The sequence below is a fragment of the Acinonyx jubatus genome, chromosome B1, assembly GCF_027475565.1.
Source record: "Acinonyx jubatus isolate Ajub_Pintada_27869175 chromosome B1, VMU_Ajub_asm_v1.0, whole genome shotgun sequence".
In the NCBI taxonomy this organism is placed as follows: Eukaryota; Metazoa; Chordata; class Mammalia; order Carnivora; family Felidae; genus Acinonyx; species Acinonyx jubatus.
Genome location: NC_069382.1, coordinates 44,936,559 through 46,089,991, shown reverse-complemented (window position 1 = coordinate 46,089,991; position 1,153,433 = coordinate 44,936,559). Strand labels below are relative to the sequence as shown.

Below are 1,153,433 nucleotides of genomic sequence, written 5' to 3'. Positions count from 1 at the left end.
TTATTACTGAGAGACAGAGAAACACAGAGCATGAGCAGGGGAGGGGCCGAGAGATGGAGAGACACAGAATCTGAAGCAGGCTCCAGGCTCTGAGCTGTCAGCACAGAGCCAGACACGGGGTTCAAACTCAAAAACCGCGAGATCATGACCTGAGCTGAAGTCAGCTGCTTAACCAACTGAGCCACCCAGGCGCCCCGAGATTGTCTTTTTTTCATTGGATGTTCTTTCCTGTTTTGTCAAAGATTAGTTGGCCATACGTTTGGAGGTCCATTTCTGGGTTCTCTATTCTGTTCATTGATTTCTATGTCTGCTTTAGTGCCAGTCCCATACTGTCTTGATGGTTATAGCTTTGTAATACATCCTGAAGTCCCAAATTAGTTTGCCTCCAACTTTGCTTTTCTTTTTCAGGATTGCTTTGGCTATTCGGAGTCTTTTGTGGTTCCATACAAATTTTACAATTGTTTGTTCTAAATCTGTGGAAAATGCTGCTGTTATTTTGATAGGGATTGCATTGAATACGTAGATTACTTTGGGTAGTATTGACATTTTAACAATATGCGTTCTTCCAATCCATGAGCATGGAATTGTTTTGCCATGTTTTTGTGTGTCTTCTTCATTTTCTTTTATAAGCTTTCTATAGCTTTCACTGTATAGATTTTCACCTCTTTGATTAGGTTTATTCTTAGGTATTTTATGGGTTTTGGTGCATTTGTAAATGGGATTGATTCCTTGATTTCTCTTTCTGCTGCTTCATTATTGGTGTATAGAAATGCAACCGATTTTTGTACATTGATTTTATAGCTTGTGACTTTGCTGAATTCATGTATTAGTTCTAGCAGGTTTCTAGTGGAGTCTTTTGGGTTTTCCACATAGAGTATGATGTCATCTGTGAAGAGTGAAAGTTTGACTTCTTCCCTGCCACTTTGGATGCCTTTTATTTCTTTTTGTTGTCTGGTTGCAGAGGCTAGGACTTCCAACACTATGTTGAATAACAGTGATGAGAGTGGACATCCCTGTCAGGTTCCTGACCTTAGGGGAAAACCTCTAAGTTTTTCCCCATTGAGGATGATGTTAGCAGTGGGTCTTTCAGATATGGTCTTTATGATCTTTAGGTATGTTCCTTCTAACTGTACTTTCTTGAGGGTTTTTATCAAACATCATAGGATGCTGCATTTTGTCAAATGCTTTTTCTGCATCTATTGAGAGGATCACATGGTTCTTATCCTTTCTTTTATTAATGTGATGTATCACATTGATTGATTTGCAGATGTTGAATCAGCTCTGCATCCCAGGAATAAATCTCCTTGATCATGGTGAATAATTCTTTTAATGTATTGTAGGATCTGGTTTCCTAATATCTTATTGAAAATTTTACATCCATGTTTATCAGGAAAATTGGTCTGTAGTTCTCCTTTTTCGTGGGGTCTTTGTCTGGTTTTGGAATCAAGGTAATGCTGGCTTCATAGGATGAGTTTAGAAGTTTTCAAAAGAATAGGTATTAAGTCTTCTTTAACTGTTTGGTAGAATTCCCCTGGAAAGCCATCTAGCCCAGGACTCTTGTTCCTTGGGAAAATTTTGATTACTGATTCAACTTCTTTATTGGATATGGATCTGTTCAAATTTCTATTTCTTCCTGTTCCAGTTTTGGTAGTTTATGTTTCTAGGAATTTGTCCATTTCTTCCAGATTGCCCAACTTGTTGTCATATAATTGTTCATAATATTCCCTTATTATTGTTTGTATTTCTGCAGTGTTGCTTATGATCTCTCCTCTTTCATTCATGATTTTATTTATTTGGGTCCTTTCCTTTTTCTTTTTGATCAATCTGGCTAGGGGTATATTAATTTTGTTAATTCTTTCAAAGAAGAAGCTACTGGTTTCATTGATCTCTTCTGTTGGGTTTTTTGTTTTATTTTGTTTTGTTTGCATTTTGACATTATTGATTTCTGCCCTAATCTTTATTATTTCCATTCTGTGGTTTTGGGGCTTTATTTGCTGTGCTTTTTCTAGCTCTTTTAGCTGTAAGTTTAGGTTGTGTATTTGAGAGCTTTCTTCCTTCTTTAGGAAGGCCTGGATTGCTATATACTTCCCTCTTATGACTGCCTTTGCTGCATCCCAAAGGTTTTAGACTGTTGTGTTTTCATTTCCATTGGCGTCCATGTACTTTTTAATTTCCTCTTTAATTTCTTAGTTAACCATTCATTCTTTAGTGGAATGTTCTTTAATATCCAAGTATTAACGGTCATTCCAAATTTTTTCTTGTGGTTGATTTCTAGTTTCATAGCGTTGTGGTCTGAAAATATGCAAGGAATTATCTTGATTGTTTTGTACCTGTTTAGGGCTGATTTGTGTCCCAACATGTGATCCATTCCAGAGAATGTTCCATGTGTACTCAAGAAGAATGTGTACTCTGCTGCTTTGGGATGAAATGTTCTGAATATATCTGTTAAGTCCATCCAGTCCCAGTGTGCCATTCAAAGCCATTGTTTCCTTGTTGATTTTCTGTTTAGATAATCTGTCCATTGCTATAAGTGAGGTGTTGAAGTCCCCTACTATTATGGAATTATTATCAATGATTTTATATTTGTGATTAGTTGATGTATATATTTGGGTTCTCTCATTTTGGGGGCATAAATATTTAAAGTTGTAAGATCTTCTTGGTCTATACACCCCTTAGTTATGATATAATCCCCTTCTTCATCTCTTGTTATGCTCTTTATTTTAAAATCTAGTTTGTCTGATATAAGTATGGCTACTCCAGGTTTCTTTTGATGACCATTAGCATGATAGATAGTTCTCCATCACCTTACTTTCAGTCTGCAGTGTCTATAGGTCTAAAATGAGTCTCTTGTAAACAGCATATAAATGGGTCTTCTTATCCATTTTAATACCCTATGTCTTTTGATTGGAGCAGTTGGTCTGCTTACATTTAGAATGAGTACTGAAGATATGATTTTAGTGCCATTGTGTTGCCTGTCGAATTGGTGTTTCTAGTGATGTTCTCTGGTCCTTTCTAGTCTTTGTTGCTTTTAGTCTTTTGTGTGTGGGGGGGGGGGGCGGTGGTGGAGGTTTTTATTCCACTCAAAGAGTCCCCCTTAAAATTCCTTGCAGGGCTGGTTTAGTGGTCACAAACTCCTTTAGTTTTTGTTTGTCTGGGAAACTATCTCCCCTTCTATTTTGTTTTTGTTTGTTTGTTTCTTTTTCTTCTATTTTGAATGACACCCTTGCTGGATAAAGAATCCTTGACTGCATATTTTTCCAATTCAGCACATTGAATATGTCCTGACACTCATTTTTGGTCTACCAACTGTCTGTGGGTAGGTCTGCTGCGAACCTGTCTTCCCTTATAGGTTAAGGACTTTTTTTTCCCCCTTGTTGCTTTCATAATTCTTTCCTTGTCTGTGTATTTTCTGAATTTGACTATGATATGCTAGGGTGATGGTAGGCTTTTGTTGAATCTAATGGGAGAGCTCTGTGCTTCTTGAATTTTGATGTCTGTGTCTGTCCCCAGATTAGGAAAGTTTTCTGCTATAGTTTGTTTACATAAACCTCTGCCCCTTTTTATTTTTCTTCATCTTCTGGGACTCCTATGGTTCGGATGTTATTACTTTTTAAAGTCACTGAGTTCTCTTAGTCTCATATCATTATCTTTTGCCTTTGTTTCCCTCTTTTTTACCTGCTTCAATATTCTTCATAAGTTTATCTTCTGTATAGCTAATTCTACTCTGCTTTATCCATCCTTGCCGTCATGGCATCCATTTGAGATTGCATCTCAGTTATAGCATTTTAATATCAGCCTGACTAGATTTTATTTCTTTTATATCCATAGAAAAGGATGCTCTGGTGTCTTCTATGCGTTTTTCAACCCCAGCTATTATTCTTCTTATCGTGGCTCAAAATTCTAGTTCAGACATCTTACTTTTATCTCTGTTGATTAAGTCCATGGCTGTCATTTCTTCCTGTTTTTTCTTTTGGGATGAATTCGTTTGTTTTGTCATTTTGGAAGAAGAAAAATAATAATAAAATTAAAAACAAAATTAAAAATTAAATAAAGGAAGCAGGATACTAGGTGTGTTCCAGTCTGCTTGTTCAAAGAAGCTTGATAGTATAGAGAAAAAAAAGAGAAAGGAAAGAAAAAAAAAGTAATAAAAAGTTTACAAATTAAAAAACTAATAAAATATGGGTCGCCTGGGTGGCTTAGTCAGTTGGCGGCCAACTTTGGCTCAGGTCACGATCTTGCAGTCTGCGAGTTCAAGCCCTGCATTGGGCTCTGTGCTGACAGCTTGGAGCCTGGAGCCTGCTTCAAATTCTGTGTCTCCCTCTCTCTCTGCCCCTTCCCCATTCGCACTCTGTCTCTGTCTTTCAAAAATGAATAAATGTTAAAAAAATTTTTAAAAACTAATAAAATAGAATAAAATAAATAAAGAAATGGAATAGAATAAAACATTTTTTAAAATAAAAACTAAAGTAAAAAATAAAAATAAATATTTCTCTTTATGTATCCAAGAAAGAGAAAAGAAAGAAAAAAGAAAACAATTTAAGCAAAACAGAAGCAAAGAAAATGAATAAATGAACAGCAAACAATGAACCCTGAATGAAATTATATTCAGTTCCCCCTAGAACTGAAATTATGAAGCACTCTATAATCTGTACACTAAGCTAGTAGAGTGACTTTTGTTTGTCTTCTGGGGGATGTGCTTGGAAGGTGTGGTTGGGCAGGGCTTGGTATAACTGCTCTGTTCTCCACTATGTGGTGCTGCTTAGCTTACTGGGGTGGATCAGTGTGTGTGCGCACACACACACATGTGCATGCGCATAAGGAAATGACTTCATCCAGCCCCCTAGTCTCTGGAGTAGGAACTTCATACTCTCACCAACCCACGATCAAGCACTTCTCCTTTCCTCGGACTTCTATCCACTCCTGGCATCTGTCCTGTCTATCTCCAAGTTGTCTGCCTGTTAGGCACACCTCCCTTCATAATTTTATCTCAGATGGGGTTGTGTTTCAAAGTCCCACACTTCAGAGACCCCCGTGGCTTTGACCTGAGTTGACTCTCTGACAGGAGTCTCACTGAGCAATGGCTGGGTGCCAGCTTTCCCCAGAATACATTCGTGTGATTGCTCAGTTGAAGAGATTCAGAGATTATGGCAAATCACAATACTCAGCCAACACATTTCTTTGTCCCAATACCAGCAAACATGGCTGCTCTCTAGAGCCCACTGGGACCTTTGTCTGTGGGGAGGCCATATGTCCCCTACCAAATGCACTCCAAGCGGGGGAACCACTTCTTCCCATGTGGCACATGGACACCTCAGACCCCTCTGCCTGCTCCTGGAGATTCACCCTGCTTCCTCACCAGAGCAGCATCAGGCACTGAGCTCTGAAACTTCAGACTCTGTGTTTCACTGTTTATAGAATCCTGGTGGTTTTGAAACCCTTTCTTTTGTCCCCATCAATATTTTTGGGAAACAGATTTCTTGTTCAGTCTCCCATGAGTGTTTTCACTCTTTATTTCTCTTTCTCTCCAGCTATGTTCGGGAGGTGGGAGAGAGTACTTTTCTTGCACGATCTTGATATAGTGCCCTCTTTCCTTTTCTCTTTCTCTCTCTGTCCTTTCTCCATGAAACCGGCTCCCTACCCTCCATAGATTTTCTCTCCCCCAGTTTACCTCTCTGCACGGTGTACCTGCAGAGTTCTGTGGCTCAAGTTATGCAGATTTTTGCATTAATCCTTAAAACAACTTCCTAGATGTTCATACTGATTTGGTGCTGATCTAGCTGCAATTCAGGGATAAGACAAACTCAGGTTCTCCATGATGCCCCACCATCTTAACTCCTCTGAATAAATAAGTATTCCTCATATCAACAGGTAAAGTTCATAATATGTATTTTGACAGTGTGTCTGTTTTCTATGTTGGTGTCTGTGAGTGAGCTAGTGACAGCTCATCATCTTCAAGACAAAGTATTGGAGCTGGAGAGAATGTTAATATGCCCCAACTTTGTTTTCCTAGAAAACACAATAAGTTACTGGCTTATCAAAAGCCCAGATCATACAAGGAAGAATGGAAAATCATAAGAAAAATAAAGCATGTTGATATCATTAGATAACTTAAATCAGTGTTATTTGAAAGGACAATTTTATATCCATAAAGCAAATTTATGTGGAAAAAGAGATAAAATTAGTAGTCTAGATTTAATTTATCATAGACTTCTAAAGAACACCACATATAGACAAGTTTTGGTAAAACAGTATTGGAAGCATTGCCTAGATCTGTCTTGGAGCAGAAGCAAAAGACTATCAGATGAAGAAATGTGCCTTCTTCCAAATTATCCTCCAGCTGCACACTTGCCTCTTTAATGTTTTATAAAATAAGCATGCATGTCCATGCTTTAAGACAAGACTCTCACACTTCCCACTGACTTTGAGATGAACCATTTTATTCCATACAAATAAAAATACAATATCTATTCCATTACTAATTTCAGAAAGAGGCAGTATGTGGGAAAAGAACAATAGTTCTGGCTATGCTAAAAGCCAAACAAGTAAAAAGTCACCCTTGGAAACCTCCATTACTGGTAAATGGATTGTATTTATGTTTCATGCTTCATTTTTTCCCCTCCCGACTGAAACATTAAGAATTTCTCAAGGCAATCTGGCCCATTTGTCTAACAACACCCTAATGGTCATATATCATTCTTTTGGACCTTGACCTCAAAAAAACTTTTCCTTTTTCTTAGCCTTTTTTTTTTTATTTTTAACTTCAAAGGTGGATAATATCACTGGGAAAGTCTGTTTAAGCTCACCACTTGCATAGGCGTTAACAGGCTTTGGGAATCATATTACATGCAGTCCTGGACATGTACAAATTTTGGGTAAGTAAAGCCAGGTCTCAGAAGCCCAGGAATCTAGAAATTGCCCCCATTCACCAGGATACTAACCCCAAAGTATTCACTGGGACTACTGCAGTGACTGGTGCCACCATTAAGGGTTTCAAAGATTTAGGGAGTAAGTGATTTCTGCCTCATTGAACTAGCCTGTTTGCCAGATGCAAAACCCACATGCAGCCTGGAGAGAGAGACGATAGATTGTTATAAATTTAATTACATGGTGATGCCTATCATGGCTATAGTTTCAGAATTGGGATCTTCTAACACAAACTAACCAGCTCTTCATACTTGATATGCAGATTTTGACTGAATAAATGCTTTATTTTCCGTCCTCATCACCAAAGGTAACCAAAAGCAGCTTGCCTTTAGGAAGCAAACACTGTAATTCACCTTCACTGTCTACTCTTAGAGACAAGTGCACTCTCCAGCAATTGTCTGATGAACCTTCAAGATCTTGATATCCCATGGGAGACTACACTGGTCCATTACATTAAGGACGGACAATTTTCCTAATTTGTCCTAGTTATTTCATGTCATATCTTATTTGTTTCATTTCATTTCATATCTTATATGTTTAAGTAAGACACACTCATATCAAAAGATGAGACATAAACCCAATGAAAGTGCAGAGCCTGCCACATTGGTGAAGATTCTAATGGTCCACTGACAGGGGGCTTGTCAAAACAAACAAACAAACAAACAAAAGATAAACTTTTAAAGTAGGAGATAAGTGTCTTCCTCTGTGCCAACAAAAAGAGGCACAAAATTTCGGGGGTCTTTTTTGATTCTGGAAGACAACATAGGCTAATTTGAATGTGCTGTGCTAAGTTCCTAGGTAACATAAAATTCATCTTTTTTGAAGGGGGTCTGGAGGAAGAGGAGACTCTGCAGCAGGATCAGTGTAAGTCACCCTGATACTTAACTTATATGACCCAGTAGACCCAATGGTGTTAAAAGTTATCTGTGGAACATAGAGATGACTTATATCATCTGTAGCTAAGCTCCATAGAGTTTTCAAGTAAGACAGTATGTGTTCCTGTAGATATATCTTCTTTTGAAAAGCAATTGCTACATTACTACTTGGCTCTGGTAGAGATTGGATACCTAACAATGGGACAGGAAGAGCACCCAAAAATGCTGTTGAAGAACTGGGTGTCATCTCAGAATACAACAATTGTTGACAAGGATGTGGAGAAAAAGGAGCACTTGTTCGCGGTTGGTGGAAATGCAAACTGGTACAGCCACTGTGAAAAATATTTTCTCAAAGAAATTAATAGAACTACCCTAAGATCCAGTAATTTCACTACTGTGTATTTACCCAAAGAACTAAAAAACATGAATTCAAAGGGATACATAAATCCCTGTTTATGACAGCATTATTCACAATATCCAAGATATGGACGCAGCCCAAGTGTCCATCGATAATGGATAAAGAAGACGTGGTATGTGTGTGTGTGTATGTGTGTGTGTGTATGTGTGTGTGTGTATACACACACATATATATATCATATTGCAATGGCACGGATGGAGCTAGAGAGTATAATGCTAAGTAACGTAAGTCACTCAGAGAAAGACAAATACAATGTGATATCACTCATATGAGGAATTTAAGAAACAAAGGAGCAAAGGAAGAAAAAAGAGAGACAAATCAAGAAACCGACTCAATTATAGAGAATGAATTGATGAGTACCCAAGGGGAAGGGGGTAGAAGGAGGGGCTAGATAGGTGATGGGGATTAAGGAGGGCAGTTGTTGTGATGAGTGCATACAAATTCACAGAAAAAAAAGGAAATAATTGGGGTTATCTGATACACTGAATCATAAAATCAGATGGTGTAGCCATTTTCAAATAGGAAATAGAAATGCTAGGTATAAGAGCAAATCTAAGAAGGTTTGAAAGTTACAAACAAAGTGCATGATCAGATTCCTTTGGCACCTATTTCCCCTCTGTTGCCATCTCTCTCACAGCTCAAACATATGATTGGTTAATGGAAGAGTAAAAAATGTAGGCCTGATTTATGGGCAGGTATGAATAGTAGGCTGGCACCAGCTAGAAGTGGATCGTTGCTACATTACAGCCCTACTGAAGGCTGGTTCTGAAAATCAATGCTGAAAGGAAATCCTCCCAGTATGAAGAATGCTAAGCAGAAAAATCAAGTTGTTCATTTTTATTGAAGACAATATGACCTAAGGTACAGATAAATGTTGGTTGATGGACAGTGCCTAATAGTGTTAGTGGCCAAGGACTTAGAACGAGATAGGATGACTGATAATATGGAAGACTTGGGGAGAGGTGTGTACTTGGGTTGCTTAGAATGGTAAGAGAATACAGACATATTTATAAATGCTCATCAGAAGGCATCCATTGCAGAGAATGTGGATAAGGTGACATATTTGCTAAATGTCAGTCAGCCTCTTTTCCTAGCCACCCCAATTTTTGCTCAAGGCAATAGTTTTGAAAGTGGTCATGGTGGCAAAGATGGAAATTTATCTTGAGCTCAACAGCCTGAACTTTGCTTGACTAAGGTTGCTCACAGTGTGCCACAGAGTGCCATCAGCAGACGCCAACACTAAGCCCCAGTATAGCATTATTACCTAGAAAGAGCATTATTACCTGGTGACAGATTGATGACAATGGAACTCATTCCATCACAGAGTAAGCAGTAATTTATTCCTAATAGGATCTAGGGTTAGAATATTTCTCTACAAGATGCAGCATATACCTTTCACATGCGGGCAACATGTACAATATCTAGTCACAATCAAAGTGAATTGGTCCTGGCATCAAGGAATGTCAATGAAGAGGTCATTTCAATACCTAACACTTAAGGAATTCCTCTTTCCCTTCTCCATTAGCTTGAGGACAGTGAGTTTGGAGGTTTTAGTGGCTAAGAAAAAAAGTGCTTCTGTTGGGGAATATAATCATTTTTCTGTCAAATTTGAAAGCTGAGACTTTCAGCCATTTGAGGCTCTTCATGTTGCTTAACCAATAGGTAGAAAAAGTAATCACTTTACTGGCTGAGATGATTCATCCATCTCTCTTTACTGAGAACTGCATAAATCAGGAACTTTCACTTGAATCTAGAAGATTCACTCATGGGACCCCTGGATGTCTCAGTCAGTTAAGTGTCCAACTTCAGCTCAGGTCATGATCTCACAGTTTGTGAGTTTGAGCCTCGCATCAGGTTCTGTGCTGACAACTCAGCCTGGAGCCTGCTTCTGATTCTGTGTCTCCCTCTCTCTCTGCCCCTCCACTCGCTCATGCTCTCTCTCTCTCTCTCTAAAAAATAAATATTAAAAATTTTTTAGAAGATTCACTCAGCTGTCTTTTAAATAGTCATTAATCAATAGAAAGCTGAGGCAAACCAGTAAGATCATTACTGCCAAGGACCTAACTGCTGTGAAAATTATTGTTTGGTTCATCCCATCCAAAGGAAGTGCTGACAGAGAGCAAGGGGGTGATGGAATTAGTGGGGAAAAAAGGAACCTAGGGGTGCCTGGGTGGTTCAGTTGGTTAAGTGTCTAACTCTTAATTTTGGCTTGGGTCATGATCTCAGGGTTCATGATATTGAGCCCCACATCAGGCTCTGCGTTGACAGTGCAGGGCCTGCTTGAGATTCTGTCTCTCCCTCTCTTTCTGCCCCTCCTCTGCTCTCTCAGTCTCTCTCTCTCTCTCTCTCAAAACGAATACTTTTTTTAAGGAAACTCTGACTTTTAATTCAGGCTTTATGAGCAGCCATACAAGTGGAGACTGTTGCATCTGTATGTTATTTTAATTAATTGCTTTTTCAATAACTCCTCTTTTTCCTGTGTTTTTTTTTTAATAATACATAGCGTATTAGTGAGGGTGAATATTTTGGGCTTCACATGGCTTAGGATTCTGTGTCTCCCTCTCTCTCTCCCCTCCCCCCCTCTCAAAAATAAATAAAACATTTTTTAAAAAGGTCAGGAGTTGATAGAAGTTACATTCCTAACTGGGACTTAGATCTCCTTTCTGGCAGACCTCTCCTACAGTTATATCTCTCCCCCATGTTTGGTAACCATTCCCTCTCTGTTCCCCTTTTGATGGGTGGAATGACTTTATCAACTCCTAGTAGTTTTCATTAGCTCTATCAGCATTTTTGAAAACAGTTCCTCACTTAAATTACCTTTAATCAAAAATGTCCTTTTGAATATGGCATGTAGTTCCTGCTCTGATTCTGACTTAAGAAAATGTCATGCTCCTTCCCTCCTGGAATTTGTTTCTTTTCAGTTCTTGTTCTTTTTTATCTCCAGGGTTTACTTAGGCTTTTTCTCTTACTTGGAAGATTATCCTCCAATCGTACTATTAAATATACAATAATTGTATTTCCTTCCCTAAACTTTAAATTAAATACATAGGATGAGTACATCTATCATACCCATTCTCATAGCCCCAGAACCTCTCATAGAGATTGGCATATAATAGGCACTCAATCACTATCTGGAATAAATGATTCCATGATCTTAACTGCTCCCATACAGAAAAATGTTGCCTTTTTATTTAACAAAAGGGTTTTGCATAACAAAAGGTTGACAATTCATTTTCATTACCTGTCCAGTTTTCATTCATTATATCTCAACTAAAGTGAAATTACCCTATTTATTCCAGGGGTAAATGTTTCTCTGCTTCCATGACCAAGGAATGCAGGACAAATAGAATGCATGATGATACGTGGAATACAGACCAGGTTCTACAGTTTCTTGGCTTCCAAATTAGAGATAAAAAGTAATGTGTTGACTTCTGCTCTCAGCTCAAACATGTAAGAAGCTTGAAATCTGGAAAGAGAAGGAAGCCAATAGAGTCTGCTCATACCCAAAGCAAAGGTTTCTGGAGTCAGAACTCCTAGAAACACACAAAGGAAGATATTACTGAGAGCTGCAGTCTTAAAGGAATCCCCAGATTTTGTGGGGTTTACCTCCAATAATCTACTACTTTTCCAAAGTGAAGATCTAAGAAAGACTTTCTCATAGTGCCAAGAGGAAAATAGTCACTGTGAAACATACCTAAGAGTATTGTCCATAACAAAGACTTTCTCCAGGAAAAAAAGATCTAACCAAAGCCTTATTTGAAATAAGGGGAAAATATTGCTTCCACTCCAGGCCCTCTAGCTTTCCTGTCTCCTCTAAGGGAAGAACAGAGCTATAAAAATGGAGAAATCCTTGTAAAAGTTACAAACCGGAGACCCAGGCCCTTCAAAATGAGATTAAACTATAAGATGATTAAATGCTTTCTCTCCCCTCCTTACCACCACGCATAGTCATGATGGAAATTGTCAGCAAAGTAGTAATGGAACAGAATTTCCTCAACTTGATAAAGAACTTACAACCCTACAGCTACCATTACACTTAATAGTGAGGTACTGGATGCTTATCCCACTAAGGCCAGTAACAAGGTAATGATGTCTTCTCTCATTTTTATTCAACATAGTACTGGAAGGCCTAGTTACTGCAATCAGATAAGAAAAAGAAATAAAAGGTATTGGCATATTTACAAGGAAGAAGTAAAACTCATTATTCCTAGATGACAGGATTGTCTATGTAGAGAATCCCAAGGAATCAACAAATATGCTCCTGAAACTAATATCAAGTATAGCAAGGTTGCAGGATACAATGTTTATATTCTAAAATCAATTGCTTTACCATATGCCACCAATAAACCATTAAAATTTAAAATAAAAGAAAAATACTAAAACAACTCTTAAATATAAATCTAACAAAATATGTGAGGATTTATATGTGGAAAGCTATGAAACTCTGATAGAAAAAGAATCAAAAGTTTATCTGAATAATTGGAGACATATCTTGTGTTCATGGGTTGGAAGACTCAATATAATTAGGATGTTGATTTTTCCTAACTTGATACAAAGATTAAATTTAATCTCAGTCAAAATCCCTTTTAGGTATCTTGTAGATATTAACATAAACTGGTTTTAACGTTTATATGGAAAGTCAAAAGACCTAAAATATCTAGCACAATGTTGAAGAAAAAGGACATAGTTGGAAAATTCACAATACCTTGATTCCAAGACTTAGTACAAAGCCACAGTAATCAACACAGTATAATACTGGTGAAAGAATAGATACATGGATCAATAGAACAAAATAGAGACCCATCTAAATGTAGTCAACTAATGTTTAGCAAAGAAGCATGGAAAAGTCAATGGAGAAAGAATAGGCATTTTAACAAATGGTGCTGGAACAGTGGATGCCCAAATTAGCAAAAGGAAAGAGAAAGAGAGAGGGAGGGAGACTAGAGAAACATCTTACATCCTTCAAAAATTAAGTCAAAATGGATCAGAGGCCTAAATGCAAAATCCAATACTGTATAACCTGAAGAAAAAACATAGGAGAAAATTTAAGTGACTTTAGACTTGCCAATGAGTTTTTGCATTCAACACCAAAAGCAAGATTGAAGAAAAAAGTAAGTAGGACTTTATTAAAATAAAACAAACAAACAAGAAGAAAACAAAAAACTTAGGTTGTGTGAAAGATACTGTCAAGAGACTGGAAAGATAAGCCACAATCTGGGAGAAAATATTTGCAAAACACATATCTGACAAAGGACTTATATCCAAAATATACAAAGAACTCTTAAAACTCAACAGTAAGAAAACAAACAACCCAATTAAAAAATGGGCAAAAGTCCTGAGCAGACACATCACCAAAGAAGATATACAGATGGCAAATAAACATATGAAAAGATGTTCATCATCGTTTTTGTTAAGAAACTGCAAATTAAAACAACAAATGAGATACCACTAAAGCCTATCAAAATGGCTAAAGAAAACAAAGACAATACCAAATTCTGGCAAGGATGTGTAGTAACAGTAATTCATAGTAACTCTCTCATTTACTACTAGTGGAAATGCAAAATGTACAGTCACTTTGGAAAATAGTTTGGTAATTTCTTACAAAGATAAACACAGCTTTATCATATGATCCAGCAATCATGCTCCTAGATATTTACCTAACTGATATGAAAACTTATGTCCACACTAAAACCTGCACTTGAATGTTCATAGCAGCTTTATTTATAATTACTGAAATCTGGAAGCAAGCAAAATGTGCTTCCATATGTGAATAGATAAGCAAACTGTGGTATACCTGTACAATTGAATGTTATTCAGCAATAATAAGAAATGAGCTATCAAGCCACAGAAAGACATGAATAAATCTTAAGTACATATTGTTTAAGTGAAAGAAGCCAATATGAAAAAGCTACATACTCTATGATTCTAATTATAAAGACATTCTAGAAAAGCCAAACCAAAAAAAGAAGACAAAACAATAAAAAGATCAGTAGTTCCAGGGGTTTGGGGAACGGGGAGAGAAGGTTAAATAAGTGAAGCACAGGGGAATTTTTAGGGGAGTGAAACTATTCCATGTGATATTGTAATGGTGAATACACGACAATATGCAACTGTCAAAACTCATAGAACCGTACAGCACTTAATATATGCAAATTAAATAAACAACATGTAGGAGGTCAGGAGAATTCCAGGATAGAATGCAAAATGTGACAAAATGATCTAACTCTATTACAAATGTATGAAACAACCTCACTCTGGAGGATGGGGGAGATTGCTGATCTGAGTACCTTTAGAAATGAGTAGAATATGTCAAACTAAAGGCAAAACAGACTATACATAAGAATTGTATTCTAGTTGATAAAATTGTTCCATGAGGAGATATATTAAACATTGATACTTCTTCTTGTGTACTAGAATTGAACAGATAAGTAAATGAACAATGATAGTGAGAGCCAGGTTTCTTCACTGTTTGGCTAAGTTACAGACAGATAATGAAGGGGAAGAGACTAGAATGATCCGTGTGAAAATGGATTTAGTTGGAGGTATCAGTTTGTACTTTTGTTAAGGTTAGTATAGATACAGATTGTTACATACAGAAATATTCTTAGCTCTGTGTCTGTCAATACATGGATTAACACACACACATATACTAACTTGTCCTGTCAGCTAAGAGGACCTGGAAGCAAGGACATACCAGCAGCAACAAACACTCCTAGTCTCTACACCTTGGTTTCTAATACTTTTCTCCAATAAAAGGAATGAGGGCAACTTTGAGAAATGGCTGAATCTAGAGATAGGTTAGGTGAAGACAATATGAGCCTGGAGTAACTTGAAGTGCCCAAAGGTAAGGAATTACTAAACACACACACACACACACACACACACACACACCCCAAAACACATGAAGGGATATGTCAAAGAGATACCATAGCTATCTGAAAAAAAACTCACAATAGCTAAAGTTTGAACAATTTGAGCAACAAAATAAATGAAATTGTATTATAACCCAAAGTATAAAATAAATACCCATGAGTGCATACTGATATAAATAAATGACAGATTGAATAAATACATAAAGCAGAAGAATTTGAAATAATTTATGTGCGTATTCTCCCTTCAAGGAGATGGAGTATAATTAATTCCCTCTCCTTACATTGGGTTGCATATAGTGACTTTGTTTTCAAAGAGTAAAGTATGGGGGCGGGGCATGGATAATAACTTTGCAGGGGAGAAATCTGACAAACACTACAAGGTTGTGAACAAAGTTCACACCAACAGTAACATCATGTTCCTTGTATGTACCCTTGATATGATGTGATGGAAATAACATTTTATCAGCTGGACAAAGCAAAAATGTCCGTGGAGTATGAGAACCCTAGGCTTACCTCCTCCCGTGAATACAACTAGATAACTATTATATCATCCTAAATATTCCAGAAGTCAGTCTGAAGACTAGAAAAACAAACTCCACAACTAAAGGTAGAGCAAAGGCCACACTAAAGAAGGTAGGAAGTATGGAGACATGGCTTGGGAGAGAAACAGATTGTGGCCACTGTGGTGGGGAGGAAGCCACAATCATGGAGAAAGGCAAGAAACAGACTAACATACAGGGATAACAAATCTCCATAACAATTGGCTTGGAAAGCAAGAGGGCCTAAATTTTATGAGTTCTTGCAAACAGCAGGGCTTAAAGCCTGGAGTTTTGAAGGTCAGTGTGCTTGGCTCTAGGAGAGTTCCAAGGACATTGGGCTTCTCTGGGAGAAAAGGCAGGCAAACAGCCCATGGTCATACAGCATTGAAACCATAATCTGAAGAGCACCTGGGTCACATAGTGGGAAGGTTATTTTCTTGTCTTGGAGTATGTCCCAGAGATACAGTGTTCACAGAGAATCTCTACCGGGAACAAAGGAATTGGCAGATGCCATTTACCTTCCCTGTCCTTCAGTATAAGCACAGGACCAACTACAGGAATCAGTGCAGTGCTAACACTTCCTATCTAACTTGCTTACACCAAGCCCCACCCACCTATCATGTTCTGGTGGAACTGCCCGTGCCAGATATGCATAGAAGAGTCAGTAACAAATATAATGGAACTAATTAATAATAATACACTAGTAATAGAGGACTTTAACACCCAGTTACATCAATAGATGGATCATCTAAACAAAATCAGAAAGGAAACAATGGCTTTGAATGACACACTGGACTAGATGGACTTAATAGATATACTCAGAACATTCCATCCTAAAACAGTAGTATACACATTATTTTCAAGTTCACATGGAGCATTCTCCAGAATAGATCACCTATTGGCCCACAAAACTAGCCTCAACAAATTCAACAGTCATACCATGCATCTTTTCTGGCCACAATGCTGTGAAACTATAAGTCAATCACAACAAAAAATCTGGAAAGACCACAAATACATGGAAGTTAAATAACATGCTGCTAAACAATGAATGGATAAACCAGGAAATCAAAGAAGAAACAAAAAAATACATGGAAAAAAATGAAAATGAAAACAATGGTTCAAAACCTTTGAGATGCAGCAAAAGCAGTTCTAAGAGGGAAGGTTTTAGCAATGCAGGCCTACCTCAAGAAGCAAGAAACATCTCAAATAAACATCCTAACCTTACACCTAAAGGAGTTAGAAAAAGAACAACAAACAACCCAAAATCAGCCTAAGGAAGGAAATAATAATGATTAGAGCAGAAATAAATGATATAGAAAATTAAAAAACAAACAAACAAACAATGGAACAGATCAATGAAACCAGAGCTGGTTCTTTGAATAAAATCAATAAATTTGATAAAGAGAAACAAAGAAACAAAGAAAAAACCCCAAATAAGTAAAATCACAAATGAGAGAAGAGAAATAACCAACACCACAGAAATACAACCAATTATAAGAGATTATGAAAACTATATGCTAATAAATTGGACAACCAAGAAGAAATGGGTAAATTCCTAGAAACATATAACCTACCAAAACTGAAACGGGGAGAAAAATAGAAAATTTGAACAAACCAATTACCAGCAAAAAATATTGAATCAGTAATCAAAAAAATCCCCACAAACAAAATTCAGGACCAGATGGCTTCACAGGCAAATTCTACCAAACATTTAAAGAAGAATTAATATGTATTCTTGTCAAACTATTCCAAAAAATAAAAGAGAAAGGAAAACTTCCAAATCCATTCTATGAGATCAGCCCAAACCAGAAAAAGACAACACATAAAAAGAGAACTACAGGCCAATATCTCCAATCAACATACATACAAAAATTTTCAACTAAATACTAGCAAACTGAATCCAACAATACATTAAAAAAATCATAAACCAAGGTAAAGTGGGATTTATTCCTGGGTTGCAAAGATAGCTCAATATTCACAAGTCAATCAATGTGATAGATACATCACATTAAAATGAAAAAGGATAAGAACCATATGACCATTTCAATAGATGTAGAAAAAGGATTTGACAAAGAACAGCATCCATTCATGATAAATGCCCTCAACAAAGTAGGTTTGGATGCAGCACACCTCAACATAATAAAGGCTATATATGGGAAAAAAAAAACACATCTAAAATCATTCTCAATGGGGAAAAACTGAGCACTTTTCTTCAATGCTCAGAAACAAGACGGGGATGCCCACTCTCACCAATTTTATTCAACGTAGTACTGGAAGTCCTAGCCACAGAAATCAGACAACAAAAAGAAATAAAAGGTATCAAATCAGTAAAGAAGTAAAACGTTCATTATTTGCAGATGACATGGTACTATATATTGAATGCCCAAAAGATACCACCAAAAATTGCTAGAACTGATACATGAATTTAGTAAAGTCCTAGGATACAAATTCCACCTACAGAAATCTGTTTCATTTCTATACATAAATAATGAAGCAGCAGAGAGAAATTAAGAAAACAAGCCCATTTACAAGTGCACCAAAAATAATAATATACTTAGGAATAAACCTAACCAAAGAGGTGAAAGGCCTGTACTCTGAAAACTATAAAACGCTGGTGAAAGAAGTTGAAGATGACACAAAGAAATGGAAAGACATTCCATACTCATGGATTAGAAAAACAAATAGTGTTAAAATGTCTGTACTATCCAAAGCAATCTGCACATTTAATGCAATCCCTTTGAAAATAGGAACAGAATTTTTTACAGAACTAGAACAAACAACCCTAAAATTTTTATGGAGCCACAAAAGACTCTAAATAGCCAAAGCAATCTAGAAAAAGCAGAGCAAAGCTGGAGGCATCACAAATGTGGACTTCAAGTTCTATTACAAAACTATAGTAACCAAAGCAGTATGACACTGGCACAAAAATAGACACAGATCAATAGAACAGAATAGAAAACCCAGAGACAAACCCACAATTATATGGTTAATTAATCTTTGACAAAGCAGGTAAATATCCAATGGGAAATGGATATTTCCAACAGCAAAAGATATTTCCCCAAAAAATTGTCTAGGCAAACCAGACAGCAACATGCAAAAGAATAAAACTGGACCACTTTCTTTCACCATACACAAAAACAAATTCCAAATGGATTAAAGACCTAAATATGAGACCTACAACCATAAAAATCCTAGAAGAGAACATAGTAACTTCTTTGACGTTAGTGGTAGTAACTTACTAAATATGTCTCATGAGGCAAGGGAAACAAAAGCAAAAATAAATTGCTTGAACTACATCAAAATATAAAGCACCTGCACAGCAAAGGAAACAGTCAACAAAATTAAAAAACAATCTACAGAACGGGAGAAGATATTTGCAAATGACATATCTGATACAGGGTTAGCATCCAAAATCTATAAAGAACTTACAAAACTCAACATCCCCAAAATAAATAATCCAATTAAAAATGGACAGAAGATATGAACAGACATTTCTCCAAAGAAGATATACAAATGGCCAATAGATACATGGAAAGATGCTCATCATCATTGATCACTAGAGAAATGCAATTCAAAACTACAATGAGATATCACCTCACACCTGTCAGAATGGTGAAAATCAATAACACAGCAAACAACAGGTTTTGGTGAGGATATGGAGAAAGAGGAGCACTCATGCAATGTTGGTGGGAATGCAAACTGGTGTAGCCACTTTCAATTGTGGAAAACAGTATGAAGGCCCTTCAAAAAGTTAAAAATAGAACTATTCTATGATCCAAGAATTGCACCACTCGGTATTTCCCCAAAAAATACAAAACCACTAATTCAAAGGGATACATATACTCCTATGTTTATAGCGGCATTATTTACAATAGCCAAGATGTGGAAGTAGCCCAAGTGTCCATCAATTGATAAATGGATAAAGGAGAGGTGATAAATACACACACACACACACACACACACGCACACATATATATATATGTGTGTATATATATGTATATGTATAAATATATATTTATACTTATATATAAAACATAAAGTATATATATATTTATACATATAAAGTATAAAGTATTTATATATATTAATACTTATATATAAAGTATAAAGTGTACTTACATATAAATATATATTTATATTTATAATATTCCATTCTACATATGATGGAATATACTCAGCCATAAAAAAGAATGAAATCTTGCCATTTGCAAAAACATGGATGAAGCTAGAGTATTATAGTAAGCAAAATATAACAGAGAAAGACAAATACCATTTGATTTTACTCATATGTGGAATTTAAGAAAGAAAACCACAGAAAAAAGGGGGAAAAGGAGAGAGACACAGGAAGCAAGAAACAAAGTCTTAAGTATAGAGAATAAACTGATGGTTAGCAGAGAGGAGAGGGGGGTGGGAGGAAGGCCGAAATAGGCAATGGGGATTAGAGTTCACTTGTCTTTTTGAGCACTGGGTGAATAAAATAAAAAACTCTTTTTAGAAAAAGAAATAAAATGTCACTTTATCTCTGTGCCCTTCCTCTCAAAAAACCCACACCCCCGTCTAATCATGAGAAAAATACCAAATTCCAATTAAGGTACACTCTACAAAAGACCTGATCCATCCTCCTCAAAACTCCAGGTCATTGAAAAGAAGGAAAATCTGAGAAATTCTTACAGCCAGGAAGAGCTGAAGATCACATGATCTAAACAGAATGTGGTGTGTTGGATGGAATCCGGGAATGGAGAAAGAACATTCACAAAAAACAAAAACAAAAACAAAAAACAACTAAAGAAATCTGAACGTATGGATTCTAGTTAATTATTGCAAGATAAACAAATGATTAATCCTACCAACAAATGGTATAATAAGTTCCACTTCCAAGTGTTTATTCATCCTAATCTCCCGAAATGAAATACCTTTTCCTTCAGTGATTTGAAGTCCATTCTTTAAAATTATGTTGGAAACTACCTTTTTCACCAATCATCTGGCCCTGCTACTCTAAACCTCAATGACCTCCCACACTAAGCACGTAGTGTTAGGGTAGTTTTGAGGCACTTAACCCCTATATGTTATATATATACATATATATATATATACATATATATATATATATATATATACATATATATATATATATAACTTTCCTCCCTATTCTCTTTGTATCAACATATTGACTCCTTGAATAATTTCAAGTCAAGCGGCTATGTCTTTACAAACTTCCTTTATACAGCAATCATCTTTGAGTGCAATTCTAAGCTTAAGGTATGTGGCAATTAAAATTTGTTGATAATTCACAAAAATCATAAGTGATGTATCCCAAGATACTTTTTCAAACCCAAGAATGTGTCTATCACTAACTAAGTACCATTTTCCTCTGTGTATGACCTATCAGTTTTGAGATTTACAAGACTGGCAAAGACTAACTGATCTTTTCCTTCAAAGGATTCCATAGCCTTCCAATGCCTAAAATATGAAATCTCAACTCATCTCTTCACAAACTAAATTTTGCCAATAACTTTGGTCTTAATCCCTGATGTTCTCCACAATTTACATTGTGCTTCAAATAAATAATTCAGTTTATTGGTGGGGGTAAGGAGGATTTTCATGATCTTCTCCACCTCTAAATACTTAGAGTTGAACTTCACTGCTGAAACCATTTCCTCAATAAACTCACTACTAACCCTTCAGCTAGTAAGACTTAGGTACTTTTTCCCTTGCCTTTCTATATTATTTCAAAGTATTGTACCACATTATTTCAAAGTAACTATCACAATACTTATTACATTGATGTAATTATGTTTACCTATCCATCTATCCAACTATACTATGAGACTTTCAGTAATAAGGACTATATTTTCTTCATATTTATATCCCCTGTAACTCAGAGTGGTTGGCACTTAATACATCTTCAAATGAGAACTTATTTAGTAAATGAATAAATAAATATGAACATAGTGTGCAAGAAAATACTATATTCTAGCCAGTATTATTCTCAGTGCCTAAAAAATCCACAGAAAGTTGGCATTGTTGATGTATTTCCTATACATCAGAGAAATCAACCCTTCTAAGAAATACCTTGTGGAAACACCTGCGATCCTTTTCAGTGAAAGATGTGAAGCTTTAAAGCACATATTCCATGGATGATATGCTGTATATATGGCTTTTCTTTATTACTTTACATTGTATATCCTTCTAATTCACCTAACCTTTTTTTTAAGGACCTATCCTGTGCTGTACACAAATCTTGAACAAACCATCTATTAGAAGCACAGATTACTTCTTTCAAATCTCCCTTTGAAATTTCTCTGTAAGAATTTGAACTACCTGAAAATGTGACATACAAGTAACAGAACATTGCTTTCGAGATGCACTGATTGTCATAGTATGGTAAAGCTGAAAGAAGTCTCCCTTTCTTCAGTTAGCACACATTCGGAGGCAAACTTACTACATGCAGGTGTGATGCTAGTCTCTGGGACATTATAGCTCCAGACCAACAGTTTCATTTCATACGAGTAAAGGCAGAGGTCTAGACAGGTCAATTCTCCACAGTCACCACGCTAATTATCGACAGAGTAAAGACTAGAAATCAGGTCTCCAAGATTCTCCATTCACTGATACTTCCTAGACACTTTTCACTGGTGGAGTTCTCCAAAAGGAAACATCTACCCTTTCTAGAATGCCCTCAGCACTGAAATTCCACCATCCATTCCTTTGGGCCTCTTCTCTTTCAAACTCACCTTGAGAAGTAAGAAATTAATATTAAAATTAATATTTAAGTGTGGGGAAAAATGGAACAGCATGGAAATACTGGGCACCTGGCAGGGAAATAGATAATAAAAGAAACCAAGAATAAGGAGCAGGAAGGAGAGAATATCTGTGTGATGTACCAACAGATGCCAAGTACTCAAAACCACCTCAGGCCAACCTGGCCTGTTTCAGAATGGAGTAATTAGCTTGCTGAAGTCTCAGCCCTTGGTTCCTCTGTCAGAAGGTTTCCCTATGGTTTGTAAGCTTCATCCTTCTGTGTACTCGTAAGCAGACCTAGGGAAAAATCACCTCTGACACAGAGTTTGCTGCTGATTAACAGGATTACTTCAGGACTGCTCACTCTGGAGTCCAAAGAACAGAGTTTCAAGTGTTGATTACAATGCTCTCCCTTGTTGGGGGTCAGAAACATCAGCAGGAAGAAAGAATACTTAAGAAAGGTTTGTTGTTTTTTTTTTTAATTGTCAAGACCAGAAGAAATTCCAGTAAGAGCAGAAGCTTTCTGATAAGAGACAGCTAAAAAAAAATGGCTTAGCCTAGCTGCCTGAATTTTTACCCATAAATTGATTAGGAACAGTAGGTGGACTCTGGATGAAAGCAGAAAAGAACCACTCTGGACAACCCAAAGGTCAAGTTTAATAGGGCTGTGCTTGGGCAGGTGGCCAGATGGGTGAGTGCCTTCTATTTAGAAGAGAGTATCAAAGAGAAGGGAAGAGAAAGGCTGATAAATTGCACTTTAGAAAGCCATTTTTCTCCAAGTTTCATACAAAATCCAGCCACTAAAATCTAGGGCCTAAAATGGTAAAAATGAACCTATTCACTTAGCTTGTGGAGGGTCCCGTGAGCATCAGAGGGTGCAGCTGTTACTGCCAATGACCCTCTCGGTTGGAAGCATTTGGTATCAGACGTCGTGACTGCAAAAGCATCCTTCACGTGAGGACTTCGCCAAATCAATCTTATGTGGCCGGCACTGTCTTCTTTACTCAGAATCCATTTAAGCACCAAAAACTCATCCTCAGAAAAAGTCTAGATACATTTAGAAGCCCTATCTCAAAGAGGTCAACAAAATAGATTGGATACCCTTTGATGCCTTTTCATTTAGAAATGAGAACTTGTCTCTCAAGAGAGAAGCACTTGTCAAAGGGGAGAGAAGGTTTAGTCTTTGGTTTGGAATCTATTTGCTGTGGGTTTTCATTAGAAATGAAACACCAGACAACTCTAATTTACAAAAAAAGCTGCAAAGTGTTTGGCATTCTATTCTTTTATTTTCTTTTCTATTTTTTCTATTCTTTTCTATTCTATTCCTTTTTCCTGTCTGTCTGTTTATTTCTTTCTTTTGGCTTTTAATTGTGGGAGAATTAAAACATAAATGTGTAGAAAAGAGTGTACATGTGTGCATTCAAGTACCCATCACTGAGATGCAAAATAGCAATTGTTTGCCAACCTTTCCCCTCACCCTTTTCCCTACATCTGCTGGGTAATTTCAAAGCAAATCTCAGATATTATAACATTTTGTCATAAATAATTCAATGTAACTTACCTTTATAGAACATGTATTTCTGAAGATGTATTTACCTGGTACAGAATAAGGTAGCTGGTTCTTCTGGGGATCTGATGCTACATCCTTAAAGAGCACTCCCTCTTCTCTGTGCCCGGAAGCTTCCTCCACTGATGGTGATGTGCCAAAGAGCCTCTGATGTGGAAGCTCAGGAGGTACAGTTAGAGACAAAGGGAGACAGCCAGAGATGGCATGGTGACTGCTTCTGCCTGACCCCTTGGAGAGAGTTCAAGTCTCTGTGGTTCGAGTAAGGGCAGAAAGTGGATGGAATGATTTCCATGTGAGGCTGAGAGTCTGAGTCTGGGGCTAGCACCTGCAGAGGTTGTTGAGGGGAACATAAAGAGCACTCATCAAAACAAATACTCTTTGGGGGCCCATGGGTGAGATGGGGCTTGGCAGAAAGTCACTCTTCCAACTTTTGCATGGAACTCAGCTGCACTCTGAAATTCTGAGATTTATGAAGTATTCGGAAATAACTGCATTGACAGGGTTGTGGGCATTTACACAAGGGGTATGCTCAGCTCTGGCAAGGGCAACTTCCCACCATTTGTTCATTGTTTTTTTTTTCCTTTTGTTTATTCAAGAGTGTATGAAGCCCCTACTGGGTGCCAGATGCTGTTAATGTTACTGTGATCATAGCAGAGATCAAGATACAAAAATTTGCTCCCATTTTCGAGGGAAAGAGAAATGATATGCCCTAAATATATAATATAGTGTCAGGTAGATAAATGCCATAAAAAAGTAAAGCAAACCAAATTTTTAAAAAGACTAACTTCAGGCTGAGGGTGGTCTTTCACACAGGCAGGCATGGAAGATCTCTATGAAGAGATTTTTTTTAATTTATTTTTTAAAATTTAATCCAAATTAGTTAGCATACAGTGAAACAATGATTTCAAGAGTAGATTCTTTAATGCCCCTTACCCATTTAGCCCATCCCCCCTCCCACAACCTCCCCAGCAACCCTCAGTTTGTTCTCCATATTTATGAGTCTCTTCTGTTTTGTCCCCCTCCCTGTGTTTATATTATTTTTGTTTCCCTTCCCTTATGTTCATCTGTTTTGTCTCTTAAAGTCCTCATATGAGTAAAGTCATATGATTTTTGTCTTTCTCTGACTGACTAATTTCACTTAGCATAATACCCTCCAGTTCCATCCATGTAGTTGCAAATGGCAAGATTTAATTCTTTTTGATTACCAAGTAATACTCCATTGTATACATACACTACATTTTCTTTATCTACTCATCCATCGACAGACATTTGGGCTCTTTCCATACTTTGGCTATTGTTGATAGTGCTGCTATAAACATGGGGGTGCATGTGTCCCTTCCAAACAGCACACCTGTATCCCATGGATAAATGCCTAGTAGTGCAATTGCTGGGTCGTAGGGTAGTTCTATTTTTAGTTTTTGAGGAACCTCCATACTGTTTTCCAGAGTAGATGCACCAGTTTGCATTGCCAACAACAATGCAAAAGAGATCCTCTCTCTCTGCATCCTCACCAACATCTGTTGTTGCCTGAGTTGTTAATGTGAGCCATTCTGACAGGTGTGAGGTGGTATCTCATTGTGGTTTTGATTTGTATTTCCCTGATGATGAGTGATGTTGAACATTTTTTCATGTGTCGGTTGGCCATCTGGATGTCTTCCTTGGAGAAGTGTCTATTCATGTCTTTTGCCCATTTCTTCACTGGATTATTTGTTTTTTGGTGTTGAGTTTGATAAGTTCTTTATAGATTTTGGATACTAACCCTTTATCTGATATGTCATTTGCAAATATCTTCTCCATTCTGTTGGTTGCCTTTTAGTTTTGCTGATTGTTTCCTTCGTTGTGCAGAAGCTTTTTATTTTGATGAGGTACCAGTAGTTCATTTTTGCTTGTGTTTCCCTTGCCTCTGGAGACGTGTTGAGTAAGAAGTTGCTGCGGGCAAGATCAAAGAGGTTTTTGCCTACTTTCTCCTCAAGGATTTTGATGGCTTCCTGTCTTACATTAAGGTCTTTCATCCATTTTGATCTTATTTTTGTGTGTGGTGTAAGAGAGTGGTCCAGGTTCATTCTTTTGCATGTCACTGTCCAGTTTTCCCAGCACCACTTGCTGAAGAGACTGTCTTTATTCCAGTGTATATTCTTTCCTGCTTTGTCAAAGATTAGTTGGCCATACGTTTGTGGGTCCATTTCTGGGTTGCCTATTCTGTTCCACTGATCTGAGTGTCTGTTCTTGTGCAAGTACCATACTGTCTTGATGATTACAGCTTTGTAGTATAGCTTGAAGTCTGGGATTGTGATGCCTCCTGCTTTGGTTTTGTTTTTCAAGATTGCTTTGGCTATTCTGGGCCTTTTCTGGTTCCATATAAATTTTAGGATTATTTGTTCTAGCTCTGTGAAGAACACTGGTGCTACTTTGATAGGGATTGCATTGAATATGTAGATTGCTTTGGGTAGTATTGACATTTTAACAATATTTGTTCTTCCTATCCAGGAACATGGAATCTTTTTCCGTTTTTTTCTGACTTCTTCAATTTATTTCATAAGCTTTCTTTTGTTTTCAGTGTATAGATTTTTCACCTCTTTGGTTAGATTTATTCCTAGGTATTTTATGGTTTTTGGTGCAACTGTAAATGGGATCGATTCCTTGATTTCTCTTTCTGTCGCTTCACTGTTGGTGTATAGGAATGCAACCCATTTCTGTGCATTGATTTTATATCTGCAACCTTGATGAATTAATTAAGCTGTTCTAGCATTTTTTTTGTGAAGTCTTTTGGATTTTCCATACAGAGTGTCATGTCATGTGCGAAAAGTGAAAGTTTGACCTCCTCCTGAACAATTTGGATGCCTTTTATTTCTTTGTGTTGTCTGATTGCAGAGGCTAAGACTTCCAATACTATGTTGAATAACAGTGGTGAGAGTGGACATCCCTGTCTTGTTCCTGACCTTAGGGGGAAAGATGGCAGTTTTTCCCCATTGAGGATGATATTAGTGTTGGGTCGTTCATATATGGCTTTTATAATCTTAAGGTATGATCCTTCTATTCCTACTTTCTTGAGGGTTTTTATCAAGAAAGGGTGCTGTATTTTGTCCAATGCTTTCTCTGCATTTATCGAGAGGATCATATGGTTCTTGTCCTTTCTTTTATTGATGGAATCACATTGATTGTTTTGCGGATATTGAGCCAGCCCTGCATCCCAGGTATAAATCCCACTTGGTCGTGGTGAATATTTTTTTAAATGTATTGTTGGATCTGGTTGGCTAATATCTTGTTGAGGATTTTTGCATCCATGTTCATCAGGGAAATCGGTCTATAGTTCTCCTTTTTAGTGGGGTCTCTGTCTGTTTTTGGAATCAGGGTAATGCTGGCTTCATAGAAAGAGTTTGGAAGTTTTCCTTCCATTTCTATTTTTTGGAACAGTTTCAAGAGAATAGGTGTTAACTCTTCCTTAAATGTTTGGTAGACTTCCCCTGGAAAGCCATCTGGCTCTGGACTCTTGTTTTTTGGCAGATTTTTGATTACTAATTTGATTTCCTTACTGGTTATGGGTCTGTTCAAATTTTCTATTTCTTCCTGTTTCAGTTTTGGTAGTGTATATGTTTCTAGGAATTTGTCTATTTCTTCCAGATTACCCATTTTATTGACATATAATTGGTCATAATATTCTCTTATTATTGTTTTTATTTCTGTTGTGTTGGTTGTGATCTCTCCTCTTTCATTCTTGATTTTATTTATTTGGGTCCTTTCTTTCTTCTTTTTGATCAAACTGGCTAGTGGTTTATCTATTTTATTAATTCTTTCAAAGAACCAACTTCTGGTTTCATTGATCTGTTCTACTGGGTTTTTTTTTGGGGGGGGGTTCGATAGCATTAATTTCTGCTCTTATCTTTATTATTTCCTATCTTTGCTGGTTTGGGGTTTTATTTGTTCTTTTTCCAGCTCCTTAAGGAGTGTGTATCTGAGATAACCTTTTTTTTTTAAGTTTATTTATATTTATTTATTTATTTTAAAAGACAGAGCAGGGAATGGGCAGAGAAGGAGGGAGAGAGAGAATCCCAAGCTGACTCTGCACTGCCAGAGTGCAGAGCCCGATACAGGGCTCAAACCCATGAGTTCATGGGTGAGATCATGACCTGAACAAAAACCAAGAGTTGGACACCTAACTGACTGAGCCACCAAGGTGCCCCAGGCAATAACTTCTGAGAAGAGGCCTGAATAAAATATGAAGACAAGTTGCTCACAGGTGTGGGTGATGAACATCTGAGTCAAAGGCACAGAAAGTACAAGCTGAGATTTAAATAAGCTTGGTGTGACCACAAAAAGACCAGTGTGGCTATTGTGTTGTGATCTAGGTGGAGAGTGATAGGAGAGGAGCCCAAGAAGCCAGTCAGACTCCCCTTGGAGGGCTCTGGAGACCACAATTGTGTGTCTTTTTTGTGTGCACTCAGCAGGGACTCTACATTGCTTAATGACAGAACCACCTTTCCTAGCCCCACAGTTGGTCAGGACACAGTCTGCACGAGTTCGGGCCATGGGCCTGAGGCTAAGGTTTCAACTAAGGGAGTAGGTAGCAAGACCTTCTTAGAAATTTAAAAAGAAGGCCATGGCTTCTATGTAAGCAAGTGATTCAGAGCCGTACAAGAAAAGGTAAGACCTTATAAAAAGCCATTGGGATAATCTGGCAGAGATAACAGGCTAAACCTAACAAGGAGATAGTGAGATATGTGTGGATTTAAGCTGTATTACCAGATGGAGCTGATAGGACTTGCTGATGGATCAGAAGGGTGGGGTGTGGGAGAAAGACACATATCTTGTGTCCGGGCAGCACGATGTGCAGTGTGCACTTTGCTAAGATGGAAAAGAGTAGGTTTATCTCTATAAACACACCTCTAGTTGCTAGCAAACCACCTTTTCTCCTCACTCTCTTTCTTCTGCATCATCAATTTGTCCGTTTCTACTGATCATCCCGAGAAGTAAACAAATGTACAATAACAGTTCCCATCTCATATCTACTCCCTCGGCCTCCCCGGTTCTGCAGTGTCTGGCCCTAACATGCTGCATTCCCCATGCTCACAGGTTAGCTGGCCTCTGCTGGCTGCGGCCCGTGAGAGAAAACGGAGAGAAGATGGTAGGACGAGAGAAATGAGTATCAAGGTGCTCTCCAGACCCTCTCTCTGCCTCTGGTGGAATCACTGGTAGAATCAAGGACTGGTGCCTTTTGCACCTTGACTCTGTTTAGAGTTCAGAAAGGCCAAGAAGATCCAGTAAAATGGACGAAGATGGAGTAACCAATAGAAAATGAGGAACCCCATAAACCAAATGATAAAAGCTTTTCAAAAAGAGAAAGTAATCATCTTTGTCAAATACTGCCAAGAAGTCAAGGAAGATAATGACCAAGAGTTGTCTGTTATATTTCACAACTGATTCTATGAGAACAGTGGGGTTGGATTGGTGAGGGTGAAAGCCTGATGAGGAAAGATTTATTAAATACGTGGGAAGAGGAAGTAGAAACAAATATTACTAAATTTCAAGAAGAACAGAGGAATGTGACCCTAATTTAAGAGAAATTTAGTGTTCGGGAAGGAATTGTCTAAATATGGGAGGTCTATCGGTCAGAGTCCAACCAGTAAAACAGAAATCACTAGAAGCATTTAAAAGAAAAGTAATTTAACCAGATAATGCAAGAGCTGAGATGCCAGTCAAGGCAGATGAAGAAGCCCCAGATTGGTGCCTACAGGCCACTACTCCCTTCTGGCTTAAGAAGACAAAGGAAAGATGTTACTAGACCCAAAGTTTAGGGTCATCTACAGAAACTGGAATCACAGCCATTGTGTCCATTTGGAGTTAGAGCCAAGAAGACTTAGCTTCTATTAGGTACATACTAATCATTCAGGATTCTTCTTGCTGATGGCTCAATATTGAGAATCTTGGAGAATCTTACACTGGGCAGTGATTCTCAACAACATCTGTAAATACAAATCATCTAGGGAGTCTTTAAAAAATACCAGTGCCCAAGATGCATCCCAAGCTAATTAAATCAGAAAAATGGGGAGCAAAGATTTTAAAAAGATGTTTTAAAAGATAGCCAAATGATTCTACTGTATAGCCAGGGCTGAGAACCACTGCTCAAAATTCTGCATGATAAAACAGGATCGAATGCTTCCTTGCACAAAACTGCCACCAGTTCTTGAATCTAGTCCTAAGGTATCCATCATAGCAACAAATGGTAAAAGCCCAACTGGTAAAAGCTCCCTGTTATCATCGAATTAATTTTCTTAATGAAATAGGCTGCCTGAGAGTTTCTATCCTTTTAATGCTCTTTTGAGGTTAGAAGAGCAAAAGATGAAAAGCCCAGAAACAACATTCTCTGTGTTTCCTTTCGCCGTAACAGAATAATTAAGTGGTGTGGTTACCCACATGCCACTGAGAGACACATTTTTCAGGATGCGATAGGTCACAACTGATAGAAGCAGAGGGGCTTACGTTAGCCACATGGCATGAGGACTTAACACACCTCATCTGTTTTCAAACCACCAAAATGCCTTTCGGAGTGGCTCGTGTTTGTGCTTCTCTAATTTGGAATATACTATGTATCTCATAATTAGGACCTGTCTCTTCCTTGGAAGCTGAAACATTTGTCACTTTTTGTGGAATCGAAATCTTGAGTCTGTGGATCAGAAATAAGCTCCCAGTCTTTTATTGGGAACCCTGCATTTCGGGTTAGTAATTTCCCCAAGCAGCTGGGATTTAGTCAGTGTTCTTAGTTATAATTAAATGATAAATCTTCACATGGAAGGCATCCAACACCAAATATGTCAGTTCCATCAAAGTGGAATAGAGCACAAGATACATTTACCTAGGAAAATGATTCCACTTTGGAAAATTATATTCTCTTGTCAGAAGCCAGATGACAAGCAGTTGCCTGAGAACAGTCGATAACAAAAGGCTCTTTAGTGACTCGTGATGCATCTTTCGGCTCCTGCATCCATGCAGTTTTCTGGAAATAATGAGTGACTCCCTCCCTGTCTGACATTTCCTTATTGGCATCAACATCACCAGTGTCCAGATAGGCTTAGCGCTCAGCATTGATTTAGGAATGCTGTAATGCCCAGCTGGAATGTGAAATATATCACAGCCAGCTCTTCCTGTGGCACGCAGATCATTCTACATTCAGGACTGTTACTTATGTTCCTTCAAATCTCTTCACCAAACAAAGATTTGTTAAATACCTACCATGGACAGGGTTTGTACTAGGCAATGTGGGAGTACAACCCTGACTGTGACAGGTTTGATCCACTGGTCCAGTCAGACATCAAGAATTCATTAAAATGGGGGGAAGCAGAGAGCTTGGAGTTGATGATTCAAAATTGTCCTTTCCATGTTGACAATGATATGGCTCTGGGACACCTGGGTAGCTCAGTCAGTTAAGCTTCTGACTCTTGACTTTGGCTCAGGTCATGATCTTGTGGTTTGTGAGATCGTGCCACATGTTAGGCTCGGAGCCTGCTTGGGATTCTCTCTCTCCCCTTCTCTCTCTGTGCCCCCCCTGCTTATTCTCTCTCTCTCTCTCTCTCTCTCTCTAAATTAATAAACTTAAAAAAATAGAAAATTATATGGCTCTGTTTGCATATGCTTATGTATATGTGTGTGTATATTTATATTTCTCTATGTATACTTATATGTTTAAATATAGTAGTTTAACTCCCTTCTGTATCCTATGTGTCCTAGCACAAGGCACTATAACTACTAAGAATTCAATAAGCCTCTGTTGACAGTGCACTGCATGAATGAGATAATTAATTTTGATCATTAGAAATGCATAGCATAAAAATTTTAAATGGTAACTAACACATAGTTCGCTTACTGTGTGCAGAACAGTATTATAAATCATTTAATCCTCAAAATAACCATAGGAGGTAAGTATTATTATCATTTTCATTTGGGAGACACGTGGAAATCAAGAAACCCATCCAGGCACATATAACTGGTAAGGGGCAGACAGAGGGTACATACTCAGGCTTTCTGGTGTCATTGCTACACCAACAAAACTACAGTCTAGAGAGCTGTTGTAAGTTAGAGTTTGACCTATGCAACATTGTTTTTCAGAAGTAGAGAAACAGGGGGCCCTAGAAAGATCTTTGTCTTTAGGATCCAATACACTTAGCTCCACACTGAATAGCCATGTGACCTTGGGCAATTTCATGGATGTGTCTGAGCCTCAATTTCCTATTCAAAATTATAAGTGCACCTATTTTGTTAGTAAACAGACTCTGAAACCAGACCCTCTAACTGCATCACTAAGCAAGCTACTTAACCAATCTTGGGCTTCAGTTTCCTTGTTTGTAAAAGGAGCATGGAAATTCTAACTATCTCATATGGTTGTTATAAGGTCAACGTACCTATGTATGAAATGCTTTGAAAAATGCCTGACATCCAAGTGCACACCATCAATGTCAGTTATGATTATATAGCAATAGATATTACTATTATTATTTGGCTTTACTAGAGATTGACTATTTTTATTGCTACCTAAGGCCAACTCCCAATTTGTAGTAAATCAAACTCTCTCTCTCACCTACCCAAGGGTTCATTCCAGGAATGCCTCCGTCTTTGTTTTATATCATCCTTCCTACTGGATCATTCCAATCAATATTCAAACTTGGTACGAATTCTCCCATGTTAAAGAAATAACTCATTTTATCCTGTTTCCATCCAGCTATCACCTCGTTTTTGTTCCTTGTTAAAGCAATATTCCTTTTTTTGTATTTTCTTCACATTTTTATTTAAATTTTAGTTAGTATATAGTGTAATATTGTTTTCAGGAGTAGAATTTAGTGACTCATCAGTTACATACAATACCCAGTGCTCATCACAAGTGCCTTCCTTGGTACCCATCACCCATCTGGCCCATCTCCTACCCACCTCCCTCTGCCAACCCATAGTTTGTTCTCTATCATTAAGAGTCTCTCATGGTTTGGGGGCACCTGGGTGGTTCAGTTGATTAAGCATTCACCTCTTGATTTTAGCTCAGGTCATGATCTCATGGTTCATAAGATCAAGTCCCGCATTGGCTCTGCACTGGCAATGCATTGCCTGCTTGGGATTCTCTCTCTCCCTCTCTCTCTGCCCTTCCCCTGCTCATGATCCCTTTGTCTCTCTCAAAATAAATAAACTTTAAAAAAAATAAGAGTTTCTTATGGTTTATTTCCTTCTCTCTTTATTTTCCCCTTCCCATATGTTCCTGTGATTTGTTTCTTAATGCCACATATGAGTGAAATCATATGGTATTTGTATTTGACTGACTTATTTCACTTAGCATAATACACTCCTTGCTCCATCCACATCATTGCAAATGGCAAGATTTTATTCCTTTTGATGGCTAAGTATTATCCCATTGTATGTATGTATGTATATATGTATATATATACACACACACCACATCTTCTTTATTCATTCATCAGTCGATGGACATTTAGACTCTTTCCATAGTTTGGCTATTGTTGATAATGTTGCTATAAACATCAGGGTACATGCACCCCTTCAAATATGTATTTCTGTATCTTTTGGATAAATACCTAGTAGTATAATTGCTGGGTAGGCTAGTTCTATTTTTAACTTTTTGAGGAACCCTCATACTGTTTTCCACAGTGGCTGCACCAGTTTGCATTCTTACCAACAGTGCAAGAGGGCTCCCCTTTCTCTAATCCTCACCAACACGTTTTTTGTGTTGTTAATTTTAGCCACTCTGACAGATGTGAGCTGCTATCTCATCATGGTTCTGATTTGCATTTCCCTGATGATGAGTGATATTGAGCATCTTTTCATGTGTCTATCAGTCATCTGGATGTCTTGTTTGGAAAAGTGTCTATTCATGTCTTCTGCCCATTTCTTCACTGGATGATTTTTTGGGGTGTTGAGTTTGATAAGTTCTTTATAGATTTTGGATACTAAAATTGTCTATATTTGTTGCTGCCCATTTTCTCCTCCCATTCTCTCTTTTTAATTTTTGTGGTACGATATATAACAAAATTTATCATCTTAATCATTGTAAGTGTACAGTTCAGTAACATTAAGTATATTCATATTGTGCAACCATCATCACCATCCATCTGCAGAACTCTTTTCATATTTCTAAACTGAAACTCTGTGTCCTTTAAAGAATAACTCCCTATTTGCCATTCCCCCGATACCAGGAAGCCCCCATTCTAGTTGGTGTCTCTATGATTTTGGCTGCTCTAATTACCTCACATAAGCAGAAGTGTATATAATTCTTGCTCTTTTGTGGTTGGCTTATTTTACTTAGCATACAGTCATCAAGGTTGACCAATGTTGTAGCATATGTCAGCTTCATATATTTGATGTTCTGTTATTAGATGCGTGCACGTTTATAATTATTGTATATCTTCACTGTACTGAACCTTTTAATAGTATATAATATCCTTATTCACTTGAGAGATGCTTCAGTGGCTTAGTCGGTTGAGTGTCTAACTCTTGATCTCAGTTCAGGTCTTGATCTCAGGGTTGTGAGTTCAAGCCCTGTGTTAAACTCCATGCTGAGTATGGAGTCTACAAAAAATACACACACACATACACACACACATATGTATATATATAAATCCTTTTTCACTTAAAAGTTTGACTTTGAAAGCTTGATTATAATGTGTCATGGTGAGGGTATATTTGGGTTCATCCTTCCAGCCTCCACCTATGACACAGTTCAAAGCTGCTTCTACAGTTTCAGGTGTTTATTACAGCAGCATACTGCTCCTGAGACCCATTCCTTTCTTAGTACATTTAGGATGTTATAATAAAAATACCATAGATTGGTTGGCTTAAAAAAAGAGAAACATTTATTTCTCACAGTTATAGAGGTTGGGAAGCCCAAGATTAAGGTAAACTGGTGTCCACTTAGGTGTCCAGTGAGAATATGCTTCCTGATTCATAAATGGCCATCTTTTCTGTATCCTTACAAAGCAGAAGGGTGAGGGAACCCTCTGGGTTCCTTTTATAAAGGGACTAATTTCATATACAAGGGTTCCACTTTCATGACAATTACGTCTCAAAGTTCCTGCCTCCTAATGCCATTATAGGGGGTTAGGATTTCAACATAGGAATTGGAGAGGTGGAATACAGACATTAGGTCTACTGCCCTCCACCTTTCCTCTTAAAATGGCTAAGAAAAAAAAACAGGCAATATCAAGTGCTGGTGAAGAAGTAGAGAAACTAGGACTCATACATTGTTGTTGGGTAAGCACAATGGAAAAGAGATTGTAGAAAACTATATGGCAATTTCTTATAAATTTAATCAAATGTTTAGCATGATTAGCCCCAATCTTGCACATTATTATTAGATTCACCTCTTAACATTTAATATTTTTAATAGTATTGTGAAGGTACTTTTTAAATTCCCAGTTGTTACTGCAAACACTTAAAAATGCAAGTTTTTGTTTTTGTTTTTGTTTTTATATTAAGCTTGAATCCTGCAACTTTGCAAAACTTACTGACTAGTAGGTTTTGGTGCATTTTATGAGATTTTCTACATAGGCAATTTTATTGTCTGTGAATAGACATGGTTTTATTTATTTATTTTTATTTATAGTCTATATGGCTTTTATTTCCATTTCTTGCCAATACTGCCCTGGATATGACCTCCAATGTAATGTAGAATAGGATTGCTGAGGACATGCATCCTTGTCTTATACCCAGTGATAAGGAGAAAGCATTGAATCATACACTATTAAGAATTCACCTACAGGGGCACCCAGGTAACTCAGTCAGTGGATATGAGGCCCACATCAGCCTCTGTGCTGACAGATCAGAGCTGGGAGCCTGCTTCAGATTCTGTGTCTCCCTCTCTCTCTGCCCTATTGCTTCTCTCACTCTGTCTCTCTCTTTCAGAAATAAACATTAAAAAAATTTTTTTAAAGAATTCACCTACAGATTTTTCATGAGGAAGTTATATTTAATGTATAGTTTTCCTAGAGTTTTTATCTTGCATGAATTTTGTTTTGTTAAATGCTCCCTTGTTTTGGCAGCATCTGTTGAAATGATTATATTACTTTTCTTCTCTAGCCTATCAATAAAGTTAATTATATTCATTGATTTTCAAATATTGAATCATCTTTTCATTCCTAAGATGAACCCCAGTTAGTCATGATATATTAAACTTTCTATATATTGCCGGATTCAATGTGCTAATATTTTGTTGAGAATTTTGTGTTTATGTTATTGAAGGATATTGATTTATAGTTTTCTTTTAATGTTTTCATCTAATTTTGACATGAAGGTAATATGGAGGCCTCATAAAATGAGTTCTGAAGTGTTCCATTTTCTTCTATTATATGGAAGAAATTAAGTAGAATTGATATTTTTTAAATGTTTGTTAAATGTATAAATGAAACCATCAGGGTCTGAAATTTAAGTGTTTCAGTTATCCAAATAGATATATGACAATTCTAGTTATCTATTACTTCTTGTATGAGTTGGAAAGTTTCTACCTTTCCTGCATCTGTCCATTTCACCTAATTTGTTAAATTTATTGACATAAAATGAATTGAATTTTGCCTTTTTTAGCCTTTTAACATCTATAGGACCTCTAGTGATGCTCCTTCTTTTATCTCCAATGTTGTTAATTGATGTTCTTTCTTTCTCTCTCTCTCACTCTCAGAGGTTTCTAAATTTTATTCCTCTTTAAAATTTTTGATCATTGTGTATCATTGATTATAAACAATATGATTGCAAGTGTCTTCCTACTGGTTCCATCAATTCCTTTGTTTCTTTTCCTTCTTCTTTGATCTGCTTTTGAATTGAGTATTTTTATAATTTTATCTTCTCTCCAAAATTGGTATATTAGGTATACTTATTTTTAAAAATATTTTAGTTGGTTGCCCCTGAACTTATTATATGCAACTTTAGTTATTCACAGTTTGCCTTCAAATAATAGTATACCATTTTATATAGAGCGCAATAATTTTAAATCGCTATAATTATAACTCACCTGTCTTTTGTTTTTTTCACTGTTCTCATATATTTTGCTTTTACATTTGTTATAAACCCTTAAATATATCATTACCACTTTTGCTTTAGATAGTCGATTGTATTTCTAAGTGATTAAGGATAAGGAACAAAATGACTCTAAATTTACGTCTAGTTTTGTTATTTCCAAAGCTTTTTATTTCTTTTCTAGGTCTATGTTCTTGTCCAATATAATATTACTTCCACCTGAAGAAGTGCCTTTAATATTTCTTTTAATGTAGATCTGTTCAAAGATTGTCTCCTATTTTTTTCTGATACAGTTTTTTACTTTCACTTTACAAATACTTTATCCCTGAAATAGAAATCTATGCTGACATGTTTTTGCAGCACTTTGTCTTTTAAAAGTGTATTTATTTATTTTGAGAGAGAAAGAGAGAGAGTGCACATGTGAGTGGGGGCAGAGCAGAAGGAGAGGGAGAGAGAGAATCCCAAGCATGCTCCTTGCTCAGTATGGAGCCTGACTCAGGGCTCAATCTCATGACTGTGAAATCATGACCTGAGCAGAACCAAGAGTCAGATGCTTAACGGACTCAGCCATTCAGGCTCCCCTTTCAACCCTTTTAAATGTATCATTTCATTGTCTTCTGGCTTATAATGAATATTTATCTTTTTTTATTTGTATATTTATGAATTTCTCTATAGCTTTAGTTTTCAGAAATTGAGAAATGTGTATGTATAATTACATGTGTATGCATTTTGGTTTTATGTTGTTTTGTATTTCTTTTGTAGATCTCTGGTCTTGGCTCAGTGGTTTGATGTTTTTCGTTATCTTTGGGAAATTCCCATCCTTTATCTTTTTAAATACTTATTGCTCCTGTTCTCTCTTTCTTCTGAGATTCTAAGTACTTGTATGTTAGACAATTTGCTACTAGTTCAAATCCTTTGGATGCTCCATTATGTGTTTTCTTTTTCTGCAATTTGGGTGATCTCTATTGATCTATCATTAACTTCACTAATTCTTTCTCAACTATGTCAAGTCTACTAATCAGCACTTTGAAAGGATACTTTTGATGTTTTTAATTTCCACCGTCCCATTTGTCCATTTTCATAGTATATATCTCTGCCAAAATTCCTCATCTGTTTATGAATATTACCCATGTTTTCTGCTAGATAGATATTTAAGATATGAATCACAGTTATTTTTAAATTGTGGTTTTATAGTTCCAAAATCTGAGACAACTCTAAGTCTAGTTCTGGTGATTACTTTTTATCTTGACAATGGATCGTATTTTTCTTTTAATTTAAGTGTATGTCTCATAACTTTTTTTGAATCATAGGCATTTTATGTAGAACAGTAGATATTGGAGCAAATAACATTTATGCTATAAATAGGTATGTCTTTTCTTCTATTGGGCCATTGGAGAAAAGGCCCAATTGAATCAATCCAGCCAGGAGGTGAGCTGTGTATATACTTTGTTGTTGCCATGGTTATGTTCAGTGTAGAACTAGTTCTAATTTCTCTAATGGAAGACTGCCATTGACTTGTGCTGAGCATCTGGTCTAGTGCCCTGAAGAGTTTTTCTCAGTGTTCCTGCTTAGCCCTTTTTGCCTTTCCTACAGGCCTTGGTAACAGGGAGACTCTCTCCACTCCTCCCCTATCCCAGTGGAGTGGGTGCTTTTTGTCATTCACTGTTTCCTATGCTTGGGGCAGGGCAGGATAGGTGCTTTGTTGTACTAGCCCAGCCTCCATTGTTGGCAACCCCCCTATTGATCACCCTCAGATGTAGAGATTTCTCAGCATTCCTGCTTCTCCTCCCTGTGACAGCCAACTTTGCCTTGGATCTGTGGTAAATCTTGTGCAGAAGAGTTTCATGCCTCTCAGGAGACCTTGAATATAGGATCTTCAACCTAAAACTCTCCTATTCTTTCTGTAGGACTAAAGGTATTTTTCTTCTCTCCTTTCCCCAGAAAAAAAATTAAGATTCACTGTCCCTTCCCAAGAAGCTTAAAGCTTTTATTTTGTATGAGCAAAGGGGTTTAGGGAAATGTGTGATGTTTTATGCCTGCTCTACAGTGGCAGTCAACTCCTCCTATAGGCCTATAGCCCTGTGGGAGAGGCTCTGGTCTCTTACTCTGCCATTCATCTTTCTACCAAGCATCTGAGTGATGTCCATGAAAAATAGCATGTAAATGGGTATAAAATCCCATTGTGTCTGGGGTTTTTAGGGGATCTATACTGTATACTAGCCTACATTCAACTACTAACTGTTCATTATCATATTTATTGATTTTTTTTTCTTACCCATCAAATGACAACTGGTACTTCTCCCTCCCATTCTCTGTTACTTCTCTCTCCTTAGAAGGTCCTGTCCTTGACTTTTAGGCTACTTGGTTGCCCTATACATCAGCTTTGTGATAAGTTGCAGAAAATTAATGACTTTGTAATTTATTTTTTTACTGTCTTGGTGGAAATGACACACTCTCTAGCTTGGCACATTCTCATTAAAAGTAAAACTTACCCATTATTTTTTATACTACACCAATTAGGATTTTGCCTACACCTCTCCACTAACATAGTCAAAGTCATCAGGCATCTCCACACTGCTAAATCTACTAGATAATTCTTAGTACCAATCTTTCTTCATTAGTAACACTAGGCTGAGTTGATCCCTCTCTTATTCTGTGAACATTTTACTTGGTTTCCAATACACAATACACTCCTAGCTTTCCTCTTTCATTCCTGGAAGTTCCTTCTCCATATATTTTGCTGATTCTTCTTCTTCTTTTCAATGTCTTACAATTGGAGTACCCCTGGGCTCAATCATTGCACCTCTTTCCTTCTCTACCCACACCCATTAGTGATCTCATCCAGTCTTGTGAGTTTAAGTATTAGTCTAACATGAGTGATCTCCATATTTCTGTATTTAGCCCAAACTTTTTCTATTCCACACCCATATTAGTTTATTTTTTGACTTCTCTACTACAGTGTCCAATAGGCAGTTCAAACATCTTGTCAAAAAATTAATTCCTTATTTTCATATTTTAATCTATAGCAGACACAGTCTTCTCCATCTCTCCAGATCATAACCTATTAGTTCATACCCCAAGGACAAAACCAAAAACGTAGTACCCTTGCTTTCTTTCTTACATACACATCACACAACTAACTCTTTAGCAACTCATGTTGGCTCTACTTGGAAAAAAATAAAACAAAATAAATTTAAAAGTAAAATAAAAAATTCACTTTCTTCTAACCATTTTGATTATTGCACCCAAATAATCATCATTTATTGCCTGGCTTATTGTAAATATTTTCTATCCAGTCTCCTTCATTCCAATTTTGCTCCAGTATTCTTTCATCGTGGGATTAAGAGGGAATTTTGGGAGTATCGGTCAGATCTGTCACCATCCTGCTCCAAATCCTCTAACAACCCCTATTTAAGTCAAAATAAAGACCAAATATATCACAAAAGATCGTTCTCTGGACCTCTCTATCTGAATATCATCTCTTACTGCTCTTCCTCTTACTGCCTAGGATGAATAATAAATTTAGTCTACTAAAATAAAAAATAGGGGCGCCTGGGTGGCTCAGTCGGTTAAGCGACCAACTTTGGCTCAGGTCATGATCTCACAATTTGTGAGTTTGAGCCCCACATCAGGCTCTGTGCTGACAGCTCAGAGCCTGGAGCCTGCTTCAGATTCTGTGTCTCCCTCTCTCTCTCTCCCTCCCCTGCCCCTCAAAAGCATTAAAAAATAAGATAAATAAAATTAAAATAAAATAAAATAAAATAAAATAAAATATAATTTCCAACTATACTTGACACTTTACTGTTCTTCAAAGTACCAGACATATTCCCACCCAGAGCTTTTGCACTACATGTTTCCTCTGACTAGAACGCTTTTCTCCTGGATATCTACAGAGCTTACTCCTTCACCTTCAAATATTAACTCAAATGTTATGTTTTCAAAACATTAACTGACCCATTTCCAACAAGGGCTTTCTGTGCTTCTTACTTTGCTTAATTTTTCTTCATAGTACCTTTTCCCATAGTATACGATTATCACCTCTACCAAAGTATATAATGTACTTATTTACTATGCTTAGTGTTATGTTTCCTCACATTAAAATGGAAAACAATAATTTTGTCTCTCTTTTTCACCAACGTAACCCCACTGTTTAGAAGAGTCTCTAACAAAGAGTAGACAATCACTAAATATTTTGTTAATGTTTATTTATTTATTTTGAGAGAAAGAGAGCACGAGCAGGGGAGGGGAGAGAAAGAAAGAGACAGAATCCCAAGCAGGCTTTTCCTGGTCAGCATGGAACCTGATGCAGGGCTCAAATTCACAAAATATTAGATCATGACCTGAGCCAAAATCAAGAGTTGGTACTCAGCTGACTGAGCCACTCAAGTGTCCCAATTGCTAAATATTTCTTTAACGAATGATCAGGGTTGATTGTATGAATTAAATTAAGTCACATAGGTAGAACACCTGATATCCAAGAGGATCTCAGTAAATACTTTCCATGAATAGAACAAGCAAGGATGAGCACATAAATATTCTTTGATGAACTAGTGTGACTTTTCAGTTTTTAAGTTTTAAATCCCCTGTTCTGAGTGGAAACAAATGATGAATAAGTATATATTTAAAAATTACATTCTTGGGGCACCTGGGTGGTACCGTTGGTTAAGCATCCTACTCTTAATTTCTTCTTAGCTCCCCCTTTCATACAAAACTACTTTTGGCATGTAGTTTTGTGTTGTTGAAGCAAAACTCAGAGTTTCAAAAACGTCACACACAAAAAAGATAAAATGCACATGTTCTCTATTACCTTGACTTTCTCACTTATAAGAATATAACTTTTATTTATTTCTTTAATTTTTAATTTAATCATTTATTCGAGGGCGGGGAAGAGTGTTAAGGAATTGGCTGCCATAATTATGGAAGCTGTCAAGTCCAAATCTGCGATGTGGGCCAGCAGGTTAGAAACCCAAGAGAACTGATGGTGCAAATAAAATCCAAATGCCATCTGTTGGATAATTCCCTATTGCTTGAGGAAGCCAATACTTTGTTCTGTTCAAACCTTCGACTGACTAGATGAAGCCCACCCACATTATGGAGGGCAATCTGCTTACTCAAATTTTAAATGTGAATCTCATCCAAAAACATTCTCCAAGTTGACACAAAAATTAATTATCACAACAGGTATTTAGACACACTAAACATACATTAGAAATGTACACAAATGTTTACAGCAGTTTTATTCAGAATAGCTAAGTCTGTAAACCTCATTTGTCCATCAGCAAGAGAATAGATAAACAGTGGTATACTTATAAATTATACCATAAAAAGAACAAATTCCTTAACCACACACACCAACATAGATTAATCTCAAAAACATTAAGCTGAATGGAAAAAGGCTTACATAAAAGAACACATAAGGTATGATACCATTTATATAAAGTTCTAGAACTGGCAAGGCTAATCTACAGTGGAAAAAAGAATCATATTTGAATCTGAGGGCAGGTGGGTAGGTATTGATGAGCAAAAGGCATAAAGAAATTTCCAAGTGTAATAGAAATTTTCTGTTTCTTAAAGGAATTTTGGTTTTCACGGATGTATGCAGCAGATTCCAAATCTATCAAGTCATACACTAATTTTTTTCACATATAGTTATATATAACTTTTATCTTAAAAACAATAAACAAATGTTGAACCATAGTTAATGCTATGTATGCTTAAGCATTTAGAGGCACCTAAACACTTCAGCATGCATTTCATCAAACAGATTTTAATATTTATTTATAGTCTACAACCTACTTTAAAATGCATCAAAAAACTTAAATGGATTTGTGGGTAAGCAATGGGACAGATAGTTATGTAAGAAAGCATATATAGTAAAGTTAACTGAAGAACCTATTGGTAGTTATACTGGTATTCACTGTACCCTTCTATGTTTTTCTATGTTTGAAACTTTTTATAATAAAATATAAATAAAATAATTATTTGTAAAATTATCTCCCATGCATTCAATATAATTGATCCCTTTTTGGTAAAAATGAAAACCTGTTTTCCTAATTAATTTATATTTAAATAGAAAACATCTACAAGGAAAAACTAAAATAAAGTTTTCATGTAGCTCTTTAAATTATATTTTTTACTGTAGATCAGAGGCAAAGTATAATAAAAACTAAAGCATTGCTTGTCAGGAAATACACATAATTAGTCCCTTCAAGCAGGCATGAAAGGGAGAATTTTAAAGGAGGGTCTCATCTCCCTGTCTAAAGTGTCTTATTATTGCTTTTTCTTTCAGAACTGTAGACCTAAAAGTCATGGACATATTATTGGAGCATTGATACAAAGCATCCTTTGCATTACTGACATTCTCCAGTTGAAGGGTCCTGAGTACTTTCTATAGAAGGCAAACGATACCTATAAACCTTTTACTCTGATCCCTGATTTTAAAAATGAAGGTCTGACTCTTCACCACAAATTTCCTAATAATTCGTATAAACCAGTCAGTGCTTTTGCAAACTGAGGTTTGAGAAAAAAAACAGTAACACTTCTAAGTTTCCAATGGCAATATCAGAGGTAAAATAAAAACAGCCCCTGTGTCTGAATGACTTATATTAAATTAACAACTCTGCACTAATTATGATGAACTTGACCATCGATATTCCCCATTATCATCAAGCAAGGACTCAATGATCTCTTCTAAATGGGAAGCTTTCTGGATCCCCATCCCACTTTTGCCTCCTTCCATTATCCCACTTCCAGAGGGTCCTCACTCAAATGCACCTACACTAATGCACATAGACACAGCCTAATAATGTTGAAAAAGTATTTTCCAATATTTATACCTCAATGCCTTCCATTCACATAGTGCCTTACATTTCAATATGCCCTAGTAATAGTAGTCCACTAAGACTTAATAGGAAATGCTGCCTCCAGCTTTAGTTCTCAAATCATTGTTCAAATAGAGCAGCATGAAAATCACTGGTGGCTATTTTAAAACCAGGTTTATGAGACCTACCTTACAACTACTCAAAGAGAAAAAACAGAATTCTGTAAGATGGTGCCCAGAAGCTGTGTGTGTGTGTGTGTGTGTGTGTGTGTGTGTGTGTGTGTACCCTTTCCCTCAAAATTTAAGAATCACAGTGTTCTTACCAATTATGCCTATTCTTTGGCATGAGAATCTTGATTGAAATCATTACCTGGGTTCCAGCTAGTTAAGATAGCTATTTATAACAATACATGTAGAACTTCTTAGTTGAAAAAAAAAGGATTAACTGAAAATTCTTTAATGTCTGTGATGGATTGGCTTTACTAGAGCATGTGTGCATGGAAAAAGAAAAGGACAGAAGTGCAGGCTGTAGAAGAAATAGGCAATACTGAGAGTAATATTTAACATGGTTTTGGTTGTATTGCCTAATCCCTTCTTTGTAGAAATTAGTAATAATCCTAATCAAATGTCCTTCACAATAGATCTTTGTTTGGTCATAGTCTTTCTTTTCTTTCTTTGTTATCCTGGGTCATTCTTCCTTATCCCTGATTTCCGATAGAAAGTGGCTTCATTATGGTGGCCATGAAATTTCAGTTTTGGGAGACAATTATTCATAGTTTTCTTATTTCTGCATATCTTATAAGCAGAGACACTGACTGCTTTTTTTTGAGCTATATTTTCAAGAATGTTTGCATAGCAAGCAGCATTGGAGGATATAGTGTTTTCCTTGAGAGAAACAGGAAGGTTTGCTTGGTATCCAGTATAAAAGATGCATGTTTCCTAAATTCAAGGTTTCTTTCCTGTGATATAACCCAACACATATACAGGTGTCACCTGGCCCTCTTCACATCACCTTGTGGGAACTGAGGTGTAGGGCACCAGTGCAAGAAAACGCTGAGTCTCTGGCTACTATGGGTAATTAATTGTCCTTTGTCTCTAACCCAGAGGTTATTTGTCTTCTTTCTGCAGCAGGATAATTTACTAGCTTAAGGGTATGGTAAAATCCCAGGTGCTTCACAGTTTTGATAGTAAATTGTATAATATTTTCCATTTCTCTCTCCTTACAGAAAGTTCAGACTAAGCAATAAACCCTTAAAAACTTTATTTGTATAATTCTAGTTATCTCCATTGTAACTTCCAAAATTTCAAGAGACTCTTTCACTGTGTAGAAAGTGTAGAGAATACTTCTACAAGTAATTTGTAGACCCAGACATGACATCCTTGTTCTAACCAGGCCTATGCTGTCATATGTTGTGTCTCCTGAGAATTCTAATATACATTATGCTGAAGGGAAGGGCTGGCATTTTATCTCACTATGGTCTCCTATATGCAGCAACTTGCAGATCAAATCCAAACTAAAACATATTCCCCCCACTGATTTTATGATTGTTTTTCTCAACATGTCTAATAAATCTGACTGTAGCTTCCTGTGAATGGAGAGGAAGGAGTTCCTTACCAATTTTATCTCTGTAGTCATATATAGACTTCAAAGTACTTTTATTTTGTTTTCTGTTTTATGTAAGCACAGTTCATAGACTTAACTTTTAAAGTTGACGAAGATCTTAGAAGTCATCTCTGTGCAACCTCCAAAACAAAGCATATACACAAAATATAAGCAGACATGGCTTAATAATCTATAGTGATTGGAGCTTACAGAATTCACAGGAAAGGGCTTATCATGATTGAGCTTATTTAATATTTAGAAATGTCTTCTTATCCCAGTCATCTCTAACCATAGTCCTAGGATCATCTTCTAGAGCTTCCACTGCACTTAACTATCCTCTTGCAGATATCATAAGCAATTTCCTCCCAAACCAAACTTATCATATTATTTTTTAAATGCCATGACTTCAAAATCTTTGGGTATTCTGGCAAAATCCATACTAAAATGTACTTTATAGCCGCTTCTCCCACAACAGCCTAATAGCAAAACTTAACATTGTTTTGGTCTTTTTTTGTGCAGATGAATCATATTGTTGATTTATATTTTGTTCATAATTATTTAGAAATGTCAGGTCTTTTTCATATGAATTCCTGACAAACCAAGTTCATCACATGTTAAATTCATACAATTGATTTTTTTCTCTTATCTAAAATAATCAAAAAAGCACTGTGCTAACTTAGTTTGGTGGGCTTTAATCCATTTTCTATCCTCTTAGGATTCTTTTTAAATGTTATTTCTGTAATCAAAAGTATTGGTATCTTTTTCAAGATATGTCATTACAATATCTGAAACAAATGCCTTTAAACCCTTATCTAAGTTATTGATTAAAACATCAGACGGAACAGGACCAGTAACATAACATTTTGATCTCTAGCTTTCTCTCATAATTGACATGATTCTTAAGATCTACATTCTTTAAGTGTGGTTATTTAAAAGGTTTCAAATTTACCTTACTGTATTGTCAACTAGGATTATTTAGTTATCTCATTCCCAAAGTTACAATGACTTGAAAAAAATGTAACGTGCCTTGCTGAAACTTGGGAAAACTATTTGATTAATCCTTTATTATGAAATGTATAAATATTTCTTGTAGAAAATTGCAGAATCGCATGGGAAATAGAGAGTGCAGTTGACCATAGTGTAAAGATGGTTATCAGAATCAGAATAGGTCCACAAAGTCTGCAAAGTAGCAGAGACACAAATGAAGAAGTGCAGATAAAACCACCCTGAAGCTGGGAGAATACTATGAGCTTTAAATTATCTGTATATAGAGAAATCATTATTAAATGCCAACACAGCTACGATTAAACTTCTGACTATCACCTCAAGACATTGTGTCTGGAGAAAAGGGCTAAGTCTGAAGAAACTGCATAGAAAACAGGAAAAGAGAAAAGGGGGCATGGGCATGGACAAAGCAAACATAAAATTACCACAGAAAAATCCAACACTGAACACAGGTCTGAAACATGATGGGTGAAAATCCTAGATATAGTAAAAAATTTGAAAATACATAGGTCCTGAGGTGGCAGCCTTGGACAAAGAACATTTCGGGGGGAGAGGCAGGTAAGTAGAATGGAGAAGACATCCATTTAAACTGGTAGTGAAGCCAAAGAAGGAATTAAGAGAAACAAATAGAGCTCTTGAAATTAAAAAAAAAAAAAAAAAAGACATGAGTCCTTTCCTTCCACCACCACCAACATAAAATATATCCATTTTAAAAAGTAACTTTATCGTAGTAACAGCAATCAGACAAGAAAAAGAAATAAGGCATCCATATTGGTAAAGAAATTAAACTGTCACTTTGTACAGATGACAAGATACTACACTTAGAAAACCCTAAAGACTCCACCAAAAAACTATGAGAAGTAATAAATGAATTCAGTACATTTGCAGGATACAAAATTAATAGCCAGAAATTGATAGCATTTCTATGTACTAATGATGAAGTAGCAGAAAGAGAAATTAAGAAAACAGCTCCATTTACAATTACACAAAAATAATAAAATACCTCTGAATAAATTTAATGAAGGAGATAAAAGAGTTATACTCTGCAAAATATAAAACACTGATGAAAGAAAGATGGCACAAACAAATGTAAAGATATTCCATGCTTGTGGACTGGAAGAATTAATATTGTTAAAATGTCTACCCAGTGCTTGCTTCGGCAGCACATGTACTAAAATTGGAACGATACAGAGAAGATTAGCATGGCCCCTGTGCAAGGATGACACGCAAATTCGTGAAGCGTTCCATATTAAAAAAAAAAATGTCTACCCAAAGTAATATACACATTCAATGCAATCCTTATCAAAATACCAACAGAATTTTTCACAGAACTAAACAAATACTACTAAGATTTGTATGGATTTCTAACCACAGCAATTTTGAGAAAGAACAGCAAAGATGAAGTTATCACAATTCCAGATTTCAAGATACACTACCAAGCTGCAGTAGCCAAAACAGTATGGTACTGGCACAAAAATAGATACATAGATGAGTGGAAAAGAACACAAAGCCCAGAAATAAACCCGCATTTACACAGTCAATCTGTGACAAAGGAGACAAGAATATATAATAGCGACAAGACAATTTCTATAATAAATGATGCTGGGACAACTGAACAGCAAAAGAATGAAACTGAACCACTTACTAACCCCATAAGCCAAAATAAACTCAAAATGGGCTCAAGACCTAAATGAAAGACTTGAAACCATAAAAATTTTAGAAGAGAACACAGGCACTAATTTCTCTGACATAAGCCATAGAAACATGTTTCTAGATACGTCTACTCAGGAAAAGAACCAAAAACAAAAGTAAATTATTGGAACTACATCAAACTAAAAAGCTTCTGTACAGTTTAGGAAACCACCAACAAAACAAAAAGGCAACCTATAAAATGGGAGAAGATGTTTACAAATGGTATAACCAGTGATGGGTTAATATCCAAAATATATAAAAAACTTATATAATTCAACACCAAAACCACAAACAATACAGTTTAAAAATGGGCAGAGGACCTGAATAGACCTTTTTGCCAAAGAAAACATATAGCCAACAGACACATGAAAAGATGCTCAACATCAGTAATCATCAGGGAAATGCAAATTAGAACTACAATGAAATATCACCTCACACCAGCCAGAATGGCTAGTATCAAAAAGTCAAGAAATAACAAGTGTTGAAGAGGATAAGAAGGAAAGTGAACATCCATGCACTGTTGGTGGGAATGTAAATTGGTGCAACCACTGTGGAAAACAGTACAGAGATTCCTCAAAAAATTAAAAGTAACAATGTCTCATGATCCAGTAATTCCACTAGAGGGTATTTATAAAGAAAAATGAAAACACTAATTCCAAAAGATGTATGTATGTTTATTCCAGCAATGTTTACAATAGTCAAGATAAGGAAGCAATCTACATGTCCATTAATAGATGAATGAATAAGAACTATCTTGTGATATATATACACGATGGAATATTACACCACCATAAAGAACAAGAGGTCTTGCCATTTGTGACACCATGGATGGACCTAGAGCATTTTATGCTAACTGGAATAAGTCAGACTGAGAAAGACAAATGCCATATGATTTTCCTCATAAGTGGAATCTAAACAATGAATGAATAAACAAAAAGTAGAATCAGACCTATAAATAACAGAGAGCAAACTGATGGTTGCTGGAGGGAAGGGGTATAGGGGATGGATAAAATGGGTAAAGGGGAGTGGTAGCGATAGGCTTCCAGTTATGGAATGAATAAGTCATGGGACTAAAAGGCACAGCATAGAGAATATAGTCAAAAATATTATAATAGCATTGTATGTTGACAGATGGTAGTTACACTTGTGGTGAGCATAGCATTACATATAGAAAAGGTGGATCACTGTATTGCACACCTGAAACTAATATAACATTGTCAATCATGCTCAAATTAAAAATTTTTAAATTTAAAAATTAATATAAAAAGTAACTTTATTACACAGAAAAGTGTGCTTTAGAAATAGGAACACTGTTTATAAAATGGGTAAAATAAAATTACGATATTTCCATGTAAAGCTACTATAAGATAAAAACAGAAAATGACAACAGTATATCTAAGGAAAATTCCTCCAAAAGAACAAATCATGAAGCAGAAATTAGAGTTATAAGACAACACTCAAACTGAATAAAATACCCTAAAATAAGTGTTTGAAGATAATGCTTACACAACAAATTCACATTTTAGGAACAAAATAAACAAATCAGCAAGAAAAGAAATGAGTTGATTGAAATCAACAAGAAAATTAAAGAAAAATTCATAAATGAGGAACAAGGTAAAAACTAATGAGAATTTGTTTTGAAATGAAAATTTAATAAAGTGAAATCAGACAGATTAACAAATAAATGAAATAAAGAAAAAAAGAGAAAGAAAATTATTAAAATGGAATATAGGCAGAGAAGATCTAATATAAAAATAAATAGAATCCATAAAGAAGATTGTCAAACAATGTATTAGAACTTGTGTATAAAACTGTACTCCAGAGAGTTTTACTTTTGGCCCCAATGGGTGAACAAGACCTAGACTTACATTCCAGTCTTAACAACAAGAAAACTGGAGAGAATAAAGGCAATGTTTTCACGATTCATATACTGAAGGAGTGTAATCTGTGTGAGGAGTAAAGCAAATGAGGTGAACCTTATGATTAGCCCTGAATTGGGGTGTTTCTAGAAGAGTCCTATTGTCACAACTGAGTTGAGGAGGCTGACATTAAAATTTGCCTAATATCTTTGCTGACCACAAATTATGGAGACACACACACGAGATCGCCAGATGGAACTTATAAGAGAAAAACTAAGATATCAACTTTTTCACATGTGAGGGAGCCATTTTTTTTAATTTGAACCCAGGTAAGTTAACTGTTAAAATAAAAAGCCAACATTCCTCAGAAGAACCCGACAGAATTCATAGTCACTATAACATATCATCTACATTATCCACTTATCAAAGAAAAATTGAGACATGAAAAAAAATTAAGAAAAATGTGACTCATACCCAGAAAAAAAGGACAGTCAATTAAAACATAATCTGGGCAGAAGCAGCTCTTCAATATAGCAGACAAAGACTTCGAGGCATCAATTATAAGTATATTCAAAGAATTAAAAGAAAAATATACAAAGAACTAGAGGAAAGATGATGAAGGTGAGTGAACAGATAAGGAATATGAATAGAGAAATACAAAAAATTTATGAAAATACATATTACGTAACTGAAAAATACAGTAACAGAAAGTTAAAACTCACCCCTGAGAAGTAGCAGCTGATTGGTGGACTTCACTTGACTTTGAGACTTACACTAAAGCAAAGTAAAAAAGAGTAAGGTTTTACCCTAAAGGAAAAAAAGGATATTTACATCAATGGGACAAAAAAGAGGATTCAGAAGCAGGCCTACTCCTTTATGACCAATTGGTTTCTGACAAAGGCACAGAGGTAATTCCATGAGGGAAAAGATTAATTTTTCAGCCAATGGTGCTTGCATGAATGGATATCCATCCATTTAAAAAGCAGACATCAAGGTTTACTTCACATCATACACAAAACTAATTCAAAATAATGTCTCAATAATGCACAGACCTATTATAAAAATTAAAACTATACAAATTATAGAAGAAAGCATAGAAAACAACCTTATGATCTTGGACAAGGCAAGACTCGGGTTCCTTAGGACCTAGGAAACAGGGAGCATAAAATAAAATAAAATAAAAAAAGATAAAGTGGATTTCATCAAATTTTAAATGCCCAATCTTCTAAAGGTAATTAATAGGCTGCACAGACTGAGAGAAAAATATTTGTAACACATATATATGATACAGGAGTTGTATGCAGAAAATATTAAAAAAAATTACAACTCAATAACATGAAGACAAACAGCTCCCCAAAGCTGGCAAAAGATTTGAACAGAAACCTCACAAACAAGCTATACAAGTGGCCAATAATTGCATGAAAAGTTGTTGAACAGCATTAGTCATCAGGGAAATGCTAATTGAAACAATTAGATACCACTACAGACCCACTAGAATAGCTAAAGCAAAAAACAAATGAATAACAAAACACTGAAAAGACAAAGCACTGGCAAGGAAAAAGAGCACCCAGAATACTTATACACTGTTGGTAGTAATGAAAAATGGTTCAAGAACTTTGCAGAACAGTTTGGCAGTTTCTTATAAAATTAAATGTGCACTTACACTTGCAGGATCTGGCAATTCCACTCCTATTTCACACAAGAGAAAGAAAAGCCTATGTTCACACAAAGAATTGTGCACAAATGTTCATAGAAGGCTTAAAAAAATTTAAATTTTTTAAGGTTTATTTATTTTTGAAAGAGAGAGAGAGACAGAGTGCAAGCAGGGGAGGGCAGAGAAAGAGGGAGACACAGAATCCAAAGCAGGCTCCAGGTTCTGAGCTGTCAGCAAAGAGCCTGACGTGGGGCTCAAACTCAGGAACTGTGAGATCATGACCTGAGCTGAAGTCAGACACTTAATGGGCTGAGCCACCCAGGCGCCCCTCGGGCTTAGTCTTAATAGCTAAAAAGTGAAACAGCACAAATGTGTATCACTGCATAAATTCATAAACAAATTGTGATATATACATACAATGGAGTACTACTCATTAATAAAAAGAAACTACAAACACATGTAAAAATATGGATAAATCCTAAAACCACACTGAGGAAGAGAAACAAGATAAAACAGAAACAAGGTAAAAACAGAGGCCAGACACAATACAGTTCGTACTGTATGATTCCATTTACATGAAATTCTAGAAAAATAAAATTTAATCTCTAGTGACAGAAATCAAATCAGTGCATATTTACAGCCAAGGAATGGAGTATTAGGATGTTGCAGGTATGTTCTGGGGAAGGTACTGACTAAAGTCGGGGCACAAAATAACTTCCTTGAGTTGTGAGAAAGTCCTACATCTTGGTTGTGATGGCTGTTACATGGGTTATACAAGTGGGTACATTGTCAAAAATCATCAAACTCTACACTTAAAACGGTTGATTGCATTTGGGGGTGTTGGATTTTATGAATTCTTTATATATTTTGGATACTAACCCTTCATCAGAAATGTTACTTGCAATTATCTCCTCCCAACACCCAAAAAACCAAATATTCCAATTAAAAGTGGGCAGAAGACATAGATATTTGTCCACAGAAGACATACAGATGTCCAACAAATACATGAAAAAATGCTCAACATCACTCATCATCAGGGAAGTACAAATCTAAACTGCAATATTACCTCACACCTGTCAGAATGGCTAAATCAACAACACAAGAAACAACAGGTGTTGGTGAGGATGTGGAAAAAGGTGAACCCTCTTGCACTGTTTGTTAGACTGTAAACTGGTACAGTCACTGTGGAACACAGTATGGAAGTTCTTCAAAAAGTTAAGAATAGAACTACCCTATGATCCAGCAACTGTACTACTAGGTATGTACCCAAAGAATACAAAAATACTAATTCAAAGAGATACATGCACCCCAATGTTTATATCAACATTATCTACAATAGCCAAAATATGGAAACAGCCCAAGTATCCAATTGCTGAATAGATTATATATATAGTTTTATATATATATATATATATATATATATGTTATACATATAGTTATATATCAATTAATATATATGTTAAACTATATATAAACTATACATATATATAAACTATACATATATATAAACTATATGTATACATAAACTACATATAATAACCTAGAAAACCACCAGAAGACTAGCAGAACAGACTCTCCGGAGCCAAGCGTAAACAAGAGGCCCAGGGAAAAGGGTAGGAAGGGTGCAGAGGCGGTGCATGCTACGCGGACTGGTGGGAGGGAGCCAGGGCAGTGGAGGGGCAGCCCACCGGGCAAGGCAGAGCCCCTTGCAAAAACGGAGGGGCCAGACTGCGTGAGTTCTGACAGCCAGCGGGACTTAACATCTGGAATGTTAAAAGTCAACAGCTCTGCTCCTGGAAAGCCGGGAGGGCAAGAGGACACTGGGAGGGAGAGTTGCTGAGCCCCGGAAGACAGAGCTCAGCTCATAGGGGAACAAAGGTGCTGGCAAGCGCCATATCCCTCTCCTACCCCCAGCTGAAATTCCAAAGGGAACTAGTTCACATCACCAGACTTGTTTATACTGCTCAAACACCCAATGTTTGCTTCTGTGGATTCATCTCTCTGTTGGCTCTGCCTCCCTCCCAGTGCTGCAGGGCCCCTCCTGCAGGGGACCACCCACGGCAAAGTGAGCTAAGCCTGCCCCTCCTGCCCCTGTGCACCTTGCGGATCCACCCCAGCTAATATGCCAGATCCCATCGAAGCAGCACCACAAGTCTGGCAGTGTGCAAGTAGCCCAGACAGGGGCCACACGACTCCACAGTGAGTCCTGCCCCTGGGAGAGGGGAAGATAAGGTACACACCAGTCTGACTGTGGCCCCAGCAGTGGGCTGGGGGCAGACATCAGGTCTGACTGCAGCCTTGCCCACCAACACAAGTTACTCCAGACAGCACAGGGGAAGTGCCCTGCAGTTGGGAGCCGCCGCGGGGACTACCCAAAATGACGAAACGGAAAAATTCTCCTCAAAAGAAACTCCAGAAAGTAGCGACAGCTAACGAATTAATCAAAAACTATTTAAGCAATATAACAGAACAAGAATTTAGAATAATAGTCATAAAATTAATCGCTGGGCTTGAAAAAAGCATAGAGGACAGCAGAGAATCTATTGCTACAGAGATCAAGGGACTAAGAAATAGTCATGAGGAGCTAAAAAAATGCTATAAATAGGGTGCCAAATAAAATGGAGGCAGCCATAGCATGGATTGAAGAGGAAGAGGAGAGAATAGGTGAATTAGAAGATCAGATTATGGAAAAAGAGGAAGCTGAGAAAAAGAGAGATAAAAAAATCCAGGAGTATGAGGGGAGAAAACTTAAAGAACTAAGTGATGCAATCAAACGGAACAATATGCATATCATAGGAATTCCAGAAGAGGAAGAGAGAAAGGGGCTGAAGGTGTACTTAAACAAATCATAGCTGAGAACTTCCCTGATCTGGGGAAGGAAAAAGGCATTCAAATCCAAGAGAAGTCCCTTCAGACGTAACTTGAATCGATCTTCTGCATGACATATCATAGTGAAACTGGCAAAATACAAGGATAAAGAGAAAATTCTAAAAGCAGCTAGGAATAAACAGGCTTTAATTTACAAAGGGAGACCCATAAGACTAGTGGCATACCTATCAACTGAAACTTGGCAAGCCAGAAAGGAATGGCAGGAAATCTTTAATGTGATGAACAGAAAAAATATGCAGCCGAGAATCCTTTATCCAGCAAGTCTGTCATTCAGAATAGAAGGAGAGATAAAGGTCTTCCCAAACAAAAACCGAAGGAATTCATCACCACTAAACCAGCCCTACAAGCGATCCTAAGGGAGATTCTGTGAGTGAAATGTTGCAAGGACCACAAAGTACCAAAGTGTGTCTATATATATATAATATAATATATAATATATATATATAATAGTGTAATATTACTTAGCCATAAAAAAGAATGAAATCTTGCCATTTGCAATGACATGGATGGAGCTAAAGAGTATTATGCTAAGCAAATTAAGCCAGGCAGAGAAAGACAAATATCATATGATTCACTCATATGCAGAATTTAAGAAACAAAACAAATGAGCAATGGATAAAAAGTGAAAGAGGCAAACCAAGAAACAGACCCTTAACTATAGAGAATAAACTGATAGCTACCAGAAGGGAGGTGGCTGGGGAGATGGGTTAAGTAGATAATGGAGATTAAAGAGTACACTTGTTGTAATGAGCATTGGGTGATGTATGGAATTGTTGAATCGCTGTATTATACACCTGAAATTAATGTATGTTAACTAACTGGAATTTAAATTAAAACTTATTTTGGGTTGAATTTTAAATATGTAAAAATATGTAATTATACACCAGAATCAGGAAAAAAGCTGTAATCGAAGAAAACTTTCTTGAAATAAAAAAAAAAAAATGACCTGCATCTACATATTAGAAGGGTCCAGTGAGTTCCTGGAAAGATTGATTTTAAATAAATGGTACACCCTAGTAAAACTATTACAATTTAAAGACAAAAATTTTCAGGATTTACACGCTAACAGATCAAAGTAAGAAAATATTATTAAGATCAGACTTCTCAAAATCAACATACAAAACAAGGCTTCATAAAACAGCATTTTTAAGAAACTCAAGCAAAAGGGAGTATGAGCCAAGGGTGGTCTACCCAAGTAAGCTACTGTTCAACTGTCAAGGCCATTGACAATGATTTACACCTGAAATAACTCACACTGTTCTAAAGAGTCTTTCTGGAGGAAACTACCAGGTTGGTCTTCATCCAACCAGAAGATAATGTGAAATCTGGGGCAAAAGGATGGACAGTGAGCAATCAGTATATTTAATTAGAGATGTAAGACTAAATCAAAGATGTGGGAAAAGGTGAAAGAAGAGCATGTAAATATGATCTCATAAAGTACAAAGAATTCCACTTTTAAAATTAATTTTAAAAGGGGAGTGAAAATGGGAAAATAATGTAAACTCACTGATGGTTGTAGTAAAAGAAGATAATAATTTTACTGGAGGGTATTATGCTAAGTGAAATTAGTCAGAGAAGGACAAAAATCATATGACTTCACTCATATGAGGACTTTAAGAGACAAAACAGACGAACATAAGGGAAGGGAAACAAAAATAATATAAAAACAGGGAGGGGGACAAAACAGAAGAGACTCATAAATATGGAGAACAAACTGAGGGTTACTGGAGGGGTTGTGTGAGGGGGGATGGGCTAAATGGGTAAGGGGCACCAAGGAATCTACTCCTGAAATCGTTGTTGCACTATATGTTAACTAATTTGGATATAAATTTTAAAAAATTAAAAATTAAAAATTAAAAATTAAATTAAAATGAATGAATGAATGAATAAATAAACAAATAAATAAATAAAAGATAATCATTCTAAACTGACAAATGAAATAATAAAAGGAAGGTAAGAACAAAAGGGGAGTAAGGATACTATAAAAGGTAAAAATTTTTAAAGTAATTTAATAATTGGAATTCTGCCAACATACAAAAAGAAACTTTTTTGGGAAATATAATATTGTGATAAAAAAAAGACACTCCTATATAACTTTCCAGAAATAGTGAATGTTGACTAGAATTCTTTCCAACCTCTCCTTCCCCATTCCCTCTCTCCTTTTTCTCATTCAGTCTTGGCTCTCTCTGTGTGAATTATCGGTACACACTTCTGTTGTTGGATTGAATTTTCATTTAATATTTCATCATGAGTATTGTCCATACCAACAAATGTTCACACAAAAACCATGACTTTTAATAGATTCTTATATATTCCATGTAATGGATGAATTTGTATATTTGTTCTGAAATCTTGCTGGCTCATTCTGTATTTGTGATCAAGCATGCATCTATTATTCAATCATTTAACATGCATTTATAGGATATCTTTTGTATACAATACACCTGTGAGCAGGATAGACATATTCTCTGCATTCCTTGGAGGGGCTGTTAAATAGTTACATGTGTGATTAATGTTAATAATGCAGAAGCCGAGAGAGGTGTGGGAGTTCAGGCTTAGGGGATTTATCTCAATCTGAAGATAAAGTCTTGTCCCAAATTAGCCCCCCCCCCCCTTGGAAGGAAGTGAAGCTTAAAATGAACTATGAACAATGTGAAATGGGCCTGGGGACAGGAGATGGGGACCATTTGGTTAAACTTCCTTAATGTCTCCATTTGTCTATCATTTTTAAAAGTTACATTTTCTTTGACTTTTTTTCTCTCTCTAAACTAGACTATATTTACTTCTTATTTCTAGAAGCCTTGAATTTTTTTTTAATTCCAGTATAGTTAACATACAGTGTTACATTAGTTTGCGGCGTACAATATAGTGATTCAACAGTTCTGTAGATTACTCATGATATGCTCATCATGATATGTATATTCTTAATATCCTTCACCTATTTCACCCACAGAAGGCTTGAAGTTTTTATAAAGCATGTTGAACCTATTTTTCCCCTCTAATAATGGTGTCTTAACTCTTCCTTGTACTAAGATGAAAAAGTACCTAACTTTCCTTGTTTCCTTTTTGGTTGCTCCTCTATCCGTTTTGTTGTTAGGAGCTGAAATTTTAGATTTGGATTTTATGAATAATAATGTGTATTTTGTAATGTATCTTCTTTAAGAATTGTTTTAGATGTTTGCTATAATTTATAAACATTTTAGTGATGATTAACATTGTGTGTAATTGGTTGTTATTTTATGCCACAACCTGTCCATTTTGAGTTTCTTATGTTGGACTAATGTTTTAGTTTACTAGAGTATTTTAAAAGTTTCCCCCCAGGAAAGTAATACCCTTGTTGATATTTACATATATCTTAGGCAAGGGAAACAAAAGCAAAAATGAACTATTGAGATTTCAAAATAAAAAGCTTCTGCACAGCAAAAAAACAATCAGCAAAACTAAAAGACAACTGACAGAATGGGAGAGGATATTTGCAAGTGACATAGCAGATAAAGGGTTAGTGTCCAAGTCTATAAAGAACTTATCACACCCCCCCAAAAAAATAATCCAGTTAAGAAATGGGCAGAAGACATGAATAGACACTTTTCCAAAGACACCAGATGGCTAACAGATCCATGAAAAGATGTTCAACATCCCTCATCATCAGTAAAATACAAATCAAAACCATGATGAGATACCATCTCACACCTGTCAGAATGGCTAACATTAAGAACACAAAAACAAGTGTTGGCAAGGATGTGGAGAAAGGGGAACCCTCTTACAGTGTTGTTTGGAATGAACTGTTTGTTGGACCAGTTTTGGTGCAGCTACTGTGCAAGACAGTATGGAGTTTCCTCAAAAAGTTATAAATAGAACTACCATATGATCCAGCAATTGCACTACTAGCTATTTGCCCACAGGATACAAAAATACATATTTAAAGGGGTACATGCACTCCAATGTTTATGGCAGTATTATCAACAAGAGCCAACTGTGGAAAGAGCTCAAATGCTGATTGACTGATGAATCGATAAAGAAGATGTGGTATATATATACAATGGAATATTACTCAACCATCAAAGGAAATAAAATTTTGCCATATGCGATGATGTGGCCATGGAGCTAGAGTATAATAAGTGAGATAAGTCAGTCAGAGAAAGACAAATACCATATGATTTCACTCAGATGTGGAATTTAAGAAACAAAACAAATGAATGTATGGGTAGAGGGGGAAAAGAGAGAGGGAAACAAACCATAAGAAACTCTTAATGATAAAGAACAAACTGAGGGCTTATGGAGGGGAGATGGGTGGATGGATGGGGTAAATGGGTGATGGGTGTTAAGGGAGACACTTGTCATGATGAGCACTGGGTGTTATATGTAAATGATGAATCACCAAATTCTCCTAAAAACAATTTTTAAAAGAATTAGTTTAAATCCCATTTATATGAAATATCCAGAATAGGTAAATCTATAGAGACAGAATAGATTAGTGGTTGCCTGGGCTGAAGGGACTGTGGAGATGAGGTGTGGAGCTAAATGATATGGTGTGCGGTTTCTTTCTGGGATAATGTCAAACTCACTGTGGTGATGGATTCACAACTTTATAAATGCACCAAAGGTCACTGAATTGTACACTTTGAGTGGATTATGGGGTTTGTAAATTATATCTCAATAAAGCTGCACTAAATTAATCAGGATTGTCTTCAGTAGTCTATTATAATTTGCTGAAATGTATCTTCTTTTTTGAAGCCAGGGACATAATTTGCTAATCTCCAAGGTTTTTGGCATCTCTCCTCTTCATTGTGGTTTCAAAATCAAAAGTCTGACCTAGATGAAAAATCAAAGCATCCATAATAATTTCATTCTGACATAGCTGGATATAGTAATATGGATTTAAAAATAATTTTCAATATTTAATTTTCATTCTACTTTTTTTATCTGTGTCTCGGTTGTCTGATGTTCTGTCCTCACACGTTCACCCCTTAGACAAATAACCTATTATGAACGTATCTGATCAACTGTTTTGTGTGTTTGTATAAAGGCTTACACTGTGACCTGGGAAACATCACAATGGCAAAAGGCCTTAAGTCAAACAGCAAAAGTTCTAATGGTGAAGTTTAAGACAACAGTAGAAATTAGAGAAGCATTTGGGAATACAGAGATTTTCAAGTATGGTGAAATCAGGATACGTGCGTTTCTGTGGCCATGTGTCCCACTGAGGCTGACTCTTGAGTGCCCCTGGTTCACACTTCCACCTTGTGCACTAGAATTCTGAAAGCTATTAAGGCTGGTTTTTCTCCAAGGACTTCCTCTCGCCTAACCTGGGATAGGTTTAATGACACCTTTATCCTTAGTTTGGTTTTTTCTCCTCTCCCCCATGATCCTTTCCCTGCCAAGTGTAGATGGAAAACATTTAAGACCAATGCCATGAAGAAAGTAGTCAGTTCAAATCATTCTTTTTCATTTATGTTAGTTTATTGAAACCTTTTATAAACCTTGGCTTTTTTTTCTTGTCTCTCTCTAAACTAATGCTTCAAATACTTAAAATTTCAGATGAGACATTTATATGAAGCCTTAGAGATAAAAATAAAACTGGGGAAAACGTGCCTTTTAAAGATTACCTGTATTTTCTGGGAATTGTTCTTTTTTTTAACGTCAATTCTTGAGAGAGAGAAACAAAGAGAAGGAGGGGGCGAGGGTAGTGGAGAGGCAGACACAGAGGGAGACAGAAGATCCGAATTGGGCTCCATGCTATTAGCAGTGAGCCTGATGCAGGGCTTGAACTCCTGGAACCCTGAGATCATGACCTGAGCTGGTCCGAAGCTCAACTGACTGAGACACCCAGGCGCCCTCTTCTGGGAATTTTTCTCAGGAACTAGAGGAGGACAAAAAGCCATATAAAGCTATTTTTCAAATTAACTCAGCACCACTCATTGGCATGTGGAGGTCTGTGGAAGTGGAGTCAATAGGGGTGGCCCTTCCCAGTGAGCACCAGTGAGCACCAGCCTCCTTAGGAGCTGAAAAAATGAAGACAGAATCTAGGGCTTTGGAGGAGCTTTCTACAGTCTGACCATTCATTGCCCTCTGCCTCTATCCAGTAGTGAGAGCTGTGCCAACCCCCCCTGCCCCCCCAACAATCAGATCCTTTTTTGGGAGAAAAAAAATGGTACTTCAATCCCAGGTAGTCTGCTGCTATTTAATCAACACTAAAAATGAAATTTTTAGCTCTTTTTGGACTATCTTTACATTCCTCAGCTTCAGCATAGCCCATAGCTCTTCCCTCTCCCTTTCCTTGTGTACAGTGGAAATGAAAGTTTATCATCCTTTCTGGGTTTCAGTGCTGTTCATTGTGGATTTTCAAACAAAATCATCTATCTTTCTGTTATCTTTACCTTCTTTATCATTTTTTTCATGTAGGTCATTGGAAAGTTCTAGAATTCTATCTCTAACTCAAGTTGTGGAGTTGAACTGTGTGTCCTCTTCCAGGGTCAGATGCCCTGCTGGCATCATGTCCCAGCATTTCTGAGGTTACAGACCCTCCCTCACATCAGCCTTGCTGCCTAATGGACTCTGTGCATTGCTGACTCCCAGTAGGCTAATAGTCCGCCATGGCCCCTCAGTCTTTCTCCATCTCGTTTGCACACGACCTCCTCCTGCACCGACAAAGTTTGGTTTGACTTCTTAAGAAGAACCTTTTCTTTGTTTCCCTTGCCCTTTTGCAGCTTTTTCAGGGAGACACGAGTGTCAGCTGTTGAGGTGGTTTTTAATTACTGACTCATCAACCGTGGCCTTCCCCGGGGGAAAGGGAATATGCTTTTTCACATTTGTGCTATTGAGGTCAATGTCTAAGATATGATAAATAAATAACTGCGCATGATGAATATCTCATCCTCTGCAGGCCACAAGAGAACACTTCTGTCCAAGTAGCCATGCCTCTTTCTCCTTTTAACAAGGCATCATCGCTGAGGCAACCCCAGATGCTTCTGTGGAACAATAAACAAGTACTTAATTCTTCCATTTTTCCTGTGCTGGGACGAAGAGGGTGGCAGGCTTCATAAATCCTAAACTGTGGGGCTCGTCTGTTTTCATCCTTTCTTTGGGCCATTTTAACGGAAGAAGAATGGAAGTGAGGGCTCCTCTCAGGGGACCTACATGCATGTCCTTGCTCATCGTTGTGGGACTCTCAGCCACTCCCTGATCTTTGGGTTCCTTACCTACAAAATAGAAATAACTACTGTGCTCTGTCTACTCTGCATCACGGTTACAAAACCCCAATGGAATGATATGCATGGAAACTATACAAATATAAATGTTTATTAGCAGGGGGTATTTTTCTCTTTCACTCATTCTTGCATTGGATGTTTATTTTAAGATCTATGAAAGCTGGGCTCTATTTTGCTCACAGCTATTTCTCCAAGACCTAAAATAGTGGTTGACACATGGTAAGCACTCATTAAGTATTTGGCGAATAAATGGATGAAGGAATGAAGAAATGAGTTAGGCTTCTACTATGTAGTTACGGAGGCTGATACTGGCTAATATAAAGGGGACTAAGGTAGGTGTGACTTCTTCCCCAGTGAGATGTATAGATGCTATACAGATCATACATCATAGAAACTATATAGACTACTTAGAGCAAAGATACTGAGTTTCCCCTCAAATTAGACAGACTGGAAAAAAAAAAGAAACAAGGATAAGGGGGAAAAATGAAACCAAGTCTAGGTCTAAACTTAAGTGAACTTTGGAAGCCAGCAAAGTCCTCTTGAGGATCCAGCTTTTTTCTTGTATGCTCTCAGTGCTCCTCCTTAGCGACCTTCTACCTCGCTGTTCTCCCCTGTGAGATTACTCCCTTATGGTGAATTCTGTTTTCAACACTTCTTATGAAAAATACACCCGTGATTTTCATAATATTAATGCATTTCTCCAAGTAGTATGCTAGGAGATGTCAATATTTGCTTCTAGGAATGTGGATTTTGGTGTTGAATAGCTCTGGAAAATGGTTGGTTACATGATGTTAAATAGGATGTCGTTTACTCGATAGATGAATTTGGTAGGAAGTGACATGTTTGAATAAGTCTTCCCATCATTGATATATATATACTTCTCCATTTACATTAACCTAGTTTTTTAAGTCATTTTATTTTTTCACAATAAGTGTATTCTGTAATCTCCATACCCATTTTCACCCATCCCCTGCCCACCTCCCCTCTGATAACCATCAGTTTCATTCTCTATAGTTAAGAGTCTGTTTCCTCCTTCCTCTCTCTCTCTTTCTCTTTCCCTCTTTCCCCCTTTGCTCATTTGTTTTGTTTCTTACATTCTGCATATCATTGAAATCATAGATTGGTCTTTCTCTGACTGACTTATTTCACTTAGCATTAAACTCTCTAGCTCCATCCATGTTGTTGCAAGATTTTGTTCTGTTTTGTGCTGAGTAATATTCCAGTGTGTGTGTGTGTGTGTGTGTGTGTGTGTGTGTGTGTGTGCGCGCGCGCGTGTATACCACATCTTCTTTATCCACTTATCTATCAGTGGACACTTGGGCTGCTTCTTTATATGGGCTATTGTAAATAATGCTGCAGCAAACATCAGGGTGCATGTATCCCTTTGAATGAGTGTTTTTGTATTCTTTGGGTCAATACTCAGTAGTGCGATTGCTGGATCATAGGGTGGTTCTATTTTTAACTTGTTGAGGAACCTCCATACTCTTTTCCACAGTGGCTGCACCAGTTTTCAGTCCCAGCAACAAGGCACAAGGGTTCCTTTTTGTCCACATCCTCACCAACCTGTTGTTTCTTGTGTTGTTGATTTTCACCATTCTGAAAGGTGAGAGATGATGACTGATTGTAGTTTTGATTTGCATCTCCTTAATGACCTGTGAAGGTGGGTATCTTTTCATGTGTCTGTTGACTGTCTGGATGTCTTCTTTAGAGAAATGTCTGTTCATGTCTTCTGCCCATTTTTTTAATTGGATTGTTCATTTGTGGGAGTATTGAGTTTAAGTTCTTTATAGATTTTGGATACTATCCCTGTATCAGATATGTCATTGGCATATAGCTTTCTCATTCCATTGTTTGTCTTTTTGTTTTGTTAATTGTTTCCTTTGCTGTGCAGAAGCTTTTTATTTTGATGTAGTTAGAATAGTTTATTTTTGCTTTTGTTTCTCTAGCCTCAGGAGATCTATCTAGAAAAAAGTTGCTATGGCCAATTTCAGAGAGATTATTTCCTATGCTCTCTTCAAGGACTTTTATGGTTTCAGGTCTCACATTTAGGTTTTTAATCCATTTTGAGTTTATTTTTATATGTGGTGAAAGAAAGTGGAATAATTTAATTCTTTTGCATGTGGCTATCCAGTTTTCCCAACACCTTTTGTTGAAGAAACTATCTTTTTCCCATTGGATATTCTTTCCGGTTTTGTCAAAGATTAATTGACCATATATTTTGGGGTTTATTACTGAGTTTTCTATTCTTTTTTTTAATGTTTATTTATTCTTGAGAGAGAAAGAAAGACAGAGCATGAGTGGGGGAGAGGCAGAGAGAGAGGGAGACACAGAATCCAAAGCAGGCTCCAGGCTCTGAGCTGTCAGCACAGAGCCTGACACGGGGCTCAAACCCACAACCTGTGAGATCATGACCTGAGCCAAAGCCAGAAGCTTAACCGACTGAGCCACCTAGGTGCCCCCCAAGTTTTCTATTCTATTGCATTGATCTCTGTGTCTGTTTTTATGCCAGTAACATACTGTTTTAATTACTACCACTTTGTAATATGACTTGAAATCTAGAATTGTGATACCTCCAGTTTTGTTTTTCTTGTTCAAGGTTGCTTTGGCTATCGTAGGTCTTTTGTGGCTCCAAGCAAATTTTAGGACTGTTTGTTCTAGTTCTGCGAAAAATGCTGTCGATACATAAGTTTGTTTAATTCTATTCAGCAATATTTTGTAGCTTTCAGTGTAGGAGTCTTGCACCATTCTTTTGAAATGTATTCTTGAGTATCTTGGGTTTTTATGTTATTTTAAATATTATTTTTTAGTTAAATTCCAAAGTTTGTTACTAGCATATAGAAATACAATTGATTTTTGTATACTAACATTTAAAATTCTGACTTAAAAAAAATTACTTGCTTCTAGTAGTTTTTGTAGATTTGGGGGATTTTTTTTTTTTTTGGCAGATGATCATGTCATCTGAAAATAAAGAAAAAAATTTTTCTTTCTAATAAATGTCTTTTATTTTCCTATATTACCTTATTTCATTGACTCAGACAGCCAGTTCCATGCAGAATAAAATTAGCAGGAGTGGACATTATGGACATAATGTACTCAATGTTTTGTCTTTATCCTGGTGCTGCGCACTCTTTTCTAGATGCCCTCGGTCAGAATAAGGAAGATTTCTTCTATTCCCAATTTGCTAAAAGTTTTTACTGGAATAAGTGTTGGATTTTGCCAAATACCACTCTGCATCTAATGAGATGGCAGCATGATTTTCCCTCATTCTATTCTATTAATATATCAAGTTATATATTGATTGGTTTTTAAATGTTGAACCAATTTTGCTTTTCTGAAATAAGCCTTGCTTGCTCATAATATATGATCATTTTATATATTCCTGGATTTTATTTGCAAATATGTTTTTAAGGTTTGGTGTCTATGTTCATGATGAATATTTGCACATAACACTTTTATTTTTGGAATATCTTTGGCAGGCTTTGATATCAGTATTTGGCTGACCTAAGAAAAGAACTTGGTATTTCCTCCTCTACTCTCTCAAAATATTTGTGTAAGATTGCTAGCATTACATTCTTCAATGTTTGGTAAAATTCACCACTGAAATAAAGTGAACCTGGAATTTTCTTTGTGGAACAATTTTGATAAATATTTGAATTATTTTAATGGGTACATGAGTCTTCAGATTTTGTTTTATCTTGTACCAGTTTTTGGTAAGTTTTAAATTTCAAGGAATTTGATCATTTTGTCTGAATTGTCAGATTTAGTGGCATAAAATTGTTCATAACATTCCCTTAGTACTATTTAATATCTGTATATCTACTCTGTTATACTATATTTCATTATTTATGTTTCTCTCTCTCTCTCTCTTTCACACACACACACACACACACACACACACACACACACTCCAGTCTTTCTACAGATATATCAATTTCCTTAATACTTCTAAAAACAGCTCTTTATATTTATGTTATTTTCTATTTTTTCTTTCCTCTCTTCTGCATATCTTCTCGAATCCTTATTATTTTCTGGTTTCTAATTACATTGTATTTACCTTGTTCTTCTGCCTTGTTAAGGTGTACCTATGCATCATTGATATTAGGACTTTTCTGTTTTCAAATATAAGAATTTAATGCTATCAAGTTTACTCTAAATTTAATTCCATTCATTCTTATCTTTTATCTTCTCATTATCATTAGGTAAAGAGTAATTTCTAATATCCTTTGTGATTTATTTATTCTTTGGCCTTGAGGTTATATACCTATCTTTTTGTTACTTAGTTGTAATTTAATTCCATTATGAACAGAGAACATTGTCTATAAAATTTCAGTCTTTTAACCATATTGAAACATTCAAAACTTTTGCCATATCAAAACCTTATAGCCCAGGGGTGCCTGGGTGGTTCAGTTGGTTAAGCATCTGACTTTAGCTCAGGTCATGATCTCCCGTTTCATGAGTTGGAGCCCCGCGACAGGCTCTATGCTGACAGCTCAGAGCCTAGAGCCTGCTTCAGATTCTGTCTCCCTTTCTCTCTGCCCCTCCCCGCTCTGAAGAATAAATAAACATTTAAAAAAATATTCAAAAGTTTATAACCCAGAGTATGGTCTCTTTTGGTCAGTGTACAAAGAACATGAATAGAATATGTATTCTGGTATAGTGTTCTATAAGTTATAATTATTCAAGGATGTGTATAGGGTTCTTCAGAGCACTTATGGGCATACTTTTCTTTGTCCAGTTGTTGTATCACTTACTTAGAGAAAAGTGTTAAAATTTCCAATTGAATGTATAGATTTTAGTATTAACCCTTTCAGTTCAGTCAGTAGTTACATTATGTATTTCAAAACTCCTGTATTAGCCATATACATACTTACGATTGGTATGTCTTCCTAAAATAAATGACATATTCATCATTACAAAACTCCCTTTACCTAATACTCTTTACGTTGACATCTGCCTTATCTGACATCAATATAGCCACTCCAGCTGTCATATGCTTACTGCTAACCTTGTATATTTTCCATTCTTTCTTTTTAACCTCTCCTTTTATTTTTTTTTATGAAGACTTTATTTTCTTAGAGCAGCTGAAGAAAAATCAATGAGAAGGTACAGATTTACCCTCTGCCCCCACAGATGCATAGCCTCCCCCATTATCAACATCACTCACTAGAGTGATGCACTTGTCACCACCAGTGAACCTACACTGACACATCATCATCACCAAGAGTCCATACTTTGCATTACAATTTACTCTTGGTGTCTGTACATTCTATTGTTTCAACAAATTCATAATGTCAAATATTCACCATGATATGACACAAGAGGATGTTCACTGCTCTAGACATCCTCTGTGCTCATCCTCTTCATCCCTCCCACACTGCAACTCCTAGCAACCACTGATCTATTCACCAATGATTTTTTGTTTCAGTAGTTTTGCCTTTTATGTAATGTCATATAGTTAGAATTATATAACATATAACCTTTTCAGATTGGCTTCTCTCACTTGCAATATGCATTTAAAGTTCCTCCATGTTTTTTCATGGCTTGATAACTCATTTCTTTTTAGCACTGGATAATATTTCAGTGTCTGGATATACCACACTTTATATATCCATTGACCCATTGAAGGACATCTTGATTGCTTCCAAGTTTTGGTAATTATGAATAAAGCTGCTATAAACATTCATGTGCAGGTTTTTGTGTGGACCTATGTTTTCAACTTCTTTGGTTAAATACCAAGGAGTGCAATTGCTGGGTCTTATAGTAAGCATATGAGTAGTTTTGTAAGAAAATTCCAGACTGTCTTCCAAAGTGTTTGTACCATTTTGCAACCCACCAGCAATGTATGGCAGTTCCTGTTGCTCCCAATCTTCACCAAGATTCGATATTTTCAATGTTGCAGATTTTGACCATTCTAATAGGTATGTGGCAGTATCTTGTTTTAAATTTGCATTTCTTTATGACATATGATGTGGAACACTGCTTACATGCTTATTTACCACCTGTATATCTTCTCTGATGAGTCTCTGTTAAGAACTTTGGCCCGTATTTTCATCAAGTTTTTGCTTCCTTATTGTTGAGTTTTAAGAATTCTTCATGTATTTTGTATAACAATCCTTTATCAGAGGTGTGTTTTGCCTAGTCTGCACCTCACCTTCTTATTCTCTTAACACTTTCACAGATTAGAAGTTTTTAACTTTAATGAAGCCCAGCTTATCAATTATTGCTTTCATAGATTGTGCCTTTTGTGTTGTATCTAAAAAGCTATTACTATACCCAAGGTCATCTAGGTTTTCTTCTATGTTGTCTTTCATGAGTTTCATAGCTTTGCATTTCACATATAAGTCTATTATCCTTTGGAGTTAATTTTGTAACGAGTGTAATGTCTGGCCTTAGTCTTGTTTTTGTTTTTTGTGTGGATGTCCAGTTGTTCTAGAACCATTTTTTCAAAAGTCTACCTTTGCTCCATTGTATTGTCTTTGCTCCGTTTTCAAAGATCTTCCAAATTTTTTCTTCTCCTTCAGTCTTGTGTGAGCTATTCTGGGTCTTTTGCTATGTCATATAAACTTCAGAATAAGTTTGTCAATATCTACAAATAACTTGATGAGATGTTTATTAGGATTATATTGAATCTATAGATCAAGGTAAGAGTAAAAGACATCTTTACAATTAGGGTATTCCCATTCATAAACATGGAATATCTCTCCATTTATTAAGCTGTTCTTTGATTTCATTCATCATAGTGTTGTAGTTATCCTCATACAGATCTTGTAAATATTTTGTTAGATTTATTCATGAGAATTTGATATGTGGATGCTAATATAAATGGCATCATGTTTCAATTTCAACATCCACTTGTTAATTGGTGTTAATTGGTGGTATATAGGAAAGCAATTGACTTTTGAATATTAACTTTTTATTCTGTGACCTTACTGCAATTGTTTATTAGTTCCAGGAAGGTTTTTTTGGGTTTTGTTTGTAAATTCTTTCAGATTTTCTCCATAAATGATTGTCATTTGTAAATAAGGATTTTTTTTTTATTTCTTCCCTTCAGATTTGTATCCTTTTTTTTTTCCTTTTTATGCCTTATTACATTGGCAAGGACTTCTACTAACATGTTGAAAAGGAGTGGTGAGAAGGGATATTCTTACCTTATACCTGATGTTAGTAGAAAGCTTTGAGTTTCTCACCATTAAATACGATGTTAGCTGTAGGCTTTTTGTAGATATTCTTTATCAAGTTGAGAAAGTTCCTTTCTATTTTAGATTATAAGGATAATAAATAATATTATTTAAATAAATTAATTAAATAAATTTAAATAAAAATTTTAAAAAAATTAATTAAATAAATTTAAATAAATAAATATCCATTTATTATGAATGGATGTTGGATTTTGTCAAATGCTTTTCTTCATCTATTGATATAATCATGTGAGTTTTCTTCTACAGCCTGTTGATGTGGTGGATTACATTGTTTTTTGAATGTTGAGCCTTGAATACTTGAGATAAATCTGGTCATGTCATATAATTATTTTTAATATTTAATATTTCAATAATATTTTCTTATATCTATATTCATGAAAGCTATTAGTTTGTAGTTTTCTTCCTTTTTTTTTCTGGTTTGGGTATTAGAATAATGCTGGCCTCATAGAATGAGTTGGGAAGTATTCCCTCTGTTTCTCTTCCAAAAGAGATTGTAGAGTATTGGAATAATTGTGTCCTTAAATATTTAGTATAATTCACTAGTAAACCCATCGGAGCATAGTGTTTTGTCTTTGGGAAGGTTATTAATTATTGATTCAGTTTCTTTAATAGATATGGACTTAATTAAATTCTCTATATCTTCTAGTGTGAATTTTTGCAAATTCTTTCAATAAATTGGTTCATTTTATCTAGGTTATTAAATGTATGGGCATAAAGTTGTTCATAGTATTTCTTCATTAGTCTCGTAATTCCTATGGAATGTGTACTGATATTCCCTCTTTCATTTCTGATATTAGTAGCTTGTGTCCTCTCTCTATTGTGCACCTAGTTTTCTTAGTCTGGTTAGATGCTGAGGGATTTTATTGATCTTCTCAAAGGACTAGATTTTAGTTTTATTGATTTTTGCTATTGATTTTCTATTTTTAATTTCATTGCTTTCTGCATTAATTCTTATTATTTCTTTTCTTCTGCTTGCTCTGGATCTATTTTGATCTTCTTTTTCTAGTTTGCCAGTGTGGAAGCTTAGATGATTGATTTTAGATCTTCTTTCTCATATATGCACTCGATGCTATAAATTTTTATCTAAGCAATGCTTTCACTACATCTCACCAGTTTTGGTAAGTTGTGCTTTCATTCAAAATATTTTAGGGGTGCCTGGGTGGCTCAGTTAAGCATCTGACTTTGGCTCAGGTCATGATCTCGCAGTTTGTTAGTTTGAGCCCCACATTGGGCTCTGTACTGATAGCTCAGAGCCTGGAGCCTGCTTTGGATTCTGGGTCTTCCATTCTCTCTGCTCCTCCTCTGCTCATGCCCTGTCTCTCTCTCTAAAAATAAGTAAACATTAAAAAATTAAAATATTTTAAGCATTTCTCTTGATTCTTTGTGTTACTTAAAAGTGTGTTGTTTAATCTCCACATATTTGGGGGAATTTTCAGATATCTTTCTGTTACTGATTTCTAATTTAATTTTGTTGTGAACTGAGAGCAGGTATTGTGTGATTTCTATTCTCTCAGATTTGTTAAGGTGTGTTTCATGGCCTGTAATGTGGTCCACATTGGTGAATGTTCCATATGAACTGGAAAAGATGTGTATTGTTGGCGAAAGCAGTATATAAATGTCGTATCCAGTGGATTACTGGTGTGTTGAGTTCAACTATCTCTTAACTAATTATCTGGCTGCTGGATTTGTCTATTTCAAATAGAACAATATTGAAGTCTCCAATTAGAGTAAAGAATTTATCTATTTCTCTTTGCAGTTCTATTAGTTTTTCTACGTGTAGTTGGATGTTCTGCTGTTAGGTACATACGTGTTAAGAATCGTTGGAAAATTGGGAGCACCTGGGTGGCTCAGTCCTTTGGGCATTCTACTTCGGCTCAGGTCATGATTTCATGGTTCCTGAGTTAAAGCCCCACATCGGGCTCTGTGCTGACAGCTCGGAGGCTAAAGCCTGCTTCAGATTTTGTGTCTCCTGCTCTCTCTGCCCCTCCCCCGCTCTCTCACACTCTCTCTCTCTCTCAAAAAATAAACATTAAATTTTTTTTTAATTATTAAAAAAAAGAATTGTTGGAAAATTGGACCTGTTATATGACAATCCCTATCTTTTAAGTGGTGTATTTAGACCATTGATGTTCACAATCATTATTAATTTTGTTGGATTAATATCTACTATATTTGTTACTGTTTTCTATTTGTTGTCCATGTTCCCTGTTCCTGCCTTTCACTCTTTTTCTGCCTTCAATGGTTTTGATTGAATATTTTATGTTTCCATTTTCTCTCCTTTCAGTTAGCATATCAATTATGGTTCCTTTTTTTAACTTTTTTTAAATAGTTGCATTAGAGTTTACAATGCACATCACAAGCAATTCAAATCCAATTTCAAATAACACTATACCAGATGAATGGATAAGAAGAGGCGGTATATGTATGTGTATGTATGTGTATGTATGTACATTATTATTCAGCCATAAAAAGGAATGAAATCTTGCCATTCACACCAACATGGATGGAGCTAGAGAGGGTTATGCTAACTAAGCTTTCTCATTTCAGAGATAGACAAATGTCATATGATCTGATTCATATGTAGAATTTAAGAAACAAAACAAAAGAGCAAAGTGGAAAAAAAGAAGAGAGGGGATAAACCAAGAAACAGAGTCTTAACAATAGAGAAGAAACTGATGGTTACCAGAGGGGAGGGGGTGGGGAGGGGGTTCAGTGAAATAGCTGATGGGGATTAAGGAGTGCACTTTTCCTGATGAGCACCAGAAATATATGGAATTGTTGAATCACTATATTGTGCACCTAAAACTAATAAAACACTCTATGTTAACTATATTGGAATTTAATTTAATTTAATTTAATTTAATTTAATTTAACTTAATTTAATTTAATTTAATTTAATTTAATTTAATTTAATTTAATTAATAAAAACAGCTAGGGTTCCTGGGTGGCTCAGTTGTTGAACATCTGACTTCAGCTCAGGTCATGATCTCATGGTTCATGAGTTTGAGTCCCAAACTGGGTGAGCACAAACCCCACTTCAGGTAAACACAAGCCCCCCACTTCAGGTGAGCCCTACTTCTCTCTCTCTCTCTCTCTCTTTCTGTCTCTTTCTCCCCCCGTCTGCCCCTCGTGGGATTCTCTCTCTGTCTCTCTCTCTTGCCCCTTGCTTACTTGTACCCTCCCTCCCTCTCTCTCTCTCTCTCTCTCAAAAAAAAAAAAAAAAACACAAAAACAAAAACAAAACACTATACCACTTCACAGGTAGTGTAAGTGCCCTATAATACCAAAATAATCCAAATTCTTTTTTCCTACCCTGTTTATTGTCATTTATTTCACTTATATATACGAATATATAGATATGATGCATACATAAGTACACATGGAGTATGTTGCTACTCTTGTTATTTTGAACAAACTTATCTATTAGATCAATTAAGAATAAGAAAAATAAGGGGTTTTTTTTTGCCCTTAATCTTTTAATCCCTTAATCCTTCTTTCATGTTCTTCTTTTTTGTGTGTAGATCCAAGTTTTATATACTTTACATATCTTGTATACATAAAGTACTTTTAACATTTCTTACTAGGCAATTCTACTGACAACAAATTTCCTCATTTGTTGGTCTGAGAAAATCTTCTTTTCTTCTTCACTTTTAAAGGATAATTTTGTAGGATACAGAATTTTAGGTTGGTGCTTTTTTTCCTCTTACTATTTTTAATATTTTACCCCACTCACCTCTTGCTTGCATAGTTTCTGAGGAGAATTCAGATGTATTTATCTTTGTTTTTCTATAAGTAAGGTGTGTTTTCTTCCCTTTGGCATTTTTTATTCGTTGTTTTTGTTTTTTGGGTTTTTTTGGTAATTTGAAAATTATATTCTTAGTGTAGAATTTGGGGGGATCGTTATTGGCACTTGTGGTGGTGTTTTGTTTTGCTATATTTTGTTTTGTTTTGTTTTGTTGTGTTTTGCATTTAGCATTTATCCTACTCTCAGTGTCCTGTATCTCTGGTTCAATGTCTAACATTAATCTGGGGTATTTGTCAGTCATTAGTGATTGAAACATTTCTTCTGTTCCTGTCTCTCTTCCTTCTCCTTTTTATGTTCCCATGTGTGTATGTCCCACCTTTTGTAGTTGTCACACAGTCCTTGGATATACTGTATTGTCTGGTTTGGTTTTTAGTCCTTGTTCTCTTTGCTTTTCAGTTTTTGAAGTTCCAACTGAGATATCTTCAAGCTCAGAGAGTCTCTCTTCAGCTCTATCCATTTCTAAGCCTTTGAAAGGTATTTGTTATTTCTGTTACAGTATTTTTTTTTTCATCTTTAGCATTTCTTTTTGGTTCTTAGAATTTCTGTATCTCTGCACACATTGCCCATTGGTTCCTGCATCTGTCTACTTTATCCACCTGAGCCCGTAGCATATTGATCATGGTTGTTTCAAATTCCTCATCTAATAATTCAAACATCCATACCATGTCTAGTTCTCAGGATTGTTCTGTCTCTTCAAACTGTGTTTTTCTGCATTTGGATATGTCTTCAATTTTTTTTTTCTTTTTTTTGGTAGCCAGACATGCGGTACTGAATAAAAGAAACTGCAGTTCACTGGGCCTTTAGTCATGTGGTGGTGAGGTGTGAGGGGAGAAAAAGCTCTGTGTAGTCCAATGGTTAGATCTCAGCCTTTTTGTGAGGCTGGGAGTCTGGACTGTGAAATTCACAAGTGTTTCTCAGTTTATTTACTCTCCTCTTAGGTAGGAGAAGATGGCTAGAGTGGGCTGGAGTTGGGTATTTCCCTTCCCACAGGTCAATTAGGCCCTGATAAAACACCAGCAGATTAGGTTATGGTTAATTAGTTTCTCTTGAGGGTAGACCTTGTTAGGAAAGACAGAGTGCTCTCATTATTTCAAAATGGTTCCTTTTTCCTTCTCCCTGCCAGATGCTTGAAGGGTATTTTTCTTTATTATTTACCATGGGAATCTAGCTGAGTTCCTGGAGGTAAATTTCACAGTATTTGGGGGGCCTTCCTATGATTAGGTCCCTGCTAGAGTTTTTAACTCTCAGAATTATGCATACTATGCCTCCAGTAGTTCAATTACAGTTCAAGGTTTCTCTGCCCTGGCACTTGTTCCCTGCAGCAGTTTCCACGTGAGTCTCTGCTCCAGTAAATTGTTATTCTCTGTATTTGCCTTTCTCTCCAATATTGGGGGCAGTGGTTGTCCTGTGTCTTCCTCTTTTATGGGTCCTAGAAAAGTTGCTGATTTTTCGGTCTGTTCAGATTTTTACTTGTTACCAGGAAGGAGTGGCAACTGCCAAGCTTCTTACCTGCACCCAGAAACCATAATTCATAACTTCCTGTTTTAATGCATCTTTCCCACTCACAGCCACCCATGCTGCCATTCTCTTAACTCGGCATCCCTTTCAGAAATCATTTCTCTCTTCCCCTTTCCAAGAAAACTCGTTTAAAGAGACATTCTCACTGCAGTTAGGTTCCTCCCAGTGTCCCCGCCCCCCACCCAGGAGAGCTTTTTGCCTGTAATACTCTTCTGAAATTGCTCGTATCAGATTCATACAAGCCCTCCATGTTGGTGGGTCTGATGAATAATTTTTAGTTACCTTACTTGATGCAACACTAATACTTTGCATAAGCGATCACTCCTTCCTCTTGAAAACATTTCCTTTATTTGACTGGAAGGATATCATACTCTCTTTTGCCTTTTCCTTCTCTGGCCTCTGCTTCTCAGTCTCTTCATCTGGTTTTCCCTCATCTCCTTGCCTTCTAGGTAATCTAGGACTCACTCTTTGGACCTCTACCCTTTTGTATTTATTCTCCTCATTACATGATTTCATGCTACCTTTAAATAGCAACTGTATGCCGATGTCTCCCAAATTTGTATGCCAGCTTTGTCTCTCTGAATTCCAGACTTGTAATTCCAACTCCCAATGGTTGCACTCAGCACACCCATTGGTAAACAGGCATTTCAAATGTAACTCATCCCTAGCCGAGCATATGAGCTTCCCCTGTACACATACTCCACTCACAGTCTCCGTTTCCATTGGTGGCAAGTGTGCGCCTCAGGCACCTTAGGAAAATCTGTCAGAGTATTGGTTGGGAAAACCTCTTGTCTCCACCGCAATATAAGCCCCTTGCCAAAGCAGCCATTTGATCTTCCCTGAATTATTGACATACTTTTATAACTTGTCTCCATTTTTTCTCTTTGCCAAACCCCAATATGCAGTCAAGCCATCTACATCATGTTACTTCTCTGCTCCAAACCCTCTAATGGCTTTCCTCCCAACTTAAGGTAAAGGTCAGAAATCTTTCAAGAGCCTAGAAGGTCCTACACAATCAGCCTCATCCATTACTTCTCAAATCTTATCTCTTACCACCTCTGTTTATTCTGCTGGACTTTTTGATACAGTGTTCCTATTTCCTGGAATATCTTCCTCAGATAGTGGTGTGCCTTGTTTTCCTCATTCAGATTCTTACTTAAATGTATTATCAGTGAGGTCCGCCATGATCATCTTATTTATAACTGGAATCTTTCAACATCTCTAACTCCCTTCTTTATTTTTCATTATGGAACTTAACACCTCCCACTGGGCTACGTGTATCTATTTTTTGTTTCCCCCTCACTCAGTTCTATTTGTGGATAGATTTTTGCTTGTTCCATTCACACATTTAAAACAAATATGTATTTATGGCCAAGTATTAATTTTTCCAACCAATGGAAGATGGATCTCAAGTATGAGTAATGAGCAATTTTAAGTGTTGAATAATTAGAATAACCCTTGTGTATTGAGGATTTATAATGTGTCAGCCTCTAGATTAACAGCTATATACATAGTATCTCTTTTTATCTTCACAACAATCCTTTGAGGTAACATTGGTTTTCCCAGTTTTTCAGGCAAGGAAAGTAAAGCAAGAGATGATAATTATCAAACAACATATTGGTGATTTTAGTATTTAAACCCAGGTGTTCTGATTCTAGAACCCATACCCTTAGCCATCACACTAACATCTGACCCAGGGCTGCCTTTCTACCAGGAAGTCCTCCTGAGTTTTGCCTTTGACTTGCTTTGTATGGGATGTTAGGGGTATTTGTGAACAGATGTTGTTTATTTCTTCTATAGATTACAAACGCTTGGTCAGAGATCCTGTCTTAGTCAACTTTGTATATAGTGCCCAGAGTAGGGTCTTTCACACAGAAGGAGCTCATTAAATGTTGGCTTGAGACATATAAACTGATGTGTGACAGTTTGATGGTTGATTGAAATTAAAATGGTAATATTGCATTATGAAGCTTCTAGAAACACAGGGAAGCTGTCCCATTTCTATCCTTTTTCTTTCAATTAGTCCTTATGATCTATTGTATGCTAGGAGATAGAGGCAGTACTTTCTCTGAATGATGCCAAGTTTATCTTCTTTCATATGTTGTAGAACACAGTTTTCTATATAATTCATAAAAATAGAAGGGGGTGATGTCACTAAAACTATAATTACACAGGTTAAGGACTTCATAATTAATTAATGGCAAAGCACTCTTGAAGGCTTGTGATATGTAAAAAGATGATATAAGTAAATTTGTCTTTCAATTAACTTGAAAAAATCTAATTGCCAATAAGATAGTTATCTCATCCTAAACATAAATTTTCTTTAAATATTATTAATCAGGAAAATAAAAGCTTACTGTCGTACTTTGGTAGGTTCCCCATCATGAGTTATGCAATGGTTAAAGTTACATTTTTTCTGTCATGGGCAGCTTTGAATTTACAGCTCTTAAAAACTCCTAAAAGGACACAAATAAAATTTTAATGGGCATTTCAGCGAAGTCTTTCTGAATTTTGTATTAGATTTCCCTTTAGCCTTGGGTAAAGCCATAAAAAAAATTGCCTGCTTAAAAATGTAATCATCACACAGGAACCTTCCTAAAGTCAGCATCAAATAGAATAAAATATATTTTATTAATGATACAATTCACAAAATTACCAGCCCTGCCACTCTCTGCCCTCCAGGGACACCTCCTCCTCCTATTACATGTACACCAGTCACTGGTGTTTGTTCTGTGTAATTTAACCTTCTGATTGCCTTGAATGCTTAATGAACTAGATTAAGTGAAATGATGATTAGGAGTGTTGACTCCTGTTGGTAAAGTGGACCAGTGAAATCCCTTTCTTGAGATACAGCCCAAGCAAGCCCAGTCCTAATGAAAGTACTAGAATCAAGAAAGGCCATGAAAGCTTTGTTTGTTTTCACTTCCAAAGTGAAATTCAGTAAATAAATGGAGTCCATTTTCAAAGATTCAGTCAGACCTGGGAATCTGGGCCCCTTGGAAGGTGCAGTCACTCTGTTACACTTAAATGCTTTATTTCTTCCTCGACATGTATGTCTAGGACTCATACCAAATTATAACTTCTCTCTCTCTCTCTCTCTCTCTCTCTCTCTCTCTCTCTCTCTCTCGCCTCAATTTTGTTGGTTTGTTCTTGTCTCAGAATGAAATAAGTTTCTTCATCACATGTGTCTAAGGGGGGGGGGGGGGAGGAAGGTGTACCACTGTGGGAGACTAGTCCACAAACCTAAGATTTGATCCATATTGAAGCCAACACCTTACTTTTACAAAAGACTCACAGGAAGGTTCTGTGCCTTCTTAGAGAGATAGAGAGAAATGCTATTGGTTAATGTTTATCATTTTGTAAGCAAGATTGTAGTGTTTTAATCTGGGATTCATTAAACACTGAATATTATTTGTTAGATATTAAAATTTGATTAGGCTTTGTGGGTGAACCAAAAAAAAGATAATTTTCTTAAATAGTTCATAGCCTCAATAACACCTGGTAAATAATGACATAGTAATTTGGAAATAGCAAGTAAAAATTTAAAGTACTATTGACATGCTTGAACTTGAGAATGAAGATACAAAATATAAAACCAGGGACATTTACAATAACAATATCCTAATATCCAACATCAGCTTTACTCCTGGAATAGAAGAAATGGTAAAAATGGTATGCTGACTGTTCTGAGAGTAAATTTCTACTGGCTAACTCGAGTTAGAGAGAAAAATAATGTTATTTACTAAACTTATTTAATCCTCAGTGAAATTATATCTCTACTTCAGAGGACATAAGCCAAAGAGAAGGTAAGTTCTTATTTCTGAAGTACCTTAGAGTGGAAGAATAAGCTAGAAGCTTTGTGTGTATGTATGTGGGGACTGCTAAGAGCCAAATATGGCAGCAAAGCCATAGTTGTACACTAGAGCTTGTGGGAGTATCATTATTTCCACCCTGTTCAGATAGAGCCCTAAAGACTTGGCTATGCACATAATAAAACCATGTCAAATTCAGAAGAAGCTTTTAACAAGCATCACATTTGCTGTAAGATACATACTTCACAAGAACAGAATGTCTATATGATAATTCTACCCTTGATATATGGGTGGGAAATTAGGAAATAATTAGCACTGCTTTCAACTATCCCTCTATTCAAGTTCCCCAAATAAGGTGGATTGTCCTTACCTTTCACTGAAGGAAATATAAATGCATATTACTAAATGAAAGGAGCCAATCTGATAAGCCTACCTTCTGTATATAACCCAAAAATACAACCTTCTGGAAAAGACAAAACCGTGAAGACAGTAAAAAGTCAGTTGTTGCCAAAGGTTGGGGTGGAGGAAGGATGAATAGATACAACATAGATTTTTAGGAGAGAGAAAATACTCTAAAAAGTATTATAATAATGATACACATCATTATAATATTTGTCAAAATCCATAGAATATACAACACCAAGAGTAACACCAACTGTAGAGTTTGGGTGATTATATGTCAACATAGGTCAATCAGTTTAATGAATGCACCACTCTGGAGAATGATGTTGGTATGGGGAAGGGGCCAGGGAATCTATGGGAAATTTCTGTACCTTTATCTCAATTTTCGGGTGAATCTAAAACTTGTCTAAAATAATTAATTCTGTAAACAAGTAAAGAAAAGGGCACCTGGGTGGTTAAGTCAGTTAAGTGTCTGACTTTGGCTCACATCACGATAGCACAGTTTGTGGGTTTGAGCCCCGCATCGGGCTTTCTACTGGCGGCAGAGAGCCTGCTTTGGATCCTCTGTCTCCCTCTCTCTCTGCCCCTCCTCTCTCTCAGAAAATAAAAAAATAAACAAAAATAAATTTAAAAATTAAAGAAAAAATAAAATTATTAATGACTTTGGGTGAGGGTAAATTACCATAGTGATGTCCTTGGGGAGATGAGATAAATTCTAATCTTAGGAGTACCTAGTATGGTAAGTGAAGTGACAGGACATTGTGGAAATTTTATTCTGATTATTTAGATTTAACGCTCTGAGTAAATCAAGGATATAAAGGCATGATCCTTGTTGTTTTTTTGAGAACAAGAATCATGCCTTTATATCCTTGGCATCTCTTTCAGTGTCTGGCACACAGTGGACATTTATTCAATGCTTACCAAATCAGTGAATCTTTTAGGACCTTTCTAAATTTGTGTATATTGATTTTTTTACAGATATATTTTTGAGGGTGTGTGTCATGTTAGTCCTAAATACTTCCCAGCACTAATTATCCAGCTCTATCCAGTATATTCTTTCTTCTAAAATTGGTAAAGAACTATGCTGTCTTTTAAAAAATACTTTAATGGCCCACACTCTAAATATTCACATTAAGATCTTGTCACTGATCTGTATCCTAGGGCAGAAATTCCAACTGTATTTAGTGTACTATCATTATGAAGGATTCTGACATGGAGGAAAGAACATACTGTTTGAAATCAGAAAGATTGTAATTGGAAATTACAGTTCTATTTGGAAAGTTATTTTAGTAGTTTTGTGGCCTGTGTCTACAGATAGGGATCACATGTTAAATGAGATATGGTCCACTTCAAGGTCAGTATATAGTGGGCATTCAATAAATCATAGCTAAAGACTATAGTGTTTGCATATTATATTTCTATTTTCAAGACAAGTTGTCACTGAAAGTTGTCCAAATGGAGATCACATGTTACCTTTAACTGTACTTCGATCAAGGAAGAATAACTCAAGTAGAATCCTATCGTTATATAAATGTAAGAGTCGTAGTCACCTACTGACCCAGGAAAAGAGACTGTGATCAGATTTTTTTATGTAGGCTGAAGGCCAATTATAGTCATTGGATGAGCTTTGGACAAGAAGGCAAGCTAAAGAAAGTCAATGGGCAAATGGATTTTTCCTATTGAAAACCACTGAGGCTTCTACAAGTGTTTGGAACAGAAAGAACATCATCATACCAGTGAACAAGATAGCTTCAGATAGCTGTAGATTGGTTGGACCAATACTACACTGATTACTTAGAGTATAAGCCACATCAGTGAAGCAGCCCTCCCGCAGCCTTTTTCATCCTCCATTGTTTTACCATGATGCAGAGTAAGCATCCTTCGTTTCACAGACTATTCTGCCCTACTGTCAAATGGAGGTTCAAGTCAGTCGTAATCAGAAACATTTTTAAATGTGTAATCTTATTTGATATTAGCCAGCTAATTAGGTTGTGACAATTACATTATTGTTACTAATAGCATTCTAATCATGATTAGGTGACAGCTTCACAGAGAAACTCCAAGGGGAAAAGAGAGTGGTCACTGTTTCCCTCTTGTATGTGTCCCTTGAGTATCAAATGTTTCTCTGGAGCTTTTTTTTTTAATCTCAGTCATCCAAGCTTCTGAACCCAACTTCCTACCAACTTTCAGTGAACTCTTCTACCCCACTTCTTTTCCAGAATACTCCATAGACTGCAAAATATTTAAAAAAAATAAAAATAAAAAATAAACAGCCAGATATTTTTACTTCCTCTTTGGAGAAAATTTCCATCATGTCTTGCCTTCCTAGAAAAGCCATAAGCTCTTAGTAGATAGGTAGTATTTTATGCTTGATTTGTGGTTGATTCTACATAACATCCGGCACAATGAGTAGATGAATGATTGATGGATTGGTTAGTTGTGAAAACATATTTTCTAGTGGGCAGTGAACCCAGGAATTAAGAAAGCTCTCTGTCACAGCTGGAAGTTCCAATATCCTTGTGGTGCTAATCATGACTTTGCCATTGACTTACTTGTCTGATATATCTGTTTCTCATCAGCATTCACCTAGTGCTACCATTGATGTTTCACCGCTCTTCACATAGACTTTCTTTGCCACCATCCCGTCACCACCACCCCCTAAAAAAGAAAAACACACTGTAGAGATATTTTTGGTGGTATAGTACATATATACTGGTTGCTGTTTGATGTAAAATGGCAAGTCTATGAAAATTTAGTTTATACAAAGACCAAAAAGAAAGAAAGAGGGCAGTTGGCATAAAAACTTTACCTGATGAGTCCTTCCCCCCAACACTAACGTTACCTCTTTTGAGCCTTTCCTGTTGCTTTTGTTATTCTATTCTGTGACCACAGCTACATTTGGTACATTGGCCTATCTTAATTCTTAAAAGCAAAGAAAATGTTGTGTCAAAGGTTAAGCATCATTTAATTACACTTGTTAAAGAATGTTAAAGGCATCGAAAATATTTAACCACCAGGTGAATTTCAGTAAAGTAACAAGGTTAGATAGTACAGTATTTCAATTCAATGAGCAGCAAGCTGGATTTAAAGAATGTAACTGAATGGAAGAGAAAATGTGATTTAAATGTCAGTCCTGCCAATGGTCAATTATACTTTTCCCAAAAATATAGTAATAGAGTTCTTCTGGCAGTTTATTGTGCCTCTTATCGCCATCATCACCTTTCTTTTATGCACAAGTAAGGCCTCTAATATGATTTCCTAAATAGTTTCTTACTACTGAACCGACCCTAAGTCTTCAAAAATTATGTAATTATTATTTGAAAAGCAGGTGCTTGAATTTTCTCTCCTGGTTTATCTTTCTAATAGGAATTTCAGCCCTAAGACTTTCAGCCACCCAATTATCTGACTCAGACTCCTAATGGACTGAAAAAAAATTGGTGTGGGTGATTGGGTAAATGGAGTAGAAATGACTCATAAGTGTTGCAGCTGTAGTAGGGGAGGGTAAAAATTGGTATCCAGATGAAGTCCAAGGCACAATGAACGGGTACTCACTCACCACCATACCCTTACTCTGAAGAAGCTTCTCAGATATCAAACAGTAACACAAGTAACGCCCACCACCCTCATCCATTCTGTTCAAATTCACCAAGTTTATATTTTAAGTCTTTTTTTTTTATTATCTATTCACTTCAGTCATCCAAAAATACACATACTTAGCACCCCTCCACGCCAGTTATCATGTTAGGGAAAATGATTTAAAAACCAGAAGATATTATGCTATGTGAAAGAAGTCAGACAGAGAAAGACAAATACCATATGATTTCACTTGTATGTGGAATGTAAGAAAAAAAAATGAGCAAACAAGACTCTTCCAATACAGAGAACTAATGGTTGCCAAAGTTGGGGGGAGGTGTGGGTAAAATATATAAAGGGAACAAACTTCCAGTTATACCATAAATAAATCACAAGATGAAAAAAAGTATAGCATAGGGAATATAGTCAATAATATTGTAATTATGTTGTATGGCGATAGATTATGACTACACTTATGGTGAATGTTGAGTAATGTATAGAATTGTCAGGTCGATATGTTGTACAGCTGAAACTAATATAACACTGTATGTTAATTATACTTCAGTAAAAATAATTAGAATATACAATAGGGAAAAACAGTCTTTTCAACAAATGCTGCTGGGAAAACCAGACAGCAACAGGCAAAAGATGGAAACTGGGCCACTTTCTTACACCATACACAAAAATAAATTCAAAATGGATTAAAGACCCACATATGAGACCTAAAAACATAAAATTCCTAAAAGAAAACATAGACGGTAATCTCTTGGACATCGCCCTTAGCCATATATTTATGAATATGTCAGGCAAGGGCAACAAAAGCAAAAATAAACTATTGGAACTACACCAAAAAAAAAAAAAGTTTGTGCACAGCAAAGGAAACCATCAGCAAAACAAAGGCAGCCTCGTGACTGGGAGAAGATATTTGCAAATGATATATCCAATATGGGGTTAATATCTAAAATATGTAAAGAACTGATACAACTGAACACCAAGAAAAACAATCCAATTAAAATGGGCAGAGGATGTAAACAGACATTTTTCAAAATGTCAGTTGGCCAACAGACACATGAAAAGGTGCTCAACATCACTACTCATCAGGGAAATGCAGATCAAAACCACCGTGAGATATCACCTCACACCTGTCAGAATGGCTAGTATCAAAAAGACAAGAAATAACAAGGATTGATGTGAATGGGGAGAAAAGGCAACTCTCCTGAACTGCTGGGAATGTAAATTGGTGTAACCAGTGTGGAAAACAGTATGGAAGTTCCCCCAAAAAATTAAAAATAGGAATACCACATAATCCAGTAATTCCACTACTGGGTATTCATTCAAAGAAAACAAAAGCACTAATTCAAAAAGATATATCCACCCATGGGTCACCTGGGTGGTTCAGTCGGTTAAGTGCCAAATGCTTGATTTCAGCTCAGATCATATCTTAGAGTTTGTGAGATCAAGCCCCATATCAGGCTCTGCACTGACAGTGCAGGACCTGCTTAAGATTCTCTCTCTCCTTCTCTCTGTGCACCCCCCCACACACACACACAACTTGTGTGCACATGCATGCACTCTCTCAAAATAAATAAATAAATTTTTTAAAAAGGTACCCACCCCTGTGTTTATTGCAGCATTATTTACAATAGTCAAGATATGGAAGCAACTCATTGACCATGACCATGAATAGATGAATCAATAAAGATGTGGTAGATATACAGTCATAAAGAAAAATGAGATCCTGTCATTTTTGATAATATGGATGGACCTGGAAGGTATTATGTTAGGTGAAAAAAAAGGACAAATACCATATGATTTCACTTATATGTGGAATCCAAAAAACAAAACAAATGAACAAACAAAACCAGACTCTTAAATACAGAGACCAAATTGGTGGTTGCCAGAGGAAAGGTAGAGGGATGACGGGCAAAAGAGATATAGGAGATTAAAGGTACAAACTTCCAGTTATAAAATAAGTCACCAGGATGAAAAGTACATCACAGGGAATATATATTTAATAATACTGTAATAATATTGTGTGGTGACAGATGGTGACTACACTTATCAGGGTGAGCATTGATTAAAAAGAAAAAGAAGAAAGAAAGAAAAAAAAAAGAAAGAAGTAAGAAATAGCATATGGCCTTTTTCCCAAAAGGCTCACACAGTGTTCCTAGGCCAAATTCATGCAAACAAACCAAAGCCTGCACCTAGTGCAATGAAGCATAGAAGAAAGAATACCCAACTCTATGTGGGGTAACCAGCAAAAGCATCACAGATACACAAAGTTTGAGCTTTGACACAATAAATGAAGGATACAGAACACATGCCAGTAAAGAGAATAACAAGAACAAATGCATGATGGTGTGAAAGAAAATGGTACATCCAAGGAAATGCATTTGTTGTGATGGCAGTAGTGTGGGGTGCATAGAGGAAGGGCAGGAATCACAATAACTGAAACTGAAAAACAAAATGTAGGTTGGACACAGACCATAATAAAAGACTGTATCACTGATGGGAAGCTACTGAAGAAGAATTTTGTTAAGGAAATTATGTGATGGTTTAGACAAGACTCAAATCAAGGAAACTAATTAGACAGTCATCCCAATAGTTAAGAGAAGATAAAAGCCTTTTGTGAAGGCAATGGCAATGGTTATGGAGAAGAGAAGAAATATCTGAAGTTAAAATACACATAATTGAGTTATACAAAAAGATGGAAAGGAGACTAGAGGGTCTCCCTGGTTTCTGATGGGCTTCTGGGTAGCACATAGTGTCTTTAATAGAATTGAGAATATAGGAGGATGTGCAAGTTTGAGTGTAAAAGATATCATTCCTGTTTGACCATGTTTATTTCAAGTTATTTGTGGGATTTCCCAGGCATTGGCACCCAGTAGGCAATTAAATATACATGTCTGTAATTCAGGAAAGGGTCCTAGTCTGGAAACTTGAATGTAAGAGTCATCACGAGACAGGCACTAATAGAAGCTGTCTTTGTATGAAAAAGAATTCAAGGTTCTTGCCAACCACCTCAACCTATAATTCTAACATTATCTATGGTATTTTTCTAATCAATTCCTTTCCTACAGAGAGCATACTCTTTTTACTACCTCAACCCAAATTTTATGCATTTTTACCCCCATGTTCACGTTCATACTATTTCATTTTTCTAAAAAGTCCCCTTCTTCCTTCTTGACTCCCAACATGCTATTTTTCCTTTAAAATAAACCTAGGTCCCTCTTAGTCTGGGAACCCATTCCTGGATAATTCAATCAAAATTTTTATCACTCCTTTCTAATCCCTATAGGATAGACTGCCTATCTCAACTATTAGCTAATTATATCCTAGTTAGCTTGAATTTATAGTTAACATAATAATTTATATTAATGTTTAATATAACATACATATTCATAATATAAATGTAAATATTTCTGTTTTATAAACTGATTACTTTTGAAAGCAATGAAGTATACCCTTTATGGTTGTATGTAATATATCACATACATAATTGGCAATAGGATCTGCTCCTAGTGTTGTAATATACATGTTGTAACAAGTATACCACTAATAATGCTTACAAGACCCCCAAAAAACCATTGTGAGGCTCAGGTGAAATTTAGGAAAAGTACTTTGTAACTGTAAGGCATTTTATAAATTTGAGAAAGATTATTAGAACATTACTTAATTGGTAAGTAAAATTACATATATGATTATATCTTCAATGCACAATGAATAATTATAAGACGTTTTGGATCAGATAATGTAACATCCCAGGCAAGGCCTTGTGAAATACTGCTTCAGAGGCTTAGACCGTTGGCCTTTAATAGTAGGACCCCTGTTTTATGATGAGAGAAACATCTGTGTTCTGAGCTAACAAATCAGAAGAAGAGAACCATTCTAAGATCACAGTTGTTCTGGCGAATGTCAAGCTATTTCCCTCTTATACTTCCTTAGAATTATATTTTAAAAAAATGATGTCCATTTGTACACATTCTGTAGAAAGTACAAATGACCCCCCCAAAAAAAAAACTTTTCGAAAGAGAAGAAAGTTGGAAGTTTATACTTCTAGACTTACTGTCGAATTTTAGTAATGAAGACAGTATAGTATTGACATTAAGATAAGAACCTATAGAACAATGAGAGCCAATAGAATATCCAAAAATAAACTCCCACTCATATAGTCAATTGCTTTTTCATTATGATACCAAGAGAATGTATGAGAATAGATGTCAACAATGGTGCTGGAACAAATGGATACCCATATGCAGGAAATGAACCTTAATCCTAACCTCACAGCTTAAACAAAAATTAAGTTGAAATTGAATTTAAGCTTAAATGCAAGATGTTAAAACCTAAAACTTCTAAAAGAAAACAGAGGAGAAAAATCTTAGAGACCTTGGGTCTGGCAACAATTTTTTAAATAGGACACAAAAATGGTGAGCTGTAAGTATAACAATCAATAATTTGGACTTTATCAAAATGTTTTAAAATGTTGCTCTTCAAAAGAGACTATGACAAAAGTGAAATAATGAGCCAGAAACTGAGAAACTATTTGCAAACATGTATCTGAGAAAGGCTTTGAGCCTAGACTGAATAAAGAATACTGACAACTCCATGTTAAGTAGATGAGCAGCCCAAGTTTTTTAAATAGGCAAAAATAATAGAATAGACATTTTACAGGATATGAATGACAAATAAGTCCAAGAAAAGATGTTCAAATAATTAGTCATTAGGAAAATACAAATTCTTATCTCAACTAAATATTACTACATACCCACCAGAATGTCTAAAATGAAAAGGAATGATCTTATCGGTTCTTTATGAGAACATGGGGCAATTAGAACTCACATTCATTGCTGGTGGGGATGTAAAATGTTTCACCTACTCTGGGAAATGTTTAACACTTTCTTAAAAAGTTAATCCTAGGCATAACATACAAGGCAGATATTCAACTCGTAGATGTTTACCCAAAAGAAGTGAAAATATATATCTACACAATGATTTTTACATGTATGTCCATAGCATTTTTATTTGTAATGGGAAAAAAAACAATGGAAGCAAGTAACATATCCATCAATATGTGAACGAATAATTTACAGTATTTCCATACTATGGATATACTACTCAGCAGTAACAAGGAATAAATTATTGATATATACAACAATGTGAATTTATCTCAAAATAGTTATGCTGATTAAATAAACTAGACAGCAGAGGTCATACTGTGTGTTTCTATTTATATAAAATTGTAGAAAAAAACAAACAGAACTCTAGTGACAGAAATCAAATCAGTTGTCTAGAGGTGGGGTGGGGAAGCAGGGAAGGAAGAGAGAGAAAGGAGTTACAAAGAGGCGTAAAACCATTTTGGAGGGTGATAGATATATTCATTATCTTGATTGGAAGGTGTACAGATATGTCAAACTTATCAAATTGTACACTTTAAATATAGGAGTTTATCGGATGTCAGTTACACCTCAATAAAACTGTAAAAAATACATTACAGGCCAAATGCCTACCTCAAACAAAAAACATGCCTATTTGTATACATTCTTGAGAAAGTAGAAATCACCACCCAAACTTCAGCTATGTTAACCAAAACACCTGCTTTGCTTCGTATTTCTCTTGTTGAGCTTCTGACAAGTCCCATTTTAAATGCTGCATATTGTGTTGGGTGAGTGGAAGAAGAAAGTCCGTATTGTACTTAGGGATTAGGAAAGTCATGGATCTGTCTTTCCAGCCTCACACTGTCCATTAGTGCCCAGAATCGCACTGTGTTTGGGTGAGAATTTTGCTATCTCTATAAAGCAGGGAAGCTTTCTACTTACCAATATTGATTAATTTCACTGACCAACCCCTTTTGTTTGAGACCAGAACTTTACTGCTGAACACTTAGAAACCACTCAACACAACAGGACCTATACGAGACACTTTTATCATCCCCTTTACAAAGTGAATTCTGAACCTTTTCCTGCCATCTAGAATTCAATTTTATGATATCTGGGTGTTTCCACGTACATCCACAGATTGTAGAGATGTATCATATTGACCACAATAAGAGTTACAAACATAAAGTTACAATGACAATATGAATTGTCTCTGTAAGCAATCTGAGTTTAGTTCAGTTGAAGATGTTATGTGCTATATATCCAAGAATGAAAGAGCTTAGTCTTCCTTGGAGGAAAAAGAAACTTAACCAAAAGAGAGTCAGAATTGGCTACTTGCCTTCACTAGGCTTTTTTGGTCTCATTCACGGAGATGATCACTTGCAGACTGTTATGAGTCAACTCTGACCATGAATAGTAGTATATCAAGAGATACCTCCCCACCGGCCAAGAGCAGTGAGTCTAAAATTTCTTTCTACATTAAATTTGGTGTCAACTTTGAACACTTGTGTAATCACTATGTTGTAGCTTCCCATCACCCATCTATAAATGGTTTGCCTCGTCCTGAGGTTTGGTTTTCTGAATTGTCTGATTGCATTTCAATTCACTTCAGTGAAGAGTCACTAAGTTTTACTCTTAGTAAATTGAATTCTGTTAAATCAAGGGTCCGCAGGGATAAATATTGACTTAAAACATCAGTTCATGAAAACAGAAATCTAGGAAATACATGGACCTTGATCCCAATGAATTCACCTAAAATGGGAGCCTAACCATCAAGCTTCCTACTAATCCTGGTCACATACCTATTTATTGACTGGTTCCACACATCTTCCCCTGGGGCCACTTTCTTTTACTCAACCAGAATTCTTGCTACCATACCAAGGACCATCTTGGGCTCCTTGAGTCCTGATCCCCTATGTATGTTTTCCAAAAGTTTGGATAATGTGGTTTGAATAATTGGCGAACAATCTTGGGATGATCCCTTCAGTCAATTGTTACTATAGACCATTCCTGCCTTCTTTATTGTCCCTACCAGCTTTGCACCCAAGCCTGACATGCTAAGAAACTAGTCAATATTAGCTCCAAATATCATTTTGGCTCACTTTAGTATTCAAACCTTGTCCTTGACTTACCAGAAATTTAGGGAAGGCATCTAAAGTAAGTGCAAATATCAAGGATCACGAGTTTGAATGCCAGGCAGAGGTAAAAACAAAACAAAACAAAACAAAACAAAAACAAAACACACACACACACACACACACACACACACGCACACACAAACATAATTTTATCCAAATGCTACAATAGAATAATTTGGGCATTGTAGAGAATGAACAAGAAAACTCTTAATTTTTCTAGAATAGTGGAATCTGGCCTAGCTCTTTGACACAACAAAAGAAAGGAAGTCATAGACAGGGAGACACTCAAAGAGAGGGTTAATCTATGGAAATTGATGCTAAAGACAAAGAAGGGGTTATGATCAGGTGTACACAAGGAAATTTTGGCAAAGACGAGGGGGACAATTTTATGTGTAGGAAGAGAAGATGACAGGAAGGACACTGGTAGGTATTGAGATGTTGAAGAAAGTAAAATAAAACTCAAGTCAGAAGTTTTCAATTCTGCCAGTATCGTTAACTGTGTTTAGAACCTTCAGGTGACATGTGTAGGGGTGGCAACCTAAGAAAATTATAATGTGGAATAATGTGGAGCAGTGGCTGTGGGGGATGCTTTGTTGTATCCCCCACATATAAATACATAGATCAAGGATTACTGCACAGCACGGAAGGCCTGACTGTGTTTACTTAGCATGAAATTGCAGTGGACCCAATTATTTTAGTTTTGTGACTTTCTTTATCTACTGCTGGCAGCTCAGCAGAAAGAGTAGAGAATGCTTGATGGGGTTATCCTGGGTTAGGGATCTATAAAGTAGGCTAGACAGAAGGTTGGGAGTGGTGGTGGAGAATTCTAAGATGTTAATGAGATGTCACTGAATTGTCCGACCATAGGTTCCAGGTTTTGTAGCAAGGCAAGTGGACTCAGAGAAAATTGCTGGACTACATACAAGAACTGGGCAAGTTTCAGGGATTGACATTTATGAATAAGGTGAAAAGCATATCAGCAAAAATAAAGGAGTAGAATAAGGGTCTGATAAAAAGATGAGTTACCAACAACAACAACAACAAATCCCAGAGACCACAAACTTAATGATAATGAGCTCTATTAGACACCTTTATGTTATGTATGCATTATGAAATAGAATGTAAAGGTCAAGGCAACTGCAAAAAAAGAGAGGAAATGTTTAAGCGAGATACTATGTTCATTGTAAAAGATAGAGAAATATCATGGATGTTGATCTATGGTGAACGTTGTCAGTCACCTAAAGGATGCTAAACTTCCTTTAAACTTCAAAAGTAAACAAGTATTTGAGTGAAGCCATAGTCTGGAAGTAGCCATAGCCTGAGGGAAGTTAAAAAAAAAAAAAGTCTGACTCCATCAGCTTGCCTTAAGAATTGTCAAGGCAAGAGAACAAAGAATTTGATAAGGAACCCAGAAAAAGTAAGCCATTGGCAAAAGCCAACTTGCAATTCAAGCTAAGAAACAGAATGAGCACAAACAGAAAATTCTTAGATCATAGGGAAATTTCCTTGCTTAAAGTACTGCAAAGTTTCCATATAAGAAACTTCAGGAACCTGAACAAAAGTGAGAGTGCCGAAGACAGGAAGGAAAGGATTTGCTCCTGCAACAGAAAGTGTTGATTTTTGGCCTGAAGGAAGTATTCTTGAAGGATACTTAGCTCTACCCAACTCTTCTTTGCTAAATTCCTTACACTTCCACGTTACTACTTAAAGATAGTACTCTACTATTGAAAAATAAAAGAAATCATTAAAGGTTGATGGAGAAAAAAAGGTAAAAAGTAATGTGAATAATGTATGTAGAATTCAATCAGTTCTTACAGTAGAGAAAGTGAATTTAATGAAGTTAAACTTCTTCTAACCTGTCTAAACTTCTTCAGCTTAGAACTAGAATTCACATCTTTTAACCATCTGCCCCAAATTAACTGTCAGTCAAACAGACTCATATTTTTGCCCCATTTATGTTGTTAGCTAGCTTTCGTTGCTAATCACTGCCTGCTCTTTTTCTTTTATTATTATTTTTTTAACATAGACGTCACACAAAAGTGCAGAGTTGCTGGAATATCCTAGGATGTCTTGCTAGTAGGTTGAATTCAACCTGGGGCCATGTGCTAGCAATACTGCATGGGGCTTCATTCCTTTACTCAAGCAGAATGACAGGATGGACTTTTAAATTTGAGTTCCAGATTCTCACATTTCCACTGGCAACTTTTGCCAAAAATCTTATTTTATTAAAATTTCACACAGCTACAGGGGTCTCATTCTAGGTTGTTCTTTCCCTTTTATTTCTCATACTTTCCATGTGAAATAGTATATAAAACATTAACAGACATTGCCACGGACAAATGTTTGAACTATATCAAGTCAGTTCCTCTTTCTGCGTCTCTGAGTCAGTTTAATGTGAAATAAAGAAGTTGTACCACACTATTCCTCAAGTCATAAAAGCAGATATAAGAATTTGCCAAGATGGGGCGCCTGGGTAGCTCAGTCAGTTAAGTGCTGGACTTTGGCTCAGGTCATATCTCATGGTTCATGAGTTCGAGCCCTGCGTCAGGCTCTGTGCTTATAGCTCAGAGCCTGGAACCTGCTTCAGATTCTGTGTCTCCCTCTCTCTCTGCCCCTTGCCCACTCACGCTCTGTCTCTGTCTCTGTCTCAAAAATAAACATTAAAGAAGTAAAAGAATTTGCCAAGAAACTCTTCATCTTTCCTATTCTCTCTTCCCTTCCCCCACAAAGTTTCAGGATTCTTCCCAATCCCTATGGGTTCAGAAGTCTGTTTAGTTATGAAATGTGTAGCAGACAGAATCTACCCTAATGCAGTGCTGTGGTAACAAATAGCCCCCAAAGTGCAATTTATATCCAAAAGGGCACAAAGTTCCAGCTATGCAAGACCAGTAAGTTCTGGCTATCTAACATACAGGAGTATGACTATAGTTAACAGTTCTGCACCGTATACTTGAACTTTGGTAAGAGGTCGTATCTTAAGTAGCCTCACCACAAAAGAAAAAGGTAACTTTGTGAGGGGGTGACTATGTTCATTAGTTTGTGCCAATTACTTCACAATGTATATGACTATCAAAACATCAAGCTGTATGCCTTAACAGTACACAATTTTTATTTGTCAGTTATAACTCAGTAAAGGTGAGGGAGAAGTCGCTCATTCATACAGAATCCACTGTGAGTCTGAGTGAATCCCAGATTAACTTTTTTCCATATGAAAACTCAGCATTCCGGACACCTTGTATCTTGGGGTGCCTCCACCTCAGCATATGCTATCAAGATCTCTGGGTGACTAGCTAGTCCAGCATTGAAAACAAAATGCCTTACAAGAAGGTGACATTCAGTGCTTTTGCTCTCATTATATAGGCCAAAGGAGTCTTATGGCTTTGCAGAATTGCAGGGGGTGGGAATGTGCAACCTTCTGTGTCTCCTGATGAGAGAACCAGTTAATGAGGAATATTTGAAATACCAACTATGGAATGGAAAAATAGCATTCTGGTTCCTTTTTCCCCCACTTAAAGTGCTTATAATAGCTGAAAATCATTCAATATTCTAAGCATTCTTATATTAACATGCTACTAAAATGTTAATGTTATTACACAGGTGCTCATGTCTTAGTTTAAATGTTAGCTAAGGGAAATCGGTTGCTTTTTAAAGGGTTGTAAAGAATATTTGAGACTCATGAACTCTAAATCACAAATCCCATGGATTCAATTCTCTGTATTTTCAAATTCTGGCAGTTTTTGTTATTTGTGAAATTGGGTTTTTCGGTTTGGTTTTTGGTTGTTTTTCTTTTGGCCTGTAAAAACATGTAGAATCCCAAAGTCACTTACCCAATATAGATATCTGTTGTATTAAATAATATATTACAATAATATAAAAATAAAATTTTACTCAGCATGTAGTGTCAGTGCTACAGTAAAGAAAATGCTTCTAGAAGTACTGGTAAACAGGGAAATAGGAAAGAATAAATTCACATGGAAAAAGTTTGAATGTCTCAACATCTGTGTGACAAAATTACCCAAAATTTATGCAAAAATAGCAAGGCTAAGATAGGATGTCGGGATCTGTGCTTTGAGATTTTTCCTGAAGGTACATCTTACCACTGACCTCTTTATTTTCCTTGATGTGTACTTTATCTACGGAGAGATGGACGTATTTACCAAAAGCCTGCCAATGCGTACTGGGTATTTTCTCAGCATGCTTCACGCTACAGTTAGTAGTTAATAAACAATCAATGTATATAGCCTGGACAGGCTCTTTCTCATATCATAGATTCCCACAATAATTACTAAGTGGACAAGTGGGACTTGATTATGAAACTTTACCCACACTTGATTAGACCAGGGACAAAAGGCCATCTGACCCCCAAGAAAATAACAGAGCGTCTACCTTGAAAATTCTGAGGGCTTTCTGAGTCTGGCTGAGGAACACCCTGAAAAACAGCTATTCTTCCCTCTCTGGTTTCCGTAAGATAATCGCTTTAACTTTGAAAAAAAGAGTGTAATTTTTCATGTATTTGCTTTGCTTAGGGTAGCTTTCAAACTTTTATGTCCCTTTGTAACCAAATTATCCCTGATGGAGACAATAGGCATATGCTTAGGTAATAAGAATTACAATAGCAGGTAATAATTTTGAGAATTTACTATGTTTCATGCACTGAGTACTTTATACATATTAATTCTTCCAATCCTCACAACTGCCTAAGATAGTTATAAATATTATTCCCAGTTTCTGTAAAGAAGCCAAGGCACAGAAAGGTTAAATCACCTGACAAAATCACAGAGATAATCAGTGGCAGAGCCAGGATTCAAACGTATGAAGTCTGACTCTGGAGAGTGTGATTCAGCCACCGTGTTATAATGCCCTGGTAGGTGATAGTGCTGGGTGCCTCTCTGCTTAGGCTTACAGTCCTGCTGAAGGCATGAACCTTCAGAGGTGGTGAACCTCTAGAATAAGACATCTGGGAAAGCATTGGGAATGTGAGAGATGATCAGGTCTGGAGATGCCAGGGACTAATGTACAGTTATTAGAAAACTCCATTAAATGCCTGAGAAGTTTGCTGAAATCCTTGCTTAGAGCAACGGTGTGGAGTGGAGTATGAAAGGCATGCCTGGTGGCAGCAAAAGGAATGCTTTTGCTATTGCCTTTGAGCCCCTTAAGTAAGAGTTTATAAATTAAAGCATCAGCTAATATACATGAATCATTTGCTGAGTGACTGGGTTCAGTAAGTTTTTACTTTTCCTGGAAGATAATTGAATCAGATGTATTGACCTATATCCTTTCTATTGCTAATAAATTCAGTACCATAGTGACAGAAAAAAAAAAACTTAATTATTGTAAGTTTATAATCAGGTAGTGCCCACAATTGAATTAGTTCCTAGCACTTCATCGCCAAGGCTAACATAGGCTAAGCATCTGCCACCTGAACAGATTTCTGCAAAGATACTGCCCCATGCTTCTCATTTCCTCCCCCTTGACAAGAGACATCAAGTGTATTATGAAGTGTGGCTGATTTTTATCCACTGTGTTAAGTAAAGCCCCTTTTGTTACCTCGATCATACTCCGTTCCTTCATGGGAAGCACTCAACATGACTCATGGTACCTGATGGTGCTCATTACCTTGGGCTGGGGAAGAAGTGAAATAAAAATGATCGGACTTAAAGGGCCAGCAGTAATAAGGAAGCAGAAGGAGAATCATCTGGAATAAATGGTTTATATGAGGACCTGGCAGGTGCCCAGTAGCTAAGCCTTGGCAGTGCTTCCAGGTCCCCACATCACATAAAGGCAAAACCAAAATTCCTACATTCTAAGCAGTAGGAAACAAATCAGTGACCCTGCAGGAAGAAATGCTCATGATTGCCCTGCTGCTCACATCGAGAAGTGATAAGCAGATGCGTCAAAATCGTTGCAGGATATCGAGAATGCTTTACTCCTAACGGGGTGAACATAAAGTGTAGTATCCAGGCTGGGATAAACGAGATAGTGTTAACTACTAGAGCTATATAAAATGGTCACAGATGGAGGCTACTAGGAGATACGATTCACTTGTCTTTTTACCAGGGAAGTCAAAATGCTTTTGAAAAACTGGGAAGCTGAAATTACGACAAACTACTTGTGGAACAATGCGTCGCTCTCTATACCTTAGAGGTGCAGCTCCAGGAGTCTACATACCTTGCATTCAAATTTGGAAATTTCATAAGTCCAGTGGCCCTTGTTGGAAGACTTTAAATTACTGCAGTAATGGCCTCTTTTCATCTGCTTGGCCTTTTTTTTCCTGGCATTTCTAGAGGATTATCCATCACTTTCATGGGGAGGGGGAGCAGATGTATCCTATCAGGCAGTTGTACAATCTGCAATTTCCTTATCTGTTAGGCTCTTCTGTCACTGATCGAGGTTAGGGATTCCCAAACATTAGTGAATATAACAATCACTTGGACACATAAAACTTTTATACGAATTCCTGGAATTGTCCCCATAATTTTGGGTGGGGTCTGGAAATCTCAATTTTTTAACAGTGACTCAGCTGATTCCCATGTAGGTGCTCCAAGGACCACACTTTGGGAAACACTTCCCATGAATCACCAAGTCTGCAGAGCCCGTTCCTTGGGAATAACCCTGGCTAGGGCTCTGCTTAATACCTATTTGAAATTGGGTTCAGAGGAGAGCTGGAGAAGAGAAGATAGATCAACAGGAAAGTCTATTGCAAGCCCATGATGCATCTATCTCCCGTGCATGGGCTGATGTCCCTACAATGAGAAGCAAGTCTCATTCTTGATGACTAGAAAAGAACTCAAGAGCAATTTTCTCGGAAAATGGAGTTTCCTAATGTCTTAGATCTATCCATTCTAGTGGTCAGAATCTTACCTGTTTCCAGTAACCGAGATCATTCTGGGAGGTAAAATGATCAGTCTGCTCTCTGAGATCTGTAAACTCAAAAACGGTAGCCCTGCTCCTCTCTGTTTGTGGCCTGAAAATCCCAGAGAAGAGTGTCACTCACTGATGCTGTCTTTTGCTTAAGAAAGGCATACCAATACATTTTGACAGAGTTTCGGGGTCATGGCTATCAAATTCCCGAAAGTTCCACTTTTGACCAGCATGATGTCTAAATTCCAAGAGAAAATCTGTGATAGTTCAGTCAGTTGCTGAACAGCTGTATCTCATGTGGCTGAATTTGTTCCCTACCCCACCTACTTGTGTATATGAAAAAAAAAAAAAAACGCTACTGCAAAAAAATCAAATAACAATTGATATTTTATAAATGTTTCAGGGTAAAAATGGATGAGCAAAACTATTATGTACAGTATGTCAGTTTAAAAAAAATTCTTTTCCCAAACAATTTGATAAAGCACCAGTTTACACAATCCACTAAATAAAGTCCTCTGGTACTAGTATTTAGGAGAACTAAAAGACACTCAAAGGTAAATGAGGAAGTTCTCTTTTAAGAAGTGGACCTTGTAATTAGTTAAGCTTCAAACCCCTGCCTGCCTTTGTGAATTAACAGGAAGATGCTTAGATTCTTATTAACCACGAGCTCCTATATGTTCCATTCCTTTGGAATCTGAAATAAATGAAAATGGGAAATATTTTTGACTCCTGAATTGATTAACTGCTTAACCAACATTTACAGAAGGTATCCATTAGGATCTATGGGAGCAATTTCTTAAAATAAGTACTTATAAGTTGCTTTCTATTTGCCCAAAGTGATCCTTCCCCTTAAAGTATAGTGAGGTGACTGAATGTCAGAGCTATTTCTTTGATGGCTAATAATGAGCTTTGCTCTAAGGGCAGTGGCCTGGTCCATTTTAAATGACATTCCCTAGTAATACATCATGTCTGACACTTAACCCTTTTACAATTCAGTGGAAATACAGGCCCCTGCTGTTTTAATGCCTACAGGAGAATCAAATGTGCTCAGGGATGTAATTGCTCCTTCTTAAGGGAAGTCTTAGCCTTCAAGTAACCTGTTTTTAATGTTTTTCAAAAGCTCACAGCTGAGAATGGACAAACCTGCCAGTAAATTGCTCATATTAAAGTTTAATTGTATTATTTCTGCAGAACAGTGGGCTACTTCCTGTGAACCGTGGGCTATTTCCAGCGTTTGGCTTTCTCCTACACCAAATATGGGAACACGAGAAGCAGAAGTCACAGAGATAAGAACAGAATCTTGGAATAGTAAAGTGTAATAGGAATTTAGAGATGATGATGTCTCATCTCATTTTACAGATGAGGAAAGTGAGGTCCAGAGAGATCTGTCACTGCTATTCCAACGCGTCACATTTTCTAATGACTCTCTTTTCTCTCTCTTCTGGAAATCTCAGCTTTCTTTCTTCCATGTGACCGGCTTCTAGATACTCTAAGCAGCAACTCAATGCTGCAAGTCCATAACATTTTGTTGTTATGATAACCACTACTGAGGGCTAACACTATTTTTTTAAATAATTGGCTGCACCTTCATGTCTTTAGGGGCAGTACCTTAATTATCTTTTGCCTCTCAGTTCCAACTGTAATGCATTGTACGGAGAAGTTACTAAAAAAAAAAAAAATCACAGTAACTTGCTCAAGTTCACACAAGTAGCCATGAAAAGAGCTACTGATTTGTTTTTGTTTTTATTTTTTAACTCTCTCCATCTAGTACTATTTCTACTTTGCTGTGTTGACTCAGAGATTGTGGAAGAATCGCCTATGTCTGCTATGCTTCTCTTTTTATCAGGATACATCTGGAAAAGGTGTAAGGTGTTGAAAAGACTTAGCCAGACAATTTTTTTAAGATAACACTGATCTCATTTTTATGGCAAAGAGAAACAAAAATAGCAAGACCTTAGAATTTAAATAGCATAGGATTAAAATGGTGATTCTCCCGCTATTTGTGAAATTAATCAGCTAAACTAATATGAACCGTTTACCTGAGAAATGATTCAATTTATCTCAGTCTCCCTTCTTAAGATTATTATCAAAATTAAATGAGATTGTTTATAAACTATGACATTTTATAGAGATTACTTCTCTCCTGACTTTCTCTCTAATTTGACACTACATAATTTCCAGGGTTTTTGTTTTTAACATTATCTCAGCTGACTTATTATAGCTCTGTGAGGTGGGCAAGAGAGATATTAACCTTTAATTACAGGCAAAGAAAATGACATGTTTGAGATATGTTTCTGAGAATCATATAAATAAAAACCAGGTTTCTCTCTCTCTCTCTCTCTCTCTCTCTTTTTTTTTTTTTTGCATCTATCAACACAGTATCCATCCAGTACCAAGAATAAAAGCTACATCTTCCCATGTGCTAAAGTATAAGATAAATACAAGCTCTCCCTTCCATGGATACCTGACTTTTCTAGAAAATTCCAGAAGAATCCAAGATGAACTTTGGTGAGGTCTCAGAAATAACCACAATAAAACCTGACAAGGACGATTTTGAGTCAGGTTTACTACCAATGTGATAAAACTACAAAGAAAAGCAACTGAAAAGTATAAGTCAAACAGGAAGGTGATTGCCATTCATTTATAAATGAAATACGTAGACATATCTTTCTACATACCACTGAGATTATCCGGTGACAGATGATCAATATTTTCTCCGAGTGGGTAAATTTATCTACTATGTCCCCAATCTTAGTGATGGTTCCAAAAGCACTTGAGTAGCTGGTGGACCCGTGAAGCTCTAGTCATCCTGTATGTAATAGAGGAGACTGAAGTCAGATGGCTGAAGTGTAATGTTGCCCATGATTCATGTAAGCATGTGGTTATCCAATTTTCCCAGCACTATTTACTGAAAAGATTACCCTTTACCCATTGAATATCCTTGACTCCCTTTTCAAATATTAGTTGAGAATATATACAGGGGTTTATTTCTAAGCTCTCGATTCTGTTCTCTTGATCTATGTGTCCATTTTAATGCCAGTATCATACTGCTTTGTTTACTATGGCTTGATAGTATGGTTTGAAATCAGGATGTGTGATGCTTCCAGGATTGTTCTTCTTTCTCAATATTACTTTGGGTATTAAGGGTCTTTTGTGGTTCCAAACATTTAGGACTTTTTAAAATATCTCTGTAAAATAATTCCATTGAAATTTGAAGAGAACTGCAGTGAATCTATAGAGAGTTCTGAGTAATATGGACATTTAAACAATATTAATTCTTCTGATCCATGAACATGAGGTATCTTGCCATTTGTTTGGGTCTTCTTCAACTCCTTTTATTTTTTTTATGATCACTTAAGTATTGTTATTTACTAATCAGTTCTTTTTAAATTTTTACTGAAGTATAGTTGACCTATAATATTATATTAGCTTCAAGGTGATTCAGTCATTATTTACATTATGAAATGGTCACCACAGTAAGTGTAATTACCATCCATCACCACGCAAAGTTATTACATTATTGACTATATTACCAATGCTGTACTTTTCATCCTGTGGCTTATTTATTTTATAACTGAGAGTTTGTACCTCTTAATCACTTCACCTATTTCACCCATCCCCCTACCCCTCTCTTCTCTAGAAACCACAAGTCTGTTCATTCTATCCATGAGTCTATTCCTGCTTATTTGTTTGTTTGTTTATTTTTGCTTGACCATTCACTTTGTTTTTCAGATTCCACATATAAGTGAATTCTATGGCATCATCAAAGTCCTATAGTATTCAGTGTACAGATCTTTCATTTCCTTGGTTAAATATATTCCCAAGTATTTTATTGTTTTTATTGCTATTGTAAACAGGATTGTTTTCTTTATTTCTTTCTCAGGTGTTTTGTTGGTGGTATATAGAAACACGACTGATTTATATGTGATGATTTAGTATCTTGAAAGTTTACTATATCCGTTGATTAGCTTTAACAGTTTTTTGGTGTTAGTTTAAGCTTTTCTATATATAAGATAATATAATTTGCAAACAAAAACAGTTTAACTTCTTCCTTTCAATGTGTTTGCCTTTTATTACTTGTTGTTCCCTGGTTGTCCTGGATGTGGGCTTATCATATGGCCTATATTCTGTTGAAGTATGTTACTCCTATACTCAATTTGTTGAGAATTTTTATTACAAAAGGATGCTTTATTTTGTCAAATGCTTCTTCTGCATCTGTTAAGATGATCATATGATTTCTATCTTTCATTCTATTAATGCTTTTTTTGATTGATTTCTGTATCACATTTATTGATTTGCTTATGTTAAGCTGTCTTTGCATCCCATGAATAATTCCCATTTAACCCTGATATGTCCTAGATGAGGACACCAGAAGAAAAGTAAATTATAGAACAATGCCACTGGTGATTATTAATGTAAAAATTCTCAACAAAATATTAGTGAACTGAATTCAAGAGCACGTGAAAAAGATTATACACCGTGTGCATCTAGCATGTACAAAAATTATGCCAGGAGTAAGGAGATACAAATTGAATGAAGTACTGATATTTCTTTGAGGAACATGAATCAAGGAACCAAAATCTATAGGAGAGAAGGAATAGAAAACAAACAACCTACATGTAAGCAATATAGAGAAAGACATTCCCAAGCTTGAATCCCAGATCTACAAAGTAATAGCTGGTGACATTGAGCTAGTAAATCCATCTTAATCAGAGGTTAAGAATATTCTGAAAAAAATAAATCTTTTTTCATAAGGGTGTTTGGAAGATAAAATTCAAACAAATTTAAATTGACATGGGTGTAGGAAATTATTGTGGGTAAGAACTCGCCTCAGGAGCTCTACTGTCTTGGTTCATACTCTACCTCTCTCACCACTAGGTCTGTGACAAGTTAGATAATTTGTCAGATTGGATAATTTAGTTATTTTCTTAGTTCTTTCTTAATTTAATCACTTCTGAAATAGAAAATGGGAAGATCAGAAGACTGGACAGGCTTACAGTGTTACCAAGAGCTCTGATTTATCTACTCTAAGTTTGTTTTTCCTTTAAGAAGTGGTGGGGTTATTGCAGGGAGAATTGTGAGGCAGAGGAGAGGTATAAGTGTAAAGTTTTAGGATTCCATTAAAGTTAAGTTGGGGGTGCCTGGGTGGCTCAGTTGGTTAAGCATCTGACTTCGGCTCAGGTCATGATCTCACAGTTTGTGGGTTCGAGCTCCACATCAGGCTCTGTGCTGACAGCTCGGAGCCTAGAGCCTGCTTCAGATTCTGTGTCTCCCTCTCTCTCTCTCTGCCCCTCCCCTGCTTATACTCTGTCTCTCTCTTGCAGATAAATAAAACATTAAAAAAATAAGTTGTTATCATCTTATAATAAGGGTTTATAAATTGTGATATTTTACATAATCCTAATGGTAACCACAAGAAAAATCTCTGGCAATTACACAAAAGAACATGATAAAGAAGTCAACATATACAAAAAGGTATTAAAACAGGAAAAAAAAAAAAGATAGCAGGAAACAAGAAACAATGAATCTGCAAATCAACCAAAGAGCAATTGACAAAATGGTCATAGTCTTTACCTATCAAAATTACTTTAAATGTAAAGAGATTAAATTCTTTGATCAAAGATAAAGAATGGCATAAAAAAATACAATGATATGCTGCCTACAGAAGCTTACTTTAGCCTTAAAGATTCACATACACTAAAAGTAAATAGATGGAAAAATTCATTTCAAACAAATGGTAACAACCACAACAAATCAGAGTTAGATATACTTATATTACACAAAATTAACTTTAAATTAAAAATAAAAAAATAAAGAAAAAACAAGAAAAGTCATTACATTATGACAAAGGGATTAATCCATCAAAAAGACATAACAATGGTAAATATGCATGCTCCCAACATCAAACACCTAAATATATAACACAAAAACTAATAGAGCTAAAAGGATAAATAAAAAGTAATGCCTTAATAGCTGGGAACTTTAATATCCTACTCTCAATGATGGATAGATCGTCCGGACAGAGAATCAATAAGGAAATGGCAGACTTGAACAGCACAAAAGACCAAATTGACCAAAGAGACATATACAGAACATTCTCTCCAACAGCAACCGAATAAACATTCTTATCAAGAGTGCATGGATCGTTTTCTAGCCCAAACCACATGTTACTCCACACAACAAATCTTAGCAAATTCAAGAAGATTGAAATATCTTCTCTGACCACACAGTATGAAACTAGAAATTAATAACAAAAGGAAACTGGGAGATTGACAAACACATGGAAACTAAACACTCTCTTCAACAACAAATGGATCAAAGAATAAATAAAGAAGAAATAACAAAGTTTCTTAAGACAAAAGCAAATGGAATTACAATGTAACAGAACTTATGGGATGCAGCAAAAGCAATTCTAAGAGGAAAGTACATACTAGTTAATGCCTACAATAAGAAGCCAGAAAGAGTCCAAACAAACTAACTCTGCTTTAAGGAATTAGAAAAAGAAGAACGAACCAAGCAGAGTTGGCAGAACAAAAAGGAAATAATATAGATTAGAAAACAAATAAATAAAATAGAAAACAGAAAAATACAATAGAAAATATTAACCCAACTAAGAGTTGCTCTTCGAAATGATAAATAAAATTGAAAAACCTTTAACTAGACTAATCAAGGAAAAAGTGAGAGTACCCAAAGCATAAAAACATAAATGAAAAAGAAGATATTACAATTTCTATCAGAAGGATAAAGGATCATAAGAAGCTCCCATGAACAACTATTTACCAAAAAACTGGACAGCTTAGAGGATATGGAAAAGTTCTTAGAAGAATATAACTTTCCATAACTGAATCAGGAAGAAATAGAAAATCTAAACTGATCAATCGTTAGTAAGGAGATTAAATCAGTAATCAAAAAACTCTCTCAATGAAGACAACCCCAGGTCCAGAAGGCTTTACTGGTGAAATTTACCAAATATTTAAGGGAGAATTAATACCAATTCTTCTTAAACTTTTCCCAAAAAGATCAAAGAGGAAGGAACACTGCCAAACTACTTTTACAATGCCAGCATTATTCCAGTACTAAAGCCAGAAAAGGACACAACTAGAAAAGAAAACTACAGGCCAATTTCCCTGATGAATATAGTTGCAAAAATTTCTCAATAAATTGCTAGCAAACCAATTTCAGCAGCATATTAAAAGAATCATTCACCATTATCACGTGGGATTCAACATTGGTATGCAAAGATGATTCAACATTTGCAAATTAATCAACACTACATCATATTAATAAAATGAAAAAAAGAATCATATGATCTCTATAGATGCAGAAAAAGCACTGGACAAATTTCAACATCCATTCATGAGGTTAACATTAATACTCTGAACAAATTAGGCATGAAAGAAACATATCTTAATATAATACAGGCTATATATGACAACCCCAAATCTAACATAATACTCAATGGAGAAAGGTTGAAATTTTTTCCTCTAAATCAGTAACAACACAAAGATGCTCACTTCTATCACTCCTATTCAATATAATACTGGAAGTCCTAGCTAGAATGGTCAGGCAAGGAAAATAAAATAGTATTAGAATTAGAAAGAAAGAAGTAAAATTTTCTCCATTTGCAGATAACATGATTTTATATGTATAAATTCCTAAAGACTCAAGAAAAAATATAAGATCTAATCAATAAATTCAGTAAAGTTGCAGGATACAAAATTAACATACAAAAATCAGTAGTGTTTTATACACTAACAATTTTTTTTGAAAAAGAAAGCAACTTATTTCATTTACAATAGCATCAAAAACTATAATATACTTAGGAATAAATTTAATCAAGGAAATGAAAGATCTCTACTTTCATTTTACTTTCAATCTACTGAAAAAGTTTGAAGAAGATACAAATAAGTGGATATGTATTCCATGTTCATGGATCAGAAAACTTAATATTGTTAAAGTGTCAGTACTACCAAAAGTCATCTATAGATTCAGTGAAATATCTATTAAGTTTTCAATGGGATTTTTACAGAAATGAACACACACTTCTAAAATGTATACAGACTTGGAATAGCCAAATAGATCATGAGAAAGAAGAACAAAGCAGGAGGCATCACACTTTCTGATTTCAAGCTGTAGTAATCACAGAAGTATGGCAAAAAAACACAAATAAACCAGTAAAACATAATTAAGAACCCAGAAATAAAGCTAAGGACATATGGTCAAGAAAGAGTTGACCAGGGTGCCAAGTATACTCAGTAGAAAAATATAGTCTCCTTGATAAATATTGCTGAGATATTTGGATGTTCACATGCAGAAAAATATAGCTGGACCCCTATCTTCCACAGATCACAATTAACTGAATGGATTAAATGGATTAAAGATTTACTGTAGATTTGAAACCATAAAACTCCCGGAAGAACACATAGGAATAACATTTCTTGACATAAATCTTGGCAATGATTTTTTGGATATAATATGTAAAGCAGAAGCAACAAAATCAAAGCTAAACAAGTGGGACTATACCAAACTAAAAAACTATTTTATAGCAAAAATAATATCAAATTGAAAAGTTGACTTATGGCACAGAAATAAATATTTGTTAACTATATATCTGATAAGAGGTTAATATCCAAAATATATAAAGAACTCATACTATTCAATAGCAAAAAGAAACAAATAACCCAACTGAAAACTGAGCAAAGGACCTGAAAAAATGTTTGTTTTTTTCAAAGAAGGTATATGAAAGACCAACAGGTAAATGGAAAGATGTTCAAGACCACTAGTCATTAGGAAAATGCAAATTAAAACCACAATGAGATATCATTTTATGCCTGCTAGAATGGCCATCATCAAAAATCAAGATATAACAAAAGCTAGCATGGATTTGGAGAAAAGAAATTCTTGTGCATTGCTGCTAGGATTGTAAATTGGTATGCCACTATGGAAAACAGTATGGAGGATCCTCAGAAAATCAAAAATAGATCTACCATATGATGCAGCAACTCCACTTCTGGGAATATATCCAAAGTAAATAAAAACATGAACTTGAAAAGTTATCTGTACTCCCATGTTCATAGCAGTGTTATTCACTATGGACAAGACATGGAAACAACCTAAGTGTCCACTGATGGATGAATGGATAAAGAAGTTGACTATATATATGTGTGTGTGTATATATGTATATACACACATATTATATGTATGTGCACATATATATTTACATATATATATGTATGCATACATAACATATATATACACATATGTGTATATACACATACATACGTATGTGTATATACACATACGTACGTGTATATACACATACGTACGTATGTGTATATATATATGCAATGGAATATTACCCAGCTGCAAAAAATTAGAAAACCCTACCATTTGTAACAACATTAATGGAACTTGAAGAGCTTATCAAAATAAAATAAAATAAAATAAAATAAAATAAAATAAAATAAAATAAAATAAAATAAAAGTCATATGCTGTATAATCTCACTTATATGTAGAATCTATAAAAACATACGTACAAAGACACATACATACATACCAAGCTCATAGAAAAGGGATCAGACATATGGTTCCCAGAGACCGAAGGTTCAGGAAGGCAGAATTGTGGGAAGGTGGTCAAATGGCACTAATTTACAGTTATAAGACAAATAAGTACTAAGAATGTACAATTTGAGGACTATTGATAACACTGCTATATGATATACAGAAGATGATGAGTTCTCATCATAAGGAGAAAATATTTCTCTTCTTTCCTTTCTCTTTATTGTATCTGTATGAGAAGATAATGTTAGCTGAACCAAATCAAACCATCATGCTTTACACCTTAAATGTAGACAGTGCCATTATGTCAATTATTTCTCCTTAAAGCCAAAAAAGAGTCTCTTCTCCATCTCGACTGAAAAAAAATTTTTTTCTATTCAAATACAATTTGAATCCTACAGCTAACTTCAAAGACAAGGTCTCTATATCCACTAAAAGCCAAATGTAGAGATGAGAATCTATCCATTACAGAAAAAAATTTTTTTGCAACAGCATTAGCTCTTTATGAAGTAATTTATATACGAAGTAATTCAAAGCCCTAACAGAAAGTTAAAGTAGCAACAGATACCATTCCTTTAGGAAAATACTAATATCAATACTGATCTCCCCCCCAATTTTTTATTTAAAATGCTAAAAACTATTCAGATATTTTTGATTAGGGATTCTCTGTTCAAAATTTGAATGCCATTAGCATAGACTTCTAAAGAGGCGATCACTTCTCTTCAGGAATACATGGATTTTGCTTTCTTTTAACATTTAGTTACATAAATTACTAAAAGGCCTAGGTAGATGACATAGCAAAAGGAAACTGAACTTTGGAACTTCGTTCTAGGCTTTCATTTCTGAGAAATTTAGCATGTGTACAGATGGTGGGCTTAGCAGTGCTAGGACAGTTTTTTCCTTTTTTGTTTTGTAAACCTCCTTCTCTTTATCCTTCCTTGTTTTCTTTTACTCTTCCTTCTTCCTTTTCTGTATTTCTCCTGTCAAACTAAGTGAAGACCAAACAAATGAGAGAGGAGAAAGTTGAATCAGAGTTTGCAATAGCAAGAGAGTCAGCCACCACCACCTGGGTTCTGGCAAAGATGCAAAGGCAGGCAGCAGAAAGGGAAATCCTTAGAATGGAAAAAAGGGAAGTCTCAAGTGGGACCTTATTGGAGGTTGTTGGCATGGGAAGCTATAGAGAGGCAAACTAGAAGTGGATCCTACATGATTAGCTATGGGTGCATATTTAGCTTTCTCTGGTTGGTCAAAAGTTGGAAGCAGGGACAAAATTTAGAGAAGTTGTCAGTTATTAATCAAGTCCTGGCCATTTGGCACTAGTTGTTACAGAAGTTATTGTTTCCCTTCCTGGATTGTTATTAGAGATACCAAGACTGGAATACTGGCTGGCACTGGTCATGGACTTCTAACATAGGCAGCCACGAAGCCCAGACCAGAGGCGGCTTCCCTGTGGGGGTCTACACGCTTCCCAAGCCCGAGGGTGGACAGGTGGGTGCCCTGAGCCCACCTACAAATCTGATTTATAGAAGACTGGCTTCTGGAGCTATTCATTATAGATAAAGGGATTGGCTTCCTAAACAAATTGCTGTAGATTGTGGGTCAGATTTTTATTTTTCCATATGATCTGGCCATTGTTCATTTGCATATTCAGTCTCTCCTAACTTTTTCATCTCCTTTCTCCAAACCTTTTTTTCATGCTTCTTTATTCTTCTTAATATTTATGAATTTTCTCAGAACTCTGTAAAGATTCGGGAAAGGGCAGGTGAAATGTGGGCAAGGTCCAGTGTGTAAGGAAACAGTTTGTTCATTCACATCACATTCTGAATAGCTCTTGCCTTAAATAAAGGATGGACAATTTGGGTAATTTTGTGATCCAGAATGTGCAATAAACTTTGTTCTTATGAACAAATATTAAACACCATGCTATTATTTGGCTATTCTCAAACATAACAGTGAAATGCTTTTCTGTATAAGTTTCCCAGAAAATAGAAACTTAAAATCAGAAAACATGATTCAGTATCTTCTGGAATTGAGATTGAATTGAACACTCCTTATCTTGCCAACACATGGAACTATTTTGAGATGAGACAGCAGAAAAAAATAACATAGCCTTCAATATGTACCTCCAAAATATTTAATTTTTTCATTTAGGGACTATGGAATGAATCTTAAATGTGGCTATTTGGTGTACCATTTCTTCCTATTTGAAGTTGCATTCAATTTAAAAGAAAATAGCTTTAGAAAAAGTGGATGTTTGTTGTCTTTTTGGAATATTGCCAACTGGAGCAGTAAAGCATTAAGTGAGTCAGTGTGAATCAAGAAAGGGAAACTCATTTAAATTAACAGCCAGATCTGATATTTTTATAGGACACCTGCTCCTGTGTGCTGAAGATCTTTGATCAAAGTGCTAGGAATATAGAAATATTTTATATTCATTGCAGATTTGCTAAGTTTGTGGATCACACTTTATTTTATGGAATTTATTTTTAATGGAACTCCCTCTCTTCTGGATTTTTTAAGCCAATAAGGCATTGATACCTTTAGCTGTGAACATCTATAGCATCCTCTCTTCTCCACTCTTCACCTAGCATAATACTGGATCTTTCCAGGGGAAATGAATGTTGCTGTATGTCTCCAAACCCAAGAAGCAGGGAGATGGTTTAGGCCTCCAGATCATAACAGCCTCCTACTGTACAAATGTGCCCAAGAACAGCATTTTTGAAGGTAATACAGCTGTGCAAGCTGAATCATTGCTCACAGTAATTTTACTAATGCATTCCATCCTAAATTTAAAAAGCCTGATGAGTCACCCTGTATTGCCAACTGCTTACATTATTAAGCAGAACATAAAAGCATTTACATACATTGGCATAATCCATTGCTGGATCAAACACATTAACTCCTACTTTTATAGCCCTTCAAACTTCACACGGACAAAATAAATGGTTCTTTACCCAATAGAACATGCTGGCAAATATAGAATTAAAATGTCAGCTGTTCCATCTCGTATTTTATATCTATGTTGTTCTTCTGTGAAAGTAGTTAAAGAGTACACATGAATCTGAAGGACAACAAAGGACTAGGTTATGTTGTCTAATGTGCTAAAATGATACCCATGTGAGAATATAGGACATTTAGCTGGCATGGCTTACCAAGGGAGTATCCATACATTAATTTAAAAGAGGCAGAGAGTGGACTAAATTCTCTCTGCAGAGTCCATTGCGTCTAGGAAATTTTCAACTTCAGGAGAATCAGACCTAGATGAGATGTCTCAAAGTCCTTTACTCTAAAAAAAGCAATGTTACTGTTTTTTAAAAGAAGAAGCAACCTTTTCCAGGTAACAATAGTGTCTCTGTTCCTGTGGCCATTCTCTACCATTACAGTCATCACTCATCATTTATAGTACATGGCACTTTTGATCTTCAGAACATTTGCGGTATTTTATCAAATTTTCCACACATCACTAGGAGACACAGCTGCTTGTAACAGTAGATATCACAATGGATATCATACTGTACTTTTGAAAAGTATCTTGGGATTTTATTTATTGAGTCATTAATGATAGGAACAGAACATCTATATTTATCATCATCTCTAAAAGAGCAATCAGTCATTTGTTCAAGACTCTAAAGCATTTGCTTATAGTCTCTAAGGAAAAGATGTGATTGTTTCTCATGCTGTACTTCTTTTGTTCATGTAGTGCTTTCTCATTGTGCCTTTTATATGTTTGTTTCAGTATCCATATCATGTTATCATGCTGTGTCATCAAACACCTAGTATGGTCACTGAACATTTTACACTCAATGTTCTTGAGATAATGATCTCAAATAAACAATACAAGAGTAACAGTGCTAGATAGTATTTATATAGTTTAAAATCATCTTAAAGTTACAGGGATCTTGAAGAATCGCTAACCCGTTTTTACAGATGCTTGAATAGCTCCAACAATTGGTTAACTCACTACCTGAAGCAACTTGAGGAGATGTCAGTTTCCAAACCTAGTACAAGAACTAGATTATCAACATGCATGAAAGAGTAAGAGATAAGCCTTGGCCTTTTCAGGGTACAAAGGTGAAACTGAGATTTCCATACGAAATCATAACTTTTGTAGAATTACAGACTTAGCACTTAGGTATACTAGAAAAACATCTGGACACCAGTATAGGAAAAATCACAGAAGTTTGTTTTGGGGTCTTCTATTCTTTCTTTTATTATGGCTTAGATTCTGTGCTTGGAAAGAATCCCTCTCACTAAGAATTTGTATTATATGCATTTGAGATTTAATTTATTATATATGAAGGGTTAAAGAACACCTATCCCAAGCTAATAAAAAAATAGTCCTTGACCAGTGACAACTCTCAGGGAGCTTAACATAAAACACAAAACCTCTCACGTATCTTGAAGCAACCTAGAAATCCCTCCAAAAATCTCAACAATGAATCATTTCATGAACAAAAAGTATAAAACATATAAATAAATCATCTACTGTAAGTGAGAGAGAGGACTATTGGGATTAAAAAGCCCTAAGATCCTTGTATCTTTCTCAAGGAAGGAGGAGTATACTCTATATTAATTGTTGAATTAAAAAGTCAAGTATGCATGTTAAAAATTTAAGGACACTTATAAAAAATAGAAAGAATATATGTTAAATCAGTGGTGGCCCATGGTAAAAAGAATAAATGTTAGAAGACAGAATAAAAAAGGAATCAAAAAGTACCAAATAGCAAGTAAAACAGATAGCAACAAATAAGATAGAAGAAATAAATCCATGTATATTAAAAATAAGTGTGGGAAATTACATTTCTAAAAAAGAGTATTCCTATTTCCCTTTCCCTCCCACTAAGTACAACTAAAAACTTGGACATTATAAATGAAATAAACTTAAGAAGACTCTGAAAGATAGAGAGAAGATAGGTTGGCTGAGAATCTCAGAACATAAGGAACAGCACAACAATGATTTCCCTGAGTTTTCTTATTGTTTTATATAATACATACAGAGAGTCGTAATAGACAGCAGTACAGAACCACCGACACATACAAAGAAAAAGAGCCCCCAAAAACCTGCCTTCTTTTCTCCAAGGACCAGGAAAAACAGAAAACTTTTAGACAAAAACCACTCCATTCCAGTCAAACACCACAAGAAGAAAAAACAAACAAACAACAACAACAACAACAAATTGTGACCACATCCCCACCTACATTGGAAAAAGCCAAAAGGAGAGCCTAGACTTGCACTTTCATGACACTATAGGCAGGTATCTCAGTACCCCCACCAAAGTGGTATCAGAGATGACCAAATGGTAGCTTGACTTTGAATCCTTTTGACTAATAACAAGTCCCCACTCATGAAGTATCAGAGGACATTACAGAAGAAACCTGAATTTCAATACCCAGCCTCCACTTGAAGAGGTGCCTCAGTTGGTTTCTGCTAGGGTGTCATCAGAGGAGGCCCAGTCAAGAGTCAGGACTTCCACCATTGCCCACAAGGGGGTTCCTCCAGCCTCAGCTGTCAATGAATGGTGAGTAGGAACCATGGACTTCTAACTCCATCCAGTACTAAGCCACCCCCAAATCCCCCTGCCAAAGCGGCATCAGACAAAAACAGCTAAAATAGAAGGTTTAAATAAGAACCAGAGTCCTGTAATATAATATGAATATGTCCAAGTTTAAATGGAAAATCATTCATCATACCAAATATCACAAGGAACTCAATCAGAATGAAGAAAGGCAGCCAATATATATCAACACTGAGATAACAGAGATGTTATTACCTGACAAAATTTTAAAGCAGCTATTATAATAATGTCCCAATGAAAAATTACAAAAAATGCTAGAAACAAATGGGAAAAAAGTAAGAAAGTCTCAGCAAAGGAATAAAAGACATAAAGAAAATGCAAAAGGAAACTTTAGAACTGAAAAATAATCAAAATAAACCTGAATGGGCTCAACAGCAAAATGTAGTAGACAGAAAAAAGAGCCAGTATACTGGAAAGTAGAAGGAATAGAAATTGCCCAGTTTGAACTACAGTGAGAAAATGGACTAAATAAATAAATAAATGACCTGAAAAGCTAAAATACAGGTGAGACTATAACAAAATATTTAACATTCATGCCATTTGAGTCTTGGAAGGATATGAGAAAAAAAGCCAAGTTGAAAAAATTCAAAGAATTCTTTGCACAAAACTTTCCAAATTTGGTAAGAGACACAAACCTGCAAATAAAAGAAGTGAATGAGACCTAAGCAGGATAAAACCAAATAAAGCCATGTTAAAACACATAATAAGTAAGCTTTTCAAAACTAAAGAAAAAGAAAAATCTTGAAAGCAGCACCAAAAAATGACACCTTGGGTCACCAAGATGACTCAGTAGATTGAGTGTCAGACTCTTGATTTCAGCTCTGGTCATGATCCCAGGGTCATGAGATCAAGCCCCGCATCAGGTTCTGTACTGAGCATGGAACCTGTTTAAGATTCTCTCTCTCTCTCTCTCTCTCTCTCTCTCTCTCTCTCTCTCTCTCTGTCTCCCCCCCTCTGCCCCTCTCCCCTGTTCCTTCTCTCTCTATAAAAATAATTTAAAAAACAAAAAGTAAAAATGACACCTTATCTATAGAGGAAAAGCAATTAGAATGACAGTGAATACCTTGTCAGAAGTCTTGGAGGCTAGAAGCAAATGTCACAATATTTTCCAGGTTTTGAAAGAAAAGATCTGTCAACCCAGATTCCTCTACCTCGATAGTATCCTTCAGGAATGAAGGGATAATTAGGGTATTCTCAAGTGAGAAAAACAAAAAGAATTTGTCATCAGCAGACCTTCCCTAAAAGAATGAATAAACAGAAATACAATGACATGAGAAGGAAACTTGCAATAATAAGGAAGGAATAACACAGTAAACAAAAATATAGGTAAATACAAAAGGCTTTTCCTACTTCTGAGTATTCTAGGTAATATGTGACAATGAAAGCACAAATTATAGCACTGTCAGATGTAAATCTTTGTGGGCAGAGATAAAATATTTAAGATGGTCATATTATAAAATGAGAAAGGAATAGGGACATAAAGTAAGGGGTGCTTTCTGCACTTCACTCAAATTGGTAAAATGTTGACATGAATACACTGTGATAAGTTATGTGTATATAATGTAATACCCAGAACAACCACTAAAACAAGCTATCAAAAAGATACAGTCAAAAACACTATAGATAAAACAAATCAAAATTCTAAAAAACATATTCAAGTAACTTAGAGGAAGACAGAATAAAAAAAAGAGAAACAAAACAAATGGAAAACAAAAATTATAATGGCAGACTTAAGTGTTTATCCTAGAGAAATAGATTTGTGTTCACACAAAAAAACCTATATGGGGATATCTATAGCAGCTTTATTAGTAATAGCCAAAAAATGTAAACAACAAAGATGCTCTTTAATATGGGAATATTTAAAATATAGTACATACACAACATTGAATACTACTCTAGTGATTAAAAAGGAGCAGCCTATCAATACACACAAACTGGATGAATCTCTAGATAATTTTGTGAATGGAAAAAGCAAATTCCAAAAATTATACATGGTATGATTCCATTTATATAACATTCTTGGAATGACAAAACAATTCCATGACAAAATGACAAAAAGTCTTTGCATCATATATCTTTTTTTTAGTTTATTTATTTATTTTATTTTGATAAAGAGAGAGCATAAGTGGGGATAGGACAGAGAGAGAGGGCAGAGAGAGTGAATCCCAAGAAGGCTCTGCATTGTGAGCACAGAGCCCAGCTTGGGGCTTGATCACACAAACTGTGAGATCATGACCCGAGCCAAAATCGAGAGTTGGACATTTATCTGACTGAGCCACCCAGGTTCCCCTGCATCATATATCTTTCCTCATCCTCTTACTTTCAACATGTTTGTACCTGTGAATCAAAAATGTGTCTTATGTAGGCAGAATAGGCTATGTCTTTTAATTCACTCTGACAATCTCTGTCTTTTAATGGCTGTATTTATACCACTTCTATTTAATGGAACTATTAATGTGTTAGAGCTTAAGTCCACTATTTTATTTTCCATTTTGTGTTCTCTCTTTTTCTTTTAAAAATTTTTTAAACATTTATTCATTTTTGAGAGACATAGAAAGACAGAGTGCAAGTGGGGGTGGGGGAGTGGGGAGCTGAGACAGAGGGAGACACAGAATCTGAAGTAGCCTCCAAGCTTTGAGCTGTCAGTACAGAGCCCAACGTGGGACGCGAACCAACCAACCATGAGATCATGACCTGAGCCAAAGTCGGATGCTTAACCGTTGAGCCACCCAGGTACCCCTGTGTTCTGTTTATCATTTTTGTTTTCTTTTTCTGTGTTTCTGTGAGTTATTTGAATATTTTTTTAGTATTTCATTTTTATTTATCAATACAGTTTCTGAGTGTATGTTTTTCTATAGCTTTTTAGTAGTTGCTGTATTATATTATATATACATAAATTATCATAGTCTACCAATGTTGACATTTTACCAATTTGAATGAAATGTAGAAACCATGCCTTAACTTACCTTTCCCCTTATAATAGACGTGTCAAATATCTCCTCTATATCCATTTAAATGCACATCAGAGTGCTATAATTTTTGTTTCAATCATCAAACATAAATTTAATATACTCAACTAAGAATAACCTAATATTTTTATATATTGTCACTGACACCACCCTGGTGGTGAATGATTTTTTTTTTACTTTTTCCATTATTTATTCTTTCTTTCTTTCTTTTTAATTTTTTTTAACATTTATTTATTATTGAGAGACAGAGCATGAGCATGAGCAGAGAGAAAAGGAGACACAGAATCTGAAACAGGCTCCAGGCTCTGAGCTGTCAGCAGAGAGCTAGATGTAGGGCTCAAATTCACAAACCGCCAGATCATGACCTCAGCAGAAGTCAACGCTTAACCCACTGAGCCACCTAGGAGCCCCCATTGTTTCTTTTTGATGTTTCCTTCTTTTGTCATTTCCTTTCTGTTTAGGGGACTTCCTTCAGCCATTCTTTTAGAGTAAGTTCACTGGTAACATGTCCCTTAGTCTTCCTTCTGAGGATGTCTTGATTTACACTCCATTCCTAAAGAATATTTTCACTGAATATAGAGTTGGGGGTTGAAATTCCTTTTCTTTTCACACTTTAAAATGATGTGTTGCTGGTACAGCCACTCTGGAAAACAGTATGGAGGTTCCTCAAAAAACTAAAAATAGAACTACCCTATGACCCAGCAATTGCACTACCAGGCATTTATCCACAGGATACAGGTGTGCTGTTTCAAAGGGACACATGCACCCCAATGTTTATAGCAGCACTATCAACAATAGTCGAAGTATGGAAAGAGCCCAAATGTCCATTGATGGATGAATGGATAAAGAAGATGTGGTATATATATATACAATGGAGTATTACTCGGCAATCATAAAAAATGAAATTTTGCCATTTGCAACTATGTGGATGAAACTGGAGGGTATTATGCTACGTGAAATTAGTCAAAGAAAGACAAAAATCATATGACTTCACTCATATGAGGACTTTAAGAGACAAAACAGATGAACATAAGGGAAGGGAAACAAAAATAATATAAAAACAGGGAGGGGGACAAAACATAGGAGACTCATAAATATAGATAACAAACTGAGGGCTACTGGAGGGGGCGTGTGGGGGGGATGGGCTAAATGGTAAGGGGTGCTAACAATCTACTCCTGAAATCATTGTTTCACTATATACTAACTAATTTGGATGTAAATTAAAAAAATAAAATTAAAATAAATTAAAATAATATAAACTAAACTAAAATAGTTTAAAAAATTAAAAAAATAAAAAATAAATAAATAAAATCATGTGTTGCTTCTTCCTGGCATCCACGCTCTCTGATAAGTAATCTGCTGTCAGTTGAATTGCTTTTCCCTGTAAGTGGTAAGGTATTGTTCCTTTCTCACTGTTTTCAAGATTTTTTTCTTTGTTTTTAATTTCCAGAACTTTGACTGCACTCTGGTTGATGTGCATTTCTTTAAGGTCATAATGTTGGGGTTCTTTCAGCTCCTTGAATCTGCATGTTTATGTCTTTCACCATATTAGGAAGTTTTCAGCCATTATTTCTTTGATTACTTTTCCTGCCTCACTTTGTCCTCTTCTAGGACTCCAGTGATGCAGATATTTAGTTATAGTCCCATTGGTTGCTAAAGTTTTAAAGAAATTCCTACTGTTCTATCTTCAAATTTACTGATTCTTCTCAGTTCTGAACTAAGAATGAACACATTCTGCTGTTGTGTTCATTCACTGGTACTTTTCTTTTAGTTAATATATATTTCAGTTCTAAATTCTTTCATTTGATTCTTTTTACATCTTCTATTACTTTGCTGACACTTTATGCTTCTTTGTTCCATTTTTTTCATTTGTTTTAAGCATTTTTTTAACACTTGTTGACACATTTTTATGATGGCTGCTTTATCACTAGAGATAATTCTAACTCTGCATCTCATTGTTGGCATTAATTGATTGTCTCTGTCTTTTTTCATGCAAGTTGAGATTTTCTTGGTTATTTTTATGATGAACAGTTATCAGTTGAAACCTAGATTTTTTTAAATTTAGTTTTATTTGAGAGAGAGGGAGAGAGAGAGAGAGAGAGCATGTGAGGGGGGAGACAGGCAGAGGAAGAGAGACAGAATCTTTTTTTTTAATATATGAAATTTATTGTCAAATTGGTTTCCATACAACACCCAGTGCTCATCCCAAAAGATTCCCTCTTCAATGCCCATCACCTACCCTTCCCTCCCTTCCACCCCCCCCCCCATCAACCCTCAGTTTGTTCTCAGTTTTTAAGAGTCTTTTATGCTTTGGCTCTCTCCCACTCTAACCTCATTTTTTTTCTTCCCCTCCCCCATGGGTTTCTGTTAAGTTTCTCAGGATCCACATAAGAGTGAAAATATATGATATCTGAAGAGAAGCAGAATCTTAAGTAACCTCCTTGCTCAGCATGGAGCCTCACTTGGGGCTTGATCCCATGACCCTGGGATCATGACCTGAGCTAAAATCAAGAGTCAGATGCTCAAATGACTAAGCCATCCAGGCTTCCCAAAACCTAGATATTTTTATATTATGTTTTAAAACTCTGGACTTATTTAAAACTTCTTTTTTTTTTTAAATCTGGCTTTCAATGACACTTCCTTGAAAAGGAAAGGGGGTGTGGGAGTGTGATGTACTATTGTGGCCATATCAAATAGAAGTCTATGTCTATGATTCTTCGTTGGCATTCAATGACATCCAATTAGGGGTGGGCAGCTCCTCATTACTGCTGGGCAAAGGTGGGAATTCCAGCTCCCCAGTAGGCCCTTACTGATACCACCCTGGCTGGGACAGGAAAGAGCACTTCATTATTGCTCCCCATGCGGCTTCCACTAATTCACTAAGGGGATGGCTTTGTTACTACTGGATGGTGGGTGGTGAAAGTTCTGATTCCACTAGGCCTGTATTGACACCATTTCAGCAGGAAATGAGTAGGTTTTCTCATTATTGCTGGGCTGAGTAGGGGGAAATGTCCAGGCTTCCTGCATCTTTTCTGCTGCCACCATAAGAGAGGAGGGAGGGATCATTTTACCATCTAAAATGGATAAAACTCTTGGCTTCATACTCAACTTTCTCTGACACCACCACAGTGGTAAAGTGTTAAGGTGCCTCATTTCAGCCTGATGAGAATGGAAGCCTAGACTTCTGATTTGGACATTGTAGTTGGGTGGAGATGAAGTATGTTCTGTGCTGTTTGACTGAAAAAGAGTAATTATTGCCTTTAAAAAATTCATTCTGTTATGCTCCTTTCCCTGGGCCTTCATCTAAACAGAGCACTTTTTTTGTTCAGGCTGGGTTTTGTTTGTCTTTTGTCTTTTTGTTCTGTGCCCATTTTCAAGTTACTGCTCCCATCTGGGACATATGAGGCAAATTGAAAACCTAGGGGATTCACCATGTATTGTTTGTCAACTTGAGAAAGAGAGCCGTTCTACCTCCCCCTACCCCCGCAGTCTGTCTGAATCTCATGGCTGTTTTACACATAATGTTCAACACATTTAGTTGTACCTAATGAGAGGAATAGGAAAAAGTACATATGCTCCATTTTCCTAAATTCAAACTTCTTTAGATTCCTTTGTGAATCTTCTTGTTCCCTGGAATAAAATATATTATAGCCAAGAGAACATAATATTTGTACAGCAGCTTGTTATTCTCTCATACTCTGTTTGCTACACTTGTATTTCTGTTCTCCCATATTTGGCCCAGAGGTCAATATCCAAAATAGAGAAGGAAAAGAAAAAAAATTAAAGTTAGGTTGTACTTTCCGTATTATATATCAATATTACATATTGACAACTTCTCTCAACCTCTGGGCAGCAGGCATATTCCTTTTTTGGTCTTCTGGTTTCTAATGTAATTTTAACGTGTGCTTACTCTTCTTAGCAATTTTAGAGGCTTGCATATTTTCAACCCTACATGCTATAATTTTTAATTTTTAAAAATATTTTTTTTCATTTTACACTACCATGAAATAATTTTTTTCATTTCATGTCCATTATGTATTTTACCAAGTGACATGTGTTTTGGCAGGTGGCTGTACTATTGTTAATTTTTAAATGATGTGAATATAGGCTTTAGAGTTATTTATTCATAAAACATTTATTCATAAAACATACTGACTACACAGAAAAATAAACAGACGTGGTCTTAACCTTCATGGATTTTACAATCTAGTAAGAGAGGGAGAGAGAGATAATTAATAAGTAAGCAAACAAAAATACACAGTAACTGCACGTTGTGGTGAATTTCTAAATGACTTAAAAATACAGAGGTGGAGAATAATAGAGTCAAGCAACCTAGAAAGTTGAATCATCAAGGAAGGCTACACTGAGGAGGCCATATTTAAACTAAGCCTTGAAGGAACAAAAAGAAGTCAGCCCTACAGAGCATGAAATAGAGGATGTTCTAGGCAATGAAGGGCAAGAGAAAAAGTAGAATATATCATCAACGGACACAAGAGGTGTAGTGAATGGCCCCTTTACATTCCAGGGACCATTTTCAATTTGGCTTTCTTCAACTTTTCAAGATGTTGTTTCTGCCTACCATCTGCTCAAGCAGAAGGTGGTCAAGCCTCAGGGATGTTGGCAGCACCAGTTTCCCTAGAGCTCCAGAAGCCTCTGGTCACTAGCTGATTACCCATTCCATCTGAATTCAAATATCTCAAAACAATAACATTTTCTAATTTATCCAATCTCCAAAGCCCAAGCCACAAGGAAAGAAATTAAATGAAAAGGAGTGTTTGGATGGGACAATTATAGATGGGGAATAGAAGGCCAGAGTTCCAGGGCTCATTCTGCCATGCCTCACTTTTTTTACATGTACAGTCAATTGCCTTCACTTGACAAATTATTCCTTTCTCCCTGGGAGGATAAAAGTCTTATAGGTAGAAAAGACCTTAGAGATTCAGCAGTATAGCTCTCTTAGCAGCACAACCCGGTATAAACCAATGTTCAACCTTTACATCCGTTGATCTACTTACACCTCACAGCTGTTACACCTAAAACCTGCCTTGTCTGAGTTCCCAGGAATTTAAACTAGGATAAATGCTAAGTGATAAGTCTACCTGTGAATGTATGTATATAGTATTGATAAACATAATCTATGCATATTTTTTTAACCACAAGTATCAAATAGTTGCACAAATGCTTTGATTTCCTCAGAAGAACAGCTATACATATGCAAGGAAATGGTAATGTTAAAGAAGAAGCCAAGTACATACAGTTTTTCTACCTTGATATGTATTCTTACCTTTATTCTGCTAAAGACAAAGATAGTTAACTAGTAATTGCCTTGGGAAAATGAGACACAGAGAGCATTTTCTCTTTTCAGATAATGCTAAGCATCTTTCCAGAGAAGAATAAGTCTTACAAGAGGGAAAAGCATGGAAGAGACTTGTTTTTAAGGGATCCGAACACCAACTGTCAGCCTCAAAGGAAAATAATATGCAAGACAGAAATAAAAATGAATGATGACTTAATTATGACATTATTAGAAAGGGCACTGAGAATTTTAACTATTCCACTTATAAATTGTTCTGCTTTCCAGAATCAAGGCACAATCTATGGCCAAAGATGGATCTTGCAAGAATTTGGGTCAACTTTATGTTTCTGAGATTTTAAAATATTTTTCTAATTTAGCCATAAGTAATTTCCATAAATACATTTTGATATCAGTGACATCCTCTACCTTATCCATTGCCTGCTGAGCTTATCTGACCTGACAATACCCACCCTACCTCTTCCAGGACCAACATCTTCCAAAGAATCTTCTGTGGGTTCCATTAAAGTTTCAAGATGTATCTCAGAAAAAAGATTCTCAGAAAAAATGATTCCATGTGAAGTTAAAGTCAAGACGTATAGAGTGAAACAAAGCTACATGCACATCTTCTTTAGAGATTTTAGCAAAATGAGCTCCATTTCCCACGTCCATTTGAGCAAAGAACACCTCTGTGTATCAAGAGAGAGATTCTAGTGTTCCTTAAAACATAACCTGGGAACAAAACCCGAGGCGTTCTAATCAAGCTGCAATATCAAACCACAATTCATGCTGGCTTCAGCAACACAAGTATTAAAATTGGAATGACAAAGAAAAGATTAGCATGGCACCTGCACAAGGAAGACACACAACACACAACTCATGGAATCCCTGTGTGGAACCAAAAATTATTTCTCCTTTCGTATTGCAAAAATGTTCCATGGGATCTGAATTGTGGTACCACTTGCCACTTAAGGTGCACGGCTTTGTGCTCTTATAACTTTCAGAAGCAGAGAGTGCTTTTCCTTTTTCCCCTTCTAATCTGCCTCAACACCTACATCCTACAAAATGATTATCTAGTCTAGTTTTGTAGCCCAGAGTAAGCACCAGGGAATTTACCCTCAGTATTGTCACCCTTTTTATTTTTTTGTCTTTTATATTATGTATCTTTTACTAGTTATAAAAAACAAATTCATGTTCATTGTGGAAATTTAGCCAAAATATAAGAAAATTAAAATCATGTGATTTTATATTGTATAAAAGTATCTTAAAGTGGATGTTTAGTTATAAATACATAAGAATAACTAAGAACATCATAAAACAAAAAAGCAGGAGGAAAGTTAGTATAGGAATTTGCCTTACCAGATATCAAAATATACTAAAAATTCACTTTAATATGGTCAGTGTGATAATGCATAGGAACAGACAAAGAGATTATGAGAACCAAACAGAAAATCCAAAAATAGATCCAAGAAAATATAATAATTTAACACGTGACAAAGGGGTATTTGAATTCAGTGGTGAAAGGTGATATATTTTCTTTTACTTTTTAAAATGTTTATTTTTTGAGAGATAGAGTGCAAGCCAGGGATGGGCAGAGAGAGAGGGAGATAAGGAATCTGAAGCAGGCTCCAGGCTCTGAGCTGTCAGCACAGAGCCTGATATGGGGCTCAAACCCACGAATTATAAATTCATGACCTGAGCCGAAGTCAGACGTTTAACCTCCTGAGCCACCCACGCGCCCCAAGGTGATATATATTTTAAAAGGATACATGGACAATAGGTATACCTTAAAAAGAAAACAAAATTATATCCCTTTCTCACACCATGTACAAAAATAAATTACAAATGGATTAGACACTTAAATTAATTTTTAATGAAACAATAAAACCCTTTGTAGAAAACCTAGAATATTACATGTTAAAAATCTAAAGAAAAGAAGACATTATTTTTTATTTAATTTACTTTTTTCGAGAGAGAGCATGACCAGGGGAGGGGCAGAGAGAGAGAAAGAGAGAGAGAGAGAGAGAGAGAGAGAGAGAGAGAGAGAGAGAGAATCCCAAGCATGCTCCTTGCTGTAAGCTCAGAGCCTGACACGGAACTCGAACTCAACAACTGTGAGATCATGACCTGAGCTGAAACCAAGACTCAGACATTTAACCAACTTGAGCCACCCAGGTGCCCCTTAACAATTAATTTTTTAAAAAGAAGCATGGATCCCACTAGCAATGAGAAAAACCTGGATCAACTAAAAAATTCTAACTTTTCTTGACCCCGGTAGAGAAGTTTGTGTGACCAGAGATGGACAGGACCCTCCCAGGAGAGACAAAATGGACAGACTGATTTGCTTGTGACAGAGCACAGGGAGAGGAGCTGGCTATTCAAGCTTCTCCTGTGGGTTCATGTGGAGGCTCTTTTGAACCGAACCTCATTAGGTGTTCATAAGAAATACTGGTGACAGGATGGGGGAATAGAACGACCCTCCCACACACACCTGCTTTGTAGTGCACATATGCAGGAGGGGATTTGGAGTCTGTGGAAAAGGCCCAGAGCCTCACCAGGCCTAATCCCCTGCCACAGACATTTTTCTCATTTCAAACCAAAGCCTTAAACTTCTAAAAAGGCCTTTAAAATGCTGTTACCTGCAGGGTACACATCAAGACCCATAGTAGCTGGTGAAAGGATATAAGGAAAAACAAAACAATTCCGCTGTTCTTAGAAAAACAGAAGAAATTACATGGGGTCCTAGACTCATTACTAATGCCATTAAAGATTACTTACCACTGAAGAGTAAGTCAGAAAATCCCTTCTATGCAAGATTTTCCACAGATACAGAGAAGGCTTTGGTTGTCATGGGGAGGAGACACAAGAGGACCAAGAAAGCCCCACCCTAAGACACACTAGGCCAGCCTATGGGGCTGGAGCAGAACCACCATGATTAGCCTGGAAAAGCACTGAATTGCAAGAATCATAGTTTAGCAGTAGGGGATAGGGGAGAACTTAGAGACAGACCTTCCTCTGAGCAAGTGCAAACCTATGTAGGATAGAAGGTAAGAGTAGAAAACAAACACCTAGAAAAGTCCTCTGGCACCACAGCTACTGCCCCAAACACAAGGCAACAATAAATATACACTTGAGGATTTTTTTTTTTTGGTAACAGCTTTATTGACATATAACTCACACAACATACAATTAATCAATTTAAAGGGTACAGTTCAATCATTTTTTACTACATTTATAGTGTTGTGCAGCCATCACCACAATCAATTCTAGAATATTTTTATCTCTCCAAAAAGAAACTTGGTACCATTTAAATATTATCCCCAACTCTTCCATCTCAATGACACCCCCAACACCAGCTCTAACTTACTGTTGCTTCTATGCATTGGCCTATTCTGGATATTCCATACAAATGGAGCCATGTAATTTGTGGCACTTTGTGACTGACTTATTTCACTCAGTGTGTTTTCAAAGTTTGTCTATGTTGCAGCATGTATCAGTACTTCATTACTATTTATGGCTAGACCATATACCGCATTTTGTGTATCATTTCGTCAGTTGGGAACATAGTCATTGTTCTGACGCTATTATGAATAATGCTGCTATGAATATTCAGCTACAACTTTTTGTGTGGATATATGTTTTGTGGGAGGTATAGACTTAGGAATGGTATTGCTGAGTAATTCTATGTTTAATTTTTTGAGGAGCTGCTAAACTATTTTCTAAACGCTTGCATTATTTCCATTCCTGTGAGCAGTGTTTGGGGCTTCCGATTTATCTACAATCTTGTCGAGATGTATGATCAATCTTTTAGATTGCAGCCATTCTCGTTGATGAGAAATGGCATCTCATTGTGGTTTTGATTTGCATTTCCCTAGTGACTAACGATGCTGAACATCTTTACCTATATTTACTGTCCATTTATATATCTTCATTGGACACATGATTATATAAATCCTTTGCCCATTTTTAATTGGATTATTTGCCTTTTTATTATAGAGTTATAAGAATATTTTATATGTTTTATGTATAACTCCCTTGTCCGATATATAATTTGCAAACATGTTCAACTACTCTGTGGGTTACCTTCCACTCTTTTTCCAGCTTTATTCAAATACAATTTACATGTATATATTGTGAAATGTTTACCCCAATAAGGTTAGTTAACACATCCTTCACCATACATAATTACAATTTTATTGTTGTTGATACAATGGTTAGAACACTAAAGTTCTACTCACATAGCAACTTTCAAATATATATTGCAGTATTGTTAACTATGGGTACCTTAGATCCCCAGAACTTATTCATCTAATAACTGAAAGTTTGTGCCCTGTGACCAATGATCTCATTTCCTCCATTCCTCAGCCCCTGGAAATAACTATTCCATTCTCTGTGTCTGAGTTTGATGTATTTAGATTCCACATTTAAGTGAGATCTTATACTTTTCTTTCTCTGTGTGACTCATTTCATTTAGCATAATGCCCACAAGGTCCATCCAAGTTGTCACAAATGGTAGGATTTCCTTTTTTATGACTGCATAATATTCCATTATATAAATATAAATCACTTTTTTTTTTACCCATTCATCCCATCAGTGGACACTCATGTTTCCATGTCTTGGCTATTGTGAATAATGTTGCAGTGAACATGCAGATATGTCTTTAAGATAGTTATTTCTTTCCTTCCTTTTTTTCTTTTTTCTTTTTTGGATATATACATAAAAGTGGGATTGCTGGGTCATATGGTAGTTCTATTTTTAACCTTTAGAGGAAACTCCATACTGTTTTTCATAGTGGCTATACCAATTTACATCCCCAAGAACAGTGTACCAGTTTTCCCTTTTCTCAACTTCCTCACCAATGCTTGTTATTGCTTGCGTACATGATGACAGCTATTGTAACAAATTTGAGGTGCTATCTCATTTTTGTTATGGTTTGCATTACCTGAAGATTAGTGACATTGAGCATCTTTTGATAGACTTGTTGGCGTTTGTGTGTTTTCTTTGGAGAAATGTTTATTCAAACCTTCTGCCCATGTTTTAATGTTTATTTGTGGGTTTCTATGTTGTTGTTTCATTTTGGTTTCAGGGGGGTTGTATTCTCTCTGTTTTTGTTTTTGTTTGCTATTGACTTGCATGAGTTCCTTACGTATTTTGGATATTAAACCTTTATCTTATAAATAGTCTGAAAATATTTTCCTCCATTCTATGACTGCATTTTCATTTTGTTGATATTACCTTTGCTGTGCAGAATATTTCAGTTTCATGTAGTCTCATTTGTTGATTTTTGCTTTTGGTGCTTGTGCTTTGGGATCATATCCAAGAAAACCATTGCCAAGACCAATGTCAAAAAGCTGTTTCCATGAGTTTTCTCCTAGGAATTTTAGATACAGGACTTATGTTCAAGCCTTTAATCCATTTCAGATTAATTTTTGTAAGTGGTATAATACAGGGGACCAATTCCATTCTTTTGCATATGAATATCCAGTTTTCCCGGCATCATTTACTAAGAGACTATCCTTTACCTATTGAGCATTCTTGGCTCCTTTGTCAGATATTAGTTAACCATATATATGTGTCTTTACTTCTAAGCACTCAATTTTGTTCCATTGGATTACATGTCTGTTTTTTGGGCAATACCATATTGTCTTGATTACTATAAGTTTGTGATATAGTTTGAATCAGGAAGTGTGATGCCTCCAGTTTTGTTCTTTCTCAAGATTGCTTTAGCTCTACAGGGTCTTAGGTGGTTCCATGTGAATTTTAGGATTTTTTTTTTTTACATGTATGTGAAAACTTGGAATTTTGATAGGAATTGCATTGAATCTATAGATTCAATGTATGGACATTTTAACAATATTAACTCTTGAGATCTGTGAAGAAAGGATATCATTGAATTTGTGTCAGCTTCAATTTTTTTTTCATCAATGACATAGTTTTCAGTGTGATTGTTCACTTCCTTGGTTAAATTCATTCCGAGTATTTTATGTTTCTTATGTTATTGTAAATGGGATTGTTTTCTTTATTTCTTTTTCAGATAGTTCATTGTTAGTATATTAAAACACAACTGATTTTGTATGTTGATTTTGTATCCTAAAACTATTGAATTTGTTTATTAGTTCTGACAGGATCTTTGGCAGAGTCTTTAGGATTTTCTATATACAATATCATGTCATCATCAAACATACACAATTTTACTTCTTCCTTTTTTATTTGGATACCTTTTGTTGTTGTTGTTGTTGTTGTTGCCTAATTGCTTGGGATAGGGCTTCCAGTACTACATTGAATAGCAGTGGGAAGAGTGGGCGCACTTCTCTTGTTCCTAATCTCAGAGGGAAAGGTGTCAGCCTTTCACTATTGAGTGTGATGTTAGTGATGGGTTTGTCATATACAGCCTTTATTGTGTTGAGGTATGTTCCTTCTACACCCAGTTTACTGAGCGTTTACATAATGAATGGATGTTTTATCTTGTCAAATACTTTCTCTGCATCTATTGAGATGGTCATATGATTTTTGGTCCTTCATCTTATTAATGTGATGTATTACATTTATCGATTTGCATATGTTGAACCATCCTTGTGTTCTAGAGATAAGTCCTGCTTGGCCATGGTATATCATCCTTTTAATGTAGTATTAAATATGGTTTGCTAGTATTTCCTTCAGAATTTTTGCATCTGTATTCATCAGGAATATTGACCTGTAGTTTTCTTTTAATAGAGCATATTTATCTAGCTTTTGTATCAGGGAAATGCTGCTCTCATAAAATAAGTTTGTAAGTATGCCCTCCTCTTCAATTGTTTTGAAGAGTTTGAGAAGAATTGGTCATAATTATTTAAATGTTTGGTAGAATTCACCAATAAAGCCATACATACACTCCTGGGCTTTTTTGTTGTTGTTGTAAGACATTTGATCAATGATTCAATCTCTTTACTTTTATTGGTATACTCAGATTTTCTATTTCTTCATGATTCAGACTTGGAAGATTGTATGTTTTTAAAATCTATGCATTTCTTCTAGGTCGTCCAATTTTTTGGCTGATAATTATTTATAGTAATCTTCTATGGTCCTTTGTATTTCTGTGTAATCTGTCTCTTCTTTCATTTAAAACTTTATTTATTTGAGTCTTCTTTTCTTGGTAAGTCTAGCTAAAGGTTTGTCAATTTTGTTTATCTTTTCAAAAAAAGTTTGTTGAACTTTTTATAGTTTTTATGGTCTTTATTTATTTCCACTTTTATCTTTATTATTCCCATCTCTCTGCTAACTTTGGTTTAGTTTGTTCCTTTTTTTCTAGTTCCTTGAATTATAAAGTTAGAGTTTATCAGCACAAACTTCTCCCTTAGCCCGGTTTTTGCTGCATCTCATAAGTTTTTATCTATTGTGTTTTTATTTCCATTGGTTTTAAGATTTTTTTTAATTTTCCTTGTTATTACTTTTTGACACATTGGTTGCTCATAAGGGTGTTGTTTAATTTCCATATATATATATACACGTGTGTGTGTGTGTGTGTGTGTGTGTGTATGAACAAAGATGTCTATAAACAAAAATAGCTTTATTATTTCCCTGACAATCTATAATTTGTGCCATTTTCTTCTCCTACTGTCTTAATTAAGACTTCTAGTATAACATTAAAAGTGGTTCATGCTTGGGGCGCCTGGATGGCTCAGTCAGTTAAGCCTCCAATTCTTGATTTCAGCTCAAGTCATGATCTCACAATACATGGGAGAACCCCACATCAGGCTCTGTACTGACAGTGCTGAGCCTGCTTGGGATTCTCTCTCCCTGTCTCTCTGTCCCTCCCGTGCTCTGTGCAAACTCATTCTCTTCCTCCCTCTCTCTCTCAAAATAAATAAATAAACATTTAAAATAAAATTAAAAAAAATATTTTTCATCTGTGTTCATGAAAGATATTGGTCCATAGTTTTCCTTTTCTGTAATATCTTTGGCTGACTTTGGTATTAGAGTAATGCTACTCTTATAGGATGAGTTAGGAAGTATTCCCTCTGCTTCTCTTTTCTAAAAGGAATTATAGAGAATTGGTATAATTTTTTTCCTTAAATATTTGTTAAAATTCAACAGGGAATCCATCTGGGTCTGGTGCCCTCTTTTTGGAAGTTTATTAATCATTGGCTCATTTTTTTATTCTTACTATTCTTTATTGAGATAAAATTGACATACAATATCATATTACTTGCATATATATATATATATACATATATATGATTTAGATTTAGATATATATAGATATATATATATATATATGATATAGATTTCACATACAAGTGAAATATTAGGGTATTTGCCTTTGTCTGCCTTTTTTCACTTAGTATAATATCTTCATGGTCCAATCATGTTGCTGCAAACAGCAAGATTTCTTTATTATGGCTCAATAATATACCATTATATATGTATACCACATTTTCTCTAGCCATCTATCCTTTGATGGACACAGGTTGCTTCCTTATGTTGACTATTGTAAATAATGCTGTGATAAACATGGGAGTGCATATATCTGAGTTAGTGTTTTTGTTTTCTTTGACCAAATACTCAGTAGAATTGCTAGCCATATGGTAGTTCTCTTTTTAATTTTTTGAGAAACCTCCATAACTGTTTTCCACAGTGGCTACACTGATTTACATTCCTACCAACAATGCACAAGGATTCTCTTTTTCCATATCCTTGTCAATACCTGTCTTTTTGATAAAAATCATTCTAATGGGTGGGAGGTAATATCTTATGTGGTTTTGATTTGTATTTTCTTGATTATTAGTGACATTGAGCCTATTTTTACATACCTGTTGGCCATCTGCATATCTTCTTTGGAAAAATGTCTCTTCAGGTCCTCTGCTTATTTTTTACATCAGGTTGTTCTGTTGTTGTTTTTGGTTTTTTGTTTTATGCTATTGAATTGTGTGAGTTCTCTATGTATTTTGGGTATATATGATTTGCAAACATTTTCTCCCATTCAATAGGCTGTTGTTTAATTTTGTTAATGATTTTCTTTGTTGTGTAGGAGCTTTTTAGTTTTATGTGGTCCCATTTGTCTTTTGTGGTTCCATAGAAATTTAGGATTGTTTGTTCTATTTCTGTGAAAAGTGCCATTGTAATTTTGCTAGGGATTACATGGAATCTATAGATTGCTTTGGGTATCATGGTCATTTTAACAATATTACTTTTTCCAATCCATGAGCATGGGATAGTTTTCCACTTATTTATGTCTTCATCAATTTCTTTCAATGTTTTATAGTTTTCAGTGTTCTGGCCTCTAACCTCCTTGGTTACATTTATTCCTAGACATTTTATTCTTTTGGATGCATTTGTAAATAGGATTATTTTCTTAATATCTCTCTCTGATAGTTCATTAGTGTATAGAAATGCAACCAATTTTTGTATTTTGATTTTATATTCTGCAACTTTACTGCATTTGTTGATTAGTCTGTAGTGTTTTGGTAGAGTTTTTACAGTTTCCTATATATACCATTATGTCATCTGCAAATAGTGACAGTTTTACTTCTTCCTTTCCAATTCAGATGACTTTTTTTTCTTGCCTAATTGCTCTAACTAGGACTTTCAATACTATGTTTCATACAAGCAGCCAGAGTGAGCATCCTTGTCTTGGTCCTGATCTTGTTTCATCGTTTTGTCATTGGGTATGATGCTAACTGTGGGTTTGGTAGACTCAACTTCTCTACTAGATATAGGCCTATTCAGAATATCTGTTTCTTCTTGTGTAAGTTTTGGTATAATGTGTCATTTAGGAAATTAGTCCATTTCATTTTGATTATCAAATTTGTGGGCATAGAGTTGTTCATAGTATTCCTTTACTATGCTTTTAACATCCGTGGGGACTTTAGTGATGTCTCCTCTTCCTGATATTCATGGTATGTGTTCTCTTTTTTCTTATTTAGCCTTGCTAGAGATTTATTGATTTTATTGATTTTTCAAAGAACTAGTTTTTTTTGTTTCATTGATTTTCTCTATTGGTTTCCTGTTTTAAATTTTGCAGATTTCTCCTCTCACTTTTATTAACTTTTTTTCTTCTTCCTACTTTGATTCCAATTTGCTCTTCTTTTTCTATTTTCCTAAAGTGGAAGCTTAAATGTTTGATTTTAGATCTTTCTTCTTTTATGCACTTAATGCTATGAATTTGCCTCTAAGCACTGCTTTTGATATACTCCACAAATTTTAGTAAGTTGTACTTTTACCCTCATTTAGTTCAAAATATTTTTAAATTTTATCTGAAATTTCTTCTTTAGTCTGTGTGATATTAAGAGGTCTGTTGTTTAATCTTCACATATATTTTATTTGTTGCCCATTCTTTGTCCCTATTTTTGTCTTTAAGACTTTTTCTGCCTTTTATCATTTTAATGGAGCATTTTACATTTCACTTTTCCTGACTTTCTTAGCATATTATTCATGCTTCTTTTTTTTAAGTTTATTTATTCATTTTTAGGGGAGGGGAAGGAGCAGAGAGAGAGAGAGGGAGATAGAGAATCCAAAGCAGGCTCCATACTGTCAGCATAGAGCCCAATACAGGGCTTGAACCCACGAACCACAAGATCATGACCTGAGCCAAAACCAAGGGTCAGATGCTCAATATGACTGAGACACACAGGCACCCCTCTTTTTTTAAAACTCTTTTTAGTGGTTGCCCTAGATTTTGCAATATATATTTACAACTAATCCAACTCCAGTTTCAAATAACACTATACTTCAAAGGTTGTACTAATATTTTATAATAACAGAACAATCCTAATTCCTTCCTGTCTCTTGTGTCATTACTGTTATTCATTTCACTTATACATAGGTGTGTGTATATATGTGTGTGTGTGTGTGTATTACACCTTTTGAAGCTATCTCATAGTTTTATTATAGTCTGCTCTTGTTTTGTAGTATATTTTCTTTGCTTTTAAGTCTTGGCAATTTCTACTGAGACATCCTCAAGCTCAGAGATTCCTTTTGCAACCATGACCTATCTACTATTAAACCCATAAAAAGCATTCTTCACTTCTATTACAATGTTTTTGGTATCTAGTATTTCTTTTTCTCTTTTTTTCTCACAATTTCACTCTCTCTGCTCAGATTTCCCATCTGTTCTTGCATCCTGTCTACTTTATCCACAAGAGTCCTTTGTATATTAATCATAATTGTTTTTGGGGCGCCTGGGTGGCTCAGTCGGTTAAGCGTCTAACTTTGGCTCAGGTCATGATCTCACGGTCCGTGAGTTCGAGCCCCGCATCGGGCTCTGTGCTGACAGCTCAGAGCCTAGAGCCTGCTTCAGATTCTGTGTCTCCCTCTCTCTTTTACCCTCCCCCATTCATGCTCTGTCTCTCTCTGTCTCAAAAATAAATAAACATTTTTAAAAAATTTAAAAAAATCATAATAGTTTTAATTCCAGGTCCATGAATTCCAACATGCCTGGCATATCTGAGTCTGATATTGATGCTTTTCCTGTCTCTTAAAATTATGTTTTTTGCCTTTCAGTATGTCTTATAGTTTCTTCTTGATAGGCAGGCATGATATACTAAGTAGAAGAAACTGTTGTAAATATGTTTTTACTAATGTTGGTAAGGTGTTAGGGCAGGGGAAGTATTCTATAGTCCTATGATTAGGTCCAATTCCTTTAATGAATGTTTGCTTCTGGACTGTGAATCTCACTAATTCTTTTTGGTTTATCCTTTCCTTAGATGGAACAGGATGGCTAGAGTAAGCTGGATTTGCAAGTCACTTTTTTTTTGTTAGTGGAAAAGGATTTGGATAAATATTTCACAAATATGATATACAGATTGAAAATAAACACATGAAAATATGGTCAACACCATCAGCCATTAGGAAAATATAAGTTGAAACTATGAGTTACTACTATATACATTACGTGTTACTCCATTTATAAGACATTCCCAAATAGGCAAAATCAGTAGGACAGAAAACATATCAAGGGTTGGTATGGACTGAAGGGTGGGGAGAGGATTGGCTAGGCTTGATAAAACATTTGTGGTGGTAGAAATGTTCTTGTTTGTAGTGGTGACTATACAACTATGCACTTGTCAAAATTCCTAGAATTAAAGACCAAAAAAGACAAATTTTAGAATATATCAGATACATAAACTTGACCCTTAAAAAGTAAACATTAATAATTGAAGCCATGTATAATGGAATTTTTGAATAAATTATGTACATACATATGATAGAATAATATTAGTTGATGTGAGATAATTTCCACAAGGCAGTGAATGAGAAAGGCATCATGCAGTAATCAAACATAAGTGGAAATGAGTTTCTTCAAAAGGAACACTAAAATACTGACCAATTTTTTTAAATACTTAAAATAATAATTTAAAAAATAATCCTAGAAATCAAAGAATATTGGAATATACAGAATAATGGACAAACTATGTCCCAGGAAAATAGTCACAAAATGACCACTTTTGAAACCCATCTCAGTAAGTTTAATAAAATTTCCTAAAATAGCCAGTCAAAAGTCTGTTCACTAACTAGGGGGGAAATAGTAGCTGGCATGAATTTTTTCCAAAGAAATACTCAAAGATAGAAGACAGTAAAGCAAGGCAAAATAGATAGAAATATTGGTAGAAAAAGACATTCTATCTATGACTTATCAACTAGAAAGAAAAAAAATGTTACCTTTGGGAGAAGCTAGATGAAGAATACACAGGGCTGCACTATTTTTACAAATTTTTGAGGATCTGTAATTATGTCAGAGAGGGCAGGGAGACAAGACATTACCTAACCTGAAAAAAGAGAAAAAGTAATGAACTAAAATACACAAAATAAGAAATGATACAGCAGAGATCACCAAATAACTGTAGATACAGGAAAAACTCAAATTCCGAGTGTGGGTTTTTCCATCTTAGGGAAGAGAAATTTGGATGAGATTGAAAACTGGGGCTAGGGGTATAATTTATTGATGCCCATCTCAAACCTATGTGTTTTTTTCTCCACCAGAAGCTGCTACATTCACGTATGGCACCACCATTTCTTACCTGCACGCTGAGATAGCCTGCCAGTTCGGCTCTCTGATTCCACCCTATACTTCTCAATCACTCTCCACACAATAGCCAAAGTAACCTTTTCAAAATGTCAGCCCTATGGGTCACTTGGGTGGCTCAGTCGTTTAAGCATATGACTCCTGGTTTCGGCTCAGGTCATGATCTTGCAGTCTGTGACTTTCAGCCCCACATGGGGCTCTGTGCTGACAGTGCAGAGCCTGTTTGGGGTTCTCTCTCCCTCCTTCTTTCTCTGCCCCTCCCCTGCTCATGCTCTCTCTCTCTCTCTCCCTCTCTCAATAAATAAATGAACTTAAAAAAAAATAAATGTCAACCCTATCAGATCACAGAAAAAGTCCCTTCCCTATCTGTATTAAATACAAAAAATAATTCTCCTGAGTTATCTTCTGTTTTTTATGGTTTATTTTTTTCCTTATTTCTTTTTCATTATATTTTAAAAATTTTCATCTTTATGTAAGTTATGGAATCTGGTTTTTTCCCAAACAATTAACTATTTAAACATTTAAACAGCTAGCTAGACTCAGCTATTAAATAAAACTTTCTCAACATATTTATTTGTGATGCCAGTTTTATCAAACAGTCAATCCAGTATGCTCTTGTGTATCCTGAGCTATTTACTCTATTCAGTTGATCTTTCAGTTAATTTGTGGGCCATTATCATATTATTTTATTATCTTGTTTTTATTTTAATTATAGCATATTAGAATACCTGGTAATAGAAATCTCCCTTATCACTTTTAATATTCAAAATCTTTAACATTAATTTTTGAATACTGAATCAAACATTTTGCAGAGCTAGCAATCATTGTATTTTCACAGAATTCTTTATTCATGCTTTCAAATTCCAAAGAAAAGAACTTTTAAGATTTTTCAATGCATTTGCATTGAAATATATAAAATTAAGTCAGCAACATCCTTCAAATAATCAGTCGTCTTGTCCAAGAATGGAATGAGCCTCCTAGATTAATTCCTGATTATTTCAATATTTTGTATTGATGATACTTCCAATACAGAAGCTTTCAGTTACTTGCCCTTTTCTCCTCCAATGGTCTTCCCTTCCTACCTCATTTACTCACTCCTATAAACTTATCCTAGGCCTTTTATGCCAATTACATCTCTTCTATATCCTCAATTCCAAGCACCACCTCCTGTCTTTCCAGTTCACTGCCTTTAGAACCCCAACTGCAAAGGCCCTTAAGTCATTAGGTCTTATAATCTTTTCATTTTTCTCCATACTTTTTACACTTTTACTTGTTTCCTTACACAGTTTAGATGCTAGGTTCTTATTATAATGACGATTATTCTCTTGCATAGACCTAGTCAATTCATTTGCCCTTCTCTCCATTGACCCTATTTGATTGGAAATTTAACTCTGATTAAATTCAATTCTCTTTCTATTCATACCAGTGCCCATGTAGCAGAATGTGGTTGGAGAAAAGCATACACCCTGCTGACTATCCTCATTCTAAATTCATGACCACCATTCACAAAGAGCTCTCAATTCCACCTGAAAATCCTATTTCATTTCCTCATTCCATTCCATTTCAAAATAGCTTAGTAGCTACTTCATACCTTGGTCACAGCCTCCAATCGTCTTCCCCATTCTCCTCATTTTCAACTGATGATGTTGCTTTACATTTATTAAGAAAATAGGGTTTCCTGGGTGGCTTAGTCAAGTGTCCAACTCTTGATTTTGGCTCAGGTCATGATCCCAGGTCGTGGAATTGAGCCCCACATCAGGCTCCACCCCGAGTGTGGAGCCTGCTTAAGATTCTCTCTCTCTCTCTCTCTCTCTCTCTCTCTTCTCTCTCTCTCTCCCTCTCTGCCTCTGCTCCTTTGCCCCTTTCCCCTTCTTGCATGATCTCTTCTGTCCCTAAAATAAAAAAAAAAACAATAAGAAAATAAAAAACAATTAGAAAAGGTGTTTCACAAGCTCCTGTCAGTACAACTTCCAGCTCACCTACATTTGTGCCCATATAGCCTGCCTTCCATTCTATTTCTAGAGTTCAACTCTTTGTGTGGCTTTCTAAGACTACACAGTGGTAATAGAAATCTACCTGTAAACTGAATTCCATTTCTTCTTGCCTACCCAAAGACATTTCTCTAGTATTTGTTCCCTACTTCTCCCATATCACAAAATTTCCTGTCTCTGTGTATTTATTCCAATCAGTATACAAACTTTTTCCCATATCAATAAAAAAAGTGTTAGCTCCTAACATGATGCTATATGAACTAAATATTAGAAAACTTCACAAAATTTGACTTTCCATATATTGATTGAGCTGAACTTTCTGCCATACAAAATCATTGTAGTTCTATTTCTCCAGGTCATATCACCCATATACTCGTATCTTAAATTATGGACAAGCTTCATCTTCTCCCTGGCATCTATCACTGTTTGTTCATGTGTCCCCGCTTTTCTTCTTTGGACTCCAAAATGTTCAAAATCTTTGCCACAGACTGTGTTGACATCCAAATTTAAACAGAAATATCACTATATTTACAGTCTTTAAAACCTCTATGACGATTCACGATATAAAGTTTCTTTAATAACCACAGGTTTCCTAAATCCAGTTTTACAAGAGATGAAATTTCTTTAACTGATTTTTCCCCTCTCCTTAAACTTTTTAGCTGACACACTAAATTGATGCAAGTCATGTGATGTACTGGAATATGAATCTGCCATCTATCTTGATACATCCCAATTCAATGTGTCAGCTGAATTCATTTTCAAAAGCCCTGCAGCTTCACAGAAATGTGGCTTTTTAAAGTCACATAAAAATAATAAAAGATTGAAGGTTGGATGTTAACTTTCTAAAACACCACAAGCAATAAAAGGGACTCCTCAACGTGATCTGCTCCATGCCGATCCCTCACAATGGTGCACACCACTCCACAATGATATCCAGGATAAGGCTCATCCATCTTAGACTTCATGCTCTGTTTCGACTGTAATCCAAAAATCTTTATAATAAAGTGATCTCACATGTAGTGTGCAGTCCCACACACAGACATCAAAGCTGGCATAGAATATAACATTTGAGTGTAAGCAAGTATCTTGCTCTCCACTCCTTTGAGTATCAGTATTCTCTCTAGCCATTCCAAATGAGAGATACGTAACTGACAAATGTACCTGTCTATATATAATAGAAATAAATTGTGAAATAAGATGTTATACCTTTTATTTAAAGTTTATTTATTTTGAGAGAGAGCACAAGTGGGGGAAGGGCAGAGAGAGAATCCCAAGCAGACTCTGCACTGTCAGCACAGAGCCCAACACAGGGCTCAACCTCACGAACCATGAGATCATGACCTGAGCAGAAATCGAGAGTTGCACACTTAACCTATTGAGCAACCTTCAGATGTTACATCTTAAATGTTCATTTACTGGCTCTGAATTTGGGTACAAGAGGTCAGTGTCTCTCTGCCAAAAACAAATGCTCACAAGAAATGTTCTCATTGTGCGATGGTTAATTTTGTGTGTCTAAACATTATTTTTTTTCTTTTAATTAAAATGGGGTACCTGGGTGGCTCACTCGGTTAAGCATCCAATTTAGGCTCAGGTCATGATCAAGCCCCACATCGGGGCTGCTAATAGCTCAGAGTCTGGAGCCCACTTTGGATTCTGTGTCTCTCTCTCTCTCTGCCCTTCTCCCACTCATTCTCTCTCTCTTTCTCTCTCTCTCTCTCTCTCTTTCTCAAAAATAAACAAAAATTTTTTTTTAATTTGTGTGTGTCATCTTGGCTAGGCCATGGTATCCAGATATTCAGTCAAACACTTGTGTAGATATTACAGTCAAAGTATTTTTAAAATGAAATTAACATGTAAATCAGTAAACTTTGAATAAAGCAGATTACCCTCCATAATGTAGGAGGGCCTCTCCCAATTAGGTAAAGGCCTTGAGAGAAAAGATTCATGTCCTCAAGGAAGGGATTTTTTTGCCTGCAGTCTGCCTTTAGACCTAAGAAATATAAGTTTGGGCTCTAGCCTGCTGGCCTATACTAAAAAATTTGGATTTGCCAGCCTCTACAATCACATGAGCCAAGTCCTTAAAATAAATTTCTCTCATGCTCCTCTCTCTCTCATAAACATATAGTACATATATGATACAATATATATGATATCATACATGCATTATGTATATATGTATGTATACATGCTATAGGTTCTGTTTTTCTGGAGAACTCTGACAAATTATACATGGCATTTAATACTACTAAGAAAACAATGTTCCAAAATAATATGAAAGAAAGTTAAAACCTGGTTTTGTTTGTTGATCCCCTCTTTCTCAAACTAAATTTGGTATCAGTGAAACAAGGAGCTTATTCCTTTGGTTATTTTTAAGAATCAGTGCTTCTAAGAAGGAAAATATTCCCTAACTTTGAACTAGCAAAAGATTATATGACACTTGCCACAATGGTACCTTTCATAGATTTATTTTGTCTTTTATTTTGTTTTAATGTTTATTTTTTTTTTTTGGAAGAGAGAGAGAGATAGAAAGAGAAAGAGAGAGGGAGAGAACGAGCAGGGAAGGAGCAGAGAGAGAAGGAGACCCAGAATCTGAAGCAGGCTCCAGGCTCTGAGCTGTCAACACAGACCCTGACATGGGGCTCAAATTCACGAACCACAAGATCATGACCTGAGCCAAAGGTGGACACCTAACCAACTGAGCCACCCAGTTGCCCTTATTTCATAGACATAAATGTTTCTCCTTGCTAATATAGGCTCTTAAGTATCTTTAACAAAATGGTTTTAGAGAGCGCTCCCCTTGGATGACATTTGGAAAATTGTTTGTTTTTTTTTTAATCAAAGTGTTTGAAACACTGGGCTTAAAATTTATTCTCAACAGTTTTTGGTTTTTTAGTTTTTTGTTTTTTTGGTTTTTCCAAAATAACATAAGTAGGAAAAATAAGCTTATGTCAGAACATGTTTAATATGCTTGAGCCTTAGGGGTGGGGAGAAGTAAATTGTTTATCTGAGTGAAGCACACTGTTTCTTATCATCAGGAATCAAATCTGGCTACTCCTGCTTTGCATTCAACAAAACTCTATGACCAAAACAATGTAGTAAATTTTTAAATTTCTTTTTGAGTCACGGTTTAATAAAAACTGTAAGACATCAATATAGTGTGGTGGTTACAACTGTGTCTGAGTTTGAACCCTAATTTTACCACTTAACAGCCATGAAATATGGGGTGAGTTTTAAGCTCTCTGGGCTTCTCTTTCTCATCTGCAAAGAGGGAAAATAATTATATCTTCCCTCCTGTTTTTGTGCTGCTTAAATGAGTTGAACACATGTAAAACCCTTAGAATGTAAGAAACACTCAAACCATGTGGTCTTCATGTATAATTGGAGAGGCTCTAGTTTCTATTTCTGATTGTGTCTACATATAGTAGTAGTTGAAATGAAGAGACACATCTGAGTTCAGTATAACAAACAGTATAACAAAGAGTTAACTAATAATTGATCCTGCAAGTTTTGTTAGCTACAGATTGGGTGGGACCTAAGTGCATCCAATTGCCAATGTTATACTTCATCTGTGGATGCAATCCATTGATGGGAGGCCAGACTTTTCATCATGATGGCAAATAATCAGCTCTCTAGGTAGAAGGTATCCTTCTGAGAAATTTTCTGAAAGCCATTCTTTTCTGCTATCTTAGGAACAACCTGTAGGCAAATAATTCATCTTCAAATTCATTTCAAAATTTTTTTCCACGAAATACTCAATTTTTTTCCTTTGTTCATCCACCTTCAGTCTCCTTCCCTTGCCATATTCCTGATGAGTTGCATTCTTTCTTCGCATTTAGATTTGACATCATAATTTTTGTTTGTTTCTTTTTGATCTGTCATCATAATTTCCTACTGTAAAGGAATGGGATTAAATGCTTACTTTTCATTTTACTTTGGTTTCTTGTTATTGTGTTCACTTTTTCATCTTTTGTGTTGTTGCTCCTTCTGTTTAATGACAGAAAGTAAAACTAAACATCACATTCATATACCACAATATGAATATCTGAAACACAAAATAATCCATTAAACAATTTCCTCCCAAACAAAATAATTGGACCTCAGTTGGCTGTTCAACTCATATATTTTCTATTGTCTCTTTAATCCATAAAATCAGACTAAATGTTTATCCTCCCCTCAATTACAAGGGGAAAAAAATCTCTATGTTTTCCCCCACTGTATCATTTTTATGTAAGGTAGTTGCCATATAGACATGTTAAAAATCACATCTAAAATTGTATGTATGCAGATGTTCCACAAATACTGGTTTTGGAGAAATATATTTTTTTTCTGAAAATCTGGAACATCAGACATGTTCCATCTTTATTTAATGGAACAGTCTAAACCTTGCTAAAATTATAACTTTCATAATTGATTACATCATTGATCAAACCAAAGCTATTCTGGCATTAACATCTGTTAATCAACCAGATGTTTTCAATGGTCTCAGTGACTAAAGCAGATTCTTTCCCTGCTGGCTATGGACTAGTGGGGAAGTGCTTTTAGCAAGGGACATTTCTCAATGCTGAAGAGGAACAATATAAACTCTAAAAAAGAGAGAATGTGTGATGAGTCTCTTTAGATTTGTACTCTGGCACACTGGAGTTGAATATATACAATCTGTGTTCTTCTTTGGATTAATGAGTCACTTTCTGACATCAAATCCAGTCTTATTTTAAGGGAGTGTATTTTGACCCCCTTTCAGTGAAACATCTGCAATACACACACACACACACACACACACACACACACACACACACACACACAAATAAGCTAGTTGTAAACCAAAGATCTTTACCTATTTTATAACTCAATCTCTTACCAATCCTTCGCTTTTCCAAGTGAAATGTCAATACAGAAATTTACCTAGTAGCAGTAATGCTAAGCTCTCAGTGACTGATTCATGATCAGAATCTCCTTAGTGACTGGGGCTCCTGTTTGGCTCAGTAGGTTACACGTCCAACTCTTGATTTCAGCTCAGGTCATGACCTCATGGTTTGTGGGTTTGTGGGTTCAGGCCCCATGTCGGGCTCTGCACTAGCAGTGCAGAGCCTCCTTGGGGTTCTCTCTCACTTTCTGTCCCCCCCACTCATGCTGTTTCTCTCTCAAAATCAATAAATCAAAGCTTAAAAAACTAAGAATCTCTTTAGCAACATCCTTGCAGCTTAAAAGAAAATGTCCCAGTGAACTTAACTGTAGATTTTATATTTAAAAAAAAAAGAAAGGAAGAAAGAAAGAAAGAAGGGAAAGAAAAGAAAGATCATGGTTTTTAATTTATCTTATCCCTAAGGATGTCTTAAATTGACATAGGGCCCAAAGTTACCCCTAACAAGTATGAGGTCAGAAGGAAATTTTAATTTTTTTTGATCTTCCCTTCTACTTCATTCCATCCCTAATGTCTACATAAGATCTGCTTTAAATAAACCCAAAAGAGCATCAAAAGTTATGGTAAGTTGCAAAGCACTTGAGCTTTAGAGGTCTAAGAGTACAGGTAATTCCCAAAACTTAGGATTGGCTTTCATGTTAAAGGAAAGCTCGGAAAATATTTGCAGGATTAAGCCCTGGCTTGCTTTAGCAGTAGTTCACAGATCAGCCTTGGTTCCCTCACCTCCACCTCTCTCCTTGGCCACCCCATGCATGTAATCCCTGTCTGGGTAAGTGGGCCCATGGCAAGGGAAGAAGCAGGACTCAACACACCTACCCAAAGACAATGCAATTAATACCTCACTAGACCTGTATGATGCCCTACCTGTCACTGTCACAGTTTTTCCTGTACATCCTCTCGTTTTTGTCCTGACAACAAACCTGTAAGGTAAGCATGGTAGCTCTGATTTGATAACTAAGGGAACTAAGGCTCAGAAAAGTCAAGTGGCCACCCCAGGGTCTTACACATACTGAGGGGCAGCTGGAATTCTAACCAGCTCTTCAAATCTCATGTTAGAGAAGTTCTTCCTCTATTCTCCAGAGTAAAGAAGTTGGCTCACTGAAATGACAGAGAAAGGTCAGAAAGGATCAGTGCTGAACAAGTTGCCACCTCTCCTTCCTCTGTATCACTAATTCTCTCAGAATAACAACGTACACGGACCCACAGACACACACTCAGTTGCCTGGATCCCTAATCGGGGGGAGCACATTTCCAGAGGCAGTAGCCCAGCCATGTGTCACCCGTCTGTCTCTGTATCCATGGAGAATGAAGGAACACTGATGAATTTATGCTCACTAAAAAAACAAGAGCCAAAACAATTCATCTTTGTGAGTGATTCTTGCTGGGTGGGACAATTACTGACCTCTTCCGAAGTCACGCACCCTGTGGAGCTTACATGCATCTGTGTTTCACCTTAGAAAAATCACAGTGAGAATTAATAGCAGCTCTCTTGATGGTAAGAGGGGTGAAGAGACTTTGATTTTACAGCGGGAAGTTGGCAGGACATTACCATTTTGAGCTTCTCATACAATATTCCAGAGTTAGGAAAAGCTGACTTTTTCAGGAGACAAATCTCTTCCTTTCCCAGCTAAGTAAGTTTCCAGCTGCAGCCAAAATTCACATGGAACCTCTCCATTTCTCCATTTTTGCAAACTGACCACAGATTCCGGTGGTATGAAAGAGAAAGAACTAACTCCGTGAGGCCAAATGATCTACCTACAGCTGAGAAGTAATAAAAATTGCTTCTAGTTCATAATATGGCCCCTATTCACCTTCCTATCTTCTGTCCAGCATGGGAGAGAATTCTTCAGCTAAGTTGCTGCATTTAAAAAAAAAATTTTTTTTTCTAACTCTCTTAAAACTTTAGAAAAAGCAATTCTGCATAGATCCTATGAAGTTCCCAAAGACAAGCTCAGCTAATTGTTGACACAAGATTCAGCCCACCCTTAGTCCCAGTCTCTCCGAAATTAATCCTTTTTTGGGTTGTTTTGTTTTGTTTTTTGGATTTTTTGTCTTTTGGTTTTTGGTATTTTTGTTTGTTTGGTTTGGTTTGGTTTGGTTTTCTTATGTGGTGACTGATAAGCTATGTAGCTTTGTGATTATACAATATGCTGACTTGGGATATAAGAGTTTGTGTTCAAATAGCAGCTCTTACCAATTCTTAGCCTTGCTGTGTTCATCTCTGTAGTGGGGATTATGATAACTATCAGGGTGAGTATTAAGAGTATGAGAGTAACATATACAAAGCACTTAGCACATTGCCTAGCACATAGCAAGTGCTTAATAAAGAGTAACTCCACAGGTAGCATAGGAATATATGGATACCACAAAGAAATTTAAGGAATACATCTCACACACTGAAGAAAGCTAAAGGGGAAAAAAAAACCACTAAGTAAATATTTAAGGCACAATGGAATTTTAATTCTTTTTAGGTCTTTCTGAAGAACTTCAATAGCTTTAAAAATACTGATTGCAGCTATAATACTATATTCCTAGTCTTCCTTATACTTCCTCAATCAGTTCAGTCTCAATCCCCAGCTCCAGCATTAGCCCTTCTAATTGAACTTGTTAATGCTATTGGCTTGAAGGAACAAGGTAATAGCCAATCAGGACATGGAAGGAAAGACTCTCTTACATTGTCCTTTATAATTTAAAGGACTTGAATGCCTTGTATACTCAATGGGCAATTCAGAGCAATGTCAGGTTGATTTCCCAAAGGGTGGAATTCAATGTTATAATCATCACACATACAGAATCCAGCTTCACACACTTGAGAAAGAGCAAAGCTAGAATGTATTCCTTGTTTGAAGTTAATTAAAGTAGTAGTGAAACCACCCATAAAACACTGTCTGCAGCCAACTAATTCTATAGCGAGGATGTTGATTTCTCTTGCTTCTGGTACATATATTTTTTTCAGTTCTGTTCCTCAAATAAACAAGAGTGCCTTTTTTGTGTGTGTGAAAAATTACCAGAGGCATTTAAAAGTGGATATTTCAAGTGCTTACTGCTGGTCTTTTTCAGACTGCCTACTTCAGGCTACACAAAAAAGAAACAAAACTCTTTTCTGGTGTTATTTCCCCTCTGTATTTTAGTAAGCCTTTGAACACTCATACAATCATTTAGAGAACAAGATTGTTCTCCATTGTTTTAAGACCATGTAGGGTAGAAACCAAAGGCAAGTTAGACATTTACACTGTATAAATATGGAAACTAGACTTTTCACTCCTTATCTACTTCTCTTTTCTTCCCTGCACCAAGAACAGCCTGAATAGGTTATAAGTCTTCATGAATGTCTGATGCAAATGCATGTATAAATTTCCAGTCTTGTTTTTTAACCTTGTTAGGCCCACACATGTTCTCTTTGTATAATCAGTAAGAATCAGACAATTCCTAGATGCTACAAGCTGTTCTTTTTCCAAAATTTCATGCCAAGAACTCCTCTGAATTCACTCTCTCTCACGTCCATCCCAATGGCCTAACTATTCTCCTAGTCTTGCTAGCCCACACATTTAGAATTATTTACTAGATATTTGGCATTGTGCTATGCGTATTGTAATCAGTAACTTTTTTTTAAGTTTATTTATTTTTGAGGGAGAAAGAGAATACGGAGGAAAGGCAGAGAGAGAGAGAGAGAGAGAGAGAGAAAGAGAGAGAATCCCAAGCAGATTCCACACTGTCAGCACAAAGCCCAATGTGGGCTCAATCCCACAATCCATGAGATCATGACCTGAGCCAAAATCAAGAGTCAGTCACATAATTGACTGAGCCACCCAGCTGCCTCTAATCAGTAACTTTAAAAATTTTTTTTTAATTTTTACTTATTTTTGAGAGAGTGTGTATGCACATGTACTAGCCAGGGAGGGGCAGAGAGAACAAGGGAGACACAGAATCCAAAGCAGGCTCTGCACTATCAGTGCAAAGCCTGACATGGGGCTCAAACTCATGAACCGTGAGATCATGACCTGAGCTGAAGTCAGATGCTCAACCGACTGAGCCACTCAGGCGCCCCTGATCAGTAACTTTTTTAAACCTTAAAACACTCCTAAGAGGTAGATGCTATTGTTATCATTTCGTAGAGGAGGAAATGAAGGTTAGAGAATTTTAATGATTTGATCAAAGCTGCATCACAGGAATGATACTAAGGCAGAGCTCATTTGTTCATGATTATACTGCATTGCCTTAACTAATAATTCAACTCAAATATGTAAAGAGAGAAGGGTCTTAGAAAACATAGAGTCCAATTGCATCATTTCACATGTGGGGAAACTAATTGAGATTAAATGTTTAACCCAAGGAGTCAGGGATCAGCAGATCTAAATTAGAAGCCGAATCCAAATTCAAGTCGATGCTCTTTTCACATTTCTGGAATCCACCATCTACTGTATAATTCAACAAAAAACACGTTTTGGCAGTATTTGTGTGCATTGCTAATTAGTGCCATCCTTCTTCTAGTCTCCTGCCCCTTTATCTTCCCTGTACTTGCCAGCAAGTGTGTTAATCTTCACCAATTCCCATTTCTTTGTCTTTCCTCTCCTCGGCCTCTCTCCTGCAGTATGTGATGGCCTGCACTCCTCTCCCTTTTTGCTCTAGCCTCCTTTGGCTCCCTTGACTGTCTTCTCCATTCTTTGTTTCCTCACATTTGACTGCCGTTTTTCAACCTCCTTTGCTTGTCTTATTTTATGTGGCCCCTACCGGTTCATCCATGGTTTTCCCTTTTATTCAATAACAACTTTGTTTATACTACCACCTCTGTACTAATAATTCCCACATCAGAAACTCCACCCTGATATTCAAACTCAAATTTAGCACAACCTGCAGAATATTTTCAGCAGCACAGAGCAACGCTAAACATGCATGCAACGCTCAACATGTTCAACCGTGAACTCTTCTTTGCTTCCCATCAAACTTGCTTTTTAAAATTTTTGGTTCATGCCATTGCTATGTACTGATCATTGTAGCAGAAACGAGCCAATTGTTCACCAGTATCCACGTTCTATCCCTTCATGTCACACATTTCCTGACTCCCTTGAGGTTAAATGGATTATGTGACTTAGATGGAACTAATGGAATTTGAACCCTTGAGTCTGATCTTAAAGCCTTATGAAATATTCCATTCTGTCTTCCTCTCTTACCTCATCTGTTGGCCAAATGCAGAGGCTTCAGTATAGTAATTCAAGATCCTGGGTGTTTGTGGAGCTCCAAATGGAAGGAGCCTGGGCCCCTGAATTATTTCATGGAGCAGAACTGATCACTCCCTTTGTCAATTCTTCTTAGAATGTAGGTAAAAAAAAAAATGCATTTTTATTGTGTTCAGTCACACTTTGGGGTTTATCACAGAAACTAGCTTACCCTGACCAATGGCATCTCATAAAGGAGTAACTTTAGTCATTAATCACCCTGTAGTTTTAGTTCTTTAATATACCCAATCATTCCCAATTCCCATTACTTGTTCGTATGTAGCATTCTTTTAATCTCTCCATTTTTACTACCATAGTCCCAGTGTAATTGTTCCCATTTATTCCATGCTTCATATCTTCTACTACAACTAATGCACTTTATTCTCAATTGTTCTTTGCTACAAATATCTGGTCAAATTCATTTGTAAACACCAGTCAATATCAAAAATATCAAGACTCAAAATCATTCCAATTCATTGCAAAAAGGGTGAAGTCCAAATTCTCTGTCTTCACGAAAGATTGTTGACAATTTTCTTCTCTATTCTTTTTGATGCTCCAAATTATTTAGCATCTTACTCGAGCTATTCACACACTTATTCCATCGATTTACTTATTCTATGTATAAGTATGTAATTATAAAGAATTGTAATTCTTCGGGGTTTTTTTTTCTCTGCTGTCAAAATTCATCAAGGACCAAAGTCATATCCTCTAGGGTATTTTCTCTAATCCCAAAGTCAGAAATGATTCCTATACCCTTTGTTTGTAACTATTCTATCACATTGTTTACCTTAGTTCTGAATATCCTTGTCTCTTCCCTACTTTGAGAGTAATATAGTATAGCCAAATATCAGTGTCTTTTCACAGTGTTTATTTTCAAGTTCATTACACCAAGTTTATCCCTAAAGTAAGTTCTCTTTCCCCCAACAATAATAATAATAAATAAAGTAAGTACCCAATAAAGATTTGGCAATTTGGTGGGGGCAGGGATAAATATAGGTATAAATGCAATATCAAACATACTGCACCTGGGAACCACATTGCTAGGCATTGGTATTTATTAAAATGACTTTCAAAACAAAGTCTAATGGTACCAACAAAGATTTGTTATTGTTGCTTCTTATAGTTGTTCATTTAACTCCACTCTTTGAAGAGGTTGGAGTTCAAAGACGCCTTTTAACTTTTTTTTCATTTTTATGACATATTTTAGGCTTTTCGTGAATCAAGATCAAGATGCATAAAACCACCTACCTTAGAAAATGCATGAGATCAAAGTAAGATATCTCTGGAAAGTACACTTAAGAACTAGGAAAAGGCAGTGATATTACCATATAATCATTTAAATTTATCTATTCTTCAAAGCTAAAAGAATCCTCCTTCACTTTTCTAGACCATCAGTGACCACTTCTTCCTATAAACACATAGGACATGATGTACCATTCATTTGTTAATGAATTACTGTCTTTTTAACATTCTATGTTGTTGCCTACTACTACTATTGTTTTTATGCTATTTAATTTTACTAAGCATACACCTTATTTCTTTGCTAGATTTTAGACTTTTTAAGCATAAAATCTCCCTTGGAATTCAATGGTCTCCATATATTATTCAAATAATAACTCAAATTTTGTTTGGTTTTGTTTTAATCCATAGAACAGGCAGTGAAATATTCATGCTTTTTGAGTTTTATTTGGAGAAGGGGGTACATTTCTTTTGCTTAGTTTGGTTAATTTAACTCCATTTTACATGTGTGGACTTTGCTATCCCTTACTTTTGTGATGGTATTCAAGTCACTTAATCCCAATAAAGTCCACTTGGTGTATTTTGATTGAACAGGAGCTATTTGGTGGAATGATATGAAAGGAAATCATTTGTGATTCCTATTCTTTTGCTTAGGGCATGAGTGTTTAAGTATACATGGATCCATGGAAGCAACCAATCCTAGGATTGGTTCTGAGAAATGACGAGAGAGAGAGGGCAAATTCACTCTGTGTCACTAATAGTGGAACTGAAATGCCAAGTCTGATGTTCACTCATAGTTTCCACTCCTCTGTGCCCTGGTGTAGTCAGCTATCACTTCACCCATTTCATTGTTTTTGTTTACTACATACACTGTCAGGAAAGAATGTGCTTCCTTAATGGTTATGTACTTGTCTCAGATTCTCAGATTCATATCTTATTTAAGTGAGGGAGAATTAAAAGCAAATGGGGGCCTGCAACTAGGTCCTTGACGCTATTTAGTTAAGAAATAAATTATTATGGGAGGCCCTTGGGTGGCTCAGTCGGTTAAGTGTCAGACTTTGGCTCAGGTCATGATCTCACAGTTTATGAGTTCAAGCCCCATGTTGGGCTTTCTTCTGTCAGCGTGGAGCCTGCTTCAGATCCTCTATCCCCCTTTCGCTGTCCCTCCCCCTTCAAAATTACATAAAAACATTTTTAAAAAATGATCATGGGAATCATGTTTATGTGGTGGCGATAAACCTGTTCCAACTTAGGGTATGAGAGCACACCAAAAAGAAGGAGAATAGTGTCTCTGCTCCTTACCATCAGCCTTGACTGGATCCTGCTTAGAACACCAAAGTGGCCCATCTGTCTTCCTTTCCTTTGCATTTTGAACCAGGGAAAAAGAAAGAGGAAATAGTCAGAAGGAGGGGGAGAAGTAAAGTTTATTAAAAGAAAATTAGACTGAGGCGCCCGAGTGACTCAGTAGCTTCCGACTTTGGCTCAGATCATGATCTCACGGTCTGTGAGTTCTAGCCCCACATCAGGTTCTGTGCTGACAGCTCAGAGCCTGGAGCCTGCTTCAGATTCAGTGTCTCCCTCTCTCTCTCCCCCTCCCTTGCTCCTGCTCTGTCAGTCTCTCAAAAATGAATAAACATTAAAAAAAATTTTTTTAAAGAAAAGAAAATGAGAGCACCAGTGTTGCTAAGCATCCCTTTCTTTTCCTCCCCATAACAACAACAAGAAATTGCAAGTGACTCCAGTTACATTTGGAATGAGAAGGTAAAGATGTATTGGTAGTCTGTGTTTTTCTGTCAAGAGGCTCCATTCCAACAGCAACACTGCTATAATGCCTTGCCGAGCACCCACTAAAGTAACCATCTTTCCAACTACCATCACCCTCCCTGGGATGTGGAAGGTGGACAGTTTTATATGTTGGAATGTCACTAGACAACCTGCTTTCCGAGGTCTGTTTGCAGAAAGGAAATCCATTTCATCAAATGTTCAAAGCTCATTACCTCTAAGGGGGTCTGAACTTTATTGCCCCACGACCACCTGACAAATGGAAGAAAAAAAAAAAGAGGGAGAGAGAAATTTACTGCCAGTGTCTGACGGATGAAAATCCTTAATATTTGTTAGTAACATGAAGCCTGAAATCCTCAGACAGTATTTCTCTTCATTTAGTCTGCACATCCCCTCACCGTCCTTTTATGTGTAACAGAGTTAATTCCCAGAGCCAGCCCTTAAAATAACACACAATGACAGCTTCTCTTTCAGCCCAGTTTGGCGAACATGTAGTGTCAGGTTCAAAATGGCGGTCCCACGTCCTGCTGCCCTCTGTTCCTTAGCCTTGAGGAGCACGACAGCCAAAGTTCATGAAATCTGCCTTGAAGTCAGTTTGCATTGGTCTGTCCCCTGCCCTTTGTTACCAATAGGTGGAGCTGCTGCAAAGCAGATCAATATATATACAGTGCCTAAGGGATTGTGTTAGACCGACAGCTGCAGAGATGTGTATGCGCTGGAGCATATGCGCTCCAGTGCTCCTTAACAGCAAAGGGACCAGCCTTAATTCGATCACCAAAAATGATAGTTATTCGTTAAGCGGGTGATCATCTACAAATTAAAAGAGCATATCTGCACAGGACCCAAACTTTGACCTATATTTAAATAAATCTAGGCTCTCCTTTAATCACTTCTGAATTCTTTTCTTTACATGAGCTTAACAATGGTTTACCTCATTAAAATATTTTAAATATTCATTGCATTACAATTCCCTGAGCAAGTCCTACTGTTAGAGTATTGTTGTCTGTTTTAAACATGAGTAACATGTTTTCATTTTTCTCCCTTTTTCCCCTTACCCAGCACTGTCATTCTTGGCCTGGAGAGAAATAGCATCTGATAATGTCATGGGCCATGGACAAGGAAAGTAAAACCAACACTCAATCAAAGAAGATACACGGACACACACACATACATACCCATATTTACACATACATATATATGTGCATATGTGTATGTGTGTGTTTATCTTCCCTACAAAATTCATCCACGTTTTATTCATCAATGCTTTTTCATATCCTGTCAGAGAAAATATAGTCATTTTATTAAAATGATGGGCATAAAGTGAGGTTAAAGTAACAGCAACATGTAGAAAATCACTCCTAGGCATCTGAAATGAGTGGCTAATCACCTAAAGAGAAGCTTCCAGGAAGTAAATGCTAAATAAGGACAAGAGTCCTAGTCGCACTATGCTTGACCATCTTTCTTTCACTATTGTGGGGATCGTTAGCTGGTGAGTGATATTGGAGCTCCGCTTCTAGAGAATTATGATCCCACAGAGAATGTCATGTGGACCCATACAAACTCTTCCGAACTCACGAGACATCTCTGAATATTTTTGCTCATAATTCTGAGAAAGCATTCATTTCCAATGACACCCAGTATAACTTCCCCTCAAATCATTCCCTTCCCCGAGAGGCTCCTAAACTAAATGGTCTCCAAAAGCCAGCTACATACTTTCTACATCATTAAGTAAGAACAGGCAAATGTTAATTTCATAAGCTGGGAAGAACCGGGAGGGCAATAGTATTCAGAATGCAGAGCAGATATTGAGAGCGATGGTCCCCATTTAAGTTACTGAAACTCACTGTTCTCTACTTGCAACACCAGTGAAGCTTATTTGTCCCTGCCAAGCTCAGCCATTCTAACAAGGGTCATCTCCCCAGAAACAGGTTTAGCACATTCAGCTCAGTGTCCAGTGCATCTGAAGCCTAAGCTGAGCACCATTATGAGTTTCTGGGCATTCTTAGGATATTCTATTAGCTAAAGTTCCATGATTAATGTTTTAAAATATCTGGTTTTGGGAAGTCTGTTGCTTCCTATATTGGATAACAATGCATATCTACATAAGAGAAACATGATGGTATCAGGGGAATATCCCTGACACCCTGACCTCCATCCACATAGAAAATTACTGAACCATAAATCCAGTATTATGAAAATCAATTGCTAAACCTCCTACAGCTAAACATTAAGTTGTTCCTACTTCCACGCATGATACTATATGTCTCTCCAGATGATTTCATAAATTAATTCATAATTTTCTTTATAAAGATATATTGTGGGAGCACCTGGGTGGCTCAGTCGGTTAAGCATCCAACTTGCGCTCAGGTCATGATCTCACAGTTCGGGGGTTCAAGCCCTGCGTCAGGCTCTGTGTTGACAGCTCAGAGCCTGGAACCTGCTTTGGATTCTGTGTTTCCCACTCTCTTTGCCCCTCACTCTCTCTCTCTCTCTCTCTCAAAAATAAATAAACATTAAAAAAAAATTTAAGATATATTGTGTCTTACAGTTCTAAAGACACAGCACTTGTAACCCAATTGAATTATTTCTCCTTGATAGTAAAGACATTTTTTAAGTCAACTTTAAAAGCAGGGTCTATCTTAGAAGACTGAAGAGAAATTCCCTCTGTTTCAGATCTCTCTTCCCCTCTACTCCTCTACTTTTTATTCTCCAAATTACATTTTTAAAAAACAAACAAACAAAAAATGCTTGAGCCTGTTCCAAGAGATCCTTTTCCACTTGCTATCCAAGCAAGAGATAGTAGGATCAGAAATTCAGCAGAAGATTATAGTTTATTAAATTCCCTTAACAACACATTTCCAAAGCATCATTTCAGAACACCCATTACACGTTCATTGGTGTCTGTGAATTTTTATTAGGTTCTTAGTCAGTGGGGCAAATGAAATTTTAAGGCTCTAATTCCTTGAAGTGATTCATCTCAATCATTGAACAATATTGTTAATGGTACTCATCACTCTTTAAAATTATCTTATTTATTTATATGCACATGTATTTTCTCTCTTACAACCAAATTAAATCTTTATTAAAAAACATTTGAAAACTGTTTGATACACAAGGACTCAATAATTATGAATAAATAAACAATGCCTGTGTTATAGGTGAAAATGATATAAAAAGTTAATTCACCTTCATCCGTTGTTGGTGGGAATGCCAAGTGGTATAGGCAGTTTTGAAACCAGTTTTCCAGTTTCTTATGAAGTTAAACATATACTTGCCATATGACCCAGCATGTGTGGGACCCAGCAACCCCATTTCTAGGTGTTTACTCAAGTAAATTGAAAACTTGAATTCACAAAAAATCTGTACACCAACGTTTGTAGCAACTTTATTCATAATAGAACTGAAACTTGAAACAACCAAAATGTCCTTCAATAGATACATGGCTAAGTGAACTTTGGTGCGTCCATACAATGGAGTATTACTCAGCAATAAAAAAGGAATAAGCTACTAATGACATTTAAATTCATTTTTGAATTTAAGTGAAAGAATCCATACCCCAAAGGCTACATATGGTATGGTCCATTTATGTGATGACATTCTCGAGAAGCCAAAACTGTAAGGGTGGACAACAGGTAAGTATTTGAGGGATTTTAAGAGGGGGGTGGTGAGTGATGGATTCACAGGGGATCGCAGGGGGATTTCATGTGATAGATCAGTTCTGCACAGCACTGTGGAAGTGTATAAACGACTTCGTGCATTTGTCAAAACCCATGGAACCATACACCACAAGTGAACTTTATTCCATGCAAATTAAACAAATAAACAAAAAATGTCGGGAACCCTCGATGGAATGCAACCGCTGGCAAATGACTATAGCTATATTACAGATGAGCAAGAAAATCACTCTGAAGGGACTGGAGTATAAAATAAGCCGACCCAAGTAAATTTGACACGCACAGGTTTAACTGTAAAATGGAATTCTGAAGACAAAAAAGAACTATACCTAAGCATTGTACTGTGGTTGGTAAGTTTGTTTTTCAGGAATACAGTTTAACAGTTCTGGAACTACTTTATATGTGTACTCTAGTGAGTTTAACACTCAGGAAATGACTTGTAAATAATGGAAGCCAAGTCTCTCACTGCCAAATAAAGAAGTGGATTAGAGTAAGAGATGTGTGTGTATGTGTATGTTGTGCACGTGTGTGCATGCATGCAGACGTACACGGAGAGAGAGAGAGAGAGAGAGAGAAGTGGGAAGAGGGACGGAAGGTGCTGAGATATGGATATGAGGATATACACAGAATAGTATCCGTACAGATATATTTTCTAATTCTGCACAAAGGATCGAAAAACAATGATAGGCCGGTAGCAATAACACACACAGCTAGTGCCCAGATCTTGGTTTCTAAAAACCATTCTCTGATAATAAGAACCAGGGCTTCTTGGAAAAATAGTCAATTCTAGGGTTCAGGAAATACAAGATGATGCCGGAGCATCTTGAGCTTCCAGAAATTAAAGAAGTGGTCAAAAAATAAGTAAATAAAATGGAGGCTTGACAAAAATACACGAGCTTCCAAAGGCCAACACTGGAATGAAATAAAGAGAATATTGGATTATAACACAAATAATATAAGCATCTATGATATACTAGTACAAATAAATGATTGAGTAAATGAATAAATGAGGAAATGGACAAATATTCCATATGGAAGAATCCCAAATAATTAATATAGAAGAAATGAGAGAAAAGGAAAGCACCTTTAGACCACCATAGTAATAACTACTTTTTGCAAGATTCACTGATAATGCTAAAGTTAATGAGCAAATGTTAAAAAGAAACAGGATAAATGAAGAACCTCAATGTGTCTTTCCCATAACACTTACCGTCATCATCATCTTTAATATATTCCCAGAAATTCTTTGGTACTCCTTCCTCCAGGAAGTGGACTTTAATTTCCCACCCCTGAAATGTGGGCAAGACTTAGTGACTCACTTCTAATAAATAAAATATGTAAAGGAAAAAAATTGTAACTTAGTAGAGAAACCCAGCAGACAAAACTTAATAAAATGCTTGAGACTATCTTTACCAGTAATAAGTCACAATGGCACCATGTGCCCTCAGGTATAATGTAAAGTTAAAGACACCTCATCTCTTTGGTATTCTTCTTCAACATCCATAACCTCCATCTTGTCATGAGAAAACCCAAGAAAAATACAAATAGAGGCGTCCTTCAAAAGTGTCAATGTCACACATCAGAAAAAAAAAAGTGTGAGAAACTGTCATATATTGGTGGAGGCAGAATGGCATAATGATGACATAATGATTAAACGCAACGTGGAATCCTGGATTGGATCCTAGAATGGGAAAAGATCGTATTAGAAAAAATAGGGAAATCCAAATCAACTCTACTGTTTAGTTAATAGTATTGTACCAAGTGAATGTCTTAGTTTGGATAAATATGCCATGATTGCACAAGATGTTAACATTACAGGAAACTGGATGGTGGCCATACAGGACTCTGTATTAGCTTGACCACACTTTCCGCAGATCTAAAATCATTTCAAAATGAAAACTTTAAAAAAGAAAAAGCCAATTAATAATACATGCCAAATGAGTAGCAAAGACCAAAACTGAGAAGGGTCATCATCGTGAGCATGAATGTTATTAACATTCATTAATACGATGAGAAGTTGGGTGTTGCAGGGTGGTTAGGATTTGGACGTGGAGAAACTAAGAGGAAGGCACATCATGAGCACAGTTAGAGCAGGGAAACGCACAGCTGGCTTAGGGTGGCCGTGAATGAGCCAGTGCAACTAAATCTCAGGCTGGCTGAGTTAGCAGGGCTCTCCTGTTGTACAAATCATGACTTTGCGGTGTAGACATTTGATTTAATTGCTTGCAACATTCATTTATCTCATTGAAAATATCTTTACTCTTATTCCTAGATAAAAGGGTGAATTCCTAAATATAATCCAGACATTATCTCATCAACTTGTGACTAGTAAAGACATAGCATTTGTTGTGATTTGATTTAGGACATTTTTTCAGCTGTCAGTGAATTCCTTATTGGTCCAAATGGCTGATAAAATATCTGTTTAAAAGTTATTTTTGAAGTTTACTTATTTGTTTTTTAGAGAGAGAGAGAGAATGTGAGAAGGGGAGGGGGCAGAGAGAGAGAGAGGGAGACAGAATCCCAAGCAGGCTCCATGCCATCAGCACAGAGCCCGATGTGGGGCTTCAACCCACGAACCCTGAGATCATGACCTGAGCCAAAACCAAGAGTCATATGCTTAACCAACTAAGCCATCCAGGCACCCTGATAAAACGTCTGTTTAAATCAGTGTCTCAAAAGGAGGTTAGGTGGAAAAATTAAGATCTTTGAGTCTGATTGAACTCTTTACGAATGGGCTACAGCACTTGAAATGATGTGAGCTTCCCTGAATCACTATGTTTTTTATGCAGCTGTCCGTCAAAGACATTCCCAGGGCTCCAGAGTCACTGCCCTCATATATTGGCTCTTTGTCCTCACAAGGAGGTTCCTACCTAAAAGTCTTCCCATCTTTACCAGAAACGCAATAGTGTTTCTATACAATTTTACATTTATTATAAGGAGTCTGCCTGGAATGACTATGGCATTGTGTATTTTCACATCCCCTCTGATCCCCATCTAGAAAGCTTCCTATGGCATTCAAGAGCCCTCTGTGGTCTTCTTTAGCATGCAACATCTTTCCACTTCGACATTTTATGGGAGAAATACAAAGCTAGTCCTCTAGGGGACTAGCATGCTGCTTAGCTGAAGTTCAACTAATGATAGGAACTGTAAATAAGGCATGGAAGCTAATTCCGGTCACTGTCTTTGTTTCATTGACAATCATTCAGTGCTACTGGCAAGATGCTTCCAAGTATCAATCCCGCCATCCAATGCAAACACACATTGACCCTCCTCATTGCTATCAGCCCTTATACACACATGGGCACACCACAGACCGGCCCACACACTTTGCTTTCAGCACAGAGAATCAAGCCTGGAAACAATTGTATGCTTCTGAAGAGGAAAATTCTTCCTTCCCTGCTAATAACAGGAAGTAGAAAAATGTGTCCATGAAAATTCTGTCTCCTAGTAATTCACTGCTGCTTGAGCCAAGATCTCACTGGTCACAAATTACGGAGGGGCATTGCGGGGGGAGGGACTTTGGATGTCTAAGGTGTCTTCATCAAATCCCAGGCTAAAGTCTGAATAACTGGTGCCAAAAGAACCCTAGAAAGTGACTATGTATTTTGCACCCCTCCCAAACATGATCAAATATAGATAACTTTTAATAATTCTACTTTTGTTCTTAAAATTAATTATGGGCTAGTCCAGAGAGCACTGAAGATTAGCTCTGCCTGACAAGAGCCTTATTGTAGGGGTTGGCAGGAAAACATTTTCTAGGATATGGACTTAGTTAAACTGAAAATACAGAATGTTAACATTAAATCCTTAGTCTCACAGTGTGGTTTGATCCAGCAAGGAAAAAAAAAATTGCCTTTTAATCCATGCAAAAAATAATGGTGCATAAAAATGTGGATTTGGTGCCAATGAGGGGTTCCAGCCAGAGTTCCGGAGGCCAAAAGAAAACCCAGGTAGTTGTAATCAGGAGCCCTCGCCATATCCTGGATGTACCATCCTCTTTACAGAACAGCACGATGCTATGTTCAGACTTTGGCATCACTGTGGAGATTCAAACAAACACTTCTTTTTAGAAGTGGTTTTCAGCCTGTGGACACCCCATGGTCTGCAGGGACGGGGCCAGTCCTTCAGTGCTGGTTTTTCCTCACTCTGCTGCACTGATGAATTTACATGATTCTTTTAGCTCTCCCCATGCTCTCAAATCCTTTGTCCGTGGCACATACACACACACACCTCAAATTCATTAAAACTGAGTCCCCAAGAGAACTGAGACACAGGCCTCCTTTTTTATGCACGAAGCCAAACAGGAGCAAACACTGTCTGCTCCTACTCATAAATTCTGTTTCATTTCAACAAGAAAGCATGCTCTTTCTCTGTCACCGTCTCACACACACACTTGCACACATCGACTCACAGAAGTGTTCTTCCTTTCAGCTCATGATCAGTGGGAGGATACACTGCTCAGGAAAGTTGTGGATTGGGCTTCCTGCAACTAGAAAGCAAGGGAAAGTCTGGCCAAGCTTTTCCTGGAAGAACCCTCTGAGGGATCAGCATGAAGCCTGATTTCAGTCACCAAAAGAGAAATTGAGTGAGCATTGACCAGGGTGACTGGGTATGCTCCCAGTCACTTCACCAGCTAAACTTGTTACTGGGTTTCCTGAAGTGATAGCTTGACATTAGACAAATAGATAGGCAGGATGAGAAGTCACTGAGGAAAATATTCGCACCTGGCAGAGAGGGATGGTGTGACATTTCTGAATCCCCAACCGCCTCTTCTAAGAAATCATTCTCCAGCATCAGAAAGTCTCAGAGTTAAAGTCAGGGAAGGTTAAGGGATTTCATTCTCTCTAAAGAAAACAACAACAACAGTCAAAAAATTTTAATAGGAAAACAATGGCATGGTTTCTTTCTCACCTCAGATGAGAAATTCAAAAATCAATTTACAAAGGAAGTCTTGCTTTTCTTGTGAATTAGGGACTCTGCAGATGAAAAATTCCCCTCTTTGACTTCAATTTCTGCTGCAAACCTGAGAGGCAGCCAGCGGATATTCTTGAAAGTTCCCCCTGTTGAGGACATACAATATCCAAATTTTTGGATAAAATGACCTTTTCCTGACTTATGCATACACCTTCCCTTTTCTCTGCCTTGGTGGGTCAGAAAATACAAGCCAGACTCTGCATTCAAGAGGACTTTGGGGGTATCTGGGTGGCTCCGTCCGTCAAGCATCCAATTCCTGAATTCTGCTCAAGTCATGATCTCACGGTTCGTGAGTTTAAACCCTGTGTTGGACTCTGTGCTGACCATATGGAGCCTGATTGGGATTCTGTCTCCCTCTCTCTCTGCCCCTCCCCTGCTTGCTCTCTATCTCTCTCTCAAAATAAATAAAAATAAACTAAAAAAAAAAAAAAGAGGGCTCTGTCTTCAAGTTCTCTTTAGACATCATGCTGGAGTCAAACATGAAAAATTTCAAATACTGCCTAATGAAATGATTTTCTTTGCTCAAAAAAAAGGGGAGTTTCAAGCTTTGAAATGTGATAATTTTGTTAGCTCATAACAGTCACCCTCTAAACAATCGGTAATTACCCTCTTTTAACCTTTAGTTTTATCTTGGGCTATAGCTAAAGGTTTCACAAAACTCAGAGGAAAGGGTGTTCTCGCTCTCCAGGTAGCAATTTGTTCTCCAATGTGTCTTCCAGAGTGCACTGTCTCATCTGCTGGCACCTTGCCTTCCTTACTTGGGTGGCTTTCGCTTCACTAACATGCTCATTTGTAAAGAATGGTGTTTGTTTTAAAATGAAAAAGTGACTTCCAGAATCAGGAAAACACTACGTCAAGAGGAAGAAAAGAGATATGGAGCACACTCCTACTCTATCATATGTCATTTTGCTTTCTCCTTGTAATAAGCATATGCCAGGCATCACTGATCTCAAGTAGCAAATATGGAGCCTGGGCGTGAGACACACACAGCTCAGCTGAAAGCTGGGACCCCAAGCCAAGCTTCTGTTACTGCTGAGCCTACCTTCCTTCTGCAGCACTGCACTGTGCCCCTCCCCCAGGTCATTTAATGGGCATGCAAGGGGCCCCTCGGTGTCTCAGTCTGTTAAGCGTCTGATTTCGACTCCGGTCATGATCTCAGAGTTCGTGGGTTCTAGCCCCACCTTGGGCTCTGTGCTGACAGCTCAGAGCCTGGAGCCTGCTTGGAATTCTGTCTCCCAGTCTCTCTGTCCCTCCCCCTGCTCACACTCTTGTCTCTCTCACTCTCAAAAATAAACATTAAAAAAAATTAAATGAGCATGTGAGAATAAACAGAAAAGGCCCAGGACGTTTGAAACTGGGCACTTTTTATTGCCTTGGCTTTCCAATGAAATATTAAGTCCTTAACAACTGTATTTCTATTGTTTAATCTTTAGTTTAATACTAACACCGTACATTCTTTTTTCTAATGAGCACTAGCAGAAATCAGCTAATGTAAAATAATCTTTAGAAACTAATAAAAGTGTAGGTTTTGTTCCAAGAAAAAATAGGGAAAGTTTCACCTCTCTTTAAGCATCTTCTGGATCTTTTTAAAAAATGCAAGAAAAGGAAAATGGCAGTGCTGAAAGCCAGAAACTGAATAGAAAGAATCTGGCCCTTTAATTATGTAAGCCGTATGGCATATACAAGCACACCAGGAATGGTGAAAAATCTTCTTCCTGTTGGAGAAAGAAATCTATCTTATGTTAGTAAGAACAGCAAGAAAGAGTTTTCAACTCTTTGTGTAAAGCATCTACGATTATACTTAGATCAACAAGCAAAGAATCATTTACCAACTGCAAATATAACGTATACAACTCCATTTATTGACAGTGTGAAGTAAAATGTTGTCTATGCTACAGGAAGAAACTTGAGGAATCATAAACATCAAAAGCTATATACCAATGACTACATATGAATTTTGTAATTATAATACTTTTCATAGAAAGTAATTATCAGAGTACTATTACAAAGACCAGCTGAATATCATACCAGTATTAGAAATAAATTATATAGGGGCAACTGGGTTACTCAGTCAGTTAAACATTCAACTCTTGATCTCAGCTCAAGTCTTGATCTCAAGGTTGTGAATTCAAGCCCCACATTAGGCTCTGCACTGGGTGTGAAGCCTACTTGAAAGAAGAAAGAAAGAAAGAAAGAAAGAAAGAAAGAAAGAAAGAAAGAAAGAAAGAAAGAAAGAAAGAAAGAAAGAAAGAAAGAAAGAAGAGAGAAAGAAAGAGAAAGAAAGAAAAAAAAGAAAGAAAAGAAAAGGAAAAGAGAAGAAAAGAAAAAGAAGGAAAGAAAGCAATATATAGAAAGTAGAAAGGAAATAGTTACATATTGCATATATCTGGTTTTAAACATATAATGTATATGTGTGCTTGTGTGTGTGTGTGTGTGTGTGTGTGTGTGTGTGTACTGCTTCTGCATCAGGGGTTGGCAAACTACACTCAAGGGCCAAATCCTGCCCCACTGCCTATTTTTGTAAATAAAGTTTTATTGGAACACAGTCACATTTGTTTGTTAACATATTACCTATTGCTGCTTTCATGCACAAACAATGGCAGAATTGATTAGTTGTAAACAGAGGCAGTCTGGCCTGCAAAGCCTAAAATATCTACTGTCTGGCCCTTTACAGAAGAAGTTTGCCAATCCCTACTCTATGTATGACACATAACTACTTATCAGTTTTTGTGGGATTGAGTTTCATTAAGGATCAAATTGTTTAAGTTGATGAACAGATGAATATATATGTTTGAATAAACTCTGTGATTATTTCTGTTAACATGATAAAGGTGAAAAATTATTATACCTATAAATTATTATAGATATAAGCATATATTATGATAGAAATATATATAATATAAATTATTATGTATAAATATAGATGCTGTTTATAATAAATTTATTATATATAATGTATAAGATTTATTTATATATATAGTATTATGTAAGTAAATATGTACATCTACAGGTAAAAGTTCATATGAACTTTCAAGGAAGATTAAAAGTTGCTCCTTATCAGGTCTGAGACCTTGACCTTTCTAGGCCTCAGTTTCCCCATTGGTAAAATGATGACAATAACAGGCATATTATTACATGTTAACATAATATTACTGTAAAGATGAAAGGAAACAAGTGCTTGCCCAGCACAGAGTAAGTACTTAATAAATGTGAGTCACTAACATTTTGTTACTGTTATAGCTATTATTAGGAAACTTGGCCCACAAGAAGGCACCTCTATCTCTGAGAGAAGTGTGTAATCTTTCATATAGGGAAGACTTCGAATCATTATCAAGGAACTTTAGACCTGCCACTTAGACAGCAAGTATGTAAAGCAGATGGATATGCCTTAATGTGCCAACAGTCTGGATTCCAGATTCTCGACAGAGTTTAATCTAGAGAAGCTCTTATTGAATTTCTGTAAAAAGAAAATTCAGAAATATTGGGATATGCTAAGGGTAGTATAAAGAAAATGCTGATCAACCATTCTTACAGGCTTTCTTGAGTTTATTTTGTATAAAGTTTGCGGGTAATTACAACACATACTCTAGGCTATACTCCTTCACCAGGCATCAGTTTACCAGGTGCCAGGGAATGCCTTTGGGGCATCACAAACACTAGCCTAGCCTTTTATAAAAATTACTCTAGATTGGTGGTTTTGTACATCCAATGACATTTGGGGTCTACTTCTTTCTTGTACCCTATCTTTCATCAACTCAACATGATGTTTGAGTTGCTGATGCCAGGTAATAGTTTCTTGGATCCAGCTCTGGTTTCTATCTTACATGGCTTTTATCACCTTCTATATATTCCATCATCTTTTTACTTTTTACTTAACTACGGAGAATTAATAAAAGTAATTTGCTGCTTCTTCAGCAAAATTTCACGTCTGTTGCTATCACACAAGATATAGTAAGATACTTACACTGAATTAAAATCTAACATTACAGCCTTGCTTTTATGTGGGATTATGATAAGATATGTGTTCATGGGGGAGTCTGGTTGGCAGGGGGGTTGGCCTGGTTGGTAGAGCATGCAACTCTTGATCTCAGGGTTGTGAGTTTGAGCCCCAGGTGGGGTGTAGAGGTTACTAAAAATAAGTAATTTTTCTTAAAGAAAGAAAAAAGAAGTGTGCTCATGAAGTTTTTGCATCTTCTAGCAATTCTCTTTTGAAGGATTTTTCTGTTATTAATCAGGAACTCAAATGGGAGAATTTGTATTAAGTTGTTCTGCACAGAATTTAGTGTCATATATTGTCTCTTCTAAATAACTGAAATGCATGTTTTTTCAGGTTACGAAGGCAGTGCAACCTTTCTGATCTATCTACCTATCTATTTATGGACTATCTGGAATCTCTGACTAAATCTGACATGTAAGTGTAATTACTGACTAATCCAAGTTTCTATGAGAATTTTTATTCCATTTTCTGTAAACCCACAGATCTCTTTTGGGGACTTAAGAGCAACATGAAAACAACCCCCCAAATACATATTTTTTACTGTGAGATTTTTCTTTTTGTTCTTATGATTTATAGATGAGTTGGATATAGTATTAATATAGCATATGTTCTCAGTAAGTAATCACTACTTTAAAATATGTTATGATTATGCTTGTATACATGTTTGAAAAAAAGAGTATCCCTTTGTGAAAATGCATGGAGAGAAAATCAGATGGTTTAAAATCTGTGTGTTGTTACAGAGATCCATTGATATAGTACATTGGTATTTGAATTTAATAAAGATGTAGAAATACCCGTATACCTATACATAGTGATTGTTGCAAAAGGTAGGATGCTAGGTCTTGGGAAATACAAACCATGAAATAAAGTAACACTTGCTTAAAGGAAACCCTTTTCTGTGGCTTCAAAGAAAAATTCAGTCTGATCCCTCCTGGTTGTGGGAGTTGACCCGGTCCACATGGAGGTTTCACTTAGCGGGCTTTCCCTCGGCTGCAGTTAGATGGTCATGAGGCTGGAGTCATCTGGAGGCTTTTTTGCTCATGTGTGGTGCCTGAGTGGGATGTCAGGATATCTGCTTGGGCATGTCTTTCCCACTCTCATGCTTTCTCTCCATGCAGCCTTTCCACATGGGTTCCTTCATGCCATGGCAGCCTCGGAGTCACTGAGCTTCTCACCATGGCAACTGGCTTCCCCTAAGCAAGTGTCCCAAGAGCTTAAAAATCATTTTAAGAGATAAAACAATAGCAATATTAAAAAAAAAAAATTAAGGGGCGCCTGGGAACCTCAGTCGGTTAAGCGTCCGACTTCGGCTCAGGTCATGATCTCACGATCCATGAGTTCGAGCCCCGCGTCAGGCTCTGTGCTGACAGCTCAGAGCCTAGAGCCCGTTTCAGATCCTGTGTCTCCCTCTCTCTCTGCCCCTCCCCTGTTCATTCTCTGTCTCTCTCTGTCTCAAAAATAAATAAACGTTAAAAAAAATTTTTAAAAATTAGTGTTTATTTTTGAGAAAGAGGGGGGAGGGGGTTACAGAGAAAGAGGGAGGCACAGAATCTGAAGCAGGCTCCAGGCTCTGAGCTGTCAGCACAGAGCCTGACATGGGGCTCAAACTCACGGACTGCGAGATCATGACCTGAGTGGAAGTTGGAAGCTTAACCGACTGAGCCACCCAGGTGCCCCTCAATAGCAGTATTTTAATAAGTTTTTATGCCAGCTACTGTGAATATATTTTATTTTACTTTCGTAATAACCTTCGAAGTGAGTACCATGATTTCTCTTTTAAACATGAGGAAACCGGGGTGCCTGGGTGGCTCAGTCGGTTAAGCGTCCGACTTCAGCTCAGGTCACGGTCTCACAGACCGTGAGTTCGAGCCCCGTGTCAGGCTCTGGGCTGATGGCTCAGAGCCTGGAGCCTGCTTCCGGTTCTGTGTCTCCCTCTCTCTCTGCCCCTCCCCCATTCATGCTCTGTCTCTCTCTGTCCCCAAAATAAATAAACGTTAAAAAAAATTTTTTTAAAGGTGAGGAAACCGAGGTTCAGAACTGTTACCTAATTGCATCAGTCCACGGTAGCTGTAAAGTAGGCAAACACGGTTGTCCTATCCAGTTGTTTGGTCCAATTTAAATCCAGGCTCTTCCCTCACTACAACCCACATCCTTTTTCCTAGGCTCATAAAACCATGGAAAGTTAAATGGCACAACAAGAGAGAAACAGCAGTTCAGTACGCAGGACACATGAATCCGGTATGATTAATTGCCAAATTAAAATACAGAAAACAAGTACTCTAGGAGTAGAGCAGAGGGAGAATTTCCTATGAACTAGTATTTCAGAGGGACTGTCTTAGATTAAGTGATTGAAGTACCACAAAGTTTTGTTCACAAACTGAAGATAATTTAACAAGGCATGCATGCTGTTTTTTGTTTATCAGATATTTTTGCTTACCTCAAAATTCTGTAGACATATTTTTCCCTTACATAGATATTAAAATTCCAGATCTGTAAAAGGCAGAGCAGATACCATTTACTTTAAGTGGCTTGGATAATAACTCTTGGTCATCTAGATAGTTTTGCTGATTTCCTTTTTACTGTATTAGATTATATGACCATTATTATTTAAGCCTAAAAGAGAGTACAATCCGCTGATTAAAGCAGGAAGAAAGAACTATTTCATTAGAAGAGGCAGTTGTACTTTCCTTTATAGGGAAAATGATGATCGCGATGCTATACTGGAGGAGTAGTTTCTCTGCTGGTTGCAGAGAGAGAGAGCAGGCGGGAGGGCAGAGAGAGACAGAGAGTCAGAGAGACAGAGACAGGGAGGCCTTGTACAACCCCAAAATGCTCTTCAAATGCTGCTTCATGCCTGCTGGATGTGTTAGTAACAAGTTTAGTGCTCCAGCTTGTGTTGACTCTGGTTTCCTACCACACCCCTTCTCCCCAGTGAGAGCTCCAATGAGGGTTTGTTCCAACAAATACAGATTCCAAAAAAGAAGGGAGAGAAATGACGCATGCTCATACGAGACCTGCAGCCGATTCATCTTCATGCTGATTAAATTGCCCAAATCAAATAAAGTGGGCCCATGACAAATTAGGCAGTGGAGCCTCTTGATGGGTTTGCAAGCTGGAGTTCACGGAATTCAGTGTTGCCAGAGGTAGAGATCAGGGGAATAACATTGCCCCAGGAAAGTCTACATACACATACACATACACATACACATACACATACATGTCCAGATCATGGTTTTCTCATGATGCTTTTGATTCCTGGACTTACATATTTTTTTAAGACTTCTGGGGCACCATGCAGACCAGAGTCTTTTGGTTTGGTAAAAAGAATAGTCCCGTGATGCAGTCAGGCACCGAGAGTCTAAGTTGCTGGAGGCAAGCGTGTAGGCATAACCATCGGATCCTTCCAGGCATCTAAGGTGGCTCTTGCCCACATTATATTTGCTTGCAAGTCAACATCCCTTGAACGTCTGCCTGCTTGCACACTTTATACTCAAGTGATATCAAACTCAAGTGATACCTTGTTTATGTCCTTTGCTGTTCTTCCCTTGCCTTCTTCCCACTTAGCTTCACGTTTCAGCTCAGATATCTTCCCCATCCAGAAACTTTCCAAAGCCCCATTCCCCTCCATGCACACTTCTAATCACGTCCCTGAAATAGTCTGTTGGAGGCTTCTGTGTATTATATCTGGCTCCATATGTTCACTGAGAACGAAGGTCATTTCTTATTCACCTGTACCTCTGTGCCCAGCTTCCTGCCTGTCTTGTAGCTCAAGCTCAGTGGAATCTGCTGCACTAGAGAACGGGGATGAAACAGGAACTCAGTGAGCCAACCAAGGGAGGTGGGCATCTCAGGGGCCGCCAGCGTCTTCCACATCCCTTGGAAAGGGTTTCTTGTGCAGGGGTTTTGTTGAGATGAACTCCATGCTGCCTCACGGAAACACAACTCCCTTATTTTTAACGTTTTAAAACTCCAAACTGCTATTGAAAGCAGAATTGGGAGGTTCTTGCAATTAATTGACTCTGTCCCCCCTCCCTTAGGAGGGATGGGAAGACCCATGAGGAGGAAAGAGGTGGAGTCTGATACAACCAGAGGTGCTCTGTAGGTCTCAGGGCTGGAGCGCGAGATGCTGATTATCACCGGAGAAGCACTGAATCCAGAAAAGCAGACAGAATGGAGTGATCCTGAACTAAAGGGGTGTGCCATCCTGGAGGCTCAGGAGAAGGGACAACAAGCCAAAGAGGTTAAACATAAATGGAAAGGAATTGAAGTTAATTTCCTAGAAGAACTGACACCATTTGAGACTTGCTTGGACCTGCCAGATTTGAAACAGCCACAGGCTGAATGGCTGGTGATGTTGGCTGCCATGCAGTGCTTTCCAGAGATCAGCTGCCTACGCCGGCCTGCTGCTGCTACATCAGATCAGACGGGAGAAAGCGCGGGATGTTGGCCATGCCGTGAAGACTCCCAGTGCCCATCAGATCACAAATCTATTTAAGGCAAGAGGATACAGAGCAGGTGTCAGGGCCCCCTAAGGCTTCCTGATCAGCTCTCGGGAGGCCAGGCAACCACAGTCCTCCAAAATCAGTGAGCCGTCACTCGCATCTCCTTGGGGAACAGGGGATGGTGCCAACCTGAGAGGGCAGGAGGGCATTTCCATCACTGTCCTGCTGTGAAGGTGCTGGGAGCTTAGTCCCAGCATCACTTGCTCCAATGCTATTTGAATGAGCTCTTCTGAAAAAAAAAATACTGCTTTTGCAAAAGATGGTGCTAATGTTTCTTGTGGAGCTTAAAGAAAAGGCGTTAAAGAATTGCTTCATCTTCCTTAGCCTCATCACCAGCAAATGGGATTCATGACCCCGGACGGAGTGAGGTGTGGGTTTCTTCAGGTCAAGTACTGTCCATGAGAGCAAGGCTTGTGGGTTGCCCTGAGCTATTGAGGATGATCCTGAACAGAAGAGAACAATGAATTGCGGTTCCCAACTGCATACTGAATGTTTCCTATTAGCTCACTATCCTTTGCAGTAAATCAACTTAGTCTCTGTTACAATAGATGGCAATAGTGCACTGGTTGTCAGCAACATGCCCCAATAATAAGGCTCTTTCAGGCTGTCTCTCAAATACCGATTGTGATGTCTGTGCAGAAATAGAACTGCTTTTAGAAAGAATATGAGCAATAGCTCTGTAAGAAGGCCAGATCCAGTATTTCAACAGGAGGGTTTCTGAATCTTCTTACATCATGACAAGAAATGTCTTGCAAAGGGCATGATAAAAATTCATTATTTATTTGAAAACTATTTACGAAATTAAGATCCTATTAATTCAGCATCAAAAATATAGCCTCCAAAATGTTCAAAGCCTACAGAGACTACAGGTTATCTGGTGGACTCTGGAACCAGCCAGAAGGATTGGAGTCAAAGCTTGCCTCTACAGCTTACCACCCGTGTGACGGTAGGTGGGCTACTTAGACCTCCCCCTAACCTTCTATGTCTAATGGAGGTCATAATAAGACATCTACACAGGACTGTGTGTTGAAAGGGATAACATCTGCCATGTGCTGTAAGAATGCCTGGAACACACATGTCTGATCATTGTGATTCTCTATTATCTTATGCCCAATATTTTAAGTTTCTAACACTGTTAAGACCAGATGCACCATTTAATTCAGGACACCCGATGCCTGCTCCTCATTTCTTGCCCTTCCCTTCATGCCACTATAGATTTGAATTCTCAGAAAATATTCCAGGAGGATTGAATTCTGAGCTTCCCAAAGGAAGAAATAAGAGCCCAAAGTCAGCTTGTCCCCACTGGGTTGGCATCTGACAAAGATTTGAAGTGGCTCTGAGGCATCACGGAGAATGGCTGAAAATCACAACGTCAGCCTGAAATGCCTCAAAGCTATTTGCTGGCTCGAGCCACCCCCGGGGAGAATCTCCATTCAGCCTAGTCCGTGCAGGATCACGTTTAGCCCTGGCGGGATGGGAGCTAACCTACCATCCCCTATGGCACCTGGTCTGTAGCAAGCACTTGATGAGAAAGAAGTAATGATAGTAATAACCCCTCTTCACCCACCAACAATACTCAGGGACATCCGTCACCAAGAATGGCACAAATCCTGATATTACTTTGTGCTGCGGAAAACCTGATGAAGCTCTTCACTTTGTCGCTAATAAGGAGGGTATCTTGCCTACGCCGTGAGCACTAAGGAGGTCCACCTGTGGCATCAAGCACACCCGCTCTCGGGGGTGTGCTGTTAGCACACACACAGAACTGACACATCTACTTCAAGTGACTTTTCTTGTGCCTCAGTCCACTTCATTAGCCAAAATCTTCCTTGCACCTTAGTACAATACAGATTCAGCACCACCCTCGTATTTCCTGTTGGCTGGGTGATGAACGTGCCCCCTCCTACCAGAAACTTTGAGAGAAAGTTACAGCTAGTCCCTGACTAGTCTCTCCTTGCTGCTGTTACACTTGTCATGTGAGGCTTGAATAATTCAGCTTCTTAGCAACCAGGGGTAAGTGTTCCTGGGACAGCGGTTTAGAAGAAATCTGAAATCGCTTTTAGTTTCTTCATAGATTTTTTTTTATTTTTTTAAACGTTTATTCACTTTTTGAGAGACAGAGACAGAGTGCAAGCAGGGCAGGGGCAGAGAGAGAGGGAGACACAGAATCCGAAGCAGCCTCCAGACTCCGAGCTGTCAGCACAGAGCCCGACGCGGGGCTTGAACTCACAAACCATGAGATCATGACCTCAGCCGAAGTCAGATGCCTAACCGACTCAGCCACCCAGGCACTCCAGTTTCTTCGTAGATTTAAGGTTGTGCTACATTGTGGGCTACCTGTACACAGAATGAAGTGGGTTAATGACAGGAGGCAGTATTCCAAATTCTTCAGAATTTGACAAACGTCAGCCCAAAATAGAGCCCCTTTTTTTTTCTCGTAATTTTTTAGTAGGTCTCAATATTCTGGTTAGCTAGGAGGAAATAAAATTTCCATGCCTGATTACTTCAAAGCAATAAGCAAGTCAAGGCCTAGGGAAATGTCTTCAATCAAGGCAAACATGATCCACAACATAAGCGATGAGTGTTAAACCCCTTCCTCCTGTTGCTTTGGCACTGATGTCTTCTGGTAGAGCCTGGTTAGCATCTCTCTTTTTGGTACATGCTTTTCCTCATGTACTCATCATTTTGCATAAAAGATTGGGCTAATGGTAAAATATTCTGAATCCCCAAATCAGCTATTTTGAATTTAGTTCTTCTGTTTGTCACTTAAAATTGTTAGCATGCGTGTGCCCAATTCCATAAAAAAAAAATTGATACATCGATAATATATTATTTATTATGTCTATTCCAAAGGGGTCCAAAGGCAAATGTTCTAAAGGCCTGAAAATAAACACTGAGGCTTAGATGAGTGGAGTTATTGTTGACTAGTGAGAGATTGGGTTTCATGCCCTCTTTTCTGTTCCCTGTGTTCAGGTGAACCCTTCCACCCACCCCTCAATTTACCTGTCTTCTGTAAGCCTCCTTTGTCTTCTCTAAAATGAGGGAAATAATCTTCCTGTCTCATACAGTTGTCATCACGATTAAATGAGCTAATCCACAGATGACATTTAACCTGTGCCTACCACATTAAGCCCTTAGCGAGTGTTACCCATGATGACAATGTGATGATTCTATTTCACTTGGCATTTTACTAAACATTTCCATGTATATGAGCTTATGGGATTTTCTTCCCCATTTCACTTCTTTTGTTCTTCATTACTAAAAGGAGAAGAGTATATGAAAGATGGCCATTATCAGCAGGAACAGCTTTTCAATGCCTTGGAAAATGCTCCACTCTAAAGGAGGTGAGTATCCAGGACAAGAGATGAGAAGTTGCAGAGATTTGTTTTTAAGCAAGGATCCTATGAACAGCAGTAGAAAAGGAAGGGGGTGGTCTCAACTGGGCAGGGGGTACGCAGAACTGCCTTTCTGGGAGCCCATAGGCCAATGAACTTGTTAGTGATTAGATGGAGACACAAGAGAAAGAAGATGATATTTACACCATTGCCTCAGCACACAGTCTGTTCCCAATTGGCTGCTAGAAAGAGCACAGCTCTTAGGGAATGGAACCATGTAAACACTTCTCAGATATTTAGGACACAAAGGCAAGGTTACATAAGTTTTACATCAGTGTTTTGAATGATCACCAGCTTCATTCTCTGAGGGAAGTAGCATTATAATCCACGTTAATAGTGTAGAAGTTCCTTCCTTAACCTCTTTGGGGATCACACTCAGTTTTTAACTGTGATAGAAAGTATAACAAGCAGCCTATCCTCTTAACAAATTATGAAGTGTACAGAAGGGTACTTAACTATAAACAAAATGCTATACAGCAGATCTCTAGAACTTTTTCATCTTGCATAACTGAAACATTATGCACAAAGAACGGCAGCTCCCCATTTCTCCCTCCCTCAACCCCTTAGCAACCATCATTCTATCGTCTGTTTCTAGGAGTTTGACTACTTTAGATACCTCACGTAACGGGACTCAAGGCAGTATTTATACCTCCCTGGTCTACTTCACTTTGCATAACGTCCTCAAGGTTCATCTGTATTATTGCATGTGGCAGGATTCCTTTCTTTTTTAAGGCTGAATAATATTCTACTGTATGCATATACCACATTTTCTTTTTCTATTTTGAGACTCTAATAAAAACTCAGGTATCTTCTTTTTTTTTTAATGTTTGTTTATTTTTGAAAGAGAGAGACAGCATGAGTGGGGGAGGGGCAGAGAGAGCGAAGGAGACACAGAATCTGCAGCAGGCTCCAGGCTCCAAGCTATCAGCACAGAACCCAATGCCGGGCTCAAACTCACAAACCGCAAGATCATGATGACCTGAGCTGAAGTCAGACGCTTAACTGATTGAGCCACCCAGGCGCCCTTTCAGTATCTTCTTTAGAAAAGTTCTCATGTGTGTAAAATGTTGCATACAAATTTTAATAGTCCAGATGTCACCTAAAGCCCATTCATAAAACTCCTCTAGGAATAATGGAAAGAACGAACATTTCTCCCTGACAATGGATGAGCTGCTTGAGCATATGAACTGTGTCTTTTTTATCCATCTCTCCATCATAGCTGCCAGAATGGATATGTGAGAGGTGGTTTTCAATGGAAAAATAAATGAATGAATGTCTATCCAGGCCAAGTGTTTTACAAGCATTAGCTCATCTAATCTGCATAGCATCCTATAAAGAAGAGATTATGATCTCTACTTTATAGATGAAGAAACAGGGAAGGATTATATACTTTTTCAAGATCACACACAGATCTTATACATCAGAAATTCAAAATCTGAATGCAGGCCTGACTTAATGCCCATGTGTTTATCTTGTACTGTATTAGCCAGCTCAAGCTGTCATAACAAAATACCACAGGCTGCACAGCTTAAACAATAAAAATTAATTTGCCACAGTTCTGGAGTCTGGGAAGCCCAAGATCAAGTGCTGGCTGATTTGGTTCCTCATGAGATCTCTCTTCCTGGTTTGCAGAAGGCTCCCTTCTCCCTGTGTCCACACGTGACAGAGGGAGAGAACTCTGGTGTCTCTTCCTCTACTTAGAAACCTTATTTGGTTAGGGTCCCTCCCTTACTATCTCATTTAACCTTTATTACATCCTTATAAGCCTTATCCCCAAATATGGCCACACAGAGGTTGGGGCTTCAACATGTGAATTTTAGGGGAAATAAACATTCTGTCCATAGCATGCACCATTCCGCATGTAGAAGTAAGTAGTAAGAAACATTTGGGTTTCTTGTTGTACCAGCATATCAAAGGCTGTACATTTTTTATGCTGCTCAATTTCTGAGAGATATTCTTGGGTAATTTTTGCAAGCTTAAATAGTTGATTTCTTATCAAAAAGAAAAAAAGGTGGGGGAGGGGAAGAAAAGCCATGCTAGGTTAGTGGTATTCTCTGGATCTGCCAGAGTGGTTTTCTTACGTTCAGTCAGCATGTGGTTTCCTTGGGACAGAACTCTTCACATGCTGCTAATCATATGTCAACATTGATATACCATAGGAGTTTCAATATCTGGGACTGATGGGGTGAGTGAAGTCTTCCATTTCTATTCCCACTGGATTGACCGGCTTTCACAGGCTGGTGGTTGAGAGTTTATGCTCATGGGACTTTAATGTAACTTTTGATCATAATAAGAACAAGAAGATTCAGAAGCCGTGGGTAGAAGCAGCTGGACCCAAGTCTTTCATTCAACTACGTTTCCACCTTCACCCACCTAACTAGTCTTCAGGTGAGAAAGGAAGTTCACTTACCAGTCTCAGCAGTCAGTAACACTTCCGGAGATCCTCTTTGTTGTTTTGTTTTGTTTTGTTTTTTAAGTTTATTTATTTTTGAGAGAAAGAGAGAGAGAGAGAGAAAGACAGAGCATGAGCAGGGGAGAGGCAGAGAGAGAGAAGGAGAGAGACACACAGAATCTGAAGCAGGTTCCAGGCTCTGAGCTGTCAGCATAGAGCCCAAGACAGGGCTCAAACTCACAGACCACAAGATCATGCATGACCAGAGCTGAAGTTGGACTCTTAACTGACTGAGCCATCCAGGCAGCCCCAGGAGATCCTTTTTGTAAGTACAATGAGCCACTTCCAAATCCCCAGAAATGGTCATAAGCCACCTCCTCTTCCCAGGGTTGTTTTATGGTGTATGTGTGCGTGGGGGGACGGGGGGCAGCGGGGGGTGGAAGGGGAAAGGCACAATTGCCTCTGATTTCTTAAACTTTTTATTTTTATGGTTTTTTATTAAAAAATGTTTTTTACATTTATTTATTTTTGAGAGAGAGACAGCGCGAGCAGGGGAGGGGCCGAGAGAGGGAGACACAGAATCTGAAGCAAGTTCCAGGCTCTGAGCTGTCAGCACAGAGCCCGATGCAGGGCTCAAACCCACGAACCATGAGATCATGACCTGAGCTGACGCTGGACACTCAACCGACTGAGCCACCCAGGTGCCCCAAACGTTTTTTTTTTTCTAAATATAGAACATATAAATGCTCTTAGTAATTTTTTATTATTTATTTTGCTAAATTAATATTTCTTGTCTGAGGTACAAATTGAAAGATATTCCAGGGCTTAACTGATCTTGAAATAACAGGATTTGAGATGATCCCCTCCATGCCAGACTGCTTATAGCACCATAATGTGTTTTTTGTTTGTCTTCCAGTTTTATTGACATATAATGGACACATGACATTGTATAAGTTTAAGGTTACATGTGTATATTATGAAATGAGCACCACAATTAGTTTGGTTAACATACGTCACCTCACATAGTTATAATTTTTTTCTTGTGATGAGAGCTTTCTACTATCTTTGCAAATTTCAAATATACAATACAGTATTGTTAACTATAAACTCACACATATATAGTAAACAGATATTTGACAAGGAAGCTAAGAATACTCAATGGAGAAATTCTCAATGGAGAAAAGACAGTCTCTTCAATAAACAATGCTGGAAAAATTTGGTATTTGTATGCAAAAGAATGAAACTAGATTCCTATCTTGTACCATTCACAAAAATTAACTTGAAACAGACTAAGCACTTAAACGTAAGACCTGAAACCACAAAACTCCTAGAAAAAAATAGACAATGGTCTTAGCAATGATTTTTTTGTATGTGACACCTAAACCACAGGCAATACAAGCAGAAAAAACAAGCGAGATTACATAATGTTTTATTAATAACATAATGATGAACTAACATTTATTTGTCCTTACTATATGTCGGTAATATGCTAAGTACTTAATATGGCTTGTAACATTCAATCTCATAACAGCTCCGTAAGTCGATGCTGAGGAAGTATCATTATTATGTAGATGCAAAAATTAAATTAAGAGAGTTTAATGGCTTTCCAAGTGACAGACAACAAGAGATAGTAAACCTAGATGGGTCCAAACTCCCATTGTTACTTGTAACCACTAGCGTTCAGATGGTACTCCGATCTAACATCCTTCTTGTCACACCTTTCTTCTTCCTTTACTTTATTTCCTTCCCCTACATCTCAGCAGTGCTAGCAATTGGGATTAATTGTGGCATAAGGCATTCATTTATTGAACAGATATTTATGATGTCCCATCAGTGTGCAAAAGCGATTGCAACTGGTAGAAAGGAAATAAAGTGGATACACGAAAAATTATTTTCTGAACTCCCAGATTATTTCTTTGTCCACATGCTCTGTGTTAAGTCTAATCTCTCCATTCTGTTCTCTCCTCTAGAGGCTCTGTAGTTTTTTATACTTAACAACCCCTATTTTAAACTATGCAATACTGTGCAAAACAATGTATAAGATGTTTTAAAGACCACCTTGGGTAACTTCCCTGCAATGTTTGAATATGAAATATTTTCCCCTAAACCCACAATTTTCCATACAGTCAAGCTGCTAAATTGCCTCTCTGAGATGCAGAAATTACCCTGTTGGTGTGATTTCTTTTGTTTTCTTAAGCAAGTATAAGATATTACTGATTTCTTTTTAATCCTGCCACTATTGCCATGTCTCCCTCCTCACTTTTAAAACTCTAGACAATTCACAATAAGAACTTGTAGAAATACTAACTTTTAAGGGATGAGGAAAAGGTATGTGCTCTAATGTGTTAATCAGCATCCTTAACCCTCTTTAAGAACTTTCCAACCTGGGGGTGCCTGGGTGGCTCAGTCGGTTGAGCGTCCGACTTCAGCTCAGGTCACGATCTCACGGTCCGTGAGTTCGAGCCTCGCGTCGGGCTCTGGGCTGATGGCTCAGAGCCTGGAGCCTGCTTCTGATTCTGTGTCTCCTTCTCTCTCTGCCCCTCCCCCATTCATGCTCTGTCTCTCTCTGTCTCAAAAATAAATAAAAATGTTAAAAAAAAAAATTAAAAAAAGAACTTTCCAGCCTGGTGCAAGTCCTTGGGTGGGTGGTTCAGTCAGTCCGACTATTGGTTTTGATCAGGTCATGATCTCAGCGTTCATGACTCCAAGCCCCACATCGGGCTCTGTGCTGGCGGTGTGGAGTCTGCTTGGGATTCTCTCTCCTTCTCTCTCTCTCTTTCCACCTCTCTCTGCACCCCCTGCTTGTGCACACGCTCTCTCTCTTGCTCTCTCTCTTAAAAATAAATAAATAAACATGAAAAAAACTAACTTTCTAGCCTGATTTTATTTTTTTTTTTAACGTTTATTTATTTTTGAGACAGAGAGAGACAGAGCATGAACAGGGGAGGGTCAGAGAGAGAGAGGGAGACACAGAATCTGAAACAGGCTCCAGGTTCTGAGCTGTCAGCACAGAGCCCGACGCGGGGCTTGAATTCACCAACCGCGAGATCATGACCTGAGCCGAAGTCGGACGCTTAACCCACTGAGCCACTCAGGCACCCCTCTATCCTGATTTTAAAACAAAACAGCAACAACAAACAAGCAATCATGGCAGCCAGGAGTCAGCATACGTCTTCTTGTTTCTATGCTTCTATGTCTACTGCTTGTCAAGCTGCTATTGTAAGGCTGCCTTAAAGGTTCCCCTTAAGAACCAGAGGCAGATGTTTTCTGAAAACTTTTCTATGAGCTAATTAGGCAATATGAGAAGATACAGACCTTTGTGTTAAGAAAATTTGTCATAAAGGTGACACTCCTTCTGGTGAAGAAGGAGTCGGACTCTTGTTCTACGTATATCAGAGTTATTTAAAATTAGAAGCAAGCAAGTAGTTAATGACTAGCTTCTTCCGCTGAACCTGGATCATGACACAATTAAGTCAAGAGAATATCAAGTAGGGATAATTTCTCTCAGTTACAGAACAAGTGAAGTATTATAAGGATTTATGCCACTTCTTTAAATAACCGAATCCGATGATTCGAGAGCTTGAATTTGATTATGTACTTGTGACCAGAATCCCATTTTTGTACCTACTCTACTGAAAATACAACACCTCCTTATGTTTCTGCTTTGCCATGAAGTGTCTCCATAGAACTTAGTCAAATTCTGAATGTCTGTTCCCTTTCATTTTAGAATATTTTGCTTATTCACTCTCAGAGTTGGTTTATGAGTGATGCGTAAATTGGCTTTATTCTGTGCCGTCTGATTTGGGATATTTCAGGACTTCAAAGGTAAGGATTTCATCACAGTTTACATGAGATACATACCAGGGAATGAAAGCTTGTGTGCTTCCGTGAATAAGCACAGACTACTTAGAATTTTCTGATTTAAACACACACGCATGTACACACACACAACACAACCTAAATTCGATGCATACCAAAAATTCACTCTCCCAAGAAAATTTTGGCTTTATTCAAGGTAAAATAGAAAGGGCTATAATATGCTGTTGCAATAAAGTGATTATTTTGATGCAGCATGTTTTAACTGGTTTTTATATACCTGAAATGATTTTCATATTGAGATAAATCAGAGCACTTAACTAAGTAATAGAATGAATGTTATTGTTCATGCAGAATTTTAGACTTTAGATAATATTTATATGGATGCTCATAAGTATGAAAAATAGGCAGAGAAGTTAATTTGCCTTTATCTGCTACCAAACCTTCTTGCATATCATGGTGCAAGTCTGGCTGAACGGAGCTGTGGTGACCTGTTGTATGAAGGAGAGAGCCTCTGGTAGAAGTTGGGGTACTTACCAAGCACAGACCTTGTGGTTACCGCATCAGCACAGCCTTCTGGAGCGGTGTAGAATCTCCCATCGCCCCACGACGGTCTGCCATTCCTGTACCAATTCCCAACTCTGAGCCTTCCATCCTGTGTTCTCCTGATCTTTTAAGTCTCAGCTGCTGAACGTGAGGAGAAAAGTCATGGAAACGTATTCTCTGTCATCTCCTAATTCCTTGTCCCAGCACAGTTAGACTGCCTGGACCACCCAGAAGAAACTTTTATTTATCATTTCTTAACTCCTTTAATAGCCCACAGCAGGTGACTCTACATCCTTTTCATAGCCTTTGGATACCCAGGATCATCTCCATATCCCCAACTCTCAAGAGCTGACCTTTTTTCCTCTTTACCTCGTTGAGAAATTCTAGCTCATCCAGCTTTAATTCCTAATCACATTTCTGCTTCACCTGACCATTGCTTCCCATCACTTCAAGGTTCCCCTGAATGTTGCCCTACACTGTCTTCCCTCCTGTCATGGAGAGCAGAACATCTGTGTGTGTGTTACCGACACTATAGTCTTTTGCGCCTCTTGAGAATTTCTATTTCTTTTTCGTAACAGTTTTACTTTCTGGCTTTCTGTTGGCTTTTTTCCTTTTTTTTTTTTTTCCTCCACTGTGCTCAAGTCTCCTCATGTATAAAAATAACTAGAAGCTAACAAATAAAAAGTGCCCTGGCATGTAATGGCAAGAATTTAAATCAGAATCCACCCCCCCCCCCAACCTTTTTCCTCTAGGAAGTCATAGAAAGAAATAATGGAAAAAATAAGTGCACACAAAAAGATATGCTCACTCCACTTACAGTGCAATAAGAAGACAGAAGGCTGCTGAGGCAGGGGCAGAGTTGTCAGGGAGCTGGCAAAGTACTTGGAGTCAAGGGCAGCGGTATACCATCAACGAAAGAAAAGGATCTCAATGCAGGAGTCCCCAGAAAGCACTGGCAAAAATAAGTTCCAAAGATAAAGGTCATATCTGAAGGTCCAAACGCTGCATAGGAATGCTGAGAACAGAGCCGGGGTTATCCAGAAGCCTCGGTGAACAGAGATGGAAACAAAACTGACAACAGAGGCTGGAACAAGCAGGGGCTGATGTGAGAAAGCATTTAGTGAAATATCCCTGTAATAGATCCCATGAACACAGCCACTTGGGAACCCAGAGCAGACAGAAGACACTATCCTGTATGAAATTAATTTCAGAAAAGGGTGGATGTCTCTTCAGAAGTCATATAGAGAAGCACACAGAAGTGTCATATTGGAGTAAAAGACAGCCCCTTGAGTTGTAAGGCCTTTTACTTGCCCCGCGCTCCCCTAGCCCCACCTACCATGGAAACTTCCTACAAATGGCTGCTCTGGAAAACTCTAACCCAGTTCACCTTGAATCATAAAAGAACAGTGGCACAGAATCCATTCAAAAATACCATTAAAAATGTGTAAAGGAGCAGTAAAACTTTCCAACAGGAGAATGGTCACAAGAAAAATATTATCAAGTTGTAGCTGAAGATTTAGCCAAAGATCCCACCATTAAAATGAGTTATGAAGCAACCACAGCAAGAAGGAAGACCACAAAGCAGGAAAATGAGAGCATGCGGGAAATGGCCACACAATAGAGACCAGTGAAACAAGAGCCTATGACACTCAGGGAAAGAAGAGAAGGAAGACAAAAGGATTACACAAATGAGGATTATTGGAAAGAGCACAAGGAGAACAGTTACTGTGGCCATCAGCAGCCCCGAGGGGACAGTAGAAATGATAAAAGAAAAGAAATAAAATGGATGCACTCTTTTAACTCTAAGGAGTGTGGAGGAGAAAGGCAAAGGGCAGGCAACATATTCATATTTGGAATCCTTAACATCCAACAACAGAAACAATGGAACAAAACAAATGTTTTAAAATGTAGCCCAATAAACTTTTCTGAAAATAGAGAAACACAGCCTACATTTTGTTCCAGAAAAAAAACGGACGAGAATAGTCAACTCTATGATGACTACTAGTAAAGTTACTGAATGTCAAAAACAATGAAAGAATCCTCCAGAGAGGAGATCCCCCCCAAAAAGTCCTAAGAATAAAAACCTCTGTAGACTCAAGCTAACATCAGACTTCTCTCTCTGCCGAAATATCCAACTCCAGAAGACAGAAGGTGGTGAAGTCACATCTAAAAAAATACTAAAGGCAGATAGATTATGAGTCAATTTTATATCTAGCCAAGCTATCTTTTAAGGATATAAGATATAAAGAGCTGTATATAACAACTACAGACAGTTTAAAATGGAAGAATTCCGAGAATACTTTTTCCATAAGCTCTACTTGAAGAAACAGTTTAGGACTTTTACTCAGCAGAGAAATGGCTGCGGAAAGTTTAGCAACAGACTGGTAGTGCACTATGAATGCTTTGCTACAACTACAATTGAAACAAGTGTGGGGATAAGGGTAAGAGTATCATATGGAAATACAAGATGGCTTGGTAACATAGAGAGGAAACAGCTTGTGAAAAGAAGAATAGAAGAGTACAGACCTAGGAAAGAGGAAGCACTGAAACAGAAGAGAGGCATGTATGTGGGGTTTTAGAGCACAGATTCAAGTAGAATCCCAAAGTATGTTCCCTTGACATAAAAGCCTTTATTAGCAAATGGTAGAAGAATCAGGAAATGTACACAAGTTTTTTCCCCAAAACTTATGATTGGAAGATAAAATTACATTTTATAATTTATTGGTTTTCTGAGTACGTTATGACAGTCACTAGGAAAATATGCTTTGGAGAATCCAATTTTTATCAAGAATGCAGGTGTTAATAGTCTGTGTTCAGTCTATGCCTTTACCCAGCTCAGTAGTTCAGTGTAGTGTCTGTTTCAGATGGCAGAATAAAGTTTTAGTCCCTCAAAATAGAGTCTCCAATGGTCATAGAGCTTCAGAGGCTCACAAATCAGAGGGTACAGGTGAAATGAACTTGCTGATGCCTGCTTGTGAGTAGTTGAGGGGCAAGAGGTAGCATTGAAAGCTGGCAAACCGAATAACAGAAATATAAGCACAGGGGTGCCCGGGGGACTCAGTTAAGTGTCCCACTCTTGATTTTGGCTCAAAATCATTTTGGTCATGATCTCACAGTTTGTGGGTTCAAGCCTCACATCAGTTTCCATGCTGATAGGGCAGAGCCTGCTTAGGATTCTCTCTCTCTCCCTCTCTGTGTCTGCTCCTCTGTCCCCCCGCCCTCCACCCCAGCTCTCTCAAAATAAATAAATAAACTTTGGAAGTGCCTGGGTGGCTCAGTCTATTAAACATCCAACTTCAGCTCAGGTCATGATCTTATGGTTCATGGGTTCAAGCCCTGCCATGGGGCTCTCTGCTGTCAGCATAGAGCCTGCTTGGGATTCTCTGTCTCCCTTTCTCTCTTTCTTTGCCCCTCTACTGCTTGTGCATGCTCACACACTCTCTCTCTCTCTTAAAAATAAACATTAAATATATATATATATATGTATGTATATATATATATATATGTATGTATATATATATATGTATGTATATATATATATATAATAATGTGTATTATACATACACATGTATATACATATGTATACATGTGTATATACATACACATATGTATGTATATATATATATATATATATAATAAGTAAATATTTTTTTCAAAAAAGAAATGTAAGGAAAATTACAAATACAATGGTAAACATGAAGGGAAATCACTATTAGGTAACTTTGAGGGAGGAGAAGGTAAAAAAGGGAGAGGAAGGTGGATGAAGAATGCATGAAAATATCAGTTGATTTTCCAATGCTCATAAAAAGGAAAATAATAAATAGTAGGTATGATGATAGTGATAATCTCCTGAAAAATGCAAACTTTTTAAATATCAGAAGGTGTACAATTTTTTTAAAGTAAATATTAAACATAGTAGAGCATACCCTCAGGAAAAAAGAGTTAACCAAAGACTAACCAAACTTGGGGAAGGGAAATACCCAACTTGAGGCAACTCCAGCCACCCTCCACTACTCCAGGGGCGAGAAAAAAAAAGCTGAGAAACACTTCTGAGGGCCACAGTCCAAGGCACAGGACTCCCTGAAAGACTGAGCTTTGACCACAACATTATTGAACGTTCCCCCTTCTCCCACACCTCACTACTAGGTCACTAAAAGCCCACTGACAGCAGTGAACACAATGGATGACAGATATTCATATTTCCTTATATTTGCATGAAGACAAATCAGGACAGAGATTCAAGAAAATGATACACACTGTTGCCTGTTAGAGGCCAACAGGCAAAAACCAGAGTAAATGGGGAATCATCTTAACATTACACTCTTCTCTTGGTTTGGTTTTTCCTTTTACCAGAATGAATATATTACCTGTAAAAATATATATTTATTATTCAAAATAAAAATATAAAACTTAAAAATTGAATATTTCAAAATAAGATAAATTACCTTCCAAAGGCAAACATTTCATCAAAAAACTGTCCTTTGCTTTTGTTGTACCTTCACACTATCATCCTACTTCCTTTTCATGTACACTCCAACTTCTTAGAAGTAATAATAAATATTATTGTAATAAAAGCATAAGTAAATTATATCAGCTTTCGCCACTTCCTCACCATCTTCTACTTACCACATAAACATTTGCCGTTGACTTCCCAAGGTCACCAATGATCTCACGTGGACAAAGCTATAAAAATTATCATCATTGATATACCTACTTTTACTTAACAGTTTCGTACAATGCTGTCGCTAAGTCAAATGTTGGTGAAGTCAGAATATTAGGGAAGCTTGCTATTTAAAGAGAAATGACTCTTTTTTTTAGTAAATAATTTTTTTTAATTTTATTTGAGAGAGAGAGAGAGAGCATGAGCTGGCGGGGAGGGGCAGGAGGAGAGAGAATCCCAAGCAGGCTCCATGCTCAGTGCAGAGCCCAATGCGGGGATTGATCCCATAACCCTGAGATCGTGACCTGAGCCGAAATCAAGAGTCAGGACCTCCACGGACTGAGCCACCTAGGTGCCCCTTGGTAACTGGTTTTAATCTCCTAATGTATTTGTTTCTTACGTTGCAATTTTCGATAGTTTCAATTTTATTCAAATATTAGGTGGGAAGATTTTGATTTTTGAAATGAGATTTTACTAAGAATATTACTTTTTGACTCTGTTATTTACAAAAGGTTCGTGTGTGTGATTAGGTGTGCATTTACACAAGGCTTCACAAAATGTCCACGCTCCCATTCAAGGGCACCGAGTCATGCACTGCAATCCAGCCATCAAGTTCCACACCACAGAGTGTCCACTCACATAAGCTCCTTAAACACCCACCCCCAGGCCTCTTCTTAGATCTTCCCCACCCACACGCCCACCAGTTCTGAAAATGTTTGTTATCGAAGCAACAAGTTCATTGATAGGGACTCGCTTCCCCTCTGGTTAATGCCAGCACCATCTTCCAGACTTGGTGTGAAGAAAAAAGAATCTGAAATTTATTTTGTCTGAAGTAATAAGGGATGACTAATGTTCCTGACTCAATTGAAAGAAAATGCATTTTAAAAACAAAGAAAAAGAACGTATAACCTGGAAAATGGCCTTTATTTTCCTCTCGGTGCCAGAGTTTACTTCATTATGCTAATTCCAGAGGGCCAGCAAAGGAAAACAGACTTCAATTGAAGAGTAATCCATAGCGAAATTGACTAGTCCAGTTTCGCTTATTACTGGCTCTGTTAAATGCAAAAGTAGTACATTAAATTGAAAATCACAAAAGAGCAAACAGTGTTTCTAAATTGCTAATACATTGGAAAGCCAACATCTTCCTGCACCACGGATGCATGCGGCCTAAGGGACATGTGTACAAACGGGAATTCTGTGACCCGTTTTTATAAAAACCTGCATGAAACTCTATCAGAATTCAAAAGAGTAATCTTCGACTCAGACAAGTCGGAGCATTTTTTATCTGGCAAAACCAGGCACAAATAAAGAAGATCACGTAAATGGCAATTAAGAATTTCATTAGGAAAAGCCATAAAACAATAGAAATATTCACTATACTGTGTAAAGAACTTCAGCTTTAACAAATACCCACATCCACACATTCCCCGCTCTCATCACACAGCAGCTTCTGGCATGACAGGCTGTCTTCTTAAGTACTATCTCAATTCCAATTAAAACAGCATTCTCAGAAACATAGGAAACTGTGTACAGCTTGCCATCATTCATCTAAGGGGGGAAGAGAATGCAAATGTGTGCATACACATATATATATGTGTGTGTACATACACACATAATTTGTATGTTTGCTTATATTGTTAAGGGCACCTATAGTGCGTGGGTGAGAATAAGGTAAAGGGAACAATGATTCAAGCTGAACTTCTTTGAATGCACCTTGTTTTATAAATTAGAATTTGAAGTCATGTATATGCACTATATAATTATAAAACAAAATTAAACTTTAAAAATTTTCCAAGAAACAAAAAATAAAATGAAATAAATAATAGCTGTGTAATTCAATTTTTGGCATAGGCAGTCAGACAGGAAATATTTCAAAGGACTCTAAAACACCATAATTTGGCTGCATGTCCATAGTGGGATCAATCCCAAGGGGGGAAACATTGTAAAATGAAATATGTAGCTGCTGTCAGTAATCATATCGTTGGTGGTAATGTTGGATTATTGTTATGAGACCACTGTATGTATAATGTGAAATAAAGCAAATGAGTAATTACATTGGTGTTATTGAAAACTGAGATTTGGGGCATGGGAAAGTGAAATACTGATACGAGATCATTGATAATAAGTAAAATCTCTAGTCTTGATTTTTAAAAACATTTTTAATGTTTATTTTTGAGAGAGAGAGAGAGAAGGAGAGAGAGCATGAGAGTGGGAGGGGCAGAGAGAGAGGACAGAGGATCTGAAGCAGGCTCTGAGCTAACAGCAGGGAGCATATGTGGGGCTTGAACCCATGAACCGTGAGATCATGATCTGAACTGAAGTCGTACAATTAACTGACTGAGCCACCCAGGTGCCCACCTATAGTCTTGATTTTTAGTTGGAAATGTCAGTATAAATTCACAATGCATTTTGGTTCTTTTAAAGGTATATTTTCCAATTCTGTCCTTAGAAAAGCCTAAAAACAATGAATAATACCCCTAGTGCCCAGTTGTGGTCTTGACATGCCATCACCAACTGAAAAGAACCAGGAGTCTTTGAAGACATAGCTGTTACCAGGAAGAAAAATATGCCTTGGATACTTTTCAGAATAATCAAGGAAGGGAGCCTGGGTGACTCAGTTGGTTAAGTGTCCTGCTCTTAATTTCAGCTCAGGTTATGATCTCACAGTCATGAAATCAAGCTCCTCACTGAGTGTGAAGCCTGCTTGAGATTCTCTCTTTTCCTCTTTCTCTGCCCCTCCCCAACTTGCACTGAGCTCTCTTTCCTCTAGGAAAGAAAAAAATAATCAAGGAGAGGGTACCTGGGAAAGTGGTAGGAGTATGTAAGAAACAAGGGGAGCATTTCTACACCAGAAAGCAAGGAATCTGACACAACTAAACTGTGTTAAAAGAACTTGGGAGCCAGCTTAAACAGTCTCTTGCTGGTCAGAGATGAGACAATTTGAACATCAATAAAGGTAATGACCATAGTAGCTTGAAAAATACTAAACTGTTTAAATCTATGAGTTCATAACGGTACCTAAAAAGTCAGTCATCACCTTTGGAAAATATTAAGACTCACTATTTTGAAAACTCATAAATGGAAGAAAATAACCAAGCATTTAACCTTTAAGAACTATACCTTAGGGCAACCAAAGAGTTGATGAAGTTAGATTTCTGTATATAGAAGTATTCACAGTAATGATTGAAGAAGGAATGGTGGAATATTACCCTTCCATAACCTCAAATGAATTAATTCAACTAATTAGTGATTTTCAATTGCTACTACTATCATAACAACAGAGAAAACTAGAAATTAGGTACCTCCTATGGGAAGAACACACCACCACCTGGGAAGCACTCTAGAAAAAAAATATATATCTTGAGTATGATGATTACCAATGTAAATGAAATACAGAAAACAGAGCATGTTAGCATTATGAATATAAACTCCGCAACACAGTCCATAACAAATTCTACAGGAAAAAGGACTGGATTCTAGTTTAACAAGAACAAAAAAAAAAATGTAAGAAAAAAAGCGAGATGGAGAAGACACTTAAGGAACATGTTAATCACAATGCATGGACCTTGTCTGGATCCCAGTTCATAAACAAAGAGTGGAATTTGTGACAAGTGAGTGATGTATCTGATGCTGACTGCACTTCAGGAGCATTCCCTCAGACTATTCCAGAAGCAATAGTTCTCAGGCCTGCCAGACTCTTGCTGCATCTCTCTGAGGACATTTTTCTGGCCCTGGAAACATTTTCAGTCCCAGGACATAACTCTCAACCAGTGATATGAGACAGAGGATAAATGCCCAGTCTTCTTGACCTTCTGTGGGACAATTCTGACAGGCGCTCCACACAATGTCTCAAGGATCTCCAACAGGATTGGATCCACCCAATAGCACCTCTCCCATAGCACACTCTTTATTCACTTTCATTCCCTCGACTTGGCCACTTCCTTCCACTTGGAAGGTGCTTCCTGGTATCACCTCCCAAAGTAGTTCATAGTGGCATCCAAATGTTTCTCTTGGTGTTTGCTGATTTGGGGAAACTTAGGCTAAGGTGCTGGGAATTTTATAGAAATAATTTGTTATTTTTCAGGAGTGTGATTATAGGGTTGACACATTTTAAAAAGAGGTCCTGTCAGGGGCGCCTGGGTGGCTCAGTCGGTTGAGCGTCCAACTCCAGCTCAGGTCATGAGCTCACGGTTCATCAGTTCAAGCCCCACGTTGGGCTCTGTGCTGATGGCTTGGAGCCAGGAGCCTGCTTCAGATTCTGTGTCTCCCTCTCTCTCTGCCCCTCCCCCACTTGCACTCTGTCTCTCTCTGTCTCAAAAATAAAATAAACATTAAAAAAAAATTTTAAAGAGGTCCTTCCAGAGATGCTTTCTAAAACATTTATAGATAAAATTATATGATGTCTGGATTTGTTTCAAATTAATTTATACGTTGCTGGCAAAGTAGGTGGAGTTTTAGACATACAAGATTCCCTGTGATTTGTTACTTTATGATAAAGTTATACGGTGGGTGTATGGAGGTTTATTATACTGTTATAACTACTTTTAAAGATGTTTAATATTTTCTGTAATAAAAAGTATTATCAGATTCAGTCCACGCTAATGGCATCCCTGGAAGGATTCAAAGAAAATAGGAAAATCAGTTGCCTCTAGTACAGGTCACCAGGAGGTGGGCAAATACAGTGGAAGGGAGATTTTTTCACTGTATAATTTTTTTTAATATTTTAAAATTGACTATGAGACAGTATTACATTTTCAAAAAAAAAGTTCTATAATATTAAAACTACAGAGTTGAGAAGAGAACATGAAAAGCAGTGAGACTGAACACATCAGTTCCTGCTTTAAACACTTCATATGTAGCCCATTGGTATAAGTGTAAAGACTAAAATCTTTAACATGCCCTAAAAGTCCCTGCAGGATGTACACCTCTCAAGTTTTAGCTCCTTATAACTTGGCTCAGTATGCTCCAAACAGGGGTGCCTGGCTGGCTCAGTCAGTGCAGCATACAACTCCTGATCTCAGGGTTGTGAGTTCGAGCCCCATTGTTGGGTGTGGATATTACTTAAAAATAAGACCTTTTAAAAATGTATATATATATATATATATATATATATATATATATATATGTGTGTGTGTGTGTGTGTGTGTGTGTGTGTGTATACATACATACACAAACACACATACATGAACATGGTTTGCTGTTGTTTGTTTTGGTCAATCCTCTTCCTTCCTCAAACACTTTGCCCGAGCAATTTCCTCTTGTAATTGCCTCTTTCTCTTCCTGGGCATTTTCTAATCCCAGACTACATCCTCCTTTCATACATATTCATAGTATCCTAGGCCCCTGATAATCATAATTGTAATTTCATTATTTTTATATTATATATAGAAGCCAGCTCTGTAAGAAGAGACATGTCTTTATTTAGGACCTCTTTCTCCCCTGTTAGGACTTCATCTTGATGAGAACAGGTACATTACCATGATCCCTTTGAAAACTCCAGCATGTGGTAGACACTCACTCAATATTTATTGTATGGAGTATGATGGATGGATGCATGGATGCATGGATGAATTGAAGAACAAATTAGTAAATGAATGGATGCATCCATGAGCAGAATCTTTTGAATTTTGACCATCCTCATTGTTTCCCAAAGATTTGAAGTAACATGTGACTGATCTTTGTATTTCAGAGTTTATAAAACCAAATGAAAGCCTTGGTGGTACACTGTGAATAAGGGGCAAGGGAAGATTCTTGGTTGAAAAGGGTACCTCTAAGTTGAGGCCACCCCACCCCCACGGGTCAGAGTATCACTCTCTTTCAAGATTTTAATACTACAGGCAGTGCAAAGGGGGTTCTGTCTCCTCCACTACAACATCGGAATGCGAAAACCTCTTTGCAACATTATTATGAGTGCCAGTGTGTAATGACATACGTCAAAGAGTTTTGTAAATATCAAGGATTTGAAAACCTAAGTTCGTCTGTACTTTAAATGATGTTAAAGTTTGAAAAAAAAAAAACAGGAAAGCCATTCTTGGGCAGGAGAATTTTTACAAGAGGCAAAAATGCAGCCACGGAACATATCTGGAAGGGAAGGAGACCATGTTGACTATGGTTTTTACAAGGGACTTCAGTTGGCAAATTAGTTCTTGTTCATTACATCTCATCTCTTCAGATCAGCCTGTCCATTGAAAATGTAGCCTTCTCTGAATTCAAGATGAGATCCTCACTGAAGCACCCTTCTGCTTCGTGTTTGTAATGCATTTATTCTGTAACCCAGCCAACATCATTTCATATTGTTGGGAATTTGGACCACCCTGACAGCTTGTTTTCATTACTCCAGCTTTCAGAAGGAATTGACGTGACTACAAGGGAGAGACTGTGCTTGTAACCTGGAGGGAGGCAATTTAGGAACAAAAAGTAGGCACCTACAGACTTCAGACCTGAGTATTTTGTGTTCATACACATCCACATTGCTGATTTGCATCATTTCTTTTTCAAATTGTCATGCAAGATCGGGCCCCTGTCACCAGGCAGGGGTATTTAAGGGAAGAGAAGTCACAGGCCCTCACCCACACTATTCCACAATAAAGCATTCAGGGCATATAGACACTCTATGTGGGTTGGCATTCCTGAGGACAGTCTCCCTGGTCGATTGCCTCCGTCTTTACAGGGCAAGCTTGCAAGCAAGCAACATAGTTAGTGAGGGGTACCTACACAGCCTAGACTCCAGACAGCACAGATATGATTGCCTGCAGTTTACAGGGATTGCCTGGAAATGCTCACTGCCCAAAACCTGGGACTCTTTGTTGTGCCATCTTTGCTGTAGGAAAGATTCCATGAATCCCAAGGGAAGCTGACCTGGGATGCAGCCCCTCTAGCTTGGGGAACAACTCCCCACCCCAACCTGTCCCGCTAGCTCCTTGTCCACACCACCTGGAGGAAGCCCAGATTCATTTTTATTTATTTTTTAATATGTTTATTTATTTTTGAGAGAGAGACAGAGCGTGAGTGGAAGAGCGGCAGAGAGAAGGAGACACAGAATCTGAAACAGGCTCCAGGCTCCGAGCTGTCAGCACAGAGCCCTACGTGGGCCTCGAACCCAAACCGTGAGGTCATGACCTCAGCAGAAGTCAGACACTTAACCGACTGAGTCACCCAGGTGCCCTGCCCCCTCCCCAGTTTCATTTTTAAATGCTCTTGCTTCTTGCGTTCACCCAAAGCCACACTAACATCTGTTCACATTCGCTGTGAGTTAGCAGGGACATCAAGCACATGAAGCCAAAAGTGGGGCTACCTGTACTGGCAATCAACCAAAAAATATAAACTGACTGAAAAATATATTTAAATAAGCAGACATTTTCCAGGCTTTCCTACCTATGGATTCAGTTAAAGGGCTCACATAAAAATTCCCTAGTTTTTCTCATGCTTATATAACCCAAGGCCATCTCTTCTTAATTAAAAAATGTGTGTATTCATATGGCCATGAAATATTCTCTCATTTCTCCCATATAGAAAAAAGGAACGGTGTGCTCAGAAATGATGAAAGATCTTGAACTAAAGATCCAATTTGCTCCACAAATCGGAGCAATAAAGAGCAACCATATATTCGCTGCCAACAGAAGGTATGCCCTGTCTTCAGATGGTTAGCAGAAGTTTTCTATGTTCCAGACCCGTCAGATGAAAGGGAGAACAGGAAAGGAGCCTGCAACGTGTGAACAGAGGTAAATGTTTCATTACCAATTTCATGCCCATGGTGAATTGCAGTGTACCCCCAGTAAGGTAAGGGGGCGCTGTGCACTAGGAGGTGGCCACTCTTTGTTCTGCTGGGGTTGCGAAAGGAACAGCTGTTGGCCAGGTAGGAGTTTCAGGCAAAAATGTAATCCCTTTAGGGAAACAAAATTATCACAAAAATCACAGAAACAGCATGACCGTTTTGAACATTGCCTCTGGTACTGTGTATACTGTCAAAACCAACTGAAAAAAGACTTAATTTCTAGGCAAAATCTTTGTGGCAATTTCTTTTAAAAAATGTTTCTTCATTTATTTTGAGAGAGAGAGAGAGAGAGAAAGAGTTCGTGTGCATGAGCAGGGGAGGGGCAGAGGGAGAGGGATAGAGAGAAAATCCCAAGCAGGCTCCATGCTGTCAGCGTGGAGCCCAAAGCAGGGCTCAGTCTCATGAACTGTGAGATCATGACCTGAGCTGAAACCAAGAATCAGACACTTAACTGACTGAGCCACCCAGGTACCTCTTTCTGTCAAGTTCTTTTTTCTTTTTTTTTAATTTTTTTAATGTTTTATTCATTTTCTGAGAGAGAGAGAGAGAACAGGGGAGGGCCAGAGAGACAGAGGGAGACACAGAATCCGAAGCAGGCTCCACAGCCTGGAGCCTGACGTCGGGCTCGAACTCACGAACCATGAGATCATGACCTGAGCTGCAGTCAGCCTGCTTAACTGACTGAGCCACCCAGGCGCTCCATGTGGCCAGCTTTGGATGGCATAAGATATAATATATGCTCATAGAAAGTATTTTCTTTTAATAGACCCTTAATTTTATTTTTTTAACGAACATAGCAAGTGCAAATTTATCCTCATATACTAAACTATATTTTAAGTTAATTTAAAAAACTTTCTGAAGAGATTGAATATGTTGATTCCCCTTTCAGCTAGAAGTCATGACTCACAGAATCATTCTTTCTCCTTTCCTGTGGCACTAACCCATACACCTGACTCAGCTACAAAATCGGTTGAGTAATCAAGCTGATCTATAATGGCTGCTAGTTCTCATTCATCTTATGATGTTTCTTTGGAGTACCTAACGCCAGACTCTGTGCTTATGGTGTCACTAATGTTTTGTCTCTCCTTCATCTATTTTTACTTATTTATTCAAATGAGGATCTTGACCTTACACCTCAAACAGCTTCTGAAAATTAAATAAGCTTCAAATGACCAAATCCTCAATTCCTTGAGAGTCTGCTAAGATTCTTGACTGTTAGGGTATCCAATTATGTGTGACTTGACTCCTCCCCTTTTACTTGATGGTTCAGGAAGCACAAATAGTGTGAAGTTGGTGTTTAAAAATTAAGTGTTGGGGCACCTGGGTGGCTTAGTCGGTCAAGCATCTGACTTCAGTTCAGGTCATGGTCTCATGGTTTGTGAGTTCGAGCCCTGCGTCAGGCTCTATGTTGGCAGCACAGAGTCTGCTTTGGATCCTCAGTCTCCCTCTCTCTGCTCCTCCCTCACTTGCACTCTTTCTCTCTCTCTCTCAAAAATAAATGAACTAAAAAAAAAAGCTAAAACTTTAAATAAATAGTAGGTACGTAAATTTTTAAAAATACAGATTAAGTGTTGTCCAGTGTCCGTTGTCATTGAACTCCATCTACTTCCATTACACAGTCAGATAAGCATGGTGACTGCTATTGTATCTGTGGTTTTGCAGGATGACACGATCCACACATATGAGAGAGATTTTTCTGTGGAATAACCTACACCCAAAGTCTTAACAAGAAGATGAACTGAATTCAAACAAGGCCCAGTCACTCCCACATCACTAAAGCACAAGCTGGAGAAACCCCCCACAGAAGCAAAGGTAGATCTTTTAGTAAATATACTACCTACCATTCAACTCAGTTCACTCTCCATTGTGCATGGATTAATTTATCATTTGGACAAGTTTTACACCAGCAACTGTGACTATTCACTAGAGAGTCATGCACACTCATGAATTCTTTCGGCAGAGCTTTGTTCTCCGGTCTTATCTGGATCGTGACAATAGTACTGTGAGGGGAAATACACCCAAGATATCAGTTGGTACCAAGGCAGAAAGACATTGCTAAGTGATGGTTTGGTTCAGTGTGGACATTTTTATACCTCTTATTACTCTGGGTCCTAACTCCAATGAGGCAAAGCTCGTCCCTTCCTCTGCATCTAAACTGTGAGGGGAGAAGAAAGAGTCTAGATATAATTTTCTCTCTCTTGTATACATAAGAATATATATATGTATATATATATATATATATATATATATATATATGAATAGATGAATCTATATGATTTTTGTATCTCATATACATATATACATTCATTATGTATACGTATATACATATGTACCTATATATTTATTGTACATATGTGTTAATATGTGCATTTATCTAACATATATATATTATGGCTTTCTGATAGCCAATCAATAGACTTGCATTGTTATTGGGTTACTCGATTCTGTAACTGAGCACCTTGGAATACTTTGCATCATTTAATTACATGCTGGTAATTAAATAACTACATTCCGGGAGAAAAAAAAACACCACCAAGCAGATGTCGTATACTCAAGGAATGTCATAGTTGCTCTACAGATAAAAATGACTGTATTAATTTAAAGTAGATAGATGTTTAGTGTGGTCTTTCCCATGCTGTGTTTGTGCTTTTTCTCCAACTATATGTACTCTATGCTGGAAGTATTTTTCTATTTCAATTCTAAAAGCCTCTTCCAAGGTGTCAGTAAAGAATCATCCATTTTCCCTTGTCTGTGGCATGATAAGCAAAGATCTGAATGAGCAGGTCATTTTCACAACCAACACAAACCATTCTTCTGTTTCTTGTTCTGTGATTTGCAGTTCACACTTCTTGAGAAACAGAATCCTCTTACACAAATACTTATGCATCATACGATTCATTTAATTTATTTTTACCAGGTGGCTTTGCTCCGACTTGTTTCTCAGTGCTTGAAATGCTGCCTTGTTTATATTTATCTTTCTGGTACATTTTGTTTGTGTCATGGTTATCATAAGAACCCCTAGACGATAAGGACATTGCCTGCCTTGTGTTAAAGAAAAATAAAAACCAATTGGTTAAATTGTCAAGCTTGCTTTCCTGGAATGCAGCAATAGCAGCCTTGACTGTGGCCAAGTTAATGTTGTGATGCACAATGTGTTCATTCTTTGACAGAATACTTGAGCAATATACAATACAACTGCTTTAAGTTATAAGGTAATAAGCATGTTGACCTGACACAAACAACAAGAACACACAAGTGTTCGTTTCTGAAATGACATTGAGCGTAATGTAATGGTACTAGATACTGCTTTGGTACAAAGCTAACTGTATTTTGTTTTACTGGAATTAATTGCTGTAGGTATATTTTTATAGAGAGTGAAAAGTGCCCTTAAGACTGTATAAAAGGAATCCCCATCCCCATTCAGGAATTCAGTTATAAAGCTGGAAAAGGTTCTACTCTAACATTTTTTTACAAAAGACTCAACATATATATTTTAGGTTAGCCATTCAAAGAATCTTCCTAAAGAAAGTAGTCTAACTGTGGGTGATGACATTTGGGTTTATTTCCCCAAATCATTTTGTATGGGGACTCCTAGGAGGCTCAGTTGTTTGAGTATCTGACTCTCGATTTCAGCTAAGGTCATGATCCAGGGTCTTGGGATCAAGCTTTGCATCTGGCTCCGTGCTGAGTGTGGAGACTGATTATGATTCTCTCTCTCTCTCTCTCTCTCTCTCTCTCTCTCTCTCTCTCTCCCTCTGCCCCTCCCCTGCTTGTGCTCTCTCTTTTTGTCTCTAAAAATAAAAGAGGGGCGCCTGGGTGGCGCAGTCGGTTAAGCGTCCGACTTCAGCCAGGTCACGATCTCGCGGTCCGTGAGTTCGAGCCCCGCGTCAGGCTCTGGGCTGATGGCTCCGAGCCTGGAGCCTGTTTCCGATTCTGTGTCTCCCTCTCTCTCTGCCCCTCCCCCGTTCATGCTCTGTCTCTCTCTGTCCCAGAAATAAAAAAAAAATTTAAAAAAATAAATAAAAATAAAAGAAAAATAATGACATCATTTTGTATGTACATTATTTCATAGTGTCATAGTACCAGAATATTTTTAATATATTTTTTAAAGTTTTTCTTCTTTATTTTGAGAGAGAGAGAGAGAGAGAGAGAGAGCGAGCACATGCTGGGGGAGGGGGAGAGAGAGAGAGAGAGAGAGTGAGAATCACAAGCTAGCAAACTTCACACTGACAGCACAGAGCCAGACTCAGGGCTTAAACCCACAAACCATGAGATTGTGACCTGAGCCAAAAACAAGAGTTGGACGCTCAACCAACTGAGCCACCCCAGCACCCTATACCAGAATATTTTCTTGACTCAAACAACAGAAAAACAAAAGAAGCCTGTGAATTACGGGATTTGCCAATGAGGTTTTTTTGTATTTTCCAACATAGCCATTGTGGAGGAGGATTCTATTGACCAGACTTCCTTATGTAGCTGAAAGACCCTAGAATGAAGAATGGTAATTTATGATGTTATGCTAATGTATTAGAAGTACCTCTCAGGGTCCTCCCTCACTTCAGTACTATGCCTGTCTACAGAATGGAGTTCACTAATCAGAACTCCAACGTACACATGGAACACTGCAATCTCACAGGAACAGGTAGCATTATTTATTTAGAAATTCCTAGTATTCCTTTGTAATAAACAAGCATTCTCATCTATTGGTTTAATATAGACTTGAAATTACAAAGCAGCCAAATCATTTCAGGTCAAACCACCAAGAATAAGTTCTTGAACCCACCAAGGTGAGACAAGACTTTGATTTGCATTGGCAGAAATAAAGTGCAGATGATCCTTACAACCATGCTTTAAACTGAATGCCAACTTCTTTCCATCAATGTAGCCAATTGTTTTTGTCACATCCTAGTTAATAAGCAGTTAAGGGAAATACTTATAAATAATGTTGTTTTTACAAAGCTAAGAATTTAGTTTCTATATCCTTAATTCATTCCTTCTAAATTTAAGCGTCAATATTCAGAATTTCTCTAATACCCTATATTTCTTTATGATATCAAAATTATCATCATCACATTTGTATAGACAGTAGAGCCATCTCATGATTCCATAGGCAAAGAGAAAACACACTTGCAAAGAAGTAACTCCCTTTGAGGCACCTGGATGGCTCAGTTGGTTGAGCGTCAGACTTTGGCTTAACTCATGATCTCGTAGTTCCTGAGTTTGCATCCTGGGTTGGGCTCTATTGAGCTGACAGCTCAGAGCCTGAAGCCTGTTCAGATTCTGTGTCTCCCTCTTTTTCTGCCCCTCCCCCACTCATGCTCTGTCTCTCTCTTTCTCTCTCTCTCAAAAAAATGACTAAACATTAAAAAATACTTTTAAAAAAAGTATTTTCCCTTAAAAAATTCCCTTAAATTTTTTTTAATGTTTATTATTTTTGAGAGAGAGACAGAGAGCAAGCAGGGGAGGAGCAGAAAGAGAGGGAGACACAGAATCTGAAGCAGGCTCCAGGCTCTGAGCTGCCAGCACAGAGCCTGACACGGGGCTCAAACTCACAGACTGTGAGGTCATGACCTGAGGTGAAGTTGGCTGCTCAACTGACTGAGCCACTCAGGTGCCCCAAAGTAATTCCCTTTACCGCAATGGAATCAAGGCATTGTTTTCTCTCTGATGGAATGACCACAAGTCCAAGGGTTGGGGTAATTTACCTATGACACAGCCTCAAACTTTATATTTTTGGCAATTGAATAATGTTATTTACATAAAAAAATAAAATTCAATTTTTCAAATGACTTTTAATCAAAATAGAAATTATGTATCAGACATATTCATTCTTATTTTGCTTAAGGGGGTTGACCTCCATAGTTCAAGAGTTTTGGGGGGACACCTGGGTAGCTCAGTCGGTTAAGTGTCCGGACTCTTGATTTCAGCTCAGGTCATGATCTCATGGTCATGAACTTGAGCCCAGCATTGGGCTCTGTGCTGGGTGTGAAGACTACTTAAGATTTTCTCTCTGCCCTTCCCCTGCTTGCGCTCCCTCTCTCTCTCTCTCCTTCTCTCTCTCTCAAAAAAAAAAAAAAATTTTTGTAATGTGGAATTCATCTGTGAACTTTTGTCACATGATGTGTTCTGTGAATATTCATACTTTTAAATTACCTAAGACCACCTAGTTGGCTGAGTCAGTTAAGCATTAGACTCTGATTTTAGCTCAGGTCATGATCTCATGGTTCTTGAGTTCAAGTCCCATGTCTGGCTCTGCACTGACAGTGTGGACCCTGCTTGGGATTCTCGCTCTCCCTCTCCCTCTGTCCCTCCCCTGCTCACACTATCTGTCTCTCTCTCTCTCTCTCAAAATAAATAAACTTTAAAAAAATAATAAAATAAAAATTAAAAAATAATAATAAAATAAAATAAAATAAAATAAAATACTTAGATAATTGGCTGTATCAAAGCATGAAGCACCTCTTTGCCCTGTCAGGAAAGATACAATTGCTTCTTAGGGCTTGAAAGAAATATGTCAGTTGTTGTATTAAAGATTTAAACAATAAAAAAAAAAAGGTTTCATCTCCAAATAGTAATCCATGGGAAAGAACTTACAAAAGGTGACCATTTAAGAGAAAAGGAGAATATGAATATGTCTACCTTTCAAATTTATGAATTTACAGGTATGGGGAGCTAGAGTTTCATAAATGTTTTCTATGTTATTTGACATAATATTCTGTTATTAATCTTTGAGAACCTGGAGCACTGCAGAAATTATTAAAATACCAACTTGAATTATTTTCATTGGATAAGAAGCAAGAAACCCTGGTATATTCTGAGACCAGAAAGTAAGACTGTAAATGAAACTTACAAACATTTACATGCCAAGTAGTTTGTAGGATAGGGGAGAGCAGAGGGAGACTGTAGGCAAAATCATGCTAAAAAAGACATGAGAGCTCTCCCATGAGAGTTGTATTTTTTGTGACAGTGATAATAAAGGAGACACCAATAATTATTTGTGCATCTTTTATTGAAAATTCAAAAAGGAGTCTTTATTCAGGCATAAAATATGAAAAATTCAGAAACATAAAATTAAAATACATTCTGAATATAGGTAGGATATAAGATAATGGTTAAGGATATGAGCTGCAAAGTCAAGGAAGCCACTTGCTATTGTTTAAGCAATTTGTTGAGTTTTAAATTTTCTTTACTGGGGCACCTGGGTGGATCAGTCCGTTAAGCGTCCACTTGATTTCGCTCAGGTCATGATCCCAGGGTCATGAGATCAAGCCCTGCATCAGGTTCTACACTCATTGTGGAGCCTGCTTAAGATACTCTCTGTCTCTCTGCCCCTCTCCCCCACTCATGCTCTCTCTCTCTCTCTCTTTCTCAAATAAAAAAATAATTAAAAATTTTAAAAAAATAAGTTAAAAAAACTTATTAATAAATATAAATTTCTAGAAATTTCATTCAGTCATTTTTAATTTATAATTTATGTAAGACAATCTCCACTTATTTTAGGTGTACAATTCAAGATTTTGAGAAAACGTGGAGTGGTGTAATCATCGTGATGATTCAGTTTTAGAACAATCCCATGACCTCAAAATGTTACCTCATACAAGCTTACAGACTATCTATGCTGTCACCACCCTCTGCAGCCCTAAGACAAAGCTACCTGAGAGTAAAATTGCTAGATTGGATGGTTAAGTGAAGGCTAAATGTTTTAGAAAACTGCCAGACTGTTTTCCAAAGTTAGCTGTACCCACCAGCGATGTATGAGGGTTCTAGCTGCTCCTGTTCTCACCAAAAGTTGATATTGTCAACCTCTTTCACGTTGGCCATTCTAATGGTTACATAGTGTTATCTTACGTAGTTTTAACTTGCATTTTCCTAACGACAAATAATGTTTAACACATTTCCATATGTTTATTGGTCAGTCACGTGTTTTCTTCAGTAAAGGTCTGAACTAAAAATGGACAATGGCCTGACCACATAGGACAGTGCATTGACTGACAACTTCTGCTGCAACAAGTCCAAGAAGCCAAATAACAACACTGCACCAATGGGCCCAGAAAGGTCAGGAATTGGTCAATAATTGCCAGCTTTCCTTATTTATGCCTCCGCTTTCAACTCAGAACCAAACAGAAGGCCAAATATTCTCCCAAACCAATTACAGTGGCTGCCTGACTTCCAGTTAGCCCCCCTCCAGCTGTTCCATGCCAATAATCTCTCATCCAAACATGTCTGAAACCTTTGCCCTTTTTCACTATAAAAATTTCCCATTCTTTTGCCTGCCTTTAGTCTCTGCCCAAGTCAAATGATGGTGGCTAACACCCTTTGCAGTAGCAAACTCTCCCTATTAGGTGTCTTCTGGGTTGTCTTCATTTATTTTTGAACTGGTGAAGTGACTATTCAAACTTTTGTGCATTCTTAGGGGGAGTTTTGTCCTCTTATTATTAAGTGATAAGTTTTCTTTAATTATTCTGGATATGTCTATAATCAAATACATGATTTGCAACTATTTATCCCACTTTGTAATTTATTTTATTTTCAGATGGTATCTTTTGAAAATCAAGTGTTAAATTTTGATGAAGTCCCAATGTGGTGATTTTTATTTATGAATGATGCTTTTGATGTTATAGTATGGAAATCTTAATTAATGTATAGTCATAAATTGTTTCTCTATATTTTTAAAGAAATTTTAGTGTTTTTGTTCTTACATTTATTTCTACAGTCCATTTTGAGTTAATTTTATGTAAAGTATGAGGAGACAGACCAAGTTTTGTTTGTTTGGATATTCAATTAACATAGCACCATTTATTTAAATTATTATCTTTTCCCTATGTAATCTTCTTGGCACCTTGGTCAAAAATGACTTGATCATAAATGTGTGGACATATTTCTGGGCTCTCTATTCTGTTCTGTTTATATGCCAACCTGTATGCCAATACCATTGCCTTGATTATTGCAACTTTACCTAAACTTTGAAAACTGGAAGTTTAAATTCTCCCAACTTGTTCTTTTAAAAATAGCTTGATTTTTGTAGGTTCTTTTCTTTTCCTATATATTTTAGGATTAGCTTGTTAATTTCTACAAATAAACCTACTGGAATTTTCATAGGGATTGTATTGAATATGTAGATCAATTTGAGGAGAATTCTATTTTTATGTTGTTAATTGATAGCATATAAAAATACAACTTTTTGTGTGTATTAGCCTTGTATCCTGCAACCGTCCTGTACTCACTTATAGTTCTAGCAGATTTTTTTTTGGTAGAATCCATAGATTTTTGTATACAAATTTGTGCATCTGAATGATCCATCCATTCCAATCAGTATGCTTTCTGTCTTCTTTTTCTTTTCTTTTTTTATGTTTTATTTATTTATTTTTGAGAGAGAGAGAAAGAAAGCAAACAGGGGAGGGGCAGAGAGAGAGGGAGACAGAATCCCAAGCAGGCTCCATGCTGTTAGCACAGAGCCTGATGCAGGACTTGAATTCATGAACCATGAGATCATGACGTGGGCCAAAACCGAGAGTCGGGCACTTAATCAACTGAGCCACCCAGGAACCTCTCTGTCTTCTTTTTCTGTTTTTCTTTTTATTTCACTGTCTATAACCATAACCACAATGGTGAGTACAAATGGTAGAAGTAAATATGCTTATACTACTCCTTATCTTAAGGGGAAAGAGTTGAGTTCTTCACTGTTAGCTATGATGGTAGCTGTTAGGTTTTTTTTAGCTGTCCTCTAACCGATTGAAGAAGTTCTCTTCCATTCCTAGAGTGCTGAAATGTCCTCTCATGAATGGCTATTAAAATGTTTAAATGTTTTTGTGGTAAAATATACAAAATATAAAATTTACCTTTTAGCCATTTTTACATGTACAAGTAAGCACCACTAAATATATTCATATCGTTACACAACAATTACTACCATCCATCTCCAGAACTTTTAATTTTCCCAAGCTGAAAGTCCAGACCAATTAAACAATAACTCCCCAAACCCTCTTTCCCTCAGCCCCTGACAACCATTATTCTATTTTCCGTTCTGGGTACCTCATATATGTGAAATTATACAATATTTGTCCTTTGGGTCTGGCCAATTTCACTTAGTGAAATGTCTTCAAGGTTCATCCACGTTATAGCATCTGTCAGAATTTCATTCCTTTTTAAAGTCAAAAAATAATTCCATTTTATCACATGTTTTATCCATTCATCTGTCAACGTACATTTGAGTTGCTTCCACCTTTTCGCTATTGTGAATAATGTTAACATGAACATAGTAAGCAAATACTCTTTTGAGTCTCTGCTTTCAATTCTTTTGGATATATACCCAGAAGTAGAATTGCTGGAGCATATGGTAAGTTTATTTTTAATTTATTGAGGGGCCACTATACTGTTTTCCCTAGAGATTGTACAATTTTACATTCCCACTAGCAATGTATGAGGATTCCAGTCTCTCCACATCTTCACCAACACTTGTTATTTTCTGTTTAGTTTTGTTTTTTGTAATAGCCATCCTAATGAGTGTAAAATAGCTCATTGTGGTTTTGACTTTCTGTATCTATTAAGATGATCATACTATTTTTATCTTTAATTCAATGCATTAATATAATGAAAGATTAAAATAATACATCAAACTGAAAATCTTTTGCATAGCAAAAGAAACAACAAAATGAAAAGACCACGTATGGAATGGGAGAATTCCATTATCCTAATGACTTGCATTACCCTAATGACTAGTGATATTGAACATCTTTTCATGTTCTTATGAGCTATCTGTGTATTTTCTTTGGAGAATGTCCATTTCTTTTTCAGAATCATTGAGATGATCATGTGTCATTTTTTCCCCCTCCATTCTCTTAATGTGGTATATATCTCTGGTTTTTCTGTTGAATAATTCTTGCATCCCACTTGGTCATGGTATATACTCCTTTATTATGTTGTTGAATTTAGTTTTCTACTATTGTGTTGAGCATTTTTTTCATCAATATTGATAACATCTTAGGTTGTTTCCATGTTTTAGCTATTGTAAATATTATTTCAATGAATGTGGAGTGCAGATACCTCTTTGAGATAGTGATTTCTTTACCTTCAAATACATACCCAGGAGTGGAATTGCCTGATCATATTCATTACTTAATTTTTAATTTTTTGAGGAACTTCCATTGTTTTTCCACAGTTGCTATACCGATTTACATTCACACAAACAGTGCACAGTGTTTCCTTTTCTCTATCTCCTGGCCAGCACTTGTTATCTCTTGTCTTTTTGATAATAGGCCAGTCTAACAGATGTGAGGTGGTTATCTCACTGTGGTTTTGATCTGCATTTCCCTAGTGATTAGAATATTCAGCACATTTTCATGTACTTGTTAGCCATATGAATATCTTTTTCAGGAAAATCTCTGGACAGGTCCTTTGACTATTCTTAGTTGTATTATTTGTTTTTTGACTATTGTATAAATTCTTTATATTTTTTAATATTAAACACTTATCAGACATGTAGTTTGTAAAATATTCTCCCATTCCATACGTGGTCTTTTCATTTTGTTGTTTCTTTTGCTGTGCAAAAGATTTTCAGTTTGATGTATTATTTTAATCTTTCATTATATTAATGCATTGAATTAAAGATAAAAATAGTATGATCATCTTGATAGATACAGAAAAAAACCACACTTGACAAAATTCAAAATCCATTTATGATAAAAACTCTGAACAAACTGAGTATAGAAGGAATGTACCTCAACATAATAAAGGCCATATATGACAAGTTCATGGGCAACATCATACTCAATGGTAGAAGGTTGAAAGCTTTTCCTCTAAGATCAGGAACAAGTCAAGTTTGCTCACTCTCACCATTCCTATTCAACATAGTGCTTGAAGTCTCCAGAGCAACTGGGCAATAAAAAGAAATAAAAGGTATCCAACTAGTAAAAGAAGAGGAGAAGTTATCCTCATTTGCAGATGACACAATTTTATATAGAGAAGCTCCTGAAATTCTACAAAAATCTATTCAATATAATCAACAACTTCAGTACATTTCAGAAAACAAAATCACATAAAAATCAGTAGTGTTTATATACACAACAATAAATTGTATGTAAAATAAATAAGTAAAACAATCCCATTTATGATAGTATCAAATAATAACATACCTAAAAATAAATTAAACCAAGGGAGTATAAGGTCTGTACACAGAATACTACAAAGTGCTCATAAAATAAATTTAAAAAGACACAAATAAATGGAAAGATATCTTGTGTTCATGGGTTGGAAGAATTGATCATATTAAAATGCTCATACTACCCAAAGCTACCTATAGATTCAATGCAACTCTTAATCAAGATTCCATTAGGTTCTTTTACAGATAGAAAAAACAATCCTAAAATTTGCTTGGAACCACACACACACACACACACACACACACAAACAATAAACAAAGCAATCTTGAGAAAAAGGAACTGGGGTATCTGGGTGGCTCAGTCAGTGAAGCGTCCGACTTCATCTCAGGTCATGATCTCTCAGTTCTTGGGTTCAAGCCCAGCATCGGGCTTTGTGCTGACAGCTCAGAGCCTGGAGCCAGCTTTGGATTCTGTGTCTCCCTCTCTCTTTGTCCCTCCCCCACTCGCACTCTGTGTTTCTCTCTTTCAAAAATAAACATTAAAAAATTTGTTTAAAAAGAATTAATGCTGAAAGTATCACACTTCCAATTTCAAAGTATACTACTGATCCATAGTAATCAAAACAGTAAAGTATTGGTATGAAAACAGACATATAGACCAGATCAAATGTCCCAAAATAATCTCAAGTATATACAGTCAACTAATATTTGACAAGGGAGCCAAGATTACTCAACAGAGAAAAGACAGTCTCTTCAATAAATGGTGCTGAAAAAACTTGGATATCCATGCACAAAGGAATGAAAGTAGACCCTCCTCCGATGCCACTCACACAAATTAAATTGAAATAGAATAAAGACAAATGTAAGACCTAAAACTATAAAACTTCTAGAAGAAAACAGAGGGTAAAATCTCCCTGACTCTGGTGTTTGCAACGAGCTTTTGGATAGGGCACCAAAAACACAAGTAACAAAAGCAAAAATTAGTGAGACTACGTCAAACTAAAACATATACCTTTCTTAAATCATTTTTGTTTGGCTTCAGTAATAGAGTAATGCTTTCATAGAATGAGTAAGGAAGCATTCCCTCATCCTCAATTGTTTTGGAGGTATTAGAGAAGGTTCAATGTTAAGTTTTCTTTAAATATTTGATAGGATTTACCAATAAAGCCAGACAGTACTAGGCTTTTCTTTGTTGAGATGCTTTAAATTACTAATTGAATTTCCCTACTAAAAGGAGATCTATTAAGATTTTCTATTTCTTCATGATTCAGTCTTGATAGATTGTGTTTTTCTAAGACTATGTTTATTTCATGTAAGTTATATAATTTTTTGGTGAATAATAGTTCAGGGCACCCTCTTATAATCCTTTTTTATTTCTGTATAATTGGTTAAAATGTCCTCACTTTCTTTTCTGATTCTAGTTATTTGACTTTTCTCTCTTTTTCTCTTAGTCAGTTTAGCTAAAAGTTTGTCAATTTTGTTGACCTTTTTGAAGAACCACATCTTGGTTTCACTGATTTTTCTCTAATGTTTGTTCTCTATTTTGTACCTCCCTGCTGTAGTCTATGTTAACATTACAACTATAAATTTCCCTCATAGAATTGCTTTGGCTGCATCCTGTAAGTTTTGGTATATTGTGTTTTTATTTTCCTTTGTCTCAAGATATTTTCTAACTTTATTTATGATTTTTTCTTTGACCCATTATTGGTTTGCATGAGCTCTTAAATTTCCACATACTTGCACTTTTGCAGTTTTCCTTCTTCTATTGATTTGTAGTTTTATTCCACTGTAATCAGAAATTACTTTGTATGATATTAATCTTTTTAAATTATGAAAATTGTTTGTGGCCTAATATATGGTCTATCCTGGTGACTGTTCTATATGCCCAAGAGAAAAATATATATTTTACTGTTTTAGGGAGGAGTACTCTGTATATGTTTGTTAGGTTCAGTGTTCATGTCTTCTATTTATTTATTTATCTTCTACCTAGTTGCTCTATCTATTATTGTAAATGGGGTTTTGAAGTTTCCTACTATTATTGTAGAGCTATTTCTCACTTAAAGTCTGTCAGTGTTTGCTTCATATATGTTGGAGCTTTGATGTTTGGCACATATATGTTTATAATTTCTCTTTCTTCTTAGTGAATTGACACTTTAATCAATTTACAATGTTCCTTCTTTGTATTTTATCTTGTAACAGTTTTTGACAGTCTATTTTCTCTGATTTTAGTATAGCTACCTTTACTCTCTTTTGGTTACTATTTATGTGAAATGTCTTTCTCATCCTCATACTTTCAACTTAGCTCCATTCTTAGACATAAAATGAGTCTCTTGTAGACAACACATAGTTGGATTCTGTGTATACCCATTCTACCAATCTAGGTGTTTTGATTGGGAAGTTTAATCCATTTGCAAATTTTAAAGGAATTACTGATGGGAACTTATTTTTGACATTTTGTTATTTTCTGTATGTCTTGTAGAGGCCACTTTTAGGCAACAGGCTTGAGCAATGGAAAAGTGAGTAAGGTAAAAGGTCCCACAGTGACCACAGGGCTGAATGCAAATAGGCCCATTAGTGACCCATAGCCCTAGTTGACCAATGAGCTACTTACAATCAGGCACAGATACCAAAAAAAGAAAATTCCATGTCTCTTCAACTTCCCTCCTTTACTACAGCCTCCAACCACTGCCTCCTGTGCAGGTAGTCTCTCCTTTGCTCTTGCTCATTGCTTTCTTGCAGTGTATTCAACTAACTTCTATCTCCTTTGTTCTGCTTTGGGTGAATTCTTTAACCACCCATGCCTCCTGACTGTACCTAAGAGTCATGTTTCTATTTCTCCTTTGGCATTCAGTTGCCTCTTTACTGAGTCAATTTATTGTATTTTAATTTCAGAGCCCTGAAATGGTTCATTTTATCCAGTTTGAACGTTTTTTTTTCTTTTTTTTTCTTTTTTGCAGACAGGATTCACAGAATGTCTCTTCTTTGAATACATTTATATGTATTCATATAACTGCTAAAAACTCTGCTAAATCCAACCTCTTGGGCCAGTAAATTTCAATGACTGTCCTTTTTTCTGAGTAAAGGTCACACTTTCCTGTTTCTTTGGGTGCCTCATAACTTTTGTTAAAAAATTGGACTTTTAAAATAATATATTGTAGCAACATCCTGGGTTCTGTTCTGTTTTGTTTTTTCCTTTGTTTTGTTTTGAATATCTTGCCCAGAATGAAACCATGGAATCTGTCTCCCACTCAGTGCAAGTGATGTTTCTTCTCAGTTTTTGATTTTTCTATTTTATGTTCTAGTCTGGTTCCCTAGGGTTTGCCCTTGTGTCTGCATAGCTTAGTGGTTAGGGAGTGATTTGGAACAAGCTTGTAGCCAAATGCCCAAAGCCCATAAGGCTGCCATCCTATGCATTTAGATCTCTTTGTGGTTTAGGGAGCACATTCAAATTTACAGCCAGTTTTTGCATCTCCTTTGCCTGTCACTTTTTGCTGGATTCTCTCAGGTCTCCTTTGCTCCTACGTGGTCTCCCAGTCACCCAGCTGTGTAGAGAGAACTTATCAGCACTTCTATGGCTTTCACCTTTGCAGAATCTCCCATTAATTTCTGCATGATTGCTTGCCACAACTTGGGACCTCAATCTTGGGATGGCACAGGTACAGCTGTTTCCCATTCATTTCCTATTGAGCTTTTCCATTTAAAGCTGATAAAGCCAGAAGATGTCACCCCTGCCTCAAATCGAGTCTCCCACTCTGGTGGCAAAGCTGCTAGGATGGTTGTCACTCTTATTCTGGCAAAGCTACAGCTCTTACCAGTCAAGTTAGAAGGAGGGATAGGAGTGTCCGTGACCAGAAGGCCACAGACTCCCACTGTTCTTACCCTCAAACTCTTCTCATTTTGTCTTCTTGGTTTGTCTCACTTCCCCCCACTTTTAGAGCCTTGAAATGGCTTATTCTTAATCCAAAATCTTTTTTTTTTCAGATAGGATTTACAGATACTCAGTGCATACATAGGCATAGGTTTGTCTTCTTTATCAATTTTGAATACTCTAAAATAGTTGTATTCTGCAGTCCACCAAGGTAAATTAGATAAAACAATACCTCTATGGATTGTATTCTATTTTGCTTCTTAATTCTATTTTCATAAATTCTGTCTTGCAAACTTCTGTCTTCAGGTATTTGGGGACAGCTATATCAACCAAACTCTTTTTGAACATCCCTATGTACTAATTGTGTGCTGGGTTAAAAACATATGGAGAAGAATGACACATCCTCTGTAATCTTCCTGAGGGAAATCATCTATTTAGTCTTTTTGTAGGACATCTTGTTTCTTGCCCATGTTTTCAATTATGTTATTTCATGAAATCTTATAAAAAGTCTTATTTAAATTGTATAAATGAAATTGCAGTATCTGAATTTTTCTGTAATATGATTCTTCCGTTTGCTGATTTTGTTGATGGACTCTCATTGAAGGTATTTGTCACACGTAGAGTAAGTTTATATTTGTCTGGATTTTATAGGAAAAAATCCTGGTGTTCAAAGGTTCTCTTTCCAGAGAGGACATTCTTTTTCTTCTTCCACATACCCTGGGATACTACCCATCTAGCACAAGTTAGTTTCATGGTTTCAATTTTCTATAACCATCTAGATAATATAATTTTGACCCTCGAACCTACATTACCAAAGGCCTCATTTAAAATTCTTAGAAACTTTTTTCTTAACCTAGGCCAAGATAGATGAGTCTTTTTGTGGCTTCTCTTTGTTGATAAGTCGATATTTCTGGTCCACATTTTCAGTTTTGCTGAAGTACTAAATGGGTCTCTGGTTTGTATGCAGGTCTCAAATCAGATTCCTTCCTTTTGGAAGACCCAAGAGTTAGCCTCTGGTCCTCAGAATTAGCATTAAAATGCAAGTCCATTGGGGCCCTTAGGTGGCTCAGTCAGTTGAGCTTCTGACTTTGGCTCAGGTCAGGATCTCATGGTTTGTGGGTTCCAGCCCCAGGTCAGGCTCTGTGCTGACAGCTCAGAGCCGGCAGCCTGCTTCAGATTCTCTGTCTCCCTCTCTGCCCCTCCCCCACTCGCACCCTGTCTCTGTCTTTCTCTCAAAAATAAATAAACATTAAAAAAATTTAAAAAAATGCAAGTCCATAGGCTGTAGACTTTCTTAAAGTCTACAAGACAACCACAGCCTCAAAGCTTATCATTCTGATTCCCAGGTCTTTATTTTTGGCCTCTGCATTTCCCCCTTAATTAGAAGGGACTTGACCACGCACAATAGAAAAGTTTGTGATATTTAATCCAGTATTTCTAGTTTTGTTTTCTTTTTTCCAGGTGCCTGAAGCAGAAATTGCCATAGTGGTTTTAGTAACTTTTAAAGTTTAGTTTCTACTTAGAAAATCATACGTGTATAAATAATGTTTGTTCACTAGTCTCCATTCAAGTAAGTATAATTTAAAAAACACAGTTAACCTTTGAACAATACAGGCTTGAACTGTTTGGATCCATTTATATGTGGATATATTTTCAATAAATATATTTTTAAAACTTTTGGAGGCTTGCAGCATTCGAAAAAAACTCGCAGAGAAACCGCATTGCCTAAAAATGTTGAAACACGAGTAAAAAGTTATGGCATGAATCCATAAAATGTATGTAGATAGTGGTGCCACCATCAAATATACACAAATCTATTATAAAAAGTTAAAATTTACCAAAACTTACCCACACACTTACAGGCCATCTGTGGCACCATTCATAGCTGAGATAAATGTAAACAAATGTAAGGATTCAGTATTAAATCATAACCATATGTAGTACACAACTGTACTATATACTGTACTATTGTAATTGTGTGGCCACCTCCTGTCACTATTACAGGGAGCTCAAGTGTTGTGAGTATCTGCTTAGAATGCCATGTGGTCCTAATCATCTCCACATGAACAGTTCATCTCTCCAGTAAATGTGTATCACGTAAAAAAGTGATCGCTTGCATTTGTTGTATATTTTTCCTTGTGTTTAGCAAGATACTGTAAATTTTGAATAACACCATGGGACCCACACAAAGTGCCACCAGCAATTCTGGAGGTACTCAAGGAAGCAAAGGAAATTTGCAACATGACAAGAAGAAGTTGAATTGCTTGATATGTACCATAGATTGAGGTCTACATCTGTGACTGCCCATCATTTCAAGATAATAAATCACCAGTATAAGGATCGCTGTAAAAATAAATAAATAAATAAATAAATAAATAAATAAATAAATGGAACTTTGTGGAGCCATCACTGTAGTTAAGCCAACTGGCATGAACATGTGGGACTTTTCGTGTCTTTTTATCTCTTACTGAAAATGCATCATTTAAGTGGGTGTGCGATTGCTATGAGGAAGGCATACCTGTAGACTCTAATGTGATGCAAGAGAAAGCAAAGTCATTATATGACAATTGAAAACAAAAAGAAGGTGAGGGATCTAAAGCTGGAGAATTTACTGGCAGCAAAAGATGGTTTGATAATTTTAGAAAGAAGTTTTGTGGCTAGGTTGACTGGGGTAACACCAGGTCCTGAAGCCTATACCCAGCCTGTCCCCTGGACGTTGCCAGAGGCTCTTGGTCACATAGCAAGAAAGAATTCAAGAGCAGACCAGATACAATATTAAGCAGCGTAAGTAGGAAAGGTGATTAATGGGAGAGTACATCCATTATCAAGATGTGAGAGTGGGCGGGCTAGAGAGATGTGCCCACGGTTTGGGTCTCTATTTCTTATTGACAGTTGTTAACTAGGACATGGGGTATTTACTGTTTGGGGAGGAGATTTTTTTTGAGATCAGGGTTCACACCTTTTTTTCCCTTACTTGGTCAGGGTTCCTTCCTTTCTTTGTCTTGGGCCTGTCTGGTTTGATCCAGCTTCTTGTGGCTCTGATTTTGAAGAACTGCTAAGACAGGTCCCTAACTTTCCCTATAGTAGGCCATGACTCCTCCTTTGCTGGCCCCCCAGACCTCCTGTTAAAACCTAACTTACTGCCTACTCTAACAGTTTGGCTTAAAACTGCAAGATAACAGGGGTGCCTGGATGGCTCCGTTGCTTAGGCCTTGATTTCCGCTCAGGTCATGATCCCGATGTCATGGGGTCAAGCCCTGCTTTGGGCTCTGTGCTGAGCAGGGAGCCTACTTAAGATTCTCTCTGTCTCTGCCCCTCCCTCCTACTCATGCTCTAAAATAAAAAAATAGGGGCGCCTGGGTGGCGCAGTCGGTTAAGCGTCCGACTTCAGCCAGGTCACGATCTCGCGGTCCGTGAGTTCGAGCCCCGCGTCAGGCTCTGGGCTGATGGCTCGGAGCCTGGAGCCTGTTTCCGATTCTGTGTCTCCCTCTCTCTCTGCCCCTCCCCCGTTCATGCTCTGTCTCTCTCTGTCCCAAAAATAAATAAAAAATGTTGAAAAAGAAATTTAAAAAATAAAATAAAAAAATAAAATAAATTGCAAGGTAACAGTAGCAGTAGCTTCTGCCAACCAAGTGGCAGCCAACAAGTTCCTGGGTGCCATTAAGAGAATCATTGAGGACAAAGGATATCCTCCTGAACAGGTTCTTAATGCAGACTATTCTGGGGGAAAAAATGTCACAAAGGACATTTATTAATAAGAGAGAGAAATGAGCACAAGCATTTAAGGCAGGAAGGAATAGGCTAAGTCCAATATTTTGAGCAAATGCTGTTGGGTTGATGATCAAGACAACCCTTATCTACACTATATAAAGCTGCTGACCCTCCGGCCTTGAGGAGAAAAGATAAACACCAGCTGCCTGTCTTTTGGTTTTACAATAAAGAGGCCTGGACAATGAGAACCTTTTCCTGGATTGGTTATGGTGATGCTTTGTCCCTGAAGCCAGGAAGTACCTTGCCAGTAAGGGACTACCTTTTGAAGTTCTTTTGATATTAGAGGATGCTCCTGTCACCATGAATTCAACACCAAAGGTATCAAAGTGATCTATTTGCTCTAAAACACAATGTCTGAAATTCAGCTTCTAGATCTGGGGGTCATAAGGACCTTTAAGGCATATTATACACAGTAAGTACTGTAAGAAAAGGACGGATTATCAACCCTATGGAAGAGAACCTTGATGGAGAGAACATCATGAGTCTGAAAGGATGACACCATTAAAAATGCCATGAATGTTATTTAAAAAGCCATGAAAGCCATCAAGCCAAAAACAATAGATTCTCACTGGAGAAAACTACATCCAGGTGTTGAATATGACTTCACAGGATTTGCAAAACAAACAATCAAGGAAATCATGAAATGGATTGTGGATATGGCAAAAAAGGTGGGAGTTGAAGGGTTTCAAGACTTGGATCTTAGAGGAATTTAATAGCTAAGAGACACTACACTGGAGGAATTAACTAAAGACAACTTGATGGAGATGAGGGCTTCTGGACTAGTGCCAGGTAATGAGGAAGACAAACGCAATGCCAAAAGAACAAACCGACATTAGACAACTTGGCAGAAAGGTTCTGATTGTTCAAGATTCTTTGTGTGTTCTTTTAGAGCATGGACCCTTCTATGATATGGGCACTGAAACTAAGGCAAATAGCAGAAAGATAGGTACCATAAAGAAATATTTTTAGGGGTGCCTGGGTGGCTCAGTGGGTTGGGCGTCTGACTTCAGCTCAGGTCATGATCTTGTGGTTCATGAGTTTGAGCTTCACATCAGGTTCTGTGCTGAGAGCTTGGAGCCTGGAACCTGCTTTGGATTCTGTGTCTCCTTCTCTCTCTGCCCCTCCCCTGCTCATGTTCTGTCTTTCTCTCTCTCAAAAATGAACATGAAAACATTTTTTAAAAGGAAACATTTTTAGAGACATGAAAAAGCAGAAAACCCAGGCAGAAATTATGACGTATTTCTGTAAAGTTAACACCGAGAGTGCCTGCCCCTCTCACCTCCCCTTCCGCCTTTGCCACCTCTAAGACAGAAGACCAACCCCTCCTCCCCTTCCTCCTCTTAAACCTGTTCAATGTGAGGACAATGAGGAGGAAGACCTTCACGATAATCCAACTTCCATTTAGAGAATAGTAAATAATAATCATGCCATACAGTTAAAAAAAATATATGTTGCATATGTGTGAGTGTCTTTGTGTGAAAAATCTACTAACTGTACAGCAGGAACCATATGAGACATTTTGTGCCATCATCATCATCTAAGTATTCATTGTGGAAAACATGATGTATATGACTCACGTGGAAGCAGATAGCCTGTCTTTACATAGGCATAGGTGAGTGATATTATATAATTAATAATGTGTTCATTTTTTATTGTTTTATAACTTTGCTTTTAAAGAATTATATTACTGGACTGTAGGTCTCTCTCTCCTAATCAGAGAAATTATGTATCGTCCTAGCATCATAGGTAAGTGGTTTTAAAAAATAACTATTTTTCTAAAACTGTATTATGAATGTGACTGTATTACTGTATTTCCTAAAATTTTATAATGATTAGTTCATTAGTGTATAGGCTAGGCTACCATGAAGCAATCATATCGATTGCATAAGGCTGCCATACAATAAACATACTGCTGTTGCTTTATTGGTGCATGAATCGTTATTATACCTGTAAATAAATATGAATTTCTTTTTCACATTATCTTTTCAATTTTATGTCTAGTGTTAGTAATATGTATGACATCTACACTGTTTTGTATCATATAAGACAATATTGATGTAGGTACTGACAGACAATTCATCTTGTAAACAGATGAGGTAAACTTGCGGTATTGATAAATATACTACAGGACTGTGAGTGTATTTTATCTTACTTATGATTTTCTTAACAACATTTTCTTTTCTCTAGCTTCATTTGTTGTAAGAATACAATATATAATACATATAACATATAAAATATGTTTTAATCAACTGTTTATATTATCAGTAAGGCTTCTGGTCAACAGTAGGCTCATGGTAGGTAAGTTTGGGGGTAGTTAAAAGTTATACATGGACTTTTGACTGTGTGGGCATTCTATACTTCTTTAAAAATTTTTTTAATGTTTATCTATTTTTGAGAGAGAGAGAGACATAGAGTGTGAGTGGGAGAGGGTCAGAGAGAGAGGAAGACACAGAATCTGAAGCGGGCTCCAGGCTCTGAACTATCAGCACAGAGCCTGCATGAACGGCGAGATCTGATCTGAGCCAAAGTTGGATGCTTAACCAACTGTGCCACCCAGGACCCCCTGGCATTCAATACTTCTAACCCCAGCATTGTTCCAAGGTCAACTTTAATGCATTACAGTGGCTGAATCATCCTGAACCTTGTTAAAAAATTAGAATGATAGCATTGTAGTTCATTCATAGTTTTAATGAGAATGGGTATATTTTGCTTTATAAATTTGGCTCTGAGTTTGGAATAATCAATGATAAGAGTGTCTTCTTTTTAATTACTTTTAGTCAGAATATATATGCAAAGTGTAGCAAACATCTTTTTAGCATCTGTAGAGATGACCACAAAATTTCAAGTACTCAAGTACTAGAATATTTTTGTCCAGCAAGTGACAGGTGTTATCACCTTCAGGCAAGGAATCTCACTCCACCAGTACCTAGTTCCAGGATGTCAACTCACTCCATGGTTTGATGTGGCAGGAAACACATGAGTCACACAAACATTAGATCAAACGCAGTTTACTCCCAAACACAAGACACAGAGCACATCAACTTAGGCCCCCACACCCAGTAGGTCTCCTCCCAAAGTGACACAGAGTGATGGTCTGCGTGCACCCCTCTCCTGGAAGCAAAGGACCTTGGCCCCTCCCCCATGGAGTCTGAAATTCAGAAAGCTGGGGGGAGCATGACTTAGGGTCACATGATGCACACCCTTAATCAGAACAAAGAAGCACAAGTCTAGCCATGAACAGGGAAGAATATTCTCAAACAGGGAGATATGCCCAGTACAGAATGTGGGGGTTCCTTATTGTCCATAAGGAAATGCTTCAGGCCCAAGGCCACTCTTAAACAGCCATGCAGGGTAGAAAGATTGCATGCATGAAAGGAAACAAACTGCGTTTCCCAACAATTTTCTTGTATTGAACCTCTTTGCATTCCTGAAAAATCCCTACTTAGTCATATTTTACATATATATGTGGGTGTATATGTAAGTGTATATATTTTAAATACATATTTTATTTATTATATTTACACACACATATACATGTATAATACATTTGCTTTAATTTAGAGCTTTGTAGGTATATTCATATAGAATTTATTTGATATGTAATTTTCTGTTTCTGGTACATACTGTACATTTCAGTGAATTATGCTAGTTTCATAACTAGAAAGGAAGTTTTTCTTAAACTTCTTTGTCAAATTTTGAATTTCAAAAGAAATACATGCTCAGGGTGCCTGGGTGGCTCTGTCGGTTGAACTTCCCACATCAGCTGAGGTCATGATCTCACAGTTCGCGAGTTTGAGCCCCGCGTCAGGCTCTGTGCTGACAGCTCAGAGCCTGGAGTTTGCTTTGGGTTTTGTGTCTCCCTCTCTTTTCCCCTCCCCAGCTCGTGCTTTGTCTCTCCTTCAAAAATAAATAAAAACATTTAAAGAAATAAAAAAATAAAGAAATACATACATGAGCATTTTATCTAGTGGAATAATGCAAAGATGCATAAAATAAAGTTAGCAATCTCTTCCCACTCTCAAAGCTTTCCTCACTTTATTTGTACATTTTTCAGTTTATAAAAATACATAAATACTTTACATATTTAAATTTTCTTGTTTTTTTTTTTGTTTTGGTGCTTTATTGTTCTTATTAAAATGGAATCCATACTATTCATGACTTACTTTCCTCACCTGATGACATTGGATATATTGGGTATTCTTCATATACACATGTATAGACGGAGCACACGTTTTTTAATGGTTACACAATATTTCACAATATGGATGAACTGCAATTTATTCACATTTTCCTCCAGTTGATGAATACCCAGATAGGATTTACAAAGAATTTGTTATTGTTTTGTTTTTATTTGCCTCTATAAAAAATAAACATCTTTGTATATATAAGTTATATACAAGGATTTTCAAGTTTATAAGATAAATTTATCGAAGTGCCACTATAGTTCAATATATATTCTCAGAAAAGTTTCCCAAAAGGTTTAGTAACTCACACTCATCAGTAAAATATGAGTGAGCATTTCTTCTTCATATCATTGTTTTGTATAGTATGTTATAGGTGAACAGTAGAGTAACATTGTATATTAAATTGTTTTTTACATTTATTCATTTTTGAGAGACAGAGAGAGAGAGAGAGACAGAGTGTGAGCGAGGGAGGGGCAGAAAGAGAGGGAGACACAGAATCAGAAGCAGGTACCAGGCTCCAAGCTGTCAGCACAGAGCCCAACGTGGGGCTCGAACCCATGAACCCCGGGATCATGACCTGAGCCGAAGTCGGACGCTTAACCAACTAGGGTTAAGCCACCCAGGCGCCCCTTTATACTTAATTGGCTTTTCCCAGACTACTAATGAGATTGATCACTTCATGTATGTATTTTCCATTGGATTTTCTCCTTTAGATAATTGCCTTTCTTGGGCTATAATATTATCAAATTCCTTTCAGCTATCAATATACAGAAGCATGTTATTATTAGAAATAGTAACTTTTTTGTCATTTAAGTTTCCCATTTTACTGTTTGTTTTTTGATGTTATGAAGTTACAGTGTTTGGACATAATTTTTTAAATGATTTTATGTATAACTTACATAGAGAAAAAGGCACAAATCACAATTGTATAAATAATTCATCACAAAATGAACACAGCCATGAAGCCATCACCCAGATTAAGAAGTAAGACAACATCAGCAGCCAAAATTCTCCCTTGTGTCTCCTTTATTCATCATGATCTTCCTCATGCCTCACTTTTAACAACATGATTTAGTTTTGCCCATTATCAAAATGTATATATGTAAACATATTTTTTAAGTTTATTTATTTATTTTGAGAGAGAGAGAGAGAGAGAGAGACAGAATCTCAAGCAGGCTCCACACTGTCAGCACAGAGTTCTATGTAGGGCTCAAACCCACAAACCGTGAGATCATGACCTGAGCCAAAACCAAGACTGGGACACTTAAACATATGTACACATATTTTGAACACATTATAATTTCATTGTTTGGTACAATTTTCATGTTACTAACATTTTCATCTTTTTATTGCTTTTCTTCTCTGTTTTCATATTTGTCCTTTCATATGGTTTCTTTTTCCTTCTTCCTGAAGAACTCCCCCTGTTAGCACTTCTATTAAATTGTATGTGCTGATGATAAATTGTCTCAATTTTTATTTGTTTAAAAAAAAGTGTACTCACGTTACTTTCATTTTGAAGGGCTTTTTCACTGAATATAGAATTTAAGTTGGCCTATTTTTCATTTTTTTGATGATACTTCTCCACTGTCTCATAACTTCTTCCATTGTGTTGAGATAGGAGCAATGATTATTATCATTACCCTGCCATTCTTTTGTTTTTACTGCTTCCTTCTAAAAAAATTTTTAGGCATTCTTTTTTTCCCTTCTTCTTTGAACAGTTTTCTTTGCTATGGCGTGGTTTTATTTTGTATTTTTCTTCAGCTTTTTGACAGTTTTGAATCTTTTTCTTAATGAGTTTCATTGATTTTATCAAATTTCCATGCATTATCTTTTCAATATTGCACCTGTCCTTTCTTTGTTCTTGTCTTCTCCTACAGAAATTCCAAATCAGAGCTTTCTAGAATTTAACATGTGTCTTATGCTCTTTTCTTCATTTATTTTTGTTTGTTTCTCAGTGCTTAATTCTGGGTATTTTCTTCTGATCTCTCTTTCACATCACTAATTATCTCTTTCTCTGTGTCTATTATAATGTTACCCACTCAATAAATTCGTTATTTCAATTACTATACTCTTTAGATCTAGAATTTCTATTGGATTATTTTAACTTTTCTAGTTCACTGATTAAATTTTCCATATTTTCATGTAATTTGCTAAAAATATCAATCATATCAACATATTGATCTGTGTCTCTTAATCTTTTATGCGTAAAAAATCACTTAAAATATTCTATACTATAAATTAAATTAATTACATTACATAGATACTTATTTCAGACTGATATTCTGATGATATCATTCCATGGATTTCGGCATCCACAATGGCTGATGTTAAATCTGTTTCTTTCCATGTAATATGTATTTTTTTTAAGTTTTTTTTTAATCCCAGAAAAATTTCATTTTCTGTATCCCAGAAAGATATTTCTCCACCATTTCCTTTGTGATAATTTTCTGTAACTTTGTTTTTTTTTTTAATTTAGAGAGAGAGGGAGAGAGAGAGAGCATGTATGAGCAAGGGAGATAGAGAAATTATCTTAAGCAAGCTCCACACTCAGTACGGAGCGCGAAGCAGGGCTCTATCCCATGACTCTGGGATCATGACCTGAACCCAAATCAAGAGTCTGATGATCACCCAACTCAAGCCACCCAGGTGCCCCAATTTCCTGTAACTCTTATATTTGTTAGAGTATCTCAATCTAGCCTCAAAGTCTCTTAAGTTTGCTTAAATTTTGAAATTAGACTTGCATTTTCTTCTATATTTGATGTCTCTTCAGTATTATTTTCAAATTAACTAATTGTGTCTTCATCTTTGCCAGTCTTGAGCCTTGAGTTTATTATTTTTTCATTACTTGACCATAACATCCAATTCCTTAGATTTATATTTTTTCTTAGCTACCAATACTTGTTTCATTTTGTTTGCTTCAACTCACTTATTATTCATTTTTTTTTCTATTTTTGTAATAATTACAATGTAGATCTTTCTTTTTTACTTGGAGCATCCCAGAAAAATACATTTTAAGTTCTATGATGCTTTTTTTCTATAAAGTGTGAACTGATGTTCAAATATTGTTTTAATTTTTCTGTATTTTTTAACCTTATGTTATCTGCAAGTGTGTTAGGACACTGGTTAGTATGCTCATTTTAAGGGAATGAATTATTTTTCTCTCCCCTCCCCACTATCATCTCTCTCCTTCTGGGATTACCACTCTTTGAATTGCAGATTTGTGGCTACCTCCACCTAAACCCAAGGAAATCTAGGTCTTATAAAAGTCATTCAGGACATCTGAGTTATAGTATTATTGAGAAATATGGTCAGCCCTTGAGTCAGAGTGCCGTTAGGTTCGGTTCCTAGTGAAGAAGCTGTGTCTTTGTTGCTTCCCTAAATAGCAGTCTTAGACTGGCTATTTTTTTCAGGCAATCCCCTCAAGTTGGGGGATTCCCTGCCAATCTCTTCTTTAAGGTGTGCAACTGGCTCTGAGGTCTCATTTGTCATGGAGCCATTTATTCCCTATGACAGTGCATTATTTAGACTTCCATATACCACTGCCTGCTTCTAGAGCCAGGATTTGGAAAGTACATGGATTTAACCCCACTCAGCATTTAGCAATTTTGTTCTATTGATGATCCACACAGATATTTATCCGGATTTTGAGCCAGGTTATGTGTCTTCCGTTTTCTTTTTGATATGCAGCCTCATTCTTTTGTGTCTAGAGCAGAGAAGCGTTAAGTAAAATTATGAGGGGCACCTGGGTGGCTCAGTTGTTAAAATGTCTGACATTGACTCAGGTCATAATCTCACAGTTCATGAGTTTGAGCCCCACGTGGGGCTCTCTGCCGTCATGGAGGAGCCCACTTTGGATTCTCTGTCCCGCCCCTCTCTGCCCTGCCCTGCTTATGCTCTCTTTTTTTCTTTCTCTCTCCAAACTAAATAAACATTAAAAAAAATTATGAGGTTGTCCTAGTAAGAAGTCATCTCCTTTTCTGAAAAAGTCTTAAAAAATACTTTGAAATATATCAGTCCTGTTTTCACACACACACACACACACTCACACACACACACATACCCCATGCTCTAGGTAGATATGCCAGTTCATTCATATACACACATACACATGTATGTATATATGTGTGTTCACATATGTGACATATATCCATGTGTGTAGAGATAGAATTCATTCATCTATATACACACAGTTCATTCATGTATACATATATATAAACATTTATTCATATATATATATATATATAAATGAAATAGCACATCTACTCATAGTATGTGTGTGTGTGTGTGTGTGTGTAATTTGCTTTCTCTTCTCAGTAGAGAAGTATGTTAGTAGGTTGAGTGCAGGAAAATCAAAGGAGTTGTCTGATTTTTTTGTTTGGATTAGTTTCTCACCAAAGCAGTAATAATGACCATGGTCTTCTAGTGATCCCCCCAAATCTACTCTAGAACTAGATCATCTGTCTCTAGAGAAATTGGTACTTGAATTGGGATGAAATCATCCTTATACCTGACAAGATGAGTGGAACATGTGGTTGAATTAAATTGCAAATGGTACTCTCTTAAATTTTATTTTCAGTAAAATACTACTTAACATGTAAAGCAGATCCTTTCTCCTTCCAAATGCATGACAGCCATTTACTAATGAATGCTTTTAAATCTACTGCCTGAGCCTTAAGATATAACAAATTATAAATTCATAGGGTTTTGTGGGGGGTGGGCTTTAAAGATGGAGACGGGAAGCAGGTATGGTAGAAGTTGGGCCATGAAAGTCAAAGCTATTTGAAAATTGGAAACAATTCTGTTTGTTAAGGTATCATTTTCTCTTTGCACACCTTCGGTTGGAATCATGTAACAGTTACTTAAGTCCTGTTTTAAAGAATCCACTAGAGTTGTCATCCTCCTAGTGACAGGGATTAATTTATAATATCTTATTCCAGATGAGTAGTCAAGGAAAGTGAAGGAAAAGGGAGAAGGCAAGCAGAAAATAAAAACTAAAATGGAAGAAAATTTGTTGCTCTTCTTCTCCTTCTTCCTCTTCCTCTTCTCCCTCTTCCTCCTCCTCCTCCTTCTCTTCTCCTTCTTCTTCTACCTTTCAGAGAGCCATTCCTTTCTTTTCTTAGTGATTTCTAGTTAGCACTTGTCCAAATGGCTTATTATGGTTCCAACTTTTAGATCAATTCCTTTGATAGTACAAGCTACACCTAAATGTGCACACTAACATTGTTTGTCAATTTTGTTCCAGAGGTCAGAGACCTCTTTTGGTTCCAGTACTCTGAACAGGTGCATATTCCCTTCTACTCTCCAATTCTGACATACAGATATTCTCCTGTTTCCATCTGTTCCTTACCCCTTTTCTGGGAGAAAAATGGGTACCTTTAGTTGAAAAAGATATCTGCTGACCCTAGTCATATCTGGATACCGGAACCTGCGTCTAACCCTACTTTCCCACAACAATTTGCTCTGGGTGTTATGCCAGAACCAGGAAAATCAAACACCCCTAGATCTCATAATGTTCATGAGGGGATGGGAAGGTTGGAACATGAGTTTGTTCAACTTGTTACATTTTTGACTCTTGACTCTATTCTTTTTTTTTTTAATTTTTTTAATGTTTATTCATTTTTGAGAGATGGAGAGAGACAGAGCATGAGTGGGGGAGGGGCAGAGAGAGGGAGACACAGAATCCGAAGTAGGCTCCAGGCTCTGAGCTGTCAGCACAGAGCCCGATGTGGGGCTTGAACCCACGGACTGTGTGATCATGACCTGAGCTGAAGTTGGACACTTAACTGACTGAGTCACCCAGGCGCCCCACTTGACTCTATCCTTGACCAGAACAGGGCAAGCATCGCCTCTAGCCTCAAGCCTTTTGATTGGAGATAGCTGTGTGGTTGACCTGTGTGTTCTGGTCAAGACTACATGGCAGCTATGACTTTCAACTATAAACCTACCTTATCTTTGGATGTCTCTTCTTTTGCCTCCTCCAGCAGGCACATGGCCTACTATACTCTAGATAAAGAGGAACAAATGAATGAATAGTTAATTGATGTCCCAAGGCAGGGCATGAAAGGAACAGAGATGAAACTGAGCAGGAAAAAATCTGTCCCAAATACACACCCCACAAAGGTTTGGCAGCACCTTCCACTTGACAGGAAGAGCCATGGCATTTTCTGCCAATGTGGGAAGATATAAGGCTGTCCCTCCGCTACCGCTAAGTGGTGGGATGTGTAAATTGTCACATTTCTGATGCTAACTGCCAAGGTCAGGTAACTCAGGGGCCGCGTGTTGTGCTGTCGTCCGAGGCTACATCTTTTATGAGTTAACACATCTCATCTTTCCTCCCCAGTTTATTATTTTTTTAAGCGCTAACACATTAATTTTACTGCCAAAGAATTGTGTTTCTTGTTATTATTTTTAAGTTCTTTCATTCGTCTGTGTCAGCAGCTGAAGCTGAAACTCTGGGATGCACGATTCCAGGAAGAATTCCTTGGGTACCAAACGGAGAAGGCACACTTACAATGTCAGGAAAAAACTTGTTTGGTTAGACTCTTATCTCGGTGCCCTGCTGCCCTTTTTAAACAAATGTATTGGATTTTTGCACTTTATTGCTGCTTCATAGCCCAATATCTAAAATGGACTTCTCTCATTTTGTGTGAGAGGGTTTACTTAACAAACGATCCCATATTGCTTTTAACAGGGCAGACCGTTAACCTGGATTATTGTGCACCGATAGAACATGATGCGTGAAGAACTCCCAGCTCCCGGCTTTGAACATCCTTTTCTCCCCATGCTTCCAGCAGGTTCGTGAATCCTGAGCTGGTCCATGAGCACGCGGTGCTGAATAAAATTTAACATGTTCTCTGAAAGTCGCATGCATTTCTAAAATGTGCTGCTCCGATTGAACAAGACCTTCCTGGGGAAATGACTGGCACAGAATATTCCCAATGGAAATATCACTCGTAGAATATCTCATTTACTTGTCTCGCCAAGTTCACCCGTTGAAGCTGGCAGCTGTTGCCCTTTAGTCCAGTTGATTTTTGGTCTTCCCTATTTATGATCATAATTGTATGATTCATAGAAATAGTGGCTTTTATCAGAAACGTCCGGCATTGGCAGAGCTAGAAATAAGTTGGGTCTTCAGAAACAGTAGTCAGGTTCTGGGAGGACGGAAGAAGCTAACATGTTAACATCCCAAATGTGGGAAGACCGTCCTCTCTCTGTAACCCATGCCTATGAAAGGAGGGGAAGACTGCTCTCTCTCTTTCTATCATCATGCTTAGTAGAAAAGGATCCGCATGCAGCATAGAAAGGCCCGAAAAACACTAAGAGAAATTCTCAGAGCAGTTATAACTAAAATTTGCCTATTTAGTTCAGAAAGTTAGATAAAAGCACGGTGCAGAAATATATTGTGGAATTTCTTTCCAGCTCTTCTTTCCCTTAGTCGTTGGGGAACGTTCCTAAGCCCATTTCCTCTCCGTTTCAGCTGCAGCTGTGTTCTGTTCCCAAGGGTCTGGATCTCACTGACTTCTGACACCTTGCTTTTGTTCAGATTTTAAATGAGGCACTTCCTGCTCCTAAAAGAATCCAGGTCTGTGGTTTAGGACAGCCCAAAAATATCTCCATACTTTTCAAAAGCTTCCATGTCTAGGGTCCTTTTTCTCTCTCCCGAGTGTCTGTTAGGTCTGCAGTAATCTAGATGCAAACTATAGTCTCTTTGCCATTTTTTCATAAAGCCACTTGTCTCCATATCCTTAGTGATGATTTGGAGCTCCCAGGAGAAAGGCCACATCTCAGCAGGCATGGCTTTCCACCAACTCCTGGGCTCCCCTCTTCCTTCCCCAAACCCTAGAACAACACATTCTTCCTTACTCATGTAGAATATTTCTACTTTCTTTAACTTCCCTTCAAGGTTTACTATTACACCAACCAAGTAGGTTGGTTAAAAATCCTTAAATACTTTTTTCCAGACAAAGACAGAACTTTTCCTAAGGAATTGTAAGCCATTAAAAAAAAATTTCATTACATTTGGAAGGATGTATGCCCAGTCTCTATTTCTCCTTCTCCAAGTTTGACTTGACTCAGACATTTTCTATTTTTAGACTGGTTGGGCTAACGATGACCAAAAGGCAATGGAAGTAGAAATGTTCTACCTCTTTATCTTTGTGTATAAAGTGAGAGGCATGGTGCATTCAAACAACAAAGAATGGAGAAAAAAACTTTACCAAGTCTGTTCATGGAGTTAATATTTCCTGGTTACATCTAATACCTTTAGGGTGGCTGGAGTCCCAAGTAACCTGGTCTGGAACATATTTTGCATTTGTTATATAATTGCCCCAATTCCAGAATAGGTGGCTTACTTTCTGATTTGTTTGTACTGAGTATTCAAAATCATAATGTGGTATAGTTGAAAATGATGGCTCTTAAAAAGGATTGATCTTAAAGTCATCTAGTCAAATACTCTCATCTTTCAGATGAGGAAACTGACACCAGGCGATGTTGACTTGCCCCAGGCTATACAGCCAGTCCCTGGCAGTGTCATTGGCCTGGTCCTTTGGTGTCCTGAGTCTCAGGCTAGTTCTTCTACTATTCTTTGCTCCTGGTCCTTGGCTGGAGACATTGATTTTGGGTAGTGACTATTCAGTTTATTTCTCCAAATGGAATGGAATACAATTCACGCCTGTTTTAAAATAGCCAGAATTAGATTAATACAGGGTGTACTAATATATAGAACTTAATTAATACATGGTGTATAATTCATACCTGGTATATAATATGTGGAGGGAATGCTGAAGATCCACCTTCTCCCAACCCAGTATTTAAATCGTACTGAGCAGAATGAGGTAGAATGTCTATTCCTGGACACCTGATTGAAAGGACAGTACCTCAGCCTTCATCTTGGGTTTACAGTCAAACAAACCGGTGTCTCATTTTTGATGTTTAGCCACTTCCCTATGTGATCTTGGGAAAATCACTTTTATGCTCAGCCTGACTTTCTTTGTCTGCCAAACAGGGATAATAATACCTACATTCTTGGGTTTGGTTCGGCTATGAAAACAAAGTATGTAGGTGAAAGACCCAATCCTTAAACAGGGTATGCACTTAGAGCTTCTTGGTTTCTCTCCTTCTGTCTCATTTGTCATTGCAATGTGACTTGAATTATTAAGTAATATTAGCTCATCTATTTCCCACATACTTAAAAAAATAAAATTGTTTTTACTATTGCTCTCCTCTGGGGACAGTAGTAATACTTCAATACTATCTTGGAAACATAGTAATTCTTTTCTCTTTTTTTTTTTTTCTCTTTTCCTTTTTTTTTTAGAAAATACTCATTTGTGACAGAGCTGCCACATAGTCTTGAAGAATAAGGAAAGTCAGAGGATGAATATTTTCCAGAAGACAGGTAAAGCATATTTGGTAGATTAATTCTCAATTCACCTTCTCAGAGGAAAAGGACAAAACACTCATTTACCAAGATTCTAAAGAGATTTTCTGGCAAGTCCCTAGCCGGCCCCACATTAGTCTTTGCTTTGAAGCATTCATTCCCCAGAGCTTGGGCTTCTTGACCAGGACCCACACCTTTTATCGAGCTACAAGAAGACTGGAGGAGACAACTGGCTCCTTGCCCCGGACATTCACACGCCTGGTGGCACTCGGGAGAGGGACTGCACACGTGCCTATTGGGGAATCAATCGTTCTGCCTACCATCTTCTTTTTCTTCAGAAGAAAGCGAGTGAACGCAATTACCTCATCCAGAACAATTACCACACTAAACTGTTTATTCTCCAGAGAAAGGTGTTTGGGAGCAGGGAGCACTTTGTCAAGACAGAGATGGATTTTTTAGAAGTACTACTTGTATCAATATCGAGTGTGGTCAGTGAGGGAACTGTTGGGAAGCTTTTCTTGCAAGCCAAGACTTCAGTTGCTGTTGGGGTCAGCCAGGCCAAAGGGGACCCATATTCTAAATAGTTGAGTTGTGGCACCATTTGGGGGCCCCAATATTGTGAGACATGATGCGTGCTCTGCCTGTGGAGTTTTGGACTCAGGGCCAATTCCTCAGGTGCGTTCTTTGCTCTGAAACTGTGTGGCCTAAGGCAATCTCTCTTAAGTTACTACAGCCGAGGGAAGAATACGAGGCAACCATGAGATACTTTTAAAAGCAGTTAAATAAAGCTTTGACAGTTTATTCAAAATAAACCACACTTTTAAGAAAAAGTCTTCTTTCCTTCTTGTTACAAAGGCCAGCACGACTCTCCTTTCCCTGATACTTAGAAGAAAGGCGATTCCCAGGTCCCAGATGAAAACAAAACCATGAGGCATCAGAAATACGGACGCTTTCAGAAAAGTTAAAAAAAAAAAAAGTAGAAAAAAAATCTATCACATACCCCTCAACGCACCCCCGACTGTAATTTCCTCCACCTCTTTATTTATATGCATACATATTTCGCCTAGTTACAGTAATGGATTTATTCTACTGTTATTTCCCCCCACTTGGCATCTAAGTCTTTTTCCTTTTGCTTTGACTATTTTAGGCGTGCTGTCTGATCGGATGTTAAAAAATGGAAGAAGGAGAGGCAGGACTGAGAAAGGGCTCAAAGTTGAACGAAACAGAGGTTTCCGGGAAGCAGCCGACCCCGAGTCGCCCGCATCTTTCCGCGCCCGGTTCGCCTCGGAGAGGCCCGCAGGCGCTGCTCGCTCGCGCCCGTAGGCGTGCGCTCGCGTCCCCGAACGGGCCCCAGGCCCCGCCGCCCCGATCCGCGAGCGGGGGCTATTTGCCGAGAGCGAATACCCGGGAACGCGTGCGGCGGCCGCGGCGGGGCTCACCTGCGCCCCCCTGACTCCCGCCCCACGCGGCCCGCCGCCGCCCCGCCCCGGCCCGGCTCATTGGCTGCAGCTCGGAGGGGAGGAGAAGGGGCGGCCGCGGGCATCTCATTAGCGATGCGGAGTCGCTCCTCCGCCCTGTAGTCCCGAACCCGGCAGCGGCGGGAGCGCGGCGAGCGGTGCCGCGGAACGACGCGCGACTCCGGTGGCGGCCGCGGCGGCAGCGGTCGCTCCGCCGCGGGAAGCTATGGGGGCGCGTGCAGGCTCCCGGTGCCCGGCCAGCGGCGGCTCGGAGCGCGCTGCCCCGAGGCTGTAGGGAGCCGCCGTGGATCAGTCACTCGCTGAAGACCTCCGGGACCCGCTCGTCTCGGCCCCCGGCTCGCCGTGCCTCTCCCGGGCGCCCGGGGCGTGGAAGAGGAGCCGGACTCCGAGCGGGGCGAGGAGCATGGGGAGAGCGGCAGCCGCAGGAGGAGGCGCTGGAGGGGCGCGCCGGTGGCTCCCGTGGCTCCCGTGGCTCCCGTGGCTGGGGCTCTGCTTCTGGGCGGCGGGGGCTGCGGCTGCCCGAGGTAAGCGCGGGGCAGAGCGGGCGGCGGGGCCGGGGGCGAGGCGAGGGGGCGCCGGAGAGACTGAGCGGGACCCGCGCCCGCGGCGTTGGCTTCGCAAGTTGCGCCCCGCGCCTTTCCGCGCGCGGACCCGACAGGGTGGGAATCCGGCGGAGGACCTCCGAGGGGACCCTGCCTCCCACCCCAAGTTTGCGATCAGCCGCAATCCTACAGGTTGCTGTGACCGGGGCCCCTACCCTTGACGCGCATCGCCTGCTCCATTTTTCCGATCCCTCCGCAATTGCTGCAGACCCGAGTACCCACCTCTTCGCTCCAGTCTCTTTCCCCTGCCCTCTCCACTTGTCTCCAAGGCGAGAGAGATCATGGGTGGGCGCGCAGAGCTGTGTCCAAGAGTTCCTGCGAGAGGGGCGGGGTGATAGAGGTCTCCCTCCGTAGGGTGGGCTTGAATGGAGAGGGCGCCTTTTCCTTTTGGGGAGCAACACCCAAGCTAAAGTCCGCTGAGCGTGACACTCCTGGGGCGACACTCGCTAGAGGACTTAGCACTGGGTTTTCTTTCGAGGAGGCCGCGTGCGTGCGGGAGCCCGGGAGAGCCTTGTGCACCACCCGCGTTAGCTGAGCCTGCGGTGCGGAGCCGGGATAAGCATTTGGCCCGAGGCCGGCTGACCCGGCGCCTCCTCTTGCTACCAGGTGCCCACTCCAGCTAGGGAGCTAGCGAGTGCGGGGCTCCACCGAGCCGCGGGGAAACGCCGCTCCTTGCTGACTTTGAAACGTAAACCCCATTTTCCTGGATCCTCCGGACTCTAGTAGAGTGAAAATTTGCAACTGATTTCACCTGCACCGTGAGCGAGAACCGGGAGCATCAAGTTAAAGATAAATCCCGCCGACTTGTTTTGAAGATGATCAGAGACAGTTTCAGACGTAGCTTGAGTATTGTGGCTTTACCTTGGAAATAATCCCGAAGCTTCTCCTTCCCGCCCATCTTTAGCTTTCTCCTTCCCCGTGTGCCATCCATTAGGTTTAGAATATGTAATTGCGTTGAATGATTTACTTAACGCTCCTCCAGCTGGAAGCGGGGACTGAACTGACCACCTCACGTTCTGCTCTCTGGCTATCCTGAACCTAATGCGTAGCCGGGAGTGTGGAAGGGGTTCAGGACGATCACACAAGAACCTCTGTAATCTAATTTTTATGAAAGCTAACGGTGTGTTAAAAACAGTCTGGGTGCCTAGAATGAAGAATTAAAAAGGAAAAGAGGTGGATAGAGGCTTTCTGCTTTATGATCCTGTTCAGTGACTATTTGCTTTTCATTTCCTGAAAACTTTTTTTTTTTTTTTTGCTTTTTTTTTTCTTCCTTTGGTGAAGCAGGCCCTTTAAAAAGCAGCAAAGGTTTAAAAATGAGCCTCGGTGATTGCACACACCGGGTTATGGTGAAGTACAGTTCTTTCCCTTGCTGGAAGAAGCACAGGCTTCAGCCATCTAATTTACTATGGAGAATGCCTCCTTGCAAAGTCAGCTCAGTTGTTTTTAATATACTGTTATGGAGAAAAGCCGGCTTGTTCTCAGTTATCTAAATGTCTGAATTCCCACCTGCTATTTGGTGTGGAATACCCAAGAGTGACTGGCTCCCTGTCCTGACCCCTTGGAATTTGGTTGGTGGAGTTGTCTTGAAGCCAGCTCCAAACAAGAGGTGGGGATATGCCAGAAGCCTCTTGGATGGAGTTTTGCTGGCTGTAAAACTAAGGCTAGCACCTCTTGTCTGCAAGCTGTTCCTTAAAGGTCTCCTAGAAAACATACTGTACACTCTGCAGGCTTATTTACAACAAAATGTCTTGCACGGATCATAGTAATGTTCAAGACACATGGCGCGGAGCAGTAAATCTGACTAATATTTCCCTTGTAGTATGTTACGTTTTGGGGTGTGAAGCCCATTACCCTTAGCATCTGTCAGAGATTCTGTAAGAAATGAGTAGTAAGCCGGGCTCTGGAATGTGTGAAGCTACATGCACCTGGCTTTGGACAGGTGGGCTCAATTGTAGTTTTCAGAACAAAGGGTGGGATTCAATGTTACCTAAGTTCTGCCTGCTGGGGCAGGTGCCCCTTCATTAAAAGCAAGAAGAGGTGCGCTCTCGTGGCATGTTTGCTGAGTAGTCTGACCAGCCTCCATACGGTTGGCCCTAGGTGGTGGTTCTTTATCCAAAGAAATAGTTTTTTTTTTTTTTTCCCTGCAAGCCTTTCCATGTTGATTTGAACCAAGGTGTTCTCCCTTCCCTAAACAACAGGCTATATAGAATTATGCTTTTCCTTTGATGATTTAGGAATATTTAACAATTCAGTAGCATTTTCTTTACAGTTATTTATCCTTTGTTTCTAAGATGATTGCGCCAACTTTTTTTTTTTCCCCTTTTCCTCTCCATACCTAATGTAAAACCCACTAAAAATCAGAGGGGAGGTGGTTTCAGGTGATTGGCTTTAAGTGAATGTACTCAAAGAGGAAGATACTTGGGGCAGGACACTGCCTGTAGAAACTAGTAGTGAGTGGCCCAAGGAGCAGTGTTCTGGTTCCTTCCTTTGCAAACAGGACTGACTTCTTTAGATTTATGTTCCTGACTTCTGGCATACTGTGAGGAAGGCACTTTGGTGCCATGATTACTGTATATTTTAACACTTTCCAACTTAAAAGTTATTCATGACCTGCCAAGTGCAAATTGAATCCACATCATGTTGTCATGTTGATTTGTTTTGTTCTTTGAAAAACTGGAGTGGCGCTCCAGATCTGGTTGTGATTCCTGTATTAGATACTGTACCTAAGATACCCTCATCTAAAGGCAGGGAGGAGATGATCTTAGATAGGCTAAACTTACAGTTCCTTGCTTTAAAAAATTTCCTGGACAATGAAATCTTCCTAATAATAGCTATAGAAATGCATTAAGGGCCTGAGTGGTACATGTTTATTATCTAGGCATAATAGGGTCAGATGGTTTACACATACTTAAAATCCATTTGTCTATCTGGTTCATACATCTGAAAATCTATTGTCATTTCCTCCCTAGTGACCATTATATGCACCCCCCCCCACCTTTTTCATTCTGTTCCTTTTCCTCAAAAAATTGCCCCTCCATAGTGCTATCAGGAAAGAGTGTTTTCTCCCAGTTTCCTGCCAGCTTTGTCTTATTCTAACTCTTGGGTTGTGCTCGCAGCTTGAGCAGTCCAATGGCACCTTCTTTTCCTACCGGACAAAGTGTGTTCAAGGAGTGTCTTAAGTATCTCAGCCCTTAACAAGAGGTTAGTTGTTCTGATCTGGCCCTTAAGAAAAGTGCTTGTTGTCCTTTTTCATTGTCTTACTATGAAAAATCCTTCCTCACTCTTTGAGTGACCTGTGTGCGCTTTTGTAAGTGGAGCCCCTTAGGGTGGGAGAAATTAGGGGGCCAGGAATCCTCCGTGAGGTCTCTGAACTGTAGGACTACATTCCAGACCTTGCTGTCTTACTAGGTAGGGAAGCCCTTTTCTGTCTGTATCGCCTCAATGACTTCATTGTCTTCCTTCTACCATATATAGAACCTAATTTAAAATACCGCCAACTCTAAAGATTTCTCAAGGAATTTGTTGTAGAGGAGATAGTATTTGATACCACTCCCTTGTGCCTTTTGTTCTTTTTTTTAATATGAAGGCTAGAGGCTCAGACCATATGCATTAAAATCGAATCCCAAAGACAGGTGTCCATCCAAAGAAAGATTTTTCTGTAACATCCCCTTAAGGAAGGTCATAGTGGGAGTAGAGGCATCCTCTTAATGGACAGGCACACACGTTTGCAGAAGGCCCTGATGGGGATGCTTCTTGATTGCACTTTGGCCCTTAATCTTGATTGTCTCATACTCAGGGAAGTGCCACTTGACCAGCCATGGCATTGTCTTCTCATTCTGAACTACTGACTTGCCTGAATACCTAGCGGGAACTTTCCTGTAGTGACAGCCGCAAATTCTAGGTGAAGACACTGACCAGCTCACGCCCTCATTTGCTAAGTGGCCGCTGTTGGCATGAAAACTACCATTGTGTTGCTACCGCCCCTTACATCATACCTGTTCCTTAAGAGAAGGCATTTTTGTAGCCTTGAGTGAGAAATAATAATAGTGATTATTGTATTTAGCATGTGCCATTGATTATTCTAAATGCTTCATGTATGTTAACTCATTTAGTCCTTAAAATAACACCGTGAGGTAAGTAATCTCATTTTTAACATAGGGAAACAAGGTCAAACAAGGGTTAAATAACTTGTTCAAGGCCATAGAGGTAGTATATGGAGGGGCCTGGATTCACACCTGCATGTCCTCCTCCAGAGCCTTAAACAAGGACTGTTTTCTAAACTATGCCAAAAATAAAGTGACCCTTACATTTTGGTGACAAAAGCGCTAAAATGATTTCTCTGTAACTGTGAGAGTTGTAGAGGCATTTAGAGTAGCTTCAATAAATCTATAAATATATTCAGATAAATCTCAGAGATTTATGTTGTATGAAAACAACCACCCTCTCACCATTCAGCTTAATATACTTTGGGATTGGATTCACACTTAAAATTCTGAACGCCCGTTTCTAATATGATAGCTTGCTTTTTTTTTTTCAATTTTGAATTTCAACAGAAAATATTACTCTGATTGAATACGCCATCCATGGAATGGCAGATCCCAAGAGACTATTTGTTGCATGTCTTGTATTTTTAGCCTTGTTTGCTGGGGAAATGTGGAGTAGGAGATTGGAGAGTAGATTGTTAACACCAGAGGCTGCTGTTTCTGCTGTTTTGGGTACTCCTGCTGCTGCTCTTTCAAGGCAGATGGCTAGATTCATTTATAGAAAATAGATATTCGTTCTATTTTGCATTTCCACTTTGAAAAGAACTTCTAATTGTTTGGGCCACATTGCCTCGTATGGTCTCATTGTGCGCATACACATGCTGTGCCTAGATAATTTTCAGAATTAGGTGGATGTTAATGGATCCACTTTGGACTGTATTAGAAATCCACTGTGAACTCCGTTGTGCTTCTGGAGTATTTCTCCCGAAAGTGGATGTGTGTGCAGTACAGGGTATATCACGGATTTTGTGCTCAGCACCTGCCCCTCCCCACCGACTTCGCTGACCCAGAAATTAGGGGCAGAAGTACTGGGCTGCGTTTCTGGGGCTAGAGGAGAAACAACACTCCCATATTATGCTTCTCAGCTACATCAGACTACTGCGGGACTGAAAAACACTTCCTGATACTGTTTCCGAAAGACCAGAGTAAGGTGAGGCCTGAATTCTTCCCCTGTGAGCAGTTCCTTCCTTCATAAATAAGGAAATCGGAAAGCCAAAAGCTGCCTTTCGAGTGAGGTCAATGACAGCTTCAGTTAATGCAGATGTTGACTGTCCCCAAATTTCTGGTTCATAAAGTGCAAAAGAGCCTTCCTTTCCAGAAAGAGAGACCTTTGCAGGTGTATTCCACCGACCCAACCTGGTCTTCTTGTAAGGTTAAGAGGAATCATGGGGGAAAACGTCACTGCAGCCATGTGGAGAATGAACTTGGCAGGTGTTTTGTTGTCATCTAAAATCAAATGTTTGTAATTTCTCCATCAGGTAAGTCCAAGGGAAAATGATGTTGCAGAAATTCCAGAAGGTAGGTGATTGGTGGGCAGGCATAGGAAGAAATCATCCCGAATTCTTCAGAGGCTCAACTAACACTGGCACAGCTATGTTTTGTGTAATATCATTCACAGATTTTGATAACTTACTATAAAAGCAAATTTATTTTCTAAATATTGGATGAGAGATCTGCCTGTGAATATATTTGTGCGCGTGTTGCTGGGAGTGGTGTGAAAGTGATTGGTGGCTTCTGCTAGCAACAGCACTTATTCAGGAGTTACCATCTTTATTTGAATTTAATTTAATAAAATCCAGGAGAGGAGGGGAAACTGAAACGCTCATAGGTTATGGGAGCTATGCTGGTAATGTCTTTGAAACTCACAAGTCAGTGCTCTTCAGATGTTAGTGCACATTTCAGTCACTGCAGATCTTGTTAAACTGCACCTTCTGATCTAGTAAACCTGGGGTGGGGCCTGGGATTCTGCATTTCTGACGGGCTTCTGGATGACCTTATCCATGGGCCACACTTTGAGTAGCAGGGCCATAGATGAGTGTAATTCGGGTTTTTTATTTGCAGTATTGTTTTTCACTTGCAAGTCTGTATGAAGCGGAATTCAGTGCGAGGCTATTTTTAAAATGCCAATAGAAGAATAGGTAAACACAAATGTCAGTTTAAACTCAGGCAAACATACAGCCAGTCGTAAAACTAACACATTCAGGAGCACTGCTCTGAGATGAGATAATGTCTTGTTTCTAGCATCTGTGAACAGTGTTTGAAAAGTCTTTCTATTGTGAAGTGATTGAGGACTTATGTTTGCATCTAATTAATTGCAGGTAATAAAGACGAAACTGAGTCCCTAGGAAGTTGAACAGTTTGCCCAAAGTCAGATTTTTAACTAGGAAGCTTTTCTACTCATCTTGATCACTTCTTCCTTTTATTGTATGTGTCGACTGCACCTGCACTTCAAATGGTGCGGAGTTCAGGATAATGAGAGGACGGGGCTATCGTTAAGTAAGAGGTAGAGAAAATCAGTTGGTTCAGAAAAACAGTGCTGTTCATACAGGGTACTGAGGCTCCCCAAGCTGATGGATTGTGGTTGTCACAACATGGTGTATGAGCTGGTGCTGGGGTCTGTTGTATCTGCTGCAAGATAGTTCTCTGCACCTGACAGGATCCATTGTGCTTACTATTAACTCTTACCCAGCACCTGATAGTTCTTGTCCAATAGCATATGCCAACTAGTATTTTTTTTTTTTTGAGTTTGTTTATTTTGAGAGAGCGCACAAACACAAGTGGGGAAGGGTCAGAGAGAAGGAGGGGGAGAGAATCTCAAGCAGTCTCCATGCTATCAGCACAGAGGCTGATGAGGGGCTCGAACTCATGAACTGTGAGATCATGACCTGAGCCAAAACCAAGAGTTGGATGCTTAACTGACTGAGCCACCCAGGCTCCCGCCAACTAGTATTTTTTACTCCAGCCTTATTATGCAAGGTATAAATACTACTGAGACTAAACTTTCTGAAACTTATTTGATCCTGTGATAAAATACTCAGGGAAATTTAATTTCCAGAGGAAGAATTAAATAATTATAAGATAGTTATGTATGTATTTTTTTAAGTTTATTTTTTTTAAATTTTGAGAGTGTGAGCAAGCAGGGGAGGGGCAGAGAGAAGGGGAGAGAGAATCCCAAGCAGGCTCTGTGCTCTCAGCTTGCAGCCCAGTGTGGGGCTCGAATCTACCAGCCCTGAGATCATGACCTGAGCTGAAATCAAGAGTCAGACGTTTAACCAACTGAGCAACCCAGGCACCCCTATATTTTTTTCCTTAATAGATTGTACAGCCTACATTCCTTTTTTTTTTTTTTTGATGTTTTAATGTTTTATTTATTTTTGAGAGTGAGGGAGAGAATGTCCTAGGGGAGGGACAGAGAGGGAGACACAGTCCGAAGCAGGCCCCAGTCTCTGAGCTGTCAGCACAGAGCCTGATGCAGGGCTCAGACTCACACAGTGTGAGGTCATGACTTGAGCCAAAGTTGGACACTTAACCGATGGACCCACCCAGGCACCCCAAAGCCTATATTACTAGATAGCCTATTCTAGAAAGATGGTTAAGTAGAAGAAGGACACTATCATGGATGGCTGTTATGAGTAATAATTCATTTGCATGGAACTTGATACTTTTAAGGTATGTTCACAAGTATGATTGCTTTGTATTTTCACCTCCACCCTGATATCGAACAGATGATAACATTAGATGTAGAGATTTTTCAACCAAGGCGACACAGGCAGCAATAAGTAGTACCAGGGCTCAAAGCTAAGTCTCCAAATGGCTTCTGGGTTTTGGACTTATTTACCATGTACTTCTGTTTTCTGGCCCGATAGAGTCATTAGACCTGAGCTGAATGATAAAGCATTTTGCTCACATTATATTTGAGACCAGGCTCTGGATGCGTGAGCATGTGTGATGGAGGAGAGTAACTGAATAAAAATTTTGGGCGATACCTGTGTTGCCTTCTTGGTCTGTTGGTATTATGTTCTCATGGTTATAAGCAGAGATGCCCCTACATGGGAAATGTGTCAGAAGTGATTGGAGGGAAGTAAAACTGTGACTAGATCTCTCATGGCAGACTGCGGTATGGAATAAGCTGTATGTCAAACATTTGGAGGAACTTGCTAAGCAATAATATTTTCTTAATCAAAGAAATTAAAGTGTTCATTAAAGTAACTAAAATCACAAATTAGTTCTCCGGTTTTATTTTTAAAGATGCCATTACAAACCAGACAGTTTTTAGAAATAGAATACTAGCTCCTCAGTCTGCGTGGCTTTCTAAATACCTTGTCTTTATTATTTTTTTTTAAGTTTATTTTTTTATTTTGAGAGAGAGAGAGGGAGAGAATCAGAAGCAGGCTCCGTGCTGTCAGTGCACAGCCCAGCATGGGGCTCAATTTCACCAACTGCGAGATCAAGAGTCAGTCGCTTAACTGACTGAGCCACCCAGGCACCCCTCTGCCTTGTCTTCATTATTAATTTTGAGTGCCTGTGCTTTACTTTTTCTTTATGTGTACACTTGTAAAACAAGATTAAAGTCTTTAAATTTGTGTTTGGAAGTATTGCCATGGCTCAGTGCAAACGGACTTCCAATAACAGTTTTCATTATGTCTTTGAGAATTATCCAACCTATCTGGGGTGCCTGGGTGGCTGAGTCAGAGTCTGACTTCAGCTCAGGTCATGATCTCGGGGTTCGTGAGATCGAGCCCTGCGTTGGGCTTTGTGTTGATGGCACAGAGCCTGCTTCAGGTTCTGTGTCTCCCTGCCCCTGCCCCACTTGCACTCACCCTCGCTCTCTCTTTCTAAAATAAACATTAAAACAAAATTATCCAACCTATCTTAGAAAGAGATTGGGAAAAAATACAGACCATCAAATAAGATTCTTTGCCAGGCAAATTGTAAGTGTGTGATAAGCCTTTTGAAAGGGGCTGGGAGGAGTTGACTGCATCTAAATCCACAGCCCTTGTATCCCCTTCAGTCTTGGGGCCAGAAGCTACACTGATTGCCAGTAGCCTGAATCAGATTTCCAAAGTTGTTTTCCTTAAGACAAAACCAAAAACAATCAGGAGATTCACAGGTTTTGTCCAGGTGAGGTATGTGGGTGGGATGTAAGTGTTTCTGGGGTTTGCTTTAAGGATGTAAAGCTGAAAAAAATTTGTCATTAAATTTTTTTTTTACATTGGGGCAAAAAGAAAGCAAGAAAACTCACACAACCCATTTGATATTTTCTCAAATTTAGCAGCAGAAAAGACCATCACCTGTAGAGCCCATTATTAACAGTTGTCAAGGTGATAAGTGCTTTAATGCATGGGTATCTGTGTATGTATTATATATTAGTAGAATGTCATATCATCATTATAGCAAACTTAGATCATTAGAGTTCTACACTATTAATTTAAAAGGCATTAATAACACACTTGAGATGTGGATACAATTTTGACTTAAAAGTCAGCTTCTTAATTCACATATTCCCATTTCTCTCTTTCTCCATGGTATCTCTCATTTAACCCCCAAATCTTTGTTTCTTCCTCAAAGTCACTCCCTTCTCAGAAATTCCCTTCTCATTTAAGCAGTGTGGTGAGCCTGGGGAGTTTGAGACCACGTGTCCTTCAACCTATCACTTTGTTCTCTGGTACTTTTTATCTGTCTTATCTATTATTTTGTCTTTTTTTTTTGTTTTTTTGAGAAAGAGAAGATATGGGGGGGGGGGGAGAGAGAGAGAGAGAGAGAATGAATATGTATACCTATAATGTGGAGCCTGACTCAGGGGGTTGGGGGCTACATCTCACCAACAGATCATAACCTGAGCCTTTTCAAGAGTCTCATGCTTAACCGACTGAGCCATCCAGGTGCTCCTGGTTCTTTTTATTCATAAAGTGAGAAGAAAGGACTAAATTCCTTTTTTCTTTTCTTTTTTGAGAGAGAAAGAGGGCACAAGTCAGAGAGGGAGAGAGAAATCCCAAGCAGCTCTGTGCTGTCAGTGCAGAGCCCTGTGGGGGACTCGAACTCAAACCATGAGATCATGACCTGAGCCAAGATCAAGAGTAGGACAGACACTTAACTGAGCCACCCCGGTGCCCCTGGTTGTTTTTATTCCTAATGTGAGAAGAAATGCCTAAATTGTCTTTAAAGCTCCTGCATGCTCTCACATTCTGTGATGCTCTGATTTGTTTTCAGTACCTTTCATTCTCAGTATGAATAGGACGCCCCTTCTCCACCATAGCTCATGTTTGCTCACTTGGGTGTGGGGGCCCATGGATGCTTACTTTCCCTTTCTAATAGAAACCAGACTTACGAAATTTTCTGTCTCTATATTCGGAGTCTCTGAACACTGTGTTAATAACACACTTGTGATAAAACTCACTGTATAGAACACTCCACTTTCAAATTTGCCTCCGTGACTTTGGTGCGTTTTGTAAAGAGATTTAACAGATCTGGGAGCTGGTCAATCCTCGTTTTCGATACTTGTCTTTGTGCTGTGCTTCTAAAGCTTCTAGCTTTGTGGAGGGGCATTGTCTAAAAGCAGAAGATAGCATCTATGTGGCCTTCCGTTTAACATTTGATAAACACTGATTTGATCACTGAGTTTCTATGTATTTGTTTCCCATTTGTAGAGGAAAATTGTACAATTATGTTGCTGAAGAGAATCCTAATATTTTTAGGGTAAGACCCACATCTTAACATGAACAACCAAAGCCTAGAGAAGCAACGTAGCTTTCTTGGCTTCTGTAGGTCATTTCTGTCGGTGCCTGCCCGTGAATCCAGATCTTCTGTCTCTCAATGTCACTCTTCCCTCTTTTCCTTTCCAGGCCTCTAATAACAAACGTAATCAATAGAGGCACAAAGGAATTCAAAAGAAATGATACCAGAAGACTAAAGACTATTGATCATTGTTTTTCTCTGTTAAAGGATGTTTTCATTTGATTTAAAATGTTTACATTTTTCCAAATACCTTTGAAATAATAGAGATTTCTTGGCTCAGTTCTTAATCATTGAATGTTGGGGTTTTGATTTGAGGCACTCAAGCTAGTTCAGTGTAGCAGAGCTAATTAATTTTGTAAAAGGGGTCTACATTATAGATTTGTGTTGGGATGAAATCTGGAGTGTTTTTTAAAATTTTTTTTTCTTTTAACATTTATTTATTTTTGAGAGAGACAGAGCATGAGCAGGGGAGGGGGAGAGAGAGGAGACACAGAATCTGAAGCAGGCTTCAGGCTCCAAGCTGTCAGCACTGATGTGGAGCTAGAACTCACAAACCGCGAGATCATGACCTGAGCCGAAGTTGGATGCTTAACCGACTGAGCCACCCAGGTGCCCCTCTGGAGTGAGTCTTAAGCTTTTGTCCCAATTACTTCTGCATCCTTGTACTAAATGTGTGCAGTATGAACACATACTAAACTAGCATTAAGACTCTACTACAAACACCAGTACATCCTAAATACTTTTTAAGTGTAATTATTTTAAAAGTCTGTACATAGGAAAGAGTATATTAACTTTATTTCCACTAACACTATGTGATGTTAGTGCCGTGCATTATACTTTACCCAAAGGATATAGTTTTAGAATGGTATTTGCCACATAACCTACTTACCTGGGCAAGTAAATTACTTCCAACTTGCATTTTTCCCTGTTTAAATCTGTGTATTCAGGTGTGGTGAGAAGGGAACCCTTTCCAATTTGAATGGTCAGCTAGGCCTGTTAGAAGGTGGTGTTATTCAATTGCTCATGATGATGGACACACTGAGGACACGAGCTGGAGCAGATTTCAAATGTGCATAAGCGTTTAACTGGTGCTGCTTCTTACAAGGCTTTCGGTGCTGGCAACAGTATGCTGGTGATACCCTCAAAAGGCTATAAATCTACATTCAGAGGCAGTGACTGGATGTAATTTTAAAAGCTTCAGTTGCTTCTTCTCATGCAGCCCCTATTGTTCCTTATTTTAAAGTGAATTCTGCCCCCCTGAAGGCCACGAGAACTTGCAAAAAGCAAACCCTGTGGTTAAGCTGGAGCTTGGAAACTCCGGTGACTGGATCTTGATGATGATTCATGGCAAAGCCAGCTCGCTGGAAAAGTGTTAAACACGTAGGGTGTTGAAGACTTCTGATTCTTGGAGATTAGGTGTCAGAGCATTTGGGGTTTGATTATTTTTAGTATTAATCAGTGAAGGATCTTGCTCCTGGAAATGGTGGTCGGGTTTTGGATGTGCAAATGGCTGATCATCACCTGGCGCCATTCCCCACCCCCCCAAACTCGGCAGAAAGTCAGACATCTCTAGCATTGTCAGCCAGGATGGGGGAGACCATCATATGCAGGTACTTAGAATGTGTGTGGCCATTAACTTTTTTTTGAGCTGAAAAATGATGTTTAACAGTTTGAACTATGTTTAAGTGGTTTTATTGAAACACAATAGATTGAAAGAGCACCAAATGTGTAGCGTGACCTGGGTGTGTAGGAATCCACGTGTGTGATTTAAATGACGAGGATCAACAGTGTAATTCTGATGTTCTCCGCTGTTGGCAGGGCCTCTACTCAGAGCAATCACGTCGGAATCCCCTGGGGGATGACCCACTGGTATTTCTTTAAGTTCCCCAGGAGATTCTCAGCTTGAGAACATAAGATTGAGAGCCGTTGACTTAATGGGTGCACCGATTGTGTATAAATGTAGATTCTGATCGTGTTTTGGAATTTAGCGAGGTAATTTGAAAATCACTGTCCTCGCGAAAGTAAAGGATCGAAGATGACTGATCCTAATTTGCCTCCGCTTCCATGTTAGGCCTCCTCCTTCCACATGGTGTCCCAGGTGACTTGGATGAATGAAATTGGATGATGGCACAAAACATTTCAGCCTTTGGGGGCTAGACGTCTCCTGCTTGGGAACAGCTGAGGTATTACTAAAAGGAATGAGAATCGTTGAGAGTGGTTATGTATAAGGGGAGGAGACTTCTAAGAACTCAGGTTTGGAGGTTGTACCATGTTTCCCTTCTGGACACAAGCCCAGGACCCACAGATGTAGATTCCTATCCTCTTAACACATCATCCAGCTTCTAGGCCCAGGATGTAAATGATAAGTATTCATCTTTCCGAGTGGATTAATGTCGTCATCTTGGTCTTCATGTCTGAAGGATAGAGGCAGTGTAGAGCCTCCTATAGTGTCAGGGAGGGTCCCGGGCACCAGCAGTATTGCTGACCAAGAGGGGTAGGTGGGGACATCATTACCGCAGCCATGGCAAGAGTTTTTCTTTCTATCTTTCTCTCTCTCTCTTTCTCTCTTTCCTTTCTCCCTTCCTTATTTAATTTTCTTCAGTGTTCACCTACATTTGAGGAAAGAGACTGTGTGAGCCGGGACGGGCCAGAGAGGGAGGGAGACACGGAATCCTAAGCAGGCTCCTGGCTCTGAGCTGTCAGCACAGAGGCCGACGCGGCACTCAAACCCATGAACCTTGAGATCATGACCTGAGCTGAAGTCAGAGGCTTAACCTACTGAGCCACCCAGGCACCCCAGGAGTTTCTTTTTTTTAAATGTTTATTTTTGAGAGAGAGAGAGCGAGAGGGGCAGAGAGAGGAGGGACAGATGATCCATCTGAAGTGGGCTCAGCGCTGACTGCAGCAAGACCGATGCAAGGCTCGAACTCAGGAACCCTGAGATCATGACCTGAGCCAAAGTCAGATACTTGACCCACTGAGCCACCCAGGTGCCCCACAAGGGTTTCTAACACTACTGCCCTGTTTGCAACTGCCAGCGGTTTCCTATTTGTGAAATCAAATCCAAACTGTAAGACATTTTGTGATGTTATTGTTGCGGATGAATAAGTGGTTTTTTAAACATGAAACTAAAATGGGTATTTCTGTGCTCGTCATTTCCTTGTTTTTAACAAACAGTTTAAACAAAGATGTATGCACTTCTACACAGTTTACTTTTACTTCCTTTGGAGATGTATTTAAATTAGAGTCTACGTATTTCTCAGCAGTTGTTGCTTGTCACGACCAAGATTGTGCTTTATCTCTGCTATTACATGTGCCGTTGTTGATTCACTTCCCTCAGATACAATATTCAGTGGTGTGACTCAACCATAATTACGTTGCTGTCAGTGAAATTTGGGTTCGTTCAGGTTTTTTTCTGTTCCAAAAAGTGCTAACTAGGAGCGTTGTTACGCGTGTCTAATGGTACCCATTTTCAAGTGTTCCTTACATACCTAAGACAGTTCTGAGACCTCGAACACCAGCATGTTGAATATTCCAGATGGCGCCAAATCATTTTCAGCAATTTATAAGCTCTCGTCATTTCACGTTGGCCGACATTTGGTATTTCTGGGCCTGGAGGTTTCTGCTGCTTTTGCGTGGTTTGAACATGATGATCTCTGCATGGACTTAATTTCCATATTTCTGATTACTAATGAAGTTAAAACATTTTTTTCATATACCTCGTTGCCAATTGTATTTCTTCTGTGAAACACTCAAGTATTTTGTTCATTTTTTATTATCTTATTGAATTATGGTAGCTTTAAGTATATATGTGTCAAAAATATTTTATAGAAGCCTTAATGTGTTAGGTGTGCTTGATATTTCTCCTAGTGTTTTATTTTTATTTATTGTTTTACTTTACGGTATTTCTTGATGACTTGGATATTTTACCTTATTTTCTCATGAACTTAAGTTTCAATTTTAGTGTTATCATTTTATGCTTAGCTCTTTGGTGTTGTGCTTAGGAAATCCTTCCTAAATGCAATTGAATACATTCTCCTATATTCTAAATTGTATAGTTTGATCTTTCCTATTTTGGCCTTTAATCCACCTAGAATACATTTCATATTTTTCTGCATAGAGTTTGAGTTAGAAGTTTCACTTCTTCCTTTCATGTGAATAACCAGTTGTCCCAGAACCATTTACTGAGAAGTCCCTCTTCTTTCTCTAATGATCTGTGATGTCACCTTTGTAATGTATGAACATTTCCATTTTTTTTAATGTCTATTTATTTTTGAAAGAGCGAGTGTGAGCAGAGGAGGGGCAGAGAGAGAGGGGGACAGAGGATGCAGAGTGGAATCAGGGCTTACAACGGTGAGCCCAATGTGGGGCTTGAACCCATGAACCTTGAGATCATGACCTGAGCTCAAGTCAGTCAACTGACTCAGCCTCCCAGGTGCCCCTGTATGAACATTTCATACCTACATGGACATTTTTTAGTGTGGCATAAAATGTTCTTCAGAACACTTCCAGCAAACCTTTGTAGGGTTTTTTGTTTGCTTGTTTTTAATTCCTACTGTTTCTTCGTGTACCTTCTACTTAAGTAGACTCCTTTCTGTGCCTCAAAACTACCCCACAACTTCCTTTGTCTTGTGCATTTTGTGCTTACACTTCTCCAATGCTGCCTTGAGTATTGTTTTAGGTATATTTATTTCTCTCTTGCTCCCTGTTATGTGGAAACTTCTGAAAACAGGCATGGTGTTGTAATCATCTTTCATACCTTTGGACGGAATATGTTCTTTCACTGAACAGATATTTGATAAACCATTGAATGAAACTGGGGTTTGTAGATGAAGGGCTGTAGGATATCATCCAGTTAATCTCATTGTATCATCCTCCCCATGATGACTAAGATTTGTGGACCACACAAATCTTAGACGGTCAGGTGGTCCCTGACCCTCTTTTTTTCTTGAGCTTATTCCAGAACACCTTTCATTATCCATTCCACAGGCAAAGAACTAACCTATTAGACATTGTCCAGAAGTATGAACTAATGTGAAGATACCGCGATTAAGGTAAAGAGATGTATATGGCAGGTTCGAGATTGTTAGACTGGTTGAGTCCATTGCCAACAATGACATTCACTTCACATCCAGACACTGGGTATTTCCCTAGCATGCTGTGTGGACTCACATCTCTGTGCCATTGTTCCTGCCCCTTGTTGAACAAATCTGCCTTTACGGACCACTGTCCTCGAATCTTCCCCCCTCCTAGAGATTAAATTCTTCTTGTTGAATGCTGTATTTCCATACCTTGACATCACTTCTGGTGCTGCACCAATCATACCATGTTCTAGTTCTTTTTTTATAAGTGTTTCTCGCTCCTGATTTTTCCCACCCAAGGTCAGAGATAATTTTTTGTTTTAGTGTGCCTTCTCAACACCTGGCACAGGGCCGTGTTTGGTATAAGTTGGGTTTTAAGGTGTTTTAACTGCAAAACCACTATTTAGGTGTATAATGTGTTTTGGTGAAATCATTGTGCTACCCCATCTAATAAAATAAAAAACCTATGGGAATGATAACACACTTTCACAATATTTGCTGTTACCTTGGTAGCCTAAATTAGCCAAAGAACTTGGAACAAGTGTTTAGTGGTCCCATGTTAGGGAAGTTTTGCTAGGTTAAAAGCATGCTGGTTTTCTGATTGAATGAGTCTGGATAGTTGGGAATTTGTTTTATCAGAAGAGAACTTAAGGATCCTGGGTATTTGAGTTGAGGGTTCAAAAACGGGAAATGATAGGAAAAGGACTGGAGATAAGAGGGTACCAGCTATACATAATAACCCTTTGGCCCAGGGCCCTGTGATGGTTACAGTTCTGGAGGAAGCATCCCGACTTGCTCTTTGATGCAAGTCATTGAGGTGAACTCTCAGTGCCCCCTTCACTCAACTGTTTACTGCTGGGAGCTTCCAGACGGGAGAACATCGGGAAGCCCAGTCAGTGAGCCAGCAGGCCTGGCAGTGGGAGTTTTAGGAGCTGGCATTCTTGTTTCCGTCCCGAAAGTCATGAATAGGCTAAATGGTTAAGTTCATGTGACTAAGTGCAGGGAAGTTTAATTGTATTTCCTCTAAGTAGTTCTTTTAGATGAAAGTACTTTTTTTCCCTTCATTTGGAAAATACTATGTGTTTATTCTAAGAAATTTGAAAAGACAGGAAAGTATGAGAGAATAGAAAATAGAGAATAGAAAATCCCAGGAGATACCCAACCACTCAGAGGAGTTCTCCAGGTAGAAGCCATATTCCTCACGGTGCCTCTGTTAGCCTGTACATCCCCATTGGTTCCTCTTTGTCTCTACCATTTTGAGAGAGGAACAACAAATTATCTGGGTATGAACCAAAAACTTGAGTTCTTCTATCTTTTCAGAGTGTTACCTTCTTGGTAGCAGATTCTGAGTATATCCCCGTGATATCTCTTCAGTGCTTTGGACAAGTGTGAAAATAGCACATATTTGTTATTTTTCAACAACTGCACGGGGCTAGTGGTCACACCCGTTGTGGCTGTAGTGCCCATGACCGCTGGCAGTGAGCTCTTCAGAGAACTTCTATAGTAGCTCTTTGAGTTCATTGAGCTGACTAGATAAAAGACACCCAGTCTTTTTTTTTTTTTTAAATCTCTCAGTAGGAGGATGGTGTGTGATTTGGTTACCATTTTGAAATTCAGAATGCTAGTTTTGGTTCTTTTTTTTTTTTTTGAATACTCCCGAGACAACTTTGAAAGAAGGCACTTCTTTCTTTAATTTATTTTTATTTTTATTTTTGAGAGACTGAGTGGGAGAGGGGCAGAGAGAGGGGGAGACAGAGAATCCCAAGCAGGCTCTGCACTGTCAGTACAGAGCCCAACGCGGGGCTTGAACCCAGGAATGTGGCAAGATTATGACCTGAGCCAAAACCAAGAGTTGGACGCTTAACCGACTGAGCCACCCAGGCGCCCCTGAAGAGGGGTTTTTCTATACCTGGTATGTTACCATGTACGGATTTCATCTCAGCATCAGAATGAATCAGACCTTGGCTAGAATGAGCTATTCTAACTATTGTAGGCTTAGATAAGTAGGGATACACTTACTTAGAATATTTACTTTTCATATGTGGGTGCAGGCCGTCTCAGCTGTGGTGAAGTCTGTCTCTAGTTAGCCAAGAGCAATCATCATTACATACACTCCTATTCTCTATTTTTTTTTCTTTTCTTGGATGGAAGCAAACAATTACAGGGAATTTTTATAGGCAAAATTAATTAAGATTAGAGCAGTTAGTCTTTGCCAAGTCTCCTTCCCACCTTCTTCTTAAACTGATTTATTAATGAAATGCATCTGACGTAATTAAGATGCAGAAAATAAAAATCTGAAGACCATATTTGTTAGCAATCTGTGACTTAACATGTTCTCAATTCATCCATTCCTTCACCACCACCAGCACCTCTCTTAGCTAAAGTCCTCACCTCCAGAATGAAAGCTTCTACAATTCCTAATCTACAAAAGTGTTTACCCCATGTGTGCATCTCTGTAATGGCATCAGTTTCATAGCTGGAAGTCATCTGTGTAGTGAGTTGAATGCCTGTTTATGTTTCTTTATAAAACACATTGATGACAGGCGTGTTGTTTCCTGAATCATTGCATACTTGTTGTTGGGCACATTTTAGTATTTCAAGGAATTAACGAGTAGATGAATGGATGGATAGTTATCAGCTACAATGAATATTTGTGTGCTGAGCTATGGCTTGCTAATTGTATGTGACCATGTGAAAGTCTGCTATGTGCCATTCGTCATGGTAGATGCTTGACATACATATGCTTTACTTCCTACACTAACTGTATAAGATAGGCATTATTATCTGTCTTATACATAAGGAAATTAAAACTTGGATATTCTGTCCCAAGGCCATAGCTGTAGTAGTGGAAGGGGAGGATTTGAAGCACAGGTCAGTTTACCTCCATTTCATATATTCTTTGTCATACCAAGGTGCCTTCCAACTTTATAATGGAGATTCACATGAGTGTCCAGGATTCTTTGGGTAGAATACTCCCTTTAGACCCAGCTATAGTAAGTGCCCCAAAGTGGCTTTCCCGGCCACCTCTTAGTTACCAAGTTTGCTCGAGGTTCCCTAAGCCAATGTGGGAACCAAAGGAGAATCTATCCTTTGGTTCTGTCCTTGGCTGTTGTCTCTGGTATCAGCAGTTGATCGATTACAATGTTTCCTAATGTGTAAATGCCCTTGAACACCAGCTCTGTTTTCCCCTGTGGTAAAACAGTGGAGGAAGCAAGCTCAGAAATGATGAAGTCTGGCTCTCTGGGGCTCTGGTGAGCCGGTGAGTCCCCCTCACTGGTCTTGCGCTGGCTGGTGACCAGGCCCTAACTTGTATGGTCTTTGCTGTTTCGGGGACTAACTTATGCTTCCTGTACATCAGGGAAATATTGCAACAGTAAGCCTTCTGCCATGGAGTCGGTGTTATGTATGACTGACCTTGCTTTGGGCAAAGATTATGCATGAGTTGATGTAGGAACTGATAATAGTTGGTAATATTAATTATGGGCCAAATAATCACCTCAGGTAAAAATAAGTTACCTGCATTTCTAACTGGGCTTTTGTTGCCTGAGACTCACCAAGAGAATTAGTCCCATTAATGGGTATTTAGGTAGGAGAATTAGCAGAATTTAACACATCCATGCATGGGGCTAGCCAGATTATAGGGCCTTTTTTTAACTTAGCCTCAAAAGGAAGAAATAGAGATTGCAGAGAAGGAAATAAAATTGGAAGATGTATGATCCGAAACAAGTTACTTTAACATCTTGTAAGTGATCTGAATTTTTTTCTCCCAAAAAACATTTGAGTATATTGATTGTGTATATATTTTTGAAAGGCAGTGGAGAACAGTTCCTATAACCTCAGACTATTTGAGTTAGAATTCAGTTTTTAGCACTAATTATGTGGCCATAGGAAAATTGCTTAACATCTCTGTGTTTGTCTCCTTACCTGTAAAATGGGGATAAGTAATAGTACCTACTGCAAGGAGATATTTTGAGGATTAATCAATACATGCAAACTACTTAAAATCATTCTGATACGAAGTTATATTTCATTCTACTGTGTTTGAGTCACCGTGTTAGAAACTAGGTTCTAGACATACAAGCTGCAACTACCATCAGGGATCTTACAGTCTACTGAGGGACATGCCAGAATAAACCTTACAAGGCATTGTGGGAAATGCAGGGAAGGAGATACCACAGGGTGCTCTGGCCCCACAGAGAGCAACCTCCTCTCCCCTCGCTCAGCCGTCCAAATCTTGGAAGTGGGAGTTTACCCAGAGGAAATGATCCCCAAACTTAGTGATAAATTTTGGATAGGAATGTTTGGGGGATAGGACAGTCAACGCTGCACAAATAAGAGCAAAACTCCTTTACCCTAAGAAATACTTTTCCCCCTTGCTGGCTAGGCCTGAGATTGTGCATTTAACAGAAGACAAAACCTTTATTTCACAGAGAAAGGAAAAACACAAATGTCCTTGGGAGAGGTAACTGTTGGTTTGTTCTGAGGTGTTGAGTTCTGAAGTCCAGCTCTGTAAGTATTTTTTTAATATTAAAAATTTTTTTATGTTTATTTTTGAGAGAGAGACAGATGGTGAGCGGGGGGAGGGGCAGAGAGAGAGGGAGACACAGAATCGGAAGCCAGCTCCAGGTTCTGAGCTGTCAGCACAGAGCCTGACGTGGGGTTTGAACTCATGAACAAGATTATGGACACTTAACGGACTGAACCACCTGGGTGCCCCCTTTTCTTAAAAAATATTTTTAAGTTTACTTATTTTGAGAGAGAGGGAGAGAGAGCAAGCAAGCACAGGAGTACATGCGTGGGAGGGGCAGAGAGGGAGAGAGAATCCCAAGCAACCTCTACACTGTCATTGTGGAGCCCAGTGTGGAGCTTGAACTCATGAACTGTAACATCATGACTTGACCTGAAATCAAGTCAGATGCTTAACTGACTGAGCCACCTGGGCTCCCCAGGAATTTCTTTCTTTCTTTTTTTTAATTTTAGAGAGAGAGGAAGAGAGAGCAGGGGAGGGGCAGGGAGAGAGGGAGAGAGATTATCCCAAGCAGGCTCTGCAATGTCAGCGTGGAACCCGATGCAGGGGTCCATCCCGTGAACCGTGAGATCATGACCTGAGCCGAAATCAAGAGTCGGGTGCTGAACTGACTGAGCCACTCAGGTGCCCCTAGAGTCATGTCTAATAGTGGGATGGGGAAGGTGGAGAGAAGAAGCCATGTATTAAGGAAAGACTGGACTTCAGAAAGACAACCCGCACACCAGGGACGAGCCTTCCGAGTAAGGAGAGCAGGTGGTTGACAGCAGCTGGCTGGGGGTAAGGGTAAGAGGGTGTAGGGACTGCGCACAGGTTTTACCCACATTGAAGCATCATCCAGGGTGGGAGTTAATACTGGCCAGGTGTTCATCATCGCGATGGTAGTTAGGGAAGCGTTGCTTCCTTTAGAAACGGACACCACAAAGGCGTGAGCCCAGGCAATGGCTGGTGCTTTGTTTTCCAGCTCTGGACTCCTGAGTGCTGTTTCTATATAACTCCAGGCTCCATAGCTACTTCTCATCACATCGGTGGTTCGTTTTGGCCTTTTCCAAGTGAACACTTTAGGCAGACTGATTTACTTTTTTCCTCGTCTCTGAAATCGAGAAGTGCTCTTTAGCACTTTTACCCTTTGAAAATATAAAATCACTCAAGGGCTTTCATATTTTCAAAGGGCAGAAGCAACTTTAGCGCAAGAGAAGGGTGCAAAAAGCTGACTGATCTTTTTTTTTTTTTTAAGTGCTATAATGAAAACATGTATAAGACATATCCTCCGGGCCCGGGTGTGTGGATGCTGGTGAAAAGGTAGAGGAGGTAAGGAAGAGGGAGGAGAGAGGAATGCATATTGGAAGAGTTAACAACCGCTTTCTCTGTGGCTGGGGTTTTCTTTTCTTTTTTCCTTTTAAACTTATTGGAGAAGAAACAGCCCTTATCCCTGTCCGTGCCAGACCCTTGCTAAGATAAAATAAATGGTTGTCCCTCAAGATTTTAATTAAAAAAAAACAAAACAACAACAACAAAAAAAAACCACTGCTTCCCTCCTCAGCATCGATTTGCCAAACGCCTGACCCCTGAGAATGAAATCCTAACCATCAGGAATTTGGCAGTGGTATTCCTGAGTGCCCTTTGCCTTCGGAGTGACAGGTGTAGTTACGTCTCCTTGAAAATGCAGACAGAACAGTTCACCTGTCAGGTGAGAAACAAATAACTAAGCTACCAGCCAGGCCCATTATCTTCGCCCTGCACCACACCTGTGCTCGGGAGACACCTCTGGTGCGTCCATCATTCCAAAGGGCCATATTTTACCCAATGAGGTGCTTCCTACGTGCAGCTATAGAAATGATCTACTAACTTGGCTTCGTTGGCAGTGCTGAATGTTGGCATTCTGTGCTCGATGGGCTGTTTGCCTTCTCCCCAAAGCACGTACAACCAAGTATTATTTGCAGGCAGGATTTTACTTATTTATGTTCATTATTAAATATAAACGCAAACAGTGGCATATGAAGTTTGTGGCCGTTGAGATTCTTACGTGCTATTTGCTAGGAATGGTGTCTTCCTTGGGGTACCCAGGGGTCCACAGCATCAGTCAGTGTCATAGGCTCTGGGTCTGGAGTTCTCTCTAGTCCAGCAAGAGAGTGGGACCCAGGATTAAAATGTGAGAGAGGGCAATGTCTGGTAGGAGACAGGAGCCCCTGAGTGCCGGTCCTTGCTCTGTTTTTATTAGTATCAGAAGGCTTATAAGGGTGATGGGCGTGCAACAAGAGACAGTGAAACCGTTAACATCAAACTCATGGGGCATGGGAAAAGGGGGTTTTGTAGATAGGCGGTGTTAGGGGTTTGGGTCAAGACAAAACACAATTCTGGTGCTTGGGGGGAAGATTGTTTACAGCAAGTGGGGCGCCACCTCTGTTTACCTGAACTGGTCTAAGGGACGAGAAAGAGCATGCTTCCTGAGGGTCAACAAAGCACCTTTATTTTGCTAATTAGCTCCACTCTAGGCAACTTCTCCCTGCTGTGGTCTAAAGTCCTGTTTTCCTGTTTACCTAATTTGGTCCTTCCTTCCTGTGAAAGCAGCTTTCTGCTATTGTACTAAGTTGGGGGCATTTCTGCCCTGAATACCTAACCTTGTTTACCTCCTCTTGGATGTTTTCATCTTGAGATTTCCTAATCCTATACCTTTGTCCTATACTGGGGGCCTTTGCCCTGTTTACCTAATCTGTTTTACCTAATCTTGTTTACCCAAACTTGGCTGTGTTCATCCTATGGCTTTCTAATTCTTTATGCCTTGTTAACCCACTGCTGCAAGCTCAGGGAGTTCCTAAGCTTATTCCCTACAAGTCAGCAGGCTAAGGGACTGCCCCAGATCCTCATTCTAAGAATACACCCAGGACATCCCTGGCTATTTCCAGAATGAGTTGGGTTGGGGTTTGCTAACATCTAAAGCTGATGAGGAACATACTTTGCTATTTCAGTGACTCACTAGTATCATAATGTCTCTGTCTCTGTCTCTCTCTCTCTCTCTCTCTCTCTTTCAGCGTAGTCAGAGGACAGGGAGAATGTTCTGAGTAGTAGAATTATACTCTTCCTTGAGTTTACTACAGAGAAGCAATTAATTGTGAAACCCTGTAAGAGTTTATGATCCTGCTTCAGATGGACTTGCCCATCAAAGGGCCGCTTAAAATTCATGGAGAGTAGCAACTGTGAAGGAATACCTAAGACTCATAAATAAAGCAAACCTATCTTAATTTATTGCCAGTACCTTCTATACCCATTGAGCTATTCAGAACCCTGCACAATTGATGTTTCTTTCCTCCAGTTATTTCAGTAAAAAATGAACTCTATTTTATGCCACACAAGCATACTAATAAACCAGTGTTTTGCTGCTTATAAAGGCAAACTGTCACCTGTTAAAATATGTAACTGTCATGGAAAGATAAAAAAGGATCATTTAATAATGATGAACAATGTGCATGTGGCATAAATAGAATCCAAAAGGTAAACAGCAGTTTATTATGCTATAGCCAGTCAGAGCTATTCCTCAGTGGAGGGCTCTCTCTGCTCATCTCTGTACCCTTCCTTTTAAGGGAAATAGAACCTGGCTTAACAGTGACTCGCGTGTGCGCCCCCTTGTGTGTGTGTGTGTGTGTGTGTGTGTGTGTGTGTGTGTGTGTGTTTAGCGTAGGCTCATTACTGGTGCAAAATATGGATTGTTGCTCTTATTACAGGTGGAAAATGTTTTTCAGACATATTTTCTTAACTCTGATGGGAACAATCCTAAGTGCTCTGTGTTATTGTTTTCTAGTGCTATATAATAGGGAGTGTTAAGAAATTTGATTTTGCTGGTAGGTATGGGAAGGAGGATGTTTTTAATTAAGCTCTTCAGCTACTTCCCCGCCCCCCCCCAGTGTGGGAAGCCAAATATATCTCTATAAGAATATATCTGATGCTACTAAATAAAACCAGTGCTAGCAAAAATAAAAATGGGCTCATTATAGCTACCTGGGTTTCTTGATCTCTTTTTATTGACCTATGCAAATAATATCTCCAAGGTACAATGTTGAAAACACTCCAGATTTCCTTCGTGATGTAAGGGGATCATTGTTGGCAGTGGCACCATGTTAAACTGATGCACCTGCACAGTAAATTTTAACAGTCCTGGTTGGGGGGAGGAGGGTCTGGGTTGGTGCAACTATGAAGAGGTTATAATGGAACTTTTTAAATTAAAAAATACTTAAGTTGTAATATATTGAACTCCAGGGAAATAAAACCAGAAGAGTTACCAGGATAAGAGCTGTTTCTCTTCTGGAGTCCATTTCTAGCCCCCTATTTCCAGTTAGCATGTATTTACATCGACTGATGTCTTAGAAACGACAATTAAGGCTGGGTGAATAAATATTGAATGTTTTAAAGATTGTGTAAATATTTGCCCAGTAGACAGCCCTGGCTTCTTAAATATTTGGCCTTTTATATTAGGTCCAATTTGAAATGATTTAAAAGCTTACTTAACTATTGAACACAGGGATACCAGCATAAAAAGGGAAAAAAAAAGTGCCCTTTCAAGAGCATAGTTAAATTTAAAGCATTGTCTTGGGTAGGAAATAGAATTTTACCCAAATCAGAGGAGCCAAGATTGTATTGAAAGAATTAAGAAGGGCTTCATTGGAAAGCCACAATCAGCTACTTCCTGGGATTGGGAATCACCGTGGCTTGCTTCCCAGCTCCACACTACGGTGCTCCCCTCACAGTATAAGGTTTCTTGATCTGGAAATTTCATTTCTCAGCAAAATGCTTAAAATAACTGTGTTGTTTGCCAACGTGATTTATAGACCTAGGAAAAACAATCGCTTCATAAATTCAAGGTAGAATCTCGTAATACTAGGTACGAGAGCAAGATTGGGCTACCTTCCTGCATCCCATAGTCCAGTTAATCTTTCTACCAGAAATCTCTTTCTCAAATTTTTGAAAGTATTTTTAAGTTTATTTTGTGTGTGTGAGAGAGAGAGACAGCTTGAGTAGGGGAGGGACAGAGAGAGAGGGAGAGAGAGAACCCCAAGCAGGCTCCGCACTGTCAGCGCAGAGCCTGACGTGGGGCTCGAACGCATGAACTGTGACATCATGACCTGAACTGAAATCAAGAGTTGGACACTTAACTGAGTCACCTGGGTGCCCCAGAAATCTATTTCTAAAAGCCTCATTTTTATTATTCTCCCCAAGTTGACTTCAGTTCTCTGTTGCCTTTAAGCTGAAGTACACATTCCTTGATAATGTAATTTGGCCTAGTGTCCTCTTCCAGTTTCATCCGGCAGCACGATCCACTGTGTTCTTTACACTTCAATCACAAAAACATGCCATGAACTTTTCACAGCTCTGCAGTTGTGCATATTCCAGGACACAGATTTGCCTGCCCTTTCTATCAGGCTGCTGAACTCCTACTTTGTCTTCTAAGCCCATTTCAAAGGTGGGACCCACTGGAGATTCTTCTAGTGATTCCATTGAGCAGAATAAATCTCTCCTCTCTGAAGCCAGTATTTAAATAGGCATTTGCTGTATTAAGTTGCAATTAATAGAGTGCCTATTTCTGTAAATTTGTATGCAACTTTAAGGGATTGTTTTTTTAAAAATTTATTTGTATAGCACATCATAGATAGTTAATAAATTATTATTTTTCTTTTTAACTGATTTCATTCAACCTGGTGGTGTCAAAACTCCAAAATCTATGGCTTTGTATCTATACACTGTGACTTTAGGCTTTAAAAGAGCATTTGAATATTAAGCCTCTCTAATAGTAGAGTAGATGTAAGAATGCAAACCAAAGAAGTGAACTGACCTTAGGTGTGAGAAGTACGTGACTGATGTTTTTAGTTCTTCCCATCCTCCTGGACGATCCATATTTAACCACTGATTTGCCTTATGACGGTCAACAAATTTCCTAGCCTGTAACATTATCATTTGAAAATTGAGAGTAAACAATATTATTCTTTCCTACTGGAAACAACTCCAGTGGTATAAAATTGCCACAAATTTATCTGAAAATAATGTGACTTTTTTTTGTGTGCTATAATTAATACCAGTATTCAATTTAATACACTTCCCAGAAGAAAACGAAACCATTTTGTATTGTTTGAGATAAAGCTTACCTGGGTCATCTTTTATTTGGTTCAGGGAAAAACGTAATCAAACTAGGTCATGTGATTTATAAGGTGTAGTGAAATTTTGAGGAGTGAAACATGGGCCCATTTATATCCAGCCACAGAATATACAGACTAAATTTACAGCACAAGCTGTAGCTTATCAATTCATTGATCTATTTGCTTGGGCACTGCAGATGTTTTAAGTGTAAATGAATAGACTGATAAAATTCCTGCACAGACCTTCAAAGTGGGGTTTGCAATATGGATCTCTTGGGGGTGCAGAGCAAAATATTTTTCTGTGAAATGTTTCAAGTATACAAAAAGACACAGAAAATACTAGTGATTATCCATGGTGCCTGCACTCAGCATCATCAAATATCTAAATTTGTATCTAGAAAATAATAAAAGACATAAAGCCTTTAAAATATGTAAAATGCAAATTGACACATGTGCATGTTCAGGCTACAGGCAGAACCATCCCGTGGTGCATGAGAGGCTGGGAAAAGTAGGGTCGACACAACGCAAAGGGCTTGCAGGGGGCTGTTGAGTGATGTTCTGGTTTTAACTGGTCTAGGTAAGATGGGTCCTAGCTGTTCTGCAAACAAATTGTACATTGAAAATAGCCCTTGGGGCGCCTGGGTGGCTCAGTTGATTGAGCATCAGACTTCGGCTCAGGTCATGATCTCACTGCTCGTGAGTTCGAGCCCCACGTCGGGCTCTGTGCCGACAGCTCAGAGCCTGGAGCCTGCTCCAGATTCTGTGTCTCCCTCTTTCTGCCCCTCCCCTGCTTGCATGCTCTCTGCCTCTCTCTCTCTCTCTCAAATATCAAATAAAACATAAAAAAAAAAAGCCTTCATGAGGCAAGCACAGATGAAACCAGAAGACAACGGCAGAGATGCACTTCTTCAGGTCTCCCTGCATGCTCCCCGTTTTCTATATTGTGAGGAAAAACAGTAACAATCAAATCCGGTTTGACAGATCCTTTTAAAGTGCCCTGATTTGACTGCAGTTAATTATAAATTCTACCTTTTAGTTTGTACTAAAACTCTTACCCAATCATAGTGTGAAGCTATTACCGTGATCATATTACCATATTACCAATGTAAGTATGGAACTATTATAACGAGCAAGGCAGTTTATGTTACTATTTAAAAAAAATTCTTTATCTTTTAGAGCAGGGGTTGGCAAGCTTTTCCTGAATAAGAGCCAGATAGTAAAATTTGGCTTCACCATACTTAGGCTGGGGCCATAGATTCTCTCCCAACTACTCAACTCTGTCGGCGAAAGCATCCATAGACCATGACTGAATGGTTGAGTGTGGCTGTGTTCCAATAAAAGTTATTTATAATAGCAGGCAGCTGGCTGGATTTGACCTGCAACCTGTAGTTTGCTGACCCCTGTGTTAGAGATGCATATAGAAATGCTTATGGAAATGATATGATGTCTGGGGTTAGCATCAGAATACCCTGGAAGTGTGGAGAGATCTCGATTAAGACAGATAGGCCTTGTGATGATAATTGTTGAAGTTGAGTGATGGATGTATGAAGGTTAATTACATATTTTTGACAGTATGTGTTCCAACTTTTCATAAGAAAACAAGCCTGCAGCACTATAAAACAGACCTCCAATTTTTTCCCCCTCAGAACGTTTAAAATCGGCATTCAGTCCAGTACTTCATAAAACTTCACTATTTTTGATGATGAATGCTTAGAAGCTTATTTGAGGCTTCTGTAAGCCAAAGGTATTTGGCTGTATACCACTGGAAGAAAAGTTTATTTCCCTTTCTCTGGTAAAAATGGCCACATAATATGCTCCAAACATTATGACATTCAATTGAAATGCATTCCTTTGCGGGCAAATACTGTTGGAAAGCAGATAGTAAAAAATACTGAAGCTTTCAAGGGACAAGTGTTTGAAGAAACTGTACCTCATGGGCAGTTTGTCTCATAGGTAAAAGTACAGAAGTTTCAACATCTCAGAACTTATGTTGTTTGTTAGATTATATTCTTTTTTTTTTTTTTTTAACATTTGCTTATTTTTGAGAGACAGCATGAGTAGGGGAGGGGCAGAGAGATGGGGACAGAAGATCCCAAGCAGGCTCTGCATTGACAGCACAGAGCCCAATGTAGAGCTCAAACTTATGAACCAGGAGATCATGACCCAAGCTGAAGTCAGGCACTTAACCGACTGAGCCTCCCAGGCATCCCTAGATTATGTTCTGATAGTGAAATCTATAAAGATCTGTTCCAGTGACCACTGTATAATAAACGATCCCCAATTTAGTGGCATAATTCAACCACCATTTTATTCTCTTGGATTCTTGGAATTGAGCAAGGTGCAGTGGGGGTGGCTTGTCTCTTCTTCATGATGTCTGGGGCTTCAGCAGGGACAACTGTGAATACTTATGACAAGAATGGTTGCGGCTGGAATCATCTGGATATTTCTACACTCATGTGACTGGTATGTTGGAAGCACCTCCACAAGGCCTCTTTGGGTGGCTTAGCTTGTCACAATAAGGCAGCTAGGTTCTGAGAGGAAGCATTCCAAGATGGATTCCTTGGAGAGCGAGTGTTCCAAGAGAATCAGACAAAGGAACCCCACCAAAGACAGAATTTTATGACCTAACCTCAGAAGTCACTTTTGTCATACTGTATAGATTGAAGCCATCATCAGCCCACCTGGCTTGAAAGGAAGGGGACCTAGACCTCACTTTTAGATGAGAAGAGTGTCACAGTATAGGGGAACATGGGCAAATCTGCCACAAGGACTGAATTTTTCTTTCGATGAGCCCTTAATGGAGAATCAGAGTAGATAGATTTATGGCTTATAGTTGAGAATTTATGTGAGTGTAATCACTGAGGAGCAGCCGTTTTGATGGGGATACAAATAATTTTTCAGGGTAAGTTTAATGAGAAACCACCAGTAGGAAGTTTATTTCTCTAGCCTTCAAGACTGAGCTCTTTAAAAGTTGAGAACCTTATACCAGAGAGAGACATTGACCAGCATGTTGCATTGATATACCTTATTTTGTGAAAGAATAGATACTTGTTAAATTATTGTAGAATCTTGACAGTATTTTGTGGTGCATTTGGAAATGACAGTGAATGTTTTCTGAGCCATGTGGAGATTCTTTGGTTATCTTGAGCAAAGTAACCTGAAGACTTGTCAGACTTAAAGATGAATATCCTATCTTTCTTTTCTAAGAACAAGATGGTTCCAAGTTCGCTGACCTTTTCTGTAGTGACAAGAGAGTAACCACTAGATTCCCAGCAGTTATTTTGAAAAAATATTAGATGTTTCTCATCATTCTAAAAAGGAGTGAAAACAGAAGTGATTTTAAAAATAAACTTCTACAACGTACAGAACATTTGGAAATGAGGCTGTGGAAATGAATTTATGAATTGATAGTTTTGTCACCAAATACTATTTATGTTTCCTAGAAATTCTATATTCATTTAGAAAACAGAGAAACAGAATTTTACAAACCTACTTTTAAAGTCTTTCAAATGATAACACTTTCAGTGGCTTTCCACCTTTTGTTAAAAATAGAAAATTTTGGTGGGGCACTTTGGGTGGCTCAGTTGGTTGAGTGTTCATGGTTGATCTCCCAGTTCATGGATTTGAGCCCCTCTGATGAGTTGGGAAATGTGCTGACAGTTCAGAGCCTAGAGCCTATTTGGGATTCTTTGTCTCCCTCTCTCTCTCTGACCCTCCCCCACTGTGTGCTCTCTCTCTTTCAAAAATAAACAAGCATTTTAAAAATATATATATAATTTTAGTATCTTCTGATCCATTTTAAGAACTGAATGACACCAGCAAAAATGAAAATTCCCTGGATGAAACTGACAAAAAATTACTGAAAGACAGGTAGATAAAACTGAATGGTGATTCAACTACTTGGTGAGGGCATGTGGAAATGTAACTCTGCTTTTTGGTCTGCTTGTTTTCCTCGGGGATCTGTCATGACTCTAATGGCTATTGTCCAGTTAGTGATAAACAGAATTTAGAACCAGAGCCATGAAGTCCTTCATTACTAAGTTTGGGGACATATTTTACCATCACAATAGCTAACTTGTATTTAGAACTTAACTAGATTCTGGGCACTGTTCTAAAAATGTTGATTATGTGAACTCATTTAATCCTCATAATACCCCAATGAAAAAAGATGCTGTCATTATCTCTACTTTGGAAATTGAAGCACGGAGAAATATCTGTTGCAAGGTCCCACAGCTAAACTATGTAGATAATAGTGAAATATCACTCTATACATCTTATTTTATTTACTTAACATTTTCAAAAAATTTATTCATTTTTGAGAGAGAGCATGAGCAGGGGAGGGGCAGAGAGAGAGGGAGACACAGAATCCGAAGCAGGTTCCAGGTTCTGAGCTGTCAGCAAAAAGCCTGACGCGGGGCTCTCTCACGAACTGCGAGATCTTGACCTGAGCTGAAGTCAGACGCTTAACCGACTGAGTCACCCAGGGACCCCTCAAATGCCCCCTTCTCCATACTGTCCACTCCCCCCTGCCAACGACCACCTTTGCAAAATTCATGATTCCCATGTGCACTGTTTCCACTTTATGTATTGTAAACGTATTCCTGTATTTATTTATCCATTTGCTTACCTTTCTCATTTATCTTTCCCAACAGAATATAGTTCCACAGACGAAGAACCATGGCAGTTTGATTTTTTAGTCCTCACTGGTTGGTACGATGCCAGTCACACATCCTGTCATGGTCTCTACCACTGCGGGACTGGTACTCCTCTTCCAGATGCTGATTTATTTATCGAGCTCTGTGTGTTCAGCACTTGAATAGATTATTTCACTGAATTTGAATAATAACCCAATATGGTAGGGCTTATGGGAGCCTGAGTCACCCAGGTAGTTGAGGAGATTGAAACTCAGGCCAGTGAGAGTGAAGTACTGGCTGTCACTGACCATGCTGGATAAAATCCTGTGTTCAGTACAATGTCGAGGACACCTTCCAACCACCAAAGTTTGAGAAGTCTTTACTGGCACAGAGTAGGATTGTAAAGCTTGGGGTAGGATGGGAGGAGAGATTCTCTTCAGCCTTTTTATTCTGAATGTTTTCTCTTCTGGATGGAGTAAGAAAATTGAGGATAGGGGTTAAGAACTGAAACGGAGGCAGACTGAGAGGTGGACTTGCCTTTCCAACAGCCTTGGGATCTAGCCTAGTTTCCCTCATAAAAACATCTCCTCATTTTCTTCCTGTTGTTTTTCTGTCTGATTCGATGCTAGAGGATGACCAGGTAAACTCATTATGGGGTCAAGCAGTGCATTTCTCAAGCTCTAGATACAACACTGCATGCAGTTGTAGCTCTTTGTACAATTAGGCGCTAGATGCTGCTGCACCTGCTACCCTCAAACCATTGATTTAATTCAACGAGTGGCCATCCTTTAAAGAGAAGCAGTTTCTGTTCCTTTTCTCAGTAGACCAGCTTTATGACCAGCAATTTTCTCATTCTGGTTCTGGTTATATTGAATTAGTTTTAAGCCTTATTCACCCAGCTTTTGCCTTTTTCTTCTGAGTAACTTTAATAATAATCATAACAATACAACAGGCTGTCTTACTTAGTTGCTATGACAAAGTGATAGACTGTAATTATCTTTATAGTAGTGGTTGGTGCCATTTATATGTTCTTCAAATTAAAAGTAAAACCATGTGTCCTGTCAGATCTTAAATTATAAGATCTAAGACAGAGCTCCACTGTTCATTTATATTTTTATGAACCTCTTAGCTTTGTACAAGTCTGTAGCAGACACCTGCTTCGTGGCCATTTAAAACAGTGCTCATAACATACAGTAAATTTATAGGCAGTCATTGCTTGCATTTGCCAACTTCTGGTACTGTACTTGTGACAGCAATAAAAAAAAATCACTATTTATTTCTTTAACTTTTAACATTGAAATGTGCCTCTAAGGTACATGATGGATATGTTACTCTATTACTGGGGATGGCCTCCTGCCATTCTCCAAGAGCAGAGCACATCTGTTTGGGTGAGCTTTGTTTTTAAAATACACACATGTCACAATAATCACAACTGATCTTATAAAAGAGATGAATGAATTCTGTCCTGTACTTAGATTTCAGAAAAGTAACCATCCTCAAAGACAGTGTGAAAACTGGATTTCAGAGATTCTTGTATTCAACAATAGATAGAGCTATCGAATTCCTATAATTTGCTACACATCGCTGTAGGCACTAGGGTAAGACGGACAAGTTTCTTTCTCATGGGGCTTCCCTTTGCGTGGGTATGTTTAAAATAAATTGTATCTCTAAGGGTAGCTTTTAGAAGTCCTTTGTGTCATTGCTATAGATAAAATTATCATGGAAAACACAAGATCGAGGCTCTTTTTAGCTACATGTGCAGTGTCACGTCAGTGAGGTGTAACATATGGACAGTCTGCCCACCACTGAAATAAAATTCCAAAGGATCCCAGCAGCTGTGGAATGGAGTTAATGCAGTGCTGGTTTTCATATTGTTGGAATTTGAGGGAAAAAAGGGAGGTTAAATTGCTGGGTGTTTATGCAGCCCCAAACAAAACTCAGAAATGATATAGAAAAATAAATACTACTTAAAGTAAGATTTCAGTTGTCTAGCTGGAGAGGGTAGCATTCTCCTGCATTTGTGAATGTTTCATCTTAAGTGACTGTCACAGGTTCGGTTTCCTGACATGTGCACGGAGTGGTGCAGACCAGCATGCAGGAGATTCGTTGTGGAACATTCTGGTAGTCAGCTCAGGGCAGAGAGGAGGGACAGGACTGGCAGGGGGAGAAGCTGAAAGGCAGTGTGGTTGCTACCGAGGCCTCAGATGCTTCCTGGGAGCTCGGAAACTGGAATAACCCCTTAAAATTGTCCCAAACTGATGCAGGTGCCTATGACTTTAAATATACTCCTTTGTCCTATTTCTGCCCCAAACAGTCACCAGCTCTGGCCTGCCCATGGAGAAGGGGGTGCTCCTTTGAGTGCATTAGACCCTATGAGTGACAAATCACCCCAAGGGCTGGTTTTCAAACTGCCCCTAAGTGCCCACGGCTCTCTACTGGATTCACAGGGACTCTGCAGGAACTATGAGCTTGAGAGCATTCTCAGTTCCCACGCTGGATTGCAGCTGTCCTTTCAAAGCTGGTTTCAGCAGTCAGTATGGAAAAAAAGCCAGTACCATGTGAGAAACGATGCCAAACAGCAAACGAAGGTAGTAGTGTCCAGTTGTTGAAAGTTCGAGAATTGTAGTGCCCAGCGGGCGCTAAGTCATGAAGACATGAATGTGTGTTAAGTTGTTTGACCTACTTCTAAATGGCAGGGTAGGCATCTCTCTTAATTTGAGGGGTGCCATGAAAGGCACATTTGAGGGACTCTGGATCAGTGCTGGGAGAGGAGGGCTCAGCTGCAAGCCATCAGCCACCAGTGATCCCAGTAGCTGGGGAACACATGCTTCTGTCCTAAAGATGGAATCTGGTCACAACACATGGCATTCATTATAAGGACAAAGAATCTCATGTCTCCTAACCTTCCTGCCAGACACGTGTCTTGCAAGTCTACAGACACAAAGTCAAACAAGACATTGCTGCTTCTATTAATCAGCTAGAGCCAACTGGAACACTTAGGAAGGTGTGGTGACACACTGTGTATCTTCTGATCTCGTGGATGCTCTCCATCATGTGAACGTATGCAGACACGGAGTGGTGAGGAAACACGTAGATGTTTCGGGATGGAATCAGAAGGTATGATACGAGTACTGAAGTTCCTTACCCCAACTTCGTGCTTTGGATCTCCATGTTGGATCTTGTTAGGATGGGAAGCTGAGGGCCAGGGCTCTTTTGGACTGACTGTAACCCCCCCTTCCCTCAGCGGGGGTGTCTCTGAGTTCTGGGAAATGGGGTAAAGAGTCTCTGGTATGTTTGGAAAGCTCCCCAGAAGGTTGACTTCAGAATTATTTTTCTCCAGGGAATTTAGACAAAAAGAATAGCTAAAAGTCAGCAAAAACATACTCAACTTGATTTTGATAATTTTACTTTCATATCCTGACCATTTCAGGTTGGTAGATATTTAAAAACTTGCCATGTGACTGATGGTGTTAATTGGTTTCCCAAATCCAGTTGCTTTTCCATTGTAAGAGTGAGTCAGAAAAGTGTCCACGGAGCCTGGAAAGGTTTGTTAAATATAAATCTCAGATTCTTCCCGTTAATTTTATTTGTAACTCTGGGAGAAATATAGCGCTTAACCACCCAAAGCATTTCATTTTTTCCCTAGGTTTCCTAGTGTCATTTTTAAGCCTATTATGAACTTTTAATTCATTGTGGAGTTAAAAAAAAAATTTCTCAGGAAGGAGGACTCATTTGTCTACTTTAACTGACTGCACATAATTAGGGTTTGAATGGAGCCCATTGTAACCTTTGAGAATCTCAAATCTTGTCTCTGTAAAGTTCAAAAGAGCTTGCTGGTTACCAGCTGGCATTTAAAGAGTAAAATCTTTTCTTAGTCATCATAATATTATGTAGGTTTTCCCGGATGGTGATGTGAATGCGAGGCTTTAAATATACCACGACGCAAAAGGGCTAGCTGGGTGAAAAGCCAAGAGTGAAATGCTTTCTTCAGATGATTTAGCAAATCTCCAGGAAGGATTTGTCTTAAGAACCAACCCATTGCGTCAGTCCTGCACAGCAGCGATCACGTTCTCAGAAACTAAACTGCCTCAAAAGGGAGAGAAAATGATTCTCCAGCTGACTTGACTCTGTAATCTGTTTACCCAGCAAATATTGGATGAGGTCCAGCACCTCTGGGGGTTTGGTGTGTGTGTGTGTGTGCGCGTGTGTGTACAGGTGTGCGCGTGTCTGGCTCAAATGGTTATGACAGGTGGTTTCATGACAAGCAGTTTAATCAGCTTGGAAGAGAACCTTCAAACCTCACTGCTTTATGATACACCCCATGGTGTCCTTTGGTGGCAGAGTTTAACAACATTAATTCATTATTTATTCTCTAACACAGGTGGGCTAAGCAACAGTTTTATCATTTCAAAGTTTGTGTCTTTGTGTCTGAAATATTGAATATGTATTTTAATCATAGGTCACCACAGCCAGAGGAAATTTTAGTAGGTAAAATGACTTAATATATTGTGAAAGCGGTTTAGATTGATCAATTCTAAGGATCTTCTTTTGATTAGAACATAACAAAATAAGAAAATAAATCTGTACTTCTGTTTCCCTGCTCTCCCTCATCTGCCTTCTGTATTTTGACCAAATTTCTCTTCATACTGTTCCTCTGATACCTTTTTTTCTTACCACCCCTCCTCCCAAAGACCTCGGGCAAAAGAAATCTAACATTTTTAGATTAAAAGTTGATAACGTATGTCGCATCTGTTATCAGTAAATTTGTGCTAATTTCAGGCAAAGTGCATTGAAAAAAAATAGTTTTACAAATACAAATCGATATTGTGACAAATCGATGTGGCAAAACATGTCTTTTCTATGGAGGAACCTGACTTTTCTTTTGTCTGGGACAATATAATTGAAAATTAGTATTCGTTTTCTTAGGTATGTTTTTTTTTTCCCTCTGTTGATGTTCAGCTCCTTGAAATGATGCTTATTTGTCTTCATTATTTTTGAAATCCAGCTGATATTTTGACAACCAGTGTGAAGTTCAGAATCTGGCATGTGTAGAATCTAATCTCTACCGTTTACTGTGTGACCTGGAGGCAATCAGTGTCCAACGGTCTCCTCATCTGTAAAATTGGCATTATGATAACTTCCCTCCTAGAGCTTGAGATCGTACATAAAGTACTATTGATTTGCCTCTAACTGCAGTTTTGTTCGTATGCCCTTTTATATATCTGATCTCTGTATGATATCTGGTTTTCATTTGTAGTTCTGAGTTTTTTCTCACAGCACCATGCCCTTTTGTGAAGAAAATAATTGTAAATCTTTGAGGGATTAGGGGCATGTGGCCAGAGAAATGGGCTGTGTGCAATTTCTGATTTTATTTTTTGGAAGATGGGTGGATAGAGAGATAAAATTCCCTTTGTGGTTTAATAGGTGATCAGTTTTTTGTTAGTGATTCATGCAAATTGAAAATAAAATGCCTGTTTTTTTTTTAATAGGCAGGTCATAAAGCTTTCAATGCATAGCCATCTAATAACCCTTCACAAGTTTTTTTTCAAATTCTTAGGTTGCCGGTATGGGGGTTTATACTGATTTGCCTCATAACAACAGAGTTAAAATGGCAGTAAGTTTGTCCTCTGTTAAATTGAAAACTGACACGTAACAGATCAAAGGTCAAATATTTGGGTGGCTATCTACCTACTTACTTGTCTATCATCTGTCTATCATCTGTCATCTGTCTATCATCATTCATCTATCATCTATCTATATCTATATCATCTATCTATATCTATATCATCTATCTGTATTTATATCATCTATATATCATCTATATCTGTATCATCTATCTATATCTATATCATCTATCTATATCTATATCATCTATCTATATCTATATCATCTATCTGTATCTGTATCATCTATCTATATATCATCTATATCTATCATCTATCTATATCTATCATCTATATATCATCTGTCTATTGCCTATCTATCTACCGCCTATCTATCTACCGCCTATCTATCTACCGCCTATCTATCTACCGCCTATCTATCGCCTATCTATCACCTATCTATCATCTATCTATCTGAGTTGCTTCTGGGACAGAAAGATTTGGTTTTGACTGATTGATTGAATTAACATAATAACCCATTTAAGTGTCCATCAGACTCCAGGGCATGAACATGTGACATTAAGGAGCCCCTCGTGACCAGTGTCAGTACAAGCATTCCAAGTTAGAGTAAGCTTTTCCTGGTGGATTTGAGTGTTTTTGAGCCATTAGTATGGTGCTATATAGATATTAGATAGCTGTATTCAATTACCTTAAGAGGATACTATTAAAGTTTTGATTTATCCATTTCCACTTGTTTTGGTCCCACACTACTGACCGAGCAGTGTTTTAAGTTATGCTACAGTTCCCTATATAGGTCTGTGTACATGGAGAATCCAGGTAAATTTTGCATGATACAGTGCTTGGGACAGTTATCACTGTTAGTTAATAAATCAATATTGGAAATATTGGTTCATTAGTTGGCAGGAATATATTCTTAGGGCAAAATATTTTAAAGACTGGTAAGTGGTTTGCCTCCCTCCCTCTCTAGGGCTGAGAACAGACTGAGGGTTGATGGGGTAGGGGAGAGGGGAAAGTGGGTGATGGGCATGGAGGAGTGCACTTGTTGGGATGAGCACTGGGTGTTATATGGAAACCAATTTGACAATAAATTATATGTAAAAAATAAAAAAAAATTTGGGAATTAAAACACAGATTTTCTGCTCTAATTTCTGGATTATTCATTAAAATTTTCAAATGAAAACTGAAAAAAATAAAGACTGGTAAATGGATAGTGTATCTTCAGAACTTTTTGTCAGGAAAGACAGGTTTTCAATTACTTCTTTGATAAATCTATTCTGATGTTGGCTCTGTTCTCTGGCCAGTGTTTCTATAATGTCTGCTAGCCAAGCCTGTGCCTGCCTTCATTGTCCTTTAGCTTTTATTTTTAAATTTTCATCTCTGGGTGGCTCAGTCAGTTAAGCGTCCAACTTTAGCTCAGGTCATGATCTTGTGGTTCATGAGTTCAAGCTCCACATTGGGCTCTTTGCTGACAGCTCAGAGCCTGGAGCCTTCTTCAGATTCTGTGTGTCCTTCTCTCTGCCCCTTCCCTGCTTACGCTCTGTCTCTGTCACTCTCTCTCAAAAATAAAAATTAAAAAAAAAATAGAATAGCAGGGAGCTCTGATGTCCTGCTCAGAGTGCCTTCCAGCCACTTGTGCCCCCAAGATGCACTAGGAAAGTTACGTGTGCCTCTTGCCACACCCACACTCCTCTTCAGCCCTGCCATCGCTATCTATTGGGCATTAGCAACATTAATTTTTGGGGATCATTTCTGCAACCATCCCAGGTATCTACTTCCTTCACATGTAAGTTTCTTTAATTTTGAATACATCTGCATTATATCTAGAGGAAACTCCTTGAAGTGTCTGGTGTGAAAAATATTAGCAGATTATTCCTTATTTTAAAATACCCAGTTGTGGGTCATTTAAGTGGGTATCTGAATTAGGGAATGGATCTTTGTGTGTTCGAGGCTGTATATAACCTAGAGAATGAAATACCTTTTAAAGACAATCCACTAAATGGTCAATTCTGTGCAGCATGGTAGATACCAGTTCCTGTCACCAGTAGTGAGTGAGCATCTTCTATGAGAAAGATGCAGGGTTTAAATAAACCGAGCCCAATCCTGGGCTCCCTGCTGTGAGCCCTAGACCAGAAGAATCTGTAGAGCCCCAGTAGAACCTCCCTCACTCTACAGGAAGGGTGAGGAAGAGGAGGAGTGTCTCCTGAGTGGTCATGATGCTGTGTGGACCCCACGTCTATGTGCACATTCATTTTGTACAGAGTGACTGATGCTTACAGAGTTGAGGTGTTATTCCCTGTTTCCCAAAAAGGAAGAAAAATCCATGCAAAAGGAATACGTGGAACTTCACTCAATTGTCCACCTGTACCTTGGTGCGTTTGTATTCATTTCAGGGGGCAGATGATGTTGGGAATAACAGCCTGATCTCTATGAGCTATAGTGATGAACTTGTAAACTATTTGGAGAACATGAACATAATATAAATTTTATGTGGGTGGCAAATTGCTCCCAAGCTGGCTGACCCTTTGCAGTGAAGAAGAAACTTGTCAGCATTGTATTTTTGTCGTGGGTCACGCTGGTGATTAATGAATGCAGATCCCAAATGTAAACTGTGGAGGAATTAGTCCTCCATGGCCAGTTGATAACCAAGTCTACCACCATAGTAAACCTCAAGGGATGACCGTGGTTTCCCTCTTACCTTCACCTCAGCGCCCTCCATGCACGTATCTACGTGCTCTTATTAGAAACCCTTCTGAAATGATCTGGCTTTGTTTCAGAGAGACATTGGGGCAGAGATGGGCTCAGGCTGTAGTTGCTGTTGGCTCTCCCATAGGCGAAAGATCCCCAGTTTCCAATTAGCTAGAGCAGGTCGAGCCGAAACAGAAGATAGAATTTACGTGGCCTTGTAAAATCAAAAAACATTCAGAATTCTAAGTGCTGTCGTAGAGGAAACGGAACATAATCTTTTCAGTTGTGTGGTTAAAGACTCGAACAACCTACTAGTCTGTACGAGGGGATGCTGCCTTTTCTTTGTAGGGGATCATCTGTAACTCCCCCACTCTGCAAAAATACCTGGGCTGGAGGATATTTTTGAGAAGATAGTAGTGAGGTCTTGGTATTTCATCATTTAGTACTGGATGAGAGAGTCCAACTGTGTGCAGTGTTCTATATTAGGTCAGAGTTGACCTTCCCAATAATATCTTTATTCCCACATCTGCATGAACCTGTGAAATTGTGTGTGAAATGTGTGTTGGGGGCGGGGAGACTGTTAATATGAGGATGCTCCACAGAGTAACAGGAATACTCCCTCCATTTGGCAACTCCTCCTCCCTGCTCTCAGCCAAAATGGAGTTCATTGGCTTGACGATACTTGCGATATGCCCTGATGCTTCGCAGAACAAATTAGGAGACTGTGTATTCTGACTCAGAGCTGTGCCACCGTTTCGTTCTCATTGCCGCTTAGCTCTGTCTTGCCCAGAAGAGGGTGTACGAGTGGGCGTCCATGCTTGGCGCCATCTTGCACTGGTTCATTCTGTACTGGGTTGCCAGGTTCCTCTTCCTACTGTTGCACCCTATGGCTGTCTCTCCCTTCTCAGGTTCCCTCTCTGTTTCCCCATTGCCTAGTGAATAAAGTTCCAGCGTGATACTTCACTAAAGCATATGTGTGCCTGTCTCCCAACTCATTATATCTCACAGCTTGATTCCTTTTACCTGTCACGGCAGGCACAAAGCCTCCTCTCTGCTCCCCCAGCCAGAGCTCACTCGGCTCCTCACCAGCTCACCCGGCCTGTGCTGTGCCTCAGATCTCTACTCTGTGATCACATCTCTGTGTATCTTCTCCCTGTGGGCAAACTCCTCTTTGTACTGAAGCCCTTTTTTCAGATACTCTTTCGAGACCTGGCCCTCATGAAAATTTACCTCTTTCCCAACAGTGCTGCGTTCCCCTGTTTTCTCTTTGCCCTCCTTGCCCTGATTCAGCGAAGGAGAGATGTTTCCAATGCTTGCTCCCTGGCTATGTGGGGTCCAGGACAGTCACCACTTACTAAAGAATGGATCTTTCATCCCTGGTCTCTGTGTGTGAATGTTTCTTGTACTAAATGAGTACTTATGAGTAATTACAGCTCTTTCTTTCCAGTACTTTCTGTCACACTCTACTTTTTGAAATTCTAACATAGCCATACCTCCTTTCCAGGAAACACTCTTATGGGCCGTGTAAAGGATTCTTGTAGGATGTTCTCCTGTGAACATGCCTTAGGGCTGATGTCTAGGGCAGCCTCGTTTGGCTGTCCACATGGGCTGCATCTTCATTAGTATGGGAAATAAATCCTCTCATGCCTCTGATGCTTCTTAGTAGACGTTGCTGTCTCCACTTCTAGCCTACATCCTTGTTTTCATTTGGTGAATGGTGTCACAATAATATCCTGAATCTAGGTAACCTTCTCAGCTTCTGTATTCTCTGTTTTGTGAATTACTTTTTTTAAATGTTTATTTTTGGGGGAGAGAGAGCATGGGGGAGGGCCAGAGAGAGGGGGAGACACAGAATCCAAAGCACCCTGCAGGCTCTGAGCTATCAACACAGAGTCCAATGCGGGGCTTGAACCCACAAACTGTGAGATCACGACCTGAGCCAAAGTCCGACGCTTAACCGACTGAGCCACCCAGGCATCTCAGTTTTGTGAATTACTTTTATATCACTTCTTGAATATCCATGTTTAGTGACTTGCTCCTTTACATGTACTTCGGTATTCTTTTAGCTACTAAAATATTGGGTATTTTGTATCACTTAATAGCCTTCTACACAGGATTCAGTTGGAAAGAACAGTTCTCAATCTCCAAAGGCTCAGAGGAATTTGCAGAGGCAGATATTTGGTCTAATTTTTTTTTTCTTTTCTTAAAATAAGAAGGAAAAAAAAAACTAGTGCTCAATGGCCTCTTTTTATAAACACCTCATGAAACAGTGGTCACTCTCTGAATACCGCTGTCGATGTTACCACAGCATCCAAGACCACAGAACAGCATGCTCTTGGCTTGTTGGCTACCAGCCCTTAGAACAACCTAGCATAGTTTCCCTTCCTTTTTACCTGTTTCCTGCTAAAATTTAGTTGCAAATTGTGTAAATGTAGTCCAGTAACTCCCTCTCTTCTTATAAGAAACAGGAAACCAAATATAGCTCCCAGACCCCCCCACCCCCACTTATACCAGTTTTAATTACTTCTGTAAATGCATTATCAGAAGTTTTGTCACACGTGAGGTCTCTTTAACAAGGAGGAGAGGTTATCAGGGAGAGGATAGGATTTCTGTAGTTTTGTCCCATGTATATAACTTTGCATAGACCCTTCTAAATTACTGAAGTTGATATATGAGAGTTTATAAAACTTGACTCGGCACCATAATTTCCGAGGTAAAAATACTTCCCGTGTTTTTTAAGATGTCGTTTCTGTGCTGAACTTTATTTTGCTACTCTGACAGGTCAGAAAACAAATGACATATTTCCATCTCAATGTTCCTTCTTAGAGCAGTAGTATTCATCACCTAACATGAAGTCAGCTACTTCAAATAATACTAATGCCACCTTCCAAATATATTGATTATGGATTTTTAGTTTTCAAATCTAGAGTGAAGCATTTTATAAAGGATTACCCCCTTTTTAAGCAAATCTTGCCTTATATGAGAACATCAGTTTATCTGAACAGACTTTCAGTCTTGGCAGACACTTCTGATGTTTGAAGAACTCTCAGGTTGGCCAAGACTAATACTTTCCCTGTACACGTGGTTTACACCAACATCATCACTTGGTGATTTAATGCTCTTTAGAGGTTATTTAGAGAAGGTTTCACTCTTGAGATTGTCTGTTGTAGAGAATCTAATATGTTTGTCACAAGAAAATGGAGTAGTCTGCGGTTAAGATTGAGTAAGGTACAGTGGAGAAAGCTCTGTGAGTCTTTCAAATGTTTCTTTCTTTTTTTTAATGTTTATTCTGAGAGAGAGAGAGAACACGAACTACTAGGGGAGAGGGGCAGAGAGAGAGAGAGGGAGAGAGAATCCCAAGTGGGCTCCACGCTGTCAGTGCAGAGCCCGATGTGAGGTTCATTCCCGCAATATTGAGATCATGACCTGAGCCGAAATCAAGAGTTAGATGCTTAACCAGCTGAGCCACTGAGGAGCCCCTCAAAGGGAAAACTGCTTTATAAACAAAAAAATTCTAAATGGAAGTTCAAAGTACTTTTAGTGACATGTTTATGGAGATGTTTTAACACATTAAAGTAAAAATACCTCATCATGTACAAGGGAGGATAACTTAATTGGAGAAGATTTGCTTAGGTAATGATTTTCTTTTTTTTTTCCCTTTTTTTTTTTTTTAATTATTTGATGTTTATTTTTGAGAGACAGAGTGCAAGCTGGGGAGGGGCAGAGAGAGAGGGAGACACACAATCGGAAGTAGGCTCCAGACTCTCAGCTGTCGACACAGAGCCCAACATGGGGGCCCAAGCTCACAGGACTGCAAGATCATGACCTGAGCTGAAGTCAGATGCTCAGCTGACTGAGCCACCTAGGCAACCCTTTCCTTTTCCTTTTTTAAATAGAGTATTATCTATTGGGGTCTTTCTGATTCCCTTTGTCCCCTAAATATAAATAAAAGACTTGATTTCTAAGTATTCCTAGTAGAGTCAGTGACCAGCATCAGCCCTTAGCAGCGTGCTTTCTCTGTGAAGATGCCTGGAGATGGTGAGATGTGCCATGTTAAGTCAGCACTTAGCCTGTGGAAGAAGTTCCCAGATGTGGGCTGAAATCACTTGGGGAGGTTTAAATATACGGATGCCCAGGTTCCAACATCAGAGTTCTTATATAGTTTATCATAGTATGGGGCCCAGGGATAAGTATTTCTTAAGAGTTTTCCAAATAATGCTAGCAGATCCAAGGTTGAGAACTACTTATATCAAGAATCGTTCAAGTACCTAGATTCTTCAAAAAGATCGTGAAACCTTTTCATGTGAGTAATTTCTATAGGTATAGAAAGGGACTCTTATTGGGAAGGAATTCATTTTAGATTGAGGAATGATTTAGTGAGAATACCAACAAAAAATCTTGGTCAGATCTGGAAACAAATAGAAAAAGATAAGGAATACATGAAGCTATATCAAAGTATATTATGCTTATGCATACTTTTTGTTGAGATAATTACACTGAGTTTAGAAATTATATATATGAACCAGTTAGACTCAGAGGGCATATGTGGCAATTATTAAACTAATAGCAAATACTTACTTTTTAAAACCTACAGGTTGTAAAACCGTTTTTTAAACTTAATTTTAAAAATTGCTGCTTTTGTGGACACCTGGGTGGCTCAGTCGGGTAAGCCTCCAGCTGCAGCTCAGGTCATGATCTCGCAATTCATGAGTTTGAGCCCCGTGTCAGGTTCTGTGCTGACAGATCGGAGCCTGGAACCTGCTTCAGATTCTGTGTGTCCCTCTCTCTCTCTCTGCTCCTCCTCTGCTTGTGTGTGTGTGCTCTCTGTCTCTCTGTCTCTCAAAAATAGATAAACATTTTTAAAAAATTGCTGCTTTTGGAGCACCTGGGTGGCTCAGTCGCGTGTACTACTCTTGATTATGGCTCAGGTTGTGATCTTGTGGTTCCTCGGATCGAGCCCCGAGGTGGGCTCTGTGCTGACAGTGTGGAACCTGCTTGGGATTTTCTCTCTCTCTGTTCCTCCCTCACTCATGTGCATACTCTCTCTCACAAAATAAAGTTAAAAAATTGCTACTCTTGCTGACAGAGATTTACTTTGCATACGAATGTCAAAAATATTGCCTTCCAGGGCACCTGGGTGGCTCAGTTGGTTGGGCGTCCAATTTCGGCTCAGGTCATGATCTCACAGTTTGTGGGTTCAAGCCCCACGTCGGGTTCTGTGCTGACAGCTCAGAGCCTGGAACCTGCTTCGGATTCTGTGTCTCCCTTTCTCTCTTCCCCTCCCCTGTTCAGGTTCTGTCTTTCTCTCTCAAAAATAAATAAACATTAAAAAATATATAAAAATATCACCTTCCGTTGCCACCTCCAACACTATTCCATCTAAACTCCCAATTAATGCAGTGAGTTGGAGGTATATTACCTCCTGAAAATTTCAGTGATCTGTAGTATTTATCTCTGGTAAAGAAACCACATCTATTTTTGATTTAGCATTAAAGAAAAATCTGGGAAAAATTATTTAACAATTTAATGTGTATTTTCTATAAGTAAATCCTTTCTTGATCTGAGTTATATACTCTATAGTATAGTTGTTTTAATCATTTTGCCTTCATTGACCTAGAGTGCATTTTTCCTTTTTGTTGCCCTTTTGACTTGTGATTTTAAAACAGACTCCTTCTGGTTGGCTTTGAGATACTTGTTAGCACCTAAATGATAGTCTCACTATATGGCAACACTCATTTCTGGTGTTTTTTTAAGCTTATGCAGTCATACAGTATTGTATAATTGTAAGACTTTAGCTTCCATGGCCTACAAACCCAAACTGTAGCGGGACAGGTGTGCAGATGTGTGACAGTAATGAGAGGCTCATTGTTAGGTTCATGGATGAGGAAAAGGCATGTGGGTTTCCCCAGCCCATTCTGTGAAGGCCAAACACCTTTCCCTAGGTCTTCCTAGGAGAATGATAACATTTGTTATAGGACACTCTGTAGCACAGGGAAGATAGCCATATAATATGTAGTATATATATTACATATATACCATATAACTATAATATTGCTTAGAAGTAGTAACTGGTTTTAGATGAAACTTCAAGTGAATTTGATTTCTAGGGTCCTATGAATCTGTAAATAAAATTAAATTTATTCTTAGGGATAATCAATCTGAGTGAACCTTCTGGGGAGCATTTACTTTGCTATTATATGAGATGAAAGGGAAGAAAAGATCAAGTTGATTGATCAATTACAGTTACTTAGTGATTTGGGGTAAACCGTTTGATCCAGAGCACAGAATGGTAAAAAAACTGTTTCACGTCATGTTAAACTTCTTATTGAAAAAAAACTTCCTTGGTAAGACGCAGCAAAAGTGTTTCACCTGGAGAAAAGTTACCCCACAGAGGACTTGGGGGAATCCATAGATCTATTTGCTCACCCATGTACCTGACAGTGAGGCAGTCAACATTGTCTGGTTTCACATCTGTTTACCTGTAGTTTGGAGTTTGCAAGCCATAGACGTGAAAATCTGGTGATGATGTACTTAATAAGTTTTATATGACACTACAAATTAAAAATAACATTAGAAATGGAAACATTAGAAATAAACCATGATGAGCACTAGGTGATATACAGAATTGTTGAATCATTATATTGTAAACCTGTAACTAATATAACGCTGTATGATAACTATACTGGCACTAAAATAAAATTTAAAATAGAAAGGGGCACCTGGGTGGCTCAGTTGGTTAATTGTTTGACTTCAGCTCAGGTCATGATCTCGCAACTCAAGAGTTAGAGTCCTGTGTCAGGCTCTGTGCTGACAGCTCGAAGCCTGGAGCCTGTTTGTCTCTCTCTCTCTCTGTCTCTCTCTGTCTCTCTCTCTCTCTCTTTCTCTGCCCCTCCCTTGCTCTCTCTCAAAAATGAATAAACTTTAAAAAAAAAAAGATTTGGAAACAAATTAAAAAATAAAATTTAGACCAGCACTCAAAAAAAAAAAAATGAACAATTTAGCGAGCATATCATTTCTAAGGAAGCAATTCAAAATAATAACTATTCATGGGGCCCCAAGTTTTATATAAAGATTAAAAAGCTGGGAGTTATGAATTACTGTAGCCTTCTTTTAAATCTGTCTTGACAACTGTTAAAAGGCATTATCATCAAAAATAGGGCTGTGTTTCACTCTGTCAAATATAACCAACATATGGGACTTTAAGAAAGTGTGACTAGAAGGTGTTTCAAAGCAATTGGAAGAAATAACCAAAGATCAGCTCTTCTCACTACTGTTGGGGAGAGGCTTTAGAATAAAACCCCTAAACCAATGCCCAGTACCCTAAGTGAAAATTCAGTTGTTCAGAATTATCATTAGTAAGCTAAGAGAAAATAGAATGTAGGAATTTGAAATCACTTCTGTATTGTTGTATGAGTCAGCCAACCAACTAGTCTAGAAGTAAGTACCATCAAGATAACATCTGTACAAGTTCACAGGGCAGTTATGACCCACCATGTACAGGGGCCTTTGGAACTGCTTGTGGCTGAACAGGCCACTTCTGAAGTGGGAAAGCATTGAGCTGGAAAACTCAAGACTTGATTCTGGACCCAACTTGCTCTGTCTCTACAGTTGGCTCTTAGATAATTGGGGTACTTCTGGGCTCTGCTTCTTTATGCTTAAATGGAGTGTATTCTGTGACCTTTAAGGCCATTCCACGTCTGAGATGCCTTAATACTAAATTCGGTTTCTTCCATTTCTACCTCTTGCATTGTTGAACTTCAGCTACTATGTAAATAGTAGCTTGTAAATATCAGCTGATATAAATACTAAATATTGTATATTAAATATTCAGTTTAATCTTTATCCTATGAATATTATGTATTAAATATTAGCTTGTTAAATATTAAATACATTAGAAGTATATAATCTTAAATAATATAAACATAATTATATATTAAATAGTAATATAATATATACTTATAATATTATAAATAGTTACATTTTTATATATATAAAATTTTAAAAATCAGTGCCTGGTCAAACTTGAAACTGAATTTCATCTTTAGAGGAAATGATGTCTCTCTGAGCTACATCCGTATTTGGTTAGTTGAGGTTCAGTAATGCAAAAGGTATATGTTTAATGTATTAAATATAAATATGTATTTATATAGCAATGTATAACTAGTATTTATACTATATCTTACACTATATTATTATACTGTATATTATAAATAGTATAATATATACAGTGTATATATAGTATATATTTTATATACTCTACATTATACTGTTATACTATATCATGGAATATAAAAATATATACTATAATGTATAATAAATATATTATAGTTATATAATACATTAAAGTATATCATTAAAGGTATAAATCAAATAATATATATTGTATATAGTAATGCTCCATATAATGAACCAAATGGATTCTTCATATACTTACCTGAAATGTTTGCTGTTAGTTATGAGAAGATAGGTGTAACCGTGTCAAAAAGGATACGTTTTTCCCTTAGGCATTCACCCACTGTTTTTTTCTAGTTCTTGAGACCACCAGTTGTCTTTCCCCATTTTGATAACCTAACTAAAGTTAGGCTGTTTCCTAAGTGGAGAGATTCATAGGTGGAAGCTGGCCATTTTCTTGGGAAATTTTGGAAAGTCAGAATAGCTGGAAGGAGTTTTAACAATTTGCAAACTCCAAATCCCTTTGTGATTGATACGGTTCAGTTTTTTCTTATTCTTTTCTTGATTTGTTATATTTCCTCTCTTCACTAGTTTCCCATTTTTGAGGGGGATCTAAAGTGTCCGAATTCCATGCAGTGCATTTAAAAAGAATTTGTTCTGCATCTCTAATTACCTTTATTATGTTAGGATTTTACTCATTTTGCCAAATTGCCTTGCTACAAAGCCCATTAGAGATTTTAAAGACCAGGATTAGTGCATGCTGCATATTCAGAACTTAAGTTATTAATTCATTTCTAGTGGAAATTTTTTGTTCTAATTATTATAGCATTGCAATATAGGACATGGTCAGAGTTTCCAGAGATGGTTAAAGCAACTTGAATTTATTTGAAAACAAACTAATTGGTTATATTCAAGGGTCAAAAATATCATACCAGTCCCTCATACCACACAGTGTCTATTGTGTGATACGTTTAAAAAAATTGTTTAATGTTTATTTTTGAGAGAGAAAAAGAGAGTGTAAGCCCAGGAGGGGCAGAGAGAGGGAGACAGAGGATCCAAGTAGGCTCTGCGCTGTCAGCACAGAGCCTGATGTGGGGCTCAAACCCACGAACCATGAAATCATGACCTGAGCCGAAGTCGGACACTTACCTGACTGAGCCACCCAGGCGCCCCAGTAATACTCATATTTTTAAGTTGAAGGGCATTCAGCAAATACCGTCATGCCAGTCTGTGATTTTCACAGTCAGCCATGTAATAGCATTGGTATTGGTGGATTCCTTAGAGTTGAAACTCCTACATATGAAATTAGTTGAGTTAAAGACACTTTTAAAAGCAATTTTATAAGTTGTGGGAGAAACCGATGTTTAAGCAGTGAACATCGGTGGGAAGCTTATGTTTGTCTCCGTTCATTTGAATCAACACAGTTGACCCCAGGCAAAATAGTACTCTGTGTGACCATTTTTTGATGCCTCTCAAAGAGTAAATGTTTTGCATCTCTCACTTTCCTTCTCTACTTAGAAAAATTTCTCATAACTAGTCCTACAGATACTCCTTGACTGATTTAAGAAAACAATTTATTCTAAATTGTGGCTTAATCAGCTTTCTCATTTTTCAATAAATAAGCATCTAGATATCAGTAAAATAGTTTGATAAGAGGGTGGAGGTGTTTCTGAAATGTTGTGTCCATTTTCTTGGACCTTCATTTCTAGAGATAAGAGTGGCAGAGGGTGGAAGGATTTATATAATGGAGTCACATCCCTTTAGGAGATTGTTCTCCTAAATAACTTGGCTGAGGGCACACTGGGCAGTTGAAGAGCCAGAGGGAGCTAGAGTTTACTCCAGCAGTTCCCACTAGGGCATAGGCCCAGCCTGTCCTCCAGTGGACCTTATCTTAACTTCCTTCATCACTACTTTGGAGGATTATTGATGAAACTGCATAGAAAAGTTTCAGGCCTTTCCATATTAGCATTTATTAGGTGATAGCTGTGACAGGTGTGAACTGTGTTTTCTAAACTCTTCTCTATGATCTTTTTTTTTTTTTTAATTTTAGTAAGTTGAACAAGGTGCAGTATCTACACTCAGCAAGGTAGTAAGAATACTAAGACCCCAGACTTGTTTAAATTTGGCAGAATCCCTTGACTTCCATTGGGTGGGTTAAGAACTGGGGATGTCTTTGGTGGTGACAGCTGAGGGTAGGAGCCTGGTCTTTGGCCAGTGGCATTCTCCCTTAGCTTTACAGTCAGCACTGGCGTTCTTTGTGGTCAGTCTCAGAGATGCTAATCCTGAGCTGCTCTCCTTGGGGTGAGACCATAGGCTTAGCCACAGGGGCCTCTTTTGCTGCTCTGGAAGGTCACCTCTAGGCAACAATATCTGCTAACTCTCTAGAGCCTTTTCCCACTGATTTGAGCTCTGCATACAAGCAGGATCCAGGACTGTTACAGAAACACCTTCCCTGGATCCTTCCTAGTCCTAGAAAAGCCAGTCTTTTCTCCCCAGTTGAGCCATTCTTGCCTTCTTCCACTCTTGGACATTACCATCCCATCTCACCCCTAAACTTTGGCTCCATGGCCTCCTTGAATGTGTTTTTTTTAATCTTTTTTTTCTTTTTTAATGTTTGTTTATTTTTGAGAGAGAGGGAGAGAGAGAATCCAAGCAGGCTTCACCCAGCCAGAGCAAAGCCTGATATGGGGCTCAAACCCATAAACCTGTGAGATCATGACCTGAGCTGAAATCAAGATTTGGACGCCCACATGACTGAGCCACCCAGGCGCCCCTGAGTGTGTATTTAAAATTTTTTTTTCAACGTTTATTTATTTTTGGGACAGAGAGAGACAGAGCATGAACGGGGGAGGGGCAGAGAGAGTGGGAGACACAGAATCGGAAACAGGCTCCAGGCTCGGAGCCATCAGCCCAGAGCCTGACGCGGGGCTCGAACTCATGGACCGCAAGATCATGACCTGGCTGAAGTCGGACGCTTAACCGACTGCGCCACCCAGGCGCCCCAATTAAAAAACCACTGTTTTAATTCTCACTTGGGAAAAGAGAAGTCCACTTCTCAGTTCCAAGGGCTTAGGTGGTCTTTTGAGAATGTGTGTTGGAGGTGGGGTTGGAGATGGGAATGGAGTACTCCTATGGCACCAGAACAAAACACAAATTAAAATCTTAGTCAATTATAGTCTTCCCTAATTCTTTGTTAGAATGAAGAATAATTACTTAGACTTTTATATTTTTGATTGCCCTACTTTCTTTGGATATTACCAGGTGGAGGAAAGGAGGGAAGCTGATGAGCAAATGTGTGTCGAGTAGGTTTCAGACGCGTGCATTCAGTGGCCCCAAGGGTTGCTTTAAGAAAATAAAGCAAAGAATGGGGTGCCTGGGTGGCTTAGTCGGTTGAGCGTCTGACTTTGGCTCAGGTCATGATCTTGCAGTTTGCGAGTTTGAGCCCCGCATTGGGCTCTGTGCTGACAGCTCAGAGCCTGGAGCCTGCTTCAGATTCTGTGTCTCCCTCTCTCTCTGCCTTTCCTTTGCTCACACTCTGTCTGTCTGTCTCTCTCTCTCAAGAATAAATAAACATTAAAAAAAAATAAAGTGAAGAAAATAGTGCAAATATCCAAATACTGTCAGGAGGAAAATTCTTGGAAGGACATGTATTGGGCAGTTCTGGATATAAGCATTGGTGTTGGCTCCTTCAGAGAGTGATTATCAAGAGAAGGGACACTTGAACATTAATAAAACCCTTAGACTAGAAGACATGTGAGAAAGTTATGTATGCTTTTGAGTAAGAAGCTGTGTTCTTTTCATGTCTTATTCATGTTTATCCATTTGAAAATTTGTGTGCAGTATTGAGCTTCAGAGTTGAGTAAGATAACATCCCCAACAGTTGAAGACTGAACCCTTGTACAAAGAAGTCAGATTTGCTGGGAGCCAACCACAACACAGTGGATTCAGTACAGTCAAGATGGTGTGAATGAAGCATTTCTGGAACGCTGAGGAATAGGTACAATGCAAACCTGTTCTGGGGAAGCAGGACTGACCTTTGATCTTGTAGGGTGAATGGGTGTGAAGTATATCAGATAAATAGTAATAGATGGAGATGTGGAACTCCAATAAAAGGAAGAGTGTGAGCAAAGCGAATAAAATTATGAACTGATTATGGAATGTTTGAGGAATGGCAGGTCCCTGGTAGAGTGAGTGTCAGGAAAAAGTTGCTGAAGATAAGGCTAGCCTCAGATATAGAGTCTTGTAGGAACTTTTAAAAGCATGAATGCTTAATTTCACAGACACTAGCAAGTTATCAGTTATTTTTTATTATTATTATTATTTATGTTTATTTATTTTTGACAGAGACAGAACATGAGCGGGGAGGGGCAGAGAGAGAGGGAGACACAGAATCTGAAACAGGCTCCAGGCTCTGAGCTGTCAGCACAGAGCCCGACGCGGGACTCAAACTCACCGTGAGATCATGACCTGAGCTGAAGTTGGATGCTCAATTGACTGAGCCACCCAGGCGCCCCAATCAGTTATTTTTAAGCTGGAGAGTGATATGTTCAGATTTCTGTGTCAGTACTTTCTTCTTTCTTTTCTTCCTCCCTTTTTTCTTTCTAGGTGATTCAGGTCCCTTGCAGAGAATGTAGGAGAACAAAAATTAAAAACAAAAAACATACATGGAGCCTGGCACTGTCATACATTGCTGGTAGGAATGCAAACTAGTACAGCTCTACTGAGGGAAAAGTTAGCAATATATAACAAAACTACATATGCACTTAGGATCCCACTTCTAGGAATTTATGCTAAAGATCCACCTCCAATCTGAATAAGATTATTTACTGCAGTATTGTTTGTAAGTGCCAAATGCTAGAAACAACCTAAATTTATACACATGGGAGAATGATTGAATAAGGTATATCTACACAATGAAGTACTACACAGCTATAAAAAGTGAGAGGGATTTCTGTGAACTGATTGCTATTGAGTTGTTTCCAGAGTATGTATACTGTTAGGTGAAGTACAAATAAATTTCTATATGTTACGTTTTATGTAAGAAAAACAGTGTTTGAAAATATGCACGTAACTGCTAATTTGTACTAAAGAAATTGAGGAAGCATAAATCAAACTAATGAGATCAGTATTAGGAGGGGGATGAGGAAAGACTAGAAGGAAGAAGGGAGCAGGAATAAGGTGGTAGAGTTGAGGAGGGAGCAATACTTCTCTGATTACATACTTGAGTGTTGTACTGCCTTTTAGAACCAGAATAATGTTTTATATGTTTAAAAAGATAATTAGTTAAAATTTACTGGATGTGAGTGGAAGCCAAAGGGAATACAAGCAATATAAAAGCTCCTAACTGTATCATAAATGAGTTAAATAACCGTCTGAAGGAAGAAGAACTAACCTAAGTAACTTTGGAGAATAGCATTTTGACTATTTACTGTAAGACCAAAGGGAAAAAGTCTTCTCAAATGCCATATTTTACTTAGTAAATTTGTTTCCCACAGAGGTATAGGTTAGCAATTGTATAACTGCATTCGGTATTTCAGGATTGAACAAATGGGTAAATATTTTTTAGATAATCTCTGGATTTTTCACTATTGGAAAATAATTTACGAATAAGGAAAGGATGAGGTATAGAATAATTGGTCTTTAATATACAGACAGATATCTACAGAAGTATAGGGGTGTGTGTGTTTGTGTGTACATGTACCCACCTTACTCCCTAACTTCGTCTAAGGGGGACCAGAGGCAGCGACAACCCAGTAGCAATGAGCACACCTGACAGCCAGATCCTGGTTTCTAAATACCATTCTCTAATAAAAAAGAAAGTACACTTCCTTGGAAAACTGATTCCAGAACTGTAGCAGAGACAATATGAGTCAGAGTTATTTTGTAGTGCCAGGAAGTGTTTAAAAAAACAAACATGGGAATATTTTGAAAGGACACAGAAGCCAACCTGAAAGAACTCTCAAGGGCCAAAGCTGGAACAAGTTGGGCAAATAAATGAATAATTAAGACAGTTTACATTATAACCCATAGGATAAATGTCCATAATTCCATACTGATACAAATATTTGGAAAAGCAAATAAATGGGGGAGGAGGGACTATATTCTTTACAGAATTCCATTTGATGAATGTAGAAAGAATGAGGGAAATAGAAAATCACCACTGGACATACAGCCCTATAACAAGTATTACAGGCCAGATCCAATGATGGAGGCTAAGATTTATGAGTGAAAATTTGAATAGAAACAGGATATTTGCAAAGTCATAAGGTATCTCCTCCAAAGTATTCACTAAATTACAGAGGAAAGCATAGAAAACTTACAGTGGAGAAATCCTGAAGGTATCACTTTCATGAAGTGATCAAAGTTAGTATCAGCAATAGTAAGACATTAGCATTGTGTCCTTAATGTGATGCACTGAGAGGGACCAACCATCATTTTTGTGGTTTTCTTGCTAAAAAATACATAGCCTCAAATCTAATTTTGAGAAAACATCAGGGAAACATTGAGGGACATTCACAAAGTCACTGACCAATTTTTTTTTTCTCCAAAAGTGACAAGTTTGTGAACTATAAAGGAAGCCTGAGAACGGCTATAAACTGAAGGAGAATAAGGAGCCATGACAGCTCAGTACAATGTGGGATCCTGGATTGGATCCTGTAACAGAAAAAAGACACTCATGGGAAACTGGTGGAATTTCAGTAAGATCTGTAGTTTCAGTAAATTGCATTGTACCAACATTAATTCCCTTGGTTTCATAATTATATAATGATGTTATAAGCTATTAACATTAGAGGAAGATGAGCATAGTGTGTAAAGGAATTCTTGGTACGACGTGAGCCTAAAATTCTCAGAGACCTAGTGGGAGGGAGACAGATAAGGAGGCTGGGACATGATCTGAAAATTTCGGCAACAGTTGAAGAGCGATGGGTTTGAGAAACATAAAATTTGGTGCCTGATGAAATGGAGTGAGAGATAGTGGAGGCTGAGAGGAGGGAGAAAGGGTAGAATTTGACTCTTGTTAATCCAGTTTGGATAAATTCCGCAGCTAACCCTTCTCCTTGAAATATTTATTTAGCATTGAGCGGCTCAGTGGTGCCATTGGGTTTTGAGGAATGAGAGAAACTCCAAATCTCCAAATGGAGATGGGCCAGGAGCCAAATCTAGAAAATCCCTCCATGGGAGAAATTCAATCTCTCCACTCTTCCCTTAGGGTTCTGGATGTTTTCTGCATAATAAAAAAGGAAAGCTACACCAAATGCAACTCAAGTGCCCTGCAACAAAATGACCGTATTACCAAATGGAAGAATTGCATGTCTCTTTACATATTTTTTTTTCCTCTGATGCTGTGCAATATCAGGACTTTCAGGATTTTCAGAAGCTTCTTTAAAGAACCTTCTTTCCAGGACCAGGGTGTGTGTGTGTGTGCGTGCGTGCACGCATGCATGTACGCACAAGGTAGAACAAAGAGCAAGAATTTTGAAGGGATACTATCTGAAGGCAGGATAAAAGATGAGATTTTAAAAAATTCTTTGGAGAACACATATTTAGCATTAATGAAGATCTTGTATTTGTAAAGTATTAAAAAATACTAATTAAGGAAATTTAGATATTTAGGATTTTAAGGTATTAAATGTTCACGATAAATAGGCCATCCTCTGTATTGGGTAGTAAAATTAATAGAAATTACCATTTATTGAGTGGCATGCCAGACACCAGGGAATATTTTTAAATATGTGCATTTTAATTTTTGTAAAACCCTACAGTATAGTCATTTGACAGGTGAACAATCTAATATTTGGAGCAGCTTTGCCCAAAAGAAACATAATGCAAGTCATAAATGGAAGCCATATATGTAATTTTTAAATTTTTTTTCAAGATTTTACTTTTAAGTAATTGCTACACAGAATGTGGGCTCCGAAGTCAAGAGTTTCCACCAACTGGTGCCCCTGTGTTTTAACTTTTAGTAGCCACATTTAAAAACCTAAAAAGAAAGCAAGTGAAATTAATTTTCGTAATATGTATGATTTAACTCAGTTCATCCAAAATACTTCAATATGTAATCATACAAACATTACTAATGAGATATTTTACATTTTTGTAGTATATTTTTAAATTGGAACCTATTTATACATAGAAGACATCTCAGTTCAGATGCACAATTTTCATTGGAAATACTTGATCTATATTTAGATTTTATAAGATATTTAGATTTTATAAAATGTACAGTTGAAACATTTACATACCCAAGTTGTTCGAACATGCTTAAAGTTGTTGCAATAATTGAATAAAGTTGTCTGGTTTTAAATTTAGATTTTAATCAATGAAAATGAAATAAAACTTAAAATTCAGCTCCATTGTCACACTTGCCACGTTTGACGTGCACAGTAGCAACGTGTGGCTAATGGCTATCACGTGGGACAGGACAAGTTTAGAGAATGACAGTTAATTCCCCAAGACTTCCGAGTTCATCAGTGCTGGAAGTGACATTTAGTCTGAATTAACATAACTCAAAATTTCATGGTCTTTACTCTAACTTCTTGCATGAAAATATGGTTGCTTAGCAGAAGTTGGGTAGTCATGAGAGCTCACTTAGTCAAATGCATGCTCCCCTCTGCTTTTTGATAATTGTACTTCGGCTGATGGGCTGGATGCCTACAATCGATTGTCCACTGTGGGGCAGCTTGTTTATAAGCATGAACAGGCAGGCTTTCAGAGAGAAGCAAGCAAACACACTTCACAGGCAGAAATGCTAATGTATTTCTTAGTTAATCTCCGTCATTGCCACAGTGAAAGGAGAACAAAAATGCAAAGGGTTAGCTGAAACCATTTCACTGGGGAGGCTGGTTCTCTTTTACCATGGTTTTCTAGTTGTACTTCATTAAGAGTCTGAGTTGATTGTCCTTGTCATACTGCTTTTAATTTTGTATATTTGGGGGCTTTTTCATGTTACAAAACAAAGGCTATTAGATTCCTCTTCCTGAGGGACTCACATTGATCTCCCCAGTGAGGAGTTGTGGCTTCTAAAACAAGGGAAATCTAGACAGAATCCTTTAATTGGCAGAGAAAATTGCCATGGACTTGATTTTTTCCCTCCACTCAGCATCATTAGAGAATCATTTTGAGGTTTCCTATGTTTCACTATTAATAATATTTTTTAAAACCCTGCAAATGCACTGGTTTCATTTCTGGATGCTGGTCTATTACAGACATGGGTCCTAGGATAGACACTTGCTTGTTAGTGATTTGCATTTTGACAACAGGTTTTCCTTAGGGGGAAAAATGTGCTGGGCAGTGAAAGCATGAAACCCTGTTTCTTGACTGTGGCCATTCTTCAGATGGTGGATAATTGTTTTTGTACAAAGAGAAGGAGAAGCGTAAAAGAAGAGAAATTGAATGACATGCAGGCGACTTTAATTTCATAATAACTTAATCTACGTCAGACAAAATAAAATGAATCACAACCTAAAAGGAAATGACTTTCTAATGAAAATTATTCAGGCATGTCATTTACACTGTGTGTGTGTGTGTGTGTGTGTGTGTGTGTGTATGTATTCCTATTTCAAACAGAAAAGCCATTAAACAGGACCAAAAAAAAAGTGAATATTAGAGCCTGTAGTAATTTTGTAAGCCAGGGTTTTGTTTTTCTCTTTAGTTTTCTATATGAAATGTTGGATGCAAATTATATGGGATAAAATAATTGTTCTCTCCCTGAACTATAGTCACAGGGTGACCTATTGGGTTTGCTCTATTTACTGCGTTTGCAGCATAATTATGAAGACTTAGCTATTCTCCCAAATAGTTACAGATGTGGGAGAAAAATAAATTACTTTTGCATGCTAGCCCTGGAAGTCGTGCTGTTGTAATCTAATGTAATCGGCCATGAACAAAAGGAAGTTATTATATTCATTTATATTAGTTTGAAAGCCAAAGAAATGTATTATATTATTTTAGGCTGAAGAATTGAAGCAGTGCCATTGATGATTTTCCCCTCCTGATCATCCAGCTTGACTCTCAAGGTCATCTTCACGACCTGTGGTAATTTCAGCCTTTCATGTTACTTAAGATAGAAGCAAATCATGATAGCTGTCATGACATATTTGAAGACTTCTGAGAGGGGTTATATTTGTTCTGTATGACTTCAGGTGGGAGAAACTGGATCAATGGCTAAAAGTGACAACAGGACAGAGTTTAATTAATTGAGTGTAAGGAAGACCTGATCATGGTCAGAACTATCTAAAGGTAGAATTGAATTCCTTGAGAGCTGCGAGTTCCCAGTTTCTTAATGTCCTTGAAGGTCTTTTCCTTTAAGGCTAGAGATTCTCCAGAAGTAGATAATCAGACAGGTGGATTTAGAAACAGCAACAAAAAAAGCATCTAAAGTCCTTTTACTTCCAACCCCAAAACCCATGAAATCAGACCTCTAGAGGGAGCCTGGGTTTGTAGCAAAAGATCATAGGATTGTGAATGAGCCACTTGGATATCATGACTTTGGGAAGATTGCTCCTACCTCTGCTTTCCTATATGTATATGAATCAGATATTTAGAAGATGCAGGTAGGAGGAATTTTAATATATAAATACATACATTTTAATATATATTTAAAAATGTAAACATATTTAAGAAGAGGTAATGATACTTTTTTCCTTTACATGAAGAGATACGATTAGTGTGGCTTTCTGTGATATATATAGATCTATTTGCTAAATTTTAAATAAACAGCCCTTTAACAAAGATAGTGAAGTGTTTCACACTTCACCTGAAATGGCAAAAGAGTAACAGGAAGTTCGTTTAAACTGCACAGGGGAGCATGTAAATGATGCAAGGTAGGCAAAAAATAGTTATGAACTTTGAAAGAGGTGGCAGATTTTTTCCATTTTTAAAAAAAATTTTTATTTAAAAGATGTATTCAGTATGTTCTCACCTAATGATCACCCTTTGACTTACTGGCTTAAAAATATCCAGTTTTTCTCCGTTTTCTCAAGGTTACCAGTTATGTTTTCAGGTTTGAAATACACTTATAAACCTAATCTTAGTCATTTTTTTTAAATCACTCCTTTTTAAAGGGGCAGATGCTGTAAGTGGTGTCATTTTGTCTGAATACTATGGAAAATATTTATTGAGACATATACACAGAGAGCGAGAGGCAGAGACAGAAATACCTGTCCCTTCTGAGGGGTTATTTTGAGTGAGCTTTCTTCATTATTTAGGTCTTATTTATTTTTTATTTATCTTTTATTTTTTAGAGAGTGTGAGTGGGGGGGAGAGGAGCAAAGGGAGAGAGAATCTTTTTTTTTATTTTTTTAAAGTTTATTTACTTATTTTGAGAGAGAGAGAGAGCGCAAGCGAGGGAGGGGCAGACAGGGAGAGTCCCAAGCAGGCTCTGCACTGTAAGCATGGAGCCCTATGAGGAACTCAATCTCATGAACTGAACCATGAGATCATGACCTAAGCCAAAAAATCCAGAGTCATGTTAAACGACTGAACCACCCAGGCGTTGAGACATCTTTAAATTCTTAGCAAAATGTTGGTAATTCTTGGTTACTAATCAGCTTGGTAACACTTAGGAACTACCTCTGGAAGGGGATTACTTTAGATTTATTTAGTAGCATTAGAGGAAGAAGACCTTCTATCATAAATCATCACCATAATGAATCATCTCTGAAATGTGACATCTCAGTTTTTTTTTTCTTACATAATTTACTGAAGTTGGGATTCACTTCGGGGGTGAAGAGACATTTTTTTTCTAAGTCTGAAGTTCTATTTATGTTTGAAATAGTGTAAAAACGGGAAAGTTGAAACATTGATCACATTCTATTGTGCGGTTTGTTGTTGTTTGTCATTTGAGATTTCCAGTTGAAAGACAATTTGGCAGATGTCAGATTTTGTTAGGAAAAGGTATTCACAGTTGGGGAAACAGAAAACAGTACCATAGCTTAAAATTCAAGGGCAGGACTTAATGTTGAGTAATGATACACTTTGCATTGTCTCATTACTACTTACTGGTTCTAGGTCATCTTCAGATTTGTTATCTACCTGGTGTTGTCATTCTGCTCTTTCCCAAGGGATTCAGGTGAGGGGGGTATCATTAAGCAGCTGTATTCAATATCTCCTGAGATGGTTGCCACCCAGCCATTTGCCTGGTTGTAGTTACTAATGGGACAGTGAGAAGACTTACAAGTTATTCTTTGGTTAAGTGAGCAGAGATTCAAGAGAGTGAGAATGGATGAGTAGGGGAAAGGGAAGTCCCCTTGGTACAAAATCATTTCAGTTGTCTTAGATTGCAACGAGTTGGGAATAGAAGGAAAAGGCAATGCATCCTCATTTGCAGTGTTCCTGGTTTAATTAACCTTGCATTTCCACTTGTGTAGACTTTTGGGTAGGTGAGGAGAGAATGCTCTGGGATAAAATTGACCTTGCTCTCCTACACATGCATATGGAAATGCCATGCAGGGACTTTACAATTAATATTGATTCAGTGTCAGAAGCACAACATTGATTGCAATGGAAAAGACTGTTTCCTTTGCAGTCTTCTGAACCTCCTGAACCTCCTGAAATTTTCATTTGGAATGTATGAAAGTGTAAGCCCCAATTATTGACTTATGTAGAGATATTGAGGGTACATGCTGAGGCCTGTGATAATCCACTTCTCCTTTGCTACAGAGGCAGCTTTTTCATACCACTTTATGTCTTATGTATTTCTTACTAAAAAGAAGGAAATGTTTGCAATAGAAGCAATAGAGTTACTTTAGCTTTTTCCATATAATGACATACATGTGTCTGTAAGTAGAAGCTTAGAGGGCAGATTTTACTCTAGCAGTGATTTTTGTGTATCATGGGTCTCTGTCAAAAAGATGTCCTGTTAGTAAGTAATTAACAAAGCCTTACATGGAGTAGACACCGCCAAATTTTTACCAGTTAACACAATGCCATTCTCACCTGGGACACCATTCTGTGACATGAATCCAAGGACATTCTTACAGTGAGACTGTAGACATGTGAACACGTTTTATGACCAAACAGACCTGGGTTAACAACTACCAAGGGGAAGTCCAATTAACAAATTTATTCATTTGGGCCCTATTTACACTTCTGCTGTCAACTCTAATTACTTATTTTTGAAATAAAAACTTTGGCCTTCACTGTGGTCTCCGGTGCCTGTCAGTGAATGATAATCTGTTTGAATCTTCTCAACCATATTAGAATTTCACAGGTCTGCCATCTGGTTGTAGGAACTAAAGCTCAATCAATATGTATACATAGAAAATGACAGCTCCTGAGAAGGGGTAGTTTCAACTTCAGTGAACACATGGTTAATGTTTACACTAGAATTACATACATAGTTGTGATTTGTGAATCAGTAATTATGATTCCATGTCATGGATGTTTTAGTCTTCCTTTCTCTCTCTCTTTCCCTCCCTCCCTCCCTCCCTCCCTCCCTCCCTCCATCTTCCTTCCTTCCTTCCTTCCTTCCTTCCTTCCTTCCTTCCTTCCTTGGTCGCAATTGAGCAAGGGGCAGAGAGAAAAAGAGAAAGAAGCAGGGCTCACCTGAAGCACGGATTGGGTTTTACCTGAAGCAGGGCTGGAGCTTACCGGATGCAGGGCTTGAAGTCATGAATCATGATCATGACCTGAGCTGAAGTCACATGCTTAATGACTGAACCACCCAGGCGCCCTGGTTTAGTCTTTAATAGGAAAGGGCCATTATGCTATTAAACTTAGAGGACCTGAAGCCTGTGCTTTGACTACTTGAAGGCAGGAGAAGGGAAGAGAGAGAGAGCCCAGTTGGATAGATGATTTGCCTACAGCAACCCTGGGGGTCCTGATGGCAAGATTGCCATGCTACTTATCATTTGCTTTATACTTGGTGCCTTCCCTACAAACTGCTGTCCACAAGAACACTGACTGAGAGCCCATCCCAGCTCAACTGGGCTGTTTCTCATTCCTCAACAGTGAACAATTCTGGAACCTTCAAATGCTTGGGAGCTTCTCTCACAATTTTGGTAACAACAGACGATGATGTTTGCTGATGAGTAGAGCTCTGTTTCAGCCTGTGAGTTTAGAAATGGAAACATGGCTTGGATGAATGACCTTGCCACCCAAAGTCTCAGAATCCCAGAGTAGCAGGAACTGGCAGTGATTGCTAGCCCTGCACGCTCCTGTTGATACGCGACACTGAGGTGCGTAGGAGTTCAGCTGATGTGAGATGGCATGGTCACAGCCTCATGGCTCAGGGACAATGCCCAGAGTTGCCTCCTGTCCAGTCTTTCAGCCTGGTTGCTTTTTCAGGTTCCTAGTTCTCGTGGATCTTTGTGTTAAAGGAGAATTATGTGTCTGGAAACAGAACTTTTCTTTGTCAATGTACATATTGTTTAAGGGTGAGTCCACTTGGAAACAAATTAACACTAAGGCATAAACATTAGTTCCACAAGGTTAATTGTGGGTAGTTATTTTTTAGTGGCTTTCATAGCTTATTCTATGCTAAAATATAGAATTCCCCTGAATCATCTTACATTTTTGTCAATAAAGCTACTGTTTCCCCCTAATAATCTAGAATGTTCTCAAACTTTAAAAGGCAGAAGCTTTCCCTGGGAAGTTTATGTAAGTTGCAGATTCTGAGGTTACAGCCCCCAGAGATTGCTATTGGGTGGTTCCGGAATGGGGCTGGAGACACTGCTTGTTTAACTGGCGTTCCAGGTAGTTTTGTTACAGAAAGTCAAAGAGACATTTTGGAAATCGTCAACCAAGTGTGCTGGTTTTGAATTCTGATGATTTTTAAATTTTAGTTGTTGTTTTTTGAGAAATTATGAATTACAGTATTGCCTTGAAATGAAATACATCTAAGTGTTTCATAACTTGGTGCTATTCAAGATTCTTCATGTGTTACCTTCTATTCTGGTAATTTGATTTGTAGGCTTAGACACTTTACTCAAATACTCCTTGAAGTTCTGTGTCTCTCTTTTTTTTTTTTTTTTAGAAAGACCACAGTGCCATAACAGTTAACATGTTACCTTTTTAATTTTGTGTGTGTTTTAGTGTATAATCCAATGTGAATGTGAAATCCTATTTGTTTTTATGGCTTTCTAAAAGAAATATCCCAATAAATAAAATAGAATAAATGAAAGATGTGGAACAAAGTGGGGGCTATCCTTAAAATTTTCTGAAATTATTAGGCCTTTAGGAATTTACAGCTGATTTACAGAGTTCTCTAGGGGAAAAGGCATTATATATGCAGCAGTTAGAATGGTGTTCTTCACAGAACTTTATATATTTTTTTAAGTTTATTTATTTATTTTGAGAGAGAGAGCGCGCGTGCAGGGGAGGGGCAGAGAGAGGGAGAAAGAGAATCCCCAAGCAGGTTCCTCACTGTCAGTGCAGGGCCTAATGTGGGGCTTGAACTCACTAGGCCGAAATCAAGAGTTGGATGTTTAACCGACTGAGCCACCCAGTCACCCCATCACAGAGTTTTAAGAATAATTTAGAAAAAGAGGGAACAAAGGATGAAAGAAGAAAGTAAAAGGGAAAAGAAGGAAAAGTATTGAATACTTATACTGTAAATGTATTTGCATACTGGCGTGGCTCTTGCTGTATATGGAGTATGTCATGAATTCTTTTCTAATTTATCTCACCAAGCGTAGAGTGTCTTCTTTGTGTATGGGACAAACCATCCTAGATGCATTCGTTTGCTAGGGCTGCCGTAACAAAGTGCCAGAGACTGAAATGAATTTTTGTGAAGTTTTGGAAACTGGAAAATACCTTCAGGGTTGGTTTCTCCTGAAGCCGCTCTCCTTAGCTTGCAGGCTGTTCTCTGCTCCCTATATTCTCACACATGGGCCCACACCCCCTGGTGTCCCTCTCTGAGTTCTAATTATCGCTTCTTAGTAAGATGCAGCAGTTGGGTTACATTAGGGTCCCACCTTTATGATCTCCCTTAACCTTAGTTACCTCCTGACAGGCACTATGAATCAGTCATATTGGGGATTAGAAATTAAACAGTAAATTTGGTGAGTGTGCATAGTTCAGCCTAACAATGGATGAAAATCTTAGAGGACGACAGAGTAACAGGTCTTAAGATACAAAATTTAGTGGGCAGATTGAGCTACTGTAATGTGAATGGTAAGGTGGTGATTTTAAATAGAGCCTATGAAAGCCTAGAGAAGAACAAAGCTGTCATAGGGCCCGGTCAGGAGAACTTAGTGGAGGGGGTTATATTTGAAAAAGGTCTGTGGAGCCAGATACAGTTTTGTAAAAGGAAGGGGGGGGGGCGTGCAGAGTATTGAGGCAGGGTACATGGCAGGGAGGTTGCTTATTTGGGCATCTACAAGTAGAAGCAGTGAACGTGAGAAAGTGTACAGGGAAATGATGGGTCACAAAGCTGTTTCAGAGAACATTAGAAAAGGTCTTGACACTGTGCGGGTGATTTGGACCATGGATGACAGGTGTTCGTTTTGCGCAGAGGAGTCATGTGATCACAGGGTTGTAGCTCCTGTAGGAAGAGTCAGAAGTTCAGACTTGGAAGCAGGGTTTTGCATGATCTTGACTGGGTAAATTAACCTCAGAAAACCGTAGATTCCTCATCCGTAAAGTAGAGATAACACCTCCCCACCTTCATGAGGCTGTCGTGAGGACTGAATGAGAGAATGTACATAATGTGCTTGCCTACGGCAAACACTCAAAGCTAGAGAGGAGATCTTTGGTTTTATTCAGCAAATACCTATATGCCAGGCATGGTGCTCCAGCTGGGGTTTAATAATATGAAAATGATTAACATCGTATAGGATTTAAGATACAATGTTAGACCCTCAGCACCTACATTCAAAGCAAGTAGTTTGAGGACTTGATGGAGGAAGGAGTTGGGAGAGGTGCTGGAGGCAAAGGAAACAGATCAGAGCTATTTTTGAAAAGTACAAGGAAGAGAAATCCGATCCTCAAGAATTAGTGGGATGTGTTTTGGGGCACCTGGGTGAGCCTCGGTTGAGCTTCTGACTTTGGCTCAGGTCATGATCTCATGGTTTGTGAGTTTGAGCCCCACATCAGGCTCTCTGGTGTCAGCACACAAAGCCTGCTGCAGGTCCTCTGTCCCCTGTCTCTGCCCCACCCCCACTTGTGCTTTGCTGTCTGTCTGTCTCTCTCAAAAATATTTAAAAAAAAAAAAGATGCTTCATTCCTGTTTAAATCTAAAGAATTCTAATTTACCAGTAAATAAGTGACAACATTTGTACAACAATTCGTTGTTGTGAGTTCAAGCCCCTATCAGGCTCTGTGCTGATGGCTCAGGGCCTACCTCAAATTCTGTCTCCCTTTCTGTCTCTACTCTTTCCTCAATTGTGCGCATGTTCCCTCTCTTCTTCTGTCTCCTTCTCTCTGTCTCCCTTTCTGAAAAATAAACATTAAAAAAAAAATTAGTGGGATGTGTTGTAACCTGTCTGACCTGCAATCCTTGTATCCACACTCCTGATTCCACACTGGCGTGATACATTTCCATCTGTTTCCTAGAGAAAGGGCGGGGGGGGGGGGGGGGGATCTTTTTGTTTTTTTAATTTCCCCATTCTTTTTAAATTCTGGGCTTTTATGCTCACGCTGTACTCCATTCAATCAGTATTTCATTCTCGGAGGTAAAGTCATGTTTCCCAAACTAACATTATTTTTCAATTAATTAAAATCAGTTAAGAACAATTTAATTGAATGCTGTCACAAGCACCATAAATCACTGTGATGCTTGCTGTCATCACCCGCTTCTGGAAGCACCTCTCGTGGCAACATCCGACACAGCTTATAGTAATATCCAAAATGTTTAACCAGGATGACATAATTGTCAAATATGTAATTGTGCTTTTACTGCCTGTAGCATTCACTACCATTTGAAAATGTCAGAAATTACTACTGCAGGCAAGTTGAACATTTAAATATATGTCCAGAATACATCCTCTGCCAAGATAAAGCATCCCTTCTCCTTGGTAACTTTAAAGTTTAATGTCCTGTGTATCAATAAGCGTCTTCCCGTGTGTTCACATGACATTTCAAGTTTGGGAAGAATGGAGCATCGTCCAGCCCCGACTGTGTGACCAAGAATTATTAGATGTGGAAATGGGATAAAAGGATCTTTTGAAGGCAATAAAGATGGGTTTGTCATACTGGGTAATATTTTAAAATGAATTTTGACATGTTCAATAGACTTCCTAACAAATGATTAGCATCTCCGAATACTTACAGACTATAGTGACATCAACTGTCTCAGGATGGTTGTCAGATCATAGCACAGAGTCACTGGTATCAGAGGAAGTGTTGAAATTGTGTGGAATCTCCCCCTCTGTATTAGCAGTTCCTGTTTCAGCTTAGGACCGTATTCCCGAAAATAAACTCTCACTAAGCTGTCACTGTGGTCTAACATTTATTTACTCTTTGGCCTCATAACAAAAATCGTCAAATTAGTGCCCTCTTGCCAGCCTCCTCCTGGACCAGCAGAGTAGCTAACTGTATCAATGCGCACTTAATTGACAATTAAAAAAAAAATTTTTTTAACGTTTATTTACTTTTGAGACAGAGACAGAGCATGAATGGGGGGAGGGTCAGAGAGAGAGGGAGACACAGAATCGGAAGCAGGCTCTAGGCTCTGAGCTGTCAGCACAGAGCCCAACGTGGGGCTCGAACTCGTGAACCACGAGATCATGACCTGAGCCGAAGTCGGACACTTAACTGACTGAGCCACCCAGGCGTCCCTTACTTGACAATTTTGTATCAGATGGCAAAACAGTTCTAACAGCTGAATAAGCACATGAAAATAATTCAACAGGTCCTTTGAAAGGAACAATCAGTTCACATTCTTTGGAAACGTCCATCTACTTAAAGGGAGTATAACAGTTACAACCAGAATAGATACCAGTCCACGTTTATTTTATCAGAGTTCACCCATGATATGTCATTAGTATGGACAGTACTTTTTGTTTTTTTACAGTACAAGAAGTGCAAGCCCATGTAAATTGGAAATATGCATCCATTTAGATACTTATCTAGAGGGATACAGTTCCTGGAAATCTTTTCTTTGTCATTGAGTACAATAATGCTCTTTAATATCATGGTGCTTTGTTTCTGTGATGCTGCATTTGACTGTGCTGAACTGTGGCACAGAAAACATTTGAGCATATTGTAGACTGCTTATCAAATTTTCTCTTCCATGAAATGAAATAGAGCCATGTCCCAAGTGATAGAAAATTACTATAATTATTCCATTCTACATGGAAGTTTTGTCATTATTGCAGAAAGAAAATCCAAGGATCCTTCAAGCCAGCAATGGGCAGACTCTTTTGAACATGGCTTTTTGAACTCTTTTGACATGGCTTCCAAGTGAGGTAAGGCAGGTGGGAGGCTTGAGGGATCACATCAGTCATCAGAGACTTGAGTTGTCTTTTTGTTGTCTCCATTGTAATTAAGAGGATGGACACAGCATGGGGCCACCGGGGTCCAAATACTGACTCTGCCCCTTGGGAGCTATGTGATTTTGGCAGTTTACAACCTTTTTATAATGCAGTTTCTTCATCCTTTACAGAGACACAATAGTTGTACAACCCTGTAGGATTGTTTTGAAGATTGAATGAGTTTATGTATCTTTATATCTTGAAGAAATGTCTGACACATAGTAAGAACTCAGTAAATTTAGCCATTATTATTATAACTTTTGTTAATATGAATTGATGTGTTGAAGTTAAGTACTATTCAATTTTTTGATGCTTCGTTGAGCACGAGAAAGGTGTCAGGAGAATGGAAATGTTCTAATTTTCTAAATTGATGGAACATTTGGATTCTGAAAATAATAGATTGTTACAGTTCCTCCTTTGAAAAATTCTAGTCAAAATTACTAAACAGATGGCTCGTGAGTGCTCAGAAGAAAACTGTGGTGGTCACTAACCATCATAGTGTGTTAATTAAAAGCAAGTCATTTCAAACTAGCCTAATCTCATTTTTTGGAAAGAGTTACTGGGTTGTCAGAATAAGAGATGCCTTACTGGGATTTCTGCAAGGTATATGGATTCTTTCATTACATATTTTGATCAAAATGAAAAAAAAAACCCATAAGAGTGATGAAGTAGAATTACTATTTTTGTAGGTAGAATACTGTAAGAATGACTTTTATTCTCAAGGGAGGTGTCTTGGCTTAAAAACTATAGTTATTTTGCCCATTTTCATTCAGTATTTTTATCTCTGGCTTCTGTGAAGACTTGGAAAACATGTGCATCATGCAAGTGACATACATTTTGGAAAGGTAGCTAATGTCGATGACAAATGTAAATTTCAAAAAAAAAGTGATAACTGGTTGATACAAATGAGGTAATGTTTAATGGAAACATGTAAAATTATTATTTTATGTTTATTTGTTTATAAGTTTTGCCAGCTGGCACTCAGTGATCCTACTGGACATTAATTTTTAAATGTTTATTTTTTTTTGAGAGAAGGAGAGAGTGTGTGCAAGCAGGGGAGGGGCAGAGAGAGAGAGAGAGAGAGAGATAGAGAGAGAGAGAGAAGGAGACAGAATCAAAGCAGACTTCAGGCTCCGAGCTGTCAGTGTAGAGCCCAATGTGGAGCTCAAACTCAGCAACTGAACTGTGAAATCATGACCTGTGCTGAAGTCAGATGCTCAACCGACTGAGCCACCCAAGCACCCCATTAATTTATTTAAAAAACACAATACTAAAGTGGTCTAGGCTTAATAGAAATTTATTTGAAAACACTTCGAACCTTTAAAAATTTTTTTTTTCAACGTTTATTTATTTTTGGGACAGAGAGAGACAGAGCATGAACGGGGGAGGGGCAGAGAGAGAGGGAGACACAGAATCAGAAACAGGCTCCAGGCTCTGAGCCATCAGCCCAGAGCCTGACGCGGGGCTCGAACTCCCAGACCGCGAGATCGTGACCTGGCTGAAGTTGGACGTTTAACCGACTGCGCCACCCAGGCGCCCCAGAAAAACACTCCAAACCTTTAAATGCAAATAATTTTCTTTTGCAGAGTCAACTCTCATTGGTTGACTTAAGTAAAACAGTAGCTAATATCCAGTAGTGACAGAGTCCCTACTTTCCAGGAGCTTATAAAAAAGTATGGGTGACAAGACTACAAGTAGTAACAGTACAGGATAGAAATACCACAGAGGGGTAAGCATAGCATTTGAGAATTCACAAAAAGGACATTTAACACCACATGAAGGTGTCTGCAAATGATCCTCAAAAGAGGATATAATTAAACTCAGAGGGTTAGGAGTTTGTGAATTTAGGGTAGGGGCGTTGGTATTCTAGGTTGATAAACTATAGAAAGGGCCAAAGATGTGAGCACATGTGTATTCCAGGATTGTAAGTACCAGTGGTCCAAGTAACCATAGAATGGGAGGTAGAGACCACTGAGTTTTAATAGCTTATATTCATGTATGCTTGGTACTTGTAAAAGTGTTTTACTGTATTAATTCATGAGTATAATATAGTAACGAGCATTGTGTCCACTAGCTTTTGCTGCATAATAGATAAACCCACAGGTTAGAGACTTAAAACAATCACTGTGATTCATGGGTTTCAGATTCAGCAGGGTAATTGTGCCGGTATGGGTCAGGCTTGGATCGCCTTGGCTGGGTTTGCCAGAGATTCATCTCTGCTCAGCTGGTTGTTCATCTAGTAGATAGTCTAGAATGTTCTCTTATGTCTAGCAATCACTTTGGTTTTGGCTGGGGTAGTGGAAGAGACCTGACCCCATGTCTCTGGTCATTGAGCGGCAAGCCAGACTTCTTCACGTGACAATCAAAAGGTTCCAGGGTCAGCAAGGAGACCTATCTCAACGCTCAAGGCACCTTAAAGCCCCTGCTCATGTCCAGAGCAAGTTACAGGGTCAACCGAGATCAAAGGGAGTGAGAAATGGGACTCTGCATCTTGAGAAGAGTGAAAACATGTAGGAACAGTTTTGTAATCTGCTACAATTTAACTCACCTTGAGGTAGGCGATTTTACTGTCAACTCCAATGACCTTTGAGGTACAGGGAATATTTAACTTGGTCAAGGTCACATAAGTATCAAGGGGCAGGTCCGGGATTTGGCAACAGGGCAGTCTGTGTCTTGATTCTTACCCACTGTAGTCTGCTGGCTCATGAGGGAAGAAGTAGGATAGGTCCAAGACTATGAAGAACAATGTATGCTGTTATGAGAAGTTGGGTTTTTATCCCGAGGGAAGAATGATCAGAAAGAAGTCTGACACGGTACCCTTGACAGCTTGGAAAGATCAATTGAGCTGCGTGATGGCGAATGCATTGTATGAAGGAAGTATTGAAAATTGACCAGCTGACTCCTCAGTACATTAGTCTACCACGATGCTGATGAAGACTGACCTAAGGTAGTAGTAGTTGGATAGCTATATAGTTTTAGCTAAATTAAGGAAATGCCATGTTAAAAATAATCGTGTGTGTGTGTGACACATACACACGTGTGTGTGTGTGTGTGTGTGTGTGTGTGTGTGTGTATATAATATATATGACACTATTGACTGGATGTTAGCAGCTTGGGAAACTGGAATCATGGATTTATAACACATTTAGAGAAGTACAATTATTTTGTCATTTGTTAGTCAATAATGAGTAATCAAGGCAAAAGATTTTAGTTGATATAAGTGATTGGAGTTGACAGTAGAGGTGTGAAAAGGATGTCTGTGAATACATTTGCTAATTTGCTTTGTAAAGTTGCAAGTCCCCAGTCTGTCTATAAGTGAAACATATAGGTGGTACTTATTCAGTGAACACAAAACTCCTTTGTGATTGTCCATCTGCCAAATGGACTCACAAGGTGTGAACATATATTTGTACAGAAGACTGACTTACTGTCTTAGAAAAATCATACATTGACCTACCTACTTGAGAATGAAAGAGGGATTTTGTCATCCGATTTCATTTAGTGATTCCGAGTCTCTTGATTTCTGGGATGGCTCGTGAGCCTGAATGAAAATGATTACAGATTTAATCGAGAGTATAATTATTTAGGTTAAATTTGTATCGAGCCTGCATTTTGGTATGATGAATAAATAAGGTCAGAGATAATGCAGAGACTATGGAGATTAGTTTTCTTCATTGCCTATATTATGTTGCACTTTCAGGAAATATACTGTCAGATGGGTTGGCAATATTAGGGGCCACCAGAGGACATTCATTTAATCACTGAGAGCAGCCGTAACAGCCAAAGAGCCAATATTTGAAAGAAAATGAAGTCATTTCAGCATAAAATAAATGCTCTGACTTGTAGAGGATCAGCTAACATTTCATCTTAAAACTTCGAGCTTTGGAAGGGACCTTGGACAGCACATTTTCAATATCTCCATTTACAGACAAAGCTTTTGAGGCTCAGAACACTTAAATAACATTTCCAGGGTTCTGTAGCTAATTAGCAGCCTGGTTAGGAAAATAATCCAACTTTCTAGTTCTCGTCCAATGCATCTTCCATTATCATTTGCTATTTCAGTGGCCCATAATAGTTGGGATTAATTTATCCCCGAATATCATGTTCGAAGGAGTGTGTGCCCATTACCACTAAAATAGAGAACTTGTGGCCATTTGCTGATAGAGAACGTCTCTTCTTGAATAGTTACAGGAGTTGTGACGATATTTAAAAGAAGGCACTTTGGGTTGTTTTGGTTAGCTGACCTCACTGGCTACAAAGACTTTGTAACAGTATCTAAGTTTGTCATGGTTAAAGGTGTAATATTTTACTTATCTGTCAAAAAATTAAATGACAGTGTATCAGGATGTGCTCTGACTAAAGGATGCTAAATCCCATTAACAATACTTCAAAGACACGGATGGAAAGCAGAGTGTCCATCTCATTACGTTACAATGAGAGATGTAACCATCAGTCAAAGTAGACATTCTTTTGGACCTACTGTGTGCACTCTCCTGCTAACAGTGACCTGGGAAAACAGATTACTTGGCAAACTCAGAATCAGGCTGAGAGTAGGTGCTGATAATGGTCAAATACTTCACAGGTCCAAGCTAATACTGCCTCTTAACATCTGTGCTCACTGCCTTCTGCCAGGACAGGAGAGCTTGGTTTGGTGACATGGATAACACACCTTCCTGTCTGTATGAGGATCAGCATGGCCAAAGCTTATTCTAGTGACCACGTTCCCATTTGCTCAAATTCTAAACTGTCATCCTTTCTGGTTGATACTCCTGCCTCACCCCAACCACCACATATATTAATACTTAAAAATTTTTTTATATGTTTTTGTTTATTTTTGAGAGAGAGAAAGAAGGAGCAAGGCAGGGGCAGAGAGAGAAGGAGACACAGAATTTGAAGCAGGCTCCAGGCTCTGAGCTGTCAGCACAGAGTCTGACACGGGGCTCGAACTCACAAGCTGTGAGATCATGACCTGGAATGAAGTTGGATGCTTAACTGACTGAGCCACCCAGGCACCCTATATTAATACTTTTTCAAGTCTAGTTGGGCATCAGAGATCTCTCTGAAAGGGGACTTTACATATCTCTGATCTCATTTTATTATTTAACTTTCAGAAGGCAACCTGATTCCTTTTACTTCCCAATTCTTGGGCAATACCACATCACCTCATTGTCATTTCTGTGTTCTGCCTCTAGCCCCACCTAGGTTGGAGTCCAGATTCTACATAAATGTTGAAATACTTTGCCAGGTTTAGCTGGGCTAATATGTAAAGATCGGTTACCTTCCCGGTGCTCAGCAAAGCTCTGTAAGTAAATTCTCACTTACCTATGAATAGTAATGAAGCTGACAGATTGTTTGTTGTAAGCAGTATAAAAAGTAAGCGCATGATAAATACATGAATCCCTAAGGAAGGTACAGAAAGGATAGACTAGGAAAGCATACACTGGGTTTAAAGCAGGCCTCACTGCTAACAACTCTGACCTGAGCAGGTATCTTTACATCTGATTCTGTTTTATCATACATAACATCTTAATGATACCTGCCTTTTAGGGTTGTTTTAAGATTTAAAGCAGTGTGTACATTAAAGGTTTTATTAATATGGCTACCACATAGGTGTTTAGTAATTGTAGATTTTTCCATCTACTGTAGAACTGTAGATTATTGATATTTAAAGATGGAAAAAGTAACTTCACACTGGTTATTATCCTTAGCGCAGTCAGAACAGCCTGAACACCCATCAGGCAGTGAGTTAGTGTATCACGTTCTCGGTGATGTTAACATTAAAAATAAAACTGATATTTTACCAGTAAAATGGTTTCATCGTAAAACAGCGGAGAATTGCAATTCGCGGCATGCAAGCTGTGGTAAAACCATAGGCAAGTCCAGCAAAGGAGAAGAGCATTATTTTATGGAGAAGGAGGAAGAAGTTGGGAGGAGTTGTTTTGAATGACAGTCCGTTGGAGAAAAGCAAATGTTCAGGATACAGATGGTTTCTCATTGGCTGAGTTGCAGGGGTAGTCCGTTCCTTATAGGGGAGGCAATGTGCATCTTTTCCTGTTGGGTCCTGTAATTGATGATTTTTTTTTCCTATTGAGGATTCTTATGTTGGGGTCTGTAATTGACAACTTCCTGGAATTGACGTCTGGTTCCTCTCCCCCTTGTGACCTCCTGGCTCCATTTTAGTGAGGTTTCCTTCATTAATTTTTACCTTTCCCCCTTTTGGTGAAGATCTTTCTCTGAAAGCACCACTGATCAAGAATTAGGTTTTCTTAACTCTGTGGTCTTTTGGCCCTTAGTGCCAGGAAGGACCTTTCTGGGGTGTCCTATTTCATGTTGGAAGAAAATTGTATAGATTGCAAACCAACTGAGGTCGCATTTGAGTAACAAGGAGGAGTAGCAGGGAGGATTGTCAGGCACTTCCCAGTATACTCTGTATTTATCAAGTTAGTAAGCACTGGAGATCATTTTATGATTGGCGTACGTTGTTGTTTTTCTTTTTTTTTTTTTTTTTAAAGGTTTGACAGGCAGCAAGTACAGAATGAAAAGTGGCATGATCCAAACTATATGATGGTTCTAAACCAAGGCCCTCGATCTGAATGTAGCCAACCAGAGATAAGTTTTTGGCCTTATTGTGACTTATGGGAGCAAAAGTTCTCTTAACTGAGGCCAACTCAGAGTCACGTGTGCCCTTAGGAAATCATCGCTTAGTGTGCATGGAAGCAGAGTAGTGAAGGCTGCAAGAATACACTGAAAGAACAGACCAAGTGTGTTTGGGAAGATACGGTGCAGGTAGAAACATGAAGCAGTAGTTGATGAACATTTCACCTAACAACAAAACCTCAAAGATGTTTTGAAACAGTTTTATGGGTGTGCCCGGGGGGCTCAGTTGGTTAAGTGTTTGGCTCTTGATTTCGGCTCTGGTCATGATCTCACAGTTGGGAGTTCGAGCCCCATGTCGGTTTCGTGCTGACAGTGCAGAGCCTGCTTAGGATTCTCTGTCTCCTCCTCTCTCTCTCTCTGCCTCTCCCCTGTTTGTGTGTGTGCTCGCTTGCTCTTGCTTAAAAAAAAAAAAAGGCATTAAAAAACATAAAAATAAATAAAAAATAAAAAAATGAATTGCAGAAGAGCTGTTTGGAACCGAACGTGTATCAATAATACAGTCTGTAAAATTATAAATTTAGAAACCATGAATTTGGATAAAAATCCAAAGTCAGTTAATAGTTTAGATGAAAAGGAGACTTTTGTGAATCCAGAATTACAGAACCTTGTAACCCTTCAGAAAAAGCAAGGGAAGAGATTAATTTGTCACGAGATCATGATGAGGCTGTTTCTGAAACGCCATAATCAAAAGAAGAGGTTTCCCCCTTTCACAAGGGTTTGGGAAACATGAACAAAGACATTGCCTTTCCACAAAAGAGAGAAAAGAAGCAACAGTAAGAAAAGGGAACATAGGCTGGGCCGGACATCCTGGGAAGGTTATCTTACCACACACCATCTGCTTCAATTCCAGGTAATTGTTACTTTCATGTCCTTGGATGGTGAGGTACAGTCAGGGTTTGGTGCTTTCTTTAGATGTGCCACAGGAATTCAAGAGTTTACTTCCTGGAGTTTGGCAGCACAAGGGCCGGTTAGCGGTACCTCATAAGAATCCAGCGAGGTTGAAGAGTCTTTCTGGGAGTATCTTTTCCAATAGATGAAATCTTCAGGTTGCCAGGTGTGATTCTTAAGGTCTTCATCTCTGGGAGTGCACTGTGAAAAGATTGTTCTACCAAAGCATGGTAATTTTTTAATAGAAGCTGTTGTACATTTGCAGTATCGATGTGTATCCCTTCTTATCCACTGTGGGCCAGAGGAGAAAGGGACCGAGTATATTGGACATCTTGCAACTGTCTTAACAGGGTAAGAGTTTATAAATTACAGAAGAGGTGGATCTGAGATTTAGGACTGCCAGCAATGCTTCCAGCCAGGGTAGTTGAAGGGTCTCTATGTATTTTGCCAAGTGCGTCTTGATAGTGCCCACATCGCATTCCTAACCCTGAGGATGGAAGATAGCATGCAGTCTGGAAGTGTTGTAAGGATTTGTTGAAACACCTGCTGAGTAAAATGGGTTCCTCAATCACTGTGAAATTTGAGAGTGGTTCCCCAGGTAGGGATGATCTTTTCTAACAGAATTATAACCATAAAAGAAGCAGTGTGGCCTGTCTACAAGAGAAAACTTCACTCCAGTGAATCAACACAAGCCATGACTAAAACATGTTTATATCCATGAGATACAGGGGAAGCTGTATGAAATCCATTTGTATGCACACATTTCCCTGGTATGTGCTTTGGACAGGTGGGACAAGTAAGGTAGGCACTTTTGGTGGCCTTATTATCATTTCCCTGCCACTTTTGGTTTATGAACGCTATGGTTTTGTCAGTAGACCAGTGGTTTAATGCACGTACAGGGGTAAGTAGTGGGAATTTTAGAATTTTGGGGAGGGCTGGATTGTTTGGTCCAAACCAGAGTTCTCTCTTTCTGTGGAACAAGCAATTCTTGGGTTTTCTGTATCACCTTTCTTTTCCTAGGGCCAATTGTTGGGCATCTCTGGTCAGTTTTTCCAAATTATCATTTGGGAGAGCATCTTTTTGGATCATGACAGAAGTTTGGCTGTTGGTTTCCTTGAGAGCAGCATTTTTGGCAGAAATATCAGTGAGGTAGATTACTTTGGTCTCCAGGGAGTTGAGTCTGGAATGTCCAAGAACCTTAATAATTGCCAGAGCAGCTGGCAAAAGTATGGCATTTAATATATTTTGGACATGGAAACCTTTTCTAATGTTATCCCCATTGGAGGTAAGGAAAGTCCAGTTTCCATAATATTTTAAAGTCATGACCTACCTCAAAGGCATAATGACTGTTGGTATAAATATTTGTGTTCTTATTTTTGGCTAAGGTACATGGCTGGGTACAGGGGATCCCATGATTATTTCTCCAGTGGCCTTAACCAAAAGGGCAGTGGCAGGCATAGCTCTGAGGCAACAGGAATATTCCTGTGCCACAGGGTCTAGTTGTTGGCTATGTTACCCAATGGGGCCATGATGGTCCCCATGTTTTTGGTAAGTACTCCCAGGGCATTTGCTTCCCTCTCACATACAAAGAGAAAAGAGGGAGCCCCTGGATGGCTCAGTCAGGTAAGTGTCTGACCATTTATTTTGGCTCAGGTCACAATTTCACGGTTTGCGAGTGTGAGCCCACATCAGGCTCTGTGCTGAGAGCACAGAGTCTGCTTGGGATTCTCTCCCCGCCCCACCCCCCCCCCCCCCACCACCTCTCAAATAGAATAAAACTTTAAAAAATAATAATGAGGGAAGTTAATAATTAGGATGTCCAAGATCAGGGGCCTTTATTAGGGTTTTCTTTAAGGTCCCCAAAGCTGTGTCTTCTTGATCTTTCCAAATACTAGGGTCAGGTTTGTTGTTGTTTTTTTTTAATAAAGCATATTGCGATTGAGCCATAAGAGAGAAGTTTGGAATCTAATTTCAACAGTAGCCAACCAGTCCAGGAGAACTTTGTAATTGGTGCTTAGTTTTAGGTTTTGGGAAGTTAAGGGTGCCATGAAGTCTGTCTGAATTCAGATGTGATCCTTGTTCTGAGATCACATGTCCTAAGTATCAAACCTCAGATGGAATGAACTACAATTTTTGTTTGGAGACTTTATATCCTTTTTTCTTTTTTCAAGGCTTATTTATTTATTTTGAGAGAGAGAGGGAGGGAGAGAGAATCCCAAGCAAGCTCTACTCTATCAGTGCATAGCCCAACTCCGGGCGTGATCTCATGCACTGTGAGATGACCTGAGCTGAAAACAAGTCAGCTGGACTGACTGAGCTACCAAGGTGCCCTGAGTTCATGTCCTTTTAAGGCCAGAAGTTTTAACAGGTAGATGCTGGCTTCCTGTGAAGAGGTTAGAAAAGGTTTTGCTTTGCAGAGAAGCAAATCATCTACCACTGTAACAAAATAGAGCTTGCATAAAACTTTCTATCACCCAACTAAGTCTTTAAGTTTTGTGAAAAGTGAGAAGGACTCTCTGTATAACCCTGGGACATTACTGTGCAGGTGTATTGTTGTTCTTCCCAAGTGAAAGCAAAAAGATATTGGCTGTCTTCACCAACTGAAATATTTTTTAAAAATGCAATGCATACATCAGTTATAGTAAAAAAAAAAAATGCTTTCATTGAGAATGGATGTCATGGAAATTAGGGACAAGAGGATGCCAAGGGATAATAATGTTATTTACTGCTCAGAGGTCCTGGGAAAACCTTTGTCGTCTGCCATCAGGTTTTCTTACAGGTAAAATAGGGTTTTTACAGCGACTAGTTGGGGGATAATGAGACCCTGAGCCTTGGAATATTCTATTGTAGGCTTGATGCTTTGAAGGACTTCTTTATTTACAGGATATTGATTAATTTGGTGGAGAGCTTTTGAGAGATCTGTTTGAATCTTGATCCGAGGTACACTGTGAGTTCTCCCAATATCAGTTGAAGATTTCACCCGTAAAGGGGATGGTAGCTAATCCCATTGGGACCAATGATTAGTGTCCCCAGACTCAGCCATAGTGCCATGAGTCAGAGGAAATAAAAGATGCTCAGGAGTCATTTAATTGCTCTGGTTGGTTATTTTGAGTACTACTCTCAAATTCTAGAGTTATTTTCACCTTTTGGGAGAAAGCTAATTCTGGCATATTTTTCTAAGAAATTTTAGCTCAATAAGTGAATAAGAACAGAGAAACTAAAGAAAAAAGAGTGGGTGTCTCTCAAAGGGCCCAACCCAAAGGGAATAGGTTCTGAGACAGGAATCTGTTGCGATAGTTTATCAGAGATCCCCAGTATTTGAGATATTTTGGTACCTCGAGGCAGAGGCTGCTTTATGGCAATGGGGTTGAGCATCCAGAGGGTAGTTCTGGTGTCAACAAGGACAGAGTGAAAGCTCCCCAATGTGGAGAGTGGTTTTTCTGAGCTGATTAGGAGGGAGGATTGGGAAGAGCCCTTGTAGTTCTTGGAGCCTCCTCATTGGGAATTAGCAAGACATTGGAAAGACTGAGTAGGGGGCTGAAGGCACTCAGCGAGGTGCTTAATGTTGTAACCATCTCTAAATGTCCTGGCCCTTTGCAATAATAACAGGTACTAGGAGGTTTTTGGTTTCATTTGTCAAAGTTGAAAATTAAGAATTTTAGAGGTCTTTCTTGGACTCATCTAAGGTGTGAACAACCTGGTTTGCCAAATGAATTAAGTCTAAAGTGGACATAGTTTCTCATTCTATCCTGGTCCCTTTAACTAAGGAGAAAGATCCTGGTTCAGCCCATTAATAACCGTAGAGGGGTAAAGAAGACCAGAATTTTCTTTAAACACAATTTAGAAGTGATTGTAATAGTAATGAACAGATTCACTGGGCTTTGGTGTGCAAGCCTGAATTTTGTTCCAATCAGTAGGCTTAGGAAGAGCTCCTGTAGTTGCTCAGTGGAGATTTCCAGTGAGTGTTCTAGCATATTGCCAAAAGATAGGCATCATTTCTCTAAACCCCTTTTAGGATGTTCCCACTGGGCTGGTTTCATCCAGTGTTTGGCCTGACCCTCACCAAGGAGCATGTGGACTAAAAGATCTAAATCTGAGAAACCAAGCTGGTAAGGCTGCTGAGTTTGAATATGCTAAATTTTTCTGAAGACCTGTGTGGGCCCTCAGTCACATTGGGAAACTCTAACTATGGTCCACAATTCAGCTTTATTCTTGGGAACAAAAGAAATTTGGGGTTTCCTTGGATCTTAAGGAGACGTCATTTTTATTTTGTTTTTTAATTTGTAATTAACACGCAGCATCTTTTCATGTGTCGTTTGCCATCTGTATATAGAAGACTTGAGTTCATGGAGGGAATTAGAACGGGGAAACTGAGGGCGTAGAGGAGGTGGAGACATGCAGAAATAGCAAAGGTGGAGCCTGAACAGCAGGTAGCCAAGAAAATGGGGGAGGGAAGAGAGGAGTCTTTTTGACTTTTTCTTTGATTGTTTATTTGCCTCAGTCCAGTAATTGTATTTCTCAGAGAGCCGATTTTAGATTCGTAATAACATTTGGAACCTTCAAAATACCAATCAAAATGGGCATCTCATTCAGTTTTTTCAAAGAAATATTCATTCATTCATTCATTTTTGAGCTGTGACTTTCTAATTTAATTTTTAGGAAAACAAAATTGGAGATTTCAATCAGAGAGATTGAAAGGTCCCTATATGGCCATTGAAGTTCTAAATGATGTTTGGTTGAATCGGCCCATTTAATTAGAAATGTGCATGAGGAGGGACCACAGTTTTTAAACATAAAAACTGGCCAGGGTCCCAGGTGGGGTGTGTACCCTCAAAACATGTTGATGACAAGGGTCTCATTTCTTAGAGATTTTTCCTCTAGAGCAAAGAGAAAAATTCCTAAACTGCTCAGTTGCACACAGGAAGGGCCTGCTTCCAAAGTAATTGGATGAAAGGCCGGCACAGTTTTGTAGGAATAGTCTGGTTCTAGAAATGAGTTGGACCAAAGTCCCAATGAGTGCTCTTGGAAAGGACAAAGCCTTAAAATGTAGCCCAAGTAAAGCTTGGAGGGCTCAAAACTCAAGGAGGGTGGAGCTTGGACTCTGGGAGAAACTTCCCTGGAAACTCCAGGGTCAGCAAGAAAGCAAAGCACTCATTGGGCCTTAGGGATACTGGCACCTGTTTGCTTACCAGCCTTGGAATTGTTGGCCGTCTTCTCTGGATTCTGCTGCTCTGACACCAAGTCATGCTGATCTTAAAAATAGTTATTTTTACCAGCAAAATAGGTTTCTTCAGGAATAGCAGATTTACAATTCAGAATAAGCAAGGAATAGCAAAACCATAGGCAAATCCAGCACCCAAAGGAGGGAAGTGTTAACTTGATGGAGAAGAAGGAGGAAGTTGGGAGGGGGTGTTTGGAATGAAAGTCGATTGGAGAAAAGCAAGAGTCGAGGGTGATAATAGTTTCTCATTGGCTGAGTTGCATGGGCAGTCGATTCCATGTGGGACATACAATGTGCATCTTTTCCAGGTGGGTCCTGTAGCTGAGGATTTTTTTTTCCCGTTGAGGATTCTTCTGTTGGGGTCTGTAATCGACAGTTCTTCGTATAATTGATGTTGAGGGGCACTGCTCCCACCTCTGTCCTCCCAACTCCATGTTCCTGAGGTTTCCCTTTCCTAATTTCTGCAGTAAGAATATAAATTTTGACTGCAGGCCTTTGGACACCTAAACTGCAAATATGGGAGTTTCTGGAATAGCTGCAACTTATCCATTCTGGGTGTACCTGAGTGTATCCTTATAACACACAAAAATTAATACTCACTTAGGAGTTTCCTATAACAGCTAATCTGCCTAAGTACATAACATCTTAGAGAAAGACCTCATCAACATTTCCCTGAACAAGAGTCCTCTGTTCTTTCAAGTCTTTAGGAAAAGAAAGCATTCTATGATCCCCCATGGTAGCATTCATAACCATATGTTGTCTGTGTTTAGTACTTAGCTGACAAGGCATCTTTGAGCTCAGCTGCACAAGTGTGGTGATAAAGTTTGTATTTTTTCTCCCTTGTATGAAGTGTACAACCACATTATAACTTCCTATTAAAACATACCCTTCAGGCCGACTTAACATCTCATTTATGGAAACATGAAACATATCTCCCTCTGCCCCTCCCCCCACTGGCCTCAACAGTTTTGACTTGCTACAGTGTTTAGAATACATTTTTAATTTGCTCTTCTATTTGTCAGTTTGTTTTTGTTGTTGCATAAGCAGCAGCCTGAGAATCTTTAAGGGCTGCATGCAAGGCTGTCTGAATCCTTGATACAGTGTGCACTTGGATAAAGGTCAGATTCATCTTATATTCCTTAATAAGATTGTCTATTTCCCTATGATATAGAATAGGTTTTATCTCTCGGAAATGTGTATTTCAGTTACTACCACTTTGCTGTCAACTTACTTTCCATGAGCTCCTGCCTTTTTCTCCTTGAAAGTGGTGGTTAGCTAAGGGAGCCACCAGTCTGAGATACATTGATTTCAACTTACATAGTGAAGAAGCCAGAAAAAGAAAGAACAAGACTGTATTTTGGCCATAACGTTGTGGTATGATTGAAACGTTGTAAAGCAACCAAAGGTATGCCTTCATAAATCTCATGTTCTTCTAGGATATGTCTGTAGCATCTGGAGACCAAAGAGAAGTGGGGACTGTCTGTTCCTTGCACCATGACTTGCTTTTGGGCAGTGGGCTACAGTGATTGTAGGTCTTAAACCAGATTCTGTTCAACACACAAACTTCTGTTATGAGGCAGCCCAAAGCTATCACACAGTCTTTCTGTAAGCTCACGTAGGACCTTCTGTCCTCATGACTGCAGCAGGCATTGGGCTTGGAAGGTTAACTCTGTAGCAGGTTCAATAACATGCAGATGATAGGACCAGGCAACCACATTAGCAGATCAGAGACCAGAGTCTCCCTTGAAGTTGGGGTCCCGGGGTAACCAGTGTTTAATATTGTAGGTGCCGTCTCTAAGCTGCTAGGAGGCTGCTGGCTTTCTGTGCTGTGATCACCTCTCCTTTCACCATCCCTTAAACTGATTAACAAATGCTGTGATAGAAATTTCAAGGAAGCCTTTTGAACTGCTAAGTGGATGTTTGTATCTGTCTTGCAGGCAGGAAACAAAAACCCACAGTACTTGCATCACAGGGTTTCTTAGGAATGCATTAGGAATGTATATGTGAAATGCTGAGGGTGGTGGTGCCTTCAACATAGTAGATGTTTGCTTTCATATCATCCACGTGGTCGATCATTGGTCGTAGGAGGAAAAATATTTTTAACAACTGCTATGAACCTAGGACATAATATTGTCATATGAGCAGATTCTAGTGTTAAGAGTTAGTCAGAGTGAAGGGTTGTTTGTTTACTTGGTTAAGGATTTTTTTCTTCCTCCCTCCCATCCTTCTTTAAATGGCACATACTAATATTTATTACCTGCTCATTTCTCAGGCTAAATTTCTTTAAAACTTTTTAAAAAATTTTTTTTTTAATGTTTCTTTATTTTTGAGACAGAGAGAGACAGAGCATGAATGGGGGAGGGACAGAGAGAGAGGGAGACACAGAATCGGAAGCAGGCTCCAGGCTCTGAGCCATCAGCCCAGAGCCAGATGCGGGGCTCGAACTCACGGACTGCGAGATCGTGACCTGAGCTGAAGTCGGACGCTTAACCGACTGAGCCACCCAGGCGCCCCTCTCAGACTAAATTTCAATACTTAATGCTTCTTAGTCTTTACATAAAGAATTGAAAAGTGTCCCTTCCCTCCCTCCCTTCCTTCCTTTCTCCCCCCCACCCCCATCTCAGTTCCTTTAAATTAGAAAACAGTGTGTTTTTTTGCTAGAGTACCTCATAAATTGACTAAGACAAAACATGTGTAAATCTTCATTTTACATACTCACCTTCTTAGTTTCTTGGGATTAGCATCTGTTTTGGATACATTCCGTTCCTTGTGGTCACATATTCCCCGTATCAATCTGTTGCATTCACACAGTGATACAGTTTTGGATTCCCCCAGGGGACTAAATGGAACATTGTGCTTTAATCCCCTCCCTGACCCTGCCTCCTCAAGAGGACTTAATCATGATGTGAATAGGGAATAACTGTATGTGAATGTCCCTCATTTGCAATGCATGTTGTGTCTGCCTCTTTAAATAAAGTAAAGGTTAATATGTTGATTTCCTATTTATAGGTAACTTAATGCTTCTAATTTTTCCTAATCATGGCGCAAGGTTTTGGCTCATACTACGATTTCTTAAATGATCTTTCTAAATCATTATAATGATTTGATGAGTTTACTACTCTCCGAAGAGGTCGGATTGACAGGTTTAAAGAGACAAATCATACAGTACTTTTTTTTGCCACATAATATCTAGTTACACCAGCAGATCCTTCTATTAAGCAAACCGTATTTCTGGTTGATGTGTCTTTCGGCTTTTTCCTTTGAGCCCAGACTTTTCTTCTTTGGCAATCCAGTTTAACAGTAGTGCTCATAATGACCTTCACATATATCAGAAGAGAATCGCACAATATTTAATCTGAAAGCTGAACTAATACTATCCATCAGAGAAAGTAGATATTAATTCATTACATCATTTCCATTTCTGACATTAGAAAAAAAGCAACTTGACATTTTACTGCTTTTTCTTCCTTCTTTCCTTTTGCACATGAATTAAACTTTAGAAAAAAGGCTGTCTTCAGACAGTATGAGACCTGGAACCATCTTGAGGAGCTAACCAGTTACTAATCTTTGCCTCAACAGACTAGGAACAGGCTACCTAATTGGTATCTTTTTGGTTTTGTTCTGTTTATTTGACATAGCCTTTCCTCTGGGTCAGTTGGCCTGTAAGGCAATGCAGCCAGTGCACCATCTTTTAATGAGCTGCAAAATTACTCATCTGCCCACCTTCTAGTCCTTTATTAATTTTGAGTCATTCTAGACAATGTAAACTATGAAAAGAAACAGTTTTTCCAGGTAGAATCAATTGTCTGGAGGATCATTCACTTACTCAACAAATGTAACTTTAGCAGCTCTTTGTGACAAAGATATATTGGGCACTGGAAATAGTGCTGCCACTAACTCCAGACACGTATGGGATGTCTATAGTGTGTGAAGCCGAGTTCCATGCATTTTTACATATATTAATTCTAGTTTTCCTGGAACATCCATATGGGGCAGGTACTATTATCATTTCCATATTAGCAGTGAATAAATGGAAGCACAGAAAGCTTGTTACTTCTCCAGGGTGGAGCCGAATCTATACCTAAGCAGTTGGTCTCTGGAATCTACCCTTTTAAACTTGTCAAAAAGTAAAATTTAACCGGTAAACTCGAAGATCTAATTGGCTTTATTCAGCAAGGCTTGAATTCGGCAGCATCCAGTCTAGCAAGTAGAAAGGAGCTCCTAGGAGCTGTCCAAGGTGGAAGGTTTTAAAGGATGTTCTTAGCAAAAGAGAAGAAGGGATTGTTTCTGGCAAGGTAACTTTTCCTCAGGGGGGAAGAGCAGAGGTTTTATCATGCAGATTAACTCAACATCCTTTGGGGGCTAGAGAACTGCATCATTGTGACAGATTACTTCCTTGGTACTGACCCGAAAATTCCTGACTGACTGGTTAAAACTCCGTTTTGGGGGTAGGTTGAAACTGCAGTTAGGTTAGGTATGAAGCCTGCTTTTCTGACACTTAGCAGAAGTGACTGCCTTTTGAGCCTGTGGTTTTCTTTTTGACAAATTCATTGGACAGTTAACCACTTGCACATGGGTGAATGATGGCAAAGTCACTGCCTTCATCCGGCTCATGGGTTGGGCTGGCAAGGTGTCCAGTTTTGTTAGGTAAAGTCCCCTGTTCACTGCTCCCGAGAACATGCCGTGTGTATACAGGTTCTGTGCACACATAAGAATAATGGTTGAGTCATTCCATTCTCTCTTCGTTAAATGGATGTTTATTGAGTACTTACTATGTACTAAGTACAGTATAAGAACCTGGGAGCCATAAAGAGGAATAATAAAAATCTTTTCCCCAATTTCATACGTAGCTTTGGTTGTTCATTACATCATTTTCATCTTTCATTTTCCTGCTGCTTTAAAGTACTTAAAAAGGATAATGTAGATAATGTAGATATTAAAGAGCATTCCATAAATTCCAAACCGCTGTGCAAATATTAGGTTTTATTTTTATCATTGCTTGTTTTATTGAACAACATTTCATGTGCCCTTCTCATAGGTGACTTTAGCCATTTGTTAATTCCATTTATATTCTTTCCTAATGATTAAACTTGGTGTTTGTGGTTACTGGGTAAAAGACACATAGTCAATTAAAATTTCAAAACTAATATTCAATATGAGATGGCCGTGTCGCTAAATGAAAATGCATTTTATATGATGAAGGGAAGCTGCAAATTTACTTGGATTTTTCTATCAAATTAGCAGCTTGCTTGTTACCGAAGATGAATGCTAATTAGTTCTCTGTTCTGCCAAAGGCATCCCATCCCTGCCCCGGGACGGTGTTTGTAAAGCAGTCTCCATTCTGCAAGGATTATTCTTGCCCTCTTTTTTGCTGGCTCTGACATGAAGAAAGGGCAGGAGAGAATCATTGTCGTGTGCCAAGAGCTGTGTTTAATGATAACCACTCATCACCACATTTATTGGCATGACTGAACCTGAGATAGTCATGTCTTCCAAAGTAGAAGCCAGCCTTGGAAAGCCCGGGGGTTCCAAATGAAATGGGCTGTTCCCTGCCAGGGAAACCCTGAAACCGATAAAGGCCAACAGATGAGGGAACTCTTGGATTCAGGGCTAAGACAGGCAAGTGGAATCCAGTAGGGAAATGATAAAGCAGCCTTTATCATTCAGTAAAGTATTTTGGGCTTTGGGGGTCAGTGGCAAAGCAGCTAACTTTTATTTATTTATTTATTTATTTATTCATTCATTCATTCAATATATGAAATTTATTGTCAAATTGGTTTCCATACAACACCCAGTGCTCATCCCGAAAGGTGCCCTCCTCAATACCCATCATCCACCCTCCCCTCCCTCCCACTCCCTATCAACCCTCAGTTCTCAGTTTTTAAGAGTCTCTTATGCTTTGGCTCTCTCCCACTCTAACCTCTTTTTTTTTTTTCCTTCCCCTCCCCCATGGGTTTCTGTTAAGTTTCTCAGGATCCCCATAAGAGTGAAAACACATGGTATCTGTCTTTCCCTGTATGGCTTATTTCACTTAGCATCACATTCTCCAGTTCCATCCATGTTGCTACAAAGGGCCATATTTCATTCTTTCTCATTGCCACGTAGTACTCCATTTCTTTATGAATTCATCAGTTGATGGACATTTAGGCTCTTTCCATAATTTGGCTATTGTTGAGAGTGAAAGCAGCTAACTTTCAAAACAGATCCTTAAAGCACAGTTAAGAGGCTGGGGGTTCATCTGGGTGGAGCAGTCACTTAAGTGTCTGACTTTGGCTCAGGTCATGATCTCACGGTTCATGAATTCTAGCCCAACATTGGACTCTGCGCTGACACTGTGGAACCTGCTTGGGATATTCTCTCTCTCTCTCTGTCTCTCTCTGCCCTTCCCCTGCATGTGCTCTCTCTTTCTTAGGAAAAAAAAATTATAAAAAATAAAAACCCAGATTGACCTGTTGCAGAATTCTCACACAGAGAGTCATGACAACAGGCTTTTCTTTCCAGGAAGCAACTTATTTTGTGCCAGCACAGCTCAGTTGGGTTCCTGCCAGAAGAACTGAGCCCCTAATGCCATGTGGAGTAGTTTTTTATACAATTTCTTTTTCTTTGTCTCCCATACTGGTAACACACAAACATGCAGTCTGATTGAGTGGTCTCCTGTTGCAAGGTCGTGAGCAATGTCACCGACGCTGTATAGCCAGGTTGCCTTGAGGTTTTTGTCTTTTTTTTTTTTTTATTCCTTAAGGGACCCTACCACAGGGTGTCCAAGTGTGGTAGCACATCGGAAATGATGGAGGGAAACTGAAGGCGGGGAGACAAAAGAGAGGTCAAGGCAGACAGTGAGAAACCAGAAGACACTTTTATTTTTATTTTTTATTTTTTAAATTTTAAAAACATTTTTCGATGTTTATTTTTGAGAGAGAGAGAGACACACACACACCCAGAATGCAAGTGGAGGAGGTGCAGAGAGAGAGGGACACACAGAATCCAAAGCAGGCTCCAGGCTCTGAGCTGTCAGCACCCAGCCCGATGCGGGGCTCAAACCTGCAAACCGCGCGATTGTGACCTGAGCCAAAGTTGGATGCTTAACTGACTGAGCTACCCAGGCACCCCAAGAAGACACTTATAAAAGGCGAGGCAGGGAGGGCCCAGATAATGGTTAAAGAGCACAAGATCCACAGGAACCCCAAGAGCAGGGTTTCACATGGAGGAGAAATAAGAAACAGGCCATCAGTGGGCCCCTGTGCGCTGGGAGGTGCAATTCTGCAGAGTCAGCAATCCCCAGCGACACATGCCACATGAGCCTGTGTGTAGTACGGGGTCCTGGATGGTCCTAACTATATAAATGTGTTGGACATCCAGGGGTGGCATCATTTTGTTTTCAGGTGCAACTGCAATGGACTCAAAGTGGACGTTGCCCCCAACCAGATTGACTTGTGGAGGGAGGGGGATGTCTATGTGGATTGGTGGGGGTGCACAGATGCATAGTTGTATGAGGGGAGCATTACCCAAGGTGCGTTACCCAAGTGTCTCGGCAGAGAGATGAACAGGAAGAGAATTGCCTGTTAAAATCAGACGCCCGCGGAGTTCTGAAACCCGTAGCTCTAATGGTACTTTCTAAACCGTGTTTCCCAAAGGATATTTCAGTCATGAGCACACAGCTCACTCACTTGAAACTACGTAAATCTTATCAGTTAATTTTTACATGGACTAAATGGCCTTTTCAGTTGATTGTAGCAGTGCTCTTTGCTCTGGAATGCATTTTCTGCACGTATGCGTCCCATGCAGCGTGTTTGCTGACCCATCTGCTGTCAGTGACCCGTGCACACCTGGTTCATCCCAACATCCCACAGTCTAAGAATTCCCAACTTACAGCAAATGCCATGTGGTGTGTATTTGGCAGGAAGACCATTTTCCTCCTTCCAGAGTTCTGTGACTCTAGGGGAGGATTGACAGGGCTTCTTTGCCAGAACCCTTGTCTTCTGCGTTGACCGTACAAATGTCTCCTTTGAACAAGGCACTTATCTTTTATAGGGGGAATGTGGAAAGTTGGTTCCTAAACTGCTTAATTGACTACAACTGCTCTTTGTGAGCTTAGCCCGGTCTGTGGTTGTTGAACTATGACTGCCTGGCGATCCGCAGTGACGGATTGAAGGTGACAGTCTGAGTTAAAGTTCTGAGCTCCCAGCTGGTCAGTTGATTTCACAAGTACAGTGTTGGAAGAGTCATTTATCTGAAGCGTGAACCCAGAGATTTGAATGTTTGAGGTGACAGCTGTTAGACACACTGCTTAGAGAAATAACTCACAGAAGATTAGGATAAGACAGTTTTTGATAGAAGACAGTTGGGTACATTTGTTCATTTTTGGTCTCTGTGACTGGGAAATTGTGGTAAGGAAAGATCTCCGTGGATATTTCTGCTATTTCAATGCCAGAGTGGTGGGTGAGCCAAATTTCAGTTGCCGTAACCCTTATGTAATGTGTGTGTATGAATTTGTAGAAAAATGTTAAACCCTAAGGAAGAGATAACACGGAAATCATTTTTAAAGAACGACTTATTTTTTTGTGTGTGTGCCTAATGCTCTATTAGTGGTGAGTTGATAATTTGTTTGAATTTAAATTTTTTAAAAAGTTCATGTGTTTTGAGAGAGAGACAGTGCAGGGAAGGGGCAGAGAGAGACGAGGGGAATCTGAAGCAGGCTCCCCGACAAAGCCAGACTTGGGGCTCGAACTTATTAACCATGAGATCATGACCTGAGCCGAAATCAAGAGCCAGACACTTAAATGACTGAGCCACCCAGGCAACCTGATAATCCCTTTGAAAAGACATATAACATTGGTTCAAATCCTTTTTAATCAGAGGTGATGACAGCTGTGCTCTTCAGATTGTAAGCCCTTTCCTCCTCCCAGGGAAGTAAAATTAAATCATCATTTGCCATGCTGGGTTTTTTGTTTGTTTGTTTTCATTGTCAAGTCTAAACATTGGCTTCTAGCAAGACTTTTGACATTAATTTCCTGGCAGGGACCTAGGATCATTTTATTTTTGTGAGATAGTAGCTCCAGTCACAGCAGAAGCTCAAACTCTTTCTTCCCTCCATAATAATGATGCAAATTACACTTCAAAATTGTGTCTATGGATCACCCTTCTTGTAAACTTCAGTTGGTATCAGGCCTCCTGATATAACATATTAGGCCTTCCGATGCCAGTCTCCAAGGCAGCTAGGACTTGAATTTGAGAGAAAATTTTAATATATCAGCTGAGACATCACATATAAATTTAATAAAGTCAGATTGGCCCAACGTGTAAACGCTTCTTCCAAGGTAGTCAGTCTGCATCAGGAGCTGCATTTACTCTTTGAGGCCACAGGGGTATCATTGGGCTTATTGCCCATATGAACTGGTTCTTTCATGATACATTTTGGAAGTATTCTATTGTTGTTTCTTCCCGAAACACATGCTCATTACACTATTTGTCTTTCTCTGTTTTTTTTTTAAATTTTTTAATTTTTTTAATTTTTTTTTTGCATCTCTTTGCCCCATATCCCTGTTTTAAAACACATTCCTGCATGAGTTTATTATCTCAATCTTATGCTCTGAGATTCTAATGAGTGATTGAGTTCCAGAGTTCTTTTAGTTATAAAGTCATCTTTTTCTCCAGGTTTTTTTTTTTTTTTAATTTAATTTTGTGGAGTATAACCTTTTGGTTTTTTTCTGTTTTTGGTCTGCTTAATCTCCGATGTGTATTATACCTGCTGCTCATCACTGGCACCTATAAAATAGATATGATTTCTCTCTTGTCCAGGAAATTGCACTCAGGTTGAATTACTTTCTGGAAGTGAGAGCCAAAGTTTGATTTTGGAATTGTTCACTTCTAAAATCCATTCCCCACCCCCACCGCCATGCAGTAGTCCCCAGTGCTGATACCCTTTTTCTGTAGATAAGAAGATTACGTTACTGCTGATCAAAAAAGAAAAAGATAAGCATCTTTCAGCATATGAAAGTAGTTTAAGTAGAGAATATTCCCCATTTCCTGGTTTTTATTCAGGTGACATATCTGGAAAATGAAAGAGAAATTAGATGTCAGTCCCAAAAGCAATAAATTAGATTGGAGTTCCAATGAGACTAGAGAATAGATAAGCACCAGAAACCTGGTTATTAACTTTTGTTAGGAATAGCTAAAGTCTCATTCATTTTTTCAGTTGTGTTTTGGTATTTCCTCTTTCGTGACTCCTTTCCATACATTAGGCTAGGGTCAGATTTGCTAGAAAGTTGAACCAGTAAAAACAAAGCCCCCAAATAAAGAAGTCTGTAACTGGGGCCTAGCCCAGTGTACCTGAGGATGCCTCACCCTAACCAGGGTCAATGACACCTGTGCCCTTGGCCTTTGCCTCCAGGATTGTTCTGAACTCAACTCCAGTATGTTATTTACCACTTCTCTGCTGGTCTCTAGACTTGTACTTATGGCCCTTAAAGCAGGTATGGGCACTGCTTTATTCAACTTGTAATAATAATAGCTAACATTTAATGCCCCCTTAATAAATTCCAGGCACTGTGCTGAACACTTCAGCTGCATTATCTCATTTAATTGTTCGCACTTACGAAGGAGAGAATAACTATGGAATAACCTTTGGAAATTTAGTAACTTGTCTGGCATTTCGCAGCTGCTAAGTTATTTGCCAAAAGTCACAGAGATAGTAAGTAGGCGAGTCAGATTCCAACTCTTAATTCTTCTGACTCCACAGCCTTGGTCCTTGGCGGTAGTTGGTACTAGGTTACCGTTAACTAACACAGTTTTTGTCACATATTGGTTGCTCACAAGGGCTTCTTGAATTGACAAGAGCGAGACTGTGTTCTACTGAAACAAATTGAGGCTTCTCATTAGAAGATTAAGGTTTGAATTGCATTTATGCCACCGTTTGCTTTGAGACCCCAGTAATTCACATCATCTCTCTGGACTCTATTTTCTGAATCAGCCATAAAATGTGGTGGAAGGGGTTAAATGAGCGCTAAGATCTCTTCTAAACTCTGATGAATAAAATCAGAAGTGGTGACTAGAAAAATCATCCAAAACCGCCAGCTGGTGCACCAGTTATTGGGCAAATAGCTATTGCTTTATTCCAGTTGGTCCTCACTTCGGCTGTAGTGGTATAATTCCATTTAGATCCAATCTAGATACATTTTTGCAGGGCCTCTATCATTTTTCAGAATGTTTGAAAAACAAAATACATTTGGGCTTCTAACCTTAGTTTGGAAATCTGAAATATACATAAGATGATATGAACGAGGCTGACTTTGATTACCGTATAGTGACATAGCTGGGGGCTGCAATAAAAAAAAAGAAACTTACAAAATTGAACTTGATACGAACCATGACAGGCCTCCTTAATGCACGGATGCTTTGGCTTTCAAGTGTATTCTTTCACTGCATTATACGAAATGTGGATAAAGTGATAAGTGAGTTTAGAAATGATTGTATAAGTGAAGTGCACTGTCACACTGTAAACCATTTTGCCCTAGGGAGACCAAAAAATGTAAGGCAACCTCATTTCCTTTCTTTTAAGTATTTTCTGGGTTGCTTAGGGTTGCCAGTGATGGGTTGGTTGGTTTGTTGTTTGCTAAATTAAGATAATCTTAGTCTTGAAAAAAAAATTTTTTTAAGGAATTGTTATCCAAAGGGGATTTTTTGAGAGGCAGAAAACATAAATGCAGCAAGACTGAGAAAGATAAGGGCTGAAAAAAAGAGAAAAGAGCCAGAGAGAGAAATAGATATTAATTCATAAGCCTATATATAGATAATTGAAACCGTATAAAGGCACAGGGTTTATACCTTGGGGAGGCCACTGGGTTTAAGTCCAATGATTCAAAAAAGTGAAAACAACCAAGGTTGATGATTACGGTCGTTCCCTTCTCTAGCAGTTTATCAGTCCCTGAGGTTGGCATTGCCTCTCCCCAGCCTGAGTGCCATGAATGGGCCACACAAACTCCTTTGCTCCTCTTGTATGGTAGCCGGTTCCATCTGTCGTGGTAGCAGTGACCACAGGGGTTCAAGAGGACCTGCAGGCTGGCGGAGCGGGTGTGAGCTGTGTCTACCTGTCTTGTCCTCAGGTCCTCTGTCATTTGCACTTCTTGTCTGATTGCTCAGTACTTATTGACCAGAGAGAAAGCAACTCGAGTTTTTATTACCAGTCTTTGGACATGGAACAACCTTTGAGGTCAGGCCTAACTTACGTACAGTTTTGTATAATGTTTTCTTTCCATTGCAAACGGGTGCTTCTCACCAGGAGGGATAAGGGACAGGACGTGAACATGGTTGAACTGCCTGAAACAAAATAAGGATGAGGTTTGGATTCTGCCTTACATCCATCCTCTGTTACTACTAACTGTAGGGTATTTGCCAAGGGCTTCTACCTGTATGTCTCATCTGAAAAGGGGATTACAGTGTGTCCTTGGCCCAGATCTTAGGAGAGTGCACTTAGGGTGCACTTACCTATAAGGCAAAATTCCTTGCATGTAGGTCATGTTCAATATTTGGTAGTCATTATTATTTTGATTGTACTTATTTTCTCTCTTGCCTGAAGGGAGTAGACTCTTGTTTTAATATAGGGAGGCCTTGCAGTTGAACCATCTAGTGTATGTTCTGACTTCAGAATAACTCGGTGAGGACCCTCTGTTGAGGGATAAGATCATAAGCTTGCTGATTCAGGCCAAAAGAAGCTAAAATCAGGGTAGGCCTGAAGCTAGGAGTGTGCTCGCCTGGCAGTGTTTAAATGTAATAATATCAGAAACAGGGTTAGCTTTCAGTCTGGACCCATTTTGGAGTCTTTTACTATCGCACTGTAATATTGCAGAACAGGTATATTAAAAGCTCAGTCTCGACGTTCCTGGCATTCTCGAATGCAAATCTTCCAAGTACTAGTGAAGATGGTGGCAGCACCACCCCCACCGCCAAGCCGGTGTCTTTCTTTAATTGTCTCATAATAACCTTACGTATTTTTCAAAATGCAAAGACTTCATCGGAACTCTTGTTAAATTTAGACAGCTCTTTTTTGTTAGTGGTTGCAGTTACATACTTTGAGTACTGACGTCGTATCATTGTTGCCAACAATATTACACCGTTTTAAAACATAAAATAGTGGTAATTAAACACTGTAGTTATACACAATCAGCTTGCAGTTCTGTAGGGGCAGACCCGTCCTGATTAAGACCAAGCAAGTTCTAGACCTTTCACTTCTGGGCTAAGAAATCTCCTAATGGGCCGCTGCTGGTGAGCGTTGAATGCCCTCCTCTGTCCAGCCTGGCCTGGTAACTGCAGTGGGATCAGAGCGTGGGTTTAGTTTGAGGTCTGGACAGCTGCAGCATTGGGACCAGCTGGTCCTCATTCTGGCACTGACTGAAGTCGGGTAGGCTCCCCTCAGAGCTCCAACTCCTTAACAACTCTGAGTGTGGTTAACACACGGCTCTGTCAAGTGCTTGCTGCCAGTATTCCCGCCCAGTTGGGGTGAGGAACTTGTCGCAGTTGTCCTTCCAAATAAGCTGCTCCGGGGCACCTGGGTAGCTCAGTTGGTAGAGGTCTGACCCTTGATTTCAGCTTCAGTCATCCCGGGGTTGGGGGACTGAGCCCCGCATCCAGCCTCTGCACTGAGAGTGGAGCCTGCTTAGGATTCTCTCTCTCTGTCCCTCTGCCCCTGCCCCATGTGCATTCTCTCTCTATCTCTCTCTCTCTTAAAATAATAAGAATAAAAAATATAATTTAAAAAAGCCACTCTGAGGTCAAAGATGGATTTCCCATGCAGCTAAAGATATTTAAGCATTATACCTCTTACTTGTATGGGGCTGGTTCCATGAATCCTGACAGAATTTTGTATTTTTTATTTTGTAATCCTAATGCGGCCCCCTCAAATGGTGTAACTTTTAGGTCTCTCTGAATGTGGGGAATGAGTATTTATTTTAATCGTTATTTGGAGGTAAACCTCATACTACAAAGTTAAGTTAGAACATAGAGTGCTTTACTACAGCATTTTAAAGTGGTAAAATAATACTGTAACTTGTGTCAGTTACCACTTACCTAAATGTTCAGATCTGGGAAACTTTGGGAGGGCCTCAAGTTCAGATCTAAGTATGCTAAGTGAATCAGCCATCAGCATCAATAAAACTCCTTGAACAGAGCATTTTACTATGTAGATAAGGTGTGGCGGACAGTCTCCTTCAGCACAGATCCAATTTGATGGTTTTTTCACTTAATTTTATATGCAGTGTGTGCTTCTCATTTTTACATAACTTCACAACCCCGGGGATTGGAATAGTGGGCACCGAGGAAAATAGATGAAAAGAGAAAGTTAAAAAAAAAAAACAAAAACAAAAACAAAAAACAACCCACGTAGACCAGCAGAACTGCAGAGATCACAGACAGCTGGGAAAGATAGGCAGCATTAGTGAGAAATGGAGTTGATCAAAACTGAGGTTGTCCCTGGGGATTTCACTTGCAGGGAGGTAACAGAATCGCACATTAGAACAACAGGCATTAGTTATCCCTTTATATCTTATAGAGGAAAATAAGTGGTGTTGCACCAAGTAAAACTGAATTAAAGTCAGTATACTTCTTCGAAGTAGAAATTTTATCACACGTGAGGCTGCAGGCTGTGTTGGCTGAGGCACAAACATTGGAGTTGGAATGCCAGATTTTTTTTATTGAGATAGAATTACTGTACAGTAAACTCTACATACTTAAAGTGCACAGTGTGATGAATTTTGACCTATATAGTCCTGTGTGAAACTGTCACCCTAATGAAAATAATAAACGTAACCATCACCCTGAAACATTTCCTCGTACCCTTATGAGTCCCTCCCTGCCTCTTCTGTACTCCTTCCAGGCATTCACTGATAGGCTTTGTGTTGCTACAGATTAGTGTGCATTTTCTAGAAGTTTGTATAAATGGAATTATATGTGTTCTGTTGTGTGTGTGTGTGTGTGTGTGTGTGAAAATTCTGACTCAGATCAATTGTTTTGAGATTCACGCATGCTGTTGTAGTTGCTTTTTATTGCTGAGTATTTGGTTGCGTGTACATGTGACAGTGTTTATCCATTTACCTGTTGATGGACATTTAGATTGTCTTTACTATTTGGCTGTTTCAGATGAACCTGCTGTGAGCCTTCGTGTGCTGGTCTTTGGCCACGCATTCCATCTCTTGGTTAAATACCTAGGAGGGAAGTGACTGGGTCATATGCTAGATGCACATTGACTACTTGGATTTAAATCTCTGTTGTACCACCCAGAGCTTATGACATGGAGTTAGTCATTTAATCTGTTGGTATGTAAGGGACAGGTCTGTTAGAAGGATTAAATAATATAGTTCATGTGAAGCATTTAGCAATGTGCCTACCGTGTAGTAAGCATCTACCATCTTGCATGTAATTTTTTTTAACTTTAAATATTTTAAAGCTTTAGAAAGTTTCAGTGTTGAAATTTCTTAGCTTTGCTTCTCGGGAAAATTCATTCAAGAGGAAAGAGATTATTCCATCAAGCTGCATCATGGTGGGGGACTGATAAATACTCTATTTAAAAGATAGGTTTACTTGTAACAGGAGGTATGTGCATGGTTATTAGCTAATGAAATACAAAGAATGCTTACCAGGCTGGCAACCTTTGAGATGAGAGATTGAAATGAGAGATTTCAGTCTCTGGAAAGCTATCCATATATTAAAATTCACAGAATGTGTAACCAGTTTAATGAGAGTTAATAATAAATATCCATTATATGTGAAGACTCAGTGATAAAAGAGCTAAGATAAAATGCAATTCTGAAGCTTCTCTTTTAGTTCGTGTGTAGTAATTGAGGAGTGATCTCTAGGTTGAATGTGAATCCACTTTCCTTATTAGCTGTGTTGCTTTGGGGACATCATTTAACCTCTCTGCCACTTAGAAGAATTAGCCTCCAGCTCCAAAGTCTATGATTCTGTGACACATTATGTGACATGATACTTCTTTAACCATTCTGGCACTTCCTAAAATCTAAACATTGAGTTGGAATAATTTTTTAATTATGCCCATGGAGAGTTCTATGATTGCTTAAGGAGAGGTGTAGATATTAATGCATTTATGCAGGAGTCCTCACTAGGTGTCCTGATTCAGTGCTGTTATCTTTCTGGTCTGCATGCCAAAAACAAGCCACGGATCACAAGAGGCATAGCCGAGCTCCCCAGTTTTATCACCACTGACCGAGGGGTCAGAGCCTGGCAGCGCCCTCTCTCCAAGTTTGTCTGAAAGTCGCCTAGACCTGAGCATTACACAGAAATTTTTCTTTGCTCGCAACTGTGGAGCAGCACGTGAAGAAAGGACCCTCTTCTGAGGATGTGGTTTTTGAAACACCAAGCCCAGATAGACCCAAGGAAATGGTGATTCTTCTGTTCGATTTTGAATTTTCCTGTTGTTTGGATACTCTTTTCTTTTCAGCACTGCCTTCTATGAAATTAACCATAACGCCGCACTTAAATCGACACCTGCTCTCTGTCTTCTCAACTAGCAGCTGGATGAACAGATGCCAGTGAGGAATTGCTGTCCAATAACCATCCTGCCCTGTTTTGTCAGGACTGTTATTTGCATTTTCACGTTTATTTATTTATATGTATAGCTGCTTCTTCCTGAGTAATATTCAAAACGCTGACCCCATTGTGGGAGAGTAATGATTTAGAAATACTGCAGTGGTTATAAATTCTGATACAATATATCATAGACCTGAACTGCAGAATGATCTTCATGCTGTCTTTTTCAGATGTGCACTTGAGGAGACATCAGCGTCTCTCATAAATTTCAGCCTCCCTGCCCCCCACATCTCAATATGACCCCCAGAGCATATGCAGGAGACGATATTTGATAGGAGTTTCCAAGGTTGCTGCTAATATCGCTTCAATTAAAAATTGGTTACTTTTGAGGTATCCTCAAAGGCAGGAGAAACTTATGTGGCCATAACTTATTTAGATCTTGCTTTTGAGCAGAGTGATTTCTTTCCATTCTGACATAAGGAAATAATGTTTTGGGTCACTACTGACATTTTATTCATGCAGGTAGCTTATTCAGTGGGTCTGCTGGGACTGAGCGCATGCATGGACTTCAGCTTGCAGTCATCAAGAAAGCAGTCGGCTTTTGCTACTGAGTTCAGAGACTATGCCCCAATTTGTGGGCAGTTTCTCTTAGCATTCCAGTGTGGTACACAGCATACGTTGAATTTTGCTTCCTTCAGTAACTCGCTAGAATATTTTCTCTCAAACAAACTCAACTTCTGATCATGTTTGTTGGAAAAACTATGTAAGAGCCTCATTCTATGCAAATATGGAAAAACTGTATTTCCTTTCCCTATTCTGGGGCTAAAAACAAAAAGCAAAATCAGATAGTCAAGAAAGTCAACTGTTGGTTTAATTTCAATATTTCCACAGTGGTAATCATATTTTTAGTTATTACTGTCAAAGTTATAAATTATTAAAGGTCTGTGTTTGTGATATTTTTTCACTGCTTGCATTATCCAAATTGATTGGCATGAGGTAAAAATTTAATTTGCCTTTTGCTTTCTCATTGCTTTAAAATGTTTTCAGAATGCAAATGATCATATTAAAATTGTTGTACACTATTCATAATCAGTGTGCTAGTTCAGTGTTTTAAAAGGATCCTCAAAATGAAACCTTTCAACATTCATCCATTGATCTTCTTGAATGTCTGTATTTTTTCAACCTAATTTCTGGGGAATTAAATGATCATTTAACACAAAGGTAATATATTCTCCTTTAGAATGTAGCAACTTCACTAGAATACATTTGCATAGGATAGCTTGCCCAATGCCAGTCTCCCTAAGAGGAGATTTGTCTAAATTTTCAAATTTGCTATTCTTAAGGGTTTTTTTAAAGGTTGAGCAACTAATAACTGTGGCATAAGGGATTTGTGTCTAAAATTCAGTGATACCTTTAGCAATATTCATTCAATCAAGTTTGGCTGTGTGTGTGTGTGTGTGTGTGTGTGTGTGTGTGTGTGTGTGTGTAAAAAAGAACCATGAGATGATTTGCCAAAAAGCAATGTTTGATTCCCTAGGATAGACTTAAGAGCTAGCTCATTTGAGCCAAAGTGCAGTGGGTACATAACTCCTATTCAGAGTTTCCAGTGACCATGGAGATTTTCTGTTAGAGACCATTGTAGGATTGGCTTTGGGCCACTGTGGAAGGTCTGTTCCCATCTCTGACTTCAATATACTTTTTTCCCTGCCTCAATTTTTTTGACATGCCAGTTTCTCCTCTGCCTTCCTACCTGCTTACTTTCCTTCTGGTCTGTGACCCTTTCCAGGGTGCATTTAATAAGGCAGGAAGACAGGACTAGTGGAAGATTTTCAAAGGCACCCTTGCATACCCTGTGCTCACAAAAGTACGCAAAATCATTTTATCCCTATAGTATGGAATACTTCTCTGTCCCATAGCAGGAATATATGTTCCTAAATACAGATAGATATTCTTGGGAATGCCTCTGTTTGGGATCATGGAGGAATATTGTAAACTACTGAATGACCCATGCATCACCATAGCCCATGGTTGTGTGTGGACCAGAGCTGTTCTTAGTCTGTGGTGTTTAGTTTAGTGACTGACTGCTTTATTTGCAATATAGCTACCAGTTTGGTGTGTTTGAGGGTTTATGTGGGCATTAAAAACTGTAGATAAAAAAATAAGGCAGCCAATCAGGTTGGAGAAAGTGAATATCTCTTCATGGTCAGTGGGATGATTTGGCGTCTTCTATTTACAATTTACAGAAAATTTATCTCCTCTGTCTCTGGCACCCAGGTTCAGAATTCTCTGCTCCCCATGTCACAGTGTATTTGAGTATATGGGATGTCACACTGGGAGAAAAACCAGAACATGTATATACCAGCGTGCAAATCTTGGATAACACATTGGACTCTGACTTGGTGGCCCTGGTGTTGAGATTTACATAGGGGACAAAAACATTTGTTGATTTATTCCAGCCTCGAAGCTCAGAAGTCACGTGTTTCTAGTGATAGGTTAGGTGGTTAGAAAGTATTTTGGTCACAAATCTATTCCTTTGATACCCGCCTTCCTGAGAGTGGAAGATATTTACAGGAGAACAGAATGGTTTTCTCAATCGAATCTTCCATAGTTTAAAAATTACTGGTTTGAGAACCTGGGATCATGCCCTGACCTATGACTATTATTTGTGATTATTCGCTTATAATTTGTGATTATTCTGTGTTAACACAACTAAACCACAACGATACCAATTTTTGAGAGCTGTAACTAACACTCAGAGCAAAATCCCTAGAATTTTCTGCCATATAAGTTATATTGCAGTGATTCAGCATCTTTCCATTATAACCTAGAAATGATTTTTGTAAATACTCAAAACTAAATGTGTGAAAGATAAGATGTCACCCATATTTGATATATAAAGTGAAAAAATAACAAAAGGCAGATGATTCTCTTTGAGTAAAGTTCCATGTCACATGGGTTTTAATTCTGACTTATTCATTGCACAGCTACTCTTCCAGGTAGAAAGGTAGTAAGAAAGACAAGCGAAAACCAAAATTGCGACAGGAGTATGAGGGAGAAGCTTTTGTTTTTAGAGGGGACAGATTTGCAGTTGATTGAACTGATCCTTGGATATGCTAACAGCCACTGAATTTACTGCTTCCTCCTTTGGAAACATCTTGGCTTGTCATCTTGTTATAACCTTTGCACAAGTACTCAGAAGAAAGTCAAGATCCTTAATAATCATGTAAATTAGGCAGAACAGACACATCTTTGATGGGAGAAGGAACTAATACCGAAACATGTTATTAACAAATGGTCAGTGATGTGACAAATATTTTGTACACATGGAATTAATAGTGAAACATGCAGCCGCCAGCTAATAGTTTTAAAATGAGAAAATCATAGTTAATTCAACTTTATGAGACAAACATATTGAAAAAGATGTTGTATAAATGGCTTCAGTAACATGTGTTATTTACCCCCCGTTATTTATATTTAGGAGAATAGGGTAAAATGTTGGACACTTATTTTCCAGTGGCCTAAATGCCATGCTTCATGGTATCAATATTATAGAATACAGGTTTTGCCCTGCCCCCACCCCCATCATCAAGACTTTCTTGGTTCTCAGTCTTGTAACATTCTGAAAAATTTAACTTACCATTGATGTAATAATTGAAGTAATTTCTTCCCAGTGTGATTTGTGGTCTAAAAAAAAAAAAAGCCCTCCGTGGAATTTTTAGGGCTCGGTGGAGCTCACGGATAGGGGTCTTGTGAATAAAATAAAACTCAGTGAGGCATGTCTGTGAATTCTGATTATTCCCTGTGACCTGAGAATCCCAAGTAGGTCAGATTTCGTCTGGTGGATAGGCAGAAAGAAGGAAGGTTGCTCTTGTACCCTGATATTCATTGTGTGGGACTGACTTGATCTTCTATCAAGTGACCATGTGATGAGTTTATAAAGTTGCTTGCCATGTGTCCTGATTCAAAACACATTGACTGTGATCCTCTGTGATACGTACAGGAAAATAGGAACCATCAGGAGAATTATTGGTAACTCACTGTGTGCAGCTAATGGGACTGTGGGCAAGAGAAACACACCCATAAAACCATCCGCAGGTTTGGACCGTTAAATATAAGTTGCTTGTATCTTCAGGGGTAGATGACTGCTCTGCCAAATCCACTGTTTACCAAGAAATAGGAAAGGTGTCTGGAGCAATGTTTTTCAACTGTGTTTTTTAGAGTCATATAAGCCATCATCCTAAGGAAAACACAGGATACTTGGTAAAAACCTGATTCCTGAGTACAGATCTATTGTAACACGGTCTCCGGGAAGACTGCATGTCATATACTCTCCATTGGTGATTCCACGGTTGTTAGAATTTGCCAGATTTCCTTTCTATCTCTTCTTATATCTAATGCTGTTGTTCATCTATCTAATGTTGTTGTCCTATTTCAAAGTAAGCTACAGACAGTGTGATACTTCATCTCTAATGGCTGTGGGTGCCATGACATTTCATCTCTAACTGCTGGGGCTGGGGGTGACCTAACATTTTACGTAAGTTTCTGCAGCAACATGTTCTACAAGCTACAATTTGAAACCAGTCTTCTGAGTAGTGGTTCCCCAGCTTGAGCATGCATTGGAATCTCCTGGAGGTCTTGTTAGAGAGTTTCTGGCAAGTTTAGTGGGTCTGGGCTGAGGGCTAGAAATGTGTGGTTCCAACAAACTACTAGGTGAGACTGACACAGCCGGTCTGTGAACACTTGGAGAGGAGAATCTCTGTTGTAGTGTGTTGAGACACAAATTGTTTTTAATGAGGAGTCAAAAACCACTGTTTCTCATCCAGACTGTCAAGTTCCTCTTTTTAAAAAAAAAAAAAAAATTTTTATTGTTTGTTTATCTTTGAGACGGAGACAGAGTGCGAGTGGGGGAGGGGCAGAGAGAGAGAGAGAGGAGACAGAATCTGAAACAGGCTCCGGGATCTGAGCTGTCAGCACAGAGCTCAATGCGGGGCTGGAACTCACAGACCATGAGATCATGACCTGAGCCGAAGTCGGACACTTAACTGACTGAGCCACCCAGGCGCCCCTGTCAAGTTCCTCTTTTTGTTTCCTGCCTCAAATGTCTATAATCTGCTGAAAATGGAATCACACTTTAAATTACACCATATTTTTATATTCTCATTGAATGTCTTTTTTTGTTTGTTCACTAAGTTCATTGCTAAGAACTCAATATCCTGGGTGAGAAGAGGTAAAGATGAAGTACAGTGGACAGTGTTCTCATGGTGGGTTGCTCTCCATGGGCTTGCATTCTAAGGACATTAGATCTAGGTAGGACTCAGATGTATTGGGTAAGATTGGTGTTACCTTATAACATTTCTTATCCAGTCTGTGTGCTACCATGGGGAGGGTGTAGGAGAGGAGGGAACTTTAAAAATAATGTATAACATTGTCAGTATGTAGCTGACACTCCATTATCTACCCAGAAAGATTGGGGCTGCTCTTGGGCACTCTGGTGGGTTTTCTCTGGCTGACCGTGCTGGACCTGAGTGTGGGTATGTTAGAAATGGAAATGCCAGAGGAATTAGTCCAAGAGAACTGGTGGATAAATAGCTCTGAAGGTATGTGACAGCATCTCTCCGAGGTCCCCAGGAGGGTTGGGCCCCATGGTACAGAGTAACCTGCTCAGATCTATACCCTGTATTGCCCTCCTTCCCTTCCCTCTCCCTTTGGATCACTCTACCTACAGGCTTTGCTATTATCCAATCACGTGCCAGCGCTTCCTAGCAATACATCCCAAAGAAACCAACTTTCACTTACATCCCTGTCTTGTAGGTGATTTGGGTGTGGGGAGGAAAAACTTACTGCCAGGAAACTAGAAAGAGCGCCCAAGAAACATTTGTATAGCAACTCAGGTTTTGAATAACTCTTTGTGAATTATACCTATTTTATTAGCAATGGACATTCATTATCGAAGAACCAGAAATTTCATGTCCCGAAGCTTGAATGTTTAAGTCACATAGTAGCAGGAAGTGAACGTGGGTGTCACATCACGCACCGTCTCGTACCCCTCACCAGGACCCCCAGGGTCTAGTCTCAGTGCAGTGTTCTGTTCAAAAGGACATATCCATCAATGGCGATGAAATTTAAGTAGCAGAAATCCTTTAATTGTATTTCTTGGCGTATTTAAAGGTTAAGTATGTGAAACATAGTAATTCACCTCTCACATACCCTTTTGTTCTATCCACACCTGTCAAATGCTACTGTAGCTCCTGCACTTTTTTTTTTTTAAGTACAACTTTGATTAAAACTCTCAAAAAAAAAAAAAAACCAACAAAAAAAAACGCTACCCAGAATCAGATTGGTGTCACATAGCCGCCACTCCCTTCGGTCTTCTTCCTAAATTTACGTGATATTAGAAATCTGAAAGAAAGTGCGTGTCTGGGTCCCTCCTTAGAAGGTTGGGAGAGAAGTAGCTGCAGAAGCAGATTCCTAGTCTCCCTTAGCAGGTTGGGCGGGGCTGGGACCACCTGATGACATTAATTAATTAATAATATGTGTTCTATTACACAGCTATTTATAGTGTGCCTTACTTTTCTGTGACAAGTTTTTTTTTTTTGCACTTATGATGCATTATGTACTTTCTTTTTGATAATTATGTGTGCACAGTCATTTCTACTGGGCTTCATAGGTTCAATGAAAGACTATAATTTATCTGCCTAGTTGCATACTAGGCATGGTTGGTATTTCCATTTTTTTCTCCTGTAATAAGTTGTGCTGCACACATATTTATGAACTGACTTGCTAATTTCCTTGGGATCATTTGTATCAATGGAATTACTAGGTTGGAGATTGCAGTTTTCAAATATTCTTGATATATGTTGCCGAGCAATCTTCCAGCAGTACATGTATGGCTGTGGTGTTTTTGCCAGGACCTCAGAAACCTAAGAAGTCATCATTCTGTCTTAATCTTTGTCACTCTGATAGGTAAATAAATCAGTAAACAGTGTCTTGTAAAACTTTTTTTTTTTTTTGATCACAATATTGACACTTCTTTTGGTGTGTTAGAAAAATCTCTTTTCACTGGGCAAATTGCTTTTCTATCTGCGGCTCACTTTTTCAGTGAGATATTGTTAGTCTTGATGTTTTGTGTTGGAGTGCTTAATAGATAAAAGAAGTTACCTCTTTTTCTGGGCAATATTTCCCAGTTTGGCATTTTTTTCTTTGCACGTTAAGCTTTTACACTGGCTACTTGAAGACATACTTTTAAAAAAAAATAATTTATTTTGAGGGGGTGGGGGGGGAGAAGGGGCAGAAACAGGGAGGAGAGAGAGAATCTCAAGCAGGCTCTATGCTGTCAGCACAGAGCCTGACACGGGGCTCGAACCCACAAACTGTGAGATTGTGACCTGAGCCAAAGTTGGACGCTTAAGCAGCTGAACCACCCAGGCGCCCCCCCCCCCCGGATTTCCACGTTTAATAAACAAATGAACAGCCTTCTTTTCTGATTGATTCCCTTTTACCCTGTGATTGCTACAGGCTTCAGTTTTAGTCACAGCAGCAGGAGTACCTTGTCTATGGTGGCCATTGTTTTCTTCAGAGCCTCAGAAACAGGAAGGCACTTATAATGCTCTAGTGTTGCTATTACACATGTAAATGAATGTGTTTGCAAATTCCAATTAAAGACAACTTTTAACATTCTCCTGGCTTAAAGTTACTCATGTACGTAGGAATGTCATGAGGGGCTCGTCAGAGGGTACAGCAGATTGCGTATCAAGATTGGTGTTACTGACAAATGTGAGAGGGTTTGAGAGAAGGGGGTGACCATTGTCAGTGGGGGCTGTAGCTGCTCGTCCAAGCAGTGACTTGAAATGGCTCTGTTGGGGTTTCAGTAGGTAGAGTAGTATAAAAGGCAATTTTGAGTCTGGTTCTATTTTTCCTTCAGCAAGTGTGAAAATAAAGGAAACCACATTTAAAATGGAGTTGGCGGGGGGGCGGGGGGGGTGCCTGGGTGGCTCAGTTGGTTAAGCATCTGACTTCTGCTCCGGTCATGATCTCATGGTTCAAGAGTTAGAGTCCCGTGTAGGGCACTGCGCTGACAGCTCGGAGCCTGGAGCTTTGCATTCTGTGTCTCCCTCTCTCTCTTCCTCTCCCCCACTCACACTCTGTCTCTCTCAAAAATAAATTAACATTAAAAATTTTTTTTTAAGTGGAGTCGGGGATCCCCGAAGGGGGCGCTTTCATGCACATGCCATTCATTGCAGCCTGCATAACCAGCAGAAGGAAGGAAGATAAGAATTATCTTGACAAGGGAGGACATTTTTCACATAGGAATATCATCCCTGCTTTTAAGAAGAAAGAAGGAAGAAGATCCTTCCCTGCCTCAGCAACAATGCACTCACCATTACACTTGTACCCAGTGAGATACCACCACCACCCCAAACTCCTGGTCTTCTACACTGAATTTTATTTAAGACAACCTTCCTTGGCTTCCTCCTAAAACCAAATAAAAACTGACCTCTCCTTTGCCTCTTTGGACTTGCCTGTGGTTCACAATAGCTTGCATGTCCCTAATTGTAATTCCTCTGCTATTCCTGAATAAACTCATTTTGCTCATGAAATAACCATTTGGTTTATTTTTAAGGTTGACACAAGAAAGGCCTCTTCCAGTACAAAGCAAATAAATAAAAATAAATGGGAATGCCAGTCCAGGGGCCAGCTGTTCATCCACAATTGAGTTGCCCAGTAGCAAGATCCTGCTGCCTACATAAGGTCAGATGACCTTCTGGGCTACTCTCCACATAAAAGCACATGATGGCCTTGAGTATTGGGTCAACGTTGGCAGTAAAAGTACATGATTTTCACGATTCTGCTTGGAGAGGATTGTGCCCTCTTCTCTGTCTTTATTTTGGGTTCACATGCATTGGCTCAGATAATCATACTGTGTAACCATAGAACACTGAATGATATTCCTGATATGCTGAATAGCTGTGCAGGAATATAAATGATATTTATGAGCAAGTTGGGAGTGCTTTAAATATTGTGAAAATGCTGACTTTGACACATTGGGGATAATGATGCAGAAACAGTAGGCTCTTTGTAAACTGTTTAATGGCAACAATTTTCTAAATCAAAGCAATCTACCCTTCTCCATTTACAATTTCATCTCCAACTACTACAGTCTCATAAAGAGGTTTAGTGCACAGAATCTTTTGCTTTTCTGAATGGTTATCCAGTACTCTGATGTTTCGAACCACTTAGATTTCGTCTTTCAACAACTTAGAAATGTTACTTGGGGGCTGGAGGGGTTTGTCATTGTGGCCAGAACATGGTGTTGTTAATAGATACAAAATTTACTTAAGAAGTACAAGTTTCAAAATGTGAGATGATGTCCTCATGTTAGTGTTTAACATCCTAGGTAAATATCAATACTTACATAAGTAGGTTTGTGTGCTTGTATAGAAATAACAAAATGGTAATGTACGTATGTCTCTAGCCTATTTAGAAAGCGTTTGCAGTAGTCAATGCCAGAAGGGTTTCACAGTGCAACTCAGTTACATTTAATGTTTCCAATATGGCAAAGTTTAATCTGTATATTAGCTTTTAAATTTGCTAGGTCATATTTACCTTAAAATGCATATTTTTCTCCATGTGGGAGCTGAAAAGAATTCTTGTAATCTAATTATATTTGTATCCAGTGCTGTTTACATTTCATAATGCCTACATTTATTCCTGACCTATTGTATCTTTATTTAATGAGTTTTCATTGAGAATTTTCCGTGACCCCTTTGCTTACATCAGAAGAGAAAATAAGTTGATGTAAAATAGCAGAAGTAGCAGAGAAGAATACCGGCTAGAAAACACTTAAAACTTTTCCAAGGGAACCCGGAGAGAACTTTCCTACTGTGTGGTTCTTGTCATGTGGAGCCTTTCTAGAGACAAAAACTCTGCTGTACTCTGCCTTAGGTACACGGGGATAACACATCTCAATCTTAGTAAGTTTCCTCTGGTTCCACTTTCATTTTCATTTAAAGAGAGAGATTTCTTTTATTTAGGGAAGGAATTTTCATCATCTTTGACAGCGTAAGGCATGGGAAGAAAAGTAAACGTAGCTGTGTGCTCAGAAACACAATATGCCAACTTTATATCTCTGGGACTTTGCTATAAACTTTTATTTTAAATGTTCTTCTGTGTGCTCACAAAAATTTAGAGGATATGAAACATATATTAGATTTTTTTTTACCTCAAACACTGAATAAAAACTCATGCATGAAAGTGCCTAATAAAATGGATAATGTCCAAAGGAAGGAACAAAGATTTTATGAATTTAATACAGACCTGGCAGAAAAAAATTAAGTTAAAAAGCAGAGTCCTCTCTCTGTGAGGTGTATCACCAACGAGTGGAAAGATAAAGAAGATTTGCACATTTAATTTCTGGTGGTCTTTAGTGTCTCTCTGTAGTCTATTCGGACTTTTGGGGTCATGGTACATATTTTCCATGGAGGGGTTCCAAGTCATTCTTATCCTGTTGGAATTCTTAAAAGAGAAAAAAATATTCTGTAGGTCCAAAAAAAAAAAAAAAAAAAAAAAAAGCTTTGCTTACCTGATGCTCCTCTATTTTGTATATTCTCCTGGGGGGCGGGGGGGGGGGAGGGAAATGAGCTGTAGCTTGATGTAAAGTAGACGGAAACCATCAGTAGCAGCCATGATATCACCATTATTTAGACTAGTAGGAACTGTCAGAGGAGCCTTGTGGAAACAGTCATTGGCTTTGTGTGGAAGTGCAAAATCAGATTAGAGGCTTCCGGTGATAATGATTAATTAAATATATATTTATGTAGAAAGTCATGAAAACTGATGAGGACTGCAAAGGTTTGAAGAATCAGAAAATACTGGGGATATATGGAATTTCAAGATGTATTTCCATCTTCAGTCATATGTGCTGTTTGCTGCTTTTTTTCAACATACAGTTGCACAGTGTGTGCATTCTAGTCAGAGCAGGCTTAATGGTCAAAAGAAATTGGAGAGCGAATATAGCAGAGAAGAATTTCCAATGAACATCTTAACTTCAGGAAAAATACAAAACCATAAAATATATATATATAAATATATACATATATATAGTACAGATATTAGGTTATATTTGTATATACGTGTAAATATTGTATTATGTCTTCATAGAAACAAGAATTTTTTTTAATGTTTATTTTTGAGAGAGAGCATGAGCAGGGAAGGGGCAGAGAAAGAAAGGGAGACACAGAATCCAAAGCAGGCTCTAGGCGCTGAGCCGTCAGCACAGAGCCCAACGTGGCACTCGATCCCACGAACCACAAGATCATGACCTGAGCTGAAGTCAGACGCTTAACCAACGAATCCACCCAGGTGCCCAGAACCAAGAATTTTTAAGCTTATATATTAAGTATTTGATACAATAAAGAATCAGATAATTTTTTTTTTGTTTTGAATACACAATGGAATCAATTGCTCATTTAGACAGATACTGGAGTGTCACTGTTCTAAATATTAATCTAGTAGAATTACAACGAGTGTGCATATTCTCAGAAGTTAGCCTTCACTACTCCTTCACATGCACATCTTTTTAATTTTTCTTCCCTCCTAATGGTTCTGTGTGTCGAATGTTGGCATCCACAGCAATGATTTTTCTCTTTTTGTTTTGTGTTTCTGTAAAACCACATTGGGTCTCTTCAGAGTAACACAATACATCAATGTAGACAAGACAACGTATACATTAGAGCACAATAGACACTATTCTTTAGGTTAATGGAAGCTTGGCAGAAGTTGAACTGAAATTAAGCAAATATAAGAGAGGAATGATTGCCATCATTAAAAGGATAGTGAAGAACAACTTAATGTTTTGGAAAACGGTCTTGGAGGCTTGTAATATGAGTGTGGTCAACAGATCACAGCAATTGACAAGTAAGAAAAGTTGACTCATTTGGACTAGAAATAGGTTCTGTGTCACAAAAACCTAAATGGAGGCTGATTCCATGAGCAGCAGCTGTGTTGGCTCATGAGCTACAAATCTACCCATGTAGTAGGTTTTGTAGGGTGTATTTAGTCATGGTCCTCAGAGGCTTTGTAACCCATGCTTCCTTTTAACTTTTTAGGAGATTGCTTACATTGTGTGATGGAACTAAGGCAGTGACCATCTTTAGTCTATTATGTGGTCTCTTGAGTTGTAGCTGATGTGCATTTTCTGGGATAAAGTGAGAATTCTCTGAAGAATACTGATGCCAGAGGCACCTTTGTGACTCAGTCGGTTAAGCATCCGACTCCTGAACTTGGCTCAGGTCATCATCTCACAGTTTGTGGGAACGAGCCCCGTGCCAGTCTCTGTGCTGACGGCATGGAGCCTGCTTGGGATTCTTTTCTCTCTCCCTCTGCCCTTCTCCGCTCATGTGCGCGCGTGCGTGTGCACACACACACACGCTTTATCTCTCTCGAAAATAAGTAAACTTAATACTGATGCAAAATTTTTGCAAAGATCGTCATAACTGGCATCACACCCTGTGCACCCCCCTCCCCCCCGGGGAATACTTAGAACTCATTCTTTTAAACCTGTGACTCAATTCTTTTAGGGTTTGGTTGGAGGATATTTGAGTGCCATCACATCCTTCCTTGCTAAGTCCCCTCCTGTGAGCACGGTGTGGTCACAGGTAAGAAAGAGAGAACGTGACCTGGCCTCAAGATCAGTGCTGCTTGCACTTTATGCTTTTCCTCCTGATTGTTGTATGATTTTAATTGTAGAATGCTTTAGAATTCAATTTACATTTATACTGTATATCCAGGGGAGCCTGGGTGACTCAGTCAGTTAGGCATCCAACTTCGGCTCAGGTCATGATCTCATGGTTCCCGAGTCCCACATTGGGCTCTGTGCTGACAGCTCAGAACCTGGATCCTGCTTAGGATTCTTTGTCTCCCTCTCTCTCTGCCCTTGCCCTACTCGTGCTTTGTCTCTGTCTCTCTCAAAAATAAACATAAAAAAATAAAAAAAAATAATTACTTTCATTAATATTACTACTGATGCCACCTGAAAAGTCTTTGGATATTAGGAAAGTGTAAGGTTCACTATGAAAAGTAAAAGTCTTCAAAAATTCTAATTTTCTTATTTTTTTTTTAATAGTTATTTATTTTGAGGGAGAGAGAGAGTGGGGAGAGAGAATCCCACACAGGCTCCACCCTGTCAGTGCAGAGCCAGATGCAGGACTTGATCCCAGGGACTTCAGATCATGATCTGAGTCAAAATCAAGAGTCAGACGCTTAACTGGCTGAACCAGTTTGGTTCCCCATTTTGGCACCCCCAAAATTCTAATTTTCAAAGGAGAACACACATTTAGTTACAAGCAATGAGTCCTGTCAGTTTTTCTTTTGAAATGACAATCTTTTTATGTTTATGAAAATGTCTGCTAAATACCCAGTTTGAATAATAATTTTTTAATCTTTCTTTCAAGTCGAATGTGAGGTTCCATGAGAAAAAACAAAAAACTTATAACTGAGTTACACAAGAGCTTTTCCTGTAGATGGGCCTCCTGGCCTGTTATGCACCAGAAGGGATTTATGTGTAATTGTTGTTATTAAAACAAACATGCACTCAAGGGTGAAGACCTAATAAAATTAATGAATTTTTAAAAGTTTATCCATTTTTGAGAGAGAGCACCCGTGTGTGCTCACACACAGTGGGGGAGAGGCAGAGAGAGAAGGAGAGAAAGTGAATCCCAAGCAAGCTCCACACAGTCAGCACAGAGCCCAATGCAGGGCTCGAACTCATGAACCGTGAGATCATGATCTGCATCGAAACCAAGAGTCAGACACCTAACCGACTGAGCCACCCGGGTGCCCCTGAATTTTGGCGCCCCTGGGTGGCTCAGTCGGTTAAGTGTTTGACTTCCGCACAGGTCATGATCTCATGGCTCATGAGTTCGAGCCCCGTGTCAGGCTCTGTGCTGACAGCTCGGAGCCTGGAGCCTGCTTCGGATTCTGTCTCCCTCTCTCTCTGCCCCTTCCTAGCTCACACTTGAACTCTGTCTCTCTGTCTGTCAAAAATAAATAAACTTAACAAAAAAGTTAATGAATTTTTACTACTTCCTTAAGAACTTGAGGCTGGCACTTACTTTGGCTGCAGGTGTGTAGCAATGAAAAGTAGAGCGGCTGTGGGGCACCTGGTTGGCTCAGTCTCTTGAGTGTCCGACTTCTGCTCAGGTCATGATCTTGCTGTTGATGAGTTCGGGCCCAGTGTCGGGCTCTGTGCTGACAGGTCAGAGCCTGGAGCCTGCTTCGGATTCTGTGTCTCCCCCTCTCTCTCTCTGCCCCTCCCCTGCACATGCTCTGTTTCTCTGTCTCAAAAATAAATAAATATTAAAAAAAAAAAAAAGAGCAGCCATACTAGACTGGTAGCTTTGGTGCTGCTGTTTTAATTCTGCTAAGGTGCTTGAAGTTTAAACCACCATTGATTTTATACCATAAGGGCAATGTCCGTGCAGTGAAAGAAGAAAATCATATTTTAGTAGTATTAGTGGAATCGTTTTCTCTTCCTGGATCCCCTCAAAGAGTGTTGGAACCCGTGGCATTGTGTGGACCACATTTTGAGAATAACGGCTTTGGAAACCCTGGCACGTATCTACCAATGTATTAGTACAAGTGCGTTTACAGTTCCATTGTGTGTAATAGAGAAATAGAAATAACCCCATTGCCCATTAGCTGGGGGATGGATAAATAAACTGTAGTATAGTCATAGCACGGGGTTCTATCTGTAGAGCACGTTAGGTGAAAAAGATTCCAGCAGGTGATGTGGTCTCCGTGAAGGCGGGTATCTCTGTCTGTTTCATTCATGCTTGCATCTTAAATGAGTTCAAGTGCCCAGTACATACTAGGCACTCAGTAAGTAGTTTTTAACAAGTCAATAGTTCCCGTTAATAAAATTCAAGAGTGTGCAAAAGTAAGCAATAGAAAACACTGAGGAAATAATAAACTCCCTCGCCCCTCCCCACTTCGGATTCCATAAGTCACTTCTGGCTTTAAAATGGACTCTGACAGTGAGTTCGTATTTTCCAAAAGATTGTTTTTGGCATAATTATTAGAAACAGTCAAATTCCCTATCTTCCATTTTCCAAGTCTTCATGGAAGTGACATTTATAGTTCATTCAGTAAACCAGGGGTGGGGGAGTTATGTTGAGAAAAACGTGTAAGAACATCCTGTTTGCTGTGTTTGAGTTTGTTTTGATTTACAATCTGTACACCCTCTTCTTTCGTGACCACGAAGTGCTTGCGGACTGTTGAGTTTGCTGTTGCTTTTGTTGTTTTGAGTACAGTTCCATATATTCATTACATGAAAAGTGTTGAGATTTTATTTAGTGGGGAAATGGTGGATTCTGAAAATTAAAATCTTCTTTTAAATAGGAGCTTCTGTCCTGAGGCTCCATGTTATTCTGGTGAGGAGATTTCTTTCTATGTGTGTGTATGTGCGTGCGTGTGTGTGTGTGTGTGTGTGTGTGGTTAAGCTTTATAAAAAGCCAACTTGAACACACTAGCATAAACCTGCTTCATCTTTCGACGGCTGAAAATGAGCTGCAGGAGTCCACATGTGTGCAAGTACCTTGTAACAGAGGCCCCATTTCCAAAGGCATGAAAACCTTTTTTTCTCCTAATAGATCATTACAAATTCTTATCTTTTTTCTTTCTTTTACTGAGCTAGTCCCCACGTGGCTCATGAAACTTTTAAACCGATACAGCTTTTAAAAGTTAGAGGTGATCTTCTAGAGAGATTTCTAAAATATTCCTCGTAGTGGCATTTAAAGCAGCTGCACTCAGAATATTAAATAAATCTATACATTTTGCAGAGCTGGACAGGTTGACACATGCCAGTGCAAATATTTTTCATGTCTCCTATATTATGGCAGTGGCACCATCAGGGTGGCATCTTCCCTGCTGAATTATAGTCGGGGCCATTCTACCTATGGTAATCTCGAAGATCGCTGAACCAAACAGCTGCTGTTCTGCACGTGAAGACAAGGAATTATCCCCGAGGAAAGAAAACATTGATGCCATGAAATAACTACCACCCACAGAAGTGAAGCTTACTAATTTCATTGTCCCTACCTGGCATTCATTTGGCTATTGCCTAATACAAGAAATGGTTTGTGTGCGTGGACTTAGAAATGATAAAGCTTTAATTTTATCTTTAAAATTATTGATAATTTGGGGTACCTGGGTGGCTCAGTCGGTTGGGTGTCTGACTTCGGCTCAGGTCATGATCTCGCAATTTGTGAGTTCAAGCCCCGCGTCGGGCTCTGTGCTGACAGCTTGGATCCTGGAGCCTGCTTCGGATTCTGTATCTCCCTCTCTCTCTGCCCCTTTCCTGTTTATGCTCACTTGCGTGCGCGCGCTAGCTCTCTCTCTCTCTCTCTCTCTCTCTCAAAAACAAACATTTAAAAAAATAAAAAAAAAATAAAATTATTGATAATTAAAAAAAATGCAAGTTAAAATAGGAAGGTACCATTGTTTCCCCTCTTAAGATTAACAAAGGATTAAAAGTTTGATGATAACCGGTGCTGTTATTGACCTGGACATGTTCTTGGCACATGCATGCACTGGGAAATTGGTACCGGACGATGGTCGTGATGGTAATTTCTCATTATCCAAATTCCGTAAAAGTGATTCATGTATTCCCTTTTCTGAAATTTTTGTAATAAACAGAAGATAATAATAGTGTAAATATACAAAGATGTTTTTACATAAGAACACATCCAAATATTTCTAGTATTTGTAAAAATTAAAAAATAAGCTAACTCCAACATTAGGGGGTTGGAAAAATATATAAATTGAGAGGGTATTGCATCACCATTAAAATAAGTATATAATTCTAGAGTTACTGATATATAAGGATGTTTTTACAATGTTAAACGAAGCAGTCAGTTTCAATTCTTATTAAAAATTATATGTACACGTGCAGGAAAGATTTACACGAGTGATAACCGTCTTTCTGATTGGAGTGATGTCCAACAATTTTGGATTGATTTGCTTGGTCCATACTCTCTTTTCAGGCTTTCCCTGTTAATCATTTGTTGTGTATATAATTTTTTCCCAACATACTGACACATATGTATACACATATTTTAGAATGATTACCAACATGGAGATAATTAACACATTTATCACCTCACATAGTTAGCCTTTTATTTTTTTGTGCTAAGAACACTTTAGATTTACTCTTCAGCAACTTTCGAGTATATAATACGATATTTTAAATTATAGTCACTGTGCTGTATCCTCAAAACTTAATCTTCTTACAACTGAAAGTTTTGTACTTTCACCTGTATCTCATTTCCCTTTCACCCCAGCCCTTGGCAACCACCAGTTTATTCTCTGTTTCTGTAGAATCAGATATTTTTTAAAACAGTTAACGTTTATTTTTGAGGGGGAGAGTAAAAGAGCAGAAGCGGGGTAGAGAGAGGGAGACACAGAATGTGAAACAGACCCCAGGCTCCGAGCTGTCAGTATAGTGCCTGATGCAGGGTTTGAACTCGCGAACCGCGAGATCACGACCAGAGCTGAAGTCAGATGCTTAATCTGCTAAACCACCCAGGCGCCCCAAAATCAAATTTTTAAAAATTATTTTTGAAGATTGTACCTATAAGTAATAATAGACATTATTTGTGCTTGTTTATTTCACTTTGTGTAACATCCACCAGTTTCCTCTAAAGTCTCAAATGTTGGGATTTCTATCTTCTCTTTATGGCTGTGTGTCACATTCCACGGGGGGTGTGTTTGTATGTGTCTATGTGTGTGTACGTATATCACATTTTCTTCACCTATTCATCTGTCAAAGGGAATTTAGGTTGTTTCTGTATTTTGATTATTGTGAAGAATGCCACGGTGACACGGGAGTGCAGGTAGCTCTTTGAGTTGTTGATTTCATTTCCTTCAGATATATACCCAGTAGTGGAATTACTGGGTCTTATGATGTTTTATAGTTTTAGTTTTTTGAGAAACCTCCATACTGTTTCCCACAGTTGCTGCACAAGTTTGCATTCCCACCACTAGTCCTCAAGGTATCCCTTTTCCGCATATCCTCACCAGCACTTGTTACTTCACGTTTGTTTTTTTGTTTTTTCATAGGAGCCATTGTGTAACAGGTGTGAGGTGATAATTTTTACTGTGGTTTTGTCAGTCTCTTTACATTTATTAATTTTTTTTATTTTGTTTATTTATTTTGAGAGAGAGCATGAGCAGGGGAGGGGCAGACACAGAATCCGAAGCAGGCTCCAGGCTCTGAGCTGTCAGCCCAGAGTCCAACCTGGGGCTTGAACCCACGAACCGTGAGATCATGATCTGAGCTGAAGTTGGATGCTTAACCAATTGAACCACCCAGGTGCCCCTAAATTTATTTAGTATATGATGGTATACTAGTACATAATATAGATAATATATGATCTGTCCTGAAAAATGTTGTGTGTGTGCTTGAGAAGAACATACATACTTCTGTGAGATGGAATGTTTTGCATGTGTCAATTAGGTACATCTGGTCTAAAGTGTGGTTCAAGTCCATTATTTCCTTATTGACTTTCTGGATGATCTATTCATTGTTGAAACTGGGGGTATTAAAGTCCCCTACTGTTATTGCACTACTGTCTATTTCTACCTTCAGATTTGTTAATAATGTACTGTATTTAGGTGTTATGATATTGAGTGTATATATATTTACAGTTACGTTCTCTAAGTAAGTTAACCCCTTTATCATTATACGATGACCTTCTTTGTTTCTTATTACGATTTAATGCTGATAAATTTGATGTTAGCCTTATCAAGTTTCCATTGTACATGATCAGTCTTTTTTCTCTTGCTGCCTTCAAAACTCTCATTTGTCTTTAATTTTTGATGTCTGGGTGAAGATTTCCTTAGGTTGATTTTATTTGGAGATCTTTGAGCTTCATGTGCCTGGATGGCCATACATCTCCCCAGGGTTGGGAAGTTTTCAGCCATGATTTTTTGGAATAAATTTTTGATCCCATTCTTTTTCTGGGACTCCCGTATTGCTCATATTGTTTCTTTGGTGGTATCCCTTAATTCATGCAAGGTTTTTCTCTCTTTCATTCTTCTTCTTCTTCTTTTTTTTTTTTTTAATTTTCTTTTTTTTTGAACGTTTATTTTATTTTTGGGACAGAGAGAGACAGAACATGAACGGGGGAGGGGCAGAGAGAGAGGGAGACACAGAATCGGAAACAGCCTCCAGGCTCTGAGCCATCAGCCCAGAGCCTGACGCGGGGCTCGAACTCACGGACCGCGAGATCATGACCTGGCTGAAGTCGGACGCTTAACCGACTGCGCCACCTAAGCGCCCCTTCTTTTTTTTTTTTTTTTTTTAACATTTTTATTTATTTTTGAGAGAGACAGAGCACAAGCAGAGGAAGGGCAGAGAGAGAGAGCGGGAGACACAGAATCCCAAGCAGGCTCCAGGCTCTGAGCTGTTAGCATAGAGCCTGATGTAGGGCTTGAACCCGTCAACGGTGAGATCATGACCTGAGCTGAAGTTGGACGCTTAACCAGTGGAGCCACCCAGGCGCCTCATTCTTTCTTTTCTCCTGATTAACACTGAGATTTCTGTTTCATGTTTTCTCTTCTGATTGATTGAATCTGCTGTGGTAGTTCTCTATTACATTTATCATTTTATTCATTATATTGTTCAGTTCTATAATTTCTGTTTGGTGTGTCTTGGGGTGCAGAACAGCAGCAGTGTTCCTCAGTAATGACTGGTCAAAGCCACAACTTACAACCCTTGGGGCAGGGCACAGACCTGCAGTGATGCACCCCAAGGATGGCAGGTCAAAGCCAAGATTGAGGACCCACCGTGAGCAGTTGCAAAAGAGCAGTGGCATGGCCCTGGTGACGGCCCATTAATACCTCCTGTCGGGCCCCTCAGGTTGGAGTGCGGAGCGGCAACAGGGTACCAGTGATCACAAGTCAGAGCAGTGACATAAGATCTAGGGTCCCCGTGCAAAGCAGCATGACTACAGCTCTGGTTTTGGTGGGTCAGAACTTGTATTTGGGACCCAGAGTGTAAGGATACAGTGGAAAGAGTGGGAGATCAGTCAGGTTATGGTGGATCAGAGTCCCAACTTGGACCTTGATGGTGGGGTGCAGGGACGTAGTATTTCCCGTCCTGGGGAAGAGACCTACTGTCTGGAGTCTGGGCAGCTCCATCATCCATGTTTGGTGTTGGCTAAGACTCTGGGTCTTTGGTAGCAGAGAATGCAAACATTTATGGCGGTGAGGCTTGCTGAGTGTCTTCTCTTCTTTTCCTGGTGGGGTAAAATCCTCCTGAGGGGATCCTACCTGGTGCCACGTTGCTCTGGATTCTGGAATGGGGTGATTCAGGAAAAATACTCTCTAGGTTTTTCTATGTGGGCATCCTTGGTTTTGGGGCTCTCCAGGGTTTCCGCAGGTTTGTTACAGTCCTGAACTTTCCCAAAACCATTTTCATAAGTTTGTGGTTGTGTACTTGCTGTTTTTGTTGTTTTGGCAGGAGAAGTGAGCTTTGGGACCCTCTAGCCCCCCATCTTGCTAGTATCACCTCCTCAATAATTTTAAAAGTAAAACACTGTCAACACCAAAAATTACAGAAAATTCTGTTGTCTAGTGAAAACCAAGAAGATGTCTCCATTGTTTTTTTTTAATTGCTCCATAATTGCATTGATTCAAATGTTGCTAGAAAGAAATGATTCATTAACAAGGAGATTAGAAGACTTTTGTTATATAAAGATGTTCTCAATGATGGCATTTCCTAATGACCCTTGACTAATATCTGTTTGCTTTTTATAGAGCAGGATAGTGGATGCATTAAAGCCAATTAAGTGAAAAAAGTAATCTTTGCAACTATGACCTTAGATGGACACGCTCCTAGGAAAAAGTTTGATAAATACAACTACATTTTAAAAATTCTCACAGCAAAACCCTCATAAGCAAATTTGAAAGACAATTTGGGAAAATAAGTTTTGGAACTTCTATCACAACTAAATGGCTAATTCCTATAAAATAAAGAATTCCTAGAAATCAATGGGAAGATGACCAGTAGCTCAGTAGGAAAACAGCAAGAGAATATGAACCAAGGGCTCACAGAATAGAAAGCACAAAGGGATTTCATACATAAACAATCAACAGAATTGTAAAACAGAACTCCAAAATACCAAATTTTTATCTGTCAAATTGGCAAAAATCTAACCACTTAATAAGACTGTTGTCATGTCTGTGGATACAGATAACCATTGCCTTTGGGATTGTAACTTTATACAGTCTCTGTGCAGGCAAAATTGTCTGTAGTTTTCTAAGTTATAAATACAGAGAGAGTTTACCCTTTAACAATGCCATCTGCCCACCTGTGCAGTTGAAGATCTTTGTATAACTTTATACCCCCAAAAAACTACTACTTCTCGCCTACTGTTGACCAGAAGCCTTACCAGTAACATAAACAGTTGATGAATACATTGTGTGTATGTTTTATATGCTGTATTCTTACAACAAAGTAGGCTGTAGAAAAGAAAATGTTATGAAAGTTATAAGGAAGAGAAAATACATTTCCAGTACTATACTGTATTTATCGGGAAAAAAAAAAAACACATGTTAAGTGGATTTACACAGTTCAAACCTGTGTACAAGGGTCAACTGTATGTACCTTTTCACCCAGAAGCTTCACATCTTAGAAATGCTAGAGATTTTGCATGTTAGCAAATGATGTACATAAGAGGTCATTCATCATAGCATTGCTGGCAAGGTGCACAGATTGCTGGCATCTAATGTTCATCAAGGGCTCTGATTAAATATAGAGCAGTGTGTTATGTATTATTACACCAGAAATGAACAAGAAACCTCTCTCTATATATTAATATCAGAAAATCTCCCAAAAATGTATTGGAAAAGGGAAGGTCTAGGACATTGTATGATGAATGTATAGAAAAGGGGGAACGCTAAAAGGGGGAACATAAAATTTTTATATAATATGTATATGTGTATATACCCCCCACAAATGTATATGAACGTGTGTGATATCACTATATAAAAGCAAATGTGCTTTCATTGAATAATGTATTTCTAGAAATATGCACAGGAAACGGAATATATTTGTTGTCTCCAGAGAATGGCACTGTGTGACTGGAGATAGGGTAGAGAGAGTGACTTTTCTCTCTATTCCCTTTACAGACTTTAAAGTTTGAATAATATACATATATTACTTGGCCTGAAAGTAAAGGAAACATATATATTTAAATATAAATCAGATATTAATATGCTTGCCTGCAGTTTGTTTCAGGTTTGTTCGGTAATTACTCGCAAGGTTGTATTGAATACAGGAAAATTTATTGGAATCCCTGAGTGCTATTATCTCTTTTTCCTGTCTCAAAAGTCTTAATTATGCAAGCAGGATAAAAAAATAAGTGGGTCACTTCTTTCTGGGCCATGGGTTTATTCTTTTTTCTTACCCCTGTTCTTGTCTTTTCTTTCTTCTGATATAGTAGGCAAAGCAGGGACAGTGCTCAAGTACATGAATGACAGCCTGTCATTGGAAGAGTTCATTGTGGGAATTTTTATGAGTTTATGACATTTTTGTTAATAAGCACTTAAAATTATCATCTTACAGGATGTTAACAGAGGGGTGTTGTGAACTTCAATGCAACTTGAGCTATTTTATATGCACGTGTTTTCAAGGTGACAGGGTTTTTTTTGTTGTTGTTATGCATAATTTTTCTATTTTGCTTTAGTCTATGTAGTAACTACCATCATTGGCCTGGTCACTTTTTATGTTGCTAGTATACTTTCACTGAGAAGAGGGAGAGGCTCTTTAATACCAAAGAAACAATTTTTAAACTTAGGATCCTAAAAAGGTGGCCTTGTTTTCTTAGTTCACTTATAATTTTGTCCCACTTATCCTGAGATAATTGCTGCATAAGAAACTACCTCAAAACTTACAGGCCTACCATTTTATATAGCTCACAGTTTTCCTTTGGGTAAGGATGTTAGGAAGGGCCTGACTCTGTGGATTCGTTTTCATCTGTGCCTGGGGCTGGAGGATCCATTTCTAAGATGGTGTCTTGGCTCAAATGTGAGGCATCTCAATTTTCTGTGACTTCTCTGTCCACACAGCATGTTGTCCTACACGGGCCTTTTGTGTGGCTTGAGATTCTCACAGTAGGGTGGTATCAAGGTAGTCCCTTTTCTTCCATGCGAGCTGGCTTCCTAGAGCGAGTTTTCTAAGAGACAGGCAATGAGAGCTTCCAGGGTCTTTAGGATGGACCTGGAAACTGGGCCGAATCACTTCTGCTATAATTCTTCTAGTCAGTGCAGTCTGAAAGTCTACTCTGGTTCAAGAGAAGGAGACCTAGACAGCCTGCTGGTGGGTGGCATGTCAGAGGATTTGTGACCAATTTTAATCCATCCCCACTTTTTCTCTTTCTCTTTCTCTCTTTCTCTCTTTCTTCCTTCCTTCCTTCCTTCCTTCCTTCCTTCCTTCCTTCCTTCCTTCCTTCCTTCCTTCCTTCCTTCCTTCCCTCCCTCCCTCCCTCCCTCCCTCCCTCCCTCCCTCCCGAATAACTTGGACAAGATCCTAAGGACTTTATTGGAAAGTTTTAAAATGCCCTCATTGAGCTCAAACCCCAAAGTTCACCTTCCTTCCATGTTAGCAATTAGCCTGTGCTTCTGTGCCAAGTCAAAGGAACTTAATGTTCTTTACCTCATTAGGAAATACCTGCCTAGATGGGAATTGTGAATAGTGAGCTCAGCTTCTGTTCTTTGTCTTAATCCTAGCAGTCTGTAACCTGACCCTTAGCCCCAAAGCTGTGCTGCTTCTTCCTTCTTCCTTGGTCTGCCATCTTGGTACGTCTGACAGACTGAAGTGGCTGCTGAGAACTTGTTATACAGTCCCATCATTAACAAGACACTGGGGCTTATTTCCGGTTCTTCAGCTGTCATTTAACCACTGCTGTGGACCCCGGGAGTATGTAAGAGTAGGCTAAGCATCTTGTTTGTGTGTGTTTCCCCAGCCCTAAGAGGCTCTTGGAGTATGGCCAGTGCTCAATATAGCTACATAAATGAATGGTGAATTTCCTGAACCTACTCCCCACCCTTTTCATCCCTCCTCTTCACGGTTACCTCTCTTTTGGCTAGTCTTCTATATCTCATTCATCTGAAGTCTACCAGTTCATTTCCCTGATACCAGTCTTGTCCCTTTTCTGTTTTATTTTTTTCACATTGCAGCTGAAGTGATCTTCCTAATGTGAAAATCTAATGATGTGATATCCCTGCTTAAATTTCTTTAATGGCTCTGTTGCCACTAGAGTGAAATAATCTCGATGCCTCTCAGTGATTGGCTCTTGGTTTCCTCAGGCCTCACTGTGACCCAGATTCCCCTTCTTTCTTGATGTTCTATCTGTTTGAACTACTCTTGCTCCTCTCCCATGCCTTGCTTATTCTTAACTTTAGGTCATGTGCTTGGTGTCTCTGCCTGTGTCCTCTCCCCCTTCCCTTTTCTTTCCCTCACCCTTCCACTTCTTAGGTCTCAGGCTGGAGATAGTTCCTTCAAGGGATCTTCCTTGACCTACCAAAACCGGGTCTCCACTGCTGTCAAATGCTTCTAATTCACCCTCTTATTTTCTCCATGGTACATATCATTGCATGTGGCTGTGTTGGCTTTGCTCATTTGCTAGTCTCCTATCTTCTCATAGACTAGAAGCTTGCAGGGCTGGAGACTGGACATTTTTGTCTGTTTTGGTGTTTTGTTTTGTTTTTAAATTTGAGAATAGTTGACACACAACACTACATTAGTTTCAGGGGCAAGAGACTGGAGTTTTTTGAGTGCTATATTGCCACTGCTTTGAACAGTACCTGGTATATCCTAGGCCCCACATAAAGATCCCCTCCCCTCCACTCCTCTTCCTCCTTCCCTTCCTCCTTCCCTTCCTCCTTCCCTTCCTCCTTTCCTTCCTTCCTTTTTGTTGTGTTTTAATCTAGATAGTTGACATTTCCATATGACCAATTTCCAGATGAGTGGGAAGTTACTATAATTTATAACAGCATCTTTCCATATTTATGTCAAGTTTGGAGCACTGGGAAATTCTTCTTTGGCCTCCAGATCTTTGCTTTCTCTCCAGATATTTTAGATCCAAGTGCTCTGTTCTAGTATCTGCTATATCATGTTTGCAATCACAGTTCAATATTCGTCTCTTCTTTTTTTAAATGTTTATTTTTGAGAGACAGAGACTGAGTGCAAATGGGGGAGGGGCACAGAGAGGGAGACACAGAACCCAAAGCAGGCTCCAGGCTCTGAGCTGTCAGCACAGAGCCTGATGCAGGACTCAAACCCACGAACAGTGAGATCATGACCTGAGCTGAAGTCGGACGCTTAACCGGCTAAGCCACCCACGCGTCCCCAATATTCATCTCTTCTTCATGAGATCTCTTTTAACTCTTGAGTGATTCCATTCCAACTACCTCCATCCTTAGGAAGCATCCTTAGATTTGTGATACACACAGTTTTGTCCAGTGACAGTTATTCATGATTTCCTATTTAGAAAATTTTAGGAACTAGTGGAGCTGATACCATATAAGCCTTTGTTAGGTTAACTGAAAACTGGATTTTTATATGGGTAAGTTAAGAATTAACCTATTTAAAATCATGATTGCTTGTGAAGATGTAAGATACAGGTGGAAAATGGACCTAGAGATTATAAGCCTTTTAAAGAAGACATTGTATTTTGTTTTTGAAAGGACATATTTTTGTTTGGTTTTACATTGTTGCTTTTTTTACACTTAGCAAAAGTCCTGAACACTTCTGTGACCTGTAGTCTGTCTTTCTTTTCTTTTCTTCTTTTCTTTTCTTTTCTTTTCTTTTCTTTTCTTTTCTTTTCTTTTCTTTTCTTTTCTTTTCTTTTCTTTTCTTTTCTTTTCTTTCTTTCACACATGAACTATCGACACTCTCAAAACAGAAATTCTTTACACAGCTACCAGCCTCCATATGGTTGCTAAATCATGGGACAAGAAGGCATCATTCCTTTAGAATATACATCCCTTTGTATATATCTTTATGTGTGGACATTTACAGTATTATCAAAATCTCCTATGTGTGAGAGGATTGTGGTTCATGTGGCAATCCATGTGAACCCTGTATTCCTTGGCCTGTGGTATTCTGGTTAATTGAATATCTGATTAATGAAGGTACCATTTATACCCTACATGGATCGCCTAGTGTTGAAAAATATGTTGTAATATCTCTAGTCTCCTATTCCTTTTGATACCTGCATTATGACTCTTGCATTTTCTGGTCTCTCAGCATTGAGTATAGGAGCTTCTTCAAAGGATACTCTGTTGGGGCACCTGGGTGGCTCCGTAGGTTAAGCACCGACTTTGGCTCAGGTCATGATCTTGTGATTAGTGTGTTCGAGCCCTGCGTTGGGCTCTGTGCTGACAGCTCAGAGCCTGGAGCCTGCTTCGGATTCTGTATCTCCCTCTCACTCTGCTCCTTCCCCACTCATTCTTCCCCCCTCCTCTCTCTCTCTCTCTCTCTCAAAAATAAACATTAAAACAACTTTTTTTTTAAAAAAGGATAGTTTGTGTTGTGTTCATTAAGGAGATATTTCTGACCATTTTCTATGATGATTCAGAAAGTGGTATAGGATCTAAAATTATGAAAACCAATTATCATTCTACCATAAAAGCTTGGAAGTGAGGGTTAATGGAGAGTTTCTGTGCATTAGCTGACACTGTGATCACTTTCCATTTTGCTCTGAATTAGTTGAAATTATCGTACTTAGTGTACAAACTCAAGAATGAACTAGAAATTTGGTTTTTGTTAGGGTTCCCCCCCCCATGTCCCTGGGCCATTCCCAGTTTCTTTCCCTGTGCTTGAAGGCTCTTCCTGCAACACATTAATCAAGTGTGGGTCACATGTTGTGCTCATCTCCTGCCTCTACATCAGCCTCCTGTCTTCTGTCACGTGTGAATGTGAATAGCTCTTCCGAATGGTTGTGATGGGTTGAATTCCTGTAATTCACACATCTCTTCTATAGGGAGCGCTTCCATTAGAGAATCTCTATACTCTTAATTTTGTCAAATGCTTCTTCCTTTAAAGCAGCTTTTGTGAACTTCATTAAGTCAGAGTTACAGAAGATGCGGTCTCTGATCTCGGGCTTTGCCGAGCTGCTGACTGGCCTGATGTGCTACTCAGCATATTCTCTGGAATGCTGAGTGTGTTCCAGGATTCTGTGCTCTGTTTTGTTTAATGCACTGCCTATAGGTTACCAGTCATTACTTGGAAAGAAAATTGTCTTCTCTGTTCCATGCATCTGAATTTTAACTGCAGCTGTGCTCTAAGTCAAATGTGTGCATTCTGAATTCAATCTATTAATTCCTGCTCTCTGACAATGTATTCAGGAGTATGGGGTTGGTGGTAGGTTTAAAGTATGGCTGTATTCATAGGGACATATATATTCCAAGGGGCAATATGAAATTGGCAATATGTTTTTTAAAAATAGACACCACAGCTACTGACAATAGTTGAAAAGTCCTCCTGTGTTTTTTTTAGTTGGTCTCCCCAGGTGGGAGAGTTGTGATTGGAATCCCATTACAAAATCGCTGTTGCTTTAGATAGCTTTATTTTTATACAACTTGCTTTTAAAAAGATTTAAAAAAAAAAGTACATACCCTCAAACTTTAAAACCACATCTTGATTCATTTTTTAAAAAGAAAATAGGTTTAAAGAATGCGAAAATATCTGAAAACAAGCATGCTTTGCCAGGACTGTGATGATGGTATGTGGGTAGTGGATGCAAATATTAAGTGAGGTTCAATCTTCTGTATGATGAAATGGAATGCCTGCCGGACCAGGAGTGAGAACACTGGGTTCTGGTCCAGGCTCTGCACCGGTCTCCTGTACTGCCTTTCTTTATGCAAATATTCTCACCTCTCTGCTTCAGTTTCCTCCTTTATAGAATGAAGGAGTGAGACTAGACGGTATCTAAGACCCAATTGTGAAATCTCCTGGCTGCCCTTGACTTTAACATGGATAACAAACAAATAAGGGCATGTATAGGGCAATTTGACAGTAAATTGTCAGACTGTACAGCCTCTCCAGAACAACAAATATTCAGGACTAAAGTCACAAAAAATTAGCCACTTGTTGCAGTGTCTTCAAGAGGCCAACTCTGAATGTGTAGAAATATGGATCCTGGACTGGTGTCTTTCAGGTGGAATATTGACTGTCACGGATACTGGTAGCAGAGCACTCATAGAAATGCAGGGATGTGTGAGGAGGTCATTAGTTTGCAGCCAGCAGAGGCTGCGCGGGAGGTAATTTGGGCTCCCAGAATCGCTTGCGCAGCTTCTTTCGTGCGTCAGAGCTGAAATTTTCCAGTGTTGACCAGCATTCCCATTAGTGTGAATCTTAGCAACGGCTTTAACTGGCCATCTGCTTCAGTTGTTATTTTCTTTGCTAAGGCAGACCTGGAGTACCATTCTGCATAGAGCAGTCCAGATTGGTAAAGGTAAAAGGTACCTCCCAGAATGCATACTGATCACGTATCGAGTATATGTTGTAGATTGTAATTCATTCAAAGGTACACATTTTACTAGTTTTGAATTTGGAAGTACTTAAAATTGATGGCATCTTCCACGTAAACTTGGCAAAACCTTTTTTTCTTCATGGTCTGTAAAATACTGGTGCATCTTACAATCAATGATACTTTGGATTGGGTGGATTATGAGATTCACCTGTCTCACCAACAAGGCTATGAGTCTCTTTATTCAAACAATATTCACTGTAGAGACAGAAAACCTCCAGGATATGTTTGGGATGTTGAGATGAAGGAATTGTGCTAAAGATAACCTTTTCATGAGGTGCCCTTGATGGCCCTCATGCCACTCTTCTGTAGCTTTTGCTTGCTTACTTTAGTGTCTAGTAAAAAGTGTTTTTATGGAATTAGAAATCTCTAAGTAAATGGATTTTCCTTTTTGCAAATGCACTTCCTTACAAGAAGATAGGTGTTAAGCACTTAGCCCAGAGCCTGACACAGAATAAATGGCAACCATAAAGTGCCTTCTGGGTAAGAGCACTTTCTGGCTGGGTGCATGGATGTTGCATTTCCATATTTAGCATCCTGTAAAAGTAGCCATCTCTTACCAGAGGCGACCAAGGGCCGAAGTGTAGTGTAATAAGCCAAGGAAGAATCCATCTGACATGTGAACCACTCTGACAATGGAAATAACTAGACCCCAAGGTATAGATTATTTTTGGATTTTTCATTTTGAAATATTTTCGGACAGATTTCAAAACAGTTGTGAAAACAGATTCCTGTAAACCCTTCTCTCAGATTCCTCACACTGACCTTTTCAAGAACTACAGTGAAGTGACCAAAATCATGAAGTTAACATTATTTTCTTCTTTTAAAAGTTTATTCATTTATCTTGAGCATGGGGAGAAAGGGCAGAGAGAGACACACAGACAGACATACAATCCTAAGCAGGGGCTTGAACGCACCAACTGTGAGATCATGACTTGAGCGGAAATCAAGAGTTTGACACTTGACCAACTGAACCACCCAGGTGTCCCAATTCAGTAGTACCATTTTCTAATCCAGAGATGAGCACACTTTTTCTGTAAAGGGCCAAAGAATAAGTATTTTTGGCCTTAGTGGCCATGAGGTCTTGGTAGCCACTGCTCCTCTCTGTTGTAGTTTAAGAACATCTGTGGATGATACTGAGATGAACAGTAATGGCTGTGTTTCAGAAACTTCAATCATAAACAATAGGTGACCAGTTGGCCTTAGTTTTCCAACCTGTGAAACCTAAGACCTTTTTTGAAATGTATCCATTTCCTTCCTCGTATCCTTTCTTGGGCCCAGAGTCCAATCCCAGGTGCCGCGTTACATGACCTCATGTCTCCTCTCGTTTTGGGGGGGAACAGTTTCTCGGTCTCCTTTTACATGTTGTGACTTTAAAACTTCTGAAGCATATTGGTCACGTCTGTTTTAGGTTATATGTCAGTTTGGGCTTTTCTGATATTTCTGCCTGGTTGTATTTAGATTGTACGTTTTTGTTAATAACACAGAGATGACACTGACCTTCCCTGTACACTCGCTCAGGAAGCACACTGTTTATTTGCCCCCTTATTGGTGATGCTAATATGGGTGATTTGAATGGTGTGGTATCTGCCAGGTGTTTCCACTGTAAAGTTACTCTCCTTCCATTTTCAATTTAAATGTTATGGGCCGTCTGGCTGGCTCAGTTAGTAAAGCATGACACTCTTGACATCGGGTTGTAGGTTCGAGCCCTGTGTTGGGTGTGGGGGTTACTTAAAAATCTTGAAAAAAAAGTTAGTTTTTCCCTTTGCAATGATCATACTTTGTGACTATGTGTATGAGACTACGTATTCCTAGTTTTGTCCCTTAATTTTATTTTTTAGTCTTCCCTTAAACAGATAATACCATATTGTTTGTCAGAAGGTGCCCTTGTAGTTTCCATATTCCTTTTTCATTTATTGGTTAGAATTTCACCGTAAGGATCCGCTTTCCCTTATTCCTTGTTTGTTTTTATTAGTAGGAGTTCACAGATTGTTATTTTGTACATTGGGCTAAGTCATTTTGTTTCTTGAAACATCACAGATTTGGCTGCTGGGAGGCCCCTCCAGTTGGCTCTGTATTCTTTTGAATGTCCCCATCACTTTGTAAGTGCTTCCTTATGTTCTGGAGCCACAAGATGTTCCAGGTTCATCTTGTGCTTTGCTTACTCCGGCCCTGGAATCAGGGCATATTACTAAGAATTGCCAGCGTGTAATATTAAGTAATCGTATTTAGAAACAAGAAAGAGAGGAGTTAAGTATTCTGTTGTTACTCGAGTACCATAGGCTTTATGCCCTTTAAGTGAATAGAGCCATAAAATATATACATAAATGTACACACACACACACACACCACCCATTTGTCTGTGTCTATATTTGTCAGTGTATATATTAAAATTCACACCAATACCTCTTTTTAAAAAATGTGTATTCATTTTTGAGAGAGAGTGTGCATGCCAGTAGGAGAGGGACAGGGGCAGGTGGTGGGTGGGTTACAGAGGATCCAAAGAGGGCTCTGCACTGACAGCAGAGAGCCCGATGTAGGGCTTGAACTCAGGAACTGTGAGATTGTGTCCTGAGCAGAGGTCGGATGCTTAACCAACTGAGCCACCCAGGCGCCTCCCAGTACCTTTAATTTCAGTCCAACATATGGGAGTCCAGCCTTTCCCTATTCCTTATTTATAATTGCCTTCCATTCCAGTAAGAAAGCTGGCTCCCATTATGCAAGATATACTTATTTCTACAATCATGGAATAAAACAAGGTACTTTTGAAATTGCTACCCTATTCTTTCATGAAACACACTATGAAAAACACTTTCTTTTATGAAAGACACTTTTATGAAACTACCCTATTCTTTTATGAAATACTGTTTGTGTGTGTGTGTGTGTGTGTGTGTGTGTTTTCTTTCTTTCTTTCTTTTTTTTTTTTTTTTTTGCCTTAGCCTTAGATGATGTAGTCAGTATATTATTTTCCAGGGTTACCTAGGGTACTCTCCTTCAGTGTAGCTATGCTGTCCATTTGTAGTGAAGTTAATTTCATTTCTTAGTGTTTGTGTACCATCTTCCCATATTTATTTATTTTAATTACTTATTATATAATGTACAAAATCTTACCATAGTTCTAAAGTGAGAAATACATGAAAAGTTATAGTCAGAGAAATGTCACTCTTTCTGTCATTTCTATCCCTGTCCCATTTATACATTTTTTTTCATTTTGCCCCCACTTATCCCTTGGGTATAACTAATCTCCATAGTGCCTAGTATATGCTATGATACACTGTATACAAGTGAGCCAGATACAGGCATGCTTTTATACATTCTGTATCCAGCCACAGGAATGCATACGTGTAAAGTATTTTTATTGTAGCGTTGTTTGCAATGGCAAAATATTGTAACCAATCTAAATGTCCACGTATAGAAGAAAGGTTGAATTAACTGTTTTACATTATACATCCATAGGATGGAGTGCTGTGTAGCCATAAGAAGATCTCTTTGAACTTATTTGGAGATGATTCCAGGGTATATTATAAAATTAAAACAACAAAAAAAAGTAAGGAATAGCTTTAAGAGAAGGTCCCAACTGGAAATCCTTATACCATGTACCTTCCTGAAGTTGTTTCCCTGCTGCTCTTTGTCTAAAACTCTCTTCAATGGAGGATTTTTTCTCTTTAGCTGTAGTTTTTATTAAAAAAAAGGGGGGGGTGGGGTGGTGTAGGGGTGGGGGTTGAGGAGGAATAATGAAGTAACTCAGAGTTACCAGTCATCTCTTACAGCAGGGGAGATGAAGCATTTGAGAACTTCCTTGGTCAAAGACGGCAGGAATAATCTAGAGATGGCAGGCACTGGGAGAAGTGGGGAAGGGCATCACTGAATGGGCTGTAATTGAGTTAGTGGAGGTAACAACTCACTGCAGATCTCTTGACTTAAATGGTCCTAGTAATTATGTTATTGCAGAACCTGTCTTTGAGCCTGTCATGTCTACACTACTCTCCCCTGTGAACCTCGCAGAGAATACAGTGTATGGCATTTCCCCAGTGACTGTGGAACACTCTTTCTTCTTTTTCTTTCTCCCCACAACTAAGCATCTTGTAGAACTAGCGATTCATATTTTTCACCCTTTGTCTCTCTCTCCCTCGTTCTCCCTCCCCCATCCCCCCCCACCTGCCTATTGAGAGAATGATTACATCTTTTTAAGTCTTCACTGTCCTCGTGCTTTCTTGACCTTCCACAATTCCTGTTTGCCTTTAAACTTGTTTTGTTTTTCTAATTTTCTACTCCCTGTATTAAAAAAAATAAAAGATTTCAGACATATTAGACTTTCTCACTTTGGCAGGAACCCTGCCCTCCACAGATGATAATCTGATCGTAAATGAATCATGTTGGGGACCCATGTGTTGGGGGTGGATGGGAGAATGTGTCCTTACACCTTCGCAGAGGGAGAAACATCCCTTAAGTACTAGAAACAAGATAGAACTATCAAATGTGCTTATCTCAATTCTGTACAGTCTGAAAATACTTGAACTCTGAATCTGTGATAGTATAAAACAGCAGATATAAAAATAGTGACATCAGCAATTAAAACAAAACACATGGGATTAGCTACAGACCTCTGTAAAAGAAAATAGGCAAGAAGAGAAAATTGATAATGAACCATCTATCATTCTTTGGGCTGTGGGAGCCATGAAGTTGGTTTTTACAGGCTTGTTTGAACAGATGAGCCAAACAGTTAAACCTTCTGGGTGGTGTGGGACCTAACAAGAAGGTTGTTGGTACATAATTCATGTACAGTTCCCCTTGCTCCTTCCTTTCTCCCTGCCTTTCTTGTTTCTCTATGCTTGCTTCTCTCTCTCTCCTCTATACTTTTGTATACTTCGCTATACCTCTATTTTAAGTTTATTCGCAAGATTTCCTTTAAGGTGTGCTCTTGCACACAGGTGTAATCTGCTTTGGGTTTTCATTGGAAGTTGTGGTTTCATAATGTGGCAGAAGGTTATCATGGGGGAACAGAACAGATCAAGTGAGGTCCATTATTTTTTTTTAAGTTTAAAAAAAAATTTTTTTTTAATGTTTATTTATTTTTGAGACAGAGACAGAGCATGAACAGGGGAGGGGCATAGAGAGAGGGAGACACAGAATCCGAAACAGGCTCCGGGCTCTGAGCTGTCAGCACAGAGCCCAATGTGGGGCTCGAACTCACGGACCACGAGATGATGACCCGAGCTGAAGTCGGATGCTCAACCGACCAAGCCACCCAGGCGCCCCGTAAGTTTTTAAATGTTTACTTATTTTTGAGAGAAAGAGAGAGAGCACACAAGTGTGGGAGGGGCAGAGAGAGAGAGAGGGAGACACAGAATCTGAAGCAGGGTCCAGGCCCTGAGCTGTCAGCATGGAGTCCAGCACGGGGCTCAAACTCACAAACCGGGGGATCATGATCAGAGCCACTGAGGCACCCCAGATGATAAATCGTAATCCTACTTTAATTACATTATATCTAGCAATGTAAGGGATTACTTTGCAGAAGAACAGTGTTGGTGACTAGCATATGGTGATGACAAGACGGGCCTCTTCAGTTGTCTCTGTCCTTAGGAGTGAGCTTCTAAAGGTGAAGAATCAGGTGGAATTGGGGATTCACATACTATTCATCTTCGTATTTTCAGCATCGAGATAATGTGGAGTGGAATGCAGAAAACATGGCAAGTAGAGCTATCCCGTGAATTCATTTTATTTAAATTAACGAGTACAATGATCTTCCTTTCAACAGTCAGGTTTTAGAGCCTCAAAGGTTTAGTGATGGTGCTTTTATAGTCGGGTGGAAAACACTAATGCAGATACTTATTTTCGACAGCTTCCCTCCTTTGCCTTGCTCCAGTAGTACTGAGTTGATTTAATTGGCTGTGTTCCTCCATAGATGTGTCCTGTAGACCTCCTTTTTTGTGGCAAGTGGCTCCCCGCGGAATAGGCGTGTTGGTTGTTCTGGGATGGTATGGAGACAATTCTAGGTTTTCTCTCCATTTTTTGTTTTCTTCATTTTCTCTCCAAATAGATGATCATGAGCAGACCTACATCTCAGGAGCTTTTGTTCCGTAAGGATTTTGAGATCTTTCTCTCCCATACTTTCCCTGTGTATCCAATAATCATATTGTCAGTGGCATAAGGAATGGAAAGGTAAACCTGCTCACTTGTTTTCTGGGCTGCAGTTTTCTGTCTTTTTGCTTTTGGCATCTCTTTCCTTCCTGCTTTCTCGTTTCCCACTCTTAGGAATAGTCTGTCTTTTCCTTTCTTCTTTTAGAAAAAAAAAAATTAATGTTTGCTTATGACTGAGAGAGAGTGAGAGGGAGGGAAGGGGGAGGGGCAGAGAGAGGGAGACACAGAATCTGAAGTAGGTTCCAGTCTCTAAGCTGTCAGCGCAGAGCCTGATGCGGGGTTCGAACTTGCAAGCCCTGAGATCAGACCTGAGACAGATGCTCAACCGACTGAGCCACCCAGGTGCACCTCCTTTCTTCTTTTCTTTACTTCTCTTACTCCTTGAGAGAATTTAGTGATGAACATTTTATCCACAGTGTCTAAGAAGCTAACATACCTTTGGTGGGGGGGATGGGATTTTTCTAATTAAATTCTATCTGTGGTCTTTCTCACTTAACCTAGTGAAATATGACTCTGTGATAATCTATAGTGCAGAGTAAATGCCATATACTAACCATGGCTATTCATTTCTAAGGAAGGTTTTCAAATGGAAAATTAAAAAGAAAAAAACTTGGGTGCTCTGCTATGGCATATGGCAAGGCTAAGATAAAGAAAGAATATAGTTTGTAGTAACAGATGGATTTGAACCACACTTGGATCTGTTGAATACTTTTTAATATTTAATTTACAATGAATCTTTAATATAACATTTAACTAAGTGTTCTGTCATATTCTTTTTAAATGTATGAAGCCTTTTCTGTGTAATTGTGTCTAGAAGATTTCATAAGAATATTGAATGTTTAAAACTGTCGTTGGAGGAAAAAAACAGTAATTTTCCCAAGATTTTTACGGTTCACTTTTATTTGTGCTGTTTAGAATGTTGTATATTTTTTAAATAGTCTGTCAACTTCTTTATTTCCTGTTAGCTGCAAAAAAAAAAAAACTGGGACAAAATAATAAAAGTAACTTTCGTCATGAAAATGAAACATACATGAAAGCCATGCTGAGGCCATTGAATCCATTGTATTTGTTGGTATGGAGCCAAGTACCACAGTAGTTTTCTAACAATATAAGAAATTATGGTTGTAGCATAATGAGGATTGTTACCCTTTGTGGAGATGAGCTGAAAAGTAAAGTCACCAGGGAAGTGGTAAAACAGCCTTGTCAATCACATCTAATGAAACCTAAGGAAAGTTTCTGTTGAATTATGTGTACCTGTTAAAACATTTCATACAAAATTGATTTTTTAAATTTTTTCTTTCTTTTTTTTTTAACATTTATTTATTTTTGAGACAGAGACAGAACATGAACGGGGGAGGGTCAGAGAGAGAGAGAGAGGGAGACACAGAATCTGAAACAGGCTCCAGGCTCTGAGCCATCAGCACACAGCCCGATGCGGGGCTTGAACTCATGAACCGCAAGATCATGACCTGAGTCGAAGTCGGACGCTTAACCGACTGAGCGACCCAGGCGCCCCTTGAATTTTTTCTAAAAGCATATTAGGCAGTGGGGATGGGGAAGTGTAGTTGTAAGATGTGTTCTGATTTATGTCTCATGCTGCTTTGTTGGATGGCTGTGTCTTTGTCGTGCTCTTAACGCCCGGGTCCCACTAATGTGGACGAGAGAAAAGTAGACTAGTGTTGCTATTTCCAGGCCAGTAGGTATTAAATACCCCCCTCCCTTGTGTTCAATGATGTTTTCTGTTTTTGGTACAGGTGAAGTTAGGAGATGTTAAAGGAACGAAAAAGCTCATCGAAGATCATGGCTGGGTGTCGAGCTTTTGTCCAGTAAATAGCTGGTATGAGAAAGGAATACCACTGACTGAACGTCTGCCTTTCCTGGCTTGGTAAAAGGAACTGGAACCCTTTTACCATTTCTTAACTGTTGACAGCTGTCAGCACTTCCCAGGACTCCTAGTGGAAAGAAAAGTCGATCCGGGTCAGAATTCTGGAAGTCTTTATCTCTGGACACTCATTGTACAACCTTTTACAATTCCGAATTCTAGAGGTTTCTTATTTGGTTCTAGTTTTACTTGCCTCACTGTATATTAGGGTAACTGTGTCTACATAGTGTCCCACCAGGAAGTTTTTAGACATTTAGATGTTTAGTTTAGGATGTTTAGAATTAGGGTGTTCTACAGTCTTCTTGGTTAGGACCTACGCGCTTTGGTCCTTTTGAACAGATCGAGTATGGAGACGAATAGTTGTCTAATTGGGTGGGTTATGGAGATGTCCTGGTGATGTGTAGCATCTAGTCTTTGGGTCCTTGATCTTAGCCTCTGATCGGAGTCTTGCTCTTGCTTTCACTTCCCCTGCTCACACACTCACCTTTGCCAATGACCTGAGAAGATGCATTACTTGACGTGGCTCATCACTAGTTTTTGGTCTGCATTGATCTTGTATATTTTTAGGAGTCAGTGTACTTTTGCAGAAGAACCAGACTGGCTTATCTACCAAAGCCATTGCCTGATAGGTGAAGCTGGAGCTTCAGAATGAAGAGGAGTAATTTCATAATGGGTCAGACAGTCTGAATACTTTAATTCACCCATTTCATTCACATTCCCTTTGACCGAATCATCCTTTTGTCCACCCCAGTGAGTGCCAGAATACTATTCAATTCAGGGCCAGTGGTTTGCCTTATTTTGTATGCCAGATAAACAGCCTCTCCGTTCTCCGCCCGGTCCTCTCCCATCTCACGCATTGGCTAATTTAGATATCCTTTCCAGAAGGATAGCCTTTCCTCTTATGTTTCTTCAGTGGCTTCCTACGTGGAAAAGAATAGCTTCATGAATGCTCAGCCTTTCCTGACTCTGAAGGACCTCAAATGGCAGCGTTCTCAAAATAGTTTTACTTTCTAAACAAATAAGAGTACAAAGTGAAATGAATTGTGAGTTATTCGTGCCCCGCTGTTCAGTGACATTACCGCACCATATGGTGCTACACTGAATGATTTCAAACATACTGGGAAATGCTACCTACTCCACGGTACAATAGGCATTTCTTTAAAAAAATACATGTAGCAATAAAACATGGCCATATTTACCTTTCTCTTGTGTCGGGCCCATTTTTTTTTTTAACACAGCTTTATTTTTTAGTTAGTAAGCATCACATAATAAGAAGCTGCATGCTTGTTCTACTCTGCACTGGGACATATGAGTGAGCCTGGTGAAGGTTTAATTACTATCTCTGGTGCAATAAAGCCACAGTTCGTGCAGCCAAGGGACCCCCTGATAAGGCAGATGATGTTGTTATTTCGGATTTACCCTGTCTTGAGAACTTATCAGCAATGCATTTAGGATTGCTTACCCTGGAAGGTGGATAGGGAATTGGGAGGAGAGGCGAGAATCAACCATCTGTAGTTGTACACTGTGTGAACATTTACACCCCAGAGTTAGCTCAGAATTCATGAGTCTAAAGTCATCTTCACTTTTTGATACCATTATATAAAAAAAAATGTGGATGAATACATCAGTGTAGATACTTCCTTATCTCATTTGAGCACCAGGATTCTAGAGATCAAACTGGTCTGTCTTTCTTTGGTGTGCTTTGTTTTCCAGGATGGGTTGGGAACTGTTTTGTCTTAAGGGAAGAGATGAGCAAGTGAGTGAATGATGTGCATTTGAAAGGCTATGTTTTTAATGCAGTGGATTAGCTTCAGAGAATACCACAACTTTGCAGAGGAACCATGGTTTTTGTTGTTGTTTGTTTTCTTTTGTTTGTTTTTTGTTTTGTTTTTGGTGACATCCTAGTAGTTTTATGTACATCTTAAATGTGTATTGATGATATTGCATTTTGGTTGGAGAAATTACCGCTGTGTTTCACTTTGCTTTCACCATAAATGGTTCCTTTGCTGTTTAGTACAAGAAGTAATTCACTTAAATGATGACAGAACATATATGTTTCAAATAGAGTTCGTCTGCTGTTCCCAGCCAGGTGTCCAAAGAGGATGATGTCATGGTAAGGGTTTAAAGTTGCACTGATCCAAAAGCAGTTGGAGGAAAGAAATCCTAAGGAGAATGGCTTTTCAAGGAGTATTCACCCATTTCTGGGTAGGATGAGAAGCTGCCATGAGAACAGTCTTCTGTGGGGTTACAAGAAAGGTAACACAGCTTGGAGAAGGCACAAAGCATCTGTGTGTGAAGAACGGACTAGGTCTGGTAGAGCTAGGTTGGGTCCATCACGAGACCAAACCCAAAGTAGCCTATTAGGAATTAGCAGCTCCCTTGCTCCCTCCCCACTCCCTCTATCCACATTCACCTCTATGTTGAACATGAAGCAGGCTCCCAAATGCTTCTGTTACTGTCTCAAAAAAAAAATACTCAATATTCCTTTCAATTATACATAATCTTCCTCTGCTTCCTAACAGAGGTCCCAAACGTACATCCAGGGTCTCCATTGATTCAGACCCTTTGTGACACGAGTGGATTTGGTGGCCATTTTGGATTGCAGAATCTAAAAACTGAAGCACATTTTATTGCTGGTTAATACATTGAGCATTAAATGCTCACAGTTTTGCCTGAGATTCTTTGAAGGTCTGCTTTAATAAGGAGGTAAGGTGAATTGTAATTAGCTTTCACAGGTCAAATTTTCATATATAAATGAACTGTCAGACAATGAGAAAATCCGTCCTGTTATAAGGCGCTAAATGTTCTTTTTACAACCTTTTCCTTATTATTTATTGGCCTAGTTTTTAAAATCATGTACAGTATAAAGGTGGAATTCAGCAAGAATTATATTCAAATTACTGGAGACTATAATAAATGGTTGACAGTAGTGAGATTGTTTCATAGGGGACAATATGTGAAATTTAATGTAGAATGGGGAAAAAAATTACATGTGAGTTTCTGTCATCTCTCTCATGTTGGAAGGTGAGGGGAAGAAAAAGCTCTGTACGTTGGCCTCCTATGAAAGACTGTCCACAGAACGACAAAGTATTTGAAGCAGAAAGTGTCTGTTGCCAACGCTTTGTTACAGGGCCAAGGAATTTAGTATGAATTACTGAACTATGCCTTCCTAAATAGTTCCTAAACTGATAATTGCCGTACTGGCTGGTGCTGGGGAAGGAGAGAGGAGAAAGAAAGTGGGCAAGACCACTTCTACCTATAGGGATTAGAGTTGGTTAAGAAACCCTCCACCTGCTGTCGAGCTCTTATCTAATAAAAAAGACAACATGCACACCAAACATAAATGTGAGTTACAGTTCAGACCACGCGCAATGATGGCAAACCAATCCTCATACAATAACAATAGCAACAAATAAGATTAATGGTGGTGGCTTTACAATCTATATTTAATTTTAACAGTGGGAATCCCATTTGTTAGAAATCGCTAACATCTTAGAGCAGTAGAATAAATAAAGGTCATTGAGAATTTTCTTCTCTAATCCAAACTATTGATTTCAGCAGAGTTTCATGGAGTCTGAAGTTCCTAATGCTATAGAGGATTTGCCGGGCAACTGAATTTGTCCCATTAGTTCAATTGCTTTTTTGAAAAGAGGAATTACATTTTTAATCCCTTTAGGATAGGAACCCAGGTGGTATTTGGAATCCCAAATGCTGATCATTTTTAGATTCTTTCAATATGAAAATTCAAGGTAAAGATACCTCTCTGTACTTTTTGTACCTCTGAATCTCAGAAGAAATGTGAGACAAACCCAGAAATTGGTTTTTGCAGACTGCAGTCCATATCTCATTGCGCTAAAGAAGTTCTTATATTGTGCATTTAAAAATTTTTTTTTCTTAGAGAATGCAAGTGGGGGAGGGGCAGAAAGAGGGAGACACAGAATCTGAAGCAGGATCCAGGCTCTGAGCTGTCAGCACAGTGCCTGATGTGGGGCTCAAACCTACAAATAGTGAGATCATGAGCTGAGCCAAAGTTGGATGCTTAAACAACTGAGCCACCCAGGCGCCCCTGTGCATTTTTTTCAGTCACAGAGAATCTTACCAGTTTCTATCTTTAGTAAAATTGATATTTCAAAAATGGATTACAATGCACTCCCGTGGAGCTGAAGTATGAGTAAAGCACACTGAGTATTGTCTTCTTGGGGGAACCCCTTTGATTTGTGCTTCTTCATCAACACTTGTATTGTGTGTCTTTGATTCTGGCCATCCTGATGGGTGTGAAGGGGCAGCTCACTGTCGTTTTGATTTGCATTTCCGTGGTGAATAATGCAAAGACCAATCCAGGGCAGGTTAGGATAGAGAAACGGATTGGTGGCATACAACTGACGGTCTAGAAGTCGACACTCATACTTAACGGTCAGGTCAATTGATTATCAACAAGGGTACTTTGTATCATGCACTTTCTTTTGCACTAGCAAGCACGTAAGCACCAGCAACAGAAGCAACGGACAGGCACATAGGCATTTTAAGCCTCTCCCAAAAGACCTTTGCTTAACAGGTTTTTCTTATCATAACTTTGAACAATAGTCCAGAGAGAATTTCTGCACAGAAAAGTATTTGGTAAGGAAAACAATAGTGGCTTACGGGGTGTCCTTGGTGAGGCAGAACAAATATAAGGTGTGGTTGGTCAGTGAGTAAAACCCACGGAATGGTGGCTGCTTAGCTGGGTTGCGAAGAGCTCTGGGCTAAAAATCCTCAAGTTCTATGTGTGTGGGTGACCGTGGGTATTTAGAGGGAGGAAAAAGCAGATGCTTTTTTGCTCCTGGTATCTGCCCTTGATAAAGAGTTGATAAGAATATGTGGGAAGACTTGTCCTCCAATCCTGTGACTCCTTTCATTCTTCTTGGAAGTCAGTCTCCCACTCCAAAATGTTTAGTGGCTCCTCATGCCTGATAATGGAGTCTCTTCAGAGGCTTCTCCAATGTGGTCCTACCCTCCCCCTTCAATATCCAAGTGCTCTCTGATGTGACGTCTGTGCTGTGTAATTGGCCATGGTCTTCCTTCTTCCCTCTGCTCATGGGATTCCATTAGCCAGGAGCCATTGCCCTAGCCCACCATGGCACACATGCCTACCATTGTCATGGGCAGCAAAAATCATAACTTTCTCATAAAAATGTCCTTGACTGCCTCATCTCATGATGCTTGTTCTCTTTTCGACTTGCCTTTGGTAAACTGGGGTTGCCCTCCGTGAGTCCTTACGTCTCCTTAGATATTTGTGGATATGTCATCTTCTTCAGTTGGATATGAGGCTTTTCCACAAAACTCCATGAGGTGTTTCATTTTGTCTCCTTCTCAGACCAGACACCGTGGAGTGCCTTGTTGCTTAGCACATATTTTTTTTTGTCTGGCCATATGGATCATTGCAGACCTTCGGGACAAATCTGCCTTTGGATGTCCGACCTGATCTGGGGCACAGTAGCCCTCTTGCCTTTGTAACAGGGTGACACTTTCTGGTGGAACCCTATCCTGGCTCAGGTGCGGAATGACTGCTGTCCTGTCATGTGGAGCATAGGTCTCTTATCTGCATTTTAAATCTTTCAGGAGCCCCTGGCTCCCACGGTGCACAGCCTTCTGCAGGGCACAGCGGGAACACAAGGGCAGAGAGGGTTGAGTGCTGTGTGTCTCTGCACGTCCTGGGTTTGGGGTTATTAAAGCAGAGTGTTTCTGTAAGTGTGGCACAGTGGGAAAGCTCCCCACATCACCTTCTTGTCTGCTGACCCCTGCTTCCTGCTGTGCAGCCTGGGAATATATTAGTAAGCCTCTATAGGACTGTGGGGACAGCTTGAATTCCTTTGATTCATCTGCCCTTTTTCCTCTAGTTTATCTGTGTTTACATAGAAAGGTGGTGGTATATATTAGAAGAGTCTCCAGGTGAGCCACGAGGAAGACATTCGTATATGTGGATACTGCTGGGTCACTGGGACATCGCGGGTCACTTTTCTGAAGGGTTTAGCAAAAGGGTCACATCTGCACTTTTTTGTTTGGCTTGTTTTGTTTTATGTGCTCTTCTTCTGAGTCTGTCCATTTGCTCTGAGTGTCCAGTTAGTTTTCCTCCTGAGACAAGTTGTCCTTTTTTTTTTTATTATATATACTTTATTTCTGTTTTCCTTTTTATGAGGTTCAATCGTTATCCTCCTACCTTATTATGTACATTCCATCGTCATCCAGGGCCTTTGCTGCCTTTGTGTGATCCTCCCTGGAACTGATTGTGTGACACTTGGTGTCCCGTGATTACGTGATTACAAATCACTTGTAGCTACCACGTCTCATGATTCACCTCCTGTCCATCTTGACCTCCATCCAAATTTTTTGTGTATGTCTGTATGCAAGCCTATATGTACGTATTTATTTAATTTGAGAGAGAGGACACGTGCACGAGTGGAGGAGGGGGGCAGAGGGAGAGAAGGAGAGTGAGAAAGAGCATCTCAAGCAGGCTCCATGCTCACTATGGAGCCCAGTATGGGGCTTGATCCCACGACCCTGGGATCATGACCTGAGCCAAAATCAAGAGTCAGATACTCAACAACTGAGCCACCCAGGCACTCCTAAATTTTTAGTGTTTTTTTAAAATTCTGTGAGGATAAACATTCTGGCTTCTTAACTCCTATGCCCTGTCTCCTTGCTTCCAGTGTCTTGTGACAGTCCTTCCTATAGAATCATAAACATAGGGTCCTTAAGTACATCTCTTGTCAGAGAGAGAGACCTGATGAGTGCCATTTTCTGCTCACAGAGGAAATTTTAGCTTGGGATTCCCTTTGCTCTTGGCCTCAACCCTCCAGAACTCTTGTAGTGTTTCCCTGGAGCTTCCAGTCTCCTGCATGGGTTCCAGGCAGAGCAAAAGGGTTTGAAGAAATGGGCCCAGTTCTGAAGAGTCTGGCCAGCCTTCCGTTCCATGTCCCACTGAAAAGGATGCATCACATGACATTTGAAGCAGAGGCTCCTGTCCTCCAGAATCAGTAGCCAGGCCCTGGGTGTCCTCTTTGTCCTCTTTGCCTGACAATTCCTGTGACCCAGATTGTGGCCTGACCTTCCTCTTTGACACTGACCCCTGCTCATGCCCCAAAACTACAGGCCTAGATGGTGTCGGGGGGGTCTGCCTCCTCCTGTTTGGCCAAATTCAAGACTGTGCCCTACCCTGTGAGTTGATATGTTCAGGTGTCTCCTGCTAGCAATGTGAAGCATCCTCCATCAACGACAGTATACGCCTTCCTGCCATTGATAAGAATACGTGGGAAGACTCATCCTCCAGTCCTGTGACTCCTCTGTTCTTCTTGGAAGTCAGTCTCTGACTCTGAAACCTTCAGTAGCTCCTCCCCTGAAGGGATAATGGAGTCCCTTTAACACCTTCTCCAATGTAGTCCTACCCTCCCTCTGCAATATCCAAGTGCTCCCTGATGGGCTGTGTAATTGGCCAAGGTCTTCCTGCCATATGTTTTTGGCTGCACCTGCCTGATCTTGGCCTGGTTTCTGGTTCTCACCCTTCCTGGAAGTAAGCCATATGTCCACCCAGGACGTGGTGCTTCAGCATCAGTCTTTTAGCCTAACCCCTGGGTTGTGAAAGCTCCGTGGGGTGACAGGGCACCATGGAAAGAAGAAAGAGGAATAGAAGAGGTGGACCCTGCAGTTGTGGTGGGCTAGAAATTCCTCCAGTGACCCCAGTCCGATTACCTTCTCATTATGCTCCTTTTGTGCCAGTAAAAAGCAGAAGGCCAAGTCCATGGTCATGTCAGGTCCCAAGTGTGTGGAGGTGTCCCGGCAGGTGTCCTTGATTATTCTGAAAGCCCCGGAAAGAAGAAGGTTAGCAGAAAATTCTCTGATTTTTTTTTTATAGCTACTGCCCATGTCAAGGAGAATAGATGTTTCTTTTGATTTCCTATATTGCTGATTGGGGAAATAGGAGCGATAACACTAGAGTTGTAGTCTCCTGAGATGAGGAAAGAATAAAAGTCCTCTAATTTAGTCTGCTCATTTGACAGGAGATAACTGAAGCCTAGGGTGATTTACGTGTCCTGCCAAGGTCACAGCTGCTCGGCGAGGGTACCTGAGTCCCTCAGCAGTGTTCTGCCCATTTTCTGTGACACCGTCCACGTCGTTTACTTAAATTTCAGCTCATTTCCCACCAACAGTTTATCTTCTTCTTTTCCTTCTTTGTGCAAATGGCATCACACCAGCTCCTCAGTCTTCCAAGCTGGAGCTCTTAACATCCTCTTTATCCTTTCTCTTGACCTCTGTCTGTCACTAGCACTGGTGGATTCTACCGTCTCCAGATCTGTTCTTGTCCTCTTCCTTCCATTATCTTTGTCTTCTTTGGACTTGGCACTTGTGTCCACGTGACTCTTTTCCAGAACAAATCCACTAGGGACTGCAGTGGGTTTTCCTGACTTTCTGGGGTATCCTGCCCACTCCCAGATCTACCTACCAAATGCATGGCTCCCTTTTTCTCTCTTTTGCATCGCCTATCATCCAAGTCTCCCTGGACTCTCAATTGCCTTAGAGCATCTGGGACCCTGAGTTAGGAAACCCAGTGACTTAATGTGGAGAAAGCAAACCACAGCTCACATGTATGCAAAGGCTTATGTGAAGAGACAAAGACGGCATACCTGTGCTTCTTAAGGTTAGCTTGCCCTTGTCTTGTAGCCTAAACAGTGTGCACTTTGCCATGTTAGGCTGCCATTTTTATATACATTTGTCAGGTAGACTTGTATGCATTTATGTACACACATGCTCAAACACAAGTATGTATGAATACGTTTGAATGTATGCAAGTAAGGGCACATGGACTCTCTATTATGCTGGAGAGAATGATGTTGCCTCTAAAGCATGACCTTTTATTTAGGGGAAGCTTAAATCTCTTCATGAGGAATACAAGGTAAGAATTTCGGGGATATGGTTTTTACTCATGTTGATTATACTTTTTAATTATAATTTCATGCTGTTAAGAGTGGTTTCTGGATCAGAAAGTTGAACGTAAGGCTCTTTTGATCTTGATCTCACAAAGCAGAGGAAGCAAACAGTTTATTGTACACTTACAAATTAGATGAAGAAAATGTGGGATCTTACACAGGAACGATGTACACTGATAATTATGGGAGTATGTCAATCTGTGTATATTGTGTGGAAACTGATAGTATGTATACGTTCGAGTCATAGTTCTTAAACCTGTAGCAGCGTTCATATCTGCTCTCTAGAGAAATAGAACATTCCTGAAGATGAAGTGCTTTGTCTAACAGTGTGTTCTCCAGGGCTCTGCTTCCCATCTTCTTGCTCTAAGTGTTAACCTTCTAATCAACCAAAAAACGTTCACCAAATAACCAGTAGAATGGGAACGTATTATGGCAGACCCCGTGGATAGATACTAGGATATGTGAGCATGCATGCACATGTGTGTGTATGAATGAGAAAATTCTACCAGGAAGAATTACCGATTTGGTGAGATACATAAGGTAGTCAAATTAATATGATAATCAGCATTAAAAATCAGCTTCCTAAATGTTCCAGATGAGTGGAAGAGGGAACTCCTAGGAATTGGAATGAGATCTGTGTGGGTTGACTGGGGTGATCATGAAAGCTTTTATGGAGCAAATGACACTTAAATTTTGCCTTTAGAGTCCAAATAATTTATCTTGTTCTTTTTACCTCTGCCTTTTCCAGGGCCCTGAATCCTGGGTGATTTGTAACTGTAGATGTTCACACTGGAGAGGAGCTGGGCCAGCTGTGGCTCGGTTAACAGATCCCTTCCAGCTGTTGAATTACACAAGCCCCCCCCACTCAGGGATTCAGCTTTAGTGAGATCCTAGCCTCCTCACCAGCTCTGTGGTGGGATCTCGCACAGCCCTTGGCTGTGGGCCATCATTATGTTTCCTAACTGTTATTATTTAGACTGAGTAATTTAATTCAAGCAAAGATGATCTATATTCATTTAAGTTTCATTAAGTGGTCATTAGAATGCTTAATCTCATGCATCTTTTTTTTTTCCAGTCTGAAGCACTGCCATTAGTTTAGATAGCACTTATTAAATTTTTAGCCCCACCAAGCCACTACGGTAACGTGAAATATTGAAGTTTTGCTCCTTTGATTCGAGTAGAAAGCCTTATCACAAAGCGTATAGTCCCCCTGCGCAGCGCACATTTGCCTGGGTTTGATTTAACAGAGCCCCCCGCTTCCTTTCCTCTTCATGCTTTCTTGTCACAGATTTCGGCTGCTTTTGTTTTGTGCCAGAGTTTTCATTTCATTTGAAATCTTCATTAACTTAAAAGGTGGGTGGATGTGAGTACGCAGCACTGCCAGGATCACCTGTTTGAAGGTTGGATGTGATCTCAAAAGTGAGTGTTGCAGCATTTTGAAAGAATTCTTTGGCCTTTTGGGATTTTAAAGTAACTTTGTAATTATGGATTATTTCAGTGCAAATGCATTTTTAAGTAACAAGCGCCTGAAAATCTTGACCCCGTAGACCCAGCATAAAGCAATCTCGAATAACCTTGATGAGCTCTTGGCAGTTCTGCCCAGAAGGAGATAAAATCTGTCAAGGTGAGTTGAAAGGCATCTAGAAGCCTGGAGTTTGAGGTTCTGTATTTTCCCCTACAGCAGTTGATGACATTTTTTGATATGTAACTTGGGCCAGACAACTGTATTTCTTACCCTCCTTTACGTGCCTGTGATGTCCTTAAACAGAAGAGAAAAGAAACAAAACAAAAAAAACAAAACAAAACCCAAAAAACACTGGAGAGCCTTTCAGAATTGTCTCAAGTCACTTTTTCTAAGAGAAAACTGAACATGAGTCCTCAGCATACAAAACTGTGAACAGAGATGCCCCTTTTTATTTTATTTTTTTGACTTAAAAAAAATGCGATGCTCCCTTTTGCTGATTTGGGATTTTACGGATATTTTATTTATTTAAAAAATACAGTTTTTTATTCACCTTAGTGTTTACTGGCTAAAGTACTTTATCTTTTGTATTGTCTTGAGGCTAAGCTTTAATATTTCATTGGTGATAAATTCCAAAAGATGAATAAGAATTGCAAAGGAGATTTTTGCTTTGTAGATTTACAGTGGCTGTGTTTGCGCCTCGTTCCTGCTATTACATCTTGAGGAGGACATTCACGCCCGCCAGTGTAACATTGCTTGTTTATGGAGCTCGGCATGCTGGTGAGGGTGTTCGTGCCCCCGGACTGTGACCTTGGCTTTGATGTTTCTGTGAGAGTTTGTGTCTCACGTTCATATCCTTGATCAGAACCACTTCACCCATTTATAGATGCTGCTGACATTTTGTTAATACTTTCATCATCTACTTTTGGTGGAAAGTCCCGGAAGTTCTGTGCTATAAGACTGCACGGGCTCAGTAACCTTTAAGTGTTAGATGGAACCTTGCTTAAAACATTCCCTTGTGAGAAGTATGAGGGAAGAACCTGTGTTTCATGGTAACTTGACAGCCCATTGCGGTGTAAGGAACACGTTCATATCGGTGATCAGATTTAAGCAATTCAATGGGAGGGCGATTTAACTTCCTGATTTTGCAGAGAAGGAAACTTCCTCACGATGGCAATTGAGCAGGGTGTCCAGTAGCTCACCCACTGGTAAAACCAGAGTATATTTCCGGGCCATACTTGCTTCACTGATCTGTGTCATTTCCTGTAGCACCTGTCACAAACAAGTGTTCCAGTTAAACATCCTAGTTGAATGTTAGGAATATCTGTATACGTATTACATTAAATAGACCATGCGCTTGAGGAGTCCGTAGTCACATGGAAATGGTGAACATTGCAAAGCAAGTTGAGAATTGCTATTAATATTAGATAATTATAATAGAGGTTCCTGGGTGGCTCAGTTGGCTGAGTGTCCGACTCTTGATTTTGGCCCAGATCATGAGCCCAGGGTCTAGGGATTGAGCCCCAGGTTGGCCTCTCCACTGAGCTTGCAGACTTGGTTAAGATTTTCTCTCTCTCTCTCTCTGTCTCTCTCTCTCTCTCTCTCCCTCCCTCCCTCCCTCCCTCCCTCTGCACCTCTCCCCTGCTTGCACATGTGTGCTCTCTCTAATAAAAAATAAATAAATAAAATAAAATAAAAATAAAGTAAAATAAAATAAAAAAGATAATTATATACCCATTCCTTTGAGTTCTCAGGGGGAAAAACTGACTGATTTTATCTGAGAGATTTCCAGGAGTAAAGATTGTTCTCTAGGGGCTTGAAGGATAAATAAGTAGGTGAGGTGCATCTCAGGTTAGGGGGCATGGTGTAGGCAAAAGCATGGTGGTGTGAATGAGTGTGGTTTATGGTAGAGCATAGGAAGAAATAGTAGCCACTGAGACTGAACAGGTTTTTTTTTTTTAATTTTTTTTAAGCTTTATTTATTTTGAGAGAGAGAGAGAGAGAGAGAGCATGAGCAGGGGAGGGGCACAGAGAAGGAGAGAGAAAGAATCCCAAGCAGGCTTCATATTACCATCATGGAGCCCAGTGTAGGGCTCATACCCATGAGCTTGTGAGATCATGACCTGAGCCGAAACCAAGAGTCAGATGCCTAACCTACTGAACCACTGAGGCACTCCTGAACAGGTGGGGTTTAAAATAAAGTTTAGACTTAAGCTGAGCTTCCATTTTGACCTTGTTTTGTAGTTGAAATGTCCTTAGTTATTTTTTTTTAATGTTTATTTTTGAGAGAGAGAGAGACCGAGTGTGAGCAGGGGAGGGGCAGAGAGAGAGAGAGACACACATGCAGAATCTGAAGCAGGCTCCAGGCTCTGAGCTGTCAGCACATAGCCCGACATGGGGCTCAAACTCACGAACTATGAGATCATGACCTGAGCTGAGGAGGCTTAACCAACTGAGCCACCCAGGCGCCCCAAAATGTCCTTATTTTTAAAATAAAGCTAAGTTCATTGCACATAAATGAATGAGTGTGACAGCAGTGAAAGAAAAATAACAACAACAACAATTAAGATAATAAAGTCTTAGAAAATTTTTGGTGTATTTATGAACTCTGTCTCTCACAGGATTTAGAATAGGCTGTGTACATAGAATAGGGTCCCAGTGGAGACTTGATTTGCCACATGAATGCACTTAAAATGTGGGTGCATCGGTATATGTGCATTCTGACACGCCTGGTCTTTGGTTCCAGTGTCCCTCTCCTTCCCCAGTTAAGTTGGAAGTACTTTGTATCTTTCAAGTCCATGCTGATGGAGTCAGCCCTCTAAAAGCACCTTCTGTTGTTAATGCCTATTTATTCGGTGGAACTTTACTTCCAAAAGAGTCTGTTTGTTCCCCTAAACACTTTTGGCCGCTTAGTAAAATGCCAGACTCTTAATCAAAGTTACAGATGGTAGCACTTGCACAAACCCAAACTGGGACACAGAAAAGAAAGAGGTGAGCCGTTGACCCACATCTACAGATTGTGCTAATTAATTAGCAGGTGAAAGGTACACTTTACTTCATTATCATTTTTAATGTGACAGGCTGAGTGGAGATTTTGCCCCCCCGCGCCCCCGAAGGCAGGTTTATCTGTGGGCCATGAATGTAGCCCTAGGATTCTATAGGACTAAAGGTTTACATATTTTTAGGTCTGGGCAGCAGCCAGGGGGCGTCCAGGCACCCTGGAAGGCGTGGGGACGTAACTTTGGAATCTGCGCGAAAGGATAGTAAATTACATGGGAGATCTTTGGGAACAGGCACTACAGTTGAGGTGGTAAACAAAGTCTAAACCCTTCATGTCATGTGTTGTAAATGTACCCCACGTGGTATTCTGAGAATGGCAGTGTAAAGTCACAGGAGTTTGGCAAGAAGCCACTGCTGGAAGCACACTGCTTCCTTAGTGAAATTCCCTTGGCTTGGCTAGTGCTGTGACATCATAGAAATTAAGACGGGAATGGTCTTTGATGTCATCAACCCCTTCCCTCTCTGCCAGCCTGGGGATCGTCCCTTACAGTTGAGTCTCTAGTTCTTTGTCTAGTCCACTTTGAACTGACGCAAGTGATAAGGTATTGATCTTTCCCGGTGGTGAATTTCTTTCGATTTGTCCAAGCTGTCATTCTGCACACAAACTCTTGTAGCTCCTCGTTAAGATTCCTGCACCACCTGAAACCTACATGCCACCAGGCTTTCAATGGGATGGTTACTCTATTAGACAGGGTCACGCTAGTGACTTTGTTCTCACCTCCTTCTGCTGCTTCTTCTCAACAAAGACAGCAGGAGAGGCACCCTCTTCAGATATACACAAAAAAGGGGGTTGCCTTTTTAGCCAGAAATTTCTCTCACGTTTCACAATAATTTCTGACATCTCTAACCATATGCAGGCAGTGATTCTGCGTTTGGTGGTAGTCGATTGCCTGCAGTTTCCCTTCTGACCCTGATCCAATGTTGTCCGTAATTGTCAATTCAGTTCTCAGGCATGTCTTGTGGCGTGGAACAATTATATATACTCAGAATTATAAAGGAGGTTATTCTCTATTTGATTTTTGTAAAAAGACACTCAGTGCGATGCAAGGGAAATCGCCGGAAAGCCTGAGGAGGGAAAAATGTGTAGGTTATAATTTTAGAAGAGCTATCTCTGTATTGGTAACCAAGCTCCGGCTGCATCAGGTGCACCGAATCTCTGACCTATGAAAAATTGTTTGGATTCCCCCCATTTATCTTGTTTGAGCAGTAAAGAAAATATAATTGAAGAAATGGCATTGAAGAGTGTCCGGGGTTATTTGTTATCAAAAGTGGCATGCAGGAGGCTTTCCACATTAAATTTAAACTCAAGAAGTGGCTAAATCTGTGACTATAGGAAGGAACAATTTGAGTTTACCTTTTTTTTGAAAGCTCTGGAAGAAAATGATATACACAGGGCTTCCTTTTTTTTAATTTTTTTTTTCTTATTTACAACTGAGACTTTTCTGAAGGTGATAATGAGATGGACTCGAAGAATGAAAATGAGAAGTGACTTATGAAATGTGATTATTGTAATTTGCAAATGATGGATGGTGAGAATGACTCTCCCTGCCCCCTCCCCATAGTGGCAGCCTACACATCATCTGGGTACTTAGTAGAAATGCAAATTCCCAGGCCCTCCAGGTCCATCCGACACACTGAAGTATGAGACCTTCGGGTCTAAGCAGTTTTCATAGATGAGCCCTTCTCTAGTCTCCAAATGACTTGCTTTACCTGCTCAAAATACTTCTCTCTGTTGGCTACTGTGGAATTCTTTAACATTGATTGAATAAATGAAAGGTCCTCAGGAGACCAACAGGATTGAGATCCTGTGTCAACCATGAACCACTTTGCGTGTCTTCATGGGTAGGATCGGGATGACACGGGAATCATTATTACATTATCCATCTTCACAGATTTTGTGAGTATCTGTATGTTTAGAGACAGTGCCTGGGACCTAGTAAGTATGTGGTACAAATTACTGATTAGTTTAACTATGACTAACAATAAAAATACGGGGTGATCTGTGTATTTAGTATTATGAACATGTGTCAGTGAATGCTGTCTGGCTCTTTTCTGAAAGCAGGTTTTGATGGGATAATTAAGTGGGGAAAAAAATATCAAATTTCCAAAAGAACAGTATGTGAGGAAAGGATCAAGAATGGGTAAAGAGTAATACTGTGAAGAGGTATTTCCTTAAGTCTTGTTCAGGGATCAGCCTTTGGTTAAGAAGGAAGATTTGAAAATGGAAGCTATTCCAGAGGCCATAACACTGCCTTCTTTTCCCTATATTACTGAGCACTGAATGTTCATTTCACCACACTTCGAGCACATGTGCATATTCTTAAAAAGGTGGTATGTTTTCTTGTTTTCTCAGCTTCACAGATTTAAATCAGGATATTCTACAGTTTTGTAGCCAAAATAACATAGAAGGGTTGTAAAGTCAGATTGCTGGCCAAGTGTGTGGGGCAAGTATAGATTTTCAGTGAGGGCTAGTACTAATACCAATCAATAGACATGTTTTCAGTCAATTCAGTTAACTGCAGGCATTCCGTGAAATCCCCATGCTCAACGCTATAGATATAAACGTGTACAAAAGATAGTCCATGCTATCAAGAGTCCAACGCGGTGTTTTCCTAAATGCAAATGGCTCTTCTCTTTTGTTTTTCTGATTTTTGAATTGAGAGCCACGGATAAGTTCCAGAATGTATTTGAATTAATTATCTTTTAAGGTAAAATGTGAGCATTGATAAGGAAGTCAACATTTAGAGATGAAAAAATTGCAGTTCATGTACACTATGATTTCCCAGCTTAGTAAAATGAGTAAGATTTTTTTTCCCCCAAGAGACTCCAGCATCTCTTGGAGTGAATGGAGTGGTTCCTTTTACTGAATTCATTCAGAGTTCATTGTATGGCTTTTTATGCATCTTTCTTGCACTTCAGAGTTGACAAATAGACTGAGGAATGTTTGGGAGGGTGTGTGTGTGTGTATGTATGTGTATGTGTAGTTATTTCTTAACTGGATGGAAACAAGATTCTTTATACCTTTGCCTGTGGTTTTCAACCCTAACTACATCAGAACCACCTGTGTGCAATTTTCTTTAAAAATACAGACTCTTAGGGAGCACCTGGGTGGCTTGGTCGGTTGAGCATCCGATTTCTGCTCTGGTCCTGATCTTGAGATTTGTGAGTTTGAGCTCCACGTCAGGCTTGCATCTGTCAGTGTGTGGCCCACTTCAGATCCTCTGTCCCCTCTCTCTGCCCCTCCCTGACTCATTCTCTCTCTCTCTCTCTCTCTGCCCCCCCCAATAAATAATATTTAAAAAAAATACAGAAGCTTGGAGTCCATTTCTAGAAATTGTGACTCTGAAGGTCATTCTGCCCTGGTGTCTAATGGGCAGCTAGTGTCAGGGGCCTTGCATTTATGCTGGACTCCTGGCACAGGTGTTCTCAAGTTAGAAGAGAAAAAATAAATCTAGGTCATTGCTCTCATATTTTAATGTGCATGCAAATCACCTGGGTATTTTGTTCAACTGGGGGTAGGGCCTGGGGCTCTGCATTTCTGAGAAGTTGGGGGTGATGCAGACACCGTAGGTTTTTGGCCCATGCCTTAAGTCATAAAGAACTAGATCACGATCTACACTTCAAACAAATAATGGCATACTGTGACTCTAATTATGACAGTCCTGACTCCCATGTTCTCCCCCTGCCTGTTTTATAACAGTAGAAAAGAATATTATGACTTGCTAAATAACTTGCCCTTTCTTTCTTTACATGATTAAATGTATATTACCAAGCCTGAAAATGACTTTGTAGTATAGAAAGGATTTTGTAAGCACGGTTCACCTCCTTAATGGAATTCTAGAAGTTAATGTTCTGACTGATAAAAAAGCCAGTCTTTGGGGGCAGTATATAGAAGTAATGAGAAGTTTAAAGGAAATGAGAGAGAATATGTACATGGATACCCAGATGCAGTTATAACTACATAATTATAATCATCATTGCCTATTAAGAGAAGATACTTACTTGTTATACCTACCTGTTAAGAGCATTAGCTTAAAATATTTTTGGTTTGAAAAGCTCAGCGTATGTAGTAAATTCTCAGTAAGTATCAGTTATTGTCATCATTCTTGTTGTTAACATCATCATTGCTGGTGGCAATGCTCATTTTTCATAAGGCCCTTTAAGAGAACTCTCACAGTGTTGGTTACAATATAAGAAGAAAAGAATAATTCTGAAGGGAAACATTCTGAGAATCAAAATTGTTATGGGATAGGATAAAACTGAAATATCAAAACTTAGGGAAAAAAGAGCAAAATTGCTTTTTTTGTGAAGTAAACATCCTAAAGAAAGATTTTCTCCTGTTCATTGGTAATATTCTGGCATGTCATTAATCCTAGCAAAGTCTCTCTCAATTTACTGATGCGTGGATTCCATTTTCAAATATCGCATTAGTTCCTCTTTATGGAATACACATTCATGTTCACTAGCAAACACCCAGTTCAAGGCACAGGTGTAATTTGCATGTAGTGGAGGATAGCTCTTCCTCCTTGTCCTTTGAACTGGTTAAACCATCGTGCCAGTCTGCTTTCCTTATTGTTCTCAGTTTAAAAAAAAAAAAAAAATCAAAACCAGGATGGGATACCACCTCATACCTGTCAGAGTGGCTAAAGTTAACAACATAAGAAACAACAGGTGTTGGTGAGGATGAGAGGAAGGGGGAACCCTCTTGCACTGTTTGTTGCTGGGAATGCAAACTGGTGCAGCCATACTGGAGAACAGTATGGAGGTCCACAGAAAAGTAAAAGTAGAAGTAGCCTATGAACCAGCATTGCACTATTGGGTATTTAAACAAAGGATAGAAAAATGCAGGAGTGAAGGGTATACATGCACTCTGATATTTATAGCAGTATTATCAACAATAGTCACACACACGCATGCATGCACATCATGCAATGTTATTCAACCATCAAAAAATGAGATCTTGCTACTTGCAGCAACGTGGATGGAGCTAGAATGTATTATGCTAAGCGAAGTAAGTCAGAGAAAGACAAGTACCATATGATTTCACTCATATGTGGAATTTAAGAAACAAAACAGATGAACATATGGGGGGGGAAGAGAAGAGACTCTTAATGATAGAGAAGAAACTGAGGGTTGATGGAGGGAGGTGGGTGGAAGATGGGCTAGATGGGTGGTGGGTATTAAGGAGGGCTCTTGTTGTGATGAGCCCTCCATGTGGCATGTAAGTGATGAATCACTGAATTCTCCTGAAACCATTGCACTGTATATTAACTAAAACTTAAAAAGATTTAAAAAGTAAGAATAAGAGCCAAAGCCAAATTAAATGTGCCCCAAGGCATTTGCTTTTAGTGTTGATGTGGGAACGCTTCATGGTGTTCTGTGAGCCTTTGTGTGAGGTTGGAACTTGTGGGAGCTAAGTTCCTGACCTGCCATCTGTGACTGACCACCAGGCATGTGCTGGGATGGGGTTGGGGGGATAAAAGCCCAATGTCCTGTGTGTTAGGCATAGGTGGAAGAGTCTTGATGAAGAAAGTTGTGGCTGGGATGATTCTGTTGAGGTGGCACATTTGATATGTCTTTGTGTTGTGAAATAACATGGTTATAAAGTGGGGGAAAAGCTGTCTCTTTTGTTTTCCCTGGGTAGATTCACAGACCTCTTCTTCCCCATCGTCAGTCCTCAGCTCCATATTGAATTGTTCAGTTCAGTCTGAGCCAAGCAAATTACCTGTTGGGATGGACTTACCTATCTCCATGTAAAATTGGGGTGTATCATTTAAAAAAATAAAAATGAAACCACGTAGTCTTCAATGCACGTTTTCATTTCTATAATCCCATTGTTACGTTTCAGTCAAAAGTATACTTTGGCTCTGTATACCTTCACCTTTTATAGTTAGGCAAAGAAATTTTCGGTTATGCCAGTGGAAGAAATGTCCATGTTCTGTGTGACCTCCCCTCGAACAGGAAATGCTGTTGATTAAGAAAAGTAAGTTCAGTAGACTTATTGCAATAAGGAAGAATACCAATTTGAGGAGTCATAGTAGTCTTGCAACAGGAGGAAAATGAGGGAGGAGGTTTATGAGATAAAAAGCCTGGGTGGGCGAGTTTGAGGCACGTCTTGGCAAATGAGGAGCCAGTTAGGACTGTGGAGTTCTTTGCATAAAAAAAACGGGTCTGGAGGGTACAGTGAGATCAGGGTCTGGATGTTAGTATTGGTGAGCTAGGCTTTAGTCTGCCAATAAGTTACCTATTTTACTTGGTTTACAGTCCTAGCTTCCAGAGACAAAACAAACAAAACCCACAAAATATTTCCTTTTGCCTGGTTCCAGTATTCCTTACCACAGGAACTGGAGTGTGTGGTAGTTTCAATTCTCAAACTTCATTATGGAGAAAGGGTATGTATTAATGTCGCATTGCTACCAAAAATTACCAGAATCATAGTGGCTTAAAACATCACATGTATATTTACTGTTCTGTCAGTGAGAATTCCCACATGCGGCACACTGGGCTCACATCATGGTGTCAGTAGGGCTATGTTCCTCTTTGGTGTTTTCCAGGGAGACTCTGTTTCCCTGAACTTCTCAGCTTCTAGAGGTTGCCCACATACCTTGACTAGTGGCCCCTTCCTCTACCTTTAAAGCCAGCAAACTTGCATCCCTCTGACCCTTTTTTTTTTAATGTTTATTCATTTTTGAGAGAGAATGGGGGAGGGGTAGAGAGAGAAGGGGTCAGAGGAACCAAAGTAGGCTATGAGCAGACAGCAATGTCTCTCTGACCCTTTTTTAAAAAAAAATTTTGTTTATTTATTTTTGAGAGACAGAGACCACAAGCAGGAGAAGGGCAGAGAGAGAGAAGGAGACACAGAATCCGAAGCAGGCACCAGGCTCTAGGTTGTCAGCATAGAGCTCAATGAAGGGCCGGAACTCACAAACAGTGAGATCATGACCTGAGCTGAAGTCGGACACTTAACTGACTGAGCCACCCGGCGGCCCTCTGACCTTTCCTGAAGTTACGTGCATGCCTTACACTTTGAAGGACACTTATGATTGCATCGGGTCCACTTGGATGACCCAAGATATCCCTCCCAGTGCAAGGTCACATCCCCAAAGTCCCTGTTGCAATGTAAGATAACATATTTACACATTCTGGAGATGAGGATGAGGATATCTGGAGGAGTGGGGATGTTGCAGTATTTGGCCTACCACATGTGTGATAGGTTGTCCAGAAATTGGGAAAAGCTTATCTATCCTCTGGCAGCCTTTGGCTACCAGAATGACCTCAGGGTACAGAGAATTCTTTGGTAAGTCTTGGAGTGTTTGTTTATGTTCATAAAAAGCAAGGATTGTAGGACTTCTTCCTGTAATGAGATGGATGTCAACGAGATCTGTTGGATAACATTCATGTTTTCTGCTCTTTTAAAAAAAAATTATGTGGTGTTTTTTAGAGGAAACTACCGTTCTGTTCTCTGTGTGCTAGTTAGCCCCAGGAGAACATAGGATACCTACTTGAGATGATTATGCAAATAGAGCTAAATATCTGAATACCGATTCCTACATTTTATCCTCTGTAATCTAGTGACTCCCTTGGTACAATACGATTTCACATTATCTTCAGTAAGAAATGGCTTGCATTTAGGTTTTTGTATCGTACGTCCTATAGATCCTCTCAGTATTGTTTTGCATACATTAGGAATCCTCCTTTCTTTGAGACACACTGCAGATAGGATTCCCCAACTTAAAGGCATCAACAGCACAGACTTGGCCTCATTTGAAAAGCATCAATGACACACATACATTTGAGTGTCCTACTTCAGAAGCTGATCAGGAAAAGCACCTGTGATTCAGGAAAAGACTCCTTTTCCCCATGAGTTGGTGTAAGGTCTCTTAGCCATGGAAAGTATCCCTACTAAGCCTCAAGCCACTTCATGACTACCCTGTGACTCCTATGTGAGGTCTGTTTGAAGGCAAGGGGAAAGAACTAGCTTTGTTAAGCTGTCAAAATTGCCCTTTTTCTAATGTTCATTTGGAATTAGATTGGGATAACCCAATCTGTCATGCACCCAACAAGGTTTGTGATATGAGAGAGGCTACTTTCATGCATAGAAGAGAATTCTATGCATTAGAATATTTATTATGTGATTCTCCACATGATGAAGAATTGGAAATTACCTAAATGCCTACCAGATAGAGTTAAGTTACATAATCTGTGAAAGCAATGCATGTTAGTGAATATTGGCAGACATGGAAAGTTGAAGACGGTAGCATACCGTTTGTGGTATATTTACAATATTTCTTTGTCTGGGGACCCAATACAGAGGTATGAAAATACAGAGTGTGTGCAGGAATGATATGTGCACTTTGGTGTATATACAATTTATTTTAATAATATTAAAAGCTATGTATATTTATGCTGAGATAGAAGCATGCGAAAGGATATATTAAAAACTTAACAGGATTCAGAGTGCCTGGGTGGCTCAGTTGGTTGAGAGTCCGACTCTTGATTTCCCATTCGGTCATGATCTCACAGTTCATGAGCTCGAGCCCTGCGTCCGGCTCTGCCCTCGTGATGCGGACCCTGCTGCGGATTCTCTCTCTCCCCTCTCTCTCTGCTCCTACCCCATTGCACTTTTCTCTCAAAAATAAGTAAATAAACTTAAATAAAAAAAAACAAAACAAAGACTTAACAAGATTAGTGTTGGCGCTTTCACTTCCTGCTTCATACACATCTGGATAGTTTGAAATTAATGATCAGCATTTATTTTTACTGCCTAGAGAAAGAAATAAAAATTAAGGAGACTAGTGAATTTGCGGTATGTAACACCGCTTAGTAAAACTGTTTAAAGCAAATGGAAGATCAAAAACTATAAGATGCCACGACTATGAAACGAAATTGTGCAAACTAATGCTAGCTTCCATGTCCTCCGGATAGCAAGAAAATTAAGAAAATGGGATGAGAATTTCTATGTGTATATGAAGAGGTATTATTTTTCTTATTGCCAGAAATCTTGTTATTACAATTGTCAGGTCCCATTAGCAGTGAGAGCTGCACAAGGGCCAAGCTTTAGATCCAGGGTAGTAATGTACATTGGGTTTCATACTCTTTTTTAAATCTCTAGAATCTGGCAGAGAACCTGGTACTTGTTGCCAAATACATTTGTTGATGAGTAGATGGACAGAGTAGTGGGAACACCTCTGCCTACGTCACCTTTCTATGGCAAACGGTGATTGGTTTTCCCTTTGTAGTGCCTTGAGTAGTTACATTTAAAAAGTAAAAACAAAGACAAAAAAACCCCCCAAACCATAGGGCTCTTCTCTTTTCTTAATGGAACTGGGGGGAAATTACATGGATAGTGTATCTTCAGTGCTTTGGGAACCTCAGGTCAACAACTTTTATTCCAAGCAGTAGTGGTGGTACAATGTTAGAATCTTAAAGAGCAGGGTCTGTTGCAATTTTTATTACTTTTCTGCCAGGATCCAGCACTGTACTTGAGTATTTGGATGGTCGATACTGCTGTTTAATTATAAAAATGAAGAAGAGGTAAATATTGTTTTTCCATAAATATGTGACCATCAAAATAGAGGGCCTAACCGAATCAGGTGTTGGCACATCTTATAGAGTAAAAGGCAACACTCACTTGAGCAGACTTTTCACCATCATTTAAAAGAAGAGAAAAAGTTGGGGTGCCTGGGGAGCTCATTTGGTTGAGCATCTAACTCTTGAATTCAGCTCGGGTTATGATCTCAGGGTCCTGGGATCGAGCCCCACATCAGGCTCTGCACTGAGTGTGGAGCCTTAAGATTCTCTCTCCCTCTCTCTCCCTCTCTCTCTCTCCCTCTCTTCCTCCCGCCCTCCCCCTCCCTCTGCCACTCTCTCCTGCTTGCTCTGTCTTTAAAATAAATAAATGATAAGAAGAAGAAAAAACGGAAAGCTAGCCAGAAGAGACTGTGGGGTAGAGTTAATGTTATAATTATCCTAAAGTTTATTTGGATTCTCTTTTGCCTATATTGCTAGAATTGTTATTTTGTATTTAAAGAAGTTTTTCTCCGAAGAACTTATTTTTAGATGTAATACTAGAGAGTAAATCATTTCAGATGCATGGAGAAGTCATGAATAATTAACATAGCAGCACCAAACCTGCTCAAAATTCCCATCTCTATGTTTAGTCCCTGTTCTTTTCCATCCAGATAGGCAGGCGATGGCTAACTCTATATTTCACAAGATAACAAAGCCTCTCTTATTCAGGAAAAAAAAATCCACAGGCACTTCCTCAGCCTCTGATACTATTTTCCTCAGACATCAGCAAGCCCCTCCTTCCCTCTGTCACAGCCCCAAGTGTCCTGTGTGGCCCACAGCTGCAGAATTTAAACTTGATTCTTCAACACAGTGGAGAACCTGGGTACTGGGATACTGGCAAATTTAACCTGAATGTCAAGAGAATACTGTTATCGGTAATTTCTTTTCTGGGTATGGTGACTTTATCTCCCTGGGGAGAGGAAGGAAACTCCCCAGAGCGTGAGCCGTGTAAACATCAGTTTGGAGCGCATTTAGCATTTGGTATTTATTAGACTCAGTAGTTCCTGAAGTCCTCCTGTCTCTGATATATTTATTCTGTATTGTTCACGCTCCCTTCTTTATCTTCTATTGCCTGTTAATGTCGAAATCTCCATTTTGGCATTTGATCATTGCGCCAGAGGTCTGCAGGGTCACCCTTGGGTTTGGTGGTTCATCATTAGGGGGACTCAGGACCATGGTGTATTAAAGGTACAGAGCAAAGTCCACAAAGGGAAAAGGCTCACAGGCGAAATCCAAGGAAGATAAGACACAAACATCCAAGGGTTCTTTCTCAATGGAGTCACACAGGAGGCACTTAATCCCTCCCCCCCAAAATTGTCATCATACATGTGAGATGCTGCCAGTCAGGCAAGCTCATAAGACACTCTGCCCAAGGTTTTTGTTAGGGGCTGGTAAGTTAGGCCCCCTCTGCCTGGCATGAGCCCAGATTCCATACACCCGTAAGGAAAGTAGATGTTCAACACAAACCATGTTAATGTAGACGGGTCAGTCACAATGCACCATTCTTACCAGTTCTCGTAAGAATGTAAATAGGGGTCTGAAAACCCTCTTGAAATCGAAATTTGCGGAGTCCAGTTAAGAACCGACCTTGTAAACAGGCCCTTGAACGATAATCATGTGGCCTGCTGTGCTAACCCTTTTCTGCATGATCTGTGTATTAATCTCTAATCTTGTCAACTTCTTTGTCAGAGATTCTGAAGCTTTATGTGGAGTAGGCACTGGTTGAAAACTCTGATTATATCCCACCATTTTGCTGAACTCTTAGTAGGTGCTTTACTTCCTCTCTTCCCTGTCCCAGCACACAATCCTCTAAGTTCTGTGTCCTCTACATCTGGTAAAATATATCCAGAGTCCACCCAGTTTCTTTCTTTTGTCCTGTCCTAGTTCAAGCCAGTCATCTCTTGATAAGACTATTGCAGTGGCCTTCAGACAGCTGCTCTCTTTTCAACATTTGACTTCATTAATCCACATGGCACAGAGCAGCCCAAGACTGTTTCTTAAAACTGGGTAACATTACACCTTTACTTAAAGTTTTTCCAGGATCTCACATTACTCTTAAGATGAATTACAAAGACTGTAATGGGACCTCAACTAGCCCTGACCCATCCAGCCCCATCTAGGACCATTCTGTCTCTTATTTTGCAGTGACACCAGCCTTCCCGGATTTCTCCAAATGCCCCAAGCTCACTCTGTCAGGCTTCCCATAAGCTCATCCATATACCTGGAACACTAGTTTTCTTTCTTATTCTTAGACTAATACCTGCCTATTGTTTACAGCTTACTTTAAGGGTAGGGCGACCACATAATTTATCATCATATTTTTTGGATGATAAATCCTCTTTAGAGGATAAGGGAATGTTTGTAATTCTTCCAGGTCAACAGGTGTAACCTTGGCAATGCTGTCATCCTAGTAATCGGTCTCTTCCTTGAAGAGCTCTTTCTTGAACCATCCTTTTAAACTGCATGACTGTCTTCCCCTCTGTGATAACCTATCATTTTCCTTTATACTACTCATGTCGTAATCTTTATATACCACTATATGTGATGATTTGTTTAACATTTTTTATCTCGACTATGCTCTGAAGTGTCACAGGTTTGTGGGCATTGTAGCCAGCAACCAGCAGCTGCCCCAGTGGACATGTTATAAATAGTCCCTAAATTCATAATTACATAATGGCAGTGCTTCCAATGAGGTATTTTTTGATCTGCCTTTTCTTCATTCCCCTGCTTTATTTTTTCTCCCAGATTGTATTTGGGAGCTCTTCATAAAATTCTTGGATTTTTCTTCCAGTTTTTGTCTTAATGAGCATGGAAAAGAATCCATTTGGTTATGTGTTGACATTTCACCTCTGCAAAAACTCTCAGGCATATTGGTTTGCTCGTGATTTGTGTGCATTTGAAATGGGCATGCTCCAAATCTCATTCCATTCATTTTGTCTAAACAGGAAGACTATTCAATGAAAAATGGTCCTCTTCATATCAATTAATTCATCTCACCTTTGTAGGTATGAATTTGCTCTGATCTCCTGGAACCGGTCAAGCACAAAATTGGTTTCTCTGAACAAAGCGATGTACTCCAAATGCTAGGAAAACTCTCTAACATTTCCCAAACTCTTAGGTGGTGATCCAGGCCAGGCTGCCTTGCTTTTCTTCAAAGGTCTAAACAAGTCAAATAGGCCTACAGTTGTGGGTAGAATTAAAAATTTGGCCCAGCTGCTGCCATCCTGCTCTTCTGATACCTTCTTCTCTAGAGAGTGAGAGCTTTTATTTTGTTTCGGATTCAACCCAGAGTGAAGGGTTTGTGTATCAATTTTCAACCCACGTACTTTGCACTATCTTTGGAAATGTGTTTATATACGGATTTCTGCATCTGGGCATCACAAATTCCCATGCATATATATGTCAAAAGTTAGCATATTTAACATCTGTGTCTTTTTAAGGGATAAGAAAAAATTGAGAATTGGAATTGAGACTGCTTTAATTACAGAATAAAAGCTTTTCATTGATCTTAATTCGATACAACAGTTTAAATTTTGATTGTGAAAGCTGGCTGTGGACACAGTTGATTGCCTACCCACTAGGGTTCCTCTTTGCCAGCAAGCTGCCTTCAACTCTAGGGCTAAAAAATACAATACTCACTTCTTCTGAAGCCCCAGCAGCCAGGAAATAGGCAAATGTCACAGTGAGACCAGAGCGGAAGTCTGACAGTGTGTCCAAATGTAGTCAGCTTGGAAACTCCTGGAAATGCTCCCCTCATAATGAAGACAGCTATGTGTGGAGAAACTGCCTTTTTTTTTTTTTCTTTTTTGCCTTTGGATAAGGTCAATAAGCATGTGATGCCTGGAGCAGTGGCAGCCATCTTTTGACCATGAAAAGCCAAGCTTGATGATGCCCAGGTTGAAAAAAGAAAAGAGATGCACCTGTAATGACTTTATTGGGCAGTTGCATCAACCTTGGAAGCATCAAGTGTCCTCCAACACTTAAGCATGTGAAATAATACATGTCCTTGTAGTTTAAGCCACTTTTAGTGGAGATTGTTTCTTAAAGAAAAAAGGAAACAAAACATTTCTAGATACACTGGGAAAATTAGTTTAAAAGTTCAAATGCATTATAATAAACTTATCCTTAAGATGCCCATTTGGCGTGTGTGTGTGTGTGTGTGTGTGTGTGTGTCTGTGTGTTTGGGTGAAATACTTTAGTCAGTACCTGAGTTTGGGCAATAGATGTTTTACCACTGGGCTTAACAATCAAGCTGTTCGTTATCCTGGATTATATTAACAACAATTCAGGCAAAATTTTGTTAGCAAGGGACACTCTCTCCTTTACTGGCCTCCTCTTCTCTTCCTTATAGGCCTGATCACAGGCATAGATTTCCTTTTTTTCATTCATAAAACAAAACCCTACATTCGTCTCTCCTAGCTGTGTTCTCCTTCAGGTTGTTAGAGCACAGAAATATCAACATGGTGCCTTGGTTTTTATCAGCACAGGCATTGTTTGACTAGTTGATGAAAGTGATACATTTCTAGACCAGATTATGGAAAGTGCTACATTTTGACAAAGGTTTGTAGATATTCCACCATGGTCCTCCTCTCCCCCCACACTCATAATGCAGTTACAGTGGATTACACTCCTCCCTGCTCAGTTCACCTGTTAGGGAGAATTAGGAGAAGAGGGGTTAGAAAGTCTGTAACTGCCACTGTTGGTCTTAACTTCAGCTGTTTCTCTTACCGAGTCATGTGTGTGCGTATCCACAGTGGACAGGGTTATATGTGTAAATGATCCATAATGCCTGTTCATTAATGCTAGAAGAATCCCCTGGAAGCAGTCCATCTTACTGTAATCTTGGCTCCAGTAACACAGTTTACATTTGTAATGTTTTCTAGAATTATCAGGAATAAACAGAATTGCATGATCTCAAGAAATCCGCCCAGATGAGCTATACCCCTTTTGTAAAGGAAGATAAAATACTCATAATACGGAGTGAGCAGAGTCCACTTAATGACAAAGATACTGCTAAAAAAGAAAATGAGGGCAAGAAGCTGGGAAAAAAAATATTAGGTTAATAATTAGCTTAATACTGATCTTAATTTGGCCTCGTGACTTACAGATTTAACCTGGAAAGCTTTTGTTCACTTGCGTGCCAATGTACTCTCTGATCAGTCTTTGTATGAATCCTTTTCTGTTCCATTATTCACGGGTCCAGTTAGGTCATTGAAATGTCCTGAATTTCTGAATGTTCAATCTAATCTACAAGGTGTTTGGATGGTTTAAGTTCTGTTGAGTGGCTTACGGAAAACTGAATATTGATCTAATGTGTCTGTCATTATCTCTTTTCCTCCTAAGTAGGAATTTGAAATTTATGCAAACTCTGTGTTCTCACGAGACATGAGGACATTGGTTTCTTTAGACCGTTGACCAACTTGATGACCAATTAAGCTGTCTGACATTGACTTCTCACCTTGACCCTCCAATGGAGGAGGCATTAGGATTCTCCGTTAGGAGCTTGATAACCTTTCTCTTCTGAACATCTTTATTATCCTTATGCCCTCTTCCTTATTGGCCCCAAAATAATAGTGAGAGGTTGAGAACTGTGACCCTGAAGGGGATTGGGAACTGTGTGATGTCCCTCAGATCATCCTATACTTGGTTCATTTATGGGTTCATATATGTAGTCCCTTTGTGTTCTAATGGTCCAGGGTTCACTTCTAGTGCTACCCCAATCTTTGAAAGCCAGACCCGCATCAACATTCATTTCTCCTCAAAGACCTCTTCTTTCCTTCTCGTGTCACAGTCAGATCCTGCTAGATCATTGCAAAACAGGCGTTTTCATGTCCTGAAAGTCAGGGAGTATGTGAGTTAATATTTGCTACCTTGGTAGCTGTTTCTACCCCCTGCCACCTGATATGTATTAATCAAGCTCAGCCATCACATTACATGGTGTAAATCATGGAAGTGAAAGCATAAGCTCTTTGTGATGATCTCATCTTCTGATGAAGGTTGCTGGCCAGCAGTCTCCAGGCCCTGTGTCACATTTATAAAAGCCACATTCAGGTCACCTCCTCAGCAAAGATGCTGTGGGTTAACACCTTCATGTTGCTGCCTATTCTGGATGCTCAGGACACGTGGGAGAGGATGTTTCTATATCCAGCCTGAGCCCTGCTCCTTAGACCTGAAATCCTCTTTATCATCCCAAGCGCCGTCCTGTGGCATCTACTGCATGGAAGATGCCAAACTAGGCACTGGGGACATAAACAGTCTGGAGAGGTCCCTGGAGTAGAAGAAAGTGTCTAATACCTCAGTGCCTAGAGTTGACTTACAGTAAGAAAATTCTGCTGTGGAGGCGGAGAATTATCTCAGAAAGAGATAATTGTCATCTTCTTCAGCTGTCCTCTGACTGACTAGACCAAACTAAATCCAGTTAGTCACTCCCTGCAGGGTGCAGTGCCCTGTCCTTGGATTGTGCCTCCCTGACCATCTTGCCCTCTGTTCCTTCCTCTGACTTTTTTCTGTTCCTCTCGCCAAATCCTTTCTGATGCCAGCTCTCCAGTTGCCTGTGTGGAGATCACAGCGTGGGTGTGGACATGTGCTGTCTGCACTTGTTCTGCTAGCCCGAGGTCCTGCAGATGGTGTTCCCTTCTCCAGTCTCACCTCCCTGGGGGCCTGAGACAGCCCTGTTAGAGGACATGAAGTGCCTGTAGTCTTTCTAGGGTTGAAAACAAAAAGTCATTCTGATAAATGGTAACTTCTGCTGGGTCTGTTAGAAAACACAAGAATGTGTGGTAATGGGATGGAAGAGAGGATTTGCCTAGCACCGTTAGGTATTTCTGGAAGAATAGGCCTCTTAATGGTTTGGGAAGAGGCCAGCAGAATCGTTCAAGATGGAGTGCCCATTGTGAGATACACGGTGCCGTCCTGATGCCCAGCAGTGAATTTGAGAAGGAAGAAAATAAAATAGATATTATTTATGAAGCAGTGAGGCTCTGGGGTGCTAGGACTCTGAAAAAACTGGGGCTCAAATAGAGACAATTTTACTTCTTCCTTTTCAATTCTGATGCCTTTTATCTCTTTTCTTGCCTCATTGCTCTAGCTAGGACTTCTAGTACTGTGTTGAATAAGAGTGGCGACAGTGGGCACCCTTGTCTTGTTTCCCAGGTGATTCTTAGGCACATTCAAGCTTGATAAGCATTGGTCTAAGCTGCTAATAGTAGGCTTTTGGTGTTTTAGTGTCCTTATCTACAAAATGAGGATTTTCAGTACCTATCTCACTTTTGTAAATATTTTATAAATAATTACATATTAGCACTTAGAAAAGCATAAGCAGTTTTTAGGATAACATGTAAACAGAGCTGTCAAGAGTTCAGAGACTTTGCACAAAGAAGCTCATTTCCAGCAACAGCAGTTGCAACCCACATGATTGTAGCTGTTCTCACCTAGATGTTGGAGAAAGTGGGAGGAGCTGGAAGTGAAGGTTGGGGTTGTTGGTGTTGCATACTGGCTCCCAGTGAAAATGAATCCTATACCCCAATTAATATGTTACGGTATTCTGAAATTCTAGAAATCTGGTAGACAAAATATCAGAGATACTTGTGAGTTCAAGCCAAGCCTGTGGTTCACATAGTGCCTTGTGTCTGATTTGACCAATTACACAGAAAGCTTGCCTGGTGATGATGTTACATATATTGGCTGATAATTGAAAAAATTTAGTCAATGTTAAATGTGGAAGGAGAAGTTAAAAATAATCAATCCCCCCACATTCTTTATTTTCAGAAAACTTCATGTTCATTTGGTAATGAAGTTTCCTCTAATGTTAAACTGTTTTCAGGAGTTAACATTCTCTAGTCACAACTTTTTTTTTTATAGGTTCTGAAATCACATTATCACAGTTGATTCATTTTCTAATTTTCAACTTCATTTCTAGTTACGACTCTGACCAGCTTTTAGCACTTCTTTCCTGTAGGAAAATATTATTACATGTGACTATAAATTTGATGTGCTGAACTGGAGTATGTAAAAATAATATCTATATGAATATAATTTACTGAATTTAGAATCCTGACATATGTAACTCAAAGACTTAGCTGCAATCTGTTTGTAGATTTAAATGGGTTAAAAGAAAAAGAAATGCAAACATACATGTTTCTGAGGACTCTATATTTATTAATATAACATTCAGATTAATTATCAAGTACAAATAATGCAATGTGTTTTGTGAGATCTCACCTCTCCTTCCATTTTATCCCATTTTGGGCTTGATGGTGAAATAGTGCCTCAAATAAGATGGACTAGAGATAACCAAAGGTTCTCCAGATTATAATTACCTTTTATTATTTTTTAAAAAGCAATAACTGAATCCTCTCCCATGATGTATGTTGAAGGCCATATCAAAAGATAACAGTAATTGGTAAACCTTGTTTATTTTTACCTTACATATTGAGGTGTGGACAAGTTACACATATTTTTAAGAATTATGAGTAATATTGCTTTTCAAGGACACCTTTACCTTGATAAAACTTGGCTAGTTTAATTTTCCAAGGCTGTGCTTTATCACAGTCATAATGGGCTGGTCCTAAAAGATCATCGTAGACAGTTGTTTGCTCTAAAAAAAGTTTTAATAGTGAAAGAGACTGGTAGCCTCAGCCTCTGAGAGTATATTTCCCTGAGAGAATTTGATACTGAGGGATATGGAGGACAGACCAGGCAGGGGAAAGAAACAAGAGGCAATTAAGTTCCCTTGAAGGGCTTCCTTAGGACTCTGATAAAATTTTAGAACTTGAAGTGACCTTCTAGATTTAGGAAATTAAAGGTGAAGGAAAACAAATACCTTTTCCAAGGTCCCATGCTTAGGATTATAGTCTCCTCATGTATTGTCTTATATTCTAGGAGTATTTTCTTTCTTTTTTTTTTTTTTTTTTAAAGTTTATTTTGAGAGCATGAGTGGGGGAGGGGCAGACACACACACACACACACACACACACACACACACACACACACACACACAGAATCTGAAGCAGGATCCGGGCTCCTAGCTGTCAGCACAGCCCAACGCCAGGCTTGAACTCATGAACCATGGGATCATGACCTGAGCTAAAGTCAGACACGTAACCTACTAAGCCACCCAGGTGCCCCTCCATCAGTATTTTCATTGCACAATGAACTCAAACATCCAGAATTACATATACATGTAATATATGGTATATGTATATATATGTATGTATATGTATATGTGTTTGTATGTATATGTATAAATGAAAAGTATATACATGCGTATATATGTATAAGCAAACACTGGATAATAATATTTTTGAGCATACACTATTTTTTGATTGTCCAGTAATATACTTTCAGATAGGCACACACACTATTACCCTGAATTTGATTGTCTCTCTCTCTCTCTCTGTTTTCTTTTTTTTTTTAATTTGATTACTTTCTGAAAAAATCCCGAAGGCCATATTATAGAAATGTCAGTTTTAAAATGGAAGAGTAAACTATAGTTATTTTTGTACTTTTAGTTCATTTGGGATCACCTCTCTGTTCAGGAAAATTTGTCATCAACTCATAAAATTTCAGGTAGATACTTTTTATAAAAAATGTTTTGTAAAATTAGTCATTTATTAATAATCATTTGATTTCATCATATTGTTTTAAGTTGACACAGCATTTCAAAATTAAATACCTCTTTGGTTCACTTTCCTTCTTTATAATTGCTTGTATCCCTAAAAATTCTTTCCGTTTTATTTTTTAATTATGACATATCAATGACAATCATGGAATAAGCATCCTTATTTTAATACTAATAGGGTCTTGGGGTGCTTGGGTGGCTCAGTAGGTTGAGCTTCAGACTCTCGATTTTGGCTTAGGTCATGATATAGCAGTTTCTTGAGTTCAAGCCCTACCTTGGGTTCCGAGCTGTGAAGAGTCTACCTTAGGATTCTCACTCTTTTGGGCGTGCGCTCGCTAGCTCACTCGCGCGCCCTCTCTCTCTCTCTCTCCCTCCCCCTCCCCTGCCTTGCTCACAGTGTCTCTCTCTGAAAATAAATGAAATTTTAAAATAAACTAAAAAAAACCACCCAATAGCGTCTTAACTCATAATTAGGCAAAATAAAAGGACAGAATATAAAGGTCGTTAGGGTAACCACTGGCGTGCGTGTGTGTGTGTGTCTGAGATTTTGTCACATGTTGAACTAGGATTACAGGGGGAGCAAAATCCGGACAGTTAGCTCCAATGATATTCCTTTCCCCTAATATTTGACTGTTCATTTACATGGCTGTCAGAGCATGGCTAAAATGTATTATTTAACAGGGGGAAAAAACCAAAAGGAATGTTTCCTGTATTAGATCCAAAGTGTGCTCATAAATATTACACGCTTCAATGCCAGCACAATTTAAAACTCATATTCACCTGTAAAAGTTCAGGAAAAAAAATTCCACAGTGTAACTACACGTTGAGATTCGTAGGTAGTTAGAGATAAAAATAGAGGTAGAAAAATCTGTATTTATGGCTGTCACATATTCCCATGTATTTAAGTTGGTTCCAGTATATTTTTAATTACAAATGGTAAAGTGCCTACATATTTCCATGAGTCTTGACAAAGGTGTAGTCTTGTAATCACCATGATGTTCAAGATTAGAGCACTTCTGTTATCCCCCAAACATCTCCCTCTGGCCATCATTTTGTAGTTGAACACACTCTCCACCCTTAGCTGCTAACAACCGCCGATCCCCCTACAGTTTTGCATTTTTTCAAAATATCCAGTAAATAGAGTATGTAGCTTTGAAGTCCGGTTTATTGCCCTTTGCTTAATGCCTTACTATTTCATCCATATTGTTGCATGTACCCATGGTTGGTTCCTTTCATTTCTGAGTGGCATCCCACTGTAGGAATGTATTACTGTTTGCTTATCCAGTCACCAGTTGAGAGCCATTTAAATTGTGTACAGTTTTGGACAGTTGTGATTAAAGATGCTTTAAAAATTCTCGCACAGGTTTTTGTGTGGACCTAAGTTCATTTCTCATGGCTAGGTATCTAGAAGTGGGAATGCTAAGTCATATGGTAAGTACATATTAAATTTATTTAAAACAAAAACCAAAACCCGAAAACCTTCCAGACTCTTTTCAGAGTGGTGTAGCTACTTAGCATTTTGTGTTCCTATCCATAGCTTCTGAGCACCGTAGTGCCTCATTGTTTGTTTTAGACTTAGCCTTCTAACAGGTAGAAACTGGTATCTCATTATGGTTTTAGTTTTTCTAAATGCTTTTTTTGATACATATAGATCTTTTTTTGGTAATGTGTCTATTCAGATCTTTTGCCCAGTTTTAAAGTGGAATTTTTGTTTTCTTGTTGAGCTTTGAGAGTTCTAAAATATGTGCGTGTGTGTGTATGTACAAGTTTCTTTAATTGAATATGTGATATGCAAACATTTTCTCCCAGTCTGTGTCGTGTCTTTATTTTCTCTGTGTTTAGCAAAGCAAAGATTCTGCGTCTTGATAAAGCCTGATTTGTCAAGTCTTTCTTTTGTAATAATGCTTTTGATGTCCTATCTAACATCAAAACCAGCATCACCAAACCTGAGGCCATATGGATTTTCTCCTGTTTTCTTCTAGAAATGTTATAGCTTTACATTTTACATGTAGGTCTATAATCCATTTTGAATCAATTTTTGTATGAAGCAGGATTTATGTTTTTAGGTTCTTTTTTTATTTACATAGAATAGCCAGCTGTTAAAGCACCATTTGTTGAAAAAGTATCTTTTCTCCATTCACTTGCATTTGTACTTTGTCAAAAATCAGTGGACTGTATTTGTTGTGGTTCTATTTCTTGGTTCCCTTTCATGTTCCATTAGTCTGTATCTCTGTGCTTTCACCAGTAGTGCTTTCTCTTCTCCATTTCTCTTTAAATTTGAGTATAGTTGACATACAATGCTATGTTAGTTTCAGGTGTACAATATAGTGATTCGACAAGTTTATACATTATACTGTGTTCACCACAAGTGACTTACCATCTGTCCCAATATATCCCTATTACGATATCATTGACTAAATTCCTTATGGTATGCTTTCTATCCCCATAACTTCTTCATTCCATTACTGGAAACCTGATATACTGCCTTCTCTTGATCACTGCCATTTATTATAAGTCTTGAAATTGGGCTGTGTGTCCTCCGGCTCTCTTCTTCAGAATTGTTGACTATTTAGTGCCTTTGCCTTTCCATATAAATTTTAGATTCACCTGGTCAGTGTCTCCAAAAAAGTTGCTGGGATTAGGATTTTGTCAAATCTATGAATAAAGTTGGTTGGGAAGAATTGACATTTTAACAATTCTGTGAGCACAAGTAACTCCATTTGTTTAGGTGCGGGGTTTATATTTAACTGAGGATTGTGCTCTAACTTGAGAACATCTAGTTAACTCCCAAGAGTAACTAGTGTCTAGTAAGTATGCAGTAAGCGTTCAATAAATATTTATTAGATAAAGCAGCAGCTTAGCAAAGATGCTATTGATTTTGTTTTTGCTCCTCATTCACTTTATTCAAGGGAAACCTTTAGGGGTAAAGGAGACTACACAATTTTTTTGGAAAAAAAAAAAGACAAAAGAAGCCTTGGGCTCATTCATTGCAATGGTTACTGTGCTCAGTTGCCAAATGAAATCTTGGTGGTATCATGGTAGTACCTTCTTGTATCCTTGAAAAGTAGAAGGTGGCATGTAGCTTTGTAAGGCCAGATAAGGATTTGGTTCTCAAAAAGGTTCCCCTTCCTCTGCCCAGCTATGACCTCAAGTCTGAGAGGTCTTAGAAATCCTGGTACTGTAGAGTAGAAAGAGGCTTCCGAGGTTATCTCTTCCAGTGATTATCACATTGTTTTTCTTTTCTTTTCTTTTCTTTTTTTTTTTTTTTTTCATTAGGGCACATGCATTTCAAATGAAATCTTACTCAGAAATATAGTCAAAACAGATAAAAGCAGAACTGCTCCGGTTGAACTGGACTCTGAGGAGGTATTTGAAAGCCTCATATTATTAATGCAGCAAGGAGAGGAATGAGCCTCAAAGAGATTATGTAACTCGCCCAAGGTTGCACAGCACACTGTTGCAAAAGCATAAATAGAGTTCCCATCTCCTGATTCTTAGGACAAAGCTCCAAATGACTGCCTTTTCAGATTTTCCTGAAGCTGGATTGTATGTTTCTATGGAAACTCTGTTTTTTGTTTTCTTTGTATGCTATAGTCAGAAATGTGACTGGACTTTATCTTAGCTTGAATGTTTGATTTGAGAGAAGGATGTCTTGGGGCCCCTCCCCTGTAGTAAGGAGCCCTAGTCGGTAGCTAAGTCTCCACGATCAAGATTTCATTACTTTGTTATTCCTGTAATCCAGGTGGAAAACACTCACAGACAACAGACTTGAGAGAGAGATCACCAAAAACTAGGTGTCAGGTTAGTTTAATGAGGCTTCCTGGCACAGGATGGTTACTTTTCCAGCCATGACCCATGGCCCATGGGTTACTTAGGGCACATGAATCATTCATGTGCTTTAGGACCCCAAAAGTTTGCTTTCACCTTGGAGTTAAATGTCTCTTGTTGTCTCAGAATACATGAAAGTCCATCCTGAGATTTTACAGGTAAGCTCATTAAACCTGTTGTATTTATGATTTCTTAAATATGTGGGTTTGATTTGCTGCATAGAGAAGAAACAAGAAATCTAGAACATAAATCGCATGAGTCATATATAAAACTACAAATGCTGTGCCTAATTTCAGAACGGCATTATCATATCTTTCCTTTCCTACCTCTAAATATTTCTTACGGAGCAGATTCCTAATGTCTGCCAAACATCCAGAATAGTGCTGGGCATGTAGTAGACACTGACCCAATTTTTTATGAATTGAAAGACCGAGTAAATGAAATATTTCTCATTTAGACCTCAAGTTGAATGTCACCTACTTGGAGAAGTCCACCTTGGCCACCTTATCTACATACATAGCCCCTGTCACTCTTGATTCCGTTAGCCAACTTTATTTTCTTTTAATCTCTTATAATAAATAACACTCACATTATATTACATATATACTTACTTTCTCTCTTCCTCCTCTTGTATGTAGTTTCCAGGATGGCAGAGGTTGTGTTTGCTTTGTTTACCAGTATATCTTTAGTATGGCCCTTTGCATATTATATTAAAAAGTGTTCCATACGTGTTCCTTGACTAAATGAATAAAATGATTCTTACCTGCTTTTAATAGTTCTATTAAAAATTAAAGAATAGATCATATATCACCTTATGTCCTGTCCTGCCCCTGTGGCACTAGGGAAGTATTAAAGAGAGGAGGGACTTTCACAATGAACAGAACATCTTTTATTGAAAAAGATTTCCTATCTGCAGTGGTTTACGTCCTTGTGTTTCCTGATAGGTTTTATCCCTTTGTTATTTATTGGTGTCCAAACTGCCTCTGGTAAATGTCTGGTGTTCTCCTTTACACCCCCTTTGGTGTGAATGCTTCAGATGTATCTTGAATGTGGTATTTTTTTAAAATATAATTTATTGTCAAATTGGCTTCCATACAGCACCCAGTGCTCATCCCAACAGGTGCCCTCCTCCGTGCCCAGCACCCACTTCCCCCTCTTGAATGCAGTATTGACTGTTAGGTTCTTTGGGCTCCTGGCTCTTGTCCTATTTTTAGAACCACCCTCCAATGGGCACCAGTTAGGAATATCCTTAAATTGTCCACACTGACAGTAATAGGGATAAAGTGTTCTGCACAGATGGATGGTATTGGCTCTACTGATCCGATCTTATCCTAAAAATATACCCACTATCAGGTTAAGTAAAAACAAATGATTTGGCAGATACCTCAGAGATGTTCCCTTGGGCTAAGGATGCTCACCATTTGCATTGCTTAACTCCTTTGCTTTTTGTATGTAATGACGGGAGGCATGGGGAACATGAACCACAAATCAGAAAGATACGACTTTTTTTTAAACTTTTTTTTAATGTTTGTTTATTTTTGACATAGAGACAGAGCACAAATGGGGGAGGGGCAGAGAGAGAGAGAGAGGGAGGCACAGAATCTGAAGCAGGCTCCAAGCTGTCAGCACAGAGCCTGATGTGGGGCTCGAATCAAGGGCCATGAGATCATGACCCGGGCCGAAGTAGGACGCTTAACTGACTGAGCCATCCAGGCACCCCAGAAAGATATGACTATGACTTCTAATTTCAAATACTGTAGAGTCTTTTTATGACCTCAGGCAGAGTAGGTAACCTCTCCCTGCCATGAATTTATCATCTTTAACGTGACAAAACGGTGTCTTCCTTTTTAGAAATGGGAGTCTTAAAAAAAATGAATCAATACATGTAAATAAAGCACTCAGCCTTTTTGGAAAGGAAATTCTCACAGTAAGAGAAGACAGTGTTGGATTTGCCATTCAGCTCATTGTTGTGATGAGCCTTTCCTACTGAGTATGAGTAGACCGCTGACTAGACTTGTTATTAGTACCCTGGTGCACTCCTGTCTATCATGCACAGCTAGTTAGGTGTTTATTCCAATTCCCAGGACTAGTAATCTAGAAACAGAACCACAGTTCCATGGAGAGCTGCAGAAAATTCTTTTGAGAGAGAGGCGGATGTGCAGTCTACGTAGAAGGAGCTTCGTAACACACGTGTGGGTCTCCCTGGCTTCTTTTTCAGCATATAAAGTGACCTGGTTCTATTGAATTTCACTAGTCAGGTAGTTTCTTGTTTACATTGAATGGCCATGAGTGCACCATGTAGTGGATTAATGCTAGGTGCTGCATACAGAGTTTGCCAGCATTGGGCTGTTTATTTTGAAGAACAGCCATGAATTACACTGTGCAGTCAGTGCAAAACAAATCTATATTAGCTGTGTTCCATCTCCCTGAATTTTAGATTTCTAAAGATACCCCTCTCAGGTTTTCCAATTAGGGGGTTTGATTTATTCCCCCCACTTCTTTGCAGTCCTAGGCAAATTGGGGATGGACATCTGGACTCTGCGACAAAACAAAACATTCAGCTGTTTGTTCTCTCCCCTCTTAAACTCATTAAGAATATAGCCAGAAGCCTGATGCTACCAAGAGCCTTTTACTGCTGCATTCTAAATGTGAAAATAGCAGCTATCGGCACACTGCTGGCAGGCTCTAAATGGAATGGTGACGGGGAGGAGGATGCTGGTGATGGTGATGATCGTGATTGCCCTTTGACTTTCTGCCATCATCTAAGTCACATGACAGAATGTAGAATGAGACAATTTGATCTTGATGAAAGGGTCTCTCTACCACCCAGGGAACGTGTAATAATGTGCAAAGCCCAAGATACTTATTTCAAATTCCTCAAATCATCCATTCAACTCAAAGAATGGCTAAGATCTTTTCAAATGCCCTATGAAAGTAGTGAGACTGTCCTAGGAAATCATAAAAAGTGAAGGAAAGAGGAGCTACTCTAATCCGTCTCTTAAATTGGTAGCGAAAAGGTTTTTTCCCCTTAATAGAATAGGCCTACAGATTTTCTTTCATATAGAATTTCAGGAGTATAGACTCACCATCAATGGGTCTTAATTCTGGCTGCACATTAAAATCATCTTGAGAGCTTTTAAAAATTACCTGTATCCTGGAGCTGTCCTCCAATTCTTGATTGGAATGGGACCCAACTCTCAATGGGTTACGTGTTTGTAAAGTTCCCTAAGTTGTTTCAAAGTGCTGTTAACATTGTGAATCTCCTGTTGTAGCATTAATTGATCCTACTAGCTCAGTTTCCCCCTAGCTCTATTATATTAATCTTACCATAAGGCATGCAGTCTTGATTCCCACGGAAATCCAAAAGAGATCTAAAAACCCCTGTTGAAATTGTGAATATAAGTTAATCAAGGGCAGGAACTGTGTGTTTTCTTCACATTCTCTTGAATATTTATGTTGTGCATCTTAATGTAGGATTTTTAGTTGCCATTCATGTTTAAGTTATGTGGATTACCTTGTTTTCATGTAGTTCTAACACATGGTATCTTATCCATTCTCCAATTGTAGCCTTCTTTTTCTACCTTTAATATAGTCTTCTTACAATATTCCTTTGTCTTATTTAACAAATCTTCTAGCCCAGTTGTTAGTCCTTATTTATCGGTCTAAAACTCCACAATGGGAGCGCCTGGGTAGCTCAGTTGGTTGACTGTCAAATTCTTGATTTCAGCTCAGGTCATGATCTCCTGGGATCTCATGCAATCGAGTCCCACTCTGGCTCCTTGCTGGGTGTGGAGCCTGCTTAGGATTCTCTCTCTCCCTCTGCTCCTCCCTCACTTGCATGCTCGCTCTCTCTCTCTCTCTCTCTCTCTCTCTGTCTCAAATAAATAAATAAATCTCTACAGTGAAAACAAAAACTATGATTTACATCAGGATAATTTCACTTTTGAAAAGAGAGATTTAAGAACCAAAATATTAAAAAGGACACAGTTTTTGTAACATTTTACCACCGACTAATGCAAATTCTGTTGTCTTTGGAGGTTTTGGAATTTACTTTTGAAGATATTCTCTTGTCTATCTCAGTGGTTGCTCCATTCATTCATAGTTTTCCTTCGACTCTTTTTGGGTCAGTTTTCCAAATCATAATAAACTTGATCTCTTTTTCCCATCTCAGTAGTGAGCATGGAAATAATGCATTGGGGCTTGAATAGGAAGACTTATTATTTTGCTTCATCTTTTATCATTCATTAGAAAATATTCTTGGGGTGCCTGGGTGGCTCTATCAGTTGAGTGTCTGACTCTTAATTTGGCCCCAGGTCATGATCCCAGGGTTGTAGGATCGAGCCCCACATTGGGCTCTGCACTGAGGGTGGAGTGTCTTTAAGATACTCTCTCTCTGTCCCTCTCTCTCCCCTCTCTCCTCCTATACCCTCTCTCTCACTCATGCTCTCTAAAATAAAAAAAACAGAAAAGAAAAAAAATCTGTAATAACTACCACTGTGTTTAAGAGAACACTGCCTAGTTAGCAGTGTGAATCCACATCATCTACAGAATTACCTTAAGGCATATGGCTAGACCTCATCTCAGACCCACTAAATCAGAATTTTGTTTGGAGGAGGGGAGGTCTGGGACCTAGGTGACTGAACTAAAACAAAATTGCTAGGTGATTCTACTTAAAAAATTTTGCATCTCCCACCCAATATTAGTACAAAAAATTATTGTAGATTTTCTGCTAGTTGTTTTATAGTTTGTTTTAATTTCTAAATACGTAACTGATCTTGACATAATTGTGTATGGTTAGGGTCTGACAAACCGCAGGATCTTGGTTTATTTTTTTCTAAGTGAATAGCTAAGTGACTCAATGTGACTCAATAATACTGATGTGAAGTCAGGGTTGAAAAGCAGATTTCCAGACCCTCTATGACAATGCATTCCATCTGGCTTCTTTTCTTTTTTCTTTTCTTTATTTATGTATTAAAGGACCTATAGATGTGCATGTTGAATTGTTTAAAATCTATTCAGGGTTAGAGACCCCTCTTCTTTCCTTGGCCACTTAATCTTCCCCTACGTCCCAGAGCAATCACTCTTCAGTTTCCTGAATATTCCCCTTCTGACTTTTTTCTACTGGGTACCTATACACTCCTTTTACATGTTGACCATGGAGGGTGCATACAGTGCCCCCCACTTGCTTATGGGTAATTATCTAGGTTGTTCTTTTTAATTTCCAGTCACCAGTTGTTTCTGCTACTTTCCTGATGTGTGTGTCCACTGTTAGTTATATCCTTTTGAGTACTGAGTATTTCCAAAATTACACCAGCAGTTATGAAACCCATGATAGCCCCCCCCTTCTAGACTCCCTACTTTCCTATTGTCAACTGTGTAAACTACTTAAAATGTGGAGTTGTTTTTTTTTAATGTTTATTTATTTTTGAGAGAGCATAAGCAGGGGAAGGGCAGGGAGAGAGAGTGGGGAGAGAGGATATGGAGTGGGCTCTGCACTGCCAGCAACAAGCCCGATATGGGACTTGAACTCACGAACCGCAAGATCATGACCTGAGTCAAAGTTGGACGCTCAACTGACTGAGCCACCCAGGTATCCCAAAATTTGTAGTTTTTTTATGCTTCTGAAAAGTGGACCATGCTAGATTGGGAAGGTGACTGAGTTTCTATTAAAACATTTGGATTTCAAAAAAAAAAAAAGAAAAATAATAAAGGTCTGTCTGGATTTGATTTCCTCTGGGAATGCACCTTGCAAACGGTAAAGTACTGAACAGAGTAAAATTTTGCTATTGCTAATCACTGTTGCTATCTCCCTTATATGATGAAAGATTCCAAGGTACCAAGAAGGGTCAGGCATTACCATAGGAAGATTGACTTCCTCTAGGGATTGTATCTGCTGGCTACTTTGTTAAATTAATCACTGAATTAGAAAAGGGGAACAAGATTTCAGGCACAGAAAGGAGATGAAGGGATAAGATGAAAAAAAGAAGTAGATAGCTCAACCAAAAAAAAAATCCCAAAAAAACAAAAAAACAAAACAAAACCAAAAAAAAAGAAAAAAACCAGAAAAATTGAAACTAACTTTGTATTGCACTGATTTTTTTGTTTGTTTTCACTTAAAAATGACTGAGAGCATATTCAAATCTGGCATTTATTTTAACTGGTATTTCATAAATCAGTTGATTTATAAAACCTTGGACAATGTAAATTAAAAAAACAAAAAACAAAACCCTTAGCCAGTCCTAAGAGGGAAAATTGAAGATAACCCTAAAAATATCTAATTGGATAAATGTGTGAAGAAGATACAGGTGGCCTCACTGTCTCTCACTTTTGTTGTGTTGTAGCAAGTATTTGAGGTTATAGCATTTCCTTTCTCATTGTAAGAATCAAGTCAGCAGTAACTGTTGTGATTTTTCCATCAAGGAGAGAGGAAAGCGGGAGTGATCTTGATTTACTAAGGATAATGTGCCACATACAGTTTTGCCTCAGTTGCAGACTAACTTCACCTGAAAGGCAGCGGATAAATATCCGGCAATAATTGTGCAGCGTTTAGTGTCCGTGGTCTAACTGCAAGCTCAGTTATGGAGATGGAACTTGGCAATCAGAGAGTTCTTTACAAGGAGCCATTTGAATGTGGGGTGTGCTATTAAGAGTTAACATCTAGAAGTTGGTCAAGAAAAGGATGTGTGGAGTGATTTTTATATCAGATTCGGTGATGCAGGATGAGCTTGGGTACTTGCATTACGTTTGGATATACATTTTAAGTAGGATTGATGTGGCTAAGGAGTGGATTGTACAAATGATTTATTTTCTCCAACAGAGCCATTTGAAAAAAGTTAGTGTGCAGAAAAGCAATATAACATGGAATGAATCAGCCAGTACAGCACTCTATTCTTATTTTGCTTGAAGTAACAGGTCAAACCTATAGATTTTTTTTTAAATGACACAAGTCTACGTGTTACGCAAATAATTTTTTTCCCTTTAAACATGCTAATGCCTTTTCATTTGCTTATTTATTATGACATGTACTCACCTTTTGGTTATTGAATTTCTCTGTTGAAATGGAAATTGTCTTTCATTTTAAAAGTGATTGCCAAAGAGACCCCTGGGCATGTTTTATTTCTGCTTCCATATTTCTGAGCAGACCAACAAAAGAGTCATTATCCCAGACTCACAGATGTGAGAACATCCAAGGCAGAGTATTTGTGTCACACATAAATCAGTGGAGTGAAGACAATGGGACTTTTGATTCTGATTTCCCGATTTTAACCATGCTCATTTTCAACTCCACTGAACAGTGCTGAGGTGAGGTAGTTTAAATCCGGTGAGTGCATTCATTTCTCATAGAAAGTCCTGAGATATCCTCCTTCCATGCCCTGAGTTTGCTGCAGAGTGAGTGCCTGGTTTTGAAAATAGAGATGGGGATAGAATCACCTTGGAGCTAATTGGTTTTAAATATAACTTTTACTTAATTAAAAAAAAAAAGTCTGGGGACGCCTGGGTGGCTCAGTCGGTTGAGCATCTGACTTGGTTTCTGCTCAGGTCATGATCTCACGGTTCGTGGGTTCCCTCCCCCTATCTGTCTCTGCACTTACAGCACGGAGCCTGCTTGGGATTCTCTCTCTCTCTCTCTCTCTCTCTCTCTGCCCCTCCCCAACTCATGCATGCTCGCTCACGCACGTGCATGTGCGCGCGCGCGCGCGCTCTCTCTCTCTCTCTCTCTCTCTCTCTCTCTCTCGCTCTCTCAAATAAATGTTAAAAAAAAAAGTTTTCCCTGCTCCGCTTTGAGTCTTACTGCCCAGGTCCTCTGTCAGTGGTGTTCAGAAATAATCTCAGCGCTTGGTTATGGTATCCTCTCCCCACCTTGGTTTGCAAGGAGCCAGCTCACAGCCTTGTAGGGGAGCGGTTGTTACCAGATACTCATCCTGTTCCCTCACAGGGCTGTGGAGCTGTTGCCAGCATTTCATTGCATTGTCTTTCCATCTGCAGGTGCCAGAAGCTTACTTCATAGTTGACATGTAAAGGCATTTAGGACATATTGTTGTTCATTTCAGTGTACGTTAATGATGATTTTAAAGTCCTTGTTGCCTTCCCACTTTCCCACCTGCTTTAGAGTGCTGTTCTAAGTTGATTAAACACAGAAGTACCTCTGTTGAATTGGACAAATGCTAAGACATTTGCTTTCCTATCTTCAAAATATGTCAGGATGCCATTCAAAGTCTGGCCAGAGTTCCTGATTGGGATGCAGGAAACACACACACACACACAAAAAAAGAAAAGTTGGAAATTAATTGGAAGGACCATGTAAAGGAAAGCCTTACCACATTACTACTGCATATCTCATTAATAGTATCATGTTCTGCAGAAAACAATATGGTGGAATAGGCTTATTTTCACCTCAGACTCTGGCACATTCCCTTTGACCCTACTGTATCTTAAAAGAAATGTCCTGGGGCGCCTGGGTGGCTCAGTTGGGTGGCTCAGTCAGCACAGAGCCTGCTTCAGATCCTCTGTTCCCCTCTCTCTCTGCCCCTCCCCAGCTCATGTGCTCTCTTGCTCGCTCACTCTCTCAAAAATAAATAAATAAAAATTAAAAATACACAAATAAAAGATATGTCCAAAACTGTTCAGCACAGACTCCAAGAATCTTCACTGTTGAGTCAGGGACGTATTTTGAGGGTTGCAAGGATGGAGTGGTATAAGTTTTGTATGGAAACAGCCTGAGAACTCACAGCATGGTCCCTGACTTCAGCTGGTCATTGGGACTTTGGAAGTGGGACCAAACTATTAGGGTGGCTGAAGCAGCCAGAAATCTTCAAGAATTGCTTATTAGTGGAAAAAATTCACCATTCTCCATGGTTCCCCAAAATACCGCCATGGGTATCATTAGCACCTACTTTTAAACCGCTGCATTCCTTCAGTGGCATCACTGCCTTGCAGTAAGTAGGATACAAATTGCATGTGGATTTCGGTGCAGCAAGAATGCTGTAGTATCACAAGTCATGCTAATTAAACAGCTGACTGGCCTGGACTTCCCTCAGGGAGACATCCTTGCATCTTTGTGGGCAGCTAATGAAGAATCATTGGAGGAAGTATTTTTCCTTTTCCTCTTTTTTATAAGAAAAGAATATAAAATTAAAGAGCTGCCTCGTAGAAGCTGTAAAGCTTTTATTAATATATTTATAATCAAATAAACAAACCTGCTGAATAGCTCATAAGCATCCTCTTGATTAGAGATTTGAGAACGAGATCTGACCTTCTAGGAAACTTCTCATTAGAATCAACTAACATAGGGGCGCCTGGGTGGCTCAGTCGGTCGAGCATCTAACCTCGGCTCAGGCCATGATCGCACAGTTTTTGGGTTCGAGCCCCACATTGGGCTTTGTGCTGACAGCTTAGAGCCTGCTTGGGATCCTCTCTCCCTCTCTGTCTGCCCCTCCCTAGCTCACATGCATACACTCTCTCTCAAAACTAAATAAACATTAAATTTTTTTGGAAAAAAAAAAGAACTAACACAGCATTTTCTCTTTTTACCAATTTCCCCTGCACTGATGCCTTTCTCACTGTTTGTAAAGGTAATTGTTAATGTGATACTGTATGAGCTGCCCTGTGATTATCTTGAAGGAAGATGTGAGAACAGAGCTCACGATAAAGTGCCTGCTGCCTCCATTAATTGGACTCCGATTAGTCTGGAGTCTGTGGAAGCCACAACTCAAGAGTAGTCTAGCAGATGCATTTGTGAAGACACCGGTTCCCCCGCAGGGAGCCAGATGTGCTTCCTGTCCTCTTCCTCCCTTGAGCCTATAGTTAAGGGGTTTAGTGAGTGCAAAAGTCATACTGATGCCGTATTAATAAAATACATGGATACCATGGCTTTTTCTGGAGAGACTGCTATTTCAGTATGTTGGAAGGGAATGTGTCTGTTTCCCTCATAGCTTCGTGTAGAAAGGGTAGACCCCAGAGAGCTATAAAAATCACCATTATATTAAGTGTCTGACAAGTCAAGTAGGATACAGGTCAGAAATGATGTGTGACTCCTCTGTTCTGGCATTACTAGAGACTTTGACTTCAGTTATAGCTTGGTCGCTACTATCTTCCTCTGCAAGGCTGGGCCTAGGCTACTTTGCGAAGGTATAAAGGGCCCCCTTTTCTTGCCCTGTGGCGTGTCTTTTTCCCTTTGCATCTTCTCCCCCCGTTTAGGGACTCTGTGTCTCAAAACACTACTTCTTCCACCTCTCCCCCAACCCCCAGTTAAAGTTTGATTTCCAGAAGTGTTCTGGCATTAGTCGTCATCTGATCACGTGTCACTTCTCTCAGATGCACAGTCTCAGTAGGTGAGAGAGCTGTGGCATTTGGGGGCCAAGCGTGGCGTCCCTGCACAGCTGAGATGGCACAGGCAGAAATGCAGTCTCGTAGACCCCTGTACTTGGAGAGGAGACAGGCCCTCTCTTTACCAGCCTGGCCTGATGAGCTAGCCATGGCCTTGGCCTCAAGACCTCACCTAATAACTGTATGGGGGAGAGGAGAAGAACATTATGAGTACTGTGGAATAAACATAATTTAGGGAGGAAGGATTTCTATTGTTGACAAATATGTATCAGATCCCTATTGAAGAGATTCGGTGCATAAGTACAGCTCCTGTTTTTGGAGACTTTTAAATTATGCGTTAATAATGGGAATTGTTTGTAATGCATCTGCTTGTTATTTGGCAGCAACGTTGTATGTAAATTAGTGTTATAATTTATACACTTCAGTATTGATTGCATTAGTTCTTTTTTATGAGCTTGTATTTTTATAGCCATAAAATATTTATATATCAAATATATGTGTGTATATGTGTGTGTGTATATCCAAATAACCCCACCCTTCAGGTGTAGGTTTCTTTTGACCAATCTAAACCTTTCTTTATATCATTGTTTACCTTTTTAAAAATAGTGAAAAGGAAAAGTTAAACTGGACACTACATATCCCATATATTCTGCAGTGGGCCTTTCTGAATAAATAAATTTTCATTGGTGTCCCCCTAACACAAGATAAAAACTGAATTTTGAGTAGGGCAATATACATTCTGCCTTCTTCTTGTCCATTAATGGAACACTTTTTCAACAATGACGTTTGGGCTGTTTTAGCTCTGAAGTGATTATTTGTGTGTGGTTAGCTGATTGTATATGCACCAGGGTCGCTGGAGCCGTGTCAAGTATGCAGAAAACCCTTATGTTCTCCAAGTTGCAGCCAGTTGTAGCAGACCTCAATATGGCTCCTTTCCTGTGAGCTGATGGCACGCGATAATGGCAACAGTTGATGGCTGTTCATGGGACTCTACGGGGATGGCAAAACAGATGACTGTGCTCATAAAAATGTGTGTGCCTAGAAAAGTTGGAGAAGACTGAGTTTCATTGGGGGACCATTCTCTCAGTTACTCTTTGTTTTGCTGAGCAGAAGATGTTTGAATCAGTCCTGGTGTGCGAGAGGGTTTGATTGTCCTGTGAAGAAACAATCTTCTTTCATTGTCAGTGAAGGTCTAGAAATAGTCACCATGCCTAGCAGGAGACCAGTCCTTGGATCCAAGCATTAATGAGCAGAAGAATTGCCTCCACAATATAACATGACAAAAGGTGACACATTTTCCCGTGAATACTGCAGTCTATTTCCCCATAAATTTCAATATTTATGCACAAAGAGAATTATTATTTTTTTGTATTTGACTAAAATGAGTGCTGGTTTTGGGTGCATAAAAATTTGAATATGGCTTGACAGCACTTGAAATAATAATGGGGAGAATGGCCCTATCATGTATTGAACTCCTACTACGTGCCAGGTGCTTTCCATAAATGATCCCATTTAATTTTTGTAACAACTGTGAGATACGTGGCAATTTCTCTCTTTTAAAATTTGAAAGCTGGGATTGAGAGATACTAATGGTCAGTCTTCAAAATCCACGCTTCTTCTGGTCCACCACGTTGCGATCATAGTAAATTAAAAGTGGGAAAGGGTGCCGATGTCTCACTTGAGGTTCTCAAACAAGCATCTCACTGAAGAGGATACAAAGCCCCCATATTCTATTGACTTGCCTCAGGTAATACAGTTACTACTTGCAGAGCTGGTGGCGGAATACCGATCCCTCTCAAGTGGAAATTACCTTTTTGCTTTTGAGAGACAGATGCAGTGCAACTTAGCCAGTGGTTTGATGGCCAATATGGCATGACATTATTCCATTTGCATGGGGAACAGTGTTTATAACAAAGTTGGTGAGGCAAGAAGATGTAAGATTATTGTTTTGAATAGGGCACCTCTTCAGAACTTAACCCCTCACATACACACATCATGAGCCTCTGTCACCGCTTGTGTCTTTAAGCACCTTTTTAGGAGCCATGCTGGCCATGTGTGCCCCACAGATGCCATCCTTATGGCTGTCTTCAGACCTTTCTAATGACATTTTTCCTCTCTGACATGTCCTTCTCTTTCTGCCAAGTCAGCTGTTCATACTCCAGGTGTGGGTTATAGACACACATGAGTGGTGGTAGTCTTTTTCCCTAATGAGACTAACTTTCTTTGGGTTAAAAACCATGTACCTTATTTCATTTTTATCCCTCACGTGATTAGTAGACACATGGGCATAGAAATTGACTCAGTTTTGCAATGCTTGGGCTCAGTAGGAAAATGGCAGACACTTGAGCCATCACCATTTTTGGCAAGTAACCATTGATCGCCAAATATGTAATTATGACTATGGTTTTGGACGGGTGCCATGTTTTGAGGATAAAGTCATTGGAAACATATCTCCCAAAGGATGGCAAACTAAGGATAACATCATTTCTACAGAAGTATGAAGGGTGACTACCACTGACATGAATCGAAACCAAAGAGTTGAAAAGAAGCTGCAGTGAATTAAGACCTGAAATAGCGGTGATGGGTTTGTAAACTGAAAGGCGTTCATAAAGAGTATAGTTCTGAATGAGCTCATGTGATTTCCTTCTGCTGAGCTTTTGTATGAGACTATGAGGAAGAGTATGCTTTGAAGCTATGACAATCTATGGAAATGTGAGAGGTAATTAATACAGTTCCTATAGGTCACATACGTAAGTTTTAACATTCTGTTTATCACATTAAAACAATAAAGGGGAACAGGAGGAAGGTACTTTTAATGATGCAGCTTATTTAACATGATACATCCAAAGTAATACCATTTAAAATGCAGTCATTGGGAATCAGGTGTGTTGTCTACATGTACAGCACATCTCCCCTTGGATGAGGCATGTTTCAAGTGCTCAGTGACTCATGTGCCTCCCGTACTAGACAAGGCAGATCTAGGGTAGTGGATAGGAATGGTGCACAAACCCTGTTCTTGTGTGAGTTGCAAAATTCTCTAGAAATCTTTTTTAAAAAAAGGTGTTCTATACCCTCTTCATAGCGGTTTTGCCTTGGTGAGTCTGGGGTGAGGTCTCTGCATCCGTTTCTGGAGCTCTTTAGGTGATTTTGAGGAGCCTCTGAGCTTCAGTTCCTCACACCAACCTCCCAAGGCTGGACTCAGGCTTCAGGCCTCTGTTCGGTTCTAATGGCTCTGCTTTTCAAAAGGTAACTCCTCACATAACAACTTTGTCTTTATGTAAGCAAGGGGTTGACTCACTGGAAGCTAACACTCAAATACCAATCTTACAGGAATGCTAACCTCTTCTTCTCTTTGTTTAACCCTTGGTTGTGGGATAGTCATGGGGGCTATTTGTTTTTGTTTTTAGTTTTAATGTTTATTCATTTTTTAGAGAGACACAGCACAAGGGGGGAGGGGCAGAAAGAGAGGGAGACACAGAATCCCAAGCAGGCTCCAGGCTCTGAGCTGTCAGCACAGAGCCCGACGTGGGGCTAGAACTCCCGAACTGTGAGATCATGACCTGAGCTGAAGTCGGACTCTTAACCGGCTGAGCCGCCCCGGTGCCACAAGGGCTGTTTGTTAATGTGGATGGGCAAGTGGAGAGTTGAAAGTGTCTCTCTTCCAGCAAAGGTGAGTGCCAGGGAAGTTGTCTTCACTCTGTTTGCAGCCTGGCTCAGATGCCCAGTACTTGTTAATGCTCTGTGTAGAAACAGAGTCAGTAAAAAGGCAGAAATGTGGGAAGGTTCTGTTTCAGCCTGTGGCTAAATGCATTATTCTTTTAGCTACCCTTTTAGTTTCTTGATGCTTCTGTTTATCCAGCCACAAAATGTGGTAAATGCTGATGTATAAGCCCTCAGAGACCCCCAGGTGAAAACACTGCTGTGCTCAGTATACCGTGTCACCTTAGGATTATGGTAAGCTACACAGCATGCCCGTAAGTTAAGTGAGTGTTTATAGAAATTTGAACAAAGCTGTACTTTAGAAGGTCAGATTGACTTGCTCAAGGACAATACATTTCTCAAGGGCTCTGATTCTTCTCCCTCAGAGCCAATTGACTTTCTCCTATTTAGTGCTCAAGTCTTCTGGCTTCTCAGCCTGCCCTTCAGAGGGGGTAGATTGGCAGGCTTTGGGTTGGTGAAGGTTTGCTTTTTGGTGACATAATAGTGACCTGTTTTCTAACCCTCTCAGGGTTGGAGCAAACCTAAAAACTATCTAGTTTAACCCCTTATATGATATTTTGAGCATCCTTTTTAATATCCTGACATTTCCCCCTCTAGTTTATTTTTTAACCACACCAGTGATAGGAATTTCACCACCTTCTAAGATAGTCCATGTCACGTATTTTCTCTTTTAATTTAGCTGAAATACTATTCCTGTAACTTCCCTCCTTTGAAGCTGTGTAGGACGCCTAAACATGACAACCCTTCAAGTATTTGAAAATAAGGATCTTGGCTGTGATTCCTCGCCCCTCCATCAATATATGCCACCTGCCTTTTCTTCTTTGGGCTGTGTGATCCTGAGTTCTTTCAAGCGTTCCTCCTAAAACATGGTTCTAAGTTTCCTATTCTCCTCTGAATGGACTTCAAGGACTATGGAGTGAAGATGGTACTTTACATATAATCTGACAAAGGCAGATTCATAAAAAGATGGAAAAAATAAGGAAAATAAAGGAGCAGCAGAAACCTATGTGAGGGTTCTCTTTTTTGAATAATCATAGAATTCACAATTTAGAAAATACTCATGCATTCCACTGCTTGCATTACTTTTGTGAAACCAAGTAGGAAGACAGTAGTCATCTTTCCTTTGCTAACTCTCCTTTCTAGTATTACACTAGGAGAGTTGTTTTGAGGTTAACTTAATATGGTTAGTAAAATATCTTGTGATGATGTTGTACAGGCATCTATCTACTCCTGTTTCTTAACTTGAAAGCATAGATCTCTTGTATCCTTGGCAAACTTTAAACTATTAAAAGGGTGGTATTTTTAACTTCAGAGTTGCCCCCATATGCCCCTTTTGAGTGTTTGAAATTAAACAGCAGGGAGATTTAGGCGGAATGTTCCAGGACCATTATAGTTAGCTAGACCTCTGAGATGCATTCAGCTTTGCAGAACTAACAGAGTACTTAATCCACGTCATTGCCAGGACTCTAGGGTGCGCGCCCAATGGAAGGCATTTATTTACCAAATTAAAAGCACAGCAAGTAAAAGCCAAGGTATTATTTAAGCACATTTATCGACTCCTATTCTGCTACTATTTACTAAATTTCTCACTGATGGAAGATGATGAACGAGTTGATTTGTGCAATCACTTGGCTCCACTAAAGGTGAAATACATCTTCCTTGATTTATTCCTCTTGCATTGACAAAACAGCTTTTGGGAGAATTGGAGGATCTACGGTATATAGTTCTAGCTGGATACAGTATGTAGAGTTCAGGGTTTCTTTTTTCCTCTTTGGAATCAATTCCCCCATTGAATTTTTTTGCTGGGTAAAATCACCCATAAGAAGATGTAGACATGCCTGGGACTGAGGAACAGTTTTCACCTCTGTCTACCTAAGCCCCTACTTTCGCTTCTTCCAGCGAATGTTCACCCACACATAGGTGAGTGTACACACACACACACACACAAGTGTGCATACGTGCACAGGTAAATGCAGATCTTCATAAATTCACCTGTGGCTACGTCAGGCATCATCTACCCAGACACAAAAACGGAATGAGAACTCCAGAAATTTTTCATACTATTACTGTACGAAATTCTCTTTGCTGAACTGCTTCTGGGATCAAAGAATTCCTCGTGCTTTAGCAGGATGGATGCCAAACAGAGCTTGATATCTTTGACCACTATCAGCCTTGGGAGACAGGCTGCTTTTTAAATAATGGTTAGCCATATATAGTAGATACAGGGGTAACAAAGTGTGGGTGAAGTAGGGATAAATTGTTGATTGTAGGTTATTTCATTAGGGTATTTCCTTTTCAATGATCCTTAGATCATAGAGGAGGATCCTATGATCCTTTGTCCCTTTTTGTACACTGACCAGACTAGACTAGCTTTTATTTTTGGTTCTCTTGGACAGTTTTGCCCTCCCTGATCATCTCCAGCATGAAGTCAACCTGATCAGACTAAGGTTTGCTCTGAAAGGCTCATTTATATGTCACAAGCTTCTGGGGAATATTTTCCTTTTTCTGCTAATAAAATGGCAGGGTGCTCTATGTCAAGGCAGCTGAGAGCCTATGCATCTAAAACTCATTGATGCAGTGGGTCTGGCGAGTGTTAATAGAGTTGTAGTTTACAAACACTTCCATCAGCAAAAGTTTTTTTTCAAACTAGATCTTGTCTGGAAGCCCAATATTCGAAACAAATAAATGGCATAGTTCTCAGGTTGAAGCGAGGATGGCGAGTCCGGAAACCTAGGGCACTGATAGGCTGAAAACCTTGCTCATGTGACCTACCCTCCTTCACTGACATGAGTCTGGGGAACTCAACAGTATGTCACCCCACATTTTTAATCCTACTTCTTGTAAAATATGGATGGTGTTTCTTGGCTCTCTTCTGCCCCACTTAGGATGCATTTTGCATTGTGCAACATAAGGACACTATGCTTGTTTTCAGAAACTATGACGTACACAAACACATAGAATGCACACACACACGCACTATAATTCTTTTTGGATATCCGTGCATCTTAATGAATACTTGAGATTAATTAACGAGTCAGTGTTGAACCCTTGACCAGCAAAGGACTCCTCTCTCAGAGTTTTCTATCACAGCTTAGCTTGGGGAAAAACAATTCTGCAGTAGTAAGGAAGAGACAGCTCACTAATGAAAAACAGCAAACCATTCCTCACTGAGGGGGATAGTGGTTGCTCTCCTGAGCGTTTTTGCTTTTTATTAAAGGTGTTCCAGTCTTCAAATAAATAGTAAATAATCACTGGAATAGTAGACAATTTACAAAGAAATTTAATATGGTAATTGATCAGTCATTGAGAGGATGGGAGTTGTTGCTAGGCTGGAGCAAAACCATCTCTTTGCCCCAGTTTGCTAGTTAAATGGAAAATATGGTAGCGATGAAAGTGAAATCTGTTGGTTATTTTCTGCTTCATTTACATTGTATACAGCACACATCATAGTTGATTGTCAGCATGAATATGGACTGTGCTTTTCAAAAACTACATTTGTCCCCTTTTATCTCTTTTTTGATAAGGCAGAACGGGGTGCAGTGGGGGTTAGTATCTTTAAAAGGTCAAGAAGTGTTGGCCAGAGATTTTGAACGTATAGGTTTTTCATAGAGATACCAATGAACTGAGGTTGTAAATTAAGCCCTGGATTAGATGTTTTACCATGTGACCTGTTTTCCCATATGAATATTTCAGTGGATAGAGTATCACTAACTTAGTGTTTTATCTCTGTGGTGGAAACCAAAGCAAGTTTGTTCAACCACATCTGTTATTTACAATGTCAGCCTCAAAACTCTAGATATATGTGCCACAACATCTTTAATGCCTTGAATCCAAATTCTTTTTGATTATATTATTGTTGTTATTGTTTTTGTTTTTTGTTTTTATTTTTGTATTATATTTTATTATTGTTTTTGCTATTATTGTTATTGTTATTATATTATTGTTATCCCTTAACCTTTCAGGTTTGAAAATATCCCTTGGGCAAATGAGTTTCATAAGCGTATTCTGCATGGTATAAAATAACACGTATTTCCCAATTTTATCAGTGTTATCACAGTGCAACTTGTGTATAATAAACTATCTATCTAAAGGGTACTCTTTGGTGAGTTTTGACACCATCCTAATTAAGATACAGAACATTTCCATTACTTCCAGAAATTTCTTGATATCCCATTGTGGTCTTTCCTTGCCCCAGCCCCACCCTATGACAACTATTGATCTTACATTCTGTGTTTATGTAGAGTCTAATATTTTGTTACAATTTTCCCTGGAACTACCTTTTAAAATTTCAAGACCTAATTTTTTGCTTTTGGCAAACAATGGTAGAATGAAAAATAGAGTAAAGATTATACTCAGTTTTGCTTTTCATTTTTGGGGTATAAAGACTCTGTTATGTCATCATTTACATTAATAAAACACAAACATTATATGTTTATGCCAAAAGGGTTTTTTATGAATAAAATCTAAAAAAAAAAACCCTCAGAATATATCTGTCAAGATATTTGTCATGGAATCCTGATTTTGTAGTGTACCCTCTGTGTAACCTTGGGAAAGTTATTTAACCTCAGTGTGATTATAAAACAGGAAAGTAATGCCAACTACATCATAGTGAGGGTTAAACTGGTTTAGCCACAAATAATATTTAAAACAGTATCAGGCAGATTGAATGACCTCTTGTTATTATTATTATTATTATTATTATGACCATCCCTCCCCAAAATAGTTTGTTAATTCTCCCATGTTCTTAAAAGATAATATATTTTTATGACAGTTAAATAAATCAGAAAAACTTGGGAAACACTCAGCTGAAAGATATCTAATTTTCGTTGACTTGTTTCATGAAATAGTTTCTCCCTTTCTGGCCCTGTGGTACTGTCCAAAGTTCTGAAAAGACCCATACACTTTTACTGTTACTGTTACCCTTTATACTGAATATTTTAATTCTGACTAGAATCACTTGGGTTAGAACATCAAGGTTAGGCATAATTCTATGAAATTAATGTTGTCTGCTCAGTGGCAGAAAAGCACGAGAAAAGTGTTTGATGATGGAAATACTTGGGAAAGTGGGTTGCTTGTCAGTTAAATAACAAACCATCCCTTATCTCTCTTGCACCGAAATAGCATTTTGTGTATTTTTCATATTTGCATAAGAGTAAAGGTTTCCAATTTCTCAATTCAGTTCGCCAAATAGTTGGCTGTCCTGCCTGAGTACCTTTGGTCTGCAGTCACTTTGAAGGCCAAGGCAACTTTGTTTAGTGCCAGGAACAATTAACTTACCGAAACTCTAATAAAGAGTGTTTTATTTAGTTATGCAGGTAAATAGTGAATTTGTAGTTAAACAGAAAGGATATTCATAAATTTGTGAGATTTCTGGAGGTCAAGGTCTGTGTCATATACAACATTATGTCCTTGACAGTTAATAGTGTTGACACATAGTAGGCGTATAAATTGTTATGTAATTGAATACTTAACAGATTTCCAAGGCTGAGTCTGAAAGCCAAAATTTCTCTTCATTGACCATCATATTTTTGAAGACTTGGATGATAAGTTTCCATTGGTATGCCAAATTTCTCTAAAAATAGCAAGAATCAAATTATAGGATGGATAATCTAATGTAGTGGTTAGGGCCCAAGATGAGATAGGTCCACCTGGTCTGTGATACGCACAGGTACCTTGAAATCTCCCTTTGCATCTCAAAATCTTTATGTCCTTGGTCCATTTATGAAGAGTAGAATATTGAGTCTGAAATTAAATAGAATATCCTCTATCTGGATTTTCTAAAATTACTTTCTTTGATACTGGAAATAGAAGAAAAACTCACGAGTAACTCATAAAAAAAGGCAATTGTAGTTTATACGAGTTTAAATGAACTAATTTCTATCAATGCCCCCCAACAAAATGTAATCATAAAACTTTAATCAATTCTGTTTTGAAAGAGTACTGTTAAAAATAATTGTATATTTTACTAGCATAGAATACAAACAAAAATGAATAGAATAGTCTTGGACAGTATATTTATATTTAATTTTTATATCTTTTTAATAAACCATCAATACTCAGAAGCCATAATAATAAAGTACTATTGTAAATATTATAACGTAAAATAATTCTTAGCTTCATGTTAATGGAAAGGACAACTTTTAGTGATAATCACCCTGCGTTCTAATTTATATCAGTTAAATGATGATGCTATCAAGTTACCTTTTTCTGCTTCCTAGTCTCTTTTGTGATATATGATTGTAGTATATTTTATTATTCTTACCTTGTTTAGAATAACTTTTAAAGTTGCATTTTTTTTTAAATGAAGGAGTCAAAATATGTAACATCATACTAAGTCTTGGGATGAAACACTAAAATCTATTATTTGAAAAGTAAGGGAAGTAAGAATTTTAGCCTTTATTGAAAAGTCTGGTGGATTTTATGAAATCTTATGCTAGACTTGACATTAAATTAAGTCTAATCAATTTCATATGGATTTTTATATATTAGCTCATTTATAATACTGAAATATAGAAATAAATTTGGTAACATCTTAGTGAAAAGGTAGCAAGTTCTAGTAAGTGGTTTAGGGGCGTCTGGGCAGCTCAGTCGGTTAAGCATCCAACTTCAGCTGAGGTCATGAGCTCATGGTTCGTGAGTTCAAGCCCCATGTTGGGCTCTGTGCTGACAGCTCAGAGCCTGGAGCTGTTTTAGATTCTGTGTCTCCCTCTCTCTTCTGCCTCTTACCTGCTCACGCTCTGTTTCTATCTCTCTCTCTCTCTCAAAAATAAACATTAAAAAATTTTTAAAAAGAATAAGTGGTTTAATTTTAGATTTCAAAAGATATAAATTGTTGCATTAGAATTTGTATGAAATTATTTTTTTTATTGGGTGTTGGAAAGTTTTTTACTTAAAAATTTTTTCTAAGGTTTAGTTATTTTTGAGAGAGAGAGAGAGAGCGAGCATGAGTGAGGGAGAGGCAGAGGGAGAGGGAGACACAGAATTCAAAGCAGGTTCCAGGCTCTGAGCTGTCAGCACAGAGCCCAACATGGGGCTCGAACTCACGAACCGCAGGATCATGACCTGAGCCGAAGTCAGATGCTTAACCGACTGAGCCACCCAGGCTCCCCAGAAGGAGCAGTTTTTAAATTATTTTAAGTAATAGCTATGTAACAACAGAAACAATATCTTTTTAACTTCTGACATGGAAATGTGGAACATTTGTTTTAACTTTTTATACAGTATTAACTTATTTTGATAAGACACTTTCCCACAAATAAAATTAGCATTTTTCTTGCTACTCTTCATTTTCCCTCCTCTCCCACCTTGCATATTTGTTATTCACTTGCTATAAATTTTGTGTGATTACTACAGTGGTACATTTAATTAGAAATGGCTCATATACCATTCCTTAGGAAGATTGTATTTCTAAAGATACACCAAAATTTAAGTGAGTTAGGTGCCTGAAAACTGTCGTGAGAGTTCTTTACTAGATCAAGTTTCATATTTGAAAAAACCTATAATTTATGTTGTAAGAATTAAAATATATTCTTTGGCAAACGATAGACCCAGAGCAATGATGCTGTCAATTATTAATTTAAGGATAGGAATCAGTCCTTGGTCTTTTATTATTCAAGTTGTGTGTGTGTAAGAGCGAGACACACAGAGAAAGAGAGGTTTTTGTTTTGTTTTACATTAGTGCTAATTTTTATTTTTAATTGTTAGCATTGTTATGACTGGAGTGAGTGTGGAGTATGATTTTCTGAAAGGGGTTAAGTGATTATAAGGGGTCAAAAACAATGATCTTTTATTTGGTTATATGAGAGTTTCACCAAGTCTTTTCATCTTTATTTCATACGTGACTATCTGGAATTCTGTTTTGTGATGTCTTAACACGAAAAACAGATTAATTCAGGAATACTTATGAAGAATTAAATGTGATCCACATACTAATACATTAAGGATTGCATTTCACTTCAGGAATAAGAGGAAAGGCTACCATGTAACTTTATAATAGCATGAAAACATTCTCTGTCTTCATTCTTAAATTCTCATCATTTCTGCCATTAATTTCTAGGGAAAACTGAAAAAATAAATTGCTATCAGTGTGACTGACTTGATGATACAGAAATGCTCTACTCTCTGAGAACTGCAGTTTATAGGTAGAATGGCCATGAAAGTGGTAACCATATAGTACAACAGAACGACCTGTTAGCCATAATCCAATTGCATGTATTATTACAATGTTTCTAAGCATATGAACTAAGGGGAAAAAACCTTTTTTGGAGATGAAGTGAAAATTTTCTTAACGGCAAAGAAATGTAAGATCTAATCAACTGAGATATCTTAGTGGGGGGTGGAGAGATATACTATAAAACTTGAGTTTCAGGTGTTAGAACCTGGGTCTTTTGGGGTATTGACACATAGCCTATAAAGAGTATTCAGACTTCCCTCTAAGGATAACTCAAAAATGCAGTCAACCTCTGAGCTTGAATTTCTGGTCATTTTGGGAATTGTGGAACACTGGGAAATTAATTCCAAAATTACTTTGGAAGGTTACACTGTGGTGGTCGAAACGCTTATTTCCTTGGGAGTAAGCATTTGTTAAAGTCTTAAAAACTTATATGAGGTAAAGTAGAATTGGATCTCACTGTTTTAATATTTATATAAAAAAGGTTTAAAAAACTTGTGGTTATAATATTTAAAAATATTTGAACTGCTAGAAAAAGTAGATAGCCTGTAACTACAGTTTTAACTTATTCAAATTTATAATTTGAATAATTAAGTTATAACCATGATTTTAAATTGAGTCTTAGTAAGCTTGTAAACATTATTGGAACACTTAACTTATAAATTTTGCATTTCTTCACATTATATTTTAAATATATTGATTTTAATAGTAATTTAATTACTCACTAAGGCCTATATGACAAAATTCTAAATGTATAAATGCAGTTTCAAATGTTTGAAGATGTTTAAATTTATAATGAAAGAAAACATTATTCAAAGCACCCTTAAAATAAGTTTATTAGATTTGGAAATAGCAAATTGATTTAGTTTAAAAATTTAAGGAAGAGTTTGAGCTTATATATTTTTAAAAAATTGAATTTTATAACAAACTAAAGTAAAGCTCTGAATAAACTTTCTGTTCTCAAAAATTATTATTCAGGGCACCCAAAACCATATACTTAGCTGAGAAAGTTTCTGGTATTTTCAGCAATTGGCATTCAGTTTTGTTAACTGATGAAGTCATCTTGAAGTCTTTGGAACTAACATTAGATTTTACCATATAAATGCTAAAAAAAAACTCCATTCAGGGGTCACCATAGAAGAGAATCAGAATGTGATCATTGGATCATGAGGCAGAGGTTCCTGGTAGCTCCTGAACTATTTAGGGACTATAACTTGTTAGATTCCCTACTGTGGGTCCAGTATGGGGCGGGGGATGGGGGGAAGCCTGGAGCCTTTTTAAAAATGAAACATTTAGTGCTAATTAGCATATGATTCTACATTGGGGAAAAAAGGAAAATATCTACAAACTATTTTAAATGCATCTTTAATAGCAATACTGAGATGTTCAATTTACTACTATAATGAAACTTCATTAAAACCTCTCATTTTCATGTTTGGTTATTCTAAGGGACAAAGTATGCTTTCATGTTCTTAGCTCAGATATTGCATTTCTCATTTTCATTATAAAAATCTAAACATATGGCGTGACTAGTGTTTCCTTGAAAATCCTCGTATTTTGCCCATATCATTGACTTCTTGATTTACCAATGTATGACATTTTTTTTTCTTTAGCAAGGAATGAGTAGATGATACATATGTAAAATAAAGCTACAATGAAAAAGATATATAATCCCTCTGATCTGTGTAGAATGGTCAGCAAATTTCTCTTCTGGCAATACAGACTTTCCCCCCTGTATGTCACAGTGTTAAGCTGAATGTAACAACATCTGTAGGTGATTGCCTGATGAATGCCCATTAAATAAGTGCTAATATCTATTCCAGAATTAAGGCCAACTAACATTCACACCCTGAATTGTGTTTTATTAGCTTCTTGTAACATCAGTGTGTCTTCTCCATCCTGACTCCCTCTCTCCTGAATTATGCTTTGCAGTGGTGCCATTAACCACTATCAAAGGACACTATAGAAAAGTGACCTTTAGAATTTTTTTTAAGTTTAATTTGAGAGAGGGGAGAGAGAGTGGGGGAGGGACAGAGAGACAGGACAGGGAGAGAGAGAATCCAAAGCAGGCTCTACACTGTCAGTGCAGAGCCGAACATGGGGCTCAAACCATGAGCCAAAGTCGTTTGCTTAACTGACTGAGCCACCCAGGAGCCCCTAGAATATTTTTCGGTTTACTGTACAGATATTGTTACAATTTTTGTTCATTGGGTACAATGTCCCTTTTATGAGTGCTCTTTTTTTAAAGTGTGTGTGTGTGTGTGTGTATGTATACTTACATGTATATATATACACACATTTTTATGTATTTTTTTTTGAGAGAGAGTGAGCGTGAGCATATGCACAAGCCCTAGAGGTGCAGAGGAAGAGAGAGAGAGAATTCTAAGCTCAGTGTAGAGCCTAAGCAGGGGGCTGGATCCCACCTCCCTGGCATCATGATCTGAGCCACAATTAAGAGTCAGATGCTCAACCAAATGAGCCACCCAGGAACCCCTTACAGGTGCTCATAAGGTGAATTGGTTTGCAGCTTTCTGGACTTACTACCAGCAACAGGTTTCTTCTCATCAGTTGATTTTTTTTTTCTCTTCTTGTTGATCTTTTGTAAACTGAATAGCTTTTTTCTCATGTGAAGCCAGAATACTGAGTCATGTGTTGAATGATTATTTTAGTTCTGTCTCCATTTTCAGTCTCTGTTTTCTAGCATTTTAATTCCCGTTTCTTCAGATTTATATTTTCTTGGTATATTTTATATCTAATTGTAAACCACTTTACATCTACGTTCAAAAAGGCCAAAAAGAAAAAAAAATGCACTGGACAGGCAGACAGACAAACCGGTGTTCCAGAGGTTCTTAAGAAAGCCCTGTTTGAAAATGGTATGATACAGGAAGAAGGCCGCCTGGAGTCTTGCTTCAGAACAACCTGGGTTTGAATTTTCCCTCCGTTTAGTAGTCGTGTGTCTTTGAATCAGCTATTTTAAGCTAATTTTCATTTAACTCATCTATCTAATGGGAATAAAGTTAGCTATATGTTCAAGCTTATGTGAAAATTAAAATTACATTTGTTTGTAGAGTGCCTTCACAGTGTCTCAGTAGTGCACATGATTAGGATAACCTTAAAGTTTATCATTCAAACAGACTGCTTTAAGGGTTAAAAGGGGATACTATTACTAATTATTCAGGACAGTCAGCATGAAATCAGGCTTGGTCTAGGCAGAGACGTATGGTCACCTTGTATACAGGAAACTATAAATGCCTTTACATTCACACATGCTATCAAGGATCACTATTTATGGTAATATATACATATATACGTGTACATATATGTACATATGTATGTATTTCAAAGACCATTTAACATAAGACAAACATATCACCTTTAGTGGAAGGTTTGTGTTCATCTTGGCTTTCACACAATTTGTTTGCTTTGGCAAAATCTGCCTCAGATTGCAAGAACTAAAATACAAGTTTGAAGTTCAGGCTAAAGCTTCCGTTATGGGTGCCTGGGTGGCTCAGTTGGTTAAGCATCTGACTTCAGCTCAGGTCATGATCTTAAGGTTCCTGAGTTCGAGCTCCGTGTCAGGCTCTGTGCTGACGGCTCAGAGCCTGGAGCCTGCTTCAGATTCTGTGTCTCCCTGACCCTCTTTGCCCCTCTCCCACTCATGCTATCTTTCTCTCTCTCTCTCTCTCTCTCTCTCACAAAAATAAATAAACATTAGAAAAACACCAAAAACCTTCCATTAATGGAAAGATCAAGAGCATGTAACGTAGAGAATCAGCGCTAGAGAGTTTAGAATATCAGCTTAGCCAGGAGCAGGGAACACTTATCAGAAGCCCATTTACTATAATTAGGGTATGAGGTTATAATGAAATGTCAGGTAATTCAGAGGTCAGATCTGGCTTCAAGGACAACAGGGGTAAACCTGTATATGGGAATAAAAGGACTTGTGTGTGAGGGATAGAACGATACCGAGGCTGGAAATCTGTCTAATAAATTAGACAAGTATGGTTCAAATATTCATTTTGCCAAGCTGTGTATAAGCAAGCTTTTAAAACTCTCTGAGCCCTCTTTCTAGATCTTCTAAGTGCGTAAGAATACCCACCTCACAGATCGCTTTGAAGATCTGAAAAGTACTTAAAATAGTGCCTGCTGTCCGTTAGGCTGTCAGTAAATGGTAATTATCATTGTTCCCCAGTGCAGTGGCTGCCTTCCGCGGGCAGACCCAGTGTGTGCCACTGTTAATAAAATAGCATGAAGGTAGCCTCGTTCTTCATTTGCGGGAAACCTGAATATGGTTGCGATATTCTCAATTGACGGTTTCTCTGAGATCGATGTCTTTGCCCTTTGGTGTTTACTGCTCCTTGCCTGCCGGTGTGCAGCAACAGATGACAAAACGAATGAGCAGTATCAATATTTCATGCTGTTCTTCCCAAATCAACAAATTCTAAGTGTTTCACTACTTGGGCAACTTTAAGAACCACTGCTTCAGAACACCGTGTGTCCGACATAATGAATGCTTGTTTTAGAAATCTCTGGAGGCCATGGAACAGCAACTTCCTCATTTCTCAGGCTTCAGCTTTCCTTCCTCCAAAGGGATGGTTGGACAAAACTAGATCCGAGTTTCCTGTCCCTCCCAGAAAGTGTCATTTTCTAGCTATGGAAGTATCTTTTCCTAGAACAGTTTGCAGAAGAGAGAAATAATCCACACCCTTTACTGACTTCCTGCTTGAATTGAAGTGTCAAAAAAATCTCTCAGACTGACATAATTCATGTTTTAAAGGTAAATGAGATAGGAAAATGATTTTCAGTTACAAGATGATATATTCAGTTGTACTATGTAGGGATCTAACACAAAGCAGGTACTTGGAGATTTGGTATCCCCCCCCCCCCCCCCCGCCAACTTGCTTACTAATTCTGTTTTCTTCCCACAATTGTCCTAAAGTTCAACTCTGTCACTCTAGTGACCTGTATCCCTGAGCAGTAGCAATAGGTCCCTGGCGGTTCTAACTAACTCCATCCTTTTGTTTCGGAGAAATGTTTCTTCGTAGGTAAGAAACTAAGCATCGCCATCTGGGCTTATCTAAGATCCTAAAAGTCCTCCGAATGTGTGTTGATGGTCTCATTTTAGAGTCCCCAGTGCATCATTGGAGCACATCACAGGAACACAAATCACTTTTAGAGAGTGCATTCTTCCAAACTCAGTTTGTATCTCTCAGAAAATACATCCACTTCCGGCAGCTTTTCCTGAAGCACGACTTGGGAGGGGAAAAAATTAAAGCATGAATTTTAAGATTTTAATTTTTCTGTTTTGTGTGTGTGTGCGTGCGTGTGCAGGCCTGCGTGTTTGTGTTTTTTAATTTGATCCAGTATCTGCATAGACACATAGTATAGTGACTACTTCTTTTGGGCCTTTCTCCTGCATTCTGGCCCGTTGTTAAACTTGAACCACACTGAAGTTGAAAACCCTTCAAATCTCACTTTCTCCACACAGCCTACCTTGACTGCTCTTGTCTTCATTAAAGGCAAAGAATATTAATGCACGTGGAAGTGCTGTGCAAATATTAGTTACTGTCGCCAATTTTTATCTTCCCTAAACAACTCTGCCACATAAAACATTTGTCACAAATTAATTTGTATATATTCTTTGATTAATGAGTGTTATTTTTGTCTTCCTAGTACTGTCCCTGATTCATGTGTTTTCAAATATATTGTTCGATGATTCATACATGGTGATCTTATCTCCATGACTAGACTATTAATGTTCTAAGATGAAGGCAAGGACCAGATATTATCTGTTCTGTTCCCTTAAGTGTGCTTAATAAAGGTCTGCTGTTTAGATATTTATTAAAATGCTGGCTGGTGAAAGATTTGCAGGTGTTTGGGGCATGCAGTTTCCTGTTGGTGTACCTAACTCCCCATTCTCTGCCATAACATTTGGTCTTCTTTTACTGTAAGATCTTTATTTTTTCAAACACCTTGTTGAGGTGTGATGGGCATGTAAATAGCTGTGTATGTTTAATGTGTAAACCTGATGAGTTTGGAGTATCATCACTGATGGCGAAACCAACACTGAGAGCAAAGCCACAGACATATTCAGCACTACTGTTTGCTTGCCTTCCTTTCCTTTATTATTATTGATATATTGTATATGTGAGTTTGAGTGTGGATCTTAACATACGATTTACCCATGTCACAAAGTTTCCATATACAGTATTGTTAGACATAGGCACTATGCTGTAGAGTGGATACCTGTTGTTTATCTTGCCTAACTGAATCTTTGTACCCTTTGCCCACCCTTTCCCCATTTTCTCTTCCCCTCAGCAACTGGTAAAACTCTGCTCCTCCTCTGCACTTTTTAGGGGTGCCTGGGTGGCTCAGTAGGTTGAGTGTCCGACTTCAGCTCAGGTCATGATCTCATGGTCTGTGAGTTCGAGCCCTGTGTCGGGCTCTGTGCTGACAGCTCAGAGCCTGGAGCCTGCTTTGGATTCTGTGTCTCCCTCTCTGCCCCTCCCTCCCTCGTGCTCTGTCTCTCTCTCAAAAATAAACATTAAAAAAAATTAAAAAACTGATTTTTTAATAATAGCTGTCCTAATTGGTGTGAGGTGCTATCTCATTACGGTTTTGGTTTGCATTTTCCTGATGATTAATGGTTTGAACACCCTTTTATATACCTGTTGGCCTTTTGTATGTCTTCTTTGGAGAAATGTCTGTTCAGAACCTCTTCTTACTTAATTGGGTTGTTTTTCTTGCTGTTGAGTTGTAGTAGTTCCTTAAATATTTTGGATATTAATCCCCTATCAGATATATGGCTTGCAAATATGTCCTCCCATTCCCTTGGTTGACTTTTTATTTTGTTGATTATTTGCTTTGTCGTGAAGAAGCTTTTTAGCTTGGTGTTGTGCCACTTGTTAACTTCTGTTTTTGTTGTCTGTGCTTTTAGTGTTATAGCCAAAAAAAATCATTGTCAAGACCAATGTTTAGGAGCTTTTTCCTTGTGTTTTCTTCTAGGAGTTTTACAGTTTCAAGTCTTACATTAATTCATGAATCCACTTTGAGTTGGTTTTTGTAATATGGTGTGAGATAGGAGTCCAATTTCATTCTTTTGCAGGTGGATATTTAGTTTTCTCAATACCATTTATTGAAGAGACATTCCTTTTTCCACTGTATATTTTTGGCACCTTTAATAAAACTAATTTACCATGAAAATGTGAGTATATTTCTGGGCTCTCTATTGTGTTCCCCTGGTGGATATGTCTATTTTTATTCCAGTACCCTACGGTTTGCAAGCCTCATTTTACTCTACTTTGTAATATTGTGCTTCACAGATACAGCACTTTTACAAACTGAAGGTTTGTGGCAACCTTGCATTGAGTAAGTCTTACCAGCACCGTTTTCCCAATAGCACTTGCTCTGTGTTTCTGGGTGCTATTTTGGTAATTCTCACAAAATTACAAACTTCTAAATTCTTATATCTATTATGATCTGTGATTAGTGATTATGACTTAGTGGAAGCTCATATGATGGTTAACACTTCTTAGCAATAAAATATTTTTAATTAAGGTACATAGATTTTTTAAATAAATAATGTTATTGCATACTTAATAGACTACAATATAGTGTAAACATAAATTTTGTATGCACTGGGAGACCAAAAAATTCATTTGAGTCACTTTATTCATTTTATTTTATTGCAGTAGTCTAGAACTGAGTTTGCAGTATCTCGGAAGCATGTCTGAATAGCTTTGGGATATAATTTGAAATCAGAATATGTGATGCCTCCAACCTTGTTTCTTCTTCCTCAAGATTGCCTTGGATATTTGTGTTCTTATGGGATTTTTTTTTCTCTTACTATGAAAAACGCCACTGATGTTTTTGTTAGGGATTGCCTTAAATCTGTAGAATGCTTTGGATACTATCGACATTTATTCCATATTGTTATGCAATGTTAATTCTTCCAACTTACGAACATGGGATACCATTCCATTTATTTGTGTCTTCAGTTTCTTTCAATGATTTCTTTCAGTGTTTTGTAGTTTTTAGTGTATAGATCTTTAACCTTCTTGGTAAAGTTATTAAGTATTCTATTTTTTCAGTTGTATTATAAACAGGATTGTTTCTTAATTTCTTTTTCAAATGGGTCATTGTTAGTGGATAAAAACATAAGTGATTTTTATATGTTTATTTTGTATCCTGCATCTTTACTGAATTCATTTATTAGCTCTAAACTTTTTTTGATGGGGTCTTCAGGGTTTTCTATGTAAAGAATCATGTCATCTATAAAGAAAGACTTTCTGATTTGAGTGTTTTCTATTTTTTATTTTTGCCTAATTGCCCTGGCTAGGATTTCCACTACCACGCTCAATAGAAGTGGTGAGAGTGTGCATTCTTGTTCTTGATTTTATAAGAAAACCTTTCAGCTTTTTACCTTTGAGTATGATATTATCTTGTCATTATGACCTCTATTATGTTTAAGCATATTCCTTTTGTGTCTAATTTGTTGAGTTTTTATCATGAAAAATGTTTTATTTTGTCAAATGCTTTTTCTGCACCTATTGATGTAAATCATATGCTTTTATCTTTCATTCTACTAATATGGTATATCACATGTGTTGATTTGTGTGTTGAACCATCCTTGCATCCCAGGGATAAATGCCACTTGATAATTTTGTGTGATTTCTTTAATGAGCTTTTGAACTTGGTGCCCTAGCGTTTTGTTGAGGGTGTTGGCATCTATGTTAGTTCATTGGGAAATTGACCCATAATATTCTTTTCTTACAGTGTCTTTGTATGATTTTGGTATCAGAGTAATGCTTCCCTCATAGAGTTTTACTGTGTCATTCCTCTTTAATTTTTGGAAAAGATTGAGCAAGATTGGCAGTAAATCTTCTTCAGACGTTTGGTAGAATTCACTTATGAAGCCATCTGCTTCTTTTTGTTTGTTTTTGTGGGAAGATTTTTTTTAATTAAAAATTTTTTTAACGTTTGTTTAGTCTGAGAGAGAGAGAGAGAGAGAGAGAGAGAGAGAGCGAGCACGCCAGCACGCACACACGAGCAGGGAAGGGGCAGAGACAGGGAGAGAGAGAATTGTGGGAAGATTTTTGATTCCTGAGTCAGTCTTCTTCCTCATTATTGATCCATTTAGATTTTCTGTCACTTCATGATTCAGTCTTGGTAAGTTTTATTTTTCTAGGGATATATGCATTTCTATGTTATTTAACGATATTTATTGTATCAGTTATAATGCCTCCTCTTTCATTTATAATTTCTTTTATTTTCATTTTTCTTAGTAAAGAGTTTGACGATGTTTATCCTTTAAGAAAGCAACTCTTAGGTTTGCTAATATTTTCTGTAGCTTTTCTTATCTCGATTTTATTTATTTCTGTCTTGATCTCTATTTCCTTCCTGCTAAATTTGGGTTTATCTTTTCATTTCTAGTTCTTTGAGGTGTAAAATTAGGGTGTTTGAGATCATTCTTTAATATTAATGCATATTAGTTGTTTATCACGATACACTTCGTTCAGCCTTGCTGTTGCTGCATCCTGAGTGCTTTGGTATGTTGTCTTTCCATTTTTGTTTGTAACAAGATATTTTTTGATTTCTCCTTTGATTTCTTATTAGATCTATTGGTTGTTCAGGAGTGTGTCATTTTTATACCTATTTATGAATTTCCCAATTTTTCCTCCTCTTGATTTCCACTTTCATATCATTGTGGTTGGAAAAAGATATTTGTTATGATTTTGTCCTTATGAAGTTTAAAGGCTTTTTTTGTATCCTCATCTATGATATATCCTGGAGAATATCCATGTGCAGTTTAGGCAAAAATTGTATTTTACTACCATTAGAAGGAATGTCCTGTATATGTCTGTTAGGTACATTTGCTCAATAGTATTAAGTCCACTCTTAATTAAAACTTTCTGTCTGGATGATCTATCCATTGTTGAAAGTGGGGTATTGAAGTCTCCTTTGGGTGTACAACCTAGTGGTTTGACTTTTACATACGTTATGAAATGATCACAACAGTAAGACTAGTTACCATCTCTCACCATACAAAATTATTGCACTGTTATTGTCTGTATTCCCAGTACTATATTTTGCATCCCACAATTTATTTGTTTATAACTGAAAGTTGGTATCTCTTAATCCCCTTTACCTATTTCACCCATTTTCTACCCTCATTCCCTTTGGCAACCCCCAGTTCTCTGTATTTATGAGTTTGTTTCCATGTTTTTATTTATTTTAATTTTTAGATTCCACATACAAGGGTATTTGCCTTTCTTAGTCTGACTTGTTTCATTTTGTTTAATACTTTCTCTAGATGGATCCATGTTGCTGTAAAATGAACTATTCTTTTTTGTGGCTGAGTAATATTCAAATGTGTAATTATATCACGTTTTTATTTATTAATCTATTGATGGAAACTTAGGTTGTTCTTGACTATTGTAAATAACACTGCAGTGAACATAAGGGTGCATATATCTTCTCAAGTCAGTGTTTTTGTTTTCTTTTAATAAATACTCAGAAGTGGAATTGCTGGATAGTGTAATAGTTGTATTTTTAATTTTTTTGAGGAACCTCCATACTATTTTCCATAGTGACTATACCAATTTACATTTCCACTACTAGTGAACAAGGGAACAAGGGTTTCCTTTTTCCACATCCTCACCAACTGTTTATTATTTCTTATCTTTTTTTTTTTAACGTTTATTTATTTTTGAGACAGAGAGAGACAGAGCATGAACGGGGGAGGGGCAGAGAGAGAGGGAGACACAGAATCGGAAGCAGGCTCCAGGATCTGAGCCATCAGCCCAGAGCCCGACGCGGGGCTCGAACTCACGGACCACGAGATCGTGACCTGAGCTGAAGTCGGACGCTTAACCGACTGAGCCACCCAGGCGCCCCTATTTCTTATCTTTTTGATACTAGCTAGTCTGACTGGTATTAGGGCATATCTCATTATGGTTTTGATTTGCATTTCCTTGATGATTATCATGTTGAGCATTTTTCTCTGTGTCTGTTGGCCATCTGTATGTCTTTGGGAAAATGTCTATTCTGGTCTGTGCATTTTTTAATCAGATTGTTTTAGTTTTTTGGTGTTAACTTGTAGGAGTAATTTTTATATTTGAGTATTAACTTCTTACTGAATGGGTCATTTGCAAATCTCTCCTTCCATTCAGTAGGTTGCATTGTTTAATTGATGGTTTCCTTCATTTTCAAAAGCTGTTTAGCTTGATGTAGTCCTAATCGTTTATTTTTGCTGTTGTTGCCCTTGCTTGTAGAGATAGATTAAAAAACATATTGCTAAAACCTTTGTCCAAGTGTTTCCTGTCAATGTTTCCTGTCAATGTAAGGTTTCAGGCCTTACATTTAGGTCTTTACTCCACTTTGAGTTTATTTTTGTATATGGTGTTAGAAAATGGTCCAGTCTCATGCTTTTTCTTGTAGTTGTCCAGTTTTTCTAATGTCATTTATTGTAGAGACTGTCTTTTCTTTATTGTACATTGTTGCCTCCTCAGTCATAGATTAATTAACCATGTAAGCCTGAGTTTATTTCTTAGTTCTCTTTTCTTTTGATCTATGTGTCTCTTTTTGTGCCAATACCATATTGTTTCACTTGTTTTAGTTTTGTGGTATAGTTTGAAATCTGGGAACATAATACTTCCAGCCTGTTCTTCCTCAGTTGCTTTGGACATCTGGGGTCTTTTGTGATTCTTCATATATTTTAAGATTATTTGTTCTAGTTTTGTGAAAAAATCCCCCCTCCCCAAAATACCAGTGGGTATTTTGATAGGTATTCAATTGGATCTATAAATTGTCTTGGGTAATAGTGACATTTTGACAATACTAATTTCTCTAATCCATGGTCATGATTTATTTTTCCATTTATTTGTGTCATCTTCCATTTATTTCATCTGTGTCTTAAACAGTTTTCAGAGTATAGAAATTTTACCTCCTTTGTTAAATTTTATTCCTAAAATTTGTTGATGCACTCATAAATGGGGTTGTTTTCTTAATTTCTCTTTCTGATAATTCATCTTAGTGTATAGAAACCAAACAGATTTCTCTATATTAATTTTACAGTCTATAATTTTACTAAATTCATTCTTTAGAATGAGAGAGAATGAGAGAGAGAGTATGTGTGTGTATGTGTGTGTGCTTTATGGTAGAGTCGTCAGGGTTTTCTGCGTATAGTATCATGTCATCTACATATAGTGACAGTTTTACTTCTTTCTTACCAATTTGGGTGCCTTTTATTTCTTTGTCCTTTTGATTGTTTGCAACCAGTACTTCCAATACTGTGTTGAATAAAGGTTTGTTAATATTTTTGTGGTGATGTATTCTGAGTATTTTCTCTTTCTGTTTTGGGTGTCTACTACAGAAAAGGTTTTTTCTTGTAATTATCATGAGATTTACACAAAATATAATATAGTTGTATTAGGAAAAACACTCCATAATTTTACTTCACTCCTCCATATGTTTTATGTTATTGATGTCACAATTTGTATCATTTTTTTATATTGATGCCACAATTTACATATTTTCACATTTCAGCATATTATATACTGAGATATTAAGTAGGGCAGATATTTGGGTCAGTGTGGGGCAACATAATAGGTTAATGAGTGATGCTGATTGAAAAGTCTATACTAGGTGTTACCTGTGAGAAGCAAGGGAGAATCGTTTCCATATGCAACAGAATCCAGTTTTTGATCATGTATCATTATCATTCGTCTAAGATCAAGAAGGGAGCAACCAACAAGAAGGAGATATTCTTCAAATAGGGATCCAGTAATTTGCCAATAAAATCCTGATTCTAGGACCTATTTGGTTTACACAATAACATACTAACTTATTAGTGTTGTCTTTGTACATCACCTGTTGTCCTTACTAAAGCCTATGCATCCTGTTGATCTTGTGTATCCCAGTAAAATACAGTTATTATTTTTACTTATTTTCCCTATATTTTGTAAATTAACTGAACCAAATTTGGTTATTCATAATCATTAAGTGGTTTTGGTGCTGATTTATTATTGCTTTTCTTTGCTTTTTAATGAGCATTCATTGGAGGTAGGGACAGTTTCATGTATCTTCCTTCATACACTTATTGCCATATGCCAAAGTATATTTTGGACCAAACCGTCGTACAAAAACCAATATTTATTGGAATAAAAATGTGAAATTAGTCATAATTGTGTTAACTCAATAGCGATATGCAGTGGTCTGTTCTTTTAAGAGTTCCACCTACAGCTTGTATTAAAAAGTTGACTACAGCAAACACAACAGCTATTCTAGAGGCAAGAATTATTGAATATTATAATTGGTCTTCATAATCAGAATCTTCTGTAATTGTGGTGAGGTTCAAGGCTGTTTAAAAACAAATCTCAGGTGCCATTTCAATGATACAGAATTTGTGTAACTAGTTCAGTCAAGAAGATATATAATATTTCTAGCCTATCCACACAATTTGAAATTGCACCACAAAATTTGCCAATGAAAACCCACTTCAAAAATCTTTTATGCTATTTAATAAAAATATCTTTTTCTACTCAGAGATAAAGATAACTGGAATGTTTTAGTAGCTACTATATCCTTTAGATTATCTGAGAGCCAACCCAGTTAAGAGAAGTAACTACCCTTGGTTGTAAATTAAAGCTCTGCTTATCATATATTCACACACAAATGCATGCGTGCACACACACACACACACACACACACCTGACTATCCTTAAGTATTTTAGCATATATTACAGATATTACAACATCATTTTATAATGAGGACCATTAAGCTCAGAGAGGTTAATCAACTTGACTCTGAATTTACAACTAGTAACTGGGAAAAGAGAGTGTTGACCCCTCTCTTATGGCCTTAGACTACATATTCATGCATGTTCTTTATACCCCATTATTTCTCGTGAGCTTATTCTATCTCTGGGTGCTAAAATTCAAATAGCCCTATTTATTTCACTAAGCATGATGTACTCCTTGGTAGCAAGAAGGAAATGCTAAGGACTGCTGTAAAATATTTATCTGTTGCAACTTATTTCTTGGGGCACATAGCGACTTCTGTGTTAGTCAGTTTGCTGTGGATGACAATGAGGTACCGTATCTGGGGAAGAGCATGGAGATGATTCAGTAGGAGTTAGTATCAACAGGTCAGTAAATTACTGCTGGCAGGGGGAAGCAAGCCACAGAAGCTGGCATGCCCAGATTGAACTAAATGGGAAAAAGTAAGAGAGATGGGAGTGGAAAAGCTCCCAGCTAGATACTGCATAGAAAAGGTGTGTTCTGACTCCATGTGGATGCAACTTGGGTAAATGATGTTGGTTTAGTTCTTTGGTGATTTCCAAAAGATAGACTATGGATTCCAATGAGAATGTGATAAATATCTAGTTCTAATCAAGAAGGACAGCACTGTATTATTTCTGCTCCATATCTTTTCCTGCTGATGGTAATAGCTTCACACTACAAAGAATTCTCTTTTCTAACAAACCGTGGTTAAAAGTGTTAAGATTTCTTTTTAATGAAGTGGTGCTTTCTGAAGTCATTCCCTTGAGGTCTGATTGCTGCCATAAAGTTAGCACCTGAGATACAATATAGAATTTGATTTACATACAGAATTCTATATGTTAATGTGTCTGAAGGTGATATATTAGGCCAAAGTAGCTGATCATCTTTCATCATGGGAACAGAAACAGGAATTGTATGTTCTATGTTGATCCTCTTAGATACATAAGAAAGGGCCACTTTCTTCCCTGCTTCTAATATGGAAATTGATGATATTTATGTGCTTTCCGTGGCTTATTTTTAAACATATATTTTGGTTGAAAAAATGAAATTCTGTGATACAGCCTAATAAGATAATTTGGTATTATTTCTTATCCAATTTTCAAAGGCATTTGTGAGGGGACTTTTGTTTATTTTTTGCTATGTATAAATTTGGTTTTACTTTTAATTAAGGTTTAGTTGACATAATATTATATTAGATTCAGTTGTATAGCCTAGTGACTCAACAATCACATGCCTTAAAAAATTCTCACCATGACACATGTTAACTACACTTCTTGAGGGGACGTTTTCTTAACTTCTTTCTGAATCTTCATTCTCCTGACAGCAGGTGACCGAGTTTGCAGTCTTTAGTGGAACAAACATCAAGGTCCCTATCTCCTTTCTGTCCTGTTGAACTGTATATGTGTTACAGTGCTTGGTTTTATGCTTTACTTCATACCTTTTGTACATTCTGCTGGTTCTTTCTACTAAATCAAGTGATAAGCTGTTTTGGGGACTTGGCTAGATTCAGTTTGGAAGCATATTCAATCCAAGATTACTGGAAATGTTTAGAAAATGTTTACCTCCTAGAAAGTAATCAGTCAGAGTTTTCACTGGTCTTTGTGGAATGACCTGATTGGTTTTCTTTTCCCTTTTAATGTAACACATAGAATGAGAGAGAGAGAGAGAGAGAGAGAGAGAGAGAGAGAGAGAGAGAGAGAGAATGTTTGTAATGCGTGTGTATGTGATGATGAATACATATACACACACACTTTTCCCAAATTCATTCATCTGCTAAAATCATACCAGGGAAGGAAAAACTCTTGTTTGTAAATAATGCTCACCTTAGGAAAGTCAACAGCAACAGAAATTATAGGTTACACTTTTCTGGCCTGGACCATCTTGAATCCAGGTCTCTTTGACTCCAAGGTCTATTCTTTCAATGATATCATGCTTCCTTCTAGAACTGTATCTGAATCCCAACAGCCCGAGGTAATACAAATCTGGTAAGAATTATCATTGTTGACTGTAAGAAAAGTATAATTTTGATGAGTAATTGTGATATTAAAGGAAGGGGAAACTATGGCTAGAAGTCTTATTTATAATTTCTGGTCCATTGTAATAATTCATATTACCTCCCTTTCTTCACTTTTAAAGTGTCCCAATTTGGATGAGAAATTACAAAGTCACTTTAGCTGTGGGTGACATTTTTATCCTGGGATCCAATTCATTGTTTGTTTGTTTGTTTCTTCCTTCCTCCCTTCCTCTGTCTCTCTGTCTCTCTCTCTCTCTGTCTCTCTCTCTGTCTCTCTCTCTTTGAGGGAGAGGGAGAGAGAGCTGAGGAGGGGCAGCGAGAGAAAGAGAGAATCACAACTAATCTCCTCACTGTCAGAGCGGAGCCCAATTCAGGGCTCTAACTCACAAACCCTGAGATCATGACCTGAGCTGAAATCAAGAGTCAGATGCCTAACCAACGGACTTTTGGTCAGTTGAGCCACCCAGGTGCCTCATTTTCACTCTTTTTAATTCTTTTAAAGTTCCTAGTAAAATAGTATTTTTCTAGGACATATTGTGAGTCTTAAAGGACATTTAAATTACTTAAAAATGTGTCTGCTGATTGGGCTGTAGTGCCCAATAAGTGGTCAGTTGCATTAAAACAGAAGGTAATTTGGGTGAGCTAAGTCGGGCACACCACATCGTAAGAGGAAACATAACCTGGGGGGATTTATTGTTCATGCCCTTCTCTCCATCTAGTGTAGAGAATTTCAGAAAACTTAACTCCACGTTATTCTGCATCTTCTCCTTTGGAGTCTGTTGCTATAATTGCAGTGTTAAAACAGTCACAGGAGAACTTCAGAAGGTCTGGAAATTCCACCACATTCTATCAGGAAATAATACTCCCCTGTCTTGAAAGTTTCCGAAATTTTCCTTCAAAAAATCCTGTTGTTTTTGAGGCTCTTTTCCAGTATTTTCCAAAATTCCCCCTCCCACCACTTCCTTTCTTGCTCCTTGTAGAATTTTTAGCTGCAGCAGCAACACATTTTCTCATTCATTTGAACTTAATCTCTTTTAATAAACTGACTGGCCTAGAGTAAAGAAAGAAGGAAGGCAACAAGGAAGGAAAGGAAAGGAAAAGAAAAACCATTACTATGGAAATTCCATTGCTTTCTGCCTCCATCAGATTAGGCTGATTGTTGTTCCATATGCTTTTTGACTCCTGGAGTTTTATTAGTTATTGTATTTAGGCCATTAGAGAATGTTTTAAAGACCTGCATTGAGGAAAGGACTTAAGTGAAGGATTAATTCATTTACCTTAAATTTGGTGGTGGTGATCATGAGTTGTTTGGAAAGCTGAAACATAATGCCTTATTTTTCCTTAATAAATGTTTTCTCCCCAGCCCTAATTACTTTCCTAGATAGACTCACCTGACCCCGATTCCTTGCTCTCCAAGTTCATAACCCTGTAGAGCAGTGCTGCTTAAAACGTGGAGGGAGGACAGGCAGCGTCAGCAGCATCTTTCAAATTTCAGAACTGTAATAAATTCAGTAAAGTTGCAAGAAGCAAAATCGACATGCAAAAAACAGTTTCATTTCTAGACATGAACAGTGAAATGTCTGAAAAAGAAATAAACTATCTTATTTACAGTAGCATCTCAAACAATACAATATTTAGAAATATGTTTAAGGAAGGTGAAAGATCTGTACACTGAAAACTGACTTTGCTGAAAAAAAGACGAAGAGGAAAGACATTTTATGTTCTTGCATCAGAAGAATTAGGGTCGGTAAAACGTCTATACCAGTTAAAGCCATCCACAGATTGGGTGCAATCCCTATCAAAATTCCAATCTCATTTTTCACAGAAACAGAACAAATGATCCTAAAATTCAAATGGAACCATAAAAGATCCTGAGTAGCCAAAGCAATCTTGAGGAAGAAAACATAGTTGAAAGCGTCCCATTTTCTGGTTTCAAATTACACTACAAATCAATAGTTACAAAATCAGTGTAGGACCAGCATAAATATGGACACATCAACCAATGGAACAGAATCGGAAGCCCAAAAATAAAGCCATGCGTATACAGTCAACTAATATTTGACAAGGGGGCCAAGAATACTCAATGGGGAAAGGATAGTCTTTTGAATAAGTAGTGGTGAGAAAACAGATTATTCACGTGCAAAAGAATAAAATTAGATCCCTCTTTTATACCCTTCACGAAAATTAACTCAAAATGCATTAAAGATTTAAGTGTAAGACCTGAAACAGTAAAACTCCAAGAAGAAAATAGAGGCAATAAGCTCTTGGATGTTGGCCTTGGCAATGAGTTTTTGGATAGGACTGGTACAGGGAGGGTACCTTTCCCATGGGGGATTTATTTAAGGGCAACAAGGGTCAGAGGGTCCTTCTTGCACGGCTATGTGTGCAATCCCTTTAATTCAAGATAATTAACATGCCAAAGTGGCATATTATGGGGTGACGTAGTCTGTCCCCCTTCAACTCCTAGTGACTAGCGTTTGTTAGTATGGAGACTTCAAAACTTTCTAATTCCAAGTTGTTGCTAACTGTGTTGAACTGCTCGTCATTACTGGACCAAAGTCCAGATTTTCCTCTGTCCCCCACCCTCAGGTTTTTCCCTCATTGGGCCCTTCCACTGGCACATTACATCTCCACTCTGCTCTGTCACCGAAATCTGCCCATTTTCCAGGACGCTGTATGCGTGGTAGCTCATTCATGAAGCATTTCCTGACTCTCAAACTCCCCCTCTAGAATACTGGTCTGTGCCCCCACTTTCGTCTCAAATATCTTGTATCTCCTTCATATTTCTTCATTAAACAAATATTTACTGAGTGTCTGCTTTGCCAACAAAGTAAGAAAACAGATTTAGTTCCTGCCCTTATGGAGCTTATATTTTCTGTGCTTGGGAACTAGAATTTTTCTCATGTAATTTAACTCATTTCACATCATGTTGTATTTTTCCTTCTGTTATGTGTTTAACTGTATTGAAAGCTCCATGAGATCATCCTGCCTCTCTTTAGCTTGCTGTTGTTTATACATAGTAGTTCAGTATATTTTAGTTCCGTTGAGGACCTCTCTATATTATAACTAAAGGGACTCTATCTAACATGTGTTGTGATTGCCAGTTTTTGACCTTTTGCCTGCAGCGTTGATCTGTTTAGCCTGACCTTTGTAACTGTTCTATGCATTTCTGCCTTTCAGGAATCTATTCCCATTTGTGATGTTGTGATTTATGATAGGTAACATATATTTAGTCTTTGACCCCTTTTCTGGCACTGAACTCCTAAAACGCTTGGAATTTCCAGAAATGAGAGTAATAAAGGTGTTTTTGTCATGTTAAAGAGGCTTTCCAAAAGCACCTAAGGTTGGGGGCTGGTTGCCTGGAGAATGGATCCCAGGATTGGAGGATTGGAACTTTCAGGCACCCCTCCCCCACAAGAGGGGCTGAGGGTTGAGGACAATTGCTAATGAGCAAATATTTCAATCAATTATGCCTAAGTAATGAAGCCTCCATAAAAACCAAAGAGGATGAGCTTCAGGGAGCTTCTAGGTTAGTGCCTACGATGCTTCCATGTGCCACCATGCTGGGCTGTAGACTCCCATGAGGACAGAAGCTCCTTTGTTCACTACCTCACCATATGTAACTCAGCATCTGGCTGTTGATTCTTATCCTTTTATGTCCTTTGTAACAAGTTGGTAATCTAGGGAGTAAGCTAGTTTGCTGAGTTCTGTGAGCCTCTCTAGAAAATTAATTGAATGCAAGAAGAGGTACCCCTGATTTATAGCTCATTGGTCAGAAGCAGAAGGTAAGAACCTGGACTTCCGATTGGCATATGAAGAAGGGACAGTCTTGTGGGCCTGAGTCCTCGGGGTAGATAGAGTCAGAATTGAAGTGAATTGTAAGACACCCAGCTCCTGGGGGAGAATTGCCTAGTGGTACACGGGGAAAACTTGCAGGCATCTGAATTGGTCCTAGAACCTTACTATTTATCTTCCTGCTCCACAAAGCCTTTTTAGACCATGTGGACCCATAATGTTTCCTTATAAAATCCTCTACTCTGGATATTACTCTGGATTTTTCTGGAACTGTTTAGTGACACATTTTTGTTAAGTTTATGTTACATTAGACGTGATACCTCAGTTAAATGTTAAACTCCTCGAAGGCCAAAAATACAAATGTAACCTGTTTAGCACTTAATAATATGTCTTGTCCAGGAGTGCTGAATAAATCTAGATTGAGGGCACGTATGCTAATCCACGCCCACATGGCTCAGTAAAATTTCATCCTTGTCACTTCTGGTGTCCATTAGCTTGCATGCCCTGTGCCTTGCCCACAGCAGGGGTATTACTGTCCTCTACCAATAAAGAAAATATCCTCCACGAGATAGCCAGCCATACGCTTATCTGCGTTTTCTATTCTGGCCTACTCTCAGTTATTAATTACCCTGAGATCTATAATAATCTGCAGATTGGTTCTTTACATTGAGACTTAGGAAGGCAAAAGGGCTTTTGAGTTTGTATAATGATAAAGTAATAATCCAATGTGACACCCTGTGACACAGGTTCTGTCATCTACATTATATGGGGAGAGCTATGTACTGTTTATAAAATCTACTCACAAACAAATGAAAATTAACTACAGTAGTTTCTGAAAGCCATTTTCATCCCCTTCAGTAAGAAATTAGTAATATTTTTTTATAATCTAGGTGGCTAATTGAGTTGTTCATTTATTAGCCAATCCTTGGCACTAGGTGCCAAGCATGTTAAGTTTTGTATATGTATTCCTTTAACTTTTAAAAAGTTGTTAGAGAAAGAGAGCATGGGAGTGGGCGAGAGGGGCAGAGAGAGAGAGAGAGAGAATCTTAAGGAGGGTCCATGCTGATGTGGGGCTCATTCCCACTGCCCTGGGATCATGATGTGAGCCGAAATCAAGAGTTGCCAGCTCAGGCACCCTGTGGTTGGAACTATTATTATCTCAGTTTTACAAATGAAGAAACAGGTGTGGAGAGGTAAGATGTGCTCACCCAAAGGTGTTGAGCTAAGGTTTCAACTCTGGAAGAAATGGTCTGGAGTTTTATAATCTTGTCACACTCTTAAACCGTATGCTCTGTTGAAACTTTGGCTCTAACATATTCTTATCTGTGTATCTATGTGGGCCCTGCTGGGACACTTCTTTCCTCTGTCACCGAATGGAAGTCAGTTTCAGTTTGCACTTGTTCCTAAAAGTCCGTTAGCTCTGTCGCTAAGCCTTCACTGCCTTTGGTCTTTCTCATAGTTCTTTCTTCAAGTTGATGTTGTTTTGCGTACTGTGATTGTGAGGAGAAATTTGAGGTTCCTTTGATAAGGGAAAGCCACTTCCTGTTGGGAAACAAACCTAAACTAGAACTTTCTTTTGTGAGGCCCCCGTACTTCCTATGAATCGCCTTTCTTCACTCCCCACGCTCATGCAATGAGCAGGCATTTGACATATTTGTTTAATGAAAGAGTTACATAGATTCTTCTCCATATAAGGTGTTTGGACTAGCAGTACCTGTCCAATTCGAAGTGCGGTACTTGAGGCGTCTGGGTGGCTCACTGGGTTAAGCGTCCAACTCTTGATTTTGACTCAGGTCACCATCTCCCAGTGTGTGGGATTGAGCCCCATGGCGGACTCTGTGCTGACAGCTCGGATTCTCTGTCTCCTCTCTCTTTGCCCCTCACCCACCTGTCCCCTCTCCCTCTCTAAATAAATAAACATAAAAAAGAACATAATTTTAAAAATCCCACAAACCAGTAGCAACCACTTAACAAATTCTTAGTGTGTGAATGGATGTTGAGTCACAAGTGCACTATGCAAATCTGTTAACTTAATTGAGCTTCAGTGTGTGTGTGTGTGTGTGTGTGTGTATGTAGAAAAGAGGAGTCCAATTTCCTTCATTAACAAACATTATCAAGCCCCAAGTCCACATGATGCTATCTTAGTTGCCACCCAAAGTTAGCTTAAAGGAGACACAGTAGAGGCCTTTTTTGAATTCTTTAGGATTTAAAGCACAAAAACAGTGTTGCTGATGAATTTGCACGAGGCATGCAGACAAAGAAGGGCATTACATAGAAAAATAAATGGATATTACTGACTACCATTCCATGAGCCGCAGGTATGTATTGTCCAAATGGACTTATGTGAAAGGTTTCTAATGGAAAGATAACAGACGTAAGGCATCTTCAGATGGAGACATTAGTATTCTGATCCAAGAGCATCAGAGGCATTAGTTTACTTTGAATATTTTCATATCTTTTTACCACTGGGGCCTTTAGTATTGGAACAAATTGATGTCTAGAGTCCAAAAAAGCTGTTTAGTATGTGATAGTAGAAAATTAAATAATGCATTTGTCCTGCAGGCTTCTGTCTCTCACACTTATGCAAAATCGGTAGAATACCCACAGCCTCTTTTTTGAATGTCAGATGTCTTCATTGGAATGGGAGGCAGTCTATTTAATTACTGACCTCAAATGAATGGCAGGAGGATGAGGTTGCATTTCTACATCTGAATTTCTGTGCCTGTCTCCAATAGCATTTGCTGACACTGAGGAAATGAATTATCATCCTCACATTCCGGAAGTTTTTTCCTAGTCATCACCAGTGGTGCCCATTCTGTACACCATCTCCATCGATGTGGAGATTTAAGATTTAGGAAGTGAATGCATTGTATTTTGTCAGCCTTGAAAAATGGATGCATTAGGAAGGATATCCAAGGCAAAGTTAACTTGGAAGTGGGTGGCATTAACCATCCAAGTTCAAATTTCTGGCAACTCTTGGTCACACTAATCTAAATGATTGTAACTTGAGGGATGGCCAGAATCTGCCTTGACAACAGAGTTCTAAGAGCAGTTAGGAGTAAAGCAAATCAAATAAGAGAATCATTCTGTTTTTTTTTTTAATGTTTATTTTTGAGGGGAGGGGCAGAGAGAGGGAGACACAGAATCAAAGCAGGCTCCAGTCTCTGAGCTGTCAGCACATAGCCTGACACGGGGCTCGAGCTCAAGAGCTGGGAGATCATGATCTGAGCCGAAGTCAGATGCTCAAGGAACTGAGCCACCCAGGCGCTCCTTGTTCTGTTTCTGTAACAGTTGGTTTTAAATTTGTTTCCGTGGGAATGGAAAAGAGGGTATAAAGTCCTCTGGCATTTTCTGGGTTAATGTCTCCTCCTAATTGCTATTTGGCCTAGTTCTTTTTTTGTCTGTGTTCCCTCCTTGCAGGGCTCCTGGCTGCTTTGCATCTCAAGGGGGTAGCATATTCAGGACTCCACTTTCCAATGTGGGTTTCCAAAAGGCAGAGTGAGACATCTGCCACCCACCCACTCTCCTGCCTACCAGGACATTCCTCATTCTCCTTTAGCTGGAGTGTAAAATTAACCTCCTGCCCACACTCAGTGGAAGGGGCTGGCTTTGGTTTTTGTAAGCCATCGTTTTCTTTCCTCTCCTCCCCCCACCTCCCCACACAGCATATCTCCTAATGGCAGAAAAATACAGATGCAGAGAAATAGATGAAAGCATTAAGAAAAAAAGATAGGGGCGCCTGGGTGGCTCAGTCGGTTGAGCATCTGACTTTGGCTCAGGTCATGATCTTGCGGTCTGTGAGTTTGAGCCCCGCGTCGGACTCTGTGCTGACAGCTCAGAGCCTGGAGCCTGCTTTGGATTCTGTGTCTTGCTCTCTCTCTGCTCCTCCCCTGCTCACACCCTGTCTCAAAAATAAATAAAACGTTTAAAAAATTTTTAAAGCAAAAAAGATATAAATACTTGACTGTTTCCATTGCATAGCATATTAAATTGCACAATACACTGGGTCTTGGGGTCTTGGGTTTATGACCCACCATTATGATCTACCAACATCTCTCTTGCCCAGTTTCTTTATATTATATAGAAGTGAATGGAGGGTTGCCTGGGTGGTTCGTTCGTTGGACCACAGTGTGGGACTCTTGATTTCAGCTCAGGTCATGATCTCTCGGTTCGTGAGATCGAGCCCCGTGTTGGGCTCTGTGCTGACAGCACGGAGCCTGCTTGGGATTTTTTCTCTCTCCTTCTCTCTTTGCCCCTCCCCTGTTCTCTCTCTCTTCCTCTCTCTCTCAATAAATAAATAAACTTAAAAAAAAAAAAACACGAAAGAAACGCATGGAAGGGGGAAAATAACCTGTGGCCATGACTGTTGTAGTAGTGGTTCTTAAACCTCTTGGCCCAGATAGGTAGAGATCCAGAGCTTACAGGAGGTCACAACACACCAGAAGAGACATGTGAGAAAATGCAAGCAGACATTTTTTTGTTTTTGTTTTTGTTTTCACTGATTCAGAGATTCAGGAGTTACTGGTGAAGGGGATCAGAATATGCCACCTTAAAACATGCCACTCTGTCACAGGGGTTATTTTGAGCCAAAAGCACTTGAGGAAAAGCAAACCCAAGAAGAACCCTCTGCTTTCTCCTTCTTTGCCTAAAAGCAGGGCATCAATTTTTTTTTTCCAGTGGTGAATGCACCCTCCTCCCTTTTCCTGTGTTAGTAGAAAGAAAACAACCCCCAAAGCACGACAGGTAGAAAGTTTGCCCTGAGAGACGTCTGTGCAAACTGATGTTACTAAAATAACCCTTATCTTTCATTAGTTTCCAAGCATGGTCACTTTCTCAGTTTTCTGCTTGTGAGAGCTCAAGCCCCTTTGCCTTTGTCCAGTCCCTTCTCCACAACTTATCACCCTTTATTAAGATGATAGGTGAGTTCTCAAGCCTAATGATTTAATTGGGTTTTTGCTTGTTTACTGTGAACCTACCCATACTCATAAAAATGAAAAACACTGAAATATATTTACCTTTTTTCCTGTTAACCTGGAGTGTTTTCTGTTCCATTCACCAACCCCAGTGACACGCCTAAGAGTGTAGGGGGCAAGTTTATCCTCTCCTACACTGGTGAAGAACTGTTTCTTATTTATCCTCTTTCTAGACTCGGAAAAAAAAAAAAAAAAAAACTTCTCTAGAGCTCATTTATAACTCTGAGCTTCAAATGAAAAATATCCCATGCCATGAATTTCCTCCTTTTTTTTTTCTTGAATATTTTTTAGTGTTTATTTACTTTTGCGAGAGAGAAGGAAAGGGAGAGAGAGAGGGAGAGGCGTGAGTAGGGGAGGGACAGAGAGAGAGAGAGAATCCAAAGCAGTCTCCATACTCTGTGCTGTCAGCACAGAGCCCGATACAGGGCTTGAACCCACGGACCGCAAGATCATGACCTGAGCCAAAGTCGGATGCTTAAGGAACTGAGCCACCCAGGTGCCCCATGAATTTTCTCCTTTTATCCAACAAGCATTGAACCCCTTCATTAGTAAGGCTTACTTCTTGCTTTCATGTGGCTGACAGTCTAGCAGAGATGATTTTTTAGGGTCCATAGAGAGTTTAGATTTGTTCCGGTAAAAATTACCATATAGATGGAAGGTACCATGCTATCTAGACCCATCATGCATCTATCTATCTGTTAGTCATTCATCCATCTTTCCGTCCATTTATTTACATTGTTGTGCTTTCAGATATGGGCTATATAAAGTAGTAACCATAGTAAAATAATGTTTTAAACTTTTAAATACTTAAAATTAAAAAAAATTAAATTAGAAATGGGTGTTCTAATGTCATGTAAAAACTACAGATGACAGCTGTGAAACAAAATACAAAATGGCCAGGAATTTAGAGACTGTACTTTCTATTTAAGGTAAACCTAATGGCCTGAATAACTCAGATATTTAAGTATTATTTTAAGAAGAGAATCCATTTATCCAGAGAGGCAAGCATATTGCGGATTCCATATGCTGTGAGGAATCTCATTGGAATGTTACCTAGCATCATAATTAGCTGGCACTTCTGATTTTTTCCCTCATGGTGGAACGTGGGTCACTAGGCTGCTATTGTCTTTAGGCCAGTCATTGTAAACTGGTATCAGAGTCACCTGGAGGGCTTGCTGGATGTGAAAACACAGATCGGCTGGGTACCGTCCCCAGGCTCCACTTAGTTTTTTCAAGCCTTGGATTGGAGGCCCTCCTGTGTTAAAGATTGGTGAACTTCAAAATTTGACTCTGTGGGGGTGGATGATTCCAGGGACAGGGCCTGGAATCTGCATTTGCAGGTCCGGCTCATGTTGCTGGTCATGGAAATGCACCTTGAGATCCAGCCCTCAGGGACACAGCAGGTCACCAAAATTAGAAAAGCTTGGGTGAGATTAACCCCTCTTTGTGGATGTTTAGTGGACAGTTGGGGATCATCACGTGCACCTATTGTGTCCTTACTGCCCTGTGAGCCTAGGGTGATAATCACAGCGTCAGTTTGCTTAAAGTAGAAATGTGTTTGGTGAGGCAGGACCTGCCTGACCACAATGGGCCACGGGAGAAAGAGTTATTGATGTAATTGACCTTATCTGTCAGATTATTTGTTAAAAGTCAAGAGTTATTAGATCCAATAGTGCTTCCCATCATTACATAGGCATCTGGGTCTTAATGCTGCATTTCTTAGTAATGTTATCTGGCTTGTTAGGAAAGGACAATGGGAAACACAATTTGTGGGCTGGGTATTGGGCCATTTTCTTAGGTGTTGCAAGATGGCACTCACTAAACATGTATCTCACTCTTAAGTTTCTTAGCAGCTGTGGTCTCTGAGATACATAGATGATACTATGCTGTTACCTATTTGACTTGGAGTGCATTTAGACAAGATTTTGTCTTGGCTCAGAAATTTATTAATGTATGCCCTGGAGCAGATTTTCTTATTGTTTCCAACTGGGCCACATTTCCTCCTCTGCTGAGGGGATACTGGTACCTAGCCTTAATTAGGGTTGCTTCAAAGATGAAATCTTATAGCCTGTGAAATGAGCGACATGTAATAAATACTTAATTCTTTCCCTTTCTTTGTATGTCATTTGCTTAATATTAAAATTTTTAAAAATTAATTGAAATTCCCGATTTCAGACATAATTGGAAAGATTTTTTGGTCTCAGGACGTTTCTGTGTTTTTTAAGACTCAGACTGGAGGCCTCCCAGTCAAAGACTGAGCAACTTCAGATTCTGGCCACCTGCTCCCCTTCCTGTCTTTCCTCCTCTGTCTGAACAGGGTGGCAGTGGCCAGGGTCTAACTGTGTCCAGCTAGTCCATTCTTGCCATACTATTTATCATCCCTAAGGTGGCAAGTTTGAATATGTCTTTACACTTCTGATAGCTACTGATAACTTACCAGTTTCCGTCATAATAGAGCCAAGTATGTCCCTTTCAAAGGAGTCTGTCAAGCTGTTTGAAATAGGTCTATCCTTTTGGGTTGGGAGCTCCCTGCAGGCAGGGATATAGAACCTGATTCTAAGTGGGCAAGAAAGCTTGGAATGGCATCTAATACCCCAAATCCGTGAGGCAGGGATATGTCTAAGGGCAGTGCTCTGCTGCTTTACTAATTTTCCAGGGCCCTCGTTCCCTGAGTCCCTTAGGAAACTAATGGGCAGAATCTCTTTGAGGACATGGTCTTATTTACTCTTTTTCCTTGTGCTTGGTGCGGTGTCCACACAGTATGGGCTCCATCACGATTTTTGAATAAAAGGAAGTAATAAAAGAATTTCTGTGTGATCCCAAGTCATCCAAGAATCTCATGAAAGATTGGCAAGCACCTTTTTAAAAGACCCATTCAAATTGGCAGTGAAGCAGGAAGCATCCTGTTAAGGCCTTGTGAAACTGTATTAGTTTTCAGCTTTTTGGTGGACTGCTTTGCACCTTAATAATGTAGCTGCAGGACCGTCCCCGCTCCTACAGAACAGAATGTTGGAGCCGTTTCTTAGAGATTGCCCAGGGCAGTCCCCTCATTGTACAGAGGAGGAAGCTCACCGCCCTTCTGGGGAGACTGTGTTTTCTGGCACAGAAATGCCTACCGATACCTTTTCCTACCTTGTAGTGAACCCAGAAATGAGTTGTGTAATTTAATACGAATGACCATCAGGATATGTTCCACAGAGAAGCCCTGCTAATGGTGGTTATTGACCCTGTCAGTTGCTTGCTGCTGAGGGCTCACCTTGATTGGTAGTTGAAGAGTGCTACCATTTTCCGAGGCCACCAGCACTGACCTGTTGGCCATGGGATTCAGTCCCTCTTCACTCCAACAAAGAATCTTTAATTAATAGCATCTAAAGGAAAACAAATAAGAGAACAGGGCTGCCATGGAAAGCCCTCACTTAGGCCACCAAGGAAAACCAAGAGGCTGATCTTAAGTAACGAGACACTTCCAGATGGATGAAAACAGGTGCACCAAGAGCAGAGCCCAGGGATAGTGGAAATTGTTGGGACATGTCCAGGGTCAGAGACATGATCCAAAAGGAAAGCAATGAAATAAAACATTCTAAGCAGCCTTTTTAAGGACAGGGGGACTTCATGCAAGCTTCAGATTTTATTGGGTTTTCCTGTTATTTCTTATTTTTATCCAAACAAGTAGCATTTTCATTAGGTAAACAAATCACTTCACTGTCCTCTGTTTTGTGTTCTCCTCCCTTTTTTCCTTTTTTGGTCTCTGCTACCATGCATGTGTGGTTAAAACATCTCAGTAGGCCTGTGAGCCAGTAGATATCTCAATGGAAATCGTTGATTGATATATTAATAGTTAATTTTTCCTCGTTCTTTTTCAGGGTGTGGTATGGCCAGAAGGAGGGTAATATTAAAGAGGCTGATTGATTTGATTTCATAAATAGTTCTGGCTCCCTATTGATGACAACCTTTTGTACCCTGGTGCAAGCAAGAGACTGCTGCCTTCATTCATTTGGGGTGTCTCAGTTGGGTGATGCTAGAGAATTTCCAGCCACAATGCAAAGTCTTTAACTAGAAATGATAGTATTGCCAATAACAAGGAGAAGCAGGCTAATATTTCAATTTTTACATTCTTGGCCCCGTTTTTCTTTCACGCTGAAATGTTATTGAAGTATAACTGCTTGTTGAACACACATTAATTCTGGAATTTGTGGTGAATCCAATCACACATAGCTGAATTCACCAGCTCACTGCATAAGCCTTTTGACATTTGAGGCCAAATGTTCAAATCACAAAGCTGAAGGTCGTGGTGTGTATTAGACAAGGAAGAATTAAGAAGATACATAGCCCCCACGATCTCTTGCATAGTCTTTACAAACCTGTCACCATCACCAATGCATTACTTATTAGATTAGGTGAAGGAAATGCTTTTATTTATTTGTTTGTTTGTTTATACAGGGCTTAGTTGTGGTGGTGGGTGGAGTCCACTGGTACTAATAGTCAAATGGGAAAGCCTCTTATTTCAACTGTAGACGCTTCCTGTTAAACTAATGAGCCTTCTGCTTTGATTTCTTCCGTGCTATTGTATATATTTTTAGGGTTGATTTTATGCCATTGGACACTCCTTCTATAACTGGCAAACATTTGCATGAACACGGCTCATTAAGTATTTTTAGATCTGCCCTGGCCTTTGCAGAATGTGACTGAACTGGAGAGTTCTGTCACACAGGATTCAGCTCCCTAAACACGGGAAGCGGTGACAGCCGCTTGTGAGGGGGTCAGCCAGCTCCTTTGAGCAAGAGAGCCAGTCCCTAACTGATCTGGAAGTTTGGCGTGAAGGGAAAGGGAAAATAAGCTCACTTTTGCATAAAGTTAGAAAACTTGGATTTTCAAATTTTATTTCCTCCTGGAACATTAAAAAGACTCTGCACTAGGCAGTGAGATGGCAGTTGCTAGCGTGGCTGCTTTCCGAGCAACAGAGCGGGAAGCGTTCCCTTTGCAAAACGTTGCTGAGGCTTGCTTTCCCTAAAAGAGGTTATAATCTCCCCAGGGGGACTGCCTTCGACAGTTTGAGAGATGCTAGTTTGGAGCAACTCAAGACACCTCGTGGAAATGCAGGTTAAAACCAAGTCCACATCAGGAAACGGACCAGGGGCTGTAACATGAAATGCAAAGGTTGAACTTGAGCCTTGCAGTTACACCAGGACCACAAAACCTCCGAAACACATGTGGCGTTGTCAACAGACTCAGAATCCCCTGGGTGGATAGGGTTTGAACCAAGGAAATGTGGTGGCCACAGTGCTAAACCACAATGCCAATTAATTTTTATCCATTGATTTTTTGACAGTATGTTTTATTTATCATGCCTGCATCTTTCTCCCTCTTTGTTTAGAGTGATGCAGGAGCCTTTAAAGTTTGCAAGCTGCCCAAAGCCTTTGCTCGCGTGTTGGGGACAATTTTCCTGATCGGTCTGTTTTTCTAGGTGCTTTTCTCTGTTTCTCGCTCTGTTCTGTGCATATGCCCTTCAAGCTAATTTGGATTGCCCTGTCCTTTAATCCAGCACAGTTAGAAGGCTCACTTGCCCTCGCCATCAGTGGCAGTGATTCATTCTATTTATATTTTCGGACTTTGTCCATCCAGTGGTCTGTTTATTTGGAAAGCAAAACAGGAAATGTGGTTAGGATGATTCTCATTATTGGCTCCTGAGCGGATCCTTACCCAGTTATGATTCCACTTCTGCATATAGGCAAGTGAGGCAGACTAGATTCTGGTGCTTGGGGTTGCTGGATGTGACAGGGTTTTGAGTGCGAGATGGGGGGATTGACATGATGATGTCATTCCCTGAGTCGTTAGAATAAAGTTACAGTGCATTATACCCTTTGACAGGAGAGGTGATGGGGGAGCTGGTAGAGAATGGACATTTACTGAAGGGTGATTGTTGAGAGATTCCATGTTCCGTAGGTGGGCTAGGGTCTTTCAGTTCCAGGGCTCCCTGTTTCTGGGTTTGTATCTCAGGCTTCAACATTGCTTGCATTTCGAAGCTCCTACTTCTGTGCTATGTTCCGAGGGAAAGAGGAGTGTTGAGGCTTGTGTCTGGAAAGATTCCATAAGCAGAAGCAAAGCGGAGCTGTGTCAGGTGGTGGAGAGCCCATCCATGACCTGAAGGAGGTGAGAAAATCCAATATACACGACCATTAATGGATCGTAGCATGTAATGAGAGCAATTCCATTGCAGTTTGGAGGAGAGATGCATCTATCCCGCTCTTTGAATGTTGTTAGAACTGGAGGAGCAAATGAGGGAACAGGAAGTGGTTATAAGCATGTGTTGGCGAGATGCAGCCTCTACATGAATGAAGAAACACTACTTCCTTGGTCCTCATGGCACCCCAGTGAGCAGAGCCTGGGAAGTCTGCTTCTTGGGCAGGTGAGGGTGGGAAACGCTTTGCTTAAGGTCATAACTATGTTTCTGGAATAAAACCGAAATTGGATCCAATCGCCCTTTGGAGAAGGCTGTAAGTGGGATCAACAATGAATAACAAACCGCCCACTGGGCCGGATACAAGACCTTCGGCTCTCTCTATGGAGCTGGCGGATGTTAGAGGTTCTTGAACCCAGGCCTTTCGTAATCAGTGAGGAGACAGATACCCTGGGTAGTCACATGATACCTGTGTGAGCTTTCTGGTGTTCTTAAATGTGATTTTAATCCTTAGAAAAACTATTTAAGAGGTACTTTCATTTTGAGTAAGAACATTTGCTTTATTAAAATTAGATTCAAAAATTGAATTCTTTCTTAAGCTTTGGGTTCAATTTACAAATCTAATTATTTTACTAAATCTGGCAACTTTAGCAATCACTTTCAAAGGTTTTTTTTTTTTTCACAACCTAGTTAATTGAATCACTTAAATATTTTAAACTGCACTTATAAATTTAAGATACTCGATTTTCTTTTTAAGCACTTAAATTGTCTAACAAATAAACTTTCTCATGTGCTTAAATAACACTTGTAAATCCCATAAATTAAAGTTGTAGATATGGTGGGTCTTAATTCTTCTGCACATTACAAGATTATTTAAAACTTTAGGAAAATTTTCTTATAGCTACCAACTTAAAGTTTTAAAAGTTAGGGGTACCTGGCTGGCTCAGTCGTTAGAGCATGTGACTTGTTTATCTCGGGGTCATGAGTTTAAGCCCCACACTGGGTGTGGTACCTACTTAAAAAGACAAAAGTTATTCAGTTATGCCTTATTTAAAACTTGAATAATACACATGATTTCTTAGGTATTCTATGTTGAATTCTCTTAATACAATAGTGTATTTAAAATGTCAGCTGCATGGGGTGTCTGGGTGGCTCAGTCGATTAAGCATTTGACTTCAGCTCAAGTCACGATCTCATGTTTTGTGAGTTTAAGCCCCATGTGAAGCCTGCTTCACATTCTCTCTCTCTGTCCCTCCCCTACTTGGTTCTCTCTCTCAGAAATAAATGAATAAGCATAAAAATAAAAAAATCAATTGCACACAGAATATAATAGGCTAAGACTGATTGAATTTATAATTTTTGTACTTTTTTTTTTAGTGTTTATTTTTATTCTTGAGAGAGAGAGGGAGAGACACGTGTGCGTGCACATGCAAGCAGGGGAGGAACAGGGAGAGGGGGAGGTAGAGAATCCAAAGCTGGCTCTACGCTCAGCTTGGAGCCTGATGTGGGGCTCGATCTCACAACCATGAGATCATGATCTGAGCCAAAATCAAGAGTCACACACTTAACTGACTGATCCACCCAGGAGTCCCTGTACTTTTTTTTTTTTTCCTAAATTTCCCTAGGATTAAATGACACCTACACCGAATAAGAAGAAGAAAATGTCATACCAAGGGGAATGGGGTTCTTGTCCTAGCATAGGTGAGCTATAGACCCAAAATAACAGGATGGAGCAAACAACTTGGTTTTTGCCAAAGACATTGCCCTAATGTTGGGTGCAATAAAGTAGAACTTTAAAAGGGGTTTGATCTCATAGCTCTGCATCTCCAGTTTAAGCAATTTCGGAATCTCCTCACAAAGTTGTAACCGCCTCTAGGCATGTAGCTCACAAGGCAGAGTTTTCATTGTTGCTACTTTTTTCTTTAAGCCTGAGAGAGAGAACACCCACCAGCGGGGGAGGGGGAGAGAGAGGGAGGATCCAAAACAGCAGAGCCTGACGTGGGGCTCGATCCCAGGAACTGTGAGTGAGATCAGGACCTGAGCCAAAATTAGGAGTTGGATGCTTAACTAACTGAGTCACCCAGCCCCCCCCCCCCCCCATTGTTTGTACTTTCTTAAGTCTTCCCCTCTGGAGCATCACATCCTTATGTAATGTTTCTGATACCTCTTCGGAGTGGATGAATGTTGACTCTGTATTCTCAACAAATGTTTTCTTCCTGGCACAACCACAACTTGTTTGGGTAGATGCTAAAAGCATTTCCAATCGGATTTGCATGTGTCACAGCCTTGCCTGAATGTGTTCCCACAGACTGAAGCGATGTCCCGTTTCTCCCACATAGCATCCGCCCCACTATACTGCTGCGTGCTGAATCCCAGGATGTGTTTCCTTTATTGATCTAGCCCTCGGAATTTTAACAGTACTTACAAAAGACAGAGCAAGAAGGCAAATGGGAGTATGTATGCAAACCTGGAAAGTCACCCATGCTAATGTGAAATACAACTATTTTTAAAAGTATGTTAGGCATAGCTTCTTTACATGGGGCGCTAATGATCTCAAGGGAGGCAATACCTGTAGCACTTACTCTGAAGCCAGACCACCTGGCTTTGCCTCCAGCTCTGTCTCTCATGGCTGTGTCTGTAATACCTGCTTCTCTGGTGGCTCATCTAGAAAACGGTAGTAGCAAGTCCTGTCCCAGAACCCTGGAACGGAAGCTTCGAGAACACCAACAGTTGCATCTGTTTGATGATTGGTGTCTCTTCCGCACCTGCAGTAGCACCTGGATATGATATTTGTTCATTTAGCTAAACGTGAAGTGCTTAAAACGGTGACCGGCATGTAGAAAGTTTCCAAATGCAAGTGGGTGATGATCATGTTTTGGGGACCACATGCCTACAGCCTAATCTCACACTGCTCTACAGGGAAACAGTTGACGATGATTCCCATCCCAGTAGTTTCATGCCTGTATTGATTTGTGGTATGTGCTGTTAATTTCACCTGGAGAAAACCCTTGGTAAGCTGAATTACTCCGGCGCTGGGGTGCCCGGGTTAGTTTTAACTTCTGGGGCCCTTGGGTCTTCGGCTCAGCATGTGTGCAGTGTTCGTTTTTCCCTGTTCTGTTTTTTTCTTTAATCTGTCTGGTCCGTCAGTCTTCTTTCACTCAGCCTTTTTCCGGTTTTCTTCTTTCGTGCGCCCTTCACTTAGAGGCAGTCGCTGAAGGCCGTTTCTCGGCAATTTAGTTTCATATTTTATCTAGTCTTCCTGGCCCATCTTACAGTCCCCTATCCCTGACCATTTCCTAAATCATGCCCCTCCCCCCTCGCATAATGTCTACCGTGTTCCCAAGCTCTGATAGCAGAATAGTATTTTTCTCACACTTGAGACTTTAGTGGTGTTAGAGTCCTCCATTCTCTCCCCCAGAACCTCGATGGCAGTCAGTGTCCTGTCTGTCCTCCCTCATACAGTGGTCTCCACATCTGCTAGTCACACGATCACCGTATCTGTTCAGACCCTTATCGTTACCATCGGCGCTCTTCTCACTGGCCTCCCTACCTCCGTCAGACACTTCCTCACCCACTTGCATGGTGCTGCTAGAGTTGTGTTCTTCATAACAAAATCATATAATATTTCTCCATGCTCAGAAGCCTCTGGAGAGTCTCTGTTCTCTCATTCCCAGCTTGACTTCCCCTTACATCCTTCCCATATACCTTTGTTTCTTTACGTGACACCCAGTCTACCCACCATCTCTTACGTGGTCTTGTCCCACTGTGACAGGCACAATAATACCCTCCACCCCTGTTCTAATTTCTAGAACCTGAGAAGATGTTAGGATGCCTGGGAAAAGGGAGTTAAGATGCAGCTGGATTGAGGGTAATAATCAGTCAATCTTAAAATAGGGAAAGCATCCTGGATTACTCAGGTGGGCCCAGTGTAATCACAGGTGTTCTTAAAAGTGGAGGAAAAGGGCAGGGGAGAGAGTCTGGGGAGGGTGTGACTTCAGAAGAAGATATGTGTGAGATGAACTCCCATCTGCCGTTGCTGGCTTCGAAGGCAGAGGAAGGTACCCCAAGCCAAGGCATGTGAGTAGCTTCCGGAAGTTGGAAAGGGCCGAGACGAAGAACCTCCCTTAGGGCCTCCAGAAAGAAACATCACACCGTGAGTTAGCCTAGTGAGATGATGTCAGACTTCTACAGAACTGTAAGGTAATGAATTTGTGTTTTTGGCCACTATGCGTTCAGGAAGTAATTTGTTACAGCAGCGATAGGAAACTACCATACCCACCTTCATGCTTCTACTCAAGCTGATCATATTGTTGAAGGCAAGCTTCCCCTTCCACTGACTTCTTGAAATCAGACAGACTGCGGGGTCTAGTGTAAATCTTACCTGCTCCCAGACTTCCTAGATACTTGTAGTCAAAACCCATGTCTGTAACCCTACCATGCTTACTTAAACCTTGTGTCCTCCCTCTGTCAGCATTTTCTCTCTTTTATTAGATACGTGTGTGCACCTCTCTAACCTTGGATTGTGAGTGTCTGGAAGGTAGGATTCATACATTATTTATTTTTGTATCCCTTCACCAAAGCTTTACATTCAAGCCAGTGCCTTTTTTTTTTTTTTTTGCATCAAATTGTAAAAACGCAACACACTGTATATGGTGCTAAACGTGAGTCCTGAGTGCCCACAAGATGGAGATATTTCCTTTAAAAAATAATTTCCTTATCCCGTGAGACCATTTCTCTTTGACCCATTTTGGAAATGGAAACTCATTTCTTTTTGGTTGAAAATGAAAACATTGGCATTTCAGCAGTCTTGTATTTGTAATTGTAGCTTACAACTAAAAAATAAATAAAATGAAAATTTCATTGACTATTTTAAAATAAAGGGTGGTCTGCACATATATTGGAATTAAATATATTTGCTTAAGAGGACTTCTGTAAACAGCAGGGGAACATGTTCACCAGTGCAGTATGGCTGATGGTGGACCTTCTCATTGAGCATTGTTGTGTTACATAGTACATTTTCTGTGTTCTAGTTAGGAAGAGGTCAGGAGAAAATGAGGAAACTGTCTTGCTACAATTTAATTTCAGGTTTTCCATTGGAATACAAATTAAAGTCAAGGATGCTCTCTCCCAGGGACTCTTTGATAAGGGGCAAAATTCCAGGTTGTGTGAACATACACAGCTGTAAAAAGATGAGAATGAGCACACGCGGGATGTCTTCTGAATCTTCTCCTGATAGGCAGGTTTTGGATATTTGAATTGAGAAATTCATACGCCCTCATCAGTTTTTAAGATACCTGTTAAGTAATGGATGGCTAGTTTCTAATGTTCAATGCCCTTTTCTGAGAACTCAGCTGAAGCTACCTTTTCTCTTTCCAATGCCAAATTCATCTCAGAACTGTGTTCTGGAAACATGAGAAGGAATGTGGGAGGGTGTGTGGACGTGCCGAATTAGTTGGTTTCAGAGTGGGTGGACTGACAGTTTGAAAGCACAAGATAAGCCATGAAGGCAGGATGGGAATAATTTAAATTCAGTTGAAATAACATGAGATTGTTGGATCCATCCCCTTAGATATGCAGCATTAATGTTCAGAGTAATCCAGGGCCATTATTTTATATCTGAACACATCCTAGCCATAATGACACTAAGACTGGCAAAAAAAGAAACTTCAGGCCTGTTTGAGTAGCCTGTCAGTAATGGTCTCCAAATATTTAAAGAACTTGCAGATGGAGAAGGAAGAAAATTATCTCATTTAGTGTGGCATGTAGGGCAAAACTATAGAACCAATGGGCAGATGTTGGGGGGAGGTAGAGTTTGTTCACTCTTACAAAGCATTGTCTTACAACAAGAGCTGTGTCATCATGGAGCACACTTACAGTAACCAAAAGCTTTCCCCAAAAGTCTAGATGGTCATGTTTTAGGGAAAGGTTGGGTGGCAAGTGATCTTGGATGACCTTCTTGATTTTTTTCCTACCAAGCCTAAAATTCTATGGTGTTCTCAAAAAGATACACACACACACACACACACACACACACACACACACACACACACACACACTTTATGAGTTTTGTAAGTTTCTGTAAAAGAAATAATAACCGAAATTAAAATGACTACTAGAACAGACTTTACTAGCTGTTGACTTTTGTCAGATAAATGAAGATGGCAAACCCAATGCAGTGGTTGTTGGAACCAACTTAAGCTGGAAGCATCTTTCTGGTATTGGGTTTGCCAATGCTAGAGGTTATGAATGAACCCTGGGAACAATGTGAGATGAAGCCTCAGGTAAGTAGGGATAGGAAAGTGCTGGTGAAAGAGCTCACCAGCCCTTTTTAGCAGCTAATACCTCTCTGTTTTGCCTGCACTCTTTGAAATACTAAAATTCTCCTTCATGTTGGGTAGAATAACTGATTGCAGTGAGAGTTGTGCTTCAGTGCTCTTTTTTTTCCCCCCTGTGAAGGAGGAATGAGTTGTCAACCATGGGTACCAAATCCCAAGCTTTCCTTTGCACAGCTCTGGCCCCCATGTTGGTAGGGGCTTCTGTCTAAGGCCTCTGTCTCCTTGAGGGATTGTATTATGGGGGTCAAGATTCTCTTCTTCCAAGTTCTGTCACAGCCTGGATGGTTTCCAGCACTAACTGGATTATCACCTGGCCAGTGGCAGCAAATTGCTCGGGGACTTTGAATCTTGCAGAATGCCTGGAGTCCCATTCTGCTGTCACTAAATACCTCCTGGCAATGAAGGTGTGATTTCCTTGGGGCAGTGCTGAGGACTTTTTAATTAGGATTCTTCTTTTTAGCGTGCTACCTTAATAGGTGGGTTAGAAAAATAAATGAGGCTGTGGGAGAGCTTGGGAAATGGGAGAGTCTTGTTAATTGGTGTTAGAAATGGGAGAGAAGTGGCCACAGAAGGCTCTGCAGTGTGGAAGGTGGGAGGTGATGAAGGTGGTAGCTGATAATAGGAAATAATCTATGATTACACCTTTTTTCAGCAAGTTAAAAATGTTCTAGTGATGTGACAGGAGCTATTAGCCTGTTCTGATCAAACAAAAAGCAAGTTTTATGGATGACGTTTGTTATCAGACCAGCATAGGTAAAAGCTTCTAATTATCAAGAGGACATATACTTAGTTAAAACTTGGAGCCAACTAGATTCGACTTAAACTTAGACCGTTCATTTAGGCTCCATGAGGCTCATTTTCTTCATCTTTAAAGCTTGCACAATAATGCTTGCCTAATCCCATTATCTTGCAAGTTAAAGGAAATGAAATAATGCAGTGAAGGTGTTTGGGCTGGTATCCACCCAGAGGTAGTATTCAAGAATTAGAATTAAATGGCATTTTCAGGACCCAAGCTAAGGAACATATAAGTTCCCCAAAATACTGCCCCCCTTTCCTGGAACAGCCCATATTGAGTGCATATATTTGCAGGGGTGGGGGTGGGTGGGTAAGAAACTGCAGCCTTTAGTTAATAACTCATAGTGCTTCAGGAGACCTATTTAATCACACGTCTGTGCTTTAATTTCTCGACCATTCCATGAGTTTCATAACACTAACTGCTCCTTTCTCACAGAGAAGCCACAAAGGTAGATATTACGAATCTATGCAATATTTTCATTGTACCAAAGAAGGGCATTTGAAGGAAACTGTAATGTGTTTCCTCAAGACCTGAGTGATCAATATGAGGTTTTCAGCTCAAAATCAGATCTCCTGACCGCGTTATTACATTTATGCCTGACATACATCAGTTTTTATACCTTAAGAGAAGAAGAAATCTCAAAATATGATAGAGATTTAGGGATATGGCAAAGGCTTTTTTTGTTTTGTTTTGTTTTGAGTACAGGAAATTCTTTGAGTGAAGGAAAGAATTGTTGGAACCCTTTGTCCTTCCTGAATGCCTGATGGACACCACATAGTGGCTAAGCTGCTTCTTCCTTGTCGACTGAGTACCAGGGGTGAAGGACATTGTAAACATGGTATTGGGCAAAACACTGGTCCTGGTAACTGCTTTTCAGATTTGATTTCTGAATGATTTTCCAGTAGAAAGTTAAGTAGAATCATGAACAAGTATTCAGCCAGGAGCTAAGGATTAAAAAGTAGATACGACTAGTAATTGAGGAGACAATCACGCGTAAATACTTCCAATTAACTAAGACCTGTATTGATGTAGCTCTGCTCAAAATTGGTTTGGAAACACCCCAGGATGGTGTGGGGTATTGTACGGAAAGACTCTCCTCTTTGAGAAAGCTCTTGTGGCCGTAGCATAACATGATACAATTCTATGTAATTTATTCATTAACACAACAAACGTGTTGAGCATCTTCTGGTCCTGGAGATTTGTTGGTTTGTGGAAAATCAATTGTGCATTCTGTCATTAAGGAGGTGATGGTCTGAGAAAGGAGAACCTACACATAAACACTCAGTGTGAGAATTAGCATAGGATTGCTTTGCCTTGACTGGTAGAGCACAGCTTAGCATCAGTGGGTGACAACCTACCACCCACCCCCCATCACCACCAAAGCTTTGAATTTTTATTACCTATATTAAAACACATACTGGTAGGCACATCTTTTGCCTGATGGCTATTGTAGAATGTGGTGTTTGGTGAGTATTTAAAGATCCATTGAGTTATTAAAAGAGGAAGCTGCCATTACCACGAGATATATTGATGCTTTATTGTGGATTACTGCCAACCAGTTAATGGCTACATAAATTAAAACAAAACAAAGCAAACAAATACTTCACTGTTTGCTTTGTGATTCAGTACTGGACAAAGTAAAGCTGTTGAATTTTCTTAGTCCCTGTCTAAGGAATTAAGACAACAAGAATAAAATGAATAAGCAAACAAACAGCAGAATCAGACCTATAAATACAGAGAAAAAGCTGGTGGTTGTCAGAGGAAAGGGGGATGGGGGAATGGGCAAAGTGGGTGATGGGAAGTGGAAGATACTTGCTTCTAGTTATGCAACAGATAAGTCATGGGAAATTAAGGGGGCAGCATAGGGAATATAGTCAATGGTATCGTAATAGTGCTGTATGGAGACAGATGGTAGCCATACTCATGGTGAGCCTAGCATAACAGCATTGTGGAATCGCTATGTTGTATGCCTGAAACCAATGTCCACTATACCCCCCCCCCCCAAAAAAAAGACAGGCCTCAAATACATAGTGTTTAAATGAAGTTTTCCATGAGGCAGAAACTAGGGATTGAATCCATTATAAAATAGCAAAAGGAAACTTGAGATTTGTATAGTTAGATAAGATCTCCTCAAAAGAACACCTACCTCGCCCATAGGTCAGAGCAAACTTCCTGGTGAAGGAGCATGTATGTGTAGGGGTTTGGGGTATAGACAGGGGAATGCTGCCCATGCAGGAGTGAGCAGTAGTAGTTTCAAAGCTACATGGAAGAGAGGTAGAGAAGCTTTGGTGAGCGCTGGACTAGGAGAGCTGCCCATAAAGCAGGTGATGGTGAATGATTTCTAGAGCCATGAGTGGGTTGTTAGGATGAGCAGGAGGTTGATACGTGGTCTCAAGCTGAGATGGATGGTTGAGTGGGTAGAAGTTAAAAAAAAAACAACAAAAAAACAAGGACTATTTGGGAAAACTTTGAGAAAAGTGTGAGGCTTTTGATCTGAATGTGAAATGCCCTGGTAAGCAAGCAGATGAACTGTAACCTTGTGTTTTTAATGGAAATTAAGATACGGTCTGACAAGAATGATGGCATACTTATGGGAAAGGATGTGGGAAATAGAGACCATTCCAGGAAAATAAAAATTACAATAGGCCATATAGTCACTATCACCATAAAGCCCCTTGGTAAATAAAAGAGGGGAGAAATGATCTTTGCTCAGATACTCTGACCCAAGAATCTTCTTGAAGTACAAAAGAGGAAAAGTGACTTGCTTAAAAGTCCAAGAAGTATTTGGTTGGCCAGATTAGTATGGGACCCATATGTCCTCTTGGACTGGATCTTTCCAAGATATGTGGCTTGTCCTGACTTGAGGAATAATGAGAAAGTGTGAGAGATACAAAACAAAGATTTGGGAGGTGGAAAGCCTCACATAATGGTGGGATGTTGGAAGCCGACTTTTTCATGGGGGTTTAATGGCTCAGGTGTGGGAATACCAAAAGCACGTCAGAGAGGCAAACCAGAATTGTTGTCCTATAGGCTGACTGAGCAGTGAACCAGGCAAAATAGAATGTGAAAATAATATTCGAGTTGTCAATTGTAGAGTGTAAGGTTTCTTTCAACACGATGGCCCTGACAGTAGGTGACAAAACTTCCAAGAAACGAGTGAGCGGATGACCTCTATTACAAAGAAGGTGTCAACCTCAGTTGACAACATGGGAGAACTGAGAGATGATGTAGTATCTGGAAATAGACCAATCAAGTTCATCTTGGGGGGTGGGGAATAAAAGGAAGACTGAAGAAAACAACCAACTAGAAAAAAAAATACATTGTAAACTGGGAAATGCAGTTATTCTAGAAGGTGAGTTCCATGAAGGCACATATTTTTTTGTAAGCTCTGTTCACTGCTGTGTCCTCAAACTTCAGATTAGTGCCAGACACATGGGAGGAATCCAGTGTTTGTTGAATGTTTGGATGATAAGCACATCCCTCTGATACTTTTCTCCCCCAACCTTTGCATATGAATTGGTGCTCACACTGAATTAGAAGATCCCTGTTAAAAATACTTTTTATTTAAGTTGAAAGAATTCCCTTTACAAACTCAAGAGCCCCCTGCAGCTCTAAGAATGATGTGAAGGACATCTCTTCCTCTTAAATCAGTGTGGTCAACCAGGGGCATTGAATGGTAATGGGTAGAGACCACTATGATGATACTTAGATTCCATTTGCTTGGGGACGTGAATCATGAACTTGCCATATGTCCACACAACTGACAATGCAAAGGTGTTATTTTGCGGTGTGTGTATGTACATGTATGTGTACCACAGGATGTTTACATTCAGAGGCAAATCAAGGAGGTAAAACCACTTGTGGTTTATTTTTGCCCTTTATTTTATTCACCCTCTCCTGATGATTTCCCACAGTTCATTCCTCTCCTTGTCTACTTTTTGATCCTTACTATGCCAAAACAAAACAAGAATTTTTGTTTGACAATGTTTTGTTTTGTTTGTTTTTAATCATTTTCAGTCTACTTGGCTACCTTGTTAGAACTCCAGAAGAAAATGTTTCCCAGCATTCAAACCCAGGAAAAAACAACTTTTGAGAGGTGGATACTATGGGAATATAGGGGAAAAGATCCTTCTAGATATGACATATATGCTAATATTGTATGTGAATAATAATTATTGCTGTCATAGCAAAGATTGTATTCACTAAATAGTTCATGAGCTTCCTTTTTTTTTGCTGGTCTCCTGAAACTAGAGTGAAGCCATGGGACTAGTTCTGGCCACTGAACAGAAATGCAATGCGTTACTCTGGGGCAGAGGTCGTTAAAAGCCAGCGTGATGCTTTGTCTTTCCTTTTTGCTGCTTCAGCAACCCTGAAGGCCACATGTTGAGACATGAAGGTGGCATCACAAGATGGCAGGGTTAAGGGTCCCTGAGTCTTGGATGGGGGTGGTCCCCCATTGACCTGCTTCAGATTTTATGTGAGCAAGGAATAACCCTTTATTGTATTAGGCCACTGGGATTTCATTGCTTGTTGTACTAGCTAAGCTAAATTATCCTGCCTAATAAAGTTTTATATAAGGTTTTAGTGAACTGAACCACTTTGTAGTGGTGGAAAGGAGGCCCACCAGAGGAGTGAATCATAAAGATCTCCTTAGGTGGGTGGGGCTGATAATCGGAGCCTCAGTAGGTGAGATCTTTCATTATGTAAATCACTTAAATACAGGGGATTGAATTGTGAGAAGGAAACAGCAGCTGAGGTCACTGTCCTTCCCAGAGGATTCTGGGAGGATTAACCTGGACTTTTAACATTTGGGGGAATAGGAAAGAATATTCTGGGAGTAAGGGGAATGTTCTTTGCTTGTTTGGTTTTGCTTTTGCATTGCTTGTATTTTTCTTAAACTTTAACAAAAATGTTAAACAAGAAGGAGTTTAATTCAGAAATCCTTAATGCTATCAGTGACCATCAAAATGAGAGCACCCCAGTGTGATGGTGAGGCAAAGAGAGCTGAGTCTGGGATCGCTGCCAGTCTGTTTTTCTCCACTCTGCCTTTGTTTGCTAGATATGCCTACACAGCAGTCACATTCAGACTCCAGAGGTGACTTAAAAGCAGCTACAACCACTTAGAAACTGGCTACCTTCTTCCCTGTGCTGGCTTTGTCCCAGAACATGAACTTTGGGCAAGCTGTTCTTTTGCACGTGATCTGTAGGACCTTTAGCCTTCTGAAGTAGTGCAAGCTTATCTTGTGCCTCCAGCTCTGAGCAGCCCTTCCTAGTGAGCCCCCAAGGGACCCAACCAACCGTAGCGTAGGTCTGACCCCTGTGAACAGGTATGTGGGAGGAGAAGGGGGAAGGGAGGCAAATTTGGCACCTTCTAGAGAATTATTTGTCCCCAGAACCTTCTGTTTTGTATTTTGTTTCAACAAGAAGGTGGGGGCAAATTAGTCTGTATTCTAATTCTTGGTCTGAAGTTTTTAGTACATGCACTTGACACACCATGACCATTAATGCCCTTTTGCGCATTAATGCTTTTTGTGTTCTGGGTATATGTGAGGAGCCGGCCATCTACACCATTTTGGAGAGGTGTCATTTCTTCATACTCTTGAGCATCTGTTGATCAGCAACTGGCAGTTTCTAGCATCCTCCCTGTCAACTTGATCTACAAAGCACCCATTGGGTGCTTGCCCTGAAATAAGCAGTTCAGTGACTATATCCATGAACACTCTTTGAGGGCAGTGTTTTGTCATCATTGATTTCCATCATGGAGCAGTACCTTGCATACAGAGAGACCTCAATGAATGTCTCTTGCACTGGATTTCAGGTAGTGCTGCTGTGTGAGAGTTGGAATAATTATTTGTAGCTTGGCCCTGTGTATTGTCAACTCTCGATATTGGGTTAGGACCAGTGTCCCGGGATCACTTTTTAATAAGTCTCCTAAAGACACTGCTGCAGACACCTGTTTTAGGAGGTGTTCAAGGGTCCATAACCCTTGAAAGTATGCTGGAATAGCAGAACATCAGCCTTGAGGAACAGATGCCTGGGGTCTAGGCCTGGCTCCGCTGTGACATTTCACCTCTCTGGGTATTGCTTTATTCATGTAGCTCTAAAGGTGTGCTACTAAATGCCTGCAAAGTTGCCTCCCAGCTCTACAATTTGAATTCTTTTATTCATATCTGCATTTTCCCAGGAGTGCAGTTTGGGTGTTGTGTATGAAGACTGATAAGGAGAAAGGGACATCTTCTGTGACAGACAACATGAACGCTCCCTGGCCTTGACTTGGCCCTCACGATACAGGCTGAGAGCAGTAAATGCCTGTCCTCAATACCACCACTGACAAATAGCTTCCTGAAGTTTATTTCCAAGCCAGGTTTCCCTTCTCTGTTGTTTCCTGCCCTGATTTCTACAAGGCCATTTGTCCTAGATTATCCTCAAGTGCAGTACAGACCTCTGCGGAAAATAAGATGGCCTCTCTCTACAGCCTTCCTGTTTGTTTTTCTCCTGCAAACTCAGGCTGGAAAAAGAAACCAAGGATTATGCATATGTATCTTAGTATTTCTTTCAAGCTTCATGGCCCAGGGTCTGGAGGTTGAGTTGCGATGCTTTGATCACCCATTCTGGCATTGATACTTATTTCCATTCTGTTCTCTCTCTCCCTCTTTTCCCCCCCACCTCTTCCCTTGCTCCTGGAATTAGGCCCTTCTCTTCAATGTCTGCATCTCATTCCTTTGGTTATCATTATAGCAGGGCACGCATTTGAATGTTGAGCAACAGCCATTTCATTTATCAGGCAGCTAGCCCCCTTGTGGGTCCTTCTGGTTTATCTGATGTGTTGCACTTGAAAAGACCCTCCATCTAATCTTCTAAGGTAATTTCCTTTGTACTGTAAAAGACATTTGCCTGCTTTTGAGATTCATTTCACTTAATTTTGAAGTTATTCCAGGGTTTAGTTTTAATGCATTCAAAACTTAGAACACAGTCCTTTTCTTTCTCTCTCTTTGATTAGTTTAAGAATTCATTTTCATTTTTTTATAATAATTATTCCTACTGTACATATTGCTTCCACAAGCCCGAGACTCATGATTGTATTTTACCTTTCCTTGTTTTGTTTTGGTTTTTTGTTTCTTTCTCATCCTTTGCATATCATTTGGGTATTTACCTGCATGAGTCTATATCACATCATTGAAAATCAGCTTCTTTTCTCTTCACAGAGGATTTTTATGATGCTCATTGTTAAAAGACGCCACTGCTAATGATGGTTTTTTGTACCAGAAAAAAATTTCTTGAATTTGTGCATATGGAGAAAATTTGAACCAAGCACAGACTATTCTGACACCCAACCCAAGACAATCATGTGTGGCTATTAAGCAACACTGAAAGAAGAACAATAGTAAAAACTAAAAACTAGCTACATCCAGAGTCTCCTGTACAAGAAACTTAATGCTGCGTTATTATTCTGCACGTTCTAGTTACTATTCTGCGCATTCTACCATATACTCATTAATCAACACTCAGTGGTTGCATCTGGATACACAGTACAACTTACAAAAAATTACAAAAATCCTGCCATGTCTTGAATGCTTGCAAGTAATCACACAGACAAAAGTAATGAACCACTTCAATTGAGTTTCTATTTCTATTTTCATTATCAAAACCAGTGACTTAAGTTGGAAGATACTCTTTGAACATGATCATCGGTACATGCAAGTAAATATTCATAAAGAATTTTTAATTCCATGCTAGGGAACTGTCATCACGAATGAAGATGGATAAAAGGCCTTCTATTAATCAATAGATTATTTCATTTTAAGAAACTGCAGGCAGATATAATCTTGCTCTTACCAGTGGTCTTCCTTTCCATTGCCTTTAGATATTGACACATCTTAGGTATTCAGAAGCTATCGTGAAAGAAGATAAGAATCCAGACTAATCAAATACAGATGGGTTGGCTACTTCAAAAAAGTTTTTTGACTTTTTATTTTGCTTATTTCATTATGTGACAAACCTATGTGAGCCCCCTTGAGATAGTCAACACAGTGACCTTAGCTTAAATGTTACCATACTGACTTTGGTTCTTTCAAACTGGTGACCAAAATGACTTGGAAGTGGACTTCAACAGTCCATAGGTTAGAAGCACGCCATACAACAGCTCTTTTTCCTTCAGTAGCTCTTATGGAAGTAAGCGACTTATTATCATAAGGCTGTAACCTTATACTCTAATATTATGATAAAGACATGTAAGCGGACTTGGCTTTTGCGATTTCTTCTAAGATTCATATTTCAAAACCCTGTGTTCCACCAACCCACATGCTTGGTACAAAAGTTACTTGTTCATAAAGGAACCAAATTTCAAGCAGAAGACCATGTTTTACCTACAGGCATATATCCATCTCTGGAAGGAGAAATCAACACTGAGTTCCGATCCTTAATTTTGGTTTCATTTTAAATGTTTTTGAATCTCAGATCTGAAGCTGATGGTATTGAAATGTGTTAATAACATTAAACATTCTATGCTTTTTGATCAAGTGTGAGGTATCCGAGGAAGCAAAAAGTCAAGTACAACATTCTTTAACCTGCTTTTAATTAGATCATTAGGGATTTAAGGCTCGATTGGTTGAATTACACTGCAGTTCCTCACTCTTAGCTATTGAATTTATTTAAATTACATTTCAAACTAGTCATTATAGAAGAAGGTTTTAGAAAATTTTCTGGGCGAAATAAAGGACAGCTCTTTGGAGAGCATGATGTCTTTTTAGACTAAAGAGACTTAAAGAAATGTCATTTGTCTTTGGAGCTCAGAAATAGGAAGGTAGTTTATAGAAACATCTTCAGTCCTGGTTTTGCTTCATTTTTGTGTCTCATCATACTGTTTGCTTTGAGGGGCTTTGAAGAACATTTATTCCTGCCTTTTGATGGTGTGGACACACGCAGAAGTACTAAGTCTACTGTGCTTCACATGGGGCAGAAAGTCACCTGGAATTTTGAATAAATTATTTGTTAACCTTTGAGAGGCCTTTGATTCTTTATGAAGGTAAAGAATTACCTTTATCAGAAAGGAAGTTCAAAGAAATTAAAATCAGTAATTGCTGGGGTGCCTGGGTGGCTCAGTCGGTTAAGCGTCCGACTTCAGCTCAGGTCACAATCTCGCGGTCCGTGAGTTCGAGCCCCACGTCAGGCTCTGGGCTGATGGCTCAGAGCCTGGAGCCTGCTTCTGATTCTGTGTCTCCCTCTCTCTCTGCCCCTCTCCCATTCATGCTCTGTCTCTCTCTGTCTCAAAAATAAATAAACGTTTAAAAAAATTTTAAAAATCAGTAATTGCTGTTCTCTAAGTATCTGATTCCAGGGGAAAAGTGTCAATCCTAGGACTGCGGAGCCATCCATTAACAATATATGCATTAAAATTTGGGGAATCCATCACTCTGTCCTTTGGGTGACACTACTGACCTATCTCTACCATGATAGGATAGGTGATGATCCCCTGATAACTACTATCTTTTTGAGTTAGCAATGAAATGCTAGAAATCGATTCAAGATCATTTTAGTTTCCATTTATTGTGTTGTGTTTCAGTAAGAAATTAGTGATTTAGATGTAGTATATTAAACACACAGTCTTTACTGATGGCGGATTTTCCTATATTTGTTCTTAAATGTATGTGATTGCACTATTATAACATGATTCTTCCAAGGAATAGGGAAACAAAAGTCGTAAGTAGCAATACACACTAAAATTAAAAAACAAAACAAAACACTAAGCTAAAAAAAAATGAAACTGAACAAAACAGCCCTGAGGCATTTTAGAATATCTAGAAGAAAGGCTTTGTTTTATCAGAAGAGTTGTCAATGAGATTAAGAAGTCACTATATTTTGAGAATTATTTTGTTTAGGAATTACAGGGATCTGATCTTTTTTTTTTCTTTGGAGTTCCTGAAGTATCTTAAAGAGATTCATTAGTAGAGAAAGATGAAGACAAAGTATTTGTCATTGTTCAATTCTGGTTGGTATGATAAAACAAAAATAAATATTATTGAGGGCCTACTGTATGTAAGGGTCTGTTCTAGCTTGTTGGGATACATGAGTAATTAGAAGATACAGATCTCTGTTCCAGGGCTTACATTCTGGCAGGGGTGGAACAAGAAATATATAATAAGCCTTATAACTAAGTGAATTCTATAGAAGACTAGTAGGTGGTAGGAGCTGTGAGAGAAAAACAGAATAAGATAAAGGAAGTTGGGAAAGGTTGCCACTTATCAGGAGTAGTTAGCATGGTCCTTATTGAAAAGATAGCCTTTGAAATTAAAAAAAAAGGGAAGTTGCAGACATCATTGGGGTGCCTGGCTGACTCAGCTGAGCATCCGACTTCGGCTCAGGTCATGATCTCGCAGTCTATGGGTTCAAGCCCTGTGTAGGGCTCTGTGCTGACAGTTCATGGCCTGGAGCCTGCTTCAGATTCTTCTGTTTCCCTCTCTCTCTGCCTCTTCCCCACTTGCGTGCGCGTTCTCTCTCTCTCTCTCTCTCTCTCTCTCTCTCTCTCTCTCTGTCTCAATAAAAAATGTAGATGTTGTTAGGAAAATTTTACTTTATCCTTCAAGTTTCTTCTAGCTGGTCTAAGAATGATATTGACTTGAAACAAATTAATGGGGGAGGGGGGAACCAAACACTTCACACATACGGAGGCCCAGTAATAGAGTTGGAACCCAAAGAAATGGCCAAGGCATGCACCTTTAACACATCTTAAAGAAACATAAATCTGTAAGGAATTGATGGAACAAAGAAATCTTATGTTTAGGAGCTTCAAATAGTAAGGAAAAATAGCAATATTTATATTGGCTTCTTTGGACCTGAATTCCCTATTTCTGACCATAAGGGTGTCTCTATTTCCTGGTTTAGGGAGGGTACTTTTGACATGGGAGTTTTATTTCCAACTTTCTGGAGACAGAGGAGTCTCAGAGTGTTCTTCTCCCACTGGTTGTTTCTTAAGTAACTTTAATTAAAAAAAAATCAATATGCTTACCTCGGGCCCCTACAATATCAAATAAGAACATTGTAGGCAGAGGGAAAAGCCCAAGCACACCCTCTACAGTGGAAGAAGCCACTGGGATTGTACAAGAATGCATGTATATTTGACAAGGAAAATATATGGGAATGAGGAGTCATGTGAGGGTTCTGATCAAAGCATGAAATGATGTGACTTACACTTTCCAAGCCATCACTCTGGTTTCCATCACGAGCCCAAGGAGAAAATAGTTGTGAGGCTAGTAAATTATTTGTACCCGCAAGATATTGTGTTTGCTTTGATCATTCTAGTAGCAGTGGCTGTATTAACAAACAGGTCTAATTTGAATATATCCTGGAAGGAGAGCCACTAGGATTTGTGGATAAGTTGAATTTGGGTTTTGAGAAAGGTCTGTCAACAATGACTCCAGTCTTCTTGATCTTGCTTCCTATAACGATAAAGTTGCCCTTAACTAAGGTTGAAGAGAATTTGGTTAGAATGAGTAAAGGGTAGGGATTGTGTGTAGTTGAAGATGACAGTTAAGACTCTAAGTGGAGAGATGCCAAGTCGAGATGTGGAGTTGAGTTGCATCTGAACATCTGTCATTGGTGAACTAAGTGAGAAACTGAGAAGGTAATAGGTCTTTTTGCAAAGGGTCTCTGTGCTACACACTCTTTGTTAATTCTGTGGATGAAATAATCATTGGTCAAACCAACTGACTTTATTTGCTTTTTAGCATGTAAAGCTGTGCACATACTTTATCCAGCAAACATTTCCTACCAGAGGAAATACTTGACCTTTAACATTGAATAAAGTGCTCACATCCCACCCAATGGGCAGAGGATTAGAGCACAGAAGGCAGAAAGGTGATATCATTCCTGTTCTTATCAGTGCTGAGGCAGTGTGTATTTGCTCTTAGTAGTGCAATTAGTGAGTGGATAACAACCACACACACACAAAAAAATAAGTAAAACCAAACCTCATCATATACAATGGATTTGTCTTGGCTCTCTAACCCCCATAGACCTATCATTTGATGACATATTTCTCTAGCATAAATACCCAACGAATAAATACTCTTCATTGAGAGTACTTTCTTGTCCACCACTGGGTTCAGGTGTAAGGGTTATTCTTATACAAAGTTTAATACTGAAAAAGGGTTAAAACAACAGATATGTAAATCTCAAACTGCTCACAATCTCATGATCTCCTCAAGTCAGTGGTTTCATTAAAAAAATGTTACTTTCTAATTATGGTCTATAGGCATATGTGATGTTTGGATGTTATGCGAATATGGGTAGAACTTGATATTTAAAATTTTTCACTTAGCTTTATAAGATGCTGGATGCTTTATGTTCATTTGGGTTTTGGTTTTTGTCTTTTTTTGTTTGGTTTGGTTTTAAATATCCCATTCCAACACCCATGAATTTTCTAGGTAACCAATGTGAACAACCTGATGGTTAGTCCACTGCACCTTTGTGTGTGGTGTTTGTTATATATTAAAGAGCACATCAAAAGAATTTTCTGAAAAATTAGATTTGAAATGTGATAGAAATACCCCCAGAGTATACATAATGTGTGTCCTTTTAGGATCTTAACACATTTCTCTGTAGCTAGACTGAATAGTGAGTATCTCTCCAGGCCTACAGATATAGGTGTGATCGTTCTTTTTAAGATCTACACAATATTCTTTGTTATTAATTTATCATGACTTTTAGTTTTTCCTCTACTGATGGACAATCAAGACGGTTTTACCTTTTTGTAACGTCATTTTATACTGATGTTTTTGTACTGCTCACTAAGCACCTTATGCGGCGTGTGGCATAGACTAACCACACAGTAAATGCTAGTTATTATTGACAGATTTGGCATGGTAAGTGCCAAAATTGGAGACCATTTCTCTCTATCTCCTAAGCCTGTACTCCAACATGGTTGCTAGAACTCCCCCCATCCCCCCACAACTTCCCCCTTCTCTTTCTCCTCCTCACTCTCCATTCCTCCTTCAGTAACAGCTAGAATGCTTCTGAGTCTTAAGCTCCTCTTTGAATTTGAGACCAATGTCTGACCTTATGATGGATATTTCCATATATATATTTCACTCTAAAATTTTGATTTGAAACACAAATTTGAGTTGTTCCTCCAAATTTGAGTTGTTCCTCCAGTGCTAGTTCTCCCCTAAATTAAAAGATAATTGTATCAATATTACCAATATTCCTTTACTCATTTGTGCCTACAACTCACCATCCTGTACCCTTTTAATGCCTTCACTTCCACATCCAGTTAATCACAATAATATGTGGATTGGATTCCTCCTTTGTCCCTCAGATACCTTTTTTTCCCCATTTATCCTCATTTTTTCCTAATTAAAATACTTATGACCTCAAACCTAATGACATGCTTCTGTCTGTATCCTGTCAAATATATCCTACTGTATACCAAATTAAGATGTTAGAACATGCTTTATGCATATCATTTTCTATCTAAAGCCAAAATTCACCTTTTAATCTACAGATTGGAAGTCACCAAATCATGGCATTTTTTGAGGAAGAGACATTACACTAGAACAAGGCATCTCTTCTGTGGAATTCAACATGGCCGTGGTCTTTAAGTGGTGGTTTGGGTACATCTGACAGTGTGATCTTCACTTCTTCCCAAGGGAGATGTTTAAGTCTTAGATCACTTAGATTTTGAGTATGTTCTTCCCAAACTTGTGTTAAACATTCTATCCACAGATTTTTCTTAATTTTTTCTTTTGAAATACCAGAATAAGTCTCATTTCTCTGAAATATAATTTTCAAGTCCATGCAGAATACTACTGTATCATGGATCCCATTCTTGGATGCAACTTCTGACTTTTATGTTGCTAATATAACAAACTTTCTAGTTCCTTGCCATTCTTGGTCAGCCCATTATGAATGTAGTAAAAATCCTCTTAAAATATAGACTTGAGCATTGAAAACAGTTGTCTAATTGAGAAAGAATTCATTAATTCACCAGTATCTGTTTGAATACTGTTAAAAAATTTGAGTAAATTTTAAAGATCTTATTGGCTTTATTCAAAGATTTATGAATCAGGCAGCATCCAATCTAGCAGATAGAAAGGAGCTCTAAGAAGCTGTACAAAATGAAAGATGTGAGTTAGTAGGCAGAAGGGAGTATGAACAAAGAAATTACACTAGACAAAAAAGCTGGTTGGCTATTTCAAGGTCACATTCCCTTAGGGGATAATAGGGATCTATCAGAGAGATTACCTAACTCATGCTGATTAGGTGATATTTATTCATTTTATTTATTTATTTATTTATTTATTTATTTATTTATTTAGGAGGCTCCATGCCCAGCACAGGGCCCATGGGGGCTTGAACTGAAGACCCTTGAGGTCAAGAGTCATATGCTTAACGAACTGAGCCACCCAGGCATCCCTGAATAGGTGGTTCTTGATTGACTGGTTTAAAATGCCATTTCTGGGAGAACCAAAACTAAGTCTCAGTTTCATGGTGTGGTGCTTAGCGTAGTGACTCTGTTTTGAGCCTGGTGTCTTGTATTTAATGGTACTTACCTTGTACAGATTCGGTATGTCAAATGAATAAAGAAACACAAGTACTAACGTTCTGAAACTTAGGAGAGACCACAAATATAGATGTTAAATCTAAAAATGGATATAGTTTGCAAAGTAACTACAATTGTCATTAAAGAGATCCTTCCAGGGGCGCCTGGGTGGCTAAGTCGGTTGAGCGTCCGACTTCACCTCAGGTCATGATCTCGCAATTTGTGAGTTCGAGCCCCATGTCGGGCTCTGTGCTGACAGCTCGAAACCTGGAGCCTGCTTCGGATTCTATGTCTGCTTCTCTCTCTGCCCCTCCTCCACTTATGCTCTGTCTCTCTCCATCAAAAATAAGTAAAATATTTTTTAAAAATTAAAAAAAAAGAGATCCTTCCAGTTTTAGTTTCGTGAAGAGATTCTTTAGTTTCATGTGTGCTGTTCAGTCCCACATGAAATAGGAGCGAGACTTCTCAGCAGGAGTTTTAGATCTTGGTGGACAGGCCTCCACATTTTAGATCCAACTGTTGGCAGCACAAGGTGATACATATTTCTCTAATCATTAGCTATGTAAGTTAGAGAAGATTCCTTCTTGCTAATTCAGAATGACTTCTCACCACCAACTATTAGAGTTGTCTACTGATGGTGGTGAATGGGAACAGAATTTGTCACCCAAAAATATGCCTCTTTGGCATAAGGTTCTTTTAGGCTGATCATTTTTTTTAACAAACAGCTCAGAAAATGGAAAAGTTACCTTTTTGTAAGAGACATTTATGCTTAAAAGGGAAATCTCCATTTGTGAGGGTGTTTCCTTCTCTGTACCAGGAAGGGAAGGATGACTTAAATCTCTATAAACTCTGATCTATAGAAGACAATAACATAAATCTGTATAACAACCTTACTCCTGTTTAGTGTGTTTTTCCTGGTAACCTCCCATAACTGTGTCGCCCCCCCCCCCCACTTCAAATATCTTTTTGTCTTTAGCTAAAGATGTTGTTTATGGGCGTAGCTTGGGCCATTTTGGAGAGTTGCTCAGTTTTCCTGAGTCTCTCCCATATGTATAGGAGCTCTACACGTTGTTAAACTTGTGTTTGTTTTTTTTTTTTCTCCTGTTAATCTTTTTATTACAAGGTGTCTTAGTCAAGAACTTGAAACAGTAGAGCAAGTTATTCTTCTTCCCCCACAGTGGCCAGGTTGGATGAATTTATGTATCTGCTAAGTTTACTGGCCATAGATGATTCAAGATACGTAATTGGTATTCATCATCAGTTACCAATGGGGCGTGTGTGAGAGGTAGGTTGGTCACATTCGGTACTGCCACCAGACTAGTCTCCCTGAAGCACAGATTGAGCTGGGTCACTCATAAGGGTGGTTTACATGGAGCAGAATTTGGCTGGAAAGGTGGAAACTTATTGAAGAACTGGAGCATTTTAATTTGTTTCATGTCTTTGTAGCAATATGATTCTTCCTCCAGTGTTGAACTCCCTCTCAGAGTGATCCAAGAATTTATTTTTCTCCATTATTATAAGAGACAGTTGTTAAGACACAAAACTAAGGGTTTTTCTTTACCCACCCCCCCAACCTAGAAGATCCTAGAAGATACTGATTCAAAAACACCACTCATAGGAGACATGGTTGAATTAATCAATTAGTGTAGGATGAGACATAGGAACAGAAAGAAACATTTTAATTATTTTCTTCTTTAGGCAGTCAGACTGTTTTTCTGACATCTGAGGCTCAAAGTGTAGTGAACACAGGGTTGCTGCGAGTAGAGATTCAGACTGGTTATTTGTGCTGCATCCAAATGTGGGGAGAGTGGGAGGGTTTTGTGAACACTGGCCAATCGATCGGCTGCCTCTAGAGACCTGGCTTCAGTTCACAATATAATCATATCTAGATAATGACCCTTAAGGGGAAAGCTGAGTTCCTTTATCTTTGCCTGTAATAAATTACGCATATTTATATTTAATCACCAAGACATCAATGTCAAGTTCCTTGTCAAAAACCTGCTAAGGCGGGGGGGGGGGGGGAGGAAAGAAAAAAAAAAAAAAAGGATATCCCTGGCAACCCCCACAGAACCTTTCTACTCCAATTTTGTGTGAACCTTCCCAAAGAGCCAAAGTTTGGTGTGGCTTCTGCTCATTGTCTAGGCTTCCCCTGGGCCATCCAGCATACTCTTTAAGCCAGAATCTCTGGTCAGTCCTCTTTTCCTAACTCTCCCTCAGTCTGTCATCAGAAAGGTGTGGTTTTTTGTTTTGTTTTATCAGAAAGTTTTATCACTTATGCATCAACATCTATTTCTATTCCCATCACTTTCTCCATCCTCACTACCAGTTTCTTGTGTTGGGCACCATTTCATGGCTCGTGTCACTGAAACAGCCTCTGGACTGGTCTCCTAGCACTCACTCTGGCACATTGAAGGGCATTCTTCACCTGGAAGAGTGATCTTCTTAGAAGTAACTTGGGAGGCACCGCTCCCCTGCTTAGACTTTCTGGTGGCTTCCTGCTGACTTTGCAGTGAAATTAATACCACATTCTTCAGGGGCCTCCAAGGGCTCCCCTCATGCTCTGTGGCTCTTCTTAGGTCGTTCTTCTTCCTTCTCACTTTGGTTGTCCAGTGCCTGGAATACACTGATCTCTGTCCTGCCTCAGGACCAGAGCGGTCTTTTCTCTGCTTTGAATATCCTTCCCTAACTGTGCATAACAGTTTCCCTCTGCAGTATTTTGCAGGTCTCAGATAGAGGCCACCATTTCAGAGAGGTGGTTCTGATCAGCCTATTTAAAATAGGTCCTTCCAATACTTTTGACCCTGTTCGCCTCTATCTTGTTTGTTTCCTTCAGGTAATACATCACAAACTAATTAATTTTTTATCTACTTTTGTTTTGGTCTTTCTCCCGTGATAGAATATATATTTCATGAGATAAGGGACCATGCCAGTCTTGTTCCTTGTTGTTTTCCCAAGCAGCCAGCTTGGTGTCTGAGCACTGTTCGTGCCCAATAAATAAATATTTCTTGGTAATCATTACCACTGAAGTAGTCTTTCTATGCCCTTACCTGTAGGTTGGAGCCAGAGATGAGACTGAATTTAATGGTATGCCCCTATGAGAAAGCAGGGCTCTGTGGTGCAATCCTAGTACAGTTTCTTTCTTTCTTTTTTTTTTTTTTAATATTTTTAAAAGTTTATTGATGTTTGAGAGAGAGGGAGACAGAGCATGAGCAGGGGAGGGACAGAGAGAGAGGTTACACAGAATCCAAAGGAGACTTCAGGCTTGGAGCTTTCAGCACAGAACGTGACACAGGGCTTAAATTCTCGAACTGCGAGATCATGACTGGAGCTGAAGTCGGATGCTTAACCGATGGAGCCACCCAGGTGCCCCCTAGTACAGTTTCTTATGCAGATGTCACATGCTGCATGTTCAGCCACAGTCTGCTTGGCGGATAGGTGGTGCCAGTATGGCATGATTTGTGCAAGGATCATCCCAGTACTCGTCATGGTTTTCCTTGACTTAATTGATACGGGTTCTAGCATTCCAAAAACAAAAATGTATCGAGATACTATGTGTGTTTCACCATGCCAAATTCTTTGCCTCTTTTATAACCACCCTTTGGGAATGGTATTATTATCACTATCTTCGTGGAGAAGGTGAGGCTGACAGAGGTTGGATGGTTTGCCCAGTGTTGATGTAGCCAGCAGATCCTGGATTATAATCGGCCATTCTGATGCCAGTTCTTGCTATCTTAATGCTAATACATACATTTGGTATAAATAAAGGGCCTCCCCTTTTGTTGTATTTTATTACTATTTTTTAATTTTTTTAAGTTTATTTATGAGACAGAGAGCCAGCATGAATGGGGGAGGGGCAAGGGGAGAGAAAGACACACACAGAATCCAAAGCAGGCTCCAGGCTCTGAGCTGTCATTACAGAGCCCAGCTCGGGGCTCAAACTCACTAAACCATGAGATCATGACCTGAGCTGAAGTTGGACATTTAACTGACTGAGTCACCCAGGTGCCCTAAGAACCTACCCTTTTAAATTGTTTTATTTTCACTGAGGCAGGGGTGTTGTGGTAGTAACATTCTCAGTCACCACACAATATTTCAATAATTTCATTGGTTCACTCTCCTCTGTGACAGAGAAATACATTGAGAAGAGACAAACCCTGGGGCCCCTGGGTGGCTCAGTTGGTTAAGCGTCCAACTTCAGCTCCGGTTATTATCTCACGGTTCATGAGTTCAAGCCCCATGTCAGTCTCTCATGCAGAGCCTGCTTTGGATCCTCAGTCTCCCTTTGTCTCTGCCCTTCCCCTGCTTGCTTGCATGCTCTCTTTCTCCCTCAAAAATAAACATTTAATATTAAAAAAAAAACAAAAACAAAAAACCTGAGAAGGTGAATGCAGAGAAAGCAGGCTAGGTGGGAAGGTAGGTAATGCCGTGGTGGGTAAAATCTCCTACGATCTATTTTACTGTCAGCCTTAATGTTCATTTTGGTGGTTATGAACTTAACAGTAATAATTGCCCCTGTATCCCTAGGAAAGAACCAATATTTGTTTCCGGAATACCTTCAAAATGAGTTTACTGAGAGATGGACAAGATAGCTGGTATATGTTTTCCTTGAATTTAGTACTATTTTCGGAATTGAGTGAAATAAGCCTTCTGGTGTATCATATGTAGGTATGTGCTACACACGGTGACTTTATACGGAGAGCTTCTCATTTAATCTCCATAACATAAGGTAGGTAACTGTTACTCCATTATAGAGTGATGCAGTCAGATTCACATAAAAATTTAGGCAATTGGATATTACAGAGCATATGTTAATATCCAGCAAGGTAACCTGCTTGCCCTGCTGCTTTGTGGTGCTCCCCATGAAAATACCGCTGATCTCCTCAGTAGCACTGCGGTGGGGCCAGTGAAAAACGACAAAGGTGTTGAAGACCCACACTTTGCTTGCCTGTCCTTGTTCGCCCTTTTACTAGCAGTGAGACCCTGACACAGTTGTACTTCTGCGGTGGCTGAGGCTTCTGATGATAAAGTGGAGATCATCAGAATCTAAGAGCGGTTCCAAGAACCAAATGAAATAGCATGTGTAAAACCACGGTACGGCCAGGGGAGGTGATCAGACGGTGTTTCCTCACCATGGTCTCCACCATTGATATCTCAGGTAGGAGTTGCTCATGCCCTCCCCCGGCTCTGGTCCTTCCTGCTGCTGCTGTCCCTCATGCCTTTCTGCAGCTTGGGGATCGCACGGGGGACCAGCTGACTATTTCTCAATGCTTCAAATGTCATTCTGCTGCTTTTTCTAGGCAGTAATTTACCTTTGACAGTGATGGATTATTATTCAGCTTTGATTCATAGCAGGGTTGCCTTATAAGGACGGAGTGGCATATCAATGAGGAGTGCTGCTGTTTTAAATATGGGAAATATTTTCAGTAATTTCCTAATTAGCATGAGTAGATAGAAAAACCATTTGCTGAGCTCGGTGAGGAGCACGTTCTAAGTCCTGTATGCATACATGTGGTTCAAATTCCTCTGCGGTGGTGATTCATCCAGCAGACACTGTCTAATGGGATCCATCCCCTAAATACATAACCTAGTGCCCGGGTTGAGGACAGTGAGCTACAGGTTCCATCCAGGTACAGGTGCTGACTGTGAGTGTGGCCCAAAGAGACTTTTGAAATCTTTGTCTGAGTGTCTCTTTTTGATAAATGTGAAAATGGTCTTTGACCTTTCCTACTCCATGGGAAACTTACAAGGATTTGACTCTGAAAAAAATCTGAACTTAGAGTCAAAGTATAACATTATTCACTTGGTTTTAGTTTAATCATTGTTAACTGGCTTTGGTCTCATGCAGCAAACCAGTCATAGAATGTGTGTGATGTGTCGTGAGGGAATCGGGTAAGGAAATCTAATTAAATAATATGTCTATCTTTAAAGCTAGAAAACAAATGCAAAAACTAGGGGAAACAAAAAGAAACCCAACCCCGTACTTCAGTGAATTCAGTGTCATTATTCATATGCAGGTATCACACATTGCCAATTTGTCCAGGAAGAGGGTGCCCAGAGTGTTGTCCTTCTATCGAAGGAAGAATCCTTATCTTCTAATGTATCCTGTGACTGCACAGTTTAGGGAACCAAGGCCAAGAGATGTGGAGTGACTTTCCCTGGATCATACAACTGACTGTTCATAAGGTTGGATCCTGAGTCTTAAGACTCCCAGCACAGGTCTCCTGCTTACAACTGGACAGTGACAGAATCCTAGTCATACTGTCCAACCTCAGGTCATAATGTCATAACTGAGATTTAGGAGATGATTTTTATTATGCTTAATGCCTTAAGCGATTTTGGTCCAATTACTCCTCTTATCAGAAGGTAAACATTTTCAGAGTCTGTGGAACCTCGCCATTGCTGCCCCTCTTGTAGCGGACCGCTGCACGACATCCGATGCGTATACCTTTTGAAACTAAAATGGTACTTGGCATGATGAGTAATTTTATGTGTCAATGTGGCTGGGCACTGGTACCCAGATATTTGGTCAAACATTATTCTTGATATTTCAGTGAAGGTGTTTGTTTTTTGGAATGTGATTAACATTTATTTATTTGTTTTTAATTTTTGAAGTTTATTTACTTATTTTGAGAGAGTGAGCAAGAGTGAGCACGCATGAGCTGGTGAGAGGCAGAGAGGAGACAGAATTCCAAGCAGGCTCCATGCCATCAGCACAGAGCTCGAACTCACAAATTGTGAGATCATGACCTGAACCAAAATCAAGAGGCAGACCTCAACCTGATTGTGTCACCCAGGGGCTCCTGGGATTAACATTTAAACTGATGGACTTGGAGTAAAGCAGATTAACCACTGTAATGTGGGTGGACCTCATCAAATCAGTTGAAGGCATTCAGTAAACTAAGCCTGTTCCCCAAGCAAGAAAGAATTCTGCCATTAGATGGCCTTTAAACTCAAACTCTTCCCTGAGTCTCCAGTCTGCTGGCCATCCCTGCACATTTTGGATTTACCACACCTCCACAAACATGGGAACCAATGATAAATCTCTCAATCCTACTTCTCTTTTTGCATATAGTGTCATACCTCATGAAACTTAGCAGAGACCACATTATTTTTTTTTATGTGTGGCCACAGGGACATTTTTTTAAATTTATTTTTTATTTTTTAAAATTTACATCCAAATTAGTTAGCATATAGTGCAACAGTGATTTCGGGAGTAGATTCCTTAATGCCCCTTACCCATTTAGCCCATCCCCCCTCCCACACCCCCTCCAGTAACCCTCTGTTTGTTCTCCATATTTATGAGTCTCTTCTGTTTTGTCCCCCTCCCTGTTTTTATATTCTTTTTGCTTCCCTTCCCTTATGTTCATCTGTTTTGTCTCTTAAAGTCCTCATACGAGTGAAGTCATATGATTTTTGTCTTTCTCTAATTTTACTTAGCATAATACCCTCCAGTTCCATCCACGTAGTTGCAAATGGCAAGATTTCATTCTTTTTGATTGCCAAGTAATACTCCATTGTATCTATACACCACATCTTTATCCATTCATCCATCGATGGACATTTGGGTTCTTTCCATACTTTGGCTATTGTTGATAGTGCTGCTATAAACATGGGGGTGCATGTGTTCCTTTGAAATAGCACACCTGTATCCCGTGGATAAATGCCTAGTAGTGCAATTGCTGGGTCGTAGGGTAGTTCTATTTTTAGTTTTTTGAGGAACCTCCATACTGTTTTCCAGAGTGGCTGCACCAGCTTGCATTCCCACCAACAGTGCAAAAGAGATCCTTTTTCTTTGCATCCTCGCCAACATCTGTTGTTGCCTGAGTTGTTAATGTTAGCCATTCTGACAGGTGTGAGGTGGTATCTCAGTGTGGTTTTGATTTGTATTTCCCTGATGCTGAGTGATGTTGAGCATTTTTTTATGTGTTGGTTGGCCATCTGGATATCTTCTTTGGAGAAGTGTCTATTCATGTCATTTTCCCATTTCTTCACTGGATTATTTGTTTTGTGGGTGTAGAGTTTGATAAGTTCTTTATAGATTTTGGATATTAACCCTTTATCTGATATGTCATTTGCAAATATCTTTTCCCATTCTGTCGGTTGCCTTTTAGTTTTGCTGATTGTTTCCTTCGCTGTGCAGAAGCTTTTTATTTTGATGAGATCCCAGTAGTTCATTTTTGGTTTTGTTTCCCTTGCCTCCGGAGACGTGTTGAGTAAGAAGTTGATGCGGCCAAGATCAAAGAGGTTTTTGCCTGCTTTCTTCTCGAGGATTTTGATGGCTTCTTGTTATACATTTAAGTCTTTCATCTATTTTGAGATTATTTTTTTGTATGGTGTAAGCAAGTGGCAGAGACCACATTATTCTTTCTCCAATTGATCCCTGATTAATATAGATGTTGGTATTGGGAAGTCGTTGTTGCTATAACAAATACCTAAAAATGTGGACATGGCTTTGGAACCAGGTAATGGGCAGAGGCTGGAAGATTCTTGAGGTACTTGTTAGAAAAGGCCTAGATTGCCTTGGAGACCTGGTTGGTAGAAATTCAGATGTTAAAGGTTTTGTGGTAGATAGAATTTTTAAGTAATGAAGTTGGATGTTTCATTGAGTGAATTTCTAAGCAAAATGTTGAAGGTGTAGCTGGGTTTTTGCTTTTTGCTTAGAGTAAAATGCCAATGGAGAGAGATAAATTAAAGGAGTTGTTAAAAAGAAACCAGAACTGGAACATTTATAAAATTCTCAGCCTATCCACATTGTAAAAAAAATGAGAAAGCTTTTCTGGAGAGAACTGCAAAGGTGGGTAATCATTTAATAAAGAGATTTAGGGTGTGACTCATGGATCCAGTCAGCCGTGTCAGCAGAAGACAGGAATAGAGATGGGGTTATACCAGCAGAAACACTGCCAGTTTGGAATAAAGGGAAAGAAATAGGATGAAATGAAAGCAGACTGTCAGATATCTGGGCTTCTATGGGATGGAACAGTAGAGTTGTCTGGCAGTGCCCATGCCTTGTCCTTCAAGGAAAGGGAAGAATGACCCAGAAGGAAATTGAGAGATTGACAAAGCTGCCATTGCCACCCGGGGCTCAGAGGGCACAGGTTTGGGAGTCAAGATTGTCTCTGCCTTGGTTTCAGAAGGCAGGTCACCTCCTAGGTCTCAGTGGGACAGCTTGCTACTCAGGACCACAGGGACTGCACTGCCAACCCATGGGAAGGCAAGGGCCATCACCCTCAAGGGTGCAGAGGACAAAGCATCAAACCAAAGTGGATTATTCTTGAGCCTCAGAGTCAAATGGACTTTGCCCTGCTAGGTTTCAGACTCGCTTGAGACCCATGATTCTTTTCTCCTTTCCTGTTTTTCCCTTTTGAGAGGAGACTGTCTACCTGATGCCTGTCCCACCCACCACTGTGTTTTGGAAGCATATACTGTGTCCAATTTCACAGTTCACAGCTGGAGGGGAATCTTGCCTCAAAATAAATCATACCTCAAGTCACACCTGTGCGTGATTTACATAAGATCTGGGACTTTCTGTTGATGCTGGTTTAAACTTTGGGAATTATTGGGAAGGAGGGTGAGTGTGTTTTGTGTGTGACAAGGACATGGATTTTGGGGGGCCAGAAGATGGAGTATTATGAGCTGAACCGTGTCCCCCCACATTTCATATGTTGAAGCCCAAGAGCCCAGTACCTCAGAATGTGACTGTGTTTAGGGATAGGACTTTTAGAGAGGTGATTAAGTTAAAATGATGCCATTAGATTGGGCCCTAATCCAACCTGAGTAGTGTCATCATAAGAGGAAGTTTGGCACACAAAGACATTGGGGATGATAACACACAGAGAGAAAGGCCATGTGAGGACACAGTGAGAAGGTGGCCATCTGCGAGCCAAGGAGTGTCTCAGGATAAGACAAAGTTGTCCATACCTTGATCTTAGATGTAGAGTCTTCACACCTGCAAGGAATTAAATTTCTGTTCTTTAAGCCACGTACTCTGCGATACTTTGTTATGGCAGCCTTTTTTTTTTAATTTTTTAAGTTTATTTATTTATTTAGAGAGAGAGTGTGTGTGCCAGTGGAATAGGGGTGGAGGGAAAGAGGATATAGAGAGAATCCCAAGCAGACTCCACACTGCCAGCACAGAGCCTGATGCAGGGCTCCATCTCATGAACTGTGAGATGATGACCTGAGCCAAAATCAACAGTCTAATGCTTAACGGACTGAGCCACCCAGGGGCCCCTGTTATGGCAGTCTTAGAAAACAAATACACTTGGCAAACTTTTCTTGAGTATATCATTCTCAACTGTTCACTTGTTAAGGTCAGCTGTATCTGAGATTTCCTTCCATATACATGATGCTTTGGGTTAGTTATTGTAAAAGTTAAACATTGTAGCCCAGGGTATTCTACCTATTTTGCAATCCTGAGACACTGTCTGGTCTAGGTCCAACAAAAATTTATACTGAATCACAATTACATTCAGCTTTAATTGTATGCATATGTTGTTTGTTCATGTCGAAGATCATTTTTCAGTTTCCACAGTTAATAAAATACCGCCCATTTAAAAGCGAGAGCTAATCACTATTCATACACAAACTTTGACTTCACTTACATAAAGCCCCAGTGGGAAGGATACATTGTAAAGATAGCATACTTATTATAATATATTTTCTTCTTAAAATTGTGTTAGTTGTTATTTATAACCAGATCTTCCCTGATTTAGCAGTTCCATTTTCTCTCTTTTGGCAGCCATTAGAAACAGCAGTACAGAATTGCCTTACTTATTTGGCTTTATTGAGGATTTCAGAGGCTTGTGGAAGGGAAATGTCTAGATAACCAAAGTTGTCTTTTGTGTACCCAAACTGAAACAAACACCCTAATAATCTTGGATGGAGATGTCTTGAAGCACATTATATAATGCCTTCGCTTGGTACATCAGATAGAGTGGACCTGCGTTAAGTATTTTTGATTTAGGATTTTTGTTATGAACATTATTATTCTTCTGACCTCTGGGAGACAGGGGAGCTGAGGAGATACTAACGACTTTGGTGCTGGTTGTCATTTCACCAAACGGCTTCCGTTTCCTCTGTGCTTTGAGCTCTTGGGGATAGTTTTAGGATTTTTACTTTTTTTATCAAAATCTTTCATAACTGTAGCTGGTAGTTTCATTTTCTTCCTCTTCACATTTGTCTATGGCATTCCTTCTCCCCATTCCTTATTTTCTTTTTTAAAAACCACTGCGTGCTTATATAATTGAACTGCCTACCGTTGTTTGCAAAAGTAAGCACAGACAGGCTGTGAATATAGGCCTAATTTATAGCACTTGAACTTCACAGTATTAATATTCATCTTTAAGAGATTACCAGTGCTTTCCATTTGCTTGTCTATGTTCAGGTAGTTGAGGCTGCTGAGCTGAGCTTTAGGGAAAGAAAGTATTTTTATAGCAGATAACATCAAGCAAGGACCTCTTCCAGAAAGTATCTCTTCCTGCTGTTTTAAGTTTTTGTGCAAGTGAAATGTAAATGCTTTGTTTTAGAGAACATATCATTCATTTACCATGCAGTAACTTTTCACAACAAACATTAATGGAGTTCTGAAGATCTTGGCTTTTAAATGTGACTGTTAATGTGACAGACCTAAGTCTTTAAACAATAGGCCTACGTTTGATAAATTAGACTCCACTTGACTTACATCAGAGATGTCCTTATTTAAGGGTATCATAATACGAGAGCCTTACATTACGATGTACTTTAACTGATTTTTACAGACTAGATGTTTTAGATGCTTCGTTTCTGTAAATGAGGAACCCAAGCATTATTATCCGTGGTAGCTAGCAACATACTAAAAAACAGATCTCAAGAAGAGGGCAGCACTTGAGGAATTGTTTCCCTGTGGGAGGAGATCCACAACTCAAAATATTTTTTTTTTCTTTCAGCTTCTAGGAACTGTCTTTAGGGATTGAGAAAATGGTACTCTGTGACACATGTATCCTTTTGGTTTGATTTACTTTTCCCATCCCCTGCCATATGCTTCTGATATTGAAACTGCATTTTCTTATTTATTCTCCGCTCGGACCTCGATCTGCCAGAAACTATCAACTACGGGTATTACTGTCATTTGTTTCTGTAGGAATACTTAACCAGATCATGTGCTTTTGTGGTCTGCGTGTTTTTTGTCTTGGGGTGGAGGGGGTGTTTTCTGTTTTTTTGTTTTGTTTTGTTTTATTTTACTCCGTTCTTCTCTGTCTTAAGAGGACCAGTGCACCTTTGAACTTGGGTAGACCATGTTGCATGAGACATGCGTCTGATAAACAGTAATTACCTCATCTCAAATATTTAACTAGCTAATTGTCTTTCTTTTCTATTGCTTCCCGAATGCTGCACTTTTCTTCTTTGCGCTCTTTCCGAGAGTCTAAATGTGAGTCTGCATTTCTGGCCTTCATTTCCTTAAGCAAAGAATGAGCTTCAACTTGTGGTCAAATGAAACAGATAGCTGCATTATTCCTCAGTTTGCAGGGCTTACAGATTGATTTTTCCTCTCTTTCACCTGTTTTCTTTTTATCTTAACTATGACACGATGTGACTTAGACGAGATAACTCTGTCAGTGGGGAATGCGGCTACATCAGTGTGCAAAAGGCAGAGAACTGGAAGGTGTTTACCAGCATATTCATCCTGAATCGAGGAAATGATGGAGTTAGCCATCAGCGGTTGAGAACTTGGGTCTCAGAAGCCATCACATGCATTATGACACTAAACATCCCCTTGTATCTGTACTTTAATGTTATTAACAATTGAGATTTGCTTCAGTGAAGCCTGTGACAAAAACCAGTTGACTTCTAGTTAAGCATCTGTCTCTAGTCTTGAAAATAGGCAGCCTGTTATCCATGTGGCTGAGAGGGAGTGTCAAGGTTGTATGTGTTTTTAAATGTTGTGTCACAGAGAGTCTGGAAGCCAATTGCCTTAAAACTCCATTGTGTTTCCTTATGTTGTTGGTCCTATGTTTATAAATACTAAATTTACTTTTCCAGTCGGCACATAATATAAAGGGAGCTTTAGGTTGTTTAGATCATGGAATTAAAAAAAAAAAAAAAAAGTGAACCATCAAAAAAAATTCAAACCCAGAAATGGGATTAAAACAAAACACAAACAGTTGCTGTTATAAATATGAAAGAAAACAAATCTAATATTGAGTATTTGAAATTGTTTGAATTAAAGAGAATATTGAGGTTTCGATGTAAAGTTTGGTTTGTAGCATGCTTTATAATGGGTTTTAATGGATACTTTATTTTCTTTAATTGAAAAACTGCCACAATATTTCTATGAGCAGGAGACTTTGCATTTCTAGGCTTTACTAAAATATGTCCAGGAGAAAGTTACTGAAATTGATAGGTGGATTTTTCTCTTAAGCAAATAGAATGTCTTTGAAAATATTTTTAAATTAATTTTATTTTTCATAACTTTGAGGTGACTAACATTTGAGCACAAGGAGAGAGGGCTTAAACCGTCTTTTACTAGTAGATGGATCCCTTTGATAAAATGGATGCCAACTGAAGAGTCAAATTCTCAACATGATCTTTCTCATTGTCCTGTCATGCTTGTCTCCATTTTTTAAAAATTTTTATTTATTTTTGAGAGAGAGAGAGAGAGAGAGCAAGCAAGCACAAGCTGAGTAGGGGCAGAGAGAGGGAGACACAGAATCCAAAGCAGGCTCCAGGCTCTGAGCTGTCAGCGCAGAGCCCAATGTGGGGCTTGAACCCATGATTCATGAGATCCTGACCTGAGCCAAAGTCGGACGCTTAACTGACTGAGCCACCCAGGCGCCCCTTTGCTTGACTCCTCTAAATATTTACCCATCATGCTTGTCCCTTCTAAATGTTTACCCATCATGCTTGTCTCTTCTGAATGTTTACACTTTCCTTTTAGTTGGCTCTCCTTGTCCCAAACACTATGCAAATACACAAACTACCTTCTCTGTGGGGATTATTGGCACTTAGTGCTTTAGTTAAACTGCATCATTTTATGTTTAACTTGCAGTAATGGAGTGTCTGATTAAATCTTTACCATCTCTGCAGAACAGTTCCTAAGTGCATAGTGCAAAATGTTTCTGAAGAAAATGAAATAATGTATTAAACAGTGTTTTGCATTATAATGAACTTTTGGGGACATCTTAGGATAATTAACCTTAACAGAAGTATGATAATATAATAACATCTTTCCTAACCCTAGAACCTTTACTTTTACTGCAGTATTTTTGTTACTGTTTAGGAAAATCCTGTGTGTGAAAGCCAAGTATTATTATACTCATGTTACAGATAGAAAATCTATAACCTCTAGAAAGAATTGATTTCCTAAGAATTACAGATAGATGGTGACCATTTATGAAAAGCCCTACTCTCCATTCAACTGTTTGCTATTCAAACTATTTGTACACACTGGTAGAATTCTAATTTTTAAAGTGTGTGCCTTGCATAAGTTGAGTCAAATGTTTGGAATATTTATTCAGATGCAATTGTCCAGAATAATTGTGACAGATGAGAAATTTGTCCCCATCTACATCAAAAATTGTCAGTTATCATTTTTGTGATTTAGTTCAAGTGCATTTTAATTCTGTTTTACATATATATTTTTAAGATGTTATTATTTTTTTCAAGTAATCTCTACACCCAACATGGGGCTTGAACTCACAACCCCAAGATCAAGGGTCACATGGCTCTACCTACTGAGCCAGCCAGGTGCCCCGATTCTGTTTTACAAAAAGGGACTTTCCTTTGCCCTGCTTTAGAAATCTCATTTTAACACCTTTTTTACCCACAGTTTCAGATTTCTTTCCCCTAGCCATGGTCTTTAGGGTTCTGGGTTTGGATTAAGGAATGATACGCAGGAGAGGGGCTCTAGTGAGTTTTGGGGCTTACAAAGGAGTGATGGGGTGGGACCAGACACCTGACAGCTAACCTTATTGCCAAGTGATGGTTGGGAGCTTATTTTCAATCACAGGAAAAAGCCAGAGAGGCTGAAGAATCTGGACTTGCCGTAGGTGCTGTCATAGCTCAGAGCAGAGGTGCAGGGAGAAGTCAGTGTACGCAGAGATAAGGAGAGGATGTCAAAACATTTTTTTTTTCCCCAGCAAAATTTTGGAGTAGTGTGAACATTTCTATTTGGCTGGCAGAGGCTCCTTCTATAGGAGAAAAGCCATGATTCTGAAACAAGCTTTGTAATAATTTCTGCCTGATCTTTAAGGAGGTAGAACTTTGCCATATTTGCATTCTGGCTGCTCCCCTGGGAGCTCAGAGACCAGCCAGCTTGTTCATTTCAGTCCTCAGTTTACCTGGGTACAGTGGAGAAAAGGATGCTAGGTTATTTCCCAGGTATATTAAAAACTGTGTGTGTATGTCCGTGTGAAAATTTAATACTAAATAACAGCAACAATCTCCTATCCTTTGGCCCATCAAGAAAGGAATTTAATATTCCTTCATAAAAGGCATTGCTATTAACTCTTCCCAGCAGAGAAGTTATTCTTTGAACAATGTTTATTTATTTATTTGTTATTATTTTAAGTTCATTTATTTACTTTTTTAATGTTTTGTTTATTTTGAGACAGAGAGCATGAGTGAGGGAGGGGCAGAGAGAGAGGGAGACACAGAATCCGAAGCAGGCTCCAGGCTCTGAACTATTAGCACAGAGCCCGATGTGGGGCTCGAACTCACAAACTGTGAGATCTGAGCCGAAGTTGGATGCTTAACCAACTGAGCCACCCAGGTGCCCCTATTTATTTATTCTTGACAGAGAGAGAGAGACAGACAGAGGGAGTGAGCGAGCAGGGGAGGGGCAGAGAGAGAGGAGAGGAGAGAGAATACCAAACAGGTTCTGCACTGTCAGTGAAGAGCCTTAAGTGGGACTCTGTCTCACGAACGGTGAGATCATGACGTGAGCCAAAATCAAGAGTGAGTCGCTTAAACAAGTGAGCCACCCAGGAGCCTCTGGAGAATTATTTACAGTCAGATACCAGTCCAGGTGCTGAAGATGGGCAAAAGGGCAGAAGCACATGCATTCTCTGCTTGTGCAACTTACATGGGTGGAAGGAAGGGCGGTTATTAACCCGAGTCATCCTGGTGGTGAAGGTTTAGTTACAAACTGTGTTTTCTGAAGGCAAGAATTTTTGTTCTATGAGACCAATATCCAATGGGGCAGATTTAGGCTGAGGGGTCAGGGTCATTCCCCTCATGCTGATTCTTGGGCTCCCACCCAAGGGGGAGTAGAAATGGAGCAGGTGAAGATGGGGTGGAAGAGGGTTGTAGGCGAGAATGTCACTGACCCAGGAGAGGTGTGGGGAGGGAGGGATGGGTGAAGGGGTCAGCAGGGCAGTCATGCTGGGTATTTTATGTTAATTTAGGAATGTGGAGTTGGTGTAAAGACATTTGGAAGCCAATAAAGGGTTTTTAAGCAGAAAAGATCTTTCTGGCTGAAGTATGGAGAAGAGTATGTCGTGGGTACCAGAGCTGATGGGCACAATGGTGAAAGCTGTTGCTTTCCAGAAAGATGATGCTATTTTATCTATTTATTTTTTAATGTTTGTTTATTTTTGAGAGAGAGAGAGAGAGAAAGAGAGAGAGAGGAGGGTAGGGGAGGGGCAGAGAGAGAGGGAGACTGAGGATCTGAACCAGGCTCCATGCAGTCAGCATACAGCCTGATGTGGGGCGCAAACTCATGAAAAGCAAGATCATGACCAGAGCCAAAGTTGGACGCTTAACCAACTGAGCTACCCAGGTGCCTAACATGGCTACTTTAAAGCAGAGCAAAAAGTTGGGTGAATTGAAATATTTTGGTAGTCTTATTGGCAGAATTTAGGAATAGGTTGAAAATAGAGATGAGAGAGAGAAGGGAGGGAATCAGCATGATTCCTATCCATGTGATTTTTGAAAACTATTTCATTGTGAATCAATTGACACACCACAAAATTCACCCATTTTTAAATGTACAACTCTGTAGATTTTAGCATAGTTGTAGAGTTCCATTGCCAACATCACAGTATAGTTTTAAAAAATTGAGTATCATTGATACACAATGTCACATTAGTTTCAGGTATACAACAGTGATTCAGTTTCTCTGTACGTTAAGCTAGGCTAATCGCAGTGTAACTATCTCCCACCCCATACAGCACTATGACAATACCACCGACTATATTTTCTATGCTGTGCCTTTTATTCTCGTGACTTACTCATTCCATAACTGGAAGCCTGTATCTCTCTTTCCCCTTCACCTATTTTGCCCAACCCCCTATTCCCCGCTCTTCTCTGGCAACCGTCATTTTATTCAGTCTAATTTTAAAATGCTTTCATCACCCTAAAAAAGGAACTCAAGCCCATTTTTAGTCCCATTTTATCCCATTCCCATCTCTAGCCCGAGGCAACAGCTAGTCTTTTTTTTTTTTTTTTTGAAGATTATTTATTTTAAGAGAGAGAGAGAAAGAGAGAATGAGCAGGAGAGGGGCAGAGAAAGAGATAGAGAGTCCCAAGTAGGCTCCCCACTGTCAGCACGGAGGCTGATGTGGGTCTCGAACTCAAAAACCTTGAGATCATGACCTGAGCTGAAACCAAGAGTCAGATGCTTAACTGACTGAGCCATCCAGGTGCCCCAAGGCAACAGCTAATCTACTTTTGTCCTCTATAGACTTGCCTTTTCTGGACATTTCATATCAATGGAACCACACAGTGTGTTTTCTGTCTGGCTTTTTTTACTCAACAGTATATTTGAGGTGCATCTATGTTGTAGTTTACCCGTGCAGTTTGAAACCTAGTGGGTCCTTTCTTTTATAGAGGTAGCACCAGAATAGAGACAGGATCGACAGTGAAGAAGGGAGAGGTGATGAGTTAGGTTTTAGATATGTCATGAGTAAGGTGCCTCTTAGATATCCAATGGGATTATCTAATTTATAGATGGTAATCAAAACTTTGAGCATGGATTAAAAAGCAAAAGAAAAAAGAAAAAAAAAGTGGCCTAGGACTGGACCTTGGGGAGTCCAACATGTTAATAGTTGAGTATAGGATGAATTTGAAAGAAACCAAGAGGAAATATTCTTTGAGATAAGAGGACAACAGCAAAGTGATGAGAACATTTCTAGGACAAGGGAGTCGTTAAATGTGTCAAATGATACAGGTATGTCACTTAAGTTGGGTGCTGAAAATTTCCATTCGTTGATTGTCATGAAAGCCATTGGTGATGTTGGTGAGAGTTATGTGGATTGGATGATTTTGGTTTGAGTAGGTTAAAGGTTGGGTTACAAGGAAAAATGAGTGTAGGGCCACCTTTTGTGAAGGAGAAGAAAGATACTGGAAGATAGATCTGAATACTGTTTTTTGGTAACATGACAGAGATTTTAGTGCAACTAAGTATTGACCAGGAGAATCAGTGCAGGAAAACTGAAAAGCTGTGTGTAAGAAAGAAAGGCAACATGGTAGGTGAGTGTCCTAGGAAAGTGGAAGAATAGGATCAAAGGCATACTTGCAGGAACGGGAAGATGGATGGCCCTCCAATACACCAGGATGAAAATGTAGGACTGGGGGTAGAGCTGTGAGTAGATTTATGGTTGGGTTTAGGACTTCCGTTGCTGCCCTGTTGATACCTTTGCGTTGATATGGGTGGCCTGTTTCCTTAGGGGCGGTTGGCTGGATTTAGTCATGAGGCATGATCACATAGCCATGTGTATAGAGGAGCCATAAACTTGGCTTCATTAGGTCGAAACTCATCATCACTATATGGAACATTCGAACGCTATATAGCTGACAAGAGCAGATTTTTTCAGAACTTACCCTATATATTTCCATGACTTTCAGTCGCTACGCCCTTCTTTCTTTCGCTGGGTAGATCCTGCTCCCTAACATTGGCTTTCAAGCATTCAGCAATTTTTTGAAATTTCTTTGCTTGGAAACAGGAACTCTACCAGCTTAGTCCAAAGCAGAATGTGAATAACACTGCGGTAAGCACCTCTAACGTTTGAATCAGCAGTTGGCTCCTTGGAATCTCTGTACTTTAATCACAACAATTGATCTGCAAATCAAGTTGAGGGAAGAGCTTGGGGATTGGTTCAGACCAATAGCTTCAGTAAATGAAATGTTTCTCCAGCTAAGAATACACAGCACACCACAGGTGCAATTATGACGGGGAGCAAGATTCAGTTTCATTTATTCCTGTCCTCCTGCCAGTTTGTAAGTCCATGCGTTAGCAAACAGTTCAGACCAGAGGCCTTATAAGCATCTACCTTAGGTCAGTAATTGCACTTGGGAGGAATCTTGGTTTATTTAGTCCCCTCCTCTGTGTAAGATGGAGTGGTAGCCCTGCTCTGGGTTAGTTCTCCCTCATGGACATCTGTCTCTTTGATTCATTATAACTTAATTGACCAAAATGGCAGAAATCTTCCCACCAGGAAGACCACACGTGATTCAGTGACTGCATCAGGTTCTCTTGTTGGGAAAACTTTGTTCTCTGGGGCCAAGACTTTTAAACAAATGTTGTAAATAAATTTTAATTATGCCTGGTCCAGCTTCATTGAGCCACAAGAAGCAATTTTTGAGGAACTTATTGAATCGCCCTTGAAAGTTCGGGTTTTAATGTTGGAAGGCTTTTGAGTAGGGCAGCTTGGAGGGAGAGAGGGGGGTAGGGGAGATGTTACAGGCTTTTGGTAAGGCACATAAAAAAGGCCCATCTTTGGGGCACCTGGGTGGCTCAGGTGGTTAAGCATCCGGCTTCAGCTCAGGTCATGATCTCACAGCTTGTGAGTTTGGGCCCCACGTTGGGCTCTGTGCTAACAGCTCAGAGCCTGGAGCCTGCTTTGGATTCTGTGTCTCCATCTTTCTCTGCCTCTCCCCTGTGCTCTCTCTGTCTCTCTCTCAAAAATAAACATTAAAAAAAAATTAAAAAAGAGGCCCATCTTTATTTCCAAGCAGGGCATCATTAATCTGTAATGGGTAATGCCCTTTCTTGCTTCTTGGTTATTGCTCATTAGTTGGAACATTGCATGATACAGAAAAACCTCCATGAATCATGCACATTCAGATATCTCACCACCCCCCCTCAATGTTAATGTTCATGCTAGAAATGGAAAACATTGGATATTCTCATCAGATTTTGTGCAAATGAAAATATCACAATGGGAATGGGTAAATGTTACCTTATCCCCACTCAAACCCTAGACAGCATCCAGCAGCAACAAAAACAAATTGGTACCATCACCTTTCATTTTAGATAATTCATATTTGAATGGCATCAAGCCATATATTCTATTACTTTTACTTAGTTTTCAAGGAGATTTGTTTTTACCTCTTTTACTGACTCTGCTAGGCTTATAAGATGTTAAACGCTTCTGTTAACTTCCTATGTGACTAGTCAAGCTGTGTGTACAATGACTTAAGTATTTCCTCCTCTGGAAAGTCCATTTGACATCTCTTTTCTGAGCTTGCTGTTATAGTACACATCAAATCATGCGCCCTGGGAGCGTTTCCACTTTGCCTACTAGACTGTGAACATCTTGAGGGCTAGTTCTTCTGAGGCTTTGCAAACCATGGATGATCAGTAAGGAGTGGGGTTAATTGCATGCATATGAATGAATATTAGGGCAATAGATTAGGCCAGATCATTGGGAAACTCAAAAGATGTTGTCCACTCTGAGGGGTAGGTGTGGGTAAATGTGACATTTAAGAAATTGGTTAAGGGGCACCTGGGTGGCTCAGTTGGTTAAGCTCAGGTCGTGATCTCACGGCTCGTGATTTCAAGCCCCGCTCAGCTTAGAGCCTGTTTGGGATGTCCCCCTCCCTCTTTTTATGCCCCTCCCTGGTTTGCTAGCTCTCACTCTCTCGCTCTCTTTCAAAAAATATAAACATAATTTTTTAATTGGTTAAAAGTATAACCAAAACTATCCTGTAATAGGGGCTCATAAAACTGTTATAATTATTAAGTAAAATTATAAGGCAATAAGTGAAGAAAAAGTAGCAAGGAAGGTTTCTTTAGGCATTTAGAATACCACAGTTCTTAGCGGTTCCTCTCTGGGTGCACTGTGAGCCTGGTGACATCAGGGAATGTGTCCGAGTTGTGCACCACTGCCTGACACATTCCCTGATGTATAGTAGGTGCTAAGTAAAAATCTGATGTCTGATGATCAAAAACCGATGGACAGTCAGCCATGAGAGTGCTCTGTGGAAAGGTTCACACAGGTCACAAAACGTGATCACCAGGGCAGTCGATAGAAGCCTCTCTGTATAGAGAGGCTTAGTGTCAGAAATAAATTCTCATAAGAATTCCATCACTTCCAGGTGCTTCCTGACCAAGGTTAAAAGCAAAAGCAGACTAAAGTGGCCAGCCTAGAGCTTCCTAGTCCCCTAGGTCTGGCTTTTGTGCTGGTGGCTGCTTTCTGTTAGGTTTCTGTACAAAGCATCCTAAGAAAGCAGGAAGAGAGCTCTCATGTGCAGATCACCCAGGACCCAGTCAGTGCTGGGAGGGAGAGAAAAGGCTTCTGGGAAATGTTCTCAAGTTACCCAGAGCCAAAGCCTAACTTTGGCATCTGTCTTTCTGGGGTTGTTGATGTCTCTGTGCAAGGGCAGGTGGACAGATTCTGTAAACCAAGCATGCCAGGAAACCTCTCTAGTTCTGAGTAGTTAGCATCTTAGGAAAAAAAAAAGACAAGGGGCGCCTGGGTGGCTCGGTCAGTTAAGCGTCTGATTTCGGCTCAGGTCATGATCTCACAGCCCGTGAGCTCGAGCCCCGCGTCGGGCTCTGTGCTGACGGCTCAGAGCCTGGAGCCTGTTTCAGATTCTGTGTCTCCCTCTCTCTCTGCCCCTCCCCTGTTCATGCTCTGTCTCTCTCTGTCTCAAAAATAAATAAACGTTAAAAAATTAAAAAAAAATAGAAGTAATTATAAAAAAAAAAGACAAGAAGGAAGGAAGAAACAAAAGTTTAAAATCACTGCTCTTCTCATTCAGAATTGAAATAATTATTTAGATTACATTACCCCACACTTAGTAATTACCCCCATTGAATTACCTGTCTTGCCATCATGAGATCATATTTAATGAATACAGATTTCCTTGAGCCTTATATACTTCCCGCTCTTTCATTTTACCTGTGAGCAAATAACTATCTTCTGCTTTATTTGATGTATTAACAAATAAAGCTTTGTGTGTGTTTGAGGGACTAATTCATGTTTATTCAATATGGTTTCCTTTTTTTTTTTAAGTTTATTTGAGAGAGATTGAGACAGTGTGAGTGGGGAAGCGACAGAGAGAGAGGGAGAGAGAGAATCCCAAGTAGGCTCTACCCCGCCAGCACAGAGCCCCATATGGGGCTTGAACCCACAAAACCATGAGATCATGACCCGAGCCGAAACCAAGAGTTGGATGCCCAACTAGCTGAGCCACCCAGGCACCCCACATGTGGTTTCCTTTCTTAATCTCTGCATTAAATAAGTGTGGTAGGTGTGTTATAACTTGCATTCTACTTAATATTTAAAATCTGTGTGGTGTGTATGTATTTTATATGTAAAAATGAGAATTTAAAATGCAGAAGAAACTGCATTGTGATGATGCTACTTTTCAGCTACCACTAAGGTTTTATGAGCATATTAGTCCTCTTTGGTAGATATGAATGTGTTTGTCTCCTGGAGCCAATTATCAACATGGTTTGCGGAAAGTTACCCCCCCTCTTAATTTCTGCACAGTCTCCCTAAGGGTAAGCACCTCCTAGAAGAGCTTACCTCAAGCACACACAGAACAGGGTGGGGTGAACTTAGAGATGAGGGCTGCCCAAAAAGTTATCCTTCCTACTAGCCAGAGTCCTCTCTAATGTAAGAACAGGTACTATGCAGAAGCAAGCAGGGTTGTTTTGGCTGTCTGTGAGCAGGCTCAGATTTCAGGGCTGTCCTTACTACCCTGGATGAAAGCTCGCTGAACTTCAGTCCTGATATTTAATAACTAGCTTTTATTAACATATAGTATCTCAAAGGGCCCCCTAGTGCTTTCTAAGACTGTGTACTAAGTACTTTATATGGATTTTCTCATTTAATCCTCAAGAAGACTCTGTGATGTAAACACTGCTATTTTTTTTTTTTTAGATACTGCTATTTTCAATTTATATTTTAAGAGACAAGGAAACTGTGCTTCTCAAAGCGTGGTCCATAAGCCACGAGCTTCAGTATCACTTCAGAATTTGTTAGAAATACAATATGCCGTACCTTTCCCCCAAATGACTTAATCAGAGCCGACATTTTAACAGCATTCCCAGGTGGGATGCCTGGGTGGTTCAGTAGGTTAAGCATCCAACTCTTGATTCTGGCTCAGGTCACAATCTCAGGGTTCATGAGATCGAGCCCCTTCTTGGGCTCTGTGCTGACAGTGGAGCCTGCTTGGGATTCTCTTCCTTCCTCTCTCTCTCTCTCAAAATAAATAAACTTTAAAAGAACAACAACATTCTCCTGTGATTTGCATTTGCAGCATTCCCCAAATTCACACAGCTAATACTGTGGCAAGTCCAGGACTCAGAGGCATAGTTGGTACCAGCCTTCACATCCAGGTAAAATGACTTGCCCGAGATCACAAGCTGGCAAGTGTCAGATAGGATTTGACCCCACCCAAGACTCTGCATAGTTCACTCTCTGTGCTACAGTTGTATTCACTTATGGAGAAATTAAGAGTAAGGAGAGCGTGAGTTTTTGTTAATTAAAATGCTTAAAAGCTGTGCGGGAAGTTTTCTTAATAGGAAGGGAGTTAGAATTTTTATTCCCACTCTCACCCCTGGTGTTCCTCTCTCCCTCTGAATCATCACCCTGGAAGAGTGTATATTAAAAGTGCCTCCTTGTGTCTCGTGCTATCTTAAGATCTAAAGAAAGCGAGTGGGACAGTGAGAAGAACATTAAATATAGCTACCTGCTATGCATGCTAGCTGTGTGCTGGCCCAGTGTTTATTACCATTTACATATCATTTCAATTTCAAGAAACCTATAAAGTAGGGAATATTATCTCCTATGATTTGAACCCATGAAATGGTTGCCATGTTTGGCTGACCTTAATTTACAATGGGTCTTAAAGGATGAGTGAGAGGCAGGAAGATAAGCAAGGTATGGGGGTATCCCAGTTGGGGGAAAGTAGGAGATTGAGTTTAGAGAGAGGGAGTGTCACATTCTTGGAACTTTATGGCTGGAGTGAGGCAATAATTACTGATAACTTGTCACTTCGTTCTGGCATTGAAGTACTGTTGTTAAAGGGCACTGACTCTGGAACCACAGGGCCAGGATCGAATCTTGGATCAGGCATGATCAACTGTGCGACCTTAGGCACGTTATGTAACCTTTCTGGTTTTATCTTTGCAATGTGGAAGGAAGAGCACTGTGGAGAGTTCATACACACAAGCGCTTAGGCATTGCCTACCATGAGTGCTTTCTCAGTGTCAGCTCTTCGTATTCAAGCCACTTTGGGAATACAAAGAAGTATTAAACAGAGTCCCTGTAAATACAGCTAGGGAACTAACAATCTACTTGTGAAAGAGTGCAGAAATGTCTAAGTGGGATGTAGTTCGTTGATTGCGTGAGAACAAAAGAAGGAAGACACGTTTGCCCCAGGCTTAAATAAGTATCTTACTATCTTAGAGTGTTTACACACCATTCAAACCCTCTACTTTGTTGGCTCCTTTGTTCTTTCTGGCCATTATGATAGAGTCCCAGATTTTAACGTGCATCGCAATGTTCTGGGGAATGGTTTAAAATGCATATCCTTGAGCCTTGTCTCTAAAAGCCTTGTGTAAAGTCTGGTGTAGGACTCAGACATCTGAGTTCTCAAAAGTCCCTCATTTGGTAATGGTGGTTCTATGATGGCGTTTTCCCTTATAGGAAAACAGAATCCATCTTTGGTTTTCACTGCCCAACAACCTGTCTCAACCCTCAGGTTCCCTCTGTAAATGGAAGAATGACTAGGACAGACATCCCCACATGCCAGAAAGATAAAGGAACCATGGTTCTGGACTGGGTACACTTTGATGGTATGAGCTTGCTGAGGGTGATTTGGATCAAATTGGGAACAATGGGTAAGGATGTCAGCAAGTTACAGGAATACTTCGAAGATTGGGGGGAAAAAAGGGATCCCAGTACAACTGAATGTCAGAAGCTACTCTGGTAGGCTGGCTTGAAGAAGTAGAATCGGGTGTTGAAGAAATAACATGGGGGTCTGAGGAGGGGCACGCGGTATTAGAAGCTTGTGATGGAAGGGAAGTTAGCCTTGAGAATCAGGTGTTAAGTTGGGCTAATTTGAGACCTGCTGTAGGATAGGGATGTAGGCCATCCTTATACCATTGGGCAGTTCATGGTGAGGGTCAGTGTGAATAATAAACTCAAAAATACAGATCCTAAGGGGACAAGAATATGCAATTCCAGTGGGGGAGTAGCTAGCTGCCTGATAGTATAGGACGCAAATGGAACATATCGTTGTTATTACAAAATTAGCCACATATTTGAAATCCTTCAGCTTTACATTAAGAATGGTCTAGGCAGATTTATTTTTAACACTAAGTCTGTTACCCCTTATGACATAGTGTATAAAAGTTGGGGAAGAGGTTTTCACAGTGTTGGCTCTGAACCCAGACCTGTCTGTGCTCAAATGCCTGATTTTCTGCTCCCCCATTGGGTGAATGGAACAGGTTATGTAACCTGCCTGTGCTGTTTCCTCAGATCCAGAGGATCGTTGAGATAAGTAAGTTAATATAGTGAAGTGTTTCAAATAATACTTGACACTGAGAAATGTCTTGTTGTTAGATAGTGTCATTATGTTTTTTTAATCAGCTTCAAGTGGTAGAAAAAAGGCCTAACTTAGATTATTTAAATTATATGGATGTTTATTATTTGATGCAACATAAGGTATTACTTTAGCAGTTCAGTAAGGATATCAGACAACCAAGTTCTTTTGAACTTTATACTCTGTAATCCCCAGTGAAATGAGGGCAGCCTCAGGCTGGCTCCACCACTGGTAACTAGATCACTATAGTAGTTCTAGCCATCACATCCAGACACAACATTGGCTAGTAGAAGAAAAAAGGTCCTTTCTTCTTGGGTGTATCTTTTTAAGTCCCAGAGTCCCCCAGCATACTGTGATTCATATCTCAATGGTCAAAATTGCTTCCTGTGCCTATTACTGGCAAAGCAAATGGTTTGGAATTTTCCTGATTGATGTAAGAAATTGCAGGGCATCATTAAGGAGAGGACTAGACAGGCTTTTTCTTCAAAAGGAGGAAGACATTAGTAAACAGTAGTATCCATTAGAGATACAGGTAGAGTCATTCAACATCGTAAACAAAGAATCTGAGCTTCAAAAATTTAAATAGTTTGCTGAAGATCACACAGTTAGAACATGATGAACCAGTTTTTGAACTAGAGTGTTTGACTCTAAAGCTCATGATTTAAAAACTCTTCCTTACAATGTGATTCATAGATCTATTTGCTTTGAGTCGCACATACATCTTTTTGGAGTCTGAGAGCACCGATGAAGTCATTCCAGGGGATATTATGAAATGGAGTGTTCAGAACAGGGCAGCTATGTGTCCAGCATGGGCCCATGACTCTGCAGGCATCTAAGGATTGTGAGTTGGAAGTGACCTGTGAATCCAGAATGGGGCACACCTGACTTTGTGGGTCAGGGATCTTGGAAAAGAGCTGTCAGCCATCCAGGACTAAATGAGATGGACCATATTGCCTTAACTGATTTATTTAATGTCATGCTGGCTTTTCAGTGTCATGTTTGACATATTAATTCGTACCCTTTGAAGGTGTTTTGGAGGGGTGAGTCTTTGGGGGCACATCTCTATCATGGCTTCCCTTCTTATCAGTCCCTGTTGACAGACCCACAGTGTGGGTGAAACACTGTGGTTATTGATTCCATTAAAAGAAGCGTACCCTTCGCTCTGTGTAATTAAGAATGGCTTCATGGCAAAGGTGCTGGAGGACAATGATGATAGAATATGGTAGATGGAGTAATTGTCAGGGGTCCCTGGTTACTGATCAGAGAGGATTCCAGAAAAATCATAGAAACCTTGCTCTTAGAACTGATTAGGTTGAAAAAGCTCCAGTTTAATGGAACAATGCTGGACACAGAGTCAGAAGCCCTCGCTCTGTCGCTCCCTGGTCCTGGTTCAACTCCAGAGTTCTTCTAAGAAATGAAAGGGTTGAATGCATGTAGGAACAGTTTAAAAGTTAGACACTGCCACCTAGGAACCTCCTGTCATCCGGACACTCTGTCACCTCACTGTTGAGACATCAGTGCATTCTCAGTGCAGTGACTTTGGAGGTTCTTTTGTCTGTTCTATTTAAATTTTCAGATGCAGCTGGGGAGAAAAGTGAAAACTCTGACCTCGGTCTAGATCATTTCAATTTTTTAAATAATCCTCATTTACTGAGGGCCTGACATTTTGACTTTGTCAGAGCACTGGGAATTTTCTAAGGAAAAAGATTGCATTTCTCTCTGGAGACCAGTGGGAAACAAAGACAGGGGTGGTTTGCACCAGGCTGATACATTGGGGTCTCCTCTTTTCATGACAAAATAGGCAAGTCCAGAGTGAGGCCTCCAAAAGGACGAACCTCACCCTCTTTGAAGTACTGCGGGGAAGTAGAGACTGGCTTCACATCTTTCCCAACTTTCTCCTCAGAAAGAGGATTCTAGAGAAGGCACTGACACAATGGCAGAAAACCAATTTTGACAGAAGGCCAGGTGGCAGGAGGGTAGGGGCTGTGTCTCTCAGAACGCTGTTGAAGCACTAAGCCTCTTAATTACACAGGCTGGTGATAAGCTTACGCGGAGCCAAGAGGGGGAGCACTGGAAAATAAAGATGTAGGGGTTTGTTTGCAGTCTAGGAATGAGCTGGAGGTATTTAGCAGAATCCTGTCGCCTTCAGAAAATGGAAGTGAGCAGGGTGCATACCTCAGGTGTGATTTCGTGAGCCTGTTTTCAAAACTTAAAATAATCGTTTGAATTTATTATTAATAGCTAATGTCTAATGAAAATGTAAAACTCGTTTATCTTCTTGGAGCACGGCTGCCACTCCTCAAGGCAGATTGTATAAATCGCATCTTAATAGATAAGCCCCTCAGGAGTCGACATGTCTCCTGAGAAGCTGATACTTGGCACATTCAGGTGTGGCTGGTTGCCGGCACATGCTGTCTTCCCATGGTTTCTGCTGTGTCCTAGGATAAAGGTCTGTACTCTGAAATTGGGTAGACACCAGAAGCAGTACGTGGTGGATGGAGTTTGGGGCAGGGGGGAGTAGCAGCATCACAGGAGGAGCACCTTGTTTTCTTTCCTGTGGCTCCATCAGGGACCGCGCATGTATTGTCACATCAAGGTAGTAGCAATAAGGGCGAGAGGCCTGGACTCAGCCCTTCCTGGGAGGTGCATCAGCACAGAGAAGGGAGAAGGGAGGTCCAGGAATGGGGACTGATTACTAGGGTCCCTGCAGTCAGGATGGGAATCCAAGGCCCACATAGATCCCATTTAAAGATCTTCAGCTTAGGGGGCATCTGAGTGGCTCAGTCAGTTAAGCGTCCCACTTCCTCTCAGGTCGTGATCTTATGGTTCATGAGTTCAAGCCCCGCGTCAGGCTCTGTGCTGACAGCTCAGAGCCTAGAGTCTGCTTCAGATTCGGTGTCTCCCTCTCTCTCTTCCCCTCCCCCAATTGTTGTCTGTCTCTCTCTCTCTCTCTCTCTCTCTCTCTCTTTCTCTCAAAAAAAAAATTAAAAAAAATTAAATGTTTAAGAAGAATAAAGATCTTTGGCTTGTTGGGGGTAACTTTTATTGATTGATTGACTGATTGATTGTGGCTTACATAGGTGTCATGAAAGTTCTCCTGATCACCTTCCCTGCTCTGTGCTCTTGTCACCGTGAAGGACTTAACAGGAAAATTGATGTGTGCTAAAGATACTAAAGATGACATGAATAAATCAATGTCTGATATTTATATAATGTCATACTTAAATTATTAATTCATTCTTGACAGTAACAAATGTACAGTAAAATTTACTAATTTAGACTAATTGAGGGAAAGGCCAATTATGGAGCAAAGCCTCCATTACCTGGAATCCAACTAACAAGACCAAATCAATCAATTCCGGGTCTTCCGGCATTTGTAAGAGAATTCACAACTCTTAGGAAAATCAAGCTTTCAGGGCCTTTCCCCCTCAAAAGTAATTTCTAGATTGTGTCTTAGGGTCAATGCAAGAGCACTGACTCTTTCACTGAAATCCGGTCTTTCCCTCTACTTAGCTACGTGAAATGCTGCAAAATCCCAAGAAATGCCAAGAAAATACCCAAATGAAGTCTTGGGTAATTCTGATTAACATGATCTCTAGCTCGCCCTCAGCAGCTCAGGACCAGTGTGCAGAACCAAGTTCATGACAATAATAACAACAATGCAGATTTCAATATAGTTAACTTGATAACCAGCATTTTCTGTGGTTTAAGTCTTAATTTTTACAACTACCCTTGGAAGAAACTTCTGTGTTTACCCCTCTTTTACCTATAAGAAAATGGAGGTTCAGAGGGGTTGAGTTAATTACTAAAGGTCATACTTGTATGTGGTAGTAGGGATCTGAATCCATGCTATCTGACCTCAGAGCTGGTTCACTTAGCCACCGCTAGAACCTTCTGAGCATCAGGCTATTGGAAAGAGAGATGGTCTTCAGAGGCAGTGATTGACTGCATCATCAGATGTGCTCCAACAGGAGATGAACAATACGCTGACGAGAGTTCAAACATTTAAAGTATATTGAGATGAGGGGCGCCTGAGTGGCTCAGTCAGTTGAGCATCCGACTTCTGCTCAGGTCATGATCTCACGTTTGTGGGTTCGAGCCCAATCAGTCTGTGTGTGCTGACAGCTTGGAGCCTGGAGACTGCTTGGGATTCTGTGTCTCCTTCTCTGCTCAATCGCTCGTGCTCTGTCTCAAAAATAATTAAAAAATAATATTATTTAATAATATTTAATAATATTATTAAAAAATAATAAAGTATATTGAGATGAGATTATATTTAAATCTTATTCCAACTCTGAGCTACTATAATTCTAACCAGGAAATATACCTGGCCAAACACCTTATCCCCATAGGTGATAATGGGGATATCAACTAGGGTTGATATCGACTAATGGATATCAATTAGGGTATGACACATTACATATATAAAGTATAAATTAAATTGGTAAATTTCCCGTTCATTTAGCCATGCAGTTAATGAGCTCTCCAACTAGATTACTGAGTGGACATACTTGGACTCCATGTGGAATGGAGTCTTCTGGAGTCCTTGAAAAACACAAATCTTGTCACTAGTTTCAAATTTTTTCCTTCCCTGGTCTTATTTACATTTTTAATTGACTTGGTGAACTCTCCTTTTATAGAGAACTTAGAGGTGTATCAGGATAAAATATCATCCCAATGTTTTTTTTTTTTTTATGTTTATTTATTTTTGAGAGAGAGAGTGAGCACAAGCAGGGGAAGGGTAGAGAGAGAGGGAGACAGAGGGTCCAAAGCAGGATCCGCACGATGTGTCAGCACAGAGCCCCACCGCGGGGCTCATACCCGTGAACCACAACATGACCTGAGCCAGAAGTCAGATGCTTAACCTACTGAGCCACCCAGGCACCCCAAAAGATGATCGCTTAAAATTAGGGTATAAATTAAGAATACTTTACTATAAACTGTTTATAGCCATTAAGTTACTGAACTTGAGGCCAGGTTTTGATGTCTTTGTTATACTGTACTGCGATTTAGCGTGCATTCTGAGGTCTATTACCCAAAGACACATACATAGGGAAAAAAAATGAATACGGGAAGGAGGTCTGTCTTCACATATTAAGACACTAAAAGAGCAATCTGGCCTGCAGTTGCCTTCATTAGTTACCTGACTTCATTCTCGTTGGCTCTTAGAAAGTTTTACCATTATCTATAACAAAACTAATTAGGTTTGCTAAGAAGAATTTAAATTACATTTCTTCCCTTGCCAATTATTACATAGAATTCTAATAATCTGACAAAGAGCAATTTCTTGAACTTGGGAGGGTATAACAATCTTGAAGAGAAACACTGGCAAATATTTTAGTTACCTTCTCCCAGAGACTTACTCCAGGTAAGGACTCTCTCTCTCCTTCTGCCCTTTCTCTTCTTCTACCTCATAAAGAAGGGTGGTAAATAACTATTCTTTTTAGTACCCACTTGCTCACAATTTTCCCTTTAGTATTCAAGATACAGAAGTTTTTTAAGAGCTGTTCTGAAATCCCTCTTAGCATTTGAAAGACCTACTTGCATCACCCAGAACAACTGACAAGATTCACCGCCTTACTGAGCACCCACTGAGTGCCAGGGACTTGTGGAGCTGCTCGGGATTCATCTGTGGGCCAACTGGATACAAGTCCCTGCCTTGGTATATCAGATATTTCTAGTAGAGGAGACCGGAGTAAACCACATACGTTATAAATCAGAAAAAGATCTAAGAAGTTAGAAGGGGTAAAGCATGATGGGATAAGAAGTGAGTATTTTAGAGTATGAAGAATTGAGATTGAAGACCGGCACAGGTTGTTATTAAATAGGGTTGTCTCTGAGGTAGGCCTCAGAGAAAAGGTAATATCTGAACTGATGAGAAGGAAGTGGGATCATGACCTCTCTTGTCAAGAAACTCCAAAGGTTTATCACCTCACTCAGACTCAGATTCCCATGTCCTGAAAGGCCCCATGTGTGTGCTGGGCCTTCTCCCCTTTATTTTCATCTCCTCCTCATCCCATGCACACCTGGCTCCACATTGCTTCCTTTGGTTCTTCTGGTATTGCAGCCATGCTCCCACCTGAGGACCTTTGCACTTGCTGTTTTGAGTACTTGAAATATACTTGGCTAAATATCTGTATGTTACCTCACCTCCTCTGCTTTCCTAAACCCTCCTTAACTGTGCTATCTTAAGTTGCAATTCCCTCTGACCCAAGAGCTTCAAGCCCTCTTACCTGCTCTCTTTTTCTCTTTAGCACATTATCATCATCAAACATGCTATACACTTAAAATCAGTAAAAATGTATATATTGTCTTTCTCCTCCCAAGAATGTCAACCTGAAGGGGAAGGATTTTGACCTCGTAGATCACTGAGTATTCCACTCATAGCACAGTGTCTGGCACTGAGAAGGCATCACATATACTGTTTTGGGATGACTGAATCACGTGTACGTGGCAGTTGTTGGCTTGTTAAATAGGTTCTTTCAAAATCTGGGAGAAGAGTTTGCTTTTTAAAACCAAATAATGCATTAAACTGGTCATTTTGTTCACATCCTTTAACATTTTTAAGCTGTTACAAAAATACACTTCCTGAGTGGATTGCATAAAAGTCCCGACTGAGTAAATTGGAATCCATTGGTTATTGTTACAGACCCAAGCCACATAAAAAAGCCGTTGATACAAAGTCGAGGGAGGGGAATGTCTTCCAAATAAAAGAAAATAGATTACATTAAATTGTTCAGTACAGTGTTTTAATAGTAGAATCCTTATTGCCCTCCTCTTATCCAACTGGACCCATTTTATCTCTTAGCAGCCACGTGAACTGACATGCATGAGCCCTACCCAGGGAAGCCTGGTTGAACAGTTCATGCACAAGACTAAAGACACACAGTACTTGTTTGCAATCCTTTCTCTGTCATTAACTGGCTGCAAACCCGTTTAGCCCCCCATGCCATCACATACCCGTCTGCCAGGCTCTTCTCTAGTTAGGGAGTGAGCAAATGAGGGCTTTTGAGGGAAATCTTTAAAAGAAACATTATCAGGATGCGTGTGATCCATCTCTGCCTCCCAGAGCAGAAGGAAGTCACTCTAACCAACCAGAAAGAGTCAAAGCCCAACATATATTGGCAGGCTGGCTTGTGTACAGTGTTCTAATCTGAGGCGATAATCTCACAGTTTCTAGGAATGAGGTGATGGCAGAAAATGGTCTTTTTGTCCTTTGCATCCAGAGCTCAGAGATGCCACAAACCCCTTACAGCTTTTAACGTGGCTTTACTTTGTTCGAATTGAGCGTTTCCTTGGCTCTTTATGTCTGGAAATATTCTCTCTTTCCTTAGTGGCAATTCAAACACAAAGAGAAATCAACATTTTAAAAATTCAGATAAGCAGGAGTTAGTTTACGGTTAGAGATTGTGAGCACACTGCTTTTGTGTGATAATATTTGAAATTTATTTCCACAAGTTATTGCACATTCATTTCTGGAGTTTTCATTGCAGAAAATTGCCAGAAGGAATGGATTTTGTCTTCTTCTTCAGCTGGCAGAACAATTTTCCACCTGTCGCCCAAATATTTGATGAGAAGGATTATGTTGCCGGCTCTGAAAGTTTATACTGTGTATCCTTTGGAAGTGAGAGGTCCCTAATGAAACTACTAACCTGATATCAGGGTCCAGCTTGCTAAGGCATCTATGGAGCTGTGGAGGGATTTCTGGTGGTTGGGGCAGTTTCCAAAAGACTAGTTTCAGGGACAGAAACGTACGCGTGTTTGTGCGCACTTTCTCAACTGGCTGCGTGGCAGTTGATGTTTTTCTTCTTTTGCGTTGTATTCTTGTATTCAGCAAAACTCCCGTGGCCTTGCCAAAGATCTGAATTAATTGCCTGAAATTATTGTTATTCATCTTCCTGGTAAATGGAACCAAAGAGAAGCAGTGGTGCATGGGTACAAATGAAATTGTCATTTGATTTCGGGTTCATGTAATTGACTGTGTCCATTGAATTGTATATTCCTGTGTAGTTTGTTAGGTATATAGCCAGCATAGTCTGTGCAATCAACAAAAACAGATTTCAAAAATCCATGCATAATGGCAGCAACCTTTTAAACTGTCAGAATAAATATGAAACTGTTTTTCCCTTGTTTCTTCAAACACTTTATGGACATTGTAAGTAATAATAATATCGCTGCTGTCAGAAGAATTTTTCTGAAGCATGGATTTTACCGTGCTGTATCAGGATTGTTCGGAGTTAACTCAGAGGAAGGGCTCACATTCGTCGGCCTACTGTCCCTGGATAATGAGACCCTGATTTGGATTTTCTATCTTATTTTCCCCTATCCTCTGTATCTTACAAGCCAGTCAAACCCAACAGTTGTCTCCTGCATATTCCTTGCCAGTGACCCAAATTGCCATACTTTAGTTGTTGTTTCTCATCCTATTTATCAAATTTAAGTTTTAACTACCCATTATGACTTAAGACAAATTCTGCTCTTTCCAAAAATACTTCTATGAAGCATGCAGCTGGAAAAAATGCCTTACTTTGTGAACTCAGATCCTTTCATAGACCTTGTTTATGGAATCTTTCGGCTTCTATTTTTTTATTTCCATCGATTACGTACAAATCTACAATAAGACAGATTTTATTATTAAGAGCATTTCATTAGGTTGTTTACATGGACATGATAATGTCACTTCAAACTGAGTTGTGTGTATTTTCTTCTGAAAACCTGCTCCCGGTTTGTACAGGATGTTTATGCTTTGCATAGCTCATTAGTGTCACCTGGCTTGTCATTTGGTGTTGGTCCACCCCTGGCAGAGCCACCCCAGTGTGCTGAGGGCTTCACCAAACTGCTAGAAGCTGGTGCTGATCATAATCTGTCCTTGTGTCATGTTGTCAACTGATGGAAGCACAACAACATTCACACTAGGTGTACCCAAGACATGGAATGGAAGAGCTGACCATACATCCTTAGCTTTCCTTCTCTCTGTGTTCCCTCCCAGATGTACCTTCCCAGACCTTTCCCTCCAGGCTCACCTCTGAGCTCCTCCTTCTTAGGGCACAAATCCAGCAAATATCTTTACTTCCCTACGTTGTGCTTCTCAAGGAGAGCTTTATCATGCTGGGTCCAGACAGTGTGCAAATGTACAAGGAATCCACATGCAACATCCTTTTGGAGTGTTAATTTTACTTGCATATATGGGGTCATTTTTTTTGTTTTGTTTTCATTAACTAGATATATCATAAAATTCAAAATTTACCTGGATGTTAAGATGAAATAGTTGATAGCAAAAAAATGCCTTGTTTGTGGTCACATGGTTCTCTAATAAGAGATCTGTGATGCTCATAAGAGATCTATGTTCTTCTCTGCCTTTAGGATTATTTCAATACAATAATTTAAAAATATTAGGATTAGAATGTTTGTAGCTGATAGATTTTGTTCTCTCTCATTATCTTCTTTTTCAAGACTTTGCCTTCTCTTCTCCCCAAAAACCAACTGTTTCTGCCCTATCTTCGGGAATGTGCCTCTCTTTGATTTCTGTGACCAGGACAGCTGGAAGGTTGATTGAACAACTAGACTGTCGTGCAATCTTGGTCAAAGAATTTGGGAACCAGATGTATGGGTAGAGAAGAATGGAAAAGTAGGAACTGGTTCCTGCCAGTGGCATGGTGGTTCTTCAACAAAGCAAATCTGAACATGGAGGGTTAATTTAAAATAAGTGGTGTTTTTGTTGTTTCATTTTATTTTTATTTTATTTTTTTAATGTTTATGTATTTATTTTGGAAGAGAGCAGGGGAGGGGCAGAGAGAGAGGGAGAGACTGAATCCCAAGTAGGCTCCATGCTGTCAGTGCTGAGCCTGATGGGCTCAAACTCATGAACCATGAGATCATGACCTGAGCCGAAATCAAGAGGTGGAGGCTTAACCCACTGAGCCATCCCAGTACCCTGTTTGCTTCCATTTGTAAAGGGAGGGAAATGAGATTGGGAAGGTCTGTCTACTCATTTGTATGTATACCTGTGCTGTTCTAGAACTATAAGATATTTCAGCGAGTTGTTGCCACCTCCTTGACTTAAACCTGGGATGCCACAGGGTTACAGAGAAGTTGGGGAAAGCCCACTATTTCCAGCATTTCACAAAGCCTAATGAAAAAATGTGCATTTATTCATAACACATTTTTCTGATTTGGGCTGGAACTTTTGAAATTTAGTTGGGTTATGTTGGAAATAATGGATTAATCAGAGATTCTGATTATTTGTTGTCTGACAATTTAAAAAAGTACAGTAAAAAAACCACATATACCTATCTTTAACCCTGGTTATTTTTAATTATTATTTATTATGAAGTGATACTATTTTTCTGTATCTACTTGGTATTTTTTTTTTTAAGAGAGAATACCTGAGTCGGGGAGGGGGCAGAGAGAGAGAGAGAGAGAGAGAGAGAGAGAGAGAGAGAGAGAATGAATTTTAAGCAGACTTCACGCTCAGTGTGGAGCCAGATGGGGGGCTTGATCCTGCAACCCTGGTATCGTGACCTAAGCTGAAATCAAGACTCAGATGCTCAGCCAACTGAGCCATCCAGGCACCCCTTCTTGGTATATTTTTAACACAAGAGATGAACAGTATAGATAAAATCAAAGTACTTTTTCTTTCATACCGCTTTCCATAATCTTTCTCTATTTTCCCAGCCATAGCTCCTCTTGATAATTTAATATCCTTATATTTTATTTTTATATCTTAGCATACATTTATGTACTTGTGAGTAATATTTATTACATTGCTTTATGACTATGCTTTATAAAATTTTATGAACATGGAATCCTACAGATACATTCTGTAATGTGTTCTTTTTCTTATAAGTTGAGATTTATCCATGTTGGTAGATTGATCGATGGTTCCTTCTTATTGCAGTATAGTATTCTATTCCACAAATATGTTTTACTTGATTTATTCTGTTCATAGTATAGAGGGATATTGATTTTACTTTTTGTCTATAAAACATCTAGAACATATTTATGCATGCTTATTTTGGCTCATGTCCTGGTGGAAATTTCTGTATGTCTCTAATTAAAAAGCAGTGGGTGAAATTATCATTTAAAAAATACTGGTTGGTACGCAGAATCTTTTAAATGTGATATACTCCAAAGGAAGGAGTGCTCAAAGGCATCAGAAGTCATTGATATAATGTACCCCTCTCTCTATGAATAGGGTTGAATTTAAGTCCTCTCAGAAATTATCTTTTTACCCTTTGAAAAAATACTGGACTAATGATGCTGGATGGGCTAAAGCCCCATGAAGGGAGGCCTCATGCCCCTCACCAAGAGGGTTCTTGGCTTTGCATGAGAAAGAATTTAAAAGGAGGCCATTTGAGAAAAGGTAAAAGATTTAAGTTGAGAAGTAAGAAAGGAGCTAGTTCATAGACAAAGTAGCAGTGTCTCTTCTCAGATGGGGAAGAGGACCCCTCCCTCTTTGCCTCTAATGAAGGATTTTATAAGTTTTTTTGTTTGTTTTTGTGGTTGTCTTTTTGTTTGTTTTGGTTGTGTTTTGTTTTGTTTAGCTAACTGTATAGGAATGCCCAGTCTATATGGCCTTTACTGCCTGAGGAAGTAAAGTCTTGTTGTTTTCTTTGAGTCAGATCTTGTAACTCCTTTTATGAATTGCTGACCTTGAGGTTAAGGGTCATCCTAAAACCAAAATGACTTTACTTTGGTCAAATTGTCTCTCTTGTGTCTCTTCCCTCCTACATCAGTAGCAGTCCACAAATCCCTTGGTTACATATTTTAGTATCTCAGAACACTAGAGTTAGGAAATTTTTCGTAACATTTGACCTAAAATCTTACTTATCTAATTAAAGTCCCATTTTCTCTTACTTTTCTTTGGAAGTAATGAAGACCAGCTTTACCTCTGTCCATAAAATAACCATGTGTTCTCATATGCTGACTGACTGGAAGTGTTTGTTTTTGTTTTTTCCTTCTGCCTGCATAAGTCCAGTGTCTTAAGTTGTTCTCCTAGGATTTCTTGCCTTAGGTCATGTGTGTAGTACTAATCAAGGCTTTTTCAGATTGATTCATATCTTACTTAGTTTACAGGGCTCAAAACTTAAAAAAAAAAAAGCAAGAAGAAGCAAACAAACCAAAAAAAATCTTATGATTGCCTTGAACATGGGTGACTCTATTCCCTCTTAGGTTTTGTTTATGACTTTCAGTATTTATACTTATGTGTAAATATGTATATATCTGTCCCTTTGTTCAGGAAATATATATATATATATCATGTTCCTTCTCCTTAGCAAGCTTTTAAAATTTATAACGAATATATATACTCGGCACACATCACACACTGACAGTACTAGGTGGCTGGATTATATTTAGCATGTAGCCTATTAGGTTGACCAGTTATTCCTTTTGATATGTTACACAGAGGCAGTTTTCACTATTAGACATTTATTTAGTTGATAAAAGGTGGAGGATATGATTTTTTATTTACTAGAAGCTATGTAAGGAAAGTAACTAGGAGGATTGTTTTCAATAGCAGAGCAAAACAACACAAAGTAAAATAGCCGCTGATAAGAGAATGGGTAAGTAAATCATGATATATTCACACAATAGAATACTGCAGTGAAATGCACAAACTCTAACCATGTGACAAGGATGGATTTTAAAAACAATGTTGCTAAGAGACTCTTAAAAACTGAGAACAAACTGAGGGTTGATGGTGGGTGGGAAGGGGAGGGGAGGGTGGGTGATGGGTATTGAAGAGGGCATCTTTTGGGATGAGCACTGGCTGTTGTATGGAAACCAATTTGGCAATAAATTTCATATATTAAACAAAACAAAACAAAACAAAACAAAACAAAACAAAACAAAACAATGTTGAGTGCAAATAGCAATCAGATGACCCGAAATGGCCAATAAACATATGAAAAGGTGCTCAACATCAGTAGCCATTAGGGAAATACAAATCAAAGTCATACTGAGATACTACTTCACACTCACAGTAGGATGGCTGTAACCAAAAAGAAAGATCCTAAGTTTTGAAGAGGATGTGGAGAAATTTGAACCTTTGAATGTGGTTGGTGGGAATGTGAAATGGTATAGGTAGTATGCAAGAGTTGGCTATTTCTCAAAGAGTTAAGCATAGCTACCATATGACCCATCAGTTTTATTCCTAGGAGTATATACCCAAAAGGAATTGTATATCCACACAAAAAACAGTGCTTGTGAATATCCATAGCAATGTTATTCATAATAGTGAAAGTTTCCCCAATGCCCATGAACTGGTAAATGGATAAACAAACCATGGTATGTTATTGGATAATATTACTTGATAATAAAAAGGAAGGAAGCCCTGAGATATGCTACAATATGAACCTTGAAAACATTCTGCTCAGAGAAGCCAATTACAATCCGTGTTATATGATTTAATTTATATGGAACGTCCAGAATAGGCCAATCTGTAGAGACAGAGTGTATTAATGGTTGCTAGGGCAGGGTTGGGGGGGAAGGAAGACTAACTACTAATGGATACAAAATTTCTTTTTGGGGTGATGAAAATGTTCTAAAGTTAGTTTGTGGGGGTGCCTGGCTGGCTCAGTCAGTAGAGTATGCGACTCTTAATCTCAGGGTCATGAGTTTGATCCCCAATGTTGGGCCTGAAGCCTGGTTAAAAAAATAAAGCTTATATTGTAGTGATGATTACATAACTGTGAATATGCTAGAACCATTGAATTAGACACTTGAAGTGGGGAAATTTTATGGTATAGAATTGTATCTCAAAGATATATATTTTTAAAAGCAATCAGAAGAATCCATGTAGTCTATTGCAATTTTGATGAAGCTCAGAAACAATCAACTAAAGAATATGTTGTCTATAGTTATATACCCATAGGGTGAAACCCTAAACATAAAGAAGGAAGTGATCTTAACAAAAGAAAAGAAGAAGTAAAAATATAGCATAGGGTGGTGGTGGTTAACAGTGGGTTCCAGACAGGACATCCTATCAGGGCAAACTATGGAGCCATGGTGTTGGGAATGTTCTGTTTCCTTAGGATGAGTGGAGAGTTCCTTGGGTTACCATGCTTCATTCCTTATGTATTTACATTATGTATATCGTTTTAACCATTGCTTACTACAAAAATGTTTATATGCGTCAAGGACTTTATAATAAAAATTGGAATGCAGCCTTCTCTACCTTTTGAAGGAGATAGTGCCCCTGATATTACTAGAGCTGTAGATGTTTATACCATTTCTAGACCATCAGACAAAGCATGAGACAAAGGGTGACGTCCAGTAGGGGTGGCCCGTTGCATAGCCAGCATGTTAATGAGTTTCCAGTTGTATAAATCTGAATTGTTTTGAATTAGAAAATGGAGGGAATACATTTTTTTTTCCCTAAAGGAAGGTTTTGTTTGTTTGTTTGTTTGTTTGTTTGTTTGTTTTACTCTTAGAGAGTAGCACAGGAGGAATAGGTAAGGGTGAGAGGTAAGGTAGTAGAAAAAGGTTGAAACTACACAGGGAAGTGGAAAAATTCCTTTTATGAAAATGACTATTGGAAACCAATTGTGATTGTTTTCCTGTCACAGAAGAGGAATTGCATCAGTGACATAAAGAGACAGTAGATAAACTGAACTAGCATAGAAAGGGAGAAAAATATAGGAGCTAAGAAATGCTTCGTCTGCCAGACTTCTCCAATTGACTCCTTGCCGAGATTAGGAAGAGTTGATCCTCATGCTGAGATTTCCAACCCCACAAATGGTTTGGTTGGTGAGAATTTAATTTGAAATCCCATTTGAATCTTAAAATAGAAACAAACATATATATGTTTATCCTTGGGTTGTAAGATTATTCTACCCTCTGGACCATCCCTATTGACTTTTTTTTTCTTTTTTAACATTTATTTATTATTGAGAGACAGAGACAGAGCATGAACATGGGAGGGGCAGAGAGAGGGAGACACAGAATCTGAAGCCGGCTCCAGGCTCCAAGCTGTCAGCACAGAGCCCGATGTGGGGTTCGAATTCATTGACTGTGAGATCATGACCTGAGCTGAAATCAGACGCTTAACTGACTAAGCCACCCAGGCGCCCATTGACTTTTTAAAATGTCTTTCTCCTTGTGTCTATGTCCATTTTTCAAAATTGTAAAAGTAATCTGGTATTTTTTAAGCAGCTGCTCTGTGGTTGTTACACACTTATTTAAATTGGGTTTCATCAGCACCTTAATGAACAAACTCTCTCTAACCCAGCCTTAATCAAAATGTTTTTTAAAATTAAAGCAATGAGCAGCTCTATGTGCCTCCCTTAGATATTAAAACTTGAGATGCCTTGAAGAACCATCCACGTGATTGTTCGAATATCCAAAGTCTGAGGTTTTACGAGCTCATAATACCCAGCCCCACCAACATTGCACACGGCACCCTTTACTAATCCTAATATCCTCGAGTAATATCTGTTAATTCTAAAAGTGAACATTTAAATATGTTTATTTTGCTCTCAGACTATTTTTGTAATGAATTCTGTGACAAGTGGTGTCACACTTGGATGTCTAAAACCAGATTTTAGAAATCATTTTTCTAATCAGTTGTGCACCCACTTGGCAGTAATCTGATCTAAACTCAATTCTCTTAGTCTTTGATGAGCTCTCATGTGGAGCCAAATCTAAATTCCGTCAAAGAGCAATGTTTCACTTGCCCTTTTTCTGATCAGTGGAGCCCTCCCAGAACTCCACAAGCTTGCTAAGATGACTACAATGAGCTCTGCGATTTCAACCAATTCCTGAAATGCCTTGGCATATTTTTACCCTGCAAGATGTTTATGCAAAGAGAAGAAGTTTCATCTAGTAGGAAAGAAAACCTTCAAGGTAACTTTGGGTTTAAATGTCAGATTTTTTCACTTGAATCTTGGTTTCATGTGGCAGAAAGAACTCTATTAAGAGATGTGTTTCTAGTTCCCTAGTCTGGACTCCATCACTAGCTAGTTAAGTAAACTTGGCCAAGTCACTTAGGTTCTACGATTGGCGCTTTTCTTGTCTGTGAAATGAGTTAAATCATTTAGTAGTAACTGCTGTCATTAGCACACAAGTTTCCAAAGGTGGCTTTGGACAACCTGCCCCTTTCTGCCTTTTGCATAACAAAGACACCCCAAATGTCCATATAAAGTATTTTTTCTTAAGCACATGTCTCCAAAATACAGCATAATGTTGACTTTTGCCCTTGCTCTGAATACTTGCCTCAGAAACCTGATTAACAGTGTTTACCAATTACTGATTATCTTTGCTATCTACTAACTTTGCTTAAAACAGATCTATAGGAAACAAATTGCATTAAACAGATCTAGAATTGCTTCCTCCTTTAAGTCCTTTGGTGATTTAAGACCTATTTTTACTCCCACTTGCAATGGCGTTGTTGTGTAGGCTGATCTAAAATATTACTTTGCGATCAAAAAAGCAACTATGAAGAGACAATGCTATATGAGTAGATAATTTTTGAGAAACTACAGATCTGATTATTCACTTGGACAGTCACATGGATAAAATTAGAGTTTCAGAGCAACTTAAAATTCCTTTTAGAACCTCTGAAATTAAGAATGCACTCTTTTGACTCTTTAACTTTTTTTTTTGTTTTGTTTTAATTGGGCAGAAAAGCAATGTATTACTTCAAAGATATTCAGTCATAGTAAAAATCCAGTGCAGCTATTAAAAAGAAAATCTTCTTTTCTCTCCCTGCCCTAGAGTGTTCATAAAGAGTCTACAGATATGGTCTGTTATTTTGTGTGTGTCCCAAATATAACTGGCATAATTATCTTCATATTTGGCTCATTAAGCATTACATTCTTCTGTGGATCACTGCAGTGTGACAATGGCCCAGGAGTGAAATGGTTTCCTGTGAGACAAAGGGGAAAAAAAGCACGATTCTGTTCTCGTAGTTTTACCTTTAAGTCTACTGTTGTCAATTGAGAACATTGCTTTGATGTATAATTAATCTAACTGAAGTCTAGTGTTCTGCACTTACTAATAGAAAACCAGTAATCTGCATTTGCGGCAAGCCCAGACCTTCAACCAAACCGGGAGCCCACATTTATCTTGCAGGTTTGTGTTGTTCCCTGCAGTCATAGGGAGAGAAGCACATTCTTCAGAAAGCAACTCCTTGAGTCCTTGGACACCAGAGTTATAATAAGAGGGGAAGCTTGCCTCATCAATCTCGGCTGGGTCTGTAACACACACGCGGCCTCAGAAGCATGGAGTTTCTTGGAAGCCAAGTGGATTCCCATATCTCCTCCATTTTTGTGGTTTTCCTGGTGGTTTCTTCTGGGATTCGTGTGAGGTGGGGACTACAGATGTAGGCTAAAATGGAAGACAAGTGAATTGTTTTGTTCTTTGCAGTGTCAGCATTTTGATCTCTACGGATTGTGTCCAAGAACTTTAAATGTTGAGAGATGAAGGTTTATTTATTTTATTTTTTCCCATATGAAGGAAATCGTGTTTCTGCCATCCAAGAAAAGGGAAGTATCCAAGAGGAATAAATGTTTTTGTCACCTGTACTGGTTTCCTCTGAGTATTCAATGGCCCCCAATTTCCAATAATTTCTAACGACCTGTGAATGCCCGTTTTGCTCTATTAAGTGCCTATTGGCATATCTGATCTTTCAGTACCCTCCATAATGACGTTTGTTCAGGCCCCAGAGCCAGGCACACTGCCCATGTATGAGCAAATGATTACTGGTATTTATTATGGGTCAAAACTTGTGTGCCCTCACTTCTGTTTTTATCACATTTTATTGTGGGCAGGTAAAGAAAAGTCACTTGGACAAAAAAAATTAAATGAAAACACTTTGTGAGTTGCACTCAGACATTAACGAGTAAACAATTATAGGATCCTTTGTTGCTTTTTTTTTCCTCTTTGTTCTGAATTGAGACTTTCAGGATCTTCCCTTATTCTTTTGCCCAAAGGACCCTTGTCTTGCTAGTGGCATTACCTATAGCAGGTAAACAAGAGGTGGTGTTTTGATTGGAATCCTTTGTATGTGGTGGTTAATCATTGTGCTCTAGAGGCCCCTTCCCGAAAGATGGGCAATGTCCAGTCAGATTTACTGTGACTTCTAAAATCAACTGGTCATTTTTATAGACAATGTAATATATTACCATCCAGTGGGAAAATGCATTTTTAAGGTCTCAGTTTACTTTTATAGTTTGCATCCTAGGGATTATATAATAGGGATGAAAGGGTAATATAGCGCATCTAGGGGGTTTTTTAGTGAGCAGATTCTAATGCCATTCTAGTTAGCTCTCTCCAGGACTTTGTGCTGCCATATTAAACCTCATACTGTCAACTTCAGGTACCGTTGTACGCTGATTTTTAATGCCTTGACTTTGTTTTCTTCTGATAAAAGTACTTAGTGTGTTTTCTGTCCACTTTGCAGTGGTGTTAAATTTTAATTCTAATCAACTATAACCTCCGGTGTTGACCTCCTGTTTGAGGGCCCTTAGGTTGATGATTCTAGAGTTATCTAAAGATCAATTCCAAACAAGTGTTAAGTTAAACCATTTAGATGAAATTGTACCTGAAGAGGATACAGTTCTGTTTTGAAAGTAAGGATACCAGAAAATATTTCCTTCCCCAGATTTTCCAGTGCCATTGCTTCTGTAAATTAATATTGGAAATGATCACAGAAACCGTTATTTGACTAGGTGAGTATTGTAGTCCAGCTTGCTTTAATGTGTATTTTAGCTTCCAAACAGACTCTGAGACAGGAGAAGTAGAAGATTAATAATGTAGTGATATCAGCCTCCATTCTTTCTTTTCCCCTCTTAACCTAATAAGAAAATTTTGATCGTTTCCTGGACTCCCCACGTCTTTGCCCTGGAATTTACCTCTAAATGTTAGGAAGTGTTTCATTCCTTCTAGGACACATAGATCCTTTTGATTGATGGTTTAATATCTCCCCCCAAAGTACCAACTAGTATTGGTTGTTTCTTTAAATTTCAAAACCTGTTCAGTAGTAACACAGGTCATTACTGATCTCCTGACCCAGACCCTAGGTGCCAAAAAATGAAATGCTTGCTCTAAGCCGTGGATTGCTCCAAGGTTTCAACCTAGTGATGACAGATAGCAACTGGAATGGTGATATGGATGTGTTGTCTGATTCATATTCATTTATATATAGAGGTGGAGTGCTGAGATAGCTAAATAATTAAATCACATCATGTAATTAAACTTACTCTGTTAGAGTGCTCTCTTTCCTTCCATTGTTCTTGCTGACAGCATGCATACCAGGTTTCACCCCAGTGCAATTAAGCTGATTAGGTAATACTAAGCCGCTCAAGTATGTAGTAGGCTTTTCTATTGTTGCTTTTTTTTTCCCCCTTTCCCCTTAAGCTCCATAAGTCAAATGCCAGATTCTCGATGTACAACTTCGGGTTTTCAGATGATGTACATAAAGCTCTTTACTAAACACATTAAAACAAAGGCTGGTGGCCTTAATCCTCAGAGAATATTCATGTTCCCAGAATTGGTCACTGGGTTGTGATCTTAGACATTGTTTTCTTTTTTTTTCTTTTTTTTTTTTAATTTATTTTGAGAGAGAGACAGCAGGGAAAGGGCAGGGAGAGAGAGAGGGAGGGAGGGGGGGGGAGAGAGAGAGAGAGAGAGAGAGAGAGAGAGAGAGAGAGAGAATCCCAAGCAGGCTCCATGCTGTCAGCACAGAGCCTGATGCGGGGCTCGAACTCACGAACCGTGAGATCATGACCTGAGCCGAAATCAAGAGTCAGATGTGTAACTGAATGAGCCACCCAAGTGACCCAATACTGTTTTCTTAGGGAAGAAAAACTTTTACTTCTCCCTTCTAGGTTCTTTGGCTGGTATAATAATTAAACTGACACAAGGCAGGGTTACAGGAGGAAAAAAACAAACAAAAACATAGAAATTTAATTGTATACATATGGGAACCCCAAAGATCTGGGTTACCAGGCAGGTAGAATATTGAGGTTTATATATGATTCTGAGCTAAGAAGAAGAAGGGGTTGGGTCTGGAACTTCAAGGCAGGGGGAGATAATTCATAAGATGGGAGGAACAAGTGTTTGGTTAAAAAAATCGTATCTAACTTTATGATAGATATAGATATCTATATATAGATACGAAATTTTAACATATTTTTTCCACAGGAATAAGTATTTCTGATATAAAAAGTTATCTATGGTATTAGTTCTCTTTATGGTATAGGCTCTCTATCCAAATTCTTTTAGGCAGTTCAGAGAGAGGTGTAAAAAAACTAAAACAAAAACCTCTCACTGAGTATTTTAGGTCTTGATTGCCTTGAGCTCACAATAATCCACATGTCAAAGGGTCATATTTTGGGGTCATGTATTCTCCTCCCTATGAATCCCACCTTTGAAACTTCCCCAAGAAATTTCACAGTCCAGAATTTGAGTTGGTAGATTGCTGTCTTTGAACCAGTCTCTTTGTCCTGATACTAGGTCAGTCCAATTAAAATCCTTTCAAGCAAGCAGTCAAGTATTTATTAAGAGGCAGATCTATAGAAACAGAAGAAAAACAGGAATTGATGATTGGAGCAGACTCTAGTACTGGTTTCTGAGATTTGAGGAGAGCCAGTCAAGAAGATTTCTAACTGTCACCCTCAAGCCATCTTCAGATAGAAGGAAGGTGGGCACTGGCAGTCGTACACATTTTCCTGGTTTGCAGTTTGAATGTCTCGGGTGATCTGAGTGGCCTACACAGCTGTAGGCGCAAAGATTGTCTATACATACATAACCTGTTGTGATTTCTTTGAAGTATATATCACGTCCAACTTTAGCTTGCATTGCTTCAGTAAAAGGGCAGTGTCATTTCTCAAGGATTTCAAATCAGAAGGTTGGAGAATAATTGGAGGGGTTAATTTGCAGAGTTATAGCCAAAAATTGGAGAAAACTACAATAATCTAGGGTATAACCCTGCTTACAGGTGGAAATAAAACCTCAAAGACAATTAAAAGAATGAGAATCTGATTTCCATAAGTATGTATTCTACTGAAACGTAATTTTTCTCTCCACGATCCACCCCCATTTCTATCGAAGATAACCATAGTAAGACTGATTTGTTTACCAGTTAAGTCTAGTTTCAGTGAAGTTGGCTTGATTACTTACATAAGGGAAGGAAGAATAGTGATTGACCATAGAGAATCTTTTAATCTGTTTCGCTGGAACTTTTTATAAGGAATCTCAGATTAGACTTAAAAGCTTTTCAAGGCTTTCAGATACCCTGAGCATCTTGTACCCATTGCCTGTCAGGACATGACCTTCCTTACCCTGTAAGGCTGCTGGGAACCCTATAAACAAAGTGGCAGGCCAAGGCTCCAAGGGACCTTATTGGCTCCATAAAGTCAACCGAAGTTCCTTCAAGTTGTCTGGCTTGTATCCGACTCTGTGCATGACTCTCCCAAACATTGCATTCTAACCAAAGCGTTGGTACTATAACTAATGTTTTCACTTGTGTCCTGTTACAAGGAAAATAGATTCTTAAGGAACGTATGCAAATAATTACATTACCATGAAAAATAAGAATACAAAGAGTTTCTGAATTCTGGAGGTGAATTCTGAAGGGATCAGGTCCAGGAGAAAAAGGCATTTCAGTCCTGCTTATATTACAAAGCTATATTTTACCAAACTGCTGTCATTGTTCACTTAAGAGGAAAGGTTTCCTTATATCTGGAAAACAAAATACTAACCAGCAGTGTTTCAAACAAAAAGTCGTAATAATAATTATCCTCATCACCTTTTTCAGTCCCTTGTAATTCTTGTTGATCATGATATTTGGTTAGCAATTGTATGAAGCCATCAGTGTTTTTTTTTTCCCATTAAAGTTCTGTAATTTCGTATCCAGTTCAGTGATAGAACCTGAAAGTCATTAGAAAGCTCTGTCATAGAGTACTTGTCACAATCCTTTCCATGAATGTCTCCAAAAATGAAAGCGAATCAGGCAGGAGCAGTGTTGCAGAAGCATCTGGGTAAAACAGCTAACTTCCTGTGAATGACAAACTTAAAAATCATAGTCACTGAAGATCAGGGAATCGTTCATCATTGCTAAGAAAATTTGGTTATTTCTGTGGTGCACAGCATAATGTTATACTGTGACATACCAGATTTGTAGAAATTTCATGCAATTTGTAGGACATTCGTATTAATAATATTTACCTATATAATCTAAGAAGCTTTTTTTTAAGTTTTAATTTATTTAAGTAATTTCTTCCCCCAATGTGGGACTTGAACTCATGACCCTAAGATCAAGAGTCAGATGCTCTTCAGACGAAGCCAGCCAGACACCCCAAATATGACCTAAGAAGATTTATTACCATTTGTTTGACAATATTTCCCATGGAATTAATAGACCAAATAAGCCTAATTAGTGTAACTTACCTCTTTCTCTTTTTCCCTCCCCCACTTTTTAATATGCAGGGAGAACAAATCTTTTGAGACATTACACAGGTTCCTAAAAGTTAGTTTGAGGCCAAAAAGACTTCATTTAGAAACTGAATTTTGGGAATTTTGTCTGAAATACCAAAAAGCTTTAGACATTTTACTAGGATTACAGATAACTATGAAAAATACTGAATTCTCCATTTAACCAAACTGACAAAAAGATTTCAGAGACAAGTATAGAAGGGTACTTAGTCTAAGCCAGACTCCACTCTTTTAATATCAGAATATTTGGGTTTACTTAAGTAATCAAAGAACCTGATGATAAAGATAATATGAAGCACAGGTAATTAATTTGATAAAACATTAAATATTTGTTTCTAAGTGAATTACTTAAAAGGTAAAAACCTTTCACAAATCTTATCAAGAGCCGACTGATAGTCCAAGAAACTTTGTCCTTCCAGCAGATTTAGATTTATATGAGCACACTATTGGTATTAAAGCTTAATTTTAAAACTCATAATAATTCAATTTGTAGCCAACTCTATCATTCAAGATTACTTTTTTTTTTTCCTAACTTCCTGGTCAACTTTCTTTGCCCATAGTTGGTGCTTCATTTTCCTCCTTCCCATTCTGAAATAACCATTTAGGCAAAATCACCTTCCTCCCCTCCCCTCCCTTTCATGTTTGTTTATTTTTGAGAGAGAGAGAGAGAAACAGGCAGAACACTAGCAGGGGAGGCACAGAGAGAGGGAAACAGAATCTGAAGCAGCTGAACTGTCAGCACAGAGCCCGATGCAGGGCTTGAACCCATGAACCGCAAGATCATGGCCTGAGCCAAAGTTGAAAGCTTAACTGACTGAGCCACTCAAGTGCCCCTCACTTTCATTTTCTTCCACTAAAATGCATCTCTTTACCTTGTACCTTTTCTAACAAAGACAATTTTACTTACATGTAGAATTTTCCTTACATATACAATTTTTTGCCCCATTATTTTTAGTAGCTTTAATTGTACATTAGAATTCTTAACCCTTAGAAACTTCAATTTCTAGTTAAAACCAAGCGGTTGCGAACTGTCATACCAACATTCTTTAAATTGGCAAATTTGTGGGGTGCCTGGCTAGCTCAGTTGGTTAAGCATCTATCTGACTTGGGCTCAGGTCATGATTTTGCATTTGGTGGGTTCGAGCCTTGTGTCAGGGTCTGTGCTGACAGCTCAGAGCCTGGAGCCTGCTGGGGATTCTGTGTCTCTCCCTCTCCCCTTCCCTCAGTGTGTCTGTCTGTCTGTCTGTCTGTCTGTCTCTCTCTCTCTCTCTCAAAAATAAATATTAAAATAAATTGGCCAATTTGTGAATTTATTTCAAAATTTCTTTGAAGCATACACTTTCTCATAGTACAGTTTATTTTGTATGTGGCACCAGACATTTTTAGTGATAGATTCTATATATCTTTAGTTTGTCTGTAATAAGAAGCCCAAAGTGGAAAAACTTGCATTCAGTAACCATTGTTCCTGTGTTTTATTTGCAAATGATCTAGATAGTCCACGAAATGCCATTTTTTAAACCTAGCACAACTTTTACCAGTGGAAGTCAAAGAAGTTTAGCTATTTTTAAGTAAACATGACATAAAACAATCATTGTTGAAAAGTTTCCCTAAAAATTCTCATCCTACTTATATCTATTTAACACACCTTTTTAACAACAATTTTTAGATTCCTTTTGAAGATCACATGAGACACTAAAGCAGTTAGCCATCATCTTATCTTTCTTAAGCTATCTTAAGTTACCTTGACAAGTTTTGTAACAGAGATAGCTTGAGTTTGACTTTTAGTAAACACAGAATATAAATAATTGTACTTAATGCTGATAACTCTAAAAGATATGTCTGTATTTAATAAACCAAGATAATCAGGGGGTACCTGGGTGGCTCAGTCCGTTGAGAATCAGACTTCAGCTCAGGTCATGATCTAGTGGTTCATGATTTCAAGCCCCACGTCGGGCTCTGTGATGACAGCTCAGAACTTGGAGCTTGCTTCGGATTCTGTGTCTCCCTCTCTCTCTGCCCCTTCCCCACTCATGTTCTGTCTCTCTCTGTCTCTCAAAAATAAATAAATAAAATAAAAATAAATAAATAAAACATTTTAAAAATAAACCAAAAAATTAAACTAGCTTTTATTTACCAGAAAACTCATATGAGATCTTGTGAACTTAACATTTGAGTTAATTTCCATTATATTTGTGAGATTTAGAATTATTGAATATGATAAGCATTTATTTGTCTTTCAGCCAATTAAATAGAGCTCTTCACAAATTAATTTTGGCAATAACATCTGGAGGTAGAAAATGTCATGTATATATAATATACGTCCACCAACAAATATAAAAAGGCAGACACAGAGACTCCATAACTTCCATTATAAAATTCTAGCTATAAATCAGGTGCAATACAAAACTCACTGGTTTATGAATCCTGGTATCTCTGGCAGGTGGAACAAGATAAAGTTACCCACTTAAGTGGTTCAAGGTTTTTACTAATATTCGTGGAGAAGTCTTTTCTTTTTTTAATGTTTGCTTATTTTTGAGAGAGAGAGAAAGTGTTGGGGAGGGGGGTGGGCAGAGAGAGGATCCAAAGTGGACGCTGTGCTGATAGCAGGGAGCCCCAAGCGCAGCTCCAACTCAAGAGCCATGAGATCATGACCTGAGCCAAAGTCCGATGTTTAACCAACTGAGCCATCCAGGCATCCCTGTGGAGAAGTCTTTTAAGATTTGTATTTGCCCTTGACAGGTGATCTTATGAAGGCTGTGGGCCAGATTTGGGCAAAGGAGCTTTTGTAGCAATCTCTCCTCCTTTTTTTTTTTTTTTTTTTTTAGTCTTAGGGTATAGTTTTAATTCCTCCTGGGGTGTTTACACTTCAGAGACATGGTTAGGTTTACATCTTTGAGGGACAGATAAGAAAGAATGTATGTTTTCTCCTAGGATGTTTGGAGTGTGTTTGCCTCTGAAATCTAGGGTAATTTTTCCTTTTTTCTTAAGTGCATGACTATTGTGCTTCCAGTGTCCTGATTTTTACAGTATCTTCACATGTATGAAGGCAAACAGGAAACGGTGGGTGGACTTGGAGTTGCTCTTTGAATTAGCATTTTGTGTCTCTCAAGATTCGAGTTGTAACTCAGAAATTGTTGATTCTAACTCTTGTTTACTTGTTTCTTTTGGTTTGCTTTCGTTTGGCTTACATTCCTGCAAGCTATGTTGAAAGAATTGAGTGGCCTTTTCCGTTGTAAAAATCCATTATTTATAGAGTTTGCTAGCCCACCCAAGCACACGATTTTGAATTTGCCCTTTTATATCAGGGAGAGTAGTGTCTATTAATACATAAATTCCAAGGTTTTTGTGTTCTGAAGCTGCTGGGTTTAGAGCAGTGTGCCTTTGAAAGATCTGTGTAAGGCGTCCAGCAAAGGCCTTTGGATGTTCTCCTGCTTTTTGAGTGCCAAATTTAACCTTAGATCAATTCACCTTAGGGGATAAAGCCTCTCCTTATGTTTGGTTTAGCCCTTGAATATCAGCCTCTAGCTGGACCATTTCCTGGTCACGTGCAGGAGGGCCCAGGGGATTTCTGGCCATCTGTTGCCTCTTTGAGGGAGGTTTTATATGAGGGGGTTGGGGTGCTGGCTTGTGTGGTAACTACAGTATTATCGTGGTTGGAAAGAGCAACCATTAGTAGCCAAACAAGTTCGCTGTGAGTGGGGTTGTGAATGACCATTAAGCTTTTTTTTTTTTTTTAATATTTTGGGCAATCTTTTTTTAAATTTTTTTTTGAATTTATTTATTTTCAGAGAGAGAGAGTGCTTGCACAAGCAGGGAAGGGACAGAAAGGAGAGACAGAATCCCAAGCAGGCTCTGCACCATCGGCACAGAGCCTGATGCAGGGCTCAAAGTCACAAACCGTGGGATCATGACCTGAGCTAAGACCAAGAGTCGGATGCCCAACCAACTGAGCCAGCCGGGCACCCCTGACCATTAATCTTTTTAATTCCCCTTTAAAACTGGTAGATTCTTCTAAAAGTAGGGATAAAGGGCTCTGTTAATGACATCTGCTGCTGTTCAGGGAACTTGAGTTCTTTGAGTGGAAGACCATGATATGTGTATAAAAGCCATTGCTTAGGAAGCACTGAAGCTGGTAGAGGCTGATTATAGAGCCCAGCAAAAAGATAAACTTCTGGGATAAATTTACCCCGGATATACTTCTGATAAATATGCTCCCTGGCCTTCTGCATTTACGTGAGCAACGTCTACATTTTGGGCCTAGAGATAAGGCTGGAGTGCTCTGTAAATCTTGGAGGAAAAGGGAAGCTAAAACAGGCAGCTGAGCGTTTAACCCATTTTCTGGGGAAGGTGGAGGTGTTTGGGAGGTAAGGGAATTTGGGGGAGGCAGTAGTGCCAGGTCTCAAAGGGAAATATATGTTGGCTGTGGACTTTAGTTTTTTTCTAAGTCTAATTTCTGTTCTTTCATCTTATTAAGGGAGTCACTAAGGCTAGCCATTACATTTCTTTGTATCTCCTTTTTTAATTTGGTCTTTCACTAGGAACCAGTAAGACAATTTCTTTAGGATGAAAGCTCTCTAATTTTTTTTTTTTTTTTACCAAATATAGTTTTCTTAATTCAAAGAATCTCGCTATTGACGAGTAAGATCTCTTATTCTTCATAGCTACTGAAACCAATAAACATTTTTATGGCTTAACCAAAGATGCAAGAGGCATGCTAAAAAAGCCCTTATCCAGGGAGTTCACTACAGAGTTAGCCTAAGAAAACAGAGACCTTAGGGTCATGGGTGGTAAGAATGGTGTAGTGGAAATGGTGTCTGTGGTCTCTCACAGGATCATGGGAAACCTCTAGTCACAGACCCACCAATTTGTGACACCAGGAAGGCACTACTGGAATGAGACTTTTCCAGCACTAACAAGGCAATGGAGATTGAGATGACAAAGGCCCTTATTAGACTGGGACCCATATGAAAAAATTTCTCTGGGGGCTGGCATTGCTGGACAACAAGAGTGCTCTTGTGAACCTTAGTCTTAGAATGTCGGTCTACTCAATGGGCCACACAACACACACCTGCACTTGCCCCATTCTGCTGGCAGAAACCTGAGAGAGTATTCTCACTGGTCACAAAACCAGGCTCTCAGGACATAAAACAAGATGAAAGGAAAACCTATCTGGTTTTTACATAGCAGACCCACAGCAAAGTTTAAACAGACATGCATCCAGGAACTCACCAGTCTGTGAGGCCATCTGGAAATGTCACCTAATAGAACCTATGCCTTTGTTCTACCCTGTGGTTTTCTCTCTAGGACAATGACATAAAAGACTAAAACAGTGGCCATCGCTTGGAGGAAAGGGATCTATAGTAAACAAGGGTACTCTTAAGAGATTTTTACCAGCATCGCTATACCAAAGGAACTAGTTTACACAAATATTTTCTCCTGCTAATCTGAATTTGGAAAAAAATAAAAGGACTTTCACCACTTTCACTTCCACCAGATCCTATAGGCAGAGATCCTGGTGACTGTCGTGGGAAAAATTCTTATCTTCTCCTGGCCCCTGTCAGAGGTCCCAGGATGTCTCAGCTGTAGCAGTTCTGGGGTGAGTAGTGCCTAGTGAGTGGAGGGTTCCATGTTGGTGCATGAGATCTGCAGGGGAGGAACACTTTTCCCTCCTCCATTCTAGGTTCTTTGGCTGGACTCATAATTAAATTGGTATAAGACAGGTTAACAGGAGAAAAAATGGTTAATTTCCTGCAACCCCAAAGAGTTGAGGCTCCCAGATAGGCAGTTGGGGCTTATATGCCATCCTGAGCTGAGGAGAAGAGGTGGGGCTATGAGACTTCAAAGGGGAGGGCAATAATTCATAGGAAGGTGGGAGAAGCAAATGCTCCATCAACAAATGTTTGCCTTGTCATGTGAATCAGCCTTTGTGGTGTAAAAAGTTATCTCTGGTATTAGCTCTGCTCCTGGTCCACACTCTCTAAATTCTTATAGACAGTTAAGGGAGAAGTAAAAAGCTCTTCTTGAGGCTGTTGGCCTGATTGTCTTCATCTTAAAATAATCCACATGTCAGCGTGGTATATTTTTGGGTCACGTATTCTTCTCCCTCTCACTTTGTAAGGAAAAAATACACAAAATTCTTAGGCATTTTTTGTAGTGCTGAGTACTCAGGGTTCTTGCTGTGGCAATTTTTTTTTCCTCACAAACAAAATAATCTATTGGATGGAAGTCGACATTAGTCTTTTTCCTATCCTTCCATCTCTGAATTTTCATTTAATAATTAATAATGTGCTAATTATTCTACTATATATTGAGTGCTTATTATATGCCATATAATAACTTGGTAAACTTAAACTTCTTGAATATATACAATGTTTGCAGTACTATAGTATTCTTTTTCTACGTGGAAGGATTTGGAGGATAAAGTAGGTTAGATATCTTGCCTAAGATCTTATAACTAATTGTAAGAGAGACTTAATTTGACTCAAGCTCTAACTCCAAACCCACTTCTGTTCCCACTTCTGTCTCAAGCTGCCTCTTGATAAAAAAAAAAATACCAGAAGGAACAGTATTTGGGGTTTCTAAGACAACTTGGTATAAATCTGTTTCTGACAGTGTCTGACATCCTCTCTAAGGAGAATAAGGAAACTAAGCCCCCTCTCTTGTACATATTCCACCTCCCAATCAGATGACTGTCACATCAAATCAGGACACACTCTGTTGCTGGTCACTAGTGGCGCATTGTCAGTCCTTACCAAATACCACATCTCGGCAGGCTCAGCTAAATCTGTGTATTAGGAAAAATAACAAAGGAATTAAAGGATTTCATCTGAGCATCAAAACTTCATCCTCATATCAACATCTTCTGTGATTTCCAGAAGAAAGACTTTGGTGTGCAAAGAAGTTCATCTCATTAAGAAATGGAAGACAAATCTTGTGCCTTTTACTTTTCTTTATGAATCCTCCTCATAAAATATTGATTTTCTTAAAGATGTAAGTTCTTCCCTGCATAAGACCCTTTTTGTCTAGAGCTAACCATTTTAGTCAAAATTCTGTTGCTTGTGGAATAGCATACCTGATCTTTTGATATCTGTAACTCAAAATTGGTGATAAATGAAGGAGTTAATGGATTGGAAGAAATAACGTGTAAGTAAGGTGTAATTAGCATGATTAGGCACTTGATACTGAAACAATGGAATCTATGCATTTAAATTACCTTGTACTTATTTTTAGAGATCTGTAGCTACATTTTTCTTGAAACTGTAAAACAGTTAAAATGGTACAAATGTGAATATGCAGTTTATAAAAGGGTAAATGAAAACAGTTGATAAACATGCTTTAATATTTAGCTTGGCTGGCAACCAAGAAGTGTATGTTAATTAATATTCATTTTACCCATCAATGAACAAATACCACAGAATGTTTAGTGCTGGTCAGCATGAGGAAAATTGGTAAAGTTCTACAATGTTGGTGGTGATGTCGATTTGCAAAGTCTTTTTGAAAATAAATGTAGCCGCACATCATGTGCATTTAATACATATTTGGTACAAAGAGAATGGTGACAGAGTTTCATCAGGGCTTGGTTTATCTGTTTATTTAGATTTTCTTGTTCTTTACCTTCATGGAACCGACAGTCTAAAGGAAGGTACATTGGTAGGCATGAATGATGATAGAGTAGTACAAAGTATCATGGAAGGTTGCAGAAGAGGAATGTATCCCAGAATTTTTGTTATTCCAGTAGGACTTCACATATGACGTATTAACTGAACAGAGCCTGAGGGATGAGAACAGGCTCTAAGAAAACAGGGAGAAATTAATAATGTAGGCAGAAGGAAAGTCATGGTGCAGATAGATCCCATGTGAAGAGCATTGAATCCCTGGAAGAATTGACCATCCCTGTAGCCTCCTGGTGGTGAAATGATTAGGTGTGAAGGGAAACAAGCAGATGAAGTCTGGATCAATGGTAGTAATTCAGATAACAGTGGTAATGATTAGATGCAGGGCATTAGGAATAGGGATGAGAAGCAGTTAGTGAATTAGGAAGATATTTAGGAGACAGAACTAGAAGGGCTTAGTGATAAATTGGATGTGGGTGCTGAGGAGAAAAGTAGGTGATGTGCAGCCCTGAGAAACTTGGGGAACCCAGTGACTGCTAAGGTCACTCTTTCATAGAAAGAACTTAGACCAAAGAACAAATCTGAGGGGCCAAGTATTAAGCTGTGTTTTAGGCATAAGAACTTTGAGGGGTTTGTGGGGACATTTATGTGAATATATCCTTAGGTGTTTTCTTGTACATATTTGAATATCCAGAGAGAGAAATGGACTGAAGTTACACATTTGAGTCTAATTGGAATATAGATGAGTGGAGCATTATAATATCAATGTAAAATTAAAGTTTGGAAATAACGCTTATATAGTAAGGAAATGGCAAGGTCAAAACTGATGTATTTACTCTCAATCATTAAAATTCTGGTTAAAAAATCAGGTTAATGAAAAGTGATACTATGACAAAATGAAATAACATCTCACGGATATGCATAGAAAGCCCAAATATTCAATAGATGTCTGATAAAGAAAGCTACGGGAATGAAATATACCAAACTATGAATCCTGATAGTCTTTGGGAATTGGGTGACAATGGATAACAATGTTTTGGGGAATATATATACTTAGTGTTTTTTTTTTTCTGTAATTTTATGTCTCATAATAAGACATACTTTGTAATAGAAAACATACCATAAAATGTTAAAAGACTACGCTTTTTGTGTTTGATTTTACTAGAACATTGTCAAGTTACAGGGTCATCATGAAAGAGATTTTACAAGATTATATTCTGGGTAAAATTTCTCAGTAGATGATAACACAAGACTTAGTTGTAAATGTTGTCTTTTGTATCCTGTCCAAATGAAAGCAGCATAGCTTAATGGGGAGAATATTATTGTAGATGTCAACAGAGAGATTTCAACTTAAGTTTGCTCCTTGTAGCTCTTTGACAAGTTGTTTCACCTCTGTGGGCCTGAGATAAGAGTTGGCCCAGATTTTATCTAAGATGAACTACCACTCTGTTTTGCCTGAGTCCAGTTTACATACCAAAAAAAAAAAAAAAAAAAAAAAGTATCAAACCATGTTGCAGTCAAATTGGCCCATATTAAAATTTTGAGATCTGTGATTTATGAATCACCATCTGAGTTTTTCAAATGTGACCTGACATGTAATGGAAGTGTGTTTATTTCAAAGGGAATTTAGTGTTTGTTCCTTATGCTTTTGTTTCCCACCTTTTGTTTCTTCTTTTTGTCATAAAAAGATTGAAAGTCTCTGCCGTATTCGTGTGCAGAACATAAAACACGAAGCTCTTCCTGAAAGGTAATTTTCCAAGAATGAAAAATATGAGAATAGTGTTTGATTGTTTGGTTTTCTGTCATTCAACGTTGCATTAAAACAACCATTTTTCCATAACTATGAATGGCCTCACTCTTGAAAACTGTCAGTTACAAATGAAAAGCGATAACACTTTGAAAAGCAAAACCTTTCCCAAATCCCGCTAGGTTTTCGGAAGAATTTGAAAACTAGTCAGTGATACACATTCATACACAAATGTATCCATTGTTGGGGGGAAAAATTAAACAATTTCTAAGCTTCATCTTATCTACTATTCTCAGCGAAATATTACTACATTTTAGAATGAATAAGTTTTAGAAATCTTATAATCTAACCCTTTACATTTTTTCCTAGGGACAGATTTGTTAGTTTTTCCCTGATTTATGAATTTCAATACAAGTTAGACACTATGAAGTAAAATCTGGAAGTTGCCATAGTTTACGGAGCCTTTTATATTCCTTCACAGGAACAAAGAATTGTTTATGTATATATTCACACACCTACAACATATGTGTTTACATATTTATATAGGTATATAATTCTATTTGTGTATATATATATATATATAATTTTCTTTTTTTAATGTTTATTTTAGAGCTCGTTTAAAAAGTGTAGTGAAAGCAAACAAAAATTTAAATCTCACTAATCTCATCACACATATAGAACCATTGGACCACATTTGGCCTCTTATTTCAGAGTCCCTTTGGAAAAACTCTTATCATGGGAACAAGTGTCTCATGCCGAATCTGATTGTACACTGAGTGTTTCTATTAAGGAATAAGGCCTGCCATCAGGCATACTACAAAACCTCTTGACTTAGACGCAATGTCAGAAGTCTGTTTTTCGTATAGGTCAAGTGAGAACCCGAGTGGTGGTCACGTTAAAAACAGAAACAAAACCTTTCCCCATGGCCTTGGGAGATAGACTACTTTTGTTGGTGTGGCTGAAAGAATAACTCCATCCCATGGATCAGAGCAAATGTGGTTTCTCCCTCATTCATAGTGTACACAAAGAATTAGTTTAACCTGGCTTCGGGGCCCATGTTGTTAAACCAAGAATGTTCTCTTTCTGTAATTTGGAGGCTACTCTGTGTCTACCTCTCAGAAAGCTCTTAGTCAAAGACACATAGAAACAGAGATGTTAGAGCCGATTAGGGCCACTGATTTAGCACAGGTATCAAAGCAAACTCTTCAAAATGTGAGTTCTTTTCTTTTTTAGTTTTTTTAATCTTTATTTTTATTTTTTAAAGGTTTATTTTATTTATTTTGAGAGAGAGAGAAGGGGAAGGGCAAAGAGAGAGGGAGAGAATCCCAAGCAGTCTCCATACTGTCAGCACAGAGCCCAACATGGGGCTCAAACTCACTAGCTGTGAGGTGAGCTGAAGCTGAGCTGAAGTCAGACACTTAACCGACTGAGCCATCCAGGTGCCCCCAAAATGTGAGTTCTAATGAAGATATATTTAATTGTCCCTAAGTTTCTAACTTGCATTCCATGGTACATGCCATGACCTCTGTTGGAATGCCTTCTCCCATTTGTTTCCCTGTTTAATTCCTATGTCCCATCTGTGCTGAAATGTTTTCTTCCTCGTGATGTTTGCCACAAACCCTCCCAAGGCAAGTTGGGCTGCCTTTCCACAGTGCTCCTCTCACATTGTGTGTATACTTGCAATATACTGTTTGCATGTTTGTTGTTGCTCTCTAATTTTTTGTGTCTAATTTAGTGTGTGAGCTCCTTGAGTATATTAACTGTGTCCTATTCATCTTTGGATCTCCAGAGAACATTGGCTGACCTTAGTAGGCATGAACACATATGTCAACTTAAAAGAAATTAATATATTAAGGTAAACTATGAAAATTTAGGGAGCAGTGAATGTGCTTTTCTAAGCTCTCCGGAAATCTAAAGTTTCTCGTTCGAGGGACCAAGAACAGAGAAACTCTCCATGTTTCTTTGTGTTGTAAAGATCGTGTACGATCTTCTACTCTGCAAAATTTAAGATCTGCTCAATGCAATAATATCTTAGACTGACAGTATAGAAGAGTGACACAGGTAAAGTGAACCATGCAAATGCAGGGAAATATAAAACATTGCAATTTTATTAGATGTTGGGAAGAAGGTGGAATAGTTTGAGTTTGAAAAAGAAATCTCTTATTGAGGCCTAGGGAAAGAGTCTGTGTTTCATAAATCGCATTAAATATTTGGTATGTAAAATTCTGGCTTTGCTCTTTCACTCTGTGGGTGCCATGCATCCCCAATCTAATTAAATAACCATATGGAGACAAGCCACGTTTCTGTAAATGAAAGCAAAGAACCCCGGCTCCATTTTGTTGTCTTAGATTATGTAACTTGGTTTCCCTCATCTGGCTTTCTGCTCCGACTCGCACATTGTGGACCAGTATGTTCACAGACATTGAGTGGAATTTAAAGAGCGATTTCGAAGGTGCCTTCATTTACATATTGCAGTGACAGGGGCTCTGGAATGCTATGACATCTCCTGTGGTTAAGTGCCTGCCTATTAAAAGGAAATGGTTTGGGGATCTGGCCAGCAGAAGATCCATTGTGTTGTCACACTACTTTGCATGGCAACCAAGTGCCTGGTGTATGGTATACACATTTGCTACATGTTTATTGAATAAATGCTTTGCAGCATGTTTTCATGGGTTTTGACCTAACAGAGTTATGCTAACATACATATGGGTAACAAATAGTAAAAACAGGTTACAACCAGCAGTTCCTATCATGAGGGCTCCAGATGAAAATAATAGTCGTCATCACGAAGCTGAAATATGAATATTAGTACAAATATTAGGATACTAAGCTTGGGAATGGAAATCATAGAGATCGTAATTATAAATATGTTTCTTTTTTGTAAAAGTTTATTTATTACAGAGAGAGAGAGGGAGAGAGAGCACTTGGGGGGAGAGGGAGAGAGAGAATCCCAAGCAGGCTCTGGCTGTCAGTGCAGAGCCAGACGCAGCGCTTGATCTCATGAACTGTGAGATCGTGACCTGAGCCGAAACCAAGAGTTGGATGCTTAACCAACTGAGCCAGCCAGGTACCCCATAAATGTCTTCCTTTTGTTTTCTGTTCTTTATCGAGACAATGATGTTAATGGTGGTGGTAGTGGTGGCATATTTTATTTATATAACATGCCATTTACTGTGTACTTTTTATCTATGTTATCTCACTTTTAACATCACAAAACACTAATAAACTTTTTTCACTAATGAATTTTAATCACTCATTGTTTGTTTGTTTTTGAGAGAGAGAGGGAGGGTATAGGGGAGGGTCAGAGAGAATCTTAAGCAGCCTCCACACTCGGTGTGAAGCCTGATTCTGGGCTGGATCCCACTACCTTGAGATCATGACCTGAGCCAAAGTCAAGAGTCAGATGCTTAATTCACTGAGCCGACCAGGTGCCTCTAATCACTCATTTTTAAATTTTTTTTAAATGTTTGTTTATTTTGGGGAGAGAGAAAGAGACAGTGCGCACAGGGGAGGAGCAGGGAGAGGGAGACACAGAATCTGAAGCAGGCTCCAGGCTCTGAGCTGTCAGCACAGAGCCTGACATAGGGCTCGAACCCATGGACCACAAGATCATGACCTGAGCTGAAGTCAGACGCTTAACTGACTGAGCCATCCAGGTGCCCCATCACTCATTTTTATGAATGAGACAAATAGAACCTCATAATTAAGTTCTTCAAGGTCACAGAGGTACCTCAAAGTCAGATTATTTGATTCTAAACTTCCTCGCTTTTGCCAGATGTAGTCTTTGTTTTATGGTAGGTTTATTGGGTGGACATTGAAACAAATATGAATGTTTTGTACCAGGGAGAATATAGGCATACTTTGAAGCTAGAAGAGGGAAAAAAAGATGAAGTGCATTGCAAATTACTCTTGGAAAAAAAATGAAAATAATTTAGAATTTCTCAAGGCCCATTAAAGCTCAGCTTCATTTATACTCTAACTCCGTGCAATGCCGTGCTGATAGTCCAGGGTCTTATGAATCCCACTTTGGAATGACTCTGGCCTCCAGTATGCCCAGTCCTGTTACAGATTGAAAGATCAACCAGTGGACTGTTTGCCGTTTTGTAGGGTTAAACATGATAGAATGGCAATCCCCTGACCCCAGTCTCTTTTTCTTTCTGAGGTTCACTGTCTCCTTTTATACTCCCTGTTATTTTGAGTTTTAGTGATTAAATATTCCTGCTTAGAGATGAAACTTTTTCCAGATGACACATTGAAAAAGCTTTCTCATTACTTTATTCTCTAGCACTTACTCTTTGCCTTCTTTGTTTTCTGAGCTTAGTGAGGATGGCTAGTCATTTGATTTTAAGTAGTTAAGCGCTCACTGTGCTGTTTTCTCAAAAATATTTTTCTTGGGGCACCTGGGTGGCTCAGTTGGTTAAGTGTCCAGCTTCGGCTCAGGTCATGATCTCATGGTTCATGAGTTCAAGCCCCACATCAGGCTCTGTGCTGGTCATGTATAGCCCGCTTATCATTCTCTTTCTCTGTTCCTACCCTGCTCATGCTCTCTGTCTCTCTCTGTCTCTCTCTCTCTCTCTCAAAAATATATAAAAATTAAATAAAAATATTTCTTTTCTCAAGACCCCCTCTAGACTGTGTCCATAATATACCCTTTCTGACCTGGAATCACAGTCCTGCTAACAGGATAACTGTGAGTGATCTTTAAGATGTATATTATACTTAATGCAAGCTGTGAGTTAACACACAGATAATATTTTATATCTACTCTTGTTTTTACCAACTGCATGCTACTGCCATAAGGCACTCACTCAATGTATCAGACTAGAATGAAGTTGTGAGGTGATTGGAGTCCAAGACCTGAGTTCAAATGTGGAGCCCCATTTACCAGCTGTATGACCTTAGATGAGGCATATAATTGAAGCATTTTTGCAAATGCAAAACCGGATACTTACCATCCCACCACAGAGTTTGTATGAAGCTTAAGTGACCTAATCCATGAAGAAGGCATATCACAATTATCTCCAGTCATTCAGTAAATGGCAGCTCTTACTTTTGCTCTCTGCTATCCTAGTTCCCATGTTTTTTAGCTCTCCAAAATTCTTTTTAAGTTTATGTATTTAGAGAGAGAGCACAAGCAGGGAAGGGGCAGAGAGAGAGCAAAAGAGAGAATCCTAAGCAGGCTCCAAGCTGTCTGTGCAGAGCCTGATGAGGGGCTCAATCTCACAAACCCAGAGATTGTGACATGAGCCTAAATCAGGGGTTGGAACTTAACCCATTGAGCCATGCAGACGCCCCTGTCCCAAATTCTTTAACACTGAGAGTGTTGGATTTCAATAAAGTGAAGCTTGGAGCTCTGGCCTTGTTTAAAAAGGAAGATCTTGGGGCACCTGGGTGGCTCAGTTGGTTAAGCAATCGACTTCGGCTCAGGTCATGATCTCATAGTTTGTGAGTTCGAGCCCCACGTTGGGTTCTGTGCTGACAGCTCAGAGCCTGGGGCCTACTTCAGATTCTATGCCTCCCCCTCTTTTTCCCCCTCCTTCTCCCCCTCCCCTGCTCATGCTCTGTGTCTCTCTGTCTCTGAATAATAATTGTTAAAAAAAATAATTAAAAAATAATTAAAAATAAATAAATTTTAAAAAGGAAGATCTCATTGTAGCAATGAAGATTATTTTCTGAAAAAAAAAATAGAAAATTTTACTATTAGTAGCTTAAATAAGTAAATATTTTAAAAAAATTTTCTGGAGGTGGATGCCTCGTGGTGTTATTTCCGCCTGTACGTTGTCGGAGCTGGTAGCTCTGTGCTCCTCTGGGATTTTTTTTCCTCTTGATCTTCCCTAGTTAAGGCAGGGACAAAAGGGAGAAGGGACAGTACCCACCATACCTATTTCTTTTATTAGGAAAATAAAAGCTTTCTCAGATATTTTTCTGTTTATGACTCATTTGCTAGATGGTTGTTACATGACCATTCCTACCTGCAAAGAAGGAAACTGAGTTTATGATTTCTCCAACCTCTACTGTAAAAGCAGTATGGGAAAAGGCAGTTAACTGGGTTATATGGTCAGCAGCATTTGTCACACCAGGTTTGAAACATTTCTCTGAATTAGAAAGCAGTGGCAGATGTATTGAGATTATAAGAACATTTACCCTGGAGCCCAAAAGTAGTCATGCAGTCTTCTATAAAACCATTTATTAAAATAAGTTGCTGCCTCCCACCCCCTTCAAAGAACAGGTGCTGTCAGCAACTTCCAAGCGCCTGAAAAGTGTCCACTTCACCTCCTTTTTTCCCCATCACATCCCTTTGGCTTGATGAATCCCGAGAATTTCATGAGCAATTTAGTTCTAAGCCACTAGGTGGGGTTGAGCATGGCAGGTCTCTCCAGTGCAAGAAGGAGGTAGATGACCCTCAGCCTTGTGGGGTAAGGAAATGGTATCTTCCTGGAGGTAAGCCTGCTGGGAAAATCCAGCCTTCTACCATCACAGAAGCCATCTGAAGAGCAGGAATTTGATCCTGAGCCCAGTGAGGAACTTGGAGGAGGGAAGTGGAGCTTGGGAACAGTGTTAGGTAAACACCACTCCCAACACTTCACTATAGAAAACTAAATCAATCAATCAATCACACTTATTTCATTTCTTTGTTGGAAGGATACAAATAAATGGTGATACATATGCAAATATACCTGTGATCTCACCTTCCCACTGCCACCCCTTTTCTCTTTGTTTCTTGTTTTCATGGATCCTGGTCCTTTTCCTATGCATACATGACTTTGACATGGCTTCAATAATAATTAAGATGTAATGTTATAGTCTGCCTTTTTTGTTTTTTTCCCCTTGTCTGAACATTAAGATTGATCGATTCTTAATGGAGATAGCCAGGACACTTACCTACCTACTTTTCTATTCCACTCTCCTGCTTTGTTTCACATAAAAGCCGAACTTGTTACTTTATTTAAAGGGTATTTATTAAAATAGTGGGAGGGTAACCTAATTGCACTCAGATCTCTGTTTTGTGAATTGGATGGTGTGAGCTTGATGTATTTTGTGATCTAGTGCCTTTGTCATTTTATTTATTCTGAATAAAGGTGGCCTTTCTATTTATTTAGAGACAGTTATTTATGATGCTCCCTGTCCCCGTTTTAGGAGTTACTTTGGAAACTCGTGCATTGTTACTAGTTAAGTTAAAACGCATCATTCAAAATGTATGCCGGTGGCTATTCATTCAGGCTCCCACCACAAGGTTTGGGTATTCCTTATCAGGTGACCCTTTTCTGCAGCAATGAATTACTTTGGACAGAACGCAAGGCCCTGATGGGAGTGGAACCTGTTTGATGTCCATATAAAATCTCTTAATACCTTTGTCATTTCCTCTAATGCATGGATTTACAAAAGCCTGAGGGGACTTAGTATTTATTGAAGATGGAAATTGGCATGAGCAGTCAGTAACGAAATGAATTAATATATGATCTATTTTATGAAGCCTATTGAATATATAATTTAAAACTTTAAGAAGAAAAAAAATATACCTCTCAGATTCTGTCCTGACCCTTCTTATTCCATATGGCCTAGACACATTTTATTTTCTGAGTGAGTTCATTGCACTTTTAAGACATAAACTGTTCTCTTGCTATTTAGGGTACATGCTTTATGATGAATTTTTGAGACTTCCATTTACTTACACATGAGCTGGCTTTTCTATTGCAAATACATTTGGAAGGTCATAGTATCCAAAACTCTTTGGTGTGTGAGGTTTTTTGCCCTTAAGTTGATGTATTTTGTGGGAAAAAATAATTTGGAGAATCAAACTCTTGTTTTCATTCATCATGGTGGCACACATGGTGTTTGTTCCCCCTGGCAAGACATATTTTTCACAACTTGGTGTCCTTTGTTTTCTTCTTCACACAGAAATATAATTATAGGCAGTAACACCTCTTATGTCCTAGCCCCTTTAGGGGGGTTAGTTTTAGAGGGCGCTCTAAAACTTAAAGTCTTACCCCCCTAATATTGTGGCTTCTGTTTACCTTTGACAGTCCTTACTGATGTAGGTTGTTGACTTGAGTGCAAATAGTAAGAGGGCTGTTTGTTGTCCTGAATTACACTGAAGGTGCACAGAGAGCCAGGTTAGGTCCCTGGACGCACCCTACCTCCTAGGCTCCCTCCTGATGAACTGGATTATTCTCCCAGTGCTTTTTCTAGGTCCCTTTTTCCAGCTTCATCCTGGAGACTGGTTTGATCTGAATGTGAATAACCCTTTCCAGGGCACAGTTGATCTGGGTACTGAAATTTTTGCTTTCTTCATTCTTTCCCTGGAATGGCCATTGAAGGCACACTTGTTCCCCCTGGTCATTTCCACAGTGCTCACTGTTCAGTTCTTGCTTTCGTTGACTTTGTGCTAATTTCCTGGGACTTAAGTCCTTGAGAAGTGTAGTGAAGAGGGAGTGAATCAAAATCTTGGCTTCTGTTTTTTTTTTCCTTTTTATTTTGCTTCTCTCATCAGTTCCCTAAATTTAGGGGAGAGTCATGTCCATTTTTTATCTTTGAAAAAATGTAATTATGGGTCCAAAAGTAAAAGCTTATGGCTGTTTTAGTGGTTTGTTTACTTCATAGCCTTGAAAGTGAGATTCACAGTATATGGAGGGGGGTGTTGAGGGCAGAGAATTTTTTAGCCATGGGCAAGCAGGACAAAAGTACATTCCTTTTAGAATGTTCAGTAAATTGGTGAGGTTTTGGAGAAAACCCTAAGATAGAATGCCAGCCAATCTCCAGTTTTATACGTAGAGAAAGCATTTGGTTTTTGTTTGTTTTTAACATGTCTTATGACTGAGTACCCTCCGACAACATCGTCATTATCCACAGTCATTTATAGGAGAACAAAAGCTATTTCCACCATCATTTCGAAGTTTTGAGGCAGCTTGGGGCCGGCGTTGAGGTAACCACTCACCAGACTGGATGTTCAGAATCAGTCTCTCACCCCACAGATACTTGACTCTGTTCTTTCAGCAAAGACCTGCAGACTCACAACTGTGGTTTGAGGGAGTCTCCTATTCCTTATTTTCATTTGTCCCGTGACCCTGAGGGTGTGTCTGGATAATGGTACCATGTTATATAGTTCAGCCTCTAGATGAGAAGTCATCTGCACGGGCCTTACGTGCATACTGTATTCATATGATGCAGTGTTTTTCAGGACAGATTCTTAGAGCCGGTGTGGGCTGTGCTTTGCATTCTGATGTTTGTGCTGTCAGTATGGGCAGCATTCTAACGGCCTCTTCAATTTCGCAGGAGCTGACAACGGCGAAGCCCTCCCCGAGTCCATCCCCTCAGCTCCTGGGACACTGCCTCATTTCATAGAGGAGCCAGATGATGCTTATATCATCAAGAGCAACCCCATCGCACTGAGGTGCAAAGCGAGACCAGCCATGCAAATATTCTTCAAATGCAATGGCGAGTGGGTCCATCAAAATGAGCACGTCTCTGAGGAGAGTCTGGATGAGAGTTCAGGTAAGAATGGGAAGCAATGGGAGCAGATCCTCACGTTGCTACATTGCTGGGGATAAGTGTGAAAGGCACCCACCAGTTCTTTATTTGAATGAGGTCATATTAACATCATCCAGGAATATAAGATAAAGTGCAATCGTGTGTTTAAATGACTCCACAGCTCCTTGGCTAGTCTACTCCTCTATGGTACATGGGCATCTTTTTATCCTGCTCTATATAACTTTAACACCCAGTTTGGGATGGAAGTGAATATTCTCACTGGAAATAAAGCCAACCAGTCACTGCTTTCATTGTCTTAATTCTAAATATTTTTGGAGGCAGATCTACTGAACACGTTTTTAAACAGCATAATTTTAGTTGCTCTGATCTTCCCCCCTAGATATTATTCTTGGGTACTTCATTCTCCATGGTTGGTGGTTTCTGGGCCTTCTTTAGGTTCCTTTGGTAACTGGTAGAGCCCACATTTGATTACCAGATTTGAATGGGATCTCCAGTATGAGAGAATTTAGGGACCTTTTCTATTAATTTGGCTAATATGGCTGATGAGTGGTGATAAGAATAATGATTACCAGCTGGTGTTTACTGAGCACTTACTGTGTACCAGGTCTCACGTAAACATTTGACACACATTATCTCACTATCATCACAACAGCCCTCGGGTAAATCACACCATCATTACCATCTTATAGATAAGGAAACTGAGACTCAAAGACATTAGGTAAACTACTGTAGGCTTGTGCTAGAACTGAAAGCAAAATCATTGGACTTACAAGTTCCAAAATTTGTAAGTTGTTAAATTTTAGTGTATAACAGAAACTGCATATGCTTTTGAATTCTGGCTGCTCGGACTACCTGAAAATGTAGCCTCACCCTAAATCCAAACTGCTCTCACCCTAAATTACTGACTTTGTTAGTCCTGAGTCACTCTCTAGATGACAGATTTTGAATAAGTCAAGCAGCCTGAGTATAATTAGGAAGTTGCAAGTCAGCTTCATTTATTAACTATATACCACTGCTCTTCTATATGCTAATGGCCTTTCAGAGTGTTCAAAGAAGGCTAAGATACAAACAGTAATCTCTGAGGCTTGATTCCTGCTGATAAGTGGAAGTCCATTATGCCCATAAGTGCACTTATCCTATGGAGGATTAAAAAAAAAGATTATGCCTAATTAGGATTATCAGGAAAGGTGTGGAAGCATTCACATTTGAAAGGGACATTGATGACTAGGTAACTTAATTAGGTGTAATAGATGCTACACTAAATGGGATAGAGAGGGGTCTCAGTAGCCTGGATGTCAACATTAGTAAATGAAAGAAAGCTTAGTATCTCTTCAGCTGGAAGTTTGATCTGGTTGAGGTAGAATATTGGTGTGGAATAGCAGCTGATGGCTGGCAAACTTCATTCATTAGAGGGCTCAAAAGACCTCACATATGAAGTGAAGAGTACCTTACTTTTATGAGTATCTTGGTGATGGTGGGGATTGATTATATTGACGTTTGAGAACGCGATGGCTGGAGCTCTGCTTTGTGAAATGAGTCTGCACAGGTGTTTGGAATGGTAAAGAAGCAAGAATGGATGAGTCAGGAGACTTGGATATTTCAGTTGGGGGAAAGAAAGGTCTGCTTCGAGTGGTGGCCACTGAACTAAGAACTGGACTTCTGATGTGAGAAGCACTTTAACAAATCAGACTTAATAGCTGACTGATGGGGGTGTCTGGGTAGCTGGCTCAGTTTGTTAAGTGTCGGATTCTGGGTTCCAGCTCAGGTCATGATCTCTTGGTTTGTGGGTTCGAGCCCCTGAGAACATGGAGTCTGCTTGGGATTTGCTCTTCTCTATCTCTCTCTGTTTCTCTCTCTCTCTCTGTTTCTCTCTGTTTCTCTTTGTTTCTCTCTGTCTCTCTCTCTTCTCTCTCCCCCTGCCGCCCCACGTCTCTCTCTCAAAACAAATAAATAAACTTCAAAAAATAGCTAACTGATGGAATCAATGAAGAAGATGGAATATTAATCTCAAAAGAAGCAGAAGGGGGTGGGTGCTATTGCTGTGAGTGATTACATTAGCAAGGAGAAAAGGCTGAGATCATTGGACAAGCTGAATTTGAAATACTTAGGAGAGATCATTAACAGCTGTAGATCTGGAGCTTGTAGAGTTCAGAGCTAGAACAGTAGACGTGGTGGTCATCCAGAAATAACGAAGCCATGGAAATGAGTTGTCCACAGACAGTAAGGAATATGAAAAGGAAATGGATTCAGAGAGTGACTTCCTTAGGAGTCAGGAAAAGGAGTATCAACAGGTAGCAAACAAGCAACCAGATTACACTCTGCTCCAAAGCAAGAAGTGAAACTTAGTTCCAAAAGATCTTCAGGTAATACTCTGTTGCTGCCTGGGGATCAATAAAGAAGACAGAGAACTAAACGTTATATGTGTGTGTGTGTGTGTGTGTGTGTGTGTGTGTGTATACACACATGCACATATATATACACACACATGTATATATACACACATATATATATACACACATATATATACATATATACACACACACATACGTATATATATATATGTTAAACCTTTTAGAATTCTGAACTCATTTGGGACTGCAGTATAAATGCATAACTTCAAAAGGTAGAGAAACACCTAAAACTTTATCACAATTTCCTCTTGCAGTTTGGAACCAATATGAGGAAGGAAAAAAAAAAATGGGTCTGCTTTAGAGATGTTGTTCTTCTGACCAAAAGCATGCTTGGAATTCTGGAATCTAGATCTGAGAGCTGGAAGGGACCTTAGTAATAACCTAGCAGCCCTGTTTTACAAAATACAAATCTTCAGTTCCAAGAGCTACAACTAGTTTATGGCATAGCTGTTTCTAGAACCCAGATCTCCTGGTTTCTACTTCAGATATATTTCCTCCACACTATAAGCCATCTTTACATACGGATTCCTGTGCTTTTCTTCCTAATAAGAATTTTCACAAATTCCCTTACTGACATAAGGATGGCTTTTAGCCCATGGCTCATCATTTTCCATCATGAAGCTTTTTCATATTTCCATTTCCCAAGTTTATAATCCCATAGTTATTCCTTTGGGATTTCTTTATCCTTCATCATTTCTGCCATCTCTGTGAGAGCCAATCCTTTTTCCTATGTCATGTTTCTGGTAGACAAGAGTTTATAGCAACTGAAGATACAGAGAAATTTCTAGGATTGCAAATATATAGTATCTTTCTTCAAATGATTTAACATAATTCAGGCAAAAGAGGAAGACAGAGCCAACCTCAGTGTCAGCAAAATGTCTGCATTTGTGCCCCCAGGATTGGGATCTTAGATACTCCATGCATTGGGAGAGACTGAGTCATGAGCAGAGCAGCCCCATTTATCTTGGTGTGTACACTTGAAAGGAAGATTCTGAAATCTGGGAGAGGGCAACAAAGGGAAGAGCATTTGCCATGTGAGCAAAAGCCTGTAAAACAATGGGAGAATGTGAAAGGCTTATATATCTTATATTCAATTAGTCCAACTGGAAAGGACTCAAATACCAGTGGCTCAATGAGGCTGTGTTTTATTGTCCGATGTTTCTGGCCTGGATTCTGTCCAGTAATGAACTCACAATAGCAGAATCCCATTGGGTAAACTGCTCCAAATGAAAGATGGAAAGAACATTGAAAATGGCCAGGTATTTTTTTATACCAGTCCTAGAAAATCCTATATCCATTCTCATTGGAAGACCTCTTGGTCAGTATTGCAAGCCAATTTAACACTGCACCCTCTTGTAATTTCACAACATTCTGTTTTGTTATTGCTTCCCCCTTTTAATTCCCCTAGCATTGCTAGGCAACTCCATGTCTTGCAAATAGCAGCGTTGATTACATTCTCTGTTTCCAGTGTAAAAGTCTCTTCTCTCCACTTAAAGAAAAAAAGAAAAAAAAAGACCAATAAAAAGTCACGAATTTCAAAGGAACTGGGAAGAACAAAAAAAAAATCATAAATGACAAAACCTGAAGAGATTATATACCAATTTTTTGTTGAGAAAGAATTTAAATTTTAACAGCTACCTTTTTGGAAAGAATTTAATAAGTACAACCTTTTCTTCCAAGTCATTTTGATTGAATCAATAGGAAAAAAAAAATGTCTCTCCCTAAACAGTTTTCTTCTGTGTGGTTAATGAAAATCGCTGTCTACTGCACACTGCAATTATGTTTCCTAAGCTCTGTATTAATAGAAGAATAGTGGAAATCGGAGCAAGATGAGTGCAGATGGTGTATGTCGAGCCAATACATAAGTGCAATTAAGGTTGGAAGCAAAATGGCCTCAGGTATTGAAAAATAGATGCATTACTTCCCTTGGGTTCTTCAGTGTGGAGCTCCAGCACAGGGCTTGACTACCTTTACAGACTTAATGGCTTTTGATTGGGTCTGTAAGACAATTCCTGCTGGTCCAGGAGGAGGGAAGGACGCCAAGAGGACAAGGAAGTAGGACCACATTTGAGCAGAGGTAGAGAATTGTTCATGTTCTTTTAAGAAGTCAGAAGTAACCGCTTATCTATCGTTGGCCAACATAGTCTCCATCTGAATGCTCCCAGAGAACCTTGATATTCTCTTTACTTAACATTTTCTTTCTTCAAAGTCCTACTGGGAAATGCATAAGACTGGGAGTGTTTGGAGTAGACACAGAATCTTTTGTATTTTCCAAATTGGAAGCAATAAGTCCTTTCAGTTGTTAAAGGCTGCAAACTGCCTTTGGTCTTTCTGGTAATTTGGCCCCGTCATCTAAGAGTTCAAATAAGAAGAAAAAGGATTGTGTGTTTTCACACAATTTAGCTCAGAAAATCCAGAGCTAGAGTTCTTTCCTGCAAAAGGCACAATTTATTTGACATGAGTTACTGTGTTTGCACAGACATGGCCATACCTCTTAGTAATGTACACTTTCAGTTCTCTGCACAAGCCAAGGGGTCCTCTTTTGTTTTGCCTCATTTCATTTGGAAATATGAGAACTCTTCTTCCTTGTGATTTTCCTCTGTTAACATCTGGAGTTGAGAGGTAATCCCTACCTAGGAATCACGCCCCTGAGAAACGGCCAGAGTGCTCAGTAACAGAGAAGTTAAGAGATTTAATGTAGTAAACAGGCAGACACACACACACACACACACACACACCCACGCACGCACAGAAAAGAAACAAGAACCAGCAAAACCCATCCTTGGCAATGAAGGTAATGTAGCCTGTGGGAAGCTTGAGTTATCAATAAGCTAAACCACTTCTTTATTGTTCAATAAAAACAGAAGTTCTCTTAACAATGCTCCGTGGCTCTTATCTTATTCTACCTTGGAGATATTGAACTCTAATGAGTGAAATAATGTGTATTCCAATGTGTTATGGGAAAAGTCTCAACTCCAGTAAACTAATATTTTTCTTCTTAAAGAATATCATTTCAGGGCTTTCATTGTGTGTGATTTCCTTTTTAAACAACTGGAGTCCCTCTCTGGGGATAAAGGTTAATGGATTGTGTTGAGAAAAGGGAGAAGAGTAGAAATAAAAATGTATTAAATCTTTAAAGTTTGTATCTAAGAACTTTGCTGTGCTGGTGATGGGGATTTGAATATAGTTTCTTCCAGAAAACCATTAATTTGAAGTTGCCTTCAATGATTCACAAATCACCAAGGTACATTTGGGAAGCATATATTTTAGTCCACATAACACAGAAATAATCAATCTCTCAAGTGTTCCATTGACAGTTTGTGGGTTTAAAACTCGCTTTTATAGAAATGTTCTCCCATCCCACCCTGGATTTCATCTTGCTCATCCCTGTGCTTTTCAGAGAGGACTGACATATTCTTAAAAGGTTTTCACGAAAATACTATGCATTCTTTCCATAACCTTGTGACAGAGTATAGAAGACCTTGTCTCTCGTGTCCAGTTGAACCTTACCTACAAAAAAATTGGCGGCCACTTACATACACTCACTCCATCCTTAGCAGAGAGAGACAGCAGCTCACCATTTATGTAATTTAATAACAATTCCTGACAGGGACCAGAGATTTGTTGTACATACTAAATTCTTTACTGGTGCCTTTGGACATTTTCAGTTTTTTCTGTTCATATGACACTCAGAACTATATTTATTTGAAGTAGAAATTACAAGAATCTAAAAGAAACCCTGAAGACCATGTAGTGGTTAAGAGCATGGGTATCAGTGTTAGACGATACCAGGTTTGTTTGGAATCTCACCCTCACTTTACAAGCTTTGAGGTACATATGTTACCTAGCTTCCTTCAAGCTCAGTTTCCCCAGATGTAAAATAGCTGTAATTATATCTATCACATAGAACTGCTGTGAGGAGTGCAGACTCCCAGGGCCCAGTGTATATACAGCAAGTGCTCAATTAAGGGTAGCCTTGAAAGGGATAAATCTGCAATTGCTCTTTATTATTATTATTATTATTATTATTATTATTATTATTTCATGGGGCAAGCAGCTGTTGATGACTCTTCCAAAAACAAACAGAAAGTTGTGAACTTTTATAATTTCAAATAGACAAAAGGGCCAGTATTATTCACATGCAAGTAACTGTCTTGCATAGAATAACCTCTCACTGGCTCGTGATTCATTCCTTCAGTTTACATTCACGCTGTATGTAATTCTCCCAGCCATTGGTAGCGCTGTGAGAGGTAGAAGCTGTATGATATATGCCTTGCCCTCAGGGCATGATCTACTCCCCGGAGGTAATTTGAGTGACCTCAGGAAACAGAAGTCACTTATTGAGGCAGCTGGGTTGGAAGTCACAATTGTTGCCCACCAAGCTGTGAGTGTGATGCCCCAGTGAGTCATCTGCAGGGTGCTGTCCTCTAAATAACCCTACTTTGTCTACTCCTGGCTCTAGAATTTCCCTCTCTGCTATCAGACAACACTATCCAGTTAATTTGCTTTCCTCTGCCAGACACCTCTGTGCTGATTAATTCTAATCTCTGGTGTGGAAGAAACTGGAGAGCTTGAGTGTATTCTTGGTTTCTGTACTTAACTCTGAACTTGTGCTTCTGAGGAATACGTGTCGTGGTTATTATCTAGGGGAAACTAAAGAGTATTCATTAGGCATCGCACACATTCCAAGGATGACTATTTTTTTTTATCAAAATACATTTTAATCTTGTTGCTAGGATGGAGTGGCAAAAGACATTTAGCCCTAATTAAGCATCTGCCAGGAAAATGAAATACAGTTCTACCTTTTAATTATCTACATTTAACTTACAATTTTCAATAGCATGTTGGCCTGAAGATATGTAAGGTCCCCAAAGTAATGGAGGCACGCTTCCGTGAAAATGCTTCCCTAATATGTCAGACTTCTGAAACTTTAAATATGGGTCCATCTGTGTGTCCTTCCCAGAGCCTTGCTTTAGACGTCAAGCTGACTGGGTAAGGAGACAGCCTTCATGTCCCCGGTAGAATGGCACCCACCCCCAGAAGCTCTTGCTGCATGGAGGGGTGAGCGGCCCCTCTTGTGTGGTACCATAGCTCTTCTCCTGTCATGGCGGTTCCCATGCCGCCTTGTCGGGGTAGGTTGAAATGTCTCCCCCCTTTAACCTGTAAGCTCCTTGAGGGCAAGAGTCTTGATCATCTGCTTTGTCGCAGTATCCTCAGCACCTGGTGTAGTGGCAGGCACAGTGTGATGACTCACTTATTTTGTTCAAATAATGTACATTACAAACTGTATAACAGCTTTGATGTATTGCCTATGATAGGGGACCTGCAACAAGGTATGCATAGAGACAATAATAACATGATGTTAAGATGAAATCAGATACTACATGTGGTTACCTTAATAATAAAAGTAAAGGGCTATAAAAGGGTACAACAATCAGCAATGATAGTGCTATTCAAAATATGGGGAAGCTTCCATTTTTCAAACATCTTTTTTTAAATGTTTATTTATTTTGAGAGAGAGACAGAAAGCACAAGTGAGGGAAGGGCAAAGAGGGAAAGAGAGAATCCCAAGCAGGCTTCATGCTCAGCACAGAGCCTGATGCAGGGTTCAATCCCAGGACCATGAGATCATGACCTGAGCCAAAATCAAGAGTCAGACTCTCGAGCGACTGAGCCACCCGGGTGCCCTGAAGCATGTTTTCTAGGCTCTAGCCCTGGACTAGTAAGAGGCACATGAAAAATATTCCCTTGTGGAAGTGGTGGGCTTTCTGCCTCCTGATGTGTGAGTTGTTTTCTGTTTTCTCCAGGGACCATGGGTAAGGAAGGACGATCTCACAGCCGAATGCAGGCATCAGAGGGGAGAAACCTAAGTAGGCAATGGTTCATTGGAGAAGGCTCTTGAATATGAGACTGTTGCTTTTCAAGAGGAGTTTCATTTTTCCTTTTTCTTTCCCAAAGAATTGAGGGAGGAGGGCCCTGTGCTACTCATGAAGTTGTATTGGAAATAGTTGTTTGGAGCTTTGTCTCTGGAGAGCAGTTTACTCATTCTCTCGGTTAATCCCCAATTGTGAGCCATTACAATGTGGAAAATAAAGCACAGAGTTGGTGAAACGCAGAGCTAAGCTGGCCCAAGGAGAGGGTACAGAGCATCAGTTGAGAAAACAATTCGCCAAAACCTAGTTTGCTGGTTTTTTACTTCTTCTGTGTGGTTTTGGGATATGAAAGATACGCCAAGGAGGAAGAGGGATCCTTGACTTCCCTTCTTGAAACTTAGTTATTCAGTTTAGTAAAGCTAAGCATCCTGCTATAGAGAACTTCCAAAAGATTGAGGGACATGAAGCTAGGAGGGGTGGGAAGCATCAGGGAATGATGTCAAATTCCTCCCCAGGTGCCCATCACCAGGTGTATCTGAGAGCAGGCTGGCAACAATAACCATGGCAGGATGCTACCTTTGGGATTTGTGGAAGTGCGATAATGAGCAGTAGATAAAAGGTGTGGGACAGCTATTAGGCCCTGGGCTGCAGTGGGTGTGGTGCAGAATGCGAAATACTATTCCAGAATTCTTTCTTTGCTAGGGAACAAGTCAAGACTAAGACTTAAAGCCCTTTTCATAAACGGTAGCCAGGAATAAATGATTTGCCTTCTTTTTCTCTCACCGTTGCCTTCCTGCTGTCTTCTGTATTTCTCTTCTTGGAACACTAACACGTATACCTTCAATTAGTTTGAAAATTCTGTAACTTTCAGTCTCCCACCAGGATTAGACCTGCTAAGAGTAACTAGTGTTTTCTATCTGATAAATAAGGGGATTACAGCAATAACTGCTGTCAGCATTTTTCTCATTTAAACAAATAAAGCTGACAAATGATGAAGGTCTGTGCTGTTCTGTTATGTTTAGAACATGCAGAGCAATTATTCATCTGCTGCCAACATTAGTCTCCGTACAACCGAACCATCCAACAGCGTCGAAAGCTTATTAGCATATCAGTCCCATAGTCATATTTTTATATATTCTGTAAGACGCCAGTCCATTACAAAGGCTGATGGTTATAATTTACACAGTAATTTAAAGGGTTGGACTTTTCTGTGCTTATTAGAGTTACACAAGTCATCAGGTGCAGTGCTCCTCTTATTTATGAGATGTCACCTTCTGTGTGCCTGGGATTTTTGCTCCTCTGTAGTATTTCCCGTGAACAAGTTAGCTGCCGTCTCTCGAGGTGGGGAAGTAGATGGCCATCCCTGCAATGCTGTTGGATGAACTTCAGTGGAGGGGTATGGGCAGTGGTTTCCTTAAATAGAGCTGCTTTCCCTGGATGTTTGGTCACGCTCACACGTGTGTGTGTGTGTGTGTGTGTGTGTGTGTGTGTGTATCACTAGACAGAGCTATAATGGAGATTTGAGAGAGAATATACTATTTAAAATTTTTTTTTATTCAATAGAATTATTTCTTGTTATGGTAGAGATAAGCATAATAGATCCACAATGGTCATGATTTTCCAAGAGGTCTCCTAGAGGGAATGATGTGATAAGACTGAAGACTTCATGTTAGAAGAAAGGTCTAATCCAGATAGTGTATTTGGCCAGACGGGGGTGGAGGTCATGTCACTTGTGGCCTTTTATTTTTATTTTTTTTAATCTATTTAGCTATTTTGAGAGAGAGAGAGAGAGAAACAGCATGCACGTGTAGGTGCAAGTGGAGGAGGGACAGAGAGAGAGAGAGGTAGAGAGAGAATCCCAAGCAGGCTCCACGCTATCAGTGCTGAGCCTGATGTGGCGCTTGATCTCACGGACCTTAAGATCATGACCTGAACCGACATCAAAAGTCAGATGCTTAACCTACTGAGCCTCCCAGGCGCCCCACTTGTGGCCTTTGCAAGGAGCCTGCCACCCTGATGCAGCCTGCAGGAAAAATACACTGTGTTTGCAAATAGTTGGTTTATATTCGTTTGGCTGCTTCAATCTGATGGGAAAGCCCCTGTGAAGAACTTGTAACTGAGCTGTCCCAGTGTTGCAGTTGTGACTTTAGCATTGTGCTTTCACCTGCAGTTAGTCTGAAGGAAGGGTTGCAGACTTCTGGACACGGGGTAAGGTAAGGTAAGGTCGGACCTTCATGGTGATGGTCCGCGGTCTATGGTTTATGCTTCCCCAAAACAAATATGCAGCTGTCTGTTCATGTGTCCACGTTTAGTTTCTGTATGGGATGCACTGACCTGTTGGGGTCTTACTCACCCTGGAGGGATGTCCTGCCAGAGGGGCCTGCCTGATTCCTGGAGAGAGCAGATAACTTGCCTGTAAGAGTGCCTTTTATATGCAAACAAACTATCCAGAGCCCAGACCCTGAGCTACTACTTTTATTAAGCTCTTACACTTCAGGGCAATATTCACTTATGCTCATTTCAGGACCAGCTACCTGACAACTGGGGACAGCCATTATGTTCCTGAGCCCACTGAAATGATTCAAACTAGACAATTTTACACCTGTTTACCAGGTCCCGTGTCTTCCCATGGAAACCACAATAAAGGCTCTTGCCCCCATTTTCCTGTGCCCCTTCTGCCTCCTAGCTTCCCCAGGTGGCCCTGCATGGTGTAATTTGCCTCTTGTTTCTGGGGATTTGTGAGAGTAAATTGTTCCCCATCAGCTTGAACCCATTTCTGACCTCTCAAGCCTATAGAATGCTTCTCTGATGAGACCCCTGATTCCTAAATGGTAGGCATATTCTGTGTCCGCATGTCTCTGCACTGTGACAGAGTGTCTCTGACCTCTGGGTGCATTGATTTGATGTTCTGTCTCATCCCTTTCACTATTCAAAGTAGGGTCATCCACCGTCTGCCTCAAATAAAAGAGAAAAATATAATACAAGCCCTCATCCCTGCAGTCTCGTTCCTTAGTTTTGTTTATTTCACATTATTTTCGAATCCCCAGCATGGGCGGCCACACTCCACTCTGCTTTCTGTCCTAACCATCCTGTTTTGTTCTCTGCTTCGTTTTTATTCTCCTTTTCTCTTCACCTCCCAACTCTGCCTCCTCCTCGCCCTCATCCTTCCACTCACACTTTTTGTTTCTTTAAGTGTGAAGACAAAAACACTACCATCAATAAAAACACCTGTAGGGCTTTTTTTCCTATTCCCTGTGGAACTCAGCTTTTGAGACCCTTGCATCTCTGCGGGGGGGGGGGGGGGGGGGGGCGGAGAGTGTACTTTTGCACTTGGCACAAACAGGGAAACATAGATTATCAACTGTCATCAAGATGATTTTCTATGTGTGATACCTTCTAAAATGTGAGGAAGTATAACTCCAATTGTATGTGGTGATTTATGTGGTCATAAAACTCTCTCCATCACACGCCGTCAATAACATGTTATTGATTGGGTAGAAAGGAATGTCTCCCAAGCCTTGACTGATGGCACACCTCCGTTCTTGTTCTTTAAATCCTACCACCACCCAAGATAAAATCACATTCCACCTCCTCCATCAAGAGCCCCTGGTTCATTGGATTGTACTGATGATTCTGTCCCATGAATTCCTTTTGAATTTAAAGGAAAAAGCATAATTATGCACTTCTTGTTTCTTTAAATGTTCCCTGTGTTAGTCTTATTTCCATAATTAAGTATAACTACCTAAAGTACAGGGACAGAATTTTAATTTTTGAGAAGGTTGTGCACGTGGTGCTGGTTTTGCTGTAAGACAGATCTAGGTTCAGACCCCAGATCTTCCATTAAGAGACTGTGTAACTGCGGACAAATGACTTCGTCTCTCTTAAGACGGTTCTTTTGTCTGCATAGTGGGGATGCCATAGTTCCTACCGCGTCAGTCTGTTGTGAAAATGTAGTGAGTGAGTAGGTTGAAGGCTTATATGATGCTAGTACATAAGTGCAATTCAATAGGCATGGTCTCTTTTTCTCCCACACTGCCTGTCCCAGAGAAAGGCACAGCCTCAGCATGTCCGGTGAACGGAGAGAGCTTGCTGACTGTCAGGGCTGCTGTCCTGCCCGTGATGATTGAACTGATATGGCTAGTGATGCGTGTCCCCTTTCATCCTTGGCACTCTATGCAAGGTGACTGTTCTTCCCAAAGAAACAAAGGCCGATTGTCCTTGGCCAGAGGTTTGGAAGAAACTCACGCTCCCCAGTAAGAAGTACCAAGCACATTTTCTAACCCTTGGGAGGATGCAAAGCAATTAACAATGATAATAAATATTGAGAGGTGGCTGTCTTAGTTTTATCTTATTTTGCAGGTGTAGCCTTAGCTCCTCTTTCAATAAGAGCCTCTCCTTCCTTTACCTCCTCACACCATTGCTTCAGTGGCCTTGCTGGGCTCTCTCCTCAGGGCTTTGAGACCCACGTAGTTCAAATTGCCTGCATTGTATTTGTTGTCTGAAGCCTTTGAAGCCGAGGCAGGGCCCTTCCCTGGTTTCCCGGCCTGCTCACACACATTCACCGTTCCCTCTTTCTCCTGAGCCACACTGCTAGATCCTTGCCCATTGCCATACCCAGGGAGAGAGCCATTTAGAACCACCTGGAACTACATCTCTGTGGTCTGTGTGCTGAGGCCTCATTAGCCTCTAGAATCCCAGCAGTTAATTGTGGTACTGCATTCCTCACCGTAGGCTTTACACCAAGCAAGACAAAGAAAAAGCATCAAGTCGAGTTACTGTGAAAATTATTGTATGGTATTGGAGCCACATTGGCTGGTAATACTTTGTACTCATTCTTTCTAGCTTACTCAGCTGTTGGAATTTAATTAGCAGCAATATATTATTGTCAGAGTAATTAAAACCTCGCCTTGATTAAAAACAGAATTGTTTAATTAACAAGAGAAGGTTTGGCTATCCTTAACTTTTGGTTTGAAAAATACAGCAGCCTCAGTTGATTTGCTCTGTCTCCCCATCAGGCTTGAAGGTCCGGGAGGTGTTTATCAACGTCACCAGGCAGCAGGTAGAGGACTTTCACGGGCCAGAGGACTACTGGTGCCAGTGCGTGGCATGGAGCCACCTGGGGACCTCCAAAAGCAGGAAGGCCTCCGTGCGCATAGCTTGTGAGTACATTCTGGGTGATGTTCTTGTCTGGTGCGAACACGGGCCAGAGTTCATCGGAGCTGAAGAGGGGGCTTTGGAGGGGCCAGGTGCTTCTGCGGAATATCGATCAGAGGACATCCAGGGGGCATCACAACTGTCTCTGTCTCTACCAAATTTACTCTTTAAAGTTGTGTTTTAAATGTTGAAAATTGCCTCTGGAGTACAATCCGCAAATCAGGTTGGCTCCGAGATTCTGCCGAGATTGTCAGATCGCAGGTGTCTTGACAATGCCGGGGGTGGGGAGGGGAACGGTTCCTGAGAGAAAGAAACCCACATAAATGGGTTCTACTATTCGTTATCAATGACAAAGTTCAAGGGGGCATTGATGGGAAAAGGTGAGCCGTGACTATTTACTGCACTTTCCAGCAGATCTGCAAAAATAAGACATTAGAGATTAAGGGATTTGTAATAGCCTGCTGTTCAGCCTCTTGCTTCTGTATCTTAAAACATGGAAATGGGCTTTAAAACTGCATTTGTTTGACCCACGTAGAACTCCAAAAAAGAAAAAGGGGGGTGGGGGAAGAAGAAGAAAATTGCTTTTCAGGTGAGTCCAAGAGGTTTTTATCATATTTCAGCATCAATGTTTTCATCATCTCAAACAGACTTAGAAGGACAGAAACTTCCTTCCTCCTCCCTTAAAATGTCTTCATTCCCCTTACCACCATTATCCCACCGTGATGGGTCCCCATAAAATCTCTTTTGTGAGCCCAGGAGTGTAAAAGCTCCTCCAGAAAGAAATTGAGAGAAGGAGGACAGACTTGGTTATTGTTGTTTTATTCAAATGCTGCCTTTTGAGAGTGCCATAAAGAATACGGGACAAGGGGGATTTATTTGAGGACTCAAGGAATTCATAGCAGATGTCGATGGTTTTAGGGATTGAGAATAGGAATGAATTGCTATTTGCAGAGACATTTATGTTTCTTGGGAAATGAAATCTTCTTCTCAAAATACGCATTTCACCTTCACTCTCCTGGCAATTTGAGAGGCCCTCTCCTGCATGTTGACTGGGCCCTAGTAGGCCAAGGAGAAGAGGTCATTTTGTAAGCTGTGCTCTTTGATGTAAGAGCCATGGGAAACCGTTGTCCTGTGGTTATTTAGTTAATTTTAGCCAACAAATACTTTTTGACTCTAAAGTAGCAGGTCAGCTGACAGAGGGGATATGTTTGGTTTTACCTTAACACAACCAGCTCTGTGATCCCTGCACGGCTTCGGCTAGGCTAGTCGGCGCATTTGACCCTTGTCAGGGTCAAATTTCCCAGTCTCTCTCTGGGAAAAAAAGAGAGAACAAGCAGCACAGGGATTTCAACATGGCCTTCCTCAATTTGTGGCTTTTCCACATCACTTGTCCTGTTCCTCCTCTTCCTCTACGTCTCTGAGCTCCAGGTGACCTATTCTGTGATTTATTATAAATAACATCACACTAATCTGTCACCTCCAGTCTCTCTCACCTCCATACTTGCTCATTTAATTTCTGATTGTCACCTGCTTGCTAGAAAGCTCCGGGTTTTCCCCTGGCTTACAAAGTTTAGCAAAGAATGGCTCCCAACTCACCTTTGTTCATTTCCCATAACCTTCGATCATGTGCGCTATATCCTTCCAAGCCGTTGGCTGTTCTGCAAATCACCGTCGCTTCTCTGACATGTGCCTTTGCTCCTGCAGTTTCCGCTTTGACCATGTGGACCATGGTGGTTAAGACCCCAGGAGACACGGCAGCCTTGCTGGTCGCTGGTTCCAGCTCTACTCCTTAGTTTTGTGATGGCGGACAGTTTACGCATCTCTCTGTGTCTTCATGTCTCCAGTGATGAAAGGGTGCCTACTTCATAGAATTATCACAAGACTTACAGGGACTGATAACTAGAAAGTATTTCAGATTGTACCTGGCACAGAGTTAGGCTTATCAGTCATGAGCTATTTGAGCCTCCATAGAACCAGCATCACTCTTTCGGAGGCGTGTTAATACTTACTAAAACTAATTGCACTGAATTAAAATTGTAGCGCCTCAGTCAGTTTTATGCAGATCATGGCTAATACAGTCTCTTAAAAATCCATGCTAGGGCAGCCCTAGGATCTAACTCTTCCAAGCATGATAGGATCAAAGGATGTTACAAATGGAGAAACCTTTTCCATCATTTCTTAACTTTTTTAGAGGCATCTGATACTTTTGTGGTAACAATTACCAATCTCTTCAGGGTTCAAAACATCGTTTTGACATTCTTGCATATGATATGCACATATGAATGTGATGAAGATGTGATTTTTAAGTAAAAAAATTACCATTAAACCCTATATTATGCAATTAATGGTATCTCCTATATTTGTAACATATTTTTAGTTTCCTCCTATGTCGCAAGTGACAGATTTTTTAATTGATTTAAAATTATTTATGCAAGTCAAGACATGGTTTGTCATTAAATATTGCATTTGACTTGGGGACCAGTGTACATTAAAATGTAAATTGAAATTTAACTATGTTTAATGCCATTAAGCATCAAAAGTGGAGGGAAAAAAACTGCCTTTAGGACCTTGCTTGAAATTCTTTTCATTTGCTTGTAGGAAAAGAAAAAAAAAAAGCACTTTTTTTTTTAATAACTTTCATGTTTTGTTGAAATAAGATTTCTGGCTGCTATTTGCAAGTACTTCCCAGCAAATAACACATTGCACATGAGGATAGTCTTTATTCCCAATAAATGAAAAGCCAAATTGGATATAATTGTCACTATGTTTCTCCTTTTTGAGATTGGTTTTTGAAGTACTAAAGACATCTTAATGTGCTAAATAAGGATTTTGATAGATGAATGTAGCTTATGAATCTGATGACAATTGTCTTGAGGGGACTTTGCAAAATTAGTATCATTTTTATATTATTCATTAAATTATTGTAGTTCAACATCAGAGCTCCTTATGCTTCCTACATTTAGCCAGTGATGCATTAAGAATTTAACAATTTTGAAACCACAGCCAGCAGACCTTCCCTGGCAGCTGGCGCCTCCCACCAAGGGGTGTATGTATCGACTGCGGTGACTTGACATGATCGCACTAGGTAATCACTGGCATCATATCACCTCGACATCGTTCAACTTTAAAGGGAAATGGGATAGATCAAGTACTTTATTTATTTAACTCGTATTTTTCTTGACACGGCCCCACCCGCATTTTCGGTTAGATATGCAGATGCCTGGCTTCCACCCCAGGCCTGTTGGGTCAGATTCTGACCCATGAGTCAGTAAGTCCGGTGCAAGGTCTGAGGTTCTATTATTTTCAAGAGCTCCTAGATGACGCTGATGTTGCCAGCCGGTCTGTGGGCCATCCATGGAGTAGCAAGACCATAAAAACAAACAAAGGAACAGAACCTTTATGACACGCGATTTGGGAAATACTGATTTAACCCGTTCATCCAGCGTCATCATTTGATAGCTGAATAAATGATGTTCAGAAGGGTTAGGTGGCTTGACCACAGGTCACCCAGCAGATGGTGCTTTGCTACTAAACCTTGTTGACTCCTTGCTATCAACTGGAATTTGAGAACCGTCCTAGCAAGAAAGGTTCACGTGCACGTAAGTTGTTTCCTTGAGGGAAGCAGTGATTGCTTTTCCATTCCGTTGCTGAGGAAATTCCTCCTCATGGTGAAGTTCCTGCATATGTTGAATATATTTCAGTGCGTATAAGTTACACGCGTTGTACGTGTATGTACATGAAGTCAAACGCATCGCTGCCTTCGTGTCCAAAAACCAGTATGGGCTTTGTTTTAGTAACCAAAGTGCCTGTCATCTTAAACTATTGTCTTCTCCTTAATAATTCCACAGTGTGTCAGACAGATGTTGGCCGCCTTCCAAATGCCCGGGGCTGGAAATAGCCGAGGCCCCGTCTCAAAAACGATTTTCTAAAGGTAAAAATAAATAAATAAAGCCAACCCACACGTACCGCCACCAGGTTGGCAGAAGCCCGTCTCCAGGGAGGGACTCCCACAGGCCTTCTCTTGTTTGTCTGATTCTATCCAGCTGGAGGTGGTCGGGCCGCTGTAGCATCTGTTGGTTCTGCTGCTGGACGGTTGTCAAAACCAGGAATATTCAATTATTCGGGGTTGTTTATTTTCATGTGTGAACATTTGGCTGCTTAGCTATTGCTTTTCTTTCCCGCTTTTCTCCCTCTTCTTCATCTGCTTACACAATGTTTTGCCTGTATCATTAACCCTTGGTCGATCACTCGCTTCTTGAGACTTGGGCCTTTTTTCCCAGTAGAAGATCTGGGGCTGGAGAGATGGGAGCCTGTGCTTGTTAGAGTCACATAGCAAGTTGGCCGCTTAGAATGAAACACAGCAGGAAACCACTGTTTGCTCGATTTATTTTACTTCAGTTTTTCATTTTTTTTTATGTTTATTTATTTTTGAGGGAGAGCAAGAGAGAGCATGAGAGACAGATAGAGGGAGACACAGAGGAGGCTCCAGGCTCTGAGCTGTCAGCACAGAGCCTGACATAGGGCTCGAACTCCTGGACCATGAGATCATGCGTGACCTGAGCTGAAGTCGGACGCTCAACCCACTGAGCCACCCAGGCGCCCCTTTGTTGATTTTTTGTTTAAAGAAAAGATCTATAAAGTATACAGCCTGAATATCATTTAAATAGGCTGCTTTTTTGAGGCACGCCTAAAATACCTTTGCAGTTGTGCCAAGAATGAGTGAAGAGTTTAAAGGAGAACCTCATTTAAAAGCTATGAAATTCTCTACCTCATTTTCCAGGCACACATTAAAACAGTATTATTTTTATTTGTTTCTTTTTGGAGGGTAGTGGTATCTTTTTGAAAACTATAGAAGAGAGACATCCAATTAAGCCTCCATTATGGATCTCAGCTTCATGTCTCTGATAAATAACTTCACCTGCTAAAAACTGCCAATGACCCCCTCCTGACAGCAAATTAAATAATAAGAATCAATGTAGGCACATCTGCCTGATATTCAAATGCAGCCTTAACCTACTTTTGTAGCTTTGTCTCCCACTACATCCCTGCAAGCGTGCTGAGATCCGACTACGGTAGCACAGCTTAGACTCTGGGACATGAGACTCACTTTTCCCCTCTGTGATGTGCTCATATTCTTTCTCTTCCCTGGAGCATATTCTCAGCCCCACTGTGCACCATCCTGCAGCTTCCCACCTAATTCCTACATCCGAGGCCCGTCTCGTATGCTGTCTCCTTTATGAAACCTAGTTGAACAAATCCCTTAACACTAATTGACCTCAGCAGCTGACACACCAACTGAGCCATCGACAAGATACCTCCCCTGTGGTATCTCCAGCTTCAAAACTGAAAAATCTAAATACCCACCTCTCTGAGTTCTCATAGCATTTATTTAGCACTTATCCCATGGTATTTATTATAATTTGCATAGAGTCACAGGTACTGTGAACTTGCTTGTGGATTTGTTCCCTTTCTTAGAATGTAATCTGATGTGAGATTCGACTGTATTACCCTCATTGTCTTGACCCCTGAGCCTACTTCAGAGACTTCTATATGACCCTTGTATTAGGAATGTTTGGTTTGAAAAGGCAACCTTATCAATGCCAGGTATGATTCTCTGAAAGGGCATCTGTTAGTTATCTTGATTGGGCCACTGTGCCGACATGGTGTCTGGCTTCTTAGCAAATCTGTGGCTTACCGGGACGTTATTATAAGGATCATATTTGTCCTCCCTGCCTTGTGCACTACTCCTAATAATCTTCACTGCCATAAAGAGAGGGTCAAAAGGGATTTGGGAGCAGGTGAATCATTACAACCATACAACTCTGTGATACGCAGTATACGCTCTGAAGGAGACCTTGGCCGCCAGCTCCACCTGCTCTGTTCCCTTCCTCCCTTTCCAGAACATGGAATTTACTCACAGGTTATGGGGAAAACTTGTCAAGACCTCTCTGTACTTGGTGGCGATTGCACAAAACCCTGAAACCCTCCTTTCTTCCCCTCTTCGTGGAAGAATGTGGCCAAAGTGAAGAAAAGATATGATTTTACTCTGTCAACGGTCAGTCCTTTCCTTTAGACGGAAGTTAATTTGCAGTTGACCCTTGAACAACATGGGAGTTAGGAGCGCTGACCTCCTCCCATGCAGTCAGAAATCCACCTTTGTAACGTTTGACTCCCAGTGACTTAACTGCTAATACCCTATTGTTGACTGGAAGCCTTACCTATAACACTACCGATTAACAAATATTTTGTATGCTATGTATATTATATACTGCATTCTCAAATAAAGCAAGCTAGAGAAAAGGAAATGCTATTAAGAAAATCCTAAGGAAGATGGGGCGCCTGGGTGGCTCAGTGGATTAAATGTCTTTACTCTTGGTTTCCGCTCAGGTCATGATCTTACAGTTTGTGAGTTCAAGTCCCGCATCTGGCTCTGCACTGACAACGTGGAGCCTGCTTGGGGTTTTCTCTCTCCCCCTCCCATGCTCTCTCTCTTTCTCAAAATAAATTAATTTAAAAATCCAAAATCGTAAGGAAGAGAAAATACATGTTCATTACTGTCCAGTACGTGTAGAAAAAAATCCACACAGACGTGTACCTACACAGTTCAAACCTGTGTTGTCCAAGTATCAACTGTATGTGAAAATTACTGAAGGATATGAGAGCCTGGGCCTCTAGATGAAGCTGTGCACTGTGTAAGGGCATCTAGCCGTGGAAGGGAATGGGGAGGCTGAGAAGCATCCCACACGCCAGCAGCCAGGATGTGTACCTGGCACATGGTTGCAACCGCCTGAGGGAAGGGTCTGGTTTTCCTACGCACAGAGGTGGTATTTTCAAGCCTTGTGTTTGCATGTGTCTGATTTACACGAAGGTGTCACATTGGCTTGTAGCCACAGGACTAGGTACATAATTTGTGGTACTGAGTGCAAAATAACAACGTGGGGTCCCTTGTTCAAAAATTAAGAATTTGAGGCCATCGAGCAGTCAAGCATGGGGCCCTGGGGAAGCCCACTGGTCCCATGCCCGTGAAGCTGGATGTCAGTGGCAGTGATGCGATGGTTCAGGAAATCACCTCCTACGAGGTAACATCGTAGGGTCTGAGTTTTAAAATGCATGTTTGGGGTCAAGCTGGTAACTAGATATACCCATTGGCACATTATTCTTTTGGCCACGTTCTCCTGTAAACTGTGCTTAGCTAGGCAAGCAAGGGGTGCATGCCTGTTGGCGATTCTCTAGAAGGAATAACTGCATGTCATGAGCAGGTGAAATACACACTAATAGAGGTTTTAATTTTTTTTTAATTTTGACATAATTTCAGACTTCAGAAAAGTTGCAGTGTGTAGTACAAAGAATTCCCCTAAGTCTTCTACTGAGAATCATCAAATGTTGCTTTGGAGTTCTCTTTCTGTGTTGATAATATGCTTTCGTATATAAACTATTGTGGTTTGTTTTCTGACACGTTTTAAGATTAAATTGCAGACAGGATGCCCCCTTTCCCTTAAATACTTAATCGTGTATGCTTTTTAAAGAACAAGGATATTTTTTGCCATAACTAGTAGTATAATTATGAAGAAATTAACACTGATACAATACTATTATCTAGTCCTGAGACCTTATTCATATTTCACCCATGGTTCAGTAATCTCCTTTGTTACAATAACAACAAAAATTCTAGATCATGGGTTACATTCAGCTGAGAGGTCACTTTAGTTTTCTTTAATCCGGGTAACTTCTCAGTCCTCTTTTGTCATTCATGACATTGAGTTTTTGAAGTGTAAATGTCACTTATTTTGTACAATGTCCTTTAATTTGAACATGTAAAAGGAAACAGCAGCCACCGAAAAAGGACTCCCATTGGTCACATCTGGGACAATTTGAGTATCAAAATGATTGAGAGTGATGGATTATAACTCAGTAAATAAGAACCCAGAAATCCATACTGGTATTTTGAAAAACATGACTGAATGAACATATAAATAATGGAGGGCAAAGGGGGAGCCCTCCCTCATGGTAGAGTAAATGGATCAGTGTGAAAGGAATGATGGAAATGGAAAATCATAGTAGCACCATTAGGATATTAGAATATTAATTGATTCAGACAAGTATCACGGATGCTTAAACTAGAGGGTAAAAGTTTCAGGAGTAACAGGATGTTTGTATATCCTCAAAGTATCGCTCCACAAGATACTTCTTAATAATTACCAACGGGAAATGAGTAGCTTTTCAGTGGAAAAACCAGCCCTATACCATCTTAATCAAGTGATCAGTGTTGACGACAGCAATGGGACCTGTCGGCAGTGTATGTCTCCAAATGTGATGGACAGAGCGGACTGAATCACTTAGTGATGTTTCTTCCAAAAATGTCTGATCTATATTTAACCGGAGGGAAACGTTGGACAAACCTAAATTGAGGAACGTTTTACATAATAGGTCATTTTTAACTTCACATGTCTCTCAAAATGCCAGCCCTGTGTGTAAAACCGCAGGGATGTTCTGGGGATACAAGAAACTTCAAGATAGACATGCTACATCTTTCTGTAGCATCAGTTATCATTCCCCTTTTAGGTCAGTCAAGTATAAACATGGATACAAGGGGTAGAAGGCAATATGTCCTTAAACTGTGAAAATGCAACTTCATTCTTCAAAGCCACTTTGTGTGGGACGCCTGAGTGGCTTAGTTGGTTAAATGTCTGACTGTTGATTTCGGCTCAGGTCGATCTCATGGGTTTGTGCGTACGAGCTCCTCATCGGGCTCTGCACTGACAGAGAGGAGCCTGCTTGGCTGGGATTCTCCCTCTCTCTCTCTGCCCCTCCCCACCTCTTCTCTTTCAAAAACAAAACAAAACAAAACAAATTTGTGCATGTCAGGTCTTCTTAGGCTCCACCCATAAATGCAGTGGAGATAGGAATTTGTTCTCTTCTGCCAGCAGGGGGCACTTCAGTAGAAAGTGTGAGAAATACTGTACAATAAGAGATTGTGATTCTATGAACAGAGTAGAATGATTTGTATGGAATTGATATAAATTGTGCTACTTTTGCTTCACGTGTGCACAATTGAAAATACCCACCTTAAAAATGGGTATTCCCAGTTAGCAGCACTTTGCTTTACAACATACCGCACTGTGGATGATGGGGCAGGGGGAACCCTCCCCAAATAATATTCCTTCATGCTGCTTATTGCCAACCATTATTTGACCAAGAAGAATTTGCAAAAAAAAAAAAAAAAAGAAACCACAGCCTCCACCTTTTTGGGAAATAAAGGCTCGATTCAGTCTGCTGCTCTTGTGGTAGTTAATAAACCTTAAACTTCCAAGAAAATGGCCGTGTCTATAAACACTTCAGTAAAAGTTTATCAGGGAAGAGGAAACTTTGTTAAATCTTTGAGGACTCTGAACTTAGTGATAGTATTCTTAAATTAGTTTTGCATCTGTCTACCAGAATAAGAACATTCCAGAAATTTGATAAGTAGCAAAGGAATGCTAACTTAGATGAGGCAGTGTTAGCTATCTATGCGTAATTAAGTATCTACCATGTTCTAGATAGCACAACCATAAATAAAATTCTATCCCTTCCCTTGAAGAGTTTACAGTCTAGTGATGGGCCATACTTAAAAACAAGTATTTTCAGTGGTTCCTGGCCCATGGTAAACTCCACATGTTTTAGGAGCCCATAGGAGGGACAATTTGCTGCTTGTCAAGATCTATGATATACTTCCTCAGTTAATATCTGAGCTAATTCCCAAGGAAGAAGGAGCATTAATAATTTAAAAAAAAAAAAACAGATCTTCAGGCTAAAGACAGAGCTTGGGTAAAAGCACGGAAGGTGGAACAGTAGGAACTACCACATGGGAAACAAGGAGGTGCAGCTACCAGCTAGAAGTAGAGAGATCACATTATGGAGGGTGTTTGAATTCTCTGCTGGGTTTACATTCATCCAGGATGTGGTCTCGTGCCATCGAAGTGTCATAAGAAGGACAATTATGTGGCTTTATTTTCTAAATCCCCTGCCATCCCATTCACTAGAGACAGAGTTAAGGGGGACAAGATCAGAGCAGCAGACCAGGAGTGAAATTATGTAAATGGTTAAGGGATGAGCAGAGGAAGAGCCATGAAGAAGACTGAAGATGGGAAAGAAAAGTTGAAGAGGCCCAGGAATGTGCAAGAGGGGGTGCAGACTTGTATGAAGGAATAAATGGTCCTCAGTGTCCATGCCATCCAAAGATCAAGTGAGCGGGCTCAGTGAGATTTGAGAACATAAAGGTTTCTGTGGATCTGGGCAAAGCAGTGTAATGAGAGGAGGGGTTAGAAGATCATAGTGGATCTAAGAATCCATAGGAGCTGAGAAAGCAGAGGCAGTATGAACATCCCATTCCAAAAATTTGACCAAAGAGAAAAGCTAGAGAAAGAGCTAGAGTTAACCATTTGAAGACTAGACTGCAATTTAACACAAGCATGAATACTAACAATTGTTATTTCTTTACCGTGATAATCGCCTCCCTCCTTCTAGTCTTAACATCTTAAAACCCATTCTCCACACTGAAGCCAGAATGGTTATTAAAAAAAAAAAAAATACAAGGGTGCCTGGATGGCTCAGTGGTTTAAAGCGTCTGACTCTTGGTTTCAGCTCAGGTCGCGATCTCACTGCTCATGAGTTCAAGCCCCAAGTCAGGCTCTGTACTGGCAGTACTGAGCCTGCTTAGGATTTGCTCTTTCTGTCTCTCTGTCCCTCTCCTGCTTGCACTGTCTCTGTCTCTCTCAAAATAATTAAATAAACTTAAAAAAAAAAAAAAGTACAACCCAGATCATGTCGTTCCCTTGGCCATACTTCTCCCACTGGCTCCATGGGAATTAACCGGCTCCTCTTACTTACCCTTATACCACAATGCTTTCTTTCACTGTCCCAAACACTGTGACTATGTTTCTTCTTCAAATATCCATGATTGTCCCTATTTCATAGCCTTTTGCCATTCGCTTTCCCTGGAAAACTCCCCCAGACCTCCAGGGGGCCAGCTCTTTCATGTCAACTTTAGTCCCTCCACATTTTTTGTTAGGTCTCTTCATAAAACTTAGTCTAAAACATGGATTTTGCTACCAAAAAAGTGAACAATTTGTGCTGACGTGGTGTCTTAGATCCTTCCTGTTCTGGCAAGATTGATTTAAGGGAAAGCAAAATACAGTGTTCCTTTCTTCCACTCAGTTGCTATATGGGGCCAAGCAGAAGACAGGGATACTAGATGTTTGTGGTATATTCCAGTGTTTATGTGCTTCAGACACTGGCCACATCCTGTCCTGATCGACCTTCCCAGCCTCGGGGAGACCTGGAGTGGGAGAAGAATCGAAAAAGCTAACATTGCAGGTTAAAAAAATGTATTCTTCTCACTGTTAAGTTGGCTTTTTCTTTTTGACTCTCTTCCCCCTCCTTTTATTCCCCACCCCCATCTCAGCAGTACTAGTACTGAATTGTAATGAGATGGTGAGTATTGAAAGCTTAAGGTTACTTTTGGGTCATTTCTTTTTAACCTCATTGCTCATTCACATCCTTCTAATCTGTGGAGGGCTGCAGGGCACTGAGAAAGTCAGGAATGATTCTTCATGTCTTTGTTGTTCTTAAAACTCTGATCAACCATGGAGTTCATTTTGCATTAGCTATAAGTGAACACTGGTGCAGCTTTGTGGGGCGGAGCGGTGTGGGGGTGTGGGGGTGTGTGGCTAAGTGACATCGTGGACAGGGAATCCGGACAGTAGAAAGATGAGCAGTGGGACCTTTCGTTACACTTCTTCAGAGCTGGGCATCCTAGTCTTGTCAATGATTCCTGGGACTGCACTATTTTTTTTTGCTCCATCAAAAGGACTTTGATTCAGTGTCTCTTTCTGTGTTCATCTAAGACTCAGTGTCCCCATTCGCACAGCAAGTAGAGCAGTCATACTCTCAAACCCATAAGATATGGAGCTTTATAGGTATGTTGTCCCTAGAGCATTCAGGGGAACATGATATAAAGATATAATGTGTGATTTATTAGCTTTATTTTAATTTAGTATTTTAAAAACAAAGGAGCACAGAGTGTCTATATTTTCACCTAATAACTTTTCCCTATTGAAGATTGTTAAGATCTGCTATTTAGGTCAAACTTCAGCCATCCTTTACATACTGATACAGCCAAATCAATATAATTGATACACAGAAGGTGCCTTTACGGGAACTTGGAGTCAAAGCCAACCTCAGAAAGCCTTCTATAGGCATGGTCCCTTGTATGGAGTCCTACCCATAGTCCTTTGCTGTGGGAAGCAGTGTTGGTCAGCCTGGGTGGCCATGCTGTGTACCTGTCACGTCCGTGGGACCAAGAATGTACACCTGAGTTTGCTGCATAGGCGTAAATCCAGTCTGAGAGACCCTCTCAAGAAGGATTAAAGTGATTATGTACTTCTAGATTCTTGCTTTTCTGTGTATGACTTGATCCTGAAGAAGAATCGGTTGTTGGCAGAGGCAACAGAAGAGGGCAAAGAAGCATGTTGTGGTGGCCCTGAGACATGAGAAGGCATGAGTGGGTGCAAGCAACAGAGAAGTAGGGGCCATTAAGACAATAAACAGGAGGCAATTGATTAGGAGGGGCAGAAGTGACAGGCTGTCTGTGTGCTAGGAGGACTATGCAGTCACCCAGTTAGTAGAATAACACTGGATCTCCACGTCCTCTCGCTGGGCTTTGTTAGGGTCTCTTTAAGACCTACTTGTCTGTGATGCTTACTCTTTCTCTCAAGCCTAGTCTGTGGTCTTTCTTGGTTTCCATTCAGCCCTGGACTCAAAATTAACATTCTTGTCCTTCTAATTTTCAGTAAATACTCAATTTTTGATGGAATCTGAATGAATTTTGCTTCCTTGTAAACAAAAGAGGCCAAATGCAATGGAATGTATTGCATTGGGAATAGCTCAATAGAGAGCAAGTTAAATTACTGCTCAAAGCATTTTGTAAAATCACAGCTGCTTCACTCCACCATGTGTCTCTGTTGCCGAACGCTGCCTTCGCAACACCACTGTTCGCCTGACAGACTGTGCCACTTGGTGTGCAAGGGGTCGTGACACACAGTACTACTTATAAAGTGATTTATGGATAAAAGCAATTGGACATCAGAGGGATTGCAGAGCACAGGGGATCTAGCAAAGCCCCAGAGTTCTTCCGTGGCCCTGAAAAACAGCCTTGAGGAGTCTCTGCATGACAGGATCCCTGGCATCAGGCAAATGCCTTACTGTCCCAATCAAGAGAACCTGCTCATTGCTTGGCACTGGGATGGGATCAGGGACAATGCAGAGAGGCCCATGGGACTCAACTATGGCCAGAGGGGTCACCCCTTTGCTATTGCTGCAAGCTTTCACTCGGCAGGAGGTAAGCCTACAGTATTCAACAATTTTAGGAAAGAGAAATGCACATGTGGAATTGGGCTTTGGTGCCAGTTGTCCCGCAAGGAGACACGGCGAAATCAGAACTAAAAGATCCAGAGCAAAGACATGAAGTGAAAGATAGGAACAGCCTGGCATCAGTATGGATCAGTGGTCAAGAAATGTGCAGAGTTCATTGATCTCAGCAAGGCAGAGGGCTTAAGACAGGCTGGCAAGGAAAGCCCATACAGAGGAAGGAATTGACCTGACAGGAAGCCTTTTATATACTTCCTCTGGGAACTAGAGTTGGTAGCTGACTTCTCAGGCCATAAGCATCTAGGGCTGGAGGACTGAGGCAGAACCAAATGGGGGCACCGGGCCTTGACTTTCATCTTGCTGGCATCCATCTGTTCTGCACTTGGACCAGCTTTTTTATTCCAACAAATGATCTGTATTTGGCTAAGTTACAAATTCCTTTTATGTGTGACAAACAGGATTTGCTGTTCCTTCAGAAAAGTATGGGTGGGAAAGATTGAGAGCTGATTTGCATACTGGTGTTGCTGGACACTAATGGGACATCGTACTGTCCTCCTGAAATCTTAACAAATGACTAGGACTATGACTATTAAAAAAATGGCTATGATTTTTCACTGCCTGATTTGGTTTGAATGAGTAAATTATTTTTATTTCATTGCATTAACTGCCAGAACATTGAATGAGCCGATAACTCCCTGGTGTTGCTGAGCCGCAAAGAACTATTATTCGGAATTGAATTTTTATTGATTTTCTTGTGCTACAATGACTTTTCTAACATAGTAGCATGAAAGGAAAATGAGAAAAAGGCCAAGTAGGGCATAGGGTGAGGAAGGGGAGGCTGCCGCTTCCCATGGCCTCACCCCGATGGACTACTTATTGGCAGGCACCGCTGACTCGGGGTGATCTTGTTGCTGATGAGATGATTTACAGGTTAGCCAAGCACCTGGCGTCATCACCTTGCCCTCCTCTTCCCTTCTGCTGTCTTTGTTTCCAGTCGCTTTGGGCCTTGTTGGCATTCTGCTGTAGACACGAACAGGGCGGTGGGGTGAAGGAGGAGCAGAAGTAGAGAGGGTAATGTTCCACACCGGTCAGTGCTGATGTTTGTTAGCGCCTTAACGCGTGCACACATGGGCACACACATGGGCAGCATGAGTCAGTGTTACTTTAGCATCATTATAGTACCTTCATCTCTTCGTGGTTTTGCTTTTTCTAGTTATCTTGACTCCTGGAGACCTATTTGTATATTAAGTTTATAATAGTCATTCACGTGAGTTGAAATGGAAATGCGTTCACTCATTCAACAAATATTTATTGATGGCTCCTGTGTAGTCCAGACGCTAGAGGCAAGGCGGTGAGCAAAACAAATGAAAAATGTTGTCCTTGTGCACAGATTCCTATGAGTAAAATTAATATTTTAGAATTCACAAAAGATTGAAAAATAACAGTCCTTTTGGCCTCCTTTAAAAAAAAAAGCTTATTTTGAGAGAGAAAGAGTGCAAGTGGGGGAGGGGCACAGAGAGAGAGGGAGAGGGAGAATCCTGAGCTGATTCTGCACTGCCAGAGCAGAGTCTGATGCGGGGCTCGAACCCACGAAGCCCTGAGATCATGACCTGAGTTGAAACCAAGAGTCGGTTGCTTAACCGACTAAGCCACCCAGGTGCCCCACTTCCTTCTTTAACAGACATGATAGGAGTGAAACTTGCTACAATAAATGGAAAGAAAATGGACTTCTTCCCTGGTTTCTGATCTAGTTTAGAGAATCTTGACAACTCCTAGGAAAGAGTGGCTTTTTTTGGACATTATTTTTTCTGGCTATAAAAATAATCCATGCTCATTATGGAAAGTTTAGAAAATGCAGAAACAAATGAAGTAGAGAATTAGTATACCCATATTCACCCAGTAGCAAGTCTTTGAAATGTTGAGTTTCTCCTCTGTAGGGCTTTTCCTATAGCATATATAGTAATCCCACACCAGTTGCTATTTTAGAATTTTAAAACCTTCAGTCTTGATGTGTATGTATGCAGTTTGGTTCAGTTCCCTTATACAAAGTAATGTGAAAATTATTTCTCTTCTTCCCAGAGACCCATGTAAGCATGATTGTAAGTGAGATCAGAAGGTGGAAATCTATTTATATTCCACCCTCTCAATATATATGAATAGAAGACCAAGTCTAATAAAAGAGTGTCCTTATGTGATGTGATAACTTCTGGAAAGAGAGGTAGCTAGGCAGGCATTTTGCAAGAGATTTGCAAGAAAGAAACAAGAGCATATATATGCAAGAAGAATGCTCTAAGCCAGCAAAGCCCGATTGGAATAGTAAAAGTGGTACAGTGTGTATTATGTAGGCTGTGTGAGGCTCTACCTCTGTTTAGACCTATAACTTTTCTGAGGAACTTTCCTAGAATCACTCGATTAAGTTGGGTCCCACTGTGATAGATTTTTACTGAACTTACTACTTCTCTATCTCGTCACTCATGAATACACATTTTTAATGTTTGTTTATTCATTTGGAGAGAGAGCGCACAAGCACGGGAGGGGCAGAGAGAGAGGGAGAGAGAAAGATTCGAAGGAGGCTCCACGCTGCTGGCAGAGAGCCTGGCGTGGAGCTCAAACTCAGGAATGGTGAGGTCGTGACCTGAGCCAAAATCAAGAGTTGGATGCTCAACCGATTTAGCCATCCAGGCGCCCCCATTAATCTTAATCTCTTGTTTAATGTCTGTTCTTCCTGTTAGCATGTATGCTGTGGGAGTATTGGGATGGTCTGTGTGAGGTTGACTAATGCACTCCACTGCCCATGGTCAACAGCATGAGTGAATGAAGGAAGCTGTTGCAAATAAACTGAAAACCTGAAGGCAAAGTAGGAGAAGGCCTGCCGACCAAAGCAGGTTTTTAATGCAGATGTACCTACTTTTATTTGGAAGTAGATGGTTTCTATAAAAAATGTATTACATTTTGAGGAGGCCAGTTCTCACATATTAGAAAATATATATAAACGATAGACACCATTCGCTCCATGCTCTTTTATGTAGCAATTTATTCAAACATTTACTTGCAATGTAAATATTCTTTGAGCTTTGTAACGTCTGTGTAGTATTCCATTATAGGAACACACCAAAAGATATTAGCCATTCTTGTGTTATTGGATATTTAGATTGTTAGCAACTGTTCAGCATTATAAGTGGAGAATTGAGCAATGTCACCCTTCCACATTTTTCTAGGTAGCTGTGTAATCGTTTTTTTAGAAAATTTTAGAAATAGGTTGCTTGAATTATATAAATGAATCCTTTTAAATAATAACTTTATTGAGATATAATCCATAATACCCTGCAGCCAATGCATGTAAAGTATACAATTTAATAGGTCTTTTAAAATTTTATTTATTCATTCATTCATTCATTCATTCATTCATAGAGATAGGGAGCATAAACAGGGGGAGAGGGGCAGAGTGAGTGAGAGAGAGAATCTTAAGCAGGTTCCATGCTCAGCGTGGAGCCCAACGCAGGGCTTGATTCCACCACCGTGGGATCGTGACTTGAGCCGAAATCAATATTCAGATGCTCAACCGAGTCACACAGGCGCCCCTACAATTTGCTAGTTTTTGGTACATTCTCAGAGTTGTGCAACCATGTTCAGAGTCTATTTTAGAACACTTCCGTCACGCTGAAAAGTAAAACCGTTCCCATTAGCCGTAACATTCCCCTCGCCCCTTGCCCTGACACCTGCAGTGCTTGGCCATCATGAATCTTTCTGGCTGTATGGATTTGCCTCTTCAGGACATTTCATATACGTGGGATCATACAATATGTAGTCTTTTGTGTCTGGCCTCTTTTACTGAGGATATTCCTTTCAAAATTCATCTGTGTTGCAGAAAGTACTCCAGTATTTTATTTCTTTGTATTGTCAAATAATATCCCACGGTATGGGATTATTGTCAGATAATATCCCACATGTTGTGCATTTATTCATTAGAAAGTGAACATATAAATGAACTGTTAAAGTAATTTTGACACATCCTCTAGCTTGCCCTTCATGTTGACCCGTTTTCACACTACCTAGCAGTGTTTAAGACTATCTAGTTTTCCATCCTCTTTCCAACACTGGGAATTAGTACTTAAAGAAACTAATAAAACCAAGCCTCTTTGGAAAAGTAAAGAGACATATTAATGCTTTTTAAATGGGCATTTCTTTCATGATTAGGGATATTGGCCTTATGATTATCTCTATTAGTTGTTCCTCTCTTATGAATGTTGCCTGAATGCCCCTTTACCATTTTGTTTTAGCGTATTTATCTTTTTTGTTTGTTGTAATAGTGCCATTTGTGTATTAAGGCTGTCCAGCCTCTGCCTATAATGTTGCTTGTAATGTTTGAGATTGAGGTCATTTTTTTTCCTTCCAGGATTTTATTTAAATTCAAGTTTGTTAGCATATAGTGTAGTATTGGTTTTAGGAGTAGAATTTGGTGATTCATCATTTCCATATAACACCCCGTGTTCATCACAACAAGTGCCCTCTTTAATGCCCATCACTCATTTAGCCCCATTCCCTGCCCCCCCTCCCCTCCAGCAACCCTCAGTTTGTTCTCTGTGGTTAATAGTCTCTTATGGTTTGCCTCCCTCTCTGTTTTTATCTTATTTGATTTTCCTTTCCTTCTCCTATGTTCATCTGTTTTGTTTCTTAAATTCCATATGAGTGAAATCGTGTGATATTTGTGTGTCTCTTCACGTAGCATGATACCATCTATCCATCCACATCTTTGCAGATGGAAAGATTTCATTCTTTTTGATGGCTGAGTAATATTCAATTGTGTGTGTCTGTGTGTGTGTGCATATGTATGTATACATACCACACCTTCTTTGTCCATTCGTCAGTCGATGGACATTTGGGTTCTTTCCATTGTTTGGCTATGTTGATAGGGCTGCTATAAACTTTGGGGTGCACGTGCCCCTTCAAGATTGAAACAGTTTTTAGTTTGACATGTCTACCAAACATTATCTACCATCATTTCCTTAAGGATTCTTCTTTTAATTTTCTTTAGAAGGGCTTTCCCTATCCTAAGATCCAAATAAGTATCTTGTGACTGCTATGGTTTTATCATATATTAATTTATACTTTTCATTTGAGAGTCTTTGAAAAATTTTCCAGTTTATAATTAATATGTATATCTGATTTATGAAAAAGCCTCCTCCTTTTAATCATTGCAGCCTTATAATAGGATTTAGTAATTGTGACCTTTATTAAGCTGTGTTATGTACCCAGTGCTCTTAAGACGATTTTACATGTATTAGCATTTAATGCCCACAAAAACTATATGTGATGAAAATTATTATCCGCATTTGGCAGATGAGGAACCTGAGGCAAAGAGAGATAAAAATACTTACCAAATCAAGGTTCTAGTAGGTGGCAGACCCAGAATTCAAATGGATGCTCAGTCTCCAGCCCCACCTTCTTCAAAAGTGTGCAGTCTTACTAGTCGAGTTCTAGAACAAATGACCTAGGAGTTTAAATCCTTATCATTACTTAACATGCATGCTTATGAGGTGTTATGCATTTCTTTTTCCAGAGTTTTTGGATAATTACACGAATATTCCTTGCTATATCATAAAAAAATTAGATTTGAACATTTTCAAGTGTGTTTTATTGCCCACTGCCAAATGTTTTGAAACCACAACTTCCAAATACTTACTAATTCATTACTTTGAGCATCATTTTTAAAAAAGGTAATTGTTTTTTCAGGAAGGGGCGCAGCTGATTAAAATCTCTCTTGACTCTGCCGTGTCTGAGACTATTGTTGTTAGTTTGCTCATGTATAATAACTTGTTTGGGAAGAAAAATTTGGTACCTGTGCTCTCTTGTTTTTTCTTTTCCTCAAAAATAAAAACATAGGGGTGCCTGGGTGGCTCAGTTGGTTAAGCATCTGACCTCGGCTCAGGTCATGATCTCATGGTTTGTGGGTTTGAGCCCCACATCAGGCTCTGTGGTGACAGCTCAGAGCCTGGATCCTGCTTCAGATTCTGTGTCTCCCTCTTTCTCTGCCCCTCTCCGACTCATGCTCTCTCTCTCTCTCTCAAAAATAAATAATAAACATTAAAAAAAAAATAGGTATGATTAATTATACCCTGGTATATGCTAATATAGGAAAAAGTTCTAATCCTAGCCTGATTTTTGTTTCATTGTCAATCACTTCTTTTTTAAAAAAAATATTTATGTAGCTTTATTGAGATATACCTAACCAATAACCTTGTGTAACTTACAATTTGCCATGATTTGGTATCCGTTTTTGTTGTGGAATGATTATCACAGTAAGGTTAGTCAACACATCCATCACCTCACATAGCTACATTTTTTCTTTTTTTTTTTAAATTTACTCTCTCAGTAACTTTTAGGTAAACAGCACAATATTGTCAACTATATTCACCATGCTGTATGTTAGGTCCACGGAACTTACTCATGTTTTCACTGGAAGTTGTACCCTTTGACCTCCATCCTTTCCCTCACTTGCCAGCTCCTGGCCACCACTAGTCTTCTCCTCGTTTGTGAGTTCAGCTTTTTTGTATTCTATATATAAGTGAGATCATACAGTATTCGTCTGACTTACTTCATTTAGCGTAATGCCCTCAAAGTCCCATCTGTGTTGTCTCAAATGGCAGGATTTGGTTCTTTATTTTTATTTTATTTTTTAAATGTTTCTTTATTTTGAGAGAGAGAGGAAGAAAAAGAGCATGAGCAGGGGAGGGGCAGAGAGAGGGAGAGAGAGAGAGACAATCCCCAGCAGGCTCCATGCTGTGAGCACAGAGCCCAATGCAGGGCTTGATCTCATGGTTGATGAGAACTTGAGCTGAACCAAAATCAAGAGTCAGATGCTTAACTGACTGAGCTACCTGGGTGCCCCTGTTTTTTTGTTTTTGTTTTTTAAGCCGAATAACACTCCATTTTGTGTGTGTGTATGTGTGTGCACATACACGTCTATATAAACACACATGCACACACACACACACCCCACTCCATCCATTCATGCGTTGATGTACACTTAGGTTGTTTTCATGTTTTTCTGAATAATGTTGCAGTGAGCATAAGATATAGACATCTTTTCGAGATGGTGATTTTATTTCTTTTGGAATGGGTTTGCTGCATCTTATGGTCGTTCTGTATTTAATCTGGGGTGGGGGGAGGAGTCTTCATATTGTTTTTCATAGTGGCTCCTCCAATTTACTGCCCCTCCACCAGTGCACAATGCTTCCCTTTTCTCCACATTGTCATCCACATTTATCTCTTGTCTTTTTGATGATAGCAATTCTAACACGAGCAAGGTGGTATCTCACTTTGGGTTGGATTTGCATTTATCTGATGATTAATGATGTTGAGCACCTTTTCAAGTACATGGTGGACATTTGTGTGTTGTCTTTGGAATAACGTTTATCTGGGTCCTTTCCCCATTTTTTTTTAATGGATTGTTTGTTCTTTTGCTGTTGAGTTGAATGAATTCTTTGGATATTTTGAAGATTAGCCCCTTATTAGAAATATGGTTTGCAAATATTTCCTCCCATTCCATAAGTTGCCTTTCACTTTGTTGATCATTTCTTCTGCTGCACAAGAACTTTTTGACATAGTCCTAATTGTTTATTTTTGCTTTTGTTACTTGTGTTTTTTGTTGTCATGTCCAAAAAGTTGTTGTCAAGGCCACTGTCAATAAGCTTTTTCCCTAGAGTTTCTTTTAGTCGTTTTATGGTTTCAGGTCATACAATTAGGTCTTTAATACATTTTGAGTTAATTTTTGTGTTACAAGTTAGGGGTCCAATTTAATTATTTTGCATATGGTTATCCAGTTTTCCCACCACCATTTATTGAAGAGATACCCTTTCCTCATTTAGAATAATCGTATCCCTGTCAAATATTAGATATCTGTATATGTGAGGTTTTATTTCTGGGGTCTCCATTCTGCCCCACTGATCCATGTGTCTGTTTCTATGCTGATACTGTATTGTTTTGGTTACTGTAGCTGTGTAGTGTAGTTTGAAATCAGGAAGTATGATGCCTCTAGCTTTGTTCTTTTTTTTTTTATTATTATTTCAAGATTGCTTTGGGCCTTCAATGTCTTTTGTGGTTCCCTGTGAATTATAGGATTGTGTTTTCTATTTCATTAAATAATGCCACTGGAATTTGTATAGAGATTGCATTGAATCCATTGATGACTTTGGATAGTATAGAAATTTTAACAATATTAATTATTCTAGTCCATGAAATTGTTAGTTACATCAGTTTGTTTACTCCTGAGATACTTATAAAATTATTATGTTTCTAATTTTCTTAATTTTGTTAAAATTCAAAAATTTTAACTATGACATATTTAGGATCTTTTTTTTTCTTTCTAATACTATTTTGCCTTGTATCCAGTGAGCTCTTTTGCAAACTCAAGTCCTTTTTCACCTCAGAGAAGAATTATTATCATTCTTAAATAGGTTGTCATTTATTTTCTTTCAGCTTGTTTCTTTCTAAAATTCCTATTCTATTTAATACTACATTTCTCTATCTCAACATTATCTTTTGTTATTTATTTTGTTCTTTTGCTGGAAAATTTATTATCATTTTATAATTTTCTTCTTAGCACATGCATGCAACATATATTTGTTAAGGACATGCTCTGTATCGGGTGTTCAGTAGCCCTGAGAGTATGAGGGCAACCATCTCAGATATAAAGCCCCCCATTTATAGAAATGAGGAAAACAGTGAGGAGTAAGAAATTTTAAGAGCCCTACTAGAGGCAGCCTCATAAACTGGGTTTTGTTGGTTACATAGCTGTTGTCTCTTGCCTCTAAGACCACTGGCATATAGTTTGTAAAGCTGGAGCAGGTACCTCTTTGCCAGATCCTGGCTCCCTGTAAGGCTCCACCAGTAGGGGGCGGGGGAGGAGACTAAACAGTAGAAGAGGGAGGAAGTCTACTTGTTAATTTTCTGTCCCTGTCAGCATCACCCTAGTAGAGTTTCTTCATCCTGGAAGTGGCAGTTGCTTCTTGTTTCCAGCTTATTATTTTGTTTCAAGTACTAACAGAACCAGCTTTGTTAGGACCCACAGAGGCTCCAGCACCAGATTGATGGACAGTCTTTCTTCAGACGTCTTGGTCTTGATTTCTTAAATCCCTCTTCCACGTTCCTGAGGTGCCAGCACCCATGCCCAGTGCTTCACAGCTCTGTAACCCCAACCTCTTCTTTTGGCCTCCTCCAACCCCTCTGCTTTTTTCCTTTTCCTGCCTGGATCCTGACTGGATCCTCACTAGTTTAGTTTTCTGCAATATTCAGGATGCTGTTTACGGTCTCCATGGTACGTATGTTTCTAATTCAGCACTTATGTTGTTTTTTTCTTCCCCCTGCATAGTGGCAGTTTTCTTGATCTCAGATGTTATCCTATTTATAACTCCCTACTCTAGATTCTCAGTTGCTATTTCGTTTTGACTTTAAAAAGCTCAAATTAGAAGTTCTATAAAAATGTCTCTTGTTTCTTGTCTTAGAGGAAGCCATTGAATCTCATTTCTATGGTTTGCCTCCTTTATTTGTAGAATTCTTTTTATATGGCTGGGGATATTTTCTCTACTACTGGAAGTTGCATGGGTTCCTATCTAAATCTTTCAAGCCTCAGAACTAACATAGGTGATCAAAGTATGTAACTTTGCCAATTAAGAAACTAATCAGGTTAGATGACCTGTGGTGGGAATCAGAGGTAGAGCTGGAAGCATGTACCTCTGTGTCTAAGGGTTTATGTCCATGATTTTTAGTATATTTCATAGCCAGCTGGAATTTGGTCTGTTTTCTCTCCTTAGGAGTCAGAAATACCAAAGTTCTACCATTAGCCTCAGGTATGGGGCAGGACTCGGTGATGCTTGTGTTTCTTACTTGGTGTGGTATCTGGTGTGTGGCTGGATGCTCGTTATGAGCTGGATCCTGATACATGACATCATACCTTTCCGCTGACCCCCTACTCCATCGCTGATTTGCCTTTCATCTTTGTCTCTCCTTACTGAGGGGTATTAATATGCTTCTGGCCGGAACCCTGCCAGTGATTCCCAATGTCACTTGGGGAGAAGCAAGAGGTTGGGTAGGTCCCTCCTGTAGTTTGATCCTGGCTGGATGAGACCCACTAGGTGTCTCTTCTTTATAGACATTACCCTTTCCTACATCCCAGTGGGAATGCAGGGCTTCCTTTTTTAGCTGCACGTTTTCCTATTTTATGGAGCTGTTGGGAATGGGGAAGTATATTGGATGTTTTCATCCCAACTTTCCTTTCACCTGCCAGCGTATTAGAGCAGTGGAGTGAGGAGCTAACCATAAACTATGCATTTGGTTACCATTTCCATTTCTCCTGAGCAAAGAAAGGAAATAGAGCTGGAAGACAAAACAGAAATTCCCACTCTGTTTTCTGTGCTTCATCTGGTCGAATACAGATTATGTGGTGTTGTCAAAGCAGCAACCATTATTCAGCAGCACCAAGGGAGGCTTCATTTGGAAAACAAAGCAATCAAGAAAAACAAAATGGCAAACAAACCAAACAAAAATAGCCACGAAAACTCAACCCTTTCCTTTAGCAAACTGAGTGTTCACAAAACTCCTGTTGAAGTCATGCTCACACTCTGTGCTACACCGGTTTCAGTCCAGCCCTGATGAGTGAATGAATCAGAAGGAGGAAGGATTTTTGACTCACAGCTCCCCTGGGGGAAAGCAAAGGAAACTTTGTAGTCAAATGGTGCAGGAAACTGGAGATTTTTCACTCTAGGGTTTATTCACAGTTCTTCCCTCATGGTTTTATCAGCAGTCAGGTGACCCTCATCACACTTGCAGTCAGAAATTCTGAATCAGACTCTTAAATACAGTAAACAAATTGAGGGTGAATTAAAAAAAAAAAAGAAAGAAAAATAATTTAAAAAAAAGAAATTCTGAATCATAAGTGCTATGGCAGTTTATGGATCTGGAATAGAAGGAATCTGGCTTCATGATTTGGGGAGCAGGAGAGAAATGAGAAGAAGGATGTGCCCCCTGCCTGCAATGCAAGTCCTTTTAAGATCTGTTGCCTCGTATATACTCATGAAGATCCCTGAATATATAGCACTACTGACAAAAGGCGTCAGTTGCCTCTGGGAGGGAAAACATTAAGACTAGAATTGGGAAGAAAGTGAATACATGGATGGTTCTGCTTGTTATTCATCCAGTGTTTCTGACTTGCTAAAAGCAAGTTTAATGTATTTATACAATTTGTAAAGATGTAACTGATTCTGGAGCTCTGCTCTTTACAGGGAACATATTTCATGTTAGTGTAAGCACTAAAGAAAATTAAATCAATAAATCCACAGCCTGTAATTTGAGATACTCAATTGAAGAAAAATACATTGTCTGGGAGGGAGGGGGAACCGTTCACATCGAGAAAGACTTGTAAAAGCCGCCTTTGTTTTACTAGTGCAGGATTTCAGGTGATGGCAAGAGTTAAGCCTGTGCTGTAAAATCATCAGTGCTTTGTGACACGTCGCAACAAGCGGAGGCCGCTCACACTTTGGTTCTTGAAGCAAGCGCTCAACTGGAAAGCCACTCAAGCCATGCTTTCTCTCTGAACTCTCTGGGTCCTTCTCCCTAAGAAAGTTTTTGCTGGCTATAGCAGGCAGAGACCGGATGTCAGGAAGCTCTGTGCAGTTTTTCCCCCTCGCTGGCATCGATGTTCTCCATGACCACTGGCAAGCCAATTAACCTCCCCGGGCATCACCCTTCCATGTGTAAAAGGTTAATAGTGCAGCTTGTTTGCAAAGTGCCTCGAGCCTTCCATGAAGGGCACTACGCAGATACGCAGCATTGCTGTTTGACTGGAGGGCGTTGTATTTTTTAATTATATGTTTGGTTGGATGGGTTATAGATTTCGTGGTGGTTGAATGTTGCCCCATTCTCCCTGGTTACACATAAAGACTAATAGGTAATCTCACTCTATTACCATCTTCTAGAGCCCCCTAGAGGGTTAAGGAAAAGGCAGAGGTTACAGATTAATAATGCATTCTTTAGTTAATAAAAAAAAAAATCATGTGCATCTCAACTGCACAATTATGGCTGTGGATGGCAACTTATTAGGTCAAGTGTGTCATCAGATGCTAAGCAGATTATGTTGGCAAAGACTCAGGAAATTAGTTGTTTTTTGTTTGTTTTCTCTCTGCGCCCCCAGTAAACCTTTCCTCCTTCACGGCAGCATGGAGCATAGGAAGTTCTGTTATGGTTTATTTCAAATATTTGGGAAAACGATTTTCTTATGTCTGGAACTCCTAAAAACAGTGACTCTTCTGTGTCGACCCAGTTTGCGACATTAAGCTCACTATTTTATTGTATTTGGACCACATGTGAAGAATATTGGCCCTAGAGTAAATTGTCCTATACCTCACACTTTTGTTGTTGTTGTTGTTTGTTTGTTTGTTTTGCAGATTTAAGGAAAAACTTCGAACAAGATCCACAAGGAAGGGAGGTGCCCATTGAAGGCATGATAGTGCTGCATTGCCGGCCACCCGAGGGAGTCCCTGCTGCTGAGGTAAGATACCCGCCCTGGTCCCAGGAGGGAGAGCAGAGTCCTATGTGGTCATAAGTGAAGTGAAAGAGTCTGTGTCTGGCATTCTTGCTCTCTGGACCCAGTTGCTAAAGGTGAAGATACTGCGAAGGAAGTAAGTTGGAAGAGGAGGTTGTCTCTCGCCTACTTTGTTGTTGACACAAAGCTCTTGTGAGGTAGCCTGAGTAGGATTTTGGTCTGTGTTCTTGATTTCGGTGACCTCGGATCTCACAGGTGGCATCCTCTGTGTCCTCAGTCAGTCGCCTGGGACACTCTGACATGCACCTTGGGTCATGGCTCAACCTGTCACATGAAAAAGTGCCCAGGGAAGGACATGACCCTAGTGCCACAAGTTTCACTAATGTTTGTACTCAGTCTCTGTTTACTTACGGAACAAACATCCACTGAGCGTTTATTATGCTGTAGGCACTGTGCTGGGCATGGGGAATATAAAAAGTGATGAAGCCACAGGTCTCCTTCACGGTAGGAGTCTAGAATCCAGAGTCACTCTTGGTTTTTGTCCTTGCATGTTTTCTAGGACTTCTCCTATAGTATTAGAATCTAATTGTCAATGATGACACATTGTGGTCATGGCAAAGGCTTCCTAAACCTTTCAGGCCCTCTTAAAAGATGTTCTCATAGATGAGTAATACAGTCATGAAGGTAATACTGAGGGTGAAGGGGGGAAGTACAAGGAAGGCTTAATAGAATGATACGTTTATAAATGAAGGCCCGAGTTGAGCAGTAGATAGTTCAGTCGTGGATCTTCTGTGGGAAGCTAGGAAAATGTCTTTAGAACTGTGGTTTGTTTATTCACTGAGAGGTAGAGATTAAACAAAAAAGAAGAAGCCTTTACCTCACATTTTCGCTAAAATTGCTGTGGGATTTTGTAATTGGAAGGACAAAGGAATCGAGAAAATAAAAGGGAGCGGAAAAACACACACACTTGCATGTTTAGACAGAAAGCATGCTGGGTGGGCACTATTGAAAGCTCAAGTGGTTCACAGAAATGAAGCAAACGGACTTGAAAATTAAAGTGAACATTCCATGCATGATAGGAAATGATTAGAAAGGAAAATGCTTATTTTTAGATTGTTATTTAATGTGAAACAGGAAGGTTTTTGGTTCTTCTCTTGCTGCCTTTCCATGTCTTGCAGAGTGTGCTGTAGTTTCCAGAGCAGGGTGAGAGGCCGCAGGGCATTCAGTGCACAGGGGAATGCATCACTCTCATTCAGGACACCCTACTGCTCCCAGGAGTCTAGCGTGGGCGTCAGCAGTTTGCTATAAGCACCACCTACCTCTCAAAATCCTGATTTACAAATGTCCATGTGGGGGGCGCCTGGGTGGCTCAGTCAGTTAAGTCAGTCAACTCGGGTCATGATCTCAAGGTTTGCGAGTTTGAGCCCCATGTCAGTCTCTGTGCTAACAGCTGGGAGCCTGGAGCCTGCTTGGATTCTCTCTGCACCTCCGCTGTTCTTACCCTCCCCTTCCTCTCAAAAATAAATAAACCTTAAAAACAAACAAACAAACAAACAGCCAACCAGCCAAACAAAAAAACCCAAATGTCTGTGTGGACAGGAAATCTTGGCGGGGGGGGGGAGGTGATCCCTGTTCAACTCCGTACACCTTCCTATTCTCCCTTTGACAACAAATGACACTTTATTTTAATCATGTTTATGTTATTAGGAATAAATCTCAGAGCCAGGCTGGCTGATATTAAATGAGGGCCATCCCAAGGAGTAGCCAGGGCTACAGGATGGTTGAAAACAGACATTCTGAGCTGAGAATGAGGGAGAGCTGTGTTTTCTACATTTTGTGTTATAGGATGGATCTGGAGAGTGTTTCAGCTACATTGTGAGTTAATGGGCTGTTATGGAGCCCTGACAAGCATTTATAGCATCATCTTAATGCAAGAAAGCATCTCAAATCCAAACACCAGGGTTTCCTTGGAATTTATGTGTTGGTTACTACCTATATCTGCACACCAGTATTTACAGCTCTCTTAGTGTGTGCAATAGCTTACATGGCTGGTATTACCATCGACATCTGTGTTTTTGCTGATGGGCGGGCAGAATGACAGAAGAAATCAAAAAGGGTAGAGAAGGAAAGGGAAAATGTACATACCCTTCCCCGGTCAGGGTCTCCCATGATGAAGATGTCTGCAGTGCCCGTCATGCGGTCTCCAGGTCTGCAAGAGTGCACCACTGTGCTTTCTGACTTCACAGTCAAGTGAGGATCCTGTAGTTAGCTAACGACTCTCCAGGGTGGCAGTGATAGGAACTGTGTTTGGAAATGATCAGTGATGTAATTGTCACTGTGAGGCACTTTCCATTATCTTCTTTGCATTGGAATGTTCCTCCCTCTCCACCACGTGGTTCCCTTGCTGCCCACCTCCTGTGGGGCCATGGGGTCATCACTGGAAGGGGTTGTGGCTAGCAGGGCCACTGGTATCTCAGCAGATTTTGCCCTGCAGTGGCCTAGGAGGTCTCCTCCTTGACACATCGAGAGGCGTCTTGGGGGCAGGTCCAAGTCGTGTTTTCCTAAGACATGTACAATTGTCTTCTCTCTGTAAGGTAGAACTTCCCTGGCAACTAATTCATCTGTTGACCACAGAAGGTGGTTTGTGTAAGCTCAGGAAGAGCTACCCTTTATAGAATGTCCCCATGTGCCAGGTACTGTGTTAAGTGCCTTCACTGTTGTTTCTCTTGTTTTTATGTTTATTTATTTATTTTTGAGAGAGAAAGAGAGGCAGAGAGAGACGGAGACCGAGAATCCAAGCAGGCTCCACACTGTCAGCGAGGAGCCCGACATGGAGCTCGAACTCCTGAACTGTGAGGTCATGACCTGAGCCGAAATCAAGAGTTGGACGCTTAATAGACTGAGCCACCCAGGACTCCCTTCTCTATGTCATTTCACTTGATTTGCAAGTGAGATGGTAGAAAGTTAGAGGTATTTTCATGTCCATCTTATAGGAACTTGTCCAAGCTCTTGGATCACTAGAAAGTTATTCTAACGTTAAAGCTCAGATCATTTTTTCTTCTCTAATATTTTTTTTGTTTTTAATGAGACTCTGGGTTCATTTAGTTTTCCCCAAGCTTTTTGAAGCTTGAGAGCCCAGAGGCCAGTGGTAACATATCTGTTTGCTATGCTCCGGACCTTCCACATTAGAAATAGAGATTAAAATTTCTTCTAGCTAACATGCCAATCCTAAACCTTCTGTAAATTCTTTGTTCTTTTGTTTCAAATAAGTAATCTGCTGGCAAAACGACGAATAGAGCAGTGATAAAAATAGAGGTGTTGGGAGCTCAGGAGGACGAGGAGCCTGGAGTGGGTCATGTCTAGAACCTCTGTGCTCCCAAGGGCCAGGAGCCTGGGTTTGATGCTGTCCTAGGTGATAGGAAGGTACGGGATTTCCAGAGTTACAAGAAGGAGGCCATGGAGAAGAAAAGGAGACATATGAAAGGGGAGACAAGAGACCCCAGGGTGATCTCTTTACAATTTTTCCTACATCTGGCTGTAGCCGTGACAGAGCTCATTGTCATGAAGGGTCAAACACTGACTAGCACTTCCCAATGCTGTGACTGATAACAATTTACTAGCCACCCTGAACCTCCGATTCCTCATCTGGAAATAGGAACGATATTTTCCTTGTAGGATTGCTGGGAGACAAAGAAGGGTTGGTGGGGAAACAAGAACATTCAAAACAGTCTTTAGTATCAAATAGTAGAGATTATTGTGGTTTATCTTCTTCCTTTTTAGCCTAGTCTTTCATAAAGCTTCACAAACCTTTAATTCTCAGCAAAGATGGAGGGCAGCCTGGTGGTTGGAGAACCAGATTAAAACAGAGACTCTTGTGATATCTGATGCATTTTCAACCCTATGAAAAAACAGTGTGCTTCTCAGACCATCCCTCCTCACCCCAGACTTTACGTGAGCTCTGCCCTCCAGCCTGGGCCCCCTGTTCTTCCTTCACAAGCTCATCCAAGGACAAAGACCCTTATCAAAAGCTCTCTGCTTCCCTCTCTTTTAATCTATCACAGGGAAGAAATAAATGGTTATTGACAGAAGCTGGTGAGTATCTGTGTTTCTGTACCTTGCTTACCCCATTGAAGAGTCTTATGAATGGTAGTCGCAGGAGTAGTAAATACACTTTCTCAAAAGTAGCATATGAATTTGAAGATTCTTACCAGACTCGTTTGCATGCTGGTTTGGATGAAATAACAGGTCACACGCTCTTTCCAAAATACCTACGGTTTGAACAGATGATAATTGAACCTTTCCTAAACTCCACGAGCTCCTATTGCTGGATGTGTTAGAGCATTTTGTCACTGCAGTTACTGTTAACCTTAGCCTTGGGACAGTTCTAACTAAAGATAGCAACTTTAGTGTTTGACACTTGTTGTTTAGCTAAAACCAATTGGCTCTTTTCAAAACAATTCGTTATCCCACACTGCACTTTTTTATACTCCCCAATTAAATGGAAAATCTATCTTTCATAAAAGTTAGAAATTATGTCCAATGAAAATCCGACATTTTAATGGTTTTCCACAGATTAAAATTGTAGAGTTCTCAATAAACCCTGATTTACTGATGTTGGCCATAAAATGGTTATTGCTGTTAATAAAGCCTGTAAATCTTAACAGGTTATATTTGCCTTGGACAATAAAACTTGCCATAAAGGCTTAGTGTCTAAGGCTAATTCTGCTCACATCAAGGTAAACAGCCTACTCAAAATAATTCAATGTCTTTGAGAATTAAGGCCCCAAAGCTAAGCGACTGACAGATTCCAGCCTTGAGCCATTGCCTGCCAGGCACTGTTCTTGTTTTAATCTCACCGAGGAGTCATGACCTGCTGGAATTAGAAAACTTAAGAAGGTCAGAGGCCTTAGTCAATGCACTGTGGGTAAGGAGAAGGTTCCCTTCTTTCTGCGGGACACCAAATCAGTTCTGTCATTGACTGATCACTTGGTTGGAATGCTTGTATAGCAAGGGGAGGTTCCAAGAGTGGAGTGAAGGGATGTATTTTCTGTTTCATAAAGTGTGTCATACAAGTATTAGAAGCCATATTATTGTTAGGGTTGTTGTGAGGGGGGCAGGGAATAAGGACAGGAGTTTGGGGGAAAGGGATCCTTTCCAGATGCCCAGGTGGAAATCAAGTTTTTTGAGAAGCTTTAATTTTGGTGCACTTAGTGGACCATTTGACATGCTTTCTAATGTTTGTGGAATTGTGTGTGTGTGTGTGTGTGTGTGTGTGTGTGTGTGTCCCTTTTCTAAGGTAAAAGCCAAAAAAAAAAAAAAAAAAAAAGATTGTTTAGTCTTTGTGATTAAGCCCTATTAGCCTGGTGTTCTTACATAGATTGGGTGGAGAAGTGAGCAGTGTCATGATTTTTGAACTGACAGGGTATTGACAAGTGACTGTCCCTTTCCCTATGGTGTGGTTGAACATTGTCCCTGGCTGCTTGCCAGCCTGGCCTGGCTCTTTGATCTTCCTGGAGGTTTTGGGTACTACTAATATTTTTTAATCAAGTCCTTTCCTGCATGAACAAGCCAGAGCAGGGTTTATTATTTGCATTCAAGAATCCCCACATGCATCCACCATGTCTTACTACTTTAAGAATGCTTTTGAACAATACCTCAAAGTGGCCTTTGGAACAAAGCAAGTCACTATGAACTGACATTATGGAATGTTGATATGTTTTTTCTTTGCCTGTAGAATAAGGAGGAGCACTAGAAAACCCTAAGGCCCCTTTCATATCTCTAATTATCGCTGATGTATAAACAGTAGAATCCGCCTGCTATCTATGGCTTGTTTTAATAATTCTGCCCAGACTGGTGCCAGACAGCTTTTTAAGTCAGAAGCCCTTTGCCCCTTATCCCCAGTGTGGGGATTCTTAATGAAAGGTTCATTTGTTTCGAATGTGTTCATTGGCATAAAACCCAGGAGAGAATCTTATGACATTGAACTGTTTAATACAAGAATCACTAGACTATTGTGTTTAACCTCAATCAAACAGACTATGAAATGAGAACTTTATTTTAAAAATAAGACTCTTAATAATTCACAAGAGAAATGTTAAGTGAGGTGCCCAAGTTCTGAAGCAGTGGACCTCAGGTATAAATAATTGATCTAATTTGGTGCAGCCAAAGCGGAGAGAATGTCTAATAGTCCAGATAAACTTTGCTTTGAGGAGACTGACAATGAGGACCTTTGCAGAAAGCCACATTTGATTAGAATGTATAATATTGTAATAGAAACCTAATGGACTCTTAAGAAAAGAGAATGTTGAATTGGTTAAATACTAGTAATTAAGTGCCAGTAAATTACTTCCCTAAAAACATTTCTACCAAAAAAAAAAAAAAAAAAAAAAAAAGAATCTCTATCGTAGGAGAGATGGGAAAATGAAGTTAATGTAAGTTATTTAAAAGTGAGTTTCAGCCCAAATACCCTCATCATTAATAACTGGTCCTTAAGTAAGTCTTCTCAATGTACTGACTTTCACCTTATCCTTATCTGGGAAGCTCTCTTTCCTTACTGAGGATGAAAATGATAGAAGATATCTGAAGCTTCTGATTTATATTTATTTTCTTTTCTCTTCTTGTTTTCTATTCCTTGGTGGGTAGAACGTGGAAGTTAGAATTACATTGCTCAAAGCCAAGGACAGGGACCCAAGATGAGATTACAAAAGTTGCTTAGCTGCTTTTTTTTTCCTCCCTCTTCATCTCCCATGTTATCTCTACACATTCAGTGCTTTTCATTCCAAGCACTAGTCTCTGTTATTTCCAGTCCTATCTCTGTGTCTCCCCGATTTCCCTTTGCCTGGAATGCTCTTGACCTCCAACATCTACCTGTGGCATGCACCGTCTGGGAGGATCCGTTTTCACCCAGCCCGTTTCCCCACTTCTCCCTTGGCCACCCCAGCTGACCCTGGTCTCTCTTTCTTAGAGACCCCTAATCTAATTGGTGTGGACTGCTCAGGAAAGGATGGCATTTTCTCCCTCCCCTGAAGACTTTCATAGCACATTGCTTGGAATGTTTTGTTTTGTTCTTCTCCCATCTTCTTCTTGTGTTTAACTTTTCATGATTGTATGTCCTATTTCCTCAAGGTAATTCCCCTCATGATAGCAAATGCAAATTACACTTTTCAGTGTCCTTTCCCACCCCCCTTAGCAGATAACACAAATGTACTTGGGGATGTAGTAGGTACCTGGCAAGCATTTCTGACTTAATGGATGAATATTCACACAACTGCTGTGTGGTACACATAGTAATAAACTCTTAAATTTATCACTTTGAATTTTACATAGATTTTCATGTATATTGACTCATTGGATTCTTAAAGCTACAATTTGTAGGTAGGCAAATAAAGCAATATCTCTGTTGTTTATTTATTATTGAACTGTAGTTGGCCTACAATATTCTGTTGGTTTCAGGTATGCAACATAGTGATTCAACATTTATATACATTAGGAAGTGATTGCTACCGTAAATGTAGCTGCCATCTGTCACCATACAAAGGTGTTATGTATTATTGACTATATTCCCTATGCTGCACATTGTGTCTCTGTGCCTTATTTATTTTATAACTGGAAGTTTGTATCTTTTAATCCCCTTCCTTTATTATGCCTTTCCCCCCCGCCAACCCATCCCACCTGGGAGACACCAGACTATTCCCTATATCTGTGAGTCTGTTTCTGTTTTGTTTGTTCATTTGGTTTTTTGTTTGTTCGTTTTAGATTCCACACCTAAGTGAAATCATAACAGCAATAGTCCTTCTCTATCTGACTTATCTGGCTTAGCATAATACCTTCTGGGTCCATCTATGTTATCACAGATAGCAAGGTTTCATTTAATGGCTGAGTAATATTCCATTGGATATATATACCACATCTTCTCTATCCATTTATCTACTGGTGGACCTTAGGTTGCCACCTTATCTTGGCTACTGTGAATGCTGCCGTGAACACAGAAATGCATATATCTTTTCAAATAAGGGTGGTTTTTCTTTTTTTTCATTTTCTTTGGATAAATACCCACAAGTAGAATTACTGGATGATATGGTAGTTCTGTTTTTCTGAGAATTTTCCGAGAAGCCTCCATACTGTTTTTCCTAGCCATTGTGCCATTTCTCTTTCCTACCAACAGTAGTGAATGTTGTCTTTTCTCTACACTGTTGCCAATACTTGTTATTTCTTGTCTTTCTAAATAATACCCTTTCTAAGAGGGATGAGGTGATACCTCATTGTGGTTTTGATTTGCATTGATTAGTGGTGTGAAGCATCTTTTCATGGGCCTGTTGGCCATCTTTGTCTCCTTTGGAGAAAGGTCTTACGCAGGTCCTCTTGTCAATATTTTTAATTGGATTGCTTTTTTGGTTTTATTTTTCTTTGTTTGATGTTGAATTGTGTGAGTTCTTTATATATTTTGGATATTAACCCCTTATCAGCTACATTGTTTGCAAACATGTTCTCTCATTCAATGGGTTGTCTTTTCATTTCGCTCACAGTTTGCTTTGTGGTGCAAAAGCTTTTTGGTTTGATGTAGTTCCATTTGTTTATTTTTGTTTTTTATTGCCATTGCTTGAGGAGACAGATCCAAAAAAATATTGCTTCTACTGATGTCCAACAGCTTGCTGCCTAGGTTTTATTCTAGGAGTTTTATGGCTTTTGGTCTTTAATCCATTTTGAGTTGATATTTGTGTATGATATAGGACAGTAGTCCAGTTCCATTCTTTTGCATGTAGTTGTCTAGTTTTTTCAACATCATTTATTGAAGAGACTGTCTTTTTCCTATTGTGTATCTTTCCTCTTTTGATGAATATTGACAATGTAAGTTTGGGTTCATTTTTGGACTCTATTCCATTGATCTGTGTGTTGTTTTTGTGCTAGTTTTGATTGCTATAGTTTTGCAGTATAGTTTGAAATCTGGAAGTGTGATGCCTCCAGCTTCATTTTTCTTTCTCAAGATTGCTTTGGCTGTTTGAGGTCTTTTGGGGTTCCACACAAGTTGTAGGATTATATATTCTAGCCCTGTGAAAAATGCCATTGGTATTTTGAGAGGGATTGCAGTGAATCTGTAGATTGCTTTGAGTAGTATGGACATCTTAACATTATTAATTCTTCCAATCCATGATCATCATATATTTTCCATTTATTTGTGTCATCTTCGGTTTCTTATATCAGTGTCATAGTTATCAGAGTACGGGTCTTTCCCCTCCTTGGTTAAGTTTACTTCTAGCCATTATACTTTTTTTTTTAATTCAATGGAAAATGGGACTATTTTCTTAATTTGTCTTTCTGAGAGTTCATAGTGCAATAACTCTATTTGTAGAGCCCTTTATTCCATACGTAAATGAATGCAGAAACTACAAGATAGCTAACACTCATTGCATATGCACTCTGTGCCAGGCACTGTTCAGTGAATCCTCCAGACAGATCTCTGAGGTAGATGGTAATCACCTGTCAGTTTTGTAAATAAGGTGACTGAGGCACAGCCAGGTGAAGCACATGTGTACTTGAGGGCACATTTACTGAATGATTGAGCCAATGATTGAACCCAGATAACCTGGCCTCGGAGCCTATTCTCTTAAAATTCACCTGATGAAGCTTCTTTATGTGTCAGACATTGCATGCTGAGTACCAACGGAGTGACATACATGCCTGTCGTTAACTAGTCCACCATCTTGTTTCATGCATATACAGCTGTAAGTATTAAAGTAAGATAATGACATTTATAAATATACAGGACTGTGTGTGCACACATGCAAACCTACTGTATGTCCTCCATTTTATCGCTCATGTCTCTGAGTACAGGTCTGACCTTATTGCTCCCCATTTGCAGTTAAACCCCATCACTTGATGGCATTGGCATCTGCATTGTGTTCAAGTTCAGAGATGGTTTTGCAGAGCAGCTCAGTGCCAGTGACAACTTGGGAGGGGACTTTTATGGGATACAGAAAGACTGCTGACAGAATATCTCTTTAACCTGCTCTCCATTTTTTTTTCCCTGATAGGAAATGACATCCTTTATCCTTTCAAAAAAATAAAATAAAATCTGCATATTGTGTTTAAGGTTTCTCAAATTGAGAGAGGAAGCAAATGGATCACGAGGGAAAGCAGTTTGGAGAAAAAAAACAGAAGGCTAGCAGTCAATCAATCAGTAGTAAAAAATTTAAAGAAAAACACATAAGGCAAGGAAATGTATGATTTCTAAATTAACCTAATGAAGGCATAGAGCTATTTCTCTGTCCTGTGCCTTTTTTTCACAGTTTAGCAGCAATAAACAGTCTTTATATCTTGAATTATGCAGAAGCAAAAGCAGTCTGGGAGGCCTCCACATAAAGAGCTGCAGTTCTGTAATTCAGCAGTAATGCTCCATGGGCATGAATCAAGAACTCCATCCCGATCCTGCTGAGACAGCATGGATTTTAATGTTTCTGTGAAGCACACCACACACCCTCCTGATTCACTTAGTAAATGCTTTTGTTTTGTAAGCAGACCTTATTAAAACAGAAACGACCGACCACTACCGTAACAGCTTGTACTTGTCATCTTTTGCAGTGATACCCAAATCCTGACTGCTGTCCGTACAATCTGTTGGGGAGGAAAATGCCACCTTCTGGAATGCCTTTTGTTTGTAGTTAACTGTGGGTGACTAGAAGGTGCATCAGCACCATGGGCAGTTCTTCGCGTAACTGCTAGTGAAATAGAGCATGCCCATTTCGGCTTCGTGGGGTAAAGACCTGCAGACTAAGCACCTGCCTGCAGGTACTATTGAGATCCACCAGCTGATATTATTGCAGTTTAGCTTCAGTTCCAGACTCTGTGCCTGCTGAAAGAATCCTAGGTAGGCCTCTTTCATTGCACCACACAGCTCTCAAACTTCTCCACTTTGTAACATCGAAAGGAGCTGTGATCTCTCCCCTGGAGCCACCTTAGATTCAGTGCAGTAACTGCTAGTGAAAGTGTGACTTATTGAAACTCCCAGAACTTCGGTCTGTGTGAATCGCAGTGGCTTACACACCACAGATTACAGGCTCACCACCCTGGCTTAGCAGCTGCACGGCTCAAATCCACACAGAACTCAGATTCCCTTGGCCATATCAGTTAAGCTTCCAGAAAGGAAGGAAGAAAGAGAGAGAGAGAGAGAAAAGGAAGGAAGGAAGGAAGGAAGGAAGGAAGGAAGGAAGGAAGGAAGGAAGATGGAGGGAGGGAGGGAGGGAGGGAGGAAGGAAGGAAGGAAGGAAGGAAGGAAGGAAGGAAGGAAACTCCTCTGCCATGAATTCTGGTTTAAGTATAATGGAGTCTTTCTTGACTCTGCTTTAGTTACATTGGAACTGTTCTTTTAATTGTTGATTCAGTATTGACCTAGAGATCTGGCTGTCAGTCCTTGCAACAGAATCTCTATAGGTGTGTTTACTAATTGTGTGCAATATTCCTCACTCCTGCATGCACTGGCTCCTCCTAGTTACAAGTGATGGTTTAAACCTTGATTTCTGTGTGCAGGGAAGAGTCAGACTGATGATTCATGTGTTGGTTCCACAGTATCATTTGGAGATCACCTTCAGGAAGCAGCTCTGGCATGCCACTTCAGGGAAACGAAAGAACAGATCTGTGTAATCACCCCCCATATTTGATAGGCATCACTCTGGTGCATCAATTGTGTGTGAGGCTGGGTGGTTCGTTTAATCTTTCCTTTTGACATAGTCATCAATGCACTGCCTGAAATACTGCCTGAAAATCTGGTATGTTTAGAAGGAGTAAAGTATTATGTGATAATGGACATTGTATATTTCCCTGGAAAAATGTTGTCTCTTGATGGCCAGGGGACTCACATTCTCATTTTTATTTACTTTTATTTATCTGTTTATTTATTTTTTATGTTTATTTTGAGAGAGAGAGAGAGAGAGAGAGAGAGAGAGAGAGACAGCATACATGAGCGTGGGAGGGATAGAGAGAGAAGGAGAGAGAATACCAAGCAGGCTTCGCACTATCACCACGGAGCCTGACTCGAGGCTCTATCTCAGGAACCAAGAGATTATGACCTGAGCCAAAATCAAGAATCAGATGCTTAACTGACTGAGCCACCCAGGCTCTCCAACATTCTCGTTCTTAATTAAATCATTCAAATAATAGGCAGCATGAATTGGTGCTCTGGAGAGATAACAGGAAAAAAGGATAACAAAGCTAACAGGAGAAGAAACCTCAAAGTAGAGATGGGAGTTGAGCCTCAAAGTAGAGATGGGATTGTGTTTATATGCCATTTTGCTCCATCTTGTGATTTTCCAAGATAATAGACTCCCCATTAATGGGAGTAGTTGTTGGTTATCGTATATTGAGGACTACAAGCCAGGCTGTAGGCACTTACCGTATGTCATCGATTTCAGTCTCTCAGATGAATTATCATTTCCCTTTTACAGGTGTGGAAACTGAGGCTTCGGTGAAATAAATTCCCCAAAGTCCCTAAGGAAGTGAGAGGACTAGTTCTCTTTGGTTTCAAAGCCCAAATCTTAAGATAAACCAACAGAGTCTCTTGTTATTTACCATATACCATGCACTTGGGAAGCAAGGAAATCGAGATTCCAGCAGAGATATATCTGATTGCGATGTCGAGTCCTTTCTGTACCATCACAGTACCCACCCACTGGTGCTGGGGCAGCTTCGTTGTATCGGATATCAGAGCATGACTTAAAGATGATTCATGGATGGTCTCTAGGGTGGTCTAATACAGCTTTAATCAGTTGTTACTTTAATAGATGGCATACAACAATAAATGAGAGATGATCTTTATTCCTGACTAGCTCAAGCATCCAATAAATGGAATAAATATGTAAATAACTATCTAAGACAGTGTGCTACCTATAACACTAACAACAATAAAATAGGAGGTGTATAATTATTTCTGTTGGCCAGAGTGGTCAACCAGGACTTTGCAAACTACAATCCCCACACGGGTCTTTGAAGGACGAGTAAGAGAGCATTGCAGTGTAAAGTCCTACAGAAGTCTCAAGGTGCAAGATCAGCGTGGTCAAAAGCACACAGCTATGAAACAGCATGGTTGGCCAGGAAGTAGTTACTGTTGTTTTCGAGAGAGCCTAAGGAACAAGTAGAAGAATCACTGGTGTGGAGACTGTACATGGTAGGCAGGGGTCAGATCCGAGGAAGCCTCGTCTGCCACCCTGAAAAACGGATTTTTTGCTCGTAAGTGGTAGGGAGCCACTGAAGGATTTGAATCGGAGAAGGGAGATAGCAGATTGATTTGTCTGTTTCTTCAGTGTCCGTATTGTTTTGTAGTTCAAGGACCCAGTAATGAGACTGTAACAGGAAAGCCTAGAGGAGGTTTTAAATACATATATGTCTGTGTCATTGTTGGCACTTTTTAAAAGCCACTTACTTAGAAATAATTGTGAACTTGCAGAATAGTCTCGAGAATGAGAATAGGAAATCGACAGCAGAAGCCTGCTTTCCACGGCATACGCTGCCACGCGCCCTGACCGCTGTCACTGCCTCCATCTCCCCGGCAAGTGGCCGACCTGGCTTTCCAAACCCTCTTGTCGTTTCTGCTGATGGGAGGAGGTGTCGGTGATGCAGACACTTGTGTGCCCCGGCCTTGGTGCCGTGGCCTCCAAGCACGATAGCCTCGACTCACTTCATTCTCGCAACACAGCTTTCCTAAAGGGTGCCCTCCCCTTCCCTGACTGAGAACAAAAGTAGCTGTGGAAGAGAGGGGTCAAAGATCTTGATACCAGTAGATGCCCCGGCACTAGCCCTTCACCTCTGTGTTCAGCCTGGGCTTCCCGAGCTATGTGACAGAGCCTTTGAGGTGGCCTTTCCCTCCTCTGTGCTTCCTCCACATTTTCCTTCAAACGTGAGATCCTTCCATTTGCCAGTGACTTTGAGCCCATCAGAGGCATGTGCGAAAGTTGGGTTTTTCAAGCTGTACCACGTTGTTAGGGCATTTCACTAAAGCCTGGGTCCCTGGGTCCAGGGCAGACAAAGGACAGTGGAGTGTTGTCATTATTGTTTCCAGGAGGCAGGATCTTTTCATCCAGATAATGTGGATATCCTCTCAAAGGTTCTTTGGAACCACAGTCATGGAAAGAGCTTTTGTTTTCTCTCAGATTACCTCTGCAGCTCATCATGTGGAGTTTCTCCTCACATCCTACCCTTTCCCCATTGTCTCAATTACCCTTTGCATTTGATTTCACCCTGTACTCATTTGTTCAGTTGGGCGTATTCAGTCAAGTCTCCTCGTGCTATTATGGTTTGCCTTACCTCCTGCATTGAGAGTACAGGGACCATTATTCCTTTGATTTGCCTGCTTTAAAGTCTAAAACCTGCCTCGCATTCACTTCTATACCTGTGCCCAATCATGCTCTTATTACTGGGTTTTCATCACTGAGTTTTCTGGTTTCTATTGACTTTCTGGCTCCCAGAAGCCGCGATAGATCCCCGAAGCAATTGAGGACAGCTTCTATCAGAGATCATTCCTTTCTCTTTTCTGATGCTGGTCACTCAGTACTTAACTCTGACTTGGACCCAGAGGAGCATAGAACAGAGCAGCATTCTGAGCCTAATCACTCTTCACACTTGGGGCCTCATACTCCTTTGCTGAGGGGACCGCCTTGCTCTGTGCAGGATGTTTAGGGGCATTCTTGGCCTCTACCCATTAGAATATAGCAGCACCTCCACCCTCACACCCCATTTTGTGACAACCAGAAGTGTCTCCAGACATTGCCAAATGTCACTCTTTGTCGAGAATCCCTGAGACACAGCCTCCTTGGTGTAGTTTACAATCTCCCCAAGATGCTATGTGCAGTGCCTAATACACTGGCTGTCATAGAGCAGCTACTCAATAATTTTTTGTTGGATTGAGCCCCACATCAACCGATAGCTGTTAACATATGCCTGCTGGCCTGTGATGACATTTAGGCAGTGGAAACCATGCCATATTCATCTCTTTATAGCCAGCCCCTCGCACAGAACCTGGCATGTAATAGGCACTCAGAAAATATATGTCAAGGGAATGCTTAAATGAGAGGAGTAGGCAGGAAGCTCTAGTGAAAATGATTGTTAGATTTTGCTGATTAATCAAGGAGTTACATGTATTGGGTGGGCATGAGCTGGACTGTGAAGGATGAAATGAATATGTGCAAGAGACGGACGAACAGAAAATTGGTATGAGCAACACAGTGGTCAGGCAGGTATAAGTTCTGTTCCCTACAGAGTGGTCTCCGTCTTTACTCTGCCTCTACTCCTCCACATGAAAAAAAAATTAAAAAGGCCACATCACATAACTGTAGACTGCATCCAGGGTCTTAAACTGGTGGGTCAGCAATACACCATGGATGAATCCCATTGGGCCACCACCATGCAGAGGAAGTCAGCTCAAAGCAGGGAGCCTGCTGACAACCCCAAAAGGTGGACAGCGGGGAGAACAACATACTCCTGGAGTGTGTGCCTCAGTTTCCGCTGGGGGGGGTGGGTTCCCTTCAAAACCCAGGATGTCCACACTCCCCCATAGCTCCACTTGCCGTGACTGCAGAGGAGATGTGACATGTTGAAGGCAGGAGACCTGGGTCCCTCCCAGATCCCCCTTCTCAACCTCATAACTAGGAAAGTTAAAGTCCTTTGGAGTTTCTTTAAATGGAGCTGTTAACCTTTCCTACTTGAAAGGCAAGGTTTTGGATAAAACAGTCTTTTGAAGGTCTCTTAATATCCGAGGGAGGCATCATTTACTATCAACATGTTACTAAAAATGTGTATCTTGGAATCTTAAGTAAGGCTGGTGTGGTTCAATCCAAGCCCCTCCTTTTAGTAGCTGCACGATCTTGGGCTAATTCTGTAACCTTTCTGAGTTTCAGGGCCCTCATATGCAAAATGGGATGATAATGCCTCATGAGGTTACTGTGAATATTGACTTAACCTAGTTAATACCTTTTTTTTAATGTTTATTTATTTTGAGAGAGAGAGGGAGGGAGGGAGAGGGAGCCTGAGAGCAGAAGGAGCAGAGAGAGGGAGAGAGAGAGAATCCCAAGCAGGCAACGCACTGTCAGCACAGAGCCCTATGCGGTGCTCAGTCTCACAAACCATGAGATCATGACGTGAGCTGAAACCAAGAGTCACAGGCTTAACCAACTGAGCCACCTAGGAGCCCACACTTAGATAATCTCTTATAGCATTTACTTTGATTCTTAGCACATAGCACAGTAAATGGCTGTTGTTATTAGTTATTGGCTATCATTGGATTAGACAATGGAATCTATTAATGCTTTAATTTTCCTCTCTGTCCATAGCATCCCACTAGCAAGTTTGAGCAACTATCTATGGCTCCGTGTTACTCTCCCACTGTGTGTAACATGTTGTGGACATGAGGTCATGTTGAGGTTTGCCTCCATTTTTCCCTCTTCCTAAAACCGTGTGTTTCAACTTCATCCCCACAACTGTAATAGCTCATCATTTCCCGTCAGGGCTAATTCATTCTTTCCAAGCAATCAAGATCTCTCTCGATTTTAGGGACATAGCAACCGTTGGGACCATGTTTTCTCAGTGACAAATCCATTTACTTTCAAAGAAAAACAGTGAAGAATGTGAACAACTTGATTTTGTCATTGGAGATGCTCTGTACCAGTCAAGGTGGAAGATCCAGAATCAATATGACTAATGGATCCAAGCTCTAAGTGATAGAGTCAGCAAAAAGGATAAATTATCGCTTCCCCCATGCCTCCTGGATGGTAATTTCTTCTCGCTGCCTGTTCTATGATAGCCAGCGCCGTGTTCTCCACGGTGGCTGTCAGACCAATCACAAGCCAAGGCTGGGAAGCCCTTGGTCAATACATCCAGCGTGTCAAGCTTTGAGTCATTTTTATGTTTGTTTGTTCCTGTTATTACTTTCTTTGGCTGAGTAAAATCTCTATTACTTTGGGCTCAGGAACGGAGAATGTGCTGTGAACACCCAAGGCGTGCATTTTATTTTATTTTTATTATTTTTTTGTGATGACTTCATTATTCCCTCATGCCTGAGTTTTTCCAAAATTGTTTTTCTCCCTTCCTCTCTCTTTCAGCATCCTCTTCTTTGCTTTCACTGTGTATTCATTTGAGCTGCACAGTAGTGAGTCATGCCATGCCTTGGCCTTTCTCCTTCAGATCAGTGAATGGTTCCCAGACTTCTAAATTCACAGACTTGGTAAAATTACTCCCTTCACCCTTCCCTAAGAAGAGGGACTGACTGCTGCCCACTTTTAACTGGTTTTTTTTTGGCGGGGGGGGGGCGGTCAGGGAAGGACGTGAAGATATAATAACAGCCATTTTCCGTAACCATGATTCCATCGGGAAAAGGACATTTAAAAACAACACACAATCTAAGAATTGCACATTTTAAATAAACATTGTTTTATAACAAATTCATCGTATTATTCTCATTTTGCAAAACTGAAAAAAAAAAGTCATTACGGGCAATGCATTTCGTGAATGAATGATGTTGGTCGCCATCCTCAAGAAACGCTGGTGGAGAACAGTGGCAGAGACCATCTAGAGCTGACTCAGAAGTTGAAGATTCCTTTAGTTCTTTGACCAGTTCCTATGCATTACTCTCATTTTCAGGAATACCTCTCTCAACATTTTGTTGACGCGCTTGCAATGAAATCATCACTGCCCAGGAGAGAAATAATTTTATATTTGCCTTAAAAGCTGCACATCAGAGTTTGTGTAGATATCCATAAGAATGTCACATGGAGCAGAGCCCACGAACATGTGAAGCCCTTTGGTAAACACACGTGTTACATGAGTGAACTGTGAATTGCCTTTAAGATTGACAGCGTGTCTCATTCACGACATGCATGACCCGTAATGTTTGTTTTGCTTTTGCATTTGACATAGGAGGTCTGAGTTTTGGGAATCAACAGACAAGAATTCAAACCCTCCTTCTGACAGTCACTGGCTGTGTGATCTTGGACAAATTCCTTTCCCTAAGCTGATTTATTCACCGGCAGGAATGAAAGTAGTGATGATGCCCCCATCTGGATTGTTCTAGGATTTGAATGAAAGGAAGTATGTAAAAATGACTGGTACGCTGCTTGGCACATAGCTTTATGGGATATCCACGCATTCCCTTATTCACTGCAAGCACGTTTCTTTAAGGGAAAACCTGGGCGTCTTAAAACCATTCACAGTATCTCCAAATTAACTAATTGCTGTGGTTCTTCCCTCTCCACAGTCAGCCAGCTGTTTTGAGTCACATCCCATATATGTATTTGCCTTAAACCTCCTTGTTTATTCTTTAAAATAGGGCCTTTTCAATTACGGGAATGTTAATTATTATTTATCACTCCTTAATTATTGTAATCGTACTACACGCTTATTTTGAGTACGCGTGTGTGTTTCAAGCCAACCGTCTGTGAACTTCAGTCTCTGATAGTCGTCTGTTTTCTACCGTCACCATTTCCTTTCCAGCCCTGATGTGTGCTGTGCAGCTGCTTTACTGACAAACATAAACTTCTCTTGATTTTTGAGTGTTCTGCAGAGGTCGGTACAGTATTATAAAATATCTTTAAAACTCTATCACTTGAAAAAAATGTTAGGAATGTGCCTTTCAGATACTCTTTTATCAAATGTTTAACACAGGGTTTGGCACTTTAATGGGCTCTCCTCGGTGTTCTAGTGGATATCTACATAAACTCTGATGGTTTATTTACTACTGTAGCTTTTAATGGAAATGTAAAATAATTTCTCTTCTGGGCAGTACCGATTTCATTGCAAACACATCAACAAAATGTGAAATCCACATAAAAAAGCAAAGTTGGAAGGAAGTATCACTAAAGCGGAGAGAGTCATTGCTACATATTTCAGATGGGCTGGTGTATTTATGGTTCTCCTACACATACTGTAAAATGTAATGTGGCAAGATTGCTATATTGTAATAAAACAATGTGGTGCTTGCTGGAGGAAAAAAAAAGGGGGGTGGTGGTGAATTATAGTAGTCATTGTACCTTGTTTCCCGTTATTGAAAATGGAGTATGATTATTGAATGCGTGCAGTGTGCATTTTGCACACTTAGTTATAGATCTTGGTTTTTATGTGTGCCTGGAATATCAATATTTGCTTTACTTTTAAGGAACATTAGTTACAAATACAATAAGTGTGTTTCATTTTTCATTGAAGACATACCAGCTTCACTTTTCAAGTCAGAGTGTGCAATATATGTCTCAATGATTATTGATCTAAAAGCCCCGTTGAAAGTAAGCAAGGCTCGTTTTGTAATAAGCAAACACGCGTGTTGCTGCTATTCTCTGAAACCCATGAAGCTGGAGTGAGTGGCAATAAATAAGAGTTTAATTAAATTGCTCCTTGGCAGATAGCAGGGCTGTCTTTCAGCTGTGGTTTAGAACCTGTGGGGTCTCTTTTTCCTCTTGATGTATGTGTGGCATTCTCATTAATACTAATGGGAACCGTATGCAGTAAGGGGGCAGCTGACCCCATGTTCCATTGTGTCTGCAAAATACCACGTGGAATTTCCTCCCTCGGGCTACTCAGAAAAAAAAAAAAAAAGGAAAGAAGGAAATCTCCATGTTTAAGAAAGTCTCAAGGCATAAACTCTAGGCATTACTTTCCGTAGCGTCCAGGTGCCAAAATAATCATAATATCTTAGAAATCCTCAAAAAATGTCCATTTGTGTTTCGCATAGGATTTAGTTTCAAATTGTAATTATAACCGAAAGATTAAAATAGAGCCTCCCGTTGGAATTTGACTCTGATTAGCTATATGCATATATGTGATTATGGTGCTTGGTAAACCATGGAAACCATGCTCCTAGGCTAGAAATGAATGAAAATGATTAATTAGATTCTGTAAGGTGTTGCGTTTATAGCAGGGCACATGTAGCCTTCAGCTCATTTGGGTTCAAAGCCATCTGAAAGATAGGAGTGCTTGAAAATGATTAAAGCAGAGCTAGCAAGGTACAATTTCCACTTGCTGTGCTGCTATTTCTTTCCCTAGAGCACCGACTACGAATATGTATCATCCAGACATCCTCAGTGTGCTAGCAAGAGATATTTCATTATTGCTTTGTACGAGTTCAAACACTTTCAGGATAATACTATCAGGCAAACCTACGTATACATGTAGAGCCCAGATCTGTATATGACATTGCCTGGCTGGTTTGTAATTTCTGGTGTGTTTGCCCAGACATCTGACCTGTTGGTACTAGAGATATAACTCACTTAGTAAGATTCTACAGACTGGTGCTTAGCATGTTGGCGAACGCTCAGTGCTCATAACCTAGTGTGTGCTAACTCTAAGTTTCCATGGAAACTGATGCCCCACTCTCACCCTCCGACACCCATCCACTAGGAAATGGTTAGAAAGACAATAACTATGTTCATATTTCTAAATTAAGTGCTGCTGTGAACAAATTTTTTCGGGTATTTTTAAACCCAAAATAAAAAGAAGTGAAAAAAAAGCTCTCTATAAGTTCTATCATGTTAGCCTCTTCCTTCCTAATTCATCTTACCAGCTTTATACACACCCTCTAGAGTAAAACCCAATGACCTTTAAGGTAGAGTTACGGGTACCGAACAATAACGTTCAGACATAATCGCCTGTCTTAATTAATCTAGTAATTTCTGCCCTAATTTGTTTGATTCATCACCTTGCAGTGACAGAGGAGCAAAGGGTTTGCAGATTCGTAACATACCTGGGGCATCTTTATTGTATTAATTCGTCAGCATGCCCCTCCTAGCATTCATGCAGTCTCTTGCCCTGGTGAATAATTTATAGTACGTGGGTCGTCTTCTGCCTGAGAAGGCAGCCATCTTTACTTAGCAAAATCCAGCCCTTTTGTTTCTGTGGAAAATAACCCAAGATTTTAAAGTCGTCATCATTGAAGGAAGTTGCAAATGCCATTCTCCAGTTGATAATACTTTATAAAAATAATATACTCTCCTTTTGTATTTACTGTCACTCTCCCTCTTTTTTTTTTTTTTTTTTTGGAAGAAAGGTGTGCATTTGGTCTTTATGTGACAGGTAATACCATATTTCATAGACATTAAGGTGACATCAGCTGTTACAAGAACCATTACTTTATATACCACTGAAAAAAGGGCACTTTTTAATTTTAAGATGTTATCAACTATAAAACCTGTCCTGATTTCAAGGTGTCAAAATGAAAAGTGTACATGTACATTGTAGAATCAGAGAAATGTGTACTGTGTCTGCTCTCTGACTTTTCTCTCTTTCCCTTTTCTTAGTACAGAAACTTAGAAACTTTGCGGCTCCACAAACAGTTGTCTTGAAAACCAGAAAACAAAACTCTGTCCATAGTGTTCTTGGAAACGGATTAGATATTAAAATACTAGGTACTACATAACCCTAGAGCCGTAGGTTTTATAGGTTCAAAAATAAGTTAGGTTTATGAAGGGAATAAAGAACAAGATTGTTATCATAAGCACCATGAGAGCTGGCTTAACGTTCTATCACAATATGAGCCTTATTCTTGGTAATAGAATAATTAGAAATTTCCAACAGGGTTGCCCCTTCCAGAGATTATCTGTATATCTCCTAGCACTGGGGATTGTCAAATCTGGATAGAATTATAATAATTATTCAGAGTTGTCCAACCTCCACTCTACAGATGAGGAAATCACTCTCAGATGCAAACACAGTCAGGTTCCTGTCTGGTGCTCTGTCCTCCATGTGGGGATTCTTAGGGGTCTCTTTGGTACAGAGATAGGGAGCAGACCTGTGGTAGAGTTTCCATCCAGAGCTTCTAACCTGTGCCTTTTGTGTTTGCCATTTTTCTCCCAAACTCCCAGCACCCTTTCAATAGTGAACCATTTTTTTTTCTACTAAATAATGGCAGCAGTGTTTTCTGTTGTTTTAAATCAAAGAGTAGAAAAGCTACTTGAACACGAGCACTTTCCTACATTTTGAGTTGTTCATTCTTCCCATAATTAGAAAAGGGAATGCTTTAGTTTCATAAAAGTGAATACAAATTCTAGCACACAGCTTTGACCTCTGTGCCCTAGTGGATTGTCCATTTATCACAGTCTTCAGCTAGTTCCCCTCTGAGTTGTAAAAGTGTTGAGATCATTATAAAAGGTAATCATACGATGCCTGGACTGAGTTGTGTTGTCTTTTGGGGTAATCATAAGCTTTTTTGTTTGTTTTCCTTTTCATTTCCTTTTTAAAATTGAATGATTTATTTAGAATTTTTTCTTACCGGGTAACCTTGGTGGGGCACCTGGATGATTCAGTCAGTTAAGCGTCCGACTTCATCTCAGGTCATGATCTCACAGTTCATGAGTTCGAGGCCCACATTGGGCTCTGTGCCGACAGCTCGGAGCCTCGAACCTGCTTCAGATTCTGTGTCTCCCTCTCTCTCTGTCCCTCCCTTGCTTGCACTATGTCTCTCCTGTCTCTCAAAAATGAATAAATGTAAAAAAAATTAAAAAATAAATAAAAAACATGTAATGGATATTTATATGTGGAAAGGCTTTAATTTGGTCTTTTATTTTCTGGGCTAAAATTGATTAATCCAATGAAATAAGTTTAATAAACTGCTTCCCTGACAATAGATGAACTCTGAACTTTTTATACTGGACTTGCCCTACTTCACACAGGAAATGCTTTTTTATGAAAATGGATTTGGTGGTAAAGATTTTATTTCAGCAACTTGGACTGTATATAGACACTTATGTTTTTTGATTTGCAGATTTTATTTTTCCCTTACTTGCAGTTGCTTTGTTAATTTTTTTTTTAATGTTTGATTATTTTTGAGAGAGAGACAGAGTGTGAGCAAGGAAGGGGAAGAGAGAGGAAGACACAGAATTCGAAGCAGGCTCTAGGCTCCAAGTTGTCAGCACAGAGCCCGATGCTGCTCGAACCCACAAACCATGAGCTCATGGCCTGAGCCAAAGTCGGATGCTTAACCGACTGAGCCACCCAGGTACCCCATACTTTCAGTTGCTTTGTATATCAGTGTATGATCGGGGATAAGTAGTCACTCATACACATTCTGAGTGGCCCTAATCTAAGAAAATAAGACTTACTGCATAGATAGTGTTCCTTTGACACTGACTTGAGTTGTCCAAACTGGTTATACCTGGAGCAGAGGATAAGGCAAAGCTAAGTCATGTTAGCACACAAGAAACAGTGATGTCTTTTTTCTGTTTCTGTATTGTCCAGCCGGGAATATTATGGCAGTTAAGGGTGTTTGACAGTGGTCTGGCTCTCTCTCTCTCGAGGGGCCACATTGCAAATTCTTGTCTTACGTAATTTCCTGGGATTCTCGCTAGAATTTTAGGACTGCACCATCTAATCCAATTTCTCGCTCTCCCCTGCTAGTTCCTAAAGAATAAAAAAAGGTGGTTAGTTAAATCTCCCCCATCTAATTCAGTTAACTGGTTTAAAGTACTACCAGAGCTATTAGGATTAATTCAGAGCCAGAATGGGTGGCGGTGGGGGTGGGGCGGGGGATGGAAATCTGCCAGAAGTTTGCAAACTTCCTCCCTAATATAAGGTAGGCTCCACCCAAGGGCGTAATTGTGGGTCTCAGGGATTTAAGACAGTGTGCTGGTGTCTGTGTGCATAGCGATCATTTGTGAAGGAAAGCAGTTCGTCTGGATGAGAGTCTGTGACCTCTGCTTTGTGGAAACCTGGAATGATTTGAGCTGGAAGGAGTCTTCGAGATCATTTCACCATACCGCCTCATCTTATGGAAGGTGAAATGAGGTCCAGAGAGGCCTGACGATTTACGCAAAGTCAGCTCTGCTGGGTGGCTGCACCTGTCCACTCTTGGTGTTGACCCAGTTCCCTCTGATTAGCAAGTGGCAAGCCTCTTGTGTCTTGGTCCCTCCAACACATGCATGGACTAGGGGAATTACAGTTTCTTGAAGCACAAAAGTGCCCAAGGTGTTCACTTCCACAGCAGGTTAGTCTGAACAAAGTAGGTGAAGAAAGAACTTCCTCTCATTCTGCTTAGAGCCCTCAGGCAATGTATTTTGCCTTCCAGTGCCTTGGTTCCATGCTTGAAATATGAGGATATTGACCATGGTGACCCTTAGGGTCAACCTTCTGTGATTATGTATATGGATTATTTACAGTGGTCCTAGAGTTTTGGGATCCGTGTTCCATCAGCCTTGCCCTTTCTCTAGGATGTGTTTTAACATGACATTTCATATTTATTATGATCTTATATTAGCCAAACAATAATTCCTATGCATCATTTATCCAATACTTTAAGGAAAAGAGGAATTCTAACCGAGGTCTGTACAGGCACGTGCACTCTGCATGTACCTATGTGACTGGCCTCACTCACACCCTGTCAGGCTCAGCCCTGCCGCACTTTCCAGATGTAGGCACAGAAATCGGCTTGTTCCCACAGAGCAGCCAGGGCCTTCTCGCACATAAGACCAAGAAGCAGCCAGAACCAAAGTGTTCACTCTGATATGTGCATGTGTGAGATGGGGCCAGTGGCAAATCTGTAACCCTGCTGCCCCTGGATCTGCCCCTGGAGAATGGAGTTTTCCATTTCTCCTGTCTGGGGTGAAATTCAGTCCTTTGTCCACTCATGCTTCCTTGTCAAGATGTGAGTGAGGAAATCCTGCATTATTTGGAGAATGGATCTCTTTCCCGTGGCGTTGATTCCCTCCGTGGCCTGGAACTGAAAACCGAGCTCCTTTTACTGGGCCTGTTATACAGGATGACACAGACATGTCTTCCTTGTGAACACAGTGACCACCACGATTAGAAAGTTGAGGAAGGGGGCCTGGGATCCCTGAAGGCTGAGGGTCATTTGACCTCAAATCCATGTAATTGTCCTCTGGTACGGGTCCCCTCTAATCCAAGGGGATGAGAGAACTTTCTACCGGCTGGGGCCTCGTCCCTGTGCTGCTGTGGCTGCTGCATTCACAGGTAAGAGGGGAAACGGAGTTCTCTGAAGATCCCATTCCTGAGGTCAGGGCTGGCCCCTCTTTTCACTGTCTTGTCCACTGCAGGACAGGGCACGTGGTCCATGCAACGTCACACCTCACAGGGCCGGTCTGCTCCTCCCAGTGGTTAGGTTCATTCCCTCCCTCGCCACCAGGGGGGGTGTGGTCCAGCCAGTCCCAATAGTCCTCTGTCTCTCAGCTGCTGACATGGTGTCTTTAGGGCCCCTTTCCTAGTCCCAAACTACCCCTTGACAGCCCACATCACCACAGACTGCCTGCCGATAGGTTTCCACCTCCTCTGTTTGGACTCTGCTTTTAATAATCCACTCCATCCTTCCAGAAGGGAAGTTGGTTCTCCAGTACGACTTGCAGATCCGCAAGTCTAGGTCTCAGGTAATTCTCACCGAGTCAGTGGGCCTGGGGTCTGTTCTGAAAGGCTCTCTGCCCTCCTCGGACAGCAGAGCCTGCAGCCACGCTGCCCCAGATAGTTCCTGCTCTTGAGGTCCTGTGCCCCCCTGGGATAAGATTTAGCATGTGACATGTTGGGATCACAGCTCCACCGTGTTTAGGTAAATCGGCTGTCTCTGACCTTCTTGTTAACTTGCCACCAGATTCAAAACCTGACTGCTTCCTTGCAGGTGGGCCTCTGTGTCCCACCTGTTCCTGATTTATAAACACTTTTTCTAAACCACAGTGGATAATTTTAGGGGTATGTATACCTTCTAGTCCCATATTGAGCAATTTCTTTTAACCTCTCTTTGTTCTGTGGAATAAAGAAATAATCATTCTCTGTTTGGATCCCAGGTGCAGCCTCTAAAATATCTGGTCAGAATGACTAGAGCTGCAGTTTCTTTTTCTTCTTTTTTAAATTTTTTTTTATTTTTTTTTTTAATGTTTCTTCTTGAGAGAGAGAGAGAGAGAGAGCGTGCACGAATGGGGGAGGGACAGAGAGCGAGGGAGACACAGAATCCAGAGCAGGCTCCAGGCTCTGAGTTGTCAGCACAGAGCCCGATGTGCGGCTTCAACCCACGAACCGCGAGATTATGACCCGAGCCAAAGTCGGACACTTAACCGACTGAGCCCAGATATGCAATTTCTGTAGTCCAGCACAAACATCCAGTCACGCAGAGACCCACATCAGTGGGATTCAGGCACAGTGTGGCATCACAGAGCCTGGGTTAGGCATGAGGCAGAAAGTCACTTACCTGCAGGCCAGAGTCCATGGAGCCACGAATGGTCTTGCGGAAGGTAGAAGAATCTTGGCAAGAAACCAGATCAGAGCCCAGAAATGGTCCAAACCAGTCACCCGTGAGAGTTTACAAAGAAGAACACAGTTGGGTTTTTTTGTTTTGTTTTAGTAAAACCAAAGAAACAACTGACCTTTGAATTTTAACTGGACTACTCATTAACCTATACTATCTTAAGGTTTCTGAATCTCGGTCCAGATAATAATACCTATATCCCTTGGTTGTTGGTAAAGCATAAAGGCAGAATTGTTTGAAAAGTGGTTTTTAAACTCATTGCGCCTTTCCCCAGAATCATGTAGAATTTCCATTCAGTCAAGGCAAGCTATCATGGTGCTCTCCCCTAAGAACCAAGAAACTAGCACATTTTTGCTTCTGTGTTAAACCGTAAACGAAACAAGGCAGCGCGCAGAGGAGTAACAAAGGTTACAGAAATGAAATGCTGGAGCAAACACATCCCCACTAATGGGAGCGCTCAAATGAGACAGATTTGCATCACCATGTCCTCTGGCCCTGACTAGATAGCTCCTGTTAGAGCTGTGTGAATTCATTTCCTGGGCCCAGGGTGACCTAAATGGATCTGTTTGATAGAATTAAGAGCATTAGAAGAAGTATACTGAGTTCCAGGGTACAGAGAGACAAGTTATTTAGTTCTGAAAGGTTACAAACACTGATGCAGGGGAAGAAAAATAGATGATGTGATGGTGCATATTGATTTTAAAGGGCTGGCTGGGCATTTGTAACGCAAATAAAAGGAACAGTTCTTATCGTGGGTTTGGTTTTGTTTTTTGTTTTTTTTTTTTTTTCCTCTCTGATTTTTCTACAGAGTTACCCAGGACAGATACAGAGTTCTTAGAAGGGTCTTTTAGGGTTTTATTCCTCTCCTTACCCCGACCCCCCACCCCGTCCCCGCTACCCTTTAGCACCATCATCCCCATCCTGTTGTGAGGAGAATGTACCCTGCATTTTCCCTCCTGACTCCCATCCCTGCCCCAGCTCAGAGGTCTCATATTAAGTATTTGCATCCACGCGTTTCCTTTGGGTTACGGTGGTAAACCTGTCGAGTGATTCCTTGGATTGCTGTCACACAGCACGTCTGTACACAACAAAATCTTGACTTTGAAAGGCACGTACAGTTGATCTTAACCCCTTAAGTGTCTGTCTTCTCCTTTTCCTGTCATTCATCCAAGGTCTACTCACCTACCCGGGAAACTGGTTCTGGCTCTGAGGCAGTTCAGCTCTTAATAAGAGGTTGAACAGAAGTTATAATAACTCATTGCCTTGCCTGCTTGGAAAACATGATAATGCTCCTTAGTTGTAAGAAATCATTTTAACAACACTGACTGGTGGCAGTTCATTGATGAAGGCTATGTGAAACCTGCTATAAATAGCACACGATGCATGTAGTAAAGGGTTCTTCTGTGTGGCATTTATTTATTTGTAATTTATGCCCTGCCTACTTTCACAAAAGGATTTGAGCTGGCTGACAATAAAAGACACATATACAATAAGATTGTTATGTATGTAGAAATGGAAGATCAAAAATCATATGGAATGGAGAAAGGAAAAGAGTTATGTTTGTAGTGTTTTCCTCCTCATCAAGGCAGTAGAAGATTATGGTCTCCGCCTGGCCTCTAGCAGACTCACTGAGGTGCACTGAAGAGGAGACGTGTAATTCACACCCTCACAGAAATAAAACAAGTAAAATTACTATGGTGGATGTAGGGGAGGAAGCTATATTTAGAAACAAAGTAGAAATCTTGGAAGATCTTATTTTGGGCTGAGAGGAGGTATAGTGGTGAAGGCAAAACTACGTAGTGATTATATTTTTCCTAATCATTTAGAGTTCTGATTACCTCCTGCCCAGTTCTATATTGCACTTGCCCGGCATTATGCAGGAGCTATTGATTTGTTCTGTACTCATTTGTGTAGATCAATTTCATGGAGGGGGGGATAAAGCAAACAGAGTCTAACAATAGGTTTGATACCTACAAGGAATCATTTTTAGTAACTGAGCATCCGTCACAAAGGAGATGGTGAATGACTTACAATTAAATAAGTAAAGGATACATTCTTTGGATTTAGATCAGGCAGTGTTGACATTTGGGGCCCTTATCACAGAAGCTGGCCTGTGAATTGTAGGAAGTTTACTGGCATTCCTGGGCTTCACCCATTTGATGCCCATAGAATCCCTAACCTGCCTCACTTGTGTCAATCAGAAATGGCTCCAGACATTGCCCAATGCCCCGGCTGAGTGGTGGGCAAAATTGCCCCCAGTGTAACCATTGGTTTAGGTAAAGACCTGTGCACAGACTGCTTCATGGGACAGGTGACACTAAAGAATCTTCTCCTGGATCTCTCATCCCCAATGAGGGAGTTCATCTGCCAAGGAAATGCCTACTGGTGTGGAAATTCCCACTGGGTCCTCTAGAAGCATAGCCTTCCCTCCTGTCCTCATGAGGTCTTTGTGTATCTTGCCTATGCGAAAATTTTGGAAACTGCATTCCTGCATGCTTAGCAGATACATGTAACTCCGGTACCATGCAAAATAACCATTGCTATGTTTACTGACAGTCAGTAAATCACAAGTCAGTGTCACAGGTACGTTCCCACGTGGGAACAGTTCGTCATTTCTGCCTGAGGTCTGTCCTTGCACTCATTCTGACTTCCGATGGAGAAAATGCTAATAAATCCTCCTCTAATTCAACTGAGAAGAAATGTTGGAAACCTAGAAAGTTGAATTGCAGTATGATCATATGCCCAAGCACATAGTGCAATTAATTGCTGTTAGTTTTCCAAGTGGAGAGCCAATCGCCAATTTCCTAAAGTGGTTCCCAGTTTAGGAGTACACATTGTTTATATGTTAAGTCCATAGACAGATTTGTGCTCCGAAGAGCTTTACCTCTTTTGTCTTTTTTTTTTTTTTTAATCACCCCACCTTTTCTTGGTGACTGAGTCACAAGTATACTTTAGCTCAACTCGGGTTCAATGGTTACACCAATAGAAAATACTGTCTTATTTGGATGTCATGTGGAGGCCACGCTTCCCAGGTGCATAGAATAAAGTAATCTCTGTCTGGTTCTCTTCTCCTTTCCATCTAAAGTCTTCAAGGCACCGTGGAGTATCTTGACAATTACCTTTACAATCCCTCTATAAAATGGAGACGGAGCTGGGGGTGATGAACCCGTTTCAGGGACGGATGGGATAAGAATTCACATTTTCATAGGCCTCTCTAAATGGTCTGGGTTAGTCTGGGGCTGGACAGTATCCGTATATGACACCCTGATGGTGCAATAAACACGTGGTGGTAATATCTGAACACAGTTCAGCCTACTCGGTTGGCATGGGTGTCTCTTGGAGCTGATTGGGATTGTTCACGGATTAAAATCAAAGGGGTAAAAACATGGTGTGCTCTGTTTCCTAAGAGAGGGTTTCTTCATCCCCGCCTGGTAATGAGGATGCTTGCAAGAGACGCTCGCCCTCTGATATTATTCAAGAGCCGCGTTTTGAACTGTGGGTCTTGCTGACCCTGCTCTTTAGTCCCCATGCACCAGCCAACGAGTGTGCAACATGATAGATGATGTCCCTTTATTATGTTTCTAATTTGGGCCCGGCTGTCACTACCGGCCCTCACTGTCCAGTGTCTTGTCTCCAAGACAAGGTTTCTGGGTCTTTAGAAGGATGGAAAGGAAAAAAATGAAAATGTCTATGGCACATCCTCGCATGGCACCTTTTCTTCACGCTTTTATCCTGAGAACTGTGTGTATACCAATTAAAGATATTTCACACTTTCTCATCTGTAAGGAAAGGCAGTTATTCACTGTTTAACCCAAAACAGTGAAAAAAGGTATTTCATCTGTATTTCCTGCACATATTTTTGTTATGAGAATAAACACTTGTGTCGTATTGATTAAACCATAAGGCATAGGAGCTTAGATGCTTTGCTTTGAGAAGGGTGATAACGAAAGCCAACAAAAATAGGTACAGTGTATGTGTGTGAAGACTGGGTTAGGCTCAGAATTTCCCTGAATAAGAATTTAGTGCTTGAAAATAGTGTCTGGCACATAATAGATTTAGTTTGAATCGGTGAATGATTTTTTTTTTTTTCTAATTAACATTTGTTAAGTCTCCTATAGGTCAGATTCAGGAAAGGTGCTTTAGATATCACGATAAGTATACCTTTTTCTCTTTGAATTACTGAGGCAGGTAACCATAATTGAAACTGAGGTATATGGAGATTGAGGAATCACGTCTCCAAGAAGAGAGCAAAACTATAGGTTACCTAATTTATCTCTATCATTTATCTGTATATATCGAGAGTTTTACAGGTTTTTGGAGATTTAGATGAAAAATTGCCTCCATCAAAGATTAATGAAATTATGAACTCCAGGAGGTAAAAAGAAAAGCAATCAGAGTAAACTAAGTCATTGAAATGCGGACAATGCTAAATAGTCACAACCCTATAAACCTTGAGTATTAATGTAATCGAAAGCATAAAATATTTATTGGTGGGATGATTAGGGAAAATCCTGCTGAAGGGTAGTGTAATATTAAATCCTCATCCTCAATAGTGATTAGTAAATGGATAAATTTGGAACCTAAAATCTTATTGATAACCAGAGGAGCATATTATTTAAAAAGTATTGATATAAATACTAAAAGATAAAACTCAAAGGCAGGAAGGAGTAGGGGAGGGAAACTGCTCTTTTTCTTTTAAGTCGTGTAAAATCTGGCTTTTCAAGGTCTGTGCGTTTATCTCATTTTATCCTTTTGAAAAATACCTAAGGTATCTCCTATGGGCCCTCATAAAATGTAAAAAGAAAAATCTAAAGAAAGTGAAAACGGTGTTTTCTACCAATTATAAAAGCTTACACTTTTATTCCTACTTTATGTGTCATGAGGTGAAACCCAAACTAGGTCAAATACATTCTAGCTCTCAAAGTTCCTTGCTTATTCAAAATGGAGGGTTCATTCACTCCCTGGCCTTAAACTTTCATATCCTGATCAAAATGTATCTCTGCACTGAGGATTATGGAATGAAGCACACAGCCCTTCAAGAGTTCACATGAACCCAGAAGAATGCAACTCACAATAAGCATGTGCTCAACACTAATTTTTTCTTTCTTGATGTGATGCTCGATGGACTGAGTGGCTTTAATTCAGGCTCTGGAGTCTGAGCGTTAGACGATGACATGAAGGTCCCATGAGTGACTCAACACAAGCAAGAAGCCCTGTGTTAGGAATCTCTGGCATCTTCCATTATCACAGACCTGCCTGCACAAGATAACCTAAAAGAATACTACAGTCAAAGGTGGTTAAACAACACGTTCTGCCCTGATTCTAAATAACCGTATCTTCTAAAATCTAAACTCCCTGGAAGCTCAGAGATGTTTTCACATTTGTCAACTGTCAGGTTTTTTGAATTCTTATCTATCGAGCAGTTCTTATTTAACAGATGACAGATTTTAAAATATGCCAGAGTCCCTCTATGTGAGCAAGGGAATACTTCCGGTGGAATCGATTTTGTAGAATTTTTGTCCTGTTTTTCTTTCAATCTGGCTCTCTGACCCCGCCCCTCATCTCTGTCTCCTTTACTCTGTTCTCTCTAATAATTCTCTGGGTGCAACTTTTAACACCCAAGAGAAGGTCCCCTCTTTGGTTTCTTTTCACGTGTAGGATAGCCTTTGGGCCCAATCAAAGCCTAGAACTATAAGTTGTTTCACATAGATGTTCACCAAGTATGGGTTAGGATTGGGAAGGTGTCTCAAAGAGACAAACATTTGACATTTCTCTGACCTATATAGACTAATGTGCGATTTTTTTTTTTTTTTGTTCCTATGTTCCTATTCATCTTGTTTGATACAAAAGCAAAGTCTACTAAGTGATATTTTACAGCTGCTGAAAGTTCCTAAAGCATTCACTGTCTTCTCAGTTTTAGGCCAGCAGAGTATGGCTGTATAACATATCTTACTGCCAACCAGGAAGAAAAAGGAGTCTACAACATTTGGGGAGGCAGAGGTCACTGGATGGTGGGCCTGATGAGATCTTTGCCAGCTGCTGACTTAAAGTCGATGGCCTGCAGGGCCCTAATGACCTTTCCCTCAGTGAGAACACATCTAACCTTCATTTCAAAAGTAATACTAGTCTTCATTAGAGATTGAGTCATATTTTCCAATTTGTAATATTTTATGACAGTGGGACATATTCCGTAGCATTTCACCGGCAGAAAAAAAGGAAAGCAGAAACCGGGACTCAGATTCATGGGCTCCACTCACAGAGCCTGTGCAAAATACTGCTGTTTCAAGGTCACTTGAGGAAATAGTACTGCAGGACCTCTAAGTAGATGGACCTCGAGAACAGTATCATTTATGTGAAACCCTGCGCTCATGGCTCTCAATTCCAAATGCTATCTGAGACTTTTGTAATCTAAATAAATGTAAAGGGCTGGCACAATATCACAGGGACCTTATTTCCCCAGGTCACAACTTAAAACCCTGAAAATCACAGACATTCCGAGACATCAGTTAAGAGCAAGGAGATGAAATGTCTCCATGAAGCCTCTTGCTGTCCGTTTACATTTTCAGTCTGAGACTCTGAATTGTCCCCTGGCTCACTGGCCTCAGGAGTAACCTCTCCTCTGGGTAGGATTCCCCCAGTACTCTTGTTACACTTGATTTTACTCTTGCAGGTGTACCGATAGGGCAGATCTGAGCGCAATAATCTCACATTGATGCAAGAATTGACTGTAGTGCTGGTGTCCTCACCTCCTCTCGTTGCTGCAGATTAAGCATATGATTTCTGGGTCCTGAGTGTTGACGAAAGCAGTATTAGATCCTGGGTCCTGGGATGGAGAGATTTTTCTCTTACTGCATCTTTCCTTTGTCCTTATTTTATTATTTTATTTTACTTACTTACTTATTTATTTATTTATTTGAGTGGGGTGGGGGGTGCAAGTGAGCCAGGGCACAGACAGAGAGAGAATCCCAGGAGGGGCAGAGGGAGGTAGAGAGAGAGAGAGGAAAGAGAGGGAAGCAGGGCTTGTGCTCACCAATGTGGGACTCAAACTCACAAACCGTGAGATCATGACCTGAGCCAAAGTCAGATGCTTAACGACTAAGCCACCCAGGCACCCCATATTTTATTAATTGTATATAGTATATCCTATTTCTGAATTTTTGCAGGTCTCTTCTCACAAAAGGGATGGGAACAACAGGAGAAAGTATGTTTTCTTTTGGAGGTTTTCCATTCTTTTCTTACCCCATGTCTTTCCCTGGGCAAGCTATCGTTGTACATCTAGGTTTACACTCAGGCTTTAACCAGAGGGTGTGTATGTTCCCTGATAAGCCACATGTCACTGGCTAACGGCGCTCCTCTGAACCCTACCAAGTGCAAGACAGTGCAGACTACTTATCAAAACAGGCGAGAGAGGAAGTATATCAACAGATTGCTCTCCTAGCTGGCTTCTTGGCTAATCTCAGAGCATTTGCTAAATTTAATTAGTACATACTCCAAAGATTACTGGAAAGTACTGGTTTTTTTGGCAGGTACAGATTTAATTTTAATGAGGCATTAAGCACCTATAAGACATTTTAATGATGCACTAAGCTCACAGAAGGTACATTTTTGCATAATTACAAATTACTTTTTTTTTCCCCTCTATCTTTAGTTCCAAGAATTGTTTTCCTCTTCTCCCTGTCCCACTCTAAATCTGGCTAAACATGTGTCCTTTGTTGAATAGTTAACACCCACTGAGTGGTTTATTATCTCTGGCTTAGAAACATGCCAGGAAGTCATCCCTAGTGGAAGGGACACAATATCTTCTGGTCATCCTGCTAATTCTGTCTCCAGGAAAGTCAGAGTTATTCATCTCCCTAAATCAGGGACATTTGGGACCAGATAACCCTTTGTTGTGAGGGTCTATCCTGTGCACAGTAGGGTGTATAATAGCATCCCTGGCTTCTACCCTCTAGAAGCCACTAGGACCTCCGTCCAGTTGTGACCACTAAAAATGTCTTCAGACATTACCAAATATTCCTGGCATGGGGTGAGGTTGTGGGGGCAGGTATCACCCCTCAGTTGATAGCACTGCTCTGATTCTGTCTTCAACTCCTGAGTCTCCTTCACGTGATCCATCTCTGTTTTAAAAGCTCTACAATTGAGGTTTACAAAACAGATCAGTCCTTACATGACTTTGACATCATTTAGTGGTTTCTAAATGTCTAAAAGTGTTGCAGAATGCTAATGGGTCAAGAAAGAGAATGGAGAAGGGAATGAAATCTGGAGAGGTGGCTTTACCATTCTAATTAAGCTGTATCAGCAAAACTGAAATAGGATAAAGAATAAAGCCCCAGTCTTCATCAGGCTGATAGCCCAAGACTCTCCACATTTCCCAGCCTCACATGCAGCCCATCATTTCTCTCCTATCCACAGGTCACAAGGGGAGAACAGTAAAGCTGTTGTAGGTGTCGGGCATCAGCTATATAGCTCACAAGTTTCAAGATTCATTTCTGCCCATGGTTTCCCTGGGCACTTTCCACATTTGTCCCTCCACAAAATTAGAAATTATAGTGTATCATGGGCATTTGTAATTGTTAGCATGTAGTCAAAAATCCAGGGTCTTCTGCGTTGAAACTGAGGCTTCTATGGAGTCCAGGTTTGGTTTTGTTTTTGTTTTTGTTTGTAATTAATTATTTTTTTTAAGTTGGAAGGCTAAGACTTTGTTTTTTTAATATAATTTATTGTCAGATTGACTTGCATACAACACCCAGTGCTCATCCCAACAAGTGCCCTCATCAGTGCCCATCACCCACTTTCCCCTCCCCCCCACCCCCCATCAACCCTCAGTTTGTTCTCTGTATTTAAGAGTCTCCTATGGTTTATCTCCCTCTCTGTCTGTTTGTAAGTATTTTTTCCCCTTCCCTCCCCTCCATGGTCTTTTGTTAAGTTTATCAAGATTCACATGTGAGTGAAAATATATGATATCTGTCCTTCTCTGACTGACTTATTTCACTTAGCATAATACCTTCCAGTTCCATCCATGTTGCTGAAAATGGCGTGATTTCATTCTTTCTCATTGCCAAGTAGTATCCCATTGTATATCTAAACCATGTATATATCTTTATCCATTCATCAGTTGATGGACATTTAGGCTCTCTTCATAATTTGGCTATTGTTGAAAGCGCTGCTGTAAACATTGGGGTACAAGTGCCCCTATGCATCAGCACTCCTATATCCCTTGGGTAAATTCCTAGTAGTGCTATTGCTGGGTTATAGGGTAGTTCTATTTTTAACTTTTTAAGGAACCTCCACACTGTTTTCCAGAGTGGCTGCACCAGTTTGCATTCCACCAACAGTGCAAGAGGGTTCCTGTTTCTCCACATCCTCGCCAGCATCTATAGTCTACTGATTTGTTGTTCATTTTAGCCACTCTGACTGGTGTGGGGTGGTATCTCATTGTGGTTTTGATTTGTATTTCCCTGATGATGAGTGACATTGAGCATCTTTTCATGTGTCTGTTAGCCATCTGGATGTCTTCTCTGGAAAATTGTCTATTCATGTCTTTTTCCCATTTCTTCAAGGTTTTTGATCTGATCCTTTTTAGTAAGAATAGATTGGAAAGAAAGGTTTGGGGGTATTAGCGGTTAATAGAGAAAGAGAGAGTGGGATTTCCCTTGCACCTTTTGCAGTCATGTCCTTGGCCATGCTTTGAGTATTTAAAGGAAACCCTGATTTCTCATTAGCACCACTGATGCCAGTAATCCATCAACAGGGGACCAAGAGGCCCGCTTTCAATCCTGTGGCTGTGTTCACTTCACTGTGGCTATGTTGATTTGTGCAGATTCCACATCTTCCCTCTCCCTCCATCACCCCAGATACTTGTAAGATCTTGAGCATTAAAGTTGACTGTGGGTCTCAGAACAGAAAGTTTCTCATCACACTCAGTTCTTGGGTCTACAACCTAGCATGCTTTTGAGCATCTTCAAAGCTTTCTGGACTATTGTATCAGACTGAAAATAAATCAGTGAGCCCTAAGCTTGCTCCTGCTGTAACCTTCACCCAGGTTCTCCTCGCATTGCTGCTCATTTCTGCCCTCATTAATAAAGAGCATCTAAGATTCTATTTCAAGAATTCATACCATTTTCTCCCTTCATGGGAAAATTCTCTGATCATCTTGAAGGATTATGGTTAATCACATTTGTGCCTAACTGGGAGAAATACATGCAGACCCTAAGATTCCTTGAACCCACAGGCAACCTTTCCCTATCCCCTCAAAAAAACTTATTTTTAAGTGAACTCTGACTTGTTTCTGGTATTTCCACTCTTCTTTTCATCATACATAATCCAAATGAGGTGAAATCACTAAGAGATGTTTTAGAACCAGAATTTCTTTTTTTTAATGTTTATTTATTTTTGAGAGAGAGAATGTGAGCAGGGGAGAGGGGACAGGCAGAGAGAGGGCAGGGGACAGAGGATTCAAAGCAGGCTCTGTGCTGACAGCAGACATCCCTGTGCAGGGCTGGAACTCATGAACCACAAGATCATGACCTGAGCCAAAATCAGACAGAGATCATGACCTGAGCCAAAGTTGGGCACTTATCCGACTGAGCCACCCAAGCATCCCTAGAACTGGAATTTCAGTTGACATAGATGCACATTGAACAGTAAGATTTGGAGCAGTGACAAGTGGGATTCTGGGATTGATTCTTTTCAGAATAGCTGATATAAATGTAATAATATCTAGGATTCTAAAGGTCTTTGTCTCTCCATCCCACAGATCTGTTTTCTCTTGGACAAAGGGGAGCTGCAATATTCCATGTTTATCGGCTCCCATTTCTGGCACTTTGAGAGTGCACACACGTGCACACACGTACTCTGCAACCTACCCATGACCCACGTCTTCTTTCTGCACAAATCTGATTTTGTTGTCTTAATATAAATATCTCTTTGATGTACCCTGGAAATCTTGCACGAGCTTCCCTGAGCTAGCTACATAAGAGGAATTTCCTCTGGATGGGTGGCAGAACCCTTATTTGGCTTAATATGCTGCTTTTGAGGAAGCTGAAGCAGCAGCCTGGTCTCCTAATTAATCAATTATTGAGTCCATTGGGCATGCATTGTGTTCTGTTCAGAAGATGCACTCAGGCTGCCTGGTTTGCAGTTTTAGCCTCTAGGTGACCCTTTCCCAGAACAATGCAAGAAACTGGAGGAAAAAGTTGCATGCAAACCATAAGATCCTTTTACCCACTTGCAACATTTCTCCATCATATGTGTGTGTGTGTGTGTGTATACACATACACTTTTTTTTTTTTTTGAGCGAGTTATCACTTGTGTCGAGTACTGCCACTCTCTTTTTCAGCAAATGTAATCTAAGTGAGGTGTTTTCCTGGGCAGAAAATCTGGAGCCTCGCTTTCTTGCAGTAGCATAGAGGAACTAGGACAGTTTTAAGTAGATGTGGGTGTGTTTCAGAAATTACATTATAATGCTGAGAGTTTTGTTCTCTTTTCTGCCCTCTTAGACTCTTGGGGGTCCAGGTCAAGACAAATGAGACATTTAAGACAGAGAATGATGACTGAGACCCAACTTTCTTTTGTCTTTTGTCTTTCTTGTCTTTCTTTCTTAGCCTATTTATTGGTCCTTGATGAGAGTGAGGTCTGTGTTCTTTTAGGGCTTAAATTCTCTAAAAACATTTTATTTTTAGGTTTTGTTTTTAAAAGATATGTAAATACATCTCCTATACTCAAGAGATTGTGCTAAGGTGTTCCAAAATGAAACCAATACCAGAAATAACAGCAAATTCCCAAATAAAACGAGTAATAACTTGTTTTTTAACATTTTTAAAAATTTTATTTTAGAGAGCGAGAGAGTGCGAGTGGAGGAAAGGGGCAGAGGGAGAGAGAGAATCTTAAGTAGACTGTGGAGCCTCATTACGGAGCCTGATGTGGGCTTGATCCCACAACCTTGGGATCATAACCTGAGCCAAAATCAAGAGTCAGACCACTGAACCTACTAAGCCACTTAAATGCCCCCAAAGCAATAACAACTTCTGTCTGTTGAGTTCAGCAGAGACTATTGACCCATGGAGTAATATGTGACATGAGAACATCTGAAAAAAAAGAAGAGTGATATTAAATAAAGTTTTTATTTAATACAGGGAACTGGCGCATACAGTTGAGCACATTTAACATATTCTGAGTACTTAAAATGTGTCAGGTGTTAGGCTGGTTCTGGAACAGGCAGATGAAATACAATCTCTGCTTTATTTTTATTTTTTTTTTAATTTTTTTTTAACGTTTATTTATTTTTGAGACAGAGAGAGGCAGAGCATGAACGGGGGAGGGTCAGAGAGAGAGGAGACACAGAATCGGAAGCAGGCTCCAGGCTCTGGGCCATCATCAGCCCAGAGCCCGACGCGGGGCTCGAACTCACCGACCGTGAGATCGTGACCTGAGCTGAAGTCGGACGCTTAACCAACTGAGCCACCCAGGCGCCCCTACAATCTCTGCTTTAAATGTGTAGATAATTAAGGAGCAAGTGAAGTTGAGAAGCAAGGGTTACCTATTTAGATGTGGAAAAATCAAATAGAAACACACTTCACTTTAAAGAGATAAAACTTGTTGTTGTTGTTTTTTAAAAAAGTCATGACATGTCACAAGCCATCGGAGTCGAAGACTTCAGAATGGAGCAGAGAGAGCCCTGGGAAGAACACTGGGAAGTGCTCATGAGCCCATGAAAATCCGCTTACCATTATCTGTCTCTGTTCCTTATGTTGTCTTTAGTTTGGACATTATTACCACTAACTACAGTGCTTCAACATGGTCATTGAAACACTTAGGATTGTAAATTATGGACATTGGTAGCATGATTGATATTTGTCAGTAGTGTGTTGGGGGAGGTGGAAATTAAATGACAGTATGGTAGTACTTAAAGATTCGTGCCTCTGTATGTCCATATACCTTTCCCTCTGCTCCAAATAGGAGTATGTGTATACATATAAATCAGATGTGCATCTACAATATAAGACAAATAGCAAAGACACCAAAATTATAGCAGTGTTTATAAACAGTGTTTATCACTGAATGATGGAATCATTGATGAGTATTCTTTGTTTTCTACGGTTTTTATAATAAATGTGTTATCCATGAAAAAGAACAGTGTTAATTTTAAAATGGTAACTCTGACTTGATAAATATATTTAACATAATATAAATGTGTATTTGCTTAGGTGAAAATGGAATGTTGCCATCGATGTACTTTTTTTTTCTTTAATATAACAGACCCTGTGCTTGCTCGTAGTTAGTATTCATCCAGCCCTACCACCTAAATGTAACACATTTGTTAACCAATAATTATATTTCTTCAAACATAGATGCAGCATTGAGTTCAAACGCTTATTCCCAGTGCAAATAGGAGGATGATTCATTAGCAGATCTTAATGATGTTTCTATCTGTCTGCCTTCACCTGCATCTTATAAACAAACAAAAAATGTACTCTTTGAAAGTAACTGTTTATCAAGAGAAAATGTCTTATATCTGCAGCCTTCCGGGTTAACTATAACTCTAAACATAATCACATGTAGACTCTATTGCTTTTTATACACAGTGCAGAAATATTCAAGTTGCTGTTGTAATCAAAAACAAGGACCACACAAGCCAGCAGTGGAACATAATTTATTTTTTCTGACCATGGTACATTTATCAAGATGCTTCATTAACATTAAAGATCCTAGTTTTGAGCTCCTATGGTGTGTGTGTGTGTGTATCTGAGAAAGAGAGAGAGAAAGAGAGAACCTGTCCATTTATGTGCATCGATTATGTTTCTTTTGGAACCTCCAACATTATACAAGTATTACATTTTTTTTAGTAAATTTTGCTCAGTCTTTTTAATATTTAATCTTCATGTTAAGGGACAGGAGATATGCAATAACTTTATTGATTTACTGCATTAGTTTTCTATATTTTCCAGATCCTGATCTTTGTAATGAATGCTATATAGACAAATGCTCTCTTAGTAGATTATGCAAAAATACAGTTGCTGCATTTTATCTCTAGTTGTCCTTTTTCACAGTTTATCTATTGGCAGTGTGCAGGCACTTCCTGGTTAATTATAAATGAAGACAAACTAGAAATAAGTTTAGACAATGGCTTTGGACTTCTTTTATCTGTTGATCTAGATTTGAGAAATCTGCTTACATAAGCATTGTAGAAAGCAAGGCTTTGTGTTTCTCTTCATCTTTACTCCCCAGGTTAGCAAGATAAAGTACTATTCAAAAGACAACTCACATAATTTGCTGTTCTCATTCCCATGAACAATAGTCAAGGGATCCAGAGTTTCAGCAATAGTCAGGTCATTTATTTCTTACTAGAGAGTAAGGGAAGTCAACTGATCCCTCTGTTGTGTATCACTTGAAAGTGTACCCCAGACATGTACTGAACTATCTGAACTATCTGTAGTCCCTTGTGTCAACAGTGAATCGTCGTACAGCATCTGCAGTAAGGAAGGACTGAGTGAGTGTTCCAATTAAAACGGAGGGGTGGGGGGGGAGGGAACCAAGTAGCTCTTCCTTTATAGAATGTGGTCTCCCATTAGCCATTTGATCACATCTTTAAAGTACACAGTCATGATGTAATTGTATGGCCTAGATCTAGGGCCTGAACCACATACTCTGCAATAATGTTCATCATGTGACTGTTAACATCATTAACAAATGGAACGTGGGCATCCACTCTCACAATATCCTCACAGGCCTGAATCGTTAAAGAAGTTAAAGATCCCCAGCTCCTTCTAAAGTCAATAGTGAGAGAAGCTGCAAAGAACAAGTGTTAAAGTGAGAACTGTGGGTGATATTTAAGTTAAGAACTAATAATGTAAAGCTATGTCATTGACAGATGGAGTTCATTATACTTTGGCAGGGTGTGTCCCAGAAGTCTACTGGACAGGGCCAATACCACCTTGTCAAGTGACGATCATGTAAAATACCTCACAATGATTTCACTGTGCAAGCTACTGGATAGGCTCTAGTGAGGCAATGCAATGTCAAGAACAAGAATTATCCGCAGGAGATGATATTGCATTTTTGTCACATACGAAGACTTAGCTTGTCACTGAAATTACATTCTTAGAGAAAGAACAAAGGAAAGGAATCTTGTCACATTTCCATAATCACATTTATAAATCAGATTTTTAGAATCATTGGATGAGAATATTTCTAGAATGGGGAAAACTTCTCAAAGTAATATAGGAACACTGTTATATTGAACAGACCAGGGAAGTTGCAAACCCTCAGCTCAGACCATGAAGACGGGGATTAAGAAAAGCAACGGCAGTGATCCATATCTGGCAAATAATTCCACAGCACCAGGAATTGAGAACAGAGAGTAGTTGATGATTAAGGCTCTGGCTTCTGCTCTGTAAGTGACTTGGTGTGAATCTTGTGGTCATTTATCCCCTGGCTCTCCCTGCTTCCTCTCTGAGGTCATACTAACTTCCTGTGGGTTGTCAGGAGTCTGCATTAGTCTTGATGAAGTCATTTCTGATATGATTGATTGTTGAGAGCAGGAATATTTTTCACTCTTCTTAATGGTCAGTACCCTGGATTACAAAGTGGAGGCACTGTGGGAATGGTTGCTATTTTTTGATGTAGGACTGGGCCCACAGTTGCAGGAAAAGAGCCAGGGCGCTAGAATTTGCAACTGCTAATGAGCATCTATGCAAGTCCTGATGATTTTCAACGAGAAAGAGATACTTTATCAAGAATTAAGCTTTTTAAAATAATTTGTTCCTTAATAATCCCTTCAAGGTCTTATATTCTCAGTAGCTTGCCAGGGGGTTGGCTCTGTGGGCATGTGCTAGGCTCTGCACATAGAACTTTCCGCATCTATCAGAGATCGTGCTATGTTCATGTTGTGTGGCCCCTGTTGTATTGCTTGATACAACAGAGTTAGTGTGGTTTAAATGACGACCTTGAGTGGGGAGTAAAGACACACAACCTTCATTTTTTCTGAAATCTATACATAAATTGGGTCAGTCCAGCTAGGATTTTTTTTTTTTTTTTTTTTTTTTCCGGAAACTGTGTATGTGAATAGGAGTTTGCAGGGGCCAGGCCGGAACAGGAAGGTTGTATGTAAATATAGGGAGCCAAAGAAAAAGAAGAAAAGCCTACCTGGAGAGACCCAAGGTTAGAAGCTAAGAGTCACCATAGAAGATATATAAATGAAGAGAACACAGAGCAGGAAGTGAAGAGAAGTCAGTTGAGAGCCAAGTTTGCAGATCAGACATTTTGAGAAATCAAAATCTGGGTACGTGGCATGAATCAAGTTATGCTTTACTTTTTTTTTTTAATGGGAAATATAAAGCCTATATGTAACTTACAGTTTCAGCTTAAATAAGAATAAGAAAATTCACTGAAACAGTTTAAAAAATAAAACTTCTGGGGACACCTAGGTGGCTCAGTCAGTTAAGCATCCGACTTCCACTCAAGTCATGATCTCACGGTTTGTGAGTTTGAGCCCCGCATCGGGCTCTGTACGGTCAGCTCAGAGCCTGGAGTCTGCTTCAGATTCTGTGTCTCCTTCTCTCCCTGCCCTTCCCCCACTTGTGCTCTGTCTCTCAAAAATAAATAAATGTAAAAAAAAAATTTAAAAATAAATAAATAAAACTTCTGGGTGACCGACCCCTCCAGTCCCATCCCTGCCTTGCAGCTTATTTCTCTTCCTACTAAAGATCACTTACATTTTGAAATTTGGGCTATTCACTCCTTTATTTTCTGGAGTTTTTTGTTCTGCTTTACATATAGGATACATCCCTAAATAATATGCTATTTTGTCTAATTTTGAATTTTATGTAGATGAAGTTGCACTCTTTGGGGTCTTCATTCATAAAATCGCGTATGATTGAGATCCATCTAAGTTGATATAAATTAGTCTGGTTCATTCATATTCACTGCTTATGCCACAGTTTATGTAGTCATTCTCCTACTTAAGAACCTTTGAAAAGCAATGCTGGAAGCATCGTAATTCTGGACTTCAAGTTATATAATAAAGCTGTAGTAATCAAAGCGGTGTGGCACTGACACAAACAGACAAATAGATCAATAGAACAGGATAGAAACCCCAGAAATGAACCCATAACTATATGCCCAATTGATCTTTGACAAAGGAGGAAAGAATATGCAATGGAAAAAAGACAGTGTCTTCAACAGATGATGTTGAGAAAACTGGCGTAAGAATGAAACTGGACTACTTTCTTATACCATACACAAAAAGAAATTCAAAGTGGATGAAAGACTTCAATGTGAAACCTGAAACCATTAAATCCTAGAGGAAAACACAGGCGGTGAGCTCTTAGACATTGGCCATAGCAACTTCTTTTTATATATGTCTCCAGAGCAAGGGAAACAAAAGCAAAAATAAACTCTTGGAACTACATCAAATTAAAAGCTGCTGCACAGCGACGGAAATGACCAACAAAACTGAAAGGCAGCCTATAGAATGGGAAAAGATCTTTACAAATGACATATCTGATTAAAGGTTAGTATACAATATATGTAAAGAACTTATACAACTCAGCAGCCCCCAAAATGAATAATCCAATTTAAAATGGGCAGAAAACCTGAGTAGATATTTTTCCAAGAAGACATCCAGTTGGCCAATAGACACATGAAAAGATGCTCATCATCACTGATCATCCAGGAGATCTAAAACTACAATGAACTATCATTTCACAAACCTGTCAGAATGGCTACAATCAACACAAGAAGGAACAGGTGTTGGGCGAGGAGGTCTGTATACATACATATGTATGTATACATACATACATATAGATACACACACATACATATAGATATCTATATCTATATAGATATAGATATACATATAGATATAATGGAATATTACTCGACATGAAATCTTGCCATTTGCAACAACATGTATGGAGCTAGAGGGTACTAGGCTAAGCGAAATAAGTCAGAGAAAGACAAATACCATGAGATTTCACTCATATGTGGAACTGAAGAAAACAAATGAACAAAGGGGAGAGAAACCAAGAAACAGACTCTTTTTTTTTTTAATTTTCTTAAAGATTTATTTATTTTTGAGACAGAGACAGAGCATGTGCAGGGGAGGGTCAGAGAGGGAGGGAGACACAGAATCTGAAGCAGGCTCCAGGCTCTGAGCTGTCAGCACAGAGCCCGACGCGGGGCCGGAACTTGTCAACCACGAGGTCATGACCTGAGCAGAAGTCAGACGCTCAACCGATTGAGCCAGCCACCCAGGTGCCCTGAGACAGACTCTTAATTATACAGAACAAACTCATGGTTACCAGACGGAGGGGGGTGGGGGGATGGGTTAAACTGTTGATGGGGATTAAGGAGTGCACTTGTGAGGAGCACCAGGTGTTGTATGGAACTGTTGAATCACTGTGAAGTGATTGACACACCTGAAACTAATGATACTATTCTGTATGTTGACTACCTGGAATTTAAGTAAACACTTAAAACAAAAAATCCTTTGGATCATATCCAGGCTTTATATGCAAGCAGTGCTATTATTTCCACTCTTGACATGTTTCCTGCACAGATATGCCTAGAGTTTCTCTAGGGAACATACCTAAGAATAAGCTGGTTCCTATTTCTCCATATTCTCGCCAGCACCTATGGTCTCTTGATTTGTTCATTTTAGCCACTCTGACCGGCATGAGGTGATATCTCATTGTAGTTTTGATTTGTATGTTTTCGCTCATAGGTGGATCTTGAGAAACTTAACAGGAGACTGTGGGGGAGGGGAAGGGGGGAAAAGTTACAGAGAGGGATGGAGGCAAACCATAAGAGACTCTTAAGGACTGAGAACAAACTAAGGGTAGATGGGGGTTGGGGGGAGAGGAAAGTGGGTGATGGGCAGGGAAGAGGGCACTTGTTGGGATGAGCACTGGGTGTTGTATGGAAACCAATTTGACAATAAATTATATTAAACAAAAAAAAGAATAAGCTGGCTAACCGAGTTTGTGCCTATCCAACTTTGCCATGCCATGCCATGCCAAATTCTTTTTCAAAGTGGTTCTACAAAAGTAAACTCTTAACCAGCCATGACTGATCCTTATGGCCTCACTCAGCAACACTTTGTTTTCAGACTTCCAACTTTTTGCTAGTAAACAGGAAGTAAATATGGCATGTTATGAAAGTTAAGTTTGTATTTAAAGAATCAACTGGTTGAAGAAAGCTTGCTAAAAAAGTAAAACCTATTCATTGCTCTACAGAATCAACTACTTACCATTTAAGTTTTTTTGTTTGTTTGTTTTGTTTTGTTTTGTTTTGTTTTGTTTTTGGCATTTCTATCCCTGTTTCAACTACTGTGTCTTGATTTCTCAAATTGAGTTACCACTCACTGTATCGCTCATAGAAAATGAGGATTTACCTTCCTTTTCCCTGTTGGCCCTCATTACGTCATACACGCACACTTTCCAGTGCCTGTCTTCCCAATATGGTTGTACTATGTTAGGTCATTATATGATCATTTATATCAGGAGTATATAAAAGCTGTTCACAGATAAGCAAGTATAGCAGGATTACTTTTATTGCACAATATATTGTTTTCCTAACCTTACTTTTTTTCATTTTCTTACCTTTCTATGTGATACCAAACATTCAACCCCTATGATTTTTAGCAGGTATGAAAATTTTCTTTTTATATATTCCAGCATGTTAGGTATTGAGCGTTCAGTGAATGTTACCATCTTAAAGAAATCTTTCCTCTAGGCCTCTCATGTTCTTTTATCTGGACTGATCTGTCTCTAGGCCAGACTGTCTTCTTATGATTTCCTGTGACTCTACATTGAATTTCTTCACTGACCGTTTTTAAGATCTTGTTGTTGTCTTTTTTTATTTTTATTTTTACTCTAAGTGTGGATTTCTTTTTATTTATCCTGTTCAGGATGAATTGAACTTCTTGAGTCAACACAACTTCTTGAGGGTTGGTGTCATTCACTAATTTAATACATTTTTGACCATATAGGTCCATATTGTGTCTTGAGAATATGCTGATGCCAGTGTTGTTAGTCTGGGGACCACATTTGGACCAAACTGTGTTAGACCTTATTCTCTTTCCCTACTCCTCTTAACCACTTGATTATATATGCCTTATTTCCTGTCTCTTTTGCTGCTTCTTTGCATGTAATTTCTTGATCTGTGTGTGTCAGTTTACAGAATTTCTCTTCTCCTGCCAAATTTTTTATTTTCAATTTTATTCATGAGTCTTAAATTTGAATACTTCTCATTTCTGTAAGCTGTTTCTATTTCAGAATTTCCTGATCAATTTTAATAGGCTTGTTTTCATGTATTATACTTTCATATATTCTTTTATTTAAATATATTGAGACTATAGGAATTCTTTATGGCCTGTGCTTAGAATGTGTTTCTATAGATAATATTTGTAAACTGTTTCTTTGAGGTACTTAGGGATGCTTCTCATTTGACGCTTCCTGAGATTTTTCTTATCCTACGAATCCTGGCTTCACTCTTTGGAAAATGGACTTTGGGTAAGAAGTTTCTCAGGAGAGACCTGTTGTTTTTGTTTCACTTCGTGTCAGCTCCAACTGTGTTTTTTTCTGGTGAACCTTCAATGAGGTGTTGCCCTTTGTCAGCACCTGCTTTATGCCAGGGTCTCTGATGGCCTCCTACTCTACCTGGATGTCAGGCTTCGTCCCATCCTGGATGCGTGTCTCACTACCCCAGGGACTAGAAGGCACATCAATGGAAAATGCCTGTTCCTAGCCTCACTTACCCAGAAAACACTTTGCGATACCTGGTTTCTAATTGTTTATCTTACTTTATCTCCAGGTTAGTTATGCTTTCAAATGCTTTTTCATATTTTATCTAGCTTTTTAGTTACTCTGTACTAATAAGGGGCTCCCTGTATGTCCACTTTGTCATAGAACCAGAATTCCCAGCTTTTTTCTTTTTCTTTTTCTTTTTTGGCAGAGCTTGGTATGTCTTTCCATGATGTGAGTGGCTAACTTTGATTAATATGCTAGGCCAGCAATTACAGATTAGTCATGTGACTTCGAGTAACTTGTGTCGCTCCTTTGCTCCTAGGTTTCTCAGATCAAAAGCAAGGGGACTAAGCTAGATAAAGTCTACCCTGGCTAGATGGCTCTACCATCTCTGAAATCCTATGACTCAAGCTGGTGAAAATGGAGCGCAAGATGTCCTTTGTGACATAGAAGGTCGATTAAATGGATTGACTGTGCCAGGGTGTTCAACAGAAATAAGTGACTAGGTATATAGCATGCTTTCTTATAAAATTCAACTATTCAGTTTTTCTTTTCTTTTTTTTTTTTGATAACAAAAATAGTAGTAATATTACAGAAGTTTCTTCATAGCGTAATTTTTTTAGGGTTCATGAGATTGCCAGTTATTCCACGTGGATCCTAAAACTGCTTAAACTGTCTCTCTCTATTATTAAGTTTTTCTTGTTCATCTGGTGTTAGCCAATTATCACTTGGATATTAGCCAAAAAGAGTGTCATCTTCTCTTATTGAGATCTAAGTCGTCTGGTTCTGTAATGAGTATTCATATACATTGTCTTCTCAATTGGTGGTATTGGGCGAATGCCCATTTCTTTAGGTATTTAATTGGTATCTAAGGAGCTGTGCATGGAAATAATGGACTGTATAACCATCTCTGTAACTCCTTTTTAGTTCAGCTGCGCTGTTAGAAGGATGGTAATCAGTTTGCATTTATTCACAAAATGAAGCAATGGGGTCATCATTTTAATAATAACTGTAGCATAATAAACAATAGTTAGATATTGGAATCCCCAGAGATACACTTCATTCCTTTGCAGAACTTCCAGTTTAGTTGAGGAGACAGAATTTATGAAAAAGTAATTAATAATATAAGATAAAAGATAACAAGTCCCAGTTGAAGGTGTGGAGAATAAGTGCTCTAGGAATTTTGCGGAGGAAGGGACAAATCATTACGAGGAGAATAACTCAATTAGATAGCATGGTATACACAACCAAAGCAAAAAAAAAAAAAAAAAAAAATTTGAATAGGGCCAGTTAAAAATTATTTTCCTCATCATTCAAGGTAAGTGGATCAAGAGTTAGTCACTTCACAGGGCTTCCCTTCTTAAACATAGCCTAATTCCTATCTTTCCTTGCTTCCCTCCCTATCATTAAGTCAGACCATAGACTTCTTTTGAACTTCCATAATGTAAACCTTAACCATTTTTGGGGAGCTTGACCCCAAAGCTCCATCACTGTTAGGTTTGGTCTCAGTCCCAGAATCCATCTCTCTTTCCCCTTACTTTTGCAATCCCAGGAACATAAGTGCCAGTCACAGTACATTTCTCAAAGTCTGAGTTATTAAGTTTAGACTGCACACAGAGAAGATTTAGCAACAGTCTAGAGTAGAATTTACTATCGTTTGTTAACCTATAGAAGGAAAAGTGCACACATGCCTTCTCATTCTTCCCATCTTCCAGCAGCTTTAAAAAAAATACAATAGGCAGACACACATACATGCATGCACATACACTCCTCCCAAAACAAGTATATATTCTATATAATATTAGAGAGAGAGAGAGAGAGAGAATAGAATAGAACCAGTTGTTCTTTAATGCCCATTCTCTGTCTACACATAGATCTTGTTGAAAGTTTGAAATAGCTTGGAATTTTTTGTTGTTTTTTTGCACCTTTGGTCAGACCAGGTACAGTATATATTTATATTAATGTCCATATGCAAAAGGGGGCAGTATAATGATTTATAGTTTTTATCCAAATAACCTGAAGGGCTATGTTCCAGTTATAAATTAGAATTCTTGATTATTTCTGGCATTTTGCCTGAGATTGTGTTATTTTATAGTCTTTAAAATTTAGCAGATCTTCTATACATTTGAAATCAAGAGAAGAGGAATTTTTCATCTTCAAAATACCAATGGACCAACCAGACACACTATTAAAACTTCATAAGTAAAATGAAAATTTATTATTTTTTATTTTTTTTAACGTTTATTTACTTTTGACACAGAGAGAGACAGAGCATGAACGGGGGAGGGTCAGAGAGAGAGAGGGAGACACAGAATCTGAAACAGGCTCTAGGCTCTGAGCTGTCGGCACAGAGCCCGACGCGGGGCTCGAACTCACGAGCCATGAGATCATGGCCTGAGCCGAAGTCGGACGCTTAACCGACTTAGCCACCCAGGCGCCCCAGTAAATTTTTTTCATCCTTAGTAAATTCACATCTGCTATGGTCGATATTGTTCCTCTTTGGACATAAGACATGTGTTCTTGATAGACTAATTTTTTTTTAGGGGTCACAATATTATAAAATGGAGAAATAGGGGTGCCTGGGTGGCTCAGTTGGTTAAGTGTCTAACTCTTGGTTTTGGCTCAGGTCATGATCTCACAGTTTGTGAGTTTGATCCCCACATCGGGCTCTACACTGACAGTGGGATTCTCTCTGTCTGCCTCCCCCTCTGCCCATTCCCCACTCATACTCTTAAAAATAATTAAACATTTTTAAAAATGGAGAAACAACTTCATTTTATCTATACAAGAAATTATTTTTTAAGTTTATTTCTTTTGAGAGAGACAGAGACAGCGGGAGTGGGGGCGGGGCAGAGAGAGAGGGTGAGAGAGAATCTCATGCAGGCTCCACACTGCCACTGCAGAGCCCATTTGGGGGCTCCAACCCACAAAGCCGGGAGATCATGACCTGAGCCAAAACCAAGAGTCGGCCGCATAACCAACGGAGCCACCCAGGCACCCCAGGAAATTATTTGTTTTCAAACTCTTTAAAAAATTTTTAGGCAGAAGTCTCTTGCGCCACATAATTTATTTTCTAAGTGATGTCTGTTCATTGTAGGTATGTCAGCCTGTACATACCAGTGTTTCAAACCCCTCTTTACTTGGGATTAAAATTATGGTACTTTTTTTCCCCCCAAAATGTATTACATCACCTTTGAAGCCAGGGAATACATCTTCTACTTCTCCATCCCATTTAACAGCAGGCGAAATGCAAGACATGTCATAGATGCTCTGTAAATAGATACGTTCGTGGTCTGAGAGTGCCTAGATGTTGCATGACGTTATATATATATGTATTAAAAAAAAAAAAAAAAGGTGAATAGCTGATGTGATCAGATGGTGGGGGGAGTTAGGAAGTGACCTTTTGGGAAGATTAATGAGTGAAATATTGTCTGATTTCATAGAAAAGTGGAAGCCCATGTGATAGTGCACGTGGCCGTACGACAAGGATGAATCAACAATGAAAGTAAGAAGTGGAGCAGCAAGGGAGTATTATCTGAACGGCTCAAGTTATGTTATGCTTTGCATTTTTATCACACTTTGTTGCTCCCCGCCCCCTTTTCTTGGACCTTAGGAATAGAAGTAGAAGCTGATTTATGAGTGAGAGTCAGTGCAGAGTGTCAGGTTTCTATAATGAGATTATATATTAAATCTAATGAAGGGAAAATATGCTTACCCAAACCAAATGACAGTGCCACGATTAAACAGCTCAAGATCCCTCTGTGGATTTGTTTAGACAATATCACAGGTAAAGTGACCTCCTCTTCCCCTAGGTTTGTGATCAATTCTGTGAAATGAAGATTTATGTCTTTTATTATTCTGATGACATAACAATATGATCACAGAAACAAACACGCACAAAGTGGAACTAGGAAACGAGAGGATGCATTATGGGTATTGTGGAGGTCTGCTGAGATTAATCACCTGTGTTGCATTTTATGGAGACTGCGGACTTCCTTGTGGCAATGCAGTTATGAGCCTGTATTTACCCTTTAATTTAAATCTTCAAGGTACAGTTTTGTAAACACACACAGGCGTGCATGTTCTCATACCCCCATACACACACGCACAAAATTATGACCTTATGGGGGAAGAAAACTTTGTCCTTCTTCCCTTCTAGGTTCCTTTGGCTGAAATAATAATGGAATTGATAGAACAGAGATTAACAAGAGAAAAACAAGTTTAATGTTTTCTAAGTTGACTTGTTTAGCATGAGCAAGCAAGGAAGGGGCAGAGAGAGAGGGAGAAAGAATTCCAAGCAGGCTCTGCACTATCAGCATAGAGCCCGATGCGGGGCTCAAACTCATGAGCTGTGAGATCATGACCTGAGCCGAAACCAAGAGTCTGAGCTTTCTTAACTGACTGAGCCACCGAGGTGCCCCAAGAAAAACAAATTTAATTATGTACATACGAGGGCCCCACAAAGAAATGAGCGGCCCCCCAACAGTCAAGCAATTCAGCTTTGCATACCATCTTGAGCCAAGGAGAAACCAAGTAATGGTCTGGGAGTTCAAAAGGGGAGGAAGGCATTTATAGGAGGATGGGAGGATCAAATGCCTGGTAAACAAATGTTTGCCATGGCATGCAGGTAAGTCTGACATAAAATGCTATCTCAGAGATGAGCCATCTTTCTGGTGCAGGCTCCCTATCTAAATTATTTTAGGCAGTTAAAGGAGAGGTAAAAAGCTTTTCTTGAGTCTGTTGGCTTTGATTTTCTTCAGCTTGAAATAATCTGCCTACTAGGATGGAACATTCTGGGCTCCGGCTTTGAACCCCATCATTTACCTCCTCTGAAACTTTTTCCCTAGAAATTACACATACTGAAAGCTGAGCTGTTAGTTTGCTCCGGTATTTCATTGAGTTAATCTTTTAGTCATGAAAATTAATCCTTTAGTCAGTTCAGTTAAACAGTTGTGTCTCGTTTTAGGAAGTGATACACAGCTGGGCTCCCAAAGTTAGGCCTATATTGTGTGAGCAATCAGGTGTTTAATAAGGAAATTTTATGGAAACAAAAACAATGATCCGTGATTGGAGCAAATTATAAACCAGTTTTTGAGTTCTGAGGAGAGCCAGTCAAGAAGATTTCTCGCTGTCAAACTCAAACCCTCTTCAGACAGAGTGAGGGTTGGCAGTAGCAGTCTGACAGATTTTCCTGGTTTACAGTTTGAACATCTCCGGTGACCTTTTCTGAGTGGCCCACACAGCAACAGGCATGAAGATTATCTATACATGACCTGTTGTGATTTCTCTGAAGTTTATATCAAGTGGACCAACTTTAGTTGGCATGATTTTGAAACAAACAAACAAAAAAAAAAAACAGTTTTAGTTCTCAGTTAATGCCAAGTCATAAGGGTGGGATAAAAATTGAAAGTGTTAGTTTGGAGAGTTGTAGCCAAATATTGGAGGAAACAGTAAGAATTTAGGATTCGGTTCAGTGTACAGGTAAAAAACAAAACCTCAAGGACAATTAACAGAACTAGAATCTAATATCCACAAGTATGTATTGTTACAGAGTCTACTGAAACATAATTTTTCTCGCTACAATCTCCCCCATTTCTATCAAAGATAACCAGGAAGACTGATTGGTTTGCCAATTGCATCATTTCAAAAACGTCGACTAGATTACTTACATAAGGACAGCAAGAATAACAATTGGCCATACAGAATCTTTTAATCCACTTTGCTGGAACTTTTTGTAAGGAATCTCCACTTGAACTTTCAAATGCTTCTTGAGGATAGGAAGCCATACCAAGAACTTGCCATCAAATTACACCTGCAGTTCATATATATATTTGGGTTAATTTGTCTCTTCTCAAGGTCCCCAAAATATCCTGAGGTTCTTGCACCTGCCAGAAAGTGACCTTCGTCACTCACCTGATAAGACTGGTGAGTACCCTGTAAGCAAGGCACCAGGCCAGTTTTTCCAGGGGATCTTCTTGACTCCATAAAGTCAACCTGAGTTCCTTAAAAGTTGTCTGGGTACATCTGAATCTTTGTACATTTCTTTCATTCTAAATATGACATTCTAGCCAAAGCTTCGGTGATATAATCAATGTTTCCAATTGTGTTCTATTAGAAGGAGGACATGTTCTTAGTGGACATCTGTCACCATGCAGTGCTTTTACAATACCATTGACTTTATTCCCTATGCTGAACTCTGTATTCCCATGACTTACTCATTCCATGACTGGAAGCCTGTATCTCCCACACCCCTTCACCCATTCTTCCCATCCCTCACCCCCTCTCTTCTGGGAACCATCAGTTCTCTGTATTTATGAGACCCAGGCTTCTTAAATAATCAAAGACTTGATATGAAACACAGGAAATGATTTTGTCAAGACACAAAATCTTTGTTTTAGGCACATTACTTAAAATGCAAAGGAAAACATTACCGAATATCAAGAGCAGATCATTTGTCCAAGAAAACTTTGTCCTTTTAGCAGATGAAGTAAAATTAAGTTTCAGTTTTGCATAAAGACACTATTGTGATTAAAACTTAATTATAAAAACTTATAATAACAATTCAGTTTTTAGCCAACGTGACCACACAATTTCATCTTTTGCTTTCTCATCAACCTTCTGTATCCATAGTTTATTCTTTATTTTCCTCCCTTCTATTCAAAATTAACCAGCTTCATTTTAGGGCAAAGTATTTTTTTATTTCTCTCAACAAAAATGCATATCCATACTTCTGACCTTTTCTAACCAAAAAAACCCCAAAAACCAAGAAACAAAAACCCACATAATTTTGTTTTTGTTTCCCTTGCTTCAGGAAACATATCTAGGAAGATGGTGCTAGGGCCAGTGTCAGAGAAATTACTGCCTATCCTCTCTTCTAGGATTTTTATGGTGTAAGGTCTCATATTTAGGTACTTAATCAATTTTAAGTTCATTTTCATGGACATATACGAAAGTGGTCCAGTTTCATTCTTTTGCATGTAACTGTCCAGTTTTCCCAGCACGGTTTGCTGAAGAAACTGTCTTTTTCCCATTGGATACTGTTTCCTCCTTTGTTGAAGGTTAGTTGACTCTATAATCGTGGGTTGATTTCTTGCCTTTCTATTCTATTCCACTGATCTTTGTGTCTATTTTTGTGTCAGTGCCATACTGTTTAGATTATTACATGTTTGTAATATATCTTGACATCTGGAATTGTGATACCTCCAGTTTTGTTTTCCATTTTCATGATTGCTTCAGCTATTGGGTTATTTTGTTATTCCATGTAGATTTTAGGATTATTTGTTCTAGTTCCATGAAAAATGTTGGTATTTAGATAGAGAATGCATTGAACCTGTAGGTGGCTTGAGGCAGAATGGACATTTTAACAATATTGGTTCTTTCAATTGATGAGCATGGAGTATCTTTCTATTTGTGTCATCTTCAATTTCTTTCATTAGTGTTTTACAGTTTTTGGAGTACAAATATTTTACCTTTTTGGTTAAGTTTGCTCCTAGGTATTTTATTCTTTTTGGTGCAATCGTAAATAAGACTGTTTTCGTAATTTCTCTTTGTGCTGCTTCTTTATTGGCGTATAGAAATGCAACAGATTTCTATATATTAATTTTGTGACTTTACTGATTTCATTTATAAGCTACTTTATAATATAATTATGATATAATTATAATATAATTACATAATACCATAAATTCATTTATAAGTCTACTGGCAGAGCCTTTAGGGTTTTCTATATATAGTACCATGTCATCTGTAAATAATGAAAGTTTTACTTCTTCCTTACTGATTTAGATGCCTTTTCTTTTTGTTGTCTGATTGCTATGACTAGGACTTCTGGTACTGCGTTAAATAAAAGTGGTGAGAGTGGAAATCCTTGTCTTATTCCTGACCTTAGGGTAAAAGCTCTAGATTTTCCCCACTGAGTATGTCAGCTGAGGGTTTTTTTGTTTTTTGTTTTTAACATCAGGCCGTTATTATGTGGAGGTGTATTCCCTCTAAACCTACTTTGTTGAGAACTTTTATTATAAACGGATGTTGTATTTTGTCAAAGGCTTTTTCTGCATCTATGATCATGTTCTTACCCTTCCTCTTATAGATACGACGTATCGCATTGATCGATTTGTGAACACTGAACCATGTTTACTACCCAGAAGTAAATCCCACTTGATCATGATAAATCATTTTCTCCTAATGCATGGTTGGATTTCATTTGCCAATATTTTGTTGAGAATTTTTACCTCTGTGTTCATCAGAGATATCTGTCTGCAATTCTCTTCTTTGTAGTTTCTTTATCTGGTTTTGGTATCAGAGTAATGCTGGCCTCATAGAATGAATTTGGAAGTTGTACTGCCTCTTCTGCATTTTGGAAAGACTTTAGAATAACAGGTATTAATTCTCCTTTAAATGTTTGATATAAGTCATCTGTGAAGCCCCCTGTCCTGGACTTTTGTTTGTTGGGAGTTTTTTGACTACTGATCCAATTGCATCACTAGTAATTGGTCTGTTCGGTCGCATTGCTAGTAATTGGTCTGTTCAAATTTTCTATTTGTTCCTGCTTCAGATTCGGTAGTTTATATGTTTCAAGGAATTTATCCATTTCTTCTAGAATGTCCAATTTGTTGCCATGTAGCTTTTCATAATGTTACCTTACAGTCCTTTGTACTTTTTGTTGCCATTTGTTACTTCTTCTCCTTCATTTGTGATTTTGTTTGAGTCCTTTCTCTCTCTCTCTCTGTCTCTCTTTTTCTTTCTGATGAATCTGGCTAGAGGTTTATCAGTATTGTTTGTCTTTTCAAAGAACCATATCCTGGTTTCGTTGATCCAGTCCATTGTTGTTTTTGTTTGTTTGTTTGTTTTTAATTTCTATATCCTTATAGAAATTATGCTCTAATCATTATTGTTTCCTTCCTTCTGTTGGTTTGGGATTTTATTTGTTCTTCTTTTTCTAGCTCCTTTAGGAGGTAGGTTAGGTGTTTATTTGAGATTTTGGGGGGTTTTTTTGTTTTGTTTTTTTTTTTTGCTTTTTTACAGCTCTTTTACAGGTAGTACTGAATTACTATAAACTTGCCTTTTAGAACTGCTTTTGCTGCATCCCAAACATTTTGTACATTGTATTTTGATTTTCTTTCCTTTTTTTAAAAATCTTTATTCATATTTGAGAGAGAGAAAAACAGAACACAAGTGGGGGAGGGGCAGAGTAAAAGGTAGACACAGAAACTGAAGCATGCTCTGGGCTCTATCAGCACGGAGCCCAATGTAGGACTTGAACGCATGAACCGTGATATCATGAGCTGAGCCAAAGTCAGATGCTTAACCAACTGAGCCACCCAGGTGCCCCTGTATTTTGATTTTCATTTCTCTCTGGGTAATTTTTTATTCTTTGATTTCTTGGTTGACCCATTCATTGTTTAGTAGCATGTTACTTAGCCTCCATGTATTTACAGTCTGTCCAGATTTTTTCTTATGGTTGATTTCTAGTTTAAGTGTTATGGTCAGAAAAGGTACATGGCAGGGGAGATGCCTGGGTGGTGCATTTGGTTGAGTGTCTGGCTTCAGCTCAGGGCATGACCTCAGTTTGTGAGTTCGAGTCCCAAGTTGGGCTCTACACTGACAGCTCAGAGCCTGGGGCCTGCTTCAGATTCTGTGTCTCCCTCTCTCTGCCCCTCCCCTGCTGCCGCTCCCTGGCTTGCGCTCTGTCTCTTTCTCTCAAAAACAAACAAACATTACAAAAAGAAAAAAGAAAAGGTACATGGTATGACTTCAGACTTTGTGAATTTATTGAGGCTTGTTTTGTGGTCTAATATATGATCTATTCTGGAGGCTGTTTCATGTACAATCAAAAAGAATGTGTGTTCTGCTTTAGGATGCAAAGTTCTGAATATATCAGTTAAATCCTTGCGGTCTAGTGTGTCATTTAAAGTCACTCTTTCTTTGTTGATTTTCTGTAGGGATAATCTGTCCACTGATGTAAGTGGGGTGTTAAAGATCTCTACTATTGCTGTATTCCTATCAATTAGTTTTTGTTGTTGTTATTGTTGTTGTCGTCATCATTAAATGTTTTCTATATTTGGGTGCTTTCATGTTGAGTACATAAATATTTACACTTGTTACATCTTCTTGGTGGATTGTCCCCTTTATTATAGTTTCCTTCTTTGTCTCTTGGTATAGTCTTTGTCTTGTCTGGTGTTAAGTATCACTAGCCTAGATTTCTTTTGACATCTATTTGCATGATACATGTTTCTCCATCACCTCACTTTCAATCTGAATATCTTTAGGTCTAAAATGAGTCTCTTCAGATAGCATACAAAAGGATCTTGCTTTTTTTATCGATTTAATTACCTGTGTCTTTTGATGGGAGCATTTAGTCCATTTACATTCAATTTAATCACTGATAGGTATGTGCCTATTGCCATTTTGTTACTTGTTTTCAGTTGTTTTTGCCTTGCTCCTTCTCTTGTTGTTTGCTGGCTTTCATTAGCGATACACTTGGATTCCTTTGACTTTATTTTTTGTATACCTGTTCCTGTTTTTTGATTTGTGGTTACCATTAAGTTTGTATATAACCTTTTCTATATAGTAGTATATATTAAGTTGATGGTTGCTTATTTGGACACATTCTTTACTTTTCTCCACCCTTCATATTATAGGCATATGGTGTTATACTTTATGTCCTTTTATTTTGTGAGTCCCTTGAGTGAGTCTTACAGATATGATACTTTTACTGCTTTTATGCTTCCTACTTGTCTTAATGTTACTTCCATTAACATTTGCTGTAGAGCTCATTTAGTGGTCATGAACTCCTTCAGCTTTTGTTTGTCTGGGAAACTCTTTATCTCTCCTTCTATTCTGAACGATAGCCTTGCTTGATAATAGAGTATTCTTGGCTGCAGGCTTTTTGGTTTTGGTTTTGGTTTCTTTTTAGCATTTTGAGTATATCATGTCTTCTGGCCTTCAAAGTTTCTACTGAAAAATCGGCTGATAGCTTTATAGGGATTCCCTGGTATGAAACAGCCTTCTTTTCTTTTCCTGTTTTTAAAATCCTTCCTTAATTGCTATTTTTTGCCATTTTAATTACTATGTGTCATGGTTTAGACCTCCTTGGTTTAATTTTGTTGGGAGGTCTCTGTTTCTCCTGGATCTGGATATCTGTTTTCTTCCCCAGAATAGGGAACTTGTTAGCTTTATTTTTTCAAATAAATTCTCTGCCCCCTCCTCTCTCTCTTCTTCTTCTGGTATCCCAATAATGTGAATGTTATCACAGTTGATGGAATCACTGAGCTACCTAAGTCTGTTCTCATTTTGCCTATTTTTTTTTTTTTCTCTCACCTGGTCAGCTTGATTAGTTGTGTTACTCTGTCCTCCAGGTTGTTAATTCATTCCTGTGCTTCCTGTAGCCTGCTACTTATTTCATCTAGTATATTTTAAATTTCATTTATTGTGTTCTTCATCTCTGATTTTTGTTTGTTTTCTGTCTTTGTTACAGGCTTTATGGATGTCTGCCATTCTTTTCTCAAGTCCATTGAGAATCTTTATGATCATTACATTAAATTCTCCATAAGGCATATTATTTATATCTGTTTCACTTAGGTCTCTTGCTTTGGTTTTGTCCTGTTCTTTTATTGGGAACATAGTCCTTTGCTTCCTCATTTTGCCTAACTCTTTGGGTCTCTTTCTGTGTGTTAGGAAAGTCAGCTACATCTTCTGCCTTGGAAAGTAGTAGCCTTGTGAAGAAGAACAGGCAGTGTCCCCTGTTCACCAGAACCTGGCACTTCAGGGGCGCTTCCTTTGTGTGCTGTGTGCACTCTGCTATTGTGTCTTGTCCACTTTGTCCTTCAGTCCTTCAGTCCTGTTGTCTTCAGTGGCTCTTGTTATATCTTGTGGGCAGTGTTTGGTCCCTGTGGTGTTAGGGGACCAGTTTGGAGCTGCCTTAGGCTTGAGTTGAGTCGATCAGGAGTTTGCTAGAAACGTAGTAGCTCCAAAACCCCAGGGCACTTTCCCTGTGTTGTCCCTTGATAAGTTTTCATTGGTGGGTGGGGCCTGCAATCAGACCAACTGTCTGCCTCCAAGCCATTGCCGGGCCTGCATCGGACTGCATCGACTGGTGTGTGTGGTTCTCTCCCCCTCACCCAGGGAAGGAGTCACTCTGGAGTGGTGCTGTCTTCTGTAGGAGCTGCTTGCGCACGCAGTGCTCGTGGCACCACTTTGGATGGGCTGCATCTGAGGGTGTATAGGAGAGGATGTGTGCTACCCCAGGAGTGGGCTGGTATGGGGTACACGGTTGATGGAGTAGATGCTGGTCTGCTTGCCAAGTGAGATCTGCTGCTGGGCTGTTGGGGCCAGGTTGGCCTGGGTGGTGCACACTCCACATGGGCAGCAGGCACAATGTTAACAAGGTACATACTGGTCTTCTGCAGCCTGGCCGTCACTGCAGCTAAGAATGAGGCCACGCAAAGCATGCAGGTGGGGAGATGTGTTGGCAAGGTTTGTGCTGGTCTTTTTGGGGAGGGGACCCACAGCTCAGGGACTGAGGCCCACATTGTTGGGAAGGGTGGATCCAATGGCGTGAATGCAGTCATATGGCTGGTTCCCACAGGTGGCCTTGTGTTGATGCTGGGTGTGGAGGAAGCAGATGGCACCTGCCAGCTCCTCTGTTCCCAGGGGGTCTTCCTATGATCCCTGTCTCTCCAGGATCTACATAGACTTAGATAAACACGCAGATGAACAGAGATCTTGTAAGCTTCCATTTTAAAATTTTAACCATGAACAGGTATAACAATATAAAACTCACTAATGTATAAATAATAGTTGGAGTAAGTTATCTGCTCAGATGAGTAAAGCTTTTTACTACTTGTGTAGAAAACTTTCAGGATTTGTGTTTGTCCTTGACAGGGTAATCTTAATGAGGCTGTGGTGTAGAGTTTGGGCAAAAGAGACTTTTTGGCAGTTTGTATTAATGCACGTATGTATGTTGTTGTTTACTTGAAAATGGTCTCTTTATTCTTTTTTTGTCATAGCAGTGCTGTGACTTTGGGCAAGCTAATTAACCTCTCAGTCCTTACTTGTGAATTGAAGATAATTATATACCCCTTACAATATTGTTGAGTGTGAAAACATATATGTAAGTACTCATATTGAGTGCACATAGTGACCATCAGTAAGCTTTGCTATTGTTTATCATTTTAACGGGTCTCTTTTCTAATTCGTTTTCTCCTCCCCCTCCTCCTCCCCCTCCCCCTCCTCCTTCTCAACCACCACCACCTCCACTACCCCCTTTTAGTTTCAAGCAAGTGTTAGCTACCTCCTGGGGTGTTTACATGTCAAAGACGTGGTAAGATTTACATGTTCAAGGGACAGAAAAACACTGTCTACCCTGGGCCTAGAGATGAGGCTGGAGTGCTCTGTAAATCGTGTAGGGAAAGGGAAGCCGAAACAGGCAACTGATTGTTTAAGGAATTTCCTGGGGAAGGTAGAGAAGTTTGGGAATGGAAGAGATGTGATTGGATTTTAAGAAGGGGAATTTATGTTGAATATAGACTTGAATTATGTTCTAAGTTTAATTTTTGTTTTTTCCTCTTATTATGGGAGTGCCCAAGGGTAGCCATTATGCTCCTTTATATCTACCTTTTAATTGAGTATCATAGGTACCAATAGGAGAGTTGTTTAAAATACTCTAAATTTTTTTTTTTTTAATACTGAAGTTTTTCTATTTCAAAAGAAACCTCTGGCTATTGATGCACAGGATCTATTAATCTCTATAGCAACTCAAACCAGTAAGCCTTATTTTTTTTAAGTTTATTCATTTCTGAGAGAGAAAGGGAGAGAATGGAGGAGGGGCAGAGAGAGGGGGGAGAGAGAATCCCAAGCAGGCTCCACACTGTCAGCACAGACTGATGTGGGGCTTGAACTCACAAATCGTGAGATCATGACCTGAGCTGAAAGCAAGAGTCAGAGGCTCAACTAACTGAGCCACCCTGGCACCCCTACCAGTAAGCCTTTTTTTATCATGTAACTAAAGATGCAAGAAGCATCCTAAAGAGGAGTGCAAATAATGCAGCCCTTATCCAGAGAGTTCACTCCAGAGTTAGCCTAAGAAAGCAGAGACCTTCAGGTCATGGTTAGTAAAAATGGTATAGTAGAAACAGTGTCTGTGATCCCTCACGGGGTCATGAGACACCTCTGGTCATAGACCCACCAATCTGTGGCAACCAGGTAGGCACTACTGGAATGAGACTTTTCTAGCACTAACAAGGCAATGGAGATTGAGATGACAAAGGCCCTTAATAGACTGGGACCCTTATGACAAAGTTTCCCTGGGGGTTGGTATGGCTGGACAATGAGAGTGCTCTTGTGAACCTCAGTCTTAAAATGTCAGTCTACTCAATGGGCCACACAACTTGTGCATTTCTGCTGGCAAAAACCTGAGAGAATATTCTCACTGGTCACAAAACCAGGCTCTCAGGACATAAAACAAGATGAAAGGAAAACCTATCTGACTTTTACGTAGCAGACCCACAGCAAAGTTTAAACAGACACCGGTCCAGTAAGAACAGTGAACTGGCCAGTCTGTGAGGCCAGCTGGAAATGTCGGTTAATCGGACCTATGCCTGTGTTCTACCCTGTGGTTTTCTCTCTTAGGACAATGACACAAAAGACCTAGATAGACTGTGGCCGTCCCTTGGAGGAAAGGGATCTATAGGAAACAAGGGTAGTCTTAAGAGATTTTTACCAGAATTGCTCTACTGAAGGAACTAGTTCACACAAGTATTTTCTCCTGCTAATGTGAATTTGGAAAAAAAGAAAAAGACTTTCACCACTTTCACTTCCACCAGATCTGCTGGCAGAGATCCAGGTGACTGTAAGAATTCTTATCTTCTCCTGGCCCCTGTCAGAGGTCCCAGGATCTCTCAGCTGTAGCACCTCTGGGGTGAGCAGGGTCCAGTGAGTGTGGAATTCCATGTTGGTGCATGAAATCTGCAGGGGAGAAGCACTTTTCCCTTCTCCATTCTAGGTTCTTTGGTTGGACTCATAATCAAATTGATAGAAAACAGTGTAACAAGAGGAAAACAAATTTAATTATGTATATTCAGGAGTCCCACAGAGGCATGAGGAGCCCCCTGACAGTCAGGCAATTGAGGCTTATATGCCGCTGTGCCCTAAGGAGAAAGGGGAAAGAGGTTGTGACTTCAAAGAGGAAGAAGACAATTCACACAAAGATGGGAGGGGCAAATGTTTGGTAATCGATTGCTTGATTGAATAAAACACTAAGAGTTCTTTGGTAACAACTTACTTCCTGATACAGATCATCTATCTGGATTATTTTAGGCAGTTAAGAGAGAAGTAAAAAGCTCCTCTTGAATTTGATTGTCTTCAGCTTGAAATAATCTGCATACCAAAGCGGCACATTCTGGAGTGGCTTTCCCTGTGAACCCTATCAACCTCATCTTCAATCTTGTAGGTCACAGCAGTTTAAATGGGTATTGTCCTCACTGCAAGTGCTTGCTCAACCAGAATGATTTCTGTGATGCCTCAGCTTTGCTGGAGCAAAGGCATGAGTGGTAACTGGACCTTCACAGGGTCAAAATTTGAAAAGCCTGATAAATCCAAGCTCTAAGCACCCTACCACCATCACCCCACCCATTCTTAGAAGGGAAAACAATACAGAGAGAGTAGCAGTCAGCCCTGTAGAAAAGAATTTGTATGAATGAAGAAAACCATTTATAGGCTATAATTTAAAGAAGATGTAATTTACCAAAATGTCCATCCATTTCCAGCTAGCCTTCGTTTTCTCATTCTTGCTGAGAGTTCACCATTAGAGAGTCATTTGTTAGATTAAACCTTTTGTCCCAATTTAAATGCAGATGTCAGAGACTGTGTCATTTTTGTAACCTCCAAATAGTTATTTTTAGATTCTATCTTTGTGGACAGAACATGATAGAAATGGAATGATTAAGGAGCATGGAAAGAAGAGAGAACAGGTGAAGCAATGTATCAAAAAAGGAAAAGTTTTATGTCAATTGTGGTTTTGCCGAGAGGGGTCCATACAACAGGAAGTAAGCCTGATGAATGTGGTTTTCTCTTAGTCACTTCCTCCACTCACTTTTAGCTGTTCCACTGCTGTTTTCTTCTTTAATATTCATGTATTTGAGTTCTGTGATCTGTAACCGAGACTTCATGGTACTTAGCATTGCCACATGCAGATACTTTTAAGAGTGACTCCATTAAAGATCATTTTCTCCTGGAGCATTTTGTACTCTCCAGTGGTATTTATCACCCAGCATTTAGTTTTGATCCTTGTAATGTATGCAGAACCAAAGACACCCCTTCATCACTCTCATTCTGCTGGGAGTTAGTTTATGTTATAAAACAGGGGAAACGGGAAAAAAGGAAGCCAGAGGGAAGCAGAGTTGTGTGTGTATGTATGTGTGTGTGTGTGTATATATATATATGTATATATATATGCATTGAGATAAAGTCATGGCGCTAGACAATTAGGGAGTAGGGTTGGGAATAAATGGATTCCCTCCCTTCAGGGCTGCCTATTTACAGCAAATTCCGGCAGACAACAGCCAACCCCCTACTGCCTGATTCTGCCTGGGTTCTGATTTCTCTTCTTCCAAGAACAGAGCTTAGAACAAGCTACCTTCTCACTCTCTTCCATACACCTGCAGGCCTAAGGTGTGTGTTTAGGGGTTCTGATTACTTGGTGAGGGTCCGAGGCCAGTAAGGATGGCAGAAAGATGGCATGTAAGTTTCTGTGGCTCTCCTTTCAGAGGAAATACTGCAAGACGCAGCACTTTTGCATAGGGTGCCTCAGGCAAGAATGCTTATGAAATTCATTGCTGTGGAAAGGAGCTTGTTTGCAAGGTACTATTGTATACGTTGCTTGTTTCAAATGGTTAACATCCTAAGGCATCTTCGGCTGAGGATAGAGAAGATTCAGGATCTGGAACCCAAGATTTGGATTAGGCATGCCCATGTTAGTGCCTTCCTTGTTTCTGTTTAAAAATCAATTTCATTTTTTAAAAAATTCCAAATATATTTTTTAAGATATTGTTCCCTGGTGTAATTTCTAACTTCGTTTCTGGTTTAATCTTGGTTCTGGTTTAAAATCCCCATGGGAGAATTTTGGGAAGGAAGGCCTTGGGAATGAGCCCTGTATTGGCAGAGTTTGTTGGAAAGAAGCCATACAAAGAGAACATATACTAATTACCACTTACATCCATTATTAGCTTTCCTTCTGCCCTTACACTGCTTTAGACTTCATGCTCAGGACCCTTAGCCCCACCTCTAGGTTGATCTTTGATGTCAGATTCTAGAACCCATCCTCTGCGAGATTCAGGAAATCTGAGGAGCCCTGGGCCAATTTATTAGACACATCAGGACACATCAGCCTTTTGATGAGCCAGAAGTAAAGCTTCTATCCGTTATCCACCCTGTCTTACCATATTTTATCACTTCCGGGTAATCACATCAGTCACAGGTGAAGTAGATTTCATTGACTAAACAAACCCATAACTGTATCTGTTTAGTTAGTGTGTGATTTTCTCTTCAGGTTTCTTGTCTGCGACTCCTGAGTGGACCCCAGCTCTGATCTCGAGGCACTTCTGTTCTAAGAGGGTGCATTCACCTCACTTCCAGCTCCAGATTCTGTGGCCGAGGACCTAGCATCATGTTGCCAATACTATCTTCTCATAGGAAATAGGACAATGGGTTGCAAAGCACATTTGCTGCTGCCAGGACTGATTACTCCCATAAACAGGCATCAGTTCCAGCACCATCTCTGTATGAACTGGATAGGACGCGTGCTTCTTTGAGTCTCTTGCTTTTAGCAGGATCGAAAAAGAAACAAAAGCTTAGAAAAAATAAAACTGTACACAGTGTAGACTGATGTTCGTGAAACCTGGTTCTGTAATAAGATGTGGTCTGGCAGCCCCATCTATAGTCAGAGTTACAGACTAGACTGGTAGAGTCAAGGCAGGCCCTGTGCTCTAGTGTAGCAGTTCGTAAAGCAGACAATGCCCTCTGGTGATATTGCGTTACCGCCAAGGTTGATAGGGATTGCAGACGCGTGGATGAGAAAGTGAACAACCACACTCACTCTGTGATTTGTGTAAAAAATATGAACTTGTGGGAGATGCGTCTTGGTTCAAAGCAAAGGAAATGCTTGTAAGGAAAGGGAAAGGCTCGTAGCGCTCCAGGGTCCTGAGGGGAAGGGAAAATGCTGAACCCAGGTACCTCCCCCCTATAACCTGACCACACCTCTGCTGATGTTTTCACACAAGCAAATCCAGGCTAAAGATGAACAGCCCTGAAAAAGGAAACACAGTCCTAAACGGTTGTAAGTTTGCTGTTACCATACATCTCTTTCAGGGCCTCACTGAGGAGATTTACTTATTACTCACCATTGTGTATGTATACACCTGGGTATTCTTGGCACTGATATGTGCCAGATACAGTGCTCAGGGAGGAGGCAAACAGCCAGCCCATTCCATGGCTTCAGGCAGCCCAGAGCCTCATAGAAAATGGTTGATCTTTTTAGCACCTCCCGGCCAACCAGCCTCCCTGCCCTTATTCCGATTCATTGTACTCTAAAGACAAATCCAATCAGCTCACATTTTTGCCCTTCTTAAGCACTAGTCAGATTGACACTATTGATTGCAGTGGCAGCTGTAGTGCATTTTTGATGATTTGAGCCTTTTGGCCTAAAGGTGACGTAAGTATTCATGATAAGCTAAGAATCCACAGGAAAATAAGGAAGGGACTCATTTTCGGTAATCATGTCTGTCTAGATCACTCGGGGTGATGAGGGGTAGTGAGGAGGGGGGTGGGTAGCGGTTAGGGTAAATATGTCTAGATGTGTGGGAGAGAAAGACACAGAGGGAGAGAGAATGTTTTCAAAATGGGAGAAAGAGTTTGATCCTAATTATTCCCAAACATAATGCCCTCATTTGTATCCCAGGTACTGTGGCACTTTGTGAAATGAGTACAAAAAATATTCAGTAGTTGTTTATTTTGATGTATCCCACTTACACTAGAAAATGCCGATGAGAAGTGGCTGGTTTAAAAATAAAGGGTAAGGGCACCTGGGTGGCTCGGTCGGTTAAGCGTCCGATTTCAGATCAGGTCATGATCTCAGAGTTCATGAATTCGAGCCCCACGTCAGGCTCTGTGCTGACAGCTCAGCCTGGAGCCCACTTCAGATTCTGTGTCTCCTTCTCTGTCTGTCCTTCCCCTGCTTGTGTTCTCTCCCTCTCTCTCTGAAAAATAAATAAACATTTAAAAATAAAATAACAAGAATGCAGGCTTATAAACCAAAAAGAACAGTCAATGAGAAAATGAGTCGTGACCACCAGCCAGATGTTGACCTTTTTTTATTTTGTACTGGCTACAGTTTTATCTTGCATCCAGAAAATGATTGATTGCTGTCTTCAAGGAGTGCTGACATTCTGGATGCGATATCTCTGATGTTTGTATACTCCACTTATTGACTACAGTCGAAAAGTCAGACGTATTTAAAGGGCAGAGTAGCCTCCTCGTAACTCAAGAATTATAAAGTTATTTTATGGTTTGACCTATAACATGATCACCACCAACTCCAAGCCCACAAAGAATCATTGCTTTTATTGATGATGATTCCACAGCACTTGGTGTAAGCATCCTTTATTTTTCAGCCAGAAACCCTGATTGTTGCATGTTGCTGGGATGTCTGTTTAGCTGGATGAGTCCCGTTGCTTGTTGATGATCAGTTCTTGAAAGTGTCCAGCAGTGTAAGAAACATGTACAAAGCAGGTACTTGACCTTGAAAATCTGGGACCCCTTGTCTTGCTTATGGATACAAGTTGCCCAAGCTAGGGACTTGTGAATTATGCACATTTCCTCAGGTCCTTCATTCACCCCTTCTCTGATTTTCAATTACCACAACTTCTCAGTTGTATTTATTCTCCATTGCATCTTCCCTGTCTTTACTGATCGCCTCATTTGGGGATCTTCATCGTGTCTCTCCCTTGGTGAAGTAGTAACTCCCTATCTGGCATCTCTAATCCAGCGTCACTTGGCCCTTTCTGCATTGATACCAGAATGATGTTTTTCTTAACCAAAGCTCTTTTGGTTAAAACCCATCAGTGGCTGCTTAGTGCCTTCAGGGTCGAGTTCAGATTCCTTGAGTGGCATGCAGGGCACGTATTCAACCTGCTGTTGTCTGGTCTCATCCTTTTGAACCATTGACTTTGTATCATGAGTGAAGCCACCTGACCATCTGTTCTGGAATCTGCTACCACGTTACATTAATTTATTGCTTTACACTTGTACAAAAATCCCTTCGTCCATACTTTATTTTCAACCTCCCAAGGGCCCTGTGAGTAGGGGAAAGAAAGGGTTTTTTGTTTGTTTGTTTGTTTGTTTTTCATTTAACAGAGGAGTAATGGGGCATTAACTCCACACTGATTTAACAGGTAAATACTACACAGAATCAACTCTGGATAATCTTTATGTAGATTGTAGAATTTGTGAGTTATCAGCAGAGAAAGTGCAATGTATATTTTTATGGTCTAGCATACTAGACTACTGGTCTTCTGAGCCTTATATTCAGCTAAGTATTTAAGAACAATGTACTCACTTAAGATACACATATGTACATTTACTTTTCCCAAAATGATCAAATATTTAATTCCAAAGTAGATTATACTTTTCTTTTTTCAACAGTTTTGATCATTTGATCATCGATTAATTTTGATAAGTAATATGGAAAGGTAGAATTTTTAAGGCAGATAAACTGCTAAATATGTTATATACAGATATAAAATTAATACAATACATGTCACAGAACAATGAAAGAGACGAGAGGAGAGAATTATAGATTAACCTGTACACTGCATAGGAAAAAAGTCTCTCCCCTAGTGATATTAATGGAGTATTGTAAGCTCATTTTAGTACCAAAATTTAAATTAAAAAGGAAGGAGGAGGCTATGGAATAGAGGTTGTTGAAAAATCTCATTTTCAGCAAATTTGAAAAAAAAAAAAATCACGGAGGCAATTTAGTTTATTTTCTAAACATTCCCTGTAGTGTCGTGATGACCAAACAGCAGCTTTGAGCTAGTTCATAAAAACCAGAATGCAAAGAAAAGAGGGATAAACTGGGAAGAAACAAATAGGAAACCGTCCGATTTAATTGACCAGGCTGATTAGAATGGAAAATGTAAATGCCCTCCCCAAATGAGAAAATGGTGGATGTGCAAAGTCACTTCTTTGTGTATGTTTGGAATGTTTGTAACCCATGAAACTACCTGTGTTTTTAAGAAAGTCAATAAATAAAAACAGAATTGGAAAAAACCCAAGTTTGTTAACGAAATTGTATAGTTAACTGAAGTAACCATGACATGTAAAAGTAATATAATTTCATGTAAGTTCTCCTCCATGGATTTAGAGGTTAGAGTTTTAATGCAGTGACTCACTACCCATGATTTGCACCGTGTAAGAATTGTGCAGAAATCAAGGAGTCACCTCAAATAACCAGGTAAGGACACCTATGAAGATAAAATGCGATGTGGGACACCCTCCCTTGGCCTGCTAGCCATCTAGAAATGGATTGCTTTTTTAGTTAATGTATTAGTTTGTGGCAGGGGAAAAGATATGCAATTTAATATAATTTGTTTACCTCTTACAGACCAGGAGTGTTACAAACATTTTGAGGAACATAACTTGCTTTAATGAAAATAGCTTTTTCCTTCTGTTTAAAAACATAACATGGATTGCAGAAAATAAGGTAAACTAGATTATGATAAAGTAACAACCAACCTAGAAATCTCAATAGCCTTAAAACAACAAAGATTGATTTCTCTCTTGTGTTACATGGCCGTCACATGTCATCTAGGAGCTGAGCTTCATGATGCTCTTTCTGCAGCTCCAAGGTTAATGGAATAGCCATTCTCAGAAACACTGTGAGCTGTTGTGGCAGAGGGAGAAAGAGAAGTCAAAAGAGTCTCAACACAGGAAATTACACACTCAGGCCTGAAACTGACAAGTGACTTCTGCAAACTCATTGACCAGAACTAGTCACATGACCTCACCAAACGAAAAAAGGACCAGGAGCTAAGACCATACTTTGAAAAGAGAGAGCCAGAAATTTTGTTGACTAGCTCATACTGAAAATTTCAGCAGTGTAGGTATTTATAAAGAAGGAAATGGGGCACCCGGCTGGCTCAGCCAGTTAATCGTCCAACTCTGGATTTCAGCTCAGGTTGTGATCTCAGGATTGTGGGATCAAGCTCCATGTTGGGCTCCCCACTGACAGCTCAGAGCCTGCTTCGGGTTCTCTGTCTCCACCCCTCCCCTGTTCACTCTCTGGCTCTTTCTCCCTCTCTCTCTCAAAATAAATAAATAAACCCTAAAAAACAAAAAAAAAAAAAAAAAGAAGTTTTGATCACTGAAAATTCTGTCACCCAAATAACATTTGGTGAACTACCTTCCATTTATTCATGATTTTATTTATGAGTATTTTAAGAATTGCATCATTCTTTTTGATATTTCCGTAGTATTCCAGTGAATAAATGCTCATAATTGATTTAACCTGTTAGTGACCAATTAAGTTTCCAGTTTCTTCATTATTGTAAACAAGGCTATAATATATCTCTGGATCTTAACTGATGATTTCCCCACTGAAACCAGTGGAAATTTACATCAAACAATGTCAGTATGTTCGGTTTTGATAAAAATGATAGATGGTCCCACAAAAGGGATGTACTCATTTAGACCATTGCCTAACTAAATGAAAACATGTATTTCTCTACAATTTTGATAACCCTGCATATTTTCAGGATTTGCCATGGTATTAAGCTAACAGTAATATTTTCATTTGCATTATTAGAGACTTTTTATATGTGAGTTTCCATGTATATTTTTCTCCTCTAAATAATCTATTCAAATTCTTATCTCATTTTCTGTAGGAATTTGTGTTTCCTACTGATTTTATTTTTTTAATGTTTGTTTATTTATTTTGAGAGAGAGTGAGTGAGAGAGAATCCCAAGCAGACTCTGTGCTGTCAGCACAGAGCCCAGTGCAGGGCTCGATCTCGCAAACTGAGCTCATGACCTGAGCCGAAATCAAGAGTCAGATGCTTAACCAAATGAGCCACCCAGACACCACAGTGTATTTCCTATTGATTTTAGGATGATCCATGTATATTACAAAGCAGGCTGATATTTATTCAGTACATACTGGTAGAACATACTATCCAGCATCCATTTTTATTGGAGGCACCATGCTTTCCAAATTTCAAAACAAATTTAATATCTCCGTTGATTTTAGTATTATAACACTGTGTCATATGTTTGAAACATCTTTTTATGTTTATCTTTAAGGCATTTTTTAGATATGTTGAACTTCTAAATTTGAATAGTCTTTGTGGCTTTTGCTTTTATACCATGCAGGAAATCCTTTTCTAGTCTAAAATCACCAGAATATTCACCCATGCTTTCCTGTGGTACTTTTGTGGCTTCTCTTACTATATTTTTAATATTTTATATACCTGGGGTTGGTTTTACTGTAAGGAGTGAGATAGAGATACCATTTGATTTTTCAAGTAGCCAGTTAACTTTGGAGAAATTTGAGGGAATAATGAGGAAAGTGAACAGAGGAGGAAAACATTATTCTTATCATAATTATTGTTATTTACATTAACAAAGGTAGAGTAATGTTCTTTAGTTAACATGCTAAAGGAGGAGCTTCGTGTTGAAATGGAGCCTGGGATTTTTCTATCCTTACCTTTTACTTCAGTGGTAATTTTTAAGTGCTACTTAAAATGTTTTCTTTCTTGGTTTCCATGATGCGTATATTTCTGATTTCTGTCTTACCTTAATATCAACGATATTTTTGCAGTCTCTTCTTCCCTTTTGTGATCTTAAAATGCTGCTTTTCTTCATGGTTGTATCTTAACTCCCCTCCCCTTGCCCCCGCCCCCCACATCTTACACTTTCTGCTTGATTTTATATATGCCTATAGGCTTGGATACAATTTATCCTGAAGCCTGTGAAGTAAATATGCACCAGTTGACTATGTTGGTCTGAAGCTGAAGAGAGATCTGGGTTTATGTTTATTTCAGGGGCGCCTGGGTGCCTCAGCCGATTAAGTGTCCGACTTTGACTCAGGTCATGATCTGGCAGTTCATCAGTTCGAGCCCCACATAGGGCTCTGTGCTAACAGCTCAGAGCCTGGAGCCTGCTTTGGATTCTGTGTCTCCGTCTTTCTGCCTGCCCCCTCTCTCTCTCTCTCTCTCTCTTTTAAAAGTAAATATTTTAAAAAAATTTAATGTTTATTTCAATGCCTTATTTGCATCATAAACTTAACTGTGTCACTGCATTAATTATTTAAGTACTCAGCTTATTTTTCTGTTACCATGTTTGTTTGTCTGTTTCTTTCTGATTTGAGAGTACTCTTTGTATATTAGGACCAAGGTGATATTCAGTCAATGCCTATCAGTACAGCATCTAAAGATGCCCTTTTCATCTGATGTTCCCTGTATCACTTGTCCAAGTCAGAAATACAGGTGCCATATTTTGACTGCCACCTCTTTAAGTCTTACATCAAATCAGTCACAAATTTCTATTCATTCTGTTTTGCTCCTTCACTTCTTATCAGGGCTCCTAGTGCATACCCATCATAGTCTTTGAAGGGTTTCTCTGCCCTAGCTTTGCCTGGCCCTCCTTGTGTCATATATTCTATACATTATATCAAGTGTGCTTTTTAATGTGAAATCATTATGTCACCAACCCTCCCAATTTTTTCAGTGAATCTTGTATTTTCAGATGGTAAGGTTCAAATATTGTAATGTCAAACACGTAAAGAAATCTTCTGCCTTTTTCTTACTTCTGCAAGAAAAAAATTTCAAATCCAGTTCCACAGGTTGAACTTAAAGTATCTTCGAAGCACACACAAATAGATGCTGAATCGGCATTTGAATAGAAGAGGCTATAGCTCAAGGTCAGTGAACTGAAGGTACGATTTGGAAATGTCCAGTGTATATCCATGAAAGACACATGAGTCTGGTGATATGATATGCAAAGACGCTGCACAGTGAGGTGTGGAGAGGACCCTAATCCTGAGGGCTATAAAAAAAAAATAAATAAATGCAACATGTTTGGATAGAGGAGAAGCCAACAAAAGAGACAGGACAGGATTGGCCAGAAGGGTAGGAAGAGAGAACATGTGGCATTATTAAAAAAAAAAAAAAAACAAACAAAAAAGGAAGAGAAATTGCGAGAATGTTCGCATCCCTGAAAGTTAAGTAAGGATGCAAAACAGTGTGCATTCAGTGAATGTAGCAACTTGGAGATCACTGGTGGTCTTAGCAGAAGCAACTCCAGTGAGTTGGTGGGGGTGGAAGGAACCTCGTAATGACTTAGAAATGAGTATTTGCCAAAGAATTCAAGAAAGGAAGGAAATTTTGTTTTCTTGCTGATGAAGATGCTAGAATTTTGAGCATGTTTGAATATTTCAGTTCTTGACTGCTTATTTTTTAACTGTAAAAACATACTTAAAGATGTCCCACTCACCAACTGGTGTAAGATGTAGAAGATCCTAGAATGGTCTAATACATAGCAGACTATCAGTACGAGTAAAATGTCATTAGTCTCCCTTCCCTTTCCTTCCTTCCTCTTTTCCCTCCTCCAGCTCCCCTGGGCTCACCATCCTTTGTAACAGTACAACCCACTGTATGTAGTCACAGTGGAAATACCTTTCTGTCTCTCTCTGTAATCTGCCGTCTCTTGAGTTAACTCTTTAATGTCTGTTCCCCTAAGTGCTGGGCACATTCTAATAGATACGTATAATCTCAGCTAATTAGATTGACTTGTCTTTTCAGCTCTAAAATTTGGAGACTAAATCTGTTGCCCTCTTTATAAAATAGGTTTGACTCTCCTGTAGTCTTTGTAGGTTGGGAGTGGTTAACAAGGCCATTTAGGATTTCCATCATTTATGCAGAGTGAAAACAGTATGAACAGCAGTGGAGTGACCCAAGTAAAACAGCACCACGTTTCTGCACAAAGAACTTTTGTTTGGAGCAGATGATGACAGGTTCAGTCACAGTTCTATTCCTAATCAATATTTTGGGGAGAACACAAAGGAGGTGATGGGAATTACAGTCTAAAGCTGAAAAAGCACTGGCTGAAACCACTGATCTAGAAAAATTATCCATACAAGGCTTTAGACTTTACAGTGGTGTTATTATATTAGGCATGATTTATTTTTTCTTACAGCATGTATTTTTTTTTTCTTCTTTCATAGTGGCTTTGTGTCTGTCAGCTAGAAAGGAACTTGTATGGAGTGTATAGTAATCAAAGAGATGAAAGATGAATGAGTGTAGAGCTTTTTTTTTTTTTTGTTAAGCACTATTAACTCAGTGGCGTCTACCTGGAATGTAGATGCACTTTGGTGATTTCATTTTGATAATGCTGTAGCTGGTCTCTGATAATTGCCTTCTGTAATTGGAACAAATTTATGATTATGCTAATTCCTTCTCAGCCACCCAGTATACGGAAGCTGAGCTAATCCATACCTGTCCATGCATTTCCTTTGTAGATCATTACATGATTAGCCTTTCACTGTGGCTGATAGAGACATTTTTATTCTGAGCAGACTTGATTTCTCAAATGGTGTGTATATATGTGTAAGTGATACGTGTTGGTGTATCTTTATCCAATTGTATGTAACTAGATATCAGCTTTTAAAACCAGTTTATGATATGAACATTTGGAGCCTTTAATGCTTTAATCCTTAAAAAGCTGGCTATTTTCTCAGCACTTGAGTATACATTACATGGTAGCAAAGAACAGAAAAAGGGAACTGTTAATTACTGTCTCGCAGCCACCACCTTTATTTTTCTTCAATATATGAAGTTTATTGTCAAATTGGTTTCCATACAACACCCAGTGCTCATCCCAAAAGGTGCCCTCCTCAATACCCATCACCCACCCTCCCCTCCCTCCCACCCCCCATCAACCCTCAGTTTGTTCTCAGTTTTTAAGAGTCTCTTATGCTTTGGCTCTCTCCCACTCTAACCTGTTTTTTTTTTTTTTCCTTCCCGTCCCCCATGGGTTTCTGTTAAGTTTCTCAGGATCCACATAAGAGTGAAACCATATGGCATCTGTCTTTCTCTCTATGGCTTATTTCACTTAGCATCACACTCTCCAGTTCCATCCATGTTGCTACAAAGGGCCATATTTCATTCTTTCTCATTGCCACGTAGTACTCCATTGTGTATATAAACCACAATTTCTTTATCCATTCATCAGTTGATGGACATTTAGGCTCTTCCCATAATTTGGCTATTGTTGAGAGTGTCGCAGCCACCACCTTTAAACCTTATTTACCTACCAGAAATTATGGGAGGAAATGTGAAGACGGAAACAGTTTTGAGTCTCTCTGAATGCCAGCTCTTTGTAATCTTGTTAGAGTTCTTGCCATCCTAAAATAGTCTTTTAAAATGAGATGGCACGTTACACTATGTTTCTGATCACTCCTTGGGATATCACGCTTTGGAAGCATCTTCTAGATGTTGCATCATCAATGGCTCAAACCCAGAATTCCTTTTTCCCTAGCAGATGGGAATGAGCAAAGGTAGAATTAGCAAAAGTAGGATGGACTGCACTATCGAAAACACAGCTGAAAAGCAAATGGTAGCATATGCCTTCACTTACAAATCACCTGCCCATTGTGTCTCCCTCCCTGTTCTTCTATTGATGCCAAGTGTGTTCAATGTTGTCTTCTGTCTCTGATCATCATTCTTGTAAATGTTTTACATTAATGTATACAAGGCTCATTCTTCCCTCGTGACGGTGTTACAGTGTCAGTAAACAGTGGATCAGGGTGTTCACTTTCTCAGAGACCATTTACCTGTCAAAATGAATTAAAAAAAATAACATGAGACTGTGGCTGACTTTCATAACTAAGGGGAAGTTGAAGGACGATACTGATCTGACAGGAGACCTACAATGTCAGAACATGAAACTCCATCATCAGAATTCAGGTTTCTACACAGGTACACACATCTGTCGTTTCATTCAGCATCAGTGAGTGCCATTCAATCTGTGATCATTAGGTTTCTATCATTTGCCTGGTTCTGCTGCTGTATTTTCACAATTAAGCTGAATTCCTGCTTCCTTTTGTGATGCATAATCAGATAAGTGGAGTTAAATTGAAGACACTGCAGCGTAGGTGGCTTTAGAATCAATCTATACAGCCTGGCAAGTAAAGGAAGACAAAGGGGGAAACCTAATAGTACTGTTATAAATAACTTGAAGGAAGTCTTATCAAGGAGAGAGGGGAAGACAGGTGACATCTAATCTGAAAGTAGCAAAGCAAGTAATGGCCTAACCTAACCTTAGAAGACCATACGCTCCATTATGAGCTGAGGAATGTCACTCTACACAATAGGAGAGTCCCAGTTAAGACTTATTCAAGAATGCGAAGTCAAATTGTGGGAAATGTTAAAGAGCGGTACTTTTATGTGGTCAATAAAAGATATAAGGAAGTGGCCAATGTTTTGTGGCAGAGTAAGTATTTGAAGGCTATGGTTCTGGTTCTATTTTCCTAGGATGTTCTGTTAGGCAAATTCTGTAACCTGTGGAATGGGACGAAAAGGTTTTCTTTGCCTACCTTAGAGTTCTGAGGATCAAATGAGATAATGTATTAGATCTCAGTGTGTTCACTTGTGAATACAAAGACCATGACCAAGACTTCTGTGAGTTCCTGCCTTTTCTTCATGGTCACAAGATGGCTGTCATGTCTCTAGAATCCCATTCATGCCCAAACAGGGAAAAGGCCAGAAGTACCTAGCCCTTTTCTCAGGAAAGCGAATGCTTTTCTACGCGTCACCCAACAGACTTAGATACAGCTGGCCTTCTTAAATATTTTAAGACTGCAGGCTGTATCGTCACAGCCTGATTTCATGGACTATGTGCTCCACTCACTTCTGCTTATGGCCATAAAAGCAAATAAAACACCAGATCGCTTTGAGAGGGCTAACCATAACTTTTCTTGAGTTATATACGTGGACAAATATTGAGTAATTTTTGATGTCAGAATAATTCCGGCCACATTCTGACCTGTTAGTGAGTATAATATAACCAGAATGTACACAGTCAAATGAGAGCTGTCCTTTAAATCAGCCCTCTAGGAGACAATACACTCTAACAATGTGGCTTTTATCAAGAAAATATTTGCAGCTCTTCCTTAGGAATGATCATGAAATCCTGACATATATTTTCAAAATTATCTTCCATGGTGGCAATCCTCTATGTTTTGATGTAATTTTGCAAATAGCATATGGTCATTCTACCGAAATCTTGAAAGTGATATGGATGACTGAGCACAGTGGTTGCAGGCAATTCTGGGATTCCAATTCTGGCCTTGCCATTGACTACCCTGTATCACCCTGGGCAAGGTACTTAACATCTCTGTTTCTATATCTGTAAAATGGAGGTGATAAAAATGTTGGTCATATCATGGAGACCTTCTGAGGATTATATCAACACATGTATAGTGTTAGTGATTGCAGAAGAAATGCCTGGGAAATACTCACTGATGAATGTGACTTAAAGTAAATGAGAAATTTACTGGCTAGACCAATTTCCTAAAAGGTGGAAGTCCAGAGCCTTCCCTTTAGTTCCTATGGAACCCTGTCTTTACCTCTGTCTGCTCTACTCTCTTCCACCTCTCTATCCTTAGATGCCATCTCAATTTAGCCCCTTACCAGCTAGAATGAATTCCTTTGCTCTCTGTTCATTTTCTCACAGAAGTCATCACGCTTGTCATTTTGTAAGATGGTAACTTCACAGAAAGTTTGAGAGGTTACGAAGGGAATGGACGCGTTGGAAGTTGCTCCAGCCATCCAGTATTTCCTTGGCTCTGTGTCTCCTACTCCCTAAGGTAGTCTGTTTCTCCACCCTGTCTTATTGGACCTTGGGAAGGTTGCCTTCCCAAGCCATCTTTAGATGTAGTAGGGAGGAAAGAAACATTGATTCCTCTGATGTAATCCATACTTCAGAGCAAATACCTGAAATTCGACGTTAAGACCATATGTAGCAGTTATCAAGTGGCTCCCAGAATATATTTAAGAACAACTACACCAAAAATGTCTCTCTACATCATGTCTGTGTTCAACCCTGGGATCTAAAACAAGGCTATTCTTCTCTTTTGACCCTACTCCACGATGTAGTTTGAAGTTTTATGTGTGTAGGCGAATCACACCACTCTCTAAATTTGTAGGCACATCAGTTTGAGCTAGAAAATGTGTTCAATAGGTGCCATTGAACATCCTCAGGAGAAAGTTCTATGCAAGACATAAGAATATTTAAAACATTGTTCATGTTCTTAGAGTGCCACTGGGTAGTATTGTTAAGAAAATGATCACAGGCAATGAATAGCTGAATGGAGTACCTTTAAAGGTCATAAATCTGAGGTTACATCTATAGTATATATGAGCAACTCGATTTTGTAACCAGTCTAGCAAATCCTGAGAGAGATGGCTGGAATTGGAGGATAGGAATACTTGGTAGATGCTATCAACAAATGGGTCCTCATTGGCATTTTCTCTGGGATATGAAGGAAAAGTGTCAGGTTGATGTTATCTAGAATTCAAAGGAGGAGAGGTTTGGGATCCTGTCTGGGAAGAGAGCTTGCCTATTAAAATGGATTTTTTTCTTTCTGGTCTGGTTTTCTTTTTTTTTTTTTTTTCCTTTTTTTACATTTCTTAAAGGTTAATAAAACTGCCTTCTCATTCTCTTTTGGAATATTAAGAAGAAGAACACGAGCATTAGAATTCTAACATACTGTCTGATGGAAATAAACATTTAAGTATAAGGTTTATGTGTGTATATACATAAATGTCTTTGACAAAGGTCAGAAGAGGTGAAATGTTAGGTCTCATGCAGCCATTTTCACCTATAACCCAGGTCTCGAATAAGATTAACTTCCCACAAAGCCTCAATCCATTAGTCTTCCAAAAGAGGTCCCTTCCCCATCTAATTACTCCTTGCTGCCTATCGTTGAGAACATCTGTAGGCTTGTGGATTCCATACCTTGGGTCCCTGGCTAACCGGAATGACTGATCAGGAACCTGCTATCTGGCATGAAATCTAATTGTCTTTGATGGTCTGCTTTTCCAGATTTGTTTATATAAACTGGAAAAATCTGCAAATTGCAGGCCATCTGTACATAACACTATGCTAATAGATGCGGGCATCCTGCAAATCCATAAGCTCATTACGTCTAAGTAACTAGTTTCTTCACACACTCCTAACTGGGATTATCCATCTATACCAAATAAGGAGAAGCATGTGAAGAATTGTTTCTCTGAGGGGTGAATGCCTCCAGTAACCTTCTGCACTGGTAAGCCTCTCTGTCAAAGAGATGACCTCTTAGCACGAGGTCATTTGACTTTAGTGATACAAATGTCCCTTAGCCTCAAGGTAGTCAATGTATTGATCCTATAATGCTAATTTGAAAATTTGTGTGGCTTTCGTTAAGCGCATAATTAAGGCCCTCCAGCGCTGGCAAGCTCTTGCAAAATAATCTGACTCAATATTCATGCCCTTATGATACTTGTCAGACATTTCTCTGAGAAAGCCTTGAGAGTGGCCTCTGATATATCTGAACCATAACATGTTAGAATGATGAGGGAGGCAGAGTTAATGAAATAGAATGAACTTGAGTGACGGCGATTGAACTCCTCTTTGTGGTAATGTGCACGAGGGGCCAGAAAGCTGGTGTGTATCTATGGAGAAGAGGGAGTGAGTCCAGTTCATGAATATATTTTGTTTGGCCCTCACAATATATTTTGAGGCATCATGTTAGAATCAAGAAATAATACATGAGTGAGGCACCTGGGTGGCTCAGTCAGTCGTGTGTCTGACTGCCGCTCAGGTCATGATCTCATGGTTCATGGGTTCGAGCCCCACGTCCCTGTCTGGGATTCTCTCTCTGCATCTCTCTCTACCCCTCTGCCCCTCTTTCAAAATGAATAAACTTTTTAAAAAATCTTTAAAAAAAAAAGAAAGAAGTAATACATTAGAATATACATCCCCATTTTCCCCTGAAAATTTGAAGCCCTGGTTACACTGGTTGCAACAGTCTGAACGTGACTGGTGGCTGCACCTTTGCTTGGGTCATGTAATCTGCATTTTGTCATAAATGGCCACCACTTCCCCATACATCCTGACACTGAGACGGAATACTCCAGAAATTTGACTTCTACCGTGATACGTGAAAAGCGAGATTTTTTTTTTTAATTTTTCTCTTTAAAAAAATTTTTTTTTTAATGTTTATTTATTTCTGAGACAGAGAGAGACACAGCATGAGTGGGGGAGGGGCAGAGAGAGAGGGAGACACAGAATCAGAAGCAGGCTCCAGTCTCTGAGCTGTCAGCCCAGAGCCCGACGCGGGGCTCGAACTCACAAACCGTGAGATCATGACCTGAACCAAAGTCGGTCGCTCAACCAACTGAGCCACCCAGGCACCCCTTAATTTTTTAATGTTTATTTGTGTGTGTGTGTGTGTGTGTGTGTGTGTGTGAGAGAGAGAGAGAGAGAGAGAGAGAGAGAGAGAGAGGGTGGGAGGGAGGGGCAGACAGAGAGGGAGACACAGAATGCGAAGCAGGCTCCAGGCTCTGAGATTTCAGCATAGAGCCCAACGCGGGGCTCGAACCCATGAGCTCTGAGATCATGACCTGAGCCAAAGTTGGACGCTTAATTGACCGAACCACTCAGACACCCCAAAAGCAAGAGATTTTTAAGCAAAAATGAGGTCATTGCCATTTTTACTGCACTCGTTTTATTGTTTTTTTAATACCCATGTCTCTCCCTAAAGTGGGAAAACAAAAGGAGACAGAAAGAAATAACATTTTTTAAGACAAATGAGCATGAGCTCATCCCTTCGTGGAAATGAAGAACAGCCCCTTGTCTTTAATATGCAAGCAATGCACATGGATGTCTTGCACCCAGGGCCACTTTAGTAATTTATGTTCCCTCCTTGGCCCCTAGGAACATTTGAGTTTGCAACTTCTGGTGTAGGGAGTGCTTTTTCTATCTTATTTATTAAACTATTCTCCATTTAGGAGCACTTAGCTCATCAAAAATGTTTTAAAATTTCCTTAAGTGACAAAAGCATAAATCCAAAAGCAATTTGTCATTTTTATAAGCCCAGAAAACACAAACTGATTTCCTCATAAAGATCCTGCTGTCCGTTTAATGGATAAACTATTAGTTTACAGATAAAAAACGGGCCCACAGTTAGAAGTCTACTAATGCACTGCTTATTTATAAACATAATTGGATTAAGGGACCTCAGTCATGACACCATAAACACTAAGTACACCACAACGTGTATATGTAACTACGATCCCTAATTCATCCTTTGTCAGTGTTTTTCAAGCTATGACATGGGGAGTCCCAGCAGCAGACCATTGTATACGTCCATAGTACATGTGGGTGGGTGAGTGGGTAGGGGGTCGATTGTATGGGGGGTTCAACTTATATGGTGGTACACTGAACATCTCTACAGGGCATGATTGTCGTAGTGAAGGACATGAATGATCTCTCCTGGAGTTCTGCAAACAGTGGTCTGGGAATGGCCATGGTAAAACAGCTAAGGGTCCCTCACATCTGTGGCTCTTCATCAGTTATAAGAAATTTCCTTATCTATTTTTCATCTTGTGCTTTCATAGGAGCATTGAACTGAGGAAACATTCCAGGGTTAAATATAAATTTGAAAACCACTGTGCCACATGGTAATTAAATGAGACTTTTTTTAAGCTAACGTGATTTTTCTTCAGATCACTAAATAGTTTTTTGTTGAATGTGCCACAATTAACCACCAGGAAGAAAAGAACGGTTACCTGTAGTGTTCTCCTAAAGCACCTGTAAACACACTACATTTTCTTCCAGTCATTTTTTAAAAGTATATGTATGTTTGTTTTATAACTTTGTGGTAACACTAAACATCTAATTTTGACTCTTCATATATGAGGAGCTTTTTCTGTTTTCACTAGTTAAAATCATGACTTTTCATGTCTATGTAACATGAAATCATGTTTTTGAATCATAATTAATTTAAACAAAGTTCTATTTGATGTGTGGCTTTGGCACACGTTTTTCTTTTTTCCTCTTCCTTCCCTCTCCCCCTCCCTCCCTTTCTCCACCAAAAACAATTTATGGTGTTTAAATCCTTGTTTGTACAGAGAGGGAGGGAGGCAGACCATAAGAGACTCTAAAATACAGAGAACAGACTGAGGGTAGATGGGAGGGGGGAAGAGCAGAGAATGGGTGATGGGTATTGAGGAGGGCACTTATTGGGATGAGCACTGGGTGTTGTATGTAAGCGATGAACCACAGGAATCTACCCCCAAAACCAAGAGCACACCTTACACACTGTATGTTACCAATTTGATGATTATATTAAAAAGAAAGAAAGAAAGAAAGAAAATTTACAATAATGAGAAAAAATAAATAACTAAATCCTCATTTGTAGCCCCAATACTTTCCTAGTAAATTCCTGGGATCATAATAATGAGAACATATAAAGCATTACTATCTTTAAGATTATCAGATGGAGGGACGCCTGGGTGGCTCAGTTGGTTAAGCATCCAACTCTTGCTTTCAGCTCAGGTCATGATCTCGCGGCTTCGTGAGTTTGAGCCCTGTGTTGGGCTCATTGCTGACAGTAGGGAGCCTGCTTGAGGTTCTCTCTCTCCCTCTCTCTCTGCCCCTCCCCCACTCATACTATCTCTGACTCTCCCCAAATAAATAAACTTAAAAAAAAAAAGACTATCAGATGGAGATAAATATTAGGAAGAAGATTGAAGTGGACAGGGCGAGCAGTAGAGAGGAGAGGGGGGTTGCTATAATAAAAAGGACTGTTGGGCAAGACCTGAGGAGGTAACTTTGCTCTGAGACCTGAATGGAAAGTGAGATTGAGCCATGGGGTGCCTGTGGGAAAGCCCTTCCAGGCAGAGGAATCCGCACATGTTAAGGCCCTGAGTTGGGAACTTGCTTTGAGCATTCTAGGACATGAAGGATTTCAGTAGGGCTGGAGTCGAGTGAGCAGGGGCTACTTGGGGATTCTGAGGTAGAGAACTGATTGGTGGGCCAGACTGAGAAGGACTTTGTTAGCCTTGGTGTAAGGATTTGCGATTTTGTTCTAAGTGGGATTCAAGACCATTGAAAGATTTAGACCCAGAAAGTGACATGATCTGATCCCTTTGTGGACAATCAACTGTGGAGGCAAGTATGGAAGCAGCAGACAGCCCAGGTAGAGGCTGCTACTGAAAGGGGTTGCTAAGAAAGGGGATAATGGTAGAGAAGCAATAGCAGAAATGCCCCATTCTCTGCAAGGTGAGCAAAGATCAAACCACAAAAATAAAAACTATATGTATGTGTGTGTCTATGTATGTGTGTATAATTTTACTCTTTGGCATTTTGGTAGGAAAACTTCATTACATTGTCTAACTTTTATATTAGTTGTGTAGGATAATTACTCAATTTCTAATTGCCATGTATCTCTTTTTTCCTTTATCTTTATGCTGTATTACCAAGGATGGAAATACAGGAAAAAAAGGAAAAATACAGAAAAAAAAAAAAAAGGAAAAAAATCCTTTTTACCAAAGAAAAAAAATTTTATCAATTTATAAGAGCTCGAGCTATTGAGATTAAGGTTCCTTGGATCATATTTTTTCCTTTCTTCCAGACTTTTAGCAAATATTTTCCTAGTCTGTTGGCTATTTACTTTTGTGTATGGTTTATTTTTATATAAGTTTTCAATTTGAAGCCAAACCTCTACTTGGTTATGGTGGTTTTAATTTCCTCTGAGCTGAAATTCCTTCAGGAAGGCTTTCTTTGATGGGGTACCTGGGTGGCTCAGTCTGTTGTGCATCCAACTTCAGTTTAGGGCATAATCTTGAGATTCGTGAGTTCAAGCCCTGCATTGGGCTCTGTGCTGACAGCTCGGAGCCTAGAGCCTGCTTCGGATTCTGTGTCCCCCTCTCTCTCTGCCCATCCCCTTGTGCTCTGTCTCTCCCTCTCAAAAATAAATAAATGTTATTATTAAAAAAAAAAAAAAAGGGCTTTCTTTTATTTTCAAGTGCTAGGACTCTTTTGGTTTTGGTCTCCAGAGCCCTTTCTGGCTGTTAACTCTCTGGAAGTAATTTGCTTATGGGTCAGATTTGCCCAACATACTGACCAGCTATTTGTGGGGATCTCTGGTAAATGAAGACGTGGGTGGGGACATGAGGGAGCAGCTTTCTAGGTACCACAAATAGCAAGAGTAAGGCAATTAGCAATCAGAAAACCAGGCAGTTTACACTCAGAGTTTCTCAACTAGGAGAGTAGAGTGGAACAGAAGCTCCCAGACCTAATTTAAGCAGACCAGTTCCATGATGGCGATTTTAAAAGTCCATTCCTCTTGGCCTTACAGTAAGCATTTCATCCCAGATATTGGTGACAGTGTTACTCCCAGCTCTTATTTTCTGGTGGCGATGTAGATTGACTTCTTTATTTCCATCTTACCCATTAACCATAAGATCCATGTAAGAAGAGGCAGTGAGGGTTTTGTTGATCTCATTTTACCCAATTCTCAAGACCACCTCTGACATTCAGTGCGTGTTTGAATATTCATCAGATAAATAAATGAATGACTGCAAAATATGAGTGTCAGTGGGTAATGGAGGGCATTTTGCCACAGACTGGTGGCCAGGTGTGTTTTAAAATCCATTCCACTGTCCTGCTTTGTCACACTGAGCAGTGCTTTTGGGCTTGGGGTCATTATTAGCACCTTCCCATCCAGGCTGGAACATGGCTGAGCCCTCCAGGAACTCCTGAGGGTGGTGATCAGGCTTTCTTCTTTACTTCATGGTTGGCCCTGCACCACATTCCTTTTTCATCCCTTCTTGATAGTAAAAGCTGTTCTGAGACTTCTTTTGGCTGTTGTGTGCCATTTTATTTTCTAAAATTGACCTCTTCGAGGGTAGCTTTTGGATGGTGATGATTTTAGGTATTCTAAACTCTCATTAATGGAGTGGTACTTGGGGTAAATTTCATTATAAAGATCATAATGGGTTTTCTTCTTTCTTTTTAATGTTTATTTATTTTTCAGAGAGAGACAGAGACAGAGTATGAATGGGGGGAGGGGCAGAGAGAGAGGGAGACACAGAATCCAAAGCAGGCTCCAGGCTCCACGCTGTCAGCATAGAGCCCAGTGTGGGGCTCCAACTCATGAACCGCTAGATCATGACCTGAGCCAAAGTCAGAAGCTTAACCGACTGAGCCACCCAGGCTCCCCATAATAGGTTTTCTCATGACAGGTAAATCCCTTTTTATTAGAGACTGACAACAAATTGTTCTACAACTGTTGCCCCTTGTTTATTGGTAAATTAGAATTCTTTGGATTTAAACAGGAATGAGGTATCTTTTTATTTTTTTTAATATTCATTTTTGAGAGCAAGGGAACGTGAGCGGGGGTGGAGCAGAGAGAGAGGGGACAGAGGATCTCAAGCAGGCTCTGTGCCGACACCAGAGTGCCTGATGCGGGGCTCAAACCCACAAACAGTGAGTGCGATCATGACCTGAGCCAAAGTCGGACGCTCAACTGACTGAGCCTCCCAGACACCCAGGAATGAGGCATCTTACACTAAAACCAACTTTCAGTTATCTTCACCAGTGGTGGGCAGGGTATGATGCAAAGTCCCCCAGTGCATATGCTTCCTTCTGTGTGATGTCTCTTTGGTGTAGCCACCGCTCTTGCTTTCTGGGTTAAATTATGGTTATAATGCGTCTGTTCAATGTCTGTGTATATACCACATGCTGGTAGCTGGAGCTAAATGTTTATTGTCAAATGAGATACATGTAGTGCTACCAAGATGACTCTAGGAAGCGGAGATGTTTGGATGTGGAAGCAGAGGACAGAATGAGGAAGGAAGGCAGTTTGTTCTGGGTGAAACTGGCTTGCCTGATAAAATAGGGGCACTAAGTGTGGAACACCCCAGCTGGGTGAGGATGAGGGGCTAGAGGAGCAGTAGGTTCCATCTGTGTCTTCTCTAGGTGCTGAAGGAAAGTGAAGGAGTAGTATGACTGCCTCAATTAAACGTCGATGCAGAAAAAGCAAGTCCTTATGAGTGCGGATTTGACCCGATAGGATCAGCCCACCTGCCTTTCTCCATCCAATTTTTCCTAGTCGCCATTGCATTCTCATCATTTGACCTGGAAATAGCTCTCCTCCTGCCTCTACCCTGAGCCTCACGGACAAATAACCTGTCAACCATGCTTACCATGGCAGTTCTATTAATTTCACTGTTAGCCATAAGTCTAGCCTCTGAATGAACACAGAAAGGACTAGAATGGACTGAATATGACAATTAAAGTCAAGTGATTTTGACTCATTAGATTATGGTTAATACTATAATTATCAAATATCTATAGTGTATATCTTCCTGGCCTTCATCATATCCGTTATAGGACTGCTAATATACCATCCCCACCTAATATCATCCCTTCTGTGCCTAGAAGGGAAGATAATATCATCTAGGCATAGAAGGGATGATATTATCTCTATCATAATAACTGTAGTAATGTTAAATAATCACTTTATACTAGTTAGTATAACGCCAAGGGTAGGATAAAAGTGGAACTAGAAAGAGGAAAACAGGTTATCCAGGAGTGATCTAGAGAAAATAAATCAAGATGGAAGTAGCTTGTGCCCAGAGGGTATTAAACGTCCTCTCCTCCAGAAGAGAGGCTGGTCATTAAATGTGCCGGGCATCTAACCCACTGTTGCATCACTGAAAGAGTAACGCAATTGATCACCAAAGATATGTATCTCCAAAACTAGAGAACACTGAGATTTGAATTTAATTGCCTGTGATTGCCCAAATGTGTATTACATTGGCCTTTTATACATTATCACACCTTTCTTAAAATTTGTTCAAATGCAAACATGGACATGAAACCTTGTCTGACAGCATAATATCCTCTCAGCACAAAGTACAAGTTCTGCATGGATGTGTTGATTTTGTGAGCTGCATTTTGGGCTTGTTATAGACACGTAGTCATTACCATCAGAGTTTGCACTAAGATGAAATATAATGAAATGACCTAATTGTAGTCACCTCTTTTCTCTCTTCCACCGCGTTTCTTAAAAATGGGTCAAAGTCAGTAGGTATTTATGTTCCTTTCCTGCCTCCAGTTTATTAACTTGAGTGTTCATTTCCTGAATATACCAAATTTGCTAAATAAAAGGGATGGGAAATGGAATAAAGAGAAATAAAAAATCACTGCTGTGGCTCTAGAGGTTAGGAACGTCTGTCTCCCTCCCATACGCCGGAACTACCCACCTTCCAATTCCAGAAAAGAGGTTTGTTGGGTTTTTTGCTTGTTTTGTTTTGTTTTGTTTACAAATGACTGGGAAAGTGAACATTCCTTTCTTCTTATAGGTGGAATGGTTGAAAAATGAGGAGCCCATTGACTCCGAGCAAGATGAAAACATTGATACCAGGGCTGACCACAACCTCATCATCCGGCAGGCGCGCCTCTCCGACTCCGGCAATTACACCTGCATGGCAGCCAACATCGTGGCCAAGAGGAGGAGCCTGTCAGCCACGGTGGTGGTTTATGGTAAGACCAGCCCAAACGCCAGGAATGGATAGGGAGGACGGAAAGCAAAGTAGAGGGATTTCAGTGTGTAGAGCTGAAAGGACTTCAGGGCTCATCCACTACTGTGCTGTCTCCTGCCTCTCCCATTTGGTAGGTGAGAACACGTCCCTATTGCTAGTACTGTGTTTGCTCTCACCTCCAGTATGGGACGTCCACGAGATAGTGACATTCCCGATCCCTCCGACAGTGACATTTCCGATCCCTGTCTTTTAAAACTAATCTTAAAAGTCTCTTTTCTCCCACTGTGTTCATATTTGAAAAGAACTGAGGTGGGCAACTTCTGCTTCCCAGCCCTCCCAAACCCAGCATCCACCCCCAGCCTCCCCAGACCTGCTGTGGGCAGTTTTCTCTCCTGGCATAGGAAATGCCTCAAAAGCACACATCACTATTTGCTGAATGTCTCAGGTATTACATTAAAAAACAAAACAAAACAAAACAAAACTTCCCGGCTATTTAAGTAAAGTCATTCCCCTCCACAGCCGAAGAGTCCTGGGATTGGGTTTTGAAGCATTTTAAGTAATAGAAATTCAAATGCTGATATTTTCTGCCTGTACGCTAGATTTTCAAGTGCTTTAGAGATAGGTTGATGAATTCATCCTATTTTTCCTAATTCCCCACAAAGAAAATCCTGTGTCCCTCTTGTGTCAGATGAGTAGACTGAGGGACAGAGATGAGGTAAGCCCCACTGTTGCCCCATGATCGAGTGGCCAGTGTGGGTCTGCAGGGTCTCTTGGTCCCTGGATGGCAAACTCACAACAGCTTGGCACAGTGGCTAGCACATAGTAGGCAATCAGTAAAAACCTCTCTCCTTTTTTTCTCCCCTCCCCATTTTTCTCTCTCAGTGAATGGAGGCTGGTCTTCCTGGACAGAGTGGTCAGCCTGCAATGTTCGCTGTGGTAGAGGATGGCAGAAACGTTCCCGGACCTGCACCAACCCAGCTCCTCTCAATGGTGGGGCCTTTTGTGAGGGAATGTCAGTGCAGAAAATAACGTGCACTTCTCTTTGTCCTGGTGAGATATGTGTAGATTCCCTTTTCCCTTCTCATCCACCAACACGATTAAGCTGGTGTGAAGCACTGAATATAATCTTCCTTCCCAAAGTTATCCTCTCCCACGTTCTCAGAATGCAGCCTTTGTCCAAAGTGCTAACGTGGAACTCACTATAGTAGCAAGAACGTGGGTGAAATACCTCCACTGGGGGACATATATATAGATGATCCTGGACACTCACCATCAGTAAGCCATCATGCTCTGAAGTGTCTCTTTACTAGCCGTGTTTGGTGGGGCTGAGCCATCTGCTTCTCTCCTTGGGTTCTCCCATCTGATGGCACAATAACTAGCAGGGATTGAGTTGTCTGTGAGCACAAAACAGGTAGCAGACATCTGACCCTTTATCATCAATTACCAATCAACTCACCTTATCAGCTTTGTATTTCTTGACAGTAAAACCGGCAGAGATTGTACAGTATCACAGAGTTGCTATTTTGCATTTGGCCTATGTTTGCCTTCCTTTCTGAATAGGCACTTCCTTTACCAAATATGGCTTTTATAAGCTCTTTTGTTCATCTCTTCCTGGCTCTAGCCCAATTTATACAATGAGGAGTAGATGAGATGGAGATGACTTTCTTTATGGAAAGCATGTCCTCCCACTGAGAAACAAATTGATCCTAGGCCTCCCGTGCATTATAAAACAGTAACTCCAAGGATGCTAGGCTAGAGCCTTGGGTCTTTAAAATTTCAGATCTACTTCCACTGAAAGCTAAGCTAAGGCTCTCACCAACAGCTTATTTCTGGAGTTTCCTTCCAAACTCCTATTCAGTCAACATTTATTGAGTGCTTACTATGTGCCAGGTACTGTGCAAGCTACTTTTATAAATGCGATGTCATTTAACTCTGTGTTGTGAGTTTTCTTACCCCCCAGTTGACAGAAATAGTAAAGTAAGTCAAAGGGATTGCTGAGGAGCCAATAAGTGAACACACTCAAGACAAGTTCTTGGACATTTTGCTTTCAAGTTCAGTATTTTTTTTTTTTTGTTACCCTATTCTTGACTAATTGCTCTCGATTAAAAATTGCACGATCTTAACCCACATAAGCATGGTTGGACTATTCCTAGGAGGTAAAGGGACAATTGCCTCAAACAGCTGCCATTATCTCTAGGGTCAATTTTTAGTGGAATTAAAATTAGTTTGTTCGTTTCTACATACAGCAGCAATCCATGACCCATGAAATTCTATTTATGTTAAGTCCTGGTGTCTTGGGGCTTTGACTGACCTGTTTTACTTTAATACTGTCAAAATACATATAGGTTTAACTTTTTATTGTTTAGGGCTTTTAGGGCTTAAAGATAGTTCCTACTACTGTCTAGTTCTAAACTGTCAACCCACAAGGAAGCGGCAATTACTAGTGGTTACTGCACATACTTTACCCGTCCATCTAAGACACAGCTGGGCATGAAAGACTGAGAATGGAATGGGTAATGACATTATTAGCCAATCCAAGAGCACTGATAATGCGAATGCTTGCCTAAATTCAGTAACTGGTCTCCTGAAATAGCAAGAGAATTACACCACCGCTTTTGTTAGCCTCCGTCTTTAGGAAGGAAATCACGGAGAGAAGATAAGCAGAATTATTTTGTTTTTTATGGTGGTGGTGATTTCTTTAAAATCCAGCTTTAAGGACAACAGCAGTCCTGGGGTGAGTCTCCTGACAGCTGCCCGATTCATTCTAACAAGGCTTCCATTTGTTTCCCTTAAAGTGGATGGGAGCTGGGAAGTATGGAGTGAATGGTCAGTCTGCAGCCCAGAGTGCGAGCATTTGCGGATCCGGGAGTGCACGGCACCACCCCCAAGAAACGGGGGCAAATTCTGTGAAGGGCTCAGCCAGGAATCTGAAAACTGCACAGATGGTCTCTGCATTCTAGGTAACACCTTCTGCTTCACATCTTCAATGTTTGTCCACAATATGAAAGGAAACATGGTGACCATTCATTTGCTTAAATATGTTAGCAGAAAGCAAAGTCATTTGCCAAGAGCAAAAAGGAAATGAGTGAAAAGAGTAGAAACGTAGGCACATACATTTGTAGTAGAGATGGGGTCATTTTAAATATTTTCTCACTGGAACTTCCATAAGCGAGTGTACTTATTAATTGAACGAGTAACATTTTTAGAGAACTCATTTAAGAAAATGTTTAAAATTACCTTTTAGATTAGCAATTCTTTTAGTACCCACCATTTTTAAGTTTGATGAAATTCTGTTACTGATCACCATATGCTTTTATTTCTTCCAAGAGTTTCACCGCACCATAAAGCATTTATAATATACATATGCATATATGTAAAGGGGGTGTGTATGTTTGTGTGTGTATATGTATAATTTTAATAATCTCCAGAGACCATGGTTCTGTGGCCCAGGACATGTGTTGTGACTGTTACCTTACAAATGGAGGGAAAAAAAAACGACACTTGCAAAGATGGGTGACTTTGCATCAAAATAGAATGTTGGGTTCAAAACTCCCAAGCTTTGCTTGGTTCCTGAGGTTATACTATTACCGTCTGCGAGTGACAGTCTGCCTGAGTAAGACAGTATGGGAAGATCGAGTCATCATATAGACAGGTTTTAATTTGGTGCTGTCCCTTACTAGCTTTGTGACTTGAACAAATCACCTAACTGCTTAACTCCTTTATGTGAGTACTGAAAACTTGATTACTGTCAAGGCTCAACGAGAAAAGAATATACATGAATATTTCATGGCACAGAGTAGGTGCTCAGTAAATATTAATCCCTTTTTCACTTGCCTACTCAGATGAGCTACTTGGTTTCGCTGAGGCCCTTAAAAAACAAGAGATTCAGGACACGTGTTCTCTGGAACTAAATAGCTGTCTTGGAAAATAGCTGGCAAAAAATAATATAGCTCAGTAGTTTGTCATCTTTTCAGGAATATGTGTTGCTTTTTATTTGGAAACATGACAGTATGAAGGGATTATCTAAGTTGGATTTATTTTTCTGCATCAATATGACTGGATAGCCTTGAAAGCCAGCATATTCAAACATGCTAACTGTTGTATTTTCACAATAAATCTAGATGGCTAAAACATTAGTTAAAAGGATAATACACTGAGTGACCACTTACTGATAGCCCATAGCGCCTTCATTTTCTCAGTGCAAGTGCTGAGGACCCTAAATGTGTCAAATATACCGCAGAGACTGTGACAGAAGACAACCTCACCACCAGTTTCTGTGATGGCAGGGCCATGCTCTCTAATATTCCAACCATCTGCTTTCCTCAGAAGGCCATCTCTCTTCCAAAATGTAAGGAAACTTAACACAAACAATAGCATGAAGTTTAAGGAAATGTGTTTTTGACCACCCTTGACTACCACATTTTTTCTGAAACACTTTTGAGGTGTGACTTTTTTTCTTAACACGGAGCCATATATTTTGATACAATGAGGCCTGCAAATCTTGGCTGTGTTCTAAGAAACCATCAACAATATAACTATTTGGCTACTGGCTGAATTTTAGATGATCATGATAATAATCTTCTTTATTCATCATCGTTTGGATTAACACCTGGGGAAAATCTGAGGCTATCAGGCTTCAACCATAGTTGACTGAAACTGAAGTCTTAGAGGTACTAATGGAAGAAGACAGACGATGGTTAGCCCTTAAGGTAAGAAAGAATGATCAAATATGTGAATGCTACTTATTCCCACTTGTACTGTGGTACACAGGCATTTGTCACTGGAGTAAGAGTTCTGTTCAGGGCCAAAAGGAGTTCCCAGCACTGAAAGTGTACTAGGTCAGCCTAGATCTCAAGTCTAAAATTGGAGAGCTGTGTTAAGGTTTATATATATATAAGGTGTGTGTATATGTGTGTGTATATATATATGATATATATATATCGTGTATATATACATATACTTATACAGAAGTATACTTATATCTATCTATCTATATATGATATATATTAATTATTTATAAGGAAATGACTCATGTGATTATGAAAGCTGGCAAGTCCAAAATCTTTAGGGCCCAAGTGTCTATTCAAAGACTGTTTGGCAGGAGAATTCTCTTACTCAGGGGACGGTTATGCCTGAAACGGCTTGGACGAGGCCCATCCACATCATGGGGGACGCTCTGCTTTTCTCCGTCTGCCAGTATAAACGTTGGTTTCATCTGATAACACTCTCACAGAATGATTTTCAACCAAATAGTTGGGTACCTGATGACCTAGTCGCGTTGACACGTAGGCATATGTGCTTGTGAAGTTCCAAAGCTTAGCTCTTTCCTTAGAGCCAGCCATGGCCATAGTTCCGGCAGTTGTTCTAGGCAGTTTGTTAGTAAACTGAACGAACCTCTCTGTGGATCTTGGCCATGTATGGTTTTAGTCACACGTGTGTAATTCAGTGGCTGTTCGGTATCCATTTTTCTTTAGTGGAAATAAAATAGAGGACAAGGAGGTTTGGACTATGTGTGGCACTGGAGCCAAGATCTCTGTTAAATCCCTCCATGAATTTAAAATGCTGTGCGAGCCTTTCCTCTCTCTCTCCATTCCTCTATTTCCTTTCCTCCTGAAGCATGGTTTTTCTAGCATCCTTTGCTTCCCTAGTACGCATATTGAGATGTCTGTCAGCTATGATCAGAGACCCTTGATGGCAACAGTGACTCAGCTTTTTGAGGGAAAAAGAGTGAAGCCTATGAAACCATGGAGGTGTATGAAGTCTGTTTTTACATCAGTGGGAAAGGGATGTGTTTGTAAGAGCCCAACAGCAGAACATGTTCTGCCCTTTTAGACAGAGAACAGCTACCAATACCAACAAAAATGAATTACATTTTACCATCTCTGCAGGAAGCGACGAACCGCAGTCTGGTTAAATAGTGCCAACATCACTGCACTTGTCACTGGTACTCCGCCAAAGTGCTCTTGCTAAAACTAGCTGCATCAGGATAGTGCTCCAATGAAGGCTGGGTTTGATAAAAATAGCAGTGGGTGACAGCTTTATGGGAGCAAGAGCTTTGTGAAGGATCTAGGTCATGTTATAATTTGGGAATTTCCATCCTAATTTTTTTCCTTTTGTGCCAAACATGACCCGGAAGCAGTTCCTCAATTCCTAACTTCTTTTGGTGGTTTAACAATGACATTGCTTGACTCTCGGATGACCTACAATTCTTAGATTTTATTTAGCTTTGAACAGAATAGCTGGATTTCCTTGGTTGTCCCCGAGGGTTGCATTTCTCCTAGAAATGCAGCCGCCAGCTCTGAATGATCGCTTTAATATTTGGGTGTGATTGTTGCTTGGTCAGTTGTGACTAGAGCACAGAACCTCAGTGTTCTGCTATCACAGATGGCCACACCTAAATGCTCTCCCCAAGAAAATAAATGCCCCAAGACTAGTGAGAATAAGATTCGGCAGTCTTTGCCAATAACAGTCCAAGGATCGAAATTACAAGCTAAACTAAACATCCAACGCTTTTATGCCAGAACATTTATCTTCCAGAAAGATAATTATGTGGTATGATTGTCAAGAAACTTTTCTAAGCTTAAAAACCAGAGTCAGGTAGTTTTCTGACCACTGCCCTTTCTACTTGCTGTGAACCTAGTGGCTTCTATCCTCTGAGGATCACAGCCAGGGGTCAATAGCAGGTGCATGCCTCATTGACAAGAACCTGAAGGGTGAAATTGGTGGGGTGTTCAGCCTGAAGCTGAGGAATAAGAGAAGGCCGCTCCCTCTCCCTTTATTCTAGCAGATATAAAACTAAGGGCTGCAGTTTGAGAAGATTAAATCAGTCTGCTTCAGAGGGGATTAGTTACCTAGATGTGTCATGAGACTGAAGCCAGAGAAATGCCACAGGGGTCTGAAGGAGAGAGGAAATCTTTGAGGCTGAGCTACCTGATAGCTAATCCATCCTTCGTGTCAAGATGTAATATAGGTCAGTTCAACATCCACAGTTCAACAACCAAAATATCAGTTGAATGCTGGTTTGTTCTCATTTCTGATGGGTACATTGGTAAGAGAAGGCTGAATAGGCAGTTGGGAAACTAAATCAAGGGTAAAGACATCTATACAATAGCAGGTTCCAATCAACATCCCCAGGCTACATCTAATAATCTAACCACATTGTCTATTGAATGATCTACTTAAATGACCTAAAGGAAACACCTGAAAAGGAGAGCCTGTAATCACATCAAAGTAAAGGTTGCCTTGGTAAGCATTTTCTCTTGGACACTCTAAGCTTCATTGTTATCCATTACAGTGATTACCTGGGTCCCTTCCCTGTCTTTCCTGGGGCACCGAAGAAGACAATTTTCATTCTGGTTTAGCTCAGTGCATCTATTGCAACCCTTTCTGCTGGTGGTTCACAGGATGCCTACTTCTTGTACGTAGGGTTATAAAGGGCAAGTTTCTGTTTACCAAAGCCAAATCCGTCCTTTCCTTTCTCTGGGTAAAGGAGTCAGGAATACCTGCTTGACTCATTCTTAAATGTTTTGTTGGGTAAGTTCATATTTCAGAGCCAGCTGTACAGCACAATTGCTTAATTATAGCATAAACTCTGCATAGCAAAATGAAAATGGCAACAGCAGGATAGCATGCTAGTGCAAAGCATTCTTAAGTTGTCATGCAGTTTACTACTGCTTGCTAATCCTCCCAAGTAGTTTTAATACTAAAAACCCATTTCCATTCCATTAATAGTACATAGTAGGTGCTCCTTTTTCCACAAAGATTTTTCCTAGAAATACCCAACAGCCGCTTTTCTGAGTAACAGTTGATCAATTCCGAGTCGCCATCATGGACACTGCATGGCAGAAATGGATATAATATTGCAGACCCACGGGAGTAATAAGAATGTAGATTTGGACACATATGGTATCATTAGCAGCTCAGCAACAATCTCTCCCCCATGCCCCAATAAACACTTTCCCATTATGGGACCCAATCACAAAGCCTGTGAGTCACAAGCTTTAATGAGACAGAGTGGAGTGGCTCATGACTAAAGTTTCCATTGTGCTTAATTAAAAAAGAAAATAAAGCAGAGACATCGCAATACTCATGTGTTTAAATGAAAGCATTTTTTTTTTTTTAGTTGTACAAGGCTAAAAATGTCATTTTTTTTGTGCCATGCCCTGAGTGGAATGGAGCATAAAGAGGATAAAGAATAAACCATATTCAACAAATTACCACAAAATCTCTCCCCTTTGTCATCCACCCACTGTAGACTTCTCTACTTGTAGCCTTGTTAATAAAAAAGATAAAGACATCGGATCGTTTTTTGAACATAATCCTCCTTCGAAGTAAGGACTGGCTTTCATCCACTGGTCTGTGACAGATGTGTATTTCATAAGTTATTGAAAATCTATGGCCCTCCTTATCAACCAGCTCTGAAACACTTAAGATGCCTTTTCCTATCCGGGAAATTCCGTCACCACTTTCTCTTTACTTCCTCATAGACCCGGGTGCTCTACCTACACTGTCATGACAGACGAATCTAGGGAAGAATTTCTCTCTCAGCTCATTGAAATCAAGGCAATTATTGTGCCCATCTCTCTCTTCCATCCACTGTTTCCTATTCCTATCCACTCCCTGCCCACATATTTCAATATGTCCTTTTATACTAGGCTTACATTCTTTTGGTGGAATTGGACAGAATGTGCTAAGTCGTGCTTCAGAAACATGATCTCTGGAAGACTGTTTATCTCAGGCACATCTTGTTAACTTTGTTCATTTTATGAGCAGAAATTGAAATAAAACACCTCCACTGTAAATAGGAAGGACTTTAAAATTAAATTTGGGCAGCTGGAGAGCAGGATACATTACCTCCTGATCATATTACTTAGATTGGAAAAAACAAAAACCCAAGAAAAGTAAACAGACAAATAAGAACAGATCCCCATGACAATGTGAACTCAAGACAGCCCATTAGAAAGCTTAAAAGCATTTCTTAAGGAAGTGAAATGTCAGCTGTAGAACCAGAGCGTTGATGGGAACACATGTCTATTACAAAGAAGAGAGAAATATTTTGTAGATGCTGTACCCAGGAAGCACAGGGAAGGCATCAGTAGGAAGGTACAGAAGTTGAGCCCTGCTCAAGGGCAGGGTTGGCTGGCCCAGGATGAGGCTTACTAGATCTAGCATTCAGAGCAAAGACTGACTAGCTTTCAAAGGTCTTCTGTGATTCTGAGTTGACACTGGTTATTCTCTCTCTCTTTTTTAAAGATTATTTAATTTCAAGAGAGAGAGAGCAAGGAAGGGATAGAGACCGAAGGAGAGAGAGAACCCCAGGCAGACTCTGCACAGAGCCTGACGCAGGGCTCAAACTCACGAACAGTGAGATCATGGCCTGAGCCAAAACCAAAAGTCGGACGCTTAACCAACTGAGCTACCCAGACGCCCTGATTATTCTCTTTTTGAAAGGTTAGAAACGGACCTGGACCTAGAAATGAATGAGCTGAGCCTTGAGGATTCGAACATTCATCCCATAGGTGAAGAATCAAAGCTCTGGGGTCAGATTGCTTGAGTTTGAATTGTTTTTGCAATCCTATGACCAAGTTTCTTAACTTCTCTAAGCCTAAATTTATTCATCTATAAGATAAAAGTTCTAATAGTGCCTATTAGAAAGGGTTCTTTTTGAGGAGGAAATTATTCAAGCAAGGCATTTAGCATCCATAGTAAGCACTCCATTTGAGTAAATAATTATTCTGTGTGTATGTGTGTGTGTGAGTGTGTGTATGTTCTAGTAAAGGGATTCCTGTGGCAGAAAAAGTATGTTTTCCATATTCTGCAAAGTATTGACACCGTGATGCTTTAGATATTTTCTTAAAACATTTCCTAATGCATCTGATGAATATAGTGTATCTAACGAAATAAAAGGTACTTGTCAGGAAAATTTTTAAGAGACACAAATTGTGTTCTTTATACCAGCCAGTTCTGATTCATAGTTGTTGGAAAACAGAGTTTAGAAATCAGGCTGATTCGTAAGACTTTGTGTCGAACCGAAGTTTCAGTATCCTTTCTCAGAACTTCTGAGTGGCTGAACAAATAGCTCTTGATCTGCCAATCGTCCTTTGCAGGTGGGATTTGGTCCCACAGGAGACAGGTGATTTATGAGGTCCCAGCTAGTATTAAAAATTGTATGATTCTCACCACTAATTAAAAGTCACTCAAGGGGAAGGCCCCAGAGAGGGACCTGGGTGATCCTCAAGGGAGACCACCAGTCCTCACAATACCGACTCGGGGATTATATAGGTTTCCTTCATGCTATAAAATACACATGTCCTGACCACCTCATCAGAATATCCATTTTTTAAATTTTTTTTAATGTTTATTATTTGAGAAAGAGAGCAAGCAGGGGAGGGGCAGAGAGAGAGGGAGACACAGAATCCAAAGCAGGCTCCAGGCTCTGAGCTGCCAGCACAGAGCCTGACACGGGGCTCAAACCCACAGACCCCTGCGAGATCATGACCTGAGCCGAAGTCGGCCGCCTAACTGACTGAGCCACCCATGCACCCCCAGAAAATCCACTTTTATAAAGCAAGTCCTCATGTCTCCAACACAAATTCAAAACTTCTTTTTCTCTGGAAAAAAATTCAACATACACATTATTATACTGTATAGCAACCTACAGTTTCCAGTATTACCCATCTGTTGCCAGTCATTCTAGATTAATGGTATTTGTTACCCGTCTGGTACCTCCCCGATTGTACATTCCCACATCTGAAAATTAGCAATTTTGCCATATTTTCCCATACTTAAAAAAATGCTTATTAGATTTGGTTGTCAGTAACTATGGATATCCAAGTTCCTTTTTGGAAGTTCTCCCAATTTAGGCTTTCTGCATATAAAACAAACTATGTCCATTTCATTAGTTCTGAGAATCCAGATTCTGCATTTGCAGTATATCTAATCAGGATTCAACAGTACACAACCCTGGGTAAGAAATATTAGTCTAGACTAGAGAAAGATTTAATGCCTGAGATCATAGAGTGGTCCAGCTATAAAAGAAATGGCAAGAACCCAATCAAGGAAGTGATTTAAAACTGAGTAAAGGATTCAGCGGCCTCTGGGGTGTACTGAGCAAAGTGAATTAATAGAGAGGAAACCTCTTTGTGTTGATCCTACCATTTCTCCTTAAATTACAAATGCATGTGTCTCTTCAAGATCATGGAGAAAGGCGGTACCTAAAATGAAGATATTAACATCATCAATAGATATCAACATCACCCTGGCCTTCCCCTCTCTCCAGAGAAGTGTCAGTATTACAGTAAGAAAAAAACCTGGCTTTGCTCACATGTGTTTGGCAGAGGACAGTGTTAGTGCTCAGTGGAATGGAAAATTGCCATGATCATTTAGAAAGAGACCATGGGGTAGCGAAAAGGGCTCTGCACCAGGAATCAGGAGTCCTGGGTCTTAGTTCAGTTGTTTCGTTAACTAACGCTTGACCTTGAGCAAATCTCTCCAGATCCTGTGCCTTATATGTTCATATCTATTAAAAAGAGCAGGTTGGGCAAGATGATTTCTAGGTTTCATCCCACTAAACAAACAAACAAACATGAAATTATTATATCTTAAAAGTAGCTTGCATATATATGTGTATGCATATATATTTCATAGGTTATTTTGAATAACATCGTTAATACATGTGTACATGTAAAATATGAAAATAACACCACTGATATGTCAGTGCTTTCAGACATTTGCTTTTTAGCCAATTTTGAGGAGTAATTTTAATTCGTTCCCACCCAAAATTAACCATTTGTACAATTATTATGCAGCGTGAGGAAGGACAACTTTTAGATTAAAAAAAAAAACAAACATAAAACCATGCTAGTCTTACCTAGGAAATGAATCATCACATTAGGCCTTTAGCATTCCATTTCAATCCCTTCATTGAGAAACTACACTATCCTAGGAATTTGTACAGACTGTAGGAAATTTATGGACCCTGATTTTGTATTCAACAAAAACTTGGATAAGTATTCAACAAATACTATATTCCATTTACTGTTCTAGGGACTTAGAATAGGTGGAAAACACATAAATAGACCTTACATGCAAGTAGCTCAATCTATAATGTAGGTAAGGTAGCTTCGGGACTGATGAAGCTTAAAAAAAATGTACAAGTCAAAGGGTTCACCATAATTTCTCTTTAAGCAATTTTTTTAAAAAACTTTTTTTTTTAATGTTTATTTATTTTTGAGACAGAGACAAAGCATGAGCGGGGAAGGGTCAGAGAGAGAGGGAGACAAAGAATCCGAAGCAGGCTCTAGGCTCTGAGCTGTCAGCACAGAGCCCGTCACGGGGCTCGAACCCACAGACTGTGAGTTCATGACCCGAGCTGAAGTCGGAGGCTCAACTAACTGAGCCACCCAGGTGCCCCTAAAAAACTTTTAAGTGCTATTAACTTAAGTAATCTCTACACCCAACATGGGGCTCAAACTCACAACCCCAAAATCAAGAGTTGCACGCTCTTCCAACTGAGCCAGCCAGGCACCCCTCTTTAAGCAATTTTTTTTGAGCCAAGACTGATATCCTTTGTATTTCAGTGGCTAAGTATTTTCTTAGCAATTGTAAATAGTCATTATAATAACCACCCTTCTGAATCTCACCATCCCCATCTATTCCCTACCCAGACTTTCCTATGATCCAGCAACAAAAGGGACAAGTCTAGACACATCGGAAGCCACCATGACCCTATGTCAAGTCTGGATTTTCTTTTTTTTTTTTTTTTTAAGTTTATTTATTTTGAGAGAGAGAGAGAGTGTGTGTGTGTGTGCGTGCATGCACGTGTGCGTAAATTGGGGAGGGGCAGAAAGGGAGACAGAGGATCTGAAGCGGGTTCTGTGCTGACCACAGAGAGCCCAATGCAGAGCTCAAACTCACAAACTGTGAGATCATGACCTGAGCCCAAAGTCCAGATGCTTAACTAGCTGAGCCACCCAGATGCCCTAAAAGCTGTTACATTTTTAAAGAATTTGGGTATCACTTGTACCATAAGGTTAAAAAAGTAATCCTCTGGACGTTAACCAATAAATGATTTCCTTAATTCCTTAAATTATATAATCTAATAATTGTTTAGTTTTGAACGTGTATGTATTTCTATTGTGGTTGGAAGGGAGGGAATCAAAGCAAATTAATTTATTGGATAGAAAAAGGATTTTAATAGACAATTTTCCTTGGAGCAGAGTTAGAAACATTGCATTTTTATCACTTTGAGACCAATTTCTGATGAAGTCTTTGTGGACCCGTTCTTAAAAGTGTTTGCAGTGACCCAAGAGCATAGTTTACTCTGTTAATCTATCAGAGAAAGAAACCAACACATAAAGAACCAGTGAGAGTGGATAGAACTTTGTAATAGAGATGGTATGAATTCTAGAAATTCAAATGATTTAGCTCAAAAATGAAATATGCAAATGTTCCTTGTGAACGTTGAGACACTGACTTGTCTCAGTTTAGGATATGCAAAGGACATTCCTATAGAGAGACCTTGGATTTGAAAGGGGGGGATCTTCTATCTCCTGATGCACACTAATTGTGTTGTGACTGAGGGGCAATTCTGGAAAGTCATTGTCATCAGAAGTGACACCCATAAGTTCCCTGTTGTAGTAACTTTCCCTAATTAACATGATGGGACAAGGGTGGGAGGGATTCATGAGGAACTAAGAATTGAAGTAATGTGCATCGTAAATCCGCCCTCTGAAGAGTAATTTCTGAGCAGGAGCTTTGAAACGTGAACAAAAAGAAAAATACAATAAGGAAATTAAAAACTAAAGAGAGTAAAAACTGGAGGTGTGATATGTTTTATGCTCTTTGGGTTTTTCTGTGGGTTTGATCATTGGAAGCGTTTGAGAAACACAAGAGCTGGTGGTGATGTGTCTGTGGGTTCTACTGCCTAAAGGAACTTTCAGCACCGAGAGGAGAAGAGAATAGAATTCCCACTTGTCGTCTTCAGGGTCTGCCTGACATATTCAATCACAGTGGTGTTGCCAATGTAAAGCAGGCCTTGTGTTTATCTAATTATCTGCCAGAGCTGATACAAGGCAGATTGGCCAGGCCCTGGGATTTCCTGCAGCCTTGGATAGCATTCAGAGAGCATAACACTGGTCCTTAATTATTTCTAGTTATGAGGGAGAGGGAAAGCAGGAATTAATGAAACACATTGGTAATCAATAATGGCAATTTCTTTTCTACCAATCAGTAAATAATCAAGCAAATAACTTTTAATTTCATTTTTCCTGTTTTTTTCTTGCTGTGATTCTCTGGTTGCTGTGCCACTTATTCATGAGCTAATCATTTAAATATGATTTATATGTTAGGGACCCATAACTGACACTGATTAAAAAGTATGAAATAAATCAAATGAACAGTTCTGAAGTAATACATTTGAAAACAAAATCCACATTGTATATAGTTTTAAGGAACCCCTAGCACAGTGAGCTCTATGAATTCATGACCCTGAGATCAAGTCTCATGCTCTACCAACTAAGCCAGCCAGGCACCTCCTCCCCAACATCGTATTGTAGTGACTATAAGTAAGATAAACTATCCAGAGAGGTGAGACATTCCTGTGAACCAAGTCAGGACCAAAAAGTTCATGAAGGAATCAGAAACTTGTATATGCCTTGGAAACAGGATATCTTTATATAGGAGGGAGAAGGGCATCCCATGGAAGGCAATACGGTGGGCAACAGCACTGAGGTGAGCCTGAAGAATTCAGGGATCAATCAGACTAGAGCTTGGATTTGTGTTGAGGTGCTACAGAAACTAAGTCGTTTTTGAGATGATGGGACCAGTTCCTAGAAGACTGGAAAGGCAGGCAGAGCAGTTGGCTATGACTTGCAGGCCATGTGGAATCATCGTAGACCCTCCTGTGTGCCGATGCTAGAGAATGATTTCAATGAATAAAAGAATAGAGAATGGGCAAGAAAGAAGACTGACTATTCTACTGACTTCAGAATCCGCTCTTAAATACTTTAAGATTACAAAGAATATGGAGAGTCAAAACAATCAACACATATCTTTTTTCTTGGGCAGGGGAGGATGATGAAAAGGATTTCAAAGCATAGGACCTATGAAGGAAATAATGATAAAAATGGTCTTTGGAGATGAAAACATGGGACATGACTGGTTTAGTGAAATTAAAGACTGGTAATAATCACTAACTATAGTGACATATGTAAATTACTGCCTTGGAGGAGAGTTGCTGTCTGGGCTCACTGTCCTGGTGGGTATTTAGTCATACTGAGTGGGCTCTCTGCCTGAATTAAAAAAAAAAAAAAATAGGGACATAGACTCTGGTATCAAACATACCTGTGTAGTCTTTAAAAGGCATAGGAGCGGATTTCAGATAATCACCCACAGGTTTTGAGGAACAGTCTCTTGCCCAGTCTGTGAGTTGGAGTTGAAACCATCTGTCCTCATGTCCAGTGTCTCCTCAGGCCTGCTCTCTTTACAACCCTAGGGTATGGGCTAGGCTATAGGTAGCTGGCCACACTTGTTTCCTAGCAGAGAAAGGATAAGGGTGGGTGTGGGTGGGAAGGGAGGGGTACAGCTATAAATAGCTTCTAAGAACAATGGATACCATGGAAATGCTTCGGGAGTATCTCCTATAACAAAGGAAGCAAGAGAAGTAGAGATGAGAAAGAAATGAATCATTTCCAAAAATGAAAATATAGATTGTCCTTTTTCACTTTTTCTTGTATATAAATATGTATACTTCTATAAACACACACACATGGCACAAAGGCAGATTGCAAAACAATATATAAAAGACTACTCCATGTCTTTATAGTAAAAGTGATCAATTAGTATTGATCTTCCATAGTTTCCTGCAAATATATATGTATATACATATGCATGCATAAATCTTAAGGGGGAAAAAGCCTGCACTTTGTATATATAACTTAATGATAGTTATCTCTTGGTGTGGAATTATGGGTAGGGTTTGTGTGTGTGTGTGTGTGTATACACATTTATTATTTATTTGGATACACTGTATAGCGACTGTGTAAATATTAAAAAAGGATTTTTAAAGAAAACATGACAATTTAAGATATACTTCTGCATTTTTCACTTGCAAATACACACAATCATTATAAGACTGAATTATAATGACATCAATTTCCATTTACCCAGAAGGTACCTCTCGGTGCATAAGTTAGACCCTAGGCAAATTAGTGATTCTCCCAAACTACAACTCAGCTGCCACTCGCTCAAAATTATATTTCTCTGCCTGCAAGATACAGAAGGGATGCTTCTGGGTCCATGTGTATACTACAGCTACCCCCAGAGCTTCTCAGGGAGGCAATGACTAACTGAAGTTGGGTACATACAGCCCCAGATTTGTGGCCAGGAAGTGGTGTGCACTCGGTAATCACAAAAACACAGATCCCAGTTAGTCATAAGGTCTTGGACTGGGGCCCAGGTATGGGTATTTGTTTAAAAAGCTCCCCAGGTGATTCTAATGTGCAGCCAACATCAAGAACCATGGCCCTAATGGATTAATTTCCTAAGGGGTTATTTGAATATGGCCTTCGAGAGAGGTAAAACAAAAGCAGAGAGGATGTGGTTGACCAGGGCCAAGGGGATGCATGGCCCTAGGCCTTGTGAAAATATGATTTTGCAGACAGAATAAAAGAACATGGAGTGTGGGGTGGGCAGTTCTTTCAAAAGGTAGTGAATGGTGAATGGGTAGCCCTCTCCCTCAAGTTCACGGTAGAATAATCTCTGATCAGATATTTCAAACTGGGGAAAATGTTTAATGGTAGCAACTTGTTGTCAGGATACTGGTATCTCACAAAATCCGGCGGAACCCAATTTTGATGCTGATGCCAGGGTACTGAAGTTCTCTTGGCACCAGAGGCTTCCAGACTTTTCCATTAGAGAATACACACTGACCCACTAGACCTCAGCATAACAAATCCCACAGTAGAGCAGTGGCCCTTTGAATCATTTTACTCTGCTTTGGGAACTCATTCCACATGGATTTCTGTGGAACTTCTTCGGTTGTTTTCTGTAGATTTATAGTGGGCCAAAGCTAGGGACCCCGCAGGGATCAATCTTCTGGTCATTGCCTTTCTTTTTTCCTACCAGGAAACTGATAGGTTTCATAAAGCAGAGACTAAGGAGTTGGACACAAGTTTCTTAACTCCCTTCAAGTACTCCTGAAATTCACTACTATTTCTGATTTGGAGATATGACTTGCCTCCCTGTACTGGCATAAAGGGTCATGTTTTTACTCTGAACCAGTGATAATGTTGATTTTATTCATAGTGTGTTGAAATTATACTATTTATTGATATGGATCATGTGCTAACCCTAAGCTATTGGCTGTGTATTTATCATGTTTAATCTCAGTAGCAATGTTCAAGGATGGTATTATTCCCATCGTACTGTGGCGGACACTGTGGTCACACAGAGGGAATGAAGACCATTCAGGATTGAAATCCTGTTCTAATGCTGAGTGTCTACACTAATTCCACTATGCCATTGCCAATAATGACACCAGACCTGAGTCACAGGGGGAAATGCCCCACCTCTCCTGCCTTATGAGCCCTTGTGGCCTGAGTGTTTCTCATTACCCTAGTTAGCCCTGGCTTTTCTCTTTTCTTTGATACTTTTAGATAGAGCAAGCTGGGGAAGAGCAGAGAGAGAGAGGGAGAGAGAGAGAATCCCAAGCAGGCGCCACACTGTGAGCACAAAGCCCCATGCAGGGCTCAAACTCATGAACTATGAGATCATGACCTGAGCTGAAACCAGGAGTTGGAGGCTTAACTGACTGAGCCACCCAGGAGCCCAGCCCTGGCTTTTTAGCCCCATTCACTCTTTGTGCCTTTAGAGCTGTACCTGGAAGAACTCTCACTCCAGTTTTTTTAATAGCCTGGCTGTTATTTAATTTATTTTCTGAGAAGTGGTTCTGTATCTCACCTGTTTTTAATGGAGTTTCATTTTGCTACCCAGCATAATCTTTGTTCCTGTGGTTTAGAAGGAAGAAAATGCTGTTAAACTCAGCCAGAGTCCTAAACAGATGTTCTGCATGTCCCTGTGTGTTGTGTTAGCAATGCATCACTTCCAGACGCCTCGGCCTGGCCTGCCAGCGTCCTGCGCCCATGCCAAATGCTTTCAGATAGCCTGCAATAAGCAAAACCCAAAGTCAGGTTAAAACCACCAAAGTCACTGGATGCTACTCCTTGAGTGCATTAGCATCTGGACTTGGGGAGGTGCCAACCTGCTCTCAGAAAAAGTAGCAGCACTGAATCTGTGCAGAGAAGGGGGTGCAGGCGTTGTCTGTTTTAAGACACCTGACTGTAAAAATCTGAATGCGATCATGCCCACTTGAGCAAATAATTATCTTTTATGAAGATTTTTCATTTAAAGAGAGATTTGCCAGAAATCATCCTTTGCCAGTTAACTTTCTCCTTATAATGAGAAAAAAACAAAAATGGCGGTCCATTTGCAAGAGTGTGACCTACAACTTTGAAAAGCTACTTCCATAACAAATCAGACGGCAGGACACAAAAGGGCTGGGTTCAGAAAAGCACACCACAAAGGTTTTCTGTCAAAATTGGTATTAAGTGCAGGAGTGGGTTAGGGGGACACATATCTAGTAGAGGATTCAGAATATAGCTGGGTCTGTCTGCTTGGGAGGGGCTATGGTTCAGTCAGAGAGTATTTATGAAGTTCTCCAGTATATACCAGGCTGTATTTGATTCCGTGAAAAACATAATCCAAATTGACAGTGTCCCCCCCCCCCACCCCCACTTGGCTCGCCTTCAGGCCGGTGGAGGTAAGGGACCCTGCAAGGTGACCTCTCAGGGTCCCCTACCGTAGTGTGATTCTGTGAATGATGAGCAGCAGCCTCGAAGCTTGTCATCTGATCATGTTCCATCTAAGTCAGAAGTGGGGGACTGATTAAAGGGAGGTCACCCCATGCAAATCTTCTAGAATCTTGCATTGGTGACCAAAGCACAGTCTTCTCAGGTTTCTGTGTCATGGTGGCATTGTGTTAGCCTGGGACAGCCAGGAAATGGGGACTGGAAAGAAGAAAGACTATAGTCGAAGGCGAAGTTAGCCACAGGCACCAAGCCCCAGAGTGATTTACAAGGTTATTCAGTGATGGCAGACAGGACAGGAGAGAGTGGCTGGAGGGCAGTGGGGAGAAAGGATAAAAAGATCTCACCTGAGGGGCACCTGGGTGGCTCAGTCAGTTGAGGGTCTGGCTTCGGCTCAGGTCATGATCTCACGGTTTGTGAGTTCGAGCCCCGCATCAGGTTCTGTGCTGAGCCTGGAACCTGTTTCAGAATCTGTGTCTCCCTTTCTCTCTGCTCCTCCCCTGCTCGTGCTCTGTTTCTTTCTCTCTCTCTCAAAAATAAATAAACATTAAAAAAAATAAAAAAAAAAAATCTCACCTGAGCCTGAAATGTTTTTTTCTCTGTCCACTTCCTGTGCTTGCTGCTGTGATTACAGAATGACACTGTAATGAAGAGAGATCGTACAAATAGTAACATAACAAAGCAAGGAAGGAAAACGATTTATTAAAAGCCTCCAACAAGCTCATAATATTGCACCCATACTCCACAAGAATGGACAAATGGCGCGGTTCGGACCTTTTTATCCAGGCTATGATAACTGCTAAGCCAACGTAGGATCCCTTTAAATGTGTATTCACCAGCTCACTTTTCAATCATCACATACAGTGAAATAGCATCCCTTCCTTACCTGAGCAGTCTTCTGGCTGTAGAGAAACAAGGGGACATGTTGCCAGATAAGAATCTAGCAAATGCAACAGAGAGAAACTCTAGTAAGCCTGAGGGGAAATTAAAAAAAAAAAAAAAAAGAGAGAGAGAATGAAGCAATCACCCTAGAAAAATATTGCAAAGGAGAAAAATAAGAAATTAGAAAGGAAAGGAAAAATATGGACAACATAATCCATATTGTCTGCAAAAAACAGAGAAAATGTTTCTTGTATAGAGGTGGACATAAAGTGATATAGGAAATCTATCTGCTCCATGTAAATTTATTAAATGAAACTCTCTTTTTCTCTTTCTTTTAGATAAAAAACCTCTTCATGAAATAAAACCCCAAAGTAAGTTATTTTTCCTCTTGTGAATATAATTTATTCTCATATTTGCTGCCTTACTGTTGTATTTGTTTAGGAGCCAAAGAGAATGGGAGGTTGTAGGAAAAGACCCAGGGTTTTCAGGGCACCTCCTCCTTGGGTTTGGGTCACAGATCAGAGGTTGAAATTGAAAGGACATATACACACCCCTCCCTCAGAGTAGGAGTAAATCTCCCCTGTGATGCTGCCTGCCTCAAAGTCCATTTCTCTGCAAATGCCGTCTAGGATTCTTATTGCTGAGCAGATTGGTAGCATTAAAGTTAATAAATATTTGCCAGTACAGGCTTTCATGAGAGCAGCCTTGGGCAAGAGCCGAGACTGACTCCAAGCCTCTGCACCTAGGAGGAGACGGGGGCACCTAACACGCAACCGAGAAATCCATGGCAACTTGGTAGGTTAGAAACCAGGATTCTACAGTGAAATCAGCAGAAACTGAAAATGTTGGTGGCCGTGCCAGTTTGAGCTCCCCACACGCAGGCTTGGTTCCTGGGAAGGCCCGCCTTTGCATTATCTCTATCTTACACATCCAGTAGATTTGGGCATAACAGCACAGTGAGAATGGTTAGCATCTCGGCATTTGACCCTAAGGTTTTCAGTCATGGCTGAACTTTAGAGCCACCCGGAGGCCTTTTAAAAACCCCAGTTCTCAGGCTGTACCCCCAGACCAATGGAATCAGAATTGGGGTGGGTTAGAATCCCTATATTTTTGTTTAGGATTTTAAAACTTTAATGCATAGTTCAATATGTAGGATTTTTTTTCTTTTTCTTTTTCCTTGAAGAATATATGATTATGTTCATTTGGGGGTATACAACATAGTAATTCAACTTTTATGTACATTAGGAAATGATCACCATGATTAAATCTAGTTACCGTCTATCACCATACATAGTTATGACAATATTATTGATGATATTCTTTATGCTGTACTTTATATCCTGTGACTTATTTATTTTATAACTGGAAGTTTGTGCCTCTTAATCCACTTCACCTATTTTGCCCATTCCCCACCCCTCTGGCAACCACCAGCTTGTTCTCTGTATTTATAAGTCTGTTTCCGTTTTATCTGTTCATTTGTTTTGTTTTTTTAGATTCCATGTATAAGGGTAGGAATGCTTATTTTTAAAAGATCCTCAGACTCCAATGTGCAGCTTGGGTTGAGAGTAACTATCTTAGAAAAATATTTCTCAAAAAGCAGATCAGCAACCGTGTGCATCGGAATCTTGGGGTTTGGTGGGAGCTTGTTAAATACACCCCATCTCAGAATAGGACAAATGAATTCGAATCCTCGGCATACGGGGTGGGATGGGGGCGGTGGCAGGGCAGGGATGTGCCTGAGAATCTACATTTTCATATGTTCCCCAAATGATTCTGAAGCTCTCAGAAGTATGTACAGCATCCTAGGGAAACCTCCAGATAGAAGGGCCTCAGCAACACAGCTCTTAGCAATAGAAGAGTTACTGAGCTGCCCAGTTGGTTTATAAATAAGCTTGTAGAAGGTGTCCTGGCCGGTTATCTCCCATTTTCGTATAAAATGAATGACTTTTGATCTTTTAAATCCTAGGGTATTATAATTCAGATAGCTTGGGAGAGCTAATAGCTTTTATTAGCTAACTTCTTGGAAGGAAGTAAGGATTCCTTCTTGTGAGGTTAGATGGAAATAGGAGCTTTGGGACCGGGGTCAGGAGACATGAAGAAAGATCCAGGAAAGCCATTGTTCATACTTTGTTACGTTGCTTCAGGCAGGCTTGAGATACAACAATGCCGTTACCTGCAGAGTCTGAGAACTTTGCAGAACACCCAAAACAAATATCCTTTTTTTTCTCCCTGAGGTCCACTGCCCATAAAGTCACTATTGGTACTTAGCTAGTGGTCCGCTGACCTCCTGCATGCCTGATTTTGAATTCAGAGAGGTTGGAGGTGGGGAAACCTGGTTGTAGATGTATGTGTACGTGTGTACGTTGAGGGAGGGAGGAAGCAATCGGGTTGGTGAATATTTGGTGTGTGCCTCTGTCCAGATCTCAGGGTGAGAGCTGGAGTAAATAGACCCCCAGCTGCCTCCCAGTGACATAGCCAAGCCACCCACTGATCCTCACGTATGGCACCAGCAAGATCATGAGTATCCATGTCGTGGCCACCGTGAGAGTTACTTAGAAATGTGTTTTTTAAAAATTAATTTCATGCTTAGTTTGTGAGTCCTGTGCCATTCTAATTTGGTTACATCTGTACTTCCAGCCATAAACCCCACACTAGCTATTTCTAGCCCTCAGGGACTCCTGAATTAGTTTTTGCTTGGGGTTCTCGCTCATGAACACCATGCTTAATTGCTGGATACTGCCACGGAATCGCTTAAACTGTTTTAATTTGTGATTTCCTAAAAATAAAACCTGAACAGAATCAATGTGATTGCAAAAGGCTCCCAGAGGAGTCCAGCCGGGGTTCTGTAAAATGCATGGTTAGGAGTGCGTTATACAAATTCAGGCTGCGGTTGTTCAGTGAAAGAGGGGCTTAGTTTAAGACTACATGAATCATCACTGATGCAAAATCAAAGTCAATTATGAAGATAATTGAGAAACAACCTGTTCCTGTATATAGCAGTGCACATGATTCTCCACAAGGCCTGGTGGATAGAAAACATCACCCAGAGCCTCGCACGCAGTCCTCCGTGAACGGGTGGGCCAAGGAGCGAGCTTTGAGTTGCAGGAAGGTGTTAGGAGAAAGTGAAGTCTTAGGATAACTGCTGGCAAGTCATAATGACAAACTGGGGGAAATATGTGCGCCGCATAGCTCATGAAAGCACTTATTGTAAATGAGATAATTTAATCAATTATGTTTCCTAATGTACTAAACCGAATGTTTCATTTTCTGCTTCTGCACATCTTAAATTATCTTCAGGTGCTTTATGAGATTTAATCATAGTTAATAGAAACTTCATTACCATCAAATGTGCTTTCAATAAATGTTGTGTAACAATGTCAGGAGGTGCAGTAAAATATAGTAGGTTCTGAATGGCAAACACGCACCCCCAGAGTCAGACTGAAAAACGGTTGCGTTCAGACAATGGGGCTCCTTGGAGGCTTGGGGCCGCGGCTTTCCGAGAGGCAGTGGCTTCCTGAGGAGTGACTCATCCAGCACGTTCACCTTAGGGATGAAAAGGATTTCTCTGTCCCCAAAAGAAGTAACCCAGGACCACACACACAGCCTTCTCTTCATCTCCTTCCCGTATAGTTGTTTTGCACCGGGTGCCGATGCACGCACGCTAAGCACAAACCCAGCGAACACTTGCAGAGTCAGCCATTTCCAGGACGGCTCCAGATGAGTGTCTCCCAATTACTTGAATCTTAACTGTTTCAGAATTGAATCTCTCCTTCTCCGCCCCTGTCCTTAATCCTGTCCTGCTTCCCATCTTCTCTAGTTCGCTCAGTACCTCACCATCTCTTCACTTTGTCCACGTGCGAAACTTGGGTGCCCTCCGAGAGCCCTCTTTTTCCTTTCTCCTACTCGTTACTCATTACGTCCTTACAGTCTGTTATTCCATCCAAACGGAGTTCATGTTCATCACCAACTCTCCGTTTTCACACTGCCCCTCTCTGTCCCTCCATTCACTCAACAGCTGTTGACTGAGCGCTTACCATGCTGTAGGAAGCGGTTGTAGAGAAGCGGCCCTGAGAGGGACAGGTACAGATTCTGCTTCCACAGAGCATACAGTTTGAGTAGAGATGGATGGATGTAGGCAAACCAGAAAACATATAGTGCTAATGGTCAGTGTTGTGAAGAGAAATAAAGCAGGGTGAGACATTCCAGCGGGGCTGAAGGGAACGTTGCTTTTTTGGTAGAAGGTGTTCAGAGCAGATCTCTGTATTAAAATTGCATTTAAGAAGAGACCTCGGGGGTACCTGGGTGGCTGGGTCGGTTGAGCATCTGACTCTTGGTTTCAGCTCAGGCCATGATCTCACCATTTGTGAGATCAAACCCCATGTCTGGCTTCTCCCTGACAGCCAGAGCCTTCTTGGGATTCTCACTCTCCCTCTCTCTCTCTGCTCCTCCCCTGCTCGTGCTCGCTCTCTCTTAAAATAAATAAATAAACTTTAAAAAAAAAAAAAGAGACCTAGAAAAAAACCCAAAAAACAGAAAAGACAAACAAACATTCTGGATGTCTGGGGAGAGAGCGTTCCAGACAAAGGGAACACCAGATGAAAAGGCTGTGAGATGTGAACGTGCTTGGAATGTCTGAGGAACAGCAGGCAGGACACCTGGAGCAGAGTGGCAGAGGGAAAGGTCCTAATAGTTAAGACCAGAGAAGTGGGATGAGAGAGGAAACTGCCACACGGATTATAGGCCGTTGTCATGACTCTGACCTTTACTGTGAACCCCTCTGAGGATTTTTTGTCATAGTGACATGACTTAGTATTTTCAAGGATAAACTCTACCTGCTGTGTTGAGTATAAATATATAGGGGATCAGAGCGGAAGCAAGACCTGTTACAGTGATGCATTGTAACAGTAATCAGTAAGAGTAATCTAGGCTATTACAATACATAGGCTCTTCCAGTAGCAAAGTCCAAGATGATTGTGGCTTGGGGTAGACACAGGGCCTTAGATATTGTAAAAATGGGTCATCTTGGCATATCTATTGAAGGCAGAAAAGATTTGTTGATGGGTTGGATATTGAGCATGAGAGAAAGAAAGGTATCAGGCATGATTTCCAAAGTTTGGCTTTGCAGCTAGAAAGATGGTGTTGCCATTGCTGATCCAGAGAGAATGTGGTATAGCAAATCTACACGGGGGATCAGGAGTTCAGCGTTCCTGACACTAACTTTGAGATACCTATTAAACATCTAAATGGAGAGGTAGAGCAGGCAGTGGAATTATAGGAGTCTGGAGGTCAGAGTCCTGGCCGGTGACATAAATCTGGGGCTTGTCAGTGTCCAGATGATATTTAAAGCCATTAGGTTGAAATAGATCCCCGGATAATGAGTATGCATGGAGAAGGGATGATAGCGGACGACTGAGCCCTGAAGGGCATCAACATTTGGATGCAGAGGAGGTCAGAAGTCACTGCAGAGAAGACAGAAAAGTTACAGCCAGCATAGTAAGAGAAAAACTAAAAGAAAATGGTGTCCCAGAAGAAAATTTAAAAAGTTGAGGCCGTCTGCATTCCTAATTAGGATTTCTGCAGTTGCCTCCCTGTTTCTAGTCTTGCCCTGCACCAATTTATCTGATCTTTCTAAACACGGATTCTAGTCATACCACCTGCAATATTTAAAGCTCTTCAATTACTTGGGGGCGCCTGGGTGGCTCAATCGGTTAAGCATCCAGCTCTTGACTTCAGCTTAGGTCATGATCTCACGGTTTGTGAGTTCCAGCCCTCGTAAGGCTCTCCACTGACGGTGCAGAGCCTGCTTGGGATTTTGTCTCCCTCACTCTCTGTCCCTCTTCTGCTTGCTCTCTCTCAAACTAAATTAAAAAAAATAAACTTAAAAAAAAAAAAAAAAAACCTCTTCATTTGCTCACCAGTATTTATAAAATAAAGTCCGAGGTACTGAATATGTATATGATCTGGTCTCAACTTTCTTTTCTTAATCCTATCAGCTTCTCTCAGTCAGTTTAATCATTAGGTAAATTCCTGCCTGCCTGCTCTCCAGTTCCTGTCTTCTGCAGTCAAATAAAGCTTCTGAGCCTTCAGAATATCCTCTGCCCATTTTGGCATATAGTGCCTATTACTTATATATTCTGTTACTTCTCCCTGAAAACTCTTTTTCTCCACCGAATCCTTGTTAGACGCATTCTTCCTTCCAATTTCAGCTTGCGTTTTACTTCCTCTGCAAGGCCTTCCCCCCACCAAGGCTGCATTGGTGACTCCTGAAATGTACCCAGGATCAAAGTATTTCCCTAATTCTGTGCTATATTTTCATTGCCCTTGTACTGGTCTGGATTCCCTTTCTTATAGACATCATCTCTGCCTGTAGGCAGACAGTATAGAGTCTTACTTACTCTTCCACCTGTAGCATTAACCACTGGCCTAGTATTAGATGTTCAAAAACCACTTGAGTTAATGCCTTACATCCTCCTGAAAACTCCTCACCAGGCCTTTTACTGTTCAGGTGAAAATAAAGTCTTTGCTTCTAAATATTTATTTTTACTCATTCATATGCTAGCTGTTTATTATGCAGTTCTATATAAATTGTCTTGTCCCAGTGAAATGTGAGGGGAAAAAATTAATGTTTCTTCTCCACGACTCCAATACAAGTTAGAAGATGATAAATGACTTGAGAAAAGGGGAAGAAAGGAAACAATCTTTAATAAGCCTTTGTTCTGTACCAGATAGGAAGTTAAAGCCTAAAAGGTGTTACCTCCCAGAATCCTGTCCATCATAGAATGGCCCAAATGTGTCCTTAAAGTCTAAAAACTAATAAGTATGTGCTTCTCACCAACACCCATCCCATTCTGCGTCTTTTCCAAAAATACAGTGGTTTCATCCACAGTGGAATCGTGGAATCTACATCCTTTGTGATCTTCACAAAGGTTAGGGAATACCTCAGAAGACGTGTGGCCCACACTGCATTTGGACATTCTTCTTTCAGGCTGTGAGGACTTGAATAGTGCCTTGATCCCATCGGACTGTTTGCGACTTTGGGACATACCTTTACATGCCCAACAGACTTCTAGGCTCTTCTAAACTAACGTTAGGCTACTGGCATCAATGCTCATCTTCTAGCAATGCTTTAAACATTTTTTTTTCCTAATCATTTTGCTTCATCTCCTGATTATTTTCTATTGCATAAATAGAACACTTTTTGCAAACTGCATGACTTACTTTGTCCTTCAGGTCACCCCCTACTGTGATCAATCCAACCCATCTTTATAGGCAACATTTGTCATTTTCTTAGCATCTCCAATATCCTTATTATCCAATTTTCATCCTATCATAAGTGTGTTCCTTTTCTTACTACCGTGTTCAATGACATTGTTGACTCTGCCCTTAATGCAACAGGATTTTGTTCATCATGTACCTCAGAACTGTGCAGAGACAGGAAAGTAGCTGGTTGACCAATGTGTTCTTCAGCATCAGAATAACCCGGGTCCCTTGTTAAAATGTGAATTCACAGGCTCCGTCTCTCCACCTGTGTGTATTTTCCAAGTTGATAGAGTTTTTGGCTTCAGTTTTTAGGATAGGAAATTAAATAAGGTGAAGTCATTTTCTCAAAAGCTGGAGTTCAAATCCTATTTTTTTCTTTACTCTAACCCCTACCTTAACCCGGTCTTCCTATCTGATGGGAAAAAGCACAGATATTTTGTAGCCAAATGTAGAGTTACCAGACAAAACAGAGGACCCCTAGTTAAATTTGATTTCAGATAAATAAATTTTTAGCATAAGCATATCTAGATATTGCATGGGAGATACAGTAAAATTATTCATTGATCTGAAATTCAAGTTTAACTGCGTCATACCTTTATTTGCTAAATCTGGCAGCTTTGCTTAAAAGGAGAAATGTGCATATCAAGAAACGTTTTATAAAATAGGCTCCCTAATTGTCAATCTTGGAAGAATGGTTAAAATTGAAAGAGATATTGGAGGGGAGAGCCTTTCAGTAGGAGCAAAACCTCTGAACCAAAAAGAAAAAGAAAAACTTGCCTGAAGTAAAAGATCGACTTGAAAAAATGCGTAATCGGACTTGGCCAGAGAGTAGGGTCCATGTGGATGAGAAATGGGCAAAAGTTGTTGAAAACTGGGGTGAGCAGTTTTCACCTGTAGAGCACAAAGTGTCTTGAGCCATAAGATAAATCCCTTTTGGAGTGGAATCACTTCATACTAGAGAGTTGTCTAAAGATGTTAGAGTGGCAGTACCAGAACTGTGGTACTCTTCTTAAGAAGAGTAATCCAGTGGAAAATGGCTCTGAGTGACCAAAGACTGTGTACTAGGTAAGATGAGACTGTACAATGTGAGCGTCAAGTAGGGTGTCTCCTATGGAAGTGGAGATGCGAGAGGCACTGGAGATGTAATGAGTACGTCATGTGAGTGGTTTGGGGAAGAATCAATGGGGACAGAATGAAAGACGACTCTCCATTCTCACTCATTGTGTCACATTACCTGAAAAAGGGAATTCAAGAGGAGAAGATATTTGAAGAGATAAGAATGACAACTCTGTAAGTCAGATGACCAATTTGAGATGTTAGCACAACATGCAGGTGGTTTCGTCCACTGAGCAGGAAGGAGATATGGGATTAGGTCTGCGCACAGGAGTCGAGGCAAGACATCCCCAATGGAGAGTGTTAGGCATCAAGGAAATAGCACTGTGAACAATTATCCCATTATTCTGGCAAGGGGACAGGAAGAGGGCTAAGAACAGAGCTTTGAAGTCTGTTTATAGAACGTTGAGAGTGAAGGGTAGTTACTAAACAATAAGAAAGACGGGAGGTGAATCCAGGTTAAGGGACTTTTTTTTTTCCTCTCTGGAAAGAGGGTTGGCTTGGCTTGCCTACTGCTAGAGAGTAGTGGAAAGGAATAAGACAAAGAACATCACTATTGATGCAGTAGTTATAAACAACCGTCAAGAAGGAACAGTGATTTGGGGGAAAGGCAGACTTTAAAGGGTAAGAGAACAATCAAAGGACATAGAAATACTGGACTAATTAAATTATCTGCAGCCTGACAACAGGCCAGGCAAATGTAAAAAGAAATGAAGTCAGTCTATAGATTCTGATAGGAAGGACCTACAAAATATTGTATGTAGAAAACAAAGTACAGTAAAGGAAATATAATATGGAGCCTTTAGGGTTAAATAAATAAAGAAAGAAAGAAAGAAATAAAGGATATTTACTCTTCTTTTTTTTCCCAAAAGGTCGCAAAGATATTGTCAAGAGTGATTACTTCTGAAGAAAGGGTAGTTGGAGAATGTGTTTTCTCCTTGAATACTGTCCCTTTTTATACTTACTAAACATTTCCTCATTTTAAATATGTATTTCATTCTTTTTTTCTAAATGTTTGTTTATTTTTGAGAGAGAGAGAGTGCGAGCCGGGGAGGGGCAGATAGAGAGGGGGACACAGAATCCAAAGCATGCTCCAGGCTCTAAGCTGCCAACACAGGGCCTGACATGGGGCTCGAACTCATGAACCGCAAGCTCATGACCTGAGCTGAAATAGGATGCTTAACCCACTGAGCCACCCAGGCGCCTTTCATTTATTCTTTTAACAGGGACAGCAGCCAACCAGTTAGGGCAATTATGTATTAAGAAAGCATGCATTAAGAAATGTTGAATGTTAAAAACCAATGCTTTGAGTTCTTTTAAAGAAAGAGCTAAGGGGGTGCCTGGGTGGCTTGGTCGGTTAAGCGTCCGACTTTGGCTCAGGTCATGATCTCACCGTCCGTGAGTTTGAGCCCTGCGTCGGGCTCTGTGCTGGCAGCTCAGAGCCTGGAGCCTGTTTCAGATTCTGTGTCTCCCTTTCTCTCTGCTCCTCCCCTGTTCATGCTCTGTCTCTCTCTGTCTCGAAAATAAATAAACGTTAAAAAAAAAAAATTAAAAAAAAAAAAAGAAAGAGCTAAGAACATGGGTGTAGAGAAGACCACATCTTTGAGAAGTTTATCTGAGAGGAAGTTGGGGGAAAGATTTGGGGAGATGTGATGAAGAAGACCAGACTGTGTTTGGAGGCAGAGGGCAAGGCTCAGGTGCAGAGGAAAAGTTTGAAGATGTAAGACCAAAAGGGAATAATGAATGAGGCCAAGTCTCTGTGGAGGCAGGAGGGGACGGGATCATAGCTGACTTGATACAGGAGAGCAGCTCTTCCGGGAACAGAGAAAAAGGAGGAAACACTTGTGAAGGAGCAGAGAAATCCTGAGTGGTAGGAAAGTGAGCTCACATAGGACAGCCTCCCTTTTTTCAGCTAGAAAGAAGGGCAGGTGAGAAGGAGGCCTGCCGTTGAACTAGAACAGCGCCTGGCACGAAGTAAGCACTATTCAAAAATTTGCTACTTTTGTCCTTCATTACAACAGTAAATCAACAATCACAGTAACAATAATGAGGTTTTTGATAGGAGATTAGAAAAGCTGAGGTGTTGATGGGTTACGGGGTTGTAAGACCCCAAGCACTGCAAATATAGTTGGAATTGTTCACCATGGTTGGCCACGGCTGACCATCCAAAAGCTATTTTTTGATGTGGTATTAAAAAAAAAGTTGCTTCTCAATGACCGCAAGTATAAACAGTATCTTCTATTATATTGTATTTCAACATCTAATTAAATATTTTGGCACGTGAGTCTGTATCCACAACACCGCCTGTGCAAGGGGCCAGGGGCAGGTCCTGAGATGGCCGGGTACTGGCTGTCTATGGGAGTTCAGCACAGCAACAGCTTCTTTAGCCTTCCATTTGTTTTGTCTCTCCTAGGCCTCTGTGTGAATTTTGATTGTATGGATTCCTTAGCAATTCACTCTCTCTAGTATATGTCCATTCAAGTTATTGGTTTTTCTCCTGAAGGGGTAGCAATGGCCGTTCTGCAGTATTTAATAGGAGATAGAATATTCTGTGTTAGAAAGGCATTTGCTATGCTCCTTTGTTAATTTTCTGTAGCTATCTGATCCTATAAGATAGATTTCAATGTGATAATATAGTTAATCTCATAACATGAGACTTGAGTTATATTCCCATAATTAGTGGCAAGAATCGGTCTTTCTGAGGGGAATCGTGTGAAGAGAGAAAGGCAAACCATGTAAACAGCCCTTGTATTTAGTCCTTTGGGGACATCAGTTCCTCGCAACAACTAGGTGTGATGACAATTCATAAAGACATCGAACTTATTGATCCCTGTCCCTTGCACTACGAAATTCAAAGGGGCTGTGAAAGGCTATTTAGACCATCTCACCAGCTTTGACCAAAAATAAATAAAATGACTGCAGACTATTGTAAAGTTATGCTGCTGCTTCTCTTTTTTTTTTTTTTTTTTAAGAGGGAGACTTTCTGAAAGGAAGTGTCACAATCTCCCTCAGAACTACAAGCTTTTTTTTTTTTTTAACAACCCTCATTGTAGAAAAGGTCATTTTAATATCTAACCAGAGTCCCAATGGCTGTCATAAAAGGCCACATCCTCCTTTTCAGTCCTTGTTAGAGATGGCAAAGAGTTGGTTACTAGCGTCATCGTAAAGGAAGAGTCATTGAGTTCCTACCATAGACCTGCTCTCCTCTTGTGACAACCCTCTCCGCATTAAAGATCACCTCCAATCACTTTACAGCTCTGCCTTCTCTGGGCCAAGGGAACCCATAAACATTTCCTCTCCGGGGTCCTAATTTCCACAGAGCTCTATTAATCTGTGCAGACTGTCTCTGCAGATATCCTACACTCCTTTCCAGCAAAGAACGTATTCCTCAGTAGTTCGTTAGTAATTTGGAATATAAGAAATTTCTCCGTCAGCTCTAGCTGGAGATTTTATGCAACAGTTTTTTGTTTGTTTGTTTTGTACCTCACCTTGCGTTCTTCCATGCTTACCTAGAGCTTTTGTGACTCTCGGTTCAAGGAAAATAGGGATGAAAACACAGGAAAGACATCAATAACACATTGATCTGTAAAGCTTCGTCTGTGAAACAAAGATCTGTGCCCACAGAAAGCAGAATAGCATTATCAGTCATGGGGTTATCAGTGCTTTTGTTCAAATTAACTTGGAGCAAACAAACCAGCAACACATGTGTGTATGGGAGCCAGCGGACAGGTATAAACATATATGTGTGTTAACATAAAGCGAGTCCTTGCAGCAAGAACTCTGTAATCAACCTCAGACTGTGATTTCTTTAATACTTGTCTCCCCACAGTTGGAGACCAGGCGAGCGATCATAAATAGGTGCAATGGTGTGCGGATTTCTGTGGGAAACTATGGAGATATTACTGCTTTTGAAGTGTTTAAAGCAGTTAGGGAGAATGCATTGGCGCTCAGATAATTAAACAATAAAAAGTGATCCAAAATGAGTTCTAGGAACCCTAAGTGATCTGGGAGTTTAGAAGATCGTGGTTGGGAAGGTTGGCTGGATTGGCAAGGACAGGGGTTTGGTTTTGTTTACTTTTTTTTTTTAAGTTTGTTTATTTTGAGAGAGAGAGAGCACAAGTGGAGGAGGAACAGAGAAAGAGGGAGAGAGAATCCCAAGCAGGCTCTGCACTGTCATCCAGAGCCTGATGCGGGGCTCGAACTCATGAACCGTGAGATCATGACCTGAGCTGAAATCAAGAGTCAGATGCTTAACCGACTAAGCCACCTGGGCACCCCTGGACAGGGTTACCTTCTTGAAGGTGGGGGACCTTGAGCTGGCACGTGACCAAGGGTTTATTTTACAATGACCTGTCATACAGGGCTATTCACTAACAGGCATCCATCTGGCAGGTAAATTACAGTTGAATTTGGGGTGTGAGGCAGTGCTGCAGAGTGGAGCATGAGCATTGAAATGGACACGGAGAAAGCCATCAGGGCCTGGGTAGTGCCTGCACCACGCGGTCATGTCCTTAGAACGACTCCCCTGGGAAGGACCAGTGGTGGCTTCTAACGTTTGGACAAGTGATCACTGTGCGCACGCGTGTATGCAGTGACTCTGCAGCGGCTCCCCCTAGGTGCCTGCGTGCTCACGGACAGGCTTACACCCAGCGTCCTCCCTTCTCCCATGAAATTGTGGTGGCAAATATGGAACGAAATCTCAGATTCTTCTGGACCCAGTCCTGAACACACAAGAAAAGTGAATTGATTATGTTTATAAGCACTCAGGTATCCTTACAGGGAAAACCACTCTACTGTCCTGGAGGATGGATTAGAAAAGAGTGAGGCAGAGTGAGAAAAAGAAAGGAAGGAGGTGAAGTAAAAACAGTAGATAGAAGAGCAAAAAAAAAAAAGAAGAAGAAGAAAGAAGCACTGTGGCCCAACTTTGGAAGGGTTTGAGCTGTTGGTAAGGATGTCTCTTGAGATGTATACATGTGGCTTCGAGTATTTGTGTCTCCCTGTCAGGATCTCACCACTTGTCTTTTACCACCGTTAGAACCGTTTGACAAGAAACAACTAAGAATATGTTAATTCCTCCGTGCACCCTCATTTCCATTGCATGGTTGGCCCTCCACAAATGTTTGTGGAATAAATGAAATTATTAGATTCTGAAGGTTTTAATTCCCAGGACAGATTGTTCTTGTAAAGTAAACACCATTTTGCTTATCTTCCTGTAGGGAGTCGATTGACTTTTGTCTTTTAGATTAGACTGTCCCACCAAATGCCAGGGTGAGCCTTATAAGGACGCCGTGCTCTCCATACAGGTCTCTCCCCTTTCCCTCTCACCCCCTAGCTCCACAGTCCCCATACTCATTTTTTTTTAATTCTATAATTCAGTATTTCATTCTCTTAAGTCAAATAGATTCTGCAAATATTCCTGGGAAACGCACTGAACCATATCAAACACTTAAATCTCAGTCTGAAGGCCTATGTAGGGTCCTTTCCTAAAGACAGGGTTTGTGTCTGAGAGAAGGGAGATTCTGCGTGTGTGGGTAGCAGGAGGGTGGAAACCCAGAAAACAAGACAGAAATACAGAGGAACTCACCCAACTGGTTCCCGCTACTGTTTGGGCTCAGGATGTTCCTGTCTGGGGATGTCCATTTCCAGAAGTATTTTGCCCTGATCATCCCCCTGGCCTCGGCTCCTGCCTATTTTTAGTACCGGGAAGCGAAAGGGGTCTTTGGCTCTACTTTGCCAACTCAGCAGCTGCACTCAGTATGCCGCCAGGCTGTTTCTCTGTGTGTGCTCGGTTGCTGGGCAGGTGTGTTCTCCCCAGATACACCTTTTAAAATGATAGTGTCATCAGTCAGTAGTGCCCGAGGAACTGGTGGGAAGCAGGGGGGTGGGGAGGGGGAAGGCTAATTGGTTTCAATCCAAAGTTCTCTCCCTACTCCCGGTACCCTGGCTTGCTACCTCTGCGGTGTTGCGTTCTCTCTGCTCTGAGCACAGCGACTCCCTTCACGGAACTGAATTGGGTAGAGGGAGGGAGGGAACATCAGTGAGAGCCCAGCTGCCCCTCCCTTTCCCTGTGGGACACAGGCAGACACTGGAACTTTGGGGCCCGTGCTAGTCACCACGCACATGGTTCTGGGTGGCCAGAGCCGACCACACAGATGCCTCCATCCCTGTCCCTCTCCCGTGGGGACCATCATGACATTGGAACTAAAACCTAAGTCACAGCCTGTTTCTCAACATCTCCTAGGCCGCTGTGGTTATTGAAAATGTCTTACAATCCTCTCACCTTTCAAATACCGTTCTTTTGGATGGTTTCGCTCCCTTGCGAATTATTTGTGTGTGTTTACTGCCCTATTGCTGAACCGGTTCTGCTTGGTTTCCTTGTTCACTCTTTAATTTGGTGGCGCCTTATTTTACAGTCCACTAACTTTGTTGGTTAGTAGTACTCGTGTTATAACATAAGTACTGTATTAGGCTGCAGTGAATGCATAGTAAGCACCATGCAATTACCAGGTGAATATATGATAGCTCTGTTTTAGCCTCTAAACCTAATACAGGGTGACAGAGCAAGTACCTCTGGACCTATTATGTGTACTCACCCCATAATCTGTAAGGGGATGGATAACATAGCTGGCACTTGCCACCTTCTCTTTCCACATACTTTGCAAGATTATGCCTCTTGTAGGGTCGCGTGGCCTTGGATCAATCTCATGCTGAACTGCAGTAGCCATGATGAAGGTCTTCAGGAACGAACCACATGCAAAGTACAACTAGCAGACGAGTTGGGAAACAGCTACAACCTATCTTGGGGGTTGGGAAGACACCCACATTCTCAATTCAAACTAACGCTTTTATTTTTGCTTTGCCTATGCATTCAATAGGATGGAGTAGGAGAGGTATGGGAGAAACAGCATGTGCCCTTTTAGAGACCAGTCCTCTTTCTCAAAAATGTATTAAGTCTAGCATTTAATGGTGCTGGAAAACGTTGACCGTGGACATCGGAGCACCTAGGACCAAAATCTCCATATCTCACAACAGAAATTCTTTCATGATGATTGTAAATACGCTAACCTGATGTTGTCGATGTTCTCTTAAACTGAATGATTTGTGCCAAAGCTAAAATGCCTATTTGTGAGCTCTGGTCTTCTCTCTCTTGACTCCTAGACTGTGTCTGACCTTCTCACCCTAGCCCACTCTGTGTGAATGCATGTGCCCCACGTCATATATAAGCAGAACAGTTCACCCATATTTTGTCATTGTATGTGGATCTCATGTCCTCCCTCAAATAAAAATAAGATGCAAAAAAAAAAAAATACTTTGCAGGTAAATATGACTTTCTAAACCAAGTAAATTAAGGAGTTGTCTGCTTTTACTTGAAAAATATTACATTCTTTGCAAAATTGATTGTCTTTAAGATTTTATTATGTGGTAAGCTGCCCTAATGCAGTCAAGATATTTGACTAGCGTCCCTCTGATTTATACAGGGTATTTTAGAAACATGATTATGTGTGAAAGAGAGTATAACTTATGGCTAGCTGCATATGTCATTTTCTCTGAAAAGTAGCTCCAAAAATCCAATAGCATTTCATTTTGTATCCCAGGGTGGTTCTTCGGCTCTGTGCCCATGCTGGCCATTTAGGATTTCTCTTGTGTCTTTCAGGCATTGAGAATGCCAGCGACATTGCTTTGTACTCGGGCTTGGGCGCTGCCGTGGTGGCCGTTGCAGTCCTGGTCATTGGTGTCACCCTTTATAGACGGAGCCAGAGTGACTATGGCGTGGACGTCATCGACTCTTCTGCATTGACAGGTGGCTTCCAGACCTTCAACTTCAAAACAGTCCGTCAAGGTCAGCGGCGTAGGGCCCCCCAACACCTCGTCCTCAGGACCACAGAGACTACGCTCACACAGGACCCCCAGTGTTCTTCGGCCCTGTGTGAAGGTAGCTCTTGGCACTGGGAGCCGCTAACCTAGTTGTCTTCACACATTAGGAAGCCAGGCTCGGTCACGTAGTCTGCCCAAGTCCTTGACTACTATGAGAATGAATGGATCTCAGTTTCCCATCCATTCAGAACATTTTTAATGAGGCACTTCCATCTTTGATATGTAGTAAACTTAGCACGTTATTTTATCTCAGATTAGCCAACGTTCTGTTTTAACAAGCCTGCTCTGAGGATATTTAGTTAACTAAAATGCTGATTATTCAAGTCTGAAAAACAACCACTTTACTATAACCTCCCATGCATAGGTATTATATACTATGTACTAGGTGGAGTTATTTGGGTTACTTCTGTCTTATATAAGTTAAAAGGACTTTAGATAATATACGATAGGTCAGTTAGCCAGCAGGGGAGGGGAGGGATGAAGTTCCCAGCCTTAACGACTCTCACCTGCTGCCCACTGGAGGCACTCTTTTGTTGGAGGGAGAAGGAAATCTGTCATGTCAAACTATGGCAGTACTCCTTTTCCAAACAGAGCCGTTTAATTCTCTTATGTGAACCAAATCCGTTTCTGATTGCAAGATGGAGATGAGCCATACGTGGTTTCTGGTTTCAGGCCTAGAGAAAAAATGAAGCTGTCTCCCTTCAGAAAGGGTGAAGTGTTCCACCTTGACCCTTACTGTCGATATTGTCACCTTTATTTCTATTTATTGCACGTAACTAGCGCCAGTAGCCCTGGACAAGAAGTCTCGCTGCATGGCCGTGATGGAGTAGCAGTCGGGTTCTGAAGTGGAACCCAAGCATGCGAGAAACGGGGAAATGTCTGGCAGAGACAAAATGCTTTCCTGCTTGCCACTCACTTCTGGGCACCAAAGTTTCAGGGCTGAGTCTGCTTGGCCTCAGAAAGGGACACATCCCCTTGACTTGTTTCATTAGAAATAAATCTAATGAAGAACGGATTTGTTTTTAATTTTCTTTTTAACCTTTATATTTTGAGGGACAGAGAGAGTGCATGATCAGGGGAGGGGGAGAGAGAGAGGGAGACACAGAATCCAAAGCAGGCTCTGAGCTGTGGGGCTCGAACTCACGAACCGCGAGGTCATGACCTGAGCCGAAGTCGGACGCTTAACCCGCTGAGTCACCCAGGTGCCCCAAGAACTTATTTTTATACTACATGAGAAACTAGAAATCTTTCCATCAAATAAGATACCAGTGTCTTAGACAATAACATTGTAAAACAGAAGAACGACAGTAGTATGTGAGACAGAGGCTTTGAAGTCAGAGAGAGTGAATCCAAAATTGCTATATGACCTAGTTAATTATTCTGTCTCAGTTTTTACAGCTTTAAAATGGGGATACTAATATCCACCTCAAAGGGTTCTTGTGAGGATTAAACTACTTGGGATGACAAGGATTAAAAGCCCTTGGTTTATGGAAGGTGCTCAACGAATGTAGCGAGTATCAGTCCAGAAGCTAGTGGTTTCCTCTTACTTTGGCACAGGATGCCAGTGTGTTCCATAGAGCAGCAGGTGAGGGGGTGGTTCTCTCGCCGAAGCCTTTGGAGAATGCTGACTTGGGTAAGCTCAAACACATCTCCATCTTGCGGGTCTCCTTAGAGCTTGCGTGTATTGTGACTCTCGAAAAGAATATATAGCCTTTCCAAACTTCCTTTACCATTTTGTTTTTATTTTTAACCAAGAATATCCCAAAGCTAGTGATAAAAGCAAAAATCCTTTATTCAAATTCTACTCTATCCTACGTTCACTGTGATGATGCACCTCACCTTGATGCTCCGATGATTTGCACCCCGCGTTGTTGTAGAGACCTCCCTTTCTGGGCACATAGAGCTGGAACCCCAGGAAGGCGAACAGACTTTTAAACAGAAGGCCATGGGGTTGACCAGGAAGTTTCAAAAGGATTTCCAAAATGAACTGTGGGGTGATCAGGTCGTTGTCCCTGATACGCCGACTCTCTTCAACCATGGACTTTTCTCATATGTACATACTTTTATAATCAGGCATTTTCTCCTTAAGTTAGACTTCAGTGTAACTCTAGGCAATATTTTTGCTGCTTGGCTTCCCATAAACTTGGAGGGTCTTTTCCATAAGCTGGGAGGGTCTTTTAAGAGTGGCCAAAAGCTAAACTTCAGAAGGTGAAGGTTTGAGAGAAAATAGCCATGAGCCTCAGGGATGCGATTTTTCAGGTCTCAGCGGAAAGGCCTGAGACCTGAATGCTTTTCAGTTGTGACACGGTTCTTACGTCCCCTGCCTTGCCTGGGAAAACCAAAACAAGAACAAGGCTGATGCCTGTAGAATTCAGTCCAGTTCCATTAAAAAGCTCAGCTCCTTGATTGTGCCTGTGTCTTGACATGAGAACCTCCAGCATGGGGGGAAAAAAAAATGCCTCATCAAGGAGCCTTTAGATCTACAAAGTCCTCTCTGACTTTGGATTCTTCGAGCATCAGAACAAGAGGTTGGGAAAGTCAGGGTTATAGATTTCCTACTGGCATTGCTACAAATTATGAAGATGGAAAAACAATACAATATGGCCTGGAATTGCAACATTTTCAAAAATAGACTTTAAACATTTTGTCAGGCCCCCAAAGGACAATTGTTTAATATGGTTTGGGTTTCAATTTGAGAAGTCACATTGACGGACTGATATGGGTGGGAGGTTTGGGACTGAGGGTTATTTCGTTATTCACTAATAAATGGGATTATTTCATCACAAGAAAATATCACAGCATTTCTTTTTAATATTAGGCTGAGAAAAAGATCGGTGAGCCCCAGCCGATGAAAGTCCAATTTCTCATGGTTTTGTAAAGATTTTTTTTTTCATTTGTTTCGAGACACAAAGGAAGCCCTTCTAAGCTGCTCCCCACATAGAATCGGAGCCTCGCTGTCCCCATGTGGTGCCTCCTTTCCCTCTCAGAGTGACATATACTCAGACATGGAGTGATATGATCCGCATGGTCCCCTGACCCTTTTGCTCTGAGGACACATCATTTCCTCTCCCGGCTCCACAAACTGCCCAGAATTCCACGTGAGACGGGCTGTCACCAACGCCTCTCTGGTTATAAACAGCACTACCTAGTCACCGTGCTGTGTCACCTTTTACCATTTAAAATGAACAGATGTTATTTTTGCTCCAAACTGGATTGCAAAACATTTCTTCCTTTTTTTTTTCTTGAAGCTTCTCTCTGCCAGTTAAAATAATCACATAAACAATAATACCGTAGTCAGTTGCCTGACACAGTGCCAGAAATACTTGTTTTGAAAAGATGGCATGCCAGGAACTCTGGAGAATGAGTGATTGTGGTCAGCGGCATTCAGAGAACCCGCTGTGAGAGCCGGAGCTCCCCATTCCAAGGCTCTGGTCACTGTTGACTGGCCTGTGAGAGCTGCCGTAGACACTCAGCATGGGCCTGAAGGGCGGCTGGCAAGCTCACAGGCGGTTGTGCAGTCAGTAGAGGCAGAGGCGAGGGGGTAACCGTGACGCCTTTTCGTTTCCGAGTGACAGATCGATTTTCTTTCACCAGGTAACCCCCTGCTTCTGAATTCCTCCATGCAACCAGACCTCACGGTCAGCCGAACATACAGCGGGCCCATCTGCCTACAGGACCCGCTGGACAAAGAACTCATGACAGAGTCTTCGCTCTTTAACCCTTTGTCCGACATCAAAGTCAAAGTTCAGAGCTCATTCATGGTTTCCCTGGGAGTGTCTGAAAGAGCTGAGTACCATGGCAAGAATCATTCCGGGACTTTTCCCCATGGAAACAACCGTAGCTTTAGTACGATGCACCCCAGAACTAAAACACCCTACATCCAGAATCTGTCATCACTTCCCACAAGGACAGAACTGAGGACCACTGGTGTCTTTGGCCACTTGGGAGGACGCTTAGTCATGCCAAATACAGGTGGGTGGTAAGTGTGCGTTTGTGTCTTTCCGATCTGTTTCAGCATTTTAAATTTGCACAACTATGTCCCATAAGTTCAATTTTTTCAGATGTTTACCATCCTTGTGTCGCAGCTACAAACACTGTGATTCCAGAAGTCTACTCGATTTACACACTAACTGACCCAATACATAGTATCAGTGTCCATAGACCTTGCTGTGATGTTACTTTATGACAAGCAATGATAAAGGTTCATTATGGAGTTGCCCTTTTGAACGCAAACTTCGGTGCCAGGGCTATACCATGCGTACAATTAGTTCTCAAGAATTTTCTTCTTCCTTTAGGTTAGAGGGGAGAGTTTCTTAATGTTTTGACAAGGCTACTTAAGGTGTACAGGCCAGTGCACTTTAACATGACATCCTATCAATGGATTAGTTTCCATCTGAGACCTAACTGGCTGGCAGAAGAGGGTAATGTCTCCTCCGATTTCTAAGCAACAAGAGTTAGGTAGTGCAATGAATCATCGCCGTTGGCCACTGACAGGAAAGAGGATTCTGCATCTGTGTTCTAGAACCACCAGACCGCACTGAATCAGGACCATCGGGGGCCTCGACAGACTTCTCCCTGAGGTCCAGCTGACCACCCTCTCCAAATCAATCATTTTGTCCTCTAAAATGAAATCTGTACGAGGACTAGCCCGAAGCCACCATTCCAACTAACTGGCCTGACGGTAGCTTAGTGACTGGACACCATGTTTTACGTTGATAAGTGTTGTCTTGTTCTCCTACGTCAGTTGCTTCCTTGAAAATAGCCCTCAAATGCAGCCCTACTCATGATTTTCTTTTCTAGACTTGGAATTCTCAAAATCTTCTTTGGTCAGTGGTTTAAGACATAGTAAGAATCTCCATTTAAATATGGAGAATGATTACGTCATTGTGTGATGTAATCCTCCCTGGTCATAATTGGCAGTCAGGAGCCTCAATGCAGAAGGAGTTGGTCAGCCCTACTTACCAAGCACTCTTCTTGGAGGAATCTATAAACTGGAAGCATGGGTTCTGAAGAAAGAAAATGATGCAAACCCCTCCCTAAGGATAGGAAATAGTCATCAGAATCATAGAAAATTGCATTTTGTCTTATCTTCACTTCCTAACCTAGTAGGTGGCACTTGGGAGGCCCCAGGTAGTTATTGGTTCAATCAGTTGGCCCACACCCCTCCTCTCTCTTCCCATCATTGTGTTTGTTTACACATATGTGGAGGGTGGGCCAAGATCAACCCATTCATTGGCTTTAATGTTCATCAAAGAAAGTGAGATAAAATCATAAAACAGATTTTTCTTTTTCTTCCCCTTTGACTCAAGAAGCACTTGTGTTGAAAACTGAAAGTTCTTTTCTTTAAAAAAAAAAAAAAAGAAAATGTTGACTTGTTTTGAGAGTGAGAGAGAGAAAGAGCAGGAAAGGGGCAGAGAGGGAGAGGGAGAATCCCAGTTAGGCTCCATGCTGTCAGCACAGAGCCCGATGTGGGACTCAAACCCATGAACTGCAAGATCATGACCCGAACCAAAACCAAGAGTCCGATGCTTGACCAACTGAGCCCCGCAGGTACCCTGAAAACTAAAAGTTCTGATAGCACTGTCTGACTCCCAAACATTTCCTCTGTGAAGAGGCATTTTCAGAGTTTCACAAGGAAGCCCTGGACAAGATTGAAGCTGTTCACTGGGAATGAGTTTGAGGAAAAATAAGTGTGGGGAATTGAAACATATGCTCTGTTATTTGCAGAACATAAATGCAAAATATGCCCTAGGGGACTAAAGTGTAAAGAAGCAAGACATAGCAATTAAATTGTTCTAATGCCATCTATCCCGAATTATCGTATGGTGCCTGGCAATGATTTTTCAAAAAGGTTGGGATGGTCCCCTTGCTGTAGAAATCATTTATTATGCAAAATATGAAACGAGAAACTCAGACAGGTGGTTCTGTTGTCATATCAAATAAAACGCTGTTGGGGTAGCAGGCGGAGTTTGGGGGAGAGTATATTTTTGTAATCAGAGATAACTGGTGAGTGACATACTGAAAATAGGCACTCCTTGGGGCAGTTGGGTGGCCCCATCAGGCTTCCAACTCTTGACCTCAGCTCATGTCATAATCTCACGAGTTGTGAGTTCAAGCCCTTCCTTGGGCTCTGCATTGACAGCACAGAGCCTGCTTAGGATTTTCTCTCTCCCTTTCTCTCTGTTCCTCCCCTGTTCATGCTCTTTCTCTCTCTGTAAAAAAGAAACTTAAAAAAAGAAAGAAAGAAAATGGACGCAGACATAAAGATTCCCCACCATGCCTCTCCTTCTTAAGATAAAACTTACCACCAACCACAACCCTGCCTCTGTGTATGACTGTCTTCTATCTCCATTGACAGTTTGCATGTTTAAGTAGGAGAAGCATGTTTGAAAGATAATCATACAATTTCTGATTGAAGGATAGATGACATAGTTTAAAGTGCTAAGGATCCTGTAGAGTCAGGTCGTATTTAGGAGTGTCATGAATAATGTTTCAATCTGAACGCTTGAATGAGATACGATCTGTTTATCCCTTTCTCAAAAGTCCACATACATATTTTTTCTGATTTGATCTGGGAGTTGACCATCAGGCACTGATGAGCTCAAGAAAAGATTATGTCTCAGAATCTGGCTTAAAAAAAAAAAAAAAAAACTTTATTTATTTATTTTTTTTTTGAGACAGAGAGAGAGAGAGAGAGCATGAGCAGAAGAGGGACAGTGAGGGAGGGGCACAGAGAGAGGGAGAGAATCCCAAGCAGGTTCCGTGTCATCAGTAAAGAGCCCCACACAGGGTTCAATCTCACGAACCGAGAATGAGCTGAGCCCATATCAAGAGCTGGATGCCCAACCGACTGAGCCACCCAAGTGCCTCCTGGCTTTTTTTAAAAAACAGTTCTGGATCCTAATCCTTCATATATTCAGGATTTGTGTTTCAAATGCCTACTCTGTGCCAGGCAGTATGCAATGTTATTGATGTAATAAGCCATCATTGCTTTTTTATTTTAAACACACTATAGGATTTACTTCAAAGTTTAGAAAAGGCGAATTAATCAACGTGTCAGAAAAAACAAAGTGATTATTTGGGGTGGCAGTCGAAGAATTGACTATACAGGGGGCACAAGGCAACCCTGGCCAGAGGCAGCGTTCTGTATCTTGATTATGGTGGTGATTACATGACAGTATTCATGTCAGAAACTCATCAGTTTGTACTCTCACAATGGGTACGATTTATTGCATGGCAACTGTACTTCACTAAAGGAGAAAACAGGACAAGAAAAATGAGACCACAATGAAGTTCATCTTTGTGGTCAGTTGCCGAAGGTGGCATCATTGCTTGAGGATAGTCACCCTTGCCTCTGTATCTAAAGAATAAGGGCTGAATGTCTCTGTTGCCATAAGGGCCTAGATAAGCCAAAAGGGAGGCACCTGAGAACAAGCGCTGTGTCAGACTGAGGGAGAATACAGAATGTCTAGGGTGTATATTTAGACTGACAGCCACACACACTGAGTAGCCTGTGCATTACAACTTCTGCTCAGCAGAAGAGAAAGATGTCCTGGAGTCCACTTCATTTAGCAACTGCATTTGAAAAAAGGATGGGAAATAAAAGAGGAACCTGATCAGAGGCTTCTAAGTATGGCAATTACAGTTCCATGGACATCAAAGCCCAGCATATAAATGGATACTCTTGCTGAAAAGCTGTAAGCAAGATTTAAACGTGCCTCATTCTTAGTGCTGGCAAAAGATACTGATGATAACTAGCATGTTACTGAATAATGCTCATAAATGTTCATCACAGATAACTTGTTTTGCAACGAGTCCTTGCATTCCTTGATTCTGCCTCGGCGAACAGGCACACAGAAGGCTATCAGGAAAGACTGCCATCTCTGGATGTAAATTACCATCGGCAACCTGAAAGCTTTCTGTGCAATTACATTAGCTCTAATGAAGGGCGGGAAAGTGAGAACTGTATTATTCAAAGAATAGGAGGATGCCCTGAGATTTTATTTTGTGATCTTACTGTGCCCCGATTTCATTTCTTTTTATAAACAAGAAGCTACGTTAAAGAGATTCTCTGCCCTCTTGGGACTCCCCTCTCTCGGCCAGTGTGAAATAGTGACTTCGCAGGAGGCAAGTGGAGAGAAGGGGCCCTTTCAAGCGCAGTGTGATGTGCCTTCCTGGGCCTGGGTGATGGGATTTTACTGAAGTTAGGCTACTGAGGCTTTTCCGATTTGACACCAATGTGAATATGGTTACGTCGCCTTTTACCTGTCATCTGTTTTAGCTTCTGTTTGCAAACATAGGATCAAATACTGGCTATACAACAACCTACAGGGTCCCTAAGTTTTTCCATGCTTTTTTTCCTTTTTCCTGCCGTTTTCTTGACAAAAGGCAGTACTCCGTTGATCGCCTCTTTAAACTTACTTTAAGGTGCATAATTCTAAGACAGTTTCATACCAGGCCTTCGCAAAGCATTAGATGGCTCGCCCATCATCTCAGACACCTTTTTAGGAAGTGACTGGATAGAGACAAGACACAGCAATACCTTTGTAAATTTAGCAACAGATTAACTGATACACTGATCAACTCTTACATTCTCAGATACTTTTGCTCGTGCCTGGTCTCTGGACACCCAGTCTTTTAAGAGAATTTTTAAAAACGCTTGGAAGGCCCTAACGAAAAAACTAACTTGACTACACAGACGAATAACATGGTCCTCTTTTATGTCACTGTTGGGAAACCACAATTTCTCCATTTAAACTTCCCAAGGACGATCAGGATTTCATAAATTGTTGTGATATTTGTGTGCTGTGTGTCTGTATGAGCACCTCACAGTGCTCAGCTGAGTGCTTCAGGATAATCCGAAACTCTACAGATAACCTCTTGACTTTTTCTGTTTTAGGGGTGAGTTTGCTCATACCACATGGCGCCATCCCAGAAGAGAATTCTTGGGAGATTTATATGTCCATCAACCAAGGTGAACCCAGGTGAGAGACAGAAAAGGGCAGCATATTCATGACATCTTAAATGTGGGCCGGCGGGGTTGCTGAAAATCTGAAGTTTGTTAAGATAATCTGACAGGGAGAGCTATAGCTGAGATTTGCATTACTTGACCATATGGAGGGAAAAACCAGTTGCACAACTATTGGCCAAAATGAAAACACCCATAGCCAGTTCCACAATTTTGGGTAGCTAATCTAGCTCATCGACATCTAGACCACAGACGCCAAATATAAAACAGTGAATCGGTGGGCAGGTCATTAGCAGGGCGTCTCCATAAACACTGACCACCTCGCATACTCCTCCTCTCAAAACAAAAAACATTCCAGGAGGTGCTCTTCGGTGGCAGACCTTGTGCACATTCTGAAAATGACGGACCTGTCACCTCTTCAGGTCAGCAGAAGCCCTGCTCCAGGCTGAGAGAGGATGTCTCAGCTAATTTTCCTCCATGTAAAAATATCGTCTGCGTTGCACAGCTTTCAGATCTGACAGATTTCAGCAGCATTAAATTCAGTTACATGAACGAATACAAATCTTGTCGCAGTCTTTTAATGAAAGTAGTGGGTTGTTTTCTTGGCGCAAGTATAATATTTGTGGAAATGTTGCTTGCCTCCACACAAGATAAACCTCACTCCTCTTGAGAAAGCAATTTCTCTCCTAAACTGGATATATATACCTCTGGCATTTTCAGTCTTAACATCTTGATTATTTTAGACTAGATTTTTGTTGTTGTTGTTGTTGTGAGCAAAGAACACAAGAAGGAAAAACACTGGAAGGAAAAACAGCCAGAGAAGCAGATGGTTTGAACAGATTCCGATAGCTGTCTCCATAAAAGGATTTGTTGGTGCCCAGTGGTTTTAACTTTCTGCTCGAGAGAGCTTGGGCGGAATGGAAGAAAAGGGTTCTGCTAGCTGGCTATTGGCAAGGCTCTCAAGAGGGTTCACGAATAGGCCTTGCTATTTCCTCAGTCCTGTGGAACTAGATCCCTTACCTGCACACCTGAAGGCATGCTGTGGTCTAAACATCTCCACGTGCAAACAGGGGCAACCGAGGCGCAGAAGGGAGGGGGAGAGTGTATTTAGAATCTCAGTTAAGCAAACCTAGAAATGGGAGTTTCCTGGATAAGAATCACCTCTTTTGTATCCCTTTGGTTGGTTTATAGAAGAAATCATACTTGTTTAAAAGTTTAGGTCAGGGTCCCTTATACATATGTCAAGGATGAGGCAGGATCCAGTCAGCCTGCCTGAAACACGGCCTTATGCAAACCTTCACCTCCTGCTCCCTTCTCCTTACAGTCCATGCACTGAGTCTGCGTTCACATCTGTCCTCTCAAACCCAGTGTACTTCTACCTCATGACATGAGAAGCAACCTAGGGCTAGTGCACATTTTCAAAGGCACCCAATTTACAATTACCTCAATCCCCGTCTCTTACTAGAAGCTGCCGCTTAGGAGGTCAGAGCTAGAATGTGCCAACAGGCATTAAACAGACAAGGACTTATGTGGGAAATACCACTTGAGGCATCTTGCAATTGAAAAATAGGAAGGAGAAATACATTAAGAACATGCCAGACCCCACAGACCTCAAAAGACAGGTTTGGCCTGAGGTGGTCATTCCCTGGACCACACCACTAGCTTTGTGAAGGTAACCAGTTTGGTTTCTCCATCTGGAACTAAGGTGTGTGTTTATTACTGCTGTCCAGGAAGATAGAAGCAGGAACAGCTAGTTCATCCAAGACTTCCGATCTAGGAGGTGTGCCTTTTCCTAGTAAACTGAGGATAAAATGCAATTGTAAGCGGCACATGTTCCTTTTCATGTTGCTAAAACCTTCCCAGATGTTCCTGCCTCTTAAGAAAATGGCCAGTCTCCAGGCTACTGCTCATTTGTCCTCACTCCCTTTTGAGAAGCTCCAAACAACTTACAAAAAACAAAACAAAACAAAACAAACAACTCCACTAAAAATAGCAAATTCCTTTCTACAACTTTTCTTAAACTTGGTGAATTTTTTCCATCCCTGCCAGGGCGCTGCTTGGCTCTAAGTTCTTCAGCTTTTAATCCTGTGATTCATCAGAAGGCCACTTACATAGCTATCTAGTGTCATCTTTCCTTTGTAATGTCACTTAAAAACTCATCTTCATCTTACGCTGCCTTTCTGTCATTCTGAACCTGTGCTCAGAGTGGCTTGGTTTTCTCAAAGTCCACAGACCTGGAACAGCACTGCTCTGTCTCCTTAACCTCTGACTTTCCATCACTTGCACACACAGAATTGCAGTCAAATCTTCCAAACTTTGTGCCATATTTAAAGTCTATTCCGTTTTCCTATTGAGGAGATATATCTGTTGCTTTTTTCTGAGTTACATCCCTGGCATAACAGGTTGATGATTTAGCGGAACTGTCACTGATCCCATTGATCCAAATTCAGTACCAGATTCCCAGAGACGGGGCTATGTGGAATGAATCACAGGCTTAAAATAACTCCCTGTATTCAAATAGGCTCCGATGCTTATCTTTTGAAATTTGGGTAGGTTTTAAGTAAGGTGGTTCACTGTATGAACTGAATGTACCCAGTCTCTCTTGGGAGGTCCTACTTCTATTGCTGGGAAGCCTCCAAGATCACTTTGTACTTTCCACTAAATGGAATGATGTCACTCTTCCTCAATGTCCCTGCTCTGTCTATACTTTCAGACTTGAACAATCATTCTACTGAATCGTTTCCAACCTCCAGCAGCAATCTGGACCTTTGGTTGTTCATAATGCTTAGGAAATTAACTCTGTTGACTTTTTCTACATATATACGTATTAAATGGTGTGCTGGCCAAAGACTTTGCATTCCTGGAAAAGTAATAATTACCTCTGTTTCATTGTAACTTGCAAAGTGCTCTCCCATGCATTGACTCATTTGGTTTTTAATGTTCAAAAGAAGAGGATTTTGTACCAATTTTAGAGATGAGGGGAAAAATAAAATCTAAAAAAATGAAGGTTCCAAGAAGCAGAGCAGATTTCCAAGGGCGTGTTACCTTACCGGCTGAGCTGGGATTTGACTTCCAGATATCGGACCACAATTCCAGTGCTCACAAACTAAAGGATGCCGTCTTTTCCTGATGTGTGAGACTTTACGGAAACCACTTTCTGACTTTGCACTCCACTTCTTGGCCCCTGTAAAGAGGCATCCTCTGGAATTGGTCTGTATGAGTGTGGAAAATTAGGAGAGGCAGAAAGGCAGGATCAAGTTGAATTTTCCTGAGAAGTACATCGGGTAAATTGCTTTGTTGCATTATAGAATTGAGAGAACAAAGACTGGAAACAGGTTCCACTAAATTGCTGAATCTGTTTCCTGAGCTCAGTGGCTAGGCGTGTGAGCTCAGGCATCAGAAGCCCTGGGTTCAGATCTAAGTTTCACTATTATCCACATGACCTTAGGTAAGTTCATAAGATTCTTTGTAACTCAGATGTGTCCTCGTCTGAAAAACAGTTGGTCTCTGCCATATAGGGATGTTGTGGGATTGCACGATACACAGAGATACAAACATCTAAAAGATGACAAAATACGTATTCTTTTCCTAATTGCTACACGTAATATTTGACAAAGCATTCTACCTACAGTATGTGCTCTAATCGTCACCCCAGTCCTTTATGGCAAACAATTATAGAAGTATCCGAACTTTAATAGATTTGAAAATGAACACCAAGAAAAGTCAGTAAGCTTGACTTAGGGTGTAGATTATCTGGCTTATCATGTGTTTTGATATGACATCACAATCCCTACCTTAAGGCACAATTAGGTGTATTATCCATGAATCTAATAAGGCATGTTTGGAGAGAGATGAGGCTTATGCCTAATAATGGGAATACACCATGAAACGGACAGGGAGGGGCCCAAATTTGGGAAGACAGTGATGACTTTGCAACTCAGTGTGGGATCTCATAGAAAACAATGGGAAAAAAAAAAAAAAAGAAAATGACCCCTAATCTAGTCTAAGGATTTACAAATGGGGTGTGAAGGGAGTGGATTCCAGGAGATGTCACTTCACCTGATTCTAAAACATCAGTAGAAATTAGCCAGGCAAGGAAAGGTGTAAGGGCAGTAGTACCTCAATGATTTCCAGGCCCAGGATACATTTTCCATTATTATTATAGTATAAGAGGGGTAGGGGAGAAGTCTGTAAGAGTGACTAAATCAGATATTTTTCCCTGCTTTGAAGTCATTATCTTAAGCAGCTTCCTTCCAGCTGTACCCCAGACCTGGAATAGATAGTACAAACAGTTAGGTTTCACACACTGCCCTGTTCACAGATTAGAGGATGCTTAGTGACGTCACAGGAACAGGAATTAGACTAGCCTCGCAGAAAGGCAATGGCATGAAGTTGGGGCTGCCGGAACTATTTTCTGGTAGAACCCCTTGGGCTCCTCCTCCAGGATCAAGGGTATTTAAGCAGCTGGCTCAATGCTAGACTTAACCTCCTTTACTGTTGACCCCCTTCGGAGGGCAGGAAACCAGCACTGATCATTCTCAGAAAGCATGTCTCTTTTCCCAAACTTCAATTTGAAAGAAATTTGGGGTTGTCGTTGTTACATTTCTACAGGAGCTTTCTGGGGGACATTTTTTTCATCCTCACTGATCAGGTTTTGATAATTTTTTATGAAGTCTAGGTGTTCTAGGGGTACTTGGGAGGCTCGTTCGGTTGAGCATCTGACTCTTGATTTTGGTGCAGGTCATGATCTCATGGTTCGAGGTATTGAGCCGCACATAGGGCTCTGTGCTGACAGCACGGAGCCTGCTTGGGATTCTCTCCCTCTCTCTCTCCCTCTGCCCCTTTCCCACTCGTGAGCACCCTCACTCTGTCTCAAAATTAATAAACTTTAAAAAAATGAAGGTGTTTCAGCAAGGGAATCAAAATGTCATTTCAGAGACCCCCCCCCGCTACATATATTGCAATAAGAAAATGATGTGGATGTGGCACAGCCTTCCCTCTGCCCCTCCCCCAGCGCCTGCACCCCTCCCCACCCCTTAGTCGGAGAGTAGAGAACTGGACCAGAAAATTATTATATGGAGCTTTCTTCCAAGAAGCAATAAAATGAAACCAAAGGCAAACACTCATCTCTTTTTCCAATTACACTGTCATGTGAATATCCCTGACCAAATGCTTAAACTGGAATTGGAAATATAAGTAATCTTACCCAAGAATTTACAAAAGGACACATATTTTGGCATGTGAGCTCACCCCAGATAGAGTATTTCAACGATTTTTTTCTTCTGTTTTTTGTTTGTTTGCTTTGTTTGAATGGTATGGTGCCGTGGGTGCTTTTTGGGGTGGAGATCAGAAAGTGGACATGGTGGTGTAATGACACGTTACCTGTTTTTAGGGTGCCTCGACGGTTCAGTGGTTTTAGTAGCAAAAGCGTGAGGTAAGACCAAATGCGAGACTAGGAGGACACAAAAAGTCACCCTGGGAAATGAAGAGAATTTCTTTCCCCTAGTAATGGCTCACAGTTAAACACGGCGGTGGAGGCCACTCCCGAGGAACGACTTCCTGTAGCTTTGCCTCCCTGATAGCAAGGACAGCGCACACACACACACACACACACACACACACACACACACGCCCTCGCGCATCGTGCCTGACAGGAGATATAAGCACTCAGAAACACCTGTAGGCTGTTCGACCTCATTTCTAGAAGAGTAAAAAGAAAACCTGGATATGTATGGCCATACTTGCAATATTGAAATTTTAAAGAAATGAATCTGTAGTAGGTCAGTGTTTGTGTTAAAGCAGGCATTTGAGGCCATTCTAAAACCTCTCACCCCAGTAAAAGGGGAAGCCCCATTCACTTTTCCTGGGGCTCCCCGGTGCTCTGATTTCTCACAAGGTAAGGAACACCAGGCTCCTGCAATTAGTGCGGCGGTCCCCGGAACAAGAGCTTTGGCTCTACCCTGACTGACACCAGGTGACTGGTCAGGCCCCTGCCCCAGGGGAGAAAACCCGGCTCAAAGCTTCTGGGTGGATTTGCACCTCTATTCGCCTTCTCCAGCTTGGGGGACTTCCTCACTGGGTTCTGTGGCAAGCCGTCGGCAGCTCAAGCAAAAAAACACGGCACCTTCTCACTGCAAAAAAGTTGGGGACTTCTGGAAGTTTTCACAGTGATTATTAGAGCTTAGTGTAGTCGATGACTATTAAGCCCCCAGTGTCTCCGGTACAGCGGAGCAGGATAAAATACAATCCCTTCTCTAAGGAGTTTATTTCTGCTGGAGGTGGATGGTTGTGGAGGACAGAGGTTGTATATATGTAGCAGAATGATGTTTGGGAGTACAGTGGACTTTTTCTGGATTTCTAAAATTGGCAAGAGTCAGAGCTGATTTATAAAAAGAGAGAGAGAAGTGCCCCCAACATTCTAATTTCAGAGCTTTTCCAGCTATAATGCCAAGAGCTAATTTTCCCACCTCCTTGTGGAACCTTCCAAGAAGCAGCATTTCATGAGCATGGATACCACCGCTCCCCTACCCACTCACGCACCGTGTCCTCTCTCTTCCTATTGATAGAAGAATGGGAATGTCACATTTTGTAGGACTACAGGTATCAAATAATAAGAAAATAGGAAGTCACATTTTGCAGGAGTACAGGTATCAGAAATGGCTGGGTCCGCTCCCACCAAAGTCAAAGAGAGTAGCCCCAAGAGAATCACTCCTAACATTTGGATCATCTGCAGGATCACTGGGCACACTAACACTTGATTTCCTCATCGTTTATAAGTTTGCTGACTTGTTCCATGCTGCTAACGCCAAGGAGAAAGGGGCGTCATTCCCAGGTTGCATATTCCCAAGGGACGGAGAGGATTAACCCTAGCCAGGGAGGGTACGTGGATTGAAAACAGGTTTGCCAGGGGCCACTTCAGTGTGAGGCAAAGAAGTCAGAGAGCAGGGTCAAGATGCTGCCAGATGGGGGGCAGGTGGCAGAAGTAACTGGAACCCACAAGGAACTGCAGATCCGTAACAGTAACTGTTTGCAATCCCATCACCCACACCCTCTGTCGGGGAGGTCTTTTGGAGTATAGTCACCACCCCTACCTGTACCGAAGCCATTAAGGATCATCTTAAGTCATCCAAGAAAATACCACCACCTTGCCACACAGAGTTATGTAAGGAGACGGTGTGTGTTTTCCCCTCCCTCCTTTCTACCATAATGCATTATGGATAAGCTCATGGAGGAGGGAACACGGGAGGGAGCAGACAGCCTGCTCCTAGTTCCAGACCAAGTTCTAGAGCCCTGTGTATGTGCGTGTGCATGAGTGTGTGGACACGTGTGTCTGTGCGCATGGGTACTGGAGGGTGCGGGTGGAATTTTGATTCCGATATAAGATTAACTTTTTAAAATGGTTTTCGGGTTTCATCGGTTTAGTAAATAAAACATTTAATAGTCACAGAATCAAAATGAGAGGTCTTCAAGGGACCCTGCTACCACGAGCGGTTCCACTAAGCGTACTTGTTAGCAATTATAGCTGACCCCTTGACATGGGTTTGAACTGTGCGGGTCCACTTACATGCTGATTCTTTTTCTATAAGTACAGTACTGTAAATGTATTTTCTCTTATGATTTTCTTAACATATTTTCTCCAGCTTACTTTATTGGAAGAGTACAGTATATAATACGTGTAACATACAAAATACAGATGAATCAGCTGTCTATGTTATTGGTAAGGCTTCCAGTCAATAGTTTGGCTATTAAGTTTTGGGGGAGTCAGACTTCTACAGAGGTTTTCAACTGTGTGAGGGTCAGCACCCCCCAACCTCTGCATTGCCCAAGCGTCAACTTGTACTAGGAAAACTAGGGCCCCCTAATATCATAATAGATGAAGCTCCCAAAGCAAATCCACGTAATCAAGTCACTGATGATACTGCAGTGTGATACCTGGGGTAACAAAGATAAACAAATGGTAACCAGGAGTAAAGGGATAGACTCTGTTTAAAGGCTCAGGGAAGGTTTCCAAGAGGAAGTAACAATTGACCTAAAAACCGAAAGTGAGTAAAAGACATTCCAGTCAAAGGGAATAGAATAGTGCCTTTGCACAGCATTGTTTATTTTGGAACGAAGCAAATCTCAACAAAATTTGAAAGGAAGAGTAATAAAGACTAGACCACGTAGAGGGTTACTTGCTGCTGAGGGGAAACTGACATTTACCTGGCACATAGGTATTGAGGGGGTTTAAACTTCAGGAGACCTGCTCATATTTACATTTCCCGTATATTATCTTCAGCTTTATTTCCACCACCACTCCCCAAGTTCAAGTCTTCCTTCTATGAGTACCCTCCTTGCAAGCACAGTGAAAATATGCCTCGTTTTGCCTGCACAGTTATTAATAACGCCCTTCTTCATCCTCAAAAGTATCTGAGTTTGGACAATAAATCGTAGTCACTCTACTTTTGAGTGTCCTTGTCTTTGTTGTGCACAAGAGATTGTGGAGGGGGGTGGTGGTGTTAATGTGAAAAAGATAAAGGTGTTGAAGATAATTCTCAGAATTCTGCCTCGGGAACTGATGATTAACTAGTCGAGAGAGATTTGCCAGCTGAAGGTCACCTGAGAGTTTGCGATAATAGTTGCACCAGGAGCCACTTTGGATTTCTTTCCAGGGAGTAAACACAGCCCTTTGACGTACAGGAACGGGGGTAGAAAGGAAATTAAAGAATAAATCAATGAAAGGCAAAAATACTATTTATAACCAAGAAAAGAGACAATTGCTGAACAGAAAAGTCCCATGTGGAGCTTTGGGCCAGACCATGTGGCAGCAAAATGTGACAATAGTGGGCATAGACTATGCCTGCCTGGTGCGTGCAGAGCACAGTCTTCTGCTTGCCTTTGTTTTCTTTGCCTCCCTGGCTGGGTAAGAATCCGCCAATCCTGGAGTCCACTGAGGTGAACTGATAACATGCATAACTTGTCAGGACACTTGTGCAGACTCACTCATTGGCATCACCTGAGAGATAAAGACTGTTTCGAAAGGCGATGATGGAGGAGAGTGAGAACACAGGGGTTCCCAAGGCCGAAGTTCCCACCCCGCCATGCCATCTACAGCCTGCATGGCTGTGAGCAAGTCATTTTCTTTCTCTGGGCCTCAATTTATCATCCAGAGGTCTTGCATATTATTAGCAGCATTCCAGGATTTTGGTGAGGACAATAAAGTGACATCATATATGAGAAGTCCCATGTGAAATATAAAGTGCCATACAGATGCTACATTTTGATATTTTCTTTCATATAGCCTTATTTTTTTTAACGTTTATTTATTTATTTTGAGAGAGAGAGAGAGAGAGAGGGAGAGAGTGAATTCCCAGCAGGCTCCACAATGCCGGTGCAGAGTCTGACATGGGGCTCGATCCCCCCAAATGCAAGATCATGACCTGAGCTGAAATCAAGAGTCAGACACCTAACTGAGCCACCCAGGCGCCCCTAACATTATTATTTTTTTTAATTACATAGATACCAAGTTCTCTAGAGTTCATGGCATAGAAGATGCTGGGCTCTTCTCTTTTGACTGCTACCACATTTCTAGACTCAGAAGAAAGATTAATTCGGTGAGACAAACATATTAACTGCTCACTTTAAAACCAGAGCCTTATGAAGATACAAAGGACTCTCTGCATCAATTCCTTTGAGTCTACCTCTCTCATTGTGACCTATGACTTCTACCTCAGAGGCATATGATATGGGTCCAACATTGGAATCCAGGGGGCTGGTGTTCATATTAGGAGATCAGTGACCAGTCAAGCTGGACAGGTGGCTGATGCCACATTGAATGAGCTTTGTCAGGCTTTTCTTGCTAGATAGTGATGGATAGAAGCAAACAAATTGTTTCTGTCACCATTTGTGTTCAATGCCCAGGCATAGACTGGAATCCTGCCTGTTGCTTCAAGTGAGTTTTAGAAATTTTTATTAGAAGAGTCAGAATGGCAAACATCTATCCCTTGAAGGGGATTTGGCAATAATGAACCCTCTATCAGGCAGAGGGAGCTGCTGAGGAGGGAAGGCTTTTTAAGTAACAAGAAAAGGTACTCTTGACCACTAGTGCAAGGGGGAGCAAATTGCAGCCATTTGGGAAACACATTAATTCTTTCAGGTTACCAGTGCCATGCAGTGTGATCAAAGGGTCAATTAATCAAATGGTGTCTTGAAGGGTTAATGCACCTTTAGCCAAAGACTGTGCTCTTGACTGCACTGAAATCACAGTGGCTTCCTCACAGAGTCATTTAGGTTAGAATATCATGCCATTGCACCCAGAATGAGAGGATGGGAAGAGAAGAATTGAGACAGAGGGAAAAGGGAGGAGAATTCTCACATTGTCATTTTATGATCTGCTTTTTTTTTTTTGGAGAGAATTTCCCCCTACGATGCTCATTACCGTTCCTTCCACGTCACGCCCCCTTGGTCCACAAACAAATACGCATAAATAAAAATTGCCATCACTTTAATCAAAGTATATTTGAAGCCCCTGTGAGCTCACAATGTGAAGTGATTAGAACGGTCTAGAGGAGTCTTTAATTAAAGATGCCATTGACAAGATAACAATGGTTTGTGAATGTTTTAATAGATCTGAATGGAAGGTGGACCCTAATTCAATAAGAGGAAAGTCATCGGTTCATGAGTTTGATTGCGCATTGTAAAGGAACACCACATACTGTAATTATTTTTATTTGTATGTGTCATCATCTCTTTTATTGCCCATGCTGGAAGTAGAAATAACCTGTCCTATTAAGATATTTAATATATATCATCCTTTCCACTTCACTTAGTTATAGCCTCATAAAAATGCTGGGAGAACACACCAGCCCACACTGAGGCTGCCCTCTGTGCTTTCTGAGACAATCCACACACCCTTTAAAAAATCTGAATGATGAACCTCCTAAGTCCCTCAGTTCTAATCTCTGAGACAAACCAGTAGTAACTTCCTAGGACTCCATATAGCTGTAGGCAGACATGGAGTCTCATTCTGGAAATAAGGACGGGCATGCTGGTGGCTGACACAGTGGAGATAACCCAAAGGTCAACTGATACCTTGGTCCAGTGGTGTGGTGTCTTGGAGACGACAGGAGACCAGGAAGCAGAAGCAGAGAGATCCCTAGGTTCTGACTTTAAAGTGAACAAGCCACGAAAAGCCAGGTGGTAGACTGAAGAATGCTCCCCTCACCCACCCAAAGATGTCCACGTTCTAATCCCTGGAGCCTGTGAATGTTATCCCACATGGTAAAAAGGGACTTTATGGGTGTGATTAAGGTTAAGGACCTTGAAAAGGAGAAATTACCGTGCAGGTGGGCTCATGGAAGGGTCCTTATAAGAGGAAGGCGGGAGGGGCGCCTGGGTGGCTCAGTCAGTTGAGCTTCCGACTTCAGCCCAGGTCATGGTCTCACGGTCTGTGAGTTCGAGCCCCGCATTGGGCTCTGTGCTGACAGCTCAGAACCTGGAGCCTGCTTCGGATTCTGTGTCCCCCCTCTCTCTGCCCCTCCCCTGCTCATGCTCTGTCTCAAAAATAAATAAAAACATTAAAAAAAAATTAAGAGGAAAGCAGGAGTATCAGAGACAGGTAAGAAACACGTAGTGGCAGGTGGAACAGGGGTCTCCAGCTAAAAAATGTGAGTGGCCTCTAGAAGCTGGAAGAGGCAAGGAAATGGATTCCTCTCTAGAACCTCAAAAAGGAACACAACCTCTCTGACACCTTCACTTGAGCTCAGTGAGCTTCCGACCTGCAGAACTGTATGATAAAACATCTGTGTTGTTTTAAGCAAGTCTGTGGTACAGCAACAATGGAAACTACCACAAGCTTCTGTTGCAACCAGTGTACCTCAGTGCCCTGCTTTCCTAAGGCTCAGTCCCTACAAATATCCCCTCCTAACTCTCATGCCAATGTTTTACCTTAGAAATGCCAGGTTTGGGGGAATGTGTCCCGAGGAACATCTGTTCCTTCGACTGCCTGCCTCTGCACATAACCCTCAACCACCACCACTAACAGGAAGGGAGATTCTAGTCTCCCGCTCTATCTCAAGTGAGGTATGACTTTGGCCATGTCACTCCACCCCATGTTATGCCCTGTGTTTCCTCATCTGCACAATGATGGTATGGGGGCTGACAACTTGTAGGTCCTTTCCCAGCCTCAAATAAAATGATCCTAGAAATAGGACTCAGGGTTTGGTCCAGAGGAGTCTGGTTCCCCCATTCAAAATGTAAATGAACTGGGGGCACCCGGGTGGCTCAGTTGGTTAAGCGTCTGACTTTGCCTCAGGTCATGATCTCGTGGTTTGTGAGTTCGAGCCCCGCGTCGGGCTCTGTGCTGACAGCTCAGAGCCTGGAGCCTGCTTTGGATTCTGTGCCTCCTTCTCTCTCTGCCCCTCCCCCACTCATGCTCTGTCTCTCTCAATAAACATTAAAAATGTTTTTTTAATAATAAGTGTAAATGAACAGAAAAGTAGGTATAAAACTATCCTAGCCGTGTGCTGCATAGACCCACACACCCCTGTTGCCTGTCACTGTAAAGTGTCTCAGTGAGCTGTCATTCCACTTCTCCTGGTAAACAAGCTGAACACAAGCCCGACACTGCATGAAAGATGAGGCTTAAATTGTATCTAGGAACTGGTGGTTTACAGGTGATTTGTGATTCCTTTAGTATATTAATTGGTAAACACCTATGCACGTGTGGGTAAACTAGAGCCGTTTAACATATGCAAACACTTTAATCTCTCAGTGTGGTTTTGCTCACATCGCAGCAAACTCAGATACGCACTCTGGTGCCAATTGTAATTCCCCTCCTACCCCATGCCCCCTCATGCCATCTCCCCTCCTGTGATCCTATTTCAGATAATGCCGTGTGGGTGACCCAGATCTTTAAACCCTTACCTGGTTGAGCCTTATGCTTCTATCCTCAGCGAATTGTGCTTGTCGCTTGTTGTAATCCACTGTCCTGACTGCTCCTTTCCCCACCCCAACTAATGGAATATAATGACTTGATGAGCTATAGCGTTATTTTCATTTATTTATTTATTTTAATGTTTATTTTTGAGAGAGACAGAGACAGAATTCGAGTGGGTTAGGGTCAGAGAGAAAGACACACAGAAGCAGAAGCATGCTCTGAGCTGTCAGCACAGAGCCCAACGTAGGGCTTGAACCCATGAGCTGTGAGATCATCACCTGAGCCGAAGTCGGACGCTCAACCGCCTGAGCCACCCAGGCACCCCGATAGCATTATTTTCAGTCACTGCTAATCAACCCTCCCAACCCGACATCCTTGCTTATCAATCCACAGGCTGTTTAGAGACAGGAGAGGTAGGACAGTCCCCGTGTGGTTGTCTTTTCCAACACCATAGCATCATCCAAGGCCTTAAGATTATTTAACCTTGACCAGCCTCCAACTTGCATTTCAGAAACCTTCCCTCTCTATATTTGACAGCTGCCAAGCCCCCACTGTGTGAGGTGTAGCTCTGGCTATTTTCTCAAGATCTACACAACTTTTCTCAAACGTTCATGCCAGGGCTACCTTGCATGTGAGGAAGAAAGGAAAAAGCGTTGGTTCCTGGGCCCTGTCCCAGAAATATGGAATTGAACTCTTAATTGCTGGTGTCCACAAGTATAATTTTAAATAGCTTCCCAAATATTTATGGACCACTTTATAGTTTCAGGACCATTTAAACATCTTCAAGGAATCTACTGTGATAAAGAGAATATTTTGCTTAACTTCTCTCTTTTTCCCCTGTTCTGCTCCTCGCCCCCTATTCTCCCTTTCCAAAAGTCTTTTCTTAAATGGCAGTTATGGAAAAAAAATCCTCAGGTGACCTGGCTGGGGTTGAGTGATGAGCCACGCTGGCTTTCAGAGGCCCATTTCTGTAGGAGATTCTATGATGTTATTTTCCTGGGGCTCATCTGAAAGGTCTGGTCAGAGCTGGAGAATAAGACAGGTGTCTAATTCAAAACAACAGAAATAAGAAACCCAAACCCTGTGATTTTCATCCACAGCAATGTTAACATTCAGGTCAATATAGGAGGATTTTAATGAAAAGAGAGAGAATAATAGTTAACAGTGTGTACCTTCTTGGGTAGGAAACTTAGGAAGCGGGAGCTACGTTGTTTTCTGAGCTCTAATTTTAAGACTAAGTACAGCTTCCATCTATCTGCCCTTTATGTCTATTCCATTAAAATATGATTTAATTATGTATCGACCCAGGGTCTGGCATAGTAAAACTATCATTACTCTCCTGCCTGCATTCCTGAGTGATACTCTGGGTAAAGGTGATCAAACCTACATTAATCTATAATATAGACCATAAGGAGGAAAGGTGGGAACCGTAATTACCAAGCACAGCATGGCAGACAACAATGAAAATCTCATCTCGAAATCTGGAGCTGGTTGTTTCCCTTGAAGAGAGTGACGCATTCCCAGCCCAGAATCGGGTCAAGTCATGTTGAGAGCAAAAGCAAAATGTGCACAGATCCACCTCCAGACCTGCAGTGGTTAGCAGCTGCCACCTCGGAGCCGCCCTTGTTCAGCGCGACCTTCGTGGCCAGTGGTGTGCAGGTGGGCGCTGCCGAATGACAGTCACTACGTGGCTGGCTGGTGTGGCCAGCGTGGCCAAGCTTGGACCAGCTTTGCACTGCCAGCAGCAGCCACCCCTCACCTTCCAGCACACGTTTATGAAGTCAGTGACCCCGCTGATTTCATTATAAGAAGTCTAGAAAAATTTTCCCTGGGCCCCTATCTCCATTCATTCATTCATTCATTCTAAAAAAAAACCTACTTTTGACACAACTTCAAACTTAAAGAAAGGTTGCAAGAATAATACCACTTCCAACCATCCCATACCCATATTCACCAGTGTTGACATCTTACCAGTTGGCTGTATTCTGCTCTCTTCTCTCCATATGTGTACTTGTGTGCATATATGCACAGAATACATATCTACAAACACACAAGTATATGTATGTATTCTTGTAACCGTTATGAACAAGATGTCCTTTGATCCCTGGGTACTTAATTGTATATATCCGAAAAAGGAATTATCTCGCATAACCGCAGCACAATTTTCAAAATCAGGAAGTTAACAGTGAGACAATTCTATGATCTAGCCCACCAACCTTACTCAGATTTCGCCTGTTATCTGAATAACGTCCTTTATATCTACCGTCATGTGCCTTTTAGTCTCCTGTAATGTGGAGCAGTTCCTAAGTCTGTCTCTATTTTATGACATGGACAGTTTTAATTTAAGAGTGCAGAGCAGTTCTTTTGCACAATGTCCCTCAATTGGGGCTTGTCTGATTCATAGTTTCCTGTGGCTAGACTCTGATTATGTGTTATTGGCAGGAATGTTACAGACGGATGCTAAGTTCTTTTCACTGTGTCATATCGGGAGTGATATTCTCTGTCCGTCCATCCCTTCGCTGCCAATGTTGACTTTGATAACTTTGGGTAGGTGCTGTCCATCAAGGTTTTGCGCTGTAAAGTAGTATTTTACCCTTTGTGATTAGTAAGTACGAATAAGTACTCAGTACTAAGTACGTACTTACTAGGTAAGTACTAAGTGGGAAGATACTTTCAAACCCTATGAAGAGTTCTTTATTACTTTCCAAGTGTTCACCAAGTAGGTTAACATCCATTCATAATTCTTGACTGAATCAAGTATTAATGTGGTTGGTTACCAAATGACTTCCAACATTTATTAGCTGGCTTTCTGTTGCATAGGACAGTTTTCCCTCATTCATTCATATCCATCGATCTCATGAGTTACATTATTCAGTGGGTTACAATCCTATACTACCATTATTTACTTTAATACTCAAAATGTTCCAATTTGGGGCCAGTAGGAACCACTTCAAGCTGGCTCCTCCATTCTTCTCAAGAAATATTTCTGAGTGCTTACAAGTGGCATTATAGACAATGATGAAAGGGGAAAAAAAAAAAAATCCCTGGCCTCATAGAGCTTACATTCTTGTTTGCGGGAGACAAAAATAAATACATATGCAAACGGTATATTGCACTAGAGGACAGTAAGTGTTGTGGAGACAAGTGAAGACCAGCTTTGGTGTTGGGAAAGGTCAGGGAATGCCTCGCTAGAAGGCGTCATTTGAGCAAAGACCTGAAGGGCATGAGGGAGCTGGTCATGTGGCTGGAGAAAATTTCCAGACAACACCCAGCACTCCAGAACAGCAGAACAGCTGTGATTCCTGGAGGTGGGAACACGGTGGCATTTTCAGTGGGATCCTGCTGGTTGCCGAGTTGAGGACTGACTGTGGGAGGTAAGGGTGGATCCATTGCCAATGTGCCTTAAATTCCCTTAAATAGCGCACATCTCTAAGGCCGCGAAATTTTTGTTAAAGCGTATCTCGTTATAATGACAACTTATCGACTTACTTAGCCATCTTCAAAAGCACAGTGCCTGTGAAAATACGACTCTTAAGGAGGAAGGAAAGGTGGGCATTCAGGGTTGGAGAAGCAGAAAATCTCCACCCGCTGAGCACATATTAGGTGATTTTTAGTTTTATTATTATTATTTTTTTTAACTCTCAACAATCTTAGGGTCCGTGTTATTTTGCACGTAAGGGAAGTGAGGCTCAGAAAGACCTGGCTTTCTCTTCTGCCACGGGGGATGTGGTCTCCAGCACAATGCTGTGAAGAGCACAGGGAGGACACAAGTGGGACCTTAGCATGTTCTTTTATTCACTTTTCTAATGTTCTCTGCAACAACTCTTCTCATGGTTTCCCTTTCTGGAACTGAAAAACAGTCGCAATGTAAGTCTGTCTTACCAGATTACTGGGCAAAATGCTCTTGTGGCCATTGGAAGCACCCTTTCCCGCCATGAGTATTTGTGGTTGGGGGCATCATCTCTGCAAAGCTGGCAGAGTTTTCCCCAGAACCCTCAGCTGCACTGTGTAAGCAGAAATTTGAATTCAACAGCCTTGTTTCCATACACTTGCCCAACAAGTCACCTGGCTACACAGTACTAGCTCTTAAATTATTGATCTTTTTATATCTGTAAGTGTTCATAAATATGCATGGCATATGGTAGGCTGGATGGATGGATGCGTGGGTAGGCGGGTGGATGGATGGATGCATGGGTGGGTGGATGTGTGGGTGGATATGTGCGTGGGTGGGTGGGTGGATGGATGGATGGATGGGTGGGTCAAACACAAGGAAAAAGACAAGTAGCAAAAGTCGAACAGAACCAGACTTTCCCATGTACACTAGAGCGTGTGATGCACCACGGTGATTCATATGATGGCTTTGAAGTCACTGCTGTTATCATTAGCTCACAGCAATTTTAGAAACCTGTGTTGCTTTTTTTTTTTTTTTTTTTTTTGCTTAGCAAGAGCATGGACACTTCCTTGTCATAGGTACTATGGGAAAACTGCAATGCCATCCATACTGTCCTTATGAATCTTTATTTTGCTCAGACCCAGTTAAAGGCTTCTCTCCCCCAGACTTCTGTCCTCAAATGTCCTAAGTCTGTATCCATGACTACACTTGGACTCCATCCCCCCCCCCCCACCATCTTTACTTGGGATGTCACAAGAGCCAGCAATTGGACCAGAAATCTGCTAGCGGTTACAGGGAAGGGAAGTGCATCTGGTCACAGAGGGCAGGAGCCCATGTGGAGTCAGAAATTTCTGGTGTATTTTGCAGCTCCACCACTTTGAAGACTTCTCTGTGACTTTATGCTGTGAACACCTGCCTCCACAGGTGTGTGAAGAGCTTTAATTAATATTGGTTAAATCTCCCTGATTGCCATAGGTAGAAGATGGCAGAAAGGGATAAATGATTATTAATCTTGGGGAAGAAAAACGGTGAGATTTAAGTTTTGCTCCTTCCCCAGAGACCTACACCCACAGACACTGTTTTCATGGTAGGAGGATTAGATATAAATCTTGATTTACTTCCTTTGCACTTGTGGAAATGCCCAGTGCCTGTTTAATGCAAAGCTCCTGTTCCCTGCTCTGCCGAAGACTCGCCGTGCTCTGCCTCTGATTCCTAATGCTGTTTAAGTTGTTACGGAGAGGAGCCTTGCTATTCACGAGTGTGAGAGTTCATCTAATTAGCTGATTTCAGTTCATTTGGCATTAAATAATTCCCCAAATTCCCATATGTTTGAACAATATGTTCAACAAGGGGGATGATTCTCTGAAAGCAATTAAATCGTTCTTTTAGGAGAGCTTGTCATCGGTCACTCATAAGCATCCCTGCCTTTCCTGCCTGTGATGAATGCAAACAGCAATTACACGGAAAGCGCTTAACCTTCTCTAATGGCCGCTGGCAGGCATCCACATGCAGGCTGCTGCTTCTGGCGGCTTGTAGCTCGCGCTGGAATTTTACATTCCTCCCCCCCCCCCCCCCGGAACCTCAAGTATATCGTTCTAGGCTGTTCAGAGAGCGTTTGTTCTTGCTAATACACTACTTTCCAACCCCGCCCGCCTTGCTTGCCTGCTCTGCTTAAAGGTGAATGCAGACATATTTTCAGTGCACCTGTACCCCTGGTTGTACGGGAGGAACTGTCCACTTTGGACTACGGTTGCCTACGTGGAAGACTGAATGTTTTAAGTCTGTCTTCAGGGCTTCCTGGAGAAGGAAGGGGATAGTGTATTCACATTCAGGTCTGTTTTAGATAGAAGATGCTCCCACCCACTTATTCACCTGGACTTCTTTTGCAGAGCACATTAGGAATCGTAAGCTATAGGATGGCCGTTCCTATCTTGAGAGAGAACAAGCCGTGTCAACTAAAGCAATTCAGAAATTAATAACATGTTAGATATACTCCTAGAAAAACTGTGTGTTTATACAAGATCGTGGAAAAGGGGGTATCTTTTAGTGCTAAATTCCATCTTCTATCTTGCTCAAGGGGTTGCTTTTTTGATGAGGGATGACATATTTAAATGCCCTTCCTAAGTCGGGTAAGAGAAAACTTCAGTAATAAATAACACCAATCCTAGCTCTCATGTAGCATTGTCCATCTGAGAGTCTTAAATTGCTTTGTTGTCTATATTCTGTAACACTGTATTCTTACAAGTGAAAAATACAGCCCTCTCCCCAGGAAAAAAAAAAAAGTCAGCTTGTTCAAAAACACATAAGCAGTTGGGGGAAGAATGAGCAGACTTTGGGGTTCTTCGCATCATTTGGGGGCAGAGATTAAAACCAAAAGACAGGAAAATGAAAGAAACATTCAATGAGGTGATATCATTTCCCTTTAGTTAAATTTCCCTTTCTTTTACTTGTTTCATGACTATTCCCACTGTCAATAATTCACAGTCCAGAAAAATCTGAACACTAGGTTTAGATGGAATGACTTTGACTTTAGAACTAAAATAGGAAAGAATTGAAAGATATACATTTATGTATTTGGTGGCGCACATTTGTAACTGTCTCCTGCGCGATCACTCTATAACCTGTGTGTTTATGCATTGGCAGAAAACAAAGGTTTTCGAAAGCAGAAGTGACACACTCAATCTGGGCATATTTGACGCATTGCTTTGTTCCCTAATAAGTTGTTTTATCACTTACTAGCATTAAAAATATTTGTAGATTGTGTTGTTGGGAGAAAGGGATCAGTCGTTCCTATAAAGCTCTCGGCTTCGGTCGTTGACAACGTCATCAACAAGAATAAGAATTCAGCAGCCGGCATGTGGCATACCAACCAGGTGTTCGCTGTATTCTATTCTGCCTGTATTTCTGAAGAAGCACTTCTCATTTCGTCACAACCTAGATTTGAAACCTAAGCTAAACTCGGTCCATGTGCTTGAGTGGTTCAGAATAAATGGCTGTTGCCCAGACCAGCCATGTGCATGTAAGGTGCCATCCAGGAGAGAATCCTGGGAAACAGTTTTGCTCAACCTGAAGAAAACCCCAGTCTGTAACTAACTTCTCATTGAAACGTACCCCCTTCTTTACATGCTTCTTGTATCCTTTCCCAACCATCAAGCCTCCAGTCGGATGGATCTGAGGTGCTCCTGAGTCCTGAAGTCACCTGTGGCCCCCCAGACATGACCGTCACCACACCCTTTGCATTGACCATACCACACTGTGCCGACGTCAGTTCTGAGCACTGGAATATCCATTTAAAGAAGAGGACGCAGCAGGGCAAGTGGGAGGTGAGACCCTATTCTTCCTTTATAAAAAATGGGATTTGGTTTTCACCTATGGAATAGATTTAACCTTATGTTCTCTTAACACGAGTCTGCTGTGAAATCTGTAAGCATTTTCTTGTTTTTTCAAAGGGTTGATGGTGTGTGTTTTACAACATCCTCAAGGTACTGGCTAGTGTTTTTCCATGATAATGGAAAAGAGGAGGAAGGGAGGATCTGGGGCTTTTCTGTTTGGTTTTAGAATACATCACTCGTATGTATTTACTCACACAGGCATGTTACCTTTATGTGCCCATCCTTGGTCCATAAAACCGTTACTCCTGTCCTTCCTCCCAGACCATGTCCCTGTCTGAATTGACTTTCCCTGTCATCACTGTGGAGACAGAGAGGAGGCTCAGGGCACACAGGTGGTGTTCATAAAAGAAACTTCTGTCTGACTTTACCATCATAGGGATTATAACATGTTGAAATGTTCAGCAACACAGTAGTTGGCTAACTGTATTTTGATGCATTAATGAATGCACCGAAAATTATTGAGTGTCTGTCTCCCTGTGGATATGAGTACATTTGAAAGAGATACAGCACAAGGAGAGAACAGAAGAGAGGGGCAAGAAAACGAGAAAGCATGTGAGGAAGGTAACAACAAGAGACGGACACAACAGAGATTGCAGTGGAATTGCTATTTTTATGTGAAACCTCTGATTTATTTGATAGGGATTCCTTTTCTGTCTGTCTGAAGTCAGTTTGCATGAAAGCAGGTGAATTATCTTGCTGGAACACAGTGACCTGCTCCCGCTAGCCTTGGGATCTTACCTCCCAGGAGGTGCTCCCAGCAAAAGGAGTAAAAGGAAAATCTTGTTTCTTTAGGAGAAGAAAATTCCCAGTTGCTGCAAATGGATTACATTTACCCTGCCCAGCTATCTCTGAACTGGCCTGTACTCTTTGCTGAAAATGCATTCTGCTATTTATTCGGTCCTGGTACAACCAGGGGCACATTTCCCGGGCATGATAGCCCATGGGCTATTTATTCCATGGGCTTCATAAAGGGGCCAGATTTTGCTCTTTTTTCCATTATGTTTGGCTTTGCCTTGATTTTTACCATTTCAGTTTTTCTGTTGAGCACTTCCTCACAAGCTTTTCATCCAGATGGTGTTATATTTATGCTCTCCCCAACCAGTCACACACACCAAAGTTCTTATCAAGGACGGGGAAGTATTCTAGCCCATCTTATTGAAACCGTTTATTTAATGGTCCCTCACAAATGAATCCGGTAGAAAGAGGATAAAATATTTGAGAGAAAGGGAGTATTACCTTCACGATATTGGAAGAGATCTTCAGAAATAGACCTTTTTCAAAACAAAGTTTGCTTTCAACTGTTACAGATTTTCATAAATTGGGCACTGAACAAATCACTGAAAAAAGGAGAACTTTGGAAATGAAGTTTGTTGTAACCTATAGAATTTCAATTAACTTAATATAACTCACGTAAGTTCCCTACATCAGCAGTTACAGTGTATTTTGATAGAAAAAGAGCATTCAACATCAAGAAAAACAGGACAGTAAAAATATTCTTAAAAAAAATCATGTATGTCCATGCAAAGTCATTGTTAAATCACATATTCTTTCCAGGCTGAGAGAATTTAAAACACCTTTTCCCAACAGGAAGTGATGTCAGTGGAGGATGAATCCACATCCTGTTATTGCCTTTTGGACCCCTTTGCATGTCACGTGCTCCTGGACAGCTTTGGGACCTACGCCCTCACTGGAGAACCAATCACAGACTGTGCCGTGAAGCAACTCAAGGTGGCGGTTTTTGGCTGCATGTCCTGTAACTCTTTGGATTACAACTTGAGAGTCTACTGTGTGGACAATACCCCTTGGGCATTTCAGGTCAGCCTTTTCTCTAGAATTCTTTTTTTCTTTTAATTTTTTTTTAATGTCTATTCATTTTTGAGAGACAGAGAGAAAGAGACAGAGCATGAGCAGGGAAGGAGCAGAGAGAGAGAGAGAGACAGAATCTGAAGCAGGCTCCAGGCTCAGAGCTGTCAGCACAGAGCCCGACGTGGGGCTCGAACTCAGGAAATGAGAGATCATGACTCAAGCAGAAGTCAGATGCTCAACCGACTGAGTCACCCAGGCACCCCTACAATTCTTCTTTTGGTGTCATGAAAGCCTGAGGTCTCCCAAAGATCGGTATCAATAGAGAATTCTGTTGCTGAGGGTCTGCAAAATGAAGCCACCTCACTGGCTTGGTGGGGATACCCATCTTGAAGCAAGAGTTGCGTTACTATACGTCTAACAATGCTGAGTTCCAAGGACATGAGGTAGCTGGCACTCAAGAAGAGACAAGGGTTAAATAAACACATATAGAGAACCTCATGTGCTGAATGATAAACTGACTACAGGAGTAATCAGAATTCAGAAAACAGAGATTCCAGGGTATGTGGGTGGCTCAGTCAGTTAAGCGTCTGACTTGGGCTCAGGTCATGATCTCATGGTGTGTGAATGTGTGCCCTGCATTGGGTTCTCTGTTGACAGCTCAGGGCCTGGAGTCTGCTTCTGATCCTGTGTCTCCTTCTCCCTCTGCCCCTCCCCGACTCGTTCTCCCACTATCTCTCCATCTCAAAAATAAATAAATATGTTTAAAAAAGAACAGAAAAGAAAACAGAGACCCCATTGCAATAGAGATATTGGAGAACATCTCTGAGAGCCCTTAGTCAACCTTCATGAATGGGTGTGACTTAGTAGCAAAACAGAAAGGGCCACCATGTCAAGAAAGTAGAATGGCATGAGCCCCAGGAACAGTAAGAGTTACTTGATGTGCAGAAGGCTGAGAAAATCGCTTAAACCACCTAAAAGTTGTAGTTAGGGAACAACAATTATAAATCATACCTATCAGCAGGCAGTCATATTATATCCTGAATACACAATCTATTAATAATTAGGGCTACTAGGGCAGAGATAGTTCAAGGTTCCTTTCCATTTTGGGTACTTTCAATCACATAAAATTCATTTTAAATTAGCTACTCGCGAAGAGTGCGAGGTTATTAATAGCAAGGATAATGCAGGAGTGCCTATGTAAGCTTTGCCCATATATAAATAGCCTAGCTCTCCTGACACACCTCATCCCAGATCCCTGCTATTCCATTCCTGGATCGTTAAGTCCATTATGCAGAGCATTTCCTCAGTAACTAGCTTTTAAGACACTGAACTGGAAAACTCATGTTTACCAATAGAAGAGCTACAACGACCTGAATCCTGAGCATAAGCCAGTAAAGGTGACACAGTGCCACCTGTGTTCCTGAACCTTCCCTGACTATCTCTTAAGTAGCACAGGGCATTTTTGAAAGGCACACTTAGGGGCTCCTGGGTGGCTTAGTCAGTTAGCACCTGACTTCAGCCCAGGTCGTGATCTTGCATTTTGTGAGTTCAAGCCCTACATCAGGCTCTGTGCTGACAGCTCAGAGCCTGGAGCCTGCTTCTGATTCTGTGTCTCCCTTTCTCTCTGCCCCTCCCCTGCTTGTGTGCTCTCGCTTGTTCGCTCGCTCTCTCCAAAATAAACATTAAAAAAATTTGTTTTAAAAAGGCACACTTAATATATGGCTGCATAAAAGGGCCTTTTGTCAGAGGGGTGCCATTTTGTAGAGGAAAGAACTTCAGTGTAAGTAGTTAAATCTCATCGTATGATAGCTATTTGATAATCTTCATCTTCTCTTGCCACCCCTAATAAGAACATTTTTCGAAAATAAAATACTTAACAGATGTTTGGCAATCAAAAACAAAGAGTGAGGGGCTCCTGGGTGGCTCCGTCGGTTAAGTATCCGACACTTGGTTTCAGCTCAGGTCATGATCTCCCAGTTCATCAGTTCGAGCTTCGCACTGGGGTCTGTGCTGATAGCTTGGAACCTGCTCAGGATTCTCTCTTTCCTTCTCTCTCTGCTCCTCCCTTTCTCTTTCTCTCTCTCTCTCTCTCTCTCGCTCGCTCAAAATAAATAAATACATAAAGAAACATTAACAATTAAAAAGAAAAAAAAGAATGTGGGGCACCTGGATGGCTCAGTCAGTTAAGCATCCTACTCTTGATTTCGCCTCAGTTCATGATCTCATGGTTGAGCCCCATGTCAGGCTCAGAGCTGGGAGTGGAACCTGCTTGAGATTCTCCCTCTTTCTGCCCCTCCCCTGCTCACACCCTCTCCATCAAAACACAAAACAAAACAAAGAATGAACTGAGACCCTTGCTACCACTGAATAGTTGTAAAATGCATCATGACCCAAGTTTGATGTTTAGTAATTCAGCTGGATTTTGAAGGCTGAGTAAACTAAAGGGAACATGGGGTGCCTTGGAGCGTTTCCAGCCCCCAGGCTCATAGGGGTAACCTACTGCCAACCAGTGTGCCCGTGAGGACCCATGCATCACATCGGCCTTGGACGTCAGCCCTCATAACCAGTTTGGTCTTGCTTTGAATAATGCTCATGTATATTATATACCAGTGAGTTAGACATTTGCCTAAAGAAAAAAACTAAGTGACTTTCAGATCGTCTATTTTCATTCCTGGTGACTGCTACCAGATTCTACAACAGCTCAACTGTTCACAGATGACTGTGAACTTCAGTGGAAGTCACGAAAATGAGGCCCTAAACACAGCTTTTCAAACCACTATCCTTTCCTATGGGTAATATACAACTTCTTCATCAATGGTGGGGAAAATGGCGTTCTGCATCTAAATTGAATCCAAATATCTTTATGTCATCACTTAGGGATACTTTTTAAAGCACGTTAATTTTGCTTTAGAGAGATGTTTTCCAGTAGAAATTCTTTTGACCCCACTTGTCATCATCTATTTACCTCCAGTGATTCTCTTTCCTATTATGTCAAATAAAGCTGATTTTAAAGTTGGCTTTGGTTGTACTTGTTATTGACAGGATGTATGTGACAGCTGTCATGAGCAGCAAAGGCCATGCTTCCCCCTGGGGTTGTGAGAGAGTGTCAGCCTTGGTTGAATAACTCTTCTGGCCCACAGAAAGATTAAAACGTAACTTGTAGCTTTTGGAACACAGTCATTTACTCTGCAGCCTTAGTGTCTGGGTTTTCTGTTTCTGAAAGCATCTGGCTTTCTGGATTCTTCCCTTACCAGGTAAACATGTTCGAGACCTTCTACACAGGTTCATTTAAAGCACCTTAATATCCCAGATCATCTGTGTCACATTTTTCATGGCATCATCTGTGGCATTTAATTGGAGGAGAAAATTCTATAGTTACTAAGCCATTAAAACCATTCCATTTTAGGAAAGCCTTAGCAACAGTTTACTTTTTGAACCTCTAGCAGACTTCACACGTTGATATTAGTTCCCCCAACTTACGTGGTGTGAGCTGAATATACTAGATACAGTGATGATTCATGGTCTGTAACTCTGATGGAACCCTGACTTCTTAATCAAAAGTAATGTCATTTTTCCAGAAGTAATTCTGCCGCAATTGCCTATTCTGGAATTAGCCTCCGTTATCACTGTGATAAAAATGTTTTGTTGTGATTTGGAAATAGATACAAGGTTGGTCGCGATCGTTGCTATATTTATTTCAGTGCATCTTTCGTATCTCAAAGAAAGAACACCTGTGGGCCCAACTAGGACTGTCCTCCTCACCAAGAAAGAAGCCTGGTTGAAGATCACAGGGACATCTTTCATTCATAGCTCACTGGGAAGTTACGTCCAACAAAATACTGAAAATTTCCCCCCTCACTGGAACCCTTGGAAGGAAGACAGTTTCCAGACCCAAGTCTTCTGTCCTCTTAGAACCAAGCAAGGGTCTGGCAGCGTTATGGTCCCACCAAACAGTATTCCTTCAGAAGATTTTAGTACTCAGACATGTTGTCCCTTTCCAAGACACGCCCTTGTCCCCTAACCCTCCTGCAGGCCTGCTATGCTGGCTTCTCCTTTGCTCCCGGGCTATATCATCTGAACAATAGTACCAGTTTCTCTGAATGTGAAAAACAAAATACCTCATACAACTCAGTAAGGCATAATTTAGTTTCAGGTTTTGGAAGATCTGTTTTGATAAATACATTTACAGCTATCTCTAGGAAATTAAATCGGTTCAGATATGTTTCTGTTGTGTTGTGTTTTGTTTTGTTTTAATAAAAATCTGCCCTAAGGTGAGAGGAGAGTAAGAGAACAAGCAATGACTTCTGTCCTTCCTGCCCCAATGTTTCTGCGATGATTAGAGCTGCCATTTTATATGTGTGTGTTTGACATCGCCCCCTTTCAAACCAAGGGTTGAGGAATGATGGCATATTTACGAAGCAGCGACATTTTACGACCTAGGTTTTTGTTATCGTGTTTTATCTCTTTCCCTCTCCCTCACCACACACGTATGCACACACAGCTCAAACAAACCTTGACACAGGGAAAGCAAGGAATTAAGCACTTGCCCCATCTTAGACAGAAAAAAGGAAAAACGACTCGTTTTCTTCTCCACTGCTCCCAGCTCTCCTATTCAGTACCTCTCGGTACTCATTACTTACTTGGCATTAATGTGGATTTAGAATCTAATTTCAAAGGATTTCCTCCAGATGTAGTTCTTATGTTTATCAATAATGCAACCTTGGGAAATATTGTTCATGTAAAGCATTTAAAGGAAAACACCACAGCGACACAATTTCTGTGTGTGTGTGTGTGTGTGTGCACATGCTTAAGTTCAAACAGTTTTGTCTCATAAATATGTAAATTCAGCCTGCCTGTTTTAGTATCCCTGAAGCACACCTGAATATTGCTGCCTGTCTCATTAAATCAACATAAAGAGCTCACTGAGGCACACAGCCCAGGTTTCTCCTGGCCACAACTCCGGGAACTGGATAACTAACAGCCCCCAGTGTGAAATGAGGAGGCAGACAGACTAGAACCAGCACCAACCCTCGCCTTTGGGTACACTTTATAGACAAGAAACTGGCCAGAACCTATTTTCGAGTTTAATTAATGCAGATATCAATTTAACAATAGAACCAGAGATTTACCATAAGGTCCTTGCCATATAGGAAGCAGAGAGAAAAAAATCAAATGAGGATCACGCCTCACACTCAGGGTAATATATCCACTGAATGAATGACTCACAACCCGCTCAGCAGAACTGTTTGTATCACTGATTCTCAAACTTATCTGGGCATCAGAATCATCTTTAAAAATACAGAGGTCAAGGCCCGGCCCCGAGGGGACTGCAATAGGCTGTGGGCGAAACTGAGAACTCTGTGCTAAGTATAATTTATTATATTTGGGGAGTGTTTTAAAACGTTTACTCAGGAGTTTATTTCTTTAACTCTGAAGCCAGTTGTGCCTTGAAAAATAGATAAATATGATGATTAGTTCATTATTGGGCTTCTTCGTCTTAATAACTGCTTGTTTTGTTACAGAAGAACTATAATTGCTTATTATTCTCTGCAAAATCGTGAGACCCCATCAGTTGTAGGTAGTTGGTTCAATGGGTGGAGAGGAAAGCAAGCTAAAAACAGCAAAAATAAATCATGGTTGTATTTAAATTAGGGGCCCTAAAGCAGAAATTTTTAAAAGGTACCATTTTCCTCTGTGATAATTATAAGTAGACATCTATTAAATTTCTAATGTTCTCCATTCTGCATTTCAAGGAATGCTTAGACAGTATATGTAACAGTAGTGCAAATACAGACAAACTTATGTTATCTTTATATATATCTTGCACCATTGAAAAATTATCTATGGGGGCCCCTGGGTGGCTCAGTCGGTTAAGCGGCTGACTTCAGCTCAGGTCATGATCTCACCGTTGGTGAGTTCGAGCCCCATGTTAGGCTGTGTGTTGACAGCTCAGAGCCTGGAGCCTGCTTCCGATTCTGTGTCTCCCTCTCTCTCTGTCCCTTCCCTGCTCATGCTCTCTGTCTCCCCCTCAAAAATAAACTCTCTCAAAAATAAATAAACAGTAGAAAAATTATTTATGGGATAGAGTTCATAATAGTCTGACCTTCACATGACTCTAAAAAAAAAAAAAAATTGAGCATAGCATAGAAAAAGGCAGGGAAATGTAGAAGAAATACTGGACCGTAGTCAGGTTGCCCTGTTTTAGTCTTAGCTCTGTCACTAACCCTATAGCTTTAGGAAGATGGCTGTCTTTGGGACTGGGAGTGGGCTCCATATTTTCATCTGTACATAAGGTACATGGTGATTTAAAACCAAAGTCCTCTTCTACTGTGATGAGGCCGTGTAGTTTCCAAATGTGAAAACAGCCTAGCTCTCCACTAAGGAATGTATGACCTTGCACAAGGCCCTTCATCTTCTAACCTCAGTTTACTTCTCTGTACATGCAGGCAAGTTAGATTTTTAAAGGAAAGGGGTATGTTTCCTTTAAACTAGGATCTCTAATAGAGATCCTAGTCAAATATGCTTTGGGGAGTCCACACTGTTGTTACTCTGTGGCTTTAATGTGGTTTTAATAAGCACACTTCTTATTCATGATTGTTTCTAACCTCACGCTAGAATTTGCAGAAAAGAGGTTAACATACGGTCACATGCTAACTATTTTGCTTGGCCATGAATAAGCCCAGCTAAGGAGTAGAAGCCTAAAGAAAATAAGTAACTTGCCCAAGATCACATGGAGAATTGATTGGAATCGTGTGCCTCCACGTTCAGTTTATAAGACTCATACTCCTCACAGTGTATGTAGTCTCAGAAGATTCTTATGCTCCTTAAAATCTGAATATCAATGATCTACAATAAACTACAAAGCCCTTAGCACAGCAAGCGAGAATTCATGATTTGGTCACTGCCCTACATTTGCATCATCTCCAGCCACTTGCTGTCTACCCTAATCTATCCCATCTCTGTCTCATCTCCGTCCTTTTGGGCCTATCCTGCTCACTGCCCGGAGTGCACACCCCCTTCCTTTTTCTATAGCTTGCTCTGTATTTACTTCCAGGCTCAGCTTGAATATCACTTCTTCTGTTGATTTCCCAGTTCCTTTCCTGGCCTGTCCTCCCATTTGACAAGGCTATACCCTCTGCCTTCCCTTAACCTCCAAGGCATCCCTGTATTTGTAAGAGTCAGATACTATATCATAATCCGACGGCTGCTATTCTGTCACTAGACTGTGAGCTGCCTGGTGGCAGACACAGTTTTATTTCCATAAACTTAGAGCCCCCATCAAGCATAGCTCTCCAGTGGACACTCATTAAATCTCAACAAGGAACCGGTGACCAGCATCTGTAAAAGGCCTCAAGTCAGCATTGGGAATGGATTCCCTCTCCTCCCCACCCTACCATGTTCCATCCACTTTTTATGACCCCCAACAGATGTCAGCCACCATGTTGTCCCGCCCAACTCCTAGACCCACAATGTTAGGAATTACCCAGCACTGCGCTGTTCAGCACAGTAACAACTAACCACATGTGGAACTTAAATTTAACTTGATGTAAAGGACAAATTCAGGTCTCTACTCACGGTAGCCGTATTTCAAGTGCTTAATAGCCACGTGGCCAGTGGCCACCACATTGAGCAGCACACACACGGAACACTGCCAACATCACGGACAGTTCAGCGCTGGCTTAAGAGCCCCCAAGAAACACCCCTCTCACTAAAATGAAGAACTGGAGACAATGACCTTGCAATTGAATCGTTTAGTCCTGAGAAAAAGATACTAGCAACCAATTAAAAGTTGCAGATATGTGATGGATAAAAGCTGGACAGCTGCATCTTAGTAAGAAAGGTTTTTATTACTGTTATTCTGTACATAGGCAAGAGTCGGACAAGATAACCTCTGTAGCTGCTTTTACTCACTAATAATTGAAATGTAAGTTTTATTGTATTTATAAGCCTATTTGCCTGACTTCTCACAATCTCTTTTTAGAATCTGGGAAGATTATAGGACAGAATTAAAGGATCTCAGTTTTCTTATTTATGGTAACGCTGCAAGGGAATTATAAGTCAATTAATGGTGATTTTAAGAAATAGATTTAGGGAGATCTCTCTTATCTCCAGGAACACTAACAGCCTCACCCCAGTTGGGAGTTTAACCTTTTACAGAATTGATGTCTGTTATTTTATTTGGCTTGTCATCTCTCTAGTATGATTCTAAGCACCACAGATTCAGGATGAATTAAATGGTTTGCTCAATGGAATGGAGGTGAATTGCGTTTGTGTTAAATGTAATTATAAAGATTTCTCAGCAAAAGATAATAGGAGTGTTTTTCTTCAGGAACCAGGTTTCTTTTTTCTGACCTAAACCAAACTTGGTCAACAACTTACTTTCTCTTGACCTTTTGGCCCAACTTTTATTAACATTATTATAAATACAAATGACACACACACCCTGTAACATTTGTTCTGAACTGAAGAATAAGCGTTACATGATGCCTGTGTTCGTGACCAACACATGACAGGGCGGAGGGGGCACTGCTCCTACTGTCGGTGTGAAATGTGAACCCATCCCTTGATTAGGGTCCTGGCAAATGAAATTCACACAGCCCTAGAAACCCCACAGTATGACTGTTTGCTGGCGGTAGGGGAGGTCTTTGAGTTTTAAAGAAAGGCATGGCATGTTTAGAAGCCTAAGCAATGCAAAAAATGGAAAGCAACCATTTCTTCCTGCCCAGATCCTTCTTAGCAGCTTTTCATCCTTAGTCCTGACCTTGCAAGGCTAGAGGGGTATACAAGAAGTGTGTGTCTTTCATGCTGTCTATTTCTGGGAGACACCTGGGAGTGAGCATGCCTACCTATGGAAAGAAACGTGGCAGAAATTGGATACTTCACTGTTGTGCCTCTTTTCTCTTCCCTGCCCTATAGGAAGTGGTTTCAGATGAAAGGCATCAAGGTGGACAGCTTCTGGAAGAACCAAAGTTGCTGCATTTCAAAGGGAATACCTTTAGTCTGCAGATCTCTGTCCTTGACATCCCCCCGTTCCTCTGGAGGATTAAACCCTTCACTGCATGCCAGGTACTGGCCAGATGGGCTGCTAACAGAAATGGCTCTGCTTTAACCCACAAGCATGTCACAAACCCTGGCGAGGGTACTCCTAACTAACCTCCTCCTTTAAAAGTATGGGTTTAACCTCAAAACTGCCACAGAAATGCAGCAGTTTGGACTACACACAGGGAATTAATCATATTGTCATAAGTTCACAGGTTTCTAATGGGGGGGGGGGTACGTGATGCCACGTAATGGAAATTTTCTCCCACTTAAGGGAGGTTGGTTTATGAAAAACAGTTCATTACGAGACATTGTTTTCATCCTGGTCAGCAGTAAACGATCTGGAGGTCGATGCTTTTAAGGGTGACAGTTTTGAGATGTAGGGAGCCCGGGCTGGCCAGGTAGGAACAAGAGATTTTGTCCTGAATATATGAAGTGCTTGCGGTCATGTATGTTGGGCAAGGTGGGAAGAAGAAATTATGAACTGAGAGGCTAAGGAAGAATGCCTCTTAGAATCCCTTTACAAACATATAAAGATATTTCTATATTATTGTTCACATATCTCCGTATCAGAGAATTTTTAAATGTTGCAAAATGGCTTAGAGTCTTCTCAGATGACTTTTAGGGAATTTGATCAATTGCTTAGCATAGAAAGATCTCTTATCCCTGTGGGACCCTGCCACCGATTTCTCTAGAAATTCCTAGTGATGGGTACCATCAGCAGCAACAGCTGGCTGGTCCACAAGAGTTTCTTAAGCCAAAGTCATCTGTGCTTCAGGTGACAGGACATGTCCTTAACTTTGGAAAAGCTTCTGGTGGGCTCATATTGATCTGGAATCACAGGAGGCTTTCACACATCTTTGTTGTGTCCGTCAACATAGCCTGCAGAGCCCTGGAGGGTTTTAACCTTTCCATCCATGCAGCATTCATGAAAGAAAGAAAGACAGAAAGAAAGAAAGACAGAAAGAAAGAAAGACAGAAAGAAAGAAAGACAGAAAGAAAGAAAGAAAGAAAGACAGAAAGACAGAAAGAAAGAAAGACAGAAAGAAAGAAAGACAGACAGACAGACAGACAGACAGACAGAAAGACAGAAAGAAAGAAAGAAAGAAAGAAAGAAAGAAAGAAAGAAAGAAAGAAAGAAAGGAGAAGCTTGCACCAGGTAAACCAGCTTGTCAGAATGGGAACGAGGCCAATCACGGAGAGAAAAACCTTGGCTGAGCCACGAGCGTTAGAAAAGAGTTGAACCACCAATGCTCTCGCCTTCGAAAATTCACCGTTTTGAAATTGGACAAGGTTGTATTTTCCTGTTTACTTTACAGGCTTCTCATTACCTGGGGGATTGCCCCTCTGTGTACTCTTTCAGGACATTCAGGGCAATTAGAGCATCTCTCGTGGCTCCAAACAACTTTTTTTGGGCACGTTCCCTATGGCAATAGGTTTTCTGTGAATAAATGTATTGTTTATGATGTTCTGAGACCTACGTGTTTCTGTACCTGGGAAAGCAGTATTCAAAGTTTCCAGTCCAGATTGAACTTTAGGGCACTGTTACAAATCCTGATAGTCCTGTAAACTCCTCTGTACTAATCTTTGTAGGCTTAAAGGCAGCATTCCACTGGATCTAATGCAAGTGGCTCAGTCCAAAGTAACTATCAGGTTTAATGTTTAGAGATAAAAAATCAGATGAAAGAACCATCATCTTGCACGAGCACTTAAACAATAATTCCAACCCCAAGGATGCCACAGGGAGCCCAGGGCAGGAAAGGCATGGGGGTGCTAAGAGCCTGTGGACCTCAGAGGATACAACAGGGCCAGCCAAAGCCAAAGGGCATTGTCACAAGGAAACGCAACACGCTTTACTGCCAGGATGGGTTGGATTGCCCGGACGTTGGGAACTCAGATAAATATTTGCCTTCTGTAATTGACCAAAATTTGCAAGAGTCTTGGAAGGCTGAGAAATAATTTAATTTTCTCTGCACCAAGAGGTTTGCCACTGAGTTTTCATTTCCACTCCATTTTACTTACCCACAAATGGCTTTCTGCTCCATTCCTTTTTTTTCTCCCCCCTCACCACCTCAGCCTCCAGTTTTCTTGCCCCTGCCATCATCACTGAAATCCCCTTGCTCATGTGAATACATATTGTGCTGGTCTTAACGGCCATGCTGTGTTTGCTCCAGGCATCAGATGTCAGCACTTTGGGGAGGGTGTGTGTTCATCCTGCTTGAACCTCGTGTAGAACATGATGTGTACCGACAAACTTGGCGTGGATGATAGAGAATGGCTTTTCATTAGGGCTTAGTGGATGGGAACTAACCAAGAGCTATTACAGAGGCAGAAAATCTCACTCTTCCTGACATCACTTATAGGTCTCTCCTTCACCTGGTAAATCTCCCTGTCATCTTCTGCCATCTTCCAACTCAGCACGCAGAAGACCACTGGGCTTCCTCTCCCCCTTTCTCTAACTTCAAGCCAGGAATCTGAGAAGCGACATATTCCAATTGGTACCCAACGCCTACTCTCATAAGAAACCTTACTTTCTTCTTCTCAGAAAGGTAGAGTTTACCAAGAATTTTCAGGCCTGGGAGATACGCACTGCCTAGAATATTTGCCCTGTCGGACATCAATCAACTGCATGAGAAATGTTTTAGAACAGTGTGAATTGAGGTTGGATCCAGAGCTGTGTGAGGAGACCCTGTGTATAGGCAGACCAACTAGCTTTGAAATCTTGTTGGGTTAGATTCCGGAGGATTACATTTAATGAAATACTGTACTACAACCCTTATTGCCCATGAGGCCAGCTGTGATGGCTCCAGGAAGGCTACATGAGTTCTTAGGAGAGCTGGTTACAGCAGCACCCATTGACTTTGATCCAAAGGAAAGATTCTAGTCTTCCCCCTGCAGAAATACCAGTATCCCTTCTCTTCTTCTCAGGTTTTTAAGACTTGACCCCAGTGAGAGATATGCTATCGTCCCCTCCACAGATTTAGCAGACCTCGTCTAGGAGGTCAATAACTCTGCTCTCAATCGGTTAGCAGGACCTAGGTGCTACTTAATCACACATTCCACTATTTCTTGCTGACTGTAGGGTACAGAAGCTGCAATAAACAGTATACAATATTATTTTTTTTAATCCTACAAAACACAAAGTCAGGCTTTCACCTCCCTAGGATAAAAGCAGCTGTCTCTTCAGCATGCTTTGTGTCTTGGGCAACCCAGTGTCTGTCTCCTGCTAGGATGTGATTTACATTCTCTCCATCTGCTAGGAACCTAATTATAATGGGAATCAAAATGAAAACATTTCCGGAATTCTTTAAACACCCATAACTTTGCTACACTTGGTCCTCCCATATTACTTGCGACAGCATTCCTCTTAGCTCAGTGAGCATCTTGATAGTTTTTTTTTAATAAATAAATAAAAGCAAAGATGATTGCCCTGAAAACACACTAATTTCAGTACTTCTAATTCCATTACTTTGAAATGTTCTGTCGAGCACTACCGGCAGTGGCTACTCGAGCCAACAATTAAATATATATATATTATTTTTGATACAGTCTTACAATCAGGTTTTTAAAATGTTTTCACTGAGTGCAGTGGAACGTAAAGAGAAAAGAGAGGATTTTGTGTGTGTGCTGAGTCTCATGTCTCTCTGCGAGGAAAGATGATCTCTACAAGTGGGCATTTTTCTATTACCTTTCTTGCAATGTTTACTGGAGAAAATATAAGAAATGTAGCAAATGATACCAGAGAGGACACTTTTCAGTAATAAATGGTCAGTGCCGTTGTTGTTGTTTAGGAAGGTAAGCATTATCAAGTGTTCAGATCCACTGCAGAAAATGCAGGGGTGGGGGGGAGGCAGTTTAAGAGCAGGACCTTGAATTCAGCTCTGTCTGGCCCTGAAGCCCAACAACTTTTACTATGCTGTAACTACTCAAATTTCAGTTTAAAAAACCAAAAACCTTCTTAGTGTTCTTAATTAGGCAAAAGCACCTATTAACCACAGAGCCCCGTGTTATAGTTACTTTCATGAAAGGGGACGGTGCAAAGTAACTCTATAAAAAGTGTACTGGTTTGAAGCAGAGTCCATTTGAGGGCTATTGAAATGAAATGGGACCGTAGATAATGGACGCCCTTGAGACTGTTTAATATGGCGGCATCAGGGGCCATACAGGGCCCCACAGGGCCCCCATGCAAAGGATTCTTGTAATGAAAGCAGAGTTCCCAGGCGATCTGGTAACGCTAGTGTCCCCCACTCGTGATTAGAGGTAAAAAAGATACTGCAATGCTATTTCCTGAAGAACGCCAATCCGCTGCTTCCTGTTTCCCTCTACGGTCAAGCCCTAACCCCCTCATTAGCTCAGTATGGTAGAGACTGAAGGCAGGAGACTGGGGAGTGGGTCACTACAGTTAGCTCTAATGAGGAGAGATGAGGATCCTTAATGGGGATAGGAAAATTGGAGAAGGACAACGACAGTGAACGGTGATAGTCAGTTTTGAAGATAGCAAAGGCCAAATAAAATGATTTGTAGTGACGAAGAGTATAAGGTCGGTGATGGATAATAATGAGATAAATTCCAGACACGTAGCTCTTGCGAGTTCTCCACAGAGAGGTGGCAGTGGGCATCTGTGAGCACACAGGACCTTGAAGAGTTCAGGAAGCAGACACAGAAGTGTGGGAGGCTGAGATACGAAGTAAGGGTTGCCCACAGTTTACAAAATGGAAGAAGCCTTAGGAGGAGAAGCACGAAAAGAGTTGGGTTGAACAAGAAGAAATGGTAGAACTTATAAACACGTATCATTATTTCTTTTATCTGGTGTGGGATTTGGTGCAGGTGAAAAGTCACTTTCGCATGTTGTTGGGAAAATGACTTCCTCCAAAGATTGCCGGGGGGCCTCCCCAACTGGACCTTCTCTCAGTCCTTGTCTCTGCTTCTTGAGACAAAACCCCACTGCCTCTCCCTTGGCTCAGGATGAAGAACAAAGGAAACAAAGCCACAAAGCCCTTATGCTTCTTGCCGGGATGTGTGGTAGGGGTTAGTGCGCGACTTTCTTTTCTCAGACTGCCCCAAGCGAGCGCTCTGCTCTTCGAGTGGGCAAAAATCAAAGCCCACCCCTCCTTGCTGGTTTCCCAGGAAGCATCCCAAATCCAGATCCATGAGACTTCCAGCAGAGAAAATTAGGAACCAGTGTGCACATCAGAGCTCACAAAAAACGAGGTGACTCCCAGTTCCTCAAAGTGAGCAAATTGAATTTTAATCATGGCCCCTGGTCTTATAATCCGTGATGGCTTCATCACCAGTCACACTAAAGAGTATCAAACGTCCAAACTTGAGACATTTTTTGCCACCCGTCAGTGTCAATATTGGAAGAAATTATATTAATAGCAGCAGGTAAAAAGCACATTCATGAGATGAGAAAAGGAAAAAGATGGAGATGAATGTTATCAGAGGCTGGGCCTCTGTGCTCATTGCCAAGAATCTCAGCTTGATTTGAGTAGGAAGGAGAGACCTTTTAGATGAAAGAATATCAACGACTGACCTCTGCTTCGCATTATTGTAAAGCCACGTGCCTGAGCAGCACTGGCTAGCACTGGCAAGTAAGGGGTTGGGGTGAAAGGGTGGTGTATGTAGATTTATTATGTTCCCCCTCATTTAGTAAAAATTGCTTTTGCCACACTCAATTATCTGTAGGTCCCATGACAGTAGAGAATGAACCTCGTTTTTTACTGTTTATCTTCTACAGCGTCTGGTCATTAGCGGGCACTATACACATAATTGTTGGCAGTTGAATTGTGTGAATGAGGAGTTGGCAAACAAGACTGCTGTGGGCAGCCCAGTGTGTTTGTGTCTCTCTCTGGGATGTGTGTCTGTGTGTATGTGATTGGCATTGGATGAAATTCTTTTGCTGGTTACATTAGCAGTATTGTGGCCTGTTTATACAGTTGTATGAGTTTGTGGTGTTGGGGTGAGTTCTGATAGGTCTGTTCTTTAGTATAATTTTCATTAAAGTGAAAAGCTATCATCCTACTCCAGGCTTAGGGAGAAGGACAGACCACTGGAGTCTTCTAAAGAATGTTTTTTTTTCTTTTTTTTTTAGTGGAAAAACATGAGGATTAATTTTTGATAGTATTCTCATTGTGTGTGTCACCAAATGAAATCTGAGTGCTTGCGCTGTGGTTTTGGAATTCAAATGTTATCAATTGGAATTGACATTAATTACTTTTTGTGCTGCTTGGCATATGCTGGAACATTATTTCTACAACAATTCCACCAAAGTCGCTTAGGCAATTATCTCTGCTGCAATCACTGTCATCATCCTCATAATTATCGCTCTTAAGTCTCTCCTATTCGCCAGCCATCTCGGCCGGGCTCTGCACGCCACACGCCTCTTCTTCCCCCCCTTTCCCCGCAGGAGGTACCGTTCTCCCGCGTGTGGTGCAGTAACCAACAGCCCCTGCACTGTGCCTTCTCCCTGGAGCGCTACACACCCACCACCACCCAGCTGTCCTGCAAAATCTGCATCCGGCAGCTCAAAGGCCATGAACAGATCCTCCAAGTGCAAACATCAATCCTAGAGGTGAGTCCTCCGTCTGCACGACCACTTGACTCCATTTCTAAAGGACAGTAAGAGTAATGCGCCTGTTTCAATCGTGCTACATAGGTTGTAAAAGAGCTTCCAAATGCACTCGCTCTTAATCCTCATTACCGACCAGGGCAAATAAACTTTTTCTCAGGCTCAGGAGTGAGCTGAGCTCCCCGATGGGCGAAACAACTCAACGCGTCAGAGCTTCGGCTCTGTGGAGACACTTTTGGGGAAAGAACTGGTACAGGGCTTTTTATACACCAAACCACAAACAATCTAATCGTCCACTGCGGGCTTGGACCAGAGAGTCATCATTGGCTGATGGTACGTTATGGCAGATACATACCATGAAGAAGCACAAGGTCACCACTGGGTGGTTTTTCTGCTGGTTCTCACTAGTCTTCCAGAAGTCATCTTCAGGGGATTGGTTCCCTACTGCCTTACAGTTTCTCACATCCTCCAGGTTCAGGGTTCTGCAGAGCCCCATTTCCATTAAATCTAGATTCATCGATGCTATAACATAGGACAGAGTCGATAGAAGTTTCTTTCTACAAAGTAAGGCAATGGAACTGCAGAGAGGGAAAGGGTATTGTCCAAGGTCGTGTCACTATTGAAGGGCAGAGTTAGAATGGGAGTCAGGGGGGCATTCACTTGGGAGTTTTTGCACAAAGACACCTGATGTCTGCCATGGCTCTGATTTACCTAAATCACTGAATGGCTTCGTGGCTGTAGACTTGGGCTTCTAGAGTAGACACCGGCATTCCCTCCTGAATGGTTGTTTGAGGGGAGAGGGAGAGAGTAGCTGAGAGGCAGAATGAAGGGAGACATGGAATGCTTTTCTGAGCAACTCTTAAGATAATCCCTAGCTAGTGGAGACGAGCACATTCTATTGTTCAGCAGTAGAATATGTACATATGTGTGTGTGTGTACAGACACAGATATGTATAAATATATACATAATATATATTTATTCATTCAGGCTTGGCAAAAGGCGTAATAAGTTTTATATACGTACAACTCAATTTCGTAGCCTTACAAAATCATCACTTCTCTCCATTCTCATTTTAATTCATTGTTTACGCAAGATGAGTCTTGCTAATTCCCCAAATAGGTTTTCTGAAGAGTGGATGGCTTTCCAAAGGATTGCACCTCAAAATTGATAGCTGTCTTAACTGACATGTTTGTACAGCATTTGCATTCATTATTGCCAATTAGCATTATGTGCTAAAGCAGTTTTGATGGGAAAGGTAGATCCAGAAAGGTAGGGTAGGATATTTTTAGAGTCTCTTTCTTGAACAGTCATGGCATCTTGAACATAATACATTTCAAAGTAAAATGAAAAATTTTAGCAAAGTTTTAACATAAACACAAAAGGAAAGCCCAAGCAGATTTTCCTTCTCGTATTCAGAAGCAAGTGTGAAAAGACAGGACATGAAGATGCCTCTGATGCAAATTGCCCTAAACGTCTATTCACAGGTCAATGAAACAATTCCACGTTTAAGGGGCTTTTATTCTTTAAGGCGCTCACAATATTGCAGACCAACTTCTGCTATTACAGGAAATCTTTATGTAAAAGGAATGTGATAGGCTCCATACATCATGGTACCTCTGCTCCTTGCTTAAACAAATTTTTGGAGTGCAAAGTGCATGGAAGGAAAGTGAGCTAATAAACACAATCATGCCCTTTACTCTCCATCTCCTTGTCTAATGCTTCGCAAGCTTACAATCACTTTGCAATGCCTTGAAAAAGATGACATCGCAGTATCTCTTGATAATAAGAGGCCAGCCTCAGAAAAATACTTAGTCACCATTGGGCTACTACCATCCGTTCTGTATATGCCTTTTAGAAGCTTTATTACCCTTTTGGTCCTGGAAGGATCACATTACTAATCACTTCAAGTGTTACTGCTTGCATTTGGCCCAGCACATCCCCATCTCTTTGTAATAAACCATAGTTCTTAGGCAAATCTGTTATTTTCTGTGTCAGAAGAAAATTAAGAACTTTTGAGGGGCGCCTGGGTGGCTCAGTCGGTTAAGCGTCTGACTTCAGCTCAGGTCACGATCTCACGGTCCGTGAGTTCGAGCCCCGCGTCAGGCTCTGGGCTGATGGCTCAGAGCCTGGAGCCTGCTTCCGATTCTGTGTCTCCCTCTCTCTCTGCCCCTCCCCAGTTCATGCTCTGTCTCTGTCCCAAAAATAAATAAACGTTAAAAAAAAGTTAAAAAAAAAAAAAAGAAAATTAAGAACTTTTGAAAGCTGCTGTATGTCAGGTACCATTTCATGTGCTTTCACATATAACCACCCTAACTCTGTGTGGATTAAATACCATACTATCACAATTTGACACGATGTAACATTCTCAGAGAGGTCAACCTTCTTGTCCAAGATGATAAAATGAGTAACGGGGAGCCAGAGTTCCCAACGGAGATACCGGCCTTCAAGGTCAAAGTGTGGATTTCCATACTAGACTACTTCAGGATCTCAGTCAAGGAAGTCTAATTTAGCAGTCCTGAATGTGGGCCTTGTCCATAACGTAAGCCTTTGTTTTAGTGGCCTTAGGTACTAGTGACAAAAATGACACCGTTAAAATTTTATCTTTAAGTATGCAAGTAGGTGAAAATTGGGAAGTTCTTTCCTCAAGACTGTAGAAGGATGGCATGGGCTGGAATAAGTGATCATTTGATAAGTCTTCAAGAACAGAATAGATTTCTCACATGGCAGTCCTCCTGCAAAGAAGGGTCTCGAGCAAACGATCACTCATGATCCTTCCAACCCTAGAATTGTTTCACTCTTGGCAGAAGCATACGTCTGGTAAAAGATCCAGTTGAATACAAAGCATCCCCTTCTCCTTAAAAATGTGTTGGATTTCTGGGGCGCCTGGGTGGCTCAGTCGGTTGGGCGGCCGACTTCGGCTCAGGTCACGATCTCGCGGTCCGTGAGTTCGAGCCCCGCGTCAGGCTCTGTGCTGACCGCTCAGAGCCTGGAGCCTGTTTCGGATTCTGTGTCTCCCTCTCTCTGACCCTCCCCCGTTCATGCTCTCTCTTTGTCTCAAAAATAAATAAAAACGTTAAAAAAAAATTAAAAAAAAAATGTCTTGGATTTTTGTGACAGATGGTCCCAGAAAAAAAGAAGATACATAAAGCGCGACAAAACCGGGATTACCTATGGTGGAGACAAGATACATTCTAGACATGACCCTCTGTCAGTCGGGGAGGTGGGAATAATCAGGTGTTAAAGTGCATATTTTATAACCTCTAGGCCAAAGGTGCTTTTAATAAGCTAGTGATTAGGTGCTTTTAAGAAACTAGTAACTAGGGTTTTGTTGATTAAAAATAGCAATATTAACAATAATAAGGAAGTAAATATTTTGAAGCTTTCAATAGATACCTGAATTTTTTTTTTTAATCATCTGCCCTTCATCCCCCAAAACAAATCCCTGCATATTTAAGCACAGGGCCCTCAGCTCCTTCCTAACTTTAATGGATGTCCTAGTGTCTGTTTCATGGGTTTAACAATGGAGGTAATTTAACAGGAGAGGTAAAAGAGATACATATATACGTGTATCATTATCTGTAAAATATTTATTTTAAATATCTAAATCAGCGCAATGATTATCCTGTTTGAAGGCCTGTGGTTCTTAGTGTTCAGCCTCACATCCATCATATTCTTCCATGCCTCTCATGTAAATGGCTTTCCACATGAATATAATCATTCATGCCATTCTCAGACTTAAAAATTATTTCAGTGATCAAGATAATGTATTTTTTTTCTGTTCTTTAGAGTGCCCATTATTGGGTCAATCTGTAGAAGCAGGTTGATTTTCTTTAAATGTAACCTCACTGAATTACCTAACAATGATCACCAACTGATTAGTCTGTAAAAGCAACAGTATCACCGATCTAAAAATTGGGGACTGGAGCAAAATAATTTTACTAAACGTGAAGAGAAGGAAGGAATCGCTAAGTAATTTACTACATCCTTCCTTATTGATGTAATAATATTGAAGAATACCATTTTGGGGAGAGAAAGAACTTATATGGGAACTTACAATTTTCCCTTCAAGCAATTCTCTTATCTTTCTTCCAAAAGTGGTGGAAGGTTGGGGGATGATTTTTCTGTTACAAAATAGACATAATACTTGGAATTTCTCGTTGATTTACAACTCCCCAGCTAGCCAAGTAGCAGCCGCTTATCTCAGATGTGCAGAGCATGGAAATCTGCTGTTCCTTTGCATATTTAATTTAAACAATCAGAAAATGTGATGTATCTACAGGATTCTTATTACGTGGCCCAGATGTCTTTTAGAACGCACCGTAAATGTTACATAAAGTGTCATCCTTGTGCATGGCAAATATTGAAATTTGGAAACTTTACGAGAGAAAGGGGGGGCCCACTTATTAAAGTGTAGGAAAGAGAAAAAATCCTGAAGAGTCAGTCTTCTGTAACATTTTTTCGCTTTGCAGTCATAACCACCTCTGTCCTGAAGACTATGTATCAGGGTGGCCTTTCCCCTGCCAACAGTAACGTCAGAGCTTGGTCAGCTTGATCAACTCAATGAGGCCATAAAAGCTCCCCAAAGCCCATTCTATTGCAGTCCCTTGTCATGGACACATACAGTGTTTTCAGTTTTCATTGGCAAGCCACATTTTCACATGCTAACACTGTTTGGTGCCCTTTCCCAGTGACAGCTACCATGTTATCTTGCATAGAGTCCCTTTTTTTTTCCTCTTTAGTTTCTACCATCTTTTTTAAGGACATCGGCCTGCCTTCAGTCAGGAAATTTAAGGAAACTATTTTTACTTGATTTACATTTTTAAAGGCTAAAAGAAATTTTACAAACCATGATTCAAAATGATGTTCCTCATAACCTCTTTTGTTCAGTAAGAAGCCTGGGTTGGTTCATTTTATAACCGTCCAACATATCAGAAAAGAATCACTCATTTTGCCTAAAATAACTAGTTACCCACTCAATTTCTTTTCAATCAATGACTACTCATCCTTCAAGGCCAACCCAAATGTCTCCTCCAGGAAGCTGTCAGGAATGAGGTACACACTTTCTTGCCGGCTATTGGACTGGGGTCACTGTCAGCTTCTAGGGGGTGCCCTCAGGTCCTCGCCCCATGTCCCACTCTATAGGCATTTCACAGCCTGACTATTTGCTTTCCTCCAGGCCAGCAGGAGAGATGCCTCCAGATAAGAGCTGCTTCTTCTCTCTTCTAAGGGCCACCTGATTAGGTCAGGCCCACCCAGAAAAAAATACCTCTTCTCAGGACGTAGTCAACTGATTAGAGACCTTAATTACATCTGTAGAATCCCTTGTGTCTTGTAACACATCATAATCACAGGCGTGATTCAGTTAGATACTTTTCAGGTTTTAAAATTCTGTTGGTTCATATAAATTTATCAGCAGCTATTGCAATCTGCTGGATGTCTCCATGGTCTCATGTTAGGTACGATTGCTGGTATGTATGGAAATAACCAATCCTCATCAGAGAGCTCTAAATCAGAAGCGGGTTGGGCAGACAGCAGGCAGAAGCTTTCCAGCCGGCACCAGTCCTCAGGCTAGTCTAGACCTCATCACTGACCAAAGCAATGTCATTCTGAAACAAGACCAAAATATTTACTATGGAATCACACACTTCTCGACTCAGACGGGGCAACACAAACTTTGAGATGATCAATATACAATCAGTTCCCCTTTGTAGCTTTCGTGACAGGTACCTGCCCAGCTAGCTCCTTTGGTTAGCCCGTTCATCTTAGGTCAGCTCTGTCAAAGAGTCATTCCTTACACTGAACTAAAATCTGTCACTTGGGGGCTTCTTCCTACTGATTCTAGATATATCTCTGAGAGACAAAGGAAAAAAAGAAAAGAAAAAAGGTTTAATTCTGCTGTCACCTGACATCTCTTTGGATGTAGAACGCTGATGATTATGACTCCCCTGATTGGAAGCCACATTGTAAATCTCCAGTACGTGATTCACCAGGCTACTAGAGAAGTTATTTACAGTTTTAGAAGAAAGGGGAACGTGTCAGTGTATTTTATAGAGCCCATCACTATAGGCAAGCGTTTTGTGCATGGTGTTAATAGATTTTCATAAAAAAATAACGGTGTCGATCAGTCATGCTTCCATTCAGACCTGACCATGCTTTCTTTGTTTGTAGAGCGAAAGAGAAACCATCACTTTCTTTGCACAAGAGGACAGCACTTTCCCTGCACAGACTGGCCCCAAAGCCTTCAAAATTCCCTACTCCATCAGACAGCGGATTTGTGCTACATTCGATACCCCTAATGCCAAAGGCAAGGACTGGCAGATGTTAGCACAGAAAAACAGCATCAACAGGTAATCGGGGGCAACTTCTGAAAGAGGATGTCACTGAGAGTTTTGAAAAACAAAGTGGGTTGGGTGTATCCATGCGGTTTCCAGGCCCTGATATCTTTGTAGATTCCTCTGGTCGTATTTCATGTGAGGCCTGCCTTCGTATGTGGGGAAAGAACAAGAACAGGACACTGTGTGGCATTTTCCTTCCACCCACTCTGCCTTGAGGGATACAATAGAAAAGTCTTAACTTTGGTCCTCGTCCCGTCTTTAGGTTGGCTAACTGGGCCACCCACATGGGGTACAGACTCTGTCTTCTTGGTGCTTGTGGGAGATCCCAGCACAGTCTTGAACCAGTGGTCTAGAAACAAAGAAAGCTTCTCACACCTCCCATCATCAGGTCACCTTAAGCGTTACGTACGTAACCCTTAACGGGGACATGCCAGCCTGAAAAGCGGGTGCCTCAGTATTAAACGTTTGAGGATGATAGCTCCCAGATTGGAAGGCAGAGGACTTAAAAGAAGCAGGTTGCCCAGGCATGTGAATGTGGCCTGCTGCTTCACCAGACCCTCGACTCTGTGCTAACCTTGTGGGTGACAGAGCAGAGCAGTAGAGAGCAGGGCTTTATTAGTTGCGAAGAGAAAGAGCAAGAGTGATGCCATTCCTACGAGCACTGATGGGCGGGCAGCTTTGGCTCAGCTTGAAAGATAACCAACAGGGAGAGGGCAATACCTCTCTCTCTCTCCCCAATCACTCCTCTCTCCCCCCACCGCCCCTCCGGCCCCAGAATGAATAGAAAACAGACCAAGTTTTGCCAGAACCATCTTCTTTCTCTTTTTCTCTGGTACTTTTTTTTTTTTTCTTTTGAGACAAAGCCTTCCTTTCTTACTGTTTGGCTTGCTCTGTCATTTCCATGGTTTGTTCTTTATTTTCACAGCCATGCTACCTGACTTTCTTCTCTGAAAGGGAGGTAGGTGTCTGCCAAGAAATGATAGAGTGCCACTCCCCAGTTTAAAAGGGATCCAGAATCCAAGAAGGGAGGACCCAACTAGAAAGCAGTCAGGCTGAGAGAGGAAAATCAAGAGAGGAGGCATTGCTGCTAAAAGAAAACGGAATTTGCAGAGACAGGCAAGCCCGGAAAGAATAGATACATTCTTGAAAGGCGTATATTGAAAATGAAAGAATACAGAAACGTATGAGTGTACAGGGAAGAAAAAAATTAGGTTGAATATTTCCCAGCAATTTTGACAAAGGAGGAGATGTCGCACTTATAACCCATGCACACCATGACTATGTCAAGCTCACTTTCTGATCAACACAGGGACAAGAATGAAAAACCAGCCCAGAGAACAGAATTTGGTTCACAAAGAAAAAAAGGGGGGGACATGGGCCTTGGACCTGCAGGGTATCCCTGGTTCTATAACCTGTACCAATCTGCCAAAGCACACCGCTTAGCAGCCCTGTTCCTTTTTCTGCAAATGCAGATCATACAGTTGGAACTATATCAATTCCCTAACCCATTCTGAACATAAGAGTTGATGATTTTTACTTTCTTAATTTTGATATATATAATTTTAAAGTTTGTATTTTTTATATGGAGAAAAGGAGAGCGAGCACGAAGAGGGGAGAGGCAGAGAGAGAGGGAGACAGAGAATCCCAAGCAGGCTCCGCGCTGTCAGCACAGAGCCCGATGCAGGGCTCGAACTCATGAACCATGAGATCACTAGCTGAGCTGAAATCAAGAGTCGGATGCTTAGCCGACTGATCCACCCAGGCACCCCGAGAATTGATGACTTTTAATTCACCAGTTACATGAAAATAACTGCCACAAAATATCTATGATGCTGTCATTCGTTTGCTGAATATGCACATGTTCCATTTCATGTTATTCTCCATTTATAGGATACCTACGAGAGGTACAGGGAGTGCCCCAAAGTCATCAGTCTGGGCCCTTCCACAGTAGGGAAAATGCATTTCAAAATGGGAGACTGAGGTAAACAACCTTTTGTGTCTGGGCTCTAATGAGCAGGAAGTGGCCGCACAGGGGCACTGCCCCTCCGGTGTCCAGGATCATCCAGTGTGAACACCGGGTGTGCCTGTTTCCTTGCTTTGGGTATGCCCTAAGAGCCCTTCTCCAGGAAAGCCTAAATTTCCTTGACATAGGGGTACCTGGGTGGCTCAGTCAGTTGGGCGTCCAACTTCAGCTCAGGTCATGATCTCGCGGTCCGTGAGTTCGAGTCCCGCGTCGGGCTCTGTGCTGACCGCTTGGAGCCTGGAGCCTGCTCCGGATTCTGTGTCTGCCTCTCCCTGACCCTCCCCCGCTCACACTCTGTCTTGCTCTCTCTCTCAAAAATAAATAAACATTAAAAAATAATAAATTTCCTTGACATAAGGAATACAAATAGCCTACTTTATGGAAAGTTTCTAACACGGTGACCAGAAAAGGTTGGTTTTCAATCAGTGTCACTTTTTGCAGTTTTCACTAATAGCAAATTAGGATGGCATGGGTCGATATAATTTACTATCTTTACATCTTCTTTGGTGAATATATTCAACTTCAGTGAATGGCATGTCCTGCCTACCTCTTTACTCTCAAGCTTAACCTTCCAAAAATTGGTCTAACTATGGAATGAGAATGGTTTAAATTGAGAATCAGCAAAATTTTATTCTGTTAAAGAACCAGAGAGCAAATAGTTTAGGCCATATAGGGTCTGTTGTAATTACTCAGCACCGTTTGGCTCTGCTTCTGCAGTGAGAATCAGCCAGAGAAAATACGTGCAACACAGCTATGCCGATTTGTCTAACAAACTTCATTTATAAAAACAGGCAACCTAACGGAGTTTGCTCACCTCTTATTTAAGTAAATCTGCTCTCATTTAGTAAAACTTCTATAGGATCCTGTCGCTTCAGTCAGAGCGACACCTGGAGATGAGGCTTCTCAGCTCAGTCAGCTCAGCAACCAAGTTTGAGGGGAGCGAGAGGGGGCAGACACAGCATAGAATCTTTTTCTGCAGACTGGTTGGTTCCAGCAGAAAGGCCACCAACATATTCACAGAAGCAGAATAAAGAAAAGACTACTGAAAATCACCTTGTACCATGTTATTAGCTCATTCTCACTTTGCAGAAATTGTCAAGTTCCTTTTAGGTTTTCATTATTATACCAAAAAATATAGCTTCTCCTACATGGGAAGAAATCTACGTGACAGAGAGGAACGGGATTTTCAGATGTCATTTGTCACAACTTCCTGCTGCATAATCCCAAGTCACTGGCCTCTCTTAGGGTTGCAAACAATATAGCATGGAACTGATCATTAATGTGTGTTAAAACACAAAAATCTGACATTGTCAATATGTGCCAGTATTACTGAGAGCTGTCCCATAGTGCACAGACTTTCTGTTAGAGAATTCACCATCCTTGATCTTGTGACAGCACTCTTTACCTGACTCTCCCCCTCCTTTCAGCTTCCAGAAGTATCGAAAAGCTAGCAAAGCAGTCGCCCTCAAATCATGAAAGAAAAGTTTTCAAAGGGAGGGGAGGGAGACATTCGCTTTTATTTTATTGCCAGTGAAAATGCTCTTGTACCCTCCTTTTGCTAAAATGCAAATGTCACTGATGATAATCTGCCTTTTTGCCAAACAAGTTTCTACTTTGATCTGAATGGGGGGTGGGGGGGAAGACTGGGAATATAAAGTGAAAGGCTTAGCAGTCGCCGAGAATGGGAGAAATGTCAGTAGTGTGTGCTATGAGGCAGCAACACAGGTGGCCTTGCGACTTGCCTGGCATACGGATCACGCTAAATAAGCCACACCGCCGAGCAAAGAATGTCAGAGATAAAAGTTGCAATTACAGATTCTGTGAGCAAACTTTGACGATTACTCAGGGTCCATACTCGCTGCATTTCAAAGCTGAGGTGGCACATTTGTTCTCTACGTTCAGCTGCAGTAACCCTGTGCTTCAGGGCTCTTGGCCCCCTGGGATGGCTAGGTGGGTAGCACGGCAAAATGGAGAATTGGTCACAGGAAAGGAAGTAGACGGTGGGCAGAATCGCTGAACAGATGCCGAACAGATTAGTATCGGAAACTAGCTGCTTCAGCCAGAAGTATCCTCCTGTGTCTAAACTTCGGTAGCACTTTGTATTGTCACAATGCTTTTTAAAAATTTTTTAAAAATATTAGACAGTGAGCAAGAGCATGCACGAGTGGGGGAGGGGCAGAGAGAGAGGGAGAGGGAGACAGAGAATCCGAAGCAGGCTCCGCGTGGGGCTCAAACCCACGAACCATGACATCATGACCTGAACCGAAATCAGATGCTCCACCGACTGAGCCACCCAGATACCCCTGTAACGACACTTTTTTTTTTTTTTTATAAGTTACAGTTAAACCCACCAAGACCATACTGTCTACTTAGGGGAAACTCAGTAATCCTTCCTTGAATGAAGGACATGAACTTCTTCATCGGATACTAACTATACTTGACCTCAAAAACTTCCTTCCTAATGAACAGACTTGACAGGAATAAGAATGGGTCTCAAAGGAAGACAGTTTGCACGGCTGATGTGAGGGAGGATTCCTGTCTTTTCCCTCAGCTCTGCCGCAGTAGCTGAAATTCTACCATTAGATCATTTGTCTTTAAGGCCTCATGATTTTCATATTCCAGAAACTCTTGTGAAAACATAGCCAGCTTGACCATGTTGCTATGGGAACAGATGCTGGATAAAGTGCAGGAGACACGAGAGTGTGAGCGGAGGGGAGGCAGGCGAGATGGAAGAAAGGGTGCCAAGATGGAGAGAAGCACATAATTACACCTTATTAACGGTTTTTCATAGTAGTACACAGCTGAATCTTGAACAACACAGTTGAACCCTTGAACTGTGCAGGCCTGCTTATATAGGATTTTTTTCAGTAAATACAGTCTAGTGCTATGAATGTATTTTCTCTTCCTTAGGATTTTCTTAATAACGTTTTCTTTTCTCTAGCTGACTTCATTATAAGAATAGTCTAATGAACGTTAACATTCGAAGTATGTGTTAACTCACTGTTTATATGTTATCAGTAAGGCTTCTCGTCTACAGTAGGCTATTGGTAGTTGAGTTTTAGGGGAGTCAAAAGTTATACTGGATTTTCGACTGTGGGGGGGGCGACTAACTCCCCACATTTTTCAAGGGTCAACTAAAACATATTTCTCATGCAGAGGTTAGAATAGTTCATCTGGAATGTTAACATTCATGGGTGACGGTGTAGCAATTGTGAGCAAATGAAATTCCTCAAACCTCATGGCTGATAAGCAGTGTTATATAACTAGTTTTTCCACCAGGACATCTAATGAGAAACAGAATCTTCTCATATTGAGGTCATCTCCTTTTATTCCTCTGTCCACCCATTTAATTGGATGCACAGGAACAGTGAAGTGGCCAGAGGGCAGTGAAAAAGGACAGACGAAGGTCGCAAAGCAGCTTCCTAATCTATCTTGGAATAACTGTTGAGAATTCACTACAAGTGGAACAGTCACAGTGCCAGCTGTCACTTGGGGTGAGGGGAGAAGAGAATAAAATCCATACGGGATGCCTGCTTCACAGGCAGGCCACTGAGGATGGCCACGCAGTGACCACTGAGACTAGATGTTCTCATTCCTGTGGTTTGGGATTTACCTTGATGAAACCAAACTCAGCTTTCTTAGTTCTGCAGGCTAGAGGCTAGCAAACACATCTTGACCTTTGAGTAATAAAAATGGATGTGAGGGGCGCCTGGGTGGCTCGGTCGGTTAAGTACCCACCTCTTGAGACCCACTCAGGTTATGGTCTCATGGTCATGAGATCGAGCCCAGCATCGGGTTCTGCGCTGAGCATGGAGCCTGAGATTCTCTGTGTCCCTCTGCCCCTCCCTTGTACACATGCTCGCTCTCTCAAAAAAATTTAAAAATAATGAAAATAAATGGATGTGAGGCTGTCATTTCCAAAAAATCACCTGTAGGACTCTTCCAAGGAAAGTGAATATATAGGGGGATAGCATTACACAGGTCCTTGGAGGCAAGAGATGGTGAGCCAAATCAGATTTTTCTGATTCTGGCCCAGGAGACTTCTGCAGGGTCTGAAATGTGAAGAGCCCTTACAGTGAAGCCAGAAGGACCGAACACAAGCAAAGTGGTGGATGTTTGGGCTTCATTCCACGGAGGTCAATGACTCATGAAGATGCCCACTAATATGAAGCTGAAGCAGACAACCTGGGACCAGTGTAGCCATGAACAAGCTGTATATGGTTTATAAGTGGCAGGTGTTCATCCTAAAGGCAATATGGAAAAGAAACTTCTCAGGTCCCTCCCAGAGAACCAAAGCCATGCTCCCTGTAGCCCCAGGGGTTGGTGATAAGGGCACTGCATTCCTTCTTAGGCAAGTGGCGAGTTTGTGCTGGTGCCCTGAAGGAATAGGCTCTCCTCCTTTCTGCTAATAGAGTTTTCAGAAAAGATGACCATGCCAAGGCCCCTTTATAGCCTCAATAATCCAGTTCATAAGAGCGGTCTCAAACAGCACTGAAAAAGCTTGGCAGCATCAGTATGCCTGAAGATGATGTTTTCATCATTTGAGAAAATTAAATTCTACAAAGAATTTTAACCCAATTCATTAGAGTATCCTTTAGGGATTAACTGTTTCTTTTCAATGATTTGTGAGGCGTCATTGAAACACATATTGAGTATTACCATAAAGAGAGAAGTGTAAATATTTCACTCTTCCCTCATCCGGCATTAGCGCAGTGGTCTTTCCTCTCGAAACAAATGGTGGTCATTCTCCTTCACCCTCAGGATGCTTAAAATGGCTCAGGGTTATCGAGTGCGGAAAATCAGTTTAAATGAGACCCATTTTTCCTTGATATATCCCAATGTAAAGAAAACTAGAAATTTGATTTGGTCGTTTTCATGGCCTTTCACTGCCAAACATGACACACTGTCATAGACAATTTCATCCTGTCAGGAATGAAACTGGAGAATCAAAACCAGGGTCTGCAACTGGCCTGAATCTCGTTGGGCAGCTCACTGGTGGCCCCGAGAGCTCCAGGTCTTTAAATGTTTGGCAAAGAAGGAAAGAAAGATCCTTGCCGTTCCGCCTTCAAGAACCAGGTAACAGAACTGGCAGAAGGAAACGCCAAGAGGAATTTCAGAATTTCATCGTCAGATTAATGGCCCTAAAAGAATTGATGCACCAGTCTGAGGGCAAGACAGAGTGGAACTCAGCATATTGGTTTGTCAGTTTTAATTGCCTGTATCCTGTCCTCGTGGGTTTCCCATGACAATTTCCCTTTTTTTTTTGAAGGCACAGGGGGCAATAGACAGAGGTTACATCATGGCGTCCATCTTTTACTTATTCTTGGAAAAGGAAACACCCACTTGCTTTATCCTGAAAGCTGCTTTGCTGTTTGTTGAGTACCCACTGAGGCTGAAGTTTGGGGATGAGAGCTCGATAGATGAGACAAATGCTTGTGTGGTGCCCAATTACTGCCGTTCAGTGTGAATGGCTTTGCTATTTGCATTGAAAGAACCATATGGAGGGTTGGTTTTGGTCACATAAGAGGCTTTCATTAAATGAGACAATTAGGATGATAGCATGGTTATTAATATTTTTTCATTAGGACTGTGTTTCAATTCCCTCCTTGGCACTAGCAGTAGGATTCTACGCTGTTCCTGTAATGATGGCTCCCAATTTATTATAGGCAGCTTAACTTAGTTTTCACTTTTTGTACTACAAGCCCACTTGGAAAAAAGATAGATTTATTTTTAAAGGTTTTTTTTTTTTTTTAAGTTTATTTATTTCTTTTGAGAGAGAGTGAGCAAGTGAGTGCGGGGCAGGGGGGAGTTGCAGGGGTGGAGAGAAAGGGAGAGAGAGAGAATCCCAAGCAGGCTCCGTACCATCAGCAGAGAACCCAACGTGGGGCCCGAACCCATGAACCATGAGATCATGACCTGAGCCGAAACCAAGAGTTGGGCATTTAACCGACTGAGCCATCCAGGCACCCCAATACTTTTAAAATAGGCTTTTTAAAAGCTAAAAACCTTCAGTTGACTTAGATGTAAATGGCAAGTTTGTAGAATATAAACCTATTTGGTGCCCTCTTGTTACAGGTGCATTTGCCCCCTTCTGCTTAAAAAGGTGTTGGGTGAAATCCTAAATTCTGAATGCATTCACGGCATGCACCTGGTATGAGATGTCTTCTGTGCTAAAGACATTAAGCGGCAGCAGCTCTGTTGTGGTCCCCAACTATATTTCAGTAGGAAATCCATTCACAAGAAGAGCTTACAGCTTGCAGATAGGTAGATCGGCCCCATGGTAGCAGGATTCTGAGAAACTGAAAGTTTGTCATCTGCAGTTCAGAATGAAAGGGCCACACACAGATAGAAGGACACCGAACCAGGCCAACTCCAGCATCAGTACAGTTTGCCCTTCAGTGCGTTTCCCCAGGGCTAAGATTGAGCCTCAGACCCTCACCTCCCTCTATTACTGTTATCTTTTTGCTAACTGATTGAAGATTTAGAGGTTACTATTCCCAAAGACATTTACATTTGAATGCTGCTTTCAAGTACTAAAGAAAAGGTGGTATCTCTAAATTCATACCAAATGGATGCCTAGCCACTTTTCCTTTTCAAAAAACAAGCCCAAGGTATAATACTGTATAAAGACATTGGAGGGCAGAATTTTAGCAGGGGCCCTTAATTCTTCCCCAAAAGAAGAAAACAGAAGGCACGAGTCACTATTTCCAGAAATCCTCAAATTTAACCTAATTTCCATTATTAGTTTAACATGGTCATGAGTTTGAAGATGTGTTTTGAAAACTGGGATTCTGTGTAAAAATTCAGTTTTTGACTGTATACATCAATCACTATGGGTCGGCCTGTGTCTAGCTAATGAAATTGCTAAGATAGATTCATGCTCCCAATTCTCTCCTGGCTTCCACATAAAGCATGGGATTCTAATTGGGGATAAGGGATGGGAACAGCAAAGTCTTAGAAAGATGAAATTAATCATGGTAATAAACTAATTGCCCCCCCCCCCAGTCGGGAACTCAGGTAAATAGTAGGCATATAGGCTCAACAAAACAAAATTGAATTTCATAAGCCATTACTACTCAATGAACTTACATGGATAAACTTATCCGGCTGTCTCAGCATGAGTTTTTTATAGTTTCTCTCTGCTCTTTTCGGTGGGAGTTACGACAGAAAAGATAAAGTCATTGAATCTACAAGGCTTAGGACAAATGAACTGACCTGAAGACATAGAAAGATTCTAAAGTAAATTCCTAAAATTTAGAGAATAATCTCACCTGCATAGTAGGCAGCATCTTTAGGACACCACAAAAAAAATTTTTTTTAATTTTTTTTCAAAATTACCTCAGTCTATCAAAATTCAAAAAGGCTACCACAAAAGGTCACCCAAAGTTCAGAGCATAAAAAAGTAACAACTGGAAACATCTGAGACCAGCATAATAAACGTTCACTTCTGTAAACAGTTTTCAAAGAGAAAGTAAAAACATTGTTTTATTTTGAGGCATCCACCTAAATTCAGGGCTACCACTTTACTACTTTTGCTAAATATTCTGGTTTCAAAGACACTCACAAAATTACTTAATGCCAACTGTTACTATGAACTCTGTTCTCTGGTATTAATATTATTCCCTGAATTGTGTGTGAATTTACCTACTGGTGTCCAAATGTACCACCATTATGAAGACAAATGGGTCACACAGACTGGGATCCGAATAATTGCAAAAGGGCAGTATGGAAAAAACCCAATAGATGCATGGTATACCAACTTTCAAAACAAAACAAACAAACAAACAAAAAACCAGTGCGTTTGCACATATGTAAATAGTTAAAATAACCCGCCTATCTTTGAGTAACAGCCTACTGCATTGGGACTTTAGGGTCTTTTATATACTAACTGTTCCTGGTGTAGACCGGGAAATGCAACTTAATAGGAGGTCTGTTTATCACAAAGCTAACTGAATCATTTTTAATAAGACTGGTACCATCCTGCATGTACCTACTAAAATTTAGTGGAATTTGAGATTTGTGTGTGTTAGGATGAATGTGCTTGCATAGAGAATAAATCTGAGCCACGCTTTGGAGAGCACATTTCACTTGTTATAATATGTTCAGAGACCTGTGCCAAGTGAAAGTTGTATTTCTGCCACTTTTGACCACTCGGCTTCCTGTAGCCCCGGGTGCCTACCCTACAAATCAGGACATGTGAGAACCAAATGGCCGGCAGGAGTCCTTCTCCAGCTCTGCCCCTTGTCCTCTAGGCAGGGAGAACACCTTCCCACTCCCACCCCCACCACAGATTCATGGACATTTTTAATATTGTGTTAGGACAAAGATTTATCCCAACCTCCAAAACACATTCTGCATGCCTCTCCCAAAATTTCACTATTGCATTTTTATAGCCGGGTCTTCCTGTCAGGTCTTAAAATGTCAAAGGTCCCTGAACATTTACTGAGCACAAAGCTCTCAAAGTGCTTGAGGCAGGATGTGTGACTTGTGGTTTCAATGACTTTGGCACTCTGGATGCTTATTTTCAAATGCAGCACAAAACAAAAACTTCAGTCCAATCTTCTCTCAAAGAGCTACTGGAAATCTAGCTTATGGTGTAAAACATAGGACAGGGATCAGCACTATGGCCTAACGGCCAAATTTGGCCCACCACCTGCTTGCCTATAGCCCAGGAGCTACAATGGTTTCAGGATTTTGAAATGGTCAGGAAAAAAAATTTTTTTAAATCAAAAGAAGAGGAATATTGTGTGATATGTGAAAACTGCAGGACATTCACACTTTAGGGTCTCTCGAAAAAGTTTTATTGCAACACAGCCATGCTCATTCATATGTATCTTCTGTGGCTGCTTTCACACCACCATAGCAAAGTCGGGTAGCTGCTTTAGGGACCATGTGTGGCCCCTAAAGTCAAAAAGATTTACCATCTGGTCTTTACAGAAACATTGGTCAACCCCTGGTATCGAATAAGGCTTAATTTGGGGGTGATAGGATCACAAGATTCTAGTCTGTCCCACAGGACACTGGTCCATTGTTTTTCAAGGGAAACTACAAACTATAAATAAGCCCTCAATAGAATGATAAAAAATCTGTCCTTTTGTTGTTGTTCTTGCTGTTCTTTCTCTTTTTTTTGAAACAACATTGGAGAGAAATTTACCCGTTCCAGAAACAAATGTATGTTCATGGTCATCAGTCTCAAAAAGGACATGGGAAGAGTTTGTCACACAAGCCCGCCCAAGAGTTCACTCACACCTAGTCTCTCAGTTTGCCTTCTTCTCCGCTAGTCCTCCAGTTCGTGTTCTGCCTGAATGTTGGGAGGGGTGTACCAATTTACTTACAGACCTGGAGATATAGCAGCTTTCTCTGCAAACAGTGGCCCATGACCAGGTAGAAGGGACAGTATTCAAAACAGAGTTCTTAAACAAGAGGAACTGGGATCCCTTCAACTACCCACGCAGGGTTTGGTTTGCCATTTCTATTAGTGCAGAAATAACTATATTTAAGAAGAAACCAGAGAGAATAGTTTTAAGCTGGCCTTCTCCCTTTCTCAATTAAGGATTCAGATGTAGTAGAAAGTATATATAGCACCCCAATAAAATAATGCCACATGGCAACCAACTAGCTTTAAGCAGTCCCTTAAGATCTTTGAGTAGCCCTTTATTCACTCGGAATTACTGGATGTGTGTGTGGTGCTTGTAAATGGTAATGTGCCCTTAAAAGCTGGTCTTCTCTTCCAAGTGCTCTTAGCTACAAGTCCACTTTGTGATTATATGCTGAATGTGGTGATAGAAAATTGTGCCATCCTCAAAACGGGCAATTCGTGGTTGACTCTTGAAAATCTGTTCAACTTATCAAAATTTCTCCAGAGGTGACATTTCTATCTGTGCTGTAAAAGTGCCTATGAAAAACTGTGACCTTTAATCTTTTGTGTTGTCTTAGTCTTCACCATAGCAAAGTCATTGTCCAAAAGGTTACCATTTGTTTTCACTGGAGATCTCATGTCACTTGGAAAAAGCTCATAGCAATCAATTACTCAGACAATGGATATTGAGTAAACACCTGTCATCGTATTAGGATAAGGACTGTTACAGAATCAAAAGATTATCATCTATGATCCTCTCTCTTCAGGTGTCCGTAATCATGCTGGGTAGTCAAAACTCACATGAAATATATCAGCACTTTGTTCATATGAAAATTTAAGCACAGTGACAGAATTCAGAGAAGAAATAAAGCATTTTGAGCAGAGTAGAGAAGTGAACCAGGCATTGCAGGGGTGTAAGATTTTGATAAACAGAGAGTAAAGACACGAAGTGGGTATTCCAAATGGAGAGAATCGATTGAATAAAAGCAAGAAGCAAAGTATTACCTAAGTCAGCATTAATGGCTCAGAGGGCAAAGGAAGATTGAATAAAAATAGATATTGCCATACCTAGGTGGGGCCAGACAGAGGAAGGCATCGAAAACAAGGAGAGTAATACCTGATCATTGAAAAAATAGAATGCAGGATATATTAGAAACTTTACAGGCATAAAGATCTACAAGGATTTTGCTGTGATTCAGGCAAAAAATGATAGAGCATCAATTACATATACATAGAATGAATGTAGAGGAAATGTGAGCTGATGTGTATGTCAAAAAGAAAACAATATAAAGGGAAGAGTCAAAAATAAATGTCCCGGTGTGAGAGATTAGAAGGACATTTGTAATTACTAGGATACCTGTTATAGTTTAAAAGGGGCCCAATTCGGAGGCATGGAGAGGATACCAATTTCTGATGCATTGAGTTTGAGGAGGTGGAGAGATAGCTAATCCAGGCACTCTCAAGGTCATTTGGAGATCTGTAACTAGCTGACACTAACCTGTAAGATTGGAGGTGCCAATTTAAACACTATCTGCTTGGAGTCGATAACTACTCCACTTAGTATATGAGCTCACCTCAGAAGGAAAGAAGAAATCAAAGATAAAACCTTGACAGTCCTCTGTTTACCAAGGGAGAGATAAAGGGGTCAGATATTTTGGAAAATAGGAATGAGTTATGTCATTGTGTAAGTTAATGAAAGAACTTTTTCAATAGGTGGTCAAGAGGGAAACACACACACACACGCACACACGCACGGATGCACACACACACACACCCACACCCTCCAGGGAGGTGAGGACCTGGGAGATAAGAAGGTCATTGGCAACATTCCACAGTTGAGCTTTCAGGTTCAGTGCCTCCAGACCTGCCATAGTGGAGCCTCCTATTCCTATTGTAGTAATATCCATTGCAATTCATTTTTAATTCCCTTATAGTGATTTTTATTTGTTCCTTTATTTCTATTTTCATTTTTTGTTATTCTTTTTGTTTCTTCAAATCTGTCTAGGAATTTATCTTATTTTGCTACACAAAGTAGTCCATCCGCTGTCATTTTGAACCTGTGGGAAGCTCGTCATCAGCACGATGGTGATCTTGACTCCCTGGCCTGTGCCCTTGAAGAGATTGGGCGGACACACACGAAACTCTCAAACATTACAGAATCCCAACTCGATGAAGCCGACTTCAACTACAGCAGGCAAAATGGACTCTAGTCCACTATCGTTCATGAGACAGTGACGGCCAGCTTCGGGACATTTGCTTTAAATGGGAAAGAGGCAGCTTTCGGCCCAGTGGCACTTGGGGAATTCAGCCTTCATTTACACTCAGTGAGAATCCCTGGTTGAAGAAACTGCATTTTATATAGGTGTAATATGTTAATAGGGAGAAGTACAAGCTCTCTTAAATATAAGAGGGCTCTACTGTCTCGTCTGAATCCACACTCGGGTTAACACTTTATGAACTTTCTCAGATTTGGAATGGTGAGAATAAAAGTGAGGGCACAGCTAGATAAAAAGAACTGTGGGAAAAGATGAGCTACAATAAAGCTGGGAAGGTAGAGATTGAATAGTGCATGTTCTGAAGCAGGTTTTTAATGACGTGCCCCAAAGGGCCAGCTGATTCTGGTACCAGATTGTCAGGGTTCTCTACCAACTGGCATCTGTGATGTCAGCAATCATTGTAACGTTGGCTTTTAGAAGTGAAACGGGGTTGCCAACCCATTTATTTGTAGGACTTCAATAACGTCGAGGAGGGCATTTAGAATTTAGAATCTGAGTACATCACACCAGCACCAGTTCCCCATTTATCCTAGCCACTTAGTGGAAACAAGACCAGAAGGTAAGATAGACCACAAACTAGTTCTTGCCATGACCACCTTCATTTTCTCCCAGAGACAAATCTACCCACATTTCCCCCCCCCCCTTCCTTACCCATTACATAGGAGCGGTTTCAAGGAGCATAACTAAACTGCTCAATATGGAAACTTATGTCTTCTAAGTCAACGAAGCAGAGCTGTCTCTCTTCCCAGCTAAGCCGCTCAAATTGCAGAGTGCTGTTAGAACACGGCATATTACATGGATTTGGAGGGGAGGTCAAATCGAGCCCAAGGAAATACATGAACTACAGATGCCACACGCCTTTGAGAAGCTGTCACTCTGGGATGGAGGATGAAGGTGTTGACTCAGTTGCCCAACATTGATATAAGGGGCTGAGGGGTTCTGCTACACTTTTCAATCCAGGTTCTTGAAACTTTCTAGTCTGTTATCACAATATCTCCCCATAGGGCTATAGGGCCTCCTCCTTTGCCTCTCCGAAAATCAGCAGATAGTCTTTGGTCTAAATGATAGGGGTCAGTAGACCTGAGGAATATGTCGACCACAATGTCCCAGAAACCACATGCATTGTTCAGGAAGTTTCAACATCTGGTTGCTCAGCCTTATCAAGCAGGCTTTTTCTACAAGACCATTAACACAGGACTATTGCTTTCGGATTCTTTTTTGAAAAAAAGAAGTAATGGTATTGTGGAAAACTGAAGTCCACAGATAATTCGTGACCCCCCACCCCATCTTAACATGACTCCATCTTTTATACTATTAAATCATTTTGATAAGGTGTCCTGGTAGACTAAAGATGAACAGATCTGTTTCTGCTCCGGTTGATGTTTTAATTAGCTGTCCACAATCAGGACAAGCAAGGTCAAGGACCTAGATCAACCACGGGGCTGATCAGCTACTTAGAAGTTGGCTTCATTAGAATAAAAATAGGGAAATTAGGGACTACTTGGCAGTGGGATATGGTCATTTAAAAAAAAAAAAAAAACGTTTTTATAAGTCCCATGTAGGAAGAAAAAATGTAAATCCCCACCGAAGTAAAAAAGAACTAGAGATAGGTGGAATTTATGATACCATGGGTAAGGCATTAAGAACTCTTAAATGTGTTAGCCATGTTCTCTAACTAACGTGGTATATACAGTCCCCTGTATTGGATGAAAGGCTTTGCTACATGAAATCCAAAAGCATCTTTCTTTTCTCAGGAACCAAAGGCATCTTATACAGAACGAGCAAATCCTCTTAGAACTGCTGAGCATATTTTCAAAATACCATGTCTAGATAAGGAAAACGCCCTTTTACTAATGTCCTCTACTTGTTTATTCCTTCGGGGGAGCAACAGAGAGAAGGGCATGAGAGTGTAAATCATCTGACACCCTTGCTATCATTTCTGAAGGAGCAAGAAGTTGAAGTAGATGGTCAGTCACCCAAAATGAACTAGAGAGTTGATTGGCATGGTGGTATACAGAAAGAATCTGCATTGACTGTTGGATAATAACTTGCAGAAAACACATTAGAGAGAACTTTTGTTAGTTTCCATCTTGGAGATGTTAATAGGGATTTAAAAATCATCCTGCCTCCCCCTCCGCCCCCCCCCCCGCCTTTCCTTCTAATTGGCCTTATAATTGCTTTCTATATTCCATGCATTCAAACAGATTCTTTTTAGACCTGATATTTTTATATATTAAATGAAAAATTTTAATGTTTTCCCTAGAATCTAAATTATTTTAAGAAAAGAGATTATCATCAATTCCTCAATGTCTAGAATTTCCTCCTATGGACTTTTTTTTTTTTTTCTTTTCTTGGCCTGGGTTTTTATAAATGCTCATGATCATCATACCATATTGAGTAACTAAGGATGCGAATGAGCATGATTCACCTCTGACTTCTTCCTAAGGTTCAAATCCATCTGTCAGTCCATTCTGCTCCCTCTTTTCCTTTCTCTTATTTCTGTTAGAATTCTGCATAGGATTTCTACAGAAATGTATGAAATTCTGTGGCTGTCACATGGCAGGATTGTATGGTATTTTACAATAGAATTCCAAAGAGAACCCACGTTCATGAGATTCACAGACACAGCTGGGGGTGTGTCAGGGAGGAGTGGAAAATGCAGACCAGATAGACTTAACTGACACTGGAACTTGTGGTTACTCACTGTGACCTAAACCCTTGTTCTATTTTAACATTTTCCTGTCACAACACAAACGCCGCCCCTCTAGAAACAGAGTCCCTGATCAGTGCAAGTGCTTACCGCAGAAGTGTTATTGTCCCAGTGCAAAACGAGCCAAGAAATTAAAAGTGGGCTGTGATACCTGGTAGGTTACTTAGAATTTTCACAAGATATCCCACTTAAGGACACATCTGTCAGTCCTCAAAAGCATTTAAGTCTAACGGTCATGCTTTAAACAGGACTTCAAATTATGCCACCGAAAGGGTGTACTTCCCAGCTGCACCAGACTGCCGCATCATAAAGTTAATTTACAGTTTTTACAACATTGCTCGTGCAGTCTTACTGGTTTACATTAAAATCCTTTAAGCCAAAGGGAAGCTCACTCTATGGATTTCAATGCAAACTTCATTTACCGGTGCAGAAAGTCTCATAAAACTCAGATGTACGCCCACAAAAATTTTATTGGCCTTTTTGTAAGAGATGAATAGGAATTGACACAGTTCTGTTTAAAGAGGAGAAATTTTTCTCCCTTTTTATTATTTTTATCTCCAGCTGCAGGTGTTATCCTTTGCCATGGTCCCTACATTTTTCTTTCAGTTGACTTTGAGAGGGGTTATTAAGTCAGATGACTAAAACCGGGTTCTCTTTGGATTAAAAAGTTCTGGATTTATCGCAACTATTTTCCTTGACAAAAATTCTCCACATCGCAACTGATAAGCGAAGGTGGAATATTCAAATGGGGTACAGATCTTCCTTGACTTATGAGAGGGTTATGTCCCCATAAACCCATCGTAAGTTGAAAATATTATAACTCGAAAAAAACACTTAATACGCCTAACCTGTCGAACACCATAGCTTAGCCTAGGGTAACTTCAATGTGCTCAGACTACTTCCGTTAGCCTTAGCCTACATTTGGGCAAAATCATCCAACACAGAGTCTAGTTTACAATGGAAGTGTTGAAAGTCTCATGTGATTGAATACCGTACTGAAAGTGAACAACAGAATGGTTACTGGTGTATTGGTTGTTCACCCCTGCGATGGTGTGGCAGAGGGGGGCTGCAGCTGCCCATGCCCAAACGTCATCAGAGAGTCCTCCCACATATGGCTAGCCCCAGAGAAGATCCAAATTCAGAGTTTCTAGTACAGTTCTACTGAATGCCTATCACCTTCATACCATCGTAAAGTCAGAAGACAGTGGAACTGCCGTGAGTTGGGGACCATCTATAATTGGTTTTAGATAGTACTCTACACTTGCCAAACTTCTGGCAAATCTGTGAATTTCAAATGTTATAAAAATCTTTTAATGTGCTTGTTTTTCCTTTTCGCCATTTTTGCTGTGATTTCTTAGTCCTTCCCCCCAAAGGTGTGGAATAGTAACTATCAGATGTGTTGAAGGTGAAGTTCCTCAGAGGTCTTTGCTCCAGATCTGTGAAAGTCACAGGAACCTGAAGTTGCTGAGAAATGTGCTTCTGTGGCCCATGGCATGGCCCATTTCCATTACTTTTTCTCATGAAACATTGCAGAGTTCTGAATCCTGGTACCTCCCATTGACCGGACTAGGGGTCACATCCATAGCAAATGGGAGAGTAAAATGTTGTCCTACAGATAGTGACAAAATTTTATGAGCCCTTCGGTGTTAGTTACCATAGCGGTGTATTTGAAAAATTGATGTTTTCGCCAAAAGCTGAACGGCCACCCTTCCCGCAGCTTCCACTGTTTTGTCTGCATAGAATTTTCCTGAACTACAAAGCAAAAATGTATTTTGTCAAATGTCACAAAGTGAAAATGTTGCTAATCTTAGATGTGTTACATATTTTGTGTTTTTACTTTCCACACTCTTTCAAAAGCTGCAGTTATAAAGCTGTTTGGCTGTATTGACAGCATGTGGTGTTTTTTGCAAAAGCAGTTCTAGGAGAGCCAGCGTCTACCACGGACTCCTCACATCCCCCTCCAGGGTCGTCAGCAAAAATCGAAATGGCAATTCGTGTGCTGTGTTTTTTCAAATGACAAAAGGGGATGGAAATCAGACCTGGCCGTTAGTCACTAGTGTGTAGTACTGTGATCTGAAGTAGGAAATTTAACTCACATAGAATAATTGTGGTTTTTGAAGCAGCTACTTTGCTTTTTCCTTTTGCTGTGAAGATCACGGATTTGGAATGTCCTCATGAGGTGGGCCTAAGACGGTGACAGTGAACTGTGCGTCTTAGCGCCCACCCTCTATCTGAACCCAAAGATTAAAAAGGCAGTAAGCTTCATGTTTAGGCCTGAGCTTAACAATGTCCTCCTCCACCTTTAAGATTAAGTTGGGCAGAGGATACATCCTCTTTTCCAAAAAGGTATAGCCCTGAATTACAAAATCGATCACTAAATTTCGTAAGGTAACTCTTTGCGTGAGTGGCAATGTGCCTCAACTACTTTTACAAAAGGCATAATTACAACAAAAATGTCCTTTTGCCTCAAATCTTTCTTAACCCCCAAGAGTATTTCACTATTGCAAGCATTACTTCCGTACAAATTCCAAAGTTGGATAAATGCTACAAGTCCCTTAAAATTAAACATATATGGAAGATAGACATTTAACTATGGTTCTTTTGCATCATGAGAATATCATGAGGGAGTTTGTAAGCAGAATATCTTGCCTTATCACCTCCATTATTGAAACAGACATTACAATCAGAAAGAGATCTAATAATTCCAATATCCCTCATTAGCAAGCTCTGATGATGCCTGAAATAAGAGCACCCCTTATCAAGAGGCTTTTATCTAAGCCTTATCAGAATTACCTAAAAAATTTCAATCAGAAACACTCTCTACAGTCCAGCCTAGATTATGAAGGCCCTTCCCATTCAACACGTCTCAAGAAGATGAAAAAAAATTCAGTGTGGGAATTTTCTGGTGAGGAAAACAATATTCTCCTTTCCCAAGTTGGAATCAAGACAGATCTTAAGATTTCCCGTTCTTCACAATTGTTTCTAATTGGTACACACAATGCGGTATGTGTTGACCTAGAAATATTGCAAATACAAGCAGTTAGAGGATTAACTGGTTGCTCCTTCTAACCCAGACTCAAAAAATATGAGTAATTGTTTACCACCATTTCTGTATGGAAGAATTTTAAAGCAGATTTCATTTTGTCCTGTTTATTTTGGGAAGGTGCGTGGGGGGGTGGTTTTTTTCAAGTGATTCATATTTCAAACCCATACCACTCTCAACTTTCATTTGATGTGTTCAAAGCCAAAAAAACAAAAAAACAAAAAACAAAAAAAACAAAAAGCAGAACTGAACACTTAGTTTGACATGAAGCTGAAGGACTGAGCAAAGCCAGAGGAGAGTTTGAATAAAGCATGGCCTTGGCTTCATACCATACTTTCTGTGCCTTGTATTATCAATGTAAATTCTGAATGTTGTACAGTAAATACTTGGATGGACTTCTTAGAAAAGACTGCACTGGCTTCTTTTTCAGCACATGTACATATCTATATATATATATACATATATATTTGGTAATGCCAAACAGCTGTGTTATATTGTACTGAACAAAATGGACCGTTTGGATGTTTTATGTAGAGTTTGCAAAAAAAAAAACAAAAAAAACAAAAACAAAACAAAAACAAAAACAAAAAAAAACTGGATGGTTACAGACTTTTCGAGCTCAATGTACAGACGTAAATGACCGCATATCAGTTATTTATGAATAAAGAGTCTTTTATTGACATTTTAGGATACTCCATGAGTGGAAATTTGAAATGCCAATAAGGACCCCGTCTATACACCCTCCTGCCACATCCTAGCAGGAACAGAATCCCCTCCACATCAAGGACAATTTCCAGATACCTGTTAATATATTGAACCTAATTTCTCCTTCTGGCCTCAAGAATGAGACACCCAGAGGCTACTGGAAACAAAGATGAGACTATCTTCTACCTTTCTCAACCCACCCACCACGCACATACACATAAGTACCCTTCGGTTATAATTTTACCAACTGTGAGAGAATCCAGCCCTACACCGTAATTGGGGTATCATTCATTCACTTCAGTCCTCAAAATGCTTGGGTTATTTTTTTACAGACAATATAGAAATTCTCTGCCTCTCCATGGGAGAAAAAATGTTACCAAAATAAGTGTGGCGTTGCACGTTTCAAATGCAGCTTCCCTGAATCTGTTCAAATGGTTTTAAAAATGCTGAGGGCTCCCAGGAATTTCATCATAACTACTTAGAGCCGATCAGAGTCAGACCCAGTTTAAACAGTATGATCTACTCAAAGATGATTTCTCGGCTATTTAAGTTAGATCGTTACAAATTAAAAGAGGTCAAAATTCCAAAATTTCCAAAATTCATATTTAAATGTTTATTCCTTTTTAAAAGAGAGAGCGAGCGTGCACGCGAGCAGGGCAAGGGCAGAGAGGGGGCAGGAGGGCAGAGGATCCCAAGCAGGCCCTATACTGACAGCAGAGAGCCCAACGTGGGGCCTGAACCCAGGAACCATGAGATCAGGATCTGAGCCGAAGTTGGATGCTTAACTTGACTGAGCCACCCAGGCACCGGTGAAAATCGTCTTTAAACAAAATATAATCTGCATAGTAAGATAACAGCTTTTGGACCCCCCTACCCCTCAAATTAAGTTTGGAAAACTATGGCATTAAATGACACCACATTCTCTAGATTTCTGAAAACCATTAGGTGTATGATGGAGCTAACGTAAAGGGTGGATCTCTAAAAGAGGAGTATACGCAACATTTTCTAAACATTTTGGACCACGTCATTCTTTTCATGGATCATCTTACAGGACTAGTAGGGATGGGTAGGGATATCCACAAAGTGGCTGTGAATCATTCCCGTGCTTTAAAGCTAATTAAAATATATTTAAGTTACTGGTGGAAGGAGAATTAATTTCGTTAACTAGGTAAATCAGTAGGATTAGGCCGAACCAAGCCAAAAATTTCAGAACTATTTGCTGGCATGCTTGTTTATTTTTGTTTTAGAGGGAGAGAAAGAATGCACAAGCAGGGAAGAGGGGCAGAGTGAGAGAGAGAATCTTCAGCAGGTTCCTTATTCAGCACAGATCCTGAAGTGGGGCTCGATCCCAGGAACTGTGAGATTATGACTTGAGCTGAAATCAAGAGTCAGACACTCAACTGAGCCACCCAGCTGCCCCTAGAACTTTTTTTTTTAACGTTTATTCATTTTTGAGAGACCTAGAGAGACAGAGAGTGAGCAGAGAGAGGGAGACATAGAATCCGAAGCAGGCTCCAGGCTCTGAGCTGTCAGCACAGAGCCCAATATGGGGCTTGAACCCCAAAACTCTGAGATCATGACCTGAGCTGAAGTCGGACGTTTAACCAACTGAGCCACCCAGGTGCCCTACAACTATTTTAATAGAGCAAACAAGTCCAATCTGAGTTGGTCAGGTGGAAGAATGCTGTGGCCAGCAGAGAGATTCAGATAAAACTACCTCATTTTCACAAAAATGGAACCTATCAGCTTGAGTCTGTAATTAGCTGTTCAAAATCTTTTTTTGTTTGTTTTTTTTTTTTTTTTAGGTTTTATCTAAAAAATATTTTGTCTACCTAGGAGCTGATTCTGAGTGGATTAACCTACTTTGGGCTAATGTTTATTCTCTGTAGCCAACATGTGTTAGAATCTGATCAAACTTATTCTGATAGGATTGACTTATTCATTCAAAAATATATATTTAGATTGACTACATGATAACAAAGCCTGGGTTCAAATCCTGCCTTTGTCATTTAGCATTTAATATCAGACAAAATACTTACTGTTTCTACTTGATAATACTTCATAATAGAATTTTAGATTGTCTCCAAAGTGTGAAGATTAAGTGAAAGAAAAAAAAAAAAAACACACAGATACATGTAAAGTCCTTAGCACACTATATGGTCCTTAGTGAGCAACTAATGAGTGCTTTTACCTTACTTTAGAAAGGCAGTATGTATGCATGGTAGCTAACAAAATGTGTTTGAGATCAACATAGCAATGCTGAGTCAGCCATTCTCTGGACCCATGACTTGGCCAAGAAACTATCTTTGAAAGGAGATAATCCTATCAAGTTCACTGGGTACAAAGTCAATGTTCAACAAATAGTATAATGACTATACACATCTCTAGCTCTCTGGCCGGTCCTGCTTCTGAGCAGAGGTATCTTAGAGTGTTCGTTCTATAAACATTGTAAAGTAACAGGGCCACAGATGTACTTGATTTTCATCTTTCTGATAGCTAGCTCAGTTACTTAAGGCAAAAAAAAAAAAAAAAAAAAGTCTTAAACCCTGAAATAAGTGAAATATAAAGGTTAATCCTTAATACATTAAGCTTAAAAAATACTCTAATAAGGTCCACTATATCCACCTACATAAAATGATTTTAGGAAAGAAAGAATTGGAGTCAAATGATGAAGCAAATACATATTTAAAATATATCTATGGGAGTTCCTGGGTGGCTTAGCTGTTAAGCATTTGACTTCGGCTCAGGTCATTATCTCACAGTTGGTGAGCTCGAGCCCCACTTCAGGTGAGCCCCACTTCTGTCTCTGTCTGTCTCTCCCCTCCTTCTCTCTGCCCCTCATGGGATTCTCTCTCTTCTCTCTCTCTCTCTCTGCCCCTCACACACTTGCTCCCTCTCTTTCTCTCAAAAATAAATAAAATTAAATAAAATTAAATAAAATTAATAAAATAAACCTGTCACTAAGACCAGTAACATTTTGTTTAAAATACTGATCTTGCATAGAGTAGATGCTCCATTAATGAGATGACCCATTTTCTGGTTTTCAGACAACACAAAGTCCTTAAAATCATAAGAGTATACACAAATTAAAGAGTAGCTTGGGCGTAGTCTCTATATGCCAGACCCTCTACTCTAAGGTGGGCATTCATAAATAAAAAAACATCGACTCAACCTTCACGAAGCTTACTGTCTATCAAGACGTTATCATACCATCAAACAAGTGCTACGAAAGAGGTGAGCACAGACTGTGAAGGGAGAATAGACAGGTAAAACCAGGTGGTGTTGTAGGAGGGAAAGAACATAGACACGTGGTCATTGGGCTAAGATTTCAAGATGGTATATTAACACAGAGCTATTTCTATAATAACACTCTGCAATAAGCCCCATAATTTGTGACTTAAAGTAACCATTTATCATTCCTACAAATGTATGGGTCAGCAGGGAGGTCCTCTTGATCTGAGCCCTGCTTGCCTATCTCAGCTGAATTCATTCCTGTATGTGTTGTTATTCTGGGGGTTAGCTGGGCTGGCTCTTCCAGACTAGGCTCCTTACATGTCAAAGGGCTAGACCAGTAGGACAAAGCTCTGCTCCATAGGTCTTAGGATACAATAGGTTAGGCTGGGTATGTTCTCCTGGTAAAGGCAGAGGAAGAAAGCACGTAGAGTGTTTTGAAGAATAGTCTTGGAACACCATCATTTCTGTGATATTCTACTGGCCAACATAACCCTGAGATCAGCTCATTCAAGACATAGAGAAATAGAATCCAACTCTTGATGGAAATTGCTGCAAAAATCACAGTGCTTTAAAGGGTGTGGATGCAGGAAGGATGGAGAATTTGGGTCATGGTTTCAGTTTCTCCATCAAAGAAGAGTAAGAATTTGTCAGACGAAAATAAGGGAGGAAAAGCATTCAAACAGGAATATTAATATTGATAACTAGATTCCTAAGTATTTTATTCAGGAGAGCCTACCATATTGCTTTTCATGCTTCTAGTCTTTGATCCACTGGATCTTCCACAATAGCATTTTCCAAACTTCTATGCTAGGTTATTAGGTAATGATCCTTATGTTTAGCCATATTTGGGAAACGCTTACTCACATTCTTCTTTATTGTAGGAATTCTCAAAGTGTTTGCAATACTTTTTGAATACTTTCAATCTGCTAGGTACCTTGCATGGATTCACCCACATAATCCCCTGGCAACCATATGAAGCCAGTGCTATTATTACTAACATTTTGTAAATAGGACAGCTAAAAAAAGAATTATGCTAATAAGAATTTTTAATCATTTAGCCAAGGCTACAATGTCTACAACATTTTCCAAATATTTATCACTTCCTCCTACTTAATGAGCATGTAGTAACATCTCACAGTTAACATTTTGGGATTCGCTTTTGTAAAGATGTAGAAGACATAGGGCGGGTCCTCCATTCTAAATTAATTCAGTCTAGGTTTTCTTCAACTTTTTTTTTTTCCTCATCTACCAACCCATTTCTTTGCAGTTTGCAAAATTTCTCATCTGTGAGCATGTGCTAAGCCCGTGGCAACCTTTCTAACATTTTAGTTCTTGGCCGTGAACGTTTGATTGACCCACATTCCTCGATGGTTAAGTTAAAAATACACACTTAAAACTGACAAGAATGAGTTGCAAATATTTTTCCCCACCTTATAAAGACTACTTTAAAGCCTGGACGCCTCTTTACAATTAAATGACTTGTATCGAATAAACTTGCTTTTTGTATGCTCAGAGGAAACGCCAACACATCCTTCCTTTTAAAGGGGTGAGTGTTAGGTGTCCAGTCACCTGGCAGCTGAAGAAAATGCTGCCCAGTTAAATAAAAAGAGCCCAGAGTAGGTTAAGAAGGCATTAACTAACGAAGGCTCTAATCTTAGCTGTCATGCCTACCAATGGAGTCTCAGACAATTCATTTTACTTTTTGCGTCTCAATTGCTTCAACTCTAAAATCAGCATCATTCATGCCCTCTCCTACTTCCTATATCTGTCTACAGCCAAAAGAAGATATTACAGATCAAAATATTAGACCAAATTGCTAGACATGCAGGTAAGAGAGTTTAAGTGACACAGACATGTTCATCTCCTCGGATCCCTCGCTTGAAAAATTTGGGTAGAGTACCCAGAACAATAGAGATGGTCTTCTTCTAGCACCTGAGCTCTAAACATCCACATACTTTGAGAAAGATCATCATTAGGAGGGTATGCTTGACAATATCAAAAGCAAAAGATTACATAAATGCTTAGGTCAGCTACAGATTTATCATCACCAAAAGAGCTGAGGAGTTAATACTTCTGGCTTTTAGGGGCCCAAACTATCAATCCTTTTTGTCATCCTTTACACTCTTAGCAAAAACAGAAACAATTTAGCATTTAAGTGTGCCTTCTCTTGACTCACCCCTTTACCCAGGTGTTCAGTTTATTAAAAAAATAATAATAATAGTTATTGTCTTCTTTGGGGGAAGCAGCCTATGAACAAAAGGAACAAAAACTATCCCACTCACAGAGATTTCATTCTTCCAAAGGAAGACTGAGAATAAGGACTAAATAAGGAAGATCTAGAGTGAATTAGACAAAGGATAGAAGAATGGAGTTTCTGGAGGTGTGATTGGGGTTGTATTTTTTAAATATGGCTGTCAGGCAAAATCTTACCAAGATTGGCACTAGTGACATTTAGGGCCAGATAATTCTTTTTAGCGAAGGGCTTTCTGTGCCTTATACAATAGTCAGCAGCATCCCTGATCCGTACCTACAAAATGCCAATAGTTTCTACCAACTACGACAGCCCCAAAACATCTCCAGACATTTCCGAAGATCTTCTACGGAGCAACCAAAGCTGAGAACCACTGGTCTAGAAGATGCTACTAGGTCACAGTAAGCAGCTGAGCTAGGATCAAAGATCAAGTCATTGGAGAATCAAAATTCGAGGAATTAGAGCAGGGAAGTAGAAGAATCATCTATATGTATATTCAAAAATCCAAAAATTTAAATGGGAATGTGTTGCAGACGATGACAGTAAGTTAGAAGCTAATACTTCCGTGAATAACAGGAATGGATTTGGGCATCTGTAGATTATTACAACCAGCAGAGATCGTGGTTGATATTATCTCAAAATAGGAGTATCAGACCATGGAAAATATTAGGGAGAAGAGAGAGAGGTGGTCTGGAAATGGCCATGAGAAGGAAAGAGAACTCTCCCCCATTTGTGGTGGTACAGAAGGTATAGGCGAGAAAACAGCGATCACAGAAAAGATCACAGTAGTTTAAGAGCCAGGCTTCACTAAGAGCAAGAAAAAGAAGGAAATGTTCAGAGACATGATATGCGAAGGAGGAAGAATTCTCCTCTACTCTCATTGGGTCCCTGGCTGGGCCTAGCAAACTGACACAGGGGCACCCGGGTGTCTCAGTAGATTAAGCATCCGACTTCCACTCAGGTCACCACGGTTCATGAGTTGGAACCGCACTTCCGGCTCTGTGCAGACAGCTCAGAGCCTGGAGCCTGCTTCGGATTCTGTGTCTCCCTCCCTGTCTGCCCCTCCCCTACTTGCACTCTGTCTCTCTTTCAAAAATAAAGAAACATTAAAAAAATTTTTTTTAACTGATACAAAACATGTGAACAGGAGGAAAGCATGCACATTCTATTGAATTTTCACATGTGCAAGGGAGCCTTCCCAAGCCACTGAAGTGACCAGAACGGGAAACTTTTATACCCTTTGGACAAGGAAACAATAAATTGGTGACGAATTCAAAAGATGAAGGGATTTGGGTGCAGGGTAGTAAATGGTGAAGAAGTAACAGGGCCTGTTTATACAGCCTTCTGGGCCCTACATTCCCTGTCTCTGGTGATAAGGATGTCTTCTTTCCTCCCCGTACAGGGAGGATCCCTTCCACAGGGGACACGTAGCTCCTGCCTTCAGGGAAGAAGGGGGAGAGGAGAGGTCAGGGTGGTTTCCTGTTTCCGCCATTTTCTCAAGCTCAGTCAGCTTAAGGTATTCAACATGCCAAGGTGTCCTGAACCTTAAAATATGGCACCTTGGTATATTAAATAATGTAAGGCATTTTGGTGAGGACGGAAAGCACCAGGGAAAGGTTTCACAAGTTGCGAAAGTGGGAAATAGGTCAGACATACAACCCCTCACAAGACTCATGGTCCAACGGACAGCCTCTGGTGGCTCACCTCAGCAGGGATGAAGGACGTGGTAAGAGTAGTCATTAAAACTGAATAAATTAATTAAGCAATTGATTGATTAAAAGTTCGCTAGGTTTACCCATTTAGACATTATCTGTTTTGTGTCTAGAAACTTTCTTCAAAGTCCTGTGAGGTAGATAATTATACGCTTATTCAAACAAAACAGAAATAGAAGGGAAATACAGCGCTTGGCAAAAAAATTACAAAGCTAGTCGGTGGCAGAGTTTAAACCAGGTCTTCTGGAGTGCTATTTCTCCAAAACAAATAAAGTTTTTGTTTTTAGCCACACTATGTGTAGAACAGAAAGTCTTAATTCAAGGGCAGACTGCAGTGTTTCTAACAGAATGAATCACCCAGGCACACAGTTAAAGAATTCTACTAGCTGAAGCTTCTGGGGTCCGTAAGGGTGCCCTCCTGCATGGGCTTCCCATCAGGTGCTGCTCACAAGAGGCTTTTGGGAGCCCAGTGCTTCTGTTTTAAGGAGAGATCAGCAGCCCTGACAGATTGGAAATCATCAGAAGACACAAGAGTTGGTCAAGACATGTTAGCACCGTCCTGAGGCTTCCTTTCTTCCTGGTGCAATCAGAAGAAATGAATACATTAAAAAAAAAAAAGTGTTCTGGAAAGGAATGCATTCATATATCTGAAAGATTATCTTTGTAGTGAATATATTTATGTAATTCTTTGTATTGTGAAAAGAAAATGTTTCTCACAAAGTTAAAAACACGCAAACACAACATGAACATATGTCAAAGATATACTTGATTAATGAAGAAACTGGTTAATATTAGTTCAAAGGAGAGCCTGAAGAACGCATATACACATATGTACACACATACATGTACATGCGCATGGGAATTCTGAAAGGAAAAGGCTAATAGATGTAAAACCAGTTAATGTCTCATGCCCTATAGGATATTGGCCAATTTTGTGGCCAATATATATTAATATCCTGTAGTACAAAAAATATATACTGTTTATGGTTATCTTCTCTGCGAAGTATAACTCAGTTGTATCTGGACAAAATTCATTTGCATTACTCTCAGCTTGCTATAGTTTAACTTCTCCCCCTACAGACCTATAATGTAAGCAAGTCAACAGGGGTCTAAAGCTACACACCCCTGCAGAAGCAAACGGTCCCCAGCTGGCCAGCTGAACACCACCCAGCACTTCACTGAAGAGACACTCAGTACATCCTTTTGTCCGTGTTCAAGTCTTTGACAAGTCGTTCTTGACAAGACTCAGTGTGTCTTGAAAAATCTCCTGGGAGACTTTTATTTGTGCAACATCTCTCAACAACTTTCCAAGTCACTACTGTGCTTTGTTTTGTGTGTGTGTGTTTTTTCCTTCCATTGCCCCAAGAATTGGCAGGTCTGTTTCTCCTCTTTGCCACCAACATCAGTAACTCAACATCTGAAGCCCTTGGGGGAAGACAGAAGGCACATGGCCTCTCCTACTATCATGTCCATCTTTGTGGAAATCGAAACAATTGCCAATCCTGAACTCGTTTGAGGACGGTTTTTCTTAGTTACTAGAGAGCAGTGAGCCTGTGGGGGAGGAGGGGGAAGGGGTGGACAGACTCTGTTTTGATGTGTGAGGCTTCATCCATCACTGCCATGTACCAGTGCCCCTCTTTTTCTTTCTTTCCTGTTTCCCCCCATTTTCAATATAATTAGACTCTGGGGGACTTGATATTGTCTTCAAATATTTGAAAATCTGTCATATGGAAGACAGATTACACTAGTCCTGCCTGGTCCCAAGTGGAAGAACTCGAGCCAATTCTGCAGAAATTACAAGATTTTTTTTCTTTTTTTTTTTCTTTTTTTTTCCCCCCCCACTTATAGGAGGCACAATTTTCACAGAGCTGTTCAAATCTGGGATGAGCTTTTAAGGAATCTGAAAAGCTTCTGGTCATTTTGATCTACAGCTTTCACCGAAGCATGCAAATAGTGCCTAGACTCTCTTTATTGACATTTTTTTCAGTTTTGAGTAAGTCCTTCCATCCCAAGACATTACTAAAGACTCTCTTCTCTTTCCCTTCAAATTGAGATTCTTTGTTCCTCCTCCTAACCAGATCTACATTCACCAGTTTAGGGATGAGAAACTGTTTTGATAAGGGCAGAGTGTAAACATTAGGGGCTACAAGGTCTCCACTGAAATTATTCAACTCTGCCACTGTCATAAGACAGCAGTCATAGACCATATATAAACTAGTGAGAGGGGCTGGGTTGCAATAAAACTTTATTTATAGACACTGAAATTTGCTTTCCATACAATTTTTATGTGTCACATAACATCACTTGATTTTTTTTTTCAAGAATTTAAAAAATTTTAAACTATTCTTATCTTAAATAAGCAGATAGCAGCCTGGGGTTGGCCCGGGGGCCATAGTTTGCCAACCTCTGCCCTAGCCTCTCATTACCTTCAGGACAGACAACTTGTCCAAAGAACAAAATTAAACTCATTGACATCTCAAAAATGACTCTGCAGGTTGAGAATCTGCTGAGGTTTAGGGAAAAGAAGTCTTCATGTATTGATGCTTTTTATCTAAGTGGGCAGTTTTAGAAAGTGGTTTCAGTTGAAGATATAATGATAGGGGTGTGTGTGTGTTGAACACAATACCTGGTGTAAAAATCAGAAACTCCATTAGGGAAGTAGGAGGCACAACTGTGTTAACACAACTTTTTCTGTGGCCAATCCCAGCTCAAGTTGTTGGTTCTACGCTTGTCAGAGAGCTTCTTTGGGATAAACTACTCCGTAGTCTGGCTCACAATAAAGTTTGACTGCTCAGACACCACGTTATTGCCTTGTAAAACCAGAGCATTCCTTTCTATTATTATCCATTTCAGGCTTAAATATAATAGATTACAATAAAGACTGTCTTCATAAGATAATTTTTAAACCTATCTCCCAATCCATTTGGTAGCACTTATGTTAATACCATCAAGCAGATCCCCAAAAGGTAGGAACAAAAAATTTCCATAGCACTTATAAGATTTTTTTCAAAGGGAGGTTCTGCTGGAGGAACCAGGAGATGGGCAAGTTTTAAGGTATTTCATTCTGTTTTTTACCTGTTTGTCTCGATAGATCAGGTTTCATCCATCACTGCTGTGTACGAATTCCCCTCCTTTTCTTTTCTTTTTTTTCATTTTCAATATAATTAGACTCAGGGGGCCTTGATATTTGTCTTCAAATATTTGGAAGTCTGTCATATGGAAAAGGGATTAGACTTGCTTTCCCCATTCCCAAGTGGTAGAACCACAACCAGTTCTGAAGAAACTACCAGGGAGAACTTTTTTTTTTTTTTACTTCCAGTTCAAAGATCCTGAGTCAGTGAATTGTTGCCATTATGTAATAATAGCAACAGCATTATTGGATGGTTTACTATTGTCATGTACTCTCCGGAAAGCTACATACTTAATACGACAATAGGACAATACAGTGTGTACTACTGGTATTTAAATTTTACAAATGATATCAAGGCCTGAGAGGTTAAGCAACTTGCCCTAAATTACAGAGCTAGCAAATTAGAGATTCTAGATTTGAATCCAGGTTTTTAAAATTTATGCTGTTTGGGGCACCTGGGTGGCTCAGTCAGTTGAGGTCCAACTCCTGGTTTCGGCTCAGGTCATGATCTCACGGTTTCCGAGTTCAAGCTCCACGTCGGGCTCTGTGCTCATGGCATGGAACCGGCTTGGGATTCTCTCTCTTGCCCTCTCTCTCTGCCCCTCCCCCACTCTTGCTTCGCTCTCACCAAATAAATACACTTAAAAACATTAAAATAAAACTACGCTGCTTCTTTGTAGTGGTAGTGTGCAATGAACTTTATGGACGCAATTTGTGTCCCATGACACATTTTAATCTAAAATAGAAGTAAAAGATGTAGAATATATGCTTGGAATGCCTGACAGCTGTTAAGTGAATGCATCCACATGTATACATCATGAATATGTATAATGTATAATATGACACTATGTACATAGAATTTCAAACACGTAAAATAAAACTATAAGTTACTTAGGGCTACATACATGGACGTTAAGATATCCACATGGAGGGAATAAAATATATCAAATGAAGTAGCTACCTCTGAGGAGTGAAGGGAAAGAAACAAATTGCAGAAAGTTAAGAGAAGCTTTACTCATACATCTCTGAAATATTTTGGTTCTTTAAAAATGGGAGAAGATAGAGTGAGCACACGAGTGATAGAGCATGACAGGAGCAGGGATAGAGACTAAGACAAAGATGAATCTGAAGCAAAGAGGACTAAAATGAAAAGCCTTTTTTGAAGCAGGTGTGGATACATATGTTATTTTGTTTTTTATACTTCCTATGCTTTCTCGATGCATGAAAATTTTCATTTAAAATATATGTAATTACAACAAAATTCGAGCAGAAAATCTTTCATGGAGCTCTGTGACATATTAAGTCTTCATCTCTTCCATCTCTGCTGCTCACAAAAATGGCACAAAGGGATGAAAATGGCTAAAAAAAAAAATACACAGTCCATAAACCCACAAAGACAGGATGAATGGAAAAGAATCAAATAGCAGTGGGGAGAAATTAATCTGGGTACAGGAGTGTAATTGAAGTAGCTTATGTGAGTAGGCTGAACCCCAGACCTGCAGGGTAGGAGTCTACAGTAAAGCATTCACGATGCTTAGCAATCAGTCAAATTATAAATCATTCATTAGTTCCACAAATATTTATTGAGGGCCTCATATGTGCCCAATGCTGTTCTAAGTGGGGATAAGTAGCAACCAAATGGTGAAGGGGGTGGGGGGATGCAGAGTCACTCAGCAAGCAGGATTCATTTTCAATAATCCTGTGAAATAGGCTTTAACAATTGCAGAGAGACTCCCAGATCCTTCCCCCATCACACCAGGTGGCTGCCCTGTGTGGACTGTGGAGTTGTTTAGTTTGTAGAAGCTGAAAGAAACAAGCTGTAGAGAAAAGAGTTCAGGTACAGCTCCAGAAAGGAATGTGTGCCATCCTTAGGACCATGAGAGTGACAAGGGATACATTGAACAGTGAGACCATGGTACACCCTTCCCACACCTCTTGTCTCAGACAATGCTTGTACCACTCATGCAGGAAACTGGTGGATTCTTCTGTGAGGAAATAAGCACCCCTGAGAGAGAACATTGGATGCTGCTGTTTGGAGGTCCTCAAACAAGACAGGCAGGGTCAACCTAATTACGCAACCATGAAACTTATCAGTTGACAAGCCCTGCCCAGCCACAGAGCTTTTGAATAGGGGTCTGCTTATGTTCTTCATTTTAAAATATGAATAGAAGGCCAATGACGACCAGACATTTGAGGAGAGCCTCAAGAAGCCAAAAGGTTATCAAAATGGAAAGAGAACAAAATAACTGAGGAAAATAAAGACAATAGAAGATGAAAATAAAAATCAAATACAAAACAACAAAAAATTCTTAAAAATATCTGTGGTTACTATTCTTAGAGGGATAAGATATACAAGTATAGAACATGAAAATAACGTATTTATAAAAGTATCAGAAAACTAAAAAGAGCTTGGAGAACCAAAAATAGGACAACAAAATTGTAAAATAATTCCATAAAGGGGTGCCTGGATAGCTCAGTTGGCTAAGCATCTGACTCTGGATTTCAGCTCAGGTCATGATCCCACGGTTCATGGAATCAAGCCCACATCAGGCTCCATGCTGACAGTGCAGAGCCTGCTTGGGATTCTCTCTCTCCCCCTGCCTTTCTCTGCCCCTCCCCTGCTCAAGCATCCTGTCTTTTTCAAAATAAATAAATAAAATAATTCCTTAGAAATATTTGTGGTTTCAACCTAATGGTTGAGGAAAACTCCTAAACTTAGAACAAAAGACATGAAAATTAGACAAGAAAACATAAGTAAATTAAGTAATTAAATTTGGAAACTAGTATTCATATAATGGCAATTCAAGAAACATTGAACATTTAAAAAGAATGTTAAATACCTCTAACATTTAAAAGACATTGTCCCCCAAAAAACAAAACAGACAAAACTCAAATGACAGGGCATGACATACATTGAGAATGCTTGTGAAATACAGAATGAAAGAAAATAAAAGATCCACAATAAGACATGTTATTTTAAAATTTCACAACACCCCTAACAGAAGTTCTTAAATGTTACTAGAGTAAAAAACACAAAAGAACATCAAGAAGGTTATCTCTATTCAAAGGGAAATGATTTGCAATCTGGAATTCTATACCTAACCAAGCTATCACTAATTTAGGGGGACACACAAAAAAAGGCCTTTTCAGACAGGAAAGGTCTCAACATTTTCTTTTCTTAGGGAACTCCGGGAAGATCCACACATGAAAACGAGGGAGAAAACTCGGAAGAGAAAAATCTGGAACCCAGAAAATGGAGATGCAAAACAAAAGAGAAGCAAAAGGGATTCCCAGGATGATGGGTTCTGAGATGGCTGCTGTGCTTCATGCTTAGAGGGTAACCAATCAAAATTGGAGCAGGAAGTATCTGGGTTCTGTGAGCAAGATCTCCAGCAAGAAAATAAAACAGAACACCTGATATGTTTTGAATATATTCAGGTGATATCTTCAAAACTGTTAGAGGCTCTGGAGATAGATTTGTGAGTTATACAGAGATCACTAAGCAAAATTAAAACGTGGTCATGGGGTTCCTGGGTGGCTCAGTGGGTTAAGCATCTGACTTTGTCTCAGGTCATGATCTTGCGGTTGGTGAATTTGAGCCCCCCATCTGCCTTCTGCTGTCAGCATGGAACCTGCTTCAGATCATCTATCCCCCTCTTTCTCTGTCCTTCCCCGACTCATTCTCTCATTAATAAACAAATGAATAAATAAATAAATAAAATATCATGAGGGCCACCAGGAAGGACCTAACATTTTACCAGAAAATGTGATTGTAATGTACTGCATGGATCAGCTGTGAATGACTATTTCCTAGTCTTGACAATATAAACACATAATAGTAATTTAACAAGAAATGAGCTATAACTTCATCGGAAGAAGAGAATAACTAGATTGAGAGATATTTATGAGTGAATGTAGTTGTGTTGTGTGACTTTGTGTATGTATGTATGTGAGTGGGTATGCTAAGTACTTAAGAAAACTAGGTTCCCATCCTCGCTAATTGGTATTTTATGGAGAATATATAAAGCTTAAAGAAAATTCAAGAAAGTAGTACAGGAATAGTATTTACAAATACAGAAGTAAGTATGAAAGAGTAGCCAAAAATTGAAAGAGGTTTCCTCAGGGGAGCAAGAATTAGGAGTGAATGGCATAGAGGAGAAAACTGCTAATTTTCAGGGTAAGCTTAGAGGTACCATTTAACAGTTTAAAATTTTTATGTGTATTTTACTGTAATAAAGGCAGAAACAAACTACTATGCAACTAGACAATGGGGGTATTTTCATAAAAACAAAAGGATTTCCATGGCAAAGGCAATTCATGGTCGAAGGAAAGATTAAGTGCCTACATGAAGTGGAATGCCCCCAACATGCATTTGTTCACTTTAAACTGCAGGACGGATTAAAAAAAGAAACTTTATCAATCATGTCAATGCACTTAAAAAACCGCAACTGAGTGGAGCAGAAACCAGCAGGAGGCCACTGGTTAACCCTGTGATTGTTGTTTCTGTGAAGTTTTACAGTTCCCTCACCACCTTCAGTACCAAGCACACTTTTACAGATGCAATTAAAATTATAATCCTCAGGCCACATGGTGTTCTTAGGGGTTGTTATGTGTATTAAACCTGATTAAAAATATACCACGAGTAGATGTCTTTTCTGACACATAGAAGATTCAATCCAAGTCAGATCAATGATGTAACATCACTTCAGGCTGTGGGAGCTGAGACAGGTCAGTGCTACAGTGGCAGCAAGAAAGATAAATTGCCTACCAGAAACACAAACAACCAAATATCTCATCAGACATCAAACATCTCTCTGTGCCGAATTAAAAAGAAAAAAAAGTATTTCAAGCCCTAGAAAGTGACTGCTCAGCATAGTTTGATCAGGAAACATGAGCTATACAAGGAATTAGATCATTCAACAAAAATCGACTATATCCTTCCCATTGGGCTAGGTTCTTTGTGAAATACAAAGGAAGTGTAAGATATGGTTCTCGCTCTCAGGAGGTAGGCCGTTTGTTGGGGACTCATGACTGGCATCCGTGAAATGTAAAGACAAGATTTGGAAACTCTTAGGATGAATAATAAGTAACCAAAACTAAAGGCAAAGGTGGAGAATACAGGACTCAGAACAAGGGAATTAGGGGTAAGAGGGTTCATGGGGAAAATGGCCTTCAGTGAAACTTTGGGAAATGGGTAGGGGTTTGGGCTGGTGACTGGACAAGGTTTGAATTATTTATACTTTAGAAACTTAAGTTGGAAGCAATCACACTGTGTTTAGGGTTGGGGGGCGGGTGGAGGGGAGCAAGAGGAAAGTGGTCAGAGTGTATCACGTTTGCTTTTTATGAATTTGCTCTAAATTCTGGCTTTAGTTCCCTTCCAGTCCTTTAACTTTTTCTTTGGGAGACTATGCCAGCATCAGTTACCTAATACCCACATGGTAAAAAACATTTTTCAGTGTTGTCTTACTTTTAAATTTCCTTTGTTGCAACAGTGGTTTTTTATATTAAAGTCATTTTCCTAGTAAAATTATTGCTGACTGCGAATACTGTCTTGAACACACCATTGAACGTTTCGTCTAGCATAAAGTTGGGGATCAGGAAGTGAAAAATGCATTTGAAAGTGATTGGCCATTCATTTTAAACAAAATGGGGGAAACTAACAACAAGTTGGGAGTTTAGCTTTTCTGCAGCCAAGGTATTTCCATCAGCAACCTGTGCCACTGCTCCCCCGAGGGCCTTTTGGGAAATACTCTGCAGAAACTAGATCTTTAAGACTGACAGATGCCAGTGGACCATTAGGACATCCCTTAAATTCCCACTGTTCACTTTGCAGATAGCTAGAAGAAATCATGGAGACCTACAGACCTAAAATCGTGGGCCATTCTAAATTACATCAATCAGAAAAACTGAGTAAAGAGGAGAAAGATGGATCTTTCTCTTAACTATTTCAGTCCAGTTGTTCTCGGATTCTGTATGTTGGTTGGTTAAGCCATCTATATACTTAATTAAGAAAGGATTGCTGCTAAATAGGAAAAAAAGTAATTTCTACTAATCTGATACTAGACTATCCATAATAGAGATTCAGAGTCTGCTTTCTGTCACATCCAATTTTATGATATTTGCAAAAATATTTTACAAGATATTGGCAAGAACTAGTCAAGTGATAAAAATGGCTTCATATAACTTCCCTAATGGCTGGAAAGAAATGTCTCCGGAAAGAGGCATCCTTTCTCTTCTTACTTCTGGGTGAATAGATCTTGGCTGTATGGACACTTGCCTGGACTTTATTGTTGTTCTAGTTTTATATTGACCTCTCTCAACTCCACTGTTCCTCACACAGCCTCTCAGGGTAAGGACCTTCATCCCTGTCTTTGCCCAGGTAAGGTTAATAATCTAATTTAGCCATGACCCTTCTGAGCCTATTTAAGTTTTCTGATCTGCTTTAAGATCAGAGGCATTAAATGTTAATAAGATTCAGACTAGAACTCCTACCTTAAAGGGAAAGTTGTATACATGGAGTTTCTTTAAATGTGAGCCTCTCATCCCTGGAAATTCTTATGACAGGATGACGATTATTGCTTAAATTATTAAATGTAAAAGGCCAAAGGAAGCTGGGCGGGGGTGTGGGAAGCAGGGAAAGAAAGTATTTTTAAAGTATTTAATACTGTCTGCAGTGTCGTAGGCAAAATTCAGTAATACAAATCACCCAAGCAAGAGTGACAGAGAAGGAGCCCAACACTAAGCCAGCAATATAAATAATACTCAAAATATGCAAGATACAAAATACACAAAATGCCCAGCAAGGAGAGATATTCAATTCTGACACTAAGTTCAATGTATAATTCTTCACCCCCACCCCCCACACCACCAAGCAACCCTCCAATGCTGCTAGGTATCATTCAATATAACTCAGTTATGACATTATCAAGAGATACCATCAGACCCAAAAAGTTGAGGGCTCAGTCCCAAAGGGCTGTGGCCCCCCCTCTATAGATATCAACTACAAACTGAAATTGTCACCTGTGCTTCTGACCCACTGACTATAGATAGGAGGATCCCACAACCCCTCCTTGGGTTTAGTTACTTGCTAGAACAGCTCTCAGAACTCAGAGAAACATTTTACTTACTAGCTTGCTGCTTTCTTCAGAAATAGCCAGATGGGGTATCAGTTAGGATGGACGTTGCTTTTGAAGTTGGTGTTGAGGAGACTTCAGTGCTCTGATGAAATCTCAGAGATGAGGCCTTCTGGCTAAGCGTCTGCGATTTCATATTGTTGGAGCATTTGCTGTGTCCCTTGGGGTTGCAGCTTTCTTGAAGTTTGCTGTGGCCAAACCAGGAAAGAAGGCATATGCAGATTTCTACAGAAATTATGATTCCGTGAAAGATTTTGAGAAGATGAAGAAGGCTGGTATCTTTCAGAGTGCAAAGTGATTTTGGAATATAAGGAATTTCTTTGGTTTCAGTTCCATGGAAGTTTGTTACTGACCTGTGTTCCTGAACAATGAAACATGAATCCTGGGTTATGGAGTAGTTTCTCTCGATAAATAAACTAACAAGTATTGTGGACAGTAAAAAAACAAAACAAAACAAAAAAAACCCACAAAAAACAAAAAAGAAAGAAAGAAAGAAAAAGAAACAGCCAGATGGAAAAATGCATAGGGTAAGCTACCATGATTCAGGCAGCCACTCTTCTCCAGCAGCCATATCTTCATCAACACAAAAGCTCTCCGACCCCCGTCCTTTTGGGTTTATGGAAGCTTCCATTACAGGGTCTTGGCAGGTCAAATCATTGGTGATTGAACTCCACCTCAAGCCCCTCTCCCCTCCCCTGAGGTCAGAGGTGGGACTGAAAGTTCCAACCCTTTAATCACCTGTTTGGCTTTACTGGCAGCCCCACCCTCAGGTGCTTTCCAATAGTTTCCTCATTAATGTAACAAAAGACACCTTTACCACTCTCATCACTGGAAATTCCAAAGGTTTTAGGAGCCCTATGCCAGAAATGGGAACAAAGGTCAAATATATACTTATTATAAAGTATAATATCACAAGGAGTAAAGTCAGCAGGTTCCCATTTTATCTCAGTAATCACTTAACAGGAGTAGATCAGTCCAGAGTAAAGAATGTAAATGAAGGAGTACTGAAACTCTAGAGAGTGAGTTTGGAGGTAGCTGGTCTCCTGAAAACATCTTAACTGTGTTTTCTTTGGGTTTTGTAGAGCCAAGCCCATGAAGATTAGATGATTGCCTCAACCAAGCAGAGAATCAAGACTAAGCTCAGGACGTTTAACAGAGAATTTTAGACTAAATAGCATCTTTAGTGGAGAGGCTGTTCATGGAAATAGGTAGGGAGAACTAGAAATTAGTGTTCAAAGAGCCTGAGGTTTGGAATTGGAAAAACCTGGATCTGAGTTCCCATTTCATCCCATTTACTAGTTGTCTGACCTTGGGTGAGTTACTTGACCTTTCTAAAAGTCATATGTCTCTTCTGTAATTTGGGGAAAATAATAGTATATACTTCAGTGAGGTTTTGTTTTATTTGAAGACTGAATAAGAGAATGTATAAGAAAGTCACTAGCACAGTGACTTGGCATGTAGCAAATGTTCCATAACTGTTAGTGGTTGTTATTATTAGGTCCAGGAATTAGATTGTGTTTATCTTTCCCTGCTTGCTGGCTCCCTAAGTACAATGGAAAGATCATATTCCATCTATGATGTAAAGGCAGAGCTTTCTAACAGAATTCTGTCCTTAATAATATAGAATTGAACAGCATTTGGGGGTCAACTTAGGGCTATGACTATAAAGAATTTGTTCTAGATCTTCCATTGTATGCAGAGACCACACTTGTTCCAAGCAGGATCCTGTAGCTAGAGGCCAAAGAACCTGGATTCCTGTCACAGCCAGGTAGGTACCCCAACACCCACATAATCTTGTAAAACCTAAAGTTTCTAGTGCCTCAACTTCTCCATCAGCATACATGGACTGCCAAGAATCCTACCTTGCCTGTGGACTGCTTTAAGGACTTATTATTAACAATATACGCAAAGGTGACCTGAGAATACATGAGCTGCTGAACACAGCTGGAAGTACTATGATGGTGTATAAAAAACAATTAAACTTTATGAAATGCCTGCGACATATCAGAAGCTATTAAAACATTTAGATACATCATTGGTATCACCATTATCATTGCATAACAGACAACTAGGAGGGAAAGAACATTCAAGAGAGGATCAAAGACATTAACACAGCCATGTAATATACACAGAAGATCATTTCTGTTTGTTAAAAGGGATGCAGTATATCTGATAATGAAAGGAGCATTCCTATAGACCTCATAGAACAGAATCATTTACAGAGTATATTGTGCTTAGATTCCTCTCTACTAAACAAAATATCATTCTTCTGTTACAGATGGTTGATGATGCCTGAAATCTGACTTCCTGATAAGTAGGGCATTGCCCACATTGTTTTTGCTATTAATACTGATACTGAATGAGGTAGAGTACAATGAGGTGAAATTCTTGGCTGTCCTCCATTTAAAGTTTTATATTGGGACAATTCATTCCATCAGGTTCTCGCTCTCTTTAAACTATGTTGTCACAGACTGGAATGACTTGAAAAATATTCGTGATGTTAAGGAAAAAACAAAAACAGTTTACCAATTATTATTCCAGTTTTACCCTATACCCGAGGGTTAAATGACCAGAAAGGAAATTCCTCGATATGTTAATACCATTAATGGGGTCACCTCTGGGTAGTGGGATTTTTAGTGCTTTTAATATACTTCCTGATACTTTTCAATATTCTCTATTTTTTTCAATAAATGTGCATTATTGCTTTTTTCCCAGCATTATTGAGATAATATTAACACATAACTTAGATAAGTTTAACATGTACAACTTGATGATTTGACACACATATATTGTGAAATGATTATCACAATACGGTTAGTTAACACCTTGATACTCTCACATAATTATGTTTGTGCCTGTGTTCGTGTGTGTATGGTGATAATATTTAAGATTTCTCTTGACAACTTTCAGGTATATAATACAGTACTGTTAATTATGTTCAGCATGCTGTAAATTAGATTCCCAGAACTTATCCATTTTTTACTAGAATTTGTATCCTTTGCCCAGTACCTTACCATCTCTCCACCCCCAGCCCCTGGCAACCACCATTATACTATTTCTATCAGTTTAGGTTTTCTAGAGTCTACATGAAAGTGAGAACTTACAGTCTTTGTCTATGTCAAACTTATTTCTCTTGGCATATGCTATCGAGGTCCATCCACATTGTCACAAAAGGCAGGATTTCCTTCTTATAGTTGCCTAATATATATAATCACATTTTTTATTCATCCATCTGATGATGAACACATATATATGATGCTGCAATGAACATAGGAATGCAGATATATTCCAAGGTAGTGATTTCATTTCCTTAGGATACAACCAGGAATAGGAGGCTGAATCTGATGGTAATTCTATTTTTAATTTTTAAAAAGATTTTGTTTTTAAGTAATCTCTACACCCAGCATGGGGCTTGGACTTACAACCCTGAGATCAAGAATGGCAGTTTCCACCGACTGAGCCAGCCAGGCACCCCTAATTTCCTGAGTGATCTCCACACTATTTTCCACAGTGGTTGCACTAATTATATTCCTACCAACAGTAGGAATAAAGGTTCCCTTTCCTCCATAGCATCAGAGTTCCCTTTCCTCCACATCCTTGACAATACTTGTTACCTCTTGTAATTTTGATGATGGCCATTATAACACATGTGAGGTGATATCTCATGTGATTTGATTTGTATTTCCATGATGATAAATGATGGTGAGTATTTTTCTCATGTGTCTGTTGGCCATGTGTATGTCTTCTCTGGAAAAATGTCTGTACAAGTCTTCTGTCCATGTTTTAAACATATTATCGACATCATCATCATCATCATCATCATTGCTATTGAGTTGTATGAGTTCCTTAAATATTTTGAATATTAATTCCTTATCAGATAGACGGTTTATAAATATGTTTTCCCATTATATATACTAGAGAATATAGTCAATGGTATTGCAATAGTGTTGTATGGTGACACATAGTGGCTGCACTTATGGTGACCATCACGCAATGCATAGAGTTGTCCAATCACAATGTTGTACAGCTGAAATTAATGTAACATGGTGTGTCAAGTATACTTCAATAGAAAAGTAGCAGAGAAATAAAATTTACCCTGTAGAAATACCAAAGCTTAATTTTTAGAACACTGACCTTTGTTTTGAAGTATTAAATCTTGAATAGCAGTTACAATTTTTCCTGAAATTTAGATAATGGATCTGACTTTGTTGCTACTGAGTATTATTCTTGTTAGCAAATGGAAAAAGGATAACTTTGGGGGGGAAAATGAACTTTGAAGTGTTACCTTCTCTTCGATCTTTTGGAAGAGTTGAAAAGTTTTATCAATTCTGCAAAAATTTGGTAGACTTTGCCAGTAAACCATTTGATCCAGGCCTTTTCTTTGTTGGAAAGTTCTGGATTACAGTTTAAATCTCCCTACTCATTATTGGTCTATTGAAATTTTCTATTTCCTTATGATTCAGTTTTGGTAGGTTGTATGATTCTAGGAGCCTATGTGTATTCTTAAACCTAAGTGAATCAATTGTAGGTAGCATATAGTTGGGTCTTGTTTTTTTAGCCATCCAGCCACTATAATGTTTTCTGACTGGAAAATTCAATCCACTTACATTTACAGTAATTACTGATAGGTAAGGACTTAGTATTGCCTTCTTATTGTGTTCTGGCCGTTGTCTAGTTCTCTTGTTCCTTTTTTACTCATTTACACTGCTAACCATTTAACCTTGATTGCATATAAAACACCAACTTTATAATCCACTCCTCCATATTTTACATTTTTGATGACATAACCCAACTCTTTTTATATTGTGTATCCATTAACAAATTATTATAGCTATAGTTATTAGTACTTTTAAAAAAATGTTTATTTTTGAGAGAGAGAGAGAGAGAGAGCATGCATGCTAGTGGGGGAGGGGCAGAAAGAGAGGGAGACAGAGCATCTGAAGACAGGGCTCTGCACTGACAGCAGTGAGCTAGATTCAGGGCTGGCACTCAAAAGCCAAGAGGTCATGGCCTGAGCTGAAGTCAGACACTTAACTTACTGAGCCACCCAGGTGCCCCTATTATTAATACTTGTGCTTTTTATTTTTGTTTTTATTTTTTAAAGTTTATTTATTTGGAGAGAGAGAGAGAGTGTATGTGCACATGAATGTGGCAGAGGGGCAAAGAGAGTGGGAGAGAGAGAGAATCCCAAGCAGGCTCCACACTCTCAGTGCAGAGCCTGATGCGGGGTTCAAACCCCCAAACTATGAGATCATGACCTGAGCTGAAATCAAGAGTTGGATGCTTAATGACTGAGCCACCCAGGTGTTCCAATACTTTTGATTTTAGATCTTTATACTAGAGTTAAGTGATTAACACGTTAGTATTAGATTAACACTACAGTGTTAGAATATTCTGAATCTGACTATATATTTAGTTTTATCAGTGTATTGTATATTTTTATACATGCTACTAATTAGCATCCTTTCATTTTAGCTTGAAGAACTCCTTACAGTATTTCTTATAAGGCAGGTGTAGTGGTGATGAAATCCCTCAGCTTTTTTTCTTTCAGAAAGTCTCAATCTCTCCTTTATTCCTGAGAGATAACTTTGCCAGATAAAGTTTTCTTGGTTGATGGATTTTGGTTTTTCTCTTTCAGCATTTTGAATGTATCATCCCACTTTCTCCTGGACTGCAATGTTTCTGCTGAGAAATCTACTGATAGTTCAATAGGGATTTCCTTAAGATATGAGAAAACATTTTTCCTCTTGTTACTTTAAAAATTCTCTTTTTTTCTTTGATTTTAGACTGTTATAATGTATCTTGGGGAAAATTGTTTTGGATTGAATTGTGAGGTGATCTGTTAAAATCATGAATTGGATGTCCAAACCTCTTCTCAGATTTGGGGAGTTCTTAGCTATTGTTTCTTTAAATAAGTTTTTTCTCACCTCTCTCCCTCTCCTTTCTTTCTGGGACCACAATAATTCATACATTGTTTCTTTTACTGATATCTTATAATTCACATTGTCTTTCTTCAACCTTTTTCATTTTTGCTTCTTTTTGCTCCTCTGGATGATATCAAGTGACCTATAAATCCTATAGGTCTATAAACTATATATAAACTATTCTTCAGTTCAGTCATTGTGTTCTTCAAATCTAGGATTTCTGGATTTAATTTTTAAGAGTTTCTACTCCTTTGTTGAATTTCTCATTTTGTTTATGCAATCTTTCGTAATTTCCTTTCGTTGTTCATTTGTATTTTCTTGTACTTCATTGAATTTCTTTAACAGGATTATCCTGAATTCTTCCTTAGACATAGTTCTTCATTCTTTTAGTTTCAGTCATGGGAGTTTTATTAGTTTCCTTTGGTGGTGTCGTGTTTCCTTGATTATTCATGATCCTTGTGGTCTTAGTTGGTGTCTGCACATTTGAAGAAATAGGCAGCCTTTCCAGTCTTTACACACTAGCTTCAGCAGAGAAAGCCCTTCACCAGTCAGCCCAGCCGGAGATTCTGTTTGGGCCATCTGGAGGTGTCTGTGGGAAGCTTTAGCAAGTAGATCTGTTGCCTGGGTCAAAAGCTGGGAAGTCCTGGTATATGGGTACGTGGAACTAGCCTGGTGCCTGGGTCTGTTGGGGCAGCCTTGAGCCCTGTATTCAATGAGGCAGACCTGGTGCTTGAGTCTGTGGTGATGGGCCTGGGATCTGGGTCTGTCTGGGGTGATCTGGATGCTGGGTTCTACAGGGCCAGCCAGAAACTGGGGACTACTGGGGTGAACCTGGTATCTGGGTCTGCAGAAACTGGTTCAGTAGGGGGATGGGCAAGGAGTCTGGCTTCACAGAAGTCAACCTGGAAGCTGGGGCCTTTGGGGACCTGCCTAGCTAGCCTATAACTTGAGGTTTGGGGGCCAGATTGATGTTGGATCTAAGAGAGCCATTCTGATGTTGGGGTGGCCAGATGCTGGGGTGGGTCAAAATCATGGGTCCATGATAACCATCCTCATGCTGAACCTGGCCGGGGTCCTGGGTTTTTTAGGTGACCATTTGGACCTTAGATTTGTAGGAGTTTATTAGGATCCTGGGGCCACAGGATCAGCCCAGGGCCATGGAAACCCACAAGTGCTGGGATGTGCTGGGAGCCTAGGCACACATGACCCTGCCAGGAGCCTGTCATGCTATCTCTTCAGTTGTCACTAGAGTAGCAGCCTCAGGAGCAAATTCTATCATGTACCTTTCTCTCCATTCTAAGAAGAAATTATTTCAAATGAACATCATGAAAAAAATAAATAAAATGATCATGTTATATATTATATCCTCAGAATTTTATGTATATTACAATTGAAAGTTTGTAACTTTTGACCACCTTCCCCCAATTTTCCCATCCTCCACCCATGCCCCCTGCCTCTGGTAACCACAAATCTAAGATGTTTCTGGGTTTGGAATTTTTAGATTTCCCATATAAGTGAAGTGAAACAATATCTGTCTTTCTCCATCTGACTTGTTTCACTTACCGTAATGCCTTTCATGGTCTATCCATATTGTCACAAATGGTAGGATTCCTTCTTTTAATGGCTGAATAGTACAGTATTCCTGTGTGTGTGTGTGTGTGTGTGTGTGTGAACATACACCACATTTTCTTAAGTTCTCATCACAAGAAAAAAATTGTAACTATGTGACATGTGGATCTTAACTAAACTTATTATAGTAATCATTTTGCTATATGTATATATAGATGTATATATGTATAAATATATATGTATATATTTGCTATTATGTGTGTGTGTATATATATAAAATCTTTCTATTGTACACCTTAAACTTATATAGTGATATATGTCCATTATATCTTAATAAAACTGGAAAAATCTCAGAGCCTTCTTGAAAAAGTTAATAGCAATATGTAGCCCAAACACTCTATGCATAAAGAGTAGGGGCAGATCACTCATTTGACCTCGGAGAAGAAGGATCAGGAATTATTATTAATAATAATAATATCTAGCAGGCATTGGACATTCCCATGGGGGGACACTGGGTTGCCCAACTCCAGGCTGAGTCATTCACCATCATAACAGTTGTTAATGTAGCCCCCCTGGTTAGTTCAGCAGTGGTACTGCTGCTCTTTCCCTGCAGTTTCTTGAACGCTGTGTGTGCTTTATTTCACCTAATCTTGAAAGCAACACTGAAGTAAGACTCATATAATACATGGTAAGCATTTATTTGATAATCATTGTGTGGTAAAAATTATGATACATTAATTATATAATTCAATCGTCACAATAGTTCTGTACATTTGGGGCTATTGTCATTTCTTTTCTCATTTTAAAAATGAAAAAACTGGAGATTAAAGTATCTAATTTACTCAATAAATAGCTATTAATTTACAGAGTCAAGGTATAGGGATATGTCTTGATCTTCCAAGATTGGAGCTGCCCAAACTTGAGCCTGTTACCAAAAATCTACCTTGTATCAGGTAACTGTTAAGCATACCTTCAAGTTAATACTAACTGGTTATATTTAAGTATCTCACATGAGATACTGAGCACACCTGCATGAGTTATAGACTGCATTGACTAAGCTTATAAGATGTCCATAAGCCATGCAATGCATTACACAACTATATTGGACAGGCCTAGTCCTTTAGGAAATATGATTTAGAGCAAAGCACTATCTGGAAGTGTGTGGTTTGTTAGAGTCAAGCCCCCCTCTTGGTACATATCACAGATGTATAGTTTAAAGTTCTTTACATACTTCAAGCTGTTGGTGAACTAAGATTACTTGTGGTCAGACTCCTGTGACTGTTTAACTCAATACTAAGAACCAATCCATAACGAGGAATAAAAGCAGATCCTTTCATAAAAAACTAGATAAAAGTCAGTAACACATAGTTACAGATGTAGGTGCATCAGTATTATGTATGTGACACTTTTACTTCATCATGAACATAAACCTAAATCCCATAAACATCAAGTCCTGATTTGCTCACATTTGTAAGATCCCAAATATGTCTTACTCCTATAGCCTTTTATTATTCCTCCACTGATTGAAAACAAAAACAAAAGGCAAAGCAATAGAGGATGGGTCTTACAAAAATTGTTTTGTGTGACAACAGACACTTTTGGTTGACCACCCAACCAACCCTGTTCTGATCTTCCTTACTGGTAGAGCATCTGTTGTGTTTGGGTGTTCTTCCTCCACTCATCATATGACTCAGGGTTAATTTCTGATCTGTCCAAGTTACTCACAGTATCTCATTTCTTTGTCAGCAGTTGGTTTAAGGATGGGTATCTAACCAGCTCCAGATACTGTGATATGAGGTGAGATCTTGCTGGTAGATTTTGGGGCAGAAGTTTCCTCATTCTTAAAGAGGGACAGACAAGGAAAATATAGTCCCTTTCTTCTATTGGTCTGGATTCCTGGAACTACAACATATCTTGTAAAATGGGAACTCTTGATTTCCCTGTCTTGGGGCTTTTAAAAAACATTTTTGTTTTTTATTTTTATCAAAATACATGTACTTACTTGAAAAAGATCAAATGATCTACAATATTTATTCTAATGATAATTAGCAGCCCCCTCTACCCATTCCCAATCATTCATTCAACAGAGGTAGATGCTATTAACTCTTTAATTTTCTTCTATCTACTTCCATGTTTTTAAATAACATTGCTATTTCTTAGATTTTTAGATTTAGACATTTAATTTTTTCTTTTTTTCTATTTTTTATCATTTATTTTTCAGAGAGAGAGAGAGAGAGAGAAACAGAGTGTGAGCAGGGGAGGGGCAGAGAGAGAGGAAGACATAAAATCAGAGCAGGCTCCAGGGTCTAAGCTGTCAGCACAGAGCCTAACGCAGGGCTTGAACTCATGAACCATGAGATCATGACCTAAGCAGAAGTTGGACGCTTAACCGACTGAGCCACCCAGGCACCCCTCCACATAACTTTTATTGCTCTATCCTCCCAACATACTTATTAAATAACTATTCAGTATTTACAGTTGAGCCAGGTGGGGTAATATATTGTCTTCATGTACCATTTGTTTTCCTTGGAGTTAACATTTGCCTCAATTTTTTTCTTTTGTATAGTTTTAGGATATATGCTGTGGCTTCTCTCTAAGCTTCCTACCCAAACTGGAAAACTTCTCTCAGTAAAGCTAAACTCACAGTCTATGACTTCCGTTTTTTTACATGTAGCTTATCAATGTTGGGAGAGGAATAGATAGCCTACATAGTAGAATTTGGAGGAATGGCAGCATATCTCTCTCTACTCCCCTTTAAACATCTACCCCACTGTCTTTATTGATATTTTGGATTTTACTTTCAACAATTTATTTCCTTCTTTTTAGTTATTAGGTTATCCTGATACCCTTCTGTGAAAATGCATATGCTTACTAGAGGGAGGTTGATTACCAGAGTAACCAATATGGTAGTGTGACCAGATCGTGCATATATTTTTTCCAATGGCAGAGAGAAACAGAGGGTGGCATTGAAAGGCTAATAAAGGGAAGACAGCAATAGTAGTAAAGAAGTTTTTCTTGTTTTACAGATTTACCCTGCCCACCTCTGCCATAGGATTCTTTATGTTTGTTGAAGCACCAAAGGAGAGAGCATTAGCTGGGTTTGAGATAGTAACATACATACCCTATCATCCCTTGGAATGTATAATAAATGGGCCTTGCCTTTAAAGGCCATAACTATTAGTCTAATCTCTCTTTGAAGATTTTTCTTCAAAGGTGAATGGAAATGATGATTAGCATACCCACACACTCTCACACACATGTGCGCATGCACACACACACACACACACACACACACACACATCTACATGCAGAAAGCCACCTAAAGAAGAATGAAATCGACTATGGGGCTTGATTTTGGCCTGCTGAGTAAGAACTCCTGCTGTATTCTGTCTTTTTCCTTCTACAGCAGTGTTGTTTCCAATAGTGAGTGAGTAGAATAACAAAATCAAAAGAGTCTAACATGAAAACAGTTTTGCTTTGCTGGCATCCACAAAGATACCTTCAGACAGATTAAACAGTTTGAACTGCAGGTGATGTATAGAATAGAAAACCAGTATTTTCCTTATTCACATTTTTTGGTTACATTTGACAAGTTTGAGAATGCAATTTCTCCATGGGCAATATTGACACGATCATTAGGTTGAGGTTTAACAGCATGCAGCTAACATTCGTTTCCCCTTGTGTAGCTTGGATCTTAATGTATCATTTAGTGAATGTCCAGCTACATCAGTTAATGTCAGGGCTAGCTAGATCCAGACTTACTCAGTTTCTTTCATTTGCTTTTCTTCTCATCCTTCTCCCATCTGGTAGTAGTTTCAGCTAAACGTAGCTCAATCTAGCATATGCAGGAATGTGAGGTTAAGAAATCATTTTATTAATCCCCACCCCTAAGAATAACCACATTCGATGATTTGCCTTGAATTGAGGCAACCGATGGGTAAGAACGTAAACCCTGACCACTACAGGGATTCAGAGTAGTACAGATATTTGTGAGGAACTGAATAGAGCCTGATAGAAACCGGACTGCAGGGAGGAACTATCAGGCTTTGAGAAAAAATATCAGCATAAAGAGGGAAGGAGTCCAGCCCAATAATATGGCATAAAGTGGAGGGAAGGGTATTTCTGTGTACATTGAAGCTATGTTTGAATGCATCTCAATTCAGTACCCTACGGGGAACACAGCTCCCTTGGGAGGAGAGGTCTGGGTGCTAAACTTGTATTGAATGCATTTTTTGCAGGTGGTGGCAAAAGCCTGTGTTGGGACATGCCTTACGGCTATAACCATCCCACCACCTCCTCAGTAAATTTTATGATTCTAAAAGTAAAGGGGGAAAGAATTTCCCTACAAGCAAGAGAGAGAGAGACAGAGACAGCAAGAGACCTGCGCATCAGGCATCTGGAGGTAAGGTGGGAATTCCAAACAGTGAGGAGGTGAGTTCAGAAGCCCAGAGGCCAGTGAATAGGGGGTATATGTGCAGCAGGGGTTGAGGGACAGAAAGTAATATTAGCACAATCCATTTTGAGCAGGGGTAGGTGATATCAACTAGGGCAAGCACTAGAAGATACTGGGGTGGCAAGAAGAGCAGAGTCTGGGGCCCAACTATATGTAAAACAAACTTCCATGTCCTTTTCATAACTCTCTTTGAATGCCTGGAGAAATACAATGAACTCCTGCTATTCAGCAGAAGATTATCAATATTATGGATGTAGGGTCTAATGATTACAGGGATCTGACTTAGGACCCATAAGGTGGTGAGCTTGGTGGGCATTAAGAAATTTCCTAAGGTTGGGGCACCTGGGTGGCTCAGTCGGTTGGGCGTCCAACTTCGGCTCAGGTCATGATCTCACAATCCGTGAGTTCGAGCCCCGTGTCGGGCTCTGTGCTGATGGGTCGGAGCCTGGAACCTGCTTCGGATTCTGTGTCTCCCCCTCTCTCTGCCCCTCCCCTGCTCATGCTCTGTCTCTCTCTGTCTCAAAAATAAATAAAAACACTGAAAAAAAAATTTTATATGGTTAACATATACATATAGACACATAAATGAATATATATGTATATTATCTGCATATTGTCTATAATAAAAATGGCACAGCTTTATATATGAGCCTCATCTGTAACAAAGGCTAGGGGCACCTGGGTGGCTCAGTGGGTTGAGCACGTGACTTCAGCTCAGGTCATGATCTCATAGTACATGTGTTTGAGCCCATACTGGTCTCTCTGCAGTCAGTACAGAGCCCACTTCAGCCTCTGTCTCCCTCTCCGCCCCTCCCCGCTAGTGTTTTCTCTCTCTCTCTCTCTCTCTCTCTCTCTCTCTCTCTCTCTCAAAATAAATAAATAAATAAATGATAAAATAAAATAATAAACATTATGAAAAAAATAAAACAAAGACTAATGTTTGCTTTACAACTAAAAAACTCAACTCTGAGAAGTGATAAGACGTGTGCATAACTATCAAGTGTATTATGTTTCTCTTAAGAATAAACCACATCCAAGAGGCAACCAAATGCATGTATTTCTTGAGTGGAAAATGGTAGTGATACCTTTCTTCTGGAAGCTTTCAGGTGCTATGTTTTCATAGTTAATACCAAACTGAAATATTGCGATGGAGAATCTTGGTTTGGCTCTTCCCAGCCCCTCTGGCCCCTCAGCGATATGGCTTTAGGCCACCGCTCTGTCAAATAGTTCCCACCATATGGTGCTAACAAAACACTGCTACTTCCATTCTCAATGAAGTGGCTACAAAGAACTGACAAACTGCTAAAAGCCTAAATAGCTAACAGTTCATTAACTCTGTGTCGTATTTGGGTCATGCACACGAACTCCTGGGTTCTCTTCACGGTCCCAGTCAGGAGATCTGAGGGCCACTAATTGTTCCCACGGGGCGGCTTTCGGGCTACAATGTCACCATGCACCAGCGAGCGCCGGGCATCTGTCGTCTGCGGCGTCGCCCCTTTGTAATTGGGTCCATCTTGAGGAAAGCTGCGAAGCTCTGGCTACAGATCCCCCCTTCCCTTTTGGTGAGATAACCAGCTCATTAAATCTCAATGTGAAGGGCATTTTATTACGAAGAGTCAAATCCAAAGATTTACTTGCCCATTTGTCACCTGCTTCCCCCTCCTGCTTATTCCTTTGTATTCGTTAATGGCCTTTCTCGAAGTTATATAATCCTGTCACGGGTATAAAAATATCACTCCAAGGCGGCTCATTTGGCCTAAATCATTCAGCCGTTAGCGATGACAGGGCGGGTGTATGAACCACACTGGAGGCATGAGGACAGCTGTCCCCAACTCTACTCGTTGTCATCAGGCTAAGAAACGCGGAGGTTTTAATAAGATCATAAAGTAGAGTGACATGGACTGGGATGATGGGTAGTTTTCATTTGCATGCCGAATGCCCGGGATAATAAATTAGAGCAATTGAGCAGAAATGGGCAATTTGATTATTCAACATTTTTCACCACCGGCCCAAGCAGCTGGCCCAGGAGCGGTTGTGTTGACTTTTCTCCCCAGCGCAGCAGGCTGGCGGGGCCCAGGTGAGGGCAGAGCTGTCACTGTCTCCAACCCAGGCTCTGGGAGCCAGACCCGGGCTTGGCGGGTGTGAACTGATGACCCAGAGGAGGAAGGCTTCATGTGTCTTTGCAGCCGAGGTGGCCGAGAGGGGGGCTGGCCGACTTTCTTTTACTGCAACAGGCCCACGCTGATGGAGAGAACACCGGTGCAAAGCACCCTGAATGCAGCAATTTACATTCCTGCCAGAGGGGCTCTCAGTCAGCAGGGTTTTCCTGCAGAAACTCGAATATAGTGTGAGACTGGTCTTTAATTGATTCACTCCGGCCAGGGAGCTCCAGGCCAACTCTTCCACAGTGTTACCAAACTATATATATCATATAATATATTATATATAAATATATATTATTTGATGTATATGTTAATTCTATATATTCTATAAATTATATATTAAATAAATATATAAAATATATCATATTTATAGACTTGTTTAATATTATATTATAATATTTAATAATTTATATAATATATAAAATTATAAATATATTTATAACATATGAAATATATAATATGTATTATATATATAAATTATAAACCTTGTGTATAAATTGATTAGATAGGGCAGAAACATAAGTAATTATGAAATTTTATGTTTACTATGACACAGGATCATCTGAGCCGCTATAAAATTCTTACTGTTCATTTGGGCTTCATGCTCTTTTTTTTTTTAATTGATATTTCATTAAAAATAACTTTCAATGGAAGCTTTTTGTTAAGAAGAAGGTGGATGATGAAGTTTATCAGCATTGATGAATGCAGAATGACTTCCTTACAGATTCTCATAGGCGCCTTTAAAGCAGTTTAAAGTTATGTTCAGAGCTACCCCATGGCTTTATGCGTACCTGATTGATAGCCTTCTGTTTAGACATCTTGTTTTCTTCATACCGCAGTATCTTACAGTAAAACTAGGTGTTAGACATCATGTGGCTCGACTGCTCTTGAAAAAAAGCCTTTTGGTTTTCTTGATTTGTCCCTTCATTAATGTTAGATACTTGGCCTCGCACCCTGGTGTCATGGAGGGGTCTCATACTTTTAACTTAAATAGTACAAGAACTCCAAATTGTTCAGCACTAAAATTGATTTTGATGTCACAACATAAAAAACTTACCAGTTCAACCACTGAGACTCTATTGATGTATAACAGAGGATTATTACCATTCTTCAGTGCCTTTTAGGGTGGGGTATTAGTGTGTATATATATAGACATTTGTGTGCATGTTTATGTATGCACACATTTGTACATAAACACATACACACACATTTGCATTTACATGAAAGTTCATTTTGCTTTTGAATTAGCTTAGTGAAGAAACTACTCACCCATCCAGTGACCATGCAAACACATTTGGAACTACTCTTCACAGATATTTTCATAGTTATATTAGAAAAATTAGTATTATTACTTTAAGTTAGATAGCATCCTATATTAACCAAATATCTGCTTCCTGTTTTTCTCCTCTCCTTCTTTCTTTTTGTTAGCTCTGCTTCCTTTTGCCGTCTCAGTTCCTCTGTCAGCAGCCTAGAGAGAATCACAAAAAGGATATACCGGAGTGATACAAAACCCAAGAGTTTTGGGTTTCAGGCTGAGGGTCCTACCTGAGGCTGTGACACACAAAAGCTTACAGGGCAACAGCATAGTCAGGCTCACATTGGAATAGCAAAGGCATGGGCTCTGAAGTTCAGAGTCGAGTTCAAATCCTCATACAGGTACTTATAACAGTGTGACATTTGACTGGGTTGTCCTCTGGGCATTGCTTTTCTTATCTATAAATCAGGGCTACTCACTGAGTTACATCATGAGATTAGTTGTGAGGATTAATTATGTGTGACGCGCTTAAAATGGCCCAGCGTTCAGTATTTAGACCTCTTCTCCTCTGTCTACACTCACTCCCTTGGCGGTCTCATGGAGTCTCAGAGGACTTCAAATGTCTGTAATGTTGATGACTCCCCACTCTATTTCTCCAATACTGACCTCCCTCCTGAACTGCAGACTCATGTATCAAACTGTCTACCTGATGCCTCCTCTGGGATGTCTAACAGGCATCGAAACACATCTCCAACTGCACTCTGCACCCCCTGTCTCTTCATCAGCTCTTTTCTTCTCAGACCCCCCCTTCCCATTCCTTAGGCTGACGTCCTTGGAGGCACCCGGGACTCCTCACTTTCTCTCAAACTCCAGATCTAACTCATTTGTAGTCCTTTGGGGTCTAACTTCAAAATAATTCCCGAATGCAGTCATTCCTCACTATCTCCTCTGCTAACAATCAGCCTGACATAGCTGACATTTATAGACTACCCCGCCAAACAATAGGAAAGTGCACGTGCCCTTCAGTTGCTCCTGAAACATTTACCAAGATAGACCACATCCGGGACATAAAGCACATCTCAGCCATCATTACCTCATTCCCAAGGCGCTAGAGAGCTTCCATTCGCCCCCTCCGATCCACCATCTACCACGCTTTCTCTCTCGTCCTCTGGAGGCAAACTGGTGTGGGCAATTAGGCATCAACAAACCTTTTCTGCAAAGTAGATATTCAGGGCTTTGCAGTCCAGACGGTCTCCGTTGCAGATACTCAGTGCTGCTATGGTGTAGAAACAGCTGTAGATAATAAGAAAATGAAGGAGCACGATTCTGTTCCAATAAAACTTTCTTAACAAAAAACAGGCAATGGGCTGGATTCGGCCTGGGGGCCAACACCTGGACTCCATCAGGGTCTCGCTTGCCCTGTGGATCCTACAGGGTTTGGTCAGTGGGGGAACACTAGCCAGGAATGAGAGGGAGAGAGAATGTTGGCACACATATTCCACAGGCACCTGCAAGGTCACGGCAGCCTGGCTATGTCCCTCAACCAGCAGCTCGGCTTCCATTAAGCAGCCCACTCCATCGGGTACTCACTCTCTCTGGGTTTTTACGACAATTTTCCCCTCACCTTTTCAGCCTTTGGGGTGGTAACAGTAAATGCTCCATTCCTTACGGGTTCCCGGCATCCTGCCCGTTGTTTGGTAATAGTCCCTTTGCTAAACTGTTCCTCAAATTACCCACTTTAGTGTGCCAGTGTTTCAGCTGGGACCCTGACTGATACACTCAGATTATAGCAATAGCCTTGTGCCCACCCTCCCCCCACTCCCCAGTCTATTTTTAACACAGCAGCTAGAATGATCCTGCTAGGACTGGTAGTGCTGGGTCATGTCACTCATCTGCTCAAACTCGTGGCTGTGTATTTTCTCAGAGTAAATGCTAAAGTTCTTAACTCTGGTCTATAGGCTCTGCACATTTGCCTTCTACCACCCAATATGTCCCATTTCATTTATTTCTATTGCCCTGTCATGCCACTCCTGACTCATTAGCTTCCTCGCTGATGCTGGAACACATCAGGCTCACTCGTACCTCAGGGCCCTTGCACTGGCTACTCCCCCACTGCCAGAAATGTTCTCCCGAATACCTGCAGGACTTCCTCCCCACCACTTGGCTGACTCCCTGGAGTTTGCTCAAAAAACAGCGAGGACCTCATTTCACATTTTATATGGCCTCTCCTCCTCCACTCCTGGCTGCTTTTCCAGGTCTATTTTATTTTCTGGAACACTTACCAGTTTCTAACATACTCTACAACTTACTGATTGCTCGTTAATCTCTCTCCCCGCTCTAAGTAAGCTCCATGAGGGCAGGGATTTCTATGGCTTGCCGTCCATAGTGACATAGGCATTCAGTACAGACTTAATAAGTGACTTACTAAAATTAGGAAGTTTTAATAAATAAATAATTTGATAAATTAAAGTGATTTGTGGAAAGTACTCTGGATTTCTAGTTGGGAAGCCTGGTCTGGAATCCAAGTTCTGCTTAATTTGTCCGTCATTCCTTTCCTCCCTCTCTTTGTCGTTCCCTTCTTCTGAGAGCTGTTGAAATAAGTGTTTGTCTTTATAATTGTGCAGATACTAACAGAAACCTTTACTTAAAAAAAATCACACAGTATTCTTACCTCCTAAGCCTTTCAATGTTGATTTCAATAGCCAATGTTCCTTTCCAACCATTGTTCATGCATAGATATAATCTTAAAATGATAAGCATAACATAGGTACTGTTTCTGAATTTTATGTTTTCACTTAATTTTTCCATAATGAAAATGGCTCTCCCCCCACCCCTCCCAACTCCAGTTATTCTCCTTGAGAAAGAAATGAACAGCACATAAAATATGAAAAGAAAAATAAGAGATACTAAAATCTCACCACCTAAGATACCACTATCAGTATTATGTTAAATCATCCTTACGGGCATCTCTTCAGGCATTTGTATATGTGTGTATACACACACACACACACATACACCTATATATATATACACATATACATATACACATACATATACACACATACATACACACATATACACATATACCTACATGCATACTTATATACACATACATATATATACACATATACATACATACAGATACACACATATACATACATACATATATATACACATATACATACATATATACACACAAACGCATATATGTAAACATATACACACATGCATACATATATACACACATACCTACATACATATATACACACATATACATACATATATATACACACACATATACATACATATATATATATACACACATATATGCATACATATATATATTTAACAAAAAAAGGACAGCACTAATGCTATTTTTAGTCACTGAATCTATTAAAAAATAAATAACAATGCAGCATCTCTAACCAGGATATTAGAGGGATGTATAATATTTTATCCATAACTTTCCCCAGTTTGTTTCACTTTCAAGTTGTAATTTCAACGTTTGTTTGTTTTCCGAAGTTAAGCAGTGCGATCTCTCTCAAACTTGAGTATTTTGGATCATTTTAAAGTCAAAATAAGGTTATTGTAAACCCTGAGTACTGACTTTGGTTATTTTGTGAAAACGTTACTTAATATATACTAACATATAACCCAGTGCTTCCTATGTTTATAGTTCTCAAGTAAAACCAAAGCAAGTTTATAAATTAAATATAAAAACAACACTATAAAATCAATAAAATCCAAATTAATAACGTTAATATGATGCATGGTACTATTTTGATGACATTAAATTACTAATGTTTGGTTTAACGATTGAATGATACAGCCTCAAATTTGAGCCTATATTTAATTTCTCTCAGTATTTTTACTTCAATAATACAGAAAATGTTAATTTGTAATTGTGTTTTACAAATGAGTGTTAATACCTTTAAGGCATTGCTGGCTAGTTCAAGTTAATCATACCACCTACTTAATCAAAATTGCCGCCCATCAATTCATGATAGCAAATTTTAATGAAGTTTCATTCTGTAAAGTTGTTTTGTTCAATTAAAGATACTGGTAATCTTAGCATTGCTGCATTATTGAAGTCTGCTTTCAAATGGCCAATTTTCAGTAGGATTAGGAATGGCAATAGTAATCACTTAATTTTCACTGCAGCTTCCTATTACTGTGCTGATCCACCCAGAGACGGGCACCTTTGCAGGATGGTGACCAGCAATCTGCCTGTGGCCCTGACAGCTTTGGTCCCACTTTAGTTGTCTGAGGTTGCATGGCTTGGGGTGGCTCCATTTTCTTACTCCATTTCTCTAGTTAAATCACAGAAGGGGTGCCTGGGTGGCTCAGTTAAGCTTCTGACTTTGGCTCAAGTCAAGATCTCATGGTTTGTGAGTTCGAGCCCCACATTGGGCTCTCTGCTGTCAGTGCAGAGCTCACTTTGGATCCTCTGTCACCCCCCTCTGTCCCTCCCCCTACTCTCATGCACACACTCTCTGTCTCTCAAAAAAAAAAAAAAATTAAATCATGGTAAAATACTGATTTGTAAGGTGTTCCCCTGACATTATTTGGTTATCATTTGGATGAAATATACCCACAAACACAAACTCAGACTTTTAAATGATGTGGTTACTACATGGTTACATTTGGTTAAAAGATGGTCAAAGAGGGGCACCTGGGTGGCTCAGTAGGTTAAGCGTCCCGCTCGGCTCAGGTCATGATCTGAGACAGAGCCCTGCGTCAGGTTCTGTGCTGACAGCTCAGAGCCTGCAGCCTGCTTCAGATTCTGTGTCTCCCTCTCTCTCTGTCCCTCCCCTGCTTGCAGTCTGTCTCTATCTGAAAAAGAAATAGACATCAAAAATAAATAAATAAATAAATAAATAAATAAATAAATAAATAAGATGGTCAAAGTGATGGTAAAGGTGCTTATGTTTTTCGTATCGGGGACCACTATGACTAAGTACAATATGAGCACATTTTCTTAAAAGATCTCACTGGCCCGAGGGCATAGGAGTCTGCACTATAGATTGAGAAACATAGACATATGGGTTTCTACATGGTTCTGAGCTCAAATGATAGCTTCACAATGTATAAACTATGCAAACTTGGGCAGTTTACTTAACTTGTCTGCACCCCACTTTTTTTTAAGTTTGTTTATTTTGAGAGAGAGAGAGAGAGAGAGAGAGAGAGAGAGAGAGAGAGAGAGAGAGAATCCCAAGCAGGCTCCACAATCAGCGTGGAGGCCCCCCACCTGGGGTTTGATCTCACTAACTGTGGAATCATGACCTGAGCTGAAATCAAGAGTCGGACGCTTAACTGACTGAGCCGCCCAGATGCGCCATCATTTTCCCTATTTGTAAGATGATGATCATTGTCACCGGTCACATGAGAAGAATCAACGTTGGGGAGCTGTAGTGAGAGGATTTAATGAATTGTGACAGACCCCGTGTGCGGCCAGAGCACAGTGTTTGGGAACTCTTTGTTGCCCTTACAAACAGTACAGCTGATGGAGCCTCTAGCCCTGGGGAAAAAGCTTTAGCAGTTCATTTGAGGAGTTCCTAAATCATTGCACTGAGTGGGTGATTATAGACTTCATCACCAGCCAGATATTAAGACCCAGTTTTACAGCCACAACATTACATAATTTTTCAACAAGCAAGGGGATAATCATTTTACATGTGACCAGTCCCTGATCTAAAAGAAGCATTTTTCTTTTCTAAGGTTAAAACCCAAACTCAGTCCGGAGATGGCAGGCCAGTTAAATATGCATCTGAATTATGGGTTGCAATACTTTTAAGGAGCAGCGTTCAGGGAAGAGGAACTATAAGGCAATTAAAAAAACTTTTGTGGATGATTAAGTGTTTGAACAGCTTTTCCCATCTGATGGCAATAAAGATAAGAACTGAGGTTGATTTTGATGGCTTCCATCTAAAGAGTAGCTTTTTTTTTTTTTTAATTTTAGAGAGAGAGAGAATGCACACAAGTGAGTAGGGGAAGGGCAGAGAGAGAAGGGGAGAGTGAATCTTAAACTGGCTCTGTGTGGAGCCCAAGGTGGGGCTCAATCCCACCACTCTGGGATCATGATCTGACCCCAAATCAAGAGTCAGATGCTCAACTGACTGAACCACCCAGGTGCCCCTAAAGAGGAGCCTTTAACTCATTTTGTAGATATTTCTCCAGACTTATTGCTTCTTCTGGAACTCCATGGAGGAGAAGGTAGTGTACTGGAACAGAACATTCGTAGACACACAAGTGCGAGACATCCTCTATTACCAATATCTACCTACTGAGAGATAAAGCAAATCTTTTATTTTTATTTATTCACCTGTACACTATTTGAAGCATAGTGCACTTACTACCTTCCCGGACAACGTGCATTTTCTCATAGATCAAAGTTAGGTGAATAATTGCTTTATGCTGGGGTCCACTGTGATGCCTGGTAAGATTCACCTGTAGATGGGCCATGATAAGTTGAAGATCACATAGTGACCGGGACCTAACACTGAGCTCAGAAAAGAACCCGCTCTCCTTCCTTCATGACAACGCAGAGTTCGTTTTTGTCCGGAGTCGGTGCGGGGGATGAGCCAGTTTTTAAAAAACCTCTATCTAGTTGGTGGATTTAAAACAAACAAACAAACAAACAAACAGGCATATAAGGGAGCTGAATATAAGTGACCAGGGGAGGCTGGAAACCTAGAAATGACACTACTGTGTCACCCCCGAAGTAATGGGGGCCTCTAAGCCTGGTACCGACTGACAACAGCGTGCTGTAAGCCAGGGATTAGATCCAGTGCCAGAGCAAAGAAATATTCCTTTCTCTCCCCACTGGAGCCCTGGCCACCTTCCGTCATTATTTCCATTATCTCTTCTTCCATGAGGCCACCTGGCCACTGCCAAGCGTTTCTCAGCTGACACTGTTGATTGTGTTTATTCAAAGTCCTCTGCGGGTCTCGCTCTGCCTCGGCGTTCCCCCCACTGGGCTGTGTGGGGCTGTGGAGTTCTATAACTTTCCTTTCAACAGCTGGCAGCTACAAATTAACTTTTTGACTTCATTAGGCTAATATGCTGAATTATCCCTAATTTGGAGCACCTGAGGCACTCCCCGCCGCCTCCCTCTCCCCTCCAACCGCCTCCTCTCATCAATCAGGGGCCCAGTAGCAGGGAAGCAGCATATGGAGCCAAAGGCCAGCTTGGGCAAAGCCTACATGTGTTTTTCTACCCCGGCCGAAGAACAGAAAGGCCTAGACCTTTGCAATCACCACATCCTGCGGTCAGGGCTGGCGTGAATACAAGACACAGCTGCACTGCAGAAATAGTGAATGTGACCAGACAGGTCAATCATCCCCCTGCCTTTGGGGTATGCGCCAGTCCTCCAGCAAGTCCCATCCTGGATGGTGGGACTCAGAGCTGCCTTCAACGGCAGGGATAACTTATTATGATTGCCTCCGGCATTCCCAGAAGTCAGACTAAGCGGGAGAGCGTTCCCTTTTACCCCTCCCGTTTTCCCAGCAGTCAGAAGGCCGAACGCTTTTACCTTACACAATCAGTGAGACTTAGGGCAAAAAAACCCACAAAAAACAAAAAAAACAACCCAAGACCAACCCCGCCCTCCCCCGCCAAGTTTTATAGTCTTTCTCAAGTCATACCTGCATTTCCTGACAGGGGATCCTGGCTTGCTTCCTTCCAGCTGGATTTCCTTAAAGCCCCAAAATAGTTCAACACAGTCTATGAAGTTGAACAAAGATCTTCCCACTATCCTGTCAGGCTCAAGTGCCAATTTTCTTCCCAGAGAGTTTTCCCTAGAGGGCACTGAAGGAAAACCAGCACAAACAGAACTCTTAAAATCTCTTTCGGATCCATGGTGCACTGCTCCCTGCAGTTTTAGCGGATAAAAACTCTTTTCATCATATGGCTCTCCTGGAACCTTCCCTCCCTAAAAGCTTGGCCTGAGAATGAGGCTGGGGAGACGGAAAAAGGCAGATAAACAAGATTTGCTGGAACAAAAAAGCCAAAACATCCCTGACTTAAATCTTATAAGGGGAGTTACACTTTGTAAAAGCAATTCAGAGGCACTTTGTACATGGAGCAGTCATGGAAATAGTTTCTTAGAGATAGAATTGGAGCATAGGAAGGGAACGCCGATGCCCGGAATCTTAAATTGGATATTACTTGGTTTTACTCCCCTTAGGGTTTGTTTTCTGCAAGCTTTTGTTTTTATAGTTTATGGTTCAGGCAACCCTATGTCCTAATTTTCCTAGGACAATCCTTGTTTACACTTGTGATCCTAATGAACTTTTCAAAAGTGTCTTCTACTTTCAAGAATATTCCAATTGGAAAAATAAGTTACAGGGTCACCCTCTGACCTGTGAACTTCCCAGTGACCATTTGTCCGATCTCCCGACTCAAGATGATAGAGTGGATCGGCTGCTTTTTGAGAATTTAAATTAACGTCATGAGAGAAAAGGTAGCATTTCAAAACCCATTTCCTCTCTGTCACCTGTTCCTCCTCATACAGGGCAAAAAAGTGATCGAGAAGCCATGTGTTGGAAAGAGCATAGAATTTGGAATGGTAGGGGCTTGGGTTTTAATTCACCTGGTGGCACTTTGAACTTTGGTCAAGTAAGTTTAGCTCTGTACCTCATTGTCTTTGTCTAAAAGATGAAACTATATAAAAGATAACTGAAAGTGTTACATAGTGATGCTATGCTTATGGAACCAGCACAGAGGCTGGGAGAGGCAGCCCGAGCAGGCTGTAAGTAGATGCAGGTGGAACAGCCTCAGAGTAGCAGAAGAAAGGCTCGAGGTTTGGGTCAGATGATCTCCAGTTGAGTATTTCCTATGTAAGCAAATAGCTATGTAACCTTGGACAAGCCCGCCAATTTCCTTCCCTCAGTTTCATCTAGGTCTGGCCTAACTTGCACTTTCTTTCTTTTAGTGGTAAAATGAAGTAATGCTTATGAAAAACTTTATAAACTGTAAAGTTTGTATTGATATCAACTATCATTTCCTGATGCTGTTTTGGAAAATATTCTTATATGTTATGAGAAGGTGGTTCACGTTACAGTCTGAGCGCGGGAAAGTGCGCCAGACTTGAGAATGAGGGTCCTGATTTCTGAAGCCCCGAGGTCTGCCTGGAGTGGGCTGTGAGCTGAAGTCAATGGGTGAAGGCGTGTAGAGGCGAATCAGTCGTCAATGAAAGAAACACCTTAATGATCCTAGTGGTTGGAGACACTGTCCATTCTGTTTGACACAATTCATTCCTTACCCAAGAATCACCTTCTCTTATTTTCTGGTAACAGACCCCTAATTTTAAGGTGGAAAAAGATTCTCTATCCCAGTGGAAGTTGGGATAGACTTCTGTTCCTAGTCCCAGTGGCTGAACTATGCTTGGTTTCAGTTGGAGCGATACCTGTTTGCTCGTGCCAGAGATGGTCTTAAGCGTGAGCTCAAGTTTCAATTTTGGCCAATGAGGCATAAAATGAAAGTGTGAGAGATGGAATTTCTCTTCCAGTATAAAAAGACAGACCCTTTCTCCTGTTCCTATTCCTTGCCTTGACTTCATCATAGAAGGACTTTGGTGGCTGCCACGCAATCAAGAGATGCTGCCTTGAGTGTCCAGCTCTTGGCTTCAGCTCAGGTCATGATCTTGCTGTTCATGGGATTGACCCCCACATTGGGCTCTGCGTTGAGTATGAAGCCTGCTTAAGATTCTCTCTTTCTCTCCCTCTGCCCCTTTTCCCTGCTTGCTCTCTCTCTCTCTCTCAAAGAAAAAGAAACAAACAAAACACAAGGAGAGACCACATGCATGAGGATGAGCAGCCAGAAGGTGAGGACAGTCTCACTGTCCTCATTGCAGTCTCATTGCTGAACCATTGATCACCTCAGGAGTGTCTACCATTAGATCACTTAGAGGAGATCATGAATGTATATGTACTGTTTGTTCCACTCTTAGACATACAGCCAGACGAATTCCTAACTGACACATCCCTATAAGATACAATTGGATAAGTGAATCCAGTTTCATTTTTTCCGGTGTTTTTTTCAACTGTCTTTGGCGATTAACAGTTTGGCTGAATATTTTGCTTGGGTCATGAAAAGAAGACAAAATATCAGCTGCAGATACAGTTCTCTTATTTCATTTTTTTAAAATGTATTCCTACATATTTGCGAAGATAAATGTGGAAATTACAGGGTAGCAAGAGGATGTTGTTTTCTAAAAGGAAAGGATTTTTAGACTCCCAATCAGTGGATGCATAAATTCTTCTGTGATGAAGCCATGAAATGTAACTCATTCAATTGGTCTAAACATTTCAAATTTGTATTTTTGGAGCCTGGAATCCTTTATGTCTTCAGACCACATACTACGTGTATCAAAATTGAGTTAAAAATAATAAAAATAAGATTTGAAAAACCACATTGGGGCTCCTTGTCGGCAGTGGTTCCATTCTTACGTGTCAGAATTAATATTTCACACATAGCAGCTCATTAAAAAAAGTAACCTTGGAACACAAGGTCAGGTGGAGATTTTTTTTAAGATGTGCTAGAAATTACACAGCCATAAAAAGCATTCCCACTAATTATCTTGGCACTCACGTTATGCTGACCATTTTGTCACCAAGCTGGAGGTGGCAGAGTAGAGAACCCCCTCCATGCTGTCTCATGCATTGCTTTGCTCAATTTTCTCTCAAACTCATTTACTCAATGTGGATATTTATGCAAGAGAGGGTAATGAGGTAGCCAAAGGTTATAGGGGGTGCAAAGGGCTTTTGGATGAGGAGAGCATTGGTAACTAGCGAGGCCAGCCTCGGGCTGTCTGAAATTGAAATTTGGGGCTAAATTAATAACTCAACCTGAGCACATGCAGTTTTACAGTAAGTCTGTCTCCTCTATGGTTGACACTATGTAGTTTGACATAAAAGGATCTCTAGATATGATAGAAAAAATTAAGTTCAATACTATTCCATTGAAAGTAGTGCCTTTTTTGGGGGAAGAAGACAAACCAAAAGGGGTGGTGGGACACATACTATTTAAACTTTCTCCAGAATGTGCTTTCTTTTTTTTTTAAGTTTATTTATTTTGAGAGAGAGCATGTGCATGTGCACGCATGCAATAAGGGAAGGCACAGAGAGAGGGAGAGAAAGAATCCCAAGCAGGCTCCATGCTGTCAGTGCGGGTCCCCACGTGGGGCTTGATGTCCTGAATCATGAGATCATGACCTGAGATGAAATTAAGAGTCAGACGCTTAACTGACTGAGCCACCCAGGTGCCCCTAGAATGTGCTTTCATATTTTGGTCTGTAGAATGTGTTCGCTTGTGTGCAGACATCAGTTATGATCTTGCACATAATTATATGCACAAACAGGCATCTGTTCTACAGTTAACGCTCCTCATGATTCCCTTCAAAGTCAGTATCAACTAGGGTCTAGGTAAAGCTCAGGGACAGGGCAAGATGTTGATTGGATTCATGTCAGTGCTTTTCTTTTATTTAATTTCTTTGCATTTCAGGACCAGGAACATTGAGATAATTTCCCAAAGTCTGGTTATAGATATTGTGGGGTATTTATCCATATTTTCGGTATGGAAAATGCCCCCTTCAGAGGAATGCTCCCAGGGGGAAAAATGCCAAAAGTGACTATGAATAAACAAGAAAAAGATACCTGGGAGACATTATAGATTGGCCACTGAAGACATTAACTTACAGCTATTCTGTAGACCGAAAGGCAGTCACAATCTGAGGCATCACTGAAGCAGATTAGGATGAAAATAGAAAAGAGAATCCTACCCTTGTCCCAAATCGTGTTTGCCTTCCCAGTATTGGATGATATACTTGATTATGTTTCAAAAAAGATGTAACCTCTTGATAGGATCTAGAAAAGGACACACCGATTGGAAGAGGAAAGGAGTTTGCTATAGGATGGCCAATGAACATTCTCTGAACTATATATTGTGGGAAGCCATGGCCAAAGCATGACTGACTGGTGGCTTTGTTGGGGATAGAAATAGCATTTAGCAAAACTTGCAATTTAAAGTCCTCCAAAATTGAACAAATCAAAGGATTCTTTCAAAAAAAAATGTTTTTAACATTTATTTATTGAGAGACAGAGAGAGACAGAGAGTGAGCAGGCGAGGGGCAGAGAGAGACATACACACAGAATCTGAAGCAGGCTCCAGGCTGTGAGCTGTCAGCACAGAGCCCGATGTGGGGCTCAAACCCATAAACTGCAAGATCATGACCCGAGCCGAAGTCAGATGCTGAATCTACTGAGCCACCCAGGCACCCCTGGGATTCTTTTGTATAAACAAGGAATCCAGGATTTAAGTGATCATTTTAATGTCATCCAGAAGCCACACTGGAACCATGATGTTGTGATGAATGCTGCAGTGGGTTTTAACTTCCTAGCAGTTCTTTGTGAGCTGGGATATGAGGTAAATAAATGACATGATCTCCAAACTCTGTTCTGGTGATCTGGTGTTACGGTGCCATCTGATCATCCGTGACAGACCATTGATAAGGGCCGTCTCTGGTCACTGATAATGCACAGATTGTGAGGCCGTCTATGTACTTTTTCAGCAGGAGGTGCTCTGTGATTTCCTTTATTCCAAGAATTGATTCTCTCACCAGTCCAGGAGTAGCCCAGGGTGAAAGGCAACACCTTTTCCTCTCCTTTAGCACAACCAAGAATAAAGGTGTTTAAAAAGTCTCTTTTATTTGACTTAAAAAAAGTACCTCCTAGCTACCTGTTCTTTTCTCACTTTTTCTCCAATAATTCGGCCAGAAGCTGAATGACAGGCATGCTAAGCTTTATAACCAGTGCCCCCTACAATTTGGCCCCAATTTCTGCTCCCAATCTAATTTCCCACAACTCAAACCCCAATTCAAACTGAACTGCATTGTTCTTTCCAAAGATGCCCATTTTCATGTTCTTCAAACCTCCCACAGTGGCCCCTTTTTCTAACTTCCTTTTTTTACCGTCAAGAAATGATCTGGTCTCCAATTTCACATAGAACCACAAGTACAACCTCAACTTACCATGGCTGAATCTTCAAACCCTATGCCCAGGGCTCATCTTCTCTTGTTTTTCTGTGTTTGTCTGTTTGTTTTTAAAATTTTTTAAAAATGTTTTTTACTTATTTTTGAGACAGAGAGAGACAGAGCATGAGCAGGGGAGGGGCAGAGAGAGAGGGAGACACAGAATCTGAAGCAGGCTCCAGGCTCCGAGCTGTCAGCACGGAGCCCGATGCAGGGGTCGAACTCACAGACTGTGAGATCATGACCTGAGCTGAGGTCGGACGCCTAACCAACTGAGCCACACAGGCGCGGCCCTGTCTGTTTTTAAATTTGTTCTTTCGCTTGTATCTTTCCTTTATCTCCTAGATCCCTGCTGCCAGGACTAGAACATGCTCACATCTCATCCGCTGTAAAAATACCCTCTCTCACTGTCACTCCCCAGTGACATTGCTCTTACCAATAATATCTGGTACCTCATACTAAAGACATTGCTCTTACCAATAATATCTAGTACCTCTACAGTTATAAGCATATAATAATGATATAATTCACTATATAATGTTTTTCTTTCCTCTTGATGAAAGTGTTATGGGTTTTGTTTAACTCATTACTGAGCAGCTAATGCCTAGCGCCATGTCTAAGCTGTAGTAAGGAGGTATTCAATTACTTTTTGATGACTGATTAATAACGTGAGCGAATGAAGGAATGGATGAATAATGTTCTTTTTCGGCTTTTTGCTCATATTGTTCCTTCTGTGTATCAGAATGCTCTTTCCTGTCCCTATTTCTCTTACCCAAATCCTACAGTCCATCAGTTGATATTCAAATGAACCATACCGCATTGCCCACTTTCTCCCACCCTGGCAGGATTTCCTGATGTCTCCAAGTGAAAATAGCTGTTCCCTCCTCAAAATGTTCATCGTTCGAAGCTTCTGGTACGCACAGTCTAGGAACTTGTGTTCATGACTCTTCTTCAGTAAAATGGCGAGTGCTTATTGAAGACAGGTTCCAATACAGCGACATCATGTATCCCCCACAAGAACACGGCTTTGTACAGGAAAAGGGCTCAACAAGACCTAAGCTAATCAAATCATTCATTTGCTCCTTCACTCAACTATTTATTGAGCTTCCATTAAAACCCAGATAAATGTGCCAGAAATAAAATGATGAGCAAGACATAGTCTCTGTCTTTTTTTTAAGTTTATTTTATTTATTCTGAAAGAGAGAGAGCATGTGTGCAAGTGGGGGAGAGGCAGAGAGACGGAGAGAGAGAGAATCCCAAGCAAGGTCCTCACTGTCATCACAGAGCCCAACATGGGCCTCGATCTCCCAAATCATGGGATCATGGCCTGAGCCGAAATCAGGACTTGGACTCTTAACTGACGAGCTGTGCAGGTACTCCTAGTCTCTGTCTTTACAAAACTTACGGTAGGGGAGAGAGAAGTATTCACAGGAAACTGTATTAATGTGGTAGGTATTAATGGTAAGGATAACTGTGAAAAGGGGCACAGAGAGCAGCTTGTTGGATTCAGAGAAATCTCTTCAGAGAAAGGTAGACCTGAGTTGAGTCCTAGGATGAGCCAAAATTGGCCTAGGCTGAGAGTGCAGAAGGAGGCACATGTGAACAACTTCAACGGTGAGCCCAAGAATGGCAAACTCAGGGAACAAAGGGTCTGGTGTGAGGCTAAGGGGGTAGGTGGAGGGGAAACCACAGCTAGATCTCCATGACCTTTATTTAAAGACAAAAGGGAACCACTGAACTGGAGAATCATATGACTGGGTTTGTGTGTTAGGAAGTTCTCTCTCTGGCTGTTGGAGATGCACATGCGCTCACACCCACAGACAGACAGACAGACAGACACACACACACACACACACACACACACACACAATGGGGACTTCCTCGGTAGAAGTTAAACTCCCTCATCTTCGATTTCCCTCTGTCCGTATACATTTTCTGGGATTTACCATTTGCCCCTGAGGTAAAGTGTGTTGTGCATCTTGTCCTTTGGTCAATTTTTTCTGTGAGACTTTAATAGTCTTATCAGGTTGCTCAGAATTAATGAGGCAAATGTCCTCAATCAAGAAGCAATTTAAGAACATGCTGCTAATTTCAATGAGTTCTGTAAATGAACTAATTTAATACCAGTTGACCTTTTTATTTAGGGAGAATGATTTGTGGCTCTGTTTTCCTGATTTGTGCCTACAAGCCCTGGCAGTCTGAATGGGCATTTTGAGCCCAGGGGGTAAATATTAATCATGGAACCAGGATGGCGTACTTCTAAGTGGAGTGTGGAACATTCACCTCAGTGAGGAGGTGGAGGGTATCTTTTAAGAGGAAGTTCTTGACCATGTTTATTAAAGTGGAAGGCCGTTTATTAAAACGGAAGGCATTTTATTTCATTAAAATGAAATAAAGAATCCTATAATTCTCAGGTGATATAGCCCAGGCAGAAAGAGGCTGATGATGTTGAGATTTTAACCATGTCCTACGGATTTTGGTACCCTATTCTTTTTAAATTTTTTCACCTCTTTCAAGCTGGGCTGGTACGAATTGCTTTTTAAAATATTTTTCTTTATTGCCATAGAGGAAAATCTTACCTTCTGAATACGACTGAGGCACACTACGTGATACTTTGGTGATCTTTCCATTACCTCTGTCTTTTACCACATCATCTAGTAAAGGACCAACATCTCTGCAGCATTTCCTCTAAGATCAAGCTATCAGTAGGAATGTATCTGTTGCTGATGACTTTGTGTGAAAGGTTTTGCCTTAAACCAGCAGATCTACAGGTCTACAAACAATGAGAAGATTTGACCATGCCATCATACCAATACAAGGATGAAATATTGTTTCTTTCACTGAAGCCGTTTCCATTTAATGGGAAAGTATTGTTCTAAGTATGGTTTAACGTTGTTGAATCAAGGCTGAATCAGCAGCTTTGAATGCCTGGTAAACTCAATCTTCTTTGAAAACCAAGGGGGAGGAAAATTGAACTGATAAAATCAGGATAGAGTAGAATTTCTTTTAGAAGAGGTTAAAAGCACTAACCACAAAGGAAATGATTAATAAAGTGACTACATTAGATCCAAGAACTCCTATTCATAAAAAAAAAAAGATAGTATGAACCAAACAAAAAGGGAAGCCACAGAGTGGGAAAAGATATTTGCCACACATATCACCATTAAGGGGCTTGTATCAAGTATGAAAATAGAGCTCTTGCAACCATATATAAAAATGGCCAAAAGTCTTGAATAAGCATTTTGGGCAAGAGGAAATCCAATGGTCAATGAATATTTGAAAAGGAGTTCAAGTTCCTCAGCAATCAAGGCCATGCAAATTAAATTATTGGATGTCATTATCTGCCCATCAGACTGGCAAAAATTAACAAATTGAACAATCCATCTTGGTTGGCCCCGACCAAGAAAAACAGGAACTCTCACATACTGCCGGTAGGAGCAAAACTATGAAGTCTGCGATGAAAGACACGTTGACATTGCTTAGAAGAGCTGAAGATACACGTCCTCTGTGATTCAGCATTTCCACTTGAAAGTGAGAAAGTCACACACTTATTTGGTAACAGGTTGTTCCACTTTAAGAATCTGGAAGAGAATTTGGTTTTGTTTGGATGTGACAGAGACTCTGAAGCAAGTGTAGGATAATAGAGAATTAGGGAGTACATAAAGGGACGTTTGCACAACAAGATAGGAAGGAAGGAAACAGAGTGGAGCGAAGAGGGAAGAAAGGAAACATGCAACAAAGGAAGGGGGGGGAGGAAAAGAGGAAGAAGGGAAGCAGGCAGGAGAGAAGGGAGGGAGAGAAGGAGTAAGGGAAGATGTTTTCTGAGGCTTTTGGCAAAATGAGTTCTTGATGAAGAAACTGAAAAATGTTTAGATTTTGATGTTCTGAAGACCAGATAATTTTCCTTAATTTGTATGGGATAGTGACTAGGATAAAGAAACCATTTCTTAAATTAGACGCTATGGCCTTAACTTTTTTTTAATGTTTATTTACTTTTGAGAGGGAGAGTACTTGCATTACATCTACATTCTACCCCAAAAGACTGATTTCACATAATCGCTATTTATGTAGATTTATCCACATTTTTAGTCTTCCAGTTCTTCATTTGTCCTGAAATCCACGTTTTCGTCTGGGACTGCCTTCCTCTGGCCTGAAGTATTTAATAATTCTTTTTGTGCACATCTACTGGTGAAAAGCGTCACTTGGTTTTGCTTGTTTGGAAACTTTTTATTTTGTACTCATTTTTGAAGTATATTTTTACTGGATATAAAATTCTTTGTTGGTAGTGATCCACCCTGCCCCCCACCATCATTTTATTTTTGTACTTTTTTAGTATTTATTTTTGAAAGAGAGAGAGACAGAGTGTGAGCAGGGGAGAGACACAGAGAGAGAGAGAGAGAGAGATGTAGAATCCGAAGAGGGCTCCAAGCTCTGAGCTGTCAGCACAGAGCCTGATGCGGGGCTCGAACCCACGAACTGTGAGATCATGATCTGAGCCAAAGTCAGATGCTTAACCTACTGAGCCACCAGTGCACCGCTAGCTGGATACTTTGGATCCCAGGCCCCACCTCACCCAAAAACGTCAGAAAAATGTCTTTTTTTTTTTGTTATTTATGAAAGTAATAGCTCTCAGGCATTACCACTCCTATCTTCTCCTCTGTTTAGTGATGTTGGGGGAAGGCATTATTGTTGCCTGTGGAGGATGAGGAAAACAAATGAGCAGCTGGCTTGGCCCTGTCTCCCCTTTCTATGATTCTATGATTCTTACCTTTTGTTTTATCACCTCTGTCCTTCCTCAGGTGGAGCGGAAACATAGGAGGAATTCATCATTGTCAGGCTGGGTAGCTTATCTTCAGGAATTAGGGATACTTACTGAGGTGTATAAAGTAGGTTAATGTAAAAGTTTCTGAGCTTTTAAAGCTACATATACCTATATCATATGTATATCCCTATCCTATGTGATATAGGATATCAGGTCTCTTGGGTTAATTTTTACTAGTTCCATTAGTCCCTTCTAGATCCTACCTGCGTATTACATGCTGTGTAGCTCCAGCAAAGCCTGTATTTGGCCATGGTACGGTCAGGCTGGGACCCACAACTTCCGAAGGGGAATGACGCCTATCTCAGCCAGTTGGTGAAATCTTATCCAGGACTATGTTGGACACTCAGCCAAAACCTTTTTTTTTTTTTTTCTTGATTTGATGTCAACAAGTTTATTTACCATGCCCAGTTTGCTCATTTACCCATATTTTCTGATCTCGAATTGGTTCAAGACATTATGCTATGTCTTATGGGAAATATAGATACAGGGAAGATGTGGTCCCTGCCCTTTGGAAGCACTCAAATGAGGAACTAACTGTGGCATTTTTGGTACTATGTTAAGCAGATGTCTACAGAAAGTGAAGATCTTTGCAAGCTGGAAGCCAACTTTGGTGAAGATGCAAAATTTACACATTGAGCACCAATTTAATGCCACCAATTTTTTTTTTCTTCTATTGGGTAATTCATCCATCCTTAAGTAACACCCAACACTCAAACAAAAAGCAGTAACTATATCAGTGACAGAAAGTAGTTAGAGACATCATTTTAACTACCTGATACAACTCTGGGAAACTGAAGAAATCTAATGCATGCCCTTAACCAAGGAGTGTGTGTGCCAAGTGGGTTATTTGAAGATGCATTTTACTTCTTCAGTAGCATGAATGGAAACTTTTCAAGGGAAATTCATCTGGTCTCTCTGTCTTAATGTGCTCTGTTTATTCATGTTGAGTCTGAGCTACATGGGAACAGAAACATCTCGGTTACTGGTGTTCTCCGTCTTGAGCAAAATATCACAAGTGCATATACTCCAGAGTTAGTAACATCTAAAGAACAAAAACAAAGGGAGGGCATAGGAGTATAGAATAAAAAGTATAAGGTATCTTTTATTCTAGGATCTTAACATATATTGCCTGAGGCCTGAGACTGATCTTCTTCTGAAAGGTAATTTCACAAAGAAGATAGAAAATGACATATTGGTGACTTTATTAATTTATATTTTATCCAGTTTTTACTTAGGCTTCCAAGATTTGACTGATTTCTATTCCTCCAAATTCGTTTTTTTTTCTTTCACTGACTTCTGGCATAATTTGATTCTTATGTATCTCATTGATCACTATTAATCAATAGAAAGAGTAATATCCATTTTTCTATTTCCAAAGGAAATTGTTATGGATATCAATGATGAAATAGAATTATATCAATACACTAATATCCTGAGCCCTTTAGGGGAAAAAAAAAACACTTTACAAGTAGTCTTTGCTTTTTGATAGCTTTAAATTTTGATGATATACTTAACTAAAAAAATGCTTACAACACACTTATATTTAGTATTTATTACAGGCAGCATTCTGAATATCTGTCACTTTTCCTTAATGTGGGGGAAAATCTAAGTGAACACTTGGCGGCGGAAGGCCATCTGGTGTTAATGAGGAGTAACTACGGGTTGCTGTGAAAGCTTAGGAAATGTGTGTCCTACCTCTTTGTGTTTTCCATTGTGCGTTTTGAAACACACGCCACACATCCAGACAGGCTGTACAGGAGGCCTTTCATTATCACTGCAGACTGGGAGCAGTTATGGCGCCTTTTTGGTACTGGTTTTACTACGTTGTGGTTTCATTTTCATACGTTTCAGATTTGACTTCAGAAGACATTTGAACTACCATTTGACGATGAAAATGTGGGATAATTTGAGATTTTATAAGATAGTACTACAATCCTGCATAAAGTTCCGACTCAGAAGACTCTAGAAAGTAGTTTCATTTTCTTGCTGAGTCCTTCTGCTCTGCTCTTCCTTTCTGTTCCACTTTGCACAAAGCAGGGACAGTATCACCTCTGAGATTAATATAAAGCTCTCCAGCCAGCCCATTCTTGCCTGCGCAGCTCTGCCATCCTTTGGGTCATGAGGTCACAATCGTGTCACTTGGGGCATCTGGCTTTTCAAACTCCATGGGCCTATAGGAAAAATGGAAGGACTGTGTGCTTTAAAAAGAACCCAAGTGTCTAAATTTCTAGGGATAGAAACCTGCAGTTAAGGACCTAAATGCAATAATTGCGGGAGGCAAGTCACAGGTGAGAATATCATGGTTATTTTACATATTTTAATCTGGTCAATACTGGAGACAGAGAAAAGATAAAAGTCATCCTTTACCCTTGGTGAAAAGTTTCAAAACGGAAATTTCAGAAATGGTAACTGTAGAACTTATCATATTTGATTGTTTGACGTGAGAACAAATAGACTCATTCCGTTGCTTTCGTCTCATCTCATTTGTTTGTTTATAAGCCCAAAAGGACTGACTCGGGATGGATTCCTCTAAAGAAGTGACTTGGAATTTAAATGGACCCGAAATTAACGTTGTTCTCTTTGGCAATTGCTTTCTCTCTCGCAGTATAATGGATGATGTTGTCAATGATTCACTCGGTTTTGGGAAATAACTTTTGTCACCTAACCTGTTCATTTCAAAGCTTTATGTTTCAGGCTGATGAAGGCTGAAAAGATAATGGAGGTGCCTCCTGATAGGAGACTAGATTTGGGAGCATCTCTCTTTTTTCCTTTCTCCTCCCATGGAGAGTTCTGGAAACTAAGTGGATCAATTTCTGGTGGATAATTTAAAGTGTAGGGCAGACTAAAATTAGTGGGGATGGAAGGTCCAATCTCTTCCTTTTTGGATGATGCCGTTAAACTTCTCAGTGCCTCAGATTTACCTGTGAAGCGGGAGATAAAATGTGAAGTGGGCAAATAATAAAAAATATATATTTTAAAATTGTGGCTATTCTCTAAGGGCTGGTGCTGCTTGAAGTGAAGCATTTTGCTATGAAAATGGATGGGATGCTTTTTGCCTTGCTTGGATGTCAGCAAGTGTAATTCATTAGTGGTCTGAAAAGTGCTTTGAGCTAATGGAATGAGAGGCACTGAAGAAATTTGAACTAATATTATTAAAAATGAAAAATTGCAACAGAGAAACTTATTTTCCCCAGAACACAGACATCAATATTGAGTCTAATATTGCCAAAAACACCAGGTTGAGAAGGGAAAAACACCAGTCACTCATCTGGACATTTTGTCTACACATTTCCAAATTACCAGTTTGACTGATTTTGTTTTCCCACTAAATTGTATAAATTCAGGGTTTCTCTGAGAGCTGAGATTCTTGTTCATTTTGGGGGTACCACCGATTGAAATCTACACTATCTGCTATAAATTCCTCCATCACACGACCTTGTTTTTTTTTCCGTAACTCTATGTTGAGCTGTAAGGTCACATTTATTCTTCTCAGCCTTTCTCCATACAACCCTCGAAAGTCATATTTCAAATCAGTGCATGTCCTCATCTTGAGAGACTGTCGTATTCATCATATTACCGTAGTTATTAAGATGGGACATTCCGAAGCCAGTGTAAGGGGTAGTGCAGATTTCTGAGAATATGAGGGACATTATTGCTTTATTCACATTTAGTTTTCCCACTATAATGTTGAGTTGGGTATTAATGAACACAATTAGGGCTTTCTGATAGGGTAAACCTTGGAAACTATTCATTATTCTGTTAACAGAACCTTGCTAATTTTCTTCTAAATTAAAGTACTCCTGTTGAGATGTAGATTATGTTTTATAATGCAACACAGTTGGCTCTCACTTTCCTCCCTTTGTTTATTGATTTCTGTTTTGTTGTTGTTGTTGTTCGTGGAGTCATTCAGGTGAGTTAAAAATAACTTTGAATAATCTTTTAGGGAAGAAACATACTTTATCTAAATGGTAATGATTTTTATCACTACATTTCCCTTTTGATGTATTATCCAAATACAAAGACCAAAACAATTAATAATATGTATTTTAAGATGTACCTGCTAAGGCCTTTTTGAAAGAGGAGCCTAACTTCCTCCTTCCTTTGAAAATTATACTTCATGCCTTCCATCAAGAATCTTAACACAACTCGTATTTTGTCATTACTTTGTAATGCAATGTAAAGTGCCAGCAGCAACCACAGAAAGTGAACATTACAGAGTCTAGACATATATTATGTAGATGCTTCTAGCCTAATTACCAAATAACTCTGCACAGAGAATGGAAGGTAGCAAAGGTTAAGTGTTTGCCTTTCAATAAATTTTAAGCCAGGATGAACTACTCTGAGCCTTAATGCAGAAGCAAGGTTGGCTCATGCTAATTCACAAAAATATGTGTTAACACAATATTTTATTGTTATTTTATCATATTCCTCAGCTGCAGACAGAAGCGGCTCTTTCTCATTAATAGCCCTGAAAATCAGAATTGGAGGGAACTCAAGCAGTGAATGACTGCTTAAGCCGTCCTTTTAGTGGGAGACGAGAGGCATCAGACTTGGCCTTCCCAAGGGATGCTTTCTTTATTCTCATTCACTCTTTTGCATGTGAAAAAAATTTACCGTTTACACATTGGCCATTTTCTTTCCTTTTTTATCTCTTCGTGTCTTGTCTCTGTTTCTCTCTCCCTCTTTCCCTCCTTTCCTGTCTTCCTTCCATCTTTTTTTCTTGGGTGAGGAAAACTAAGACACGATAAAATTACCTGCCCCATGAGAATTCACATAAATGCAGAAGGTGAAAGCCACCAAGTTCAAACCTTGAGAGACCTTTGCCAGAATGTGCTCTGCAGTGGTTTTCAAACAGCTAGGTTTTATGTGTGCGTATGTGTGTGCCCAATCCATTTTAGACAGCTTTAATGTCCTGGGATGTCCTATGCCTAATCAAGTTGGAGTTCAGTCTAATAGAAAAGTCCACAGAGGATTAAGTTTAATGCACTCTAATAGGTTACTGAGCTTTTGTTAGTGCACATTTTATAAATGTGACTCTTAGTAAGGACCCAGAAAATTAGGTATACAAGCGTCTTGGAATGTTTACTTATGGCCTTTTGCATCCTTTCTTTTATGTGGTGATCTCCAAAGAGACCATATGAATGTTGGAAATACCAAGTGAAGAGTCAGAGAGGGCAGGGAGTAAGAGACTTTGAAGCCTGGTGTCTTGAAGCCGTTGTTTCAAGAGGCTGATGGTGAGATTAAATTGAATTGATTTACACAAAAATTGGTTACAGAGCACCAAGTAAAATGTCAAACGCAAGGGAAGAATTACAAAATGTGTAAGCATGATAATTATGCAAAAGAATAATAATGGTTTTCACAGCAAGGGACTAAGTGTGTCTGACTAGCTTATTTACCTCTGTGGCAGAACAGAAATTAAGGACCGGTGAAGGAAATGTGTCACCTCATGTTATATCTGGCAACCAGAAAAACTACCAGAGCTTTGCTGAGCAAAAAAGCCAACAGGCCAATGGGCTTACAGAAATACCATGATACCCTGCATGTGTTTGGAGTTTTACACTGAAAATTTTCAGGGCAACCTCACTTTCATGCTTTTAATTAACATTCCCAATTATTTTGAAATGCAGGTAACATAGGTATCCCATTTCAACAGAAGAGAACATTAACACATGGGAAAATCACAAAAACAAGGGCATTTTATTTTTTTACTTGACTGATACAACTGTGTAACCGTGTTATTCAATTGTGTTCATTTACTGTTCATGAACTTGAACTTTACACCTCCGGATGATGGGGACCACCGAAGATTTCTAAAGACAGAGATATCAAGATTAGAATTGTGTTTGGGGGGAAGAAAAAAAGAATTGTGTTTGGGGGAACTATCTAGAATGCTTCAGAGGAGGTGGGAGGGAGTCCCCAGGAGGGACAAGAGACCATATTAGTGAAATATTAAATGAAAAAAGAGGGGATGATTTTGAAGGGACTCTGAAGGAGAAATCTCAAGTGTGCTGGAGAAGAGCTTGCTCAGGGAGAAGGCTTAGCACTGGGAAATCTCCACGTTGGCAGAGATGCCATATTTTTTTGCAGGATCCCACATTTTCCAAACTCATTTTTCATAAGTTCAGAGAATTAAATCTTACATTAGTAATTGTCACGATGGAATCTAAACTCTATTCCTCCAGAAACAAATAATCTTGGAGACGGAATAAGTACTCTAAAAAACCACAGCTTTACTAATTTGAAATCTGTACTCACTTGAACAGGCTCTATTAGTTGAAAATTCTCTACCATCTGTAGAAAATAATTACTCCTTCAGCAGATTACTAATAAAGGGAGGCCAGCATTATCCTCAAAATCTCAAAGAAATTAACTGTTTTCCTGTATTCTGAAACCACTTGAACAACAGTCACCCGCATATGATTAATGTTAAAAAATAGAAAAGTTTCATTAATATTGCAACTGGAGTGTTTCACAGCCTCCTGTTCGAAATAGTTTAATTATATAATACAGTATATATATGTGCTTAAAATAACGTTAACATTTCTATATTCTGGATATTTCACTTCTGCCTAATGATCCTAAATTAACGTGAGTTTACTGACACTGCAAATCTATGTATCAGATTCATAAAATATTTTTGTTTCTTCTAATATTCCTCATGCTCACAGAGTCCTATGTTTAGACATAATTAATCAAATTTAAATAAGGTCAGATTAGCTCCAGACAGTTTTGACTTGAGTCCAATTTACCTAGACATGTTTTGTGTTATGGGGTGATATCGACAGAAAGTAAAGCAAGCCGTGGAACTTTAGGGTTGTTGAATCCATTTCACCATTCTTAATTCTGCTCCTCAAATACAATGTAGGTCCCAGTGAACATTAAGGTCTTGTTGATTTGCTCTCCCATAGGGCCTGTGGACATATGGGCTGCCTAGGGGTCAGCAGCAAATCACTGTGAGGTCACCCCATTTATCAATGGATTCCTGTTTCCATGTGTGCCCAATTTGGTTCAAAGGAACATCAACCACCTTTTCGTTTGGTGATGCTGCCAGGTTACGGGGACTAATTTTATACATATGTCATAGAAACGTATTTGAAACGGAGCTCTTTCCTCCAGTGATATGCAAGATGGTGGCTCCAATTCACTATGCCCATCATGTGGACATTCTTAATTTAGCTGCCTCTAATCTCTGCTATGTTTGTATTAAAAAACACAATGCAGTTGGTTTCTGTTACAGGAATTTGGTGTTAGAAGGGGTAGGCATTTCTACATTAAAAAATAATGTTGACTTGATTCTTCAGGCTTATAACCAGCTTTTGACTGAATGCCATCCTTATGCTAAGACATTGGAGGCTAGTTTTATTTTCTTATATTATTTTTACTTCAAGTTTGATTCTGGCAGCCTCTTTTGGTCTGATCCTGAAAACAGTTTGCATATATAATCATGTGGACGTTCACACTAGATGTCTGTTGTTCCTTGAAGAACTTAAAATGGAATTCCATTTACTCTGGCTTAACTTTTTGCCTTATTTTAATTGTCCCCAAGAATTTTTATGAAACCATGTCATGTTGTCAGAAATGGCCTCCATATCAAACTTTGCCTTGTCAAAATAATTTTATCATTCATAAATATTTCAGTGAAAACCAAAGACTGCTTATAAATGATTGATTGTGTAGAGTTCACTGACCTTTCCTGTGAAGGCTTTTATTAAAATTAGAGTATCCCATCCGAAATCTGACCATTAATTGTTAATAACGCGGTGATTGAAACCTAGGTTTCTCTAAAACATGAGAAATTAAATTGGTAGTTATAATGATATACTGAAATTAAAGAGGGTCATTGTAGTTCAGAGCTCACTCTCAAGCTTAGTTCTAAGCTAAAGTGTATTTTAGTTCCCAAATTAAATCAGAAAAGCTTTATACCTGGAAGTGGTCTATATTATCCAGAGAAGTCCAGAAGCAACAAGGTAAAGAAAGCTTTGAGATACTGGAGATTAACATGGATGGGTTACGTGTGTCATCTGTTCAACCTTAACCATTTCTCTTATTTATTGAAAGGTGGCACTGCTGGCAATGAGAAAGAATGAAATCTGGCCTTTTGTAGCAACGTGGATGGAACTGGAAGGTATTATGCTAAGTGAAGTAAGTTATAGTGAGAAAGACAGATACCATATATTTTCACTCTCATGTGGATCCTGAGAAACTTAACAGAAGACCATGGGGGAGGGGAAGGAAAAAAAAAAGTTAAGAGAGGGAGGGAGCCAAACCATAAGAGACCCTTAAAAACTGAGAATTAACTGAGGGTTGATGGGGGTGGGAGGGAGGGGAAAGTGGGTGATGGGCATTGAGGAGGGCACCTGTTGGAATGAGCACTGGGTGTGGTATGGAAACCAGTTTGACAATAAATTTAATACTTAAAAAAAAATAAAGGTGGCACTGCTATTTGAGGTGGGTGTATAAGAATAATTAACACTTAAAAATTACCACGTGACCTAAGAGTTGAAACATTCTGATATCATACAGATCCAATCACGGATGTAGGGCTGTTTGATTTGAAGAAGGAGGCAGTTTTCTTGCTTTCATCATTATAAGCAAAGTAGATTTTTAAAAAGATTCCTGATTTGGGGAGCTGGGTGGCTCAGTCTGTTAAGCATCCGACTCAGGTCATGATCTCATGGTTGTGAGACTGAGCCCCTCATCGGGCTGAGCCTGGAGCCTGCTTAAGATTCTCTCTCTCCTTCTGCCCTTTCCCCCCCACTTGTGTGTGTTCTTTCTCTTTCTTTATAAAATAAAAATTAAATTCCTCTTTTTATGCTTTCCAAACTCTCTAAAAAAGCACATATTATTTTTATGACAAACAAAAGTTAAAAATAAAAGAAAGCAAAAGCAAAAACAAAAGCAGGAAACAATTCCACCAGCCGTAGATGCCATTTTAAAAAGCATGTCTCCTTTTAGTTTTTCTATACTTAATTTTTTGCAGTTTATCCAAAGAAACAAGTATTTGTGGAATATTGATGTGTGCTAGGCACTGAGAGTGGAATAGAATAAGACAGAGACTCTATTCTGTAGAAATTCTACAGCTATAGAACCAAAAAGAGTGCTATAGGTTCTGAACAGGTGGCAGAGACAATACTGTCATGGGAAGAGTTTGAAGATGAGGATGTTTGTCCGTGGTGACTGGGGGACCTTGATGCAGGCAGTAGGATTGGGTGTGTTCAGCGTGGTGTCCCCACCCCTCCAGTGGCCTCTGTAGATTAAAGCAGCAAGCTATAGGTTGGATATATAACACAATACAGGGTCCTCTGGTGCTTCTGTATCTACCGAACGGCTTGGGCAATTAACTTCCTTCATGGCAGATGTTCTTGGTGCGCCCACTACTCCCACTGTCCTCGCCATTTTTATGCAAGCTGGCTGACTTCCAAGGCCAAACACCTGCTCTCTTTACCTGAGGATGCTCTTTGGCCATCCAAGCCAACTCTGCCACCCGTAGTGTAGACCAGAAATATTGGGGAATTAATGCCCCAGTTGAAGTGGTTTTCAACAAATGACTGATGGGAGGTGGTGGGTAAACACTCGGGTACCTTGGCTCTCATACAGAATATCTCTGGGGCTAACCTACACGATCTCCCAGTATTCACCAGGTGGATTGAGGGCTAGTTTACCACTATGGTAACTAATAGCTAATTAATAACACACTCTTCACTGGGTCTCACTCTTATCTCTCTCACTTCCCTATACCTCTATGATTTTTTCCCTAGAATAACCTCCCAGCTAAGCAACTTGTATGTGAATCTCTGGCTAAGGATCAGCTCTGGGGAACCCAAACAAAGACAGCGATCTTACCAACTTTCTACCATCTAGTTATTTTCTGCCTTTTGAAGCTTATTGGAGAATGTGCAAAAGATATAAAGCAAGATCATTCAGTAATATCCCTGTCTGCTAAATAAGGTTTCAGCAATTGAAGGCATATTAGAGGTTATCTAAACCAATTACCTCCTGGCAGATGCTGTAGATACCCTGCTTGCATCTCCATGGCCCACCCTGGAGATGGTTTTCCCCACCCACAGGTGGTTTCCTGCAGCTCTCTCTACTCTGGAAATGGAAGCACACGTGGTCCACATGAGATAGAACTAAGTGTCTCAGGAGCCATGGGCAAGCGATAAAGGGCAGGTGTCGATGAATAAGCACCCTCGTGGGCAATTCTGAGAAGTCATCATCTCAGAGCATCTTCGGCAGGATTTATCTCCAGTTCTCCATAGGGTTAACTCATCGATTAACGCTTTTTCTTTTCTGAATCTCATTTCCTCACTCTTCACTGTGCCTCTTGGAGTCATTGCCCTAACAAACTACTTGTATCCAAACCCTTATTCAGGGCATACACAGGAGGAGGTCAAACTGGGGCACTTCTCGTTATAGAGAAGAGGAGGGAACTGAGACCAAGAAAATGAATGTCACTTGCCGGTAGCTCTGGGAAGGTTTGTTAGACAGTAAAGTTCATGGTACATGTGCAGTGTGTGTCATTCTCTTGTCACTTAATTGTTTTCATAGTACTTGAATATTTGAAAATTATAATCCATCATGTCAGAGAAACACAATTTACTTTACCTAGTCCCTCACTGTGGGCATTTGGGTTGATGCATCTGTTGAAGGAATCATGGAAACTCATTGTGGGAAAAATTGCTTTGCCAGAGAAGCTCCTGATTCCACCTGAACTGAAGATATTCTTCAGTTGCATTTATAAATGTCAAAGTCCACCCTCCTCTGAATGTATTTATGAATACCAGATGGGCTTTTTTTGAATGATAGCACAGTAAAATAATGGCAACCCATTAAGGTCATTAAGGGAGGACTGTGTGGAATCTGTAATCAGTGGGCTGCCATTTATGCAACCAACTAGGATCCATAAACTACAAGATAATCTGACGTTGATTTAATTTCTGATCTGAGTGAATGCGTAGGAACTTCTACATCTGTAGACATGCAGTGTTTTCCAAGCTCTTTTCCAATGCTGTCTGTTTTTGTCCCATCGATTATCATTTCCACTGCATTATTCAGGGATAAAATTAATTGCTAACTGCTAGGTTTCCTGAGCACAGTTAATGCATAAGCCTGTTTACTGCGTGCCAGATGGTTCTGCAGTTACTTGGGAAGGGACAAATACCGACAGAAGAGTGTCTTCGGTATAAAACGGTGCCACCAAAATAGATCCACACAATGGATATCTGAAGCTAGAGGACCTGGAGAAAAAGAGAAAAAAAACATTCCAAGTGGTTGCAGATTCTTTCTCTCTCTGAAAAATAATCAGCGCTGCAAATGCCTTATTCTGTAGCCTGAGAGATCTGTGTGACAAAGAACAACAAACGTCTTCTCTTTAAACTGGGTCCTGCTTCCCTGCTGGTGTTAAGATGATAGAGAATGAGGGGTAAAGGGGATGATACTAGGAAGTTCGCAACGTGGGGAGGGGTCAATGCAGCAGCAAATGAACCCCTGGAGATATTTCTGTTCTTAGCCCTAGCAATGTTTGGGTTAGAGCCCTTGAACATCACCTGCTCTTCTGAATCCTCCTTCCCCTGCCGTAGACGACTACCAGAAAGAAGGTGCTTTTCTGTGTTTGGGGTGGGGCACTCACACCTTTCACTGGACACAGTGACTGAGGGGCAGTTGGCAGTGCTGTCAGAGTGACAAATCCATCTCAACTTCCTCCAGTTGTGGTTCGGGGGAGCTGATGTGTTAGTCCAGACACTGTCACCCGGACAGGATCCTTCTGCTGCTCACGGTGGACTCACTGTCGCAGAATCATTTCGAGAAGTCGGTTATTGATTTTCCATATTTCAGGGAAAAGGATGTGGGGAGAAGTTGCTCTTCCTGCAGGTGGCTGGAGGCTCTATTAAAATCAGAAAATACCGGGGCACCTGGGTGGCACAGTTGGTTAAGCGTCCGACTTCAGCCAGGTCACAATCTCGCGGTCCGTGAGTTCGAGCCCTGCGTCAGGCTCTGGGCTGATGGCTCGGAGCCTGGAGCCTGTTTCCGATTCTGTGTCTCCCTCTCTCTCTGCCCCTCCCCCGTTCATGCTCTGTCTCTCTCTGTCCCAAAAATAAATAAACGTTGGAAAAAAATTTTTTTTTTAATTAAAAAAATAAATAAAATCAGAAAATACCATCTCGAGAATGTTAGGTTTCTCCTTTGGATTAAAGCCCTGGAAGCCGCAGCCGAAATGCCAAGTATATAAGCATGTTGCCTGGGAGGGGAACACAGGAAGCTCTTATAAACCATTCACATGTGCATGCAAATTAGGTTACTACAACGGCTGCAGCATCGCAGCGAGATGTTTTGGGAAGAGAGGAAGGAGAGGAGAACACATAGGGAGTTCCAGCAGGCTCTGGGTACTAGCAGGCAGTGGGAAGACACTCCAGGGGAGGAGACCCTAATCCGGGTAGAATGGGAGCAGGAGCAGAGGGTCCATAAGGGCACACACTTTACTTCCTTCATAATGCTGCCCTTACAAGGACTGCTGTTTCTGCACACCAACAGGGCTCTGTTCAGTGTCTCAAAAATTATAGATGTGTCTATGAATATTGATGAATGATGATGAAGCAGGTATAAAATGTTACAGGATCTCTGGAGAGATTCGAAGAGCCATTTCTTGATCAGATTAGGAAATAGAAGGCCCATTAACATTATCACTTCGGAATTACCTTTTAGACAAAACACTAGCATTTAGTTTGAATGAAAGTTCTCCTTCTGCATTTATAATTTGAATAGTTCTGTAAATTTAGAAAACAAAAGAACATTGTCATCTTATAGCCACTAAATAAACGAAGCTTATAGGTGTAGCTTGTAAGACCTTAACCGTCTTCTTAATAGTTCTGCTGAACCCGGCACTAGAAATCCGTCTACATTCTAAGGATTGATTGCAGAGCATTAATTTCATCAGTGTAAGCCCAACAGTTTAAGAAGAGGGTTGAGTTCAATGTTGCACCCGGCTTGTCAGTTCTGACACTTGAAAACCTGGTGGATACAAACAGAATTAAATGATCACCCTTTCTTTTCTACCTTCTTCTACATCCCTTTGTCCCTCCCTCCCTCCCTTCCTTACAATGATAAGTTCTACCTTCTCATGACACACAAGCTTTCCTTCAGATAAATGATTTTATGCATCCTGCTTTCTCATGCATGCATCTTCTTTTTGAAGGGAGATGGCGGACAGAGGATTTACGTGACAATCAGAAACGGCCTCTTTGAAGAACTGGCAATTCCTCTGTGTTGATTTTAGTCACAAGCAGAAGTCTTGTGCCTTACTTGAAATGGTTTCAATGTTATCTTTAAAAAATCTGCTTTCCGGGGAAAAAATTTATGAGAAAATCAATCTGCTGGGGCCAAAGAGTTGACTGGAAAAAAAACCTTGACTTTTAGGACTTGAGGTGACAGTTTCAAAATTTGACAAACGAGAGTTGTACCAAGTAAACAGTGTTTATTGCTTCATGATTTTTATTGCTTTTCAGGATCCCTGAAAATCAACAAGTTCTATCTGTTGTGGCTAATGGCCGCAAAGGAGAAGGCCAGTTGGGACAAGCTAGAAGTGTTATCCCTGAGCTCTCTTTTCATACCACTCTGTGATTTTACAACAACTGGTGATTCAGAAGTGGGAGTTTCTCTAATCAGCACTTTCCAAAAAAGTGTCAGAGTTTTAAGTTTCATATGACCTTGCTGATTTAAATGTGGGGCGAATGTAGTGGTATATGAAAATAGTTTGTGAAGAACCGAGTCAAGGGGTTCATAATATCTGAGAGCTATAGTTTGTTTGTTTGTTTTGTGTGTGTGTGTGTGTGTGTGTGTGTGTGTGTGTTCTAACTCAGGGCACAGTTGCTTCTCCAGCACCTGAAGAAATAGATCTTAATTGCTCTTTGGTATTATACTTATTCCAACTAAATAAATGTCAAAGGTGTGTTAGTTGGTAATGTTGAGGGTCATTAGCTCTGACAATTGCAACATGTCCCTGTGATTACATTCGCCTTGATTAGCTGTATATAGCATATAAACACAGCCAGGCAGATACTCACAGAAAGGCTCTGGCCTTGAGATTCAATACTGAAAAGCGCTTCGGCCCATCATGGTCAAAAGTCAAAGAATAAACATGCTTATGAGGAGTCCAATTTAAAAATTATCTGCAGTTTTAATAGCCTTCATACCTATTGCAAAAATATTTATTTCCTCCACCAGTGGTGTCAAATGCAGAATGCAGTTTCTAAAGATGTCCAAGAGAGTCAGTAATTTCTTCGGCAGAAGAACACAAGTTCGGTAATATTGTGAAGCTTGAATCAGGTAACAGGAATCGGTTATGAATAGAGATCACATCTCTAGCAGTCGGTTGTTCTTGCTGGGAAACTTAGTGAGGCAAGAAAAAGGAAACATGTTGTTTTCTTAAGGCCCATATGGTTAAAAAAATATTCTACCACTAGAAGCTTAGTTGTAGGCCATTGTTAGTTTCCTTGAGGTCTGGATTCTGTTATGATGCTTCATACCATAAGTCTCAATATATTTACGATGATATAAATGGGGGCAAAACAGAGAATGAATAGTTACTGAATATGCTGCCTATAACTTTCAAAATAACAAGTGAATTCTTGTGGCAATACCTTAGAATTGGTATTATAATCAGTCTCTTATAGATACGAGAAACTAAGGCTTGGAAAAGCTCACAAGGGTTCTATGTAGAGGAGCTTAGATGTGAAGTGCTGATGTCACTTCATTCCACTGCAGTGAGCGAGCTTACTGATGATTCAGGACACCCATGGTGGGACCCACTTCCATATCTTCATTGCTATTGTGATGTGTTTGGAGTGAAAACCAAGGATATGCTCTATAGCAAATACGCGGAGAGGGAGGAGCAGATCCAGAGGACAGACATTTCTTGGCAGCCTGCGGAACAACTAAAGATACGGGACGTCAGTCCAGGATTCTCCAAGACAGACAAAGACATGATTAAATAACTGAATGGAGGAAAAGTTTAGGCCAGTCTGTCAAGGCCACAGGCAGCTGTTGGGTTGATTTGTGGGCACAGTGTAGGGCATCAAACCCTCCCAGCGTGGTTCCACTCCACAAAGAATATGATTCTTTCATCTTTTGGTCCTATAAGGCTCTGGAGGCAGGAAGAAACTAAAACTATCCCTGGAGTATGTTAAATGGGTTCAGAAGAAAGCAAGGAACTAGAGTGGAGTTGAGTGCCCCGAGTCTTTCCATTAGGACCATTATACCAGAAAGATCTAAGGAGGGAAGTGGTAGTAAAGGGTTACCAGATACAAACTAACATCATGTTGTGTTAAAATGGGCTACCAGATGATTTTAGGGAACAAACGTGTTTGAATACCATTGCCCTTCCAAGTTGATTTCGTATGTATTATGGACATACTACTTCAGGTCCCTTGTCTGACAGGAGTGAAAAATAGACAAGTACCATCTTACTATTATGATAAAATTCTCTGAGCATGAGAAATTATTACCAAAGCCTACAAAAATGACGAGCTCCATCAACCTCTTCTAGGCTGAATTTAGAAAACTAGGTGAAAGATCCAAATATTTGTGGTAGGTGACAGAATCTTTTTTCTTTATCCTTAGAAAAATAAGAAGAGAAAGGGAGGAAAGGATATAGTGCTGTTATCATGTTACAGATCGTGTCTGACATGGAAACCACAGTCCCGCGACATAGCCATTAAGTGCTAGGATCAGAGGCAAGATTCATGTATTCTGCAAAATGGCTTATTTCAGTCATTCAGTGAGTCAACACATTCCCTTAAGACACAAAGCAGTTGGCAGATGAAGTGAGCTCTTTGCTGCTGTCTTTGCCTGTAGCATTCATGGTAATCTTGTCAACAATGTGAGTATAACAAATTGCATCTGCTTATTTTTGCTGTTTTCTAAAGGTGAGAGAAGATATTTAACTTGAGGTCCATCCTCCCTTCCTTGCTCAGCCTGCAAACATTTTCTGTGTGGTTCTCAGATCAAGGTACTTATAGAAGGTCTTGGGCATTGCAAAATGTGCTGGGCAAAGAAAATGGGTCTCTCAGAAGAGAGCTGTGGAGAAAAAGAAATATATAAGCAAATAAAATATGAATTCAGATTCCTTCAGGTGGGGAAAGCAATTTTCTTTGAAATTTTTGCCTTGCCATCACTTTTCCTTTTAAGTGTGTGTACATATGAGATTGGTGTGCATGTGTGTGAGAGAGAGAAAAAGAAAGAGAGAGGAAGAGGCCCCCTGCTACTCAGACTTCTGGTCAATTTTAAATGGCATACCACTTCTCTGAAAATCAAGCTGCCTCTTGGCCCCCAAACTCTGCAACAGACATGAAGGGCAGGAGAACCGGGTGAGAAAGAAGGCAGGAGGTAGGAATACTTTAATCTGTTAGCATGAAGTTTTTGGAAAAAGTCTAAAGTTGAAATGAAATGAAATGAAAGCAAGAAATGAAAAATGTTGTAAAAAAAAAAGAGAGAGAGAGAGAGAGAAATAGCCATGGTTAGAGGCACGGCGAGTATTTCCAATAGGGGTATATCCAAATAGAAGGGGGTGTGAATTCAGAGGTGTTAAATGACTTCCCAACTCAAAAGATGTCTACCCTCCCCTGTCAGAAATGACGCTGCTGTTGTTCCAGATGGGTGGGGTGGTTTCTTTCATTCTGCTAGACCACAGCATTTTGAAGCTGAGAGAAATTAGAGGGAATCTACATGAAAGTACTGAGCTGTTTTGACTATCCCTGGGCACCTGAGGGAGAGATGTTCATGAGTCACGGCGACTCATTAAAACAGCAATTCAAGTGTGTGTGTGTGTGTGTGTGTGTGTGTGTGTGTGTGTGTGTGTGTATGTTTGGGAGGTTATATGAAAAGAGTCCAAGGGGCATTTCAGAATGCCCGAGGTTTAAAGATACGTGATTTGAAAATATTCTCCAGGTACCGATTGGTGATTTTCTTTCTCGACCCCTGAACACGTAATGAACAGTAGTTTTCAGATTCAGCCTGCATCAGACTCATGAGGAGGGCTTGTTAAATAAAACAGATCGCTGGCCTCTGTTTCCAGAGTTTCTGATTCCTGGGTCTGCGGTGCGCCCAGGAATTTACTTTTCTATCAGGTTCACAGGGGATGCTGATTCTACAAGCTGGGAGTCACTCATCTAGGACAACTGGATCATTACCTGGTATGTATTTATTTTCTCTCCACATTTTATAGATGAGGAATTGGAAGCCTCAACACAGTAAGTGGCTCCAGGAGTTTAGATTCCAATTCCAGGCTACCTGATGCAAATCAAAATGGTGTTTAGAAAGATCTTTCTCCAGATTGGCCCTAAGAGTCCTGTCAATCACTCATGGCCAACCAGAACTTGGGTCAAATGCATTCCAGTCCCAAGACATCGTCATCCCAGGATTTGATTAATAGGCCCCTCTTATTGATGTGTTCTACCTCAAATAGCTCTCTCTGGCATGCTGAGAAACTTGTTACGTTAGCCAGCTTTTCCCCCCTCCATTTTCATCACTTACAGTAAAGGTTTAATTTTTCATCTTAAAAATAGCATTTGTGCCTATTGGAAATCCAGTAGCAGGGTAAAGAAAAAATTTGTCACCCAGAAATACTTGTGGTCAATAATTTAAAGGTTTTGAGGTTAAGTTTTGTTTAAAAGAGTTGTATGAGGTTTTGCTTTTTCCTCAAAACTTTTCTTAAAGCAGGCTTGTTGATTCATATATTCATACAAAAATATAATTCACATAATGTACAATTTGCCCATTGTACGACTTTTTTCATATACTCATATTTCTAGAAGCATCAGCACAATCAACTTAAGACTTCCATCATGCAAAACAAAGCCTTGCTTTAGCCATCGAGTGATGGCTCCCCTCCCCCTCCTGCCCATCTCCCAGCCCTGGGAAATTACTCATCTACTTTCTGGTTCTATGGATTGGCCTACTCTGGATGTTTTATATAAATGGAATCATATAAAATGTGCGCTTTTGTGACTGGCTTCTTTCACTTAGCATAATATTTTCAACGTTCATCTTTGTTGTAGCACATATGGGTACTTCATTACCTTTTATTATTGAATAATACTCCGTTGGCATACACCATTTTTATTTATCCATTCATCAGTTGATGAACTGATTTGAGTGGTTTCCACTTCTTGGCCATTATGAGTAGCGCTGCTCTAAACATTTGTGTGCAACTCTTTATGTGGATGTATGTTCTCTATTCTCTTAGGTATATACCTAGAAGTGGAATTATTGTAGCATATTGTTATTCTATTTTTAACTTTTAAAATAAATATTTATTTATTTTTGAGAGAGAGAACACAAGTGGGGAAGGGGCAGAGAGAGAGGGGTACAGAATATCTGAAGTGGGTTCTGCACTGACAGCAGCCAGCTCGACGGAGAGCTTGAACTCATGAGCTGTGAGATCATGACCTGAGCTGAAGGCAGATGCTCAACCGACTGAACCACCCAGGTCCCCCCCAAACTTTTTTAAAAAGTTTATTTATTTATTTTGAGAGAGAGCACACAGTGGAGGAATAGCAGAGAGAAAGGGAGAGAATCCCAAGCAGGCTCTGGTTGTCAACGCAGAGCCCGATGTGGGGCTCCATTTCACAAACTGTGAGATCATGACCTGAGCTGAAGTCAAGAGTCAGATGCTTAACTGACTGAGCCACCCTGTCACCCCTATTTTTAACTTTTTAAGGAGCTGTCCAGCTATTTTCTAAAACTGCACCATTTTACACCCTCATACACTGAGTAATGTATGAAGGTTCTAATTTCTCCACAACCTTGCCAACACTTGTCATCTGACTTTTTGATTACAGACATCCTAGTGGATATGGAGTGGTATCTCATTTTGGTTTTGATTGCATTTTCCTAATAACTAATGATGTCGAGCATCAATTCGTATGCTTATTGATGATTTATAGCTTCTTTGAAGAAATGCACAGTCAGATCCTTTGCCTCTTTTTAAATTTGTTATGTATCCTTTTATGAATGAATTGTAGAAGTTCTTTTTATACTCTGGATAGAATTCTCTTATCAGTTAAATGATTTGTAAACATTATCTCCCATTTTATGGTGTATCTTTTCACTTTCTTGAAAGTTGGTTTCACTTTCTTTGAAGCACAAATGTTTTTTACTTTGATGAGGTTCAGGTAACCCATTTTATTCTTTTCTCTCTTGTGCTTTGGGTAACATATCAAAGGAGGCTTTGCCTAATCGAAGATCATGAAAGCTTACTCCCATGTTTTCTTCTAAAGATTTCAAAGTTTTAACTTTTACATTTTAGTCTGTGATTCATTTAGAGTTAATTTTTTCTTACAATGTAAGGAAAGGGCTCAATTTCATTTGTTTACATGTGGTTATCCAATTGTCCCAGCACATTTATTAAGAAGACTCTTCTCCATTGACTTGGCTAGGCACGTTGTGTATAATTTTCTTTTTTAAATTTTTTTAAAGTTTATTTTCAAAGAGAAGGAGAAAGCACAAGCAGGAGAGGGGCACAGAGAGAAGGAGAGAGAGAGAATCCCAAGCGGGCTCTGCACTGTCAGCACAGAGCCCGACGCAAGGGTCAAACTCACAAACCGTGAGACCATGCCCTGAGTCCAAATCAGGTTGGACGCTTAACCGACTGAGCCACGCAGGTGCCCGTATCGTGTATTTACAGCAAATTTTAGGAACATTTCTTGATTGTTTTAGATATACTCCCCTATATGTTTTGATTTTATTGTCCTTTGGTAGATGTATCTTTCTACCTAAACTCAGGAATTAGGAAATTGTCCTTCCTACTGTCTGAACTGACGAGGTATCCTGTGCAGATCATGTGACCTCCAATCATGTGGTCACAGCTGATTGGACTAAGGTGTTGGGTTTTAGGGAGGTCTCTGCTTCACAAGTTCAAAACCACTGGAAAGACAGAAGCAGGAAATGGGCAGATGTTAGTTTTATTATCGGTAATGTGATTGTAAAATGTGACTCTGAGACATTGGTCAAAATAGCTAACATTCCTCTCTTACTCTTGCCCAAAGTCCAGACCTTAGGAAAGTCAGCCTGAGTGAAGGATTGGTTCCATAGAGCAAGACCTCTTACAGATTGAAGGAAGACAGAGAAATAGAAGGAACGTACATCTGGTTCTTACTCTCCCACTTGAGAATATAGACAAATGAATGTCACCTCTATGGGGAAAGATAACATGAGAGGAAAGAGGCCAGGACTGTCAGTCCAGTGCAGTGATTTTCAGACTGTAGCATGCAACAGAATCAACTGCAAGAACTGCTACAGTCATTTATTTGATGACTTTTTATTTTGAAATAATTTTAGACTTACAGAAAAGATGCAAAAATAGTTCCCACATACTCTCCATCCAGTTTTCTTTAATCACAGTGTAATTTACCAATACCAGGAAACTAACACTGACACAGTAATAGTCCTAATTTATGAACCTTTTTCAAACCTCACCAGTTTTCCCAGTTATATTCCTTTTTTATCTTTTTTCCTTCTCAGGATATAATTCAGTGTCTCACATTGGATTTAGTTGGTATTCTGCTTAGTATTTCCCAGTGCTATGAGAACTCTTGTCTTTTTTTCATAACCTATTTTTCACAACCTTGACACTTCCAAAGAGTATTGGTCAGGCATTTTGCAGAATGTCCCTCACTCTGCAAACAGAGATCATTTTCCTTTTAACCCCCTTCTTATGCCTCTGATTTTTTTTTCTTGTCCAACTGAACTGATTAATATCTTAACTACGACATTGAAAAGCAGCAGAAATAGTAAGCATCCTTCACTTGTTTCTGACTCTAGTGGAAATGCCTCTAATATTTTTGCCCATTAGGTAGAATACTGGCTTTAGAATGAGGTATATGTATTTTGCCATTTTATGGAAATAGCCTTCAATTCCTATTTTTTTGGATGCATTAATCATGGGTGAGTGTCAAATTTTGTTCAAGGAGTTTTCAGCACATACAGAAATAATTACATAATTGTTTCTTTAGATATATTATGTACAATATCAGTGGACTTTCTAATATTAAATCTACATGGCATTCCTGGAATATGTCTCACTTAGTAATAGTGTGTTACTTTCCTTTTATGGTGTAGAATTCTCTTTGTTAATAATTTAACTCTGTAGTTTTGCATCAGTATTTATAAATGATTATGATATTAGTATTTTTCTTTTTCTTTTTGTGTTGTCTCTGTCAGCTTTAGGTATTAATATTAAAGGTGCTTGATAAGAATAACTAAGGAGTCTTTCTTCAGTTTGAATGTTCTTGAGCTATATGTAGAACATTGGAACTATCTTTTTTTAAAGATTTGGTAAAATTCCAATATGAACCCATCTGAACCTGGTGCTTTTTGTAGCATAGTTCCTTAATAAATTTCTCAGTTTTTTAAATGGAAATTAGTCTGGTTGATCTTTCTACTAAAATTTCTAATTCTAATGGGCTCAAGTTTGGCAATCTTTATTTTCCTAAGAAATTATCTGTTTCATCTAGGTTTTCTGATTTACTTGTAAAAGCATCTGCAAAGTAGTATCTTATGAATTTATTTTTAAATTTCTGTGTTTGTATCTCTATTTCATTTCATATTTTACATACTGTGATTGCTTTCTTTTTTTTTTCCTTCCAAGTTGGCTAGTGGTTTGTCTATTCTTTTGTATTTTTATTTTTTAAACAGGGATTTTGATTTGTTGGTTTGGTCTATTCTACCTCATTGATTTCTGTTTTTATCTTTATTCCTTCCTCTCGTTCTTTCTTTTGGTTTATTGTATTTTTTTTTTCATTTCTTGACCTGGTAATTGAATTCATTTATTTCCATTCTTTTATTTTACTGATGAAAACGCTTAGTACTATAAAGTTTACTCTGATCATTGTTTTAAATACATTCCATAAATTCTGGAGTGTAGTGTTTTAATTTTCATTATTTAAAAAAATTTCTATGATTTCAGTTTATATTATTTAAGAGTTATATAATAGTTTTTAAAATAATTTCCAGTATAAGGGATGTTCTGTGTTTTTGTTCATAGCTCCTAATTTTACTGTGCTGTCATACGAGAGTGTTTGTAATATTCCTACTATATGAAATTACAAATTTTTTGTTACCTAATATTTGTTAATTCTTGTGAATGTTCCATGAGTCCTTGAGAAGTTTCTTTATGTATTATCATATTGTGGAGATTTTATATATACCCAAAAGTTTTACCTCATTGATTGTGTTGTGTAAGTATTCTGTCTCTTTAGTTTTTAATTTGCTTGATCCAACTTATACTGTGAATGATTACATAAATTGTATATTTTTAGTGGGTTTTTGTCCACATCTCTTTGTACCTTCTGTATTTTTTGCTTCGTAAAGATGGCTACTGTGTTATTTGGTGCATAATTATTCAGCAGTTTTATATTTCTTTTGTGAACTGTCTTGTTTAGCAATAAAAAGCGTCCTTACTTATCATCTGCTTTGGCTTGACTTCTGCTTTGTCTGATGCCAGGATCATTCCTTTTACCAGGATCTTTTTTCCTTTCCATTTGTCTGGTATGCCTTTGAATATCACTCATTTTTCTGCTTATTTTTCTTGTTTTAGATTTGGTTCTTATATCCAGAATATACTTGGCATTTATTTATGAGACAAATTGCAAATCCCCTTCAATTAATATGTGTGTTAAGTCTGTTTTTTTTATTGATATGACTAATATGTTTGGTTTTAGTATTTTGAAATTATGCATGTTTCATTATATTTCCAATTTTTTACCTCTACAATATTTGTCCTCTATCCTGTAATTTAGAAAAATTGGTATTGGATATACTTGTATTTTTATTTTAGTTTTGTTCTTATCTATATTTTTTAAGTTTATTTATTTATTTTTGAGAGAGAAAGAACATGAGTTGGGAAGTGGCAGAGCGAGAGGAAATAGAGAATCCCAAGCAGGTTCCTCACTGCTGGTGCAGAGCCCAGTGCAGGGATCAATCCCACAAACCATGAGATCATGACCTGAGCCAAAATCAAGAGTCAGATGCTTGACTGACTGAGTCACTCAGGTGCCCTGTGCCTGTACTTTTTAAATCACTTAGTCCATTGTTGTACTATTTTATATTTTATCAGGTTTTTATTGGTATCCTTTAACTTCTACCTGTTGTCTATATGGCAACCAATTATTTTATTTTATCTCTCTATTATTCGACTTTGTCAAAATATAGAATATTGTCCATTAGTCTTCCGTTCCCATCCCTACTGATGTTTTAATCTCAGATGTATTACCAGTGGTTCTTAACTGAGAATAATTTAGCCTCTTTGCAGACCTTTGGCAATGTCTGGAGATATTTTTGATTGTGACAGTGCATGGGGGGTAGTGTTGCTCCTGGCATCTAACAAATATTAGGACAGGGATGCTGCTAGATATCCTTGAATTTATAGGATAATCCCTCCCACAAAACGTCAATGGGCACAAAGTTGAAAAACTCTGACATATTCTGAATTTATAGTGTTCACCATCAGACCTCTTGCTGAAGTTTTAAAAGTCATACCCCTAATAGGTAAAGCACAGAATTCAAGTTCTTGCACGTGGAAAATGGTTTCATGTCCTCACATGCCTGCTTGAGTATACCTAGTTCCAGTTAGAGTGTCATTTTGCAGTTTTCTTCTGTTTCATGATTGTTTCTTTGCGGGGGGGGGGGTAGTATTTACCTTTTGAAATGGATGTCTACTGACTTTTTGCAATACTGCTGAAAGGACCTGTTGATTTTCTTGTTTGGCTGCTTTTTTTTTTTCTTCTCTTTGTAGTATTGAGTATTTTATAAGAATCCTAGTTCAACTACTGCTCTTCTGTCAGATTCTTCAGTGGAGTTTTGTTTGGTGGTAAAGGATGAGTTGTAAGAGGTGTGTGTGTGTGTGTGTGTGTGTGTGTGTGTGTGTGTGTTTCCTGTCTTCGTTAAGGCTTTCCTCCAACAGTCTATTTAGTGCCTAAACAGTCTATTTAGTCTTTGCCTTAGCCCACTACACACTTTCCTTAGGCTTTTCCTTCCTCGATAAATTACCTCTCTTCCCTCCCCCTTTATGTAAACTTTCTCTTTGAAAGATAATAATCACTATAGTACCAGTGATTAATTTTGGATACCACTGTCAAGTCTTTTCAGATGATAACTCTAGCTTATGTCATTTCTCAGTTCTCAGATTCCTTTGCACCTGTTTTTTATACTGGACATTGGACACTTTTTTTTATGTGTATTTATTTTTGAGAGAGACAGAGACAGAACGTGAGTGGGGGAGGAGCAAAGAGAGAAGGGGACACAGAATCTGAAGCAGGCTCCAGGCTCTGAGCTGTCAGCACAGAGCCTGACGCGGGGCTTGAACTCACCAGCTGTGAGATCATGACCTGAGCGGAAGTCAGACCCTCAACTGACTGAGCCACTCAGGCACCCTGGACATCGGACACTTTTTAATAGACACTTTCAGTCTCCAGTTCTTTCTATTGTCATATTTAGTGTTGTTTTGTTTACTCATTTCTCTTGGTTTTCCAACCAGAAACCCAGACTGGGAAGACAATACGGGTAAGGTCTCAGTATTTTCTATCTCAGTAATACTTAGTGCGGTGCCAGGAATATATAGTAGGCATTCAATAAACGCTTGCTGCTTGGTAAGAAATGGAAGCCTAATTTTAGTTAGGAGAGAGAAAAATCTGTGAAGCAAAGCCAAACAATTAAGTCAATGTAACTCCCCCTCCAGCTGCATTTGACACATGTCCCCTAGCAACTGAACAGGGGAGAGATGTTTGGGACAGGCTGTGTTACGAAAAGCTAATGAACAGCGGGAGAAAAAGAATTTATCAGCAATGCTCTGTTCACACCACTTTCCAGTGTAATCACTACTGGAAAATAGAAAGGTGAGAGACATACTTGCTCTTTTGCCCAAAGATAAGTGAACAAGCCCATCTTCCCCAGTTCCATGGTTTGGCTTAGCCCGCCTGGTCCTAAGCTTAATGTACATGTACAGATTAAGGAGCTGGCATAGTAGAAAAAGCCAGGTAGTTAACTTCAACTGCTATCTTTACCAGTTTATTAGCAAGCCAGTTAGTATCAGCAAATTGTATAGTCTCTGACCTTGTCTGATCACCTGCAAAATGAGGAATATTAATAATGACCCCATGAGATTGTTGGGAAGATTGCATGAGCAGAAGGTGGCAAAACAGTGTATTTGACTGCCTGAATCTGAATCTGTGATTTGGGGCAAGTTACTTCACCTCCCCTGCTTTAGTTCTTCATTTGTTATACCAGGAGGTTAATATTATGTACATTCAAGGGCTTTAGTGAAAATTAAATGGATCGATAAATGGACAGCCACTTAGGACAGTGCCTAGCATATAAGGCCTCAGTTAAGTTTTATTTTTGACTGTGATAATGGTAGGTGCTCATTGAATTTAGCTCTCATTAATTCATTATTTAATAATAATTATTAAGAAGATTGTTGTCCCCAACAACAATTCTTTAGGGAGCAAACATTCTTCTTCTCTAAAGCACTGGAAAGGATATAGGAGATGGGGATTCTAATAGCCATACAGCCTTTAACCATGACCTTGTTAATTACTCAGTTCTCTGGGCCTTAGTTTATTTCAGCTGTAAAATAAAGTATTTAGGAGATGGTCTCAAAGCTTGCTTGCAAGTTGAAAACTTCCCTGGTTCTAAAAATAATGTCTGTCTGCCCACTTATACCTTGTGGAATAGGCCTGAGTTAGCTTGGGGCTGGAGCAGTAATTCTCAACGTGTGATCTTCAGACAAGTAGCATCAGTATCACCTGGAAATGTGTTAGAGATGCAGATCGTGGGGCTCCACCTCTAAACTCCTGAATTAGAAACACTGGGGACGGGGCCCAACACCTGTTTAGTAAGTCTCCCAGATGATTCTGACGCTCATTTAAGTTTGCAGAACCCTGAGCTGGAGTGCCAGAAGACATTTAATGAAAAAGAGGATCTTAGTGGCCAGCGAGATTCTAAGGATAAACAGCGGTTCTCAACCCATTCTGTCCATCAGAACTACCTAGGGAAAAAATTCCAAGCACCAAAGTTTGGCTTCAGTTTCAGAAATTCTGATTTGTTTGGTATGAGATGAGCCCGAGGAATCAGCATCTTTAAGAACACCTCAGGAGATTCCTATTGATGTCCACAACTTGTTAAACAATCTCATTATGCAAATGAAAGAAGGGGGTCCTCTGAGAAATGAAATTGCTCACCAAGGTCATAGAACTAATTTGAACTCTAACTCAGGTGTCCTAATCCTTCAGCCAGTATTAATCATTTTTATTTTGTTGTATTTTTATTAATTAAGTTCTATAATCATCCCCTCTTGGAAAACTCAGGGTCAAAATGTTCCAATTATTTAGTTGTCTAATATTTGCCCAAAGAATGTCCAAATCTTTCTGTATTAGGAAGTTATTGGTGTTTTTCTTTTTATTTTATCAGTGGTTGTCCATATATCTTCTTACATGTGCACGCATGCACACGCACACACATAGTCACACACACACACAGACACACACACACAGACACCACCCAGAGTTCCAGTTTCCTATATAAACATGTACGTAAGCTAATTCAAACAGGATATTAAATATAGTCTCTTATAAATTAACATTTAACAGAATTATAGCAATGGAAAGTTGAAAATAGCAATCTCCATATTGGCAAATTTCCAAGAAGAGTGTCTCAGAGGGAGATAGGATAGAACCTATGATTGATGTTTTCTGGACATCTAGTAGACGCATTAGTTATTGATGGCTTTTGGAGTTACTACCTAACCAGGATAATTTTAAAAAGTGAATTAATATCTCTGAAGGTACTTTGCTCTTAAAGAAACTGGAGAAAGACTTTTTTTTATACTGCAAGGATGTTAAACTTGTACAGCGAGTGCTTTACAGAAACTTGCTAAGTGAAATACAGCAAGATATAGCAATATAACAATATAGGCTGTGCCTTTCAAACTCTGTTTATTTCTCAGAGGTGTTTATAGGTTCTACAAATGATTTAAATCTCCTTTTTATACTTTATTTCAAATTATTTTAAAAGCTGAATTAAAAATATAGTATGTATATTCAAATGTGTTATATGACACTTAACACATTGAGGATGACCAATCATTAGCTTTATTTATTGATTAGCTTTACAAGTATATGTGATAAGCTTGAATTTAGTTAATATTTGTAACTTCAAAATACATGAATAAATGTGCTTTTATTTGTTTTATTTATCGGGAGTTTGTGTGCATTTCATTAAATACACATGATTCTATGTCTACAAATTTTGAAAATCACTGTACTTTTTCTAGTAAAATAGGAGTGTATAAAAAGCATCAGAGCTACTGGCTAACATCTAGATAAAATAGCTACCTGGAAAGAAATATTTTTATGTGTCTGAGGGCATACTGACATCTACTAATTTATTTGGATAGATTAGTAGATTAAAGTTACATGTATGTATGTATCTCTGTGTATATGTGTATGTATGTATTATGGATTTTATAAAACTTATCCAGGATCTCTATTAGAATTAAATTCTATAGATCACTGCTTCTTTTCCTTTTTATAGGGTCATGGGTTGAGGATATTTCCCTGCTCCCCACCCTCAGAGTGGTCTGTAAATAAAGCCCTTATTAAACTTGTTTAGAAAAGAAAATTATAAGCCCTCCCTCACCAAGAAAGCGAAAGAAAGAAAAGAAAGTGATCCTTTTACAAAGTTTCTTTTCTTCACCAGATATAATCTATATACAAAGACTGAAAGTAGAAATATGTTCAGAAATAGTAAATCCATAATGGCAAAATTATGAATATTTAAGAAATGTTTGTACTCTCTTAGAAATATTGTATCACAGATTTCGACACCTATAATCTGCAAACCACAGAGAGCAAGCCATTGCCTATGTGAACCAAGGTTTTGTTTAAAAGTACCAAGTCCTATGTCAGAAGTAAGTTAACCATACCTGATGTCTTCTGTTACTTCTTGTGCTCACCACTGGCTCAGCCAGGCCCACATTTTAAGATCTAGAACTTTCATCTTATTTTAGGCAAACTCTGGGTTTCTATATTTGTGCCAACTATAAAGGATCTTCTGAAAGAGAATGGTCTGTAATAGAAAAGCCTTGTGCGGTGTACCTTCTTAGCCATGAAGAATAACGGACAAGGGAAATTCTTCCAAAGAATAAAACTGAAGGTGGCCAGGTTACATCAATAGGAAGTCTGTGCTTTTCCTAGAAAGGCAGGTATGGTATGAGATATTACCCTCTATGTTCTGCTTTGCAATACTGGGATTAAAATTTATTTTTTTAATTTTATTTTTTAAATTTACATCCAAGTTAGTTAGCATATAGTGCAACAATGATTTCAGGAGAAGATTCCTTAATGCCCCTTACCCATTTAGCCCATCGCTCCTCCCACAACCCCTCTAGTAACCCTCTGTTTGTTCTCCATATTTAAGAGTTTTTTATGTTTTGTCCCCCTCCCTGTTTTTTATTATTTTTGCTTCCCTTCCCTTGTGTTCATCTGTTCTGTGTCTTAAAGTCCTCATATGAGTGAAGTCATATGATATTTGTCTTTCTCTGACTAATACCCTCTAGTTCCATCCACATAGTTGCAAATGGCAAGATTTCATTCTTTTTGATTGCCGAGTAATACTTCATTGTGTGTGTGTGAGTATATATATATATATATATATATATATACACATATATGTATACACATATATGTGTGAGTATATATATACATACATATATGTATATATATATACACATACATATATATATATATATATATATACACACACACACACACACATATATATATATATATACCATATCTTCTTTATCCATTCATCCATTGATGGACATTTGGGCTCTTTCCATACATTGGCTATTGTCAATAGTGCTGCTATAAACATGGGTGTTTATAGGGCATGGGGGTTTATAGGGGGTTTATAGGGTTCAAAGGGCACGTGTCCCTTCGAAACAGCACACCTGTATCCCATGGATAAATACCTAGTGGTGCAATTGGTGGGTCATAGGGTAGTTCTAGTTTTAATTTTTTGAGGAACCTCCATACTGTTTTCCAGAGTGGCTGCGTCAGCTTGCATTCCCACCAGCAATGCAAAAGAGATCCTCTCTCTCCGCATCCTCACCAACATCTGTTGCCTGAGCTGTTCATGTTAGCCATTCTGACAGGTGTGAGGTGGTATCTCATTGTGGTTTTGATTTGTAGTTCCCTGATGATGAGTGATGTTGAGCATTTTTTCATGTGTCAGTTGGCCATCTGGATGTCTTCTTTGGAGAAGTGTCTATTCGTGTCTTTTGCCCATTTCTTCACTGGATTTTTTGTTTTTTGGGTGTTGAGTTTGATAAATTCTTTATAGATTTTGGATACTAACCCTTTATCTGATAGGTCATTTGCAAATATCTTCTCCCATTCTGTCGGTTGCCTTTTAGTCTTGCTGATTGTTTCCTTCGCTGTGCAGAAGATTTTATATTGATGAAGTCCCAATAGTTCACTTTTTCTTTTGCTTCCCTTGCCTCTGGAGATGTGTTGAGTTAGAAATTGCTGAGGCCTAGATCAAAGAGGATTTGCCTGCTTTCTCCTTGAGGATTTTGATGGCTTCCTGTCTTACATTTAGGTCTTTCATCCATTTTGAGTTTATTTTTGTGTATGGTGTAAGAAAGTGGTCCAGGTTCATTCTTCTGCATGTCGCTGTCCAGTTTTCCCAGCACCACTTGCTGAAGAGACTGTCTTTATTCCATTGGATATTCTTTCCTGCTTTGTCAAAGATTAGTTAGCCATATGTTTGTGGGTCCATTTCCAGGTTCTCTATTCTGTCCCATTGATCTGACTGTCTGTTCTTATGCCTGTGCCATACTGCCTTGTTGATTACAGCTTTGTAGTATAGCTTGAAGTCTGGGATTGTGATGCCTTCTGCTTTGGTTGTCTTTTTCAAGATCACTTTGGCTATTCGGGGCCTTTTCTGGTTCCATACAAATTTTAGGATTATTTGTTCTAGCTCTGTGAAGAATGCTGGTGTTACTTTGATAGGGATTGCATTGAATATGTAGATTGCTTTGGGTAGTATCAACATTTTAACAATATTTGTTATTCCTATCCAGGAGCATGGGATCTTTTTCCATTTTTTTGTGTCTTCTTCAATTTCTTTCATAAGCTTTCTATAGTTTTCAGGGTATAGTTTTTTCACCTCTTTGGTTAGATTTATTCCTAGGTATTTTATGGTTTTTTGTGCAACTGTAAACGGGATCGATTCCTTGAATTCTCTTTCTGTTGCTTCATTGTTGGTGTATAGGAATGCAACCCATTTCTGTGCATTGATTTTATACCCTAAAACTTTGCTGAATTCATGAACCAGTTCTAGCAGTTTTTTTGGTGGAATCTTTTGGGTTTTCCATATAGAGTATCATGTCATCTGCAAAGAGTGAAAGTTTGACCTCCTCCTGACTGACTTGGATGCCTTTTATTTCTTTGTGTTGTCTGACTGCAGAGGCTAAGACTTCTAATACTATGTTGAATAACAGTGGTGAGAGTGCACATCCCTGTCTTGTTCCCGACCTTAGGGGGAAAGCTCTCAGTTTTTCCCCATTGAGGATGATATTAGTGTTGGGTGGTTCATATATGGTTTTTATGATCTCGAGGTATGCTCCTTCTATCCCTACTTTCTTGAGGGTTTTTATCAAGAAAGGATGCTGTATTTTGTCAAATGTTTTCTCTGCATCTATTGAGGGGATCATATGGATCTTGCCTTTCTTTTATTGATGTGATGAATCACATTGATTGTTTTGCAGATATTGAAGCAACCCTGCATCCCAGGTATAAATCCCACTTGGTTGTGGTGAATAATTTTTTTAATGTATTGTTGGAGCTGGTTGGCTAATATCTTGTTGAGGATTTTTGCATCCATGTTCATCAGGGAAATTGGTCTATAGTTCTCCTTTTTAGTGGGGTCTCTGTCTGGTTTTGGAATCAGGGTAATGCTGGCTTCATAGAAAGAGTTTGAAAGTTTTCTTTCCGTTTCTATTTTTTGGAACAGCTTCAAGGGAATAGGTGTTAACTCTTCCTTAAATGTTTGGTAGAATTCCCCTGGTAAGCCATCTGGCCCGGGACTCTTGTGTTTTGGGAGTTTTTTGATTACTAATTTGACTTCTTTACTGGTTATGGGTCTGTTCAAATTTTCTATTTCTTCCTGTTTCAGTTTTGGTAGTGTATATGTTTCTTGGAATTTGTCCCTTTCTTCCAGATTACCATTTTATTGGCATATAATTGCTCATAATATTCTCTTATTATTGTTTTTATTTCTGCTGTGTTGGTTGTGACTTCTCCTCTTTAATTCTTGATTTTATTTATTTGGGCCCTTTCCTTTTTCTTCTTGATCAAACTGGCTAGTGGTTTCCCAATTTTGTTAATTCTTTCAAAGAACCAGCTTCTGGTTTCATTGATCTGTTCTACTGGGTTTTTGTTTTGTTTTGTTTTGTTTCAATAGCATTAATTTCTGCTCTAATCTTTATTATTTCCTGTCTTCTGCTAGTTTCAAGTTTCATTTGCTGTGCTTTCTCCAACTCTTTAAGGCTTAAGGTTAGGTTGTGTATCTGAGATCTTTCTTCCTTCTTTAGGAAGGCCTGGATTGCTATATACTTTCCTCTTAGGACCACCTTTCCTGTGTCGCAGAGGTTTTTGGTTGTGGTGTTATCATTTTATTAGCTTCTGTGAACTTTTAAATTTCTTCTTTAACTTCTTGTTTGGCCCATTCATTCTTTAGTAGGATGTTCTTTAGTCTCCAAGTATTTGTTAACTTTCCAAATTTTTTCTTGTGGTTGATTTTGAGTTTCATAGCTTTGTGGTCTGAAAATATGCATGGTATGATCTTGATCTTTTTGTACTTACTTAGGGCTAATTTGTTTCCCAGTATATGGTCTAATCTGGAGAACGTTCCATGTGCACTGGAGAAGAATGTATATTCTGCTGCTTTAGGATGAAACTTTCTGAATATATCTGTTAAGTGCATCTGGTCCAGTGTGTCATTCAAAGCCATTGTTTCCTTGTTGATTTTTTGATTAGATGATCTGTCCATTGCTGTCAGTGGGGTGTTGAAGTCCCCTACTATTCTAGCTTCTTTATGTTTGTGATTAATGGATTTATATATTGGGTGCTTCCACATTTGATGCATAAATATCTATAATTGTTAGGTCTTCTTGGTGGATAGACCCCTTAATTATGGTATAATGTCCTTCTGCATCTCTTGATACAGTCTTTATATGAAAGTCTAGATTGTCTGGTCTAAGTATGGCTACTCTGGCTTTCTTTTGTTGACCATTAACATGATAGATAGTTCTCGATCTCCTGACTTTCAATCTGAAGGTGTCTTTAGGTCTAAAGTGGGTCTCTTGTAAACAGCATACAGATGGATCTTGTTTTCTTATCCATTCTGTTACCCTATGTCTTTTGATCAGAGCAATTGAGTCCATTGACGTTTAGAGTGAGTACTGAAAGATACGAATTCATTGCCATTATGATGCTTGAAGAGTTGGAGTTTCTGGTGCTGTTCTCTGGTCCTTTCTAATCTTTGTTGATTTTGGTATTTATTTATACATATATATTTTTTTTTTCATCTTTTCTCCCCTCAGAGAGTTCCCCTTAAAATTTCTTGCAGGGCTGGTTTAGTGGTCACAAACTCCTTTAATTTTTGTTCTTTTGGGAAACTTTTTATCTCTCCTTCTATTTTGAATGACAGCCTTGCTGGATAAAGAATTCTTGGCTGCATATTTTTCTGATTCAGCACATTTAATATATCTTGCCACTCCTTTCTGGTCTGCTGGGTTTCTGTGGATAGGTCTGCTGCAAACCTGTTCTGTCTTCCCTTGTACGTTAGGGACTTTTTTCCCTTGCTGCTTTCATGATTCTCTCCTTGCCTGAGTATTTTGTGAATTTGACTATGATATGCCTTGTTGATGGTTGTTTTTTGTTAAATCTAATGGGGGTCCTCTGTGCTTCCTGGATTTTGATGTCTGTGTCTTTCCCCAGGTTAGGAAAGTTTTCTGCTGTGATTTGCTCACATAACCCTCCTACCTCGATTTCACTCTCTTTCTCTTCAGGGACCCCTAGGATTCTGATGTTGTTCCTTTTTAATGAGTCACTGATTTCTCTAATTCTGAAATCATGCTCTTTTGCCTTAATCTACCTCTTTTTTCTGCTTCATTATTCTCCATAAGTTTGTCTTCTATATTGCTGATTCTCTGTTCTGCCTCATCCATCCCTGGGGCCATAGCATCCATTGGAGTTTGCAGCTCAGTTATAGCATTTTTTATTTCATCCTGATTAGGTTTTACTTCTTTTACCTCTGCAGAAAGGGATATTAATCTATTTTCGACTTCAGCTAATATTCTTACTATCGTGATTCTAAATTCTGGTTCTTGCTTATATCTGTGTTGGTTAAGTCCCTGGATGTTGTTTCTTCCTGCTCTTTCTTTTGGGGTGAATTCTTTCGTTTTGTCATTTTGAAGGGAGAAAAGGAATTAATGAGGTAAAAAAATTAAAATTAAAAAAATTAAAATTTAAAAAATATTAAAATTAAAAAATTAAAAACAAACACGCACACAGATCGAATAAATGATGCTAGGTCCTAGGTGTGTTTTGGTCTGGGTGTTGAAGGGGGCTTGATAGATTAGAGAAAAAAGGGGAAAGAAAAAAAAGGAAATTTTTTGAAAATTTGAAAAACTGAATACACTAAATAGACTAAAATGAAATGATGGAAGTAAAATAGAATTTGAAAAAATTCATACAAAAGTAGAAAATATAGTAGAAAAAAATTAAAGAAAAATATTTTTAATAAAAATTGAAAATGAAAATGAATGTCTTCTCTTTCTGTAGTCAAGAAAAAGAAAAGAATGAAAAAGAGAAAAAAGAAAAGAGAAAACAAAGAAAGAAAATTGAACAGATGGACCGGCAAACAGACTGAAATATGACTGAAATTACTTTGTTTTCCCCTGAAGTCAAACTATTAAGTGCTTTATAGTCCATAAATTAAGCAGGGGGAGAGACTTGTGTTCCTGAAGAGCAAGGTTGGCCCAGTTGCGTGGGGCTTAGTGTAATGGGTCCGTTCTCTGCTAGATGGCACTGCTTAGTTTACTGGGGTGGATTGTTGTGGCTCTCGTACATGCATATGCACATACACGGGAGCGGTGAAAATAGCGTCACCCAGCTACCCAGTATCTAGTATCAGAACTCTGTTCTCCTCCATCAGCAATCGCCCACCTGTCCTTTGTCTCTGGCTACCGTCTACTCCCCACTTTTACACAGACCGTGACCAAGCCCCATGTAGGACCTGCTTCCTGAATTTTGTCTCAGATGCGACTGTTTTTCCCGATCCCTAACCTCTGAGAGACTGTGGTTTTGACCCATTCTGCCCCTCTGTGGATGGTCTTACTGAGCAATGGCTGGATGTGGGCCACACACAGGAACATTTGTGGGACTGTGCTGCTGCTGATACCCAGAGACTGCAGCCAGGTGCCAGCCCACCCCAGAAATAGTTCGGGAGACAGTGTAGCAGCAGTGTTTCAGGGATTATGGAAAATCACAACACATACCTGGCACCAGGCTTCACCCTTAACGATGTTGTTCCAGCACCAGTGGATGTGGTTGTTCTCCTTGATCCACTGTGGCCTTGCCTTTGGGGGGAACCACACAGCTTCTACCAGGTGTCCTCCCAGCAGGGGAACTGCCTCTCCTCTTGTGGCCTGAAGAACCCCAGACTCCACTCTGCTCCTGGAGATTCTCCCTTCCCACCAGAGCACTGCCAGGTATCGAGCTGTGGAGTTTCAGACTCTGCGCTCCTCCTGTTTATAGAGTCTTAATGGAATTTAAACCCTCTCCTTTCTCCTTTCTCCCTTTTTAATTCAGTCCCTGCAGCTGTTTCCACTTTTCCACTTTCTCTCCAGCTGCTTTTGGCAGGGGGTGCTTTTCCCGTATTCTCCCCCACCCCATCTCTGTCCTTTCTCTGCATGCAAAAGTGGCTCCCTGCCCTCTGGGGCTTCTCTCTCCCCCAGTTCACCTCTCTGCACCGTATACATCCTAAGTTCTGTGGTTCAGGTTGTGCAGATTGTTGTGTTAATCCTGAGATCAGTTTTCTAGGTGGGCAGGATGGTTCAGTGTTGGTCTTGCTGTATTTCATGGACGCGAGACACACAAAAAACTTCTGTGCTGTTCTGCCATCTTGGATCCCTGCCCCCAAACTATTTTTAATGTTTAATTTATTTTTTAGAGAGAGAAAGAGAGAGAGAGAGGTCACGGGAGGCAGAGGCGTAGAAAGAGAGGGAGACACAGAATCCAAAGAAAGTTCCAGGTTCCAGGCTTGAAGCTATCAGCACAGAGCCTGACACAGAGCTTAAACTCACAAACTGGGAGACAGTGACCTGAGTTGAAGTCAGACGCTTAACTGACTGGGCCACCCAGGCTCCCCCAGTACTGGAATTTTTAATGTGATGATCTTTTTTTTTTTTTATATCTTGTGAACTGAAATTATTAAAGATGGTTGCCATTTTAGTTCACAAATTGAAAAATTCTTGGGAAAGTATATAAGGTTTGATTATACTTGAAAATGGGATGCAGAAGGTAGACATAGCTCTGGCTGTTCTCTAGTGAGGAAGATCAATATATTTGTGGTTGTATATAATGCATCATATTATGAAAATCAAGAACATTTTTCAAATTGTATGTATAGGAAAGGGTGTGTGTGTGCATGTACATGTGTGTTTGTACACTCACGAACACACCAAGAAGAGATACAATGTATTAGATAAAAACTGGGGTGACTATCTGGCTTCCAACACATCCCCAGTGGCTGTTTCTATGGTGTTCTACCCCCCTCCTTCAGATAGGAACCTAATTCTTTTGCCACAGTAATTGATTTAGCAATGAGTATATGGACCAATTAGGTTTCCAATTCCAGGATTTTTCAGGCAAGATCTAGTGGAAAAGAGACATTTTGGCCTTTGCTCATAGAGCTATGAAAATGTCAATTCAAAGCTGTCATTTTTATTATTTACATTCCCACTCAGGACAGTCACACTTGGTAATCCCTTTGGAATTCTCTTCCCTTGATTTTTTGCATGGCTGACTGCTGCCAATCATTTGTTTCTCAAATCAAATATCACTTCCTCAGAGAAGCCTTTCTTATTTATTTATCTTTATTTATACAAATATACATTTATTTTTATTTATACAAATATTTGTTTGTGTGTGCTGTTTGCTTATCCATCCATTTATACAAATCACAAGCTGTCTGCCTCCCTGCCCAACCTCATTTCTGTACCACTTCCTTTCCTTTCCATAATCCTATATTATTTTCTTCATAGCCTTTCTCAGTGCTTAAAAATATGGACATGTGTCAGTCTCATCCTCTGTTCCTTCCCTCTGTGTGTCTGTTCTCTCAGACTTTGAGTTCTGATAATAGCACTTTCATGGCCTTACTGCTAAGACTCCATCTCTAGTTACTATTCCAGTTAAGCTCCATCTTCTACAGCCATGACTTCATAGTTTAAATTTCTAAGATAATTTGATCTTATTTTTTTTTCTGATGTTAGATGGATGCAATCAGGTTAAGTGTAATGTAATCTGGGGTCAGGTGCACATTCCTCCATCATGAAGGACAGTCCTTTCTTCTTGCTTCATTTCCTCATGTGGCTGGTTTTGTACCAAAAAAGTGATTTCAATGTGTGGTTCTTAGACCACCAGCATTAACGATCACTTAGGAATTTGTAAGACATATAAATTAGCAGGCCTCACCCCTGACCTACTGAATCAGAAACTCTGGAAGTGCTTTAGTAATCCATATTTCAATCCATATTTTAATTAACTTTCTAGGCATTTCAGGCTGAAGCAATGGGGGTTGCTTACCTTCCCATCTCCCAATATTTCCTCCAGAAAACAATGCAGAATAATAAACAGGGAAAGGCAAGCTGACACCAAAACAATGCCTCAGCATAACTTAAAGACAGGGGGTGCCCAAACTTCAAAATAACTGTAGAGAAAAATGACCAAATTTTAGTGCACTATTTCTCAGATTCCTACCCCACCTCTCCTCCACAGCAGGCTTTTTGTCATGCAAAGACAGGCTAAGAAAAACTGCAGGGAAGACAGAAAAGGAAAGACAGTGAAGGAGCCGGGGGTCAATCGCAACACACCACTAGAGAGACTGACTGAGTCTACCTTAAGTGTAAAATTGCTAAGAAAGTATACAAGTGGATCAGAGCACAGACTGTAGCAAAAGAACTTAAAAAATATGTGTAGTTTGAAGGTTTAGTCTTCAAACATATAGATTCTGGGAGAGAGAATAAAAGGAAGACTCAATAAAACTTGGGGGGAGAAAGGAAGAAAAAAAGCACCTTTTAATGATAGGAAAAGAAGCAAAGAGGAAAAATGCAGCGTCCTGAAATTCAAAAGGTGACTACAAACAATAAGGAAATATGCAATCCAATTACAAATGAGCCAAAGGCTTTAACAGCTACCTTAGCAAAGAAGATACAGTGATGGCAAATAAACACACGAAAGGATGCTCCACATCATATGTCATGAGTGAAATGAAAATTGAAACAATGAAATACCTACTCCACACCTATTGGAATGGTAAAAATGTGGAACACTGACAGCACCAAATGCTGGTGAGGATATGGAGCAACAGGAACTCTCATTCATTGTTGGAGGGGATGCAAAATGGTACGGACACTTTGGAATACAGTTTGGTGTTTTCTTACAAAACTAAACATGCTCTTACCATATAGTCTAGCAGTTGCACTCCTTGGTATTTACCAAAGGAGATGAAAACTTATGTCCATATGAAAACCTATGCACACAAGGTTTACAACAACTTTCTCCATAATTGGCCAAACTTGGAAGCAATCAAGATGTCCTTCAGGAGGTATATGGGTAAATAAAGTTTGCACATCTGGACAATGGAATCTTATTCAGTACTAAAAGGAAATCAAGGCATGAAGAGACATGGAGGAAACTTAAATCGATATCACTAAATGAAAGAAGTCAAACTGAAAGGCTACATAACGTATGATTACAACTACGTGACATTCTGAAGAAGGGAAAACTATGGAGACAATAAAATCAGTGGAGGACAAAGGACTTAACGTAGTGAAAATACTCTGTATGATGTTATAATGATGGATTTGTCATAAGACATTTGTTCAAACCCATAAGACCGTACAGTACCAGGAATGAAACCTAAGATAAACTATGATATTCGGGTCATTATAATGTATCCATGTAGATTCATCCTTGGTAAAAAAAAAAAAAAAAGTACTTTTCTGGTGAGTGATATTGGTGATGGAAGAGGCTATGCGTGCATGGGGGCAAAAGGTATATGAGAAATCTTTGTATCTCCCTCTCAATTTTGCTGTAAACCTAGAACTTCTCCAAAAAAATAAAGCCTTGAAAAAATCCACAACACGCATTCACACACACACATACACACACACACACACACACGCGCGCCTCTCTCACAGCCCCTCCTTTACCACCAAAGATCCATTCAAGTGCCTTTCAGAAGAGGGGTTGTTAAACTAGGACTTTTGTAAAACATAGAATCCCACAAAAAATCACTTGGTTTAAGCACTGAATAGGCTTTGTTGGAGAAACTTACAAGAAAAAAAATAAACAAAATAGAGTGTATGGCCCCATACCCTACTGCTATTCTGTGGAGTCACGCTTGATGTTTTTACAAAAAAAGCTTAGGAAAGATCCCACTAGCAGGAGAAAAACACTTCTGAACTTTGGCAATTGCTGCTTGTTGAGAGACGATTCTTTGTGTCTCTCACATTTCTACACATTGACCAGCCTTTGTTCAAATTATCTTGTTAAAGATGTTTATATAGTGAACAGCTTTGGAAGATAGAGATGATGTCTTCCTCTGGAGCAAAAGGCAGGTTGGATTAAAGCCTTGGAAGGTAGAGAGGATGTTTCCTTCCAGAACAAGGGGTAAACATGCTTATGCCCATTACAGAAGGCTGGGATTCCAAAGCTCTGGGTTTTACACATGGAATGCAATCCACTGCTGGTGAAGATCTCATAGCTTCTCAAGATCTCTTTGTATCACCAGGTACGAACAAATGCTGTTATTCTGATCAGTGCTATTTCTGTGAGTAACAAATTGTCCTTAGTCTCTGATTTAGAGGTTTCACGTCTTCTGCCAGCTTCCATGAAAATGCAGGAGGTTAACTCGTTAGCTTGTAAGTAAGGTAACATTTCAGGCCCTTAACAGTTATAGGGATATGCATCTATGCAATCATGACATTTAGAGCCATTATAGTCAGAATCCAGGCAATTTGTTAGAATACTGGCTGACTCTCTTGGTTGGGAAGGACATGTAACACTTGTGAAGGAAGAAAGGTAACAGCAAGGTCATCTTATGGCTGCAGCCTATTATGCAAACCTTACGTCTATTTGAAGATGGTAACAAAAAGTCTCAGAGTTTTTTACAGTAGAACCTGGCAGCTCTAAGAGTGTTTAGCTCCTTGGGGAGATTTCCCCAAAAGAGACAAAATCCTGTGGAAAATCATAGAAAAGGCAGCGAATTATACTTGGCTCTTATTGCCCCAGGAGTGTTTTAATGCTGATGAAGTGACCCACTGGAGAATGAGAAACTGTCCCAAAGGAATTCAAATATATCCTTGTGATCAGCCCCATTGTCCTAGAAAACTCTCTTAATCCTAGTATTGAAGTCAGGCAAGAATTTATAAGATCTCACCATGACAGTGAGGGAGCATGCTTGGGATTAAGATGGACTCCTCAAAAAAGAGTGCTACTGTGGCATAAGAATAGATGTATAGTCAATGAAATAGAATTTAAAAATCTAGAAATAAACCCTTATGTTCATGATCAATTGATTTTCAACATGGATAATAAGACAATTCAATTTTAAAAAGTGCTGGGACAACTGCTATACATGTGTAAAAAAATGGAACTGGACCCCTTCCTTACACATACACAAAAATAACTCAAAATGGATCATAAACCTAAATGTAAGAGTTAGAATTTTGAAACTCTTAGAAGAAATTATAGTAGTAAATCTTCATGGCCTTGGATCAGGCAAAGATTTCTTTGACAAGACATCTCAAGAAAAAGAAAAAGGATAAATTGATGACAATCAAAATTAAAATATTTTGTGCCTCAAAGGACATCATCAAGAAAATGGAAAAAAACCTGGATAAATTGGATTTGATATTGGAATTGGATAAAATATTTGCAAATCATATATCTGATAAGGAATTTGCATATAAAACATATAGAGAATGTCTAGCTCAATAATAAACTGGTAAACACTCCAATTAAAAAATGAGCAATGAACATAAGTGGACATTTCTCCAAAGAAGACGTATAAGCATAACTAAGCATGCAATCATGCTCAATATCATTAATCATTTTATAATGCAAGTCAAAATCATGATATGATATCACACACATTAGGATGGCTATAATCAAAAAGATAATAACAAGTATGGGTGAACATGAGAAATTAGAATCCTGGTATACCATTGGTGGGATGGTAAAACCACTTACTTGGAAAATAGTTTGGCAGCTCCTTCAAGAGTTAACCATTAGGTTACCATATGACTCAACATTTCCACACCTAGCCATATACCCAAGAATATTGAAAATAGATGTCCACACAAAAATGGGTACATGAATGTTAATAGCAGCCTTATGCATAATAGCTAAAAAGTGGAAAAAACTGAAATTTCCATCAGCTAATTAATGGATAAATAAAACATGGTATTCACATAATGGAACATTTCATAAGAAACAAAATGGAGCACCGACACATGGTATAACACAGTTGAATCTTGCCAGAGGATAGAAGCAATGGAGAATCACTAACAAGTACACAGCTTCCCTTTGGGGTGATGGAAATATTTTGGAATTAGATAGTGGTGATAGATGCACAACATTGGGAATATACTAAAACCACTGAATCGTGTGCTTTAAAAATGTGAAGTTTATGTTGTGTGAATTATATCTCGATAGTAAAATACTGCAAAAAACACACAAAAGGCCACAAATTGTCAAATTCTGTTTACAGGTTTCTCTTGTATTCTGAAAGCTTGCTTTATGCCACATGGCTTTTTCATAAAAGACCCATGTTAGATTCTGTTGTCGTTAACTGGAAGAAATATGAAGAGGATTTTCACTTTCATGCAGTGGTAATTGCTTCTTTGCTTTAGGCCATTTTGGCTTACGAAAGTTCCATAGGGACATTCTACTTTTGGAGAGTGAGTGAAACCTGCGCAGGAAATGTCCAGAATAGGCAAGTCCATACAGACAGAAAGTAGATTAGTGATTGTCAGGTGCTGGGGTGGGGGTGGGAGTGGTGGTGAATGGGTAGGGACTGCCAATGTGGATGAGATTTCTTTTGGGGGCGAAGAAAATGTTTTAAAATTGATTGTGGTGGTGGATGCAGAACTCTATGAAATGCATGAAAATCCACTGAACTGTATACTTTAAAAAGGTAAACCTTATGGCATGTGAATTATATACCAACAAAACTGTCATAAAAAGAACAAAAATTTTATCTGCTTAAGAAGTATAAAGTTATGCAGTACCCATAAATAAGGAAATTGTTTAATAAATCTTTATATCCTATTATCTGTATATAAAAAAGGGTGCTACGATGCGCGTCAAGCCCAAGTTCACAAAAAAATGTAAACCCCAACGTCCTAGGCAGAATATCCTGCTCCTAAGGCTGCTGAGTCAAAGGGTTCCCAAAGCTGAAATAGATGGGCTTTGAGTGGATTTCACTTGGCTGAGTCTCAAGCTGCCACCCCATTTCTCAAAACTGAAAAGTAAGCAGACCTTGTGATTAGTGCCACCTAAACTCTCCCCCTCCACTCCAAACCCAGCTGTTTTAAGGAGAAGATGATTAGAAGTAGGACTGAGGTTTCCCTGTTCTTAATGACTACCAAAGGCCATATATACCAGTCCGTAGCAGTCTGGGTATGGTAGGGAACTTCTCGATGGGTCAAGACTTAAACTCCTCTGGTTCTACTGATACAGGCATCCAAGTCAAATTCTCCTAAATTTTTCTCCTAAATGATTGGGCCTGGTTAACAGATGACTTGGCTAAGCCCTTCTACTCACTCTCTTGAAAGAAGGGTTCAACTCATGGGTTTTGGGCAAGAATAGTGAAAAAGGAAAGCTAATATGACCTTGTGGGTGGGGCTTTGAGAGGATTCAATGTACTGATGTTTCTACATTAGTGAATGCATTGGAAGAACTTTGTGTTATATGCCTTTACTTCTCTGTCCCATAAATGACAGAGAGGATTATTTTGATTAGGAATTGCTGCATGTAGAGAGATACTCATACCTTTGGGGTCCCTTAACTCTAAAGGTCCCTTAACTCAAAATACTTTGAATTACAAGTCTCTGTGACTTACAAATTTACCAATTGGAGCATCCGGCAGTGAGAGCCAGCCTCTGCCTGGAAGCATTTTGGATTCGTAGCCTCCCTTTTGAAAAGCAGCTATTAGTTTACTATTGGACTTTTGTCAAAACCAAACCTTAACTTATAGGGGATTTGATACTCTGCAGCCTGATGTTTCTATTTTGCAGTGGATCAATTCATACTTAATGACTGATAAGGTGGGAGGGGTCCAAGGAGACTTGCTTTTCTTTTTTTTTTTTTAACATATTTTTTAATGTTTATTTATTTTTGAGAGAGACAGAGAAAGAGCTTGAGCAGGGGAGGGGCAGAGAGAGAGGGAGACACAGAATCTGAAGCAGGCTCCAGGCTCTGAGCTGTCAGCACAGACCCTGACGCGGGTCTCGAACCCATGCACCGTGAGATCATGACCTGAGCCGACGTCGGACGCCCGACTGACTGAGCCACCCAGGCGCCCCAGAGACTTGCTTTTCAATTGGAAATGACATATTCAAGAATATAGAGGGCCTGGCTCTTCCAGTATCTCAGTTTTCATAAAAAGTGACAGCTATTCCGTTTGTGGGAAATTTCACTCCCAACTCCACTGTCGGTAGCAAAGTCACTGGCTCAATGGGACTCTCAATTTCCAGGGGTTCTCCTAAATGATTGGGCCTGGTTAACAGATGACTTGGCTAAACTGACACTTGATGGCATTCACTGTGCTGCTGCATCAGCTATATAACAGGGAAAATGTAAGTGCTTGTTCCATTCTAAACCCTTCTACACCAGTGGACAGGACAAAGGTTGTTCTCATAGCTTTGGCCAATACCTGCCTTTATGAATTTATTATATTTTTACCGATTCGTGAGCTGTTGCCAGACAGCTGGCTGTTTGGTCTGCCTCCTGGAAAACCAGAGGCAGACAGATTAAAGACACCCTTTGGGGCAAATTAAAGGCACCCTTTGGAGCAGATTAAAGGCACTTTTGGGACTGCTGATTGAACCATCCGTATCACTCACAAAGAAGCTTGTGGTAAGGTTCTGTTCTCTGATAAGAACAACTGTAATCAAGCTATTCATGGAGCCTGAACTACACAAATCACCAAATCTGCCTGGGTCTATTGTCATCCATACACAGCGATGCATCTTCCACTGTAGACTGGGTGCAAAAGACTGTAATGTAGCTGATTCAGGTGACCGTGTGACTGTGCCAGTCAAACCAGCTGACCTGGGCCTCACCATGTGGTCTTTGAAACTAATCGTGCCATGTTTTCAGGTTTTCAGATAATTTTCGGACTAAAAATATGATGCAGTGGGATACATATTGCAACAACCGCTCGACAATGGTTATTAGTAAAGATATTTGATGGACTTTCCACATTCCTTGTCATACATGGGCACCTGCTATTATTGAGCTTGGGATGGCCTCCTCAAAAGTTGACTCAAAAAGATTTCTGATTACCTCCTTTATCTGCTCTCTACCTTAGTAAAGCTGTGTGGTCCTTGCACGAGTTCTCCCTAGAGAGAGATTGTTTTCTCTTAGCTATTTTATGAGTAATGATGAAGATGAATAAAATAGGAAATAATACAGACCTATTTTGAAAATTTGAGATTCTCCCATGACCATTCTTGGGAATGTTGCTTTTTTCTCTTCCCTAATGAAATACCCAGGTCCAGTTAGCACACTCACTGGATGACAGCCCGACCAAAAGGGGACACAGAAGACTGAAATTTAGTTCTGGTTCATGCCTTTGGACTCTCTTTTCTGGTTGACTGGGTCCAAGAGCATAAAGATAATAACCAGTTGGTTGAGTACATTGCTTGCAGAATTCCTATATGGAGGACCCCATGGGCCAAAATTTGGGGATATAATGGGTCGATGTAAGATTTATAAACATTTACTTTTCCCCCTTGCACTTGGCCCTTCTAGACAAAAGTTCTGAGTTTGTGTAGGGAATAGGTTACATTATTGTGGCAATGGAGTGAGAACAAGTCTTGACATCTGGGAGGGAACATCTTAGATCCTGAGAGATATTGGGGGGTGGCAAATATTAATGATCTCTGTCTTTCAGAGTTGTCTCTGGAGCTTTCTTCATTAAAAAACAAAACAAACAAAAACCCTGTTGCCCTGCTCCCAAACTATTGCAAGTGAACTGAATGTTGGGTCTGCCATTCCCGATGAGATAATCCTGACCAGAATTTGATCACATTTCCTCTTAAACTTCTGACATGTCTATCAGGGTACTGATAACACCAAGGGATGGCCCCAGTGTCTACCTGTCATCATTTTCTGATGTCTTCTCCACCCTGTTCTCAGTCATTCATTGTGGCACGGATAAACAGGACAGATTGAACTGACTGCCCTTTGTATGTCCCTCCAAAAACACTTATTCAAATTGAAATGGAAAACCTAAGACTTGCCATCTTAGGACGGCATCTGGGAGGCTATCCTGGAGGTATTTTCAACCTCTGCCATCAGACTGATATGGAGTCCACTTGGCAGGCCCTAATAATAATTGTGAACTCTTTCAAATGGTACTATTTGTGTCCTCAAGATTGTACTTCTTGTGAAGAAGTCAGACATTTCAATAATTTGCCTCTCTCCAAAAATATGGTGATGGACACAATGCTGGCAATCATGAGAGATGGTCAAGTATTTAAGGAAACACCAAAAATAGATCATGAAGCCCTTAAGTGACTACAAGATCTCTCTAAAGTAAAGCTACCCTTAGATATCAGAAGGAAATTCTTGGAGGGGCAAATGGCTCATTACTTATGCTTACCCTGTACACAGCTATCTGTATGATGGACAGTTTTCCATATGATAGATGCCATTCAATTAGAAAAAGTGGTAAGAAATTTGTCTCAATTACACAAACGTTACCCTAGAAAGCATCCCGTTTAGCTCCAATTCTCTGGTAAGAGTTGTTATGGACTATGAAATTGTTCTAGACTTCCTTCTTATGGACCAAGACACAGAATCTGGGAACATGCAAATGTATCATGCAGTACATGAATTAATGTTTCAGGTCAAGTGGAAAAGTCAATATAGAAACTTAAAGAGAGAGTCACATGACTTTCTAAAGTAAACTCTGATGGCTTATGTGGTTTGTTCAGCTGGCTGAGTCTGGGATCCTGGGAAGCATGGTTGAGGCTATGACTGTAGGTTGGCCTCATTTTGCTGCTTAGAGTCCTGCTGATAGTAGCCTTTATTAAATACTATATGAGACAAATTGAATGGATTTGGTCCCAGCCTCTACTGGTCAGATTAATCAGAGTAGGCACTGGAGTGAGAGACTCATGGGAAAATTCTCTAGAAACAGGGATGACACAGGAGTAAAAGGTACATGTTGTTAGGAGACAATTCTCTCTGAGTCTCTTGTATTTGTACGTAACTTGAGAAGCAAGGCATTGACTGGCCTTTACTCTAGCATTGGATGGTAGAGGTCATGTTTCCCTCCACAGAAGGATAGATTTATTTACAGTCTTAGAAGATAGAAGTGAAGTCTCCTTCTGGAACAAAAAAGTAGGCCTGATTTTGGACCACGATAAGAGATTCCAGTTCCTAAGCTCAGGACCCCTTTCCTATAATGGAACCTACTGCGTGTGATGGTTTCATTAGGACCTCTTTGTGTCACTGTCTCAGGAAACCAGCATAAATGCTAATACTCTGGCACTTGCCATTGCTGTGAGTAATAAATGTCCTTTTCTCTGACATAGGAGCTGTCTGTTTTCTACCAGAAAACCCATGAAACTGTGGCAGGCTAACCTGTTAGCTTGCAAGTGGGGTAAAATTTCACAGTTCTTGATTCTGTTCAGAGGAGTTACATGCCAGAACTAGAAAAAGCACCAATCACACTGAAGATGCTGAGACCATTGCAGGTATTTCTCTTGCTGGGATGAGAGGAAGAGGAATTGGCGGGGGGGGGGGGGGGGGGGCAGGCAGCATAGAGCAAAACCACAAAAGAAACAGAAAGTCCATTGTCTACATTGGGTTATCACATTAGGTGACAATGTGATCACTCCTGAAGATCATCATGCCAGAAAAAGTAGGAGGAAAGCAGCTTGTTAAGGCACATTAATCTGTTAGCATTTTGCAAAATGGACTGTGAATCAATGAAACCAATTCAACTAACATATTGAACACCTACTATGTACAAAGCCACTATGCTTTCTACAAATTTCTAAAAATGGTGCAGAGGTGAACAAGAGGAGAAATAAGAGACGGCTTATAATCTGGTTGGGAAAAATTTTGTATAAAATCATAGTGCAGATGTGAATAAAGTAAATTAAATATATTGTATAAATAAAGAGATAGAAGCCACAAAGGATTCAAAATTCTGGAGGAAGAGAGTTAGGTGACTGCTCTATTTCAGCCTGGCTCCATATGTGTGAGTTCCATGTCTCTGGTTCGCCTACCCATTTCCAAGAAAAGCTAATGGAAAATCCTGTAGAAGGTTGGAGCAGGGACCCAAGAGAGCATTCATTATAGGATCTACTCAACGCCATGAAGCTTTCACGGCACTGATCTGGGTTTACTCAACTCAAGTCTTAGAATTAGGTTCACTCATGAGTCACTGAGTGGAACATTATTAGAGATGGGGAGAGAGCAGAGATTCAAGGGAAGAGGAGATATATGAAGAAAAAAAATACCCTTCATCTTCTTACTTAGGGATCTACTTCCAGAGACCCAGAACCTAGATTGCTACTTATAGCTCCATGATTACTCACAGCCAGTATGAAGGCATCTCCAAGTATATCCTTCACTGGAACACACCATGGTGGCTTTTCTCCTCAAGCACCTGCACATGTGGGATGTACAAAGTAAGCCTCTGATAAAGTGATGTCTATTAAAGTTTATACTTTTGGGTTTTTTAATGCTTATTTGTTTTTGTTTTTGTTTTTTTTTTTTTTTTTTTTTGAGAGAGAGTGCACTTGTGGGACAGGAGCAGGGAGAGAATCTGAAGGGGGTTCTATGCTGCCGGCCGCAAACCCGATGTGGGGCTAGAACTCAGGAACTGTGAGATCATGACCTGAGCCGAAGTCAGATGCTCAACCAACTGAGCCACCCAAGCACCCCTAAGGTTTATACTTTGGAATAAAACATTTGAAGAGTTACCTTTATTTGCTGACAAATTTTAAACTCAAAATTTATAGTCTTACTCTGGCAATAAACTCATTTGGGACCACTTACAGGGTGGCTGTGAGGATTAACCAGAGTTAATATATGTGGGAAACACTCGGTAACCAGTAAAATGGTGGTGAATTTTAGAGTTTCTTTATTTGTTCATCCGAAGCTTTGCTTCAGGAAGAAGTTAAGCCCTATTACTTATATTTCTATTAACAGCTGGTCATGGACTTTTTGGCTGGGAGCAAAGCAACTCAGATACCTTTAAACATTTATTCTGACTCTACCATTGCTCCCCAAAGTTCCTATGCTGGAAAAACTCCTTCCTTCCTAGGGTACGTGTGCCTTTGGGAAGACTAAAAGAAAAAAAAACACATATGTGTTTTATATTATGATATTTATTTATATTTATAATACACATTTTATATGACTCCTTTTTTTCCTCATTATACATTTCCATTTCAGAATATTTATAAAATGGAAGGCAGCTGGAAAATAAATGAAAATTGCCCTCAGAGACAGCTATTGTTGACGATATTGTACACACTTTATATCTTTTTTCTAAAGATCATACGCATTGTTTGAGAACCTATTTTTAAGTGTTTTTCACTTAAGGCTTTATAAACATTTTCTCTGAGAAAATGTTTATAATTTTTCAATTGTAAATATTGTATCAAGTTCCATTTGGAGACAGCACCATTCATTCATTTAATTATTGTTGTTTTTTTTTTTTCATTTAGGGGGTGTCAAAATTTATTCACTTAATGAATTAGACATACACCTACTGCATGATTGATAAGCCAGTCTATTGCCTAGAGAGGTACCCAAGAGAAAGGAAACATCTGTCCATACAAAGAGTCATATATGAATATTGGGTAACACCTTAAACTGAAAGTGACCGGAATGTCCATCCACAGGTGAATGTATACACAAAATGTGGTATGTACATACAATGCAATACTACTTAGCAATAAAAAGGAATGGACTATTGACACACGTAGCTAAAGAGTGATCCTCAAAATCATTGTGCAGACTGAAAGAACTGAGACAAAAAATAATGTGCTCGTCATTCCACTTACAAAAATTTCGTAGAATACAAAGTGCTTTATAGTGGCAGCCATTGCCTGAGAACAAGAGTGAGGGAGGGTTGGATTCCCAAGGGGCATGAGAAAGCTTTTGGAGGTGATGGAAATGTTCAGAATCTTGATTTTTCTGATTGTTTCATGGGTAAAAACATGAATCAAAATTCATTGAATTGTGCACTTTAATTATATATTGTTTAGTATACACAAATGAAACCTCAGTAAAAGTAATTTAAAAATTACAGTTTGGTATAAAAATAATGTGTTGATATGTGATGACCAAATGAGTCATAAATACATTTTTACAAGACTCTGTTTTGTTTCATTTTGTTTTTAAATATATTTATAGATGTTATTTTCTTGGGGAAAATGGTATGAATGTTTTAGGGCTTTGGGCAAATATTGTGCAACTGCCCTTGAAATCGATGTTAATATTTAGAGTCTCACTAGTAGTGTAAATGTAGGTCCATCTTTTGACCCCTGGGGGAGGGGGCTACTTGTATCTGCACATTCTTTTAAACAGTATGAGTTAAGCTCACTTTGTAGTCTATACAATTCTTTTCTGGGTAAATTATCAGAGCAGAACCAATTTCTTCCCAAATTGGACAGTGTCTGTTTCCAAGAATGCATGCTTATGGAACTGAAGACAAGAGAAAAGATTCATTGGTAGGACTGCCTGTTATTCACCCTTGGTCAGAACCTTACCAAAGAGAAGCTTCTCAGTATTATCTAGATTGCCACCTAACACAAACTACCCAGTCTTATGGGTAGACCAGGAACCTGAACACATCCATGTAGGCATGGAGTTCAGCACAGAATTCCACATGTGCACTTGATCAGGTGAAGAGACTGAGAATGGGAACATGGGGGATGCATGGGGGGCTCAGTCGGGTTAGCCTCCAACTCTTGGTTTTGGCTCAGGTCATGATCTCATGGTTTGTGAGTTTGAGCCCTGCATCGGGCTCTGAGCTGATGGCACGGAACTTGCTAGAGATTCTCTCTTCTTCTCTCTCTGCCCCTCTGCTGCTTGTGCTTTCTCTCTCTCACACAGAATAAATAAATAAACTTAAAAACGAAAAAAAAAATAAAAAGAACCCGGGCTAAGGACCCAGCATATCTCCGTGGTCCATGAAATCCCACTTGGCCCTCTCCATTGCTGACTTCACTAACATCCTAATGTATGAGGACCACTGAAATACAGATACCCTGTGACTCCTCAGCAGTGATCCCTTTTCTTTATTCCTGCAGAAAATATTTGTAATAAATATCAGTCTGTGTGATTTAGTGGAAGGGCCAGGTGTTGGAGCTGGCTTCAAATATGTGACTTAGGACAAGTTATTCATTTCTCTGAGGCTGATTTGGGCAGCGAAATTTATCTTGCAAGGTTGTTTTGAGTAAAAGTGAGATAATATATATAAAAATTTACAGTGCCTAGTGCTATGTTAAATATTAGCGTCCTTCCCAACATGTGTGAGTCTCATCTCCCCACATAGATCGTTACTGCATCTTGTACTAGCTGATCTGCTATTGGAAAGAAAGCATGGACAACTATGAAAATGTTTTGTAAACTGTAGAAAGCCATACGTATCTGAAATGCCAGTTATCTTTGCCTTTAAATCCTATAACACCTGGATCAAAGTTAGCTCGTCTGAAATGAACAGTCTGTAGTGGTTGATTGATAAAAGGTACAGAGCCTAGTGTTCGGACACTTCAACCAATGCCAGGATGCTAAACTACTATTTTTTTTTAATATAAAAGAAAAGCCCTGTGCCGACTATGTCCGCTGGATAGTTACCTTGAGGATGCCAGTGTCTGCTGTTGGCAGTGGTTTGGAGTCATTGTGAAGAACCTGGAGTGAAGCCAGGCAATTTTATTTAAGGGAGGAGAGTTGTTGATGAAATCCAGTCACAAAAACAGTAATGGCTCTGGTTTCTAACAAAGGGGAGACTTCAAGAAAACTAGGCTTGAAAAAAAAAAAAAGCATTTTCTTACCCTTGATAACGAGGTCTATGTTGATAGCCACTGTGAATTTGGAACAGCTGACCTGCTGTTAACAAAACGCTTACACAGACTGCAAAGCTAGGAGGAAAACCGGAGAGCCTGTTTCCTAAGGGGCAATGAGAGAGACCACACGCTCGCTTCAAACCTTATGACAGCTTGGGAAATCTCTGAAGTTACCTTGTATTTTTGGAAAGTGGGAAGCCAAAAAAAAAAAAAAAATCCTGGGAAACCATCCAAGTTTTAAAAACATCTTTTCCCTTCCTGGACCTCCTGCTGTTATTTCAACTCTCCCAAAGAAGGACAATCAATAGTTATTTTTAGATATTTAACACACCATGAGATTGGTAATTAACCAAGGCAGTGTTTCTGAAAATAGCTTGCTTCTATATGTGAAGGTAATATTTGCATGAGGGTTTTCCTCCCCTACAGCAAACGTTTGTTAGCTCATTGCAGACTTTAATCCCTGCCAGTCATGCACAAAGGTCATGATTATCTGTCTTGCTGCAAATTGTTTTCCTACCTTGTACTAAACCCAATATAACAGAATGAAAGGGAAGAGATCGAAAAAAATCAGAGCAAGTGATGGCTAAGAGAAGGTGTCTGGAAGCACCAGATCATTGTTTCCTCTTTAAAAAGGTAAAAGATGAAGGAAAATCTAAAAGACTGAAGTCATACATAAAGGAAAAAAGAGGTAATAGCTGGTAAGCTGTTCCGATAGCAGGTGAAAGAAAAATAAGATAATGTTATGGGCCATTACATTTCAGAACAATACAAAAGAGGAAGCTCTCAAGCAAGAAAATCATGTTTATTTTATTCTAAACAAGTGTATAGGAAATAACAAAGATGATTATTCCATGTTTAATAAGCAGCAAGAGGATTCCTTGTTTCCATCTTCTTTGAAGACGCAATCTTTTAAAATCATGTGTGTATATATATATATATATATTTTTTTTTTTTTTTCCCCATCAAGAGTGGGAGGTGGTCTTTCCACAAGTCTCCATGTTCTCTGGCAGAGCCATGCCATTTTCTTATAATTGTAAGATCTGCTTCAGAAGCATGACATCCATGGGAGAGAGATGCCAGGACATTAGCACATTGTGAACATCTGACCTCTGATTTGGGGAAATGATGAAAAATTAATGGGTGCAGATGTGCTCATCCTGCAGTGGACAGATGTTCTCTTTACACACCATTTAGAATCCCCTGGTGTGTCTGACTAGGGGATGATGAATACAACAGCTAAACGATGTGAGGATCAGCAAAAGTGCTCGGAAAACCAAAGTTTATGCTACAGGATGGCCACACGGTTCTCCACCAATGGGCGGTGCTATACCTGAGAGCACGCTGTGGGGATGGAGGCGGCTTCACCTGGGGGCAGACAGATATCACACTCACACTGACTCGAATACAGTGACTCATACCCTGGTCTCAGCAGAGGATAAAGTAAGGACATGTAGTTCTTGATCCAAACTCAGCGTGCGAAGCTCAGCAACTTAGAGGTGGACTCAAATCGCGGCCTCATCCAAGGATTCAGATCATATCCAGGACTCCCTGCAACAGGATTATTCCCCAGGCTTCAATAGTCTGTGTGCCTCCCTTGATACGGCACCAACAGATTGAAGTTTGAGTTGAGGAAGTGCTCCCTTGAAAGTGGCTTTACCATTTCACTGCACTGCTCAAAAATGTTCAATGGTCTCTCATTGCCAAAGACATTTAAAAGTGACTCGTACTTCATCCAAATGGAACACACTTACATAGCAAGGTAGACCACCTGAAGTGTCTCAGAAGAGGTCTCTTTAGAAAAACCAAAGCTTGGAAAATAGTGACTATGTGTAAAGGTTAAATAAAGAAAATAAAGAAGACTATCTGAAGAAAAGAAACCTTGCTGCTCAGATAATAAAAGTTTTTAGGTCTTCTACTAATACTGGGAGAACAGTATAGATGCTTACATTAAACAATACAGGAAAGGAGACCAAAGTAGAAATGTCATGACTAAAGACATTTAGAACCCAAGAATGGCATAGAAACACTACTTGGAATCCACTTCGTTTAAAATAGGGCAAACCTTCCTCTAACAGGAAAGGTTTATGAGCGAAACTGTCTAAAGAGAGAAAAGTGGAATGAATCAAAGACTGGAGACTCCTTCCAGAAATGAAATCTTACGAGACTAAGGAACAGGGGCACCCGCTAAAGCCCACATTACAGTTACTTCTTTGATTTCTTCTCAGATTACAAAATCAAAAGTGTTCCCCAGTCTCACGTCTCTTGCCAATATCTCAGAACATCCTCCTTTATTTCTTCTCGGCTGTTACACTAATCTGAAATTAACTAGTGTATTTCATTTGGTTACTAGTATAGTGCCTTTTCCCCTCCTAAGAATGTATAATGCATGAGGATGGAGACCTGCCCATTTCTTCTCTTGTTTTGTATGTAGTAGGTACTCAATAAAGATTTGTGGAAAAATAAAACGACACATGCGGTCACCGGAGTGATGGGGGAAATGAGGTAGGATGGGCTCAGAAAACAGAATCCTCTCTTTCTCTTAGTGTCTACACTATTTACATCAGAACATACTTTTTGGAATTACTTCAATTTGCTGCTTTTTGCAACAAGATGGAGGGCAGGCTGGCAGCGAAGATTCCCCTGATTGAAAACGCAGGCAGTGCATAGGTTAGCCCTTTTTCAGGTTTCTTGAAGATCATTAGGTACCTCCTGGTCTGATTCCTTTTGCTCGAGGAGTTGGCTGCCTTTCCTGAAATTATTATTTTTTTCTCTTCTATTATGCTTGTTCGATGTGGCACTTATACTTTAATGCCTTGTAGATAAAATGATCTCTGTCAGTCTGCACTTCTCATGCCTGGAGAAAGTTTTACTGCTTCATAAAATCCTGTAATGCCCCAGTGTTTAAAAAAGATCTATCACTCTATCAGTGGGTCTTTATGGGCTCTGTGTACCTTTTTTTTTTTTTTTTTGGCAACGCAAGGTTGGTTTTTGAAGCAAAAAAAAAAAAAAAAGGGACAGAGATAGATGGACCTGTGTGCGCAAACGAATGTCAAGAATTCAGCTCAATTTATACTGAGGTGGTATTAAATAGCTAAAGCAAATTGTGAAATATCTCGGATGCAACTGCATTAAGCATCACGAAGGAACTGTAATACAAAATTCCCCCTTCGTAAGTGGTTATACTATGACTTTTTTATTCACTGGTTTGGGCTAGGGAGTCTGAATGGTTACAGATTCTATTTTTCCCTTCCCGACAGATGCTCAGAGGCCCGACGCCTGTTGGGTTCTGTTTGCAGACAGGAGACAACGGGCATGACCTTCCTCCCGCCACCTGCTCGACACCCGTCCTCACCATGTGCCCTATAAAATCTCTTAAGGGTATCTTTTCAAGGTGTAAGCCAAAGGGAGATCTGTCGGATTTCAGGCATGAGACGTAGCTCTCCAGTGTGTCGGTTTAGCACTGCCTGGTTTCTGTCAAGGATACTGACATGCGTGTGGGCACGTGCACGCGCTCATGGTCACGCACCTGGACCTGTGGCCGCGGGGCTGTGTCTGTGTGTGTGCAGGTGGCCCAGACTGGCCCGGTAGGAAGGGGTGTCACCCGGAGCGCTAGGAGTTCTAACTTGCTTCTTGCCTCTGCAGTGCTGCCTGGCTCCCTGCCGGCTCCCTGTCCTGGGTGTGGACACAGCCTCTGTCTCCCAGGGTCGCAGGTGTCTGCAGGGCGAAGAGGAAGACAGCATCACTAGCCGGGCGGCCAGGCGGAGGGAATGAGCTGATCACCTGTTGCCGGGTGCGGGGCCAACCGGGCCTGCAGGTCCCCTGCCTGTCCCTCGGCCGAAGTAGCCACCCCTGTCGCCGTCCCTGGATCGCGCTGCACCGAACCCTGCGTCCGGAAGCTGCCAGGGAGTGAAGGAGTATGCACTTCTGCACTGCAGGACAGTTCCTGGTGTTAGGCTCAGAAAGCACTTACGAAGTAGATTGTGCTGTGTGCTTTGGTAACAACTACGATGAAACACATGCAGCGGTAGTAACTGAGAGTGGGAGCCGACCCAGGAGCACTTGGGCACTGCAAACCGAATAATGCAAACAAATCACCGCCAGGTGGTAAGCAGGAAGCAGGCAGCAGCCCCACCGAGGTGCCCCTGAGAGCCGCCCTGCCGGGCACACTTTCTGCACCTCCGCGGCCCCACGATAGCGTGTTGGGCAAATGAATACCCAGCACTAAAGCACGACACAAAACCCTGCTGAAAGAGTTTGCTTTTGACCTTCAAACATGTGATTTTTGTTTTATTTTATTTATTTATTTATTTATTTTTTTATTTTTTATTTATTTTTAATTTATTTATTTTTATTTATTTTTTTATTTTATTTTATTTATTTTATTTTATTTTACTTTATTTTATTTATTTTTCAGAGAGGGCGAGCACTAGCGGGGGAAGGTTAGAGAGAGAGAGAGGGAGACACAGAATCCGAAGCAGGCTCCAGGCTCTGAGCTGTCAGCACATAGCCGGATGTGGGACTTGAACCCACAAACCGGGAGGTCCTGACCCCCTTCACCAACTGAGCCACCCAGGCCCCCCTAAAGAGGTGATTTTAGAAGGGAGAAGAAAGGGGTGGTCTGTCAGACCCGGGTCAGAAACCCCATTCACATTCCCACTGTAACCCATGAAAAAAAACCTCGTAAAAGACCAGTAGCCTGGGAAGGAGAAGGCAACGGCAAGGAGGGGCTATCTGGGAGGAGAGGCAGATTCTGGTCACACAGCTTCCACACTCCTTGTGTTAATATGACCTTGTTCTTTCAGTCTCAGTTTCCTGGGCTGGGAAAATAATGTGTAAGGGAGGAGAGGATAAGAAAAGGTTATCTTATGGACTTCTCAGGGTTGTTGTATCACGAAAGATGTCGCATGTGCAAGGGCTTTGTGAACTGGGTTATGCTGCACCAGGTAGTGATTAATCACGACGGGGGAGGAGGGTCCTCACGGATGACAGGTGGGAACTTGGCACAGGAGCAAAGGACGCCAGCGGGAGGAGTGCTGAGGAGGCAAATCTCCATCCCGTGGGTACAGGTTGGGGGCTACTGAATCTTATATCCTTGCCCACAGCCCTCCCTGCCCCTCAAAGCACTGGCATCCAGTAGGACCCCAATAAAAGATACTTTTTTTTTTTTTACTATTTTTAATATTGTTAACATTGCAGTTCTAATAAATACCTTGCAACCTCCCCAAAATGGCATCAGACCCCAGCTGAGGGTCACTCTGTAATATTACAGAACCAATGACTTTGGAATAAAAGCATTAATTTATAGGCCACTAGAGGTCCAGTGCAACCATGGATGATGTGAACCAAAAAGCAGATACGGCTATCTTTACGCCAAACCATCTGGGTGAGGGAGGGCTTTTCTTGACCTGTGTGAATGTGTTCAATTCAGGTTGCTATATGTCAAAGAAGATACGACACAGCCAGAGTGTCAATCCTTGCCTGAGGACCAGCTGTCACAGAGAAGGATCAGATATCTGTAGTCCTGAGTGTGAATCAGTAAGTGCTGAGAGCAGCATCCTGTTACAATGGGGTCTGATTGATCTGCAGTCTGGGTAGAGTCTTTCTAGAGATGGCCCTTCCCTCTACCCTGGAGGAGTCCAGTCTGTGTGCCTGGGTTTCTGTGCCGGCTGCGCTGGCTTCCTTGAGGGACTAAAGCCTAGTTGAATTCATTGATTTGGCCCTTCTCTCTCTCTCCCTCTCTGCAGGGGGTAGAGCCTGCTCACAGAACCTTAAGCTGAGGTAGAGACCCAGCTTCATTCAAACAATTCTCCAGGTAACACAATGATCCTGTTTTGGAAACTAACTTTTTTTCTTGAGTTCTTGATGAGCAAACTCTAAAACCTGTGTTGCTTAAAAGCTTCAAGAGAATGTTCTGCCTTTTCACATGTCGAGGTCTGATTTTTTTTTTCTGCATAACTAAAAACTCATGTATTATAATTTCTCCCATACAAGGACTCTGCTAAAATAACGATGTTTAAGAATTCTGATCCTAAACAAGACACAAAAGATTGGCATCTTGGGGAGATCGTGTTCTTTGAGGAAAAGCTTATTAATGTAAGCTGAAGGATAAGAAGGAAAATTGACATATAATTCTAATTGTCCTTCTGGCCCATCGGACTGAGTTGGGAACTATATGATTAAGAGACAAGGTCTGTTAGTTGTAAAATTATTTACGGGAAAATTTTTGGGTCTCTATTCTTTTTTTTTTTTTTAATTTTTATTTTTGAGAGAGAGAGAGACAGAGACAGAGTGTGAGCAGGGGAGGGGCAGAGAGAAGGACACACAGAATCTGAAGCAGGCTCCAGGCTCTGAGCTGTCAGCAATGAGCCCAATGTGGGGCTTGAACTCATGAACCACAAGATCATGACCTGAGTCAAAGTTGGATGCTTAACTGACTGAGCCACCCAGGCGCCCCTGTGGGTCCTATTCTTAAATAAAATTGCTTTAGATACCAGGTGACAAAATGTAGCTCAGAGTTAGAAAGAAAGATACTCTCCCCACTTTTGCACAGAACCTAGCCTGCTTTGGCAGCTTTGGGACCACGACAGGCTATATCCCTGTGTCGTGTATTGTGACTCTCATTATAGTCTGCCTGAGCAATGGTGGCAGGGAGACTTCATGGATGTGACAGTGGAAGCCAGAGTCAAAGAGGGCATATGTCATGTGGTGCTTATAACCAAATGATTGGTCTTTGGGCACATGTCAAATGCCACTTTGGAAACCAATGGAAGAGAAAAACCCTAATGACACCAGAGGGGACAAATGTCATGCAATTATGCATTTGGAGGTTATTGGGCTAAGAGAACTTGAATCGCTCCTGATTCACAGTTCTGTCACCTATCTGAAGAAAAAGGCTCGCTATTCAGTGAATCCCACTGCTTATTAGAGAGGACAGTTAGATCATCGGCATGAATTTTTATCTACCTGCGGACATTGGTTGGGCCTGCTGATAAGCACTTCTATGGGATTATTCCTTGAAGCATAAACAAATTTACTCCTTTTTCTGGGGTCAAAAACTATAGACTCATGATATGAAGAAACTTGGTGAGAGAATATGAAATACCCAAGAGATTATAAGTTTGGGGACTGCTACATGAAGGGAGATTAATGGCAAAGATCTTAAGTATAAAAAGATAAGGCCCAATGGGATAGAATACCACATCCACAAAAAAGCAAGGGGCATAGATACAATAGACATATGTTTACCAAAGCATAGGATGAAAGAATTAGGAATCTTCATTTAAAAGTTCCAAGAAGGCAAATAAGGGAAAATAGTGTTTCATTAGCAAGTTGATACAGGAAGTAAGAAATAATTAGCTAAACCCTTTATACAGCTTCTAGCCATTATTATTTTTTGCCAGTTTTGAAAGTATTTTTTAAAAGTTTTGAGGAAATGAGTTAGTGTAGAAGTTTATGATCTGGGATGTCTTTAACATCCTAGGTAGATGCCACAGAAGACGACCATTTTCTCTCCACGTTGACAGATCATCTTAGACATAAGCTTGGTTCCTGATGCCATCATCTTAGGCGTAACACAGGTTGGATGAACCATACAATCAGAGTTGATGTTTATAATTATTTGACTTTTTACAGCATTATTTTATTTTATTTTATTTTATTTTATTTTTTAGAAAGTTCGGGACAGAAAGAGAGGTAGAGAGAGAATTTTAAGCAGGCTCCATGCCATGGGGGTTGGACATGGGGCTTGATCTCATGAAGCTGGGGTCCTGAGCTGAAATCAAGCGGTGGACACTTAACCAACTGATCCATCCAGGCACCCTTCAACACGATTTTAATAATCCATGAACTCAATCAGAATCTTTCTGATAGCAAAAGGATTAACTTTTTTATAACTCAGTGAAATTGGTTGAAAAAAGCCCTACAGAGTTAAGCAAAATATATTGGTTACATTAATTCAACTGGTTTATTCCTCAAACATGCTTCTAAATTTCCTAGAGATAAACATGTTTAGTGTATTTAAAAAAAAAAAAAAGGTTGGAATTTCAATCCAAGTAGCATCTCCTACAGGTGCTAGAAATTTATAGCTGAAAAAGACAGGGCGCTTACCGTTAGGACACTTAGAGTCTTTGACGCTAGAGAAAATGCTCAGAATTGTTTTAATGCCCCCGTTGAGTGAGCTTTCTAATGTTCTCTTGAGAGATCTAGAAATATAGAAATACAGAGTTGACATTATAGACTCTTGAGGCATTTTTTAAATTTAATTTTAATTTAATTTTAAATTAAAATTAAATTTTAAATTTAATTTAATTTTTGAGAGAGAGAGAGAGAGCAGAGAGAGAAGGAGACACAGTATCAGAAGCAGGCTCCAGGCTCTGAGCTGTCAGAACAGAGCCCTATGTGGGGTTCAAACTCATGAACATGAGATCATAACCTGGGCAGAAATGGGACCTTTAAACAACTGAGTCACCCAGGTGCTCTGAGATAATTTCATGAAATGCTTTCACCTCCAACTCCATGTATACTCTTTCAGAAAGGCTTGTACCATCACCTTAGCAGGTCTTTACAGTCAGAAGACCTAAATTGCTATCATTGATGCTTAAAGAATGTCAGTTGAGCTGTATTCCTGTCTGGAATGGGGCAGCATAGGGAGAGTTTGAGATGCAGTCCCGGAGAAGGGATAAGAAAAACAATTCTCTGTCAAAGAAAGAAGGGGGAAAAGAAAGACAAACAAGCTAGATATTCTGTGTGCTGTACAGACCCTGGGAGTCAGCAACATGTAATAAGAACAACCTTCAGAACTTTCTATGTTCTTAGTAAAATTCAATTTAGATGCTGACTCTAAAATGAGAATCTAAGTTAGAGAAGCAACCTAATGTCATGACCAAGAAATACCAACAATATTTGTACAGTTAAATTGGTATCTAATATCTTGTGCAAATATCCTATGTGGACTCCCTAAGGAAAACAACAACAACAACAACAACAACAACAACAACAACAAAACAGGGCACCTGGGTGGCTCTTGATTTCAGCTCAGGTCATGATCTCATGGTTCCACGGGATGGAGCCCTGTGTCGATTCTGTCTCTTGCTCTCTCTCCACCCCTCCCCTGCTCTCTCTTTCTCTCTCTCAAAAATAAATAAATAAATAAATAAATAAATAAATAAACTTAAAAAAAAAAACAGAAAAAAAGAGAAAAAAACAACCAAGCTCATAGATATGGAGAACAGATCAGTGGTTGCCAGAGGCGGGGGGTGGGCAGGATGGGGGGGGGGGTTTGGCCAACATGGGTGAAGTGAGTCAACAGCTACAAACACAGTTATAAAATAAATGTTATGTGGATGTAAATGTACAACATGGTGACTATAGTTAATAATTCTGTACTGCATATTTGAAAGTTGCTGAGAGTAGATCTTAAAAGTTCATATCACAAGAAAAAAAATTATACCTATGTATGGTGACAAATGTTAAGTAGGCTTATTGTGATGATTTGTTTGAAGAGGTCAAGAGGACATGACACCCAGTTGACCTTCAAGCTGGATGTGGGCAATTGGAGGTTCCTTCCCCTTCCCCTGTGCTCTCTTCCCTCCATTGGGAGACATTTTCAAGGAGCAATGGGCTGTTGAGAATTTTTGGACGCTATACATGACTGAATCTTGTTAAAGCCTCTTAATAAACCTTTTTAAGATTCTGGAGGGCGGGTATGGAGATATGCTTCTGAAGTGGTCTGCCTTCTTTTGGTCTCTCCTTGCCCCCCATACAGGGGCCAGTTTGTGAACTAACTTGATCATCTTGAAATGTATACAAATACCAAATCATTATGTTTTATACATGTATGTATGAAACTAATATAGTTTTACATGTCAATAATCCCTCAATAAAAAAAAATAAAACTATCAGTGTCAATAAAAAATTAAGACTGTGAATGCATTTCAGAATTTAAAATATGAAAGGAGGGAAAGTATATTTACAACTGAGACTAGCTTACGTAAAAAGAAGTTCTGTCAAGTTTCTGGTAAAAACTTGTTAATCCTGTTAAGATTCAGGAGGTCTCAAAATAGTGTGTATATAACTTTTAAATTTATTTATTTATTTTGAGAGAGACAGACAGCACAAGCAGGGGAGGGGCAGAGAGAGAGAGGGAGAGAGAGAGAATCTGAAGCAGGCTCTGTGCCATCAGCTCAGAGCTTGACATGGGGCTTGAACTTATGAACCATGAGATCATGACCTGAGACAAAGTCAAGAGTTGGCGGCTTAACCAACTGAGCCACCTAGGCACCCCCACAATAATGTATATTGGCATTTAATAAAATTGAACCGGATTTTTATTAGATGTTCTTATATGATAAAGGGTAAAATTATGATAAGAGGAAAATAATGAAATTGAAAAGTGATCAGAGATAAGACTGTTAATTAACCACTCCTAGGATCTTTGTACTAGTTCCAACTTGTAAATCACTGAGACGATAATTTGGAATCCCCATTGTGTCCTAGGGCTACAATACTTTTAGCCAAGAGGGGAAGAAGGTGGTTTCTTCAGTTAGCATCGTATAGCTTGGAAGGAAATGGGATAGCCCTGGAGCGTATTTTCTAGATAACTGAATTGAGGGGCATTCATATTGTTATTTCAAGGAGTAATTCCTAGAGCCTCTACCAGCTCTAACATTCAAGGTGCACTTTCATAAAATAAACTGCTATTAGTGAAAGAACTCCTTATAAGCAGCTCACGTGAATTTTCCTACTCTACCTTGCTGCCCACTCTTCCCCACATCCCCAAATCTAGGTGTACAAGGCTTACCTACACATGCTGAGTATTATTTCTTGAGAACCAGCTGAAAATCCAGTCTAGCTGCCTGAAAATGTCAAATGCCAGGCGTGTCTCAGAAAAAGGAAACCTCGACACGTCACACACGTCCCCCATTTCATCTATTTCAGAAGAAGGGTGGGGCTGGATTCTGTGCAAACCAAGTGAGTTGGGTGGGGTGTCTTGTTTTGATGTAAAGGCAGAGTCTCTCTTATTCCTTCTTCCAAGGCCTCTTCAGAGGAAAGGTGGTGATAGCCAGGGCAGATGTGGGAATGCCTAGGCTTTTGATTTAGATCAGTTTCCCTAGGGCTGAACTTCCACCTTGGTGCTAATATGTGAGTGACCGTGAGCAATTTGCTTTATATAGCAGGGCCTCGGCTTGCATAACTGAATGAGGTTCAGAGCATTGACCTCACAGGGATCTTATAAAGATGAAGTGAAGTAGCCTATATGATACACTTGGACAAATGACAGACTCATTGAGTAAGCATTCGATAAATTATATATATATATATATATATATATGTATTACATATAATATGTAATATTATATATATGATAGCTCCTATATTTTCTAATGTGAAATAAATATTAATTGCCTGAGTATTTTTTTAAAAAAGTGGATGAGCTCATTTTTGGTTCTGGGCAAGGTTTATCATAGGGCAAAACCAATTTTAACAAAAATATTCTTATAGTCTTTTGTGCCACAAGCTAGTTTATGAAAAGAACACGAATGTGGAGGGGCCCCAGAGGATGGTTTCACCAGCTTTGTCACTAAATTTAGTGTGGGCACAATCATGCCTTACCCTGCAGGGGCTTGGGATTCAGGCCAGAAATCACCAGTGAGTACCAGTGCTGGCTGAAAGGGTTTAATCAACATTAATCCTTTAATATTACTTATAGAGTTTATGGGGAAGAAAATGTGATTAAACCACACAAAAAGAAAAAAAAATAACCCATTTCTCAACCAAGGGGGAAAATTCCTTTGAGCATAAACAGATTGCACTATTTATACATGAAATATTTTCTGCATCTATAAACTTACCATGCTCAAGTATTCTAATTAATCGTGGTGGTTGCCAGGGAAACCAAACTAACTCAATTATAGGTCTGCAGGAAGGTACAGCGTATTTATGACTATGAAGCAGGTAGTTTTCTGTGCAAAAACTAAAACTGAGCAGATGCCTAAAGATTTTAAATGTTTTAGAGAACACGGCGTTATCTGGATGGATTTCTGGAAAGAATGTCTTGATTTTCTTTCTTCATGATGACTTGGCTTGGTGACATGGCCCATCAATGTGATAGATTGAGAGGAGATAATTAGGAACATGGTCAGTAATAAAACCATAGCAAATGACTGAATTAGGAGGGTGTGATTCCCACTGAAAGAGGCTTAATTGTCTATACCATTTGTTGTTTGGCTACTTTTTTTTTTTTTTTAAGTAGGCTTCAGGCCCGTCGTGGATCCCAACATGAGGCTTGAACTCAACCTTGAACTCAAGACCTGAACTGAGATCAAGAGTTGGACTCTTAACCAACATACCAACATGCCCCAGTTTGGCTACCTTCTTATACAAATACCTGAGGTCCAAAGAGTACAAGAAATAAGAGGAAAGCAGCCAGCATTGAAAATAATAATAATAGTAATAATTACAATGTTAAACATAAAACCAGTAAGTTTGGTTGAAGTAAAATGTAGGAGATTGATGGCATTTGGCTAGAAGACCCAGGGGTGTCCACATTTTCCTTTCTAACAACGTATTTTCCCATGAAGGTCCCCAGAAGGTGTATACAAAGAACTAGCTGCAAATGAAATAAATAGAGAATGAAGGGGCAAGTTCAATCAGGCTTAAGGAAGTTTCTATCCTGCCATACTCATTAAGGAAAAGCATTATAATTATTTAAGCCTATTGTTTTATTTTCGTAAATAAGATATCCCTGGGATGGCCTTACTACATTATTAAAATCTATAATTAGAGTTTTACAAATACGTGAGCTATGTCATCATTGTCCAGATACAGTATCATCTTATTTAAACAAAACATAATGCTTTCCTGAGACTGAGACTGATCATCCATCTATCTGTCCCTGTATTTATCCATCCAACCATTTATTCAGTTAAAAGCTATTTATTGAGTTCCTACTCTGTGCTTGGCTCTCTACTAGAACTGGGATATACACTAACGAATAGAATTGCTACCCTTAGTGAATTTGTAATATGATGAGGGACACAACTGATAACCTGATAATTACAGAAACAATGTTCAATAAATTATGACTTTGTGAACTCTTGAAAAGCTTGACAGGAACCCAAAGCTCAATCTACTCCTCTATCTTCATAAAAAATCCATTCTTTGGGTAAACTGCCACTTTTGTCATTAATTTCAATATTTACAGTAATACTCCCTGCTTTCAAGTCTGCCTTTTTATACTATTGACCTGCTCTAGTTATTTTTTAATGACTGTTAAATTCTTTCTGTATATTTTTGTTAATTTAAGGTATCTCTCTGATAAGTAGCATATGATTAAATATATTTTAAAAGCTAGTCTGGTAATCTTAGTTTTTTAACTGGAATATTTATTTTATTTAAATGTAATGTAATTAGTGATGTGTTTGGTTTTAAATATACCATCTAAATGTTTGTTTTCTTTTTATCTTCCCTCTTTTCCTGTCCTTCTCACCTATTTTTTTTTAATTTTATTTTTTTATTTTTTAAAAATTACATCCAAATTAGCATATAGTGCAACAATGATTTCAGGAGTGGATTCCTTAATGTCCCTTCCTCATTTAGCCCATCCCCCCTCCCACAAACCCTCCAGTAACACTCAGTTTGTTCTCCATATTTAAGAGTCTCTTATGTTTTGTCCCCCTCCCTGTTTTCATATTCTTTTTGCTTCCCTTCCCTTATGTTCATCTGTTTTGTCTCTTAAAGTCCTCATATGAGTGAAGTCATATGATATGTGTTTCTCTGAATGACTAATTTCACTTAGCATAATACCCTCCAGTTCCATCCACGTAGTTGCAAATGGCAAGATTTCATTCTTTTTGATGGCTAAGTAATACTCCATTGTATATGTATACCACATCTTCTTTATCCATTCATCCATCAATGGACATTTGGGCTCTTTCCATACTTTGGCTATTGTTGATAGTGCTGCTATAAACATGGGGGTGTATGTGTCCCTTCAAAACAGCACACCTGTATCCCGTGGATAAATGCCTAGTAGTGCAATTGCTGGGTGGTAGGGTAGTTCTATTTTTAGTTTTTTTGAGAAACCTCCATACTGTTTTCCAGAGTGGCTGCACCAGCTTTCATTCCCATCCTTCTCACCTATTTTTGAGTCAGTTAGTATTCTTATTATTCAATTTTCCACTCTACTAATGTGTAAGTTATATTTTTAAAATTCATTTTGTGTTAGTTTTGAGATGAAAAAATAATTCCATGACTTATTAAATATGGTATAAGATGAAGTAGATACCATTTTCTAGACAATGCAGGAACCCCGGAACACTTAATTCTCTTAACTCTTCATATCTTTTACGCAATTTTGTTATGGCTTGCATTACATCTACATCCTACCCCAAAAGACTGATTTCACATAATTGGTATTTATGTAGATTTATCCACATTTTAACTCTTCTAATTGTTCTTCATTTCCCCTGAAATCCATGTTTTTGACTGGGACTGTCTTACTCTGACCTGAAATATATAATAATTCCTTTTGTGCACATCTACTGGTGAAAAGCATCACTTGAGTTTGCTTGTTTGGAAACTTTTTTTTTTTTTTGGTACTCATTTTGAAGTATATTTTTACTGGATATTTTATTTTTTTATTATTTCTTTAATGTTTGTTTTTGAGAGAGAGAGAGAGAGAGAGACAGAGCGCGAGCAGGGGAGGAGCAGAGTGAGGGGGAGACACAGAATCCGAAGCAGCTCCAGGCTCTGAGCTGTCAGCGCAAAGCCTGACACAGGGCTCGAACCCACAGACTGTGAGATCATGACTTGAGCCAAAGTCAGATGCTCAATCTACTGAACCACCCAGGGGCCCCCCACCATTGTTTTAAATATTCCCTTGCATTGACTTGCTTTTCGAAAGGGTAGATGGCTATTTGGTTTGTTTCTCCCTTGGGCACTTACAAAATTTTCCCTTTTTTCTTTGGTCTTCAGAAGTTTTAATATGATATGGTGGGGTACGCTTTTTTTTTTTTTTGGTAATTAACCTACTTAGGGAGAGTAGAGGGCTTATTCCTTCTGTGCCCTAATTTTTAAAAAAATAAGTTTAGAAAAAAATCCTTGTTGATATTGTTTTTTTCTTTGTTCCTCTCCAATTACACATGTATCACATCTTTTCATTGTGTCCTATAGTTCTCTTACATTATTTCTTTTTTTCTAGGTGCCTCTCTTGTTCTAGCTTGAGTTCCCTCCTCTTCTGCTCCCTGTAATCTATTTTAAACACACTTGTTAAGTTCTAAATTTTAATAATTTTTTTCAGATCTAGAATTTCCACTGGATGCCCTTTACAGATTTCCAGTTTTCTGGTGAATTTCTCCATGGTCTTCTATTACCTTGAACATATTAAGAACAATTACTTTATCTCATATCTGAGAAGTATAATATCTGGATCACCAAGAATCTGCTTTCCTGAATATTTTTTTTTACCTTCTTCAATCAATTCGTACATGCTCCTGCCATATCTAATAGTTTTTGACTGAATGCCAAACTTTATTATGAAAAATTGAATAGATATCTTGATGCTCTGGCTCAGGTTGTCATTCTCCTAAGAAGACTGACTTTCGTTTTGGGACAGGCAGGTAGAGTTCAGGACTGTGTGGTTTCAAGTTAAGGTTGTAGAATTTGTGACTCTGGGTCTATTTTTAGTTGTCTTTACTTCTAGGATATAGCCCTTCTGGATCCTAACTAGCAGTCTGTAATGTTTACAAGGCCCCTACCACTTGGTGTGCCCTGAAATATATTTGTGTCACTCCGTTCCCAAAAGACCACCAAAAGTTGTGCTTAGTTTCCCAACCTCTTAGCCATTGGCTTCTCCTGATCTTTCTGTCTTGTTGTCCTGCATCCTTGATAAAAGCCTGATGGACAAAACATTTGTCTCAAAGTCTTTTTCTCTGGAATCCCAAGCCTTCAAATCCTGACTGCTATGATAATGCCACAATACCTTCCAACACGAGTTCTAAAAATTGGCCAGCTTTTCTAGTTTTTATTAGATGGACAGTTGGTTTGCTGGAAATGCCACTATTACCATAAGGGGAAACTTCATTGTATTGTTTTCCTTTTCCTTAAATTTCCACATTTATGTAACCTTCACAGACAGGTCAGGACCATACACATTTTTTTTTTCCTAACCAACCCCCCCCCCCCCCGCCCCAACCAACTTTGTGTTATTTTCTTTAAGAGAAGCCGTGACTTTTACGACTTTTTTTTGTTTCATCAAGAGTCATCATTTGTTAATCTGTTGGCAAAAGTATTTTTTGTCAATCTTAATTCAGCGCCTACTAAGGTAGCTTTTGGATCCATTTTAATAGTGAGCTAGTTCATTGAACTAAAAAAAATAATTTTGGTTCTAACTTTTACATGGATGTCTTTTATTCAAAGTCGCTTGGTAATTACTATATTTCTCTTGAATCTTTACACTGCCTTTATCCCAGAACATGTTAACTATACTTCTGCTCCCACCCAAGCATATCTTGGCAGGCTGTGGAAGGCCATCCTTGACAAATGCGTGAATCTACCTCATTGCAGGACAGTTTTCCATTGTGCAGCTGCCTCACTTGTAAAACAAGTGAACTGTTCAATAGAGAAAATAAAAAATGAGCTTGAGCAACTTCTTGGCGCTGACTCTCTGGATCCTCAGAAGGATTTCTCTGGTGAATCTTCTTAAAGAAAGAGAGATGAAAATGAATCCCAGACATTTCTGGCATCTGGTGTGACAACTGGAATGCTCCTTATTCCAAGAACAGTGTCCAGAAAAGAGACTGTATTCCGTGCAGCCTGACCAACCTGGCTTGACAACTCATCACACAGTGCTTTGATAGCACCAAGGATTGGAAAATGGAATTGCAACTATCAGGCATCAAGTTATGTTTTAACATTTTAGTTATAAAGGCCATGCCATGCCCTCGGAGATGCAGCAAGAGTATCAGGCCTGACATTTTGAATTCCAAATGCAAATTGGGAAATCCAACCCAAACTAGGAAAAGTCAACGTGTGTAAATGGACTGACTTCAGTATTCAGAAGTGGATCCTGGATTAGGCGAGTCAAATCTTCCAAAGGCTCTTGTTTTGCTCTGTCACCCACGTAACCGAAGATTAGGTTCAATTAAAATGTCCAAATAATATCTTAAGAGCACCCCCTTAGTCTCTTATTTGCCAGAGATTACTGGAAAATCGTATGTAAATGGCACAAGTAAGTTATGCCACACTAATCTAATTTGTACCACAACTAGATTATGGCACAGATTTTTTTCACTTTTTTTTGTGAACTACTGGTCGTCAAAATCTCCCAGTAATGGTACCCCTAGTAATAGATTTATATTTTCTAAAGCCCTTAAGTTAACTTGTTATCACAATTTTTTAAGAGTACTTAAGTGACGGGCCCATTTTGAGAAAGTAATAGAATTGAGGTTAGCACCTGTCTGTCTGATTTCCATTTCATTGCTTTTGCTCCCACTTCAGTGCACTGTATGACTTGCATGCCACACACAAAATAGTTAAGATGAGAAATGGAGAAGACACATTGTTTAGTTGAAACATGAGTCCTTTCCTTTCTGTTTAATAAGCACAGGTGTGTGCATAGGAGGTGAGCACTGGCCAATAGATGCATGGCTTTCACGGTGGGCCACAGGCCCTAGAAACTTATTGCATTCCCAGGGCTCTTTCTGAAACACAAAACTGATGATTTGTGTTTCCTTAAACCCTTAAGGGCTCCCATGGCCAAGGATAAAGGCCCACTTCCATAGTGCAGCTTACAACTGCTTGATCTCCTCCCCTCCCCTCTTGCAGGTCTTTGAATATTCCATGCTCTTTTCACATCTGGATCTGCGAATTTGCTGGCCTGTCTGTTTGGAAAACTTTCCTTCTCTTTCCCTTTGCCTGGTTAATTCCTTCGTGGTCATTTGGTTTCAGCTGCTGTTACTTCCTCTAAGAAACCTTTTGCCTGTCCCAGATCTAAATTAGATTCACCTTCTATGTTTTTAGGCACCCAGTACTTGTCTTATCATAGGCATTATAATAGGCACTGAAGCTGCCTATTTGTTGGTCTTTATTATCCATTATTCCCTATGCACCATGTTTAAGACCTGTATCTATCTTGTTCTTCATTTTATTTCTGGCATTTAGCACCCTGCCCGGCATATACCAGACACTCAAAATATTGGAAGAATTAATGAATAAAAACCATCTGACAGTTTGAGAAAGGCTTTCAATGGGCAAAGACTTTCACAAGGACAAATGCCACTCTGATTTATTATCTATTATGTACCAGCTATTTTCTATATGTTATCTCTCATTTAGTACTATTTTTATGGAAAAAAACAACAAAGACCTTGTGATAGATTGTCACAAGGGCTAATATTCAGTGCCCTTCTCTAATGGTACACATCCCTGCCCTGTTGAACTCTGTATGGGCATGTGACGTGGGAGAAGTGACAAGTGTGGCTTTTGTTCAGTATCTTTGCCAAGTGGTTCACGGTGGCTTGCTTGTAATTGATCACTGATATGTTTCAAAAAGAAATTTCCTTCAACTAAAAACACAGATGCTGTGGAACAGAGCCCCAGTTAACTTGAACTGAGTGAGAAATAGAAATGGTGGTTATTGTAAACCATGAGTAGCATGTGTGAGAGGTAGAAATATTTGTTCTTGTAAAGCACTGTGATTTTTGTGTGCCTTACAACCGCAAACTTCAGTCTATCCTGATGGATGGAGAGCCATTCAACCCAGTTCACATGAAGGGGAGCTTAGTGAAAATATTTGACAGGGATGACAGGGACTCTTAGGCACATTGTAGATGAGAACCAAAGAACACTTAGGTTTCACTGCAACAGAAAACTGAAAAACCAGAAACGGGTGCCATTTTATTCATATTTAAAAGCTGCGCGGACTCACATTTCTGCTTCTCTCTGCTTCCCTGCTACTTGTTCTTCCTCCTTCAATAAACTTTATATATTTACTAACCATAAATTTAACCTACATGAATATGATCTGCCGCTCTTGTTTTTATATGATTTCCCATCTCAGAACCCACTACCAACTGCTGCCTCTTTCTGAGTCTCTTGGTTTATATTCTTGAGGGATATAATTATGGTTTTAGTGCATCTTTTTGAACAGGTCACAAGGCAGATGCCACTGGCCAGTCAGCGTTACTGGTTACCGGTCTGAAGCCTGTCCAATCGGTTGTGCTTCTGTATGAGTGTGTTGGGGAGGGTGGTAACACGCCATGTGATACAAAACATGGCGGTGTGGGACCGCAAAGACTATGCGGTAGGATTTAGTGTGCTAAACAGTATATAGACAGAAATATCTTCATATGTATTAATATACTACAGGTACATTGGTTTTATGAGGAAAGTCTGATTATTAATAATCTCATTATTACAAAATTTCAGATTATGAAACTAAAAGCAACAGGGTAACTTGGGTAAAATTGCATACAAATACATGAAAGGTGGAAGAGATCTAAAATGTCAACTTTGGTGGGTTTAGCTGACCTCAGATTTCATGTATTAAATCATCTAAAAGATTTGAACTCTCCCTATCAGTGAAACAAGTATGAATAACATTACAGCAAAAAAAGAAATAAAATAAAAATTACATAACGGTGTAACCTACGGGGTTATTTTAGAGAAGAGTGGTATAATTGCTGTATGCTGAAGGGAAGAGTTTCAGAACCCCGAAGAGGTTTCCTTTCTAAACTCATTTTTTTCCCAATATTTGATCATGCAAAATTTGAATATATAGAACTTGAGAGTGAGAAGCCATCTACCCACCTCCTAAAATTCATATTTGGTATATTCTTGCTTTGTCACAGTCCTATGTATCCATCCACGAACCCTTCTTGTTTTGAATGCATTTCTAGGTGAATCGCTTGGCCCCTTATCTTTTTAAAATACTTATTTTTTTCTTTTTAATTGAAGTAGAGTTTGCATGTAATATTATATTGGTTTTAGGTGTACAGAACAGTGATTCAGCAAATCTATACACTACTAAATGCTCATTACAGTAAGTATAGTCACTATCTGTCACCATACAACATTGTTACAATAGTACTGACTGTATTCTCTATGCTGTGCTTTTCGTCCTTGTGACTTATGTATTTTTAACTGGAAGTTTGTACCTTTTAATCCACTTCACCTGTTTTTCCTATCCCCATAGCCTCCTCCCCTCTGGGTACCACTAGCTGATTCTCCCTATTTAGGAGTCTGCTTCTCTTTTTGTTGTTGTTAATGTTGTTTGTTTTGGGTTTTTTGGGGTTCCACATTGAAGTGAAATCATATGGTATTTGTCTTTCTCTGTCTGACTTATTTCACTTACCATAACACCCTCAAAGTCCATCCATGTTGTTGCAAATCATATCATTCTTCTTTCTGACTGAATAATGTTCCATTGTGTACATGTACCACAAGGCCCCTTATCTTTAGAGATTAAGTGACCTTGGTGGAGTCTGGCAAACATATTTTCTTAAAAGCACTCTAAGTCCTTGCTACTCAAAGTATGTCCCATGACCACCAGGAAGTATTTTCATCACCTGAAATTTTGTTAGAAATGTAGAATCTTGGGCCCTACTCTAGATCTACTGAATCATATTCTACATTTTACTAAGATCCCCCAGGTGATTTGTGGGTACAGTAAGTGTTGAGAAAGACTGATATGTATGATTCCAACAGACACTGAGGTAAGTAGTTGTAGTATATGTTTCTTCCACTCATCAACAGTATGATCTTAGACAATAACTTGTTTGAATCTTAAGATTTTTAGGGGCGCCTGGGTGGCGCAGTCGGTTAAGTGTCTGACTTCAGCCAGGTCACGATCTCGCGGTTCGTGAGTTCGAGCCCCGCGTCAGGCTCTGGGCTGATGGCTCGGAGCCTGGAGCCTGTTTCCGATTCTGTGTCTCCCTCTCTCTCTGCCCCTCCCCCGTTCATGCTCTCTCTCTGTCCCAAAATAAATAAAAAAATAACGTTGAAAAAAAAATTTAAGATTTTTATCTGTGGCATGGGAAGAACAATACCTGTTTTTCAGAGTAGTTACATAGGGTGGATATGACTATTAACGGAGCAGGGCTCTGGCACATTCCTTGTTACCTCCATAAGCAGATGCATATCTATATGGGCATGTAAGCAACAGCATCCAATTTAAGAGCTTCCCTAACACATAATTGCTCCAGCTTAGTCTTGTATTATTATCCAATTTTATAGATAATGGTGGAAAAAGTAATCTGGCACAGGCCTAAAGAGAACATATGGAATGAGATTTGAAGTAAGTTAGATAAAAACTGATTAAAGGCCTGACTGCCTATAAGCAGGAGTCTGGGCTGCATGTGGAGGGAGAAAATGGAGGCTTGAGTGAGTCTTGGGGGTAAGAGAAGTGAGAAAGGCACATTTTTTGTCATTTGCAGTTAAGATCTCCTGAGATGGAGAAGGACAATATGGCAGGGCCACTGTTTCAGAGATGTCAACAGTTCATAGAACAGGTAAAAAGTGATCTCATGATTTGATAGTGGGATTTATTGGAAATTATCAAACATTCATTGATGACTAGTAACCATCACACTGAGCACAAGTTATTTGCTGATAAAGAATGCTAGGGAATCACAAATACAAGGAGAAGAGGCAAAAGATAGCAAGTTTGAATTGTGAGACAGAAATGAGAGAAAAGAGAAACAAATCCCAAATCCCAAGAGCTCAGAGCATAAAGAAGAGAGATACACAGGGCAGAATAACAAAATTCAAAAGACAAACAAAACAACCCTCTGAGTGTTTCTGTGGCAAATACACGCATAGGGGTACTGCCATATTCAGTAGCCCCCAAACAAAATCACCATAGAGTTTTATAGTATTACTACAAAAATTCTGTATTATGCCTGCACCTGTTGGGTCTTCAGAACTTATACTTGAGCCTCTAGAATTGGACCAAAGTCCTTCCAGTGATTGATTTCCTCTTACCTAACCTCCTTGTTGAGTCCCCAATTACCCTTTCTTTGTGGTCTCTCTCCCTGTCTCTCTGTCTCTCTTTAATTTTGTTTGAAGTAAAGGTACAAATGAAGACAGGGAAAGCCCTTCACAAGTAGAAAGTCCCAATACAGCATGGAAATCTAAGACCACTTACATTTAACCCTAAAGATTATATGAGTAATGCTAAATTTTTGTCTGTTTTCTTCTCCAGCTTCTCAGGGTATGGTTATGATGTCCTAAATGCTTTAGGCACCTTCTCAAAAGTGTCACCTGATAAATGCGTTCTTTCTACCAGATGTTCCTCTTTCTCATCAGCAGTTACGGATGCTATTTTTAGCCAGGGCTGAGTTTTTGCTTCCCACAGCAAGGCTGTTGCTTCGGTTCCCTTTATTTCACTTGCTTCCATTTGTTGTTGTTTTTTGAAAGACTCATTTCAAAAATTTCCAAAGATGCCTTCAGCAAATTTCATTGCTATTTCTTTCTAGTCACTTAAATAGAACAGGCCAAAGAATGTAGCCTTTAGACATTCTCTTAAAGGTTAGTATTTGATTTGGGAAAAACAGTCTGAACTGTAATAATTTAAAGTAAAGAAAAATCCGAACTCTCCAAGGACTGAGTATTTTTATTTTAAAGGAAGGAAATGAGTGATCAACAGGTAAGGGGAAGAGAAAGTTAGAGATACAAACTTTCCAGCAAAAATGAGACTTGTCTTCTCCAGCAAATGTATGCTAATTTCAAAGTCACACTTTCTTTCTATCCCACCCCACAAGTTATTGCAAGCGATAGAGGGTAAAAGCAGATGCCCTGGATAGTTGTCATTTTCCTCTCCAGATTCACGCTCCAACCTTTCCTACCCTGCTCTGTGTTTGCATGCTGGCTGTGCAAGACTGTATTGCTAGGCTGCCTTGTGCCCTGACCTGCAGATGAGTTTGGCTAATGGGAAAAATCAGCAGGATATATGAGGGCAAAAGGGGGAAGGGGTCTGTGTACTTGTCTTCTAAGCTCTTTGATCAGTGGCATCCTTCTACTGAAGTCTATAGCTTCTCTTAGGCAGTTTTGTCTTATAGTTATTCTCTTCATATTTTGGCATCTGATTCCTTTCCTTGCTCCTTTATGTACAGGGGTAACAATACCACCCCACTGTTCTGGCTCCTGGGTGTTTCACCATCCTTATTGGCCCCTTCCAAACCTGTCCATGCTTTTGTAAATAAGAGCTTTAAACTTTGCTGAAACTTCCCTATTTGAATTTGCCATGTGCTCTTTGTGGGTGCCCTGACTGATCCAGAAGAGTTTAGCATTATTAATTAATTCATTAATTCATTCACCCATCCATCTATTCCTTTACAGATTCATTTATTTAACAAATATTGAATATCTACTGTGTGCTATGTACTATTCTGGACCCTAGGAATATAAATGCTGAATGAAACAGCAAGAAATTTCTGCCTATGAACATGTAGTCCAGTCAGGTGAGACAGACAATACATAAAAGAAGTAGCTGAATCATATCTGCTAGAAGGTGGAAAGTGCTATGGAGATAAAATAAAGGAGAGGGAGGAGATAGAAATCACATGTTGTAGGACATGTGTGATTTTAGATAATGTGATAAGGGAAGGTTTCACTGAAAAGGTAGAAGTTGGGTAAAGATTGTAGGAGATGAGAAACAAAAAAGCAGATATATAAGGGATATCTTTGCACCGGCAAAGGCCTACAGTAAGGGGATATGTATGGATGTTTGAGGACAATATAGCTAGCATAAAATAACAGAGAGGAAAGTTCTATAAAATGATTTCAGAGAGCCAAGGGGGTGTTAGGACATATAGATCAAGTAGACCATTTAGAAGGACTTTGATTTCTCTACTGGGTAAGGCATGGAGCCATTGGGAGGTACAGAAGAATAACATTAAAATTTATGTTTTAACAAGATTACTCTGGTGATGGAATTGAGAATGGACTATAAGATAGTGAGAGCGTGGGATCAGGGAGATCAATTTGGAGACTCTTGCAATAATCAGGCAGAGAGATTATGTTGACTTGGAGCAGGCAGGTGGCAGAGAAGATGAAAAGTGGTCAGCTTCTGGATACACTCCAAAATAAAGACCCAATAACCACTTGACAGAATTAGTGATAGGATGGGTGCAGCATGTGCCATAGAGTGAATGATGGGTGCAGCATGTGCCATAGAGTGAATATTTACGTCTTCACAAAATTCATATTTTTAAACCTTAAACCTCAGGAGGTGGAGTATTTGGATGGTGATTAGGCATTGAGAGTGGAGCTCTCATGAACAGGGCTAGTGCCCCAATGAAAGAGATCCCTGAGAGCTTCCTGGCCCCTTCCACCATGTGAGAACTTTGTAAGAAGAGGGTTGTATGTGAACAAGGAAGCAGGCTTTCACCAGACACTGTATCTACTGGTGCCTGATCTTGGAATTCCCAGCTTCCAGAAGTGTGAGAAATAAGTTTCTGTTGTTTATAAGCCACTCAGTCTGTACTAGTTTTTAATAGTGGCCCAAGCTGACTAAAACACCGTATGAATGAGTGTATTCCATAATAACTCCAGTGTTTTTAGATTGGAAAGATGGAGTAGCCATTAACGTGGATGGGTGGACTGGTTTGGAGAAGGTTTGGGAGTGAAGAACTGCACTTTAGGCTTGGGCATATGAAATCCGAGATGAATATTAGATATTCAAGTGTAGATATTGCACAGGTAGTTGGATGTATGAGTCTGGAGTTCAGAGGAAAGTTTTGGGTAAAAAATACTGATATGATAGTCAATAGGTTTTATCTTGTTTTGAGGGCCATAAGATTGGATGAATTTATTGAGGGAGGAAGCCTCAAAAAAGAAGAGAAGAGGTCAAAGAACTGAATCTTAGGCTGCTCCAACAGTAAGACAGTATGAAGAAGAGGGGAAAATTGGTAGAACAGAGTAAGTGTCCAGTGAGGTAGAAAGACATCCAGAACCATATGGAGTCCTGGAAGCCAAGTGAATACATTGTTTCAGGAAAGAGAGAGTACTTAAATGGATCAAATGCTCCTGACATTACAAGATGAAAATTAAGTATTGTCTGTTGGATTTAGTAACATGGTGGTCATTGATGACCTTCGAAAGATTAGTTTCTACAAAGTGGAGAAGGTAAAAGCCTTATTGGAATGGGTTGAAGAAGGAATGTGAAGTGATGAGTTAAGGAAGGAATATAGACAAACATCTTGAGGAACTTTGCTTTAAAAAAGAAGAGAAAATTAAGCAGCAACAGAATGATAAAGTGGTGTTGAGAGACAAAAACAGCATTATGGTTGTGTGCATACGGGGAATATCTAACAGAGAGGCAAAACAGTATAAGATAGTGAAGTCAGAATTTCTGGAGCAGTGTCGTTGAGGAAAGCAAATGGAACAAAATTTTACTCGTGTGGGAAGTGGCACTGGGCAGTAGTAGGACTGGTATGAATACTAACAAGGACAAATGCAGGCAGGTGAGAAATCAAGATGGTAGGAGTAGTGGGGTTTCCATCATTAATGCTTCTGTTTTGTCATTAACCTAAAAGCAAGATTGTCAGCTGAAAGTGAGAATGGAGAGGACATGTTGGAGATTTGCAAAGAGAAGGAAAGACATGAAATAGTGTAAAAGAGCATTAAGAGCCATCAGACAAAGAAAATACGGTAAGATTTCTGGGGAGCAGTGAGGGTCTGTTTGAGGTCAGTGAGCATGAAAGCCAAATGGGACCAGTTAGCACTGCTGTGTGTTTTTTTGTCATCATGATCAACTTCACGGATATAAACAAGGAGTGAGAAGAGCATTGTATTCAACCAGCATATGGTTTAGCCAAATGTCATAGGTTATGTTCCCTGGGGAAGTAGACTCAGAGGCAGACATTTGCATACAGATGGTTTTGAACTTTTGGGAAAGACTACTAAGAAAGTAAGGGAAGCAGATTTGAGGAGAGGGAGCAGCTGAACTGATCCCAGTTCTAGTCCCTCAGGATTCCTCAGGATTCTGACATTGGAATGACTCTTGAAAGATGTCTCAGTTGAGAAAAAGGAGCAAAGAGCCTTTATACCCCCATATCAACAAGTCATTAGATGTAGGCTACCCTTACGGATGGAGGGCAACTTCTGGCTGAAGGTCTCAGTCCTACAGGTGCAAGGAAATAAATTCTGCCAGCCAACTTAGTGAGCTTGGAAGCTAACTATTCTCCAGTCAAGTAAGAGGACACTAGCCTTTAACAGAAAAGAATGGCCATGTCTGCAGCCCCAGAATATTCAGCAGAATCTGGGCATTCAAAATTTTCAAATGCTCATACATTTCCATCTCAAGTCTCAGGGTCACATTACTTGTCTATCTGGGCCCCAGCTTCGGTATAGCAGGCTTTTCAGGTTGCAGCACTCAAGCTTATGTGGCATTCCACTGCCAATTAAGTCCTGGATCTGATCTTTAGTTTTCTTTTATTCCCTCCAGCTGTAGCAAGTGAGAGATTCTTTCCACGTTGCCAAGGATACTTTGATTATTTTGCCTTATGTTGATGATTTAATCACCCTTGGCCTTTCACTATCTTTCCACAGTATTTTAACAACCCCTTGTAACAGGTGTCCAATTCTACAGTGTGTATGATTAGTATTTTCCTGTATCTCTCAAATGCTTGAGACATCGTATCTCAGTGTATTCTTGTCCATGCTTATGTTTACCACAATCACACCCCTGCAACACACCAGAAGCTATCATAATTCCACTCCCACCTGTGATGTGGTCCTTATTGCTGACTTAGAGACAGATGATCCCATTCCAAAATCTGACTTTAGCATCTACTCTTTTGTTCCACTGCTCATTCTGTTTAAGTCTCCATCCCAGATTTCAACATGGAGATTTGTGTGCAGGTGTTTTATAGGGCAGCAATCTGGGGAGTAAACCTGCATGGAGTAAGGAAAATAGGATCAAGCAGAGGGAGAAGTTGAAATGCGGTGAGGTTGTAACAGAGAAGAGTCTTTAGTTGATCCTAGCAGGAGAACAGAGCTGGGGTGGCCCTTCAGGGATGTATCTGATTGAGGCAAAAAAAAAAAGCTGGCTCTTTGTACCCCTACATCAACCAGTCATTGAGAGTAAGATCCTTCTGGGGAGGAGATGTAATCTTGGGCAATCTGGTTCCCTTTGGTGGAGGGCAATTGCAGAGACTCAGAAATGAGCCAAAGATAGCCAATAGCCTTGTCATTTGGGTGAATGGATGCTTCTGTCCTGAATTGGGGCTATATAGTGATGCACTATATAGCAAGTGATGTTAAGGAGGGCGAGGTAGCTTAGAGAGACCATGGCATTTAGATAGGTGATGGGAAAAAGATGGATATGAGAGGTGATGAGGCGGTAGGTCAATGGATGGTGGGTTTTTGGAGTCAGCATTTGGAAAGTGGGATGATTATAACTGAGATTTTGGAAAGCTTCATTCTCAGATCCTTACATGACTACTTATTCTAAAGACTGAATCACTCAATCAGAATGTTTTGACATATATCAAATTACTTGCCAAATGAAAGCTTTTCTACATAGACCAGTGTACAATTCTATTAGAATTGTATGCATTTAAACACACCCACATATATAATCTCAAGAGTGTGAAGGCTACAATCATTTTTGCTCTGGTGCTGGCAACAAATTACGTTGAAAAGTTTCATGGTAACTAGTTTGGCAGTTTTCAAATTATCTCAGTGGAAATAAATGGTGTTTTTGCATCAGAAGTCCCTATCACCATTTCCTCCCGCCCCAAATCTGGTTAAAAAGTGGATATTAAAACACAAGTAATCAAACATTCTTCTTTGTCTATCTATACTTCAAAACCAGTTCTCTTACTGACCTTTGAAATTCTTTTTATAACAATTGAAAAGCAGGGGTTTCTTGTAAGGAAGGTTTGGAGAAAAAAAAGTCTGTAGACTTCAAATGCCAAAATGAGAGTTTGCAGTCTTTTGAACTCCAACTAAAATATCCTTCATTAGGAACTTCAGTTTTTCATTTATTTCCAGAAGAAACTCACTATCCTCCACTAAATTTTGAAGGCTGCCAGCGTAATTCAGGATGAAATGGCTACTTGCACATGGACATAAGGCAATGATGTGAACTTTAAGCAAAATTGTAGATTAAAAAGAATATTTGAACTATTCCTTCCCTGGGGGTAGATATTTCCTACAGTCCAATACATTTTTATTTTAAAAAATTCTACCTCTAATTCTGCAGTTGTACTTACAGACGCACGGACACACACACAGACAAACACAGACACACACAGACACACATCTGTAAATGAGCAGCTCTATTGTGGATTCAATCAGGAAAACCCCAACTGCTTGATGTTTTTCAGAGCCCCTTGAATGTTTTCTCTTAATATTCATGACTGATTTTCCCATATGTATTGAGGAAATATTGTGTACTTCAGAGCTGAGGCCCCAAATGGCATGACCAAGAAGGGCAGACAATCTCACAAATGCATGTTGAATACATAATAGGCAAGAGGAATAAAAAGAGAATCTGAATAAGCACAAAACCAATAATGAGAAAAAAAATCAAATTAAATTAATGAGTTTAGATCAATTGTATCATCATCTTATCAGGATAGGATTCTCATTCTACCATTAAACCTTCCTTCACAGACTTTTTGAGAACACCTGTCCAAAGATGGTTGAGTGGTTTGGATCAGTGTGAGTAGCCAATCAGATCACTTTTGAGAATGCTTCAAAATTACTTTCACCCCTCCTATCCTTTACATACAATAGAATGTTATTAAGGTTTTTTTTTTTTTAATTCTTAATGTTTATTTATCTTTGAGAGACAGAGAGAGACAGAGCATTAGTGGGTAAGGAGCAGAGAGAGAGAGGGAGACACAGAATCCGAAGCAGGCTCCAGGCTCTGAGCTGTCAGCACAGAGCCCGATGAGGAGCTCGAACTCATGAACCGCGAAATCATGACCTGAACCAAAGTCGGTGCTTAACTGACTGAGCCACCCAGGTGCCCTGTTATTCAGGTTTTTTTTGAGTGGCATCTGATTAAACCCATATGTAAGGTATTTTTTTTATGAAAAAAATTGAGTGGCTCAATGAACCAGAAAAAGGTACACATTGATTTTGTTTTCATAGAAAAAAAGATAAAATTGTATCCAGTTAGGGAGCACTAAAATCCATAAAGAATATTTCCTAGCTCCCCAAAAAAGGCTGGGATTGGAGGAAGGGTAAACAAGGGCTTCAGCTTTATTATTCTAGTTATTTAAAAATAATCAAAAGGAAATATATTACTTTGTTAATACAATATTTTACAAATCTAGGTGAAAGCTATATGGGGGTCCATCCTAATAGTGCTTTTTTTCTGTATGTTTTCAATATAATAAAATATTATAGAATATGCTTATATAAAGAATTATAATATTGAGTTGTATGGAATTAGTTGTATTCAATTGTGTTTGACCCATGAAAAATGAAAATTTCATATGGTTCAACCTCACATTGTAGACATTTGAAATATCTGCTCCATGCTATTGCTCATAGAACTCATTTTTCTTGATATTTAATCTTTCAAATTGGTTCAAGGAAGGAAAATATGTTCACAAGGTTGTGTGTTACATTATTAATCTAGAAATACAGTTTCTCTAATGTCTTATTTATTTTATAACCAGTCTAGTGTATCTGTATTACTCTAAATAGAAAATCTCATAATATATGTTAGCTCTATTCCTTAAATCAGTGTGGTTTTAATGTTTGTTTTCTGGGGTGAAGAGTTTTTAGTCTATTCTAAACAGGTGAAATGAAAACAAAATCAGTTGAAATGTATGGTAAGTTGAATAATGGCCCTCCCAAAATGTCAAAGTCCTAATCTCCAAAAATCTGTGACTAGGTTACCTGACATGGCAAAGGGAATGTGCACATGTAGTTAAATTAAGGAACTTGAGATGGGAAATTACCTGGATGGTTCCAAGGTAATCACAAGAGTCCTTATAAGAGGGAGGCAGGAGGGTAGGAGTCAAGGGAGATTTTTTGACACAGGAAGCGGTGGGGGGGGAGAGGTGGTGAAAGAAAGTGATGTGGAGCCGCAAGCCAGGAGTATGAACATCTTCTACAAGCTGGAAAAGGCAAAGAAATAGATTCTTCCCTAGAGCCTCCTGAAGGAACACATTCTTGCTGGCTTATTTTGGATTTCTGACCTCAAAAAAACTGTAAGAATATAAATTTGTGTTGTTTTCAAGCCATGAAATTTGCCATGATTCGTTATAGCAGCAAGAAGAAACTAATGCAAAGTATTTTTAAAAAGGAAGAATTTGTGATGCTTCTTTTAAACCTATGTAGGCCTCATATACTATTGGTTAAAAAAAATCTATTTATATTTCTGTTAGACCCATTTCTGGAAGTATAGACTTTAAAGAGACTTTAAAGATCTTTTCAACCAACAAAACTTCCGATGCTTGAATTTCCCCATCTTTGTCCATCATTGAGGAAAGCAAATCTGAAAATTCTTTAGGAACTTTTATACAACTGTATGAAAAATGCTCTTTTTCTCTGTGGGTTTTTCCCATTGGTCTTAGATCTACCTTTTGAACTTATACTAAATAAGGCCCATTTACATTTCACCAAAATGTTGTAAGACAGCTATTGGGACTACCCTCTTTGTAACAGAGTGGCCCATCCTCTCTGTAACATCACACACACACACACACACACACACACACACACACAAATACTTTGATTTCTGGCCCAACAACCATTCCTTATTTCCCCCTAACTTTATTTAGATATTGGGTTGCATCAATATTTAAGAACTTCCCAGTCCTTGGAAATGATTCATGATTGTTCCAAGCTGGTCATGGTTGTTTTGTTCCCTCAGATCAGATTATTCTAGGGTAGGTATGTGACAAGTTCTGACAAGGGCACTATTATTTCCCAGTTAAAAAAATAAAGGCACAAATCAAGAAAACCACCTTCTGGATTTGGATATGTGTGTGTGAAGGAAAAATGCAGGAGCCATCTTGCCATCATGAGGGGTCAAACATGAAAAACAAAAGGTTGAGGATAATGGAGCAGAATGATAGAATGAATTCGGGTTCTTGGTAACATCATGACAACTGAAACAATGCTTGAACTACCAACTTCTATTCTTTAAAAAATTTTTTTTTAATATTTTTGTTTATTTTTGAAGGAGAGAGAGAGACAGAGCATGAGCAGGCGAGGAGCAGAGAGAGAGACACACAGAATCTGAAACAGGCACCAGGCTCTGAGATGTCAGCACAGAGCTGACACAGGGCTCGAACCCACAAACTGTGAGATCATGACCCGAGCTGAAGCCGGACGCTCAACCAACTGGGCCACCCAGGCGCCCCTACCAACTTCTATTCTACACTTCTTGTTTTCTGAGATAGTGAAACAACATTCTTGTCATCAGCTTGGGTTGCTATAATAAAATAACATAGATTGGTGACTTAACAGAAATTTATTTTTTAACAGTTCTGGAGACTGGCAGTCTGATATCAGAGTGCTAGGGTAGTCAGGTTCTGACAAGAACCCTCTTCCTGATTTGCAGACAGCCACCTTCTGTGTTCTCACACAAAGGAGAGAGTTCTGGTCTCTTCCTGTTCTTAAAAGTACACAAATCCCATTATGGAGTCTCCATCCTCCTGGTCTTATCTAAACCTAATTAGGGCCTGGAGGCCCTACCTGATTTACTATCACATTAGAGGTTACGGCTTTAACATATGAATTTGGGGGGATTCAAATGTTTAGTCTATGATAGTTTAAGCCACTTTTAGTTGAGCATTCTGTTACACTCAGCAAAAAGAATCCTAACACTTGCATTTCTACCCCAGTTCTTTGAGTATTCTCCCTCTAAATTGGGTGCCAAACTCTTCACTGCCTTGGTTAATTTACATTTGCTTTTCTCACATTTATCTATATATTTTTTCATGAATGAGGGCATGAATAGAAGGCTTTAGTCTAGGTTTAGTCTGACAAGACAGAGTGACATTATGCCAACATTAATTTTACATTTTATGGTTCTATTAATTCATAATGTAACTTATGGTTTTTTTTTAAATTTATTTTTGGTAACCTCAACCCTTAGTTGACTCCACATGAGTTCATCATTGACTCCCTAGGGTTTGCTTAGCAATGACTCACCTGTCACGTACTTATGCAGTTGACTGCTGGGACCCAAGTGTATGTATGATCTTAGACTTGTTGTCTTAGACCTATTCGATTTTCTTAAGATTTGTTTTATTTTCTAGTATGTTGTGATATTCTTAAATTTTGATTTTAATTGTTGCAAATGTGCAATCTCCCTTCCGGTCTCAGATGATCCATAGATGCAATGGCTGCTTACCTTTTATCTTTAAAATTTTTTTAATTTATTTTTGAGAGACAGAGAGAGACAGAGCATGAGCAGGGTAGAGGCAGAGAGAGAGGGAGACACAGAATCTGAAGCGGGTTCCAGGCTCTGAGCCTTCAGCACAGAGCCTGGTGCAGGGCTCAAAATCACAAACCATGAGATCATGATCTGAACTAAGTCAGACGCTTAACCGACTGAGCCACCCAGGCGGCCCTTATCTTTTTCTTTTGAAATCAAGTCACTGTAGAAGATAGAGCTTTGTGTTATTCCATGTGAGTTCTCCCTTCAAGTTCATAATGGTCCAGTTATTCAACTTTAGTAACTGCACAAGAATCTCCATTAGAGTGTGATTACCTTTATAAGAGGGACCAGAATTTATTCATCTTTACCATGTATTGGATGTGCAGCATCTGGTTTCTGGTAGGGATGGAAAGCATGTTTAATGCATTGATCCTCCATGCTGTCTGCATATTAGCATACCCTGTGAAGCCTTTATAAAATACAGTCTCACCCTAGTCTAACTGAGGCAGAAATTTTGAGTGTTAGGCCTAGACACTGATATTTTAGAAAATACCCTCAGGCAATTTTGATGAACTGTTGTAGTTTCAAGCCATTGATTTATTGAATAATTGTCGTCTCACTCTGGCTTAAATTTTTTTATCATGTACATTAAGTTATCACACATTAAATAATACTTTTTGCCACTTTTCCTTTATCACATTTGTTCTTATTAATAAGGCATGTAAAGGTTTCTCTCATCTTTTATGTGGTAAGTTACTTAGGGTCTCAGACCATTGTTTCTTCTATGTAACAAAGAGTACAGTGCATTCCACATAATAGCTACTCTATAGAGACTGAAAAATGATGTTTACAAGCAAGGATTGCAAGTGAGTTGTCTGTTCTTAGAAGCAGTCGCCTGAATGCTGTATTCTTTATTTTGCTTTTGATGATAATACACTATTTTTGGAACTTATTTCCTTGTTGGTTTTTTAGATGGCCTTCTATTAGAGGTTTTGTTTTGTTTTGCTTATTTGTTTGCTTGTGTTCCCAGTCTCTTGCTAAACTGATGAGTGGAGAACAGAGATTAGCCAGTGTTTGGCAGAGAAAATTTTAAGATAGAGAATATCACCATGTGTTTGCCATATGCATGTCTGGTGTTTACATAATGGATATTCTATGTAAGAATCAAGATTATATACTCATTGAGAATCCTTCTTGGCTCTGGAAATTATGTATATCAGGATATTTGAAGGCGTAGAAGACAGGAAGAAATGATATAGGAATGTATCAGAATGCTAGAGTGACTTAGAACAGGTTAAGTCTAGAGCACATTTCTTTTCAGTAATTGAGTCTTACATAGTTGAAGCTCTGCTTGGTTTCTGTATTTTGTTAATAACTGACCTAAACATCCAATTATTATGCTTAGATGCTCTTGAATAGATAGTCTGGCTAAAAGTGTGGAGTAAAGTAAATTCTACATATTTCTGACAATCAGTTGAAAGTTGCCCACATGTTGGAACTCAATAAGCTCCCTACTTACAGGAATGGCTTTGGTACCTATTGCAGAATGTGACATCATCAAGGTTGGTTTCTTGGATTTACATACTGAGAGGATTTTTATTTTACCATAAGAAACCAGAATAATAAAGTTAAAAGACACCATTTAACCTCTCTGCTCCCAGTTTTCCCCATTAAAATGAAGGACATCAACCAGGTAAGCGACTTGTCTGGAGTCACAAACCTGCTCAAAAGCACTGTTAGAATTAAATCTGGATTTTTAGACTCTCTCCATCTACATGATCTGGTTTACTTTTAGAAAAGCAAAAGGCTTTAAAGAACATACATAATACTCTGTTTATTTTATGAAATCCTCTTATAATGCCATATTGATATATTTTACCCTACTTTGCCTAGATTTGACATTTGATTAATTTGTGAGATTGTTGAAGATATCCTTATCTCCAGCACAGAAGTTCATTTATACAAAAGAAATCAGTCACATGGACAAAACTCTGTTTCTTCTGTTTTTGGGTTTCTATGCATATCATCCCTAAAATTGTAGTGGTTTCTGGAATGGCATGTTTTCAGATCATGGGTTGCAACTAAAGCCATGACAATCTCTTCCTCAGAAAGTTTACTAGACACAGTAAATAGCCAAAAAGATTTTAAATAAATCACTGTCAAGATGATTTCTGAGCTTTAATCAATCATAATAAGAAAAATTATAATTATGCAATGTAAAATATCCATGTGGGACAAAATTTCCATGCCTGCTAGTGAAATACTGAACCATCTGATTTGAGTCAAGGTTACATTCTTCTTGAAGGCACCGTGATAACAGCAGAAAGACCAAGAAATTTGAAGTCTGACTGGATTTTAGGGATCAAAATGTATACTGCCACTTTCTAGCTATATGATACTGGGATCACTGCTTGCCTTTTCCAAACTGTTTTTCTTTATGTGTAAACTAAGGATAATAATACTAGGGTTATTTTCATTTTTTATTTTTTTAATTAAAAAATGTTTTATTTATTTATTTTGAGAGAGGGAGAAAGAAAGAGAAAGAGAGAGACAGAGAAGAGGGAGAGAGAGTATCCAAAGCATGTTCCTCACTGTCAGTGTGGAGCCTGATGCTGGGCTCAAACTAATGAACTGTGAGATCATGACCCGAGCTGAAACCGAGAGTCAGATGCTTAACCAACTGAACTACCCAGGTGCCCCTACCAGGGTTATTTTTAAAGTGAAAAGAATATATGAAAATGTATTATGCTATCATATGGCAAACTTAATGTTTCCCAAGAGTTGATAGATTCATATTGACTATATAATCAGCTTCCAGGAAAAGAGCTAACATCAGGTTCTGGTAAGTTTCCATGTAGGTTTCCTGGATACCTTTTTATGTTCAGTAGGCTCAAGAGTTATTTTACTTAGCAAAACAATGGCTTCTTGCCCATTGGGAAGTTCAATGAATGAATTGTTCTAATTGCAACTTATGTTTTGTCCATGTCCCTGTTATGTCACACATAGGTTTGCTGCCAGAACAAGTTTCGTAACTGAGAAGAGGTGAACGAAGGATAGACTAAGTGTTATGTAAAGCTTAGTCCTCTCTTCATGAAACTAGGCTGACTACAAATGTATTTTATGTTTAAGAAAGTTGAGAAGAAAGCATCTTCTTAAGAATTAATGATGTTTTACAGTGCCACCTAACTCAAAGAATAGATTTACTATTTATAATGGAGTTACTTAAGTAATTTGAAAATGCACTGAGAGAGAATGCCTGCATTCCCTAAATTGTTGGCTTAGTACACAAGAACACAAACATTTGCCCTAGAACCTATCTGTGCTGGTGGAGAGAACTGTAGGAAGTTCAAATTATGGACAAAAAGTGTAGTTACACAGTAGAGGAAACTCTCAACTCCCTTCTCTGCCCTAATGTCTATGGTCATGAAGAATAAAATAAATATATATTGCTAAAAAAAAACCCACATGCCAAATATTTCTACTTCTGGACAAGATGAAGTGACAAGAACCATGAGATCATGATCTGAGTCAAAATCAAGAATTGGACACTTAACTGATTGAACCACTGAGGGGCTTCTGCATTCCATATGTTCTAGGAGTTAAATAGAGTCATGGAAGATACAACAAAGACTCATAATAGATTTATAAACATTAAAAAGTTTAATGTGTGAAATAAAATATACATAGGACAGGATTAATAGCAAATCAGACATTCCAGGAAAAAAATATCAGTAAATTTAAATACATAAAATAGACGTTATTAAAATTGAAACAGACAAAAGATAATATTAAGAAAAAATAATAAACAGACCATCAGTAAGTTGTGAAATACTTCAAGCAATCTACAATACTGTAATCAAATTTCACCAAAGAGAGAACAGGTGGGTAGGTGGGCAAGCAGAAGAAACATAATTAAAAAAATATGGCCCAAGTTTTCCATTTTTTATGAAAACTACAGACACATAGATCCAAGAAGCTTAATAAATGCCAAGACAAGAAACATGAATAAAAGTAAACTGAAACAGATCATCATCAAATAGCAGAAAACCAGTGACACAAAGAAAGTTTTAAAATGAATCAGAGAAAAATGATGTTATATGAAAAATAACAAAGGTAAGGATGACTGCAGATTTCACATTGGAGGCAGTATAAGTAAGATAGCAGTAAAGCAACGTCTTTTAAAAAAGAAAGAAAGAGAGAGAAAAAGCAAGCTATCTATTAACCTAGAATTTTATACCCAGCACAATTTTCTTTCAAAAACAATGGCAAAACAATATATTTAGACATGCCAAAGCTAAAAGAAATTACCACCAGAAGACTACTACTATAGATACTTCAAAGGAAGTCCTTCAGGGAGAAGGAAAAATGATATGCCATAGAAATGTGATTTTCAAACAAAGAAAAAAGCACTTAAAATGATTATGACATGGATAAATATAAAATATTTTATTACTACATAAATGTCTTTTAAGATATTTTTAAAATTTAAATCCAAGTTAGGTAATGTATAACATACTAGCAATTTCAGGAATAAAATTTAGTGATTTACTACTTACATATAACACCCAGTGCTCACCCCAAGAATTGTCATCCTTAATGTACCTCTCCCATTTAGCCCATCTCTCTACCCAACAAACTCTAGCAATCCTCACTTTTTCTCTGAATTTAAGAGTTTCTTGTGGTTTGTCTCCCTCTCTATTTTTATGTGATTTTTGCTTCCCTTCCCTTATGTTCATCTGTTTTGTATCTTAAATTCCACATGAGTAAAACCATATATTTGTATTTCTCTGACTTATTTCGCTTAGCATAATACACTCTAGTTCCCTCCATGTTGTTGCAAATGGCAAGATTTGATCACCAAGTAATATTTCTTTATATATATAATATAATATATATAATATATATAGTAATATAATATATATTATATAATATATAATAATTATTAATATTATAATAATATAATATAATATAATATAATATATATAATATAATATATTATATATTATATAATATTATTATATATTATTACATATAGATTATATATTATTATATATATGGCAAGATTATATAAATGGCAAGATTTGATCACCAAGTAATATTCCTTTATATATATATATAATATATATAATATATATAATAATATAATATATATTATAATTATATAATATATAATAATTATTAATAATATTATAATAATATAATATAATATAATATAATGTAATATAATGTAATATATAATATAATATATTATGTAATATATAATATATTATTATATATTATTATATATAGATTATATATTATTATATATTATATTCCTTTATATATATATGTATAAAGACATGGACAGACACTTTTCCAAAGTGACAAGAATATATATATATACATACCACATCTTTTCTATCCATTCATCAGTAAATAGGCATTTTTTGGGTTCTTTCCATACTTTGGCTATTGTCAACAGTGTTGCTATAAACATTGGGGTGCATGTGCCCCTTTGAATCAGCACTCCTCTATCCTCTGGATATATACCTAGTAGTGCAATTGCTGGGTTGTAGGGTAGTTCTAACTTTAATTTTTTGAGGAACCTCCATACTGTTTTCCAGAGTGGCTGCACCAGACTGCATCCCCACTAGCAGTGCAAAAGAGTTCCCCTTTCTCTACATCCTTGCCAACATCTGTCATTGCCTAAGTTGTTAATTTTAGTCATTCTGACAGGTGTGAGATGCTATCTCATTGTGGTTTTGATTTGTTGATTATGAATGATGTTGAGCATTTTTTTCATGTCTGTTAGTCATTTGAATGTCTTCTTTGGAAAAGTGTCTGTTCATGTCTTTTGCCCATTTCTTCACTGACTTATTTGTTTTTTGGTTGTTGAGTTTGATAAGTTCTTTATAGATTTTGGATACTAATCCTTTATTTAATATGTCATTTGCAAAGATCTTCTCCTATTCTGTCCTTTGCCTTTTAGTTTTGCTGTTTTTTTTCCTTCCCTGTGCAGAAGCTTTTTATCTTAATGAGGTCCTGATAGTTCATTTTTGCTTTTGTTTCCCTTGCCTCTGTAGACAAGTCAAGTTGCTGTGGCTGAGGTCAAAGAGGTTGTCACCTCTTTTATCCTCTACGATTTAGATGGTTTCCTGTCTTATGTTTAGGTCTTTCATCCATTTTGAGTTTATTTTTGTGTATGGTGTATGAAAGTGGTCCAGGTTCATTCTTCTGCATGTCTCTGTCCAGTTTTCCCAACACCATTTGCTGAAGAGACAGTCTTTTTTTCCATTGGCTATTCTTTCTACCTTTGTCAGTTTAGTTAACTATATTTGTGGGTCTATTTCTGGGCTCTCTATTCTGTTGTATTGATCTATGTGTCTGTTCTTGTGCTAGTACCATAGTGTCTTGAGTACAGCTTTGTAATACAGCTTGAAGTCCGTAATTATGATGCCTCCTGCTTTGGCTTTCTTTTTCAGGATTGCTTTGGCTATTTAGGGTCTTTTCTGGTTCCATACAAATTTTAGGATTGTTTTTTCTAGCTCTGTGAAGAATGCTGGTGTTATTTTGGTAAGAGTTGAAATGAATATGTACATTGCTTTGGGTAGTATTGACATTTTAACAATATTTGTTCTTCCAATCCATAAGCATAGAATGTCTTTCCATTTTCTTGTGTCTTCTTCAATTTTTTCATAAGGTTTCTATAGTTTTCAGTGTACAGATTTTTCACCTCTTTGGTTAGGTTTATTCCTAGGTATTTTATGTTTTTTTAGTGCAATTGTAAATGAGATCAATGCCTTGATTTCTCTTTCTGATATTTCATTATTGGTGTATAAAATGCAACCTATATCTGTGCATTGATTTTATATCCTGTGATCTTGCCTAATTCACGTACCAGCTCTAACAGTTTTTTGGTGGAGTCTTTTGGGTTTTCCACACAGGACATCATATTGTATGCAAAGAGTGAAAGTTTGACTTCCTCCTTGTTGATTAGGTGCTTTTTATTCCTTCGTGTTGTCTGATTGCAGAAGCTAGGAATTCCAACACTATGTTGAATAACAGTGGTGAGCGTGGACATCCTTATCATATTCCTGACCTTAGGGGGAAAGCTCTCAGTTTTTCCCCATTGAGGATGATATTAGCGTGGTCTTTCATATACTGCCTTTATGATCTTGAGGTATGATCCTTCTATCGATCCCTACTTTCTTGAGGGTTTTCATCAAGAAAAGATATTATATTTTGTGAAATGCTTTTTCAGCATCTATTGAGAGGATCATGTGGTTCTTATCCTTTCTTTTATTAATGTAATATATCACATTGATTGATTTGTGGGTATTGAACCAGCCCTGCATTCTAGGAATAAATCCCACTTGAGTGTGGTGAACAATTCTTTTAATGTATTGTTGGATCTGGTTTGCTAGAATTCCTCTGGAAACTCATCCAGTCCCGGACTCTTGTTTTTGGGAGAGTTTTGATTACTGATTCAATTTTTTTACTGACTATGTGTCTGTTAAAAATTTCTATTTCTTCCTGTTTCAGTTTTGAAAGTTTATATGTTTCTAGGAATTTGTCCATTTCTTCAAGTCTGCCCAGTCTGTTGGCAGACTTATTGTCATAATATTCTCTTATTGTAGTTTGTATTTCTGCAGTGTTGGTTGTGATCTCTCCTCTTTCATTTGTTATTTTATTTATTTGGGTATTTTCCTTCTTCATTTTTATCAGTCTGGCTACAGGTATATCAACTTTGTTAATTCTCTCAAAGAACAAGCTCCTGGTTTCATTGACTTGTCATGTTGGGTTTTTTTGTTTTGTTTTGTTTTGATTTCGACATTATTGATTTCTGCTCTAATCTTTATTATTTCTCTTCTTCTGCTGTTTTTAGGCCTTATTTGCTGTTTTTTTCCCTCTCTTTTTAGCTGTAAGGTTAGGTTGTGTACTTGAGAGCTTTCTTCCTTCTTTAGGAAGGCCTGAATTGCTATATACTTCCCTCTTATGACTGCCTTTGATGTATCCCAAAGATTTTGGACTGTTATGTTTTCATTTTCATTGGCTTCCATGTACCTCTTAATTTCTCCTTCAATATCTTGGTTAACCCATTCAGTCTTTAGCAGGATGTTCTTTAATCTCCAAGTATTCATGGTCTTTCCAAATTTTCTCCTGTGGTTTATTTTGAGCTTCATAATGTTGTGGTCTGAAAATATGCAAGGTATGACATCAATATTTTTGTACTTGTTGATGGCTGATTTATGACCCAGTATGTTCTGGAGAATGTTCCATGTGCACTCAAGAATAATGTGTATTCTGTTCCTTTTTAAATTTTTTAAATGTTTATTTTTGAGATAGAGACAGAGTGTGAGGGGAGAGGGGCAGAGAGACAGGGAGACACAGAATCAGAAACAGGCTCCAGACTCTGAGCTGTCAGCACAGAGCCCGACACGAGGCTTGAATCCATGAACCATGAGATCATGACCTGAGCTGAAGTCAGACGCTTAACCAACTAAGCCACCCAGGCACCCCATGCTGCTTTAGTATGAAATGTTCTGAATATATCTGTTAAGTCCATCTGGTCCAGTGTGTCATTCAGAGCCACTGTTTCCTTGTTGATTTTCTGATTATATGATCTGTCCATTGTTGTAAGTGGGGTATTGAATGAAGTCCTCTCCTATTATGGTATTATTATCAATGACTTTCTTTATGTTTGTGACTAATTTATTTATATATTTGTGTGTTTCAAGTTGGGAGCATAAATATTTACAATTGTTTGATCTTCTTCATTGGTAGACCCCTTAATTACTATATAATGCCCTTCTTCATCTCTTATTACAGTCTTTATTTTAAAATCTGGTTTGTCCAATATAAGTATGGCTACACCAGCTTTCTTTTGCTGACCATTAGCATGATAGATGGTTTCCCATCCCCTTACTTTCAATCTGATGGTGTCTTTAGGTCTAAAATGGGTTTCTTGTAAACAGCATATAGAAAGGTCTTGTTTTCTTATCCATTCTGATACCCTATATCTTCTGATTGGAGTGTTTAGCCCATTGACATTTAGAATGAGTATTGAAATATATGAATTTAGTGCTATTGTGTTGCCTGTTGAGTTGGTGTTTCTGGTGATGTTCTCTGGCCCTTTCTAGTCTTTGTTACTTTTGGTCTTTTTTGTTTTGTTTTGTTTCATCTTTTCTCCTACTCAAAGGGCTCCCTTAAATTTCTTTCAGGGCTGGTTTAGTGGTCACAAACTCGGGGACTTTGTTTCTCTGGGAAGCTCTTTATCTCTCCTATTTTGAATTACAGCCTTGCTGGATAAAGAATTCTTTTCTGCATATTTTTCTGATTCAGCACATTGAATGTATCTTGCCGCTCCTTTTTGGCCTTCCACGTGTCTGTGGATAGGTCTGTTATGAACCTGGTCTGTCTTCCCTTATAGGTTAAGGAGTGTTTTTCCCTTGCTGCTTTCATAATTCTTTCCTTGTCTGTGTATTTTGTGAATTTGACTATGATATGCCTCGGTGATGGTCAGTTTTTGTTGAATCTAATGGGAGTTGTCTGTGCTTCTTGGATTTTGATGTCTGTGTGGTTCCCCACATTAGGAGTTTTCTGCTATAATTTGCTCACATAAACCTCCTGCCCCTTTTTCTCTCTCTTCATCTTCTGGGACTCCTATGATTCAGATGTTATTCCTTTTTAATAAGTCACTGAATTCTCTAAGTCTGTATCATGATCTTTTGCCTTTGTTTCCCTCTTTTTTCTGCTTCATTATTCTCTATAACTTTATCTTCTAAATAGATGATTTGATGCTCTTCTTTCTGCATCCTTGACATCATGGCATCCATTTGAGATTGCATCTCGGTTATAGCATTTTTAATTTCGTCCTGACTAGATTTTATTTCTTTTATCTCTGCAGAAAGGGATTCTATGCTTTTTTCAACCCCAGCTAGTATTCTTATTACCACGGTTCTAAATTCTAGTTCAGACATCTTGCTTATATCTGTGTTAATTGAGCCTTGGCTGTCATTTCTTCCTCTTCTTTATTTTGGGGTAAATACCTTTATTTTGTCATTTTGGAGGAACAAAAAATGAATAAAGTAAAGAATTAAAATTAAAACATTTAAAAAAATCAAATGAAGGAAGCTAGATCCTCAGTGGGTTTTGATGTGCTTATTGAAAGAAGCTTAATAGAACATAGAAACAAGGGAAAAGAGAAAAAAAGGTATGAAAATTTTTAAAAATTAAAAAAATATATATAATGTAATAAAATATAATAAAATGAAATAAAAATGAAATAGAGTAAAAAATTTAAAAAATAAAAAATTAAGGAAAATAAAAATATTTTTTTTCTTTCTGTATCCAAGAATGAGGAAGAAAAGAAAGAAAAAAAGGGAAAAAGGAAACAATTTAAGCAACAACAGAGGCAAATAAAATGAATAAATGAACCAGCACACAGAATGAAACCCGAATGAAGTTGCATCCAGTTTCCGCTAGAACTGAAATAATAAAGCCTTCTATAGTCCATATACTAAGCAGGTGGAGGGACTTGTGCTGGTCTTCTAGGGGACATGCTTGGTATAATGGCTCCATTCTCCACTAGGTGGCTCTGCTTAGCTTACTGGGGTGGATCAGTGTGGCATGTATGCTCCTCCACAGGAAAGGTGGAAATGGCTTCACCCACCTCCCTAGTCTCAGGCACAGGAACTCCGTGCTCTCACCAACCAGTGATAAAACACCCCTCCTTTGTCTCAGGCCTCCATCAACTCCATGCCTCTTCCCTGTCATATCCAAGCTGTCCAGCTGCCAGGTGATGCCTCCCTCCAGAGTTTTATCTCAGATAGTGTTGTGCTTCAAAACCCCATACTCAGAGACCCTTGCAGCTTGGACCCAAACCAACTTCCCAGGAGAGGGTCTCACTGAGCAATGGCCAGGTGCCAGCTTGCCCCAGAAAACGTTTGTGCAATCACGAAGTGGCAGAGGTTCAGAGATTATGGCAAACCACAACACACAGCCAGCACCAGGTTTCACCGCACTCTAGTGTCTTTGTCTCAATACCAGCAAACATGGCTACTCATAGGTCTGTTGAGACCTTTTCTGTATGGCCTCTACCAAATGCACATCTTTTCTCCCCATAGGGCACATGGACTTCTCAGACCCCGCTGCTGGGATTCGCCCTCCTTCCTCACCAGAGCACTGCCAGTCATTGAGCTCCCGGATTTCAGACTCTGCACTTCACTGTTTATAGAATCCTGGTGGTATTGAAACCCTTTCCTTACTCCCTGTCAATGGTTTTGAGGAACAGATTTCTTGTTCAGTCCCCTGCTAGTGTTTTCACTCTTTCTTTCCAGCTACTTTCTGGGGAGTGCTTTTCTTGCACAATCCCAGTGCACCGCACTCTCCCCCTTTTCCCTTTCTCCACAAAAACAGCTCCTTTCCCTCCATGGTTTTTCTCTTCCCCAGTTCACCTCTCTGCACCATGTACCTGCAAAGTTCTGTGGCTCAAGTTATGCAGATTGTTGTCTTAATTCTCAGATCAATTTCCTGGGTATACAAAATGGTTTGGTGCTGACCTACCTGCATTTCAGGGACAAGACAAGCTCAGTGTCTCTTTGTTGTTCTACCATCTTAACTCCTCTCCTCCCACATAAATATCTTTTAAAGATAGTTTTAGACTGTTGTAACAAAATAAACATGTAGTGCATGGTTTATAATGTGTGTAAAATTAAAATATGTGACTATAATAGTGCAAAAGTCAGAAGCGAGCTGGAAGTCTGAAATAGTAAGATTTTTATACTATAGGTCAAGTGTCATAATATCACTTGAAGTTAGACTGTGATACTCTGAAGCTGTACCCCAAAAGGCAATCTATGAAATAAGATATGGAATAATATATGTGATAAAGGGTGAGCATCCAAATTATATAAAGAACCATACAACTCAATAGCAACACACACACACACACACACACACACACACAAACACACACCCCACACAAAACCCAACAAACTCTGATTTAAAAAAATGGACAGAGAAATCGAATAGATATTTTTCCAAAGAGGACACACACATGGCCAACAGGTTTATGAAAAGGTGTTCAGCATCACTAACCAATCACTAATTATGAACCCAATGCAAATCAAAACCATAATGAGATATCACCTCACACCTATTAGAATGGCTATTATCAGAAAGAGAAGAGATAACAAGTGTTGGTGAGGATGTGAAGAAAAGGGAACCCTTGTGCATTATTGGTGGGAATGAAAATTGGTGCAGCTACTAGGGAAAATAATATGGCGTTTCTCCAAAAATTAAAATTAGAGCTGCCGTATGATCCAGCAATCCACTTCTGAGTATATATCCAAAGGAAATGAAGACAGGTTATCAAAGAGATATCTACACTTCCATGTTTATTGTAGCACTATACACAATAGCCAAAATATGGAAACAATCTAAGTGTCCATCAAAAAATGGATGAATGGATAACGAAGATGTGGTATGTGTATTCATGTATACGTGGCATGTATAAACAATAGAAAGAAATCCTGCTATTTGTGACAACATGTATTAACCTTGAAGGTATTGTGCTAAGTGAAATGAGACAGAGAAAGACAAACACAGCATAGTATCATTTACATGTGAAATCTAAAAAAAAAATAGGTCAAACTCATAGGAAAATGGTTGTTGGTGCTGGGGGTGGTGGAAATAGGGAGAAGCTGGTAAAATGGTACAAACTTTCAGTTGTAATATGAATGAGGTCTGAGGATCTAATACAAAACATGGTGACTATAGTTGATAACACTGTATTGTATAACTGAAATTTTCTAATAGAACTTAAATGTTCTCATTGAAAGAAAAAGTGAGGTGTTAAATGTGTTAATCAGCTAAGTGAGGAATATCTTTTCATAATGTATTTGTACACCAAATCATCACAATGTGCACTTTAAATATCATGGGGCACCCAAGAGACTCAGTTGGTTGAGCGTCCAACTTTGGCTCAGGTCATGATTTTGCAGTTCAGTGAATTTGAGCCCTGCGTTGGGCTCTGTGTTGACAGCCTGGAGCCTGCTTCAGATTCTGTGTCTCCCTCTCTCTCTTCCCCGCTCGTGTTCATGCTCTGTCTGTCTCCCTCAAAAACAAATATTAAAAAACAAATTTAAGTATCTAACAATTTTTGTCAATTAAACTTCAGCATAGCTGAAATTAAAAAAATAAATGTATGCCATACACCCTACAAGACCAATAAAATGGGATTTCTAGCTAATAAGTCAACAATGGAGATGAAATAAAATTTAACAAATCAAAAGGAGACAGAAAAAAGGGAAAAATAAAATAAAGAATAGATAAATAGAACACAAATAACAAGCTATTCAACTTTAAACTCATACATATAATTAATAACATTAGATGTAAGTGGTCTAAATATACAAATTAAGAGGCAGAGTTTCCAGACAGGATAAAAACAGCATTTTCCAATTACATGCTGCCTGGAAGAAATGCACTTCAAATATAAAGACAAAAATAGCTTGAAAGTAAAGGATAAGAAAAATGTCTACCATTATAACATCATCAAAGAAATCTGGAGTGACCATATTCATATTGAGATTTCAGAGCAAAGAATATTACTAGATAAAAAGAAGATTATTTTATAATGATGAAGGAATTAATTCGTCAAGCAGATATAATATTCCTAAATGCTTATGCATTTGATAACTGAGCTATAAAATACATGAAGTTAAAACTAATTCAACTACAAGGAGAAATAAAAAATTTATAATGCCAGTAGGTGATTTTAATATCCATCCTGATAATTTATAGAACAAGTATGTATATAGAAAAGGTATGTATATAGAACAAGGAATGTATATTGGAACAGCTTCATCCACAACTTTCTCTAATTGGAATTTATGGAACACTCCACTTAGGGGAATATACATGCTTTTTCTGTGCACAGAAACATTTGTGAAAGTAGACTATAATCTGGGCAATAAAACAAGTTTCAATAAATTTAAAATAGTTTAAGTAATAAAAACTATGCCCTCTCACCAAAATGGAATTAAATTCCAAGTCAATCACAGAAGTAATATCTAGAGTCTAAAAATCATATGGAACTAAAAGGATTTAGAATTGCCAAAACAACTTTGAGAAAGATCAAAAGTGGAAAACTAACACTGCATGGTTCTGAGCATTATAAACCTACATTAATGAAAACAGCGTGATATGGGTATAAAGACAAGACATACAACTCAAAACAATAGAATAGATTTGCGAAATAGACCCACGCATATATGTCTCACTAATTTTCAACAAAGGTAAGAAAATAATTCAGCAGAATAGAAAAAGTCTTTTCAATACCCAATAGTAAAACAATTAGATATCTATATACAAAAAAATAAGAAAGGGAAAGAAAAAATATTATCGTCTCATACCTCACATCATATACAAAACATTAACTAAAAGTCAATCCTAAACCGAGATGTAAGACTTAAAATGATCAAATTTTGTGCTGCCCATGTACTCTTGGCACATTATTTGGAAAATAATAAATAAGAAATAGGGGCCCTTGGGTGGCTTAGTTAAATGTTTGACTTCAACTCATGTCATGACCTATAGCTTGTGAGTTCAAGCCCCACGTCTGGCTCTGTGCTGACACCTCAGAGCCTGAGCCTGCTTCGGATTCTGTGTCTCTGGCTCTCTCTGCTCCTCCCCTGCTCATGCTCTCTCTTTCTCTCTCTCTCAAAAATAAAATAAACATAAAAAATGTTTAATAAATAAATGAAATGATACAATTTCTCAAAGAAAGCATAGAAGAAAACATTTGTGACCTTGGGATATGTGAATAGTTTTTAGACGTGACACCAGATGCATGATCCATAAAATAGTAAATTTATATATAGGATTTCCTCAAAATTAAAAGCTTCTGTTCTGTGAAAGGCATTAAGAGAAATAAAAGACAGAAGCTACACTTGTGGTGAGCACTGTGTAACACATAAACTTGTTGAATCACTACGTTGTCAACTGGAAATTAACATAACATTGTGTGTCAACTATGCTCTGATTAAAAAAAAATAAAAAAGCGAAGTTAGAAACTGGGAAAAATACTTGCAAAGCATATCTTTGATGGACGATCTATCTCCAAAACACACAGACATAATAATAAGAAAACAAATCCCTATTAGAAAATAGGCAAAAGATATGAACAGATGCTTCAACGAAGATTAAAGAGCTGGCAAATAACACATAGAACATCATTAGTCTTTTGAGAAATGCGTATTAAAACCACAATGACATTGTACTACATATCTATTAGAGTAGCTAAAATTGCAGAATGACCGTATCAAATGTTAACAATGAAGTGAGAGAATTACAACTCCTATACACTGCTGACGGTAGTGTATAATCACTTTGGAAAAGGTAAGTATTTTTTAAAAATCTAGGTGCATCCCTACTGTATAGACCCAGTCATTTAGCTCCTAGGTATTTCTATAAGAAAAATGAAAGCATACGTCCATAGCAGCTTTCTTTGTAATAGGCAAAAACTGGAAACAACTCAAATGCCCATCAACATGTGTATAAATAAACTTTGGTATCTATGTACAATGGAATACTACTCAGCAATGAAGAGAAATGAACTATTGATACCCACAACAACATGGATGAATCTCAAAATAATTATGTTGAAAGAATCCTGACAAAAAAGACGACATATCGTATAATTCTATTTATATAAAATTCTAGAAAATGCAAACTAATCTATAGTGACAGAAAGATCAGTGTTTGCCTGGGGAGGGCAAAGCAGAGAGGATAGAAGATATAGATAGATGTGTATATATAAATATACATAAATACGTATATAGAACATATATACAGATAGATGTGTGTGTGTATAGTAAAAACCTGATTTGAAAGCATAATTCATTCCAGAAACATGCTTGTAACCCAAAGCATTTTATATCAAAGCAAATTTCCCCATAAGAAATAATGGAAACTCAGAGGATTCATTCCACAACCCAAAATATTCATATAAAAATGATTACAATACTGTAATAGAATAATAAAATAATAAATAAAATACAAAATATAAAGAAAAATAAATTAACCTGCACTTACCTTTGAAACTTTGAAAACTTTGAAAACTTTCATGGCTGGTGTGAGGGAGACAAGAGAGAGGAGGGCTATTGTGTAGGATGAATTTCACTGTCACTAACGGAATCATTGCCATCTATTGTCTCAAAAGAATCTTTTTCTTTTCATGCAACTTTAACAAGGAACCTATCCAGTGAGACTTGCTTTTACCTCCTTTTGAGGATTTCACGGAAATGTCATATTGCATTGTCATTAAAGATTCAGTGCTCCCATTGCTACAGCCTTATTTGGGTGGTGTTTTTCTACAAAATTTTGCAGTGTTTCTCACATTTTACATATCTCCCTAATCTCATTTGAAGTGAGGGCTTCCTCCACCTTTTTCTCCTCCTCTTCTATAGGCAAGATGCAAGTGTAGAGTTCTTATAAAATCTTTCAATTTCAGCCACTTGAATACCTCGCTTGTACTTCTCGATGATTTCCTTCTTAACTTCCACCATAATCATCTTCTTCTTACTGACCTTCTTTTCAACATTTTTCTGCATGGGGGTCAATGTATACACTAGCATGGATGTGGACTACAGTACAGTATTAATAAACTCTTGTCATATAGTTATTTAATGTAACTGGCAATAAGGCAGCAAAGGAAAGGACCTATATCTGCAGACAGCCTGACCTAGAATGAAGCAAGCATTTCTAAGCTTACTCTTGTATGGAAAAGCAAAGGACTGCCTGTAGGTGCTTTGAAGTGACAAAAAATACACTAGTGCCAGTTGTGGGCACCTTCCAAACGTTCTGAAAAATCACTGATTTCTACCAAACACTGACATGAAGAGACACTTCTCCAAAGAAGACATCCAGATGGCCAACTGACACATGAAAAAATGCTCAACACCACTCATCATCAGGGAAATACAAATCAAAACCACAATGAGATATCACCTTACACCTGTCAGAATGGCTAACATTAACAACTCAGGCAACAACAGATGTTGGCGAGGATGCAGAGAAAGAGGATCTCTTTTGCATTGCTGGTGGGAATGCAAACTGGTGCAGCCACTCTGGAAAACAGTATGGAGGTTCCTCAAAAAACTAAAAATAGAACTACGCTACGACCCATCAATTGCACTACTTTGTATTTATCCAAGGGATACAGGTGTGCTGTTTCAAAGAGACACATGCACCCCCATGTTTTCACAGCACTATCAACAATAGCCAAAGTATGGAAAGAGCCCAAATGTCCATCGATGTATGAATGGATAAAGAAGATGTGGTATATATATATATATATACAATGGAGTATTACTCAGCAATCAAAGAGAATGAAATCTTGCCATTTGCAACTACGTGGGTGGAACTGGAGGGTATTATGCCAAGTGAAATTAGAGAAAGGCAAAAATCATATGACTTCACTCATGTGAGGACTTTGAGACAAAACAGATGAACATAAGAGAAGGGAAACAAAAAATAATATAAACAGGGAGGAGGACAAAACAGAAGAGGCTCATAAATATGGAGAATAAACTGAGGGTTAGAGGGGTGGTGGGAGGGGCGATGGGCTAAATGGGAAAGGGGCACTAAGGAACCTACTCCTGAAATCATTGTTGCACTATATGCTAACTAATTTGGATGTAAATTTTAAAAAATAAAAAATAAAATTAAAAATATATCAACTTGATTAAATTTATGAAAGAAAGAATATGCTGATTATGAAGGGATTTGGCCACCAACAGAGGTCTAGGCAAAGGAACGACTTGGAGGTATCTTTTGCCAGTGACCACTAAGTGCTATCCAGGAGAGAGAGTGCCCAAGAACGTGATCTATCCTATTGTTATGGCACATGTACCCTTGTTAGGAGGATAGATTCTGAGTATGTTGTATTCAGTTACCTAGAATCAGATAATTAAATGTTCTGTATATTCAGAAAACACCCTTCTAATAGTAATCTGGCTTCCCACGGACTCTGCCTTCAAGGAGATAGTGTGCCGACAGAGAAGTCCAGGGCACTTTGGTAGTTATGGTTTTCATTTTAAATTAAGCATAGGCTTCCAGGAGTTACACCTCAGTCTCTGTGTGCATGGCTCATGTGAAGTGTCACTGGAAAAGATCAAGCCATTCCTGTCACTGAGCCTGCAAGGTAGAGATGGGGAATGAGGCTTTGTAACATCGGCCATAACAATACCACTCCGTGGGGACCTTGCCACAGTGCTCCAACAGCCTTTCCATCAAAATTTCTTTGGCTATTTTCCTCCAATTTTAGAACTTCTATAATTAGATGTTGTTATAGCCATTTCACAGATGAAAAAACCAGGCTCAGTGATGTTATATTTCTTGTTCAAGTCTACCCAACTGGTAAAAGAGAAAACTTGGAATCCTCTCCAGGGCTTCTGACTCCAAGTTCAAACTGCTCTTCATTGCTTCCTTCTGTAGTCAATATCAAGAGATGTAACTTTGAGACACCTGCAGGCTCTCTGTAGGTGCTGGTTCAAGACCTGGGGGTTGGTGATGCAGGTGGAGCAGGGAGAAAAGATTTCTTAAAAATACACCTGCATTTCTTAAAAATGAGCGTAAATAAAGTGCATTTAAAAATGCACTTAAATAAAGGCACTTAAGTCCTAAGTGGTCAGTCTAAACCCTGCCTTTCTAACAGCAAAAGGATCCATTGCTGAGATTCAGCTTCATGGCAGTTATTGACTTGTTCAGACTCAGAAGGTCTTTGCTTTGACTCAGGAATAATGTGCCGTCTGTGTGTGTGCTCCGTCTGCTCCATGTATGCAAGTGGATGTGACTAGGTGAGTGTTCATGATTATCTTTAGACATTGTTGGTAATTGGAAATGATTTCACTTCAGCAGCAAATGCTGAGCTGGAATGTGATTCGGAATTAGCCCATGCCTCACCCGCATAGGTAAATCTCAAGGGCTGGGATTATCAGGCTTAGTTTAGCAGCTAGTTCCATTAGAGTTCATTATCTGTGACTGGTTGTCTCAGGGGCCTGCAGCGCCCTGCTAAGACTTTCAGGAGATATCAACCTAGAGGGTTTATATGTGAAAAGGCCATTTTTTTGTTCATTGTGCTAAAGCTGAGGTAATTAAAAATGACATAGCTAATCTGTTGTTAGGATCAGTATGGCAGTTGGTTATTTCTGCACATTTTAGGATGACAGACTCACCTCAGACCGTCTTCTTCCCAAATGGAAGAGTCAGCATTTACCTATCTTGCCAAATAAAATGCTCTGTACAGATCTGTAATGTCTCTGTACAGATCTCCCACTGTCCAAGGGAGGTGAGGGGCTGGTATTCTGTAAGGAAGTGGCAACTGGAATGTCAAAGTCTTTCGTGAAAGGAAAGAAACAATTCTCAAAGTCGTTAGCATTGAGTGGAATTGGGGTCTAAATTCCTTTAGGCAAGAACGGTATTCTTTTCATTCTGTATCCTAAAAGACTTACTAGCACATGGTAGGTGCTCAACAAAAATAGGAAGTGTTTCACTAAAGCATTATTTCAGAAAGAAAGTCAGATCACAATTCAGGATTGTAAAAATTTTGTTTCAACCCAATTCTATCCTGCCTCCCTATGGTTTAATACCCACAGTCCTGTTGAATTGACAACAGCAAGTTTATTCTGGGTGGCTACATATACTTATACACATTTATTTGTGTTATGTTTTGTTTATATATTTTTACTTACTTACATATTTTATTTACATAAATATAAATTTATATATTTATTGATAAATACTTATTTACATTTAAGTTTATAAAGCAAAGGGGGGGGGCAAAGCAATGCAAATCAAAGAAGAAATATGTTTGGGGAGGATCTCTTATGATGTGAATAATTTCCAATTTATTAAGAAGCCTGGAAGATAATACAACATTTACAAAGTAGCAGAATTGGTTTTATGTCTTAAGATCATCCCTCTGAGTCTCTTCTTTGGGTTTATTACAAAATTCTATAAAATAAACAAAGAAAAGTTAGTTCCCTAGCCTTCTTAACTATTTAGCTTAGATTCTTTGTACATTATCTATTACTTTTCTTAGAGAGTTTTATTTTATGCCATTTTTCATAATACTTTAGTATCACAGTTAAACTGATAATTTTTAATAATAATCCTTACAAGATAAGTTGTTTTACTTAAACATTCATGTTCTCATATTTTTATATTCTTGAGCTGATCATTACCATCAATTATAATTACATCTGTGCTGTATAATTACATACAAGGATATAGGCTGATTCTAATATTTTGTTATATTTTAAAGTGTTTGTAAGTTAAGTCATTTGTGATGCCTTAAATAATGATCACGTTATAGTATATGTCTATATATGTGCACATGTGCATATAATATATAAATATATTTAATATTTATTTTAAAAATAATCTGTAAGAATGAATGATCCGAGCATCATTATAAACTTTTGAATATGGGATTCCAGGGACATAGACTACCTTACAGAGAAGAAAGTAGGTAAAAAAACAAAACTACTTATTTGTCTGAAACTTAAGAGAGAGACGAGGCAAACTTATATTTGATTCTGGGCTTGAGAGTAGCTAATAACATTGAATATTTAAGTTTGAATTGTTGAAAGGTGAAGGGAATACATCAGGTATGTCTCTACATATATTTCCATCTGGAGGCAATATGAATAATTTCTAAAAATGTGTATTTAAATGGTTTTAAATTTTGTCTAAGCTGATTCATCAATCAACACATCTATCAAATACCAACTATGTGGAAATCACTACAGCAAGCAGAAAAAGGCAGATTATCTGTTTTTACAGAGCTAACAGTTCATTTGGGGGGAAATAGTTTAGGCTACCTAATTTTCTTTGTTCCTTGTTTTGCACTACGACATAGAAGGTACAGAGGTAAGTGTTTTTATGGCCATAAAAAAAGATTAAAACATAGACCTCAACTCAAAAGGCTATTGCCTAGTGGGAGAGATAAAATAAGCATATAAACATATTTGGTGATAGAGTATGAAATTTATTATAAGAGAGATCTAAATACAGTGTTATGAAATTCAAACAGCAAAGAGAGCATACATGATGTCAGGGGTTTCATTGAGCACGTGGCCTTTCGAATAAAGTTTGACAGATATAAAATACCAATTGCTTTCTAGTCACCTTCAATATTTCTAAGATGCGAAAGAGAGTTTGGCACTCTCTCTGTATCTCTTAGCAGTTATAATTCCAGATGGCTCAGGAGAGAAGTCATGATAGAATGTGACACGTGCATGTGTGTGTGTTGGGTATGACATGGAGAAATGTGACCTTATAGAATATATACAGATGATATCTACTTTTGCAATCTTTTCCATGACTTTAAATAACCACATGTATATTAATAACCAACTGACCTGTATCTTTAGCCCAGATCTGAGCTCCTAGTCCCACAAAACCAACTGTCTATTTAACATATTACTTGGAATATTTTCAAGCCGCCTCAAACTCAGGTCTATGGTTAAACTTTCAATGTTCCCCTCAATCCTGGGGGTAGTAGTCATCGGTGCTGTTTCTGGATCTCTTCTTTGGGGTAGATTTTACTTCTTTGTGCCCTTGAAGCTTGGTGTAGTCACATGACTTGCTTTGGTCAACAAAATATGGGCAGAAGTGACACGTATCACTTCTGAGTTTAAGCTTTTAAGAGCGGCTGCGAAATTTGTCACACTCCCTTCCTTTCTGACAAAGAAATCAACACTTGAGGTGGTGGAAATGTCATCAACTTAGTTTCCTAAACAAGTATGCCATTGGAGAGAGCCCCTGTCTCACCTGAAATGGACATGTAGTGTGAATGAGAAATGAATCGCAGTTTTTATGGCTTTATCAAGGTATTTCACAGATCATGAAATTATTTCAGTGGCTACACAACCATCATAACATTCCATAATTTGGAATGTTTTCAATACCCCCCAAAGAAATTCTGTAAACATCGGTGGTCATTGCTCATTCCCACTTACCCCAATCCCTACCACCAGCTCTGGGAGACCGCCAATCTACCCTTAGTCTTTGAACTTCTATTGTTTACATCAGCAATAATTGGAGGAGGCTAGTTTTAGCATAGCTTAGCTGATACATTGGCTTTCTCCAAGTGTTCTCTATCTTAGTAAGTGACACCTCCTGTCACAAGAATCAGAAGCTTAGAAGTTATTCTTAACACCCTACCTTAATTTCCCACATCCAGCTAATCTACAACTTCTGTGGATTTCACTTTCTAGGTATTTCAATTTGTCTATTTCGCTCCAATTTCATTGCTACCACTATAGTTCAAGATACTGCCATCTCTTTAATGCCCTTTTGCTAATGTTTTCAAATTTCCGAGAGATATTAAATGTCAGGACTTGGGCATGTGAAGTCAGAATTCCAGAGGATGTTTTGGAAATACTGAAGTCCTAAACTATTCTGTATTCTTCGTAACTATTTACGCAGTTTTTGGTGGTAGAATTGTAACAATAACTTTTAGCATATTTACCTATACATATTTATGCTCATTAAAAATAACAAATGAGTGTAATAATAAAGCATGCATCATTTTTCTGTGACAGGACTGTACTAGAAGTTTGAGATTTTCTGTAACAATATAATTTAAATGCATGCTTTCTTATTATCATGAACCAACATATTCTGACAAAATTCTATATTTCAATAATAGATAAAAGTGATCTCTGCCTGATAAAGACATTTGGTAACAAAAAACATTAAATAAAGGAAAAATTAATACAAAATAAATGCCAAAATATAAGTCGCTTAAAAATTGAAATCTGAAACACCAAATATTTAAAAATTATTCTTAAAAATAAGATGGAAAAACACACAAAGTATTAATTGCTCTAATCGTCTTGATGTTTGTTTTGTGACAAGTATTGCATAGCAAAATTTCTTATATTGTTCATTGGCAGTCAGATGTTTTTAATTTTTTAGTTTTTATTCTCTTTATTTAGTTTTAACTGAAGTAACCTTACCTCTACTTACCTCTTTAATCAGATATTCTATATGTATTGTAGTTGCATACATGTAGTATAAATATTTTTAATACTGTTTTAGATTCAACAGGCATTTTTCTTTAATTTTCTTTTTGGAAGTATACTTGACACACGATGTTACATTAGTTTCAGGTGTACAACATAGTGATTGGACAATTCTGTATGTTATGCTATGCACAATGTAGCTGTATGACAAATATAGCTGCCATCTGGTACCATAGCACACCATTACAATATCATTGAGTATATTCCCTATGCTGTACCTTTATCTCTTTGTGGCTTATTCATTCCATAACTGAAACCCTGAACATCCCACTCCTCATCACCCAATTTGCCCACTTCCCATCCTTCTGGCAACCATCAGTTTGTAGTTATGGGTCTTTTTATGCTTTTCATTTGTGTATTCATTTGTTTTGTTTTTTAGATTCCACATATAAGTGAAATCATATGGTCTTTCTCTGACTTATTTCACTTAGCACAATAACCTCTAGATCCATCCATATTGTTGCAAATGGCAATATTTCATCCTTTTTAATGTCTGAATAATATTTCATTATCTATTCCCCACGTCTTTATCATCCACCTGGTTTGCTTTTATACCTTGGTTATTGTAAATAATAGGGTAATAAATATAGCAGTGCATGTATCTTTTTGAGTTGGTGTTTTTGTTTACTTTGGGTAAATGCCCAGAAGTGGAATTACTGGATTGCAGGGTATTTCTGTTTTTAATTTTTTGAGGAAACTCCATATTGTTTCCATCGTGACTGCACCAGCTTGCATTCCCACCAGCAGCACATGAGGGTTCCTTTTTCTTCACATCCTCATCAACACTTGTTATTTTTTGTCTTTTTGATTTTAGCCATTCTGACAGGTGTAAGGCAATATCTCATTGTGATTTTGATTTGTATGTCCCGATGATTAGTAATATTGAGATCTTTCATATGGTCAATTTTTTTTAATCTTAAAAGTGTATTATTTATTTTATTTTTTATTAAAAATTTTTTGTTTTATTTTATATTTGAGATAGAGAGGGAGAGAGAGACAGAGAGACAGAGAGAGACAGAGTGTGAGCAGGGGAGGGGCAGAGAGAGAGGGAGACAAAGAATCTGAAGCAGGCTCCAGGTTTCCATCTGTCAGCACAGAGCCTGATATGGGGCTCCAACTCTTGAACCGTGAGATCATGACCTTAGCTGAAGTGGATGCTCAACCGACTGAGCCACCCAGGTGCCCCATCCAGAGTCATTTTTAATCTGGGCATTAAGGTACATACTACTTCGTATAAGCTCATTTTGCAAAAAATCGATAAAAGTATTCTGTCCACTCGCCCCAATTTTGGTTTTGCCATGAAATCCACAGTGCTTTCACCAATTCAGATTTCAGATCAGTTTTTAATTTTGTGCTGAAGTGTCCACAATGATATCCTCTTCTCTTTGCATTTCCTCTGTTCAAGTGTTTACATTGAACTGTAGCTCGCAGTAAATATTCAAGCACCAGACAACACCAGTGAATAATTTAGTGAAAAGTATTAAAATAACATGACTTCAGATCCTCTAACAAGCTTAAAAACACTACTCAGAATCAGATGTCCAACTGTCAAATTAGGTACGTTGCATCCAATCCTTGTTGTGTTTTGGAGCATCAAACATAGGATTTGTATGAAGTTTACTCATGTGAATACATTTATTAATTGTCTCTATTTGTAGGAACAACTACCTTATCAGCATGGGGGGGGGGCACAGAGATACCTTGCAATGTGACAAGAGCTGACTGATTTGATTGTGAACACTTCTCTGCTATGTGTTCTTGTCTTGATTCCTGGCAATGTTGACCTTGGCCTTCTGTTCCATGTGTCTGTCAGCATTTCCTGCCCTGGCCCGTCACTCCATGTCAGTGGATTCCTTCAAACCATCAGTCTCTGTGTGGATTGTGGAACTTTGATTCTTACAGGAGGATTATGTCACTTTTTCCTGTTTTTCTGAGCTCTTGCTTGATTTTTCTTGGGATTCTGAAAAACAAATTTCCTGAGACATGCGGGAAGGAATTCCCATATGGAGACCTCAATTCTTAGAATAGCCTCCTTATGCCCAGTCTGGTCTTTCTTTTGTCCTTTATCATATTTAGGGTTATTTTCTGAAAACACAGATCTGATGAGGTCTCCCCCAGGTTGAAATGTCTTTGGTGCTTCCTCGTTGCTCCTAAGTTAAAAAGCAAATCCTTAAAATGGCTTCTAAGGCACCTGCAAACCTCTCTCCTCTCATTACACTATTCTTTTTCTCAGTGCCTGTGTAACACTTGGACTTCCCAAGCTTCCTTTTAATTCCATGCTTTCCTCATCACAGGATCTTTGCAGGTACTGTATCCTGCACCTGAAAATTCTCCTCACTACTTATCCTTCTGATCTCATCTCAAATGACATTTCTTCAATTAAGTTTTGCCTACCTTGACTTATGTCAGGCATCTTTATAAAGTATTCTTTAAATCTATATTCTTTTCTAAAAAATGCTTAGCTCAATTCATAATTATACAGTAATTTGTGTGGGGTTATCTGTGTAAGAGTATGCATAGCATACGAAAGGCACTTAAAAATGTATGTTGAATGAATGCTAAATGAATAAAACTCATGGTTCAGGAATAGGCAGAATAGATGTGTAAAATCTAAAGTCTAATTATAAAAAAATGTCTTGTAGTCAATATTCAAAAATACAATTGAGTACTTATCTGTACCAATTTCTGGAACAAAAGTGAACAAACCAACAACAAAAATCGCATCCCATTCCTTTAACATTCTTGTAGGAGGAGACCTCAATGTGAAAAATTAGTAAGTATATATAATATGGTAGATGGTGATAAGTACCATGGAGACAAATCAGGGAGGCAAGATAGCAAATTCTGGGGGGTGAGAATTTCACACTTACAAAGGTTGCCCAGGAAAGCCTCAGTGAAGTTGTCAAGGGTGGAAAGTCCTAAAAGAGGTGAGGGAATAGTGTGGTATAGATATCTGGGAAGAGTGTATTCCAGGTGCGACCCTGGGGTGAGAGGATGCCTGGCATCTTCAAATAATAGCGAGAAAGCTGTGTAGCTAGAGAAGAGTGAATGTGGAGGAGAGATAGAGGAGATCAGTTTAGAGGTGATGGGGGAGGGGTGCAGATAGTATAGGACCCTATTGCCAGTTCTTTGGCTTTTACTGTAAGTGAAACTATTGGAAGGACTTGAGTATAGTTGTGACATAACCTGACTTATATTTTAACATGATAACATTGGTACCTTTGTTGAGAATGGATGGTAATGGGTTAAAGACAGAAGCAGGTTGATTAGGAGACTATCACAAAAATCTCAGTAATAGTTCATGGCTAATGGAGAAAGAATCAGTATGGTAGCAGGGAAGGAGGTGAGAAGTGGTTGGATTCTGGATATATTTTGAAATTGAACCAATAGAATATGCTTTTAGATGGGATGTAGGGCGTGAGAACAAGATAAGAATCAAGAATGACTCCAAATTTGTAGGTGTACTTTTGATAGAAGGATGAAGATATTATTATTGGAATGGGGGTGGAGTGGGGATTTGTGGAATTGTAGGTTTGGCCTGAGAGAGACCGGGAACCTAGGTTAGAACTTATTAGGTCTGAGATGCCAGGAATCAACCCAAGTGAAGACGTTGAATAAGTAATAGGGTAAATTTGAAGTTAAAGAAAAGGAATGGGGCTGGAGATATTAATTTTGGAGATATTAGTGTATAGATAGATTGTGTTTGTAGCCATGAGACTAGATGATGTACCCAATAGAGTGACTAATATTGAAAAGAAAGGAAATCTAAGGACAGAGACCCAGGCATTTTAATTATATAAATTGTGGAGATGAAAAAAACAAAAGCCAACGAAGTGTACTGAGTAGTGACCAAAGGGGTGGGAGAAAAACCTGGAAAGTGATTGAAGGTCTCTACAACACAAAAGTCTAACTCTGAGTGTAGGCACTTAGCTAACTGGCAAAGTAGCAATCTTATGTCAAGTGCACAGACGACTTCTTGATTCCTGCTGATGGAAGCTTCAATGCGGAGAGAAATGGTACTATGTTGAGTGCATGGGTTACCACTTGACCCACAGTAATGAATTCTAGAAGACAGGCAGCTCACTCTGAGACTGGTTGTTCCCTTCTAAGCTCTGTTGATGATGGTATCGAGAATAGTCAAGAGGTGGCTTTACTTAATATGAGACACAAATAGGTATTTGTAAGAATGTGATGGGATGATTTACAAGAGAATTGCTGAACATACACTTTGTTATCCTGTGCTGATTAGACAATATTACTGTTTAAAATTAGCTTCCTTTTTTTTGAAGGAAGAGGAGTAAAGAAAGCAATTAGGACGTTAGGTCTTGGGCAAAAACTCCTCTCATTGGGGCTGGCTGGTGACATCACACAATAACAGGGCTACTCTTCTCTCAAACCATGTCGTGTGATCATCAGACACCTCAGTGTAGTTTTATATGGTGTTCAGGTTTTTTTCAGGTGCTTCTTGTAGGCAAACTAGGATAATCATTGTAAATTGAAGATGAGGTATAGAAACTACCTTTCCTTTGGCTAAAGATAAAACTCTAAATTACTCCAGGGTCATGATGATGTTAGCACATAGCTGTTAAAATGAGGACAAAAGATGCTTTAAAGTTTTAGCCCTATTAGATCAACAACCTCAAGTGAATGCACTAATCTTCCTTAGGACTCTAAGGAACCTAGTGTTAAGCTTATCTCGGGCAAGTCACTTAACGTCTCTGAGCCTGGGTCATCGTTCGTAATATAAAATAACATCTCTCTCATAGTTTTTTTAATTTTTTTTTATTGAGGATAAAGGAACATGCTATAAGTGAAGTTACCTAGCATGAGGCAGGCACTGAAAAGTTGAATATGTGTAAGGTGAGGTCAGTTCCAGCCATGCTGCCTGGGGAATATTTAATTCTGTGATTTTACAGTCAGTCACTTCCTGCAGGGACGGTAGAGCACACAGAATGCAGGTGGTCAGGAAGGGAAGAAAACTGCACAGGGAACTGAACAGCAGGTGTAGGGGGAGTGTATGAGGAGCCACCCCCAAATAAATATTGCTAATTGGCCAAAAATAATTAACAGTAATGACAACTAGCAGTTATCCCTGAAGCCTACATTCATTGTGTAATTACCCTGTTTTATATGTGTTAGTGCCCTCAGTTTGCAGATGAGAAAAGTTAAACCCAGAGGTGCAGTGCTAAATCAAGGTCACTCAAAGTAAAAAAAAAAAAAGAAAAAAGAAAAAGAAAAGAAAGAAAGAAAAGGAAAAAGAAAAAAAAAGAAAGCAGTAGAGCCGACTGTAGAAGCTAGGAAGGGCTTACACTTTTTATTTCAGAACTGCTTTAAAAAAGAAGAAGCAGAATGGCATTAAAAGAAGAATGCCAAGTCGATGCTTGACAATTGAATAAGCACAGTAGTTTAGGAATATATAAACATGTCTTGTAGAACAGTCATTGAAAATATGCTAAGGGCACAAGGCCAGCTGTAGCTGTCTGCAAAGCAACAGCAAAAATAATTTTGAAAAAAGGGTACAGTACCATCAAGGCCTATATGATGATTAACACTTATTTGCCTCTTCCTGAAGAATAGAGCAGTGAGAAAGAAAAAAAAAGCTTACAGAGAATGAATATGTGTCTTATTCACAATCAAATGAAATGGTTTGGGCACAGAGCCAAAAAAATATTCTGTGATTGAATTTTTTTTCAGATGCCTAAAATTAACTTGCTCAATTTTATTTTCCCTTCATATCCTTCATCATCTACAAAATGAGGGCTTTTGACCAAATAATCTCTAATTCTTTTCCAGCTCTTAAATTTCATGACTATTCAATTTGTTAGTTAAAGGGGGAAAAGAGAGACTTTAACTTTTAGTAGGAAATTTCTATTTCATCAGAGAGATAAAGTAACATGTCTTTGACTTAGTAATTCTTTATATAAAATAGTTTTGTCTTGTATTTTATGCTTAACACATAAGGAAAAGAAGATGTCAAAAAAACCATTTTAGACCTGATAGAGATGGGAGGATCATAAATATAAAAGATATGACATCTACTCTCAGAATCCTAATCCTAGACTGGAAAGATTCTTAATCATATTTGAAAAGTAGGAATCAATGGAAATTTCTACATAATGAAAATTATTGAAATTCTTTATCTTGAATGGTTTGTTTAATGCGGCTATTCTGTCAGTTTGCTGTGTGGAATAGTTGATTGATTGCACTACAGAATTAATGGATTAACAGCATAAAATCTATAAATATAAAAAAATGTTACAAACATTTTGCATAGAGGTTTCAAGTCCTATGAGTATTTTAATGGCAATATACACTACTATCTAGATATAAAAAGTCAAAGACAAGTTCATCATGTGAAATGCTAGCCTTCAGGTCTCAAATTCTTGTCAGTTTGTCAAATATCTTACCTTTAACAAAATGTAATATAATCCTCCTATCAAGCTACAGAAAATTGAGAAGGAAATAAAATATGTTTATAGGATTCCCATTACTAAAGCAAGAGTGAAATGTGTTATTGATAATATCCGCAGGTTAATTAATAATTATTAGGAATAAGAAAACAGGTTCTTTTAAAAATCTTATACCACTGAAAACATTTATCAGATACTCGTTCAATAATAATACAGAATAATCTTAATGTGAAAAGTTCATAATCTAAGGTCACTATATTATTTTGTATAAATAAATTAAGTTCTTTTGGACTCCATTTATTCATCTGTAAAAGAAGTTAAGATTGGATTAATCTTCTCCATGAAGGCACATAATAATAGTAAATGTTTATATATATTAACTATATGTCAGGAATTGTTTTAAGTATGTCTACATGTATAAATTCATTGACTCTTTAAAAGAATAGTATGAGGTATTTACTAATATTGCATTTCTGATTTTACAGATTACAAAACTGAGGCACAGAGAGTTTCAACAATTTGTTTGAGATTTCACAGCTCGTGAGTGGCAAATGTGGGATTTGAAGTCGCCATCTAGCACCAGAGTCCATGGTCTTAACTATGATGTAATACTGCTTATTTTTCAAATAACACATACTACTATACTCTGCTCTTACTTGAGAACACTACCTGTGGTGCATAGAATAATGCCCCTCCTCCCCCCAAAAGAAGTCCTAAATCCTAATGCCTGAAATTTGTGCAAATATCACCTTATGTTGCGAAAGTTACTTTGCAGATGGGATAAACGTAGGGAAGCTAAAATGGGCAGGTTATCCTGGATTATCTGGGTGGGCCTAATGTAGTTACAAGGCTCCTTATAAGAGGGAGGCAAGAGTTTCTGAGTCAGGCAAGGAGAGGTCCAAGTAGGTCCAAGTGTTGTGATTACTGGAAGGGGGCACCAAGCCAAAGAATGCAGGTGGGAATCCTCTAGAAGTTGGAAGAGGCAAGGAATGGATTCTTCCCTAGCATCTCCAGAGGGAATGCAGCACTCTTAACATCTTTACTTTATTTTTTATTTTTATTTATTTTTTTAAATATGAAATTTATTGTCAAACTGGTTTCCATACAACACCCAGTGCTCATCCCAACAGATGCCCTCCTCAATACCTATCACCCAACCTCCCCTCCCTCCCACCCCCCATCTCAATTCTCAGTTTCTAAGAGTCTTTTATGTTTTGGCTCCCTCCCTCACTAATCTTTTTTTTTTTTTTTTTCCTTCCCCTCCTCCATGGTTTTCTGTTAAGTTTCTCAGGATCCACATAGGAGTGAAAACATATGGTATCTGTCTTTCTCTGTATGGCTTATTTCACTTAGCATCACACTCTCCAGTTCCATCCACGTTGCTGCAAAAGGTCATATTTCATTCTTTCTCATTGCCACATAGTATTCCATTGTGCATATAAACCACAATTTCTTTATCCATTCATCAGTTGATGGACATTTAGGCTCTTTCCATAATTTGGCTATTATTGAAAGTGCTGCTATAAACATTGGGGTAAAAGTGCCCCTATGCATCAGAACCCCTGTATCCCTTGGATAAATTCCTAGCAGTGCTATTGCTAGGTCATAGGGTAGGTCTATTTTTAATTTTTTGAGGAACCTCCACACTGTTTTCCAGAGTGGCTGCACCAGTTTGCATTCCCACCAACAGTGCAAGAGGGTTCCGGTTTCTCCACATCCTCGCCAGCATCTATAGTCTCCTGATTTGTTCATTTTAGCCACTCTGACTGGCCTGAGGTGATATCTGAGTGTGGTTTTGATTTGTATTTCCCTGATGAGGAGCAACGTTGAGCATCTTTTCATGTGCTTGTTGGCCATCTGGATCAACATGTTTATTTTAGCTCTAGGAGACTCATTTTAGACCTCTGACCTGTGGAACTACATGACAATAGGTTTGTGTTGTTTTCAAATGGTAGATTCATGGTAATTTGTCACAGCAGCAATAGGAAACTAATACACTACCATGGTGGGTTTCTGTTAAAGACCAACATGTTTCTCAGGTATGCTGAGTGAAAGGTCATAAATCCTTGGATTCGGTACCTCTAGTGTCTGTTAAGCTGTGATTTCCCACACATATACATGATAGGTGTTTTGTAGCTACGTGCAGTAAATTCCTATCTTAACAGTTAGCCTTTAATGTGATACTTTAGTAATGGCTCATAAAAATAAGAGCAACAGATTATAATTATATGTATGAGACAATTTTAGAACAGTAACATTTAAGTGATATACGGTGTCAATATGTTTCATGTTGTCATATATTCTGCAAAATTATTTAAAACACTAAATTGACAAGTGTTTCAACATAATAGAACAGATTAATGAATTTCGTTTATGAGAAAAAAGTATCTAGTTGAGTTTACTTACAAATAAGAGTTCTGAACTAGAGTCAGATGCTGTTAGAAGGAATCTTACTTCTATATTTGAATATAGTTGAGAAACCCTTTGTTTTCCTTTTAAAATATTAATTTTCTTCTTCCAAGAAAAGTTAGTCACAAACTGTAATTAATATTCCTGATCCAGTATTTACACTTTATGTGTACATGTATGTCTTCCCTAAGAAGACTGATTACAACCCAAGTGGATATGTATGGTATCTAAGGGGGATGAAAATGAACTGACTGAGACCGTTCCAACCTATCTCATTTCTAAGAAAAATCTGAATCATTATACAAGGAGATTAATTTAAAAGAAAGTAGAGGATTGTGTTAAATTCCCAGAGGGGAAAAAATCTATGTGAATAATTCTTGTCTATTCATTTGATGAGCTTCTCCAAAATTTTCAACTCTCAGAAAATTTAGAGTTGTTCTTATGACACTATTGAGCTGACATAAGTGACTTTGATATTGTCTTATACTCAGGTTGCATACGAAGGGATTTTTTTCACTTACCTGCAGGGATATCAGAAGCAGGTTCTGAAATGAACTAATTGGTGAACACTTTAAGAGGCACTTGCTCAGGAGCATATAAATTACAGTGTTTTATAATGCCTTACAGAATGCTGGAATAATTTAGAGTATCATGACAAGAAGCTAAATCTCAGTGGAGCTCTTAACAATATTTTTAACATCTAAGGATTTCCAGTCCATGTGGAAAAATGGATTCCATTTCCTAAAGAGAATATAATAAGTGTGTGAGTATTAGACCACAGTTGCTTGTGTAGCTCAGCTGGTTTTACCTGAAACTTATTACTGTATAAATTGAAAATGATTGTATGCATTTTCAAAAACACTGTGTTGCCCTAAAGCAGCATCTTCCATCAGCTGTGTGAGGTTAGGAAGTTCATTTCATTGGAATAGCAGTTGTTTATGAAGCAGGGAGTTATAAAGTGCGTGTTGTGTAATTACGAGGGGTCAAAAGAGTAGTTCAAAAAAAAAGGGAAGTGAATACGGTTTCTCATGCATCTATTAGACAAAAAAAGAATATATGAGCAAAATGGAGAAAAATGGAGCACACAAATATACAATAATGTAACCTGGGCTGTGACCATGAGGGCTGAGAAAAGTCAAAGGGAAGATCGATGGAAGCCTCAATTAGTGAGAAAGACTCCTGGAGAAGACACTCTTGACCACCTAGGCTGAGGAGTTAATTCAGGATTTAGAGCGTCTAAGGATAGAAAGAAAAGAATTCCGGGAACATAAGAATAAAGAAACTAATGAAAAATTCATTTATTCATTTGAAAAACATTGACTGATACATATGTGTCAAAAGTAGTCCCATGAGCTGACAATACAGGAGTGAATAAAGCAATTAAAAAATATTCACCTTCCCCATAGTTTACATTCCAAAAAAAAAAAATAAGTAAAATGAATGGTTACACAATGATAAGTGCTATGGAGAAAATAAAACAGAAAAGATGACTTGGAAATACAGGGGTGGGGGGCAACTTTAAATGAAGTAGTTATGTAGTAGTAGTAGTAGTTATAGTAATAAAGAAGGTCTCACTTAGACTGCGACATTTGCGGAAGGTCTAAAGGAAGTGAGGGAGCAAATCCTGGGGAGATCTAAGACCAGAATATTGAGGAAGGAGGATCAGGCCTTGAGGCAAAACCATACCTGCTATGTTTGCCAAGAGTGGGCAGGGGAATGTGGCTGGAGCAGGATAAGCAGAAGGGAGAACTGTAGGCAATGACATCAAGTCAGTGACAAAAGCCAGATGGTGTAGGACCACCTGGGTCATGTTAAGGATTCAGACTTTTACTCTGAGTGGAAAAGGAGGCACTGGAGAGTTAACATGGGGGAAGAATATGGACTGCTTTACACTTAGCAGGATTACTCTGGACAATGTGATCAGAATAGAGTACAAGGGCAGGAGTGGAGATGAATCATGGGTAGAAATGAGCTGCTGTAGTAATCGAAGAGACATAGTAATGCCTTGGGCCATAGTGGTCGTTGCAGAGCTTGTGAAAATTGGTTCAAGTTTGAATTTATTTTGTAGGCAGAACAAATTTTTCAGATGGACCAAAAGTGTCACAGGAATAAGGAAGGAAATGAGGGAAGGAGAGGGAGAGAGAATATAAATGAGAAAAAAATCCCAACCAACTGGAAGAATAAAGTGGCCATTCACTGAAATGGGGAAGATTAGAAGAAGAGTAAGTTTGAGGTAAAGATCAAATACTCAGTTTAGGGAAGGTTAAGTTGATGATACTTATGAGACATTTAAGTGGAGATGAGGTTGGGTATGAGTCTAGAGTTCAGGAAGGGTTACATGAGGGATATATAAATTAGACAGTTATATGTGCACATTGTATTTAAATTCTTGGGATAGCGTTTGGTCACCAAAAAACTTGGGTGCAGATAGAAAAAGAGAGGTTTAAGGAATGAACTCTGGGGTTCCAACATTATGAGGTTCGAGAGATGAGAAGAGAGTGGTACATGAGATCGAAAGCAAACAGCTAGTTCTTGGCAGAAGAAAGACAAGGAGGGTGTGGTGCTCTAGAAGCCAAATGAAGAAACTTTCAAAGAGTAAACAGTGATGCCCAATGTTACTGAAAGATGAAGTCAGGTGAGAACTGAGATTTGTTCATTAGATTTAGCTATGTAGGGTTTATTCATAGCTGAAAGCGCTGGCAGATTGAATTTTTTTTAAGTTTATTTAAGTTTATTTATTTAGAGAGAGAGAAAGAACAGGAACAGGGGAGGGGCAGAGGGAAAGGGAGAGAGAGAATCCCAAGCAGGCTCCATACTGCCAGAACAAAGCCCAATGTGGGGCTTGATCCCATGACCAGGAGACCAGGAGATCACGATCTGAGCCAAAATCAAGGGTCGCACACTTAACCAACTGAGCCACCCAGGCACCCCAGTAAATTTTGATTGTTAAATGTAGTCATCATTTTCCTAGGCTATATCTCCCTTGGGTACAATATGGTTTCAATACAAATTATAGAATAGTTTCGGGTTTCCGATGGTTGGAAAATATGATTACCAATTCTTTCATACACTCATCTTCAAAACATGGAGCTCAATACACGTCCTTTTGAGTGGGGTCTGGACTTAATGTCTTGCTTCTAATGTATGCAATGGAAATGAAAGCATGTGAAAATATTGAGGCTGGATTTGACTGCATCCTCAGGAGGCACTGTGGGCCAGAATTTTCCAGTTACAGGCACTCCCAAATTTATGACTCCCAGAAACTGTGAGATAATAAAGGTTTACTTTTTTTTTTAAGTCTTGGGATAGCTTGTTATGTGGAAATAGATAACCAATACACATTTTAGTATCTGGAAGTGAGGTGCTATCATAACAAATACCCCAAAAATGTGGAGTGGCTTTGGAACTAAGTAATGTGCAGATACTAGAAAGATTTTGAAGACAGTGTTAGTGAAAGCTTATGAACTATTAGTAGAAGTTGGGACTTTAAAGGGGATTGTCAGTGAGGATCAAAGCAAAGTGAGGTCTACCTTACTGGAAACTGGAAGGAAGAAGTCTTTGTTCTGTGGTGGCACACAGGTTAACAACATTGTCACCTGCAATAATACGGTAGTGGAAAATGACTTGAACTGTGAACAAGCTAAGGTAATTTCTCCGCAGAATGTTGCAGATACTACTTGGTTTCTTCCTACTTACAGTAAAATGTGAGAGGAGAGATAAGCTTATGGAAGTTCTGCTAAATGAAAAGAAGCTAATGCTTTGGCTTGAAAAATTCCATAGCCTCTCCACATGGTGAAAGATGCTAAAATTAAGAAATAGCTTCTGTACAAAGATCAAATCAGGGGTTCTGCCAGGCCTAACTTTGAAGCTGAGGGTGTGGCTATGAAATCTCTTATTAAGGCTTCAGAGAAATCAATGGTGCTGCCTCAAAATGCCATTTAGTCAGAAAAAAAAAAGCCCTCTGAAGATCCATATGTCTCAGGCTTTCCCTCAATCAAACAATATGGCTACTAAGAAGCTTATGGATATTGTCCCTCAGCAGAAGCCCTAGATAGAGAAGAGCTTATCTTGATTTATAGGTGTAGATTTATCTAATGAATTGGAGCCCAACAACATTCACAGGAGACCCACAAAGTTTTAAAAACAGAATTATATCAGCAGAAACACTGTCAGCTTTGACTGAAAGCTCAGAGACAGCACTAAATAAAAAAGACGCCTTTGGAATTCCCCCTCCCCATGCCCAACCCCAATTCTACTAACAGGAATCAGGCTCAGAAAACTACTGATCTACAAACACATGTTACCTTTCAGGACAAAAGAGGGATGACTCAGAAGGTAAAAACAAGAGCGGGGCCAAGAGCCATGGAGAATTATTTCCAGGCCTTGAGTCCCAGTCAAAAGACTGCCAACCATACTCGATTGGATTTCAGAATTGGTATGGAACAGCGACTCCTGGGAATCTTCCATGTCTATAGAAGTTGTCTTGTGCCTCTCCCACCACTGAATGTAAGGCGTGGAGGGAGCAAATAACATGTCTCTTTAGTTCACAAGTCTTTAGGTCAAGAGGTACTGTACTCAAGGAACTATATCTGAAAATATTAATTCATGTCTTGATCTCATTTATGTGACATCTTGGATTTCAATTTAATACGGTATTGGGGTTCTTGGGAGGGGCGGTGAATGTATTTTGCCTGTGGGACACACATAAATAAATATGGCCAGAATACAAATTGCAGTGGTTTTAAAATATGTCTATGAATTTTCCTTTTTAAATATATCTTATTTAAAAATTATAATACATATTTATCAATTATAAATTAAAAATGTACAATACATATTTAAAATAGGCACTATTTAAAAATATGTCTATGAATTGTCTTTAAGATGTAGAGCTTCATACTCCTCCCCTTGCGCGTGGGCTGGACTTAGTGACTCATTTCTAAGGAAAACAGTTAGATAGAAGTGACAGAATGTGACTTCTGTGATGAGGGTATAAAAGACATTGTAGCTTCTTCCTTTCTCTGTCTCTCGGATTGCTTGCCTGGGGAAAGCCAACTGCCACATCTTAAGGACACTTGAGCAGCTTTATGGAGTGAGACCTGAGCCTCTGGCCAAACACTGCTGCCTGAGCTCAGAAGCAGATCACCCAGCTCTAGTCAAGACTTCAGATGGCTGAAGCCCCAACTGCCATTTTCATTTCCACTTCATGCGAGACCCTGAGCCTGAGTCCGAGCCACTCAAATTCATGACCCACAGAAACTGGGAAAATACATATTTCTTGTGGTATGCCACAGAGTTGTGGGGCAAATTGTTATGCAGCCATAGATAACCAATCCAAGACTCCTCGTTCTCTAACAGAATCGCTGGGACACCAGCCTCCTAAATTCCTCTAGAGGGGCATGTGCATGTGTGGGAGGGGATAGGGCAGAATTCGAGCATTCATGAATGATGCTCTTTCTCACTCTTCCATCTGGAAAAGCCCATGGGTGGCCTTGTCCTCTGCCACTTGCCTGTGTACTTCTCTCGTGGTGATGCTCTTGTGCAGCCCTCATGCTGAGCTGGAGAAAGTTTCCTTCTCCTCACCTGTGCTACAGTCTATCCCTGAAGCCACAAAAGATAATTTCTTTTTTTAATATATATTTAGTTTCTAGACTGGCCTCTAAAAATGTCACTCTTTTATTGGCCTGTTTTGGGTTTCAGCCCCTGTTTTTCCTAGAAAGCTAACACAGTTTGTTATTCGGGTGCCAGGCTGAAGACAATCTGAGAGACAACACATCGGAGGCACTCAACATCCTCTCTACCCTTCCATGACCAACCACTCTAGTCATAATATACAGCTGTATATATACAGCTCCGGTGCCTGTATATTACTTCCCTGAGTAATCCAATTAAGCGTGTGTTATCTGCAAGCTCACTGCATGCACAGCAATATCACTATGACAGTAAAGAAAGATCTTTAAGAACTTAATAAATAGTGATAGTACCTAAGATATTTTACTATATGATTTCTTCATAAGGTATATAAAGTTTAGCATTGCCATAAATGATAATTTATAATGACATAAAATGTCCTTCCTCAGCAGAAATTGCCCTGAAGGGACCAATAGGCTGATAGACGCTCAGAGTTTCATGGATAGATCTCTTTAATACAATCTCCAAGCAATAAGAGCACAATGACAAGCTTTTAACTGTCCTAGGCCAGATGACCAAAGTGACTCCTTACATACACATTGCCAAACTTCGGGCCTTTTGACTTTGCCACCCTGACCACCAAGGATTATCCTACAGGGTGAAGTTCTGCATAAGCAATTACCTACAGAGGCTGCCCGGAAGCCTATAAAGTGGCTTGGCATGACAAGCCTACTCAGTTTGGATGGTGTAGACTAGACTATGACTAAATCTTCTAGGAGAGGATCTAATTTTATCGGTTTTTCTGAGATACAAAGATAGATGATAGAGTGCTAACGGAAAGCATGTATTCAGGAGGGAGTTGAAAGAGGGATTAGTGACTGTGTAGGAGAGCAATTGGCTACAGTGCAGAAGCCAAGCAGAGAGCAGAGTTGGGGAAGATGGATCCTTAGACTCTGTCGAGAGACTGGGGCTTGAGGGGCGTCTGAAACTTCTGGTTCTTTAAGAGGCTCTATTGCACTTCCAATGACACTGATTCCCCTCCTTTTTTGCTTTCTATGTGGCTTTATGCTAAACTACTGTCACTGAAGACAACCTGATTATTTGGTTCTTTTACATGATATGGATGAAGTACAGCAGTCCCAGCCATTAACCTCATATCCAGTCAGTCTTCCTGTGAGCTTCATCCTCATGTCCTCATAAATATGACCCCTGGCTGTCAGTCCTCTCTACCTCCACGTCCAAAGAATAACAGTGGATGGCAGTCATTGAGTGAGGCATTGTTTTCACCCCAGTCTTACACTGACCTGAGCATTTCATTCACTGAGTTAACCAGTATTTATTGTAGGATTTCTGATCACCATTTTAAAAATGAGGAAATTGAAATTCGAAAAGATGAAGGACCAGCCCAAGGTCACACAGGTAATACTTGCCAGAGCTGGCATTCAAACCAAGCATTATCTGGCACCAAAATTCCACCCACTAATGCAATGGTTTTCAAACCTGGCATCAGACAAGAGTTTGTTTCCTCAGCCAGTAAATATTGAGCAACCAATATGTGCTAGTCACTGGTGTAGGCACTGCAGATTTAGCCATGAACAAAAGACACAAAGAGCCTATCCTCTAAAAGATGGAGACAACCAACAAATAAAATGGCTAACTGTTGGGCTTAAAAACAAAGAATCCCAGGTGTTAGCTCCAAAGATCATGCTTTTGTAGGTGAGAGGGTTGGGCTAGGTAGTCTATATTTTCAGGGATCATCCCAGTAATATTTCAGTACTTAGTTTTGACTTGACTCCATGGTACCAGAGAATGTTGACTCCTAAACATGAGTAAATTCATTGTGGCTGTGATGAGTCCTTATTCCTGAATACTTCTACATAGTGTTTTCTTAAAAGCACATTGTAGGAGAAATGGTAAGATTCTCTTAAAATTAGAGGTTAATCTGGATAGTGCAAGGTATGCTGATTGATAATAGGGATCCTGCAAAGCATGCATTTCTAAATATTTGATTAGGATTGGAGAGACACTTAACCTTACAAATCCACTAGCAAAGAAAACAGTGATTTTAAAGGTACAATGCTGCGGTTTTTACAAATGGATCTCTATTGGGGTTATTGGTTATTAATTTATAAGTTTGAGTTTTATAGGATGTCATCTAAAGAAGAATGAATGTGATTTAAAGACCTGACCTTGGAAACTCTAAATCTCTAGGTGAGGCATGGGGGAGGGGAAGAGAGAAGGACAAGTGGGAACATTTGTTAGAGGCCACAAGATGCTGACATGTGCTTTGATTTAATATAGGAAGTGATAGGGAGTTCTTTCATTCCAAACCCGGAAGGAGGAAATAGGCAATTAGAGCACATGGCTGGTCTGGGGAGAGAAAGAGCAACTGCCAAATTAATTCATTTGCTCAGGGAATAAGGGACTGCTGGTGAGTCACTGGCTCTAAGTAGGACTTGCTTTGTTGTAAAGAGGTAATTTCAAGGCCCAGAGTTGAAGACATGGGCCTTTAAGAACAACCTCGCCCATCTGTTAATGTTGTTTCCTACATTTCTTAGGTCTCCAGCCTTCCCTGATTAGGCTGGTATTATAGAAATGTGCTTGGCCTCTTCTAACTGGACTTGTCTATGAGGCAGAACACTGGGATGCTCAAATTAGGGCAGTGCCATGTAAGACTATTCTCAAAACCCAGATACTAAAAGGCAAGTTGCATTTCTCATTGTTTTCCTCTCCTTCAGTCAGGACTCTAGAGTACATGTTGAATAATAACCATGCAAGAAATTACCAGCATGAGTCTGCCTTATTACAGATGAACAGTTCATCGCTAATGTATTTAACTCAAGTTCTTCTTGTTCTAATGAATTAACTGCACTTAAGTGGCCTGCAGCTGAGAATTTGTTTGGGGAAAATGGCTCAGATACGAATCCCATCTGTAACCACCCCTTTAAAACACTTAATACTTGTGCAATATTTAAATCAAAGATTCTTTCCAATTCCATTGTCAGACATCTTAAAGGAATGTAAACATCTTGTGATTTTTTAAATATGGAAATATGCATGTAGATAACCATTAGGAATAAGTAAAAACAAATATAAAAGGCTTCTATAATTGAGATCTCTTTTCTCCTTCAGGATGTAAGTGCTGTATTCCTGTGTAACTTAACTACTTTACCAGAGACAGTTCCAGCTGATGACTTTATCTACATGGCACAAAATCCTATTGTAGCTCAGTTCTAAATTCTGTGAAGTCAAACAACCATTATTGGGTTTATCCACAGTTTGTAGAAAAGGAGATACACATGTCAAAAGTGATTCTTGGAAGCTAATATCAGAAGTGCCATAAGATCACGTAATGTGTAGTTCATCATGTGGTGATTTGAGCAGCATTTGGGGCCTCCTGTCACTTCATCAAAGGAAAGCCTATAAATAAACACTGTTTAAAGTGCTTTGCCTATGAGCTAACAATGTCGATAATGTCTAGAGAGAGCCACAGTCCAAGAACCCACAGCAATTTCCTTTGGTTAGCGAGCACAGATATGGAGTCCTCACTTGCACTCTTCTGGTCATTAGAAGGTTTAGCTAGGCTATAGTGACCTTGAGCATGAAAAGGACTCAGTATCAAACTCAGAAGCTTTAATAAGACACAGAAACATAGATGCTCTTCCAAGATTGGCCAAGACCTTAACAGAACACTGTACCAGGTTTAATTTCAGTATGTTAAAAGAGATGTCTGGAACTTGGATGGAGTCCAGAGACGAAAATAAGAGAGATGATTAAATGGTAGGGGAAATAATAGTTTCTAAAAAAGTCTAAAGGGATTGGAATGTTTTATTCTGAACGAGATGGGAGTTAGAAAGTTTTTTAAAAATCATGTTCCTTTTTATATCAAAATATTATAAAGGTAAATTGAGAAGTTGTACACGGAGATAGCACATAATATATATGATTTGATATAGAGCATAAGCAAAATGTGTTCTCTGATTTGAAAGTTTTTCAAATGTAGGCAAAGGTCATGGAGGCTGATAAGGGTACCTCTTTTCCCCTATTGTTTGAAAATCACTGGTCTCAGAAGAAGGATTGGAGCTCCCTGGGCTATCTCCAGTTAACTTTTGGGTTTATTTCAGTTTTGGTACAATTTATTCAGACTCTTATTCACAATCCCTACCAGAGACTTAGTGATTGTGATTTTTATTTCCAGTCCTGTCTGGAGGACTATTTTTCCTGCTTTTATGTACTTAACATATCAGGTTCAAAATATCTGATATAGCTTTATAAAGTATGGTACTCTGAAATTCTGCATATTTATTCTTTCTTGCTTGGTCCAAAGCATCTATTTCTTAACACCAACCTGCTTTATTTTACATATCGCAGACTAACAACAAATATCTTTAACTTGCTGACCAACTAAATTTCCTTTCTAACTACTCTTGCCAAGGAGATAGATACACAGACTGTAGAAGTATTAGTGATTAATTCAGCCTACCCTACATAATTAAACTCTCACCTACGTAGAGGTCATTTGACAAGACCATTATATAATGTAATTAGTCAAATAGCCTCTATAAATGAGGAAAAAGAGGATTAATTTCTCTCTCTCTGGATGAAAGGTGTGTTACAATCATTCTGAATAAAAGATAGGTATTTATAAAACATTTGCTGAATGAATGAATGATGAATGAATGAAGTGCATTTTGGAAGTTGTGTCTTAAATACACAAATTACTCTCAAATCACATACCATGGTGAAAATTTCATATTGACTATTGTCCTGATTTCTGCCTGTTCTCAGTGGGTCACCAGAGCATTCTTCAGTTCAGTAAAGACATTTTTTCCATCTTGAATTGACAATAACTCCACCTTCCTTTTACCCATAACCATGAGCCACAGCAGTCAAGAATATATATCTAGCATTGAAAAATCACTCTATAGCGATAGCTCAAGTGTAATTTCATAAATAATGAATCAAAGACTCCCACTGTATCCCTTGTACCTTATTGAATCATTGCACACTTTAAATGGCTCTGTGGTGTGTTTAACAAATCTTTAACCATGTCCCAGAGTATTACTCATAATTTAGTCTGAAACACTTAGCAATTTCATAAAGTTTTGCATTCTGGCTCTAAAGTGAACCTTTAGAACAGAACTGAAATGTTAAATGTGTTTTATGTAAGTAGAAGTGATGTGAATTCATACATTACTAAACGTTTTTATACTTCTTTCCATTTAACCATTAATGCTTTCTTCCTGCATGGCCATTAATTTTTGTTGTAGCCAACAGATATTAAGACCCTTCCTGTTCACTTATAATGAAGCCTGTAGACAGGAGAGAATAAAAGAAAATGGAAGAAGCTTTTATTCAGACTGATTTGGTGTCCTGGAATGGCTGAATGTTACTGTTAATAACCTTGCAGGGGTAGAACTCAGAATGTGAAGGAAATTTTACTGGCACTGCTTGCTGGCGAGTCAAGCTCTCCCACACAGGTTGGAAAGATACATTATGTTAGAGAAGAGGGCAAATGCCAGAAGCCATCATGAAATCCTGAGCTGATCCTCTCTTCTGCTTCCTTCTCCCTGTTTCCTTTACTACCACCTTCTTTTTCATTCTCAGCCAACTTCCCATCTTCTTTTATTCCCCACCTCGCCCAGCTTCCTTTCCTGATGTGTTGATTGTCAGCAGATCCAGCCCCTCTGGCTGGACGCACCTGTTCCTTTTGTTTCTGCTCTGTGCAGACAAGGTGACTAAAGAGGAGTAGGGGTGGAGAGAATTATGCCTGAGATCTGTCCCATTGTTCTGTACCATCTACTGCACAGCTTGCTTCTCATGCACTAATCTACAATCTTAATTTGGAAACCATCTCATGTTTGCTTCTGTGAATGCAAGTTTAAGGCAAAAAATTTTTTTGAAACTTTTTTATAGCATGTTACATGAGGTTTATGAAAACACTTTAGTCTCTTAACATAAGGTGATATATTTAACATAGTATATTCGTTTTCTCTTGCTGCATAACAATTACATTTATCATGTCACAGTTTCTGTGGGTAAGGAGTCTGAGCCTCTCTTAGCTGGGCCCTTTGCTCAGGATCTCAGAATGCTACAATCAAGGGGTCAGCCAGAGTTGGGGGGTCTTATCTTCCAAACTTATGTGATGGTTGGCAGAATTCTTTTCCTTGTGATTGTAGGAATGAGGCCCTTACCTCCTAAAGACTACCCATTTTCCTCCCCAGTTGGAAATTCACCACATGGCTTTGACTTGTTAATGGCCAGCCAGAGAGCCTTTCTCTGATTTCTCCCTTCTGTGACCTGGGGACTCACTTTTATTGGCTCACCTGAAAAGGGCAGGCTCACCCAGAATAATCTCCTGCTTGATTAACTTAAAGTCAATTGATTAGGGGTCTTAATTACATCTGCAAAATCCCTTACCTATGGCATGTAACTTAATAGAATTGTGGGAATGATATCTCATTACTTTGGGACATTCTGTTGGCCGGAAGCAAGTTATAAGAGGGGGGATTCTACACTCAAGAGGGGGTATTCTACAGGGTGTGGGTCGTTGAAGGTCATTTTAGAGTTCTGCCAACCACAAGGAGGAGTCAACACATTGATAAGTTCCTTTTTTTGAAAAAAGTTTATTTTGAGAGAGAGACACACACACAGCACACTCCTATATTTTCATACTACCATGGCTCTAGCTCATGATCACATCATTCATGGAGTCTAACACCCTAACCGAACTCCCTGTATTTGCCATTGCCAGAATACTGCATATAAACTCAAAATATCACCATGTCACTGCTTAAAGACCTTCAATAATTCCCCTTGGCTTCCAACACAGAAGCACATCTTTAGCATCGCATACAGCATCTCCTAGATCCCGGTTTCCATACAGTGCTCTAGTATTATTTCCACCATTCCTGTCCCCTCACTTTATATTCTACCACTACTAAACGTCACCCTTCAGCTTAAATTTCGTGGGAGATGGCAGTATTTGTTCAAAATAAGTGTTGTATTTCCTTGTGAGAAGATGATACTTTCCTATTCCACTATGTGAGGCTTGATCATATCATTTTCTATAGCTAACAGAATGTGGGTGAGAGTGACAATTGCCACTAGACAACAGAACCTTTAAGAGCCACCATTTCATGTAACCATTCATTCTTTCCCCCTCTGCCATTAGGCTGGCATGTCCCAGATAGGGGATGCTCCTTCAAGCCTGGGTCTCTAAATAAAGAGTATGTAGCCATACCCCATTAACAATGAACATTGATGTAAGTGAGAAACTCTTATTGTTGAGAGCCATTAAAGTGTGGAAGTTGTTTGTTATTGTAGCATTATCTAGGGAAATTTGACTAATATGAAAATGGATGCCTCCATTAAAAAAAGAACTAAAATATGTAGCTTTGGCTTCTGGGCCACATAGTGGTGGAACTGAGAGGAAACATGTTTTATCACTATTCTTGCAGCCTCCGTTTTGTAAAACAATCACTTATAATAACTCAGAAGGCAAAAAATGTATCTCATAAACTTGCAGCTTTAGGGAAATAAAGAGAAAAAAAAGAATGTTGGTGACATGATTGCTATTGGCTGTATTTGACAAAATACTGTAGGAAAAGATGAGCTCATAAAAGGACTCATTGATTTGCACTTAATTGAAAAGAATAGAGAAAATCCAGAAATTATGAGACTTACAGAGTTTGAATATGCAACTGACTGCCATTTCCAACTAGTAAGGTACAAAATCTAGAAGGTCTGTGGATATCAAGGGCCAATTAAAACAGCCCAATGGCACAGTCTAAATTTAGGATACTGCCAACAAGGTTTCTACTGAAATTTCTGAATTGATATGGAGAATATAGTTAATCTTGGGGCCCAAAGATTTTACAAATAGGAGGCAGGCTTAGATGCTCTTGAGCCACTAAGAAAACCACACTCTCCCAGTATCATCTTCAGATGAAGCCAGTGAGGAAAAAAGAAAGAAAAAGAACCTTCCAAATATGTTACAGACAGGATGAACTGCAAAGCTATTCCTAGGTTGTAGAACTTGGGCAAAATTTTAATAAGTTTCAGATCTCCAGGGTATGGATCACTTACAACATGTACCCTATGGAAGTTTTGGATTGCTGTAAATGAGACACTGATGAGTGCCTTCTTTCTTCCCCTTTCCAAATGGGAGAGTTTATTTTAGTTACAATTTCCCTGTTCTACTACTGCATAGTGGATATGAGAGGAAATATAACTTATCTCTTTTTTTAACGTTTATTTTTGAGAGAGAGCGTGAGCAGAGAAGGTGCAGAGAGAGAGGGAGACACAGAATCTGAAACAGGCTTCAGGCTCTGAGCTGTCAGCACAGAGCCCAATGCGGGGTTCGAACCTGGGAATGGTGAGATCATTACCAGAGCCAAAGTCGGATGCTTAACTAACTGAGCCACCCAGGCACCCCTATAATCTATCTCTAAGTTCATAGGTCACTAAATCAAGAAGAACCATTAGCAGATTTGGTACAGAGACTACCAAAAGACCCTAGATTTCGAGACTGAATGAGACTTTTTGGCTGTCTCCCTCGGAAGGAGAGATAGTGAAGGAGCTTAGTGTACAAAAGGGAGAAAAGAGAATATTTGTGATCAAGACACCATTATTTTATTTGCCTGAAATATTTGTTATCCCTCCATGTAGATGTTTATACAGCCTTGCTTCACTGAAGTCAGACTTGGCCATGTGACTTTCTTTTGTCTATAAAATATGAGAGGAAATGAATTCCATAATTTTCCCAAGTATGTTTAAAAGCTATCGTGTCATTTGGCTATTTGCCCTTTTCATCTCCTTTGGGGCATGTTATGTCTGACGGGAGGACTGCTTTTAAAGTCTGGGACTTGGAATGAAGATTAAAAAGAGGAATGCAGCCAAATACAATGGACATCAGCGTAAGGAAAGCAAATCTATGTTAAGACTTTGCAATTCATCACAGCATATTCTAATGAACACTGACTTATATACTTTCTCTGTGTCTTCACATTGATGCTTTCTTTGCAACTCGTTTCCTATCATTCTGTGCGTCCTTATTTCATTTGTATTATTTAAGACTTAACTGAGTCTAGGAAGTTTTCTTTAAACTCTCAGGCTGGGAAAACAGCCTGTCTTGGCTTCCATAGCACCTGTGAGTATCTTTACTTTTAAAACTTCCAGAAATATGAAAAATTGTCAGTTATGCAAAAACAAGAAAAATGGCTTTAATCTTCACATCACTCCTCCCAAATAGCACAATGCCTGTGATGGCTTTGTGATGTGTCACCTGGGCTAGGGTGAACCGCATTTTCCAGAATTTGCTTTTTTTGTATATTTCCTATTAGGATGGGGGCTACGAGGGAGATTCCTGGCAAGTGTGGAAGGCAGTAGAGATGTAGCAGCCACCATGCCGCTTAAACACATTGCCGATCTGCTGGTTTCCCTTGTTGGCATGAAATAGCAGTTGGGCCTGTAATTGTTCTACCATCTCTCAATCCTCCTTCAGCCTCTTTGACTCCTGGGCCGGGGGTGAGTGTGTGGAGCTCTGTAACGAAGGGTGCTGACTTCTGTAAGGTACTATCTCACCAGGGTCAGAGGGATAAGAACAAATAGGGGATTAAGTCAGTTGTTATGGGGATCTAGCTCTTCATGCTTAGGTATTCCAGTCTGCTTGCAATCTTCCCTTACTGTTTGTCCAATAGACTTCAAGTTCCAGCATCAGATACAGAGACAACATTCTTTCTAATTTTTCAATTTTTTATTCAAGTATAATTAACATACGGTATTATGTTAGCTTCAGGCATCCAAGATAATAATTCAATTATTCTCAGTGCTCATCCAGAGAAATGTACTCTTAATCCCCTTCATCTATTTCACCCACCACCTCACTCACCTCCCATCTGGCAACTGCCATTTGTTCTCTGTCTTGAAGAGTCTATGTTTTGTTTTGTTGGTTTGTTTTATTTCTTAAATTCCACATATGAGTGAACTCATATGGTATTTGTCCGTCCCTGACTGACTTATTTCTGTTAGTATTATACCACCTAGGTCCATCCATGTTGTTGCAAATGGCAAAATTTCATTCTGGCTGAGTACTATTCCACTACACACACACACACATCAACCCCACACCTTCTTTATGCATTCACTTATGGATGGACACTTGGGCTGTTTCCATATCTTGCCTATTGTAAATAATGTTGCAATGAACATAGAGATGCATATATATTTTTTTGAATTAGCGTTTTTGTTTTCTTTGGATAAATACCCAGTAGTGGAGTTACTGGATCATATGGTAATTCTATTTTTAATTTTCTGAGGAGCCTCCATACTGTTTTCCACAAGGGCTGCACCAATTTGCATTCCCACCAACAGTACACAAGGGTTCCATTTTCTCCACATCCTCACCAACACTTGGTGTTTGTCTTTTTTTTTAACGTTTATTTATTTTTGAGACAGAGAGAGACACAGCGTGAATGGGGGAGGGTCAGAGAGAGGGAGACACAGAATCTGAAACAGGCTCCAGGCTCTGAGCTGTCAGCACAGAGCTGGACGCGGGGCTCGAACTCACGGACCGTGAGATCATGACCTGAGCCGAAGTCGGCCGCTTAACCGACTGAGCCACCCAGGCGCACCAGTGTTTGTCTTTTTTATTTTAGCCATTCTGACAGGTGTGAGGTGATATCTCACTGTTGTTTTGATTTGCAATTCCGTGATGATTGGTGATGTTAAGCATCTTTTCATGTGTCTATTGGCCATCTGTATGTTTTCTTTGGAAAGATGTCTATTCAGGTCCTCTACCCGTTTTTAATTGTATTATTTGTATTTTTGGTGTTGATTTGTATAAGTTATTTACCTACTTTAGATATTAATTTCTCATCAGATATATCATTTGCAAATACATTCATCCATTCTGTAGATTGCCTTTTTGTTTTTCTGATGGTTTCCTTTGCTGTGTAAAAGCTTTTTATTTTGGCATATTCCCAACGGTTTATGTAATTTTACTTCTGTTTCTCTTGCCTCAGGAGACGTATCTAGAAAAATGTGTCTATGGCAAATGTCAAAGAAATTACTGCCTATGTTTTCTTCTAGGAGTTTTATGGTTTCACATCTCACATTTAGGTCTTTAATACATTTTGAGTTTATTTTTGTGTATGGTGTAAGAAAGGGGTCCAGTTTCATTCTTTCGCATGTAGCTGTCCAGTTTTCCCAATACCATTTGTTGAAGAGGTTGTCTTTTTTCCATTATATATTCTTACCCCCTTTGTTGTAGATTAATTGACCACAAACAAATGGATTTATTTCTGGACTCTCTATTCTGTTTATTGATTTATGTATCTGTTTTTGTGCCAGTGCTATACTGTTTGGATTACTACAGCTTTGCAGTATGTCTTAAACTCTGGGATAATGATGCCTCCAGCTTTGTACAAATAGCTTTGGCTATTTGGGGTCTTTTGTACAAATTTTAGGATTTTTTCTGTTTCCATGCTAAATATTGGTATTTGGGTAGGGATTACATTAAACCTGTAGATTGATTTGGGTTGTAGGGGACATTTTAACACATGGCTCTTCCAATTCATGAGCATGGAATATTTGTATACTTTTTTATGTCACCTCGAATTTCTTTCATCAGTGTTTTATAGGTTTTGGAGTACAAATATCTTACCATCTTAGTTAAATTTATTTCTTGACATTTTATTCTTTTTGGTGCAATTGTAAATGAGATTATTTTCTTAATTTCTCTTTCTGCTGCTTCATTACTGGTGTAAGAAATGCAGCAGATTTCTGCATAATAATTTTGTAGCCTGTGACTTGACTGAATTCATCTATCAGTTATGATAGTTTCTTGGTTGAGTTTTTGGATTTTCTACATATAGTGTCATGTCATCTGCAAATAGTGAAAATTTTGCTTCTTTCTTACTGATTTGGATGCCTTTTATTTCTTTTTGTTGTCTGATTGCTGTGGCTAGGGCTTCCAGTACTATGTTGAATAAAAATTATGACAGTGGACACCCTTGTCTTGTTTCTGATCTTATGGGAAAAGGTATGTTTTTCACCATTGAATATGATGCTAGCTATGGGTTTTTCATATATGGTCTTTATTGTGTTGAGGTATGTTCCTCTAAACCTTCTTTGTCGAAAGTTTTTATCATGAATGGATGTAGCACTTTGTCAAATGCTTTTGCTGCATTTATCAAAATGATCATATGGTTTTTATCTTTTCTCTCATTGATGTGATGTATGACATTGATTGATTTGCAGATATTGAACCACCCTTGCATCCCAGGAATAAATCCCATTTGATTGTGGTGAATAATTTTTTTTAATATATTGTTGAATGAAGTTTGCTAACATGTTGTTGAAGATTTTTGCATCTATGTTCACCAGAGATATTGACCTATAGAGTTCTTGTTTGGAGTGTCTTTATCTGGTTTTTGTATCAGGGGGTAATGCTGGCCTCATAGAATGAATTTGGAAGCTTTCTTTCTTCTCTTTTTTGAAATAGTTTGAGAAGAATAGATACTAACTCTTCTTTAAATGTTGGGTAGAATTCACCTCTGAAGCCATCTGGTCCTGAACTTTTGTGTTTTGGAGGTTTTTGATTACTGATTCAATTTCATTGCTAGTAATCAGTCTATTCAAATTTTCAATTACAGAGACAACAGTGGGGTTTTTGTTGTTGTTATTGTTGTTGTTAAGTTTATTTGTTTTTGAGAGGGACAGAGATAGTGCAAGTAGGGGAGGAGCAGAGAGAGAGGGAGAGAGAGAATCCCAAGCTGACTTCACACCATCAGCGTAGAGCCTGATGGAGAACTTGAACTCATGGATGTGAGATCATGACCTGAGTTGAAACCAAGAGTCAGACACTCAACTGATTGAGCCACTCAGGGGCCCCTACAGACACAACAGTCTTATAGCGACTTGATTGCTTAACCAATTCCTCAAATTCTACTAGCTAATTTCCTATAACACACACTACACACACACACACACACACACACACTATCTAGATGTATCTTCTACTCGTTTTGCTTCTCTGGTTGAACTGTAACTGGAACATAGCTACTTATTTATCAACTTAACTTGAATGTTTAAAAGACAATTCAAATCTATGGTCTGTAAATTTTTATTATCCACCTAAATTTAGTCATCTTGGTGAATGGTACTACCAGTTATCTTATTATACAACTTAAAAAATAGATGTCTTCCTTGCTATCTCCTTTTCCTCTACCCTCTATATGTGGTTGATAACTAAATTCTATCAACTATTACTCGTAATTGTCTCTCAAATATCCATCACTCTTTATCTCTACTACTAACAACTTGACCTATGCTACTGTTATCTCTTGAGTGCATTACCTCAAGAGTCACCTATTTCTTTGATTTATACAAACTCTGCTAGTCTATAACCAGTAATTTATTTTGCAATACAGTGATGTTTTCTAAAAACATCTATGGGTATATGGACTTCCTACTTAAAACACTATAATGCCTTTCTAATGGTCTTAACAAGAAAAACCAAAATCCTTAACACATTTAATAAAGCCATTTGTAGGCTTCCCCATTTGCACCTTTCCATCTGAAGCTTGATTTTATTTTATTCTCCCCCTTTTCCAAGCTCTCTGAATATTTTACATTTCCCAGACCAACTAACCTGGGGCCACCATACATGTTATTTCATTTGTCTGTAATATATATCCACACCCTAGTAAATTTCTATTCTTCCTTCAAAAATCAACCTAGTCACCACTTTTGATTGTTAGATAGCATATCAAATTTTGGAAAAAGTGAGAAATTCACATTACTGTTCCCAATACGTGTTGAAATTACAAAATTATTCTTTATGAAATTGTTTATGAAGCACCTCTTTTGGATTTAAATTCAGATAGTTCAGTTGGATTCATGGCTTTAAATTTAGCCAGTTCCTCTTTTGGATTTAAATTCAGATGTGTACAGGACTCTCCTAAAATTTAGCCATTGTTTATTATTATACTCTTATCCATGATTTTTTTGTGAAAGAGATTTTAAGGAATTGAGCTTAGAGATAAAAACCACATAACTGATCATATGCATAATACTTTAACCTGAACAAAGTGATTCAAGATTTATGTTTTCTTACACTCCATAAGCTCCTTGAGGGCAGGAACTTTATTTTGTTACTTATTTCTGTGTTCTGAAAGCATCTAGTACATTGTTTTTGCACACAATAGATATTCAATAAATGTTGGCACACTCAGTTTATTTCCATTACAGTATGTATCACAGTCTGTATTTGTTTTTAGTTATTTGCTTACTTGTTCACTCTTTGCCTCCCACAAATAGAAGGCAAGTTCCACGAAGGGAAGGAACTTGTCTGCCTTGTTTACAATGATGTCAATTGGTTCTGTGAACAGTGTCTGGCACTTAACAGATATTTGTTAAATGAATACATGTCATATATAAAAATATCTGGCATACAGTAGGTACTTAATGAATTTAAAAATGCCTTTGAGATATGTGTAAGTTCAAAGTGAGAGAGAACTCAGTTCATTTCCTTTCAAATCAGCTTCTCTTCCCATTTACAGAGAAGAAAATTCCATGCAAGAGGAATTCATTTTAGGACTTGAGCAACATCCACCAGAAAAAGTTGCATAGGCATTGCTATTTCACTCCAGCCTTTTAAAAAAAACCTAATGCAGCATTATGTCTGCTTGAATGACACAAAGCATTATCCGAAGCACAGGGGGTGTCTAGAAGGTAGGTTTAGACATACTGTAATATGATTACATTGTTTTGAAGTTTCATTACTTTTTCATCTGAATGAATATGAAACCTAGAATATTAATACAATGAAGATTGGCAGTTGATGACCCTACTGAGGCTGCTCCAAGCTGCTGATAAAACATGGACTGTGGTACTTCCAAATCTCAGAGTCATTTGTAGGTGTCTTGTCTGTAATCAGGATTTGCAAGTGATGGCGCGTGAACTGTTCTCTGGTCATTGTTATTCAATGCCATCACCTACCATTGTCTGTAATCTTAAGTGGGCTGTCTCATCTATCAAATCTCTCCTTCCTCTACTCACTGGTGTCTGAAGGATCAACACAGCATGTAAAATCAGCACTTTACTGGATTCTTGAGAGGGTGCTGTTTCTGACTCCAGAGAGTTCTTCCTTTCCCCACCACTCCCCATGACAATTTATAGCCCACTCTGCATTTGACTTTTGCAAATATCTTCCCTCTGATATAATGAGACCCCCTGGGCCGAAAGGTGAAAGGGGTTCTGAGTAATGCCATTTCCTTTTTTTGTTGTTGTTGCCTGAGTGCCTGAGTGCCATGTGCAAGATTTAATAGCAACTCTATTCCTCTGATGCATATGACAATATAATATCCTCTAATTGCATCTGTTATGTCTTTGTACAAGGAAGAAAAATATTCTTTACAGCAGGACTACAAAATCGCTCACATTACAACTGAATATTCAGGTATTAAAATAGGGTTTCCTGCTTGTTAGGGAAAAGAAACTGGAAACTGTTTTTGTTTTTATTTGGCATTTTATACACCATGGACCTGAAGGACGTGGATGGGTAATTTTACACGGCTGGGTGTTTTAGGATACACTGCTCATGGATATTTGATAGGAGTACCTTGGGATGGTAATGCCAAAGTTCTTTCAAGTAAACAATGGAATAAGACCATGTTATCATTTTTAGAGATACTAAGGAGAAAGTTAAAGGATGATTGAATTGCCTTAAAAAAAACCAACAAAACAGCATCTGTTTGCTTTTTACCATCTTTAGCCATCCAGAGTTGTGCTCAATCCATGTAGTATTTAGTCGGTGCATTTTGCCAGTATATGCAACTGTCTGGCTGCATATCTGTCCAGATTTGACCATTGGTAAGAACTGTGTCATTTGCAGAATGCCAGCACCCCATGGCCACTAAGTAAACATAAACTAAATGCAACTGAAAGTTGTTCTCAATCATTAAGACATAAAACCATTTATTAAGTATCCACTTGTCTTTCTCCTGTGCTGACTCATTTCCTTTATTCCTGCTTCTAAAGAATTCATCATTTTCAGTAGCCAATAATGGCACAGACCCGCTGATAAATGACAACAGACATATAAACAAACAAAAAATTTTTGTTTAAAGGTAGTGTTGCCACGATCCTGAGACACGTCCTGGTAATACCCACTCCTGCACAATAGTCCCTGCAGAAAGACAAATGACAACACTTGTGTCTTGATTCTTGAATCAGAATTGGATCCGTCTAAAACTGGCCACTGCAGATGGGAATACAGCCTACTGCCTTGGTCTCACACCGTGTTCTGAATCAACAAACCCAGTTATGGGAGTGGCTGCACATACTTCTTTTCTTTCCCTGTTCTGATGCCTAACATCTTGTATCTGGTTATACAAAAAGCCTATTAAGTTGTATCTTTGAATAAACAACACATTGATGCTCAACATTACTTAACCATCAGGGAAATGCAAATCAAAACACAATGAGATATCACCTCATACCTGTTAAAATGGTCATTTGTCTTAAGAAAGACAAGAGATAACAAGTGTTGGTGAGGATGTGGACAAAGGGAAACCCTCTTGCAATCTTTGTGGGAATGTATGTTGGTCCAGTCACTATAGAAAACATTCTGGAGGTTCCTCAAAAAAGTAAAAATAGAACAGCTCTATGATCCAGCAATCCTTCTTTTGGGTATTTACCTGAGGAAAACAAAAACACTAACTGGAAAAGTTATCTCCACCTCCCATGTTCACTGCAGCATTAGTTACAATAGCCAAGATATGGGAACAACCTAAGTGAATGGATAAAGAAGATGTGATGTGTATATCTAATGGAATATTATTCAGGCATAAAAAAGAATGAAATCTTGCCATTTGCAACGAGATGAATGGATCTCGAGGACATTTTGCTAAGTGAAATAAGTCAGAGAGAGATAAATGTCACAGGATCTCACTTGTATGTGGAATCCATACAAAACAAAAACAATAAAACCAACCCAAAACCACAAACTCAGAGAACAGATTGGTGGTTGCTGAGGGGGGTGGGAATGGAGGGAGGGCACAAAATGGATGAAGGTGGTCAAGAGGTACAAACTTCTAGTTATAAAGTAAATAAGTACTGGGGATGTAATGTGTAGCATGGTAACAGTAGTTAATAATACTGCATTGCATAATTCGGTGTTGCTAATAGAGTAAATCTTCAAATTCTCATCACAAGAAAAAAATTTTGTAACTACATACGGTGATGGGCATTAACTGGACTTACAAGTGGTGTTTTCATAATACAAACAAGTATTGAATCATTATGTAGGACATCTGAAACGAATATGTTACATGTCATTTATACCTCAATAACACAAGAATACATGTACAATGTAAATAAAGAAACAAGTGATAGCTACCATCTCACTTTGTTATGGAGTTCACTGTCAGTGCTTAGAACTACACAGAAATATACAATATGCTTGAGAAGAAAAAAAAATGGAATTTGGTTTCTTTGTATCCTTTCGGTCCTGAGAGACTTTATCAATAATGGTATATGCAGAGCTCTAACATATTTCTCTTGGGCTTAACATGAAGCATTAGGATAGAGCTAAGTGACAGAAAGAAATGTAAAATGTAACAAGTTTTACAAGCAATAATTAAAATCATGGTTTCTGAGTCTGTGATGGGTAAGAACATCAATTAGTACTCTCAGAAAAACAGGGTACAATTACTTCACCTAACCTTACTCCTTTCCCTCATCTTTCTTGGCCATAACTAAAAAGTGATTAAATAGCAAATTAAGAGCTTTCACACTCAAAATCAATAATTAACTCTGTTATACAGTCCATTTGAAATTGTCAGAAATTAATTGGTCTCCCTGTGTTCACCAGTCAGATTATATCTATGGTATCTACAATGAAAATCTATGTCATCGTGTGAAACCCATCAACGCTATCCTTTTTGCCTCAAAACTAAAAGTACAAGATTATTTACATAGTGTACAAGGCCTAATACACGCTCCTACCAGAATCCACCTCTCGATTGTCAATTTGCTCCTTTATGAGATAAGTACAAAGACTGAAGTTCCTGCTTGAAGTTTTCATGTCTCCCACTCTAACCAGGCCCATAAAGCTAATATGTCCTTATGCTCTCTTTCCTTCCTGAGTCCCACTCGAGATAGTTTCCCATCACCCAGGTTCACTCGTTCTATAATGAAGTCCTCACCGTTAGCTGTCAATCTGACACAATGACAGGGAATAAAAGGACCAAAGGCTTTTTAGAGCCAGAAGGGAAATTAGAGCCTATCAGGACCTCATTTTCAGAGGAGGTTACCGAAGTCTAGCTAGCTGCTAATGACAGCTAGCAGCAAAGTTAAGATGAGAAACTGTGTTTCCCGACTCCAGGATCCAGGTGGCATCTGTTAAACTATGCAGTCACATATGATCCAGTGTGACAGTAGGGCTAAGTGCTCCCACTAATTTCACTAAGTCAAAAGGATTTAGCATTTAGCTTTGTTCTATTCTAGACTACTGATCTGTCTGAGCACATCTCTATTGGTCTTCGGAATATTAAACATCCCACTTTCTGCTAATAAAGTTCTGAATTGCCCGTCTGCTATCATTTCTTTTATTCAATCAATAGATAACAAATGCCCACCCAAAAGTGCACTAGGTACTGAAAATACACGAACAAGTTGTACACTTCGTATTCTGAGATAGCTTGGAAGAAGACAAAGACAGGAGATGCCTCAGATAAGTTTGGAGCTAAGGAGGTAAGGAACCGAAATAATTTATGCCTGATGGGATCAATTTCACTGTTCATTTTTGTGCTAGAAAACATACAGTCTTCTGCGGAGCATGAGGTTTATAGCTGGAGGCTTGAGGAAAGAGGAGGATCTGTTTTTGAAGAATGAGGAAAGGCACATTAGAGATGAATTAAAGGATTACCAAGCGGAGCTGTGCTCTCTCCCCGAAATAGGGTAAGAAAAAGAGAACACTGTCATTGTGAATACCATTACATTGATATTGTGAGTCCAAATGCATTGCCAAGTAAGTCCAATGTACAGTCATGTAACAAAGGAATCTTTTCAAAGCTTGTGAGAGTGCACTGGAATATCTAGTCATGACTTCCAAGCAGATGAGAGAGGAAACGGCATTGAGATGATTTATCAGGAAGTAGGAGAAAAAGGACTCAGGGTCTGAAATCAATAAGCGCTTCAAGGAAAGAATCAGTACGCATTGAGCCAGGGGTGTGGTAGAGAGATAGGTAATTGTTGTCTAAGGAGGATTTTAGAAGTTTAAGATGATGGCAAATTACAGTTCTCAGAATGGCTCATGGAGACAGAGTAATGGTGAAATACACTGAAGAAGAGGAATTTCGTGGAACTGTACAACGGGGAACTGAATAGGCCATTAACGTGACCTGGACACACACTCAGAGCAGTGGGAGCACAATGAGTGACCTGGATGCTGGTGAATGTCAACACAGGGGACAGGAAGGACAGGAAGAATGTGTACTTATCCATGCCCTGTCCAGAGCCCTGCAATTCGAGGTAAATGAGAGCTACATTCTAGTAATAGATGCGTAAATAAATGAACAACATATTTTAAGGTAGTGACGATTGTTTTAAAAATAAAGCAAGGTAGTGAAGGTAAGGATGCCCAGATGGAGGACACATCAGTAAAGGCACATGATGTTTGGTCTGAGGTATGAGAAGCCAGCAGTGCTAGGAGCTGGGGAAAAACATTTTAAGCAGAGGTAAAAATGTGCACAAAATCCCTGAGGCAGGAAAGAGTCTGATGTGTTTCAGAAACAAGCCGGCGTGACCAAAATGGACTGAACGAGGCAGAGACTGTGAGGAGGTAAGGATCGAGAGGTGAGGATCAGAGGTTTGAGGGTGTGGTTACTCCTGATAAGGAATTTAAATGTCATTCTAGGTATGACTGGAAGGCACTTGTGGCTTCCAGGGAACGGAGTAACTCCACAGTTGTAAGGATTATTAAACAGAAGTGAAACAATCATATTCTCAGGACGACAAGCAAAAGCCAAGAGAATGCTGTGCCTCTCGTTGGCTCCAAGATATCGAGGGAAGGAGAAGAGGGAGGAAGAGGAGCACACCGGAGAATTAGGAGTCAGGACTAGTTTCCCATAACCTTCTTGGATGTTGAAGGTCAAAAAAAAAATCAGTAATAATCACAGTGAGAGCAGGAAACTAAAGGAAATGCTGAGTGCCTGGTGTTCCATTTCCCTCCACAGAACAGCAATGGGCAAGGGTCAGGCAGAGGCAGTGCAGACAAGGAGAATCACCACACTGCTGAGGAGCCGCAAACAAAAGGATCCTGTCTCTATTAGGGGGTTCATGCCCTGGGGGCAGGGCTGGGAGCAGAAAGGTACTGAGCCAAAGTGGAGAAAAGTGCCTCAGTCCCTGGGCTAGGAATGTAGAGACGCAAATGAGCATGGCAGGGCCCTGACTGGCTGTGGAGGTGGGCGGCCAGTCCCTGACACGTATCCCTCCAGAAAACTACAATGCACTGGCTGTGCGCCATGTCTGACACTCCTCCCCATGGGCTGATGGACAAAGCCTCATTGGGCCTCAATATCACACAGGTTTTGTTCTGGACCAGACTCCTCAGAGAGAAATCTATTTAGTTAAGGTGGAAAAACAAATCTGAGCCAGGAGAGTGAGAAGGAAGAAAGGAATTAATTATCTAAGGATATGTTGGTATGATGGCTTCTCTGAAATGTACCTTTCTGAGAGAGTAAAGGTGGCTGTTTCTTTCAAGTCCGAGGATCTATTGGGTGTGGGAGTGGGGCTTCTTGTGATGGCCCAATTAAGTTTTCAGATTTTGGGGAAGGGACTTCTTCGTCTCTGGTGCCTGACTCATGATAAATGCTCAATTCATATAAAGAGTCACAAATTATGACTTTGGCCTCTGTACCATTGTTCTACAGAGCAGTCTTTAAGATGACAGGGGCGCCTGGGTGGCTCAGTCGGTTGAGCTTCCGACTTCGGCTCAGGTCATGATCTCATGGTTTGTGGGTTCGAGCCCTGCTTCGGGCTCTGTGCTGACAGCTCAGAGCCTGGAGCCTGCTTTGGATTCTGTGTCCCCCTCTGTCTCTGCCCCACCCCTGCTTGTGCTCTGTCTCTATGTCTTTCAAGAATGAATAAACATAAAAAGAAATAAAATAAAGTGACATTAGCAGGGTCACAAACTCAAGTGCCTTCAATAACCAGTCAGCAGGTAAGGTAATGTGTAAATCAGCCAATTACAAGACACACAGGGCAGGAAGAATGAGGAGTAGTAGCCGCCTAACGGCATTTATTTATTTGTTTGTTTGTTTATGTCTGCACACGCACGAGTGGAGGAGGGGCAGAGACAGCGGGAGTGAGAGAATCCCAAGGAGGTTCTACACCCAGGGGAAGCATCACAGGGCTTGATCCCATGACTGTGAGATCATGACCTGAGCCGAAATCAAGAGTGGAACACTCAACGGACTGAGCCACTCAGGCCCCCCTCCTAATGGCATTTAAATTCAATGAAAGCAGCAACAGTCCTATTGTGCCTGCAAAAGAAGATGCTTTTGCTTATCTTTTCGATCTGGAAGCTGCCACTGCAGAACTTATCGCCCTAAAGTACAGAGAACATCGGGAAAACAAAGATTTGCCCAAATCCCAAGGTCCACTAAGCTTTTCCTCTATTCATTAACTTCTCATTCATCCATTCACTCATTTATTCACTTAATAGCTATTTTTTGAGTGTCTATCAGGTATTTTTCTGAGTGCAGGAGGTACCACCACACACCAAACAGACAAAAATCTCCACCCTCACAGAGGTTACATTCTAGAGAGGTGAGACAGGCAACTAACAAAATAAATAATAGACAACACTAGATGTTGACAAGAAGAATGGAGAAAAATGAAGCACAGAAGGGTAGATAGGGAATGTGAGGCAGGCCAGATAGGACAGGTTTCCATTTCAAATGTAGTTGTTGGTGAATAACTCACTGAGAGGGTGACTTCAGAGAAAAGGCCAGAGGAGCGGAAACAAGCTACGAGACCGCCCAGGAGAAAGCTCACCGGATAGAGGGAAGGACAAGCGTACAGTGTTTAAGGATGGCAGAGTGGGTGGCATGGTCAAGCAGCAGAAGAAAGGCCAGTTGGAGGGAAGCTGAATGAGGGAGGGATAAAGGAATAGCAGACGAAGTTGGAAAGGAGAGACAGCAACAGATCAGGTGTGGTTTCATGGGCTGTTGTAAGTACCTTGGCTTTGATCTAAGAGGGCTGGGAAGTGCTGAAGGGTTTTGAGCAGCAAGAGATGATGAGATCTGACCTATGTCTTAACAGAAGTATTCTGGTTGGGGATAATAGATGGATGGGGACAAAAGTAGTCGCAGAAAGATGGATAAAGAAGCTATTAAAAAAATCCAAGCAAGAGAAGAGGGTGGTTTGGATTGTGGTAGTGATGATAAAAGCCAGGCAGATTTGGGATCTATGTTGAAGGTACGGTTGACAAGATTTGCTAACAGATTAGATGTGGAGTATATACAGGACAAATCTAAACCGTGTGTGTGTGTGTGTGTGTGTGTGTGTGTGTGCTTCTTTGCAATATTGCTGTTTGGCATTAACCAAGATGGGGAAGATCTAGGTGAAGCAAGTTTGGGAAGGAAGATAGATAAGGCAGTCTACTTAGAACATTTTTAGTTTGAGTATACACACGGCCTTCCGTTACAGGATTCATCTGCAGTGATGTGGCCATGTCTTTGGAACTTTAGCCTGTAGCAGCCAAAAGCCAAGAGACAACATCATTCATTGCGTCTCACGTCCTGCATCTACCAACCAATGGTGTAATTCTATCCCAACTGTTCTATTCCAATCTCATTCTATTCTAACTGCCTCTCTATGGCTGATTTAAAGGCTAACTGTCAAACAAATCTGACACTTATACCTTGATATTTTTTATGATGTGACTCCTACTAAGTACGAACTTTTCCATTTATATAGGGTAAATTTGTTCTGTATAATGTTCATCTGTACTGAAGGTAGGAGGAAATGTATGGTAGCTCTTTTTCCTTACGTCTACTGCTTCTTCTCCCCCCAGAGAGTGAACAACTGTATATGATGACATATACTACACTCAGGGCCATAGATGATGCTCTGGTATTTGTAGGTGCAGAAACAATATCTGCAAACCCAAGGATAAAGAATACAGTTTTTATTCTTGCTTTTCATAATATTACTACTCTCTGGATAGCAGACAATGCAGTGAGGTAATGCGTATTCTGGATAAGGAATCAGAAGTTCTGGATGCTGGTGCTGATTGTAAAACGCTGCGCAAAGTATCTTGGGTCACATATGCAAAAGGGAGAAGAAAGAATTAGATACATTTTCAGATCTTTTAGCCTTAATCATCTGGGAATAGGCTTGAATTTGAGTCTTCCCAAAGATACCCCACACATTTCAACAGGGGACCCATGGAACCAAAACCCCCATTGGGCATATTTGGAGCCAACATAGGAAACACTTTGGGAGCTAAGCGTACTTTTATGCTTTCATCAAATTTAATCACAAAGGTTCCCACTTAATTCACTCACTGTTGTGGCTGGCTCTCCTTCTGTTTCTTCGAGATGCTTGCTCTTGGTTAAGATCAGGTGGTGGCCTTTGTCCTGCTAGTCCAGAGTCCTGGCAGCAGCTGGAGACCTTCCAGAGAAAGTTTCCCCACTGGAAAATACGTCTTGGAAATGTTTCTGGGTCAGCAATAGTGTCCTTGTTACCTGTCTGGAGTAATCTGCTTTCATACTTGTTTGTCCTTCTCAAAAAACAAAACAAAACAAAACAAAACAAAAAACAAGATCAAAAACAAAACAAAAACCCTTAAAATCAAATCAAATAAAAACCTGCTGTCAGGAAGGAATCTGGTGAATTCCTTCACCATTAAGTGTCACCACAGGCACGAAAAGTGACTGAGCAGAGATTCCTGTCTCCTAACTATGTTTGGGAATCGACTGCTCCCACTGCAGAGAAGAGTCTGGGCTACATGTGAAGCATGCTGGAATGGCAAATGGAAGAGTAGAAATGTTGGACATGAGGAGATGGTGCTGGGGTACAATAAATATGTCAGAGCAGTGATGCCTTCTATACTTTGCATGTTTCAAATCTTTGATATTTATATCCTTTCACTTGCTAGTTCCCTAAACTGTGCTAATGAGAATGGCAGATAGCAGCTGCTATTTCTAGATGAAGCAACTGAAGCCACACGATTCAAGCTAAGAGCGCTCAATCTGATTAGGGTACATGATGTAACCTGGGCTAACACACCCTTAAATCCAAGCAGTTCAAGAAATAAAAATTTCACCCTCACACAGAGTCCGATGTATGTGTTTGCAGTCAGGGAGAGAGGATTCTATGTGCATCCAGGGATCCAGCATCCGTCATGTGACGACACCCTTCTACAGATGCCTCCACAGTATCTTCTTCATTCTGCCAGTCCATCAAGGAAAAGAACCACTCATTTTTATGAGCCAGGCATGGAAATGGGAAATATCACTTCTACTCTCATCCCATCAGTCAGCACTCTGTCGTTGGGTCAGACTTAACAGCAAAGGAGCCTGGCAAATGTAGTGTAGCTTGTGCCCATGAGGAACATGAGGCCAGCTTTGGCATGCACATGGCAGTCTCTGTCACAGTCATGGGACATACCACCACTTGGGTGCTCTTTACAGTGGACTGCTGGTCTCTCCCAGCCCGAGTTTCAGATTTAGTTTGTTCAATTCCTCAGCACAGAAAGCATCCCTGGGAGAGAGGGCATAGTCACAAATTCCATTGACTTTACTGTCCACCAAGCCATTCGAAAAGTCACACTTTCTCTCAAGAGGATTTAAGAAACAGCCAGATAACAGAGAAGTAAAATGAGCTTTGACCATATCTGGGAATTTGAATTCTGACAGGGACACCTCAATGCCACGAGTTTGTCATTACTCTATTAAATTTTGTGATAATCATTTAACACAAATTCTAGCAACGTATTTTGCCCAGTTCTGTGATTTGTGGATAGGAAGTGGAGCAGGTGGAGGGGGGCGGGGAGGCCCCTTTGCCATTTCAATCCCAATACCCACTTGCTGCCAGGGATGTGCAGAGAACTCACAAAGGCAGCCCCAGACCACCTGATTCACTGTGTTTCTCACCCTCCTTGGGTTCCATGTTCCTCACACTCTTCCTAAACTGGAGTATTCACTCATCTGCTTTTAGTTTCATGCCTCATGCAGGTGTGTGTAATTTTACCCAAGGCTTTCTCTAAACAGAACAGAAATTTCTCCTAATTTGAGATTTGGCTAACCTGTGTGTGTGTGTGTGTGTGTGTGTGTGTGTCTTTCCACTGGTTTTTAAGGAGCTCTGGGACTCAAAGAATGAAAATAGGGTATTCAGATGAGAAATAGGATACCCAGCCACAGGGGGAAAATTCACATGTTTATTTAAATATTTTTCAGGAGGAACCATCTTGTTTTTCCCAATAGTGAGGACCATGTTAATTTTCACTAGCCTTGGGTAGCTGGGTAAGTAATTATTTACAAAGACCAATAAGATTTAAGAAAATGGCCCTGTGTGTGTGTGTGTGTGTGTGTGTGTGTGCACGTGTGCACGGCAAAGCCTTGATTCCTGCCCTGGCATTGTTCTCTTATAGAGGTAAGAGGGGAGAGAACATTTCCCCCTGCCACCATGCACGGAGCAAAAGGAGTTTCCATCTGCTCTTGGGACTCTGCTCTTTATGGAGTCTGTCAGGCTGTTTCCGTTTTGACTGACTTAAATGACAACATTAGTCTTTTTTTTTAATTAATATTAGAAACAACAGTCTCAAATCCTTTTCATTATTTTTTTATAAGTTCTAGGATTTAGTCTTCTTGTTGCTGTAGCATCTGATGTTAAAATAACATTTACCCTGAAGCTTTCATCAAATTTTCAGAACATCTTTATTATTTTTAATCCATTGCCAGTGACACCTCCTTTGGCTTGCCATGTTGGGGCTGAAGCAAAACATATATACATATATATCAGTACTTCTAAATGCGGGTGGAATTTTACCATTTACTTTCTCACACGAAATTAGAACAGTCTGCTGGACGCTGTCAGGTTAAAGAAACAACCTTGACATTGTGGCGCTTAAAACAATTTTTTTTCTTGCCTGTTGTCCTTTCCTAACTGGCTAGAGACAGATTTGTGAAGTGAATGTATCTTTAGTCTTCCCTCAGCAGTTGTTAAGGGCCCATCATGTTGTCTCTGAGTTATTCGCCCTTGTCCTCACAACACATTTCTCAAATCTCTCTAAATTAGTCAGTCCTTTCCCTAAAGTGTCATTCGTTCATTTTCATTCATTCATTCATGGACATGTATCGAGTGCCTTCTATACGCTGGGCATGTTTCTTTGTACGAGGGATATAAATATCCCTATCGTTCCTAAATTTCAAGATCTGAAAGCCTACTGAGAGAAAAGACAGACTCTGAAACAATTGCACAAGGTATCAAGGACTCACTTCAAGGGGCCATGAGAGCCAGTACAGCTAACTCTGCCTGGAGTAGGCATTCCAGAGTGGAGACAGATACTTAAAGAGCTCAGCCAGATACTTAAAGATGAATGGGAAAAGCACAAAAGGACATTCCAGATGAGGGAACAGCATGTGTGTGGTTATATACAAAGAGTGTAAAGTACTCAGGGGAAAAAAAATCTAAAATTCTACCTTCTAAAAAATCTCACTCAACAAAATGCATCTTCTTTAATACAGACCAGTAGTTCTCAATGTTATTTTGCAGCCCTGACATTCCGAGAGATACAATGAGCTGTCATTGGTAAAAGTAACTGTGATTTGAAGCATATCAGAGCGTATCTGCATCTCTGCAGGAGGAAGAATCATGGGGCATAGTTCAGAAAAATCCCCAGGAGTGACTGTGACATACTCTGGTTAAGAATCATAGGCACAGACGCTCGTAGGCAAGAGTGACCAGGATGTCTTATCTTTCCTTGGTAAATTTATAATAAAAAAATTGTGATACAATAGAAATAAACATTTCAAAAGAGTAAAAGGAGAAAACTTTTCAAGAGGGAGAGGAATCAGGATAGGTAGTTTTCTTTTTATACTGTTTAAAATATACTCTTAGAAATAAACACGGACTCTACTAATAGTCTCTATGAATAATTATTTTTCCAAAATGTACCTCTAGAGCACATTCTGTTGGGTAGCACACTTAAAACCTGTGGCATGAACAATGGGTATTAGAAATATTTTAAGGTTAATTATAATAATAAAATAATGGGTAAAGTACAAAACAGTATTCCAGAGGATTCGGCTTGGTATCATTCTCAGTTGAAGATTCTCCCTTACTTGCTTCAAGTCTGTGGGAAAAAAAAATCACACCTGCCCCAGGAGATTCGTTACCATATGGAAGAGTTGGGGTAGAGGGGAACAGTGAGAGTAGGATAAAGATGTTCCAAAATATGAAGGTCTCCAGAACAGTCCTTTTTTATGTTGTCTTCTAGCACGATGAATGTAGGAGCTACAAAGTGATCAGACGGTAAATTTAGAGCCAATAAAAAGGAGACACTTCACAGGGCATGTAGCTTGCTTGTGGAAATCTCTGACATGGAAGGTCAAGGAATTAAATACTGGAATTGAATTTATACTAGAGCTGACTGTTTTTATGGCCAATACAACATTTATTGGTATGCTAGGATAAAGTTAATCAAGTCTTGTGCTTCATGGTGGGGAAGCAAAGATTACCTCTGGAGAGTAAGGAAAGGATCTTTTCCAGAATACCATAGTAAATACACTGGCACAATCATTTTGTTTTTTCTCCACTCTGGAGGTTATTAGAAGTTCAGGTACAATGTGACAAGCCCACAGTCTCTTAAGAAAAATTGAACATTACTCTGAAACTGTTCACATTTTCTGGGGTGCACTATCCAAGCTGTTTTTCACAGTTAAACAATTTCTCACAAGGCATAATGTAAACCTTAATTCTGTTCCTAATTCTTTGTATAGTCAAAAACCAATATCCCAAATTCTCTAATTCCGTTTTCTTCTTTAAAATTGGCTTTCATATGTTGTAGGGGTGATGGGTTAAAACTAAGATTTAGAAATTGTAGTTCTTGAAGTGTATTCTGTAGTCTAGTTCTCAATTATTAATGACCATTTTAGTATTAGTTATTACTTTTTTTAATGTAAGCTCTAGCCCAGCATGGGGATCCAACTCATGACCCTGAGATCAAGAGTTGTATGCTCTACTGACTCAGTTCCAGGGGCCCCTATTAATGTCCACTTTAGATAGCAGTGTTAGTGCGATGTCAGATTGGCAACTGGCAATACCAGTAGCTCTGTATTTGGGGAACACACAATGAATTTATATTTTGGAATTTCACAAAGAGATTAAAAAGTAGCATCAAATGGTTAATTAACTCGTTAGTCTGAGACCAATGCTTTAGAGCTTGAGTTAACTGGATTAGAAATGGTTGATGGTTGAAGAGTTGTAGGGCAGCCCCTAATGAGCAGCTTAATGTCATGAAAAACTACCCAGGGTTCAAATCCTGGCTCTGCCAATCAGTGCTCATGTGAGCTTGATCATTCACCTTCTCTTGACCTCAGTATCTTTCTCTGTAAATTGGGGATATTAAAAGCTGTCTGAAATGCTGTGGTAAAGATGAGACCCAATAAGTGATTCTTAATGGGGACAATTTTGTCCCCCAGGGAGGATTTGATAATGTCTGGAGGCATTTTTGTTGTCACTACTGGGGGAGGAAGTGCAACTGACATCTAACAGGTAGAATGGAGGGATGATACTGAACACACTACAATGTACAGGACAGCCTCCTACTCACCCTAACAAAGAATTAGTCCAAATGTCAATAGTGCTGTGTTTGAGAAATCCTGCACTCAATTTGTATTAAGTGACTGGAATCATATCTGACAGAAAAAAAAAAATAATATTGACTGTTATAGGTGGAATTGTTTTCTCCAAAATTTATATATTGAAGCCCTAGCACCCCCCCCCCAGTACCCCATAATGTAACTGTATTTAAAGATAAGTTCTTTAAAGAGGTAATAAAATTAAAATGAGGTTTTTAGGGTTGGCCCCTAACCCACAATGACTAGAGATTAGAACACAGAGACACCAGGGGCACTGGCTCCCAAAGAAAAACACAGTGAGGATGCAGTGAGAGGGCACCTGAGTAGCTCAGTAGGCTAAGCATCTGACTCTTGATTTTGGCTCAGGTCATGATCTCACAGGTCATGAGTTTGAGCCCCATGTCGGGCTCTGTGCTGATGGTGTGGAGAGTGCTTGGGGTTCTCTCTTCTCCCTTTCTCTCTCAAAAATAAACAGTAAAACATTAAAAAAAAAAAAGATACAGGGAGAAAGTGGCCATCTGCAAGCCATGGAGAAAGGGCTTAGAAGAAGCCAATCCTGTTGACACCTTGATGGTGGACTTGTAGCCTTGTAACTGTAAGAAAATATATTTCTGTGGTTTGAGCCATTCTATTTTGTTATGGTAGCCTCAGTAGACCAACACAGTAACAGTTCTTCTCCTTCCTCCCTCCTCCTCCTCCCCTTCTTTCTTCTTCTTCTTCTTCTTCTTCTTCTTCTTCTTCTCCTTCCCCTCCTCCTCCTCCTTCTTCTTGAAAAGTAACTACTTGATTTTGAAAGACAAAATGACCACAAAACTCGGAAATAGAATATGAACTCTGTATTGGCATTCTAATAGCTTGTAGCCCTGTAAGCAAAAGAGTAACTTGAGATAGTAAAAGCAAATTAAAAATGGAAATGCTTAGCCCATGGATGTGACAAAGTTTAGCATTAGCAGGGATCCTAGCAGTAAGACATTGCTTGAACAGGGTTTATGCAGGTAAGTCCAAATATTTATTTATATTACTTGGGCCCAAACTGGCCAGGATCTGACATTGTGAAGCCTATATGTAGGTGTCTTCTGATGTCACAGATTCCTAAGTGAAATGTTCATAGGGCACAAAGCCAGCAAATAAATATTCTTATTAAAAGCTGGTCTTCTGGTCCCACGCACTGTGTGGAACCCGAATCTGATGTGCCTGTCTGGGCATCTGCTGAGGTCTGAGGATTATTTGTGTGTTGCCCTTTTAAAGCATCCCCACCTACCACCGAAAACAGACCCCTTCATGCTCTTCTCCCCTAACTCATACCTTCATTTGAAATGATAAGGGCTTACTCTTTTGATGAGGAGAAGGCAGAAGACACCAAGGCAAGGTGTGTTTCTCCCGAGACCTAGAACAGAAGTTGCCTGACCAATGTTTCCCTAAACATTCCCCTCAGACCTTCTCTTGACTTTAACCTCAGACATCAGGTTTAAGCAGGGAGGATGTCACTAACAACGAGTGAACATTGGGTGATATTTTTATGAGGGTGAAGCATTGCTGCTGTCACCATATGCTTGTACTCAATTAGAAGGCAATGATCATTACATGAATCCATAGTTCAGGAGGAGAGCATAAAACTTGTACAGGCCTCACTCCCAGATTACGGGAGACAATGAGTAGAGACTATTAAAGGCAATAATACAAAGGCTAACCATACAGAAATTTATGAGAATTTTAAAAGGCATTTCTTTTGATAGGTCCAGGGAGCATTCATATTCTTATTGACAGTGGGCTCTTGGGGCACCTGGGTGGCTCAGTCGGTTGAGCGGCTGACTTGGGCTCAGGTCATGATCTCGCAGTCTGTGAGTTCGAGCCCCACAATGGGCTCTGTGCTGACAGCTCAGAGCCTGGAGCCTGTTTCAGATTCCATGTCTCCCTCTCTCTCTGCCCCTCCCCGCTCACGCTCTGTCTCTCTTTCTATGTTAAAAATAAATAAACATTAAAAAAAATGGAAAGTGGCCTCTTACAAGTTTGGAAAAGACAGCACTTTGTTCCAGCAGGTAGAGTCTAACTTGTAAGGCTGGTTGAATTCTAGTCCCAGACGTCCCCTCCTCCAGGTGTCCTCATGCACTGAATCAGAATGCTGGAATGCTTCATATTCAAGGTTGCTTACAACTCGAACATTCTTGGTTTATTAGTGAAGAAACTGAAGTCTAGCAAAGTAAAGTGATGTACCAATTTCAGAAAACTGGTCAGTCATGCAAGGAGCCTCAGGATATAAGATTTCCTGTTTTCTGGGACTCGGCTCTTGCCCTCTACCATGTGTGCAAGGATCTCACCCTGGAGGATCTTCCCAAGGAAGGGTGAAGATATAAAAAACCGCCAAAATTACACATCCATTCTAGTCCATTCTCATTGTTCTCATCTTCCTAATTATATCTACATGTGGTTTGGGCCTTTATGTCTCCCTGCTCCTAGACTCTAGTGAATTCATGGAGGTTGGATAATAGCCAGGAAATATTTTCAGCATGAAATATATCCATAGTACAGGTTACCATGTACGTTTTGGTTTCAGTCTTTACTAACTAGAAACTCTCAAATTTTCTTTTAATAAAAGAACACTAATAGATTATATAGATGCAGTAATAAAGTCAAATGAGATGTTGAAAAGAGATAGAGAAATCAAGATCCTAAAATTGGGTGACAGAATTTCATAACTATGAAAATAAAGAAATAAATATATCAAATAGGAGTAAAAGAAGAGAAAGATTTGGGGTCATACAAATCCTCGTCCAAAGCTGGTCTTTTTTGGACCAGGATTTGTATTTTTATTGCAAATATTATATTATATTATATTATATTATATTATATTATTTATTTATTATATTGTTATTTATTACAAATATTGTATTTATTATTCATGATCTTGGACAAGCTACTTAGTCTCTCTAAACTTTGGTTTCTTCAACTCTAAAATAGAAAAGCTATATTTAACCAGCTGGGTTCGTCCAACAATTGGTGAAAATGTATAAGTTATCTACATGGTCATATGTACTATAGGAATACTGTGTTTTATTGAACTTTGCAAATACATTGTTTTTTATAAATTGAAGATTTGTGGCAACCACTTATCAAGCAAGTTAATTGAAGTTATTTTCCCAACAGCATTTGCTCACCTTGTGTCTGTCACACTTTGGTAATTCTTGCAATATTTCAAGTTTTTTCATTACTGTTATTTTTGTTATGATGATCTATGATCAGTGATTACAACTCACTGAAAGTTCAGAGACGATTAGCATTTTGTAGCAATAGAATTGTTTTCATTAAGGTATATATGTTGTTTTCTTCTACATATGCTATTGCACACTTAACAGACTCATTATAACATAAACATGAGTTTTATATACACGGGAAAACGAACAAATTCATTTGACTCACCCTATTATGATATTCACCTTATTGCAGTGGTCTGGACCAAACACGTGATATCTCTGAGGTGTGCTTGTACTGATCGTGAGATAGATTGCAAAAAAGGCCCGTCTTTGTAGCCACGCATTTTTCTTTTCTTTTTTTTTTAAGTTTATTTATTTATTCTGAGAGAATGAGTGAGAGCAGGGGAGGAGCACAGAGAGAGGGAGAGAAAGAGAACCCCTAGCAGGCTCTGCACTGTCAGTGCAGAGCCCCATGTGGGGCTCGAACTCACAAACCAAGAGATCATGACCTGAGCTGAAATCAAGAGTCAGACACTTAACCCACTTGAGCCACCCAGGCACCCCTGTATCCACATCCTTTTCAAGGTGGCAATGGCAGCTCCTTCCACAATCCATGGGGTCTAATTCCCTACCTAATGAATTGAGCCTCATCCTGTGACTTGCTTCGGGTTAATAAATAGTGCACCAGTTTGGAGTCAAGGCCCTCTGCTTGCCTTCTTGGACCCTTGTGAGCACATGTCAACATGCTCAGGCTAGCCTTCTGGAAGAGGAGAGCAATGCCACTCAGTTGTCATCATCCCTCTAGCTGATAGCCAGACAACACTGATGGCCACGGTGCCTAGCTGGCGTGCATTTGCTACACAGGAAGCCCCGCCAAGGCCAGAAGGACCCCCTCGTAATAAAAGCAGCTTCAATTTCCACCCCAAGGGAATGTGAACTAAGTAAATGCACGTTGTTTTAATCCGCTACGTTTTGGGATTATCTATTATGTTGCAGTAATAAACCAACCCAGGTAGTATTTTTATTAGAGTGTGGAAATCATCAAGGATATTACTGTAAGTTTCAGCTGCTCTTGGCTTCCTAAATTCCTCACACACAAAGGCGATCTGCAGAATTTTCTTTCCCAGAGCCTTCTCACACAAAATTTTTAATTTGGCTCTGAAGACATCGGTTTTGTCCAAAACGTCAGGAAGAAATTTGAGCAAAGGATGGCGGCAAAGAGCAGGTACAAATGATAACAAAATAGACTAGGAGTCCATGTTGTTTCTTGCAAAAATAGTTATTTTTAAAAAAGATTTGAAGAAGGGTTTCGAGGAGGAAGAGAATTTTTGTAGAATGATTTGATGGTAGTTTCTAGCTTTTGGTTATTAGTTACATACTCATGTCCCCCCCACCCCCCCACCCCCCCCCACACTTCTCCCTTGCTTTTTCCAAGGGCAGCTGGTAGATGACTGTACTCTTTACCCTTCTTCTCCAGAAAACGGCATCAGCCTCAGGCCACCCATTGTCCCAAAATGTTTTCTGTTTGGTCCTCATGTCAGAAACTGGTTCATTTATCCCACGCGACACTGACCTCTGCATCTTCTGATGAGTTCTGACAGAGTGCAGCTTGGCCCCCATCTCAGAATGAGGCTCCACGAGGAAGCTGTGCTGTGGTGCCCATGCCAGATGTCTGCCTAATGGGCAAACTGGGTATGGCTTGCAAACAGACAGAAGATGGAGACTCTTGAAAGCAGTTTGCTTTGGCTCTTGCTGGGGAACAAGGGTCCAGACATCACAGAGGATTGAAAAATCAGGTCACATGTGATGGGAACTTGAACAGAGGCAACTGTTGCTTTTTATATCTGTGTTTATAGATTTTTTTTCTGTAGAAATAGCTTTTCAAGAGCAGCAGGCATGAGGAAGGTTGGCAGAAGAGAAAGTTTCTTTTCAGCAAATTGCTCCTGGATGTATCTCTGGCTGGATGCCGGACGAAAGGCAACCTGCCAGTTCCACCTCAGGTTTTGATAAAGAAATTGAGTCATGAAAGACAGTGTGGTGCTATATATCATCTCACACTCACATCCAAGTAATCCACACAAGAGAGATCAAAGGAACCCATTTTTCTCCAATTATTCTACATAATCATGAAGATTTCACTAAAAAATTAAATTACATTTACTCTGAGGGAGCCAAATAGAAAAGATCAGGGATTTAAAACATTTAGGTATTGAATAGGTCTTAAAGATCCTAGCATTTTACAGATGAAGAAACTGAGGTCCAAATAGTTACAGCTGCCAAGCAAATACCTTCCCCTAGAAAAGCAGGTGAATTTAGAGATCTGGGGTGGGAGAAAGTTACTTATGCAAATGGCAGCACAGCACATTAATTTCTCAACTAATTTCTTAGAGGACTTGGCAAGTGCATTTCCTCAGTTGTGGAATAACATCTCAATTTTCTCTCCTCACCAACTTTTTACTTCAAGCAATGCCTGAGTATTCTGAATATTCAATATCTAATTCTAACTTAACTAGTAGACTATGCAGAAGCCAACCCTCCACCCCATAATGTTCTACACGTGTGTGCGTGTCACTAGTCCCTGCTTTCAGACTCCAAAGTTGAAATTCTTCAATTATTAGTAAGATTACTTACCTAAAACTTCCAATATTATCATGTCCTGAAAATTTCCACAAAGCTATGGGGGGGCTGTGGGGGTAGCTCTCTTCTAAATTCACAGAATGTGCATAGAATGGCTGCAGATGAGGATTTTTTTCCCCAGACTGATCATCACAGTCGAGTACTGGGACCCATGTGCTCCTGACTTCATCCACATTTCCAGCCTTACTTCTTGTTACTGTACTGCAAGAACCCTGGCCTTGCTTCAGTTCCCAGAGCCCACTACGCTCAAGCCTCAGGGCCTTTGCACCTGCTATCTCTGCAATCTAGAAAGCTCTTCTCCACCAACATCAGGAGACTGGCTTCTTCTCAGTTTCCAGGGGACAGCTTGTATACCCCTTCTCAGGGCAGCTTTCTCAGGGAGCCCTGTCTAAATCTTCCCTGGCTAGTATTTCTTATTATAGCAACCTTATTTATTTATTTATGAGAGAGAGAGAGAGAGAGAGAGAGAGAGAGAGAATCCTAACCAGGCTCCCTACTGTCAGCACAGAGCCCCACACGGAGCTCCATCTCAGGAACTGTGAGATCATGACCTGAACTGAAATCAAGAGTCAGACATTTAACCTACTGAGCCATCCAGGCACCCCTGTTATTTTTTAATTTTTTTAATTTTTATTTTTTTTAGACCTGAAAACAGTTGATTCTCAACCAGGAGTGCTTCGGCCCTCCAGAATCCGTTTGATAGTATCTGGAGACATTTTTTCATTAGGAGGGGAGGGCTAGCTACTGGTATCTGCTGGATGGAAGCCTGAGAAGCTGATAAACACCCACAGTGAACAAGATAGCCCCCACAGCAAAGTATTTTCTGGCCCAAAGCATCAGTGGTGTGAGATTGTGAAACATTCCTTGAAATGTAGGCTCTGCCCACCATCCCTGGAGCCAGAGCCATTTTCAAGGAGGCAATCTTTTGATTTGTTTTTAATGTTTTATTTATTTTTGACAGAGAGACAGAGTGTGAGTTGGGGAGGGGCAGAGAGAGAGAGAGGGGGACACAGAATCCGAAGCAGGCTCCAGGCTCTGAGCTGTCAACACAGAGCCTGACACTGGGCTCGAACTCATGAACCATGAGATCACGACCTGAGCTAAAGTCAGACAATTAACCGACTAAGCCACCCAGGTGCCCCAAGAAGGCAGTCTTGAGAGAGCAGTATGTTATTCAGAGCATCTGACAGTGTACATGACTGAAACCCAGTAGGGCCTCCACATACACTTAAAGTTCTGGCTGGAGGGTGTGGAGATCCCCTCGGCTGTGGTCACCAACACAAATCTTGGAGGTGAGTTCTCTCGCTTTTGAAAACTGCCACCTACTGATCTGGGGGAGGGGTGCTGCCCCCTTCTTCCATCTCTCCTTGCCTCAGGTGCTGGGAGGCCAGTTTCAGACTTCACTCAGGCAGGTCTTGGGGTTTGCAGACCAACAGCTAGTGAGCCAGCTCTAAGACTAGAGACCACAGAAATGGGCTTTGGGGTGAGGCATCCACAGGGGAAATCCAGGGGTGGCCACTGACCTCTAGGAGCCCTGTGTTACATGCTTGTGGATCACCACGTGAATGTGGGACCTCGAAAACACCAGTTGGCCTAATGTACCTGTTTGAGAAATGGTGCAGAACATCGCTACAAGGAAGGGAGTGTAGCAGGAGGTCAGTAGATATTTATTGAAGGAAAGTATGATCTGGCCACATTTAAGGACAAAGCTATGTCTGACAGCTTATCCAGGCAAAAACAGGAAAAGGCCATAGAGAAAAGATACATTCCAAATTGAGCAAGAGGCAGTATTCTATGAGGCATTATGGGCACGATTCTTCTCATTAAAATCAAACAGGATTTGATACATAATCTGTTCTGGTCAGGAGAAGACATGTGAACAAAATGCCAAGCAGATCAATACTGGTTCAAGGGACAGATCAATCAAGGTGACTCAGCCTACAGAGCCAATGCACCTGCAGTGGTCACTAAAACCAGAAAAGGAACTCCAGCGTGAGCGCTTAACGTCGATCGTGGACACATGTTATTAACTAGTTTTTGAATAGGCATGCCACTGAATGCACACATATTTATTCATAAGTTGCATACATATATGACTGGCGTTAGCTTACATCGTAAGTGTCATAATTTAGTTAGGCTGGAGTCCATTAGGAAACACAGCCAAGTGACATCCATTGATTGGATAAAAATCCATATTTTAAATGATTTTCTTACTAATTTCTAAAAATTCTGGCAACTTTGTGCAAACCCTCGTTACATTGCTTTGTTCTCCCCTTGTGAAATTTACAAAGAGAATATGCAGGAAAGGTACACTGTCAACTTCATCAATTTTTGTTGTCCTTTTGTACCTGAGCTATCATCTTTAATCAGCAGTGTTTTCATCCAGGAATATATTAAGACAGTTGTGTATTTCTGAGGGTTAGTTTAGTAGAACTAGACAGTACAATTTACAGATGCATTTAAGTGGGCAAATGTAAACTGCACGGTATTGCGTCACTCTAAAAGCAAAAAAGGATATCGCTGTCAAACCATCCATGTGGCAGACCCCTCTTTTTTCTTCTGGACACTTCGTACACTGCCTATGACATATGATTACAAAAGTAGGGGGAAAAAAGAGAATGAGCTAATATGAATCCATAATTTCTTTCCTTTCTCTGAATTTAAATAAGATATGAAGGAAAGTCCTAATAGATTCTTCCTATACTCCAGGTGGTTATCTTCCACAATCCAGGAGGCATATACACCTTTCTTTGTGTGTGATGCAGAGGACAGACGAGATGACCAGGATGCCCTTTGACCAAGAATGGAGCTCCTACAGGAGCAGAGCTCACAGGAAGCACAGCCCTCGGGCTGATGTGGGATGCCTTGACATTCAGTGTACCTATTTTCAGCTCTGAGGGTGAGGAAAATGACCTATTCCTTTCTGAGACTGTGGAAGCTGACCCTGAAGGAACTCAGTTAATACTCCTCAAATGAATGAATGGATAAGAGAGAAAAGGCACCACACAGAGAGAAAAGGCATCAGAACATAGTCTTATCAATCAGAGAAAAAGGGGCAAAACTATCTCATGTGAGAGGAGCAGAATCTAGTACGATGATCCTCGGGCTTCAAATACAAGCTAAAGTATCTGGAGCCAGCAACTTTGAGGCCAAGGAAGTATCTACCACCCGCCCCCGCAAATATACAAATTAGTGTAGGGAGAGACGAGAAAGAAATGACAGAGCTTTTGTTTTGCTTCCTTTTATTTATATCTACCTATCTCTGCCTTTATACATGGCTTCCATAAGTCTCTTAGACCATCTCACATAGGAAATGAAGAAAAAATTGAAAAATGATTAACATCTTTATGAACTGCAAGAACTATGGTTTAATAAAACAGAAAAAAAAATCACAATAGCCTGGTAATTTCCAGTAAATCCTGGCCCCAGAATATTTTTATTTCTAGAATTCTTTATGTCTTGTTAATTGAGATAACACAATGAACTAATAGTTAAATTTCTGCTCATCTTAAGACTCAATAAACCAATGAACATTCAAACCTTGCTTCTGAGATTAACAATTTTGGGAAAGATGGGGCAGGCGAAGTATTTTGAAGGGAACGAGCCACAAATCATAAAACGGAAGTATTATAGTTGGGATAATCACAGGCTTTTCTTTTCTTTTTTTTTTTTTCAACACAGTATCTTGACATTCTGACCTTTTCTTTTTAAAAGTCTCACCTGGGCCACCTGGGTGGCTCAGTCGGTTAAGCGTCTGACTTTGGCTCAGGTCATGGTCTCACAGTTCGTGAGTGCGAGCCCCTTGTCGGGCTCTGTGCTGACAGCTCAGAGCCTGGAACCTGCTTTGGATTCTGTGTCTCCCTCTCTGTCCGCCCCTCCCCTGCTCATGCTCTGTCTCTCTCTGTCTCTCAAAAATAAATAAACATTAAAAAAAAATTAAAAGTCTCACCAAAATCTAGCACAATCATAGTCTAGCACAATCTGTAGTGGAGAGGGATTACTATTTTCAATCTACCACCAGCCACATCTACCTTAAAGGAAACACATGACCTTTTAAGCAATCTGTTCAAGGATCAGCATGGAGGGGGAGGAATATGCAGTCACTCCATTTCACCTTTGTCCTTTGCTACCCTCAAATAAGCCTCTTGTCCTAGTGGTGAGGGCCTGGTGTAAAGAGTGCTTAGAATGACAAGCCAATTGGATGAGGTCAGGAGGAAGGAGATAAGTAATCCCTCTGTCTTCTCTCTAACCCAAGGCCGATAGGAGTATTATGAAAAATGTTAAATATATCAGCATTTTAAGTACCCTAATAATGCATGCACCCCCCATCCCCGACACTGTTTGCAAATACAGTAAAACCTTGGTTTGTGAGCATAAATTCATTCCGGAAACATGCCCATAATCCCAAGCACTTGTATATCAAAGTGAATTTCAAGAATCATTGGCTCAGTTGTGACTGTGTGATGTTTGGTGTCACGTACCACGAGTATTGCAAGACATCACTCATTTATCAAGCTAAAATTTATTAGAAATGTTTGCTCATCTTGTGGAACACTCTTAGAACAAGTGACTTACAATCCAAGGTTTTACTGTACTTCATTTCTGCTCTTTACTCAAGCCTCAAGGTACAGAATGCTTTTCTACATGTTTAGCCAGAATTTCCTTGACCTAGAGGACCTACCATATGAAGGCTCTGCCATGGTGCCCCTTCAGGACCACTGCACACCTGTCACCCTGACAGAGGCGACTGCCATTTAGTACCAGGACGGACCTGTCATGGAACTGGTTATGTCCCTGTGATGCTATGCTTATGTATGGGAATTGCACATTATTTATGTATGGTTCACATTCTGATGGGAAATTGTGTCTAGTTGGTAACACCTGTGTTATGCACAAAAGACTTAGAGTCTTGATCAATGAAGTATCCACAGATGCTCTGAAATTCCATACTCAGTAGGTGATTCCTCTTATCCTCCACAAATAGAAATTGTCAAACACAAGATCATTAAAAGATATAAAAGATTTGATTCAGTGAACTACCTCCTGGAGGAATCAGAATGTGTGTTTGGGAGGCGGGGAGCAGGGAGAATATAAGGTAGAAATTCTTAAATGTAAGAAAATGACAGCAATTTCTGTCTTAACCTCTTCAGCTCTGGTTGCTAAGTTACCATGACATACCACTGTGTGTGATTTTCAGTTTTTGGTCTTGGGCCTGACAGTTTGATTAATTCTCTAGAGTGCAAAATCTGCACATTGCACATTTAAAAATTACACACGCATGCACACACACACACGCACACACCCACACCCACTCACCCAGCACCCCATTATTGCTTCTGATTTATAAAATCTGTTTTATAATTAAATTGACATATGTAGGTGGAAACCTAAAACGATGCTTCATTTGGGGAAGAGAAAAATGCTCTACTATGTGATGTTTCTTGAAATTTTCCTTTAATGGAACCACAGTTCACTCGTCCCTAATAGCAGGCATTTCCCCCTTTTTAAAAGCCCTTGACTTTGTGCCTAAGAAAAGTAGAAAAAGAAGACGAGTGTTATTTAACCATTGTCACTGTTTTCTCTTCTTCTGTAGGTCTTACTTGCTATGTGATTGAGTTCAAAGGTGTTCATAAATATTACCATAAGCTGGATGACTAGTGAGCTTTGGGTTGTCAGATGTGTCTATAAGAGAAAATGTCAGTGTCAGCTAGCCAGACCAGTCATGGCTCAAAATCCCAGGGCATTGCATTGAAGATAATGCAATAGACATTTTTTTTAAAGTATACCAGAAAACAGCTTTTAAGCCATGCTGTCGTCTTGTGTTTCAGCATTTTGGTGTAAAGGTTCTGTAGTTAAAGGACATATTGTATTCCTAACCCACCCCCACCCCGACCCCCATCTGTGTGTGTGCCTCCCTATTTTTAGACTTTTAAAACAAAAGTGACAACTTAAAATCCTTATCGCCAAAACGAGTTTTTAAACACTGATAAGAAAGGATCACCATAGTGGCAGGTGTACAATATGTGAGGAAATGCAAGCAAAGCTATTCCAGATGCTGAACAGAATTTACCGTTTACTCCCACTGCTGCATTGTTATCCAAAAATCTGACCTCCAGAGAACATACATCCTGAGACTTTAGAAGCTAGGGCTCTGCTGATCAGTTGGTTTAGTCTTCGACTTTGTTATCTCAAGTTTTGCAGTGCAGAATTAGGACTTATTTGCTCTTCTGAGCAACCCCAAGGAGGGGTTGGTAAAGTCCAGAATTGTTCTGTAAGACTATAAAGTTACCTGCATCCATACTTCTTCCTACCACAATAGCTAAAGTTTCCCTTCTGTTGTCAAAATGCAATCCCTCGTTTGTACTCTGGAGCTCATTCCTTCTCAACTTCCCAGGAATACTACTCTTACCGATCACCTCTCTTTGGATTGCATCTCTTTCCCTTCTAGACGATCGTTACGATCAGCTGATGAACATGCTCCAGAATCTCCCATCTTTAAAAAACCCTCAGTGATACCCTGTCCTTGAGATTTTTCCCCATTTTTTCGCCCCCTTCAGAGACAAAGATCTTAACGCAGTTATCTGCACATGCTATCTCCACTTGCCTAATTGCAATTCACTATTTCATCCCCCTTCATTTTATATCAATTTTTAATTTGACACTTTTCTCTAGCCCCCTCTCTCTCCTCCTCCTTCACCTCCCACCATTCAGACAAAATTGCACTTGTCAAGATGGCTAATGACCTTTGTGATTTCAAATTTTGAAGATGTATCTTCCTCAACCTCTTAGCAGCTCCAATACATGTGACTGCTCCTGCTTCCTGAAAACTTTCCTTTTCTGGCTTTCATCTAACTATGCTACACTAGTTTTCTTTTTTCTTTTCTTTCTTTTCTTTTCTTTTCTTTCTTTCTTTCTTTCTTTCTTTCTTTCTTTCTTTCTTTCTTTCTTTCTTTCTTTCTTTCTTTCCCTCATTGTCCTCTCCCATTTAGTCTCCTCTGATGGCTCCTCCTCTTCTATCCATCTTCAAAATATTCATGTTGCCAAGGACTTTCTTATCTACTCTCTCTTTGTAGGTGATAGGTTTCATTAATATGACTGAAATTTAAAAAATTTGTCTAATGTTAATTCATTTTTGAGACACAGAGACAGAGCACAAGCAAAGAAGGAACAGAGAGAGAGAGGGAGATACAGAATCTGAAAGAGGCTTCAGGCTCTGAGCTGTCAGCAGAGAGCCCGATGCGGGGCTCTAACCCAAACCGTGAGATCATGACCTGACCGAAGTCGGACACTTAACTGACTGTATCACCCAGGCACCCCTCATATGACTGAATTCTATATATATGCGTAGAACTCCCAAAGTTAAAGACTTCCCCAAAGTATCATGTCCAAATGTGAACTCTTGATTTCTCTTTCCCCTATCAATTTGCTCCTCTCTCAATCTTTCACATCTTAGTAAGAGGTATTGTCATCCACTCCACTGCTCAAGCACGAGCACAAAAGGCATTCCTTGTTACTCCCACCATTTACATCTGGCATCTAAACTAGTAGAAAGCCCTACTGATTTCACCTGTATAATGTATTTCTAACGGGTCCGCTTCTGGTGCAGATATTGTCGTCACCTGAACGGTCTTCTTGCTTTTACTCTTGCCCTACATCCTCTCCATTCCCCATTCCAGAACCATGTTTTTGAAATATATCACATCAAAATGTCACGTCACTATTTAAAATCATTCAGTGGTTCCCCACAGTATTTAGAATTTTGCCCATATTCCTTCCCTCAGAAATCTGTATGTCGTGGCTTATGCCCACCTCTCCAAATCTCACGTTATGGCTCCATTCCCATTATCCACCAATGGCTCTCCTGATTTCTACCTCAGGGCCCTCCTACTTGCAATTCTGCCTGGACACAGATTGTCACCTTCTCACTCCTTCACAAAACCGCCTTCTTCTCATTTTTCTCAACTTAGAGAATAAGTCTCCAGCCAGCTTATTTAAAGTATTTCCCTCTGCATTCTCTACCACAGCTCACAGTTGACTCTCTTCATAGTAAGTGACATAACTTTTATAATTATTTCTTTATTTGTTCATTTACTTGTTTATTGGCTTTCTTCTCACTGGACTACACATTTTATAAGAGCAAGGACTATTTTTGTGTAATTCATAATCATATCTCCAGTGCCTAACATAGAGCCCGGTAAATAACATTTATTGAACAAATGAATGAATGAATGATTGTTGGTACTAACAGGCATGGGAAATAATAGGGCAGTGAAAGGGATACGGAATGACATGAATTAGCTGGGGAACAAGAGGTTTAGTTGATCAATGAGCCCCTCTTGTATATCCTCTGCTGAGACAATATTCAGATAACACTTTTGATGGTGAATACGGTCCCTTTTTCTTTAAAGGGGGAGGCATATTACTAAGGCAATGAGAATCTGTACAAATACATGCATTTGCTTGACCAAGCCTCTCAGACTACTATGTGTGGCAAAGTTAAGAATTTGCCTCTTCTCCAATCTCATCTCATCAGTGAGAAAAGACAGCAAAGTATGCACATTTTCAATAGTAAGAATAGTCTGGGTCTCAGACTCTAGGAAATGCAGATTTAATGAGGAATGTCCATGTACCATAGCTTAGATGATGTCCTGAAGTGGAATGACGAGCCACGTGGAGAAAAAGTTGACAAAATGTTCAATCCATCAAATCCCTGTATATACATACCTCAGAGAAGAGAAATCTTCATTCTGAAAGGGAAGAAAGCCAATTTTTATTGAGCAGGGCTGACTCAGTACTTCCTTTCTCCCTCATCTGACACGATTTTACCAAAGCATTTCCCAACATGAAATATAATTGATGACTGTAATGGCAAGGGCATGGAACTTTCTAAGTTAGACCTCAAGTTTTTAAGGCAAAGGGCTGAAAGTTGCAGGAGAATTACATACGAAAAACATATGAATTACATATGAAAAAATGATATGAATAAACATATCATTTCTGATAAAGAAGCACAGATTGCTTCAGATTATACAGATTAAACTTGCCCCCAACAGGAAGGTAATCAAGTCAAATAGAAAACACTCTTCCAGCCCGCCATTCTGAATGAAAGGCTGTGTACCACACTAGAAGCAGGTGTGGGTCTGTGTACCTTAATTAACTTTCCTGTTTGTTACCTAAGAGGAGTCAGAAAGCAATCAGTAGTAAGAACCAACCAAAATTTGCCCACCTTGCTTAAGTGAATGGATCTCTTTTTCCCGAAAAAGGAAGGAAGCAATGAAAGAAGAATGGGAAAAAAAGGAAAAAACAAACAAAATGTAGCCCATAAAAGAAATCTACCATACAAATGAGAATTTAAACTACAGAAGAAAAAAGTACTTCTGAAAATTATTTATAATTAGAGAAGTAAATTTCACGAAGTATGTGGTTTATATGCTCAAGAAAATGCATAAAAACAGACTCCAAAATAAGATGTGAGAGCTGACCAAAAGCAGTAACAGATAACTGAAATGGAAAAAATGCCGGTTGAAAGGCAGAAAAAAAAAAGAGCTGAAAGACAAAGCAACCCTACCTCATAAGTAAAAATATAATAGGATAATTAAATCAGTATTAATTGCAGTAAAGAGCAGAAACAGTGCTGGCTTATACTGAATTGTGGATGACATATTGAAAATATTCTCTCAACATATGGAGAGAAATAGTAAGAGTTAACTAATATACCTGTGGAAGACAGAGACTTGAGATCTAAGACGCAGATAACTGTTGTCCTCTAAGAAGACACCAGAATATGGGCGCCTGGGAGGCTCAGTTGGTTAAGCGTCCAACTTCGGCTCAGGTCATGATCTTGCCGTTTATGAGTTCAAGCCCTGTGTCAGGCTCTGCACTGATGATACGGAGCCTGCTTGGGATTCTTGCCCTCTCCTCCCTCTCTCTGCCCCTCCCGCCACTTGGGCTTTCTCTCTGTCTCAAAATAAACAAGTAAACTTAAAAAAAAAAGAAGACACCAGAATATATAAATATATAAATAAGAAGAAATAAAGTAAATCTTCCCAAGTTTGAGGGACTTAAAACCAAAAATCAAAATAGCTGTCAAGCACAGTTAACAAAATAAAATGTATAGGTAAAAGTATCTTGTGAAAGTACTGAACTGGAAAGCAATCAGCTTCCTTCCCCCCACCTCCAAGTTTCCTCTCCCAGACAAACTCCCTGGCTATAGGATTCTTTCATTCACCTTCTTTGCATTCTCTTTTCATCTACTAATTTAAATGCCCCAGGAAATGAGAAAGGGAAGGGACAATGAGAGAGAAAAGAGGAGAAAAGGGAGAAGGGGAAGCCCTAACTCTGAAAGACTTTCTGGAATTCAAAAGTGCCTCCCTTCCACCCACCATCTTGGTTTGAAAACCAATCTGCCAGTTGCAGAGCCAACCAGAGCCCCGCCCACCACCACATTGCTAAATTTAGCCTAAGTCATCCAGGGACTCCAGGAGGAACACTTGCCTCAGGAAGCAATAAAAGACTCCAAAGCTGCTGGTTGACCAAATGAACCAGGAATCCAGAGAGGCTTAATGGTTTTAGTCACAGGGAGTTTGAGGACCTAGGTTCCCTGCTCAGTGCCGGGAGCCTCAGAGTGGAAAGGTAACTGGCAAATTTGAGTTGCCAAGTGAGCCTAGGTATAATTTGGGGAAGATCATCTTATGGCTGACATGGAAATTGGAATTCTGATAAAACAGAAGTGCCCATGATGCCCCAGACAGAACTGATGATACTCCCACCTTGCAGGCATGGTGATAGCTTCACAGGTACTATGCTCCTCATGATGCAAAGCAGATCAGATGGCCCATGATGGTTTATTGATCACTTAGTTAGCTCCAGTTGCTTCCACAAGTTGGGCAGTAGAAACTGGAAAGGGCTTTAAATCACCATAAGCCTAGGTAGAAAGGCATTTGGTAGCAGATACCATTCAGATGAAGACTATAGAGGCAAAGGAAGTACAATACTGTAGATGGAAAGATGCCATGGAATTCATAAGACAATTACTCCTCTAGATGATTTTAGATTTGTCCATAAAGGCCCCAGCCCCATGCATGACCCAAAGTGAATCTGAAGCCTGGAGCACACTTAAAGGAAAAGATGCCAGGGGGCGCCTGGGTGGCTCAGTTGGGTAAGCCTGGACTTCAGCTTATGTCATGATCTCATGGTTTGTGAGTTTGAGTCCCCTGTGGGGCTCTGAGCTGAGCCTGGAGCCTCCTTTGGATTCTGTGCCTCCCTCTCTCTCTCTGCCCCTCCCCCATTCGTGTGCGTGTTCCCTCTCTCTCCCTCAAAAATAAATAAACATTAAAAATGTTTTTTTTTTTTGTTTTAAAAAGGAAAAGATGCCTGTACCTTCCAGGGCTTCCCAGTCCAGCTGAGCCGCCTCTATTTTGGAAAAAAAAAAAAAAAAGACACTTTGGGGAAAGTGCTGATTTGGCTGCGAAGGCATTAGAAGCAGGAAAGTAGCTACAAAAGGAACAAGAGAAATGGCAACATATGCTGGAGTAACCAAAATTAGGAAGATGGTGTGGAAGGCGCTCAAGCTGGCAGAACAAAACCCCAGGAAACTAAGCAGTCAAAGCCTGGAAGTGAGTTGGAGCAGTTTGACAGTTTAGTTCAGTCTTTACAAAAAGGATGAAAACCACCAGAAGGCTGTTTTGTGCAGGTCTCTGCCTATTGATCTAATGCTATGGGTTAGAAATGCCTGGGGGCCCTCACCTGGGCCCTGGGGGACTTCCCACAGACAACTTCCCCATCTAAACCAGTGGTTGTACTGGACTGACCCTGGTGGTTCTTATTATGATTGCATGTTGCCCTTCAGCAATAACCATTAGAAAACTTGGAAGGAAAAAAGAGTTTATTACTTGACAGCCCCGGAGCATACAAGGCATTCCGGAGGTATGCAGTGAAGTCTCTGGAAGAGAGCAAGTGCCCGCGCACAAGCGCCTGGGATTCTGTTCCTGTGGGTCCAGGGTGGGGGCCTAGGGTTACCGTGGCTCACTGTTGGTGAATTTAAAACATAAGCAGGAATTTAAAGCCAAGGGAGAAGCAAAGAGAAGTGGCCCAAATGGGCAGTATCAAAATCACCGAAGATCTGTAAAACAAAGCATCCTCCTTTGGGGGGGAGGAGGCTGGTCTCCAGTTGTGGGGCTCCAAATGCGTTTGTTGGAGATAGACTTCCTTGAAGAAATGCCTCTTTGAAGTGGATGCTTCCGCAGTCAAAGCTTAAATCAGACACTTGCATTACAAAAAGAAAAGGCAACTGTTGGGGCTTAAACACTACAAAGGCAGAGTGAGGAGGCTAGAAAATCAACCCTTGAACAAGTAGGAAGATTCTCTTCAGCTGAAGAAACTGACAGCCCTTCTGTCAAATAGAACTCTTGCGTGAAGCAAAACCCAAGCTTTTGCCCTCCAGGATGCTCTTATACAGCAGTTAAATACAATGCCGGTGGGAAAATGGCTCTAGTCTTGCAGGCTGAGGAAAAGGAAGCTAGGGAAGAAAATAGAGAAGTGAGTGGCACCAAAGTGGGAGCTTTGCCGGTGGTCCAAGGCAATGGAGCAAAGACTACTGGAAGGAAAAGTAGCAAAAAGCAGGATTCCAGATCTACACTCCAGCCAAAGAAATCTGAGGAAAATCTGGTTTCTTCAATGAGGAGAGAGTTAATTGGGAAGATAAAAACAAGGCGAGAACTTTCATAGATCTGAATTCCCCTTCTCCCTCATGATCCTGGAATATTCTGGAGCTACACGATCCAACGTGGTCATCATGACCACTCACATGCAATTATTTATATGTAGTTAAAATGTGAGAAAAGTGGGGCGCCTGGGTGGCTCAGTTGGTAAAGCGTCAGACTTTGGCTCACGTCATGATCTCACAGTTAGTGAGTTCAAGTCTCACCTCAGGCTCTGTGCTGACAGCTTGGAGCCTGGAGCCTGCCTTGGATTCCGTGTCTTCCTCTCTCTCTCTGCCCCTCCCCTGCTTGCCCTCTGTCTTTCTCTCTCTTGAAAATAAATAAACATTAATTAAAAAAAATAAAATGTAAGAAAAGTAATTTGCAGTATCTACATTTCAGCCACATGTGGCTGATTGCTACTGTATTGGACAGCACAGATACAGGACATTTTCATCATCACGGAAAATTCTATTGGATACCTCTGTCCTAGACCAAATCCATCCTCTATCCAGACTAGAGAAATGAAAATTCCGTATGCATGCAGGAATGGGAATCAAAAGTAAATACAAAGGAACACATAAATACCCCAACGTCAGTCTTCTCTCACACAAACCTGATCAGAAGGAAAATCAGTTATAATTCACTTGAAGGCAAGAGTAAGAATTGTCATGTGGACATGAGCAGAAAGTACACTACTTAGATGGATTTATTTTCCCGGGGAGAAAAATATTTAAACAGGTCTTCTGGATAAACTTAGAGGTAAATGAAAACAAAGAACTCAAGAATGGGAAAATCGTGGTATAAAAGCTATAGGTAAGCCTTGAAACTAGTTAAATGGAAAAGTAACACTAAAGAATTATTGTAAATTTGAATAAAATCAACACTAAAATTGCAGGAAAAATTATTGATGAGGGAGACCCTAATGTAAATGACATTGGGTACCTATACTCTGGTTTGACAGTCTTGGATTTTTCACTCTCAGGTGTGTGCAGGGGATTGCTAGAGAGGGAGTTGGGAGAGTAGAAATGCACTATTTTCCTAATATTGCATAGGTGGGAAGCAATAAATGATTTCTTTTGTTACATCGATGTTTTGAGAAAGTTTAAGACCATAAATATTTGAGAGTATATACTCTTAAAATGCAATGTATATTTCCTAACTTATTAGGGAAACAGAAGAAAAGCAAGCAAAAGACACTGGTAAGATACCATATAGCAGAGAAAACAAAAAGAAGCATAAAAACTAAAAGAAATATTTTTTGATGTACCATCTTTTAGAGGCCAAAGGCTCATACTAGTTAAGACAACCAAAACACAAAACTTACATAGTTTTTTTACCAGAAACACAACTGTGGGAGAATAGTTAAAAATTGGAACAAAGGTTTAGCAGACAATATCAAGGAAAAGAAGGCCGGAGCTACCCCCTGCATCAAAATTGAAGTCGATTCCAAAAGAAATAAGTAGACAATGATGATGATTTAATTTTGATGGAAAACTCTACAAGGAAGATCCAACAGTTACAAACCTTGATACACCAAATAATGCAGAATAGAAATATACCCAACGGATGCTTTTAAACATGCAAGGAACTTTTGACATAGCCACAGTAGGGGAGGATTTTTAACACATCTTTCATTTTTGAGAGATCATTTAGGGAAAAGGGATAAATGGAAATAATTATTAATTCATTGAATTACAAATATTTTGTGAGTATGCCTGGCTTTGTGCCAGTCCCTAATGACATGATAGGGAAGGGAAAAATATAGTCCTTGTACTTGGGTGCTCAGTGAATATAGAAAAGCTAATTGGTGAGAATGCATATGCATTAAGAATGTGTATTCAGAATGTACATACAAATATTTGTATCCTCTGGAAAATATATTACCTTTTAAGTAGTCATGGAAAATTATTTAAAATGAAGATAACTGAGGAAAATAGGGAGATGTCAGTTATTATACAGGTCAGATTCCATCACCATCGTGACCTAAACATAGAAATTGGTTACAAAAAATTAGAGATGAAGCTTTATTGATCTGGAAAAAAATAAGCTCTCTTCAATAGCTAAAATAAAATATGATAGTTTCAACCTCATTTAGGAATAAAGGACAAGAAGAGCTCTATGATCTGTATGATAATTTATAGCATATGATCAAATCTATGTTTAGAGAAAAATCTATATTCTGAAAAGCCTATTATAAATAAATTAGACAATAATTTTATTCTAAGTTCTAGAAAGAGACCAAGAAAATATGCCAGAGAATTTAAAGTCAAAAATATATATTAGTGAATTAATTACAAAACAAAAAGTATAACAGTGATGTATATTAGCAATATATAATATCACAACATAGGTATACTTTTGGAAAGGTATGTACAGAAACTATATAAAGAAATATATATGTGTGTGCTTATATATACACTCATACATAAATATCTATGTAAAATGTTATTAAAGAAATATTAAGGAATATCTTTATATATTACTTAGAAATAAATCTGATAATTCATATATAATAACTATATGAATAAAGCTGCAAAGAAGGCATAAACCATGATGATGTATATAAATAGATACACCATGTTTCTGAAAGGAAAAATTCAATACTGGAAAAATATTAATTCTCACCACATTATTCTGTACTTTTAAGAAAATGAAAAGTTCCAACGGGATTTTGGGGGGTTGGGTGGTGAGGGTTCAGAGACTATTGGCAGAGTTATTTTAAAATTCATCTGGGAACAGATTAACGAGAAGAGTGAACTAAAATATCATTTTAATTTTATTAAGATTACAGATGTCAGTGCTCTCCAGCCAAAGACTTCAGCAATACACCCATAATTCAGTGTTGGGTTTATAACTCATTTCATGGGACATCGTACAACCTGGGGAACAAAGAGTTGCCTCAGTAAGAAGGTGTTATAAAGGACCTATTATGAGATGTGGGCTTCGGGTGAGTGATTTGAGGGATGGTCTAGGAAAAAAAGGAGGTTTATTCTGGATTAAGTGCTATCAGAAAATGGGGACAATTTTCTAACTTGTCTTAAAATATCTTAGCTATAGGGAGGGCCAGCTAGAGTCAGACAAAAGTGTGGCAAGAAAAAAGTAAGGAATGTTCACTCACATTAGCCAGGAGAGGGGGTGTTTGGTATTTTGTGGGTTGCACAGTGACAGTGACTATGTTTAGACAGTATTATGAAGTCGTCTTGTTTTGTCTCACTTAATCATGGCCTCATAGCAACTTTGTCTGAAGTTGGAGTTCTGGGAGATGCCTTACATCCAACAGAAGAACCACATGGCCTAGCTTGGAGGGGCAGGCCTACCTCTCCTAACTCTGAGTCTGCTTAGAATTGTCAAGCTATTTCTTGGATCTCAAACACTGTGGTTATTCTTTTTCCCAACCCTATTTGGACTTAATTCTAACATTTTATTTTTCTCATTTTTTTAAAACCAGTTTTAAACTTTCTTGCTTTCCTTTTTTAAAAAATGTTTTTAATGTTTATTTATTTTTGAGAGAGAGAGAGAGAGAGAGAGAGAGAGCGAATGGGGGAAGTGCAGAGAGGGAGAGAGACACGTAACTTGAAGCAGGCTCCAAGCTCTGAGCTGTCAGCACAGAGCCCAATGCGGGGCTTGAACTCACGGACCATGAGATCATGACCTGAGCTGAAGTCGGCAGCCCAACCAACTGAGCTACCCAGGCACCCCTCTTGCTTTCCTTTTTTCCGACTTCCTGAAGTTTTATAATTTGTTTCTGTTCTTTTAGTGGTTACATTTAAACCCTTTAACATCCTTTTCCTAAAAATCTAGTCATCCAACAGCCTCTATTTTTTTGTAGACTCGTACACAAGCTTTGAAATATTTTAACTTGGATTTGCCTTCATGACCCATGTTTTTGCTTCTCTTTTAGTTTCATCTTTTTTCTTAAACATAACAAATTACATTGTTGGTATATTGTGAACAGTCAATCTTCATTTAAATTCTACCAACATATTTAAAAAAAATTCTTTATTCACACTTTTGTGTCCCTCTGCTTTCTTCTGGTTCCATTTTCTTCCCTATTAAATGAAATAGATCTTTTTAGAAGTTCTTTTACTTGGAGTTTGTATTATGTAGATTATCTTGTTGTTGTTGTTATTTTTGATAGAAAATATTTTTACTTTGTTTTTTACTCTTTCATGATAACCTACCAGTGTACAGACTTTCAGGTTGAAAGCAAGTTTATTTTTCTTGGCAGTTTGGAGATAGTGTTCTATTGTCTTTGTGAATCTATTAGTACTGATGTGAAGTCTGCTGTACAGAAAAAGTCCTGCCATTTGTTTGGGTTGCTTTTAAGATTTTCTTTACTTTTGATGATTTCTTATTCCTGTGAGTGTTTTAACATTTGTAAACTAAAGATTTTATAATATGCTAGCAAACCTGGATGACCCCAAAGATTATACATTTATTTGTTCAACAAACATTTGTCAAAAGCCCACACTTGCCAGGCAGTATTTCTATGTACTTTGATTACATACTAACAAATGCTCAATGTATAAAATATTATATATGAAATGGTTTAACTAAAGAGAATTTTCTTGCTATCTATTTGTTTGGCCTTAAAAAGATGAGAACAGTGATCACCAGATGACCTCTGCAAGAGAATGCTAAGGCTTTGGAAGACAGTTGCATGATTCTTAGACTATCAATTATCTCTACCTTTTATAAAATAAAGCTATTAATTCATTAGAGGTTTGGATATTGGCACAGAATTTATTCTTAGAGAGTTGTTAGAGTCCTTAAGGTAGGGGTAGGGTAAGATCTCAGAGAAAGTGACACATGTCCCCTGGAATTTGAGGGATCCAGAGATTACTGGCTCACAGATACAAAAGCTTAAAAATTATCAACAAGCTGGTTGCTTGTTGATACTAAAGCCATACTTTAGTCTGCAAATCCAAATGATTTCTCTTCTTTTACCTTGTAAAACTTTAGTGAAGATCTAATGATTTGCTGCTGGGTCTCAAACACTCCCTGGCCCAAATGGAGAGTAACAGTGCCTAGATTTATCTTCTTACCTGAAACAGCAAAATCCAGGCACAATAAAGGAAACAATAGTTTTTATAGCATTTACTATTATGTAATACAGGACAGTAGTCTTTGAGAGATGGGGAAATAAGTGAAGTGAACCTATAAATGACCCTGTGATTGCCTGGAGACATTACAGGCGATGGTGCAGGTTGGGGAGCCCCAGGTGGCACCTCGGCTTCTCTGACTAAAGGACATGGAGCTGGGAGCCCAGAGAGACCAAAGAGGTAGAGTTTGCAGTGCGGAATATCAGAGAAGAGATTCAAAGAGAGCAAGTTTTAAAGATCTATAGAGGATCCCCCTCTAGTCTTTAGCTGAAAACTGATCAGCTCTTGCATGTAGGAAGATATTTATCCAGTGAAACAAATAGCTTCAAAATTAGATGAAATATTTCTGGGCACCTGGGTGGCTCAGTTGGTTAAGTGTCGACTTGTGGTTTCAACTCAGGTCATGATCTCACAGTTCGTGGGTGTGAGCCCTACATCAGGCTCTGTGCCGACAGTGCGGAGTCTGCTTGGGATTCTCTCTCTCCCCCTCTTTCTCTGCCCCTCCCCCACTCTCACTGTCTCTGTCTCTCTCAAAATAAATGAATACACTTTTAAAAAAATTAGATGAAGTATTTCCTATAACTCAGCCAGGGTCAGGGATGATTTGCACCAAAGTGGAAAACTACATAATTCATGGAATAATGGGTAGTTGGAAGGATCTTTTATAAGTAGTAGTACAAAATTAGTTCTACAATACCCCAAATCAGATTGTTTTCATTTAATTTAAATGAATTTCAAAACAAAGCTCAAAATATTTGTAGTTAAATAAACATATCAAACACCTAAAAAGGCAACATTTAGAAAGCATGGCATCAAATAAGAAATCACCAGGCATGAAAAAAAGCAGAAAAATGCGACATATAATGAATATAAAAAAATATTACATCAAAACGGATCCAGAAATCACATTTATGACAAAATTAGTGGAAGGAGACATCAAAGCAACAACTGCAATTGTCTTCTGTATGTTAAGAAGCGAGAGGAAAGATCGAGCACTGTAAATAGGGACTTAAAATATATAAAAAATAGGGGCACATGGGTGGCTCAGCTGGTTGAGTGTCCGACTTTGGCTCAAGTCATGATCTCATGGCTTGTGAGTTTGAGCCCCGCATTGGGCTTGCTGTTGTCAGTGTGGAGCCTGTTTCAGGATCCTCTGCCCCCTACCTTGGCCCCTCCCCCACTCATTCTCTCCCCCCCCCTCTCAAAAATGAATAAAACATTTTAAAAACATGTAAAAAATTAAAAAACCAAATCAAGTGAAAACCCAATGAAATGTCAGGAAATGAAAACTACAAAATATGAGATACAAAATATACTAGATGATCAAGAGAATGAGAAGATAAGCCACACACTAGGGAAAAAATAATTGCTCCTATTGAAAGAAGTTGAAAACTTACATCTGCACGAAAGCATGCATATATGTATTTATAGAAGGTTTATTCATAATTTTGGTAAAACATGTAAGCAACCAGGATTTCCTTCAATAGGTGATTGGATAAATAACTCTGGTGCATCCATACAATGGAATATTATTCAGCCCTAAAAAGAAATAAGCCATCAAACCGTGAAAGATATAGATGAACTTAAATGCATATTACTAAGTGAAGGAAGCCAATCCGAAAAGCCTCAATATTATTTGATTCGAACTAGACAACATTCTGGAAAAGGCAAAACTGTGGAGAGAGTAAAGAGATCAATAGTTGCTAACGACTTGGCAGAAAGGGGTGAATAGGGAAAATAGAGCACAGGGGAGCTTTAGGGAAGTAAAACTATTCTGTATGATACCATAAGTGGGGATACATATTACTGTATATTTGTCAAAAATGATAGAAAGTACAATATAAAGAATGTATTATAATATAAACTATGGATTTTGGTTGATAATAATGTGTCAATGTTGGTTCATTGATTGTTAACAAATGTGCCACGCTGGTGAGGGATATTGATGGTGGGGAGGCTGTATGGGAGAAGGGACATGTAGGGACTCCATGTACTTTCTGCCCAATATATTCCGCAGTGAATATAAAACTGCTATAAAATTCAGTTCTAAAATTTCTACATTTGTTACACCAGATGAGATAATATCGGATTAGTCATTGTGGAAGAAACAATTAGCGAACCTGAAGACATTAAGTTTTTAAAAATTTTTTTAAATGTTTATTTATTTTTGAGAGAGACAGAGTGTGAGTCTAGGAGGGGCAGAGAGGGAGAGGGAGACACAGAATCTGAAGTGGGCTTCAGACTCTAAGCTGTCAGCACAGAGCCCGATGTAGGGCTCAAACCCACAAACCATGAGATCATGACCTGAACTGAAGTCAGATACTTAACCAACTGAGCCAACCAGGTGCCCTGAAGACATAGCAGGTTTTAACTTTGGTTAATGTATTTTCAGTTCTAAAATTTCTATTTGGTTTACATAATATTTCTTTGCTGAGATTTTCTATTTCTGGAAAGTTTCTGGAAACTTTGTACTGTTTCTTTTGTTTCAAGCACGTTTGGAATTGCTCATTGGAGTAGTTTAATGATGGCTGCATTAAAAATCTTTGTTAGATCATTCTAACATCTCTGTGATCTTAGTGGTGGCATTTATCAATTGTCCTTTTATCCACAGTAAAATTTTCCTGACTCCTCCTATGACAAGTGATTTTTTAACTTGAAAGCTGGGTAGTTTGGGTATTTTGAGTATTATGTTATGAAATTCTGAGTCTCACTGAAGCCTTCTGTTTTAGCTGGCTTTTTCAGATATGGATCCAGGGAAAGCATGGAAGTTATGAGTCACTACTTGTACTGGGCATAGAAGTTCAGTTTCTAAACTGGTCTCCATTGACCGCCAGCAAGGGTGGGAAAAAGAACTCTTGACTTTTTTCTTGGTGGGGGTGGGGGAAGTTCTTGCTCCACACTAAGCCTCTGCTGATACCACCTTGGCTGGGAGGAGTAGGAGTGTCTTCTTACTGCTCCTCATGTGGCGTCAGTACCGTTGGGGGCTGGGGAAGGTTTTCACTCTCGAAGAGGTCTCCTCTGACAGCCTGCAAAGGGGAGGAGAAGAGTCATCTCATTACCTCCTGGATGGGGGACAAGCCTAGGCAACACGTGTGGTGTCCACTGATACCCTGGGGGAGCCTTGTGACTGCTTGATGATGATGAAGTAGTGATGTCCTACTTGACATCACACTGACAGAGCTGTTGGGACATCTTGTAACAGATCCATCCAGCGGGGATTCCATGTTCTGCCTGAGCCTTTGATGACATGGGTGGGGAGTGGTACACAGTTGTTTATTTTTTCTTTTTTTGTCGGCTTTGGAGTAAGTTACTTATAAAAAGTTTCTGTCTTTTTATGCTATCTTTTTCCTGATCCTTTTATTAGAAAGAGCCGGCTTTTGTTTTGTTGTTGTCGTTGCTGTTGAAGTGTTCACAACTTGGTGTTTCTGGGTTGCTGGCTTTTTCAACTATAAATCTGGGGTATATGATGCAAATAGAAAATGCAGGGAATGCCTCACCATGTCAGTCCTTGGGTCCTAATGTCCCTATAGAGTGCCTTCTTCATCCTTCAGAGTCTCCTTAGATTTATTCTGTTTATAATGTTCAAGGTTTTTCAGTTGTGCCGAGTGGGAGGAATAGGGAAAATTTCATCTACTCCATTTTTCCCAGGAGTGAAAGTGATGATGATTTTATATACCCCTAAACCTTCCCATATGATAGTCATGATCTGTTTCTCTTTTTTTTCCCCAAGTTTGCTAATAATAATAAAAAAAACCTATTGTACCAATCAAGTTACCATCGTTTAATTCAATTAGATTTGTTCTTTAACGTTTTACATTTCTCCCAGGCATACTCTGTTCTTTTCTCCCTAAGTCACATGTGTTTATCGAAGAGTGTATTCATCTAACAACTCACAGTGTCTTTTTCTTTTTTCCAGCTTTATTGAGCTATAATTGGTATATAACAGTGCGTAAGTTGTGCAGTGCTCATACTATCTTTATGATTGTGTTCCATGGCTGCGGTGCTTAACTACCAAAGTCAGCAAAATCCACAAAATTCTCTTGGCTAATTGGGGAGAGCATGTAAATGCAAGCGCATAGTAATAGCTTCTGACATCTTGAGGTGGAAGCCGCATAGCAGAATCAAATAGCAAAAATGATTTTTCACTTCTGGTGCTATCAGGATTACTATTCTCTAGTTCTTTTGCCATAATTGAAAACGCCCATAGGGACTTGCCTTCACAGTGATAATAATCTCCTTATTTATAAATACAAGGAGATATAGTGAAAAATATGAACTCATCTTTCATGGCTTTATCTTTTTCCAGAGTAGATACTAGCTGAATACCACCTAAAAGAAGGAACACGGTAGCTACTTTGGACAAATTTCACAGAAAATTTACCTTGGAAAAGAAAACCAGAGTAGCATCTTCTTTTTCCTCCTTTACTTTCTCCCAAACCACTTCACATTTCTTGGATAATGTAGACAATGTTGGGTTCCTCACAGGTCTCACAAAGGCAAGATTGTTTCGTGAGACGCTATAATTCTGACTGTGAAAAAGTTGCAGAGGATGATCTGAAAATCTCCCCTCCTCTCTCTCCCTCCAGCAGTGGAACAGAGGGCCTGCGGGTCTGGGAGCCTCCAGGGCACAAGTTCTTGTTTCATAGGTCGTCAAGCCACGAATGTGAACTTTTACCATCATTATTGGTATTTGGCACTTTCTACACTTCTGTGTAGAAACAGCGCCATCTTCATCAAATACGTGAAATTCTACTTAGACTTAGATGCAGACACAATTATGTCACCTTCCAAGATTGTAAGCGAATGCCTGGCACTGTCTTGAGCACCTCTAACAGGTAGAAGTAGAGACCATATGTAACCTTTTTTTCTATTATTCAGGGGGTAACTACAGGTTTTAAGGTACTTGACGCTTATACAATTGAGGAGACCTCTGTCAGAAAACTGAGAAAAAAATAGATACTAGGTTTAATGTTTATTTAGAAACAGGAAAGATCGCGACAAAGGTAATCATGGTATTAATTATTGTCTTTATCAATAATTTAGTTTCTTATCTACCATGATTGATCAGTATATGCATAAAGGTGTAGAAAAGCGACCTTTTTTTTTTTTGCTTCACAGTTCATTATACTAATGTCATGTAAAATTTTTAATGGTGTAGCCAAAAATTTTAAAAACCTTTATCAAGTTTCTTTCGTTTATGAGCTATGATAGACATGCTTCTTACTATTTTTTAGTATTCCTATAGTTTTGTGTTCTACAATAACAGGAATGCAGATAAATGCTATTTTGAATGATTACCATGTAAAAATGAAAATGTATGGTGCTTTTATAATTTTATGTTGCATTATTGAGTATATTCCTGTTTTGACTAGACATTGATGGGAATTAAGTTCCCCGCTTATAATTTTACATGTCTAATGACTGAAAGAATTTCATATAGATGAGCTTCTAGCTCCCTATTTGCAAATACTCTTCTTCTTCTTCTTCCATTAGTCACGGAGTTTTGTGCCAGGTGTTGTATGACATATTTATATTGTGATACAGCCTCTATTTTTGCATTTTAATGCCACAGTGGTGGCTGAGTCAGTAAAGTAGCCAGAGATAGAATTCCTGAAGCTGTTTTTTTTTTTTTTTTATGAAATAGCTAACTAAAAATTAACTTTACGGAGAAATACTTATAAACAGTTTAAGTATATCCCACTAAACCCAACGAATGCCCAATTCAGCTTGTTCTTAGTAATATTCCACAATATTCCCATAGCCACTTCAATCTTAGCCATCGTAAGAGAAAATGTGATAGAGAGGAAGTCACAGTGGAAAGAGATATTTGTCTGACTTTTGCAAATTTACAAACACCTTTGCCCTTGTGCACATATTTCTCCTGCCTGAGATCCTAAAAGGAGACAATATAAGCAAGGGTCCTTGCAGCTTACGATCCATGGGTTCATGGCAAATCCATCTTTGCTATCATTCTTCTGTCTGAAGTAGCATTGGAGTTAGATTCTTCTACATCTTGACACTAATTGGCTGGGGGCAGTACATCTTCAACAAGAGGTCAAATGCTTTCCTTAAAATGGAAACGAAAAGTAACCTTTGGGTTGTTTAGCTTCTCAAATAAGTTATTTTCAAACTATTTCAACATATTAAGCAGGGAACAAAAGTAGGATTAAGGATTCAGGAGCTACATTATGCCACTTTCCATTTTGTTTTGTTTCCCAGTTTGTTGGCTACATGGAGAACCCACAGGCATGTAGGCATATTTGAAAGAAGATCTTACTTCCTTATAGGGTCTTAAAAAAGAGCGTTCACTGATCATGCCACCAGCATATGAACAATTTTGACTTGAGATAAGAAGTATGATTAACCAAAGACAAAGAGAAATAATAGCATCAAAAAGCTAGATGTAAACTTTATGATAATTACTACCATTTTTGAGCACTTATAAAAACAAGGCAGTATATTGAAGACGTCATATATTATATCATTTCGAGCCTCTGCAGAAAAGACATGGCACACTCAAACAGGGTAAGTAAGGAGAGATTAATAAAGATATTATTTAGGTTTAAGAGAAACCAATCAAAGATGGTGGAGTACCCTGAGACTATCAACCTCAGTGAGTGGTTAGCACCCCTAGACCTGGAGGGGCTGAAAATACGGATGGAACTGATGCTGTAACTGTAGTTGTAGGGGAAGGCCATGTGAGAAGGGTGATGGAATTCATTGGATGAATGCAATTGCTGGCCAGACTATTATGAGAAAGCTGGGGAATAAATATTCTAACCACACTCTCTTCCTGCCCTGCAATTTACGGTCCATCTCTTCTGAATGAACTGGAAGCCAGATGGCAAGGGAGTTATTCATGCAGCTCTGTCTCTTCGGACACTGAGCAGAGTTCATGTCATAATGTATAGACTGGGTCTAGAAGGGCAAATCAATATCAGCAAACATATTAGGTTGCGGTATGTGAAATTGCCAATGTTTGACCATGTTTAACCTATAACAACAACAATTTACATGGTTCAATCTACTATTATTGCATTTAAACTTCTCAACAAACTTGCAAGGTCTAAATTATGATCCTCAATTTACTGTGACAATACTGAGGTTCCAAGAAGTTGAGATTGAGATAAGAGGAAAATTCCAAAGAAGAAATTGTCAACATCACCTAAAAATAGACTTTGCTGCCACCTAACTTATTTTGTTCATAAGGAATAAGAGTTTCAGAGCTCTTTTCCAAATGTTATCTAACTTAAAACTCACAAAAGAAGAAAAATGGTATGGTAATTCCTCAAAAAGTTAAATATAGAATTACCATATAATCCAGCAACTCTCCTTCTGGGAATATATTCGAAAATTGAAAGCAGGGATTCTAATAGATATTTGTATACCCATTTTCTCTGTAGCATTATTCACAAGAGCCAAAGGGTGGAAACAATCCAGATGTTCACAAACAAATGAATAGATAAACAAAATGTGGCATGTAACCATACAACAGAATATTATTCAGTCTTAAAAAGGAAGGAAGTTTTGACACATGGTACTACATGGATGAATCTTGAAGACATTAAGCTAAGGGAAATAAGCTGGTCACTAAAGGGCAGATGTTGTCTGGTGCCTTTTATATGAAGTTCCTAAGGCAGGCAAATTTATAGAAACAGAGAGTAGCATGGTAGCTTCTAGAGGCTGGAATAGGGGACATTTGGGAGTTATTGTTTAATTGGGAGGGTTTCAGTTGGGGAAGATGAAAAAGTTCTGGAGATAGATGGTGCTGATGGTCACACACCATTGTGAATATATTTAATGCCGTAGATCCGTATGGATAAAATGGTCAAAATAATATATTTTGTGTATATTTTACCACAATAAAACGTACTAAAAAGTTCACAAAAGTGTAGTCAGATTGATAGAGCAGTTATTATTAGTATATTTAATAACTTCTAAATATATGGAAATGCCAAGACACAGAGAGGTTAAATATCTTGCACAGTATTATAGGGTTAATGAACATAGGGACTAAGCTTGAACCCATGCTTTCTGATCAAAACTCTAGCTTTTTTTTCTAGAAATTAAACATTTTATAAACTCACCAAAATGATCCTGGGCCCAGAATGATCCTGGGTTTATCATTTCTAGAGTTATTGAATTAGGCAAGTGATGGTTTAGTGAAGAAAATCAAATCCATTTCCATGACTAAGTAATGTGTTTGTCAAGAACTTGCTAATTGGTGAAATCCATAATTCCCAAAGGTAACTATTAAGGATCTGATGCATAGTATTTTTTTTCTTTATTAAACTGTGTTGTTAGTTCTGTGGTATAATCTCGAGTGTTTGTTCTCAGTGTTGAGAACAATTCTGGATGCCTCTTCCATCATCGACCAAAGTATGGAAACAGAGGAACTGCTTTTGTGTTTTTGCTGCTTTTTAATTTTATCTTCTGTTTAGAACAGTATATGGAGTTTGAAAAATATATATGTTGGGGGAGGGTTGTGGTGTGTGTGTGTGTGTGTGTGTGTGTGTGTAGAGACAAGGAGAAGGGAAAAAAGAAATGAGCAAGGGTGAGTATGTTGAATTAGTTTTGGTTTGAGAGTTGCCTTACAACAGACTTTATACTGCACTTGGCTTGAGAAATGCTGACAAATATTCAAAGCAAAAAGGAAAAGTAAGAAAACAGAGTATGCTTATCTTTCAATTATGAAGGAATAGAATTTCTAAGTTTAACTGTAAATTTATGTGTCCAGAGCTAGAAGGTATTGGTTGGGTTACTGACTGTGTCTCCACCATTCAGATACCACACCATTCAGGTGTGGAAAACCTCAAACTTTCATTTGACAAACACAATACAGCTGAAGGCAAAATACTTTAATTGCAGTAAAAAATGACGCTTGTTAGAGATCAGGTTTATACATCTATTGCCAAAATTACTAAATATTTTTCCTTAATGCAGACATTGACTTATGTGTGAACTCTAACCCTGATACTGCCCCACCTCATTAGGCAAAGCAGACAAAAAAGGAAAATAATTCAGTTCAAATCAGTTAACAATATGGACTTCATTGAGAGAAACTATGAATGAAGACTATAGGCCTATCAACTTTAGGCAATGTACTTAGTGTCCTTTTTGGAGCTCAGCCTCAGTTTTTTATGCCCTGTAGGGTGGAATAGGACCTGGTGATCAAGCAGATCCAAGGGTTATGTAGGACTTAATCTTGACATCATTCAAAATCAGAATACTGATGTTGACACCTATGGTTACTCTTAAGGTCAGAAACTTGGTTATTTTCTCTCTCTGGGTCTAGTGCCAAATAGATACTCAGTAAATGTTTGGAAGGAAGGACGAGAAGAAGGAATCAGAACTTAACTCTAAAGCTGAGAGATTTATTAGTGTGAAAAAGGAAAATCTATGTAGGTGAAGATAATGTAGAACAATAAACAGGCACAGGCAAATAGGCTGGTGGCATGTGTAGAGATTTAGAGCAGATATTGGGGAACTTAAGGTTCGGGGACAAAATCTAGACATTGGTAGTCAGGGGGCTAAGGTACCAACTTTATCATCCTAAGTGGGAGCAAGGCATGAAACCAATTACTGGGAACTTTAACGGCAAGGTCAGAAAGACTCCATAGTAAGACCAACCTTGAGGTTGAGCTGGTGAATAACTACCACACTTAAGCAATTCATAGATGTTCCACATTTGGGGTGAAGATTAGTCCCAGAGTCTGGGTAGAAGCTGGCTCTCTTGGCAGGCTTTCAGTAAGCATGTTGAGGTTATTATTATAGAAGTGAGGAGCTGTATGGAAATCACAAAGGCCAGAGAGGGAAAAGTGCCCATCCTCTGGTGATCTAAGCAGGTTGCAGTTTGGTTTGTGAGTTTTCAATTTCCCAGCTTTCCAAGAGTGAGCTCTGCCTTTTCTGAGTGCTTCAGATCTTAGCTGCAGTGGGGGAGGGGTTTTTCAGTTCTAGGGAGCCATCTTTCGAGACTCAGGAACACACTTGTCTAGGAGAGAAAGAAAGAATATTTTTCAATATGAATTTAAAAAATTTGACAGGTCTGGATGCCTATTTCCTTGAGTGACTCTTAATTTTCCCTAGCTTCTCTGAAGTGTGTACTATTCTCACATATTCCAGCTTGGATTTTCATGTTTCAACAGCTAACATAAGCCACTGAACTTGTGGGTATTTATCGAAGATCTGGTAAGTGAACATTTGGAGGTTTGCTCACAAGTCGTTTTCACTGAAATCTTTTCTGGGCACTGATTTGGGCTGAGCACACAAAGTACAAATTGGCTCTTGGGACAGAGACGCCAGGCTGAAGCTGATAAAAGATTTACTGCAGAGTGTTTAGAATCACTGAGCTTTGTTATGGAATTATTGTAGCCTTTTCCATCGGGATGCAATGATTTATAACCTACCAACAGACAAGCGTGTTTAACTCTGTTCCCATTAATTGATTGAACAATTTACTTTCTGCTTTGTGCTCACACCTGCTCTTGATCAAAGCTGGTTCACAGTCTGCTCTTGGCTATTGCATGATGTTGTATTAATGGTTTATGGGTTCCACTGTGCCTATAACACAGCAGAGTTTATGGTGTTTAATAAAATGACACATCTAAATAGTCTCTTGGCTTTGTATTGTCTTTTTATCAAATTAATATCATGATGTGGGTTTTCCCCATACTTCAGAATTGCAAATTTCTGCAACAATCTGCCACACAACGCTTTAGATATTTGAACATTATTCTTGCAATAAATGAGACAGGGAGAAAGTACTTTCTTATTAATTGGGGTTCTTTGCCATTTACTTCTGTCACTTCAGAGACTCTAGGAGTGGTCTCCTGGGAGGCAGGACCTGGATGAATTAAGACAATTTTATGCATGTTCTATATCTCCTTCTCCTTGAAATCAGGTAGTTTTAGGAGAGAGTGAAAGGGTGCTTCACCCTGAGGAGTACACGAGGGAAGGTGAAGCCTTTTTCTGAAACAAAAGAGTCAGAAAACCTCTGAACGTACACAGCAAAATAAAAGTCCCATGGCAGCTGAGTTAGTTTGGCCTCCTTCTCTAAGGAAACCGTGGTTACTTGGACTATCTTCTCTTAGGATTGTAAGAATCATGTGGGAGGTAGGGATCTCCACTTCTTGGAATGATAAGTGATCACTTTTAAAGAGTGATAGATACACTTTATCACTATGCTATTCTGATTCCAGTAATAGTAAACATATTGAAATCTTTCTAGAGATTATGCACTACATGAAGAATTAAGAGCATGATTTCTGGAGTCAAGCTACTTGGGGAAAACTGCAGCTCCACAAATCTGAGGCATACGTGGCCCCAAATTCCTCTGTGAATTGGGTAAAATAATATCTAGTCTTGATTGTTGAGGTTTAAATGAGCTTCAGTTAGTAAAGCTCAACAAAATACTTGGCATTTAATAAACGGTTGACAAATGTTAGAAGTTATGATTATAATAATGTTAAGTCATAGATATTTCCACTCTGCCTTATAGATGAAAACAAACTGCCTGGGATATAGAAGGAAGGAGGAGAAGATGGAGGAGATGAATATATAGCAGCAGAAGCTTCCTTGATGGCAACCATTTAGATCAGGTTACTTGTTCAGAGATAGAGAGCATGTGCATGATCGTGGGTGTGTGAGTGGGGGAGGGGCAGAGGGAGAGGGAGAGAGTATCTTAGGATGGCTCCCTGCAATGCAGGGCTTGAACCTATGACCATGAAAACACTACCTGAACTGAAATCAAGAGTCAGATGCTTAACCCACTGAGCCACCCAGGTGTCCGTACTGTTCCATACAATTGTTCAGATTAATGGTTCAGTTTAATACATTGGCTTATTTTTAGCAAATGCTCAACAAGTGGTAGTAATTGTCATGAAAATTACTTCTTAATTTTTTGTTATATCACTTTTCTCTGTCCTTGGTTTATAGGAGGTCAGTGAGCTAAGTTATGTGATCCAAAATTGTATTCCTAACATCAGCAAAAAGCTCTGGAAATGTGTGCTTGAGGGAGAAAGCAAGGAGACTAGGTCATCACCAGTGGAAAAACAAATCATGCAAAACACAGACTCTGCTAATGAAAATTATATTCATCTACAAAGAACTTCATGATTTTTAATTGTAAGAATATAATGTCAAAACAAACAAACCAAAAATAAAAGTGGATAATGTCAAGCACATGCTTTTCCTCCTTCCTGGAGTGTTCTTATTCTGGCTCTCCAAATGACTGGCTCTCATTTATCCTCAACTTAAATGTCACTTCATCAAAATGGTCTTATCTGTCTTTCTTTTCAAAAGTACCTCCCGCTTTCAGGGCCTCCACTAGTCTGCATGGTGTCTTTGGGAAAATTGGAAACGAAACAAAACAAAAGCAAAACAGTTCTTCCTCAAGACTCTTAGATTGTCCGAAATGATCTGACTATACCAATTTAGGGGTGCCTGGGTGACTCAATCAGCTAAGTGTTTGACTCTTGATTTTGGCTCAGGTCATGATCTTGCTGTTCATGGGATCAAGCCCCATCTTGGGCTCTGCACTGGCCACATGGAGCCTTCTTGGGATTCCCTGCTCTCTCATTCACTCTCTCTCTCAAAATAAATAAATAAACATTATATATATATATATATATATATATATATATATATATATATATAACAATTTATTTAAACAAGACACTTTACTGCCATCTGTCGGAAAATTTTTGCAATAAATACATAAATATGCAGTGTCAAGGACATGAATAGCACATCGTAGGGTTGTGTGTGTGTGTAAAACATGCTTGACTGTATGCTGCCCTCCTATAGCCCTTTAGCCTTTATGACAGCATCCAATTTGTTTTATTCACAGTATTTAATGCATGATGAAATTATTTTTTATTTATTTACATCTTATTCCCCCACTAGTTGAGATGCTCCAGGAAGGCAGGGACCAGGTCTACCTTATTTAGTGCTGTATATCATCAGCACACAAAACAGTGCACATTTCATTGTAGGTGCTCAAATAATATTTGTTAAATACATGAATAAATGATCACATAAATGCTTATGTCTGTTTAATCTTTTAGTCCAATGTACCTTCATGTAGCTGAATGTAATACATAGTAGGAAATCTGATTTAAGTCTCATTGGCTGTAGAAGTACACAGCATAGTGTCTTGAATGCAATAGATAATTAATAACTATGCATTGACTGGCATTGACAACCTTGTTCCAGACTCTGCAAGGATTATGAATCATATAAAAAATGGATCTTGCCATTATAAAATCAACATCTACTTTGAATGATCACAACCACTTAATTCTCTTTGGTTTTCAAGATAAGAATGGGGATATTGGAGGTAAGTATAGGCTAGTGTTGAAGCCCTTCTTTGATGGGAATCTGGTTTTGGAAGTCAAGAGTCACAAGTATTTTGAGGCTACCCTTTGGCCATAGAAAAGCTTTCTCGCCGTCTTGGGTCTCAGTTAATACATTTATAAAATTTTGGGGTGAGAATTATCAGGTATTTTAGGTTAAGTGCCAATATAACATCCACCTATTATACTGAGCTGAGAACCCTGTTTAATATGATCTCTTTAAGATTCCTTAGATAATAGGAGTCATTGAATATGATACCTTGTTGTGACTTAGTTTTTGCATCAAAGAAGAAGGAGCTAATGTCACATCTTTTTCTCTATCTAGTTATGAATTTAGTGGATATATGTAATGACATGCTGGTACATGCTAAGCAATTTTGAGTTTCTCTGGCTAATTTAACTATCACTGTAATTTTCAGAGTCATAGAGTCACAATCTGTCAATTGTTTCAAATAAGGGTATTGTCCTTATACTCCTGGTGACATTAATGAAATAATCAACTCATGCTTGTGTGAGTAAAAGATGGCTGTAAATTTGTAATTTGAAGCATGAAGAGTTATATTAGTCAGGATCTATTTACCAAACAGTATTTAGTGTATTTAGAACAGAAAGACTTAAATGCAGGCAATTGATTGTATAGATGAGAGAAGAACTGAGAAGCCAAGAACTGGTAGTAAGCCCAATCAGAAAGTCAGGACAACAGAGATAGACTTCAATGCTTTTTATTTCTTTCTCTTGCCTAATTTCACTGCTAGCTTTTAGGACTATGTAAAATAAAAGTGGCAAGAATAGGCATCCTTGTTCCTGATTTTAAAGGAAAAGTTTTCAGCTCTTCACCATTGAGTAAGATATTAGCTCTGGCCTTGTCATATATGGCCTTTATTATGTTGACGTACCCAGTTTGTTAAGGGTTTTAATCATGAACGGATGCTGAATTTTTTCAAATGCTTTTTCTGTGTCTATTGAGATGATCATATGATTTTTAACCTTTATTTTGTTAAAATGGTGTACATATTTATTGATTTGCTGATATTGAGCCATTTTTTAATTCCCTAAGGGAAATCCCTCTTGATCATGGTGTATGATTTTTTTTACCATATTGTTGAATTTGGTTTGCTAATATTTTCATGAGGATATTTTCATCTATGTTCTTCAGGGATAGTGGCCTATAATTATCTTTTTGTAGTGTCCTTGTCTGGTTTTCATATTAGTGTAATGCTGGCCTTGTTTGAGTTTAGCAGTTTTGCCTCTTGTAATTCATGGAAAAGTTTGAGAAGTATAGGCATTAATTCCTCTATAAATGTTTGGTAGAATTAACCAGTGAGGCCATTTGGTCCTGACTTATTTGCTGGAAAGTTTTTGATTATTGATTCAACCTATTACTATCAGTTGGTGTGTTCAGATTTTCTATTCTTCATGATTCAGTTTTAGTAAGTTGTATGTTTCTAGGAATTCATTTCTTCTAGGTTATCCAATTTGTTAGCTTAAATTGTACATAGTAGCCTCTTATGGATCCTTTGTATTTACGTATCAGGTGTAATGTCCCCTCTTTCATTTCTAATTATAGTTATTTGAGTTCTATCTCTCTTTTTTATATTCAGTCTAGCAAAATATTTGTCAGTTTTATTTATCTTTTTGAAAAACCAGCTGTTAGTTTCATTGATAGTTTCCATCATCTTTTTAGTCTCTATTTCATTTATTTCTGCTTGGTTCTTTCTTATTCCCTCCCTTCAACTAATTTTGGACTTACTTTGTTCTTTTTTTTTCCTAATTCCTTGATGTTTAAAGTTAGGTTGCTTATTTGAGATCTTTTTTTTTTTAAATGTAGTTAATTGTCACTTTGAACTTCCTCCTTTGAACTGATTTTGCTATACTCCAGAGGCTTAGTACATTGTGTTTCCATTTTTGTTTACTTCGAGGTTAAAAAAATTTTTCCCTTGATTTCTTCTTGATTCATTGGTTGTTAAGAGTGTGTTGTTTAATTTTACATTTTTGTGAATTTTCCAGTTTTCCTTTGTTGATGATTTCTACTTCATGTCATCTTGGTTGGAAAGGATACCTAATGTGATTTCAATCTAAATTTGCTAAGATCTATGATCTAACCGGGAGACTATTCCATGTGCACTTTGAGAACATGTATTCTGCTGCTGTTGGATGGAATGTTCCACATATGTCTCTTAGATACTTTTGGTCTGAAGTACAGTTCAAGTCCAAGGCTTTCTTATAGATTTTCTGTCTGAATGATCTATCCATTGCTCAAAGTAGGGTATAGAATTCCCTATTCTTACTGTATTTTAGTCTATTTCTCCTTCACATCTGTTAGTATTTGCTTAATATATTTAGGTGCTTGAATGCTGGCTACAAATATATTTAGGATGATTTTATCCACTTGGTGAATTCACCTCTTTATCATTACATAATGTTTTTCTTTGTCTCTTTTACAGCTTTTCAGTTTAAGTTTATTTTGTCTGCTATAAGTAGAGGTAATCCTTTTGGTTTCCACTTAGATGTAGTATCTTTTCCCATTCTTTCCTTTTCAGCCTAGGTGTGACCCTAAATTTGAGGTGAATCTCTTATAGGCAGCATATAGTTGAATCTTGTTCTCTTTGTTCATTCAGCCACAGTGTGCCTTTTGATTGGAAAATTTAATCTATTTACATTTAGAGTAATTACTGATAGATAAGGACTTACTAACACCATTTCTGTCTTCCTCTCTAAATTGATGATTTTCGATAGTGGTTTGCTTAGATGCTCTTCTCTTTATCTTTTGTGTGTCTTCTGTGTAGGTTTGTATGCATGTGTGTGTGTGTGTGTGTGTGTGTGTGTGTGTCTTTTATGTATCTTTTGTGTAGGTTTTTGCTTTGTGGTTACCATGAGGTTTACATAAAACATCTTATGAATATGTCAGTCTATTTTATGCTGATAACAATTTAACTGAGTACAAAAGCTCTACCCTTTCTTTTATGTTTTTGGTGTCACAATTTACCTTTTTTCAAATATTTTGTATCCACTGACAAATTATTGTAGCTACAGTTATTTTTAAACACTTTTGTCTTTTAATCTTTTCACTAGGGTTAAGTGATTAACATGCTACAATGTTACAGTATTAGAGTATTCTGGATTTGACTACATACTTAACTTTCAGGGTATTGTATATTTTCATATGCTTTCACATTAATAATTAGTATTCTTTCATTTTAGCTTCTAGGACTCCTTTCAGCATTTCTTGTAAAGCAAATATAGTTACAGTGCACTCTCTCAGCTTTTGTTAGTCTGGAAATATCTTTATGGATCCTTAATTTTGGAAGGAGAATTTTGCCTGATAAAATATTGTTGGTTGGCCTTTATTTTTTTGCTCTCATGTGATATATTTATCCATTTCTTTATGTTCATTAAAACTTCACTCAAAAATATGGTGTACTATTTTAGTTTATAAACTCTGCATATTTCAGGAGATATTTTCCTAGGCATTTAATGTTTTAAAAATCTATTATATATGGTATATTTTAAATTCTTTTACTTATTTATTTTTGTTTGTATAGAGAAATAAAATTGATTTTTACATATTGATCTAGTAGCTATGGCCTTGCTAAATTCACCTATTAATTGCACTATTGTTTTGAAAGTATGTATGACAGATTTTATATACATAATCACGTAGTCTGCCAGTAATGATAGCTTTAGCTCTTTCTTTCTAACCATTTGCCTTTTGTTTATTTTCTTACTTTATCACACTGCTTAGGACTTCAAATACACTGTTGAACAGCATGGTCTACAGTGGGCATCCTTGTCTTGTTTCTAATCTCAGAAGCAAAATCTCATATAGTTCATAATTGAGTATGAAATTTGCTATAAAATTTTTAAAAGACATCCTTTTGATAAATTTTGGTCCTAATTTAATAATTTTTTTAAAAAATCATGATAGATTTTGAATTATTAGACTTTTTATATATTTATTTGGATGATCCTATGATTATTTCAATTATTTTATTACTGCAGTAAATTAAATAGATTAATTTTTGATTTTAAAATTATATTGCACTCCTGGAATTCATGAGTGTGTTGCAGTGCATTATATCTAAAAAACTATATTATATACCATTAGGTTTGATTTGCTAATATTTGTCTAAGATTTTGCATCCATAATTATATGAGATACTAGTCTGTAATTTTCCTTTCTTGTAATGTTCTTTGAAAGATTTTAGAATCAAGATGTATGTTAGCCTTATAAATACAGGAAGAATATTCACTTTTTTAATATTTTTCTGGAAGGGTTTGTACAAGATTGGTATAACTTATTCCTTAAATATTCAGAAGAATTCACCAGGGAAGCCATCCTCACAACACCAGAATTTAGCAAGTGTCTCATAAGGAAAACTGGCCAGCCATTTTTGTTCTCACCCAATTTAGCCCAAAATTTACTGCAGTTTTTAAAACACTTCCTCCCCCCACCCCCTGCTCCTCCCCAAACAAGGGGCTCTCAGCAAGTACTCTTGTCAGCCCAAGCACAGAATTGACAAATGCTCCTAAGATGAAGATAGAGGCTAGGCATAATCAGGTTGCCTTCGATATACTCCACGCTTCTGGAGTTTTAGATCATCTACTTCTCTGATGCCTTAAAATATGTGGGTTTTGGTGTGTAACTCACTTTTTCTAGTTGTTATTACAGAAGCCCTAGTCTGCTATTATGCACTGCATTCTACCCATGTGCAGAAGTGTAGCCTGCTTTAGTTTATTAAACAGATGGTAGGCTTTCACTTGTCTGGAGTCGAGGTTCTAGAAAGCTCATAAAAGTTATGTCTTTTTAGCGTTTATGAATGTCAATCACTTATTGATATTTTTTCAATTCAGAAAACAGTATCTGCTGACTTTATGTATATGATAGCCATTGTGCTCATAAAAATTCTCAAACTGGGCTAGAATAAAAAAATGCTTTTGTTCTTGTTTAAAATAAGATTAAAGATAAAGGGATTCAGTCCTGGAAATCCTCCCAAATGATTGAGTGGGAACCTAGGAATCTATAGTTTTAATATACTTCCTAGGCAATTCTGATGCAGTCCATTCACACAAAGGCATTTGGAAACTACTGAACTAAACAGGAAGTGATTAGAAAGTAATGTTGTGAGTCGCTATTTTTTATGACAGAATGAAAAACCTTTCATGGACTGTAAATAGGCAGGAGATCAATTTTTAGTGCCCACTCCTAGTAGGTGTGGAACTATAGATTTCTAGAAATTTAAAATAACCTCCCAACATCACAGTACATAAAAGAAAGTAGTGACAATAGAAAGAATGTAAAGGCCAGAATTAGAAAATTCTGATCCTAAAGGTAGAGCACTGTCTCTCACCTGAGGCTGCAAAGAGATTTCCTAGAGACTGAAAAGCCATTTCTAGTATTGTCTAGAAGAGACCAAGAACTTTGGAGGATTAGAATAAGAATCCTGAAATAAGAAGCAAATAATTCTGATCGGACCATGTTATCCGGGACAAGAACAATGTACATCACATGGAAGTGGGTTCACACTGGGCCAAAAGTATCTTTGTAGCCCTGCTATTGGATATTATAACCAATATTTCAGTGAAAAGGAACTAGAATTTGATGTTAAAACGTTAACTATTTTTTGTGAGTTAATAATACAATAAAAATCTGTTAATATGAAATCTCATTTCAAAATATAGCTTCTGTTATTTCCAATAAATCATTTTATTATCTTCATAGTTCCAAAGTTAAAATATCTTTTAAGGTATTATTCTTAAAAACACAGTTACTTGGTAATGCTACTTACCTACTGAGATCAAAAGTTTGGTACTTTTGCCAAGTTAGGAATCTTTGCCAAGTTCTGTCTAATAAAACCTTATCTGTATGTGCCACACATTAGGTGACACACTGGATATGCAGTCAGTAATTTAAAGGGTCCAGGATGAAAACAAGAATACTTAATACAATGTAACCAGAGTGTTGTCAATGTATATGTAGGATACTAAATGAGTACAGAAAAATGAGCACCCGATTCTCTTTGTTGGAAGAAGCAGGGTCAAGGAAGTTCGACCAAAGATATGATCTTTAACATATTTAAAAGACTAAGTATGAATAATATAGGTGGATAAGTACATGTCATGGGGCTCAGACATAGGAGACAGTATATAATAGGAAATGGCCACATGTAACAGTATGGTGTGTTCTGAGAAGTACAATAGTCACTTGGACTAATGGTATGAGTTAAGGTACAGTTGGGGAATGAGTTTAGCTTAAGGAATATGTGACTTCAAGTGATATTTTAAACAATGGTAATAAATTTGGACTTTATTCTGATTACAGTCATTCAAAGATGTTATCAAGAGAGTAGAGTGAACAACTCTGTTTTAAGAAGATCATTTGGGCAGTATGTAATTTGGTCTAAGAAGGGGAGATTCTAAGGGCAGAATAACAATCACAATTACTTTCCAAGACTTCAACTGTGAGTATGCAGAGGAAGAGATGGATTTTAGAGACGTATTAAAGATATAATTTATTATTTTTTAATCTTTTAATTTTTTAAATATCTATTTATTCATTTATTTTGAGAGAGACAGGGGAGGGGCAAATAAAGAGGGAGAGAGAGAATCCCAAGTAGGCTCTGTGCAGAGCACAATGTAGGACTCAATCACTCATCACTGCAAGATCATGACCTGAGCTGTAATCAAGAGTGGGCGTTTAACCAACTGAGCCACCCAGGTCCCCATGAAGATCTAATTTATAAAACTGGATTACCAGTTAGTGAGTAGTAGTGAAAAAAAATGAAAAATTAAGAATTACCTCAGGTTTTGGCTTTATTAGCATTTTGGTAGAAAGAACAAAGAAGCCATGAGGAGAGGCAGATTTATAGGGGAAAATGAGCTGAGATATAGACTTGAGAAGTTAGAGATTTTTATTGGGTATCCATGAAAATGCAAACTACTATGATGTGATATATTGATTTATAATGAGAAATATATTTGGTCTTTGTTGCTGTTCCTGACACCGAGTACATAAAGCCCTTGGAATTTCCCAAGTGATGAGAACAACAAAAGTATTTTTTGTTATATCCATGAAGTGACTTTTGAACTCCATGTAAGGATGGGGTCTGGGAGCCAATGGAAACAACCACGTGATTAAAGGGTTGGAACTTTCAGTCTCATCCCCTTGACCTGCAAGGAGGGGGGAATGTCTGAAGACTGAATCAAAGACCAATGGCCAGTGATTCAATAAATTACATCTTTGTAATGAAGCTTCCATAAAATCCCAAAAGGGTGGGGTTTGGAGAGCTTCCAGGCTGGTGAACACATGGAGATTTCCAGGAGAATGGCATGTTCAGAGAAGGCATGGAAGTTCTACCTCCTTTCCCCATACCTTACCCTATGTATTTCTTCCATATGGCTCTTCTTGTGTTATATGTTTTTATAATAAACCAGTAATCTAGTAAGTTAAATGTTATCTCTGAGTTCTGGGAGCTGTTCTAGCAAATTAATCAAACTCAGTGAGGATTTCATGGAAACTCCTGATTTATAATGAGTTTGTCAGAAGCACAGGTAAAAAGCTAGGCTTGTGACCAGTGTCTGAAGTGGGTGCAGTCTTATAGGACTGAATCCTTCACCTGTGGAATATGACATCATGTCTGGGTAGATAGTGTAAAAATTGAGTTGAATTCTTGGATACCCTACTGATGCCCAAGAATTACTTGTTAGTGATGTGGAAAACCTCCCCTCCCCATCCACAAGTTGGAATTGGGTCCAGGAACCCAAAATTGATGACAAATCAATTCTGATCTTCTAATAGAGGACTTGGGTTCCAGTAAAGAAGTTGGAAACATATATGTAGTAGTTAAAAACACAAATAGAACATGCAGGAATCATAAATAGAATAAAAGAAACAAGAAGTCCAAGGACAAACACTGGGGAATATCAACATTTTGTGGTGGAGAGAAGAAGGAAAGCCACCATAGTGGAAATTTCTGAAAACTAATCATAGAAAACTAATCATGTAGAAGAACTACATGAAGTGGATACTGAATAAGGGCATCGATGGGGACAAATAATGCTGAGGGGGTTAAGTAAGGTAAGGTTTGGTAATTGGCACCTGTGTTACAGACTGCTCATTATCTTCCAATACTTAGTCTCCTGTTCTTCATGGTGATAAAATGGCTGCCTAGACATAGCATTATATGCTTTAATTTCACTGCTTCTAGCTATGGCCAAATGACTATGTTCTTGCCAAGGAGACATAAGAATACTTGTTATATCAAAATTTCCATAATTTTTTTTAAAGTAGCTAATGGAGACCTTTTGTCTTTTCTTCTTTCTTCCATCCTTCTTTCCTCTGTTTGAAATAGAGACCTGATTTCTGGAGATGGAGCAGTCATCTTGAACTATAGTATCATCCTGTGAATGGTGATCATTCAGTATATTGGTGATCATTCAGTACATTTTACTCATCTTGAGTAAAAAATTAATTTATGTATCATATACGCCCTTTTGTTTTATTTTCTAGTGCTACTTGCTATTGAACCTGATTCTTAGTATGAGATCATTAATGAATTTTGTTGAAGCATTTTTCATGAAATAACAGGCATTAGCCCTATCACTCTGCATGATTCAGTGAATGGTATATGAGTAAGTAAATATAGTCAGGGACATCTATTGTTTCAAGAAATTTGATGATAAAACCATAGTATATTTTCTCTACATTGTGAAGTCCTTTTAATGTTTATTTATTTATGAGAGAGACAGACAAAGAGTGAGGGAGGGAGGGGTAGAGAGAGGGAGACATGGAAGTCAAAGCAGGCTCCAGGCTCTGAGCTGTCAGCACAGAGCCCAATGTGGGGCTCGAACTCATGAACTGTGAGATCATGACCTGAGCTGAAGTCAGACACCTAACTGACTGAGCCACCCAGGCACCCCATAGATTGTGCAGTCCTTTTCATTCATGCTTAAGTAGTATAATAACAAGGAAAGTTCTTTATGATACAGGGTTATTTGGGAAAGCAGGGTATACATTTGCATACACTACATAAATACAATAGCATAAAATTACCCTTTCATTGGGGCAAAAGACCTAAAGAATACATCAAACTATTAAAAATAATGGTTTTTGAAGAAAGGGTCTATATATAGTGTTTCTATTTTTTAAGTTTATTTATTTATTTTGAGAGAGACAGGAAGGGTGTGAGTGTGGGAGAAACAGAAAGAGAGGGAGAAGAGAGAATCTTAAGCAGGCTCTGTGTTGTCAGTGCAGAGCCTGAGGTGGGGCTCAATCCCATGAACCATGAAACCATGACCTGAGCCAAAATCAAGAGTCAGATGCTCAACCAACTGAGTCACCCAGGTGCCCCAACTTTTTATAGTATTCTATATTTCAGAGTTTATTTGATATTATTTTTTATTTAATATGGAATTACTACTGAAGGTTTTGAGAGAGAAAGAACACTGACAAAGAAAAAAAATCAAAGTTTTCTAGTAAGTAAGAAGTATTTTTTATGAGGAAAAAATAAAACTTTTCTGGCTTACAATTGAGGCATGAATGTTTAGTGCTACCAAGCCAACATATGGCAGAATGATCTTAAGTATTGTTCTGTAGCCCTGGTACAGGGACAGAGAAGTCTAGAGGCTGGAGTGACCCGGCCTGTGGTTTTTCAGGAGGGTGTGGTGGAGGGGGAGGGGGTGAGGAATTTGTGCCTGAAATGATGGACCTTTGGAGTTTGACCAAGCAAGGAAGTAAGTGAAGCCAGAAGACCAATTTAATTCTTTGGGACTCTAGTCCTCCCAAGACTATGATCAGGTATAATGTGGGTAAAGAAGCAAGACTTGAAAGGGTTGTAATAAGAGTATTTTTTTCAAATTTAAGATGTCAAAGGTGCCTGAGTTGTGATGATTACACTCGGTGGTTGTGCCCCTGAGCCAGGCTGCCAAAGTGGAGTGCTGCATTGAGGTCGTTGGAGATCTGTCAAGTTCATTTACTTAATGATTAGTCATAATATTTCAAGAAGACTTATAATTTCTTTACACTAATGGGAATCCAAATCAAGTGATAGCATCATAAATATGAAGAGATATTTGAGAATAGTTGTCATATCTAATAACTTTCAGCCTGTTTCCTAAGGAATAATTAATTAATCATTTATCATTGGTTATTAATTGAAAATGGAAAGAGAACTTTCAATTATGAAGATTCTTTTTTAAGAAGAATTGAGAAAGTGTTTCTAAAGGGAAACCCAAGGTACACAATGAAGATGTGAAAACCCCACTTCAGAAACTCCACTTATACCCTCAGCCAGCCTAATACCCACACTCATCTCACACAGCACCTGAATTTTTCCACTTACCATACATCAAATATATTTATTTGTCTACATATGTTCTCTTAAACAGATTGTGAAATCCTAGACTTCATAGATTATGCTTTTTTTCTTTTAAGTAGGCTCCATGCCCAATGTGGGGCTTGAACTCACAACCCTGAGATCAAGAGTCATGTGTTCTGACTGAGCCAGCCAGGCACCCCAAATATTTTGCTTTTATACTGTCAAAATATTTCACAATGTTTGGCACATTGTGGGTATTCAGTACATTTCTGTTTTTCCTTAAATGTTGCTAAAACTATATATACCTATAGCTTGCAAACTGAGGTCAGTCATTCAAAATGAATGGTCTCACATTTGCAATCATGTACTATGCTAAAGCATAAGTAGAGGGCTTACTAGTTAGGAATAGGAAGAGCACACAGACAACAGGTTGGGAACAATATGGTTTTACAAACTCCTTCCATGCTTATAGATTCTCTGAGTCTATAACCTCTAGTTGCTTGCTTCCCTTTATGGGTTAATATGGTCATGGAACTCCTGTACATTGTACAGCTGGAAAACGTATCAATTACCAGTAGTATATCTTATGATACAATTATAGAACCTCAAGGTTCAAAGGAATATTACATGTCACCTCATCTAAGAGCCCGTCTGCTTGAAAACCTCCAAGTGACACAGGTGGAATTCTAGACACAGGGCAAATAAAGTTAACTACTTCTCAATTCTGTCACTTTGTTCTCAACATTATTAGGTTCTCTGGTTCTTACAAATAACCCATTTTATCCCCTCCCATGCTCATTAGGTATTGATACATAGCAACAAATAAATGGAGAGGAAAATGATATATTGCTGACTAGAGACAACAGCTTCAGATGGCTGGTCATAATGGACATCCTATGACTCACCCCTGAATTGCACTTCTTCCCCCAGACAGAAAGTCTGCCTTCTGAAGGCAGAATCTGAATTTCTAAACATATCACATGGTGGGGACCATACCACAGTGCATTTTCTCTGCAGGCAGACAGAAGCTGAGCATGAAGAGTCTGAGTGGAACATGTTCTAGGTTTTCTTCTAAATATACCCATAACACAGGTGACTCCTCCTTTGTGGAGAAGTACGAGTGAGAGGTTTTCCCACATATTTTTCCCTTGTGGTGACTAGAGTAGAAATCCTCTCCTACTATGAGTACCATCCTTCTCCATACACAACACCAGTGCTCAGTCATTGTCCTAGGTGGCAACAGATTTCACACGATCACCCTATCCAATATTGTCTTGGCTAAGAATACCTAATGGTCTCCTTCTTCCCCTCTCACCTTCCCCATTTCCTTGTGGCTCTGCTCTACATGCAACCACAGTAATGGTTGATTTGGGGTAGTGTGTTCCACCCTTCATAAATAAGGTATTATATTGTACCTCTGGAGTTTTTCCTTCAAGGCTCTGAGAGGCTGTTGTGGAAGACATTTAGGGGAAGCAATTCATAATAAATGCCCTCAGCTCATACATCAAGGCAACAGATTCCATTGGGGAATCAACCCCACCAGGCAAGATGCTCTTTTGGATAGTTGTGGCTGTACATTGTAGTTGTGATATGTTTATTATGAACACACTCTTTTCAAGAGGCTTTTTTTCCCTTCCCAAACAAAAGATACTTACTTAGGTATACAAATTCTTACAGCCCATTCACATCAACTCATCTCATTGATGAGTATATGATTCCTTATAGCTAGGAATTCCTAAATCAGAGGTCACAAACTCAAATATCTACAGAGGCCAAGAAAATACTATAAATGAGCAAAACAGAAAGCTGGAATTTATGAACAAATACTGGGAACCATGGCAAATAGAAAGTACACACCCCACGTAAAGAGGTAGCTGCTAATCTGTATTATGGTTTGTCAGTGTTTTATGTGGTAGAATAGTTGTGCTTCTCTATCTTCCAAGTTTTAAAAGGAAGCTGAGAAACTCAGACTTTTTTGTGAAGTCCTTTGAATGGGAAATATGTGAAACTAATTTAAAATACAGAATAAACTTTTCTCCATCCTAACACAAAACAAATAAAAACAAAATAAAATAAAACCCCACACTAAAATGCTCAGACTCTGTATATAGCCCATAAACTACACATTTACAACTATTCCTCTGTATTAAGTCATTTGACTGTCAACCCACCTGCTCTTCTGTTAATCTGTTAACCAGGTAGGGTCCAAGCATGCCCCTCTTGGCTGGTCTTCCCTGCCCTACACCCATGTTACAGCCCCTTCCCTGTACCTGGGAATTGTAGCCACAAAGCCTAGCTCCCCATATGGCTTACTCTCAGAGCTCCTGGATCAGAGTCAGAATCGGAATCTCTTTCAAACTGGAGTTTGGCTTTTAAAGACAATATACATTTTCACAATGTGAGCCAGGGAATGTCGTTGAAGATTTCTTTCTTTTCCATTGGAAATGGCACAGGCATAGAAAGGATTCAGGTTAGCTTTGGGAATATGACATAGTGAAAAAATCCTTGGTGAAAAGTCTGATGAACACAGCTTCTAATCTTGTCTCTGCCATTTCTTAGCAGCATGAACTTGTCCAAGTCCCTCAGCTCTATGGAGTTTTCATTTTCTCATATGCCAAATGGAGATACTAATGAAGGATTGTTACAAGGATTAAATGGGATAGTATATAAGAAAGTACCAAGAAACCCATAAAAGTGTTATTGAAACATAGAGCATTATTCTGATTGATGCTTTTAATATTTAAATATCAACTTGTCTTGAATTTCTTTTGTTTTATTGAAATCACTTACTTTTTATTTTTCTAGAATGCAATCAGCAAAAGGCCATATTAAAAGGGGAATAACTAAATCACATGGCAAGGTTTTAATGGAATATATTGATCTGATACAATATGTTCCTCAACATTTCATTCTTAGAACAGATATTTATTGAGTACTTACTATGAGGCAGACATCGTTCTAGCGCCAGGGATGAGCAAGAAACTTGCTCTCTTGGAATTTATATTTCGAAATAGGGAGACAGATCATAAAACCTTAGGCAAATAAATATATAATTTAATGTGGTTTAAGTGATTTAAGGTAAAAGATGAAGCAGGATATGGAAATAAAAAGTGACATTAGGAAAAAGAGGAACTCTTTGATTTATTGTTAAAAAAAATTGGTTTTTAATGTTTATTTTTGAGAGAGGGAGAGAGAGACAGGAGGGAGGGGCAGAGACAGGGAGAGAGGGAGACACAGGATCCGAGGCAGGCTCCAGGCTCTGAGCTGTCAGCACAGAGCCTGATGTCCGGCTTGAACCCGCAAACTGTGAGATCATGACCTGGGCCGAAGTCGGACGCTTTACCGACTGAACCACAGGCACCTCAGGACCTCTTTTAAATAATATTGTCAGAAAAAGCCTCTCAGAGCAAGGGACATTGGAGCCGACATGTAAGTGCAGGAAGAAGTCATGCAGGTGCCTGAGGGAAAAGTGTTCCAGGCAGAGGAAGTGACCAATTCAAAGCATCAGAAGTCAGAATAAGCTTGGTACAGTCAGCGAATGGAAAAAAGACCACTGTTACTAGAACAAAGTGAGAGAAAAGCAGATGAAGTCTAAGAGTTGGGAAGGGCTGGGTCATGGGGAGCCCTATGGGTCACAGTGTGGATGAGGGTCAGTCGTGTGCATTTTGTTCTCAACATGGTTAGGTCTGACGCGGAGTCAGATCACTCAGCCGCTAATGGGCAAATGGTTTTCAGGCAAGAGGAGTGAAGCAAAGGAGAGCAGTTGCAGAGAGATGTGCTGCTGGTTCTGAGGCGTTGTGGCAGGCAGTGCCTCGGGGAGTGGTGAGATTCTGAGTGTCCTGGGCACGTGGAGGTGACAGGACTTGCTGGTGTATCAACGTGGGAGCAGAGGTTTAAAGTATCAGTCATGGCCTACAGGTTTGGGGCCTGACCTACTGGGTGAGTGCTATTGCCATTTAATGGGATGGGAAAGAACAGGGAAAAGGCAAATAGGATGGGGGTGGGGGGTGAGGTTAACAAGGTCTGTTCCAGAGGCTCCTGGGTGGCTCAGTCAGTTAAGGTCATATTTGCACCTAGATGTTTGCACCTAGAACTGAAGAGGAAGGCCAGGGTTGGTGATGCAGAGAGTATTTAAACCTCAGGACTGATGGAATCATATAGAGAGTGAGGGTACTTACAGAAGAGAAAACAGACCCTTGAGCACCACATTAGGTGGTCAGGAAGAGGAGGAAGGGTGGGGGGAAGGGGTGGGGGGAAGGGGCAGCCCGCGCGGGAAAAGTTTTAAGAAGTAGATTGTTTTAGAAGCGCAAAGAAAACTAAGGAGTAATCAAATATGTCAAAAGCCTTTCACAGGTGAGGTAAGATAAAGCCAGGAGACTGACATTGCATTGGCAACATGGAGGCTGTTAGAGACTTTTTAGTAGGAGTTTTAATGCAGTGTTGGCATAAAGTCTGTTTGGAGTGGAACAAAGAGAGAATGAATGGGAGAAAAATCACATCAGTGACTATACACAACTTCCTGGGGCTTTCCCTGCCCCCCCCCCCCCCCCCCCCCCAGTAAACACAAGCAGAGAAATAGGCAGTACCTGAAAGGCTAAGCAGGGTCTGTGGAGTTTCTGTGTAGACACGGAGAGTGATTAAAAGAGATAGGACAGGGAACTATCAAGGGTGTGATGAAATTGATGAGGAAGAATTATAACAGGAATTTCAGAACACTCAGTTTCATGAGACAAAATGGGATTTTGAACCTATGTTAATCGGCAAGGGTGATCCATCCTATTTTAAACTTAAATGGAAGATTTGAGTGCTTCCTCCATGGGCAGGTGGTCTGTATGAGGACCACAGTTATCTGAGGCTTATCAAAGTCCCTGCTTGTTCCTGAATTTCGAGGGAAACCATCCAGTCTTTTACCACTAAGTATGATGTTACCTGTAGGCTTTTTGTCACACCTTTTACAAGTTGAGAAAGTTCCCTTCTATAACTAGTTTGCTGAGAAATGTTATCTTAAAAGGGTGTTGGATTTTGTTAAATGCTTTTCACCCATCTATTGTGGTAACTCAATGGTTCTGCTCTTTAAATTTTAATATGGTGAATATATCAATTGATTTTTAAATGTTAAAGCAAGCTTTCAGTCCCGAGGTAAACCCCATAATGTATTACGCTTTTTAATGTATTATTGAATTGATTTGCTAGAATTTTGTTAAGCATCTTTGCCCTTATATTTATGAACGATATTGGTAGGCAGTTTTGTTTTTTCTTATGATCTTTTTCTCTGGTTTTGGTGTCAGAGGGGAATGGCTTCATAGAATGAGCTAGAAATTATTTTTTATTTTAATATTTTCCCCGAAGGTTTTATGTAGAATTGGTATTGTTTATTTCTTAAATATTTGATAAAATTCTCCAGTGACGCTACCTGGGTCTGGAGGGTTTTGTGTGTGTGTGTGTGTGAGAATATTTTTAACTATAAATTCAATTTGTTCGATAGATACAGAGCTATTCAAGTTAGCCGTTTCTTCTCGAGCCAGCTTCTTTAGTTTGGATCTTTGCAGTCATTTGCTATTTAATCTAAGCTGTCAAAGTTGTTGACATATTGTTTTTTCATAATGTTTCCTTAGTATTCTCTTAATACCTGAAGGATCTGTAGTAATGCCACCTCTCTCATTCCTGATATTGACAACTTGTAGCTTCTCTCCTTTTCTGGGTCATTCTGTCTGGCTGGAGGTCTAGCCTTTGTATTTATCTGCACAAGTAACTACCTCCCAGTTTTATTGTTATTTTTTTTTTTCTCATGTTCTGCTGTTTTCTATTACAGTGGTTTTTGTTCAGACCTTTATTATTATCATTACTATTATTTTTATTATTATTTGTTACTGTGGAAGCCGAGGTCATTAGGTTGAAGCCATTCTTTTCTAATATAGTTTTAAGCTATACATTTCCCTCTAAGTACTGTTTTATATGCATCCCACAAATTTTGATACATTTTGCTTTCATTTTCACTCAGGGAAAATGCTTTCTAATTTCCCTATTGATTTCTTCTTTGACCAACATACTATCCATTTTGCAAATATTGGGGGATTTCCCAGATACCTTTCTGCCATTTATTTCTAATTTAAATCCATTTTGGTGGGGTCCATTTTGTAGGCAAGTAACCTGAGGCTCAGAAAATATTCAATATGTCCTTCTTTTGTCTCTGAAGACACATTCTTTACTATCCACTTTGATTTGTGCCTTGGACGTCTACCTGTATAGATTGCAACAATGAACACTCTCTTGCTTTTGCATTTCCTTTTGCCTTGCTTTTTGTTTTTCAGTGGGGACCACTGCCAGGAGACTGATGGGAAGAAGGTGAGGCATATGTGGCCACTGTACTAATTTCCCTAGTACTCTCCTTACAGAGACACTCTTCGTAGATGATTCTTTTGGAAAGGGATCAATCAGCATGCTCCAGAAAGCTTTCTCTCCTTCTGACTTAACAATGACTGCTCTCTCTTCTAGCCTTTAGAAATAGTCAAGGAATCAGCCCTATAATTACTAGTCCCTGAATACTCCACTATCTATCCCTTAGGGGTTGTAAATAGTCCCTTTACTAAATTTCCTCAAATTATCCCAGTTTGAATGTGCCATCTGCTTCTTCCAGGACCCTGACTGATACAGAGAGGACTTTGAAAGGTGAAAGAGCTGTTCTCGGGGAGCTAAGAGGAGAAACAAGCCATACATTCTACAACCTATTGTTAATTGTCTTTAATGTATCTGTAAGTAAGTGCCAAGTGAGTGAAATAGATGGTAACAGCTATAGGGATTCCAGCATGGGAAAGAGCACTCCAAATAACAAATCCATTCGAAGTTTATGTCCGATTTGGGAATACTTTTCCATATTTTTCTAAGCAGAGAAAGCACTAATCCAAATTCTGAACCAAGAAATAAGAAGATTTTCTGTAAGAGGTGGAATTCAGCCAGGCAGTTAAAACATGCAGTGTATTTGAATAGGCAGAAATACAGCGTGAAGACATATGCTAACCTGAGAATCTTCTCTGATTATTTTAATGTATGTTCTTTGTTTCTCCCAACCTGCATATTTTTCTGAAAAAGCTTATAATAGTGCTCTTTCACTTGTTTCTTCCATCAGAAGATGGGGCAAGGGTGTTGGGAAAGCCAGGCATTTGATTTAGTGCTAGGGTAGGATGTTTTGGCCCTGTTTCTAGGGAACAGGATCAAAATTACTCTGGAAAGTAGGATGGGAACGAAGAGAAATTACAATCACAATTGACACAGATAATCAAATATCTGAGCAGTGATATCATCCTTATGTTCAAGAGGAGGATTTAAATCAACTGACAAGCAACAAAATGTTAAGGCAAGAGCAGAGAAGATCAATAATATTATTTGGCAGTACAGTATAGGGTACCATGAATTAAAAGAATTCAGGAAATATGTGGTGAGAAAAGGAAAACTTTTGAGTATTTATTATTACTGAGTACCATCAAGAAGCCTTGAAATGACACTTTAATAAATATCAATGGGGTAGATGAAACACTGGTTAAGTGAATACTTCTATAGACAACATGTAAATTTCTATAAGAGAACACTTATGGACTGAAATGAATTAATGTACTCAGGCTCTCAGACATTGAGACTACAGGGAGATAAGGTTCAGGGGTGAAGACAGATACACATATATATGTCAGTGATGAATGGTTCTCTGGAAAAACACTGAAATGTAGACCCAAGCAAATGAGTTGTGACTTTATTAACTGCTATGAGGCAAAAACAGAGCAAACTGTATGAGTGCTTCTCATAAGCTAATAATTGTGCATCTTTTTTAAAGGTTACTTATTTTGAGAGAAGGAGAGAGAGAGAGAGAGCATGAGCAGGGGAAGGGCAGAGAAAGAGAGAGAGAGAGAGAGAGAGAGAGAGAGAGAATCCCACTCAGGCTCCCCAATGTCAGCTCAGAGCACCATATGGGGCTTAAAGCCATGGACCGTGATATCATGACCTGAGCCGAAACCAAAAGTTGGATGCTTAACCAACTGAGCCACCCGGGTGCCCCTGTTTTGCATCTTTTAAAACTTAGTTGACATTTTGTTTTTGTTTTTGTTTTTGTTTTTGAAGAAAAGAATGTGAATACTGTGAGGCGAAGGGCCTAAAAAGATAACTGCTGGAGTTAGAACTCAGCTTCTCCCTTTGCCCTCATGGGTTCAGCTTTGGTTTCAAATGGTATCTCCTACTCACCAGTCCAAAAGCATCCCATTAACCAGCCTCATTCTTTTCGAAAGGGAAATAGGGACTCCCTGTTATTATTCAAGCATGTCTCTTAGAGATCTTAATCCAGCCCCCTTACGACATTCAGACTTTTCTCAAAAAGAGACTTCCAGGAGCTTGTTATTAATGAAGACAAGCCTGAGAGCTTTGAAGTACCACTTTAATAAATACCAATTGATTATAGAAGTGGCATTAAACCAATTCCCACCCACAGGCATTGTGAGTAACAACTTTATAGTTTCATTTTTACAATAATCCACTTTTCCACATTGATCTGCTATGCTACTTGTATCATCTTTCAAAATTCCATGGGTATGTTGGTCTTTTTATGGACTCTTTGTTATACTCTATACCATTTGTCAATTTGTCTGTGTCTTCATTAATGCACATGGTCTCAATTACCGTAGCTTCATCATAAATCCGGTTATATGACAAGACATTTCTTCTCTCTTAGCTGTTTTTAGACATATCCTGATTATTATTGGCCCTTTACACCTTCACAGAAATTTAAGAATAAGCCTTGTCCAAAGGCAGGTAGGACTTCGGTTGGAGTTGCAGTGAGTCTACAGATCAGTTTGGGGTATATTAGCATCTCCATGATATGTTTCTGCCACAAACACGATCCTCTTTCCAGTTGTTTAGGTCTTCTTGAATGTCTCTCAGTGGAATTTTATACTTTTTTACCCCTAGGTCTTATACATCTTTGGTTAGATTTATTCCTAAATATTTTACAGTGTTATTTGCTATGTGATATCTTTCTTTAAAATTTTACCTTCTCTTATTATTTGCTACTGATATATTTCTATATATCTGTATTATATATATATTTCTATGTATCTGTATTATTTCTATATATCTGTCTTCTTTATATCTGATATATATCTGTGTATATCAGTATTTCTATATATCTGTATGTTAAGTGTCCAACTCTTGGTTTTGGCTCAGGTCATGATCTCACAGTTCATGAGATTGAGCCTCGTGTTGGGCCCTGAGCTGACAGCACAGAGCCTGCTTGGGATTCTCTCTCTCTCTCTCTCTCTCTCTCCCCCTCTCAGTCTGCCCCTCCCTGGCTCATACTTATCTTCATTCTCTCTCCCTCAAAATAAATAAATAAACTTAAAAAAAAGAAATACATTAAGATTTTATATTTTTCCCTTTAAAAGTTTCTCAATTCTCCTGTTATTTATAATATTTATCATGTTTATGTATTTTAAAATATATTTTATCATAATTCTCTGTTGAATCTTTAGGGTTTTCCCTGTAAATAATCATATCATCTATTTTTTTTCTCTCTTTTCAAGCCTTATAGTTTACTTCTTTTTCTTGTCTTATTCTATTGGCTAGGAAATTGGATATCTATTTCATACCATACAAAAAAAAACTAGCTTCAGATGCACCGAAGACTCAATTATCAAAAGTAAAATTTTCTTAGATAGTCCAGGTAAGGAACGTTTTCTTCAACAAGATATCAAAACTATTAACCATAAAAGAAAAGATATATAAATTTGTGTATATTAAAATGAAAACTTCTGATAATCAAAAGACAACCTAAAGAAAGCGGGGGCGGGGAGGGGGAGCCCAATAAGCTATAAATAGGAAAGATTATAAATGTCATGCCTACAATTGACAAAGATTAGTCACTCTCTGTTTAGTGGATAAAGAACTTCTATAATACAATGTTAAAAAGGAAAATTATTATTTGACAGAAGAAAATATGTTTATGGCCAATAACCATATTTAGAAATATTCAACTTGATCAGTGATGAGGGGAGTGCAAAGTAAGAGCATAATGGCATAACACATTTCACTCCTGCTCTCGATAAAAATGTTAGATGTCTAACAATGCTATGCATTAAAGAGTATACAGATCAATAGGATCTTTTACTAGTTGCTAGTAGGAGTATAAATTGGTATAAGATCTTTGGAAAATAAGGCATTATCTTGGAAAACTGAACAGTTGCACACCTTAAAATCCAGCAATTCAACTTTTTGGTATATACCCCAGAGAAACCATTGCACAGAACTACCAGAAGATGTCACATTATCATTATCCATAATAGTAAAAACCTGGAAACGGCCTTAAGAGAGTACAAAATTCTATATTCAACCAATGGAATACTACAGAGCAGTGAACTAAATCAACCCCATGTATTCACTAGGGCATGAATGAATCTTACTAGTTTAATGGAAATGAAAAAATCAAATTCCAAAAGACCATAAACAGCATAATATTCTGTCACAAAATTCAAAACAAGTAAACTAAATAATATATTGTTCAGCCATACATATATAGTTCTAAAGCTATTAGATATTAAGGAGATAAGTAATACAAAATTTGGGATTGCATTTATTTTGGAGTTCCAGAGGGGCAGGATTAGGATGAATATGTAAATAGACAGAAGTTATGGTCAGAGTTTTAATTACTGGGTTTCATGGTGTGTTATTACTTATTACATTATGAAAATTACTAGAAAACTAAATGTCATATATGGATTACTGATGATAGGTGATCATGAGCTAAGGATTACAAGTGATCCAATTCTGTATGCCTGAACTTCTTTAAAATCATACATATATAACAAGACCACTTAGGCGCTGCTCTCCAGGCCCTCTGAGAGAGCAGAACAAAGGATGAAGAGAAAAGAGAAGTACATTAGTAACAAGTACCTTGGAAAGGCTCTGATGCCTGAATAACTACACTGCCTCTCAGGCAAACTGTGGGATGTGTTTTTTTTGGTCACTGGGATAATATTAGCCCAAATCATTAGTTTTCTATTCAAAGGCTCACAGAATTTGACTGCTAATATGGATCCTAGATTTCATCTTTTCCAGTGATTAAAAAGATTCTCAGATAGTTCTTTATAGTTGTTTGACTTGTGTGACCTTTACTTTTAACCTAGCTATTATAATGTTGTCTTTTCTTGGACCGATCTTGTTTTTTGTTTTGTTTTGTTTTGTGTGTGTTTTTGAGGCTCGCTCTTATTGCAATATATAATTTAACTTAGAAGCGGGGTGGTACTGCCTTAGGGATCCCCTGGTTAATTTGATTAGTGAAGCTGTGCCTGCATATTTTTTTTAGTTAAGTGCACCACCATCCCTGTTCCTCTCAGCGCCATACAGCACTTGTCAGAGCCACAGTGCTGAGGGCAGCGAAAAGAATCAGGGGAAGGGGACAGGAGAGGGCATCCAGACATAACAGAGAGAGTTAAGGAATGTTTGGGGTGGAAAGGACAGTGGAGGTCTTATAAATGAGAAAACTGAAGCAGGGAGAGATGAAAACAGTTACTTACGATTACTCAGTTGATTAAGTGATTAATTCAAAGGTATTGCTGTGGCTAGTGGAAGGGGCAGAAGAGAAACCCATTTCTCTTGGCTTTGAAATAATGCACTTCTTATTTTGCCGTGCTGCTCTTCATCACCAGCTTGTATCCAAAGAGGGGGGCAACTATTTTTCCTGTTTTATTTATACCTGCAAGTATCTAATGTATAGCCTCTTAATACCTGAGATTGCACTACACAGGAGAGGTATCAGGTTGCTTTAAAATTTCCTATGGAATCTCTTCATAGCCTGAAAGAAAGCGATAGCTCAGTTCTTGCTGCCAAGAGACACAAGAAGGGTTATCACCAGGTGCCATACACAGAGTCCCAAAGGAGGTCCCGAACCTCCTGAGTTACTGCCAGTGGTGAGAGGAGGGGGCTATGGAAGGTGAGAGGTGGAGAAGGGGGTGGTAGACAATTAAAACCCCCAGTTTTTTGGAATTCTGTAGACAGAATATGAGAGGTCTGTGGTGCTTCCTCCTCCCGTGAGTTTGTCTGTCTATAGCCTAACATGCATATAATAAACTGAGTATCTAGAATATTCCATTTTATTGCATAGTCACTTGAGCTTGTTTTCTTTGAACTCTATCTTCCTTTTAGTTTTTTTTTTTTTTTTTGCAGCCTGCTTTTTAATTAAACTCCTAATATATCTAGTTAAAACCTCCCCAGACTGATTAATCAAGTGCACCAGGAAACTGAAATTCCATCATAAAACAGTTCCTAATGTGTGAGGGGGGATTATTAAATTGCTGTTTTATTACCAAAATTGACAAAGATCAGTGATGAAGAGTGAGCATCCTGGAGTCGCGTGGCAACACGCTCATCTAATTAATGAAGTGACAGTTTTATGCTGTGAAGTGGCAAAAGGACTTGACAAGACTCATGGCTTTTCTCCTTGACGCTAGCAGCTGGAATGATGTTTCTTAACGTTTTCACAAGGTTTGGCAGTAATATATTACCCTTGTCACACTTAAAGAAAGAGGGAGGGGTGATTAAATTCTTTTTCCACTGTTGGTGAATCCCAGTAGGAAGACAATGCTGAGAGCTGAATGCTCCCTGGGCTCCCATCTTATCTAATTACCAACGCCCACCCCCTCCACCATTCACAACACAATCAGGTATCTCTATTATGAATCTTCTGAGTTTTTGTTTTTGGGTTTTGGGTTTTTTTTTTTTTTTTGGTACCTTTTCTGGGGGAAGATGGATAAATCAACAGAGACTGACATTAATTTTCCCAGGGAGAAAAGAAAATAAAAGCATAAGGCACTGACACATAGTTAATGATTCTGAATTCATAAACCAAGGGGATCGAAAACAGAAAACTGGGACTTATTCTGAATTAATCAGACATGAATAATAACGATGAATGTTTTCAGTGACAATAAAGTCTGTGTCTATGTCAGAAGAGAAGGCAAGTTATTTAATCTTTTTAGTTGGTTTGTTTTGTTTTGTTTTGTTTTTTAGGTATCTGTTGCCTGGCTACTTCTGTTGTTTGGCCAAATATCTGGAGCTCTGTGTGTTTTGATTCTGCTCAGATGGGCAAAGGGGATCAGATGGATTTGAGAACTGTGTCTCTCTTGAGTCCGCAAGAGTCCTCTGGAGATCAGATGAAAAACAATCTGCTCATTTCTGGGATTACAAAATTTCAGAAAAACAGGGTACATGGTACTATTAAAGCAATCCTGCTTCTGATATTTTAGCTGTTCTATTCTTTTAGTATTTCCCCTCCAAACATCCTCTATTATTGAGAAAGAAAAAAAGCTGTCTTTCTCTTACAAGATTTTCCTTGGTTGATATGGGTGAGTCCAGCCTCAGGATTCAACCAGATCTAACCCCAAGTTTATGTGTGTGAAGCTTGGTCCTGAAAACTAACTTTATTTTGAAGATAAATTATTATACATGTAAATTTCAACTTCCTGCGGGGCTGCTTGGCTGAGAAGGATTTCTGGGCTTGGCACAGCGCAGTGGTAATTATCTAGACTTGAACACAGTTTTTGTTTCAAGGGGAAAGACATCTGGCAGCAGCTCCTGCAGCCTCGAAAAGGCCACATCGTGTTTTCCCTGGGATGCCAAAACCTCTAATTTCCAGGCGTAAAATGTTAATGCTCTTCTCTCACCCATATCCTGGTCACCCCCCAGCTCTGAGGAACAGGTATGGCTTTTTCTGGAATGCTCCCATCACAGGAAACGACAGAGCTTACAACCTGGCAGAATTCCTCTCAGTGCCAGTGTATCATTTAGGCCAGTCCATGTCGGATGGCTTTCAAATCTTCACAGCCAAACATGTGTCTCACATGAAGGGATAAACCAGAGTTACTCAAGCAAACGATATGTAAGCTTTTTGTACAATCTGCTGAAAGGATTCATCTCTTTTTCTTCTTGAGACAGCAAGAGGAGCAACAAAAGCAACTTTTTAAAGCATCAGGTATATGCCAAGCATTGTGAAAACCAATGCAGGAGAGATCCCAAACTGGAAGACATGGTTTGACTTTTAAAGCTCTGTGATCTGTTTAGGCAATAATACCAAAACCAGCAGGGTATGTTTCCAAGGCCTTGCATGAGCAATGAAAAACTAGTGTGTGTGTATGTGTGCGTGTGTGTGTGTGTGTGTGACACAAAGAGAGAGAGAGAAAGAGAGAGAGAGAGATTGAATGAGAGGAAGAGTATGTAGTATATTCATTTATTCTTCCAACAAACACAGCATATAAAGAAGACTAATATCTTCAAGGAGCCCACAGATGATGGAGACAGCATTGTACAAACAGATCATTGTTTCAACACATATTTACTGTGTACTTACTATAAGCCAGGCACTCTACTGTATGATGGGGTGATAATGCTGAGGCTCCTTATGGTTCTTGCTTTTATGGGTTTTATAATCATGCACTTATTTAAAAAAAATTCAGAGTGCTGAATATAAAACTGTAGATGGACTTTGAAGTAAAAATCACCCTATGTTAAAATCTTAGTTCTTTAATATACTGCCTATAAGACTAGGTAAGTTAGTAAACCTCTTTAAGCTTTGCTTTCCACTTTTGGATAATAGGTTTAACAGTACATACTACACAGGTGTTATAGTGATTAAAAGAGGTAATATAAGTACACCGCCTATTGTCATGTCTGCTATATCATAGGTACTCAATAAACAGTACTTATTTATAGATATAACTGGAGATTGTCTTTTAAAAAGCAAGTGATGGTGGTATGTGGGTTGGTCATTCAAGCTCAATGAGAGGTACAGGTGATCTGAGCTGGACTTGAAGAATGAGAGGAATTAAGGAGTGGAGAAGCAGGGCATAAAGGCCCAGAAAGCAGGATGTTGCCCCAGGCTGGAGATAGAGGGCTAGGGGTAGAGGAAAGTACTGGTGAAGGATTAAGTCAAACAGGAAATCTGGAACCTGACCATGAAGGACCTAGTATTTCTTGCCAAGAAGTCTGGATTTTCCCAAACACAAAAGCTGAGGAACTTCATTACCACCAGGCCTGCCCTACAAGAAATGCTAAAGAGATTCTCTTGAAAGAAAGCAAAAGAAAGCTAATTACACCATAAAAACACACAAGGTAGTGTAAATGTCATTTGTAATGGTAAATATATAGTCATAGTTAGATTCTTCAGTATGGTAACAATGGTGCATAATTTACTTACTACTCTAGTTGAGAAGTTTAAAAAAGTGAACATAGTAAAAATAACCATAACTACAATAATCTGTTATTAGTTACACAATATAAAAAACATGTAAAATGTAATAGCAATGACTTAAAATGTGAGGGGGAGGAGAAATAAAATTGAGAGTTTATGAATTCTATTGATTGCTTCTCAACCCTTTGGTTAAGATCAAGTGTGAATTCTATTGAAATTAAGTTGTTATCAGTTTAAAATAGGATGTTGTATGTTTAAGATATTTTCTGTGAGCTTCATGGTTACCACAAGGGAAAATCCTGTAGTAATTATGTAAAAGAACATGATACAGAAGTGAAAACAAAAGACCATCAAAATACCAAAAGGCATCAAAACACACAAAAAAGACAGCAGGAAACAAGGAACAAACAAGGAACAAAGAAACATTAGAAACAAGGAACAAAGAACCTACAAAACAACCAGAAATCAATTAATAAAATGGCAATATGAAGTTCTTACCTATCAATGATCTTTAAACATAAACAGGTTAAATTCTCCAATCAAAAGACAGAAAATGGCTGACTGGATTAAAAAAAAAACAAAACAAAACAGCAAGACCCAACAATATGTTGCCTATAAGAGCCTCAATTTAGCCTTAAAGACACACATAGACTAAAAGTTGAAGGGATGGAAAAGAGGTATCAAACAAATAGTAACCAAAAAGAAAAAAAAAAGAAAAATAGGAGTAGCTATACCTATATCAGACAAAATAGACTTTAATGATTTTTGTTTAATTTATTTATTTTTGAGACAGAGAGAGACGGAGCATGAGCAGGGGAGGGGCAGAGCACAGAGTCAGAAGCAGGCTCCAGGCTCTGAGCTGTCAGCACAGAGCCCGACCCGGGGCTTAAACTCACGGACTGTGAGATCATGACCTGAGCTGAAGTCAGACGCTTAACTGACTGAGCCACCTAGGCGCCCCATGACAAAATAGACTTTAAACTAAAATTGGTAAAAAGAGAAAAAGAAAGACATTATGTAATGATGAGGGGGTCGAATCATCAAGAAGCTATAATAATTGTAAACATTTATGCACCCAGCATTGGAACACCTAAGTACATAAAGCAAAAACTAAGAGAGCTAAAAAGAGAAATAAATAGTAATACAGTAATAGTTGCAGACATTAATACCCCACTCTGGACAGTGGATTGATCCTTCAGACAGAGAATCCATAAGGAAACAGCATATTTGAACAAAACAATAGACCAAATGGACCTACCAGATATGTACAGACATTCTATGCAACAGAAGCAGAATACACACTTTTCTCAAGTACACATGAGACATTTTCTAGGATAGGCATTATGTTAGGCCACAAAGCAAGTCTTAGCATATTCAAGAAGATTGAAATCATGCCATTAACTTCTCTGATCATGGTGGCATGAAACCAGAAATTGATAACAAGAGGAAAACTGGAAAATTCATGAACACATGAAAATTACACAATGCCTTCCTGAGCAACCAATGTATCAAAGGAGAAATTAAAGGGAAATTAAAAAAAGTGTTTTGAGACAAATGAAAATGGAATCACAACATACTAGGACCTGTGGGATGCAGCAAAAACTCTTCTAAGAGGAAAGCTCAAAATAATAAATGCTTATATTAGGAAGAAAGAAGGATCACAAATAAGCAACCTCATTCTATACCTTAAGGAATTAGGAAAAAAAAGAGTAAGCTGAACCCAAAATTAGCAGAAGAAAGGAAATAATAAATATTAGAGCAGAAATAAAATAAAGAACAGAAAACCAATAGAAATGATTAACCAAGCTAAGAATTGGTTCTTTGAAAAGATAAACAAATTTGACAAACTGTTAGCTAGACTAATTAAGGAAAAAGAGAAAGGACTCAAATAAACAAAATCATAAATGAAAAATGAGACATTATAACTTATACCACAGAAATTCAAAGGATCGTAAGAAGCTACTATGAAGAGTTATAGGCCAACAAACTGGACCACTGAGAAGTGGAAGAATTCTTAGAAACATACGACTTACTAAGACTGAATCAGGAAGAAAGAGAAGCTCTGAACAGATACTACTAGTTTTTTTTTAATGTTTATTCATTATTTGAGAGAGAGAGAGAGAGAGCACATGTAGGGGAGGGGCAGAGAGAGAGGGAGACACAAAATCTGTAGCAGGCTCCAGGCTCTGAGCTGTCAGCACAGAGTCTGATATGGGACTTAAACCCACAAACCATGAGATCATGACCTGAGTTGAAGTCAGACACTTAGCCAACTGAGCCACCCAGGTTCCCCTAGATAAATTACTAGTAAGCAGATTGACTCAGTAATCAAAAATCTCTCAATAGCTTTAAAAAAGCCCATATGACTTTACTGGCAAATTTTACCAAACATTTAAAGAAGAATTAACTCCAATCATTTTCAAGCTCTTCCAAAATGTTGAAGAGGAGTGAACACTTTCAAACTTATTTATGAGGCTAGCATTATCCTCATACCAAAATCAAAAAAGGATACTACTAGAAAAGAAAACTGAAAGTATCCTTAATGAATACAGATGAAAAATAGCAAACCAAATTCAGCAGCACTGAAATAATCATTTACCATGATCAAGTGGGATTTATCCTTGGGATATGCAAATGAATCAGTATGATACATCACATTAATAGAATGAAAGAAGAAAATTATATGGTCATCTCAATAGATGCAGAAAAAAGGTTTGACAAAATTCAATATCAATTCATGATAAAAACTCTTAATAAATTAGACATTGAAGAAACACATTTCAACATAATAAAGGCCATATATGATAAGTTCACAGCTGACATCATATACAATGGTGAGAGGCTGAAACCTTTCCTCTGAGATCAGGAACAAGGAAAGGGTGCCAATTCTCTCTACTCCTATTCAACATAGTACTGGATGTCCTACTAGAGCGATCGGGCAGGTAAAGGAAATAGAAGGTATAAGAATTGGAAAGGAAGAAGTATAATTGTTTCTATTGCAGGTGACATGATTTTATGTACAGAAAATCCTAAAGACTCAGCCAAAAACTTAAATCCAATCAATCAATTCAGTAAAGTTGCAGGATACAAAACTAACATGCAGCATGGAAGTTTTTTGTGTGTCTCGTGTCCATGAAATACAACCAGACCAACACTAAACCATCCTACACACCTAGAAAACTGATTGGAGGATTAACACAACATCTGCACAACCTGAACCACAGAATTCAGCAGGTATGCGGTGCAGACAGGTGAATTTGGGGAGCAAGAAGGTGCAGGAAGGGGGGTGCTTTTGTGAGTGGAGAGAGGACGGAGATGGGGGGAGAATATGGGAAAAGCACCCCTCCCCAAAAGCAGCTGGAGAGAAAGTGGAAAATTGGAAACAGCCGCAGGGACTAAACTAAAAAGGGAGAAAGGAGAAAGGAGAGGGTTTAAATTCCATTAAGACTGTAAACAAGGGGAGCACAAAGGTTGCAACTCCACAGCTTGACACCTGGCAGTACGCTGGTGGGAAGGGCAAATCTCTAGGACAGAGTGGGATTCGGGAGGTTCTTGGGCCACATGGGGAAAACAGCTTCCACTGCTGGAAGGATATTTGGTAGAGACTATTGAGGCCACCTGGTCCCAGCAGACCCCAGAGAACATCCACATTCGCTGGTGCTGAAACAAAGTCATTAAGGGTGAAGCCTCGTGCCTGATGTGTGTTGTGATTTTCCATAATCCCTGAAACACTGCTGCTACACTACCTCTCAAACTTTTTCTGGGGCGGGCTGGCACCTGGCCGCAGTCTTGGGGCACCAGCAGCAGCAGGGTCCAGCAAGCGTTCCTGGGTGCAGCCAACATCTGGCCATTGCTCAGTGAGACCCTCCCACAGAGGGGCGGAACAGGTCAAAGCCACAGTGCTTCAGAAGTAAGGGGCCAGGGAAAACAGCTACATCTGAGACAAAACTTGGGAGAGAGGTACTGCCTGGGGCCTGGTCACAGAGAGTGGAAAAGCAGGGAGTGGATGAAAGCTGAGGACAGAGGAAGGGTGCGCAATTGCTGATCCGGGAGAACAGACTGGGTAGCTGGGTGGCGCCATTTTCACCGCTGCCACGCATGCGCATACGCACCTACGAGCACTGCAACAATCCACCCCAGTAGGCTAGCAGCGCCATCTAGTGGAGAGCGGATCTGTTACACTGACCCCCACCCAACTGGGCCAACTTAGCTCTTCAAGAACACAAGCCTCACTGCCAGCTTAATTTATGGACTATGAAGTGCTACATAGACTGACTTCTAGGGGAGAACTAAATAATTTCAGTCTGACTTCAATCTCTTAGCAAGTTCATCTATCAATTTACTTCTTTTTTGTCTTTCTTTTCTGAATACAAAAAGAGAAAAAATTCATTTTTATTTTCAATTTTTATTAAAAACATTTTTCTTTAATTTTTATTACTATATTTTTTATATTTGTGTAAATTTTTTCAAATTCTATTTTACTTCCATCATTTTATTTTAGTCTACTTCAATGTATTCACCTTTTCAAATTTTCAAACAATTTCCTTTTTATTTTATTTCTTTATTTTTCTTTTTTCTCTTTTTCATTTCTTTTTCTTGAATGCAGAAAGAGACAAACTTCATTTTTAATTTCAATTTATATTAAAAATATTTTTATTTAATTTTTTTTACTGTTTTTGGCTTATATGTAAATTTTTTCAATTACTTCCATCATTTTTAGTCTACTACTGTGTATTCACTTTTTCAAATTTTCAAATGAATCCTTTTTTTTCTCTTTTTTCTCTTTTTCTCTTTTTTGTCTCTTCTTTTTTTTGTATACAAAAAAGAAAAACAATCATGTTTATTTTTAATTTTTATTAAAAAATTTTTCTTTATTTTTTTCTAATATATTCTTTATTTTTGTTTATATTTTTTCAAATTCTATTTTACCCCCATCATCTCATTTTAGTCTACATCAATGTATTCATTTTTTCAAATTCTCATCAAATGATTTCTTTTTTTTCCTCCGTCCCCATTTTTTCTCTAATCTGTCAAACCACTTTCAACACCCATACCAAAACACACCTAGGATCTAGCATCATCTATTTGATTTGTCTATGTGTGTGTGTTTAACTTTTAATTTTAATATTTTTTTATTTTAATTTTTTTTAATTTCAATTTTTCTACCTCATTAATTCCTTTTCTCCCTTCAAAATGACAAAATGAAGGAATTCGCCCTAAAAGAAAGAAGATGAAGAAACGACAGCTAGGGACTTAACCAACAAAGAAACAAGCAAGATGTCTGAACCAGAATTTAAAATCATGACAATAAGAATACTAGCTGGAGTCGAAAACAGATTAGAATTCCTTTCTGCAGAGATAAAAGAAGTAAAAAACAGCCAGAATGAAATGAAAAATGCTATAACTGAGCTGCAATCATGGATGGATGCAGCGGCGGCAAGGATGGACAAGGCAGAACAGAGAATCAGCTATAGAGAGAACAAACTTATAGAGAATAATGAAGCAGAAAAAAGAGGGAGATGGAGGCAAAAGAGCACTATTTAAGAAGTAGAGAAATCAGTGACTCATTAAAAAGGAACAACATCAGAATCATAGGAGTCCCAGAAGAGGAAGAGAGAGAGAAATAGGGGTAGAAGGATTATGTGAGCAAATCATAGGGAAAACTTTCCTAACCTGGGGAAAGACACAGACATCAAAAGCCCGGAAGCACAGAGGACCCCCATTAGATTCAACAAAAAACAACCATCAACAAGGCATATCATAGTCAAATTCACAAAATATGCAGGCAAGGAGAGAATCATGAAAGCATCAAGGGAAAAAAAGTCCCTAACCTACAATGGAAGGCAGATCAGGTTTACAGCAGACCTATCCACAGAAATTCGGCAGGCCAGAAAGGAGTAGCAGGATATATTCAATGTGCTGAATCAGAAAAATGTGCAGCCAAGAATTCTTTATCTAGCAAGGCTGTCATTCAAAATAGAAGGAGAGATAAAAAGTTTCCCAAACAAAAATTAAAGGGGTTTGTGGCCACTAAACCAGCCCTGCAAGAAATTTTAAGGGGGACTTTCTGAGGGGAGAAAAGATGAAAATATATATATATAAATAAATAAATACCAAAAGCAACAAAAAGTTAGAAAGGACCAGAGAACACCACCAGAAGCTCCAACTCTACAAGCATCATAATGGCAATAAATTCATATCTTTCAGTACTCACTCTAAACATCAGTGGACTCAATGCTCCAATCAAAAGACATAGGGTAACAGAATGGATAAGAAAACAAGATCCATCTATATGCTGTTTACAAGAGACCCACTTTAGACCTAAAGACACCTTCATATTGAAAATAAGGGGATGGAGAACCATCTCTCATGCTAATGGTCATCAACAACAACAACAACAAAAAAGCCAGAAAACTTATATCAGAAAACTTAGACTTTAAAACTTAGACTTTAAAACCTAGACTTTAAGAAACTTATATCAGAAAACTTAGACTTTAAAATAAAGACTATATTAGAGATGCAGAAGGGCATTATATTATAATCAAGGACTCTATAGACCAAGAAGACCTAACAATTGTAAACATTTATGCACCAAATGTGACAGCACCCAAATATATAAATCGATTAATCACAAACATAAAGAAACTCGTTGATAGTAATACCATAATAGTGAGAGACTTCAACACCCCACTCACAGCAATGGACAGATCATCTAATCAAAAAATCAACAAGGAAACAATGGGTTGAATGACACACTGGACCAGATGGACTTAACAGATATATTCAGAACATTTCATTCTATAGCAGCAAAATATACACTCTTCTCCAGTGCACATGGAATGTTCTCCATAATAGACCATATACTGGGAGACAAATCAGCCCTAAGTAAGTACAACAAAAAAATTGACATCATAACATACATATTTTCAGACCACAACACTATGAAACTCGAAATCAACCACAAGAAAAAATTTGGAAAGGTAACAAATACTTGGAGACTAAAGAACATCCTACTAAAGAATGAATGGGCTAACCAAGCAGTTAAAGAGGAAATTAAAAAGTATATGAAAGTCAATGAAAATGATAACACCACAACCCAAAACCTCTGGGACACAGCAAAGGTGGTCATAAGAGGAAAGTATATAGCAATCCAGGCCTTCCTAAAGAAGGAAGAAAGATCTCAGATACACAACCTAACCTTATGCCTTAAGGAGCTGGAAAAAGAACAGCAAATAAAACCCCAAACCAGCAGAAGACAGTCAACAATAAAGATTAGAGCAGAAATTAATGCTATCAAAAACAAAAAACAAAACAAAACAAACAAACAAACAAAAAACAGTAGAACAGACCAATGAAGCCAGAAGCTGGTTCTTTGAAAGAATTAATAAAATTGAGAAACCACTAGCCAGTTTGATCAAAAAGAAAAAGGAAAGGACCCAAATAAGTAAAATCAAGAATGAAAGAGAAGAGATCACAACCAACACAGCAGAAGTAAAAACAATGATAAGAGAATATTATGAGCAATTATATGCCAATAAAATGGGCAATCTGGAAGAAATGGAGATATTCCTAGAAACATATACACTACTCAAACTGAAACAAGAAGAAACAGAAAATTTGAACAGACCCATAACCAGTAAGGAAATCGAATTTGTAATAAAAAATCTGCCAAAAAACAAGAGTCCAGGGCCAGATGGCTTTCCAGGGGAATTCTACCAAACATTTAAAGAAGAGTTAACACCTATTCTCTTGAAGCTGTTCCAAAAAATAGAAGCAGAAGGAAAACTTCCAAACTCTGTGAAGCCAGCATTACCTTGATTCCAAAACCAGACAGCGATTAAAAAGAACTATAGACCAATTTCCCTGATGAACATGGATGCAAAAATCCTCAACAAGATATTAGCCAACCAGATCCAACAATACATTAAAAAATTATTTGCCACGTCAGAGTGGGATTTATACCTGGGATGCAGGGCTGGTTCAATATCTGCAAAACAATTAACGTGATTCATCACATCAATAAAAGAAAGGACAAGAACCATATGATCCTCTCAATAGATGCAGAGAAAGCATTTGACAAAATACAGCATCCTTTCTTGATAAAAACCCTCAAGAAAGTAGGGATAGAAGGAGCATACCTCGAGATCATAAAAGCCATATATGAATGACCCAACACTAATATCATCCTCAATGGGGAAAAACTACGATGTTTCCCCCTAAAGTCAGGAACAAGACAGGGATGCCCACTCTCGCCACTGTTATTCAACATAGTGTTGGAAGTCTTAGCCTCTGCAATCAGGTAACACAAAGAAATAAAAGGCATCCAAATTGGTGAGGAGGAGGTCAAACTTTCACTCTTCGCAGATGACATGATACTCTATATGGAAAACCCAAAAGGTTCCACCAAAAAACTGCTAGAACTGATTCATGAATTCAGTAAAGTGGCAGGATATAAATCAATGCACAGAAATTGGTTGCATTCCTATACACCAACAATGAAGTGACAGAAAAAGAAATCAAGGAATTGATCCCATTTAGTTGCACAAAAAAACATAAAATACCTAGGAATAAATCTAACCAAACAGGTGAAAAATCTATACACTGAAAATTATAGAAAGCTTATGAAAGAAATTGAAGAAGACACAAAAAAATGGAAAAAGATTCCATGCTCCTGGATAGGAAGAACAAATATTGTTAAAATGTCGATACTACCCAAAGCAATCTACATATTCAATGCAATCCCTATCAAAATAACATCAGCATTCTTCACAGAGCTAGAACAAATAATCCTAAAATTGTATGGATCCAGAAAAGACCCCAAATAGCCAAAGCGATCTTGAAAAAGAAAACCAAAGCAGGAGGCATCACAATCCCAGACTTCAAGCTATACTACAAAGCTGTAATCATCAAGGCAGTATGGTACTGGCACAAGAACAGACACTCAGATCAATGGGACAGAATAGAGAACGCAGAAATGGACCCACAAACGTATGGCCAACTAATCTTTGACAAAGCAGGAAAGAATATCCAATGGAAAAATGACAGTCTCTTCAGCAAGTGGTGCTGGGAAAACTGGACAGTGACTGCGAAGAATGAACCTGGACCACTTTCTTACACCATACACTAAAATAAACTCAAAATGGATGAAAGACCTAAATGTAAGACAGGAAGCCATCAAAATCCTCGAGGAGAAAGCAGGCAAAAACTTCTTTGATCTTGCCCGCAGCAACTTCTTAGTCAACATATCTCTAGAGGCAAGGGAAACAAAAGAAAAAATGAATTACTGGGACCTCATCAAAATAAAATGCCTCTGCACAGCAAAGGAAACAATCAGCAAAACTAAAAGGCAGCCAACAGAATGGGAGAAGATATTTTCAAATAACCTATCAGATAAAGGGTTAGTATCCAAAATCTATAAAGAACTTATAAACCTCAACACCCCCAAAAAAAAATAATCTATTGAAGAAATGGGCAAAAGACACGAATAGACACTTCTCCAAAGAAGACATCCAGATGACCAACAGACACATGAAAAATGCTTCACATCACTCATCATCAGGGAAATACAAATCAAAACCACAATGAGATACCACCCCAGACCTGTCAGAATGGCTCACATTAACGACTCAGGCAACAACAGATGTTGGCGAGGATGTGGAGAAAGAGCATCTCTTTTGCACTGCTGGTGGCAATGCAAGCTGATGCAGCCACTCTGAAAAACAGTATGGATTTTCCTCAAAAAACTAAAAATAGAACTACCCTATGACCCAGCAATTGCACCACTAGGCATTTATCCACAGGACACAGGTGTGCTGTTTTGAAGGGACACATGCACCCCCATGTTTATAGCAGCACTATCAACAGTAGCCAAAGTACAGAAAGAGCCCAATGTCCATCAATGGATGAATGGATAAAGAAGAAGTGGTATACATATACAATGGAGTATTACTCAGCAATCAAAAAGAATGAAATCTTGCCATTTGCAACTACGTGGATGGAACTAGAGGGTATTATGCTAAGTGAAATTAGTCAGAGAAAGACAAAAATCATATGACTTCACTCATATGAGGACTTTAAGAGACAAAACAGATGAACATAAGGGAAGGGAAACAAAAAGAATAAAACAAAAGAATAAAAACAGGGAGGAGGACAAAACAGAAGAGACTCATAAATATGGAGAACAGACTGAGAGTTACTGGAGGGGTTGTGGGAGAGGGGATGGGCTAAATGGGTAAGGGGCACTATGGAATCTACTCCTGAAAAAATCATTGTTGCACTATATACTAACTAATTTGGATGTAAATTTTTAAAAACAAAAAAACAAAATAAAAAAAATAGAAAACTAACATGCAAAAATCTGTTTCATTTCTATAGACTAAACAAATTTTCTGAAAAAGTAAAAAAATGATCTCATTTATAATACCATTAAAAAATAAAATACTTAAGGACAAATTTAGCTAGAGAGGTGAAAGATATCTACTATGAAAAGTACAAGGCAATGATAAAGGAAGACAGAAACAAATGGAAAGGTATCCAATGTTCATATATTGGAAGAATTAATATTGTTAAAATGTCAGCACTACTGAAAAACATCTATAGATTCAATACAATCCCTCCCAAGATTCCAACGGCATTTTTACTTCTGTAAAATGATAAAGCAGTCAAGAATACTCAATGGAGAAATGACCGTTTCTTTAATAAATGGTGCTTGGAAAATTGGATATTCACATGCAAAGGAATGAAACTGGACACATATACTACACCACTCATGAAAACTAACTCAAAATAGATTAAAGAGCTAAATATAAGACCCAAAACTATGATACTTCTAGAAGAAAATATAGGAGAAAATCTCCTTAACATGAGTCTGGGTAATTATTTCCTGAATATGGCACTTAAAGCACAATAAATAAATAAATAAATAAATAAATAATAAATAGATACATAAATAAGTGAGACTAGATTAAACTAAAAAGCTTCTGCACAGCAAAAGAAACCATCAACAAAGAGAAAAGAAAACCTATGAAGTGGGAAAAAATACTTGCAAATCATACATCTGATAAGAGGTTAATATCTGAAATACATAAAGAACTCATACAACTCAATAGCAAAAACCCAAATAACTCAATAAAAAATGGACAAAGGACTTAAACAGAGATTTCTCCAAAGAAGATATATGAAAAGCCAACAGTTGCATGAAAAAATGCTCAACATCACTAGTCATTAGGGAAATGCAAGTTAAAACCACAATGAGATATCACTTCATGCCTGTTAGATTTGCCATTATCAATTAACAAGAGATAACAAATGCTCACATGGATATGGAAAAAAGAAAATCTTCGTGCACTTTTGGTGGGATTGTAAATTGATATAGCCACTATGAACGTTATGAAATATCCTCAAAAAATTAAAAATAGAACTACCATATGATCCAGCAATTCCACTTCTGGGAATATATCCAAAGGAAACAAAAACACTAATTTGAAAATATATCATATATTAATTATAATATTATATATTATTATTAATTATTATCTATGTAACTTATTCCAAAGGTAGGTCCTGAAAGAACTTTTAAAAATTATTTTTATTATAGGTTTTTTTGTTTCAGTCATGCATAATTTTCTCTTATCTCTGTAAAGATCTTATTTTCTTTAAAAAATTATTCTGCTCTCCACTTTGCCTTTTTTTCTCTGATTGTCCTTTTCCTGTTTGACTTGGTCTTTATCTTCATGATGATGGTGCTCCTCAAATGTTGTGAGATCTTAAATATGAATTAACACCATGGAGTTGGAAAGGATGTCTGTAAGTCAAATTCCCCTTTGTTCAACCTTAAAGTAATCGTACCTTTGACCTCACTTCCCCCCATGGCTGTCTGAGGGATCTGGGGCCTCCAATTCCTGAGGTGTCTCAGTGTTCTCTGCATGGGTCTGCTTGCTGCTTGCTGCTTTATTTCTCTGTACTCACCCAGGGTCCAGCTTTCTCTGCAATGCGAAGACATTTCCCATCAGTGACCATTTTTCATCTTCCAGAAAACTATCGACCTCCCTTTTCTGGTGTCATTTCTCTTCCAAAATTTTTATTTTTGTGGGTTTATGACTTACTGGACTTCAGAAGGGAGAAGACAGTTTACCTTATTTAAGTAGAGGGTGTTATTGTTGTAAAGACTTACAAATATTTGGATTTAAAATCATGAAGTAATTTATTGTTGCAGAAAGATACTCCTCTGAGACTAGTGTTCAATGTTTAAACTTTTGAAGCTTGTAGATAGGGGCAATGTGATCATTTGATTAGTGGCAGAAATTTGCTGTCTGTGGTTTGAAAGGCATAATGGGAAATTTATCTTTAGGACAGTCTCTTCTTTATTCTGTGATAGAATCATTTTGGTTGGGTTTCTTATTCATGTAGTGTTTCATTTTGTTCTGTTTAGGGTAGTTCTACATGATTTTGAAGCAAACAAAGACACAAATGCTTTACTCATTCATTCATTCATTCATTCACAACTCAACCATTCCTTCATCTGTTAATTTTCTTATACAATAGATATTATCAACCCCCTACTTAATGCCTTGCCTAAACTTCAGGGTAGGAGGCAGACATTATAGCTGTCTGTGTGTTGTTTTGTCTAACGATGTAAAAAGCTATGTCAAGAGGTTGGAGGATGGGGGTAGCTGTAAAGTAGTTGTTCTTCTCCAAGATTGGTGTCTTGACCAGCAGCATCAGCAACAACTGGGAATTTGTTAGAAATGTCAATTCTCAGGCCCTACCCCAAACAAAACTGAATCATTAACTCAGCTGGTTTGAAAAAAGACCTTCAGATGACTCCAATGCACCGGAAGGGGTTAAAACCACTTCTCTTTAAAAAAAAAAAGTTTTAATTAAAAAAATAAAGTCAGGTTCTGTATGGGAACCAGAAAATAAAGCTGTGGAGTGTTGTGGTTCTGCAAAAAGGGGAGAGGCCATGGAAGAAAGGGCTCTGAGATAATCGGATTTCCAGTGGTTTATTTTTTTAATTTTTTATTAAAAAAATCTTTTCAGCATTTATTATTGAGAGACAGAGACACACAGAGTGTGAGCAGGGGAGGGGGCAGAGAGAGGGGGAGACACAGAATCCAAAGCAGGCTCCAGGTTCCGAACTGTCAGCACAGAGCCCGATGAGGGGCTTGAACTCACAAACTGCAAGATCATGACCTGAGCCGAAGTTGGTTGCCTAACCAACTGAGCCACCTAGGCGCCCCTCCAGTGGTTTATTTTTTAAAATATGTTCATTCTATATTCAGACTTTCTTTTTTAAACAAGGACATGCTACTGTATGTCTTATTGAAGGTTTCCATGATTATTCTTTTGGTTTATTTTATGTATTTTGGAAGCCATTTGCTGGATGGATATTGGAGTAAGATTCTTCTATTTTGGTATTTCTGTTAAAACCATAGGCATCCCTGGATGCCAACAGAAGGAGCACATCAGTTGTGAATATTGTCCCTACCACTATAAGCTTTGCTAGTTCCAGGGTAACCTTTGTCAATGCCACACCAGGGCCAATACTGTTCTCAATGTTCTATTGATATTTTATTAAATTCATTCTGTAGCTTTTATTTTTTCCTGGGATGTGAGTGTTAGTTAATAAGAACTGAATTTTCTTAGTAATCACTTAGTATTTTCAACTCTACCTACTCCTTTCAATAATGGCCTAGTATGTATGAATTGATTTTCCCATACCTTCTTTTCCTTTTGGTTATATTTTTATCAGAAGGCTTCTTCTGTGCGCCTATAAATAGATGCCTGGGGGACTTGTCCCCAGTCCTTTATTCATGTTCGGACTGTCTTTATGTTTAGATTAAAGCTGTCATTCTATTACACAGATTACTTAACTGGGTTTGTTAATTACATGCAATGACAGCAGCTGCAGTTGATGCTTTTCATTTCTTTTATGCCTGGGGAGGCATTATGGCATAATGGGAAGAGCATTGGATTTCATGTCAGAGCTGGATCTGAAGTGTGATTCCAACAAAGTCACATGGCCGAAGAAAAAACTTTTACCTTTTTTTGTCACATTTGCAAAATGTTGGTATCACCTTATCTCTAAGGATCTTCCATCGCTAACACCCTGTCATTCTATGACACAGAGGTTCACAATCTGTACATAAACATTTTTTTTCTGGGGATTTCAGCCATGAATACCGTTCCTATTTGGGAATCAGAAGTATGAGTGGGTTTGGAGGATTGGGAGCATGTTTGAAGGGGGAGATTTAAAGTCAGTTCTTTACCCACCCCCAAGTCCCAAAAGTTTTTCTAGAAATCCATTTCCTAAAAAATCACCAGTATAGAATATCAGGTTCTCACCATTAAGCTCATTGTTACGTGGATGAGTGTGGATTGCCCTGTTGCTTCTCTGGCATATTCGCATACACTTTCAACCATTAAGATTTTCTGAATCAGTACAACTCTCGATTTCCATTCCCTATTCTTGAGATGCAAATAATTTCTCATCATTTATGTATGTAAACACATTCTTTTTTTTTTTAACGTGTATTTATTTTTGAGACAGAGAGAGACAGAGCATGAACGGGGGAGGGGCAGAGAGAGAGGGAGACACAGAATTGGAAGCAGGCTCCAGGCTCGGACTCACGGACCGCGAGATCGTGACCTGAGCTGAAGTCGGTCGCTTAACCGACTGAGCCACCCAGGCGCCCCTGTAAACACATTCTTGAAAATATTCATTATGTGTGTACTTGTCTTATCTCTCATACTACACTGCAGGTCCCATCCTAGAAATTGAGCCTTGATCATTTTGGAGACCCTTGTATTTAACACAATACCTGATACTGAGTATTTACTGAATAAATGGAAGATTCTTTTTTTAGTAAAAGGGTCATTTGGATGGTGGTCTGTAGACTGGTGCCTGTCTATGAATTTTTTGTTACCAATCCATAATGAAAAAAGTACAAAAATTGAGAATAAGTGATAGAAATTGTTATAAAAATTTGACATTGCTACATCATCAAAATATGCTGAATAGGGTATACAGTACATTTTGTATATTAACCTAGTATCCTATAAAGTTGCTAAAATAACTTATCATTTCTAGTTGTTTCACGGTAAACTTATGGGGATTCACTGATGGACATTAGCAAATAAAGAAAGATTGATTTCCTCCTTTCCAATCTGTGTGTTTTGTTTTTTTCACCATCTTAGATCTCTAGGATAATGTTGAATATAAATGACAAGATGGGGTATCCTTGCTTCATTCTCAATCTAGAGAAAAATAATTTAGGTTTTCACCATTAATTATAATGTTATCTATAGGTTTTACCATAAATGTCCTTTATCAGATTAAGGAGCACAAGTCCCTTGTATTCCAAGTTTACTGAGAATTATTATTATGAATGGGTGTTGAATTTTGCTCTTTGCTTTTCCTTAAAATCATATGGTTGCTCTTTTTTGATTGTCAACATAATGAATCACATTGATTGATTTTCAAATGTTAAACCAATTTTACATTCCTGGGATTTGCCCCAACTGGTCATGATGCATATATTGCTGGATTTGATTTGCTAAAAAGTACGTTAGGAATTTTTGTATCTGTATTTATGAGGGTTATTGATAGGTAGTTTCTCTTACTGCAGAATCTTAGAATTGGGGTAATACTAGGTTTATAAAATCAGTTAGGGAGGGTTGACCTTCTCCTTTGTTCTGCAATAGTTTTTGTAATTGGTGTTATTTCTTCCTTGAATGTTGCATAAAATTCACCAATGAAGCTATCTAGTTCGGAAGTTTTCTTTGTAGAATATTTTAGTCTGTGATTTCAGTTTTAAAAATTAAATGTAGAAGTGTTCATCTGTTTCTTCTTTAGTAAGCTTTTGGTAGCTTATGTTTTGTACAGAATTTTTTTATACATCATCAATGATATTTCCTTTTTCATAAGGTTATTCATAACAGTCTGTTACATTTTTAACATTTCTAGGACCTATAGTAATGGGTTCTCTTCCACTCCTGATTTTGATTATTAGTGTTATTTCTATTTTCTTGATTAGTCTGGCTAGTGTTCCCAATTGTGCTAATCTTTAAATAAAAACAATGTGATTTGATATGCATTATTGTGTTTATGTTCCCTATTCTATGGATTATGCTATTATTTTTATTATTTCTCTTCTTCGCTATTGTTTCACTTGGTATAATTATTTTTGTTTTTTTGTGGTTGCTCTAGTACTTACAAAATACATCTTTAACGTATCGCAGTTTACTTTCATATCAAATTATGCTACTTCATGTACAATCAAGAACCTTAAAACAGTAAGCTTCTATATGCTCCATGTTTCCATCTACATATATTCTAAATCCCATGATATATTATTATTTTTGTTATGCTATCAATTATATTTCAATGGGATTAAAATTTTTTAGAAACTTTTTTTTTCTATTTATCCATATTTCTGGTACTCTATTCTTTTGAGTAGATCCAAATTTATATCTGGTATTATTTTTCCTTTTGCCTGAAGAAATTTCCTTATCATTTTTTGTAGTGTAGATCTGCTGGAGATATATATTTTTCAGCTTATGCTTGTCTGAAAAGTCTTGATTTCACCTTTCTTTCTGAAAGACGTTTTTTTCTGAGTATGGAATTCTGGGTAATTTTTTTTTTTTTTCTTTTAGCACTTAAAGGTGTTGCTGCATTGTCTTATAGCTTGCAGTTTCTCATGAGAGGTCTGGTAAAATTCTTCTTTTTGTTTCTTTGATTTATTTGTGTGTTTATTTATTTATTTATTAATGTCTCTGAAAGACTTTCAGATTTTATATTTATTGTAGGCTTTCAGCAATTTGATTATGAGATACATTGATATGGTCTTTTTTTTTTTAACATTTATTTATTTATTATTGAGAGACAGAGAGAGACATAGTGTTAGCAGGAGAGGGGCAGAGAGAGAGGAAGACACAGAATCTGAAACAGGCTCCAGGCTCTGAGCTGTCAGCACAGAGCCTGACACTGGGCTCAAACTCACAAACCGCGAGATCATGACCTGAGCTGAAGTCAGACGCTTAACCGACTGAGCCACCCAGGCACCCAATTATGGTCTTGTTTTGTTTATTCTGTTTGGATTTTATTGAGATTTTTGGTTCAGTGGGTTGTAAGTGTTTATCAATTTTGAAAAAAATGTTAAGCACTATTTTATCAATTTTTTTTCTGCCCTTCCCTTCTGTCCTCCTGAAATTCCAAATATATATATCTTAGATCCTTTGAAATTGCCCAGCACGTTATTGCTCTTCTATTCATTTTGTTCATTCAGTCGTTTTTCTCCTGTGCTTCATTTTGGATAATTTCTATTGTTATGTCTTCAAATTCACTAATCTTTCCTTTGTAGTATACAACCCACTGTTAATTACATTCAATGAGTTTTTTTTTTTTAATCTTACTTTATAAACTCTAGCGATTTCATTTGGGGTTACTTTTACGTACTCCATTTCTTTCCACATTATATTCATATTTTCCTCGACTTTATTGGTCTTCTGAAACATATTTATGATAGCCATTTAGGCATCTTGTCTGCTAACTTCATTATCTATGCCATTTGGTGGTCTGCTTTGGTTGATTGGTTTTCAACTGGTTTTGGGTCATATTCTCATGCTTCTTGGTATACCTAGTAATTTTTATTGGATAATAGATATTTGGATAGATAGATATTTGGGAGCCATATTTTCTTGAATTTCTTTAAATAGTGTATGTTGTTCTGGCACTTGGTTAAGTTACTTAGGAGCAGGTAGATCCTTCTAAAGATTGCTTTTAAGTTTTTTTTTAGAGTAGCTCCAGAACATCTGTTAGTCTCGGGCTAATTTATATCCACTACTAAGGTGATAGTCATCTGAGCATTTGACCTGATGCTTATTACGTAGTTTTTTAAACTACTTCTGGCTAGTGGGAAGAAAAACTATTCACAGCCCTCTTTGGGAATTTTTTTTTGGTCTCTTTGTTCGGGTGGTTCTTTTTCCATCCTTGGGTAGTTTTCTGTCATTCATGTATAGACCGGTAATGAGCTGAAGATATGGAAGAACCCCTCTATAAACATTTGGATCTCTCTCAACATACAGTCACTTTTGTCGGTACTGCACCTCACACAATTCAGCATTGTTGACCTCCCTTTACTCTGTGTCCTCAACAGAAATTCATGGAAACTTCTAGGCTGTGTTTAGATTTTTCTCCCCTGAGGCTTACAAACTGTCACTGAGCATAAAGTGGGTCAATCATAGAACTCACCTCTCTTTGTTTCACAGTTGTTATTTCTGTGCTGCCTCTTTAACAAAGCCTGAAAATGCAAAATATATTTTATGTATTTTTTTCCAGTTTTCTTGTTAAGACCAAAGGATAAATACGGTTCTTGTTACCTCACTACAGCCATAAAAGAAATTCTTAAATAGAGTATAGATTAAAAAAGTGTGATATTTTAGAAAAACAAAATAATGACCACTCAATAATAGCTAGTCCTTCACCATAGAATAGCATTGGTAAAAAAACTAAGTTGATGGAAATGTTCTATATTTGCACTATCCTCTGCAATAACCATTAGCAGACTTGCGACTATTTCAAGACATATTGAGCAGTTGAAATGTGGCTAGTATGTCTCAGGAACTGAATTTTTAATTATATTTAATTCTAACACATTAAATAGTAACATGTGGCTATTTGCTACTCTATAAGAGTCAATTAGAAAAATTATAGGTAGTCTGGTACAGAAAGAATGTCAGCAAAAAGAACAAGGCTAGACCAAAGACAAGCGATGACTGTTTATCTTTTTAGGTAGAAACAAGTTGGGTAATGTGTGCTTATGGTTAATGCTTAAGAAGAAGATAGGACAATTAGAGAAGACATTATGACATGATATAGTCAGAGTAAAATCAACTAACGTTTCCCAAATACTTTGGAAAAGATAATGAAGGACTCATGTTAGCCATTGCTGCTAATATTATTTCCCTAGTGATCTGAGGTTAAGGTGAGAAATTGGAAAATAGATATCACAAATGAGTAGGAATATCTGTCTTAATTTCAGCTTCACTGCCATTTAGCTCTCATAGGAATTTTTAATCCCAAAGAGACAGGATGGTTTATAATGTCTCTGCTATGCCCTAAGGTATACAAGGAGGGATTAGTTGAATTGATCAAGAATAGCACCTCTTCCAGAAGTTAAGAGACCCGACACTTTTTCTAACATAGAGCAGAGAAGACAAGGGGTAGCTGCCATTGAACTTGCCTTCATATTTATCTACTGTCTAGAGTGATCATTCATAATGACTTCAATTTCTGGAAGTCGTTTTACTGATTCTCAAATTTTGAGAGGCGAGCATGTCAGGAACCCTTCTTTGTGCGAAATTCTCATGATAATTGATGGCTTAAAATGTACAGAAATCTTTATAAGTTGTACATGTCTGTAGTCACTTCAGAGTGAAAAGGTCTATTCTTCCCTTTGGATGTTGAATTAAATTTGAGTGTCTATATGGAAGTTTTATTTCCAGATTATCATTTCAAGAAAGCCTTTTCATGATCGACCTAATTTTATGGGACAGACCATTAAAGAAAATAGAAGATAAATTACATTGTTTGCTGTCTGTACCTACAGTGTAGCATATACAATTCGCTAAAACACACAAACTTCTATTAGTCATTGTCAGGATATCTAACAGCTTCGCTTGCTTATACCTAGCCCATCATAAATTTTAATCAGAAATATGGTGTAGTTGTGTATTTTTAAATACTTGTCTTTAACATAAAATAAGTTGGACAATAGATCAGTTACTGGGTTGTAAGAGAACATTAGAGACTCTAGGGTCATTCAAAGCAGGTCACAAGGGTAATGGTGGTAGGATGAAAACATTGCAATAAATTCATTCACAGAAGGAACATGTAAAGATCACAAGGAGCTCTTAAACCAGGAAAGCTGGGATGGTAGGTTTAGTGGAACTGGGCCGATGCATAGTAGAGATGGAGAATGAGGTCTTTCTCAGATCCCGTGGCACAGTGCCAGGAACATGAGCTCAGACCGAGGGTCAATTCCTGGCTCTGATTCCTAGCTTTGGGTTACTGATTCTGTGACCTCGGGCTGGAATCTGAAAGATGGAAGCAATACTTTCTATCCCTCACAGTTTTGTAAAGATCAAATGAATTGAAGTTTGTGTAAGCACAGGCCTATAAATTCGGATTAGCGTTCAGATGTGGCTAGTGAGGGAGGGTAACTCATTCTAAGGCAAGGGAGAAACTTAGATGACAAATTTTGTTTACGGACATGACACAAGTGCTGGAGTGGAGATGTGTTGGGAGCAATATATTTCCTATCAGAGCCCATCTGAGCCTGTTTGTGAGTCTTAGGAGATGGACCACAGTGAACAAAGGAAAGCCTAGTTTCCCTAGATAGATACTGAGATGAATGATGCTTTGTTGCAATGATATGTTGTGCTCATGCCAATGAAGAGTATTTCCCGGTTTTTGGATTCCTACTGGAATATGATGTGATATAGAAAAATATAGCATCTTGATTCATGACAGACACCAATGCATATGTGGCAACACCAAAAAGATGTCATGCTGTGGTGGCTTCACAGTCTGCATCATGTCAGCTGAGTTAGGGGTGATAAGATGATTTTCAATACCTGCAGTAAGAGAAGAGGAAAATGGTGGGGCATCACTCAGCAGCTGTGAATATGTTAATAGCAGAAGTGAGACATCCCACAGGATATCCAGTATTGAGATAGGAGCAGAGATTTTGAGGACATCTGGATTTACCATTATGGTGGGAGAAAGCACTTACTTTCTCCGGTCTAGATGTAGGTTGGTGAAGCTTGGAGAAGGTGAGGCCATGAAGGGCATAGTAAGGACTACATAGTAAGAACCCAGTAACTGTTATGTCCTTTCTCTTTTCTCTTCTTCCTGGGAACAGAGACACTTACACATGGGTAGTAAAGACAGAGTAAAGACATATTCTTCTAATTCCTGTTCTGCTGCTTAGGCTGCCCCCAAGATCTCCCTGCAGAGAAGTTGAAGTAGTTACTCTTGTCTGAGAACTTGCCAACTTGAAACAAATCAGCAAGCCAAGCAGAAGTCTGGTAAGAACATTAAGTTGGAATTGGGAGTTTTGAGACTTTAATTCTTCTCCTGTCATTACCTAGTTGTACAACCTTGAGCAAGTTATTGAATCTCTCAGGACTCCATTTTCTTGACTGTAAAAGAGGGCAAAATGATCTCCAAAATCCCTCCTCTCCCTGACATTCTGTGAATTCCTCTGTGTTCTAAATTCTCTGATTCTATCAGGGCCTCCTCAATAAGTGCCAGAGCGAGTGAGCATGAAGGTTATGGTGGTCACAGAAAGCTTCTCAGATTACATGGGAAATAAATGGAGTACAGGAGTACATTATGGAGACCAGTCTGAATGAAATTGAGTGGTCATTGGGATAATAGTAAGAAGAGATAAGACTAAAAATATGGGCTGGGATCCAAAGGTGATCCAGGACCAGCTAGAACTCTCTCTTCACCTTGATTTCCTTTATATTTATCTGAGTTGAGACTAGGGCTTGTCCCAAGGAATCCGCCTATCACTGTGAGGCAAAGCAAGCACCAATTGTGTGTTTTACTTCTGTGGAGAGTAGATGGTTAGCACTTCTACAGAATGACAATAATGGTCATAATTACCATTTGCTGAGTGCTTGCCTAAGCCAGTCACTAGTCCAAAATGCTTTGCATTCATTTTCTCATTTAATTCTGATAGAACCCTGTGAAGTTGGATTCATTGTATTACCCATTTTACAAATGACAAAACCACAGCTCAGAGATGTTTACTGTCAAAATTCACACAACTGGTAAGTAATGGAGCCAGTATTTGAATCTCAGTCTGCTTTGACCCCCAATGCTGGGCTTTTATGTTGACTCCTCCAAGGCAGGGACTGTATAGCAACATGCTGGCTAGGCATGCAGGGCAGAGCACATCAAAGTCTTTGGGCAGTTTAATGGTAAATGAATTAATCAAAAATAATTAAACATCGCAAGCATATTAAACACAAAATAAGTAGGACATGGTTGGATCTCCACATGAATTCCTCTTGATGAAGCACTTTCTGCTGTGACAGAAATAAAATAAAGTTTCTCGGTAATTCGAAGCATATACAGCGATTAATTCTACATTTATATGGTCTTTTTTTTAGAACAGTATTTTAATTTTTTAAAGTGCCATTTTAATATCTGTGCCATTTTAATAACTGATAATTATTTGGGGAAGGGGGCAGGAGCAAGAGGATTTCAGTAGCAGCACAAATAATTTTTAATGCAACAGCTGCAAGGCTTAAATTGACCATGTGCCAAGAGCCCTATAGTCTGTCAGAGAGGAGAGTCTACAGCCAGTGCTTCCCACTTCAAGGTCACTGGTTTGAACCTAATCAAAGTCAAATGTGGCTGAAGCTCACCTCTCCTTGATAGCTCCTTGGTGGCCTCAGTAAATGAGATAGTGGACTTACCCAATTTCCTCCTGGGCAACTACCCAGGACTATTTCTGAAAGCTCTTATACAAATAGAAAGACCAACCTTGTCATAGACACCTCATCATTATGTGCCCTCAAGGTCTAGGCCATGGCTAATTCTGATTATTATTGTTGTTGCTGTTGTTATTATTATCTATCCACTGAGAGGCATCTAGCAGAATACCAGTGTGGGAAAAAAAATAAAAAATTAAAAACAAGCACATTAGCTCCAGGATGACTGGAGGTGAGGACAGGGACGAGTATGAAGTTCATTACTCCTATTCTACCCTTCTTCTAACCATACTTCAAAGTCCATCTCGAGAATCAGGCCACCCCAAAACTGTTCAGGATGAGCATGCCCATGAAGCCCCATGAATTCCAACTGCCTCTGCTTGCCTATGGATACTCTTACGGATATTATCATTCATGGCTTCAAGTTATTTTATACTCTCATTTTGGATGCTCTAATGGGAAATAGCAGGCAGGACATTAAAATCTTCCACAAGTTCATTGACTCATGAACCTTGGGTTAATATAAGCTTTCAGATGTCCTAATTTGTGCAACACTAGTTTCCTCTAAGGAGTCCTTCCCTGAATGCTGTCCTAATCTATCAGGCTGCCTACAGCAGCCATACACGACCTGCATCCTTATTCCTAGAATATATAAAGCAACATAGAAGAAGTGGGTACAAATTCTCCCAAGCTACCTCCTGAATGATCTTACCCTGCTTATGCCCTATGATTCTTATGTTTTTTTTTAGACAAGTAGAACATTAATTAGCTAATTAGCTAATTAGCTTAATATGTAGTGTAATCTCCTGTATACTTTCTCATAATACTACTGTTTTAATCACTTAATTCAGAATAGATGTTTGCTTTTAATTTATTAGGATTTTGGTTTTTCCTATGTTGCAAACTTTCTGTCTTAGATATGAATCCCTGGACCTGTGTGTTCAGTCAAGTCCTGTGTTCTACCTGAACCAAAACCAACCAACCAACCAACCAAACAAACAAGCAAACAAACAGTAACAAACAAAAACCTCCCATGCTCCATTGTCTCTCCCATAGGTGACTCTTCAATCTGAAACAACATGTCCTTGTAGGAGGGACCTGGGCCTATGGAATGCAAGGGCAAGACTCTATCACAGCCATGAATGAGTTCACTTTGCTTAATAAATAAATATGTGTGGGATTGATTGAATAAATCAATGACCCTTCAGTGCTCGTAACCAATCCCCTCCATTCCTTCCCATTTGACTCCCTGGGCCCTGAGGAAATCCCAGGTCACTAAGAACTCCAATCTCACATGGTTACTGATTCAACCACCTGGTCCTAGACTCAACTGCCACCTGTCTAACAATTACTTTAGTGATACAAACACAAGCTCTTAGTTGCTTGTATAGTACATATGATTTTGTATCTGTGCACCTGACTATAAGACATGCCATACTGTTGGGGTGCCTGGGTGGCTCAGTCAGTTAAATATCTGACTATAGCTCAGTTCATGGTCTCTTGGTTCGTGAGTTAGAGCTCTACATCAGGCTTTGGACCGTGGAAACTGCTTCAGATTCTGTGTCTCCCTCTCTCTCTCTCTCTGCCCCTCCCCTGCTCTCTCTCTCTCAGAAAATGAATAAAACATTAAAAAAAATAAATGCCATACTGTTTAATTTTTCTAAATCAAATTAGTTCCAAATTTGTGCCCACCTTAGTCATGGTTGGGAGAAATTTAATCTCAGTAATAGCTTTGGAAACAGGTGGCTTATATGAATATCCAGAAACTGAAGAAATGTTCTCTAGTCTTCAGTCTACTGTGGTCATGTCTGATAGGTTCACTGTTCAAGTCCCTGTGATCCATTCACAATGCACAGACCTGTTACTATTCCAGCTTGGGTGCAGGGGGATTAATGCAATTTAGGTCCTAAGTATCTGTTGTCCAACCTCAATAGACCTACCAGGCAGGCCTAGGGTGCCTGAGGGAATTGGCCAAAATTCTGTTTCCTTTCCAGTCTTTATAACTCTCTTCTTTTCCTAGGACCAGACATTCTGTCTTTAACTGTCCAAGTATTTCCTCTCTATTCTTCTTTTGGGGGAAGACCTTGCCAGGTAATGTGACCATGTAGTATGCCATCCAGATCTGGACACTTCTAAGGGTGAAAGGAAGCATTAGTAATAACAACGCTGAGAAAATGGGCATAACTGGTGTGTATGATTATCCTATGTGTAGGCCTTCCTAAGTGAGTCTTTAGAAACACAATGTTGATTTATTTTTTCTAAACTCTGTTTTTAAATGTTTTTAACCTTTTAATTTATTTTTGAAAGACAGAGACAGAGCATGAGCAGGAGAGGGGCAGAGAGAGAGGGAAACACAGAAACCAAAGCAGGCTCCAGACTCTGAGCTGTCAGCACAGAGCCTGACATGGGGCTTGAACTCACAAACCAAGAGATCATGACCTGAGCCAAAGTGGGCTGCTCAACCGACTGAGCCACCCAGGCACCCCTGGTTTATTTTTTCTACACTTGATCTTAGCCAAAAAGCCGAGAAGCAATTGATTTATTTTTTCTAGAGGCGCCAACAGAGAAAGTAGATGCAGCATTGGTTAGCCTTTTCTGTCAACTTCTTTTATTATATTTGTGTATTGTAGATCAAAAACCAATCTTCTTTCTGGGAAGGTATTTCTCCCTGGCAGTGTGTGTGTGAAAACACAGAGAGAGACTCTAAACATCCTCCTGATCACCACGATCTACCAAAACTACCTTAGAGGATATTAGGATAAAATGTCTCAGAACAGATTATCAAATGGGTATAAGCCTAGAATGTCGATTTATCATGTCCAATGGCTGCCACTTCCCTTTGCTTCATGCTATGAACAGAGAATTAGAGCTTGTGCTGTGCAGTGAAGCCTCTATTTAAATACAAGTCTAGATACAGCTCAGCTGAGGTGCTCCTGTGATTCAGATCTTTCCGACGCAGGAGATGTAGAAGGCCTCTATCTCCAAAAGCCATTAAGGGACAGTTGCAGGCACTCAAGCTTTCACTTTAACAGCAAAAAACCTCCATCTCAGGAGCTTAAATCCGTCTCCAAGGTGAACCTAGGAAGGTGGCAGAAGTGTAGCTATTATTATAGCAATTTGTTTCCTACAAACAGTAGCCCCCAGGTAGAGAAGTGTGAGTAAACTTGCTTTTTTCCTCCTAGATTATTTTTTTTTCCCGAGTCCCAGTGGTGCCACCTCTGAGTGGGCAGAGCAGCCTTTTCCTGCCCTCCTGTCATACCAAGGACAGCTCAACATCTATTGCTTGCTGCTGGAGCCTAGACTCTCCCGATGGACAATTAGACATTTTGAGAGCAGAGAAGGTCAATCCTCACTCAAAAGACACAGGAAACCCAATTATCCTACAAAGAGAACAGAAGGAAAAGTCAGCACCCAGATCCCTTTCTTCCACAGGTTTACAGAGGGACACTTTCTGACTCTCTCTGGTGACACTTTTGAGGTGAAGAGTTGGTTCTGTTGCTTTTGTGAATCTAGATTTTATTATTTTCTTAATCTTTTTGGGGTCTGACAGTATGGCTATATTTCTTTTGTTCATAGGCTGAAAAAAATCAGATAGTCTGCCATATTGACTGAGAGATGAAAAATATATTCTGTTTTTGCTTTCAATATCCAGGCCTCCCCCAAATTGTATTTTTCTCAAATTCTTATGTGGGGCTTGCTTACTTTTTTTTTTTTTCCTTCTCATCTCTAACAGAGGGAAAAAAAGGTAAAGTACATTAAGAGGAAAGTTTTACTCATTTGTAATTAAATATATTCAAGAGGAATTTTCCACATTTCAAAGAAAAAATGTTCAATCTGAGCTGGGGGTGGGGGGCAGTGCTGGGTTTTTATTTCCCTAGCCTGTAACAAGGAGTATGAAAAATATTGATTTGCTCCTAAGAGATGCTGGAGCAACTTAATTAAAGTTGTTTAAGTACTTTGGAATCTTTTGATGGAAAGGAGCATATAAACGTGTAATGTGCTTTAATTTAATTTGAACTTTTCAGAAACCAGAAGGAAGCCTTGTGACACCCCATCCCATTTCAAAACAATATGCTGGCAATGATATCTTTTCAATACCCACGTATATTTGGTTGTGATAAATATAGTCCCTGACCTTTAACAGATGTAAAAGTGAAAACACAGACAAATTGGACATGCTATGATGGCTATCGCCTGTTTTATAGAGCCTCTCAGCATATTGATTAGCCCGAAGACACTTCTGAGAGCTGGTATATGACTCTTAATAAATCCACTCCACTGGGGAGGAGTGTGTGTGCTTCTAAGACCCTACAAAGATAAGTCACAGGAAACAAAGACTAGAATAGTCAATAAACCTAACTTTGTGACAAGAAGCTAGCAGGGAGCTCTATCACGACTTTCGTGTGGGGTAGCCAATCTCCCCCCCCCCTCCCCCGCTTAGTTGTCTGCACTTTATACAGCACATATGTTTCCCTAATAAGAGGTTCTGGAGAGATCCCCTTAGCTAATGCCTCCGGGAACACACTGGTCTTCTGTCAATAAAGTCAGTACGAAATTCAGCTGGTAAGACCTTGAATTCTATCATCCTTGTCAAGGATCTCACTGACCTGCTTTTCCCTCTTACAGCCTCCCTGAGTTCTCTCCCTGGCATGTATCTGCTCAATCAAGTTGTTGTTGAAATTCTATGTTTTAACCTTTCCCCATGGGACACTTGCCCACATTTCCTTTCATTCCAGGCTTTCTTTCCTGCAAGCCAGGCCCTGACTATGACTTCTTGGTTGGGTGATAGCAGCAAGCTGTGATTGGTGCTTTAGCAAGGGTGGCCTACTTCTTGGGAGACACCCTGTATTATGTACTATCAGGGAAAAATGGAGTAAGGGATTTGTCAGGGAAAAGGAAGATTTACTTGAGTACCTCTTGACATTGAATTGACCTGGGAGGAGCTATAGTATCTGGAGTTAAACACTGGCCTGGAGACAGAATAAGGGAAGTGAATTCCACCATTAGGAGTCCTTTCCTTCCTTGGCCTCTCTCCTAATGAATGGAAACACCCTTCCTTCCTTCCTTCCTTCCTTCCTTCCTTCCTTCCTTCCTTCCATTTGTTACCATCGTTGTCTAAGCACAACAACCTTTGAATAATTCTTTTTTCTATTTATATATTTTAAATGTAAATTATATATATTTAAGGTGTACAACATGATGATTAGATCTATATATTGAAATGATTGCTATAATCAAGTTAATTAACATATCTCCTTACATAATTACCATGTTTTTTGATGATTAAGGCACGAGAAATCTACTCTTCTAGCATATTCCCATTGTTCAAAACAGGATTGGTAACTATAATCATCACACTTATATGTTAGATGTCTAGAATTATTCATCCTACATGCCTGCAACTTTGTATCCTCTGATTAATATCTCTTCCTCCTCCCACCACTCTTCCACTTTGTGCTTCTCTGACTTGGACTTTTTTTTTTTTTTTTTTTTTAGATTTCACAAGTGAGATAATACAGCATTTGCCTTTCTCTGTCTGGTTTATTTCACTTATAATGTCTTCTAGGTGCATTCATGTTGTTACAAATGGCAGAATTTCCTTCTTTGTCATGGCTGAGTAATATTCCATTGCATATAGGTAGATGTCACATCTTTATGCTTTCACCCATTGACAGACACTTGGGTTGTTTCCTTATCTTGGCTACTGTGAGTAATGCTGAACATGGGAATGTAGGTATCCCTTCAAGATTCTGATATCATTTCCTTGGGATATATACATAGAATTGGGATGGTTGACTCATATATAGCTTTAGTGTTAGTTTTTTCAAGAACCTCCATACTGTTTTCTATAGTAGCCACTATGTAAATACCATGTTTTACCAATTTACACTCCCGATTTACATTCCCAATTTACAAAACACCAATGTAAATACCAATTTACATTCCCACCAAGAGTACACAAGGGGTCCTTTTTTTCCATATCCTCACCAATATTTGTTATCTCTAGTCTACTCATAATAGCCATTCTAACAGGCACTGAGTGATATCCTATTATGGTTTTGATTTCAATTTCCCTGATGATTTGTGATGTTGAGCATCTTTTCATATATCTCTTGGTCATATATCTTTTTTTTTTTTAAATTAATGTTTATTTATTTTTGAGAGACACAGAGAGACAGAGCACAAGGGGGAAAGGAACAGAGAGAGAGGGAGACACAAAATCCAAAGCAGGCTCCAGGCTCTGAGCTGTCAGCACAGAGCCTAATGCAGGGCTCAAACTCACAAACCACAAGATCAGGACCTGAGCTGAAGTTGCTTAACTGACTGAGCCACCCAGGAGCCCCTGTTTGTATGTCTTCTTGTGAAAAATGTCTATTTGCATCCTTTGCTAATTTTGTAATTAAGTATATGTTCTCTTGTTATTGAGTTGTTTGAGTTTTTTTATATACTTTGGATATTAACCTCTTATCAGATAGATGATTTACAAATATGTTCTCCCATTTCATGGATTGTATCTTCACTCTGTTGATTATTTTCTATGCTGTCCAGAAACTTTTCAGATTGATACTGTTTTGTCTATTTTTGCTTTTGCCACTTGTGCTTTTGGAGTCATATCCAAAATATCATTGCCCAAATCAATGTCAAGAAGATTTTTCCCTGTTTTCTTTTAACAGTATTACAGTTTCAAGGTCTTATATTTAAGGCTTTAATCCATTTTAATTTGATTTTTATATATGGAGTGAGATAAGTGTCCAATTTTATTCTTCTACATGTGGAAAACCAGTTTTCCCACCACAACTTATTGAAGAGGCTGCCCTTTCTCTATTGTATGTTCTTGGCACTTTTGCCAAAGATCAATTAAACATAAATGTGTGATTTATTTCTGGGATTACTATTCTGTTCCATTGATTTACATGTCTGATTTTATGCCAGTACCACGCTACTTTGGTTACTATAGTTTTGTAGTATATTTTAAAATCAGGTATTGTGAGGTCTCCTACTTTGTTCTTTTTGCTTATGATTGCTTTGGCTACTTGTAGTCTTTGGTGGTTTCATATGAATTTTAGGATGTTTTTTAATTGTGTGAAAAATGCCATTGGAATTTTGATAGCTGCATTGAATAAGTAGATCACTTTAGGTAGAGTGGACATTTTAATAATATTAATTCTTCTGATCCATGAACATGGGATATCCTTTCATTTATTTGTATCTTCTTCAATTTCTTTCATCAGTGTTTTATAGTTTTCAGTATACAGATTTTTCACCTCCTGGTTACATTTATTGTTATGCATTTAATTTTATTTTTGATGCTATTGTAAATAGGATTTTTTTCTTAATTTATTTTTGGAGTAGTGTATTATTATTACATAGCAATACAACTGGTTTTTATATATTGATTTTGTATGCTGCCAATTTACTGATTTTCTTTATGAGTTTTATGAGTTTTTTGTGGACTCTAGGGTTTTTAAAATATAATATCATGTTATCTGCAAATAGAAGAAATTTCTGTTTTTGTTTGTTTGTTTGTTTTTGCCTAATTTCTAGGTCCAGGACTTCTATTTTGAATGAAAGTGGTGAGAGTGGTCATGCTTGTCTTATTCCTGACCTGAGAGAAAAGATTTCAGGTTTTCGTTGTTGAATATATTGAGAGCTGTGGGCTTGTCATGTATGGCCTTATTACTTTGAGGTATGTTCTCTCTATACCCAGTTTGTTGAGAGTTTTTATTATGAAAGGATGTTGAGTTTTGTCAAATGCTTTTTTCTGCATTTATTGAGATGATCATTATTATGTTCTTTGTCTGTTACTATATTGATGTCATTTATCACATTTCTTGATTTGTACATGTAGAACCATTCTTACATCCCAGGGATAAATCCCATCTGATCATTAAATGTGATTCTTTTAATATGCTGTTGAATTTGGCTTGTTGATATTTTGTTGAGAATTTTTTCATCCATGTTCATCAGAGATATTGGCCTATATATGTTTTTCCTTGTAGTGTTCTTGGTGTCTGTCTTTGGTATCAGAGTAATCCTGGCCTTGTAAAATGAGTTTGGGAGTGTTCCTTCATCTCCAATTTTTGTAAGTGTTTGAGAAGGATTGGAGTTAATTTTTCTTTAAGAGTTTGGTAGAGTTCACCAGTGAAGCCATGAAGTCTTGGCTTTTTTATATTGGGAGAGCTTTGATTACTGATTCAATCTCCTCACTGGTTGGTTATTCATCTGTTCAGATTTTGTAGTTTTCTTGATTGTGCATTGCTAAGTTGTATGTCTCTAGGAACTTGCCATCTTTGCTCTGTTATTGAATTTGTTGGCATGGCAAATGTTCAGAGTAATCTCTTATGATCCTTTTATTTATTTATTTATTTTTGTTGTCATCTGTAATGTTTCTTCTTTCACTTATAATTTGATTTATTTGAAACTTCTTTTTTCTTAGTTAAGCTAGCTGAAGAATTGTCCATTTTGATTATCTTTTCAGAAAGCCAACTCATTTTCACTGATTTTTTTCTATTTTTCTAGTCTCCATTTCACTTATTTCTGTTCTGATCTTTATTATTTCCTTCCTTCTGCTAACATTAGGTTTAGTTTGTTCTTTTTTTCCCCTAATTTCTTGAGTTATCTGGAATCCTTCATTTAATTAACATAGGCATTTATTGCTATGAATTTCCTTCTTAAAACTGCTTTTGCTGCATCCCATAGGTTTTGGCACATATGTTGTGTTTCACTTTCATTTGTTTCAAGATTTTTAAATTTTCCTTGATTTCTTCTTTTACCCATTGGTTGTTCAGGAGTGTGTTGATTAGTATTTGTAAATTTATAAATATATTTGTAAATTTTCCAACTTTCCTCCTGTTATTGATTTCTAGTTTCATACCATTGTGGTCAGAAAAAATACTTGATATGATTTCAATCATAAAATTGTTAAGAGTTGTTTTGTGGTCTAACATGCGATCTACTATGGAGAATGTACCATGTGCATTTGAAAAGAATGTGTATTCTATTGCTGTAGGATGGAATATTTTGCATATGTCTGTTAGGTCCAATTCTGCTCTTTCCTCACTGATTTTGTTTCTGGATGATGACTCCATTGTTGAAAGTTGGGTGTTGAAGTCCCCTACTCTTACTCTATTGCTTCTATTTCTCTCTTCAGTTCTTATTGTATTTGCTTTATATACTTTGCACTACATATACTGTGTACTTTATATAGGTACTGTATACAGTAGGTGCACATATATTTACAATTATTACATCCTCTGAATGAATTGACCCCTTTGTGATTAATTACAGCTGCATTTTTTGGTCTCTTGTGACAGTTTCTATTTTGTGTGATATAAGCACACCTTCCCTTACTCTCTTTGTTTACCATTTACATGAGATATGTTTTTCTATCCCTTCACTTTCAGCCTGCATGCAGCCAATCTATGTATTTTGTAGAAAATCTTGGGGTGCCTGGGTAGTTCAGTTGGTTAAGCATCCAACTTCGGCTCAGGTCATGATCTTGTGGTTTGTGGGTTCGAGCCCAACATCGGGCTCTGTGCTGACAGCTCAGAGCCTGGAGCCTGTTTTGGATTCTGTGTCTCCTCCTTTCTCTCTGCCCCCTTCATTCCCGCCCATGCTCATGCTCTGTCTCTCAATAATAAATAAACATTAAAAAAAAAAGAAAATGTAATCCATTTACATGTAAAGAAAATATTGATATATGAGGATTTACTCTTGCCATTTAAAAAATTGTTTTCAGACTACTTTGTAGTTCCTGTGTTTCTTTCCTCTTTTCTTCTCTTGTGATTTGATGATTTATTTGTTGCAATATGATTAGATTCCTTCATTTTTGGTGTATCTACTACAGGTGTCTTTATATTTGTGGTTACCATCAGATGCACTTAAAACATCTTATTATAAAAGTTAATTTTAATCTGATAACAACTTAACTTTGACTACATGCAAAATCTCTACCGTTGAGCTTCTCTTCTTCTCACATTTCATGTTATTGATGTCACTGTTTATATCTTGTATATATATGGTGTCACCATTAGCAAATTATAGTTTTTTATATATATATAAAATATTTTTATATATATATAGTTATATATATATATAGTTTTTTATATATAGTTATAGTTGTTTTTTATGCTTTTTCCTTTTAACTTTTATGACAGAGTTAAAAGTGATTTATATACCGCCAGGACATTCTGGTGGTATATAAAATATTCTGAATTTTACTACATTCTTACTTTTATAGTGAATTTTATACTTCCATGTGTTTTCACATTGGTAGCATAGGTAGCATTTTCACATTGGTAGCACTTGAAGAACTCTGAGAAGAATTTCTTATAAGGCAGTTGTTAGTGGTAATAAACTCCTGCAGGTTTTGTTTGTCTAAGAGAATATTTATCTCTCCTCCATTTTTGAAGGACAACCTTAAATGGTATAGTATTCTTGGTTGGTAGTTTTTTCCCCCGCTTGCAGCCCTTTGAATATACCATCCTACTTTCTCCTGTCCTGCAAAGCTTCTGTTGGGAAATTCATTGATAGTCTTATGGGGATTACCCTGTATATGATACTATTTTTCTCTTGCTTCTTTTAAAATTCTCTCTTTGTCTTTGACTTCTGAGGCTTTATAATGTGTCTCTGTAAAGATCTCTTTATATTTAATCTATTTGGGGTCTTTGGGCTTCATGGATCTGAATGTTCTTTTCCCTCCCTCCACAGAAAGTTTTCTGTTATTTATAAATAAGATTTATCTTTCTCTGTTCCTTTTGGACTACCATAATGTGTGTGTGTGTGTGTGTGTGTGTGTGTGTGTGTGTGTGTTTAATAGTATTTGTAAAGTTACATAAGCCTGATGCTAAAGCAGACTGGTAGCCTAGGTCTGTGGGAACCAACCTGGCACCTGGGTCTGTGAGGGCTGACCTGGTGTTCACACAGGCTTGGACTGTGGGGATGGTTCTGGATCTTGGGTCTATTGGTACTGGACTGGAACCTAAGATTATGAGTGCTGACCTGGAGCTTGGAGGAATCTTGGTGTTAGGGTGAACTAGGATCCTACATCTTTGTTATCCAGAATGGAGACTGGGTCTGTGGGAGCTGGCTTTGGCACTGGGGCAGGCTGGGAGCCTGGGATAACAAGGACCAGTTTGGAAGCTGGGGCTACAGGTGCCATTTTGGAGATTGGGCCCGTGAGTCTGGCCAGGTTCTGGTGGAGAATGGGGGCCTGGGTCCACTGGAGCTGGTCTGGCACTATGTTGAGCTTGGAGCCTGGAGCTTTGGGTGCTGATTTAGGGACTGGAACTGTGGGGGCCCTTGGCACTGAGGCATACCTGGCAGCTAGATCCACAGGTCCTCAGACCACAGGGGCTGGCCTGGTGCTGACATTCACAGGGGTGGGTCTGGTTCAGGGTTTGCATTGAAGTAAGGTGCTCATATTACTCTCCTTTTCAAGTGTGGATAGTTACTCAAATTAATATTTCTTCTAGAGGAAGGACACTGGAAACACATATCCTGTGATCTTGTTGACATCAATTTTTTTTTCTACTGCTCTGTAGTCTGGGTTTATACTAACAATGGGTATAATAGTGAAGAGCAGCTTGGGTCAGGCAGAGAGAAAGTGAACAAGGAATTCTTTGGGGTTATTCAAGGTCCAACCTGTCCAGAAGGCTTTCCATAGGGCTTGCTTGGTGGGATGACTTGGTGAATGATGGGTGGCCTCATCCAGAATCCAAAGGAGGTTAAGACAAGGACCTACAGACAGAAGCTATAGCAGAGAGACCTGCAGGAATACTGCTGAAGCATGGAGAGGCAATGAGGCCCACACAGAGCCAAGGAGAGAGAAGCCACGGTTCTATGAGCCACAGAGGTTAAATAAAGGCACTAGCAGAATGTACATACCTCAGCTAGCAGATGGTGCACACCCAGGTGCCCATGGGAAGCCAGAGGTTCCCCTTTTGTCCAATGTCACAGAGTTATGAAGGTTCTCCCCATACCACAGATGCCAACTGAAGAGCCAGGGGGCTGGGGAAGAAATAAAAATGTCGAGTAATTATCACAGAGAATATATAGTTGTACCTAGAGAAACTGTTTACATTAGTGGGTCTTCGTATATTTTAAATTAAGTTGGACTGAACTAAATATTTCAGCTCCTGTTGCTTATTCATTAGGGGCTGAAATAGAGGTCAAGGAGTTTTGGACAAATGAAGAAAACCTGAGGAAATTTGTTAGTTTGCTACAATGGGAATTTTTCTGTTTTTAATAATAAAGATGAAGCTGAATATAAGTTTCTGGAAAATTCTTTTAAATAAATTAGGATTGAATCTTTTTTTTTTTTTTTTGAGAAAGAGAGAGAGAGTGCAAGCAGGGGAGAGGGGCAGAGGGAGAGAGAGAATCCCAAGCAGGCTCCATTCCCAGCATGAAACTCTACATGGGCTCAATACCACAACCATGAGATCATGACCTGAGCCCAAATCAAAGTCAGCTGCTTAACCCACTGAGCCAGCCAATAGCCACACGGTTGAATCCTTTTATGCCTAGCTTGTTTTGAATGTTTACAGAGAATGAGAGTTGAATTAAAAAAATATATATGTTGGGGCGCCTGGGTGGCGCAGTCGGTTAAGCGTCCAACTTCAGCCAGGTCACGATCTCGCGGTCCGTGAGTTCGAGCCCTGGGTCAGGCTCTGGGCTGATGGCTCGGAGCCTGGAGCCTGTTTCCGATTCTGTGTCTCCCTCTCTCTCTGCCCCTCCCCCGTTCATGCTCTGTCTCTGTCTGTCCCAAAAATAAATAAAAACGTTGAAAAAAAATTTAAAAAATATATATATGTATATACGTATACATATATGTATCTTATATTGTTTTTCTCTTTTATAAGTTTATGTGGTGAGATGTACCATTAGGTCACCTAATGTCAAATTATCCTACATTCATATGATGAAGACTTTTTCTAAATACCAATGAACTTTGTTTCTTAATGAATTGATCCAAAACCATCTACTCTTTTCTTCTAGAAGTCCTCAAAGTTGCTATTGGCACACTTTCTTGACTTTAAATGCTGGTAGAATTTTTTTTCTTTTATATATTTTTGGTCATTTCTAGAAATTTTCAGTAGAAATGAAACTAGGTATATTTACGGAATCTTGATCAGATCCCATCTATTTTAATACATAAATAACTCCCCCCTCCAAGTACCTAGTAATATTGGCATTCCAAGAAGCCACACCACAATCATCTAGGTAACTGATATTTATTGATGTGTTTTCTTGCTTATAATTTCTTCCTGGAAAACTCCGTCCTTCTCCTTCCCCACCAATACAACAGAAGAGATGGGTCTTCATAACATGATTCACTGACCTCAGCTTTTGTGGGATTATTGCATTTGGGGTAAATAGCTGACCCTTGAGGTTTTTTTCTAATTCTCTTCTTCCTAAAAAATTAATCAGCACTTGGTTTGTGGTTATCTTTGGAGACAGGAGATCAGGTAGACTCTGGGTCCACAATGGCCATTGTTGGGTCATGTATGCTGGTAAGCAAATCAAGCTTCACAGAAAAGAGAAGTCCTAGAAAGCAGTGGAGATGTCCCCCTAACCTATTGTGATCCTTTTGTAATAGGATAAACAGTTCATTATAAAGAACCCTACCTCGGGGGTGCCTGGATGGCTCAGTTGGTTGAGTGTCTGATTCTTGATTTCAGCTTAGGACATGATCTCACGGTTTGTAGGTTCGAGCCCTGTGTCAGAGCCTGCTTGGGATTCACTGTCTCCCTTTCTCTTTACCCCTCCCCTGCTCTCTATGTCTCTCTCAAAATTAAATAAATAAACATTAAAAAAAAAAAGAACTCTACCTTGCCTTTCTTAGATAAGATCTACCTCTGGCTTTCCTCAGTGACTCTATTGTTTTATAAAATCCCAAGTTTTCTCCACTTTCCTTAAGATGTTCCTCATTAATGAGTGTTTTTTCTATGACAATATCCTGAATAAAATCACCTTAGTTGTCCAGTGCATTTTGTCTTTCACATAGAAAAACAGAACAAATGCATGGACAAAAATGCCCCTGCAAGTGATTTGATAAAATCAGGGAGATAAGGAGACAAGGAGAGAAATTTCCTTCATCCTTGACAGCTTCCAGAGTCTTCCAAAGTCCAGTCCTCCTTCCACATTGGGGCCTGTCTGTGTTTTCTGCTTTGGGATCCTATGATTTCTGTGTCCTTGTAACTTACTTAAGTTATATTTTATATATTATATATATATATATATATATATATATATATATATATATATTACACTTAAGCTTACACTTAAGCCAATTCAAAACATTTTTTGTCTCTTGTGACCAAATCGCCCCTTGCTAAGAATCCATAGCTATGCACATTCCTGGTGCACTGTGTCTGTAAAAATATGAGTGTAACAGGAAAAACAATGAAAACAAAAAAGGTAGAATACCTGGATTAAATTCTAATTCTTATGCTTTGTGACAAAAAGTAAAATCAGCCTGGAAAACTGTATTCATTATGTTGTTTTACAACTGTCCCCGTTCCTGACCAATTGTTTATAAAGTACCATGACTCTGTTAATGACAAAGGCTATACCTCTTTATGGTTTTATTTAAAGGGCTTAGAATACACCTAGCACATAATAGCCTTTTAGAAGCCTTGGCAGAGCAATCAGTGACTGAAGTGGTATAAAGGATTATGTGCTCATTTTTGTTGTGCCTTAAGCCACCTACGTGACCTTGAATATGTCACTTTATATCTCTCAGCTTTTCTACATGTCTGTTCACCTGTAGGGATCAAGACAAATACGAGGTAAAGGACCCCAAACAAACACTTTGAAAACTTAGTGCCATAGAAACATGGGTAAAAATTATTGGCGTAAAAACGTGCCAGGTCTTTAGGCAATTTTTTCTATTATAAGACAAAGAGAACCTTAATCCAATATATAACCAAACTGGAATTTGGGGAAGAAAATAAGACTTCATATGATGGTCCTAGTTTTCTTGTTCAGCATTGACTATATGGAGGTTTTACTCACGGTAGCAGAGGCTCTCTTTCCATGGAAAAATGCCTGGTCCCACACGTAACTGGCAGCCAATATGAGAGAGGACATTCCTAGCTGCACCCCTATTTGAGACTTACTAGATATTTGCAGTGCATAGGAATGAATACGTAGGTTGGCTGTTGTATGACATTGTTGGGTCAATAAACAAACACAAATCTGGGGGAAGATTCTGTCAGGAAATACACTCAGTTCTGATGGACATCGATGCAAACCATTAATAAAAAAATGTGAACTGTGGCAAGGAAAGGAAGTGAGTACCTTATTTAAAAAAAAACCTTAAACATTCATTGCTGTTAAAGCCATAATTAAATTTTTCTGCAGAATAGTTCCATTTTCCTCACAGTTAATGTCGTAACTAAATAGAACAATTGCTGTCTCTTGGGATTTAAAATCTGTGAACTATATTAGGCTTACCTTGAGTTAAAAAAAATAAAAGTCAAAAAAATCGGGAACTTTCAGATGAGCAAAAGAATTTTATTTGATTTGTATATGGTCTGGTAATTTGATTTTCAAAACAAAGAAATCAGATATTTGGAGAAAAAAGTAGGCAATTATCAGTAGTAAATATATGTACAGACATTTCTATTATTGTGTACTATGGAGCAAATATGTTTGTAAATTGGATTTATCTTGAACCTCATCCACTTACATTTATGTTCCTCTATTTATTGGGTATAGACTGCTTAGGACATGCTGTGCTATATGCCCAGAATACAAAAATATGTAAGGTGTTTAGAGTATGTGAATTCTAGTATACAAATCCGGGTGAATAAGAAATGGAACACTTTTTAAAAAATGCTTATTTATTTTTGAGACAGAGAGAAAGAAAGAGAGAGTAGGGGAGGGGCAGAGAGAGGGGGGTGGGGGGGACAGAGGATCTGAAGTGGGCTCTGTGCTGACATCACACAGCCCGATGCGGGGCTCCAACTCACGAACTGCAAGGTCATGATCAGAGCTGAAGTCAGACACTTACCCGACTGAGCCACCCAGGTGCCCCAAGAAATGGGCATTTTTAACTTTCTCTGAATCAATGTAATTTCTCTCTTGAGTCCTATTCCTGCTATGTTGGTGAGAGGTTCAAGGTCAGCACATCTGGGGTTCCTCATTTTCCTGTACCTGGAGGTCAGGCCGTATGCCATTCCAGGGCATCCAGGAGCCCCTATTTATTAGATATCTGTGGTGATGAGATATATCTCTCCCATTTGCATGGTATCTTTAGGTTCTTCCTCCTGCCTGGAAGGGAAGAATCTTACAAGGTTGGGTACTCTGTGCCTAAGTGCTTGTCTGTGCTGCTAAGCTTTTTCGGGAATCTGCTCCCACAACTCCATGAGCCACAGACCCCTTTCTCCCTACAGTCCAGGGGAACACTTCTTATAGTCTGTAGAAATATTTCTCTCCCTACTTCCCCCTCCCATTTGCTTCCCACAAACTCTATAAGGTATTATGTGGGGTTAGGCTATTGGAAACAACAGCCACGATGTAGGCTACCTCTGCTTCTTGGCCCATCCATGCCTCCCCAAAGGCAACAATAGTGAGTCCCCTCTTTTCTACACCCATGGTCTTCATTTAGATCAGCACAGTGCTTCAGGAACTGTTATAACTACTTCCTAATTTCCTTCATCCCTTCCTCTCTTCCCCCCTTCCTCCCTTCCTCCCTCCCTTCCTTCCTTCCTCCCTTCCTTCTCTTGTACTCTAAAACATTCCATACATGGCCACCAACTTACTCTTCCCTAAGGTTGGCTCTAATCTTGTGATCTCCCGTTCAAAAATCTTCCTTTCCTATTTTCCCATTACCAATAAAATTAAGTCCTCATATCCCAGGTACTTGAAACCTTCCAGGTTAATCCTAACATAACTGCTAAAGGTTTCTCTCCCTTGTGTCTCCTGTGTGTCCTTATGCTCCAGCCGATCTGCAAAACAACTTAACACATTTGCTTCCCCCTTTTCTGTCTTGGTTCATGATGTTTCTTCTACACGAAAGGCCGTCTTGTCCCTCGTGGCCTTCTTGCCACACCAATTTCTACATGACCATGTTCAATCTGGGCAGTAAGCATGCTTATCTTATTCGGTAGTTTCCAGATGAAATGGTGATGTTCTGAAGCTAGCAGGTATTATTTAGTATTATTACTATTTTAGCTGATCTAAATAGGATGACGTATAGAAATGAGGGAACTCACTCTTGTTGTCTCCAGGGAGGTGTGGCTGGGCCAAGAAGCAGAGGCAGCCTACCTCTTGGCTTTTGTGTCCAATAGCCTAACCCTACAGATTTCAAGGGCCAGATGCCATGGGTTTCTTCAGGAAGCCTTTCCCTATTCTCAGAGACCACTAGCTGCAGGAAAAGAAATAACAAAACCAGAAACCAAGATTCATTTATGGCTGGTACCAAACGAGCAGAACGGAAAGTTAATCCAGGAAAAAAAAGGTAAACATGTAAGGAGAAACCATTATCACGTAACAGATACCAGGATGTGAATTGAGTCAGTAAATTGATTTGGAACCTGAGTGAGGAGTTACACAAGACTGAGTGGTGACTGAGCCCATCAGGGCCTGTATCTCTTTTGTGACACTAAAATTAATAATAAAACAAGGTCATTATTTATCTGCCGTGTCTCCACTACTGAGTGATAGCCTCTCAAGACGGGGCTCTCACCTCCTTCATCTTGGTGTCTACTAAAGCACCTGGCACAGGACCCTGCACATAATTCCTGGAACATCCATTTTAAAAATGGAAGCATCTGGGTGTCGGGACCCAGGATGATGTCCAGATCATGAAAGCATTAACACAACAGTGAATTCAAAGACTAACAAGTCTAGTTCAATAAACATGCTTATTGTACTTGGTAGAGTCTCCAGATGAAATGGTGAAGTGCCGAAGCTATTAGATATTATTTATCAATACAGGGCAATGCCAATGAGCAAGTTCTAGCATGTCTTTTTTCAGTTCTGAGTGTACCTGAGACTGCAGATGTTAAAGTCAAGCCTGAAGGGCCCAACTCTGGCATATCACCCAATGCCTGGAGGTGTAATTGGCACGAAGCGGGAATTTTCCATGAGACCTAAGACATCCCAACACTAAGGATGAATACAGTCATTATATTTACTTTCGTGAAAGAAGAACCAAAGGGAAAAAATAGTACTGCTATAAAATACTGAGGCTACATTAAATGGAAAAACCTTCCCCATCAGCTAACCTGTGAGCAAACTTGATTTGCTTCATAAATGAGACATCTGGGATGGATCTGGGCAGAAGCAACATGGTAAAGGGACTCACTTTGTTAACTAAAAAGCATGTATTTATGGGGCGCCTGCGTGGCTCAGTTGTTTGAGCATCCAACTTTGGCTCAGGTCATGATCTCACGGTTGCTGGGTTTGAGCCTCGCATGGAGCTCTGTGCTGACAGCTCAGAGCCTGGACACCTGCTGTGTCTCCCTCTCTCTGCCCCTCGTCCCTCTGTGCTCTGTCTTTGTCTCTCAAAATTAACAAAAACATTTAAAGAAATTTAAATATACATATATATGTGTATATATATATATATATATATATATTTTTTTTTTTTTGTCTGTTTTCAATTTTCCTTCATTTATCTGTTGGCCCTTTCCCTTACAGGGACACTCTGCCTCTCCACAAAAGGAGACCTGGAGGGGGAGCATGGGTGGCTCAGTTGGTTAAGGGTCTGACTTCAGCACAGGTCATGACCTCAGCGTTAGTGGGTTTAAGCCCCACGTCGGGCTCTGTGCGGAGGGCTCAGAGCCTGGAGCCTGCTTCGGATTCTGTCTCCCTCTTTCTCTGACCCTCCCCCACTCACGCTTTGCCTCTCTCTGTCTCTGAAAAATGAATAAAACTTAAAAAAATTTTAAAAAAAAAAGGACACCTGGGCCCAAACCATTCAGGCATGTGGTACTTCTAGCAGGTCTTCTTTGTGCTCCAGAGTCCTCCCAAGGAGGTCTTTGAAAGCACCTTTCTAGAAATGTCTCCTTCCTCACACGGGACCCTCAGACGCACTGGGATTTAAATTTGCTTTCATTCTGTCCTCTTTTGGTAAAACCTTTTCTCCTCGCTTGGGAATGAAATGTTCCAACGTTCTTGGACATCATGGATCCCAACAGTTTTCATAGATCATTAGCCCATCGGACCAAATTGAGTAATGAACGCTTCAATCCTGGAATAGTATCCCCTCTGCTTTATCACCTGCCCCCCTGCCTGAAAGATTTAGGGGAAATGGAGACGCTTGGAAAGAAGGGTGGGCCAGCGATACATTGTTTGCTTTCCTGCCTTCTCTTGGGCTAAATGCTACACTGATGGTAACACTTGCAGGATCTCCACATTCAGCCAGGTAAGTCGCACATACAAGATCTGATATTCAACTTGCAGGGAAGGAGCCTGGATCTTCCTCGCTTTTTTTTTCTCCCTGTGCATTTACTGAAATGGGAAGTGTCATAACCAGCTTGTCTGTTTACTTTCAGCTCATTGTTTTGGGAAGAATAAAGAGAAAGCTGACTGGCATTCAGAAACAGCAGCCAGGAAAAGCACACATCTTTCTTCTTCTTATATATCAACTTGTTTAATCAGAGCATTTGTACTTTGATGTATTATTATTATTTCTCTCTATGGGAATTGATTTGTAATGTTACCTAATCAGTGTGGTTCCAATTTTAATCTCGGAGCTGAGTAATAAATATGACATTAATTTCCATAAACCATATATATTTGAAAGCTTCATTTACATAGTGAGCAATTTAGGCCTATAAATTCTAATGTGTTCCTATTCTTTTTGGGTTACTGTTTGCATAACCTTTTTATAGCTCTGGCAAACCATAACGCTGCCCACTGCTGACAAATTTCTTGCTGTTGCCCAGTGCATAAAAATGTGTTTTAAGTAACTCTCTAACACTCTCTCCGTAATTTTTCTTCTTTCTCACTCACCAGTGAGACTAATTCCCTTTTAGGAGCTGAAAAATTCCATTTATTTTCCCTACCAATTTCAGAATCTCATCGGGCAGTTTTCTCTGGGCTCGTATAGGTTTCTGGTAGAGCTGGTTCCAGGATGGCCCCATTGATCGCAGGCAGAGCAACTTGACTTTCACGGAAGCACAGACTCAGGGTGAGTAATACCACCTTGTCTCTACGAGGCTGGCTGGAGCATGAGATCCAGGGTCACCGGGCACACCTGGCATGGACACTGAGCACTTTTCAAGGTTTGTAAAAATGGATTGGAGATGTTAGAATGGATCATCTCATTTCATAGTAATATACACCCATGAAAGAGAGAGACGGCGAGCAGAGACAGAGACAGAGTCAGAGACAGGGAGACAGACACAGAGGTAGAGAGAGAGAGACAGGGAGACAGAGAGACAGAGACAGAGACATAGGGTGTGAGAGGAGAAAATATATTCAGCTCCTGACCATTCATCTCTACTAATTTCTACATGCTGAAAGCTTCAAACAGTTATTATTATTATTATTATAATTATTGCTTTTTATAGACAACTACATCCAGCCTAATCTATTACCATCCTAAGTGTGGATAGCACCTTGTAGCGCACTTTTGTGTATATTATCACACTTGATCTTTACGATATTTCCATGAGGTGTTGCTATATTCATGTTAAAGATAAGGAATCTAAGGACCAAGCATCTTTACTATTATATTGACACAAAGAGAATATTTATTGGGTTTATCTGGCTAAAGGAAGAACTAAAACACACACCTTTTCACACACAAATAGTCATGAAGACATTGGCACCTTGTAAGAAGACCACAGTAAATATTTCCTGGGCCCCCCAAGCCTCCTGAGCCTGGGGGCAGTTGAATTCCAGCCTAACCAGAGGCGCACTGGCTCACCCCCCAACTGTGTTCTCCTGGGATTCCATCTACACAGCCTTCCCTGAATCTAGTCCAGTGGGTACTGAACCGAAACCATTAGCTACTGTTCCATCAGCAAGGTGAAATAAATCAGGGGTCTCAGCTCCAAACCTAAAAACAAGAGTTTATGTCACCCTTCCTACCTCTCTGTTCGGCAGTCTTAGTGGTCAGAGATTAATTGGTACACGAGAAAGGTGTTCACTGCTCTCTCCCTGGAACCAGGAAGACAGTTGGACGCTGGAGAGGCTGCTGGCTCTGTGTTGTGGCTACAGCAGAGGTGGTGCAGCTCAGAGGAGAAACAAAGGGTTTAGGGTGCGGATGCTTCAGTTCCGCCCACAGCACCACCCGCTGACTCCGTGTTTCTCCGGACGAGCCGAGGGAGGGAAGCAGGGGGTTTGGAGTCAGCACACCTGGGTTACAATCCGTGCTGCCCCACTTAGCAGCAGTGGGAGACAGCGAGGGTGGCCTCAGCCTCTGCGTGGAGACCTATTGGGTATTAAGTGTGTACTAATTTTCTACTGCTGCATAACAAATTGCCACCACTTTAATACCCGTTTGTTATCTCGCAGTGTCTGCAGATCAAGAATCCTGGGGCTCCTGGGTGGCTCAGTCAGTTACGCATAGACTCTTACTTTCAGCTCAGGTCATGGTCTCACAAGCTCATGAGTTCAAGCCCTGCACAGAGCCTGTTTAGGATTCTGTCTCTCTCTTTCTCTTCCCTTCCCCTGCTCTCTCTCTCTCTCTCTCTGTCTCTCTCTCTCTCTCAAAAATAAATAAATAAACATAAAAAAAAAAAATCCAGACACAGAATGGTTGGCAACTCTGCTCAGGGTTTCACGGGACTGAAACCAAGGTGTTGGCGAGGACTGTGGTTTTCATCTGGCACTTACAATCTTCTTCCAAGCTGTGGGCAGAATTCATTTCCTTACAGTTGTAGCATAGGGGGTCCTCATTTTCTTGCCAGCTTTTGGTCAGGAACTGCTTTCAGCAGCTAGAAGCCGCCTGTAGTAACTCACCGTGTGGTTCTCACGGGCCGTTCGCGAGATGGATGTTTGCATTTGTCCAGGCCAGACGGAACACATTTCCCTGATTTCCTCTTTTGCCACCAGAGAAACGTCTCTGCTTTTAATTGGTTCCTGTGTTTAGATCACGCCCACCATGTCGAGGCCAACTGTGCCATCCAACATAACCTAATCGTGGGAGTGAAATCTATTATATTCAGGCCCAGGATTATGCACAGCATGTACATCACCGACAGGAAATCTTGGAGACACCTTAGAATGCAACCTATCATGAAGTGATACAGTTTATGTGAAAATCACTCAGTTCTAGGCAAATACTTGGCATTCCATAGATAGTAATTCTTCCATAAGATGGGGCTAAGACTTGATAGATTTTTAAGGGTATGATCATTCTGGTAACCATTTTGTGCATTTGTCTCCCATGAAGAGAAAACTTCCATGTAAATTACAGATTTTTTTTTTAATCAACCATACTGCCTTACTCACCACCAAGCACGTAATACGTACTTAATGAAAACTTGTTTAAATGACATGTGCTATGGAGGATTGGATTATTTTTTCATAATAAGGAATTGTCTTGACTTTGAAGACTGTGCACCATGATTTAGCATTTTCTCAGGGCATCCATATACATACTTAAGGTTTTAACCAATATGCATTTATTAACAACTCACAAATTTTTATTCACAGACTTTCCCACTGTCAGCTCTTAGACTTCTATCTACAGCTACATACTGGTCATTGCCACTTGTGTGTCACCTAAACATCCCAAATTAAACATATTGCAAATAATTTACTCTTTTTATAAGTTCTGTCTCAATAGATGTACCACATCCTCTCCAATCTCCAAAGCCAGAGACCTGAGAATCATTCATCTCAGACTCTCCTCAATCTTAACTCCTTTATCTAATGACTAAATCATGGCAATCCTGTCTCCTGAGTACTTTAATTATTCTTTCTTTTCTCTGTCTGTGCTAACCATGCCCTTATTTGCTACCTGTGCTTCTACAATAGTGGATTCTTAATCAGATTTCCTGTTCTCGGGCCCTCCAATCCATTCTATACTCTATTGTCCAAGTTATTTTTCAAAGGTACAAATCTGATTCTGTCTCTTTCCAGCTTTCAGTGACTCTGAGTTGACGGCTAAGAAAAAATCTGGCTGTGCAGCTTCTATTTACACTGCCTGGATATACATGAATCTTCATACAGCGGGAAAAGTTTTCTGTTAAAAATATCTCTTGAAGCATAATTTACAGAGGATGAAACACAGGTATGGTATATGTTTTGATGAGTTTGGGTGAATATATATATTTGTGAAGCCGCTGTCCAATTAAGACACAAAACATCAAAGTCATCTTTGTAGAACATAAACCATGTTATGGAGTTGACATAACTCTCAAGTTTCCCATCACAGAATGAAATTCAATTTCCCCTCTCACTGTATAATTGTATAAGGGGGACCCTGCCCACTTCTTGAACCTTCCTCCCATGACCCAGCTCCTTCCTCACTCATACAGCTCATGCCTTGTGGTCTTTCCTAGTCGTCTCAGATATCCCAAACTCATCCCTGCCTCTGCCTAGAGCATTCTCATGGCTTTTCCACTTCCTTCCTCAGGTCTGTCAAATGCTACTTCTTCGGAGCTCTATAAACCCTTGTTTATTTTATTTTGTTTTGTTTTATTTTATTATTAATTAATTAATTAATTAATTATAAACAGTACAAATAATTTTAGATGTTTTATATATTTTTTGAGAGTGTGATTGGGGAAGGGGCAGAGAAAGACAGGAGGACGTAGGATCTGAAGCAGACTCTGTGCTGACAGGCTGACAGCAGCAAGCCTGATGCGGGGCTCAAACTCATGAAATGTGAGATCAGGAGCCAAAAGTGAGCCCACAAAAGTGTCCCACTGAGCCAAAGTGGGACAGTCAACAGACTGAGCCACCCAGGTGCCCCAATAAACTCTTGTTTAAATGACTCATGCTTTGGGGAGCTTTCTTGATCATCCTATTTATTTTTATTTTTTTAGGGGGTGAGGGGCAGAGAGAGAAGGAGTGAGAATCCACACTGAGCATGGAACCCGGCCCGGAGCTCCATCCCACAACCCTGGGTTCATGGCTTGAGCTGAAATCAAGAGTTGGACGCTCAACCAACTGAGCCACCCAGGGGCCCTGGTTAATCATCCCATTTAAAACAGCATCCCCCTCTCAGGCCTTCCTCTTACAGGTACCACCATCTGACACAACTATATACATGTGTTTGTTGATGCATTTACACTGAAACGTAAAAGGACTCTGGATGTCTTGTTGACTGCCATATTGCCAGTGTTTCAAATGGTGTCTGAGAACAGGCTCTCAATTAATATTTGTGAATGGAGGGGATGGAATCTAAAGTCTACAGTGTGATATGATCTGGCCCTTGCCTTATTTCTCACTTATGTTTTCCATGTCCCACAAACTTCAGTCAGTTTTAACTACTTTCAGTTCCCTAAGGACACCAGATTCCCCTTCACCATTGAGCACATATCCTTACTGTCCCCGGGGTGTCGCTTCTTTTTTTGTACCTTTCAAGTGCTGTCCTTTCTCATTTCGAGTTTCTTCCTCTGAGAAGCTCCCTACTCCATGCTTCCTCCTTCACATACCTTTTCTCCTTTGGAGAGCTCCTAGCATGTCCAGAAAACAGTTATATTTCAGCAGTATTTTCCTGCCAATCCTTGGATCCTTTGAGGATGTTGATATTTCTTCTCATCCTTGTATTAGTAGTACTCAGCCAGTGTACTGTATGTGAGGACAATCATTTTTTTAATTTTTGTTAAAAAAAGATAACAGGAAATAAAAGAGGAAAGAGAGAGAAGAGGTAGGTAAGAAGAGAGAAAGAAAAGGGAAAAGCTGGAAAGGAAAAATAAAATAGATGTTTAGATAATGAAATGTAAAGATTTGAATTCAGTCCCTCAAATGCTGGGTCCAAGGACCCAGCAAAATGTTCTAGAGTTAATTCATGCTTATTTTCAGTTATCAAATCTAAGGCTTATTTACATCTAGGATTTCCAAACTTTTCTTCCTTCTTGTGTGTGTGTGTGTGTGTGTGTGTGTGTGTGTGTGTGTGTGTAAGAGAGAAAAAGAGAGAGAGAGAGAGAGAAGCTTTGTTTCTGAAGAGAAAGAAGATTATATAGAAGATATATTAAGTAGTGGTTTGCATATAAACCCACAACAGGTTTATATACTAGCAAATGGTAGCATTACACACGGAACCAATTTCTTAATATTTTAATGTAATTCTTGAGAAACACATTCATAACATAGTCAAGTGTGAAAAGAATTGTCTTAGTATGATGTATGACACCCAATAAAACCTCTGACTTGTCATTGCAGTCTGGTTCCTTCCTTGACCAATCTTTCCTTTTGAAGTTGAACAGGCCAAGACGAAGAAAGAGAGAGAGAGAGAGAGAGAGAGGGAGAGAGATATTCAGGAGTAGTTGTATTAATCATGTTTTTTTTTAATTTTCTATATTTTATGATGCTTGGACATCTTGGTGCCTTGCAGGCTGGGAGAGACTGCCCCTCCCCAGGGCTGGTTAATTCCAAGACAGAAAGCGACTCTCCTGGGAGCATAGTTTTCCTATGTAAACCAATTAATCCAAAGCCCACTCCTTAATACCTCCTTTATGTAACTCTCAAGGAATCAATGTTTCTCCTGCCCTTGATCACCCCAAAGTCAGGTGCTGCATAATCAGAGACCACCCTATAGCTCAGAGCCTGCTGAAATTAAACTGTCCAATCCTGAACTTGTTCAAGCTTGCTCATCCGATATCCCCCGTTCTTTCCCTAGAAACCACAACAGAGCTCTGGAAAACAGTTTCTCCTTCGCTTTTTCTGACTCCTGACCAAACTCTGTTTCCCCACGTAGACCTGCATGGTGTGGCATATTCCCTTCTCTTGGGAACTATGAGTTATAAAGCTTCTTTAAATGGCATTGATGTCTCTGTGTCATCACCTCCGTAAATTAAAGTCAGTCTCTAGCAATTAAATTCCAGATACAATCACAACAATGGTTCAATGTAGATAAAAATAAGAACTAGTCGAGAATCTTGAACAATTGGATTAATTCTAATCATCAGCACTCTGCATGGCCCTTTCCCCCCAAGAATTGCCTGTACTTATAATCACACTAGAAAAATCAAGAATTTCCTGTAATATTGAGCACAGTAGAACGCAAGGAGCTATAAGGAAAATAAATGGAGGAATCCCTGGGAAGCACGGCAGTACATGTTCACATCATTCTCTGGAACAATATTTGGGACAAAAATCCATTTAACTTATTCTCAACCATCACGGTTGTTTTCCTGAATCATAAAATCCCTATTATGAAATAAACCCTGACATCAACATGATTAGTATGATCAAAAACCTTAACAGCAGCATGCAGGCTTTAAATTGCAGTTTTTTTTTAGGCCACAATTATAGATTCCACGATTTCCCCTACCTACGAAGTAATTGGATATTATTTCAATGCAGCACCGATTGTTGGCAGTACTTTTTTCCATGTGTGTAAAAGAAACATAGGTTTAAAGCCACGACACAAGGTTTGGGGGAGCTCAGTGGTAATGTATTAAGCAATAATTTTGTTGATTAATTTTGGATTCAATTAAAAAGAAACCAAACCTATGTGTAGTTTTTGCTTATGAAGTTATTACTCCTATTTACTTATAACTTTATTTGAGCCTTTATATGTATGGGCACATCTCTATAATTGTTTTATTAAAAATTTTTTAATGTTTATTTATTTTTTGAGAGAGAAAGAGAGAGAGAGAAGACAGCACACAAGCAGGGGAAGGGCAGAGAGAGAGGGAGACACAGAATCCAGAGCAGGCTCCAGGCTCTGAGCTGTCAGCACAGAGCCCGACACGGGACTCGAACTCACCAGCCATGAGATTATGACCTGAGCTGAATTCAGAGGCTTAACTGACTAGACCACCCGGGAGCCTCTAACTCTTTTTAAGTTTGTTTATTTATTTATTTTGAGAGAGAGACTGCGTGAATTGGGGAGGAGCAGAGAAAGAGGGAGACAGAATCCCAAGCAGGCTCCATGCTGCCAGTACAGAGCCCAGCGTGGGGCTTGAACTCACAAAATCCCGAGATCATTACCTGAACTGAAACCAAGAGTTGGACGCTTAACTGACTGAGTCACTCATGCACCCTATAGGCACATCTATAGGTACATAACTAATTCGTTCTATAATTTGGATATGTTTTTAGAGAGAGCTTTCTATTGTAAATTAAAAGCTTTGTTAGTGAATCTCTCCATTTACATGGACTTATTTGGACCACATTGTATAAATTTCATAAAATAAAATAAATATTCATCGATAGCCTGTGTTAAATGGGTTGCTGCCAGAGGATACTCTCCGGGCATTAGTGTAGAGACAGAGGCTTGGAATTCAGGTATTTGTACCTGGCTTGGTCTTATTTCTGAGGGTAAAGGAGGTTGCAGCCAATGACCAGACACAGACAATAACAGTGCTCAGAATTTCCATTCACAATGAAATCCATGGACTTTACCCCCCAGTTTGGATTTCAGCGTTGCCGGTATTTAATTATGAGTGAACTTGAGTCTATCACTTGACCTCTATAATCTGTACTTTGATCATCTGTAAAGGGAGAGCTTGAAATTAATGATCTTTTCACCTGGCAACCTAACAAAAGTATAAAGTGTAAAGAATTGCGTAACATAAAAATCTAGATTGCACATGTAAACAGAGACAGAAGGTAATAGTACCAATTACTGTGTTATTCATACACATTCATTCATTAATTCATCCACTAAGTCACTCTTTTATTGTACACACTCTTGTTAAGTGTCTATTAGATAGAAAGGAAAAATCAGATGGACTTCTTGGTTCGGGAATGACCGCTCTCTATCTCCCCGTCAAGAGGGTCATTAAAGAAATACTGTTTTAATCTTTGCCATGGCCAGATTATTTGCTTTAAATCCTGGCTCCTCAGATAACATACATAAAGAAATTGTTGAATAACTAGTCATCTTGGTGAGATTAGAAAAGCTGTAATTGACGTTAAAAATCATCTTTGAGTTTTTGTCACTCACCTTGGGAAGTGTGACCATGAAAACTAAAGAGAAGACATGTTTCACAATTTGTTTTTATGTAGAATTGTTTTTGTGGTAAAGATAGTTGAACAGTCAAATCAGATTCCAAGCTAAATGATCATTTTTGTTTTACAGTTTCAAAGACAGACTTCATTGTCAGTGGTCTGAAATGGAGATGCTCTCATAGAGGCTGTTAATATGAACTAAGTGATCATGCTTAAAATAGTAATAATGATGACAATAATAATAAATATCTTGCTCCCTGACACACCACAGTTCAAAATCAGTTCAAAGATGCAGCCATCGAACTAATGAATAGGACGAGGAAAGAGGACTAAAAACGTCTTATTTATAGACCACAAACAGAACTTCAGGAACCCCATTCTCATTCACTGAGAGAAGATATCCCTTAGTGAACCTCTTTAATGATTAAAAATCAAAGCTGAAATAACATGACACCAACCTTGTTGCTTTGTCCATTCTTTTGGGACTCATTCTTCTATCATATTCCTTGGCTGTTTACACACACACACACACGCACGCGCGCACACACACACACACACACACAATAAAGCAAGGTGCAAATCAAGCAGAGAGTGGCCTGACTGTTGCCCATTAACATATGACAAAGGCCTGTAACACAATGCCCAGTGGGAAGAAGTCTAAGCTAACAGACTCACTAAATATTCACTGTGCTCCAAAATCCTGATTATCAGGACAAGAGCTAGAATAGCTAATGCACAAGCAGGCTCAATTAACCCTAATTAGCTCAGAGTCAGACTACAAAAGACTTAATTAGCAGTTATTAGGTGCCGCTCAGAAACGGAGCGTAAATTATGGTTGGTAGCAAGCTGTGTTTAAGGGTCTCCTGGCTAAGTGACACCAAAAAAAAAAAAAAAAAAAAAAAAGGAAATAAAGTTCCTCCATTGGGGATTAAGTGTAAAATAATAATACGGGTCTTGACTTAAGTTTCATTTATTCAGAGTGTATCATTGATTTAATTTTTTTCTGCATGACTCAGATGCTTTAAGAGAAGGCTTGGAAAGTTTAATTCTAATGGTGTGATGGCTATGCTCTACCATCAAGAGGCTGGGACCAGCTCTGATTGGTCCAAACTTGACTCCTGGCTGCCCATGAAACTGGCAACCTTTCAGTCAGCACAAACTCTCCTCCTTTTTTCCTTGTCTCATTTATTCACCAACACATTTCCAACAGGAGCTGAAAGTTAAGGACCCCTCTGACATTACAGTAAAATTATTTTCATCAAAAATACATAGTGACCAGAGTAAGATTTAAAAAAAAAAAAACAGACGTAGGGGGTCCTGGGTGGCTCAGGGGGTTGAGCGTCGGATTCTTCATTGTTGCTCAGGTCATTAACCAAGGTCCTGGGATCGGGCCCTGCATAGGAGCGGAGTATGATTAAGATTCCCTCTCTCTTCCCCTCTCCCCTGCTTGTGCTCTCTCTCTCTATCTCAAACTAAAAAAGAAAAAAAGAGGTAAAGGAATATAATATACCCCTCCCCACCAGTTTTGCTCTCTCCCTGTCTCCTTTTTTTTTAGAATAAACATGACTGTCAGAGAGGTAGAAAATTATAATATTTTTCTTACGTTTTATAATATCTTGCACAAAATATGGGCTTGACATGAGTGAGGCCAGGAATTTGTTTTAGAACACTATAGGATTCTTGTATTTAATGCATATTTGATTATCTTTATTTAACATGACTATAAATGTTACGGCTCATTAAACTATTCAGCCTTGTCATAAATTACTTCATAGAAGAATGCTGTTTATAGGTGTATGTAAACCCAGAAAAGCTGTATTTTAAGAGTCTACTTTAACCAACCATTAATTTCATGCAGTAACTGGTTTCCTCTTAAAAAGAAATAATGCCAAAGGACCACTTAGGAAAAATGGAGGTGTATTAGTTTTCTATTGCTGTGTAACAAATTACCACAAACTGAACATCTTAAAGCAATGCCTCTTTATTAGCTCACAGTTCTGTATGTCAGAAGACCAGGCTGATTTGGCTGAACTCTTGGAAGGTCAAAATCAAAGTCAGACTGAGCTTTTACCTGCAGACTGTTGGGAAAGAATCCTTTTCCAACATCATCCCGGTTGTTTCCAGAATCCAGGTGCTTGTGGCTATAGGTCTGGTGTCTTGGTTTCCTTTCAGACTGTTAGGCAAGGCTGTTCTTTGCTCCCAGAGGCCTCCGCCCTGACCCCCTGACATTCCTTCTTGTTTAGTTCCTACTATCTACAATTTAGCAACATGACACTAAGTCCTTCTCACACTTTGAAAGTCTCTGATTTCTCCTTCTGCTCCTAGCTAGAGAAAACTCACTGCTTTTAAAAGTCGCATGACAGGGGTGCCTGGGTGGCTCAGTTGGTAAAGTGTCCGACCTCAACTCAGGTCATGATCTCACAGTTCATAGGTCGACTTTGGCTCAGGTTATGATCTCACAGTTTGTGGGCCAGGCTCTGTGCTGACAGCTCAAAGCCTGGAACCTGCTTCAGTTTCTGTGTCTCTCTCCCTCTCTGCTTCTCCCCTGCTCACCCTCTGTCTCTCTCTCTCTTGAAAAATAAATTAATTAATTAAAACAAAGTCCCATGAGATTAGATTGGGCCCACTTAAATGATCCCCCTTTGGATTAACTCAAGGTGAACTGATTAGCATCTTTAATTTTCTCTCAAAATCCTTTTTGCCAAGTAGCATAACTTAATCAGAGGCACAATATCTCACTAGATTCATAGGAACTAGGGCTCAACCTTCCCTGCACCCACACCCAGGCCCCCACGAGGAGCAGAGGGTGGCCATGGTCACTGTGCAGATGCAGGAGAGAGAAGCCAGCATGGTACCCAAGTGCCAAGGGGTGGGAAAGAAGGAGACTGAGCACATATCCTAGAGACTTCAGGGACAGTGGGAGGGGGTACTGCATGTGGGCTGGGTCTCCAGGCCTCCAGAACATTCTCCATTGTTCTGTCCCACTGGTCTTTAGAATCAAAGATAAGATTATGAAGAATTTTAAGATGACAATTGCAGAATATTAAACCCCAGTGGGAGGGGGGGGCAGTCTTCCTTCTGAACAGTAGGAGGCTATGCTAACCACATATGCAGGAAGCTGGCCCTGGAAATAAGCAATATATAAGTGTTTGCTATTATTTTTTTAGTGATAGTAGGAGTATTTTGCAGGTATCAGACACTTAAGTAGACAAAATAGTTGTTTCAAGATACTTGTCTAATTATTATTTTGTACAAATGTACCTATGAAATCAGGCCTGATATAGAGGCATCTTATATTCAATGAGGCTATTCCAAAGGACTGTCTACAAGAACTCCAAACCATTAAAGTATTTCTGCTCATGGAGGAAGTGGTATTGACGTTTTATACAGAATATGCAAAGCTCCCTTCTTTATTTACTTTTTCTGTTGTTCTGGGTATGGTCCTAACCCCCCAAGCCTAAAATCTGGCTTGTTTCACCATCACCAAAATTAATTAAAAAATAAATCAACTTGAACTTACATTCACTTTAGGTCTTTCTTTTTTCTTTCTTTTTTTTTTTTTAACTTATCACACAATTCATTTCAAATTTTATTCTATTAAGAATAAGTTATGAAAATTGCACACAGTTTTCCCCTTCTTTTCTTCCTTTTCTGTCAAAACTACTATAGATGGTATGAGCTTAATCCCAGGGAAACTAATAAAGTGAATTGTTCACACAATTACATATTATTTTCCTGTTATGTACAATTCTCTCTGGGCGCCCAATGCTCAGTGATTGACTGATCTATGAAACCAGAATCCTGTCTGATTTTAAGCTTTGAGTATTCCACCACCTCTAAAATTTTTGACAAGTCTGTTTAAAGAATGGTGTGATTCAATCATAAGACCACTCAAAAAAACTGCAACATACGCTTTGTTCTGTGTGGGGAAAATTTTTCCATCATCCACCAAAGGAGGAAGGGGGAATAAAACACAGCAGAATTTTATCAGAGTGGTAAACTGAAGCAAAGATGATACATACTGGAGAGAGATGGACCTGGGCTCTTGGCTAATATAAAATGAGGAATCAGAGGGCAACAGTGACGGCAGACAGTGGGTCTAATTATCTCCAGAGGGGGGCATTAAGATGTTCTGACTCCAGCTGTCAAGCAGCCGTAAACTTCTCCAGGCTAGTGTTTTGAGTTTTCAGAGTGCAACACCAGACCTCAATTTCACTAAAAGACCAGAGTGTCAATGCAGAGCCAAGCCAATCCCAGTCTTTAGTGCTGGGAGAATTGCTTACACAAATCTTGTTACCTTGCCAGATGCATGGCTTGGCTCTAAAACCTGAAATACTTGTAGTGGTACCTTTGAGACTTCCAAACAGTAAGCAGGTTCTGGTTCTAATACTTGTGAGATGGTTGATCAACACCATTGAATTTGATTCTAACATTTATCGAACACTTTATATGGGGAAGACATTGTGTTGAGGAGACAGCATCATGTGGTGATTCACAGGGGACTTTTCCACTTGTGTTACCTGGGACAAGTAACCTAATCTCTCTAAGCAAGGTATTTTCTATGTGTTTTATGGCAAGAATAATGATCTAGATAGAGATGGTCTTATTTTGTGTTTCCTTGGATGCAGGCTCCCAAATAAAGATTGGGTACAAATAGTTTACGGCAAGATGACCTCAGATGGTAAGGGAGCAAGGGAGGAAGGGAAGAAAAGACAGTCAATGAAAGATAGGCTAAGAAGCAAGTTATCATTGGGGTACCTGAAGCAAAGACAGACTCTCAAAGGATGGTTCATGGCTGACCAGTGTCAGCATCACCCAGGCACTGGTGAGACATACAAATTCTTGGGGCACCTGGGTGCTTGGTTGGATAAGTGTCCGACTCTCGGATTTGGCTCAAGTCAGGATGTGGCGGTTTCATGGGTTTGAGCCCGGCGTCAGGCTCTGTGCTGACAGTGCAGAGCCTGCTTGGGATTCTCTCTTTCTCCATCCCTCTCTGCCGCTCACACTGTCTCTGACTCTCAAAATAGATAAATAAACTTAAAAAACAATAAAAGAAAAAAATGCAAATTCTCAGGTCCCACTCCAAATCTACTGAATCAAAAGATCTGCATGTGGGACAAGCAACCTGGTCTAACAAAGCCTGTTGGTGATTTTGTTGTTCCCTCAAGTTAGGGAATTGTGGGAGCAGATGGATGGAGGACAACTGTCTCAGAGTTATTTTATCTGGGGGTGGGTAGAAGGTAGCTGGGAAATGTATATACCAGTTCCCATTAGTTATTACTGAGGACCGTTGGGGAAGAGGGTTTTGGAAATAAATAGTGATTCTCCGGTACCTTCACCTGTAGTACCATTGGGCTGAGTGGATTCTGGAGCAAACTCTTGACAACTAGATGCTGATTCTGGCATCTAGAGGTCCTAGGAGGATGAAATTTCCAAGCCCAAGAACATATGGGTGGGACACCAATAGCTATTGTCATGGTGTCTTAAAGACTGAGAAAATGCACTAAAGGGCACAAAACAGTGCCCATCACCAACACCCATGTACATTAAAATCTTTGGGTAGGTAATCCAAGATTAACAAACTATCATCCCCGCCCTCAGAGAATAGACAGTTTACAAAGGGAGCTAGGATGCAGACTCATAAGTAGAGTGTAAGGCACGATGCAATAAACATCAGAAGTGATTGAGGGGTGGGAGGGGAAGGCATAACCTGATATGAGGAGGAAAAAAGATGCACCTATCTCCGTGGTATGTGAGACAGAAGGGGTAGCCTGGCAGGTTGAGATGAAACAAGAGGGGTGACTGAAGTGTCGAGAGCACAGACAGCTGTATCAGCTGCCCGTCATCACTGGAATTCAAGTGTCTATTACATTGGGATGCCTGAGCTGTGTGTATTCATTAACAAAATGGGGGTAACTTCCATGACTAACAAATTTGAAATGTATGGGTGCTAAAGGTGAGTATATCTTGGCCATGTCCAATCTCCAACAACCTCACCAGTGATTATATGGGAAAGAATTAAGGTTTAAAGGTTTGAAAAACACAAGGTAAGTAAGATGTTTCAGGCAGCGGCACAAATGAGCTGCTTTCCTGAGACTTGATGGAAATAAGAAAGGACTGAGTTAATTTTTTTCAGTAGCGTTATTACCATTACTACATAACTTTTGTAGTCCTAGGAGGCACTGTCAATATGTACCATGCAAATTTTGCACATATAAGTTGAAAAAAAAATCAGTTCTGAGGAGGAGGGTGGGATGGAGAGAAGAGATAAGTTGAGTAGAACAAATCCTGTATTTTTGAGGATTTTGTAACTAGAATCTCAGAGCTCATAGCAAAATGTATCCCCCTACTCTGCTCCCCTACATCATAAATTTCCTTGGTGCCCACCCCTTCTAAAGCCACTGCTATGGACTGAATGCTTGTGGCCCCCTGCCAAATGCAATTATTGAAGCCCTAATCCCCCAGCGTGAAGGCTTTTGGAGGGGGGGGTTGTGGGGGGAGTTGGGACGTGAGGGTGGAGACCTCATAAATGGGATTAGTTCTCTCATAGGAGGTTTGCCCCTATGCAAGGCTTGCATTCAGACTGGAAAAAGGATTCTCACCAGACAGCAAATCTACTGACACCTTGATCTTGGACTTCTCAGTTGCCAGTAATGAGAAATAAATGTTTGTTATTTAAGCCTCAGTCGATGGTATTTTGCTCTAGCAGCTCAAACAGACTGACACAGCCATCAGCGTCTTAGGGTTTCAATTCTTCCTCATACGTACTAACTGTATTTGCCTCCCTGATGCCTCCCTCTCTTTTCCCATCTGTAGGCTCAGTGGAAAAATGGTCCATAATTAAGCATATATTGGGGTTCTCCTACTTTTTAATGAAGAGTGCTTCTTTTTCTTAATTTCCTTTTTCCTTTTCCTAAATCCTTCAGAATACTAGTGAAAATAGTCTGGAGAGAGGAAAGAAGAGATACTAATGAGGTGCTTAAGGAAGGGGGAACAGAAGAAGGTTTTGAGAGGAGAGAAGAAGACTTCACTGCCCACTGGGATATCCTCACCACTGTATTTCCATCACACTGTGGAAGGCAGAGTGTGTGTGTACGTGTGTGTGTCACACGTAATATGAAATCTATTAGTAGAATGTGGTAGAATTTGTTCACGTAGTTGGAGACCTCTTGAGGGATTTCCTATTTCAAAATTTTAAATGTTGAAATGTTTAGCAGAGGTGTGGCTATGTGATGCCTGAGGTATTGCACAGCACATGTCCACACTGTATTATTTCTTGGCAGGAGGCTTTCCAGCACCGTATGAAACAAATTCTCCAAATCATGGACAGATAAACATTCTTGTGTTATAAACTGAGAGACCAAGTTCTAGGAATATTTTAGAGGATGTTGCAAAACACCTTCTCCATCTCCACGCTCAAGATTAAACATTATGCCAAGATTCTTTTTTAAGTGTATATAAAGCAGGTAAATGTGAATGGTTTGGCTCACTGAGTTAATATTTTATGAAGGGTTGAATACTTGCATGTGACTTTGTAAATTATTTCACCAAAGTTTTTGCTAAGGGAGGACTTTACCACAGATAAAACATCAGGGTGTTAAGAGTATTTGTTACCTAAGTCAAGCCAAGAGGTGAGCGGTGAGTAGTGAGTCTGGTGGTAATCACAGGTCTATTACAGGATTAAAATCAATGTTGTTTTTTTTTTTTTTGCAAAGAAATCAGTGTTTTTCATATATTGGATAAAATTTGAGAATAAGGTATAGAGCTCAGCAGGCAAATCAGAGATTAAGAATAAAGCAATCAAAGTATATCAACAATCCTAGGGGCACCTGGCTGGCTCAGTTGGCGGAGTGTGTGACTCTTGATCTCAGGGTTGTGAGTTCGAGTCCCATGTTGGGTATAGAGATTACGAAAAATGAAATCTTAAGAAGGTATATATATATATATATATGTGTGTGTGTGTGTGTGTGTATAAACATATATCTCAATAATCTTGTAAGTATCTCAGTCTATAAAAAAATTCAGCATTTTTCTTTTTTTTCTTTTTTTTAATTTTTTTTTGTTTTTTTTAAAATGCAGCATTTTTCAAATGTACCATGCATTCATTCCATTTCTTCATTTGGTAAATATTTATTGAAGATGTTCTATTATACAAAAATAGACCCTGTGTAAGATACAAAAGGAAATTAATAAATGACTTTTGCCAGAGACCACCAAAATGGCAACACAGACCCCAACAAATATCAACAATCAGACAGCAATCCATGACCAGACACAGCTCTGGAAGAACTCTGGAGTCTACTCATGAATTTTTGGCAACAGAGTAGAACAAAAAACCTGAGAATAACCACACAAGAAGTGAGACAGCTTAATTTTACCTGCAACATCCCATTCCCCAAGACAGCATTTCTCAGGTGCAAGAGGCACTTTTCAGCTAGGAGGAGTACCTCTTGCCAGGGAAGGAAAAACTTGGAGATCAGCCAGGTTGCCCAGCCCTTTGAGGACTAAGGTCCTGCTTTGGTTTTACCTCAACCAAATTTGCAAAAGCTCAGATGTATAAAGAGACTAGGAATAAGGAAGAAAAGCAAGGGCCACCACTAGCAGAGAGGCAGTGGAAATGATTGTGGTTCACAGTGATCTGTTCTGCACCCAAACCCAGCAGATTCCACCACTGAAGGAATCAAACAGACAGTACAGACATCTTGGGCCGCATGCAGATTTCACCAGCTTCCATTCCACAGGTGTTCATGGTTGCTAATGCTAGTTGCTGAAGCCTCTCTTCACTCCCTCCCCACCCCTGTCCCTGCCAGAAACTGCCAGAGCCCGGAAACTACAACCAGCTCAAGCCTCTGTAGCTGTGGGAATACAAGATGCCAGCCCAGACCTCTGCAGTTGACCCTCTCTGCCACATGCATGCTTAGGTCTCGCCCCTCTTGCTGTTCACAGGTACGCAACTGGTCTATCTTGTGGTGCACATACCAAGGGGGAAACTGTGTAGCTATGGGAGAACCCACCAATAGCCAGAGCCCCTGCAGCTGCTTGTGAGCCTGGATCAGACCTTGTCGTCTGTCACTGGCCTGCCTCTCTGTGTTCACCCACAGCTAGCCTCTCCAGCTGTACTTTTGCACACCACCAGCCCAACCCCATCACTTGCCTCCTCTGCAGTGCATATGCCTAGGAGGAGATTGTGCGGCATCCATGAATCTTAAGTCACCAATGAACCCATAGTTGGCTCCAGTCCTGGAGGCCAACTGCCTGCCTCCCCTGGGCCCCACCACGATGTATGTGTCTGCTGAGTGTGCTCACACCACTGCCTCCAGCTACCAGTGCTACCTGTCCCGGTCCTGAACTTGGAGGTGCTGCTGTGGAACCCAACAGCACTTGCAGTCCCTGTTAAGAACAACCCCCCCAATCAATACTGGCAAAGGACCACACAGTTATTGATGCCATGGGCTCAAACAGCCTGAGCCAAAGAGACATCATATCCCCACCTCAACGCAGTGCCACCACATGTCCCCATACTTGGTGCCCTGCACCACTAGACCCAAGGTCAGAGCAAGTTCCACTGTGCCCCCCTTGCAGGTGAAAATTTTCCCTTGTTGAAGTTAGCCCATAAAGTCTAGAAGAGGGGTCATTTTCTTTAAATGTGCAAATCTTGGGGCCCCTGGGTGGCTCAGCCGGTTGAGCATCCGACTTCAGCCCAGGTCATGATCTCACAGTTCATGAGTTTGAGCTCAGTGTCGGGCTCTGTGCTGACAACTAAGAGCCTGGAACCTGCTTTGGATTCTGTGTCTCCCTCTCTCTGCCCCTTCCCCACTCATGCTCTGTCTCTCTCTGCCTCTCAAAAATGAATAAACGTTAAAAAAAATTTAATGTGCAAATCTACAGGAATTACAAGGAATCAGAAACATGACTCCACCAAAGGAATATAGAAAACCTTCAGTACCTGGCCCCAAAGAAATTGAGATACAATTATTTCCTGACAAGTAATTCAAAATAATTGTTTTAAAGATGCTTAGGGAGCTAAAAGAGAACACAGATTAAAAAAAAAACAATATCAGGAAAGAAAATACAGGAACATGATGAGAAATTCAACAAAGATATAGAAAACATAAAAAAAGAATGAAACATGAATTTTGGAGCTGAAGAACACAATGATTGAAGTGAAGAATTCAATAGAGCTTCAATAGTAGACTTGTTCAAGTAGAAGAAAGAATCAGTGAATGAGAAAATGGATAGATTGAAATTATGCAATCAGAGGAACGAAGAGAATGAAAAGGAACCAAGAAAGCCTACATGACTTATGGGACACCATTGAGAGGAACAACGTATGCATCATTGGAGTCCCAGGAGAGAAGATGAAAACGGATAGAAAAATCATATTTAAAGAAATAATGGCTGACCTCTTTCTAAACTTGTGGAGCTACTTGAACATCCAAGTTCATGAAGCTAGTAAGTGCCCCAAAGTTTCAATCCAAAATGAATTTCTCCAAGACCCGCTAAAATGAAACTCTCTAAAACCAAAGACAAAGAGATAATCTTTAAAGGATCAAGAGAAGAAAAAAAATCTCTCCTATAAAAGAACTTCCATAAGGCTTTCCATGCTCTTCTCATAGACTTTGCAGGCCCAGATAGAATGGGATGATGCATTCAAAGTGTCTAGAGGAAGGAAAATGTCATCCAATGATACTTTATCCAACAATGATGTCTTTCAGAAGTGAAGATGAGATAAAGACTTTTCCTAACAAACAAAAGTTGGGGAATTTATCACCATAGGAACTGCTTTACTAGAAATGATGAACGGAATTCTTCAAGCTGAAATAAAAGGATGCTAGTTGGCAACATGAAAACATATGAAACTATATAAAACAATAGCAAAGTCAGGCATACAGTCAGATTCCGAATACTTCATACTGTATTATGATGGTATGTTAACTACTTAACTCTAGGATAAAGATTAAAGGCAAAATTATTAAAAAATAACTGCAGCTAAGTCTATCAACAGTAGCCAAATTATGGAAAGAGGGCAAAAGTTCATCGACTGATGAATGGATAAAGAAGATGTGGTATATATATATAGAATGGAATACTACATGGCGATCAAAAAGGATGAAATTTTGCCATTTGCAACAATGTGAGTGGAACCAGAGTGTACTATGCTAAGCGAAAAAATTCAGAGAAAGATAAATATCCCATGATTTTACTGATATGTGGAATTTAAGAAACACATGAATACAGGGGAAGGAAAGGAAAATATGATAAAAACAGAGAGGGAGGCAAACCATAAGAGACTCTTAAATACAGAGAATAAATTGGGGGTTGCTGGAGGGGTAGGGGAGGGGCGATGGGCATTAAGGAGGACACTTGTTGGGATGAGCACTGAGTGTTGTTAGTGATGAATCACTGGGTTCTACTCCTAAAAGCAAAACTACCCTGTATGTTAACTAACTTGAATTTAAATAAATGAATTAAAAAAAATACAGCTACAGCAATTTGTTAATAGATACAGAATATTAAAAAAATGTAAATTTTCAAAAACTTCAAAAACATAAAAGAGAAGGAGTAAAAAGGTAGAGTTGTATGCAACTGAAGTTAAAATTGTTATCAGTGTAAACTAGACATACTTCTATATAAATATAAGTATATATTGCAATGTTTTATGTGAGCCTCAGGTTAACCACAAGGCAGAAACCTACGTAGATTTACAAAAGACATAGAAAGAGAATCAAAACATAATACTATAATATCATCAATTCACAAAAGAAGGGGTGAGAGTGGAAGAAAAGAATAAGAAAATTAGAAAAAATCCAGAAAATAACTGATAAGATGACATTAGTAAATCTTTATTAATAATTACTCTAACTATACATAGATTGAATTGTCCAATCAAAAGATATAGAGTGGCTGGATGGATTAAAAATGAAACCAAAATAAAGAAAACAAGACGTACTTCAGTTTTAAGGATGCATATAGACTCAAAGTGAGGGAAAAAGATATTCCATTCAAGTGGAAACCAAAAGATGGCAGGAGCAGCTATAATTATATCAGATAAAATAGACTAACAAGAGAAAAGAAGGTCATTATATAATGATAATCATTATATCATTATATCATCAGGAAAAATACAACAATCATAAAAGCATATGCACCCAACTTTCAAGTACCTAAATATATTGGGCAAATACTAATAGATCTGAAGAGATAAATAGACAAAAATACAATAATAGTAGGGGACTTCAGCATTCCATTTCCAACAATGGATAGATCATCAGACAGAAAATCAATAAGGAAACATTGGAGTTAAACTATACTTTAGAATATATGAAACTAAAAGACATAGACAGAACATTCCATACAACAGAAGCAGGATACACATTGTATTCAAGTGAAATATTTTTCAGGATTGATCATACAACAGGTATAGAACAAGTCTTAACAAATTTAAGAATATTGAAATTATACCAACTATTTATTCTGACCACAATGGCATGAAACTAGAAATTAATAACAGGAAGAAAGCTAAAAAATTCATAAACACATGGAAATTAAGCATCACACTTCTCAACACCAATGGGTCAAAAAGAAGTGAAAAGAGAAATTAAAAAAAATATTTTGGACAAACAAAAATGGAAACATAACATATCAAAAGCTATGGGATACTGGAAAAGAAGTTGTAAGAGATGATAAACACCACAAATAAGTAAAAAAATCTCAAATAGAACACCTAACTTTACACCTTAAGGAACTACACAAAGAGAATAATGTAAGCTCAGGGTTAGCAGAGGGAAAGAAATAACAAAGATCACAACAGAAATAAATGAAATACAGACCAGAAAACAATAGAAAAAAATTAACAAAATTAAAAAAAATTAAAAGCTGGTGTATTTAAAAGATAAAATTGTTGACTTTTAACTGTACTGAGAAAAAAAGAGAGGAGTCAAATAGAATAATAAATAAAAAAGAAGTCATTACAACTGAAACCACAGAAATACAAAAAATCACGAGACTACTATGAACCAATACATACCAAAAAATTGGACAACCTAGAAGAAATGGATACATTTCTAGAAAAATACAACCTACCAAGACTGAATCATGAAGAAATAAAAAGGCTGAACAGACCAATAATAACTAGGGAGATTGAATCAGTAACCAAAAACCTTTCAACACAGAAAAGCTCAGGACCAGATGGCTTCCCTGGTGAAATTTATCAAATTTTTAAAGAGGAATCAATGTCATCCTTCTCAAACCCTTCCGAAAAAATTGAAGAAGAGGGAACATTCCCAGACTTATTTTACACTCTCATCATTATCCTGATAACAAAGTCAGCTAAGGACACTACAAGAAAACTATAGACCGATATCCCTAATGAACGCAAACGTAAAACTTCTCAGCAAAATATTAGGAAACCTAATTCAAAACACATTAGAAGGATCATGAACCATGATCAAATGAATTTATCTCTGGGATACAAGGATGGTTCTACATATGCAAATCAATAAATGTCATATACCACATTAATAGATTGAAGAAAAAAAATCCTATGATCATCTCAATAGAAGCAGAAAAAGCATTTGACAAAATAAAACACACACTCACGATAAAAATGCTCAGCAAATTGGGTATGGGAGGAACATACTTCAGCACAATAAAAAGCATGTATGACACATGCACACCTACCATTTTACTGAATAATGAAAGATTGAAAGCTTTTCCTCTAAGATTAGGAACAAAGCAAGAGTGCCCCCCCTCTTGCCACGCTTACTCAACATAGTACTGGAAGTCCTAGGTGGAGCAATTACACATGAAACAGAAATAAAACTTCTCTAAATTGGAAATAAAACTCCTCTAATGTGAAATTGTCTCTTTGCAGATATATGATCTTATATATAGTAAATGCTAAAGACTCCATCAAAAGATGTTAGAACTAATAGATAAATTTGGTAAAGTTGCAGGATACAAAATCAACATACAGAAATAGTTGTGTTTCTTTACACGAACAATGAAATATCTGAAAAAGAAACATGGCAACCTTATTCACAGTAGCATCTAAAACAATAAAATATGGAGGAATAAATTTAACCAAGGACGCAAAAGATTTGCGCACTGACATCTATACGCCCAAAGTGATCTTCAGTTTCAATGAAATCCCTATGAAATGCCAGTGGTATTATTCACGGAAGTAGAAGAAAAGCATCGTAAAATTTGTATTAACTCTGGATAACCAAAGCAATTCTGAAAAAGAAGAACAAAGCTGGAGGTATTCTTCTTGATTTCAAACTATATTAAAAAAACTATAGTAATCAAAATAGTATGGAACTGGCATAAAAACAAACGTGTAGAATACATTGAGAGTCCAGAAATAAATCCTGTCGTATATGGTTAACTAATACTTGACAAGGGAGCCTAGAATACTCAGTGGGAAACAGATAGTTTCTTAAGCAAATGATGTTGAGAAAGCTGGATAACCTAATGCAGGAGAATGAAATTGGATTCCTATCTTCCACCACTCACAAAAATTAATTCGAAATGGATTAAAGACTTAACTATAAAAATTGAAACTGTGAAACTTGAGTAATAAGACATAGGGGTAAGTTTTTCTTGATGTTGGTCTTGGCCATGATTTTTTGGACATGATAACGAAAGCACAGGCGACAAAAGCAAAAATTAGTAAGTGGCACGACATCAAACTAAAAAGCTTCTGCACCGCAAATGAAAAAAATCCCATAAAATGAAAACAAAGAAACCAATCTATGGAATGGCATAAAATATTTTCAAATCATCTATCTGACAAGTGGTTAGTATTTAAAATATCTAAAGAACTCATAAAAATCAATAGCAAAAAAAAAAGAAAATCTGATTTACAAGTGGGCAGAGGAACTAAATAGACATTTTTCCAAAGAAGATATACAAATAGCCAACAAATACACAAAAAGGTGAACATCCTTAATCATCACAGAATGCGGATCAAAGGCATAGTGAGGTATCACCTCACACCTGCTGTAATGGTTATTATCAAAAAGGCAAGAGATAACAAGTGCTAGCAAAGACGTGGAGAGAATGGAAACCGTGCACTTAGTGTACTGTTGGTGGGAAACTGGTACAGCCACTGTGGAAAATAGTATGGAGGTTCCTCAAAGAAAAAAAAAGTATTACTACCATATGAACCAGCAATCCACTTGTGGGTATATATTTAAAGGAATTGCAATCAGGATCTTGATGAGATATCTGCACTCCCATGTTTCTTGTAGCCTTATTCACAGTAGCCAAGATATGGAAACAACTTAAGTGTCCAACAACTTATGGTTGAATGGATAAAGAAAGATGATAGATGGGGCGCCTGGGTGGCTCAGTCGGTTAAGCGGGCGACTTCGGCTCAGGTCATGCTCTCACCGTCCGTGAGTTCGAGCCCCGCGTCGGGCTCTGTGCTGACCACTCAGAGACTGGAGCCTGTTTCGGATTCTGTGTCTCCCTCTCTCTGACCCTCCCCTGTTCATGCTCTGTCTCTCCCTGTCTCAGAAATAAATAAATAAATAAACGTTTAAAAAATTAAAAAAAAGAAAGATGATAGATATGTGATAGATGATAGATATAGATATAGATATAGATGATATAGATATAGATATAGACATAGAGGTAGATATAGATATAGATCATTCCATTTGCAACAACATGGATGGACCTTGAGGGCATTATGCTAAGTGAAATATATCAGAGAAAGTATGTTCTCATTTGTATGTAAAGTCTAAAAAACTGAAGTCATACAAACTTAGAGCACTAGTCACCAGAGGCTATGGGTCGGGGGAAATGGAAACACTTTGGTCAAAGGGTACAAACTTCCAGTTATAAAATGAATAAATTCTGGGATCTAATGTACAGCATAGTGATTATAGTTAATAATACTTTATTATATATGTAAAAGTTGCTAAAAGACTAGATATTAAATGTTCTCACCACAAAACAGAAATGGCAATTATGCAATATGATAAAGGTGTTAGGAATGCTATGGTGGTAATCACCTTACCACATATGAGTATATCAAATCAAAATGGTGTACACATTTAACTTCCACAATGTCAGGTATATCTCACTAAAGCTTGAAAAAGAAATGATTTTGCCTATAAATACATAATGCCCGTTTAGTTGCATATAGGAGAAAGCTAGCATATATGCTATGTGATAAATGGTAAGTACATCTCGTCTACTATATATCAGAGGAGGGAGGTAAAGATGAAAGAAAACACTTTAATATAAAAGTGTTTGCAGGGTCAGGAGTATGACAAATACTAGGCTGCCTTATGCTAACTAGAAGGGTTTCCCAGGGGTCACAGGGAAAGCCCCTGTATGAAAGGTGCAATATGTGTCTACCTGGCTCCCTGAACAGGCAGTTGTGTGAGAATTGTGCCAGACTTCAGGATACAAGTCTTCATAGCCTTACGGAAGTAGCAGTAGTCACTTTCCTTAGGCCGTATTAGAAACTGTTTCACTTAATGTACAGTGTAACTCAAGTTATAAAATTTTTCAACAGGATACAAGTTTTATCCTGTTTTTCTTTTCAGGGACACTCATAAAGATATTCCCTTTGCTGGTATAGACATTTCCACCTCAACTGAAATAGGCAGTATGCACACTGCCTGCCATGCAAATTTAGTTTTTATACTTACACCAAGAGCACTTAGAGTCCACATTTAAGCAGCACTAATGTGTTGCTAAATCTAACAAAAGGAAAGGAGTTATACATAGACCTGACCCTTCTCCTTTAGCTCATTATATTATATTTAGGTACCATGACTTATGCTCAACATATGGGATAGACACCTTTACACCCTGACCTATTGTTATAGTCATCTATTGCTTTGTAGCAAACTACCCCATTTGTTGTGACTTAAAACAACAATGTATTATTGTTGCTCACTGTTTTCTGAGGGACAGAGCTCACCTGGACCTTTTTGCCTGAGGTCATTCACATGATTTCAGTCCTATGGTAGATGGTAGAAGGACCCTAAATAAAGGCCCCACTGGGCTGAATGTCCATGATAGCTTTTTAATTCACAGGTTTTGTCCCTCACCTGGGAAGCCCAGAAGAGTTGCAGGTTGACTGGGTATTGCTCTGTATTCATAGTCTCTCTATTCAGCCAGATAGTTTGGACTTACTTACAACATGAAGGTTTCATTATAGACTTCTTAGATGGTGGCTGGTTTTCCCTTGAGCACATATTCTAAGAGACCAATGTAGAAACTTCATGGTTTTTTAGGACCTATTCTTGAAATTAACACAATGTCACTTTGTGAAAGTCACTTTGCCAAAGATGTGAAAATCTATCTTTGAAGAATAGTGACTACATTTGTCATGAATAACTTATTGAAGTTTGATGATGCCTAGCTCTGGTAGACTTTTGTTATACTCAAATCAATCTGAGAGTGAGAAAGTATTAAGCATTCACTTTTAGAAGAGTACCTAGAATGGTCATTTAAAATCTGCATCAGAGCTTATAACGTTTAACAAATTATTTAATTAATGATTATTAATTTCCTGTGCCAGAGACTGTGCTGGATACTGGTGAATACTTGTAGGTAATTGGGGTAGACACATGAGGAGACTAAAGCTCAGAAGACTTGCGTAGGAGCAAGAATGGCTACTCCAAAGGCAGCAGGATCCGGTGCCCGACAATGCAGGTGCACTGGGAACACTTACTGACATAGGAAATTAGACAAAGACAAACAAAACAAAGTCTTGCACTGCATTTTTATAATTAAGACATAAGGTGTATGCTATAATGTGCTCCGTAGATTGACACTGAAAACTTGAGAGGTGGATTTCTAATGTGTAGTAAAAAAAAAAAATCGCTAAAATTGTCTCTTAAAATATACCTCAACCCAACACACATTTACCAAATGTCATGCTAAATGACAGGAGTTCTCAAATGTTAGAGAGCCTCAGAATCACCTGGAGGGCTGGTTAACATGGATTGCTAGGCTCCATCCCCAGAGTTTCTGATTCAGGATGTCTAAGGTAGGACCCAAGCATTTGCATTTCTATCAAGTAGTGATTTGTTTAAGGGACTAGGCTTCGAGAACCACTATGGTGTAGAACAGTGGTTCAAAGCACAGATGTGGAGTCATAAACCACACAGGGTGGATCTTAGACATGTTACTTAATCTTTCTAGCTTGTTTTCCTAATCTTTATAATGGAAATGATTAACAATAGCTACCCCATTGGATTGTTGAGTCGATGCAATGATATATAGCAAGAGTTCAGTAAATATTAACCATACCAATAATTATAATTCTATAAAATACATAATCCAATTCTCATATATCAATTCTTATAGATCACATATATTCTCATATGTTGTATGCTTTGTGTAATGGTATATCTGTTTTCTCTGCAATCATTTTCCAGATTTCCTGCAATCATCTTCCAACTACATAGCCAACCACTGTGAGCCTTGTGCTTTTCCCTGTCCCCTTCAGAAGATAAGAAACAATAGAGCTTTCTTCCCATCCATTTTTCTCCCTTGTATGCAGTATATAAAATCTAGCAACCAGTATTTAAAATAAGCTACAGACTCAAAAATAAATCTTACTGTTTTCAAGTTAAACACTTCCTGGGATTGATATTAAAGGAGAATTAAGTTTGCATTAGTTGAGCTTTGCAGGATGCCCTGATAATGCCTCAGCAATCAAAATGTAATTATAAAGTAAGGATGTTTCAACTGCAGATTTTTTTTTCTATTCAGTGTGAGCTATAACAGTCAAGCATATAGTTACATTAAGGTTAAGATAACAAACTAAGTTCCAGACCACTTATCAAGCTATATGGTCAAATACAGGGCATTGTTTAACAACAAAAAGACCAATAACAAATGAATCACAATATATTTCTTTGACTGTTAAAGGTCATAACCCTTACTTCTCTAAAAACATGATCATGTTGCTCTTCTTTTTACTTTGCCATTGTTTCATCCATTGGGCCACACTCTTTCTTTCTGTGCCTCAGTTTATTTATCCAAACTAGATCAATATTTTTCAACATATTGTTTATAGAATACTAGCCAAGCGAGACTCTCAGTAGGAAGTTTTCTGTAGTCAGAAAAGTTCTGGAAGCGTTTTAAGTTCTGCCTTCTTCAAGAAGCAAGATACATAATAGCATTTGAAAGATTCTGAGAATCCCTATTGTAAAGAAACCAGTTTTCTAACTATCATAGACCATGGATATTCCATAGCAACTGAATCTCCAAAGGGTATGCTTCTTTGGGGAATGCTGCCTCAAGTCCTAATTGCCTCATACTTAGTGGGTTGTACACATTCATGAACTGTCAGTCAAGGATTCTTTATCCTGCAAAACTATCCTTCAAAAATGAGGCAAAAAAAAAAAAAAAAGGAATTCCTAGGTAACCAGAACCCAAGAGAATTTTTTGCTAGCACATCTGTCCTACAAAGACACCCGTTAGGCTGAAAGGAAATGACAACTAAGTATGAAATCAGATACACAAGAAGGAATAGAGAGCAGGGAAATGATAAATATGTGGGTATATATAAAATACCCTTACTGTATATATTTTGATTTCTCTTAATTTCTTAAAAATACCCATAAGATTGTTTAATTTTGTTCCCCATAAGATTGTTTAAAGCAATGATTATAACACTCTCACTGTGGTTACAGCATATATGGATGTAATACATATGACAGTATTAGCACCAAAGAAGGGGAATGGAGCTATATTTTACTAGAAGTACGTCAGTCAAATTGGAAACAGATGGCGATAAATTAAGGCGGGAGGTGGGGAAAATTGGGAGATGTTGACCAAAGGATATAAAGTTAGAGTTTTTTAGGATGAATAAGTCCAGACATCGAATGTACATTAATGTTCAATATAGTATAATAACTGTATTGAATTCTAGAAATCTGTGAACACAGTAGATCTTAGGTGTTCCCACAACACACACACAAAATTGCAACTATGTGAGGTGATGGGGGATGTTAATTAGCTTGGCTGTAGTGATTATTCACTGTGTATATGTATATTAAAACATCATACTGTACACCTGAAATATATACAATTTTTAGCAAAAGAAAATGCTAACCCCAAGTGTAAACCTTTTTGAAAGTTAAAAAAAATCAAACCCCAAGTGTAACCCCAAGTGTAACCCCAAGTGTAAACCTTTTTGAAAGTTAAAAAAAATCAAAGCTAAAATCTGAACAGAGTAATTTAAAATTTTTTACTAAAAAATACTGGTTTAATACCAAAAAAAGGCGGTAGTGACAATAAAAATACATGAGAGATATAGAAAACAAATAGATAAATGACAGATATATAAGTCCAACTCCACCAATAATTATATTAAGTATCAATGCACTAAAGATACCAATCCAAAAGCACAAATATCAGTCTGGACAAGAAAAAGCAAGATTTAATTATATGCACTGTACAACAGACATAGTTTAGATTCAAAGACATAGGTGGGTTGAAAATGAAAGAATGGAAAAAGATACACCAGGCAAATAACAGCCAGAAGAGAGCTAAAGCACTTCTTTGAAGAGGGTAATAGAAAAGTTTTATTTAAAAATATGTATTTATAAAATGCTAGAAAGTATTTTTTTGGCAAATATTTAAACATCTTCAAAATCTAGATGTCCTTTTAAAATGTACAAGGGGATACAATATTTTTTTAATGTTGTTAAGGGCTGTGGAAGTAAAAATATTTGGAGTCTGATCTTTTACAGACAAATAAATTAAGTTTCATGGGGTTCTGACTTATCCAAAATCACCCAGCTTATAGCAAAGTCAATATTAGAAGCTGTACTCTTTTTCTTGGTCCTGTATTTCTTGCCCATTTTAGAGAGCCACCATAGAATAATGATTAAGGCCACGGAGTTTGGAGCTACATTTTAAAAATTCTAACTCCAAACCTTGTTGGCTTTGTGACTGTAGAGTTTTCTCAACCTCCCTGTGCCTCAATGACCTTGTCTGTAAAATGGGGATAATAATGGTGTATATCCCATAAGAATTTTGTGAGGAATACTTGTGTGGAATACTTGGATCGACACCTGGTACAAAGCAAATACTCCATAAATGTGAGTTATTTTTGTTCGGGGCTTCAGAATGTTCCAATAAATGTGCTACAGATAAATCACTATCGCATCTGCCAGCACATTTCCACAATGCTGAACAGATTTTCAAGCTCCTGACTCAGATGTTGAACCTACATCTGGACATCAAGCCATTTTAGCAGTCAGCATTAGAGAGATTGAATTGCAAAAAGGCAGCACTGAAGGGAAAACCTTGCTAACAAGATAATTTGTGCTGAACTCAGCAGTTTTGTCTGTTAGTGCTGATAAAGGGGAGACAGTGCAAAATGGGAGATGTGGGACACTCCCAGGAAAGTCTGTATGATGCACATAATTTATTGCTGTCTTGGACGACTAGAAATGGCCAGATGGCAACTCACTGACCTCAGAAATTCTCTTCATAAAGAACAACTTATTTTCTAGCCCTCTGCTCTCTATTCTTCTTCCTGAACTCCATGTGCCTGGCTCTCACAGACACAAGCTGGGTTCTCTTGCCTCTGTGCCTTTGTTCATTTGGGTCACTGATTCTAGAATGTCTCCTACCCACTTGGTACTTTTCCTCTCCTATTTTTTGCAGCATGTTTAACAGAGTCCAGTTCATTTGTCTGAGCACTTAGTATGCCCTGAATACTAGGATGAGCACTGAGGATACAAATTTATACATGTTTAGAATAAACATGTGAGAGAGTGCACTCATCACACTTAGTTATGACTGTCTGCAATAGAAGTAGGTGCAGGTGTTCTGAGAGCAGGGACAAGGTGTCTCATTCAGGCTGGAGATATGGGCAACCACCTGCTGAATGGTTTAGTGAGTTGCAGTTAACTCTATAAAAAAAAGAGAAAAAACAAAGGCAATAACACATGCACAGGTCAGAGCGGACAGTGTGGCAGGTTCATTATGGCTGGAGAATAGGACACTTGGTGGGCAAGTGAGTAAAAATGAAGCTGAAAGTTACAAGTGGGTCAGATCATGAAGGAACTGAGAATGACAAATGCCTTGTATTTATCATTTAGATTTGACTGCGACCATCATGGGAAGCTACCAAAGGATTTGAAGCAGTACAAAAATTTGAGCAGATTTGCACTTCAGAAAGACCACTTGGACAGAAGTATGAAGAATGGATGGATTAAAAGAGTGAGGGCAAAATTGAGTGATTAATTTAGTTGGGGGCTATTGGAACACATCAGTAGGGAAAACGAGGATCCAACCTAAAGCGGTGATGGTGCGTAAGAGAAAAAAGGATCAATCTGAGGGTCACCCAGGCAAGAAATCAGTGTTTCCTGAAATCTAATTGGATATATGAGATGTAGAGAGGGTGAAATAGGATGACTGATGAATTGTTGGCTTTGGTGCCTGCAGAGATGGTCTTCTACACCTAAGAAGACATATAAGAAGTGGGATAAGGTGATTAAGACTGTATTTGAATATGTTAACTTTAAGATTCATTTATGTATTCACTTAAAAATATTTGCAGACACCTCACCTACTAGATGCCGGACACTACTCTTAGTTCTGGACGTATGTAGTGAATGAAACAAACAAATTCCTGCCTTTGGGGAGCTCACATCCAGTTGGGTATCTATGGATCTCCCAGTGAGTGATTGAATTGATGTTGGAGCTTACATGAAATGTGTAGTCTAGAAATGTTGATCCAAGGGAGAACAGCTTATAGGTAGCAGTTGAAACTATATAACTATAGTTATATAGGCTATAGAGGCTATAACTCTAAGTTTCTGTACTGGAAAAAAAAAGTTTTACTACACACACAAAAAAGATGTAACTTAGCAGAAACATTTAGTGTAGTAGGGGTATTTAGGCTAATGTGGGTCAAAAATTAATACAACCCTCCAAAAAAGCTAATGCTGATAGATACTGCATTAGTGGATATGCAGCCCTGGAATTCAGGAGGTGATAAGAGTACTCTGTACCTTCAAAAGGCTGCAAGCCACGCTTTACGTGGGACATAAACAGACTATAGGGCATTTAGGGAAGAGTGACTGTGAGCTAGAAGAATTCAAACTGTGTCTAATGAGGAATGGTTAGATCAAATGGACATAGTGAGCCTGTAGAAGGTGATCACGGCAATTGTCTTCGTATAATTAATTTTGTTACAGCCATTAAGAGGGTAGCTAGTATTGATGGGAGGAAGTTACAGAGAAAGTTTCAATAAGATCTTTGCCATCCCCTGCATGTCCTCAGATACTTTCAGTGGTGTGCCAGTTAGTCTCATGCAGAGAAACATAACCAATAGGGTGTGTGTGTGTGTGTGTGTGTGTGTCCTGTGATAAAGAGGCTGGCAAGTCCCAAGGTCTGCAGGGTGAATTAGCAAGCTAGAGTCCTAGGAGAGAGAATGGTATAATTCCAGTCCAAAGGTCAGCAGGTGCAAAATCCAAAAAGAGCTGATGTTTCAGTTTGAGTCTAAAGGCAGGTAAAATTCTGATGCCCTAGTTTGAAGACCATCAGGCAGAAGGAATTTTCTCTTAATTAAGGGAGAATCAGCCCTTTTATTCTATGCAGGCCTTCAACTAATTAGATGTGGCCCACCCACATTAGGGGAGGTAATCTGCTTTACTCATCTACTGAATTAAACATTAATCTCATCCCCCCACCAAAATTCTAACAGAAATTTTTGAGCCTGAGTGGCTCAGTCGGTTGGGAGTCTGACTTCAAGTCAGGTCATGATCTTGCAGCTTGTGAGTTTGAGCCCCATGTCAGGCTCTGTGCTGACAGCTCAGAGCCTCGAGTCTGCTCCGGGTTCTGTGTCTCCCTCTCTCTGTGTCCCTCCCCTGCTTGCACTCTGTCTCTCTCTCTCTCAAAAATAAAGATTAAAAATTTTTTGAAAAGCCCAGAATAATGGTAGACCAAATATCTGGACACCCTGTGGCATAATCAAGTTGACACATAAAACTAATCATTGTAAGTAAGAATTATTTCTACCTGGAGATTGGTAGATCTCCACCAAGGAAAAGACCAAATGGTCAAGATTTTTAGAACAACTAAACAAATTCATTTGGAGGTGTTTATTCAAAGACTTCGTTCAAACAGCCTCTAGATTCTTAAAAATTAAGGAAAGTGTCACCAGGCTCACGGGTCTCTGTTATCCTCAAAGCATGATGAAGCCCGGGTGGCCATGCAGTTGGTCCGAGTTAGAAATGGCAGGCTGCATTCCACAGTCTTGCCCAACCCATTTCCTGAACCAAGAATATCAGCCAAAGGCAAACTCTCCTCTCATCCGTTCAAAGTTCTACTTGCCTAGTTTGGGTCTCTCCTACTGTTTCTTCTCCACAACCAAACCCAACAAACAGAAGAAAAGAGAATGTGAGCATGTAAAGTGTATTTTTAATTGGAGGATTTTGATCTGATCCAAAGCCCTGTAACTCGGCAAGCTCTGACGGTGCCCTCGTTTCCACTTAATCTTCATTTCTCCATTTCTCGTCAGCTGTGCGTGCAGATGCCGAAATCTTATTTGTTTATCATGGGGCCAAGAAGATTTATGGCTGGGTGCGTGTTCGGCTGCCTTGCCCGCTCTCCTGGCACAGCCTCTGAGCCGCACAGCACGGGGGACACTTCAACACGCTTAATAGGGAAGCCGTTCCCACATGTTCCCTGTACTTCTCATCTGGTTATTTTTCAGCTTGTGCTTTGGTTGAAGTTAAGGTAATTACAAAGTTATTATTTGTCATTTCCATTATCTTTGGGGTCAAAAAGACATCTGTTGAAAGTTAGCATCATCTGTCACTGATGCCAGCTGGTGGTCAGCACCTGAGTGGACCTAAAAAATGAGGAAGGCACTGGGTGTACGTGCTGCTAACTGTGTTGTGTGTGTGTGTGTGTGTGTGTGTGTGTACAACAGAACCCAACCCTGATGTGAAATCTCAGAAAGTCTGTGCCTTCTTGCAACACCAGTAATGCTGAGCTAAAAGGAAGCATGAGTCCTGTCCATGATATTCTCAAGGTTTTCAAGTTATGGATGGGGAGAAAAGTAGGGGTATCAATGGAAGTATTCTGAATTTCCTTCTTGCTGGGCTATTTATTTCCTTCCCTAACATGCTGCACATGGTTTTCTTTGCAGAGTGAAAATGAGAAAATGGTCTAGGATTTGAAATGCTGCATTATTCAATGAAAAAATATGTGATGTATATGATCAGTGTTGCAAACATTAATGTTTGCAAGTTCAGAGTTATCAGCTGATACTTTCTGGTCACAGTTAGCAAACTTTTTCAGAAAAGTGTCAGATAGGAAAATGTTTTAGGCTATATGGGCCATACAATATCTATCTTAACTACTAAAAGCTGCTGAGGTAGCACCAAAACATCCATAGGCAATGTGCAAATGAAGGACCATGACTATGTTCCAATAAAACTTTATTTACAAAACCAGGCATTGGGCCAGATTTGGCTGATGGGCCATAGTTTGCCAACTCCTGCATTCATTGGCATGCCACTAAATGCATGGAGTAGAGGCTTGAGTTGGGATTGCAGAGTCAGAAGGAAGAAGAGGAAGGAGTCCTATACCAAACTGTGTGCTTCCCTCAGCACTGAGCCCATCACTCTATCCCAAATGTTCTCTGAGCAACATATTTACCCCCACTCCCTTTCCAAAACTTCTATCTATGGAGGCCAACCAACCTTCCTTTACCATTATGTTCTACAGATGTAATTTTGTCTCGCATGCTCTGAAGAGATAAAATTTTGGTACATTTCTTCTTAGTTCCATGGCGATATGGGTGATGCTCAAAATTCTCTAGGGCTGAGCATTTGGATACTCAGAATATGACTACAATTTCAGCATCAGCCATGGATGGTTCTTGTTCGCAAGTCACATCATTTACCAAAAAGAAAACAGGCAATTGTGGGATGTGTTAATATCCTGCTCCTTTGTTAGATGGGAAGAATTTCACTTAATCTTCAAAGAGGAAAATGAAATCTTTAAAGATCAGTGAAGTTAGTCCAAATGTCAGTTCAGAGAATGAAAATACACCAAACCAAAGACCACAGCTTAGCCTTTAGTGTGCTGAGCGCTCACTGGGCTTTAGAATATGGGAGATTGACTTTAAGTTCAGTTTCACTAATGCCTTTCCCTTTTCTCATAGGTTCATTTCAATTTGATAAGTTTAGGGGATCTTGTTATGTTCTTCTGGATTTGTTCTACCAAAGAAGTTCTTAACAGAAATAGGAAGCCAGGACCAACTTGAACTTTCAGATGGAAATTAAACTAAAACCAAAGCAGTGTACTTGGATTCTAAAAATTATGAGGCAAGAATTCAAAGAAGTGGTAAAACTTGCTAAAATTCAAGAATAAAGTTAAGCATGGCCCACTTTCAGTGTCTGTGCTTCTTGTTTTTGTGTTTGTTTTTTCGGTGAGAAATCAGTACTCAGGAACCTTCTCTTCCTCTGAGGATAGAAAGCAGGTAGTGTGAGAGACCTGTGGTCAGATGCAATGTCCTTTAAACAAAACACACCAGCCAGTGTGGACACATGCTGATCAGATTTTCCAGGTATATGGAGTGCCTGAAGGCTTATGCAGACAAGCTGGAAAAGTTCCTTCAATGTCTTCATGGACATCTGCTACTGTCAAACTCAGCCGCTCGTTAAGAAGGTTGTGGACAGACTTGAAAGGGCTATAAAAGTAACAACGATCCTCGTCCATTTGGGATTGGGGATAAATTGCTTTGGATAGTATATAAATGTGTTCAATTTATAAGAATCAGGAAAAAAGAAGAAATATGTGTATTTGGGGGTCTAAAAATCCCTTAACAAGCTGTTTGAAGATATTGCCTTTAACATCAATTAGCTTTATTTAGTACAAACCCATATAGAATGACTTATTATTTAAAAAGTCTTAACTCTTATCTCTGACCATATTCCTTCAGATAGTGCTCTAATAAATTACATACATAGACAGATATTGAGAAGCCAATATAAACGTAAGTAAAAGTGCAATTATTCTTACTACTGAGTGAGAGGCTTTGCCTGCAGTAAACATTTGGTACTAGCAACTGGCTGATTGCTACAGGACGAGTAATTGGTATAAATGTCATATATTTGCATTAATTGAAATCACACATAAAAATGCAGATTTAAAATAAAATTCAAGCTGATAAAAAAGTAAAAAACTCTGACATTTTGGAATTGGAACAATGTGCATACATTTCAAAAGTATATCGAATTCTTTTTTTTTTTGTATGCCAAAATTAAAATTGCCAGAAATTGCTGCTAAAAGATGTGTATTTAAAATATAGTCCCCATTTTAAGAAAAAAACAAGAAATGAAGCCTGAGTGTTTACGCTCTTCGCTACTGGGAACAATCTGACCAATAGGTGTAGCATTCAGGAAAATGCGACCTCAGTAACACTTATCACTTATAAGACAAATAAGAAAGGAAGCCTTCATGTAGTATGGGCTCACTTGCTATTTTACAGGGCTTATTACCAAAAGTGTAGACAGACATGAGGAGATAGTCGTTAAAAGCTTTCTTCGCTAGGGGCACTTGGGGGCCCAGGTGGTTATGTGACCAACTCTTGATTTTGGTTCACGTCATGATCTCAGGGTTTATGAGTTCAAGCCCCGCCCCCCTCAGTCTCTGCACTCAGAGTGTGGACCCTGTTTAGGATTCTCTCTCTCCCCATCTCTCTCTGTCCGTTCCTCACTTATATGTGTGCAAATGATCTCTCCCTCTCTCTCAATATAAATACACTTAAAAAATAAACCTTTTTTTAAATTTTTTAAAATTTACATCCAAATTAGTGAGCATATAGTGAAACAATGATTTCAGGAGTAGTTTCTTTAGTGCCCCTTGCCCCTTTAGCCCATCCCCCCTCCCACACCCCCTCCAGTAACCCTCTGTTTGTTCTCCATATTTATGAGTCTCTTCTGTTTTGTCCCCCTCCTTGTTTTTATATTCTTTTTGCTTCCCTTCCTTTATGTTCATCTGTTTTGTCTCTTAAAGTCCTCATATGAGTGAAGTCATATGATTTTTGTCTTTCTCTGACTAATTTCACTTAGCGTAATACCCTCCAGTTCCATCCATGTGGTTGCAAATGGCAAGATTTCATTCTTTTTGATTGTTGAGTAACACTCCATTGTATATATATACCACATCTTCTTTATCCATTCATCCAACCATGGACATTTGGGCTCTTTCCATACTTTGGCTATTGTTGATAGTGCTGCTATAAACATTGGGGTGCATGTGTCCCTTTGACACAGCACACCTGTATCCCGTGGATAAATGCCTAGTAGTGGAATTGCTGAGTCATAGGGTAGTTCTATTTTTAGTTTTTTGAGGAAAATCCATACTGTTTTCCAGAGTGGCTGCACCAGCTTGCATTGCCACCAACAATGCAAAAAGAGATCCTCTTTCTCCGCATCCTCATCAACATCAGTTGTTGCCTGAGTTGTTAATGTTAGCCATCCTGCCAGGTGTCAGGTGGTATCTCATTGTGGTTTTGATTTGTATTTCCCAGATGATGAGTGATGTGGAGCATTTTTTCATGCGTCACTTGGCCATCTGGATGTCGTCCTTGGAGAAGTGTCTATTCGTGTCTTTTGCCCATTTCTTCACTGGATTATTTGTTTTTTAGGTGTTGAGGTTGATAAGTTCTTTATACATTTTGGATTCTAACCTTTTATCTGATAGGTCATTTACAAATATCTTCTCCCATTCTGTTGGTTGCCTTTTAGTTTTGCTGATTGCTTCCTTTGCGGTGCAGAAACTTATTATTTGGATGAGGTCCCTGTAATTCATTTTTGCATTTGTTTCCCTTGCCTCCAGAGACATGTTGACTAAGAAGTTGCTGCGGCCAGGATCAAAAAGGTTTTTGCCTGCTTTCTCCTCAAGGATTTTGATGGCTTCCTGTCTTACATTGAGGTATTTCATCCATTTTGAGTTTATTTTCGTGTATGGTGTAAGAAAGTGGTCCAGGTTCATTCTTCGCAGTCACTGTCCAGTTTTCCCAGCACCACTTGCTGAAGAGACTGTCTTTATTCCATTGGATACTCTTTCCTGCTTTGTCAAAGATTAGTTGGCCATACGTTTGTGGGTCCATTTCTGGGTTCTCTTTTCTGTCCCATTGATCTGAGTGTCTGTTCTTGTGCCTGTACTGTACTGCCTTGATGATTACAGCTTTGTAGTATAGCTTGAAGTCTGGGATTGTGATGCCTCCTGCTTTGGTTGTCTTTTTCAAGATCACTTTGGCTATTCAGGGTCTTTTCTGGTTCCATACAAATTTTAGGATTATTTGTTCTAGCTCTGTGAAGAATGCTGGTATTACTTTGATAGGGATTGCATTGAATATGTAGATTGTTTTGGGTAGTATCGATATTTTAACAATATTTGTTCTTCCTATCCAGGAGCATGGACTCTTTTTCCATTTTTTTGTGTCTTCTTCAATTTCTCTCATAAACTTTCTATAGTTTCAGTGTATAGATATTTCATCTCTTTGGTTAGATTTATTCCTAGGTATTTTATGGTTTTTTTGTGCAACTATAAACGGGATCGATTCCTTGATTTCTCTTTCTGTCTCTTCATTGTTGGTGTATAGGAATGCAACCGATTTCTGTGCATTGATTTTATATCCTGCCACTTTGCTGAATTCATGAATCAGTTCTAGCAGTTTTTTGGTGGAATCTTTTGGGTTTTCCATATACAGTATCATGTCATCTGCAAAGAGTGAAAGTTTGAACTCCTCCTGGCCCAAGTTAGATGCCTTTTATTTCTTTGTGTTGTCTGATTGCAGAGGCTAAGACTTCCCAATACTATGTTGAATAACAGTGGTGAGAATGGACATCCCTGTCTTGTTCCTGACCTTAGGGGGAAAGCTCTCAGTTTTTCCCCATTGAGGATGATATTAGTGTTGGGTCATTCATATATGGCTTTTATGATCTCGAGGTATGCTCCTTCTATCCCTACTTTCTTGAGGGTTTTTATCAAGAAAGGATGCTGTATTTTGTCAAATGCTTTCTCTGCATCTATTGAGAGGATCATATGGTTCTTGTCCTTTCTTTTATTGATGTGATGAATCACGTTAATTGTTTTGCAGATATTGAACCAGCCCTGCATCCCAGGTATAAATCCCACTCTGACGTGGCAAATAATTTTTTAATGTATTGTTGGATCTGGTTGGCTAATATCTTGTTGAGGATTTTTGCATCCATGTTCATCAGGGAAATTGGTCTATAGTTCTTTTTAATCGCTGTCTGGTTTTGGAATCAAGGTAATGCTGGCTTCACAGAGTTTGGAAGTTTTCCTTCTGCTTCTATTTTTTGGAACAGCTTCAAGAGAATAGGTGTTAACTCTTCCTTAAATGTTTGGTAGAATTCCCCTGGAAAGCCATCTGGCCCTGGACTCTTGTTTTTTGGCAGATTTTTTATTACAAATTCGATTTCCTTACTGGTTATGGGTCTGTTCAAATTTTCTGTTTCTTCCTGTTTCAGTTTGAGTAGTGTATATGTTTCTAGGAATATCTCCATTTCTTCCAGATTGCCCATTTTATTGGCATATAATTGCTCATAATATTCTCTTATCATTGTTTTTACTTCTGCTGTGTTGGTTGTGATCTCTTCTCTTTCATTCTTGATTTTACTTATTTGGGTCCTTTCCTTTTTCTTTTTGATCAAACTGGCTAGTGGTTTCTCAATTTTATTAATTCTTTCAAAGAACCAGCTTCTGGCTTCATTGGTCTGTTCTACTGTTTTTTGTTTGTTTGTTTTGTTTTGTTTTTTGTTTTTGATAGCATTAATTTCTGCTCTAATCTTTATTGTTGACTGTCTTCTGCTGGTTTGGGGTTTTTTTTGCTGTTCTTTTTCCAACTCCTTAAGGCATAAGGTTAGGTTGTGTATCTGAGATCTTTTCTTCCTTCTTTAGGAAGGCCTGGATTGCTATATACTTTCCTCTTATGACAGCCTTTGCTGCGTCCCAGAGGTTTTGGGTTGTGGTGTTATCATTTTCATTGACTTTCATATACTTTTTAATTTCTTCTTTAACTGCTTGGTTAGTCCATTCACTCTTTAGTAGGATATTCTTCACTCTCCAGTATTTGCTACCTTTCCAAATTTTTTCTTGTGGTTGATTTCGAGTTTCATAGTGTTTGTGGTCTGAAAATATGCACGGTATGATCTCGAGCTTTTTGTACTTACTTAGGGCTGATTTGTTTCCCAGTATATGGTCTAATCTGGAGAACGTTCCATGTGCACTGGGGAAGAATGTATACTCTGCTGCTTGAGGATGAAATGTTCTGAATATATCTGTTAAGAAATCTGGTCCAGTGTGTCATTCAAAGCGATTGTTTCCTTGTTGATTTTTTTATTAGATGATCTGTCCATTGTTGTGAGTGGGGTGTTGAAGTCTCCTACTATTATGGTATTACTAGTGATAAATTTCTTTATGTTTGTGATTAATGGATTTATATATTTGGGTGCTGCCATATTTGGCACATAAATGTTTACAATTGTTAGGTCTTCTTGGTGGATAGACCCCTTGATTATGATATAATGCCCTGCATCTCTTAATAGTCTTTATTTTAAAGTCTAAGTTTTCTGATATAAGTATGTCTACTCCAGCTTTCTTTTGTTGACCATTAACATGATAGATGGTTCTCCACCCCCTGTTTTCAATCTGAAGGTGTCTTTAGGTCTAAAGTGGGTCTCTTGTAAATAGCATATAGATGGATCTTGTTTTCTTATCCATTCTGTTACCCTATGTCTTTTGATTGGAGCATTGAGTCCATTGACGTTTAGAGTGAGTACTGAAAGATATGAACTTACTGCCATTATGATGCTTGTAGAGTAGGAGTTTCTAGTGGTGTTCTCTGGTCCTTTCTAATCTTTTGTTGCTTTTGATATATATATATATATATATATGTATATATATATATATATGTATATATATATATATATATATATATATATATATATATGTTATATTTTCATCTTTTCTTTCCTCAGAGAGCCTCCCTTAAGATTTCTTGCGGGGCTGGTTTAGTGGCCACAAACTCCTTTAATTTTTGTTTGTCTGGGAAACTTTTTATCTCTCCTTCTATTTTGAATGACAGCCTTGCTGGATAAAGAATTCTTCGTTGCAATTTTTCTGATTCAGCACACTGAATATATCCTGCCACTCTTTCCTGGCCTGCCGAGTTTCCACGGATAGGTCTGCTGCAACCTGATCTGTCTTCCCTTGTAGGTTAGGGACTTTTTTCCCTTGCTGCTTTCATGATTGTCTCCTTGCCTGCATATTTTGTGAATTTGACTATGATATGCCTTGTTCATGGTCGGTTTTTGTTGAATCTAATGGGGGTCCTCTGTGCTTCCTGGATTTTGATGTCTGTGTCTTTCCCCAGGTTAGGAAAGTTTTCCGCTATGATTTGCTCACATAACCCTTCTACCCCTATTTCTCTCTCTCTTCCTCTTCTGGGACCCCTATGATTCTGATGTTGTTCCTTTTTTGAGTCACTGATTTCTCTAATTCTTAAATTGAGCTCTTTTGCCTTAACCTCCCTCTTTTTTTCTGCTTCATTATTCTCTATAAGTTTGTCCTCTATATTGCTGATTCTCTGTTCTGCTTCATCCATCCTTGCTGCTGCTGTGTCCATCCGTGATTGCAGCTCAATTATAGCATTTTTAATTTCATTCTGGCTATTTTTTTACTTCTTTTATCTCTTCAGAAAGGGATTCTAATCTGTTTTCGACTCCAGCTAGTATTCTTATTATCATGATTCTAAATTCTGGTTCAGACATCTGGCTTCTATATTTGTTGGGTAAATCCCTAGGTGTCGTTTTTTCGTACTCTTTCTTTTGGGGTGAATTCCTTCTTTTTTTCATTTTGAAGGGAGAAAAGGAATTAATGAGGTAGAAAAATTTAAACTAAAAAAAGTTAAAATTAAAAAATATTGAAATTAAAAGTTAAACACACACATACACAAATCGAATAAATGATGCTAGATCTTAGGTGTGTTTTGGTCTGGGTGTTGAAAGTGGTTTGACGCATTAGAGAAAAAAAGGGGGGGGGAAGGAAATCGTTTGAGAATTTGAAAAAATGAATAACTGAAGTAGACTAAGATGCGATGATGGGGTAAAATAGAATTTGAAAAAGTATACACAAAAGTAAAGAATATAGTAGAAAAAATAAAATATTTTTAATAAAAATAAATATGAATTTATTCTTTTTCTGTATTCAAGAAAAAAGAAAAGAATCAAAAAAGAGAAAAAAAGATGTAAAAAGAAAGAAAAAAAGGAAATAGTTTGAAAATTTGAAAAAGTGAATACATGGTAGTAGACTTAAAATAAAATGATGGAAGCAAAATAGAGTTTGAAAAATTTACATAAAGGCAAAAATTATAGTAAAAAAATAAATAAATTATTTTTAATAGAAATTGAAAGTAAAAATGAAATTTTTCTCTTTCTGCATTCAAGAAAAAGAAAAGAAATGAAAAATAGAAAAAAGAAAAAGTAACAAGTAAAAAGGAAATTGTTTGAAAATTTGTAAAGGTGAATACACTGAGGTAGACTAAAATAAAATGATAGAAGTCAAATAGAATTTGAAAAAATTTACACAAAAGTAAAAAATACAGTAGTAAAAATTAAAGAAAAATATTTTTAATAAAAATTGAAAATAAAAATGAATTTTTTCTCTTTCCATATTCAAGAAAAAGAAGTGTAAAAGAGTAAAAGAAAAAAAAGAAAGAAAATTGAATAGATGAACCTGCTAACAGATTGAAGTAGGACTGAAATTACTTCGTTTTCCCCTAGAAGTCAGTCTATGTAGTGCTTTATAGTCCATAAACTAAGCTGGTGGTGAGACTTGTGTTCTTGAAGAGCAAAGTTGGCCCAGTTGGGCAGGGCTTAGTGTAGCGGCTCCGCTCTCCACTAGATGGCAATGCTAGTCACTGGGGTGGAGTGTTGTGGTGCTCGTAGGTGTGTATGTGCATGTGCAGGAGGGATGAAAATGGAGCCACCCAGCTACCCAGTCTGCTCTCCCGGATCAGCAATTGCACACGTGTCCTCTGTCTTCAACGTTTGTCCATTCCCCACTTTTTTCACTCTCCGTGACCAGGCTCCAGGCAGTACCTCTCTCCTGACTTTTGTTTCAGATGCGGCTGTTTTCCCTGGCCCCTTACTTCCAAAGGACTGCAGCTTTGACCTGTTCCGCCCCTCTGTGGGAGGGTCTCACCGAGCAATGGCCGAATGAGCAATGGCCAAATGTCAGTTGCACCCAGGAACGCCTGCTGGACCCTGCTGCTGCCGGTACCCCGAGACTACGGCCAGGTGCCAGCCCACCCCAGAAAATGTTCGTGAGACAGTGTAGCAGCAGCGTTTCAGGGATTATGGAAAATCACAACACACATCTGTCACCAGGCTTCACCCTTAACGACCTTGCCCCAGCACCAGCGAATGTGGCTGTCTTCCAGGATCTGCTGGGACCAGGTGGCTTCAACAGTTTCTACCAAATGTCCTTCCAGCAGTGGAACCACTTTTCTCTGTGTGGCCAGAGAACCTCCCAGACCTCACTCTGTTCCTGGGGATTCGCCCTTCCCACCAGAGCATCGCCAGTTATCAAGATGCAGAGTGGCAGCCTTTGTGCTTCCCTTGTTTACAGTCTTAATGGAATTTAAACCCTCTCCTTTCTCCCTTTTTAGTTTAGTCTGTGCAGCTGTTTCCAATTTTCCACTTTCTCTCCAGCTGCTTTTGGGGACGGGTGCTTTTCCCATATTCTCCCCCACTCCCCAGTGTCTACTCTCTCTTCCCACAAAGGCAGTTCCCTACCCTCAGCAGCTTCTTGCTCCCCAAGTTCACCTCTCCACACCATGTACCTGCTGAATTCTGTGGTTCAGGTTGTGCAGATTGTTGTCTTAATCCTCCAATCAGTTTTCTAGGTGTGTAAGATGGTTTAGTGTTGGTCTGGCTGTATTTCATGGACGCGAGACACAAACAACTTCCATCCTGTTCCGCCATCTTGGCTTTTCCCTCAAAACCTTTTCTGACACAGAATTTGCGATGCTGACCAGTTATGACGTAAATACTTTAATGAAACAACTACTAGTGAAAAATATAAAAGCCCAATATTATATGGACTGACTACTAATTTATCAAACAATGATTGCTTGCATAATGCTTATTGTGTATGCTACATTGTACTGGGAGCTACAGAGGTCATCAGTAAAACATATGTTAGGGTACAATTTTATCTTCAGGATCTGGGACTTATTCCTCTTTGCATCACCCATAATGGCTCAAATAACCTTGGTAATAACCAGCCGTAGTGATTAGTATTTCCCACTACAAATGCATGGACTCTGCTGGAAATACATCTTGTATAAATAAAAAAAGAAGAAAGCCTAAGGCATTAATATTAAAATGATCCACTGATCTTTAAAGTAGAAAATTGGGCTAAATAATATATATATAATAAGATGATAGGGGATGTATACTATGCTTGCCCTCTGGCACCAAAGAACACTGTCAAGGGTTTTAATGTGCTTTAGGTACTAATTGATCACTTAATTCTGTCCATCTCAAAGACCACAGGGAAATGTGCTATTTGTCACTTCCCAAAAGGAACAACCTGTGTTACTCCTCATTATTTTACAACAGATTTCAAATTTCTAGCTACAAGAGTTCCTTGTGCTCTGGCTCTGCATGGCTTTAAGGACACATGTCTAAAAGGTTGTGACAAAATGATAAGGATCTTGGAAGTGATAGGCCATGCACACAAATATATCCCACAGCAGATATTCCAAGCATAAAAAGACACACCCGATAGTCTCAGTGTAACTTGAACCTTACCTTACATAGGGTAATGGCCCTTCATTTTTCCCTTTGTCCTTATTGAGATGACCGTATTTCTTAGGCTTTTATCATCTCTTCCGTGGCAAGACTTCAAAGTCCTCCATAAATAACAGTGCATGTAATTGCAGGACACTCAGAATGTCTAGATTATAGGGACATAGGACACAGTTTTTCATTTATATGCTCATGAGGGCTGCATGTCCTAGAGTGTGACAGGAAAGAATGTGGTGTAATGGCCAGATCAGTGACCTGGGTGTCAAGATAAGTGTGTCCCAGTGTTAGCTTTGCAACTTGTCACCTTTGGACCTTGAGCAAATCCCTTAATTTCTTTGAGCTTCAGTTATGTAGTCTGTAAAATCACGTTTGCCCATGCTCATATCTTTGTTTCTGTTTCTTTTGTTTTTTTTAAGTTTACTGATTTATTTTGAGAAAGAGAGAGAGATGGAGGGAGCATGTGCATGAGCAGGGGAGGGGTAGAAAGAGAGAGACAGAGAGAGAGAGAGAGAGAGAGAGAGAATCCCAAGCAGGCTTCACACTGTCAGCACAGAGCCTGATGAAGGGCTCGAACTCACAAAACTCTAGATCATGACCTGAGCCAAAGTCTGACACTCAACCGGCTGAGCCACTCAGATATCCCCAAATCTTCATTTCTAATATCATTCTCCAATAAAAGGAGCTAGGGCTGCTTACAAAGAAAAAGTCTGATAGGAGGACTGAGGCAGGGATTATACCAGATGAGCCTGGAATGTCTTGCAGTGTCAGAAAGTGGGAAAGAGCTCCCAAAACAATATGCCAGGACACAGGAGCCAACCGAAAGAGCTCCCAATGGTAAAGCTAGAAAACTTGAGCAACAAAGTATATAAATATGGTATTGGATTATAACTCAAAGTATGATCCAAAATATAAAACACCATCCAAGAATTCATATGGATATAAATAAATAAGTAAGTAAATAAGGGGTAAAAGGCAAATCTTCCATACAGAAATAATTCTAAATAATTGGTATACGTTCGACTCCCCCACTCCCCCAAGGAAGTGGAACATAACTCCTCACTCCTTAAATGAGAGCTACACTCTGTGACATGCTCTCAAAGAGTATAGCCTGGAAAGTAGAACAAAACAAGTATCTTTACAGGAAAGAGAAGCCTGGGCGACTCAGTCGGTTAAGCATCTGACTCTTGATTTTGGCTCAGGTGATGATCTTGCGGTTTGTGAGATCGAGCCCCGAGAGTCAGGCTGTGCACTGAGAGTGTGGAGCCTGCTTGGGATTCTATCATTTCTCTGTCCCTCCCCTGATTGGGCACACACATATGCTTGCTCTCTCTCTAAAAAAAAAAAAAAAGTCACTTTACAGTAGAGAAACCTGTCAGACAATGGAAGTTAGGACCCAGATCATCAGTGATAATAATATTGGTAGCCTGCATCCTTGGTGTGTTATGATGACAGGACACTTTACTTTTGTAGTCTTTCTGCCCAAACTTTGTAACCCAAGCCTGACCATGAGGGAAACATCAGACAAGCCCAAGCTGAGAGACATACTACAATCTACCTCACCAAAATTCCTCAAAACTGCCAGGGCCATGAAAAACAAGGAAAGTCTGAGAAACTGTCATAGCCAAGAGAAGCCTAAGAAGACATAACAGCTAACTGAAATGTGGTATGTGGGATGGGATCCCACACCGGAAAAAGGCAGTTAGAGAAATGTTAATGAAATCCAAATAAAGAATAAATTTAGTGAATAATAATGTATCAGTATTAGTTTATTATTTGTGACAAATGTACCATAATAATATAAAAAGTTAATAGGAAAAATTCGGTGTGGGGTATATGGGAATGCTCTGTACTATCCTTGTATCTTTTCTGTAAATTTAACACTATCTAACATAAAAAGTTTATTTATATATTTTAAAAATGACATGGTTAGACTAGATTTTACATATTGGTTTTATATTGTTCTTTTTGAAAATTTTTTAATGTTTGTTCATTTTTTGAGAGAGAGAGAGACAGACAGAGTATGTGCAAGGGGAAGGGCAGAGAGAGAGGGAGACACAGAATCTGAAGCAGACTCCAGGCTCCGAGCTGTCAGCACAGAGCCCGGTGCAGGGCTTGAACTCATGGACCGCAAGCTCATGACCTGAGCCAAAGTCAAGACGCCCAACGGACTGAGCCACCCAGGCGCCCCATAGCTTTTTATTGTTCTATGGCTGGGTGTTGAAATATTATTCCTTTGTGAGTTTGGGCCAGAAGAAACCCATTTGTTATAGCATGGCTCATGATAGAAGATGCTGGAAAATCTCACGTCCCACACTGCCTTCATCAGTTTCCCTGGCATCAAACACAGATCTCTCAATACATGTTGATTACGTAGGGGAAAAAATGATCATGATTATCTTTTCCCCTGATAAACAAGTAGAAAAAAATCCTCACTCAGGAATGAAAGTCTTATTTTTTCTACAAGTACAGTCTTTTAATCCTTAATAACCACATCCCCCCCCCCAAATAAGCAAATGTAAAATATTTCGATGCATAGTGCATACTCTCACGTTATAAGTCTATTCATATTTTTGCATTACAGTAATTGGGTACCAATACCCTATACTCAATAACTATAATTAACTGGAAGTATCAGAAAAAGTAAGCAAATTAGGGGCGCCTGGTAGCTCAGTCAGTTGAGCATGCAGCTTCAGCTCAGGTCATGATACCACGGTTCGTGAGTTCGAGCTCCATGTCGGACTCGCTGCTGTCAGTCCAGACCCCACTCTGGATCCTCTACCCTCCTCTCTCTCTCTGCCCCTGCCCTGCGCGCTCTCTCTCTCAAAAATAAACATTTGGAAAAAAATAAGTAAGCAAATTTGTTCATAGTCCTTTGGCATTTGAGTAGCTCATTCCAGCAAGTAGCAGTTTGTGAGGTATAAACTTTCTGCAAATCCAGATACCAGCATTACTTCAAGAGTTAAACCAGGCTAGGTCTGTGTTAGCAGAAATGGATCTGCCAGTTTCTTTGGAGGCAGAAACTCAAGAAGGGGGAAGGGCTTCTCAGATACTCTCCCACAAATCAATCCTCCAAATAAAAAATGGTATAATGTGAATCTCCCTTTCCATTCCTAAATGATTATGAATAGAAAGAGGATCCTAGAGAGAATATATTTAGAAGTATAATTCGACCTTGAAAATATTTCAGCATTTCTGATTCCTTGTGGTGGATTTGCTTTGTGACATTCCATTGTGCTGTCTTCCCCTGTCAACTCTTTATCCATATGGATCTCTGATTTCTCTACTCCAGGGCATGATTAGCCAAACTCTGTCTTCTCTCCTGAAGTGTTGCAAGGATGAGTAAGTGAGGAGCTGTCAGGGGCCTTGGGAGATAAGATCTATTTAAATGTGAGGATATTACTGAAATCGTCACCACCTGGTTGGCAAAAGGCTAAATCTCAGAGCAGCAGCCATATTTGCCAATCATGTCAGAGAGATTGAAATGTGATGCCCAGCGAAGCAGGACACTTGCTTTAACTACAAGACGAGAGCAAGAAAAGAAATATGAAAAAGGAAAGCACTTCCCAACTGATTTGGAAAGCCAACTGTATTTTGTTGGAAAGATAAAAGGGGTATTTAAGGCACATATTTGTTTATCAGTTTATTCTTTCTTTCATGACATCTCTTGTCACTAAATTTTTTTTTAAGTTTATTTATTTATTTTGAGAGAGAGAGAGAGAGAGAAAAGGGCAGAAAGGGAGAGAGAGAATCCCAAAAGCAGGCTCCAGGTTGTCAACACAGAACCCCACGCAGGGCTCGAATTCACAAAATATGAGATCATGACCTGAGCTGAAACCAAGATTCAGATGCTTAACTGACTGAGCCGGCCAGGTGCCCCTATTTTGTTTTGAGTTAATACTTTTTTTTGGTAAAATTGCTAAATCATACTGCATGGACTCAGAATTGGTCACAAATGGAGTAAGAGTAGCTTTAATTTACCTTGACATTGTCTCCATGTTTTTTATTTGCTTTTAAAAAAAAGTCTACGTATCTTTATTAGATTGTACAAAAAGGTCCAAACTAGTTAAGACAGTAAGATCTTTGTAAGAAGTATCAAATGTTTTTGAAATTCCCAACACTAATCTGAATTTCAGTGTTTGTTTTGAGTTGTTTAAACTTTGCAGATTTTCACTTTGTTTCTGTAATCCAAATTGTTATAAGTACTGACACGTAACATCAATTTGAAAATATCCTCAAGGGCAGCCCTTTAACGTTTCAAATTCACCTTGTCCAAAAGTAGTTGTATTTGTGCAGCATGTGTGTGTGTGTGTGTGTGTGTGTGCGAGTGTGTGTGTGTGTGTGTGTGTATGTGTATGTGTGTGTGTGTGTGTGTGTGTGTGTGTGTGTGTTACATGCTGGGGTACTGCTCACATGGTTATGTTTTACCCCTTTGGAACTCTTAGGGTTTTGTGTTGTAATGGCTGGCGTGGTAGCCAAAAACGTTTTACTTCACCAGAGACCGTTTTTGTGGTCGAAATGCACATTCCTTTTCCTGCTTGAGAACCCAGTCTGCCTGATGTCATCACTTGACCCTCCATGGAGTTGGGTGTGTTAGTCAAAGAAAGGGTGAAAGTAACAGTGGGGTCCGTAATGATGAGACTACTGGCTTGGTTGGGAGGATCCTTAGCCATCACCTGCCTCTTCATTTTACTGATGAAAAAATTGAGCTCAAAAACAAAACAAAGCAAAACAAAACAAAACACATAACATATTCAAGCTCCTGGACAATGGAAAGTGGAGCAAAAGAATACCGCTCAGGGGCGCCTGGGTGGCTCAGTCAGTTAAACGTCTGACTGTGGCTCAGGTCATGATCTCGTGGTTCATGAGTTCGAGCCCCACGTCGGGCTCTGTGCTGACAGCTCAGAGCCTGGAACCTGCTTCGGATTCTGTGTCTCCCTCCTTCTCTCTGCCAACCTCTCTCACTCTCTCTCTCTCTCTCTCAAAAATAAACATTAAAATTTTTCTAAAGTACCAGTCAGGTGCATCTGAACCCGGATTTTCCACAAATATCTCCATAAGCTGTTGGTGCCACTCATGAACGCGGTGGGAGCCATCCCTGAGCTCTTTTTTGCCATTCATTAATGGCATCACTGTTTAAAAGGTATCTGTCAAGGATAAGTTGCTCCCAGAGAATGACACTTCTCTCTGGAGTCTCCTCATAGAGTGAGAAGTTCTATTGTTTAATCCTAGGGAGCTTAAATTTCATTTAAACTTAAGTTTCCCTCCCATCCAGAATGAACACATGAAAAAAGTTGTCCTGGTACTTCTGGCCCCTGGGTTCCTCTGTGGAGCTACTCCCATGGGGCTGCTCCAACCTTTGGTAAAACCTTTTCATTCTCAAGGGAGGAATAGAAGCAGAAGAGAAATCATCAAGACATACGCATATCAGACCACTGTTTTCAATTGACCCGTGTCCTCATTTTGCTCATGAAGGAAATAGGTCGGAGAAATAGTGCCCAAAATCCAGCTCGGTTGCTTTTTGAGACAAGAAAAAGATGGAGACCTCACTTCTCTCTCTCCCCAATTTTAGTTTTTACTTTATTTTATTTTCATTCTCAAGTTAGTTAACATACAGTGTAGTCCTGGCCCCCAGAGTAGAACCAGTTCATCACTTATATATAACACCTAGTGCTCATCCCAACAGGTGCCCTCCTTAGTGCCCATTATCCATTTCCCCATCCCTGTCAACCCTCAGTTTGTTCTCTGTATTTAAAAGTCTCTTATGGTTTGCCTCCCTGTCTGTTTTTATCTTTTTTCCCCTTTCTTTCCCCTATGATCCCCTATGATCATCTGTGAAGTTTCTCAAATTCCACATAAGAGTGAGATCATGTGATTATCTGTCTTTCTCTGACTGACATATTTTGCTTGGCATAATACCCTCCAGTTCCATCCACATTGTTGCAAATGGCAAGATTTAATTCTTTTTCATTGGTGAGTAGTATTCCATCATCTTAATCCATTCATCAGTTGATGTACATTTGGGCTCTTACCATAATTTGGCCATTTTAACCCTGAGGAAATTAAGGTCCAGAGAATTTGGATCACTTTTATACATCTCTGCTGTTGTCTAGACGGTATCTCTTTAGCTCACTTTAAAAAGATCAACTTTGAACTCTGAGGTTAGATTATAAGAAATATTGGTGCCTAAAGAAACCTATTTTAAAAGATATCATCAACCTTCCCTAATTTAGACCAAACTCATCATGATAATCTGGATTTTCAAAATAAAGACTCTATGCATTTAGGAGAATTACGTTACGGCTAAGCCCTCAGGTGTCACACTGCACAATTCACCCAACGAGTCACTATCTTCTTCTGTGCATTCTCCATGATTTTCCCTCCCAAAGCTGAGAGCTTGTTTAAAGATGGCAGACTTCTCTTTACGGAGAATCATATGTAATTGGGAATATAAATGGAGTGTCAATTCCCTTCTAAAGCCTGCACATCAGCATCTAAGTGCCATTTATTAAAGTTCATAGGAAACGAATTAGAGCTGAGAACTTTTTAGATCTATGTTAATATAGTCAATTCTCATTTATGTGTGGTAAACTTATAAACTTTGAGAAGGGGTGGAACGTAATTCTATTAGAAACATACACTTTCTAATTTTGTAATAGCACACTTTCAAACTACTCACCAACTTTTTTGTTTTTCTTTCCCATTGGCAGTACTGAAATATGGCCAAGTGAATTCCACTCAAACATTATGCAACCTTTATGTCCAGGTTACCAGCTCTCTTCCCAATTGCTTAGCTATACGGTAGTTTATAGCAGTTCTGAGAGTGTAGCCTGTAGCCTTGTGTTTCCTGTGTGGGCTACTTTATTACCTCTTAAATGAAGTAACGATTAGAAAACATTGATTTACATAGCAGGGTGGCTGTCAGATAAAGAAGCAATAAAACACAATCATCATTGGTATGAAAACTGAGCTTACAGGTCATGTTGGAAAAGGCCTGAAGCATGAACAGCAGCCACATGCTCCAATTTCATGAAAGCATAGTCATGGAAATTGGTGATAATAGTCCGGAACATCATCATGCCATGAACTTACACCCTAATATTTCTGTAGTGAGGACAATTTTTGGAAGTATTTTACTGATTACCAATTCATGTTTTTCTTTCCTCTGTTTTGTTCCCACCATTAAAGCTAGGGCATGAAGATTGTCGACCCAAGGGAATGGATAACAATATATTTTTTTAAAAGGTCTATAATTAGAGAAGAGAAAAATCTGATAGAACCGGAGGTAAAGGAGGAAGAGGTAAAAAATGTCTAGTAGTGAGAGGGGAAGTGGGGAAGGAGCACAAGGAGCAAGATGTCAGACTTCAGTTCTCTGCTTTTGTCTTGAGATCAAACACCTTTAGAATAAAGGGAATAGAATATCTAGGATGTCCTGAGAAAGTTCCAGTGGATGCTCTTACTTCTCACTTCTTGGGGCATATGGGATTGAGAGGAAGATTAAATCAGCCCTAGAACATAGTTTCATCCTCACCACTGTCATCGCTATTTTCATGAGTGGAACACCATTCATTTCAACTTGCTACATTCCTGCAATAGATAAGACAAAGCAAACAGCATAGCTGATGGTTTTAGGCTAATACCTCATGTGGATATTAACAGTGACTTTTTTGGTTTACTCCATGAATAATTTAAAAATATATATCTGGGGCACCTGAGTGGCTCAGTCAATGGCCAACTCTTGATTTAGGTTCAGGTCATCACCTCATGGTTCATGGGTTCGAGCCCCGTGTTGGGCCCTGCACTGACAATGAAGAGCCTGCTTGGGATTCTGTCTTCCTCTCTCTCTGCCCCTCCCCTCCTCTTTCTCTCTCTGTCTCTCAAAAGTAAATAAATAAACATTTAAAAATATACATAAAAATAAAATTATATATCTACTTTTCTTCTCAGAAACAATTGATGTGCTGCACAAATTAATAAGTTAAATGGCAACGTGGATTGAGAGCTAAGTGTACATATAAGCACTTTTCAATTAATGCACCTATTATGGAAAGCAGCCAAAGCAGAGAATCCACAAGAGAATCTCTTTATAACCTGAGGCTCTGCCAAAAGGGGGTCTGACATTTTGTTCATGCTTTGACATCTGTTCAGTCACTGGCTAGCTTGGTGCTATCATACACTGGGGATGGGATAACCAGGAGGCCAGGGAGTGCTTGAGCAAGAAAGGAAGCAAGAGAAGGGGGTTGTGGTTGGGTACGTGTGATGCATGCATCAGACAGACAGCACGGGAGAGCACAAACTTCTTCCAGGAGGTCACTGGCCACACCAGTTCATCCTCTTGCTATAGGAGTCTGAAGGGGTGTGTTTTTTTGAATCAGTTATGATAATAGTGCTGTCTTAAATGAATAGAACTACTGTTTTCTTTTTCTTTTTATTTCAACAAAGTGCATGCATGTGAACAAAGGAGGGGCAGAGGGAGGTAGGGAGAGAGAGAGAGAGAGAGAAAGTGAGAGAGAGAATCCAAGTAGGCTCCACACTCCAAATGAAGGACTAGATCTCATGGTCATGAGATCATGACCAGAGCCATAATCAAGAGTTGGAAGCTTGGGATGCCTGGGTGGCTCAGTAGATTAATCGTCGACTCTTGACTTTGGCTCCAGTCATGATCTCATGGTTTGGCTCATGTGCTCAAACTCCATGATGGGCTCTGTGGTGACAATGCACAGCCTGCTTGGGATTCTCCCTCTCCCTCTTTCTGTCCCTCCCCCGTTCATTCTCCCTCTCTCTCTCTCTCTCTCTCTCAAAATAAATAAATAAACATTAAAAAATAAAGAGTTGGACGCTTAACCTACAGAGCCACCTGGGAACCCCTAGAACTACTGTTTTAATAAACAAACATAATTGAAGATTACAAAATAAGACTTCATGTTCATAAACCTTCTATTCGTCAAGAAATTGGAGTGGGAAGTCAGCAGAGCAGAATTGATAACAGTAGATAAACAAAACATTTTCATGATTGTACCCCTATCGGTTGAACACCCTCACTATTGGAAAGCAGCTGTTCTTGATAGGATTCAGCCTTTGCACTTGAGTCTTTTGTTCACAATGTTAATGTACTAAGAAAAGCATCTTTTCACAATAGTATCGATGAAACTTCAACCCAACCCATACATAAAATTTTGGAATCCTGTTAGTGGAATCCAAAATCATGAAGATTTACTGTGAAGCAGTATAAAACCCAAACTCAATCCAAACTAAAAGAGTCCATTATCATATTCAAAGTAATAGTTTTAACTGAGTGTTTTGTCCATGTAATTGTCTAACAGTGCAGCCTTGTAATAATTCTCTAGGCAGTGGATATTAAAAATTAAAAAAAAATAAAAAAACACCTTCTGTAATTTCCTTCTGCCTTTTGCCCTTTCTTTCACTCAGGAAATAAGTGAATTAAATATGCTAAAATATACATCACAATTTCCTCCCCACCCCATGAGCTCAGGTGTGGCTATTCTCAGAAATCATTGCCTTCCTTCTTTTTACATGCATTGATACACAGAGCTACTGTGAACTGACATTGGTTGGAGAGGAGGAAAACTTCAGGTTCAAAGGCATTTTTTTTTTTAAAGAGCAACCAAATGTCTCTGCTTACTAATCTTTAGAGACAACACTTGGGGCACCTGCATGGCTCAGTGTGTTAAGCATCTGATTTGGCTAAGGTCATGATCACGTGGTTCATGAGTTTGAGCCCCTCACTGGGCTCTCCACTGAGAGCACATAGCCCACTTCTGGTACTCTGTCTCCCTCTCTTCTTTGCCCCACCCCCGCTGGAGCATGTGTGCACAAGAATGCACTCTCTCTCTTTCTCTCTCTCTCTCTCATTCTCTCTCTCTCTCAAAAATAAACATTAAAAAAATAATAATGACACAACACCCGAGCAGTATATTTGGTGAGCTTGTGCTAGCAAGAATGGTTTTGCAAACAGAATCTATTGTGATGCATTACAACTTCCCAGACCAAGGAATAATGCCCTTTCTGTTATTCTTTGAGGTCTCAAGGGCCTTTTTCTTAAAGGCTGAAGCCTAAGAATGACCTTACAAATGCACAAAGGAGAGAATCTTTGGCCTGTCAGAGGCGTTGATGAAAGTTTTGTCTGTTTCACTGTGGATGCGGTGGAAATATTCTGTTGATTCCAGGGGATATTCAGCTGTTTCTTAGTTCAGATAAATTTGACCTAAATGTTTTTACTCAGAAAAAGTAAAGAAAGGAAGAGAGAATGAAAGAAGACTGAGCTTACCTCTAGTGTGTCCTTGGTAAAACCAATGAAGGGCATCTCTGTGAACCCATCACCCTCCTACTCTTTTTTGGTTTGATCCAGAGCAGTAAGTGTGAGGTGTGGTCGCTGTCGAGAGGAACAAAACAACACATGATGTGGAGCTCAGGGATTTAGTACCAAAGGAACTTAGTACCAAAAGGCAGATCAAAAGAATTATTGGGAAGAAAATACTGATACCAGAAGGCAAATTCTAGAAAAGACCTCACATGAGATGGGAAGGGGGCTGATCCACAATTGGATCCTGGGACAGGGAAACAAAAAATGATATCGATGGAAAAACTGCTAGTATTAAAATAAAATCTGGCGTTGAGTTAATGTATCTGCATTAGTTCCTTAGTTTGGACAAATGTACTGCAGTAATGTAAGATCACAGCCGGAGAAATTGCAATTGGGTGCGTATACAGGGACTCAGCCCTATCTTTGCAACTTTTCTGTAAGTCAAAAATGATTGCAAACAAAATGTTTATTCTGAATTATTGCAAATAAATATTCCATTTAACAGAAAGCAAAAGCTTTCAGAGACCATTACCCAATCTCCTACAGTGCCAGTGCTCTGGGGCACTTTGAAATTCTGTCTTGCAAAAATAATGTTCAGTGATCTGTTGGGTCCTTAAATGAGTAGACTGGGCAACAAGCCATAGCCTTCTATTTTGTTTGAAAATGAAACAAACAAACCTGTCTCATTCTAATGGTGTGCATCATAAGAGTGACAAATGCAGTAGGGATCGTCAGAGCCTGGAATGTTTGCAACCACAGGCTTCTGTCTTTGGAGATGGGCACTGAGACTATAATCTTCCAGTCAACGAGGCAGAGATACTGGAATGATAGCAGTATAGAGTCCCAGCAGCAAAGTAGCCTTCATGTCCTGACAGAGTCCAAGTGAACTCAGAGAAATCTGCTGAGATTCTAAGGGAAACAGTAACCTATTCTGTACTTCAGTTTCCCTAGCCATTAAAGGGCAGAGTATGTTGTCGGTAGATGCTTTCAGAATGAGCCCAGTTAAACAAGCTGTTCTCCCTGTGATAGATGTGCCCTCCTCAATGTCACCTGCTTGCCCTCCAGATACTGAGACATTCCAGCTTCCTTAGTAAGCTCTGTATTGTATGGCGATAGAATGGACGATTACCCAGATCGATGATCTGAAGGAGGGCAAAAGGCCAGGTGGTCCAGAAACACTGTCCTGCTAAAGCTAGAAAGGCCTCGTAATTCTCATCACTCACTCCTAGAAAGCATCTTGTAAAATGTTGCTTCACTGGAACAATGTGTCTGCAAACAAACCATTGATGTTCCACTAATAGGGCAAGATTAAGAAAGATCGAGAATCTCAAAACAGTTTTGATTCATGGAGGGTAGGAAAGGGGACAACCTGAAGCTGAGGACATTTATGGCTCACTCCTCCATCTGCCTTTCTAGTGTCATATTTCATCACTTGCTCAGACCTTCGTACATACCCTGTTCTCATCCACTGTGAGCTTGAGATTGAGGGCAGAAATACTTTCAGGTAAGAGCTAGTACCAGAAAAGTCCTGAAAAAGTTCTCACAGTGGAACATTTGGAACTGTTAAGAGAAGGTGCCAGATAACGCTATGTGGATCTGCCTAGGGCTCTGTATCCCTCTTTCCAAAAATGGATTCCATTTTCCCAGGGAGGGACTTTTCTCTCCAATCACTACACAGACAGGACACAATAGTTGGGAGCCATCAGATCTGTAGTCTAATTCAAGGAGGATATAGTTGGTTTTTCCCCTGAGCTGTCCTTATCATCTGTCAAGGAATAGAAGACCTTCAACTTTAAGACAAAGTCCAAAACTGGTTAATTAGAATACTTGTATGTCTAATTAAAATTGAGAATGGCTCCTAATTATCAATTTCATTAGCATTAATTATTATTTCAAGTGGATAACCATAGATTATTGCCATAGATTAAAGTGCATTTTAAGGTCAATTCACAAAGGTTTTTTTTTTTCTTTTTTCTTTTTGTTTTTTTTTTAACACACAAGCACAGAGAACTTGCTAGTAGGCACCTATCTTATTCAGGGTTCAACATGCTTCTATTGGAAATTATGATTTTCTATCTGTAGTGAAATGACTTTAAAATTCCAATAGCTTTCCCAAGGGCAGAATATTGATATTTACCTCTCTTTGGAAAGACATGCTTCACCCTGGGAGTGCTTACAAATGTTGCCTAAATTAGCTATCTTTATAATGAAGCTGACGGAGTCAAAATTGATCATACTGAACAATTCCTGTAAGTAGCAATGACAATTTTGATCCCCCTACAGTTTTTCCATGGAGTGACAGCTTTGCCCTCTATCTCAAATTCCAAAATGCCAATAAATAATCAACCAGCAATGGAGGACCCTTAAAAAAGAATAAATATTGAAGAATGTACTAAATCTTGATCTAGGTAGTTATGAGGAAATACATATATGTAAAACTGTGTCATGTGGTACAAATAAGATATGTGTGGTCTACTGTATCTACGTTAAATTCACAAAAATGAAGTCAAAATAAGTGTAAGAGAAGAGATGCATGCAAAAAAAATAGAGTATTCTCTTAAGAATTTCAATTTAAATATGTCCATCTTGTTTCCAAAATTTTCAAAGTTCTGATACACAAATTTATTTGACTTTATATGGGATGTATTAGTGGAAGATAGGAATTTAGTAGGGTGCTGAAGTATGGATACATGCTTTGCCATTCTTAACCACTCAGCTGGTCATTTCTCCCAACTCTATAGTATTCTGTTTCTTTAGAACCCTGTGATATAGCTGTTATATTACATACCATATTATGTGGCAATTACCAAATTTATTGTCTATCTCTTTGACTAGATAATAAACGAAGCGACTGTAGTTGGTGGTTGATTTGTTATTTATTTATTTATTTATTTATTTATTTATTTCCGCTATCTAGCACAAGGTCTGGAACATAAGAAATGCTTGATTTTGATCGTTGAAATAAATAGTTTTATGGGGATAAAATCTACATGCCATAAAAATGATGAGTTTGAGAACTGCTTCAGGCATGTAAGCATCACCACCATCTAGATACAGAAAAGTTCCTTCTGTCTAAAAATGTCCCCTAGTGTCGGGTGCAGTCAATGGCTTCCTCCTAGGTCATCACCCTGGCAACCATGAGTCTACCTTCTGCTACTAGGTTTTAACTTTCCAGCATTTTATGTAAATGGAATCGTGATGCATGTAAATTCTATCCCTATCTTCTCTAATTTAGAATAATGCTTTTGGATTCATCCATGTTGTTGAATGTATCAGTAGTTCATTACTTCTTATTACTGAATTTTTGGTCTATTGTATGGTTATACCACAATCAGTTTATCCATTCAACACTTGATGGGGATTTGCATTGTTTAGATTGTTTCCAGCTTTTGTGGCTTTTTGAAATCTACTTTGAATCAGGGCCCCTGGGTGGCTCAGACCATTAAGCATCTGACTGTTGATTTTGGGCTCAGGTCATGATCTCACCGTTTGTGAGTTTGAGCCCTGGAGTTGGCTCTGTGCTGACAGTGGGAGCCTGCTTGACACTCTCTCTCCTTCCCTCTCTCTCTGTCCCTCCCCTGCTCATCCTCTCTCACAAAATAGATAAACTTGAACCAATCTACTTTGAACACACAGATCTATGTGGATATATGTCTTCATTTCTCTGGGTTAATTTCATGGGGGTGTGGTTGCTGTGTTGAATGGGTATGGGTATGCTTACATCAGCACAAAACCACCAAACCGTTTTCCAAAATGGCTTTGCTAGTTTGCATTCCCATCAACCACATGTGAGAACACCAATTGCTCCTTATACCTTACTGGTATTTAGCCATTCTAAGCAGTGTGTAGTAGTACCTCATTTTGGTTTCACTTCTATTGCTTTATTTTTTAAATATATATACATATATATTAATTTGAGAGAGAGAGAGAAAGTGAGAAAGCATGAGTGGGAGGACAGGGAGAGAGAGAGAGAAAATATTAAGCAGGGTCAAAGTTCAGTACCCAGCCAGACTTGGGGCTCAAGCCCATGACCCTGGGATCATGACCCCTGTCGAAATCATGAGTCAGACGCTCAACTCTCTGAGCCACCCAAATGTCCCTATTGCTTTACGCATTTGAGTTAACTTTTATTTTCTTGATGAAGAGTAATGATGAACTTTCTGTGTGCTTTTTGTCATTTGTATATCTTTACTGGTAATAGATCTATTCAAATCTTTAGCCTATTTTAAAATTTGGGTTGTTGGCATTATTATTGAGTTGTAAAAGTTCTTTGGGCATTTTGGATATAAATCTTTTATCAGATATGTTTTATAAATATTCTCTTCTAGTCTGGGGTTTGCCCTTTAATTCTTTTGACAATGGGGTCGCCTGAGTGGCTCCATCGTTTAAGCAACTGACTCCTGATTTCAGCTCAGGTCATGATCCCAGGGTCATGGGATTGAGCCCTGCATCTGGCTCCATGCTGAGAGTAGAGCCTGCTTAAGATTCTCTCTCTCCCTCTCTCTGCACACCTCCCTTGCTTGCGCTCTCTCTCTTTCTGGCAAAATAAACTATAATAAACATTTTTAAAAAAAGATTCTCTCTCCTTCTCCCTCTACCCCTCCCTGATTCGCATGTGTGCACATTCTCTCTCTCAAAAAAGAAAATTCTTTGACAATGGCTTTCAAATTATTTTTTTTAATTTTGATGAGTCTAATTTATAATTTTCTGTAATTCACACTTTTTCATAGCTACCATACTGCCCTGGTTTTCTATTTGTCCATTGGCCTTTCTTTTTCTTTTCCCTCTGTGCTATCTTCTGTTGGAACAATTGAGTGATTTGTGTGGTTTTATTTCCACTGTTGACTTACTAGATATACTGTTTTACTTTTTCATTGTTGCTTTATGATTCACAATTTACATTTTTTAACTTATCATACCTGAAGGATAGCAAAGGCAAAAGTAGTCTTTTTTGACTTCCCTTCAGAGAGTTGAGTTAAGGAAGCTTCACAGCCAGGTGGGTGATTCATGGGTTACACTGCGATGTTGCATAAACAAATGTCATCACAAACTGTCATACCTGCTAGTTGTTCTTACTGAAATCCCCTTTTTTCCCCATAGAATTCCTTCCTCCCTCTTTCCTTTTCCATATTAGGTTTGCATATAAACCCCACCTTCAGCCTGATACTCCCACGCATATATGTAAGTGAACTTTGTCTTTTCTCCTGTTAATCTATTGCCAGTTAACTTGTAGGCCCCCAACCACTGCACCTAAGTTGGTAGAGGAAAGGTCTTTCTTCCAAACACAGCCTTTCAAATAATATTGTAGCATTTTGCAAATAATATAAGAACCTTTGAGAAGTATATATTTTTCCTTCTTCTATACTTTGTCCTATTGTCAAGTATTTTATTTTTGCATGTTATAAACCTGGCCTATTTTTATTATGTTGGCTCTAAGCAGACAATTATTGTTTAAAGAGATTTTGCAAGGAGAAAAATATATATTTACTCAGCTCATTTTTGTTACCAGCATTATCCATTGCTTTGTGTATGTGATTCTGCCTGAAAAACTTTCTTTAACATTTCATGTAGAGCAAGTCTGCTGGGAATGGCTTTTCCCAGCTTTTATTTGTCTGAAAGTATTTCACTTTCATTTTTAAAAAATGTTTTCACTGGATTAAAAAAAAACCTCTAGGTTGACAGGTTTTTTTTTTCTTTAAATATTTAAAAATGTTCCTCTATCGTTTCTAGCTTGCATAGTTTCTTATGAGCAATATGTCATCAATATTGCTTTTTAAAAAATGTATTTGTTTAAGTTCAAGTTAGTTAACATACAGTGTAGTGTTGGTTTCAGGAGTAGAACCCAGTGATTCATCACTTACATGTAACACCCAGTGCTCATCCCAACAAGTGCCCTCCTTAATACCCATCACCCATGTTCCCCACCCCCATCAACCCTCAATTTGTTCTCTGTGTTTAAGAGTCTCTTATGGTTTGCTTCCCTCTGTGTATTTACATATTTTTCCTTTCCTTCATCTATGTTCATCTATTGTGACTCTTAAATTTCACATATGAGTGAAATCATGTGATATTTATCTTTCTCTGACTTATTTTGCCCATCACCCATTTACCTCATCCCCCCCACCTGCCTCCCCTCCAGCAACCCTCAGTTTGTTCTCTGTATTTGTCTCTTAATGGTTTGCCTCCCTCTCTGTTTTTATCTTATTTTTCCTTCCCTTCCCCTATGTTTATCTTAAACTCTACATACTAGTGAAATCATATATTTGTCTTTCTCGGACTGACTTATTTCGCTTAGCATAATACATTCCAGTTCCATCCACGTTGTTGCAAATGACAAGATTTCATTCTTTTTGATTGCTGATCACTCTTGCTTTTTAAACTTTGTAAGTAATATGTCTTTTCTCGTCTGTTTTTAATATTTATCTCTTTATCACTGGTTTTCCACAATTTAATTATGATATTCCTTGGTGGGTGGTTTTTTTTTTATGTTTATTCCTCAGGAAATTTGTAGAGCTTTTTGAATCTATGAGTTTGCAGGGTTTTTTTTTTTTTAATGAAATTTGGAGTATTTTCAACATTCATGTGTGCAAATCTTTTTATTCTTCCCTTTCTGGAGATCACATTACCCATATGTTAGATTTCATGGTATCATCCTACAAGCCATTGATGCCTTTTCTTTGTTTTTTTCTTTTCTTTTTTCTCCATACTCCATTTTGAACAACTTTTACTGTTATGTTTTCAGATTTACCCATCTTTTCTTTGGTATTATCTAATCTGGTCTTAAATACATCAAGTATATGATCCACGATTAATCCTACCCAGTGTGTTTGCCATTTCAAATATTGTATTTCTCATCTCCGGAAGTTTTGTTTCAATCTTTCTTGTATCATTTGTGTCTCTCCCAGTCATATCCACATGTTCCACTCTTGAGAATATTGAGCATATTTATGATAACTGTTTTAATATTTGTATCTACTAAATTTATTGCCACTACCATTTCTGACTCAGTTTATATCGATTGATGTTTCCACTGTATCTTATTTTCCTACTTGTTGGAACACCTGGTAATTTTCTGTTGGATATCAGTGCAATATTATGATTTATAAGAAATATATATGGGGTTATTCAGATGACCAAATATGAGACCTATATATTTGGTCTCCATTCACAGTTTCTGGCTCACAGCTTCCAAACTCTTGGAATTTCTTGAGCAATAAAAGCAATGGGAACATCTTCTGTTATAAATTTAGTCTTTTGTCTTCAGTTCCTAAAATCATTCAGAGCCATAAAGTTGAAATACGTGTCTTGTTATTTGTAACAAGATCCTTCCCACTACAACCAGGTTTATGTTAGTGAGGTGACTTTAAAATCACCTAAGTTTAGGGGCTGGTTGCCTGGGAAATCAACCAAGAATTGAGGGTTGGATTTTAGCCCCACCCCTTGATGTTAAATCAATCACCAATGGTTAATGATTTAATCAATCATGCCTATGTAATGAAGTCTCCATTTAAAAAAGTGGCAGGGGGTGGGATCGGGTGGTGTGAAGGCATTCAGAGAGCTTCCAGGCTGGGGAACCAGAATACTTTCCTGTGCTGCCATGCTTGGCCCCAAGCTCCACAAGCACAGAAGCTCCTTTGTTCAGAACCTCGCCCTATGTGTCTCTATCAGGCTATTGATTTGTGTCCTTTAATATTATTTTTTAATATACTCGTAACCTGGGGAGTAAACGGGTTTCTTGAATTTTGTGAGCTACCCTAGCAAATCAGTTGAGCCCAATAAGGGTGTTATGGGGACTTCTGATTTATAACCAGTTTGTCAGAAGCACAGGTAACAACCTGGACTTGTGATTGGCTTCTGAAGTGGAAGGCAGTTTCTTGGGACTGAGCCCTTACCCTGTGGAATCTGATGCTATCTCAGGGCAGATGGAGTCAGAATTGAGCTGAATCCTAGGACATTCAGGTGCTATCTGGACACTCATTTGTTGGTGTGGGAACCCTCCATCTCCCCCCAACACTCTCAAGGTGGAATTGGGTACAGAACCTAAACAGTCAGTCATTGTGAGTTGTATATTTTGGGGTTCTGTATTTCATTTTATCCCTTTACTTTTTAAATGTTTTTATTTATTTTGAGACAGAGAGAGACAGAGCATGAGCAGGGGAGGGGCAGAGAGAGAGGGAGACGCAGAATCCGAAGCAGGCTCCAGGCTCTGAGCTGTCAGCACAGAGCCTGACGCGGGGCTCGAACTCACTGACCGTGAGAGATCATGACCTGAGCTGGAGTCTGACATTTAACCCACTGAGCTACCCAGGAGCCCCTCCTTTTATTCCTTTAAATAGTAATGAACTTTATCCAGGCATGAGGTTAAGGTATTGGTGTCAGTTTGATCATTTCAAGGCTTCTTCTTAAGGTTTGTTAGAGAGGGTCCAGTTTAGCCTTTAGTCTTAGGCTTATTTAATTCCATGCCAAAGGTGATATCCTCTCAGGACATTCAATGTAGCCCTGTGTATTAAGAGATCATTCCATCTGTCTGGTGGGATTGCAAAAGATTCCCAGTCTTACGTGAACTTGAGAATTATTTGTCTTACTGCTTTCTATGGTTCTTTCCATGACCTTGTAGAGTTACTCCCCATACGTGCCAAAGATTGGAGGGAACTTCCTACCTATGCACATCTTTGGACTTCTCTTTGCGGTTCCTCCTTCTCTGCAGATGTGTTTCACCCATTCCAGAGTTTTTATTTTGCCTTTCAATTCCGATCTCAATCTCTTTAATTTAAGAGGGTCATTGGGTTGCAACCAGGTATCCTCTCCTCATGTTGCACCCTCAAAGCTTAATCTAGGCAATACTTTGGGTGCTGTTTGAGCTTACCCCATTTGTTTCCCTTCTTTCAGAAACCACATTTCCGAACCGCATGTAGTTCAAGGCCTGACAACCATTGTTTCGCACGTTCTCCCCTAGTTTTCTCGTTGTTTAAGGTATGAGGATGTGAGGATATATCTGGTCCCCGTTAGTCACTGATGTCTGAAATTATTCTTGCTCTTGATAACTTAAAAATACCTTTTTTTAGATGTTTATTTATTTTTGAGAGAGAGAGAGAGACAGAGACAGAGTGTGAGTGGGGGAGGGGCAGAGAGAGAGGGAGACATACAGAATCTGAAGCAGGCTCCAGGCTCTGAGCTGTCAACACAGAGCCTGATGAGGGGTTCAAACTCACAAACAGTGAGATCATGACCTGAGCTGAAGTCTAGTGCTTAACCAACTGAGCCACCCAGGCGCCCCTCTTGATAACTTTTTAAATGAATTGAAGGTCACAAAAGATGGTCATTTAATGTGCAAATCACATAAATTTGAGGGGAATATCTAAGAAATTTAACAACAGAAGAAGTATTCAAGGATATCCTATTACAATAAAAATGGGAAATCAAAATTTTACTGGTTAATATCAACTCCAGCATTTAGGTTCAATTAAATCAATTATTTCATGCCAATAGAAGAGGAAGTGAGACACGGAACTCTGGTTTCATAGTAGTTTATGTAAAACTATCCCAGAGCTTTTAATAATTTCAGAAACGTTCTGTGCAGGGTGATTTATCAAGATTATTTTTTAATGTGTTGTTCAAAAAAAGACCTTCATAGATATGTGTCCAGATCAAGGGAATTGTGATCATCACTATGTAATTTTATATTGTCCAACCCAATTTTATAAATATGCCCTATCACTCCTAAGTGGGCCATTGATACTAAATGTTTCTGCATGAAGAAAATCATGGTCTACGATAATAGGCTAATATATTTTTCCAACTACCACAGAATGATCCAGAAAACAAAGTTTTACCACTTCACACATCTATTCTCCATGTCCCCTTCTGCAACAGTAGTCTGTGCCTGTATGTGATTTATATGTCCTATATACCACTTTCTCTTCCTGTCGGGGAACATGGCTCCTCGCCTTGCATTTAATAGCCTCCTTAGTGGAGAGGGGCTGAAACTCTCTTCTCAGTTAAAAATTCCAGCACAGAAAACTGGTTGTCTTGGTTTGGGTTCCAATGCTCCTTTGTGTCAATCAATAATCCATAGTGATTAGAGGGTCAGGCTCTCTCTGGTATCCTGTGTGTGTGTGTGCGTGCGTGTGTGTGTGTGTGTGTGTGTGTGTGTTGTATGTGTGCTCACCATTATACACACATATGGAATCCCTCCTCCATCTATTTAATATATTTAATTTTAATCCTTAAGATAATTCTATGAGGTAGATGCCAGTATTTCCATTTTACAAGGAAATTGACACATAGAGATGTTAAAACATACTATGGAGTTCACACAGCTAAAATGTTGGTGCCAGATTTTAAATTGTGTTTGTCAAAGCTTTGCTCTTTTCCTTAAACAACACCTCTTCTCTTATCATTTCCTGTCCTAAAAATTTTAGTGCTGCCTCACTCCCATATCAGTATGTTAAAATGCTTCTAGTTTTTCTCAAGAAAACATCACTTTCTGAACCCAGCCTAAACACGTATTTGTCTCTAAAATCGAAATAAATGGATATTCCCTCTCAAATCCTGGGCTTTCATTATGACACTTTACACGTTAGCTCTTTTTAGCTCCACACCACTAGTTCTCTGCTTTTCTTGAGGCGTTTTAATGTCTAATTTTCAACAGTTTCCCTCCAAATGGAAATCACTATTGGTATGGTAAGCATTTGGAGCTTTATTATTGATTTATGCCTTGGGTGAAGAGGTTAATTAAATGTGAATTTTAAGCCGACAACACGATTAGGAGAGTGAAGCAAGCGGAATTCATGAATACTTCCAGAGCCATTAAAACTATTTAAAATGAACAATGACTGAAGGTGGTGGAAAGGAGGTAGGGTGGGGAGATGGACCAGCCCTCTGTTATTTGTGCCTGGATTAATGAAATTCTGAAGAACAACGGACTCTTTCCAAGGCATTTTATTTTGCATTTATATTGACATTAGCATGGAATAGAACACATCCTTAATAAATCTATTGTCTTCCCTATTGTCTCTGTTTCTTCTGTTTCAGATTGTGACATAGAGCTCTGAGCTGACCAAATCAACAGACCAGAGTGGAAAAAGGGGGGATTCATAGGTTATAGATCCTTAATTAAAGAGTCCTTAGGATGACTTTGTAAAGCTTGAGAAGGATACACACACTCAACATTTCATTCTCCTTGCTTTTCAGGAAGACCCTTTGGAAGTCATGGTTTGAAAAACTGAATCATGGGGGGGATCTTATCCCAAAAGCTTGCAGAAAAATCATTACACAGCAATCAATGATCTGAGATAATGAGTAATCTGGGTTTGGTTTCAACCAAGATTATAATTCCCCCAAATTCAAACAATTGTGAATTTTATAACACCATTTTTATCTAAAAACTCCCTCCTTTAAACCCCAGGCATGCAGTGGACTATCAGTTTTGGTGAATGATAAATCGAGTTCTACAACTCTAGGGGATTTCAAAAAATGAATAACAATGATTACATAAACATAACCATTGCCATAAAGAATGCAGGCAAACTGTTCAAATTAAGCGGGGTAGTTATTCAAGAAAATGGAAAATTTCAAAGGACGCTATGCTTAGAAATTAAATACTTCTATGACTATAGAAAAGACATCTATTTTAGAAACAAAGCAAATGATTTTTGACGCTTGGTGCTATAGCAAAAATAGATCCTCACCACCATAAATGTAATAATGTTTATTGCATTTTAGTTTGCAACGGGCAGGGCCCTGTTCACAAATAGCTCGGTAACTATGATGCAATACGCAGAAACGATGCAACGTGGCTAAAAGATGCAGTAACATTTCAGAATCAATCTTAGAACACTAAAGAAATGCTATTGTCGTCGGGATTCCATCCAAGCAAATATCTATTGTACCAAGATAACAGAAAATAGATGGACATGTATACCAAGTTGGAATCAAAGACTCAGCAAAATGGACGTTAAAAATCAGCCTAGGAATCCGATATTTCAGTTGCAAGGATGAAAAGCCCTGAGCTAGGTAAGAGCTAGATAAGGCCGAGGAAGAGAAGGTTGAAACATTTTCCTGCTAGAGACCATGAGGCCATAGACTAAAGCATGGAGAAAGGTCCGGTGTTCCACATGTGCAGCTCAGAGACAACAGAGGGGCTCTGAATAATGAGGTACTGACTTGTTGCCTTAAGAGCCGCAGAAGATCAAGGTCTAGGGCAATAATGGACATCCAGGTCAAGGCTGCCTGCCTCAGAGTGGCGTAGGACTCACGGAATCCCAGTGGATCTACTGTTGGGAGAGGCTAACCGGTGACATCTAATGTTTCTCAGGGTCACCAGAACAATAGAAATACCTCAGTCTCCCTTTCAAATTTACCCCTCCACTCCAGGAGACCCCACTGTGCCCCGAGTGAGGGTCACACAGATGCTTCTGGTACGGTCCTCATCACTGCCTCTGCAACACAATTTACTTGGCTCCATGTGGCCAGTCTTGCTTTCACACATGGGCCATGATCTGCATGTGCTAAGGTCTGAGACAGCAGGCATAACTTCAGGGCAGGGTTTCTGAGTCTTGGCTATGATGACATTTGGGGCCAGCGAATTCTTTGCTTTGAGGGGCTACCCTGTGTATTCCAGTATGTTTAGCATCATCACTAGATCTAATAGCACCCCCAATTATACAATACTAACATCTTCACACATTACCAAATGCCCCCTGGAGGCGTGAGAATGGCTTGAGCTGGCTGAGAACCACTGCTTTAAAGGTTTATACCTTTAATGTACTGGTCTTGGGAGTCCAAGTTTTGGCCTAGCTAAGTTAGTTTGTATACTTACAAGAGAGTAAAGACATTCAAAGATTAAAGAAGATTCTAATGCAGAAAAAAGTTTCAACTGTCTCCTGGATATAGCTACTCTCAGGACTCAAAAGCCCATCCCTCTGAGTCTGTAACAGGGGTCTCATTAGGTAGCTACAGAGAAACCTTGTTGCCAAACTAGAGGGGAGTTTTCTTGCAGAGCTCACTGCTTTCCAGAAGCATGCTTAAGCTTCTCTGTATTTCTAGCAGATTAGTCTCAATGGAGTCAGAGTTAGAGAAAATAAGATTTTCTCCTTCTCTTCTATGTCATTCATGTTTTTTTTTTCCAGACTCTGATTCATTTTAAGAACATTTACAGTCTGAATATCCACTTTCTTCTGGGGAAACCCTGTTCTATACCCAAGTGTGTGGCCTTGCTGTATGTCCTTAACAGAAAGTTGCTTCAGAATATAATAGCATGACAGACACAAATAAAGCTGCACATGGGTAGTTTTTAAATATCTCCTTCTTCTGAATTATACAAATAAGTGCTAACTTTCCACTTGTAACACTTATCAACATTTTCCCCTGTGGAAGAATCAAACTACATGGTGATAAAGAGTAATATGGGACCAAAGTATGGAACTTACAGGAGAGAGATTTTGGGTCCCTAGAAGGAAAGAGATTGTTAAGTGAATTTTAAGCCGACAACATGATTAGGAGAGTGAAGCAAGCAGAATTCATGAATACTTCCAGAGCCATTAAAACTATTTAAAATGAACAAGATGCAGTGAAAGGCAGTAACTTCCACATCCCTTTGCATCCTTCAACCAGAAGCTGGAAGGTATTGTGAAGGAAAACACATTGGATAGGTGGTTGGTCAAGATGATCCTTTGGTTATATGATTCTTTTCTTAAGAAAGTGGCCTACTTTTTTTGATTCACCGGGATAGCAGTTGCTACTTGAACAATGTTTAGATCTACTAACCAGAATTAAGAGACCCAATTCTTTGCCTTATTCTGGTGTGTGTGTGTGTGTGTGTGTGTGTGTGTGCACGTGTGAATGAATTCATATCATAAGGGGTAATCAACCAGGTGGAAATCATGACTAATTTTTTAAATTTTTTATTAAAATAATTACAGCAATAGTGTAAAAGATTGTCAAATTACAGAGAAGCCATGGCTCTACAAAATAAGTTTTAATGTGGAGCTTAGCAAAGTGCCTCTCATTGTCTCTCCTCTGCCAGAGGAATGCCTCTCCTCCTCACCAGTTAGACCTATGAGAGTAGCATCACCTCCTTCTGCCAACAGGCTGCCCAGAGAAAGGAGAGGTGAGAGAGAGCCTAGCCTGCTTAGTGTCCACACCTGTGGCCTCTACATCCACAAGAAGACTGTGAGGATGAAAGACTCGGGGAAAGGAGAGGAGGAAGAAGGGGGGAGCATGCTGTTAGGAGCTTAATGATGAAGGAGGGATGGATATGGAAATGTAAGGAAAGACTCACAGAAGGGCTTCAATTCATATCTGGTTTAGCTCTTGCCTGAGTTCATGGCCTGAGAGATAGAACACTGTGTTATTTTTCCAACTATTCCTCTCACCCCACCACAGGTTACCTTTTCTTCATTTCTGGGCCCAGCAATGAACTTGGCTTTCTTGAGCCATATCTGCAAATCTTTACAACAATGCCCTATGGAAATCAGCAGTAAGATGTTGTTTTTTTCTCTTGGCCATGGGCAGAATGTATGCTGGCAGCTCAACAACATTGAGAGCAGTGACTGAACCATTTCCATCCTATAATATGCTATCGATATTTGTTTTCTGGTGACTAGAGGGGAAAAAACATGTGGGTTTTTTTGGTTTTGTTTTCTTTGTTTTTTGGCTTTGTTGATTTCTCAGCCTCAAGAATATTTATTTATCTATTGAAAGGGTAGATTCAGAAAGAGCAAGTCTCCTGGAATACCTGCTTGGAAGATAACTGGAAAGAAGCACAGATAGAAACTTCACACAGCAGACTAATAATCAGCATTTTTAAAGCCTTAAGAGGGAAAATGCAGAAGCAAAATTGCTTTTTGTGTCCTTCTTTTTATCTACACTATACCTAGGAATGCTTTTCATTTTGCCCCTGATTTACAGTGTAAAACAAAGAGAAAATCTCATGGTTCTACATAGCTTATGGTAGTCCAGTTGAACAGTTCAGGCCCAGAACTCCATTTCCATTCCTGAATTATTGAATTATTTGCAATGGATTTCTGCATCAACCAGTAACCACATAATTACTAAATGTCCCTATTTTCTTGGCCACAAGCATATATACATTTGTGGAATTGGATTAACTAAAGCAAAGGGAAATGTTTAGTAAATGATCGCTCAAAGGGCACAGTGGATAATCCAAAGGCAATATTAAAGGTCTCTGAACTAAAGAAAATTTTCCCTCTTAGGCTCATCACAAAGTAAGGAAAACCCTGACAGAAGATTTTACTTAATGGCGACAATAAAATCTCATTACTTTAGCCTGCAATGACCGGGAGATGTTGCTGTTTCAGAGTGAGGACCGGACTACGTGTCATGTCTAACATACTGACAAAACCATGGTTCTTTCCCAGGACCGTCTAGGAAGCCACCGGCTCATTCATTCAAAATGTGTTATTGGATAGCCACACGTTTTGTACTCCTTTTTTAAAAACTGTCATCAGAGCTTCCGACAGGATAGTTTAGAAAATTCTCAATTATGATAGCTCTGGATGATTTTGCTCATCCTGTGTCATCATGATCAGTTAATGTGGAGTTTATTTTTCTGTTTGTATAACACACACACACACACACACACACACACACACAAACGTCTATTCATTGTTGGAGTGAAAGAAAAGATCAGCTTTCCTTGACTTCTTCCATTTGTACGTTGGTATCCATTCTTCCAGATACAGGTAAGAGATTCATTCTGCACATTATCGGAATATGTTTTCAAGGGAATAAATTTAAAGTAAATTAAAGCCGAAATTCTTCAGGTGGCCGCATTTAATTACAGAGTAGCTGTCGATTCTCTTACACACAATTTGTAGAAAATTGTCACTCACGGGTCTTGTGCATAAGTCTACTGTCTTGTATTGAGGTAGATGTGTAAATACCCCATTCACCCAACTGCATTTCAAATTACCAGAGAGCACGACTTGCCTTATGGAGTTTTGGTCTATTTTTATTTTCTCCCAGCTTAGTGATGGGGACTTAGAAGTTGCTCAATAAAGGTCATAAATATAGCTACATACCAGCTATAAATTCCAAAGAGGAATTCTAAAAATACTTTTAAGATTTTTAAGGATGGGTGGCATGAATAGAATAAGCTGCAGACTTTCCAAAGCTACTTCTGTAAAACATTTGTATGTGTTACCTGTGCACAGACAATGAACCATATGATTTTGCTTACCTGCTAATAAATAAGCAAGCCTAGTTTTTAGCCACATCTCCTGTGATGTATTTCCATAACAGAAACTGTTAAAAAGGAGACAGCGAGCCCTCTATGCAGTCACTGGTGCTAAACCCAACCTCAGCAAATCAAGGCTTCATGCCTAACCTAAGTGTGGTTTTCAACTCCCCAGGACGGAACCTTTAACCAGTCAACCTGGAATCACCTGGTCAGCACCAGAGAGCTTATCTGCTCCACAGACCCTCCTGTGCCCTTGAGGAGGGCCGCTGTGCCTGAAACAACGCATTCTTGGCCATCGACTTCCTTTCTCTGCTCCTCTCCACCTTTAAAACCTCCTCCTCTGCAGCTCAGGAGAGCTCCTTCTACTTGGATGGGATGCTGCTCGATTCATGAATGATTCAATAAAGCCAATTAGATCTTTCAAATGAGCTCCGTTGGATTTTTGTTATTTAACAAAACAAATGTGTTCTCTGGCACATGTAATCGTCTCCGTGGGGCTCAGCGGCTCACAACTGAATTTCCACGTGAGTTCTCTTTCTCACTAGTTGTATAAACTTGAGCGTTTTACGGAACCTTCCCAAACCTCAGTCTTCTCATCTGTAAAAAAGGAGATATTAACTATGTTTTAGAATTGAATTAAATTTAAACGTAATTACATTAAGTTAGATGAAGTTCAATTAAAAGAGGTAACATATGTAAATTACCGAACATAGGTCTCAACATTTAGTAGTAACCCCATGAATACTAGCTCCTTCCCTTCAGATCAAAACGCATTTTGAAAGACCTGCCATTGTATTCCTACAAAAACTGAAAGCTATCAGGACAGATTCCTCTGTTCATTGTAGCAGAGCCAGTCATTCCTCTTACTGAAAACACCCTTCCATCAAAGTTACTGTATGCAGCTGAAAGTTATAAAACCGTGTTTGCTTGAAAGACATCCATAATTTTGGCTTACTTTTTGTATGCGTTTTATTTTGGCCTCATATTCTCCGTGTCATTTCAGGTGATTTGCTCCTGCCGTATTTTGCGGAGTACTTCATCTCCTACCAATGACTCCGAATCGACGAGGTTTTCTGAAATTAGAATGGAAACTCTCTGAGGTCTTCTGTTTGCTTGGTCAGAATCGTATTCTTGAGTTGCTGTGTGAATCCGGGCAGGATAATAATTCTGGCAGGGGCTGCCAGTTCTGACAGAATGCTGAGCTGAGCTCTGCAGTTTAAAATGTGTTATCCCGAGTTGTCAAGGTTGTTAGATTTAATGTGTTTGACTTTGGGAAGGATTTGGACAGAATTTGATAGACAACGCCTAACCCAGACCTGGAATTCAATTCACCTCCGAAATGAGAAAGGTCCCGTTTCCTTTCTCGTCCCTCCCCATTCCTTCTTCCTCAACCTCATTTCTTCACGTGGTCCAAGGACCAATCGCCCAGGAGACAGATGGTACATTGAGAATGTGCGCAAGGCGAGCTGACTCAGGAGAAATAACCCCCTTCGCTGGTGGAGGCGCGGCCTCCATTCCATTTCAAGCTGGACTTGAAATCAATATGTCATTATAAACAAATATGGTGCAGGGAGAGACAGGAAGTGGATACCCACCCAGGATAAAGTAATTTGGAAACATTAGTTACTTTGATATGTGCTGCACACCAAGGAGACATGAACATTTCACAGTGGCTTTCTCTGCCTCAATCAATGTCCTTTCTTTTTCTCACTCGAAGTGGTTTTATAGACAAGCAAGGTTACTTGCTTGGAGAAAGTTCAAATTCCAGTATCAATTTCTGACTGCCTGTCCAGCTCCCAAGCCCTAATTGTTTACTTTGAACTACAACCTCCCTCATTGGCCTTGGAGAGAAAACCCCTGATAAATTTTAAAAAAGGCAGGCAGGGAGGGAAGTGTGTGCTTCAATGCACACTACAGGTAATGGTGTTTGGCACGCAACTGGTGTTCGTTAGCGGAACTGTCCTGACAGTGAGCCCTTTGATAATGTTTCCACTCCTATCACCCCCTCAAACATGCGATAAGCTAGGATGACATGAAGGCAGTGATATATAGCCTTGAGAAAGCGGCCCGAGCAGGATTTACAAAATTCTCCTCTGCTTGTCCATACCATTCAGTCTTCCATAGTTCTTCCTCAAAATACTTTTCTACTTCTTCTGAAGCTAGTTAGAATCATCCCATCCCAATTCTTCAACTTCTGAACTTCCTCTGGGGACATAGCTCTGCAGCTCCCTGTTCACCTGCAGAAAAGTCCTTTCCTGCTCCCCGAGATTTCCCCACTCCCCTATTTCCAAGCGTGCCCCCAGTTTAACAAGCTGTATCTTTTAAAACCTGATGGCCATTCTGACCCTCTTCATAAAAGGGAAGTATTTTGCTTTCCTTTCTAAGAATAAGGATATAGTTGGGCTGATCCAGCTTCATTCTCTGGCTTGATTGGGGACTGAAGTTTAGACTTTGGAACTTGAATGGAGTCCAGCTAACTGGTCAATGTGGGGATTGAATATGTAACCCCAACCTCATTAACATCATGTTCCAACAAATTGATTGACCTGGTCATAATCCAGGCTGGCCCCATCCTGCATTTGACTCCCAGCCTCACTTCTAATATATTTTTAAGGGCTTGGTGGATGAATATATTTAGGTCTTTTATGGAAAAAATATTTTAAGAATAAATGCAGCTAATTATAGAACCTGCTTTTAAAAGATTTGCATTACAAATGCCTGTTGAGACACTGCTAACCTAGGGTTGTTAATTCTCTGGTCTCCATATAGAAACAAACATTTAAAACATAAATCTGTGTAGTAAAGATTAGCTTGGCCCCAAACAGACTTTCCAATCCTTTATCCTTGTTAGTTCGTACAGTTGCTTGCTGTATCAATTTAGTTAAGTAGGAAGAGGCAGTTTGGCTATCCAGATGGCTCTAATACTAAACGCAAAATTTAAGACACGCTACTCTATTTTGTTTATCTCATTTAGCCAATTTAGAAGTCCACATGTTTTAAAGAAATGGACGGCTTTGCAAATCTCCAAAGATTGGTTTTTAATTCCAGTTTACTCTTGCATCTCTATTTTCACCTCTGCTTTCATCCATTCGATATTCTGTGAGTAATTACAATGTGGATGACACTAGGCTGTGAACTGGGTGGATAACCCCATGGAATGGATTGTTTTACTCATTATATAAACAAAAAGATTTTGGACAGACCCCAAGAGGAGGGAAAGGAGAGAAAACTATGTGAATAAGCCAGAGGGCAGAAGACGCTGGCAGGAATTGGGCTGATTGGTTTGGCGGGGGGAAAGTATATAAAGAAGTAATAGGAGACGGGTGCCTGGGTGGCTCAGTTGGTTAAGCGTCCGACTTCGGCTCAGGTCATGATCTCACGGTCCGTGAGCTCGAGCCCTGCATCAGGTTCTGTGCTGACAACTCAGGGCCTGGAGCCTGCTTTGGATTCTGTGTCTCCCTCTCACTCTGAGCCTCCCCTGTTCATGCTCTGTCTCTCTCTGTCTCAAAAATAAATAAACGTTAAAAAAAATTTAAAAACAAAAGCAGTAATAGAAAAAATGTCAAGTAAGTAATAGATTAATGAGTCTTAAAAATCAGGCTGAGTTTTGGGGGGAAGGTAATAGAGAACAATTTATTATTTTTTTTTTAATTTTTTTTTCAACGTTTATTTATTTTGGGGACAGAGAGAGACAGAGCATGAATGGGGGAGGGGCAGAGAGAGAGAGGGAGACACAGAATCGGAAACAGGCTCCAGGCTCGGAGCCATCAGCCCAGAGCCTGACGCGGGGCTCGAACTCACGGACCGCGAGATCGTGACCTGGCTGAAGTCAGACGCCCAACCGACTGCACCACCCAGGCGCCCCGATAGAGAACAATTTAAAAGAACTTGTGAAATTATTTCTTTTATTTGATTTTTAGCAAGAAAAGAATCTATATGGAGATTAAGAAACATTAAGACACTGTTAGCCTCAAAAAGAATTTTAATCAATTGAGGTGAAAATAAAGAGGTTCTGAATGAGGTAATACAGTGGAAGCAAAAAGGAAGAAGCAAATTAAGACGTGGTGTAATTGAAATAGTGAGGACAGCATAGCTCAGCTTTTACAGGGATGAAGGTCAGGAGGTAAGCTCCATATTGTTTATAGAGTAGAACAAAGGAAAAAAAACAGAAAAAATGTGGAGGAAAATTAGATTCAATGCTCTCTCATTCACATAATCCTCCAATAGAGGTTACATGGTCTGTTCTTAGATCATTCAAATGTATTAAATTGTGTTCAAGTGAAAGACCATTGACTCTGAAGCCTGATTGCTTCAATATGAAATCCGACCATCCATTGGAGCAAAGGATGTCCACCTGGTCCCCATGGTGAGCTTTAATAAAGGTCAATTAAAGGCATTCTTGTGCTTTCAGCTTCATTGCAATGCTCGGTTTATGGCTTACAGGCTTTACAGAGCTGGGTATTATAAATCATATTTATCCAAGAACTCTATGCACAAAACCTGTACTAGATGCTAGTCTCTACCTTCCGAAAGCTCACGGACCAATGGGGAAAGAAGCCATCTTCACTTCACTTTATTTCACTTCCTCACTGCCCACCTAGTCTGTAATCCTCTGAACACGTGTTTCTCCCCGCTATTCAGCTGAAACGCCTATTTCAAGTTATGTCAATATAGTCACCACACTGAACAGCTTCTACTCGATTCTCATTTCCTTCCCTCTGTCTGTGATATTTGCAATTACTGATCACTTTCCTGGCCTCAGATCTACTTTCTCCCTCCCTCACCACTGCTCCCCTGCACTTTCAGGGCAAGAAGACACAAAACAAACACATACACATGCTGTTTTCTTTTGCTCTCCCATTGATCTCTGGGACATTTTTCTCTACTAATTTTTCTTATAACTCTCCTTTCCTTTCCTGTTCTTTCTCTGGCCTTCCTCCTCTCTTTAATTCCTATAATGTAGGTTTCTGCCAGGGTTTTACTCTGAGTCCTTTTGCCTCCTATTTAAATGCTCATTTCTTTGTTGACATCATCTACCCTCGCCGATGAATGTCTTTTTTCCTCTCAGCTTTACTGAGATAGAATTGACGTGCAACATTGTGTACGTTTAAGGTATACAAGGTAATGATCTGATCCTCCAATATATTGCAAAAACGATTACCACAACGAGGTTAGTTAACACATCCCTCACCTCACATAATTGCCACTTTTTGGTGGTTGTTTTTGGTGGTGAGAACATTTCAGATCCAATATGTCAGCAACTTTCAAGTACACAATACACAAGTACACAATACAATACTGTTAACCATAGTCATAGGAGACAACTGCTAAGCATCTTACAGAAACAGAAGAGCAGTGGGGCTCTTGGTTAATAATAAGCACTTTGTGAAAGACTGAGAGCACCGGCTGGAAGATGGATCAGATAGGCAGGACCAGACCCTGTGAGAATGTCTAGGTCAGAAGAAAACCTTTGACTGTAGCCGGCAGGCAAAAGAGAACAATTAAAACATTATCAGCAGGGTGATGACAGCATATTTTTGTTTGTTTGTTTTAGAAGGACCACACTGTAGCATAGTGGGGAATATTCAAAGAAAGAAGGAAAAATAGTTTCAACCAGTATTCGACCCCCATTAGTGGGCACTGTGTTGAGAAGGATTTGGAGGCTATATTCAGGCTAAGCTGGGGAGAGGCCATAATTATGTACTTGGGTGTGATTTTTATTCCAGGTACAGCTTCCAAAGACATGGCTCCTGTCACTGCATCACTTCCAAAAAACTATATCTGACTTCACCACTCAGTATGGAGGAAATGCAAGGTGCATTGTGGATTTAATATAAATATAAGTCAGGGGAAGATTCAGCTTCCAAAAGAAATATTTTTCTCCACTGTTAAAAATGACTGTGGTTGTCAAGGGCACAGTATGGAGAAATGCAGATGATGTGGCATATATCTGCCATCAAATTGATGGCAGGTGAAGCAAAACCAGGAGAACGATGGCGGAGGCAGTTAGGAGACTGTTGCTGCAATCCAAAAAAGCAATGATGAAGTTTTAAATTAAGTTAACTTCAGCGGTACAGGAGAGAATAGGAAGGGTTTGGGGTGATATTAGGGATGCTGCTGAAGTCACCGACAGAACCATGGGATCACAATCATTTAATTGGCAGGTGAAAGAAGAAGGGCTCATTAAAAAAACGGAGAGTGAAGGGCTTACCTACATGCCTGAGAAAAACTCAGAAAGAGTGGGTGTCACCAAAGGCCGATTCCAACTCAGGAAGAATGAAAAATGCTGCAAAGTGTGAGGCATGATAGGACTGAATGATGTCCAGTGAATGTAGCTGTTAGGATAACTGACCCTGAAAGGACAATTTCGGCATCCAAGCCGGGGAGGGGAAGCCAAGTTAATTGTTTTTATTTTCTCACCTCCCATTCACCCCTTTCCAGGAGCTACACTTTAAAAGCAAAGAAAGGCTATGGCAAACTTAAGGTCATGTCTCCTTTTTGCTGCATTTTTGAGCGGGAGACATTCGAGCATGTTCGTAGACAAAGGAGAGATCTGTTTGGGAGGGGGATGTGGAAGTGACAGGTGAGAGGTGCCTGAACTGGAGAAGAAGAAGGATGATCTTGGAGATAAAGGAAGGGAAAGGAAAGTGGGAGCAGGTGCAGGTCAATGTGTAGGTAGCTGAAGGAAGTCAAGTATCCCAGACTCGTTTTGTTGGGTCGACTGTGTTCATTTTCTGAGACTGAGGTGGGGCAGAGGATTTCAGAAGTTATTTGGTGCTGAATATTCTTTTGTATTCGATGTTTGTACTGAATGCTGTGGGGAATTGGCGACTAGCAGTAAGTAGAAGGTCATGTGAGCATTTCTGAAGACTGAGTGGTGGTTTTCACAGGGAGCTGGTAGTTCTTACCCTTGGCGGTTCACTTCACTTCGTGTGATAAAATCTGTACTTAGCTACAATGAAAACAGTGCTAGTTGGGGCGCCTGGGTGGCTCAGTCGGTTGAATGTCTGACTTCGGCTCAGGTCATGATCTCGCAGTTTGTGAGTTCGAGCCCCATGTCAGGCTCTGTGCAGACAGCTCAGAGCCTGGAGCCTGCTTCAGATCCCGTGTCTCCCTCTCTCTCTGCCCCTTCCCCACTCATGCTCTGTCTCTCAAAAATGAATAAATGTTAAAAAAAATTTTTTAAAAAAAAGGAAAATTAAGAAAACAGTGCTAGCAAGAGAGGCCTACTCTACCCCCTGATTCTTGAGTTTGATGCCACTGGGAGCAGGGAGATGGGTGTCAGGGGAGGACGCTCAGGGCATCAGGTGAAGCTCGTTATTTCTCAGTGAATCCCTGAAGGACGACTTGAGGACTTAATCCACGATGATGATTCTTCTAGCTTTATGTAGTTCTTAGATCTCCTCTAATTATCCTACCAGATTCCTCTAGAGCCTAAGTATGTGGTATCCTCCACTGGCTCAATAGCATCCAAGCATCCAATATAACCAGCTTCGACTTTTCCACTATCCTACGAAGCTATATTTTCCGTAGGTGCCTTTAGATGAAAAGCTTTAATCTTTGGGTTGGTCCTGTTCTCATTGACCATGCACATCTTTCCCAGGTAAAAATCCATGAGTTTCTTCTTTATCTGATTAATATCAGTGAGCAATTCCACCCCAGGACAGAAAGCCAATAGGCTGTTTCCAATAAATAACTCAGCATGCTCTCTTCTGGATGTGAAGAGATTGGTTGCTAGACCCCATGAGTTGTTGAACCACAGCTGAGGTTTACCGATATGAAATGACAGGGCAGTGCCAATGGTTGTGAAGTTTGTTCACCAGCCTTGACATGTGCACGCCAGGGAATGTATGGTTATTGACTACTCCTATGGAATGTGCCTGCTTGATTCTTTAAAGTATAGGTTCCAATGGGTTGGCATTTCAAATACATGAGCAGATATATGTGTGTGATATATGTATGTATGTATGTATGTATGTATGTATGTAAAACACATACAACAAGGAATTCAGCTTTTAGGAAAGTTATCAGCTCATGTATGAGAATTGTTCTTAGAGGTAAGGGGACCAGATTTAGGCTGAGATGAGAGGGTGGTGTAATCACTGGGGCCACTGCTATCGATTACTCTAAGTGGAGTCTGTTGCTTAAGGTCTTGATTTGGTTTGCTGAAAGTTTGAGTCAGTATAGACCCACCATGGCCTTATTAACTATTATGAGATCCCAGAAGTATGGGTGTATTCATTTGGTGACAAAACGTAACTTCAGCAGATGTGATTTTATCTACGGTGTCAATTTCCTCTCTTAGTGCGAATGATTTCCTACAGACATATTAGTTTTGTGGCTACAGGGTTCTCTATCCCCATACTTAATCAAGGACTTTCGTGTTGTAAGTATATCACTGTATAACTTCTAACATATGAACAATTCTGAATAGTAAAATTCGTCCGTCTCTGAAGATTTTGGATAAGGAATGGAGAGTCTGTACCTATGTTCATCTTGTCAAAATGTGAGTGCTATTTGCTTGAATGTTTAGTGACATTTTGATCTCTTAACCTTTGTTTTCTGTAACTTCCTGATTTTCAAAACTTACAGCACATTGGAATCACTTGGAGAACTCTAGAATGTACTTAAATCTGACTCCCACCCTCAAGTATCATGACTTAATTAAGAGGGGGTGTGGCCAGGGTGTCAACATTGAAGCTGCTTGGGGGATTCTAGTGTGGAGCAAAGTTTGGAGACCGTTTTCCCCTATCACATAGTTCTTTCTGGGGACATGAATGTCAGTGGAGCTGAGCCTGGACATCTTGAGGAATGCTCTAAGATACTTGAATTAAATTTGACTGCGTAATCACTGCTCTCGTGTTACAGCCCCATAATAATGTTTTGTTGTGTGGTGGGTTTTGTTTTGTTCTTTCGCATGCGGGCTTTCTTTGGTACTAGAGTCAAATCACCATTTTATATCACCGCTGCACAAAGACCTTCAATTTTCCACCCTAATTATATATTTGCTAGTCGTGTAATTCAGACAAAGCAGTATAACAACTAGTATAGTGTAACAACTATGTATTACCCATAGCCTCAAAATAACTGTTCAACAATCAACTGGTATTTCATTACATGACGACTGACTTTTGTCCTCTAAATTAAATAATTGTTCTGAAGGCAGCGTGTTTTTTTCTAATGTTGCCCCATTGGTGTTCTAGCTATTACAAACAAAGCATATTATTTTCTAATATATCCTCACTCCACTGCATCCAATCTGGGTTGTGAATACTTACAAATGAGAAAGAAAGAAAGAAAGAAAGAAAGAAAGAAAGAAAGAAAGA

At 39.3% G+C, this 1,153,433-nt stretch overlaps 1 protein-coding gene, 3 long non-coding RNA genes and 2 other non-coding genes across 14 annotated transcripts in view; 5 read left to right on the top strand and 1 right to left on the bottom strand.

The window, feature by feature from the left end:
- Positions 1-161,497, top strand: part of LOC128314398 (uncharacterized) — a 734,161-nt gene extending 572,664 nt beyond the window's left edge. The window contains exon 6 of one of the 2 annotated variants that reach the window (XR_008295997.1): positions 160,370-161,497. This is a non-coding gene — a long non-coding RNA (uncharacterized LOC128314398). Of the gene's footprint in view, positions 1-7,749; positions 8,312-160,369 lie in introns of those variants that run through there. The other variant, XR_008295998.1, reaches the window with a different exon arrangement.
- Positions 47,508-47,614, top strand: LOC113603142 (U6 spliceosomal RNA). Its single transcript, XR_003424680.2, has one exon. It is a non-coding gene; the product is annotated as a U6 spliceosomal RNA (small nuclear RNA).
- LOC113603179 (U6 spliceosomal RNA) lies at positions 120,028-120,135 on the top strand. The gene has a single exon (XR_003424724.1). It is a non-coding gene; the product is annotated as a U6 spliceosomal RNA (small nuclear RNA).
- Positions 161,498-172,963: 11,466 nt separating the features above from the next.
- On the top strand, positions 172,964-189,369 carry LOC128314397 (uncharacterized). The gene is made up of 4 exons (XR_008295994.1): positions 172,964-174,150; positions 185,037-185,151; positions 186,860-187,068; positions 188,784-189,369. It is a non-coding gene; the product is annotated as an uncharacterized LOC128314397 (long non-coding RNA).
- Positions 189,370-221,925: 32,556 nt separating this feature from the next.
- Positions 221,926-765,779, top strand: UNC5D (unc-5 netrin receptor D). Of its 8 annotated transcripts, none has more exons than XM_053216629.1 (19): positions 222,448-230,209; positions 242,787-242,865; positions 289,378-289,467; positions 533,391-533,609; positions 546,906-547,049; positions 572,889-572,992; positions 659,392-659,572; positions 660,454-660,621; positions 662,367-662,531; positions 679,655-679,687; positions 695,344-695,529; positions 699,159-699,536; positions 704,464-704,548; positions 724,495-724,663; positions 726,320-726,547; positions 735,455-735,604; positions 741,984-742,148; positions 748,315-748,493; positions 755,774-756,286. In XM_053216629.1, exons 4-19 carry the CDS (start codon positions 533,528-533,530, stop codon positions 755,787-755,789), a joined length of 2,433 nt encoding a protein of 810 aa, XP_053072604.1. In that variant the 5' UTR covers positions 222,448-230,209; positions 242,787-242,865; positions 289,378-289,467; positions 533,391-533,527; the 3' UTR covers positions 755,790-756,286. The 8 variants fall into 8 exon arrangements, with proteins under 8 accessions (XP_026926112.1, XP_026926094.1, XP_053072604.1 ...); XM_053216628.1 differs by lacking the exon at positions 755,774-756,286 and adding an exon at positions 761,868-765,779 and having other exon boundaries at positions 222,449-230,209; positions 695,344-695,490; XM_053216623.1 differs by lacking the exon at positions 755,774-756,286 and adding an exon at positions 761,868-765,779 and having other exon boundaries at positions 222,450-230,209.
- A 33,155-nt stretch (positions 765,780-798,934) lies between these two features.
- LOC128314396 (uncharacterized) lies at positions 798,935-809,342 on the bottom strand. The gene is made up of 3 exons (XR_008295993.1): positions 809,063-809,342; positions 802,513-802,712; positions 798,935-800,243 (listed from the first exon to the last, which is right to left on the bottom strand). It is a non-coding gene; the product is annotated as an uncharacterized LOC128314396 (long non-coding RNA).
- Positions 809,343-1,153,433: the final 344,091 nt, after the last annotated feature.

Excerpts from the sequence above, each read along its gene's own strand:
- UNC5D (XM_027070293.2), top strand. The coding sequence starts at position 222,299 with ATGGGGAGAGCGGCAGCCGCAGGAGGAGGCGCTGGAGGGGCGCGCCGG. Across the intron at positions 660,622-662,366 it reads GTGCACTTCTCTTTGTCCTG|TGGATGGGAGCTGGGAAGTA; the intron begins GTGAGATATGTG and ends TTTCCCTTAAAG. Across the intron at positions 742,149-748,314 it reads TGCAAACATCAATCCTAGAG|AGCGAAAGAGAAACCATCAC; the intron begins GTGAGTCCTCCG and ends CTTTGTTTGTAG.